The sequence below is a fragment of the Pteronotus mesoamericanus genome, unplaced genomic scaffold, assembly GCF_021234165.1.
Source record: "Pteronotus mesoamericanus isolate MK-2021 breed Mesoamerican mustached bat unplaced genomic scaffold, CSHL_Meso_final contig_2, whole genome shotgun sequence".
Classification (NCBI taxonomy): Eukaryota; Metazoa; Chordata; class Mammalia; order Chiroptera; family Mormoopidae; genus Pteronotus; species Pteronotus mesoamericanus.
This window is the reverse complement of record NW_026555084.1, coordinates 2,180,798-3,140,176: the sequence shown is the minus strand read 5'-3', so window position 1 is coordinate 3,140,176 and position 959,379 is coordinate 2,180,798. Positions and strand designations below refer to the sequence as shown.

Below are 959,379 nucleotides of genomic sequence, written 5' to 3'. Positions count from 1 at the left end.
ACAGGCCCTTCCTCAGGGAAGTAATTGACTTTGCAAAGGCATTTGGAGGTGAGAAACTGCCATGGTGGGTCTTCTCTGCTGAGGAGCTGAGGCCACGACCGTGGGATTCCCTCCGTGCCTCAGCCCACCGGGGCCCATACGGCACAAGATGCTGGCTCTTCAGGGAGACTGCGGGGCTCAGTCCGAGGATACATCAGAGCGCGGGCTTCACCCTCCAGTCCAGCTTCCTGACTGTATATATACAGGGCAGAAAACAAAAACAAAAACAAAAACATAACATAAAAAAAACCCGCTCAAATGGTTAAACACACTCAGGAAACACAGACAAACCAGCTGATCCACAGCTCAATCATGCTTACCTTCTATTTCATAAATACATATTTTCAATTTCTCAAAAAATATTGTCTGATTTCTAAATTTCTTCTTTTTTCCAAGATGAAATTTTGCTTTATTTTCTTTATTCTTAAAAAAATACAAAACAAAACAAACAAACAAACAAACAAAACCCTCTTTCCCCAAGCCTGAAACATACTTACCTCGAGGTATCAGAGAAGAGAACAAACGGCCTGGGAAGCTGCTAGCCCACAGGCGGGGGCGGTTCCGCACTCAATTTAGCTAACAACACCAACATCAGTACTATTACTTTTGCTAAGTGTTCGCCCTGATACCCTCTGGAAGTCCTCCCGGGGGAGGGGAGTCACGGCACTCCGAATTTTACGGACTCCGAGGAGAGCCAGCTACATTTGCAAATCCGGGAGGTGGGGGGATGGGAGAAACAACACGGGGAGAAGAATGGATAAGAGGGAGACAGATGGTGCCTGTGTTGGGGGAAGGGATAAGAGATCCTGGAAAACTTATGTTCCCCGATTTACAAGAATGTTTCTCTTTAACCACTTCTTGCCTGCTCCGGGTTCTACAGAACAGAGAAGCGGGGAGTTGTAAGATGTAGGGCCACCTGTGCCAAGAGCCTAGACACGGGGTGGGGAAAGCCGGGACCGTTGGGACGCAGAGGCAGAGCGGCTCTTGCTCAGCCTCCTAGGGCTCGAGCCTGGGTCTGGGACTCAGGTAAGGGGAGGTCTCCCTTTGCTCTGACCCGGGGCCGCGCAAGGGCGGGCGGCAGGCGGTTCGGACTGTCCCGCGAGGGGGCGCGTCTTGGGCCCTAGGACCCGCCCCCGCGGCTGGGCGTGGGGAGGGGATCTGGAACCCCGGCGCCCGGCGCTCCGCCTCCCGTTTCCGGGGCAGCGCGGTTACCTGCAGCGCCTGAGCCGCACCTGGCGGAGGCAGAAGTCGCAAACCGAACGGGCGCAGAACGGCGGAGCGGAGAGAAGAGACGGCACCCGGCTGAGGGAAGGAAGAGGCGGCGGCGGGCGGCGTGGAGGGCGCCGCGCGCCGCGCGGCGGAGGAAGGCAGGCGGCAGCTGCGCTCGGCTCGCTCTGCCCCGCCGGCCGGGCGCGCACCCGAGCCCGCACCGCGCCGCTGCGGGCGCACATGGCAGCTTGAGAGGCCCGCGGCGGGAGGAGCGGGCGGCGCCGGGCTGGGGCCGCATGGACAGCCGCGCCGCGCCGGCCGGCCCTCACTAGGGCCCCCAATCCGCGGGCGCCACCCCTACCCCTCCGGATTATGGTGCCTCGGCTGCTGCCCGGGCCGGGTACAGCCGGCCGGAGCCGCTGAGCCGGGGGCCCCAGCGCCGGTCGGGAGCTGCATGGGGGAGCGCGGGCCGCACTTGGGAAGATGCCCCGGCCGGAGCTGCCCCTGCCGCAGGGCTGGGAGCAGGCGCGCGACTTCGACGGCAAGGTCTACTACATAGACCACACGAGCCGCACCACCAGCTGGATCGACCCGCGGGACAGGTAGGACCCGTAGGACCCGGGAGGCCCCCGTACCCTAACCTGCGCCCCCTACTGCCCTAGGGGCCACCCGCCCCAGGGGCCACCCGCCGGGACTGGCCAGGAGGGCGGGGGTGGGGTGGCGGCGCTCTGCCAGTCTCTGGCGCTCTCTTTGCCCCCGGCTCCCATTCCTCTCCTGGAGCGCTGCTGCTGCCGCCCCTTGGGCTGCTGGGAGGAGGGGACAGCCCGCGAGGTGGCCCAGGCGGCCCCCTCCGCCATCCCTAGATGGAGGACTTAGGCCCCAGTCCGCACCTGCCCCGAGTTTTGACCTCAAGCTCTAGCCCCGCCCCCGCCCCCTTTAGGAAGAGAAGTCGGGCGGGGGTGGGGGGACGACGGAGCCTAGTGATGCTGGGGCTTCCCGGGGAGGCTTTCCCCGGCGCGGGGCGGAGAACGGGGAGGGGGATGGGGCAGCATCGGTCAGGAGGGGTTGGCAGGGCCTCGGGAGTCCGGGGGAGACTTCTGGGGGAAGGACAGACACTACGCGCAGGGGACGGGAGCCCGGAGTGTGGTTTTTGACAGGCGCCTCTGAGGTTCAGAGAAGAGCACCGGAGCATCGGTGGGGGCGGGGGCTGGAGGGCTGATCTGATTGGGGAGGCTGGGTCCCCAGGAATCCACAGCAACTTGGAAGCCGTGAGGATGTAGATGAAGGTGGGAGCCCTCCGCAAAGCCCAGCCCGTCGCCCCTTCCTCCTCCCTGTCTTCCTCTGGGGACCGGGCTCCTCAGCCCTGCACGAGCGCGTCGTGACCTTGGTGGCCACCACGCCGGCTGTAGCACGGGAATTTTTTTTTTTTTTTTTTTTTTTTTTTTGCTGAGGCAGGTGGAGTCTGAGATGCCTGGTGTGGCTCTTAGCTTCCAGACTTTCCCTCGCTTTCCACTGCTTGGCATTTCTTTGCACACATGCACATCTTCCCTGTATATGTCCTCGGGGGAAGGTAGGACCACCCTCTGGGAGACCTTTGTTGTCCCCTCCTAACGCGCTGTCTGTCGAAGTGTCTCAGGAATGTGGAATTTTCACCTGGTCACTGTGACCTTGGGCAGTAGGTGCCTGTAAAGTGATGAAGGTGAATTTTTGGGTGCTTCCTCGTTTTGGGTTGGGATGGAGGTCCCAGAAGGACAGGATGGGTGTGTAGCAAGGTGAGGGTTAACTAAGACAAAAACAGAAAAGGCAGAAAGAAGGTGAGAGTTCAGATTCCCAGCAGCTCCTGTGAGCACGATTCACTTCAACATTTAAGGGGTTGCTTTATGCTCAGTACCATGTTGAAGGTCTCACTACGGGAACCTGGAGGAGAAATATTTAATGCCAGAGAGCTTTCCCGGGCCAAGCTACTTTAACTTCTGAGCCTCAGTTTCCCTGTATGTCACACTAATGGTTTGCTCTGAAGGGGGGCAGTAATAGTGGAACTCTCAAAAGTTGGAAAGGACATAGAAGATAAGAGCCTGACTCCCATTTTCAAACATAGGAGAAAATTTGAGGCCCAGGGGTGTGATTCGATCTTTTTGATGGTTTCACGGCTCTCATACGCCAGGTTCTTCACTAGCTCCGAACGTCTCACCTCCCGACGTGTTCTGACTCCCTTTCCTTCCCCACCCACTCGGGGCGAGCTGTGCTGGTGAACTGGGCAGCCCCTTGTTCTCTCCCGGAACCGACACAAGTTCCAGCCTCTGTGCCCTCCCCGCGGGAAGGTCGGCTCACTTCGGCAGGTGTGCGGGGCAGGTGTGCTGGTGGCGGGATGTGGGAGGCGGACCTCCGCGCACCCCGCACTGCTGGCTCGCTCTGGGCCGGCATCTGCGGAGTCTCCTGGGCCTCCGAGAGGATAATACCGCTGTAGAAAGCTTCTCAAACAACAGGAATCCCTTGCCCTTGGAAGAGGGCACGCTGTCTTACCTCCGTGAAAACCTGACTTGACTAAAGCGTAATTTCCCAAATGTTGGCATTATGTAGACGACCTTCACACTGTTTTGCTCTGTCTCCCTGTGCTATCGCTTACATAATACTTGACTTTAAATCAACTCAGTCTGAAAAATTTTAAACCACTTTCACAAGTGGGAAGCTAGTAACATCTATTGCCCTCCGTAGGAAGAGTCCTTAAAATTACAGTGGAGGAAAAAAAAACAAAGAAACAGCCCACTGCCACTGTAGCCGAGCTCCATGCCGGGGTCTGCCCACAGGCCCCACGACAGGCCTTGCTGCCGCAGGCCTGTGCAGCCTTCTCTTCCGGCAGATTGGCAAGCGCCGGAGAGGAGTTAAAACACCTACTGGTGTTTCATGGAGCCGCTCCGTTCTTCTTCACCTTGCAAGTCCTTGGTTTTGTGCCTCCTGGTCACGCACCTGCACAGGGCTGGTGTGGGGGCCCCTGAGCGTAGGGGCTGAGGGGTTCTGAGTGCAGCCCCGGGGTCCCTGTTGCGGCCGACTTTGGACGTCTGGCCGCGAGCCGGGCAGAGGGCCTCCCTTCTGACCTCTCCGGAATCCCCTTGCCCGGCAGCGCAGGGACGACTTCCTTCTGGCCCCGCCTGTGGGCCTCAGGCGGATCACTCAACCTCTCAGGTGCAGGTGCTTCACTGGTCGGAGGACGGGGCACTGGTCGGAGGACGGGCCGAGGAGATGGCTTCTAAGGAGCCTGCCAGCTCTCGGCTCTGGTTTCAGACTCCTCGGCCTCTCCTTCCCCCTGCTGACTCCCAGGCAGAATTTGGGGGTGGGAGCCGGCCGCAGGGTACGGGGACTGTGAAGAGGAGGAACAAATGTAGTAACAAAGCCAGGCTGTTTTGGGGTGGAGGGGTCGGGGGGATAAATTCTGTAGCTGGGTAATGCTGTGAAACAAAAAGACCCCACACAAAAATTCTAGTCCTTCAGAGTGTTTGCATTCGTCTTGGCTTTTACCTTACCTGAATCAAGGCGATGCCTGCCCATTCCCCTGAATTTAAAAGAAGTCAGTCAAATGGTCCTTGAGTCAGAAAAGTGATTTCTTAGCCACCAAGAACAAAATAGCGTCTCGGGTTACCAACCCTGAAGAATGTCCTGGCACATTCCTCCCTCTGGGGCCGAGCTGTTTTGTGTGCCCCGCGCCTGGAGGCTGCTGGGGGTAGGGAATCCAGTTTTCAGCTTTCCCTTTCACCAGGGGGTTGGAAGAGCAGCCAGGCAGCTGGCCTTGCCAACTCTGCCCCCTTCTCGCCCAGGGGAAGACTGGGGGGGCCGAAATTCCTGAGGACGGTTGTCCCAACAACCGGAGAGGGTCCAGTGGGCAGCTTGGGCCCTGCCTACTGGGCCAAAGGCTCCAGCAGCACCCTGGCTGGGCAGGTGGTGGGTCCCCGGGGAATGAGGTGCCACCCTGTGGAGTGGTCTTCCTTGGCGGAATAACTCCCGGAGCGTCTGGGAGCTGCCAGCAAAGGGCCAGCGTGGCACAGGTATTTAACTTAGTGGTGTGCCAAGACAAATACCCTGGTTGTTCTCTGAGGAAGAATGGATTGTTGGAGCTGGCCCTGCAGAGAAGGTTCCCGAAGCCCGATCCTGTGCACTTTGTGGTTTGTGGTCAGACTTTCTTCCAGGAACCACCTGCAAATTCTGGGCACAGTTTTGGGGGGGGGGGGTCTGTGAAATAAGCCCCTGAGACCCACATGGCGGAAAGGCCATGCCGAGAGGACTAGCAGCGTCTCTCAGGACTGGAGGAAGAGCTGGAGCTATGCTAGTGCTTCAGAGGTCGTTTCTGTTGTAGGAAGTTGGGTCTGCAGCAGTCAAAAGAGCTGAACCTCCTTTGGTTACAGGCTCATATGAGAAGTTGACAAAGGTTAAGGACACTTCCTGCGGAAAAGCGTGAACACAGTTTCTGGCATGTAATTTCAGGGGGCTCGCGGACCCCAGGTTTATGAATTGCCACCATAGATTAATTTAGAAACTGCGCATCACTGCCTGTATTCCCTCCTGTTTAGCTAGGCAGGAAATAATGACTGAGCATTTACTGCTTTCGGGCAGTCTGCTGAGACCTCTGTGGGCGTGAGTTCTCTCAATCCCCCTACCAGCCTTGAGGATAGGCTGAGTTTGGTGAAGCCACTCAGCTTTTGTGGATCTGAGATGCGAATGACAGGCACGCCGACTGGTGAACCCGCATTTCCAGTCACTGTACCCCCCAGCTGCCTGCTGAATCAAGACTTCTGCTCCATGGCCTAGAGAATTCAGCTTTGGGGACTGGAGCTGGGACAGCCATGATTTCACGTACTTGCAGCCATTCTGGCGCGGCCAGACTATGGTTCACCAGAGAGCACAGGTGGCTCATGGAAAGAGGGTGAGCCTTTTACGGCCCCGCGTCCTGGATCTGCCGTGTGCTACCTGAGCGAGCTTGACAAGTTCCAAACGCTCTCTGCACCTCGATTTTGTCTTCTGTAGGATGGGGCGGTGCACCTACGCCAGCAAGGGCAGTTCTGAGCATTAAATGAGCAAAGGAAGGCAGGGCAGCTAGCAAAGAGACTGGCATGCAGGGAACACACGAGGACGGCAGCTTTTCTAGCTTTTACTAGAAGTACCTGCAAAACATTTAAGTCAAGCGGAGACCGAATCTCCGCCCAGCTCTGTAGCAGTGGGCAGGCAGGGCGGACCTTTCTGGTCGTGTCGTCTAGCATTCTTATTTCACAGCTGACACAGACTCAGAGACAAGGGACTGGCCCAAAGTCACACAGCAAATAAATGTCAACCTCCAGCCTCCAGTGCAAGTCTCCTTTCCTCTTTCGGTTACAAAAACTGTTCCCAAAAAATCAGATCCAGCTTCTCCTCGTCTGTTGCAATAATTTGGGAATCTTTTGTGCTTGTGGCTGAGTTCCTCGGATGCCTTTTTCGTTGTGCAGACCCGTGAGTTTTTCTTTCATGGTGTCATAGTTGTAGGTGAGTTGTGTCGTAGGAGTTTGCTGTTTGTCGAACAGTTAAAGTGCCGGCAATTGCGAGTTTCTATTTTTATAACCAATTAGAGTGGATTTTAGGTTATTGTCAGACTAAGGCCATTTTTTACCAATTTATTTCTTTTTAAGATTTTTAAAATTTATTTTTGGAGAGAGGGGAAGGGAGGGAGAGAAACACGATCAGTTGCTTCTTACATGCCCCCTCACTGGGGACCTGGCCTGGCCCACAACCCAGGCGTGTGCTCTGGCTGGGAATCGAACCAGCGACCCCTCGGTTTGTGGGATGACATCCAACCCACTGAGCCACCACAGTCAGGGCCTCACCAGTTTCTTAAGCAGGAGTTACAACCAGTGGGCCATAGTATTTACCCAAAGCCTTTATTCTCCACACCTCTCTTCGTAATCTTCTGATGCCTATAGATGTGCCTTACAAACTATTAGTGGGCTTTTCTTCTTTAATCACCGGGGACTCTGCGATGCATGGGGACATCTTATGCCGATTATTAAGAAAGAAATAAGTTTAAAAAGCACTAGTATAGATAACAGGAAGAAATAAGAGACTTTGGAACTCATAAACAAATAAAATAATAATAAATACTAGCATGAATTTTTATGTTGTGCACTGAGTGCTTTATACTATGATCTTCTTTAATCCTTTCACTGCCTGTGTGAGGTTAGGACTATTATCTCAATCTTCGGATGAGGAAAGTGAGACTTGGTCACCAGCAGGTGATGCAACCCGGGTTGGAGCCCAGTTAGTCGAACTCCGGAATCCACAGTCCCGTTAGCAGTAGCATTTCCACCTCCGGGGTGCCCTGCCGACAGGCTGCCCTCGGGAGTTACCGCTTATTCCTAAAACGAGGCACATCTGCTATGGATCTCCAGGAGAGACATGGCAGAGGCGCCTGGACCAGGGGAGCCAGTGAGATCCACATGGCGGGCGGCTTGGGGGACTGCGGGGCACGGACTCTCCCTCCTGGGAACAGCCGGGTAACCAGAGCGCTGGGAGGGGGCGTCACGCACAAGGACGCCGTGTGGGTGGAGGTCAGAGTCATTTCCAAGTCACTTTGGGCACATGCTCCCAGTGGCCAGGGAATTAGTAGCCACGGCAGCTCCTCTCTGTCACCGTCCCTCCTGCTTCCGACCTAGCCACACTGACCTGGTTCTGCAGTCCCCGGGGACCTCAGGTAGCTGGGAAACACTGCTCTTTTGAAGAGAAGAGAGTCGGGTTGCCTTAGTGACTGGGAAGGTTGGGACGCCCAGCTCAGGCACACAGAAGGGGAGCGAGGTGGGACTGTGAGGCGGTTGGAGGTGGCCGGCGTGCTGCTGCCAAGCTCTGGGTGGAAGAAGCCTTGGTCAGGTTTTTGAAGGCATTCACGGGGTGGGGTGGGGTGGGGGGGTGCCAGGTCAGTGGCCGTTGGCTGGCTGTGCTCTGTGTCAGGAGCTCTCCACCGCGCAGTGAGGATCTGCAGCCCCCAGCTCAGCGAGGGGCCCAGAGAAGAGAAATCCATTTCCTTCTTTTGGAGAAATGGCTTGGGTGACATCGTCTAGCACTTCCACTGGGACAGGGCTGCAGGCTGGATCTGGGCTGAGCCCCTGTGAAAAAATCCCGCCGGGCGCTGAGAGGGCCAGCTGGCCGGCGCACCCTCAGGCAGAACAGCGAGCGACAGGCTCGGGCTGCCGCTGACGGCCTTGTCCGCTGCCTCCCGTCCCTGTTTCAGAGTGAGATAAAAGGAGAGAAAAATCCGAAACTGGATACAGTGGCGTTTTGTTATTTAACCTTCACCAGCAAGCCATTAAGCCCCCAGCTCCGGAGCAGAAAACCTCTTGCCAAAATAACGGGGGGCGGTGGAGGAAGGGGGGACAGGCATTCACTGTTGTGTGGGGAGAACATAGACCATTCTAGAAAGATGCTGGCCAGGGGAGAGTGGGGAGGAGGGAAGAAAAGGACAAGTGGAGTGGGTCCCATGCCACCCCCCCCATTCCCTTCTCAGTGCTTCTGCCGCTGACAGCTCACTGTTGGGAAGAAATGGGATCTTTCCGTTTCAAATGTCTGCCTAAGAAAAAGGACCGAGGCTTAAGTTCTAGTTCAATGGTCAGCCAGAGGAAAAAAATGAAGCGGCATCAAGATTAGGGACACCTTTGTTGGCTTTTTTCTTCCCCCGCTCCATTTATCACTCTCTGGCAGCCGGGACACCAGGCCGAGGACGGCAGCTGCCGACTTTCCCCCGCCGGCTGCCTGCTGTTGCCGGGCCCGGTGCGGCGGCGGCCTGGCCATCCCCGTGCTGGCTGCCTCCACGCCTGCAGGCGGCTACTTGTTTGATTCATCACTGGGGCAGCCCTTCAGATCCACTGACTGGTCCCTGACTTGGAAGGTAAAGTATCAAGATACAGGGATCAGGTGGCCGCTAGGATGAGACGGCCCCGGGACAGCCTCCCAGTCCTGCATCTGTCGGGGCCGTTCTTGGATAGCTAGAGCGCGGCCCGCGTATTCCAGGAATTCCTCCTGAGCGTGTTGTTTGCCTTTGTCTCGCTCACAATGAGAATAGTAACTGGCACCTGGTGGGAACCGTGAGGACCGCGAGCGGAGTTATCGCTGATCATCTTCATCCAGGGCCTGTCTCGTGCCGAGCACTGTGGCGTAGGGTGTTGTTTCTGGCATTTTGCGGACGGAGGCTAAGAAGGGTCAAGTCACAAACTCAAGGTCATATAGGTAGAAAGAGGCAGAGTTTGGAATGTGAATCTAGGTTTGTCTGATGTCAAAGCCTTGTTTTTTTTAATTGATTTTAGAGAGAGGGAGGGCGGGAGAAGCATTGATTTGTTGTTCCCCTTGTTCATGCACTCATTGGTTGGTTCCTGTGCGTGCCCTGAAGGGATCAAACCCGCACCTGTGGCCCATGGGCACAGTGCTGCAACCCGCTGAGCTACCCAGCCAGGGCCGAAGCCTTACTCTTTGCACCTCTGCATTCTCAGGGAACTTAGAGGCAGGGAGGAGAGAGGGGCGGGCAGCAAAGGGAAAGGGGCTTTCTAACGCCAGAGAAATAAACAGAAACACCTGTGAGCGTGTGGACACCTTGGTCACTATGGAGAAGACCGTTTGTGGGGCTCCCGCCGAACATTGGTTTGACACACCACACTGTTCCCTGCCGTAGATAAGCCCTTCCTGAAGATCTTCAGAGGACGTCTAGTCCTGGCTCTGCCGTTTACGCCCAGTAGGTGACCTTGAACCAGTTCCTTCTCCTGGGCTGTGGGGGAGCAGCACCCGCCTCCCCCCTAGGGTCGTGGCAAGGATGACAGCGCGCCAGGCATGTCCAGTGTCAGCCCAGCGCCTCGTGCACATCAGGCTTCCTAACAGGAGCTGTGTCGGCATCGGCTCGATGACCCTCCCCCCGCCCCGCCCCCCGCCGCGTTGGAAGAGGAGCTAGAACCATGGTCCTGTCTTTGCCAACTCAGGTCTCTTCCTGGTGAGCCATGGTGACATCAGCGCTTTCAGGCCACCTGGCAGCACTCATTGCATAAGTAAATCAATATATTCTTTTCTCCCTGGTCTTATCAGAGGCAAGCCCTTCTTAGGAATTTCTGGAGTGGAGTGACTCCTGCCAGCGAGCTGGCAGCGGGCGGCCTGTGGAGCAGGGTAACGAATGGCGTTGTCTGGTGGAGCCCGGGGGCTGGGCAGGGACTGGAGGTCTCTGGAATTTACGTGTGACTGTATCGACACCTGTCCCCGCACTCGGGAAGTCCCCCCTCCCCGTGCACTGTGCATTGTCTGAGAACCCGCGGGCTTTAGCCTGGTGGTGGCACAGAGGGCACTGGTGGTTACCGTGTCCCACCCAGCCAGGCCAGTCCCTCCACAGGTGTTTACGGAGAGCCCCCTGGGCTCTAGCCTCTGTTGCCAGTGCGGGAGGGTCAGAGCAAAGTCCCAGCTGTCTGTACCCTTGGACGAGGGAGACGGACACACAGTTAAACAGATAGGTTGCTTGGTGTTCTCTTGAAGTCCTTACCCAGCTTAGGAAGGTGTGGGACACTTGTGGGCAGTTGGGACGTGAATTTAGACTTGGAGCTGGGAGACCTTTGTGCCGGTTGTGTTACCAGGAGCCTGCTCGGTGAGCCGGGCACCGGGCAAAGTGCGGGCACTGCAGGGTGGGACTGGACAGGTGGTCGGTCTTCAGCTTGGAGCATGTGTTCCATCCAGGTCAGTGAGAGACGGCCAGCACGCTGTGCAACTATAGGTGGAAGCGCCAGGCTCTCCATCCTGGGTTTCCTTCCTCACCCGTTTCAACTGGACGGGGTCAGTCAGTTGAAAATAGTGTGGATAGAGTGTCTGTAATGCGCCAGGCAGTAACTGATGAAACCAACACAAATCCCACCCTCATGGAGTTTACATTCTAGAGCAGTGGTTGTCAGACTGGTGGATGCGTCAGGACCCCGCCTCTTGCCCCCAACCCAAAGGGCTTGGCCACCCCACTCCCACCCCGCCCCCCTTTGGCAGGAGGGCTGCTGAGGGGCCAGAAATTTGCGTTTCCAACCACTTCCTGTTGAGGCCTTGCCTCTTCACAATAACCTGGGAGGGGGCAACCTCTTCTGCCTGATTTACAGCCTGGGAAACTGGGGAGGGCTGATGAGGAGACTTGGCCTCCTTCATATGCTAAGAGAGCTCCGGGAGTGGTTCCCAGCAGCCCTGTTTACCTGCAGCCCAGGGCGCAGCCTATTGTTCTGCTACTGATCCGAGGCCTGGGCGGGGCAGATCTCCATTGTGAAAGAAATCACGGGGAAGCAGGGGGTCTGAGGGGATTCCCGAAGAAGCGGAAGGAAATTGTCTTCACCTTCGAATCTGTAGAATTATCTGTCCTTGCTGGGAGGAGGGCCTGTTTCTTACTGGCCCTGAGCCGTGAGGTTGCTGAGCTGCTCTTCAGGGGGAGGGTCTCTGGGCTCCTTCACCTGGGAAACTTCTGGGCCCCACCTTCAGCTCAAGGGGTACAGGAGAGGGGTAGGGAAGAGGCAAGTCTCTCCCTTCAAAGAACCCTCGTGACCGGAAGGCATGGTCCCTGGTGGTCCTTGGGACCACCACTTGGGTGTACCTCTCTGCCTTCTCACCAGCTGGTTCTGCGACCTTGGTTGCACGACCTCCTGAGCCTCAATGTCTTCACTGGCAAAATGAGAATTAATGAGAACCCACTGGTGGGGTTGGTCAGAATCAAATTCGAGGTCCCTCATTTTGTTCAAGTGCCCCCGTCTGGGCAGCTCTGACAGCTGCCTTCAAGGCCTCCTTGAGAGCTTTTCTGCAGTTAATACCATTTGTGCTCAGCTCATATGTTTTGAATACCCGATTTTTTTTTCCTTTTTTCTTTTTGGGTATAAGCCACTTGCTTCTGGTTCCTGTGGAAGGACTGATCATACTTAAGCAGGTATCTTCTCAGGAAACAATGACTTTTGTCAACAGGAATATTAGGAGGTATCTTAACTCAAGATGTTTCAAAACCAGCCTGAGAGGTTTATTTCCTTTGCTGACATAAAGCAAACATTCACTGGCGGCCTGTGGAGGACTCTGGGTATTTCTTCAGCCACCTCACCAGTCACTGTGCCCCAGTGGTTCTCAAAATGTGGTCCCAGACCAACACTTTAGCTTCACCTGAGACCTTGGTAGGAGCACGGCCTCTCACATCCCACCTTAGACCCACCCAGCCAGGAATGCTGGGGGCGGGCTCCTCCAGGTGACTGTGTTGCCCTCCTCAAGTCTGGGAACCACTGGCCAGATGTTTGTAGCCGGAATGGCCTCAGGCAGTCCCTCAGCGGTCGCTGGGAAAAAACCTAGCCGGCGCGCGTAGATGGGGCCAGACGGTCTTCGCTGGCTAGTGAACACTGTAACGTCATCCCCTACCCGTGCCTGTCCAAGCCGGACCTCCATGTCTCTTCCTTCCCCAGGCCCACCATCCCTTGACAGTTTTGCATCGTGATTCACAAATGAAGTTCAGGAAGGCTCCGTGGTACCTTATGCTGTAGCACAATGTGACTGCCTGTGTCTTCCATTCTTGGTCAATAGGCTGCCCAGTGGCTGGCACGTAGTAGGAGCACATTAACCAGGAAATGAATGACTGCTTCCCAGTTGGGAGCTTGAGGTTCTGTTTCTGGCCCTTCGTCGCTGCAGCGGTCACTTGCCTTTGCTGAGTCCTAGTCTCCATCCCTCCACCGTGGGGGGCAGTGACCCTTGACCTCCTTTCTACAGCAGAGACCCAGCAGTTGTGTTTGGGGTTCGGAGTCAGTGATTCTCAAGGTCAGTTGCACATCGGACTCACCAAAGGGAGAGCTACAAGTTCCCGTGCCTGGCCCACTCCCAGAGGGTCTGGGGTGTGGACTGGCCCTGGGGTTCCTGGAAGCTCCCCCCGTCGACTCTAGGGTACGGCCAGATTGTAGGTAAAGACTGCCTTCTTCAAAGCGCTTGTTGAGTTTGAGAGATTGTGCGAGCATACCTTGTAAAGGGCTTTACAATGTACGATTTATACAGTTCTCCATAGAAAAACTGAGTCCATTCAGGAAGGCTCAAAAAGATAGTTGTGGGAGGGGGAGAAATGGATATGTACGGGATGTCAGGCACCTTGCTCTTGAGTAGTTTCCCCTCTTCTATAACTGATCTTGCCATTTCTTTCCTGATGTGTTAAGTATCAAAGAGATTTGGGCTCATCTTTGCCTTAATGTGAAAATCTTTCAACTCCCATTGCCGCCGGAATGCTTTGAAATAAATTGGTCTAAGCTACTTCAGAGCTGCAGCGCGTGGGGGCTGGGCCTCCCTTTCATCTGCCGCCTGCCCTCAGCAGAACCTGGTCTGGATTTCACGCGCACATCTGTCCTTGAGGCCGCCAGAGAGTGGGAATGCAGATGTTGCCACCATATAGATCTTGGCCTGCGGGTAGGAACTCATAATAGCGAACATTTATTAAGACTTTCAGATTGTGTCAAGATCGGGCCGGTGTGCACCGTGCGGTCCACTTCTCATAGCAGCTTTCTGAGGTCAGAACTGTTACCCTCTCCTCCATGTTGCTGATGGGGAAACTGAGGCATAGCGAGTTGAAAACTTGCCCAAGATTGCATAGCTCATAAGTGGCATGTGAACCCAGTCCGTCTTCCCCCAAAATGCATGTTCGTCACCATCCTATAGGTCACACCGGGCTGGCACCTGGAGTAGCCTGGTAATTCCTACGAGAACACCCTCCGCCGCTGTGTGTCTTGAAGGGGCAGCGTCTTCCTGGGCTCAAGGTCTGTCTGTCTGGAGGACCAGACCTTACTGTTTGCTCTCCTCCTCCTGCTCTTTTAGCAGCTGTCCCTACCTCGGTGAGCAGGGGGAGTGAGCTTTTTCACTGCGTGCAGTTGGTTTTTCTAAATCTCTCTAAGGCTCGATTTCCTTACCACGTTCCCGTGTCTGTGGCGGTGATCAGCATCTTCGCTTCACCCTCCTGATAGACTTCTGCATGGGGAGCCCCATCTCTTGTTACTTTGGCATCAAAGACTTAGCCGAATCAGGTTCCCCGTGGATTCTGGTGTCTGAACAGCATATGGGCTTGGTCCGCCGCATTCTCGCTTGTCCAGCGGAACGTCCTTCAGGATGTTTGTTTTGGGATCAGCCGAAGTGAGTTGGCTCATCTCAGGCCTGAAGTTGCTCTGGCCACACACGGACTGCCTTCCACGTCTGTTGCCATTGGGCAGGATTTTCAACCAGATGAATGTCGTTACCTCCATGCATTCGGTTCCTGATGAGAGCCGTGCTAGGAAGGAGGCACAGCAGAGAACAAAGACGTTGTTCCTCACGGAGCTTACAGACAAATACTAAAGATGTAGACAAAATAAGTACAGATTAGGAAGATGAGAAGGATGCTGTATTGGAAATAACAGTCTTTGGGAATGACACCGAAGGTCAAGCTCGAATGTTAGGAAGTTCCATAGGCGGAAACACTGAGTTTGCTTTTCACCTTTAGTAAGATATGTCTGTAGTGGTCATCTCTCTACCTCTTCAAGCAGGTTTTTTCCGATCCAGTTAGGAGATCGCGCCCCTCACTGGAGGGACAACAGCGGCGTTTTTTCTGTTACCTTCCGCCGGGGAGCCCTGTGTGCGCCCTGAGGTGTACGATCTGCCCGCCCACAAACTTCGGAGCCTCCCAGGAGAGTGGCTGACACGCAGATCCAGGCCGGCCTCAGTGAGCAGCATCAGAACCTCCCGCTGTTGTGGAATCCAGGCTCCAAGAACCCCTGAGTGATTTTGACACCACCTTAATTTGAAGAACCACTGATCCGGGGAATAGACTTGTCCCCAGTTGCAATCTCAGGAAGGGCATCGTGGCCCCCACTGCGGGGCAAGGGGGGGCTGCAGCTGGAGGCCACGAGAAACTGAGGCAGCCGCGTCTCCCTGCGCGTCCCTCTAGTCCCTGCTGTTTCCCCACCCCCATCATGGTTTCCTCCTGACGCCTACAAAACTACAGCAAACCTCAAATTTGTTCCTACGTTCATGAACCTTGGTGGGAATCCATTCTGCCTCTTACTTGCTGTGTGATCTCCAGCAGGCTAACTACTCTCTGAATCTCAAGTTTCCTCACTCTACAAATAAGGCGAAGAGTAATAAAATAGTAGCCGAGTTTTACTGAGGGCTCAGTACTGCTCTAAGTGTTTTATATTTTGTTAGCTTACCTGTCACAGGAGCCTTCTGAGGGAGGCACTGTTACCATCCCCATTTAGAGATGGAGAAGCGTAGGCACAGAGAGGCTATGTCATTTGCCCAAGGTCACACAGCCAGAAAGCGACAAAGCTGGATTCAGGCTCAGGCCGTCTGGCTCCAGAGCTCATGCTGTTAGACTGCCTTCCACTTTGACGGGTTATGGTGAGAGTTACAACATGCGTTCTCTCACTTAAGGCATTCAGCCGAGAGCCGGGCTCAGAACAAGTACTCAGAAACGTGAACGGTTAGTTGTGACATCCTTGCAGCATTAGTTTGCAGGTCCCTCATGGCCTTTGCGGCCCTGGTCAGTCTCATAGGCCTTTAGCCTAGTACCCACGGCTAACTCAGAGTCCCCAAAGTCAAGTTCTTATGACAGATGCTCACTTGGAAAGGTCACACAGCTGGCCTTGAACTGGACTCACCTGACACAGGAAACCACGACAGGGGACGGGGGTCAGGGGGGTCATGTGGCACCCCCCACGGATGGCAGCTGCCTACTCAGAAGAGGCCGTGGGCAGTTGGCATCCCTGGGTTATTCTTTCTCAGAACTTGCAGAGCAAATTGTTCTGAACACTGCGGCGAGAGCAAGGCCTGGAGGTTACTGCAGCTGAGCCCGTGTTCGGTTCTGAGCCCTGCTCTGGCCTTGCTCCCTGTGGAATCTTCCATTCGCTGTGTGACCCTGGTCCTCTCGCTGCCGGAAGTGCGGCAGGTGAGCCAGGGCCCCGTGAGTGATGATGGGAAAACCCGCTGGAATCCAGCCACACCTCACCACCCTCAGCCAGGAGGGGCCAGGCGGGCCACGGGACTCTCAGAGACTCTTGCAGCCCGAGCTGGCTCCCTGCCCTCTGGTCCCCCATCCCCCACCAGCAGCCTGCCCGGTGCTGCCCCGCTGCCACCCGCTCCGGCTCAGGCTGCGGCCCGGCACGCTGGCATTGCCCGGGAGCTCGTTAGAAATGCAGAGGGCCAGACCCACTGGGTCAGAAACTACTCTAACAGTATCCCCAGTGATCCCTGCGCACGTTATGGCCTGAGTAGCGCTAACCACTCACCACTACCTACGTTTGCATAGCCCCGTTCCGTTTTCTGTTCTGTGTGTGGCTGCCTGTGCCCCTCGCCAGCCCTGATCTAGGGGTCACCGCACAGTCACTCCATCAGTAAACAGTGGCTTATTTCAATCAGTTGTAAGTACCTGACCGAGGGAAAGGAGCCTCCCAGTTGGCCCCAGAGCCCCACATGGAATAAGGATTGAAGTTGGGGGGCTCAGCTGAAGGGAGTCACACCTGCTGCGAAACAGCAGCGCCCTGAGGGCCCGGCTTGTCCACCCAGGGGTCAGGCGCCAGAGGTCAGAGCAGGTGGGGCTGTGCAGGAGGTCCACGCGGCAGACCCTGGGCCTGGGGGCCTGGGGCCCTCGCGGGTGGAACCCTTGCGGGAGGGCAGTGCCTGTCGGCTGCAGCATGTAATGAGGACGTGGCCCCACAGGCACTTGGCAGAGAGCTCTGGGCAGGATTCTAGCCTTCAGAGGACATTGGCAGGAACAGGACAAGGAGGTCTGGGGTCCCCAGTAAGCCTCCCAGGCAGGGGCCTGAGCCAGCAAAAGAAAGGGCGGCCTCCTAGGCACGGGCTCTAAACAGGGCAGAATTATTGCCATGAGGGGACGGGCAGAACAGAGCCTTCTGCCCAGCTCCTGGCCCCAGCCCTAGTTCTGGCCGGGGGAGCCTGAGCAGGTGGCACCAGGGCAGGCGCCTGGTGGGGGCCAGGGGGCAGGGAGCCAGCTCGGGCTGCTCTGAGGGTTCCCGTGGCCCGCCTGGTCCCTCCTGCCTGGGGGTGGTGAAGAGGTGTGGCCGGATTCCAGCGGGTTTTCCCATCGGCGCTCACGGGGCCCTGCCTCACCTGGGCACAGCGTCCCATCTGGAGCCCGGGCCTGGCCCCAGCACATTCCTGCAAAACACCCACCCTCGTCCCGGGGACACAGTGACAGCCCCGGGAGTGTGAGCCACGCTCCTGGCACCCTCCCTGCGTTCGTTTCCAGTGTGTTTGAGGTTCCATGTATGTCTGTGTAAAATGACTGAGGAACGACTCATTAGTGAGCTGTCCAAAGTCCCTTTGTGGGCATTCCAGGAAAATAAGCCAATATTCCATCAAAGCCGCAAATGGCTCTCTCCGCCCCCTTTCCTTCAAAGCAAGGCTTCTCAGCGTGTGGTCCACAGACCTCCTGCGTTAGACTGGCCCAAGGAGTTTGTAGAACACAGATTCCTGGGCCCCCACCTGAACCCTGCTGCATTAGCATCCCAGTGGCCTCCCAGGAATCTGCATTTCTAATACACTACCCGGAAGATCCTAGTACACCTTAACCATGAGAGCCTCTTTCTCCCCTCACCCACGAGAACACGGTGTCTTCCCTTCGCGTAAAGGCTGTGTGTGCATCCTGCCTGCTGATCCTCCCTCCCCGCACTGTGGTACACAGCTAACGGCCACCTCTTCCAGGGAGCCCACCGGGCCATCTTTGTCCCAGCTCATGGAGGGGCCAGTTGTCACCCTTCTAACACAAATCTGTCACATCAGTGTCATTTTTCATCTTTTTTCCTCCATGGAGTGGGGAGGCATCTGGTCTGTCTCCCCAGGCCCAGCACCAAGGTTGGCACAAAATTTTGTATTAACGAAAGAAAGAAGGAGTGAATACAAGTGAGGGTGGCTGAGAGTCATACAGGAAGCCGCAGACTAGAGGTTGAGCAGATGCTCCCAATAAGAAACTGCCACCCTCCAACTCCTCTTGGTCAGTCCGAACTCCCAGGTCAAGCTTTGGGGCCAGACGGCAAGTATTAGACGCAAGGAGAGCCCAGGGTTCCGTTTGGCAGGGGCACAGCCTGCCTCTTTGGGACCGTTCACTAGCCCTGGGCCTAACCACAAACCCCAGGGGGCTGGATTGCCAGGCAGGAGGAGTTAAGGAACAGAGCTAAGGGACCGTGAACTTCCCTAGACGCTTTTCCCCCGGCGTTTCTCAGAATTCGCTAGCAGGGTGTTCTGTGTGAGGCTCTGAGTTGTTCTTTGCCCAGCCGGTCACGATTGACCCCACGGAACTCACGCAGAGATATCAGAAGCCATCTTTTTCGGTGGAGGGAGAGCCAGGCACCTGCCTGCCATCTGCAGAATGCTGCCCATCACCGAGCTCTGAAAAACAAAATGCATTCCCTTATTCTTAACGTCAGGAACCCCATGAAACCCGCTTTACCAGTCCAGCCGCGGGGCCTCCTCCGATCTTGCTTATCTGTGTGTATGAGGGGGCCTTTGGGGGCTGGTGGGGGTAGGGTGGGTGGCTTTGGAAAGGTCTGACTTGGACACTCTAGGGGTCAGTCCAGATTCCTGTGACCACAGGTGACCTCAGAACAGGAGACAGACTAACCTCTTTATGGGTGAGGTTGGGGTGAGGGCAGCTTCCTCTCGCAGTCCCAACTAGGTCAGAACCTTCCTTGATCCTTTGAAAAGAAGGGATTGGCAGACTTAAAGGGCTCTGTGCACGGTAGGCCTTCGGCAAATGCTTCTCGAATCGAATCGGTGAAAGGGTAGCATCCAGTTTTAGTTAAATGCGGCCTGTGTCCGAACCCTTCCGACGGTTGCTGACATTCCAGGAGGGAGTCAGGTGTTGTAAGATTTTAGGTAATTAGTGGGTTTCTTTTGTGCCGTTTTTCATAAGGATGCTATCGTTGAATCCACTTCCTTTCTCTTCTCCTCAAATTACACTTGGCTTGCTTCCAGGAGGAAGACATTCCGGTGCTATCATTTGGTCAAGATTTTGTATTCAAACAATAATCAAGTTCAGAAATCTCATTGGATGCCACCCCCGCCCGCCCCCCCCCCGCCCCCCCGCTGCTGGAGGTTGTTGCAGCTGCCCCTTACTGAGGAATTTCATGTCCCTGTTTCTCTTGCCTCTCTTTGCCAATGAGGCAGCAGAGGGCCCAGAGAGGTCAGGGACTTGATCAGGGTCACACAGCAAGTGGACAAGAGGGTTAGGTTTCACCCCGGAGCTCTGACTCCACCTCCGAGTGCCCATCAGCGCTGCGTTGTCCCGGGAGGCCACTGGGCGTGTCCAGGTACCTTGCTAACAACACTCTCTGGGTTCGCCACCACTTCTCAGCGTCTTGTGTGTGTGTCCTGATTGGAGAATTAGTTAAGCCACACACTGTCCAAGGTGCAGTAGCTGGGATCCAGGCTCCAGAGGAAGTTCCTGCCTCCTTCCTAGAGCCTGAAGGCAGCCGGATCCCACAGACCCTGCTCTATAGTGAGAACCGGAGACGTGGCCCAGTGGTTGGTGTGGCCTGGTGGTTGCCGGGCAGTGCGGCGGAGGTGCTGAGCAAGGGAGGGCGTGACACCAACAATGTTTGCAGGTGGTCAGCTCCCAGGCACTGAACCCAGAGCCCTCCCCCTGTTGAGACCTCCTCTCCTATTTCCCTCTTTGGCCCCTGCCCTCTTAGGAGCTGCAGCTGTTTGGAAATGAGAGCCCAGGGGCCTTTGCAGAAAGAGCTCCGTTCCCCAGGGTTCCCAAGTATCCTCAGTCACTGGGAAGAGAGGGAGGCACCGTTGTGTGGGGAGGGTAGGCAAGTGGACGGGAACACTGTAGATCTAATTGCTGCACTCCTGGATACGGCTCCTGGACGTCCCGGTTGGCATTCAGGGACTCTGCCTGCCTTTGTGAGGGGCCACGCCGCGATGAATGATGTGTTATCAGTGCAATGCAATAGCCTGGTGACGTCATGACAATCCTGGCTTTCTGAGAACATGTCCAAGGGCCGGGATGCAGCGACGGGGAGATGGAAGGGCCCTGTGACACTACATAGCCTGGCTTTTATTGTGTAACTCCTGGGCTCACTGGCTCTTTGTTCCTGTTCTCTTTGACAGAGGAATTTTTTTTTCACTTTCTGATTAGAAATCAGTAGTTTAATCACCTCCTGGGCTTGGCATGTGGACGCAGCAAGAGCTGCACAGTACTTAATCTGTTTGCAAATGTTCTCTTGGTTCCAGAAGTTCAGAAATGTAGTCAGTGCCCCATTTTTTAAAAAAGTTAAGACTCTTATTCAATGTACTTCCTTCTGTAATTACAACAATAAACGTGCTGACGTTCATTACGCAGAGACGTTGTTTTAGTTTACTTTTTGGAAAGTTGTTTTTGTTTGGGGTAAGCTCTCCGTAACCTAAAAGATGCCATTTTAACCATGTTTTCGTGTACAGTCGGGTGGTTTTGCAGTGCGTTCACATTGCTGGGCAGCCATTGCCACCACATGAAAGATAAGCTCGTCTCCTCTCACAAAACTGAAACTCTATACGCATTAAACAGCAACTCCCGTTCTCTCCTCCCCCCGGCCCCTGGCACCCACCGTTCTACTTTCTGTCCCACAAATCTGACTGCTCAGGGACTTCGTGAATGGAATCACTCAGTATTTGTCTTCTGTGTCTGGCTTATTTCCCTTAGGACAGTGTCTTTGTTTCATCCACATTGTAGCTAATATCAGAATTTCATTTTTTAAAAAGTATATTCATTGATTTGAGAGAGAGAGAAAGAGAGAGAGAGAGACATAGATTTGTTTTCCACTTATTTATGCATTCATTGGTTGATTCTGATATGTGCCCTGACCGGGGATCGAACTTGCAGCCTGGGCGTATCGGGACAATGCTCCAACCAAACTGAGCTACCCAGCCAGGGTCAGAATTTCCATTTATAAAGCCGAGTAATATTCCATTGTGTGTATGTACCACCTTTGGCTTATCCACTAATTTTTCTTGGACACTCAGGCAGCTTCTGCCTTGGACCACCATAAATAATGCCACTGCCACATGAGTCGTGGCTGTGCCACTTTCCATCCCCACCGGGAATACACAAGAGTTCCAATTCCTCCACACCCCCACCAGCACACTTGTTATTTTCTGTTCTTTTTTTTCAAATAATAACTATCCTAATGAGTAAGTAACGGTGTGTCTTGCGGTTTTGATTTGCATTTCCCTAATGACTACTGATGTTGAGCATCTACACAGGTACTTTTTAAAACAGCAGACTCCTCGTGTTATTTCAAAGCTAGAGAAGCAGGAAAAGGTACTGTTCAAGGAGCTGAGTCTTAGAAGCCAAACTGCCTGGGTGTCGTGCTGGCTCCACCCCGTCCTGACATTGCAACTTGGGGTCAGTTGTAGACCTCTCTGTGCCTCAGGGTCCCATCTGTAAGACGGGATAATGAGTGAACTGATCTCGTAGGCTCCTGGGCGGCCCATGGGCAGTGCGAAGACGGCCGTGTGTGTTCGGGGAATGCTGGCCATCCTCCCTCTCCGTGGGTAGAGTGCACTGTGTGGCCTCCCACCATCCCGGGATGGGTCTCCTCTCTGCCTAGTCTTTCTCAGGTGGGGCGCTGTCTTGGGAGTTTGAGGTGAGCTGGTGGCCCAAAGCTGGTCGGTTCCATTGGCTGAAAAGTGCCAAAGTTGGTGGAAAATATCAACCCACCCCAAGCAGGGGAATCATGGAAAACCACATCTAGACATGGCACAGCCAAATTGCTCAGAATGTAAGATAAAAATCTGAAAATGAGCCAGAGAGTAAAGATATATACAGAACATTAAGAATTCCCTCTAACCTCGCATCAGAAACAATGCGAGCTAAAAAAATAAGTTGAATAATGGCTTCTAAGGTGCTGAAAGCAGGGAGGGGGAAGTATTAGCCTCCAATTCTCCACCTAACAAAAATGTCCTTAAAAAATGAGGGCAGCCTTGGCTGGGTAGCTCAGTTGGTGAGAACGTCACCCCTTGCACCAAGGTTGCAGGTTCGATCCCCAGTCAGAGCACATAACAAGAATCAGCCAATGAATGCAAAAATGAGTGGAACAACAAATCAATGTTTTCTCTTTCTCCCTTCCTCTCTCTCTAAATTCAATAAATTAATTCTCTTTTAACGAAGGCAAAATCAATGCATTTTCAGATAAAAGCCGAGAGGAATTCTCACCAGCAGACTTACACAACAAAAAATGTTAATGGAAATTCTTAGAAGATGACATCAGATGGAAACTTGGATCCATGTGAGAAATTAAGAGCACCAGAAACATGAGACTTCAAAATTTTTTCTTAATTTCTTTAAAAGATAATTGACTGTTTAAAGCAAACACAATAGTAGTGTATTGTGGAAGAATTATTTTTTTTAAGGAAAAAAGAATTAATAAACAGATGAGACAAACAGAAAACAATGGGCAAGTTGGTAGACGTCAAACCAGCTGTATCAATAACTCATGAAAAGTAAATGGACTGTACACTTCATCTCAAAGGCAAACACTGTCAGGTTGGAAATAAAAACAAGACTCAAGTGCTAGGCTACCTACAAAAGATTCACTTGAAATATAAATGTACAGATAGGTTATATACTACACAAATGCTAACCTAAAATACTGGAAGAGCTGTAATAGTAACATACATGCGAAGCATACTACGAACAGGAGTATTATCAGATACAGAGGGAGAGCTTTATACTGATAGTCCAATTCATCAGTGAGACAAAATAACCCTAAATGCGTACACACCTCATAGCTGAACACAAAATACATGGGTAAGTGACCGCGTGCAGACCAGGCTTTTCGCACAGGGAAGGCTTCATGGGGACATTTCATTGTCCCCAGCCCATCTTTTCTGAGTCAGTGCGGAGGACAGAAGTGGACAGAAGCAAGCTGAACTGCACGGTCTTGTTCTGTGCTCAGCATTGTGACCATTGTGTCCCTTCTGCCCCTGGCTGGCCCTGGGGCTCTCTGGCAGGAGCCCTATAGATAGTTCCCACCAGAGACTCACCTCTTCTTGCCGTAAGGCCTTTTCTGGAACCAGCCAACCTCACCGAGGATGCCAGCCAGGATGGGGGGCTGAGGTTCCCGTGGTTAGGGAGGGTTGGGGTCCTGGAGGGAGGGATGGGGTCAGGGTTTGTCACGGGGAACTCCTGGTGTCCCAGGACACAGGGTTAGGTGGCAGTGTTTACCCTCAGTCTGGCTCCTGCCGTTCAGATACTGAAAGGGGCTGAGTCGGCACCAGGGGCAGGGGAAAGGGTTAGGGGGATTTTTAAGCACTAATGAAAAGCTGCCTCGAAGAGGAGGAGGAGGAGGTTCCCAGCAGGGGTGTGCCTGGTTGGCAGAACACTGCATTGTTTTCAGGCAGGCCGATTTGCTGGCAGTTCAGCAGTGATTGATTGATTGATTGATTGATTACTTGTAAGCTTAAACAAATTGTGGCACCATGCACGTGACAAAATTTACAGCTCAGTGATGATACATTCGCATTGTTGTGCAATTATCACCAAGCATCCCCCCCAACCCATCTCCAGAGCTCTGCAGCTTGAAAACCTGAAATGGGGTCCCCATTGAACACTAATGCCACCCTTACCTCTCTCGTAGCCCCTGGCAACCGCCATTCTACTTTCTGTCTCCGAATTTGACAAGGTATTGCATGTAAGTGCAGCCATACACTATTGGTGTTTTCGGGACTGGCTTGTCTCGCTTAGCGTAGTGTCTTTCCCCAAGTTCATCCATGTTGTAGCCTGTGTCAGAATTTCCTTCTTTTTAAAGCTGAATAATACTCCACGGAGTGTCTTCCCGCTCCTTCCTTCATCGGTTGAGGGGCACTGGGGTTGCCGCCGCCTTTCCGCTGTTGTGAATAATGCCGCTGCGAACACGAGTGACCAGCAGTGACTTCTTTTTGTTTAATTTTCTTTGGGTTTAAAGGTAATGAGGCGACTGTAGGGATAAAAGTTAGTGGTTCAGGACACTGGCACAACAGCCCTCTGTCACACTTGAAACTTAGAACAAAAGCAAACATTTGGGAGCGTTTCTCTTTGCAGATCCGCACATTTGGTGGGACAGGAACGCGGCGAGCTTTCCACCAGCTGAAGTCTTCAAAGTCCGCCCCCCTCCTCCCAGGTCTCTGCCCTCCGTGGCCCCCACGGCCCCTGCCTGAGTCAAGGCGTCGTTTTGCACACCTGCTGTAGTAACAGTCCACGGCTAAGCGCGCGGTCAGGCTCCAAGATCGTTTACCAGCAACTCAGATTGGAACTACTTTGGGAATCTTCTTCCACAGAGCTTTCCCGAGCAAATTGCTCCCTTTCCCAGAAACTTCTCCCTAGAAAACCCCAAAGCTTCTTAGGATGGCTTAGGGCCCCGTTGGCCTCCCTGAGCCCCTCCCCCTCTCCTTCCCTCATTTCTTCATTTGCTCACCCTGGGCCCTGTATTTTTGTATTTGTTTCCAACACTCATGTCTCATATTGACTCCTTCAGATGGTGTGTTAAAGGACCCAGCGCACAGTAAGTTCTGGGATATTTATGATTAAAGATTTTTACCTTCTGGGGTCTCATTAACTCTTCAGGGACAGCCTAACCTTGTGAGGGTAAATCTTTTCATCCCCAATTAACAGGTCGGATTGGAAGATTGAGCATTATTTATTTTTTTAAAAAAGATTTTATTTATTTATTTTTAGAGAGAGGGGAAGGGAGGGAGAAAGAGGTAGAGAAATATCCATTGGTTGCCTCTTGCACACCCCCAACCGGGGACCTGGCCTGCAACCCAGGCACGTGCCCTGACTGAGGAGCAAACTGGCGAGCTTTTGGTTCGCAGGATGATGCCCCATCTACTGAGCCACACCCGTCAGGGCCGAAGGTTGAGCTTTAGAAATGCGGAGAAATGGGTTTCTAATTTTGGTCCTTGGAGCACAGTCAGAACCAGAGCCAGGGTGTTCCTCTGAGTGAGACTGAGGTTTCATGAGATGCTGTGAAGCTGCAGGCAGCAATACATGCCCAGAGGCTCTGGATGCTCCCTGTCTCCCCCTGCAGAGGAGGCCTTGCTGGGGCCGAGTTTGACTGAAGAACCACGCCAGGCCAGCTCTCATAGATGTTCACTTAAAGAAAACATGAGTGTCCATGGTGCCATGTAGCATTAAGTGGGCTGCTTTCCCTTCTCTGGAAGGACATAGAGTGAAATTAGAAGAAGCTCATGTTGGAAGGAACATGCTTCTCGCTTTGTAGGGGTTCCGGGGGCAAGGAAGAGGCATTACCGAAACCTGGGGCGATCATGCTGTCGGGTTCTGCATGTTCAGCTGGATCAGTGAAGAAGTTGGAGCAGGTGCACGGATGTGGGTGAACTTCTCCCTCTAATGTGTAACCCACTGAAATGCTGTCGCTGGAGACAGGTGAAGTCAGAAAGACCAGCAGAGGGCTGAGTGCTGTGTTCAAGGTCACCCATGCTGAGCTGGGCCTCCCGCGCTTTAGGAGCTTCAGTGCTTCTGCTACGGCACCAAGCTGCCTGCTTTTAGTGCCTGTGTTCCCTGCGGAGGCCCACGTGCAGCAGAAGAACATGCCTTGGTGACCTCGTCATCTGCAAGGTGAGGATAAGAATGCCTGACCCACTGGGCTGTAGTGAAGACTAGCGCCCAAATCAGGTGGAGCAGCCCGCGGGTACCCAGGACAGACCTGGCTGTGAATGGTGGCATTTTTGAGTGAGCCCGTGCTTCACCAGCTGTGCCCTCACCTCGCGGTGCACGCACTCATCGCCCTGGACCTGCCCCACGCGGTCAGGATTCTCGGTTGACTGCACCTCAGGAATAGAAGGTTCTGATTGGCTGTCAGTGCCATACAACAGCAAGCATCTTTCCTCTCCTGGTTGGAGCATTTCCGCTGGCCAACACCAGCAATCTGGGAGGACCTAACGGGGAGTGTTTTCACTTCCTTTTCCCCAAAAGTATCTGCTTGACCTCAGTGTCTGGTGGCTCTGTTTGGCATGGTTGTCGGGAGCCTACTCAGCCCCAGCATCTACCCTGGGCGGGTGCGCCCTGCTGTCCCCCACCTCCAGGAAAACAGACAAACCTCCTGAGAGAGTCAGCCGGGTCTGGAGAGGCCCGTGGGGCTCAGGGTCTTTCCTGCCTGGAAAGACGGCCATGCCCTTTGGCCCCACTTTTGTAAGGGACCCCTAGGTGATATCTCAGGCAGAAAGAAAGGTCTAGCCGAGAGTTTCCAGGAAGCCACTTGATTTCATTGCTGACTGATAACCCCATTTACATTGGAGCAGGGACTGTTGCCTTGACTTATGCTTAGGAATCAACGTATGCCCGCGTCACGGCCCAGGTGAAGAACCGGGACAGGTCCAGGTCAGACAGCACCTGGAAGGGTTTGAGGTTTCTTACTTTATACCTTTGAAAAGGGCTCCTTCTTTTGAGACTGAACTTCAAAGGATGCATTCCAGGCCACACTTCCTTTTGGTAAATCTTAACCAGTGTAAATGTTTACTTTTGTGTTGTAAATCCTAGGAGATATGGGGAGGAGGAATTTCTGGAGCAGGTGTCCTGCCAGCGAAAGTTAAAACTTAATCAGTGTGGTTTGGGGGGTGTTTGGGGAGAGAGGGCTGGCTAGGGGGGGCGCCATGCTGGTGAACCTGGAATTGGAGACACAGCCTTTTTGCCACATTCTCTGAATTCCTGGCCCCTGTGCCCCGGGCCCACTGGAAAGGAGAAGAATTTAGAGAAAGCCACCATGCCCTATTGGGGAGGTCAGTGAATGAGAATGAGAGGAATGGGCAAAGCAATAATTAACAGGGTAAAAAGATAAAGATGAAAGTGAAATCAGGTAAAGCAATATTCATTAAAAGCTGTGCCTTTGGTTAAACCTGTGAATCCTTCAAATGACTGCTAAAAGAAGTCTCTATTCCCCTGCCACCCCCAGCAGGCCCCCCGCACGGCACCCAGGGACATGACCCATTGAACAGGAGGGTCTTGGAGGTTGGCCTCGGACCTGCACTCTCCAGGAAAAAACTCCTGAGAGTCAATGTGCTGCCTAAGAAACACCCCCTTGGGAGAAACTCATGAAAAACTGGACATGCTGTGGAGGGAGGCCACTTAGGTGTTGTTTACCTTGGCCAAAGGCTCTCGCCCTTTCCGAGACTCAGTTTTCCTACCAGTAAAGCCGGCACCTTCAGAACTGTGAGCTTGATCGGCCATGGGTCCGCTCAGCACCGCGTTCGGTCATCATCGTCGATTGCCCGCCCCGGCAGAGCCTGCCGTCTGTGTGGAATGGGCCGCCTAGGTAAGCCACAGGACGTCCGTGCCGTGGAGTGCCTTGTGGAAAATTAGAGTCCAGTAGACCTGCAGGTGCTGGTGCAGAAAGAATTCCAAGGTAAAGGAGTGAGCAGACAGAAAGATTCAGAATGGTACGCTTTTTAAAAAAAGATTTTATTTATTTATTTATTTTAGACAGAGGGGAAGGGACGGAGAAAGAAAGGGAGAGAAACATCAATCTGTGGTTGCCTTTTGCACGCCCCCTACCGGAGACCTGGCCTGCAACCCAGGCATGTGCCCCAACTGGGAGTCAAACCAGTGACCCTTTGGTTCACAGGCCAGCGCTCAGTCCACTGAGCCACACCAGCCAGGACTCAGAATGGTATGCTTTGTGTTAAAAAAAAATGCAGTTAAAATTGCTCACACATCCATAAATACTAGCATCTTAGAGAGAGGCTCCAAGAATTCTTCATGCATAGAAATGTTGGGCCCACGTAGGATTAAAACGGCAGCTGGCCCAGGACTTGGGGGGTGGGGTGGGGGTGAGGGGAGTCACTGCTTGAGAACGACTCTGTGGTCACCACAAGCCTGCCTGGCCCCCCGCAGCCAGGCACCCGCCTCGCTCATGTTGTGCTTCGAGGAGCAGCTCCAAGTCCACTGCCAGTGAGTTGAGGGAGAGTGTGTATGCACATCGGTTTTGAGATTAACTTGGTTTTTTGTTTTATTTCGTTTTACAAAAACAAAACATTATACACCTTCAAATTTACCCACGTTCAAATTGCGGATGAATCTCAGAAATGCTGTTAACTGCAGTCACTGCCTGCAAATAAACTGGTGTTCCTGCTAACAGAATGGGCTCCCGTGGCCCCTCTGTTTCAGTGGCCAACTGTTTAAGGAGTATAGTGGGATGGACCTTTGTTCTTACCAAAAAAGCCTTTCTTTGACATATGGTAAAATCAAAAAGGCCCGAGAATGAAAACTCAAAGTCGTTTTTAGTAGCCTGGAGGAATATTATGGGCACATTATCAGAGAGCTCTCTTTCAGGAAACGCAGCCTAACCCCAACTCGATTGGTTGGGCATCATCCAGCAAAACGAAGGGTTGCAGGTTCGATTCTAGGTCAAGCACATACCTGGGTTGCGGGCTTGGTCCCTGGTTGAGGCAACCAATGTTTTTCTCTCATATTGATGTGCCTTTCCATCTCTTCCTCCCTTCCCCTCTCTCTAAAAATAAATAAAATCTTTAAAAAGTACTTTAAAATAAAGAAAAGAAAGACTGCCTAAACATTTGCTGGGAGGCACAAAGAATAACACCAAGGAACCCACAGGTCCTGGGGACTCAGCCCTGAGAAGCAGTTCAGGATCCCCAGTGCTTTAGCTCATATATTTTGCTTATATTTTTCTTTTCATAAATGGAAAAGGGAGCCATATAATAAAGTCCGTGTCTAAATGAGCCTAAATTAGCTTTTTCAATATGTATGAAGTAAATCTGCTAAGGTAAAGAAAGCATTAGGCTGTAGCTAACTGGCAGTGTTCACTTTTTGTTGTATAAATAATAAAAGTGTTTTGTGAGTGAGGCTTGCTTTCTTGGGTTTGATGTAGAGCATGTGTGTGTGTGTGAGAGAGAGAGATCAACATACATGTGCATCTATGCACACATGTGTCTGTGTTTGCTGGGTATGTTCACATGCTGGTTTGTCCTTGAAATATTTCTTACCTTTCCTGTTGCTTGAGGGGCTTATATCCAGGGGTGAGGAGAGGGAAATTTTTCGTTGTCCGTATTTTGGGGTTGCTTTTCTAACTTGTTTATTTTTGTTTAGTGTTTTTACTTTCCATTATATTTTCTCTGAATTTTTTTTTTTAACTTTTATTTTTTTTAAAAAAGGTGCGGGAACCTTTATGTCCAGCCCCACCTCTGACCCCCTGAGTTCAGGATCTGCGGGGGGCAGGGCCCCAGGTGCCGGCAGCCGGGTTTGGTTTTCCGTGTAACCAGGCTGAAAGCCAGCCAGCATCTCCACCACCTTGGTTCCACGAGGCCCATCAGGGTTCCAAAGAAACTAAGGCAGGTTCCTGAATAACATTGTTTCCTCATAACATTGTTGCGACCTGGTAGGAACTGGAGTATTGTTTATATCAATTAGCCGGTGGTAAAATTGGTTTCCTTATACATGATTTTGGTGCATTGCCAAGAACCTATCGAGGACATTAAGACTTACTGTACTAATTAACTAGCAAATTAACTGCCTTCTTTCTCTCCTCTCTCCCTTCCTGTTTCTTCCTCAAATGGCTTTTAAGCAGCCCTCCTGTGTATAGCATCAGATAAGCTTCTACAGACTCTCCTCTCCCTTCCGGAGATTGCCGGGGGTGTGCCCCTTTTGCACTGGACATGCCTGGAAACATGTCATTGCCGTCCTCGACCACCTCCAGCCCTTAGGCCTGAGAATGTGCCTTGGGTGCTGGGAGTCCACCCCCTCCCGCGGGGGTGGTGGGGGGATGGCGCCACTTCCCTTTCCTGGAGTGATCCAGATGCAAGGCCAGGTGTGGGTTTATCAGATCCCTGATGATAGGATTGGGGAGGGCAGGGGCAGCCCCGCTGTGACCTTTGCCATCCAGAGAGGCTGCTCAGAAGCAGCCTCAGCCCAGAGGGCCTGAGCTCAGTGCCGGTGGGGCAGCCGGGGCCTTCCGAAGGCGCGGAGGCAGGCCTTTTAGAAGAAGGCAGGCCACCCAGGCTCCGCCCGCACGGCATCCCCACGCCATCAGCCCACGTCCGTCATTTGGGGGACTTGGACACCGCCACCTAAGTCCGCTAACTGGTGCCCTGGCTTTTTCTCTTACCCTCCTCTCCCCGACCCTACTCTCCAAGATGACCTCATTACAAGGTTCTCCTAGAGACCCAGTCTGGTCACACCATCGCCCTGCATAGAACACCCTGGGGCTCTACCATGGTCCTAGGACACTCAGTAAGTGCTGGCCCGATTTTGCCTCTCTTGCCCCCTCCAGTCCCCTCAACCTCCAACACCCCACCCCACCCCACCCCACCCCCAGACCCTGACAGCAGGGCTGTCTGCAGAGGCGTTGCAACTTTGTGTATCACAGAGCCCTGACAAGTGCGAGTCTCTCTACCCGGAATCCTCTTCCCTCCCCTCTTCACCCACTCCTCCGTCAGCCCGGAGCTTGAGCATCACTGATTCAGGGAAGCCTTCTCTCCTTGCGGACTAGGGCAGACCTGCCTGCTCTGTATGCACTCTGATGCCTGTGTGGGCTGCTGCTCCGAAGAATTACTCACACAAATTGGGTGACAGCCTGTCTTCTCCACTGCAATGCAAGCAGCCCAAGAGCGAGGCCTTCGCCCGTTTTCCTGTAACACTCTTACCCCCAGTGCCAGGCTCCAGGGAGCTCTGAACATATATGCTGGACCAGCGAATGAAGGAGCCTACAGCCCTCCTGCTGAGCTGTGATGCTGCTCCCAGAACCAGCGGCCGGCCCTGCCCCCAGCAGGATGTGACTGAGGAGGCTGATTGGTGGGATGGAATGCGACAGGTCCCTCCGGTATCCTGGATACCGAGAGGGTGGGAATGTAAACTGGGCCCAGAGACTACATTCTTGAAATTTCACTGTAGCCCAGGAGGAGCCTGCAGGGAAGCGAACCTGACCTTGAAGTTCTTGCCTTCATTTTTTTCCCCCCTCTCTCTCAAAGTTGAGATAAAAGGTGCAATCATGCAACACATTCTTTCTGAGGGAGCTGCGAGGTGGGGGCTTCTCAGTCACGCTCCGCTCATCGCCCAGCAATGCTGCTTGCTGGTGCAGGTGCACCTTCGGAGACTCCTGGGCATGGCACACGCCCGGGAGGAGGTGAGGTTCCTGGTGCGTGCTCACAGGAGCGTCTCAGCAGCGGGGTTCTGAGAAGCAACCTCCCAAGCGAGGTTCTGCAGAAGTTACAATACGATGAAACTAGCAGGTGGTTGTTGAGCATCTGGGTATTTTCCAGGCAGTGTGCTGTGCATGCTTCGTATGAGCGGAGCCTCCCACCACATCTATAAGGGAGGAATTCTTATGCCAGTTAAACAGAAGAGGAATCAGGGCTTAAAGAACTGAACGACCTGCCCAGGGTCGCACGGCGGGGGGCGGGGGGCGGGAGTGCCGGGGGCTCCCAAGCCCCTGTTCTGACCACTCTCCATCTCCAATGGCCCCGACAACCATTGCCTGGCCGCTCAGTCTTCCTGGGGCTCCGCATTCACCAGCTCATTTCATTGGTTACAGAACTGGATGAGGAAGGCGGGATTACTCCCATTTCTCAAATACTAAACTGGGGCTTAGAGAACCTAAGTGGCACAACCAGGATTCAAACATAGCAATATCCTTGCTTTCCTCCCCCTGAGGGGGTAGGAGAGTCTCTGTTGCTTAGAGCGAATCACTTTTCCTCTCTGGTCCTCAGATTCCTCCTCATTTATAAAACAAGGACACTGGCCTCTGTTCAGGCTTTCCACACGTTTCTAGAGGTGGCACCGTCCCTGTACGTGGACCTTTACATGGAGGGCGGACCGCCCTGGCTTCTCACTGTGACTGCGGCCAGCCTGCCTGGGTGTGTGGGGCCCGTATGTCCCTTGTACTCGCAAACAGAGCCCAGTTTGAGAACCTCAGCGGTAGGCAACTTCCAGAGGTCTTTCCAGTGTGGTCAGCAACCTCTGCTTCTGTCATTTGGGGACTAGGAGAAGAGCCAGGGCATGTTCTCATTCATAAAAGCAATGCCTCACAATACCTCGTGGTCACTCCCCTCCTCGGGACCCCAAGGCAGAGGGATCTGAGCCTATGTGAATAGGATGCCCTTCATTGTCTTCATTGTGCAGTTGCTGTTCTGACCTGCTAGGAATACCATGTAAATTACTCGTGATTGCTAGGAATACTGAATAGGCTCAAATTTCTGCACCTTCGCTTCTTAGTTTGTGCTCGTGGGCAAGATACCTAAGCTATCTGTGCTTTAGTCTCTCCCGTGTGCTGAGAAGGCAGTGATGCCCATCTCAGGTTCTAATATTAAACTAGGTGATATATGTGCCCAACAAATATTAGCCGTGATTAATATTCTTGATTGCAAGGCATGTGTTATTCCTAATGTACCATGACCACAGTTAGAAATTGACACCAACTTCCAGTCAAGATGGAGGCATAGGTAGACACGCTTCACCTCCTCGCTCAACCACAGAGAGAATTGCAACTAAACCTCAAAACAAGTGACAATCAAAACTGTCAGAAAATTGAACCCTATGGAAGTCCAACAATCAAGGATTTAAAGAAGCTGCGTTTATTCAGATGGGTGGGAGAGGCGCAGATGCAGAGATGGGCGGAGAGGCAAGGAGAGGCGGTGTGGCAGAACGGGCAGTCCCCCATTCACATGTGGTGGGTAAAAGTTGGCAGGGATACCTTGGGGGAGAGGGAGTGATCCCAGCACCAGGTCAGACCACACAGCCCAGGGTTCCCGCGCCAGGAAGATAAATCCCCATAACTTCTGGTTGTAAAAACCGGTGGATATTAGGGCGGTAGGAAAAACTGCCAGATTTTCAGGAGACTCCATTTAAAGGGCCTGAACTAGCTTAGAACTTAGGGAAACCCACCCACTTTGGGATTCAGCACAAGGGCAACAGCTGGAAGGGCACTAGTTGCATGTGGCAAGTGGGGGAAGTGACTGAAAATGGGGCAAGCGCCGGGCAAACCTCCAGAAGCCAGGCTTGGCATTGTCCCCTCTCCAAGCCTCTTCCCCACACAGAGCCACAAAGTGGTGAAGCAGGTTGCCCTGCCCTGGCGATTACCTAAGGCTCCGCCCCACACAGTTTACAGGTTGCCTTTTCTACAATAGGCCACACTACTAAGACCAGGGAGTCAAAGCAAATCTACCTACTACACAGAAACAGACGCAGGGGGGCTGCCAAATTGAGGAGACAAAGAAATATGCCCCAAATGAGAGAACAGAACAAAACCCCAGAAAAAGAACTAAAACATGCAGATAACCAATCTTTCAGATGCAGAGTTCAAAACACTGGTGATCATGATGTTCAAAGAACTGAGTATGGCAACAACATAAAGGAAGAAATGAAGGTTACAGTAAGTGAAATAAGGGAAAATCTACAGGGAACCAATAGTGAAGAGGAGGAAGCCAGGATTCAAATCAATGATTTGGAATATAAGGAAGAAATAAGCATTCAATCAGAACAGTTAGAAGAAACAAGAATTAATTAAAAAAAAAAAATGAGGATAGTATAAGAAGCCTCTGGGACATCTCCACATGTACCGACATCTGAATCAAAGGTGTGCCAGAAGGAGGAAAGGAAGAGCAAGAAATTGAAAATTTATTTGAAAAAATAATGAAAGAAAACATCCCTAATTTGGCAAAGGAAATAGACATACAAGTCCAGGAAGCACAGAGAGTACCAAACAAGTTGGACCCAAAGAGGACCTCACAAAAGACACGTCATAATTAAAATGCCAAAGGTTAAAGATAAAGAGTCTTAAAAGCAGCAAGAGAAAAGCAGAGAGTTACCTACAAAGGAGTTCCCATAAGACTGTCAGCAGATTTCTCAAAATAAACTGCAGGCAAGAAGGGACTGAGAAGAAATCTTCAAGTGATGAAAAGCAAGGACCTACAACCTAGATTACTCTATCCAGCAAAGCTATCATTTAGAATTGAAGGGCAGACAAAGTGCTTCCCAGACAAGGTAAAGTTAAAGGAATTCATCGTCACCAAGCCATTATTACATGAAATGTTAAAGGGACTTATTTAAGGAAAGGAAGAAGATCAAAACTATGAACATTAAAAAGGCAACAAGTTCACTATAACAACTGAATCTAAAAACAAACTAAGCCAACAGCCAGAACAGGAGCAAAATCAGAGATAATGGAGATCATTTGAAGGGTTATCAGCTTGGAGGGTGAAGGGAGAGAATGGGGGGAAAGGTGCAGGGATTAAGAAACATAATTGGCCATGGCTGGTGTGGCTCAGTGGATTGAGCACCAGCCTGCAAACCAAAGGGTCCAGTTCAGTTCCCAGAGTTGCAGGCCAGGCCCCCAGTTGGGAGCACGTGAGAGGCACTCACGCGTTGGTGTTTCTATCCCTCTCTCTCTCTCTTTCCCATCCCCTTCCTCTAAAATAAATAAATAAATAAATCTCTTAAAAAATAAAAACAATTTTTTAAAAAAGTATAATTGATAGTTACAAAATAGACAGCGATATATTAAGAATAGTATAGGAAATGGAGAAGCCAAAGAACTTGATATGTACAACCCATGGACATGAACTAAGGGTGGGGGATTGCTGGAGGGAACGGGGGGGGGGGGGCGGTGCTGGGTGGAGGCGGGCAAAAGGGGAAAAAGTGGGACAACTGTAATAGCATAATAAAATGTATTTTAAAAAATAAAAATAAATATATCCTTGGACAAGGATTAAAACAAAAAAGTTGGCACCGAGCTGGATAGCCGTGGGAGTGACATTCTAAGATAAAGGAGCATCACCCTACACTCCCCTTACTGGCTGCCCAGCCATCTAGACCAACTGATGGTGGCAAAATTGCTGGGGTCCTGCAAAGACCTGGAACTTGTAACTCCTGTCCTGCTAGATGACTGTCTGTGGGGCAGCTTCCTCCCTCCCCAAGTCCAGAACCCACCACCCCATTCTCTGCTCTGGGGGAGACTGACTGGTCTCTACAAGGAGCTGCTGCTTCCCTCTCAAAGCTGCTTCCTGCAAGTGACGCTATGTGTCCTCATACCTGCAGAGGGTCAGTGGCTTCTCTCGGTCCCTGCGATGGCCAGGCATGGTTTCTTAGCACCTCGCTACAATTATTATTATTATTTTTTTACTAAGGTATAATTGACATTCAGCACTGTACTTAGTTGCAATTGTATAACACACCGATCCAATGTTTGTATACGTTGGGAAATGATTACCACAGTATGTCTAATTAATATCTGTCATACGTAATAAAAGAATTTTTTTTCTTGTGAGAACTTTTAAGATCTGCTCTCCTAGCAACTTTCAAATATGCAGTACAGTATTATTAACTGTAGTCACCACACTGTACATTCCATCCCCATGACTAATTTATTTTATTACTAGAACGTTGCACCTTTGACCCCCTTCACCTGTTTCACGGCCCTACCATGCCAGCCTTTGGCCACTACCAATCTGTTCTCTGCACCTATGAACTTAGTTTTGTTTTTCGTTTGTTTGTTTGTTTGTTTGTTTTTTAAGACTCCACATGTAAGTGAGACCATCCAATATTTGTCTTTCTCTGACTGATGTCACCATAATGCCCTGAAGGCCCATCCATGTTGTCGCAAAGGGCGATATTTCTCTCTTTATGGCTGAATAACATTCCACTGAGTGTGTATAAAACATCTACTTTATTTTTTGATCTCTTGGTAAACATTCAGGTTGTTTCCATGTCTTGGCTCTTGTATGTGATGCTGCAATGACCGTGGGGTGCAGATACCTTTTTGAGTTAGTGTTTTCGGATTCCTAGAAGTGGAATTGCTGGGTAATTTTGTTGCTCAGGTGACCAGGCCTTGGAGGAGGTGCGCTGTCATTGGGTGCAAAAGGGGAAGATTGTTTGGTTTTGCCAGGTGGTTCCCACTTCAGACCCAGGGGCCCTGGGCCTGGGGAATGGTCTGTCTGGATGTGATGGTTCCGTGCAGGCTTTGTCTGCTGCTTCTACCACTTACCATCCCTGTTGCCTTAGGCGAGTTTGCCTCTGGGATCCTCAGCTTCCTCATCTGTGAAGTGGGTGAGGACATCGCTGGGCGGTGAGGTTGAAATAAGGGGCTGTTGTAAAGTGCTCAGCGGAGTACCCAGCACATAATGAAGATGCAGTGAGTGTTAGCTGTTATGCAGTGCGTTTAGATAACAAACGCTCTCACAAGTCATACTTTTAATTTACCCCTTATAGCAGCAATGTGACGTAGGTATTAGACTTCCAAGCTGTTTGCTTGAGATATAATTCACATGCCATACAATTCACCCATTAAAAATATACAGTTAAGTGGCTTTTAGTCTGTTCTTAGAGTTGTGCGACCATCAGCACAGTCACTTTTAGAACTTTGTGTTCTTTGTTTGGCTTTTTGTGTTTGACTTCTTTCACTTAACGTACTGTTTTTAAGGCTCATCTATGTTGTCGAATGTACCAGCACTTTATTGCTACTTTTTAATTTTATTTTTCAGTTACAGTTTGCATTCAGCACTTTTTTGTTTGTGTATTCATTTCAGGTATACAACGTCATCCCTTTTTATTTTATTGACAAGTAATATTTCATTGTATGGCGCTACCACATTTGGTTTCTCCATTCATCTGTTGTCATTTCCACTTTTTGGCTCTTATGAGTCATGCTGCCTTGAACATTCATTTACAAGCTTTTGTGTGGCCTTAAGTTTTTATTTCTCTTGGGTGTCTGGTAGGTGTTGTTCTGATCCTTATCTTACAGGTAAAATGAACTGAGGCACAGAAGGGGTAAGTTACTGGCCTCGGTCACACAGCATAGTTAGATCCGGGGCTTCAATGTCTTTGCTCTCCTGAGAGCTTCCTGTGCAGCTGCTGTGCAAAGAGCCAAAGAGACCAGAAGGGCAAAGCAGACACATCCCTGCCCTTAGGCAGCTTACAGGGAGGCCACGGTGCAATAATCACAGACAAGCAACTAGTGTGGTGGCTGTACCAGGAGAGAGTGGCAAGGCTCTGGCATTGGGGGGTGGGGGGACTGGCCCTGTTCTGGGCAGGGGTGCTTGCTGGAGCTGAGGTCACAGGGTGGCCAGGTGCTAACCAGGCGGCGGGGGCGGGGAGTGGCACCTTGCACACTGGTGAGCCCCCGGGGTAAAGCCAGCCTAGCATGCGTTCCTCAGAGGCCAAGCGTTTACCTAGCATTTATTCAGCACTCCCTTTAGGCGCAAGGCTCCACGCATCATGAGTCCTAGGGGCGGTGCTGACCGATGAAAAATCTGCTGTCTCAAGCACCAGGCTTGAACACGTCTTGCTGTTGGATATTGCTGATGTCTGTGGCAGGGAGACCCTATTTTCAGGTTTCACTTCTCGTCTTCAACATCTAAAGGCTGGAGTGCTTCAGATCGAATCCTGGGGTGGTGGGGTTCATCCTCTGCCCTCCAGGTAACCGGCCCATCAAATGGGAGGGGACACCCATTCCTCTTCAGAGGGTTGCAAGTGGCATTTGCTGATGCCTGTAGGCATGGTTCTGAAGGTCATAAAGACCTCTGGCTGGGAGACACAGATACCTTGTTGATAGAGGGATCTATTGAGTGCTGTTGTTGCCCTGCACTTGAATTTATTCATTGTAGCCTTTGAGTTTTGGGTGTTTACTGTGATGCAGACACTAGGCTAAGTGTTCCCATGTTATCTCACACACTTTCTGCAATGGGTCTAAGTGATGGTCCCATTTCACAGATGAGGAAAACTGAGCCTCAAAGAGCGGAAGTAACCTGCCCCAGGTCACAGAGCCCAGGCCCACCTGACTGGAGGATATCCCTGCTCCCACCATACACAGGGCTTGTTGCAAAGGTGTTCGTGATTTCTACCTGAGAGTTGAACTCTGGCTTCCAGGGTGTTTCTTCTGCGTCCTCAGGGGCTCAGACCTCAGAGGTCTTCCCAGCACCCCGGCTCAGTCTTCCACTGGTGGCATTTCTTAGCAATTCATGTGCTTGTCCCTCGGCTCATTGAGGAATTAGAGAACAGCACGGTGGCAGACAGGAAGCTACCACACAGCGTGTCTGAACAATGGCTTGCAAGTACCCCACATTTAGACTGTTTGAGTTAAAGCTCCTTGTGTATACGATCCTCATGTGGCCGTGGAAATTACTAATTCCCACTGTTTTGCCTAAAGATCTTGGACAGTTTCTGTGAGAGATGTTTAGGTATTTAAAAAGGCAGCCTTGCAGATAGTATTTAGAAAACCTCATTGGCCTGCAAGAATGTTCACTGGCCTGCCTGGGAGAGCCGGGTATCCCATGGGGAAAAAGAAGCAATTAAAACCTGGATTTCAGTCCAAAATCTTCCCCCAGTGAGTTGTGGGGCCTCCTGCGTGTTCTTCAGAGCTGCACCTGTTTCCTTACCTGTAACATGTGAATGTGACTTTTGCATTGCAGAATTGTCCTGTGGGTCAGGGTCAGATAGCAAAAATGCTAAGTGCTGAGTAACTTGCCAGGAGTGGGATAACACAAGTTATGGAGGTCCTGGAGTTCCTGAAGACATCAGATGAAACAATAGCCAGGAAAGTTCTGGACGAAGGAAAAGCTCTCCACGTCCTTGAGGCAGTGATATTAGCAACGTGTCTCCCACAATGGGAAGCAGGGAGATCTTGACAAAGCAGATGAGGTTCATATCTCCAGCAGGGCTTCTTTTAGATAAGAAGCTACTTAAAATAGAGGCCAAACATATATAATATTGGGGTGGGGGGTGGATTTCATTAGGACTTAATTTTGAGAAACAAAACCAAAAATTACGACAATAAGTGTATTTTATGTTGCATTTAACAACATTTAAGTTATAGTTGCAACTATACCCCAATTCTCAGTACGAACCAAGTGTTGATTCTGTTTTTGCATGATGATGTTGAGGCAATGAATGAAAACGTACGGGAAAGTTTGCTCTCCTGTTTGCCTTTCCCAGCAGACTCATGAAGGTCATTTTTGCAAAATATGGGAGAGAGCTTCACTGGTTTCCCAAGGGCCTCATTCATTTCCTTATTCTCATTGAAATTCTTCCCCTTTGAAGCGCCTGTGGTCCTTCCTTCATCCTGCTCAGTCTTCTCCTTAGTTGTTCACTGAGGAGCTGCGTTCCTCCTTGGCTGTGACTGAGTGGTTCTTCGGGATCACTTTCACCACCTTTGTGAAATCCTGCATTGTTTAGAATACCGGCCATCTCCCTTACAGTTGATGTGCGTTGTATTGGCATTGTTTTGTCAACGGTTGAGACATCTAACCAGCACATTACGATGTTCACTTAAAAGATTAATGAACAGGGCTGGACATTGATATTAAATGTGGAGTAATACCTGACCAGGCACTGATTTTCGTAAGTGCTCAGTACATGGGTTAAATTTTTGGGTTGTGATGATTTGTGCTTCCCTAAGTGATCTTCTAAGTACAGGGGTCAAAATAATAATAAATATCCAGTTATTGAGTTTCCTGTTACCACCAGTGTGGGCTGCAGAGTCAGGGTGCTTGGATTTGAATCCCAGTGTCTACTCGTATAGTCTCTGTGGCCCTTGACAAGACAATTAAATGATCAGAGTCTCATTTTTCCCACCTCTATACAGGGGATATTGTTAATTCCTAACTCATAAGGTTTTTATGAGGATTAAAGGAGTTACTCTTAGCTGAGGTAGAGAGCTTTGTTTAGTTCCTGAAACTTAGTATACCCTCAGCAGTGCTAATCGTTCTTACCAAGTGTTGTTCATGGTTTTCCCCAGTGTTTTTGTGCTCATCTGTGGCCCGGTTCTTCTGTGGAGGTGCAGCTCACACTGTCAGTGGCAGGGTGCATCCAAGTCCAAGGTCTAGAATAAGTGAGGCTAAGCAGGAGGGAGGCATCTCAGAGCCGCGTCAAGGCCGGGAACCAGTGTTACCAGCATGCAAGGGCTTTCTCTGGTGCGAGGGGCTCGGCCCTGCGTCATCTGGGTAGGGAGGAAGGACTGGCCCTGTCTCATAACAGAATCGGACGGCCAAGGGAGCCACGCACCTTCGAGAGCGTTGGGCCCAGGTGCCACAGCCCGGGCTCTCCCACTGCCGGGAGCGCTCTGCTCCCTGAAATTAATTAGGTGCCTTGTGTCTGATGCAAGAAGCAAAGGGGGAAAGGGTGTGGGGAGGACAGGTTCTTGCACACGGATGTCAGCAGGTCTGGAGTTAGGCTAGATCGTTTGGAGATGCAAAAATTCTGTAGAGATAGCCTACGTACTGCACATGCCTGAAATGCTTGTTGGCAGAATTAAAAGCATGCAGAATGCATTGGAAGACCTCCTGTTTTGCAATGAGCAGAGGAATGCAGCTGCGCCATTGTTGAAAAACCTGTGCGACTAGTTGGGATTAGTTAAAAAGTAAACGCAAGGGACCTCCCAGGGCCCAAGTGTGGTATGCTCTTTGAGTGAGGCTGTTCCATAAATTGGTAGCGGTTTGGAAATGATTGCCAGGTGACCCTTGTTTTTTAACGCGACAATGGATGTTTGGGTCACTGTAAAAAAGTTTGAGTAGGGGCCTGGTGTTTAAATCAGGCACTGTGTCTCCCAGATGCCTTTTCTCTGATGTTGGGGCACTGGACAAGCGTCCTGAGGGTCTCTTCGGAGTCTTGGGGCCAAGCAGGGCAGTGGGGAGCTGACCAGATCAGGAAATGCGCCTGCAGCCCTTGTCTTAGATGGGCTTTTGTCGCTAGTGGCAAGAAAATCACTCTCAGTCTGTGACACTGGGCTTGCACTCCAGGCCCCTCCTTCCTTTCCTACGGCCTCAGAAATCACCCATTGCATCTGCAACAACCCTCACCCAGTCCCTGAGTGACAAGTCCCTCAGAGGCTAAGGTCAGGGTCTCTCCAGGTCAGCTGCAAGGACTTTGGAGCATGCAGGCCCTGCTTCCTGGGTCTTGGGTTGCTGTGAATCCTTCAGACCCCAGGAAGGAGACAATCCCATGATGCTTATCCAGCGCACCGGCCCCCCAGGAGGCCGCGCACAGCCTTCCCCACACCCACCCTGCCTTGCCTGGACAGGGAGTTTGGCGTCCTGTGCCACATCGATCCAGCGGCTGCTCTACGATCTCCTTGAACCTTTTGTTGAGATGCTGGTGTTGAACATGCTGGGGGTGAAGTCCTTGCTTATTCTGTTGGATCCTGTTTGTGGGCCCCTCGCTCAAGTGGAACTGAAACCCCGATTTTGCTATTCTGTCAGCCCATGCACGGCTCAGTCTGGCCACAGCCTCCATTTTCCCACCCATACGCTCAACTCAAGTGTGAGGCTGGGAAATCCACGCGAGGATCTATTTCGTTTCTTAGCCAGGGTGAAACCTGATGGCGTTCTGTTTGTTTGTTTTGTGTTTTTAATAAAGTCACTGTCAAGTAAAGTCAGTTCAAAATACGAAATCCCTCTATGTTCATTCTCATCACATGTGCCGGGCATTATTCCGTCCACTGTCCATGGGGCATACGCACTGACCTCAACAGTCCTGATGCCTGACCTCAGGGACGCCACTGCCCACAGGAAACACTGTCAGCCATTCGACACAGAGCTGGGACCTAACTCAGTCTGGCGATGGTGATTTAATTACTTGCCGTGCCCGCCATGATAAAAGAGTGTTGAACACCCGCCGTATCCACGCACTGTGGCGACACCGGCCATGCCTGCTCTCCTTCACCCCGGGAGATGGCTGTTCCTGTCGGCTGCATTTGGCAGGTGTGGGGCACGTCACTGAGAGACGAAGCGATGTGCGCAGGCACACAGCTTCCAGGTGGCAGAGCTGGTCCTGCACTCCTAGCTGGCGACTGGTGTGCGCGCACATGTGTGCGTGTGCTCGGGAGCGGCTCGCTTTGACCCCAGCCGTCACCCTCACCCTCTCCTCTGTTTCCCCGCCAAGGAGGGGCACGTCCCCAGGATGTTTGCGGGCTTTGTTCCGCCTGGGCACTTACCCAGGCTCCTTTAATCCACGGCCGGATGGGACAAGCTGCTGGCACTGCCGGGAGGGAAGGGCCGCCCATCATTGTCCAGTCCGCGAACACACCTCTCAAGAAGTTCCGGGGCGGGGACAGGAGCTGGGACGGGAGCACAGGCCTGCCTTTATCCCATCTCGACATCGGATGGGCCAGAGGAGCCTCACCAACTTGCCAGCTGTGGGTGCCGGCCATCCCAAACAAGGGCTTCTCCAAGGAGGAAGCCCAAAGGCCCCCTCCGGAAAGCTGGGGATGTAGGGACAGGGCGTAGTTGTCTGGTTAGGGTCCACTTGAGAAACACAAAGGAAGATAGAAGTGAGCAACCCAGAAAAGGGCCAGAATAGGGCTCTTCCGGAAGGTGGCCTCGAAGGAATTTGGTTGCGGTGGGGCTTGGGGTGACCAGTCTTCACACTGTGGTCTGGGTTGGTTGCATGGGGGTTGGGGGGAGAAAGGGGTTCCCTCCAGGTGGGAAAGTTCCTGAGCAGCCTGAAAATTTTAGTAGCTAACATGTCTTGACTGCTTTCCATGTGTCAGACGGAGGGCCTGGTGTATACACACATTGTCCTGTACACCTCCCAGCAGCCCTCTGAGGTGGGGGAACCAAGGTCATCCCCATCTTTCAGAGGGGGAAACTGAGGCGCCGCACGGGTAACGGACACACCCAAAGTTCTCGAGCTGGTAAATGGAAGAGCGAGGTGAGCTCTCCGCCCAGCTCTGCCTCTTAGTGACCGAGACCAAGTCACTTCCCGTCTCTCACCTCAGTGTCCTACTCTCCGAAATGAGAGAACTGGACACAGCGATTTCAAAAGTCCGTTTTGAACCGAGGCCCCATGTTTGCATCACGGGGACTTGCAAGGTCATCCGGCCACAGAATCGCCTCGCGGAGAGGGGACATCCTCTCGGGCACTAGGTGTCTGACCCTTCTGCCCGGCTGTCCCGCTGCACACCTGTTTCTGAGCGAGCCTCGTAAAATCTTCTGCGTATAGCATCCTCTTTTTTGGTGGTGTTTCCAATGTTTTCCAAGTTCAGACTCAAGAAGCCTTTTTTTCTTCCCGGTAACAGTGCCCTGCCTCCTACGCAGCAGGGTCCTTCCTCAGCACAGCGCTGCCGGGGGCAGTCGCGAGTATTTACGGGGCACCTGTCACAGGACTTGCCCATTTCACACAGTCTGTGAGTGGCTCCCTCGAGCTGGGACTTACATCCAGGTCTGCTTTTACGGGCATGGTAGGCCCTCGGGGGGGTGCTCCTTTCTTTGCCCTCATTAACCTGGCTCTTCTTCCTTTTGCTTCTGTTTGTGGGCAGAAGGTGGCGCAGGGCTGGGAGGGGGTGACTGCCCCCGGCCCACCGTCAGGGTCATCCAAGCCCTCCTGCTCTGAGGAGGCGTGGTGTGGACCAGCAGCTCCACCAACCCCAAGTCTGCGACCAACAGCAGCCTCCTTAGTAGCGCTTGGGCTCACTGCTCAGGCCTGAGAGACCCTGATGTTGGCCCAGTGACGTCTCACTCTCCACTCAGGACACTCAGTTTGCTCCACACGCTCTTTCTAATCTTCCTGGAGGGGCGGCTGGTATAGTAAGTAGAAGGGGCCGGTTTGGACTCGGATCCCAGAGCTGCCCCTTTGTAGCCGCAGGACCCTCTCTCCTGGGAACGGGCGGTGACCCGAGTACCTGCCGGCCAGGGTGGTGGATGGGCGAGTCCGGTGAGACAGTGCACGCAGCGTGCCGAGCACACAGCCCGGCACGGGGCACAGGCTCAACACACACAGACAAACATGACCTGAAAAATAGTGTCCCATCTGCGCTTAATTGAGTGCCGACAATTGAAACACAGTTGGCTTCCTGTCCCTGTCGCTTCCCAACACTGTGACTTTGAGCAAGTCCACCTCCCTGAGCCTTAGTTTCATCATCTGAAATAACATTTACAAAATAAGGACCACACAGTATGCCACCAGCAGACTTCTCATTTGCCTGGTGACTTTTCCAAGCTTTGTGTTTACCTGATAATTATTCTTCGCTGGGCTCCAATTTGGTGCCACTCTTCTTCTTTTTTCTTTTCCTGATTGTCAAAATAAATCTGCAAAGTATTAATATTTTTAAACCCTGTTTCACTAATTGCATAGCGCGTCGTGATAAGAGCATACAACCTGCTTTTCTGGGTTCAAATCTGAGCTCTGCGACTTTCCAGAGAGCCTCGAGCAAGTGGCTTAACCTCTCCGTGCCTCAGTTTCCATCTAAGAGGCAGATAGTAATCCTTAATTATGCAAAATAGTGTCTTCTCACGGGATCGCTATGAGGAATAAATTGAATTAATATGTGCAGTTCTTAGGAAAATGCCTGCCTAATAGTAATGCTTTCTCAGTGAGAACCATGACTGTTACTATCACTAATGAGGTGAATGGCTGAACTCTGATTGGAACAGGCTCCAAAGCGCATCTTTCTTCTATCTCACTGGCAGCCTCCCTCCCACTGGGAAGCCCTCCTGTGTCTATTGGGCCTTTCGAGGGGCCTGGGACAGCTCCTGCCATGCCGCCTCTCACCCCTGGGCCTCCCCAGACTCGCCTCAGCAGGTGTGTGCCCCTTCCTCTTCTGCCTTCCCAAAGGAGAGGCCACCACTGACCTCGCCCTCCTCCCCAGCTTTGCCTGGAAGTAACTCGTGACTGGCCTGGCTCTTCTAGAATTTTCTTCCAGGCTCATGCTATTCTTCCAGACCCAGAGGCAGTTCTTGCCGGTTTTGGGTGAAGTTCTTAAATAAAGAGACAAGATGCTACAAATGTGCAAACACCGGACAATGCTACCTGGCTGAGCCTTCTCCTCTGCTGCCCAAAGGAGCCAGGGTTGTCCTGGCTGGTGTGGCTCAGTGGATTGAGCCCCGGCCTGCGAACTGGTAGGTTGCAGGTTTGATTCCCCACCAGCGCACAGGCCTGTGTTGCGGGCTAGGTCCCCAGTTGGGGGCGTGCAAGAGGCAACTGATCGATGTTTCTCTCCCTCTCTTTTTCCCTCCCCTCCTCTCTCTCTCAAAAATAAATAAAATCTTAAAAAAAAAAAAAAAAAACACACACAACTAAAAGAGCCAGGGTTGCTAAGCCCTCAGGGAGCCTGACCTTTTCTGCCCCGGGACCATGATCTTGAGGGCTGTTCCTCGGAGCTGTGCCGGCGGGCCAACACTCACAGCCCCTCTTGGGGGCTTAGTTTCCTGCACTGCACAGTGCCTGCTTGTGAAGGTTGAAGACACACAACGCTATTTACTTGGCCGAACAATGGCTGCCCTTCAGGACCCAGGCTACTTCCTGCTTCCTTTCAGGAGCCTCCTGGGAGCCGGCCAGCACGCAGGCATCTCGCCTTTCTCTGAATCCCGGGGCACCTTTCACGAACGTTTCCCTTTGAACAATGTCTTGATTGTTTTCCTTCTTCCATATATATTATTATGTGTGAATGCATATGTTTATTTCCAGCTGGTGTTAAACATATATATAATATTTGGTACTGGACATAGAGTAGCTATGTAAAAAATATTTGTCAATTATCTTGAGCTCTTTCAGAAATGTATGTTGGTTTTTTTTTCCCCATCTTTTGATTTTCAATATTGATGCACTTGAGCAGATGTAAATCGGAGGTTCAGTGTAGAATCCTTCTCATTGGTTTGCCTGTTCTCTAAGGAAACGCAAAATTTAAACTATTTGGATGTTCTGGGAATACATTTTCACTTACTTTTAAAAAAAAGTCATACTTTATATCCTCCATTCTACATTTTTGGGGAACCTGGGGTGTGCCTAACACTAGCACTGTCCAAGGTACAAAGAAAAGTGATTGTTTCTGAAATTGACTGGACCCTTGGCTGTTCACCACGGGCCCAGTTCCAGGGTCCGCCTTGTGCCATCTGTAGACAGAGGATCCTGGATTCACGTCATCCGCTCCATCGGCGAGTTTCAACTTCGTGGACCCATTGTTCGGCAGTTCACGGTCTCCCCAGGAGAGCTCTCAGGGCCGGTCCTAGGTAGTTTCTAACTTACCGAGGGGCAGGGAGGGCACTGAGGTTCCAGGGTGAGTGGTTCCGGCACTAGGCCCTGGAGTTGGTGTGGGCTTTGCGCCTGGAGCGCAGTAGGAGCCTGATGCTAGCTTCCTAAGGGTCGGGCTCAGGGGCTTTGCCTCAGGAGGGAGGAAAAAGGAAATCGCCGTTCAGAGTGTGGACAGATGTGTGGGCAGGGGCAGGTTGCAGCATCCCAGGCCCAGGGAACTGCCTGAGCAAAGGCCGTGGGGTGGGAATGAAGTTGCTGAGTTCTGAGAACTGAGGAAAATAAGTCTGGGACTGGGTCAGGGAGGCCTGCCCAGGCCGCAGCAAGGAGTTTGGATTCGTTCTGCTTTTGGTGGCAAGACTTTGCAGGGATTGAAGCAGGAGAGTGATAAGGCTGGGTTGATGTGTTTGTTCCTGTTGTTGTTGTTGTGTGTTTGTTTATTTGTTTTATGGAAGGGTGATAAGCAGGAAGGAGCAGGTAGATACCTGAGAAAGCTACCAGCTGTGTAAGTCCTCAGACAGGGAGGGGCTGAGAGAGGGACGTGTCAGAGGACAAATGGCAGAGATGGGGGCTTTTGGAAATCCAGCCGGGGAAGACGCAGGCCATTGACTGAAAGCTCAGAGCTCCAGATCAGTTTCCCACCTGTGCAGGGTGTGGAGAGTGAGCCACAGGGAAGAATCCTGGTTCATCAGCTCCTGCTAGACCCAAATACATGCTTTTCCACCCTGAAGTCTTGCCGTGTGGTTTCTGCTGAGTAGACTTGCTAAGGAGCTGACAGGCGATTTCATTTAGGAGAGAAAGTAGAAAAAAGCAAAAGAACCCACACTTCTTGAGCTCTGTTCTGTGCCGGGGAGCACCCTGCACGAGTCCCAAAGCCCTTGCCCCTTCCCCTGACCTAGTGTTGGTGTCTGTGGACGAGAAGTCTAAGTACACGAGTGTCGAGCGAGGGTTTCTGGCCCATACCCTGCTTCAACCTGGGGGGCATATGTGGCATGGAGTCGGCAGTGGCTCCCCAGGAACTGAAACCTACAGGCCATCCACAGGATCCTTTCCACCCTTGGGTGTCACCTCCTCCTTCTGCACCTCGAGCAGAGCTGGCCAAGGGCTGCAGAACTCCTGTGCCGGGGAGCGTTCCCCCTCGCCACGATGATGATTATACTAATGAGAATGAAACAGGAGTAGGAGACAGAGGCCCGGGTTATCCATTCCCGGGTGAAGGAGCGTTGACTGTTGCTACGCTTCTCCAGTTTCCAGCCTGGAATGAGAGGGGAGGCCCCCTGAGACAGGTGATGGTGGAAGGGACCGAGCAGTGGGCCAGGGGCCAGGTGGCCCACGTCCAATCCTGGCTCAAACCAGGGACCTGGGAGCCCTGTCAGTTTCGGAAAGTCCAGGGTGTTGTTTTACTCATCTGTAAAATGGGGGAGTAGCACTGATGATAATGATGCCACTGTTGTGATGGTTATTTGAGACTCAAATAAGGTCAAGGTCAAGAATGCAGAGGCATGTTTCTTTGTTAGGACAAGCAAAATTTGGAAGTTCAAGGGCCTAGCTGTGAACGCTGCCGGGAATTCCAGTGAAACATTTTGTTCTTTCATGAGCTCATTTATTCGGTCTGCGAACATGCCCTGGGTGCCCACTCATGTAAGATGCAGAGGTTACAGTGATTAATAAGATACTTACTGCTCAGGTCCTCCCGAGACTCATGGAAGTGATTGACATAGAAACAAATAATAAAAAGTGCATATATTGCAAAGAAACCCTTCTCCATCCCCTGCCCTCAGATAAGCAAGTGTCCAGGGAAGGGAGTCCTGGGCAGAAGGAACAGCAAGGGCAGAGGCATGGGAGGTGTGAAATAATAGCTGGAGGCTGCGTTGGGTGGTCTTGGAGCCAGGCCCTTGGCCATTCTCAGGGCAGAGAGGCTCAGGGGTTTCAGCTCCAGCCGTCGAGCATTATAGCCATGGCCTTACCGCAGTTCATGTTGTGACAGACAGGCTGGCCTGTTCTCTATCGACTTTACGTTTGACACCCCAGATATTCCAGCTGGGTCCCTCTTTATCACCCACCAGCATTTTTCCAGCGAAACCTAGTGGGTTGTAATTTGGGGTGATTGATAATGGTTTTGGTTCTTTCCTATGTTCTGTATTCATACCCAGAGGCCAGGCGGGGGAAGTACCTAGAAAAAATTTCAACTCTCCTTCAGGCCTTTGACATCAGTCCCTAGATAAAGTGCGAGGCTGGTCCCTCATCGGGTCTTTAGGAGGAGGCCCAGGAGGGCGAGCTCTCTCCCTCCCAGGGCAGCCAGACCAGGGCTGCGCCGGGATCTCTCTGGCCTCCGCTCTGCTTCGTGGCTCCACTTCTAAGCAGGGATTATGTAACTGCTGTGTATGCTTGTTTACTTTCAATATCCTAATGCTTTTCTATACTTTGAATTTTTGTACAAGAAATAATTTGGGATTTATTTTAAAGTGACTTTTTCATGAAGGGCTAGTAAGAGGTTTTGAGTAGAAGGACTAAAGTTGGGCAGAAAAATGTTCCTAATATTTTTAGTTAGTTGTTTGTGTGTGTGTGTGTGGGGGGGGGTGTCTTCTTTCTGGTTGTAAAAGAAAAAACAATTGTAAATGCAAAAACAACAAACAAAAAAACCGGAACCATATCCCCATCAGCGAGGGGCACGCGCTCAACATTTTGTCCCTTTTTTTCTTACAGCCATTCCCCCTCTTTCTTGAAGGCAGGTATGATTTGGCTGCATGCCTAGGTTTGTAGCCTGCTTTCTAAATTTTCTTTTTAAGTTCTGTACTATAAGCGTTCTTCCTTCATGAGCATACATTTATACGAGTTGATTGAATGGTTATAACCGTAGTTCACCAACCAGTTCGTTCCCTACAGACATTGAGGCTGTGCTCATTTCTTTTCCTCCGGTAAATAATGCCGCAGTGAACATCTTGGTGTATAAATCTCTCCGCCCAAGAAGGGTGACCACAGTAGCAAGTCGCTGATGCATTTGTCTTAGGACAAATGGATGACATCACTGAGGCCCCTTCTCCCTTAAGCGGCTTTTCAGGGTGCTTCTCTGACTCTTGTTCTGTCCTTCATCAGCCGTGACCTCTGCCCCTGGGCTGGGCTCCAAGAATGCACATCCCGTTCCATTTCTCTGATAGGCAGTTCTCTCTCTCTTTGTCTCCTACGTCCTCACCCACAGTGTTCCTAGTCAACTAACATTTCTAATATACATTTCTAATATCTGTAGTCAGGGACAAAAATTGCCCCCTAGTTTTTAAAGTTTAAAACAAGTATAGGGAATAGTTTTCAATTCTGTGGTATTTTTAAAATTCCCCTTCTGGCCACCCAGTTTTGTAGCGTCAGCTGTCTCCACTCACTCTTTGAATGTAGCTGTTAAGACCTGAATTCAAATCCTCTACTTTGTAAGGGCCACACGCCCTTGGTCAACTGAACATCAGCCTCTAAGTTCCAGGTCCTCATTTATACCATGGGATTGAAATGAGAACCATTTATCAGGACTGCTGTGCGAACTTAGTGACATGTCAAAATGTCAAGTGCAGAGCACGTGTTAGGGTTATTGTTCTCCAAAGGTTTTCAACCCTGAACCCTTACAAAGGAGCAGGCAGATCTCCACTCAGATGCTAGATTTTCGAGACAAAATGCACATGGACTGCTACACCTGGAAGGATTGGTTGAGATGGAGTTCATGGGGGAAACTGAGGCCCACAGGGGATAAAAGGTCGCCTGTATGAATATAAGATATGCTACCACAGCACCGCTCCTATGGTCGGGCTGCAGGAAGGGCTGGGTGCACCGAGCGTGCTTGGGTGCGTCCTTCGATGTCCAGACCTTGGGCAGTCTCAGGGTGCAGACCAGCTGATGCTCCGGATCCCACCCGTTGCTTCTCGAGCCCCCGGATAACCGCAGAGCAGTTAGAAAGGTTGTGGAATGTTGGGAACACCTTATGCAGGGTGGGGCAAAAGTAGGTTTACATTGTTCATACGGAAGATAATACAATAATTAATAAATTATAATATAAGAATAAACTCTGTTTTGCATGCTCACAACTGTAAATTTACTTTTGCCCCACCCCGTACAATCTCTTTTGTACTGTGCAGGTGATCTTTTATCACCCCTCCTTCCCGTCCCTCTGCCCCGCCACCCCCCAGCCCCACCAGCACATGCCTGTGTGCTTCTTGAGCCAATTGGAAATTCATGCTTTCTCCCCTGGCACCAGAGCTGACGGCGTCTGCCAACCTGCGGGTTTCTTTTCCGTGTGGCTCACCATCTGGAGTGGCCACCTGGCCTCCTCGTGGGCTGTGTGCGTGTGCACTTGTGCGTGTGTGGGCGCGCGTGTGCTCGGGCACCCATGTCCCAGGGCCAGAGTATTGTGTCCCCTCTGTGCTTGAATGGCTGACTGAACAAGAGCAAGAGAACAGAGGACAATGCCCAGAAGTCATCCCAGCAGTATGAATGAATAATTCATATTGTAGCTGCCGTTTTCCAGGGCTTCCCAAAATAGCTGTTTTAATTGCTTATTTGTTTCGTTGCTGTCTTTAATTCAGCAGCCTTCAGCTCAGAGCATTGCAGTGTTTAACGTTCACTTGCAGGTAGGGCTTCCCTTCAGGGAACAAGTCTATTTTCTTCTTTCAAAAGAAATGATGGGGGGAAATAAACCCTTAAAGAAAGTAGTGCTTTTCAGAGGTGAAGACCTCCTGTGCAGAGCTCCTTTGTGATCCGTTTCTGGAGGCTTCTGTGGTCTTGCAGAATAAAGAAACAGCAGTTAGATAGACAGACAAGGCGAGCGTCCAAGCTATAGCAGTCTGCCCGTCATGAGGCCATCAGCAAAGACTGGGCCATCTGCAGCTTTGAGATCCTCACACGCAGCCAATACCAGCTGCAGCACTGAGCAAAGGTATCAGGAAGGCCCTGCCTGCCCAGGTGAGTGGCCTGGGGGACTGCCCTGCCCCTGCCACCTGTAGAACAGCAGGGAGGTGGGCAGTGCCGTGTACCTCCGGGGCTCTGGCAGGCTGCCTCCATTGTGAAGCGCATGCCTCAGCTTCAGAAGGGCTTCTTTCAGTGGTCCCCGTAGAAGGACCTGGAAGACGGGGGTGGTCGCGAATCAGGCATTTGGAGCCCCTTATTCATGCATGCAGGGCCAGGAAGAGGTAGCGAGGCATGGAGTTTGGAGGGCCTGGGTGGATAGAAGCCATGTGCGTTCCAGGGTGAGGTGGCAAGTGGCATTGGAAGACACAGAGGGCACTCAGAAGGAAGGCCCTTGGTGGTTGCAGAGACGGGGCCGGTGGGCTTTGAGGTCTAGTTCTGCACCTGCAGCAGAACCAGGGCGCCTGTAGGCCAGGTACAGGCCTTGCCCCATTCCCCCTCCAGCCCCCTGCAGCCCTGCTCAGCCTTCTATTTACAAATGGATGCAAAGGAAGAAACCAGTGCTCACTGAAGACCTACTCCGTGCAGAGTGGCTGAGACCCTGTGTTCCCAGATCAGATCCAAATGCTGGTCCTGTGCTCCCTGGCTGCGTGACCTCGGGCCAGATGCCGCAGGACAGGGGCTCGGCCACCACTGGGACGGGGCTGCCTGCAGGGCTGTGTCCAGGGAGAGGCTGGGTGGCCGTTACCAGGCCCCGCGGGGTAGACAGGAGTCAGAGAGCTTCGGAGGAGAAGGAGGAGGGGGAGATTTCTTGAACAGAAGGTTGGATACCATTTGTTAAAGTCCCTGCAGTTAGGAGGTGGGGGATGCCGGATACCCATGGGTCCTAAGTGTGGTGCTGGACCAGCAGCATCAGCGTGGCCTGGGAGCTTGTTGGAAATGCACAGTCTCAGCCCAGCCCAGAATCAGAAACTCGGAGTGGGTCGCAGCCGCCTGTGGGGTTCCAAGCCCTTAGGCGATGCTGATGCAGCTGGGGGTTGAACCACTGCTGTGTACAATAAAGAGACCTCAGGAGGGGTTCAGAGAATGAGTGAGTATGGGCAAGGGGAAAGAGGGTGTCAGGAAACCTGGGTGCCCAGGAGGATCCATTCCTCTGTCCCACATGACCTTAGACAATTCCTAAGAACACAGTCCTGGAAACTCAGTACTGGAAGGACCTTAGCAATCACGGTGCCATCTGCTCAGGGTGGGGCTGAGGAAAAAGTGGCCTAGGTTGAAGAAGGAGCTTGTCTGTGGCCACTCAATGGCAGGGCTGAGAATTGAAGCCAGTTGGATTTACCTATCAAATAGCTGTGCCAGCTTCCTTCTGGGTGCCTCAGTTTCCACTGGAGCTAATAATAGTACTTATAAGATGATTTTAAACAAATTAGTACATTGCATTGAACATGGGGTTTTCCTTTTTTTTTTCTTTACAACTTTATTGAAGAATTAGTTGTTAAAACTCACTGAGTTTGCATGTATTTGAAGAGGGCGATTTGATGTTTTGACATACTCATACGTATATACATCTGAGAACCCATCTTCATAATCAGTATGACAGACATTCCCACCTGCCCCCGAAAACTTCTGCCTCTATGTGGTCCCTCTGTCCCTAGGCAACCACAGATCTGTTTTCTGCCCCAATAGGTTAGTTTATATTTTCTAGAATTTTAGAAAAATGGAATCAGACAGTATAATTTTGTTTTTCCCTGACTTCTTATGCCCAGTATAATGTTTCTGAGATTCATCTGTGTTGTTGCATGTAGTAAGAGTTTGTTCCTTCTTTTCTGACTGAGTAGTATTCTGTTGTATGAATGTGTGGCCATGCGCCAGGTAACATCTTGGTCAGTGAGGGACCGCATACACGACAGTGGTCCCATAGGATTATAGTGGAGCTGAAAAATTCCTATTGCCTAGTGACATCCTAGACGTCACAACACATTGCTCGCGTGTTTGTGGTGATGCTGGTGTAAACAAAGCTGCACAGCAAGTTGTATAGAAGTACAGCATGCTGTACAATTATGTACAAAACAGAATACTTGATGATGATAAATGACTTTATTACTGGCTTATGTGTTTACTGTACTATTTATCATTATTTTAGAGTATACCCTCTCTACTTCAAAAAAATAAGTTTGCTGTACAACATGCCACGTTATGCCAGCAGCAGCCTCATACATCTTGTGTTTGCCGGGTCTCTTGATTGCATCAGTTTTTCATGTGCTTATTTAATCTCGTGTTGTTTTGTTACACTGTGCAGGTTGGTAGCCTTGGAGCCATAGGCTATAGTATAGCATGTAGCCCAGGTGTGTAGCAGGCTAGATCATCTAGGTGTGTGTAGGTGCAGTCCATGATGTTCACACAACAATGAAATTGCCTAACAATGCATTTTTTGGCCTGTATCCTTGTTGTTAAGTACATTTGCCTCTCCATTCAACTATTAATGGACAGTTGGTTTGTGTCCAGCTTGGGATTATTACAATCAACATAAGCATGCATTTTAAGAAGTACCATTATTTTATGTGCCACTAGGAAAGGAAAAAGTGCTGCCAACTAAATTATGACCCAGTGTGTTTAACTAGAATGTTTATTTCTTACTCACTAAAATAAATCTTCCCAACTTAATTTTTTTTACTCACTTACTGTTTCAATGCATACCAAAAATGCCCAAAGAAATACATAGATAAAACAAAGCTCCATTGTGACCAAAACATCTTCCTAGTCCGAAACCAGTTCTTTGGAGTCACAAGCTGTTGATGCCTGTGCTTTTGATATTGTCCTCGGTGCTCTCAGGTGCTCTCACGAGTGTTGGCGATGCTTATGAGGACCAGAGGAATTCAAAGCTTGGGTGCTGGGCCCTGAAGCCAGGGTGGCAATTATGGAGAGTTAGCCTACTTGGCACTCCTGCTTTGGGAATGTTGCTAAACGAGTCTGGTCGCTGCCTCCTCCACCCTTCCCTGCAACCATTTGGTTCCTAGGGGTTAAAAGTGCTCCACTGCTGTCTCTGTGATTCTTATCCCGAAGACACCTTTGATGTCTGCACACAGGCTGCTGACAGTGTTGTAAGGTGTCAGCACTGGAAACGTCTTGAGATGGGACATTTCAGAGATGTTAAAATGCGTTTACAAAGGTGCAGCTCAGAATTGATGCAAGAGGGTGTATGTAAGGGACCCTGGGAATAGTGCCAGGTACTTTGTAAGCACTCAGTGAAATTTAGCCTTTATTGTATGTTATTATTGCTATTACTGTTAAGCACCAGTTTCCTTGTTGGTTGAAAGAGGGAGGTAGTATCTGGAAATGACTTCTTTTATGTAGAGCAGGTGGTCCAACGCCTGGTACTTAATTGACCTTCAGTGAAAGATGTTTTAATCATTGTTTCTTTGTGCCCTCCCAATGCCCCTTCGAGGCAGGCAGGCCAGAGAGTAGGCTCCTGAAGGCTAACCCTGCAAAGAGGGCCTTAGAGATGTTATATTCCCGCTCCCCCACTTTGTAGATGGGAAGCCCAGAGAGGATCCGTGCCTTGCCCAAGGGCATGGCTGGCCGGTGGCGCCGGCAGTGGCAGGAGTCAGACACCCTTCCGGCGCTCCGTCTAAACTGTGCTGCCGTGGACGAGGCCCTGGGTGAGGCGTGAACCCGGAGAGGCCTTCACAGCCAACTCCATTGCTAGAAGGACCATCTCCTTGGTCTGCATGGCTGGGTAAGAATCAGAGCTCAAGAAAGAGCGCCACGGCCAAATTCCAGGAAGGGGTGGGCCGCGAGGTTTGCTCTTAGTTCTGGATGCTCCTGGACAGCCCAGCCCCTGGGAGAACAGGGGACTAGAAGGGGAAAACTGGGGGCAGGGTGCCCTCAGGGTCCTAAATCCAAAAAGGCGGAGCTCTGGACGCCGGCTGCCCAGGGTGTGTGCCAAGCGCTGTGTTGAGACATTCCCACGTACCAATGTATTTAATCACTGTGAGAACCCTGTGGGGCAGATTGATTTTCTTGACTGCTTTATACCTGTGGGGAAACTGAGGCTGAGCCGGGGAAGGAATGTGCTAGGATTATCCAGCTAAGAAGGATGAGAACTGGGAGTCCTGTTTGGTTCTTTTGGCCCTTTCTATTGGACATAGAGCTTCTATAGCCTAACTCCCACTTGGGGATGAGGATGAAGCTGGGGTGGCGCCGGGTGAGGGGGAGACATGTATACCTGGGACTCCTTCTGCTGTTGGGCTTCTAGGAAATTGCCCTCCAGTGAGCAAAATGAATGGTCCATCTTCCAACCGTTTCTCTCCGTGAATGGGAGTTTCAAAGTTACGTGTGGCTTCTCACCCAGTGATAATTATCCTTCCAGTCTAATAAGGTTATAACTATAACTCAGAAAATACTAGCAGTAACTATTTCTTGGAGGCTTTTCAGACATTCACTGCATTTCAAACAGATCCTAACTCAGCACAAGGCCGACTTGATCCCTTGGTGTCAGGAGTGTGATTTAGTCCCAGGGCTGGTCCCCAGATTTTAGTCTCAGCCCTGCCACTGTCCTTGGGGGGCTCTGGACAAGTTTTTATTGCGTCTCAGTTTTCTCAGCAACAAAACAAAGGAATTAGATTCCAGATACCCCTTTCTGTTTTAACATTCTTTAATATGCCTGCATCAGGAGCCCCATTTGGGGAGCAATGAAAAGAACAATAATGAATTGGCTCATATTTATTGTGCTCACACCATGTACCAAAGGGCGTTTCAGGAATTATTTAATCTGCAAAAAACAGTGTGAGGTAGGTGTTCACTACCTCACTGGTATCTTCAATGGTACCTACCTGGAAGGGCTGTTATGAGGGCCAGATGAGTTAATGTCTATAAAGTGCATGGAATAGTTCCTGGCACATAGCGAGTGCTCAATAAGTGTATTTTTACTTTTTCTTGTTTTGCAAGTGTGGAATCAGCCACAGAGAGTTTACGTATTTTATCTGAGGTCCCGCAGCTCAAAAGTGGCAGAGCCTGGATTCAAACCCAGCGAGGCTGGCTCCAGAGCCCTGTGCTCCTGACCACCAGTCAGTGCTGCCTCTGAATGAGACAGGAGGCAGGAGTAACACGCTGGAGAGCAGGGGGGACTAGTCGCCTGCACCTAGAGACTGCCTGCTTTTAAAGCACAGCCCTGTAATCGACAAACTATCTACAGGCCGAATCTGGCCCTCCCCTAGTCTGGTGGCCATGCCTACTCTAATCCATGACCTGGGTCACAGAGTAATAACCTTAAATCCCAGTGGGTGATCCACAGAGAGGAACGGCAGCTCAGATTCGCCCTGGTGACAGTGAGCTGGAGGACAGACCTGGGGACGGGCCCAGGGCTCAGGCGTGGGATCCCAAGAGCTCAGCAGGGCAGGTGAAGACAAGGTTTAGCCGGGGGAAGTGAGCTGCTGGTTCACGGGGGCCCATTTTGAAGAGGAGAAGAAGACAGGAAGGGCAGTCTAGGACATTGCCTCCAGCTCTCTCCCTCCTCTTCTTTTCCCCATAAAACAATTCCAGCAGTGGGAGTGACCAGACCAGGAAAGCTTCTGGATAAACCAGCCCAACCAAAGTAGCAAAGCAAGGACATGTGGGGGTCAAAAAACCAGAATGTTGAGACAGGTGTTTTGAGAGTGGAGGGAGGAAGAGGAGAAATTTTCAAAGAGAACTTGGAAATTCCTGGTGTAAACACCTCTCCTCTCTCAGAAAGCAAATTTTGAGAGCTAAGTCCACACCAGCGGCCATTTCCTAACTACTCTGCCTCAATTTCCAGGAAAGGAGGCCGTGGGGAATAGTGCAGGGCTCGTCGGCTCTTGGCCTGGACAATTGCGTTGCTTCAGTTTGCCCACCATGAAGATGGGGGTATAAAACCTAACGCGTAACGACAGCCGGTGGTGGTTTGAGCCCTGGGGGCCTTGGGCTCAGTGCTGCTCCTTCTCTGAGCCGATGAAGCATCTTACAAATGAAGACGCAGATTCCGACACATCAGGCATTGTAGCCCAAGGGGGCAGGGCACGTAAGAGACAGTCAGCATGGGGACCCAGGTGTGACAGCAGGGCCTGCGAGGTTCAGCCACCACTGGGTATCTCCCGGGCCGAAGAATGATGGTGATGATGGCGGCGGCGGCGGCGGCGACATGACGGTAGCTGACTTATCATCCCTTGGAGATGAAAGGTGCCCCGGTTCTCACGGTGCACAGCCTCTCAGCAGGTCACAGTTTAGCGCGTGCCAGGCCCTGTGCTCAGCACTTTATGTGGGTTATCTCATGTAATCCTCACAACACCCTCCTGAGATTGGGACTTCTCAGTTTCACAGAGAAGGAAACTCCTCGCCAGGTTACACAACACGCCCGCGGTTGTGCAAGGGCCGGATCGTGGGTTTCAGTCCGGTTTCATCCATCTCTGAGCCTTGTGGGTAGCACCTACCCTGGCTCCCTATTACCTGTGATGTCAACCGACTGTTCCCCTTCTTTTCTGGCCTCCCCTGCCTGACCCCACCCCATCGCCTCTGCCTCTCTCCTCTCCCGATTCCTCGGCCTTCTGTGCTGGTGCGGCTGACCCAGCAGCCTATTAGCTGTCCTTGCATCCTCTAATTTTCTGTGGCCCACAGTCTCAGATAGTGTGTAACTGTTGCCTAGGCTGTCACTGAAGGTCATGGGGACGGGCCAGTGCCTGCTTTCAGGGTACACCTTCGCTCCCTGGCCAGACCCTCTGCTCCTGAAGGCAGAAACAAGGCTCATTTGAACGTCTGGGCCCTCCTCCTTGTGCCTGGCATGGGACTGAGCGGTGTGTCCCTGCAGTGAATTCTTGCTGCTTGGAGGAGGGGTTGAAATGAGGGAGAAGAGAGTGCAGGGTGAGGCGCCTCCTGCAGCTGGCTCAGGGGAGACCCCAGGGCCCTAAAAGCCCAGCGTCTGCCCCTCTCTGCCTCTGCCCATCCCTCACAGCAAAGATATGCCACACATCTTTCTTTATTTTTTTTTATTTTTAAAAGATTTTATTTATTTTTAGAGAGAGGGGAAGGAAGGGAGAAAGAGAGGGAGAGAAACATCAGTGTGTGGTTGCCTCTTGTGTGCCCCCCACTGGGGACCTGGCCTGCAACCCAGGCAGGTGCCCTGACCGGGAATCGAACCAGCAAACCCTTGTGTCGCAGTCTGGCGCTCAGTCCACTGAGCTACACCAGCCAGGACACCATGCATCTTCCTTTAATGTCCTGCCCCCAAAGACTGCATGCCAGATGTTGCTTTTTCTCCCACCATCTATTTGGCCTCCCTTCAAAAACCACCTTCTCCCAGAGGATTCCTTTCTGTAACCGCCCACCCCATTGCACTTGATCCTGTTGTATTTTTTTTTGAATCCCATGAGTCGCTGAACTGACCATGTTCACTGGTCAAGTCCACTCGGCCCCCACATCCTGGCTGGGGTGTCTCCCCGACTACAATGTACGCACACGCAGGGCTCTGTCTTGTCCACGCCGCACCTGGCATTTATTAGTGAAGTTCATCTGTGTTTCCTATGCTCAGCCCTCCTGGCAAACTCGAGATGGTTATTTTATCATCCTCAGATTCGTTAAAATGAATGAAGGTGTTTGGACAGAACTGAATTAAAGGAAGGAGAGCTTCATATATCTCACCTTCGTCCTGCCCACCCTAGCCTCCAAGGTGCGAAAGGTGAAGGGGCCGCTCCGAAACGGGGCTGTGCGGCAGCCGGGGGCCAGGGGCATGTGATCAGGGCGGTGAAATCTAAGCTATGGGAACTATGCGTGTGAAACACTCCTGGGCGGGAAGAACCGGCCTGTCCATTGTGCCCCGGCTGGGAGGCGAGGTCCGCCTGAAAGTTTGGACAGTTCTTGGCATGGAGTCTGGAGAGCCCTTTAGAAAGCTGTCCCTCCCAGCTGGCCCACGGGAGAGAGCCGGGTCGGGGGCCAGCTTCCTGCTGGACACGAGAAAGAGGTTACTGTGGGAAGCGTTAGGATTGCTCGGGAAGCACCAGGAACGTGAAAGATATGTTCTGCGTCCTTCAGTCCCCAGAGAATCACCACCCAGTGTTAGACTTGGCAAAAGCCTTTCCGCTCCTTCTCTGCACCGCCTCCTTAGAAAAGATGCACTGTCTGAATACCGAATGCCCCGCGGCCGGCCGAGGCGGGGTGCTTCCGGACCCTCTCGCACAGCCCGTAGGAAAGGAGCGCGGAGCTGGGAGGCAGGACAGGTGTTGCCCTTGTGGTGCACGTCGGTGACCTGGCAGAACCTACCTGTGTCCAAGGCAACACATCCGGGCCCGTTTTCCAGAAGGGCCTGTTGTGAAACATTCTGGAATGTTTGTGTTCCTTCAGAGATTTGTAATTAAGAAGAGGCAGAACTAGTTCTTGCTGGGTGCCCCTCCCTCCCTCCCTCCCTCCCTCCCTCTCTCTCACCCTCCAGCATTGGGGTCATTTGATTTCACATTGGGGTTTTCAGCAGCCCAGGGCACAGAGGCTGGAACCTGGGACTGCGCCGGGCCGCACTGGGGTGAATCACTTCATTGGAGCGTGGGGGCCGAGTGGCTCAGGCAAGCCCCCAAGTCCTGGCCACATCTGAAAGCCGGCATCGCTTCCCAGCCCACACTGTTGGCACTTGCCCAAGGGGAAGCACTGCAGACCAGAGACATCCCCACAGTTTCCCCGGGGGCACTGGTGCAAACAGTCCCTCTCCGGCCGGAAGAGGAGTATGTGCACGGGTGTATAGTGTGTGTTTAAATCCTTGTGCAGCTCAAAACACTTCCCTTCATCCTGATTCTCTGAATGACACGTCTCTGCACACTGAATAATTCATCTCCCTCTTGGCATTTGTTCCAGAGAGATCCTTGCTGTCCAGATTTCTTGTATGTTGCATAGTCTTCTGATTGAAGCTTTTCTCTTTCCCATGGAAGAGCTCTGGGAACGAGGGAATCAGCCCTCTGGCTTCCCCCGCGAGCGCTCTGAAGGGGGAACCCTGAGTATCAGACCTCAGCCTTCCTTTCTTCTCACGCCCCTCCCCTTCTAACGTGGGGTCCTCTTTACTCACTTTTTTATCTCTAGGAGGCACAGTGCCTGCGTTCCCTGCAAGTTGGAATCAGTACCTCAGGCCCCCCCCACCCCCACCTCATGTCGGTCACATTACAGATGCTCGTAGCTAGTATATATTTCAGTGTCAAAGGCTGGAACAATCTGTGGAGTTCATGTTTTTCTGGAACAGAGATGCATTTTTGGTGTTTCAGTTCTGCCTCCACCCCCCCCCCCCCATCCTCATGTCACACACAGAGAGCTCGGTGCGTCACTTGTGTTGATGACTTTGCTACATTTAGTTGCCTTTAAGCAGCCCTGGGTTATCCACGTGTGCTGCATATCTTCGTATGGAGGCACAGGCAGCCGAAGGTGCAAATATGGCAGAACCCCAGTGGCCCGTGCTTGTTTCAGACTTCCCGGTGGTCCGTCTGCATCTCTGGTATGGCTTACTCTGCATTCCAGATTGTTCTGAGACTCACAGGGTCTCGGTAATTTTTGTTAGCAAAACTCAGGTTTGGGAATTAGACAGTGGGACTTCTGGTATAATACTGGGGTTGACCAACTCCACGGTGTTGCGCATGATTTCTCATTTGTAAAATGGGATAAGAGTGTCTACGATCCAGAGAGGGAACGTGATGTATGTGACTTGCTTTCTATGCCTAGATTTAGCCATTTTTAAATATTTTAATAACAATCAGTATGTGAATATTACGGAAAGATTAGTTTTAAAAAAAGATAAAAAAGAAAAATTTAAATTACATGAAAATCCTTGTCCCGTGATAACCTTTTTAATATCTATCTTTCCAATTTTTCTTCTACTCACACGCGCGCATGCATGCACACACACTTTTGGGCATAATATCATACATAACAGTATCCTGTAGATCTTCTCTTTGAACAATATTGTCTTTCTCATAGTAAATTGAGAGCATTCTTCCATGTTAGCAAAAATATAGAACACATTGTTATATATAATATAGAATGCGTTGCTGTTCTTTGTTCCTACACATTCATGATTGCATTCACCCATTCCACGGATATTTATTGAGCCCTAATCGTCGGGGGACATGGGATTCTCTTGGTCACATGCACCATTGATGAAGCCATTTCCCTAATTCTCAGGGAGGACTCTTGAAAGGTGATCATTCTTACTCAGATTCAGGGGAGCTGTTGGGAAGGGATGTGTCGTCTTGGTTTTCTGGATTGCAAACGCCGTGTATGGTAAGACTTCTATCTCCCCAGCCAGGCTGCAGAGTGCAGGGCGAGGAAGGAGCCAGAAGGAGAGGTCTGAGTGTGGTCAGCTGAGCATCACTGTGTGCCTCACAGCTTATCTGTCCATAGGGTAGAGGAACTGGGGCGGAGGGGGCGTATGCCTGTGGGCCGATTTTCTTCACAGAACCTTTCAAAGATTCTTGGAGGAAATGATGTTGGGTGAGCTTTGGCTCCTGGTCACTGGTCTTCACTCTCCATAAGGCAGAGGGAACAAACAGAGTAGTCTGAGTGGGGAGGCGCTGCTTTTGTTGTTGAAGTCTGGGCAGAGCATCGGGTGGGGGAGGGGTGGGCTGCAAACAGCTTTGCAGAAACTTGATCCAGACTGGCCCAGAGGTCCCTGAGTGGAGAGCATTCTTAGCCAAGGAAGGGCCCCATCACCTGCATGTCTTCTCCATGTTTTCCCCTTTTTACTCCAAGGCAGTAGCTTGTGATTTCCCTTGGGGCTCAGGGAATGCATTGAAGATGTCAACTTTCAAGAGAACCTTTTAGCTCATTCCAGCAGCTCCGGTGACAGGGTCTTACTTGAAATCCCACTTTTGTCTTTGACCTTGAGAATATTATTTAGTCTTTCTTAGCCTCAGTTTCCTTTTTGGGGAAGCAGAAATAATAATAACTAATGTGTTTTTGAGCGCTCACTTGCATCAGGATCTAAACTAAATGTTCTTATGAGCTTGACTTCATTTAAGCTAATGGACAACCAGGAGAGTTACTATTATCCCCACTTTCAGAGAAAAATATTGAGGCTCAGAGAGGTTGAGTTGCTACACTTACACATCTAATGGATGTAGTGCTTATTGAACCCTTACTTATGAGTGATTATTCTGTTGCCTTTCACGTAGACCTCTGATCTCATCCTCATCTTCTCCTACAATACAGCAGTGAATTACTAACTAACAAACGTTTGAGCTAACCGTTCATTCTGTCAGCAGGTGTTTCCACAGCTTACAGACCCTGGGTGTGCAGTGCTCACGAACAGCCCAGGTCCCTCTCCTCCAGCAGCTCTTTCAGTCTTTCTTTCCCCCCATATATGTTTGCTTGAAGTTTGATTTGGACTGAATTTAAGAAGGAAGGAGATTGCACAGGATGAGAGAGAAGGCGGATTTCTGTGGCTTGGAGGGAAGTTCATCCCAGCTCTTTCTCCTGGTCCTATGCAACCTCAGTTTGCCCGTCTGAGCAAGATCGATGAAGCGGAGTCTCTGGGATTCTGGATGGAACTGGCAGTGAGTTGGGAGCAGAAGGGAAAGGGAGAAGATAAGAAGAGTATGTATTTTAGGTAGAGGCAGTGATGGGGAGAAACCAAGGAGCTGCCTAGAGGGGCGGGCCGCTGGGGCTGACTTGTGTATCTATTAGATGTCTGGCGCCCTGGCTAAAATACTTGACCAGCATGATTTCTCATTTGTAAAATGGGATAAGAGTGTCTACGATCCAGAGAGGGAACGTGATGTATGTGACTTGCTTTCTATGGCTAGATTTAGTCATTATTAAGTATTTTAATTACAATCAATATGTGAATGTTCGTGGTGTTTTCTGGGTTTTACCAGCCTTTGTTCGTTTAGCTGGGTGATTTGTCTTTCTGACTTAATCATAAGATTGGGTGATTACTGCTACTTCACTTCCCGCAGAATGGGGACTTTAGAAGGCGGTGATTGCTGAAAGGTCAGTGTGCCCTGGATTGCCTAGGGAAGGACAGCAGTGGGTACAGGCCTTTGGGACTAGCTCAGGAGGCAGATAAATGCTGCTCTTGGCCAAACTCACAGGGCTGGAGCATCTGCCCTTCTAGATGCTGCAGTAAGCCAGCTTTCCGGGGGGACAGTGGGCATGACAACATGCGACAAGGCCAGGAGGAAGACTCGGCGTGGGCTGGGCCAGGGAGTTACAGGTGCCGGATCCAGAGAGGGCTGGAGTCCAAGTCCAGACGCAGGCCTTGACTTCTGAGCCCTTTCCTACAAACCTCTGTGTTAGAGATGCAGACACAGAGTCCCAGAGGAGGAGGGTGACCTGCACAGTTTTCTCGCTGGTTAGTGGCAAGGTTGGGGCTGGAACAGATTCCCTGCCTTCTTCCATGTGTTCACCTCCCTGGGACAGCAGGGACAGATCTCGTGTCAGTAGGAAGTTCTTAGATCTGTCGGGCCAGCCCCGAGGAGCAAGGAGGCCAAGAGCAGCAGTACGTTGCAGGGGTGTGGGGACTGTAAGCTGATGGAGTCTGTTTCTCCTCTTCCTCGCCAGGTACACCAAACCGCTCACCTTTGCCGACTGCATTAGTGATGAGCTGCCTCTAGGATGGGAAGAGGCGTACGACCCACAGGTTGGAGATTACTTCATAGACCACAACACCAGTAAGTTCCTGGCCATCCTCCCTTCCCGTCCCCTCTACCCGTTCCTCTACCTGCACGCTCGCCCCCCAAGTTGGGAAGAGGCTCTTGAAGCCAGGTTGTATTTTGTTTTATATAGAGTTAGATAGAGACATCAGTGTAGATATAGATAGATAATATATGCTCATATAAAGTAACAGTTTCTAAGGGTTTTGAATAGAATATGAAACTCCCCCTCTTACAACCTATCGCCCCAGTTTTACAGAGGCAACCACTGCTAACAACTGCACGCATATCATTCCAGGAATTTCCCAATCGTGTGTTTATTATGTGTATATGTATATTCTTTTTTACATCTATCAATTGATGTGCAGGTAGACCTTTTTTTCCCTCATAAACATAGAGTGTCATTGTCATTGTCAGATCATTTTGGAGCAGCCAGAGCCCCAGCGAGTCCCCAGCAGCGTGCACACATATGTGTCCAGAGTGGATTGATGTGAGTGTGTGTGTCTCTAGCCCATGGCACGAGTCAGCCCATCCTCCTGCTATATCTGTGATCCAAGTATCCTGGTCCAGAGTGAAGATTCCTGGTGTCCGTCGCTGGGCTATGATGGAGGAATAGGTTGAGAAAGGGACACGCATGTTGTCTGGCAGGTGGAGGGACCCAGGTGGTGGTCCCCCAGCCAGGGAGAGTTAAGTGTCCTTGGGCCTCATCCATTGTGTGCCTTCTTGGCCAAGACTATTCCTGTCCTCTGAAATTTGCTGCCCCATTTGTTCGTGTGAGGAAAGAAGATTGAACTGGAGGATTTCCATGATCCTTCAGGGAAAAGGAGACTGCAATGGGGTGGGACGTGCCTGGCAAAGCCTGAGGCAGAGAAGAGGGCATCAGATCCTAGCCCACTTAACTGAACCGACACTTCGGGGTCATGTGCTGGGCTAGGCACTAGCCAGGCATCATCTCGTTTAATCCTCCCATCTACCCTGTGGGGTGTTAGGGTGATTATCCTCATCTGACGAATGGAACTTACGGGTAGTAATTGGCCACTCAATACTCACCTGAAGCGTAGCAGAGCTGGGATTTGAACCGGTACTAGGGAGCAGAGGTGTGCTTCTCCATCCACTTGCCCCTCTGGGTTGCAGTAGCACCCGACCATATCTTTGTTATACCCCTCATCACTCCGTAGTATAACCGTTTACTTGTTGTTGCAAGTTCTTCTAGAGCAGACAGTGTCTAACTCATCTATTTCTAGGTCTTTGCCTGATATTTCTAGGTCTTTGCCTGATAAGGCACATAGTAGGTAGGCGCTTGACCTTTGTCAATAGAAAAGGGCACACGTGCATGAATGCGCGGCTGAAGGGATGAATGAGCAGACTGTTGCTGGCACCAATGCGTAGAAGAGTTTCTGGGAGATGGCTGATGGCATTAATTGCATTGTTGGGGGTAGCGGAGCTTTTTATTAGCACTCGTGATTGCATACTGGATAATGAGGAGTAAATATGCCTAATTGGATGTGTATGGGGAATGAGGTTAATGCTGGGAGGGCGGCATGGTGTGCTGGGTTAAACACTGATGTACTGGAACCTTAATCAGTCCTTTCCTGTTGCTAATTGCTGAGTGCATCCCCCTCATTAAAATCTGACGGCAGGAGTGAGATCCTAAGGTGCTCCTGGGAGACGCTGGAGAAACAGGAGGAAGGAAGGAGTCGTAGGCAGTGGCAGAGTTTAATCTGGAGGGAATGATGGCAGAGGCGAGGTGGGTGTGCGGAGGCACGGGAGTCTGCGGGGGCCAGAATAGGGAGAATTCTGTCTGGTGGTTTTACCAGCTGTGAGGCTACTGGTTTCCTTTGGCGTGAAGGTGCTCACATGGGCTGGAGGGTGCCCCCTCTGTGGATGGAGCCAAGTAATACAAAGGTGGCAAGACCATGGCATCCTTTTGGCCCAAACATTCAGAGCTGTGGACTCGGACCAGTCTTCTGTGTATACACTGTTTATTGACTGAAGTCACTCTCTTAAGAGTTGCAGACCCAATAGAACTGAACTACAAATTAAACTTACCATCCAGCGTACACTCATTCAGCAAGTATTTGTTTACCACCTGCAATGTTCCAGGCGCTGTGCTGGGAGCTTGGGATACATGAGAGCACATGGCAATGATCCTTGCTCATGTAGGGCTTTCATTGCAGCCAAAGAGAAAATAAACAATAAACAGATTATGTAGTATATTAGACAATTATCAGTAGTGTAGGGGAACAGAGAAAATAGCGTGCGGGGCCGCTATTGCGTGCCGGGTGTGCGTGAGGGTGGCGAGGCAAGGACAGAGGAAGGACTTATTGCAAAAATGAGATGTGAGCTAAGACTTGGGGATGGAGTATTTCAAGTAGAGAGGGTAGACAGAGCAAAAACTAAGGTGCGATCGCATTTAGCTTGCTCATGGGATGGCAAGGAGGCAGGTATGCAGGTAGCAGAATGAGTGAGGACAAAGGAGAAGGGCATCGAACCACAGGAAGATGGAGCAGTGGTCCCTCGGCCTCACCCTTCTGGCTTTTACTCCATGGGAGATGGGAGCCTCTGGGGACTTTCAGGCAGATGAGTGGCATGTTCCTCTTTATGTCTCAAAAGGGTCACTCTGGCTACTGTGCTACCAAGAGACCTTCATGAGTAAGGACAGAAGCAGGGGCACTTGTGCGAGACAATTGCACTGGGTGACAGAGGACAGGGTCCCAGACCAGGGCCATAGCGGTGGGTGGAGGTGGTGAGAAGTGGCCAGGTAGGTACTGGATGTATTTTTAAGGCAAAGCCAACAGGATTTTCTGATAGATTGCATCTGGGATGTGAAAGAGGAATGAATGACCCTTGTTGGACCTGAGCAACTGGCCCGATGGAGTTGCCATCAATGGAATGAAGAAATGGCAGGAGAAGTGGGTTTAGGAAGGAGGAACAAGGGTTCTTTTGGGCAGAAGATGGTGCTGGTCAGCTTGATAGAGGAATCTGGAGTTTGGAAAGAGATCTGGGCTAACGATACGTGCATGGGAGTTGTTGGCGTGCAGGCAGTACTTAAAGACCTGAAGCTGGATGCGGTCACCAAAGAGATAAGTCAAGGTTGAAGAAGACCAGGGAATGAGCCATGGGGTCCTCAGACAGTAAGAGGACTCGGTCAAGAAGAGGAAAACGAGTGATGATTCCAGGGACTGGTCAGGAAGGTGGAAGGGCAACCCGAAGGTCTTGGCATCCACGTGACGGGCAGTATATCAAGGAGAGGGTCGGCACCCGCTTCTGACAGGTCAAGTGTGAAGAGGACTTAGACTTGACCACCAGATTTAGCCACCCAGGTGGCACTGCACTGGTGACCCTGACCGTGGAGCACAGCTTTGGACACGAGCTGAGGGCAAACATCTGACTAGAGTTGAGTCTGAAAGGAAGTGGGCAGGGCGCGGGGGAGGACTGGAAACAGCAGACATAGATAACTCTTTCCAAATTGTAACTGATTTTCATTATTTCATTGTGTACATTCATCATGATTAGATGGTTTTAATTGGTGATTAAATTATGTGTTCTGCAAAACAATGCACACACATATAAGGAGACCAGTTTTGCCATAGGCTAATGATATAAATGAGTTAAGTTCCTGTGGCATCTCTTCAAGGTTATAATGAGATGACATTGAACCTAGGACCTGCTAAAAGTGTTCTGAGACAGGGCTGAGGCTTTTTTGTGTTTTTGTTCTTTGAAGCTCCTTGGCTGATTTTAATATGTTACTGGGACTCAGAATTACTGGATAAAGCACCAACTTTTTTTTTTTTTAAGCAAAGTAGCTGAGAATCTGGGGGAAAGTTGCCCTCATAGGCTTTTTGTGAGACTAAAAGTGGGTATAACCTTTTGGAAGGTAATTTGGTACTGTATCTATTAAAATTTAAAATGTGTTTACTCTCTGACCCAGTAGTTTCTCTTTTAAGAAGTCTATCATACACAATTAATAAACAAGTTCACAGAAGGGTGTTTTTAAGACTCCACACTGCAGTACTGATTGTAGTAGCAAAAGAATTGAAAACAATCCAGACATTTTCCAGCAGCAGTTTGGGGAACCACTAATACTCTACTGTAAATAAACAGAACACATTCCATGGAATACTGTGCTGTCTTTAAATGATAGGGGTAAGGTAACAGAAATACAAACCATAATATAACTGAAAAAATATAAAAAATTGAGGTTTATCTTTATGCTAGGAAGGATGAACAACATCAATGACATGGGGCCATATATACAAACAGATTTGTAGATAATCAGAGGATAGTACCTATTAGCATGTGAATTCCTAACAGCAGTTACGTGTTCTTAGACAAATTGACTTTGAGTTTGGAAATTGATCATGGTTAATGTTGTGTTTGTTTGCTTAATTGAAACGAAGAATCTCTGTTGTTTAATAGGTAAGCGTAACCCATTCACGTTTATTGTGGTTTTCTATTCATTTTGCTTTTTGTTTCCTGGTAGTGGCTTCCACAGGCCACCAGCCCAATAGATAATTATAAGGCACTGACCTAGCGTCTCTGGGGTCTGTTCCAGAAACCACTCAGATCGAGGACCCCCGGGTACAATGGCGGCGGGAGCAGGAGCACATGCTGAAGGACTACCTGGTGGTGGCCCAGGAGGCCCTGAGTGCCCAAAAGGAGATCTACCAAGTGAAGCAGCAGCGCCTGGAGCTTGCACAGCAGGAGTACCAGCAGCTGCATGCCGTCTGGGAGCACAAGCTGGGCTCCCAGGTCAGCTGTGAGTACCTCCCACCACCTCTGCAGGGAGGAGGGAATGGCTGTCCTGAATCCTGCCTGTATTGCTTCTCAGCGCTTCTCAAATCTGCCCACTTCCCTCCCCCTCCACTCCTTGCGCACACCATCTCTTCCTGCTCCTACTTGTGCCTGCAGTGACTCTTTTGCCATTTCACCTCCATTTTCTTTCACTCGTCATCATCTCAGAATGCCAATCAGGTTACATTATCTCTTTGTTTAAAACCTTTCAGTGGCTGGGGAAGTCGGTGAGTTAGCATTTAATGGGTATGGAATCTCAGATTGGGACGATGAAAACATTCTGGACGTGGTTAGTGGTGAGGTTTGCAGAATATGAACGCACTTAAAGATGGTTCAAGTGGTAAATTTTATGTTACATATATTTTACCACAATTAAAGAAAAAAAAATCAGTAGTTTCCCAGCGCTGTTTTCCTGGCCTATATAGTCCTCTGTGACCAGGCCCCTGCCAGCCACGCCCACCACAGCTCATGCTGTCGATCAGCTCCAGATGCACTGAGGTCCCCCTTGGCCAGCGCCTGCCCACCCGCCTACTCCCTGCTCCCGTGGTCTGCCCTGCACCCTTTCACCTTGTACTTGCCGTTCCTCTCCTGAGAGGGCTTTTCCATTGATCCTTTTGCACAGCTGGTTCCTTCTCCTCCTTCCCGTCTTACTCTTCAGACCGTTTCCTCTGAGAGCCTCCCTTGTGACAACTCCGTCAGCATTCGCCTTTCCCCCAGGTTAGCCCCTGGCATGGCTCTCCCTTTGTTTTCTTTATTACAGGTATCGCCATATGTCTGCTTATTTACCTGGTGGTGTTGCCCTATTTGTCTGCCAGGGACAGACCTCAGTGCTACTGACATTTTGAGCCAGATTAATCTTTTTTTTCTTTTTTAAATTTTTCTTTTAATTATAATCTATTGATTATGCTGTTACAGTAGTCCTGATTTTTCCCCCTTTGCCCCCCTCCACCCAGCACCCCCCACTCCCTCAGGCAACCCCCCACCATTGTTCATGTCCATGGGTCATGCATCTTTTTTTAAACTGTGCTTTTATTTATTTGTTTATTATTTTTTAAATTTAATCTTTACTATATTTTTCCTATTACCATTTAGTCCCCTTATTCCCCTCTCCCCGAGCCAAATTCACCTTTATTGTAGGGGGTATCCTTTACATTGTAGAATCTTTAGCAGCGTCCTAGTCTCTGCCCACTAGATGCCAGTAGTATCCCCCACCCCAAATTGTGACAACCAGAACTGTCTCCAGACAGAGCCAGATGTGTCTTCCAGGGCAAAATTCCTCAGTTGAAAACCACTGGTCTAGGTAAAGCAATTCCCTTAATGTCTCAATAAATATTCTCTTGGGTGGGAAACACATTACATAATATTTTGAGAATAAGGACTCAGGAGCTGGACTGCCTGGATCCAAATCCAAGATACGCAACTTACTGGCTGGGTAACCTCACCCAAGTTACGCTTACTCTTCTCTCTGCCTCAAATTCTTCATCTGAAGATGGACATCATAATAGCATCGCTTTCATTGGGGTATTATGGGACTTAAAGTAGTTAACAAATGTAAAGTATTTAGTACTTGTAATAAGTACTTATTATATTCTTAAGCTCTCAAATAATTACCATTATTATTTGATATTATTAATTCATTGGCATTGAAATGACAAAGATTTTTAACCGATGCTTGGAACCAATACAAGTAAATACGTGGTCAGTGGTAGGAAGTACATGGTGCGGTCATTCAACTTCCGGATGCTCCCTGGAGCACCATCGGGCTCAAAGACAATCATTTTGAATGTTAAAGACCTTCCATCTGAAGGGACTGAGCCGAGATCCAAACCGTCAGGAACTGGAGCCCCAGGTAAAAAGATGTGGCCCAAGCCTCCTCATGACTTTCTTCAGGTTTTACAGGCCAGGTTTGCCTTCCAAGCCAAGCTCTTCAGCACGTCGCTAGACCGGTGAGGTCGCATACCTTGCTTCTAACTCAGACAGCCTGCCAGGGCTTGTGAGAGTTCTGCCACTGGGCCCTGGCTGCGTGGACCCTGCCCTGAAGATGTTACAGTCTCTAGCTCTCTGGGGAAGGAGGAGAGAGCTAACAGTTAATGGGTGCCTGCTGTGTTCCTGCAAGGCGCTGTGCTGGGCACTCTATGTGTGTCATTTAGAGTAACCTCCCTCCGCACTCACACACACGTAGACACGTACAATCCTTTAAGATACTGCTATTCTCGTTCTCCAGATAAAGGAACTGAGGCCTCAGAGATGGGAAGTGGTTTCCCCAGGGTCACACTGGTAGCAGGTGGCAGAGCTAACCCTTATACCCGGGAGCATCTGCCCTCAAAACCAGTTCTCTTAATTTATCACAAGTCAGCCAGTCAACGTCTAAGGTTCTTGGGCTATGCTGGGGTCCTCCCATCTACTGAACGATGAGAACTTAGGTGAGCTGGGTTTTTCTGGACCTCACTGTGCTTCTTCTTCACTCCTGACTTTGGAGAGAGGAAATTTGGAAAAAAAAAAAAAATCATTGGGAGCCTTGCTGTTAAAAAATGTCAGTTGAACCACTGATTCCACTGAGTCAGTTGAAACTAAGCACAGATCAGCTGAAAGATCCTCAAAGGCACGCATGAACAAAGACAAGGAGACTTGGAGAACAAAGCAGTGATACAGGGCTTAGCAAAAGTAGGTTTACAGTTGTGAATACACAAAACACAGAGTTTATTCTTATATTATTATGTATTAATTATTGTTTTCTTGTCCATACAAACAACTGTAAACCTAGTTCCCTCCCTCCCTCCCTCCCTCCCTCCCTGTATAGTGTGGAAGCTGAAGAGCAGACAGACAGGTGGCAACCTATTTGATAGACCTCAGAAAAGATAAATGGGCCAAGGGTGAAAAAAATCAGCACTGTAGTCGAGGTAGAGTACCTGCGGAAGCCTTGTGAATGGGAGAAGCCACTGTCTCTGGGAGCGAAGCGAGGAGCATCTCAAATAAGAGGATTGGATGAAAATTGTTTCTGAGACAACCACCCGATCTCCTCCCCAAATGGGGTAACTGCCTATTCCCAACTGGCAAAAGACTGGAGGTGAATTTTTTGGAAAGAACAACAACAACAAAAAACCCAACAGGTTGGACTGTAGGATACAGGGCAAGTTCAGTGGTGGGGTGCGCCATACTGAAAATGTGATCGCCTGAATGTGGACAGACAGGATCTTGAGACCCCAGCCCACAGGTACCACCGGGTTCCCAGGATGAGGCCAGGCTATTACCTAACCATGTGGATCGCAGAAGAGTCTGGGGAGATCTGACCAGAGAAAAAGAGATAAAAAGAGAAAAGATATAAAGACACTGGCAATGAGGAATCCTGGATGAAGCAGTCCAGCCAAGTCTTGTACCATGTAATTCAGTCAACAAGCTCGAATCCAGTCAGCTCTTTGAGCCCCCACTCTTAAATGTGAGCTGGCAGCTGAGATACAGACATCCAAGGGAAGCCTCGAACATGAAAACTAGAGATTAAAGCAAACACATGGTGATGGGAAAGCCTTGGATGGATCGGGGGGCATGCTTGGAGAAGAAAGCATCAAGAAACTACACAACCATTGGAACAAGAACAGGATGCTGCATTTTATAAAAAGACACTCTCAGAGAACACAGAAGAGCCTTTGGAAATTAAAATACAATGATAGAAATGAAAAATCCATAGGAAGACTAGAAGGCAAAACTGAGGAAATCTTCTAAAAAGCAGAACAAAAAATACAGTGAGTTGAAAAATAAGGGAAACAGAGCACCAGGCCAGGAAATCTGAGTAATAAAAAGTTCAGATAGAGCAGAGGAAATGGGGAAAGAAGCATCAATGAAATTATTCAGAAAAGTTTCCCATAACTGGTGGAGGAGAGTTTTTAGATTCAAAGGGCTCAGTGAGTGCCCAACATAATGGATAAAAGTCAACCACACCAAGACATAATCATTGTGCATTTTAAACACTGGGAACGATTCAAGATCCTAAACGTTTCCTGAGAGAAAAACCAGGTCACAGAAGAATCATTAGGACTCAGAATAGCTCCAGATTCCTCAAGAATAGCACTGGAAACCTAGAAGACAATAGAGCGATGCCTTCAAAATGTTAAGAACAATCATTTCCAACCTGGCATTTTATATCCAGCAAAACTACCTGTAAACAAGTATAGGATGGAGTAAAGATATTTTTAGAGATGCAAGACTTGAAAAAGTTTTCTTCCTTCTCAATTTTAGTGTTGTGCCAAAATGAGGGGTAGGCCATAGAGGGGAATCCATGGTATTTTTGGAAAGAGGATAGAGGCAAGGAGAGGATCTCAGGGTGCCAGGTGTACAGAGAGGCAAGCAGCTCCCACCGAAGCCAGCACACGTCTTAGCAAGACAGAGCCGAAAGAGGAACCGGCCAGCATGGAGCATACTGGCCCGGGCTCTGAGGGGAGACTTAGCTAACTGGCAGAGTGTGAGGGTGGGTCGGCGACACATTTGAAGGCAAGTATAAAAATGATCATTATTAACTCGAGGAAAAAGAAATGTGCGGGAAAGGAAAAGTAAGCAAAGTCGGCTACGTGCCTCTGCCCTGAATAGTGTTTACAGAGTAAAAGGAATGTAGAGCTAAAGATTGCTTTCACCCAGATGATGCTGTCTCTCAGGAGGGTGGGGAGGTGGGAGCAGAGAGTGTGTGTATGTGGTACAGGGGTTGAGAAAGGGAGGAACCTAAGTCTCCATTGTCCTGAGGGACACAGGAAAAAATAATAATGGCTAACACTGAAGAAAAATCAAGAAGCAGCAATACCTGCATGTATTATTAGCACATAGGGGTGGATACCCGGGAAACGGGCTGAACATGGTTAAATGGTTCCCTTTGTGAGTAAGATACGGGGATAGGGACCCGTGGGTTGTGCTTTTTTTAATAACAAAACTTGTACTGTGTTGGACCATTAAACTGTGTTCATATACAGGCTGGGGCAAAAGTAGGTTTACAGTTGTTCATATGGAAAATAATACAATAATGAATAACAGTACAAGAATAAATGGTGTTTCACATACTCGCAACTGTAAACCTACTTTTGTCCTACCCTGTATAACGAATTAAAACTGAACATTTGAAAATGTGAGACTTTAAAGGCAGCCTCTGAGGGCCTGTTCAAATATAAAATTCTTTTCTTTGGAGGTTTTGGGAGGGGAAAGGACCCAAAGAGGAAGCTAACAACCTGTTTCTTAATTAGGGTGTTTAGTTACTTTTTGGCGTACTTCTTTCTGGTCTTTTTAGATGCAGAATATGTGTATTTGTTTACTGTGTATTTTTTCCTAATTTATGTTATTCTGTCTTTATAGTTTTTGGTAAATTATTGTTTTCCTCTGACTATAAGTTTTAGGCACTTCCCCTTGTTTAGTATTCTTCTGCTTCATCCTTTCAAATCACATAAATTATATAGTCTCCATTTTATGCATGTACCATATTTATTTAACAAATCCTCCATTGTTGGACCGTTAGGTTATTCACTATTGGTCATTCCATTCTGGGTTTATCTAGCTGGCCAAATAAGCCAGTTTTGCCCTACAGAATTTTTTCTTCTACAGACTTTTTTTTTTCTTTTTCATGACAGTGGTGTCTGGTTCATCATCCAGCTCTAAGTACGATCCTGAGATCCTGAAAGCTGAAATCGCCACGGCAAAATCCCGGGTATGGCCTCTTTGTGCTGTGGATGGGGGTCACTGAGGCTCACCCGCAAGACCAGAGTGGATACTGCAACCAGGCTAGGGCAGCCAGCGTTGACTACGAAGCCCTGAGTAATACCAGTTGTAGCATTAGTAGGTTGTCGTCATAGTAACAGTAATGGTAACAGCAGCTACCATGTCACAAGCAATCCCTGTATACAAGGCATAGTGCTACAAGCTTCATGCATATTATCTCACATCCTTACGACAACCCCATATAGTAGCTTCTGTCAATATCTGCACTTAAAGATGACCGAACAGAGGCTTAGGGGACAAGTAACTTATCCAAGGTCACAAGGAACTCAAGTTTACTCCGGAGTTCTTAAGGTAGTGTGCTATCTTAATGTAGAGTGGTTCTATGTGATCTTATGTAACTACTGCATGATTACCATTTTACTGATGTGGAAACTGAGGCACAGCATGAGGTGAGGTGCTCAAGGTAAAGGCAGTATTTTGAACACTGGTTTAGTTCAACTTCAGAGAGGTTCAACTCAGATGCCTGTAAGTAAACATAAAAGGTGGGGATATGGGGCTGGGGGTGAGACAGTAAGGAGCAGTGGTGACTGTGGACTGTAACCTAGAGAGTGAGCTCTGTGTACAGGGGTAGTTCAATGTCAGCTGTTGCTTATTGTGGCCATGCAGGAATATGGGCTCAGTGTTAGCAAATCTTCGAGTACTTGTATTTTTTAAAGATATTTATTTATTTTTAGAGAGAGAGGGAGGGAGGGAGAAAGGGAGAGAATCCATGTAAGACAGAAGGGTGATCAGTTGCCTCTTCGCACACCCCCAACCGGGAACCTGGCCCACAACCCAGGCATGTGCCCTGACCAGGAATCAAACTGGCGACCTTTCAGCTCACCGGCTGGCGCTCAACCCACGGACCCACGCCAGCCAGGGTGGCAGATCTTCAAGTATCATTAGAGAAGAACTATATATCTAGGCTTATTGTATGAAATTTCCCAATATTTAAATATTAGCCAGTAATATTTAAAAGTTTAATACCATTGAAGGCCAAACCAAGCATCCCTGCAGGCTGGATCTGGCTCCCAGGCCAAGTCTTGCCTTGAAGTTATTATATTGCCTTCCTCATCCATGCACAGCACCCCCATCCCCATTTCCTGCTTTAAGTAATGCATGGCCCTGGGAATTGCCATCATCCACCAGGACAGGAAAGGGAGGCGAGATGGCTTGAGAGAGGTCACCCAGCTGGACAGTGGGAAGGCCAGGCTCTCTCCCATGTCAGCCAGCTCCTGTCTACTTCCTGTTTCCCTGGACTGAGGGCTGGCTATGCCTGACCTACAGGACAGCCAGGCCGGGATGCTGACAGAATGGGCAGCTGCAGAGAGCAGGGCAGCAGCGGTGAGGGGAGGGTATTGTGACCAATGTGACCGAGAGGGTGTTGACCTCAGTCATTATGCAGGGACAGTGGGGGGCTCTGGCTTTCCCTTCGAAGAGACGGTAGCCTGCAGCTTGATGTCAGCCTCTGACCTAGCCCCATGTGTGGTCTTCGTCATCCAGGTCAACAAGCTGAAGAGGGAGATGGTTCACCTCCAGCAGGAGCTGCAGTTCAAAGAGCATGGCTTTCAGACCCTGAAGAAGTGAGTCCACCCTGCTCTCTCTGTCTCCCCGCCATGCCCCTCCTCCCCGCCTTTCCCCACGTCTCAAAATGTAGCTCTCTAATCATTAGATCCCAGTTCTATTCCGCGGGCACGTACTGAACATACCATCACCCAAGGCTGGGGTTTAGAAAGAGAAACTGGGAATCATTTCAGACGAGAGTTCCCATCGTCCCCTGAGTTCCTGAAGCCAATAAAAGTCTGCCGGTAAGTTGAGGTTTACGAGTCAGTGTAGAAACTTGTATTGAACATTTCTGAGTTCCCCTCTCTCCCCTGTCCTGCCCCCCCCCCCCAGTAGATCCAGTAGAATTTCACATGCACAAAAGCAAAACAAGCTCTTTCCTCCCATGGCCCCTAAAGCTGAGCAACGGCTTTATCTAGGGAGCTCCACGGCGGGAACAAGGGTCTTTCCCGCAACGAATAACTAGCAGAGCGTGCACGATCCCACACCCACTGTACTTTTTGGGCGACCTAAAGAGCTTCCAGGAAACTTAGACCGAATGAAATGTTCACTTTTAGAAGCCAACTTGTGGCCAAGCAAGATGCAGCTCTGTGGTTTGTATAGAGCAGGCGTGTTCATTGTCACTGTTGTGCTTGTACCAAAATCGGTTACTCTGTGTCAGGAAGCACTTCCAGCGTGTCTTCTCTGGGCGGCCTCCTGTGGTCCTCACTGCAACTCTGTGAGGGCTGTCCTTTCTGCTAACTCCATTGTATAGATGAAGAAACAGAGTCACATAGTAAGTGATCAGTAAGTGTTTGGTTATTGTTATTAACCACCTGTATAACCCAGTCTTACGCATTGACTCACAGTCAGTGTCTCCGATGGGCTCATTGGACAGTCATTGCAAAGGCGCCTGGGAGCTCTCTTGGGGCTCCAGGGAGGACACTTAGTAGCTTCCTCTGTTCTCGGGGACAGCTCACTTGGAACCCCAGGGAAGTTACATCTGTACAGACAGTGGCTTCTGCGGTCCCTTGCTTTTTCTTTCTCCCTGACATCCTCTGAACCTCAAGTCCAGACCCACTGATCTGTGGCCAGAGCCCCAAGCCTGTAGATGTCTGTCTCCAAGACCTATTAATCAAGTGACCTGTGACCACCAGCTGAGGGATCGCTTAGTCTTAAAAACTTCCTCCCACCCTCACACCCCTCACTGCCTGGGGCGAGCCGCCGTGAGTCCCCCACAGCACAAGGTATAAGAAAGCATGGCTTAGTATTACAGGTTGTGCATAAATTATATTTTATATTATAAATTATGATTTTATACACAATTGCCCTGTTACATGCATATATATATGCCAATCCTGTCTCTCAAACCAGATTCTAATGTCCTTAGGATAGGGGACCTTGCTTTATGCCTCTTGGTAATCTTCAGTAGGGCCACCGACATTGGAGGGCGGTGATACGCGCTTAGAAGCTTCCTTTTGTTGACATAGAAAGCAAGGAGCCTCCTCAGACCGCCACTTAGTAGCGGGGCTGCTTCTGAGCACCCGCTCTAAGGGATTCTCCCACCTGTAGGCATCGTCATCATCACCACCATCGCTGCCGCCGCCGCTGCCGCTGCCGCCTCCGCGGCCGCCGCCGAGCCTTCGGGCCCTCGCAGCCTGCCCCGCCTCCCTTTCCCTGCAGTTCTCCGGAGCTCCTGGCGAAAACACTTTTCATTATTCTCTGTGCCACCACAAACCTGTTTTACCACTTTGTCACCCTGTAGTAGCATTGAAAATTCTTGTCGTTTGGTAAGCTGAGCTGAAACCCCAAAGACAAGCCTCCTTTTTCCCCCTCCCTCCGCCCTCCCACCCTCCCGATGTTTGATGTCAGCCCAGATAAGACTCCACTGCAGCTCTGCCGCCTCCCACGCTCCCTAGCAGGAAGCCAGCTCCCCGTGTCCCATGTCGGGAACTTTTGCTTTAATGCACACCTTGGCGTAGGGGGTTAGGAATGTAGCCTCCAGAGGAGATGGCCTGGGTTCAAATCCCAGTTCCCTGGGACCTTGGGAAAGTGACAGTGCCTCTGAGCTTCGGTCCCTCTATCTGAAGAATATGTCATTGTAACGATCAAATTGGAAAATTCATGGGAAGCACGTAACCGTGCCTGGCGCACGGGGAGCCCGGTGAGGGTAAGGAGGGTGGGTGACCTCTAGCTAGTTGCCTGCTTGGCCTTGGGAAGGAACTTGGATGAAATAGAGGCTGTGCTGAGTAATCACTTCATTCCATTGTCTGTACCCCCTAAAAAGAAGTTTTTGTTCTGCCCACCTTATAGGTGAGGCAGTGAAGGGTTGAAAATATACCCAAGGCCTTCCACCTAGTAAGCGGCAGAGCAGGGGTTAGAACCCAGTATTAATTGGATTTTGGAGTTCCTGTCCTAATACCTCCTTCTTCCTGCCATCTTCCCAGATAACCTCTGCCCCACCCAGAAGACATAAGACCCCTTATTAGGGAACAATACTGTCACTTCTACCTCTTAGCTTCCTCTCTTTGCATTCCATGGAGGCAGGTGGACCTTACCATTTGTCCAGCTCATGGTCACCGACCCATTTTCAAAAGAGAAGGTCAATGAGGATCGGAGGGTACCTCTTAGGGGAGGCTGAAAAATCAAGACGAAAGCCGGGAATTGGGGCCTGCCCGCTGCCTCGAGCCCATGAAAACAGGAAAGAGTTGAGGCTTGGCACACGCCTCTCTCAGGAGGGAGGGAAACGAGGAGTCTTTCTTCATGTCCGCAAGGCCACCCTGCCTAGGTGAGAGTTGTCTGGACAGGACCGAGAGGAGGTGGCTGCCCTCAGAGCCTTGGCCTTGCTCCTCCAGCTGGCTGCACTGTGCCTACCGGGCATGTGTGAATCCGCGGTGCTGAGAGAGAGGACAGCTGTGGAATTTGGAAATCCTGAAACACGCCCCCCCCCCCACCGCCACATGCATACACCCTCCCGCCCCCCAACCACACAACTTTTCTTTTTCCTTAAAAAAAAAAAAAAAAAAGATTCATTCACTGTGTACATAATGGTGACCCTTTGTTCCCCTCCCCCACCCCAATCCCAAGAGCACTCCCTCTCCGGGCTGCTCTCTGGAGCCAAATTCCAGAGCCTGGGTTGCTAAGGCCCCTGAGAGGAATCAGGTAGAGGCTGTGCGAGGAGCGCGAGGCCCAGAGACAGACTGCTTCTGTCTCACCCTGCTGGGGATTCAAAGCCATCCCCCTCCTGTTGGCAGAGGACAGCTGGGCACAGCCCCCTCCCCAGAGCCCCCGGGCCCTGGCTCTCAGGGACCCTCCTCTCCGAGGAGCATCTTTGGGGAGGTCTCTGCGGCAGAAGGCTCCCTCTAGACTAATTTCTCCACCTGAATCTGAGACCAGTCTTCGCGGACCTGGCAGGCTTGCCCAGGCCTAAGTCCTCGAAAGGAATAGACAGGCTATTTTTAGTGGGGAGGCATAAATGGGGCTTTGTTTTCTCTCCACGGAGCTGAAATAACGGAAGGGGAGGGGGAGGGCTGCGCTGAGACCACGGTCAGGTCTCCCTGCACCCTACCTTCCTCCCTCCTCCCCTCGCTCCCCCCTCAGAGGCACGGATGGGATGAGGAGACCAGCGTGAAAACCTGCTCCCGGTTGGGTCCGCGGTTCCCGACGCCCGTTATTTTTAGCTTAAGACAATCTGGCCTGTAGTGGGAGACCACCAGGCCTGCCTGTGAGGACTGTCCCGTCCTGCACAAATGGGTTTGCAGGGTTCCCTCAGAGTGTGAAGCTTCTTTTTCTTCACCTGAGACCAACACCTCTGGCCTTGCCTTGGGCAAAGGTGTGAAGGAGCAGTTAAAACCCATCGCTTCCCTCTGGACCTTCCCCCTTCCCCAGAGGGTTGGGACCCAAGCCATCTCTCGTGTGGTCTGACCTTCAGAATACATCACGACCCTTCACGGTTTGTATTCCCTGCCCCCTGCCCCATCAAAATGAACCTGTATGCAAGACCTAGATAAACCAGTAAGCGCTGCAGACTGGAAGTATTTTAGTCCTTTACATTCATCTAGTTTACCACCTGATTTTCCATCCTTTATCCTACTTGCCGTCCCTGGCAGCTCTGTGACACTAGCTGGGCACAGACATTAGCCAGCTTTTTCAGAGGAGGAAACTGAGGCTCCTTGCACCTGAGGGCCATGCCCAAGGTCACTGTGCTAAGTAGTAGGGGCCGGGGAGAGGGGTTCCAGCCTTCTAACGGCTCCTCCGTGGTGCTGTTAACTCCACAAATGCCTATTAAAGAGGGTGATTTTGTTTCTCTCCCCCAGAAGACACTAAACAAAGTACGGAGACATTTTTGGTTGTCACAACTTGAAGTCAAGATGCTACTGGCATCTAGCGGGCCGAGGCCCAGGATGACACTAAAACACTAAACATCCCTCAATACATAGGGCAGCCCCCCACCACAAGGAACAGTCCAGCCTCAAAATATCAAGAGTTCTGAGGTTGAGAGATCTGGATTAAAGCACTGGTCCATGCCAGATACTAAAACTACTCAAACGTATGCAAGCCTGCAAGAGCCAAGTCAAGGGTGCTGCCACATGAATTATTAATTATAACACACCATGACGAGTGCAGTGTTGAAGCTGTGTGCGGTGTGTTATGGGAGCACCTAGCTCGGCCTGGAGGACCCAGGAAGGCAATCTGGGAAGGCTTCCTGTAAGAGTTGGCACTTACAGGATCCTTGACGTCAAGAGCCCCACACTATGGGACGTTGGCAATTTAACAAGGCCCTGCTGATCTTTATTCCACCGGCAGAACAGAGAGAGGAGACTTCTTGAGGGAACAGAGCTCTGTGGCCTGTGCATTTCCCCTGGGGAAGCCCCATTCCCCACCCCATTTTTGACCTTTCCCATTGATTGTCTCGTAGAATCGATAAGAAAATGTCTGATGCTCAGGGCAGCTACAAACTGGATGAAGCTCAGGCTGTCTTGAGAGAAACAAAAGCCATCAAAAAGGCCATCACCTGCGGAGAAAAGGAAAAGCAAGATCTCATTAAGGTACGAGAGTTCCCATGACAGGGGCTCCGCCTCCATTTCTCCCGGGGACCTTTCTGTGCCGGGACTCGTGGGCTAGTTCCACGTGCTACGCAGGTCACCGCGTTCTCATCACTGGTTACCTTGGGCTTTTGGAAATGGAGGCTCAGAAGCATTAAATGACCTGGGTACGGTCATATGGCTCGTGTAACATGGCAGAGTTGAAGCAGGAACCTCCTAGTCCAAAAGCCGTGCCGTTGCCACTCGTTCTAGCCACTGGCTTACTTTGCAAAGGACCAGATGGAGAGAGGTGATTCGACATTGTTAACCCTTCCTCAAAATATAGCATCTTTATAATAGCATTTCATTGCATGTTCTGATTCTCTGCTGGGACCCAAACAGATAGGTGTGATTAGTGTTCCAGGCACGTTGCACGCACTGGGCCTCACTTATCCCTCACATCAGCCCTACTTTATCCCCATCGTGCAGAGAAAGGCTGCATAACTCCGAGAGTACATAGTAAAGCCAAAGTTCAAACCCATGAACCGCTGTCTCAGAAGCCCATTCTCATAACCCCCATCCATGCCACCACGTCTCACAGGAACTACCCTGAACCCTGAGATATTATTGTTCCTACCAGCGGATGAAAGAGTCTGAGCCTCAGAGGCACCGTACATGACTTGATGAAGGAAGCTTTACCCTCTATCACAAACAATCATTTTGAAGCTCCTGCCCAGAACAGTCCCAGGAAAGCATAGCCCTGGTGGGCAAGGGGACATGTTCCTGTCATGAGTAACAGTGCAGAGCGCCGAGGCATCAGTCAGACCAGGAAACCCTGGCTCTGTCAATCACCTGCTTCTCCGCGTCACTGCTCCTTCGCGGATCAAGTTGGGGGTGTGGGTGGGTCATCCCTGGCAGGACTGTGGTCAGGGTTAAGAGGTCATGGTAAAGCGGACTGTTTCTGAGTGTGGAGTGTACAAGCACTTGACTCTGGGCATCTCGTGTGATCAGCATGGTAGCCCTGGGAGGCGGGATCTGTGATTATTCCCGTTTTGCAGGAGAGGAAACTGAGGCACAGAGAGGTTAACCCTCTAGCTCAGATCACACAGCTAGGAAGTAGCCGAGCGGGGGCTCTGACTCAGGCTGCATGGCTCCGGGGCCCACGTCCACACCAGCCTCTCCCATGGGAGGGGCCTGGCACAGGGCCCCACCGCTAGCAAGTGCCCACTCACTGCTGGCTCCTTACAACAGACGTGGGTTCCTCCCGAATTATGAGAGGTGGAGAGGAAGGTATGTGGACCGTGACAGACCCAGAGCTCCCTCCCAGGACGGAGAGCGTGTCACTGACCCTGTCCTCCCCGCTTCAGAGCCTTGCCATGCTGAAGGACGGCTTCCGGACCGACAGAGGGTCCCACTCTGACCTGTGGTCCAGCAGCGGCTCTCTGGAGAGTTCGGGTTTCCTGCTGCCGAAACAGTACCTGGACGTGAGCTCCCAGACAGACATCTCGGGCAGTGTGAGTAGCAGTGCCTGTTGCTGGGGGCCTCCTGAGGGACAGCCACCAGGAAGCTGCTGTGATGGGCGGCCAGCTTCTCATTACTCCCCTAAGGAGCTGGCGAGTGGCCCTCTGGCTCCCCGTTCTCTTACAGAACCCCTGGCCCCAGCGTGGCAGGAGGTGATGGTGTGAGGAAAAACTCGCACCGACTCCACATCGTGACTATCCCTTGGCCACGTGCTGGTGTCTAGATGCTACACAGAAAGTGTTATTGAAGGACCAGGAGTCTTTCTCTGGTTTCCTTCAGACTGTTTTGCAGAACCATTCTGTTTCTCTCTCACCAGCTGGCAAACAGAGGACATTTTCCTCCTGTTCGTCCCAGGACAATGAGTGCCGCTTTCGGACAGCTGCTCAACTCCCACTTCCAAAGCTCAGTCTGGTCGTAGTTGGTGAACGGTGCAGGTTCTGTCCTGGCCTGACCCATGGCAACCACTGCTTTGGGGAGCTTTTGTTTTCTAGAGCAGGTGACATTGAACATGCTCACCGCCTAGCCTCTGGCTAAAATGCTATTCCTATCTAATTTCTGTAGCTGTACTCCCACTTGTGAAGAGAAGCTATATCCACGTCTGATTGGGTGAGCCTTGTAGCTTCCTGCTGCTCTTGACGGCAAACAGGCCTACCCTACCCCTCCCCACTCCCTCCCCCCCACTCCCCATTGTCCATCTCCAATCCAGCTACGGGCCGGAATATTTGAGAAGGAGCAGAGTGCCTCCCGGCTCTAGAACCTTCTCCTTGCTCACCCAGTGTTTCACTCCTGACCGCAGCCTCCTTAATTTTCGGTTGACCTCCTCCCCAGTGCCCCCAGAATGGCTTTTCTTGTATATTGGCTGTCCCTATTTCCTCCTGACCAGCTGTCCTATGTGCTTCTGTGGCTTGAATGGGCTCCAAGCCATTTGTGGCTGCGAGATGATATTCTGGGCCCCAAGCTTCTCTTCTAGATGTGATTGATGTCTGCGTTTGGGGCTCTTCCCACGGCCTGAAGGAAGGAAAGTGTTTTTGCCTAACTGGCTTCTTGGGGATGCACGCAGCCAGCTCAGTAATTGGGGGCTATTCTTAGCTCCTTCCCACGCAAGCTGTCAAGCCTCTCCGGGGTTCTTGATACTCAGCACTGGTCACAACAGCCGCATAACTTCTGACTTTGTTCTTCCCTCCAGTGTGGCACCGGCAGCAACAATCAGTTGGCAGAGAAGGTCCGATTGCGCCTTCGATATGAAGAGGCTAAGAGGAGGTAATTGGGGGCAGGCGGTGGGATGGGTCTGACAGTAGAACTGCTGTTGTAGAGGGTCAGCTCTGTGCCTGGCTTTGTGTGTGCCTCATCTTGCTTAACCCTACAGAGATTATGGAGGTAAGTATGATAATCTTCATATTTTAGTTTTCCTCTGAAACTCAGATAGGAAATGACTGACCCAGGGACACTTAGCTAGATGAGGGGTGACACTATGCTTTGAACTCAGATCTGTTAGACCTGGAAGCCTACTTATCCTTTCACTTGCTGGCCTCAGTTTCTATAATCAGAGTTTTCCAATGATCCTGGATGTGGTTTGGTTTGACGGAACACAACTGGGGTTGTAGCAACAGGCTAAAGAGACTGGATCCTGCCCACTGGGCTTAAGCTGTGCTTCTGAAACGTGTCGTCTCAAGTGACTTAAGATGTTCTGTGGCTTCATAGAATCCTGAGCAGTTGAGCCCCACTGCCACACATAACATCAAAATAATAACCAAAGCTGGCATTTTTAGAGCATCTGTTGCAAGCCAGACATTGTACTAAAGCGTCTGCGTGTGCGTTATCTCATTTAATATTAAAGGCAACCTGATAGCATAGCTTTTATCTTATTATCTCCAAGTTAGCAAAGAGAAAGGTAACATCCAAGATGATTTTCTAACGTGGGGACGTCAGAATTTGAACCCTGGACTCTCTGGCTTCATGTCCATGATCTTTCTACACGCTGAACCAGCCTTACTTGGGAAGGCACTGTGTTGGTGATTGAAGACAGGCATGTCGCATCCGTTTCTCCTTAGCCAAAGTTGTCTGGCCCATAGACCTTCTAAGCCAGTCCAGGTAGCGTGTCCGTGCCCAGCTCTTCACCTCTGCCACGTCTCTGGGAGCAGCAGGGACAGAAATTTGATAGAAACTAGAGGAAGCAAAAGTGGGAATTTGTTGGCTTATAGTCCTGGGGTGTGCTAGCTACAGGCACAGCTCTATCCAGGGACTTAAATGATGCTACAAAGACTCAGTCTCACTCCTTTTCTGCACCCTGCTTGCCTTTGTGGTGACAGGCTTTCCTGTCAAAGGGGCGAGGTGACCCCCAGCAGTTCTAGGCTTACTTGCTACCTGTGGAAAGAGTGCTTACCTTTTCCAAACGTTTTAACAAGTCTGAGACTCATGACCTTTCTGGGTGAACCAATCACTGTTGCAGGTTGGGGAGAATTAGAATGATCTGAAGGTCTAGGCTTGGGTGAGGTGCCCAAGTCTAGGAAGGAGATTGAGGTCAGCTTTGTGGGAACCAAGTGAAGCTATGCAAGGAGTGATTTTCCGAAGAAAATTTGGAAGATTGTGAGCAAAAGAGGGAGACATTGGATGCTGTTAAGGCGGGGGAAAAGTACTTCTGTGTACTGTATCAGCTCCCCCTAGAGGTCCCACAAAACAACAGGACTTCTGCATTCGGGCAGCCACTTCTTGTCCCCTCTGAAGGGGACAACTCTGAACCCTGGATCTTGTCCAGTCTGTAGTAATGCCTATCTCCAAGGGTCAGTTCTGGAGAGACTAAGATTGGAATCTTCCCTCTGGGGTTGAGCCATTCAACACCCTGTCACGGAGAGAAGACACAGTTCCACCTCTCACCTCATCACATCCTGGCTCATCTGCTTTTATCCAGCGTCCCGCCTCCCCCTCCCCGCAAAGCTCCAGTGTAGGTGTAAGGGACAGAGAAGCCTGCTGAGTGGGAAAACAGAGGCTACAGGACCTGAAGGATCGAGGGCAGGTGGCTGTAATGCAAGGCCAGGTCACTGTATGCCAAGCTTTGTCACATGTGCATTTCTGGGCAGTGAGTCTAGTAGTTCCGTCAGATTCTCCAAAGGCTGCATGGCCTGAAGTCGGAGGAGCACTGACATAGTGAAAGAGGCACTAGAAAGAACATCCAAGAAAGCATCCATCACCCCTTCAACGTGCCATGTGTAGTGGGGCCGCGGCCACGCTTGGCCCTTTCTCTCTGTCTTCAAAGCAGCTGGAGAACAACAGCCAGAAAGCTATCCCCAAATCAGTCTTGATGGATTGCTATATATGTGAATAAGGAATTTAAATTAACTCGAAGAATTTGTGCGTGTTGAGACACTTGGCTGGGGAATGAACAAACCTAGATGTGTCTCTGTGTGGAATTTTCACAGCACAGCATGGAGATCTAGTCTCCCACCATGTTGGTTTTTTTTAATCTCACCCAAGGACACATTTATTGATTTCTAAAGAGAGAGAAAGAAAAACATCGACGTGAGACTGAAACATCGATCTGTTGCCTCCCGTACATACCCTGACTGGGGACTGAACCCACAGTGTTTTGGTGCATGCAATGATGCTCCAAACAACTGAACCACCCTGGCAGGACCTCCTACCATGCTTTGATATAATAAGAGTTGGGCCACATTGTCTGCAGATATGATCAAATTGGGAGTCCAGAGGCCTGGGTTCTCAGCAGGTATTGGCCATGCTTATAACTTTCAGTCTTAGGTGAGCCACATCCTTTCTGGATATGCGTCCAACAGGGTTAACCACCAGGTCTTACCTAGCCTTTAGGGGCTGGGAGAGGCTAGGATGTGGTAGCTGAAAGCGCTTTGCAAAGGCTAAATCCTAAAGGATCAAATGATTGCATCAATACTCTTAATTATACTAGGAATCTTAATTTGGTCCAACAATAATCATACATAATATCGTCTTGACCAGTGTGGCTCAGTTGGTTGGGCATTGTTCCTCAAAGCAAAGGGTCACTGGTTCGATTCCAGTCAGGGCACATGCCTAGGTTGCAGGTTCAGTCCCCGGTCCAGGCGCATACAAGAGGCAACTGATCACTGTTCCTCTCCCTCTCTTTCTCCTTCCCTTTTCCTCTCTGTAAAAATAAATAAAATCTTTAAAAAAATCATATCTAATATCTGTAAGCACTTGTCAGTGTATAAAGATAGCTTACCGGTATGCTCTCACCTGGTCCTTGTAGCCTACCTCTCAGGTGCTGTCTCACCTCACTGTACAGAGGAGGATACTGAGTCTCAACAAAGTTAAGGGCTAGGGCTCCCTCCTTCTGTAACATTTATTAAGTGCCTGCAGCATACCGGGCACGGTGCTAGAAATGGATGATATTTCCTCACAAAAATTACCTTTCATCAACAAGGCCAGAGCCAGAACTGCCACTTCAGCCAGGCCTCTGGGCCCAACTCCACAGTTGGCGCTCACTCGCTGCTGCCACCTCTCTCCAAACCAGGAGCGTGTGGTTTGCAGCTGTTGTCTTTGCTATGGTTGTAGCGGACCCTCAACTGCCATTGGTTGAGCACTTGTCATGTTCCCAACACTCTGAATGCATTGCTGCTCATTTTCACAACAGTATGAATGGCGAGTAATTGTTTTGTTATCTACAAGGCTCAGGGAGTTTGCCCAATGTTATAGATCTACTAAATGGTCAAACCAGATAATGACAACAGAGGCAGCGGAGACATTTGTTGCACACTTAATATGTGCCGAGTACTGTACTTTGAGAGGTTTTGAATTGTGTTGTAAAGCCTTCAACCACAATTCGTGAGGAATGGTTACACCCTTCAGAGAGATTACGGGACTTGCCCGAGGTCACGTGGCTACTGGTAAGAGACTGTTGCCTGGTGATGCATCCAGCTCTCTATTCTGTTCTACCAGCCTTAGTGTCCCTCAGGGCAAGGCCATTGCCTTGTTCATGTCTCTGCCCCAGGCCTGCAGAGCCTGCTCACTGTTGGCACATGGTAGGCACCGCAAGGGTCTGTTAGGTAAAAATATGTTCTCTGAGATGACATGCTGAGCAAAAGGAAGTCAGTAACTGTCAGAGGCTGCTCAGAGGATGTCAGGGCTCCTTGTATCTATCTCTCAACCTTGACCATGGCGTCCCTAACCCTGCTCCCACAATGCCATGGGCACACCAGTCATGCTCACCCTCTCGGCCCGCAGGATTGCCAACCTGAAGATCCAGCTGGCCAAGCTGGACAGTGAGGCCTGGCCCGGAGTGCTGGACTCGGAGAGGGACCGGCTGATCCTCATCAATGAGAAGGAGGAGCTGCTGAAGGAGATGCGCTTCATCAGCCCCCGGAAGTGGACCCAGGGGGAGGTGGAGCAGCTGGAGATGGCCCGGAAGCGTCTGGAGAAGGACCTGCAGGCAGCCCGGGACACCCAGAGCAAGGCACTGACGGAGAGGTGGGGCTGGGCTGGGGCCCGGAGGGGGCAGGGGACCCTTTCCCAGCTGGGCCTGCACTCTAGCCCCCAGCAGGGGAGCGGGGCAAGGGCGACAACCCCGGGTGCCTGGGCTCCACCCGGAGAACACTCAGTTTAGAGATCTCACAGCTTTCCGGAAGCAGCAAAGCAGGGGACAGGACAGAAGGTCTTTTATTCCTGCCTCCAGCCCTGTCTTTCAAAGGTCTGAGTGCTTCCCGAAACAGTGAGTTCACAGAGCCAGTCCAGGGGAGCCAAAATTGCTACTCCCCAGCAGCTGCTGAGCAGCTCACTTGAAGGTCCCCCAGGGCAGGGTCCTCTGGGGGACATGCAGAGGGAAGCCCCGGGACAGGCTGGGATAGTGCTGAGAGCTGCGAGCCTCTTGCAGGAGACAGGAGAGGGCTGACTCAGCCGTCTTTGCATCTACAGCTGTTTGCTTCGAGACCCACGGTTGTCTGTCTGTCCATCCTGCTGACTCTTGGTGTCTCTCTGGATCTCGTTTTTTGTCTTTGTATCCTCTGTTCCTCCTGTCTTTCTCAAAATGAGGGTATTATGCTCCTCTTCTTCACACAACAGCCCTTCCATTCGAGGTTCCTTTAAGAAGAACAGCAACAGACTCCCGGTTAAGCCACACCACAGGGCCTGCCAAACACCAGTCCCAGATCGGTCAGAATCACAGCCGTCCCGACACCCCTCACGCAACCCCTGCCCTTCCCGTGGGCCCCACTTCTGAGAGCTGCTGGGCAGTCATGCAGGGTGCCTGATGGAGTGTGGACTCCCTGGCCCCACCCCAGGGACCCGCTTCCCGGGCCTGAGCTGCAGCCCAGGCTCTTGAATTTTTAACCAGCACCCCAGGTGCTGAGCTAAGCGTATGGACCTTCTGGATCCTGTGCCTTCTGTGCTTGATGTGTTCTTGGCCTCACGGCATGTGCCGGCATCACACCCAAATGCCATCTGGCCTGCTAAGCCTCCAGGAGGCGGCCGCGGTGTGGCACCGGTGTGCTCCTGCCGGTGGCTGCACCCCTGCGCCCAGGGAGTCCAGGCTGTCTGACTGCTAGTCCCCTCAGCAGCCTGCTGGGGCTTCAGCGGGGACCTGCTCTTACTCATAACACACCTCTGGTTTTCTTCCAGAAAAGAGGAGGAAACAAAGGTAGAAATGGTGAGCTCCAGCTGCTCCCTGACCTCATCCTTTCAGGGCTTTGCTCTTATAGAGGGTCACAAGATTCCATAGTGCTGTTCATTCTGTGCAGAGTCAAGGGTTTTGTTCATTACAGGCTCTACCTGCCGGTCTGCTGCCTGCCCTGCCCCAGGCAAGACTCTGGAAGGACAGCTTCAGGGACCGAGTGGCCAGGGACCAAGCCAAGGCCGCTCTGCCTGCCGCTCCAGTTGTCTTTTCTGGAATTTCTCCAGTTCAGTTCCCCAGGAGTAGGCCCCGCACATCCCGTACCACTTCTCAGTTGTTTAGAGCCAGCTCTGGTCTTCATTACAGGGCCCACGTGGTTGGTCGTGCAGGAACCAGGCTCCGCCCACTCTCAACCACATCGGCCCGATGCGCGTCACTTCTGTCACAGCCGAGGGGCCAACACTTGGTCACATGCTCTACCCACCCAGCTGCAAGGGAGGCTGGGAAGGGGGCCCAGCTGTGGACCCAGGGAGCAGAGGAAGACGCAGATCCCAGGGAGCGCCAGCGGGCTCAGCCACCATGTAACTTGCTCAAAGAGCCTCACCTGCTGTTCTAAAGCGGGCCTTTCCTTTTAGTTCTTTTCTGCCATCGCATTACTGTGTCTGCATGGACCTGGTCACACTGGGTCGATTGAACAGTAGATAGCTGAGTATTTTTTTAAATATATCTTCTGCTCCCCTCCCCCCAAGTAGAACGTAAGCTCCATTAGAGCAGAAGCAAGTTCTGTCTGGCTCACAGTGTTATCCCCAGTGCCAACAATGGTCTAGTACGAGGTGTAGGCATTTGGTAGAATCCTAATTCTGCCTCTAATTCTGCAGCTTTGAGTAGATTGTTTAACCTAAGAACTGCAATCTCCTCATATGTAAAGTGGTAAGAGCGGTTCTTACCATGTAGGGTTAATGTACAAATGAATTAAAACAACGCCACAAGTTTCCTAGCACAGCACCTGGTGTACATAGAGTGGCTGGTGAGTACAGCAATTACTATAGGATTTTATGTGGAGGGCGTGTCTCCCCAAACATCACAGTAAAATGCTTCCAGAAGGTTCTTGCGTGCCTGTGTGTACGTCTCCACGGGTACATGCCTGTGATTCCTCTGCCAGGCAGATGGGGGCTGGAGTCCTCATGCCTCCTCTCTCTTCAGGTTAAAGTTGAACAGTAAGAGGAACCAGCTGGTGAGAGAACTGGAGGAAGCCACCCGGCAGGTGGCAGCTCTGCACTCCCAGCTGAAAAGGTGAGTGGTGGGCATGGGGACAGCTGGATGAAGGTGTCCCACCTCCACAACACAGAGAAGCCGCAGGCCCGGGCCTTGGTGGGCAACAGTGGACTGGGATTTCAAACGTTTGTTTTTGTCAGCTATTCTAACAGTTGCCTTCTATTTGTAATAAGTGATACTGCTTTTCGTATTACACTTAAGATATGAAGTTTCCTTTCAAGATACATATTAAAAGCATAAAAAGCCGAGTTGATTTGAATTAAAATATTAAGAAGTATTATTTCAGGCTAAATTCAAATATGGAAAAATACCGTGAAAATGGAACGGAGCCAGCAGAGGTTTGGGAAACAGATAGAGAGTGGGGGGGAATGAACTTTTAAGGCAGTTGGCTTGGGTTCAGATCCCAGCTCTGCCACTTTTCTGACTATGTGGCCTTCCCAGGTATCAGTTTCCTCTTGAAGAGGGTTCGACAAGATAGTGTCCTCTAAGTGCTTCCAGGGCTTCTCAGAGCCCGGCAGGAAGTTCCAGGGGTCCCAGCCACTCCATGTGTCCTCACCCTCCGTTCCCTCCCTGTCCCCAGCCTCTCGAGCAGCATGCAGTCCCTGTCCTCAGGCAGCAGCCCTGGGTCCCTCGCGTCCAGCCGGGGCTCCCTGGCCGCCTCCAGCCTGGACTCCTCCACCTCTGCCAGCTTCACTGACCTCTACTACGACCCCTTCGAGCCACTAGACTCGGACCTGCAGAGCAAGGTGGAGTTCCTGCTTCAGGATGGGGCCACAGGCTTCCGGCCCTCGGGCTGCATCACCACCATCCACGAGGACGAGGTGGCCAAGACCCAGAAGGCGGAGGGGGGCGGCCGCCTGCAGGTCCTGCGCTCCCTGTCCGGCACCCCGAAGTCCATGACCTCGCTATCTCCCCGCTCCTCCCTCTCCTCCCTCTCCCCGCCATGCTCCCCTCTCATCGATGACCCCCTGCTGGCTGGAGACGCCTTCCTGAGCCCCCTGGAGTTCGAAGATCCGGAGCTGAGTGCCACTCTTTGCGAACTGAGCCTCGGCAGCAGCACCCGGGAGAGGTTCCGGCTGGAGGAGCCGGGAACGGAGGGCAAGCAGTTGGCCCAAGGTAGGGAGCAGCACGTCCGGGGTGCGGGAGCCTCTAGGGGGCGAAGGTGGGCGCACAGCCCCCAGTGGTCACTGGAGTCGTTACTTACTGACTGCTTTCTACGTGCCAGGTGTTCACGTAGTTTATCGATTTATTTATTCATTCAGTAGGTATTTGTGTACTTAACCATGCTCTAGGTCTTGGGCGAAGGGTTTTCCATGGTGGATTCATTCATTCAACAGATAATCATTAAATACCTACTAAACCTAAATGCCAGGTCCTGTGTTAATGAATGTACATGGTCCATTCATTCATTCAACAGATTGGCCTTGTGCCAGGCACTGGGTTAGCTACAAGGATACAGTTCAGCACAGACAGGTCCCTGTTCCCAGGAAGCACACACATAAATGATGGAGCCTTGCAGGTTGGGTTGTGGAGGAAGGTGACATTGAATGAAAGCTTCCGCAGTGAGAAGAGCCCGTCCTGGGAAAAGGAAGAGGAAGGCCTCTGAGGCTGGGGCCCACCGGCTGCAGGAGGGGCCGGGCGTAAGGGGTCACCACCAAGGCTAGAGCATCCAGAGTCTGGGTCACGTAAGGCCTGGCGGGCTGTGGTGAGGAATTTGGATTTTATCCTAACTACAGTGGGGACCCGTGTGCCTGAAGCCAGGGAGTGATAGAACCTGACTTCCATCCTGGAAGGGGTCGGAATGGGCATGCTGGTATGGACTGAGAATCAAGTGGGAATCTTCAAAATCAAAGACGATGCTGAGGATGACAGCTAAGCCTTACTGAGAGAAAACCAAATAATAAATCATAACTGCTAACATGTATTGGAGTGCATGACATGGCGGGCCATGTGCTTTCTGAAGTGCAGCGGGTTCCTTGTATTGTGCCCGTTTCACAGATGGAGGAAACAGTTGTTCAGAGAGGTGACGTCACTATAGGCCCCCCACCCAGAAGTGGGAGCACAAGGATTGGGATCTGGGTTTCTCTTACCTAAGAACACAGTGTCCTTAGGAACACACAGTGCTCCTCTTCGGATGAGAGCTAGCCCAGCCTGTTCATTCCCAGGACACTCCTGGTGCTCTCTGGCCGCACCATGCCCGTCGGGCCCTGGGTATGCAGGTCAGGACCAGGCAGGGTGTGCAGTAGGCACAGCTGGGGCTCTGGCCTTTCCTGGCTATGACGTAACTGAGTACAGGTATATAAGATGCTGGTACAGTTGGGTGTCTCTTTATCCCCTTAATACAGATGAAACAAGTGAGGCACCGTGATATTAAACGAGTTGTTTGAGGTCAGTGTCCCAGCTAGGAAGCCCATGAGTCAGGCTTGGTGCCAGGCCTGCCTAGAACCTGCAGGAAGGCCTATGCCAGCTCTCTCTGCCTTGGACTTCTGCTCCTGGCTCCTTGCATGGCCAGGTAGAAGCTGGACCCATCTCCGCACTGGGCTACAGGAATAGGCAGGAGGACCACCACGCTGCCTGGAATTAGTTATTTGTGTGCAAGGAAGGGCCGTGGCAGCAAAGGGGCGGGGGGAGGGATTTCCTGGTTAATTAAAGGTTCTGCTGCGTGCATGCCAGCCATCACCTTAGATGAGGAGCTGAGAGGTCCCGGGGGTCCCCCATCAGGGTGGGAGTCGTGGGAGTCGTGCTGAGTGCTCTCAAACAAAAACAAAAACAGCCTCCCAGCTGCAGCAGGTGGCAGACCAGAAAACTGGTCCCTGGAGGAGAGGAGGTGCAGGTGGGACCTCCGACGAGACGCGAGAAGATGCTACCCAAGGGTGGCGTTAAATCAAGGCTGGGACCCTCAGACCCCAGCCAGGTGCCAGGAGTGACTCCCCTCCTCCCCCCCACAGCCTCCTGGGGGCTGTGGGCCAGAGGCGGCGTCTCAGGGTGGCATTTCCACTCTGCCGCCTCCAGCACCTCCCTGCAGTGATTGATGCCAGGCTGAGCGCAGATGCTAAGCAGGTTATGCGATTAGTGCTGCTGTTCAGTCAGCAGACAAATTAATCTCCTTAAGTGGTTTAGTGGAGGGTGGAGGTGGAGGCCTGCGGGCTGCAGCAGGCATGGGACCGGGCTGGGAATGCCGCGCCCAGGTGGCCACCTGCACCTCCCAGGCTCCCAGCAGCTACATCCCTCTCCCCAGCCTGCTCACTCCCAGTCTCCTCTCCAGTCTGCCCCCAGTGCCTGGCACATAGCAGGTGCTCAGCAGTGCTGGCTGTGAGGTCAAGGGACCTGAATGTGGCCTTTCCCACTGTGCAGGGGGCAGGAACTATCCTAGCCATCTTGGTGGCTCTGAACTTGGCAATGGGGCCGGCACAACGGTGGCACCCGTGACTCAGGGCAGGAAGGAATGCGCAGCATGGGCTGAGCCCCGGGTCGGAGACTTTGAGGGCCTCCGTCAAGGGCAGGGAGATGAGCTGAGCTGAGGGGAGCGGGATAGGCTGAGTGGGAGAGCCAGTGCTCCGGTCCTTCCTGTCCCTCCCCTTGCCCTTCTGGGGGTCCAGGGGCTGGTACTCTGCCCCAGGTGCGTAGGGATCCATCTGGAAGGCACAGGGATGACATCGCAGTAAGGATGGTGGTAATGGGTTTTGTAGGGCGCTTTCCCCAGCAGCCTCTCTGCCACAAGCTCCCCTCTCATGTCTCATTGAGTCCCCCCAACAGCCCTACAGGGTAAGCATTCTCCCCACTTTACAGATGAGGAACCGGGGCTTACAAGGTTATATCACTGCCCCTGTGCCTTGAAGCCGTAAGTGGTGGAGCTGAGATTTGAACCCAGGCAGGTTGACTCCAGAGTCCAGGATGTCAAACACGGAAGCAGATGCTACCCCTTCCTCACCCCAGACCAAGGCAGGACCTGGCTGTCGCGTTCAGAGGTGGTCGGAATTGGTCAGGACTGACTTAGGGCAGAAGATGGGTGGACCTCAAGTGTGTGTTGCAAAGACCCGCCCTGGTTTCTGAACCTCACCTTGCCACCCTCTTCCCACCCCTTCCTCCAGCTGTGAATACGGCCCAGGGGTGTGGCCTCAAAGTGGCCTGTGTCTCGGCTGCCGTGTCGGATGAATCCGTGGCTGGGGACAGTGGTGTGTACGAGGCTTCTGTGCAGAGGTGGGTCCCTCAGTCCTGGGTCTCTGCAGACTTTGGGCCTCCGAGGTGTGTGGGAGAGACTTACAGGGGCGCGTGTCTGTGTGACCCCCACCTTCCCCCATGGGGCTGTGCCAAAGATGCAGACAGCGCAGCGCCTCCTGTGGCTGGGACACTTCAAATCTGGGAGAGCCCTAGTTTCCTGGTTGCCATTAAGGGGTGTAAAGCTAGGGGAGTGCGTCCTGGAGGAAAGGGAGCCCTTTCAAGAGCGGGATCCAGAGCAGCCGCGGGAAGGCAGGGGCTGCAGGGAGGCTGAGCAGACCGCCGGCACCGTCCTCCTTGAGGAGCTGGCCATGCCTTCCCAGACAGAGCCCCGGTCACCGCAGGGAATTGTGACCGCCTTTCTTTCCCCTGTTGCCTTCCAGACTTGGTGCTTCAGAAGCCCCTGCTTTCGACGGTGATGAATCAGAAGCAGTGGGAGCAACCCGGGTTCAGATTGCCCTGAAGTAAGTCACCGGGAGGGTAGGGACAGAGGGGAGTGGTCTGTGCAGGGCCTCTTCCTCATGGGCAGCATCTTACCTGCATTTACCTTCCCAGTGGCCCAGGGGGGAGGTAGAACAGCATGACCTGCTGACAGCTGTGGGCTCCTAATTAAAAGGGGGCCACCTCTTTCCCAACCTCCCAGCTCCCCATTTTGCTACAGAGAACAATGAAGTTTAGAAGACCTTGTTACCTGCCCCAACTCACGGAGCTGGCCAGCGTCAGAGCCAGACCCAGACCGAGGCCACCTGCCTCCCAGTCTGTTTGGTCATTGTTACGATGGCTTTTGTTTTGTCATCTCATCTGGGTTGCAGCCACCTGGACCTAAGTCAACCCCTGGGGGTGTCAGCCCAGATTTGTCATTGTTTTCTCCTGATGAGGGGTGGCCTTGATATTTTTTTGATAGGACTCTGGCTGGTGTGGCTCAGTAGATTGAACGCCAGCCTGCAAACCAAAGGGTTGCTGGTTCGATTCCCGGTCAGGATTCATGCCTGGGTTGCAGGCCAGGTCCCCAGTAGGGGGCGTGTGCGATGCACCCACACACTGATGATTCTCTCGCTCTCTCCCCGTCTTCCCTTGTCTAAAAAGAAATAAAATAAAATCTTAAAAAAAAAATTTTTTTATAGGAATTAATTGCCAACATTTAAATATCAGGAAATTTCACACAAATTCCTGGCCTTTCTTTAAAAACTTACACAGAGAGCACCTGCTTTCCTGAATGGCGGCAAAGCACTGGGCCTGTGCTTTCCATCCAGCACGGCCACATCTGTGATTATTAAGAGGGAGATAAATGTGACACTAAGAGGTGCTCCATATGCCCCTTTTTGTTTCAGGTATGACGAGAAGAATAAGCAATTTGCAATATTAATCATCCAGCTGAGCAACCTTTCTGCTCTGTTGCTGCAACAAGACCAGAAAGTGTGAGTATGTAGCTGACCGGGTGGGAAGTGGGTCATCCACTCCTGCTCTGTGGTCATCCCCGGGGTCACTCTCCTGCCTGGTCCAGCTCGGACAGTGGGTCCCGTAAACCCACTGTGGGTATTTCACGCCTGGGACCAGGATGCAGAGTGTCAGCGCAGTGAACGTGGGCGCAGGCATGAGGGCAAACACGCCGACTATAACGAGAAGCACTGAACAGCGCTGATTCCTTCGCAAATACGTCCTGAGCCCCTACCACGTGCCAGCACAAAGAACAGGGTAGTGAGCAAATCCCTGCCCTTGTGAGCTTGAAGCCTTGTGAAGAAGAAGGTCATGGGTCCTTGTATCTGCTCTAAGCTCAAGTGTTCCTCGCAGAAAGAGACAGGCAGGTCTGCCGTTCTCCAGAGTCGGCACCGGGCGCTGTGCTTCTGGTGAAGGTGTGGTGGGGGTTACCTAAAATCGATCACACGGAAAATACCTGCACTGTCTGCCCGTTGGCCCGTCGCCCTGCGGACTGGGTTTATGTTTCATTGCGCTCATCTGCCTCCCTGGTGTCCTTTCACTGCGCCGTAGGCCTTGACGACAGCAACGGGGCTTATGTTTCTGTGGTCTGTGCCCCGCCAGCTTCTGGGGTGCAACATGTGGGAAGGAGGAAAGCTGGCCAAACAAAAGGAAGACGAGATGGGACAACGGGGGCGTTTTTCTGTCTTAGGCTCGTCCGTGCAGCCCCAGGATAAACAACCTTCTCCATGGTCGCTGGTGCTCCCGCAGGGGCTTCTGCGAAAGTGCCTAAAGGCCAGCCGTCTGCGTCTGTGATTTTGCTCAGATTGTCACGTTCCCCTCCACAGGGGTCGTCACATTTTGTCTTCCTACCAGCAATTGTAGGAGGGTTCCTCATTGTCAACAAGCAGCCTCGCCCATCCTTCTGCCCATGGAAACTTGCACACGGCTGGCCTCCGGCTCCATGCGCTTTGAGGTTCTAGGCATTTAGGGGATTCAGGAGGAGGAAGAGCAGTGTGTTATCCTGAGGGGCCCCTCTGCATCCTTCCCACAGGGTGCGTGACGACTTGAGAAATGACCAACCCAGCCCACTGCTGTTTTCTTTGGCATTCGCAGCTCCTGGGTCAGCTCAGCACACCAGCTCCGGGCCTGGGCTGACCCAGGATCCCCTGCATTTCCGTCTCCCTCTAGGAACATCCGTGTGGCCGTCCTTCCCTGCTCTGAAAGCACCACCTGCTTGTTCCGGACGCGGCCCCTGGATGCCTCGGACACCCTCGTGTTCAACGAGGTGTTCTGGGTGTCCATGTCCTATCCTGCCCTTCACCAGAAGACCTTAAGAGTCGACGTCTGTACCACCGACCAGAGCCATCTGGAGGATTGCCTGGTGAGGGCCGTGTCTGTCTGTCCCACCTTCTGTCCTTCTGGGAGTTGGTCCACCCTGCACTTCAGGGAGAAAAGTTGTAGGCCCATCTGTACTTTTGGGCAGACGCTTCCACAGGCAAACAGACCCCCAAGGGGTGGAGGGGCCCATTTCACAGGAGGAAGAGTAACAGACCTGAAAGTGTTTTTAAAAATGTCCAAGCCTGGAAGATAACCAGCCACACGCCGTAGCTTTAGCATTACAGGAGAACAGATATGCGGGCTCACGTCCTACCCTTACCCCTTGCTATGTAGCTGGGTGACCTTGGGCAAGTTACTTAACCTCTCTGATCCTGTTTCCTTATCCATAAAATGCGAGTGATAATGCCTCCCTTGTGGCCACTAGAGGAACCATCATAAGGATTAAGTGAGACCGTTCATGTAAAGCACCTACTTGGACGTCTGACACATAGTAGGTTTCATTGGATGGGGCCACTGCTAGTCCCCTCCCTGGAGCAAAGCTTCTCCTCCCTGCGTTGGCAGGAGTCAGGGTTGGAGGTGGAGTAGCCGTGGGTACATTTGTGTCCCAAGAAAGCCGCTCCCTTAGAGAAAGGCAGATACAAGTGCATATAGATGTTGCTTAGTTTTCTCATCTGTAAAATGGGGGTTTGCAGCTAACTCGGACTTGTTGCGATGCACAAATGAGTTAAACAAATGGCCTTGTTAACCCTATGCTGTTTAGAGTTCCGAGCATGTGAATAATAACCCAGCTGTGCGCTGGGCACGCAGGAGCCCGGACGAGACTTTATACCTAGAAGGCAGCTCCACCCACTCTCACCTTTCCTGAGAACCAGTTGGGTGATGGGGGTTCAGTGGGGAACCAAGCAGGCCAGGAGCCAGCTGTGATGGCTAACACACAAACTGGAAAGGACCAGTGAGGCACTGACGAAGACCGAGTCGGAGGTGACAGGTGAGGGAGCAGAGAAACACACGGGCACAAGCAGAGGAGAAAAATGGGGCGTATTCACTTCTTTAAATCCTATGGAAGCTGGGGCGTGGCAGTGTCGCTGCCCTGCTCCTGGGTGGCTGGATTCCTTTCCTCTGGTGGGAACCACAGGCCGCTGCCCCTAGTGGGGACCCTGATGTGCTTGTGCGATAATACCCTGTGGGCCGTGGAATTGGGGGGCCACAGCTTCGCAATGTGGGCCCTGGGTCTGGGTCACGAGCCTTGTGCTTCCCTGCCGCGTCCCCTCAGACAAGTCAATTGTCAGTTTCCATATCTGGCAGGTGGTTCTCTGCAGATTAAATGAGGCACTTAAGCAGCACTTCCCAAACTTCTGAAGCGCATGCCCGAGTCACCCGGGGCTCTGGTTAGAATGCAGATTCTGGTCCAGCAAGTCTGGGATGGGGCCCAAGGCTCTGCGTGTCTAACACGCTCCTAGGTGACGCTGGTACTGCTGATCCCCATAGCAAGGATGCAAAGCGATGAAGACCCTGCCCTGGATACCATTTCCTACCCCTCCTGAGCTGGGGTACAGCATTGCATTTGCCATTGTTGTTACGACCGTTACTGGCAGTTAATGCAATTTAGGCGGCAGGCCCTGAGCTAAGCTCTTTATATGTGTTTTCCCTATTGATCCTCACACAGTCTTACAAAATAGGTTCTGTTACACCAGTGAGGAAACCGAGGCACAAAGGGGAGAAAGAACTTTTCTCAAGGTCACACAGCCAGAAAGTGGCAGGTGCAGACTTAGAACCCAGGCAAGTCTGCCTCTGCAGCCCACCCCGGTCACGCCCCGGGTGCCAGCACGGTGCTCCCTGGAGCCCACAGGTCGGGGTGGTGACTGAAGGTGTGTCAAGCATGGAGGACACTGGATGGCAGAGCAGAACGCGTTTCCAGGCCCAGGCGCCCTCAGCAAAGAGCTTCCTAAGCCCTGGCCATGCTTAAATGAGAAGAGACTATCTTATTTTCCTCTCCTAATTGGGTGCCTTTTATTCCTCCTCCCTCATTGAAGTCTGGCCATCGCTGGTTGCCATGGGAGCAGCCAAGCGCTCATCCCACGGTGGCCTGTCTCCATTCATGGCCAATGGGAGACCTGCTTCTCTGTATCCTGTGTGGACGTGGAGTGTCAGGCTGTCGTGTTGTGGTGGCCGGAGGAGGTGAGGAAGTGAGACACGAGGAGAGAGGGCTGTCGGCTTCCACGCAGAAGCCCCCCGACTGCTGCGTTTGTGGAATCCTTGGTCTGTTCTGAACCATTTCATCAGCCAGGCAACAGCATACCCGTCCTGGGCGTGTCTGTGTCTGGTACTGGGCTAAGAACTTCACGTGCAGTACCGCATTAATCCTCACAGCAGCCCTAGGAAGGAGCCCTAGGCTTATCGCCCTACAACAGAAAAGGGAGGAAGGTCCCGAAAGGCTAAGTAACCTGCCCAGGTTATCTAGAGACTAGGTGGAGAAGCCTGCAGGGATCACAGATCCCACATCCCTTTTGCAGAGCCATTGCACTATTCTACTTCTCACAGAGTGACTGCGTGTCTCTCCTGTCCCCAGACCTAGATGATGGGTTTGGAGAAGCACATTGCCTGCCTTCCCCAATGTTGCAAGCAGCGGTTCTCTCAGGTGCTTTTGTGTGGCCAAACAGGTCACAGGCTTTCCAGCTGGGCCCTGGTTGCCCACACCCAACCCCTAAGCTCAGTGCCGGTCAGCGCAGGTTCTGTTCGGGCAGCCCCTTGCTCGTGTCCTGTGGTTAACCAGCACAGTGACTCCGCAGCCTTTTGTCACCTGGCCATCCCCACTTGGCAAAACCCCAGCCCTGGCCAAGTGAGCCCTCTCCTCCCCCCTCCACCTGTGCAACTGGAGGAACACACTCAGCCGCGCTGTGTGGGCCACTTCAAAATCATGGTCCCGCAGCTCTTATGAGCTTCACCGTCAAGGCTTCCCCTTCCCCCGGCCTCCTTACACCCCTCGAGTGCACCTGCCCGCTCCCCTTCCCGGCCGCTGCACTTGCTGTCCCCTTCGACTGGAATTCTCTCCTCCCAAGTGCCGATGGGCAGGCTCACTCCCCTGCCTCATTCTGGCCTTGACCCAAGTGCCACCCACCTCAGTGTGGTCCGTTTTCCACGATCGCATCCCCCCTCCACGCTGCTGTCCCCTCCTATTCCCTTCCCCTCGATTATGTTTCTCTGCAACTTTGCATCACCTAACATTTCTCTAGATCCCAGATTTTGACATATACGTTATTTTCACATGTTACCGTCTCTGAAGTCAAGATGCGGTTTATACTAGATGACAGTTTCTAGTTTAGTTGGCAGCTATTTTTCTTTCTTAGCGGCACATGAAATTAAATAGTATACTTTATAATAATTGACGGCATCTTAGAGTCGATGTAACACAGTTTGGAATTTACCTGCTAATTTATTTCTCTGACTCGCCCAGACTGGAATGTAAGCTCATGAGGGCAGGGATTTTCCTCTGCTCTAAATCCTGCAGTGTCCCCAGCACCCAGAACAATGCCTGGCATAGAGAGGCCGCTTGAGATGTCAAATGAATGAATGAAATGAATGAACAAATGTCCTCTGAGTGCATCCATTTCACTGAGATAGATCATATTCACATCCATGACCTGGCCCAAAGTAGACAGTGTATCTCATTGAAATTAATAATCTAATGGCAGTGTTACCCCTCAAAGCTGTGGTTATATTCATTATATGCTCCTCAAATATGACCTGGTGTACTCTGAACTATAGTGTATGACGTGTTTGTCTCCCCAGGAAACCAAGAGCCCCTGAGGGCAGAATCATGTCTTACATGTTTCTGTGGCTCCAGAGTGCACTGGGCTCAGAGAATATTAAGTGAATGAATGAGTAATACATACATCTGTGTGTATATTTACCTTTATTCTAACGGCCTGAAATGTGCCGGGCATACAGTATAGTATCTAAATAGACTTTGGTCCTCCCAGCAGCTGTGCAGGTGGGGGTGGTTTCCCCATTTTCCAGATGAGGAAGCTAGTGCTGAATAAAGTATGTGTATGTGTGTGTGTGTGTGTGTGTGTTCACCTACTCACAGTTGTTCCCCTAGAAATTATCTTTAGCCACATGGGTTTAGCCCAGTCCACGCCATGCTCTGGCACATCCTGATAGAAGGGAAAACTGGAAGAAAGGATCTCAGGGGGCCCCCTTCCTTGTCCCAGGTGTCACCAGTTGGCTGCTGGCCCACTTGGCAAACGTGGGCACTGGCCTTGTTGTGTTTGGGGAAAGCAAATGAGCTAAACCCCAAACCGGGTCAGAGCTCACCGAAGAGGACATGTTGAAACAAGACCACTGAGGAATGATTGAAATTATTTTGTAGTTCTTTCCACAAAGGAAGAGTAAATAGTACAGATACGGTAAAAATACTAGGTCGCTCGAAATAAATCCTCTCTCTTTGAGGTTGTATTAATTAGGTTAACTTGTAGCTCGTTTTATCCTTAAGGAATCCATTGACATGATTCAAAGAGAAACAGTTTAGAAAGGTTCCCCGTAGAGAAGCCCTGTGCTCTCCACCCTGTCCGCCCCAGCCCCACCACCTGCCTATACAGGTGGCCGGTTGGACTAGTTTCTTCTTCATCTTCCCATTATTTCTTGCCGCACATGTGGTCATGTGGTCATGTTCACTCTCCTTTATACCTCAAATATGGTGCAAAATATAGAAAGAGTATATATTCTTATCCCTCTCCATTTCTTGTACAAAACGTATCATTCTGTTATGTTCTGCACTGTCCTGTTTTTTCCCCTTAACGATCTATCCTAGGCGTCTCTCCATGTCAGCCTAAAGAAAAACATTTAATCGATATTTGGCAAACGAGTAAACCAATGAGTGAATAATGAGTGAAGGAGTGGTTGCTGGAAACGATTCACAACTAGCCCTCTCTCCCTCCCCGGGAGGCTGCACCTCCCCACATCTCGTCCACCCTGCCGATGACTCTCTCTTCCCGTCCTCCACAGGGAGGCGCCCAGATCAGCCTGGCGGAGGTCTGCCGCTCTGGGGAGAAGTCGACTCGCTGGTACAACCTCCTCAGCTACAAATACTTGAAGAAACAGAGCAGGGAGCCCAAGCCTGGGGGAGCCGAGGCCCCCAGCCCAGGGCCTGAAAGCACGGTGAGCGGGACCACCTCCCACCGCGGCTGCACCTGGGTGGGTGGGGGGAAGGGCCTCTCCCAGAATGGGTGGCGGAGGAGGAGATGGAGCCGAGGGAAGCCCTGGTCAGGGGGAGGGGGGAGAACTAGAGGAGAGCCCTGTAGAAGGCCCGTACTCCCCGCTGCAACTTTCTCCTTCCCTGCGGTGCCCTTCCCCTCCGAACTTTGCTTGACCTGAGAGGATTTGCCTGATGAAAACCTAAATTCACGACTTTTAAAAAAATGAACGAGGGAAGGAAAGGAAACTGAGGAAGGTAGAAAATTAAGCTTTATTGAGACCCTGCTGCGTGCCTCGTGGTCCACCATGGAGGCTTTCCGGAAGAGGGCGGGGGGTGGGTGTTTCTTAGTTGGGTGGCAGAGATCAGTCATTTCACCTCTCAGCCTCCACTTCTTCACGTCCAGCCCGACTCTCAGAAGGTTGTTAGGAGGCTTTGAAGAAGGACATGTAAAGAGTATTGGGCAAGGGCTTGATAAATGGTATCTGTTTTATTATTTTTTCCTTGAAAATCTTACATTGGACTATTTTTGGTTAAAAACCATGTTCTTTCATTTTAGCGCGATAAATGTCCTCACATGGTTTCCTACACTTGGAGAGCCCACATTTGCTGGCCAAGGAGACTGGCCAGGGCCCTGTTGAGCAGTGAAGTTGCCCTTGAACTAGAGTGATGCAGTGCATGGGGTCCTAGTGGGGTCCCAAAGAGAGTGTTAGGGGTTCAGGTTGGCCTGTAAGTCTCTATAGGGCTTCTTCCCTCTGTTTGGATGCTCACTGCCCAGAATTTCAGTGGAAGGGATGGGACAGGTCACACAGGTAAGAATAAGGTTAAGGATTAAATCTATTTCTTTCTCCTCCTCCTCCTCCTCCTCCTCCTTCTTTTTCATCCTCATCATCACCACCATCATTTTCTGTATTTCATTTTTGTCAGGCACTGTCCTGTTCATTGTGTGCAGTTTACCAAGGCTCAGAAAGGTCACCTAAGGATGTACATTTAATGAACAACCACCCTAGGTCTCAAACCCAGGTCGTCTTCGTTCAAAAAAAATGTGACAATGAGCTGGCAAAAGTCTTTTAAAAAGAAAAAAGACTTTACTTTCTACTTCATAGAGCATGTGCTTGGATAAGTCACATCGACCTTAGGCAGGTTAGTTCCTTCTTCCCATTTCTCAAACGAATAATCATAATCTCTCCGTACCAGGATGGTGTAAAGATTCAGTCAGGTGGTACATGCAAGCCAAATATCAGTGTCTGGCAAACACCAGGCCTTCAGTTGATTTTAGTTCCCACCTTCCTTCCCCCAAAGAAAATCTGGCTTTCCACTACCATGGGTATTTGCAAATTAACCATGTGCTTTGTTATTAGCTGCTATTTACTGAGTGCCCATATGTCCTAGGTACTCTTCTGCATACTGTATGTATATGTTCTTCCTCACAACCCTTTGTAGTAGGTATTATAGGGAGCTGAGTCTCAGAGAGGTTAAATAGTTTCCTCAGCTCACACCGGCTTTTCCACTGTAGATACCATTCAGTATACCTATTCTTCCTCTGGGAAACCTTCCCTGAATATAGCCCCCTACTTTGCCAACTTTGCCATTGCTTCTCTGTTCCCAGACATCAATAACTTACCTCTGGCGCAGTCCTAATCACATTGTTTTGATACCAGTGGTTCATGTGATGGTCTCCCTGATAACACTGCGATCTCCTGCCAACCGGAGACCTAAAATTTTGTCTCACTCAACTACCAAATGTGGCTGTCTTCCCAAACTGTCCGCTCCTACCAGAGTTATTCTCAGGAGAACTGCTAGTTAGAAGAACTAAGCACTGTATTTCCAGTGTTTAAGTGACCTTGAGGCAAGACGCTCACCCAATTTTCCCCTCAGTTCCCCGGGAGGGTTACACTCTGAGCGGCTCCGACTCCTGCCGCGAGGGGCTGCGTCCATGGTGTGCCCGGGAACCCATCAACCTTGATCTCCGCAGGACGCCGTGTCTGCCCTGTTGGAACAGACAGCCGTGGAGCTGGAGAAGAGGCAGGAAGGAAGGAGCAGCACCCAGACCCCGGGAGACAGCTGGTAAGTGAGGGCTCCCTTGGGCCTCAGGAACTGATCTGGTTGGATCTGGGCCCAGGCATGGGTTCCTGAATGTGGAAGCAACGAGGAGACGTGTCCCCGTAGGAAAACTGAGAACCTGTTTCCTTACAGGCTCTGCAGGCAGCAAGGCATTGTGTAGCCTAGTGCGCTGGTTCGCAATTTGTCATTTTGTGTTCTGTGAATCACTCCTGCTACTTCACATCTATGTTAGTTTGTCTTGATAGACTTAACATTTATTTTGGTTTAAAATTTTTTAAAAAGCTTGCCCTGTGGGGTGGCTCAGTTGATTGGAGCATCATCCTGTACACCAAAAGGTTTCAAATCCGATCTTCGGTTCAGGGCATAGGGGAGGCAGCTGATGGATGTTTCTCTCTCTCCCCCCTCCCCTCTCTAAAATCAATAAATAGATCATAGATCCTTGGGTGAGGATAAAAAAATAAATAAAAAGGAAGCTTTGTCAGCATTTCAGCTAGTAGTGAAGACTCTCCTTGGTGTAATCTGATGGAGAGCGAAGTGGAGACAGCTTTCTTGTGCAGTTCCGCTCTGTAGTCCCTTGGAACCCAACAGAAAGGGCTCCCACACCTTAGAAACAGTGATGTAGATGAGGGTTCAAATCTGAGCTTGCTGGGGTTTTTTTTGTTTGTTTGTTTTTTTAGTAACCTTGGGCAAAGCATTCTAACTCTTGATTGCAGGGTAGCTCATGTACAGAAACGTTCACCTGCGCAGCCAATACATCTCAGTGAATTTTTAGAAACCAAACTCCCGATGGAACCAGCATCCAAATCAGGAAGCAGGGCCTCCATTACCAGCCCCCTGGAAGGCCGCCAGGCTTCCTCCTGTCACTACCCTCCACCTCAGGGACAACTACTGTTAGGCAAGCCACCCTCACCTTATCTGACAGAGCCTCAGCTGAAAAATGGGGACATGGCCCCACTTCTGAAGGGTTATTGGACAGGATGGAAGGAAAGGCCACTTAGGATGTTAAAAAAGCTCACAGCAGACACTCGCTGGAAGGTAGAAATTACGATTAGGAAAGCGAGGAGAAGCACCGCTAACTCTCAGCTCCAAAGGGAGAAGGTAGGTTCCACCTGGGACGTGACCGCAGCCTATGAATGAATCTTGCCCCTTGGGCGGAGGTCTAGTTGGGCTTCAATGCATGTGCTCGGAGTTCAGACAGGGATTCGGAGTCTCGCTCCACCACCTCCCCGTGGAATCCTAGGTCTGGCTGATTCCAGTGTGCAGCCAGGGCCAAGAGCCAGGGCTCTAAGCCTCTGTTTCCTCATCTGTAAAATTCAGATTTAAAAACGGCCACTGCGCACAGGGATTTTCTAGACTCGAGACCATCATGCATGACAAGCACTTAATGCAGACCCTGCACTCGGTAACGCGTCTGTATTTTTTGTGTTCCAGCCCCGAACAATACATTTGATCTCAGAAGGAGCCTTTCCTCAATATCTTTTATTCCACACTTTCTGCTCTGTGGGCCTTTACAGAACCCGTGGCGCCCGCTCGACGCCGCCGTTTCAGGGTGAAAACAGCCAGAGACGGTACACGCGCCAGCCCCTGTGTCCCTGTCCCAGAAGCTTTGATTCTGGGCCCTGAAATTTGAATTTCACATAATTTGCATGTCATGAAATATCATCCTTTTGATTTCTTTTTCAGCTATTTAAAAATATAAAAGTCCATTCATAGCTCGGACTGGCCCACACAGGCTGGACTTGGCCTTCAGGCCCAGCCCTCTCTGAGCCTCCTTCCCTGTTCCTCCCTGCAAAGGGTGAGGGGTACGGCAAGATTCCTGAATTTTTGGAGGTTCACTTGCTTATTTTAGGGTTCTCTCTAAATCGTCTCCATTCTTCTCTCCCTCCCCCATCCTGTCTCCCTCCATCCCAGCCCCCGCTCCGCTCTCTCCCCCCGCCACCTCTCCGTCTCCCTTCTTTCTCCCTCCCTCTCTCCTTCCCTCCAGCACATGGCTGGGCTAGGCTGGGATCCACACAGGCAAAGCTCTGACGCCGGAAATAGGCCTTGGACCTATCTTCCCAAACCCTGGCACAAGATCACTGGTTTTCCCCAAATTCCAAGCCTGTGTTGAGACTTTTCACGCCATTGCCTAGCAACTGTCTTCTGTTCTCTCTCCCCTTGTGGCCCCCTCTCTCCCCACCCCTGGCCATTCAGATTTCCCTAGACACTGACTGACAAAGAGGACTGAGATTCCCGGGGCTGCTCCGCTGGGGCAGGTCCGTCTGCAGCCCCCGCCCCTGGACCGCAGGCCTCTTTGGGTCCTGGAATGGGAACCAGCCTTGCGGGGCCCGCCCAGCGCGGGCATCACGTGCCGAGGCCTCCAAGAGACCAGCCCTCTGTTCTAGTTCACGCGCCTCCTCCCTCGGCACCCAAGGCTCAGGGTGCCGTTGCCACACCCTCTTTTTTTTTTTTCTGATTCGGTTTCTTTAGTGCATATGATCAGAAGGCTGGATTTTTTGTTTTTAAGGTTCAAAAGCAGAACAAAACCCTAAAAGCATTAAACAATATAGGAGAATATATCCCCAAATAACACTAGAGTGAAAGTCCTGGTGTTGGCCTCCTTGGGAACTGGGGTGTGTTTGTCTAGAGCAGGGGGTGAGACTTGGCTTTGCAGAGTAGCTCCCAAATAAGACCGTACTGGTCAGTGCTCCACCAGGAGCGCTTGCGAGGCCCCCTAAACCAGCGCCGCCTCTGACATCAATGTAATCCAACCGCATTACTTAACCAACAGTACGGGTATGTCTCATTGCAGCAGGTACTGTGGTGTGGACCTCAGAGCATAAATTAGATGCTCTTCTTTATTCCCAGCAGGGATTAGCCTGTTCCCCTGACCTTCACCGGCCCGGGGGATTAGCCAATGTTTCTTTTTCTGGCACTCCAAAGGGTAAAAAGGTGTCTGTTTTAAATATTTTTCTTATTACAGTTAGAGTTTTGTTTTGTTTTTTTTCCCTTCTGGAAATATTTAGATCAGATTCACAGTCAAAAGGACGAGATTTCCGTAGTAGTTGAGTACTTAGTGGCTATGGACAAACCTGGGTGGAAATCCAGGCTTTACCACTTAGCGGCCCATGACACTGGACCGGGACTCTTAGCTCTCTGATCCTCAGCTTTTCAGTCTATAAAACAGAGACAATAGCCGCTTGCTGCACTGTCGTGAGGCCTTGGCGTAGCACCTGGAGCTCATTAAGCCCTCTGTAAGTGCTGGTTAATGTGGCGTCTGCGGGATTCTTAGGGAGGGGCTCCTTGCATATTCCCATGTTTAATGTCTCTTTTACAAGGAGACAGACAGGCTGCGAGTGTGAAGGAGGGCGAGCAAATCCCCAGCATTGCCAAGTCTCCATCCGAGTGCAGAGGAGGTTTTAATTGTGAGGCCGGGGGTAGCGATCCAAGATACATTCTCCGCACTGGGAAAATCCCAAGGGAGATTTTATGTTTATGCACAGTCTCCAGAAGCCAGCTAGAGATGTCAGATTTTCTGCTCTCGGCTGGAATTCTGCCTGCTCCGCGTGGTAACGCTGTCTCATGCTGATCAGAAGCCTGGCGGTTATGTATGTCTTTGAGGAGGAAAGATGGGAATAGAGATAAATTACTAATTAACAAATCCAGCCCATTTGTCACAGCAGCTCCTTTCAACCGTGGAGTCCGTGAGGAAAGGATAATTTTGAGGAGTATCACCGAAAGTAAACTTTCCTCAACAAATGCTGCTGGAACAATTGCATATCCATATTGAAAAAAGAAACTTTGAGCATCATGTATAGAAATTAATCTAAGATGGATCATGGGGCTACGCATTATATCTGAAACTATAAAACTCCTAAAAGAAAATACAGGAGAAATTTTTTGCAACACTAGGTAGCAAAGATTTTCTTAGATAGGATGTAAAAAGCACAAATCATAAAAAAAAATTGGTAAGTTGGACTTTATCACAAAAGCTTCTGTTCTTTGGAAGATGCCATTTTGGAAAATAAAAAGTCAAGCAACAGACTTGGAGAAAATATTTGCAAAGGATTTATATCCAGAATATATAAGGAACTTTTATAACTCAATAATAAAAAGACAACACAATTTTAAGTGGGCTAAAGATTCTCACAGACGCTTTGCAGGAGAAAAATATATGGGTGGTCAATAAATTCATGAAATGGGTCTCAAAGGGAAAGTGACGGTCAAAAGGACGAGATTTCCGTAGTAGTTGAGTACTTAGTGGCTATGGACAAACCTGGTGTGGTTAAAAACCACAGTGACATGTGAGTAGACACCCAGAAGAACGACCAAATTTAAAGACTGGCGATACCAAGTCTAGATGAAGAACTGGAACTCTCATAACATTGCCTGTGGAACGTCAAGTGGCATAACCACACTGGAAAACCAGTTTGTCAGTTTCTTAAAAGGATAAACTCACACTCACTATATGACCCAGCAGTTCCACTTTCAGGTATATGACTGTTACGGTCTGAATTGTACCCCCTGCAAAGTTCATCCATTGAAGCCCTGACCCCAGGACCTCAAAGTGTGACTGTATTTGGAGATCGATCCTTTAAAAGATGATTAAGTTAAAGATCGTTAAAGGTTAGTTGGGCCTGTACTTTCGTAAGAAGAGGACACTTGAAGACCTAAGAGAGACCTCAAGGGTGCGCACACAGAGGGAAGACCATGGGAGGGTGTGGCGAGAAGGTGGCCGTCTGCGGGCCACAGAAGGGAAACCTGCCCACGCCTTGATCTTGGACTTCTAGCCTCCAGACCTGCAAGAGATACATTTCTGTTATTTTAAGCCGCCAGTACTGTTAGGGCAGCTCCGGCAAACTAACGCAATATGCAAGAGAGATGAAAACCTGTATCTGCCTGAACGTCTGTAGAAGCTTTATTTACAATCGCTAAGAAATGGATACATTTCAAAAGTCCATCACCTGCTAAATAGCCATACAAATTGTGGTCTATCCATCCAATGGAATATTATTCAGCCATAAAAAAAAAAAAGAATGAACTATTATTGATACAGTTACTGACGTGGATGCATCTCAGAAAGCTGCTGAGAGAATGAAGCCAGAGAGAAGAGTACATACTGGCTAATTTCTATATATATGAAATGCTAGAAAAATCAGATTTCATCCATAGTGACAGAATGCTGGTCAGTGCTAGGCTGGGGGTGGCCGGAAATTAACTGAGAGAGGGGACAGGGAACCTTCTGGGATAACAGGATGCTTTATATCATGGTAGTGGTTACACAAAGGAATCACATGCATCAAACTTGTCAAACTACACTCTGAAAATGCATTTTGCTCTATGTAAATTACACCTCACTAAGACTGATCTTCCTTCCTTCCTTCCTTCCTTCCTTCCTTCCTTGCTTCCTTCCTTCCTTCCTTTTCTTTCTTTTTCTTTCTCCTCAATCCTGAAAAGGTTTGGGAGCCCTGTCCTGGGTACGTATAAGGACAGGTGAGCAGATCAGAGGGGTCTCCAGGCAGTAACTGAAGTCCTTTGTCATCACAGGAGGTTCGAGGAGGAGACCAGTGACAATGAAGCTGCTGCAGAGGAGGAAGAGGAGGGAGAGGAGGACGTTTTCGCTGAGAAATCCTCACCAGATGCGGACGAGGGCCCAGCGTTAAAGGTAGGGAGGGCCAGGGAGCTGGGAAGGGCTGTCGTGGGGGAAGTAGCCCTCCATCCTCGAGCAGGCAGTCAAAGGGTCCACGGTTAAACCTTGTCCTCCAGCATCAGGGGACAGGCCCTCGGGGGGGGGGGGGGGGGTGACCTGCAGCAGGTGTATCATGGTGTCCCTGCCTGTAATTTGGCTCCTTTCAGCAACCGTGAACCAGGAGAGGCAAACTTGCCCTTCCTCTCTCCTGCCTTTGCCCAGTTTCTCTGGACAGGCCTCAGGCTTTGCTGTCAGACAGGTCTGGGTTCCGGTGCAGCCCCTGCTACACCCTAGCTGTTAGTGTTAGGCAGATGACTTCATTTCTCTCAAGCCTTCATTTCACTGTCTCTAAACTGGGCACAGTAATACCTTGCAGACAGGATCTAAGGTTTCGAGGGAATGTATTGCTTCGCTCGGGTGGGCCCAAAGTGCAGTGGAGAAAGAGTCTGATGGTCAGGTTTCCGTCAGCCCCTGCCTCCTAACCACTAGAATTATGTGTTAGAACAGGATTCACACTCCACATAGATCCCTGTTCTTTCCACCCATGGGGCTCCTAGAAAAGAGCGCCCCGCCGGGTAGGGAGGGCGGGGTTGCAGACTGCACTGAACAGGGTGCCGGGCCAAGGGGAGCCGAGAAGAACCAAGGGGCAGTGTTTTGCAATGTCTCCAGCCAATGGGGACTCCTCCTTCAGGATTACGCAAAGGCACTGACGGAGGCCCTGCCTTTAGGTGGTTTCCTTTGCTTATCTTTCGCTGGTGACTACCGTGAAGGGATGATAGAAAAACCTAGTCACCTGGTTTAAGAAAGGAGGTTGGCTGGTTGCGTCCATAATTCCAAGGAAACATTGGCTGTTCTTGGCTGGGGCAGGGGAGGCCTTGGGTGTGACCTTGACAAAGTGTGTGTGGCACATAAGTCTTGAGGTGAGAAGTCCAGGCCACCTGTGCATAAGGTACCTCTGCTCTCATGGAGCTTGTTTGGGGGTTGAATATGCTCCCACTAGCCCCAACCCACAGGTGTCATGGAGGAACAGGGGCCGGCACTCCGGATGTTGGGCACTGTCCTGCCTGGGCAGGGTTGGGGCCAAGGAAGCTCCCAACTGCATCTGTGGGACAAAGGGGAAGTGACAAGAGTGAGAAGCAACCAGGGAATCTTCCCCATGGGTCTTGGGATGGGTGGCTGAAACTCTGTAGTCGCAAAGCTGTGACTTCTTCCTCAGGTGGACAAAGAGACCAACACAGAGACCCCAGCCCCATCCCCCACAGTGGTGCGGCCCAAGGACCGGCGGGTGGGCACGCCGTCCCCGGCGCCCTTTCTGCGAGGAAGCACCATCATCCGCTCCAAGACCTTCTCCCCCGGACCCCAGAGCCAGTACGTGTGCCGGGTAAGCAAACTCTTGGCCCTTGTCACCCTCCCCCCTGTTCCCACGGGGTCGCCTTCAGCCTCACGGTCCGGGTGCAGATCCCGGTTCCTTTCTCTGTCAGGTACCCTTGGGTCAGCGTGCCCCTCTCAGCCTGTTTCCTCGTGTGGCGTTCGTAGGCTGACTCCATAGGGTCGTTTTAAGGATTGAATTAGATGAAGGATGGAAAAGGCTCAGTAACTGGTACCTGGCAATGCTGTTATAATTCCAACCACGTCTCCCCTCCTCCTTCTTGGTCATCAGTTATGAGTTAAGGATCAGTTGTCCCGATCCATATAAATAGTTGGTATGACGTTCTATGAGTGCCATCTTCAGATTGAGGCAGTGCAGGACAAAGCTTTCTTCTGGTGTGATACGCAGCCTGCCTGCTTGTACTGTGCGCTCCAGTCAAAGTGTTCCACCCCTCTGTCTCTGTATGGGTTTCATCTCTGAGCCCTACCCGCATCCTGGGACCAGGAGAGGAGGTGGCCTTGCAATCAAACAGACTGGACCTTGAACTCTTGGAGAGGTGTGTCCACCTCTCTGGGTCTCCCTTCCCTCCATTAGGATTGTTTGAGGGCAGAATGAAACCATCACTAAAGCGCATGGCACGTAGTAGGCGCTCTGCCCACGTGTCTGTAATTAATTGTTACTATTATTCTAGTTCTGGTTTTGATGGAGACTTTGCCCAGCACAGTAGCTATTTCATCAGTTACGTCCCTGGGGTTGCTGTGTTCAACATAGCAGGGCTGTAATAGCGTTATCACCAATAATCATTAATAACCACAAAAACGATGTAACAGCTTCTCGGGAGAGACCTGCAGCAGTGGGCTGATGGCTGTCAGAACAAACAGGCTCTATAGCACCTGCCTGCAGCAATCCCACCCACGTGGAAATGCGACTCGCCCCCACCCGCATCTCCTGGGATGTGCTGGCATCCCAGCCTCCCTCTCCGGTCCCCCCGTAGAAAAGCCCCCACCTGACCACGGACGGCGAACGTCAGCTTCCTGTGGAGGGTACGAACAAGGAGATGACTGAAGGGATCTGAGGTGGGCAGGGCTGTGCTGGGCACAGCCCTCACGCGTCTGTCTGTCCCACCTTCCCCAAGGACACCGTCCCTGAGGTTTTGCTTTTGGGCTGCTTTTCTTTCTCTGTATCTATCAGTCTTGACAGTGGCTCCATTTGAGCCATTAAGACAGGCTCTGTGGGCAACAGGGAAGAGTCGATGCCAATAGGCCTTGACTAGGTCAAGGGGGCATTAAATCCTGGAGTCAGACTGTCTGGCGTCAGCCCGACTGTACTGCTACCAACTCACCAACCTTGGGCAAATCCCAGGCTTCTCTCCTCATTGGTGAATGGGGGATGCTCCCATCCCACGCCATTGTTGGAAGGGTTCGATGAGATACCGCACGTGTAGCGGTTACAGCGTGCATTGTGCCGAGAACGTGCTGGATGAATGTTCCCCCGGAAAGGAAAGGAAGGTGAAATGAAACCCGCCTCCTGCAGGGCCCAGGGAGCAGGAACTCGGAGTGTGTGCACAGGAGAGAAAGGACCGGGCTGAGCGGGGCAACCACCCTCCCAGCCCCAGCCTGCCCTCTTCTGAATGCACTTGGACCTTCAGTAACTTCCATGACGTTTTTCTTGCAGCTGAATCGGAGCGACAGTGACAGCTCCACACTGTCCAAGAAGCCACCTTTTGTTCGGAACTCCCTGGAGCGCCGCAGCGTCCGGATGAAGCGGGTAAGACAGGCTCCTGCCCTGCCCTCGCTTCCCCTAGCACAACCCCCGATGTCTGACCGCTTCTCCGCAGCCACTGGAGTGAAGGACGTTGCTCTTGCGATCGTGATGGTTTTTGCAAGTGGAAGTTTGCAAACTATAAGGCCTGCATCGGCTCTGAGGAAGTGGCTTCCTGGGTAGGAATCCAGCAACCCCAGGACCCCAGTGGGCACCTGCCCCACACAAGACTCTGCTCCGTGTGTGGTCCAGCTGATTGAGTGGTCAGGGTTCTGACAGCGCTCCCTGCTGGCGGAGAAGCTGGGCTCCGCAGCACCGATTGGTAGCAGGGAGGCTTGAGCGGGCTTCTCTCAGTCCAGCTGAATGTGCACAGGGATGAGGCCACAGCTGTCCCTGTAGAGAGATCTTGCCTTTCCTTACGGGGGCTTGGCTGAGGGGTCGGGGTGGGGTGGCGTTAGGCAAAGGACTGACTCCTGACCCGCACTTTTCACCACCAGCGCTGCAGGCAATGCAGAGAGCCCTGCCCTCTTCGCACTTTTAACGCAGACTCTGCAGCAGTTCCAGTGAGTTTGCAGAACTAGAAGCCATGCTTCCCTAATATCAGAAAGAGCAGGAAAGAGAGAGCACAGAAACAGGCAGGGAAAGGAGAGCGTGCCAACAGCCCCAAGCAGCGGAAGGCTCCTCCGCGTCTCCTGAGACCAGCTGCTGACTGCCAGAATCAGGAGTTGGTCCTCTGTCAATGGCTACCCCGCCCCCTGAATCTCCAGGAAGAACGAGCATAAGCAGGAGAAAGCGCAGGCAGGAGAGGGCGCACAGGACAGGCAGAGGGACAGGCTGGCTGTGGGGGAAGGTGGGCATGGTCTCAGGTGACAGGGACAGCCCGCTGCCCACTCTGGGCCCCCCACCCTTCCTGTTTTCTGTGGCTGACTGGTGCTGCAGGGTCTCCTGGGGAGCTTGTTGACGATGCAGATTCCAAGCCCACATTCCTGGACAGCGTAATGCAGCACCTGGAAACTACATTTTTAACAAGCTCCTCAAAGGGTACTGGAGGCAGAAATGCCACTGTGTGCCCTAAAACCCCCTCCCAAGTCAAGCCACATAGAAGCTCCCCCTTCTTCACCTCCTCTTGCACTTACCCAAGGGGGTATCTTGCTAAGGGAGCCCTTGATGGTAGGTCTGAGCCCTCATTTTTCTTCAGTCCTCAATGCCCAGGAAACGGGCAGCGGCTGGGCCAGGGTCCTGGTCAACGCCATCCTTGCGCTCACTCACAGCCTGCGCTGTGCCCTTGTCTGCATCCAGCATGGTTCTACGATTGGCCACTGGTCAGAGCAAAGAGAAAGGATCTTCACTTCTTGCTCCGAGAACTTGATTTCCTCTGCTGGATTTCCTGACCCGGCGCATTTATAAGCGCAGATTAGACAATGCCCATCCTAGACGAGTCTTATAGAACTTCTGCATGAAGCTGTTTTGTATGCCTGAAAGTATACAAGTGTGAGTGTGGCTAGATCTTGTAGTAACTGTTTATGGACCATTTCTGAAGGCCCTTTGTTCGTCGTCGTATTTGCCTCCTGTCGCTGCACCGCAGAGTACCGTAACCCTAACAGCTTAAGATAATGCATCCTCTCACAGGTCCCATGGGTCAGGAGTTCAGCGCAGGTTAGCTGCACCCTCTGCTCAGGGCCTCCCCAGGCTGAGGTCTAGGTGTTTGATGGTCTGCATCCTCATCTGGAATTTTGGCCAGGGGAGGTTTCACATCCCGGGCCCCTTGGGGGGTTGGCAGGATTCATTTCCTGGCACTTTCTTGCTAGCTGCAGGTCTGGCGCTATTCACAGCTCACAGAGGTCATTTTCAGGTCCCTGCCACGTGGCCCTCTCCATGACCTATATTGCTTCTTTGAGGCCGGCAGAAAATACCCAGAAAGGGCCAGTTCATCTTTTAAGAGCTCACCTGATTAGGCTGGGCCCACCAGGGATGATTGGCTCAACATCAGCTGACTAGCTATCTAATCACAGGAGTGACACCCCATTATATTCACAGGTCTCTGCCACGCTGAAGGGGCTGGCATAATACTGGGTGTGTACTTGAGGGGGTGGCAGCCTTGGAGGCCGGCTTAGAATTCAGCCTCCTGCAGTCTTTAGTCTTTTTTTTTTTTTTTAACCATTACTGGGTTTGGATTGCAGGAGAGTTAATAATTATATTACTTGGGATCTTATGCATACAGGTAACTGAAGAACTTAAATATGGTTTGAAAATGAAAGGCGGAATTTATTGGCTCATTTAATGTAAAGTCCAGGCGTTGGATTGATCCAGGAGTTGAAAGAATGTCGTCAAGCTTCAGCCCCCCTTCCGTGGCACTGCTCCCTCTAGATAGCTTAACAATAATTCTTCTTATTTCCCTTCTCCTTCTCCTTCATTCTCTCTCCTCCTCCTCCTCCACCTTCTTCTTCTAGCGTAATTCTTAACCAGGGTCACCCCATGTGGTGTTGAAGGTGGCCACGACCAGTTCTGGGTTTATATCTTGCTGGCTTAAGAATCTCTCTGTAAAGACATTGCTTTTTCCCAAAATTAAGTGTCACCCCTGAAGCAATCGCTGTGATTCTGATTTGCTGAGTTTAGGTCATGTTCCTATCCCTGAAGCCCCACACAAACCGCATGGGTTGCGCATGGAGGAGCCGTGGATGCGTAAGGGGGATGATTAGTTACCTGTAAGACTGGGGAAGTAGATGCCACACATACAGAAACAATAGATGTCCCTTAAGTCAAGAAGACGTGGCTTCATCTCTCAAGGGGGACCAGGCTTGCATTAAGGAGACAGCCTGAGAGCAGGAGGGAGACAAGAATGCATTGACTGAGAAGGGAGATGTTGAGGACACAGGGTAGGGAGCTGGGCCGAGTGTGGGCAGTGAGTGATTGGGTCCGGTGCCAGCCGTTAGGGGTGGAATCTCCGCTTTACCACTGGCGATGTGTGACTTAACCTCTGGGAGCCTCAGGCGCAATGATAACAGGCGGGACGTTGTAGGGTTGTGCAAATGAACTGAGGTCATGGCATGAACGGCCCATCGCGGTGCCTGGGACATAAAAATGCTCAGTAAACATGAGCTGTAGAATGGAAGAAACCAAGGCAGGCTGGGAGGGAGGGGCGTCTTTGAATGCGTGGAAGCCTGCTGATGAACGAAGGAGGGAAGGTTTTGAGGTTCAGAGGAGGGGGTCCTGTGGGCTCACTAGTCCCCGCCATGTACCGATCAGTCAAAGCCATCCCTACCCCCACAGCCTTCATCCTTCAAATCCCCGCGCAACGAGCGCCTGATGCGCACCTCGCTGGACCTTGAGTTAGACCTGCAGGCCACCAGGACCTGGCACAGCCAGCTGACTCAGGAGATTTCGGTGCTGAAGGAGCTCAAGCAGCAGCTCGAGCAGGCCAAGAGCCACGGGGAAAAGGAGCTGCCGCAGTGGCTGCGCGAGGACGAGCGCTTCCGCCTGCTGCTGAGGATGCTGGAGAAGCAGGTGAGCGCCGCGAGCGGGAGCAGGCGACGCGCCCTGCCGTTGGACACCAACTGCTGCTGCAAGGGAAGAGAGACCTGATCGTTGAATGGGGGTTGTAGAGTCCTGAGACCCCCTCAGAGTGTTTCCAGGGCCCCCCGTTCCCATCAGCAAAGGGATCGAGGAATACCTTTGCCCAGCAAGCATCATCAAGTCTTGCCCCGGTGGCCCGGCCCTTTTTGCTGCATCTCTGTGTGGATGCGTGCAAGCCCCAGTTATTCACACGTTTATTCATTTGTGCAGCCCTTCATCAAACACTCCTCTGTGCTGGGACACCCACTCGAGCAGTAAATCTTGAACAGTGACCGGCCCGGGGCCTGCCTATGAAGTCCCGTGGGGCAGGTGTTACCGGAGAGGAGAGCAGTGCTCCGTGGCAGGGCCTGGTATGAAGATGCCGGGAACACCAGCCTGCTCGCTTCTCTGCCCTCCTGCACTGAGTTCGAGGGGTTTCAGGGTTGCTCAAGGGAAAAGGGAGGACTACAAAGTGGCATGGCACGCAATGAGTTTTATTAGGGTGGCATTGCATTCACACGTCGCCATGCCGGAGAAGTCCCTGTCAGCAGGGCGCCTCCCAGACACAGCTTTTCTGGGGCTACACCTAGAGGGCAGGAGGGCGAGGGAACTCCTAGGAGAGTTGGGGAGGGGCTTATGCCTCTAGATGATGTTGTTCAGCAGCACCATGAGAAATCTCTAGATTAGAGAGCTCCAAAGCAACCCTGACCATTGTAGCTCAGTGTGTTGGGCATCGTCCCGCAAAGCGCAAGGTCGCTGGTTCAATTCCCCATCAGGGCACATGCATGGGTTGCAGGCTGGCCCCACCCACTGCCGTTGGGGGCATGCGAGAGGCAACCAATCGACGTTTCTCTTCCTTTCCCTCTCTTTAAAAAGTAATAAAATCTTTTCTTTAGAAAAAGGAGCTCCAAAGCAGCAGCAGTTTGGGGTCCTTGATAGTCCCAGGGAGTATCTTATCTACAGCTAGCAGATGATGGGTGTAGCTTTACAGGGTAAGCAAAGCCAGCAGGGTCCAAATGGTTTCACAACCTGCTTGTTCGAGCTATATATAAAACAACTGATGGGTAAAAATTTGAGTTTGGCACGAGTGGGCTTTTGCGCTAACAGGTCCCGGACGACCAGGAAAAATCAAGCACCACTGGGCCAATAAACAGAGGCCGGCTTCGACTCATTTTTATAACACCTGCCACTCCCGGATTGCCGCCCATGGCAGGAATGCCAGGCCTTTGCTAGTTCTGTCCACACCCAGCCAGACGATGCAAAGAGCACGTAGGGAGGGTGCCTGCCCGGATTGCTGGGGCGGCCGTTAGCTAATGTCGCAGCTCTTGATGCAAGTGGCGGGGCGACGCCTGAGAGCAGGAAAGTCGTGCTGGACTTCCTTGGTCAAGAGTAGTGTGGGGGCTTCAGGGAGATGTAGGCACTTCAGAAAGTCCAAAAATGTCTCTTTCTACTTTCTTACTTATACCCTGTACACTTAGAACAAGGATTTAATAAGAGCATTAAGGGAAAATAGAAAATTAGAGAAAGTTTTAAGGAAGAGAAGGAAATAAATATGTTCCTAACCTAATGATAGTTGTCTGTTAGATTTACCTCTGAGCCTCCAGGCAGCCAAGGCAAAAAGAGGTAAGAAAATAAGTGTAATGGGCCTTTGCTTAAGAAAACAGGAACTGAGGAAACTTGGCCTTTCAAATAGTAAATTTTAGTACATCCGTGGCTATCTGATAAGGGCCTACTAAAGAGCCATTTAAACAAGAGCTTCATTGACCAAAAATCTGCCTTTGAGCAATGTTGTCCAGTGTCTAGTGCATGGTTATTTTAGGGCTCTCTGTGGTTTGTTCCCAAATGCACTTACATGGGTTTGCACAAAGAGGAAAGGTGTCATGTACCTAAAGTTGAGCACACTGCATGACTTGGAATTGGGTTTCTACCACGCCTTAGTTGTTTGACGTTAGAGAGATTTCTTACCATATCTGAGCTTGTTTCCTGGGCGGTAAAATAGAGGTAATTATAAAATCTACCTTCCACGGTGGCCCTGAGGATTAGATGAAGTAGCACGCATTTCACCAGACAGCCTCATCCGACTTCCGACAGGTCCACGCAGGGGTTCAGTGCCAGGCTCGGGACACCTGGCCACTGTCCCAAAGGATGGGCCCACTCTTCCCTCATCGGTCTGAATAAAGAGGATCCTGCGGTGGAACAGGAAGAGTGAGGGTGCCTGTTGCGGACCCGTAGACCTTTTGACTGCAGTACAGGCCTCGCGTGTGCTAGAAAGTTCTCCTTGGCTGACCCATTCCGGGAGGCCCGAAGGGCTCTCCACAACCTCACGGCTCTGCTTGTGTTCCCCTGCAGGTGGACCGAGCAGAGCACAAGGGCGAGCTGCAAACAGACAAGATGATGAGGGCGGCCGCCAAGGATGTGCACAGGCTTCGAGGCCAGAGCTGTAAGGAGCCCCCAGAAGTGCAGTCTTTCAGGTAAGAGGGCGCCCGACTGGCCAGCCCTTCTCCACCTCCCTGCTTCCTGTCCCATGGTCTCTTCTCGAGCAGAGCACCAGCTCTCTCTCTTGTGGACGTTCGTCCTCTGCCAAGCCGTCCCTGGAGGTCTGTGTGCTCTGCGCTGCTTTCCCTCGTTGTCTTTCTCAGTCCCCAACAACTTGAGCTCATTAGTTAGATCCTCTTGTTTAATGAATGAGCCACCTGCTCCAGCCTCTTGCTCAGTGTTTCCGTCACTGGTAATTGCAGAGGATTGGCCGACTGATAAATCAGCCGGGGTGACGGATGCCTGCGCAGCCTCCTGGCTCTGCCTGCTCCCTGCTGGGATCTCAGAGAGGCGCTTACTTGCTGGACTGACCCTGGGTGTCTCACGGGAGGGCCTCCAATACCGTCTATCCGGGCCTCCCAGCCACAGAGGACCTTGCATTTGGACTTGCGATGTCCCCTCGGATAAAAGCATTGCAATGAAACAAACTAACTTGTATGACCATGTTTGGGCACCTCCACTTTTAACTCATTGAGAATCAACAGACACTGGAAGTGACCCAAAGGCCCTTCTAATCAAGTCCCTGATTTTAACTAAAGCTCTCTCTGGTTGGGCTAATGCCTTCTAAAGCAGTGGCTGTAAACCAGTCCCCTGGGGACATTTATGGTTGTCACAACTGGGAGGGGTGGGGGAGCTACAACTGGCCATCTTGGGAGCAGAGGCAGGGATGCTGCTACACAGAACAGCGCCACTGCTCCGCGCGCCCTCCCCCCCAAACTCCAGCAAAGGATCAAAAGGATCATCCTGCCCGCGGAACCTGGAAAGTGCGGTTGGAAAGTCCGGTTCTAAAGGGATGGCCTCTTTTACAGGGAGAAGATGGCATTTTTCACCCGGCCTCGGATGAATATCCCAACCCTCTCTGCAGATGACGTCTAATCGCCAGAAAAGTATTTCCTTTGTTTCACTGACCACGCTGTGAACATAGACTGTGGCTAAAGTTATTTATGTGGTGTTATATGAAGGTACTGAGTCACAAGTCCTCTAGCGCTCCTGTAGGTCTGAAGATGAAGATTTTTTTAGTTTGGATTCTATTATTATTAAAAGGAAAAAAAAATACAAAAACAAAACCAGCATTAAAACGTCAAGATTGTATAGTTTGTATATTTAGGAATGTATTTTTGAGAAAGAAAATTTAAATGAACTAAAGCAGTGTTCAGTTGCTGCTCTTAAAATAAAATTGTTTAGTTTTTTTTTTTTTTTTGGTTTTTTTTTTTTTTTTTTTTTGGTTTTTTTTGTACAGCTCTACCTTCTAGAGGTTTCACTGCAATAAGTAAGTAATATTTTGGGGACGGTAGTCCTAAAAGGACGTCCTGCAGATAATCACAGCACAGCTGACCTTTCCTACTTAACATATTTTGTACAATATTTTAAAAATGCACAGCAACTGTTTGGGGGACCCTGGGGTACATCTGGGAATCTTCATGCGCTGTGATGTGTTTTTATGTGGCCGCCGGAGGTGGAGCAGGCAGCGGGGAGCTGGCCACAGGCCTGCCCACGCCGGTCTCAGATGCCCAGTGAAGCCACCGAAGTGAGTGAGGGAGGGCTGTGGAGAACTTTTAATTTTATCTCCATCAATAAAGTGGCCTTTCTGAACAAATTTCCTCTATCTCTTTTTCCCCTGCCCCCACCCCTCACTTGGCCTGTGTTTCTCTGATGTTTGACTCTCCCCTTACCGATCGTTTCCTTCCTACCCATCCACGGCCAGTCCAGATGATGTTTTCTTTGGTTTGGTTTTTTGCCCACCCCTCCACTCAGCTGCTCATTAAATGAAAATGACTGGTCCTCCGGGGCTGTTGGCAGAGGATTGGAAGTTAGCCCTTAACAAGCAGGCAGCCAGATCTCTTCTTTCTTCCTTTCCCTGACATCACCCTGTGCATCTTCCCGTAGAGTATGTTGCACCACCAGCCACATCACCTGGGCCAGCTCATTAAAAGTCCACACTCCTGGGCTCTCGGCCCACCGGATGGGCCCAGAGGCCTCCTTTTATCCATGTTCCCACTGTTAGTCTTTTGCGCACTGCAGGACACACTAACAGGCGTGACCCTCTGGGGGCGGGGGGCGGGATGGAGGGAGCGGTGCTCCCGTCACTTGGCCTACGGAGGCTTCTCCCCACATCCCCCCTACCTTCCTCACCTGGCTGTTTCTTCTTACGTAGTAGGAACCTACAGCGGCATAGAGTCCACTGTTATTCCCCACGTGACTTCCAGGGCTTCCTACAGCCAGGCCTCCCTCCAACCGTCCAGCCCAATTTCTCACCACCAGCCAGGGCTTTCGGCTTTCCCAGGTGTCACATCTCTGAACACCTGTGTCCGACACACTCTCCTTTGTGAAATTCCACCCCACACATTAAATGTTGACACTGCAGTTTCTTCAAAAGAGTAACAGCATTCCCAATCAATTGCAGTATGTCCAAGAGCACAAGGATTGTGTTCCGCACCGCCCCTGTGGGCCCTGATGCCTGCACAGTGCAGAGCGGTGAGTCGGCTGCTGTCCTTGCTGACACTGCGGGGCACCAGCAATGGAACAGATGACCCAAGCCAGACAGTCAGAGGGATCCATCCCATTGGCTACCACGATGAGACCAAGGATGGCCATGGGATCCCAGCTGGGCCAGTCAGAACCCTCCTGCATTAGCCACCGGAAAGTTCAGGAGTAGATTTTCCCTTCTGAAAGCTACCTGTTGCCATGGGTCCAGCTTCTGGGGCCAACCCTGCAGAGGCAAGCAGGTGCAAGACGTGGGGAAAGAAAGGGTATCCTTGGGTTCTGAACTGATTGACACCAGAGTGAGGTGAACTGCGTCCTCACTCTGTTTGTAGTCTGTCTGATGAACCGAGGCAAGAGTGCTCAATAAAATCTGAGGGTCAGTCAGTGGATTTTATTCGCTCAGTCACACCTTTATCTGTGTTCGGCATTCCAAGGAAAGGTCAGCCCCTCACCCGTTGCAGCAACAGCAGCAGCAGTAGCTTCCGTGAAGCAGAGCTCCCAACGCCCTCCTTGTGAATGGCAAAGGCTACAGGGAACAGATCCTCCTGCCTGAGAAGTGGGTGTCGCTTCAGCTGGTGGGACATTTATGGAGCAAACCAGACCACCTCGGCAGAAGGCCAAAGGCCCTGTGTCTACCTTGGCATTGAATTCTCGAACGGTCACGGACCAACCAGCAATACATCCTGCTGCTGTTTGCAGAATAAAGAAAGAAACTTCCCCTTGTAACTGTGCGCATGTGTTTTACAGAATCTTCAGCAAACAAGAGCTCAGAAATAGGAAATGCCCCGCTCAAGGTCACTCAGATAATAAATGGCCAGAGCTAGCATGCCATCCACTTTTCTGCCTCCAAAGTTTCTGTCAGTCATTCAGCTCTGGTTTCTGCTCCACAGCGTTGTGGTCACATGAGGCCCTCATTGAAGGGACGTTGCGTATTTGGTTTTCAGGAATGAAACCCTGAAATCCTATGGTTTCTCTACAAGGGGATATGGAGAAATGGGGTGACTAAAATGCTAGCCAGAGAAAAGACACTCGGCATACCTCACTGGATGTGATCGTCCCATCCAGAAAACCCACGGCTGCCTTTTGAACACAAATCTTGCAATTGCCACTGGCACCAGGGGTCACCTGCATCCTTGCTCTGCAGCGTGCCTCGTGAAGCAAGTCATGATGCTTCCTGGCAGTCTTGTGCTCCCTGCTTCTACAAAAGCTAATGAGACGCCAGCCATGCTGACCTTTCTTTTCTTCATTCCCACCACAGGGCCTTTGCACTTCTAGCTCCTGCCTGGTTGGTACCCTCTTCCACCATGTCTTCATCCCATCCTCATGTAAACCTTTCTATGTCGCTAATCAGATCTCAACTCAAAGCCCCACCAGCTTGGAGAGCCCTCTCCACCCAGACCCTGGGCCACCCCACCCAACTTACCCTCCCACAGGTCACTCTCAGACACGGTAATCGGATTTCTTTGCTTCAGAGCACTGTTCTATCGTCTGTCTCTTTCCTATAAGTGTATCCAAAGTTTGGTGTCCCTGGGCTACACTGGAAGAGTCATCTTGGGCCACACATTAAATACACAAACACTAATACAAACTGATCAACAACAAAAAAAAGGTTTTAAGTAAATTTACGATTTTATGTTGGGCGACATTCATAGCAATCCTGGGCTGCATGCAGCCCACAGGCTATGGGTCCAACACCCCGATAGAGATCTAAAGCAGGAACCTTGTTTTCTTTTGTATCAGGCAAAATGGCTCCTTAATATTTGTGAGATGCATGAATGAGAGTGTCTGCCCCAGGGTGAGGTTGGTTTCTTCTTTGCCATTCCTATCAGCAGGAAGGTTCTGGGTGGAGCAGGAGAAGCACTGAAGGCTTCACTTTTGCTACTATCTCCACCGCTGCTGACACCCACTTCCCTTCCTGTTTTCAAATAAATTGAGTGACTGCCTCAGATGATTTGTATCTGCTCCCTCTGTCTAGAACCCTTTTAATTCAGTCGGTTAAAGTTTTTGAGTGATGCCCTGCAACAAGCTCCCCTGTCGGAGAAGGGTCTTCCAAACTGGGGTGAGACCTCAGCGTATAGGAAGGCATTCTGAGGGGCCTGGATATGCTAACAAAATCTATTTCCAGCCATGAGTTTTTGTATAGTCTTTCCTAAAATTGGTTTGCCAGAAAACTCGGTTATCCAATTCTCCTTTTACATCTCTTCCACAAGGAAAGGCGTACCACCCCTCTCATGCCTTGGGTGTAAACTAACGAATGAGGTACTCCACGAATGTATTTCTCCTGAGGGTGACACCCTGGAGCACCAAAGGAAGGGAGCTTAGTAAAAGGACAGCCCTTGCTTTCTGGTTTATCTTGAAGGTGGAGATCTCTCTGTCCCCTGATTTGTCCTTCCATGAATTCACCCATCTTTCTCAGAATTTAGAAATGAGATGTCAAAGAAACAAACTTCTAGATTAAAAAAATTAAAAAATTAAGAATATAAGATTTGGATTATTTGATTTAACATTATATGACAGACATTTTCCATAAACTGACCTAAACGTGAAGCTCCACAGCTTTTTTTTTTTTTTTTTAGATTTTATTTATTTACTTTTAGAGAGAGGAGAAGGGAGAGAGGAAGAGAAGGAGAGAAACAGCCCTGTGTGAGAGATACATCCATCAGTTGCCTCTCGCACACCCTCACCCAGGGACCTGGTCTTGTTACGGAAAGCCAGACTCAAGACACGATTCAGGGAACGGAATAAGCCTTTATTCACACGTGCGGGCTCAGAGGAGGCAGTCTCCAAATTCTGAGCCCCGAATCGGGGTTAGATAGGGGTTTATAAGCCCTAGCATTCCGGCGGGAAACGGATGGGCTTCCCAGGTCGGGAAAGGGATTAGCATTCCGGTGGGAGATTGATGTGCTACTCAGGCGGGGGAAGGGATGTGAAAACGGGCTACAGAAGCAGATAAGCAATGATTAACAGTTAACCTGGGAGGGGGTTTCTGGCTAGGCTGCTCCTCTTAAGTCATCTTGCCCTTATCAGTCTGAAATCCAGGCATGTGCCCAGACTGGGAATCGAACCGGTGACCTTTCGGTTCACAGGCTGGCACTCACTGAGCCACACCAGCCAATACAAATGAAAATACCTGAGAGCACTTACATAAGAAACAATATACCAGAAAATAGCCCATTACCACTATCTAAAGTTGTGGCAATAGTTTTCAGATGTCAACTTTAGAAATCTACAGTGGAGTAGGAATTTTTCAAATTCACGGGGCACAGAACCAAAAAATTTGGAGACTGCTGCTTTAAGGTACTGGGGCTATAGGGAAACGTAAGCAAGAAATACAGTTAAGGCCCCTGTCCTTGGAATTTACATTCTACCTTAGCTGTTTAAAATTTTAACTCAAATGCCACGCGCTCAGAGACGGCTTCCCTGATCGTCACTCCACATTATCTTCCTGGCAATTAAAACTGAGATTGATATTTACTTCTTTGTCTAGTGTATATCTTCACTCTGGAATGTAACCTCCATGAGAGCGGGAGACCTGGTCTGACTTGTTTCCAGCGCCTGCAATAGTGTCTGGCATATTGAAGGGCACAATAAATGCTTGTTGAATAACAGAAACAGAGTTTGTAAGTTCTGTGCGCATTTCACAGAGGGGTAAACTGAAGCGTTTGAGAGACAGAAGCAGTAGGTAAGAGCCTCTGTCCAAGTCAGTCCAAGCTCAGAGCAGCTCGGGTCCAATTCCCCTCTCTCCTCTCCTAAAAGGGGGACCTAAGCGCTCCTCCAGGCCGCCTTCCCCGCGGGTTCTCCACGCAGTACATCCTGGATCCCGCCAGAGGGCAGCAGAGACGGCCGCACTCACTCAGCCTCAAGACCTCGGAAGGCGAGGGCTTCCGCTTCCGGGCAGTGCTGGCCGTTTCCGCTTCCGGCCACTTGTTGCTTGAAAGCGCTGACAGGAGGATGGACCCTCTGGTGGCTCAGTGGTCCTCGCGGCTGCTGCAGCAGGTGGGTCCGCATGAGGCCAGTGGAAGTGCTTGGAGGGGAGAAATCAGGCCCCGGCTCCCGCCCGAGCACCGTCCAGGCGGCGGCCGCTTGTCAGGGGCCGCCCTGTCCGCCTCGGCCGCGAGCAGCGGGGTCCGCAGTCCCGGGCCTGCGCTGCCTTGGAGGCGAACGCCTATCCAGGGTGAAGCGGGAAAGAGCCCGCCGTTTCAGGGCCCGTATAACAGTGAGGTTCAGCGCAGCGGCGGATCCCGCCCTCGCGCGGCTGGAGCCTGAGGAGTTCATTGCAGCCACTCCCTCAAGTGCTCTTCCTTCCCCGCGCACACGTGGCCTCTTGCGGCGGGGCGCGGGCCCCGCAAAGAGCCAAGGGGATAGGAGCCGGAGCCCTGCGCCCTGGTTTGCAGCTCAGCCTCCGTTCGCTCCATGAAACCAAGGAGGAGGAATTTTAGAAAGCCCGCGGAGGGGATTCATTATCAAACAGGAGTTTGCTGTCTGCCTGCACACTCGGAGCTTGTGCAAGTGAAAGTGGGAGGGCTGAGGGGAAGGGAAGTGCTTTAAAGTACTACACCAGCAGCCACAGAGTTCAGTTTGATCGAGTAAATCGGCAAGTCCTTTACTGCCTTAAGCATACGGCCTTTGCCAGTTTCTGGGTAGAAGTACCTCTTCACCGGGGTGTGGTAAGAATTACAGTTTCTGAAGTGTTTAGGTCAGCGCCTGAAACATAATGCCTACTTATGTATGGCACCTGTTTTTTGTTTTTTTCTGTGGTTGTAGTTAGGTGCTGGTAAACATTCTGAAGTTACAAGTGAGGCCCGTCTCCCTGAGTAATGCTGTTAGGTTGGGCGTTTTACGTCCATCTGAATTGGTAGGTCTTTAATTGTAGGCATTAGAGTAAAAAGCCTGGTCTAGAACCGAAGACACTGGACACAAAGAGGGGAAAATTGGGAAAATCATTTTGTCGCAGAAAAGGGCAAAAGGCAAACACTTGAGCCAAAGAAAGAAACTAGGGGTATGAGGCTTATCCCTTCGTGTGCTTAACACCCCTGCTCCCCTCTCCCAGCACCCTTGATGCTCTCACGTCATCAGGGGCGATGTGCTAACGTCGCCAAAGGCCTTGAGGAGGGAAGGCTCTTCATCCCTGTCCCCTGCGCGGCGCCCTGGCGGAGGGGGGCGGGGGAAGTTTGTGGCGCAGTTCATTACATCACGGAAGTCGGTGTCCCACTGGACCGAACGCGGTGCCTTTTCTTTCATAGGAAAAAGAGATTAAGTCTCTGACTCTGGAAATTGATCAGTTGAAAACCGGTGGCTGTTCAGTCGCTTCTCCACATTTGGAGCAGTTGCGAGAAGAGAGTTTAAAATTAAAGTATCGACTGAATATCCTTCGAAGGGTGAGTCCTGTGGTTGTACAGTTTCACTCTACAGTTTGAATTATTGTATCTTTTGAAAACGCCTTGTTACCTCAGACAGTTTGCTCTGAGGAATTTGGAGGAAGGAGCAAAGAAACCCTGTTCTTCCTGCCTTAGACAAGTTAGGATTAAGATGTTGGTGCAAGTAATGGAAAAGTTGGTGCTGACCTGTCCTCCCTCTTGGGATGTTTCATCATTTTAAATGTTTGGCCAGCTTAAAGTTAGCTTCAGGCAGTGTTGAGACATTTCTTCCAACAGTCTGCCTGTGACTTTTATAAAAATATATATATATATTTTTGAATTTTAAATAAGTGCCTCAATCGAAGGGAAGGGAAGTGTTTCAAAATACACCCACAGTCCTCCTCTGCCCTAAGTTGGTTACTTCACAATTTCATTTTTATATTTTATAGTGTCATAGCCATTGAAGGTTCTTTTTCCAGTTAATATTTCAGAACAGTTTTTTTCCAGGTAGCTTGCGCTGCATTTGTTATTTAATGACCTCATAATCTAATAGTGTTGATCTGTTTTGTCAAAAAAACTGAGGTGGCTTCAGTTGGGGTTTAATTTCCCGGCCTGCCTTCAGGTCTGCCAATGGCACAGCCTGGGGGTGACCCCCCCACCCCCACCTTGCTCTCCTGTGTGCCGATGGCCGTCCGCTGGCTGCACTGGCGTGGGTCCCATCGGTTCCTCCTAGACCCTGGCTGCCCCGCTCCCGCGGAGTCTTTTTTATCGCCTCTGTGTGATCTGTCCTGCTTCAGAGATTGGTCTTTGGGTCTTCTAAATTCGCGAAATTCCCTTTCCATGGAATCTCCCTCCACATGTCGTATCCTACTGATGACCTCATTCATTTGCACTTATTTCTACTCATTTGTCTATTATATTTATTTCAGTTCAAAAGTATTGTTAAATGCCTAGTATGCGCTAGTGACTATGTAAAAGAGACAAGAGGAAGTACGGTGTATTCTGATACATGTGCCCACAGCACGAGTTAGCGCTAATGTTTTAATGGAGAAGAGTGTAGCATGGAGGGCACGCTGGTGGTTCCACAAGCACTTTGGCCCCCTGAATAGCGCTGCCTGAGCGGAACACAAGGTACACCAACAGCAGAAAACAGCGGGCCACAGAAGGCAAACGGGGCCGCGTGGGGCGCCCATTCCCCCACCTCGTGGTCCTGGCTCACTCTGGCCAGGTGCCCTGGCTTCGGGACGCTTCGGTTTGTCTCGGGCATTTTACCCTTGTTTTCAGTAACTCAGCAGCTTCAACTGTTCCAGTCTTCCATTGAACTGTCCATATCTTTTTAAAGATAAAGTCTCATATTTATTTAATACTTATTAGGAATTACAGGTACCTTTCTAACAGGAATGATTTTAAGATTGCTGTGGTGATAGTGCTCTTTTACAAAGTCACATAGGTTTTGAATAATCTGCTTCTGATGCTGGCTTTCTCATAAGCTCTGTTATTTTTATGATATAATTTTTGGCATTATGTGAGGTGTTTCAGAAAGCTTATGTTGAGATGTAGTAAAGATACTTGTATCATATGTAATATTTCTTAATCTCATGGAGCTTACCATTTTGGGAGAGGAAATACTTGCACATGTAGAACAGCCTGGGAAAAAAAGTATTAAATTTTAATCAAATACTGAATTGCATGGTACAGAAATCAAGTACAATGGATTCATATATGTGTGTTCACAAATATGTACACACCAAAAAAATATGTACATGTATACTGGTACCCCTATCCTTTAGAAATACAAAGTTTGAGATGTATTTATAGCAGGTTTTGGGTTTTAGGATCATATCTAAGTAACTTTAGTGTTTGCTATTGGAAATCTTTAGATTGTGCTAGCAAATTTTTTTTTTTTTTAGTGTTACCACAAAGGGGATCAATGATTGATTTACTAAAAACTTAAATCATTGTTTTAGTGAGTTTAAGGATATAATTTTTTCACGTGGTTGAGGGGGTGATGAGGTCAAGTGTAGAACTTGAATTCTTCACTCTGGTAGTACTGAGTTTGAATCCTGACTTCGCCGCTTATCCTTTGTTAATTTTGGCAAGTTACTTAATCTCTAGCCCACACAGAAATGGCAATACTGGTAACTCAATTCTGTTGTATAGATAAAGTAAGGTAATGCATATAGACTCAGTTCCTAACACAGTGCTACTCATTAATAATAGCTTTTATTCTTGTTGCTATTAATACTGCCATCATTGACATTTTGATTAACATAAAATTGTGATTAGTGTGTGAGCAACATTTTGTTTGTAGTCCATTAAATGTATATATGTTCAGTCACCATTTCTTGACCTGCTGCATGGCAGGTACAATGCTAGGTGGCCAGGGATAGAGCCACGAATAAGCACTTTTCCTCGATCCAGAAGTCCGGTGGGAGAGACACACGATTTTGAGATGGTATGATAAGTGTAGTCATAGAGGTGGCTAATTGTACACCGTCTTAAAATGTATTCCACTTCACAGAAAACAGTAAGAAAAAACAACTTATTTTTCTAATACGCATTTCATGCCTGGAAGAGGTCAACATTTTCATGAAGAAAACATGTGAACACATTTTTTTACTTTTTTTAATTTCATTTTTCAATTACAGTTTACATTCCATGTGATTTTGTATTAGTTTCAGGTATACAGCATAGTAGTTAGATAATCTCATACTTTACAAAGTTTTTTTTACTTGTTTTTGTACATAGGGTTTTCACTTCCAGCATTTGAAATATATATATCAAATTTTACACTATTTTTTCTAGAATTTTAGAGAAGCTAAAAAGATGACTTAGTCAGCCGTTGATACTTCCTACTTCCAATTTGTATTCTGATAAAATAACTATAGAAAGAGAACTTGGGGCTTTTCTCATGTATGTCTTACATGCTGTGGGGTAGGCTTGTCCTGTTACACTTCTTAGCCTATCCCAGGTATGAGAGCATTGAACTGTAAGTGTATATTACCTTTTGGCTCTTCTCAAGACATTTGAAGGTCTTTCAAGATATTTGGGAAATTTTCATATGACAATTTAATATTTTATTGACATATTTTTACTCTTTTCTTACAGAGTCTTCAAGCAGAAAGGAACAAACCAACTAAAAATATGATTAATATCAACAGCCGCCTGCAAGAGATCTTTGGTTGTGCCATTAAGGCTGCGTATCCTGATTTGGAAAACCCTCCACTAATAGTGACACCCAGTCAACAGCCCAAGTTTGGGGACTATCAGTGTAATAGTGCTATGGGTATCTCTCAGGTGATTGCACTGTTTTGAAGCACTCTTGGTGATTTGATTTTCTTAAGCATTGTCATCATATTTATCATTTACATAAATAGTAATAAATTATTGCATCCTCAATGAAAAGATTTTCCACAATTCTGAAGAATTCGAGAAAGAGAATGTATGTGTTTGATTTTTAAAAAGCACAGATTTGAATACTCAGTTAAAATTTATGTGTATTATCAATATTTGAGGGCAGTAGTCGATATTGGTACATTTTTCTTTTTGTACTTCCCCCCTGGTGTATCCAGGATTGTGGTGTGTTATTGGCGAGATTTGCAAAATGAAGGATTAAAAGTTAGCCGTTTACCCACCAGAATTTTCATCAAATAGTTGGTGCAATGGTGGTGTCTTTGAGGTGGGCTGATGTATTTCATTTTCAGTCAGAATTCCCTGTTTTTAATAGCTCCATTCTCTAATGTGTTTGTGGTTAATTGCCCTGCTTTGGGACTTTTTGCTTTCTTTTTTGGTTGTTGAATAGAAAGGGTTAATCTAAGAGTCCAGATTTTTTCCCCCAGATAATATTTGTGTATCTTCATTGCGTTTAAGTTTATAAGGGTGCTTGTTATTACCCACGTCTGCATATTGCACACTCTCATGGTTTGAAAATTAGAAATGTAAATACTTTGGAAACAAGCTTAAGAACTAAAGACTTTATTATGTCTTCATTAAAAAGTTATAGGTATGTGTGGCAATTCATTTTTAAATGGAGATCACGTGATTTGGGGACTTTGTGTTCCTCCTGAGATGGTTGACGCTTGATGCTTTAATCTGTCGTGTTACAGGGTCATTGGACATCTCCGCCCCTGCGTTTTGTTTGGGCTGTGTCAGGTGCATCTGATGCTTTGTTGGTGTGCATTTCTTAGTAACCTGCTGAAACCTGTTGTGTAATGAATTGTTTTATGTTGTATTATAGATGCTCAAAACCAAGGAACAGAGAGTTAATCCAAGAGAAATTGCCGAAAACATTACCAAACACCTCCCAGACAATGAATGTATTGAAAAAGTTGAAATTGCTGGTCCTGGTATGACAATGTTACCCTTCTTAAGTAGTTGTATTGATGCTGAATCCTTTTTGAAATAAAAATGAAAACCATTGTTAAATATTAATGTAGGGTTAAGACTTGTATACTGAACAAGAAGGTGAAACACCTTTGATTGAGAATTAGGAAGCTGAGATTTTAGTCTAGATTTAGCTGCCCAATCTTAGGTGAGTTACTGTACCTCATTGAGATTGGGTTTTTCAGCAGCAACATGGTAGATAATGGCAGATAAACCTGTGGCTGTTTTCTGATAAGAGATGAACAGATTTTTTGCTGAGAGTGAAGAGGCCCTAAATCAAGCAGACTTTCAGGAGAGTGGTGAGGGGTGAAGTCAGTGCTGGAATGGAGCTGACAGGAGGGCCAGGCCAAGGCCCTGAGTGGTATTGGAATCCAGAAGAGTTTCGCCTGACCCAGACTAGTACCTGGAGCCAGTGTAAGAGAAACTGAGAGTCTTTGGGAGAGAGCAATCTTTAAAGAAAAGAGGCTATCTGATTTTTTCCCCCTCTGCTGTTCATTAGGTTTTATTAATGTCCACTTAAGAAAGGACTTTGTGTCAAAACAGTTGACCAATCTCCTGGTGAATGGTGTTCGACTTCCTGCCCTTGGAGAGAACAAAAAGGTATATGTACAATTTTTACCTGCTGTGCTAATACTTAAAACTATATGAAAAGTGCTATAACTGGGAATGGTTTTCACATCTCATATTGAGATTAAATCATTAGTATTTGAGATTATGAATATAACTGCAGCATAGCCTTTTTCCTGGATCTTGCTTATAATTGTGATTTTTCTCTTCAATTTATTTCAGAAGGCATTTGAGGTAGCCAGCTGATGTTTTTGAGGTGTTGCTGAAATAGAGCGTAGATAATTTGTATAAACAAATTTGATTCGTTTTCAATTGATGATGGAGAGGTCAATTCATCAGAAGACTTAATGCAGTTGAATTGCAAGCCAAGCTACTATTTAAGTCTGAGTTCGTTATTACATATGCTATTAATGAATAAGTTAGCAGAATAAAAGGTTTCTGCCCTTTTTAAAAATCTCTTTATTGAATATATTTGACATATAAATTACATTGTGTAAATTTAAGGTATACAATGTGTTATTTTGATTTATTTATATATTTTAATATGATTGCCTCTGTAACTGTATTTATCATATTACATAAATATAATACAATATTGTAGTCTATAAACATCTCTCTTTTTATTTTCTGTCCTAGGTTATAGTGGACTTTTCCTCTCCCAACATAGCTAAAGAGATGCATGTAGGCCATCTCAGGTCAACTATCATAGGAGAGAGCATGTGCCGCCTCTTTGAATTTGCAGGATATGATGTGCTAAGGTATATACTCTTGCCTTTGGAGAGTTCTGAAGAAAATGATAAATGTCACTTGAGAAAGAATCTTTGACTAAATCAGTGGCTCATGACTGTGGTTTTGCTTCTAATCATCCAGTATGCTTTTTAAATAAATTAATGTCCTGGGCCTCTCCTCTGAACTAACCACTTTTCAAGTTCTCTGGGGGTGGAACAAAGGAAAAGATAACCTCCCCCATTTGTTCCACAAATATTTCTGGAGTGCCTTCTGCACATCAGGTGTTTATATTCTAGTATGGGGAGAGGTTGGCAAGCGACAGATTATGCTGGGCCTTGCAGGACATGGTAGAAGTTGGGATTTTATCTCTTTGTGTAATGGGAAGCTACCACAGAGTCTCAGTTAGTAGAGCCAGGATCTCCAGGTTCAGCTGCAGACTACCACAGTAAAGTAAGAGCCAGAATAAAAGTGAGTCATACCTATTTTTGCTGGTGAAGGGTCTTGCCTTCAATTTGTAAAAAATGCAACTTCTGTGAAGCCCAATTAAGCAGGGCACAATAAAATGAGATGTGTCTATAATCTAATTAAAGATGACTCCAGCTTCTGTAACCAAGCCAGGCAAAGAAGGGAGAACTATAGTAATAAGTTAGAAGGCTATTGCAATAATCCAGTTACGAGGTGATCGGGGGGTTTGAGGTTAATCAAAAGCAGTGAGGGATGCGAAGTGGTTGAATTGACATATATTTTGTAGAATTTTGTCCATTGATAGCTGAGAACCACAGTATAAATTATACTAAGATAATTGGTTGGAAAGGTAAATTTTCATAAAATTGTGGTCATGACCAACATTGGCTTAGCTGTCATTGTCCCAGGTAATTACACAATAAAAAGATCTCAGTCCATTGATAGAAACTTCCTTCATTCAGCAAATCCTGGAGGCCTGGTTTGTGCAGCCTGTGTTACTGAATATACATTGATAAGCATAGCAGACATTGTATTTGACTCTCATGGAGCTTGCAAACCAGCTGAAGAAACAGATGAATAAACAATGTAATATACCAGCATCTAAATGTTAGTGGTTTCTAATGGAATATAATTCCTCTAAATTAATCATGTTTATCATTTTAAAATTATTTTATGTTCTCTGATTGGTATTAGATTAAACCATGTAGGAGATTGGGGGACCCAGTTTGGCATGCTCATCGCTCACCTGCAAGATAAGTTTCCAGATTATTTAACAGTTTCACCTCCTATTGGGGATCTTCAGGCCTTTTATAAGGTTTGATACCAGTTATTGTTATATTGTTTGTGTGTTTATCATTCATTATAATTATTCATTTTCCTTAGAGAGTTCAGAATGGTATTTGAAGCTACTGTGGATCTAATTAAAAGTTGGAGAACTCTCCACGCCATTAACGCATTATCTTTGCTTTTGTATTGGTGTGTTCTAAAAATTAAATTCTACCACATTACCTATTGTTAAGTGAATTTAGGAGTTTGTTAATCAAAATACATTTTACTATTTAAATTGTTTTTTTCCACCCCCTCCTAGTATTTAAAAAATTTTTTAAGCATTATTTTTTAAAGATTTTATTTACTCATTTCTAGACAGAGAAGGGAGGGAGAAAGAGAGGGAGAGAAACAGATGTTATTGGTTGCCTCTCGCATGCCCCCAACTGGGGACCTGGCCAACAACCCAGGCATTTGTGGCCTGATCAGAAATGGAACCGCGGACCTTTCAGTTTGCCGGATGATGCCTGCCCACTGAGCCACACCAGTCAGGGCTATCACAAACTCTTTAATGTTTCTTTGTGATATGGCTGCATGGATTTTGTTGGATTGATGTACCAAAGTTTACATTACTCAGTGGTTGATTTTGTCCTCATTTTGGGGCCTCTTACCTGTTTAATGAACAACATTGAACATGTAGTTTTTTTTCTCTTTTTATAATGATTTCCTAATGATAGACAACTTCCCAAGAATAGGATTACTACATTAAAAAATAAACATTTGTGGGGTGGATTTTTTTTTTTTTTCGGTCTTTTGGTAAATGTTTTCTAATGAAAAAATTAAAAACAACCAAAATATTTACTGATATGAAAGAGGTAAAAATAACTAATGTTCTAAGGTTATAATTACCTTTTGGAATTCTGTGCTCTGATAATGAGGCAAATCTATTAATGCAAGATGTTCATAATACATTGCTAAATTTCAAAACCACAGTAAAAGAAAAGTCATATGTTTCTAGTTTTTGTTGAAATACATAGGTGTGTATTTGCAAAGAAAAGTCTAGAATTATGCACCAAAATGTTATCACTGTTTAGTTTGGGGTAGGATATATATATATACTTTTTTACAGTAAGCATGTGTTGCTTTCAAAATAGAAATAAAACAGTGAAAACAATTTTATTTTTAATTACAAAAAGAATTATTCATCCAGTATCACATCTAGAATAAGAAATAGAGCCCAGAAAAATCAGCCCTACCTGTTATCTGTTCTTTGTTATTCTACTGGAACCCACAAAAGCGTTGATGTGAGTAGGGCTTTTGTGAATTAGAAAAGTGGAGGTAGCAACATGGTGAGAATTTTGTATTTCCAAGAAAAATGATTTCAAAAGAATTAATAGCGTTCTTTGGCACATTCATTTGTAACAATATTCTTGACTGTTGAGATAGAGCACTCGTAGTGTTCTAAGTTTTGACTTCACCGCTTTTGACTTTTTGATGGGTTTTGTTTGTTTTTTTGCTAAATGAACAAATTCTTAATCTAAAATATGGGGTTGGCTCTTTTCATAAACCTTAGTTTTCTCTTCTTAAACATAGGAATCCAAGAAGAGATTTGATACTGAGGAGGAATTTAAAAAACGAGCGTACCAGTGTGTAGTTCTGCTCCAGAGTAAAGATCCAGATATCATAAAAGCTTGGAAGCTTATCTGTGATGTCTCCCGCCAAGGTGAGATTCTGGACTTTGTTCATTCATTCAGCAAGTACTATTGCATGTAATTTCTTTGAGTTATTATTTAGAATTGGCCTTAAATGACATGTTATGTTTTCAAGGACTGGCAAATAGATTTTTTTCTTAAATATTTTCTGAAATTGAAACAGCTATTAAGAAAGTGTATTATAAGTGGCAGGTGCAAAATTTAATTTTCTCAGAAGTCAGTAAAAATTAATTAGGAAAGAAAGGAAAGGAAAAAGAATGATCCTATTTTCACTAGCAATTAAAACTATAAAACACTTAGGAATAAATTTATTTTGTGATGTGTAGGACCAAAATGAAGAGAATACACAGCAGATATAACAGTGTTTGGATAGCGTCATGCAGAGTCCCCTCCTTGTTCCAATTCATTTTTCATTTAAGACAATTTCAGGTTTCCAGACTTGACAAGGTAATTGTAAAGGTCACTTTGAAGAATAAAAGGTCAAGGATAGCCAGTTGATCTTTGACAAAGAAGACTAATGATGGCTATTTTACAGCACTAGGTAGTAAAGTATTCTATAATGTTACCTTAGGTCATATTTTGTCACTGATGCACAGCTAGACAGGTAAATGGTACACATCAGGAAAAACTGTTAAAAAATTTAGTAAACATTTGATCTTCAAATTTGAAGGGCTTTGTTTCTTTTTGTTATTGTTGTTCTTACTTACATTTTTTTAAAAAATAAAAATTTTTAAACTTACACAAACACGTTTTCAGAAAAAAAAATATAAATGTAGACAGGAAAAAGAAAATAAAAATTACCTAGTTTCACCCACTGTTAATATTTTGATACATGTCTTACCATATTTTTTCCACATTTTCAAAATAGCAGTATGTAATATAATGTTATGTATCATACAGTTCTTAAATATGATTGTCTCCCTTCCAAATATTTGAATTAAATAATAAATTTATTTTAATGTAAGATGCGTGTTTCCTGTTTGTTTAAATTCTTTACCATTTTCTTCATTTGGTGACCTTTTTTCCTAGAGTTTAATAAAATCTACGCTGCATTGGACATCTCTTTAATAGAGAGGGGAGAGTCCTTCTATCAAGATAGAATGAATGATGTTGTAAAGGAATTTGAAGATAAAGGTAACCACTCTCTTTTTTTTTTTTAATTGTTGTTTGGAAATTTTTAAACAAAGGTAAAAGTGGATAGACTTAGTGCTCCTCAACTCCATGGATTTGTCACCCGTCTCAATTACTATGAATACCAGGCGACCTTGCTATGTGTGTGCATTTCTTTCATCATGTGTCATTTCATCCATAACTCTTTTGGTATATGTCTAAATGAACAGGCTCTTATTCCCACTCCAGAATCACGGTACCATTATCATCCATGAAAATTAAAAATAATTTCTTATATTATTAAGTAGCCCATCAGAGTTTAAATATCCCAGATAGAGTCAATCTTTTTTAATCATGAGAGTTTCTCTTTCAGAGTCTGAACATTACATATGTTTAATATGTATTTTAAGTTGTGTAAGGTATCTCTTCCCTCCCCTCCCTTTTTTCTTTTGTTGAAGAAACTGAGTTGTTTTACAGAATTTTCAATATGGTATTATTTAATATAATTCCTTTTTCTGTATTTTCTAAACAGACTTATTTAAATTCTGGTTTGTGTTCTCAAATTTAGGGGTTCTTTTAACATTATTAACAAAGGTTATTTTTCTAGGATTTGTGCAGTTGGATGATGGCAGAAAGATTGTATTTGTCCCAGGATGTTCCATACCGTTAACCATAGTAAAATCAGATGGAGGTTATACATATGATACATCTGACCTGGCTGCTATTAAACAAAGACTACATGAGGAAAAAGCAGATATGATTATCTATGTGGTGGACAATGGACAAGTGAGTTTGTAGATTTGTGTATGTTCTTACATTGTCTGATTGGATGTGAGATGGTATGGCGAGGTTTGTGGCATTTGACACTTGAAGACCATAAATTTTACCCCAAGACTGAAATTGAGAACAGTATGGTAACGTAGGAGAAAGAACAGGGTTTGTTGGAGTTGGTCAGACTTGGACCCTTTTCAGCGTCTTGGCCTGTCTCCATAAACTAGAAATAGTGTTAGTTCTCTGAACCTCAGTGACAATTCTTATCTAAAATGGTTGTGTGACAGGGAAATTTAATTGAAATTAGTACACATGAACCTGCCCTAAATTCAGTTGCTTAAAAAACCTTTGAACATAGAATGTATCAGTCCTGTTCTTACTGTTCCTCATATATAAGGAATAAAAAAGAGCTTTTATAATTATACTTGCCATACAAGTATTTGTGAGTGATTTGAATTTTACAGATCTTTATCCTTAAGCACAAGAAAGCGTTAAGTCATTTTTTTTACTATTAGAAAGTTTACCAAGTGATGTTCTGTGTCTGTTTCTTTGTAGTCTGTGCACTTCCAGACAGTATTTGCTGCTGCTCAAATGATTGGTTGGTATGACCCTAAAGTAACTCGGGTGTCTCATGCTGGATTTGGCGTGGTGCTGGGGGAGGACAAGTAAGTCTGGAAAACCTAAGGGTGGTAGTGACATACCTGACCCCTGCGTTTCTTTGGAAGAGGGTTCATGTCATTTGATACCATATTAGAATTTTAAAAGTCCACAATTATTTAGTCTGCTGATACTCTAATGGAGAATCCAGCTGAGCTGTTTTGCACTTACATCTTGTTGCTGCCAGAGAGTGTAACCTTTTAGGGAGATGTGCACCAAGTTGAATGAAAACTAAGCTTACAGACTTGACAGATTTAAAGAGAGTTTTCATTTCCACAGATCTAAATTGTAAAGTCTGTCGCAGTACCTTCTTAGATTTCAAACAATATATTCAACAGTATATTTCAGGCATTTTGTAAATGTCCATGTTTTAAGATTCACAGCTTCCATTTTTATGTTAATCTCAAAAACATGCAGTTTATTGGAACATACATGTTACTAGCCATACTTTCAGTTTTCCTATAATCGAGTTCTTTCCCCACATTTTGCTCAGCCTTTATGAAATAAAATATAAATACAAGCAAATATTTATACACAGTATTCATCAATTCCAAGGCAAAAATTTTTAGTATTTTACATCCAAAGGAGATTACTTAGCTATTTAATCATCGCGTCTTTAAAATCTTTGGCATTTTAGATTTGGTGACCCAGCCCAAATACTACTATTACACAAAGACAATGATGCTTATAAAAACCGTATGAAGTAGGTCAAGATGCCTGACTAGCCAATGTACAAAAGCCCTAATTAAACATAAAAGGCAGGTTAGGTGTGTCAAGGTATTATTGTAGACACAGGTTACATGAAGATCAAAGACCTTGTTGGCGTCGACAGCAAACGTTTTTTAATCATAATATATGAATCTTCCATGGAGCTCCACTCATTTTGCAGCAGAAGACCCTGGGTCCTTATGGTGTTCATGGTCCTAAGAAAGTGCTGAAAAGCTAACCACTGAGTTGAGTATTGCTTATAGTACCTTAGTTTCTTAACTGTTGATTTTTTTAAATGCCCACAGATTTTGCCACCTATATTTTGGTGAGATTTTTCTGTATTAAGACATTTTACAATAAATAATTGATCCTTGTATTTAATCACCTTGCTATCATTCCTTGGATGCCTGTTTATTGAGGACCTGCTGGGCCTGGCATCGGGTGGGTGCTCCACAATGCTCTTGAATGATTCTCCATGGAGCATGTTAAAATATACATGCCAGGCCCCACCAGGGGTAGTTACTGACTTAGGTCTAACATGGGTGTTAGGCTTCTTCCTTTTTTAAATTTTATTGTATTTTTTTCCCATTACCATTTAGTCCCCTTATACCCCACTTCTTTTTTTTCTTTTTTAAGGTTTTATTTATTTATTTTTAGAGAGAGGGGAAGAGAGGGAGAAAGAGAGGGAGAGAGACAAGCATAAATTGGTTGCCTCTTGTATGCACCCAACTAGGGACCAAGCCTGCAACCCAGACATGTGCCCTGACTGGAAATCAACTGGCAACCTTTCACCTTTCACTTTGCAGCTGACACCCAACCAACTGAGACACATGGGTCAGGACTAGGCTTATTTTTTGAAAGCTCTTTTGGTATTCAAATATGCATCCCATCGCTTGGTGGAGGAGTAAACACAAAAACCAGAAATTCCAGGCAGGCACAGGTGGGGAGTAATGAAAAAAAAGTGATTGCAAAATGGTGATGTTAAAGAAGGCTTCACTTAGCCCTTTGGCTAAGTTTTATGATGGGTATCTTTTCGTCAAATAGAAGATTTACAGGTTGTTGGACATTCAGTGAGGGAGTGGCATAAGGAAAGCCATGGAGTAGTTCGTATATTTCTGAAGTAATAGAAGAGTTTCGATTCTGTGATAAAGGACAAGAAGATCCTTTCTAAGGCACCTCTGAAAATATAACTAATAGGAAGTATCACAATTATTTTGGTAGGCTTTGTACGAGATAGAAAAGAATGCTTCATTTGTACCATTGTTGTGTTTGAAGGATTTTTAAGCTCTTCGGCTGATTATAATGTGCATTCAGGGTTGGTTACTATATAGAGAAATGGAAATAAGGTCCCAGTTGACTTGCCTACTTCCCAAACAATTCTAGAAGCAAAAGTGTATTTTATTAATAATATTTCTAAGAAGGTAAAACAACTAAGCCCAACTTTGTGTTCAGGAAAATGAACAAAATAACAAATGGCTTGTTTCTTTCCATTTAGGAAGTGTACTAACAGTGAATATGTACAGAATGTTATTAGGAGCCCAAAGCATAGAATGCTTTGAGTTGAGGGCCATAGAGGAAGGACGGTTGAAAGTAGGCCTGTTTCTTTCTTTTGGTATCGTCCCTGGTTGCGAACTGAAATGGGGCAGTGTGAAACCTTCATTTTTAAAGATTTCTGAGTCAGGTCTGTTTCAGAATATATTTAGTTAGGAATTTCATTAAATTATTTTTTTTAGGAAGAAGTTTAAAACACGTTCAGGTGAAACAGTGCGCCTCATAGATCTTTTGGAAGAAGGATTAAAACGATCCATGGACAAATTGAAGGAAAAAGAAAGAGACAAGGTAATTCCAGGCCTTATTTACATATTGTGTACCATGCATTTTGTTGAGAGTTTTTGTTTTATTGATAGAACTGGGAAGGATTATAAGAAGTCAGTCCACTTACCACAGGCTTATATTACTCAGATTTTATTGCATAGTAAGTTTGTTTTGTGAATTGCTAAGCATCCATTTTGAAAATACAGTTCTTGGCTGTTACAAAACATGGCTTTTTCTCCTTTGTTAATATAGCATAGTACCTCTGCTTCTTATTGGCAGTTTATCTGTCATTGCTTTGAACCAGTGATGGGAAAATATTGCACCGTGAAGCAGTTTGAGTTTCCAGCCTCCATTAGAGTCTCCATCTGCTGAGCTCCTTTCTCTGGGAGCATTTGTAGAGTAGTCATAGCAGCCAACACCTACCACCCAAGACCACTGATGAGCCATCAGAATAGGAAACACAGTGCGTAGGCTTATGCTTAACTTTATTAACATTTTCCAAGGAGTCCTGACCAGTGTGGCTCAGTTAGTTAGGTGTCCTTCCACAGAGCGAGAGGTCACCGGTTCAATTGCCAGTCAGGGCACATCACTGGGTTGCAGGTTTGGTCCCCAGCTGGGGCATGTGTGGGAGGCAACTGATCAATATTTCTCTCATATTGATGTTTCTCTCACACTGAAGTTTCTCTCCCTCTCTTTCTCCCTCCCTTCCTCTCTCAAAATAAATGTTTAAAAAAAAATGTCCAAGGAGCTCCCACCACTAATATGTGATTGTTCCAGTTGCCCCATATCTTCATCAGTACTTGATTTTATCTGTCTTTTATTTTAGCCTTTCTCATGAGTGTGTAATGGCATCTTACTATGGTTAAAATTTGTATTTCCCTTATGGATAACGGTGTTGATTACCTTTTCATATGCTTATTGGCTATTTAGATATCTTCTTTTATGAAGGATCTATCCAACTTTTTGTCCAGTGTTTGTTTTAAACTGGCAGTGTTTATTTTTATTTATCTACAAACTTATTCCTGTGTATTTTAGCCTTCCTGCAGTTTCTTACTTTCAACTACGATTATTTTCGTTCAGTCTGAAGATCTTTTAGTATTTTTTGTAGCGCAAGTCTACTGGTGACAAGTTTTGTTAGCATTTGCTTGAAAATACTTTTATATCATCTTCAGTTTGAATAATAAAAATTTTATTGTTTGGGTATAGAATTCCAGTTAGGCAACTGTTCTTTCAGCATTTTAAAGATGGTGTTCCATTGTCTTCTAGCTTACATAGTTTCTTTTGAAAATCATTTTTCTTATTGTTGCTCCTTTGAAGACAATATATCTTTTTCTCAGACTACTTTTATAGTTGTATTTTTTAGTCTTTGTTTTGGTGCTTTGACTAAGAGGTGTGTGGCAGAGGTTTGGGGTTGGTGGGGTAGGAGGGTTGTTTCTTTCTTTTCTATTTACCCTGCTTGGGAGTTGCTCAGCTTCCTGAATCTGTGGTTTGAGATCTTTTGTCAGCTTAGGAAAATTCTTAGTCCTACCTCTTCAAATACTGTGTTTTTGCCCCACTGCGTTCTTTCTAGAATTCCAAGTACATATATTATGTTAGAACTTTTGATTGTGTCCCATGTGTCTCTCACTCTGTTTTATTTATTTTTTCACTTTTTTCTCTCTCCTCTTCATTTTCTACTTCAGGTGTAGCTTGTTCTGTATTCTAAATGTCGTGATATTTTTAATCTTTTTATTCAGTTTTATCCCTCTTAAAATTTTTTGAATACCTTAATCTTTTAGCTTTTTATTTTGAAATAATTTTAGACATACAAAAAAATTGCAAAACAGTTCAAAGAATTCCCCTAATAGCTTCCCCAAATACTAATATCTTACATAGTCATAGTATTATTATCAAAATCAAGAAATTAATGGTGATTCATACTATTAAGTAATCTGTGGACTTTATTCAAGTTTTACTATTTGTTTTACAAGTGTCCTTTTTCTAGGCCAGAATCCACTCTAGGATCAAATGTTGGTCAGAAACACTCTTAATCTTTTTTAATCTGAGCTGTTCCTTGCTCTTTCTTTGACTTTCATGACCTTGACACTTTTGAATGATACCAGTGAGTTTTCTTGTAGAATATCCCTCACCTGGATTTGTCTGATGTTTCTTTATGATTTACTCCAAGTTACACAGTCTTGGCAAGAGTTCTCCCTTCGTTATGTCAGGAGACACATGATGTTGGTAAGTCTCATGAATGTTAATGTTAAATTTGAATGCCTTGTTAAGGTGATACTATCAGTTGTCTCCACTGTAAAAACAGTTACTACTTTTCCACTTAGTAATAAGTATTTTTAAAATAACTTTTCCTTTTAGATAATTCCATACTTTAAAGTTGCCTTTGTCTTTTTGTTTGTTTCTATTGTCTTATTTTCCCCACTCCATCTCCTTGGTTTTTAGTCCTTTCATCTGGCTCCTTTATCAAGCTTCATTATTTGTAACTAGATGTTGGGCATTGTTGTAATTGAACGTAGGTCCAGCTGCCCACAGCTTTGAAAGCTAATACTCAAGAGGCAGGTGCCGATGTAAAGGAAAGTGGTTTTATTCAGGTGCAAGCAACCTAGAAGATGAGGGACTCTCATCTCAGCCTGTCTCCACATCTCAGGCCTCATGGTTAGCTCATATATGGAAACTGTGGGAAGAGGGGGAAAAAGGAATTTCTGGCTCTGTGCAGTTTCTCAGCTCTGCTCTTGGGTGGGTTCTGTGTTATCTCCTCCATGTGTCATGAAGTTTCATCGCTCCATCTGCAGTTTCACTGCTGGTATCTGGGAACAGGATGTGCAGGTAGCATTTTTCCTGGTTCTGACAGGAGTTACTAACACTTGCCCATTTTCTTGTGGTCAGTGCCATTCCTTAGTTAAGTACAACCGTTGATGTCTATAAAATACTTATAAGGAAGGACTTCCAGCCAAGATGGAGGAGTAGGTAGATACACTTTTCTTCCTTGCACAACCAAAAGAAGGACAACAACCAACTTAAAAACAGAAAATAGCCAGAACTGCCAGAAAATTGAATTGTATGGAAGTCTAACAACCAAAGAGTTAAAGAAGAAACATTCATCCAGACTGGTAGGAGGGGTGGAGAGGACACACAGCAAGGCAGTGGCTGGTGGACCGGGCAGTCCCACATTTGTACGGATACACTGGGAGGGACAGTGGCGGAGCAAGACAGACCATGCAACCCAGGGTTCCAGCACCAGGGTAGAAACCTTCAAAATCTCGGGCTATAAAACCCCATGGGGATTGTGGCAGAGGGAGAAACTGCCAGTCCCATAGGAGAGTCCTGTGGAGAGGCTTACGGGGTCCTAGAACATACACAAGCCCACCCACCTGGTAATCAGCACCAGAAGTGTGCGACTTGTTTGTGGGTAATGTGGGAGGTGGCTGAAAGCAGAGCGAGAACCGAGCAAGCGGTGTTGTTCCCTCCCAGACCCCTCCCCTACATAAAGCACCACAATGCAGCAAAATGGGTTGCCCAGCCCTGGCAAATACCTGAAGTTCCACCTCTTACAATGTAAGAGGTACGGCGAGACAAAGAAATACGGCCCAAATGAAAGAACAGATCAAAACTTCAGAAAAAGAACTAAGTGACACGGAAATAGCCAGCCTATCAGATGCAGAATTCAAAACACTGGTAATGAGGATGCTCACAGAAATGATTGAGAACGGCCACAAATCAAGGAAGAAGTAAAGGCTATACAAAGTGAAATAAAGAAAAATATACAATTCCCAGTCAGGGCACATGCCTGGGTTGCAGGCTAGGTCCCCAGTAGGAGGTGCACAAGAGGCAACCACACAGTGATATTTCTCTCCCTTCCCCTCTCTCTAAAAATAAATAAATAACATCTTTTTAGAAAAAGAAAAATATACAGGGAACCAACAGTGAAGGGAAGGAAATTGGGACTCTAATCAATGATTTGGAACAGAAGGAAGAAATAAACATTCAACCAGAACAGAATAAAGAAACAATTCAAAAAAATGAGGAGAGGCTTAGGAACCTCTGGGACAACTTTAAATGTTCTGACATCCTAGTCACAGGGGTCAGAAGGAGAAGAGGAAGAGCAAGAAATTGAAAACTTATTCAAAAAAATAATAAAGGAAAACTTCCCCAATCAAATGAAGGAAATAGACATGCAAGTCCAGGAAACTCAAGAGTGTTCCAAAGAAGTTGGGCCCAAGGAGGAACACACCAAGACACGTCATAATTAAATTACTCAAGATTAAAGATAAGAACCTTAAAAGTAGTGAGAGAAAAGGAGACAGTTACCTACAAAGGAGTTCCCATAAGACTATCAGTTGATTTCTCAAAAGAAACCCTACAAGAAGAAGCCAAAAAGAAGTATTCAAAGTCATGAAAATAAAGGATCTACATCCAAGATTACTCTAGCCAGCATAGCTATCATTTAGAATGGAAGGGCAGATAAAGTGCTTCCCAGATAAGGTAAAGCTAAAGGAGTTCATCATCATCACTAAGCCTGAACAGTATGAAATGTTAAAGGGACTTATCTAAGGAAAAGAAGATGAAAACTATGAACAGTAAAATGATAAACTCACAGCTATCAACAACTGAACAGTAAAACAAAAAACAAAAAAAAAAACTAGGCAAACAACTAGAACAAGAACAGAATCACAGAAAGAGAGATTACATGGAGGGTTATCAGTGGGGAAGCAGGGGAGAGAATGGGAGAAAAGGTGCAGGGAATAAGAAGCATTATTTGTAGGTACAAAATTGGCAGGGGGAGGATAACTATAGTATAGGAAATGGAGAAGCCAAAGAACTTTTATGTACGACCCATGGACGTGAGCTAAGGAGGAGGGATGCTGAGGGAGGGAGAGTGCAGGGCAGGGCAGGGTAAAGGGGAGAAAAGACGGGACAACTATAATAACATAGTCAATAAAATATACTTTAAAAAAATAAAAAATAAGGAGGCCCTGGCCAGGTAGCTCAGTTGGTTAGTGTTGTTCTGATAGTCCAAGGTTGTGGGTTCAATCCCCAGTCAGGGCACATACAGAAATCAACCAGTGAATGCATACATAAGCTGAATAACAAATTGATGTTTCTCTTTTTCTCTCAAATCAATAAATAAAAAGTAAAATACTTATAAGTAAACTTTTAATACACGAATCTTCTGTGAGTTTGTTAGTACAACCTATTCTATAATTTTTACCTGATTAATTTATCATATTTACTTCAATCACTGTTACATTGTGAATGAAAAAGTTTTTAAATCCTGGATTATATCTTCTTCCAAAGATTAGTTAAATTTTCTTCTCTCTGTAGAGCCAGCACACTAGCTGATTATCTTAACCCTGTCCATCTTGGTTTGGCTATGTTAGGGCTGAACTATTTCAACTTAACCTTACTCAAAGGATGAGTTTTTAATCTCGAAATATGTCCCTCATGGTTTCACGAGGATATTTACTTATACAGCTGCTGAAATCTCGTTAGCTCTTCAGCCACACACTTGCTCTTTCCAGCTAGATTTTCTGGGAATCATGCATGCCTTTTTAGCGCCAGCCATTAGACAGTTTGAAAGATCTGTGTTCAGAGTTCTCCACTCCTGTTTGGTACCCTCTTGGTGGTTTTCTCCTCACTGCTTTAGTGAGGAGAAAAAGACCACCTTCTTTCTGCCTGGTTTTGTCCTCCCCTTGACCAGCACATAGGGATTAGGAAAATGCCCTAGGGAAAATGCCAAATGAAGGTGGGACTGGCTTATTTCCCTTCTCCCAAAGATAATTAACCCACCAAAACTTCACTTGTGTTGATGCTCTCTGGTGACTTCAAATTGTTGCTTCACATAATTTTTCCAGCTTTTATTTATTTATCTATTTGGGTTAAGTTTTTATTTATTTACTTATTTATTTTAGAGAGAGGGGAACAGAGGGAGAAAGAGAGGGAGAAAAACATTGATGTGCAAGAGAAACATCAATCGGTTGCCTCTTGAACGCCTCCAGCTGGAGGCCTGGACCACAACCCAGGCATGTACCTTGACTGGGAAATCAAACTGGCGACCTTTGGGTTTGCAGGGCATACTCTCTGAGCCATACCAGTCAGGGCAATTTTCCCAGCTTTTACATAGTTGCTTTTGGTGTAAGGGTTAGTGTTCTAAAAGGTACCAAATCATGTCCGGATCAGAAATCCTTAATTACTTACTGTGGCCTAATAATACCTCAGAATGTATGACCAGATATTGGCAAAACAATGCATGAGTTTTTCCTCATACTCTTGACACCCTGTTTTGATTTCCATTAATTACTTGACCTTAGTTTTTAGATTTTATTTTACAAGTCAAGTTTCTCATAGAAACATCCTTTGTTGTGCATAGCTGATGAGTAATATATTCATTGTTTTCTTTGTAGTTAAGCCCATGTTGTTCTACAGTTTGCTGCTAAAGGAACATCAATAGATGCTCCCTACCCCTGTGTTCTATCAGTGAGACACCAGGACAAAGGCAGTGGTCAGTAAGCTATGAGGTTTGTTTTTGTTTTTCTAAAAGGTCTTAACTGCAGAGGAATTGAAGGCTGCTCAGACATCTGTTGCTTATGGCTGTATCAAATACGCTGATCTTTCCCATAACCGGTTGAATGACTACATCTTCTCCTTTGACAAAATGCTGGATGACAGAGGAAACACGGCCGCTTACTTGTTGTATGCCTTCACTAGAATCAGGTGATTGTGGGTGCAACATTGTCTTATTTCTAATCAGATGAGGAGAATTTTTAATTTATACCAGTCACTTCTTATTACATGCTTTTGAGTGCCTAACAAAGAGGAATGGTGGTTATTGCTTGATTTTCCAGGTCAATTGCACGTCTGGCAAATATTGATGAAGGGATGCTCCAGAAAGCTGCTCGAGAGACCAAGATCATTTTGGACCATGAGAAGGAATGGAAACTAGGCCGGTGCATTTTACGGTTCCCTGAGATTCTGCAGAAGATTTTAGATGACTTGTTTCTCCACACGCTCTGTGATTATATCTATGAGCTGGCAACTACTTTCACTGAATTCTACGATAGCTGCTATTGTGTAGAGAAAGATCGACAGACTGGTGAGTGGGTACATGGCAGGTGGGACACCAGCAAGGCATTTATTTGAAATGAGTATGAGTGGCTTTGACCTTGTTTCATTTATGGAACTGCCCCCTCCCCCTTTCCCAAACAATTCCACAGTGATCCATATCATATATAACAGACAAAATTGAACTAGCTCTAATAAAAGCATCAGTGGAATTCTTCCCACTGCCAGACAGTCTAGCCTTCTCACCCTCATGCACACGGCCTAAAATCATAAGGCTCCAAAGAGAACAACTGGACGAGCGCTCATTAGGAATGAGACATTTCCAGCAAAGGCAGTGTGACTGAGGGCTCCAGGACAAGTCTTTGGGGTTCTTGGTAATGGAAAACTGCCCCTAGCAGGGAGGGGCAGGGGATTTTTATTTTTATTTTTTTTAAACCTTGGGCTTTCTGCTCTGTCATGTTAAAAGTTAATGAAGTAGACTGAATTAATGTGTCACAGGGCAAGTAGGTATTTCCGAGGGTCATTTCTGTAAACTGAAACTTTATTAGGAAAAAAAATCTTAGCATTATCATGGTATTAAAGTTTACATTTACATAAGAAGATGAGGCCTGGGAAAGAACACTAAATTTTAAAAGGAAAGATGATATTTACAATTGTGATCATTTCAAACCTTGTACCTCTTGTCCTCATTATCAGATAAAAATAGACTCTTGAATTTTACCTTTATTTCTTGGATTGTCTCTATAGTTTAAGGTAAAGATGATTCTAGTTAAAGCCCCAAAACATCTGTGGGTTGGGATTTTCACTTTTCAGTAAAACCCAGAAGTAATGTCAATTCTTTAATAATGATTTTCAAAGAGAAAACCCAAATTATTACTATCTTCTTTCTTCTGTCTTCTCAGGAAAAGTGTTGAAGGTGAACATGTGCCGTATGCTGCTGTGTGAAGCAGTGGCTGCTGTCATGGCCAAGGGGTTTGATATCCTGGGCATAAAACCTGTCCAAAGAATGTAATCCTTCTGAGGTTTGAACACTGTTTCTACCAAAGTGGCCGTTAGCATTGTTTGCTTTTTTACAATCATGTGGATATAAAAACAAGTAAAATGAAATTTGGCAACTACCTACTTAACATGTGGTTCTTTCTCTCTGAAAACTAGGCCTCTGAAAAGAAAAAAAAATACTTTTACAAATATGCTTATTTCTGAGCATTAAATCAGAATGACTTAGTGGAAGACATGGAATAACAGGGTCTGTGTACCACAGTGAGAGTATTTATTGGAATAGCAGGGATATTTTTTAATTTTAATTAGGTAAGGAATCCCATTTACTGAGCCCTCCTATAGGCCACATGGACTTCTCATACCTTTATTGTCCAATTTATTTCTTATTCCATTGTTCTGTGTAGATACTTATCCCAGCTTAACAAGTGACAAAAGTAAGGTTCCACAGAAATAAGGAGCTTGCCCTAGATTGCTCAGGAACAACAGATTCCTATCGAACTCCCAAATTTAAGCTCTTTCCATTTAACAAATGATGGCACTGGTAATGTAATAGGCCTGGGTTCAGGGGAAGGCACAAGAAAATTTAGCAGACTGGAAATTTCCCTGAAGTTCCAGATTAACTCAATATCCCATTGGTCATATGCCAATTCTAGTTGCAAAGGAAGCTGGAAAAACTTGACTATCTAAGCAAAGAAGAACAAGATGGCCATGATTTGCTTAGATCAGTCAAGATTCATTCCCTGAGCTTGGTGTATTATTTTACTTCAGGAACCTGGAGTTCTGCTAGCAAGACAGAAGGTGAAGATTTTTGATGACAGTGCAGGGGATCAGCAGGAGGGAGGCTACTAGTGATGGTTGGGGTGGGAGTTAATGTTATCTGCCAACACAATGCTGAAATGAGAGTTCGTGTAGAGAAGCTAGCACAATACCTTGAGAAACAAGTCCTTAATAAACATGAGCGGTATTTTTCCATTCTGTTTCTGAGGATCTCCAAGCTGAAAACAACCTTAGAGATAACCTTAATGAGTTATAACAGTAGGTACCAGTTACAAACAAACTGGTATGTAAAAGTTTGACGTGTCCACATCTGATCACAGCTCCCTTCAACAAACACAAGAGGCTAGGCAGTTTCTTCCCAGACTGCTAACTGCAAAGAGACAGTCTGCCTATACTGTTGAGTCCATGGGTCAGAAGATCCAGGAAATTTTAGGGGTAAACAACATCATTCCATAAGGAATAGAAGGAAATAATAAAACTCCATGGGAATGTTAACTAAAGGTTATGGTTAGTTCATAGACGGACAAATTGGTCTCTCAGCTTCCTAGTATGATACTACCTGATTCCATCTTTAAAATATCTTACTAGAAATGATGGAAATACAAATATCCTTAGGTAACAGAGGTAATATCAAAAATTTTCCCTTAGGAAATAGTAAACCTGTTTTTCTTTTTTTTAAGATGTTATTTATTTTTAGAGGAGGGAAGGGAGGGAGAAAGGGAGAGAAACATCAATGTGTGGTTGCATCTTGTGCGCCCCCTACTGGGGACCTGGCCTGCAACCGAGGCACGAGCCCTACACTGAGAATTGAACTGGTGACCCTTTGGTTTGAAGGCTGGCACTCAATCCACTGAGCCACACCAGCTGGGGTAGATTAGGGCTGTTTTTAATGTGCTAATCTTTGGGAAAATAAAAGGCTGTCAGAAAACAAAGCTGAAATTCTCAGTGGGGGAAAAGGATTGGGGGAGAGTGAGTGGTAGCAGATCACCCTGAGTGGATGAGGGAAGGCTTGAGGCAGCCCTGTTTCAGAGTATTGGGCTGAGAGTCCTGGGACATGGACCTCGCTCAGCCAACAGCTCCCGGTGTGACCTTTGGCCCTCAGTCTCCTTGGAAAGGTGAGGAATAGGGGAGGGGCAGACTGGAACATTTCCAATATTCCTGCCCTACAACCCTGACATCTCATAATTCTGACATGCACTTTAGTAATGGGCTGGCTGCCAGATTCTAATCATTTTTTATGATTGAGTTACATTTTTATTCCTTTATTGTTGGGAAATACATACATACCTATTCTAAAATGCATTGTTTCAATTCTGAGAAATTGTGGAGACTTGCTTTACAGCCCAGGAGTTTTTCGGTTTTTACAAATGCTTCATGTACACTTGAACATATGTGATGTCTGCAGTTTTTTTAATACACTATCCTATATAGTTCTTTAAATCTTTTACATCCAAACTGCAGCAAAAGGTGGAATAAGGAACGTCAAAAGTCTGCCCCTCCATAGAAGCATAGAAGGAATAAAAAACTGGCAAAATCTGTCATCATCTAATTTTTCAGAACTTTGGAAGCTAAAAGCTTGTAGTAACCAGGGAAACATAAGAAGAATGAGTTGAATCTTGGTAAGAACAGAGAGCTTTGTGGCATTTTAACTTACCTGTCTCCTTCTCCCCAGCTCTGCAGTTGCTTGAAGACAGCAGCCACACTTCCCTGTGAGTACGCCAGTTCGACAGTGAGTGCAGTGGAACTAATTTGCAGAGAATTGTGTTTGTTTCTTTTGAACTGTCTGGCAGCTCCTGGGAGTACCAGCTCAAAGGGTTATTTTAGTTTTTTCTGTCTGTCAGCCTTTGTTTTACCTAATTCATAATTCTTCCAATACAGAGATGGCTACCTAGAGGCCATTTATCTGAAACATTTACAAGCAAATGAATAACATTCGGTGCAAACAGTAGGCTAGCCACAGAGCTTGGTAAGAAAGGTTGGGGAATGAGATGCTTTGGGGGAATACAGACTTTTGAAAAGTTCTGACATGTTCCTGGGTGTCTAGAAGGCCATGCCCATGTCCAGGGCTGTGTGTATGCTCAGGACAGATCTGAAAAGGCCTAAGCCTTCTAGCTGATCCTGAGACTCTGTGCAAGCAGGAACTAAATACTAAGGCACAGCTGTGAACTTCTGGCTGAGTGGTGGAGGTTACGCCAGCATGCACAAGGCACATCTACAAGACTGAGAGAGTTTGGCTTTTAAGGAAATACCTGTCTAATTACTGGGTAACCACCAAACTAATACAACAGACTTCAGTGGCTACAAATAATGTGACAAAATTAGTTTAGAGAAGTCACCACACAAACAACTCTAAGCAACAAAACCAATTCCTGGAAAGAGAGGAGAACCTGATTTGCAGAGTTGTCACACTAAAATATTCAAACCATGCCCTGGCTGGTGTGGCTCAGTGGGTTGAACATCAGCCTGCAAACAAAAGGTTGCTGGTTCAATTCCCAGTAAGGGCACAGGAGAAATGGGTTGCAGGCCAGGTCCCCAGATGGAGGTGTGTGAGAGGCAACCAACTGATGTTTCTCTCCCTCTCTTTCTCCCTGCCTTTCCCCTCTTTCTCCCTCCCTTTCCCCTCTTTCTAAAAAATAAATGAAAAATTTTTTTAAATATTCAAAATGTTTAGTTTTTTTTTTTAATTACAAGGCATTGAAATAAATATGGTCCGTAAGAAAAAATTAATAGAAACTGAAGAGCTATTGGAGAAAGAAATAACTAGAAGAAAGTTGATCCCTTCTGTACCACTGACCTCTTTGGATTCCATTTCCGGACTGTAGATGATTGAAAGTGGTTTTAATCACCTTCCAGCTCTACTGAGATACATTCCTAAAGAGCAGAGAGACCAAAATGAGGGTATAAATGAAGCTAAAGTGCAGTCAGAGAGTTAACAAGGCATGGGATTATTTTAGAAAATTTTTTGTCAGGCTCTGATTTGACCCCACTGACAAAAGAAATTTCTAGAGGCCACAAACAAGTTATTTAGACTTCTCTGGGGTCAAAGAGGAGTGTGCAAGCAACTCTAGCCCAAATATGTTGTATTACTTGTGCTTATATTTGGAGGTTCCCTGCTGACTGTCAAATTCATAGAAAGCCCAGTGGATTCATGCTACAAATGGGGTCATAGCGGAATCATTCTGACTATATTAGGGTAAATGAGGAGTCACTTGGCAGCCTTGATTCCCTCCCAGCCCCCAAACAGTTCTTTCAGAGGATTTAAACTAAGCCTGAATAGTATCCGGAATAACTCAGAGTTAATTTGCAATTAATTTGCAACAATAACATAATTTTATGTTCATTTTTCCTGTCAGCCTTTGACACTGGTTCTCGGCCAAAGTCAGCCCCAAATGGCCAGCATTAACTATCTTAGAAAATTGGTTAAATAATACTCAGTTGGATCACAGAAATTATACTGAGGTTCATGAAAGTACATGAGGTCAGTTGACATTTTTAAAGATTTGCCATATTTTGTGTTTGATATGCTTTGCATTTCCATATTGGCCAACAGTTTCATAAGTGTAGACAGTGCTTGAAAAGACATAATGTATTGAAGGAGAGCCCAATTAGACTTACTGTGTTCTTGTGGGGATTTTAGATACTTAGCTTGTAGGAATTTGGCAGTGGTTTCTAGGATTTGTAATGTGGACAAGCCAACTAGCCTCAATCTCAGTTTCTTCTGCAAAAAAGAGGAACTACTGGTGATTTCTAAGGTTTCTTCTAGAAAGAAGACCTTTGAGAAAGTAGCTCATTAATACGGACTTAATTGTGTTGAAGCTCTGGCTCTGTCTGTTTTTGGAGTAAGGAAGTAATTGAGGATAAATGAGGCCATAGAGTGTGGCATTAATAGGGTAAGTCTCCTTAAAAGAAGAGATTCCAGAGAGCTCACTCCCCGACCGTAGGAGGAGACATTAAGAAGGCAGAAAGGTAGAGCTCTCACCAGAAATCGACCATACTGGTCTTCGACTGTAGCCTCAAGACCTGAAAAATAAATTTCTGTGTCTCTGGAGAACCCTGACCCATCTCAGCCTCTTGAGCATATTTACCAAGTGCCAGTCACTAATTCTACAGGGGAAATGGAGTGAGTCTGAGCCACCCCCGAGATGAAGTGCCACACCAGAAAGGTCATGGCTAAATGTCGTGGGATCCCAGTTAAGGGGCTTGAGATGTTTTTCAAGGCCCTGAGGCTAGAAAAGGAGAGACCATTCTCTTCTGCTTTATTAACAAGGTATATTAGATATGTGATTGGGAATCGATGACGAGTCTGGGTTCTGGGTTTTAGTCACGAATTAGTAATAAAGGTATTACATTTTGTCTTGGCAAGCATATTTAAATAGATGCATATTAAACTAAATTAGTCCGCGGTGTTTGTGCTGGGTACCCTGGTCCAGGTGGGCCAGCCGACATCGTGCAGCAGGCACCTGTGGCGAAAGCATTTCCTGTTCACCAGTTACGCCACCCCTGTTCCCCACCTGCCTTTCACCTAGGGCAAGTGACTCGTTCTGGCCAATGGGTTGAATAGAATTGACTCTGTCAAGCCCTAGGCCAAAACAACAAAGAATTGAGTTCTCCCTGCATTTTCTTCCCCAGTGGCGACCACGGAAGCCTTCTTGTTTCTCATGTTAGTGTCCAAGCCCTGCAGTGAGTATGTGGACAGGCCTTACGTGGACCTTCAATGGACATGAAATGTAAGCAAGAAATAAACATAGTTGTATGAAGCTTTTGAGAATGGGGGTTGTGTTACTGCATCATAACCCAGCCTCTTGGCTGAATACAGCTGCAGCTGTCACCGGGGATAGAGATGCAACCCCTGTGAGTCCCCTTTGGAAGTGAACTAACTATATGGCTCAGAGAAAACAGGTTGGGAAAGCCACTTCATGCACAAATGTTTAAGCACTGATGAGAGTGGGGATGGAGTGTCACAGCCTTGCCGCTGGTATACCGAAACCCTGGCAGTCACTCCTCAGGCAGTTTTCTGGAATGCTGTATGAGAGAAGCAGAGCGGAGATTCTCACGTATCTTTTTAAGTCTATGGGTAGGACTCACGTTCTCCATGGTGATGACTAAGGCCCAGTCACAGATGTGATTATCAGGGTCACTCCAGGGCATATCTTACAGAATAAGCCAACCGCAAACAAAAGTGTAAATGACCGTGTTCCTATTGGCTGTCAGGAAGAAATGTCTGGGCCATAATGCCCACCTTAGCAAACATCTTGGACAGATGGTACCCACTGCTGAAGAGCCATTAGGACTGAGACACATTTCAATGTTAAGAGCAGCTTGAGATGAAAAATTCTGTGTAAGATCTTGACACATCGGTCCCCTTATGAGGCTAGTACTTGGCATGAGTCCCTGCCTTGGTGGCGTTCCTGGGTCACGCACAGGATGGGTGGGGTACATTCAGCCTTGCTGATGGATAGGTGCTCCCAGGCTGTGGCGTTACACCCGACAGACTGTAGCAAATGGCTGCGCCGGGTAGGAATCAATGCCAGGGGGCAGGAAAGGTGTCCCTGGGGGTCACCAAATGCTGCCTGGGACAGGATGCCTCCAGTCAGAAGCAAGAGTTCAAAACTTGGTTCGTGTCGGTTCCTTTGGGGCTGTCCAGTGATGAGGCTGTGAGTGAGCAAAGGCCTGAGAGAGTGGCCCTGGGCTTGCACTCCTTGGGGGAGGGCGGTTCTGCAGCCCTTAGCGGGTCCCTGGAGACAGCCGCAGCGCGATGAAGCCGGTGGGTGGCGTGGGGCGGGAGCGGGGCGCTGTCTGGAGGAACTGTCGCTGCCAGAGTGGAGAGGGAGCTGCCTCGAGCCCTGGGAGGGAGCTTAGGGAGTAGGGTGAGCCCCCGAAACCCGGGGGAATAGGCGGCACCAGCGAGGTGGACACTGCCATTGCTGGTTTACAGTAATTACTCCAAAGTATGACTAAATTCAGGATGTTGCTCGTTGGGGGTTGTGATCACTAGCCACCCCTGCTGATTGGTTCCATTTAGTTCATCACACAGGAATGCAGGACATCCCCGAGAGTCTCCGTTCTGAAGTGAACAGGAAGTGCTTGAGAAAGGCCATGTCGGTCCATTTACAAAACAGAGGCTATGAGCAGGAGCCTGGAAGACACTTGTACTGTGGTAAAGCAGAGTGAGTGACAGCACAGCCACGTGAGAAGACAGGTCAGGACATGGCAGTGTGTGAGCCCTCTAAGGCTTGCAGCTGGAGTGGTGAACAGAGTTATGTAAAATAGTCCAGGGAAAAGTTTGGTAGACCTCTGGGTGTTGGGTTCGTGTCTTCAGCAGCCTGGAGTATAGTGGAGAGGGGTCATTGTGTAGGATTGGTAGTTCGTACCCTGGATAACAGCAAAGAAAGAGTAAGTTCTTCAAATGTAACTGCACACCTCCAGGATGCTCTGTACCACGGTAGAAAACATTAACACTCATTGAAGCAAGTTTGGCGCAGGTAAGTTGAATACCTGTGTTACAGGTAGCATTAGTACTTTAATCATCTTTTCCTGGTACAGTAAGCTTTATGAGCTTGTGTGCATTTTCTAAGTCACGAAGTTCTGCTTGTATATGAGATGCAGTGGTCTAGGGACACAGGCCCTGTCAATGTCCTTACCCAGGGTCCCCTGCGCCCACCTTGGACTTCACCTCGAATGTCCGCTTCTCTGCCTGAGGGCTCTCTGCAGCAGCAGGGGAGTCTGCTAGCCATGCACAGGAGCGATTCAAGGGCAGGAAGTGAACACCCCCGAAACAGCAGCTGGCAGAAGGGGAAGAGAGCAGGTGGACTAAAGCCCAGGCCTGCCCGCCTCCTGCCTGCAGAGGAGCAGTTCTGAGCGGCTCTTCACGGTTCCTCACAAGGTGCTCAGACAGCTGAGCCCTAATAACCCACTGTGGTAATCTGTGCACTAATGCACTATTTCTCAGCCTTTCTCATGTCCTCAGCCCCACATGTGTTCCTGGGGTCACCTGCGAAAATACCACCTGGACCCGAGTCCTGGTGCCAGGGGCTGTATTAGGGTTCTCCAGGGAAACAGAACCAATAGGATAGATGGATGGATCCATCTATATTGATGGCTCACACACTTACGGAGGCTGGCAAGTCTGAAATCTGCAGAGCCAATGCTGCAGGTCAAGTCTGCAGGTGGGCAGGCTGCTGTGGGACCAGGGAGAGATGACACACCCATGCACAGGCCACCGGGCAGATGGATTGTCCCTAAGTCAGGGGCAGGTTCAGCCTTTTGTCTGAGTCAGGCCTTCAGCAGTTGGGTGAGGGCCACCCACATCACAGAGGGCACCCTACTAAGCCTACTGACTTAAATGTGCATTTTAGACCCCAAACATTCCCACAGGACCACTTAGAATAATGTTTGACCAAATATCTGGGCACCCTGTGGGCCAGTCAAGTTGACACATAAAATTCACCATTACAGAGTCTGATTTTGGGGAATTCCAACCCACAGCACCAATCGTAGCTCATGTTAGAGAACACTCCTCAGTTTGTAATGAAAGGAGCCTCTAAGGAGAGTGTTTTATGTGACCCGTCCACCTCTGGATCGATCCACTGCACTCTCTGACCCCTTGTCCACATTCCAACGCATGGACTTCTGGTCCCTGTTAAGGAGGCACTTGGCCCTCAGGGAAAACCAGACCTGGTATTGCTGTCCATGAATTCGGGACAAGAATCTGGTCCAGGATGGAATGTGTGCACACTCAGTACCCCCTGCCTCACATTTTCCCTGATTTTCAGGCGCCTTTTTTCTCACTGAAGCAGCATTTAGTCCCTTCCTAGGGTCATCTGCCCATTGCTTAGGGCACCTTCCTCAGCTCTTGGGTGGGCCCCAAACCCAGCCTTAGTGTCTACAACGGGCCCAAGAGATATCGCTGTCCGTGGTGCTGGCCAAACGGGCAAACGTTTGCGTTGGCATGTTTGCTGTCCTTGGTGCTTCCCAGTGGTTCTTTTTGTTTTTGTGTTGTGGTGGTTTGTTTTTATGTACTCAAGAAAATACTGCAGACTGAAAGGAAATTTTTGAAGTATAGAACTGAAGGATAAGCATGAGGTTTTTGGCCTTGCCGAGGTGTATTATAGGATTTAGGGCTCTGTCTGACTCGTTCACCCTGAAGAACCAACAGTTTCTTGGTGGCGCATGCTCCCGGAACAGGGTCTGGGATTTGGCACAGTTCACGGGAGAGAGCAGAGCTAAGCAGAATGCACCCACGGCTGCAGCCGGCCCCGGCAGGGAGCCGCTACGCGTCTGCAGCCCCTGTCTGGGACTTTTCCCCTTCCTGGCTTCTCTGCCCAGTCCATGAGAAGGCCCTGTGGTGTCTCTCCCCTATGCATTTCTTGGATCAGTCTCCTTCACTGAGTTCCACCCCCACCCCCACGGCAGCAGGGACCGCTGCCACTGCCTGCTTCGGCGCCCAGCCTCTCCGGTGGTTCTGACGACCATCACTGCAACTGCTGGGCCATCCCTTTAGGACACCATGTTCAAAGTGGTTAAGTCGAACTTTAGGTTCATTGTTTAAGTGTTTTGTTCAAGTATGTGCACCAATTTGCAATCCCACCAATGCTGTGTAAGAGCAGCAGAGCCATCCTCAAGTGGCGTAAGCTCTAACAGCAATACGTCTATTTGAAACAAAACAGAATGGTACTTTCTTTGTATGTAAGCTATACCTCTATAAAAAGGTTGACCAAAAGATACACGTTTTTGCAACAGTAGCACAAACACTTACAGAACATGTAGCATGTGCCATAGCCGGAGTCGGTGTGTGCGGTGATTTAAAGCAAACCTTTGAGGCTGGTTCTGTTTTGCAGATAGGACGATGAGATGCAGACAGCTCGAGAAGCTTGCTCAAACTGGCACAAGATGCGCAGAGAGCAGGTGAGCTTCCTGAGACCACGCAGCAAGCAGGTGGTGCGGCGAGGGCTGATGCCCGTGCTTGTCTGCCCCTGCCCTGCCAAGGAGACAGCTCTTCCCTGCGGCCCTGGAGCGGTGCCAGGGGTCCCCGAGAAGGCAGAAGGTGGGAAAGGGGGACCGGGAGAGCTACCAGACAGCGGGCTGCGTCTGCGCGCGGGGTCCAGGAAGGGGGGCTTCCGGGGCTACAGGCTCGCCAAAACGGGAATGATGCAATCACGCCAGTCGCTGCGTCAAAGCGCGGCCCCCGGGGGTGCGGGGACTGCGGCAAAGCGGGTTGCGACCGCGGCCCACAGCCTCCCTCCTTTGCCGCACGGCACACTCGGCGGCAACCAGCACCCCCGGCCGCCAGCCCTCGTCCTGCGCCAGGGCCACCGTCTGGGGCCACCAGCCGCCGCCGACAACCGCTGCCCAGCGCCCAGGGCGCGCCATGAAGTCTGCGGTTAGCTCGCGCGGGGGCGGCGCTGGGGGCCGCGGGAGCGGCGGCTGGGGCGGCGGCTGGGGCGGCGGCTGGGGCAGCGGCTGGGGCGGCGGGCGAGGTGGCAGCAAAGGAGGAGGCGGCGATGGTAGTGGCCCGGGAGGCAAGGGCAGCTTCGGGGGACGATCGCGCGGTTCCGGCAGCGGCCGGGGCCGGGGACGTGGCGGCGGTGGCGAGGCCAGGGACCGTGGCGGCAGCGGGCAGCGGCGTGGCGGCGTGGCCAAGGGCAAAAACCGCCGCAAGAAGGGTATCAAGACGGTGTCGGTGGAGCCGCATCGGCATGAGGGCGTCTTCATCTACCGCGGGGCAGAGGACGCACTGGTCACGCTGAACATGGTGCCCGGCCACTCGGTGTACGGTGAGCGGCGGGTCACGGTGACCGAGGGCGGCGTGAAGCGGGAGTACCGCACCTGGAACCCGTTCCGTTCCAAGCTGGCGGCGGCCATCCTGGGCGGGGTCGACCAGATCCACATCAAGCCCAAGTCCAGGGTGCTGTACCTGGGCGCCGCCTCAGGAACCACGGTCTCCCACGTCTCCGACATCATCGGCCCCGAAGGCCTGGTCTACGCGGTGGAGTTCTCCCACCGCGCCGGGCGCGACCTGGTCAATGTGGCCAATAAGCGAACCAACATCATCCCGGTCCTGGAAGACGCCCGGCACCCGCTCAAGTACCGCATGCTCGTCGGGATGGTGGACGTGATCTTCGCGGACGTGGCCCAGCCGGACCAGTCCCGCATCTTGGCTCTGAACGCCCACACTTTCCTGCGCAATGGGGGCCACTTTCTCATCTCCATCAAGGCCAACTGCATCGACTCCACTGCATCTGCTGAGGCGGTGTTTGCCTCTGAGGTGAGGAAGTTGCAGCAGGAGAATTTAAAGCCTCAAGAGCAGCTGACCCTAGAGCCTTATGAGAGGGACCACGCCGTGGTCATCGGCGTCTACCGGCCCCTTCCCAAAAGCAGCAGCAAGTAGCGCCCTGCTGGGGCCGCCTTGAGGCCTCCTGTGACCGCCGCCTTCAGTGTTACTGTGTTCGCTTGGGGCCGTCCCCCGGACACGTCCCCAAGACCGGGGCCTTCAGTGTTACTGTGTACGCGTGGGGCGTTCCCCCAACACGTCCCCGAGACCGCGGCCTTCAGTGTTACTGTGTTCGCGTGGGGCCGTCCCCCGGACACGTCCCCAAGACCGGGGCCTTCAGTGTTACTGTGTACGCGTGGGGCGTTCCCCCGACACGTCCCCGAGACCGCGGCCTTCAGTGTTACTGTGTTCGCGTGGGGCCGTCCCCCGGACACGTCCCCAAGACCGGGGCCTTCAGTGTTACTGTGTACGCGTGGGGCGTTCCCCCGACACGTCCCCGAGACCGCGGCCTTCAGTGTTACTGTGTTCGCGTGGGGCCGTCCCCCGGACACGTCCCCAAGACCGGGGCCTTCAGTGTTACTGTGTACGCGTGGGGCGTTCCCCCGACATGTCCCTGAGACCGCGGCCTTTAATGTTACTGTGTTCGCGTGGGGTGTTCCCCCGACACGTCCCCGAGACCGCGGCCTTCAGTGTTACTGTGTTCACGTGGGGCGTTCCCCGACACGTCCCCGAGACCGTGGCCTTCAGTATTACTGTGTACGCGTGGGGCCGCCCTAAGGCCTCCCGTGCCCACCACCTTCAGTGTTACTGTGTTTGCGTGGGGCCGCCCTGAGGCCTCCCGTGCCCTCCACCTTCAGTGTTACTGTGTTTGCGTGGGGCGTTCCCCCGACACGTCCCTGAGACCGCGGCCTTCAGTGTTACTGTGTACGCGTGGGGCCGCCCTGAGGCCTCCCAGGGCCGCCCTGAGGCCTGTGCCTGCCACCTTCAGTGTTACTGTGTAGGCGTGGGGCCATCCCCAGAGACGTCCTGAGACCCCCGCCTTCAGTGTTACTGTGTATGGGTGGGGCCGTTCCTGAGGCCTCCCCAGACCGCTGCCTTCAGTGTTACTATGTATGTGTTTTCTTTGTGTGTTGTTTTCCTTTCTTTGGTTTTGCTATTAAATAGCATAAAGAAACAGTATCCAGGTGTATCAGTGAGGTCAGACTGGGTTTTACTGCAGTAACAATCCCCAAATCTTCAAATCCCCAAATTCCTACGAGCCGGTGATACCAGCCCATCAGGAGATGCTTGGGAGCCGCACTAAACTCAAATCCCACAGGGCACGGGCCTCCCCAGTGCGCATCTTCACAAAGGCTTCCTCCTCTCAGCGGGAGGCAGGGAGAGCTGGGGACTTGCTGAGGAGCTTGGAAAGTCACCCTTGGAACCCAGGGGCACTTTGTATACTTTGGCCAAGTCACAAGACACAAATCACTCCCGGGAATGGCGCTGGCTATTGATAGACAGTACTATAGGCTGACACACCCAAGCCAGAGTCCTAACCACAATGTACATGTAGTACTTTACTCTTCAGCTAAGCCCTTTGCATTCCCCTAGTATACTATTTACTCATCACCACAGCCTGGAGATAGCTTTGTGAGCGTTTTCCTTTTACATGCGAAGCAACAAGCCTTCTGAAAGTAAATTCGTTGCACAGGTTTACACAACCTATTAGGAGGTGGAACTAAGTGCCACTCTTTGGGGGTGTGATCCACTGCTCTTTTCTCTACACCAGTGGGATCTAACCTCTCCCCCATATGGCCCACACTGGAAGTCCCAAACACGCAGGACAGACACAGAGAGCTCTCCCTTGGCATTGTGTTCTTTCTCCCACCTCCCTGTGCTACCCTTATCTTAGATTTCAAAATAGCACAAGAAAGCAGGCGGGTAGGAAGAGGACCCATCTTGCTGAGTGTCCCCACTGTAAGGCATAACACACCCAAAGTGGTATCACCAAGTATCTGAGAAACAGCTGGAAAATGACTCCCAGGAAGGACCTGTCCCTGAAGGGCATTTCTTGCAGACCCTGAGTGGCTGGACTCTGTACATTCCATTATGGTTCTCCAAGGAGAGCAAGCAGTCCCAGGAGAGCTGGGCGTGTTCCAAAACGAGGCCTTCACAAGGCCTTTCATCTATTTGTTCACCCACACTTGAAAAATCTCCTTTGCCCTTCACCAAGGTCATCGGCGTGTGGTCTGGGAATGATTGCTCCCTGATGCATCATTTGAGAATGGATCCTAATGATGTGCTTGGGCAGAGATTACATTTAGACCCCTTTTGCTGAGGACATAGTTTTTGTACCAAATGAAGACAAATCAGAGTTTTTAAAAGGCAGCCACGCCTTCCTTCCTCCCTGCTGATTCCCTCCACTACCTCCCTCCCCCACACATACACACACAGGCTACAAAGCAGAGGGAGAGCTACAGTTCAGATGTGTTGGCCCGACTGCCTCAGGAAGAAGAAGGTGAACAAAGTAAATCTGCAAAAACCCAAACCAGGCATTTGCATAAAGAATGTGAAGTCTTCGTGACAACCCTGCAAAGCAAGGACCTCTACTCCCATTTAACAGAGGGAAGACTGCAGTTCGGAGGACATGACTTGCTTGAGATGCCCCAGCAAGGTCACAGCCAGAAACCACAACCATAGGACCCTGACTCGAAAACCTGTGGCCTTTCCCCAGAGCTCTGTGCTGGCTCCTTTGCTTTGAAGAGCCCTCTCTCCAACCCTAGGCTAACTCATTTTTTGCTGTGTTGAAGCCCTGAGGCTGGATACTGACAGCACTCAGGGCATGGGAAGATCATTTGCAGAACCTTAAGGATTCAGCCCTTCCTCAGAGACAGCTCAGCCTCCATAGGAAGCTCTTGGGTCTTCCTTACAGGTGCCTGTCACCCAGGAGGGGGCCTGAGCAGGGGAAGTGTACCCTCTTTGGCATGAGCACTCCCTCCTCACACGCAGAAACCATTCATAGCCCGTGTCTGACAATGCTTGAAGTGGGGCCATCGATGGGGAAATCACATGAAAACAACCTCCTAAAGAATGTCCCTGCATTGCAGATGGGTTCCTAGGCCAATGGAATGGCATGGTAAGGACCAAGAGAAATATGGGAGTGAGGACTGATGGACTTTGGAGGGAAGCTAAAACCTGGTCCCAGAGAACAAGGCAGGGGAAGTGTGGGGCTGTAGCTCCAGTGAGCAGGGAGGCCCAGGAGGCAGGCAGCAGTGACCCCAGGCACTGGACCTGCTCCGAGCCGAGAACGTCTGAGTTCCCAGAAGGCACTGTCTTGGGATCTCTAGGTGTCTTAGACTGTCAGGCTGTCATAACAAAATACTACAGAGTGGGTGGCTGGAACAATAGATATTTATTTTCACATAGCTCTGGAGACTGGAAGTCCAAGGTCAAGTTGCCAGCAGGGTTGGTTTCTGGGGAAGCCTTTCTCTTTGCTCTGTTGATGCCTGCCTTCTCCCTATGTCTTCGCATGGCCTTTTCTCTGAGACGTTGAGAGAAAGAGAGAGATGGAGGGGAAGTAGGAGAGGCAGGAGAGAGAGGAAGTGAGCAAGGGGAAAAGGCATGGGGGAGAAGAGGAGACAGAAAAAGACGAGGGAAGGAGGTCTCTCTGCTGTCTCACATTTTATAAGGACACTTAACAAAATTATGGCCCCATCCTCATACCTCATTACCTCTTTAAAGTCCCCATCTGCAAATACGATCATATTGAGGGTGAGAGTCTTGACACTTGAATTTAGGGGAACACAAGTCAGCCCACATCACTAAAGCTGGATGGGAACCTTCAGCTGAAGAGCCTGCCTTACTGGCTTGCGAGAAGTGACTGAGGAAACCAACGTGCCCTGGCGAATGCCTTCCCAGAGCTCTGCGTGTTGAACCTCCCTCCCATCTTTCCTCTTAATGCCAACACGAGGTAACCAGGTAGCTGAGAATGGAGAGTTAGCATCAAGGCCCAGGGTTGCATTGGCGTGGCGAGGCACTTGGCAGGGCTTCTGAGAGGTCCAGTTCGAGCTGTGAGCTGGTGGCATTTGCTGCTGAGTTCCAGAGGATGAGCAGCTTGGGCTGGAGTGAAGGCTGAGCCTGGCCCAGCGGCTGGGGCCTCTGTGAGTGGCCAGCTGCAATCACTTTCACAGCAGGTGCAGGGGGTGGGGGCTATGCTCACAGACGGAAGGGAGATGGACCTGGAGCGGAGCCGGATGGGGCTGGCAGGGGAACTCACAGATCTGACCTCCTACCCAGCCTCCCTCTGCCCAGATGTCTCCTGGGAGGAAGAATGGGGAGGGAGAAACCCTGAGGGAATGGACTTTGGTCCAAAAGAGACTGTTTTAAACCAAAAGAAACCACCTTTCTTTAAAATGGCAGTTTCCCTCCCAGCTGCAAGCCTGCTACCAAGCAACATGCTTTCACACATCTGAGCCGCAGTGAGTACATTTGGATTCTTCTCCACCCATATTTATCAAGCACTTATGTTCTAGACATGGTGCTAAGCATTTATTTGATTTTAAAAGAGAGGGTCCGGCAGAAGTAACTAACATACTTGAGTGTGGTTGGTAGGGTGTAAGAATCTATAGTTTTAATTTGAACATTTCACCTAAAATGTCCTATGGTGTGCGTGAGTGTGATGTTATGTTACAGAATTACATGCTTATGACTGTGTAATAAAAGATTTTGTATTAAAAAAAAGGGGCGTTATTTGTGCCGGACCCTGTATATTGTTTTAAAACTAATAATGCGAACAAACTTACTGGAAAACACTGAAACGTAAATGTTCAGCCTGATGAATTGCTGTGAAATGAGCCCTGGTGTCGGAGCGTCCCCAGTGTCTGTGCGGCCCGGCTGCGGCCGGCCCTTTCTTCTCCCCACTCCTGGCCTGCCGCACGCCCTGGCAGGCTCGCGTCTGCCCGCTCCCAGGCCTCGGGGCCAAGAGGAGTCTCCAAGCCCATCAAACAGCCTCCTTCAGGCTGCCCCCTGGGACTAGAGTCGCAAACTCAGGAGGACTGGCCTGGGGAAGACGATGGAAGCGTTCCCTGTGCCTGATGCTTGGTCCGGAAGGTAGAGACATGGGCTTCGGTTGGGGGGCGGGGGGGAGCACAGCAGCTGTTCCCTGTGGACTTCCTGCCCGCTGGGACAGGGTTTGGACAAGGCAGTGCAGCTAGAAAGTGAAGATTTGGGATCTTATGGAGCAGACTGTCTCCCTTCTCTAAGTCAGTGAAATTACAGTCAGATTCTCTGGGGAAGGCTGCGCTTCAGCGATGTTTGAAGTCCCCCAGCTGATTCTAATGTGCAGGCAGAGCTGACACCTGCTGTCTAAAATCCCACGCCATTCTCATCGTTGATCAGGGAAGGCAGACTTAGGACAGTATTATGAATGATAGCTGAGCTTTTTTAGTGTCCAGCCAGTACCTGGGGCCTCTGGGACAGCGCGAGAGGCTCCCCCAGGTTCCAAGGAGAATGGCTGACGTCTGTGGCTGAAAATGAGGTGGTGGGTGTGCTGCGTGCAGAGCGTGGTGGTCGGCAGCTCCGCTGAGCTGCCAGGTGTCAGTGGCTCAGAAAACGAGGAGCTGGAAATGAGAGTCAAGTGTTTACAGGTGGTCCCAGGCTTAGGCTGGTGCTACAATGATTTTTTTGACTTCGGTGCAAAAGCTATACATATTCAGTAGAAAGTGTACTTCAAATTTCAAATTTTGATCTTTTTCTGGGTGGGTCCCTCTCTCATGACTCTGGGCAGCAGCAGTGAGCCCGCTCCCAGGCAGCCCGCGCCCACAAGGGTAAACAACAGATGATCTGCAGTGCGCTGTGTCGCCAGCGGTTTGGGGATGCTGCGCTTTGTGTTTTTCCATCCCATGACATGTCTATGTGCCAGCGTGTTCAGCTGTGCATGTTAATGGCGAGTAGTCATACAACCATTGTGTTTTTCCTTGCAGTACAGTGCTCAGCAAATACACAAGGTTTTCAATGTCTTACTACACAACAGCCTTGTGTTCGATGACTTTGCCCTCCTGGAGGCTAAGGTGAGCTTTCTGAGTATGTTCGAGGTAGGTCAGGCTAAGCTATGATGTTTGGTAGATTAGCTGTATTTTTAAAAAATTGAATTTACTGGGGGTGAGGTTGGTCCGCAAAACCATGGAGGTTCCCAGTGTACCGCTCGATAAAGCAGCCTCTGCGCACTGCATTGTGCACCCACCGCGCCCTTTGCCCACCTCCACCCAGGCCCCACCCCTTTCCCTCTGGCTGCCACCACACTGTTGTCTCTGTTCTGTTTCTGTTGGGTTGGCCTAACATCTGTTTTGCTTTTTCTGTAAAATAAAAGACACATTTCTCATTTCCAGCAGTACCTTTATTGATTTGGATATTTTGAGTATGTTGGCTATCTCCTGCTCTAGTGGGTAGCGGCCTGGGGCGCTGCTAAACATCTATCTTCTAATGCATAAGACAGCCCCACAGCAAAGAATTATGTAGCCAAAATGTCAATAATTTTGACACTTTTGATCAGCCATGGCACCTTCCACATACAGTGCACAGATCTTTTTTTTTTTTTTTGCATTTCAGTTTCATTTTTACCTTTTTTGAAATAATAAAGCATAATACACCAAAAATGTTGCATATTTTCTTCCATCTTCAATATTAAAATTGCTGCACAAACGTTTACCGGTTTCGATTTTTTAAAAAAATGCACGCTGATGTGACAGCTGTCTCAATACAGTCTAACAAAATTGTTTTGAATGAAGTTAAAGAAAACTAAGCACTACTAGAACCATTGTACAGAAAAAAATGTAATCAACTTTTTGGCCAACTCAATATATTTTTTTGCTTAATCTTTTCACCTTCTTTCATCCGGTCCCCTAAACCCCTCCTGACAGCTGTCAGTCTTTTCCATGTATCCATGCCTCTGTTTCTATTTTGTTCATCAGTTTATTGTGTTCATTAGATTCCAGGTAGGTTAGGTGTATAAGTACATTTTCAGCCTCTGATGGATTTATTAGGAGGCAGTGCCACCGTAAGTCAGGAGCATCTATAGAAATCAGCAAGAGGCTGAAACTGGGGAAAACTGCTGACTCCCCAAATCTGTCTTCCCCATGGAATGGGGACGTCTCCCAAAGCACCCCATAGTTGGGGGTGAAGCTATCAGAGCTCCATGGGGGTCAGCTCCTGCATCTTACGACCCCTGAGGTGGGTGCTTTGGGAGCCGTGGGGAAAAGGCAAGGAGAGGAAAACGTCTGAGTGGTGAGTGAGAGAGAACAGCATCTGCACACTCCCCCAGGAGGAGAGGTGCCTGAAGGAGCCCTCTGTCCAGGCCTTGGATAGGGAGACCTAGAAATGGGAGTGACGGAAGGACCTGAGTCCTTGACGGCAGTCCCCTTCAGCGACCGCAGTGTGACGGCTGTGCCCCAGGTCAGGTACAGGAAGGGCAGCCTTGGTGACCGCCTCTGGGCAGAACTGAGAAACTGCAGTTTCCAGTCCGGCGCCGGACCCCGCACTGTTTATCTCCTCATCCCAACTCTCAGTGAGGTTCCCAGTACTTACGTTGGTCTGAATGGATTTTTCTCCATTTTGTCTCTTCATCAAAAACATTCACGGGTTTCTTCCCATGGTCTTGCCTTATTTTTCTTCTGATTCTCACGTTTGCCATTTTCACTCCCTGGTGGCTGCCAAGCCTCTCATTGGCTATGGCTCCAGGGCCACAGTCCTCTGGACACCGCTGCACCCTGGATCTGAGCCTGTCTGAGGGAACCTGAAAACATCACGCAAGAATTCGGGCTGCATGCGGTGGCCACTGTGCGTGGCGGAGTGTTCTCTCTCTGCCACGTAAGAATTAGTGACAAGGAAACTGGAGGTGGTTTTTACGGGGGCATTGGCTTCCTCCCCTACTCATGTGATTCTAATCTTCTCCCACCCAAACCTTCTTCCTCCCCACTCACTTGTTCACCTCGCTGCCTTTAGGAGCCCCAAATCCAACCCCACAGGACTTCCAACCCCTTCACACCAGCTTTTCAGCACCGCTACCCATGTCTGCACTGCCCTCCTTACCTGGCTGAATTCAAGGTCCACTGTTAGTCATTTCCTAGCTTTAGTCCTGGTCCGTGTCTTCCATTGCTGCTTGCACACCGGCCAGTTCTTTTCTGAACTCGCCTGTTTCTTGGAGTAAATTATTAAGTGGGAACAAAGCTGCCAATCTATGCTGTTTTCCAATTTCTCCCAAGACCACAAGTTCATTGGCACATTACCTTTCAAGTTATTGGGTGTCCAGTCACTTTTCCTGATACAAAGGACCACTCTTTCGTAGGTTTCTTTGCGGCCAACACCCAGCCCATTGCCATATATTGTTAAGTTCTTATTCTTCAGTGGGATTCCACTTCTATCGGTTGGGTACCTGTATCAGACGGGTTATGCTGTGGTAGCAACCCCCAAGTCTGTGCCTACCTTGTTTTTCTTCCTCACACAGTACAGCGCTTCCATTCTTTTGCAGGGGGTTGTTGAGGGATGGGGCTTGAGTGCTGCTAGCTGTGATACTGGGGGGCAAGGAGGGCTCCACAAGGTCTCAGGCGCATCCCTGCCAGCCACCTGTTTCTTAGAAACCCTTGGCTCTCACGGGTGGTAAACCTGCTCTACCACAAGGAGCCAGGAGTGCAGTCAGACCACGTGTCTGAAAGGTGGAATTCTGATCCCTGCTGACCATGAGCCTCACTCTGCATGTGATGAGGGCCATGGAAGTTAAATTTGCCTGGGCCCTGACTGGGTGGCTTAGTTGGTTGGAGCATCATACACCAAAAGGTTGCAGGTTCAATTCCTGGTCTGGGCACATAGGGAAGGTAACTATTTCTCTCTCTTTGAAATCAATAAACACATCCTTGGGTGAGGAGTTTTAAAAAGTACCAACTTTTATGTAAAGGAGATAAGGTCCCCAAGACAGGTTTTGAAAGTTTATTTTAGGAAAAAACAAAACATAAGCAGCTTCAAAACCCAGAAGCATCTTAAAATAGGAATTAATAAAGCTTTTAACATAGGAAGTGATCAGTAGACTTGAGAAGCTGAAACACTAAGAGCTTTCAGAAAGTACATAGCTCTGGGTACAGAATCCAGTACAGCCCCCTTTCCCTCCTTGAGCAAGTTTATTTTGTAGCCCTGACCTGCTTTTTACTCTTCTTCATAGCTTATTTCCAATTGCTTCTGTACTCACACCTCCAATCTCATGTTTTCAGGCCAAATTCACCATTTTATCCCCTAGTACACTTTTCTTCATCCTAGTTCTTACTAGTTAGTATTTAAAATACCTAATTTTAAAAAAACAAGCAAAAACAGGAAGGGTATATACTTTGCATGACGTCTTCATGTTTTCAATCATTCCTAGATGCCTGGAGTCTAGACAATTGTGTAAGTCATTTTCCAACTTAATTTCTCACATATTAAGATCATCAGTCTTTCTTTTTACATACATTTAACAGGCATTGCCCATTAAAAATAAATACATGAAGCTTTGGTTTAGAGGAACGTGTGGTCCGAGGGCCACCAGAGGTCCGGCACGTCTGTGGGGCTCAGCTGGGAGCTCGAGGAACACAATGTGCTCTGCAGTCCATTTCGGGCGTGAGGCGACTTGGCCATCTGTGGAAAAGCAGAGCTTTTCACATTAATAAGCGTGCGTCTTAAATTTCAAGGCCTGCATCTCTGAAGAACTAATATTTGTGCTTTCTAATGTTGTGGAGAGGAAGGTGGTGAACAGCTATCATTGTATCTCACATAGGCAGAGGTGCGAGAGAACCCTTTCTTTATGGTTCATTCACTCCACATACATTTATTTACTGAACGTCTTCTCTGTGCCCAGGCCAGGGGACAGAGAGGTGAACAGCCTGTACCAAGTCCGTGCCCTCAGGTTCCATTCCACCATAGCTAATTTCAGTTAAACCTTATGTGAAATCAGAATGGAAATGTGGGAGTACAATATACAAAATAAAGAAATAATAAAAAGATACACAGAGTAAACAACTTAGAGAATTTATTTGGAAAGTAGGAAATAAGCATGACTTTAACATTTATTTAGAATATGAACAAAACTAGAAAAAGTTAAACTACAGAAAAAAGGCAGAGAGTAGTGAAGTTGGCTCAAAGGCCATACAATGCAAACCAGCAAAACCCAAGTTTCTTTCATGCAAAGAAGCATTAAGGAAGAGTATGAGATATTCCCAGAACAGGCTACAACAAATATTTTAAAAATTTACATAAGAAACTGTACATAAATGAAAAAATAAATTAGACAATTTACATGAAATGTTTTATAGGTTACAATAGGCTATAACTTAGTTTGTTATACATCGTACATTTTTACATCACAGATTCAGTGTCAGAATTCCAATATGACAAAGCTTAGACTTGACAAGGACGATGCGACAGAATAAGGCAACTGAAACTGAAGTGGCTTGCAGAAGTAAACTTAACACATACAAACATCTATGTGTGATTTGGTCAGTAACTGGGCAGAATTAAGACAAATGAACTTAAGTTAAAAGGTAAAAAAAAAGTGAAAACACAGAATGTATAAAAATGATGAAACCATCTTAACATAACTTAACATCTAATTCCATTCATTACATTTGGACAAGGAGACTAGTAAACTGATGTCAGGTGTATAAAGTTACCTTTCATTCTAAATGTTGTAAACTAAAAAGGGTACCTCAAAAAAAAAAAAAGTGGCAAATTTTAAAATGGCTTAATATCTGTGACAACTACTGGATGTTTTATTGACAAGGTAAAACATCCATATGGGGCAGACACAGGATGTAAGGCTAAAATAATCTGAAAGTCTTTGTAGTATTTACTTATACTTTACAAATTATGTGAAAGCTGATGCTTCCTTTGAAAAGCTACTGAACTATAAGCACTGCAATGTATAAAAGATGTTAACAGCAAAAAAAAAAAAAGCACTATCTTAGAACTGAAATTTAGTTGCATACTCATATAATTCAAAATCTTGGTTTTTAACTTCACTTATTCCTTTGAAAAATACACTCCTCATTAATTCTAAATAAGAAATTAGTGGCAGCTGCGGCAAAAGGACTGAAAACGTGTAAGAAAAATAACCTTTGACAACGGAAACAGCCAGAATGTAAATAGTTAGAATAATGCCCATATAGTTTTGATGTTAACACAACAAAAATTCCAGATACTTTTACTGATTAAAGTGCGCGCACACACTTTAATATATATATACATATGTATCCCTTCATATTACTTTAAGGTATAATCTACTTGGCTATCACAGGCAATAACTTAACACGATGAGAAATAACTAACACCATTCTATTGGTCTGGTGGGAATTCAAAATCTAGTACCAGTCGATGTACACAAATGAAATAAATTCCAGGACATGGTGCCAATGATCTGAACAGACTGTTTTGGTCGCTGCCACAATCGAAGCAAGTAACTGTCTTTCCCAGGGACCTGACAGCTGGTGATCCCCTTGTAACAAATCAATGTTCTCACTTTACAAGTAAAGGAAATAACATTTAACAAAGTTAGACCAGTGATGGGTGCTATTTCTAGTACAATACCAGTTGCGACCCCACATCCACTGAACACAAGGAAGAGGTAACACAAGCAACAGGGGCTCCTAAGACATTTGAACTTTTGAAAGTGGAAATTACTCAGAATTTAGGTCTGTCTGAAAAGCTGGATGAGTTACTTTCCACAACACAATTTTTAAAGATAGGCTATTAAAACACTTATTTGGGTCTTTGCTGATTACCAGGCTCAGTAAGAAAATATAAGACAACTACTGCCTAAAATACTGAAAACAGGTGGTAGTATTAAAGCACATTATTTTGTGAGATTATCTGATGACAGAAACAAAGTTGGCCAAATTCCTTCAGTATTACAATAAAACACATTAAACCAACTTACTGGGTAACAGGACATCATTGACACTTCATGGCAAATCATCTTCAACAGGTCAAAGAGTATTATTCCAAAAGGCAATGTATTTCTAGTACTTTGTTTATACATACCACAAAACAGTAAATGAAATGAAAACCAATGCACACATCTTTCTGGTGGTTATTCTTTCAGTCTTAACATGGCTTTACAGGAGAATTCTTAAACTACATTCTCAAATGTAATAATAGACTGAAGAGCATTAAGCACTCAAGCCCCCCACCCCAAATGGATACACTGAACAAAATATGACAATTTTCCTATACAACAAACAGTGGTTACAAAAGACATTTGGAAGCTCTTGCCTTCCCCGCTTTCCACCCAAGGACGCAGCCTTAGAAATCAAGGCAGGCGCGATGGATGCTCTCAAAGGCCAGGGCCCAGCCGCACAGAGGAGCGGCTCTTCCTCCCGGCTGCATCCCTCCCTCACAGAAACGGGGCTTTCAGAAACCAGGACTTACAACACAGCAATCACATTTGCACGCAAAGGCAAAAAACCCAGGAACCTTTACGGAGTATGATATTTGGCAAATATTCTGAACTTCTTGAAGGACTATCAGTTACCACATATAATATTGGCAACAGCGTGGACTTCTCCTTAACTAAGAATCCCTGTATTTAAATTAGGGTATCTGAGCAAGGGACTGCCCGTGTCGACAGGCAGGCAAGTCTACTGATGTAATAATACTTTGTCTTTGGAGAGCTTGGGGTCTAGAACTGAAAGCCATCAGTTCTAAAGGTTTCCAGTTAAAAGGCGATCTTTTTGTGGGGGTAGGGGGGGATGGTGACGTGGAAAGTTCTAGGCCTTGTGTTCTTCACTAAGCCTCAAAACAAATTGATAGTACTCCCTACATTTGAAAAATGTTATCAGGAGTTCTTAAGAATGAAAATTAAATCCAAAAATTAAAGATTCTCTTGTGTGTACATAATTCAATAAAGAATTAATAGGGCCTCTTTTTAATCCTTTAAAATTGGCTTCTCAAAATTAAATTAGATAAAGTAGGGGGAAATTTCAGTCACTGGCATCATCCAGTTTGCTCCAGTGAGGGGAATGTGCACTTCGGAGACTGCTGAGGGCGGTCAGAACGCGTCTCAGGCAGCTCTGTCACTGTCACTGGGAAAACCGAGACGTGCCACAATGCCCGCAGGACGCAACGTAAGGATTTTTGGGATGGTCAGAAATACAGCTTGTCTGTGTAAAATAAACCAGCCCAAACTCCCCTTCTCTTTTTAAAAGGTAAAGTTTCCATATTTCCCCCCTCAAACAAGTCTTTTAAAAGCCCATCTTCGTGAAGTTTTAATGGACCCATGGTGGCATTCATTTTTAAGAGCTAGTCCTACAATGGCACTAACCCAGGAGCCCCCACCCAAACCTGGCTCCGGAGAACCTGACGTGGTTAGGCTCAGCTGAGATGCGCTGTATTAAAGTACAAACTGGTTTTGAAGACTAAATACAAAAAAAAAGAAATAAAATAAAAAAATAAAAAATTATCTCCTAGATGATTCTGAATATTGATTACGTTTTGAAATAACATATTGAATATACGGAATTAAATAGAAATATATAATGAAAATGGATTTCGCCTGTCTCTTTAGTTTTAAATGTGCCTACGAGAAAATGTAAAATTCCACGTGGCTCACTATTAGCACTTCTCAAGAACAGAACTTTGAAGCATTATATTGATTGGGACTAGAACCAAACCTATTTACCACCATATTCTCTCAGGGAATTTCTTGTGATCCTAATAAAAAACTGGACTCCTGGCAGCCTTCATCATGATTCTTGATTATACCTGAGAAAAGCCAAGTGCAAGAGTGCTGCCTGAGATGGCACCCCCTTTGCAGGCATGTTAGCAGGAACTGCAGCTCTTAAGGACAAGAAGTCTGAACCACAGCCCCAAATTAAACAACGCAGTGATGAAGTGAACTTACACAGATTCTGATCGTTCCACCTCCTTCTTAAAGACTGCCCCCACCGACAGCTGCTAATGTGATGCACAGTGTGCCACAGGAATACAGCTTGAACTTACGATCATTTAAAAAGAAAAACTTTTGTAGAGATGCTCAAATCACAAAATTTGAAAATAAACTGAAGAGGTAACTTTCTGCTGAAATTATCTAATCACTACAATGGAAACATTAGAGAAACATTTAGTCGTAGGTTTTCAAAATGACTACTGATTGACGTGAATTTAAAGTTCTAAATATTCTAAATTCTAAAAAAATTATCTTGACATACTTTCCCCTCTACATCTTCACCCCAATTATTCATGTTAATGTTTTTAGACAGAGAAAACTAAATTTTAAGTGTTTGAGCATAAATTTTGAAAACACTGAGGAGAAATGTTTTTATCAAGCACCTCTTGACAGTGTACTAAACACTGTTCTCTATGGAGCCAAACTGTATTCTGTAAAAACACACTGGAATACTTCTTCCTGTAATGTAAACAATTTTTAAGCTCTTCAAAGCACATTCTGATTTACTGGAAGTGATTTAAGGAACTGAATAGTTTTCCCAAGTCTCTCTACCTCATAAACCATGAGAAATATTCTCACAACTTTGCTGCACTGCTGGACTCCAAAATGTTACTAACAAAGTGAACATCTGGAAAAATTTTTAACAGTATAAAAAAATAATTCAAAATAGAGAACAAATTCTAAGGCAAAGAGATTTATAAATTTTGGAACTATAATTCTTTCATTACCAAGATGTACAAAACACTGATTCTTTCGTAATTCTGCAGTACTGCCTCAGAATTCCCGAGTTTCAAAACAATTCTTTTAGATTTGCGTAACATCCATTTAAAATAACTGTGATTTTGTTGCTGTTCATAATAGAATTAAGCCTTTAGCTTTGAAGGTTCAGACCTAATTAAACAGAAAGGACTGAGTTTGGGCCTGAGATAAAATGTGGTATAGAAAGAACTCTCCCAAAGCATGCAAACCAACTCTCTATTAGAATAGTCAGCCAGCCTCATCAGACTTTCAAATAAGGAAGTAAGCCTCCAATTAAAAATATTAAGCATTTAAAAATGTACTGATTAGTAAAATACAGGAAGTGCAATGTGACCAAATAGGTGCATTTTCTAGGATTTGTCTGAAATTCAGACTACTATTTAAGAACAGTATTTCAATTATACTATGGCATTTGAAAAAGGTGGTACTTCTGGGGAAAGATCACATAAACATGCTTTTGGGGAGGGATATGTTAGGAAAACTACAATAATGCATAATTAATATTTGCATAATTAATATTCCCTTCACATTTCTAAAATCACATAAAAACGATCATCTTTGATTGCCATTTCAATTGATTTTGATACAGGGTATGTTACCGTCTGCTTACCAGTAACCAAAACATACAGAACAGACTCGTAACAAATACTCAGAATTATTTTCATGAGCTAAACATTTCAGAGACTTTAAAGATCTGTGTTTGAGCGTACAGTACTGCAATGTTGGCTACATAAAATAGAAAATCTTTTTGAGAGAAAGCTCAATAATCAGAGGCTGTATTGCATTTAAGGATTTAACACTGGCTATATACAGAAGGGAAAGCATTTCAGTTGGAAACACTTCCACCTGTTACCGAGTTCTCGCTATAATATGGCAACATTTAGCAGCTTACTGTTTTGACATTTAAAAACTAACACAAATCGTGCTACTCTTTCATCCTTTGGTTCCCAGTGACAACACGGTAAAATGCCTCTGGTTTTCAGTTCCTCCTGGATGACATTGGCAGAGAGAAACCTGAGGCTTTAGCTGAAATTTGGCAGCCCAAGAAGTGCACCAACGGCTCCAAAGTATCCCTGGATAATTTTAAAACAATTGTTAATGTAGCACCACTTTTAAATTTGCATACAGTATTAACCACTATTAAGAACATATATTTATAATATCTATATAAGAACATCTATTCAGAAATCTACCTATTTCTGTTTTGTCAGCTATTACTATAAAAATGTTTAAGCCTTGGCTGGTGTGGCTCAGTGGACTGAGTACCAGCCTGCGAACCAAAGCGGGGCCAGTCGGATTCTGGTCAGGGCACATGCCCGGGTTCCTGGCCAGGTTCTGGGCTGGGGGCATTTGAGAGGCAACCGACTGCTGTTTCTCACACATCGATGTTTCTCTCTCTGACCTCTTCCCTCTAAAAATAAATTTTAAAAATCTTTAAACTGTATTCTCAATATGTACACCTTTGGAATACATATGTTTCAAGTGTGGCTTTTCGATCTGAAAGTTTCTAGGGCTATTACCGCAGTCCTGTGCCCGTCCTCAGCGAGGTCCCTGGGCTCTGCCTGCCACTCTCTCTGTGTGTCCTGTGCCGAGTGGAGCTGCCCGAGAGCCTACCATTCTCACTGGCACAGGGCGAGGGGTGACAATGAGACACAGAGCTCTGAAGAGGACACGTATTCTGAGTCCCTATCATTAAAGCTCATATCCATCTGACTGCCCGGAAACAAAATAATTCAAAGGAAATATTTACTTAATCTAAAACATTATGTGGCCTGGTATTTGCTCTGATTGGAACCTAACTATCTGTAGTGAACAAATATGAAAAATAATCTAGAACAATAAGCTCCAAAATGTTAACAGCAATTACCTCTGGCAGTGGAGGGTGAGGCTGCAGTGGGGAGATTAAGAATTTTCATTGCTAAATCATACAGTTTTGTGTTGTCCACATTTAACATTTGTTACTCCAGGGAAGAAAAAAAAAATTAAAAAAATTTAAAAAAACCCCAAATGATCCACTAAGTACACAAGCAGCCCAGTGTTTAAGGAGCTCACAGACCTGGTATCGCTCGCTCTCTCAGAACCGTGAAGCTCTCATCTTAATGGAGTGCCTGCCAGGTCACAGTGACCCCTGCGCCCCATTCAGACTGAAGTGAGGAAACCAATATACTTGGGTAAATTGTAGTTGTGTACTTGTAAACACAGAGCAAGAAGCAACATATGAGACCTGCATATAAAAGCATGCCATTTAAATTCACAAGACATTATTTTGCTGTCATACCTCATGCTCTAGAAACAATGCTTTCAGTTGACCTTTTGACCAATAATCCAGTGCATATGCCAAAAGCTTCATTGAGAGAGTATTGACTCGTAAAAAGTTTCCAACGAAGACAACTCTGTTTATTTTCTAAAAGAAAAAACAAAGAAAATGACTTCAAGAAAGAATTCTGACTCAATTTTACAATTTGAAAGGGTTTACAAAATCTCTACTTAAAAATGCAAACAGGAATCATTTCATCAGGGCTTGCTACATTCCTGGTATATATGCCCATAATCCTGTATATTTTTTAGAAATTAGTTCTGGATATGTTACTACACGTTTATCAAAACCCATAGAATGTGTACACCCAGAGCGAAGCCAAATGTAAACTATGGACTTTGGGTGGTAATGATGTGTCAGAGCAGGTCCATGGGTTGTGACGGGTGTACAGCGTGGAGCTGGGCGGCAGCAGAGGCGGCTGTGCGCACGTGAGGCGGGGGAATGGGAAGTCTCTGGGCTTTCCACTCATTTTTGCTGTGACTCTAAAACTGCTCTAAAAAGTTAAGTGTATTTTAACTATATTTTTTCTATTACCATTTATCCTCCCTGTTACTTTCTTCCACCTCTCCCTCTCCCCCCCCAAATAAAGTCTAATTTTAAAAGAAGAGTTCTGGAAAAGACCCTAGTAAGTGATTACAGATGAGACTTGTTTTTGAAAACGGTGAAGAAATAATCCATTTAACATAATAATCTGGAGAAACGTTGAAAAGACTGAAGGAAAATCTTAGATGGAGGAACTGGCATTCTCCAGAATACCTATTTCTAATCTTAAGAGTGTACTGATTTTTTGAGAATACGTATCTCCACACTGAAATTTGGACAGTGTAGACTATGGCTTTCATTGCTGTTAAGACAATTGGCCAGTGAAAATCTAGACCGACAGGGCTAAGAAAAAAGGTCTCAAAAGTGAAATATTCCTAAAGCCAATGTTAAAATGTATGCTAGTGACTCTTTCCACCAACCTAACCACACTGTTAGTAAGAAACTGAAGAGACAAAATTGTGGATTTAAACAGTAATTCAGAGGATTAATTTGGGTTTTGTTCTCTCTGATGGAGCCTCCCCCCACCCAAATATCTACAGGTATGATTCTTTCACGTCCATCAAATCCTTGCTCAAAGGTCACATTTTCAATAAAGCCCCCTCGACCACCCAGTTACACAACAGTCAGCCCTCTGCCACGCTCTGGTCTGGTCTATCCTCAGTTCTCCTTGTCCTGTTTGATTTTCTTTTTGAAAAAGAGCACTTTTCACTAACACAAAGTAAATAATTTAGTTATTTACTACATCACCAGAATGGATGTCATAGTCAGAGACCACTATTTTCTTCACAAATGTGTCCCAAGTGCCTAGAACAATGCCTGGCACATGGCACTACGTAAATGCTTATTCACAAGTACCGGAATGAATGTACAGATGAAGGGTTCCTTCAAAAAGCAAATTCTCCATTCAGTTAAAAGTACTTGATATTTATAAAAGTAAAAGGGACAAATATATGTACCACAAGAAAGCAGAATCGCATAGTCTCCTTCAAATAGTGTAAAAATAACCCAGATAGGAGATAAGTCGGGCAGTAAGTGCTTTCACAAGCATACACGGTTCCCGTCCCACGTGAAGAGCAGTCTCGGTGCCTTCATAGCCCTGTACAATGCTGCTTGATCCATATGCAACAAGGCAGCACTGTAAAGAAGCCGAGGGCAGCAAGAACACATCCGGGCGCTTCACTCATCAGATGCAAAACTAAGAAAAAACACAAAATCCCACCGCTTTTTTCTCTTATATCTTCAAGAGATTTACGTCGTGTACAGGCACATGGTGCATGAACGTTTTGGTCAGTGACATTCTGGACCACAAATAACGATGGAGGTCTCATAAAATTATATGGAGCTGAAAATTCCTATTGCCCAGTGAGGCTGTAGCACAGACATCATTCCAGTGCCTGTAGCGATGCCGGAGTGAACAAGCCTGCCGCGCTGCCGGCCCCATGAAAGCTCGGCGCAATTCCATGTAGCACAGGACTTGACGATGAAAATGGCTGTTACCTGGTTTATGTACTGACTACACTATGCTTTTTGTTGTTATTCTAGAGCATACTCTCTCTACTTACAAAAAAGAGAAGTTTGCGATAGTCGGCCCCATGCATCTCGTATTCACTGCGTCTCTTGGTTGCACCCTTTTTTTTTTAAATTATATTTTTTATCCTCACCTGAGGACATGTTTATTGATTTGAGAGTGGGGGAGGTGGGAGGGAAATGCTGAGGTGAGAAACATGGATCAGTTACTCTCATACGTACCCCGACCGGGACTGAACTCACAACCTAGGCATGTGCCCTGACTGGTAATAGAACCCGCAATGTTTTGGGGTGCGGGGGTGACGCTCAACCAACTGAGCCACAACGGCCAGGACTGCACCCCTCTTTCCCTTGTGCTTCATTTAATCTCGTGCTATTTTGTGCTATACAGGTTTGTAGCCCACGAGCAACAGGCTCGGCCGTGCAGCCTAGGGTGGGCCAGCCGCACCATCTCGGTATGCGCAGGTGCACTCTGATGTTCACAGAACAAGGAAATCGCTGGATGGCACGTTTCTCAGAGCGTACCCATCATTAAGCACAAGACTGTATTTCCAGGGTGAAATGTAAATATCAATTTGTCCTATCTCCGATTTGAATTACCTGCTACTTTCTTTAAAGGCAGTGTAACAATTGGGTGCATAACACACATACTTAATGAGTCTTGGGATCTAATACACTAGGTCTCCATTTTACAGGGCTCCTTAAAGAACATGAAGATGCCCTGCTATTTGTACATAGAACTCCAATTCACATTTTTCATATAATTAAAATTATTTTTACCTCATTAACAGCACACATTCGTGCCACAGAACCGATATTATTGGTGATGGTAACTAAAGTAGCTCTTGCTAGATCTTCTTTACTAACAGATTCTCTCTTCTCCTTATAAATCATGTTACCAAAACTGCAGAGAAATGAAAAAGTAAACAAAATCAAATCTGCAGATAAAAAGCAACATTTCATACATTTTGGGAATTTATCCTACAGATAAATCTACACATACACACGGTTATTCACTGACCAAATGAAATGTACATAGCAAAATAATGGTAACAATCCAAACATCAAACAATGAAATATCATGAAGCTGTTAACTAGAGCTAAAGGGAGGGAGGGAATGGAAACAGGAAAGGGACGGGAGGGAAAGAGATAAGGGGAGGAAAGGGGGCCCTGGCCAGTGTGGCTCAGTGGGCTGAGTGCCGGCCTGAGAACCAAAGGGTCATTGGTTCAACCCCGTCAGGGCACAGGTCTGGGTTGCAGGCCAGGTCCCCAGCTGGGGGAATGCAAGATGCAACCAACAGAAATGTTTCTCTCCCTTTCTTTCTCCCTCTCTCTAAATATAAATAAATAAAACCTTTTAAAAAGTATATATATTTGCTATTCAATGGCATATGAATGTTACCTTCTATGTAAGGGGAGGCTAGGATATGATTTTGTGTTTGCACAAAGCAGCAGTGGAAGGACACTCCAGGATAAAAATGGGTCCCCGTAGGCTGCACTCAGGAAGGCTTCTAACTCTGAGCCTACACTGAATAAGAAGCAGCTCCCTTACAATTTCCTGATATATTTAATGCTTTCTAAAACCTAAATAAGCAACTTTACTTATTCTTAAATTTCCTTTATTGATTTTAGAGGAAGGGAGAGAGAGACAGACAGACAGGGAAAATACTGATTTATTTGTGCATTCATTGGTTGATTCTCATATGTACCCTGACTGGGGATTAAACTGGCACACTCAGTGTATCAGAATGATGCTCTAACTTGCCAGACCCAACTTTGTTTATTTTTACATTTTCAATTACAGTTGACATACAATATTGTATTAGTTTCAGGTGTACAACACAGTGATTAGATATTTATATAACTTAGGAAATGATCATTTTGATAAAGTCTAGTACTATCTGACACGGTACACAGTTATTACATTTTTATTGCCTATGTTCCCCATCCTGTACTTTACCCTGTGACTGTTCCTATATCTGGAAATTTGTACATCTTAATACAGTCCTCTCTATCTATACATGTTTTGTATTTTAGGTTCCACATATGTGAAATCACATGGTATTTGTCTTTCTGTCTGACTTATTTCATTTAGCATAATACCCTCTAGGTCCATCCATGTTGTTGCAAATGGAAAGATTTCATTTTTTTTAATGGCTGAGTAATATTCCACTGCACACAGGTACCATGACTTCTGCATCCAGTCATCTACAGATGGACGCCTGGGTTGCTTCTGTATCTTGACTACTGTAATTAACACTACAATGAACAAAGAGGTGATGTGTCTTTTCAAACTAGTGTTTTGCATTTCTCTGGATAAATACCCAAAAGTGGGATTGTTGGGGCATGTGGCAGTTCCACTTTTAATCTTCTGAGGAATTTCCATACCGTTCTCATTGGCTGCACCGGTCTGCACCCCCACCAACAGTGCAGGAGGACTCCCTTTTCTCCACGGCCTTGAGAGCACTTGTTGGTGGATTCGCTGATGGTAGCCACTCTGACAGATGTGAGGTGCTATCTTACTGTGGTTTTAATTTGCATCTCTCTGATGATCAGTGATGCTGAGCCTCTTTTCAGGTCTACTGGCCAACTGTATGACCTCTTCGCAGAAATCTGTTCAGGCCCTAGCCGTTCTGTAATCGGATTGTTTTTCTGTAGTGCAAGTTGTATGAGTTCCTCACATGAATGTATTTTGGGTATAAATAAGCAACTTCAATCACAAGATAAATGTTAAACTTACCTAGATGCTACAGCCCAACCCGGCAGACCAAATCTCTCATAATCTCCTCCATAAATATCACGGACCAGCTTGTCGGCTTGGGTGCTGTCTCCCTTGGATGCCATTTCAAGAGCCTCTTCAAAGCTTTCGCAGCCAGTCAATAAACTGCACAAGCCCAGAAAGGTGCCCCCTCCGAGGCTAAAAACAAAACAAAAAAAAACCCCAACTCTATGAGCTGCATTTACCCACTGTATTTCTTCTCCAAAGTAAAAGGGTAGAGCATTTAATTATTCAATAAACACATAAACATATTGCTAATGCTAAATGCTGAAATATTAACGTAATGAGGAAAGGTTAGAAATGCTTAGCAAAACCATACTTGTCAGACCAAAGAAAAAGATCACTTGGTGCAAACAACATGAGGACAGGAAGGCCTTTTATATCTTCCAATAACTTCATCTGATACTTTACACGAAGCATTAAAAATGCATGCCATATGAATTAAAAGGAGAAAACTAATTATAAATGACTTCCAGAAAATGATTTTGTGAAAGGCCTGATTACTTGGCCTGACAAGGCTGAAGTCAGTTCAGTGTGATACATTATCATTTAGCCCTAGGAATAAAAACAGGGAGGAAATTTGTGTCAGGCCGGTCTCCATGTTAATGACAGACATTTACTTGGTTCTACTCTTCTTTCGGATAGGCTCACAAAATAAAACCATGTCTTTCTAATCCCTAAAATTAAAGCCTGTGCCCCCCAGCCTCAGCTAATTTCGTAACAGATTTCTATCACTGTTGGAATTTACTGAACAGGCTGAATTTCTGTCTTTTAGAATTAATTTAAGTAGGTGATACAACAGTCCCCTCCTGTCTGTGTGGGATATGTTCCACGACCCCCAGTGGATTCCTTAAACTGCAGGTAGCATTGAACCCTATATATAGTTTTTTCCTGTAACACATACTTATGATAAACTTTATAAATCAGGCAAAGTAAGAGATTAATAATAATGCAATATGACAATAACTGAATAGACTGTAATCAGCGTTATGTGACTGTGGTCACCATTTCGGGGACCCCCGGGGGGCGGAGTCTTCCCGTGGGGCCTGTGCTCTCCGGACAACGCTGCCGTGAGTCAGAACACGTCTACTGCTCGTGGCTGCCTCCGCAGTGCGATGCCTTCTCCATCTAAACTAACAGGCACGCACCTTCGCTCGCTGTGGCTGTAATGTTGACAGTTTGAGGTGTCAGAGCAAAACTAGCAGGCATTTTCTTTTTCCTCCTTCAAAATTTCACACTTAGAAAATTCATTACCTTTAGCATACAATTTATTTTCTTTTCTTATTAAGTCAAGAACTTTCACTTAAACAAGTTTAAGGCTTCTTGGCACCTCTGAACTGCCAGCATCACTACTCTTGTGCTCTGGGACGGTCATTATTAAGTTAAGTAAGAGTTCCTTGCATACAAGCACTGCAGCTCTGCAACAGTGGACCCGATAGCTGAGATGGCCGCCCAGGGACCGGGGGCGGGGGCGGGGTACACAGCGCGGAGAGGCTGGACAAAGGGGGCGATTCATGCGCAAGACAGCGTGGAGATTTCATCACACTACTCAGAACAGTGCAATTTAAAACTCATAAATTGTTTATCTCTGGACATTACCATTTAATATTTTTGGACTGCAGCAACTGAAACCACAGAAAGCAATACCGCAGATGAGGGAGGACTTTGGCACACAGTTACGAGGGAGGCAGCTTTTCAGTCACCACAAAAATAAAATACTAATTTTGTTAAACTTAGTATATAAATATTACATGCTTAAATACTTAAATTCTGTTAAATTTAAGTACCATTTAAATAGTGTTTCGATACTGAAACAAGTTCTCTCACAAATCAATCTTAAAAGTATTCCCAAGTCATTCTCAATAGCCTCCACCCTCCTTAAAAGTTGATAAAGTACATATCAGAATCACAAGGAAAAGTTTAAAATCTCATTTCACATTCATGTTTCGGGTACAACAGAAATTTTAAGAGATATTTGGAACATTAATGTTATCCAGTGAGGAGCTCGTGCTACATTCATCCTATAAGAATTAAATTAATTACAATGTTGCCCAATACTCTGCATGAAATCAGGATATGGCAAACTTTAGGCTTAAATATCTCTAATTAAAAAATGAAAAATAAGCAAAGACGAAAAATGCTTTGGAAAATAGTCACTGGAATCATTCCAGACAAAAATTCACTGTTAACATTACAAAATTTTTTTTAAATTAATTATTTTTTCAAACACATTTGTCTCCACCTTCCCCCCACCACTTTTCCCTGCCCTCCTCCTCCAACATTACAAAAATTTTAATGCCAATTTGTGCTAACCAAAGAAAAGTATGTAATGATTTTAATTCGAGTCATTATACACACATGCCTTTAAAACGTATCTGCAATACTTTAACTTATATTTGCACATCTACATTTTTTGCTGTTGCACAAATACGGGACATTTTTCTAATGAAACTAGTATTAATACTGATTTTACAACATCTGTGTATAACACAGTATGAGTGCTGCAAAAAGAAAAAGGTTACATACCTTGTCCCAGTTACGCGTTTATAGTTGTCTTTGGAATGGACTGCTAAAATACTGACTCCTGAGCCAATGTTGACCACCAGTAGTGGATAGGGGTCGTCCAGGTTAAAAGGCATCTTTTGGCATCGCTCAGGCTCTGAGGCATTAGCAAAATAGTAGCACTCTGCTTGTCCATTGAAACTGACAGAATCTATATACAGCAAGCCCTTTACAAGACAGTCAAGTTCATCCAGTTTGTGCAGGTGGAGGTTTCCAATCTGTAAAAACAGTATCAAAAAAGAGTTTTATAAAGTGAACAAAGAACAGCATTCAAAATAGTGATTCAGTTGTACTGTAAAATTTTCATGTACTTTACAAACTTTAAAATCATCTATGACACCCACAGTTTTACTTCTTTTGTTTCATGTCAAAATCTCTTCGGGCCTGCACCTAGTGCAGTTGCTCTCAGCGACGGTGGTGTTACCTCTCGAGGCCTTCTGGAAGTATGCTGGGACACTCGGTTTTCACAAAGATGGGGCAGGTGGACAAAACTAGCACTGAATGGCAGGGACTTGGGGTGCCAGACATCTGCAGTGGGTGGGCCAGCTGTGCAAAGCAAAGAATCATCCTGTGCCTGCCTTCTCGAAGGCAGTGATCCGCAACCTTTTTGGCAGCAGGGACAGGTTTCGTGGAAGACAATTTTTCCAGGGATGGGGGGGCGGGGGGTGGGAGGGGAGAGTTGGGGAGAGGACAGGAGGCAGAGCTCAGGTCCAGTTGGGATGTGGGAAGAAGCCGGCCCTGGGAGAGATGACTATATGGATAATACTAAAAAAGCTGCAAACATAACACAGTAATAGTGAAAGTAATTAAAGCCCAATTTATATCTGGCTTTGTACACTGCCAAATTCACTGAAGTCTTTGATTGTTGCAGTCCCTAAAGTGAGCAGATTTGAGCAAATACAACCACCCCAAACTGGGCAATTTTTACTTATCCTGTAAAGGCATTTAAATGCCCCAAATAAAAAGCTAGTCATGAATCCACAGGAGGAACTAATCTAAGAAACATGCGGGACAGAGACCTAGGCTCATGTTTTAAAAATTGAAGGGAATGGGTATCAATTTTTGGCTTTGATTAACAGATACCTACTGTGCGAAAATCTTCTTCAAACTTGTAAGCACCACCTCCTGTAGCACATAGCACCGTGTGTAATGTTGAGAAGTTTTTATCTCGTCCCATTTGAATAAAAGTAGGCAGGTCCTGGGTTGGAAATCTGATAAAGTGCAGGTTCCCTCTTCGGCCAAAAAGTGTTAAATCCTTCAGTTCAAGGTGCACGTCCCGAATACCAGTGGATCCATATGCTACATTAGAAGTCAAATATTTCCGGATACTTTTCAAGCTCTCAACTTCTTCTTGTTCTTCCTCTGCTGTGATATCAATAGGCTCAAAATATGAGAGCTTTACTAGTGTTCCCCCAATGTCCATGCCAAACCATGGGAAAGCTGTGGATTAAAAAAAAAGAAAAGAAAAGAAAAAAAGAAAAGAAAATTTAACAAAGAAACTTTTTTAAAAAATGTAAAATAAATTTAAACCATAATTTGAGAAGCTAGTACATCAATACCCTAAACAGGTACTATAAATTTGTATAAACAACTAAAATGCAGAAAAAACTTACTAAGTTTTCTTAATTTTGTCGGGTGGTTAGCAATGGAGGCTATCTTAAGTACATTTAAAAAAAATTTTTTAAGAACAAATGGACTTTTTTTAAAAAAAGATTTGATTTTTTTTTTTTTTTTTTTGAGAGAGAGAGAAAGAGAAAGAGAGAGAGAGGGAGAAAAACATCAGTGTGTGAGAGATACATCAATCGATTGCTTCTCGCATGCCCCAACTGGGGACCCGGTCTGTAATCCTGGCATGTGCCCTGACCGGAAACTGAACCCGCAACCTTTCACTTCGCAGGCTGGCACCCAACTCACCGAGCCACACCAGCCAGGGCTAAGCACTGAATTTTTTAAACAAATGACAGGTCATTTGCAATTAAAAAACAACAAAAACCAGAAACCATATAATAATATATCCTTTGGTAAAAAGGAATGTGCTATATCACATTTTACATTGTTTATTCATGAAATGCAGAATTCCTGCTTTAAAAAGATTCATGTGAAAGTTACATATCGCTTTCTCCCCATCGTTCAAAGAAATCAGTAGTAGCAAGCCACAATACTAACAGTTATGGAGAGGAAATTCACAGCAGGTGTCTGCCTGGACAAACACATTTAAAGAAATCAACATGGAATAGCTCCATTGGTCCAATAAACCAGATTCCTTCAGAATTTTCCAAGTCTGCTGAATGGATATTCCATTAGGGTACTTTTCAGTGGGCATTAGATAAAATGGGGATCCTTCTGACATTACATAACCAAACGAATTCTCTTATTTGATTAATGCGTGATTACAGACTTCATGGGAAGAAGGTATGGAAATCTCTACTGCCACAAAAAGTACATTTTGGGATAGAAAAATTCCTACTAGGTGATATTAAGCTAAAAACCTTTATTTTCCAAAATTCATAACATTAAAAATCATTTAACATTTGCAGCTTTCCTTTCTGGGCCTTTGTCAGTGTCAAACACACATACGTGTAGAACTATACATACAAATAAAAGTGTTACTCAGAGGGCAAACTACAAAGCTGAGGCATGATCAGGTTCAAGGTTCATGTCCTTTTTATTTTCAGTCAAACCTCGCTGCTCCTGGGTTATAAATACCTGAATACCATCATTCTAAAAAGCAAAAGTTCCAGCACAACTTACGTGAAGAACTTTTAATTCTTACACTAAACCATGAATTATTAAGTTTCAAGGAACTCTGCTGCCTAAGAAATATTTGGTTTATAGATAAAATATGAGAGAATGAAAAAAAAAAATCTACTTTTCCAAAGCTAGGCATGGGCACCAAGGTTTTTGACCCCAAAGGTAACACCAACAGCCAATTCCAAATCACATTAGCACTGGAGCGGGCAATAGAAAGGCTCACAGAACGGAATCCTGTTTCTAAATTCTGGACTGCAGGAAAATGTTCCTTTTGACTCTTTCCCAGAGAGATTAAAATGGCTGTTTGGGTATAATTATCATCTAAATGATAAAAATAAAAAACAACAACAAAAAAAACCTTCCATTGTTTCAGTGAAATAACCAACCTGTCCTACCTCAAAAACATTACACAAAAGGTAAAAAACACTTGTAGACAAAACTATTTATATTATAGTATTTTACATCTCTTATTTGTTTTATTTATTTTTTTAAGAGTTTTATTTATTTATTTTTAGAGAGAGGAACGGAAAGAGAAAGAGTGGGAGGGAAACAGAACTCTGTGGTTGCCTCTTGTGCGCCCCTGACTGGGGACCTGGGCAGGTAGGTATCTTCCCTGACTGGGAATCAAAACTGGCAACCCTTTGGTTTGCAGGCTGGCACGCAATACACGGAGCCACACCAGCGACGGCTCTTATTTGTTTTAAATTGCCTTAAATTCTGAAGAATATTATGAAATGTATATAGTGTGTAAGGCACAAAAAAAAACCCAAACAAACCACAATCAACAACCAGGAACTCATGAAAGAGAAGAGAATGTACTGTTCAATTTTAAACCTTTGTGAGACCCACTTGTTTGTGTACTGGACTAAAGAAAGAGCTGAAATAGCTAAATTGAATTGGAAAAATAATACAATTTCCTTAAGGGTTACTGTCCACAGAGGTGGGTGTTTTAGATCAACAGTGCAAAAGCCTGAGACTGATCTCCCATCTGCTCATTAGCCATGTCTGTTCTTCTGGTGCGGTCCGGCCTTAGACTGAGGCTAACCAGAGATGCTATATTGCAGACTACGAATTTCTTAGTAACCATAATATGAAAACTAGAACATTACATGTCCCTTTATTTCTAGCAAATATCAATTATGAAAATTTTCTTGCTACCGGGAAAGTAGGGGCTGAAAGAGAACTCAGCCTTGCCAGCGGCTCCAGTTTAAAAACAAAATTGCTACCAGCCACCTTGTGCATAGGGAGGCTTTTCAACTCAGCAGAGTTCTGGGATTCATTTCCTTCTGCCAGAGAAACAAACACCATTAAAAAGTATAGGGGACCCTGGCCAGGTGGCTCAGTTGGTTATAGTGTCGTCCGGATAAGCCCAGGTTGCAAGTTCGATCCCCAGTCAGGGCACACACAAACATCCACCCATGAATGCATGAATGAGTAGAATAACAAATCATTGTTTCTCTCTCTCTCTCTCCCCCCCGTCTCCCTCTCTCAAAAAATAAAAAGATAGTATTGGGGAGGCAAAAAGAATATAGAAGACACAAATTCTTAATTATGATCACTCCTATCATTTAGCAATGGGGCTAATTACCAACTTTTACATTTTCCAGTGTGTTAAAATAAACCTGTTATTTTTGTCCCTTACCAAAATGAGGGGGGGGGGCATGGAGCTCAAAAATTATTATTTTAATCTCATCCAAGGATATGCTTATTGGTTTTAGAGAGAGGGGAAGGGAGGGAGAGGGAGAGAAACACTGACATGAGAGAAAAACATCTATCGGTTCCCTGTTGTCTGGGTACCAACCAGAGATGAACCCAAACCTAGATATGAGCCCTGCTTGGGAATCAAACCCATGACCTTTCAGTTTACAGGATGTTCCAACCAACTGAGCCACACCGGCCAGGGCTCACGTTATTTATCTAGGGTCAATGTATGAAAATATAGGATTATTAAGTACAGTCACAGGTCCATCAGTAGTTCCATACAGTAAGAAATATATGTTCCTAAGAAATCAAATAACTAGCTTTGTTGTTTCTAGCATGGGACAGGCTAAAAGTTGATCACCGGTGCGTAAGGAGCTTAATTACTGCATATAACCTAAGCATTGCTTATCCTTGAGAATAAAACTCCACTGCCAAAGTGAATTTCCCTGTAAGTTACAAAACTATCTGGAACTACCATAAGCATAGAGTACCACCAAAAAAATTATGCTCCTTATCAAATAAATAATTTATTTGCAAAATAACGAAACCCATATAATAAAGAAATAAAGTATGCAAAAGAAGAAACCCACATGTCTAATCATCTTTTTAAATGATTAGTCAGCTTTAGATATCTAGTGACAAGGGCTAGACTGTTAACTTCAAAAAGGCTGTGTTAGTCCTAGCTGGTGTGGCTCAGTGGACTAAGCACCAACCTATGAACCAAGAGGTTACCAGTTCAGTTCCCAGGCGAGGCACATGCCTGGGTTGTAGGCCAGGTCCCCAGTTACCGGCAAGCAAGAGACAACTGATCCATGTGTGTCTCTCACACATTTATGTTTCTCTCCCTCCCTTCCTCTCTCTCTAAAAGTAAATAAATAAAATCTTAAAAAAATAAAAAAGCTGTGTTATAAAAGTTTGGTATCTTGCTAAGTATTGGTAAAGGGGTAGGGAGAATCATTAAAGAGATTATTTTAACTGCCATTGGCCCAATGCAGATTTCAGCCGAGAGAGATCCTATGACAAATTAGAATTTAATTCTTCTTTAGCATAAAGAGAAACCAAATATCAGAAATGTTCAAAACACCTGCATTATTTTAGAACAAAATTCTAAAATGGGTATGTGCACTAGTAAATTTCAGACATGCTTCAAGTTCTTAGATAAAAGAAATTTTACTGCTCCCAATCATCATTCCAAATAAAAATACTGGTGTTTTGAAACAGACTAAGGAAATTTCCCCCCTTGGGTAAATCAGTTATAGGTTATTAGAAACTGCCACATCCGACTGTACTTTACTATCTAATGGAAGTGATAATACTTGTTTCCGGTGTGTAGATCTGTGACACAGTGCAGATCTTTCCTGTAGATCTTTCCCCCCTGGTAACCACCATGCTGTTGTCTGTGTCTATGAGTTTGTACTTTTGCTTTCTGTTTTATATCCCACATACGAATGAAATCATTTGGCTCTGGTCCTTTTCTGTCTGACTTATTCTACTTAGCAGGATACTCTCAAGATCCATCCATGTTATCACAAATAGCAATATCCCATCATTTTTTATTGCTGAGTAGCATTCCATTGTATACATACACATTTTCTTGATCTAATCATGTGTCAAAGGACACTAGGTTGTTTACATGTCCCAACTATTTTGAATAATGCTGCAATGAACATAGGAGTACATACATCTTTATGAATAAGTGTTTTCAAGTTATTCTGGTAGATGCCCAGAAGAGGCATTGCTGGGTCATATGATAGCTCTATTCTTAATTTCTTAAGGAAACTCCATACTTTTTCTCAGAGTGGATATACCAATTTACATTCCCACTAGCAATGTACAAGGGTTCTCTTTTCTCCACTTTCCCAACGCTTGTTATTTCTTGTCTTATTGATAATAGTTATTCTAACAGGTGGGAGGTGGTATCTCAAGGTAGTTTTGATTTGCATTTCCCTGATAGCGCGTTACATTGAGCACCTTTTGAGAGAGCTGTTGGAAAAGTGTCTGTTCAGGTCGTCTGCCCATTTTTTAAATTGTATTTTTTTGTTTTTGTTGAGTTACATGAATTCTTATATATTTTGGATATTAGCCCCTTACTGGAGATATGGTTTGCAAATGTCTTCTCCTATTCAGTTGTCTGCCTTTTTGTTTTATTGATGGATTCCTTCACTATGCAGAAGCTTTTTAGTTTGGTGTAGAATGATTCATTTATTTTTGCTTTTACTTCTCTTGCCTTTGGGGTCAAGTTCACAAAACCCCTCTGAGACCAAGGCCCATAAATTTAGTACCTACCTATGTTTTCTGGAAGTGATAATTCTTAAGTAGTGACTCAATTTACAAGGCCAATCTAATTGTACAGAAGGAAACTACAAATAAATGCTGTATAATTCTCTCTGGTTCTGTCAAAAACTTCAGGTGACTTACTACTTCAATTAGCAAAGCACAGACTCCAAAACCTATGTCACAGCAAATTTTTAAAAATATATGAATTTTACTACCACTTTGTTAATCACCTCACATGCCATGTAGATAAACAAAACAAAGGCTGAAAACCCTATTATCTTAATAAATCACGTCAGTAGAGGTACAGAGGAACGCATGATTACTCAGATTTTTAACTTCTAATATTTAAGCAGTGTGAAAAACATAAGTAAAGGCAAAACAAACATTGCCATTACTTTTGTTCTCACATTTTAACTACCAAAATTTCTCATTAGGTTAAAGTTTGACTTCATCCTTCTCTGGGAATTAAATTCACATATAATTTCAAATGCTAATCCTTTTGTTATATAATCGAGAGGATGAAACCAATTCCTTTTCTTATTTTCTAGTTAAACACATGCATTTGGTTTATAATCTGGTAACATATTAGAGATGTATCTAAAATCAAATGTCTTCTAACACTTAGGTGAATAAGTAAGAAAGTGTGCGAAGCCAAAGCCTCTTATTTAACGGGTATGAGATAAGAGCTTTCAGTACTGGTGCTGCCGTAAGGGATAAATGATGCATTGCATGTGGATGCATAAAGGTAGTGCCTTACACATACCAAGTGCTCACCACATTTATAATTTAAAAAGCCGCCCTGGCTGGCGCAGCTAAATGGATTGAGCGTGGGCCTGCAAACCACAAGGTCGCCGGTTCAATTCCCAGTCAGGGCACATGCCTGGGTTGCAGGCCAGGTCCCCAGTAGGGGATGCATGAGGGGCAACCACACACTGATGTTTCTCTCCCTCTTTCTCCCTCCCTTCCTCTCTCTCTCAAAATAAAATCTGAGGGGAAAAAAACCAAAAACAAACCAAAAACCCTATACAAGTACTCAAAAACAAGTATATATTTATCTAACCTGAATGATTTAAAAAACTGGAAGTAACACTTTCCAGTTATACATATTTCCAGGACAGATCATATTTTCTCCCCCCCCCCACACAAAAAGTTGTTCTTTATTTTTAACATAAAGAACTGAGTAGGCAGTAAAGTTACCTCTCATTTATTTTTTTAAAGTCACCTTTTATATATAAGAAACTGAAAATGTTTATAGACTTCTAAATCAAATTAACTGACTACTTTTCCAGCATGACCCTATTTTAACATGAATGGTCTCACAATGTACCACAATGTAGTAAATAGCTAACATGATTTTATCAATAGGTGTTCTTTTATTTCTCAATTTAAAGTTTATTTTATAAACTTCTAATTATCATCTTTGCTGAAAACACCTTTGACAGAGGTGATATTCATATCTGATTATAAATTTTCCCAAATCTAAATAACCAAATCATTACCATGGCAAAAAGAAAAAAATACCTTAAGAGTCAGAATCTGAGCTTGTCAGACCCTTTGCGACAGCAGGGATGGACCTGGAGGACATTATGCTAAGTGAAATAAGCCAGGCAGGCAAAGACAAACACCACAGTCCACTGACATGTGCAGTCTAAGGAACAAATTCAACTAACAAGCAAAACAGAGACCGACTCAGAGATCGGGCTGACAGCTCGGGAGGGTCGGGGGTGGAGGGACTGAGGGAAAAGGAGTCATGGACACGGACAGCAGTGTGGCGGTTCCAGGGCAGGGGCCGAGGTGGAAGAGGCTATGAGGGGGGTAAACGGTAATGGGAAAAAAGCACAATTAAAAAATGGGGGGGGGGGGGAGGAAGTTCTAAGAGGAGCAGACAAAATATATGTGTTGAGGGAAGATGTCCAAGAGTTTTACATACTGCATCTGTTCAAGATAAGTTTAATTCCGCAAATGTAAATTAGAAGTGTTTCTCTATTACTTTGTCACTTAAGCCTTCACGTCATTATTTTATAGACTCCTTGAACAAGAACTCTGTAGCACCAGAAATTATCATTAGTTTTTTTAAAAATAATACAGTATTTTTTATTATATTGTTATTTTTTTAATTGGCAAATATAACTACTAGAGCAGAAAGGGCCGTTTCTCTAAGTATACAGACTGTGCCCTATGGGTGCAGAAGAACAAACGCTGGACCATGAGTCAGTCAGTGGACCTGAGGCCCTGAGCCTGCTTAGTAGCAGAGCTGGTTGGCTCTGCGCTGTAAAAGTTATTCTGGGCTCAGTAAGTTCAATTTCCTCACCTATAAAATTAAGACCGAATTATTTGACATTTAAATAACACTTAGCTGTTGTCAGGGGGCCTCTCCTTTGGGGTTAACAAGAAACCTGGTGGGCGGGAAAAAGCCAGTGCTCCCTTTTATATCAGATGTCTTACAACTGCTGGATCACACGAGACACTCTAAAACTGCAGAATATATACACAATTCTAAGATATAAGCATGCACTCCACACTCTTAGGTGCTCTGGAAAAGTAGTCTTAAAGTATGACAATCACAATGGCTGAGTGATTAAATAAGCCATTTACAGAAGTAGAAGGTTTTTAAAAAGCTAAAAATAAAAGAAAGCAAATAAAAGTTTATCTGCTCATCGAGAGAATGTTTTGCAAACAAATCTGAATATTCATCAAAATATTAGTAGTGGTTAATAGTAAATCAATAATAGTGGTTAGCTTCGAGGGGCAGAAATACCTGCGATTTTTAGGTTTTTGTTTTTTAAACACAAACTAGTTTTTATTTTAAACAAAAATAAGTCACTAGCAGGTTACAAGCACTGCGTTTAAAGGCTCTAATTGTAACAACAGCGACAACTCCCAGGAACCCACTGGGATTTCAAGGACACAAGCAGGGAGCCCAGCAATCAGTAAAAATGGGTAGTAACTACCCCAGCACAATTTGACAGCCATGACCACCCATTTTCAGCAAGAATACAGAGGAAGCAGGGGGAGGGCACTGGGAGCTGAGTTAAAAATTCTCTGTTGCACCTCCCAGATCTCGAGAAGGAAGAGGGAGAAAAGAGCTAGGGGGTGGAAGGCGTTTGCATGCAAGTATAGGGGGATGGGCCGGGTGCCTCCAAGCCCTGCGCTGAAAAGGTCCCTCCATCCCAACCCATGCAGGGCACCAGCGGTGAGCCACGGGCTGGGACCAGGCCTCTTGGCCAGGGGGCTTCCAGACGGTGCCCAAAGTGCTCTCCCAACCCAGTGAGCCCAAACCCCCATCTTACAGGGTTTCTTGGCATCCTTGATCTTCATGGCGACGGTCTGAGGGGCTCAGGGGAGCCTGCAGTTCGGTGCTCGGAGAACGGTGGCAGGGACTCCGGAGGTGGCTAGGCCCTGAGAGAAGGCCCAGCCGGTTCCACCCCTTAAGCTAGCCGGGCGGGGCGGGCAGGGCGGGCAGGGCGGGCCTAGGGCGGGACGGCGCCCGAGGCGAGGCCGGCCCAGGGGTTGGTCCCCCAACCCCGAGAGGGGCGGCCAGGACCCAGCGAGCTGGGGAAGGCCGCCGGCCTCGCCTCTCCCGGGGGGGCACCCCCCCCCCGCAGCTGCTCCAAACAAAAGGCCCGGGTCCCCCAGTTGCCGCCGCCTCACTGAGAAATAGCCCGCCCAGGACAAGCGCCCACGTGATGCGAGCCCCCCTTTCTCCCAGCTCTCAGCCTGGCTGCTGGGGATTGTAGTTCTTCGGGTCTTGAAACCCTGTTCTCTAGCGGCAGTTGTGTGGATGGACTACAAAGCCCAGGATGCATTGCGGCCGCTCCTCCGAGGCCCCTCGGATTCGGAAGATGGTCTCAGAGTGGTCCCAGAGAGAAGGGGGCGGGGCCTTAATCACGCCAGTGACGAGGCAACCAATGGTGACTGATATGGGCGGGCTGCGGAAGTCGGAGTCTCTTGCTTCGCCCCACCGCCTGAAGAGAAGGGGAAGGGAACTTTGGGGGCACTGTCATGGCTGTTCTGGAAGTCGTAGACTTTCCTTGGAGGCAGGAAATCTGGACACTCTGCCGTGGAAAGCGCTAAAATCGGGGCTGTAGAGCCACTCTTTAATTTAGACCGTTGAACGCCTGTATATACCATTCACAAAGGAATCCGAGGGCTTAATAGAGACACCTCAAATACTGGAGCTGGAGTAATGGTGCTGATAGTAATAATGGCAATAGTAGTAATAGGTAACACGTAGGGAATGCTCACCATGTCCAAGGCACTCTGCTAAGCACTTTTTGTGAATTACTTGATTTACTTAAGCAACCTTGTGAACTATGGACACTTGTTTTATGATCACACATTTTGAAGATGGGGCAGGATGTGAAAAACGAAATCACTTGAGCCCATGTTCTTTGTCACCATTCCACGGTCCCCTCCTGGGGCCCTGCAGCCCAGTTCCTTCCTCCCAAAGGGGAAATGGGTTCCCAGAGGAGGAAATCAGGTATTCTAGTTCTCATAGTGAAATCAGAAAAGCTGGCATTGGTGCTGCCAGACCCCATAAGCAGAGACGGGGATTGACCTTTCTGGGCGCTTTATGCAGAAGGCGGCGACCTGAGAAGACTGCGGCGGGTTCGTAACGCTATCGTACCCCGACAGGCCCCTAACAGACCATCTTAAATCCCATTTTCAACCGATCCTTTTTATAAGGAAAACAGTGTAGGTAAGGGGATTGGCATTCAGAGGAAAAGGCAGTCGGATAGAAGTGCTGCATTCTTTCGCCCGCGCCCTGGGAGGAGGGCGCCTCACCCTGGGGCACAAGGGCTCAAACGCCTTCTTCGCTGCCTGCCGTCCCCCCTGAGGCACAAAGGTGGGGCTGCTCTGGTCTCCTGGGTCAGGGTGGGCCCTACCTTCAGTTCCTCAAATAGTAGCTATTTACATACACCGATTACTAAGCTGCTTAGCTATTACCTGAAACTAAAATTTTTCCAACATTTCAGCGCTCTATCAACAGCCAAGCCCCGGCTCCCCTTTCCCTCTGCCACCTGGATTGAGTCCTGTAGCTGGAAGGGGAAGGAACAACTTTGGGGATCTTCTCCTGGCCTCCCCTCCACAACTGTCTCCCGGTGAGCTAACCAGCAGTTCGGTGACTTTTGTGACAAAAGGTCTGAGAACTGGCAACGGAGGATTGAGCCTCATTGCCCCTTCCTCGCACAGGATATGCCGAGGGTTGTGAATAAGGACGGAAGGAGGGGACACAAACTACCAAGGAGGGGGCACGATCTAAGAGCTGGCGCTTTGCAAGGTGTTTTCCCTTCTTTAAATTTTAAACCCAATCCTCACCACCAGCCTTTGAAGTAACGATGATCAAGAACTCAAACTTGAATTCACATTTTGGTTCTACGACTTGGTAATAAATTTGGGCAAACTAGTTCATCTCTCCGGGTTCTTATTGGAAATCATGGCGCCAACCACATTTTAGGTGATTGAGTTGGGGATTAGATGAAAGAAGCCATATCTGAAGTGCTCAATGCATCGCCTGGCAGATAGATATTGATAAGTAAGTGATATCTATATTCATTATTGTATTGTCATTGTTATCCTTATCTTAAAGATAAGAAAGAAAGGTTAAGTATCTAGACTGCCCAAGGTAAGTATTTAACATTATATTCCAGGTTGCTGCTTCGTGCCTCTTTACCTTTTGTTATTTTGATCCCAAATTTGTTGTTTGGAAATGTTTTCTTATTTAGTTTTTCTTTTTATAGAAACATCTTTCAGAGCCCCCAGATAATGTGACCAGATAACTGAGATTCCTGAGTGGTAGACTTAACCTGCTTCTTGCTCTTGTTACTTCATTCCACATAGAACCCCACGTTTTCAAACGGCCTTGTTTTCCTGGTTTTATTGGGTGAGAGTCATGATTTCTGATATGGCTTCATAGAATGTTCACTATCCCACATGATTCACCTACTGATTCTTGAAGTCTTGGGTGCACACCCTGTTCTCTGTCGACACACATCCTTTGGTTGTTCTTCTGCCTCTTTTTGATAGTATCAAGCTTGGAAGTCAGAGGGAAGTGCCACATGCGGGTTGGCCATGGTCCAAAAGGAAGGAGACCTGGAAATGAGACCCCGTGGGCATTCGGGTCAGTTTTGGACATAGGGTCTTGTTAGTTTCAGTGACCACAATGATGAGCGTACATGCAGATAACTTAGCTTAATGTTGCTTAAAAGTTAAATTTGCACCTTTGATGGTATGTGCCAGAAAAACAGTGAACTTCACATAGTGAGAATTCTAGGCTTAGATCAGGCACAGAATTTCTTTGTGACCCCAGGAAAATCCTTTCTCCTCTTTGGGCTTCAAGTCACCTATCTGTAAAATGAAATGATTGTCTGAAGTTTCTTCCATCTCTGTTTTCTGAGATTCTCTTTTTCCGAAGCAGTATGAGATGTGTCCCACTCTGTTTTCCTTTAAGCTTTCCCCAGTGTAGCTAAAACTGACAGGTCACCCTGCTTCAGTTTTTGGCTAAAGTTTCAGTCAACAAAGCCAGGGAATGCTTACCTTGTCCTTGGCACTCTGCTAAGTACTTTTTGTGAATTACTTGACTTACTTAACCTTGTGAACTATGTACACTTATTGTTTCATGATCACTCATTTTGAAGATGGGGCAGGATGGGGCGCGGCCAAGTCCATGAGGCTTCGGGAGCTGTGTAAGCGCTTGAGTCGATGTGGTGGCAGTAACTTCATTTAACAGCCGTGTGCCGATCATTGTTCTAGGGAGTAGGGATGGCGAGAAGAACAGGACAAAGCCCCCGCCCTCCTGGAGCTCATCCCAGAGGGGGCCTGGACAGGAAACAGGTTGGCAGATGTGTCATATTATTTTCAGTAGTATAAAGTAAATAGATAGTATATATTTAGAGATGATAAAGCAGGCGCGGGCTCAAGAGTGGCGAGGCCATTTGAGACAGGGTGGTGGTTGGGGACAATTGGGTAAGATGCAGAGCAGAGGGAAAGGGAGGCATGAAGAGGAGGCGGGAGGGTTTGGCTTGGGCTTTGGGGTGTATGGTCGTGCTGCTTCCCAAGGAGGAGCACAGGGAGTAAATAAGTGGGAAATTGGGGTGCGGCCTTGGCCTTGCTGGTCCCCAGGGCCATGCTGCCTTCAAACCGGGGATGCAATCCGTGTTTTGTCGTAGGAGCCGGCTTGTTTCCACAGCTAACACTTGGAATGTTAGTCTCCCTCCACACAGCCTCCCCCTCAGCTTGGTTGTCTCATACTCCCGCCCTGCCCAGGAGTGAGTCCTCCCAGACATTTCCTTATGGGAACAGGAAGGAGCCTGTCTCTGGAACCCTGTTCTGCCTGCCGAGCCCCAGCCCCGGGTGCTGTGACCTCAATAAGTCCATTCTCGAACTCGTCATCCTCCCGCCCCTCTCCTCTTGCCTAAAGGCCCTGCCACAGCTGGTGGTACCAGCGTCCTGGCCCGCACTCCCCCTCCCAGCCCACGTCCAGCGAGTCACGAAGGCCTTTTGGTGTTACCTCCCATCGATTCCTTCCTCTCCAACCTCACCGGCCTCTGAGTCTCGCGTTTATCTTCTTAAAGGCCCCTTTTTGCCTCTTGGCTGGCTTTTCCCCATCCACCCTCCAACCCTCCCATTGAGGCTGAGTGAGTTTTCTCAAAAGCAAATCAAACCATGTTATTTTCAGGACTTAGAACCATGCCGCTTGCCCCAATGTCTTCAGGGTAAAATCCCAGCCTTTTAGTTTGGGGTATAAGACCCATCATGACTGGCCGCTGTGAACTTATTTCGCTGCCTCTCTGGTGTCTACCTGCCCTTCATTCTATGCTTCGATAGGGCAGAAACTGCTCGCAGCAACCTGAGGGTGTGCCGTGCCTGATGGCTTCACCCCTTTTACATGTGTGAGACTCTCTTCTTGAGTTCCCATTAAACACCTGTTTGTACCTTAAAACTCAACCCCCAAACCACCTTCTCCAGGAAGACTTTCTTTCCTCTGTGCTATTTCTGGTCCTTTCGTATCTTTACCACTCATCGCTTACTATATATGGTGGTCCATTTCTTACCGAACAAAAGGACCCGCGGGGGGCGGGGGGCGGGGGGCAGTGCCCAGATGCTATTACCAAAACAACGCCGCCCTCCTTCGCCCTCCTTCTCCGGGGAGCCCTCAGTTGTGGGTCCTTTGCCTGTCGCCCTTGGAATTATGGCCCTGAATGGCAGTTTGGTGAAAAGGAAAAGGAACTATTTATTCAAAAGTTATACAGGTTTGATTAATGGCTAAATGTCACCCTCAAACCTCAAAATCCCTTCAAAACAATCACCAGCACACACACCATCCTGCCTTCCCCCCTTTGCCCAGTTAGGCCAATCAGGCCAGTCAGGGGTCTCGTCCTTCAGAAGAAAAAAGAACAGAAGTCCGGGGCTCAGCTAGGCAGGCTTCTCGCGGGTCTCAGCACCATCCACTGCGTCACCGCGATCTCCAGCTCTTAATCCATAACCATGTGGCACCTTCTCAGGGCCCACGAGCAAGAGTCCTTTCTCCCCTCTTTCTTCCCGCGTGGTCTTCACACCATTCCCCAGAGTCTGTGTCCCTTTGTCTCTCCTGCAGGCCCCTGTCTCTCCTCCCTCTCCCAGCTACATTCTGTATTAAGTCTTTTAAACCTTCCTGATTAGCTTTGGTGATATGCAAAATAATCTTCTTTGCAAATGAGGAATGAAGCTATCCTGTTATTCATGCTAACTGACTTCTCAATGGCCCTGCTCAAGGCTCCCATCCCCCATGGCGGCCTGCCCTGGGGTGAGGAGAATATATTTTTCTTCGACACCCCAGTCTCTGGACCCTGTTACAAAATGCCCTTTGGTGGGGGCGGGGGGAGGCCTGGCTGTGCCCCGTTACACATTGACTTGCCTGTCCCCTTCAATAGCAGGGGAGATTTTTGGAAACTAGGATTGTGACATAATTCTGCACAGTGTCCCCAAACCTAGCATGGGATCTGGCCCAGAATGGTGGCTCACAAATGATTTAATTGGACGTGTTTGGACCTAAGGCCTTCAGAACCAACCTGGAAGGCTCATCCTTCGAGAAGCTTACAGCAGCCAGTAATTATTGACAATAAAGGCAGCTTGGTAGGCATTTTACAGGGGTAGTACTTAAGAGAGTATGACCCGGAAGCGATCATGCATACTTCCTAACACAGTTGTTTAATCATGGGCAGCTCGAATTACAGCTGGCCTCTTGCTGGACCTGGGATGCCCACAAGAGTGTATTTATCAGGGCTCTGACCAGGTTAGAGTAGAGTGAGAATAGTTTGCCCTCTGGAGAGGCTGGGAGTGAGAAGTAGGTTTATTTTCAAATCCAGAAAACTCTGGCTCTTTTACATACCCTGTAAATTTTGCCCGAAACACAAAAGCATTCCATTTTTAGTTGCATTCTCTCCTTTGCATTTTACAGATCAGCCAGATCATCATGTTCATTACAGAATATTTCCTACTTTTCACATTACTGCAGGCAACAGGGTCACCAAGCCTTCTAGCACCCACCAGGGTCCCCTTTCCTCTGGCTTCTGGTGACATTTTCCTCACTGCCCTTTCAGTTACCCTCCAGGTCCTTTTAGACTTCCACTCACGTGCCCTTGGAGGTCCCTCCAGCTTCTGCCTGCGGCTCAAACACGGGATAACTGTGATATTGTGATTTATAGTAAGAAGTATAAATATGGTCTTTGGACATTGGACTAGGGAGCAGAACCGCAATGACGCCACATGTTTAGGTTTCTGTTATAGCAGCAGCCCACTTTCAGCACCAAAATCTCTTCCGGTTCTCTATTGCCATGTGATGTTAAAAAAAGAAACGGCAGGCCAAAGTGGAGTTACTTTTGCTAAGCCACCTCACCAAACCAAACCTTAATCACTAATCTAATTGTAACTTCAGCCTCTCTCAGGGGTGGAATTTTAAACCAATTAGTCCGGAATTTCCTGATCCGTATTAGCGAGATAATTAGTGTGGCAAAAGCCCTGCCATTCCTTTCCCCCTAAAAGAAGACGACCTGGCCTAAGAATAGCTTTTCCTTTGATTTATTCCTTTATTTATTTTTTGCTGATGACTCCCCTGTCCCACGCTTCTGCCTGCAAAGACCTTCCATTCTGTATGAGCCCTCGGAGCAGGCTTCTAGTCGCTGGACGGGATGCTGTCCAATTCATGACTCACGGAATAAAGCCAATGAGATCTTTACATTTACTTGGTTCCATTTTGCTCTTTAACAGCAATAAGTCGCCCAAAACATGTGGCTTAAAACAAGAATCATTTCATTTTGTTGCTCACAGTGTTTAGGCTTGACAAGGCTCATTTAGCCAGTTCTCATTCGGGGTGTCTCCTGAAATTGCAGTTGTTCGGCTGACCAGAGGCTAATCCCCGGCCTGGGGGTGTATAACTAGGATGCTGACAGGCTAAGCCAGCTAACTGCGAGCCAAGCGGGGAGGCCGCGGGGACTTTCAGAGTCAAAATGGAGCTGAGGCTGCTATATTGGACCATAGGCAAGATGGTTAAAGCCAAGTGGTCTTTTGGGAGAGAAACCCAAGGTGCAGATATGGCAGCGAGCACGGGGCACTCTGATTCCGGTGGCTTTCCAAGTTCTACGTCCTGAATGTGCTTCGTTTCCAAAATATATCCGTGTTCTCACCGTAAGCTTCTATTTTGACTGGACTTGTCCTGGAGGGATTTCTCTTCCTGGCCGGTGCAAGGTGGCACCCTGATCAGAACCCTGGGAGGCTCTTTATTATTCTCACGGAGTGGTGGGAAGAAGTGGGCCATTGCCTCCTGCATGCATTTATTTATATCCATTATCAATTAAAGTAAGTCTCTGTTGAGCTTCTCTTAGGTACCAACTTCTGCTAGGCAAGGTCGACTGGACACAAGATCTAGTGAGAATCTCTCACTAGAGCCAGGTTCAAATCCCTCCTTTGCCAGTTACTAGCTGGGTATAGTCCCCACTTAATAGGGGATTCCATTTTCTCATCCCGGAAATGGGTATCACTTTGTGGAGTTGGTGTGAAGATTAAACAATCTATGTGTGCGCGCACATGTATATGTGTAGATCGTATGACACATGAAAAGCCCTTACATACTGAATTTCTTTTTCCTTTTCTTGTTGTCTTAAATCAGAGTTAACATTTTGGGCTGGATAAGTCTTTGTGTGGAAGGCTGTCCTGTGCACTGTAGGGTGTTTAGCAATGTCCCTGGCCTCTCCCCACTCCCCTTGACCCTAAGTTGTGATGACCAAAACTATTTCCACATATTTCCACATGGGCTTGGGGGTGGAGACAGGGTGGGGAAAATGCCTCCCAGCTGCAAACCACCTAGATAACTGGCAAAGGCGTTTATGCCTAAAGCTGCAGATCCGACATCCTCCTCTGCATTTGACTCCCCGGTCCACCTGACCCCCTTGCACTGGGCTTTTGCCTCAGAGGCTCAGTGGCATGAGGAGGAAAGCGGATACCGCCACCAGCCTTGTGGTGCTGGCATTGCAGAAGGAAAATCTGCAGAACCCCTTCCCCCTGCCTCCTCCGGGGGCCGGCCCAGGCCTGCCTGCCGCATTGCCTCCCGCCACTTCAGCAGCACGCAGGCCTGTCGACCCACCGTAGCGCTGGCATGAACAGGCTCGGCCAGATCCGATAGTGCAGAGAAGTCGGAGCCTTTCCCTATTGCTGTGCACAGGGGCCCCAGCGGGGGTTGAGGGTCACAGCTTTGTGGCTCATAGCTGAAACGGACTTGTCATTGCCTGAGGGAGGAGAAGGGTTTCTGTTTCCAGCAGTTGCTTCAGAATTTCTCAATAAGGGAGCCTTGGGCAAAGTAGTCTGATTTGCATAGATTGTGTTACAGAGCTATAAAAAATTTATTTGTGTTTGCACTTTATATAAATTTGAGAGGAAGTCAATTGTTTATGTTACATATCATATGATAATTATTTTATTTGGGGTGGGGTGTTTATCTTGAGGTGCTACCGTCAGAGCCTGTGGGGTAGGACTGGCCTGGCTCCCTGGCGTCTGTCTCTTGACTTCTCCCTTGGTCCTTGGTTTAATGGCGGTCTGTGGTCCCTCAGACACTAAGGTCCTTCAGGGCCTTTGCGCCTGATAGTCCCTTGTCCTAGAACATATTCTCTCTTAGGTCGGTCTGCCATAACAAAATACCGCACACTGGGTGGCTTAAGAACCTTATTTCTCCCAGTCTGAAGGCTGGGAAGGCCAAGATGAAGGTGCTGGCAGGGCGGGTTTGATTCTGAGGCCTCCTCTCTTGGCTTCCGGGTGGCCTCCACCCCCAGGTGCGCACGTGGCCTTTCCTAGGGGCCTGTGCACAGAGGGGTGGGGAGGGCAAGATCTCTGTATTTCTTCTAAGATCACTATTCCCATTGATCAGAGGCCCACCCTCATGATCTCATTTCACCTTATTGCTTCGTTTAGGCCCCATCTCCAAATACAGCCAAACTGCAGGGTACAGCTTCTCCATTTGAACTTGGGAAGGACACAAGCATGTAGTCCGTGACACTCCCCTGTTACACCTGTACTTGCCTTTTTCCTTAACTTGATTGATGTAGCTCTTGGTTATCTACAACACATCTTTCCTTTTTCTTTTTTTTTCTGTCACCGTAAGTCCTTTGCTTTGTTTTTCTTCCTAGCACTTAACACTACTTCAAATTGTTTCATTTTCTGTCCCCACTTCATTGATTTGTTAAGGATTAAGTGAGCCAGCTTAACTGAATGTTCGTTGCGTGCCTGCACTCGGTTCCAGGGCTGTAGTGGAGGCGAAAAGCACACATGCTTCCTGTCATCACGGAGCTTACGGTCCAGCAGGAGCATTCATGGAACATACTCACTATGTACCAGGTATGGGGCTGAGAGTTTTCTTTAGGCTATTTTGTTTGATCTTCATTAAAGTCCTGTGACAATAATGATTTCCTTTGGGGTAGGGGCTAATTTTCATTTGGGGTGTTGCTAATTTTGTGGAAGAGACAGCCAAGGCCCCAAATAGATCAGCTGCTTTTTCAAGTTCATTTCAAAACTATTTGGAGCTGGGTCTTACAGCCAGGTGCCACAGCCGATGCGCTTGACCACTCTGCTGAACTCCACCGGGAAGGCCGTGGCGCACAAAGCATGGTTGAGGGGATGAACAGTGATGCACGTCTGGAACTTCAGTGTTGAAAAGTATTTACTACTGTTTCCAATCAACCATCCCAATAACCCCGAGGTGCACTTCACTATAAACAAACTTGGATATAAAAGCCTGTGTGCTCAAGGTTGATACTGTGAGGCATGATGAAGAATGTGATGAAAATCATTTATGGGATTCCTTTCTTTAGAATATGTGATAGAAAGCACAGTGGGGCCTTTGGAGGCAGGCTGACCTGAGTTCAAATCCGTGCTGTCCCTTACGGCCCTGGAAACCTCAGGCAGCTTCTGAGGTTCAGCTTTCTTGTCTGTGACATGCAGGATACTTAATAAATGGTAGCTAGATTTTATTATAGTATTGTTTTCACAGTGCATTTAAACTCTAATTTGATTTTTTAAAAACTCACTAACCTGTTGAGAAGCCTCCGTATTACATAAAGCGAGGTTAACTGGGGAGGGAGTTGCATAAACTGATGACTCGGAGGAGCCCCTCGGGACAACCCCCTGCGTCCCCAGTCCCCTTTCCCCTGAAAGGAGTGTCTCAGGGACTGGCCGCCTGCCCGGGTTCTGTGAGGTCGAAGGAAGCCAGGTCCCCTGGCGCGCCGCGTGCCTCGTTTCTCTTTGCCTCCAGTTTCAGCAGGAGGGCGTCAGTGTTAGTGGGCAGGTAAGGAAGGCGTGCGAAGAGGGAAAAAGGAAGAATTTGAACTTGAATCCAAGTCATCGGAGCCCTGGAAACCACCGTCCTTTTCTGGGCAGGATAAAAATTAAAAGCTCACCATCATGGGGCTTTCGGCTGTGGGTGTTCGGAAGGCATCTGTGGATTTTGCCTGCACTCTTTCAAAAAGTAACTCGACTTTTCTTTCCTTTGGGAAACCAACGTTCTCCTGCTCTCAGGCCCTGTTCCAGGCCCAGGTCAGCGCGTATCCCGGCCTGGCAATCAGCATATTCCATCCCTCTGGCCACTGTGACTGGTTCAAGGATGGCGATGTAACCCAAAACTAGACCAACGTGGCTTAATTTTAGCATTTTCTTGCCGTTCCCCCACCTCGCCCCGCCCCGCGCTGAACTCCGGGGATGTAAGTCGGCTTCTCCGCTTCAGCCTCTAGAGGGAGCTCTAGAGTGAGGCCAAGGAGGCGGTGACCCCGTGGGAGCCCAGAACAGCATTTTCAGTTCCTCCAGCTTGTCTGGCTTGCGTTTTCAGTTGCTTGAGCAGATAAACCCAGTTCCTCTCTTCTTCCTTTCCTTAGATCGAGTTGATTTTGGTTTTCGACACTTAGAATCAAGAGAACCTTGAGGAATCGACCTGACTTTGTATTGGAGTGAGAGGAGGAGGCAGCCCAGGCCGGAAGGGTCTGGAAGCCGCGTCCTAGCAGACCCTTCCAGGGAGACGAGCAGGGGTCACCGCTGGCCCGGGGCGGGGGCTGTCTCTGGGCAGCTTGTCTTCCGGGGTTGTCTCTTCAAAGAGGTCCTCCCAAGAGTCAGGCCCCCTCTTGCCTTGTCTCTAGTGTCCCAGGGTGTGCCGGTCCCTGGACGTCCTGCCACTCGTACAGTTCGGCCTTGGGCCTGTCCCTCCGCCCCGTCAGCCCTCAAATGTGGGAGACACGGGGTCTCTTCAGAGCCTGGCACGCAGGCCCTCTGACACTGGTGACCAGTGAGCCTGCCCTTTGCTGTCACTGACACACCAGCGGTGCTTAGCACGAGCCCCCGAGTTTCGAGGTTCGCTGGGTCGGCTTCACCCCGGGGCTCCGCAGTCGCACAGGCTCCATCTGCTAGAGAGGGCCCCTTCCCACCTCCCCGCACCCCGTTCCTGGGGGTAGAAGCCTTGGCAACTGCATTGCCCGGAAGCGAGGTTTGTTCCCTAGGACTCTAGCCTCTGCCAGCAGCAGCTTTGGGTTGGTTTCCTGAGAAGCAGAACCGGAGCTGCGGTTCTTGGCTCATGTGTTTTTTTTGTTTTTGTTTTTGTTTTTGTTTTTTTTGAGGGAGCAAAAGAGAAGGGGAAAGAAGCCGGACAAAGTCGGTGAAAAGCGAGGCAAAAACGTGGTCCCGTGGGTGTCTGGTTTTAGCCTGATCCTGGGCTATGAAGGCAGAGCGCAGTGTCCTAGGGAGGCCGGTGGAACGGGCTGTGAAGAAATTCACGCCGAGAAGAAAGTGTAGGGAATAAAGTTTGTATTCACTCTCCAGGGGAGGAGAGAGGCGTGGTATGGAGAGTGAATACACCCCAGTATTGGGGGGGGTGCTTTGAGCTTTTAGTGGATTATAAAAATTGGGGTAAAAAGGGTGGGCTCGCTGCTGCGTGGCCCCTGGGCTGCTGGGGCGTGTAACACAGGCAGCAGTTCGTTCCCGTGTTACCTTCTGCCTGTGGCTGTGGGGAGCAGTCAGTTCTATTCTTGCTTCCCAGACATTTCCAGGCTTGGGGACAAGCTCAGAGGAGTAAAATGGCGTCGTGTTTAACAAGGTCACAGGCCTGCTCAGCAAGTGGTGTCACAGTAGCAAATGGCCCTGGCTTTACGCTTTCCCATTGGATCACAGAGTCAACCGAGTGCGAGGCAGGGCGACCTGCCTTTTCTGTCCCCGTAACAGCCAGTCCTTGCTTGGCCTCCTTGCCCAGCAAGAAGCACAGCCCGAGTTGCTCCCCCTTCCCTCCCAGAAGCCTGTGGCGGGGAGCAGGTCCTCTGCCTTCGGGGAGAGAAGGTTGAAGAAGTGCTTTGGCCTTGGGCCCACTTTCCCTGGAAAATGATTTTAGGTTTCAGGCTGTTTTAATTCACTGTAATGCGCCGGTACCATCCCTGCTGGCGGGGCTGTTGGCACGGAGGCCGATGAGAAGGCCTGGAGAACTGTTCCTGTGCAGCCAGGTTTGCCCTCTGGGGTCCTCTGCTTGGATAACCATGGGCGCCACCAGGATTGTGTTGCAAAGGCCTTTGTCTTCGTTTCCCCCGACCCTGGGACGCCCACCGCTGGCTCACTAATTGTGAGCCTAGTTATAGAATCAGTATGAAACCTGAAGGACTTGGGTTGTAAACACCGATTTTCCTTTTTTTTAGCCAGATGTTGTGAGTGGGCCTTAGAGACATCGGTGACAGGAAGGAGGAGCATGTGCTGGTTTAGAGCCTCCTCTTTGGAACCAGGAAGACCTGGGCTGGGATCCCAGCAATGACTTTGAACCTGCGACTTAATTTCTCTGAGCCTGAGCTGTCTGTTCAATGGGGACAACAACTATCTGCACTTCATAGGGTTGCTGTGAAGATTAAATGGGACAGACAATGCACGCACTCAGAGTGTGCTGAAGCCGGCGCTAAGTTCTTGCTCTTCAAGGAAATCAAAATCGAAAATCTTAGACAATGCACATTCTAGGAAAAACATTGACAATGGCTTAGGGTTCCAGCTGGCAGACTTATATGCCAAGAAAAAGCCTTTGCTGGAATCAAAAGGTTAGTGAATGAAGGCACATGTATGCGGTTTAAGGCAAAAATAACATGGTTAAATACTAACATATAACCAAGTAATAAAGCTGCCATCACCAATACTGGGTCAGACGGTGCCCCCTAATGGGACGCACCAAGGACACCATTGTCACTGCGTTGGTGTTTCTGGCAAAAATGTAAAGCATCAAGCTGACCAAGAGGAAATGCGAGGTAAACACAGCTTCAGGGACAGTCTACAAAATAACTGGCCAGAACAACTAAAGAATGTCAGCGTCAAGAAAGACAACAGAAGGCAGATTAAGGGAGACCAAAGGGATACAGCGACCAGGGGCAATGTGAGCGCTCCTGGGTTGGATGCTAAACTGGCAACACTCAAATCTCTCTGAGGGTGTTTTTAGGACAACTGATAAGATTTGAATGTGGACTGTAGATTAGATGATAGTAACATACCAACGTCCGCTTCCTAATTTTGAGCATCGTATGTGGCTATGCAAGAGAAGGCCCTTGTTAGGAAATGCGCCTTGAGGTGTTTAGGGGTGAAGAGGCATCACGTCTCCAGCATGCTTTCAAATAGTTCAGAAAAGTGATATGAAGCAACATGGAGAGAATTATAATGACAAAGCAAAAAGGCTACATACAAACCATTGCCCAGTCTGGGTAAAGAGTGTACAGAAGTTCTTTGTGTTACTCCTGCAAGTTTTCTGTGAGATTATAGTGGTACAAAAATATGAAGTTATACAAATGCTAATAGTAAGAATGTAGATTTATTTTGATAATGCACTCCAACTAAGTATTTAGATAATAAAATTTGCTTTTAGTTGATCAACCTCGGAACTTCCAGGGCCGAGGAGAGTACAGTGCCAGAAGGTCAGCGTTCCAGGGTCAAAGGCTGGGTGTAGCAGAGGCAGCGGCCAGGTGACGAAGGCGGTGTATCTAACTCAAAGAACCTGAGCTTCGGGGAGCTGCTGAAAGATTAAGAAGAGGGGTTACGTGAACCCTTTTATATCTTAGAATGATCGCACTAGCAGCTGGCATGCAGTGCGACCAGGAGAGGCAAGAAGGAGGTGCAGGAGTGAGGCTATGCAGCCATTTAAAAGAGGAATAATTGGGTGTCTTATTACATTGGTGGCGGTGGGGAATAGAAAGAAGGGGATTCAAGACCATGTCCGAATGGGAATCGCCTGACTGGGGCGGGAGTGGTCCGAGTGAACGGTGATACCATTGGCCCTGCGGGGACCTCAGCAGGAGGAAGAGTGGGGTGGGAGGCGCGGGCAGGGCCAGGCGAGGAGTTCAGTCCAGGTCAGAGGCCGTCACATGTAACCTGCGGCCAACCCCCCTCAGTTCATGGCACACAAAAAAGCGTGCGGCCTTAGAATGGATGGAGAGTGGAAGTCACGCCAGATGGCTTTCCAGTGAAGTTGCACTGGTTTTATCTTCCATCAGCTGTGCAGGGGGGTTGGTTGGTGTTTTCCCACATCCTTGCCAACACTCGGTACTTTCTGACCTTCTAACTTCTGCTCATTGGATGGGACAAGCTAATGGCAGTTTGCCTTTCATTGTTTACTAGTAAGTGTAGGCTTTTTCTTTCTGCTTGTTAGTCACCTGAGTTTCCTCTTCTATAAATTCCCATGTATATCATTTGCTCATTTTTCTATTGGGTTTCCTGTTCTTTTCTTGCTGGTTTTGAAGGTTGTTTGTTTGTTTGTTTTGACTGTTTTAGATATTAATCTCTTATCAACTTTAAATATTAGAAGTATTTTTCCCCCAGTTTGTCACCCGTGTTATTTTGTCTGTAAAATCTCTAATTTGGGGTGGTCAAAGGTAACATTTTTCCCCATGTGATGCCTGCTTTTAGTTTTAAGAGGCCCTTCTTTGCTTCCATCTCTTACCGGCTGCCCTCTGGCTGATTGTCTAGTCTGGAATTTCCCGTCTCACTAATTCATCCTTCAGATTTATTCATTCCACTGTTCAACCAATTTATGGAGTTCCTTTTTTTGTTTTTTAAAGATTTTATTTATTTATTTGTAGAGAGAGGGGACGGGAGGGAGAAAGAGAGGGAGAAAAAGATCAATGTGTGGCTGCCTCTCATGCACCCCCAACCTGGGACCTGGCCGGCAACCCAGGCATGTGCCCTGACTGGGAATCAAACCCGTGACCTTTGGTTCACAGGCCGGCGCTCAGTCCACAGCCACACCAGCCATGGCTGGAGTTCCTTTTTTTAAAACACTATACTTTTTCATAATATTTTCAACCCAGCGTTTCTTAAAATTTTTCAGCATTAGTGCTCTTGAATTGTTTTATAAACTGGTTCCTTTCAATGTTTTTGGGAAATATTTGTTGTGCTTATTTGAATTGTTGTCTGTCCTGGCATCTCGGCTCTGCTTTAGCTGATACTCGGTGCCCGCCCTTTTGACTTTCTCAATGGTGGTGTCCTCAGTTCCGTCACTTTGCAAGCTCACACACGCTACCTGCCCGCCTCCGCCACCGGCTGACAGGGTGTGTCCGGGGGAAGCGCTGGCAGGCCCTGGCCCCGCCCTCGGGGTGGAGAACGTGAGCGCCTGCCTGGGCCGCGCGCCCCAGCGGGAGCCTCTGGCCCTGCAGCCTGGAACCAGCCGCCCCCTGCTTCCCGGTCTGCAAGGGCCTGGCGGGGTCTTCCCCGGGCGCTGCTCTTTCCAAGAGCCCTCTGCTCTGGCTGAGCTCCCCTTGTCCTCAAAATGTGGGGCAGGGAGGAGGGCCTGGAGCCAGGCTGTGTGCGCAGCCGCTGTTCTCTGCTCCTGGGCCCAGCCAGTGTCCTTGGGCTGTTCGGCCCCTGGGAGCTGACTGGCAGGTGGACCCCGTCCCCCATGCAAACGCAGGGAAGAGGAGCGGGTGGCTCTATGAGCCCCTTCAGAGCCTGTCACCTGGTTGCCACTTGGCTACCTCTTGTTTCCAAGGCTACTGTTTTCTATCTACATTGGGACCGACCATCTTCTGGTTTCCTCCTCACAGGTTCGTCCCCTGCTCATGACCTTTGTGTGTTCTCCAGGGTTGGGTTTGGGGGCGGGAGCCGGCAGCCCTTGTTCATTTGTCATCTTGCTGGAAGCTGGGAGTGGTAATGAGTGTGGCTGTTAGCAACAGCCTCTCAATCACGAAGAGACCGTGGAGCTGCTACTCAAGTTTGCGCGCCTGCGGAGCCTGGCTGAGCACGGTCCCCTCTGGGGTCCGCCCTGCCTGGGCGCAGAGTATCTGTTAGTAAATACATTCATTGTTGTTGTCACTGTGACATGGTTTGGGCAGCCATCAGTGGGGGCTGGTGCTGGTGGTTGGAATCGTAGGTTTGGAAGTCATGTCCCTGGAGGAAAGGATAAGGAACGAAGGACCTTTAGGAAGTGTCAGGGTTAATGGAGAGAAAAAGAGAAGGTGAAGGACGATGTATCTGAGTAAAAGGTACAGCCACAGAGGCCAGGGAAAGAAGGGTCTCAAAAGAAAGGGTGGGGTCATCCTCAGGAGAAACCTATTTTTTTTTTTTTTAAGTCTGTTGGATTTTGTGGTTAGATGCTTCCTGGTAGCCAGGGCAGATGCCCAGAGGTCCAAACGAATAGCTTAGTGAGACCCTGCGGCGGCTGGCGGGATGCGTGAAGACAGCGAGGGGCGCACACCATCCGAGGTCGTCGTTGCCGTGCAGCGGGACTGGGGCTACAAACAGGAGTCCCGTCTAGGAGAGGCGGGGAGCCTTGGCAGCACTTCCGAACAGGGAGGGCCAGAATCCTAAACTTAAAAATAATAGTTCCCCATTTCGCTTCATCCCCCTTTGTTTTGTTTTAAGCTCCTGAAACAGGCAAGGCCTCTCTCTTTAAAAACACTGTCGGAGACTGAGTCCGTGCTTGGCCACCTCACTGGCCAGGCAGAGCTGTCGGCGCCCCGCCCCCGCCCCCGCCCCGTCCTCCCAGCGGCGCGGACTGTGCCGCAAGGGCAGGGGTCCGCCACGGTCCCTCCGGTCCCTCCGTGCAGCCCTGGATGCGGCTCTTGTGACACCCTCCCTTCCGCTGCGGGGCTTCCTTCACACTCTGCCTCTTTTTTCCTTCCTTCTTTTACTGGCCTTTTTTTTTTTTTTTTTTTAATTGGGGAGGGATTTACGTAACATAAAATTAACCACTTTTCACAATGGGTTGTCCTTTAGTGCACTCACAAGGTTGTGCAACCAGCCGCTCCATCTAACTCCAGAACATTTCCGTCACCCTCAAAGGGGACTCCCTAACCTTGACGTAGTCACTCCCCTCCCCCACCCCTGCGCCCCCAGACCCTGGCAACCACCAGCCTGGCCTGCGTCTCCGTGGAGGTGCCCACCCTGCACAGGTGGAGTGAGTGGGATCATACAACAGGTGACTTCAGTGCCTGGCTCCTTTCCTGGTCCCTTTTGTACTTTTTGGTTGGCTCCCTTCTCCCAGGAGCTTTGGGGCCCACCAAGCAGCCCCCCAAGTGTTTCCAAACTCCATTTTCCAGGAATTAGGCCAGAGAAAGAAAGGAAAGATGGTCAGAGGGCTGGGCTGGGGGAGGGGGGCTTCAGTCAGGTGAGGGAGGAGAAACCCAGCAGCCCCGGAGCCGCTGAATTTGGTTTCATGGAGGTAGGAGACATCCAGGCCTGTAGAAAAGTTTCATAAGCGTTTATCTGAGCCGAAACGGACCACACGGGCTGAGGAGCAAGATCTCAAACACTCTGGAGAGTGAGTTTTGCAGTTTCTCTTATGCATTTGCGATTTAGGAGGGGACTGAAGAAGGACTGCGTGAGGGTGGAAGAAAGCAAGCCAGGGACTGGACGACAGCTGAGTAAGATTCTGTGCTCTCTTGCGGGCGGTTATGCCACAGCAGGAGCCTCAGAAAAGAGGCGTTTCAGAGGTGTGTTAACCCACAGGCACCGAGGCCGGGTCAGGGCTTGCTTACGTCAAAGGTAAGCCTTTCAGTAAAGAAGTTATACGCCTGGGCCGTGCCCACCCATCCTGACCTACCCAGTCAGGGTGTTTTGATCAGATCATCCTGTGAGGTTACTTTCCATAGAACCCCCTTTCTGCCCACAGTCTGGAGGCCACTTAGCTCAGGCCGCTGGGTCTCACGTGCCATGGCTGGGGCTCCTGAGCCACGCGGTCTGGGAGACAGGCTTTGCCACGGCTCTTGACTCGAAACAGATGCTCTGTGACCAGGAAGGAAAGTTGAGTTTTGGGAGGGGGAAAAAAAAAGGCAGCCTGATTGAGAGGTGCGGGGCTGGTTTATAATCCGGCAGAAAAACGGGGGGGAACAGCCACAGGCTTGAGCTGCCCCCTGCATTCCAAGTGGCTACACACCTGCTCCTGACAACCTGGGGCGCTGGTGGGAGACACAACACAGGAGATTGCTTGGGGGCAGGGCAGGGGGCTGTGGCAGATGGTCGCGGTGGCTTCTCTCTAGCGCCCCCCCCCCCAAGCCTGGGTAAAGGCCCAGCTGGTGGCGCCCTGCGGGCCCCAGGCCTCCTCTCTCTGGTTTCTGTGTAACTAAAGGCCTTTGTTCCCCAGGAGGGAGAAATATGGGTGGGAACTGCAGAGCGTGTTTCGGGAAGACTCCCTCTGGGTTTTCATCATGCAGGGTGGCCTTTCTTTGTCTTGATCTACAAAGGTCTGACCATAGCCTGAGCACCACGGTGCCCGTGGCCTTTTGTAACCAGAGGACTTCTCTGGGCTGCAAGAAGATTTCCTCTGCCCATTTTCCGCAGGTGCTCTGAGAAATGGCATGTCTACCCAAGGGACAGCGAGTCGGGGGCAGCCCCGGGGCTGTGGTCCCTGTGCTTTTCCCTGGGGCAGGCGGGGCGAGAGGACACGGGCGGTTACATGCAGTGGCTGAGTCCCGACGCCCCCCCCCCACCCCCAGCACCAGGACGCCCCCGCTCCCCGCCAGCCGCGCCGCGGACTCACGCCCTCTCTTCACCTTCAGACGCGCTCCTTGCAGTCCCTCCCCGAATCCGTGGAAAACCGCCATCAGCGTTCCCCAGGCCGAAGCGGGGGTGCACAGTGGGGTGGGAGAGGGGATAGTTTTTGACTTACAAGCCCCAGGCTGGCTCCCCGGTTGAGAGCGGCCCCTCTGCAGAAGAGCTGGGCCCTCCGTTTCCCCACGGGTTGCGCTGGCTTTACCCCAACGCGCACCACAAGGTCTGGTTTCGCTTCCGCAGTGAGTTCGCTCGCCCGCTTTCCTTAATGCCCTGAGCTCTAGTGTGTTGCACCGGACACCCTGTACGTGGGAAGGTGTCCAACGAGAGACACCCGCCCAGGGCCTGTGCACAGCGTGGCGGCGTAGCAGACAGGACCCGGGCCTCGTGCGCAGTCGAGCAGGACTCCAGTCCCCCCTCCGCTGTTTCCTGGCGCCGGGCGGCAGCTCGTTCTTGCTCACGGGTTACCTGGTCCTCCTGCAGGGTGCGTGCGAACGTGCGATAAAGAGCGTGTGCTCCGGGGAATTCAGCCTCTTCACCTTCTCCTTCTGTGAATTCGCCTTCTCACCTGGGACTAGGCGATCTCCCCCCTCCCCAAGTGCGGCTCCTACATCCTCGCCGCCGCCCTCCAAAGGAGAGGGTAGACGAAGTCATTTTCAAAACAAGGCCACTGCGGAGGAGGCCACCCGAGCGCCGCCCCCCAGGCCGTCAGGCCTCGTTCGTTCGCGGACTCAGAGCAGGGACGCAGCTGCCCTGCGCGCTCCGCTCTCCCCGCGCGGTCCCCGCCCGCAATTTCGGTAAAGACATATTTTAAAGCTGCATTTTAAATTTTAATTTTTAATACCAGATGAAAATAGCATCTCCAGTCCAATGAAGAAAGTCTTACAGACTTTCATGAATGTTAATAAGAAACTTGGTGCTATTTTTTAGCTGCCAAGTGTTGGCACCTGGGTTTGTCACTTGGGTTTACTTGCTGTGCACAAAATGGATTCTTAGCTTTATCGCATCCCATCAACATTGTGTCATGTTTCCTGAGGTAGGATTGACATATAACGTTATCTAAGTTTCAGCTGTACAAATAATGATTTGATATTTGTACAGGATGTGGCAAAGGTAGGTTTACAGTTCTTCATAGGGAAAATAATAATAAATAAATAGCACCAGAGGAATAAACTCTGTGTTTCGCATACTCACAACTGTAAACCTGCTTTTGCCGCACCCTGTGTATATTGTGAAATAATCACACTGAGTCTAGTTAACACCCATCATTACACACAGTTTTCTTGTGATGAGTGAGAACTCTTCAGGTTTACTCTCTTAGCAACTTTCAAATATAGAATGTGGTGTTATTCATTTCAGTGTCAAATGTGCAGTACAGCCCTAGAGCCACCAGGCTGCGCGCGGCATTTCCCAGATGTCTGTTTTATAACTGGAAGTTTCCGTCTTTCGACCGCCTTTACCCATTTTGCCCACCGCCCACCCCCACCTCTGGCAGCTGCCAATCTCTTCTCTCATCTACGAGTTTAGTTTTTGGGTTTTTTTTAAATTTAAGATTCCACATATAAATCAGAGTCAGACGGTATGTCTTTCTCTGCCTGACATTTCATTTTGCATAGTGCTCTCAAGGTCCATCGATGTTGTCAAAAATGGCAAGATTTCCCTCTTTTTGGTGGCTGACACATTGTGTGTGTGTGTGTGTGTGTGTGTGTGTGTGTGTAGATTTACACGCCACATTTTCTTTAGCCATTCATCCATTGACAGGCACTGAGGTCGTTCACACGTCTTGGCTGCTGTACATCGTGCTGCTGTGGACCTGGGGTGTAGGGACCTACGTGACATGGGGTTCATTTCCTTCCAATACTGACCCATGAAATTGTTGGATCATGTGGCAGTTCTATTTTTAATCTTTTGCGGAACTTCCATCCCGTGTCCCACAGTGGCTGTGCCGGTTCGCACCCAGGCCGACAGTGCACCAGGGTCCCCCTTCGCCACACTCTTGCCAACATCCGTTGTTTCTTTTCGACGGCAGCCATTCCCACAGGCATGCGGCCGCGTCTCACTGCGGTTTGATTTGCGTTTCCCTGATGATTCGTGCTGCTGAGCATCTTTTCATTTACCTGTTGGCCTTTGGAAAAATGCCTGTTCAAATCCTCTGCCCGTTTGGAAATCATATTGTTGGTGTTTTTGCTACTGGGCTGTATGAGTTGTTTATATATACTGGATATTAACCCCTTGTCAGATATATAATTGGCAAATATTTTCTCCCATTCAAAAAGGTTGCCTTTTTGTTTTGCCGATGGTTTCCTTTGCTGCACAGAAAGTCCTTAATTTGACGTAGTCCTACTTATTTTAGTTTTTGTGCTTTTGCTGTCAAATCCAAAAAAGTCATCCTCAAGACTGATATCGAGCGGCTTTCTCCCCGTGTTTTCCTCCAGGAATTTTACGGTTTCAGGTCTCAGACTTCCTTTGCGCGCGTGCCGTGGGATGCGCGCCCTGTTTCTTTCATCCGCGCGGGGCCGTCCCGTTTTCCCAACCCATTCGCGGATGTGACTGTCTTTCCCCCATTGTGTATTCTTGGCTCCTTCGTCATGAACTCATCGACCATATATACTTGGACTTATTTCTGGGTTCTCAGTTCTGTGCCATCAGTCTATGCGTCTGTGCCCAGTCTTATGTCTGGGTTCTCAGTTCTGTGCCATCAGTCTATGCGTCTGTGCCCAGTCTTAGGTCTGGGTTCTCAGTTCTGTGCCATCAGTCTATGCAAATCAATAAGCTTTGATTATTGTAACTTGGTGACACAGTTTGAAATCAGGAAGTGTGATGCCTTCAGCTTCGGTCTTCTTTCTCAATGTTGCTTAGGCTGTTCAAGGTCTTTTCTGGTAACCACGAATCTCATTTCTCCATGAGTTTTTTTCTTTTTTATAGATTTCATATACGAGTGAGATCTTAACGGTATCTGTCTTTCTGTGACCATCTCACTTAGCTTAATGCCCTCCAGGCTCACCCATGTTGTTGCAAATGAGGGGATTGCCTCCTTTTTACGGCTGAGTAATATTCAACCCCCCCCCTTCTTTATCCATTTATATCTGCGGAGGGACACTTAGGTTGTTGTAAATAATGCTGCTGTAAACTTTGGGGTGAAGATACCTTCTGATACAGTATTTCGTTTTCTTTGGATACATTCCCAGAAGTGCAATCACTGGATCATACGTCGTATAGTTTGAGGAACCCCCCTATCGTTTCTTCTGGCGGCCGGACCAGTTTACAATCCTGCCAAGTGCGCCTGAGTGTTCCTTTTCTCCCGCCCGTCACCAGCATTTGTCTCCCCTTGATGCTGGCTGTTCTAACAGGTGTGAGTGCTCCCTCGTGGTGGTTTGGAGTGCATGTATGTTCCTAATGAGTCCTGTGGCTGAGCATCTTTCCACGTGCCCGTCGGCCCGTCGTGTGAGGGCAGATACGCAGTGGGGGCTGCGGAGGGCTTCCTCCCCCCTCCATTTCGGGGCACTGCACCCCCGCCCCACCCCAGCTCCTCACGGAGGCCTCCCCTCCCTTCTCTGTGCGAAGCGCCCCCCTGCCCCCCGCCCCGCTATGCCGTCAGTCCCCTCTGTTCTGGTACCTGACGTTTTCTTTGTTTATTTGCTCACTGACACTCAGTGAAGAGTTAAGCTCCAGGAGGACAAGGACTTGGCTCTGATCGGCCTCAGGGGCGCAAAGCCCAGCCCAGAACCTGGCGAACGCTTGTCGGGGGAACAGCTATGGGAGGACATTTAATGAAGCACCGACGTGCCCAAGAGGGACCTTCGTCCTCTGAGTGGCTGCCTCCCCGGGGCCCTCGGCGGCCGATCTGGGGCCACACTAACCGTGCGCCCTGCAGACGCGAGGCCACGGCGGGGCCTTCCCTCCCCCCATCTCTGGGGAACGCAGGAAGCCACCTTTGCCCACTTCATCGTCCCGAAAACCAGTTTCCCTCACTCACCCCACACCAGGCTTGCCCAGGCTTCACAGACGCAGCCATGTCCCCCAGGGAACGTGAAGGTCGGGAAGAAAAATGAAACACACCGCGGTGTGGGGCTGAGCTTAGGGTGTTCACGGGAGCGCCTGAGTTTTTCCCGTGACTCATCCCTTTATTTTAATGACACCAGAACATGACAGTCTGTTGGGGAAAGAAAGCACATTATCATCCCATACTGGGGAAGTGGCACTGAAACATTGTTTTTCAAAACATCTTAATATTTTTTCCTCTTAGAACCTGTCGTTGAGTTAGAGAAATAAGCGTTGCCAAGTGGCCATTATTTCTGCCTTTGCTGGCCCTCGCTGGCTCGCGTCTCTTGTCTCTTGTCAGCTTGGCTCAGGAGCTTCTTGGGCATCGGCTGACCCGGGGGGAAAATGTGGGTAAGGCCACCAAGCCGGACAACGCGCAGCCTCCCGGTCATCTGTGGGCCCCCGGCGCCGGCTGTTGGGGGTGGGGGCTCCCCTGGCCGCCCGGCAGGCCTTGCAGGGTCTGTCTGGGGCCTCGCTCTGCTCGGACGCCCACCGCGGAGGCGCAGGGAGAACTCTGACCTGGACAGACGCCCAGGTCTCTCTGCCTCCGGCATTAAATTGCTGAATGGCCTTGGTCTCTGGTCTAGACTCTCCGTTTCTCTCACTGTTTTCCCACCCACCAGGGCCCCCCTTTGGTTCCTTCTGCTCTGATACCTGGGACCCGGTGAGTGTCTGAGGGGCAGGCCTGTTTACCTTAGGGACCTCGCTCCCAGCAGAGGCGCTGGTGGCTGCGTGGCCTTGGGGTTCCCCTGGCGACAGGCCTGCATGGGGTGCAGGGCGAGGGTAGCTCATTCCCTGTCTTGACCCTCGTGGGTTCCCCGGTCACCCTGGGGGATTTGCTCCCCTTTCTCCATCCTTGGGCCACCTCCTGTCCTTTCTTTGCCCCTCTCCTCCTTGTCCTCCTCTCTGCCATCTTTCTGAAGGGTCAGGCTTGCGTTCCTTCCTATGAGACTGAAAAGGCAAAGCCATCGTATACAAAGGACCTTTGGGCATATCTGCAATGGCAGCAGCAACGATAACAGCGCCGTACACGTAAGGGTTTTAGTGTACACTTTACAAGAGCTTTTAAATACATCATCGCATCGGGCAGAGGAGGCCCCGAGGTTGAGGGCACTCCCTTCCCCTTCCCCTGAACCCTGCTCAGGAGGAAGCCGCTGAGCCCCCCCGTGGCACGCATGCATGTCCCCCACACAAACGCGGAACTCTTCCTGCCCCGTGAGACTCTCTGTTCCTAGAACTTGGTTGCTCACATAAGAGAATTTAAATCTCCATTTGTCGGAGAAACTTCACTTGGGGATGGATTTTTCAATGTCTCGACTTTGGCAGTTTGTAAAGTCAGGGCTTCCAAAATTGAGGGGAGGCTCAAAAGCCCCCCAGGCCACATTGAGAGCAAGAACCGGGTCCTGTTGGCCGCTTGGCTGGCCGAGGGTGACTGGCAGAGACAGTCCTTGGGGAGACAGCCAGGGACGCTGGGCGGGGCCCACTGGGCTCTGCGCTGCGTGGGGGGGGCCAGTGAGGAGCGCTGCTGGTGGAATAAGGCTCAGCTACACCTGCTGGTGCCGGGAAGGCTGCAGGCAGGTCCCACGACCCCCCTTCCAGGGCTGAGCTACCGGACTGCTGCAACCCACCGGGAAGCCAGCACTGTGCAGCCACAGCAAACCCCAGTGACAAGCTGGGTGCTCCCACAGCCATTGTGGGGCACAGAGCCCCGCAGCCTCCTCTAGGCCTTTCCCAGCTTGGCCACCGGTGCCCGTCTGAAAGCAGAGCCCGGCTCGCTGATCCCCTGCGCAGGCCCGCTGGGCCCGCGGCCTCGCCTGTCGCCCGTGGCCGGCTCTGTGTGGCGAGGCCCTGCCTCCATGTCCCCGACTTCTCTCTGCTCCCCAGGGTGCATCCCCAGACGGCTGCCTGCTCCCAAACACACCAGCTGTTTGGTATTTTGCTGCTTTTTAATAGGCCGTTCCCTGCAAAGTTCAACTTCCTTTCCCCGCCCCTGGCAAACTCCTGCTGATCCTCGAAGACCCGCGACTGGGAATTCTGTGCTCTGGTCAGCCATGTCCCTTGTCTACACGCCCGCCAGGAGACACGGGTAATAAAGAAAGCAACTGTCCTGTCCCACGGGTCTTTCTGCCCAAACTGGAGCATCCTTAAAGCCGGGACACGTGTCCTCCCCTGGAGGCGTGCGTTCAGGAGTCAGGGGCCTGGGCCGCGTCCTGGCTCAGCACCTGGGCAGCCGCTCTTGCGCAGGCCCCTCCCTTCTCCCTGCCTCAACTTACGCCACTGTGAAGTGGGTCGGCACAGAGCTGTTTTGAGAATGAACTGAAAAAAAATTAGTATGGCATCTGATATATAATGTAGTGAACACTAAGTAAATCTTGCCGTTAACATTTGATACAAGGTCCCATAAGTACCTGGAATGGTAATGAACATGCGCATTTTTAAGTAAATTGCTCCCTCATTGTATCCTTTCCTCCCTCCTTCCTTCTTTTCTTCCTCTCCTCCGTCTTTCCCTCCTCCCTCCGTCCCTTCCTTCCCTCCTTATCTGCACTTGCCCGGTGCCCCTCCACCTTCCTTTCCTTTCTCCCTCCGGGATGCCCCGAGCCTTCGGTCCACCAGCGGCCCTCTCAGAAGGTCTGCAGGCCCTCGGAGCTGGAGGGTGCGCACCCTTCCCTGGTCGTCTGCAGGGGCGGACCCCGGGTGGAGAGGCGGGTGACTGGAGACAGGTGGTTGGTGTGAACGGCGGAGCCCGAGGTGGGGACGGGGCAGTGGAGATGGAGGACAGGCAGGGGCAGGTCCCGGGGGGGTGGCAGTTCTCAGATGGAGTCGGGGCTGGACGGCCACCTCTGCTCACAGTCCACCTAAGACACTCTGTCTAGGGTCTTCTTGATACAGAACAAGGAAGGAACAAGACAGAGTGAGAGCAGGAAAAAATGGCAGAAGAAAACCTGTTCTTTCTGGTTTGTCTTCCCTGAGGACCTAACTGCCTGGCTCTCCCATGTTTATGCCGTATTCTGGAGAAGGAATCAGGAGCTCTGAGATGGTGCCAGGCCTGGCTGCCTTTTGGGGCAGGTTCCAGAGGCCAAGAGAGGCCTGTTTCCTTAACTCTGAGCCAGGAGCGACGAGGACAAAATAAGGCGCTGTGCTGACACACATTGGAAAATGGCCACACGAGCAAGGGTCTTTGTCACTGTGGAGGTGGCCTGGAGGGTCAGGCTAAGGCCTGTCTCTCTCGTCGCAAGGCCCTCCGAGAGCTTTCCAGAGACGGGCCCTGGCTCCCTGCCCTCCGAGGGTCTGAGTCCAAGCTGGAAGTGAGGGGAGGGGAGCGCAGCTAGGAAGGCTCTGAGAAAGGGCCGGTGGCGGCTGGGGCCTGTGGGGGTCAGCGTGACAGGCTTCCGCCCTCACCCGGAGGGCCCAGCTCCTGGGGAGGGGTGGGGGAAGGGCAGCTGTTTTAGATTTTGGCGAAACAGGCTCAGGTTAAGCCTATGTCTGAGTCCAGACAGTTTTGTGATGGGGCCCGGCCGGCCAGGAAGCGGGGCGGGGGCTGCAGTGGGCTTGGCCCTGGGGTGGCAGGGGAGCCTGGGCCCGGCAGCCTTTCCTGGGAGGCCTGGACCCCCTGGACTACACAGCCGCCCGGACTAAAGGCCTTTAGGGAGAAATAACGCGAAATTTGTCCCTTCTCTCTCCCTCTCATTCCTTTTCCTGGGCTCGCCAGCAGGTCTCAGTTCCTGCTGACAAGTCAGCGTTTCACGGACGTAAAAATGTCCTCCTCCTTCCTCAGACAGGTTTCACTTCTTTATTCTTATCCTTTTGTTTTAAAAGTTTTATTAGTCTTTTCTCTTAAAATTTTTAACAGCTGTTTATAAAAACACGACAAATACACAACACAAAACAGTAAAAATAACTCACTATATGGTACATATCCTCAGACGGTGCGATATATTTATATAATAAAAGATGAAAATAGTCACTTTCCATAATAAAAATAAGTTCTATTTTTAGTTTATTTTACAATATACTTAATACTCTCTTCTTCTCTTCCTCTCCAGCTCCCACGGCTTCGCTCCGACTCTCGGGGTCCCCGCGGCGGCCCCAGGGCCGCCTGGCGCGGGCCTTAGGAGCAGGGGCGGCAGCCGCACTCCAAGTGTCTCTCCACCTCCTCCACGAACGACGAGCCGTCCGGGCACTGGAAGACGTACTTCCGCCGCTTGCTGCGCGTGGGCCGGCAGCACCGCGGCCCGCAGCCGCCCCGGCACCCCATGACCGGCACCTTCGAGGCCGTGGCGCAAAGGAGGGGGCCCTTCTGGCGGCGGATCACCTCTCGGACGACCTCCCCCAGGCACGGATCTTCTGCAGCGGAGAGAAGGGGTAGGTCAGGGCCTCGGGGAGGCCGCCCTGAAACACCGGCCTATGGACTCTGAGCGACGCCTGTCCTCGCTCGCTCACCCGTCCATCCCCAACGGCCATCTGCTCCCGGCTCTCCCACCCACGCGGCCGCCACCCACGCCACGCGCCTCCCTCTACCTCCCCACCCAGCCTCACGGTGCCCCCGGCACCAGGCTGGCCCCTCCCTTCCAGGAACTCAGCCAACTACGCGGCCAACAGCTAGACTGAGTCCAAGCCTCGCACCGCACACGCGTAAAATCCAAATGAGAAGCGCGTTGAAACACAAGCCCCAGGAGCGTCCACCCAACAGCTGGGACTCTGGCAGAGCTGCGCTCCCCGCTCCCCGAGGCTCAGACGGTGACCCCGGGGCCGCAGGAGGGGGCGGACTGGGAGGTGAGGCTGGGCTGAGAGCTGACGGAGGGACGTCCCCAAAAGTCCTAGAAATGATGGGCGGCGGGGAGATGCTGAACCTGCTTGGGTCCCCTGCACCCTGACGCGACTCTCCACGTGCCTCCTGCGCGGGGGGCCGGGCGGCCCTCGGAGGACAGCGGTGGGCGCGGCGCCAGGGCCCTCGGCCCCACAGCCTCCCTGCCCCGTCCTTGCTGCTGCCTCACAGGCTGCGACCGTCCTGGGGGAAGGGCTCTGTGCAGTTTGAAGCTTCAGGGGTTCATGTGACATAACGTGACCATTAAGCCTGATACAACTTTGCAGGACGAGGCTGCCCAGCGGGTCGGAGGCCGGCCGTGAGGACGGCCAGCGCTGCAGATGTGGTTCTGTTAAATCTGAAATCATTTCTAAATGCACTAATAAAAAAATTTAAACAATGATCAGTTTTGGTCGAGACTAGTATTCTAAGCAGGTGTAAGATGTGAACGCGCTCCCTCCTGTCCCAGGAATCTGGGGCGTCTCCGGGCCTCTGAAGGGTCTGGCTCGGGAGGCCTGGCTGGGGCCTGCGGCCGCCTTCGGAGGCGCTCCCAGGTCGGGGGTCCGCACAGCGCGCCTGCCACGGGTGCGCCCTGAAGGCTCGGCCTCCGGGTGCACAGCTGGGGCCCAGGGATGGAAGAGGGGGAGAGAGGAGATGGGGGAGAAGGGCCAGGAAGGAGGGGCGGGGCAGACGGTGAAGGCGGGGGAGGGGGGAGGGGCAGGAGAGAAGCGAGAAGAACGTGAGTGGAGAAGGAAAAAGGGGGGAGAGAATACGCGTGAAGGATGAAGGGAGACGGTAAGAGGTAAGGGGAGAGTAGAAAAGAGGACGTCCGGCGGGGAGTCGAGCAGGAGGTGGGAGAGGAAAGGGGACAAGGAACAGGGGAGAAGGAAGAGAGGCCAAGGGAGAGCGGAGACGCGGGGAGGCCAGATGGAGGAGGAAAGAAGGGGGGCAGGAGAGAGGAGACTGGAGAGCAGAGAGGGGAGATGGGGGAGACCACGGAGGAAGAAAGCTGGAGGGAGAGGGGGGAGAGAGGGGGTGATGGAGGAGAGAGCGAAGGGTGAGGTGAGAACGGAGGGCGAGAAGGGAGACGCCGGAAGAAGAGGAGGGCAGGGAGCAAAGATGGGGCAAGGAAAGGGGGGGAGGTGGAATCCAGGGGACGGGAGAGGCGGTGGGTTGGGGGATGAAAGAGCTGAGGGGGGGGGAGGGGGAGTGAGACGATGAACGAGCCCAGAGGAAGGGGGGGGATGCGGAGGGGAGGACGGGGGGCTAGATGGGAAGGGGAGAGGGCGCAGGGGAGAGGGGAGGGAAAGACGGGAGGGAAGAGGGGGCGGGATGGACCCCGCTTGGGGTCCCGTCGCCTCAGGGGGACCCTAGACCCACCTTGCTCGCAGTGCTGCCCCCCGAAGCCAGGCTGGCACAGGCAGTGGGGCTCCCCTTGCTCCGAGACGTGGCACTGCCCGTGGTGGCATTTGAAGGCTGCGCAGGCGCCGGCGGAGTCGTTTTTCTGGTCGCACAAGGGCCCTCCATAGCCCTCCGCGCACTTGCACGCGTACGCGGTCCCGGCGGCCACACACCGCCCGTGGCTGCAGCTGCGGGCAGGGGGCGGGGTGAGAGGGGGACCGGCTCCACCCCGTGCCCTGTCCCCCGCCAGCCCAGGGGCTGAGCATGCCTTTCCTTAAGTCCTCTGCCGAGTGTCCCCAGAGTTGGGGGTCCGTGAGCATTGACCAGTGTCCCACCCAGGGCGGGCGGCCCAGAACTCAGGCGGCTGGGAGAACGTAGGCATCACCTAAGCTTCCCGGCTGCCCTGCGGCCTTGACCGAGGGCAGCAACACTCATCACGCCCACGCCAGGAGCGGGGCCTCATTCCCCTTCCGCCGGCCCCCTTTCCTGTCCTCCCCACGTGGCACGGAAACCGGCGGCGCCCCTGTTCTCGTCGTGAGGCAGCACCGCCTCCCCCGGGAGGACGGCGAGAGCCGGGGCCCACTGCAGACGCGCCGGCTGTGGCCACGCACACCCAGGGCTACTCAGGACGCGCAGCCCTTGAGCGCGCCCCCGGGCTCGGGGTCAAAGAATCGCTCCTGACTTGTTCAGCCAAGCAAGTCGCCAGCTTTGGCTCTGGCGTTGCTTTTGGCTGGTTCAGCTTTTTCAACACTGGGATTCTGGGTCTCTCTTGTTAAACACTACACCAGGCACATAGTGGGCCCTCAATAACTATCTGCCAGATGGATACCAATGACTCAGCCACAAAATGCGACTGAGCTGCGCCTGGAGCCTGGCACCGGCGCCGGCTGAGGGGGCCCGGGCTGACCCGCAGGGGCGCGCGGCTGCGGCTGCGGCACACCGGGGCCCCTGAGCGACCCGCCTCGGTGAGCGCGCGCTCTGGGCCCGCTCGGCAGCCACCCTCGTGCAGGTGCGCCTGCGGTCCGACACAGTCCCTCCAGCTGCTACCCGGCCACTCCTCCCGCAGGGCAGGGCTGGGGGCCGAGGGGGGCCGGGCTCTCTGGGCACTGACCTGTGGCCCTGGCAGGGGTCCAGGGCCTCCTGGTCGCACAGCGGGCCGGCCCAGCCGGGGTGGCACTCGCAGACCACGCTGTCCTTCTCCACGGCGCGGCAGAGGCCGTGCCTGCACACCGTGCAGGACTTGCAGCCGGGCGAGACCCCCAGGGCCTGCGGCGGGAGGGCCTTGAAGTCCTGCAGCTCATTGTTGATGCGCACCTCGTGGATGCAGCCGTGGAAGCCGCCCAGCGGCCGGTCGGTGCCCTGGCGCAGGGCCGAGAGGCCCGTGGAGGTAGGGATGCCTGTGGGCGGGATGCCTGTGGGCGGGATGCCAGGAGGGGCCTGAAGACCCTCTCTGCCTGCCTCCCCTCCCCGCCCCAGCCAGGATCTCCCCTCAGCGAGAGCGAGGTCCTCAGGGGTGCCTCCTTGGCTAAGCGTTCACAGCCCTGGGCCTCCGTGCACAAAAGGAGGGAACAGGCCAAAACCCGGGGCCTTGTCCTTGCAAGGACATGCATCCTTTGTCTTGATGGTGACTCTTTAAAAAACTAGAATTTGTTGCCATTATTTAAATATAGAAGATATCCCACAGAAATCCGTATTTCAGGCTCCTCTAGGAAAAAAGGTGAGGTAGCCACTCCTGGCCCCATGGCTGTCCTGGCTAGATGTGGAGAGACCGTCCCCGCAGGGGTGGGTGGCACCCCTTTCCCGCTGTGCCTACCAGGCCTCCGCTGGTGTCCCCACGCCCACAGGAGAACAGAGTGGGGAGCCAGGTTTTGGGAGAGAAGGCGGGGCTTGGGGCGCAGCCTTCATCAGGGGACTTGGGGAGAGAAGCCGTGTCCGTGGGGGGAAGTCTTAGCGCTTTGCGTTGAACACGCAGATCTGGGGACTTTATTTTTCCCTCACATAATCCTTGGCGAACTATCCCCCCAGGGCTGCATTGTGGGCCCAGGCTCTGCCAGACTGGGGGCTACTTCTCTAGGACCTTAACCTCCAACAGGTTCTTCCACAGGCGTCAGCTGAGCCTCGCAGTGCAGTGCCGGAGGAGGTGGCAGAGCACAGGGATTGGGGCTGGAAGCCCAGGAAGCCCAGGATGGAAGGGCCTGGAACCTGACCCCCCCGCCCCCCCGCCCCTGCAACTGTCCCACTCAGGAGCCCTGCCCTCTCTCCTTTCATCTACTCCTCCCCAGGCCCTGGCTAATTATTCACCCTTTAGGGATGAGCTTGGTTGTCACCTCCTCCAGGAAGCCTTCCCTGACTGGCTCTGACAGTGGGTGCCCTGATGAAAATGGGAACCCCAGCCGGAGGGCCTGAGCATAGAGAGCAGGTGGTGAAAGATGGAAGTGGTGGGGGTGGCAGGGGAGGGGGGCTTTACCTCCAAGGTAGAGGGGGCTGTTGATGCCCACGGCTGGCTGCTTCTGGAGCTTTCCCAGGCTCTTGGGGGCTCCTTTGTCCACCACCAGGTTCAGGGTCTGGTTTAGCATCACCAGCTCCACACTGTGGAACTGCCCGTCGTTCACAGTCTCCACACTGGGCCGGAGAGGAAGGAGGGCAGGGGTTTGCCGTGTGCCTCCCGCGGTGCGCGCTGGGCTCCACACTTGACTGCTAGCCCTCGCATTTCCTTTCACTTTTTATTTGCAAGTAACTCAATTTGAAGTTATTAAATTTACATTAAGTGGCAGAAATAGAACGGAGAACACCTATTACAGTGGTAGATCCTCCTAGTAGCCCCGTTTGCTTTATCATTTAATCTCTCGCTCTATCACTCTATCTCCACATACGTGCATATATATTCATATATACATGTGCATGCATGGAGTTTTTCTGAACTATTTAAAGGTAGGTTACATCCATCTTTGCTCTTTATCACCAGATGCTTCCTGTGCATTCCCTAAGGACAGGGATATCAAGCACACTTCTCAATTTTGGTAAACTTAACATTGATACCATACTGATGGGGACCTCAGATGTTGGAAAAATTTTAGTTTCAGGTAACAGCAAATAAGCTGAGTGAACAATGTATGTAAATAGCTACTATTTGAGGAACTGCAGGTAGGGCCCCGGACCCCGGAGGCCACAGGCAGCCCCCCCTTTGTGCCTCAGGGGGACGGCAGGCAGCGAGGATGGCGTCTGAGCCCTGTGCCCCAGGGTGAGGCGCCCTCCTCCCAGGGCACGGGCGAAAGAATGCAGCACTTCTATCCGACTGCCTTTTCCCCAGCTCCCGTCCCCTGACCTACACTGCTCTTCCCCTTATAAAAAGGGTGGTGGAAAACGGAATTTAAGACGGTCTGTTAGGGTACAAACCCGCCGTCTTCTCAGATCACCCACCATCTGAATAAAGCGCCCATGAAGATTCCGTCCCTGTCTCTGCTCCCTGGGTCTGGCTGGCGACGGGCAGCATGAATGCTGGCATTTCTGGTTTCAGTACTTGTATCTGGTCCATCTGTACTCTAACTTTTCATCTGGTCCATCTGTACTCTAACTTTTCAGCTCGTTTTGAAGAGAGGGAACCTAAGTAGCCTGACCAAGGTCCTGCCTAGGAAGTCGTGGAGCTGAGGTGTGAAGTCAGGATCAGGGTCCCGACTCCCATAACTGCACCCAAATGCCCCGCAACCTTGTCTGCGCCAACACAGGCCCCGGGGTTGGAGGCTGCCGCATCCCTGGCACGTCCTCACCAGCCCAAGGAATCATGCCTGAGGCCAGGGGCTTGCAAACCCCATGTCCCCGAAGACTCTGGTTTCTGACCCCCATCTTACCAACCAGGACGGCTCTATGTCCCCTCCCCTTTTTTTTTAAAGCCTTGGCCTTTTAAGTAAAATATCAGTGGGAGAGAAAAAATTGGGGGGAAAAAACCCAGTGAAATCACCCTCCTGCTAACCCTAAGAGAAATGACCCTGCCAGGGTCCCGAGCCCCTCAGGCGGTCTCTCGGGGGGATTTCAGAGGCGGGGGGCGCCTGGGGGTCTTCCCCCTTACCCAGGGGCCAGGGAAAGAAGGACTGGGAGGTGGAGGCCACAGAAGGCACCTGAGCCAGGCTGGTGGCTGGTCCGGGACGCACATGAGGACGGTGTCGGCCAGAGGGGCCCGTGCCGTTCTCTGCAGCATTTAATAGCAATGTGGGGCACGTGTTGAGCCCTTAATAGGGGCCAGACCGGCTACTCCATGCTAAGCACTCGGCCGACTTTCTCTCATTAACTCTAACAACCCCCACGTGGGAGGGACAATGTTTTCTCCATTTTAGAGAGAGGGGACTTAAGGTGGCTGATCCAAAGTCTTATGGTGGACGTGGTAGAGGCAGGACCCAAATCCAAGCCCCAAGTCCCGGACCTGATGCCACCGTGGGACAGAGTCCTTTCAGGGGCTGGACACGCTCAGCTGGATGCTGAGCTGTGACCACAAGGTGGCGACAGAGCGTTGTGGGAACAGAGGTCTGGGATTTTAGTGAAGAGCCTGAGACCACAGCCTGCCCTGCAGCGCCCCTGGCTCCTGGACCGGGTGTTTGTCCGTCTCTCTCTCTCTTTCGGCCTCACCCTTTGTGCCCCAGCTCCCGGCTCTGCCCACTTCCCGACTTGCGAGCCTTTGCCCAGGTTGGGGGTGGGGTGCGGGGCAAGGCCTTCACCTGAGCATCAGGTTTCTGGGCCCTGGGCAAGAGTGAAGGAGCTTGCCTGGGCTCGTGGTGAGGGCCAAACGAGACAGAGACCTTGGCAGAGCATGGGGCTGTGGCAACGCGTAACTGAGGCGTAGGGAGCATGCACTGCGGCCAAGCAGAGCTCTCACCCGGTGTTTTAAAGTGCCCAGCTTTTCAGCCCGCAGGTATTTCACACAGAAACCTGAATTTCCAGCCTCTCTTGAGATTGAGCATTGTCATGTGGCAGTACCTGCTGGAGCTGAGGCCAGCTGATCCTTTGGACAGGGCAGTAGTACCCTGGGGGCCACCACAGTCCCCGCCAGTCCCTCCTGGCTCCCAGCCCACCTCCCCCAAGTCTGTCACCTTCCTCAGCCCCTTGGCCTTGTGGGTAGGAAGTAGTGAACAATGCCTCAAGCCCCTCCAACAAGTCTAGGGACGGAGGCGTGGTGCCCCCTGTTTCTGCTCTGGGGCAGGGAGGGGCTCAGGTGGCGTTTGTGTTTGCGGGGGGCCCCTCACCTCTCCTGGGGGCAGGTGAACAGAGCCAGGTCCCGCCTGAAGGAGGAAGTAGAAGCCGACAGACAGAACTAGCATGTCTGCGACTTCACGGACATTACTAAGATGAGCTAAATGTAAAAAGTGAGCGGACTGAGAGCCGACATGAAGCAGTGTGCTAAGTCACAGCTTAGTGGGGCGGGGGACTGGTGGCAGGACTGAGGTTTAGGGACCACTGTCCTTCAGAGCAGCCTGAACGTCACTTGAGGAGAAATCCCACCCCCGCAGAGCTCTGGAATGTCTTCCCTCGAGTTGTATGCTAATCTGCCCCTGTTTTCTTTCTTAAACTAATAAAAGATTAGGATGACATTTTGCAAAGGGCATCTCATTAAGCAGCCCTGTCCCCATTGGAGCGCGGAGCCCCCGCGGCAGCCAGCTGGCCATTTATCTTATGGTAATGAGGTGTCATCTCCTGCCCCTTCAGCCAGCAACGCTTCTGCTTCCATGCCGCCCCCCCGAAGAATGTGTGTCTGGGGGGGGCGGGAAGAGGCGTCAGACTCCCCACCCCCCACCCCGCTGCGCCTGGCGGCCCTACCTGTACACCGTGGTGGGCGGGGAGCTCAGGCTGTCATAGACGAGCCTCACGTGGCCCTGGTACAGCTCCAGCGCCAGGGGGTCGTTGTCGCCCTTGTAGAGCAGGATGCCGTTGTCCTTGTCGGTGGCCACCTGGGAGAGGGCGTAGGTTAGTGCTCCCCGAGGCCTCACCTGCCCATCCCCCCTACAGAGACCCTTCCAGATGGCGTCTGGTGGCCCCTGCTGCCGCCCATGGCCGGACGCCTCCTCCACGAAGGCTGTCAATTCCCGGAAGGCAGGCCTGGCCTGGCCTGTCCTCCAGCAAAGGGGACTGAGCCATTCGGTCCAACAAACACTTACTTAGCGCCTACCAGGCCGTGTCTCCCTCCCTCCCACCCTCCCTGCCTGCCTGTCAGGAGCCCTGAGCGCCGATCCAGCTCCTCCCCTGCCTTGGAACGACGCGGCGCGATAGATCGCACCCAGGGCCCGGCCCCTCTCGGGCCTCAGTCTCTATATAAAGTGTAATAATAATTATAAACTAAATGCTAAGTGTTGCCATTTAATTCAGCTTATTATGAGCCAGGCTAAGCACTGTGCTGAGAGTCACCTGGGGAGTTTTTTAAAACGCCCGTGTCTGTGCTTCGCCCCAGACCGATTACACAGGCGTCTCTGGGGCGGGGCCCAGGCAAAGGTAATTGGAGACGTTTTCTGCTGATTCCAACAGCTGCCAAGGCCGAGAACCCGGCTTCTTTGGAAGCTGCTGCCCAGAGGGGTCCCAGGGGGCAGGGCTCTCTGACGAGTCTGGGAGTGGGGCTGCCTTCGGCTGTGAGAGCTGGTCCGGAGTTGGACAGAGCCGGCCCAGACCCCTAAAGAGGAGTGAGGTCCTCGACGATGCTGCTGGGGGGTGGGAGGTGCAGGACACGACGTCCTGGGGCACCCCAGCCATGCTCAGGGCACTCAGAGCCCGTGTCCTTCCAGGGCCGGGAGGCGGGGCTCACCTGCAGGGAGATGTTGGCCTGGGGTCGGACCTTGGCGGAGGCCAGTTCCACGTAGGAGTCCTTGCCCACGAAGTTGACGGTGATGAGCTTCTCGCACCGCGGGCCGGCGAAGCCCGGGGGGCAGCGGCAGGTGGGCTCCTGCTGCACCACGATGCACTGCGCCCCGTTCTGGCACTCGTACTGGTCGCAGGGGCTGGTCTGCAGCAGGACCATGGGCGGCGGGTGCTCGCAGAAGAGCCCGCTGCGGGGGGCGGCGGGGGGGCGGCCGTGAGCCGGAGGGCGGCCGGGGAGGGCCAGCCGAGAGGGGAAGGCGCCCGGCCCCTGCCCACCAACCCTGCCTGAGGCAAGTCCTCGTCCTTCTCTAAGCTCCAGTGCCCCCGCTTTAAAATTATGGGGTTGGATTAGAGGGCAGGCCCCCAAACTTCCGTGTCCTCAGAATCACGTGGGATGACTTTGTTCAAAGTGCACATTCTCTTCCGCCCACAGGAAGGGCGGCATGTGGTGTGTCCGCGCAAGGCATGTCATTCACCGTTAAAGAGGAGGGAAGCCCTGGCCCAGGCGGCAGCGCGGATGAACTGAGGACATTATGCTGAGTGAAGCGAGCCAGTCACGGAAGACAAATACGACATGATTCCCGCTCATATGAGGCCCCAAGAGCGGTCATGTTTGCAGTGACAGGAAGTAGAATGGCCGCTGCCGGGGCAGGGGATCGATATTTAAAGGGGGCGGAGTGTCAGTTCTGAGGTGGATGCCGGGGAGGGTTACGCAACAGTGTGAACGGACCTCATGCCACCGAACCACACACTTCAGCGGGTTAAGACGGTAAAGTTTATGTCATGTATATTTTACCACAAGTGTGAAATGTTATAAAAAGTGCAGGCGCCAGCCCCTCCGCCCCCCAGCTCTCCTCTGTAGCTGGAGGTGGAGCCGGGAATTTCCACCCCCCAGCCCCGGGCAGGCGCTCTCCGCGGGGCTTTGGAACCAGCGGCCTGGAGGGCCTCTCTCCCTCCAGGCTCCCCTCCCCAGGGGCCAGGCCGCAGCCTCATCTGCGTCCTTGGAGGCGTGCCGACCAGTGAGCACTGTGTCCACGGAGCTGTCCCCCGCCTGACCCCTCTGCAGAGTGGTCCCTGTCCCCCCACGCCCTTCCCACCCAGGTCGTGTGGACGCGAGGGCTGGAGCCCAGGTCTCTCCTTCCACAGGCCCCGCCTGACGCCTGGCCAGAGTTCCCCCTGCCCCCCGGCTTCTCTTCTGGCGCCCAGGGCTCCAGTGACTGACCCCAAGCCCTGCTGCTGGCCTCTGTGTTTCTGCCACGGGCTACCGTCCGGGCTTTGTTCTGCGGCCTAGAAAGCAGGTTCCTGCCAGAGTGGCTGTGCGTCTCCCCCGACCCTGCCAGCTGGACTCCCGGGCGGGGACACCTTCTGTCAGATGGGAACACGCCCCAGCTGGACAAACCTCTAGTCCAACTTCCATGCGGACTTGGCCTGGGCAGCTTCGCTTACCCACTTGCCTAACAACATCTGCTTGGGGACTTGGAAGGGCTGCGGAAAGTGCGGGGAAGAAAGGGGCCATGGAGAACGGGTCTGCCCTGCCATCGGGCCCAGGCTGGCTCCCGGGGGCCCCGCCGTACCTGAAGCCCTGGGGGCAGGCGCACGTGTAGCCGTTGACCGCGTCCACGCACTGGGCCCCGTGGCGGCAGCTGTGGGCTGCGCAGTCGTCGATGTCCACCTCGCAGAGCTTCCCGCTGTACCCAGGGAGACACTCGCACCTGGAACACAGCACAGCCACTGTCCCACCGCCCTCGGCTCCCAGGCGGCCGCTTGTCCCCCTCCCCCTCGCAGGCTCCGTGAAGCCTGGCCCCGCCAGCGGGGTTGTGGGCCGTCCATAGCCCTGGCCCCTGCAAGGCCACCCACGTGTGCCTGCCTCATGTGGGGCATCTTGCTCTCAGGAGCCCGGCTGAGAGGCACAGGCCGGAACCTGATTCGGGCCTGGACCTGCCACTTCCTGCGTGGAACGAGAGCTCCTTTCGTCCTCGTGCTGCGCTGGCTCCAAGTGAAGGACTTGCACCGAGCGCCCTTCGGGTGCTCCCCACACGCTGCAGGGGGGCCTCCATATGGGGGGGAGGCACCTGGCTCCGAGAGAGCCGACATGACCTCCCCACAGCAGATTGCTCTACTCTGCTCGCTGCGCAAAGGAAGACGTGGGGAGGGAGAGGGAGCCCCCGAGCCTCTGCTCCAAGCCCTGCCTGGTGGCAGGGTCCCGGGACCCTGGGTTGGGGCACGAGGTCGAGCCCTACCTGAATCCTTTGTCCAGGGAGACGCACTTGGCCTCGTGCTGACAGAGGTTCAGCCCTGGCACGCAGTGGTCGATCGCCTCGTCACACAGCTCGCCTGTGGGGACAGGCAGAGAGCTCAGGCACCAGCTGGTCGCGGGCATGAGGAGCCCTGAATTCGGCCTCGTGGAGTGCCCCTTCCCCTGCACCTCTGCCTCGGTTTCCCTGTCAGTGACCACGGGGAGACACCGGGATCTCCCCGGGCACTGTCCCAGCCCTGTCATCCGGTCGTTTCACTCGGTCACTCAGAGGCTGCTGAAAGCGCCGGTGTGAGGCCCTGACCTGGGCTCCGCTTCTTTATGTGTGTTTCATTCCACTCTGTTCACTGAACCCCTCCTGCGCGGGAGGCGCCGTGCCAGGGGCTGGGGACACCCAGTACCAGTCCTGTCCACCCGCCCCAGGCCTAGATCTATAAAGAAGCAGGCAGTTACACCAGAGCCTTGAGCGCAATGAGCAACTGGCGACCGTGGGGGAGCCCAGGGCTGCCTGGAGGGCGGGTGAGGCCGGACAGCACAGTCCAACTGCCACGGGTAAGTCAGCCGCTTGGACTTCCTCAGAGAAGAAACCACGAAAGGCATTTGAGGTTCTGGTCTCTGGATACGGTTCCTCTGAAGCTCATGGCCTAACGGGCCCTAAGTGCCCGGGGAGGGCCCTTGCAGAGAAGCCCCGAAAAGCTCAGACCACCTGCAAGTGTGTTTGGGGAATGTGGGGTGAGGGCCAGGCGGCGGGGGTGAGGTCCGTGCCAGGTGCCCCTCTGGGCTTCGGGTTTCCTTGGGCTCTGCCTGCCCGGCCACCGGGAGGGAGGTCAGAGAGGAGCAGCAGTCGAGGGCAGTCCCTCCGAGGCCGCCTGGGGACAGGGCAGGGACGGTCCTGACTGTGGCTGAGGAGCGAGTGACTGGCACGGCCCCGGGGCGCAGGGTCTCTTCCCTGCTGCGGTGGGGACACGCTGACCCCTACGCTGCCCCCATTTTGCGGCCAGCCTCTCAGTTCTGGGCTCGGGTGGGAGGGGCCCGGAGGCCACATCCGTTTGGGAACGGCTGGGTTAAACAGTGGTACGTGGCTTTCTTTAAAGCAGGCGTTGTCAGAGCCTCTACCCGCTGCCCTGTGTCGTGAGCTCTGGGAGGAGGCCTGTCACTAAATGCACGCTCCCCAAGCTGCTGCCTTTTTTTTTTTTTTTGCACATTGAGCCTTTTTCTCAAAGAATTCATGGAATTTATAGGATTCCAGTGTGCAATAGGCCGTTTAGGTGGTCCCTATAACAAAGTAGGTTGTGTTTGCATGACTTGGTCGCATTTTGCTTCACAACTAATGGTACATTTGACTGTCCCAGCCAGGGGCTGTGGACACAGGAAGCAAAGGTGTTGCGTTGGGGGTGGGGCAGGAGCGTGTCCCTCCCGAGGACCAGCCCCCGGGGGGAGCCGGCGCCCACTACCCACCCCCCAGGTTCCTCCTCTGTGACCCCGGAGCCCCCGGGCTCCCAGGGCTTGTGCTCTCATTCTGCTGCACGCGTCTCCCTCTCTCTACTTGATGGTGAAGCTTCTTAAGAGAAGCAACTCTGTCCTGCCCGGTTTTGTCTCCCCAGCTCCGGGCAGAGCACCTGGGAAATGCAGATTTCCAGAGGAGGTTGACCAGACTGGAACAAAGTATAAACACAATGCGAGTGCCTCCCTGCTGGTCTCAGACACCACGGGGTCTCCAGGTTCCCAAGGCAGGGAGGCCACCAACTAAATGGACAGACAGTGGGCAGGGCCCTGGGTACTGGCTCCAAAGCAGGAAGGAGCTAGTGGTGTGTTGGGGTAGAAGGGGGAGGGGTGGGCAGACGGAGGGGGAGGGCCTTTGGGAAGCTGCTCCTGGGGTTTTAGGAATTCGAGCCTGTGTCTGTGGGGGTCCCTGGAAAAAGCTAAGAAAATGGTGACACCCCCGCCCCCCTACCCAGACCTGCCGGTCCCCGCCCGGCGCCCAGGGCCTTGCCTGTGTAGTTGGGTGGGCAGACACACACGTAGTTGTTGATCCCGTCCACGCAGGTGGCGTTGTTCTCGCAGTCGTTGTCCTCGCAGTCGTCGGGGTTGATCTCGCACCGCTGCCCCTCGAAGCCCAGGGGGCAGGAGCAGCTTTGGGGAGGTGTGGAGGGGGGAGGAGGGGAGCCGGGGGCAGGGCGTGGGGTGGGGAGGGGCAGAGAGGGAGGTTGGGGTATATAATTAGTCGGGTTTCTCTCTGGATGGAGGTCCAAGGCAGTGCTTTGGGCACATGAGGTCTTAGGGTCCTGAGCAGGAAGACCCTCAGGGGTGCCAGTGGTGATTTCATCGAGCCCCTGTCTCTGGGACACGGCTGACCTCCCCGGCCCTGGGGACAGTTCCCACCAGCACTGCCCCCTTCACTGTCCCTCCAGCTGTCTTCTAGACCTCTCTTCCCGGGGCTCGGCTGCGGGCAGTCTCTTTTGTAGGCCAAGAAAGAGTTCAGCAAACACCCTGTTTTGGGTGACTTTTTATGGCCGAGCAGCCGCTGTGTCTTGAGCAGGAGCAGGGCACAGGGGCCCAGACCGGGCTCTGCATTCATTCATTCATTCATTCATTCACCTGGGAATGAATTCCACGTCTGCCACTTCCTAGCTATTTGACCTTGGGAAATTTAAACTCCAAGTCTCAGTTTTCTCATCTGTTGACTGGGGTAATAGTACTTACCCCCAAGGTGGTTGTGGGGGTAAAAGGAGATTATGTAAGTAAAATGCTTAGAAAGATACATGGCTCATAGCCGGTGCTCAGAACACGTTAGCTAGCTTTAGTCCTAGAAAAGGGAAACTTCGCCTTAATCCTTCCTCAGGGATGCCATGTCCCCATCATGGATTCCCGCTGTGTCAGAGCCCTCTCCAGCTTCCGGCAGGTAAGGGGATTGGCTAGGAGGACCCCTCTCTTGCCAGCATCAAGGTTTTCTGGTGAGCTTGGTTTAAAACAGCGCCAACCACAAAAAACATGCCCCAAATGAAAGAACAGGAGCAATCCCCAGAGAAAGAACTAAATGAAATAGAGTTAAGCAGTCTACCAGAGACAGAGTTCAAAACAATGGTTATAAGGAAGCTCAAGGAACCTGGGAAAGAATAGATGAACTCAGAGCTCAAACAAAGAGCTAGTAAACATAGAAAAGGACATAGAAACCACGAAAAAGAACCAGTCAGAAATGAATACAATATATGAAGTAAAGAATACACTAGAAGGAATCAATATCAGGCTATGTGAAATGGAGAATCAAATCAGCAATTTGGAAGACAAGGTAGCAGAAACCTCCCAATCAGAGCAGCAAGAAGAAAAAAATAAAAAAGAATGAGGACAGTTTAAGGGACCTCTGGGACAACATGAAGTGTAACAACACCCACCTCGTAGGGGCACCAGAAGAAGAGAAAGCAAGGGATTGAGAACCTATTTCAAGAAATAATGACTGAAAACTTCCCTAAACTGGTGAAGAAAAGAGATCTACAAGTCCAGGAAGCACAGAGAGTCCCAAACAAGTTGAATCCAAAGAAGCCTACACCAAGACACATCATAATTAAAGTGGCAAAAGTTAAAGTCAAAGGGAGAATCTTAAAAGCAGCCAGAGAAAGAGTTACCTACAAGGAAGCTCCCCTAAGACTGCCAGCTGGTTTCTCAACAGAAACATTTCAGACTAGAAGGGACTGGCACAAAATATTTAAAGTGATAAAAAGCAAGGGCCGACAACAAAGACCTTCCCAGAAAGGCTATCATTTAAAATTGAAGGAGAAATAAAGAGCTTCCCAAAAGAAAAAGCTAAAGGAGTTCAATACCACCAAACCAGTATTACAAGAAATGTTAATGGGACTCCTTTAAGAAGAAGAAAGAAAAAAAGAGAGAAACATAGTTGTAATGAATACAGTGGCAATAAATACATGCCTATCAATAATCACTTTCAAATGTAAATAGATTAAATGCTCAAAATACACAGGGTAGCTGAATGGATAAGAAAATCAGGCCCATAAATATACTATCTACCAGAGACCCACCTCAGAATGAAAGATACACACAAACTGAAAGTAAAGGGATAGAAAAAGATATCACATGCAAATGGAAACAAAAACAACAAAAAGCTGGAGGTAGCAATAACTAATATCTGACAAAAACAGGTTTTAGCAGAAAGGATATAATAAGAGACAAAGACATTACATAATTATAAAGGGATCAATTCAACGAGACGATATAACCCATGTAAACACTTATGCACCCAACATAGGAAGACATAAATATGTAAAGCAAATCTTGATGGATATAAAAGGAGAGATCGACAGTAATACAGTCGATAGTATTGTAGGGAATTTTAATGCCGCATTGACATCAATGTATAGATCATCCAGGTCAAATGTATATATACATGTGTAAGAGAGAGAGAGAACCCTAAAGATTCCACCAAAAAACTACTAGAACTGGTAAATGAATTCAGTAAAGTATCAGGATACAAAATAAATATCCAGAAATTGGCTGCATTTTTATACCTCAATAATGAACTTCCAGAAAGGGAAACTAAGAAAACAATCCCATTTACAACTGCATCAAAAAAAAAAAATATCTAGGAATATATTTAATCAAGGAGGTAAAAGACCTGTACTCAGAAAATTATAAGACACTGAAGAAAGAAATTGAACATAAAAATAAATGGAAGCACATGCCATGCTCATGGACAGGAAGAATTAACACCAATAAAATGGCCTTGCTACTCAAAGCAATCTACACATTCAATGCAATTCCTATCAAAATACCAATGGAATATTTCACAGAACTAGAATAATCCAAAAAGTTATATGAAACCACAAATCGTGAGGATTCTTTCTCAGGATCCCACAGCAATCTTGACAGAGAACAACAAAGTGGGAGGTATCACGCTGCCTAATATGAAACTGTAAGGTCATAGCAATCAGAACACCATGGTACTGGCATAAAAACAAACATATAGATCAATGGAACAGGACAAGAGAGCCCAGAAATAAATCCATGCCTAAATGGTCAATTAGTATTTGACAAAGTAGGCAAGAAAAAACAATGGGGGTAGAGACAGTGTCTTCAATAAATGGCATCTGTTTTCCTGAAACAACTTCCTCTGGCCGTCCCCTGAGCCTCTGGACTGTGCGGATGTGGGACACGGTGGCTGGCCAAGGGACCGGGGCTGCTCATGGTGTGGACAGAGGGTGGGAAGGTCATTGTGTCCCTTGCCCACCCTGGCAGCCTGGGGGGAGGGGTTGCCAAGGTCAGCTGTGAGGATGTAGGACAGTCACGTCTCCCTGGCCTTGGTCTCCTGTCCAGCCAGCTCTGGCTTTTTCAAATTATTTTTTAAAAAAAGACCTTACTTATAGAGAGAGGGGGAGGGAGGGAGAAAGAGGGAGAGAAAGAGCAATGCGTGGTTGCCTCTCACACACCCCATACTGGGGCCTGGCCTGCAACCCAGGGATGTGCCCTGATTGGGAATCGAACCAGCAACCCTTTGGTCAATAGGCCGGCACTCAGTCCACTGAGCCACACCAGCCAGGGATAATCCCTGCTCTTTCTGTGAGCAGACAATGCACCAAGATTGAAGAAGTATCTCTATGAAGAGGTACAGGGTGCTTCTAGAATCCTAATTCGTAAGAGGTGTAGGAGTTGAATCCTGTGCCCTCAAAAAGATAACGTTGACTTAACTCCAAGTCCCCCCAAGTGTGACCTTATTATTTGGAAACAGGGCAGATGGAATTAGTTAATTTAAGATGAGGTTGTGCTGGAGCAACACGAGCCCTTGACCCACCGGGGCAGCGGCCCCCAGGAGACGCCGGGCACCTGAAGGCAGAGGCTGGAGTGGCGCCGCGGAGAGCCAAGCATGTCAGAGGTTGCTGGCAGCCCCGGAGGCTGGGGCAGGGGCCCTCCTCTAAGGGCTTCATCGGGGGCAGGGCCCTGCTGACACCTTGACTTCGGACTTCTGGCTTCTGCATGCATTTAATGTTCCGAGCCACCAGCCTGTGCTATTTGCTGGGGCAGCCCCAGGAAACTGACACAGGTGTGAAGAAGGGCGCAAAGCGTCCTAGACCCCTAGACCGGTGGCCCTCCCTTTGCCAACCTATCAGGTTGGGCCGTGGGGGCGGTTACCCCGTCTCCCCTCAGCGGGGTGGGCGGAGCCTGGCTTCCACCCCGCAGGTGCGTTTCCTGGCTGGGGCCCAGGGGCCACCAGCACCGTGAGGTCCGTGCGGCTTCTCCCGACCCTGCCCTCAGCGAGGGGCTGGCAGTGGTTTGGCCCGCTCCAGGCAGGAAAACAAACTGCCTTGATTTTCACTCGCCAGAGTCCCAGTTTGACGGGACTGGCCGGTGGACAGTGGGTGGGCGGGGAGCCCTGGGAAGGGGAGCCTGGAGCCCGGAGCCCGAGTTCCTTCCCAGACCACACAGCGGTCTGCAAGTTAATGATTTGCAACCTGAGCTCTGCGACGCCTGCCAGCAGCCGGGCATTGGGCCCCTCCTTTACCATGTAGCCCACGGGCTCCCTGGGGGGCCAGAGGGGCCGGTTCCTGCCGGTCTGCCTCGGCCAGGGAGGACCTGGGCTGGAAAACTGGGCATCTGAGAGCAGATGGGGGCGGGGCGGGAAAAGGCAGGGGGCAGGAGGGGGCCCTGGGCTTGGCAGGGGCCTAGAAGGCCCACTCCTGCGACAGGGGTGAGGAAAGCTTACATGGCTTCTACTCCTTTTCTCCCTTTCCTTTTCCTTTTTTGTTGAAGATTTTATTTATTTTTAGAGCAAGGGGAAGGGAGGGAGAAAGAGAGGGAGAGAAACACCAATGTGTGAGAGTCTCTGCTCACTCCCAAGTGGGGACTTGGTCCACAATCCGGGCATGTGCCCTGACCGGGAATCGAACCTGCGACCTCTCGGTTCACAGGCTGGCGCTCCATCCAGTGAGCCGCACCGGCCAGGGCTCCTCTCCTTCTTTCCTCCCTTTATTTATCCCCTCTCTTCCTTTTTATAGTTGGCATTCCATATGATATTGATTTCAGGTGTACAACATAGTGATTTGACATGTACGTATCTTACGACGTGACCACCACCCTAAGGCTAGGGACCATCCCTGTCGACGTTATCAGAATATTCTGACTATATCCCCCGTCCCTCCACCCCCTCCCTCTGGCACCCATCAGTTTGCTCTTTGTTTCTGTGAGTTGATTTTTATTTGTTCATTTTTTATTTAAAAAAATGCCACATGTAAGTGAAATCATGTGGTATTTATCTTTTTCTGTGACTTCTTTCACTTAGCACAGAACCCTCTGGGTCCATCCATGTCGCTCCGAACCGTAGGATGTTGCTCTTTCTTACTGCTAATATTCCACTCCAGGTATACAGCACATCTTCTTGTTCCGTTCATCCACCCCCTTTCTTTCCGAGCTCTTAATGCAGGGGCAACGGAGGAGGGGTTGGAAGACTCAGCACAGAGTGTCAGGACATGTGCCCCGGGCAACTCAATCTCTGTGCCTCAGTTTCCTCGTCAGTTAAATGGGGACCGTCCCTGCCAGAACCAGATAGGGTCACTGGAAGGATTTCAATGAGAGAATACCTGACTAGCTAGTACCTGGCACATAGGCGCAGGTAATCAATGTCACCCGCTGTTAATGTCTTCTCTACGCTCCAGCAGAAAGCGCGGTGGCGCTGGCAGGCTGGTGGGTCTTTGAGCCCCCACTCCGCCCCGGCTCAGTGAACACCTGCAGCCCCTGAGGGCTCCTGCCCTGGAGAGAGGCCACCTGGATCTGAGGCCCTGCCCCAGCGCCTACAGCCTGCACAGCTGCGGGCTAAGGGGTCATCCCCGGACGCCTCCGTTTCCTGCTCCACCTGGGGGACAATATAGGCAGCGCCTGGAACTCACGCCCTTAAAGGGCGTGGCCCAGTGTGGGCACAGGGGCCCTCGGGGAACAGCTGTGCCACTTCGGCCGCCCGTGGGGCCCTGGTGGGGGGTGGGAGGGCCCAAGGGCCAGCTGTTACCTGAACCCATCCTTGTGGCTCTCGCTCAGGTGGCAGGTGCCTCCGTGCTGACAGGGGTTCTGGATGCAGGTGTTGATGGGTGTGGTGCAGTCTTTGCCCTGAGGAGAGGAGGAAGGAGCATCCGGGTAGGACGGTGGTTAGTGGCTGCCGGGACCCAGGAGACCCCCGGGAGCTCCCCGCACCTCTGGGATGAGGCTGGGGAGATGGCAGGGGGCCCTGGGACAAGCCTGCAGTGTGACTCGGAGAACGGCACAGGGGCCCGAGCTCCAAGCACTCCACGGCGAGGAGAGGAGGACCGCGGAGAGTTCGGGAGCCTGGCTCCCAGAGTCCACGCTGTCCTCTGTTCTACACGACAGGGCACGGGCATGGGCTTCAGGCACAGGACAACCTGGCTTCACGTTCCAGCTTCATCGTGTCCTGGTTGGCTGACCTTGACCTTGTATAAGCTTTTTAACCTCTGTAAGCCTACTTCATAGTGTTATGAGAAAGAAACGAGACCTTTCCTTTAAGAAAGTGCTTAACATTATGTAACACGTCTAGCACAGAGTAGGCATTCTATATATGCCAGGAGATATTATTAGTAGCCTTACTGAGGCTTAAGTATAATCCACAAGTAGGGCGTGGCCATCAGATCTCAGCCCTATTGGTGACAACCCCCCAGAGAGGCACCTTTGACTGGTTGGGACGTAGGCCCAGGTGTTGGCAATTGCACTCAAGGTCTGCAGGTGATTGCAATGTTAGGCCTGCCCGAGGAGCCCTGTGAGCGAGAGTTGTGGGTGGGGGGGATGCTCTGGAGCACACTCCTCTGAAGGGGACACTCGAGCCGAGAAGGAGCCAGCCTTGCAGTAGAAGGGACGGCGCGGATGCAGGCACTGAGGAGGGGGCAAGACGGTGCTAGACACAGGGTGCAGCAGCCTAGGGAACAGCCCAAAGCTTGGCCCCCAGCCACCAGCGCTGCCCCCCAGTCCTGGCACACAGTCCCCTGCGGGACCTGCGGGAACTACAGGGCTCGGGGAGCTGTCTGCTGTGTGGTTTCTCGGCTGCGGGCCCCACGCCAGGCAGGGGTGATCGCGGGGTCCCTCCCACGGCCACGCCACCTGCTCACCATCTGCCCGAGAAAATCCTCTCCCCCTCTGCTGCCGCCGGGGCCTGTGACGGAGTGACTGGGCTTCCTGGCGGGGGGTCGCTGCCATCTGGGCTCAGGGCTCTGCTGCAGACTGCCTGCTCCCCAATGTCCCCGCAGCTGCATGCCGTCTGCTTCCCACCCTGCCCTGTCGCACGTAACGGGCCAGCCAGGGGTTTCTGGGAGAGGCGGAAGCTGTGGGGCGGGGGCGGGACCTGGGTTTACCCTAAACCAGAGCCCTCTTGGGAGCACGGGGGCACTTTGGGGAAGCCCGGTGGGATGGGAGCGGCAGTCCTCATTCTCACTCCAGTGCACTGAGCTCACTTTCCTTTCCAGGCCTTGTGCCAGGGTTTCACAGTCACCCAGCAGGCGAGCGTGACTGGGATGACCTCTGCTTCACAGACCGGGAAGGCTGGCCCGGAGAGGGGGACGAGGTTTCCAGGATCGCAGCCCAGGGAAGAGGCGGCGGCAGAGCCCGGCCTTCCGGCCCCAAGCCAGCTGGGCAGCTGCCGCCCCCTCCCCAGGCATGGGCTGCGGCGCCAGGAAGATCTGGGCGCACGCTCCAGCCCGGCTGCTGCGAGCCTCGAGGAAATGACCTGTTCTGAGCCTTGTTCTCATCGTCTATAAGAGGGGAATAACTATACCACCTGTGCTGTTGACAGGTGATTAGAAATCGCGTGTATGTAAGGCAGCTGGGGTGTCATGGCAGCTCTGTAAACAAGAGCCATTCTGATGACGATGACGATGGTGATGACTGGGGTCAGAGGCAGGGCTGACTGTGGCTGATTAAAAGACTCTGCAGGTCTTTGGTGGGTGCTGAGTAGCTCAGAAGTGTGTCTGTGTGTGTGCATGTTTTGAATGAACGGGCCACGAAGGTCCGGACTGGAGGAGCGTGAGCCGCTCACGGTTGGGACTCCCGAGCCCCAGTCTGGGCCAGCCCCTCTGCTCAGGGAGCCTTCAAGGACCAGGGACTCCAGGTGTTTCCTCCAGCCCCTTATGTCACGCGCAGAAATCCAGGAGGCAGAGCCTGGCAGGTGACAATATAGTGGCTCAGCCTGGAGCAGGCATTCCTGTCATGCACGTCCTTGGGAAATAATCGCCATTGCCTGTGCTTGGCTGCTTGGCCTGACTCCACTTTCCTCAGCCTCGCTTTGCTCAAGACCACCAGCTCTGTGACGTCCTTGGTCCTCCGCCCCTCCCCTCACCAGTGTGTGTGTGGGGGGAAGGGCGTGGCGGGGGCTTGGGACCAGCTTCTCCCGCTGGAAACCTCTTTCTGAGATGGCGCCAGAAGGGCTGCTCTCAGACCCTGCCATTCAAAGCGTGGTCCTCGGACGGGCACCAAGGCGGCCCCGGGAGCCTGCTAACAGCGCACAGGCTTGGCCTGGTCGCAGGTCTTAATGACTCCGGGGCCTGTGTTTGACGAAGATCTCCAGGTGATTCTTGTGGACAGCGAAGAGCGAGGGGCACTGTTCTGAAACACTGAGCAAATGTATGTGCACGAAGCTAAGCTGGCTGAGAGAGCATCGGCCAACTACACATTTTATTTCCCCATTCTGTAGAAGAGCAGTTAAATGATACCCCTTGGGAAGTACCTGCCAAGCCCGGGCACTGGTCGGCCCGGCACACAGGCGGTCACCGTGACCCTTGCACGGGCCCTGCAGGGGACCGTGGTTATTCCCACGCATGGCTGGGCAGGGAGGCGGGCGGGGAGGCGCAGCGGGAAGCGGGTGCGGCGGGTGGTGAGCGCAGGCCTCCCCGCAGCAGAGACCTGGGTCCTGGGGTGGTGCCTGGCTCCCAGGCGTGGGGGGAGCCTGTGTAAGCTGTTTGATTTTCTGAACCTCAGGTTCCTCATCTATCGAAGAGGATAATGCGACTTACCACGTCAGAGGGTGGTGATCAAGGGCATTGCATGAGATGCCAGTAAACACGAAGCAGTGGCTGCTGTCTTTTTTTTTGGTAGCATTGTGCCTTGGCTCCCCACGGTCACCCAGCCAGTCAATGGAAAAACTGCGATTTCTGGAAATAGCTAGACAAATGCCTGAACTGTGAGCTTGGCTTTGTGGGTGTCTGGTGACTGTCGTCTCACCCAGAGCTACCTCAGTCCCTCTGCTGGGGTGAGCTCTGCCCCCAGAAGAAAGGAAGGGCAGGGCACAAGCCCAGGGCGGGCGTTGCTGCGACCCACCGTTAAAGGAGCCCTCCGGCTCAGCCTGCTGCATTTCACAAGTGACAGAGCCTGCAGGGCGGAGAGCGGGCGCTGCTCAAGGCGGTGCAATGAGCTAGGAGAGGCCCCAAGGCGCCCTGCTTGGCCCTGTCTTGCAAATTCAGACGGGGACCCTCGTCCCTGGCAGTCACGGAGCTGGCCCGCAGGCAGGGAACACACTGACTGAGAGTGTCGTTTCTGGAACCAGTCAGCGTGGAGTTTTGCATCCCAACCCCCTCGCCTACTGTCCCCAGTTTTCTCAACTGCAGAATGGGGATCATTTTAGGGCCTGCCTCCTAGGGCTCTGATGAGTATGCAAGATGATGTGTGTACCTTGTTTAATACGCTGTCAGTGCATAGCAGATACAGCTGTTGTCATAGTCACCATCGTCACCACCATCGTCATATTGTGCCCCAAACCTGCCGTGGCCCAACAGCTTCCTAAAGGTCAAAACCTCGGTTCGAATTCATCTGAAATCTACAGGATGTTCAGAATCTTGCGAGCAGCGTGAAAACAAGTGGCGCGCCCTGTAGAGGCCACGGGGAGGCGCTCCTGAGCCGGCGCTGATGGCCAGGCCAGCTGCACAGTGTTCCCAGGTGCAGCCAGAAGCCTGGGCCTTCAAACCCGGCTCCACCACCCTCAGACTGAGGCCGATTTTAAAGAGAAGGGAGCAAGGCTCAGGATATGAAGTGGTTTATCTTATTTTTCAAATGATACCATCCACCTCGTAAGGTGATTTGATAAAAATTAGAGGTGGGAATAAATGCACGGAGTCCAGCCGAGTGCCTGGCCCGCATCGATGCTGAAAAGGCGGCTGCACCCGTGTGGGACTGGGGATGCTATAGAGGGAGACGTCACAGGCCTAGAAGAGCAGCTGCCGGCCTTTGACAGTTCAGCGTGTCACAGGAGAATCCCTGGTGAAACCAACGGCCTCCTGTTACTGGTGTGGGGCCTGCGCGCGAGGGTGAAGGTATAAGGCGGCGTGTGCCCGCTCACTGAGTGCTGACTGGACACCCGGCACTGGCCCAGGTGCATTGCATGAGCTATTGCATGTTTTAGTCTCACGGCAAACCTGCGAGGCAGGTCCTGGTGTACAGGTGGGGAGGCTCAGATGAGGCCGCTGGCCACTGCTGCACAGCAAGTAAATGACAGAGCTGGCGTCCACACTGGCCGCCACGTCACTCCACAGCTTGAGTCTTCCCCGCTGAGTTAATACAAGGGAGTCTGAGGTCAGGCCTCCTGAGCGAGCCTGCTAGATTCCTGTTCTTCCCCTACGACAGCCGTCTGCATGTGCGCGGTGCGTGTGTGCACGTGTGTGTGGGGGGGTGCATGAGTGGTGACTCTGGGGAGTCTGAGGCCGCGGGGAGCGGCCGCCGGCGCAGCACCGGCTGGCCGCGGGATTCCGCCGAACCCTTTGGCCCATCTGGAACCCTTTGGCCCGTAGGTGGCGCTCTGACACCGCCTGCAGGAGGCGCAGCTCCACCACCAGGGAGCCGGTCCCCAGAGACAGCGTGCCCCTCAGGCCAGTCGCTGCACACGCCAGTCCCCCTGGAGACGCCCAGGAGGCCAGCGGGCTCCCACCCTCTCTGCCTGTATGAGGGGTGCACACCAGACAGGCACAGCTGTCCTGGAACTCCCGGCTTGTCCAGTACACGGGAAGGGCCCCCCCCTCCCCCCCGGGAGGCTGGAATCGAGAAGGTCCCAGGGAAGCGCTTTGCAGATGCCAGGGAGGGAGCCTGAGGGGCCAGCTAACCTGGACACCTTCCGGGGGAAGGCAGGGCTCTGAAGTCATTTAGTCCCGGGTCCCATCCTAAGCCTACTGCTTATAAGCTTGGGGATGTGAAGCCAAACCCTTTCAACTGCCTGAGGCCCAGCAGAACAGGAGTGTTACTGGCAAATGCCACGTTGGGGTCACCTGGGAAGCAGAGTCCTTAGCTCAGCACAGGCCATTCCATGGCAGGGGACCAGGCTGCCCAGGGAGGCACAGGGCCCTCCTGCAGGGGCGGGGCGCCCTGCCTCACCTTGTAGCCGTAGGGGCAGGCGCAGCGGTAGAGCTCCACGGGGTCCTGGCTGCAGGTCCCGTTGTTCCTGCATGGGCTGGAGAGGCAGGCATTGCACTTGGCCACAATGTTGATGTCCACCGGCCCTGCACCACAAAACCACAGAGTATTGCTGGTGGGTCCCCAAAAGGGCTCACCGTCACCCCTCCCCCCGCTCAGCGCGGCCCCTTCCTCAGCCAGCTGCCAGCGCCTCCCCCTCTCCCTGCTCAGAGGGCAGCTGGCCCTCTCCAGCCAGGACACGCCGTCCAGCTAGAGGCCCATTCATCCCGTCATTGTCCAGCGAGGGGAAATTCACAGCGGGACACCGTACAGAAGCACTTCTGCAGTCAAATCAATTACTGTAATTAGCCTGATCCGATTTTGGTGCTAATCTGCAAACAATGTACTGTAATTAGAAACACCCTCGTGTATCTTTTTTTTTGTTCTGGGAGCTCTGGGCTCAGGCTCCCTTGGGACCTCCCACCTCTCTGTGCCTTCCCCCAACCCCCCATGGACTGGTCTGCGCCCAGCTGAGGAGAACACGGTGTCTGGGCTAAAGAGGTCCTGCTGGCGGAGCCCTCTCATTGGCAGGGGGAGTAAGGAACAGTCCCGGCGGACACAGCAGCAGTGTCGACGGTGGACAGCAGACTGTGCTCGGGACGCTCTCATCGACGACGGCGTCACCTGTGTCTGCTCTCTTTGGCTGCTGGGGCTGGAGGGAGGGGCGTCATGGTCCCTGCATGGAGCTTGGCGGTGGCCAGCTCTGACAATAAGCCCTGGATAAACAGGCCCTACTTAATGGTGGGACGTAACAGACGTCAGTTTGGACGTGGGTCAGGTCTGGGCCAGTGTGAGTGACCGTTTTGGGGGAACAGAACGGCCCAACTGAGAGGCTGTACCCAGGGCTCAACCCTGGCTTCACATTAGAACAGGGAGATGCTCTGTCCCAGGGAGACTGTGTGTCCCAGGGACACAATGACGTTTCAGGGAGTAATTAAAGTATATTGATAAAAACAAAAACAAAAAAAAATTAAGGCTCTAAGAGGTGTGTAATACATATGGAAAGTAAATTTTTGAAAAAAAATCAATTTCCCCAATAATCAAAGACAAAATATAAAGAGATTTTTTTTAACCTGTTGAGTTAGTAATGATTACGAACGAGACACAATCACGCAAGAGTGGCAAAAAATGGGCTCACGTGGCACGGCCGAGGGGCAAGCCGCTCACAGCCTTTTGGAAATGGGTTTGGCAACGTGCGTAAAGACGTTAAACGCCATCGTGTGCTCCGGCTCGGTGACTTCCACTCTCTGAATCTTACCGAAGGGCATAATTTTAAGTAAAGACCTTGGTGCATCAACGGTAAGGACAATACTGGAAACACTCTGTGGGTTCCGAAGGGACTGGTCAGAGGGGCCGTGGTGGAACCCCACAGCTTGGAGCTCCAGAGTCCGCAAGACCTGGAGTCCCGCTAACCGTGGCCTTGAGGAGTCCTGTAACCTCCGTCAGGCTCGGCTTTGTCATTTTTAAAAATGAGGGTGATTCTAGTGTGTACCCCACAGAGGTGCTGGAGAAGAAAATAAATTAATACACAGAAAGTGTAAATTTAATGAAACAACACATGAAAAAGTGCTTGACATAATGCCTGCCGCATGGTAGGAACCCGGTAGCAGTTTATTCTCTTAACGATGCGGTCAATCAAAATCACACACGCCAAGTGTGCTGGGCAAATTCACGTGCTTGAGGGATGCTGGGTTCAAAAAGGCAGGTTAAAGAATTTCTCAATTATGCAAAAGTGCTCAGAGAAGGAAGTCAAGGGGGACGCGTCAGCAGAGGGACTTGGGGAGGGAGTGATAAATGGACCCTTAGACGCAGGTCCGCATCAATTTCAGCGCCTGAGTCTCTCTGTGTGTGACCCATGGAACAGAAAGAACAACGGTTTTGGGGTCCCGTCTGTTGAGGTGGCCAGCTCTGGCAGGCTGCTGGGGCCGGGCAGACCCCAAGAGGGGGAGGGGAGGCAGGAGGGGCGGCGCCGGCACCCACCTTTGCACTGGAATCGGTGGGTGGGCGTGGTGAGCAGGAGCCGGTCCGCCATCGGCTCGGGGCTGCTGCAGCGCGCGATGCCGGGCTCCTTGTAGCCCGCCTTCACCCACTCCGACAGCCAGCGCAGGCTGCAGTCGCAGTGCAGCGGGTTGGTTCCCAGGGCCCTGGGGGGCAGAGCAGGACATCAGGGTCCCCTCCACCAAGCTGGCCCACAGGCTCTGTATCCTTGGCCTTCTGGAGAAGCAGGGTTTTCGGGCTTTGCCTAGATTGGGGGCGTTTGGCCTGAACCAGTTGACTCCAGACTGTACCTCCAATCCCTGGGGATGTTTCAACCCCCAAGCCCCTCCCATTTTGGAGGCTTTGTTCTCACCCAACCCAGTAAGACAACCCTAACTCAACCTCCATCATGGAGCCTCCAGGAAGCTCCCGGAGCCTCTCATCTCGTTACCCGGCTCTCCTGCCCACTGAAGGGCCCGCTGGGGCACGCACTCTGCAGAGAAGGACGTGACGCCCAGCCACACTGAAGGGGCCGGAGCACATGCCCTCCAGTAAGCCACTCCGGGGTACGGGTCATTCTGAGCTGAAGGCACTGGGAAACAGCGGGTGCAGGAAGGGCTCTCGGACGTCCCACCCTCCTTCCCCCTGAAAGCAGCTCCTGTTTCCCGAGGAAGGCGCCCTCCCCGCACCCGAGACCGGGGATCTCTGTACCAGCAGACCCACTAAAATAGTCGCGACCTTCCAGGCAGCCTCCGCCAGGTGTTTCCTAGTCACCGTCCCACAGTTTGTGGCCCCGGCCCAAGCCCCTCTATCTTCTCATAGCCCCTGAATGTATCATTCCTTGGGTCAAAAGGCATATAAGCTTTGGGCCCAATGGCCTCTTTGGGTATTCAGTTTCCTTTTGAAGATTCCCATCGACACGTAAAAATATGAACTACATTTGTATGCTTTTCTCCTGTTAACTCTCTTCTGCCGGTTTAATTGGCAGGCCAGCCAGAGCTGAGCGGAGCAGGAAGTGTTTCCCCCACCCCCACCCCGACCCCCGCCACCTGCAGCTGCAGAGCAGGGCGTGGCACTGTCCGAGGAGACACCTCCAATGTGGCGTCCAGGAGGAAAACACCAGAGCCTCTGCCCTCTTTTTATCATGTCCTTTAACGTTTCTATTTTAAGTGTTTTATAATATGCACACACCTCAGTGTATGTGTACAATGTGAAAATAATGAAATATACGTCGAGTAGGTTGCAACCTCAAACATTTTCCCTGGCAGAGGTATGTTGCAACTACTAGTTCGGGGCCTCGGCTTCCCCAGTGCGTGAGGGGCAGAGGGCAGAGGTCAAGAACACGTGCTCTGGGGTCAAGGCAAACCTGGCTTTGAACCAGAGCGTGATGACCACGAGCTGGGCACTCCTGGGACACATTTTTCAGCTTATCTATTTCAGTTTCATCGTGTGTAATCTGGGGCCACACGGGCTTGTCGCTGTAGGAAATAAGTGAGATAATTCATCTCAAGTGTGGAGCGCCTAGTGGGAGTTTGATCTTCATTCTTATTGAATTCGTATTTACGTGGTTCACACCACTGATGAAGCCTTTGCCGGCAGCTGCAGCAGAGAACAACGGGTACCACGTGGGCCCACCGTGCAGAACACACTCCCCGCTACAGAAAGAACAGCCACTCCATGTGAACAGGGCCCCCGGGAGCTGCGGCCCTCTCACGGCGTCCTGTGCCGAGTGGGCGCACGCTGCCGAGAGTGACATGGCTACTCACAGGTGGGAGAGGGACGTCAGGTCGTTGAAGGAGCCTTCGGGGACACTGGAAATGTCATTGCCGTGGAGGGTTCTGCAGCAGAAGCACAGACGAGGAGGTTAGCGGCCAGAACCGATGGGAACCCCGCTCTCCCGGTGTCCCGGGCTGGCCCAGCCCCCGAGTCTCTCTCGGAGCCCCTGCCAGCATCAGCAGGGAAGCCCAGTGCAGGGACGGTGTGGGCACAGGGTTTGGGAAAGGAGAGGGTGGCCTTTGAATCGAACAGCCCCTGGGGTGGAATCAGTCCCTTTGGCTGTGGAACATGCGTTAAGTTACTTTACTTTCTGGGCCTCCATTTTTGCACCTGGAAAAGGGAGGGGTGTCTACCTACTCTCAGAGGGAATGTAAAGAACTGCGATTGAGCCCCTAAGTCCTGGGGCCAGGCTGCTTCCTTCAGACCCCGATTCTGCCTCTTGCCTGCTGTGTGACTATGGGCAGAGTCACAACCCTCTCTGTGCTTCTGTTTCCTATTGTAAAACGAGGGCCAAAGCAGAGACTGGCCACAGATGGTGGCTGTGGGTGCACGGATCCATGTGGACCGGCCGTGTTCTAAGTGCTGAATGATCCACCTCGCTTAGTACCTGTGGAAGGGGCTCGAAGGCTGTCTGGTACAGATTAAGAGTCTGTTCCCCTTTTTGTTCGCTTTGAGAGATCTGTGGGGACGGAGAAATGCTATCACCCCAACTTGAGGGAGAGAGGAAGGTGGGCCTTCAGCTCCTGTGGAAGCAGCCTGGGAGCCCGACACTCATCTTAACAGGCAAGGGGCTGGCGTTAACCACACGCAGGTATGCGCCTGGTGCCTGTGCGCCTCTGCGCCTCTGCGCGTCCAAGGCCAGGCAGCCTGCTGGGTATTAACCGCGCCCCTCTGCACCCGGGGCTGTGGCGGCCAGGAGCTCTTCGCACCTGCAGACACTGGCATATACCGCGCTTCCAGGGAAAGGCTGGAGAACGGGGCCGGGAAAGAACGGAATGAACATCACTTCACCGCTCAAGTAAATCCCCAATTCATAGATCATACCCTCCACCGAAGGACTAAGCGTCGACGGCACATCCCCAAGCCCCAAACTCACGGCTCCCTTGGGGTCTGGCCTGTGAAATGAAATTCACAGACGCTCTGAGGCGTCTTGAGGGACTGCTGGGCACAGATCCCTGTGCTGTGGAGGGAGCCCTAGTGAAATGAGGGGGCGCTCGCACTGAGTCAGCGTGTAAACAGGGTAGTGACGCATGAACCTGCTCTTCTGCTTCCCTCGCACTGACGTGAGCCGCCCTGGGTCGTCAGCGGAAACAGAGGCTCTCAAACCGACTGAGCTTTGCTGCTCATCCACATGCGGATTTCTGAGCCCTATTCCCAGAGGCGCATGCAGGGGGTTGGGGGCGGGGCCTGAGAGGTGCGTTGCTGACAAGCAAGCTTCGGGGTGATGCTGACGCACCCGGTCCCCTGAACCTCGTTTAGTTGCCCTGGGTTGTCATCTTGCCATCCTCTTCACCTGAAGCCACCCTTCTGTCCCCCTTCCAGGACAGCAGGAAGAGGGTGACCGGTTCCCCAGAGAGCTCAGGTAGCTTCTCACACTTCCCAGCACTTTATCCGGATCATGGAATCTCTAATTTGCGTGGTTATTTATGAATCGCACTGGCCCCCGCCTGCTATTAACGTGGATGACTTTGTAGCTGCTCGCTGTTTGGCAAACGCACCCGGCCCCCTTGTTAATCATTTCTGAGTGAGGCCTGGGCTCCTGGAGAGGCAAGAAGCCCTGATTTAAAAACACTGACAACTCAAGAGGCAGCTTTGGCGTGGTGACCCCTGCTCGTGACGCTCCCATTCATCATGAACCGAGCTGAGGAGATGTCTGAAAACTGCAGAGAAGTGTGGCTGTCGTTTACTAGGACAACAACGCTAAAGAAACCTGCCTACACGGCTGGTTCCCGCTCCTGGGGTGGTCCCCAAAGAGGGACTCTCGCGTGTCTAATCACCGTCCTATAGGACCATAGGACGTGGGGAAGTGGGACTGTGGCCTCCGAGGAAGCACTTGGCACCACCCCACCCGGCCCCAGGGGCTGAATTACCAAAGACTCCCTTCAGGCGCTGGGGCTCCATTTCCCCTCCTGACTCTGAGCAGGTGTCAGAGGCAAACTTGGGACTTGTGGGACGCTGAGGCGGCCAAGGTAGAGCGAGCCAGTTCCCGGCTGCCGGAAACCCCAGGCGCTCCGCCCTCGTTCTGCGGGTGGGTCAGGGTGGGCGGATTCCCTTCCCAGCAGGCCAGGCCCTGCCCGGTGACCCGGGGGTTGAGGTCTGGAGTTGGGCCGCCTGGGTTCAGATCCCTCTCTGACAACCACTGGCTGCATGAGCCGAGACCATCCTCCTGGGCCTCAGTTTTGTCATCTCTAGCATGGAGTCACTTGCAGTTATCGGTTGGGGGCTGTGTGTGATTTGGCTTCAATCTTCTCTTTTCTGTAACAGCTCTTCCCTGTTCCTCAGGGGATCACTCCATACGCCACCCCCTCATGGGTTTGGCCTCATGGGCGGAGCTCTGGCCCAGGTCTGCCCCATGGCGGTCACAGGGACTGGTCTGAGGTTGAGTTTGTGACCTACATGGGCCAATGAGAGACATTCCTGGGGCTTTGTCTGGGGCTACGAGGACAGAGGCAGAGGCTTGCCTCCGGCAGTGACATCGGAGCACCTGCACCCAGCCCTAGAGCCCACGGCCTGCTGCTGACTTGTTCAGCTAAATTCTCTCTATGTTGAAGGTGGTCTGAGCTGATCTTCCTTCCCTGTGGTCAGGAAGAAATCTGCTCACTACTGCGCTGCACACGCTGACGTTGAGGGTCAGGAGGCACGGTGCCAGTGTTTCCAGCGTGCGGGGCTCCACGCGGGGCCTGTGCACCGTCAGCCCATGCTCACGCCAGTCCTGGTTACTGCTGGCGTTGCCACGGCCCCTCCCCTCTCACTTCGCGCACACATTTTGGGGCCAGTCTTCTCCCAGCATTGCCCACACGCAGGGGAAGCCCGGAGGAGTGCAGCCTGTAGGTCTCAGAGGCTGCAGCGAGCCATGGCGGGACCCCAGGGCATGGAGGACACACCCTGAGTCTGGGCGGCCTGACCCTGTGCCCCTCCGCTTCCTCGCATGCCTTTCATTCCACCCCCCTTTCATTCTCATCAGAGGCCTCCCTGGGCAAGCAAGGCAACGCTTCATTTTTAAAGAGGCCACGTCCCTCTGATCTTCAAGAAAAGCCTGAAACGGGTGGCACTGCAAATAGATGATAAAGGCTGATGGGGAAGGGGGCGGGGTGGCGGCACTAAAGGGCCAAAGGGGTCCCCTATGGCTCCCCAGAATCATCGAAGGTTCAACAGCTGGTCAAACGTGGAAACATGAGAAGGGAGTGAGCTCTTGGTCTCTGAAGGTAATCAAGCAAAGGGCGAACGGAGCCCTCGCAGGGATGCTGTGGGGAGGACCTCTGCAGTCCGCAGGGCATGGCGAACAGCCCCGTGTGCACAAACAGCAAACGCGTTCTTACTCCAGGGATGGGGAGCTGAAGAGGCTGAGGCTCCTGGATGATGGTCCACTCGCTCCCTCAGGAGCTCACCCCAAGTTCGCCCTCCCAGCGCTAACTGATTCCAGGTGGCTCCCCTGCGGCTGGGGCTGGGAGTGGCAGCTGGGACCACACGCACACAAGGCATGTGGCTCGGTGCGGGGCAACGGCCAGGGAACCTGCGGAGCCCTGAGGAAGAACGAGAGTGTCCACGCGGGTGTCCTCATCTAGCTGCTTCCAGAGCAGGGCCAAGTCGGAGAAGCGCATGTTCACACAACGCTGGGTCCTCGGGGCCCCTGACCCCGACCCTGCCGCGTCTGAGACGCATTCGAACCCTGGCCAAGAGCCACACGCGCGCACCAGGCCTCCCCTCCTGCTTTCAGGAGCGCTTTTTGGCCTTTGACTGTGGCTGAATGTTGAGGCTCACTCTCCTCCCCCACCTCCAACTTCCAGCATCCCTGGGTCTCTGGGCACGTCTGAAATTTTAACGAAAAGAATGAAACCCTTGAGAAATGAGAAAATATACAAATCCATAAATGTAGTTGCAGATGTTGCAATTCCTGATTTCAAAAAACACCCAAACCAAACCCATCTTTTTGTCCCCACTCTCTCAGCTGTCAGTCTATTACGGTCTTCATTCATCTTTGGCTTTGCCTTCATTTAGCAGAGAAATGACAACATGAACAGTTAGCCATCAATGGCTTTTTTCATCTGTGCACATTCCCTCACAGTCCTTCATATGTACAAATGTTTACAGGTTATAACTGTAACATATGTGCAAATCAGGGTTATTTCCCCACGTCACACTAGGTGGCGAATGCTTGCCCACACTGCTATGCAGTTTTCCTCTTCTTACAATAATTGCTCTTCACTGACTGGCTGCATCGTGCTTCCCTGAAACATGTCTCCACTGTGGCACTTGCAAGCAATATTTAAAATTTAGGTTAAAAATAACAGTGCAGTCACGACCTTAATGCACAGAGCCCTTCCCTCATTTTGGATGATTCTTGAGCATAAATTCCTAGATGTGCAGTTACTGGGAGAAAGGATACCAGTATCATAAAAGAAATGTAGTCTATAAACATTTTGATTTTTCCTGAATTGGCCCTCATGCAGAAAATGGTTGCTCCCGACTGAGGCAGAGGGTTGGAATGAGGGCCTCTGAGACCCCTTTTGGCTACAATATCCCATGATTCTAAAATCATGATGCTAAAGCCCTACTCATCGTTAACTCGAGAAGCAGGCCCAGCGTGTGGCACGTTCGCGTGCGCCCTGATGAACGGGTGATTGCAGAAGCTCTGGAGTGGGATGTGCTGTGTGCTGAGAAGGAACACGGGGTGACGTGCACCCCACTGCCCTGGCAGGCAGACATACAGACAGATGGACAGGCAAGTGTTCCTTCTCTGCCTTCTACCTGTTGCGTTGCCCCAGCCGGAACTACTCTTAATTACGAACATACGCGCAGGGATCCCATTAAAGTTGGCGGGTCACACCCCCAGCGGCCCACCGAGGCACAGAGCTGCAGGCTGCGGTGGGAGACAACAGGTTGGGACTGAGGGGGAAGGGGGAAGTGGGGGGGGGGTGGGGGGGGGGGGGGCAGGGCCAGCCTCAGCCCTGGCCAACGAATTGAGCCCACGTCCTATCGTGTTCTAGGGAAGCAGGGAAATGGTTCTGCTGATGTTTCCATTCTCAGAGTCCCCAGAGAAGGTAGAGAATAAATAAGTGACAATAACAGATGGCACACTGCCGGCGCGGGCGCTCCTCTGCCCCCAGAGAATTGATTTTTAATAACAGCGCAGATGACATGTGGCGGAGTTGTCGCTGACACCGGTGTTTTGTGGGCCTCTATAAATCACATCAGCCTGGAGGCTCTGGGAGGGACCCGCTCGCTGGGTGCTGTTTGCTGACTGCTACTGGGTGCTGGGCAGGGTCCTGGGCTCCGAGTCGGAGGCCGGACCCTGCCATCCCCGACTGCTGGACCGTGGGCCAATCGCTTCACCAGTCCAGGCCTCAGTTTCCCGATCTCAAACGTGGGCATATGGCTCTCCCCGCCTCCCAGCACAGCTGCAGAAGGCCCTGCAGGGCGACGGCCACGAGAAGCCCCAGAACACGGTGACCACTTCTACAGTAAGAACGGGCCAGGGGCGGAGGGATGAGACGGGTTTGGGGCAGGCCTGGCACCTGTGCTCTTGGGGGAGTGCAGCGAGGGGCACGCAGCACTGCCTGCTGTCCCCAGCGCCGTGGGCGGGCTCGTACTCACAGCACTCGGAGGGACCGCAGCCCGTTGAACGCGTGGATGGGGATGCAGCGCAGCCGGTTGTAGCTCAGGATCCTGTGGAAAGAGCACCGTGGTTGGCTCTTCCTATCTCAGCTGCCCACGGGGGCCCTGTCCACGCTGTAGCCTGGTTAAAGCCAAGGCTGACCTTCCCCACTTGAGCGTATTGACGAAAGCCTCCTAACAACAGAGGGAAGAGAATCACCTCCCCCAACCCCAGGAATCTCTCTGTGCTCAGCTTCTTCCCAGAAGGCTGGCTCCCCAATCAGCTTCCCCTGCGCCGCTGCCGAATGTGAGCGGTCACAATGTGCAGCGCTAACGGGAGATGAATGGGTCGGAGCAAAAGGTAATTGTGTAGGGGGGCCTTCCACCGGGGAAGGGATTCACGAAGCCCAGAGGGCGTTCCAAGGAGGGCCGTCTTCAGAAGGCACGAGGCGCCGGGTCCTGTCGAGCTGCCCAGGCAGTGGAGTCCAGACCTCCTTTATTTTCCTCCCGATGATGAAGGTCTGCCCTGCGCAGGGGCAGCCACACCTTTGAGGGCCATTGGAGCAGAGGACCCGGGCCTGGGGGGAAGGGGGAGAGCACGGCACGGGGCGCGTAAGGCCAGCACGTCGCGGTACTCACAGGGTGGAGAGGTGAGACATGTTGCTGAAGGTGTAGTTGGTCAGCACGCCAATGCTGTTGTTGCTCAAGTCACTAGGGAAAGTGAAACAGAAGGGTCACGTTCACTGCTGGCTGCGTCTGAAGGGGCCACTCCCAACGCTCAACGTGTCGTCAACCCACCCACCCTCCCACCTGCCCATCCGTCCGTCTGTCCATCCACCCACCCACACGTCCACCTACCCATTCATCCAAACGCTCATTTTGTTCAATACTTATTCAATCATTCAAGCAACTGTTCATCCGTCCGTCCATCCACCCACTCATTTGGCTATTCAATCGTTCTCTCCCATGTCTATCCACCCGTTTCATTCTACCAGAAAAACGTAACACAGAAGACGGTAATCTCTTTTGATTCTAGCCCATTTCCCCCCAAGTCCGTCCTTCCTTTCGCTGTCCCTCTGCCCTCCCTCCCGTCGGCTTTCATTTATTCCCCTCATCAGACTGTCTCTCAGGCGGACGAGGCGGGTGGGAGGGTGGTCCTCTGCCAACTGCGACCTCCTGCTTCTCCGCAGGGACCAGCACCCGGGCCAGTGGCTTCCCACCCCGGCTGCCCACTCGGACCACCCGGAGCTCCTGCAGCCTCCGCGGCCTGGGTTCCCTGCCCGGCCGTCCGATGTAATGGGCCCAGCATGGGCCTGAGCATCCGGGGTGGAAAAAGCCAACTAACTGCTCAGGTGATTCCTAAAACCGGCGGACCCGGAGAACCATGGCTCTGGAGGGGTAGGTTCTCTGGAACAGTGGGTCTCCACGGGGGCACTGGTGCTCCCCGGGGACGTGTGACAACGTTGGGAGGCGTTCTTGGTTGTCTCTGTGGGAGGACGGGAGCTGTTGGCAGCTGGCGGGTGGAGGCAGGGGTGCCGCTAACACCCCACAATGACCACCGCATCCCCCACGAGAGGAATGATCTGGCTGCTAATACCCACAGGGCTGAGGCCGGGTTCCGACTTCTCCAGGAAGCCAGGCTGAATACGGTGACGGGGGCTTCCTTCCACCTTTCTTCAGGGCCCCCACTTTCCTGAGGGTGACCCGGTTTCACCGCAAGAACTCTCAGTTTCCCCTGTGGGGCGGCTCCCTGCCCCTCCGAGGTCCCTCCCTGGCGAGGCGGGGAAGCCGCGGAGGGACGCAGCCCACAGACCCGCCGGCTTCCTGGGCCGCTCTGGTGCCCAGCAGCCCTGCTCCTGCTTTGGGGGTTTCCTGGACGTGGAGCCAGCAGCAGCCACCACCTGGGGGAACCTCAATGTGAAGCATCTACTTAGAACATTTTTCTGGGCCACAAAAGAAAGGGGAAGAAGAAACGTGCATTTGTGTTCTTGGTAAACCAAAGTGCAGCCACAGCTTGCACGCAGCTGGAGACTGACGGATCTCAGGAGTTTAACTGGGACCCGGGAAGGTCGGGGGCTCACACACTCGGCCCGAGTGGAGGAGGACGCGGGTGTGGTGGGCAGCAGTGCCAGGCGCTGGGTCCCGCGGGGCCAGGCCGGCACATGGGGCGGCCCTTCCTGCCAGCTGCCTGCCCCTGCCCCACCAGGCGAGAGTGCAGAGGCTGAGGCCCTCGTTCTCCGCGCTTCCCAGCCTCCCCCAGGAGAGGACAGAGATGCCCCACCCGGGCCGGGCTTCTTACATAAGCGTCAGGTGTCGGAGGGCCGACAGCTCTCGGGGCACGGCCGTTAAGTGGTTCCCTTCCAGGTACCTGAAAGAGAGGTGCAGAGTGACGCCCGGCAAGGAGACACCACACACGTTGTCATTTCCTTGGAGACGCCATCCCTGACTTGCTAAACCAGGTTGAGTCCTTGGTTTACTCCCTCAGAGCTTCCCCTCCCTTCAAGGTACATGCTGCGTCTGTCGTTTAATATTTACTGGTGTGATTATTTCTCCCCTGGGTTGCTCCGGCCCACGATGGCAGGACTTTGGCCTAAAATTGTCCAGTGTGTTGACTCTCCTCGAGACTGTGCACAGGCTGGCGCACAGCAGGTGCTGAATGAACAAAGCACCCACTTGGTACCCAGTCCCCACACACCCTTCCGCGGCAGGGTTTCACAGTCAAAGAAACAGAAGCTCAGAGATGTCGAAACACTTGCCTGAGCTCACAGAGCAGCAAGTGGCTTATCGCAGCCTTACCTCTCGCCGCCACCCCCGCCCGAGCCGGGGAGGGTCGGGGCCCTGGAGGGCGGGCACCGTGACACACGCTCCTGGAGCCCCTGGGCCCCCCGGGCCGGGCCCGCTGTGTGCCAGCCAGGCTCCAGCCAGAGCTGACGCTGATCGGATCGGCCTCTCTTCCTGCCCAAGCTCCTTCCCTGGGTCCCACTGCTTGTTAGAGAGGGGCTACCTATCCACATACCCATCCATCCATCCATCTGTCGAGAGAATATGTTCATTTAAAGGCTCCACTCACGTCATTGTGGAGTTGGAGAGTCCACAATCTACAGTAGGACAGGCCCGCAAACTGGAAGCCCAGCAGGATTTCTGCGATACAGTCTGGAGGCAGAACTCCCTCTTCCCTAGGACACGGAGGCTTTTTTTTTCTTTTTCGCTTAGGGCCTCCCACTGGCCTAAGGCCCACCTCCGCATGGCTGCGGGCAACCTCCTTCACTGAAAAGCCAACCGACTGGATGCGTTAACTGGACGTAAGGAGCACCTTCCCGCGCGCCTGCGCAGACAGCTGGGCCCAGGGCACACATCAGGTTACATCACAGTCCCTGTCTCCCTCTCTGGTTCATCTTCCAGCCGACTCCCCCTTGGCCTCTGCTTCCAGCTCCAAGGACCTGACCCTCCCCGGATGCCCCCTGCTCCCCTGGGGGACAGGTGCGCCCCTCTTCTCTCTCCTCGCCTCGTTACCGCCCCCAGATGCTTGGATCTCAGCTCGAGCATCCCTTCCCCGACGTCGTCTCCCACACCCACTGGGGACATGGCAGGTTCCTGAAGCTTTAGGTATACATTCTTCAAAGCACTGAACCCCATGGTGACATCCTTAGGGTGATTCCATGGTTAGCGGGGCAGGACCGAGTCTGTTTCACTCCCCACGGCGTCCTGCGTGCAAGCGAGCAGCGGTAGATGCTCAGGAAACAGACATGGGATGCAAACCCCAGAGCTGTGTGTGTGGAGGGGTGTGGGTGGCTGGAGCTCGGAAGCCGTGGAATCTCTCCGTAGGAAGCTCTGAACTGCAGAGCTGCCTGCAGCCCTGGCCTGGCCCGAGGGGCCCTCTCCAAGCGCCGCCCTCTCGTCCGCCAGCCTCCGGACCAGCGGGCGCTCCCAGGGGCAGACCTGCACTTCAGGGCTTTGGTCCAGCCCCGGCGCAGGCGCGTGAGGACGTGTCTGCCTGGCATGGAAATCCACAGACTCTGTGAACGGATGTTCCTGGTCCCGTTTCGAGCTTCGGGGACCTGCTGAATGGTGAAGGAGAGGGAGGGCGGACCCCTCCAGGAGATGTCCCTTCAGGAGGGGATTTCCACCATGGCCTGAGGTGAAAGGGAGCAGCTGCGGGGTCAGGCAGCTGAGGGCTCATCCTGGCTCTGCTGGCTGATAGCTGCTTGACCTTGGGCAAGTGACTTAACCTCTCTGAGGCCTGTATCCTCACCTGTAAAAGGGGGCTTACAGTAATCCCCCCTTGAAGGGGTTACGGAGACCGAATTGAGTCTCTGCGGAAAGCTAGCACTCGACACGCTGGGAACGTCTCCATCCATACTGTGCACACAGATCCCTCCATCCAGTGGCACGTGCGTTTGCAGAAAGGCAGATATCCGTACCTGTGTCTGTTCTCTATTTACCCTCCAGACTAATATTCGTAAAACGAGAGTCGGGCCACGCCGCTTCCTGCTTCCGCCTCCTCCTCGGAGGGCGGGCCGCTCTCAGCACGCTCGGCTGACGGGAACGCGCACCTGCCGCTTCTCAGGTTGGCAGTGCGCACAGCTTTCCTTCTGTTTGGTCGCTCCCTCTCAGGGCTTCTCGGCTTCTGGACTTCAAGGCCATACCACCTTGTGCTCTTCAAAAAACCTGTTCTTTCTCCCCTTTGTTTTCCTGGGAAATACAATTCTGCTTCCTGTCTGGAATGCCCCGTTCGCTGGTTAGCTTTCGTGTTGTCTTTCTGCCCTATTCCTAGTTTCTGAGGTCAGGCGTCTTTGTGCCCCGCTGGCTGCTGTTCTCCCAGCTCCTATAATGATATCTGGCACAACAAACTCAATGAAACTTGAGAGCGAAGGTGGCCCCCTCAGCCCCGAGCCTGTGCTCCAGCCTCCCTCCGCCTGCCAGCCTCCTCCCACCCTCTGCCGATGGTCGCGACTGCCCAAGAGCCTCGAAGTGTCCTGCACTGAAGCCATCTGCCAGGGTCCTTGTAGAGCCTGCGCCAGGACCCCTAAGTGCTGCTGTGCCCAGAGCCAGACTGCTCTCCGAAGATGTGACCAACGCCATCCAGCTGGCGGCAGGCCATTTCTGTCCCTCTCCCCGGGCCTGAGAAAGGCAAGGGTGCAACCAGCGACAGGCAGCTGCCCCCCAAGTGCTCTGGGTGCCTGCCCAGGGCCGGGACACAGAGCACAGCATCGCTGCGGATGGCCCAGGTGCCAGGGTGGCCCCAGCCAGAACCACTGTCAAGTGCCTGCAGCATCGTGGCAGGGGTGCCGGGCTTGCCTGCTCCCTGCTTAACTGCTGGGGGCGGGTCCCCAGGAGACCTGCGGCTGTCCAGTGCAAACCCCCACAAGCCAGGCCACTGGGCAGGACACACAGGGACTGGGGCCTGTGCCAGAGGGCAGGAGCAGTTCAGTGGCTAAAGGATGAGCCTCCGGGTCAGACAGGCCTGGGCTCGAGATGAAGCACTGCTGCTCCTCGGCACCTCGTCCGCCTGCTGTCCCTCTCCTCTCTGGGTTTGGGGCAAGGAGGCAGCTTCGTCTGCGCTGCTCACTAGACCCCAGACCCCCACCCTTGAGCCCCTTGGAGCGAACCAGTGCCAGGCCAGGCCCCGCCCTCTCCTTCCGTCAACGGCTCTTGCCACATCCTTCTGCCTCACTCACTCTCTACAGTGCCGTGTGTGCATGCATGTGTGCGCACGTGTGTCTGCACCGCCGGCCTCTTCCCCTGGCGACCTCAAACAGCCCTTCATTCCCAACGGAAACCCCTTCTTCCAATGGTTGTTCCTGGGGGACAATGGTCATCCTTCCCTTCTCCTCCCCTTGGGATGTCAGTGGTAGGACAATAGATCCAAGGTCATGGTCTTCAGACCCAAGTCAGTATCACAACTGCCTGGACATGCACTGGGAGTGGGCAGCCGGGACGCAGGAGTCCGACCCCTCCGTGGCCTTCAGGGAGGCGCGGCGTGCAGTCTGTTTGCAGAACCAGAAGGCCTGATGTCAGCAAATGCTGCCTTCAACAGGAGCAAACAGGGTCTTAGGGTTAAATTCCTCCAGAAAGGTGAGCGTCAGTTCAGAAGGCTCAAGGCTGGGCAATGATGGAACTAGCTGAAGCGGACGAGGCCCTAGCTTTACGGGGGGCATTGGTGTCAGTGACCTTGGGGCTGAGATGTGCCGTGCCGGCTTCTGACCTGCGCTCGGCGAGACGCGGTAGGCCTGCTTCTGAATCCGGAGCTTGCCGCTGCCGGCCTGCGTGCACCTCCATGCATTCCAGTGGCCTGGGTGGTTCTCAGGGCATTGCCCACGGGCCCCGGGGGCCCCCCAGGTTCTCTCAGGGGCTATGAGGCTAAAACTATTTTTGCAATTACACGAACCCGTGGTTGTCCTTCTGGATTTACTGATGGTGTGAGCACAACTGCTGGCGCCACAATATGGATCAAGGCAGCAGCCCTGAATGGTGCATGTAAAAGCCAGTTTCATTTCAGAATGCCCTGGATGGAGAGTAAACATACTGTTAATTGCATTAACTCTCCACCCTTGAGCACACATCTTTTTAACATTCTTTGGGACCAATGGGAAGCGTGCATAAGGCATTTTTGCTGCACGTGAAAAGCAGAAAGTACCTGTGTACCGGAGTTACAAGGTGAACTAGCCTCTTCGCCCCCGTACATTTTTACTTCAAAGAATGACTGGCAAACAGGCTATTTTGTAATGGGTATTTGGCAGATGTTTTCTCAAGGGTGAGCAGGGTGAGCTGTCCCTTCAAGAAAAATCACTGGCAGTACCTGTTGGCAATTCTTAAATCTGAGCTTCCACGTGGAAATGAAAGTTTTAGGAAAGTTGTCACTGCCACATGGAGCTTGACGGCGTCCCTTTACGTAGAGACTTCGCTGGTGTGCTTGGTGGTGGTGATGATGGCTGTGGCATTTGTGTGTCAACACCCGCGGGCAGGCCTGCATAGACCAGGGACCCTGCGTTTTCCAAACAGGCAGAGCGTGCTGTTAGCAGATGCCGCACGGGGCAAGTTCCACCCGCAGTGTGCAACAGGCCGTGGGGTTTGATCTGACAGCGTGAGGGGTCCCCCGACGTGGTTTCGGGCTCCTCCCTGCAACTAGCCTTTGAGAAGCCAGCCCGGTGTGGTGTTGGTGCGCCATCGGGGAAGGATACTTACAATTCTTTGAAAAGGCTATTGAAATTCTCCTCGCTTTCTTAACTACATGTCTGCGTAAAGCCAGATTTTCTTCTTATACTTCACCCAAAACGACATGTCACAAAAAAATGAGTGCTAAAGCAGGTAGAAGAATCCAGTTGTCTTCTATTATGTTTGTAAAAATGTAATGTCCTCTTCTCAATTACATTTCATTTGGTTTGTTTTCATAAAAGTATGCTTTCTACATAAACTTGTAATGAACACAGGGTGGGGCAAAAGGTTTACAGTTGTGAGTACACAAAATAGAATTTATTCTTGTATTATGGTTTATTCATTATTATATTATTTTCCAAATAAACAACTGTAAACCTTGCCCCACCCTGTATATTATTTCTACATGGATTAATACATATATTGAAGAAATTCTCATGGATTAATACATATATTAACAAAACTCCTCAGGTGTAGTACCCAACACGGCAAACATCAATAGATGTAACCCACATAAACAAAAGTTCTTAGAGTCCACGGTGGCTTTGAAAGATGTGAAGGGGTCCTGAGACCCCTACACTGAAGAACTCCCGGGGCGGCGGATGTGGGCATGGGACCCGGGGCTCGGCCAAGGCTTCTGGCCCTGCCAGGCTGTTCTCCAAAGGCGAGGCTCGGGGAGTGTCCTCAGTGCTCCGGCAGGGCCCGTGGCACTGCAGCCCGGCCGCAGGGACGGCGTGCGAGGGCGGAAAGTGCCACGGCGAGCGCCGCCGGCTCAGGCCTGGCTGTCCCCCCAGGGGAGGAGAGGGCGCAGAGGACATGGGGAAGGGCGCGCGGAGGCGGCCAGGAGCCGCTGAGGGCTGACCGCGGGGAGGTCGCTCTCCATGGGGGGCCGCCGCCCTGCCCCCTGGCGCTGTGACAGATGCTGCACCCTGCTCTGCTCTTTCTCCTCCTCTGGGTGTTAAACTTGATTTTGTTCGGGAAGCTGGCAGCTCTGCTCAGAGAACCAGGGACACACTGAATCTGGACTCAGCGCACGTCCCTGAACTGGAGGCCCCCGGGGCCCAGTTTCCTGGGCCTGCCAGCTTTTGTGCCCTCTGGAATTGATTTTCCGGCCCTCTGCCCCCACTTCTGCCCACCAGGAGAAGGTGCGGTGACAGAGGTGGGGGCTGCTCTCCTTGGCGAGCTTCGCAAGCCACGTCTGGCCCAGGGACATGCTATCATTTCCGAAGCAGGACATTGGGCCTCCTTCCAAAGCTCTGAAGTTTACTTTGTAATTAGAGCCAATTATCTGTGTTATTTCGATCTCTGTCTCCTGAGCTGCGGGGCAAAGCACCCACAGGCCTGTTTCCATGACATTTTCTCCTGTTTGACCCGTGTCACTCAGCACTCAATCAGCCCACACAGGAGGTGCGTACCAGGGTCACTTTCTACAGTCTGCGCCCCCCGCCCCCCAACACAGCCAGGCCCAGGCAGGTGGCTGGGCTCACTGCAGAGGTGGCTGCGCTCACACACAGCTCCAGGGGCATGGCCTCAGCCCAAGCCCAGGGCCGCGGCGGGCTTCTTAGTGACGAACAGGACCTTCGCTCCTTCACTCCTTCCCTCCTTCCCTCCGGCCAGCAGCCCTGGTCACTGTCTCTCTGAGGGACGGGAGATGCCAGGAGCCGCAACACTGGCCCAGGAACCCTTCTGCAATCTCGCGGCAGCGGTGCACTCAGGCCCCACCCCAGGGGGCAACGGGAGAGCCTGCAGAGACACTGCCCCGAGGGAGGCCTCTGGGCCTGAGGGCACAGGCTGGGGGGGGTGTGCCTGGGGCCGGGGAGAGTGCAAGCTCAAGGGGTGGGCAGTGGGGTGTCCTGCTTGGTGCTCTGGTGTCCGTCAGTCCCTCCTGCCCCCCTCGCTTTCTTCCCCTCCCTTTCAGACCCCCCACTCCAGCATCAGCTCCCGGAGCTGCCTCCTCGGACCCTCACATGGGAGTCACAGCAGAAGCGCCCCACTGCCATCTTGCTGGGGTCCATTCCCTGCCGGCTCCCCCAGGCAGCCGTGCGTGGGACACAGGGATGAAGGTGCCCGACGCGGGTGGGTGGGGGACGGCAGGGTGCCCGGCAGGGGTACTCACAGCTCGGTCACGTCCTTGGGGATGCCTTTGGGGAGGGCGCGGAGGCCCCTGTTGCCGCACCGCACCACCGTCTCCACGCAGGCGCACTGCTCGGGGCAGCGCGGGCCCAGGTGACAGCTGCTCTCGTCGTTGCCTGTGGGAGCCAAGAGTGAGCGTGGCGGCCACCGACTTCCACAGCAGGACAGGCGAGCGAGGCGGGCGCCAGGACGAGCCGCCTTCAGGCAGGGGACGCCGCCGCTGTGAGCGGCCCCCGGAGACCAGGGAGCCGGCAGGCCTCAGTCGCGCGGGAGGGCAAGGGATACGGGCCTGGGTCGGGGGTAGGGCTGTCCGTCTTCTACCGCGTTTAACATAAGACAAATCTCTAAACACTTGAGTGACCAGAATCTGAGACAGGAAATAAACCCGACTGACTGGAGGGGAGGCGAGGGGTGGGGGGGCGGGTGGGCAGAGCCCTGTCCAGCGCTTCCTCCTCGCCCCTCTTTCCACGACCCAGTGCCTCTGGCTGGCGACTCGGCCCCAGCCTCCACTAGCCCTTCACTCCAGTTCATCGAAAAACCAGTCACTCTGTCTCCAGGTAACCCAAGGTGACCGGGGAAACAGCACGCTGTCTTGAATTCATGCAAACAAACGTGCCCTCTGCAATCCTGACACGCGGCGCTCTGGTCCCCGGTTATGAGGGGGTAACCCTGCCTGGCAACAGGCAGTTTCCAGGGTCTCATCTGAAGTCTGTTTCTCGTGGGTGCGTGAAGTCTGAACCTCGTCCTGTCGCCGGCAGGGAAACTGAGGCCCGGGGGGCAGGTTGCGCGCAGCATGAAGGTGCGGTGCCACCTAGTGGGCCCCAGGCTTACTGTGGACGTGGGTTCCGCAGTGTCCTTTCTCTTAGAAGGCTGTACGGTATCTTTTATTCACAAAACCCACACATTGTGACAAACTTCTGACTCGGGGGAGTAAAATGTCTGGGAAGAGGCACCAGGGGTCACGGGGGCTGGCAGAGCCCTGCAGAGCTCCAGCCGCGCCCGGCGACCCGACAGGATCCGTCGCACGGGGTCCGACCCCGACCTCCCACACCTGCCTGGCCTCTCCCAGCCTCTCCCGGGCTCCCCTGCCTGCCAGGTGTTGCTGCCCCCACCCCGGCCCGGCCCAGCCCGCCCGCTTCCTCACCTTCGCAGGTGAAGTCCTGGACAGCCACGTCCTGGATGGGGATCTCCTTGAGGAAGAATGGCTTCTGGCACCGGGGGTTCCCACTGACGATCCGCCGCTTCCTCAGCCACTTGCCGAGCCAGGCCAGGTGGCAGTTGCAGTTGAAGGGGTTGGACAGGAGGTTTCTGGGAGGAGAAGGGGCCTCTGGGATGGTTGCGCTTGCACTGGAGCGCTGGCCCCAAGGCGCCCTGTTCGTAACCCTTGGGCGCAGGTCTGCAGGCAGGTCTGCTCGGCCGGTGGGACGAGGCGGGGGCCCGGGAAAGGGGTGCAGGCTCTCTCCTAGGGCCCAGCTGCAGCCTCCGCAGGTGCCATTCCAGACCTCAGCCGGATGACAGGACCGTGGCCCCTCCCTTGTCTGCTGAGCCCCTGCGTGGGAGCTGCTGCCAGCTCCCCAGCAGGTGTCCTCCCACTTAGAGCCTTCCCATGAGGGGCCTCCTGCGGGGGATGGACCCCTGGTGTCTGCCCGGCAGCCCCTCCTCATCCTTCATCCTCAGCGCACGCGACCTTTCAGCAAAGAAGCTTCTCCCAAGCCCCTCCTCCAAAGTGAACGGGAAAGCTCCGCCGGAGGCAGCCTCCCCCTCACTCGCCTGCTCTCCCTCCCCAGCGCCCATCAGAGCTGCTGATGGCGGCCCAGTGGTGGCCCCTTGAGGCAGGGGCTGTCTGTCCATTTCTGGGTCTCCCGGCACCTGTGACCTCAGCACAGGCACTTTGTACATGTCCCCGGGACACATAAGAGGTCAAAGAGCCCCTGCGAGGCCATGGTACCCCTGCAATTAGAGCTCGGGGCTCCAACACCCCCGGGTTTGAACCCTGGCTCTGACCCCAGCAGCTGTGCGGAGGCAGGCACGTTCTTTCTCGTGTCAGGGCTGCTTCCCTTAACGCTGCCTGACTCCACGCAGCAAGAGCCTTTCCGTAGAACCACGGGGAAAGGAAGAGGCAGAGTGGACTAGCAGCTGAGCCCACAGAGCCCCGTGGAAACATGCTGAGCCCGAGCTCCTCCCACGGGAGGAAAGGCCCCTCCCACTTTCCCAGACAAGCCGGCTTCCACTCCCGGGCACAGCTCCGGTGCCGGTCAGCCAGGCCCGGGCTGGGTTTTCCTATCCCTGCAGGCCCCCTTCCGCAGAGGTTGTCTATGCCGTGAGCTCCGGGAGGCCCCACGCCTGTGCACCCCCGGTACCTGCATGGTGCCTGGCACGTGCAGGGAGGCTGAGGGGTGTTTACAAAGCGGACAGAGTGGTAGACGACCTTGGCCACAGGCAGCAGGGAGCTGGGAAGGGGAGGCGTGCCGGGGAGGAGGCCAGAGCGAGAGGGCCGTGGCTCCAGGAGGACTTACATGGTGGACAGGGAGACAAGTGTGGTGAAGGCGCCGGGGGTGATGGTGGCGATGCGGTTGTCGTACAGGGACAGCAGCCTCACTGAGCTCAGACCAGCGAAGGTGTCATTGCTCACGCAGCTGATCAGGTTGCTCCTCAGCATCCTGCAGGGAGGGGGTGGGGCGAATGCGTATAGGCATCACCCTCTCCTTCCAGCAGGGCCGCAGCAGCAGGTGCCTGCGCGTGGAGCTTGCGCCGACTCTAAGCCCAGCCCCGTCACGTTGCTGAGGTTTGTGATGTGACCTGGGTCCCCACGGGGGCCACCTGTGAGCGCATGTGTACGTGCTTATTTGTGCATACGCACGCACGTGCATACACACGCGTGCTGTGCGGGGTGACTGTATATTTCTGGGAGGGGACGGGGTATCAGCGTATGTGTGTCTGTATGCGTGCATGCATGCCTTCATCTGCATGTTGCATGTGTCACTTTACGTGCATGTGTACACGTCAGAGTCTGTGGGTAAATATGTGTTTGCGTGCCCCTACCAGCATGTTTCCGGTATGAATCTGTGTGTGTCTTCACATTAGGGCGTGCGAGTGGTGTCTGTGGTGGGGGCTGCTCAGCATGCTGTGCTCTTTCCCACCTGGGGCTGGGGAACGTCTGCTGCCTCTCTGGTGGCAGCAGGTAGGGATTCAGGGGGCCAGGCCGGTCGGCCGCCCTCTGGCCTTCACAGGCCCCCGATGCCCGGCGTGGCCCGCCCTCCCCCAGCCGTCACCCTCCCAGCCCCGGCCCACGCCCTGGGCGCTTACAAGGTCTTGAGGCCGCTGAGGCCGCGGAACATGCGCCCGTGCACCGTCTCCAGCTGGTTCCCCGTCAGCATCAGCTCCTGCACGCCCGTGGCTCCGTCGAAGGCGCCCTCTCTCACCTCCTTGATCTTATTGTTACTCAGGTTTCTAGAAGGAGAGGGTGGAACGGGTCAGGACAGACGCGGGGAGGGAATCGCTGCCCCTGGGGTGAGGGCTGGGACTGTGTCAGTTCAGTGTCGTCATCTTTTCCATGCCCTGGGGACTGGTAGACGTAAAATCGTGATCCTTGAACTCTCTTTCGTCAACAGATACTCTCGTTAAGCAGGGATCCTTGGGCGGGGGGGAGGGGCAGGAGGAGAACACGTGAGGTGCCCCCCACGCAGTGGGGTACCCGCAGAACTTCTCGCTCTCTCCCTCGCTGAGATCCTAGATATAAACGGACACTTTCTAGGGCGTTACTATGTACCACGGGAGGGGCTTGGCCAACCGAAGCACATCAGATCCTCAAAAGAAGGCCTACCAGACGGGTATTGTTTTTCTCAGGGTCTCACTCTACGGATAAGGGGACCGAGGCTCGGCGAGTTTAGGTAACTTGCCCTCAGTCACACGGCCGGCAGACCTGGGCTGCGAAGCCCAGCTTTCGGGCCCATGGAAAGGCCTCCAGTGAGCCGCCTCCTCACGAGTGATACTCCTTTGGTGACACGGACATTAACTTCCACACACCCTGCTTTGCAGAGTTTGGGGTTTGGGGAACTGTGTCTCCCTGAAGCGGGCTCGGTCCGATGACTGAGAGCAGGCCCTTCCCTCCCGTGCCCGCCTGCAGGGGGCCGTCGGGGCTGAGGGGCCGCCGGGGCCTCTGCAGCCGCCCCGAGTTCAGTCCTGAGCGGCGCGGCAGGCAGGACGGGGGGACCGGAAGGTGATGGCGTCCACAGAAACTAAGGGAGGGACAGCCGGTCAGGGCCTTGCCCCCGCACGGCGCTGGTGACACTGGCAGCCGGAGAGCGGCCTGCTGGCTGGCCGAGCACCCTGAGGCTGTCAGAGCTGCGGGCTCACCAGAGACAGGGCGGCTGGCCCCTGGCACTGCAGGCCACGCTGGGGCGCGGAGAGGAGAGGGCGCTGCCCCGGTCCCCGAGCACAGGAAGGGGAAGGGGAGGCAGCCTCACACCCAGGCCTGGTCCTTCCGCTTCTCCAGGCGCCCTCCTCGCGGGAGCCCTGGGCTGAGCCTCAGGGGCAGGGGGAATGGGAACCTTAGGGCCGCAGGCATGCGCCTGCCCTCGTTCTGAGGAAGGGATGGGCCTGCGGCTGCTACAACGCCCACACCTGTGGGCAGGTGTGGGGGAAACAGATGGCGTCCCACTCAGTCCCACTCTCTGCCCACTCTGTGCTCCTCCTTGTCACCAGCCTGCTCCGTCCCCCTCCCCCCTCACCCCTCCATCCTCCGAGGAAACAGGAGCAAACTTCTCAGGACCCCTCCTCCAAGGTCAAAGAGGGTTGCAGCTCTCCTTACACTCAGCCAGTTTTCTTATCAATCCTGCTAGTCCTGGTCCAGGATGGCCCAGGAATGAAGGTAATGCCCTGGGGAGACTGCAAATGACCCCCAAATTAGACATAAGAGGCTCTCCCAGCAGCTATCACTCATCCAAGTGCTGGAGGACACAAGTTTTGCTCCAGAGAATTAGGCTTCTTGGGGGAATTCAAGGCCTGGGGGCCGGGCAATGAAGATGAGTTATTCCCACTTCCTGACATCTGTTTCTTTAAATGAGCAAGATTAGCATCGCATTACCGTAAGGCTTGTGAATTGGATTTCCTCGGGCTGGGAGAATGGAAAGCAGAAGGCGAGTACAAAGAGGGATAGACTTTTCCGGAAGGCCCCGCTGAGGCTCTCTCTGCATCCATCAAAGGACTGTTCAAAGTGCAGGTAGCTTGGGCTGGGCCTCAGGGACAGAGCAGCTTGGGGCGAGCACGAGGGACAGGAAGTGAGTGTGTGGGGCCCTCTGCAGACCCCACTGGAGGATGCTGCTCAACGCTCTGCTTCAGTACTCTGCGTCCCACCAGAACGGAGGGCCTCGCGCGGGAGAGGGCCCGGGAATGCCTGCCCCGGCCCCGGGTGGTTCAGAGGAACGGGAGGCAGGACACACCTAGCGCTGGGCCTCGCAGCCGCTGCCAGCTGCTGGGTGAGCCTCTCAGACCTCAGCAAATGCAGAAGACCCGGTGCTGGGGATTCGCCTGGGACCTCTGGAAAGTCTCTCTTTGGGGACCTGTAATCCTGTTTCAAGCCCCGTCCCAGATGGACAGGCAGTGGGGAGAGGGCTACGGGAGCTGTTCTGGAAACCCGCGGCTGGGCTGTGATGGAGCACACGCGCTCTGGCGCCCTGCCAGGTAGGGGCGGGCCTGCCCACCTCCCGTGGGCCTCTTGTCCCTCTTGTCAGCCGTGGGAGGTGGAAATTCTGTTTGAAGAAGGGGCTGCAAGCTCAAATGTCCACTGGGTCCAGGCAGGGGCCTCAATGCCGGCAGCGAGCCCAGTGACCAGGAAAGCACCTGCCCCAGCCGAGGGCGCGGCCGCTCCTCAGTGCAACTCACTGGGAGCCGTTTGGGAATGTGGGCTCTGTGCTGCCAGATCTCCTGGTTTCCCAAGAGATGCCAGAAATCCAGACTTTTTAGGGGTGGAAACTCCTGATTTTTAAAGGGGCAACTAGCTCTTATTAAAACCACACCCATAGCCAACGAATCCACCCACGAGCGCCTGATAACAGGTCTGCCCTTTTCTAGCCTCTGGTTGACATTTTCCTTCAGAGAGAAGTGACCTGGGAGTCACCGAGACCTCCTTAGGAATGTGATGGCATTTGGAAAGTGGCCTTGAGTTACCACAGTGCTGAGAGCCCTTGTGGGTACCTGCTCATACTTCTGCATCCCTTAGCACAGGTGATCTCAGGGAGCCTCATTATTCCGTCCTGACAGGTAAGGGCACACGGAGGCTCCGCAGGGCCCCGCAGAGTCTAACCCCTGGCTCTGTGTTCTCTCTCCTCTGCCCATGTGCCTGGCAGGGTGGGGTCAAGAACGCAGCCTCAGGGCCCTGGCCCCACCGACCTTGAGGACGCTGAGCAGAGCCAGGCACAGGCACAGCTGGCTTCAGCCACCGCGGGGCAGGAATCCAGCTGACCTGGCACCTCTGTGGGGGCAAGGGCGGTGACGGGTCCCAGCGCGTGCGGGTCTGTACGTCACCAACAGTTGCCATGAAGTTACTTTATGTAAGTGGTTGTAGCGGGGGGCTGCTGGGACCCGATTTGCCCCGTCGGGGCGTTGGGCTGGCTGGCTGGCATTACTTATACGTATTTATGCACATGCATGTGCACACACATGTCTACTGCCTTGGCATGGAACGTGTGCTCCCCAGCTACCCCACCCTGTCTCCACTCCTGGCTCCACGGCGGCGGGGGGGCTCCTTGCCGATTTCTGACCTGGGACAAGCTACTTAACTTTCTGTGTTTCAGCTTCCTCATGTGTAAAATGAAATATTTTCAAATTTTTCTTTCTTTTTTTTTTTTTAGCTTTTTTTGAATTCTCACCTGAAGACTTTTTTTTTTTAAATTGCTTTTAGAGAGAAAGGAATGGAGAGACAGAGAAATATCAATGTGAGAGAGAAACATGGATTGGTTGCCTTCTCCTATGTGTCCCGACCTGGGAGGGAACCCATGACCTTTGGTCTAGGGGACGACACGCCAACCAACTGAGCCACACCGGCCTCTTGATGAGGGTTAAATTGATATCAGTATTGTCTGGCACAGAATAAAGTATTTAAGAGTAAAGTGATAGTGGCTAGCTATTGCTACTTTTGCTGCTGATATTATTACTGCTGCTGCTGCTGCTACTGTTAGGCCTTGCACCCAGCCTCTTTCCACATTTGTGCTGCTACCCAGGCTCCTGAAAGCATTTGAGTTTGTAACTCCTGTTCTTAATCCCTAACCAGCTACCCTGGGTCTCTCAGCTCAGACGGCCTCTCCCGTCTTCTCGCCCCAGTCCCAGAGCCACAGGCCACGTCTTTACCTTGCCTCTTCCTGCTTCTGACCCCGATCGCAGGTTACAAGGAAGGTAAAATTATTTGTTATGAAAATGATGAAACTAAGGCAAACGAAGGCCCGCAAAGGCTAAGGACAGTCCTAGGGACCCCCGACAGGGAGCGGCAGGAGTGTCTGTTCTTCCTCCCCCCTGGACTTTTCTGGCTGCTCTTGACCTACATTCCAGCGTGGGAAATACTGGGGTGAGCTCAGTGTCACTGACTCTTCTGTTGAGAACCGGGCTTACGTCTTGCCCCAGCCCTCACCGCTCCCTTTTGTAGGTTGGATGCTGAGACTGAGAGTCAGTTGCCACTTCTCATGTTTCCCTTGGTGCACGGAAAGAGTTCTCTAGACACACGTTCTGTTGAAGCGGGAAGATAGAAGGCAGGCTCAAAGTGCGTGAGCGTTACTTCAAATGGGAGACCGCAACATTTCTTTGTGGAAGCAGGGACTACCTGATCCTGTTTACCCTGCAAATACGTGCTTGGCCAGCTTTATGCATTTTAATACCTGCCTTATCTCCATATGATTGTAAGTTCCTCTCTTGAGATTAAAAAAAGTGGGCATTTCCCTGGTTTGAATTAAAAAGGACATCTCCTGGCCGGCCGCAGGTGATGTCTGTGCTGTGTCCCTAAAGCTCGAGGGGTCCTGGGTCGCAGGGGCAGCCAGATCCTTGCAGCTGTCCCCTCAGAGTGCTCTCTGCGGCTCCCCGGGACAGCAGTCGCTGGGCCGGCTGGTGGTGGCTGTGGCGGGGCGGGGTAGGAAGCCTGCAGAGCGCTAATGGGCCCCAGGCGCTGCACAGGGCAGGGGAAGTTCTCCTTCCTCCCTGCCTGGAGGGGGCTGGTGGGTGGGAGAGTGGAGGGCAGGATGAAAACAAGAATTACAGCCAATTCTCAGTATTCTTGGAAGTTATATTCTACCACATCACCGGGAAAATGAATTAGTGCGTGCTGAGCCACTGCTCCTAGGGAAAACACAGGGTGACTTCCTGTGAGCCTCGGGCACAACAGTCCACCAGCCAATCCACACACATAGCCTTGTCTGGTGTGTGTTTCTGTGTAAAGACACCTCACTCAGTCTGCGTTGTTGATTTGGTTCTGTTGTACTCACAGCCAGCAGCTCTGTAACTCAGGACCAACGTGATACAACGCGTGCGTTCACTACAGGAGACACATCACAGACTTAGGCTTAGGATCAGTGGGCGGCGCTCTTCGAAACACTAACATCTCCAGGGAAAAGCAAAACATGTGAAAAATGTGGCACTAAATACACTGTGAACAGGACGCTGGTTTCTAGCATGGCAGCAGAAACAAGGGAGCGGAGCCTGGCTTGTTCCATTTCCGCTGCGACTATGAGTGTGGGCGACTTAGATAGCTGCTGCTCTGCCCAGGTCTTGAGTTTGAGGTTACAGGAAAATTTCCGCAAGTGGGCAAGGTAACAAATAGCCGACCCGTGAGGAATGAGGCTTGCCTGCATGTCCCTGGTTGCAGGGGCAGAGCCCACCGCCAAGGCGGGGAGATGTGCAGTGCGGGGTGGGTCAGGGAGGGGCCCAGGGGAAGGAGTGAGACGCTGAAGCGCCCGGGGCCTGTGCTCCTGCTGGGGCGGCCGGGAAGGGAGAGGAGGGCAATGGCCCCGCCCGGCACGGGGATTGCAGGCGACGGGGCAGGACGCCAGCTCCGTGTCACCGGCTGTGGGTTCTTAGAGAAGCAGTGGGACCTCCCGGGGCCTCGCAGGCTTCCTCATTTGCACAAAGGGGGCCCTGAAGCCACCGCCAGGCAGGTGGGGGAGAACTGGGCCTGACGACGTGCGGGGGCGGGGGGGGGGGGGGGCCGAGGAGCACAGCGCCTGCCACAGGATCAGCGCTCGATAGCTCGGCAGTGTCACTGCTCACACCTCTGTGACTTGGCCCAGACTCCTGGGCAGGGACAGGGACGGGACGACAGGCAGACCCGGCAGGTGGGCCCTGAGCCTGAACTCAGGCTCTGGTCAGATCCCAGGCCTCCTGGACGGAAGCCCAGTCAGCGAGGCAGCTGGTGCCTCCACTCCAACATATCTAGTGGATGCAGATGCCTTTAGAATCCATTTATTCCTTACAGCAGCGAAGGTATGGGAACAACCCAGGTGCCCACTGACAGACGCTGGACAAGGGAGATGAGGTGCGTGTATACAATGGAATACTACTCGGCCATAAAAAAGAATGAACTCTGCCCTGGCTGGTGTGGCTCAGCGGATTGAGCACCAGCCTGTGAACCCAAGGGTCGCCGGTTCCATTCCCAGTCAGGGCACAGGCCTGGGTTGTGCGCCAGGTCCCCAGTGGGGGCGTGTGAGAGGCAGACACACAATGATGTTTCTCTCCTTCTCTTTCTCCTTCCCTTCTCCTCTCTCTAAAAATAAATAAATAAAATCTTTAAAAAAAAAAAAAAGAATGAACTCTTACCATTTTTTTTTTTTTTAAAGAATGAACTGTTATCATCCAACATGGATGGACCTGGAGAGTATTAAGCTAAGTGAGATAAGCCAGTCAGAGAAAGACAAATGCCTTATGATTTCACTTATGTGTGGAGTCTAAGGAACAAAATAAATGAACAAACAAAACACAATCAAACTTATAGATTCAGAGGAGATAGGAGGGGGGTTAGGGGGCTGGGGAAAGAACTAAGAAGTGCAAATTGGCAGTTACAAAATCGTCACGGGGACATAAGTACAGAATGGGGAACACAGTCAATCATATTGTCACGGCTGGTATGGTGTCACGGGGCACTAGGCCTATCGGGGGAGCGCTTTGGGAGCTATGGAAATGCCTGACCGCGGTGCTGTACACCCAAAACTCACATAATACTGCATGTCAACTGTAATTGGAAAAACAGTGGCAAAAGCCCCCAAGCCTTTAAACTGTCACCTTGAAAAAATTACTAAGTGACGTGTACCCTACATGCCCATGTCCTTTCCTGAGTCCCTCCCACCCGCCTCCGGGGCAGAGGCTGGTTGTGGGTTGGGGCATTGACTGGGACGAACAGGGGGGACATGGGATGAGGGCCAGGGGTGGCGAGGGACGCACACACGCCCTGCACGGTACCCCACCATTTAAAAGCAGCGAAGTTCTGTTTCGGTCTGTGTCTGCGCGGCCATGCCCTAGTGTCCTGCCTCCCGATCCACGCCCGCAGCGGGGGTGGGAGGAGGCTGAGAGGGGCCGTAGTGGAGGCGGAGGGGTCCTCCCACGCCCTGACGTTCTGCCTAGTCGGCCAATTGCCCTGGCTGACTTACATTTTCCGCAGGTTGGGCAGCTTCTTGAAGATACCAGTGGCCTCTAGAACAGAAATCTCGTTGTCGTTCAGTCGCCTACAGGGGAAGCAAGCAGATGAGATGGCGGCTTAGCTGGGGATGGGGCACTTCCCCCAGCACCCCCTGGCTTCGGCTGAGTCGCCGCCTGGACCTCCCACCCAGTCAAGATCAACAGAGCCACGGACAATTCAGCGTCGCCTCTTTAGCCCACGGGTGGGGGTGGGGTGGAGGGCAGCAGGGAGAGCGGGCGATTGTGAGGGGCAGGAGAGGAAGAAGGCGGGGCTCCCCCTGCCAAGGAAGCCCCTTTGACTAGGTGTGTTGGGCTTTTTGAATCCTTGGCACCCAAACAACTGCCAGTGATCTGCCTTCAGTTTGTAGGGTGCCAGTGACAACTTGAGCCCCCTAGGAAGGCTTCCCCATGTTCTCCCAATGCTTCTTCCCGCCCTCTTCCCTCCACTGGGTGCTGCTCAGGGACTCTGCGCCCAACACTCACACGTCCTCAGGGAGAGCAGGAGAGCCAGCAAGGTGGGCCTGCCCTGTCCCTCTCTGCTTTGTGACGGTCAAGAGAACAATGGTGATCATAATGAAGACCACCTTCGTTCACCCGGGCCTCACTGTGCGCCCGGATCCGAGATGAATTCTGCGCTGGCGTCCTCTTTCTTAATCTTCCCAGCCACCCTGGGAGGCAGGAGCACTGCCTCCATCGTTTCAACAGAGATTCTGACGCTCAGATCTGACACGCAGCGGGCCCGGGAGCAGGAAGGTCGGGGAGACAGGCATCAGGCCCAGGCTGTCAGCCCCGGGCTGCGACCTCGCGCCGTGCTCGGCCTTCTTGGCTCTCCCTTTTGTTGATAAACCGACACACCCTTTTATCAGCATAACTGGAGGCTCAGATGTAGCTCATTATCCTGGTTGCTTTCTTGCTTTACGACACTTCCTTACTGTCTGTCTTTTTGGTTATACAGGGTCCGGCACAAATAACGCCCCCCCTTTTTTTTACTACAAAATCTTTTATTACGAAACCATAAGCATGTAATTCTGTAACATAACAGTACCACACTCAAGCACACCATAGACATTTTAGGAGAAATGTTCAAATTAAAACTGAATTATCACACCCCTCTTATCTCCCTGCCAACCACACGCAAGCAGGTGTCACTTCTGCCGGGCCCTGTACTGTCGGCTTCCTCGGAACGGACTGTCTGCTTTGTTCGCTGAGAAAGCTGGGGGCCTAGCATAGTGCCTGGCTCGCGGCGGGTATTCCGATAATATTTGCAGAAGGAATGAACTGTCTTCACGTGTGAGCAAGCCGTCCCCAGTGCATGCCTGGGAGTCTGCCCGAGGGGACAGGCAAGGAGCGCCCAAGTGACTGCGTCAGGAGAGGTCACCGTCAGCAGACCCTGCCAGGCCTGCCTCCGGGCGACCGGGTGTGTGGGGAGGAGTATGGAGGCCCTGCCTGGGCAGCACTTACAGGTCGGTGACGTATTCGGGGAGGTGGCTCGGGATGCGGGCCAGCTTCTGGTTGGAGCAGTCCACGATGGTGCCCTCGCAGCGACACCTCTCCGGGCACACGAGGTCCATGAAGCACTCGCTGCTGAACCTGCTGCGGTAATCCTCTGAGCCTGGGCGGGGCCAAAGAGGGACGGCCGCGTCACCGGGGTTCCCGGCACCAGTCCAGGTTGTGGGCAGCGGGGGTGGGGGCCCAGGGGCGGGCACGGGGCCGCCCGCATGTGTTGGCCGCCTTGCTGGTTCTCTCCCCGCCCCCCAGCTGTCCATCTGGGCTTTGTCATTCACTACTCTCAGTCCTCTCGGAAACCAGGCTCCAGCTCGGGGGGCTCCTGGGCTTTTGTGGGTCATGGGCCTTCCTGAGAGGCTGACGAAAGTTAGGGACGGTCTCCTCATACAAATGCTCTTAGGCACGTGTGTGCAGAACTTGGCCTGCGATGTAGGGGCTACTTAGTCCACGATGCTCATCATCCACGGACCCTCTAAGTGCTCACGACAACCCAAATGAAGAGATTCTGATGGGGTTTGGATGGGAGATATGCCAGGGGTCACAAACTCAATTGTCCTCAGGGCCCAGGCAGGCAATGAAGCGGTAGAGGAGGCCAGCACATGGCTACCCGTGACGCCGATGCCTGCCTGCCGTGCTGGACACGGAGCCCCCCGCCCTACGCCTTGGGAACTTGGCTCCGGGTTGCCTGAGAACCCTTTCAACGAATATCGGTACAGAACTCAAATTTAAAACACAGTGAAGACAAACACAACTCTTGTGAGGGTCAGCTTGACCCCCACCCCGGTCTGTTGACCTACAGGCCAGTTCCTATAGGTATTTGAAACTAAGGTTAATTTTTTTGAGATTTTTCTTGAGGCTGCACAGTGACGGTAACAGGACCAACAATGGGTCATCCAAGAGAAGCCTGGGAGCTGCTCTCATGAGAATGGCCCCCCATCCCCTAGGCCAGGCTCCAGGGACCCCAGATCACACCCAAGGGGGCTGGGGGAGCGCTGCTCCTCCCGCCGGACACCAGCTGGCGGTGGGGGGCACGCGGTCTCCTTCATTGCTTAATGCCTCACGTTTCATGAGTGCCATGCTGGTCACGGAATGAGAGCTCAGGCCACACTCTTCACGGCCTCGTGCCACCAGCACGCCAGGTGGCCTGGACGTCTGCATCTCAAGCGTCTCAGAGAACGTGGGCATCGCTGGTTTGTGCAGCCAGCCGAGGGGAGCCTTGGCGGTCCTGTCTGCACTAGCAGCAGGTGAGGGCGCGGGCTCGTCCTGGCTTTGCCCCTGATTCACTTCAGTCCCTCCGCAGGTAACATGGGAATCAAACAATTGCCCCTATCTCACTGGGGTGTTGTGAAGACGCAAGGAGGGTCAAGGCAGTGGAGGTCTCTGGGAAAGGGCCAAGGGTTGTGTAGATGTTTGTGATTCTACTTGTTTTTTCTAGAACCCAGGGGAACACTGGCATGTTGGAAGCCACTGAAACACCAATGTAACCCCTGGTAATGCTGCACATGGACCTGCAGCCACTATTCCTCAAACTTCAAATAGGTGGGCGTATTATGTCTGTGAGGTTATTCTAACGCTACTTCACAGATGAGGAAACTGGGGCCCACAGGTCCCTCAGTTCACGGCAGAGAGAAGGACCCAGGCAGGCCACCGCCAGGGCCCATGTGACGAGTGCTACGCTGTACTGCAGGCGTGCTTTTTGACAAAACCCTTCTTCTCTCTAGGACTGATCCCGAGTCCCACTTGGTGGAGGTGGGCTGAACGACACGTTCCTCTTGCGGGCCTTCCACCCTCTTGCTCTTCCCATTATCAATCTGTGCTAATCCCTGACTGTGAATGAACTTGGTGGGTCTTTGGCTGTGGAGTGAACCTTCTGCCTGGAATAAGGGGTCAGTGGTCTGGACCTGCCTCCTGTCCCTCTCTGCTTCCTCCCCACCCCCGGGCTGTGTGTGCAAAATCTATCATGGATTCCCACAGTTGGACGGCTTCCTTGTCTGATGCCTCATGCGAATCTCTTGCCCTTGGCTCGGCAGCGTCCAGCCCGCTGAGGAACTCTGCCTGGGGCCATTCCCCCCGCCACCCCCGACACATCAGCATGCCGAGTCCTGGGTGAATTTCGTTTTGCCAACCGTGCTGAATGGGCACCCTCTCTGGTCCCCTGCCAGTGGTTCCACGCGGCAACAGTGCAAAGGGACATTTTGTACGTGTGCATATGTGTTCCCTTCGGAAGGTGTCCACATGGGATCCCTGAAAAGGGAGGAACCCTGAGTGCTAGTCAAAGGCAGAAAGACAGGAGGGGGCGCAGTTTGCTCTTCGACACGGGGAGCCCGAGAGGCGCGCCGCTGGGCTGTGTCCGGGGACGGCTGCCGGTTACACGCGCTTTCCTGCCGTTGGGGGCAGAGGGGCTGCGGCCGGCAGGAACCGCTCTCCGTCCCATTGTTACCTTCTAACTGGCGGGCCTCTGCCATGCAGGCCCTGACCCATTGTAATGAAATGATTCTGCAATTAGATTCCATGGACAAGTGTGTTCTTCCCAGCATTTCCCCCCACTGTTTTTGTTATTGCCTTGGTTTGTAATAACGAGGGGGTTGGAGTGTAATATTTTACGTGAGTGGAAGCTAGAAATGTTAATAATGGCGTATGTACGTAACCGCTAGAGTCCGTTCCCCAGTCACAGCCAGCCTGAAATGCCACCTCCGTCGCTACCAATTTCATTACCCACACCAGCTAGGGTTTCTAGGAGCCATTTGTTATGCCTAATGCTCATAACCACCCAAAAGTATTTTTAACTTTTCCAGAGCTTTAAAAGTCAATTTCAATCTCAACGCGTATTTGTCACTGCCAGCGATACTTAGTGGGAGAGGGGTAACTGAAATAGGCGGCCGCTTCTTCTCTTCGGGGCCAGTGGAGACAGGAAGAGATCTCGGAGGATTGGAAGAGGGGCCATAAAACTGCAGCCTGGTTGAGACGGGTCTTGGGAGAGCTGATGTCACCTGGCATGCCACCTCCTCCTGCCCGGGCAGCTCAGAACAATGACACTTGGTACATGATCTAAAGAAGCTTTAATAGACTGGTTGAGGGGTGGGGAGTGGGGGGAGTTGGAAATCCACAGCAACAAGATTTTATTACGAACCCCAGCCCTATGGCCACTTTCCAGGTAGACAGCGGGTGTCATGGGCTTGGGGCAGGCAGGGAGCCAGAGTTCCCTTCTAGGGACGGACTTGGCTGCAGAGGCCAGTACCGGGCCCAGGATGCCCGCCGGCATTAGCAGTCTGGACTCCGTGTCATCCTTCGGGCAACCAGCTTGTTGAATGGAAGTCACAGATTTGCCGTTATTGGATGACCTTGAACCTGTCAATGCACGTGTGCAAAGCTCTCTTCTTCTACCTCCAATATCCCTAACAAGGGCAGGATGAAAGAAGGAAGGAAAGGAGCAGAAAGAGGAACTGCGGGGAGCAGGAGGCCCGTGGGGGCTCATCAGCTTGAAAAGAGAGTTATGTGGACAAGCAAAGAGTTGTAAGTCATGAGTGGGCTCAAGAGAATGTTGCCAGGCACACAGTTATTCAGTCGTGGGCGAAGACCGGGGGACCAGACACCAGTGGCCAGAAGACACGAGCTGTTTTAATGGTGTTTGGCGTTCAGTTGGGTAAACAGCTGTCCTAGTCAACTCCCCCAACCCGAGTCTATCATGAATGTAGCCCCACGTGCAGATGCAGAGGGGAGGGCCGTGGCCCGCGGCTGGGCACAGCCTGGTCCCCAGGTGGCTCCTGCGGAACCAGGGGGCGCCGCGGGAAGGGCACCGTTATGGACACACTCCCGCAGGCCTGTCCCCTGGCACAGTGAGGCAGCACCCAGGAGCTCGGAACGTCCCCGCTGTTCAGAGGGAAGGGGACTTCTCGGGGCCTAAGGGTGTGTTCTGCTCCTAATGGGTCTTGGTGTAGCCCTGCTGGAGAGGGGGACCCATGGAAACAGTGCTGCTTTTTCTCGCTCTTTCTCAAGCTATTTTCTACGAACAGAAGCGAGCTTGAAAGGGAATGTTAAAAAAAAAAATGTCAGCTCCCTATCAATTCAAGTCAAGGTCTTTTTGATTTTATAATTCAAGGCAGCCCGTAGCTGGGAAGGCCGAGTACTATAGACATAAAGAACACTCCTGTGGCAGCCAGATGACCCTGGGCGAGCTAGTTAATACCCTCATCTGTAAAATGGGACTTAGAGCTGTGAAAATTAAACAAGGTAATGAGGTAAACCATTCCGTGCCTGGCCTATATATAGTAAGCGCTCCGTACACAGTGAAGGAATTCAGAGAGGTAAACAGGGCTCTGCATTACCCAGCCACGCCGGGCACCTGGCTGAGCAGGGACCGGGAGAGAGGAGCCGCACATGCTGTGGGAGGCCACAGCCCGCCCGGGCCCACGTCAGGTCTGGCGCCCGCCACGGCTGTCTCTCACAGGCGAGGACACAGGCTCGGCGGCAGGGACCATCCACAGTCTCCTGGTTTCACTGGGTCCAAGATCTATCAAGACACAAGGGGAGCGGGAGGCGCCAAGATCCCTCTCTTTATTGCCACAGACGGCAGGTCTGCACAGCCCCCACGTGGCACTGACCTAGCTCATGTAAAGAACCTTTGGCCTCCGTGTGAGCTGAGCTTGGGAGGTCAAGGAAACAGTCTGGACTTCAGTCTGCACGGGACCAGGGCCAAGGCGCTCAGGAGGAGTCTCACTGGCGCAATCCGCGGGCTCAGACCCGGGCCAGCGCGCCCGTTCTCCTGCTCGCGCTTCTTTCCAGTGCTGCCAGCAATGATGGCGGGTGAGGCGGGCCGTAAGCACTATGACCTTTGGGTTAGCCCCCCTTGGGCAAATGACCTTGGGCTTCTTCCATGAAACAATGGGGCAGATGCTCTGGGTATACCTGTGCCCTTTGAATGGAAGATCCGACGGTGGTTTCTGAGCCCGAACCTGTCTACGTTGCCCGCTGGCTGGCCCAGACTAGATTTGGGGCCTGGCGGCTCCACGTGGCGTTGGCAATGTAGCTACGTGTCTTAGCTCGCCCTCAGCGTGCCTCTCCGCGCCTTTCCACCCTGTCTCTGCTCCCTGGAGGGGAGGTGCTCAGTGACCCTTGAGACTCCCACCCCCGCCCTCTGTGAGGCTGGCCCGGGGAGGGGTCTGCCAGGCGGTGGGCCGCGGTGCTCCAGAGCAGAGAAGAGGTGTCCAGCGGTGGCGGCGGCGGCGGCGGGCCATGCTGCAGGAGAGCGCGGTGCTTTCCGCGGTGCTTGACAGAACCATGTTCCGTTTCCATCGTTCCACCACATGGTTAGATCAAGCACAAAGGAAAGCCCCACGGTGACCGGTCAGAGTCAAGGTCAGGAAGCAGCGTCAGAGAGAGGACAGGAGCATTCAGAGGAAGCAGCGTGGAGAAGTGGAAGCCGGAGTGGGCCCCCACTGAGCGTGATTAGTACCAGGGGTGGGTTCCATGGGAGCACTTCTGAAGACAGGAGCCCCCTGCCCCGTGTCCCGCCCCAGGAGGGACACAGGAGGAAGGGAGGAGAGGGTGGGAGACGACTGGACACCCCCTCTCGGGAGTATCAGGGCAGAACGGCTCCTTCCCAAGAGAATTAAAGAAGTCAGGTGTCTGGTCATATCACAAGCCTGAAACTGAGCCTCGAAACCCCGTACAATCACACCGTCTGACCTGATATGATATCAAATTCAGCAGAAACCTCTTCTGTACGCTCGGCAGCCAGGTGGTGCCATAACAGCCTGTGCCCTGACCCTTAATGGAGGGACCAGCTGCCGTTCCCAGGGGTCTAGAAAAACTGCAATGATCTTCAGGGAAAAGCCCTCAGATGTGCCACAACCCAGGGGTCTCCTTAGTGTCCCTCAGGCTCCCCAGGGCTTCTGGTTGACAGACATTCCTGCCAGGTCGCTCGAGATACAATGGCGGGGCGGTGTGTGGAATGGAGAGAAAAGGTATATTCCTAGGAAGGGAGAAAGCAGGGGGCGCCGATGGGGACCCACATCTGGGCCTGGAGGCCTAAGTCACAGTGGTCTGGGAACACTGGTTTTCATAGCGGGGGGACGGGTGCTCCTTTTGGTGAGGGGCCTCTTGCAGACCAAGAGAAGGGAGGAACGAGGAGAACACGTGTTTCTGTGGTGCTTCCTCATTTCCTGATGTCCTCCATGGCTGTGAATCACCGGAGTGGGTGGCAGGAAGCCAACAACGCACTGTTTCGGACGCCAAGGGCCCTGATGAGGGTGCTCGGTCTTTATATCCCTATCTGCACAGACTGGAGGCTGTTTCCATGGTGCCTGCTGGCTGGGGACTTCCTCCCAAGACCCTGGGAGGAGACGTGTGCACCCTGAATGGACCAGATGCAGGGCCAGGTGACCAGGACCCCCCCCCGCACCCCGCCAGGGGGCACGGGCCACTGTCTCTCCACAGCGGGTTTTCGGGACGAGACTCTCTCCGCACTGAGACGGCACACAGACGGAACGCAGTGTAGTGGCTGGCCGGTTCGTCAAGCTCACCGCACAGCCGTGGCCGGGCCTCTCGTCTTTCTGAGACCCCCCACCCCTCTGACCACCCGGAGCTTGGCCACTGCCATTTGTTCTCTCTTCCACTTTGACCCCCAGACATGCAGGGCTCTGTAGAGACCCTGGTTTGGGGATGCCGTATTCGCGTGCCATCAGGCCCTGGGGACCGCAGCAGGGAAACCCAGCCCTTCCCCACCCCTGCCTCCAAGCCTGGGCACCAGACGAGGTGTTCCTTCTCTTTGGTTTCCTCAACAAATGCAAGCGGGGGGTCGGGGAGGAAGTCACCAAGAATCTTCATAGTACATTGGAAGTCCTGGTTTTAGCTCTTGTCCTGAAAACCATATGCGACTTCTTTTTCCCGTGGGGGCTCCACACCCTCCTCTCTGGCGGGGGCTGGCTGACCCACCCCCGAGGGCTCTAAGACTAATGCCGCGAGGTGGCCTGCTGTCTGCCATGTTTGGACATATTACGTCCCCTCTCTGGCTTTTAACCATGAGAGTTTCTTCCTGCTGAGTGGGTATCCCTCCACACACAGAGTGCGGGGTAGGATGGGAGACGGCATCTTTCCCCCCGATGAGCCCAAGGGGACGGGCTTGGGCCCCGGGCCCCAGGCGCTGCCTTTCCAGGAGGACGTAATAGGACGGTCCCGTCACCCCAGCCGGCAGCCCTCACCTCTAACCTGATCTTGTTGCCCAGGGAGGTGGGTGCCGCTGACAGAGGCGCACTCAGGGCGGCTGGAAGACCAGACACCACCTACAGAGGGGCTTTCTGTGTTGCAGGAGCCGCCCTCAGGTTGGCTCCTCATTATATCAGCTGCCTTTGCAATGGGATGCTTTTAGGGGAAAGTAAAACATAGAGTTATCTGTCAAATCCACTGTGTGTCACCTGCCCCTCCCTCCTGCTGGAGCTTCCTGGAAATAGGGCTTTAGATCTATGGACTCTGTCTCCCTCAAGGCCAAGGCCAGTCTGGGCCCCAGGCTCTCTCAAAGCCCAAGGTCTTTGGAGTTTGGCAGTAGATCTCTCTACCTCTCTGCTCTGCAGCTACAGAAAATAAAAGCATGTAGAATGCTGTGTGTCAGGCTCGCATACCTCTAACTTTCCCTGCCTTTATAGCACTAATCTTTCTGCTTAGTATTGACTTAAAAAAACAAGATTTTAGAGAGGGTCAGCCCCGGAACCCTGCCCCTTTCTTCTTGTTTGTTTTTCTTTGTATTTCCAGCCGTTCCCACCCTACACATCAAAAGCAGCCTGGACCCCCCAGTGCAGAGGGAGGCGGGCAGGGGCAAAGCTACAGTTAGAACGAGGCTCTGCTGTCCTATGTCCGCCTGCTGCCCTCTCTTCCTCCTGCTTGCCCCCCAGCCCACCCTGATCCCAGGCTACAGGCATTCCTAGGCCACTGCCAAGGTTGGGTCCCTGGGAGATGCCAGTCCTCGCACCCTGGGCTGACACCTCCCCTTCACTGCCCCCCAGCACCCTGGCCTCAATCTGGAGCCCCAAATCACAACTGAACACCGGGGAGACTGCGGGTTTGGGGTGGCAGATGGCACCCTGCCCCCCTGCACCTCTTACTGCTCCTCTCCTTGGGCATCCCTGCTTGTCAGAGCTGATGAACTCAGTGTGGCCAGGCGGGAGTGGGAACAGAGGGGACAGAGGTGTGAGTCAGGTGACAGCTCTGGGGCTGCGAGAGGGACTTTAGGAAAGAGTTCAGGGGTGGGTGGGGGGTAGGGAGGAGCCAACAGATGGGGAAAGAAAGTCATTCAAGCAGCTGGACCTCCTTCCCAAATATTCCTTCTCTCCTAGATGCTGCGAGGAGAGAGCTAGACATGGGGCCTGGCCCTACCTCCACCATTGCTGGCTGTGACCTTGGGGTGCCCCTTCCCCTCTGTGCCCTCGGCTCCCTCTGCTGCAGAACAGGGACTGGTCTTGCAGATCTCACAGGGCAATGGGAAGAACCGAACCGAAGCAGGAGCCCTCAGCACAGCGCTCACCACAGGCGGGAAACTGCTCTCAAGACGGCCATCAATTCTCTGGGGAAGCCAAATTAGGGGCAGCGTCTCATACTGCCACAGACTCCCTGCGGTACCCCCAAGCCCTCTCCAGGGTCTGACTTAGAGGACGCCTGCCCGCCGGCCCTGTCGCGGTGCCCAGTGCCCACCCTGGCACTGTCCCGGAAACGAGCACTTCCGCAAGGTGCTCTCGGGCGGGGAGGAGAACGGTTCTCGCTGACACACAGGCTGTGAGGGGGCGCTGCAGCCTGTCTTGGCACGCCAGGCTATCAATCTCTCACCACTGGGAGCACAATGCAGCTTGGTGATTTTTTCCAGGAGCAAATGACACAAATGACAGTCATTTTTAACTGCCTGTTCACCTAAGCTACTGGGTCAAGGAGAGCGACGCCTGTTTCCAACAAGAGCTGAGAATCCCCTGCTGTTTGGCCCCGGTGTCTTTCCCGGGTGCAGCAGGGAGCGAGCTTGCAGGGAACTGGAGAGCAAGGCTCTGCTGTCTTCCCGAGCACAACTCTTTGCTGCTCTCTCTATTGATCAGAATGTACCAGTCCGGGGTGGGGAGACAGCTGGCGAAAATGTCTGTGAAGCCTGCAACACATTCTGGTCGAAGGGCTGTACCCAGGCGGTCTTAGAGGGGATGAGGGCCCCCAAGATTACATATCGCCTGCAGCCTGGCCTGCGGAATGTTTGTCTATCTACCACTTGGGGAGCATGTTTAGAAACTAAAAAAAAAAAAAGAAACCAAAACACAAAAACCATATAAAGCTTGCCCCAACCTCTAGCGTCTCCCTAGCCCTGCAGATTGGCTGCCGCCTGGGTTCTGTCTCTCCTGAAACCACGCATCCCCCCACCCCGTGATTTTACTCTGTGTGTGTGTGTGTGTGTGTGTGTGTGTGTTTTATTTTAAATCCATAAGGTAATTGGTTTTCTGCAGGACTAACTGAATTCCCCCAATTTAATTTGCAAAGATGCTCCCCAGGAGCCATTACAGCGCTCGCTGTCCTCCAGATTGGATTACGGGCCTCTCCGGGGCTGCTGTGCTCGGAGTCGGAAAGTGGGGCCCGGCCCCATAACCTGATTACCTGAGCAGCGGAACTTCTTGCTCTTGACCTGGCTGATGCGCTTGTTGGCCAGCCGGCGCGGGCTGCTGCAGCGGGCCCCGCTGGTCTCGATGGGGTTGTCCTGGAGGTAGTCGGCCAGCCACTTCAAGTGGCAGTCGCACACAAACGGGTTTTGGGCTAAGTGGCTGCAAGAGGGAGGGGAGGTAGTCAGCAGGGACCCATGGTGCCGGCCCACCCCACCCCATCTGGGGCCGGGCCCTGGCTGTCTAGGGCCTGGGTCCCTCCCTCATCAGCCCAGGAGGAGTCAGGGGGGCGGGGGCTGCTTTCACTCAGGACCAGACAGGGGCCCGAGGTCTTCTGTCTGCAAAGGACAGTTATAGGTGCAGCTGGCCGTGGCCTGGGGCAGGATCCACTGCGGATCCCCTTGGCTCTCGCCCACTCCAATTCTGATGGGCAGAGCAAGCTGCGGGCCGCGGGCTCGTGCTTAGAGAAGGCTGCATTTTATTTCTCTGAGCTCAGTCACGCCCGCATAAAGCAGCTGGCAAGGCGACGGGCACATGGTGGGTGTTCCATATATAGTAGCAGTGCTGTTGTTATTATCCTCAGCGTCATGAGAACAGCTCTGTGGGTCTCGCTTTCCTTGGCTCGGTAAGGAAACTGCAAAGCCACGTACAATGCTTGGCTCACGGTAGGGGGCCAATCAGCAGCAGCTGTTCTTACTCTTTATTGGACCCTGCCTCTGGCTACCGGGCCAGGAAGTGCCAGGTGACTCAGAGGGTCCCCAGGAGCCCCCAGGCTCACGGTCCGGCCATGGGCTGGGGTTAGAGTCTCAGCCTGGGGCAAAGGCCACCAGAAACACGGCCTGATGTTGGCACTCAGTCGGCTACCTAGCTACCTAACGGAGCTATCTGTGACTGCCTACGGTGCTCTGGAACGAGGCACTGCTCCCTAGGGAGCGAGTAAAATACTCCCAGGCGCACGGAGCAGGGTGGGGCGGCGGGGGTGGGGTCATCCGCAGAAACGAGTCTGCTTAGCGCAGCTGTAGTGAGTGAGAGGGCTGCTGCACAGCAACTCTGCCCGGGTGCGAATCCTGATTCTTACCGGCTGTGCGAACCTGAGTGAGCTGCCGCATCTCCCTGTGCCTTGGTTCCCCCAGGCAGAACTGGGGCATCACAACAGCACCTACCTCAAAGGGCTGTCAACCTCAGAGGGCTGTCGGGAGGCCTAGAGGCTTGCGTCCTGGGGAAGTCCCAGGCGCAGCGCAGAGCAGGGTACAAGCGCTCAGTACAGGTGAGCTGGCCCTGGTGCTCTTGTCCCCTCCCCCTGTAGCCCAGAAGTCCTCCTGGACGTGCCCACGGTGCCCTCACTGGGGTGTTCTCCGTGGCCGGGCGTTTGGGGGCTCCTGCTGCCTGGGCATACTCACAGTGTCTGGATGGACTGCAGAGGGGCAAAGAGCCCCTTGCTGATGGTCTGCAGCTTGTTGTCATAGAGGGAGAGCAGGTTGAGGTTCTGCAGGTCCTGGAACGTGTTCACACGCAGGCAGTTGATCTTGTTGGCATTGAGGAGGCTGCAAGCACAAGAGAGGCCGGTGACTCACTGATCCTGGCTTCCAGCCCCGGCCTGGGGCTGCGCCTGCAGGAACGGGCCACAGAGTTCCCCGCTCTCCGCACAGCCTGGGGCCCCTGCCGCGGAGCAGAGAGAGCAGGTGACTGGCATCCTATGGCCACAGAAACTTAGAATGTGCCTGGCACCACGGACGCGGTGCCACACACGGCCATCACCTGGAGCCTTCCCCCGACCCCATGCTCTGGAGGAAGGCTGGAAGTGGCACCCACGTGCTTTGCTTTCTGCTTTAGAACGCAGAGATTCCAGGAATTAAAACAAAATCATTTGGCACAACTGTTTTCAAGCTTTAGTTGACTGACTAAAGATAATTTTGATTCAGAAAAGTCCTTAGAGTTCTCTTAGATCACTTATTTCACTGGAAATCTGATGAGCGAGCGGTACAGGCCATCCTCCCAGAACGAGTGCATCCAAGGCTAGGCTTGCGTGCACGCATATATGTCGTCTCTTCACCTCTCTCTCTCTCTGTCATCATAGAGGGGAGCCTTTTGGGTGAGGCTCTGGTCCAGCACAGATGACGTTGTGAGGGTTATAGGAGAGCTTTCCAGAATGGAGCTGGAAAGTCAAGCAAATTTTCCTAGACCGACTAGCAGTGCCCTTGAAACTGGCTTAAAATCAGTCTTTACTCCCTCTTCAGTGGAAGTGGGGGAGGGGGAACAAATCTAACCAGCTAAATGTTGAATTTTTAAAATCCCCGTTTCCAAGGCTGGCTCAGAGCCTCTCCCACGGGGAGTGACCCCGAGGGCCATAGCAGACTGCCTTGTCTCCGGGGGCTCTCGAAGCCAGGGTCCAGGGGGACTGCGGTGGGTAGCGGCGGGGCTGCCCGTGGCAGCTGAATCGCGCGTGCACCTGTCCTTGCTGCGGGCCGTGTGCAGGCAGGCAGCTGTGGCAGTGACAAGTGGAAGAAGAACTGCCTGTTTAATCTGGCTAATAACGGGCAGGGTCCCCAGGGCTCACACAGATGTCCTCCTGCCTCGCGGCGGAGGAAGGCTCACGCGCTGGAACACTCCTTGTGTTTCCCAACGCGCCTCTCCGACGGCCTTGTCCTCTCACAATCGCCTGGGCGGCTGGGCAGAGCCAGCCTCACAAGCTGCAGGCAAGGAAACTGAGGCTGCGAGGTGGGCGGGTTTGTCTGAGGTCCCACGCGTTTCCGGGGGCGCGCTGCACGGAGTTACGATCATCCAGGTCTCCAGAGTGTTCAGTGTCCTCTGCAGGAATGCCTCACCTGCCCCACCCCTATGCCTGTCGCTCGCCTTTGTGGCTTTTCCCCTGAGAGTCTCCTGTGCTTTGTAGGTCACACTGTAGTCCAGGCCACCGCGCTCTGGGCATTCCAAGGAGGATGCTCTGGAGCAGAGAATAGTGAGGAAAGCTAGAGGGCCCAGCAGGGCCAAGCACCCAAGACTGAGGAATGAACGGGCCCTTCACTCACACACACACACTCTTTTGGCTTCGATATTTAGGGCCTTCTGAGGGCATCGTCTAGGCTACAAAACAGCAAACCGTTTAGGGAAGTGGCCAGGTCACGTCTGATGGCCTGAGGCTTGAATCCTCCCCACAATACACTGCAACATCCCGCATGTGAGTATGTTCACTCAGCCCTCCCAGAGTTAATAGAAATTGGGAAATTGGGACTCTCTCTCCCTCTCTTTCACAAACACACACATCAGATTTCTGTTTTCTCTTGAAAACAGTTCCCGAAGCTCTGGAAGCAGGGGGCCCACGGGAGGCGGCTCTGGAGCGGCTGCCACCGTCAGATGGAACCCTGGCGCTCTCTTTGCTGCAGTCCTCACTACGCCTATTGCCTGCCCGGCCTCCAGATTTGAGACCCTAATGCAGGCTCCTGAGCCCAATCGCAGGGCCTGGTTCCGGGGAGTGCAGGACACTGGTCGAGGGGGATGGCCAGAGGGAGAGAGGAGTGGCAACGCTGACCTGCCTAGAAACGGTGTCCAGACTGCATCCCACCTTGGCAGTCGCCTTCACCCCTCCCAACTACCGAGGCTTCATTCTCTGATCCACGTGCTTTCCTGTTCCCTGTTGCTTCCAGATCTCTCAGCACGGGGTGCTTTGCAAAGATGCCATGCAAGGGTGTCCAACCTTTCGGTGTCTCTGCACCGCACTGGAAGAAGAGTTGCCTTGGGCCACACATTAAATACATTGCAATAGGTAATCACCAAAAAAAAAAAAAAAAAAAAAAAAAATCTCATGATGTTTTAAGTAAATTTATGATTTTGTATTGGATCACATTCACTGACATGCTGGGTGGTTGGATCCCCCTGATAGGGCATCAAAACCCCCCAGGCTGGCAGAGGTAAATTGGCAAAGACAGCACGAGGGGTAGCCCGCAGGGAGCAGGAGCTCAAGGGAACATGAAGGGCAGGCTCTGGTCCCCTTTGCTCTCCCAGGTTGCTTGGCCCCCTAGGACAAGGCACGGCAGTGCAGGGAGAGGTAACATTAAGCTGCTTATCCATATGGAGGGGCGGAGGACAGCCTCCCGGATCCCCAACACGGGCCAGATCTAACGGCCTGTCTCCTGTCCTCTCTCCTTTGGGAGGAAGGTTGGCAGCGACTGCACTCAGCCTGGCTGCTGTGAATGGATCTCGGAGCTACCTGGTACATGGACGAGTGGAGGGGAACTGAAAAGACACCCAATCGTGGAGCAAATAGGGAGCAAACAACAATTTGAGAGGGGGTGCAGCAGTTCCACAAGAAACTCAGAACACAGGCCTTCCCTGGAGGGACCGGCTCTCCCTCATTCTTGATCCGCCCTGGTTCATCCCCGCTGGAGGGGCAGCGGTGGGAAATGACAATGATAATGCAGTGTCCTCTCTCCAGCCCACGGCCTGGGTGCAGCCCTGGCCAGCGTGGCCATGGACGTGGCAGAGGCCACCCAGCAGCACGTGGACCTGCTTGGCTCCAAACTCATCTCTTATCCAGACTACCTAAAACCCACATTCTCTTCCCCTTGTCTGACAGAAGGTGCTCTGGGCTCCGGGGAATGGCAGCTTTTTGCTGCCTGTGGAATGCACTGGGCGCGCTTCAGGGGGCTCGAGGTCGGGCCGGGTCTAGAAGACTCCGCTTGCCTCTTGGTTATGCAGAGGCATCAGCAGCCCTGCCGGCTCTTAGGAAGGACTTGGCACCAAGTTAATGGGCTGCTCACCAAACTTCCATTGGCACAAAGTGGCAGGCTCTTCCCTGAGTGGCTTGCACCTGCACAGAGCAGGGTTCCAACCTTTACAGGTCACTGAATAAGTGCTCACTTGGGAAACGACACGCTTGTCTCTGTGCTCCATTCACCCTGAATCCTCTGTCTCCTCTGGGCAGACTAGGGGACAGCGATGACGCAGAGATGACAGCATCCCTCCTGTAACATGGGAGGCTTTAGCTTGCCTCATTCAAGAGGCTGCCTGGCATGTATGCTCAGCACTTGGATGCCAATGACATCTCAGCTTGATCTACTTACTGTTGGATCCAGTGAGTCAGTGGCTTGGGGGCACATTGTGTTCATAAATATGTCCCCAGAAGCAGGTCCAACCTTGTTTTGGGGACACTTGCTCTCAGAGCCACCGCCCAAAGGAACCTCAGAGGCCATATAAACCAAAAGGGTGGGAGGGGCTGAGATGAGCAGGCCAGGTGGCCAGCTTGGGGGCACGTGACCTAACAGGTTCTATGTTAGGTCCTTTCTAACAGGTAATAATCAGCTCTATGTGAGGCTTATGAATATTAACTCACTGATTCTCCCCACAGCCGTATGAAGTAAGTGTTTCCTCCAGCTGAGAGACGATACCTCTGGGACTCAGAACGCGTTAGGTCCCTTTGCCCAAAGTCACACAGTTAGTAAGTGGTAGGTTGAGAGTTGGATCCGTGATACCTTAGTCCAAAGCCTCCACTCCTGCCCATCACGCCACCCTGAGGCTCCGCCCATGCTCACTCGGGGACACGGGAGTTGCCCGTTGCTTGCGGGAGGGGTGGCACCTCACCCTGTAGCCACTCCCGTTAACTTAGTAATGACTCCCTAATAAAACACAACCAAAAGAGCCGCCCTCCCGTCAGAGGCAATTAAAGAGAGTAGCGCATCTGAGATTAGGGATGCATGCAGGCACAGCGCCTTCTAAATCTACCTCCGAGTGTGAGCTCTGCGCGGCACCCCCTTCCCGGAGCACCTTCGGCTTCCACATATGTTCCGTGTCAAGAGGTATTAGTGTTCAGCCCATCGACAAACCAACTGGGGTGCTGCTGAGATCATCCCCTCCAGAAGCCGCTGCCTCAGGAAGAGCCAGGCAGGAGGCGGGAGCCGCCGGGCTCACGGAGCGGGAGCTCGGGGCGGGGGTGGTGAGGCACCCTGCGCCTGGGTTCCGGAGGCTCCCGCGGCTCCAGTCCTTCTGCTGGGGGACGGGGCTGGCTGGGCTGGAAAGGGCCCGGGGGCTCCGGTCACCCGTCCGGATTGTAGCTTCATTCATTCTGGGCCAGGGTAACAGGGAGGATGGACCCCAGGAGGGAAGTGAGGTCCACCCTGACCAGTGAAGAGCACACACCACATCCAGCCTCCTGCCAAGGCCAGTGGGCAGAAGACCACTTAGGCCCTGTTTTTAGCGACTACCCTCGGCCAAGGCTTTTTCAGTAATAACTCCCCTGGGCCCCACACGCCTTGGCTGCAAGGCCTGGAGGACGCAAACATCTGGAGTCAGGTTTAATGATAAATTGCATCCGAGTCACCTTGGCAACTCCAGCGGTTCACGTGTTGATTCAGTGGCCCAGAGCTATCATTCCGGATGGTATTTATATTCCCCACACCTGCCGGCGAGGCTGCGGGAGACAGTGGTCTTCCTCCTCCGACTGGCATGGCGTTTGTCTGGAAATGCCCAAAGTGTATTCCAGCCTCTGCAGGATGAGGTCTTCTCAGGGCATTGGGTGCCAAGGAAGAGTGTAGCAGCCCCTTCCTGGGAATAAGTGAAGCCCTTCCAGGAAAGACCATGGGATGGAAGGGTGGGCCCAGGTCCCCGCTGAGGGGGAGCCTCATAGACCCCCCTGTTCCAAACACAAGGCTGGGGAGCCCCTCTCTGTCTCCTAAGCAGCAGGTACACAGGAGGGAAGGAGGCATCCACAGCTGCGGGGCATATCCCTTTGTCTGGCTCTTTCCGTAGGAGGACAATTTTTTAAAGCAGGTCATAAAGACTCTTTGTTATTTAAAAAAAGTTCTCTGTGTATCCCTGGCAGTATTTAGCACCATTAGGCATTGGCATAAACTATTAAAAAGGATGCTAATTAGGGGAGCTACTCTGGACCCCTGATTAAGCTGCAGGATATAGAGTCCAACCTCCCTCATTAATGTGTCTTCCTCTTTAAAATTTTTTTTTTCTCTAGAACTAGCCCTCTGTCATCCTGGACTTCTTTATCCACTAATTGTAATAAGAGCCACTCTCTTGCCTTTGGACAAACAGGCTCTCATCCTTCCCTTACAAAATATGGGGGTGTATTTTGACCTTCAGCAGCTTACGGAGGCCGGACCTGTGGAGGACCCTGGGGTTACCTGCTGCCTTGAGACAAGGACCTCTGACCTGCCCAGCACCTTCCCTGCACCTGTGAATGGGTCTTCTGGGCCACGTCATGCTAACCACTCCCTAGGGGACACAGGAGGAACCCTCCAGTCCCACCGAGGGGCAAGGTCACTGCTCACATCTCTGATAATGACTGCAGCGCTGGTCACGGGTTGTGGGTTGTCATGGTGATGCCTGATGCAAGGGAAACTGAAAACGCAGCCATGTCATTGGGTGGCCGGTCTGAAAAACAGGGCTTTGTGCCACTCCACAGACACAGTGAAGCCCCAGAGCAGAGGGCAAGCAACTGGGCTTTCCCCAAGGCGGCGAGAGGGAAGCTGAGATCCTGAGAGCCAGGCAGGGAGAGCCCTCTCCTGCTCTCGGGAGAGCGAGTGGACTCAGTGAATGGGACGGGCTTGCCCCCTCTGTCCCCTCACAGCAAGTAGGATGGTCACCTGCCTGTCTGCCACTCGGGCACTAATAAGTCCTTCAAGAGGAGTCATCCACTCACTCGATGAGCCAGAGTGGAGGGATTCCAGAACGTAAGTCTCGCCACAGGCCTTCCTTAGGAAGCGCCAGGTGCACGAAGGAGGGGCGGACGCCGCCCTCGAGAACGAATCAGAACGTCAGCCTGCGTCCACCGCTGGGGAGAGCTCTCATCTTCTCTCCGGTTTGAGAAACCTGCGGCTCTTTGGATCATCATCTCTCAGGGCCCAGGGCAAAGCATCGGTTGGGTGACGGCAGCGAGCCCAGGGAAGGCCATGGACACCGGGGCGCGACACGAGCGGGTGGCTCGGGTCGTTGTGTATCACAAAGGTCGTGCTGCAGGTCTGCCCGTGACTGGGTCTGAAGCAGAAGCCCCTGGCATGGACTCCAGAGTCAGACTGCCTGGGCGCCAGTGTTCGGTCCCTTACATGCTGAGTGACAGTGGCCAAGCTGCTCACCCTTTCAGTGCCTCAGTTTCCCCATCTGTAAGGCAGGCCTTTCAACGACACCTTCCTTTTAGCATTGCTGTAAAAATGAGATGAGATGAGGAGTACGAAGTTCCTCAGCACGGGTTCAGGATCTCAGTAAGTATTCAGTGAATGTTAGCCGCTGTTATTTGCAGCAGTAGCGATACTAGTGAAACAGCTGGCAAAGGAAAGTGAGCGGCAGGGAGTGGCGTTTTGCTCACCGCCTGGTAATTGGCATGTTGCTTGGCAAACTCCAAGATCCTCAAATGGTCTTGTGTGCCTTCCAAGAAAATCAAACAACAGGTGCCTGGGCTGTCTTAACTTATTCCAGTCCCAAGACAGTCTGGTTTGGTTTAAGGCCTCCTGGAGCAGGCTTAGCATCGATCGCGGCCAGCATGTACGTGAGAGTTTCCACTGCAAATGATTGCCTGTCCACTCGAGTGGCTCTCCTATGCACGCCAGGCAATCAATGAGCCTAAACGAGTGCTCTTTTCCCCGGGGGAGCTGGAACAGCGTGGCCGGCGGCTGCCCGTCAGGGAAGGAAGGGGCCTTTTCCGTGGCTTGAGGGAGGACTGACCTCTGAGCTGCAAGGCGAGAGGTCTGGGGATGCTCCGGCTGGTGGGTAGCAGGGTCCCCTGCTCCACAGAAGTCTCAGGGGCCCGGGGGCTGAGGGATGGGAAGGAGCAAGAGCGCTCCCCCTGCTGCCGGTGAGGAAGGGACGGGTGGAGTTGGAGAAGAGGGTTGGTCACCTCTCTGGTCACCAGCGGCTCCTGTCCTTGGGGCTGGGAGCATGAGCCCGTGGCATGTCCTGCCCTGACCTTGGATTCTGAGGTGTCTCCAGGTCTCAGCAGTGTGGGAAGGAGTCTCGGAGCACACTTCTTGTTCCAATGGGCACCCGCCTTGCCTCCCAGCCTCCTGTTTGAGACAGACAGACCACCTGGCATCCCCTAAACATAACAAGAGTTGCTGCTAATAACTAATGACCGTGTGTTCATACAATGACTGACTGTAGGAATTGAAGCTCTTCAGGATTAAGTACAGGGAGACACAGCAGCTCTTTTGAAAATGACTCAGGAGGGTTGTAAGGAAGTTTGGTGGGATGGTTGAAAAAACTGGACAAATGGGAAGGACAGGGCAGGCAGGACAGGCCACCAGAGTGTCGCCACTTTATTACTGGCAGCACCATGACAGGTGCCGAAGGGGACTGTCCAGGGTCACTAGGTGTGGGGAAGACGCTGTAGCTTTGTGAAGCGCCAATAATTTGAGACGGAGGAGGAAAAAACCCCCACAAATCTCTTGCAAAAAACCTTGATGTCAAAGGAGAGGAAACTGCCCAGACTACCAGGGCATTCTAATCAGAGCCTTCTTATCAGAACGTCTCCAGGCCTAACAAGGAGAAATCCAATCTACGGCGGGCTGAGCGCGGAATTAGATCTAATCAGGACCTGCTTTCCAACTGCTCAACAACAGGTCACAACCCAGTGACGGCCACGCTTGCTGGTTCTTTCTGGAAACAGCCTGTCTGAGTTGTGTCAGCTCTTGGTTTCGAGGTGGGGGGCTTGGGGGTTGGGCCGGCGGTTTGGGGTGGGAGGAGCTTTGCCTTTTCTCTCAGCTACTCAGTTCCATCTGCTTAAAATGACGTGACACTGGATCTGCCTCCTTGGCCCGTGTGAAGTCCTGCAGATCCGTCGCCTCCTGACTGCGCTCAGCTCCAAGTGGGCATACGCTCCCTTTTTGAAAAAAACACGCGCTTGTAGAGTCCCTGCTACGTGCTGCGCACTGTGCCAGGCACTTGGCTGCACGCTGTTTCTCTTTCTCCTTCCCCTTCACAAGCACAAGGGCATTTGTCTCCTCACACCAAACACAAAGACTGTAAAAGGACACTGTGAAAGGCTATTCACCCCAGCCCCGGGCCCACGATACCCCCAAATCTACCTCAAGGCAGATGCTATTGTGACTTTCCTTTCAAGGGATGAATAGCTAAGGTTAACTAGCCTTATGGCGGCAGTTATAACTTCCAGCTTCTTTGCCACCAGCAAAGAACACCATCTGCGAGACACCCAGCTCCCCGCAGGGCCCTGGCATGTCCTGCCTGCAAGCCCGCGGAGGGGAGGGTGGGGACCTGTGGGCACAGACAGGCCCGCCTGGCGACTTTGTGTGTTGGATGCCGGGAAAGAGGGGAGAGCGGAGAGGGGAGGGAGTGCAGAGAAAAGAGGCGGTGCTTTCTTTCTCCTGATCTCAGCGTCTTTGAAACAAGCCTGACTGCTGTTCTGACGGATGTGCCGGGAGACTCGCTGGCCACCTCTCCGCGACATGATTCCCTTTATTGAACTGTCTGAGGAGAGTCTATCCAGGCTGAGCCTTAAAGGGCACGGGAAGGGTAGGGAGGAAGGATGTGAGAACGGCGGGAGGAACAGTCTTGCTTCCTCCTTGGCGAAGAGCCTCGGCGGCACCCCCGGTGAGGTGTGCTGCCTGCCTCACTCTCTCCAGCCTTGCTCCTGGCCTCTCCCTCATGGGGAGACCCAGCTTGGCTCCCTGGTCTGCAGCCTCACACTGCAGCTTCCCTTAACCACATGGGAGCAGGGAGACACCTTCCCCCTTCCTCGTTGCCTGTGACTTGGAGGTGATTTTAAAGACACATACACACGTGTGCACACACACGCATCTGAACTCAGAGGCGCACCTCTGACCTCACAACCTGTGCCATTCAGAGGCTGGGAGCCTTCTGCGCCACGTGCTGCGTCCTGCTATTCGCCCTGTCTGCGAGGATGCTCAATATTCCTAATACCACCAGGGGTCCTGATGTTGACATGGAGCAAGTATGGACATGTACATGCATGCACATGCGTCCCCACACCCATAGAACATGCGTGTGGGTGCTACTGCCACCTATGCACACCCCTGAGATAATTCTCCCCTGCCATAAAAATCGTAAAGTATAGGGTGAGCTCAAGTCCTTCCCGTGCCTCTCCACATCAGAGTTCAATTAGCTTCTTCAAACATTCAAGCTCAAATGACCAGAATGAGATAAATGCAAATAAATAATCCCAGAGCTTAAAATTCAAGGCAACAAATCTTCCTTTAAATTAAATAAACACTTTCCACTCAGCCATAGCTTACCCAGATACAGTCACGTCGGTGACTGATTGGGCTCGTCTCTGATTATTTCACCCCCTCACCCCCGCTTCCCCAAGGTCACATGTCTATCAGCCGCTCCGTCAGGGCTTCGGCACCGGCTGCTGGTGTGTGAGCCTTCTAGTTCCCTGTTCCTAGTGTCCCTCGTAGGATTCACCTCTGGCTTAACTTCCCGCCCGGAGGCCTGTGGGTAGTGCTCCTGCCTGGGCCAGGCTCCTGGGCTCTGTCCTTTAGGTTTGTTCACACTGACCTTGGTCTCCCTCTGCCAACTCCCTGACTCTCCTTCCAAAAAAAGGAGGCGATGGGGGTAAGGGCCGGACAGCTCAGATCTTCCCCGCCTTTGCTGTGCATCAAGTCAAAGGAAGAACTCTACAGAGCATGCTCAGTTTGCAGGAAAGAGCCTGCACACAGCCCCAGAGATATAAACAGTGACAAAGTTCCTACTCACAGCAGCTGTAGGGACACCAGCCCGTCAAAGAGTCCCTTGGCAATCTCAGTGATCTTGTTTCCATAGAGCACCCTGGAAAAGACCGGAGAAGACAGCAGTCACTGCCGACGTGAGGCCACGGGGACCCACTCGTGTCGGAGGCCACCGCCTCGGCCAGCTCCGGGGCGGCCAGCTCTCTGGGTGTCCCCTTCCCTGGTCTGCCTCACCCCTCCTCTGCACCAGTGAGACAGCAGGCACATGCCACCAGGGCGGGCGGGGACAGGCCGCCTGGGCCCTCCTGGGCAGCCCAGCTCAAAAAATGATCCTCGGTGGGGAGGAACAGTCCCCGGGTGGTGTCTCCCTGAGCTGCTAATGTGACTCACACCCCGGCAATAAATAAGGCGTGTGGGTGGCTGGCTGGCCCTGTGTCCTCTTGTCTTCAGCGAGTAATGATCAGGCCGAGCACAGCCTGTAGGATGCTTCCTTTCCGTGTCCTGGACGCCTGAGCGGGGCCCTTCATTGCCCACCCCACCGGGGCGCTGGCTGCCTGTGGGTCTGCCCCGCTGGCCCAGAGACTGCCCAGTCGAGGGTGGGCTCTCAGGAAAAAGTGGGGAACAAGGACCTGTGACCTCGGCGGGGTAGCAGTATCTACATGCCCGCCCTGTTCCCTGTTCTTTGAGCTCCAGGAACCGAGGTGCTTGGGGGTCTTTGACCCACCCCCCTCCACTGCAGGCCTGCAGGGTCCCTCACGCTGGGTCTCCCACTCACGGGCTGGCCTCTGGTGATGTGTGAAGCTCGGGGAAGGAGCCTGCTGGCCCTTCCCCTGCAGCCCGCAGCCCAGTGGGTCTTGCTGGCCCCCAGCACGGGCATGAGGACACGCTGGCCGCTCCCCGGTCTCATCCATGGCAAACGCCTTGCTGTCCCTTGGGTCCAGCCTCCTCTGAGCTGGAGGGAACTTAGCTAAGCAGGTGTGGGGTTTTTTTGTTTTTTGTTTTTTAATTCCCTCTTGGGCCCTGCCGTGGCACTGAATGAGCGCAATATTTAGGCCCCACTCAGGCTGTTGTGTGTCTTTGAGGAGGTAAAGCGTCAGGATGAGGAGCTGTCAGACGGGAGAGAGACCAAACCCCCATTCTCTAGATGCCACCGGGAGTGAAGAGCGAGCGTGTCGCTCAGCCTGTGGGTGTGTTTCATTAATGTTTCAACAAATTAATGACTAAATAAAAGTCAGCATGATGGCTCAGGCGCACATTTCTAATTCATATTAACGATCTACCGCTCACTGTGCCAAATGTAGTTAGGCCCCTGCCTGCTCATCTCAGCTGACGTCCGAAGTTCGATGGAGCAGAAGCCGGGGCGGGGCCCGGGCTCTGGGGCAGGGCGTCCTCACATCATCCGTCCTGCGCCCGACGCCTAGTGGGTCGCAATCACCCTCTGGCATGCTGGCAGGGGCTGGGGACACCTTGCGGCATCTGGGGGTAGGCCCACCCGGCTTCCCCCCAGACCTGCCTGTGGCTGCCTTCTTCATGCCTTGCAGGTGGGAGCTCAAGAACCTCTTCCCTGGGAAGTTTCCCCTGAATATTTCGGTTACCGTTTTTCACTCCCTCTTACCCTATTTTTATTTCTTTCTCACTTTTCATCATATCATGTTATATTACTTATATACAGGGTGGGGCAAGAGCAGGTTTATAGTTGTGAGTACGCAAAAAGAGTTGACTCTTGTATAATTATTTATTAATGATTGCATTATTTTCCATACGAACAACCATAAACCTGCTTCCGCTCCAGCCTGTATTTATTTATTTTAGAAATAGTCTGTGCCATGCCCACTGGCCCCTTGGCTGGAGTCTGTGTGGTGACACCATGTGGCTTGTCCGTGACTGGGCCCTGGAGCTGAGAGCTGAGCACGCTGCCCAGCATGATCAGCGTTGTTGAAGGAGGAGTGAACAGGACCTGCGTTCTACCTCGGCCTCCCCTGAGTTTGGACCAGGTGTGCCTGTGTTCAAAGCTCCATGACAAGGGTCTCGTCTGCCCAGTTCCCTGCCGCATTCTCAGTCCCCGTAACGTACTCAGCATACAGAAGGTGCCCACTGTATGGGCGAAAGCGCAGATTGGGGGTGGTGGGCGTTTCACATAAACGGTGCCCCAATATATTTCAACATTGGCGAGTGGCGTGCCAACTTCGTGTTGGGCAACGATATTTTGAATTTCTTTTCCCGAGAGACCGGAAGCATCTCACTGTCTTCCGACTGTCCCCAGATCCCAGCAGAGGGAAGCCAGCCCAGGGGCACAGGACGGTGGGGGCAGGGCGGGGTGGGGGCGGGGCTGGATTGGCGGGCCGATGGCCGCTGCCCCTTCTCCCCTCCCTGTGATCTTCAGCACAATAAGCAGACACTGATCTCACACACCACCCTGTCTTTGATATCCCGGCCAGATGTTCTCTCCGATAAATGAAACTAATTTACTCTGCAAGCAGCAGGCAACAGCTGAATCAAGAGCCTTCCCTGCCCTCTGCCCATTCTTAGCGGATGAGGCCAGGTGGGGGGAGAGCGTGTATCTTGCTACCTGCCCGCCTGTTCATTAGGCAAACGGAGGCAAACATGGACAGCTTGCCTTGCTCTGAGCAGCCTCGCTCTTGCCTGGGCGGGCAGGTCACCAAATGACCTAACAGTATCAACCGATGATACCTTTGTTGTGTCTTATTGTTTACTCTTTGCATTTTCTCCAGGGGCAGCAGAGCATGAGACTGTGGAGCCGGAGGCAGACTGCGCGGGCCCAGATCTGAGGCTCCCACTTGTTACAGAGGACTTAGGATACATCACGTTTATTTATCCACCAAGATTTCTTTTGTACAGTGACTGTGTGCCAGGTACTGTTTGAGATGCCAGAGATTTAGCCAGGATTAAAATGGATAAAAAGACAAAACAAAACCCTGGTCTACGTGGAGCTTAGATCACTCACTTTTTTCAACCATGAAAGAGCAATGAGGATGGAGTCTGTATTATAGGTGTCGTGAGGGGGAAGTTGCAGGGCTCCTGGAACAGTACCTGGTACACAGCAAGTGCTCAATAAGTGCTGCCAGTTACTGTAATCACTGTAATCGTCGTCACCATTAAATGTGCGCCAGGCAGGAGAGGTACCACTGCCCCCTGTGACACACGGGGAGTCACTGATACAGTCGGGACAAAGCGCCGTCCCTTCATGCCCCGCAGGGTCTCTGAGCCCCGGAAAGCCGAGGCTTCGGCCCCACCCAGTGGGCTGCCCTAGGGTCCTGAATCCTGGACGAGGCCACAGCCACGGGGAACGGGCCCATTGGCCATCAGCATACGCTACACCCCTCCCCCATCTCCCTTGAGAGCGAGAGCGCCGCGAGGCCTGCGGGGTGTGAGGGGCGAGTGTGGTTAGAGCAGAAGGTGCATTCGAATTAAAAGCCAATAACTGGGAAGGCTGCTGGGCACTTAATCAATAGAAATAATGCATGTGGGTTGTAGAAATATTCCCCAAGATCAATTTCCCCTGAAGAAATATTTGTTTCTCTAACCAGGCTGCCACAAGTGTGTAAGGGAACATAAAGCCTTGATAAACACCTCCTGAACTACGTGGACGCATCGCTCCCCCCTCGGCCCCTGGTGGCTCCTCTCCCCACTTACAGCGACGTGAGCGATTTCAGGCCCTGGAAGGCATCTGGGGCGATGTCCGATATCTGATTCTTGCTGATGTCTCTAAAAACATGAACAGCAGAGTCTGAGAACACAGCTCAAAGGACATTCCTAAGTGTGAATCAAGCATTTCAGGTGTTCAAAATGGTGAGAATTAATTAATCAACCCATTTATTTATTTGTAGTGCAAGAGAAGGACCTTCAAGACCATTCGATTCAACCGCCTCATAATAAAATACATTCCACGTGCATCACTCTCCCTGGCTTTCAAAGCACGCTCACCCTGGTGGGCACCTTGGCTTTGACATATGTCTTTGCCTGTGTGAGCCCTCATCTGTAGGAGGGAAATGGCACCGAGTTGAATTACGGCCATGTCTAGGTCACACACCAACAACTGCGGCACAGGTGAAGCCGAAACCTGCCTCACCCACACACAGGCGGGGTCCTCTATGCATCCTCCTCTGCCTCAGGCCTCAGCAAACGCCGCTTTCCCCCCTCCCCGAAGTCCTGAGTCATGTCGCCGCCCCGGTGGCTTGTCCCCTGTGAGCCGCCAGGAGGCTCTGACGGGACTGGAGGCTGTGTCTGGCCCGGTGCCCCACCCAGGCCGTGTGGTGGAACGCGCCACGAGAATCTCATGGGACGGCTTCGCGATGAGGATTTGTCGCTGGTGCTGCCCCTCGCACGGGGCCAGCCCCAGGACGTGACCTCCAGGCTGCGGACAGTGGGAGCAAGAGGGAGGCTGGGTGCCGGAAGGCGCCGACCCGGCTCGCTGCTGGGGAGGCCCCGCATCCTCCCAGAGCCAGGAGGGCAGCCCTGGCCAGCGCCCTGGCGGCCTCCGAGCGCCGGCCTCTGCCTCTCGCTAATGGCCCTTCTCTGAGGGCAGCCTTTCTCTCGGAGTCATTAGCTCAGGGTGGCCTCCGGCTCCTGCCACTGGAAGCAGATACTCCCATTTCCAGAGACGGGAACCTCTCCGGTTCGTTCCCTTTAACAAAATAAATCAATGGGCCTTTGCTTTCGTGCAGAAGGAGGGGGTTGGGGTCTTGGCAGGTCAACAAGGAGGAGACAAGGGAGCACGGAGAGGAAGGCACATCTAAGCAGGTTCTTAAGCAGCTGCCTTCAGCGGGGGCCAGACTCCCCAGCTCCCCCAAAAGCACACTCCTGTGGCCTGTTTCCCCTCCGCCTACAGCCTTCAGAAGGGCCTGCAACCACCCCGGCCTAGGCCTCGGCTCCCTGCCCTCCCTGCTTCCCAAGCCTGTTCACTGAGAGGTGCTTCACAGGGTCAGGCTTCTTAGGCACAGCTGTCGAGCTGATCCTTTTAGCTGGAGAGATCGTCTCTAACCAATCCACAGATTGTGCTCGCACACTCGTCAGCTTGCCCTGGGCTTTTTTCTTCAGCACGCCATTCATGTGTGAGGGTTTTAACAAGTCAATGCCCCGGATTATCCTAATCTTGCTTGCCTTCAGCAAGGCTGCCAAGCAAGGCCTTTGAGGCCAGCAGACAAGGCCTGTGTTCAGATTAGGCTGGTTGGGGGAAACTGTTTTATTGCTGTGGTTCTTTTTTCCTGACCCCGATGTCCCTTCCAGGCCCTTAGATGTCTAGTGCGCAGCAGAAGTTCTGTGATCAGTGGGGAAGCCCTCCACCTTAGCCTAGGAGGGCCACCTGGTTTGCAGCCCCAACTAGACTAGGTCCCAACCCTCAACAGCACAAGGTGTGATGTCTTGTGGTTTTGGAGATGGCGGGGAGTGGAAATTAGAGAAGTAATAGTGTAGCCAGGAGCTGACCCTGGTGGTCACTTCTTAATTCTTAACTCTGCAGGAGGAAACCGTGGCCCTGTGAGAGAAGGGACCTGGAGTCACAAGGGACTTGATGCAGCTATGTAGGTACAGAGGCAGCATCTTGAGCCTGCCTTGAATTTCGCTCTGATGGATGCTGACTAGGAAAGCAGACTGGGAAACGCTTCAGGTGACCCCCTGTCTCCACGCTGGACCCCTCCCAACCATCAGGGTGGTCCCAGAACAGACTCTGGGCGTTTGGGTCACTCCGGACCAGTGGTTCTCAGACCACAAAGCTTCCCCGGGGTGTTTATTAAAATGCACCCATGGAGAGCCCGACTGCTACAAATCAGCCTGCCTATGCTACAAACTTCCAGTGATTTCTGTGCAGGTGGTCCCCGAGTAGCACTTCAGGCCACAGTGTTTTAGAACCTGGTCAGTCTCAGACCTGGCCCAGCCTCCTGGGACTTACAAACTGAAAGACTGAGAGCGGGCGGTCTCTCCAGACTGTTGGGGCAGATGTGGCGAATTCTCGTGCCAACAAGGGTCAAGCGGGAAATCAAAGCGTGCGACGCGGCCGTGCGGGAGCCTGCAGAATTCTGCTCTACCTGAGACTGTGCAAGTGAGGACCTCAATGCGCCCTTCTGGCAGAACAGCACAGGGGCGTGCCCAGGGCCAGCGCGGCCAGGTACCCGACTCTGAAAGACCGAGGGGTCCTCTCCAGGGCCCCGACTCTCCCTAAAAATGGCTTCTCTACTAGTGTTTACCTGGACACAGTTTTATCTAAGCCAACCACTAGAAATAGGTGGGGACAAAGGCATTCATTCAGGGAGCATTCTTCATCCGCCTCTTATCAGAGATAAGAGCAGGCCACGGTTCATTCATAGTGGAGAGGGAACCTGTTTTTATCAGGTTATAGAGATAAACTTGTCACTACACCCAGGAGGAGTTCACACTTAGGGTTTTATAGTCCATTCTCCCCAGGGGTCCTAGCCCTCCCAAGCCCTGCACATCAGTGGGGGTTTCTGGAATTCCATTAGCTGGAACATTTTTAAGTGGTCTCTCTTCTCTACCACCCTTCACTTGGGGAAAAAAGGGCATCCTTATAAACACCAACAGAAGTAGCCAAAAATGAGACTCGCTGTCCAGGTCATGACTGAGAAGGTCTGATGAATTTTGAATGCACAGCTCACGGCGAGTCCAACAGGAAGAAGAGAGGATGGTATACACATAGCTAGGCTCTAAATTACCTGGACTTCACCAAAAAATTAGAGCAGTAACTTAAATCATGCAAGAGATATAGGTTGGGGCAATGACTGAACTTGTCATTTTTCACTGAAATTACTATCCGGCTGCATAATCAAGCTAGGCTTTAAAAGCGAAGGGGTGAGGCGGGCTACGGAGAGCGAGCAGGGGGAGCGGGGAGCCGCTGAGATTAATGGCCCGGGGTTTTAAATATTAAGGCCTGTATTTATACAGCCCCTCCAGCAGGAGTGCCGCCAATGGGAGGGGAGAAGAGCCTCATTGTGCTGGCTTCCGGGTCTGGAACTGCACCAGGAGGAGACCTTGTTTGGTTTGGATTTCCAGGGAGATGGGGAGTTGGCTTCCTGAGATCTGAGGGTAAAGCCTACTGATGCCACTGCATCTCCAGGTGTTTATTTTTAGCACAAAAGGAGCCAGCAGGACTTGACCTCTCTCCCGTGGGCCTCCTCCTCAAGGGAGCCCGGTGACTCAGCCCCCAGCAGAAGGGAACAACGAATCCGCGCGTCTTCCCGCCTGTCTCCTCTCTCTCCTCCGTGCGGGCCGGAGAGGGGGAGCGAGGGCAGTAAGGACAGCGTCCTGACTGCTGGGCTGTGACAGATGACTCTTAGCCTGGGAGAGGGAAGGGCGGCCCCGTCCCGGATTCTCTGTATCTGTGACTGCAGGGAGGGGCCCCTTCTGAGCCCTGCCCGCCTCCCTTCCAGGTGCCCAGGCCCGAGTGACTCACAGAGCAGTCACATGGCGGGGAAGGGTGGCGTGGATGAGGGGCCACAGTAGGGGGGACGAGGGACATCGTGCTCTCAGTGGATGCTGTGGTGAGGAAGGCACAGCTGCTCTGGTGTCCCCAGGCGTTAAGATGTTGGCCGCAGCGATGCTGGTTACGGTGGTATTGGGGATGTTGGGGATGGTCATCCCCAACAGTATGGGAGAGTCCTACTGTTGGAGGATTAGAACCTTCTGATCTCACTTAGAAAGAATAAAAGGTTCTTACCATAGTCTAAAGGGTCCACGGGCTCTAGGTCCTACCCATCTCTCAAGCTCCATCCCCACTCACCCCCACGCACCCCCACGCACACTCCACTGTGCAAACAGCCCTGCGCGCTGCCCGCTGCCTTTCATGTGTCCTTCCCTCGGCGCTTGTCACAACTCACTCCCTTCATTCGGGTCACCTGCCCACAGAAGCCCCCGTGGGCGAGCCCTCCTGAAGACCACCCGCCACCATTCTCTTCCCCCGCCTTATTTTCTTGTACAGCGATTTCTAGTGCTCATCCATTTAAGCTTCTGTATTCTCCTGCCCGAACATGTGCGCTCCACGAGGGCGACTTTGTCTTAGTTCACTGTGCTACCCACAGCCCCCAGCACAGCTCCTGACACACAGCAGACATTTCCCCGGGTATCTGGTGAATGAATGTGTGTGCGGTTGTACCACTGTTGGTGACGACAGTGCTCCAAGGGCACAGGGCCACCGTCACATCTCTGCTGAAGCTCCTACTTTAGGTCCACATCTCTCAAAGCCAGGGACAATAAAAAAGGGGATATGGGACTTTTAGGTCAAATGAGCTCCACCTCAGCTGAGGAAAGATCGCTTTCCTTTGCTCTAGGTGGGGGGCCCTCAGCTGCCCATGTAGGTGCATGAGTGTGAAAACCCTTCCACCTCATCATCTGAGTGTAACACTCTTGAACCTTCCCTCCCAACCTTAGGAGCACATTCTAGGTCCAACACTGAACGGTGCAGGACAAATGGTATATAGCCTGGCACCTGAGCAGGCTGCCCACTACACGTGACATGCCATCCCCAACACTGACAACATATGGGCTCGTCCCTCCCCAGTGGAAACTCACATTCGTTTCAGTTTCTTGTACTGGCTGAAGGCTCCAGCAGGGATGGACTTGATGGAGTTCTGTTCCAGGCGTCTAGGAAACAGAGTAGAGAAGGGTCAATTAACCAGCCACCCGCCCATCAGCCAGCGGAGGCTGAGGGCCCTGAGGAACCGCCTCGAGGACCACACTGCTGCTGGGGTCCTGGACAGGCAGGAATGTCAATGGCTGACTTCATTTCTGGGTTTTTCTTTTCTTTTTCTTTTTTTTTTTTTTTGAGGACTAATTGACATATAACATTATATTAGTTTCAGGTGTACAGCATAATGTTCAGTATTTATTTCTGGGTTTTCCTATTGGCTGTTCTCATATGGCGGGGAAAGAGCCTTCACATCTTTAGCTCTCAGCCTGACGTCTGTCAAATTGGCCCCCTGACACCCCAGAGTCCCCAGGAGACCCAACCAGACCACTCACTCCCCTGGGCTGCTGCTCGAATCTATGGCTTTCACACCTCTTGGACTCTGGAAATGTTCCTCTCCTATCAGTCTGAAAAGACCAGAGACGCTGCGGGCCCAAAGCCTAGAGCTTCCTTGGAAGAGAAGGGGCCATGGGGAGCAGGCGAGCCCTTCCATCCTTTATCCTCTCATCTCTCAAACGGCTCCCTGTCACCAGGAACAGGTGTGGTGGGGAGACGCCAGAGCAGGAGGTGGGCCCCTCTGTTCGAGGTGATGAATGGCGCCTGGCCGGGCTGAGGGCTCAGCGTCCTCCCTCATCCGTCTCCCTCGTCTCCGAGGTGCGCATCTTTTCATCACCTCCTCATTTGGCAGGGATGCTCCCCAAACCCTCAGCTGGGAAGGCACAAAAAAAGGTGTGTGTGGGGAGGGGGTGCGGGGGGAGCAGAAGGAAGCAACAGGAGGGACCGGCTCCCTCGGAGGCTCCGTCTCGTGGACGCACATTCCTGGCTGGGAAGAACCTATCCATCTTGAAGAGTAATCCCTGCCGCATAGTAGGGGAGACAGTCGTATTAATTTGTGCCTCTGTGATCGCATCTTCATTGGGGGAACAGAGTATTTGTTACTGGAACGGCTAATGGAGCAGTTTGCCAGCAATTTTCCCATTTCAAACAACATCTCAGCTGCTAATGTGGAAGGGTTTGTCAGGCCAACCCATAACACAGACAAATCACTCTCCAGGCCAAGGGAAGCGGGGGACAGAGTAGAAAAACGAAGGGCGGGCAGGAGGGGAGAGGACAGATCATTCTTGGCTGCTGGATGAATAGAGTCTACAAATGAGGCTGCCACGGTCTGCTGAGAGAGCCTTTGTGGCCCCCTGGAGGGGGCGGGGGGCGGGTGCTGCTGGGCACGTGGACCAGGCTGGCTGGACAGGGACCAGGCTGGCTGTCGGTGAGCCACAGAGCATGCCGCAAGGTCTCAGAGGTGTGGGCTACTGTGTACAGCCCCCGGCCGAGGCAGCGAACTCAGGGAGGCTGCCTTGACTGAGAAGTTCCAGGACATCCTCGTTTTCCAGCTAAGCAGCGTTCAGCCGGGATCTCTCTGCTAAGGCAGCAGCTCCATGGGGCTCTGGGGCTGCCGGTCTGGTGGCAAATGCTCTCCAGGAGTCCTGCAATTCACCTGCCACTTGGGCAAGGGATTGAGGCTAGATGTGCCTCTGGAGCGAGCCGCTGCCTGTCAGCGACGGCAGCCCCCTCGGCTTTGCAGCATGGCCCACCGCTCCTGGTTGTGGGCCCAGAGCCCATGCAAGTCAGGGCAGCGCTGGGAGTGAGGTCGGCTGGCTGTCCAGGCAGTTGGATATCAATTAACCTCCACTGGAGGGGTGGCTGCCAGGCTGAGGGAGGGAGGGATCAGGGAGCAGGAGGCAATACCTGTCCCCAAAGGGTTTAATCATCTGGTGATTTAATCCCTCACAAGACGGCCCATCACACAACCAAATTTTATTGCTACCATACAGGAAGAGCTATTATTTATGCAGTTAAGTTGATTTATGTCTATTATCTTTCCTAATCCTTACACTTACGAGGCAGGCTGTGTTGGCCCTATTTTGTGAGTGAAGGAAATAAAACCTCGAGGGATCAAATAGCCTGTCCAAAGTGACCAAGCTGGTAGGTGGCAGAACTGACAACTCTCTGCTTCTGTCCGCCGAACACGCTGCCTCTCTGTCTTTCTGAAAAAGCAGAAACTGAGGCCCAGAGACTAACGTGGCCTCCTGAAAGCCACAGGCAAGGTCAAGGGGTTAAGACGCCAGTGCCCCTCCTGAGACATCGTGCAGCTTCTGCAAAAGCAGGTATTGTGTAAAATGGCTGTGGCAGCTGAGGGAAGATGGAACAGAGCTGTGAATATGTATAAAGTATGCAAATAGAGTGCAAAGATGTGAACTTTGAACAGAGAACAAAGAATCCCAATCGGAGCCTGTTAACCCCGCAGGGGCCTCGGGTACGTCCCATGCTCTCGAGACGGGCGCTCCGGGGAGGGCCCAGTCTCTGCTCCGTCTCCGCTTCTCACGCTGCTGCGGTGCCGGCTGACACCCAACCCCGGGGGGCGCCAGGGCCGTGAGGCTGAGGTGAGCCGTGCCCCAGGGGCGTCGGAGATTGTCTTGGGGGTGGGTAGTTGTGACTCCTCAGCTACTTCAGATGTAAAGGCAAGGGAGGCTGTGCCGACAGCAAGAACCACTGCGCCTCAGGTGCTTAGAGGCCAGGCCGTAGGCTGAGTTTTACATGACTTCTCCAACGGTATCTATAACCCTGGGAGGCAGAGCCTCTTCCTCATCCCCACCCCCATGTTAAACGTGAGAAAACTGAGGTTCAGAGACGTCAGGTCTCTGGCCCAGGTTCACAGAGCCCGGAGGAGCTTCGGCTGGGACTCAAACTCACGTCATCCAGTTTGAAGACCCGAGCTCTCCGTTGCCAAGCCGAGCTGACGACCCTGTGGAGCGGAGGCATCTGCGCCCCTGCAGTCATTGCCTGTGCTCATCCTCGGGCAGCGGCCCTGCGCACACGCGTCTCTATGCAGCAGGCGCCCCTGCTGTTTTTCACACGTCGCCCAGTCCACAGCCTGGAACAAGCCCGCAAAGATCCACGCTCCCAGCAACAGAAATTCAGTGTGAAGGACAAAGGCAGCATTAACATCAGCAAACACGGGCACCCTCCGGGGTGTGTCTGGAGCCACTAGCTGTGTCGGGTCTCACTTAACTGGCACATGGGTCTTTCTTTGTCTGGCAAACATTCTTCAGGCTGCAGGCTGATTTAATAGAACTTGCATAAAAACAAACACAGAAATCAAACATCCGAGCAATCTTCTGGCACCAGTAAGAACAATGGGAACACCTGATGGGAATTTCGGCCGCTTGTGTTCTGTATTGATTTGCCCCAGTTACTTGGTGCTTCCTTAATGATCTGCCATGTGCATACATGAAACCGAACACGATATATTGCTAGCAAGACATTAGTCACCACAATGCCAGGAAGACCGGCAGGGGCGGCAAGTCACCTGGCAGAGAGGTGCTGGAGCGTCGTTGGACTTCTGGCAGAGACGGGGTGGAGGCAGTGCCAGCGATGAACAGCTACCATCTACTGAGGCCTTTTCATGCCTTTTTATGCCAGACACTGTGCTCTTTGCACACCGGCCCTTTTGATCCCTTCAATAATCCTGCAAAGCAACTGGTGTTATTAATACACCCATATTATGGACGGAGAAGTCATGGTACAAAGGGGCCAATTTGCCTGATGTCAGGTTGCTAGTAAATGGCAGAGCCTGTGCTTGAACCTAGATTGGTCAGATTCAAATGCCTGCGTTCTTAACCCCTAGGCCAAACTGCTTCCCCATAAGTCACCTTCGTGAGAGTTCACAATGACTCCTAAGACTTTCCCATCTGTCTTAGTCTCCTTGTGACTTGGGAACTCTTCTTAGGATGTCCAGACCCTGCTGCAGGAAGGAAATTCCATTTTATCTTTTTCCAAAGCCATCCTGGGCTATTTGATTGGAGAAAAGGCCACCTCTTGGAGCCCCGAGGTCCAGTTCCTGATGCTTCTCTGTGCTTGGGATAGGGCTGCGGGGAGGGTTCCCATCTTCACCTTTGCTCCCGGCAGTTCTGCAGGAAGTCAGTGAGAACTAGACATCCCCACTGAGGTTATGTGTCTGGTTAACGGCAAAGGTAAGGAACGCGGGCCCCTGTGACCTGAGCCATTCCTAACCTGCTCTGCAGCACACCTGGCGTTACCTGCAGGAGACAGAGGTGTGCACATAGAGCCAAACTTGCTCTTATTATATGCATATGCTCAGATGCCTCCAACAGAGGACATTTTTTGTTCATCTTAGAAAAAATGAATGGAGCATAGTATGGGGACTTAAGACTAATCATTCTATCATGTTGTATATGTATACATGGGCGTAAGGTTTTTCTTTTTGGATTCCATTTAGATTCCAAACATTGCATTACTTTTCTACATGCTATGTTACTTACTATCCATGGGAAATCTCTAGCAGACATGACGAGCCCCATTTCTCAACGGGGGAACGGGGTGAGGCAGGGGGTGTCAGAGAAATGTGTGCGAAGCCAGGGGCAGAGCCAGGATTCACACACGGGACTATCCACCCCGGGGCCCGGGCCTTAACTGTCCTGCTGCCCGATCGGCTTCCCTTTCACCGCCTGCCCGTGCCCTGCCCCTGTCCCCGCCTCCTTCCCCAGGGCAGACCTGCAGAATCCTGGGCCTCTCAGGATGGTTTAAGAATCCTGGTGTCAAAAGATTTCCGGAGCCCTTCAGCCCTTTGGTTTTCTTGGCTGCCTTTGTGCTTGTTTTCCAGTTCTTTCTCTTTTCTAAACCCCGTGGTGACCAGTGCCAAGGGGGATATTTGCTTTTGTCAAGCAGCTGTCTCCCCACCCCAGGTAAACGGTGGTGTTGGGGCGGGGCTGGGCGGAAAGTGGGGTGGCTTTTCCCCCTCGATGCTTTCACTTATGACTCGACCCTGAGGCTCATCCTCAGACTGAGGAATACAGTTCCTGGCTATAGCAGAGGACACGGGACGCGGGACGACACTGGGTGGTGAGCAAGAACGGAAGATGGTGAGACAGAGATTATGATGGGTCTGAGGTACAGATGGTTCCTCTGCAGCCCTGGGGACCCAGGAGGGTGGACTGAAGATGACAGAATGGAGGGGAGTGTGGGTCTCTGGCTCTTCCCAGAACTTGTCCCCGCCGGAGGCTGGAGCTGGTTCAGAGAAACGTCAGGGAGCAGCAAGGACAGCCTGGCTGATGGGAGCTTAGTTTCAAGGAAGAGCTGCAGTGAACTGTCTCGCCGTGGGTTCTCTGGGAGAAAGCTATTTTTAGAGGAGTTGGCTCTGCTATGTGAGGAGATCAGCTTTGGAAAGAATCTAAAAGAGCCTGCCAGATCGCTTTGCATGAGAGATAGCTCCCTCCCCAAAATGCTGGGGAGTGTAGAACCTCTCCCAAGGTGTAGGAGCGTCACTAATAACTAAGAACTGAGAGTAGGAAGTACAAAGTCTGATTTGGTGCCAAGCATCCCTAAAGAGAGAGGAGAAATATGGATTGCATAGGTGGTTATGAACACAAGGCGGGGTTGTTGAGAGTAAAAGGAAAAAGTCACATTCAGCTGACTTTGGGATGATAAATCAGCTGCTTCTTGTTCATCCTGGGGTGCAACCTGCAGTTTCAACTCTCTGCTCCTTTTTTCTCATCTTTCAGCCTCTCCATCTGCTGGTCTCCTTTCACTGCAGAGATGATGCATTTCAGCTGCTTTAAAGACGTGTAGGCCAACACACAAGTCCCCGAGCAAGGGCTTTGTTGCTTTTGGGAACACGCAGGTTTCCCTGTCAAAGTTCTCTCTTATATGTCCCCTCTCCCAGGAGCCTCCTAACTGTAGTCTCACCTCACCTGCTTTGATGTCTCAGCTTCATTTCATCATAGAGGAGAATGAGGCAAGCATAGCAAGAGAAGTCCTGGGCAATCTGCCTGGTGGGCTTGGGCGCCCCAGAAGCAGGGGCAGCCTTATTTGCATGTCTGCGTATATTTGCATGAAGATGAGCTACCACCAGGCTCAAAACATCATGCAAATGGCTAGCCTAGCTCTTGAACCCATTCTCCCAACCGTAACCTTCAAAGAACTGACCTAGCTTTATGGAGGGACCTCTGGTTCAGGGAGCCCCTGCTCCCACAGCATCTAACCCCTCTTCCCATGCCTAATGAAAGTGGGGGTCATAGCAATAGCAGGAGTGCCACTTGTAGTAGTGACGTAACAGTAACCATCGCTAACATAGTTTATCTCACATGCCAGACCCAGCGCTAAGCATTTGACAGCATACCTTCACTCAACCTTCACAAGAACCGTGAAGAAGGTACTGTGAGCCTCTGCACTTCTCATTGAGGAAACCAAGGCTCGGAAAGGTTAGTTGCCAATGGCTAAAAGTCACGGCTGCAGACAGAATGTGGGTTTGCCTGAATGCATGGTCTACCAGCAGTGTCCAACCTTCTGGTGTCTCTGGGCCACACTGGAAGAACAAGAGTTGTCTTGGGCCACACATTAAATATACAAACACTAATGAAAACTGATGAACGAAAGAAAAGTTTTAAGTAAATTTATCATTTTGTGTTGGGCCGCAGTCATAGCCATCCTGGGCAGCATGCGGCCCGTAGGCTGTGGGTTGGACACCCCTGGACCCAGGTAAGAAGCTGAGTGCTGTTTGTGACTGCTTATTTTTGGAAACACTATGGCTGGGTTGGGCATCCCTGGACTTTTGGATTTCACAGACTTTTTACTTGGCCAATTAAGGTGATCTCTCTCTGTCATACATAATACATACTTACATAGAAACATGGATTTATAATTATATAATAATCACACATATAATGAGATGCATATTTCACACACTCACACATATTCTGCTTTCAGTGGCTGTCATTTTATAAAACAAAGGGTATTTTTAATAAGAACAATAACAGAATTAAGGATGTCCAGGAATTTAAAATAAAGGACCTCCTTGAAATTGATTAATTTAGCTCAATGGAAAAGCACCATATTGGTTTTGCTTTTCTCACTTTATCCCACATCAGGAAAAATTCAGTAATAACCAGAGAGCCTTTTGAAAATCACCACTCTAGCTTGCTACTATCCTTGTTAAAACTCCACATCCAGGTGCGAGCTCAGCAGCCCAGGTCTGGTCTGGTCTGCATGGGTCCCACGTCCAGCAAGGTCACCTGCACTTTCTCTCCCAGACACCTGAGCTGGGTGCCTCTGAGGGTTAGAGACAGGGGCAGTAGAGCAGGGTGGGCAGGCTCAGAGCTCCTGAATCAGGGCTGGGGTAGGGGGTCAATGGTTACGGCTGGACTGCCTAGACTGGCCTCTTTCATTGGGCTGTGGTTTGAGACCTGGTGGAAGGAAAATCTGTGCCTACCAAAGGAAAAACCTGGCAGATGGGGCAAGAAAGGAACAGTCTACAGGAGTCTGAAATGACAGGAATGTGGGCAGGAGTTCTGTCTTGAACGTCCATCCATCTCGGGAGGGCCGGAGTCCTACCTTGGTGGGATGGAGAGGGAAGCGGGGCTCTTATAAAGAAGAGCAAAGGGTGAGCTGGCTGGAGAGAGGGATGGGGCTGGCAAGAGAAGTGGAAAGGCCGTGGGTGTGGAGAGGGGGAGAAAGGGGAGAAAGACTCAAGGGAGGGAGAAAAAGAGAAGGGGAAAGGGAGCAGAAAGGGGAGAGAGTAAGGGCAGGAGTAAGGAAAGCCGCAGAAGAAGGGAGGCAGAGGGACGAGCAGGAGAGGCGGCAAGGTCGGAGGGAATTCCATGGGAAGAGGGGCTCTTCAAGGCTAGCGCCATGGACCAGGAGGAGTGAAAGAGAGTTACAGTAAAACCTGAAGGGGACTCACTATTGAGTCTTGCTGAGTGGAGCTGGGTGAAGGCCAGAGGGGGTGTGCATGTCATGCCTACAGGAAGGAGGTAGAGGCATGGACTGTGTCCACTGGGGCTGGGGAAGAGAGTGTTAAAGGAAATCAGTGGAAAGCTGGCAAAGCAGAGGAAGAAAGAAGAAACTACAGCTCCGCTGTTGTAAGTCGTGTGTTCCTTCTCAAGGCAAGCAGGGTGAAACCAAAGTCCTTAAACTGCCTCCATGATCTGGCCCCTTGTACCCCTCTGACCCCATCCCCTAACACTCTCCATTGTGTTGACTCCACACAGGCCTCGGGGTATACCAGGCACACTCCTACCTCAGGGCCTTTGCACATGCTATTCCCTCTCCCTGCAACGCTCTTCCTCCAGGCAGTCACTTGTTTTTTGTTTTACTTGCTTCAAGTCCTTTCCTTGTTTGATTTTTCCCCATAGAACCCACCACCTTCTATCATGTTGTCTAATTTACTTTGCTTTGTTTATTGTTGATCATACTCTTCCTACCACTAGAATGAAAGCACCGTAAAGGCAGAAATTTTGTCTGTACAGAACAATGACTGGAACACAATGATCTCACAATAGGTATTTGTTAAATGTATGCGTGAACAAAAGAGTCAACAGGCCACCTCTTGGAGTGGGTTGGGAACTCAGGGAGGTTTCTGCAGAGGAGGCAGAGGTGGAGGAGATGATGAAGCAGAGAGGTGAGGGAAATATGTGTCCTTTATTTGGAGGGATTTTATCTAATGATGTTTTCAGTAGGAGGGTTTTGTCTAATCATGTTTTTAATAAAGCCCCCTAAAGGGAAGGTGGAAAAGGAAAATAATTATTGTTGTATGGAGAGTGACCTGGGGGCCGGTGGCGGCTGACACTCTGCTCAATCCAGAGTGAGACACTGGCACTTCCTCATGCCTGAGGGGAGAGTGGACAAGGTGGAACCACACGGGCCAACATGCTGTATTGGAAACGGGAGCCTCTGAGCCCGCACATCAACACGCACAACCTTGCCTCTCCCCAGAGACCAATCTAGAGGACAATGGTCTGAATGGAAATGATTAAGGGCCACCACCACCACTTTCTAGAGCACTTGCCCCTGGACTAAGGGCTGTATCAAATGCGCACATGCAGTCTTTCGTTTAGTTTTCACAGTGACCCATCGAGAATACTATAGTCATCACATTATCATAGACGAGAAAACTAAAGACGAAAAAGAGCAATTATTTTGCCCAATGTCACCCAGCTCGTAATGGTGGAGCCAGGATATAGACACAGTGACTCCAGGGCAGGGACTGGCAAACTTCTACTATGAAGGACCCAGTAGGACATAGCAGGCTGGTAGGCCATAAGTTCCTTTGTCATACCTACTCACTGCTGCCTTACCAGAACAGCCATGGACAATACATAAGCAAATGAGTGTGGCTGTGTTCCAATAAAACTTTATTTACAAAAACAGCTGGTAAGCCAATTAGGCCCATGGGCCATAGTTTACGCTCTTGCCCACTGAGCTGTCATACCTGGGAAAGCCTGGAAAGACAGCAGAGAGACTCCTGAGTGGTTTCAAAACAGTCATCTCCAACAGCTCAGCACGCCTCCAGCCTGCTGGAGAACTGGCTGAGACAGAGAGGTGGCCTCGCCAAGGACAGAGAGGGGCAGACAGGGCACTTACATTTCAACGATGCCCTCCGGCAGGTTGGCGGGGATCTCCGTCAAGCCCTTCCCTCGACAGTCCACGATGTTATTGCTGCACGTGCAGGCCGAGGGGCAGGAGATGGAGTTGGCGTTGCAGGTCGGAGGCTCCGAGTGGGGGCCTGCGGGGCCGGAACACAGTGGTCAGCCCATGTCAGTGTCAGCAGCCGCCTGGGCATCGGCGTCCCTTCACCAGCATCCCCACGAGGCAGCACTGCCTGATGGGCTGCCCGAGAAGTGATCACCAGCTGACCTCTCATCTCGGGGGCACCGCTGCCGCTAGCCCCATACTCAGCCAAGAGGAGGGATGCTGACGTTGGCCTGACTATTTCGGCCATCTCATCATCCTAATCTTTCAGAGACAGCGCTGCTCTCAGGCAGTCATGTGTGAACATACGTGAAGAACACACATTGGGACGACTGTCTCAGGATGCCCAATGTCTGAGGGACACCGGGGGTTTGGGATTTGGGCTGGGAATTGGATGCCGAGGACAGACACACCTTCGCCCCGTTCTCAAGTGTCTGGAAGTCACCGTCAGAACCAGCGGGAGGAGAAAGGGCGGCAGGATCTCCCCATTCCAGGCACTGGTGCTGTCCAAGTGTCAATGGCATCAGCAGCAGCGACATCAAGGCATAATTTTCAAGCAGTTTTTATGTCCCAAGAAGACTTACCGCCTTAGGAAAAAGGCAGGCAAGTTACTGCCTATTTTTAGAGTCTTCATTTTGTTTGAGTTGAGAACCAGCGTGAATTTAAAGCAAAGTGGTAAAAACCCAAGAGCATGGCCTCCGTTGAGCTTCTTCGGAGAGGAAATGCAGATAAACATGACACATCGCAGGCCAACTCAACACCCCAAGGGTGGCAGAATCTGAACCACTTTCTGTGGTGGCCACATCGAACCTCTAATACAAGAAGTAAATTCAAACGTTTTAAAGACATTAAAGACTAAAGACATTAAGTTTTCATGCTATGAGTACTTTTCAAAGTGAGGTAGAATCTCAAACCTGTGGTTAGTTTTTCAAATGTGGACACTGTGGCCCAAAAGGTAGACCCAACCCAGGGGCCTCCCATGACCTTTTGATGTCTTTGCACATCCCTTCTCCCAGAACAAAGGGCCGTGCGCAAGACCGGGCTCAGACTAACTCTGCAGACCTTCTGACTGCTCAGACATGAACCTTCTGGCGGGGAGCTCTAGATAGAGATTAAGCATGAAACAGAAAATGTCCGCAGGGAAAAATGACTTGAGCCTGGCCTCTGTTCGCTGGACAGGCTGAGTCTGGGGAGCAGAAGGAATCCAGCGACAGCGGTTGAATCAGAGGCCTGGGGCAAGTCCTCCTTTGGACACTGGGCCAATTAAGTGGTTCAAAACTTAAAAGTGGAGGGTCCGCTCTCCATGCTCAATAGACCCCGTACCTGGGGTGGTCCTTCCGTAGAGACTGAAATGGATGCCGATGGCTTAATTTGGAACATTTGCCTTGCCCAAAAAGGCCAGCCCAGTGACCAAAGATTCTTATTTCCTTTGGCTTCACCTTCACACCACAGGTGCATGTGCGCACATACACACTTGAAAACATCCTCTTAGCTGAAGGTCTGAAAAAATATTCTTGCCTAGGGTAAAAAACGTCAAGCTCTCCAGTGTCATATTAGCAGATCCAATGGAGACCATGGAAAACACCAGAGAGATGTGACTTACATTAAATCCCCCAATGCATCACTCACTCCCTTAGGGACAGAGGGGGTGCTGGCTTTGTTCCAGACTGGGGAAGTCCTTATGTTTCTGAGAAAATGGCAAACCAGAGAAGCAGCCTGTCAGAGCCTCGGATCAGGAAGAAGAGCGTGTGGGCTCTGGAGTCCCACTGCCTGAATCTGAACTCTTGTCCTACCTTCTCATCCTTCCATCCCCGTGCCTCAGTTTCCCCCATGGGTAAAATGTGGGGGTGGGGGGGTAACAGAGCATGGTTTTATTTTGAAGGTAAAGGAAGCTAACGCACAAAGAAGGATGCATAGCACACAGAGCTGAGTGACATTTGTTGTTGTTAATGTTGTTGTTATTCCTATTGTTACTGCTAATGGTCTGTAAGTGTAGTACCTACCCCTGCTGAGCTTTTTGTCTACCATCTCAGTAAAGAAGGATTTGGGCGGCAGACTTCCAAAGTCCTTCCTGGACCCAAAGACTGTGTATTCCTGTCCTTCAGAAAAGTGGAAGTAGGAGTAAGACACCTGCCAGCACCTTTCCCTTCTCTTCCCCTCTCCCCTTAGCGGGTGGCGAAGAGGACCTACGGTGTGAAGAGCTCCCGTTCCCTCGGCCGCATCCCAGGTAGGTGGGACAGATGACTTCAGATGTCAGGGCCTTTGAAGTGCATGTGTTCTCCCCAAAGACAGCTGCCAGGCCCGGCCCTCCGCACCCAAGGCGTGTGTGCCTCACAGTGCCAGGGACGGTGGCCACCCCCCGGTCCTCCCTGTTGGGGCATGTCGGGGCTCCTCAGAGGGCGCAGTCCGAGCTCCTGCATGTCACCCACTTGGGCGGAGGGTACTGGATGGCTGTCCCTCTGATCTGCCAAACTAGTAGTTGGTTGGCGTGTTTCAGAAAAAAAAGGGCAGGGAGACATTATATTCAAGGGCTCATATGGGTAACAGAAAGTTCTGAATTTTTTTTTTTTAATTCAAAGGTGCTCCGTTGACTTCTATGCTGACGTTAGTGCTGTTTAAACTAGACCCAGGTCGCTGCCCTGGGTCCTCGGGAAGGAGGTGGCTCTTTCATGGGGCGGCGCTGACTCTGCCGGCAGCAGCCACTACATTTCAAGGGATGTTGTCAAGGCTTTTAAAAAAAGCTTCTGAAAAAGGTTCCCTAACAAGGTCACTAACAACACCTTTAATTACTCAGAGAGGTAATTATAGCCTCAGTGAGTATCCTGGCTGGCAGCTCCCCAGCCAGACATGCACACCCGGGAAGACGTTACTCTCTCCTGATGGAACGAAACACTCCAGGTTGAAGGTGGGGCTGAAAGATGGGCTCTTTTTTCCTGCACTTTCTCCTCTGAGCAGTGCCTGGGGGACCCAGCCCATTTCTGTTGGGGTTCTGAGTGCTGTGACGGCGGAAGTCCCTCCCCTTTGCTTTGAGTCTCTGAACAGACCGAGTCTAGAATGTAAATTCTACGAGGGCAGTGGCCTTTCCTGCCTCATTCCTGCTATATCCCCTTTGCCTAAAACAGGGCTCAGCACAAAACGCTGACTCGATAAACACACACTGGGGGAGTGAGAGCATGAATTCATTAGTGAAATTGGCCCAGAAGCTCTGCAGACATGGCGAGGAATACCCCCAAGGTATGGAGGTGAGAGATCCTTCTGGAAGGGTGCAGAGGGGAGGCCCCCTGACTTCTTAGTGCCCTGGGCTCTGGTCCACAGGATCAGCCACAGAGTGGGGTGATGGAGTGGCTGTGGGTAGATGGGACTCTCATGTCTGAACTCAAAGGCCGTCTACCACAGCTCTCAGTGGTGACCAAGGCCTGCCTACTCCCGGAGGGCTCGCTCTGCACCCAGCTCCACCGAGCTCACCTACACGGTCAGGCTACTCTAGGCACTCCACCAAACTGCTGGCAAATCCATCCTCCCGGCCTTCCCTGTCCACGCATGTTGAGGGTGGTGGGGGTGGGAAAGGGGCAATGGATTTCCAAGGGCACAAAGTGAGGAAACACCTACCTTCCTACCAGCAAGTTCTGTGACTACAAGCTGAGAAGCAGAGATGAATGGGAATGGAGTTTTTATATCAGGATAGGAAGAGTCTCTCCATATCTTCCATGGAAAGGAACAGAGGTGGGAAGGGACCTGCATGCATGCACGTGTTCCTGTTGTGTAACATGTTCTCACGGGGCCTGGGAACCCTCGGTGCCCTTGAGCAAGCCTGTCGACTGGAACCACCTCCCCCTCTCCCTTCATCAGAACCTAGTGATGGCCTCGCACCCAGAACCCCCACCATCTACTCTCTGTTAAACTCAGGAGGGTGCGTGGCTTTGTTCTTCGTGTCTCTGTTTTTAAATAAGCTCCCAAGCTCCGCTCTTGGAGCTCCTCCTGGGCACTAAGGCGGATGTTCTCTAAGGGGGCGGGAGGACTTTCTCACCCAGAACAGGAGATAGACGGGGATGCGGGCAAGTGCCTGAGAGCCCGCTGGGGCCCAGCCCACCTTTCCTCCTCCACTGCCGCCACTCTGGAATTTCAACCTGGAGCCAAAGCTACCTTCGTGCCAAACAAGGAGGAAAGGGAAGGTACTCAGCGACCGCGAGGGCAGACGTATGTCCCCAGCCAGAGCGCTCGTGGGGAAAGTGTCATGGTCACCATTGTGGAGAGGGCGCCAATTACCCCGCCTCTGTTGACCGCACAGCTCCCCTCTGGTTCTGAGACACAGGAAGGTGGGCAATGACCAGGGAGACGGCTCTGCCCACCCCCCCGCCACCTCTTTTCTCCTAATTGGCAAATGGGGGTGATAATCACGCTGAAAGCGAGAGGCTCTGGGAAGGGCTCCCAGAGGAGTGGAGCAAAGGTCACTGAACTTCAGACCTAGAAAGGGCCATGGACATAGTGGAGACACGAGATCCCTGAGAGGGAGTCTTCCTGCCCAAGGACGCCATAGTGGCCGAGCCAAAACTGATCATCATTCTCCTAGAAGCAGTTAATGGTTGTAGAATGTCTCCTACATGCCAGACAACAGCAAAAGTGCTGTGTATACATGATTTTGCTCCTCCTAAAACTCGTAATGTAGGTTCTATTATTAGGATTCCCATTATGCCGATGAGGAAACAAAAGAATACGAAGGTGAAGCAATCTGCCCAAGATGCTCTGCTTACCACCTCCTGTGCCAAGAAGACCCCCTCAAATGCCTCTCTTTATTGCCATGAAATTGAAGACCATCAGAGTCGCAAAGTCTCAGGGGGTGGGGAGAGGAGGCTCAGGGCCGAGACACGGACCGTGTGAGCTACAGTGAATGGTGGGGCACTCTCGTGCCGGAGCCGTGTTTCTTTCTGTCTTTAAAGAGAACGTCACCCAGTAGAGTGCACAGCATCAAAAAATCCAATGGCCTCGCGAGCATGTGGAAAGAAATTAATTCCAGCATTCAAATCAAGCTTCCCTGTTGGCCTCTGGCCTTTCAAAAGCCAACAACAGACTGTGATGACAATGGGACTTGAGCAATTATGATGAGAATATAAATGAACGTGATTTAAATACCAGAGGCGTGATAACTTTGGGAATGGCTATAAACCTAATAATCTCATTCTCGCAATGTCCAATTATGGTGTTTTAATTAAAACCTCCTAAGGAGATGGGCGGCCAGTCAGGCTTAGCTTAATTATCTTCATACTTAGTAACTGGTGCCCCCCGCCCCCCCAAAAAAAGACAAAAACCCAAGGAGGAAAGGTTCTCGTTTCCTGGGAGATACACCTATTTCATTTGTAATATTAAATGAGACTATGTTTGTTGAGAGACTACCAGGATCAAACACTGTCCTAGGCACCGGGCACTTTAAAAAAATGTAAGATGAGGCCCCTTATGACTAGATGACATGATTAATCTTCATGAAAAGACGTCTCGCACTCAAAGGCCACGGGCAGGTGAGTGTGAGATGGGAGGACAACCCGATGAGTTCAAAGATGTTCAAGGGAAGGATGTGATTGACTCAGGGGGTCACCTGTTTAATCCTCTCAATTTACAAAGCGTGACCGCTAAAAACTTTGTCAGATGAAAGTACCAGAAAATTGGCATGTGGAAGATAAATCCTAGAGTGTAAACACCCTGTCCCCCAAGCCGCCACCAAAGCCCTTTAGGTGAGGGCGGAAAAAACAAAACTAAGCCTTGCAACTCACATAACATGAGCCAAGTAACAGCCGAAGCAGAGACTGTTCCTTGGGCTACTGAACTTGGATCAAGCCCCAGTCTGGTTCAGGCACCGTGCAGTGGGGACCACAGGCCCTTCTAGTCCTGGAGCCCTAGCCTTCCTCTTGAATCACGGAAAGCTGACAGAGAAATCGTTTCGGCCTTAGCTGAGGGAAACCAAGCAGTCCCGTTGTAGATCACAGAAAAACGTTCATAGTAAGTAACTAAGACAGAGTGCTTCACCCTTGTGAAAAAGTCCCAGTTGTTTTCCCAGGGGAAAAAAAATAAATGTCTTTGACCAGAAGGGCACGGCTGACAGAGGAGGTAGATTTTGTCACCTCTGCCAGCTTTGTCACGTCTGCCAGCTGGGCTGGTGAGGGGCCCGGGGCCCAGGGCCCGGGCTTCTGGGGAGCAGCGCGGGCGGCAGACGGCCGCCTGCCTGTAAGCTGACGGGCGCGGGCAGGGAGCTGGGCCGGCCGGGCCTCGCGGGCCGGACAGGCCAGTCTTCCCCGCCTCTGCGGCGGCACGCCTGATGGGCCTTCTGATACCGTCTGAGGGCCCGCGGAGGCTTTCTGATGCGGCCTCGACAGGGGCCACTGGTGATGAAGCTACTCGCAGGGATGGCTTAATTGGCGCCCGGCGCCTTTCCTTCCTCCTGAGCCGATAACCTCTGCTTTGACAGAGATGTTCTTGCCTCCCTCCTTTTCTTGACTGCACTCGTCCTCCTGTGGGCTGTGGAGGGAGAAGCTGGAGCGAGGCGCTAAACAACAGCCACCAGGTCTGAACAAAACCGCCGCACCGGCTCCTCTCTGGGCTCTGCCCCGGGGCCGGGCCTGCGCCGGGGGGTGGGTGTGTGTGGGGTGGTCAGTAAGGGAAAACGGCCTTTCTCTTTGACCTCTGGGGGGTGCGCGGCCTGAGTTGTGCTTCACGCTGCTTCCTCTGGCACCCCCTTATCACAGCCTCAGAGATGACCTTTAATAATTAATTATTAAAGAGGCAGCACGTTTGGGAGAGGGTGGTCGTCCTGCACCCCACTAATAATGGCGGTGGTTCGTTTGTCACGGATGTGCAATACACCAGTTCCCCCAGACCATTAAATCCACTTTTGGCCTTGGCAGAAAGTACCCCTGCACAGCATTCTGTTTTTAACCTGTGACAGCTTGGGAAGCCTCTGAAGAGTCCCTCATGGATAGGGGCCCCCAATATGGCGCTCCCCTGAATTCACACTATAGTGAGAAGGCGGAGACCAACAGCATATTCATGTCTGGAGTCTGTGGGCGAAATTCTTATGTTCTCGAAAGACACCTGGCTTCGTACTAAGAAGCTACAGGGACCATTATGTGGACCTCGTTGCTATAAACAGGGGAGGCGATAAGGATGCGCCTATGTAACTATGAACCTGCCTGAGCGATCTGGCCATTTTGAAGGAGGGAGATTTGGGTGCTGGCATGTCCAGGACCCACGAGGCCAGCCTCATGCCCTGGGCTGTAGAGCCCGACTGCTGCTGGTTAAGCACCGTCTGGCCCCTCCTTTGACAGGAAGGTGCTTTCGTGACGAAGTGGTGGTCGTGCTCTGCGCAGCATCGAACTTGGCACCCACCTATAATGATGTGTTTTAACATTCTCTCCAATTAGTTTTTCTCATTAGCTCTTGGATGACTCCTGAACTCTATAATTATTTCTTTCACTGGCACTTACGCCGATATTGTATCCTTTGCCTAATAATTACTGTAATTACAGTCACTATATTTGAGTTGGGTGCTTGTGTGATAAACGGTTTTATTAAATGTGTTTGATGGGAAGTGATTTCTAAGTGGGCGTCTCTGGGAAATTATTGAGGTGCTGCGCTGAGACATGTTTGAATGTTTTTGGATAATAAAGAACTTGATGAAGTAGTAACATGACAGGAACAAGCAGCGGGGAATGAGGTGCAGTTGAATTCAAGGAAAATTCTTAATGTATTGCAAGTGCTGCCTAAGAGCAGAGGTGGACTGGCTGGTACCTCTAGTCACACCAGGTCCTGTAGCACATTCTGGCTCAGCAAACCTTCGGCACTGAAAACAGGGGACAGTTAAGGAAGGTGAGAAGTGCCGCCCCACCAGCGCTGAGCTCCTGCTGTTCGCTCCTTCCTGCCTGTGACCCCCAAGGCCAGCCTTCGGAGGCCACCTGCGACCCCCAAGGCCAGCCTTTGAAGACCGCTGGGCCCCAGTGCCAGGAAGGGGCTCCTGCAGACCAGCAATGCCTCTGTGGGGAAGTTCTCCTTTTCTTTTTCGGAGGAAATCAGGGGATTAGCTCTACTTCTTGGCCACCAGAAAAAGGAGAGTTGGTGGAACTGGAGGATGTCAACGACAAGCAAAAAACCAACAGGCCAGAATGTTGGTTACAACTCAGTTTAAAAGCTGCTCCACTCTCTGGGGAGATCTCAGCCTCTCCCCACGCCCTGAACCCAAAGACCTGCGCTGCCTGCTGTTAGGCCTGCGCGTAGCTCCGCGCGCTGTGCTCCATGGACACCCTGCTTCTATTGCACGTCAACTGTCCACAGGCCAAACGCTTATGTTTGCTCAGCACACTCTGTGGGCCCACCAGACTGCAAGAGTTAAGCCCCATGCATCAGCTCTTATCAAGTACTGCGTGCAACGCTAAGTGCTTTTAATCCTGCCACCCGTCCCTTGAGTTACATACTATTATTATTTCCATTTTGCAGACATGCTAGTAACATGCCAAAGTCACATACCAGAAAGGGGCAGAGTTAGGATTTCCAGCCACACAGGCTGACCCCGATGGCTCCCTTACCCTGTCTCCCAATTTCTATGAGCCATGGGATCACAGGAATATGTTTAGCAAATGCTGAAGAACCTGACCAGCGTGAGGTTCCCTAGCACAAATGGACAACGGGGCTTGCCAGAAAGCGACTCATGAGTTCTTCGAGCCTTCTCCTTAACCGGTAACAAACTGTCTGTCCGGGAAGCCCCCCAGGCACTCCAGAGGCCTGTAAGTGGCTGCACAGGCCGCAGCAGCCGAGGGGTCCCCACCACGCCCGGGGCTGGGGTGTGTGTTCAAGGCCAGGGGAACGTCGCGAAGCGCGCACGGGTCGTCAGCCTCACCTGGGCACACGTATTCCTTCTTCTGCACGTCCGCCACGTTGAAGCCCCTCAGGTGCACAGGTGCCATGCAGAGTGTGAACTGGCCAATTGTCCGTCGCTGTCGCAGCCAATCTGAGAGCCAGGCCAGGTGGCAGTCACAGTGCAGGTGGTTGGAGTGGAGGCGCCTGGGAGAGAAGGGATGGAGGGAAGCCACTGTCACAGGGCGAAGAGGGGAGCCTGCCACTGGCTGAGCAGAGCCGGCCAAACCCCTCCTCCCCTTTCTCCAGAGCGACAGTCCTCAGGAGCCCCGGGAGCATCTCCTTCTGCACCACTCAGTTACCGCGGGGGCCTCAACGCTAACGTTGCCAGGCCACGAATGACAGCTGCCTTCACACGCAGGCTCCACCCAACGGATGCCTCCAGGGTTCGGGGCAGTTCGTTACTTCTTAGTAGTAATTCCACTTTCCTTTCCCACTCAGGAAAGCCCCAGCACATAGGAGACGGGGTGACATTATCACAGCGACAGTCCTGATTCGAGTCAAACTTCAGTACCTGAGCCAGCATGCGTTACAGACGGCTTCCAACAGCGTCTCAGTCTCCATGCCCGGCTTCGGGGGCTTGGGGCTGAGATTGGAGGCGCGTTTACCCTTTCTTCTCTCCCTAAGTGTCCCTTTAATGAACCCTCTGCATGTACCCTGGGGAGCCCCGAAGCAGTCCCACGGGGTGCAGCAGGCAGGCTGAGCAAGGCATGAAGAGAAGGTGTATTTCTTTCCCAAGTTCAAGTCCACCTGGTACACCTGCTCTTCTGACAGGGTCCAGTATCTCTGGGAAGACTTTCTAACCAGTTCCAGAACTCTGGCTTTCTCCCTCTAGTAGCTGTGATTCCAAATCCATTTCTTGCCCTTGAGTGAGTAAGATTCCATAGAGTGATGGGCAGGTTCCACTTCTGAGAGGAATCCTGGCCGATTAAATGACTTGCGTTTCCTTTCTACTAACTGGGGGACAAACTACGGATATCCAGGGGCTTCTAAAGAGTCTTCCCCAGGGGTTTCCAACTTGCCCGTTCCCTACATGAGAAGTGGTGGTAGGAGAGCTTAAGTCATGTGAGGTTTCGGTAAGTCAGATCCTTACTTGGCTTTCTGGCGCAAATTTCAAACAGCCAGTTCTGGGGACATGCTAATCAGCCAGCACCATCTGGGGACTTTCAAGTACCCTGTGTTAAGCCTGTTAATACTGAGTGGCAGCGGAAAGTGGTGGCCCAGGCTACGTCCGTCCCTGACATGGAGAGAGCTGAGGGACTCTTGACCACTCTCCACTCAGTGTAAGTTAAACATCGCTTCATGCCGGCCAAGAGCGGCTAACTTGCGCTGCGTGTCGGCCAGCCTCCCTGCCCCGCGTGGCTGTGCCCTCTGGCAGGGCAGGTCCAGTGGGGGCCACGGCAGCCTCAGGGGGCCCCATATCCCATCCTGCCAGGTGGACCAAATGGACGCAGTTCCTGCATAAAATGTCATTTTTTTCTGATGAAAAAAAAATTTGAAAAGATTTTTACCATTTTGTTTTAAAATGACTGGTTTTGATGTTAGGAATTTCTTTTTGTACTCCAGAGCCAAGGTTTGAGGTCAAACACATTTTAATAGGCTCCTAGGCCCAGGATACACTGCCTACAGGGGCTCCAGGCAACTCTCCCCTTTGGGTTTCAACGTTCAGACGCCGCGGCCCATGCTGCTGAAGGAGCTCCAGAGAGAGGTGACAGGTGGGAAGGGGTTGGGGAGGCACAACCATAAGCCAGGGGAGGACCCCAGGTCTCAGGGGGAAAGCCAGTCCTCTGTTTATTCAACAAGGATGGCCCCTCTGTGCCCGGGGCAGGGAGAGGGCCTGCGGGTGAGCTCACAGCCGGTTCCTCTTTGCTAAAGAGCAGGTGGAGAAGAGGGGGTTCCTGGGAAATGGCAGTTTGCATGAAAATGACCCGTCTCCTGAGAGATGGGGGTTGCATGGCCAGACAAACACGCTGGGTAGAAAGGCTGCCCAGGAAAATGGCAACAGTGGGTGCGCCTGGGGATGGGGAGCAGCGGCCAGCCGGCGGCACGCGCAGGCCGAGGGCCGGAGCCCTCCCGTGTGCCCGGAGAAAGAGCCTTGGAAGCGGAGTTTGGCTTTCATTAGGGAAGGCAGTGCGGCGTGGACGCTGAGGAGACGGGGATTCGCCCTGCAGCAACGAGCGAAGGGTCAATGCGAACAAATTCCCGTCAGTTCCAGTCAAGGGGAGAGATCAATGGGAGAACAGAAATGAGGTGCAGGTAAGTCAGATCCTCACTGAGCAGATTCATTTCAGAGATAATAAAAGTGTCAGAGGTTCCCTGTTTGGAAGATTATATTAAGGCTGGTCCTTCTTCAGTTCCCGATGGCCAGCCCCAAGTCGCCTTGCTCCTTGCTACAAGTGCTCCCCGTTCCTCTGTCTTTGTAGGAATTTCTCCTCTCCCAAGGGGAACCACGGAAAAGAGGTGGCCAAAAATGATGTGAAAGGCACGTGAAGGCTCTTGTCAAAGCCTGGGGCAGCTGATGGCCTCAGTTTCCCCCTGCTGGAATTTCACCCACCGGGAATGCTGGGAGAGCCGAGTTGGGCAGTCTTTCACGTTGCCTTTCATATCATGTTTGGCAGATCAGATTGAGTAAAATCACCCCAACTACAAATGTTAAAAGAAAAATAATCACGTTCCTCATAAAACGCGAGCTGCTCACTGCCAGGAGTACTCCTAATGCTCTCGAATGAGATGGGAAACTATTTTAATTACTGTCAATAACTGGGGTGCGTCGAGATGGCAGTGGCGGGGGAGGGCGGCCTCCAGAGGTCCTTTGACCGCACGGAAGCTCTGGCCTCACCTTCCTCAGCTCATCTGCAGCCTGTTCGTTGGTTTTTTATTTCTGCTGAACAGGACGCGCTCAGGCTATGATGTCGCATTGTCCAAACACAACGTCGGCTCTGCGCTTTACAAGTGTGACTTTGGGTGGTGATTTACCTCTGGGCCTCAGTGTTATCATCTGTAAGATGGGGACATAAAGATGTCCCCTCCCATGGTTGCCATGAGGCTTGAAATGACTCATGGTAAGTGCTTAGCAGAAGGCCTGGCACAGCGCAAACCGCTGACGCAGTACTTGACGTCGTTGCCAGGAGGAGGCTGGCTACAGACTCCTCTCCGCAGCCCGCGCACAAGGCTGCCGTCTCTGATTCAGACGTCGAGGCATCGAGGCGGCCAGGTGCTTGCTGAATGTTGTCCTGCAGTCTTTTGCTGACAGAGACGCCATATTCTAGGTTGGCAAAACCACCTTCACAGAAAATAAGGTGAATGAATACAAATGCCAATTTGTAAAAGGCGCCTTTTAGCCACAGATGCGAAATTAAATTTCTAGCAAATCCTTTTAGAGAGAGTCGGTGTTCATTTTCTATAAAATGTGACTTTCTGAATTCAATATAAAAGCTTTCCTTTAGAAATCCCATTTATGACTTCCTTCCTCTCTCCTCTGCTCCCCACTTCTCCAGCACCAGCCGCCCCTCCCTTTAATTACAGTGAAGGGGGATTAGTCAGCTCAAGTCTCCAGGGAGTTCTGTACAGAGCCATCTCTGAAATTAAACTAAAGAGAAAATGGCACAAGGCAGGGAGCAAAGAGGACAGGCGAGACTGATCGATGGATCTGAACTCATCAGATGAGTGTCCAGGACCACAGGAAGAATGGCAACAGAAACAAGGAGAATAAATTCTCCTACTCTCTTCTCCTACCCTATACATCCAAACAAAGCCATCAGAGATCTAGACCTGGCCACGACCCCCCTGTGGACCTCGCCCAGCTTCTGTTATTGCTGTTCCTAAGCTGAAAAGAACAGGAGGAAAAGTAGAGGTCACGGAAGCGCAGCCCCAGGGGGCAGGCTGCTGATTTCTGCAGGGGAATGCCATAGTGCTTTCTATGCACCCACTCGCCTGGGGAGGCAGGCCCAGCGCCCGCAGGCCCGCAGCCCCGGACCATACCCTCCTCCCGCCCATCCATGGTTTGCTGGGGACTTTGACGAGGTCTTTGAAGACCCAATGGTTTCTCCCTGAAACTCCATCATGGCACCATCCCATTTTAAAAGCAGGGGAGAGATGGATTTTCTCGGCTGAATTATGCTATCATACCAGGGATCAAAGGAAGAATTGGGAAACAATGATGGAATCTGGACCCAGATTACTTTCCTTTTCCTTCCTAATAATGAGGCTCTGTTGTGTGCGCACCTCGACCAGACACACTGTAGTGCGTTTCCTTCTCCCAGCAGCTGTGAGGCAAGCATTTAACTCGCCGCCCTCGAAGGGGCCGCCGGCCAAGAGCAGTACACCTCGTGTTCCCACTTGGGCCTGCCGACTCCCTGTCTGCGTCCTCCCCAGGACGCTCCGTCTTGTTGCCTTGTCAACTGCTCCACGGGCCTCGGCTCCATCCCTGCCTGAGGTAAGGTCACGTTCTCACCAAGGCAGAGGCTCTGGACCTAGGGAGCCCGAGGTCTCCTGCAGGGCTGGGCCCCGCCCGTCAGCGATTCTGATTCCATGGGGCTGGGGTAGGGCCTGAAGTTTTGCTTGTCTGACAAGTTCCAGGCGCTGCTGCTGCTACTAGTCTAGGGACCCTGCTTTGGGAACCGCTTCTCTAGGGGTTTTCCAACCTCTGTGGATTTTGTGTAGCTTAGGGCCACGGAGAAGCTGGTTGCCTAGTACAGTCAGTCCAGATTTCCGGCTAAATAGTGATGATGATGATAAAACATTATAATTTACTGCCTTCTCCATGCCAGACACTTTATGTATCTAGTCTCATCTGATCCACACCCCGCCCCCATTTATAAGGAGAAAATAGAGGCCCCAGAGTGAATACAGGGCACGGCAGGAGTTCTAGCCCTTTGCCTTGGCCCTATGTGTGTTTGGCTGAAAGCTTGGAGGGGCTGGCTCTCCCCTGCAGCGGTGAGGCAACCGCCCCTGAGGCTCCACCCACAGGGAGAGCAGGAGCATGAACCTCCCCGGAAAGGCCGTCAGAGTCCAGCTGCGGGGAAGTTTACAGAAGGGTTCCTGGCTGCGTAGAGGGGAATGCCAGGGAACAGGGGCGCTAAGCCTGCTCTCGGCATGGGGTGTTCTGGGGAGACTGGCTTCCTGAGGACACACCCCGGAAGGCATGGGCCCACCCAAACGTGAGCAATAAAGAACCAAGTTACTGCGTTCCACTATGCAACATCACCCTGGATGCAGGTGAGCAGGGGAGTGTGGTGGGCAGGGGCTGGGAGGATGGGCTGAGACTCCCTCTCCTCCTTGGGTCCCAGAGAGGACAACTACGGTAATCACTGGCAAAAGGATAGAACTGCCAGGGGTCACATGATAACAGGAGCTAAGGAAATGGTGAGTCATTACGTCCCAGTTCTACAGGGTCTGTGAGAGCATAACACTAACAGACTTTCCCATCAGGATGGAATACACAAAGATTCCCACAGTGAACAGCATGAGCCTGTGTCCTGCAGAAGGGCGGGTCAGAACCATGGGCTGCACCCTGACCCTTCCCCCATCTGCCCTCACTCACCAAAACCCCCTTGGTCAATAGCAGAAGGAGGTGGCGTTTGGGTAAGAGACCCACCCGGCAAGTCAGAGCTGGGTAGGTTTCACACGCAGCTCGGACTGCTGCATTTTGGACTGCGTATGATGGGCAGCAGGTGGTGGGGGTGCGGGGAGGGAGCAAGAACCTTTACTCACAGAGTTCGAATCTTCGGCATGTGGTTGAAGCTGGTGACCAGGATGCGGCTGATGTTGTTGTTGTTGAGGGTGCTGTGGAGATAGAGGGAGAAGGAAAATGGTCAGCAGGGGAGTGGCCTGAGGGGCATCAAAATGCTCCCAGAAGTGGGGGAGGGATGGATGTGACTGCAAGAGAGACCACGGATCACCAAAAACGGGGCAGTCGGTGGGGCAGCTGGAAACAAGTGGACAGATCTCCCAGCGGTTGGGGAGTCCGAGATTCCCTTTTCCAGGCAGGTCCCTCCTCCCCTCTGCTGCCAGCTCTGTACTTACTGACCCAACTGGAGTAATAATACCGCTTCCTGAAATCCTACTATGTGCTGAGTGCTTCATTACAATAGCTCTAATTCTTATAGCTACAAAGCTGGTCTTGTATTACTGCCCTCATTTTAGAGAGGAGTTGAATATCCATGATTTTGCTTAGTAACACATGGCCCTACAAGGCAGACATTATCCTCATGCTATAGATGAGGTGGCTGAGCTACAGAGAGGTCAGATGACTTTCTCGGGGACCCCTTGCTGCTACGCTCTGGAGATGGGATTTGGACCCCGCGCTATCCTGCTCCAAGCTCCTTGCGCTGCCCCGTGCACACACCGCCTCAAACAGGATGCCATGGGGATGGGGGATTCTGACTCTTGGTGAGCCTGTGAGGACTGGGGTGAAGTCTCCCTTCCTTGTGCAGCTCCAGGACCAGCGATGGGAATGCCTGGAGCGGGACGTTAGCACTGGCTGGTTTCCTTGTAAGTGGAAAGGAAGGAGAGAGCGATGTGGGCTCCGACAGTGGACTAGAGTGAAGACAGACTGCCACAGAGCGAAGTCGGGCTGTGGGCACGCACGGCCCTGGGCCTGCCCTTGCACAGCACCTGCTGCGGCAGCCATCTGGGAATGGCGTGGGGCAGGATGGCCTTTGCGGGTCGGTTAAGCGGGTGTTTTTGCCTTTGGCTCTTGGTGAACAGCTTATCTTCCTCTTAGAGAGCCCTCTGACACTCTCTACCCTGTGCGTTACTGCAGCCCCACGACGTGATCCACACGTGTTCAAGCCCAGTCTTATACAGCCTAGTTGTGTGGTCTTGGGCTGATTATCAATATTGCTTGTCCACAGGCTCTTCACTGGCGGATGGAGGCAGATAATGGTTCGTCCTCACAGGCGGGTCAAGGCTCAGCATGCAGTCTGTATGCAGTAAATGGAGGCTCCCACTTTGCTGAGGTTGGTGGAGAGAATCTGATCCTGTCCTGGTCATTCTTGTTCTCCCCAGCCCACCCCAACCCCCATGGAAATAGAAGCAGAGCTTCGTCCAGCACAGAGCCACCCCCAAGGGCCACTCGAGCTCCCAGCAACCACATCCCCCTCGTGCCAGGCTATCCCTCAGTAACCCCGTCCTACTTGGCATCTGTTTGGCCAATAGAGCCAGGAGAATATCCGCTTCCACAAAGGCACAGAACCTAATACACTTTCTTCCCTCCTGCCCATATCTATTATGCGGTTACCATGTGTCTGGCATTATTTTCGTCGTATTATGTGGTAAAAAGGAATGAACAGACCAAATTTACATTGCCAGCTTCTGCCCACTCCGCAACTTTACTAATGTACCAGTGCAAACACTTTGCATTTTATGGAGTTGAACCTACTGAGCTGTTTTGTTTTATGTGGCTTATCTTTTCTATGAGTGTGTGAGTGAGTGAGTGAGTGAGTGTGTGTGTGTCTGTGTGTGTGAGTGTCTGTGTGTGTGAGAATCCATCCTCTCTCCGTCCACTCAGGAAGCCTTCAGAACGTCTCATCAGACTGAGCTGGAGAATCTATCATGCCCGTCAGACCAGGCTCTCCTGCCTTAGCAGGGCACTTCCTGGGAGTGGGAACTACGCCCTCCTAACCCCTTGTCTATCAGAATTAGAAACGCCTTAAATGACACCTTCATTTCCCCTTCTATCCTTCCCAGAGTTCTAGGGTCCACTTGACCCGCCAAAAATCTGAGCATATCGCTCAAAGGGAAAAAGTAAGATGCTTTTGCAGAAAAGGGGCTTCCTTCCACCCAGGCTGGGTGTGAACTCAGCACCAGGACGAGTTCACAGCCAGCCTTAATTGAGCTGAATAGACAGTGCAGTTATATGTGGGGCTTCGTCTAACTGCATCCGGCACTGGTCCGGCAGCGATGACTTATTAATGCATTACTACACTGATATTTAAATGTGAGCCATAATGAGGGTTATAAAACATTCACGATAATAGCAATTATTCCAGGACCAAAATGACTAAACACAGTACTCCGACTTCCGTGATCTGCTGCACGGGGCTGGCCAGAACCAGGGGTGTCAGGGGGCTGGGGACCTCTTAGATGTCGATTTCCATGGCAGCTAGATCCCTACAATTGCTCCCTAATAAACACAGATTTATTTGATTTCCAGTCCTGGCGGCTTGTGCCAGTGCAGGGAGCACGGTGCTCTGTTTCGTTTTTGAGCCCCCGCCGAAGGAGGTGGCATTTGATTGAGGTGTCGTTGTCATAGCCCCACACAGCGGGGCAGAGCGGTGAGCCTGGGCCTCGAAAGCGGAGACCTGGCTTAGATTCTGCTCTGCCACGTGTAGCCGGTGCAACCCTGCGTCCGTTTTCCTAATCTGACTGGGTTTCCTCCTTTATAACATGGGGATGATAATAATAGCACTGAACTCACACAGCCTCAGTGGTGATTAAATGTAAGATACAGATAATTGTCAATACTAACTGAGAGCTTATTGTATGCCAGGCAGGCACTGGGCCCCGGGTTCTACTGGCAGCCTCTCAGCGAATCACCGCACCGCCCTGCGAGGCGGGCACTTTGTTATATCTCCATTTCCTGGAGGAAGCGAGTGGTGGTACCAGGATATGAGCCCAAACAAGCCTGACTCTGGGAATGATGCCTTTATTTGCTGTCTGTTGCTGCTGGAACAGGACTTCAAAACAGCACAAATTTAGTCCTTAGAATCTGGAGGCCAGAGGTCTAAAATGGGTCCACGAAACTGCTTTTTTTCTTTTTTCCTGGGAGCATCAAGGGAACTTGCCGCCTCGCCCTTTGCCACCTGTAGAGGTCACCCACATGGCCTGGCCTGTGGCCGCTTCGTTGAGTCGCTCCTACTTCTTCTGTTGGCTCTGTGATCTCCTGTTTCTTTCAATGAAGATGCTCATGATGGAGGACATAACCAGATAATCCGGGATACTCAGTCCCATCTGCCAAGTCCCTGTACTAAAGTTCTAAGTTCCTGGGATGAAGCACGGACACCTTGGGGGCAGCGTCCTCAGCTGACCGCCATGCCCTTAAAACAGGCATGGGAGGCACACTTGTTAGCACCCTGCCCGGCTCATAGGCAATGGTCAGTAATTATTAGCTATTGCTGCTGTCACTCGTTTAGTCCTTTATGGTGAACCATGCACTTTCACATCATCTCATTTGATCCTTGGAGCTCTCTGAAGTCGGAATTATGATTCCCATTTTACAGATGAGCAATGTGAGGCTACAGGAGGTAAGGGGCTTACCCAGGGCAGCACACGAGCTCCTGGGGTTCGGGCCTTGCTGTTCTTCCTATACGCCACAGTTCCTCCCAGCCTGCCCTCTGCGTCCCGTGTGCAGGGCGAGTTTGTCCCCGCAGCATGGATGCTCTCTGTCATGGCCACTCAGGGGCCCAATGCAGGAGACAACTGAACACGCCTCCCATTGCCTCTTGTTCCATAAACGTCCTTACAAATTAAGCAACAGAACAAGAAATGGCTTGGTCTGCCAACGATCGGCCCCCGCCCCACTGGGGGACTGGCTCAGACTGCGCTGTGGCGGCCTCACCCGCTTCACCGTGCTTCCCGCTGCGTCCTCCCAGCAAGGTCCTGCCAGTTCCAGAGGCTAGTTTCATCCTGACTGCTCTGCTCCTTTGGAGATATTTTGAGAAAATACGCTTTACTCCAAGTCACCCAGGTTGGAGGTTTTTCCTGAAGTAAATGCTTTCAGTTCAGCACCTCTCAAGTCCAGAGTCAAGGTAATTGTATAAAACTTTAGGACTGCTCTGGCCTCCCCGCTCTTGTACGATCACAAGCCACGGAATGGGCATTTCAGCAGGACTAGCAAATCAGGCACTCTCCTTCCAAGGGATTTCAAAGACGGTCCTACCCCCGCCCCTTTCTCGCTTATAAAGCCTTTCCCCATTATAAACCCTGTACGTATATTGAGACTAAGTTTGACCTGTGTGCTGTCTAGTGTCTCTTCTGTTTTGCGAGACTCGGAGCATAAATGCCTAAGGAAAAGGGATCATTTTCCGTATTAAAATGACCTATTTGGACAATGCTACTTCCACCAAAGGATCCCACTCTCAGCTGTGAACACTAGAAAGATGGCATTGAACTTTTTTCTTTCAGGGCACTGGGCGCTGAGTGAACTTACTATTGCTTCTACAGGGCACAAGCTGAACCTTAATACCCTGGAAAAAGTGTGTGCTTCCCTGTGTTCCTCAGTGACATACTGGGGTCCTGTGGCAAGATGAGGCCCAGGCCCCCCGCCCCTGCCCCACCTGCCCCCGGAATGATAAATGCATGAGGAACTGTAACACATTCTGGTCTGTCCCATGAGCCAAATTGCATCCAGCCATGGCCTGCTTTTGTAAATAAAGTTCTACCCATTTGCTTATGTACTGTCTAGGGCTGCTTTCCTGTTACAATGACTGAGTTGTTGTGACAGAGACCATATGGCCTGAGAGCCTAAAATATTTACCAACTGGCTTTCTAGAGACAACGCTGGCTGACCTCTGGCTGCTCTAGGACTGGGCAGAGCCCGTCCTGCCTTTGCCAGTGACGAGCCGTCATGTGCCAGGCAAGGCGCCTAACTGCTCCGTAAGAAGAGGGGATTGGGTCAGAGGCATTTAGACCTGAAAAACTAAAACCAAAACCACTGGCAGGAGAGCCCACGCAGTGAGCAGTCGAGCTGGGATCCAAAGCAGGCTGTCTGACCCTGGGTGGCACCCCCTCAGCGCAGCTGGGAAGACGGGTCTCACGGCTCCCCAGGGCTGTGACGGCACCGGAGCATGCGGAAGGCCCTGCTTGGAGGCAGGGTGGTGACTCCGCCTTGGGTCGGGTGCAGAATGAACTTGGGCAGCGGTCCTCGGACTGGGAGGATAACCCGGGAGCTTGTCAGAGACGCACACACTGGATCGGAAGCACGGGTGGACCCAGACTTCTGTGTTTTAATGGGCCCTGCAGAGCAGTCCAGTGCAAGCTCAAGCTGGAAAACTGCTGAACAAGGGAAAAGGCTAAGAGCGGAGCCTTTACCTAAGCGTGGAGCGCGGCATACAGGCCGGGACCGAAGGCCTCTCGTGTGGAGGACAGCGCTTTCCCGCTTAGAAAGAGGCCCCGGCTCTGGAATAGGCACAGCCCTCCATGGGCTGGCGGTCATCGCCCCGGGAGAGCTCCGACTGGGCGCTGGCCTCGGCTCCGCCCCGTCCGCTGCTCAGTGGCCAGGCATGGCTCTCCCTTGCATCCTCAAGATAGCCATCTTTGCTCGGAGGACCTAAGTCCAGCTGCAGCCACACCACCCCGGCAACCTTAATAAGGCTGACATTTCCCTCTGTCTCCTCCGATTAGGCCTTCGCTTTATCACTGTGCTTTCCTGGCTCTGGGTGCAATCTGCGTGTTGTGTGTCCATAACACTATATAATTGGCTCTAATGCAGCAATATTATCTGCGAGCACGTATCACATAATTGCGAAACCGGGCACCCGCAGGAAGTGCCACGGCAGCCTCCCAGTGCGCCGACCTTTCTGGGTGCTCTCGGAACCTCTCTTCCTCCCCTCTGCTCAGCTGTGGGTCCAGACTCCTCGGGCCGGGTGGACTGGCCCGTTTGTCCCTATCTCAAGGCTGATTGACTTCTCCAGTTCTAGATAGGTAAGTAAGGTGGTTCCCTCCTTAACGTTCCCCAGGAAGGAGGCTCTTAGTGAGTCATCAGCAGCTATGGCAACAGGATGTCTTTTGAGAGTGAGCCTGGAGATGTCCTGACTTGCACCTACCACTATGGGTGCCCAGTGGCCAGCACGCTACGCCCCGAAGATGTTAAGTGCTTTCGGCAGTGCCCGTGTTGAGCCCTTCACAGGGGCTGGGCCCTTCTCGCACATTCTCTCATTTAATTCTCCCAGCCCTCCAGAGACACCACTGTCACTTTCACTTTGGATCCTGGAAAGATCAGTGAACTCCACCCGGTCACACAGCTATGGAGCTGTGGAGCTAATATTCCAAGTGCAACACGAGGACCTGTATTTTTAACCATTTCACCCAACTGCCTCTTACAGGGCTGTGTCCAGACAGACGGCAGCTGTCCGACTGCCGTGTCTCCCCAGGCGGGGGCGAGTCGTACAGGTCAGCAGTGGACCCGGCCTTCGTTGACTTCAACGTGGCAGGGACCGCGGAGGCCGCCCCTCTGCCAAGGCTGCTCAAAGCAACAGCGTTACCAGATCCTCGTGTCAAGGAGCAGAGAGCTCCTCAGCACAGAGAACAAGGGCAGCAGTAGAGGTGACACGAGAGGGGGCAATTGTGTCTCGAAGCCTCTCAAGTCAAGGTTTGGCTAACAAGCGTACGTGTTGCCAAAGCCACCTGTACCGTTAACTTGGCTGAGTGGAAGTTCTAGGAGTACCGAGAAGAGCCGAGAGCACAGGTCTCCTTAAGAAAGCTCACCTTCCGCCTGTTGGGAGCAGACAGTGAGTCTCTGAGGGCCCAGGGGCCGGAGGAATGAGACACAGACGGAGAGGGAAGAGGAGAGGGCAGGGAGCTGTCTGTCCCATGTTACCTGCTCCCCTGGACCCTCCTGGGTGCTGCCCATTACTCATCTCCTTGATCTCCCCGCGGACCGTTTAAATTAAAGCTCATAACCATTGTGTGGGCATATAATGAAAACAACTGATGCTGCACTGATTAGTCCATTACTCTCCACTGTTAGAAAACATAATGATCTCACAAGGGGCCTTACTCACTGACGTATAGCAGTCGGCCTCTCATTTGACACCTCAAATTAGCAGCCAAAGCAATAACAGCTGGGGTTTTTGTCTCAATATTTGTACCCGACTCCAAAGTGATTTGGCACCGGGGTGAGCGTTATTTTTAAACAGAGCTCTCACCACCAAGTAACATTTTAAATGGTCTCCAGGTGTCTTGTAAAATCTACAGAAATAAATAAAAACAATCGGCTGCCAATTGGGGCCTTTGATTGTATGGATTCCTTAGCAGAAGGGCTTGTCTTTGGTCCTTCCTTCATTATATATTCACGTTGTGACAGACAGGAACTCGTCTCATGCCACCCGGCAGAGCCTCGGTGTTAAAGAACAACAGAAAAGGATGTCTCTCAAGTAAATGTTAAAGACAGAAAATCAAAAGGGAAAGAGGACTTTCCAAATCTCGCCGCTGCTCCACCAGGTGCTGGTATTGCAAGTCTCACGATACTTCCGTGTGTTTGGTCCCTGCATCTTGAAGGACCCCTTACTCAGCTATTGAGAATGTCACAGACAATGTCTGGTGGTGATTCAGAATGATTCAACTGCCTCCCAGTGACCAATTTAATTGTGAAATGTACCTTACACGACAACACGGGTGAGACGGCCTCAGTCTCCTAATTCCACTTCATCACCTATAAGCTGGCGGCTTGGACAGTCGATCCTGCCTGCTACATGACTTAGAAACCAGGCAGCATCCAGTGTGCCCAGATGTCTGCCACGGGCCGAGGACGAAAGAACGACCTCCAATATACATAACCGGAGATTGAGTTTGTAGTTGAGGGGGGAGAAATAGACAATGTCCACGCAGCTGAGTTTGGTGTCTACCAGGTGTGGCGGGGGGGAGGCGTGAGAATACCCAGCCACGCGCACAGTGAGAGGACAGAGCAGGCGCCTGTTTTGCGCCCTGAGGCAGGGCTAAGCCTCCTGTTTGGCTCAAAGGACAACTCAGGGAATACATAGTAAATAGAGAAAGGAGTGTCAAAAAGGGAGGGGTCATACTTTTTCTATCTTTTGAGAAAAAACACATTTCTATTCAGAACAGCCTTCTGGGCTGACCCGGGGCACGGACTCGGCTGCCCACGGGCAAGGCCTGGCCTCTGGGTGAGTGGGTGGGCTGCATGGGGCCACGGTCCCCACAGCCCTGCCGCCTGCCGCCCCTTCCCGCGCCAGAGGACCGTGGCTGCGCTGGGATGTGGGGGCAAGGCTGCTTGAGGGAAAGCCAGACGTCTAGACATTTTATGTGAAGTGTCCTGCTTTCTTAATACAGGCAAACCTTACGGAACAGAAGTCACAGAGGAAACAAACTCAGGGGCTGAATCTGGCCCTCGGGTGCCAGTTTTTGGTCTCTAAACCAAACAGATTAATTTAATGATTTTAAGCAAATACACATACATTTGACACATATATATCACATGATACGTATGTGCCAAGTGCATGTTTAACATATACTGGCAAATCTCGGTTCTTGAACACCTTGGTTCTCGGGGTCACGGAAACAATGTCTCAGCTGTCGAACAAAACTTCGGGTCTCGATTCTCTGCCCGACGGCCTTCTCATGCTGACACCTGCATGATCAGTCACACGCCTCTAACGCAACAAAGGGGATTTGGTTTCCCAACAACTTTCCCTTGAACAGTTTTCTGGAACGGAGTAAGTTTGAGAACCGAAGTTCCACAGCATGTGCATAATCAAAGAACTTGACTCGCATTATGGGGACACACTGAGCCTCCTGATGGGCGGTCACTAGCTGAACACCTCGTAGTCCAATGAACTATCTTTAAATGGTTGAAAACTATTCAGTTCTTTCCCTCCCCACTTAGCATTGACTGAGGACGAAGAGCCCGAAGAAGCTTCTGTCCACAGGGAAAAAGTGAGCCCTGCCCGGCGGGTCGCTCCCGCCCGCTGCTCATCAGTTCTGGGGCTGCGCACACCCACCGCTTCTCCTCTATCGTCTGGGACTGAGCCGCTTCAGACCTGTTAGCAGAAAAACTGTGCAAGACGCATGAGGCTCAGTCCTAGGCTGAGATGCCAGATCTCCTGCTCCGACATTTATAAGGGAGGGACTCTCTCAGGGACCTGGCCGCCGTTCACACGTTGGGCTCTCGGGGCTCAAAGATGGGCAGGGGCACCCGGTGTTTACTCGCTGGGCTCTGGTCACCACCGGGAGCCACGGTCAATGATGTGGAAGCCCGTCTCTTCCCAGATTGCTCTCTAGTGGACAGCAACCTACAGGGGTACGGGGGCGGTTGGCCCCAAAGCAGTGGCCCCGTGATGGGAAGGCCCTAGGGAGCGAGGGTATGGTCCCATGTGAATGTAAGATGTTCCCTCTGGCAAAATCCTGGAGATTAAGGGCCAACGGGATGGCAGGACACAGAGGCTGGCTGCGTTAATTCTGACTTCCTTTCTGCGACTGCTGGCGGGAGGTAGATGGCCATACAGAGCGCTGGGTAAAGAGCCTGTGGGCAAGTCCCTTCACCTTTCTGGGGGAATTTCTTTCCCTTAAAATGGAGTGGTGGGGCCTGCGCACCTGCACAGTCCCCCGCCCCCTGTTCCCTCTGGGCTGGCGCTGGCTCTAACATGGCTCTTCTGGAAAGGGGGCAGGTTTCCAGACAGCAGTGGGAGACACTGTGGATGCTCAGATCTGTAGGCAGACAGGACATCTGGCCAGACCCAAGGCTATGAGCAGCCCAGACGGGGCACCTACCACTCAGCTCTAAACCTGCGCAGTACAAGATGGTGGCTATTTACATTTAAATCGATTAAAATGAAGTACAATGGAAAAATGCTGGTCTTCACTTGCACGAGCCACATTTTGAGGGCTCAAGAGGCACATACAGCCCTCGGCGGCAATGCCGGGCCGCACAGAAGGCAACACGGCCTTCACCACAGACAGGCCCCTCTCGGGGACTCCACGGCTGCGCGCGGGCCGTGGCTTCTGGGTATTCACAGAAAGCGAGCTTACACACGTTTAAATAAAATCACCTGAGTTTTAAACATTGGAACTAATTCTGTTTTTTAAAAAAAGCATTGGAAAGACTACAACAAAACAAAACAAAATCAAATCCCACATCTGCAGGTTTCATTCAACCTAGGGGCCAGTAGCTGGGGGTCCTCTGATTTTGTTACAAGTGGAAGGAGAACGGGCTCTCTAGAGCTCATCTGTGAATCCAGGTGTGACCTCGGAGAAGCAGAACTGCATTCCCTTCGTCCCTGTTCAAGGAGCAAGACGCTCACTGAACGTGTTCATATACTGGGCACCAAAGCTGGCAGCGGGGGGTTGGGGGTGGGGAGAGGCCAGAGGCCAGTGCAGGAGCTGTTTTAGGAGAAAACTGATCCGCATATGGCTTTGGTGGCATTGCCCCACCGGCTTCCTCATCTTGCTCCTGTGAGAAACCCTTCTGGAATCTTTCAAGGATGCAGAACTAGTTTTCCATTTTGTCTTAGGCAGGACAAAGCAAACCAAAAGGCTGCTCCGCAGCCTCCTGTGTCAAGCCAGGATCTTAGCCCAGAAGCCTGGTGCCTGGAGTTCATGGCCCTGGGACTTCCATTACCAGATTCCACCTGAGCGCCACTCGAGGAGAGGCTGCCTTGAACGGGAGTCCTACCCATTCGAGATCCTCTGTTGGTGAAGAACAATTCAGTGATCTCTCCTGTGGCCTCGAACCCAGGAATGCACATGACACATTTCAATTTCGAGACTAAACTAGGTGTCAGTTAACAGGAAAAGGAAATTCAACAGCAACCACTAGATCCCCCTGGATCCTGGCTACCCAAACTGTTAAAGTTATGCTTATTTAAGTGAAAAAAAAAAAAAGATTTTCATTAAAATAAAAACGTTCACTTTTTCCTTAAGCCGATGTTCTCAAAACCAAGCTAGTCATTTTAAGAACATGTCTGTGGTCAAACTTCGGTCTGGGGACTAGGAAGGAGGGTGTGGGGGGCAGCAGTGAGACTCTGCAGGGGACCCAGCCCTTTTCCTGGTGCCCTAGGGGCAGGGCGGGTGTTGCTGGTGTTCCCACAATACTCAGTTCTAACCCTGATCACCTGCACAACTTACGCGTTGCAGCACAGTACCAAAAAATCATATTCTGAAGATGTTTTCCACGAAGCCATGACAGACAGGACTATTTCAAATCTATGTCATGACGAAACAGACACTGTGATTCCAGCCTGTTACAAAGTAAGATGTTTGCAGCTCCCGGGGAAACACAGGTGAAACATTTTGTAAATAAATGAAAATGAGTCTTGTCTGTTTGAAAACACCAATTTTCACTAAGGCTCTAATTTTGTTCATTGTTAATAAGAAAAAGAAAATCAGCACTTGGCTAGAGGAATAAACAACTAAAGGTAATACGCATGAGAAATGTGCTGTTTCAGTGGAATACTTCCGTTCAATATTCAAAATAATTCTGGGACAACTTTAACCTAGTTCTGTCCAGGGCCAGGGCACAGCAGCACATCTAAAGACTGGGGCAAAAAGGGCTTCCATTGAGTTAATTTCGACTTGGTTTGGTTCCGTGCACTTTGACTCCCTGCTATAGGCCAGGCTTATGCGAGGTTCTGGAGATAAGGTGGTGCATGCTGTTCAACTTCAACTATTGTGAGAGGCCTGACTGGGCATCTGCGACTCGCCAGACACACACGACTACCCTAAGGGCTTGATACTGCAGCGTCTACATTACAGTAAGGAAATGAAGCCTAAACCACCCACTCTGGTGAAGCTGGGTTGGCAGCCGGTCCTACGGGAAGACTTTGACGCCTCTCCAAGCTCAACCTTGGCCTCGTACCTCCACGTCTGGGGCAGTTTTGTGGACTTGGAGGTGATGCCGATTGAGACCAGGTCATAGGTTTAGTTGCATGCCCTCTGGGCCAACTTTTCAAAAAGAAAACCTATGGGTTCTGATTACTCTGGGCACTTATTAGAGCCAGTGACCCCACTGATGCACACAACTGTTTCTCTGGTGTGTATCTTGCAGTACAATTTTTAATTTTAATTTTTTTTAGCACAGCAGTGAAGAGCAGGGGTTCAGGCATCAGGCAGAACTGGAGCCGACACTGGAACAGCGGCCCCTTTGTGCTCGCCAGTGTCACTCTGGGCAAGTCGTTCGACGTCTCCCAGCCTCAGGTCCCTCACGGTAAAATGAGGAGGTTAACAAGATCCACCCCATAAGGCTGTGCTGTGGATTTACACAAAATGCTGCATTCTAACAGCACAGTGCCCAAAGATCGCACATGCGAAACTGGAGGCTACGACAGTCGTTATCATATTTATCATGACCGTACCAGTAATCACGTAATGTCATTGTATTACAGTAGTCCTCCGTCCTCCACAGCCTTCCTTCTGTGGTTTGTCGCCTGTGGTTCGCTGGGGTCCAAAAATGTTAAATGGAAAATTCCAGAAATAAACAATATGGTACACAACGGTGGGTTTTAATTGTGTGCCGTTTGGGAAGCATGGCGAAGCCTCACGCCGTCCCTCTCCATCCCACCCCGGCCGCGAGCCACCCCCTTGTCCAGCGTCTCCACGCTGCGTGTGCCACGCGAACGTTAGTCGCTTAGCGGCTGCCAGGACTGTCAGGCCGACCCTCGTGTCGCAGCGCCTGTGTTCACGTCACCCTTATCTTACTTAACAGTGTCCCGAACGTGCAAGACTAGCGATGCTGGCGGTTCACACACAGAGAAGGAACTCTAAGTGTTTCCGATGAGCGAAAAGGTGACAGTTCTCGACTTAATAAGAGGAGAAAAAAAGATCATATTCTGATGTTGCTGGAATCTATGGTAAGAGTGAAACATCTATCTGTGAAATTGTGAAGGAGGAAAAAGAAATTGGTGCTAGTTTTGCTGTCATACCTGAAACCGCCAAAGTTACAGCCACAGTGAGGGGTAGGTGCTTAGTTAGGATGGAAAAGGCATTACATTTTTGGGTGGAAGACACGAACAGAAAACGTGTTCTGACTGATGACGACGTGTTGCCCCAGGAAGCACTGAGCCTACGGGAAGACTCCGGCAGGGGTGCCCTGAAACGGGGGACCACATTCACGTAACTTTTATTCCAGTCTATTGTTATAATTGTCATGTTTCATTATTAGTTATTGCCAATCTCTTACTGTGCCTAATTCATAAGTTAAACATGGAACACACCCCTGCTGGTAAGGGAGGACCACTGTACAGAAGGGGCCATATCATTATTTGCTCATCAGAGCCCCTAGGTCACATCCAGGGGAAGCTCCGCTGAAGCAGAGACCAGACGGCCACCTGCACTGAGCTCTGGGTTTCCTGAGCTGGACCAACAACGTCTGTGAACGTCCCCACCCCCGTGCCCAGCAGCTCTTGGCCAGGGCAGCCACCGCTGCCGGGCGAGCCCTGGCCTGGGCGTCAGGACTGTCGTCAGTCTCTTTTCGCTGCCCTCTTGGGCGAGCAAAGGACCCTCTTCCCCATTCCTCTGTGCTTGCGAGCGCGGCTCAGCGTCAGGCCGCATCACCCCCGCCCGAGTGCTGTGGAATTAGAACCACCCTGAGAGTCCCGCCTCTGCTCTAAGTCCTGGATCTCCTCTGACGCGGGCTGAGAGGGCGCTCCGGCTGGACGCGGGCTGACCAGGGGTCTGGGGAAAAGAAGATGGCGGCGAGGGGGCCGGTGTTCATCTCCTATTTCTCGTCATTTGCATACACCCAATTGTAACTGCCTTAAAATCAAAGGGAATATGGAGGCTAGTTAAACTCTAGAGAGGGCCTTCCCAGGAGACGGGGCACGAGAGGTTTCTGTGCGCTCAATGTGGGAGTCCCGGGCCCTGGGTCACTTCGCTCCGTTTGTACGGCCCCGTTCCGCAACCCTGGTAAATAAGCGCCGGCCCGGGGTGCGATCTGTCAGAGCGCCCCTGGCGTCGGCATCGGGCGCTGAGCTAGCGCCCCGTGTGTCCTTGCTTCGGCGGATTAGGTCAGGGCCTGCCTGGGTGCGGGTCCCTCAAACGAGCGGAGGCCGGTGGGACAGGGGCCTCGCACACCTCGTGTGAGGAGGGTTGGTGCGCCGCGGCCGCCACTGCGCCCGATGCGGAAAAGCAGCCCAGGGCTGCCGGTGCTCCTGGGTCGCTAAAGGTCCGAAGCTGCATTTTTATGAAAAATATCACGTTTTAAATATGAAATGCTAATTTCAATTTTTAGACATTTTGCGGGGTTAAGTAAAGCTCATCCGTGGATGCAGTGCCGCCTGCGGTCTAGTTCACAACCTCTGGTTTCACAAGCGCCGGGCGCAGAGCCCTGGTCTGAAGTGCGCCCCCCTCAGTCTCTGAATAACACAGAGCACTGGAAAGGGGTCGGGAAAGGGCAGCTGCCGAGTTACGGGGGGTCCCCCCCCCCCGAAGAGAATGGCAGCCTGGAGGTGCCCAGTGTGGTCAAAGGACATGGGATCAGGGGTCTGGAGACCCAGGGTCTCGTCTCTTTGCTATGGCCCACTTCCTGTTGCCCTTGGTGTCACCGAGTCAGGGCCAGGACCGGGGTGCGGGAAGTGGGGCACCCGAGGGGCCAAGTGTCAGGAGGCGCGGGCCCCACTCTTGCCCTGGCCCTGCTCTTGGCCTCTCTGTGCCTTGTCCCAACAATACAAGGTCACCCTGCAGACACTAAGGTCCTTCCAGGGCCAGTCTATCACAGTGTCACTGAATTTCCAAAACTGGCAAGTGACATAAATGGGAGGACGGCCTTCAAAAGAGCGCACACCGGTTCTCCGCGCAGTTTAACTGGTACCCGCGATCTACCCGGGGCAGACCACTCGCCGGGGGATGAGACGTTCCGGTACCTCCCTGGCCTCTGGGGCCGGGCATCTTGGGCAGCGTATCTACTGAGCTTCTGATTTGCTACGTGTAGTCAGGAGAAAATGTCTGAAAATCTTTTTTCTTTTTCTACAATACTATTGAAAGAATTAACTATTTTACTAGATTTCCTCAGATTTGTTTAATTTGTCCATACTCCTACTTTTTTCTTTTTCACTAACCATTTTTCTGCCCCGGAATGGCAGTGGGGAAGGCAGGAGCCTGGTGTACTTGGCGAATTGTCTGCCCGTGGTCAGTCCAGTGGCAGGGACTGGAAGCGCCTGGCTCAGAGCACCACCGCCCCGGCTCCTAACCAGACGGGCCTGCAGATGCCGCCCCGGCGCATGGCACGCTCAGCCGCGGGTGGGCCTGCCTCGCTCAGACGAAAACCAGTATGTGAGTCACCAAACGAGTGGATCATGTGGGAATGAGAGGACGACGGTGTGGGGGACAGAAGGGCGTGTGACCCACAGTAAACAAAGTCTCTCAGTTAAGAAACTTGAGTGCCACACAGGAAGTTGGGCCTGTACTTTGGGGAGGTCTGGAGAAGGGAGCTCAAGGAGTGCAAAAGTCAAATGGCAACATCCAGAAGTGAGAATGAAGCGTCTCTGGAACTAGAATGTAAGTTGGTGAAGAAGGGGATTATTTTCTTTCCCTTGTGGGTTTGATTTATGCTCAACTCTGTGGGGGCCCCTGAACTGGGCGAAGGGCATGACGACGCCACAGGCTTGTGTGGGTCCTCCTTGGCGGGATCAGGAGTCACCGGTGCCTGCCTAGCCCGGCCCGCGGGGCCCGCTCACGCCCCTCCGGGGTGCACGGCGGCTTCCAGGGAGCCGACCGCCCCAGGGCCTTGGCCTCGCAGTTCAGAGGGCAGCCTGGGAGAGCGAGCGCGCGCACAGGCCCTGCTGCCTGCTGGGCAAGCAGTCACTCGGCTTCCCTGACACGGGCCACCCTGCTGCACAACGAGGGCGACGGGTCAGCGGTTTCACGGTGGGGTTGCGGGACGCCAAGGGGCGGCATGTGTAAATGCTCCGCTGATGGCGTCTGGATGGGTCGCTACCAGAACACTGGTTATTCTCAGTGCGTTGGGGTCCTGCCCTGGGGCGGCTGGAGCCTTGGGAAGATTCGCCTGTCCTCTGCTTTTCTCCTTCATCCCTCTCCTGGCTACTGGAAATGGGGAAGGGGAGACTCCCTGCTTTGCCCACCCCGCTCTGTGCTGGATGCCGCCCTCCGGGCATCAGCCAGGAACAAGGTCGAGGGGGGAGATGCCAGCCTTTTCCAACCTTGTACCGTTTCCTCTCTCCTCACTGCCAGCGAGTGGTTCCTGCCAACTCACCTCCTAAGTTCTCCTTCAATGGAACCAGTAAAACCAACCTCAGTCTTGATGGGAAGAGGTTTAATGGCATTTCCACCCACAGAAAAGATGAGACCGCAGGGTGATCCCACATGAAGTACTTCCACTAGTCCCACTGCCCCTTGAACAACATGGGTTTGAACTGTGCAGGTCCAGCTACACACAGATTCCCCCCCCCCCCCCCCCCCACTAAATGTCTGTACTGTTTTCTACCCAAGGTTGGGAGACCGCAGATGTGAAGGGCCAACTGTATCCACTTGATCCATGCGATTTTATACAGGCGACTTGAGCAGCCACGGATTTGGATATTTGTGGGGGTCCCAGAACCAGTCCTCTGTGGATCCTGAGGGACAATTTAAGTTTTGGGGAAGGCAAATGTTACACACCAATTTTTGCCTGTGCGGGGGTTGGCGCCCGTAACACCCATGTTGTTCAAGGGCCCACGAACTTCCCTCAAGTTCATTTAGAGAGAGTTTCCATGAGGTCATCGCCAGTCTTCCCTTGTTCTGCCCTTCACACCGCACAATATCACGGAGGAAACACACCTGAAATACTATGTTTTGTCTTCTTAACTTGCAGCCTGTGAAAGCTTTAGATGCTTAAAGATGACCTTTCTAGGGAAAGGGTGCTGGGACTCCTTCCCGCCCCCCCCCTGAAGCTCCTTGAAGAATTTGTTAAGTTAACGTATGATGCCCTCACTTAGTTCCTACTTATTTTCTTGCCAAGAATTTTTTAATGGTGCCTACGTTGTGGTTACAGAGAAGTATTATAAAACGTCGATGTGCAGATGAGATTTGGAAGGTCTGGGGGTGGGAGGGGAGTTTCTTTAAATGGAGATGTCAGTTCTGGCCAATTTCAGAATGGCTCACCATTAAGATGGATGGTTCCAGAGCTACGTGCCTCTGCTGGAAATTAAAAACCCATGGAATAACTGATTATGATTAATTTTAAGTACTTAGCCATGTGAAGCCAAATGAGCGCGCCTTTGAAACAAAGCTATTGATCTGGCTTTGTTTGGAATTGAGAAGATAAACTAATCAGATCCTGGAGGCTCTTTGCGACAATGGAGAACGGGAACTCTTTTTCCATCACAGGTTTGTGAGCCTCAAGTCTGAGAGACCAGGTGTACCTGGGTACCAACTTTTTTGAGCAGCCCCATGCTGTCCTGGATGGGGCTTTGCGGGTGGGGACACAGCTGGGAGAAAGTGAGAGACGTGGAAGAGACATTCTTCATAGGAGGGGCTTGTGGAGAGCCCCTCCTATGAAGAACACAAGGCGCCGCATCTTAACGTTAAGGAAACAGACTCAGGGAGGGTGAGCAGCTTGGCCAAGTCCCACCGCATCCGGGCTTCCACACCCAGGTGTGTCCGACTGCAAAGCCCTTCCCTGTCCCCGGGCTGCCTTCCTGGGGAGGCGAGATGCCGCCAGTCCTCGTAGAGAGAACTAAGGCGCAGGCTGTGGGGTCCTCCCAGCTGCTTTGTGGCAGCTGGTGACTTCCATTTCCTGGTCTCTTCGCATGGAATTTTCTCATCCTTCCCGAGAATAGGGTGACAATCTCCTCGCAGCGCTTTCCACAGAGGCCTTTTTTGTGGGCAGGGAAAATCGTGCCTACCCCTCTCAGCTCCAGCCTCTCGATAAGAGGAGTCCTAGGCTACTGACTTTGGGCTGGCATCCTCTCCCCGGCAGATGCGCATTTGTTGCCGGTTCCGGGGTCAGAGTTTGGGTGAGGAGAGACCATCCATCTTAGGGATGACAGCCTCGCCTCCCTGGCTGTGGGTCCTGTTTTTTCTGTGCTGGGGATTCTCGGCTTTCATCTGATTTCACCAGCTTGCAGCATCAGCATCCCCTTTCGTTCCCCGTGATTCCTCTTGGAATCACCTTCCTCTCCGGCAACGTGGAGAGTGTCTCTCCAACCCGGGGCCACTGTCTGCGGGGCCGGGGGGGAAAAGGAGCCCTTTTGCTCCTCCTTTTATGTGCAGAGGGACGTTCGTTTATTTGTTGGACATTTACTCGTTCTTCTGGAAGTCAGAGATCTGCGACCTGGTGACTCCATAATTTTATATTTTCGGGGGGATGCTCAACAAATCTCACACCTCACATTCACTGGGTGGAACTGTATCATCAGACTCATCTTTAGAACCAAGCAGTTACAGAAATTGGAAAGGAGAAGTTGCCCCTAAGATAGAGCGACCAACCCCTTCATTTTCCAAAGGAGGAAACTCAGGCTCCGAGCATGGAAGGGACTGGCCCAAGGTCACGCAGCTAATTAGGAGCTGAGTCCCGACTGAAACCCGCGTCTCCTGACACAAGTGCTGCCCGGCCTCCTGCCTTTCTCCCCAGCTTCCCCCTGGCGTGGGCAGCCAGAAGCGTGGCTTGGGGTGAGAACAACCGAAAGGTTTTCTTACACAATTCAACTTCAGTTCAAACGACCCCAAGATGACTCCTGGCCGACTTCCCCCTGGAAGTCAGGTTCCCTGGCTAGACCCGGCCGAAAATCCTGAGCACGGAAAGGCAGCTTCATGACCAGGTGTGTGGAGTGGGATCCTGGGGAAGGGTCCACTTCCACTCATCCTGCCCCACCCCCGCTGCTGTGAGGTTACTGCTTAAAGTTGGGATTTAAACCTGAGGCGAGAGCCCAGGAGCAGCGCAGCCACTGGGCTTTACCTGGCTGCCTGGCACCCCCAGTCCTGTGCCGAGGTCCCTTTCTGATCCTGGGTGACTCCCCACTGATCCCCTGGTGCTGCCCTCTCGGGTCTCCCAGACCTGGAACCTGCCTCCTGCAGGGCAACACGCAGACAGACCCCCTGAAGGCGCAGGCAGGTGCTGAGGGGCGACTCTGGTCCATCTGTTTTGCCCAGCAACAAACACTGTAGGAGCTCCAGGGGGTCGAAAGGGCTCAACTGAGACTTAATTAGCAGAAGCCCCAGTTTGCGGAAGGTGAGAAATCACACTTTGCTGCCTGCAAACACTTTGGCCAAGGTGAGCGAGCCGGAGGCGCCTCCCGGTCCCCAATTTTAAGAGCACTGCAGCAGCAGACCCAGAAACGCACCCACACGGAACCCCCTGCGCACACACTCCCCCGCTCTCCCCCTCACTCGGGCACGCTCACGCACACCAGGCAGCGACCGCAAAATCAACTCACAGGATCTCCAAATCGCGCAGCGCTCGGAAGGCTCCATCTTCAATGCAGCTGATGTGGTTGTTGTCCAGTTGCCTGTGGGAAAGCAAGGGGAGAGCGTGAAGGCGGAGCGGGGGCAGCGCCGAGGAGCGGGCGGCCGGCCGGGCGTCCCCGGTCACCGAGCGCCTGTCCCTCCACCCCTTGCAGGCTCTGCTCGTCCCCGCCAGGAGCTCCCGCAGAGCCAGCCTGCCTGCCACGCTGCTCCGTCTCTCCTCTCTGACTGTCTGGGAGAACGACACTGAGGAGCGCACCAAAGGCTGTCAGGTCTCAGTAAATATTAATTGCGCATTTTTTTTTTTTAGGCAGAAGGGAGTAATTTCATTACATTAGGGCATCCAATCCATTACGAGCTCTTACCGTCATGTCACTGAAACAATTTCATTAAGCTAAAGGCCTGTAAATCATTGGAGGTCACGGCGCTGCCCTCTGAGACCTCCCAGCATGCTTTCCTCCCTTTCCCCCGCGCCGGGCTCCCTTTACTGGAAGTTGCAGGCTTCTGACACAGCGCTAAATCTCAAGGCTTGATCTGCCCAAGAGCGGCAAGGGTGCACGGGGAATATACCAATTCCAAATTAGACTCAACTAATCTAATTTTATAGTCTTTTTATTATTCTAAGCACCAAATGTCTGTGGTGGTTTGATGCCTCTGTGCTTTGCTAGGGGGCCCATCTGGCAGGTCATTCTACTGAAGCGTTTTCTGGCTAAATACAGATTCCCTCAAACTGCACCAACCATCAGCAACGTTAAAGAAAACCATTGATGGGGATGTTTCTGATGGGGTGGGGTGGGGGGAGAAAAGGAATATCATTATTGCCTTAAAGATGCACCACTTACATTTAAATTGGGGAGGACTAGAGGCGCCGGTTTCAGGACTCTGTGTTTCCCTTCCCATCTTCTGAGCATGAAAATAATGTGTTTTAGAAAAGATGCTTCGACTCGTGCACAGTCTAGTTGGGGACTGAGGCATTTTAGTTGGGAGATAACAAATAGATGCCGTTCTCTTCGAATCAAAATACCTCTGGAGTGTAAGGCAGGATATTTACCATGACCACATTTCAACTTAAACATCATGCATTCCATACAACTCATTTGGTTTCTTCAAAAAGATGTGATACAGAAAAGGATTATCATTTTGTATTTTGTGAACAGAACACAGCATGGTCTTCAGGGGTGGAGGAGTGCTGGCCAAAAGAAGTAGCTACACCAGAAAACTTCTTTATAGGCTCTTTTTTCTTACCTTTGTCTCAGGGAAAAAAAAAAAAATCAGCCCCTCTCAGGTGAAGAGATCTCCTGATGCTGGAATTTTCATTTGTAACTTGCCCTAATCTGTCCCAAGTCCACTCTCCGCAAAAGATGTGTCAAAGCGACACTGAATAACCCTCATGGAGCATTTCATGTTCTGCTAAAGGCAGAGCTAAAATTAAAATACTATTATCACTGAAAACTATAGGGATGTAGGATTGTGTAAATGAACATGAGTGAGAGATGTACAATGAGAGTGATTAGTGCCTCGCGACAGATGGGCTCTGCTGCGATATTAGGAGAAATTGAATCATCCCAATAGATGCTCACGGTACAAGATACTAGGCATTCAAAATTTTAAAATAAACAGGAAGTGGGTATCTCAGGAAGCAGAAGCACTCCAGGCTCACGGGTTCTGTATGTAGCGTTCACAGCTCCTGCGGATGTCTCCTCACGCGGAATTGCCGCGGTCCCATCCCTAATTCCCCTGCGCCCTCTCCCACCGAGCGCTTACTGAGTGTCCTTTCCACAGGTTTCCCGTAAGCATGGGGCCGCCCATTTCCTGCAGAGGTTCTGTGAAGGGAGCCTAGGACTGCTGCCCAGCTCCTAGATTGATTGTCAGTTTAAGGGCCGATGAATCAACAACCCCTGCCCCATGCCAAGGCCACCAAACCTTACCAAGCAGAAATGCAGTGGAGCTGGCTTTTGGCCTCAAGAAATTGTTCCATGAACATGCTGAATTCGTCAAAAAAAAAAAAAAAAAAAAAAAAAACAACCCAAAAAACCAAACTGGCACCATCCTCTTAAGTAGCAAAGTATCTAAATCATCAGATTGGGAAGTCTAGGGCAGTGTGCGGAGATGGTGGTTTGTGCGTCTGCTTTTGTGCAGACATTTTAAAGACGTCCCTGCCATTAGATTATTATTTATTTGATGCATATGTGAAGAGTTTTCTATTCTTTCTCTTTTCAAGAGTCCTGGAAGCCAAACAGGATACTCTAAATGTACAGTATTTTACATGGAAGGGATGCAATCTGCAAGGGGAGAAGAGAAACTCACAGAAAGAAAACAAAAATGAAGTTGTGGAGAGAGGTTATAAAGGGTGTGGGGAAAGGAGATGTGGATAAGATTTTTAAAAAATCCACTGCTCAGTGTCCCATCGGGGTCCTGCAGCACAGGACACTGAGGTGGCGGGGATTATGGGCCAGGGAGGGCCTCGGCTGCCGCAGGGCTGAAGGCAGAGATGCCTAGCACATCATCAATTATGGGATGTTTAAATATTTTCAGTGGGTGGCACAAGTTGACGCCTAGTTGTTTATCAGTAACGGGAAAACCGACTTTTAGTATAAGCATCTTTGTGGGTGTATTTTATAGACCAAGTTAGAGTATACAAAGTATATCAAAATGTAAAATATTTATGTGTAAGTGTGCTTTTCTAGAAGACATTTATTTATTATAACCAAGATGGTCCCTTTCCCTTGTAACCGCAGATCAACAGCACCCCGGCCTCGGTCAGCGCATTTGTTCCCAAGACGCATGGAGCATTATGTGAGTCCGCAGAGCACAGGGCCTAGGAGGGTCCCGTCTGGCAAACAAAAACCCAAGTTACTTTCCCTCCCAGCTGGTGTATGAACTCAGGGCACTAAGCATCTGAGCATCCTAAAAAGCTCATCAACTGACTGCCGTCAATCCTGTTATTTCCTGTAAATAAACGAGGTCCCGAAAACAAAGTAAATTCACACCTGGTCCAGACGTTTCTTTTATTTCTAACTGAAGTACATCTCAGACACAGAACTTGGTCCTGAAGCACCAGACAGGGGAGGCGAAGTCAACGCAAGACCAGTGTTTCTATGAGGATGTTGGGAGTGGGGTGCTGCTGAACACACAGAACCTTCTGGGGCGAAGGCCAAAACGTTTGACAAAGCAGTTTGTTCCTGGGAGATGATGGAGACCGCTGTGTGCTCCAAGGTCTCGGGTCAAAGGTCGGCATCATGCCTTTTTCAGACATCTTCTCCAAAACAAACCGAAAGGGCCCCCAGACGCATCACACAAAACACCGCTACTCAGGGGGCCTGCTTAAAGCCACCTTCGGAAGCGGGCACAGGGCGCTAGGCCATCTTAGGAGGCCTGACCGCTCTCTCTCCGTTCTCCTCTGACAACGGGAAGTGCATGTCACACAGCTACTGACTCCTTTCTTCCTAATGCATAAAATAGCCTGCGCCAGCGCTCGCCCAGCGCCGGGGACGGCACGGCTGGTCCCGGTGGCTGCGGAATGAGTCCTCCTATTGACAGTGTGGCGGGGCGGGGTCCAAACTGTACGGGAGAAAGCTCTAAGCCGTGAGCACGCTCCTGGCTGCGACCCTGTGGCCCCATGACGACAGATACACAAGGACCCAGTGTTCCCTCGACGGCCACATGGGGTGCTGTCCTTCTGCTCCGCCCAGCTAGGCCGGGGAGTGCTTGGGGAGGGCACTTGGAATAAAGTAAGGTTTCTAGGGGCGCAGGGTGGAGAGGAGGAGCAGGAGGGAGGGCAGCCTGGCTAATTTTTGGAGGCAACTTTTATTGTCCTCTGCTTTGTACAGAATACTCAATTTGATTTACACTCTCCTGCCTATGAATAAGCCCAGAAGCCCCAAAACGGTCTTGCTATTAAATTAACTGCTCTAATTTCCCTGGGCAGCTCAGATTTCAGCAAACAGTGTGAGTGCTGAAATGATACGGTAGTCCATTTAGAAAGGAACCCTCGGACAAGAACCAAAGGCAGGCTCCCTGAGAGGTGCTTCCCGGCTACTGTAGCTTTATACTCTGAGAATATAAACAAGTCAGAAAGAAAAGCCAGCGTGAACGAGGACTCAAAATAAACTCTGCAAACAGCAGGCAGGGAGAGAGCGCTTTTGTAAGAATCCCCTGTCGTAAGCGTGCTGCTAGCACAGTTCATCTCTTTCAGTCACATTTCAAATTTCATCATTGAGGCAGGATACACCTATTCTGTGGTTCAAAAATTTGAAGACTACCTAAATCCTTATTTTTAAGATTTTATTTACTTATTTTTAGAGAAAGGGGAAGGGAGAGGGAAAGAAAGGGAGAGAAACACTGATGTGAGAGGGAAACATTGATCGTTGCCTCTCAAATACGCCCTGACCGGGGACCGAGCTCACAACCCAGGCCTGTGCCCTGACGGGAATTGAACTGGTGACCTTTTGCTTTGTGGGATGACGCCCAACCAAGTGAACCACACTAGTCAGTGCTACATCCAAACCTTTAAAAAAGAGCTTAAAAAAACCTGATTACACTATTAAGAGCAATCTACCTATCTCCCAAGCACCACAAGGGAAGAAAGAAAGAAAATTCTGTGATTTCAGCCATGTGTTTGAGGCCCCATGAGAAATACCTTGAAAACAGAAATCTCCAGAAACAGGCTTTCGGGATCTGAAAGAAACAGAATTCCCAGCAAGGCATCTGCAGGCAGGCTCTACTCACCGGGCACAATCACCCAGGCGCTCGCTCCTAGTCCAGATGCTCGGGGCCCCCAGGCCCTCGGCCCGGGGGTGGCCGAGCTCAGCCTCAGGGCGGACTGCTCTGGGCCCCGCACCCGGGGGTGGCGTCGCTCCGGACGGACGGCAGCTGGAGTTGCTGTTGCCCTCCTCACGCTGAACGAGAGGAGTAAGCTACGGTTCAGCACCTTTGCTCATTTCTGAGCAAAACTATCTACACAAAATGTACGAAATAAGTGGAAGGACTTCTGTGTGAAATTCACAAGGGAAGCCTTGCTAGAAATTCAAAGCAAGTCCCTGGTCTTGGAACCCAACAATTAATTAACCCGTAAGAGTTATTGAGTCTTATTATTAGATGGTCACACTGTATTAGGTACCCGGGATAGAGAATGGAGTACAAGACATCCTTTGAAAATATCTGGAAGGTCGCCACCTATGGTTTTTATATCTCAATGATCTTAAAAGGTGTAAGATAATTCTAAAAACTAAACGAATTTGGATTTGTTTTTGATGAAATATATATATTTGTATATATACATATTTGAAGCATACTTCTTTTTTCTACACCAAGGAGAAATAGAATGTTACAATATTAAAAACCAAAACCAAAACCAAAACCTGGGGAAGCCCTGCTTTCTTAAAATGATCCAGAAGACAAAACATGAAGTAGCCTTGACATGCTATTTCTTTTCTCCCCCATTATCCAATTGTCCTTTAAGCAGAAAACAAGAAACCTAGTAGTAATTCTGAAGTTGTTTTCTTTATGACAGTTTAACATTCTAAAAAAAAAATAATTATTGAGGAACAAATTATAGAAGCATTTGTCTGCTGCTGACTGGGTTCTTCAAAAGAAAAAAGAAACAAAACTCAAGGTTATTTTAACTAGCAAAGGAAAAAAAAAGGATGTTCAAAAGAAATGCGCACACTTCATATAATTGAGTACTGGTCACATTTTGTAGGCAAATCAAACACTTGATCTAAGCTGCAGTCTGCTAATGAATTGTCACTGAGTCTCATCATTAAGGAGCTACTGTAATTCCATATTAAAATGACCTCTCGAATGAGCAAAAAAAAGAGGTGAATCTATTATTTTGCACGTTTTGTACACTTGTCCACCAGACCCAAGAATACATGCACATAGATATGTTTACTGATCCATGAATTATTTATGTAGCCACAAAGGTTCCTCTCTAAAGGACTGACAATTTTATGTCTATTTTTCCTACACAATAATCACATGTAATCTCGCCCTACATATGCAGGTAAGTACAAATGAGTATTACAAATAAGTGACTGTCGACTGCCAAAATTTAATGTACCTGTATCCAGTCACATTTACAGATTTACTCAGACAATCAAGTGATTGTTAGCATTCTAAAGGCTTCAACCAACCAAACCTGCTCGGTAGAGAACAGAGTCCTAGGTTGATTAAGCCCTCAGATCAGGACATCCTGCCTAGGCTTGGTTAAAAATTGAAGCGTGAGTCTATTTTAACAAGCATCGGTATACATACTGTGCCACATGGCTCACGTAATGCCTTTATTTAGTATATATCATATTACTGTTCAGCACATGCAACTTCTCAGCAGGAGAATAACTGCATCCACTCACTGATGCTCTCGGAAGTGAGCTCGGCAGCGTGCAAACACAGATGATGAATTAGCGCCGAAGAGGCAGGCCAGAGCTCCGAGAAGAAAGGGGCGCTTCACATACCTCTGGGAAACACCAATAACCCCACTTCTGTGTTTACATAGTTGCCGGTCTGTGGGAGGTTTGGCGAAGGAACCTGTGCTGGAAAATGCAGGGGCAGGACCCCTGCAAACCGATTCCGCACGGAGGGACATTGATGGGAAGAAGCTGAGCTCTCATTCCATTGAGACAAGTTTCAATCTGAAACAAATTTCTCACGCTTCTAGATAAGTAAGACAACAACAACAACAACAAACAACAACAACAACAAAACCAACCAAACAAAAAGCAAATCAAATGAAAACACCCTATTTTCATGATGAGTTTCATTTGTTTCCTCATTTGTTTAGACCAAGGGACCAATGAAACTTGGCTATTGTTTACAAAAGCTTTCAAGGCTTGCTTGTTTTAAATCCATTTTTCCTTGTGTTCATCTGTGATAAAGACCAAGGAGCTATGTACCTGGCATGCCCAACTTGCCAAAGTTTGCCTGGAACTTTCCCTGTTTTACCATCGAAGCCTCTAAGTCCCATCCTGGGAAACTCATCTGTCCCGGGCCAACTGCGATGCTTGCTCGCTCCTTACCCTCCTGGAGCTGACTCCCCTGGAAATAGGCTCTCCGTGCATCACCCCTTCATCACTGCCCCTACTCCTTGAAATGATTCAGAAACTCGGCTTTCAGTTATGTCAGCTCCCAAAGGCTCCTCATGCCTCTGCTGTGAGACGCGCTCTCCCTTTGCACACACGCCTGCAAGGAGGCTGCGGGGAGCCCTGAACACAGCTGAAACGTTCTAGGCACATCCTGAGCCTGCCTCACTGGGAATGAACATTTCTTTGTAAGTATCCTGTTTTACTCTGAAGCCTTGAAGATGTCATGAATACGCAAGAGGCCAAACAAATAAGAGGCTGTCTCCATAGCGATTGGGGCAGGTTTCTGGTTTCCCTAGTTACACTCTTGAGTGATAACCACCTGGGGTTCCTCCCTGGCAGAGTGGGGGAGTGAGATGGGAAGATGAAATGTGCTTTTGTTAATGGGCCTGAAAGTTATCTCCCACGTTTATGTTTTTTACTCCCCCTTTCTTCAACCAGCACAAACTGCAGTAAGTTCATAAAATTTTTCAGTCTCATGGGGGTTTCTGAAATTTCCCCTCTGGAACTAGAGATACACTATCCCAACTGTGCGAGGATGACCAAGAAGCAGCAGCCGGAGCAGCAGCCTCCCGCCTGGACAGAAGCAGCTGCAGGCGCCGGGGCCCCCGCAGGCAGGGCGCTGGTTTTCATTCACACACGGGATCGTAAGTGGCAGGCACTATCCTGGGCCGGAGTCACGGATCTCTCCATGACGGTGCACAGGGGAGGCGTCGCAGGAAGGCAGCAGCAGCCTCCCAGTGCCATAAAGAGCTTTGTTTCCCTTTGCAAGCATCACACGGATCTCTTGTATGGAGATGGAAGGCTTTCTTGAATTTACTCACATTTGCAACCCACACTAACCTTTTGGGGGCTCTCAGCATCTGCTACCCAGTTTGTAAAACGGAAGACTGTGGCTCCTGTAGATTTGTAGCCATGTGAACAGAGTGATCCATAGCAGCCCTGGCGGTCCTGGCGGGCAGAGCATGAGTCAAGATCATTCTTGAGCCTTAAGGTTTGGGGCTTGCTCTGGACCGGTCACTCCTGTCTCCTTTCCTCGTTCTCCTTTTTGGAATGGGAGTGTCTGTCCTGTGCTGGTCCCCCAGCGTGTTTTGGAAGCATAGGTTGGCAGCTGGAGAGCTGTCCCACCCAGAATGAATATACCCCAAATCTCATCCATACCTGATTTCGATGATATTTAGATGCTGCTTTGGACTCAAACCTTTTACATTGATGCTGGGATGAGTTTAAATCTAATGGGATGGGATGAATGTATCTGCGTGTGAGAAGAACAAAAACCAGGGGTGGAGGGGAAGGTGGGCAGGGGCAGATACTATAGAATAAGTGTTTGTATCTGCCCCCAACCCCCAGTTTATATGTTGAAACCTGTCCCCACGGCGACTGAGTTAGGAGGTGGTACCTTTGGGAGGTAATTAGGTCATGAAGGCCGAGTCCTCATGAATGAGGATTCCTGTCCTTAGAAAAGGCGCCCCCCATACTCAGAGGTGGCCATGAAAAGACAGCCCTCTAGGAAACAGGCCCCCTGCAGACATAGAATCTGCCAGTGCCTTGCTCTTGGACATTCCCGAGTCCAGAACTGTGTGAAGTGAATTTCTGCTGCATATGAGCTACTCAGCCCATGCTGTTTCCTTACAGTGGCCTGAGTGAACTAAGACGCCGTCCACGCCTCTGAACCTCAGTTTCTCCCCCATGAAACGGAGATAACAACACTTAACCTGGAAGGAAGTTTTGAGTATGAAAGTAATGAAATGCATGTATTCTGAAAATGTATTTGTGGCATTACTTAATTTTCTTTGCTTTGGAATAAATAATATTAAACACAAGAATCCATCTTACATAATCTCTAAAGTCTCTTTCAGCTCTGAAGCTCTGTGGCCTGAGGTCAATCTCTTATAAGATTCTCAAGAAAAAGTTCCTGTTCATCTTACTTAGATCTTTCTGTGATTTGAGACTATCCCTTTATCCCTCTTCTCCCGTTCCAGACCGAAGCATCTATTACTCGCGGTGTTCAATATACGCTTTCTGAACGGACGGCGGCTGTTCTGACTCATGTGCTTTTTGTACTTTTCCAGCCAATATGAGATTGAAAGATGAGAAGCTATAAAAAACCTACACGAAATACAAATTTTTCTTCTGTTACAGGAAGAATAATGTTAACGGGCCCCTATTCACGATTCCCACTGCGGAATTTAACCCCATTTCTTGGTGGTCGTTTTCGATTAATATCCAATAAAGTAATGTATTGAGCACCTGAAATAGTCAAGTCCTATTCCATCATCTGTAGTGCAAATCATTTCTTAATCTTAACATTCAGTGACTCCCCACACTGTAAATTGTAACAACACAACCACAATAATAACTGCAGGTAGTTATCTATTAACCATTTTAAAGTCAAGTATGGAGCTGAGCATCTCCAGTGCCTTATCTCGGCGACGCTCACAAGAGCACAATCCCAATTTTAACAGGAAAGGCCTGTGAGGCACTGAGAGCTCCGCCCCTCAGCCCGGCTTTGGACCCAGGGCTGTCCCACGCACAGTGACTGTGGGCGAGTCTGTGTCTCTGAACAGCCTGGACTCCTCAGCATGGCTCTGCCCCATACCCCTCTGTGCAAAAGGTGGGCGCACCAAGTGCCCGCTCATGTCACGCCTTGCTCATGCCGGCTGGCCCTTCCTCAGAGGCCACATCGGCTATGACACCTTCCTGTGCAAACTCAGGCAAAACGAACCCCTCCCCGACACTTGCCTGGCCCTTTGGCCACCCCTCCATTAAAGCATGCGTGTCACAGCAATGGAACTAGTTTCAAACAACTGAAGAAACCAAGGCGCAGAGAGGTTGTGTAGCATCATCAAGAGAGCTCAGCAAATACACCAGAGGGTCAGGCTCCCGCTGCATTGCTGGTCCGAGAGCGTCAGGGCTCACCCACCGTGCTGTCCCGCCCGTCTTGGACTTTCCAAATGCAAAGGTGAGCCAACTACAACATGACTGTGTCGTGGTCTAACTCCGTTTTCTGAGGTTGGGGAGAAGCTGGTGGAAAAAGTCAAGGTTTGCCTTGGCATTTGTCACTGGGGCCTCGTTGCTTTCATTGGCTGTCATCATCCTGGCCCAGGAGGCGGTAGGTGAGGGCAGCACACGCCGCGGTGCCCCTCACCGTCCCGTGTCTCTCCGTCAGATTCCCTAGGGTTCCCAGGACACTCGGCTTTCCCAGGATCACTGGGGGAAGCTGGCTGATGGAGTTGCAGTGGCTGGGATGACAGGCAGGCACCCTACGGACATGACTGGTCACCTGTTGGGACATGCCAGGTGGCCTCCGGACCAGGCTGGAGTGCACAGTGCTTTCTCGAGCAGGGGAGAAGCACAACCAGGAAAACGGCTCTCTTTTTTCCAGGCAAGTAGCAAATGGCACAGATTCTAGTCACTCCTTCCTGGGCGTGGCCTTCCCCAGTGGTGACACAGGCTTCTCCTCCAAAGGTACAAGCCATGGCTCCTGAAACAACCAGGCAGCACGAACCAGGTCATGCACCAGGGTACACGGGGCCAGTGGCCATTAGCAAGGCATCACTCAAAAGTATCTTTGTGGTAGCAGAAGACAATTAAAATGTGTCTTGTCAGCTTAGCATAAGCAGAATATCAAGGTCCCCTGCAATTAACTGCTGAAAAAAAGCACATCAAAACTCAGTACATGGGCAGTACCGAAAACTATATTCAGCCCGCACACAGAGCTGAAATACCCCAGAAAAAGGCCAGCTTCTTTTTCTGTACTATTGCTTTCGATGGGTAACGAATGCCAGGCTCTTTGGCAACAAAAGAGCAGGGCAAGATCAGCCTTGCTCCGGCCTGCACCTGCCCCACAGTGCCTGGCTCGTAGGAGGTGCTCCGCACATACCCAGGGGGCCACAGCGAGGCACTCTACACCCACGAGGATGGCTACACCCTCCCCGCCCTGCTGCTGGGATGTAAGTGGCACAGCGGCTGTGGAAAATAATTTGGTTCTCAAAACATAAAACATAGAGTTACACAGATGACCCCATAATTCTGTGAGGGTTAGATCCAAGAGAGCTGAAACAGGCATATTCTCGGTAGCCCAAAGGCGGAAATGACCCAGATGTCCGTCGGTGGATGGACGGATGGACAAATGGTGGCGTCTACCTAAAGTGGAATATTATTCAGTCATAAAAAAGGGGTGAAATACCGACACCGGCTACAACACTAACGAACCTTGAAGACATTATGCTAAGTGAAAGGGCCAGGCACAGAGGGGTGCATATCGTATCAGTCTGTTTATGTGAAATGCCCAGGTAACCTTTAGAAACAGAGAATAGATTACAAGTTGCCAGGGAGAAGGGGCATGGGGAGTGACTTCTGAAGATCTGGGGCTTCCTTTTTCTCTCTAGATGAAAATGAGAGTTGCACAACATAGCAAATACACTAAGTGCCACTGAATTGTACACTTTAAAATGGTGAATTCTGTTAAGTAAATTTTACCTAAAAAACAAAGGAGCTCACTCTTTCTGTGACAAGGAGGACCTCTCGGAGAGATGCGCATGGTGAGCACAATGTCCCTGTGACAACATCGCAAAGGAAGGCGGGGAAGCCCGGGGCCAGCAGCACCGTTGGCCACAAGGCCCAGTCGGGCTGACGTGCAAAGACTGCCCGGCCCTGGAAGAGGAGAGAAATGGGTGGGACCCAAGGCACCTACTTTTGGGATTATTTATAGCAAGTTTTAAACCTTTCCTAGGTTGCTTCGGGGAAACTACCAATCACTACACACTCAGGGAAAAAAATAAAATTGGTTTAAACAAAGAGGAGGAAGTCGGTAAAATTGATGGAAGAGGGAAAAATCACCTGCCGGGCCCCAAGTCAAACGTAAAATGTTGTAGGATTCGCCACTCCTTTTTAAAAATCATTTTTTATTTTTCAATTACAGCTGACATGCAGTATTATATGACTTTTAGGTGCACAGCCCAGTGATTAGACATTATATAACCCACTACATAACTGTCCCGATAACCCTTCCGTATTTCCCGCACCGCCGCTCGCTCCTCTCTGTGGGCAGTGCACCGGTCACTCAGCAGTAGATGGTAACTGCGTTTCAGGAGCCGACTCCCTCGTTTTCCTTTCGCCTTTCCTCAGGCTGGCTCTTGGGTTTCCCTCTCCGAGGAGGCTCAGGAGGAGGCCTGGTGTTACCTCCCGGGCAGTGAGGGAAGTGTCGGCCCTGAAACGCCATCCCCCGCCTGGGCCCCTGCGCTGCGTGCGATGGGAACCCATGGGCAAGGCTCCCGGGGAAGGGCCTGGGGCAAACGCGGGGCCGGGGGGCGTCATCGTCCCTACTGCTTAGCCCCAAATTCTCATAGGACCACTTGGAGCAGTCACATTGGTCCCACTGAGCCGAATAAATCCACAACAGTTGGACCCAAAGGAAGAGACCAGAAGAAGTAAGGAGAGGAAGGGCGGGCAGCCAGGGGGCCCCGCTGAGCTGGTCCCCGCCTGGGCACAAGGTTAGGGGCCAGCTGTAGAGACATGCTTCCATGCCTGGCTCTCTGCTGCGGTCGCTGCTTTTTAGCCGGCTGTGTCACGCCTCAAGTCAGCTTCCGATCCTCCCCTGCTTCCAGAAAAGGGAAACAAGGACACAGCTTACACCTCAGCACTGAGGATGAGCACGGTGCTGGGGAAAAAGAAACAAAGTGATTCTCTCCTCCTCATATGCCAACAGTGGTGTTTTTATCTAAGGCAGTGTGGTTTTGTGGAAAAAATAAAAACAGCTTGCTCAGGAATCAAATGACAAAGGTCTTTGACCTTGTTGGGCTGGCACCCAGCTTCTCTGTTCTGAAACCCCCCTATCAGCACCACAGAGGTGTGGGATAGGTGGTTTCTCCTGTCGTCCCCGCCCCCGGCTAAACCCCCGGGCTGCACTGTCTCAGGAGACAGATTTTATTTTTAAGGCAGCACGTTGAGAACGCAAACAGGAGTTTCTCCCTGTTGAGAACAGTGGGGATGCGGATGCTCTGATGCATTGCAGGTTTGAACAGTAAGTTAAAAAAAAAACACACAAGTATGAATGAAATGTATTAACTTCCGTGCAACTATTCCACGGAAACACACCAGACGCAGAAGCCTCAGTGGTGCCTGTCACGCAGGGAGTCATGGAGCGTTTCTTTAAAAAAATGTTTTTAATCCTTACCCAAGGTGGCGGGGGGGGGGGGGGGGCGAGAGAGAGAGAGAGAGAGAGAGAGAGAGACATCCATTGGCTGCCCTCCTGTTCATGTCCCAACCTGGGACCGAACCCACAACCTACCCGGGGATTGAACCACAGCCCTTCAGTGCCTGGGACAATGCTCTGACCAACTGAGCCCCCAGCTGCGGCTCAGGCAGCATTTCCTGGGTAAGACCAGCTGAGCTCACTCGAGCTTCTGGACGTCTGTGGGGTCAGAAGGAGGGTCAGCTGCTGTGGATCCCTGCCTCGTCTCCGGGGTGTCTCCTCTTCCTGGTCGGAAACAGCGTGTCTCAGCAACAGCACCTCTCTCCCTCCAATTAGTCATGGAGACGAAGTGTGAAAAGCGCTCAGAAATGTTTACAGTGGCCTCAGGAAGGCGGCTAGACACCAGCTGAGAGTGGGGGCGCGGGGAGCAGGGCCTCTGAGCGCAGAGGGAGGAAGCCACTTGCCTGCGGCGCCTCGAGCTGAGGGATCCCCCGAGAAGTCCTGCGCGGCACAAGGGCAGGAGAAGTCTTCCAGGACTTCCCAGATTTGCCACTGAAGTCCCTTAGCAATGGGCTCCCTCCCCTGTCAGAAACGACCTTTGGATTCGCGCTTTCCTTTCTGGCAAGTCTGTCCTCGTACACCCCAGCTAGAGGCGAGTTCCCTCAGGGCCCCTGGTTTGGGGAATGGAAGGCCCTTTTGAGGTTGGACCCGAGAGAAAAACTGCTCGTTTCCAGGTCGGAAGTGTCCTTTTCTCCACCCAGCCAGTGCCCTGGCCTCTGTGCACCAGCAGCTTCCTCCCCAAACTGGCGTCGAGAGCCTTCTCCAGACTGTGCCTGACAGAGAGAAGGGGATGGGTCTCACACGTCCTCCTCAAGCTCCCTAATTCCATTTTTTTCCCTGAGAAAATTCCTTGAGATTTGCCACTCAAGGTTTCCCTTTTCCATCCTGGGTCCCCCCGATCCTTTGCTGGGCACTGACGTTGGGGACTGACCTTGGCATAGGGCACAACACTCCCGCATCCCCGTCCACTTGGACTGGGCACAGGGGGGCTGGGATCTGCACGGGACATGTAAAGGGCATGACCTTCTGCGCGGAGTGGCCTCTCAGCAGAGCACAAATGAGGCCTGGGGTGGGGCGAACCAGGAATCCGGCCACCACAAGCCATGCCACCTCACGGGCTACAAAACTGAAAAGCCGGAACCCACGTGAGCAGGGGAGAGGGCTGGCCAGGCAGAGCTAACATTTCCTCTGGGGGAGATGGATGGCCACTTTGGGACAATTTCCTGAGCGGATTTTCCCTTCGGTCAGCACTGTGGTGGGAGCGTGGGGTCTCCTTCCATCATGATGTCTATATGGACCCCTCCTAGAAGGGCGCAGCCCCAGAATTGTGTCTGTACAAAAGGTTTGCATTAACCGTAATGAAGCAAATGACAAAATCAATAAAGCAGGAATCGGTGCGGCTGTCATAAAGATGATGTAAATCCAGGGTTCACGATGGTTATGCAGCTATTTAGAATTGTAATTAAAACCAGCACCATTTTTTCAAGATAAAAGCCCCTCTGACAACCATAAATGCAAGCTACAGGAAATTTTCAACAAATATATTCAAAATTAATGTATGGCACAAAGATGGCATAAATTAACTGGGGATGATCCATAAGCCCAGGCTTCAGAATGTAAGAGCAAGTAAAGAGATTTCGATTTCGCATTTGGTTTTCAAGCAATGTGGTTTTCAATTTTAATCAAGTTAAAGCTTGACAGAGCACTTAGAGACTTTGAATGAATGGCATATTTCTGACAACCACTTTTCAATGAGACTGAAATGCTGTCTCTGTATTTGCCCAACTTGAGATCTGACAGCGTGTGCTATTTCATGCATCCCGCATATTTCAGTAAGGAATCGAGGGGGCTCTGTGTGTGCGCGCGCGTGTGTAGGAAAAGACGACCCTTTTGTTTATTTGAGAGTGGGCGTAGAAAGAGGTGGCGGAGGATGGGGATGAGGTAAGCAAGTCTTCTGGTCCTAACGAGCTGTTCTACTTGGACTTACTTTTTAAGCCCTGATTGCTAAGTGTCACGCTGAGACATCTTGGGAAAGAGCCACCTGCCTGCCTACCCACCCATTCGCCTCGCCTCAGAGCATCACTGTTTGCCTTTGGGTCTTTCACAGCATCACCAACTGTGGCCTCCAGCCCTGCTGAAGGAGATTCCAGATTCCTGGGGGTGATCATCTCTGTGAAGCCCGGGGATGTTAGTGTGGGAAGCAAACTGAGAGATCATTGGGTCCAAGTCCACCGTTTGCAGCAGAAGAGGAAAGTGAGGATGAGAGAGAGAAGAGTTACTTAAAATCCTAAGACAGCGCTGGCAGAGCTATCAGGATCTGATCATGGACCCCTTAGGTCGCACACTCTTCAGAGAGAGAAGAATAACATACGATACACCAGTGGAAAAAAGTAAGACAGTAAATGAGACTAAATTGCACTTGTCAAGTCTGAAATGTCACTAGAATTCAGGGATGCTTGGTTCTTTCCATCCACTTTGTCCTTCAAGTGCGGTGAGGAGGCAGGAATTGAGGAGTCCCAGGACCTTAGGGGTGTATCATCAATATTTTGTATTTTCTGTCTTTTACGAGAGTTTGACATCTTGGACAGGGGTGGAGCTTGCTGACTTGGGAGAGATTGCCCCTCCCAGAGTTAGTTAATTCCTAGAGATAATAAACAACTTGGCAGTGAACCTGTCTTTCATATCCAAACCAACCAATCCTAAATCCATACCCTCAGCCGCCTCCTTTATTGAACTCTCACACACCAGGCAATCATTTCCCTTCCCTGTGTCACCGCCCCGCCCCCACCCCGGGCCGGGTCTCAGGCCACAGGGCACAGCTGCTAAACCCCAAGGTCCACGGCAATTATTCAAACCCGCCCACCCCTAACTGTTTGCCCTGCCCTGCCTGGCTTTTCCCAGGGAAACCTCAATAAAGGCTACTGCCTCCACTCTCCAGCTCCTGCTTCCGCCCACTGACTGCTTGCTCCCTGGGTGGTCCCGCAGCGCATCGGTTTGCCTCTCATTTCTAGAAGAACTCTGGGTAGCAGGGAACTTTTCTTCCAAAGGGCCTCACTTCCCTGTGTTATCACACAGTTGCCCTCAAAAATTGAGACCCAGGCTCAGGTTAAAGAGATCCAGGTGTTGGTCACGACTTCTGCCCACTGTCTGAATGGTCCTGGAAAAGTTTAATCACCACATTTAAAAAAAAGAGGCGTGGGCTGTATTTCCCTGGTAAGTCTCCGACTGTAATTCCAAGGCCTCCGTTTGGCTGGCATGGAGGCCGGCTGCAGTGGGGGGACTTGCACGCCGGCCAAACCACTTATTATAAAAGCACAGCTTATACTTCTCTCAGTAGTAAATGGGCAAAGAAAGGAATTCATTTTAGGAAACCTAATTGAATTAAGGAGCTGATTCCAGAAAAGGGTCTTGGATTGAGAGTCTACTGAGAAGGCCTGTCTTCTGCGACGAACAATCCAGCAGAGAAAATTTGCACATCCACAACTCAATTATACCGAGTGACAGTGGGTTCCCAGACTGCGCCTGGGCCGTCTTAATTGCTGACAAGGTGCAAACGCTGTGATGCAGTTTCACAATAGACCCCCCAAAGAAAGGTTCGGTGCCAGCCCTCATTTTACCATGGCCCATGACACATAAAGAGGACCCAGCCAGGTCTGAGTCAGACAGTTCCACTTCGGAGACACCAGTAAGACCCACAAAACCAGAGTGGGAGCCCCAGGCTGGGAGGCTTTGGGATGCTGTGCACAGGGCTAAGATGAACATTTTTAACATTAGCTGCTGACTGGTGGCGGCGAGAGCGCTGGAGGAGGCGTAACGAGGAGAGGCGGGCTTTCTCTTCAGAAAGAGAACAGGAGAGGGCCCTTTCTAAAGCAGGGTGGCAGTGGAGAACCCGGGCTTTGTGGCCTGTGTGTTTTTCCTGTAGCTGGAAAAAATCACGCCCCGGCCGCTATCCCTGAGGAATACTGGAAACAGGGCATGGCAGGAAAAGGCAGATCGGGAGGAACGGGCGGGGCCTTACGGACACTTTTGGAAAGCCCTTTTCTGAAAAAACTTGACATTTTTGTTTCAACCACTGTGAAATGTCTTAAACTTCAGAAACAGATTCCAGTTCATTGAGGTTTTCCTGCCTGGCGGTGTCCTGCCCTCGGTGTAGTTCCAGGTTGACTCACCCTCACTCAGCCACGCCCTCCTCCCGGTTCTTGTCTCTCTTGTCCCTGGCTGCTATGGATCCTTGAAGAGAAAGTTTTAACTTCCTATATTGTCTAGCATGCTGGGAGTGGAGGAAGAGAAATGTGACTCTCAAGGGACACCCATGCTACAAGGCTGGGAGTGTTCACAAACCCAAGACAAATGCAGTCTGTTTACAACACCACGAAGTTCGATTTGCACAGCGACTAAATAATGACTCCGTATTTGTGTCTCCCCAGCGAACCCACACCCTGGCTTCCTTTGGTGGGTGACCACGCAGAACCGGGAGCACACTCTGGACTTGGGTGTGGCATCTTCTTGTAGAAAGAGCGAGCAAACGTGCACAGGGTTGTGAGCTGAATATGCTTAAGTAGACAAAAGCAAAACTCAGCCTGTGATCTAATTGACATTTTACTTGGGCAAGGGAACTGGGGATGGCCCAACGACAGGCAAATTCATTTTCCAAAGGTCATGGGGTTGGCTGCTGGTGATTCGTTGTTGAAACGTATCTCAGGGCTGGTCAAGGCCGGAGTTGGAGATACCCGTGGAATACAAATAACTCCCCTCATTCAAATCTGCCAGGCAGACCCCTGGGTCAATGTGGTTGTACTTATGCAAATGGTGATGATCACAGTTTCCAGTTACAGAGGGTCAGCTGTGACAGAGACAGGTGCATGGGGCACGGCTGGCTCATGAGTCTTGTGAGTTCTTGCTCAGGAAAAAAGCACACTCTGGTATTTCATGTGAGGGAATGACATGAAACTGGTGTGTTCCCAATCTCTGGGCTGAAATCAGGTGAATTTCTTGAATTCACACATTTTTAAAACATGTCAATACAGGCACCTGAGAAAGGAAAGTTCAGAGAGCAGCAAAGAACCCAGAGGGGGAAGCACCCTCCTCTCCCCGCTCTCCCAGCTCTGCGCTTTGCTTCTCCAGCAGCGATGGTTAGAGTTGCCTATAAACTTCTCCGCAGATATTCCACGTATATAAATGCATATGAGAACGACAAGCATACTGTTTTAAAAGCAAACATGGTAAGAAACTGTACTGACCTTCCTGCGCCTTGTTTTCTCATTTATCAGCTTTGGATGCTGTCCTATATCATATATAAAGATCAGTCTCTTTGCTCTTAACTACCCTGTAATAGTCCCGTAAACGACATGCCATGATTCATTTAGCTAGTGTCCTACTGATGGGCTTTAGGTGGCTCCCAAGACATTTCTCTACAAATGGGGCTTACCCATACATCTTTCTGGGTCTGTTTAAGTTTATCTTTAATATACAGGGTGAGGAAAAAGGAGGTTTACGGTTGTTTGATGGAAAGTAATACAATAATTAATACATAATTATGCAAGAATAAACTTGGTGTTTTGCATTCTTGCACCTGTAAATCTACTTTTGCCCCACCCTGTAAATTTATAAAAGTTCAATGAATGGATTTAGGAGTAGGTCTCTTTTCAATTTTTTAAAAAGATCTTATTTATTATTTTTTTACAGAGAGGGGAAGGGAAGGAGAAAGAGAGAGAGAGAAACATTGATGTGAGGGAGAAACATCGATCCGTTGCCTCTGGTACGTGTCCTGACCAGGGACCGAACCTGCAACCCAGGCCTGTGCCCTGACCGAGAATAGAACCCGTGACCTTTCGCTTTGCTGGGCGATGCCCAACCAGCTGAGCCACATAGGTCAGGGCTGTGTATTTTCCATTTTCATAGCTATGGCCAGATAGGTTGATAAGGGTGTTATACAAAGTGACATCCCCATGATCAATGTAAAATATGCCCTACATCCTTGCCAATTCAGTGTCCTATAAATTCTTACCAAGCCCTCAGAAAAGGAAATCTCTCTAGCCAGGCCTCAGTTTCACGGGGAGAGGTCGGAGGCCCGGCCGTGGACTGGGCACGGCCATGGCCAACGTCTGTCGCCTAAGGCCCCTCTCCCGGCTCACGCCAGCTTCCTGGGCAGTGGGCTACAGGACAGGTTTTCTCTGCGCTCGTACTTGCTGTCATTAAGTAATGTACGTTCACCACAGAAATATTGGAAAACAGATAAAATAAAAGAAACTCACTCTTAGGTATTTACCCAAGAGAAATGAAAATGTAAGGGCATATCCATAGCAGTTCTATTCACAATCATCCAAATTTGGAAACAACCTAAATGCCTGTCAGCAGGGGGATGGATACACATATTGCACTGTATTCATACAATCGAAAAGAACAAACTACTGATAAACAATGCAACATAAGATGAATGAGAGAAGCTGGGTGCATGAGACAACATACTGTGTGAGACCCTTTACATGAACTAGGTCTGCAACCAAAACTATAGTGACAGAAAGCAGACCGGTGGCTGCTGGAGTCAGGGCACGGGACAGGGGGCTGGCTCTATAGAGACACAAGGCACGTTTGGGCGGTGGTTACATGGCTACATGCTTGTCCAAATGCACTGAACTGTGCAGTTAAAATGGGTGCATTTTACACCAGGTAGAGACTATCTCGATGAAATTGACTTAAAAAATTAAAATCACCTAAATTCCTACCACTTACAGTTAACCTTGGTTAGGATCTTGGTTTTTGTCCTTCAGACTTTATTTCCCATACATGAACACCATTCACATTTTTAAATGTACTTTTCATTTTTTTTTTTAATAAATGGAAATATACGGTTTGATAATCTGATTTCTAAAAAAAAAATCTTAATGCTATATTGGCTAAATTCTTACTAGTTTCATTCCTAGCCTCGGAGTCGCTCCCTGCCCCAACCGGCCCAGCCCAGCCTGGCTGGCCACGGCCACGGCACCATCCTGGCGGAGTGAGCAGGTTTGAGGAAGCACTGGGAGCTTCGGCGTCTTTTGTTTAAGATGCCTTTTTCTTTCTCCCTACAAGATGCGTGGATTAAACTGGCCTGGGCCAGGCAGCGACCCTCTCACTGGCCTCCCTGGGGTCACGGTTTCGTCTACAGCTTGTAGGGCACTCACAGGGAGGAACCCCAAAAAGGCTCCAAGGAAACCCAGAGGGCTTCCACCCTCCACTGTGTGAGGAAACAAAAGCCCCCAAGGAACTGAAAGGGGAGCTTTGTTCCCTGGCTTTGCTCCCGAGGAGGCCCTCCCCGCTCCCCAGCCCACTGACAACATTCCAAGGGGCTGACAAATTAAGAGCAACAAAGGCTCAGGCTTCAGGCACAAAAGGAGAGGCTGCGAGGCACCACCACAGCCCGGCAGCCCTGGCCGCACACTGGGCAAGTCCGGCAGGACCGTGCTCCTGCGCTCGCCTGGCAGCCCGGCCGGGTTTTGTATGCTCCGGGCCTCTGAACTCTTGTTTTAATTCTGGATTGATTTCCCGCTATTATTTTAAGAATAGTTAACAGTTTGAGTCAGATTAACATCGGTTCAAATGTCGGCTCTGCTGTGTGGTCTTGGCAAACTATCTGACCTTGCTGAGCCTCAATTCCTTACCTTTGAAAGAGGAATAATCCCACCTCTTCCATTGGGTCTTAAAGCAATTAGGCGAGATAATATTAGTAATAAGTAACATTTGAAGTGTTCAGTGCTGACTACTCTACAAACATTATCTAATTTAGGTACTACTTTTAGTTTCCATGAAAAAAACAAAAATAAAAACAAGCTTGAAGAAGTTAGCAACTTGCTCAAGACCAGGCAGGGAGGTGGGACTCAAGCCAGACTCCCCTCATGCAAGACCAGATCCTTCTTTGGCGCCAGCGCTTCCCAAGCATTACAGAATCAGCTGGGGATCGGGTTAAAAACGCAAACTCCTGGGCCTTGACCAGAAATTACGGTTCATTCCATCACTAACAGGACGCAGGAATCTGTGTTCTTACTCAGGTCCAGGGGATTTAGAAGCAGGCGGTCTCCCAATCACATTTTGGAAACACTGCACGTGGCTATAATAAAATAATGCAATGATCCCTTTCACCATTATTGCTTTTAAAAGCAAAGGGAGAAAAACCCTCGGGTGGGCTAGGGCTAGAAGAAGGCGGGGGACGATAGGGCTTGTGAGCGCTGGGCTCTGGTTGGTTTTCAAAGAACAGGCCCTTAGTGACAGGGCGGAGACGAGGCTGGGGACAGTGGAGGCACACAGACTGCTGGCTCCACACTTGCAGATTTATCGATCTAAATAAATAACCGTGAGCCAGGCTGAAGAATGTGCCAGTCCTTTGGGATTTGGAGGCTTTGGGACACTTCACTGGAGATGACCGCTGGGGTCTGACTTTGAAAGAAGCAGGCCAAAGTCACCCACTTCGGGAACAGGCCAGGGCCACCATCTACTCATACAGCAAACCCCCTTCCTGACAGAGTATCTGGCCTTAAGACACTGTGGGACGTAATTGAAATGCAAGTTCAGGTCCAGGGTCAGCGCTCTGCTTAGCACAATTAGCAATGATGTCATGCAGTTTCAGGTGTATCTGTCCCCAGATTTGTCTCTCTGCAGCCACCTTGATTGCCACCAAGAGAGCCACTCTTTCAGGGCCTTTGGAGCCCGGTGGACTTTATTTAGTTGGCTTAAGGAATCATTGTGAAACATTAGTAACTCCTGCCAACATGTTAGCAAGGATCAGATTACTGACACACCGGTCCGGGGAAAGACCACCAGACCCTCCCATTCTCTTCGGCCCCTGCAGCAGGTTCTCCCCAGGGGGCGGGAGGCACCTCCTAAGTCTGACGCCCAGGGGTAGACTCTGACCCATAGGCTGCCTGATTTAGCCGTTTGTGTGGATATGCAGTGTTTAAAACGACTGTGAATGAGAGGCCAACGTTTCAAGATCAGCTGATTTCCCATAGAAATCTAAAGTTGCTTCTTTTAGAAAGATGAAAGGAAACTGCTATGGGCCTGCCTCCGCGCATATGCTGGAACCGCCCGGCGGTGATGGCGCCCGCGAGCCACCGCACTCGCCGCTCTCCGGGGTCAGGGCACAGCACTCGGGCTGAGCCCCGGTGCCTTCTGTCGGCTCCCAGCGGGTGCGTTTACCATCCCGCACTGAAGGGTTTATCGCCGATCCACGGCATCAGGCAGGGCAACCCAACAAACCCCCAAGCCCTCCCTCTCCGACCCTGGTGCCAACAGCCCGACGGGGAGAGAACCCTCCGCATCAAAGAAGGTGTGGGACGTGTCAGGATGGGGCGCAGCATATTAATATTTATTGAGCATCTACTTGGTGCCACACTCTATCTTCGGTTCTTCCCACATGTCATCTCATTTAACTTTCACATGAAAATTTATGACTTAGTTAATGGTCACTCATCTTCATTTTATTGAAAGGAAATGAAGGCTCAGGGAGGAAGCACCAAGCACAGAGAAGACCCCCAGCTCTTGTGTGGAGTCTGGCGCTCTCTCTTGGGTGGCTCTTTGTTTGATGACAGCGTGACCTGGGATCCCACAGGGGTGTCCAGCCTTTTGGCATGTCTGTGCCACACTGGAAGAAGAGATGTCTTGGGGCACACATTAAATACATTGTGACATATAATCACAAAAAGAAATCTCATAACGTTTTAAGAAGATTTATGATTTTGTGTTGGGCTGTATTCACTGCTGTCCTGGGCCGCAGGCTGGACACCCCGGCGGGGGCGCTAAGCTTGTTGGACTAGAGAAGCAGGCCTGCTGGGGACAGGAGAGCACATGCCACCTCTAAGGGGCAAGTGGAGACTCCACTCTGGTCTGTTGTAGTCACGCAGGACCGAACACCCAGTGGTAACACGTGTGATTTTTTCCAGAGAAGCTGAAAATCCAGATTTCTCAAGCAAAATTTACCAAGTTTTGAAACCCCCCTGTAAAGAGGAGCCTGGAAGTGGGATTTTGCCCATGGTTTTGGATCTTCATTCACTGCTTTTCTGAGCATAGGCAGCACTGCATAGTGAGCGATCACAGGGTCTAGATTAAACTCTCTGGGTTCACATCCCGGTCCTGCCGGTTTTTAGCCTGTGACCCTGCGCAAATCACTCCACTTCTGTCCCTCAGTTTTAGCAACTGTAAACTGGTTGTCCTGAGGACTGAATGAGCTAATGTGGAGAAGTTAATAATAAGAACTGCATCTGATACATGGTTAGGGCTCTATAAGATCTTTTTACCTGCTAAGAATGTCTGTTTGAGGCTACTATTCCTTTCTTGAGAAGTCTCTGCTTATTCTTTGCGGGGGTGAGTGGTTGGGGATGGATATGAGCATTTTGGGTTAAATTATGGGCTTTAGAGGGACCGTAGAACACACATCCCATCCCTGAGCCCAGACACGGCGCTACCTCTAGGAGCAGAAGACAACAGTGCAAACTTCCACAATGAAATGCTAATCAGCTATAAAACCTCAGAACCGCTGCTGCAGCATGAGCTCTGTAAACCAAACCTTACCCGGTGGGCACTCATTTGTCCGCCCTGGCAGCTTTCCTGGCAGACACAGAACCCGAGAGCTGATCGTCAGCGTTTAGAAGTAATTTAGGTTCACGCACTGGTGCCTGGGGACTGGTGAGAGGGAGCTCTGACGGAGAAGGTTAGCAGTGGCGCAGAAGAGCTGTCGGTCTACATGGACGCTGTGTTACACACTGCCCGTCTACCGCGCTGCACACCCGAGGCAGACCCCGCAGTGCTCCGCTCTGGCGCGGCAGACGCCGTGCACGTGGCTGTGTCAGCTCTGATGCAACAAGGCGCCCTGACACACCAACTCCAGAGGTGACCTGTTCCCACTGTGAACAGCGTCACGGCTGAGCTCTCAGGCTCTGAAACCACCGTCCCGCGCCCTGCGCACGCGACTTCCTCCTCCTCCTAGCAAGTACTTTCTGGTTGCTGTGGCTGACCAAGTCTTTCCCCTGGAGTCCTAAAAAATGCTCCATCCCAAACCACAAGCAGGGAGGTCATGCAGAAACGCTGGCTGCACTCAGACCTGCTGCAGAGATGTCTAGCCCGTCCCAAGGATGTCCGAGAAAGTCAGAAGCCCTCAGCTCCCTTCCGGAAAAAACATCTCCCGGTCAACATCGAAGTTCTCTTTTCCTCTCCCTCGCAAGAAGGTGAGTCTAGTCTAGATCCTCAGCCTGGGTGTCCGGCTTCCAAGAGCGAGGGCCTGGTGTTACCTGCACCCCCTCTTCTGCCATCCCCCATCTGGCCCTGGCTTCTTGATTTTGCTGCTGAGTTTGTTTCAATGACAAAGCCTAGTCCCTCTCTGATGGAAGATGGTCTCAAAGAATTGTCACACTTTACAACGTGAGCTGATCTGAAAGATTAATGATCTAGTCCAGTGATGTTCAGGGCCTTGTTTGTTTGTTTTCAAATGAAACTCTTCGTTACACAAAAATCTCATGGTGAGCCATATTGTCTGACAGAAGCAATTTAAAACTTCATTGGTTTTGAAAAGTAACTTTTCACTTGTGGGTTCTTGAAGCACTGGAGTTTCTCAGACACACACTGAAATCCACTGATGGCAACATGTGAAGCTACTTTAACAGGTGAAGAAATGAAAACCAAGAGGTTCAGGGGCAGCCTGAGGCAGTGTTAGTATCTGTTCCTTATGGCTGCTGTAACAAAGGACCGCAAATTTAGCGGCTTACAGCAATAAGGAGGTATTTTCTTAGGGTCTGGACGTCTTAAGTCCTAGGTCAGTGTTGCTGGGCTCAAGTCAAGGTGTGAGCAGGGCTGTGCTATTTCCAGCTCTTGGGGACACCTGTTCCCTGCCTTTTCCAGGGTAGGTTTTATGCCCATTCCCTGTATCCCAGGGTCTGTCCTCCCCTTGCTTCCTGTGAGCCTTTTTTCTAGTAAAGACCCTGTGATTACACTGGCTCCATTTGAGTAACACAGGATAACCTATCCATCTCAAGGCTCTTAATGCAACCATATCTGCGAAGTCTCTTCTGCCCTGCGGGGCACACAGCCACCTGTTCTGGGAGATTAGGGTGTGCACATCCTTGGGAGGGGACATTACAGTCAGCCTGCCCCAAAGCAGGCAACTGTTGATGGCGGAGCTGTGACTGAACCCAGGACTCCAGGGCTCTTCTGGGATTCTCTGTGTCTTGATGGGGACAGGAGTAGAGGGAGGCTGTGGGATGGGGGTGGGAACAGGGTGGGGAAAGCACACCCTCTTCTCCCCAACCTGTTTTGTACCTGGCCTGCTACAAGCCATGACCCCGAAAAGGGCAGCCCCACTGGAAGAAGAAGAGGAGGCGCGACGAAGTTAAATGAACGGAAGAGCTCGGGCTGCCCGGGAGCCAGGACGCGCGTATATAACCTTTGCCTGTGGGCGCGCATTTTTCTAGGAAGGAGCGATTCGGGCCATTAGACGTCATAACCTGAGCCAAATGAATCCTCACAGGTGGGATAAAAGCAGCAACAGTGCTAATTAACATGACTCTGCATGGCGACATCATGAGGAGCGTAATATTATTTCCACTTACTACATGGGGAAGCTGAGGCTGAGAGTTACATAATTGCTTATCTGGGCTGCAGGGAGCCGGGCAGGGGTGGGGCATACTCCCCGGTTATCTAAACCTCGTCAGAGTTTCCCCCTCAAAGTTTAAACACAACTCCAGGCCCTGGCAGGTTCTCTGAACCAAGGGTCTTCTCTGAATGGGAAAGGATTCCAATGCTCCAGCCTCAGGCTGTGGGTGGGGAAGCTGGAGATGCTCCAGGCTTCCTGCTGATCTGCTCTATGGCACTTAAACTTGCGGAGTGTCACTCACCTTCTCTCAAAGAAGAAAAAAGAAGATACTGAAAAATTGAATAAATATAAGCTATTGTGAAGGACTCTGATGAAAAAAAAAAATCAAGTGCGACTCCCAAACTTATACTTCTATAATCCCTATACTGATTTATACTTCTATAATCCCTATACTGAATAGCCGCCGCCCGCGGCCGATGAGATACAAAGTCAGAACGTCAATAGCTAGGAGAGTCTGTTTCAGCTCTGCACTGCAACATTCACCTCCCTCTTCATTTCTCTTCGCAGTTAAACATCTCTGAGCAGAAACCCAGTCCAGTGGTGGATGTCTCAGAAGACTGCTAAGCCCAACGGCGAGAGGTCCGGAATCACTGCGCCTTCCTGTAGGGGTGCAGGAAAAGGTGGAGGCTCTATTTTACATATTTGCTTTAAATCCCTTGCTTGCTGTGGATTTAGGGCTCAGAGGGGTTGAGTATCTGTGATAAAAAAAGATTTTTGTCCACAAACAGAAATGTCACAGGTAACAAATTTTAGTGCTGGAGCTAGACTAATGGCCTACATTATCCTGAAGAGAAAAAAAAAAACTAAGCCTTCTCTGGGCTTGTTCTTCCTGCTTTGTATTTATTCTTCTTTGCTCCTGGACATAGTCATGTTCTTTCATTCATGGTTTAGCTGCTAAGTGCTAGAGTCTCTCTGTTCTGAAAGTCACCCATTTACTCATTTAGTCATTGTTTGTTTGTTTGAATGACAACTACGTCCCAGGCATAAGACTAACTCTTGCCCATAAAACAGTGACCAGGACAGACTTGACCTCTTCCTCTACGTAGCTCACAGGCTATTGAAGCAGGAGGACAACTGAGCAGGTTACAAGTTACAGTGGGTGTTACAAGGGACACCCAAAGCCTGGCAGAGGATCCCTAACACAGTCTGTGAACCGGTGCCACCTGGCCAGGAAGGGATTCCACCGGTTACCTGCACAGCTTCCAATTCTATGCACAGCTTCTGGGACAGGGCACCTACCACCAGCGTCTTTTTGCCATAAGAGAACAACGCTGTCTCATATCTTTTCCAGACAAAAAAAGTCTAATTTACCAGTTTCTTCTGCTAGTTTTACCTGAGTAAATCCACTAGTGCTCATTGAGCACTCACGTGGCTGGCTGTGGCCAGGCGGGGGGCGGGGGGCGGGGAGCGGGGAGCACTCCAGAAGAGTGCATCAGGCTTCACATGCTCTTTGTGCATTTGTTTGCCTCCCTCTGCACATGAAATCTCTCTAGAGCAGGGACTGCGCGTCGTTCATCCTTTTATTTCTAGGACTTGCTTCGGGCCTGGCAAGGGTCAGGGCTCAGTGATGATGTGCAGAAGGAAGAAGAGAACAACGGAAAAGCAGAAGGCGGAAGGCAGAGAGGGAAGGAACGAAGGACAAGAGGGCGCAGGGAGGGAGGTGGAGAGGCAGGCAGGCCCACACGGTCCCTTTCTGGAGGTAGCTTATTTGGACAGCACTCAGCACACTGGGGTCCGGTCCAACTTCCTCCGGCAGCACGCGGAGCCTGACACACTCAGCCAGGAATGCCAAGGAGGAGAGGCTGGAACGCCTGCTGCACCCGGGGAGGCGATACATCAGCATCTGTTTGCCTCCTGTGAGCAGATTTCCCCAAATCCCTCTTCTGAGACGCAGTGTTGCTTTCACCGTGAGAGGCGGGCGCGATTCCCCTGTCAGTGTCCACAGGGACGCCTTGCACTGAAGGCCGCCCCTGCTTCTGCCCGACAGGCACTCGATTCGGCCACCCGCTCCGCCCTGGCTGGCTTTCTCCGCTGGCCTCTGTGGTCAGACCCTGGCTCTTCCGTTCCACCCTGCCCGCCTGATTCGGGTCCCCGGCATCTCTACCACCGCGTGATTACCCCCCTGGCTCGCGGAGCTCCAGCCACGAATCTCTGGCAAGTGTCAACGCTTTCACATGCCTCTGTGCCTTTGCACAGGTTGGCGGTTTCTCTCGTGCGGCTGCTTCTGACCCAACCTCGTGTCACCTCGTGAGTGAAGCCAGAATCGGGCCTGTCTCTCTGGGCTTTTCCACACCTCTGTCAGCACCTCCCGCGGAGTCCTGCCCCTCCCCCGCAATGGCCCGAGGGCTGTCACGAGTCCACCGAGTACAGGGGTGGTGTTTTGTCCTGTCTACAATATTATTTTCATATTAAACATTTTAACAATTGTGCATGATTTCTTGTATGTCATAGGCCAACTGCAAACACTTGAGGAATAAATGAACAGAAACATTCCTTCGATCTATTTTTTGGTCCCTTGACTTCTGCCAGGGACTGTTCGGACACTGGGGATCCCACAGTGACTGAGACAGGCAGGGTCCTGTGTACCCGTGTTCGTTCTGAGGTGTGACTGGGTAATGGGGGGGGAGGTGGGTGCCGGGGAGCTGCTTTAAATGGGTCAGGGAGGGCCACTCGGAGGAGGTGACACCTGAGCTGACATCTGAAGGATCAGAAGGAGCCAACTGAGCGGAGATCTGAAGGCTTAGCATCTCCCTTGCAAGGGAAACAGCAGGTGCAAAGGCCCTGAGGCAGGAAGGAGCTCAGCAGGTTCAAGGGATGAAACGGAGCGGAGCGTGGGAAGCAGGATGCCAGCGGCAGGGGACCCAGGCCGGGCAGAGCTCTGCAGGGCATGCCCAGGAGTGTGCGCTCTGCCCCAGGCACAGCGACAGGAGAGTGGCTGTGGAGGTTAGCAGACAGGCTAACTAAGGAAACGTGTCCCTCTCCCCTCCTCCCACCCCCTCCCTAGGATTACTGCTGCTCACAGGGGCGGAGACAGCCCTCATTAATCTCCGGAAGCGGCTGGGCACTGCAGCCACTCAGACTAACTAGAGAACACAAAGGCCGCCTGCCTGGCTTTGTTTTGAAACCGTCAATTCCAAATTCTGCGAGCTGGCAGAGACAGGGGTTATTGATTTTCCCTTCTGGAATGCATGTCCTACAGAGTCCTCGCAAATAGAAACTGAAAAACAGAGGAAAACATAACTGCTGAGAAAGATAGGGCAAAGGGACATTTAAAAAAAACAATCCAGATTGGTTTTTGTCTTTTTCTCATTATGCTTTGTTGGATCGGGGCTTGTCATCTCTTTCTTTTTTCGAATTAATTTCTTTTTTCCTATCTCTATGTCTTTCTGATTATTCTCTCTGTCCCTCACCCTCTCTCTCCCGCTCTCTCCTTCTCTACCCCCTCCCCTGCCCCGTCTTTGTCCAGAGCCCAGCATGGCGTTTACAAGGAGCATGTAACACTGGTGTGTCGAATGCTGCTCTATCTACAGGTCAGCCTCTCTGTCCCTTCCAGACAGGCAGCAGAGTGGGACCAGCCCATAAAATCAGATTTAGTAATTGCAGAGAGTAGTACCCCCAGCTAATTACTTTCGCTCTCTTCTCTGGAGAAGCAGGAAGCAATTAGCGGTCTCTTTCCTCTGCCTGGGGGGCAGGGCGCCAAGTGCCTTCAACACCAGTGTGATAGGGTGGCTCCGGTATTCCCCCAGGGTTCCAGTACCACCTGCCTGCATCCTACTCTCAGCTCTGGTCGAAGCCGCAAGCTTGCCCGCCTGCCTCTGGGAATTGGGCCTCCGCCACTAGCAGCCTCCCCCGTTACTTTTCCTTCTTCCTGGGCTAGCAGCGCTGAGTGAGGAGGGGTCCGTGCACACAGAAGTTTCTATGGACAGAGTCCGAGAGATGGTTGGCTGTGTCTCTAAGGGCAGGCTTGGGGGGGAGCAGAGAGAGGCCTAAGCCCAGGTGTGCCTGCTGACTTTTACTAAATTGCATATGCTGATGGAAACTTAATTTCATCATTTGGAAAATGGAGGATATCACAGACTCTTCTTTCTTGAAAGGGAATGTCAAGGCAAACAAAGACAATCCATGTCAAAGCTACAAAGTTAGAAAAAGTAGAAAAATCTTTGATATTCTCCCCTTAATGAAGCACATGTTATCGCGATAGGCCCCGCTGTGGCCATTTCACAGCCCGAGAGTCCATTCAATCATTTATCTTCTCCTCCTATTTCAGATGATGATGATGATGATGATGATGATGATGATGATAATGGATATTCCTGAGATTTGAAATTTGCCACTTATCACTCACAAGAGAGACGACCTACAACTGAGGTCTAGTAGGAGAAGGAGTGTTTCCTTAACAGGGTTTGTACAAACTTAATTTCTGCAAAATGTCTCCTATTTTACATGTACAGATGCAAGATTAAATGTACAGCTTCCATCACTGCCTCCACCCAGATGTTCCCCTCCTTGAACGCGCTCCTCAGCTCCAGTCCTGTATCTTTAATTAGCCACGCGGCCTTTTCTCTTCAGTCTCTAAGTTTAGTTGAACCCCCTCTTATTGAACCCATTATTAAAGCTGAGGCCTGTGGATGTCGCTGTGGCCTGCACACCAAAGTCACTGAACCAGCAGAAACCAAGTGGCAGGTCAGTCACCAGTTTCTGAACACACAGGAGATGCTCCATCCACGTTGTCCACGGAGGACTTGATATCACTCCACACCCAACCAACATCCTTCAAGCCTGTGCTTCCTTCTGATCTTTCCATCTCCATGGACCGGAAGCTCCAAGAACGCAGAGCTCACAGGTCTATATATTTTACTTTGGTTTCCCCCAGAACTGGCATTTCATAGGCTCAAAAGTGTTTCGAAGGCTGCATGGATGAATGACTATGACAGCCTGCCATCGCTGTCTGCTTTGTCAGAGCTCGGAAAGCATTGTTTTCTAGCCCCCAGCGCTTCCCCGCCCCCAGCTCCCGTAACTTAGCACCCGGCCAGTTCTGTGGAGCTGGCCGCTGTGGGCTCCTCCTCTCGTTTCGAAGGCTCCCTCCCAAGCGCGAGCCCTGATGCTTCATGTCGAACCGCATACAGCCTCACCTCCAGCCCAGCCTCTCCTTCCTCCGCCGCCCCCGTCCCAGGCTTCTCCTTCACAATCCTTGTCTTCATGGTGACCTTTCCCAGGCCAGAAGCCAGCCCCATGCTTAGTACCTGTGCCTGAAGTTTGGGCTCCTTGCAGGCGAGCCTCATTACCAGCTGGCCTCCTCTCTCTTTCTGACCTTGTTGCCCGCTGTGCTGCCTCACAACCGTCCCCCTCCCATGAGATGGCTCTCCGTGTGTCCCTTGAAACACACCTGATGCAGGTCTGCCTCCACACTTTGCACACACTATCTGCCTTGTTTATGCTCAATGATGATTGGAATTCAGAGCAGAAAGTCTTTACAATTACAACAACAAAGCAATACAGCCGCAACAGTAGCTAGAACTTTCTAAATAACTTCCATGCACCAGTCATAATGCTAAGTTATTCACAGGTATCATTTCATTAACCTTCACAAATCCCTAGAATGCTAAGCACAATTCTTACCCTCATCTCACAGTGGAGGAAACGCAGGCCAGAAGTAGCAACGCACTTAAGGTCGCAGACGTGGCTGGTACACCGCACAGCTGGAGGTCAGACACGCATCCACCAGACTCCAAGGCCGCGATACGAACCTTTAGGCAGCACTGCCTAAAGCTGTTTTCCTTCTCTGAGCTCTGAGAGCCCTGTACCATGCATAGCCACTTTCCATGTGGATTGTAAAATCACAGAACATTCTCTCGTATGCCCATGTTTCTTGCCCCCAGTTTTACCATAAGCCACCTGATAATGCGGATTATATTTCTGGGATTTACAGGTTCTGGCCGACAAATGTGTGCTCCCTGAACTGATTAGAGGTGTAGAGTAAGCAACCCCTCTTTAGTTTTGCTGGTTCATTCATCCTTTAAGCAGTGAGTTTTCTCCGCTCTCCTCTCCCCCCAGGACCTCATGCTGACCCTGGGCATAGACCAAAGAGATGGTTACCGTCTAGCCCTTGAGTCACACATGTCCACGTGGCCTGGAGAAGGAGGGCCTCACAGCAGTCCCTGAGTGACTCAGAGGCCGCTGTCCACAGAGCCTTGAACCTTTCAGCTCCTGCGGCCTTTGTGAAGTTCAACAGGAAAAGAACAACAACAAACCCCAAACCCCCAGACGCCACTGAGAACCACTGCGAGATTTAATTGCCTTCCTGAGAATCAAAAATGTGGCGGTAGTTACAAAAGACAGAGGTTATCTGGCCAGTTCAAAACACAGTGTCGGAACAGCCCTGCACAGACTGCAGCCACGGGCACAGGAATCGGCACGTGAGACGGTTATGGGGAGCTGCATGCGCGCGCGTGCGCACACAAGTGTGCGCGTGGAGACCTGTGCCACCTGAAGAACAAGGTCGGCAGAATGTGCCCATGCTGGCCTCCTTGTTTTGATATTATACTATATTATGAAAGATGTCCCACTGGGGGAAAACCGGGTGAAACATGGACCTGCCAACCACCTTGTGACACTTTCTATGAATCAATAATTATTTCAACTTAAATAAAAGATCCAAGCACCTAGTGACTTGGATCTGTCTACGCCTCCCCAGGATCCTGGGACCAAGTCCCAGGCTCTCTCTCAGACTCTAATAGTAGCAGTGAGACCTTCACCATCATGATCCTCCTCCTCCTCCTCCCCTTTACTGAACATTTACTATGCGCTAGGCAGTATTTACAGTATTTTCTCCTTTGCATCAGCACCCGCTCCGGGCTATCACCCCAGCTTTATAGAAGATAATGACACTGGGAGAAGCAGAGCTGAGTCCCAGGCCACAGAGCTACTGTGAGGCCAGCCTGCGACCCAGGCCTGGGACGCTGATGCTCATGCTTGGGGACAAACATCCAGGGAAGAACAGGGCTGTGCAGAGCTGTGGTGACCTTCAACGTGTGTTCCCTGGGAACCGTGCAAGCGCATCGCTCGGCCCCTCTCTGAGGTGCTGGGCCGCGGCAGCACACGGCACAGCGATACGGCCTTCTCGTCCTGTCCCTCACCCCTGCTCTGGCCAGAGAGCCACGTCTGCAGCGAAGCAACAGAAACATTACTCACAGGTTCTTCACGTCGGCGATGCCGCGGAACGCCTTCCTCGGGATCCCCAGGATCTGGTTTTCGCTCAGATCTCTAAACAAGAAGAGAAGAGGCACACCGAGTTAGCCACCCAGGCCCGGCTCGATCTGCATCTCATTATGATAACAAAACCCCTCGGAGGCTGTTTGGGGGACTGTTTAGTCTCGGGCCCCAGGCTGCTACAAGCCCGCGCATTGTTCCTCGGGAGATGGCCTTTGCTGAAATGGTTACCAGGCAGGAGCCGCTAGCCTCCAGGGCGGGCTCTGTGGGTGGTCTCGCACCTCCAGGCCACGAGCCAAGATGCTGGGTTATTTGTTGCACACTCTGCACCTAACTCCCTGTTTTGCCACCTCCCAGAGACGACCCCCTGCCCCTCCTCCCCCATAGCATCCCTCCCCCGCTGCAGGGTCCCCACCACTCCATCTGCCGTCTCTCAGGGACACTCTGCCTCTGTCATCTGGGATCGGAGCGGAGCCTGGCCATCGGCTTTCCTGATAGGGGATGGGGATGACCATCTCCGTTTATCCCAGAGCCCCGAGAGCTCTGGGGGCCTCTGGGGTCGTCTCAGTGACAGGTAGGAGGAACTCAAGTGGCACTTCCTCAAAGCCGTCCACAATGGGGTCCCCTGCACCTCCTCAGGCATTAGGCAGTGCTCGCGTGTTGCTCTGAGGGGGGCAAGGGACTCTGGAAGCTGGCTCGAGCCCAGATCTCCTGCCAGGGTCCCCCTGAAGAATCCCCAAAGCCTCGAGGCCCTTTCCTAAGACTGTTGAAGTCTTTTCCACTTCGTTTTCCAGTTTCATTTATTTATATTGTTTGCCAGACCGAACACCTGCACTGTTTTCATTCATACCTCCAGCTGCTTGGGAGCTCAGTGAGTAATCAATCATATATATGTGTAATATGTGTATATCTATAGTTACATATATCAATCATAAATATGTACACATGTGTATATCTATAGGTATAGATCTCTGTCTCCATTATTTTGAAAAGAACACAAAAACCTTCAGCTATTAAGGCCAAAAAAATTACCTACCCAGACATAGCCACTGTTACCAATTAGGAGTAATTTATACATAAATTTCACCAATATGATCTCATAGCATATAGTCTGTTATAACCTCTTTTTCACTTATTATATTAAGAACATCTGTTCACGTCGTTAACAGTGTATCTATGCCAACATTTTTAATGCCTGTACATCACCCAATCGTATAGATGGCTATATTGACGGGTATTACTTAGTTAATGAATTAATTTGCTATTTTAGAAAACACTAGGGTGAATTTCCTTGCCCACACAGCTTGGGGACACTTGTTCCTTTGTATAAAGTCCTATAAGGAGCAGGTGCTGGGTCACAGGGCAAACACACCCTCAACAGCCAAGTTGTCCCAGAGTCCGAGTGCACCAAGGGACCCCGCCGTACCAATTCCCACGCGCGTCTAATCCAAAGCTCTAGATGGTTCCAAACATAGATGGAAAAAGAGGTCAGACCACCATCCTCCACCAAAACCTGGGCCTTCTAAGCTAACATGTCGCCGGGGTCAGGAAGGAGACGAGAAAGCCGAAGAGAGGGTCCGGCTTGCCCCTCTCAGCTGCCAAGGGGAGCTGCCGGACTATCTGGGGCCACGGCTGGGCTCCGAGGCAAGGCTCTGCCCTGGGGTCGGGTGCAGATCTGAATCCCAGTGGCTCCTGCAGCTGGAGCGCAGGGTGCCCCGCACCTCAAATCCAGTTTCTTCTGTCTGCCACTGATGTAAGTAAATTTAGATGCACGAGGGGCCTGGTGGCAGGCTCCCCTGGCTGGGCCTGATTCAATGAGCAGGGCTCCAGCCTGGAGTCGGGGCGCTGAACAAAGCCCACGATGACAGCAAAGGTCAGGCAGTGTCACCAAGGCCACGCCTCTGCTCTCCATCAGCCTCCAGGAGAAGGGGGCCCAGGTCCTGTCATCTGACTAATGCAATTTCCACCGGGCCTCTGGGCCACACCCAAGGCTCCTGCAGCCACCGTGGGCCCAGGCTTTTCTGCAGAGGGAAGGCTGGGCTCCAGGACGGCGAGCCCCTGCCCACTCCCCAGCCCGGCTCGGCTGCTTTCTTTAGCCGCTTTGGGAAACGGCTCAGGCCACACTCCTGGCAAATGGCTGGAGATCACAACCCAGGCAGGAGCAGCAAACAGGAGAGAGGTGTCGAGCTGTCCTCTCTGACCAAGCTTGGAAGCTACAGAAGGGCCACATACCCCCGCGATGCATCGGCCCTCTGAGTTTAAGCCTCCCCGACCCGACGGAAGGAACGCCACTGGCAGAGGTTCTGGTGTGCAGTACGGTGGCACGAAGAGAGAGAGAGCAATATTTAAGCCGAAAAATCTCGTGGAGTTGCTGGGAAATCACCCACAGGAGCGGTCGCACAGGCAAAATCCTGCCCTTGGGTGGGGCAGCCACTTGGGCTTCTGCTCAGTGTTTTCTTGCTATAAATGCCCCCGGTTTCAGGAGCCCGGTCCTGTCCTGAGTTTAAGGAGCCCCGGCCAAGGCGCAGCGTTCTTCCCACCTCTCCGCCACAGGTTCTGCTCCTGCCGCAATGGAGTGAAACAGCAGATTGCAGGGAATTTCTCTGTTCTCCACGACAATCTGCTTATAAATTTTATTAATTTTATTTTCCATTGAGCCTCTCCTCTCCGGCGAACAATACCGCTGCCACTCGTGTGCGGGAGTGTGTATTGATTTCATAAATACCTCCAGTAGGCTGACAAACTGACAGCTTTAATGGTGTTAACTGATGGGGCGTGGAGGAGGGTTCAGGGCTGGCGCTTCATTTTCGGTGACTGTCCCTTCGCAATTATCTCAGGGCCTTTGTGAGGGTTCCTAATAGTGTGTTTATCTCCGCGTGATGCCAGAGCATGGAGCTATTGTTAAGTACTATCCTTGAGAGAGACAAGAGCCACCATTTTCAGCTGACACTTAAATAAAAATAACAAAATCTATCCGTAGTGCCCGAGAGCCTAGTTCCGGCCAATTGCTTGTTGAGGCTTGAGCACTTTTCCCTTCCTGAGAGGAAAGGCTGGGAAGTGACCAAAAAAGGGGAATCAGCTTTTTTTTTTTTTTTTTTTTTTTTTAACATTAGATGAAAGGCAGGAGGCTGGAGCAGGGTGGGAGGCAGGGGTGCTGGGGTTTTCTGGGGAAGCAAAGGAAGATGCTGGTGGGGCAGGCTCTCTCGGTTGGCAAGTGGGGTTACGAATTGGGATGCCTTTTTAAATAATTAGGGCTCTGAAAGAAAGGGAACTGCATTAGCTAAAGTGCATTTTCCTGCTTCCGGAAAATGATTAACCAACTGATTATTCCATCCAAAAACACAAGACCAAAGAGGACTTATTAAGGAGACAGTAAGTCAAATAGAAGTTGGCAAGAACCAATATATCCTCCTTCCAGCCACCTCCCCCTTTTTAATTTACTAAAATGCTTTGGACACAGATTAACTTTCTTTGCAAATTTATTATTGCTTCATCTACCTTGAAACGGGAACTGCAGACACTTTGATAAATGGATTGAAAGGATGTCTAGTTCCAGGGGAGCTTTCGATGGGCGTCCCGGGGCTCCCCCTGCAGTGGCAGCCATGCTTTGTCCTCGGAGCGCCAGCAAGTGACAGTCCCACCCCTGCCCCCCCGCCCCCGCCCGCCCCCTATTTATCAGGCGAGACCGAGAGGCAAGACGCAGAAAAACAGCCTGCCCTTTGCTCCCCTAGAAACAATGCGCGTGTCTCGGTCACATTCACGCTTCTAGGAAGTCCTGTCTGTGTTAAGTGGCAGTTTTTTGGTAGTTGTTGGGAGTGGGAAGGTGGGATTTGCTCCTAGATATCAATCTCTCGTTATTCAGAAGGTATAAAACGGGGCTTGGAAACACCCTCAACCTTGGGAAATCCTTGTGTCTGACATGGGCAGAGCCTATCTTGCCTACATGATCATGCCAGCTACAGAAGGGCTCCGTGCCTCAGTTTCCCCATCTGTGCAGTGGGGCTAATAGTTTGCTGACTTCAGAAGTTTATCGTGAGGGTAAAATGAGCTGATACTTGTGTGCACTTCGCACAGCACGGGAAACCCTGCAGACAGTCCATGAATGGCTGTGCTTATTTCTTGGACTGCCCTCCCCCGCATTTAGTCCTGAATTTACATTGTTGAAACATCATTTAACATCATCCTCAGGACAGATGCCTACAACTCTGCAAAGAATAAAACACACAAATGCTGCTAATATTCTTTCCATGAAACCTGGGCAAAGGATTCATGTTTCGCTCCTCTATCATCTAGATAGGAGCACCCATGTTTGATTCTAGATTCTTTTGGATCAGACAGGAGAGGCTGATTCAGGAGAACAGGGTCTGTTTCAGGGCAGGCTCTCCCAGAGGCTGACACTTAGCCCAGGGACGGACTCACACAGCGCTCGGCAGGCCGGGCGGGAGCAGGAGGGAGAGGGGCTTGAAGGACAACCGGGTCAAGTGCTAGCCGTGGCCCAGGACCCTGGGGACTCCTGTCCCCAACCTGTGCAGCCCTGCTGCACCACGGAGTCCGCGGTGAGAGACCACCCGAGAGAAATGCAAACTCCCTGGCTCTGTCTGCCCTCCACAAGGCTGGGCGAGGGGACCCCAGGGACCCAAGGGCAGTTTGCTGAGGAGGGTCCCAGCCATGACCGTTAGCAGCAAAGCCCAAAGAAGCAGGGGTGGCAGCCAGTGTCAGTCACCCAAAGCATTTCCTCAGAAGACATCAAGGACAGTTCTCTCGGAAAAAAGCAGCTCTCAGATTAAAAAAATCGTTCCCGAAAGATGACGTAACTGGGATCAAAGTTCAATAGGCCACAGGGGGAAGCTAACTGACCACAGAAAACTGGAACAATCCAGTCTGAGACCCCAAACCTCTTGCACTGAGACCAATCAGATGCCTTCGCAGAAAAAACAAACAAACAAAAACAAACAAAATCCCTATCAGCTCTAAATTAGCCAAATTAAAAGAGGGAATGATCTGAGTTTGGATCCATTATATTTGGAAACATAATTGGGTTTGGGGTCAGGGCAGTGGATTATTACCATGCGGATTCTCTTGGGCCTGAGCTCCTATTAAAATCGCCTTCCCTGTCATTGCCCAGTAGAAGGAAGCCTGCCCATCGGTGTGGTGGGCATCCAGAGTCATTCAGGGATTTCTGAATTTCTGACGGATAATCCATGGACCTACAAGTTCTTATACTCTCAACACTACCGTCCCAAACAAAGGTGGGCCCTGCCCCTTCGGCCCAATCCCTCAACAGAGAGTAACAATGACACGTTACTCTGCTCTAGAAACCAAAGAGAAAGACATTGTGTGGCTTACTTTATACAGCAGGAGGGACAGACAAGTGGGAAAAATTGTTCCCTGGAGATTTCACAATGTGGACTTCGGGGAAGATTTATCTTAAAAGGTAAATCTCTTGTGCAGGCAATTTATCTTAATAAGCAAGATTGCATGTGTAGTTGGGTCACTGTCCAAACCAAATGAGCTCCAAGCACATGTCCCAGCTCAGAAGCCTGTGCACATCCAGCGCGGTGCCTGGCCAGTGGCATCCTTCGTCTGAGGGCAATTACAGAGAGTCACTGCATCCCTTCCTGAAAGAACTGCCTCCTGCCTCGGAGATCCAGAGAATCAAAGGATCAATGGGGGACAAGAAAACACAACTATCTCCACGGCTCCCCTTGGGTTTCTGAATATTTCATGGCAGCAGGAGTTTATGTGGCTTGCTCCCTTGGTGTTAAAAGTGACCGAATGAATGGTATCAGTAAGAGCCCCTTCTGTTCCATCTCCTCTGGCAGGCTCACAGGAAAAGTCCTGGTGATACCATTCAGAGGTTTAACATCGGCCGAGTAAATGTCATCTCAGAGTCTTATTTCTCTCACATAGTAGGCGCTCCATTCAGAAAATGAATTGAGCCCTGGCTGGTGTGGCTCAGTGAACTGAGTGCTGGCCTGTGAACCAAAGGGTTGCTGGTTCGATTCCCAGTCATGGCATGTGCCTGGGTTGTAGGCCAGGTTCCCAGTAGGGGGGCGCATGGAGAGACAATGACGCATTGATGTTTCTCTCCCTCTTTCTCTCCTTTCCCCTCTGTCTAAAAATAAATAAATAATATCTTAAAAAAATAAAAGAAAATGAATTGAGTGCCTACTATGTGCTACATCACGTTACGTGTTGAGATACAGAAGTGAGCAGAACCAAATTTCTGTCCTCCTGGCCTTGCATTCTCTCCGACCCCAGATACAAATAAACAGACCTCTTACGGGCATGAAGGTAAAATAAACACCCAGACACCTCAGAAAGCGAGAGCTGTGGTTCGCTGTTTTTCCTTTGCAACAAGAAGAAAGCCCTGTGTCTAAACTAAACTCACACTGCAGATTGTTCCTAACCAACAGGGAAAGTAATTCACAGGTTTGTTTTCCTCGAGGCCCCAAATTCTTTTTGGTTTTTCTGGGGACAAAAGGGACAAGATGCCGACGGCAGTCACTGGGCCTTGCAGGGCTGCAGCTTGTTTCATCAAGTTCTTCAGTTCTGTCTTGCAGAGCGGACAGTTTGATAAAAATCGGGACAGTTGGAAGATGTTATTAAGAGCTGGCGTGTCGCAGGGCAGCTGTTCTCATGGTGGGCCTCGCGGACTACCTTGTCAGAGTTTACTGACAGTGTTTTGAAAAAATACAGATCCTTTAAAAAAAGCCTTAGGTGTGATAATGGTTTTGTGTGTTATGTGCTTTCATTTATGCCTTTTCCTTTGAAAGATACGTACTGAAATAATTATGGGTGATACAATATCTGGGGTTTTGCTTCAAAACACCACAGAAGAGGCGGAAGTGAGCAGGGGCATAGGCGAGCCAAGGGGGGCCGTGAGCTGGCGAGACCTGTCACTGCACAGGTGCAAAGGGCTTCGTTTACCGTCTGTGCTCGACTTTGATATGTGTGTGAAATTTTCCGTAATACAAAACTTTAAATGCAAATTCCTGGGGCGCATCCTGGACCTAGGGAATCAGAAACCCTGGGGATGGACTCTAATTTTTGACCAAGTTTGAGAACATAAGTAGAATGACTAGTGAGTGCACAGGATTCAGTGCCAAGGTCATGTCCAAGCTGTGCAAGGTAATGGGCCACATGCCTTCTAAGAACATCAAATTCAGTGCACTTGTATGTCTATGAAGTTGGGATAAGCATTGTAGTAATGGAATATTGAGTGCTTTCTACACTCCAATGCAACATATAAATGCAAATTGCTATCTTCATTTCATTAGCATGAAGTTAACAAATACAGCACCCTACTACCTTAAGTGTCTAGTCTGACTTTAGGGAAAACCTTGGATCCAAGATGCAAAGGACTTCTGTGTCCCAGGGGTGAGCCCACTGGTGCTGGTCAAAATGCCTAGGGAATGGAGAGGTTCACCGGGGACAGAGAGGTTCACCGGGGACGGAGAGGTTCACTGGGGATGGCTGAAGGCATGGAGAACGACCAGGTCTGTACTTTAGAAAGCCACTTGGGGCCCCGTTTGCAGGCTCCCAAGAGGTAAGAGCCCATGGGTGATCACACCCTTTCCTGGGATCCCAGAGACGGCAGGAGAAAACCGAGCGCTCTGTCCCTGGACTCTCCCAAACCAGCAGGGCAGACTCTGGCCGACTGGGGTCAGGATGTTCCTGGGGGTGCCACACAGGCTAGTGATTTCCTACAGTTTTCCAGAAAGGCTATAGTCTAAGGGAAGAGTTGCTGGAAGGCAGGTCATGAGCTGGACAGAGCAGCCAGGATGGCAGGTAGAGCTGGAGCGGAGGCCTCAGGGGAGGCCTGGTGTTCAGCGCCGCGGAGCTGAAGGCCCTTCTGAGCGGCCGAGGGCTGCACGTGGAGTTAGGGCGCAGCTTTGCTCTGTGATTAGTCGCCAACAGGGGCCCTCATTGCGTCTCTTTCTGGGCAGATGTTCCACAGATCGCGAGCCCAGATGCATCAGGATCACCCAGGTTACAGTAAATGAGTGAATCAGGCTGAGTGGAGACAACTAAAGTAATGAGGGTGAGCTGGGCAAACGCAGGGCCCGTCTGAGTCAGGTTCCTCCAAATTATAAACCAATCGCCCTCTGTGCTGGCCACCAGAACATCTCAAACCAGGGCTGAGGAGTGCAGAGGCCAACACCCCTCCAGGGGAGATTTGCTAATTCTAGAACAGCATTCTCCATAGAAATCTAACATGAGACAACCACGCAGTTTAAATTTTTTCATTAGCCACATAAAAAACAGTAAAACAGTTGAAGTTAATTTTTTAAAAATCCTCACCCAAGGATATGTTTATTGATTTTGGGGGGGGTGGGGGAGGGAGAGAGAGAGAGAGAGAGAGAGAAACATAGATGTGAGAAACACTGATCGGTCACTTCCCATATGTGCCCCAACCTGGGATCACACCTGCAACCTGGATATGTGCTCTGATTGAGGATTGACCCCGCAGCCTTTTCCGGTGTCTGGATGACGCTCCAATCAACTGAGCCACCCAGCCAGGGCAGTTGAAATTAATTTTACTTAACCTAATATATCCAAAATATTATCATTCCAACATGTAATCAATATAAAAATCATTGATGAGATCGTTTACATCCTTTTTTATGCCAAGTCTTTGGAATCTGGTGTGTGTTACCGACATCTCAAGTGCTCAGTAACCAAACAGGGCTGGCGCCATTTATATTGGACAGAGCGGGAGCTGGTTGCTGTAGCTATATGCCCCCTCATTGCCAAGAAGGGGGGAGAGTTTGAGATGTTGGAACCAATCTGAAGGATCCCAATGTGGGACGCTTTTGGGGGTTTGGGGTATGTAGAGGAAATATGAAGGGGAGGCAGTCAAGATAGATAGATTTCAGGAAGCAAGCCGTGGCTTGAGCTATTCCAGGCCCTTGGCCCTCCTTCCTATGGGCAGAGAACCTCTTTGCAGCCACGTAATTTAATGGGAACCTTTCTGAATCAACACCCTTCAGGGCCGGCAGGGCTAACCAACGCTTCCAGTCCAAACAGAAGCTTTCTTCATTTAATTATCACCTGCAACTCCCACTAAGGCTCTTAGTGTTCATGAAACAGCATTATAATCGACGGATCATCTCCAGCAAACGGTAGAGAGGCTGAGCTTCTCAACAGCTCACTGATCCCTGGGATTATCACAATTTAGTGACAAAGGCAAGTTGAATAGACGGGATTGGGGAGCCCTCATTATCAGCCCAATCGTGCCTTCTGTTCTGGTCCAGGTGCCCCTGCTTAACCCAGGGATCCGGAAACCATCGCAGGATCCCACCCACAAGCTCCTGACTCAAGTCAAGCCTGTGCATCCATCACATGCTCCCTTCAGGGGGCACAACTGCGACTCTGGAGTCTTTAGATAGTGTGCAGAAATCTGATGCTGATAGTCATCTGGTGGCAGGATCTAATTTTGTGCCTGAGATAGTCCCCTGCCAATTTTTAGGCCCAATGAGATGTTTTGGTTTAATTTATCAATCTTCGTTGGGGAGGGGGGGTGTCCACCTAGTTGAAAAGTTGGAAGACTCGTGTTTGTTTGTTTGTTTGTTTGTTTTCCTTTGGTTTGAAGCTATGTGTCTGCCCAATGGAGTTTTGGAAAATGGAGCCTATTTCTGTGCAATCCACCCTCCTGCCAGGCTGACACACTGTTCCCGCCCCTCCTTCCCCTCGTCCCTCTCCCCTGGCAGCTTCTGAGGCTTTCATCCCTAATTTGATTGTCGTAGCTGACACTGTCAATCTGAAATCCAGTAGCATGTCTAATGCTGGCTGGACAAGGGGGATGCCGGGGGCGGGGGGAGTAGAGGGAGGCAAATTCATCTTGAGAAGTAGCTTTATGTAAATCGATCCCCTGGCCGAAAGCGGGAGCCAAGCATTTGCTGATTAATTGGAGAAGCGTCCTTGTTCCTGTGTCTTCTTGAGAGAGATGGCCCAAATTGAGTCCTCTCTTCTTCACAAAGATGTCCCCATGCCAAAAAGCTTTTGCAATTAGGAGATGAAGCCTTGTGAGCGAGGGGGAGGCAGCGGGGGTTCGGGGAGGCGTTTATGGAATTGTTCTGAAGTGAAGTGTGTGCGCCTGTCCGGCCCTGTGATTAACTGCCGCGCTGGGCACCCTCATTTACCTCCCAGACGGTGGCCCGATAGCCATAGGTTCTGAGGCATAAGGTCCCGCAGGTGAAGATCTGCTTGCTCGGTAATTAGCAAAAATTGAGGGGGCAGAGAGTGTGCTTTCTAATGTGTTTTTCTCATGGATTCCAAGTTTGTCTTATCAGTTACCACTTTGGCTATTTCTGTTGGCATCAGGGGTTGGGGGGAGGAAGTGAGTCTGTGACTGACACACTCCCTTTTCCATGTCCCTCTTACGTTGTTCCAAATGCGAATGCTCAAGCACAGTGTCAGATCACCCGGCCCTGTGGCCCTTGCACTCAGGAACTCCACCCTGGGGCATGGCCAAATCTGACTCTAGCAAAAAGCGACAGGCGAACGAGGGACCTGGGCACAGGTAAAAGCAAGCTTGGATCTGGGGAGGTCGTTTGCTTAACTACATGCAGATGAAGGTCAAGCTTGCAAGGTGACATGTCGTTTCCACGGGTGCCTTCACTAAGTTATTAGTTAAACGTGGTCAGAGGTTTTTGCTGAGCACAAGCTTAAAAAAAATATTTGTTGAATGGATAAAAATACAAGCGAAAATGATGCCGGGCCATGGCCTGGTTCATAGGTCACGAAGAAGCAGCTTGGGCTGTGAGGCTTTCCCCCAGTCTGTTGGCCCCTTCAGATTATAAAGAGCTCTCATCCTGTTCCTCCACCCTTCCAGCTCCATCTCCTCGGTGCTTGAGGACGACTGCCACTAGAATAGGCTTGCGCTCTAAGGAGTCTCAGAGAAGTCTCCGGCTGGGAAGGGCTGAGGGAGCCACCCCAAGGCGTGGGGGCGGGCAGTTGCCCTGGGAGCCCAGCTGAGCAGGCCTCCGCGCTGAAACCTGGCCCAAGAGGGCGAGAGGGCGCGCGCGTGGGAAGGAGCCGACCCAGAGAAGGGCCGGGCGCCGACCGCCTTCCGGCTCCAAGCACAGCTGCTCCTCTCCCAGTTCTGGATTCTGGCACCCGTGAGATGAGGGTGACAGAGAACGAAGCTGCAGGGTCAGGGGAGGTACTTTAAGCCCCCAGCGACAGGGCCTGTGAGTGGGGGATGGCTGGCAGTGAGGAAGTTTGGATTGCTTTTGCCATAATCTGCTCTGTGACCAGTCTTCTTCCCGCCAAACTGCAGAAGATCTGGAAACCCTCCTGGAGCCTGAGGATTAGCAGAAGTCAAATCGGGGGCGGGAGAGGAGGAGGAGGAGGAGGAGGTGGGGAGAAGAGAGGCAGCCCAGAGGGCTAAGGGGTTCCAGTGCGGGAGCAGCTGAAGCCAGTGCCTAGGTTTTACCCCGTAACCTTCAACTTGAGCACTCCTCTGGGTCCCCTGTGTGTGCCTGACCTGAAGATGGGTGTTCTGTAGACCGAGCAATTCCGCCTTTATCCAGAGGATATGGCACTGGGATTACTCTTCTGCGGTCCACTCGGATTCACTGATGAAACAGAATGCCAGGGAGGAGGGGGGAGGGGTGGGGGAGGGGTTGCTGCCCAGAGGCTGGGGTTTGGGATGCAGAGCTGCAGCTCGAGGAAATGTGGCTTGTACGTGCCTGTTCTTTCCTGTAACTTTTCAGAACCCCATTAAATAAGTGAAACCTCCATGGTAAGGTGAGATGCTATCCTGGGGCCATCTGCCGATAAAATCAATACGGCCTCAGAAAGGCTCAAAATTGTCTTCTGTCGAAGCAGGAAAGCAATTTGGCCAGAGCTCAGCACCCTGAGTCTCAAGGCCAGCTCCTCAAAGGGGCGCTGAAGTGTATAGCAGCTTAAGCCGTTCAGCTACGTTAATACTATAAACGGCATTTCTCATCATGACCCCCTGCACCATTTATTGCTCCATTCAAAGCAATTGCAGATACTCCTAATGGCTCACACCTGTGGATGTCCTGGCACTGACCAAAGAATAAATGCTGTTCTCTTGCTTATTTATGTAAAACTGGATACAGTTCAATAGATTTACACCAAGTTTGAAGTTACCACTAATGCTGAATCCCAGGCCTGCTTCTGGCCATTTAGCTGGGAAGGCAGTAGACGAGATGTGAGCGCTGTAGGGCCCAGCGAACTGCAACCATGAAGCTAATTAGTGACGAATGTGAGGCTGTTGCCACTGGTCTTATGCCAAATACAATAAAAGAGGAAAGGACCCCCACGGCAGGCAGTGGGGAGCACAGGGGCAGGCTGAGGGGGGCTTCTTCTCAAGCATCCCCGCTCTGAGACTGCACGTCGACTGCAGCTTGAGCCACACTCTCCCTGGTAACCCCTTCCCCCCCGACTCCCTAAGTCCTGCGTGTGGCCGAGACCCCAGGAGGCAGTGAGGGACAGTGCTGAAAGCACGGCTCAGGAGTCCGGAGACCGTGGTGTGAACCCCAACTTTCCCTCTTGCTAGGTGTGTGGCTTTGTAGGGGAAGAGTACCCTGTCTGAGCCTCGGTTTTCTCATCTGTAATGTGGGGACAATGAATATATTCATTGAATGAATATATGTCAGGGAACTATGAAATGGCTCATGAATTTAGAGCCCTTTGTATGCTACTTGGCTTTAATAACCACTTCATAAATACTAACCCTTATGAGTACTTGCATCTGTTCAGGGCTGCCTTCAAACACTGTGAGTAGAAGACAAGAAAATCACTGCAAATTCCCTGGCCCAGAGAATATTTCACAGGAACTTCAAAACCATAAAGCAGCAATCCCAGGTCAAGTTCAATGCTAGAGAAAGCAGTAATTGGGTTCTGCTTAAGTGTGCTGTGCCTCAAAGCTTCCCTGGGTCCTGCAGGAAATCTGCCAGCCTCTCCCCTAGGATGAAGAGGATGTGGTGGCAAAGATGGGGACATAGGTTAAAGCCACACCGCTCTCTAGAACCCCCAGGAAGCCGGCTGGAGATGGAAGATGGGGCGGCAACCGCTGTGCCTTGGTGCAGCCAGCAGACTTCCACAAGGAGGACAGAGGAGGCGGCTGGCCCTAGGCAGCTGGTGCGCCTGCTGGGAGGAGAGCTCAGAGGCCCCGCCCGGCCTGGCTCAGACTGGGAGCCGGCCTCCCCCCAAACACAGGTTCTGGGCTGAGAGCAGAGCACTGGTCCAGCCTCCTCTGCACGGACGCAGGACAAGTCGGAGAATTGCTCCCTCTCCCCAGCAGGCTGGGGACCTGGGTGAGCCCCCAGGGCTTGTGGAGCCAGGCAGCCAGCAGCCAAGGTGGGGAGGCAGGCGGAACTTGCTACTGCCACAAATTCCCTGGCTGTCCTCTCTGTCCTGTGAAAACTGCCCTGGGCCTTACATGCCAGTGAAGGGTCATCATTAAGAAGGTGACTGTAATGTGCCCACCAGAGTTAGGCGCTACGGGTCAAAGCTAAGGAAACGAGAAGACTCGGTCTGTGGGGATAGGGAGGGTGATAGACAGAGAGGTATATAGGTGAGAGAGGGAGACTGAGCAGCAGACAGAGGAACTGGGACAGAGAGAAGGAAAGATGGAGAGAGAGAGGGAAAGACAAACAGAAAGGGAAAGGCAGACAGGCAAGAGGGAGAGAACGAGAGTGAGACAGAGAGAGTGAAACTAGAGAAAATAAGGGAAAAGAGAAAGTCAGAGAGAAGCAGAAACACAGAGACAGTCATTTCACAGAAGAGCCTGTGAAAGGCAGGGAGGAGAAGTGCAGGTCGGGAGAGACAAGGGGAGACAGGACGGAGACAGGCGCAGACTGGAAGGGACAGACACAGAAAGGGGCGGGCTGAGAGAGCGAGAGACAGGACAGCCAGGGGAAAACGTCCCAGGGACGCCAGAGGGGTTCGTGAGGCTGGAAGAGGCTCCTCTCCGAAGGACCCTAGCTTTCAGGCTTTCCCGGGATGAGGGGCCCAAGAACGGGAGGGGCCCACCATCTCTCTCCCATCTGACCCGACAGGCTGCTCTGGGGACAAGGAAGTGTCATCTTTGCTGCTGGGAACCCTCGCGGAGCTCAGGCCTCTGTCCTCCTGCCCAGCCGCGCCTGCTGAGACAGCCCCCAGGGTATGTCTGCCGGAGCTCTGCCGGAGCTCCTCCGGAGCCCAGTCTCCGGGCCCCAGTCCCCGGGCCCCAGTCTCCCCCTCGGCTGCGGCTGCGGCTGCGGCTGCGGCTGCGGAAGGCCACCCGCGGCTCTGGCACAGAAAACCTGCGGAGCTCTCAAACTTTTCACATTACAAAGCGAGTTTTTAAAAGCGCCATAAAATTTCAAGGCAATACTTAATGTTCAAATACATGGATCTCTGCCCATCCTCTAGTATCTTAAGTTTACCCTGAGGACTATTTTATTTAATTAACTTGGTGCTTTATTAATATAAATATTCTCCTATTGATCATAAGAGGGCCTGACAGGCACTCTGGCTGGGTATACATCACCTCCCCTCTGAGCAGCGCCACTTAGAGGAGCGGCTGGCTCGGAACCAAGGAGAGTGGCAGCAAGTGGTCCCCAGGGACGTCGGGCGCAGATGAATCTATAGCATTTTTATGGAGGGAGGGTTTTTTTTTTTATTAAGATCCAGCTCCTCGCTTCTCTGAAAGCAGAAAGCATATGGAAATGAGATATGAAAATGGTCTGGCTTACATGTATCAATTAAGCATGTCAATACCTTAATTAAATCGCTCAACTTAATGAGATTATACCAATGAATATATTTTATAGTTATAATAGCTTTTTTGGCCACTGTTCAAAATGTCAAATAAATTGTGAAAAGGGGATTTAAAAAAAAGACATAATTGACGTCCTGAACTGAAGCCAGTTTTTTAAATTCCTTCCTTTCTTTCCCCTTTATTCATGCGGTTTTGGAGAATATATCTATATATAAAGTAATGGGCCCCATAATGGATTGGCTCTTCAAGAGTCTTTTTTAATCCTTCACTTCTAATCCTTTTTATCAACTTTTCTAACCCTTGCACCCCGGAACCTGCGAATGCCCTCACTTTCTTCGGTCCTTTGGAGCTTGCTTTTTAAATAACCTGCAGCTAGAGGTCCCTGGTGCCCCCATGGAGAGGAAAACACACCCTCTGTCCCAACAAACAAAACCCCAAACAAAACACGGAAAGTGGTTAAAAGGCATTATTATTTAGAAGACTATTACCATAACACGAAAACACCTGTGTAAAAGTAGTCTTAATCCTTTATGTAAAAGCCAGATTTAAAAGCTCATTTTCTCTGAACAATGTGGCAAAGAAGTCAAGAGTCCTGCTTCTTTCTTCTTATCCTCTCTTTTTCTCTGAGCTTTTCTCAATCACTTCTGAATCAATCATTTCTGCATAGAACTACAGCCTATTTCCCGGAGGAGAGGAGACCTTCCTGCCATGTACAAACAAAGACCAAATGTGAGGGTGAGCTCGTGGAGGGGGTGATGGGGTGGGCCCCTCCCAGGGAGTCACAGACAGAGCGAGCAGAGCTGTGAGCTCTGCCACGTAGGTGCAGAGCTACTGTCTGAAAGTGGGGCTGCAAAAGAGAAAAGCGAGTAACAGAAATGATTTGGGAACACTCATCGGAAAGACGCAAGTGTATTTTGAGTCTTGGTTAAATGCTCTGGCCCTGAAACCCTCCCTGGGCCGCTGGACTGAACGCTGCCCTGAAGCAGGGCGGCAGGCTGCAGGGGGCGGTCCCTGAGGCTCTGGCGCGCACGGGCTGTGTCTGGGACCCGAGTCCTTTCACAGCCATCCCGCCCGCAGCGCCTGGGCAAGCACGGCTCCAAGCAGAGGCTCTGGAGAGAAGCAAGACCCGGCCAGTCCCGCCAGCGCCAGCCCCTTGTCATGTCCAGCTGACATGACATAGCCAAAACGGGAAACGACCAAACACCTTGACTATTATTGGATACTATTCAGAACGGAGCATCTTTGCTCAGAACCTAGGATGCTTAACACATGTTAGAGCTAACAGGTCTAACCTTCTTGGTCTGCAAATGGTGAAACTGAGGTTCTGAAAGCGAAAGCGAAAGGACATGCCCAAAGTTGTGTGGCCTGGGGCAGGACACAGAACCCCGCCTGTGGAGAAGGTTCCTGCCCTCTGCATGCGTTGCTCCTGTTTGTATTTAGTGGGTAGGATGGGTGGGAGGTCTGGGTGCAGCAGCTGTCACTTTTCTGGTCGCCAGGGAGAACCTGGCTGACGTGGGTTTTCCCTCCTTTGCTTTCTCTCTGCAATACGCCCTGCAACATGCGAACAGCCCTCTGATGCTCCTCCCACTTTTAAAATAGATCCACCCACCCATCCATTCATCCATCCACATGCACTTACTACATGCCAGGCATGGTGCTAGGCACAGGGACTGCTAATAACTGGCTCTTTGTTCATGGAGCTCATATAATTGTAGGGAAGACAAAAATAAGCAAGTAATTTTACAGACGAGTATTTGTAATTCAGTTAGATGCTATGAAGTAGGAGAGGCTTGTATGGTAGGAATGCATGTAACAGGAGAGTCAATCACGCTAGGCCCCCAGACCCAGGGAAGGTCCAGTGGAGCTGTGGAAGATGAGCAGGCACCGCGCGGGGGAAGAACGGGTGTCGCTGGGGCTTTGCAGTGATTCTCCGAGCACGGTCTCTGGACGCGCAGCTGCAGTGTCATCTAGGCATCTACGTAAGAGAAACGTGAATTCTCCGATGTAGTCCTAGATGTTCCCAGTTAGCAGCTCTAGCGGCGGGGAACAGCCACCTGTGTTCCACCCCACCCCCCCGCCGCAAGGAAATAATTGTTCTCTTTTTAGTGAAAATTTAAACACACACACAAAAGTACAGAGAACAGAATAATAAACGTCAATTTCAACAATTATCAGTATTTTGCTAATTTCATTTCCTCCATCCCCACCCCTCTCCTCACATATAAACACACTTTTTTTCCTAGAATATTTTAAAAGCAAATCTCAGACATCATGTCGTTTTACCCATATATATTTCCATATTCATGCTGACGAATAAGGACTTTTAATTTAACCACCTACTTTTAGTACACCTGACAAAATGAACAAGTCCTTAAAGTTGGTTTGTAGTGAAGATCTGAACAAGTGCCGGCGTTGCACTGGAGCCGCCTGTGTTGGAAACAGGGCCTCTGGGGACGCTATCGCGGGGGCGGGGGTGTTGAGAACCACTGGTGTGGGGCCTGCTGGGAGAGGAGGGAGTGGTGTGGCCAGACTCGCAGCTGAGCACGCAGCCTGAGAAGCTGTGTGACCCGGGAAGCAGAGGAAGGCGAGCGTGGCTAGAAGGGGCAAGGGGAGGGCAGCGGCTGAGTGGAGGCTACTGGGAAGACAGGAGGTGCCGGCAGATGGGATTGGGTTTGGACATCATCCCAGGACAGGGAGAGCCACGGAAGGGTTTTGAGCAGGGGAGAGGCCAGCCCTTCACTGAATGCTGATGAGTCTTGCAACTAAACCAGCAGACCAGCAGGAACAGGCTTCCCTGTGCTGATTTGGAAAGCCAACTAAAACAGCGCTGACACTTCCACTAATCCACATTTGCAGGTGAACGTTCATTTAAAAGCCACAGACTGTCCCTCTCTCCCTGCATGTGGATTCCTCACTCAGTTCCCTGCAGCGAGTCCTGCCCATCGAGGGGGGCAGGAGGCAGACAGACACGGGACTCGGAGGCAGCTCCCCCCGGGGGTGGGGAACCTGGGGCCCCGGAAACCTTGCGCTCTGCCCTCCGCGTGTTGCGCCCTGTCGGGGCTTACGGGTTGGAGCGTCTTCTGAGGAGTTGCAAACCTATCACACCTCTGCACTCTGCCGGAGGCGGGGGCTGGGTCCCCTTCTCCAGGCCACAGGGCTGCAGCTTTGCCCCACGATCCCCGTGTCACAAAAGGCCAGGGTGGGACCCCCGCATCCCTCGCTCTTGGTTCCAGCTGCCCATTGCTGCCCAGGCAAAAAGAGGGCACATGAGGGAGCATGGAGGGAATGACCTGGGGAGCGAAGGGCATGGCTGGACACACCGCCCTCGCGGGGCCGCCCCCTCAAGGCCCCAGCCCCCTCTTTCCTCTCTGTCATTGCCCCGACCCCACCTCTACCCTCTACCCCTCCCTCTTCTCTGTAAATATCAGACACTCATGGGGGTTCTTGCTGGAACGTTTCATCTAGTTCCGTGGGGTTTAAATTATTGTTTAAATGCAGGGTTGTTTTGGCGAATGGGCATTCCCATAGCACCATGATGGATGCACAAAACAGAGGCCTGATGACCGGGGAGTGGCCTGGCTGCACCTCCAAGCTTGGACCCCTTCGGAACGTGACCCATGGCTTCGACTTGCTCAGGAGGGAGCATGAGCAGAGAGGCCAGCGCCTTGTCGGAAGCGCCCCACAGAGAGAGTGCTGTCACAAGTCTGTCATCTGTTCCGGGGCCTCCGCTCCCCTCACTCCTTTCCAGAGGGGGCTCGATGCAGACTCATAGCTCAAACTCATCTGCACACGCCGACGGGTAACCCCTGTGGGGACCACACGTTCTAGATATGAAACACTGCGTTTCCTGCTAAGTGTGCTTGGGGTAAAAGACCAGTGAGGGGAAAAACCCCAACACACCAAACAGGCTAATTCTCTGTTCCCGATGATCCTTCTCTGTGTGTTCACGGCAGTGACTGAGGGGTCCCCTTAGAGAGGAAGCTATGAAATTTTAACCATCCTGACTCTTACCTCCTCTTTGGGGCTAATCCAGAAAACTTTCCTTTAGAGATAATAATGACAGTAACAACAATGATAATAATACCTTGCACACATGAAACCAGCACTTACCATGTTGCTAGTATTCTTCTAAGCCTTTTGGCATAGGTTTCAATTTCTCTTTTCTACCAGGAGAACATAGAAAAAAATCCTCCCAGACATTACTGCAAAATGTTAATGCCAGCTTTGGGGGCAGGCATAATGGCGGGAGGGCGAGTTGCTGTGGGCATAATAGCTCTGACAGACACACGTGCGTAATTAGAGGAGCCCATGACAAAAGGGCTCACACCACTGGTCTCGGGGGGAGGGCGGGTCCTCTGTGCCCCAGTTTTGGCAGCACCAGGGTGCCCTGAGCTGGCACGGAAGTTCTACAATGGACAGTCCTGGAGTCCCTCCATGTTATAATCCCACAACCCTCTTTAAAAGATGGACGTTTTCCAAACCCTCCCCTCCAACATGCATCTAAAAGGGGCCAAGCAATGCTAGGAGTCCCGGTTTTAGCCTGCACTCATACTCAGAGAGACCAACGTTTGATGACCATCTACTATGCGTTTCCTTCAACTTCCAAAACAATGATGAAGGTACCACTGTTCTAATTCTACGCATACGGACACCACAGTGAAGTAAATACTAGGGGCCTTGCCCAGGACACAGAGTAAAGAGGAGTTAGGGTTGGACACGACTGTCTGACTGCAGAACCTTGCTCTGCCCTTGCTTTTAAGCCACCACCTGCACCCCGAGGAGCCTGGCTCATCACAGCCGCCCTGCACCCTAACTCCTCCCCGACAGCGTCCGCTTAGGGAGAAGGGTGGACTTAGGTAGCCATGCGCACAAAGAGGATGTCTAGGCTATTTGACCTTGGAAAGAAGATGATACCTTCCTGGTTTAATATCGTCAATTATTCTGGAGTTAAATAATATTTTATTTCCACATACTTTATTTATTGGGGTCACTCTAATGAGGTGCTGGGGGCACAAAAGATGTTGAAGAGTCAGCCTCTCCTGAGATTTTTAACTCACGTCCTGTGTCATGTAGCATAAACTCATGCACAGAAGTTGGTCCTTGACTAAGCTCTTGGTTGAGGCACTGGTGTTAGAAGGGGAGAGACCTAACAGATGCGGGGGCTCCGAGGGCTCAGCTGGAATGCTAGAGACAGCAGCCGGGACCCTGCTACCAGCAAGTCCTGAGGCCTGCCCCGCGGCCCTCGGAGTCTGCAGAGTCAGGGCCAGCAGCATTTCCTCATGAAGAAGAGAACACACTCCCCCGGCTTCCCCCCTGTACTTCGACGTTGAAGAAAGGAAAGAAGAACGGAACAAAATATCTTAACACACCATACCATGCTATTATACTTGAAAATATAGAAAGAATTAAAACTGCCAGGCCACATTAAAACTAATGACTGGTTTGGTGCGACCCTTCATTGCCTTGGCATTGCCCATTGTCTCTAGCAATAAAGAAACATCACAGGCAATTTATTGGGAGTTATTCTCAAATGAATTGCATTTTCTGAGAAGAGCACATTTAGCATTTGGTGATTCATATGTGGGAAACATTATTGCTCTGGAAAAGAGCTTAGAATAAGAGCGATTTAGAGCCCAAGGGATGAAAAACCTGAGAGTTTAAGTTTAATTAAAAAAAAAAAGGCATTCGTTACGTGTCTGTGCATGGTTATGGATGCGAAGGCAGGCGCGCCAGGGAAGCTCCGTCTGGGTCCCGGACCAGTACCGGTGGCTTTCGCTGCAGCAAGGACGGGGCTCGGGAAGAGGGTTAAAGGGGAGTTTCCCACATTTTTTTCAATTAAAAAAAAAGAGGAAAAGAAAAATATATGACAAAAAGTATACTTTATAGCTCTTGATAGTTCTCTATTTTAAATATTTTTATAATAAAGCATTTACAAGTCACGTGTGCTTGAAAGCTGATTATCTGAGTCCCTTTCAGCATCCCTGGGAGCAAGGCAGGGATTTTTCACACTTTTGCACCCAGTGTTGGAAGCCTCTGCGCTCTGAGTGGCGGCTGCCAGGCCAGCTGCTCCGCCGAGGCCGGCGTCCGAGCTCGGGGGGCGGCCTGGGCCCTGGGACCTTGCGCTGGGAGGCGGAGCCCTGGAGCCCAGTTGCCCGCTACCCTCTTCTCGGCTGGTGCCGCTGCCCAGCCGCGGGACCTTTCTTCCGTATTTCCTTAATCCCCGCATGACTGCAGAGGCAGCCTTCTCCTTTTGAAAGCTGCGTGGGTAATAGAGAAGGTATCTTGAATGTTTTGTTAATCAGGAGGCAAGTTATTTCCACAGTATTAAAACGTGGTCATGGGTATGCAAAGAAAAGGGCAGGGAGTGGCAGCGTGGAAAAATATCGAGCGCCACCCGTTGTGAATTCTGGGCTGTGAGAAAATGAGTGACTTCTCTTTTCTTCTTTTTTGGTCATTGGTCATGTCCAATTTGCTCCAGTGACTTTAATGATGACATCATATGTATAATAAGAAATTTATTGATATTTCTTTAAGGCAATACACATAGAATGAAGGCATTTTGGAAAGTAGAAGCAACTACCTCTAATCTTTCCACTCAAAATAACCATTGTAAATAATTTGCTTACTTCAGTCTCCTATTCATAAGTTTTTGTGTGTATGTTTATACACGTGTGTGTAAATAAATACATACATAAATATATATATTTAGGGAGTGAGAGGGGGAGAAAGCTTTAACTTTATACCCTTCTCATTTAATGCACAAGAGTATGGAGGAGACTTTCCATTGTATACCCTTTTCTATCATTTGGATTTTGAACCATTTGAACGTATCTTCTACATTAAAATAGAGTAAAATAAAATATAACTCCATATTGGATTAAGCATTTTCCACACTCATCTTTTTGAGTGGTTGTATTGTACTCCCTGCAAACACCCTGGAAGGAACAGTGACCTGGTCAGTCACCACATCAATGGCAGCCAAGCCCTCTCAGTCCCCCCGACCTTCTTGCGCCCGTGGCCCACCCCTCCTCCTCATCCGCCCGAGAGGCATGTGGCTCCGTCTGTGAGGACTAAGGGCAGGTTTCCAGCAGCGCTGATGTCAGCCTGTGGGAACGTGTCCTGATGTCCGGAAGGATGAGCGGAGGAGGACGGGAGACTCCAAAGAGCCTGAATTAATAGCGTCTCCAGTTCCCAGACCTTTCACGACTGTACTGCTCAACTGCGAAGGGACATTGTGCTATGGATTGATGGCTCCTCAGGCGGCTCCAGAGACCTCTTCCTCTTATGAGAAGGGATTTTGGAACTCCTGTAATCAGGGCAACAAACAGTGCAAAGAAACATGGCAAGGACTGGCAGTTAAAAAAAAAAAAAGCCTTCAGAAGACTAGCAAACATGGCTTATTATAGACCTTCCCCGGCCTGAAATAATAGACTGAGGCAGAGCCGGTAATAAAGTCTGCCGCACTTCCTCCAGTCTTGATTGCCTCGTACCACGTACTGAGAACGACAGAGCAGCTCACCCTCTATTTCGAATGACAGTGCTTCCTGTGTGAGACCTGGGGAGGACCTGCAGGCGTTTCCTATGCAGAGGCACACACCCACGGCCCCTGTGAAGGGCTCCCCGATGGCGCGCACAACCCCAACACCAAGGTTTGTGACCTCCCTTACAGATGAGGAGATGACGTGGAAGTCACATCCTGTCTTCTCCCGTTTCCTCCCAAGACGCTCAAGGGCTTCTCTAGAAAACCCGAATCGTTTACATGGACACTGGTCCCCTAGTCACATGCCCATCACGCCTGTGTGTAACGTGAACAACCAGCACCTCAGATGGCAGGGGACACTCCCTGGGCTGTTCTCACACAGAAGACCGATATTTAGGGCAGAGCGTTACTTTGACTACGGCAGATGTTGCACACTGGCGTTTAATTTAGCTAGCACGCTCTTTAAAAAAAAACTGAGCTTAATTTATATAAACATCTGGACTCTTGGCTACTCTTGATAACCTCAAATATCCATCAGTTCAGACCCTGTCTCCCGTGGCACAAAGCGTGGCGGCAGCTGCCCTTTGTGGACGGTGCAGGCAATGTTGATTTTGAGTCCAGCATCACTCGCAGAAGTCCCTGTTGCCTCCTAACATTAAGGTCTCTGTGTCCACTGCCATTTGTCACAGAGCTTGCATTGTTGTTTTTCCGTCTCATAGAGGAATAATTTTATTATGCCTGCCCACTTCACTCAATTACTTTACTTGAAGGCCTTTGAGTTGTAATCCCTGGCCTAGAGTCCTGAGAATACGGCCTCTAGAAGATTTATTTAGGCGTTATAAAAAGTAAGAGGCACAAAGAACAAAACGCCTTCTGCTTTCCCTCCACGGTGGCAGTTCCCTAACCCAGCTCCTCCGTGCATCAAAAACGGGTTTCTTGTCTGGGTTTGAGTGTGTTCTGAGGGACTAAGGCTTGTGGTCCACAGAGCCAAGACTCTGGACCCATCTGCCTAGACCTGGCTCTGCAAGGAAGCCCTGTCTCCCCCTTTGCAGGATCTGCTTTAAGCCCATTAACTTAATTTGTTACAAATGTACAGCGCTTCCCTGCTTGTTAAACAGGGACAGATAGGTACATGATTTCAAAGCCAAGAGAAGCACATAATCAAATGATTTTGTGCAGAACCAAACCATCTGGGCTGAAAACAAGCTTCTTAAAATAATTGTCTCCTCCCCTCTACGGTGGCTGGATTCGCGTATTCGGCTCTTCGGCTGAGTCAGTCTAACTGTGTCGGTGAAGTCTGTTTATTTACATGATAACGAAATGGATGGCTCAATGTAACTTAGGCTCTGCTGTCACAGAAAAAATCAACGTGACGACCGAAATACCCAAATGAGTGTGATTTCCATTCCATTAGCTTGCTGCAGTTGCTTAAAGAAATATTTTTATCCATAAACACACACACACGTTTATACAATCACCTGCACGCATTGGTATGTTTACATATCTGCACATGCACACACGTATTGGCCAAGCATTGGTGATGGATTAGACCCTCAGCGGGCCCTCCCCAAGTCAGGCAGTGACAACAAAAGGGTCTATGGACTTGACCGTAACGACCTCTGTGAACAGAATTTCTTCGAAAACACAGTTCAGGTTTTGTCTCCTTAAGAGGGGCATCAGAAGCCCCCCCTAGGAGGCTGCCAGGGGAGTCACAGCCCCCATTCCTTTTATGTAGCGAAAACACTAACAGAAACCCTGGAGGCTGGGAAATAGAGTGTGCAGCCCGACGTTCTGCACCAGGGACGGAAGCCAAGGCGGAAGAAGCTGTGCTTTCAACTCAGGCAGTTTCTCCACTGGCTCCGGGAAAGATAGCCCACCACCCCCCACCCCCGCCCCGCCCCCGCTCCTCTCCTCTCAGCCCGACTTCCCCAGACAAGTGCTGCCCGTTCACGAAATACCAAGTGATCATTAAAAACACCTGGGAAGGGATACTGTTTACGAGTGTAATAGGTGTGTCAGACCCCGGTGCGTAAGGTGTAATTTATGGGGCGTCTGAGCTGCAGTGTCTGTCCCCTCGGTGTTCACCCTGTTCTGTGGTTTCCAAATGCTGGGATACCCAGCGTGTGCAGGAGGCCAGCTGCATCGTAGATGTAAACTTATCTTCTATGACTTTTCATGAGCTCCTAGTGGGTATGCTTTTAATAAAGAGTCTTTGAGTAAAAAGGGGTTTTGCAAAATCTAAATTAGATGCATGGCTTAGGAAACTTTCCCTTGAAAGGGTCTCACCACGCATCAAGTTTTGTTAGCATAATAAAAACATATACACATACTCTCGCAATGAGAAGGGGCCATCACTTAACCATTCTGCGCTCACCTTTCCAGATAATTCCAGCCCCTGATTTCAGAAAAAAGGAGGTTTATATTAGGTGGCATATTTGACGGCAGGCTGATGGTTTCGAGCATATCAGATTCGGGTTCAAGTCTGAGCGCCAACACTTCTTAGAGAAACCTTTTCTTCCCTGGGTTTTAACTCCCTATCTCAGTTAGCTTCGAGAGTCTTGGAAGGGATTCACTATGTTTTAAAACTGCCTGAAACCTAGACTCTGCACATATGAATGCTTGCTGTACGGAGCCACCTCCAACTCTTCGAAATGACTTTCATTTGCACAACCAGCGCTACCACTTATCAATCACGTGGTACGCACCAGCTTTTCCACCTTTCTCCCACTTAATAGATAAGTAAAGGGAGGATCCCGGAGGTCAGGGAAACCTCGTGTTGCACAGCCCGGAGTGGGAGAGGGAAGGATTAGAGCCAGGCTGTCTGACTTCCAAGGCGGAGCCCTTTTCATCTGCTGCCTCTGAACATCCTCTCTTTTGATTTCTCTCTCTCCCCATACCTACTTACACAGATCTGTAAAAGCTTGCGTATCAGGTACAGACTGACCGCTGAACAAGCATCACCCTCTTTATTCCTTATAACGTCTCCAGGATGCTTTACAAAGAAGGGAACCAGGGCGCACGTACTTGCCTATGGCTTCTCAACAGGAGGCCAAGTTGGGCTGAACATCCATGCCCTTGAACTTTCTGCACTCAGCCAGTCTCAGCTCCACCGTTCTGGTCCTGCCCGTCCTTCCCTGAAACTGCTTGCCCTCCTCTTTGTGCGGAACCAGCCGGCATGCATCTGCTACAGTTCGTTTGGCTCAGGGATTCCATGCCTGCCAGACCTGTCCCCTGAGAGTAGATTCTCTCCTGTGTTCTGAAGCACCAAGAGCCGAACAGCCAAGAAAAGCATTTCATTCCAGACTGGCCGCTCCTGTTCAAGCCAGGGTAGGTCTCGTGGCCTTTTCTCCCCAGTTTGACTGTGAGCTCCATACCACCGGCCTCCTGCCCACCCTGCTCAGCACCCAGCGTCCGGGGGTCACGGGTTCCTCCAACAATGCAACCGGCTGCTGCTGGCGTGAGCAGTGCTACTGTCCTTCCGTTCCGTGACCACCAGATTACATTGGCTTTCCCCGAACCCAGCTGCTTTATTTGAACACTCCAACTTGTTTATAAATTCAACATTAACAAAAATGAATACCTGTCTATGATTTAAAAATAATCAGATCGATATTAAATAAAAAGCCAACCTTTTTCTCCCTCACTGACTTCTACTCTCTTCCTCTAAAGATCTTAATACTTCCTTGTGTATCTTTCTTGAAAATGGAATACGTAGACTGTCACATATATATATATATATATATATATATATATATATATATATATATATATAATTTAAAATAGCCACAAATAAAAAATTATACACAGTGCTCTCCATTTTTCTTTCTTAAGTTAACTATACTTTTAACTCATCTGTATGTGCGCATGCAGCTCCAGATATTTCTTTTAAACAGCCACATACAGTTCCTTGACCTATGGATGTGCCATAAATCATTAACTGATCCTCAACTGAAGGTTGCTTCTAGTTTTCTATAAGGGCAGTGGACTTCAAGGCACACGTGCCTTGGAATATTTTGGGAAGATATCTGGTAGAAAAGTTCCTAGCAGAGCAATTCCTGGGTCTAAAATGTTATAAGTGCTTAAAATTTTGATACATATTGCCCAAAGGGTCCCCCAAAAGGTGGCTTTTGTTCTATTTAGTTTGAGTAGCTCATGCTGACTCTGTAGGTCCTGGTCCCCGAGCTGCACCCTGGACTCGGCCGAATGCCGGGGACAGCGCCAGAGCCTGCCCAGGTGTGGGGAAGTTGAGTCCTGGTCAGAGAGGGCCCCGGCGGCGGCAGCACTGAGCCCTCACCGTGTGTAGAGGATGCAGGGCGCGCTCGGAGTAGGCGCCTTCCACTAGCAACCCCTGTGGCCCTGCACACGGCCTGGCAGCAGCCTCCTGGTGACTGGGGATCAGCCCAGGGGTCCTCTCAGGAGGGGGACTTGGCTCCCAGTCCCAGCTCTGCCCTCATGTTGCTGTTCTGTCCTCAGCCAGTCCCTTCCCCTCTGTGTGCTTTGATTTCCCTATTTATGACGTGAGGGGGACTTGGGTCACAGACTGGAACATTCAGGGGGACGAGGCCGAGAACCTAACTCAGTGGCTGGGTGGGGAAGGCTCCACGGGGGGGACACGGCCTGCCCAAGGACAGGGCCAGATCCACCAGGGCACTCGGGGTGAACGTCGGGGCCCAGCGCTGCTGGGTCTCCCGGTTTCCCAGGGGAGTCCAGAAATATGGGTTTTACATGACGTTTCTAGATTTCATTTTTTAGATTTTTAAATATTAGAAACTAATTTAAACATTTAAAAATTCTATTTGATATTATTATACAAAAATCCATGAGTTCACAATAATAAAAAGGAAAAGTTTAAAAATTCATTTGCAACTATATAACTTTTCACTATAAAAACTAGTAGTTAAAGAGAAAGAATCAAACATTTATCTGGCCTTTTCTGTAGGGACTGTATTTCAAGGTAACCAAAGGACCCAGATGTCTGAGCCTTTCTTTCCATGTAAATTCTAACTAGTAGATGGAAATAGAATGGTAGAAAAAATCATTTTGTAACCTTCCATTAAATAATTGATTCAGGCAACAGTTGTGAATGAATGCTAAAACCTTTAAGTTAAAGTTTGAGTCTCAGGGTGCCAAACAGACACAGATTACTGCGGGCGGTGAGGGTAGACAGGCAACTTTACAACAGAGGGATCAAGCTGTGACCACCTGAAACCATCAATCAATCCTAGCATGAGAACAGCGAAACGTTGCTAGCAGCCCGATGTGGTATTCTGAAAAACACAGTGTCACTTTTGGAGTATCCTTGTAAAAAAAAAAAAAAAAAAAAAATTTAAACCCAAATCTCAACAAGCCTAATTAACCTGTTGCTAGAGTTGTGAGGGACAGAAGAACAAGTGAAACCATAGCATGGAGAAGCCGGCAGAAAAGCCCAGAAGGTGGGGCATTCTTGAGGACCTGGTTTCAAATCAACTGCAGGAGATAACAAGGGGAAGAGGAAACAATCCTGATTTTAAAACACAGAGCATAGACCAGTGCGGCCCAATGGAAATATGTAAGCCACAAACACGAGCTGCATATGTAATATTAAATTTTCTAGGAGTCACGTTTAAGAGGTAAAAAGAAACACATTAAATATATTTACCAATATATTTTATTCTACCTAACACATCCGGAATCTTGTAGGTTCAACATATAATCAATATAAAGTTGCGCGTGAGGTATTTCACATTCTTTTTCGGGTACTGCCTCGGACAGCTGGTGTGCACTGCGCACGAACAGTGCATCTTAACCTGGGCGAGCCACGCTTCCAGGGCTCAGCAGATGCACGTGGTCAGAGGCCGCTGCTGCGAGCGGCGCAACTCCAGACTGAGGCAGAGCGACCGCATGCGCCATGTGACCCACGCTGAACAGAAAAACGGTTCAAAAGCATGTTTAGGACAATTGGAGGACTTGCAGTAGGGGCCCGATATCGGGTGACAGTAAGGATTCATGAATCATTTTGTTAGTTGTGATACTGGTGTGGTTTTGTAAGGAGATGTTGTTACTTTTTAGTGAGGTGCACTGAAATATTTAGGTGCGAAGTGTCATAGTGCCTATAATTTATTTTAAAATCCTTTGGCAGAAATACAGCCACTACCCCACAAATAGCCAAGTATCCATAACTGTTAAATCTAGGTGATGACTCTATGAGGGATCTCAACTGAAGTGATCTTTAAGGTCTCTTGCGGGGCGGGTGGGATTTTAGGATGCTCGTGGCATACCTGCCTTTGCATTCCATTGCTCTGGGAAAGGAGAATAATATTCAGCAAGCAAAGAACTCTCACTCCGACAGGGCTTTTTCACCATTCCTTGGTAAAGGGCCTTTGATCCTACAGTCAGGAGAGGCTGCCTGCGGAGCCCTGCGCAAGCACAGACGCGCATGCGCACTGTAGCCACGCGGCAGGGCCCAGCGAAGTCAGGACCCGGCGGAGTTCGGAGCCAGAGGGTGGGGGCCCCTCCACCTCCAGGCGCCAAGCACGTCATTTACCGGACTCCGGGCAGGACGCATCCAGCACTGTCCTTCATTAGCACTAATGGAATTTCAAGGTCAATGACCAGCCATAAACATCAGCCCTAAATTAAGTGTATCCCAGGCTCCTTGCCCAGAGGATTTTTTTTCCTTTTTCCTTTTTTTTTTTTCTTAAAAGCCAAGTCGCTTGGGAGATAGGGGAGTGTCAAAAATACAGTTAACCTTTCAAGATGAAAACATTATCAATTCTATTGATTTAGATAATAACTTGCTTCCACTTAACTCATCAAAAAGGATTGCCAATTTTAGAAATAATGCATTTTTCGGTCTAACAGCGTTTCCTTTATTTCCTTCCCCATCTCGCTTTCTTCAGGTCACTTTTCTCTGGGCTCCACGGGGGAAGCCGCACCCAGGAGATTGACTGGGGGCAGGGGGTGCAGGGCGGAGGGCCGCAGGCGAGAGCGCTGATGCCGCCGACAAGCCCGCCCCTCACCGCAGCGCTCTGTGCTACTGATAACGGCTTCCCCGCCTGTCATTTCTTCTCTCTCCCTCCAAAAGGCTGGGACTATCCCCTCAATCCTTGTCATACAACATGACTAATATGTTCGGCTTCAAAGGCACCAAGGAGACGGAAATAAACGAAAGGACTGCCAAACAGGAGTTTCTCTTTGAGGAGTGACTAGGCTTGGACAGCCACCAGTGCCACTGCGCAATGATCATCCGGTTGAGGACCTGAGAGACTCTTAAGGAGCCTGAAAGCGACGCCCTAAGGTCTAGTGTGTAGTGAGCCCACGTTCCGGGGCTGGAGTAACATCAGTTCCCGGCTAAAGGCTAGTGTCCTCACACCTTTAGTACAAGGCGGGTTCTGGCCGCTCCAAACCCCTCCCGCGGGGCTCGGTCTGCGGCCTGTGCTCGGCCGTGGGCATCAGCTGGGTGCCTCGCCTGTTTCCAGGTGTATGTGGCACTGCAGGAAAGGCAAGAACTGGCCCCCTGACGTAAAGCACACTCAAAGGCCCATATTTATTTTTTACTGATACTCCATGCCGAAGAATTCCAACCAGAACTCCAAACAAGGCACATCTTGCTGCACTCAGTAAGGACAATTTTTTTTTTTTTTTTTTTTTACAAGATTCTGTCTGCATTGAAGAAAAAAAGGCCACAGCCTTCCATCATGCCCCCATGGCTCCCTGCCAGCCTTCTCTAAATCCTGGGGTCTTGTTCTCTCCCCAACAAAAATGGAAAAAGAGTTGGTATTGCTTTTTTTGTCCTTATTATCTGCAGAAGCATACCCTCCAGTGTGGAAAGTTTTGGTGTGTTCAAATCTAATTTCGCTTTGGAGAAGCCAAGGAAACCTTTGAGGTACTATTGTGTAATTCTTTTTCCCCAGGCTGAAAGGGTTAGCTTTATCAAGCTAATACAATCTTCTCTTCCAAGGCAGACTGACTGAGACTTTAAACAATCTGTGAATAAATAGCTCAGCCTTCCCCCAAGTCTCTTTCCATTCATCTCATCTGAGGAATGAGGGAATATGGATTATCATTTTGATTACAAATATATTCCTATCTAGAGGAAAATCTACAAAGGGCTAAAGTCATCTCTATAAATTTAAACAGTTTCTGGTTACCTCTGAAGAGTTAAAGCCTCTTTTTTAAAAAGAAACAAAACAAAACACAAAAAACATCCTGGTGCTTCAAAGATGTTATAGTAGACAGATGTCACGTTGATATAATAAACAGCAATGCCAAATCTAATGAATTAAGGGAAAAGAGAACCACATGCTGAGATTTTCAGATGAAACCAGGTAATGACAGGGAAGAAAAATGAAGCTGCATTTTAAAAACGGTGTGAGAGTCCAAAATTTAAGGTGTGGAGAGGCTCATAGCAGGAGAAATCTCAACTGCGCACTGCATTCGACTTACATATATATATATATATGCATTTCTGCCTGATGCTCTGACTTGGGTAAAAAAGAAAGAAAATGAAATTTAAAAGGTCCCTGGGGCTAGCCATCCTTTGGAAAAAGGGAGTTTGTACATCAGTTGTCACTGGGGCCCACCCAATGGCTACAAGAAGGTGAGGGATGTGGAAGATATCTTATTAGAGGTTTGTGGATCTGATTTGTGTTTCTGACAACTTCCTTGCACTTGCCATTCATTACGCTTGGGTGGGAGAATTCAGCGCCCCGTGGCTTGGACCCTGGACAGACGTGGCATGGCCTGGGCTCCTCTAGGCGTCCATGTGGCAGTGTAGCCTCGGGGCTCGGAGGAGGGCAGCTCTTTCTAACGCTCTTAGGAAAAAGGACGCCGCCACCTCTGTGACGCAGCCAAGGTCACACGTGGACGGCAAAGCTGTGCTTTTTATATAGCTCAACGAATTCTGGCTTTCATTTGTGCCTGTTTCATTTTTTCTTAAAAATGTTCCTAGGACATGTCAACGTCCTTCTCAAAACAATCAGCAGAACGTTCTCCCCAGGAGCACTTAGCAATACCGACCTAGATAGGGCGTGTGCACACACTTTGCTCCAGCCCTCCTGCTTCGGTAGGTTTAGCCTAAAATAATACTCAGAGCAATGTGCAAAGATACATGCAAAAGGGTGTTTATTTGCACCACTGTCTTAGCAATACTAGAAACAGTCTAAACCTCGATCCATGAATACCTGGTTAACGTTAAACTAAATTCTAGTGCATCTAGACAACAGAATACCAAGCAGTTTATTATGTTCTGGCCTGGAGACTGAGCCAGGATATATTGTGAAGTTTAACAGCAAACCTTAATACTCTATTTCATTACGCACAGAAACTTTCTGGGAAGAGACGCAAGCTTTTAATAATGACTACTTCTGTAGAGAGGAATATAGGAGAGGATAGGAATTTTTATGTTGTAAGTTTAGGTAATATGGATTTTTAAAAAACAGCAATCATTATTATTTTTATAATTAAAACTTTTAAAAAGTCACTTATTTAATAAAGATTAAACTGAATCACATATTAGGTTTTTCTTTTCTGGATTAAACAACACTGAAGTGCTTCAATTTTCAATAATAATAATAATACAATAATAATGGATTATACTTTGGATTTTATATATTTATTATTTAAAATCATGTCCTCAATGATAAAAAGTGGGATAAAAGCAAAGAACCTTTTCATGCCACATTTTGGTGACTTACTCTCGATTTGATTTTTACTCAATATTCTTCTCTCTATTCAAAGGTTTTGCTTTGAGAAGAGTCCGTGTCCATAATCAGTACACACTAAACCACGTAAAGGGTTAAAATCAAGTGGGGTTTTGGCTTTTACTGCATGGATGGGACTGCCATTTCTCTTTGGCAGGAAGCTCTAGCACCTCCAGCTCCCCGAACAGCAAACTCTGTATGGATGACCCTGATTCTGGATAACAGAGCACTTTTGGGAGAGCTGGTCCCATTCGGGCATAATTCTAGAAGAGGACAATAAAAGGCCACAAAGAAAGGAACTCGGCCCTGCCTTCGGGCAGATATGCATACTTATTTGATTAATCTCATTTATACTTCGGGAGTCGAGGGTTTCGGCAAGCTGGAGAGACTCTGGCCCCAGTCTGCGGAGAGGCTGTGTGTAGGAACCTCACAGCGTTCCTAACTTCCCCTCCTGGGGACACCTCCCAGTTAGGGAGGGACGACAGCCTTCACACACTGGGCCGGTTCTGCCGAGAGCAAGGGCAACCACCGAACCAGAGGCAGGAGGGTAACCTCAGACTGAGTTATTCGCTGGCCACAGAGGGAGTGCCGAGGCCCGCGGGGGGCCTCCCTCGCTCAGGCTGCATGCACCTCCCGGCCCTGGGGGATCTGGGTACTGGCGTTCAGGGGGCTCCGGTTCCCATACTGCTGCCCTCTCTCCCCATCTTCGGGTTCAGGCTTCCTCCTCTGCGTGTGGGGGAGGTCTCTTCTCTCTTAATCCTCCTTGGTTTAAGCCACTTTCTCCGTCTACCTCTTTTTCTCTTATGAGTCTGTCCCCCTCATTTTTTATAAAGGAGGACTTGCCACCATCACGCACTAAGTCTCCCATGCTGTGCTCCCTGATAGGCTCGCGGGGGGCACGCCCAGTCCCTGCACTTACAGCCCGTGGGACGAGGAAGCGCGCGCTACCACGGCACAGGGCCTGCTCCAGCACAGCGACTGGATGCAGGAGCTGCGGGGTCCGGCTGCTTGAGCTGAAATCCCCGGTCTCTAATTTAACATCCGAATTTTTTCCTCAAAATCTGTGTACTTTGATATCATCTGTCACCTGACATGTGGAAGGAAAAATGATAGAGAACCTCTGTCTAAGGGGACATTTCTCTGCACCTGATCATGCACAGAAAACAGCTTTCTTTTCCTTGTCCCCCTTTCCCCAACCATTTTGAAAACTCTCAGGATCCGACACTCTTCCCGTCCCCAAACTTCCCTCAGGCTTCCACTCAGAGGTGCGCCTGGAGCTAATCCATTCCTCTCACGTGCAAGAGGAAGAGGGCAATTTTCTGTAGTAAAGATATATGGGACAAGCCAACCTCAGGTTCAGTCCGTTAAGGCATTTCTCTGTTGGCAACATTTTTACAAGCCTCTCACAGCTCTATGCTTAATTATAATCAAAGGGCAAAATACATCATTGTACCAAGTCCTTGCTGATGCAGAGGAAGGGAGGAAAAAACGAGTGCATTAGTTCTCTTTTAGTGAAAGAGTTATTTCAGCAGATCTCAAATAGAGGCCAGCCATTAGCAAAATTAAAAATGAGGTGACGTTGATTTTGGGAAATGTATACAGTAGTGCCCTCCTCCTGCCTGTGGCTGCGTCAGGACCCCGCCCCCGCCCCCACTGCCCCAGAGGCCTGTGGGTTCTTGATCTTCAAGTCCCCTGATTATCATAATGATGGAGTGACAAGTGGAAGGGGAATAGTTTATAGATTCTGCTGATAGGTCCTCAGATTAAATAAGGAAGAAGATCAACCTTTGTTGAACACAAAGAATGAGCTAGACACTGTTTTAAGCACTTTCTTCATAAAAGCTTGTTTAATTATTTCAGCCACTCTTAGGGAGTGTGGGGGAAGGAAAGCGATGTTTGCTGAACACCTGCCACATTCTGTGAGTTTTCTCTCTTAACGTTCACGTCAACCCTGCAGGGTCAATGAAATGAATCCCACTTCACCGATGAGCAAACTGAGGCTTCGAGAAGTTAAGTAACTGGCCCAAGATGCGTTGTTAGTTAAGTCAAGGAGCGGGGTTTCACACTGAGATCTTTCTTCTTGCAAACAAGATTAATCCTGTATGGAACACAGGAAGGGGATGGAGGGACCCGATGTGAGTACAAATCTGTAGAGGTGAGAATATGCACGGTATATTTGAGAAGAGGCTGATCAAAGGGTCCAAAAAGGTGAAGAAAGAGAGACACCAAGGTCACAGAGAGAGGCCGAAGTCACAGAGAGAGGCCGAGGTCACAGAGAGAGACACCAAGGTCACAGAGAGAGGCCGAGGTCACAGAGAGAGGCCAAAGTCACAGAGAGAGCCTGGGCTGCAAACGCAGACATGAGAATGCCAGGCTAAGGGCCCTGAGCATCAGTTTGGAGGCAACGGGGCAACCGTCAGAGGTTGCTAGGCAGGCGCAAGAGCTGTACTTTATGAAGTTTGACCAGGCAGTGATGTCTACATTGCTGTATTGATATAAGGGATACATGCATGCTAGTAAGGAGCCTGGGCCTGAGCCTGGGGCAGGCCACTGGGAATGAACACGAAACTGTGGGTGCTGCTCCGTAAGGGGACTCCTGCCACCCTAAGAGCTGGATGGTTTCAGACAAATATTTTGACACTCCTTTGATTCCTGAACATGTTACCAAATATCTTGCTATCTGAACTAGGAATTGAGTAGCTGTGAAAGGCAAGGATATTTGCATTTAAGAGGCGTGGAGTAGCTGAGCTGGTGGATCATGCACTTAATTGGATGAGAGAGGGGCTCAGGGGAAAAAAGGATCAAGGCTGGCTCCCGCCTGGAGCCCTGAGGTCGGACATGATAGATAGCGAATGTGTAAATGGCTGAGAGATGCCTGCATCGGGGATGTTTGGAGAAAATGGCTGAATTAAACAAATCTTTAGATGACAGAAAAAAAAAAAAAGAGCAAACAAGTTGATCCCCAGAACATTCTACAAGCCAGAGTCCAGGGTAACAGTCTTGGCGTTCCATCTCCTTAATTTTACATCCGAGCCGTCACCGAGTCCTATCATCTTTACTCCCACGTATCTGTGCAAGCCGCTTCTCCATCTCCACTGGCAGGGTCCTCGCTCGAATCACCAGCACCTTTTTGGAAGCCCTTTGGTCCCTCCCAGTCACCTCTCTGCCCTGCAGGCGGGGGATGCTTTTACAAGCATGAACATGATTAGGTAACCCTTCCTGAATATCTTTCAAAGGCTTCAGCGTGTCCTCAGTCCAGACCAGGCAGGAGCAAACTGGGCCCAAGCCAGCGCACTGCCTGAGGTAAAGCTTACAGGAACCCAGCCACGCCCGTCCGTTCCTGGGTCGTCCACGGCCGCTCCGGCTGCACAGCCGAGGCGGTAGTTGTGACAGAGGCTGTCTGGCCCTTGACAGAGAAAGTTTGTCAGCCATCGGACTAGACAGCATCCTTAACGTGGCCCCTGAGGCCCGCGTGCCTGATCCCTGCCTGCTCCTCCAGCTTCTCTTCGCCTCTCTGACCGCGTTGCCCTCAGCTCCAGCCACGCTGGCCGGCTTCCTTCGGCTGCTCACAGGGGCCACGGAAATGGGCCTCAGCGGTTGTGTACTGCCGCGGCCTGCAGAGCGTCCTACTTCCATGTGTTTTGGGGGGACAGGCCTTTTGGACTCAGGGTGCTACTAGCTCCTGGCCTCCCCTTCCTGTGTCTTGCTTCTCTCCCGCCTGTGGACTTGGGTCCAGTACCTTCCACCTCTCTCACGCCTTCCTCCTCAAACCCTCCCTGCATCTCCTTTCAGTGCAAACCAGCGCAATGAATGCAGGAACATCGGAGTTTTGAGCCTTACTTCTAAGTGAGAAAGTTGTTTCCCTTTTTCAAAACCATCTGGAGATCAGGGAGTAGGAGGGAAGACTTGGCAGAGTGGAGGGAAAAGGGCAGAGAAGTCCCTTCTCGCATCCCTGAAGTCCCCTCAAGAGGAAAGCAGGGGCCTCCTCCACCAACGTGACTGTCAGCCCCAACTTCAGACTCAGAGTCAATCAGTAATTAGGAGTTGGGAGTGGGGCTCAGAGTATTTCCTCGTTATTCTGTATTGACCCCCTAAGCCGCGTAAACGAGTCTGTGCTCTGCTGCAGGTAACAGGAACCATGCTGTCCAGATAGTTTATTTTAAGCAGGAAGACCCATAATTTTGCAAGCATCTCTCCGTTTGTAGTGACTGGGACTGGGTGCTCACAAACTTGTCCGACGGGCTGGAGGAGTGGGCTCCCGGATGCACCTCTGGCCAGCTGAGGGGCTGCTTCTCTGCAAAGCTGGGGAAGCAGGAAGCGGCTGCCGTGACTGCTGGTTCCAGAAACAGACCCTGTTAGCGGCTGCGGGGGATTCAGGAGCTGCAAGCAGAGCTGGGGACTCCAGAGCCCCTCCCTGCCTGCAGGAGCCCAACCAGCAAAGACAGATCCCTGGAGGCCTCTCCATCTCCCACCCAACTCGGCTCTGGATTCCAGACCAGTACAGGTACGTCGAGGGCAGGTACCAAGTCATCCCCCACCCAAAGCCCTGGCTGCAGGTGGATCTGGGGCTGTCATTCTCAGCTTCCCCATCTCTGCAGTAGAGGAACGTGCACAAGGGCGATGTCACAGTGAACGCTGAGAGAAGTGATCTGTAGTCTCGGTCTTGTTAAAAAAACAAGAGCCATTTCCCTGATTTTACAGAAACTCTGAGGCTCCGAGAATGACATGCTCAGTCATGACATCAAGTCCAGCTTTGCCAACCCTGAGCTCCACTGCTTTTCCAACACAAGGAGAGGGAACGCCATTTGTTATATTCAAAGGCAGCAACTTAGTGAGGTGCTGGTCTTCTTACAACTGAAGAAAACATGTTTTGAAGCTCAGCCAGCTGCTGAAACACTGAATAAAAGTCAGCTGACAAGGGTCAGCTGGGGAGCCCAATTGGTAGGATCTGGAATGTCCACCAGCTCTTCCCAGAACTCACCATTCCAGAAGTGACTTGCACAGAGTACGTTTCATCCAACAGGGTGTTCAGTAACAACAGTGTTCCCCGCCCCGCACCCCAGGAGAGCAGTGACTCAGAATTCAGGATCGTCCTAAGTCTATAAGCTCCCAAAGAGAAGTCTGGGTCGCTCCACCCAACTGTGGGGAGGCATGGGTATAAGGTCCCGAGAGGGGGCCCGCTCCTCCAGGAGGCAACACAGGCCTCGGACTGCAGGGACCGTGGTTTTCAGGGGTGGGGGTACACGGAGTCAGCTATTCATTTAGTCAACACATCTGCCTTGGCCCCAGCTCCCATCGTTTCTCCGCCAGATCTCGCAAAGCCAACTCCCTGGGAGCCCGCGTTGTTTCTACCCTCCAATTCATCTCTCCTCTCGCCGGATCTTTGTTTCTACAATCTGGACCTCACCCTGTGAATGCCCCGCTTAAGAACCTTTTGCTTGTCATTGCTTAATAAAGTCCACTCAACGACAGAAACCACCTAAGTGAAAAATGGGCAAAGGACCTGAATAGTCTTTTCTCCAAGAAGATATAAAACGGTCAAAAGCCACATGAACAGCTGCTCAACATCACTGATCATTACGGAAATGAAAATCAAAACCACAGTGAGATAGCGTGTTATACACTTTAGGATAACTGCTATTAAAAAAATTATTTCCTAATAATAAGCGTTGGTGAGGATGTGGAAAAATCGGGGACTCCTGGGCACGCTTGCCGGAAAGGGACAGCGGTGTAGCTGCTCCGGAAGACGGTACGGCGGCTCCACGGAAAGTTAACAATGGGACCACCGTATGGCCCAGCAGTTCTTTTTCTGGGTATGTATGCAGAAGAACTGAAATCAGGGCCCCAAAGAAGTGTTTTGTACATCCATGTTTATAGCAGCATAATACGTGACTGCCAAGGGGTGGAAGGAATCAGGTGTCCATCAGGAAACGAGCAGATAAACAAAATGTGATAGACATACGTTATAGAGGGTTATTCAGCCTTCAAAAGGAAGCTCTGACACAGGCTACAGCATGCGTAAACCTTGAGGACATGATGCTGAGTGCGATAAGCCAGACACAAAAAACAAATACTGTGTGACCCCACTTACGTGAGGTCCCTCGCACAGCCAGACTCAGAGACAGAAAGTAGCATGGTGGCTGCCGGGCTCTGGGGGTCGTGGGGGCAAAGGCTACCAAGTTTCAGTTCTGCAAGATGGAAAGAGTCGAGGGATTGCTTGGACAACCATGTGACTGTACTTAACACTATTGAACTGCACACTTAAAATGGCTCAGATGGTCCATTTTATGTTATGTTTAGCATAACACAATTTAAAAAAAAGAGGTACAAAGTCCAAGGTACCCGGTGTAACATTCAATGTCTGAGACCAAAGGGCCCCAACCGACTGCTCTAGCTTGACCCCCTGCTGCTTCCTGTGGTGAGCCCTCCCGGCCCCGCCTGAAACTCACCACCCCCTCTCACGCCTCTGGGCCTTGGCTCAAGCTGTCCCCTGGCCCCAGTGCCCCTCTCCCCAGGTGCTTGCCAGACAACCCCTCACTCTTCCCTGTGGCCCCAAGGCCCCCTCCACTGCGGCCCGCGGACCGCTTGCCCTCTCACTCCCTGTGCAGCAACCACACTGCCCGCCTTCCAGTCCCGAGAACGCCTCCTAGTTCCTTCTGGCCTCTGAGCCTTAGCTTCTGCCCTTCCCTCTGCTTGGGACACTCTGGGCCACCCGTCTCACGGCTAGTGGCTTCTGACCCCTTATGTTTCAGCCTTGCTCTGCCATCCTCATTCTGCAGCTTGTTTCCTTCACAACATTTGCCAGAGCTTGCGTGGGCCTCACCTAGTTCCTGGATGATTAGGATTGTGCCTGTTGTACCTGCAAGAATGGCAGCTCCGTGACACCGGGGACATTGTTCACTCTGTACTGAGCGCAAACTATTAACCACAAGACTGGGTGTGCTCAGCAACCAGTTCAATGCCATCCCCTCGGAAGTCCCTCTCGGTTATCCAGGCAGAACGCATCCCTCCTCCTCTGGTTGGGTTTGCACCTTCCTCAACCACGAGCACCTCGCCTATCACCTTGTCTCACAGGTAAAGGGGATGTGGCCCTTTGTCATGCCGGATGGAGAGCCGCAAATCACACTTCATTAACTGCAACATTCCCAGCACCCAGTGGAGAGCTTGGCAAATAATAGATGCTCAGTAAGGTGTGTGGAGTGTGCCATTGTCCAACCTTTTGTCATTCTTTTCACCTTCAAGATTTTTGTCATATTTACTCCCATTTCCCTTTATATCGATTCCCATTTAAAAAGTTGTTTGAAGAAGAAAAACAGTACTGTCAGTAAAATCAAGAAATTAATGTGCTAGTTGTATTTTCTCTACTGCATGTTAAATGAACATGTAAGTAAATTTTTTAAGTTTCCAGGCTCCCCTGCTGAAAAGTATGGTGCCGTCGTGCTTTGGAAAACGCGGGTTTAAGGAGTGAGCGCTCTGACCCTGTGCCATCCTGGGGGCCCCCCAGCACCTCTGGCAAGGACTGGGTTTGGGGCCCAGCCCAGGACAGAGGGCGACAGAGCTGCTGTGCCCATCCCATCTGCGCGCCTTCCCCCTCTGCTTAGGGACCAGCCCTGGGATGGGGCACTTCTCGCCCTGCTGTGTATGCGCGTGTCTTTCTAGAAGGAGGAAACACCAAACATCATTTAAAAATCTTTAGCATTCGACCTTCCACATTCTCCTTTGGAGGATTTCTTCTTCTTCTTCTTTTTTTTTTTAACATTTAAAGAGCCAGGAGTGAATGTAATAAATATTTTAGGTGCTACTTTACATAAAACAGAACTTTTAGAGCCAAAGCATTTTCACTTGTACACCTGTTCTCCCCCTGCCCCCCCCCCCGGCTCCCCATAATGTCCCTGGAGGGGAGGTGGGGGACGGGCGCAATTTTACGGACAGAGAGGATAACCCAGGCCGCGGTGACCTGAATGTCTTTGCCCAGAGTCCCTGGGCTGGCCAATGTCTCACACCTTTGACTCTTCTTTAGGTTACATGTCCTTGGTCTGGACCCCATAATAAATAAGTCACTCATTAAAGACATGGAATGACAATAATGGTAATAGCTAAATCTTGGTGAATGCTTTTTATTGACAAGCAGTATTCTAAAAACTTACTCAACCCTCACAACAGCTTATGAGTCAGGGACTCTTGTTGTGTCCATTCCATAGATGTGGAAACAAAGGCCCATAGAGGTTAGGTCACCTGCTCAAGGCTATACCTGCAAGTGCTTCCCAACCCCGCCGAATCCTGTCACGATAGGAAGAGCTGTCATTATTGCTGCTATTGTTATAACGGCAACAGCTAACGCTTATTGACAGATTGCTATGTGCCAAATGAATGTGTTGAACATTTTGTGTGATTTAAATTATGAAATTAATACAACCATCGTATGAGTTGGCTCTGTCATGGCCTTCACTATACAGAGGAGGACTATGAGGCACACGGTGGTTAACCAATCTCTCCAAAGCTGTGTTGACAAGTACACGGTGGCAGAGGTGGGACACAAACCCAGGGCCAGTGTCAGCCTGGGTCAGGGAGAGCAGAGGGTGGGCGGGAATCCTGTGTGGCTGGAAATGAGACTTCCAGGGATGAGAACTTCCCCAGCTAATCAGTGGGGAGAGCTGTCTCTCCTGACTGGCAGGTTATTTATCTGAAGTCTATGTGAGAAGTCTATTTGTGCACGAGCAGAAAATAAAGCCTGGTTCCTACGGGGGAGGGAGAGGCCTGGAAAGACTGTTCAATAAACAGTTCACACTGGCTCTTGGGCTCCAGCTAAACGAAGCTTCTGCAGAAATGACCACTGGGAAAGTGGCCGGGGCTGGTCCACTGCAGAGGAGGAAGATGCCTCCCGCAGAGGAGGAAGATGCCTCCCACAGATGGGCTCCACAGGTTTGCTCGGGGGCTGGGCGGTGACCCTCCTTGGGGACCACACCCACACTTGGGCCTGGTGTCTGCACTTAAGGAAGGCTGGCGTGGAGGAAACATGGGAGCAAGGAGACCTGCAGTGCATCCCTCTCCTGACATAGAAGTGAGGTGCGTGCACAGGTGGGGGAAGCAGTCCACCGACATCCACTGTCAATGGGTAAAGACAATCTCGTAAGATAGGAGAGAAAAGAACACGAGTAAAGACTTGACACAAAGACAAGCAAGGGTGTTAAACAGAGCAATTGGGCTGAAGCAGACAGTAGTTGGTAATTAGTAGCATATGAGAAAGGACTTTCTAGTCTGCTAAGTGTTTCTGACCAGCATCTCTGCTAATTCTTGCAATTGCTGAAGGAGGCGAGAATCGATTCTCTTTGTCGGGATGACAACATTGAGGCCCCGAAGAACGGCGCCTCTGGCCCTAGAAGCATCGTCAGTAAGGGCTGGGCCAGGACTGGAGCCCGGGGCCTCTGGCTCCGAAGCATCGAAGCATTGATGTGGCGAAGTGTCAGAGAAAACATGACAAGGAGTCTGGGGCCGGACTCTGGAGGTCCGCAAAGGCCCAACAGGGCAGTTTGGATTTCATGGAATAAGCAGTGGGAGGAAGGAAGGTCCTTCAGCGGAAGGGTGACAGGATATCAGCGATGTCTGAAGGGGCTGGACCTGGCAGGGACGGGCTGGATGGCACAAAGAGCAGGTAGAGAGGCGAGGAGGAGTCCATCCCTTGTTTATCATTCGCCGGACGGGTTTCGGAGTGCAGTGCTGACCGGGTGTCGCTTGCTCCACCCCTCCCTCCCCGATGGCGCTTGGCTTTCCCAGGCAGCAGTGGTTTCTGGAGTCCCGACAAGCACAGCGACTGCAGCAGTCCTGTGGGGGTGAGGGGCTCCATCGGCCTCCCGGGAGCCACCCGGACTTCAGCTCAGTCACCCCCTAACGAGACCCATTTGCGGAAGTGGGCAAGCCGTCCCAGGGGACGGCAGAGCCACGGGAACTTCCAAAACAAACGAGTAACCTACTGGAAGCTCCTGCTTGTAGGAAGAGACTGGGGAGCTGAGCAGACGGATGTTGAGCCTAAGCCTGCTTTCCCCTCCTGCCTGGTGGGATTCTACTGGTCGTTTACATATTCTCAGCAAGGAGTGGAACTACAGGAGAGAAAATGCTCGTTCATTCATGCGTGCGTTCGTTCATTCGTTCATTCAGCCATTCAGTTAATAATCACTCACCCTGTGGTGGGAAGAAACAGAGGTCAACATGACAGTGTGTGCCTTCAGGGCATGTCAGACTGATGCCACACCGTGATAATGGAGGGTCATGAGGCTCCCTACTAGAACTGCCATTCAAGTTCCGTCCTGGAAGAAGAGCAAAGGTGGCCCCTGAGTCTGGACAAGAGCGTGTGCGGAGGGCAGGGCGCCTGTGCAGAGGGCCGGAGGGAGACAGCCTGTTTATGGGACTCAAACAACAACAACGAGTAATGAATGATTATTCTTGAGCAGTGACTGCAGGTCAGGCTCCATACTATTTATGCTATATACATTATCTATATATTTTTAAATACAAAACAACCAAAAGTAATAACTCTGTAAGGTGGGTCTTGCCCTCATTTCACAGTTGATACTCAGAGAGGATAGCTCCTTGTGCAGGGTCACATGCTACAACATGGTAAAGTTGGGATTCAGATGCCATTTATCTCCCTCCAGGTCCTGAAATGGAACCACTGTGCTGTGCACTGAGGGCCTGCCTGGCCATACCTCCTCTGGGAAGCCTTCCCTGACTTCACCATTCTGCAGGGACGATGGGCTCCCGCCCTGGATATCTCTGGATTCATCTTATCTCCACAACCAGAGAGCACCATCCTCACAGTCAGGGGTGTGGCCTCCGCGCTGCTGATTTGGTGTGCTCCTTTCATTCCTTTGCTTCCATTCTGCCACAGCGCCTGAAGAAGTATGTGTTGATTGACCAGTCTTTGGTCCCAGTGCCATACTGATGAAATGGTCTTTTTAAATAAAAAATCCTGTTGGGTCCACACATGCCTCCAACTCATGGCCAAAAGGGACGTTTGAGTGTGGTTCAGCTTTCGTGGTGTTTCCATAAATAGGGACGTACAGGGTTGTGATGAATTGCAAGAAAAGAGCTTCGGCACAAATCACAGCATTCTGTTCTGAGCTCCTAGTGCCCTGGACAAACCAAGGGAAATTTCATGACAGAGTTCACAGACCCTGTGGTGTGAGCTTCTTTGAGAAGCATCCTTTGTATTTGTGCTGATTTTTGTTTAAAGAATATTCTTTGCAAGTTGGCAAACATTAAAGCAGCAACCCTGTTTATATTTGTCTGGCAACCAAAAAAAGAAAAAAACCACATTGGACTGAAAGCAAATTTCAAACCATGAAATGAACCTGGGCTAGCAAAATAAAGGCTCTAGAATTCCATCGTTATAATTAGTTTTCCCTTCACAAATGGGGATGCTTAACCTAGGAAGGACCATGTGGATGTGAAATCAGTGAAATGGAAGCGAAAGATTCTAACCAGAGCTGCCCCTGGCACTAAAGTACTGGGATCCCATCTCTTGTGGAGGCTGGGAAACCGACTGCCATTAGGCCAACTTCAAACACGGGGCCAGCTCATTCACATGCCCCTCCTGGACCACAGCTTTTCCATTCAAAACAAGTGGCCATTTCAAAGGCCTCTCAAGCCCTGGTGTCCACCTAGAAGGAATGACTGACCCTAGAAGGGAGGAAATTAACTCCGTGAGCAGCCTAGATTATGCTGGAATAACAAGCCTGGCTTAACACAGTTAAACAACACATGCCATGTCCAGGACTACCTGCAACGTCCTGTTCCCAGGCTGAGGGACATGCTGACCCTGATTCTCAGTGGACACAGGGTGGTGTCCAGCAAAGGCAGGGGGTTGTGGAATCATCCGATCATTTAGTCAATCGACACACATTTATTGAACACCTACTAGGTGCTTGTCTTGTGCCAGAAACTGGGGCTACAGGGACAAAGATTAAACGTAACCTCTGCTTTCCTGGGGCTTCCAGTTTGGTGGAGGTATCCAGAGATTAAACAACCACACAAGTAGCTCTTTAATCATAATTGGGCTTAGTTCTATAGAGGTGAGTTTACAGCACAGAGGTGTCTATCGGGGCAAGGGTGCAGTGGGAGAAAGCTTCCTGGAGGAAGGGACACTTGAGTTGGGGTATGAAGAATGAGTAGGACACTTTACCCACTGAAGCTCAAATGAAGCCTTGGCATCAGAAGAAGTCCCGCACCCTGGAGAGGTGGGGAGAAGGCCAGCGTCCCCGAACACACAGGCCGACAGGGCACAGGCGGTGAGGACACGGGTGAAATCACGCAGGGCCTCATAGCCGTGTGGGGGGGATTTTCATTTCTGCCCTGGCAGGGCGGGGGAACCACTGAAGCGTTCTCTGCAGGGGGGTTGGGGATCAGACATGCATTCTGGCTGAGAGACGCTCATCCTGTGGACAGGGACAGGGGCCCAGGGGTTCAGGAGGGGCAATCAGTTAGGGGCAGCTGTCCAGGCAGAAGGTGTGGCTGCCTGGCCTCGGGCGTGGCGGTGGGAAAAGGAGGGGATCGAAGATTCGCGGCAGAGGTAAATGAACTAGGCTGATGAGATAGGGAGGGGGCGAAGGGGAGGCGTATCTCAGATGGCGTCAGCCTTGCGCAGCTGAGGGGACGTTCTGGCATCCTCTGAGCCTAGGACCCTGGAGGCATCAGGACTGGGGGGTGACGATCACAGACTTGGGCGAGGACCTCAGACTGGCCACTCACGGGCTGTATGACCTTGGGTGAGACCGGTGGCCCTACCTGCACTTCAATGTTCCTCCCTTAATAATGGGAATATCAACAACTACCTTGTATTTTTAAGGATTAGAATAAAGCATGGTGTCTAGTTCAATGCCTGGCACATGAAAGTCTCTAATAAGTGACAGCAGTTATAATCGTGATTAATATTTTTTCAAACGCAAATCATCGGGTTCACACGACAGCTCCCGACCCCAGTGGCCTCAGACGGAACGCTGGACTGCCAGCATGTGAGTACGCAACGCGAGCACAACACGAGGGGGCCCCCCACACCGCAGGCACTACGGACCTGTGCATTTATTACACTGTCCTCCCCGGAGTGCGGTGATCGAGTCCTTGTTCTAAGAATTTTCTGACATGCAGGAGTGAACTACCTGGAGGAAGGGTGAATTTATAATTCATGTAATTTGCTGTCACTTTGTCCATGATGAGAAAACATGAGGTGTATTCTGGCAAAACACTAGGCAAAAAACAAAAGCAAAAACTTTAAAAAATTCTGTCAGCATTTAACTGTCAGTGTGGATGGATTTTAGCACCTAACATTTATAGAGAATGTTTAATTTTAATACCAGACATTAGTGTGAGAGAGAAGGGGGCATTTAACAGGAACTAGGTGAGAAATGCATACAAAGTGCTTAGCACATTTGCTGGCAGCTCGTTAGTGACAAACGCACGGCGCCATGCGCACTGCCGCAGCGGCGATACATCGCGGTCTAGAGCACGGCTCGGTGTCGGAGGCCTGTCGTTTATAGGAGCCCCTACAGTGTGATGGCTGCCCAGGCCATTGGGACACTACGATTTGATTTTTAATCTCCTCCATTTTGCTTTATTCATTTCTCTATACAATAACTAGAGCAGAAACCAGTATATACCCCAATGTGGAAGATAGAGATATTTGTGCAAAATGGAAGACATGATACATCTCCAGATCCATTGTAGGACAATGACATGAAAAAAATGCCCTCACTGGGCGTATGAAACCCACAGACAACAGGGGAATGGACACCTGGGGGAGAAGGGGTGGCGGGGAGCGAGCAAGGGCCCGGAAACAGGGAACGAAGCGGACCCAAGGCAGGCAGAGTGGTGGCGGCAGCAGGCGAGCAGAGGCGCCGGCCAACGGGAAGTCCATTCTGCTTGTCGGTGAGGGCTGGACAGACGAGCGAATCTTCGGGTGTCGCTGATGTGCTTGGGGACATTTTGCCATGTGAAGCTAGCGTCACCTGGCTCCTGACTGACTGCATTAAAACAGGGAGGAACACAGAGTTGTCCCGGGCTCCTGAATTCCAGCTAGAACTGCTGCCTGGTGAACATCCCAGAAATAGTCAAGTGTGTAGATTCTCACACTTCAGAAATGTGGAATTTTTGCTATTCAGAAAGCCTTATGATGATCTAAGTATCTCACTCTGTGAAGGAAGGCTTGGCTAAGCAATTCACTAATGCAGACAAGATAGGAGACCTGTCAGAAAAAGCCCGCATTCAGAGCGCACTGGACACCTTCAAGCGCTCCCCGTACAGCGCGCTGCCTTAAGCGTGGCCGCTGGTCACTATGTTTCTGTGGGGTATACATAATTCATTATAGATACATTTCAAATTTTAAAACAGTGAAATGGAACCTGTTTTCATAAATGTTCTATAATCAAGAATTGTCTTAGATGCACATTATCCACTTTTATGAAAGGCACTTCGGTGTACAAAAACAGAAAGTTTGAGGCCATGTTTTATGCTATTAGTATTATTATCCCTCTATTAATCATAATAACAGCTACCTTTAATTAAGCACTTTTCATGTGCTGGGCCCTCTGTTAGCGATGTTTCACATATTACTTAATATAATTCTATTACCTAATTTTTTAAATCCATACCTGAGGATATGTTCATTGATTTTAGAGAGAGAGGAAAGGAGAGACAGAGAGAGAAACATCGCCTCCCACATGTGCCCCAACTGGGGATTGAAACCCCAACATAGGCGTGTGCCCTGACTGGGAATCGAACCGGCAGCCTTTTGGTGTACAGGACAATGTTCCAATCAACTGAGCCACCCAGCCAGAGCTATCATCTAACTTTTACCCCTGTTTTATAAATGAGCAAACTGAGAGTGGGGGTTAAGTTAAATACTCATGGTTCCCCAGTAGTAAGTGGCAGAGATGGGATTTGAACTGAAGTGGACTAGGTCTAGGGCCCATGCTCTCAGCAGATGGCAATACGGTGGGGGAGGATAAGCTGAAAGCTGAATAAAACTGTCAGGCGATAAATGAGAAGTGTCAAATGAGACGCGGGTGAAAAATGCTAACGGAGGTAATAGCCCTTGGTAAGTGCCGCTGGCTGGTTTGGTAATAACAGGTTTGTTCCATTCACATCTTTGTCTTGAAGAAGTAGGATGGTTGCCCAGGGCTTAAGAACCAGAAGACTTAAATGATGGCATGTTTCTGGAAGGTGCTTCTATAGGTCTGTCATGTTGAATGCCAGATGTCACCAGTCCTTCCTGCAAAGTGGTGATTCCAGACAAAGGTGATTTCCCAGGGCTGCAAATCTACAATTCAGAAGGACCACATTCTTGAATATAGATACCCCCATTTATATTCAAATGACATCGTTGATAGCAAAGGAGGAAAAAAAGAAAAGAAAAAAAAACCACAATCCAGGATCTCCAAGACACATGAAGTTATAAAGTATTTTTATCATCTCTGTTAAAAAAAATAAATGGAAGCAACTAGAGTCTTCAGATTCTTTTACAGCCTGGCCTATTTTGCAAACACCAACCGTCATATTAAAGGCATCAACAAGACGAGGGTGATTTACTTCCAACCTGGAGATGTGAAATAAACTACCAGGCAGGTTGCATTAAATCAATCCTGATGTGAATCTTCCAGATATCAAATCTGGGCTTTTCAGGACAGTTTTATTTGCTAATAAGCCTAATAAATTGAAAGCTGCCAGTGTTGTCATGAGACATGTACCTTGAATGGTATAAACGATGTAAGAATGTGGGTTTGCAGCAAGCAGCTGTGGCAAAGGAGGGGTTGTGAGAAGGGGCGTGCGCAGGGTGTCTAGGGAAGCTCTGGCCGGTCTGCCCGATCTCCAGATGGGACCACTCAGGGTCCCCAAGGACTGTCGTCATTCCTGACTGAGTTAGAGGAGCAAGTGAAACACAAGACTCCCATATGAAAGCAAACGAGCCCGCGGGGCTGGGACAATTAAAACCTAGTTGATTTTAATTTCGGAAATCTTGGAAAGACGATACTCTTGTTTTAGCCTGCAGTTTGCCTGCTTATTTGTTCCTCATTATTTTGGTTTCAGGCCTTTTGAATCACTAGGAATTTGACTACAATATAATTTTGTTCCACTTTTTCTGGGCTTCCACTAAGTTTGCAATTGACGCTTTTGTTGTCTTCCATCTCTACTCGGTTTTCTAATATATTCTAACCAGTCAGTGACTAAAATCAAGACAGGAGGTCCAGTCAGCTCTCAGATGGAAGAACAGCAGAGTCAAGTTGGAGCTGAGTTCCAACTCTGACTCCAAACACTAACTAGGCTAGGTCCTATCCATCGGAGACTTGCTCTCTCATAGGAATGAGAAGTGCTATTTCACAGGTTAGACTTCAGCATTTAATGGGATGTTGTCTGCAAAGTGCCCACATAGTGCCTGGCACACAGTAAGTGCTCAACAAACTGTAGCCAGGACTATTTCTACATTGTACCTAAGTACTGATGAACAGGAGGGGTTACAGTTCTCCTTATGGTGAATTTTGCGCTTAAAGCTTGCTCCTAAGTGGAAAAACAGAAATCCAGTCTCCGACTTTTCTCCTTCAGATAAATTAGTGAAAATTTTTAATTTCTCATGCTCACAGTCTCACCAGTCCAGACACAGGAATCATGGAAAGGACTCAGTTTTTGGAGTTGGATAAATCAAAGGCCAATTGCCAGGTCTACTTGGGTGGGTTACAGGACCCCTCTGCACATAACTCTTCTCCTCTGTACAATGGTAATAATAAAAATATTTATCTTATGGTATTTTTCAGGATTAAATGAGATTATTTTTACAAATAAGAGTCTGCAAACTTTCAAGCTTTGGACCTATCTGTAATGTCTTCTTTTAGTGTCTGGTGCAGGGCCTGGCACATAGCAAGCAGTCAGTTCAGAGGCTGTTAGCTTTCCCTCCAGTCCACCATATCGGCATCATTTTTAATGTAAGGAGTGGTGGAGGGGGAGGCAGGGCTAGTCTCCAGGGAGACCACATGGCCCAGGCCTGGCCAATCTGAATAGTGTATCCCTTGGCCGCAGTGTGCACATGATCAAGCCAGAACCAATCATAATAAGTTCCAGGACTTTTACAGGAACTACTGGGGAGATAAAAAGCTCTTTTTCTTTTCTTTTTTTTTTTTTTTTTATGTCAAACTCCACACTGAAGAGATACTGGGAACTACCATTACAAAAAGTCCCAATGACATTATAAATCATCATTAGGTAGGTCCTGCCTTTCCTGAAGCCTTTGAATTTTTTAGTTTTATGAGACAATAAATTTCTTTTCCTTTTTAAAAGGAGTCATTTTGAATTTGGGTTCTATGATTTGCAAATGAGAATCCTGATTATACTTCAACAGTCTAGTTGGTTTTATTTATTTGCTTGTCTTTAACCTTGGTCATAAGCTGTATGTACTTTAAAGGCTAAAAATTTGTACAAAATGTTGTACCTATATGTATTTCTTTTGGGGAAGAGGAAGGGATACAGAAATGTTTGCCTGCAGTTATTTAGACTTCTGCTTGTGCACACACCTTTCTCCTTTGGCAAGTAGGTTTCTGCCCTAATCTTGAAGGACAAACTGGGAAGTGGAAGAAGGCACTCTTAGTTTTATTGTGCGTTTGAATTTTCCCTAATCCCTGACTCCTGAAAAAAAGGAAAACAAACAGGAAACTGCTGTCATTATACTCTGAATGTATTCACTTCCTAAATCTAAAGACCTTTTGATCATTCCATATTCTCCTTGATCTTCCTTGGGAGTCCTGAATTGCTGATCACCAAATGAGGCCATAAAGACACAAAGGGACTGACTAGCTGGCCTGGTTGTGCCTCTCAAGGCCTGGGGAGTTTTGTGAGGTTACCAGAGTCTAGGGTCAGGATGGTAAGGAGATGCCATCTTGCTGGCGTGTTCCTGACTCATGCTGGTGGCTGCCTGGAGGTCAGTTTTGAGATGTGTTGGAAGTCCAAACCCAGGCGAAGTCAAGAAGTGTGTGATGAACCATTAGTAATGGCTGCAGTGGGATTAAGGAGGAAGAAGCTGAGGCATTGCTGATTCATAAAAAAAATCAGGAGCTCAGACATACCTGCTCAAACCTTTAATTCTTACCAGTTCATCCGGAGGAGTTTGGGGACCCCCAAATCCTAAGGCATGCTAAGTGAAATGACAAGAGATTGACTGGTAATTTACATTTTCCACTGACTCTAATATCCATATTTCTAATCCTGGGATCCTCAAAAGCGGCTTGAGCCTTTATTCCAGGCAGGCGAAGCGACGACCAATGTCCTCAAGGAGGATAGACTCTAACAAATATACCAGAAGGGTGGTTTGCGGGGACCCCCAAAGAACAGTTCCATGATGTTTTCTGCGTGAAAATTTTCCTGAGCTCAGGAAGAAAGTATTTAGCAACTAAATCCATTGTTCAAAACTGGTATCTGATATATTTCTCATGGTAAACAGAGGAAGATGGGAGGGGAGCAGGTGAAAGTGGTGGGGGGAAGGCGGAGACAAATGTATTTGGAAAAATAAATTAATTTAAAAAAACCAACTAAAAAAACAGCTTTTCAGCTTAAAAAAAAATTTCAGCTCTAAAGGGTAGTCCTAATGCAAATGGTATTGGGTACTGGTACCCAAAAGGTGAAGAAGGAAGATGCAGGAGGCAAGAAAGATTAAAGATAATCATTAAAAAAAAATAGAGGAAGAAAACTGATCTCAACCAACTTGGTTAATCCAAATATTCACCTGCCATGAGCTGAACACAAACTTTGTTTAAAATATATCTGTAACCTGAGTTCATGTGTGTTTGTAGAAGCCGAGGCCAGGCACCACAGCTCCGAGTGGTCGCCTCAGTCCTGGCGCTGTCCGCAGGGTGACCATGATTAACCTCCCTGACTCTCACGTTCAGTATCTGTAAAATCATTATAATAATGCCTATTTATCCTGAAGCATTGCTGTGTGGGTCGAATGAGAAATGTGCAAGTGCTTTGTAAGCCTATGAAACATTATGCAAATGCAGTGTGTTATATGGGCACACGCTCTCCCTAGACATGGGCATATACACACAGTTAATGAATAACATGCGAGCTCCGTGCGTCTCAGAGCCACTCCGATCAATAATCTCACCTCCGTGCTCATACAGAACATTAGGGACAAACATCTTGGATTAGCGCTTTGACAATTAAGGACAATGGCATTGAAGAAGAATGTTGAAAAAAGGAAAACAAACAGGAAACTGCTGACAGTTGCTTTAAGCCACAAACTCTATCTGAACGAAACACCTTGGTGAATCCCTAAGCAGTAATTCAATGAACAAAGCCATTCACTCGGTCTTACCCCCAAAGTCCTTGGTGGCCCAGCAGCGCACATTCTGAAGGTTCACTTTGTTATGCACAGTCCCCATCCTAGGACTAATCTTTTTATAATGAACTTAATCCAGTTAGAACTCCCTGGAATGGCCACATGTCAAAGTAATTGGATAACGGCCTGAGATTTTGTAATTATTCCTACTCTTCAAGCAGAGCTGGTTTGAGTCTGCCTACCCCCCTTCCTATCACTGACAGGCCTTCCCAGTGACAAAGCTAATGCCAGGGGAGAGAGGCAGAGGCGCCCTGTCTGGGGGGCAGGGGTGTGAGCAGGAGGGAACCGAGATAGAGGGGAAGGGCGGGGGCAGAGGCAGCTGCTCTTGGTGGACAATCTGTCTCTCTTAATAGGCTGCTCCTTGCAATAAAGAAACGCAGGCTTCGGAAGGCGTAGGTGCCTCCGCGCCACGGGAAGAGCAATTAACCCAGTTGAGGAAATGGTTCTGAACAATCCCGCAGCTGCTCGGGCGCTGCCTCCCTCCTCAGTTCCCAGTTTACCTTTCCCCCAGCGAAGCCCGCCAGACTCGCCTCCGTCCTCCCCATCACCCTCCAGTCACAAAGACACAAGGCCTCCTCGGGGGCACTAGGCCCAAAACACGCAGAAAGAGGGAACACGGGTGGAGTCAGAGATTATGGAATTAGGAAGCCGAAAGTGTTTCCTAAAGAAAGAAAATTCAAATGCACAATAAAACTAAAAGAGTGCCTTCTTCCACTTCCCAGTTTCTCCTTTGATTGTCTGTGGGTGGAGGTCCTTAGCCGGCAGGGACTTGCCACCCCCCACGCTACCTTGCATGGGGACTTGATGGCTCTTTAATATCAAGTGGGCCTCCCACTTGTATCCTGAACTTGCGCTGAGAGGGGTGGGCCACTTTAACACGTCCATTTCAACACACAGAAGTGTCGGTACCTCCGATCTCCCGAAGGACGCCGACGCCGTAGTGTCAGAACCCCAACCAGGATGGCCTGCGACACTGGAGGAGAGTGGGACGGAGGGGTGCGGGCCCCTAGTGGTGCACTGCAGCCCTGGTGCTGGGCGTGCGCCCAGGGGGAGGATGCCGGGAAAACTGGCAACTCTTGCCACCAGAGCGACTCCGGTAGAACCTGCCCCCGCTGCCCAAAGGCACACCACATGGGTTCGTCTCAGGACTGTTTTAATAATGTGGAGTCTCATTCCAGGGAAGAAAAGCAAAAGGGGCTCAAAGGCTCCAGGACTGGAGTCTACTCTTAGGGCAAAGGAGAGGCCGAGGGCGGCTGGCCTGGCCTCTCTCAGAGCGTCAGCGCGTCTTCTCGAGCGCCGATGCCACAGCCCCAGCTTGGAGCTCAGGTCACGTGCTTTCCTTCCAGTGGGTTCTGGGTCTGCTTTCAGTTATTTCAAATGCATCAACATTGAGACAGGGAAAAAAAAAAATCTCCTGACTGCTTTAGGCTGAATTCGGATGTTTCTTCCCAACACGTGGATCAAAATACACGCATATGTGTCTCGGCAAAGAGGCAGCCAGCATCTCGGGAAACTCAAAACCAAGTAAGAGGAAAAGAGGGCATTGGTTCTGGTCGGTTGGGGCCAAATCTCAGGATTTGCTCTCATCTGTGAGCTAGGGCTTATTTTCATGATTGGATTAGAGACAAGCTTTTCCTCCCAGGCTAAGGCCTTGGAAGGTCCTTTGCGTACTCTTTCTAAATTCCTTGTTGTAATAGCTGTACTACGTGTATCAAGTTTCATAAGCATTATTCCCATTTAATTCTTACAGTGACGCTGTGAGGGAGCCCCACTTAATGTGGGCGAAGGAACACTGGCTCTGAGGTGCCAGGCGGTCTCCCCAGGCTCCCCGGCCTCCTTGTGGTAAGGCTGGGGTTTCCACTCACAGCGGTGCCTTAACCACTGCGCACGCGGGCCTGGAACCCTCTCCCACTGCTGTTGACTCGGTGACTCGGGGCCTGAGAGCCACAGAGGGGGAGTGTGGGGGTGGGGGTGTGCTTGGCTGGCCCCAGTTCCCTCAGCCACCCTAGCTCCTTTGTACTAGGGAATCAGCTCTGTCCCAGGACATGCGGGACCAGAGAGCCTCAGCGCTGCACATACCCGCTATCAAGGGGCAGCACCCTTTGGCCTGGGGACATGGAGCCCCAGCCTCCCAAATGCTTGCAAACAGGCCTGCCCTGCCTTTCCCCACCCTGCCACCCCCAGCCCTAACGGGCGGCGCTTCCGGGGAGGGCTTTCCACGCTCCTGCAAGTGCTCCCCAGCGCGGATCACACAGCACAACAGTGACATCCAGGGGAGAGGCTGGGTGACGGCAGGGACTGCCTGGCTCCAGCATGTCCCACAGGTTTCCGGGCTGACTTACAAGCACACGGACCCTGAATCATCTGAGATGGGCATTTGGGGCTTGTCGCTCAGCACCCCCTGCTGCTTCCCCGGGTCCTTCTGCACAGACTGCACACCCTCCCCCCGACTCCCGCCCCACTCCCAGCGTTTGGGGAAGCTGTCTGTACCCTGACCTGGATGAATACACAGCGGCACCCTCAGGCCCCAAACACCTCATCATCCATGAGGTCTTCCTTCAGCACCACCTGACGATAAAAAAAGTTTCTGGAACTAAAAATGAGCTCAGTCCTTCCCTCGTAGAGAAAAGGTTTCACAAGCAAATGGCAAGTGTGCTAGGGTGTCTTACGATCACTACTGCATCTCTCACTATTAGTTTATTATTCATGTTCACGTGCTGTTCCCTTTGGTTTGATCTGTACTGTAAAGAGTAAAGGTTGACTACGGAAGCAAGGAACATGCACTGCACATAATTAGACCCTAAATACATGCGCGCGCATGCACACACACACACACACACACACACAGAAACATACAAGTATTTAAACATTGAAACACACCGGGAGCAATGTACACTGAAAAGTTGAAAGAGAAATGCAGCAAGAGAGAAAACAGATCCTTGCCTCTGCCAGGGCCATTTTCTGAGGGCGCGTTTGGGCTGCTGTCTGTCCTTTACCTGTCCGTGGGTTGCGGTGTTGTCTCTGCAGACTGTACCCGTCGCTGCTCCCGACCCGGGAGCTGCGGGCAGAGCTGCACCTGCAGCCCTGACCTCTGCACTTCACGCCCACAGGCCCTGCACTACCTGCTTTGGCCAGAGGGTGGCAGGGCTGAGACGCTGAGCAGGACAGGCGCACAGAGGTGGCCTGAGAGGACCACCTGCTATTTTTGTGCTGGATCCCTGGCCCCTGCCCTGGGGAGGAGGGGGCCACCGCCCGGCCAGGTTGAGGGCAGCTTCAGGGCTGCCAGCAACACCCTCAGGGGCCAATTTCTCCGCATACTTTGTTGGGTTTGAGGAAATCCTCTGGAAGCATGTGCCCCACATCCAGGGCCTGAGGCAGAGTGAAGACCCAAGGCCTGGACAATGGGACAGGGGCCTGACAGGTATTCTGCATCATCTTGGAAGGAAGGCAGGAGGGAAAGTACCCCGGAAACTGCTGCCCAGGAAAGGTGGTGACAGACAGGCTCACAAGGATGTGGCGGGGGGAGGTGCGGAGCGGGCTCACGTTTCCCATCTCAGGCTCCCCCTGGGCACACGCGGACCCGAAGCGGGGGTGAAACTGCCCAGCATTTACACGATGCATCTGCCTCTTGCTGCTCAGCGCACAGTTAAACCCCTTAAGGTGGCAATTACCCTTCATGACACAATATATAGATATAAAAACAAACATCAAGCCTTTTTCTCCCCCTAATTTTGGTGAGTTATATGACATCTAAATTATGGGTGGCAGGAAGGGAAACTATTCTTAAAGTCAGGTTTGATTCCCTTATCTTGAGAGGTGACGGTCACCAAGAGAGGAGTCGGCCCCAGGGTAGACACTTAGGCAAGGGCAGCCACTGGTGTGGGAGATGGTTTGGGTTTTTTGTTTGTCTTTTGCTTTTGCTGCCAGCATTTAGCAGGAGAACGGCCTGCTCTAGCTTTGTATAATGGTCAAAACACAAAAGTTCCCATGAGAGCCTTACAGCTACTTGGCTGGGAATTTAAGGCCTCGTGACTTCATGTCACCTGGTTAAAGGAACAACTTCTTCCCAGATGTAAACAATGTTTAAGAAAAATATCACTTCAGGCAACAGGAAGGAGCTGCAGCATTTGAAGGCCAAGTCCAAGAAATGAGCTCCCGGTTTACACCTCGTAGGACAGAGCCTGCTTTATCATCGGGGTCCAGCTGACCAGGATGCTGACCCTGGCCTGGCCTGATCTGTCGCTCCCTCTGTCTGCCCCCACAACACGGTCTCACGAAGAGAGACCTTTGCCAAAGAAGAGGCAGAGCCACAGGTGAACAGGCTGAAGTTCTCAGGTGCACAGGCCGTCATGTGGGAATCACACCCCCAGCCCCGAGAACCCCCGGTGGGAGGTCATCAGGTGCCTCTATCTTCCTCAGCCCTGGCATCTGGGCTCAATGCCGGGAGATCCACCTCACCCCATGGCTCACACCTGCCTTGAATTTCCTGGTGTTTCTTAGGGAAGTAGGAGGCAACTCCAAAGAGTTGGGAAATACTAGATTTAATGAGAAATATTACCCCAAAGTTCCCAAGTGCGGTGGGTTATAAATGAGGCCATGAATCATGGGTCCGCCTATAATATTTCATAAGTGGTGTTGGAAAAACCGCCTTTAATAAACTTGGGGGAAGATGGATCACCTTTCTGAAGAAGCAAAAGGGGATCTGGAGGCATAAATATATGCAAAGACCAGATTGGATCCTTCCCAGGGCAAGGAGCGAGTCCTCAGTCCCTCCCCCTGGCACCCCCGGCTCTCCAGCTGCGCGAGCTTCATTGCCGGAGCTCGGCACAGTTTACATTCAGGCTGATTGTTGGCACCCACGGCACATCTGGTATTACTTCCCCCAAGTTGCTGCAAGCCTCCTCCTGCTCCGTCACCCCCAGAAGGGCCTGCAAACATTTCCTCTCCAAGCTTGGAGACCTGAGGGCTGACTCTGCGGGGAGCAGGAGAAAGGTGAGGAGGAGGAGAAGGAAGAGGAGAGAGAAGGAAGGGAGGGGTCAGAGAGGAGGAGGAAGAAATGCCCCAAAGCATAGAGAGAATGAAAAGGGAAGGGAAATTACAAAGAAGAAAAGACAAAGAAAAAGATACTAAGAAAAGGAAAAATGAGGGAGAGGGAGGAAGGGACGGGAGGGGAAGAGAAGAAAAGCGAAGGGAAGGGGAGGGGAAAGAAGAAAGGGAAGGGAAGAGAAGGGGGAGGCAAACCCAAGAGAGGACAACAGTTCCTGTCCATAACAAGCAGATCTAATGGGAGGGTTCTTTTCTCTGATACCTTTTCCCTAGAGATTTAGGTACAACACAAATGGATGTTTCCCCTCCTGCCACCATGGCTGTGGGCAGATGGGAACAGCTGTCATTCATTCATGCAGCATGCATTTCTGAAGATTTTATTATGCCCATGTCACGAGCATTGTTGTGAGGATTCAAAGAAACAGCAAATGCTTAGCAGAGGGGCTGCCCCATAGGAAGAGCCCGACAACATCTTAGCAACTATTATCATCCCAGATACTCCTCAATGAGCTTACAACTTAGTAGGGAACAGGGAGAAAAAGAAGTGAGAATATTATCTTCTCTTCCTTGGCCCATGTCTACACAGAACAGGTCAGTCATAAACAAACTCAGCAGGTTCTCGTCTGTAAAATGAAGAGTTGTGGCAATTAAATGAGATAATTAGTGCAAAGCACTGAGCAGGTCTCCAGGCAGCTGCAAGCACTTCATACTCTGTTATCACCTGTGTCTGCCCCAGAGCCTGCCACAGTAACCGCTCGGTGTCACCTTGCTGAATGGATGTAGGTGCTGAATCATATTCACTCCCACACTCTCCTCTGGGCTCCATAATTGACTCTCAGCCGAGGGAATTGGGACAACAGATTCAAACATTTACCGAGCACAAAGAGCCCTCATACATAAATATTTATTTGCCCTTCAAAATGTTTTTCCTGCTGCCGGCAGCTGAGCACCAAAGAAGTGCTGTGTTTAAGCATCCGACTTGATGACTTCTAGAATGCAGCCATAATGCGCCCCCAAATAGGCTTTTCCTGTGGAGCTGGGAGCTGAGAAAATGTTACTTCAAAGGTGTCATTTCTGCTCAGGGCAAACAGGTGTCACTCCAGAGCCCACCAATCCAATGATAATCGCCTTATGCTGGAGGCTCGAGCCCAGGCAGGAAGGAGGTGGCGGAGGGTGGCAGGCTGCTTTGGCGCTCACATCTCCGCGGGCCTCACTCACCCTCCTGGGCCCCGGCTGCTCATCGGTGAACGAAGAAGGAGGCACGCGCGAGGCCCTCTGCTCATGGTAGCTATTAGGATTAGTATTTTTTATTAGAAATACTGGCTGAGTGTTAGTTGGGGCCTGGGGAGCAAAAACACTCCTTGAGAGTAAGGAGAGCTCCTTGAGGGGAAAGGAAGAATATTTCTTTCTAACGCTGTCACAAGTCCTATCTTGCAGATGAGGAAACCAAGGTCTGAAGACAGGATGTGACCTTTCTAAGGTCACATGAAGCCAGGGCTCCTGGTCTCCAAAGCCTAAGAACTCGGGAAGTCCCAAGTCCCACACCAGCAGGGGCCATGTAGGCGAGACAGAAGGGGAAGTAACTGGACATAAAGCCACTGTTTGGCACAATGAAGAATAAAGAGAGAGTCGCTCTAGCTAACTGTTGCCATCAACAGATGGCCCAGACCTTCTGATGTTCAAGCAAAACAAAAACTCTGGATATTTAATGGTGACTATTTTTTTAAAAAAGCAGTTACATGTCAGATTTGACCTGAGGTTCTCAGTCCTCCAGGTCCCTGCCACCACCCCCACCTCTGTCTCCAAGATGTCAGTGTCTCCTGTGGCTCTGGAGGAGGCCTCCTCCCCAGCTACCCTTCCCCAGCTGCCTAGTGGCACTCCGGCCTTCCCCACGGTGGGGGCCCGCTCACCAGGTGTTTCCTATTTAATTTTGATGTGCAGGTTTTATCAGGAGCAATTTATAGGTTTGACATTGTCAGTGGTGGTCTGAATGGCTTCTCACGCTAATACAAAGGCTGCCAGAACCCATTAGCAAATCAATTGGGTAGTGTGGCGTTTTTGAAAAGAAAATTATTTTTCTATCTTTGCAGGTTAGACAGCAGAGTTCCCTGGAGGCTCCTCCAAGAGGGACTCCATGTGGCTGCCTTCTCGAAGCTGCGAATACTAATGGCTTAAACTCAACCGCTTCCTGCTCTCCCTCCTCTTCCCCCTCCCTCTCCCTGAAAACAGGCCCAAGCCTGTCCACTAGTTCAGGTTGTGGGAGGTGGCCAAGCTCCTTCTGTGGGTCAGGCTGTTTGGAAGGCCGAGAGGTGGGGAAGGCATATACTCAAAACCCATGGCCCTGACTACATGCTGGTAAACACACCCCGGTATCAACCATGTGGCCAGATGAATTATGCGTGGAAGACGCAGGCTTGGGGAACGTCATGCCATTGGACCAACTTCCAAAACTTTGTTGGGCCCAGAAAGGACAATGGACTTCAGGCCACTGCGATAGGTTCAGAGTAAGATGGGGATTTTGGAGACTGTTTTGAGTTGAGGAAGACAAGACCCAACAGAGCACCAGCAGGGGAGAGATCCCTAATGACGAGTCTGTTCAAATTTCATTTTGTGGCATATCATAGAGTTTTCCTACCTGCCTGCTACCCCTCCCAACAAATCCTGCAGGATGGTTCAAGTGGCAAAGATTTCAGGTTGGGCGATGTGACTTCCACTAAATCTGGTCTTACATTGCTCAAGAAGCAGGAGGAGAGATCAGTCAACAAAACTTTTGGGTTAGATCCATGCCCAATAATAGCGAGGGAGCAATCTGCTGGTTAGTGCAGCACAAGCTCTGGATGCAGCCATGCTAGGCAGAAGGGAAACTCACGTTGGGACGTAAAAGGGGGGAAAAACCACACAAACGGTAGCTGTAAAACTAGACATCAAATAAACTTTCCTAGAGAGAAAATTCCTTCCTACCACATTTCAAATGTAAAGGTTGTTTATCACACACATTGTGTACACCCACTATTGGAAGCAACAAAAGAACAAAACTATTCTTCAAACACAACCCACTCTTCTCCAAAGGGCATAAGAAGTCATGAGGGTCTCTGAGAAATTAGGAGTACAAGTAAGTCAAGGTCAAGATGTTCTCTGCATGTGAAATCAAGACAATTTGGCGATACCTGTCGGTGTTTATGTAAGCAATAGACTGGTGCAGATGCATTTGAAGAAATAGTAAGATTCATTTAAAAAAAAAACCAAATGACCAGCAGTGAGAAGGCTCAATCAGCTGATCCATGAGGAAGGTGGCTGAGTGTTGAAAATATGCTGAGACGCCCCCAAGGTCAAAGGCTTAATTTTACTCCACCCCAGGTCTATACATTCTCTTCAGCTCAAGGCAGATATTTGCGTTAATCTCAGCCCCTTTTAAAGCGTATTTGCTGTTGGGCTGGCTGTGAAGGACCTTGTGAGTGTCTCGCGCACCAGGACATCTCAGTCCACAGCGTGCACACACTGCCCGGGGGACCCTGTCCACGCGCAGGTTCTGATTCAGGGGGGCCTGGGGTCCTCTGCAGCTCTACAAGGCTCCCGGTGGCGCCTACGCCGGCGGCTCTCCAGCCCACTTTGAGCAGCCAGGGCTCAGCGATGGGGGCCGGGCCCGAGTGTGCAGCTGGTTTACCAGAGGCTCTGGTTACACGACACTGAGGTGTGTGTGTTTTTAACAAGTTCCTCAGGTGATTCTGTTGCACACTCTACTGTATAAAAGGGGTGGGGGTGGGGGGCCAAAGCGCCGGGGCTCCTAGTCTTGGTTCTGCCGCTATTCACTGTGTGCCCTTACACAAGTCACTTAACCGCTCAGAGTCTGCAGATCTTCAGCTCAAACACTGGGGTGGGGGTTCTGTGCAAATGGCTCAGTTTGGTCACCTAAGCATTAAATCCTATTTTTAGTAAAAATATCTTAAAACGGGAATAGTCACCAAACCATGTCTTTTCATCTCCTGCCCACACACTGCCTTTCTAGCATTTTTTTGAGGGACTGTGAAAATTGTTGGTTGTGGTCCTCTCACTCAGACAACTTTCGCATATTTCCTGGATAAAGTATTCTGATCATTGAAGCTTCTTAATTAGTCACGTACGATCACCCAATAATCCACTGACTCATGTTGTAAGATATTAGGATACAGTAAAATTCACTTGGCACAAAAAGTTGTCTGAAGCTCTCACAGTTGATTCAGAAAGCCTTCTGGTTGAGAATTGGGCTCCGAGGGCCTCACTGGGCCTGAACATCAGCTACTCACTGGGACAACGACTGGCTGGTGGTTCACCACTAGAGGGCTCTCTGCACAGCACTTTGTGTTTTCAAGACATATTCATGGCCAGCGGCCATGTAATTATATGAGTTAATTACATGCCAGGAACTGTCCTCAGGGTTTTACGTGCATTCTCTCCTCTAATCCTCACGAACCCTCTGTGAGATGGGCATTATCAACCCCACTTTACAGACGAAGAAACTGAGGCCCAAAGAAAAATCACTTGCTCAATGTAAGCCAACTATCACGCGGAAGGCTGGATTCAGAGCCTGCGCAGCCTGTGCCCTTAACCACTAGGCTGCAACATTCACCTTGTTCCTCTACAGCCCGTGGCAATGGCTTGGCATAGATCGGGAAGATTTTTACCTTGCGGGGGAGGGGCATTAGATGGTGACTGTAAGGGGCAACTGGGCTGAGTGTGTTGACAGGAGGGGGTACAGTGGTATATGGACATTCTCCCTTCCTTGTTCCCCGCCTACCCCCACCCCGAAATTTAACCTAATGCCGTGGATTCTCCTTCCTGCCTGTGGCTTATGACTGAAGTTCCACCACGCGTGGGGCCTCTTCTGGCTTACACCCAGGGTAATGGACTGGGGCAATACATGGTCCACCCCCCCACACCTGGCAGCTGATGCTCATCAGTCGTGGCTCTTTTGTTCCAGAGGCTGAATGTGGCCTTGCCACCCTCCGTTGCGGAAGGTTCCCAGCAGGCACAGCCAATGGATTCAGGTTGAGCTTTGGAAAGAAGGTGGTTGTGTTTTGGCATTAAGCTTCACTGTAATGTAGCAAAGCAGAACTAGCACTTGTCCAGGAACCGGGAAGCCTGAGTTCGAATCCTGCCTCTTGCAATAACTTGCTTGTGACCTCAAGCAGGTTACATCCCATTCTGCGTCCCAGTTTACCCAGCCGTAAGTGAAGGAGTTGGCTTACTCCTACAGAATCTACGGTCTTACCCAAGAATAACACCCTAGGTTCTGACAGGTGTTCAAAGCCAGGTGGGGCTCATCAGAGGAAAGAGAGGCTCTGTCTGTGTGGGTTAACATGACCGCATGGCCGAACTTGTGTAAGAAAAATCCCTCCCGCCCCACATGAAAACCACCTGAGAGGCCACTAGTCCACTCCGTCCGTGGCTTTGTGGGTAAAGTGTCTCTAAAGAGAAGAAAAGCAAACATGGTATGGTTTGTTCAAATATGAGTGACATCCTGGCCGAGGCCCTACCTCCCCAGCTGTCTGGAGCAGCTGGTCTCTCTAGAATGGAACCCCAAATGTGGGGGCCAAGGATCTGTCCCAGTGATGGGGGCAGAGGGACTTGGAGCCTTGAGGACACGGCTTTCAGTTCCCCTGCAGCCTTGGGCCCCAGCTCTGTCTCCCCAAGGCCTGGCATCAGCTCGAGTCGCTTTTCCTCCATTCAGCTCAGACATGCAGGACTGCAGCTGGGCCTTCCCAGCAAAGATGAAGATGTCTGGCATTATTGAGAACCATGTCACCTGGACACTAACCCCAGGGAACAATGATGGAGAGCTAGCCCTGCGCCAGACATTGTTTATCTGTGCTTGAACCCCATGCAACGGTCCTGTGAGGCAGGAACCATTGTGATCCTCATTTGAGAAATAAGGGCACTAAGGCCTGGGGAGGAAACTTGCCTAAGGTGAGGCACGGATAGGAGGCAGAGCCAGGACTCAATCCCAGACCGTCTGACTCAGAGTCCTTCATGTCAGCCACATGTTGGTGGCGCTAGAGACACTTTGGGATTATGTTGTATGTTTTCTACGCACTCGTTTAAATGACTATCTTGTCTGCTGAAGTATAAACTCTAGGAGGCGAGAGGCCTTGTCTTACTTGTTTGCTGCTGTACCTCCAGTGCCTGGCAAACACACGGCATGTGGTAGGTGCATAGGGACTCTGATTTATAATGCGTGCCTGAATAGATGAGCCAACACAATCCAGCCGCAGGAGTTCAGAAGTAATGTCTCCTCCTAGAATTTTAAACTTTCTGAAAAGAATTTTAAGCTTTCTGAAAAGAAAGAAGTTAAACAAATTTGTTAAATGCCAGATATTGTGCTAAATGTTTTCCATGACTGTTTTTTTTTAATCATCATAACAACTAAACTAGGCACAATTTCATACTTCCTTTACATATGGGAGAAACGCAGGCTCTGGGAGTTTAAGTAAACTGCCCAGGATCACATGGATTTAAATGGCAGAACTAGAATTCAAACCAGGACGAACCGCCAGTGTGAGTCTAGGTCAAAGATGCCTTCAGTTACAGGTGCCTTCTTGGGCAGGATGGTTTGGTTTGGGAGGACATAAAGAGCAACAAATAGCAAAATGAGCGTCAGAGCCTATGGATTTTAGCTTAGCACATTTACTTACTTAATTATGTAGACATAGGAAGTTTCTCCTCTGTTTGGGACCATTGTAAAATGAAGAGGCTCAAGCAAACGATCGCTCAAGTCTTCCCAGCGCTGATGGTCTGTGTTTGGATGCAGACACAGTGCCCAGAGCAGAGCCAGGGGTGGGGCAGCCAAGTAGCTGGGGCTGGGAGAAGGTGCCCCGCACCCAGGCCAGCTGGAGGCGGTGGGGAAGAAGAGAGGAATGAAAAGGTAGATATGCTACTCTCAGAATTTATGTTCCTAGTGTTTCCCAACCTGCCTAAACCTTGTGAAGCTTCAAAGGCCTTAAGTCATTCAGACATTCATGAGCTCAGTGACAGAAACCAGTCGCTGTTTATTCAGTGTCCTAGATAATGCTAATATTTTTTAAAAGAGCTGACAATACAAAACCAGATTATGACTATTGGAAGCAAAATATCTGGGATGTGTAGTCACAAAAACAGAATACTAAAGTCATAAACTCAAAATGGATTAAAGACCTAAATGTAAGGCTCAAAACCATACAAGTAGAAGAAAACACACGCAATAAAATCTTGGACATTTCTTTTGGCAATACTTTTTTTTGATATATCTCCTCCGGCAAGAAGAACAAAAGGAAAAGTAAACCAATGGGACTACATCAAACTGAAATGTTCCTGAATAGCAAAGGAAACTGTCCACAATTTGAAAAGACAGCCTACTGAAAAGATATTCACCAATGATACATTTGATAAGGGATTCATATCCAAAATTTATAAAGAACTCACATAACTCAATATCAAAAAATATTCCCCTGAAAAATCCAATTAAAAATGGGCAGAGGATCTGAACAGACACTTCTCCAAAGAAGATGTACAGATGGACATATAGACACATGAAAAGATGCTCAATGTCCCTAATCATCAGAGAAATACAAATTAAAACCATGAGATGCCACCTCATACCTGTCAGAATGGCCATCATCAATAAATCAACAAACGTGTTGGTGAGGATGTGGAGAAAAGGGAACCTTCGTGCGTTGCTGGTGGGAATGCAGACTGATGTAGCCACCATGGACAACAATATGGAGGGTCCACAAAACAGTAAAAATGGAACTGCCTTATGACCCAGCTATTCCATTTCTGGGAATATATCCGAAGAAACTCAAAACACTAAATTGAAAGAACATGTGCACCCCTATGTTCACTGCAGTGTTATTTTACAATAGTCAAGCTATGGGAGCAACCCATGTGTCCATCAATAGGTAAGTGGATAAAGAAGAGGTGGTACCTATATGCAATGAAATATTACTCAGTCACAAAAAGAATGAAATACTATTTGTGGCAGCATTGATGAACCAGAGGGTACTGTGCTAAGTGAAATAAGTCAAAGACAAATACCACATGGTTTCACTTATATGTGGAATCTAAAGAACAATATAAATGAACAAATAAAACAGAAACAGACTCATAGGCAGAGAACAGACAGATGGTTGCCAGAGGGGAGGGGTGTTGGGGGCGGGGTGAAAAAGGTGAAGGGATGGAGAAGTACACATATTTGTGGCTTTGCGAATACCATGCTGTAGGTTGGCTTAAAACTGGGTTACTTGAAGCAATCATGCTATCAAGGTGTACGGGATTCTTCTGATTAGTTTATATGAGCCAGGGCCATAACATGAGGCTTGGGGTGGGTCCCTTCTTAAACACACAACTGCTATCAGTGGGGGAGGGGCGGGATTAACATTGGAGGGACAGCTTCATTGTCCACTCAGTCCTGCTGTCCTGCCTGGTGGGCCCATGTCCTTGGATTCACCACATTGTCCACCACTCCCCACTGTCTGACAGCGGCTCCTGTTAGCCACGCCTCCCAGGTACTAGACAACGAATCTAACTCACACCCCCCTTTCCCTAATTAAACAAAAGAACATGCAGGCACCTGGAAACACACACAGGCAGTCACTGAGTTGGAATCATTGCACAGATGGGAATGTTAAGTCCCAGGGGCCTAGGGCATGTTCTGCAGTTGCAGGTCAGGCAGGTGGAGAGTTAGCGCCAAATGGCTCAGCTGAGAACCCTGGGAACCTCACACTGTCTCCTGTCAACAAGCTTGATGTGAGCTTGTTGACTTATGGTCCCCTTTCAGTCCGTGTATAGATGGAAAGTGACGGCAAAATCAAGTCAATTCAGGTTTGATGAGCAGAGGCAGCCTTTCACATAAGCAGGGCTGGGGGAATAGAGATTTTAGAGGGGAAATCTAGTGCTTTTTCTGAGAATAGGGCTGAACTACTGTAAGTGGGGTAAAAAGCTCCCACAGTGTTGCAAGTTCCCACCACTAAGCAGCTGCAGGAGGTCCTGGTTCGAACATGGCCGTTAACTGAGTTGAACTGTGTATAAACCCATGAATGCAGCTTGGTGGATTGTTTGAAAGCTGAGTCAGCAAAGTTACAAATCAATGTGCATGGGTATAGGACAGGTGAGTTTTGAGGATGATATCAGGTCAGTAAAGGTGGGCACAGGGGCACCTTCTAGAAGATACTGAACATCCTTGCAGTGGAAAGGGGCACTGGGCCTGGACAGGGGTGGGCAATGAGAGTGGAGAGGAGGAATCCAAGAGGGGAGGGAAAGAAGAATTAGACTTTACTAGTTTGCTGAAGGTGAACCTTGCCTTCTTAAAAAAGGTGCTGCACTTAGATCTTGGACTGAGGTTGAAGGCTGGCAAACGAGGCTTCTGGTAAAAACCTGCATCCTAAAGACTAACAATTTGGGCTGTAAAGATGGTTGATAATCTAACTAGCCATTGACCTTGAAAACCTTCAGTTCCTCACCTGTGTAATAAGGAATCAATGGATAATCTCTAACATCCCTTTTGCACAAAAAATCTTCATTTCCAGAAAGAACTGTCATTCCTCCCTTCCCCTCTCTCCCTTGAAAAACCCAGTCAGGGACCACTGCAGCTCCGATTGGCCAGAGCCCTGGACGGGGGAAACCCCCAGGTATCAGAAGGTTACTTAGGTGCCCACAGCACCTGGTGAATTTACTCACTCATTAAAAAAAATGTATTTAGATTCAATCATGTCTCAGACACCATTTTAGTGCAATGACAAATTTAACACTGAAAAAACAGAATTAACACTGCCCACAGACAAACTATACATAGACCCTGCCCTGTTTCTTGCCCCAGAACTGATGAGGAAGGTCAGGGTGGGGGGTGAGAACCAAGATAACCAAATAATATTAAGTAAATACAAAACTATCGTAGTAGTAAGTGCATTGAAAGGAAAATATGGGTGTTACAGGAGCTGAGAGAAGAGAAAGTGGCCTAACTAGGGGGCCCGGTGTATGAGCCGAGGACAAGGTGGCGCAGTGCCCAGGAGCAGAGCTTCCCATATCTATGCCACGGCCCTGTGGTCGGAGGTGGTGGGACAGAGGCCTAGGACCAATGACGAGTTCAGTGAGCTTGGAGAAACGTGAGACAGCTCTGGAGAAGAAGGAACCCAAGGGATATTTTATGCCACATAACAGACTTTTATCTTTATCTTACAAGCAAGAATGTACTATTGAAGGTACGCAAGTGTGTATGTGGTGTGTGCCTGCATGTGAAAGAGAGACAGAGACACACATATGCACAGAAGGGGAGGCACAGAAGGAGGAGAGGGGGAGAGAGAAGAGGGTGTAGAGAGAGCGAGCAGGAGCATGCACTAGAGCAGTGCGTAGGGAACATGCAGGGAGCATGGGTGGGGAAGGGCGGGGAGGCAAGCGAGGCCAGAAAGCCCATGGTTCTGCTGACACCCCCTCCACACAGGACTGCAGCAGGCGGCAAGGATCCCAGTGCTCTAATCCACCTGCTCAGCTCCTGCCCCCAGCACGGATCTCCGGCCAGCTTTGGTACCCAAGGGGCTCAGGGTATCTCTTTGATGACGTGGCTTCCAGATGTAGAAAGCACACGCATTCTGCGTTCCAGACAGGACCAGACAATGAATTTTCTGCCTTGGAAATCAAACACACACACACACACGCATGCACACACATCGGTACCTTGCGTATCTGTCAGAAATCTTTTCCCTGGACAAATGATGATTTATGGGAGGCTGCTCTATTTCCCGCCTTTCTCTTGTTCTATTTTAGGAGAATATATCCAGACCATGTGTTTTTGCTTAGCCTGACACATTCCAAGCAAGCTTTTTGTATTCCATGTGCTGGTGAAAGGTCCTCTCTTAAGAAGTGGAAGTTAAAAAAAACGAAAAACAGGGAGCCCAACCCCCATCTTCCCCGGGTGGCTTGCGGAGAGCGAGGTTACTGCCCATGCCCTGGAAGTCCTGGGGGTCCCCAGGGAGCCTGAGCTGCCACCTTCATGGCCGGACTCTGGGGGATGCCAACAGACTCCCCGCGTTTCACAAGAACACCCCACTTCAGGCACAGAGCAAGCTGGGCGGGGCAACTGGGGGCCCCAGTGGCTTTGGAGCTCTTCAGACTCTCCAAGCACTTCCCCTCCTGGGGGCTCTGAGCCTGCCCTTCTCGCTGCCTGAAACCCTCTGCTTCTCACGGCTCACGTTCGCCTCCTCAGCTTCAGTGCCAGCCCTGCAAAGCGGCCATGCCTTCCAGGCCGCCCTGGGCAAAGCAGCTGGCCCCTCTCACTGTCTACCTGGGCGCCCTGCTTCTTGTATGGCAGTGCCCACATGTGGTGATTATGTTATTTAGTTCATACATATTTTCACTTTTCTTACAATTGGCCAGGGGTTGGCGAACTATGGCCCACAGGCCCCATAGGATCCGCTGGCTGTTTCTGTAGATGAAGTGGGGCTGGGGCGCTGTCATTCTTGCTCACTTCTCCCCAGACTGCCACACCCCACAGAACGGAGCTGTTGTAACAGAGACCGCGGGGCTTTCGATGTCTGATACCTTCACTCTCTGCCGATGAGGGGAGAAGTTCCGTGATCTCTGTATCAGACAGTAAACTCCACGAGGGCAGAGACTAAGCCTGTCTTGCGTATCAGTGTGTTACTGGTTTTTAGCCCACGGTTTGGCCCATAATAGGCACTTGATAGGAATTTGTTGAAAGACCTTAAAAATGCTAGGTGAGGACTGCTGAGTCAGAGATCAAGAGGATGACCTGCATCTTTAAACTGTTTTCTTTCTTTTTTTCTTACATTGTGTCAGGGCCTTGAACTTCGTTTGGTGTTAAAAACCAGGAGAAGATACTTAAGTTCCATAACATTGTGCATTAAAAAAAAAAAATGGTAAAGTTTTAAGAGAGAGGAAAGGACCCAAATCCTCAAACTGCATTTTAAAAGACCAACAAAGCTATAAATATTAACAATTCTGATTTATGAGGCCACAGAGGGCTGTCTCTAGTTACAATAGCAAGCTCAGAGAAGGCAGCCCAAACGGAGAAAAATGCAGGGGAGGGGGAAATAAAAATCATTAGCTTGATGTTTTTCCAAGTGGGCAAAGACTTTCCTGCTGATAAAAGGCAAGCATCTGTGCAAATCTTAATTTAATAAAGCACTTGGGAAAACACTTTTGTAGCCCGACCAAGATTTTTCAGGTCACCCAGTCATGAGAAAATATTAGGGACAATTTAACTGGACTCAGTGATAGAAGGCTTTGAAAATTACAATTTCAACAGAGATATCCAATGTGGGTTTATGTAAGGGAGAGTTTCATACTTTCCCCGTTGGAGATTGGTTTCCTGGATAAATTACTACAATGGGAGACGAGAGAGAGGGAGAGGGATCTCCCATCTACACGCATGTCCAGGAAGCCCGAGGCCCAGTTTCCGGTATTATTGGCCAATAGAGCAGAGAAGTGGAGATTAGGAGCCTGCCATATACATAGCGCCCAAAGCAAACTCATTTCATTTTTCAAGCTGAACAAAAGCTAAGAAGCCAGGCGAACTGAGTGGACCTTACTGTTTACAAATAAACCAAAAGCTGGAAACATAAAATAATCCAATACAACACAGCGAACCTCTGGGACTTCTCGTTGCCTGGCAGCATTGGTTTTAATTTTTTGGCCCAAATGTGGTAATGGAGGCAAAAACACAACACAAACTAGGGTGAGCATCACAGAAATGGCAGTCAGCCTGTGCCGAGCCACCTGGAGATCAGCAAAAGAGGGTCCCTTAACCACCACGCATGCCTGTTCTTCATCACCTGCACTCCTCCTGATGTCTGGGAGGGCCCTAATGAGTTTCCAGTGAAGGAGGCTCTAAAAGGCAGGTATCATTGATGTGTCCAAAAAGAGTCTGGAGATAGTAACCAGGCCTGGAGCCAGGACTAATGTGAGGCAAGGGGAGGCACCTAGGACCCCATTTAAGGAGGCGCTCGGGTGCAGGTGCTGACCCTTCACTTACATATCACTAGGGCGAGTGCCTCCTTAAATGGCATGTCCTGGGCATCTGGCTTGTCTCACCCTCATTTGGACTCAGTGGTTTTCATTCATCTCAGGACAACTGAGCCCAAATGGAGCTCTCTCAGAGGGGAAAACAATGATCTCCCTAGTGTAGGGTGTCACAAAGGAGAAGGATCTTTGGATGATAAATGCCTATTAAGGACAAAATGTTAAGAATGAAAGTAAAGCATAAGTTTAATCTCATAGCATTTGGAAGATGATCACATGCTAATTAGGCACAAGAAGTGGCTCACTTGAACAAGCGAAGATACTAAAACACTTTAAGTAAAGCTAAAACAGGAAGACACAGTTTAAGATCATAACAGTTAAGAAGCAAGCTTTGACATGGTGTTTTCTCTTTTTACTAATACGAACTTGGGATAAGCTATAAACTACTATAAACTACTAGAGTATTTGATATATTCTACACAGTCCCAAAGTATGTAATCGTGACCTTCATTGACGTTTTGACCAGCCTGAAGTTAGTTTCGGAAAGCATGAGGCATTCTGCCTATTCAAGCATGGGTCCCTTACAGTCTCTCTCTTGTCGGTCATCCAAAGTGAGCTTTATGTCAAATGCACTTTGACACACCAGTGTTGCAAAGTGATATTACGCAGCCACCCTAGTACAGACAGAATCCTTCTCTATCACTTATCAACAATGACACCTAAAAGTTTACTGTCTTTCTGAGGGCAAGCCTTCCACTTGATTCCAAGTTGGTGCTGCTGGTTTCTTGGTCTATAGCTCAACAGTCCCAGCTGGAATGTATGGAGATGTGTCTACCTTGCCGATCATGAAAACCACCCCACCTCTCTTGCTCTGTCTCCCCTGACCCTGTTTAGTTGGGGAAGCAAGATTTGGCTTCTAAGTCATCCAATGGCATGATCTCAGGACTGAGAATCTCAACAAGGGAAAATAAGCCATAGCATATGTTCCTCTTTTCTGAGGCAGGCCAGAGCTGTGGTGCTCATAATGTGCATAAGTGCCTGAAGAGATGCTATATTGATTATGAGATACAATTGTGAATTTTATGACCTTCTGGGAAAAAAATAGGAAACATAAAAGCAAGCGTTTTGTGCCAGATGTAAGAACTAAGCGCTATGGTTATCTGATTAGCATCAGAGACATGTGCTTTGAATGTGAAACACTTGTAAGTCTCCCCAGGTGAGTTCTCGATCTTATCTGCACCATTTACGTCAGACTTTTCATAAGTCTGCTCTTCTCAAATGGGACCCAGATGAAGTTCAATCTTTTGCCCAGAAGAGATGGAGGAGTTCGCTGGATTGCTTTATTGCAAAGCCAGGGTGGTTTTTATAGGAGGGAGTCAGAAAGTGGGGACCGGGCTTGGGATCATTAGGAAGTGCGGGGCGGGAAGAGGAGCGCCGGGAGTCAGCCTGGCACGTCTCTCCCTGCGCCGCCGTGGACTGCTCTCCTCGTTTTCCTACTATCAGTGTACGCTCCTTCCTCACATGTCATTTCTGATGGCAGAAGCTGTCTCTTGATTCTACATATGAAACCTGGCAGAGAGAGAACCTTCCAGTCACTGCCATCCCTGTACATTAAAGGCATTACTTTATTTGTGTTTTGAACCCCCCCAGTCCATCTCCAGGGGTTCCAACTATCCCCCGTGCCTACGCGTTGCAGCCTGAAGAGTGCTGTGGGCCTCCAGACAGTTAGGTCACGGTATTCCGGCCAGCTTCCCAGACTTGAGCGGCACTCACTTTCTCTCTCTCTCTCTCTTTTTTTTTTAAATGATGGTAGCCTGTGAAAGTGAGGACGGGGGAGACAGATGCTCTCACTGACTTCTGGAAGGAATATAAACGGGTAATGCCTTTCAGTTGGGCAACTTGGCAGTACTGCTCAAAAGCTCTTAATGCGTGCACAACCTTTATTTGGTAACTCTATTCGTAAGGAAATAATCTGACAAAGGTACAAAAAACTATATGTCCACTGGAGCATGTTTGATGATGGAAAAATCTGGAAACCACCTAAAACATCCCAATTGTGGGAGCTGGATATCTTGGCCTACCACCACCATGGAAGACCAGCGCTGTTTGTAAAAAGGGTGGTATTCATAAGCTTAGGAAAATACTCTGTATATATCTTTAAGCAAAAAGGGAAGTTTCCAAAGAGTATGCGTAGTGTAATCAAATGCAATAAACAAAAATGTGCACGTGTGTGTGAGAGAGAGGGGAGAAGGTCTGGGGGAAATTGTACCAAAATATTAACTGTGATTATTTCTCGGTGAAGGATTGTAAATCGTTTTTATTTCTTTGGCTTTTCTATACAATTTTTCTACAGCGAACACCTAGCACTTCTGTAATGACTGTTCAAACCACCCACGCATCCCTCTGGCATCCCCATCTCCCACCTGGGAGCGGTGGCACCGGGCTGGCGCCCGCCCCACTCGGGCCCGCTGGCTGCGCTACCTGGCGCGGTCAGCCTTGCTCTGCAGGCAGGGGACGCGTCGGCCCCCCACTGGCCTTCTAGCTAGCGTGGCGGAGCTGGCAGGGAGACTGGGTCTGCAGGCTCCACCCCCACACGCCCGCCAGCATCTCCGGGTTGCGCCACCTTCTCTTCCTGAGCCTCGCTCACCTGCTCTGGCAGGCGGTCAAATTCCTTCCTCACTGCTCCCCCTGGGCCTTGGAAGAGAGAGTGGGTTTTTAAGATTCTTCACCACCCTCCTCCCTGAACATAAAGATAAAGAATTATTTATCTCTCCCCTCCGGTTAAATATGGCATTCCTCTCTCACAGCCTATCTCCTCCTCTGCTTTCCCAGGTCGGCGGGGCCGGGATGCTGCCCAGCGCCATCGCTGTCGGCGAGCCCCCCCACTCTCTGCTTCCCCCGGCCCTTGCTCAGCCCTCACCCTTCTGTCTACCAGCACAACATGGCAATCTTCTCATTTGCCTCTCCCTGTTATCCTGGAATTTCAAACCCCTCTCTCCCCAAACATGGCTGGGATGGGAGCTCCAGTCCACATTTGGACGGCAGCAGAACCCCATCCCTGTCATCGCCTCAGCGGACACCATCCTTTGCTGCCATCATTGTCAGCGGCATCACTGTAAACTCTGGAAGGTGTCTTTGTAGTTGGCTCTGTTGGGTGCATTACAAAGGAAATGGTTTTGCAGACCGAGTTACATACTCTTTTGAAGTATTTGTCTTCAAGGAGCATAAAATCGCATCGGGGCGATACGACAGAAGCCTTCGCTTGCTCATCTATAGCCATCCTGCTCCCACCCCACCTGTCGGCCCCCAAGACTTTTCTGATGTTAGAGTAACTCCTCTGTTTACCAAATCAATCTCCTACTTTGTTGTGTCCAGGTTACATACCATTGTAGGTCTCTGCCTTGCTGCCCACAATCTTCTGCATGAATCTCGGGGCAATTTGGAGGATTTGACTCACGCAGACTTAAGTTTGTCTTAGCTCTGATTCTCCCTAGCTGTGTGACCTTGAGTGAGGCACTCCATCTCTCTGCTCTTCATCTATAAAATGATACAATAATGCCCACTGTGCACCGGCGGTTTCAGAAGTAGAAGAAAACAGTCGGAGGCTGTGACTGGGGTTTTGCTTTCCTGGTCTAGACATCAAACTTGAAATAGTAATAATTGATCATTTTGATGCAGAGTCATTTCATCTTAACAGCAGAGAGTAACACAGTTGTTTGAGGAATAAAATCAAAGAAGGTTGGCACAGTTTTTGAGTTTGAGTTTATCTTAATCCGCTGAGCTGGGTCTTCTGTTTCCTCTTTAAACAGACACAGGGGAAGCAGTCGAATGGGCTCAACCTGAATTCAGACAAGCAGGGAGTCCATTCTGGGTTGTGATGAATAAATTACGCAGAGGTTTTCGGCTTTTATTTTCCCCTCAGTTGACATGTTATACCTTGAGCTGCATCCTGCCTGGGAGCCAGAGTGTAACTGGACAAAAACAGGCAGAGCTAACCCACGCGGTCCTCGGCACACGCAGGCCCGCTGTTGGCTTCTGCGGTTCCCCAAGGTGTGGGGCCCTGCTTGTTTTTCTCCTGTCCAGAGAAACAGCAGCAGGGAGAGAATCCCTCCCTCTCAGCTCATCTTGAAAACAGCCATCAAACTCCCGGATGGGGCCACTCTGCTCAATCTGGCTGATAAACGCAAACGCAGCTAGATGGTTCTCTGACAGGCCAGGAGCTGACAGCTTGATAAATGGGACTGAGACACTCTGAATTTGTCTGTGACAGGTGCAGTTTTCACAAACTTGCTTTCTTTCCCCGTAGCAGCCCGGGCTCCTGGAGATGGGTAAGAGAATGTTTGTCTCAGGTTCTTTTTAGGGTCCTCGAAACAGCATTTAGCACAGTGTGGGGAAGTTAATTAACACCCGGATTCTCTCTCCCCATCATTTTCTTTAAAAAACAACAAGAAAAAGATTCTTCTGAACTGAACTGCATGGACAACCCAGAAGTGGAACCTTTGCCGGAGTCCAGCATTGAGCTGCTTTCTGCTCACAGGCGACGCTGTTCAAAGCTGTCCCAATTTACAGCATTTGTGTGCGTATGAATTACCTCAACTTCGCTCTGTGCCTCCACTCGTCCTTTTCTATGCAGGCTTTCATGCCCCTCCACCCCTTAACTCAAAAGTTCCCTTTTCTTATAATTACAAAGAGCCTGGAGTATCATAACTTTACCACTTCCTGCCTATGTGACCTTCGGCAGGTCTCATAATCTCTTGGCAGGTTCCTTATCTATGAAATGGCGCATCATTTATTCAGCAGCTATTTACCGAGCGCTTCTTTTCTGTCGGCCATGTTCTCGGCACCCCACCTGCGGTGGAGACCTACAGCCAAATGGGCCCCTTGCATGAGAAGAGCTTGGATGTGGACGGGTAGCTACAGAGCCTGCCTCTTTCATTTGCTCCGCCAACAGTTGCTGAACGTCTTCTACAGGCCAGACACTGCTCTAGGTGCAGGGGGCTCAATGCGAAACAAGGCAACCTTCGCGCTTCCGTGGAGCTTGTATTAGTGTAGAGATCGTGTGGGGGTTCAGTGACATAAAGCAAGGATGGGGTGCTCAGTATTGGCCTATTGTGACCGTGGACCAACCGCAGGGCAGCCATTGCTCTTATTGTCACCTCCCCTATTGTCATGTGTGAACTGCCTGGGATCACAGATCGGTTGTCCTGCTGTGGCTCAGACATACGGCTCTCACACTCTGTTCCTGAAATGTACGTCACATCTCTAAGCCTCAGTGCCCTTGTCTGTCAGAGTGGTAAGAACACCTACTTTTGGGGATGCAAGGATTCAGCGAGGTGACCTTTGCGAAGCACCTGTGTGGTATGACACCTGTGATAAGGGCTCCATGCCTGCTGGTTCCCTTCCTTTCTCCTCCTCTGCTGTCTTCTATGTACCCATACCTGCCGCTGCCTGTCCTAAGTCGGTCAGCCTGTGCCACGCGCCGGGTGTGAGCGCCATGCACCTCAGCCGGCCTGTGCCGCGTGCCGGGTGTGAGTGCCATGCAGCTTGTCAAGCACACTCCAGGGCAGTTGTTGTCACTCTGCCCTCTCCTCCCCTCCACGGGGTCAGATGCATTCTTTCCCAGGTCCTGCCTCCCCACAAGCCGTGCCACAAAAGTCCCCCACGTGAATTTTGAGTAATTTCTAGGTGTAATTTCCTGGTAAAAGCAGAGATTAAGAAGTGTTTGGCTGAGGGGACTGCTGGCAGTGACTGGGCCATGCTTTCCTTCAGTGACCTTTGAAATTCTTTCCAGTTTAGGGATGCTAAGCTCCAGCTTAACATTGATTTTGGGTACTGTCTTTGCAGAGCCCAAAGGAATGAAGGGACACAGAGAGCTTCCTGCTGTCTTCTGTCACATCTGTCATGAATGTAACTACAGTTTTCTGTTGGCTTCATTCATGGTCAGAAGCAAAATCATCTAGAAATAACTTTTCCCCCCTAGTCTCACCAAAAAATTTTAAACAACTTTACTAAGACATAGTTCATATACTTTACATTTAAAGTGCACAATTTAATGATTTTTAGTATATTCATAGATATGTGCAATCATCACCACAGTTAATTTATACAGTTTTCCTGACCTCAGAAAGAAACCTCATACCCTTTCACTACCCACCCCCCCCCATCTCTGTCCTGCCCCCAGCCCTGAGCAACCACTAACCTACTTCTGCCTCTATAGAGTCTCCTGTTCTGGACTTTCACAGGAATTGAACCATACGATACATGGTACTTTATGACCAGCTCCTTTCACTTTGCTTCATGTTTCCATGATCTATCTGTGTGGTAGCATGCACCACTACTTCATTAGACTTTATGGCTGAATTGTATTCTATCGCACGGATACATCATATTTGCTTTATCCATTTGTCCGCTGTGGACATTTGGGTTGTTCCCACTTTATGAATAGTGCTGCTAGAAACAGTCACGTATCATTGTGTGGGCATAGGTTTTCATTTCTTTTTAGAAATAACTTTTAAAAACTTCTCTTTGAATAAATGAATAGGATGGTAATAACCAATGTCATAGCAAACAATATATATTGTGTTGTTAGTTGGTATCAGGAACGGAGCTAAGTTTATTTCATTGAACCCTCACGGGACTGGCCTGAGATAGGTACTTTCTTATCTCTAGTTTACAGAGAAGCCTGAGGCTTATAGATTCTGAAGAACACAAGAAGCTCCTAGATATTATCCAGCTTTGTTTCTTTTCTTAGGAGAACCAAACATGAAAGACATAGACTGGCCCTGGAAAATTTTTCTTTCTAAGAGTCACATTTCCTATTACACTTAGCCCTGCTCCCAAATTTTATATTCATTTTTCCAGAAAAAAAATAACATTCACCTTTATAGGTTGTACCCAAAGCTACCTCCCTGTCCTCTACTGTCTTAAATGTAGGACAAACAATGCTGCAAAGGTTGAATAAACACGCACATCAGCAGACATAGACTTTAGCTTTGTTCTTTCCCCTGATAAAACCAAGGCTCAGTTTCTACATGGAGTTGTATGCAAAGAAGCAGTTAGGCAACCGTAAATGGTCAAAAAGGAATTCCAAAATGTGCTTGAATCTCTTAAATTACACTTCCCAGGAGGAAGACCTTTCAGGCACCCCTTTTCCTGATCTCCTCGTGTCTCCTGCATGTCTCCTGGGTCCTCTGAATGCTCTTACTTCCAACAGCCCCTGTCTCTCAGTCAGTCTCGCCATTTTACCACCCCCGGACCTTCTTTCTAACCATCTTCCAGGTAGATTTTCCATCACAAGACACCCAGATGAGGTTGTTTAAGACAGGCCTTTCCCTTGGAGAGAGCGAGTCAGGGAGGCAGCAGGGAGTGGTGGAGCAGAGAAAAGTCAGGGGGCAGAGAATGAGAACACTGCTCCATGTAATTACATTTTCTTCTTACAATGCATTCATGTTTCACTTTATTTGTTCATTTGTAGGGATGGGAAAACTCAGACTTGTTCGAGGGACCCTGCCCAGATCGCTTGACGAACAGATTACCATGAAAGGCAAAGAGATACGTAGAGTGTACCGGGCACTGAAAAACAGAATCAGAGAATGAATAATTTACCTTGTTTTGACTAGGCTGCAAATGACTGACATGATGTAGACAGCTGATCTTCATTATTCACAGATCCCATTTTTGCAAATTCCTCTACTTGCAAAAATTGATTTCTAACACCCTGAAATCAATACTTGTAGTGTTTTTGAGGTCATTTGTAAACATGTGCAGAGTGGCACAAAATTTGAGTTGCCCAGTATAGAAATTCCCAGTGAAGGGTAAACAAATGCTCTGCCTCCCTGGGTCAGGTCTCCTCCAGAGATGGCCAACGCGTGGAGAGTGTGTGGCCAGGACACAGCAGTGCCAAGTCTGGCTCTCAGGCCAGAGGAATGGAGTTTGAATCCCAGCTGGGTCCCCTGTTGGGTGAGGTGACCTCAGGCAATCCACTCAACACTTCTGAACCTTGTTTTCCTTTCATAAATAGTAGAGAGAATGGAATTTACCAGGATGAGTGCTTTTAGAAGTCAGGATGATAATGTGTGTGTGTGTGCGCGCGCGTACGCATGCATGCATATGATTCTCCTAGGAGCAATGGTCGAGGTGACTTTGTAGACTATAACTAGTCTACAAGATAACAAGAATTGGTGCATATTGGTTTCGTGATGCTGGGGTGGCCTGGGTGATGGGAAGGAACCTACACCCATTCCCGGAGACTAGTGCAGTGCTTGGGGTATACCCTTCCCAGGGCTCATAGACTCAGACGTCTGTTTCTCTACTTAAGATGACAAAAACTTAGACATGGAGACCTTAGACTTCGAAAGTCATCTGCCACTTCCTTTTTTTCCCTTACCATAGACCCTTTCTTTACATGAAATCTGACATGAAAACATTAATACATAAATCGGAGAGAGTAGAGCTGGATCGTTGTGAGAAGGGGTCCAGGGGAACCTGGCGTCCCGACAGCTGGAGATGCCCTCTCATCCTTTGTCCTTACTCCACTCCTGGATTGGTCCCTGGGCGTGTCCTGAGAACCCCGTCAAAGAATGTGGAGACCACGGAGTTGGCCCAACATCCTCCCTGCTTGTTTGAGTAAATTTAGACTCCAAGAGGGTAGGATCCCGAAAGTGTGAATCCGCAAAGCTCTGAACAGCGTGGTGCCCAAACTCTGTGAGGGACTGCAGTGCCTCACAGGTTGTCTACCTGAGGCACCGGACTGTCAACCAGGACTGGCCTCTAATGTACCTTTATCTCTAATACACACGGCTCTAGTACACGGTGAGCGAGGACTTTTCTTAGAAGGCAGGAGGACATCACAAATATTAGCTGATTTGGGTCCTAAAATTGGATATGGTCAACACTTTGTATGTACATTCTGGCCATTTGTAATCCAATTGCACAATATTAGGGGAGAAAGTTTAGATCTCTATGTTCATAGGGCTTTTATGAAAAATACAGATAGCTATAAAACCATAATTATAAAAGCGTGCCATTCTTCTCTTGTTTGGAATACTTTAAATTATGTTTGTTTTTTCTTTTAAACTAGGGTCTAGCAACCTCCTACCTACCTAAGTATTTCCACTAAGTTTGTTCTAAAGTTTGGAAAATTAAGGTCAAGTGTCTTGTTCAAGGTCATACAGCAGTTTGCAGTGACACTAGACCTTAATCTGAGGTCTTCTGCCGCTTGGCTCACTGCCTTCCATACTCTTAACATTATTTACTGAAGCCGTAACTGTAAGGGCGTATAACTTACAAAACAGGACGACGCTGCTCAGCAAAAAGGGAAAAACCCCTGTTGACCCCATCATTTTTCAAGTTTAAACTAGACCTTGGCCTCCATTATTCCAGGAAAGGCCAGATCCCAAAAGAAAACGAAATTTTAAAAAGTAAGTTCCTTTTTGGCTTTTGAGCCTTGAAGGGACCAGGTTCTGAAGATTTAAGGGATTTTTAAGCGTGCATTCAATCATACGGATTTTCATATCACTGCTGACTTTAGAACAAACACTTGACTATATTCTGTTTCCCTCCAAAAAGAGTTCCACTTAGAAGAACCTGCTGGGCTCTGGAATTGTCTGGAAAGAAGAGGAGAGGTAGCTATTGAAAAACACACACACAAACAACAACGGTTCAAACTGTGGTCACCTCTATCCCCAGGAAGGGACCGTCACCCACCTACTCTCTGCCCTGTCCCTTTGCTGACAGACACTGGCGCAGCCAAGCCCTCTCTCCCCTGCCAAGGCACTCTGCGGCCCAGCTGCCATGGCCCTGAGCCCACCTGCCTAAGGGGTTTCTGACCATCCCCAGGGGAGGTGGCCCTGGCCTTCCACCTCCTCTGATGCCAGGGAAAGGGCTGGGAGGGTCCCATCTGCTTACCTGCTGGGTCTCCCTCCATGGCCTCAGGGCCTGGTCTCCCATTCCCTTCCCCAGCGTTGGCTACACATCCCCATGGTATCCTCAGACCAGTCAGTGCTCCATCAGGTAGGAAAGTCACTCACTACAGGGAACAACTAGACCCCTGAGCGGAACTGGAGCTCAACACAGGAAGGGACTTCTGGGCAATGTCCTTCCTCCCCCTGGCTAGTGATGTCCAGCCAGACCCTCCTCCATCTGCACAGATGTAGGTGGAAGAGCAAATTGAGTGGGGACAGGACCCACCTCACCTGCTCAGGAAGCCTTGTGGGCAGCCAGCGCCCCCCCGGCCCCGCCCGCTGCCACCACCGGGCCTAGAGGAGGGGCAGAACCAGGACCCTTCCTTGCCGGCCCTCGTTCTGAGGTCCCGCTTCTGCTCAAATAGATCCGCTTATGGAGTGCCTGGCCGATGGCACAGGAGCTGTTCCGGTCATGTCACCCCAGCCAGAAAACCCAACCCTCTTCCTTCAATTCCGAATGCTCACCTTCCGCCCTCTCCCACCCACCCTCTGCCCCTGCCAACACACACAGCATTCATAGAAGATACAGACTAATGTGAAAGTAGTGGAGATGGAGGGAGGTTTCTCATAGACACAGAGAACATTCTGATGGCTGCCAGGTGGGAGGGGGGTTGGAGGGATGAGTGTGAAGGGGGAAGGGATTACAACGTGCAAATTTCCACTTCTAAGAACAGTCATGGGGTGTAAAGCACAGCCTAGGGAATACAGTAAATAATACTGTAATAACTGTGAGGTGTCAGGTCGGTATATACTAGACTCATCTGGGTGGTCAGTTTGTAAGTTATGTAAATGTCTAATCGCTGTATTATGCACCTGAAAACTAATATGATAGTGTATGTCAACAGTAACTGGAAAAAAATTATTAAAAAATAAGTCTTAAACATATCTGGGCTTAAAAAAATTCACCCACCTTTCCTTGCAAAGCTCCACTCTTGCACCCTTCCCCGAGTTCTCACCTTCACTCCCCTCTCTCTTGAGAGAGTCTTCTAGAAACCCATTCCTTACCCCACGTCCTCCCACTTTATTAGACAGAACCATCTAACCCTGCTGAGTCCCCCTCCATGAAGCCCAGGTTTTGCCATACATCCACACCTCTCAGTGGGCCCCTTGCTTGGGGCCCCATTCCTTCTCACTCCCACAAGCAGCAGGCAACAGGACAGAGATTAACTTCTACAACTGATTCTACTGTGTTAAGAGCCAGAGCAGCTAGGGTCGATTTTAATTTTAAATAGCAATAAATATCTCTCCATAACCACCAACTTCATCCTTACTCTGGCCCGGTAACTCCACGGCCGCCACCGAGAATGTCATCAAACATTGTGGGGACCAGGGGCTGCCATGATTCTAAGCGCTTTGTGTTCATTACCTCACGCAGACCTCCTGGGCCTTGTGCGGTAGGTACTACCAAGAGAATACGTAACTTGCTCAAGGTAGAGGTGAGGATTTCCCTCAGAACTTGCCTTTTGACACTCCTGTTTTCTCACTTGCTCACTACAGAGTCCCCTGTCTCCAGCACGGCGGTAGAGCCGAAGTTCCAGGGGAACAAAGGGCCCCGAACTTCCCGGTGGGTGTAGAGAAGGTATCGGGCCGCATGTGCTGCGCATACCACTGCCTAGTCATTGCTAGAGAGCTTTTTCAACCCCAGAGAATGTGGCATTCCATGCTAACCAATCATTTGAAATTCCTGAAATAAATGAAAAAATAAACACACAGTTGAGGATATAATTCAGCGAACTTCGCTCCCAAATGAGGCTGATTGCAGATAGAAAGCAGATTTTCATATTTACTGTATGTGACAGCTGTAGGAATTAAATGAATCATCTGTCTATTTCTATCGCCTTGTTCCTCCTGTGCTGTACGGATCTATCCCTGGGGCTGTCTGTCTTCCCATTCCAGGAAGACAGATCAGTGTAGTTTCAATTATTAATTCCATGTTTGGATCACAGTAACACCGGTTCCAGTTCAGTGACCTGCAGTTCCTATTGATTTAAGTGATGAATTATCTACACTGCAATGTATTATTAACTTTATTTTGTCTCTTATTCCTTCCGCATTCATGCATCAAAATAATAAAGCACCATTCACAGGCTAAAAGGATCCATTTCCCTTCTCACATTTCCCATAGGGTGAAGCCACCACACGACAGAGAGGTAATTACACAGCGCTGGGGCTAGGGGCTGGATATTTATTTTGCCTATAAATTATTTATCTTAGCTGTAAACCTGGGGGATGGTTGGGACAGGGATCTTGCATGGTGGCAGGGATCTGAACGGGGGACGATGGGACCCAAGAGGGGAGTTAATGAAGACGAGTGAAGATTAGATCCCTGGAGATTCAAAAGAAATAAAATAACCTCCATCAAAAGGTCACATCCTGGGAATCTACCTGCCCGGTCTGACCGTGACAGGAGAAGGGCGTGGGCGAGGTGGTGGTACACCAAAGCCGAGGGGGAAGGCAAGAGAGCGTGGCCAGCGTCTGTCGTGATGTCCTTCATCCTGCTCTGCTCTGCGCGCTGCCACTGCAAGGCTGGCCTGCTGGTGGCTTCCTGGCTGCACACCACAGCCTCCCTCTTCTTTGGGCAGCAGCGCCCTGTCCTACTACCTGTTGAGAGGCTGCCTTGCCCAGCACACAATCCGGTGGGACCGTGACTCCTTGAGCCCCTACCTTTGCCTGGCCGTAGGCACGGCCCAAGCTTGGCCTATGGGAGTCTCCGTCCATGGCAACTGAATTACAGGCAAAGGGACTGAAAAAACTGGATGCAGTTGGTGTTTCTGACGAGCACCCGGACCTGGTTTTCAACCTTCCGTTTGATTTGAGATGCTCCACCCATGTGTTTTCAAAAAACTCCTTTTTATTTAACTGGATTTGTTGTGTTTTGTTGCTCTCAACCAGAAAACTCTGGCTAAGCAGCCAAAGGACTGCCTGCAAGTGTCACTGAGCCCCAGAGGAGGAGAAGCGGGAGGAGGAGGGGCTGGAGCTTGTCTATGCCTCTCTCTCACACAAGCCGAGCAGCACTCACACGAATTGGGAGAGGTGGGCAGGAGAAAAAGTCCAAGCATTCCTTTGTGCACTTTCTCCCAGTTCTAGTGCGAACTGAACCCACCCTCCCAGCCTCCAGGATTCCTGGTGGGGCAATTCCAAAGGCGAGAGCCTGGAGAGACACCCCATCTGGCAGCCCCACCCAAGGGAAGACCTCAGCACGAGTTGACTGGGGTCAAGCACCCGTCTATGAGTCAAACCCAGAGCGGATGGAGAGACACCCAAGACCTCCCAGCTTGACAGGGAAGGGGAGGAGGCTAACTGTAACAGCTTCCATGTGCAGAGAACGGGAGGACTACCTGGTCTCCTTCTTCACCCTACTAACCTTAGAGACATTGTGGGAGGAGGCCAGCCTCTCCGAAGGCTCCTCCAATCTGTGTCTCACAGCTCAGGGGGCAGCCTTGGTAGGAAATGGAAGTCACACTGTCTTATTGTAGGTCCTACTGCCCCTTCATTCATCTGATTCAGATGTAAGAGCCGTTGGCCTTCCTTCCCTTCCTTTCCTTCTTCTCTGCTCACTGCCCCCTCCCAGTCTGAAGAGAATAGAGCTGAACATTGAGCAGGTAGAGCCTGATTTTACCGTCAGTCTAGCCCCTTACAAGAAGTGCACGATGGCCAGAGAAATGAGTTCTTTCTCTTTCCTGAACTTCACCAAATAAGGAGAAGAGGATCAGAAAACCCAGTGTGATTAGATTATATGGAAGAGGGTCAAAGATTAAAAACCGCTGCCTCTCGTTATTAGAGCATGGATGACAGATTCAGACCAGAGCACAAAAGAAAATACATTATTTCAAAACAGGATATGAAACCCAGTCCCAGGTGATTAGTCTCTGTTAAGTAAATTTACTATCTAATCTTTTAACTGTCTCCCGAAATTGCTGGTCCAAGATCTCCCTCCCTCCTCAGCTGGAAGCCCAGCCTTGGGCGGGGGCTGTCACCCACCCTGGCTCCATCGGCGGGTCAGTGAAACTGGGACTCACCCTGCGGGGCTGGGGGCCCGCGGGGGCCGGAGCGGACGTGGCTGGAAGCAAAAGGCACCTCACAATAAAAGCAGGATGTGTGCCCCACAGACGAGCCCGCCTGGAGGAAGGACAGGGATGGAGGACAGGGGACTGCCCTGGCAGCGGCTGCAGAGCCAGGCCCATCATCCAGGAGATGATTCTTCAACATCCCTTTGGGATCATCCTGGAGGAACTAGACTCTCCCCTTTCTACTCGGCCCCCGGGGGCCAACATGCCAAGGAATCCCATGCTCCCGGGTTGTTCTCTAAGCAAACCAGCCTCCAAAGCTTTGATTTTAAATGAGCGCTGTTTTGTGGGCCAAATACTGCAGGCCTGGGCTGGGGCCTGAAGAGGACAAGATGTGCACTTGGAGGCCAGACAGGCTCCCAGCACCATCCAAGCCATGAGAAAACAAAGGGAAAGCAGGACGGTGAGAAAGGGGGTCTGTTTCTCAGTATCTTTCTTGGCTTGGGTACCACTGCTCATACGGATCCTAAGAATCAGAGAGGTAGAGAACGTCAAACCCATGGCAAGTCCTCCTTTCTCTATTTACCAAAAGGAACTCTCTCTCTCTTTTTTTTTAAATGCTTTGCTATTTTCTCATCGTCTGTTTAGTCTAAAAGGCTGAACTATTGCACAAAGAAAGTTCTCTCCAAGAATGAGTTTTCCAGAAAAAGCTCTTCAGACAAGGGTAGTGTGTGCAACGCTCCACACAGCCTGGAGAATGGGGCATGTGTTTAGCAGGAGGGGGCTGGGGCAGAGCTGACTCCCCAAAGGATTCCTGAGGTGCTCTGTTTGTGTGATTTATCCCTTCTGGAAAATCCAAACACACAAATGTGCCTGCTGGCGCAGCCAGGGCAGACTGAGGGACTCAGCCTCCCAAACAAAGCTAACCGCATACCATTCTCCACCCCTGGAGGCCTTCTCAATGTTAACCTTTGTAGGTTTTAACCAGAACAGATCAAAGGGAGGTAGATGCAGTTTTGCTGGGGATCAGCCGGTGTCGGTCCTCCTTCCTCCCTTAGCCCTCAGTGTGCTTCTTAAAGAACCCTGGGAGAGCAGCAACTGGGCAAAAAGGGACTTTTTTTCCGCTCCTGGGATTTTAGAACCTGACATTATCATCTTGCTCATCAAGGAAGCAAAATTACACAATTCTTAGGCCCCGCATTTCTAAAGAACAGGACCCAACCCTCAGGAGACTCGAACCCCAAACCCACTTCATCTAGTAATCATTTGCTCACAGGGGATTTTATTCACAGCCTGGAAGAGCATGGCCAGTTCCAGCCCCCACACCTCTCCTGCCCGCCCAAAATATCCTATGGAGGCAGGCCTGAGTTTGAGGCTTGTGTAAAAGTTGATGGCGGTGGCAGAGTTAAAAAATGTGTCCTCGCTCATATGTCACTTGGCCAAGGGGCAGGCTGCTTCCTGGGCCAGGAGCTGTGCTCAGGGCTTGAAAGGCATGAATTCACTTGAGCTTCACAACAGTCCTGTGAAGTCAATGCGTTTTACTGGGCTGAGAGAACAAAGGTCACCCAGCTTGGCAAGAAACAGAACGAGGCTTAGGACCAAGGCCTGTCTTTCTCCACGGTCCAAGGTCTTGTCTTGCCATATTGTCTTGGGCAATGTGGCAAGGTTTCAGGAAGATCTGAGAATATCCCAGGCCCTTTGATCTAGCGCTTACAAGACTATGGACTTCACCTAAGAATAGAATCATGAGGGCAGACAAAGATCTACTGGGTTGGCAAAAAAGTCTGTTCAGTTTTTTTTGTAAGATAGGAGACACATTTTTCATTTTCACCAATAACTTTATTAATTTGGATATTTTAAGTATGTCGGCTATCTCCCGCTATTGGCTTCTAGTGGGGAGAGGCCGGGGTGCCGCTAAACATCTTCCAACACATAAGACAGCCCCCCAGCAAAGAATTATTTGGCCAAAATGCCAATAGTGCCAAGAAACTTCGCAAGCCACTTTTGACATGTTTGATCAGTCATAGCACCTTCTCCATACACTGCACAAATCTTTTCTTCTGCATTTCCGTTGTTTTTCTCTTTCTTGAAATAATAAAGCATAAAATGCAAAAATGTTGTGTATTTTCTTCTATGTTCAATATTGAACTGGCTGGACAAAAATTCACCAATTTTGATAACTTTTTTTTAAACGCACACTGATGTGATAGCTGTCACAATACAATCTAACAAAATTGTTTTAAATGAAGTTAAAGACAACTAAGCACCATAGAGCCATCATATGGAAAAAAACTAAATGAACTTTTTGGCCAACCCAATATTTAGAATGATGCTCAGTAATACTATTGAGCAGGAATTTGGGAGAAAAATATGGTGTTATTTCCATGCAATAAAATGCTCTACTATGGTCATTAAATCACTAGGATAAAGGAGTATTTAATGACATAGGAATGTTTACAATGTAATGCTAAGTGAAAAAAATGAATGTGTAATTAAATGTCCATTAGTGAAGTAATGGCGCATCCATTCGGTATAGCTGTACAACGGAACACTGTGACGCTAAGGAAAGGGTGAGTGAGTTCCACGTAGGTGCTGACTTCGATTTCTGCTTTATACGAATGTGCAGTTTCCCCCCAAACATATTACTTTTCGTGAACGGGATGATGCTCCAACCAACTGAGCCACCCAGCCAGAGCTAAAACATACTATTTCTTTAAAATAAGAAGAGAAAACATTAAAAACAATTTTCAACAATCATGTGCAAGGCACTATTTTTAGGGGTCGTCTCAATACATGATTTTGTTATTATATGTGTATAATGATGTTATATATGAGGTTGCTTTTGTTTATCATATACACGTGGTCTGAATCACACATTGGTTTGTTCATCAATGTGCATACTTGGCACATCGTGGGGGGCAGGTTAACAGGATGTGACTGTGTCACAGGTCAGACTGTGGTAAATGAGGGAGGTGGGCAGGAACTGAAGGTAGAGGGTGGAGAGGACAAAAAAATGATGAGGCTTGGGGGCACCTGGGAAGGAAGCAGGAGAATTATCCTTCTTCATAAACAAGCAGTGCCAATGCATATGATGGGGTTCCATAGAGAGACCTCTCCCTCATGTCCATTAAAGTAAAATAAAATAAATAAAGCCTCAAGTGGCAGGACCAGCCGGGCCAGCAGAGCCGAGAGCAAGCCTGATTGGCTGGCATTATGCCCAGCCAATATGCCCCGACTTTGTTTATTGCAGATCGAGTTGAACGGGTTATCCATTCAACTGCTCTCCGTACCTTTCCTGCCCTTTACTGTAGTAACCATAAGTCTTAATTTCACCTCCTATCAATAACTCCATGCCTGAATTCTAAAGATACATCATCTGCTCTCATAGTCCTCTGATAGAGGATTTGAATCAATGTCAGGCGTATTATTCCTACAGCCTTGGATTCCCGTGCCAAAGGCAGCTGGTTTCCCAAGAAGCTTCTGGGGCCCTGGCTATGTGAGGGCACTGAAGGCTCCAGGTAAGACCTGAGTCCCACTAACTCTCAGGCAGTCGCTGCCAGTCCATGGACTCTTGACGACTGGTTTCTTGAGGCATAACTACGGAAGCTGAGAGTGAGTCATCTGGCAGCTTTTAGAACAGTTTGACATCGCCACATCCCAGTAAGTGATCACCCATACACACCCTTTCCGTGACCGATGTGCACGTTGCTGAATGATTTTCCTTTTTTCTTATTATGTTAGTCTGATTGTTTTTGAACTGCCTTTCTAAGCCTGTTTAATTATGAAATATTCAGGCTTCTATTTGGCATACCTTTTCTATTCCGGTTTTCAGTGAGTCATTTTTATTATGTTTTTAAAAAGGTACTAGCCTACAGGATGGAGTTTTTTTAGGGGGGGGTTTGTTTTTAAGGAACAAAGTCTATCTCTACTGATGGACTGATGGTTTGGGCTTAGTCCTTTCAGCCTTTTTTATTTTATTTTTTTTTAATAGAGATAATCAAGAGTAGAATAGAGCTGGCATTTGGGGTACAGCTTTGCTCCTGAGCAGAACTCCAGCTGGGTGGCACTTGGAGGGTCACCAGGAGCTTCTAAAAATCTATTTGAATAAAGCTGATGGGAAGGTCAATGGACTGAGAGAATCCTGGAGCCTAATTGCCGAGCTAACACCTTATTTGAAACACAGCCATTGTCCCCACTGCTCCCTGCTGAAACGTTTTGGTCTGCATAAGGGCGTCCAGCAACATTGAGTTTTTATTTAAAACAACCCCTGTTACAAGAAAATTCATATAAGAATGGTGGTGGCGGTGTGGGCCAAGGCATTGCTGCCCATAGCATTTACCTCACTTGTTCAGTTTCTTTTGAGAAAGAATAGTCATGCCTTTTCAGCCCAGCTGTCTAAGCTGTGGAAAAACCAGGCCTGGAGGCGAGAAGGGGTCCACAGGGCTGTCCTGGAGGCGGGGGATCAGATGCCCCTGCCTCAAGCGACACTTCCATTTGCCTTCCAGATGGATTCGAACGTCAAATGGCTAAGTCAGACTTCCTGATATCTCCCGGCTCCAGAAAACTGAGCGATCAGAACGTCCCTCTCCCAGTTATAAAACACTTCTCACTTTGTAGAGCTCTCACAAGCCTTATCCCCCTGGCAAATGCCCCAAGATTACCTAGACCCAGGGAAGTCCCTGGCTGGCGCCAATTTATCTTTTCACATAAATCAATAGTAGGTCAGTGCTAAGGTTTCTCCACTTAAGCCCTGCAATCCCTTTTCCTAGGATGGGAGCAGACAGCCTCTTCATCAGTAATGTTGCAAATCCTACTGGGGACTTCGATGTTGCTTTGTTTCTCTGTGCCTGAGACTCTTTTCAGGAGGCGATGTAGGGTGGCGGAGAAGGACTGAGGCCTGAGGTGCACCCCCTGCTCTGCCACGTTTAGCTGGGGGCCTCCAGGGAGATCACATCACATCTCTGTGTCTCAGTTTCCTCATCTGCAAAATGAGGGAACCTGGTTCCTAGAGTTAAAATTAAATTATAAGGCACTTAGAACAGTGGTTGGCACATAGTAAATATTAGTTGTGATAAGTATTTATTAAAGAGGGTATAAGCTATTTCTAAAAGGTTTTTCTAGGTGCATGATATGGATAGAGAAATTACAGAAAAATTCTCCTTTCTCAAAAGAAAATCTCCCCCATTGGAATCTTAGAATGAAATTATATTAGGATAGCGTTACCATATTAAAAGGAGACCAAAAGATAAAAGAAAAAAGGCAAGGAAGAGAAATGGAGAATTTGATAGGAAAAATAATGGAATAAAAGGCAGGCAGATGCTGTAAATGTGCTTGTGACAAACCAGAACGTCACTTGATTTTGAAACTGAGTACCGGCCTACCTTGGAGATTCTGTGGGTTCAGGTCCAGACCACCACAATAAAGAGGATATCACAATAAAACAAGGCATGCCAGTACTGTAAAATGTTTAAAAATAATAAAAGAACTCAAAAAAACCCAGGGGAGGAAACAGACAAATGTGATGTGAATTTAAAACGTCGGGGAACGTGAGGAGGGCCAGAGCTCTGCGGCCAGCTGGGTTGTCAGCGCCTGGTGCCGACCCCTCCAGCTGCATCGCCCTCTTTAAGAGGGGCCTGGTTACTCAGCCTGAATCCCCCCCGCCCCCGCACCCCACCCCGTGAGAACCAGCTACCCCACGTGACTGGCTCAAGTTAAATGAAGTCACCTGGTGCACTTCCTGCCAGGACACTCCTTCAGCTGGCGTTGTCTTTTAACCGTTCTTGCCCCTGATCCTCATGAAGTTACGGCGGCATGCTGTCTATTCAAGGCCAACAACAGAAGAAAGCTTTTCCAAATCCCCAAAAAGATCCAGGTGAGGCTGCATGGGGCCTAATGGCCGCTTTTGGGGGAAGTGTCAGGGTAGCTTGGAAACCCTCCTGCATGCCCCATTTACAATGCTTTCTACTCCTTTAATGAATTAGTCCCCAAATTCAGAGGGAAATAATTGGAATATGAGGCCGATTTTTAATTGTGTTGATAACATGGAAGTTACAGGGGAAACTTATACCTAATAGAAGAGTATCTCAAACTTCAGGGGACTTGGCAACCAGCGGTGCTTGTTCAGCAGGCAGATTCCTGTTCTCCCCACCCCGTTCTGAGTCACGAGGTCCACGAAGGGGCAGTCCTGAACATTCAAGCACCCAGATGATTCCAATAATAAACTTTAAGAAATAATGATCTAGAAACATCACACATTGGAGGGAAATGCTAAGTGGAAAGCAACAAGAAACTGTCAAGGAGTCACGTCAAGTTTTTAGATCATTTCATGGAACTACAGTGACTTGGCCCTCAAGCGCTTGCTGGACGTGGCTCCCGAAGGCAGGCACTGTCAGTTGTCCCCACAGCCCCTGGCTCTGCACCCCATGGGTGGAGCCCTGCTCCTGGGTGGGGAGCTACACTGCAGCCCCCGTCCACTTGGACCCTTCCAACAGCCAGCTCAGGGGGCAGGATGCAACTCCCTCTACAGCTGCCCTCCGAGCTGGCCCACAAGGTGACTGCCCATTTTTCTGGACTCGGGAAGGTCCTAGGAAGTAGAAAGAGACGAGGTGCCGGCAGTCTCTGCCCTGCTGTGGTCATTGGTGAGTCATCAGAAGAGCAAGGGCGCAGCTTCGGTCCCACGGGGGAGTCTACGTCCCAAGCTCAAGGGCAGGACGACGATGGGAGGCGCCTGCTGATGCATGATTTATCTCCCCATCGTTTACTTCCCCGTTTTTCATTTTAGTCATCGCCACAGCTCCTGCTTGTGTTTGCAGGGCCAGCCTGCCTGTGTTTCAGTTCCTGCGCATGAATGAAAGGAGCATGAGGCCAGGGCTGAGCCAATCAGAGCTTCTCGCTTCTCTTTCCCACGGCCCAGCTGGAACCAATGGGAGCGGGCGCATGTGTAGAAATGCGGGAACACTGACAGAGGCAGGTGAACTCTGCACTCAGCTTGAGCCTGGGGGACATGTCCTGCCACAGTAAGCAGCCGTCACAATGGAGCCCCTGAGAGAAAACTAGGAGAGAAGAGAGAAGAGAGAGGACAGAGGAGAGAGAAGAGGGAGGTGGGGAAGGGGGGGGGGGGAGAGGGAGAAGGAGGGGGAGGGGAGGGGAGGGGAGGAGGGGAGGGGGAGGGGAGGGGAGGGAGGGGGAGGGGGAGGGGAGGGGGGGGGGGGGGGGAGGGGAGGGGAGGAGGGGGAGGGGAGAGGGGGAGGGGAGGGGAGGAGGGGGAGGGGGAGGGGAGGGGAGGAGGGGAGGGGGAGGGGAGGGGGAGGGGGAGGGGAGGGGAGGAGGGGAGGGGGAGGGGAGGGGGAGGGGGAGGGGAGGGGGAGGGGGAGGGGAGGGGGAGGGGGAGGGGGAGGGGGAGGGGAGGGGGAAGGGAGGGGGAAGGGGGAGGGGGAAGGGGGAGGGGGAAGGGGGAGGGGGAGGGGGAGGGGGGGGGGAGGGGGAGGGGAGGGGAGGGGGAGGGGGAAGGGGGAGGGGAGGGGGAGGGGGAGGGGAGGGGGGAGGGGGAGAGACTGACTGGTGTGGCAGCTGTATCTGACCCCTTGATTAAATCGCTCTGGACTTAAAAAAAAAAAAAAATTAAACTTGTGTTGGCTTTTCCTAAAACTTCATAACCGAAAGACGCCTAACCAATATAGTAAGGCGAGCTGTCCAGCCTCACAAAGAAAACGCTACTTTCACTTTCTTGGTACAAAGATGCTGACCTGCGTCTGCCCCCTGAAGCGTGTCCATTCAGCTGAGGAAATCAGAATCCAGCATAGAGCTCAGTTCTTGCACTTCTCTGGTTGCGTGTGAGTCCCACAGCTTCCCCTCCCGTGGTGCTAAATGCTTTTTAGGCAAATTCCATGAGGTCGGGCAAACCCGGCGATCCCCCTGTGCCAGGTGAGGCAACTGAAGCCAGAAAAGATGAACTGACTGGCCTGAGGTGGATGGGTCAGTGACGGAGTCAGACCGCACCGCACGGCCCTGGGGTGTGGAGGCGGGGGCGGCAGGGCCCTTCCCTCGTGGGCTCTCGGGTCCGCCACTGCCCTGCCCCAACCTTGCAGTACAAAGGCAGCTCTAGTCCACACGGGCAGCTGGAGGGAGAGGGCTTTCAACACCCCCATCAGCCAGAGCACTGGCACTCAGGCCCCCGCCCTGATGCCCAGCACCCTTGCCCATCTCTGCCCCGCACACACCCTCCTGTGACGCTCCCGAGAAGGCGGCTTTTCCAGACGTGCTGTGAGCACCGCCCCCCTGTGCCTGTGCCCGTTCCGTGTCCCTCCACCAGGAAACAGGCCAAGCTGTTAGCATGGGCTTTGCGTCACCGGGACCTGGGTTCACATGGGGACTCTCTCACTTATTATTGATACAACAGTGGGTAAGTGACAACCTCCTGAAGGCTCAGTTTCCTCACCTATAAAATGGGGGCCATAACCAGATCTCAGGGAGCTTTTGCAAACTACAGAGATCTGTGTAACGCCCTTAGCATGGGTCTCATTAATAATAATAAACATTGTTAACAGAAGCTCATAGTTGGAGCTCACGCACTCTGTCAGCACGTCATTTTGTGGTCACTAAACTGTAGCTGGCTCTGTTTATCTGAGTCCTACCTGTCCTTCAACAGCTCCTTCAAATCCTGCCTTCTGCCTTCATTTTTAATTCTGACAGCTCTAGTTGTCGCTCCCCCTCTGCTGCGATTCCACTGCTTTTGATGCGAGAGCCTCCATCCTTTATGTCCGTGTATCCAGGACGACCAGTTTCTCCCACCCAGACTCCCTGTGTTGTCCCGTGTTTCTGTTCATGTTAATCTTGTCTCTCGTACAGCCAAGTGGTCAAGGTCATGACCTTTAGGCTGATGAAGCTACCAGTATTGTGGCTTCAGACTCTCGCTCTTAAAGTGACCACTTTTCAGTCTCAGTTTCCTCATCTGAAAACTGGTGATAATAATACCTTCCACTTTAGGCTGCTGGAAACACTCTGGAAGATACTGCATGCAAAGTGCCAAACATAATTATCGTGTGCACAGATCAAATTTGCCCCCTGTTTATCTAATTACCGCCTTAGCTACAGAGCACTTAGCTACGCAGCACTTAGCTTGCTCCCTCAAGCCAGGTAGGAGCTGAATGGACTTAACCCAGGGGCATTTCCTTCTCCCTGGTTACTGGCACTCTCCCACATTCCCCCTCATGGCCACGAGGTGGCAGCCTATGCATTAGAGAGGAAGCTTCTACTCCCACAGCAGGAAGGGGATGATTTCTTATAATATATAGATGACTTTTCTTTTTCCTTTTTGGTGGCGGAGGGGGGCGGAGGTAGATTGAAAATCCTCAGGCTCCTGCTTCCAGTTTTTGTGAGTTTAATATTAGTACCAAACAGCCCAAATGACACAGCGGAAGCTGATTCAACAAGTCGAACTGCACGTAAAGGTGTGACTTTGGAGGCATGTGGTTGGCGCCTATCCCCCTCATCCACCGGCGGGGCTCCACCAGAAAGCGGCTGGGGTTAGAGGTCCCTCCAGGCTGGGCCTCCCCTGGCCCGCCCTTGCATTAAAGCGTCAGGGAGGCGGATGAGAGCCCCGCGAGTACCCCTGGGTGACTGCTTTGCCTAGGACTTTCCTGGTTTAAAAGCTGAAAGTCCTGTATCTTGGGAAGTCCTTTAGTCCCAGGCAAACCAGGACAGTTGGTCACTCCAGAGCATTTCTCCTTCCCAAGACTCCTCTAATTTAATGACACGCTGTTTCTTTTCTTTTCTCAATTACATGGGCACAGAGTTTGCCAAAGTCCTAGACTTTTATAATTTTATATTGGGAAGGGTCACGGACAACACTCATTTCCCCCAGGGCATGGAGAATGGAAAAGGCTTGCCCAGGTCACATGACTGGGCTCACAAGGACAGATGCTGAACCTTGGGTCTCATCTGAAGCCTGGGCTTCCCGTCCACCTGGAGCCCTGGGGTGCAGAAGGAGGGGTGTCTGGCACCCTGGCCGCTCTCTCAGAATAGCTTCCAGAAATTAGCGACCTGAGGCAGCCCCCCTGCCGCAGGGAGAAGAAGATCCAAGTTAAAGCAAATGTCACAGCAGATTCACGATGTGCTTCCCTCATTGCACATGCTGCCTGGCAGGGCAAGCGGTGGGATCTACGTTTAACCTGGGCAGCAAGGCCTCCCGGATCTCACCGTAGCCAGCCGCGGACGGACCAGTTGAGGAGGCCCTCTGGAGCCAGCAGGGCAAGAACTGAGCCCGGAAGCCCTCGGGAATTTGGGCTCCAGAGACAAGAATGCGGCCGCCCTCTCCTGGAATCTCTCTCCGGCGCTCCCCGCCTCAGCTGTCCCAGCCATTTGCGCCTTGGTCACATCAGAAGCAAGGTTTTCTGGGTTTATTTTCATTAACAAATCCTGCTGAAGCGAACTCCTGCTTGCAATGTTATCGGACATTTACATCTCCACAGTCTCAGCCCTGGCACTGAGTTCACTGGCCTCAGAGACACATCACTGAATTCAAGTTTGTTGTTAGAAAGCTAAACTGAATGCAGGAAACTTGGCAAAACAGGATAGAAAGAATGCCTCCTTACAAAGCCGCGGGAAGCAGGCAAACCCCGCAGCGATGGCATACGGTCGGTACACAACTTTTAAGACATGATCTCTTTCTCTCCCTCCCCTTCCCTTTCTCTCCTTATGGTTGAAAAGTCTCACAAAACAAAATTCTTCTTAGTAATAAAACATTTAGAAATTGATTTTCCAACACAAAATTTGCAGTGAACGAAAAGTATCTGCATGAGGAATAAAGCCAAGTGCTTCTACAAAACAGAAGTTGAGCTGTAATCTCAGGTTTAGTTACTTAAACGCAATCTGCTAAGAACACAGTAGAGACCGCCAGCAAATGTCCCGTGGGATTTGCCACACTCATCTCTCCCCCCAGGGTCGGGAGGAAGGAGAGCCCAACCAGGGGAAGTCTGTGGGGACAAGTCACAGCTAACCCCGGCACCTGATACACTTCCCAGTCTGCCGTGGGAGCTAGCTGGATGCTAGAAGAGCTACAGAAATCTGAGTTGTCACCAACACGCACGAGAATGGAAGGGCAGAGAAAAACTCTGCAGAGCATTCGGGCAAACTGACCTGGAAAGGGAAGCTGCAGTCAGTGGCTGCCCTGTCGCCCCGGGGCAGGGGAGACCAGGGAGAACAAGCTCCAAAACGCATACTCAGCTGGGCCCCGCGGGCTTTAAGCCCAGGGCGGCCAGACCCCAGTGGGGGCCCTGACCAGGGCATTCACCTGTCTCAGGTTTGGTTTCCTTTTCCTGGAAAGTGATGGGGTCAGGTGGAATGTCCTCGAGGTCTGTTTGACCTCAAACACGTCTGGGAATACATGTGATTCTGGCCCATCAGGATCAAGAGATTAAAGTGAACAGACAAGAAAGTCCAGGCCCGTTCATAAAAATTCCATGGCCGCCTCTCCTGCTATTTATTTGGGTTCAGAATAACGTCTTGAGCTCCTGTCCTCAGACCAAGCCTGCGGGTGCTAAGTGCGTTTCCCCCAGTGATAGGAAGGGGGTGGAGTTGGCACAACTGGTAACTGACTACCGCCCCACTGAGCGGAGCTGCGCTTCCCCCGGGGCCTTCAGAACGCCCGGCAGCGGGCATCGAGGTCAAGGGAGCATTCTTGTCCCACAGGCTCCTCTCTCACCTACTCCCCACGCCACCATCAACCAAAGAGAGAGCCAACGAGAACCAGGAAGGTGGGACCTGGCAAGGAACTCCGGTCCCAGCTCCAACCCACCCAGGGAAAGCCTCTGGTCCCGCTACATGTGCTTGTTTTGTTTCAAATGACCCAGATCCCGTGAAGTCCTGTCGCTTCCATTTCACTTTCATATCTAGGTCTTGACTCTCACCACGCCTTCCACCATCACCTGGAAGCTGGAAGAGTATTATTTAAAAATTTGATGAGAATCAAAATACTGAAAAGAGTATGTTCCTGTCCCAGCCAACAGCCTGGACATCACAACCCCCAAAGGAGGCTCAAGGTGGCCAGAGTACGGGGCCCTTTGGGGACAAGTGCCCTGTCCCTTTGGGGCGGGTACGCCTGTCATCTGACTGCTGGTTCACCTGGGGGAACATACTCTGAGGAGGCTTTTGGGGGGGAAAACCCCAAACTCAAACCAAACAAAACCAAACCACAGATTCCCCTTGGAGAATACCACGCGTGAGAGCTAGCGTTAATAACAATGTAAATCATTTATTGACTGCTGGCTAAGTGCCAGGCCCTGTTTGCATTATTACGTCCTCTCACTTGTCACTGCTGCCTTGTGGGAGGGGCACTCCCATCTTCATTCCAGAACAGTGGAAAGTGAGGCTCAGAGAGGTCAAGGAATTCGCCCCTGCACACGGCCAGCACGCAGCAGAGCCTGGAGCTCAGATCTTTTTACTGCAAAGGCACGCTCCCACTAGGCACGGTGTTGGAGTGCTCGCTCGCCAACAAGAACAGCTAAACTACAACAGCTGATTCTAGGGAGAGGCTACTATGAGCCAAGGGCTGAACAGTGGCTTCCAGAAAGGCTGCCTTCTCTCCTCCTTCCAAAAGCCTTCTAAAGCGCACCCTCATTTTAGAGCCGAGGACATTGAGGCTCAGAGGGCTCAGAAGGAGAGTGTTGGGGATTGGGTCTGAACTACTCCAGGGGTCCTGCTCCCACTGGCTCAGGCAGAGCCCAACCCTGCCACCTGGCTGCCAGGAACTTTTTTTTTTTTTAATTTAAAAGCAAAACAGCAATATAAAAAAAGGGCCCCTATAAGAACTCAGTGTGCACAAAGAAACTGCCTCGGGCAAATTTACTGGATTTTTCTTGAAAAGGTGCATTTTACCTTTGGCCTGGGAGGGCAGAGAGCCCGCGGCCCCAGGCGCTCTGGGCAGGAGCCCCCAGGAGCTGAGGGGGTCACTTCCCGGTAAACTGCAGCGGTCCCCCTTGGTCTTTACTCCCAGCGGCAAACCCGGAGTTGGCACTGGAGAAGTACAGTGCCGCAGTGGTCCGCGGGGACACCCCCGAAAAGGCCCGCCCTCCTCTCCTGGGTTTGCCTGGGACCCCCAGGAAGGGCCCTTTAGTATTTCTATTGCAGGCAAGTTGTTTTCAGGCCCCCCCTCCCCCAGAGGCCTGAGAGGAGAAAGTCCCTCCCTCAGAGCGGCTGCCCTGCCTGTCCTGTGGAGCCAGCCCAGCCCCTGCAGCCGCCACCCCCACTCTCCCTGCACCGAGCTGGCAGTTCCCATCTGCCCCCCGACCCTGGAGCCTGGGAGTGGGGGCGGGGCAGCGCTGAGCAGGCCCCTTCAGGGCCCCAGAGGCCCTGGCTGGCAGGCACTCATTTTTTATTTAAAAGCAAAGCAAACAGCAATATAAAAGGGCCCATATAAGAACTCAGTGTGCAAGTAGGACCTGCCTCGGGCAAATTTATCGAATTTTCCTGAAAACGTGCATTCTACCCTTTGGCTCAAAGCCATTGCATTTGCCTCTGGCCTTGCCCCCTACCCTACCCCCTCCTGGGTCACCATTTAGTGGTTGAGAAGTCGCCCCCTGCAGAAAAGAGAATGACCCCCTGAGTTTTGTTCAGAGGGTGGACTCCTCAAGTTTGCTCCCTCCCTGGCCAGAGCCCATGGGAGTGACACACAGTGTAAGGCGACCTTCTGAATTAGAAGCAGCGAGGGAGGGGGATGGGGTGGTGGCGCTTGATGGCGGATGGAAGGACCTTCAACTACACTGGAAAGGGAAAAAGGCGTACGGGGACTCAGAGTCCCGTTGAATTCTGCTTGGGCTTACTTTCACTTTATGCAGGGGCTAATTAAACTGGATTTGTAAATTGCTTTTTATTTACCTTTTCCTGTGAATATAATTATAGCTTGAATCCTGTGGATAGAACCTCTGAATCAGCCAGTGGCCTTCAGACGCTGATTGCGAAGCAGCAGGGCCCTCTGTCGGAGGAGTGGCCTGCAGAACCACGCCACGCAGGGCAGGTGGACGCAGAGGCTCCGAGATGGAGGGGCTGACCAGGAGCCCTGTCACTGTGCTTCCCTGTTCCTGCCCCTTTCCTCTGGCTCCCGATCCCCAACCTCAGTCCCTGACATATTCTATGGAACCCCAGGGTTCCTAGGAATGAAGTTTGAGAAACACGGCTTCAAAGGAAGGAATACAACTTGGGGCCTGTTTCCTAGTCTCTGCCTCCCAGAACATAAAAAAGGAACTGCGGTTCCATATCCCGATATTATTATTATTTGTATTGTCATGTGGGCTGATACAGCGCCCTCCCATGCTCTAGAAAATGCCAGTGGGTATTGGCACAGAGTCTTCACATGCAGGACGATGGTCACCAGAGCTCAGCGTGAGCTTCAAAGACTTCTCTTCATTGGCAAGGGCGACAAGGTGCAGGGCCGACCCCTGAGTCTCTCAAGCACGGTCAGCTTCTGGGGCTTCAGTAGGTGGGTGTGGGGGTGGGGGACAGGGAAACCCACGAGGCTTTTCCAGGGCCCAGATGAAAACAGCCCTTGTGTGCTCACTGGGAGCCTGAGGTCTGACATTTAGAGATTTATCTTCCTTTTCAAACCTAAAATACACGTTTCCTCTCCACCTCCTAAGGGACGGAGGGAACCTGAGATGTCAGCCAAGTGAACAATGGCTGGGCCCTGGGGAGCTCTGCACAGGCTGCTGCGATGACCTGGACTCGGGGCCCTGTGCTGCGCTGCCCCGGCGGCGGCGAGTTCCGACGTGCCAGTCGGACGGCACCGGCCCAGCCTGCCGCCCTCCTGCCAGCAGCTGCCTTTGCTTTTCCAGAGCCCCCTCCTGGAGCCCGTCTGAAACAGGCGGGACAAACAGCAACCTGCTATACAACGTGGAGAGTGAGGCCGTGTGCGGTCAAAGGTCGGACGACCAATCCCCGCAGGCGGGCCAGTTAGCTCACTGCGCCCTCATTCCCTGCCCTGAAGTGCTTCAGTCTCCCGAGGATTCTCCATCTTTAAGTGATTACGAGCTTTCAACCTCCCCACCGAAACTGATGGGAAAGGGCCTTTGTTTTCTCATATACTTCCTAAGTAACAAGGAAGAGAAATCCGGACTGCAGGACGAAAAGCGGAAAATAAAAACAAGAGCAGGTGCCGACTGGCCTGGAGTCCCCCACTGCACTCCCGGGCGGCGCCTCCGTCTCAGCTGCATCCCTGCAGAGCCACGTAAGCAGAGTGTGCAACGCACCCACCTCTCCTCCATCTGGCCAAGCCCTTGGATCTCTCTTGATGTTATGTTATGACATGAGTAAAATAAAAGCAAAACACAAACGCACAGAATGTGTTTGGCAGCTGCTGACTGTGGGCACCTGGGATCGCGGTGGGGGCAGGGCAGACAGGACGAGTACTGGGGAGGCGAGTGCCCGTTCTGACTGCGCCCTCCCAGGCTGGCTGTGTGGCTTTGGGAGGAGACAGCGGGAAGAGCAGGGCTTCACTAGGCTGACGGCACACATGCTCGTCCCAGGGGCACTGGGGCGGGAAGGCTGTGTTGGGTCTGTGGACACCTCCCGAGCCCCCTGGACTGTAGACTCAGGACCCTGAAAGACAAATGGGGTAAAAGGGACCCTTGGGTGCAGAGAGGGGGATGATGCGATGCTGGTCAAGGCCCCCATCAGGGCTTTCTGGGACATATGGGGAATCAAAGGCACCTTCTGTGTCCTACCGAAAAAGAGCCCTCACTTTTTGAATGTGCTCGTACCCCAGTCAGGGTGACAGGCACCACCCTGGGATTCGCTTATCTGTCCATTTGGGTCTCCTTCCACTCCCAGCCACAGAGTTTATTTCCACACCCACGTAGACCCTACCTCGCCTCCAAGATTAACTGCCTCCCCCCTGCCCCCAGCCCCTGGTCTAAATGGAGACAGAGTAATAATATTTAGTGCTATTAAGCTCCACTGCGTGTCAGGCTTCCCACTTTGCAGGTGCTGTCTTATTTAACATTTTCGACAAGCCTATGAATTTAGGACCTCTTATTATCCCCATTTTTACACCCGGAAGTGGAGGCGCAGAGAGATCAGGTGTCTTGTGCCAAGTCGCACAGCTGGTAGGGGGCAGAGGCAAGATTCAAAGCAGCCTCACTGAAGCGCCCCATCTTTCATGCATGCCCCTTAGTGGCGGTTTGCACCCGTACCGTGGGATATCCCCAGTGCACCCCAGCACACTGCCGCAGCAGTGGAGCACACGGGCTCTCCTGCCGCACCACGAGAAATGTTCACCGCGGGGCTGTGCTGGGAGGGGCTGCGCAGGGGCGGGGGCCGGTGTGGGGCCACACAGAGAAAAGTCAGCCGCTTGGACCGCCCAGCAGGGTGGACCCTCTGAAAGTCCCTTAGCCTGCTCTCAGGTTCAGCGCATGACTCTAAAACCTGTTTCCCCCAGTCCTAAACGCGATGCCTGACGTCGTGGTTTGCCCGAACTAACACTAAGGCCAGCTTGTCTTCCCTGGGCACTCAGTGATTAAGTGATGAAAGAAAATGATTTGACTTGTGTTAGGGGCTAAGGAGGAAAAAAACTTGGCTAATCTACTGTCAGGAAATTAAGAATCATCAGTGTCAAGAAGCTTCTACCCCTGAGAGGACCCACTTGACACATTTGCAAAAATAAGTGATCCTCATTAGCCAGAAGTACCGCGAATGCTTACCACAAATTGGGAACTGGTGGTCCCCAGTGCGGCTTCCCTCGCTCCCCAGCCCCGCCCCCTTTGGCGGCATAATTGCTTACTTGGCAAACCAGCATCCAGCTGGCACCTGCCAACTCCACAAGAGCCCGGATCCTGGATAGCGGGTCGAACACGCTGAACACCTGGGCCTTGCTCTTGCGCGGAGCGCGAGAGCTGGGGTGGGTTTCCAGAGAAGAGGCACTACTGAGTCTGATTCCCCCGGCACTAGACATTCTCCCTGGCTCTTCTTGACCAACTGTGAGTAGCTTTACCCCAAACGTTTAACTGCCAAGATCACCCATGTGCACGGGAGCACTCAGCTCCACGCCAGGCACAGAGCAGGTGCCACAAAGCTCGCACAAGCTCAGTCTGGCCAGGAAAGGGGACTGGGAGCTGGAAAAGGGAAGGAGGGGAGAGGCTTCTGTTCAGGGGACGCGCTTCTCTTCAAGGGTGGCCTCTGCCCTTTCGGACGGAGGAGCAAACGTGCAGAGCGCTTCCAGAGCCCAGCCCATGGCCCTCCTTCCTAGGCTGAGTCAACATGGGGCATCTGAGCTACACACATCCTGTCCCATTCACACTAGAGTGGCATAAAATGGTTCCACTTTAAGTGCATGGGGGATGGGAAGAGGGAGCACGGGAGCTAAAGCTTCAGTTTTAATGAACACCAATAACCTGTTCTCCGCTAGGTACTCACATGCAAGAGAAGTCATGACCCTGGGACCACTTACACGGATTTGGGGGCCTCAGCTACACTGGCAAACCCCTTCCTGATGCCGTGGTGCGACTCCTTAAAAACAGAGAATTCAGAAACCCATAAGGAACTCTGGCTCCTCTGACACTCAGCAACTCGCGGCTGGTAGGGCTTTACCCGACGGAAGTCGCTGTGGTGGATTTTTAGATGCCCCTCATGTGTGGTCATGTCAGTGATTTGGCATGTGGCCAGTCCCTCCCGTCCCCAGGCCGGGTGACAGGTAGTGCTCCTGACAATGAGGGGCCCTGGCCACCAGTTTTTATGGCCTCCAATGAGATGTAGGAGCCAATGGGATGCATGGCTCCTCCTGTGGTGGCAGCTGGTGCCGGAGGGGCTAGTGGCCAGTCGAGTCTGGCTCCTGGCCTGCCCGAGTTCCGGAGCTTTCAGCAGTTGTGGGGCTCTCGGTGACTGCTGCAGGTGTGCTGTGTGACGGAGGTCATCCCTGAGGCTGGGAGGCAGGGTTAGAGCCCCCTCGAGACAGCGTGGTGGGACAGAGGGACTAACTTCCTCCCTGACAGAGATTCCTCAGTCTCCTCGCACTCTTCCTATCCTGGTGGAACTCAGCTTTCTGCCGCATACACTAGGGGATTCCAATTCGAGCCCTGCAGTCCCCTTCCTAACAGTGATACCTGTGCTCTCCAGGTCACATGGCCTGGAGGCTGGTCCCCTGCAAGTTCACGTCATGATCTGGGAAAAGCCGTGCTGTCCCTGAGGGTGTGGAGGGTTTGGCAGGGAAACCCCTCCTGCTGAGAACCACGGCTCTAGTCTCGGGTCAGTCGCATCGTTTTAGGATCGAATCTGGGCCCTGCTGCTTTCCCTAGAAGGTTGGATGCCACTATCTTTCTGTGTCTGCTGGGAAGAGCTGAGTCGCTGGGGCTCTGAGTCTAGTGGGCACCTCGTCCTAGTAGGGAGGAGGGGGTTTGAAGAGAGATGCACAGGGGCCTGGAGAAGAGGCCCGTAGGGGCTTCTTTCCTCAGACCAGAAAGGGGTGGGAGCAGGGAAGGCGCTCATGGGGCCCGAAGACTTGGAAGTGGCGCTTCCCAAGGTGCCCAGGGAGGGAAGAAGACCCCAGAAGTCACAGCTGTGTGGCCTATCTAGAAGCCTTGCCAAAAATTTCCTTTCCCAGAAAACTCCGGACAAGCCAAGCTGCTGCACTTCCAGGGACCTCAGTGGGCTGGGCAGTGGGGCCACTGCTAGTGTCCTTTGTTCCTTAACTCTTACAGGGAAGGGAGAAGGGAGACAACCCGGCAAGACAGGGAAGTAAGGGTTAACCTCAGGTTCATGGGAATGGCATTTCCACACACCTGAGTTTGCCCTGCGCCCTTCACACCTGCTTGTAGCCCTTGTTTGGCCTTATCTATAAAGGACCAGGGGGATCGGTTCTTCATGTAATCACCTTTTCCTGAATTTGGGACCGACTGCCAATACCTACCCGTCTCTCTCCCACCCCCTCCCTGGCCACTGTTCGTGTCCCAGACCAGGTGGAAGCACTCAGGAACATATTCTGGAAATCACCTGGAACACAAGCATGGTTCCTGGCTTCACAGTTACAGAGGAAAAGTCATCTAGATTGTCTCTAGAATAAAATGTCACCAGGAAAATGTATTTTAAGAATGAAATCCTCTGTCATGGCGTAAAGTGACACATCCTCTCATCCCTGCCTTGATCCATTTTAGCTTTAGAAAGTGCAAACAACTCCAAAATGTCTTCAGAAGGGCCTGGCTTCGACACAAGACCGTACATATCCTAGCTAATAACTCAAATAAGCTGACTTCCCTAGTTCTGATGTTTTGCACCAAAACCTTACACCGCCTGGGTGAGCTCTGAGGCTGGGACTGAGAAACGGCCGTGGGACGGTATGAGGTCGCCCTTGCGGCAGGGCTCTTGCAGTGGGCCCCAGCCCAGCACCGTTTCAGTCACCAGGCACCTGTCAGAAAGGTGCATTCTTGGGCCCCACCCAGGCCCACTGAATCAGACACTCTGGGAGGGCCCAGCAGCCTGTGTTTGATGAGTCCCTGGGGGGCGTCAGGTGGCCTTCCAAGCGGGAGGACCCTGGTGAGGGGCTCCAGAGCCGGAGCTCCGCACTCCGACCGCCCTGGGCTTGAATCCCAGACCCTCTGTCACTGGGCTCCTGTTTGCTGCTGCCTGTTTCCTCCTCCTTAGCCTGGTTCTCTTGCCTGATAAACAGCACAATAACCCCCATCTCACAGGGTCATCGAATCAAGCGAAGCAACTCGCCTTCAGCGCCGGTGCGGGTGCTTTGAGCACGCTTCCGCGAAAACTGACCACAGCTCCCGCCCTCCCGAGTTCCAGACCAATGGGAACCAGGCGGATGGAGGCCACACGCTGGCCTCATCACTGGCAAAGCTCCTCTGAAGGAAGTGACTCAGGTGTGCGGCCACTGACCAGCCCTGCACTTCCCAGTGCTGCCTCCCAGCTCCTGCGCAATGTCCCTGCCAGGGCAGCGGGATGGGTGTGCGGGGGAGGGACGGCAACCTGAACCGGGCCTCAAGCTCTCAAAGGCCCGGAGCAGTGTGTACAGAGGATGCAGCCCAGAGGCCTCACAGAGCTGGCCGTGGCTCCACCCCACAGCCAGGCCCTGGGGTGGGTCTATGCAAAAAGGGGACCTGCTGGGCTCGGCAGTGCTCTTGACTTCAAGAAGCTTGCAGCCTGGCGCTCAGAGCAGGGGGAAGTGAATGAAGGAGTTGGCCCTCAAGGGCGCCGCCCCTCTATAGACTTGGAAACAAAGCATTTCCCATCACATGCTAAAAATCAGTGCTCAATCGATGCTGTGATCATTATTAACAAGCGATATGATATTTCCAGACTGCTACATGGAAAAACCTGGTAACACTGAATGCTTCCTGGCAGGTAAGAAGAGCAAGAGTCAACACATATGGAGAGCTGAGTAGGGGCCAGGCATGCACAAGTCAATGGATTAACCCATTCATTCCTGTACCACCACAATGTGGTGGGTATGATATTATTCACTTCAGTTCTACACATGGAGAAACTGAGGCACAAGATGCTCAGCCAGCAGCCAAGGGTGGCAGAGTCAGTCGGTGGGGGGCCCCAAATTCAAGTCCAGGAGGTCTGCCTGCAGAGCCTGTGCCACCCGCCCTCTGGCTGGCTGGGGCAAGGCTGGCAGTTCTGAAACGTGTGTGTTTTGCCTTACAAAACTGTTTAAGAACATGGGAATTATACAAGTTACCAACACGACCCTTTCCAGAACTGGAGACTTCTTTCAGTTGCATAAGCCTAAGTTTATAACTCGGAATTCTACAAAGGGAAAAACAATAGAGGGCTCACAGAAAATGTTCAATGACCCCCAAAATAACGACAACAAAAAAACCTGTAGGTAAGAACTAATAACGGAAGCTTTCTGGTATTAGAAGCCAGAGCATAAGATGAATCGTGTAATACAGAGCTGAACATGGTAGGCCTGCTAAGTGCTGACTGCCCAGAGAGTGGTCAGAAATCACCTTAGTAGTACAAACACAGCCACAGAAAAGCACACACACCCCGGTCAGGTACCAAAACGCTGAGTGTGCAGTGAACATCTGATAAACACCCATCGACTATTTTGACCACAGTCCTGAAACACTATTTTTTTTAAGCCATTGTTTATTTCTTCCTAGATGCCCATTATTGGAGGTGTTAGTTCTAAAAGCTCTCTTGAATAACTTTTCCTGCTAATCTGTTACTTCAGTTGTTTCAGAAACCAGATGTTTTAGTCAATTTTGCACTGAGCAGGGGCCTGGTGAGAAGCCTATTACTTTGTGCCATCTTATTTATTAGTCAAGTGTGATACGTCCGAGGGGCATACATAATCCCATTCAACTAAAAAACATGCTTTTCTGCAAATACACAGTGGTTCTCACATTTCACACCACTTCCACGTTTATCCAACTGCTTTGCTAATTTTTAATGAATGTCTGATGGGAATGAAATGAGAAAATCTCAGCCAACAGTTTTAGAGTTTTCTCACATCTAGCGCCTCTCTGTCATCCTGACCCTGAGAAAATAAAAAGTTCTCAAACTACCCCCACTATTAACTGGCAGTCACTCTCTCCTACTAAATCACTTGAATTTATCTTCTGCTTGAAATGAGGGGGAGCCCGGCCCCCCATGGCCTTAACAATAAAAAAGACTCAGATAAAAAAGCAGAATAGCTCTAAGAGGTATACGCACATTTGCTGCTCAATGCCTCTATTGCTTTTTCTCCCCCCAACCCCAACACCCTCGTGTTTACAATGGGGCATTTCAGCTTGTTAGAAGACAGTGGGAATGAGAAAGTGAAACAGACTAGAAACAGACCTATTTCATTTTTCTGTCAGCATCTCATGACAGGCCAAAGATAAACCTCATAAACTGTGAAAAATGAACAGTTCTTGGTTTTGATAACCTAAGCTGGGATGAGGACCAAGGAGTTAATATTTCTGGAACCCAGGAGTTTATCTCACTTATTTTCAATGAATACTCCCTCACTTAACCCATTTCGTCAATAACTTCAAGAAGCCAAAAGGGAAGTTCCAGACTCCTGGCTCTAGCTCCTCTCTCTGTCTAGGCGAGCTGGTGCCAAACAAAGTTAAGCAAAAGTCCCCCTTGTTTCCTGACGCGCCGAATCGCAAGCACCAGTGTTCCCAAGAAGGGAGGCCCTGGTGGAGGTGCCAGCAGTAGTCTGCAGGGCAGCGGGGGCTCAAGAGAGGAGTGAGCGGCACAGGCGCCCGGAGGTTGTGGCCCGGGGACAGCAGAGGCTGCGGGAGCTGGTGAGGGCAGTGGGGAGGGGCTGGTTCCCGGGTAGGAAAGACGGGGACAACACCAGGCAGGCAGGCTGCACTTGGGGGTGTCCTAGAACAGGGCAGCCTCGTGATCTGAGTGGGTGTTACAATGGCAATGGTGTGCAGGCAGCAAAACGTGACTGGAGCCAGGGGCTAACTTATACACATCTCCATGACAGGGATGAGCGGGCATGAGAGCTGGGTTCTTCCATGTTTTTCTTCCTTAATTGAAATATTAGCCTGCTCAGCGACAGTGAATTTTGCCACAGATGCACAGAACCTGTACTACTATTTACTTATTTTATCCTTATCCACTAATAATTTGACTCTTATGTCCACTCAAAGAGTGTTTTAACCTCACCTTGATCTGCAATATCTGTGAAATCATAAACTTGACATATTAGTTATAATATACATTAACCCACATGAAAATAAGTACATGGCTAGTAAAATAAGAATTTTGCCTGAGTTACACTTAAACTCATCGCAGACTTCCAGTGGGGCGTGTACACTGGGTAGGAAGCTGCCTTAGGTCTCAGGCTTGTAGTTTTACTGGGTCCCAGGCTCCTCTGCTTACCTATTGCAGTTTGCAGACCCCTTTCCCAGAAAACTGTGCGCACACACAACTTTGTATATTATTTCAAGTTGCCACTGTCCCTTGGGTTAAAACTCTCTGGACTAATCTGAGGTTTGCAGAATGTGAACCTTAATTTCCACAGGCCAGGCTACTTGGTAAATCTTCCTGAAGGTCACAGTGGCTTTGGAGAAGTCCTTCCAAAGAGTTTGCAACACCCTCTGGGGGCGTCTGACCCCACTCAGTTTCTAGAATGTTCTGTGGTGAGGGCCATTCCTGATGGCTCTCCAGACACCCCTGCTCTCTTTTGAGGCTCGCACCAGACAGCTGCCACGAGGAAACTCCTCCTACGCTGCTGGTCTGCATGGGCCAGTGTGGAAGAGGGCCTGCACGTCCCCTCAGGGCAGGACTGGGACGCGGCTGCACCGGCCCCAGGGAGGTGAGCAGCCCCGTACGCCCTCCCTGCCTGTCGCTGAGAGAGGCGTTTGGTCTCACCCACAGCCTGTGATTGCTCTGTCAAATCAATTCAAGAGACTATAAAGATATAAGAGCTGAACAGCACCAGCAGGGGACTCCTTTTTCTTTTAAGGCTTCTTGCCAGATAAAACAAGAATAAATATGAAATGGCTTCATATTCCAAGCATGAACTAATGGTGGGGTTGCGGCTGATAAGTAAAGAACAGCTAAACAGGCTCTGACACAGTGACTCTGGAGAGGGCAGCGTTCTCGCTGGAAGTGGGGGTGTGGGGATTTATCGGGGTGGCTGGGGAGTGAGCTGTCTGGAAGAGGTTCCTCCCTCATAAAAAACCCGGGCCCCCGCTGACCGATTCTCACGTTAGGAAAACACTGGTAAATCATCAGCGCCGTGCACGCAGTTGCTCCTTTCCTCTGCTCTGAGCCCGAGGGCCCTTCTCTTCTTCTCTGTTTCTAATTTTCTTCATGGGTGCTGCTCCCAGGCCATTAATTGAAAGGATTTTTGGCTGGAATCCCATGACCTGCCTGGAAAAAACCCCACACAACCAGAGGGGCTGATCCTCTGGGTGTCCGGGAGAAGGGGCAGCGGGCGGGAATGGCCCCTTCGGAGTCCCTGCTGGGGGCAGGCCCAGGGCCCTGAGGCCCAGGTGAGGGGAACCGGCTGCCTCGGCATCTTCTCCTGGCCCGGGGGCCACGGTAAATCACTGGCTTTCGTAACGTCCTCTGGAGGAAAGAAGGTCATTACAAGGCTTTTAAGATCAACGATTAATAGACTCCCTACAATTTGCTTTTCTTCTGTTGCTTTTACTGACCCCTCTGGGCCTTCTTCCAATGCTGAGGCTGGTGTTGCTCAGCCTGGGGTGCAGGTAAGAGAACGGGCTTTGAGGCTGTGCAGCACCTGAGCCGAAAGGCTGCCTCCACACCTTCCTAAGGACATGCGGGCTACCTGCTCTGGGCTTCAGTTTCTGTGACACTGAGAGAAAAATTGAACAACTGCATTAACGAGTGGCTGGGGGCTTCCAGGAGGGGACGTGTGTAAAATGCACAGGACAGGTCTCGGCACGCGGTGGGCTCCCACGCAACGGTGAGCAGCACGGTCACCAGAGCCATCACCGCCTCCCCTGGCAGCCTGGGCCGGTGGTGAGCAAGAACAGATGCGTTAAGTCCAACTCACCTCCATGCCATTTATAGTGGATTTGCAAATGGCATTGATGATAGTACCAGTCTGTATACCCTCAGCTTCCTTCTTCAGGTACATAACCAGGATATGGGGAAAGACACAGCTGTAACGTTCATTCATTCGTTCGCTCAATAAATACTGTCACTGCTCCAGGCCAGACACTTTCCTAGAGGGGCTGGTACAGCTCTAAGCGGGACAGACACTGTCCTTTTCCTTCTGCAGGGGACTCTTGTCATCGTGGCTGTAACCCAGCCTCAGAAACACAGTGTAACTGACCCAAGTCATCGCTCAAGGATAGCTTTAAAGCCAAATGACTGGACACAGAAGTCATCAGGGCCACAGCAACTTAGGAATTGCCACAGCAATTTCCCTAAAATGCTCACAAGAAATCCAACAGGTATTTGCTGACGCCCCCTTAGTACCAAGGTATATGGCAGGCCCGGGAATGCCATGGACAAAGCGGGCACAGTGCCAGGGTATAAGGTTAGGGCTCATAACCTAAGCAGAGGGAGCAGACAGACAAGGGACAATGACCCCCAAAGCATCCGCTCTGTCGCTGTGTTCCAGGGCCTCCTGGCACAACCATCCGCCACCACACCATCTTCTGGAGAGGGGCATAGGCAAAATCTTAACCTGACTTGGCACGCTCTGATCACCTATCTCATTTACAGGATAACCTTAACAATAAGGACAGAAAAGATTACGTTTTCCCTTAAGACATGGGACAGCAGCTAGAGAGCTCAGTGGATCTGAATTGTGTCCCACAGTGACATGGCTGATTCCCTTCCCCTTAGCAGGCGACTCCCAGGGACCCTCTGGGAATCTACCCTCCACCCTTCTTTCTTCACCAGCCCCCAACTTCCCACATTAGCACATAAGTCATGGTCTGGGACCAAGAGGGTTTTGTTTCTTAAACAGTTAAATCTTTCATTGCAGGCCAATTAAAATTTAAAGACTCACCCTCCTCCCCTCATCTTCCCCCACCCTCTCTCTCTCACGTTCACATGCACGCGTGCACACATACACACACGCGTGCTTCCACCTCTCTAAGTACAAAGATCTGATGACAGCCTGGCGTTCGCTGTTAGAAAGAGGATTTGAAAACCCAGTGAGAGAAAGCCTAGCTCTTTGCCTCTACTCCTTCTCCCTGCGCAGCGCTCCCTCAGGGAGCGACCGCTTTGCCCGGCACCCCGAGCGCCCCCCTCCAAGCAGTCCCTCCACTGGATGGTACAGCCAGTCCCTCTGGCCTCCTCAGCTGTCACTCCCCGGCAGACAGCGAGGAGGCACACGTAGCTCACCGGAAGTGGCCTGGGCACCCAGTGAGCCATGCCTCTTCTGTCCCCCAGCTCTGCCCACCCCACTCCCCAGCTGCCACCTGCAGACCCGCGCGGCCTCAGAAGTTGGGCATTTTCATGTTCTGTCATCCTGACTCATTGATAATCTCAGGGGACCTGCCCTGACCATCAAGGATGACAGGGCAGGACATTAGGTTGCCCTCTGGTGCCAACCTCACTCTGCACATTCTGTGATCCAAAAATAATAGACTTTGAGGTGAGATCGGGTAGGGAGGGTCTAGGGATCTCTGCATAGGTGTGTGAATGTGCTTACATGCCCCTGTGTGTGTGCACGCTCCTGAAAGCATGTACGTGGGGTGCACAGTCAGTGAACGTCTGCCTACACACACTGCAGCCGGTCTGCTTTCCCTGAATATGCACCGATGTGCTCTGCTACAATTTTATCCCAACTCCCTCAAAGTAGAAAGTTCCTCTCAGCAGCTTCTCTTCCCAAGACTCATCAAAGGTGACGATGGCCTCTTCCAGCGCGGTCACATTGCGTGCACACAAGCGTGCGTCTATGCACACGTGTGCACGGGGACACATATGCACGGAGGCGCACACTTTGCCTGTAGAAGCCTTGGGTCCCCCATGGCTTCTCCTGCGGGAACACTCAGAGCCAGGACGTCCTCTCTGGGCGTTAATTCGGACACCGCTCTTCCCTGATAATCTCCCTTTTCCCTGCTGCCTAAACGGGACGCCAAGCAGTGACCCTCTCGCAAAGCCCCCAGCCTGCCTGAGGCTCTGACGCGGGCTTCACGGCCCGGCTCCAGGAGAGCTGGCCACTCCCCCAGGTGCTGGCGGGCGGAGGGCAGTTGTCCTGCCGCAACACTGGCATGCGCTCCCCCTGCTCTGCACGGCTCTTGGTGGAGCGATGATAATGCGGTCCTTCTCCTGGGTAAAGTCCATGCAAGAAAAGATGGAGATTAAAAGGCAAAACCAAGATCAATTCTTTGTGATGGAAAGGAATCATCTCTGTCAAGATGTGAGTTAGCTAAAGCTCTGGGTCCCAGGGAGAAGGGGTCTTTAGACTCACATGAATAAGGCAAGTGGCTCCTGGGTCAGTCATCTTTGGGTCACCACATAGTCTGTGGCAATGGAGCTGGGAGGTCGGGAGAAGGTCCCCAGATAAGAAGGCGCCCACAGAGAATGGGGCCTGATTTCCCTGTTCACACAGAGGAGCACAGAGGCTTGGAAAGAGGTCATAATAATCCCTCAAGCTGGCACACGGAAGGAGCCAGAAAAGTCCCCAGAACCTGTGGTCCTGGCCAGGTCCATGTTTTTATGAGGAAGCGGGTCTCCCAGCTCCGCTACTGACCCCCTTGTAGATCTGGACAAGCCACCAGCCTCTCTGGGTTCTCACCATTCCCTTTTAAAAATCTTCCACTCTTCCTTTCCTCACAGAAAAGTTACCCCAAAAGCAACTACAGCAGACATGCGCCACGCCCTTATTACATGCCAGGTGCTACAGCAAGCTCTGGGCCACTCTTTCTCACGCGACCCTTGCGCCACCTCACAGCAGACATAGGTACGCGCTGTAACTATTCGCATTTCTCTGACAAGGAAGCTGAAGTCCAGAGGTGAGCTCCCTTGCATGAGGTCCCACCAATGGGGCGCAGGCGAGCTGGGATTTGAGCAAAGGCAGTGTGACCTTTCTGCAGCCCAGGCAGCCTTTCAATAAGAGCAAAAGTCACTGCTCTTGTTAGAAGAGACCAGAAAAGGTAAATTAGAAGAGGAAGTGCCTTCAAAGCAAGTATGAAAGATCTTCAAAAGGTGTCAAACCTGAAAACCATCTTCCTCCTCTTAAAACATCCATTGACATCCGTGTGCCCCTCCTCTCCCAACTCTGGGAGATCACAGCTGCTAATTCACTTTCCAGATCCCATGTAGCCCTGTCTCCGGTGACTGTAACTGGCTGAGTCAGCTGTCAATGTCGGTGAGGCTCTTGGAAAGGTATCATTAGTTGGAAACGATGCCAAATATCATGCAGGGAGTCTGTCGCAAACACTCTCCTCCCTCCTTGTCGAAGGGCGAGATTTCTGTGTAGCCACCAGCTCCTCTCCACGCAGGCTCCCACGGCCCACTCAGCCATCCACGCTGATGAAGAGCAGACCGGCGGCAACCCACAGAGGTGATGTCTGCTCCTCTCTTGTCATCAAGGGCAGCTGACTTTCCTGAAAGGCAGGTCAGCTCTGCAGCTGACAGATGCCGCATCCCAACATCATACTAGGTAGCGATAGGCCAGCAAGTCAACAGATATCCATTGAGCAGTTCCTTCGGTCATAGCAGACATGATAAAGTATGGCGCTCATCCCTCCCCAAATTAAGTGTGGGGCAGGAAAAGGCCAGTGAAGAAATATGACAATATCGGGTATAATGGAACACATGCTAAATGAGCATCATAGTACTTATGGCTGGAACTTATTTTGAACTATTAATTTGTATTTATTTTCATCTATTTTCTCCTTTCCTTTATTTTTCATCTTTTTTTTTTTTTTCAAATGAGTAGCTGATCAGCTTTACCTTCATTGCCTCAAGGATGCTAGGTACATTGCAGAGAGAAAGAAGTCCCTTGAAAGATGACTCCCTGGCTTTAATAATCCAATAAGCTGATGTCCAGAGCAGAATCAGTAGGGTTTATGGAGGAGGAAGGATGATGTAAACGAACTGGAGGAAGAGGCACAGAAAAATACAAAAGCCAAGGTAGAGAGAGGCTTTCTCCCACAACAGAAAGAAATATCCAGGGCTGGGGACAGAGGTGGGAGGAGAATGAGTGAGTGAGAAAGAGGGAGAGAGAGAGAGAGAGAGGGAGAGAGGGAGAGATTAATAGTCTGGGATCATTGGGTGCTTAGGCAAAGGGGACATGACCTCATGATTCTTGTCTAAGCAAGACCCCCAAAAGCAATGGCTGTCTGATACATCTAGGACAAGACCAAAAATGATTCTACCAAAAAATTCTCAGGACCACAGAGAGCTGCTAGCCCTAATGATGCCTTAGGGAGGGGACAAGGGGCATCCCAGAGGTACCTTCTTGGTACTATGACAGTGCACAGGTCCCTGGATCTGTGGCTTAGACGGAGGGTGGGACCCAAGCAATTCCTGCCACAGTGACCTGGTGGCCTGGAGGGAGAGGGCTAAGGTTGCCTGATGCAATACAGAGCACCCTGCACTGGGTGTCCTGGGTTTTTATTTGCTAAATCTGGCCTCCCTAGCTTGGGCTTGGAGTTGAAATTAAGGTGACAAAATGAGGTGGATGAAAATTCACATCAGGGTTTGTAGAACAGAATTTGTGGACTGGGATTTCTACCCACTCAAATATAATGACTTTGATGTTTGCAGTGCTTTATAGATTGTGAAGCTCCTTCACATACACTGTGTCATTTGATTCTCCCAGTAACCTGGTGAGATGAGAACTGTGGTCTAATTATTTCCAGAAAAAGAAACAGGGCTCAGGGAAGCTCAGCTCGCTGAAGATGCTGAATCCATGTGGTCCAAAGCTGTAGCCAAAACCTGCTTCAGCGCCCAGGCAGCTCTGCCCTGGGGTCCTGCACTGCTTCTGAGTTTGAGAGGCCCCAAAATGCCTCTCACCAGCTCTTGTGAAGCATGGCATTTTAGGGGTGTCCGATTCCACGTGACCTCTGTCTGGTTTGCAGAAGGGCCAGAACTAAAAAATGATTTGACTTGGTGAGGTGACCACAGTTTCGCCTCCGCTGCCCGTGGGTTCCAGCATGACAAGCCTTGTAATAGGTCTGGCTACGAATCATTGAGTCATCCTCTTCTGGGCCAGGGGACAGCCCACGACAATAAGGCATGACTCTGATGCTCAGCGAGGACGGTGTCGGTGGTGATTTGTGGAGATGAGAGCTGTACAAAGATCAAGGCCAGACTTTGGGGACGCCCCGTAGGTCCCAGGGAACCAGGCTGCGGGATGCTCTGTCCAGCACACTCGGGACGGCCATTCACCTGGGGAGAGGGACCCGCTCGGTCAGAGCTCAGCGTCTTACACACCCTGAAGCCTTCACTCACGGACACCAGGTCAAAGGGAAGGGAGAAGGCTCGGCCAGGCTTCAGAAGTTACCTGGTACTGCTGTCAGCAAACGGGCCGCAGCTGTTCTTGCCCTCACACAAGCTGATGTTTCTTTTTAAAAGTATGTTTTGGAAATAAAGATTGTGATTCTAGGGAAGCCCCATGTATACCACTGCCTGCTTTGATAAAAATTTCATTTTTCACTCTACTTAGGGGACTTCAAGAGTAAGGGAATGTTCTTTTCTCTCTCTCTCTTTTTTAAAGAGTGTTGAAAGATAGGAACCAGTATTATTTTCATTTGTATTCTTTACACCTTGATATGTTATAAATATTATTTATTATCCACTAAGTAGTTAATAGAAACAAGACTCACTCTTCATTGGTGGTTGAAGCCATTTTTTTGGGTGTGGGGAAGGGCAAATTCTAGTTCGGGAAATGAGACAGGATATTGATGATCATGAAAACATTCATTACAAGCATCTATTGTGTAATATTTCCAAGAAAAATGGCACACAGCTCTGTGGACCTGTGATGACCGTATTGGAGATTTTCTTCAAGGATCTCACTGACTGGCATCCGTGAACTTGGGAGGCATCCTTGGCAGGACGCCACCTCTAAGGAGCTGGGGCCAGCCTGCTGTCGGTGCCAGGGCTCTAGGCCACCAGGTCTGGGCACGGGTGTCCTACCTGGAGGGTGGGGCTCTTCCACGTGCCTGGCTTCCCTGTGTGGATGGAAGGCCAGCAGGGCCGAACTTGGTGCCAGGACCTCAAGTCCCCTCCCTCCGCCTGAAGCGGGTGACTTGTAAACAGGAAGGCTCTGCTGAGCACTGGGATTTCATTCAGGGCCTCGTTAAAATTTACTAGAGTCAAATGAAGAAAAGATCCAGCCCTGGAAACCTTTCCCCACCCGTGTCTCCCTCTCACCTTTTCCCACCCCCACCCCCAATCCCACTTATTCATCCATTGAACAGCTAACAACTGAACTACTTCTGGAAAGTTGCCCATATCAAATTCTTTAGAAATCACTTCAGAAAAAGCCCTTAGGAAGGCGGCTCACTTCCTTCCATTTGTCTTGCTACGGTGAGTCTGGCGCCTGCATAAAAAGGCTGAGAAGCAGAACTGTGAAGGACACAGACTCTGAAGTTAGACCCGGGTAAACCCTGGCCATTGCCGATGACCCAAACGACCTTGGGCAAGTTATCTAGCCTCTCGGAGTCTCAGCTTCTGCATCTGTAAAATGGGACCAATCCTATGACCCACTGTAATGCACTGAGATGGGGAGACAAACTAGTGCATGTCAACGGCCTAATTTGGCGTTTAGCACAGAGCAAGCGCCAACAACGCGAGCTATTAACAGGGGCTCTAAGCTGGCATGGCCCATCCTCCCACTGCATTGTTCTGTCCTGTGCATCGCAGAGGCTTTGCCAGACCCCTGGCAGCTAAGGGGAGGAAAAGGCACTCCTCTTCCGGGACTCCCCCGTTCTCCCATCCTCCTGTGATGTCACAATCGGAGCTGCAGCCCATATCCCTGAGCTCTGAGAACTCTAAGAACCGCTGTAGCCGGTCCTCGCTTCCCACACGCTCTTCATCACCCCTCGCACACAACATCTGGGCTGCTGCTTCCATCCTACCATTCCGTGAGCCCGGCCAGCTCGCGCTCCATGTCCCTGCAGCATTACCAGAGTGGCCATCGCCTGCATGAGGTAAGCACGCCACGGCCTCGCGGATCTGAGACAGGCCACCCTCTCCCAGGGGTAGCTGAAATTTAGCAAAAGGGGACACAGGCAGCGACATCTCTTTGGTTTCATAATTAAAACTGAAACCTGATCCCTCGCTCTGGAAGGCCTGACTATGGGTTTCAGTTTTCAAAGGGCTACCTGCCTGCTTAGGGAGGGCCACGCCCCAGCAGGTTGGGTTACACACTTCAGCAGCTGGGCCCCTCCTGCAGCCAGCCCTGGGGGAAGCCTCACGCAGGATGTGGGACAAGACCTTGGCTGACCGGGGAGGTGGCCCAGGGCAGCCGGCTGACGATGCTCCTGGGTTGACTAATCTTTTTTTGGGCAAGGCTGGCTTTTTCTACTTAGTCAGGTGTCTGCCCAGCTGTCCGCTCCTCAGCCCCTTCCTGGACCTCCAAACGTGAAATCACCCACCTCTTCGATCCCCTGCACGCTCTCCTCCGTTTTCTCATGCCATTCCTCCCAAAGCGCCTCATTTGTGTATTTGCTTCCTTGTTGCCCCTACACCACCAGTTGGCTCCACGAGAAGAGGAGCTCCACCTGCCGAGCTGACACTATAGGTCCAGCCTATGCTAGTTTTCACGTTGAGTAGAGGAGGGAAAAGAGTGAAAGGTTTACCAAATGCCACACAAAACCTGAGAGGCCTGCCTACCAATGGGGCTTGGAGTATAAGGAATGTTTTGTTGAAGTTAGAAAGGGAGGGAGAGAAGGTGGGAGGAAGGGAGGGAGGGAGGGAGGGAGGGAGGGAGGAAAGAAAGAAGGACAGAAGGAAGGAATGGAGGGAGGGCTGATGTCCCAAAGCTTAATGACACACTTGTTGAATGACCATACTCGTTATGACAACATATAAGGACTGAACGATCCAAGGAATTTTATCTGGAAGTATCACCTGCCATTATGCCTATTCACATTCATTCTTTCATATTCTCTCTCTCTCTCCTTCCTTCTCTCTCTTCCCCCTCTGCCTTCCTTAACAATATCTAGTGAATTTCTGAACCTAAGTGCATGAGATGGAAAGTCAGTGTACATTTGACGAGAGCCAGGAACCCCGAAGTGTGGGTCAGAGAGAGAGTGTGGTGAGACGGGAGGAAGAACTGGAACAGTCAGGGCTTTCCTTGGCCTGAAGTCTAAGGCAGATTGACAGAAAAAGACAGGCCAAGATTTATGACAAACCTGCGTCCCTCCCTGGACATGCATGCTGTCCTTTGCCCCTCTGAGCTGGGGAGCTGTGCTCTCCGCGGGGCCCCAGGGAAGGAAGAGAAGCAGGGAGCAGAAGGGGTAGGCGTTTGCCCAGGAGGATTAAGAAGGGAGCGCAGAGGCTGCAATGGCTCTGCAGGGGACAGAACAAAACATCCGGGAGGGCAAACAGCAAAACCCGGTCATTGAGGAGGGCTACACATCGTCCAAAAATAGACTGCAAACCAAGTAACTGAATACAAACACAGCAGCACCCTAGACAAGCTGCTGTAGCTGGTCCCGCGGGGATTTTCTGGATAGTGTGAAAAACGAAACAAGAGCAGCTCTGGCCACCCGCCATCCTAGGAACTGTCACTGCCTGCCCAGCGGCTGTCCTTATGCTGGGTGAGGCGGGGGGGGGGGGGGGGGGGGGGGGGGCGCTCCTGCAAAGGCGGGGCCAGGGCAGGTTTTATGGCGACCCTGAGTCCAGTGGGAGAGCTCCTGGGGGGAGGGGTGTTTAGTGGCCGTGAGTGCCTCTGCATAGGGGTGCTGGCACTCCAAGTTCCAGGGGCCAGTTAGCATCGGGGTGCCAAAACCCAGAGTCTGACAACATGCATGTGCACAAGCCGACAGGCAGGAGCAATGTTTCTGCTATGTTTTCCAAAAACTGTGGATACATAGTCTGTGGGCTTGTAATTAGACCTTTGTTACCTCATTGATAAAATAAGACACTGGAATAGATACTCTCTAAGAATCTTCCAGTTTAAAAATTCTCCCCTCCTCCCCTCTTTTCTTTCTCTCTCCCTTGCTCTCCGCGCCCCCCACCCCCGTTGCTTTCTGCCTTCCTCCTCTGCCTCACAAGGACCAGTGACCCCCAGCAGCCCACCTGGAAAGTGGGCAAGTCAGCAATTGTTTTCATAGGGTTTAGAGTAGCTGATATCCTGCAATTATGATTCAACTTTCCAGTTCTTAGGCTGGAAGGCAAATCCCCAAGTCTCCTGTTGAGGAGTGAGTAGGAAAAGCCAGCCAGTCAGCAAGCAAGGCCTCCTGATTGGGTCCTGGGGGCCCAGGGCAGTAAACGCCACCGCTGCGCCGTGAAGCGTCGTCGTCGAACACAGGGACAGGTGTGCACAGCGATGCAGCGTGCGCTGCTATCTGCGCAAACACCAAATTGCTATGCTGTACACCTGAAACTAATATAACGTCATGTGTCAATTATACCGCAATATTAAAGGGAAAATAATTCAATGGGAAAAAAATAGTCCTGCTGCAGAAATCAAGACACATCTATCTAATGGGGGAAAAACTAGCAGCTAAGATACCATGCTGCTTATGGGAGGGGTGGGTTTTATGGATCCAGAAATTCCTCCTAGGAGAGGCCACATCATGTGCGAGCACAGTGAAACATAATTCATAATGTTTTCCATCAAAGGTGTCTATTCCTATAAATTGAGGACTCTCTCCACTTGGGATGGGCGCTCCATTAAACGTGTAATCCCTGCGATCGCCGACTGCTGGGCACCGTGCACTATGAGCTGCACTGAGCTCCTCACACACGTTTCATCCCATCCTCACGCTGAAACGTCAGCACAGCGTTAAGGGCACGTTCATAGTCCCGGAGGTCCCGTCCCTCCCTGCACCTCAGTGTGTCTCATCCGTGAAATGGGACAGACAATGGTATACACGTCTGAGGGGTGGCATGGCTTTTCAATTACAAGGTTATCTCGAGCCCTTAATGTGATGGTAGGAACATAGCAAATTCTCCGTCAATGTTATTCATTACTGTTAGTGCAATTTTTCTACATAGGGCTACTAACACTGAGAGTGCTGAGCGACCTAAGGTCACATGGCTAGTCTAGGGTTTGAACCCAGCTCTGTCTGTGGGTCACTATACTCTGGTGATGCAAACGGCCACCGCTGAACCCAAGTGTGCTGGATGGCACCTGCTTTAAATGTTAAAGTAGACTGGGCACCTTCTGACTGATCTGTCCTGCATCCGCCTTGAAAAGTCATTACGAATCCACAGTTCGAATGGTTTTGCCCTGGAAAGGTCAGGCAAATTTGTGGCAGGGACAGCCTGGCCTTCATTCGAGCTCCTGCACCGAGGCAGCCAGATCAGGCCACTTCACGCATCCTCTGCGAGTCCAAACATTTGGCCTCCTTGCCCCTCCTGCTTTCCGGGTTCTTCTGGGACATTGCCTTCTGCTCGTTCCTTAATGACCCAGTTCACACCAGGCACAGGAGTGTCAAGGAACAGGCTAAGAAGAGTGATGGCAACGACCGGCGCAGCACGGCCCAGACCTGGGAACACTGGGGGCTCTCTCTGATGGAAGCTTTTACCGAGAGGAAAGCAGCCACCTTGGCAGCTTTGGGGACATTTTGTAACACATGCCAGCCCTTGCTCACAGCAGGACTGGGAAGGGCAGGCCGAATTCTGCCCATCTGCGGCCAGCTCCTCAGAGTCAGCGGACGCTTCCCCGAGCCTCTGCAGAGTGACGGGGCCAAGTTTCCCGTAGAAACGGATGACCTCAAAGGTGTGCGCTGCCCAGGTAACTCTAGGGGGGTGACCGAATGTCACGGGTAACCAGTCCTACGAGGGAGTCCTATACAAGACAAAAAAAAAAAAAAAAAAAAGCCTAAGGACTGGCTTAGTGTCTTCAAGAGGCTCTAAAGTTTTATCTGGTTTATTTGCTTTTATGAGGAAAGGTCAGAGAAGTAATTCAGAGCCACTGAGAATCAAAGAAAGGAAAGTGGGCTTACGGGGGAGGAGAATTCCAGCTGGAAGAAAGAAAGTCCTCTTCGCGTGCACAGCGATTAGACTGCTAGATTTCACTGCTCAGTGAGGTTATGGTTCCACCCAGAAATATCAAAATACAATTCCAAAACAAAACCGCCTCCTGCCACCTAGGGTCCTGTATGCTTCCTGTTCAAACCGCCGGGCTCAGCCTCACCTGCCTCATTTATACCATGGGCATTAGACTCACCTGGAAAGGTCCTGTAAATGGAAGTCCGCAGGCCCCTCCCCAAACTTCGGAGTCAGAATTCCTGGCGGTGGCACGGGCCTGCCCTTTAACCTACATTTTTACAAGCTCCCAAAGGGATTCCTGTGCATACAAAAGTGACTGGACAGTCCCCTGTCTGATGGCAAGGACACTCAAATCGAAGTAAAAGCTGCCTTTTCTCAGCACCGTCCCGAGCCCAGGGCACAGCCAAGCTGCTGAGCTGAAGAAGGGGGTTTGCCTTCTGCAACCCCTGTTCACGGACGGACAGGTAAGGGGCTCCCAGGCCTCCTCAGGAGGGGCTGGGAGAAACCCCAGTTAAGGGCAAACTCCCGTGCCCAGGAGTCAGGTCTGAGCACAGCACTGCCATCCTTTACCAGGAAAAGGGCCATTTGTCCTAACCCCTCTCTCACCTCTGAGCTGCGAGGTGAACTGTGGAAACACACATGGACCTGCCCTTCCCTCTTATTGCCTTGCAGTCTGGCTGAGGGGGTACTGAGAACATCCCCAGCACGGCGGGGGTAGGCGACGGGCGAATTTTAGGGACAGAAGGGGGCGCCGAGGCAGGTTTCTCCTTCCTTAGATTTCTACTATGTCTTGGGAACAAGGACACATGGGCAGGCACCCCTGTGGTGATGTTCTCAGGGTCGCCCAGGACCCAGTTTTCCTCTCTCCACTAGGGGCCCGTGGGCACCGAATTTGACACAGAGCCACCCCTGACCCTCCTGGGCCGAGGGGCCTCTTTGCACTCCGGCTGCGGGGTGACAGGAGGAGAAGTGCCTGGCCGGGTGGTCGCCCTCGTGCAGGGGGAGCGTCTCGGCCGCATCCTGAGGGGCGGGGTGGGAAGGGCAGTGACATGGCAGGAGAGATCAGAGCCATCCAGCTGTTGTCAACGCATTCCCCGGGGGCTGTGGGTCTCTCTTGCCAGTGCAAACACTGCCCTTCGCAGATCGGGGGTTGACACTTGCCAGAGGAGGGAAGCAGGTGTCGGGTCACCTAAAAGAAGCAACCTGCGGGGTCACAGCCCGGTTGGAAGTCTCGACTCCCTCTCTACTCCTTGCTTCACAGCCAACTGTGGGCTGTGCCAGGCACAATTTGTTACTAATTAGTCTTAAGTGAATTCACTTAAAATACATTAGAAAGACCTGTAAGATCACTCCCACTCCCTTGTATTCTGATAGCTTCCTGGAAGGAGGAAGACAACCTAAGCTTACCTAGACCAATGGATTTGTGTTAGTGCCTAAGTACTCCAACGGCTCGTGACTGGTTCCTTCCATGGGTCAGAGAAGCTCATGGTTTTGCAGTCTTTGGCAAGCTGTGATCACACACCACCTCTATTATTTGCTTAAGGCTTGCTGGGGAGCACCCTGAAAATGGAGTTGTCTGGACCTCACCCCAAAGGTACTGAGGGTGGAATCCGGAAATCTGCATTCGTAATAAATTTCCTCTTCATCCTTTGAAGCACAGATGAAACATTTCTCATTTATAAAGGATTAATTAAATTCCTGACTCCTTTTAATCCTTTTAATCCATTTTCTTTTGCTGCCTCCAGCATCCAGAGAAAATACATACTTTTTTTTTTCAGTTCTTTGCAAGTAGTCTAAAATGTGCCTGTTCTGTGTTTTGTTGCGAACCAGTGTTTTTGCGTCTGGAACAGAAGCTGGCAAACTGGAGTCCTTGGACCGAATTTGGCCCACGGCTTCGTTCTGTAATCAGGTTCTATCGGGACAGTCTTGCAGTTTTGTTTACCTGTTATCTGTGGCTGCCTTGATACTACAGTGGCAGGGCCATTATTTGCCACAGAGACAGGATGGTCTGCTACGCCTCAAATATTTATTACCCAGCCTTTTGTAGAAAAAGTTTGCACACTACTGGCTTAGAAGGGTGGCAGAGATTGGTTAGCTGTTCAATAAACTTGTTTCCTTGTCTTCCTGGCCACAAACCTGGACTACATTTCCCAGCCCCCCTTGCACTTAGGCATGGTCATGTGACAGAACCCATGTTTGGGTTCTGTTCAACATGATGTGCAAGGAAACAGTATAAGCTTAGCCTGGCCTGGCCTAGGACATCCCCCTCAACTGATCCTCCATGTCTTCAGACAAGCCTGGCCTTTACCCTAGGAGCCCCCTGTGGAAAGGGGCAGAACCTGGCGAAGAAGCTTCGGTCTCTTAGTCATTATTTGGAGGCAGGCCATTTGCCCATCAGTAAAAGCCATTGTGGACTTTACAGGAGAGAGAAATAAACCTCAATCAGTTTGAGTCATTATACGTGATACTAAATTCATTTGTTACAGCGGCCCAAATTAACTTAACTTAAACCCTGAGCCTCCCGGAGGCTGGAAGTTGGGGTTCAGGAATGAGGCCCTTTCCTTGCTCCAAACACCGTTGGCATCTCCAGAAGCATGCACAGGAAGTGTAGGGGCTGCTCCTGTGTCCAAGGGAGAGAGAGGGCAGGGGAGAACCAGAGAGGGTACCAGTTGTGGAAACTGTTTTTGTCCAAAGTCTGTACTCGCATCCAAATACCACCTGCACGGTGAGCTGATTCTCCCCGCTGAGGACTGGTAGACGCCCTGCCATCTACAGTGCCAGAGGAGAAGACATGGCCCTTTCTCCAGGAAATAGTTATTTCCAAGGCAGATGGAACCATCTGGCATCAAGGTTAGAAAGGCATGAGGTGTAGGAAAAACAGTCCTGAGTAAGGCACGGCAAACCTGGCTCTCATATTTTTCCTGCAAAAATGAGCTGTGTAGCTGAAGGCAACTCACCCCCTCTTGGAAGTCATGACCTTGTCATCCATACAAGTCATCTCCGAATGTCCGAACCAGGCTGGATTTTCGCTATAACTAGCTCAGTGATTTCCAAAGCAAGTTCCAAGGACCCTCGTGATCCTTCAGAGGTGCCCCAATATCCTCTGCGATGTTGAAGGGATGGGCACTGGCAGACTCCAGGCTGTCCATTGACTCAACCAGCGGGACACAAATTTTTATTTATTTATGGTGCAATAGTATTTTAAAGTGATAACTGATGTGTTCCACACCGCACCCTGCAATACATGTACAGTTTCTTATACTCTAGCAGAAGGAAAGATTCCACTTTCCCTTCAGGGAGGAATTGTACCAGCGCAGCATAGAGAACAAAGGCATTAATTCTTGGCTTTTAAGTTTTAAAAGGCTAGGCCTCTGCTGTCCAGTATGGTAGCCGCTAGCCACACGTGGCTACTTGTATTTAAATCAGTTAAAATTAAACATTCCGTGTATCGATCACTGCAGTGGCATATAACTGTGGCTACCATAATGAACACTTCCATCAATACAGAAAGGTCCGCTGGACAGCACTGGTCTAAACCCTAAGTGTACCAGGGGTATACCTGATCAGTCAGAATTAGTAACCCTCTTCCAACGATTTCTCCAGCTGGGGAAAATATTCAAGAATTTTGCAGGGAGCTGCGAAACAGATGAACACATGGTGAGAAAGCCCCTTCCCTCCCCGGTGGAAACATTTATATCCTGAAGTTGAGGAATTTGATTCTGCCAGCAGGTCGTGCTGGGTGCATCCTGAGCTGTGGACCTCATGCATGCTATTTTATTTATCCTCCGAAACCAGCTTTGAGGTAGGCCTGATTATTTTCCTTTTATAAATAACCATTGAAGGGTCAGAAAGGTGAAGAACATGGCCAGTCACCCAGCTGGTAAGCCTCTGAGCCAGGAGCTTAATCCCGAGAGCGAGGCGGTGCCTGTGAACGCAGCACCAGCACCGGGACTCAGCTACGGAGGGGGGGACTCCAGGACCGCCAGGCCCCCTGGGAGGAGGTGGAGGCGGGGCTCCAAGGGGACGGATAACGGCTGTGCTTTCTGAGCACTGCCAGCAGCAGGGCTGGGATTCGGCTGAGTTAGGGGTCTCTACACTGACCCCCAACGTGAGGAGTAGGCAGACACACACTCCCTTACTTCAAGAGGCAAACTTTTCCACTGGGAAGGGGAAGCTACGGGTCAAAACCCTCTCACTGGGCGGATGCACGTTTCCTGGAGGAAGTTGCCAGAAGGGCTGCAAAACCTTTCAGGTTGACTAGGCCACGATTCTGCTGTTGCCTGTTTCCAGAGCAACAGCACAGAGCCAGGAGCACAGACGTGCCATCCAATCTGGACAGGCAGGCGAGCAGCGGCTGGGAACAGAGGGTGACACCAACAGCCTGGGCTGTGAGCCCCGCCCAGGCTGCACCACGTCCTCCAGGAGCAAATTGGTAACAGCCACGAATAAACCACCCTCTGCTTGTCTTGAAGGAAGGCTGGCAGAGAGATAGGGGAAAGAATAAACAAAGAAAAAAGACACAAACCTAAGACTTAGGTTCAGCTTCAAGCCGTTCCTGCCTAGGCCCGTGGAACCCCCACAGGGCCACAGGATTAGAGAACAGCGGTCACTGCCAGAGTCTCCAGACGCTGCCAAACCTCACCCAGTTACAAGGCAGCCCGCAACATCAAACCACTTCTCATCAGGACACTGTTCTGCACCACGGGGCAAGCTCCTTTTCAGAGGACAGGCCTGAATGGACGTGGGAGTCCAGGTGTGGGAAGTTTCAGAATGGAGCCCCTCTTTTTCTGGGCCACAGTCAGAGAAGGATGTTTAGAAGGGACTTCTTGGGACATGGTTCTAGAGTCAGCTGGAGTGTTAGGAGAGGATTTTGAAAGAATTGCTTTGAAATCCATCACTCAAGGAAGGAAAGGGGTGCCTTCAGAAACGGCTCCAGCCCAGTGAGGGAAGCAGCAGCGCAGACTCCTGAGCTCCCGACTCACCCCGAGGTCACCTGCTGCTGCAGGATTCCCCCGCCACTTCCGCCCTGGGGTGAGCGATGCAGATGTGATGTGCAAGGGACCAACCCAGGTGGGCCCAGAGAAGAAGCAGAGAGGCTCACAACCCTTTCCCGGAAACACATGGTAAATTCTTGGCTCTTTTCCTTCGCTTCAGTCTCGCTGTCTCCTGATTTCCTTTTGTGGGATGGACCTGGGGAAGCCAGGGGCCGCATTCCATACCTGGTAGAGCCCAGGCATAAAGGAAGCCTGGCCCCCTCTGGGGTAAAGGACGCTGGTGACAGCTGCGCTCAACTCCTCCTCAGAGAGGGAGGCGCACGGCTCCGGGGCCGCCCAGAGTCATGGCAGGCAAATAACCCAACAAATGGTTTAACAGCAATGCAGTCAGAAAAAGATTTTCCAATTCCATCACCATGGCGACAGCTCGTCAAAAAAAGTAATCTAAAAATTGCCTTCATTTGGCTGATGAAAAATAATAAATAGGGCTCCTGGGCCTGCGCTCTGTCCTAGCTCTCACTGCCACTCCCAAGTCTCCGCCGCTTCGCCTTCTCACCTGGTGTGGCCCTTGCATCACTATAGCCACCTGTGCTTCCCCAGGACACACTTGAGCCATGAACTTAGAGAAGTGGCGCACTCCCTACACGCCCAAATCCCCAGCCTGCCTCCTCTCCCACGCTCTCGCTGGCACTTGGGAACCTTCGCCCCAGGCTCATTTCCACAGCAATTCCACACCCAGGGCACTTGTGGAAACGGCTCTGAGCCCCGGGCTGGCATGAGTCCAGGCAGAGCGTGCTCACAGGGCAGGAGACGAGAGTGTCCTCAGGGACTGAGTCAGGAATGGACACTTGTGACTTCCTTCTGTTCTAAGGGAGAAGCCTAGTTTTTTATATTAAAAGCAATTGCGGAAACCTCCGGGGCATCCTGAAACAGCGTATGCGCTTTGCCCTTTCCAGGAGAAACCGAAGTCCAAGCATCTGCTGGGGGTGTGGTGGTCTCAAGGGCAGGGACTGAAAGACAGGAGTGCCAACCTCTAAGTGCAGGTGTGTTTGCTACATCCTTGTAGAGACAGGCCAACGCCAGGGACCCAGGTCCATCAACTGTGCACTAGTGAATTCTGACACAACAGCCAAGGAGACACTGTGTTAGATAATGACATACAAACTGCTGAAGATCTATGGCTATTGACCGGGAAAGGTGCCCACGATATGTTATTAGCCAAAAAAAAAAAAAAAAAAAAAAATCAGCCTATCAAACAACTTGCACAGAATTCTCCTATTCAAAGTATATCTTTACACGTATACGTACATGAGGAAAGAAAAAGATATGCACCAAAATGTTAATGACTGTTACCGCTGATGGTTTCTTCTTTTATCTATATATAATATTGGTACCTAAAGCAATATTCTATGCAGTGAGCTTGTATGAATATTATAGTTAGAAAAATAAAACCCCACCAAACCCTAAAGATATGTTTAGGTGGACTTTTCAAGAACACAGGAGAGGGATCAGGTCTCTGCTGGACCAGGCGCTGTGGTGGGAGACGTAACGAATGGACCAGAGGCCCCTGCCTTCGAGGGGCGTGAATTCTAAATGAGGGGATACCTGAAATAGCCACTAAGTCAAATGAGCTAAATGTTAGATGACAGTGGGTTGCATTCACAGGGGCAGACCTAGTTTGGCTGTTAAGGGGAACAACCTACTGGGGTTCCCACCCCAGATGGATGTGACATTGGTCAAGAGGCTTCTCTGCCCCGAGGTCCCGTGTCCACGTTGGGAGGACCCACCTCCGAGGACTGCTGTGTGGGGTTTAGAGAAGGTAAAGAGAACCCAGTGCGGGCCGCGTGGGGGCGGGGCGTGTATTACTGTTACTCCACTATCATCCTCACCAGGGCTCTGGGCAAGCAGGTGTGGGGGCACCCACAGAAGGAAGAGTGCCCCTGGGCGTGGGCGTCGCGCCGCCTGGAGGCCCGCAGCCACCGGCCTTCTGAAAAAGACCCTTCCTTTAACCTTTAAATGAGTCTGAGTTACGTGGAAGTCTGGCCCACACGTCCCTGGCACAATGCAGTTTTTATTGTAGTGCTTAATCTGTTGGTGACTTAATCTGTTGATGAAGCCAGTCAATGGCTGCCCCCACCCCCAAGCAAATGACTTGCTCCATTCCAATCAAAAGGCACCTTTAATCTGATTCCTTTTCACTCAGCTCTCCACCATGACCCCCATGCCACTTCAGTCCTTCCCCTCCTGAAAGTAATCAGCCTGGTCCAATTTGCTTGTATAAACAGGAGGCCGAGGCGGGGGACGTCACTTGGCCATGGCGGTTCTGCTTTTTATACATCCCCCCGCCTTGTTTCCTGAGACCTTTCAATAGAGCCAGACTTGGAGGAGAGTTATATTAAACAGTTTGACTCCAAACCTAAACAGCCTCTGAAGCATTAGTGGTTCAAAGATCTCCTGGTGCATTTATGAAAAGACATTGATCTGGGAAGAGGTGTTAGCGGACTTGAAATGCACTGAGAAAACTCCTTTGCTGGCGGGAGGCAGAGTGGTTTTCATTAAGAAACTGCCCTTTATCTCGTCACATTACTGACCTGCCCAAACCGAGATCGGTGCTTCCCCGGCCTTGAAAGAAGGCTGCCTCTGGTTAGATAATACCGATAAGAAAGTGTTTCATTTGTGAGACAGGCACAAAGGACAGAAGTGGCTGGCTTTCTGAGTCTGAATTCCAAATTTCCTTTAAATTCTACATTTTGTGACCACCTCTGATGCCTCAAAGCCTTGGGAAGACCATGGGTCATCTCCCCAACATTTGCTTCTTAGGATTTTGGAAAACATTGTGAGCCCTGAGACTTCAAGCTCAAGGAACTTGACATGTCACCTGAACAGGGTCTATTTTTACCTGAGGGTCATGTATGCCCTGGGGACCATCTGTCCGCTTCAGGACAGTGTGGGTTGCCTCAGAGTCCCTTCTGCTGCTTACTGACTGGTGACTTGAGATAAATTCCTTCCCATGCCTGCCGTGGTTTCTCACCTGGAAACTGGGCATGATGACCTCACAGGGTTGTTGCAAGGATTAAATGTGATCATGCAGGTAAAGTGCTTTGCATAGTACCTGGCTTACAGTTGGCACTCGATGAATGCCAGCCATTATTATTGCTGCTTATTGCTATGTTATTCATGCAGTCCAAACGCTGTAAGCGACATTCTGCATTTATGTGCACATGTACACTTTCCTAGGAAGAGGTTCATACATTTCATTTTCATTTTTCCCTAAAGGAGAAGGACCATTAATCTAGCTAGACTAACTTTCTCCTTTAATTGATGAGTTAAATCATGCCCAGGGGTTTAAAATGCTTGTTCACAGTCCCATGGTGAGAAAGATGCAAGGCCAGAGCTAAAACCCACAATTTGTTGACTCCTTGTCTAGTGCTGTGTAAAGTTCTGGAAACATCAGCAGAAGTAGCCCCAGCCTTAGCCAGCCTTGCGCAGAAGTGGTCTGTAAGCAATCGTGCCCAGGACTGGACACACGTTGGTGGCGTCAGGGCAGGGGGGATGTTTGGTGGTCTGGATGTGTGATGTGTGTGGGTTGTCAAAAACTACTTGACAATAAAAATCAACAGACTAGCAGGGTTTGCAAACCAGCCTGGAGGAGGAGTGGGTGGGTGGGGGTGGGCCACCAGGAAGAACCCACCGCAGTTCCAAGCTCCTTTCTATAGCGAGGCACATTTATCCCATAAACCACCCCTCAGCTTTATAAAATTCAGGAGAATAAATATGTGCATATGTGACTTAGGAGATAAATATTTTTCCTGAATGGCTGTCCTTCCTCTTCTAAGGAGATGCTGCTCTAGGACCTGGAGGTCTGCATTTTCTTTTCTTTGCCCAGGTTCTTTGATATCCCTTATTCTTTCCCTAGTTCCCTAGTGTCTTGGAGCACCACCTTCGTATTACTGGGAACTGGTTAGAAATGCAAGTTTTGGGGGCCTCCTGACACCCACTGACTCAGAGGTTCTGGGGTGGGGCCCAGATGTGCTCTAACAGGGTTTCCAGGTCATCGTGCAGCACACTCAGCTCTGGGAAGCACCCATTCGGTCACTGCTGTGGTAGGGAAAGCCTAGCAAGAAAAGGACTGGGAAAGCCCTCCTGATATCTGAATCCCTGGCATACATTGTATTGTATTTTTTGTCTGAAATAAACTGGAACTAGATTAGTAATCTAGGGTCCTCTTGTATTTTGCAAACAAGGGATCTTGGAGGAAAGTGGAAAAGAAATTCCAAGGCCTTTCATCTCAGTTAAAATGACACTTTCGTCTAGCACTGGGTGAGGGGGCTGTGGGGGAGGGAGGGACAGAGGGCGTGGCCAGGCTTGTGCAGGAGAACACTCAATTCCAAAGGCATCCGCTGTAATTGAGGGGCAATTAGCGTCTGCACATTCTCCATCCATGAGGCTTCATTAATCCAGTTAATCCTTATCTTCTAATCAAAAACAAACATCCCTGAGTGTACTTGGGATCCTTTTAACACATTCTGCCCACCTGGATGCTGTCCTCTGCCTTGTAATCCAGAGCTTTTAGGAGCCACTTCAGCTCCTGGAAAGGGGGGAGAGGGAACTACCCACAGTCCTGGCTGGGTCCCCGCGGCCCCTGGAAATAAGCCCTCTCCCAAGCTGCACCCTTGCCCGAAGCATGGTTCTCTCCCCAGACCTGTCCTCTCTCCCTCATTATTCAAGTCATTCTTGATACTTCCGTGTTATTTTGGGCAGCCTTCCCTGACAACTCCTTGACTGCCCCCTTGGCTGAGTAATGCAAGTGCTTGGATAATATTAATGCCTTGCATTGCTAAGGTCCTCTGCTGTTTCCAAAGGCCTTTTTCAGTTGCTGCTTCACTTGATCCTCCAAATTACCACAATGCCATTACCGTTCTCCACTTCCTCACCCCTGCGCGCACCCCCCCACCCCAGCCTCAGCAATTTCCAGATGGGGTCACTGAGGCTTCCAGGGGTTGTGTGACCTTCCAAACTCGCACAGCTCATAACTGGATGACAAGGTGGGTTCAAATCCAGGTCTCCTGACCCACAGGTGAAGATCCTCCCGCTGCAGGTTCCCGTGTCTTCCTGACCACCCACCTTAATCCATAGTGCTGATGAATAATGCATTTGTCCTTCACCATGTTTGTCTTTGGAATTTCTTTGTATCAGTGAACATCAGTGCATCTTCCTTCATTTAAAAGCTCTTAAGGAGAAGAAGTCACATCTGTGTAACTCAGGCTCAAAAATAATGTAAAGGGCTTCTACCTATTCAAAATATTTTCATTTTTATCTTATTTTGTCTACAAAGCAATCCAATGAACTAACAAGATAGGCAATATGGCACCTATTTTAATGGTCAGGAAAGTGAAGTTTGGCCTATAAAAGCAATGTATTGGCTCAGAAGTAGAAAGTAGTATCACTGGGAATAGATTACAGATTTTTAATTTCTGGTGTTATATTTATGTACTAGACATGTGGTTTTACAGTTGTGTTTCTGAGAGCCCCTAGGGTTCTTATACACTGCCTCAGGGACCTCTGGGGGCCGGCAGGGCTCGGGGAACCGACCCGGGGTCTAACTATATTCTCTCCCTTTAAAGCAACTCGGAAGCCACTGGCAGGTCCTCACTCCCTGTCTTGAGAACCCAGCAGAGCAGTAATACTAGTCAGTAGGACTAGTGAGGAGTAAGCAGGCTGTCCGCTCTCAGGTTGCCCCACCTGGCCTCGACGGTTGCACAAGCGCCAACCTCCCGGCTTGCTGTCAGCTCAGGCAGTGAAAAGGCCCCCCTGTCCTCAGGGAGCATGCGCTGCCCCTCAGCCTTTTCGTATTCTGTTCATTCCACAAATACTTGTTGAGCAACTGCTGTGTACTCTGTTCTGGGTTGGAGTACGCAACTGGAATGGTAGAAAGCCAACATGGAGGTGGGTCTGTCCCTGCCCTCGTGTAGCTTCCCACCGATGATTCCAAATCCTAACGGAAGCGCTGTAGCTATGAAGGGAAGAGCTGTCTGCGGCCTGAAAGAGTAGCGGGGGGCGGGGGGGGGGGCGCGCTCATCCACTGAAGAGGTCGGGGATTCCACTCCCTGGAGGTGACACTCATGCTGGGTGTTCTCGGCAGAGCAGAGAGAAAGAGGGAGAACAGTCCTGTGCGTGGGACGGTGCTGTCTAGACGTGACACGCCAAGCGTGCGGCCTGCTTGAAGAGTCACAAAGAGATGAGGCTGCTCGTGCCCCGTGAGCAAGACCAGAGCCCAGGAGACGGGGGACAGGGGTCAGGAGGAACAGGGCTTATAATGTGTGCAAAGTGGACAGCCATTTCAGGGACCTAAGTCAGGAGTGTCGTGTAGATTTACATATTTCCAAAGATGGTTTTGCCTACTGTCCGGAGAAAAAAACTGAGGTGGTTCAGGAGTTGAAGTGAAGAGATCTGTGAGGGGTTATCACGGTGGCTTCCCTCTGTGACACAGCCGAACCAGCCCGGATAATTTCTGGCACTGGAGGGGACACTGAACGCTCTCTAGTGTGGGACAAGTTCTCAGGAAGGAAATCCACAGGCACCCAGTGACAGGGGCCCTTGGGGGAATTACCACTTAATGTGGGAGAGAGGCAGCATGGGAGAGACTTCAAAGAGGAAGACTGGCAAGGAAATACTGAGAGTTCTGCCTTGGATGTGCGTGGTGAGGTTCTAATCCTGCCACCACCCCGTCTTTGCTGGGCAGCATGGGGCCGGCCCTTTACCTAACCCTCCGGGGCCTTGTTTATCCCGTTTGTGACCCGTGGCTGAAAATCCGACCTCGGCCAGCCATTAGGAAGCCCAGTTACACAGTGTAAGTGCGGGAGCTTTGTCAACGGTAAAGCATTATTTAAATGCAGGGTGTCATTATCATTAACCATGTCAATATACACAAAGTAATTATAATTATAGTTCTGGGTAAATATGGAATAACGTTTTTATCTCCAATGGCATCCTGAAAAGTTACTAGAAAGCAAAGATTTTGTGTTCTTAAAGTTTGACATTTCAGAAATCTAACTTTAGTTTTTCAAATGCTAAAGTTATACAATTCCTGAATAAAATAATTTTGTTCTTTAGAATTATCACACTCAAAATTATCACTAAAATTATATTTGTTTCAAATTACATTTCCCACACCTTAGTCATTTATGTAGCAAAGTCCTATTTTTTACTATAGCTGTATAAATGTTAACTTGATGTTTTACTGAAATCGAGTTTATATACATTACTTAACACTTCTTTTAAACAAAAATTTCAATCTAAAGTATATTACCTGTGAAATCACAGATTGTTTTGCTAGTTAAATTTTCCGGATTTACATTAAGATAATTACAGGTCTATTAACATATAAGTAAACTAGACTATCTAATAGGCTCTCATATAACATCAACAGTACATACTATTCTTGGGAAACAATAGCTTACTCTACTCATATTTCAGGTCTTTTTTTAATATCAAAATTACTAAGGCCTTCCACTAGCCCAGCAGTTCTTAACGTAGAACCACGTGGAGTGGTTCTAAAACTCTTTATGCCAAGCTACTCTCCAGATCAATTAAATCAAAATCCCTGGGAATGGGACCCAAGCACCAGCACTGTTTGAAGTTCTCCGAGTGAATTCAGGTTGAGAACCACTGACCTAGATCCTTAGATGTCTTCCAGGCCTATCTGGGCCCCCCAGGGCTGGACAGATAAGCAGGGTAGACGGCAGGGAGAGAACCTGGCAGTAGAGGATCAATCTCTGGTTTTGCCTCATTTAGAAGGGGACAGTCATCTGGATTAATAATAATAGTAGAAGTTGTCACAATATTACTAATAACAGGCAACATTAATTGAGGGCTGACTTTATGTCAGTTAATGCTTCTAAGTACTTTATAAAAGTCATCTCATTTAACCTTCACAGCAACGCTGCAAAAGCAGCACCATAGTGATTGATTTCTAAGACGAGGTGTGTGAGGCCCAGAGAGGTGTGTGAGCCTCCCAAGGTCCCACGGGAGTGGGTGGCAGTGCTGATGCCAGCAGCTCCATGAATGAAGCCCAAGGCTCCATCCTTCCTTAGGCTTCCTCCAGAAAACAGACACGTGGAGCCTGGAATGCTGTTATAGAACCTCCAGGATCTCCTTCCGCTGTGCTTTCTAGGGGGCGTTCTGTCCCCATTGCTCACTTTACAGAGGAGCACACTTCATCAGTGTGAAAAAGGAAGACCCATGGAGGCTGCAGGATTTTCCAGGTCATGTAACCAACTGCACATGTGGTCTTGTGGAAGTCCTCTAACTTCTCGTGGACTTGCCTTTCCTCATTCGAGTTGCAAAAATAAACCTTTCTGCCTTGTAGTCAGTAACGTTGGGAGAAGGGGAGGCTTGCCGTGCGGGGTCCCCACGGCTCCTGGCCCTGGAGGAAGCCCCGGAGGGTGGGGAGCACGGTGGCCAGCAGCCCCAGAAGTCACTCTTTTCTTTTGGAGGATCTGGTTACACCCAATAGACTTCAGCCTGAATAAACACTCCCAGATTAACACCTAGGGGATCTTTGAGTCCAGCCTCAGTTTTTAGCGTCCAGCTACAGGGAGGTGAGAAGAGTCTGTGTTTCCTAACAGAGAGATGAGGACACCGCCCTCCAATCGTGCAGCTGAGCGGAGTAAGAGACATGAATCGGATGCTGTTCAGGCTCGAAATAAAGCAGGAGAAAATCTACCTCCCTCTCCCTCCATAAAGAACATCTAAACACATTGCTTTTCATTTCCGAATAGGGCAATGTTCTTTTTAAGGGAAATGTTAAGCCGGGATTATAGACACGATGGGCTGTGTAACTCTATCCTCAGCCCTTTCATTGTTAATAGTATTTGTTTTTTTTTTTTTGGCAGCGTCTGTGCAGAGATGTGGGAAAAACCAAAGTCATGTAAATGAGAATCGAGACACACTGATAAACCAAGCGCCAGAGCTGAGGTCTTAATTACACAGGAGTCTAGATGTCAAAATGAATGTGGCTTATTGACGTTCAGAGATTTCACTCAGTATTAACTTGGACGACCTTCTTCCGGGAGCAGGGAGCAAAGTGCAGGTTTCTCATTACTCAAGGCCGCGTTCACAAATGGCAGAGGGCTATGGTCACGGCTGGACACTTTTCTGGGTGGAATACATTCCTGAACTCTGACACCCACACCTGCGTGCTGTGGCACAAGCAAAGCAAGTGATTTTAGGTCTTTCCTGTGGGGGGGTACACGGCTGCCAACTGACCGAGGGTTCCCAAAAGCGAAGGTCTCTAATGGTGTCCTCCCTGCCCCTCCTGCCCGCTGCCCTGCTTGCCCACCTAGCGTCGCTCAGGACATCAGGAGCGCTGTCATACACACTGCTGTGTCCACAACTAACACTCCAGTGAGCTACCTAAAAGCACTTCTTCAGGCCGAGAAACCTGTGAAGTCAATAATTAACGAGCATTTTTGTGGCTGAAGATGAGGCCCCTTGGGGGGTGGAGCCAGCCGCCCCCCCGCCCCCACAAGCTGTTCCTGGGACTCGAACCTGGAGAGCTCTGTGCCTCCCGGCCCCCAGATCTTTTCATTAGCTGACATTGTGGCTCTCATCCTAGGGGGTGCGGGCTGTGTTTTTAAAAGGAGAGAAGACCACATTCAGGCCTGGGCATAACCGAACAGTCCTCAGTGGGTGTTAGGGTCTTTGCCTTGAAACAGAAAAATAATACAGCCTTCCCCTCCACCCGTCCTAATTAAAGTGTCAGGCTGGGGCCCCAATCCTGATGTGACACATGACATGACGTCCCGTGTAATCTGACGTGTTTTGCGCGAACATCAAAGCCCCGTCAAGGATAATGGGGCGGGATATTTAGTGCATGCCTGTTGCAGTCTGACATATAACTCCGTTCAGCTTTATTCGCAGGCCCTCGCTCCCCAGGAGATTAACCCTTCAGGCCACCGCATGAAAAGGGACGGAGCACACCCTGACAAGAGGCCCAGAATGCAGGGGGAGTCAAAACCAGTCCACCTACTCAGGGAAGACTTCTCTGATGGCTGCCACACTGGGACCTCGTCCTCCTGCGGACCTCTGTGGCAAGTGTTATCGCGACCACTCATGTGGCACTGGGTCATTTACGACTGCCTTATGACATTATTTGTCATTATTGTGTTTGCTCTGTTGTTTAACAACTTTGTGTAATTGTCTCTTCTCACTCCAAATAAACCTCGGCCCCTGAAAGGCAAGGGGTAGCTTCGATATGTGTCTTATCCTCGCAAACTTCTCTCCTGATTCTATGAAGAGCTAGTGGGTTTTTTCTTTTTAATTGGTAATCTGTCATGCACCAATAATTTTGTAGAATGTAATAAAAATGAGGCATTAGAAAAATGAACGCAGGCATGGATGTTTTAGCAGTATCAAATTCCTATGTGCCTAGAGGCTTACGCTCAAATTCTGTGCTTCCCCGCCCCAGGCCAGGAACACACAGTTCGCCCCTGGCACCACCGATCTGTGGGCCACGCTTTGAACAGCACCCACCCGAACCCTGAGTGCCAGGAACGGCGCGGGACATAGGCCCTGTCCTCAGTGTGTAGCTGTTGGCTGAACAGACAGGGTCCAGCACACACAATGCCCCCTTTCCATGCGCTGGTAATCTATACCGAATCTTTTTTTACAAAATCATAAGCATATAACCCTGTAACATAACAATATCACACTCAAGCACACCACATGACATTTGAGGAGAAATGTTCAAATTGCCATCCATCTCGTGTGAGACATTCACCTACCCTACCAACCACACTCAATGGTGTTACTTCTGCCAGAGCTTGTGTGTGTGTGTGTGTGTGTGTGTGTATGTATATAAAACATACATGGATATTTTATTTATATACATATATTTGATACATTTATTATCAAGTATAGCTGTTTGCACAAATACTCAGTTAAATTATACTTTACATCAGTGATTTTCAACCTTTTCTATCTCATGGCACACATAAACTAACTACTAAAATTCTGTGGCACACCAAAAAATATATTTTTTGCTGATCTGATTAAAAAATTGGTATAATTTTGACTCAATCACACTGGACAGCTATTGCTGTGTTGGCTGTTGGCTGTTGTCATTTTTAATTTGACAATCTAAGAGAAAAGGGGAAATAGTCAGGTATTGCATATTTTAAAAATTCTTGTGTCATACCGGTTGAAAATCGCTGCTTTACACCATACGTGAAATTAGGAGAGAGGATTACAAAATGGGGGTGCAAACCCAGGAGACAGCTAGCATGTTAGCCAGCAAGTGGGCAGCAAGCCCCACTTCACGCCATGGCACACGCAGGAGAGGATTAGGACTGAGCGGGGCCCACCCCGTGCTCTGTGCCCCACGCCTGAATTCTCACGCCCTCTGTGTCTATCGGTTCCCAAGCTCATATTCTTCCCAAGGGCCAATGAAGCTCACTGGCGGCAAGTGATCCACAGAGTCACCCAGATGTTTAGTAGCAGAGATGGGATTCAAATGTGGGGCTGCCTGACTCCACAGCCTGTGTCCTTTCTAGTGTACCACGTGACTTTGGTGATGTCATGGTAGCTATGTCTTGGTCATATCAGACAGGGCACTAAGAGGGCAGGTGTGTCCCTAGCCCACCTTTAAGCAAAGATGGCTATGAATTAATCACCAGTGGGCTGGCCTAAGCAGGTTCCAAGTGGGGGCAAGTCTACTGATGAGCTAGGGAGTTCAGTGCTTCCTAAGGAAAAGTCTCAGAGAAGAGATGACCTCTTCTTCTGGAGATTGAAGTGTCAGGATATGACGTCCTACAGCCATCTAAGACCCAATTAGAGGATGGTGTCAACATCTGGAGGAAGACAGAGCCCCAGAAGAACCTCAGAGAAGCAGAGCAGGAGTCTCAGCCTCCTGATCTGGGGTGTCCCCCCGCCTGAAGGCCCCTAGCACGAGATACTGCATTCCCTCCTTATAACTAATCTGAGTAGGGATTGTGTGTTACTTGCAGCCTGAGACACCCTGCCTAATGTGACCTCCTCATGTAATAATGTGGCATGAACTTCACTGTCCGTTTTAATAAGTGCCAACGTTTGATTCACATGGTTGCGCCAGAATTTGGAAGGAAACTATCATCTAATTTATGGCTGCATCATACATTTTTCAAATCACAACTTGCAGTGAACTTTAGATGCCTTGACAGGACCGTTAAGAGTTTAACTTGGAAGTAAAAAAGAAATGAAAGAAAACCCGCCATATGTAACGTGATTCCGACTGACAACATCCGGGGTTTACTCCGACTTTCGGGACGCAGTCCATCGAGGCGTGTGCAGTCGCAGCCCATCAGCACTGTTTAGGAATTCCCCTGCCCTTTCCCGCATGTTTACACAACTTTAGTGCTTTCCTATATTGGCTCAATAAAGCATTTTTTTCCTACTGCAATGGCATTTCTCATCTGTATTTATCTCAGAGCGAGGAGGCTGAGCTCTCTTAACAGTCCATTTTGGTAACAGTAAAGCTGATAAATTGTGTATAAACAGCTCAAATATTTCTCAGGAAATAAAACTGAAAGGAAGAGGCTTCTGCTCCAACCATCTAAGACAGTCCTGCATATTTAGAGATTAAGAATGAGATGTGGGTTTCTTCTTTCAGCTAAACCCTCACCCCCCTGCCCTTGACAACTTAATTTCCTGTCCTCTCTGGGAGACAGAAGGATGAATATTTAGTGTAGAACATGATTGTGATTAAGCTTCCAAATGTATCTTCATCTGGATTCCAGCTGGTGTGGCATCTCAATTACTCCTCTGTCCCCCAGTGGAACCGTCTTATTGATGTAGTAAGCTTTGCCTGATGGCACTGGATTAAAAATGTCCCAGGACTCTCCAAAACTTCTGACCTCATCAATTATCCCTTAACAAAGGGGAAAAAAGAGGCCTTGTGCATACATTAGGGCCCGGAGAGGCCCGTCAATAGGCTTCAGACCACTGCTGATTAGCTCCCCTCAAAGGGCAGAAATCTTTTTCACTGCGGCTCCTTCCTCCCACTCCCCACTTCTGCAAGTGGTGATCGATGCATTCAACTGAGGCTGAGAAAGGCGGGCGCTGGTGATTAATAGGGGGTGCTGTCAATAACAAGAGGAAAGCTGCAGTTGCAAAACATTCAGCTCCCACCATTTCTTTGCTGAACCACAAGATTCCGTATTTGTCACTCTTCCCATGGTTCCTGGCAGCATTACGCCCAACCTAAATTATGGAAGTATGGAAGTGGGCTAAAAGGTATTTTCCAATTGTTCCCAAATATATATTGTTGGTGAATGGCTATAGATGATTAAATGCTACACCGGATGTTGCAGATGGTAAGGTTGCCATAGGAGTTCAGAGAACGGGGCAAATGCGTGGATTAGAGTATTTGGGAGATGCTTCAGGAAGTGAGGAGGCCGAGTTTCCCATCTCCGATAAGCCAATATGAAGTCAGTTTTTCCCACGTCCATTAGACATGGCCTTCAATTCTGGCAAGCAGACTTATGAGGGTAGCAGCAGGCATTCCAAGGAACCCGAGTGGGTCGGTAGACAGCCCCTAGACCTGGGGTGAACAGGGAAAAGCTGAGGACCTCCTCCTCCACGCAGTGGGTCTTGGAGTGCTAAGAAAGGTGCTTCTCTCTAAGAGGGAGCCGGCTTCTCCCACTTGCCTTCTTGATTCAACGATTGTGTGTATGTTGCCGGTACACAGGGGACATGCCAGGAAAAGGGAGAACTGAGGAAACATACTTGGTAGTAAGGTGAGAAAGGCCAGCTCATTGGGCTGACTGGAGAATTTTCGAACTGCCCAGCGTCCTCCTTCCAGGGAGGAACCACGGAGAACATGCAGCTCCTTGAATACCTTCATACAGTGCTGCTCCAGACAAACCACTCTACACATGCATGAAACCCTCAGGAACTAGGAGAGGCTGGAGTGGTAGCCTGAAGCACTATGAACTCATGAAAAATTAATTCAGTCCTCAAAGTCAGCACCAACAAGGACTCTTCGAAATGACAAAAAGCCCTCAGTTGCATCATTAAAAGCATTGCTTTGGAGTGACCAATTAATTTCAAAGGCTCCACACTCCGCATTAGAAGTTATCAAAGACAGATGTGCTGAAAGGGCCCTCCTATCAAATCCGGCGCCCATCTGCTCTCCCAGGGCTGTAATTGAGATCCTTATTATCGTCTGAGCACTTTTGCTTTCATTTTAACCTAAACGTTTTTGTGAAATTTCCCTTAAAAGCCCAAATGGAGGACAAGATTAGTGAAATCAGTCTTTTCCTCAGAGGAGCCAGTGCCTCCTGCGACCCAGAGACCTGGGCTCTCTCTCACGCACGGTCTGGTCTCGTCAGTGGGCGGGGGCGGGAGGTTGGTTCACTGCACCAGCATTTGCTAACCTAAGAATAAAACCGTGACTTTTTTCAAGCATGCAAAGGACATAAAGGCTTAGGGTTCTGGACAGGCGTGTCCCATTTTAAGAAACGGACCTATTAAAAAATCTAAAGTATGTAACCCAGATAAAACTTGAAGTGATTCAACCATTTACGAAAGAGAACTCACCATGGGGTTTCTTAATAATCAGACCCCTAATCTTAATATGTGTCACTGTCCACAAGACAAACGAACAAACAAACAAAAGGTGTTTACGTGCACCTCCTTTCTGGGCCACCTATGAAAGACAGACACACCTATTGTACTGCTGCTACCCGTGGCTTCTCCTTGCTGAGTGCCTGGTGTCTCTGTGACTGCTCCTGTGCTGACACTACAGAACAATCTCGTGTCCTTCACCATCGGCCCTGTTACACACATGCCAGAACCTTGTTGGATCCTGGGCAGAAACGACTTGCCTAGGGTCACGGAGCCAGAGCAGAGCAGGGATTCAAAGCCAAAGTCTGTGTTTTGCACTTCACTATTCTGGTCTTGTTAAAAATCAGATTCAACGGTCACACTTCAGTGTATGACCCCTGTATTCTACAGTCTCATTAGCTAGGGTTGGTTGAGATACATGATGGTTTAAATTTGCTAGGAAAGTTTAAATAACAAAATATGCACAGATTATTTGCAAGTATCCACAAGGAGTTGGTGATTTCAGTGTCTGCTGGCGATCCTTCAGGACTCACTTTAAGGATAGTAACAATTTGTTATAATGCCAACACATGTTAACAACAGAAACACACCACTAAAATACATGAAAATATTCTATTTCTTTAAGTTGGTTTAGTATAACTTGATAATTTGAATATCACATTCTCTTTTGAGGATTCTTTACACACACTAGGTTCAAAGGATCACAAATTCTTGAATAGCAAGCCCTGATGCGATTATGCTTTGTTTTTATTTTCTTCCAAACCCAATTTCTTTGTCTGTTTCATTAACCTTTGGTTTAGAAATAAAGAGAAGCAAGGATTGCATGTGAAAGCAAGGGGCTCCTTCCCTTCTCTCTCCAGGTGCCAGACAGGAAGGGCAGCTGATTAGAGAGGGAACAGCTATCTCTGTCTTATCAAATTCAGGCCCTATAATTAGCAAATAATAGAAACAAGAGGGATCTTGACCCCTGGAAGGCATGCGAATTGGGAGCTCCCCATCGGGATGATCCAGGTTCTGGCTAGGTTAACATTAAGAAGGATGTAACCATGAGAGACCCAAATATTAAAACTGTCCACCATATTTTGTTCCATTCCAGGAAAAAAAGTAGATTCTAGATAGGAGAAACCTGTGCTGATAGGAGCAAGGGGCAGGGAAAAGTAGAAAACGCCTACAGTGGCCAAACTGATACACCTCAGAAAGGGTACCTCTTCCCACTCAGCAGGCCCAAGGAGGGCTATACATCAGCAAGTGTCGGCAAGGATGCAGAGAACCTGGAGCACTCACACATTGCTGGCATGACTATAAATGGTACAGCCGCTCTGTCAGTTCCTTAAAGAGCCACACACAGTATAACCGTATGACCTGGTCATCCCGCTCCTAGAAATACAGTCATGGTTAACGGAGAACATACAGCCACCAAAAACTCATGCTCGAACATTCAGAACAACATTGTTCATAACAGCCAAAAGGCAGAAACAATCCACGTGCCCATCGCCTGATGACAGAGAAACAAAATGTGGTGTGCCTATGCAGTGAAACATTATTCAGCCATAAAAAGGAATGCAGTATCATTACATGCTACAGCACGGATGAACCTCAGAAACATTATGGTAAACAAAGAAGCCAGACATAAAAGGCTACCTGTGGCATGATTCCACCTATATGAAGTGCCCAGAAAAGGCAAATCTATGGGGACAAAAAGTAGATTAGTGGTTCACAGGGCTGCGGGGAGGGGGCCAGGAGGGAGGACTGCTAATGGATAGTGGGTCTTTTTTGGGAATGATAGAAATGCCCTGGAATTAGCGGGGTAGTTATACAGCATAGTGAATGTACTAAAAATATTCACTGAATTGTATACTTTAAGATGATAAATATCATTTCTGAATTACATCTCAAGAAAAAAGAAAGGGCAGGGGGTGTCCTGGAAAGAGAATGTCTCCGAAGAGTGGCGCTTTCCCCTCCGTTCAACGGGACTGAAGAAGCCGGCTCTGGGGTCTGGGCCAGGACAGGGGGGCGCCCATTGCTGCATTCCTGGAGCATCCACAGCAGAGTAAGCATGAGCCTCCTTAGCTCCCTCCTGTCAAGCTTATGCTCTCTGGAGCAGCAGCACCGTCCCTCAGCCCCTGGGGTCAGCTCTGGCGGCAGAGACGCTGGGCCAGGCTGAGGCTTTAGCTGGGTCAGCGGTTCAGTCACTGCTCACTCTGTGCGAGGGTCAGACACAGCTGCAGCTGGACACGTGCACGAGACCAGGCGGCCAGGTTCTCCCCGGGGAAAGGCTCCTGGGAGTGGTGTGCTTTAGTTCCAAGAATTTCAAGCATTCGGCAGGGGTGGGTGCTTATAAAACTTTAAGGCCTCCTAATTGGGTTTTAGGCATTTCTGACCACCAGAGAGGATGACAATGCATGCCTCTCTGCCTTGTCATGCTAAGCGGACCTCAGTTTGACTCCAGGTGGGGCAAGGGCTGCCGGTGGGAGGGCGTGACGCCTGCAGGCTGTAGCTGGCTGAGCCAGCCTGGAGCCTTGGCTGAGGTGACGGCCCCAGATGTGCAAACTGGGTGCAGTGACATCTGCTGCTCTGGACTCTGCCTGGGCTTCTCCTCACCCTGGGAGAGTCCTCTGGGCTGCTGCTTCAGCAAGAGAACTTAAGGCTAATGTTCCTTCTAAGACTTTCTCCAAGTACAGTCCACGCAGAGGCCAAAGGGCTGAGGTGAAGTGATTGACTTCCCAGAAGTACTGGCATTTCAATACCTGGGCACCCCCGAACATACCTTCAAGACCATGGCCAGGCATGTGGTAGGTACTCCATACATGGCCACTGAATGAATGAATGAATGAATCTGTGCTTATTCATCATTTACTATGAGCTAAACTTCACTAAGGTTTTAACTTAGTAGCATGTTTTAAAGGCACGGAGGTATTAAGTGACGTGCCCAAAGTCTCACTAATACAGCTGGTAAACAGTAGACCCAGGATCCAAATGGTATCCAGCTAACTCGTACTTCCTGCGGGGAGCACGCTTTACCTGACCATGGTGAGGGAGGGGTCCATGTTCTGTGTCCCCATAGCACCCGTGCCCAACCCCGCCTTAGCCTCCGCCAGCCCAGAAGTGCATGCTCACTTTCCTGTCCTCTCCCCGCTGTACTGGAGCTGCTCGGTGTGGGCACCGACCGGGTTGGCTCATCGCTGTATTCCTAGGCGAACAGCACAGTGCTTAGTGCGTCCCTCAGTGCATCCCCCAGTGCGGACGTGCCGGGGTCGTGAATGACTGTGACCTGACGAGTGGGAGTTGTACAGACGGAACAGGGAAGGCAGAGAATGGAACGGTTTGACGGACAGTGTGTGGAAGGAGGCCCCTTTCCCCCAAGGCTTCTTGTTTGTATGTGAGGCTGCAGGTAAAGGGGTGGTACTGCCTAGAGGGACTGTAACTAGCCGAGGATCTCAAAGCAAATTAGGGGGCACCAGGGTCCAGCAGAGGAACATCTGTACAGCACATTGTGAGTGCCGGATGAAAGGCATGCATGGAAAAGCAAAGATCACAGCATAATTTTTGCAGAAATGAAACATTCCTAAATTAATACAAGAAGGGAGGTGAGGCTCCCGGAATTGGATACATTGCAGAGGATGCTGGTTTGCTTTGACATTGCTTTAAAGGAAAGAGGTAAGTCAGCTAAAATAAGGCACAAGAGAGAACAGCCTTCTCTTCTGCACATTTGAAACTGCGGGTCTGTAAGCTCGCGGGCACGCTGTGGGCAGGTCGGAGCGGAGGGGTGGCCTGCACATTTAGGAAAGTGTGAAGAAAGCCATGGAAGACCTGGGATCACTTTCTCCTTGCCCATCACCAAAAATACATTCTTTTGAGCACAGGAGTCTGCTCGGCAGAAAGCCACAGAGCCCCCAGCCTCTCGTGAAGGCAGGCTCACTCTTATCTCGCCATCTCCCTTCATTGCTAAGCCCTGTTCCTGAAAGCATTATGAGCCCCATGTGTGTAAAATTAAAAACAAAAGTGATTTCTTCTTAGGGATAATTCTCCTGCCCCCTTTCCCCCATCCTCCTCAGCAGCCCTCTGCTCCTGGTCCCGTCTCCAGGCCTCTGGCCTACGTAGTGGCTGGATGCCTGTCCCGGGCTGCCAAGACCACATTCGTTTTCTCTATAGTCTAGGCTTTGCTATGGGGAGGTGACACTGGCCACAGACAAGACACACTAATTCTCACATTATTTTTGCTGGCAACTTCCACTTCTTTAAAGAGGATTCAAGCTCTATTTGTAGATTGGGAAAAACAACAACAACAACAACAACAATAACAAAACAGCAATGCTGCGCCAAAACATGCTACACTTCTCCTGGACGTTGTGTAGGCGTGGCAAGCCCAAATGTCCAAACGGCGCTCATGGACAGCTCCCTGACCATCGCCTCAAGCCATCTCTCCGCCCTCCCCCTTGGCAACAGCATCTCCATCCACCCTGTCGCCACAGCTACAAACCTCAGACTTCACTTTCCCCTCGGCCTCTGCACCCCTTCTCAAGTGTCTCCCAGTCTTGTGGATTTTATAGTGGATGTGACTTTGGAATCCAAGCCTCTCTCCCCATCTTTGCCGCCTTCTGTGCTAACGCAGGCCCTTGTATCCACCCGTATTGGGGTCTCTCCTTCAGCAGGCCCCAGGGATCACCACAGCTCTTTCCACGGGGCAGCGCGACTGCCGCCTACCACGATGATTCCTTCTGTCCATTCCGTCCCACTGCGTCCCCCATCGCCTCGTCACTCCCGGAACACATTGTGTGCTCGCGTGCTTCTGGGCCTCCGCACACAAGGCTGCCTCCCTCTTTGCTGGGAGACTTGCTGCCCTCTTCCCTGGCTCTGTTGCCTGTGCTGTCACAAACCAGGACGCTCGCTCTCCGAGGGTCCTCAGCGCATTGCGCTGCCAGGGCGCACTGTACGGTCACATGCCCAGCCAGGGGAGAGCGAACTGAGAGCAGGACCATGTTACGGTCAGGTTCTCATGGTGTCTGATAAATGTTTGTGGAAGGAAGAGAGGAGGAGGAAGGAAGAAAGAAAAGAAGAAAGAACGGAACAACATGGGGAAAAAATGTCAAATTCTGTTCGATCACTGCTTTCAGGGTCCACATTTTGCTCTCCAAACTCAGTTTCTTTTAATGCCTCTTGAGTCAAGTTCAAGCTAGAAGAGAGAAACAAGGGGACTCGAAGCACAGACGTTGCAGCAAAGGAGTGAACACTCACACTCTGTCCTTGGGTGGTCTCGCTTAATCTCACTTAACCTCTCAAAGCCTCAGTTTCCTCATTCTCAGAGAGTCATCGGATTGTCTACACGGAGTCGCCGTAATGTTTGACCATGGGACCAGGTCCAAGACATTCTGATATTGGACCCAGGCATTTGGTAAGCAGTCAGTGAATGATGATTTTTCATATTATTCCTTATTCTTGTCGTTAGCAATCTTTTTACTGCATACAACTCCTCAAACTATAAGACAATCTCACCCTGGTGACCCAGGTAGTCTAGCTGGGGTGACAGGTGAGGTATGACAATAAAAAAGAGAGACTATCTTAAACCAGACCTATCAGAATTTAAGCTTCCTCATAAATATGGTTGATTGTAGCAACAGTTACTTAATTTGCCTGCAGGCTTCTTTCACTGTTTCTGCCAAGGACTTCAAAAATTGATTGTACTTTTTAGCTTCGAGTATAAAAAGCAATTCGTTCCTGTATAGTAGCACACATTAAACAACACCCTATTTTTGCTTCGGATAATAATAACTGTATTATGTTGTAAGAGTACTGCCAGTATCTCATGCCTACAGGTGGCATGGGATTCTTCTGGAAGGAATTACAATCTGGAAAAGGGAAAGCAGTTCCCTTGCCCCAGTGGTTCAGCTGCTCAGAAAAATTCCCCACTCAGTTAAGGCGTTGCTCTTGAAAGTGTGGAGGACCAGGTCAGGTTGAGTTGAGAAGGCCAGAGCCTGGGGCCCCTGGGAAGTTGCAAGACGCCATGACCCACCAAGCACTGGACCTTCAGCGTGTGGCTGAAAGTCCTGCAGGACTGGACAGAGAGGACACTAAGCAGTTTTCTCAGGAAAGCCAGCAGCGCGCGGAGGGCACTGGTGTCAATGTGGCAGATGGGCCCATCTCGTATGCTAGTCAACACCTCTGTCACATGAGCTCTCTCAGGTCACATGAAGATGTTTGGAGGTGGAAAAATGTATTTGCCCCAGCATACAAAAAAGTACAAAATCAAAGTGACAGAAAATTATAAAACTTGCTTTAAATTTTCTGCAAGTTTATGACACTTAATGTGTGATACAAGGGCAGTTTACTATGTTTGCTATGGTGGGAGGGTGGGACACCTCCAAAAATAAGAGCTTTAGGGTTTTTACAGTTCCAAAGGTGACCACAGCAGATCGTCAGGAATCAATTCACATATTTCCTGGAATCAGGTATTGCTATGTGTGACTTTTGGTCTATTTGGTTATGTTAGTGACCCTCTGCCTCCCTCCAAAAGCTACGCAAGCAAGAGAAACCAACCAGCAAGGGATATGGCCAAGTGGAGAGGAAGAGCTGGAATATAGACAGATTGTACTTTTTCAAATGTTAGGAATGGAAGCATCAGAAGTACTCGCTTCCCTCCAGGAAGTCCAGTCTAGGGCTCAGACTCCCTGCTGGAAGCTGGGAAGTTTCTAATTGTCCCAAGATTTAATGTAGTGGTAAGAGGAAGTGACATTAAGATAAGAGAAGCTGGAATTTGGGGTTGACAAACGACAGGCAACATGCCTGACTCTGTTAGACAGAAACCTAAATTCGGAAATGGGTAAAAGAGAAGCGAAATGAAAGTGCCCTGCAGCTCCTGGGGTGGGGTGACATATTGCTTCTGTTGTTGCTGCCTCCACAAGGGCCATGGAATCTTTACAGTGGAGGTGGCAGCCTGGCAATGTCGGGTTTAGACACCAGTGTCCTGGCAGGCCGAGCCATTTATTCCTTCTCAGCTGTCTTCCTGCCTTCTCTCCCTCTTTTCAGTAAATGGCGTGGCTCTAGAACAAGAGATGCAAGGAGAGGTGTGTAGGGGAGAATATTTTCTGCAGTCAGGAAAGGGGTAGAACGAATCCATCGGCAGACCCTGGGTTTGCTGGACCCCACTGCTTGATGTCAAGGACTCCCTCTTTTGCCATTCTTTTCACTTCTTGCCCAAACCTGACGGAAGGAGAGTCCCCCAACTGCTAGGGACGCAGTGCTCTATGCCTCCTTATGTCCAAATGCCTGAAGTCCGTGAACTCTTTCTTGAGAGTGAACACTGAGCCTTGTCTGCCCATTATCCGTGGTCTTATGGTGTTTGTCCAACAAAGCCTCATCTCATCTCCTCTTATCTCACCTTAACCTCCCTTCCCTTCTTCCCTTCCTCCCTCCCTTCCTCCCTTCCTCCCTCCCTCCCTCCATCCCTTCCTTCCTCCCTCCCTCCCTTCCTCACTCCATCCAATAACTATTCTCTCTGACCAGCTTCCCGAGCACAAAGTTGGCCCATGTGTCTTTGAAATTATTGGGTGTGTGCCCAGGGAATTCATTCATTCAACAAATATTCATTCAGCATCTGTGACAGGCCAAGCACTGTGCTAGGCGGTCGGAATGTGATCAGCCTGGCCAGCCCTGTGTCTGCCCTAATGAAATTTATAGTCAAATAACATGCCAATTAATGTTGGGATCTGCTAACCACTGCCCCTTTGAACTGCAGACTGTGCAGCCTTTAATAGCACTATTTTTTTTTTTTTTTTTTTTTGTAACCACACAACACTTTTCATATTGAGCTTGCTGATGTCAACTGTAACACTTGGATTTTCTGACTAGGGGGAACACATGTGGGAAAAAGGGATGCCACAGGCATCACATCCAGAGCACATCCACCCCTTCTAGAAGTTTCCATGTACCTGGAACATAACAGAAACGTGTGTTGAATGAATTTGTTGGTTTTATATCTTTAATGTTTCTTATTTCAATTCAGCATCATGCCAGTCCTCTGCTGTCTTTGTGGAGCCTGGTTTGTTATTTGACTTAACCTCTGTCTTATCTGATTCTTTTAAATCCGAAAACACCACTAGAAAGCCATCAAGCTCTACATCCAAAAGATGGAAAATTGAAAGTGGGCTGTACCAGAAAGTTCAGGTCAACTTTTGAACTTGTCAGAAGTAATCAGGATTTGACGCTGTGGGTCCTTCAGAACCGGAAAGAAAAAGGAAATCAAATATTCAAGATATCAATTTAGATTCATAGAAAAAGGAAGGAAAATGAAAGCCAACAGAATTAATGCTAGTTTGATTCAAAAATAAATTACCTTTTTTTCCTTCCTTTCTTTTTCTTTCTTTTTTTTTTTTACTTCTAGCCTCTTTTTCCCCCTCCACAAGACACTGGGGCTGTATATAAAAGAGTAAATCAGAGCTGTGGGTGCTGAATCTCAATTCTCTATTTAAGTTTCCTTCTGCCCAGGAGTGACTCCAAGAAGGAAATGAATTCTCTGTGGGGGATCCTGTAGCTGATTAGCTTTTACCTTCCAGAGGAGATGTCAATCATGTTAATTGGAATCAATAGACAGCTGTTCAGGGGCCCAGGATAATTAAGCAAGTCATAAAGGGTAGAATTAGAGATCCCTTTAAAAATTAAAAGGGATCCCACTGTTTGCTAACATTTCAAGCCACTTCAGCTACCTAAGACCTATTCTGACTTAAACTCGCTGATCAAAGAGAGGCCAACTTTTGGGGGGGAGGAGCAGAGGAGAGCATATTCTCATCCTGTGGGAAAGAGGAAAATCCACCCTCCCCACCGCCCCGTTAGAAGTAAACTTCCATGGCATCCCAAGGGGAAGCTAAATTTGTTCAGAGTTTTGAGCTTCTGGGCCAGGTTGTTGTATAGAACTGGGGAGGGAGGAGGTGAGGGGCAGAGATTGAGATTGAGAGAATGTGTGAGCACGCACACCAGCCCTCTGGGCCCTTGTCCATTTCAAGCTTGCCTGCCCTGGTGTCTCCTGGCCACCCTACAGAATCCAATACCCATGACCCAGGTCTTCCCGGAGGGCGGCCCAGAGAAAACTTCACAGGAACAGAAGGGAAGAAGAACACTGAGAGCAGGTTACAATGACCGGACATGCCCAGCCCCCTTCAAAAAGATGCCCCTCCTGCCAGAGAACTTCTTCCCAGAAATGCATGTGCATTTTTATGCCCCCTTTAAAACTTGAAAGGGAGCCCGCACCACCCCTACCCCCCTACCCCCCACCCCAACACACACATTTGCTTAAAGATGCAGAGGGCGCCTTCACCCACATGGCAACATGAAAAGAAAATGAATTCTGTCCCAGGCCTTGTGATTTCTTTTCTTCCTCTTCCTGAGTCAATGAATGCCAGATGTTCTCACAAAACGTCTTCGTATCTCCAGCACAGCCTGCGAGAACACCATTTATTATTGCTCCCAGGTCAAGGGGCCATAACAGAGTTATAAGAAGGCTGTGGCCACTCTTTGTGTCTCCTCTACTGGGGAGATATATGTGGCAAGTGTCGTAGGTGGCGCTTCTTTCTACATAATTTACTTCCTCGGGGCCAATTAGCTGGGTCAGATTAAGAGCAGAGGTGGTTTCCCGCCTTAGGCAGCAGAAAGCTTGTCAAGGCCAGCTAAGCCAGACAAGACTTTCCAACTGTCAGAAGAGCTGGCGGAGGGAAAAATGTCCAAAAGAATACTAGTGCAAGGGCCAGTAAGCCCATCTGTCAACAATCTGTAAAATGTGGTAGGTCCTATCCTCTTTGGCAATGTCTCAGCCCCAATAAGCCATCATGTGCTGAGGTCTTCCAAGGTTGAGCCAGGTCTTAAGTAGAAGGAAGGTGGATTTCATTCTGCACCGTCCAAGCTTCCTCTCAGGCCACTGCTGAAATACTGTATCATCGCCTCTGCCTGGTGCCTACCAGCTCAATCGGCCTTTTCACGAGGGTCCCCCACCCGCCTCCGCCCCACTCCATTTCAAAGCATAGGCGGATGTTGCAGAGAACCACGGCCTCCAGGTAAACATGCTGAAAGGCACCGATGCCCATGGGAAAGCGGGTTGCGTTTGGTCTGGACATCAAAGAGGCTCAGCTGTAGGCGCCAGATGAACCATGTCAGAACAAGACCCTGGATTACTGGGGCCAACGCGAGGGCGCTATACCTGTAGAGTCCGCTGCTTCCTGTGCAAGCGAGTGCTCTTCTGAAATGCCCTCCACCACTAGAGTTGGTCTCCTTTTTCTAAAGTTTTCTAACCAAACAAGACACTATTGATTTCAACCTGGCTCCTGAATGAAGGGAGGGTCAATAGATTAGGCTGGGAAAACACGTTTCCTTCCTTTTCCTCCAGCAGGAAAACTCAGATTGTGTCTGTGGCTCTAGTTTTTAAGAAATCAATTGAGTTCAGTAATTTGATTTCCATTTCAGCTTCTGGTCTGAATTTTGCGGAAGGTAATGTTCCCTCTTGCTTTACTCATGCCGTTGCCTTCTTTGCCATTACTTCCTCTCTAGGGGAGTTCTTCAGGTTATAAGACTACTTTGGAGGATGTGTTAAGTATTTGAGGAAGACAAACAGGGATCTTGGGTTCTATGCCTTGTAGGATATATTCTGTATTTTAATGAATTACCCATCCACTGGACTGCATAAACCCCAAATGAGAGGATCTTTCTAGATTACCCTCCTCCTCCAAATGTCCATACCCACTTAGCTTCTAAGAATTATTGAACCCATTTCTATTCAACTCTGAGATGTTTCCCCTTCTTATCATTCACTCCCTCTTATGGGTTCAATTACGTCCCTCAAAAACATACATTAAAGTCCAAGTTCCTAGGCCACAGATTGAATATCTGTGTTCCTTCTCCCCTCCCGCAATTCATATGTTGAAACATAATGCCCATGACATGGTATTGGGAGTTGGTGTCAGGGGGGTAGGTGATTAGGCCAAAGGGGTGGAGCCCTGTGAAGGGGTTCAGTGCTGTATGAAACAGGCCCCCCCCGAACTCTCCTGCCCTCTTTCTGCAAGAAGTCTGCAGTCTGCAACCCTGTGGAGCGCCCCCACCAGACAGAATCGGCCGGTACCGTGGTCTTACACTGAGCCTCTGGAACTGTGAGAAATACATTTCTGTGGTTTGTAAGCTCCCCAGGTGATGGCATTTTGTTATAGTAGCCCAAATGGACTGGGACACCCCAGTGCCTATGAATGTGCCCTTTGTTCAAACTGGGATCTTTGTAGATGTAGTCAAGATGAGGTCATTAGTGTAAGCCTTAACCTAAAGTGACTGGTGTCCTTTTAAGAGGAGGGACATGCCTTGTGAAGACAGGGACACGAGGAGCAGATGAGAAGATGGCGACAGAGATTGGAGTAATGTGGTCGCACACTAAGGAACACCTGAGGCCACCAGGAGTGGGAAGAAGCAAGGGAAGTCCCTGTCCTAGAGACTTCAGAGGGAGCGGGCCAGACCTACACCTGGGTTTTGCACTTCTGTCCTCCTGAGCTCTGAGAGGATCAGTTCCTGTTTTAAGCCCCCTGTATGTGGTGATGTGTTCCCGTGGCTTTAGGACACGGTTACACTCCCCCTGTCCCTGCTCTGACACATCTTTGCCATTGGGGCCAAAGCGATCTTCCTAAAACACAAATCCAGATCACTCCCCTTCTTACAAGTTTACCTTTGTTTCCAGATAAAGTCCAAACTCTTTAATATTATGCAGATCCTTCTTAATCTCGCCAGTTTAGTTTCTGCTTCTCCTTCCTGGGAGTCCTTTACTTGAGCCATGGAGGGACACCTGCCAGTCTCTCTTAGGCCTCTTACATTTGCTTTTCCTCTGCTTGGAACACTCCAACCCCCTGTTCGTCTAGCTTCTAGACTTCCGCCAACACCCCACTCAAGACTCAGTTCCTTTTGAAACCCCTTCTTTGAAACCCCAGCCTAGGGGCCTATTTTCTGAGTATATGATGCACACTTTTGTTATATTTCTGTCCATGTTCCACAGGCTTCTCTATCCTGAATTCTTTGAGGTCAAAGACTGTATGACAGGCCCCATTACCTGTCATACAGGCTGGCAAATAGTAGGGAATTAGTGGATGTATGTTGGGCAAATTAATTTTAAAAATGAATGAATGACTCTCTGGTAAGTTGCAATACGGTTATTTCTCAACTGATAACGAAGATCATCAGTTGGGGGAAAAAGGCTCAGTCCAGGCGATCAAGTTTCATGGAGATGCCAACCCTGACTGAGCCACGTGGCACTCTAGGTACTGGGGACACACCGGGGAATCAGACAAGGTCCTTGCTTTCTGAAACCTGCCACTGCACATGGGGAGATGACTCATAATTGAGCAAATAAGTAAATTTCAGCTAGAGATGTGTGCTGAAAGAAACATAACAGGACAATACAACCTGTTTCAGGCTCTCTGAGGAGGTGACATTTGAGATTAGATGTGAGTGATGTGCTAAGTCAAAAACGGGACACCCAGGCGGAAATGGAGCACGGACCCAGAGGCAGCACCTTCTTGGCCCGTTTGAGTGCGAAGAGCAAGCAGACCAGAGGAGGCAGCCACTGAGGGAGAGCCCTGGCCAAAGGAATGGGAGAAGTCAGGGAAGCGGGTAGGGTTCAAAACGCCTAGAGCATTTTATCTGCCGCGGTCCCTAACTGGAATTTTATTCTCGCTACGGGGGCCACCAGCGGGTGTGGGCGAGAGCAGGTAAGACGTGATCTGACTGGCTCTCAGTAGAACGCTCCGGCCTCTTCATGGACGTGGATTGTACAGGGCAGAGAGGAGTCTGTGGGGCTGGTCAGGCAGCCTTCGGAGGCACCCAGGAGGGAGCCGCGGGGGGCCTGGAGGAGGTGATGGAGTGGGGCATTCAGCATTTTCTGCTCTCAGACGAGCACTGCGCAGGAGGGGCTGAGAAGCTCCAGAGCCTGTGCTATGGGCAGCAGGAGTCTCACTTTCTCCTGAGCCCCGTGGAAGCGGAGGCCCCCTGCTTGATTCAGCGGATTCGTGGGTTCCTGGCTGGGCAGATTTCCCAGCATGGAGAAGGGTAGAGCCCCAAAGATTCCTTGATTATTATGCCAGTTCTTGTTCCTTCTGTACTCCATTAAATATACATGTTGATACATAACTTACATATCCATGTGCTGCCTTCCCAAACCACCTCTGGAGAGGCCCAGGGATAATTGATTTGTCTTTTCAATGTGCATTAAGTTGAGTGATTTTGACATCATATTGCCATCAATAGAGAGGTTTGACTTACAAATTATTTAGTGCTTACAACGGATCGTTGGCCACCTCCCAGACATTCATAGCGGGCAATCTCTTAAAAAAACATTAAATGAGGCTCACAGTAACTTCAGCACTGACTGCTGGCGTCCAGGATTTGTGCCTGTTTGAGGCAGAATTCCTGCCGTTCTTGCAGCTGCTGATTTCACGGTTGCCACTTTATAATGACTTTAAGGGACAGGGAGAAGACTGGCGAAGCTGACGGTGCCCACGGCTGACTTCCCAGCCCCTGGGGGAGCAGGGCGCCCTGGCAGGAGAGGCAGCCTGGTGCCACATACCCAAGGGGTGTTTGACTGAGTCCAAACACCCTCGTGCCCTTCCCAGTGCTCCCAAGAGCTGTGTGACCTTGGTGAGTCTCTTAACCTCTCTGGTCCTCAGCTTTCTCAGCTGTAAGATAAGAAAATGCTATCTATGTTGCCTATTCCCAAAATGACAACAGCAAGTGTGTTGCAAGTAAAATGCTGTTACCATTCTGAAAAATAAATCCTATTTCCCTCTTCCTGGTAAGTTCCTCTCATCACACCCTCTGTGCCGTTAAGGGCAGACTGAGACTCAATGCTCCAGGGAGGACAGCTGCACCCCTGTAACCGGGGGAAGTGAGAAGGAAGCTGCAGCGTAGTGGTGAGTTCCCTTCAGTCAGGAGGGGAAAAGATGCACTTTTGGACAATAGGGGGAAACTCAGAGGGGCTGAGACTGGGTGGGGGGTGGGGGTGTCCAGTTACCCCCTAACCCTGAGCTGAAGTCGGGAAGGATGGGTCACGGGGAGGAGCTCCCCCTGGACTGGGAGGAGGCTGAGCAGAGTGGGACCTTCCCGGCTCTTCCTTTTCTGGGAGGCGACCACCTGGCCACGCGCCCGGCAGTGGCGTGGAGCAGCTAGAGAAGCCTGGCGCCGGTGCTTTGGTGGGCTCAGGCAGACAGAGTCCAGAGCCCGGCTTTGAGAGGAGGGAGGCAGGGCCTGACAAGGGCTCCGAGATCCTGGTGGGGGCGTCGAAGGCGGCTGAGGGTAGGGAGCAGGTGGGCCCATCGGGAGGCTATCCTCCGAGGGGTGAGGGTACCCCAGAGCAGAAGCCGAGGGGACAGTAAGCTAGAGGGTTAGAAAGGAAACAGGTCCCAGGCACAGAGAATCTGTAGAAAGTCGGTGGGACCCAGGCACTGAGGGTGGGGTGAGGTGGGTTCACCTCAGCGCCCCTGGTGCTGCGAGGAGAGAACACAAGTGTCACTGGCACAGCTTCAGCCACGGGCGCCAGGGCCAGGAGGAATGGGGCCAGCACAAGGATTGAAGCATCTTGCCTGCACCCATGCAGTGACAGGGGCATTGGTCTCCCTCCATGCCCCAAAGAGACTAAAGCAAAAAGAGATGGCTTTCCTTTTCACTGGAAATTGGGGATTTCCTCCCTCCCGTTTCAGCAGGGTGGGGGCTCGAGATCAAGGTGGGATACAAGCACACCTGGTTGCTGACCCGGGTGCAGTGAGTTAAATGATCAGCCCCGCTTCACAAAGGAGAGAAAATGGCATTTCCCTCTGTGTCAAACGAGAGGAGAGGAGCGCTACTGCAGATGCAGGACTGCCCCGTCCTCGCCCGCTAGCTCGCTGCTCATACACGCAGCCCCCCAGAGGGCTCTCTCTTCCGTGGCCTCTCCATGCGTTGCGTTAATATGATGGGGCCCAGCACTGAACTGCCGCGAAGGCACCCACCGCCGTCCGCCCGGCCAGCATTCCGAGGCGGGCTCTGTGCTGCCTGCTGTCCTTCACTGCCTTGCTTGGAGTGCGGGGAGAGGCACGGCCGAAGGCACAAGTCAGGGAGCTGGGCCTGATACACCAGAAGGCAGAGTTTGGGAGAAACCAGATCTGAAAGGTAAGAGAGCAGGTCAAGGAAGCGAGAGCAGCTCAGGCTCCATTCGGAGGAAAAATTGGGGAAGCTGAGGAGCAAAGGGCAGCGGCCTGACACGTGAGATAAAAGGGAATTCAGGTCACTTTGGTTGTGTTATGAATGGAATTCTGTGCTGTAACTTTATTTATTTATTTATTTATTTATTTATTTATTTATTTATTTATTTTTAGAGAGAGGGGAAGAGAGAGAGAAAGAAAGGGAGAGAATCATCGATGTGAGAAAGAAACATTGATCAGATGCCTCTCGCACACTCCTAACTGGGGAGCTGGCCCGCAACCCAGGCATGTGCCCTGACTGGGAATAGAACCAGCAACCCTTCGGTTCTCAGGTCAGCACTGTCCACTGAGCCACACCAACCACGGCTATGCTGTAACTTTTGAGAAACTATTTTAAGATTGAGATCATGAGGCATTCTTTTTGGATGCTGGTCTGTCTAACTGCTGTGCTGTGCAGATAGGCTGTGGAGCCATTTGGCTTTCTCTGGATTGCTTTAATTTCCAATTCTCTTTCCTACTCTGGCTATACTGCATGCCGGCAAGTGAGCTGTCCAGTGTCTCTCGCTCCTTTATGAGTTGCAGATAGTAGGCTGCTACCAGATGGAAGAGTAAGATAGCCTCAGGTTTGCAAAGTGCATGTCCCCAGGGAATGGACTCTCCAGAAAGTGCCAACGAGGAGTTGCCCGAATATTCCATGCCAGGAAGCCATCTCTGGCCCTTTGCACAGACTGAGCATGGGGAGGATGCTGCAATGTGCACAGTGAGGGGCCCAGGTGTTGAGAGTTTGCCAGGAGAGCAGAGGAGAAGCCCTGAGTGGGAGTGTTTATTTAAAGCATGAGGTGCAGGAATGCTTGCTCTTGTCCAGAGCTGGTGCTGACGGAGCGGATTGCAGGCATATGTCATCTTTTGACCTTCTTGGTAAGGAAGTCACTATTTCAATCTTCCTGACAAACAGAAAACTACAATTTCTTTGCCTCTAGAAGACCATGGAGTTTCTATGAAGGACACTACACCATGCGAGCACCTCCCCCTCTTCTTAGGATCAAAGTCCAGCAGCTAACCCTTCACACCTACTTGACAATAATGATACTGTTGAATAATAGCAGCATTCTGTTTGCCAGGCACTTCAAAAACATTACTTACATAATCCTACAGCAAGCCTGCAAGGTGGCATTAGGGTTCCTATTTTATCAGAATGTCAGCATTTACGTAAATTGTACTTCCAGGAGGTAGAAGAGCAGGGATTTGAACCCAGTGCTGTCTGTCCCAAAGCCCTGGCTCTAAACCACTACAATTCTGCAGAAGTCTCAGATGGGCAGTCTCTGGACTTCCCTTAGCCCACAGCCATACTTAATATGCCCAGCACAACACTGAGAGCAGCTTCTGAAATTAGTTGCCAACATTTTAAAGATGGAAGATTTAACCTTTAAAAACCCATCTTCTGGTTTGGCTTAAGACAGAGTTAAAAAACCTGAGTATACCAGCCCCCCACCTTCCTGGGGCCCAACAACTAAAAGCTGAGGGGAAGCTGCCCCTTGGATGGACTCCAGTTTGGCTGGCTTTCCTCTCTCCAGCGACCTTCCCAGCCACGTGAGTTCTCTAGCTCCATGTGTTCCCTTGTATCACCGTACCGTGGGTACATCTGAGTGAGAGCATCACCAGCTAGGAGTCAGGACTAGGACTCCGCACGTCTCCTGTCCTTTATTGCCCCAAATGACACGGCCCTGTCTCCTGCTCCTCAGTGAAATGTCCGTCTGAGACTGACCAGAAGCACAGGCAGAGGCAGAGAGGAACTGTGTGCAAGAGGAAGGGAGGCACACTCACCAGGCTGCATGAGGCCTGGCCACAACTTGGGTCTGACCCGCCTGGCACCTGGATTAGAAGACTGGATGGCTGTCAAGTGTCACTGGGAAAGTCACAGCTCCCCTACTTGTCTGCTTCTGATGAGCCACCCTTGCCTCTGGATGGGACCACGGTGGTGCTCACATGGACTGTGGGGCCAAAGACACCTGGGCATGGGTCCTGCACCATCACTTCCTGAGCTGTGTCTTTGAGGAAATCTGTAACCTCCCTGCATTCCAGTGTCGTCATGTGGAAATGGGATGGGACAGAATCTGCCTCATGGGGATGGTGTGAGTATTCAGTAAGTAACCCATTAGATGGTGTCTGGAATAAAGAGAAATTGCCCTCAGAATTTTCCCATTAATATTTCCTTCTTGGACTCCTTGGTGTGGGTGCTGTGTGGCTTCAGTAGTGTCTTTGGTGGCTCTCTTAGGAGTTTGGTCCATGGAGCCAGGGCAGAAAAGCTCTGAATTGATGTTTCCCATAAGCTATGCGTGTGGCTGATGTTGACTAGTGACGGGCACTGAATCAGAGCCCAGGCCTGCTTGCCCCTCAGGTCGTTTCATTCTACGGAATTCTCCCCTCCCTCACCCACAATGGTAAGTGCCTCCCGTCTCAGGCTGAGGCCCGGCCACCTGCCACTGGCTCCCTACTGTCCACCCCGTGGTCCTGACTGCAGAGCACATCCTGTAGCCACAGGAGGTGAGAGCTGATGGAGACACCCCTACGCAGCATTTAATCCTCTGTCCTGTCTCCACTGAGATCTACCCAGAGGGCTGGGAAGGCTGAGGCGAGCTTCATTTTTCTCATGTTAGCCAATGACAGCGCAACACAAAGAGCCAGGAGTGATGGGACTATGAAGACTTTAAAGCAAGTGTCACTGAGATGCTACCAGCCCTTCCTGGGAAAAAGCTGGAACAAAATTCACCTAAGGTCATAAGTTCCACCCTGAGAAACATCCCCCATAGAAACAGTCATTGGAGACCATTGTCATGACGAAGATGGAATCATTCCCCACTCCCACCTCCTCCCTCTGCTCACAGAAAGGTACCCAGAGAGGCCGAGTCTATCCCTTTATTTTGGGGACAGAATCTATGTTATCCAAGGAAAAACTCCAGGCAGTCCACTGGACAGAACTTGGCCAGTCATCCTTCCTGGCAGAATCTTTACTGCTGGCAGATAAATCCACCCAACTGGTTCAGCACTCACTAAACCTTTAGGAACCACACTATTGCTCATCAGATCTGCATACAATCAAAGGACCAAACTTTGGTAATTGCTTACTCCTTTTCCTTACCTCCATGGTGCAAACAAAAACTCCCACCTTAGAGTCCCCACCTCGACCTTTACCTCCCTCTCTATCTGCCTCTACTCCACTCCGCCACTCATTGGCTTCAGCCGTACTTGCCTCCGTTCTGTCCCTTGAAATTGCCAAGACTGGGGTCTTCTCCGCCCCCCCCCGCCCCAGTCACTAATATATTGTGTTTTTGTACTATTTTACCCTTTTTGAAATTATTTCATTTCCTCATGAGTTTGGTTCTTATGGTCTGTCTCTGCACAAGACAATGTGAATTTCATGAGAGCAGAGACCTTGTCTGTGCGGTTTCATCACCCATGAGTCCCCTGGCACAGGTTAGGGCCAAATAAGGTGTTCTTGTTACTATCATTTTCCCATTAAAGCTTCCTCCCTGCCTTACCTACGTGGAAGTTCTTAACATAGCCAGGGAGGAGGGAGACCTTTTAACTATGAATGAGAAGAACGTACAGGGAGATAAGTAAGACCTTCATAAAGAAGGGGCATGTATGTATGTATGCGCGTGAGAGGCCTCTTCAGAATCAAGCCTCTGCTAAGATGTTCCTTGCATTTAGAATAGAAACTTTACTCGTATGAACTGTTTTTAAAATGCACCTGTTGGAGAGTCTGCCAAGCCTTGATATGACACTTGGACAAATTAGCACTTTGGCGGCTGCAGATACAGACGCAGAGGGAAGCCTGGAATCCTAAATGCCAACTGAGCTCCCGCGCCAGCTGTGCCCGGCGGGCCACGACTTGCTTTGATGCCAAATGGGGGCCCTGATGGCCAGGTCTGTACTTTCCAGGGTCGCCTCGCTCAGTCTCCTTTTACAGGATTGCTCTTCGGTGTCCCGCTAGGTCCACCCCTGGGAGGAGGGGCTGCGGATTTCCTTCCTCCTGGGAGCAGATGATACCCCTGAGCATTTCTTCTCCTAAATGTCTCTGCTCCCCCAGTCCTCCCACGTTTTCTTAGTTCTCCCATGGCTGATGGAAAGAATACGGGTGGACTTGGCAGAACTGAGGCTCCCAAGTGCTGCCACGTTCCGACTGGCTTCCGGATGCTCTCTCCTGGCCCTTGCACCCTGCTGGCGACTATCAGCTCCACAAGCCATTCACCTGGGGCCACAGCTGACTTCCTTCCGCGTGTGAGAAAGTGGGAGCTGCAGTGAAAGTTTTATGTGCGTGATGTGGACACCATAAATCAAAACCCTGGCAGCATCTGAACCTGTGAAATGCAAAGGGAATTCGAACGCCAAGCCAGCCGTGGAGGCAGGTGGCCCCTGAAGCTCCGGAATGTCCATTGCACACTAACAGCTTGCACATTTATATTACGGTGCCGGAAGCAGTGAGCAGAAGGAGTGGAAGGTGTTAACAACGACTGCAAAATATTTCTTTAAGGATACATTTCCTCCATTTCCTCTCAACATAAATTCTGACAACACAAATGCAGTATTTATCCATGAAATCATGTATCTGGGAGGACTGCTTTTAATTTATGGAATGATTTGAAAAAGCAGTCCTTTAATCTATACCGGGAGTAGTTGGTTAATGTGATGTAATTAGCAGGGTAAATTATTTTCATAAGGACGAGGTTTAAGGCACAAAACTAGCCCATTGCAAATGAACACCTTTCTATTCTGCTTGGTGCCAGGAAAATGGATTCTGTTGCTTTCCTTTAAACAGATACACAGATGCTCTTTCTTGGATTACTCAAAGTCAAAGTCAAAATAGCTCCTATGACTCACCTGTGACTTTCTGGAAGGACCCGAACTGAAGAGGGAATAGGAGGGCAGAATGATCTTTCCCTGCTCATACATTTCCTGGCTCTGGGACCCTGTCGATTGTCGGGCTGGCTGAAATAGAAACTGTCTTCTCTGTTTTAATCTGACAATAGTGATGGTGCTGCCATGAGCGAATGCCCACTCGGTGAGAGGCCCTATATGTGCAACGATTTTTGGACACGCAATTGTATTTGCCCCTCACAAGACCCAGCAGGTGTATTATTCTTTTTTTACAGAGATAAAAACCGAGGTCAGAGAGGTAAAAGGATGTATTTCCAGTCACACAGCTAGAAAGGGACAGAGCCAAGATTTGAACTCAGGTCTTTTGCTGCCAAATTGAATGTACTTTGTGTGTGATGCTGCTTGTAGGCTGAGTTACTGCTGCCTGTGCCCGAGAGCTGCAAGCCAGTGCCGCTTCTCCCCTCTGCAGATGTCTTCTGTCCCGTGAAGCGGATTTCCTTCAATGTTGACTCAACTGTAGGAGCACCGTCTATGCTCTAGGGATTTGCTGTTGATGAATCCTTTTGAGCATTTCATACAGACCCCTGGAATGTTACAGCTAAAGGGACCCAGCTGAACCTTCTCATTTCAAAGGTGGTGAAATAAAAGCTTCAGAGGGCTTTTCCCTGGCAGTTTTGAAACTAGACCCCAGCCTAGTTGCTCACCTTGACACTATGAGTTCTCACCTTTCACTCCTATTATTTTAATTTTACCCTCAAAACTTCTCCTTTGAGGAAGGTGTGGCAATTATTGCTATCACTTTTGAAGAAGTGGAAGCCCAGGGGAGCAAAGTTCACATAATTAGACAGTCATATGCAATGCTGGTGGAAAGGTTCATCACTGGACCTGCAGCTACTACCTAAAATGCTCTAAGAGGATTCCTTAGAGAGTCTCAGAGGTTTATAAAAAATAAGACTAATGCCTTTTACAAACCAGCTTCAAACACAATCCATCTCCACTCCAGCTACCAGGTAAACATTTACCATCCACCTTTATAACAGCTACTTTGTCTAGTGTATAATACAGGGTGCTAGACTCAAAAACAACAGAAGAAATTCTCCCTGCTCCATCCCAAATGGATCATGTGGAAGCCATCACATAGAGCAGGGCCCAAGAGGCACGTTGGAGTCCTCATAAATCCATTTCCCTCCACTTGGGTGGCCCCTCTGGAGTGTTTTTAGGGTTGAGCCAACATCCTAGTGTCCCCAGGCATTCTAATCCTGCATCCCTTGGGAACAAATTGGAGCAGCCTGACCATTAAAGCGATCCTCTTTTTGACCTGACCTTTGACTGGACCGTATCAGGCATCCCACTCATTGCTGGGGAATGTGGAGGCCAAGCCACCCTCCCCAAGGCATCGCCGGGCCCTGGGAGCACTTTTATTCTCACGGCACTGTGGGCCGGGACAGAGGAGGGACATCTGCAAATCCTGCACGAGGGCCTGCTCCATGGAGGCCAGAAGACCTCTTTCTAATGCAGCGTGCACCCCTCCTCAGTATCTCATCAGGTGAGGGAGGTCCCCAAAGGTTACATCAAGCCTGCTTCAATATGACATGTTTCAGCAGAAAACTGGACATCATTTTGCGGTCTCCTGAATGATAATAATCACATCTTCTAATGGCTGCCATCTTTGTGACCAGCACTATGTTTTATAGGCTTCATCACACTTGCTATTAGAGAAGACTCTGTCCCACTGGATAGATGAGAAAACTAAGGTTCAGAGAAGTCAGGCAACATGGCCTGAGTTCAAGTTCACACAGCTAGTAAGATACAGAGCTAGGACTTAAGCATGCTCTAACTGTAATAAACCAGATAACATCAGAATTGGTTATAAAGTTCTAAAAATATTTTTGGGTAGTCTGGAATGTGTTACATTAGCTTCATGAGACTTGACTGTGATCCCAAACCCAGAGTGTATCCTGTCCTCCTCGTCAGCATGACAATCATACTGCCAGACAGTGGGGGAAGCTGTCCAGGCCAAGTAGGACCACTTGCGCCAGTCAAAAGATCATCACGCCAAGATTAACATCACAACACAAAATGGGCAGAGGACAAGAAGAGGCAATCCACAAAATAAGGAATCCCAATGGCTGACGTGTGTGGGGAAAAAATAAGCACAAATTAAATTAGCTACTATTCCTTGTACCTTAAAGCCTAGAAATGAATATTAATCATGAAAATTCCACAGTGCTGGAGAATATTAGAAAAGCATTAAAATTCTCTACTCCCTTTGACTAGCATCTAAAATTTTCACCCAAGAGAATAATCATGGTTGTGACCAAATATTTTTTTAATTTTACTTTTGGTTTTGATTTTAGAGAGAGGAGAAGGTAGGGAGAAAGAGAGGGAAAGGAACACCCGTGTGTGAGAGATGCACCGGCTGGCTGCCTTCTGAATGTACCCCAGCTGGGGACTGGGCCTGCGACTCGGACCGGGAATCATACCAGTGACCTTGTGGTTTGCAGGCCAGCAACCAACCAACTGAGCCACACCAGGCAGACTGTGATCAAATAATTTTTAAAAGGATTTTAATTGTAGTGTTGCTTATAATAATACAAGTCTTCAAAATCATTGAAATGCCCTAATAGCGATGGGTTAATAAATTACGGTCCATCTATGTAATGACATACTTTGCAGAGCTTAAAAATGATTTTGTAGAAGATGATTTAATGACATGGGAAAATGGTTGTGATATATTGCTAAAGCAACAACATGAAGCCATTTCTTTAAAAAAAGATAGGGAAAAATTTATGCCTACAAAAAGACAAGAACAAGCATGCGATATTAATAGTAAAACAAATTGCAGTTGTTATTCTGTTTCTTCTAGGCATTTAAAAAAATTTCCACGATGCCCACATTTTTATTTATAAAATATATGTATTTTTTTTAAAAGGATGAAGAATGGAGATTAATTACTTCAGTAGGCAATGGGACTTCCTATGTTTCACATGGGACGATCCGTCCATCTCTGCACTTCTAAGCCAAAAGAGCAGGCAGACAGAAGGAGGGCATTGCAAGTGTCCATTCTGAGCTCAGTGGCCCATGAGGATGCGGCTGAGCCTTCAAGTGGCCTTCTGCAGCACACACACCTCCAGCCAGTGGCCTTCCCAACATACATCCCAACTAGCGACCTAAACAGAGCTGCGGAAGTATCCAAATGGCCTAAGTTTATTAGGAGCTCTGACAGTAGAGGAGTGCACTGGAGGGTGTTGCGAGCAGCACTCTACAACACACAAAAACGTGAGCTCTGGGAGGCCGCGCTCTCTGTCCACCTGCCCTGCTGTGTGTGGGCTCCCAGCCTCCGCCACGGAACAGCGGCTCCATGTGCGCTACGGAGAGAAAGGGGCCAGATTCGGCTGGCTGCCGCTCGCGGGCAGCGCATGGAATGGGGCTGGAGCGCTTGAGGAAAGTTATTGAGCCATGATCATTATTAGCTGCTTTTAATCACAACAATGAACTAATACAGCAGTACTTATGCTTGGGAAAGTCAAAGAGGATCCATTAAAAATCTAATTAAAAGCCAGTCCTTATGAAGAACCATGGCTTATTTATCTATTAGGTAATATAAACTAGTGAACTGTGCAGCCTGGAGCTGTTCCACCAGTGGAGATGGTGAGGGCTGTGCCTTGTTGGGCTGTGAAGTGCAATAAATCCTGCTTTAAGGGGGCGCTCGCTGTGTTTAAAGAAGAGAGACAATGAGGAAGGGAAGAAGAAGGAGAGAGAAAGAAGGTTAATACTATTTCTTCATTTATTATCTTGCCATTTTCCAAAAAAAGGTCACATACGTGTGTTTCTACAGAAAAAGTATTAAGAGCAGTCTGTTGGTAATGGACTTGGGCACAGATTGTGGTTAAAGAACGACCTACAATGGGCCAGGCGGGGAGCTAGGTGCTGAGGTGAAGAGAGTCAAGGAAGAGGACAATAAGGTAGGCCACTGAGATGAAGCCTGGGACAGAGTCAGCACAGGGACTTGTTTAGGGTAGGCTGCAAGCTATACTCTGAGCTTCCCACTGGCCAGAGCGGAGAGAGAGAGAAAAAAAGTTCAAAGCATATCGATTGTTCTCTAGAAGCAGAGTCCTTCCGGCAACCAAAGGCTGAGAGGAATTTCTTCATCGAGTCCCCCCCCCCCAAACAGTGTCCTGGCAATTCCCTTTGAGAGGCCGTAGCCTGGTAGGTCTCATGGGTCTGCTTCTTTGGATGCCACGGGCGGGCACCCTGTTCAGCAACAGCCGATCCTAACGGCCTACCGGAATGAGGCCCGCATACCCGGGCAGCGGATGGGACAGGCGTGTGTGTAGGAGGAGACTTTCAACGGCAGAGCACCCCAGGGTGTGCGCACGCGGAGGTGACGCACAGCCAACCCAGCTGGAGAGGCTTTGCCACGGCACTTCTACTCCACTTACTATGGGAAACTCCTAGTAAACATGTAGACATTAAGAGCCTCAAAAAAGGAAAGGAATGCAGAATCCTTTTCCTACAATCTCACAGGAAGTGGTTATCTTCTCAAGTAGCAGCAGCTCAGGGGCAATTCGATTTCAGGTAATAAGTTTGCCGCATCTGTTTTTAGCCTCTACAATGTAACGTATGGGAGGATGGAGAGGCGTGAATGCTGCTGCAACGGAGCAGAAGGCGCAGAGAGGAAGTGGCGGAGGGCAGTGCTGCCTGCCCTTTCTGACTAGCGAGACAGAGACGTGGGCTCCGTGCTAGATGCAAATGCTCTCAATTGACCCTCACACTGACCCTCAGAGGGAGTCACAACTGCCATCCCTGATTGACAGAAGAGGCCCGTATCAGGAGGACAGAAACCCTCAGTGTCAGAGACGGGAGCTGAATGCAAGCCGGACTCCAGGGAGCATCGACCCTTCTGGGGACTGTTTTCCAGACGCCCCCAGACATGGGGCTGGCAGGTGAGGCAGGTGAAGAGGAAGGACCATTGGAAGGCCCCAGAAGGTGCCAGGCAAGAGGCTTGCAGTCAGCATCACTTTAGGGCCGGCATCAGCAGGATGAGTTGTGGCACCGATGGCCCGCTCAGTCCCCATTTGTTCCCCGGGCAGCGTTGAGCACTGATTGTGTACTAGGTCCTGTGTAATTTGCTGGAGAAGCAGCACCACTGCCCATGGTCCCCCGAGGAACTCAGGCCTGCACGGGTGGCCCCCAGGGGGCTTGGGGACCTGAGAGAGAGACACCCAACCTCCGCTGAGGGCTCAGCACACTGTATGTGCCGTAAGATTATCGTAGGTAGGAGCAAAGGTGTGAGAGGGCGTGGCCTATTCGGGGTTTGGTAAGAGGGGAGGGGAGGAGGAGAAGCAGTAAGGGGGTAGGGAGACAGGACAGACAGATGGAGTGAAATAGGAAATGGAGTGTGGAGAGTGTGTAACTCATAAGGACAGAGAAACAAGCAGGAACCTGTTGCATCCATGAAAGAGTTTGGGCTTCAATCTGAGAGCAGCGGGTGAAGTCAAGGTTGGGTTGGGGTTTTAGAAAGGCCATTCTACCTACACATGGAGGAGGCACAGGAAGGTGGGGTCAGGACAGGGCAGCAGAACCAGCCAGGAGAAAGGTCACAGGATGGGAATGAGGGCAGCAGCAGTGGGGATAGAAAAGGGAGGAAAAGGAAAGGACCAGCAGGAGGGCAGACCGTCCTGTCAGACGCTGAGTAAGGGAGAAGCCTGCAGCGGATTCCTAGGTCTGGCTGAAGGTGACAGGTGGCTCAGAAGGGAGAGGGGGCTTTGGGGCACGCAGTGGGGTATTCCTGTGGGGCTCGTGGTATATTCAGATGAAGCCTGGGGGAGGTAGCTGGACGTTTCTGGGGGGGAGGGAGCATCCCAGGGGAGGAAACCATGGCAGATGGCAGAGATCGCCCTTGGAGAGGAGACTGCCTGTCAGCGCGCCCCAGGATGAGGGAACGTCCAACTCTGCTCCTGGCCCGGATGAAGGGAAACGAACGCCGCACGTTCCGTGCTGGGTATACTCTCAGGTTGTCTCCTGTCACTGACCATATGTTGCAAAGTGGGCTCAAATTTGAGGTTTCAGCTAAAACGCTCACCAGGGAAAAGCAAAAGGCAAACTTGAACTAATTGCTCCACGAGTTGAGTGACCTTTAGAAACAAGTCTGAACTTTGTCAGTGTGCTATCGGTATTTCCATCAGGAAGTATTTCAACCAGCTAATGTTTGCCGACTGGGAGGACCCAGTGTTCGGTTCAGCGTCAGGGTTTCTGTGCTAATCTGACCTTCTGAGGTATTTAAAGATGCAAAGGCCAGATTCATCGCTTGAGGTCCCAAACCCATTGCCTGAATGCCAGCACGCTACGTCTGCCAACACGTGCCGAGACTCTCTCTCCCGCTCTCTCCCCTTTCCTTAAAAAAAAAAAAAGCCCGATGCCCTAACTTTCAAACTGAGCTCACAAACTTTTCAGAACCCCATGTGCTAAGCCCCCTCGGTCATTGTCAGTCTTAAAGGGTACACTCCTCTGGGGCCAGCACGCCGGGTTTGAATCCTGCCTTCCCCACTTCCTAACTGTGCGTCCTTGAGCCGGCTCCTTCATTCCTGAAGCCTCGATTTCCCCATCTGTAAGAGGGAACTCACCTTCCAGGTGAGGTAATCATGAGGCCAATACGAGATGAGTCTCAGGGCTCGCCCCCGGCGGTGGCCTGGGGCGATTTTGAGGAGTGCGGCCCTCATAATCAGGTGTGCGGGCTTCGTCACCCAGGAGGCACTGTGTGTGTGGGCTTCGGTGCCCCATGGGAGCCCACGCAGCCCCCGTGAAGCCCCGGACTGTGTTCGCTTTCCTTCTGCTTTATGGACACATGCGACAGACCACCGTTTCAGTGCAGTCCAGTGTCTCCAGCGATATTTCGCCGCTTGGAGAAGCAGCCGTGGGAGCAATCCAGAGTTTAATTAAACTCCCGTTTTGTAAAATAAGGGAGGAGAAAGTGCCTTGGAGGGAAGGTAGTTCATAAAGCGCTGACTGCTGTGGCGGAGGCACACAGAGTGACAAATGACTGCACACCAGAAAGAGGTATTAGAAGGGGGCAGCTTCTCACTGCGCAGGTTTCCTCGGGGCTGCGCCCCTCGCACGAAGCAGCGTGCCTTTGGGACACCCTGCGCTCTCCATGCCCCCGTCCCCCGCCTCGCCCCCCCGCGACCCAGGCCTCCACGGCGGGGGGCTTTCTGTGGGAGCCCTGTGGCGGTGGAGCTGATCATTGCTGGGGGTGAGCCTGGAATCCAGGGCGGAACTGAAACTCTGCCTGGCCCATCCCTTCCCACTGCAGAGGCCTGTGTTCTTGAGTTACCACCATGTCTGACTTGGCCTCTTGTTCAGGCAACAGCCGCTCTGGCTTCTCAGTTCCCTGTGTGAGCGGCCGGGAGGGTGGGACTGGGCAGGCAGGGGACAGGTATCGGGCCATTACGGTTGGAGGAGGAAGGGGGTAGTGACAGGTGCAGGCTCTCGGAGCGTCACAGGGAAACACTAGAAGGTAACAAAAGCTCCCTTTGATGTTTCTTGGATCTAAGTTGGCCTGAGCTGGGACTAGAACAATAGCTCAGTTTTGATCCCCAAAGAGCCAAAGAGTCCTTTATTAACAGGTATTAAGATGACTACCAATGGGTTCCAGGGACCAGTGATGGGGAGAGGAAAGTGGCCGTCACATTAAGGTGTTGTATCAGGGTGGGGGACTTTCTGCAGTGATGGACGTGAGGTGGTGGTGGCGGACAAGACATTTGGGAAGGTGCCAGAGAACAGCAGAGAATCATGACAAACATAAAAAACAAGAACGTTACTGAGAGCTGTCACCCGACCGGCTCTGTGTGAAGTGTTTTACGCACAGCATCTCTTCAGTCCACCCACCCTCAGCAGCCCAGGCGGTCCCGGGGCTGCCAAGCGCTGTGCTCTCCTGCGCCCTGCACTGGCAGATGTCTAGACAAGGGGAGTAACAATTGCACTGGCACTGCCCTGGGGGACAGGGGACCTGAGATCAGCCACCTACTCATGGCTGTGTGACCTTGGAGAAGTCTCATAAGCTTTCCGAATCCCAGACACCTCCCTCCTCCATCCATTGAGGTTTGTGAATATCTGCTGGCCCTTCCCCCAAGGGGCTGAGAGGAGAAAATGACTTACAAATGCACGCCTTTGTAGAAAATCAACTCTTCCATTATTGGTATCATGTCTCCGTAGCTCCAGAGGGTCGGTGATGGAAGGTGAGTACAAATGAAGATGTGACTTGTTCAAGGCTAAAGAGTCTCAGACAGATCAAACTGAGCCACCGTGCTGGGTCTAGCCTGTCTGGAGAGGTTTTATCATCCTGACATGGCCACCCAGAGAGAGGGTGAGGGATGTTTCTGGATTCCAGCTGGGCAGGGGTCAGCACAGAGCAGCGGGGGCCTGGCCGGGGAAGATAAACCTCACGCCAGGTCATCGGGGTGGCTGGGCCGCTGGCCGGAGTAACCCCTTGGGCAGCCTTAGGCACAACCTGCTGTGAGCAGCGGGACGCTCCTCCTGCCACCTCTGGCCACAGCCCACTGGCTGACACGCTGCCCGCCTCCACAGCGGGCCCCGGCCGTCCTTGGACATGCAGGGGGCTTCAGGTGGCCGGAGGGCTCCCTCGGTAACTAGAGCACATTCATTTAATAGTTACTGGTAAATGCTTTCGCAGTGCAGGGAGCCTGTAAAGCGCTGGAAGTTTATCCTTCAGACCCGATACTTCACATACACCGTTAGGCTTTTATTTGAGGGCTCCTTTTCTTATGCTGTCACCCCCTGGCCATATCCCCATGTTACTTGGTTGCTCCTTAGTGGTGGGGGAGCTCAGTCTTCTAATTCTCCTGGGCTTCCAGAAGCACCAGCACATTAAAAGGTGGGGCATGGCTTGTACACAAGATGGACACCCCCCCACACCAGCACAGCCCCCATCACTCCTCCAACATTTGGGGGATCCTCTGCATTCTGAGACGTGGTGAGAGACGAAGCCCCTTTCTACAGAGGAACCAGCCAGTGCCAGAAATCTGCTGCCTAAGTGCCTGTGCAGTAATAGTAGGGAGGCACCACCGAGGGTCCACCTGTCAGACGGAGCAGGTCCACGGAACCACAGGGGGTTCCGTGAAGAAGTGGGAATTTGGAAGACTCCTTTTCAGAGGGTGAGCAAGATGGAGTACTGGGGCAGTGGTGGCTGGAGGCGGCAGGGGTGTGTACCCCGCGATCTCTGGAGCTGGAGGGGTAGCACAGGTGCCCTCAGGGGCAAGTCTCCAGGGCAATGTGGTCTTGTCCCTGGCTGGGTGGGCTCCAGGTCTCACTTCCCGTCTCTCTGAGCCATTCTGTAGGCCACTCAATATCGTTCTTAATACATTCCTTTCCTGCCCAAATAAGCTAAGTCTGAATTTGTAGCCTGAAACTAGGAATCCTGAGTGATACACCAAATGACAAATAATAATAATAGGAACAATAATACTAGCTAGCATTTATTGAGTATTTACACATTCCAGGCATCGTCCCAAAGTTTTCATGTAATACTTCACTCCTAAAACAAACCCTGTGAAGTAAGCACTATCTGTCGCTTACATGAAGAAGCGGAGGAGGGAGAGGTGAGTAACTGCAAAGCCTCAAGGGCCACCCTTTCTTTCTACCTGCTTCTAAGGGGCAGGCTGGGCATGGCATTCAAGGTCCAAGCCATCAAGCTCGGCCCCTCCCCTGGCTCCTTTGTGTTCTGACCAGGGTGAGCCTTCTGCAAGAGGGACCCCTTACAGCACTAAGTGCTCTTGGCAACAAGGCCGAAACTTTTCCCAGAGGGGCCAGAACAGGGCCTTTCCCCTGGGGCAGCCTCTGGACAGACGACTTGGGCAGGGGCTCAAAGTGGGGCAGGCTCACAGAGCTCCTTTCCAGAGGCCCCCAAGGGCCCTGGGGTCCTGGGATGAGCTGGCTGCGGGGAGGATGGGGGGCTCCCCACCACCGCGAGCCTGGGTGGGCCAGGCTGAGCCCGGCTGAGCGACCCTATTGCACAGCAGGCCCTTCACAGGCCAGCTGTCGGGGAGGAGAGCCCGATGTAAACGTAACGCGTTTTTGGGAGCCTCTGCTTATGGCCGGGCCACAATTCGTCACCTGGAAGGGACTAACTGTCTTCCTGCAACTCTCATTTTGGGCCAGGCAGTTCAGGGTGATGGTTAGGCTTGACATTTCAATCGCCTTTTCTCATTCCACAGGAAAGTCTAAAGTAACCATGGCTCTGGTAGAAGTGGGAGGAAGGAGGGGACCTTTTGACAGAATGACTGTCTACAACTTAATTATTAAAAATAAAAGTGCAATTGTAAAAATACCTTTAAATGTTATTTAAAACAATAACTACACTTCCCAGGTGTACTTTTTGCAGGCTGTCTTTGTTCACACAGCTAGTCTGTTGCCTGGCTTGCTGGGCCAACTGCCAATCACGGCCTCCCGCCCACACAGGGTCCAGACAGAGGGCTGGCTGTAGGAGGCCGGGTCCTAGGAAGCCTCATTTTACTGTCGAGGGGCATAGTTTGGGGCCCTATCTCCATTTTGCTGCCCGCACAGGAAATGTATCCTGCGCATTCACCTACTCTACCCCCAACCACTCACTGCTTCAACTGAATCACACCAGCATACAAAGTACAGGGTTTGGCGATATAGTGACGTCCAAGTGTAATGACTTCTTGGGCCCAGCTCCAACCCAAACCAGCCAGAAGCAGCAGGAACAGGAGGGATTTTGAAGCAAAAAAAAAAAAAAAAAAATCCTTTTCTTTCCTTTTGTTTCGCCACTTCATAATCCCTTTCTACCTATTTTCTTTGCTTCTCTTTTCCTCTTCAACCTCAAATTTTGTACCATTCTGTACCTAATGCATGCCAGGAACTCTGCCTTCACAAATACATTTCTCCTAGGATACACACCACCAGTAACAGGAATGTTTTTATTCCCATCTTTCACGCGAGGAACCTGAGACTGGGACCAGTCCAACAGCCGAGTGGAAATGACAGACAGGGCGTGACAGCAGCCCGCCTCCTCCAAGCGCTTCCCGCTGCACCCCCGCAGACCCTGTCCTTCCTTTCCTGTTCTCCAGCCTCCCCTTTCCATCACTTCCCTTTCCTGGCCCTTCCCTCTTCTCTTTCTAAGGAGGATGTCTAGGATGAGAAGAGGGAAAATGAACGCACAGTGAACATAGCTGGGCTAAGGTCTTTTACACATAGTATCTCAGTAAATAAGTCCAACAGCTCTGTACGGTAAGTGGCGGGCATTCCTCACCTCCCTACAGGCATTGGACACTAACGGTGTAACAGATATATTGTACTGCAAGGGGGGGGGCCCAGAAAAAACTGGAATTATCTCCTGGGCGGCGGGCCCCTTGTAGCACAGGCTTCCTCCGCCAAGTATGTTCTGGGAACCCATCTGTATCAATGCACCAGCTGGCACTGTTGTGAGAGGGTGTGTTTGGCTTCAGTGAAATTTTTTTTTTGAAGACTCTTTTGACATGTTTGCCCATTTCATGACAAGTGATTTACGAGCGCCCCTGCCCACACTGTGCTGAGTGTTGAGCAGGATTTGACCAAAAGGGGCGTGTCCTCATGCCCCACCCTCTCTATCCACCTCATCTTACCCTGAGTGGCTTTTTTTTGTTTGTTTGTTTCCCAGGATGAAAAAAAGTCCTCAAAGGGAAACATTTTGCAAATATGGAAGAAGTGAACAAAAAATGGCAGAAGCACTAAGAGGTATCAAAATGAACAAGTTCAAAAACTGTTTTAAGCAGTGGAAAAAAGTCTCCATCGGTGTATTGCATCCCATGGAGAGTACTTCGAAAGTGACTGGAGTTTAAACATGTAAGAATGAATACGCACTTTTTAATAAATACATTCTGGGGTATTTTGGGTCCTGCTCTTGCAGATGCTTCAAATGAAATAAGTTAAAAAAAAAAAAAAGACCCAACTCCTGCCCTCGAGTCACTTATGGTCCAGTGGGAACTCCCGTTATCATTTGTTTTCAAAGGATAAAGAAACTGAAGCTTGGAAGAACTGACCTGCCTCCTCACTGTCAGAGGCCAAACCCAGAACCCTCCTGCAGCGTGAGGGTTCTGATGGCACAGAATTCTGGGGATAGCAGGAAAAAAAAAGCCACACAGCTCCTAGAATCAGCCTTCACCTTCAGTTCTCTGAACAGCAAAGAAGGGGGTGCGGGGGGAGGAGAGAGCAGCAGACCCTTTGCCCCACCCCACTGTATCCCAGGGCATGGGCCACCGCAGACCCTTCCTTTCCCAGCCTCTGGGAGGGAATGAGCTTCAAGGGGCCCGGACTTCCGACTTCCGGGCAGGGTTTGCCCAGGTGCTGTGTCAACCAGAGAATTACAGGGTGAGGCACGTCATTATGCACCTGCCTCCTTTGGCTTTTTTGTTTTTGGCTTTCACAGCCTCTAGCTAAACAAAGAAGCTTTACTTCTCACCCTGGGTCTCCCAGAAGGGAGAATTTCAATTCTTTGAGCTAAAAGGCAGGCTCCTGCTGCTGGGGCCCAGGGAGTAGGGTCAGAGACAAGATCCCAAGCTCCAAGCGCCCCGCCTCCACAAAGATGATGATTATGTTACTGATGGTGATGAAGGTCTCATGTAACATTCATTGAACTTTTATGTGCCAAGCACTGTGCTCAGCGCTATTACATACGCATGTCACCCGCACAACTAATTCTGTGAGGCAGGTGCTATCGCCATGCCCTACGGAGTCAAGTACTGGGGGACATGACATAAGTTGCCCAAGACCACGTCAGTGGGGCATGGACCTACGGCTGGAGCGTAGGCTCCGGAAGGCCGCACACGCGCTGCTGCATGGAGCCGTCTCCCGGGCAAAGGCTGGCGGGCACAAGGCAGGCACTCCGACTGTCAACGTCTCTGCTCTTCTTGGAGCATTTCTGGGGAAGTCGTGTTTCACAAATCTCTCCCTGCCCTACCCATCAGCCATTCTCCATTCTCCTACCACCCAGCCAAACCTGTGGTTAGGTGGGGAGACTGCCTTAGTGTCTCGCTTCCATCCCTCACGCTGCAGATGAGCCTCAGAGCCCTCAGCTGGCTGCCCCAAATGTCACCTTTGTGCTGTGACAGGCTTTCCCTGCTACTCCCAGGTCCCTCAGTGACTTGGGAACACATTAACATTTAAGGACCACTGCTCTAGAGAGCATTTGTGCTTAGCTTCTTGGAACAACCATTTATCATATTTCATGGTTTTAAAGAAAAACAAAACAAAAACATAAAAAGCCAGGCACCCTGGAGGAGCTGACAGGATAACCTCTGACCTGTGGCTTAGCATGGGAAGGAATGCGCGGCCAGCCCTGTGGCTGTGGCTGCCCCTCCCCCAGCGGCTCCCCCCACCCCTCCATCCGGGCTCTGAGGACTTGTAAATGGCCTGGGAGGAGAGGGGGAGGACAAGAGAGTGCTCTGTACTTGTCACAAAGGGCCTGGGTAGCCAGGTGCCTGCTGCTTATGGGAAAATGGCTTTCTCAGGTTGAAGTTTACCTCCTGTTCTGGGGACCCCCCGGAGGGGCTGCTGCCTTTCTTTTTCATTAGACAAGGGTAGGGGGTGCTCAGTGGGGTGGGACAGAGCCTGGGAGGAGAGGGAGGAAGAGGGTTTTGTGTTGTGCAGGCGGGAATGGGGGGTCGGCTGGGCCTCACCTCCCAGCCTGGGCCAGATTGAGCCAGAGAGACTCACAGGCCCATAATTCATCTTAATGAAGGGCCTCTGTAAGCCTGCCATGCCCTCGGGTTTCGGCAGGAAGCTCCTGGCCATTTTGCTGATGGGGTTCGGTCGCGCAGGTGCTAGTGGGCTCTCTCCTCCTGGGGTTTTTACGGCATGTGCTGCAGCAGCTGAAGGCCTCGGAGCCTCTTTCCGTCAGGGCTTTGAGGAGTGGGGATGCTGCACTGAGCGGCCTGCTCTGGGAAGGTCCCAGAAGCCACTAGAAGCCCCTCCATGCAGCAGCAGCTGCAGACATCTCTGGTCAGCAGAGAGTTAGAGGCGGTCTGGGCGCGGGGGTGGGCAGAGGTGGTTTGAGGAGGAAGCTGAATAGAGTGAATTATATTCAAAGCAGCTCTAGCATCCCAAATTTATAAAAACCCCATCCCAGGCCAGACCCTGCACTGTGCTTTTTCCTACACTGTCTCACCGTTCACAAAAACACACACATCAACACAGAATTTCGGTGGTGAGAACGGACGCTCAGGGTGGCCAAGTGACTTGCCCCAGGCCACACGGGGGAGGGCTGCGGCGCCAGCACCTGAATGCAAGCTCGTCTGACCCAAGCCCCGCACATCATAACATTTAATGAGTATTGTATGAGGTATGACACATTCACTTTCCTTTTTAACATAAACAACTCCCTGTACTATCAATGCATTTTCTCTCCAAAGACAGAGCTCAGAGAGGCATAGGGATTCGGGCCAGATATCACAGTGAGTGTCTGTACTGTTCCAGCGACTCCAGCCTTGAGTGGACACCAGGCTAAACTCCCCCCACGTTCTGGGGGGTGGCTTCGGGTTCTCAGTCTTCTCTAGCTGCTTTCTGTTTTCCCCGAACACTCCCAAGGAAGCTCACAGACACTGAAGATACTCGGCTCATATGTTATGGTCTGAATTTTTTTTTTAATCTGCAGAGCTTCCAGTTCTCATTTTTGACCAAAGATCCAGTTAAGATAATGCTGGAGTAATTATTATTTTTTTAACATGATATAAAATAATTTCATTTAAAGTTAAAATATGTGCAATAAGACAATGGAGTAATTATTTTTCGTATTGTATGTCTTGCTTATTTCCAAAAGAGAAACGAGAGTTTATTTAAAAAAAGTGAAACGCACACCTCCTCCACCACCTTAAAAACCTCACAGGGTTGGATGTTTGTCGTCTGACTCTCTGTATCCCGCTCTTCCCACCCCAACACTTGGGAAGTAAGAGAGAGAGAGAGGGGGAGAGAGAGAGAGAGAGAGAGAGTGTGTGTGCGCACGCACGCGCGCAGGTATGGGATGAATGACTGTACTAGGACAATTTGAGATTTAATTAGTTCAGAGGATCCTGGCAACTATGGGAAAAAGTGGAGAAATGATAGCTCTAGAGGTGATGATGTTTAACACTTCTTCCCTACAGGACCCACTGTTTATCTTTCCATAGGATTGGTACCTTCATCAGCAACTGTATGCAATTTCCTGCTCCTTTCAGCTCAGTTTAATCCCGCTTCTTCCTGGCCTCAGTAACACCATTCACAGTCATTGATAAATGTGGTCGCAGAAGCTCAATACAGGCCATAAGCACAATCTGAATTTCTCCATTTGTCTTTGAAAGGGACCAGAGTTTTATCTTTCGGGATATTGATTTTAAGCTGGTTACTAAGAAACAAAAGATGCAGGAAGAACCTTCGATGCTCTCCTACTGCCCCTTCCTGCCCAAGAGATTCAGAGGGAAAGGCCTAGTCCCGGCAGGAAATCTTAGGATGCTTGCCTTGGCCTAACCTGAACTCAGTGTGGTGGACAGTAAGGTGCCTGTTCACTAGATCAACCGGTGTCCCACGGAGGCAAAAATTTCCCCGCCGCCCATGTTCCCACTCTTCCTCAACCACCTGTAAGCTGCCTACTTCCTTTGAAATCTCAGACCCCTACTCCCCTTTCTACACTGTCCAAAATGACGTATATGTCCAATTTTACCCCACTGTCTTTGGAATTTTCATATTTATGCAAATTTCCCATGCAACACATATTACAATTTGATTTTCTCCTGTTAATCTGTCTCTGTTCATTGGATTTTTAGCCCAGCCAGAAGAACATACAAGGTGAGAGGAAAAGCATATGGTTTTGGCTCCCACATATTACAGCTCCAAAGCAAATGGAGTGATCACAGAATCGGATAATCTGATCTTAATGGAATAACTACCATATGTGACATAACTTAACCAGATAAGAATTTGGCTCCTTTGGTTGCAGGTAAGAAGCATTGTTTCTCAGTACTATTTGAAGCAAACTGGTCACCCCAGACAGGAAATAGGACACAAAAGGCACCCAAACTAACATCATCATTGACCTATTTGCATTTATCCATCAAACACATATGCTAATCTAGATACATGAGTGAATACACACATGTGGGCAAGAGGACATAAATCTGTTTCTTCAATAGAATAGGTTTATAGAAAAAGACCCTGTGGGTTAACTGGGACCTCAAAGCTTGCTCGGTCCCCTCCAAAGCGCACACACCTGAGAATGAAATGGCGGAAGAAAAGATTACAACACTTCAGCAAAAAGGGAATCGTGTTGAGTGCCATCAACAGGCCTTAGTTAAACGTCACACAACCCCAGGCTGAGAGAGCTGGGGTGCAAGCTGGCAAACAGGAAACTGTCCCTGTGATCTGCTCTTCAAAGGGGAGCCCCTCCGGCGTGTTTGCCCGCTCAGAGTTTAGTCAGCCCTCTCTCTGCACTCCGCCTGGGCTCTGCGGGGGAGGCCCCCTGCCCTCAGGGCTGCAGCCGCCAGCACCAGCCTCTGGGACACGCAGCGTCCGCACGCCACCCTTTGGGAGTTCCTCCTTCTCCTTCCCAATTTTTAACACCCCGGGGGGAGACCTAGAATCCCAGTCTGTCTGCAATCAAAGAGGCAAAGCTCACTGTGGGCTCCTGAGAATACCCACGCGGAGCACAGTGGTCCCTCCTGCTCACTCAGCCCTCCTCACTCCACAGCCCCCTCCCTCGGGGGCCCTGTGTCTCCCTTCCTGGGGACCTCCTTCTCCTGGGGAGCAGTCTCCATCTTACTGCTGCTCATGTTTGGCGTTTGCTCTTTTCCAAATGTACGCCCATTTGGGTGTAAGGATCAAAGGAAAGAATCACAGAACCCTTGCCTCTACCTCTTCTCTTTCAACTGAGTGTGTGGAGGAGCACGGGCAGTATGTTGGAGCGCCTTTACCGTATAACACCAGAGTCTGCAACCTTGCAGCCCAGTCCACACCTCACACATGCCATGTTTGTTCACTGCAGCAGTATTTACAGGAAAGGACAAATTGAAGTTGCAGCTTATGTTTTAAAATCGGGATATTTTACACACAAAAATTAGATTTTGAGTTCATTTTGGAAAACAATTGGAAGTGGCTGGCAAGCTGAGTCCACGCCCCTGCATGACAAACGCTGTGCTGAGTGCAGTGGTGGGCGGGCTCCTGCATTTGGTCGGGCAGGCGGTGCCTGCTGAGGGGGCCCCGAGGGGCTGCGTCAAAGCTGGCCCATTTGGCTCCCGCGGGGAAGAAGAGGCTCCTTTTCCTAATTCACACAGAGGCTCCCTGTGGGCCACAGAGGCCCAGTTCCCTCCACGGGCCACCTGACCAGCCGCCCCCATTCACGCTACCTGCCTCTCCCAGCTGGGGCGTCTAATCCCTGCATAGACAACCAGAACTTACAACTACAAAGTTCTCACAAGTTCAACAGCACCAACGCATAGATTGGATTTCTACCCAGGTTTTAGAGAAAATTCTTACTGCGTTGCCATCCAAGTCCAATCTTTTCTAGACCCCAGGTTTCTTAGTTTCTTAAATTTAGGCCTGGCTTCTGCTCAGGCTCACTGGCTTCGCTGGATCCTGGAAAAACATACAACTCGACTCTCAGAGTCAGAGTAGATCAGCTGGAAACACATGTGCCTTATTACACCGCTGAGTTACAGAGAATGAGAACAGCGGTCCAATTTCTGTGTGGAGTGGCCTGCTGTCTCTGAGGCTGTCAACAACCTAGGGCTCCTGCTTTTACGACATCTTCTGACCCAGTGAGCAGACCTGGGCAATAAAATGCAAATCATTCCCACAGTCGATTAGTCCCACAGTGTTAACTAGCGCAGCAGTGAAAGTGGGGAAAGGAGCTGTTTTCTCTGGTCTTTCTCTACTCAGAGATAACCTGCAAAACTTAAAGGACTTTTAATTGCCCAGATCCTCCCCAATTCGCCAAATCCAGGCCACATGCGTGGCTGTTTTAGCCTTAGTGCAGACGAATGAAATAGAAACAAGAAGGTGGTAGCTGCTGCGAGTCAGAACCGCCTGGTGTCAACACGCAAACCAAGCGCAGCGGGCCCCGCACAGCAAGACGGAACACCATCTTCAAGGGACTCGCGAGCGGTCTGCCACGCTTCCCCCAGCCCTAATGCAGCGTCACCTTCTCCCCGGTTTGTGGAATAATGCAAAATCTGCGAGCTTGTGAGAATCCCTCCTGTGACCTTCACAGCCAGAGGAGGGGCGTGACCGAGGCGCAGGAAGCAGGGACACGGGCATTGCCAGGCAGCACCGTCTTGCCCTCCTTCACAGCGGCCCCATGTTGGCATGTTTGAACTCCCGCTGCCTGGGCCACAGAGCACCAGCCTGATGCCCAGAGAGTCAGCCTTTATGCCACGGGTGCTCCCAAAATCATTTGTCAGAGGCCTGGATGGAGGTGGCAAGCTTCCACGGCAAACACGCCAGCCCTTATCTAAAGCTACCGGCAGGTCCGCTCACAGCCACACGTGACCTTCGGAAGCTCTAGCATCCTACACAAGCGATTGCTGCTCGCCTGGAAGAGGGGTCAAGGCCAAGGAGCACCACCCCTTTTTGAGCTTAGAGGTTACACAAGCCCATCACCCCATTTTGCACATAAACAAGACATACATGACTCGCAGGAAGACACATGGCTAGGAACTGAACCCAGGAACCTGAGTCACTATTCTGAGCTTTGCAAGTCTGCTGGCATCACCTAATCCCTCCCCCCATGCTCTCCCTTCACCTGCCAATCTGGTCTCCCCAGACCACTAACAAGAGGGGACTTCTCTGGCTTCTAAGAAGGTGGACAATGGTGGCAGGAGGGCAGGGAGGGCCCCTCCATGCCAATACCGAAGCCCCTCTAGGTCTGGAGGTGGTCCTATTGCTGCTTTCCTGGCTGATCACTCTCCAGATGCACCACAGTAGGAAATGAAGGAGGGAACAAAGCCACTGCCCCTCCTGTCACTGGGGGCTGTCTGTCTGGTACTGGTGATGAGGAAAGCCCGTCCTCCCTCCTCGGTTGTTCTTCTCTCAGCCAGGTGGTGCAGGGAAGACGCAACATGTGTCCCAAAGGGGCCCGCAGGGAGCTTGCAGAATGCCGACGCCCTCACTGTCCCCTCCACACCTGTCAGCGTTTTAGTTAGAAGTTATTCTTTACCACGACAAAAACAAAAGCAGCAACAACAAAAACAGTCTGCACTGGAGCAGCTGACCACAAAAGAATCACAGCATAAAGCCGGCATTTCTGACCCAGGGATTTACGACCAACCCTGGAGTGAGCAGACCAGAGAGAGGGAGGTAGCGGGGACGGAGCAGTAATTACACCCTACCAAGACCCAGACCCCTTCCTGGCCACAGCCACGGTCTTCTCCATCCTTCACTCTGGCTGCCCGGCTTCTTTGGAGGTGGTGGGCCCCTGCATGGCTAGAAGCTTCCAGAAACTTCTTCCTGGTGCCAGAACCAAGGTTCTTCCAGGTGGCCTCTGTATCTGTGTGTGCCCCCTCATTTTGTAAGAAGGAAACCCTGCAGCAGGTTTGAGAGGGGCTCGTGTCTGCCTGATCACCGGTGGCCACACTAAGGTCTTCCTTAGGTAGCTGCTGGCTTGGGTATATTCCCTTCTGCTCCAAGGAAACACCGCCATGTGCTTCCTTTTCCCAAACCCAAACCCACAAGACCCCGCATCACCTGCCTTGTAGCTGCCCTTCTGCTCCTCTTGGTGGGGCCCTGGCCTTGGGCTGCTGGAGCGCTACTCACATATCCTAATTCCTAGAACCTCTGAATATTACTTTACCTGACAATCTTATTTTATATCACATAAGATGAAATTACATCAGGAATCTTGGGAGGAGAAGCTTATCCTGGATTTCCTGGATGGGCCCTGAAAGCCACCATCCTTATAAGAGAGAGGCAGAGGGAGACAGGCCCAGTGAGGAAAAGGCGGCGCGGAGACAAGAGATCGGGGTGACGCAGCCACAAGCCAACGAGTGTCGGCACCCACTGGAAGCTGGAGGAGGCAGAGAGCAAGCTCTCTCCTGGAGCCTCCAGAGACAGGGCCGCCTTGCCGAGGCCTTGCCTTCCGACCCGTGGTTCTCCAGGACTGCGAGGGAATTCTTTTCTGTTGTTTTAGGCTGTGGGTTTGTGGTCATTTGTTTCAGCAGTTTAGGAGGCTAACACGGTGCCCCTCTACTGCCTTCCCATCAGCACGCAGTGCTTACCCCTGAGGCCCATGGTCCTTTGCATTGAAATAGTCTACACCCTTCCCTCCTCCTGTTACTAGACTGACCTGCCTGAGGGCAGGATTGTGTCTTAGCTGGTCATTCCCCCAGTTCTCAGCACAGTGATTGGCATGTAATGGAGACAGATATGTATTCTTAAACTGAATTTAGGTTTTAGGTCACACCTGATCTTTGACCTCTTATTTAGGACAATATTGCCCAAATGAAGAGGTTAGTACATTTGAATATTTCTAGCATTTACCTAGACTCTGCTCTGCAGATCTATGCCCTGTAGTCTGGCCCACCTTTCAAGGCCCTGCAAGTGACATTCTCTGCTTGCAAGGGGCAAAAAACACAGTCTCCCAGTGACACTTGTGTTCCACTCTGCCTACCCTTCCTGCCCACAGTCCCTGAAAGCGTCGGTAAGCCGTGGTGGAGAAAGCACCTCTTCTACCCAGCTTTTCTCTTGAGTCATCCAACTCCCAGCCATGGCCAGGCCAAAGCTTCCCCGGATTCCGCGTGTTAATAAGCTGGAAGCCGAGCGCCAAAGTGTCGTACAGCATTTTCCTGAGTAGCTAATTAACGAAGCAATAAGCCACCTTGGCGATCAGTGAAGCAAGTAGCCTTGCTGTGTGGTTGTCAAAAGGAGTAGGATTAGTTTCTAGGGAGACGATAGGAAAATGACGAGAGGGCAGGCCTGACAGAACCCCTGGCTTCCCCGGGGCGGCTCTTCGCCTGACTGTCCCGCCCACAGTGCTAAGCCGGCAGGTGTAGAGTCGTGCGGCGAGGCTGGACTGGCCTGATAATTAGATACCACTTGGTGCTGTGGGCGTGAGCTGGACTGAGGGCCTTCTGGAGGTCACATTCCCCAAGCTGACAGGTCCCAGGGAAATCACGGAGGGGACCTGAGACATGACTCAGAGGTGGGCTGGAGTGGTTAGGACACAGGTTCTGGGTGACCCACAGGGGACAGGAGGTGAGCTGTGGTGGCTGCTAAAGGCCAGGAATGGAGAGCAGTCACTCCCGCAGAGCGGCCGCATTTCTAGGCAAGGAAAGGAGGACCACAGTGGACACATGCCATTTTATTTTATTTATGCCTATGCTACTCCACTCTACCCATCTCTGCTCTGCCCCATTCCATTCCTTTTTTATTTTTCTGCTGTCCAAAGTCTTAGAGGGGAGAGCAGTCTGCCTTCCGTTCTAGAAGTCAGAATGGCCGGATCACTTTCCTAGCCTCCTTGCCAGCTAGAGCAGGCATGGGACATAGGCTCAGCCACTCAGATGCACCTGACTGGGATTTAGCACCTGAACCTTAGAGGGAAATGCAGGGTCAGTCGCACGCAGAGTGCCTGCAGGGGTGGCGGCACAGTCCACTTCCAGGGCAGCAGTGCTGGAGATGGCTGTCTGTGCGCAGGACCCGTGTCTGGAGCTGGCAGGGGCTGTGGCCTTCTCTCCATCCCAGCCCTTTGTGGTGCTGGCACACGAGCTGCCCTTGTTCCCACCCCCACCTGGAGCCCAAGTTTTAGATGTCTAGCAATCCTGAGAGCCACCCAATTTACTTTCTAGAAATAAATTTTCTGTTTACCTCAGCCAGCGTGGACACCTGTTCCTTAGAACTATTAGCCTGGCCAGATCCGGAGTGTCTATTGGCTTATTTCTAAAGGACTGGGGGAAGAGAGGAAAGCTAGCCTTGTTTTATCCAGAGGACAGTTCTGAAAAATGATTTGCCATTTTTTTTCCCGTTACAGCATAATACGTTGGATATATTTGTCAGGTCTCTTTGAAGTACAAGTGACAGAAACTGGTTTAAGAACAATGAAAATTTATTTATAACTTTAAAGGGTGAGGGCTAACAGCATCCATGTACAGCTGACTCTGGCAAAGAAAGTAATGTCAAGAACTTCTCTCTTGCGCCTTCCTCCTCACTGGCTTCGTTCTTAGACAGGTGCTGTTCATGCAGTGGTCCCTGGCTCCTCCAGGCTTGTATCGTATCAGCTGAACAGTTCCAGTAGGGGGAAAAAAAAGGCTTATTTCCCCACAAGTCCAGCAGAATCCTGGAAGACTACTGGACAAGCTCAGGTCACTTGTCCATTTTAACCTGTGGCCACGGTGGGTGGGGAGGGGGGCAGGGACTGACTGGCCCAGGTCTGGATTTTGTTGTAGAATTAAGTCCATCACTTGGTTTAATGTTCTCAGATTTTGCTGAAGACCCTTACCCACCACTTTCCCAATTTATGGGAGTTACTGTTTTATAACAGGGTAACTCATGCTTTTTACACCTTGTCTTCTCTTACAACAATTCACATACTGTTAGTAGAGTTTAGTCGTGTTCCCCCATTGGCCATGCCAGGTATGACAGGCTAGGCTGCTGATTATAAACTGACGCTCCATTCATTTGTCGTGCACTCAAAAAAAAAAAAAAAAAAAAAAAATTACAATGCAAGGGAGTAAAACTGACCTTACTATAAGGATTTCCTTGAATCAGTTATAATTTATTAACTGATTCAAGGCAGGTAAAATCTACTACTATTTAAAACAAAGAGCTTACAATAGCAATAATTCCTACTGTTCACTACCAGTATCTGATGTTTATTAGGTGGGCACTATGTTCCCAGGGCTGTTCTAACCTCCTCCTGTCTGTGAGCTCACATCACAGTCCTAACATACTATGAGACTGGGATTATTATTAATCTCACTATACAGATGATGAAACCGAGGAATAGGAATGTAAAGAACCTGGCCCCCCAATCGCACAGCTAATAAATGCTGCAGCCAGCATCTGAGGCCAGTAAATCTGAATTCCAGAGTCTTATCTACTATGCTATCCTTCCTCCATGTGTCAGTCCAACTTTATATTCAAAGAAGCCAGTGAGGTGGGTATTATCCCTACTTTACAGATGAGGATACTAAGTAAGGCTCATGAGTTTACACCATTTGTCCAAGGTCACAGAGCTAATGAAGGTTTTGGGCCAGAATTCAAAGCCACTGCCCTTAGCAACCTTCCAACATACAGAAAGTCCCCTGGGCACAGAGCAGCGCTGACACCTGAGGCGTAGAGGTGTAGAAACTTTGCTTTAGAAAAGAGGTTGGCAAATTCTGGCCCATGGGCCAAACCTACCCGGCCACTGCCATCCCTACTCATCTGCATATTGTCTATGGCTGCTTTCATGTTACAAGAGCAGAACTGAGTAGTTGTGAAAGAGACCACATGCCTTGCAAATCCTGAAACATTTACTGTATGACTCTACAGGAACAGCTTGACAACAGACCCCTGTCTGGACAGGACCTAGGATGGCTCATGTCTCACTGGGTCCACTTTATGTGACAGGGACCACCATGGGGTAGACAGGGACAGCAAAGAATGGCTGCTTCCCGACAACCGAATCCCAGAGATGAAGTTTGACAATCATCTCTGTAGCTTTTGAAACTTTATTTCTTGGTTCCTGCCAAGTGCTCAAAGCCAGGGCACACCCTGGTTTCGAACAAGAGCCCCGGGTCTGGCCACCTACTCAGTTCCCTCTTGTAATACATTGTGTAACTACTGCTCATCCTGGGAAGCACATTTAAGTTCTCCAACTGGGTGGGTTTCCCAATGTTAAAAATACGAATGCAGAGTCGTCTCACCCCAAACCACATCTGTCTGGCACTTTTACGTGTTACAGCAACTGTTTTAGGAACAGGCATTTTTTTTTTTTCTCCTAATGCTAAAAACCAAATCTAATTGCCTGATAAGTTTTATGAAGCCCTGAGAAGCAGAACAAGTTCTCTGGTCCCCTCATGCTGGAACATAACGTGAAGGAATCACCAGAACCCAGGGAGTAGGGACCGAGAAGAGTGAGCTCCCACCCCTAGTCTAGGAGGCTCTGTCCAGCCTCAGTGTAAGTATCCGCGACCGTCCCACCTGCTGCATCTCTGAGTGGCCCGGTGAGACAAGAGGCGTGAGGCTTTAATTCCCCTTTATGCCCTATACTGTGATAAATTACTTCCGTCCGTGCTAATTGTCTACTTCCCCTCCCCGATCCTCACCTTCTCCTGCCTTTGATGGGGCCGCATCAGTCACTGTCCTCATTGCCTGGTGACCCAGGGACATCAGTGTCTGCCCGGCCCCTTTGTTCTGCTCTTGTCGCCCCTCTTCCCGGCATCATGTTCCTCCCCCATTGTCCCATCTGTAGGAATCACACCTACCCCTCAATGTTCTGTTCAAGTCTTACATTTTGTACACAATACTTTTTAAATCGATTTTAATTAAACAAGGAATACATGAGTGCATTCTCCTGGTCATAATGTAAAACCATGATAGATAGGGCTGAAGTCTCCATTGGCAAAACCCTCTAAGCCCCACTCTTCCTCAAAGGCAAGCGTTATTACCCATTTGTGGCATGTTTTTCCAGCGTCCTTTCTATGCATTTGCATATTCACATAGGAGCTAGTAGAAAGTATACAGCATGTTTTCCATGTTTTACACAAATGGTAATGTCCTGTATGTTTTTCACTCAACAATCCCTCCTGAAGGCTTTTCCACATGACTCAGTACAGATAGAAGGTACTCTTTTTTATCTGCCATAGTTCGAACATGGCATTCCTCTTCTGACTGACAGATTGTTCCCAGGTATTCGACAGTGAAATGATGATGTTATAAACATCCTTGTCTACGCCTTCTTGTGCACTTGTGAGAGTCTCCATGGTAGATTATATATTATTTATTGCCTTCTAATTGTTTACAGCAGAGGTTGGCAAATGTTTTTCTGTAAAGGGCCAGGCAGTAAATATATTGGGCTCGGCAGCCCAGTCACAACTACTCAACTTTGCACTTGTGATTTGATTTGAAAGCAGCCATAGTCAATATGTAAATCAATGGGTGTGGCTATGCCCTAATAAAACTTATTTACAAAAAGATCCAGAGGGTAGGATTTGCCCTGTAGCCCGTAGTATGTTGAACTTTGGTTTAGGGCACACCTTCCAACTAGGACACTGGTGTTGTATGGGTATTTTTAGACGATGACACCAAAGCCCCAATGATTACTACCATTTACAGAACCCCTGAAACGTGCCATGCCCAGTGCTATAGCTTTGCCTGCATGATCTCATTTAACCCATTCAAATGGGTTAAATTGAAGTAGCAGAACTGCTGAAGCTCAGTGACAGTAAATAACTCTCTAAGGTCACAAAGTTGGCAACTGGTGGAGCTGGCCTTGCTATCCAGGGAGCATGACTCCAGAGCTCCTGTTGTTAGCTGGATGACACAACAATGTCTTCCTGCTTACGGGGAGAAGAGGCAGCATGCCGCTGGGTCCAAACACAGCTAGTCAGTAGTGTAAGTCACAGATGGAGCGGGCAACTAAGACTCTGCTAGTGCTGGTGGACCATCTCCCCAGGAATGTGCATATATATTTTGCCTGCAATTTCAGGTCATTCAGGGAGCCCCTGGGGGCACCCAGGAACCTCGAGGTAGGAGTCCTTACAGGACCCAGTGCGGCTGGGCATCCATCCAGGGCAGAGGCCCTGCCTGCTGCCCGCTCTGCCAGCAGCACGCACCTGCACCTGACACACTGTGACTCTCAGCCCCCTTCTCTGGAGCGGGACCCTTGCTTTTCTTCCCTACTTGATCCATTAAGTTTGAGAAGTAGCAATAAAGCTGGCTCGTGTTTCACCCACTGAAAGATGAAAGGAGGATGAGTGAATGAATAGATGGGTGAGTAGGTGGAAGGGAAGGAGGGAGGGGCAGGGAGAGGGAGGAAAAGGGAAGAATGGTGGGGGTAGGGAGGGACGGTGAGAGAGGGAAAAAGAATCCCATTGTTAAATGTATATGCCCCTTGCTTTTTAAGCTGATATCAACACTTTATTTAACACGTCATGAAGTAGACAGCCTCCTTACAGAGAGCTGCTATATTTGTCCTTCGCAAATTGTAATTACCTATTACCTAGTATGTTTTCACCTCTTAGGGACAGGTGGGGACAGGTTAAGACTATCAGGGGCAGACTACTAGGGAGATGTTCATTCTGCAAGGAAAGCCGTCACAGGGCAACGCGAGCTCAGCAGCGTGGACAGTTCTGGCCATGGGGGGGTCCTTGGGGGCAGCGGGCTACAAGCGCAGCGGTGGGGATGCTGTCAGTTTGACAGTGGTGTTTTGCAGCTTGCTCTGGAGCCCCCAAAGGTCCCCAAATGCTGCTCCTCACCTGCCCTGTGTTAGGTCCAAACCCAGGTCCCCAGGCACAACTTGGAGAATCAAGTGCATTTTCCACTCCTTTTCTGCCAACTGGAAAGCCGAGACCTGCCAAGGCCTTAGCTGTTAAAAACATGAGCAGGGAACCCCCAGGGGGCCCAGACTGGGGACCATTCAAAATGTTCTCCTTCTTTTTAAAATTTTTTAATATACTTGACAAGCACTTACTCCCAGTTTGGGGAAAACCTGTCAGAAGAGATGCCCAGAGCAAAGAAAACCCCTGACTTTGGGCAGGCTGCCCGGGCCTTCCCGATGGTTATCACTGGGCCGCAGCTTGGTTCCTTTCTTTGGAGAGCTGGCCTCTTCTCACACGTGGTGCTTCATTGCTTGGGGTTCGTTATTCAGTCACAGATGACTCCAGGGAGAACCTCCCCTTCCGTGGAGCTGAGGGACCCAGTGTCTCTCCTTCTACAAAAGGAGCCTCATCTTTTTCAGTGCGGTGCTGCACACTCACCCTACTCACGCAACCACTAACTAAAAGCGCCATCCTAGGTGCCTTTTTGGCCTGAGTGTGAGCCCATTCATTGCAGATGCAGAAGGTTTTCTGTCTTGGGCCCAGAGACTCTTTTAATGACATTGAACCGGAAAGTGAAGAAAAGCTGGCAGGCACAGAGTACTCCATCTACCGGTGGATTCACCGTCTATGACTCCACACATCACATGACTCGAGTTCTTGGTATTTTCAGCTTTGATGATCTAGAAAGGGAGATGATGCACACAATTCTGCAGACGTGAAATAGCTCAGCAAGTGAACAGCAGAAGTGGATGAAATTGACGTGCCCACTTATGAATGTGTCAAACGATATAACAGTTGCATGTGGATGGCTTCTGACAAAGATGTCATCTGAAATCTTAGACTTCTACTCTGCGGCACAGGGTCATTACAATGGGGCAACTGTTCAGGCACAAGCAGCAGGATTCACATGCTTCCAACCTGTTTGTGCTTTTCCCTCTCAAAGGGGCATTTCTTGAGTAGTCAGAGGAATTTTGCTGATTGCATCGCCCGTACAGCCACATTCCAGGGGGTGGGAGGGTCACACACCTGGGCAGGCCGGAGGAGGCCAGAGCGCCGAGCGCCGAGGTCAGGGCTCGGGTGTCGGCCCTCTCTCAGCAGCGCAGAAGCTCAGGGCCTGCTCCCAGCGGCCTGCCGAGGGGTTCGTGTATCGGCCGCCTTCGCTTGGCCTTCTCCCAGGAGGGCCCGAAGGCTTAGGCAAGCGTCTTCTCCCACCTCACCCCTCCTCCCACTCTTCTGCCATCTCATATTCTGCCCTTCCTTGTTTCTGGAATCCTCTGCTAGGCACGGAAGGTGCCTTTGAGATCACAGTTTGTGTTTGCACAGAACAGGGGATTTATAGGTGCAGCAGCCCCAAAGACGGTGGCCTCAACCTACCAGGACTCGGGGTTCTGCTGGGGGCCCCGTTCTCATCCTCATGCTTGTGTGTGGCAGCTAATTTTATGTGTCAGCTTGACCGGCCACGGGCATCCGGATTAAACGTTTCTGGGTGTGTCTGCCCGGGTGTTTCCAGGTAAGATTAGCCCTTGAATCCAGGGACTCTGAGGAGTAGGCGGCCCTCCCGGGCGTGGGTGGGCACCATCCAATCTGTCAGGGGCTTGAAGAGAACAAAAGGCAGGGGAAGGAGGGATTCGCCTTTTTCTGCCTCACTGATTGAGTTGGGACATCTCCTCTCCTCTTGTCCTGCCCTCAGCCTCGGGTTTATGCTATGACTCCCAGGTTCTCAGGCCACTAGTCTCCGACTGATGTACACCATTGGTTTCCCTGGGTCTTCAGCTTGCAGATGGCAGATCATGAGATTTCTCAGCCTCCATAACTGTGCGAGCCAATTCCTTATAATAAATCCTTATTGTGTGCCACTGCTCCCCCCCGCCAGCCCCCGCTTCTGTTTCTATGGAGAACCCTGACTAAACCACTTGTATGACTAATTCATCATCCCTTCAATCATCTGTCATTTCCTAATTCAACCGATTCTTCCCTCCTCCCAGGATTCCTTCTTTACATGTGCACTTACTAGACACTAAGGATACAAAGATAATACAAATAATTAACATTGGCTGAGCACCTACTGTGTACCTTTCACAAGACTGAATGTTTTCTAGACATTATGTCATTTTATCCTTGTAATAACATCTTGACTAGGTATGCTTGTTAGCCCTGTTTTACAAAGGTAAAAACTGATTCTCTAAGTGTGTCACTCAGCTAATAAGTGTGGAGCTGGGGTTTCAATCCAGGCAGTCTGAGTCCCCAGCCCATCCTAGCCCTACCCATGACAGTGGCCTGCCCGGCCTGCCACACAACCTGGTCTCGACCTCAGTGCAGTGGGCAAGGTGGCCCAGTGATGTGGGGACTAAGATACGATGTGACAAGTGCTGCTGCGGGAGTAAGTGGGCTGGAGGGGCAGCTAACTCTTCCCCAAGGGAAGGAAGACAGGACTTTGGCACCCAGGAGGGGCATCTGGAGTGAGCCCCGAAGGCAGGCAGACGTTGGGCAGCTGAGAGAGGCAGGCCCGGGGCACTTGCTGGGTTTAGCTAAATGCAGGCTGGCTGACCACGAGCCACATCTCCCCTGGGGAGCAGATGTCGAGAAATGACTGGCCTGTGGCTCAGAGTATCTTCTTCTGTTTCACCTCCACTTAACTAATCGCCCCGTCAAGCTCTCCTCTGGCACCGCGAAGGCTCAGAGCGCAGTGATAGCAGAGCAGGGTGCACCGGCCCATGGAAGCAGGGAGGGGCAAGCCTGGAGCAGAGCCAGGCAGAGGGTGGGATCCGGTCCAAAGCCAGAAGAGACAAGGAGGGATGGCAAATGCAAATCTCCCTGGGCCCAAGGAGTCAGTGGTAAACACCATGACTGGGCAGGGCGGTGAGGGCAGCAAAACACTCTGGGCTTCGCCACTGGGTTCGGCCCTCGTGTGACCACATGGGAGCTTTGGAAACTTGGGTCAGCCCCTTCAAAGTAGATGAGCCTCAGTTTACCTATTAGTCAAATGGGGAATATGATGTCTACTTCACAGGGCTGGCACTGGCACAAAAGAAAGGGTGGAAACAAAGTGCTTTGTTGTAAATGAAGGCAGGTACTAGGTGCTCTACAATGTAAGGGAGTCAGAAACATGGGCCCACGGTCTCACCTAGGCAGAGGAGAGCAATGGTATCTCCACAGAAGATGTGTGAGGTCCCTTCCAATGCTGGGTCAGCCCTTCAGACACTGAGGGTAGGGAGAAGACAGATACAAAGACACCAAAACCATGATCCACAACCTTCCTTATGATAATCTGCCTCTGAGCATCTGTCCCTGAGCCTGTGGTGCAGGGAAAGACTAGAGCAGGTGGCTGATCCTTCCATCTTCCAGGGCTCCTTGGCCAAGTCCAGGCACTTCCCCCCCCACCTGTGGGCCCTGGGACACCTCAAGGTTTAGAATCAGACTGACTCATCGGTGTCCTCCACACTCATTGGAGGACAACAAGCTGACACAGGGAAATCCCACTTACCAATGGAGCCTGCTGGGGAGCACATGCTGGCTGCTGCCTCTCCAAATGCCCTCCTGTGTGTGAAACAAACGGCCTGGCATGGGACCCTGAGTGGAAGTTGACCACGGGAGCTGTCCACCCTGGGGCTCACTCTGGCTAACTGGTTTTGATTTCTGTTTGCTTTGACGAAGTAAAAGTTAATATTGAGCATTCAGTCTCATCCCAAGTCCCATGGATGTCTGAAATTAGTGTTTTCAGTTGGATGAGTTAGGGAGTAAAGGAAAACTGGTTGTCACCTTCCAAGAGGAAAGCCATGAACATGATCATCAGGGGGCGATGACACCTTTGGTTTGCTGCACAATGTTTAGTACAAAAGAACAGCCAACAAATGTCCCAGGGTCATTACCGAGCTCTTGAATGATCCCTCTTCACAGGGCGGAACGTGGGCCAAGTCATAAGGCCAGTGAAGCTTGTTTTTAATGGCCTAGTACCCTCTGCACCTCCTACCATGGAAACTTGCTTTTGGGGAAAGTTCCTGAACTCATTCATATTGAAGTGTGATATGAAATTAAATCCTTATCGCACATACACTATGATAGCGACCTAAGCTTTAATTACTAGAATGGAAACCTTAGACTGCCAAACACCTGCCACAGAGACTCCTTGGTCACCTGGCATAAACCTTTCCCTCTCAATTCATTCTCCACAGAGCAGCTGGAGAGGTCTTCCTAAAATAGAAGTATGTGTCACTTCTCTGCTAAAAACGCCACAGTGGTCTTGAATCACTTTCAAGAAGAAGGATCCTGATGACCCTGCCGCTTGCTGTGACTCTGGCCTCCCACCTGAGGGCCACCCCGCACCCCAGTCATGGCCGGCAGTTCCCGAGCTCGCCGGGGCTCCGCTGAACGTGGGGCCTTTCTTCGCACACGCTATTCCCTCTTGACGAGAGTATCTTTCATCTTCTCCTCCACCTGGCTAACCTTCTGTGCAACCTTCCGGACTCAACTCAAGGGCTCCCCACTCCCAGCGGCCTTCCTAAGCGTCCTCATGACCCCAGACTGGAGAACCCCAGGGAACCTGCCTCACCTCTGTCCAACCCCTTACTGGTCAGCACTGCGGTTTTCCGCTGGGTATTCGTCTTCTCCAATAGAGCGTGGGCTCCTTAAATGAAGCAAACCACTCCTTACTCTCAATCACCCTGCCTCCTACCAGCGACTACTCACTATGTGAAGGAGTCCTGTATGCTGGCGGGCAGCCAACATTCCCAGGATCCCTCAACACTGTTCTCCATTGTCTCTGTGGCACTGGCCAGAGAAGGGTACGCATGTGCTGGGGCAGGGGCGAAAACTGGGGACCACGTCCCCTGCCTGACGGGTATGTTGAAATCGCCTTTGGCCAGTTTGAGAATGCTGCTGCCACATCTTTAGATGTTTGGATTATTTTAAATGTGAAAACATGTAGACAACAATACACATATGTGTGCAGACACACACACACACTTACACCAAATTTGGCCCTTCGGTCATGCATTAGTCAGCGTTCCCTTGAGTCATAGAGTCAATAGGGGATTATACGTGTGTGTGTTTTATATGTATAAAACACACACATGCATCACGCACACACACATAGGTTTTTATATGGAGGCTAGCAAGTCCCAAATCTGCAGAGCGGACGTCCCAGTTGTAGTTCAAAGGCAGGCTGCTACAGAGCCAGGAAGAGTCGATGGCCCAGTTCACAGGTCAGCAGGAGAGGGTCAGCCTTTTGTTCTACTCAAGCCTTCCAATGACTGGGCGAGGCCCGCCCACACTCCAGAGGGCACTCTGCTGTCCTCAGTCTGCTGATCTAAGTGCTAATCTCATCTCAAAACACCCTCACAGAAACACCCAGGGCAACGTTTGGTCAAACACCTGGGCACCTCGTGGCCCAGGCAAGTTGATAAATAACAGGAATGGCAACAGGTCACTTCTGTCCCAAATCAGCGTATTTCAAACAGGTTTTATGTTCAGAAGCCCCCCTTTCTCTTCAAGCAGAAGCTTCCTCACAGCTGACATGAGAATGACCAGGACAATACCAAGAGGTAGCAGCAGCTGCATTTTCAAGGGATCGCTATGCCCAGGGCTTGTTATTTGCAGAGCTTTCTTACCTCACCTCATGGACTCTTCACGGCAACCCTGTGACACTGGAACTACCCTCCGTCTCCCCATTTTTCACAGAGGCGGGAATGGGGGGCAGAGAGAAGGTAGGATAACGTGTCCAAAGCCACACAGCTCGTCAGCAGGGAAGGCTGCCCTTGACCCCAAGATGTAGGCCTTTTTTCCAGCGTGTCAGGTAAAACAGACCAGTCGAGCCTGTGCTACGGAAGGCGGAGGTACAGCCCCTTCCTTCCTCCCCTGCACGTGTCGCCTCTGGGGAGGGCTTTGAGGAGCCCTGGCTCAGGTGGTCCTCTGAGTCTGGGAGGAAAACCAAGCCGAGGATATGTGATCCTGCAGCACAAGAAGGTCAACCCTGCCTGGCGAGCTCTGAAAGCAAGTGGCTCTCGGGGTCCCGAGGCGTCCCGTGGGCCAGGGCCAGTAGCATATGTGGAGAGCGAGACCTCTTTCGCATTCTGGGCCATTCCTTCTCCATTGGCAAACACAGAGATTAAATTACGTGCCCCAGGGTCCCCATGCTGTGACTGGGAAATGGCGGGGGCGGGGCTGCCCCTCTTCTAGGGCCCTGACCGAATTGTGTCCAGCCAGCAGTACGGAGCTCTCTGAAAGCATGGCCAGGTGTCCCCCGCATGGCCCTCTGGCCAAGGCCAGGCTGCCCGGAAGCCTCAACCCCCAGCTTTTGCCTCACGGGCAGGAGGCAGCGAGATGGAGGAGTGAGCCGTGGCTGGCCCTGCAGCCCCGCCCTGCCACCAGAGTGGACCTGCCGCTTGCTGCTCTGTGCTGGGGTTTCCTCGAGACCGGTCTGTGAACTCTGGAGTCACTCGCTAGCAGGGCTGGCTACAACTTGTCAGGGATCCTGTTACTCCTGAATCCAGTTCCAAAAACAATACAAGGCCTGATGTATTAACCCTGATTAAATTGGCCCACAACATGCTTTTCACTTAATTCACCTATTTTTCTTCTTGCCTCTCCTTCTCAGGGCTCCACCCCTCAGAGCTCAATTTGGAAATACCCCCACATCTGATCCAAAAGTGGGGCCCCTGCCGAGAGGTGTACCCACGAAGCCAGGCCAGCAAGAGCCGCGGAATCACCTGCCTTTTGTGCATGTTTACATCTGAGCCTCAATTAGGCGAAAGGCCCACAGAGTGAATGTGTGAGGAATAAATAAGCCTGAGCAGAAACACCAGGGTGGAGGAAGCGTGCGCTCAGCTTCATCACATTTTCCAATTTCCTCTTGTACACTTTCCCTGACATCTTTGCATAGGGTAATTCTGATGAGGTGCTCACCTGTCAAAATGGAAAGGCTTTAAAAACCAACAGCCGATTCCACACAGGGCCCTATTTAATCTGAAATCAAAGACCCATTGAACGCCCTGAGGAACTCCACAGCGACAAAGGGACCCGTGGCCGGCACCCTCTGTGGAAACTGAGCTTCAAGCGGTCATTCCACCTTGGGCCACGCTTAGAGCCTCGTTGCCTTCTCCTGGCCCCGGGCTTTGGTGAGTTCACTTCTATTTTGGAGGGGGAACTTCTGGAGACCATCCGCCCTCTTGTCTGGTCTCCTGGCAACCAGGGAGCCATCGTGGAACCACACAAAGATATCACACCCCTGTGGTCAAAAATCAGGGCTCCAGTGGAAAAGTCCCCAGGCTGAAAATGGGGAAGACCCCCGCGGTCTCCTGGCTTTCCGGAGCTGGGCTCACCTGCCTGGCTCTCGCGCCTGCCCTTCTGATGTGTGCCCTTCCTGCCTGTGTGCGACACTTTGAAAGCAACGTGCACAACATTTTCATGTCAGGAGAAGAATTAGTGTCTCAGAAAAGCCTCAAGTATGATCACACGTAATTGTTTTATAGACGCTGGCACAGGTTCAGGGAAAAATGGGTTTTTAATACCCAATCTTTCCATTTCTCTTTGTTTCCCTGTGATTTGTGGGCTCTGTGAGTGGCAGGTTTCTGGCAGATCCACGATTTCGATTTCCCCTTTGTTTTCTCACGCTCATGGAGTTCAGGGTTTCTTCTTTGCTTTTTTCTTTTCTCCCCCCATGCATCACAAATACTATTTTTAATAGGGCGGTTTTCTCCCCACCGGAGATACATCGTTTGGATAAACCACACATAAATTTAACCTCTCTCTAAAGAAACATTAAGGAGACTAATGCACATATATGTAATGTGCTCCCATGGACTGAGAACGCTTTTCTTTTTCCTTTCAAACTGAGGAAATACCCAACGCGCCGCTTCTTGCCCCATCGTTATCCCCATGGAAAACCAGTGTTTGGGCCAAGGAGTGCGGGAACGGCCACGCTCAGCTGTGTTGAGAACCCGCCCAGCCCCCGTCGCAAGCCGAGCATTATCGAGGCGGAGGACGTCTTCGGGGCAGAGGCCGCCTCGGGGGCAGCAGGCCTCCGAAGCCCAGTGCCTCCATCAGGTAGTGGACCCCGGGGTCAGTCCTGGGTGACCAACACGGTCCAGAGCAGAGGGAAACAGGAGGTGCAGGACTCGGTGATCAGGGTTGGCAGTCCCGGGTTTGTATCAGGATGCAGAGGCCGAGGCCGTTCTAAGTGGATGTGTTTTAGGAAAAATCCCTCTGGCTACAATACGGAGAGGAGGCCACAGGGCGGCCAGTGCTGGGACTGTGCAAAATACCAGTGAGTGGCGATAAGTACGAGAGGGTGACGATGAGGGTCCGTCTGGACGAGGGTGTGAGAGGGGAAGACAGCCGGGGGACTCGACGGAGGTCTCTGTCATATGGCCCCTTCTTGGCACTGTGGCTCAAAGTGGCTCATTCTGGTAGGATCATCTTGACAGTCATTTCAACATTAACAAACATTGCATCAATATGGAAAATACCACTTTAGAAATGACCAGTGGGGTGCAACCATCATCTCATCCCTGGTCCTTTACTATCGCTGACCTCCCCGCACTGTCTCCGTCCTGAGCTTCCCCCTTTCCTCGTGCAACTGCCCGAGTCCCATCGCCCCATCTCCCTGCAGCAGGCCAAGCCATTGCAACACGCACTGAGAGTTCACTGGCTTGATTTCTGGGTCAAAATAGCCCTGTGTCAAAATAGCCAGGTCAAAATATCACCCATCACTTGCTGAATTTCAAAATAAGCAAAAGTCCTTTAGCTTTTGCAGAGAAATCCTCAGAAGAGAAAGCTGGGGAGACAGTCGGTCACAAGCCGTCTCCAGAACCTCTAGCCAAACCCAGCTACGTGGGGCATTCCAAGGTCATGTGCATCGCAAGGCGAGCTGCGGGAGCGGGTGAGGTGCTGCCAAGTGACTCAGAGGAGGCAGCACCTGTCGGCCCCCCATCCAGGGCTACCCGCCCTGTGCAGGAAATGGTCCCCACTGGGTGTCCTTGCAGCCACTTCAGCCAGGCCTGAGTTTGCTTCTAGTCAGTGCTGAGCAGAGCACACAGACCCTGCCCCCTAGGGCTGCCCAGATGGCTGGCCCCTGCTCCTCGCTGCCAGGGAGCACAACACGCCAGTCTGCCTGCCTCCCTTCTTTCTCTACATGGACCCTGCAGCTCAGCTCACACTCCTCCCAGCTCCAGCTTCAATCCCAAACCTGAAGGCACTGGGGGTGAACAGGGTGGAGCATCGAGCTCCCTTCTCACACTTCACAGGCCCGAATGCACTTGTTGGCTTCACTTAATTTAAGAGCAGCAGCCTGCACATTTCTCTGGTGCTAAGAGTTGTAACATCGGTCTTCTCTTCCAAGTAGCTCCGGGTATGACATTTCTCAAGGCTTGAAAATAACTTATGATTTCAAGCTGTGTGTTGTGAACATGGCGAGAGGACTGGCTGGGTTTCTGTGCGGAGAGAGCCTCTCCCAAGGGGTGATGGCCCCAGACAGGCAGCCTGGCAGGGCTCTTCAGGGTCACAAAGGGGAGGCCCTGGCGTGTTGGGATCACGGGGGGCCTGGGAAGGAAGAGGCTGGTGTAGGGCCTTTCACTCTGGGTCTGGCTGTCTGACTTCAGATTGGGCAAGAACCACCACCTGGCTCTCTTTCTCCAGCCCAACTCACCTTCTTTTAGTTCCTCCAAACTCTCTCACTTCAGGGCCTTTGCCCACGTTATACCCTCTGTCTGGATTCCTCTTTCAGCTGCTTCCCTTCACGCCCTTGCCTTGGCTAAGTTTCCTTCTTCCTCCTAAATTCAGCTCAGGAGCCCCTGCTTCAGGGGTGGGTGTCTTCCCTTCCCTGCCCAAACACCACCCCACCGGCTCCCCCACCACCATGCTATGCCCACTCTTAACATGTATTATAGAAATGGAATCACGCTGCATTTCCTCTCATGCGGGCAGCATTTTCATCCACACCTGCCTTCCCCGCTAGACTGGAAGCTCACAAAGGGCAGGCGCTCTGTCTGTGTTCACCCCAGAGCACCTAACAGAGGGTCTGGTGCCAAGCAGGCCCTCAATGAACGCTTCTGGGATGAGTGGGAGGTCAGAAGTTCTCCAGATGGAAGGCAAGGACCAGGTGCTCTCAGTCCCAGGCAGCAGGTACAGTGGCCTAAAGGGCCTTCAGGGTCAGCAGACCTGGGTTCAAGTCTCAGCCCTGACACTTGGACACTGGTATCTCCACATTTGAGAACAGACTTGGGCAGACGCAGAGACAGATGGCACAACATGCTCCAAGGCCAACGGCACAGCAGACTGAGGGGCGGTGTCTGCCCCTGGTCTGATGTCCAGAGGGATTCTTTAGAGATATGGAAGAGGCCATGTGGAGAAGCAGTAGAGAGAGGTAAAAGAAGGGCAAGGGGTGGGGTGGGGGCAGGTGGCAGGGAGGCTGGGGGCTTCATAACCTCTGAGCTTGGAGGGATGGCTAAACCAACGGCTGGGCGCAGAAGCCTGCCTAACGTTCTCAGGGCCCAGAGCGGCGTTCGAGAATGAAGGCCCGCCGCAAGTCAGACTGCCACAGGGACAGTGCCCGAAGGCCTGCCCTCACTGCACTCTTGCTGCTCAGAGCGCAGAGACTCCTGGAAGGGGTAGATAGTTGGTCTGCCTCATTCTCCCTGCGTTCCCAGCACCAAGAACGGTGCCTGGGACACGTTTTCGGGGTGCTTCACAAAGAGCAGGACAGCTGCGTGTCCTACAGCCACAAAGACATGAATCCTTCCAAAAACCCGAAGGAGCTTGGAACTGGGTCCTCTACCAGCGTGGCCTCCAGCTGGAAAAGCAGTGCAGCCTACGCCGACTGCAGCCTTCCGAACCCCTGAGCAGAGGCACAGGTAGTGCAGGTTGCGTTGTTTCCAGGCTCCTGAGGGCATACACTTGAGATAGGAAATGTGTGCTGTTTTAAGCGTCTACATTTGTAGCAATTTGTTGCATTACAATAGAAGAGTGATACAGCCCCCAGGTCTTTCATCATGCCTTCCTCCCGCCAGAAAGGGGGGACTAAAGGGACCCTCGCGGGACTAACTTTAGGCACCACCTCCTCCAGGAAGCCCTTCCTATCTCATTCTGCCTCTACCTTAGGTGCCCTTATCGGTGCCCCTACAAAACTCCCTGTGCTTGCTCTGTAATAACACTTTTGATACTATCCTGTCATTTTCTATTTGCATGCTGATTTTACCTACTAGGACCTGAGCTGCTCAAGGGCAGGGGCCTGTCTTTGTTTTTGTTTTTGTTTCCCCTCCCTTCTCCTTACATTTGGCAGATGGTTTCAGACACAGTGGGCCAGGCCATGGCTGGTTGCCAGGACACGATGGCAAAGCACAGCAGCAGCATAAAGATCCTGTTCCTATCTCATGGAGCATCTGATCTAATGACAATGAGGCACCTCAATCCCAGAGTCACGCCCACTCACACCCAGAGCACAGGATTGTGGGCAAGTGCCAGTGATGGGTGACATGGCCCAGGGAGTGAGTTCAGGGGAGGCTTCCTGGGAAAGGGGCGCTCAGGATAACACAGAGGACAGTGGAGGGGGTTGTTGAACAGGCAGAGGAGAGATGAGGACTGGCTTAGGCAGAAGGATGGTCTGCAGAAAGGCTCGGCAGGGGGAGGGTGCCTGCAGGTCTGGCACCTGGAAGAAAGCCTGTGAGGCAGCGGCAGAGAGGCGTGTGGGGTATGAGGACGCGAACGGCAAGGTCCCTCAAGCCCACACGGCACACCGCAGGCCACGTTAAAGAGTTTAGCTTACACCCACTGCATGTGCATTGGGGGCTTTCAAACACAGGCCTGACACAATCGGATTTCCCCCGTGAAATGATTTATCCGAGACATGGCCGGGTTGGGGGATGGCGTGGTGATGCAGTGCGAAATGGCTGTGCGGCGCCCACTGTGGGGGCTACTGTGATGGTCCAGGTGTGAATATGTATCTTAGCGTTATGTGCTGAATTGTGCCCCCCCCAAAAAGATGTGAAAATCCTCACCCCCATTACCTGTGAATGTGAGCCTATTTGGAAATAGGCTCTTTGCAGATGATCAAGGTAAGATGAGGTCATTAGGCTGTGCCCAAATCCAATGAGACTGTCCAAACGAGAAAACTGGACAGAGAGGCAGACATGCATAGTGGGAAGAGAACGAGAAGACGCAGGGAGAATGCCACCCACAAGCCAAGGAACACCCAAGGCCGCCAAAGGCTGGGGGAGAGGCCTGGAACAGAGCCCTTGGAAGGAGCCAGCCCTGCTCTTATACAGCCGGCTTGAGCATCTAGCCTCCAGCTGTGAAACAATACATTTCTGTTATTTTAACCCATCCATTTGGTGGTGCTTTGTTAGGGCGGCCCTAGCAAACTAATACACTTGGTTTAGGTCAGGCGTCAGCAAACTTTTTCTTAAAAGGGCCAGATATAAATATTTTTGGCTTTGGGGCTGTAATGTCTCGCCTGCAGCTTATTCAATCAAGCTGCTTTAATGTGAAAGCAGCCACAGACAACAGTAGAACTTGACTTCCTGCGACAGGCAGCAGGCCGGACTTGACCCGTGGGCCATGCTGCGTGGACTCCAGGGCTAGGTGAGGGCGGTGCAGACGAAAAGGAGGGGTGGTCTCCAGGTCTGAACCTTGGGCCTCCCCTGCGTCTAACTCGCGCTGGGCTCTAGCCAGGTGCTCGGAATACGCTGAACTCATGAGCTGAACTCACACTGGACTAGGGGCTCTTTGGCCCAGGCAAAATGAGGGGGTTTGATACGTGGTTTCAAACGTCTCTGTCAGCTCTAGCTGGCTGGTTTCTGCTGACTGGGATGGACAGCATGTATCCTTGTGGCTTGTTACAAAGTAGGTGCCCAGGCCTAAAGTCTCAGTGGGGGCGGGAGAGTCACGGGGTCTTTGCATAGTAGCTCCCTTTGTCCAGACACAAGGCACAATGCAGTCCTTGCTCAGTGACCGCGTCCTGATGCTGGTGATAGTGGTGGTGACAGTGAGCTACTGCCTGCCTGAAGGTCCCTGCAGTTGGAGGGAAGAGCTGGGCTTCGGAGTCTGAAATCCTGGATCTGTCACTGATTAGCTGCCTGACCTTGGGAAGGTTACTGAATCAAGTTCTCTGGGCCTCTCTTCTCTCATACCTTGGGGGAGGAGAAAACACAGTGGCAGGCGCTTCGCAGACCTTTGTGACATTTCAGTTTCTGCCCTTCTCCCAGGAGCCTTTGGGACCAGCCACCTAAAGTTCAAAGCCACTTTGCAGTCACTAACTGCGTGACTTTGGGTGCATTACTCTGCCTCAGTGTCCTCATCTACAGCAGAGGAATAATGGTACCCACTGAAACTTTTCTGGCTGAGCCCAGGTCTGTTCTCCATTACCTGCCCTTCCCTGAGCCCCAGGAGGCTGCTCAGGGGACAACATCACCATAACCTTGGCCATCTGATGCCCACCAAGCGCTGCTGGTGGGACCATAGGCAGTGGGACAGAGGTCAGGCTGGTTATTCCCTGGCTCCTCTCTGCTGGGCTGTGCTCTGCAAGTGTGGAGCTCCTGATTCTGAGGCCACAGCTCCTGCTGGGTGGCCCTTCCCCCACAGCCGCTGTTCCAGCCTTGTTCTGGTTACTGCTCCCTCAGGCCTGTGGGTGGATATAGTTTCCTGGGGTTGCTACTCCCTCCACCCTTAACCACCCTCCACTGGTACCTATAACCCATCTCTAGTGTATAGGAACAGCTCCTTCCTTAAGCCCTCTTTTAAAATTATTTTTAATTCTGGTAATATATATATATATATATATATATATATATATATATATATATATATATATAAAATTTACCATTTTAATCATCTTTAAGTGTTCAGGTTAGTAGCATTAAATGTATTCACATTGCTGCGAGAACACCACCACCATCCATCTACAGAACTCGCTTCATCTTGCAAAGTGGAAACTCTGTCTCCATTAAACAACAGCTCTCCATTCCCCCTCCACCCAGCCCCTGGCAACCTCCGTTCCACTCTCTGTCTCTGCACTTTCTACTTAAGGTACCTCTTCTAAGTGGAATCATGCAAAATTCGTCTTTTCTGATGGGCTTATACCACTTTGCACAATTATTCTCAATGTTCATCTATGTTGTACTGTAGCATGTGTTAGAATTTCCTTTCTTATTTAAGGCTGGATGATACTCTATTGCGTGTATATATCACATTTTGCATATCCGTCCATCTGTCGATGGACACTGGAATCGCTCCCGCCTTTAGGTTACCATGAATAATGCTGCTATGAGCATGTATGTACAAATACCCTTACACTCTCTTTAATTATCCCTTCAGGGGTTCCACTGGGTTTCCACAAGACCCTCCTGGATATATAATATATACATAGTATTATCATATTGTTTTAAGTAACCAAGTTAATATAAGTAAAGCACTTAGAACAGCACCAGATATGTGTGGCAAGTACTCAATAAGTATCTGCTCCTGCTGTTACTGGGAAGGGTCTTTGGGTGGTGGAGCCTCTGCATCTTGGCCACCAGCTAACTACCTTCCCTAGGCAAGTTAGTCGGGGACAATAGGACTGCATCCTGGAGAGCGGAATGTGACCAGAATGGGACCGGAATGGGGCTCTCCCTTCAACGCCTGACCCATCCAGCTCTCTCCTGCCCACCCTTCCATGCCTTCTCCCTTTCTGTGGGCTAGACTCCCAATTTGAAGGAAGGGCCCGGATGCCACAGGCTAGGGATGGCACACCGCCATCGGCCTGGCTCCCTCGACGTGTGGAGCAGCGGTGGGTGCTAGTATTATCATGCATGTCTTACAGACGATACAGTCAGGAGACTTGGTGGCTTGTCCAGCAAATGGCAGGGCCTAGACCTGAACTCAGGCCTGCAGTCTGGCCCAGGGTCCACACTCCTCAGGACTGCTCTACACCGTGTCTCCCCTAAACTTAGAAACAAAGCTTCACAATTAAAATTTCCTTTTCCCAGACAATCCGCAGACCCAGTCTAAACTCGGGATCGTGGGAGTCCAGAGAGCTAACCACTGCACCAAGGTGCCCTGCACATTGTGACTCATTGCTTTTCATTCCCGATGGGGCACGAGGGGAGAGGGGGCGGTGTCCGGGCCACCTCTGTCCTGCTCTTCAATGTTCTTTCCTTCCAGAGTCTGTGGCCTGCTAACTGCGTGGGAAGTGGACTGAAGAAAGAGGGGTGCTCCCTGGCTCCATGGCAGCAAAGTTGGGATTACCTACTGACATTACAGCTGGCAGCCTCAGCTGCTGGCACCCTTTAAAAGAGAACATGCTGGCAACTTGCCAGCTAAATTCTCCCAATTAGGCAGTCAGAGAAACATTATCCACCCCAGGATAAAGCTGATGAAATGAAGGGGCAAGGCTGGGGGAGAAGGGGTGCTAATCTGTCTGCGTTGAGGCCCACAGCCCAGAACACATAATTCTTGGGGTGCTCTGTGTTCACAACAGGCTTTGCAGGGGTCTGATGAGCTGTGTGGGGGCAAATGGGTGGTCTGTCCACCGCGGCCACTTGAGCAGCCCCACCTTTCTCAGCTAGGACCGTGAAGCAAGTCTCTAAAATCCCAGGCTCCCCCCGCCCTGGTCAGGACTGGGCGGGCAAAGAGGGCAGAAGAGCAGACTCACATGAAGTCAGAGCCGAAGGAAACTTCCCTTGCCCAGCCAACCAGACGTAACGTAGGGACTGGGGAAACGGAGGCCCAGCAGGGAAAGCCGAAGACGTGATGCAGGTTGGCATTGTTGAGTGTCTGACCGCAGCAGTGCTCAGAATCCCCCAGTTTCTTTACCAACAGAGGCTCATGATCGCAGTTAACTCTTACAACAGCCCTTGGGGGTGCGTCCTCCTGCCCTTCTCTGTTTACACCCGAGGAAACGAGACTCCGCCAAATTCATGGAATCCATGTCAGCAGTTCCACGCACAGACCAAGCCAACTGCCCAAGCCCTCCACAAGGCCCTAGGCCCTATTACCAGAATTCTATTCAACACGCATCTGTTTAATGAGAATAGGAATGATAATAGGAACAGTGAATTGAGCTCCATGCCAAGTGACTAACCCAGAATATTCCTGTCAAAGGAGCCATCACTTCCCCTGCTCTGCGAATGAGGACACTGGACCAGAGGGATGAAGGATGTTGCCCAGGGCTGCACACTGTGGCGGGACCTAAGGCTCAGCGCTCCTGGCTGGGCCGGTGCTCCTGACCTCCACATCAGCCCGCCTCTGCACCGCGGGGCCCACCTGGCACAGCGGGCCCGTGGGTCCCGCGGAGGCAGACAACAGTCCTGCCCTTAGGGTGGGGATTCTATAGAGCTGTGAAATATAAGGTCCTGGCCTGAAAGCGTTAAAGGACAACAGACTGAGAGAGAGGGAGGGAGGCCCGAGGGCAGGGCTGTCAGGAGTGGTCTGTGAGAGGTGCAGATTTGAACACAGTATCCCTGCAGGGCAGCCCAGCCAAGGGGGGCTGCTCTGGGCAGAGATGTGGTGAGGCAGGTGTCTGAGGGGCTGTGAGCTCTCTGGTCTAATTTCCACAGAAGAACCATGAGACACAAGGCCATGAACAAGGGCTGAGACCATGCTGTATAGGGATGTGGATGTCAGACACAAAGTCAGGACTTTATCCAAGGGAAATAGGGAGCTATTGAATGTTTGGGGACAAGGTGCCAAGATCTCTCTCCAGGATGACCATCTGGTTAAGGTGTTCAGGATGGATCTAAGGAGGGAAAGAGTAGAAGCCCTATGACATTACTAATGAAATGGAGGAAGAATTATAAAGGCCATGCTGACAGAACACGGTGGCTGACTGGGAAAACGTAGACAAGCAGGCCCACTATCATCACTAAGATTATAGCCAATGTGGACGATCCTTCTGTTGATTACATTTCCTTGGGCCACAGACACTTCCTCCCCTCAACAAAATGCTGACGTCAGAGGGATAACCAGGCTGATCCAGGCTGCAGCATGAGAAGAGGCTCCAGCCTCTTGGCGCCCGCACTGGAAATGTCCCTGAGCATGAAATGGCACCTTGCCCCCTGATTCCCACGGCTATCATGGCCTGATTGTTTACAGGGAATCTAATAAAAAGCAAAGGTAGCTGATTTGTTGAGGTTTCCCTGGGCCAGCCTCAAAGTCCACAGAGCCTTTCTGATTTATATAAGCCTTCAGAGAGGGCTGAGTCCTTATGCCTCTTCATTCCCACAACATCTGGGATGGGTTGGTGGACCCTCAACCAGGGACACACAGTCGATCAGAGGCTGCCTGGGTGCAGAAGAAACATGGCTTCCTGTGACGGACTGGCCAGGGCGTGGGGAGGAGTCCTTCTGGATTAATCAGGACCGTGTGAAGGGGAAGGCCACAGCAAGTGTTGAGTGGGCCTGCCCTGTTCTGGGGCACCAATAAAACAAAGAGCACGCTGCTTATAAACTGTCAGGATCTATAACTTCACAATGAACTTACAGTCTATAAAAAGCGAGCTCTGTGCCCAGCCTCATGGAGCTGAGAGAGCCAAACCGGAAGTGAGTGAGCAGAGATCTCGCAAAATTACTTCCTGGATGCAGATCCTCATCACTGGGCCATTCACAGCGATTACCCTGGATGGTCTCCCCGTCCCTCCTTCCTCTGCCCCACACCTCTTGCCAGCCCCATTTTCCCAGTCATTTTGAAAGCCATGGATATGTTTCATTGGGACTTGGCTCGAGTCTGCCAGGAAAAGCAAATTCAGGCCAGAAATAGACCTTGGACACGATGGCAGAGCCAAGCTGCTGCCAGCTGAACTTCACCTCGAGTTTGATGTGAGGAGAAGGAACGGAGGATTTCTAGGCACTGACGGGTGGTGCTGGCCAGCATTCTGTTTGTTTAAAACATCTTACCCAACCCACAGCCAAGGTTCCCATTCCCAAGCTGTCTGGTGAATCCTATTCCATGCCACCCGAAGGTCTCTCTTCTCAAGAAAAGAATTCTGTTGTTCTCCTATGCAAGGTGAGCTCTGAATACTGCCAGCCAGAAATAGAGCTAATATATTTGCAAACTCTGGGTTTCCCTTCCTTGGCCATGTAGAAGGCCCCTGAGGACCCTTCAGGGCGTTCCGATTTATATAAGCCTTCAGAGAGGGCTGAGTCCTTATGCCTCTTCATTCCCACAACATCCGGGATGGGCTGGTGGACCCTCAACCAGGGACACACAGTCGATCAGAGGCTGCCTGGGTGCAGAAGAAACATGGCTTCTTAAGCATGGCATTTTAAGCACGAACTGGCCTAACAAGGAAAAGACGCTCTGATACGGTCTCAGAAGGATGTTGTACTTCCCTGATTCTCTGATGCATGCTTTCCAATTGAATATGTTTGAAGTGTGTAACTTTCTGGCATGAATGTATAACAGAGTCTTTATTTCCCCAATAATTTGTGTTAGATAAGTTGTGTGCCACAGTCAGCGAAATCTTCGGTGGGGGGTTTGTGTGCTGGGGAAGTAGCATTTGGCAGATGGTGCTAAGGCCACACACCGCTTTTCTTTTGAGTTTGTTCCTCATGTGACAATGCCTGGAGCTGCCTCTGGCCGGAAGGCTCCCTTCAGTTTTGACCTTGGGTTCCTTGACCTTGCCAGGTGAGACTAAGAAAGGAAAAGAAAATTTGGAGTTAGTAGTTTCGGCCTGCTCTTGAAATCCTAGGCAGGACCAGGCCAAGACCAGGCTGTTAACTCAGGAAAGCGGTCTCAAGGAGCAGAGCTCAGGCTGCACTTTAAGGTTGGGCTGTAAGAAGAGTCTCCCAAATGGCCTGCTTTGGATATCTAGAGGAGAGGCAGCCCAGGAATCTGGATGGCATAGATCTGGGGGACTTAGGACCTTGGATATCACTAGGAGATGAAACTCACTTTTTTAAAGGACTAGGGGTGTCATTTGGCACCTGCAGGAACCTGTTGTGGGCAAACCTGCCACCCTGACAGTGACTAACTTTGAGAGTAGGGGACCTTCTAGCCATGTGATGGCTTTTATGACATTCTTCAGTTTGTTTCTGCCCTTTAGGATACTGTCTGTGGTGTTACAGTCCCAGAAACCAGACTGGCAGCTCATGAATTTTGTTTAATAATGTCAGTGGTGTTCTTGGTTTCTAAACTACCACTTAGGAGCACTTACTATAGACTAGGCACTGTGTTAAGGGATTCTACATAGATTACTGTATTTATCCCTGCGTTAAAATGTTCCCACTGCTCCATGACCAGTTAGTGCTGGAGATCTGAAACCTGTCTCCTAAACAGTAATTCCTGGACTGCATCTTCAGCTATGAAAAGCACCAGAGCTGATACATATTGAAGTCAAGGACTCTGGCTGACCCAGAGCAAAGGTCTTGGAGTTCCACCAGAACAGACTTGTTCAGCCTTGCCTTGCAGAAGACCCCAGGGACGTGACCGAAACTGAATCTCCCACAGGAACATTTCCTCTCCATGGCACGTGGGGCTCTCCCAGGGAACAGCATCCACTGCAGAATGAATTTCCAATCTAAGTGACGGTTTGATAAAGGGACCGCCAATAAGCACAGAATCTGGTTGTGCTGTTAATGACTAGAAATTGTTATCATGCTGATTAATGATGCCATTGTTTAAAAATGATTAACCCAGCAGGAAGGATCCAAGGGAATAAAACAGTGACTAGTCAGTCTCAAAAGAATCGCCAGGTGATGTTTGCTTCATGAGAGCTGGAAGGAATCAAAGACGCAAGTGTTTTCCTTGACATTGACGTTCCGTCCAACCTGTAGGTAGCGGCAGCGATCAGAGCCCATCCACGTCCCAGCTCAGGTGCGCGGTCGGCAAACACTCACGGGGGGCAGCAGGAAAGGGATGGGGGGATTTGTCTCTGGCTGGCCCCCTGCCTCGGTGCGCCGCTGTTGTGCGTTTCCTGTCTTCCCTCGCGCCTTAACATCCGCTTTCTCAGGAGCGAGCGCTCACCTGAGTTGTTAATTAAGTAATTTCCTTGTTCATCTGACTTGGATGGCTTTCCTGCGGCACTGCCAAGTGGAAATGGCTCTTAATTATATCAAGTTATGAAACCACACCAAAGACAGCCTTATCAGAACGCTCATTTGTCATATTATTTAAAGAAAGAAAAAAAAATCAGCTAACTGACGGGAAGACTAGAAAAACCTTCCGCATACAGCTCTCCATGGCTACGCCACTCTGCATGTGCAGGTCCAGCCTTGGATCTGGCTACTTCAAACCTGACTCCACTAGAGCCTCCAGGAGGAGCATGGGGCCCTGCTGACATCTTCATTTTGGCCCATTAAATTCCATTTCAGACGTTTGACCTCCAGAACTGCAAGGTAACACATTCGTGTTGCTTCATGCCACATTTGTAATAATTTGTTACAGCAGCAGTGAGAAAGCAATACAGCATGGGATCCAAGCCTCCTCCTAACTTGCACACCTGCCTGCTCTGTGCCTGACCCCATAGCTGTGTCTCTCTGTGCACGGCTTCCCCCTGGGCTTCCATTCACCACAGTCTTGGCTTACCTGCCTCTGACCCAGGCTGCCCTGCAGGGAGTGCTGCTTCTAGCCCTGCCTCCCTGGGGCCACATCAGCTGCTCCCAGAGGGGAGGCTGTTCTGGACGAGAACTCAAGGCACAGGCTGCCGCAGGGTCACCGGGACGCAGTCAGGTGTCCTTATACACTTAGGCTACACAAGGGAAGGCCTCAGACCATGCTCGCAGGAGGCGAACCCAGAATAACTGTTTGGTTGTTCATAAAACTGTCAGGACTGCAACTCTGATATTAAAACAAGGCCGCCCCAGTCTCTGGGGTCAGGGAAGCTATTTCTGGAACATGCCTGCCTTTTGCATGTGCATCAAAGCTGTAGGCTCTGCCAACCAGCATCCTCCCGGCTCATCACAGCTTTTCTCTGACTAGAGGAAAGCACTCTGGGAGCCAGTCAGTTCCATTATTTCATGCTGACGGGACACCTCATGCTTTCTTGACTAAGCTACACCGCTTTCTTCAAAATAACAAAGGTGAGACATAAAAAGAGATGTAGACTAAAAAGAGGATGAAAGAGTTTGACCATCTTCCGTCCTGGAGGACAGTCGCATGGTCATGGTGTTCCTTTCTTTCAGGCCGCGGTGACACCATGCCAGCCCGCTGCAGCAACGAAGGCGGCCTGCATCCTGTTTGGCACCAGGGGACTACTTGGGTCTTTCATTGGTCAGTGCCTGTTACTGACTTTTGAAAGTCAAATATTCTTGTTCTTCCTCCTACCCTTCCCATCCCTAGGAAGTTTGGATTTAAGCACATTTAAGGGTAGTAGCAAGGCCCAAAGAAGCTGGTCCTTCTGAAGAATCTTTCAACTTCCCCTATGTCCTACAGAAATCCATTTCTAAAATCAGAAACTGAGAATACAGAATCTTGCTACATTTAGACTAGCAAATAATTCCTCTTTCTAATATAATATGGTGGTTATATGAGATGGCCAAAATGATTAACATGAATGAATACACACACATACAGACAGAGAGACAGACAGGGACAGAGAAAGACAGAGAGAGAAGCAGAGCTGCTGTAAGAAAATCCACGGTCACTGTATGAATTAGGAAAAAGGAGTCTCTTCTGGGCAGGTAATTAGAGAAAGGCTCCCTTCCGCTGGGAAACATAGTCCAGGGATGGCCTGGAAAGCAGATCAAGGGATGGGTTTCAGACCCCAGACGTCCCTTCTAAACCAGTGCTGGCACGGGGCCAACCTCTCCCACTGCTGGAGCAACCCTAGAGAAAAGCATGGGTAGGTCTGGAACATGGATAAGGGGGAGGTTGCTAGAAGTAGAATAATCCAAAGTCATCAGGGCAAAGGAAGGGTATGGAAAACCTGCAAGGAAAAACAGTCACCGGTAACATCACCTTGAAAAATGAGGACCATTTAAATCTTTGCTGTGCTGTTTTCCATTCTCCTCTCTATATACATCCTGCCCATCTTTGCATGTGAGTTGAACTATAACCCCAGCATTACTTGCAACAGCAGTGCAGCATTCTCCGAAACCGTAAGACATTTGACCAAGCCTAGGGTCGTGGCTTCAGGTTAACTAGGTCTCCTAGCTCCTGTCTCAGCCACCTGCTGGCCATGAAATGCCATCTGGCTGGAAACTGAAGTAAAAGGGACATCATCGAGCCTTGCAGTTAGAATGAAGCGGTGGCTGCTTAACAGCACAGGGTGGGAAACGCCCTTCTTTGGAAAAATGTGTCCAGGGGAGCTAAGTCCTTGCAGCTCATTCCTAACTTGTAGCGAAGGTTTACCTCGCCTCCCACCGGCCACTGCGCCTCCAGCATCAGGCACATTCCTGGCTGCCACACTCAGAGAGCCAGATGCCACTGCTGGAATCTGCTGACAAGTGGCAGCTGGCTGAAACTGAGACAGCTTGTTCTGCGCCCCTCTCCCCACAGAGCATCCCCCTCCACAACGGCTTTTTTCCCCCAAAGCAGAGAGAGGACGGATAAGAACGTGACTTCCATTTGTGCCTGGGCACCTTCTAATTCCTGCCAACAAATGCATTCCTTCCATACCTGTCCATCAGCTTGAGAGGAACAAGGCCTGGGAACAGGGGCTCATGTTTCCTGAGCGAGGTTCGTTATCTATCCTCAGGTAGAGATGAAACCAGCTTGCTAAGAGATGAAATATGCTTCTAGCCTGGCTGTTGGAGGAGCATGTCAGCTGGTGTCCCAGAGCTCACACTCCTTGGGGACTTTGTTTTGGAAAGCTTGCCTCTGAGCTCGTCTCACGGCAACACATTTGCATCAGGGCCCACAGAAAGCGGGGCCATGGAATTACAGCAGGAGGCGTTCAGTTTACCACAGGGAGACTGGTGCCAGAGGCCATGCTAGATTCCAATGGAACACAATTTGACGTCAAAGGACCTTGTAGAAATATCTTCCCAGGCAAGATCCCGTGATAAATTTTTATTTAAAAGAATTTTGGACATCTTATTTATGTTCCAAAGTGAAACTGATTGTTCACCTGATCTAAGCAATTAAAATGGAACTGTATGTAGATAAAGAAGAGCGAGATAGAAAGGAGAGCAGGAGTGGGAGAGAGGAAGAGGAACAGGGAAAAGAGGGAGAGAGAGGAATGCAAGGCCTCACCCAGGGAACAACAGAATGTTGCTAAATGTAAAATATTTACTGTTTCTTAGGGCCTCTGTCCTCTTTTTATTACCAGTGGGCAGAAAGTGTTAACATAAGGAAAACAACCGTGATTTAGAGCCACGAGATTGGAGCGCTGACATCACGAGGAGCAGAGCCTGGGCCGGGGGATGACCCTCTCAGATGACATCACGGCTGACACGCAGCACTGCCTCTCGCAAGCACCCCACGGGCAGCTCTGCCAGACACAGGCTCTGCTTCCTGCCACGGCGATAGTGACCGCCGAGGTGCCGGGGGCAAGGGGCAAAGCTGGAGCCGCAGGAAGCTGCGTGTGGAGCGCTCCCCCATGCGTCTGGGGAGGCAGGCCCTGATGAGTCAGAGGCCCTGGGTGACCGAAGGAGGTTGGTCACAGACAGGGACAGCCTCAAGCCTTGTCCTCGGTTGACCAGATTTCCTCCCCAACTTAACCAAATGACCCCTTGATCCATTAGTCACTCTCTACTGAGATCCACTGGGACTCATCAGGGCTTCATGATCCACACAGTTACAATGAAATGTCTGCACTGACGTCAACGATTAGAGTGATTTAGACAAAATGTTCCCCAGACATGGACCACGGCTTCATCCTCAGAGCTGGTCTGGGAACTGCTCCTGTTGACTGCAGTCACAGGCTGCTAAGAGGCAGGCAGTCCTCTAATCTTACTGGAAAACCATTTCAAGAGGGTGCCTCTCACACCCAGTCTTTATTAAAAGAAAAGTGTCAAGTGAAAACTCTTTGTACAAGAGCAAGGTGACCAACAAGGAAGATCTGAAGGGGCAGAGTCATAAATCAGGGACTTTACTTTCCAGCGCAAACCCTGACTCTCTGGTGAGAGTTGGGATCAACTAACCTAAATCCAGGTCCGGCACACTGACTGTCAAGCTCAGGAAAAGCAAGGAAAGACTGACAAGTTGTCACAAACCAGGGGGGACTGGGGAGATAGAATGGAATGACTAAATGCAATGGGGGCCCCTGGATGGGATCCTAGAACAGGGAGACCATTAATAGACTGGTGACATCCAAATGAAGCCTGGTGTTTAATTAATAGTAACACATGAATGCCAGTTTCTTAGTTTTGACAAACATACCACAGTGATAGGTGTTAACAATGAGGACGGGGAGGCGTGTCTAGATGAGGGGTATGTACATGCTCTCTGCACTATCTTTGAAACTTTTTTGTGAATGTTATTCCAAAAAGTAAATAAATAAATCAAGGCCTCCAACGAGATTTAAGATAAGAAATGGTCATTGTTCTTGGGCTCCCTGAGTATTAGCCTAACCAGAAATCCTGCTGAAGTGTTAGAAAGAGTGTTGGAATTGGAGTGAGAAGGTTTGGTTCAAAACTCCCCGCGTTTTTCATCGGGAACCTGGGTAAGTCATTAAATTCACAGACCTTCAGTTTCCTCACCTGCAACATGTGACTAACGAAGCCTGTCTGTAGATTTGTTGCAAGTATGTGGTGAAAACACAGTGAGAAAGGGAGGTGGTACATCCCCTGCTATGTTCCAGGTGCCTAAAACAGGGCCTGGCGCAAAGTAGCTCCCTGACAAATGCTTGTCACATGAGTGAATATGTGGAAAGAGCCCAAAACGGTATCCCACTTCAATATATTGTTGCTATTAATAGCAATATCAAAACCTTATTAATCCTATTGAAAATAGCTGAAATATGGGGAAAGGTCAAATGCACTATAGTATATGAATGTGGAACACTGCAAATTGACTAGATGGAGATGCATCACCAGCATGAGAGTTCAACATCATGATAAATAAAAAGTAAGGTACAGGACAATATATACAGTACGATACTGTTTATGTAAAATGTTTGCAATATGCAAAGTCTGCCATGTGCAATTTATAGGCAGTTCAAAAAACCTGGAAAGTGGGCACCTTGAGGAAAGAGCAGAGTGACTGAGGACAGACTGCTGTCCACGCCTCAGGGCACACTCAAGTCATAGGAGCCAGGAGCCTCTGGCTTGCAAACAACAGGAGCATTGACAATTCCAAGAGTGAGGTTAGCGGACCTGTTAGTTGCATCAATTATCTGCTACTATGTTATTTAGTTGCTAAGAAACACACAAAGCAGCACATATCAAAACAGCATAATTTAGAAAAATCTGCCACGGGAAGAAGTACTGGTTGTAACCTGCATGCTTGCCATTGGTTGGCACAGTGGTTTTCAAAGTGGGGTTCCTGGGCTGGCAGGATCAACACCACAGAGAACGTGATCAGCGTGCAAATTCCCAGGCCCCACCCCAGACCCCCTGAATTCTGAACTCTGGGGGTGGGGCGCAGCTGCAGGCATTTTCGCGAGCCCTGGAGGCGACCCTGACACTCATTCCAGAGGAGAACCACTGGATCAGTGGGGGCTGCTGAGAAGGGCTCTCTCTGGTGCTGCTGAGCCTTCACCGAGTGTCCCTTTATGTCTGACTCAGTGTCTTCATCTCTTAGAATACAGACCAGGTCCAATTCTCTAAATGTACATTCTCTAAATTCTTTTCAATTTTATAAGTTTACGAACATACACAATTTATGAGATTATAAAACTAACTTCTAACGCACATCTTTTCGAGCTGGAGAATGTAAGAACAGAGATGTTCTACTTCTTACTCTCCTCCCCCTTGGCTGACTCTGTAGCTTAGCTACCCCCAAACCCTCCATCACCCTGGTCTCCCTTGCCTTCTTCCACTATTGAGAGGGTAAAACTTAAATATGCTCTCTCCCCTCTTCCCTTGCAGCTGGGTACATACACCCACGTGAAACAGTTCTGGCCCATGAGATGTGAGTAAAAGGGCCTCACTTCCTAAATAGAAGACATAGCCTAGAGGGAAGGAGGCCCTTCGCAGGTATCATTTCTGCGTAGCAGCCTTCTTGCACGTATGAAGATCAACGTCACGTGGGAAGGATGGAGGCCCAGGAGGAAAGAAGCAGCTTGGGACTTTGACATCAACCTGAAGGATCTGCATCAGCTCTGTCCTGCCTCTTTCAGGACTACAAAGCCCGTTTCTTCTTGAGCCACTGCGTGACATTTCTGTCCCTGCAGCAGAACACGTTCCTGTTTCAGGTGCTCCCTGTGCCCAGCAGACAGCAGGCTCTAAGGGCGGTCTGCGGACGCTGACAGGGGGAAGGGACGGAAGGAGGAGGAGGGGGCAGAGGAAGCGGAGAGGTAGAGAAGTAGGGCAGGAGAGTCTGAGGGAGCCAGGTGGGATTACTGAGGTCAGATTCCTAAAAGGAGTGAGTTTTGAGTGAGTCTGTAAAGTGGGAAAAGGCCTGGAAGAGAGGAAAAAGGAGGCATGCCAAACCTCTATTTATACAAGAAACTTTATTACAGCCATTAAAGCATAGGTTTGATGTGCTGGTTATGCATATTTTAATGCACACTAAAATAAATATATGATTATTAAAAAAAATATTGGTCCATGTGCCACCAAAAATCATCTTGGGAAGCAGCAGAGGTTTGCCTGGCACTCCTGGAGAGCCCTGATTTATGCAAATTCCTGGCCAGAAGGTTTGCAGCTTTAGGTCTGAAGCAGCGAAATGTAACCTGGAAAGATCCAAATCTCAAACTGCTTGAACTTAGCAAGGACCAGTACTTCTCAAAGAGCACATTCTGTATCAAGCCAAAGGTCTTTCTTTACGTCTATTCTATTTCCCTAAAGACCACCAAATTTCTTGGCTCACGCCAAGTATACAAGGAAATATGATGAACACGAAGAGGGAAGAAGGCCCCGAGCCTTGGGAGGCTCTGTGATCTCCAATCCCTGGGACGCTTACTTGATATGCCCCTAGCAGAGTTGTGTGTGCGTTTTAATGTGTGTTTGCTATATGTTGAGAGAGAGAATCCTGCAGCGAGGCACGTTTCCTAAAACAATGCCTTTTGGTGTTCTGGTGGCTTTCATGTTCAAGCCGTTCCCTTCTGTCTTCTTCTGCTCTCACAACTTCTTTCTTCGCTTCAACTGCCTCTCCCAGCAAAGGCATGAACCGCCCCTTCCTGTTTGTGAGAGGTCATCGCAGGCACCCCCGCAGGACCACAGGCCAGCAGGCAGCACTGGTCCGTCCCTCATCCCCTCTCCCTCTCCGCACGCCAGGGGAGAGGCTTGCATCTCTGCCCCCGGCCCGCAGGTCCTGCTCTGTGGGCAGGGCCAGCACCAGGGCTGACAGGGCTTCACAGAGCTCGTCAATGGCATCCTCTGAAGAGCGTGCTGCAGCCTTGGTCCAGCTTCTTGGAATCCTGGGTGGGGAGCCCACCTTTGCCACTGCCCTGTGAATGCAAAGCCTGGAGCCTGTTTGTCTACCACCCGCAGCTGCTCAGCTGCGTCATCTATGCACAGGGCCATGGGAGTCAGCTTGCTAGCAGTCTCCATGGAGAAGGTCAGAGGTCACGAGAGAAGCCACCACAAGACATGCCAATGTATCAAAGGATGCTCAAGGTTGACAGGGATCAAGGGATCACTTTCCTTTCTCAAAGTGGAAGAAAAAAAAAAAATAAGACCTTTATAGTACAAGCTAGATCAAGGGGGAGGGAGAGGCAGAATGGAGGGTGAGAATCTGTGTCAACTGTTTATTTTAGTGATTGTCTGCAAGTTGCAGGCAACATGGCTGAGCAAAGCTGTCATGGAAACACAATTTTGTTGCAGATGACAAGTTGGCATAAAGACAATGTAGGTGGAAAAGAGGTACGGGAAACAAAACTACCTGTCAGGCAGGCGGAAGGAGGAAGAAAACCTAGCCTCACATACTTTCCCATAATTAAATGTCAGATGTACACAATACAGTAAAATAATTAGCATGGCATAATTACTGTTCAGATGGAGTCCCATGTATATGCCAAACAAACTGCTGTACTAGAGCACAAGCTGCTAAAACAAATTGAGTTACTTAATTTTTACACATAACAGCTTGTTTTAGCGTTTCCTGAGATGCAAACTCTTCATTAATAATGCAGTCCTCCTAAGTGTGCAGAGCTCTGGGCCACTGTGAAGGCAGACCTGTTGGTCTCCCTCCAGAGACTGCAGACAAAAAGCCATAAATCAGATACTTTCACATACCTGCTCTGAGATCTTCTAATGGTTCCCACTGCCCTTCGAATAAAGTCCAGGGCCTAAAGGAGCCTGCTCCTCTGCTTCTTTGTGGCACCGCGGGCCTCTCCCCGCACTGAGTTCCAGCCACACTGGCCTTCTTTCAGCTCAGGTTCGAGTCTCCTTTGACCTGAGGTCTGCACACTTGCTGCTCCCTTTGCTCAAAGCGCTCCTCCTCCGCCCCTCCATCCCCTGTCCTTGCCCTCTCCCGTCCCTCTGTCTGTCCCCGCTGTCTGTCGCTGGCTAATTTCCTTGACTTAAATTTTGCATCCTCAGGGAGACCTTCCTGCCCACCCTATCAAAAGCAGGCCCTGCCCAGACGTGCCCCCATGGGTCTCCTCTGGAGCTCTGGGCTTGCATCCCCCATGGCATCGGTCATACTCTGAACTACAATTTTATACATCAGTTTGTGCTTTTATTTGTTTAATGCCTACTTTCCTCATGAGACTCTAAGCATCTAGAAGGTAGAGACCACATTTATTTTTCTGGCTCAAAGACGGCGTGTTTGCGTGCATGCATAACGTATATAGGGATGTACACGTGTATACACATACATTTATTTTTTATATATATATAGTCTATAGATTATATATGTATATGAGAGCTGAGCTGTGACAGCCTATAGCTCAGTCCTGTGCACCCAGGACCCACTTTGGCTCTTAGGCCTGCGCACCTCAGGTCCTCACCACCCATCGGCCGCTCACCCGGAAAGGTTCGCTGAGGGGCCTGGTTACTCGCAAGTTTCGGGGCTCCGAGCGGCATGACCGCTCCTCTTGTTCGTCTGCAGAAGATGATTCCAGCTCAGACGCTGGGGCCTTCAAAGCCCAGGAGCCCGTTGCACCGGCCCAGCTTTGTCCCTGGACAGGTTAGGAACCGACCAGGGGAGCATTTACTCCCTGGGTTGATACAAATGCTCTCTCTCTACCTCACCCCCACTCCCCTCACACACATAGACGCAGCAAAGCAGCCTGCTTCAAAGCGGGAGGCAGGAGAAGGGTATCTATTTCTGGCAAGCTCTCCGTGGAGGCCTCAGGGGGCTGGTAACTTACTCCCCTCCCCTTCGCCAATCCATCCAAGTCTCTCCTCTCATTAGCCCACCCTGGATCTCAGACCACCCTCTCTGCTCAGCTCCTGGCCGGGACACCCTCCTGCCAGGGGCTTTTTCTGGCTTGCTCCCCCTTACCCACATCCCCTAAACAGCCCAGGATATGGGTTTTCAGTGCCAAAATGGGGAAAGTCCTGGGCAAAGGGGGATGAATGGGTTATACAACAGAAGCCTAAAATCTCCTCTCACAACATTTAACCTTGTTTTCCAGACTCATGAGTTCATGTCTCATCTATCTCTGGTTGACTGGTTCCTACTTGGTCCTTGACTGGGACACACATCCAAGGTACTGGAGATAGATACCTGGGTTTGAGTCCTGGCCTCACATAGCTGTGGGCGGATTACATAAATACTCCAGGGCTCAGTTTCCACATCTGTAAAATGGGTCAATTAAGTATGCCTATACAGGCTGTTGGTGCCCTGCGTGATTCTCCCTTACAGTTCTCCAGTTGCCACGAGGTTTGGCTGCTAACAGCTGCTTCAGAATATGGGTGTTCCTCTCCCAGAAAGGCAAGGGGAGTTATGCGCCACCTCCTCCTGGGAGGTGTGACTTATAGCTAATAACTGATTGACACCAGCGAACAGCAGCCCAGCCCCGCTGCCTCCAGTGAGAACAGACCTGCAGTGCCATTCACATGCCAGCACTTGCAGGGGATCAGGCCAAGGCTAGACTTTTCCCGCAGCCACATCTTTGTCTGGCTTCCTCCCCATCCCAGCCTGCTTCCCTGGGAGCACCTCCTTGTCAAATCACTAAAAAATCCCAGCTCAGCCTCTGTTTCCAGGGAATATGAGCTGAGACACCTGCGTTATAGAATTGCTGAAAAGATTAAATGAGAATGTGCACAGAAAATGCTTACATCAGAGCCTGGCACGTAGTATGTTCCCGCTTTGTGGCTGCTCTACCCTGACCCTGTGACTTACTCTTGTCCCCTGGAACTGCAGGGCTTGCCCTCCCCACCACCCCCCTGGTGCATGACACACTTGCACAGGCAATACTCAGGGGTGTGCCGAAAGCTGGGACCCCAGCTGTTATGCAATCCCTGGCTTGCAAGCCAAGAAAGTGCTTCAGCTGGAAAGGGCCCCAAGCGACACTGTTAGGGGAGAAACTGCTCTAAATTTTAAAGTAACCATTTGAAAGCTTCAACAGTATTCTAAGTAACAAGTTTCAAACAAGTGATGGATCAACCACGGGTGAGAACTGCTGCGTCAGGCCTCCAGGCCCAGCCTGTCCTGGAGGGAAGGCCTCTGCCTGCCCCAGGCCTTTTGCTGAACTGCTTCCCAGCAAGCACACAGACGGTGGCTCCTCTCACTGTTCCCTGGCAAGCCCTGGCCCACACTCAGGGACGGGTTTTCTCCCCGGGTGCCGCTGTCCAGGGCTGTGCGGGCCCAGCCTCTGAGGCAGCACCTTTCGATCGCAACCCCCAAATTGTCAGGAGCCTTTCCTGAGCACCCAGCGCGGCACTGTGAGAAGACAGACAGAAGGACCACAGGAGAGATCAAGGACTCAGACCTGTCCTATGGAAACGTGGGGCAGGCCAAAGGATCCAAGAGTCACCAGCTATTCACTGCAAGACAGAAGCAGTGACTAGCACAAGAGCCGACCTTTACTGAGCACGTACTATGCACGCGGCATTTTGCTAATGGGTTTGTGATGTTATTTAATCCTTACGGCCCTTCCGCCCTGCTCCTCCTCACTTTCCGGAGGGATATCTGAGACTGCGAGAGGGCAGGGAGCTGGCCCGGGTGCGCCTCTAGCCGGCAAGAGCAGGACTCATCCCAGCAGCCTGGTCCCAGGCCCACGCTCTCAGCTAGTAACCTCCTCTCCTCCTCGCACTGGCCTGACCCCCGGGAGCTTCCAGTTGAGTGGAAACAAACATGGGAATAGGAACAAACTCTAGCAGAGGTGCAGCGAGTGAACTATGCTGGGCAACAGTGAGTGACGGGGACAGCATGAGGCACTGACAATGTCACAGCGTGCCAAACTGCGAGACTGACATGCTCACGGGAAAAGCAGGGGCTCCTTTTCCATTGCCTCTTGTCAGCAGCTAGTAACCCCCTCCGTCCGCACCAAAAAAACGAGGAGAGCTACAAGGGAGGAATCTCTCTGCCGGCGTCCCAGGGACCTGCTCTGTGCCAAATGCCCTCCCGAGCAAATATTGATATATTAACCGCAGCTCAAACACTGTGAGTGCAGTGAGCATGCCTCCGCAGGGAGGGGGTGCCTGGCCAGCTGCCACCTCCCACGGCCCTCATCAGAGCCAGCAACGGGCCTCCTTCCTGGTGGAGAAATCTGCAGGCCCTTGGACCAGGGCTGGCAGGGGAACAAGAGTCTAGAGGATGCTACCCGCCCCCCACCCCGCCGCCTTCCCGAGAACGGGAAGTGGCACAGGCAGGTGGGGATGGAACGAAAGTCTGTTCACAAACAGCTCCAGGGACTGCCACCCCCTTGTCATGCAGGCGTCAGGGAGGTGCGAGCCAGGCTAGAAGCGGGACCCAGGGGATGAAGAGTCGCTCAGGACTTGTGAAAATGCTGCTGACACTCTGCGTGGAGACCCAGCATGGGGCTCTGCTCAGTCACAGGCGACAGAGCTACTGTCTGTACGGACGGACGTAGAGTAATAACACCCAGAAACCTGCTGGACCTCTCTCCCATATTATTTCCTCCATCACTAAAGGCAGGACCGAACCCTAGTTTTTTAGGTTTAAAAGGGAAATATGTAATTAATTAGATCAGAAAATGCCAGAGCCAGATGTGACACAAGATACCACCTCCTCCAAACTTGTATTGCAGCGACCAGGAGACAGAGGTGCAGGGAGGTGATCTGCTCAGCCCAAGGTCCCAGCCAGTGGGCGGCAGGCCCAGAACAGGGCCCGGGCTCCGCTCCTGCAGCATTAGCCCCTGTGCATAAGGCTTGCCCTTCACCACCACCTCCGCCCTCAAATATCACTGGCAATTTCCAGTGGCAGCCATTGTGTCCTCCCAGCTTTGACTGCGTATAGGACGGGTTGGGTGGGTGGAGAGATGAGGGGAGAGGGGAGGTGGTGGGGCTGTGGTGCAAGTGGGCCTCTGGTCTTGCGTGAGGAAAGCTGGGCATGCCCAGGTGGATTTCAGTGAGGACGTGAGACAGGCAGAACAATCCTAGGAACCGACTCCTACTACCTGAAAGTTGCTGCCTGAGCACTGTGTTAAGAATGATTCTGAGGCATCTTCCAGGCTCTGTGAGACAGTGTTTTGTTATCTAGTTGTGATGTTAGCCATGGGCACAGGGGGAGAGTCCCAACAAATATGCCAGTTATTTGCCACCCCTTCCTAAATGTATAAGGATAATGGCGATGCTTCAGGCTGCGACCTTTCTTTCTAAAGAAAATCTTTGAGGTCCCTTCGCGGGGAAAATGGAGCACTTCATGCAGAATGCCAAGTGCATCATAAAAGCTTCATAAGTATACACATTGGAAGAAAGAAAGGGAGGAGGTGAGGGGAGGAAAGGAGAGAGGATGCACGCAGGGCATCCCTGGCAGCGCCTGGGGTTTTACTCCCTTGAACACCACTACCTCCTCTCCTGGACTTCTCTTTCCTTTGGCAAGGCTGCTCCAGGAAGATGCCAAAGAACAGCTCCATCCATTAGGGGCCAAAGTTTACTTAGAAACTCCTGGAGCACGTAGGTCTTGGGTAAGAAAGTCATAGCCCGTCCTGCAGTTCCCCCTTCCCTCCAAGAGCAAACCTTTGCCAAGCAGCTCACCTCCACCTGGGTTGTAGCAACCACAGAGAGCAGGAGGGAGGGAAGGTACGCAATGGTGGGGGGTCATCAGTTGGGAGGGCAATGTAGGGCTGTGCTTCCAGGGTTCAGGCAAGGCACTGGCTAAAGCTGGAAGAGCCACTTCCGGGGCGGTAACAGCTGGAAGAGTCACGTAGGCCAAAGGTTAGTCCCACCATGCTCCTCCCTGACTCAAGAAACCAGTGGTTCCCTGCTGCCTTCTAAATCAAGAATAAAACCCTTTGAAGCTGGCCACCACCCTCCAGCAGGACTGTGTCCCCGAATCCAGTCTCCCTGTGTCACCTTCAGGCCCTCTGCAAACTGACCCTCTTGCAGTATCCTAAACAACTCCCAATCTTTCCCTTCACCATGGATTTGACTGTTGTTGTTTTTTCCCCCTTCCTTTTTGCTTCTGTATTGGTCAGAATCTGACCAGCCTTCAAGGCTCAGCTCACTGCCACCTGCTCCAAGAAGCCTTCACTATTCCCTTGAGTTGCAACCCCCCCGCTTTTGTGCGTGTGCTCTCACTCTCTCTCTCTCTCTCTCTCTCTCTCTCTCAAATAGAAGCAGACCTAGGTCTACCTCAGTTCCATCCCCCAATTCATAGAGCTGTACACAGCCTGCTACATTGTCAGACAAAAACAAAAAGAAAAAAATCCACTGCCACAAAGTTGATGTTAGGATCTTAAACTCCTCTACTTCTGACCTCCTGTCTTTGGAAAAGCTTTGGTCCAGGCCACAGAGACCTTTATCAAAGTTGTTGTAATAAAGTCAGGCCATGAGTGTGCATAATTCTGTGGTGAGTGCCCTTCCACTGCATATTCACTGTGAATATAAACTAAAACTTAACCAGTTAACTTTATTTATACTCTGGATGAAGACTTCTCTTTTAATAAAACAGAACCCGTTAAGGATTATAAACAAACAGTGTTTTATGAACTAAAACTGCAGAGCGCTAGTCACTCAAGGGCAAAAACGGGGCTCTGGGAGGCTCAGGCCGCTATAAATAAAGATAAGGCCCTGCCAGGCCTGGGCTTGGGCAGAGTAATTGCGGACTCCGTAATCAGCTTCTCCCCTCCCCCGTCAGGCCCACAGATCACGTGGGCGTTGGGTCACTGCTCACTGGATTCAGCCCAGAGACAGAGCAATGGCAGCTAAGCAGTTTATTAGCGCCGAGACTGAGCGTCAACTGAGACGCAGGAACCGTCCAGGTTCTGAGTCAAACTAGGAGGCACTAACGCTCGGAGGCCACGTGACTGCCCGAGTCGGGGAAAGCGCGCCAGTGGGTTGAGCCTGCGTTACACTCTGAACATGGGCCCTAATCAGGGGGGTCTCCGCTTAACTGCCATCCTTCTACGGGACACGCTGCTCCCAGCCCCCAACACCCCCACTCCTTAACCCGACCATGTGGTGTGGGCCGCCATCCACCCCAGCTCAGATCCCAGGGCTGTGGTCACTGAGTTGCAGTGACGGGTACGTGTGCCAAGCAGAGCCCAGAGGAGTCCAAACTGGGCGTTGTCCAAATTGGAGCTGGAAGAGGACATCCCTTTCTAGGTTGGTCACCCAGGGAAGAACATGCATTTTGGAGCCTCAGGAGGCTGCCTTTCCTGCTATGTAAAGAAAGGCCATCACAGTAAAAGTCTCTGAATGCTCCTGCTCTGATAGATGTGTGCGGTACAACACATTGGCCCAAATACAGCATGTACAACACCAAGAGTGAACTCTGATGGAAACTGTAGACTCTGGGTGATTATGATGTGTCTGTGTAGGTTCCCTGGGTGTGACAAACGTCCCGCCCTGGCGGGGGATGTTGACAATGGGGAAGGCTGTGTGTGTGGGGGGGACGGGGGTGTGTAGGGAATCTCTGTGCCTTCCTTTCAATTTTGCTATCAACCTAAAACTTCTCTAAACAAATACAAAGTCTTTTCATAAAAAAGAAAAAAAAAAAAGCCTATTCACCCCAGGGAGAATGAAGCTGAGATGCAGAAAGAAGCAAGAAGGGAAAGGGAATGATTCCTAATAGCCAGTAAGTCCTCGTTTTTGTGTAAGTTGTCTCTCTGCTTCTTCATCCTAAAGAGTTCTTACTAATACTCTTTATAGCAACTATGATAATGTCATTTATTGAGCAGCTGCTAGGTGCAAGACATTGTATTAAGCCAATTAGTACTAATAATGTTGTTATCGTTACCATTTATTGAGAGGTTACAGTTCACGAAGGGCTTTCTGTGGGCTGTCTCCTCTAATCCAGGCACCATGGATGAAGTTGACGCTCTCACTTTCCTCTTGTGAATGTAGAAACTGAGGCTTAAAGAGGTTAAGTACCTTTGTCAAGGTTATGTGGCTAGTCATTAGCATAGGCAGGATATAGAGTCAATCTGACACCAAAGCCCATGCTTTAACCCCGACACTACCTTGCTGCAGTATGATTTCAATTCTGTTTGCATAAACAATATGGGTGTGTGTGTGTCGGGGGGACGGTGGGTTCACAGCAGGCAGAATCACGTACGTACATGGTAAGAGATGGGGAGATAACACAGACATATCAAAGCAGACGGTCCTATTATCTCACATTGCCACACTAAATAGTGTCATTAAGTTCAACAGTGTGATCCCAGCCTTGATTCTCCACTGAAGGGGAAAAGCCCAGTGCCTGGCAGGATCTAAATTGATACTTCTGTACAGACAGCTCAGCCACAAAGCTCTTCTTTGATCCTCACGCTTTCTCTGTGGTGGAGGCAAGAAGGCAACACCACTTTTATTTCACGGATGGGAAAGCCAAGGGCCATGAAGCTCCCCAGCTTCTTCCCTTTGCCTTGTGACCTCATTCCCTTTCCCTCTGTCCACGGACTTGTACTTTCTCTTCTTGAAGGTGTCACGCCCACTCTTGTCTCAGAGCCCTTGCAACCACTCTCCCTGGGACTAGAGTCCTTCCTCCCTCTGCCCCATACTGGCAGGCCAATGGAGGTCGTTCACTCCTGACCTCGCTTCAAAAGTCCTTTTGTTGGGTCATTTTCCCTGACCACTTGGATGGACCCCGTTTATGCTCCCAGAGACCGTTTTCTTGCATGGCATGTTCCACTGCTTCTAATGACATCTGTGGGTTATTATTTCATTCCCATCCCACCAGCACACCTGACTATAAACCCCTGAAGGCATGGAACATGCTTGTGGTGCTCACTATTTCATGTGAAGAGTCTAGCACAGCATCTGGAATGCTCTCAACAAACATTCGACAAACAGTAAGTGAATGAATGAATGAATGAACGAACGGGTGGCCAGGATGATGCTGGGATAAAAGGTGCCGCTTGCCAGGTTGGTCATCAGCAGAAGAACACGTTCTTGGAGCTTCAGGAGTCTGTAAGATCCTTAGGAGGGGCATGGTCTCTTTGGGAAGCCATGCCCACCACTAATGAACTTGGCCCAAATCTTCTTGATTTCTATGGCAGGAGATGGCCCACTGGCCAAGACCTTAAAATCACAGACCTATAAGATAACAAGTCTTGTAACCTGGGCGCAAAAAGACAAGCTTATCCCACACGGGACCCAGTAACAGCAGAGGCAGCTGGGAACTGAGAGAAGTCAAGAAGGAAAATGGCGCCTGCCTGGGACACAGCCCCATCCCTCCCTCCTCCTCTGTCTGCCAGGGAACACCTTTTACATCCAGCTGATTATGTTTAACCACGGCTTTGTGTCCTTGCCTTATAATTACCACCTTTTTAAACCCAGTCACCAAATTAATTGCCCCTTAATGAAGCAGGGTAGCAATTAAGGGCAGCCAACCTTGTGGGGAAGGAGAAACGCATTTGTCTGAGGTGCACAGTCAGGAGCCCGACTTCGCAGGCCCCATCTTTATGTTGTAATTATTTTCCAAGGCTGTGTGACACCTCCTTAGACCCAATCGGAACTGCCAGGCTCTGGAGAAACCTATGGTTCCTACAGAGTTAATTGGAGTCTGTTTGGAGCTTCCTGTCTCCTGGGCTGGACAGCAAATACGATTTATCACTGCTTCATGCCCACGAGGGCTACCGAGGACAAGCAACCCTCCCAGAAAAGCTGTTACCCCACATGGCAACCTCCCGCAGTTAATACCGTTTCTGAGGTTCAGCATGCAGACACTAGCAAAGCCCAGAGCTGCAGGCAGAGCCCACGGGCCTCCACTTGACAAGCCTCTCCGGGTAAAAGGAAGCACACCTATGTCGTCAGCCTTGTGGTAACTAGGCTGCAACAAGTTCTTCAGAGCCAAGTGGCTGGGCTACCTGGGCGGGGCTCTCTGTCACCCTTTGGAATAGCTAATGACCTTAGAGGACTGAGGAACAGAGGGAGGTGGGCAAACTTGCACCCTCTTAAATAGCCTGTCCCTGCCGTGCTCTGGACTAATGCTCACATCTCAAAGCAGGGGATGACAGCGACGACATCAACGACAGCAAGAGCAGGGCAACAGTCAAGCTGACGCGTACTGAAGGGCTGCCACATTCAGGCACTCCAGTTCTTCTGCCCCATCAGGATGCAGCCATTCCATTTCCCAGCACGGAAAAATGCGAGGCACAGAGCACCTGAGTCGCCCTTCCGAGGACACACAGCTAAGTGATGGAACCAGAGCACAAACCCAGGCATTGTCTCCGAACCCCAAAACACATCCCCTCTCGAGCGCACACTGCTGATTACGCCAACAGCAATGATGCAGTGGCAGCCCATGGTCCTGCTAACTCGCGGCAGTGTCCGGCTCTGGAATGAGGGGATCTACTGCCCTGGGGGGGCCCAGTCCCTGTGGGATTCCACCAGCCTCGGGGCTTTAACCACTTCACCTCCCCTGGCTCTGGTGTGAAGACAACGGCTGGAAATTCGAGGTCCTCCACAGGCGAACTAGGCCGGCCCGCCTCCTGCCCTTCGTACACCTGCGTCTGCTCTGCACCTGCCTGGATCGCCCCAGCTCCTGCCGCCTCCAGAGCTACTCACACAACTCTCTGCAACAAGCTCCCCTGGCCTTCATGTCAGTAATTCTTTCAAACCGAAGTGGGGCACCCCACATCCTGTGACGCTTTGGCCAAACACCCCCTCACGGAGACCCTTTCCTCCTTGAGACCTCTATAGCTCTGGGTTTTTTCAGGCCTTGATTGGCAAATAAATTTGCAAAGCTAGTATAATAAATACAGATATATGTATATATCATGATACTAATATATTATCTTTTTATGCAGTAGAATCCCTGAGCAGCTGCTTCCTAGCTGTGTGACCTTGAGCAACTTGCTTAGTTTCTCTGTGCCTTCATTTTCTCTTCTGTAAAATGGAGATAGGGAATTATTTGCAGTTAAAACGGGGACACTACTTAGCCCAGAACCTGGGTCAGAGTAAGTGCTCTATAAATGTCAGGTGTTGTCATCTGTCTGGGATTGTAGCTCCTTGAGGATGGAGCCATGTTGGATGCTCCAGTGCAAGCATGACTTGCAATTATGTCCCTTTGTGGACCAGTCTGAGAGTACTTGGACCTGTGGCCCTTTCTCTCTAACCTGCTCAGGAGGTGCCAGGGTGGGAGTGTCGAGAACTGGAGTCCCCTGCTTCTTAGTGGAGGTACCTGTTCCAACTGCCCCAAGTCGGGTGTCGCTGGGCCTCGGGCATCTAAGGACTGGAGTGCTCCTAATGCTGACTTCCCACACATGCCAGGCCGGCGAGCAGAGCTGTGCGCCCATCCCCCTGCCTCCGTGTCCGCCCTGACCCCACACGGTGGCACCCTGTACTCCTAAAGCCAAAAGAGAGCTCTGTCCTTCTTAGAGAAAGATCCTAAGCTGATACATCCCTGTCTGCTGTGGCAGGTCAGAGCGGAACAGGAAGAGGCGTGGGTCAGCAGCTTTGGCAGCCAACCATCACATCTGCTCGCACCCCCGGTTCCAGTCCCCGCTCCTCCTTCCACACAGCCCCAAGCTCCAGGGGCTGCCGGGGCCTTCCAAACCTCCATCGCTATTGCCGCTCATGTTCAGAGTCAGAACCGTTGAGGTATGTTGTGATGTTTCTGGAAGACCCCAACAAACTTTGAAGAAATAGATGATCCTGCAGCCAGTGCTGAGCATGCATTTAACCAATTTAAGTTGCAAAACACTCCAACTACGCACATGCTTGGGCTGCTGCTCAGCTTCGTTCTCCTTGTCTTTCTTTAAAAAGGCCAGAGAGGAAATGAAAATGAACGATGACAAAATGTCCACATGGATAGAAAAACAGAATAGCCTGAAAGCTCCGGGGCAGGAACTGACACAATTTAATTAACTGTTTGGCATAAAAATGTCTTGGTGCCGCTAGCAGAACTGTTTGTTTGCTTTCACAAAATAATGCTCTTAATAAGTCTGAGACTAAACCTTCTAGAGATTAATTAAATGCAACACCTTGACTTGAAATGTTAGAAATAGCCAAGAAGGCATAATATTTGCTTTTGCACACAGTTCGGTGGCTGTTGTCATCTTGCATAAATAGATCCCAACCTCTGTTATGTGTTGTATAAAAATTGTCACTAATTGTGATTTGGCATTGTTGCTCCACATAAAACATATTTCTTAAATGCCCTAATAAATGCTTAACAAGGAAATAGGATGGATCAAATTTAAACCGTGACATTAGTAGAGCTGACACATTTAATTATATCCTGAAAGTCGTAAGTTGCTACTCTCCAAGGAGTTTGTGACTAATATTGTCATTAAAAAAAATCAAACTAATCATAATATCTGTCATTTGGTAAAAAGTCACTATATCCCAGACATTGCATTCACTGTACATCTATTATTCACGAACGGCCTTTAAAGAAGTCACATGATACCCATTTTATAGAGGGGAAAACTGACTGTCAGAAAGGTTACGTGATCTGCCCAAAGCCAAATAGCTGGGAGGTGGCAGGAGCTGGGATTTGAAGTCAGGTGACTTTAACCCTGAGGTCCAGCCACCAGCCCCCTAAATGAGAAGGATGAAACATAGCCTGGGAAATTCTAATCAAATGCTAGCTTCGTGACAAATTAAAAGAAAATGATACTAACAGATTTTATTTGATTGCTTAAAGAAAGGCATTTTGTACTCAGTGATTGTTTGGGGGTAAAAATCACTGTAAACGGTCTTGTTAGAAAAAGATACAGCCTACCCTCACAAAGGAAAACAACGCTGGCTCTTTTTGGTCATGCGGTAAGACCGCTTTATTAATTCCAGCTCCAGAATTCTGTTCCTGTCAACTGCACTGCAGTGTGGGCTCTTCCCTCGGGGGGCTCTGCTGTCTCTGACTTGTGACTTTTCAGTGTGTCAGCAGGAGGCCCAGACCCCGGAGCCCCTGGGGCACCCTCTAGTGGCTACGAGCACAGTCTGTAGAATCAAAGAAACTGGAGCTGAAAGGGGCCACTTTTAAACAACAATTGCTTACGTCTGTAAAAGCAAAGAGGAGCAAGTTGTCTGCTGTTGCCCAGCCTGAACGATCAAGGACATGAGTGATGTAAAATGATTTAAAAAATCTGCTTATACAATAGGAAGTTGCTGAGGTCCTCCCCTAACAATGAAATTCTAACAGACTCTCTCCTGAGCCAGGACTGGTCATCAGGAATCTGAGCTGCAGGCACAATGGCACAGCAGGCTGACAGGGTTCCCTGCTTTTGTTGCGCTCCCTGTACTCCAGGGACAGTGCCAGGTGGTTTCACTGCAGATCTCATTTCACCCTCATTTTATCATTCCTGTTTTCCAGGTGAGGAAACTGCAGCTCTGAGAGATGAAGAAACTCGCCCAGCATCCTGGGGCCAGTCAGGAGGACTCCATCCCTGGCAGTTAGAGGCCAAAACCAGGTTGTTCTTTGTAGCATTTTGATGTGCCATTATACATTGCAAATATTCCTTATACAAGCAACAAATAAATAACTGGTTTCTGCTTTATAAAGGCTTCTGCAAATTAGCAAGGGATTTTCTGATTTTCCTCCCACATCCTGTTGTATTCAAGACCTCAAAGTTAATTACTACACCAGACACAGTGCGGCAGATATGAACATCAGGGCCCCTTGCCTTGTGTGTCTGCCATTACGATCGGGTCCAGGCAAGGCCTGCAAATGGCTAATGAGGTTAAATATAAATTAAGATAAAGCTGTGAGGCTGTGCAGGTTCTTGGGGACCAGCAGATGACACTTGGGCCTAAACAAAGGTCTAAATAAGGAAATGAAAATTACCTCTGTCCTAGGCTGAGATCAAAGAACAATTTCCTAGGATTCCGCGCCCCTCCCCGCCCCCATACACTCTTTTCGCTCACAATGGCACACCTCTCTCTCATAGGGAGGTAAGGGCTTGGGTGGAGTAATGATGCCTCTTCTAGCCACTCTGGCTTCCCTTTGCCTTAAGTACCAGGATGCAGAGAGTGAGAGGCTGGCTTGAGAATCATGTGACCTGGCTTCCATTCCTGGTCCTTACTAAAGCATTATGATGTTGAACAAGAGCTCCGCTCTGAAGGAGATGGGTCCGATCTACCCATCTTCGAAGGCCCTGGGGATGTAGAGCAGCATTCAGCTATTACTCCATAAATGACTCTTCTTTTTTTTTTCTTTCTGTCCTTCTTAAGGGACTACCCTTGCATGTGGCTTTGGGAATTGGCAATTTGAATTCATGCCAGAGGTGCTGAAAACATCTACTGAAATTATGTCCCCAGCAATTTGGAGAAAGCACAATTCAAACCTCTCCTTCTCTCAAGAGAACAGGGCCCGTAAGCGTTTTGCAGCTGGACTTCCGGATGTGAGGTGTCCAGCAGTGGAAGGAACCCCAGCCATACAACTTGGGACTTGGAAGCCAGGTGGCAGGCCGGGAACTGGGCTGGGAGTGAGGGAGAGAGCGTTAAGTGGAAGAGACCCTGGGATCCATGTTTTAAACGGAGGCAGCCTTCACCCTGGCTGCCCAATGAGCAGGTGGCTGCTGTCCTGGCTGTGGCCACCTCTCTCAGTGCAGCAGGTGGCCATTTCATTAAACGCACCATTTGCAGCCTCCCCTGCCTTAGGGTGTACCTGCTCCACCCTGCACAGCTCCGCTTCCCCTCTTTATTGGGGTCAAACCTCCTGCCCTCATTTCTGAGACTCCCCCGAGCTCCACCCACAATTCCACTGGGAGGGGGTCTAATGGCCCATTACATTGAAGAGGCGGCACTCCAAAGAGCTACTCACTTTAAGAGTCAGTCTGGAATCACAGGCCTGAGAGGAGAAAATCAACTCCAAGGCAGCCCTGCTGGCAGGGGCCTGGTGAGCTTTCTCTAAAGAGGCCAGTGTGGCGCAGTAGCTGAATGCTGTCTGCCCTCGTGGGAGGCCGGGCCAGGGTCTCCCCGGGCACCAATGCCATCTTTCTTGGGAACTTTATTTAGTCAGACAACAGAATCATTTGCCACAAATTTCCCAGGTCCATGACCATGAGCAAGCCAGAGAGCCCAGGATGAGGTGCTCAGATCTGCCCCTTCCAACGTCTGAAGGGCTAGCCTTTCTCACAGGGCGCGGGAACCGATGGCTCAGTGGTAGGGAAGAGGGTGAGAAAGAGGCAGGCGGACAAAGTGGTGAAGGGCATGGACTTGGGAAATGATGCCTTGCTCTACGTCTACATCCTGCCTGTGGCTCTTACAAGCTGAGTGACCTTGTTCAATCTTTCTATGCCTTACTTTCCCTGTCTATACAATCGGGATGATCAGAGTTCCCCTCTGGGTGCTGTTTATAGAACAAAGGAGCGAAGCATGTATAATGACCATCTGACAAAATGAGATCTCAGTACTCGTTGCTGTATTATTACTGCTGAATGGTCCAGGCAACGCTGGGCCAAGGGAGGCCATAGGACGGTGGTATAACGAGCCCTAGGTTTGAAGTAGGGGGGCCTTGGCAGGAAAGGGAGCCCTGTAACTTACAGTGCACGCTCCTTCAGGCTGGGCAAATTCAACCACATGCATTTGTCACAACAAGAGAGAGGAAGTCAACAACCGAAAGAGTTACCTGCCACACCACTCAGAAGGCAAATGCCCCCAGCGAGCGTGGAAGGGGAAACGGAACATGCTGCTCCCACCTGCTTCTCCCGCGTGTGTATCTCAGCACACTGAGTGCTGAGAAACTTTCTTCTTTTCCTAAAGTATGACCTCTAAACCCAAATCCTCTATTTCAGCTGGCAGTCCACTGAAGAAACTGATATCTTCCGATTCTGGTGGGCAAGCTGTTGGGGCCCAGCTCTCGGTGGGCGGTTTGTGTTATTTTTCAGGGCCATTTGACTATGTTACTTTTTTGCCTTCTGTGCAGAATGTGGGGGCTGAGAGTGTCCATGCAGGACCGAGGGTCTCCGGTACTGCTGTGTGGGCACGTGTCATGGACCTCAAGATCTTCGGCAGAAAAGTGGGGAGCGACAGGCTGGCCCAGTGTATCCAGTGCTGTCAATGATATAAAATCCATCTGTGTGTTTTGTCAGCCACATTGACAAACACAGGGAATAATTGTTTCCTTCCCCGACACTGTTGGTGTCCTAGTCTCAGGCTACGCTGAGAGGTGGGGTGGCTGTGATTACAGTCACCCCCTGCATCTCACATTCCCAGAGCAAACAACAGGCACTCCCACCGTCACCCCAGGGGAGCAGCCAGGGGGCCTCCCCCAAATTAGGTATGAGCTTGCTTAGCTAAAAGCCCTTTGCAGCTTCATGGTCTCCAGCCGGGTGGCACTTTCCCTTTTTCAGGTTAAAAGCATTCTAAAAATACCTCCTCAGCCACTGAGGTCCCCAGTCTTCCCTGCTCCGATTTCAATCCAGGCCCCATCTCCTGTGGCGTGTCCGGGGAAGACCTCACTGCCGCGGATGTGTGCCAGGTCTCACAGCGGAATACTGACGAGAGGCTTCAAATCAAGTCACGTGGCCCAGCCATCCATTTGGACCCAGGAGGAGGGCAGGAGGGCCCCTAACTCAGCTCCGACTCAGGGCAAGCTTCCAATATTTGGAAAATGAAAAGAAATGATTTTTCTCTTTGAACCCCAGAGTCCACCCTAAAGTCCAAAAATATCACATCCTCAAAGTCCAAAATTTTCATATCCAACTTCCAGGCTTTACAAAGAATGGAAACTATGTTGAAGAATTTGCAGGTCCCTTTGCAGAACTCACATCCCCTCGACAAGTCCTGTAGCCTGTGAACTGTGGCAGCAGACAGGGTTTTATCTAAGCGAGAGGCTAGGTGGTACTGCAACACCCAGGTCTGCTGTTTTCCTATCTCCACTAACAGACTGTCAGACAATATTCAGATACTTGGCATTTTGGGGGAAACGCCCAGGCCTGGGTTTTCTCAGGCACAGCCTGCTTGCATTCTGCCAGGGCTGGGGTTGGGGGGCTTGCCCTGAGTCAATACGAGGGGTTGATTATCACTTGGGCAGAGAGGATCTCCGGATTTGTGCCTCACACGTAGGGACTTCCCGTCATCAGTCTGGCTTTGCCTCTTGTTCTAACCCTGACCTTTTAGCCCAGCTTTTGCCTTCAGTCTCCACCTGGGACTCTGGTTCTGGTGATCAGTGCCAGACATCTTCCTTTGGCCTGACCACATCAATGTGAACTACTTGGGACCATGTCCCTTCACTTGTGGGTTCTGCCTCTGAGCCCTGCTCGCCCAGCTTGAAAAAATCCCCTGATGAAGCCAGCCTTGCTAGGTCTCTGGGAACACAGGCTCCTGACTTCTCCGTTGCTTTGTTCTGCTCCCATTACTCCTCATTTTACCTCCCCAGGCTGCTGGCTCCTCGGCATTGCCTGCGGCCATATCCTCCCGGGTCCACCTGCTGCCGGCACCTACCGCTGAGCTTGACTCTGCTCCTTCCACCCCACCCCAGGTTTCTAGGTCCGGCCCCTGCGAGCCTGTCTCCTCTCCCTGCCGGGGATGAGGCCATGCCCCAGTGTATCCCGAGAGAGGATGCCTAGGCTCTGGGGTTAGGCTGGTGGCTTCCAGCCTCAGCCCCAGAGCTTAGTTGGATGTGCAATCTTGACCATGTTCCTCAATCACTATGTGCCTCAGTTTCCTCACTGAAAAGTCGAGACATCATCTTGGATTTGTTGAGAGAATTTAATCTGATAACGAATAGAAGGGAGAGAATGATGCCGGGTACCTTAAGTACAATTAGCTATTATGCTAACTATGTGCTGTCTGCATTTGGGAATTCTAAATTTATTTTGAAATCTATAGCAAATTGACAATGAGAATCAGAAGAAATAAGCATGATTAGTTGGAACATTCTTTTTGAACATAAACGCTCACCAAGGCTTTTCCAAATTAACCTTCAAAGCAATCTCGAGCCAAGCCATCTTTTGGCCATAGCTCATGGAAAAAAGAATGCTTTACTTAGGAACATTAAAAGTGGAATTCATCTAAAAATCAGCTCTAAGAATTAAATAGGATGAGGAAGTTAAAGACAGACATTTTGGCTGAGCAGCTTCAACCAAGACCTAGTTAGTTAGAGCAGCTACAACGTGCACAAGCGGTAATTGGTGGCTGGTGTTTGAGCTGCTCACCCCTGTGTCTGTGAGTCAGATAAGGACCAATTACAAAGCACATCCACGTATTTGCCCCGGCAGCAGGCAACGCACGCAAGCCTTCCCCATCAACGTGGCCGGCCTTCGGAGCTGCATTCCTACGCAGACAAAGCAAGACTGTTCCAGCCACTGTCAACACCTCAGTGTCTGCAACTGATAGCAATCAGAGCCTTTCTCTTGGCTCAAGTCACGTTTACATAATGCAGCATCATGAACGATTTGGATCTGAAGTTCATTTATTGAAAACCCCACTGCCCCACAAGCTGCTAATGGTACAAACCTTTTGTCTCAGGTAAAATCAAATCACTGAAGCAAATGGTCCCTAAATGAGCGGAGATCTCAATTCTAATGTGGCTATGGGGCAGCAACTTAGAGAAGGTAGGGAGAAGATTCGACCCTTAGTCTTCACAGTGGTGGAAGGGGCCTGTACCGCTGTGTATCTTGGGGGACTTGACTCTTTGGGAGAAACCCAGGGCAGAATCTTGTCCTTACCTTTACAATAAAAAAAGGGTTTTAAAATAAGGGTTTGCAGGGGACATAGATCTTAGTAAGAGATCACTCTCCAGTTCCCCCAGTGACAGATGCAAGTTGGCACTGCCTTTTCTGAGGGCACGAAGGGGGTGTGAATGGGGAGGGTTTGCTTGTGCACTTGGGTTAGAAGGACCAGCACGACTCCGTCTCTTCAATGGTGGGAAACACTCAGCCTTGTTTATGGCAGCTCATCTGACAAGGTGTCTCCCAGGATGCTAGTCTCCAGGGATACGCCTAACAAAATGAATCTATGACCAGGTAAGCTTGGGAAACACTGCAGATTATACAACGCACATCCGCACAGTAAAGGCTCTTAGAAGTCCCACAATAAAGAAGTATATTTAACTTTTTTTAACCTAGTTATTTCTCAAATGTTTTTGATCATGGGAATTTTTAACTTATTAGCCCACAGAAGCTTCAGGAAACATTCAGGGGAGTGTTGGGCTTATTATTATAAGCTGCCCAGTTCATTCTTCTGACTGTTAAAAGGGAAACCAAGGACTCTCATCCCTTCTCCCACTGTGCCGCCCCCCGGCTCATTCCCTCCTGACAAAGAGTGAGAAATCAGCATGATGGTAAAGAGAAGCCTCTGAAACATGGTTTCCTCTTAGACAGATACCTCACAGAAGCCTACAATCCACATGCCTGTGCACGTGCACCATGCACATGCTTGTATGCACATAGCCAAGCAACATCCATTTAAATGGTCCTTATGACCTGGATTGAGGACATCCTGACTGACCCCCACCCCCAAAGTTACTGTGACAAGTGTTCTGCTTCATCTTGTCAACAGCCTTCCAGCTCTAGCCGCCTGGTCCTGGGACCTGCAGGAGGAGATGCGTTCTCAGGCTGTGGAGATGGGAAGGCCCATCTGTGCCCCTTCTCTGCCCTGTCCTGGGCTGTGTCCTCCCACTGAGAGCAGCTTTTCATCATGAGTCCAGTGGAGAGCATTTTCCATCTCATTTCTGATGGGCACCAGGCAGAACCTTTAAAAATAATCACTAGGGAATTTAAAGGTGGATTTGTAAATATATGAACAAATCATGGCCCAAAGCATCAAATGGCTTAGGTCTGCCCTATCAGAGCCACAGAGGTAACTGATAAAATGCTTCCAAGCCATCATACAGGACTTCCCCTATGGGAAGATGGAGTGGATGAACTGTCTTCTTTACTCCGCTTCTGGGGAGATGGAATAAAAGGACTGTTTTCCTTATTCCTCCCACATAGTTCAATTTAAAGCCCTGGACATGATATGAAACAAAACTCCAAAGGTGGAGAGAAGAAAGTCTGGCTAGAGGCTTGGCACCTGCAATGGCAAGGTGGTACGTTCACTGGGTTTCCTTTGTGCCTCCTATATCCTGGACCTGGTGCTGCTGCAGCGGCAGCCCCGATAAGCTGATGGGCACAGACAGATAAAGCCTGCACCAATCAAAGGAGAAGAAAAGGGGCAGAAAATAGAAGGCTCCTAGACCAGAACTGCTCTGCCCTAGACACAGACCGCAGAAGACTCTGTAGCCCTAACTCCACCGACACTGGCTGAGTGGGGAACCGAGACTTTCCCTCTCTCAGCCTGACAAGGCACCCAAATGCTTGCTCAGGCTGTTACCCACGCTGAATGGTAATGCACCCTCACCCCATGCCGTCAGTGGAAACCACATGTGGAACCTGGCCTTCTAGATTCACCCCATGGTATGTAACAAGGTGGCTCCTGCTGATGACCTCATCTCTGGGGTGCTGTCAGAGAAGCCTGGGGGCAGGTCAGTGCTTTTGCCACTGCCTGGCAGTAAGGAGGCCTCCCATGGTATGAGGAGACCATCTGGGAGCAGTAACAAGGCACTTTTGCCCCCCTAGCCAGGTGGCATCAACAGAGGCCTAGTGGAGAGATAAAATTCCCACTCCCATCCCGCCAAACAAGGAGCCCTATCCCCCAAGTATCAATGGAGGCCAAGTGGCGCATCAGGACTTCCACCCCCACCTGGCAGTGACAAGGCAGTGCTACCCCCTCCCACTTCTGGAGCAGTGTCAGGAGCCAGCGAACACAGAAGACTTAAATAAGATCCAGAGTCCCAATACGTAATAGCCAAAATGTTCAGTTTCAATAGAAAAATCCCTTATCGTTCCATGAACAAGGAAAAGTCACAACTTAAATTTGAAAAGACAATCAAAACATTCCAACACTGATGTGGATTTTAAAGTAGCCATTATAAAAATGCTTTCATGAGCAATAAAAAACATGCTTGGTACAAATAAAAAACTAGAAAGTCTCAGCAAAGAAATTGAAGACACAGGAAGAACCAAATGAAGGCCTCAGAACTGAAAAACAGAAATATCAAAATAAAAAAATCAATGGGTGGGCTCCACAGCAAAATGAAACTGACAGAAAAAAGAATCAGTAAGTTTGAGGATAGGACGCTAGAAATGACCCAATATAAACAACAGAGAGAAAACAGACTAAAAAAAAAAAATAGAGCCTTAAAGATCTAACATTTGTGTCATCAGAGACCCAGAAGAAGAAAAGACAGATGACGGAGCTGAAAAAGTACTTGAAGAAGTAATAGATGAAAACTTCCCCCACTGGCAGCAAGACATAAACCCACAGGTTTAAGGTGAGCAGATTCAAACAGGATAAGCCCAAGGAATCCAGGCCAAGATGCATCAGAGTGAAACTTCTGAAAACTCTAGAAAAAAATATCTTGAAAGCAGTGAGACAGATATACTACCTTAACTATAGGGAAGAAGCAATTCAGCTGACAGGAGATTTCACAGCAGAAACCATGAGTTCCAGAAGATAGTGGCACACATGTCCTCAAGGGCCGAATAAAAGAGCTGTGCACTGAGAAACACCTGTCTACAACACAGCAAAACACCCTTCAGGACAGATGGAAAATCAAGACATTCTCATATTTAAAAAAAAAAAAAATACAAGATGAAGATAATTTGTTGCTAACACATCTATCCCTTAAAAATGGCTAGAAGAAATTCTTTAAAGAGAAAAGAAACAAAGAGAAAAAAAATGGGTTAAGTAAAAATATGAGTAAATTTATTTCCTTCTCCTTTTAAGGTTTCTTAGTTATGTTTAGTGGATGAAGCAAAAATTATAACACTGGTGTGGTTTGCAACATATGCAGAAAAATTATTTAAGACAATTATAAGTTGTAGAGGTAAAGGGACATAAATGGAGGTGAGGTTTCTACACCTCACTCAGACCAGTAAATTGTCAACAGCAGTAGAATGTGATAAGCTAAGCATATATAATTAATATCTACAGAAGCCACTAAAAATGCTATACAAAAAGAAGACATTCAAAAACACTATATTGATGAATCAAATGGAATCCTTAAAAAACATTCATGTAACCTGTAAGAAGACAGGAAAAAGAAAACAGAGAAACAAATAACAACAAAAAAGCAGAACCAAAAACAGAAAATAAAACAGCAGACTTACTAGAGCAATAATTACATTAAATGTAAATGGTCTAAGTATACCAGTTAAAAGACAGAGATTGATGGTTTTTTGTTTTTTTTTTTTAAAGAATAATGCGATATAAGCAGAAGTGTTATGTGGCTACTTCTCTTAAAAGGCACTGGCACATGTCCTTAACCCTCCTTAAGTTTTCCTCTGTTCTGCCCCTTTGAAAATGTATGTGATCACTGCCACCTCGACTTAGACTATAAGAGTGAGGCCATAACATAGGGGTGATGGAATACATATCTAGAGCAACCTGTTTCTGAGTTCTTGTCATGGCAGAGCTGCTACACCAACTCTGTACTTCCTTTCCATGGATTCTTTGTTCAGAGAAAAATAAATCTCTACTTTGTTTAAACCCTGTTACTGTGGTTTTCTATCCTTGCAGTTGAAACTAACCCTCGCTGACATCAAAGAGTTATACTTACTGAAAGCAACTATGGTTCTATCCTTGTGTCAAGCCCTTCACAGAGATTATTTTAATGAACTGAGGAGGACGGTACTAGAATTTTACTCACTTTACAATGGTGAGGAAACTACTGCTCAGAGAAGTCAAGTGATTTGCCCAAGGTCACACATCTCACCTGCCTAGTGTAAAACTGGTTAGTCTAAACTCTAGGGCCTGGGCTGTTAACTTCAACAGTGTATTGTGAAATGCAATGAAATCTCTAAAAATGGAGGCATGTCTCACTCCCTTTAGCCTGGCCGAAAAGCTCCTTTCCAGTCACACGGGACCATGATGAGCTCAGAGAAAGCTTTTACATATCAGGCACTTCTAAGGAGTTAGCTGCGATTCTCTTTGAATCTACTAACTTTTTGAACGTAATCAATTGGACCTCACATTCATTCAACACACATTTATAAATGCTTCATGGCCAGTCCTTGAGATAAGCCAGAAGAATGAATCCAGTGACTTGACCCTGTTTTCCCACAGATCTCCACTATGGGCTGGCACTGAGCTCTTTTCACTCTGAAGGCTGATTCCCCCATGTCATTGCTCAGCCCCAAGCCCAAGATGTCAAACAAGCAGACCGTGGGCGTTCAGAGGTGAATTCTGTTCTCCCAGAAGCTCCATTGTTCCATTGCATCTAAACTTTGAGGAATCCAGGTCAGTCTTTCCTTTTGTGTCTCTAACATGGTGACCAGGGACTTTGATGTCTCACCTTGCAGAGAGGAGAAGAAAGGGCAGAAACACATCAGAGATGGTGGCCAAAAAAGCTTTGAGATCCTGCCAAGCCCCAGCAGCCTGGCTTGGTCTTTCCTCTACATCCCCTGGAATGAAAAGTGGGTTTTTCTAGCTTCCCTCTCACTCCCACATCCCTACCCTGCTCCCAGCTCCTGGCAGTACCAGCACTCACATCCAGGGATCACAGTCAAAATCGCCTCCTTCTTCTCTGGCAATAAAATACAGCAACCGTTTAGCATCCCAGTGGCGCCCCAGTCTCCTGACCCCTGGCTGGGTCCCAGGGGCTTTGTGGTCGACTGCTAATCAGAGCCCTGGCCATAGCCATTTCCCATGACATAGCTGGAATTCTCCCACTGCCTGCCCTCTCGGCTTCAGTTACTCGGCCAGGCTGAAACTATTTGCTTGCCTCCCGCCCTGTCCATCACTGCCCCTTCCCTAGGCGGTGCCTGTGCACCCGTGCCAGCCCCCTACCCCCCTGCCAGACTCCTAGGCCCTCAGTGGGGGAGCTGCAAACTTCTCTCTGCTTTTATTATTGACCCGCAACCCACCTCCTACACTCCTTCAACCCACAGGCCTCTTTCAAGCACCCTCCTCTTGAGCAATGATAAACCCTGGTGCCAGAGAAGTTTAAAGAGAAACAGCTACTCCCAACTGCCCATACTGGTATCAGAAAAGAGGTCAAGCGTGCGATTTTCTGTAGTCATGAAACTGCAGTCATGAAACAGTTGTCTTTTCTGTGAACTAGAGAGCCAGTTTTTCTGCTCTTTGGAGGGCCCATTCTGAGCCTACCTGAAAATGGGAAAGAGTGTTTTCCAATGACACTTTCAGTACTGAGCATTTGTATTCCATAGCTGGGCTGCTTGGGTAGCAGCCCATCTCCACAGACTTAATGGCTACAGGACCTCAGTCAAGTCACACAACCTCGCAGGGCCTCAGTCACCTCTCCGTACAACGAAGAAAATAAGAAGACCACCTCCTAGGCTTGTTACGGGTATTAACTCAGTTCATATTCACAAAGGATGCTGGCAAGTGCCTAGCACATAGCAAGAGCAATATCTGTGTTTGGTAAAGAAATGCTGTGTATTTTTGTGATGTAAATTAATTTTCACAACAACTTGATGAGTTTATTATTCTCTTTTTAGAGAAAACTCATTGCATCTCCCAAAACTGCAGAGACTCTTCCAGAGCTGCAGAGACTCGCCCATGGTCAGACAGTAAGTGGGAGATCTGGTATTTGAACTTGGGTTGCACTTGCCATGATGACAGTGGTTCTCAAAGTGAGGTCCCAGACCACCCAAGAGCTCAGTAGAAATGCAAATTATCCAGCCCCACTCAGACCCACTGACTCAGAAGCCCTCAGGGCAGGTCCAGGGATGTTTTAACCCACGATCCGGGAGGGCGTGACCCTCCAAGGTTGAGTTGCACTCCCCCACCTCCCCCTGCGGACAGAACGTCTTTCTTCTGTCTCATGGTAAATGGTGCAAAGTGAGCACAAGCTGCACACATCTCTCAAACAAACACAAGTCTTCTGGATGCAAAGTGCTGTGCTAGACACCACGGGGACACACAAGAATGTGAGCTTCCTGCCTACGGAGTGCATTCCCCAATTATCGAGCCAGACGAGCATGTGCACAAGTCCAACAGCACAGACCACACTAGGGGTCAAAAGCCTCAGTGCTCAGATGCTGAGGGTCCCACAGAGCCGTGTGCCAATTCTGGCCTCCATTCTTACCCACTGAAACCCTGATGAGTCACTTGACCCTACTGGGCCTGGGTTCCCACAGATCCTCATGAGGCTACACTAGGGATGAAATTAGGGCAAGCTCCTGGTGTGGTGGTTAGCACATGATATAGGGCTTAGCAACCAAATGACTGGTCATCACTGAGATTTGTCATCAGATACAGGGTTTATTGCCTAATCTTGATAGGGAGGGTAAGGTGGGGGTGGGGAGACGGCGCTGAGGGAATAAGACCTACAAAGAATGGCAACCTGACTTTGATTTCAATGCAGGGTAAAATCTCAATATAGAAGAGGAGAAAATGGTGCCATTGATTATTAAAAATTGAAATTAAAAGCATGCCAGGCTAATAGGACATCAGGTCAGTCTTACTTACATGACTTTCACCTTAAACTTGGAGACTCAGATGCACAGAACCCAGACTGCACTCAACATCCCTGAGTATCTTAGCCCCAGACACGGGCTCTAGTGGCCAGACACTGTGTAGTCACCGGGTGTTTAGGAGGATGGCTGTAGATGCTGCTGTGGCCTCCCTTTCTCTGGGCACCCTTTGGAGGAACATACAAAGTATAATTCATGTTCTGGGAAAAGCAACCAAAAAAAAAATTTAAGTTCTTCTTCCACATTTCCTCCCTGTTATGGAAGCCTAAAACCTTACCAAAGGCCTTAGTCCTGAGCAAGGGCAAAAATCTGGAAATTTCATTTTATCTTTGTCCAGGACATATCGGAAAATGCTCAGGATTGTTCAGGAACAATCTTGTGGACCACAGAAGGACGGGTGACAGGATCACTCCTGTCCTCTTCCAACCCTATGACTTTCAGGCTAGTTTTCCAGTAGAGCTCACCAATTCCTCTGGCCTTTGCCGTTAGTCCCTCCCTGTGCGGCCTGGGCAGACAAGGGCTTGTGGGCCCAGATGAAAGTGGCCCAGGCACAGAGGACAGGGTGCAACTGAAAGACCACGGAGACCACAGAGACCGCGTCACTGGGAACGTCTTGCAGTGAACTCTGACAGCGCCCAGTCCCCTACCCTGCACCCCGGTGATTTAGGTTCTGGAAGGATTTTAGCAAGTCAAGATGTTTTAGCTGCTCCTTTGCAAAGCCAGGGTGAAGCAACCCAGAACATCTCAACAGGGTCTCATATTTGCGTGTCTCGCCTATTGTTTTAGAATTTTCCGTGAAGGCTCTCTGGACACCACCCTCAGACCCCCCACCAAGACCAGTAAACATAAGTCAATGGGAGGGAAATGTGACCTTCTGTCTTTCAAGCTAATTCCATTTCCTCAGAGAAAGCTTTGCTTCCAAAGGTCTCACTGGATGGGGGTGGGGCTCGGGCCACAGCATCTTTACCAGAAGCAGGGGCAGAGTCAGTGGTTCCCTGCTGCTTGATTGTTTTAGTAAAAACAATCTCTGTGGCTTCAAGCTGAGCTTCCACTCTGGGTGGGATGGCGAAGGGGGTGATGTGTCCTCCATGTTTCTCAGCCCCAAAGTGCATGGCACTGGGGACAAACTCTGCTTCTGCCTTTTCCCCTCCTCTCCAGGGCGCTCTCCCCTCTCTCACAAGTCAGCCTCTTCTGGGCCCTGCCCAGCCAGACTGTCCGGCCCTGGATCTGCTGGAGAAAGAGCAGTTGTCTGGGTCGGGGCAACGACCGTGCCCTTTGCTGCTGGTATGTGGGGCTATTGTTCCGGGGCCCGCAGGCTGCTTTTATCCCCTGCATTCCTAGGTTGGGACCGGCAGGTCTGCGCTGGTCTCAATGGGCTGCCTTTCCACTTCACTTCAACTGCGGGACCACAGGCCCTGGCTTCCCATGCCCAGCTGGCTGCCCGGAGGTGGCACCCGAGCTTCGCACAGGGACAAAGATGGGGACAGGCTCACCGTGCAACACACAGAAGGTGTTGTGTCACAGGGGTCCTGGGAGCCATCCCCAGCCAGGCGGTGTAGTGCCACGCCTCTCTGGGCCAGCCCCAGCCCCGGGGGCACCTGGTTTTCCCCCCTTTCAAACAGCAGTGACGATGCGTGTCCTCCCGGACTCGGGAGGATTACGGAAGGTGACGTACACATGTGAAACCACTGCGGAGCACCGGGCACACAGTAGCTGCTCCGCAAATGCTAGACCCCTTTGCCCCTTGTAAGGTAGGTGGGCACTGGGGAGGTACCTGCGTCACCTACCCCACAGGCTGCTGGAAGAAACAAATAATGCAAAATGTTCAAAAGAATGAAAAACTTCCAAAGGGCTACATGTGTAAGGGAACACGTGTGACCTGTGTGTGTGTTATGAGTCTTAACTTGTGCCCAGGCCAACATGAAAGAGAGGATTGTTGTACACTGCCTGCTAACAGAATCAGAAAGGAGCTTCTGCGGCTTCCCTTTCTGCCTGTCTTAAAAGTGACTTTTCAGAAAGCCAGAAGTAGGGGTAGTGGCAGCAACTTCTTTGCTTAATCTGCTAAATATAAGCATAGCTAACATTCACTGAGTACATATTATGCGTCAGGAGCTATTTTAAGTGCTTTACATTTCTTATATTTCATCCATGTAACCCATCTATTCATTCATTCATTCATTCGTTCATTCATTCATTCATTCATTCAACAGTGCTCTTTTCACAGGTATCCATGTGGCACATTTTCTTACCTTCTTGAAGTCATCACTCAAATGTCACCTCTGTGAGGGCTTCTCTGACTACCTTACCTAAAAATTCACCTTGTCACTCATAATTGTCTCTCTGATTCTTAGCACACGTCACTAATAGTATATCTCCAACATACTATTTGCTTTGTGTAAACTTTGTTTAGCATGTGTATCCCCACTAGAATATAAGCCCTCTGGGGACAGGTATTTCGCTCTGTTCCATTCCCGGCTGTGTCCCCAGTACAGAACAGTATCAGAGAGTCTAGTTCAGAGTGGGTGTTGAACAGATGTGCTGGTTGAATGAAACCTATGATATAGGCAGTTTTAGCATCATCCTGCCTGTCTTACAGATAAAGAAACTGAAGCCCAGGGAGGCTAAGTAACTTGTCCAAGGTCACACAGCAAAGATAGAAGTCAGAATTCAAATTCGGAAGCCATACACCATACCCTTTCACCTTTCCATCTAAGATCAGAGTCTGTACTAACACTGCCTCTTTCCTCCTCCTCCTCCTCCTCCTCTTCTGGGGTCACTGCTTTATTATTGGCCATCTTTTCCATGAAGAGCGATGACTCCCCCAGAGGACTTGTTCATGCCGAGATACAGGCTCCTTTGCCTACACATGTTCCTAATGAGAAAACTGCTGCCCTGGAAATGATTCGCTCTGGTCACGCTCTGATGCTTCACTGAGCAGTGGACACACCGAGGTACACGGCGGCAGTGTTTTTGTTGGCAGGGCAGGGGAGATCTCCTCAAGCAGCGGGGCCGCGGTGTGACATGGCCGGACTAGCCTGGATCCAAGAGACACACGCGCGGCACTCTGAATCCTCAGCAGACCTTGTTACCGCGTACGGAGCTATGGCTGGGCAGTCCGCCTCTCCTGGCATCTGTTTCCTCACCTATAGAGAACAACCTTGGTGGATTTTGGTGAGGCTAATCCAGTAGCCACTGAACAGAGGGCTAGGAGTGCAGCAGGGGCTTGAGCGATGTTATTTCCGTGCCTTCCTCTGTCCTCTGCCCTGATATCACCTGCCCTAATGCTACAGGTCTCCTCTTTTCCTGCAACTGGTTTATGTGAGTAAAAGCTCTGAAAATACAGGTGAGAGAAACTCAGGAGGGCAAAAATGAGAGGAATGATGCTTCCTATCCAGAAAAGCCTGTGCCCATTCCTATATCACTTGGAGAATCTGGAATTTTCTCCAAAGCAACTTTCCCCCCCCCCCCCCCCACCCCATCCTTGTGCTAATAACAGTGACTTTGGCCATTATGAACTGAATGCTCACTTGGCTCCAGGTCCTGTCCTACACACTTACTTGCAGGAATTCATTTTATCCTCACAGCAATCCTGTGAGCTAGGCACTCTCACCACACCCACTTCACAGATGAGGAAACTGAGACCTAATACTTGGCCCAAGGTAAGTAACAGAGGATTCGAGCCCAGGCAGGCCGGCCTCTGGCAGGGTGCTCTGCCCACGCCACCGCCTCCGGCACCCCCTGGTGGCACTACGGAGAGGAGAGGGACGGGGCAGGAGGGGCTGAGTGCTTGGTCTGGGCAGAAGGGGCGCCTACAGCTCTCCTGGGAGTTTCCTAACCTCCCCACAGTGAGGATCTGAACTGTCACGTTCTAATGAAGCTCTGGCAACAAAGGTGGGCATCAGCGAGGGAATTTCCTGTGGGAGCTCCTCTTCATCTTTTCAAGCGTTTCTCCAACACTGTAGGCCGACGGAACCCACATCCCTCACATCCTCCTGGGCCATTCAGTCTGCGCACGGGTCAGCCCCTTCGACAACCTCAGGGCAATGGGAACAGTTTCCAGAGAGGAGCCTACATGTCTCAGGAAACTGTGATTTAGTACTTATTTCCAAAATTGTTTACTTAAACCAGTTTTAATTAGGTGAAAAAGAACTTTTTGAAAAGGATAAATATTTACTATCTTTACTTCCTACTGTTCCAAGACGGCAAGTCCCAGAGCCCCAGGATTGCTCAGGAAGATGGTAAGTTCTCTCCCTCCCGACAGGGAGAATACATTCCACGGCGCCAGAGGATAAAAACAGCAAACGTTCACTGAGACAGTATTAATTAAGCGCTGTGCACTGTGCGAGCAGCTTTACATCCATCATCTCATTTAATTTTTACAACAGCTCTAAGAGGAAAGCTTTTAGTACCATGACTTCGGAACGAAACAATAAAATGGGATCGCTGGGAAATAAAGAAGCTTGTCTAAGGACCCCAAAGTGGCAGGTCAGGATTCAGACCCAGCTCTCTCTGGATCCCACAGCCTTGAACCACTCCATCGTACTGAATCCCCCACAAGCTCCTAACAGTGGCGACAGCTGACCTGCCTGCCTCCTTCAGAAGGAAGAGCAGGAAACGGTGACCAGAGGCAAACTGTGTAGAGGCTCCTTGATCCTCTTGGAGTCATTCTGCAACCCAAAGCCCGTGACGCTGGGACGCTGTCAGCCCAGAAGGGGCACCTTTTCCCATGTACACAGGCGTGTTGTAAGGGCTAGCAGCCTCCAGATGCCAGGCAGGGTACCTCATCTGTACAGCGGGGTGGCTGTATCTAGGAAATGTGCTGCCACTCTGGGTCCTGCGTCCATGGCAGCCAAGCAGAACGTGTCCCAGGGTGCCTTCCTGAGCGTGGATGGGCCTCAGGATTCTTTCCAATAAATTACCCTGGGCACCGTTTATCTAATCACAGTTGGCATTCAAGATGTAATCTATTCGCCATGCCTAAAATAGAAAGTCTCAAAGGACACTTCCAGATTAATATATCATTTTCTGGTATGTCTACACACGAAGTGTATGAAAACACACATTTTTCTGGAATAAATAATGGAATCAGCTTTCAATGACATAATTTGGGAAAATAAATTAGTTGGCTTCTCGCAAACCTTTCCATGGGAGGAGATCCTGAGCCCAGGGGCCCAGAAATGTCAAATGAGAGAGAACGGAAGACGTTCTCACGGTGCAGAAAATCAGAGAGGGGATGCCTGGCAAGGGATGTCTCCTCCCCACAGACTGGGCTCTATCAGAGAACTGCCGCTCGGGTCAGGCGGTAACCAGCACACCCCCAATTGCTTGCCGGCAACAGCACAATCAAGGCCTGGAGACAGAGGGGCCTAAACTGGAGAGAAGAGCTGCGTCTCCCCAAAACAGGGCTCTGACCAGGGCACTCCAAGATAAAATGAAGCCATTGTTTCAATGAAAAACAGACCCACTCAGACCTCTGAACCCCCTATTTGTGAAGTCTCATCAGGCAGAGGAGCTCCAAGGCCTGACCGCGGCCCTGGGATGCGGGAGTCTGCGCGGGCTGAGCTGCGGCCGGAAGCCTGGGCTGTGGGGAAGGCGGCTCAGGCATGCCTCTCCTGGGAGAACAGGCGGTCCACATGGGTGAAGGGCTTCCTGGGGGAGCCAATGTGGAGTTCTCTCTGTCTCCCTGCTGGCATCCACATGCGGGCACCTGCTTTGCTGGACTGGCAATGGCAAAGGCGTGGTGAGGGTCACAGAGGATACAGTCTCCCGCATTTGAAAGGCTCATGGTGCCTCCACCCCAACTTTCAGAGTCTCAGCAAGAGTATCTGAGGACCTTGCTGTTGCTGGACACCCTGTCCTATGGGATGGAGGCCATGCCGTCTGCCCTGCCAGTGGCTCGGGTGACAAGGCTGTCAAAACCACCAAATAGGACCCAGAAAGGAAAAGGGTGCCCTGCTAGAAGCTACTCTTCATCCAGAGGAGAGAAAAAGAGGCCTGATGGCCAGCCCCCCAGGGTCCCTACCAGCACCAGTGACGGTGGCCCTGGCCTTGGGAACCTCACTCATCTCTTCTCTACAGTGCTGCTAGGGAATGAAGGTCTTGCCCTCAAATGGAAATGGCTACAAGAGTTATGAGAAGATGTGAGCAGGGCCAAGGCGGGGGGATAGAGAGAGTGATGGGAGGAAGCATGTTCCTCAAAAGGGTCACCCAGCATGTGGCTCTGCGCACTGTTACCACGTGCGAGTCAGGGCTTGGCGCTGCTGCCAGAGCTCCCAATTTTGGAGGAGGAACAAGAAGTCTGAACTTTTATATGAAATCTCTCAATTTTTAAATATAGTAAAAAGTCTGTCCAGAAAAAGTCCAGCGTTGTTAATATAACAAGAATGGTTTGCGTGACATTGATGTAACCTGGCAGCCAAGGAGAGTGGACTGGAATGCAAATGTGTGAACCACGACAACTTCACTGTACTAGTCAGTGGGGGTGGTAGATACCGTTGAGGGAGCTATGTGGCCATCACATTAAAAATGACTCAGTGGGGGTGGTAGATACCGTTGAGGTGTACTGTGTGGCCATCACATTAAAAACGACTGAATACAGCAATGAATCTGCATCAAATTTTGGGTTAAGCTTGAACATTCCACCATGGAAACTATTCGGATGATTCATAAGGCCACAGTTATGGAAAACTGGTGATTGGCAGCTCATCAGGACAACGCCCATTCATGTATCACGTCTCGTGTGGAGTTTTTTGGCAAAACATCAAGTCACCCAGGTGACTCAGCCCCCCTACAGTCCAGATTTGGCGCCCTGTGACTTCGGGCTTTTCCCAAAACTAAAATCACCTTTGAAAGGGAAGAGATTTTAGATTGTCGGTGAGATTCAGGGAAATATGACGGGGCAGCTGATGGCGATTGGGAGGACCCTGTGAGTTCCCAAAGTGCCTACTTTGAAGGGGACTGAGGTGTCATTGTCCTGTGTACAATGTTTCTTATATCTTGTATCTTCTTCAAGATACATCTCAATTTTTCATGTACATGGCTGGGTACATTCTGAACAGATCTCGTACCTGTAGGCAGGATTCCAACCATGGGGCTGCCATTTTGCCATTTCTTTAAATGAAAGGGTGACTGCAAGGGGAGGAAGAACATGGATGTCCTTGATCTTAGCCAATTAAACAGATGAGTACATTAACCAGCTATTGTATACGGTCTACCCTAGTAGGCAATATTGTAATTGGGAGAAAATGCAGAAACAGAGGGAGCGTATTGTTTCCTAACACCAAAGATGAATAGCCATCCGTTAAATATCATGCAAGTTGTGATCCCTGTGGTCCTGATGACTAAGCTGAGGAGGTTGGAGGACAACGCGGGGCGAGAATGCCACAAAGCCTTCACTGAATGCGGAGGGTCTGAGGCTTAAGGGCTCATGAAACTGGTATTTACTGAGCATGAAGCAGTATGCTAAATGCTTTATAAGGACTACTTCATTTAATGTTCTCAAGAATCTTCTAACTTAGAACCCTCCCTGGTAAGAACCATATATCCTGTCTCTAGACTGGCACAGGCCCTGGAAGAGGAGCAGGCACCCTAGGCAGGGACAATGGCAGGAGCAATAGTAATGGATGAACAGATGTGTTGGGGGAAGGCTGTGTAGGGCTGAAGAGGGGAAAGCCGAGTGCGTGTTGCATGGTTCCTCTGCCCTTGTGTGTTTTATGCAAGTGTCTGACCGAGAAGCCAGAGGCGGCGGCGGGCCTGGGGCTTGAGTAGCACTCCCTTGATCAGAAGCCGCAGGACAAAGATCTCAGCTGATGATAAGGTCTCCCCGCAGGAGGTGCATGGGTCAGACCACATTTCTGAGGGACAGGGTGGCAGAGCGGGGAAGGTCTGTCCCCAGTGGACTGTAGCCCACCTCACCCAGAATGCCTCAGGGGCCTACAGCTGTTCTCTGCCTTTGGGGCCAGAAGAATCCCCCAAAGACAGAGTCCAAAGCCGGGCAGGGGCGGGGGGGATGTTGTGGGTGGTGGGTCACGAGAGGCAGTGAGTTCAGACTGGGTAGGCATGAAGGGAAATGCCACCTTTCTTCTAGCAGATCAGGAGGAGCTTTGAGAAGGAGATGGGGTGTTAGGGCAGCCTCTGAAATGCTTCTTGGCTTCCGTGGAAGGAAGGGTCTGGAGAGGGACCGTGACACTGTGTCAGAGCCAACAATAGCAAGGCCTCTGAGAGCCACACTGAGATCACAGCTTGATAGGGCTCAGAACCGCCAGCCTGAGTTGACCAGTCTTTGGCCCATTTTGATCACCATGAACATTTTTTTTTCAATGAGAAAAACAATCTTTTTATTGAATGTACGTGGGTGTAGGGGAGGTCAGATACTTCTTTTCAGGGTCTTTTTATGGCTTCTTTACCTACAAATTAACCTAATTTAAAAAAGTCATAACCTCACATTTTCTCAGTGCCAGTCCAATAAAACTCAAGTCCCACCAAATGTGTCATGAACACAGATTCCAGTCACAAAAACATTTGGGAACTAGCTGTGCATGTATTTTTACCTCTTGGAAATTCACAACGCATATTAACGCCTTCTCAGAGGTAAAGGCTCTGAGAAGTCCTGCAATCAAGAAGCCTCCCATACTTTCTTTAGCATATTTCCTAGGATACTTGTTATTCTTTTTTTACTGCACATTTATTAAGATGTGGAAGCTGATGTTCATATCTTCTGTTTCAACTACCTCCAAGGTAATGAGTTCCATCAAAATCAACATCTGCTCTCTGGCACTACTTCCCAATTATTATGAACTGAATTTTTGTGTCTCCCTTCATACCCCAAATTCCAACGTTGAAGTCCTAATTTCTACGGTGATGGTATTTGGAGGTAAGGCCTTTGGAAGATAATTAGGTTTAGATGAGGTTCTGAGGAGGGTCCTCATATTAGAAGTAGTGCCCTACAGGAAGAGATCCGACAGCACATCCACCAGCTGAGGCTCAGAAAAGAAGCGGCTGTGCCCGCGTGGGAGAGCTGGTCTACAGTAGTGTGACTGTCTGCGGCTTCCCCACCCCCACCCCTAACATGGGGAATGGCTAAGGTGTCAGGCAGATGGGGTTCTCAGCTCCACTGCTTACAAGTTAGCTTGAACGAATTATTTATCACCTCGGAGCTTCATTTCCTCTTCAATAAAATGGAACCGTTATACCCACTTCACAGGATAATGAAGATTAAATGAGAAAGGTTATAGGGTTCAGAACAATGCCTGGTGCTTTGTAAGCACTGAACAAATGGCAGCTGCTGCTACATCATTGTAGTATTTACTGCTATTTCCAATTTGCCCTCTTGTCTTCCTGGGTTCAGAGCCCAAAGGCGATCTTGTAAGAGACCCTTTTGGCCTGACATTTCTATAGAGGCAGCGGGTGCCCTGGCGACATCTGCAGGCCTGTGGACACACCACCGCCTTCCCCGCTGCCGCTGCAGACGCTAAGGCATCGAGTCAGCTCCAGGCTGCCCCGAGGCCCAGTGAACTGCTCCCAGAGAACCAAGGCTACCTTTCCGCCCTGCTGCAGCAGAGCTCCCCCACAAAGGAGCCACGTGGACCGTGCTCTCTCTGGCCATTGGTATCGCTTGGGTAGCAAAGACCCTGAAATAAGCTTTTTATCACACAGGTCGTCTTCTCTGGTTTTCTCTTGCCGCCTGACAAACAACTGTTAAGTTACCGAACAGGATAAAGTGCTTGAGTCTGCTCCACCACGGACCTCACCCCGAGTGTGGATTAAAGACAACAAGACCCCGCACTTCTCCTTGAGCTTTTGTCTCTTGGCATTTGGCTGCTCACATGCCCCCTTTCAGCAGCCCCTCTGCAGAGAGAGGCAGGGCCTAGATCAATTGCCCCCACCGCCAGTGCCTGCTCCCTTCTTTTTCTCAGGCAGCAGAGAGGTTTGGCAAAAAGGAGACAGACTTCAGAGCCAGACAGACAAGGCATGCTTCCCAGCTCTGCAATATCCTCACTGGATCCCCTGGGGTGAAACACTTCACCTTTCAGGGGCTCAGTAATTTTTCTGTTACATGGGTTCACGGCACCTACTAAGCCACATGGTGTTGACAGAAGCCGCATGACTAGATGCAGAGCTACAGAGTGATAATCATCCCAGGTCCCTTCGAATTTCCTTATCATGGGAATGAATTGTCCGAAAGAAGAATGTTAAGGGGATCAAATTAATCTCTCCATCTCTATATAAAACATTTGTTTGAAGGTTCCTCTTCTGGTAGAGAAGAATTGGCAAACTTTGTTTGTATAAAGAGCCATTTAGTAAATGTTTTTAGCTTTGGGGTCCATGCAGTCTCTGCAAGTCTGCCACTGTAGCACAGATAGGGCCACAGAGAGTATGTACATGAGTGGGTGTGTTCCAATAAAGCTTTATTTACAATAGCTGGTGGCAGTGAGCTGGATGGGCTTGCAGACTGTTCAGTTTGCCCGCCCTGGCCTTAGACGTTTAGAGAGTTTGAAGCCAGGGAAGAGCCGTCCCCCTGGCCAAGCAAATCAGAAAGCCAGCATCTTTCTGTCAACACCCTCTCAGAAACCCACCCATTAGAGAGGAGGGACGTCGGCCAGCGTGAAACTCCTCCCTGCCTTTGAGAAACTGAAGGTTTAGATTTATGGGCATGGCAATTTGTTTCACATAATTCTGTTCGTAATTACACCAAGTTCCACCAGAGGCCATTAGGTAAATGATTTGGCCCTTTCCCCTGAGTGATATTTCCCCCACTGAAATCAATGGAGGGTGCACTTCCCTCCCATAAGTTAAGCATATTATTTGCCTCATCACACAAGGCAAATGCAGTAGCTCCGAGCTATTAGTCTATCACTGCAGCAATCAGAAGGCTAGGAGCCAGAAGTAATTTACAACAGGGAAGTAAACAGGGCCCCAGATAAATAAATAAGAGGCCAGGCTGGTCTGGGGCCTGAAAAGATTAAGTAATGAGAGCATCTAGCGAGAGATTTAGTGCTAAGTGAGCTAGGACCAGAGCAGCCTCCCATGGCGGAATCAAATTATATCATTGGAAAGAGATATTACCCAAGTCCCTTGTGCTGAGCGGGGAACACAGCGCTGCCGGGGAGGGGAGGGCAGGGCTGCCACCATTAGCATGGCGATCGGGACTCCACACTGAAGCCTGGCTGTTTAGCTACAGGTAAATGGGCCATGTGGGACAGGCAAGCAGGGGGCAGTGCTCCAGCCCTAGGGAAGCCTGGTCAGCTCCCAGTGTCTGCCGGCTTGTAAGACACAGGCTGGGGTCTTTCTCTTAGAGGCTCCTTATAAAGGATGTGTCCTTGGAGAAGTAACTAGCTGGGATGGGAAGGAAGCTGTAGCAGCTGCTGCTGGTATCAAGCTGACTTCAGCTTTTTAACTTTTGAGATTCCTAGAGGGTAGCCGGAAATTCAGAGGCACCAGGGCTTGTCCCTTGGAGGGCTGCGGGCTCTGAGAAGCAGCGCCATCAGACTACTCCCGCAGGCTTCCTCTTCTCTTCGCTTCCCACAGAGGGCCCCAACACCGGCACGGAAGCCTGAGGGACTCAGCCTCTCCTCTGTCTTTTTGGTTGCCTGTTTTGTTGCTTCTTTTTTTGGAATGGCTCTCATGTGAGGTTTGCCCTTTCAATTCTCCTCCTTAGTACATTATGACAATAACTGCATAATGCTTCCACAGAACCTCCAACAGCCCTTCATGGTTAAAAACTGCTCATCCTTACTTGGATGAGCAAATTTATAACAGGTATTACCTCTTTCAAAAGAAGATCGTTTTTTCTTAAAAGATAAACTGCTACCCCAGCCAGTCTGACCCCTGGAAACATCAATCCTTAATCCCTTGTAAGCCAATAATCCTTATTCCACGGTTTCTCTTGCCTGTCACTTAATGAAAAATCATGGCCAAGGTAAAAAGGAATCTCCGGGCTGTGCCCGCCGCTCCAGACCCGGAAGCTAACAGCTGAGTTCCGCGCTGCTCTGTGTCTCAGTTTCTCTAACTATAAAATAAAGGCATTGGGCTAGAAGTTCCAGAAGGTAGCATTCAGCCCTGGCACTCCACGAACACGATGCTTCTTGCCTCCCGAGGGGTTGTTGCACAGGCAAAAGCTTATGCTGAGCTGAGCTCAGCACCAAACAGAGAGGCACGTGTGTGATCGGGAAGTTTCCCATATGCCCCAGGAAGAACCAGGAAAAGACAAACACAATCCTAAGATATATTCCCCCCAAGGAGGCCTATTGTCTTTCTTTCCTTTCCCCTTCACGGCAACTTTGTCTTTACCACTTCTGCTCACCTTTACTTTTGCTGTTGTTCTTCCCCTCCCCCTGCTCTCTTCCTTATTCCTCCTAGGCTTTCTGCTTCCACTCTTCTCATCTTATCTTCTGTTTGCCTTTTCATCTAATGGGTTCATCCTCATGAAAAGACACATCCTCTTTTCCTGAGGGCAGGGAATTGCAGGTGGGGACTGTGTCTAGTGCTCAGAACAGCAGCGTCTCCCCTCATCCCAGGAGCAGTGAAGGGTCCCCCAGGCTGCGTTCTGGCATCAGCTGGGTGACCGGCCCACTGCTGAATGACGGCAGGTTGGCAGGAAGGAGGAGGGAGTATGGGGCAGGGGGCTGGGTGGGGGAGAAGGGAAACAAATAATACAGTTTGGTGTTGCAAATACACCGGCCAGAGACTTGGAGTTAGTTTGGAAAACATTAATATTTTGACTTTCCAGTGTGGTTCTGGTTCAATTATTTTAGAAGACATGGTTCAGTTCAGGTTTGGACTCATTCACCAGATGTCTTTCAAACAACCTCTGGTTTAGATCTCAGATCAAGAAAAAAAAAAATAATTTGGAGGGTTAGGTTGATGTTTAGTAAATTAGTGTAATATATTCTCTTTTTACTTTTTTCAGGCTAAGGTTTGATTTTTGTTTGAGTCCCCACAAGTCGTTTTTTGTTTTTTTTTTTTAAGCTAGAAAATCTCTTTAAATGCCCATTAGAAGTTTAAAAACAATCAATGAGGCCTGGGGAAGGAGGAAACCGTTTATCTTTTCATTTCATTGTACCACAGAATATCATTCCCAGGTCTTTGAAACGAGCATCCAAAGAGCACACTCCCACCCAGCCCCCAGTCTCGGGCACCAGCTCACACCCACTCGCAGAGGGGCCTGGCCTGGCTGCTTCCCTCTCTTTGGTGGGAGCACGAAATCACACCCCACGGCCCTTGAAGGCGGCTCACCTCCGCTGTGTGGGCTCACCCACCAGGGCCCACTCAGAATCCCAGCTCTGGGTCCCGCTACATTTTACCCCTAAGAAACTTGTCCTGCAAAGAGTAAAATAAATAGGGCAGGAAATTGGAGAATGAAATCCAGTGTGTTAGTTTTACCCTCACTCTTGTGTGTGTGCTTGTTGAGCGTACACGTGCATTCATGTGCACATGAGTATGCACATATGCTATTAAACAGTCATCTGGGGCTATTTCAGGGCAATGAGGACTGAGTTCTTGTTTGGAACAGAGGGTGCCTTTGGCCATATATTGAGAGGAAAAAGCAGGTTTTGGAGAGACCGAGTTCCTTCCTTTATTCACTCATTTACAAAATATTTATTGAGCACCACTGTGTGCTAGATGCAGGAGCAGGCAATTACAGAGTTAGCAAGACAGACACAAATCCCTCCTCTCCACAAGTTTACATTCTACTGGGAATGGGAGAGCAGAAAATCAACAAGTAAACAAACAAATGAGCGAAAGAATTTCAGGCAGTGGTAAGTGCTATAAAGAAAATAAAACAGGGTCCTGTGAGAGACAGTGAGTGAGCGGCAAGGAGGGGATTCTGCTATATATAGGGTGGTCAGGAAAGGCCCTCTAAGGGGGCGGTGTTCCAGCCTGGACCTGAATTTTAAGAGGCACCTGGCTATGCCAACATGTGGGGTCATCGAGTTCCAGGCAGAAAGAAACAGCAAGACCAGGCCCTAAGCTGAGAAAGAGACAGGAGTGTTGGAGTAACAGGAAGAAGGCCCACAGGCTGTCGTCAGCGGATGCGGGGAGAGTGGCCTCAGATGGCGCCAGGAAGAATGACAGGGCCAGACTGTGTGATGTAGGAGCTTGGGTTTATTCTTAGGATAGTGTGGTTGAAATGGGGGAGTAGAGAGACCTGGTTTGCCTCAAAATAATGATGGCGGCTAGTGGATGGAGATTAGACCAGCAGGAATACGAATAGAAGCAGGACGATTTAGTGAGGCGGTCCTCTGACCAGGAAAGGACGGTGCCGTAAGCCACGGGGGTGGCAGCAGAGAGAAAGGGTGGTGGGCAAATTGGTAATGGATGGTGAAGGAGGGCTGAGAAACTCCACCCAACATCCTCACCCTCCTGCGTGGCTCTCTACGTGGGGACGGTCCGCTTGCGGAAGAACTGGTGGGTAGAGTGCTCCCTGGGCCCCTCCGCTTTCCCTGCTGCAGCAGCTTTCTGGCCTCATTAGGCCTAATGATCTCCCATCCTTCACTCTCATTTAAATAAAGGAAGTGCTGCACACAGGGGAAGAGGATCTGCAGAGAACACCATTAGCAGTGGAAGCCATAACAATTAGTTCCTAAGGTATTTCTGTTCGATGGCCGAGCCCCTGGGAAGGGGTGGTTGACAATGATCTGCTCTGGGTTGTGGAATGGAATAAAAGTCCAGGAAGGTCTTGGGTGGGAGCCTGACGGACCCTGCACATCTCTTCTGGGGAAAAGAGAAGCAAGCGCTCTCCAGGGACTTGAAAACATTCGCAACGGTAATTCACCGTCTCTGACGCAGATCTGCTGCTGCCATCTGTATGCACCAAAAACACCCATTATGAGCCAAGGAGACAAAGTGTCTCCCCACTGCACCACTGCTACCCGCTTTCTGACCCTTCTATGTCCTCACAGTGTTGCTCAATCATTTGAGCTACTTTAAAAGTCAGTACTTGCACTAAAGTGAAATTACGTCTGTGCTTTGACTCAGCAGCCTAGAAGGGATCGTTGTTTACCTGTATGGGATTCTCCACCAGAGAGGGTTTATGTGCATGTGTGTGATATGTTATGTGCATGTGCTTTTAAAAAAAGGAGGAGAGAAGACACAGGATGTAGAGACACAAGAAGGAGATGGTTAGGGCCGTGATATTAATAAAGTCAATGATCCAGCATTTCTTTCTATGTTGTTACCATTGATTTCCATTTTTTTAAAAAAATTACTAAATTTAGGTCTCTATGAGCATCGCGATCCACAGCTTAAGAGTTTTCTGAATCCTAAATTAAATGAAACTGAGAAGGAGGGGATCAGTCCTTGGTTACCCTTTCACCGTCTTAGAAATGTAGTTTTCTCCCTTAGACACAGCATTTTGACCTTCAAAAGTCAAAATGCTACCTTCACTAGGAGAAATGTTGGCATGATTCTACGTATATTTCAATCAAAAGCTGACTCACTGACAAAAAATTTGAGTTCAGAGCTCTAGACACGCCAACGAGAGGCCAAACCATCAGTTCAATAGCTGAATACGCCACTTGGCCAACCACGGGGAGAGTTTTTGGCTACACACCAGGCAGCTCTGATCAAGACGAGCCAGACTTCCAAGCAGGCTTCATCACCCTAAGTAGGGTGAGGAGAATTAGAGAAAGAATGATGGGAAGAAAGAAACATCATGAATAAAACATTAAAATATTATTCTAAACCATGAATCAAAAACTCAGGTCCAGCACACTACATTCAGGCATGGAGCGTGAAATTTACTTAAACTTCTCCATTTCTGTTTGGTTTGGACAGTACCGTGTTATCACAGTTTTGCTGTTGTTAATACTGTGTCAACACTTTCATTACAAGCTTCAATCTCCAGGACTTTGTAAATGGACTGCAAACCTTACAAATGGAAATTAATGTTCAACATCCAGGATACTGAGCCCATAGGAAAGCCAGAAGAAAGCCAAAGTTACAGACATTTTTTTTTTTTTGTGAGTGTGATCTGAAATTACACTAGAATTTGGGGCATCAAATTAAAATGCTATTTGTCCTCTCAAGAGATTCTCAAATGCTTGTTGAAAATGAGAGATGATTAGGCTCTTTAGAAACATTTCTGTTGTTGCTGAATGTGATTCAAGAACAAATATTTCAAGATTATTAGATGTGGGTACATTTGCATCATTCAGGCAGTTGAAGTATGTGTGTTTAGGGACTGCCCACCTCAAAAGGCTGATGCTTTTCTATATACAATGCGGTATTTCCTGGACATTTTCACTTCCCTGGACATTCTCAAACTCCAGATAAAGACAATGAGCACCCCAGGGTGTGGGTGAAGCTGATACCTGGAACTCAGTCAATTCCCTTTGGTGAGGATGACAAATCTCTGAAGGGATATGTTGCCACCGGAGCGCAGTCGTCATTTGAGCACCCTCAGTGATGGCCACCCAGCCCTGCCGAGGCGGCCAACTCTACCACATGCCACAGGGCGCTGAGAGCAGCACATGGTGTTGTGCAGAAATGTTCCAACTCTGCAGGTGGGTCCCGGCCAAGGAAGCCTGAGAGGCAGCCAGGTGGCGAGGAGCCCATGCTCACACCCTCTGGGCTCGGCTTAGACATGTCTGCATTCTGTGCTCAGCATCCTAACCAGCAGCACATTGCAGGACGCGCGCACACGTTGCAGGACACGCGCACACGCATACCCAGAGTAGGTCTTCAACATATGTTTTAGTTGTCCCTGGTCACACAATTTTCTCTCTGGGAATTATATAAGAATGCCTCCAAAAAGGAATCAACTGAGTTCCAGGTATTAGCTGGGTATTTATTTTATTTTTCCATTTTACCAACTTTTTGTTTTGTATACATTACAGATAATGCCCGGATGTACGTAGGCTTTCAGCGATATGTGTGTGGAGTCGACGTCTTCTTGCTATCAGCAGTTTAATGTACCACCCAAGCTAAGACTCAGGAGGTTTTCTGAAGCCCTTACACATTCAACCCTTCTCTCTGAATCCTTTCTTTTTCTGTAGCAATTCAGTTGGCCCTGAACCTTCACCATGATCACTAGTGTCCAGTGTTTTTCAACAAAGGCTGGTCTGATTTCCTTCAGGGATGGCTTGTCTCCCCCTGATCCTTGGCATCACTCTGGAAGGGTTAACCCTTTGCACACATCTTCAGGAAGTTATTGTGGAACCCCCACCAAGTAGACCAGCAAAAACTCTTACCTTCGAACCAAAAAAAAAAAAAAAAAAACACCAAAAAACTAAATCCATGAAATCACTTAAGCCACCCTTCCAAAGAGAGGGAGACTCAAAATGTTTTATGCAGCAACCTATAAGAAACTCATTTTGTGGGATGTTTCACATTCCAGCCCATGGTTTATTCCCTCATATATCCCTGCCAGTAATATCAACCAGATGTGGCAAAGAAGTCTGTGCAGAATTGTAAAAATTACAAGCACATTCTGTAATTCCAAAGCATTGTAAAGTCACAGCTTGGTTTTCTTTCTTTCTTAAAAAAAAAAATAAAATAAAACTTTCCAAGCTGGCAGAAGGTTCTCAGCTCAACTTATTGCCGGATCACTTTAGAAAATTGTTCTGCTGGCCCAAAGGGCTAAAGAATTTGAAAATGCAAAACCCAACTCTATCGTTGATAAATTGTAGGGAACTTAGAGAAGCCTACTTGAAAATATGCATTTAAGTCTATAAATTTTTCTCTTTCAGTGTTTCAAGTCTTAATACCCTAGATCTCAGATAGGTGCACGTGTTCATATATGCTCATATGTGCATAAAAGTACAAATACTGAACTTGAAAGTTTGTTTTTCTTCTCTTTCTGTATTTCACAGAAGGCACATGATTAAGTAAGAAAAAAAACATAAAATTGGTGTTCATAAAGACCTGGGTTTATTCCTAGTGAGTTAAACTCCTCAAGCCTCACTTTCATCATCTGTGTAGTAGGCATAAAAACACCTACCTTGTAGGAGGACCAAGGAAGATGGTATATGCATAAGATGCCTAGCACATAGCAGGTGCTCAAGAGAGGTTTGATTCCTTCCCTGCTCCCAAATCTATAAAGTAACAGGGACTGTACTAGATTGGTGTTTCTCAAAATATGCCCATGGATGGCATACACCAAAGTCACCCAGGGTACCTATTCACAAAGTCCAATCCCTAGGTCCATTCCAGATCTGCTGAACTAGGGCTCTGGGGCACATGGCCTGAGAGTCAGCATTTTGACCAGGACCTCAAGGGATTTTTTTTTTTTTCGTATGGCTAAGTTTGAGAACCACAGATCCTGGGTCTGCAAAGTGTGCATCACCAGGAAATATGTCAGAAAGGCAGGCTTGTAGGTACCACCCAGAACTCCAGAACCAGAATCTACATTTTAAAAAGGTCCCAGATATTCAGATGCATAGGGAAGTCTGAGAAATGCTGGCCCAGAAAACTCTCACCCTAGCCCTGAAATTCTAAAGTATGAGTCTACGAGACAGTTCTAGGTATGAACCTTGTAATCACTCTGTGGATGAGACGAGCACAATGCTGTGTTCAGCTGGATCGACCTTAAACGAAGGAGAAGAGAAAAGAAGCCTTCCATGCCTTCCATGCTGGCTCCAGTTGAAGGCACTGAAGAGACGGTGCAACTCACACAAAACAGAAACCCCAAGAGCGACATGGCACCCACTGTAATCCACGCTCTGTCCCCACGCAGATTAGAGCTAGGCCTGTCTCCCAGCACAGGATGAAGCGTGCAGTTGGGGAAGCATGCTGAACACTGGCCTCCCTGCAGTGTCGGGGATTAGGGGAATGGAGTGGGGGAGGAAATGGAGCTCCAGTTTGCGGGGACATTTTCCATGAGCTTTAGGTGGCTGTGCCCCTGGAAAAAGTGACCCCATGTCTGCGACGATGGTGAGGCTGGTCTCGCCGTCCATGCCCCTGACAGCTGGGCCAGCCCAGCGGGTGGCAGGTGTCTGGGATCCAGCTCCAGGCAGGCGGGCCGTCTCAGAAGCCCCCACCCCCGTGAGGGGTTGCTTTTCCCATCGTCCTATTATCATTTCACCACATCAGATAACAGCTCTGCTGGAAAACTGAGTAGCATGGTTTTTGTTTTCTCCACTGGTTTTTCACTTTTATAGCACTGTTTCACATCAATACAGAGTTTTATGGAGACACATATTGCATGTACTTATGTTTTAAAGTTCAGTGCGGAACTGGGAGACTGAGGGGGCTGCAGAGGAATCTATGAGCAGCAGAAGGTACTACCTACAGGTACGGGCTCCAGTCATTCAACAATCTGGGCTCATCCAGAACTTCAAAGAGAGAAAGGAACTAGCACAAATGAGCTTCTATTTTACTAACTTCTCACAAATGCAGTGTAAAAATTGTGGTTAGAAACGTGGGCTCTGGAGCGAGGCCAGCTGGGGCTTGGATTCAGATTCTGCCTGTTGCTGGCCCTCTGCCCTCAGGAAGGCTGCCTGGATCTCTAGGGCTCTTGCTTCTTTCTCTCTAAAATGGGGATGATATAGTGTCCAGACACCTAAACCTGAGAGCGAGTGAGAGAATCTACATAAAAGCAAGGCCAGGAGAGAGGTCTCAGCCCCACAACCCTGCCAGCACCTTGATCTTCACCTTCCAGGCTCCCAACTATGAGCAAAGAACTTTCTGTAGTTTAAGCCATGTGGTCTGTGGTGCTTTGTCATGGTAGCCAGAGAAAATTATGACAGGGGCTGTGATGTCCTCCCTATTGCACAACTAACCAGAGGGAGACAGAGAAAGCTGCGCTCACTGCCCAGGAGCACCAGTGAGCAGGGTTTACACCCGCGTCTGTGTGGGCCCCAGGTCCCCGTCCTTTGCTCTGATACTGGGCTACCTCAAAGAGGCATTAGCACACTGCTGAGTGCAGCTTCCTGTTTTGTTGGGGATATAGGACACGCATCCACACGGTTGTGATAAGAGCAAAAAAATGGTAAATACAAAGAGAGGTACAAGTGAGCAGAAATGAGAGATCAGAGGACGGCTCACTCATTAGAAGAAGTTCGTTCCCCGGAAACCGTGGTCTCACAGGCTTTACAGCACTGGGAGAGGCATCGTTCCACACGATAAGGGCCCCAGTGACTGGTGCTGAGTTGACTGGGGCTGAGTTGGTTGGCCACATTTCATATTGATTTCAGCTGCCTGGGGATTAACTTCCCAAAGCTCTGCAACTCCGCTGACCCAAGTGAGCGACAGCAGGCTTAACCCCAGTGGCATTTTTAAAAAGCTGTCAAATACCTCGTAGGACTGAGTGGAAAATAATCGGAGGTGTCTGCCCCATGGTTAGCGCAACTGCCTACTCAGCCTCAGGTTTTCAACTGCCACCGAGCATCTGACCAACTCCGTGGACCTGAATCCAGGAGGCATGCGCCAAAAGCTCATCCTCGGGTGGCAGAGGTAAGTTCCGAAAAAACAGTTGTGAACCACTGCATCCCTCCTCCCCTTTCAAACTCTCTAATCCGGTGAGATGCACAGAGATTTTAATCACTGTTTTCACCTTGTCTCCTACGCCTCCTAAAGAATTTCTACCAACGTTAACTGCTTAACCTCCAAATAACCAGAAATCCTCACTCCCTCTTTCATGTGTAGGTGAAAGAGAAAGCTGGAAGGGGATGCACAGAAAAACCAATCACCCAGAGACCATACACTAGACCATGGTCCAGCCCATCCTCTCCAGATGAGACAACTGAGGGCCAGAGAGGTGAAGCAATATGCCTAAGGCCACACAGTTGTGGCTGGCAGAACCACCATGAGGACCAGGATCTTCCCACCCCAAGTGCTTCCCTCAACCCTCATCTGTTTTGGAGCTTAAATCCTCTGCCAGGTGCTGAAATGTTCATAGCACAGATGGCGATACCAAAGGCCCAGCACAGGCGCCGCTCCATCGGGCAGCACGTGGAAGTTAACCACAGCCTTCCTTCACTGAACTCCTGCCATGTGCTACATTATGTGGTAAAGACGGTCCGTGGGTTCCTCCCACTTATCCACACAACCACACAGAGAAGCACGTTCTCTTATTGTCTGTTTTCTTGATGAAGGACCTGAGACCCACAGAGGCTAAGTCACTCACCCAGTCTCACAGCACACAATTGGCAGCCCCTAAACCCTTTCACTTTAGTGCGATCTCTTACGCTCAGCTCGGGGAAAGGAGCCCGTAGGAAACCTGGAAAGGGTGGAAGCACAGTTCCCACACTTGAGAACCTTATGAGCTACATCAGGATGGGAGGGAGCTCAAGAGTGCCTGTGGCATGACTGAGACCTTGCTGGGCGTTTCGCGGGCCACGGTGACACCGCAATCTCAGGGCACTTCTGTGCTGTAGCACTCGTTCTGTGGCTTGTGCTCAGTGTGCTGGGGGAAGGGAGTGAGAGCACAGACACACCACTAACACATGCGTGAATCGGTGAATCAGGCGGTGCTGGCTCTGAGGGTGTGCGAGAGGAGCAGCCAGCCACAGCCCCACCGAAGCACCTGGCTTTACGACAGGTCTGTGACCAACCCTTTTTAGCCTCACTTGAACTCTCCACGACAGGTAGGATGGCAAAGCGGCATGGCAGAAAACTGAAGGGCTTTGCAGTGACACAGGCACGCATTCCAGTCCCTGCTCCACCGTCTCTGGTTAGATGAATATGGGTAAGGTAGAGGACCCTTCTGAGCTCTGCGAGGAGGTTTACTCTCTCTGTAGGACAGGTGTGCAGGGTCCATCTCAGCGCTGAGGCAGAGTCCGGAGCAATGCTGCTCCTTAGAAACGTGGGCTATATGGGCAAGTAATTTAAATTCTGAGCTCTAGTTTTCTTATCTATGAAGTGGGAGGACTGGGGCAGGGAGATGGTTTTAGTAGAGAAAGTCACAGAATCCAGTGTCAGATTACCTGCATTTGAATCCTGGTTCTGTCACTGTGTAGTTGTATGACACTGGACAAGTTCGAGTTTCACATCTACAGAATAGTAATAATCATAGTACCAACCCTATAGGGTTGTTAGGAGTATCAAATGGGTTGTGTGTGAAGCGCTCAGAACAGCACCGCGCACTCAACCCGTTTGCTATAATCATTACGTTGAAGTGCGGTAGCGAAGGGCCGGAGTACTCGGTTAACGCATGGGAGCGGCAGAGAGTAGATGCTCAGTAAATCTGCGGACATCGGCTGCTTTCAAGTGTGCATCCCTTCTCGCCTCCTGAGAATTGAATTATTCCTTCCTTCAAGAACCCCACTCCCAGGCCCTGCACACCCGCATCCCCAAACACGTTGGATGAGCACATGACCCAGACGACATCACTCATAGGACAGCAGACTCATTGCAACAGTGATTTGCTCTGACAGGAACATGCAGCCGCTTCAGCAATCTACTCTCAGCTCCCTTCTGTGGGACTATCCCCCTGGCACCTCTCACCGGGGTGCTCCGTGGGTACCCTTGGAGTCGTCTGCTTTTGATTGCCATCATGTGTGCAGTTCCAAGGGATGGAGGGAGGGGGCTGAAGTCCCAATGACATCAACAAGGGTCCAGGTGTTCCTAAAGCCACCCACAACCATCACTGGACCCCTCAGGCATATAAATTAATATCTTTCCCCTGTGGGTTAGACTAACTTTAGTTGCATTTCTGTCAATTACTAGTTAGTATTACTATTATAGCAGCAAAGGTTCTCAATAAACATTATTTCTCTTTCCCATCAACACTCAAAACATGTCTAATTACATGTCTGTAGCTTTTCTAAAAGGTTTTTTTGGTTTTTTTTTTTTTTTTTTTTTTTTTGCATAAACACTGAGTTTTTATCTATAGATCTAATGCGAAAGGGTGTGTCTGGAATTGCTGCGTATCCCACACGTGCACGGGGAGCAGACAGCCCCACAGTGTCCGCATTCAGCTTCCCCTGGGAAATGGCTCACTGTGTCTGTGTCTTTCAAAGCAAAGCTGGTGGCATATGTATACACGCTCGTGACTGCACAACTATTGATTTCTAATTTGTACCCCGCTTACTTTCAAAAAGGCCCTGGAGTGGCAGACAAAATAAGACAAAGACACAATAGGGCCATTAAGAAAAATCAAAGATCAAGCCCAGAGAGAAAAAGGGATTGTTGATTATGGCCCAAACCTAGTTTAATATAGCTGCTTCGATTAAAAAAAAAATTATTTTGCTCTTAGCTTTTTGGCTGCCGTTTGGAATGTGTCATGATGGGGCACACAGTGAACTGGCTGTCCTTCGTGCCTTCAGCTCAATGCCCAGTGCAGATGCCAGGCTGGAACAGGCACCGGGAAAGCTTACTAAATAGATGAGTGAGTGAGTGAATGAGTGAATGAATGAATGGCAGATTGAAGAACCCAAGCCCCCTGAGAGCACTGTTCATATCCTTAGGTTTGTTTCTCTCCTCTGTGCATCCGCCCGTGCAGGAGTGCCTACGTAGGCCCCGCTCTGTGGCTGGCAGGGGATTGGGAGGGGGATGGATACCAAAATGAGTCAGACATCGTCCCTGCCTTCCTGGTGCAGTTCTCTGGCTTGAAGAAAAAGCTCGGTGTAATTTATGTCAGTGTTGATAGCAACTCTTAGTTTCTTCATTGCTCCCAGAGAAAGGAGTTTAGAAACTGAGGCTGGGAAGATGGGGATGTAGGAGTAACCATAGTTATCTTGGTGGTTACATTCACACAGCACCTTAAACCCTAGAACACACATGTGCACCATTATCTCATCAGGCACTTACAGCTCCTGCTGAAGGAGGTAGAAGGGGAGGAGGGGGTGTCTCCCTTTTCCCAATGAGCATATTTAGGCCCAGAAGGGAAGGTGACCCTCCCCACTCCTTCAGTTAGAAAGTAGCAGACAGGAGAGTATCCTGGGCTTTCCTATGCCCCCATGCTGCCCGCCTGGGTCTGGCCCCAGCAGCGCAGAGGCAGGTTATCATTGCCTGGGTGCCTCCCCTGCCTGGATCACAGCCCCCCGGCACAGCAAGGGCATCACCTGGCGGCACGGGGAGCAGCTTCAAGATCACGGCTTCCAGGGGTGAGAACCCGCCCACCTGACAGTCTGCAGTGACTGGACCACTCCGACCCCACTCGCCCAAAGCTTCCCGGCAGCCCCAGCCCCAGGCACCTTCTGTGTACCTGGAAAGTGATGACGAAATGACAGATAAGTAGCAGTCTGCACTGTTTAGTTAGGAGCAGGTTGAGAAGGCATAAGGCAGTGCTGGGTGGAGAGATGGCTGTTAGGTGAACAGGTCAGGAACAAACTTTACAGAGGGGAGGAAGTTCAAAATCTGGGTGATTTCACTATTTGCCCATGTGGTATTGCTTGTTCAGCCCTAGACACTCGCTGCACTTCATCCACCCTCATGCCCATCAAGGTGGATTCAGAGTAGAAAAGTAGGAAGGGAGGCGTAATCTTCTCCACATTTGGCAAGTCAGCCAGGTGGCCTGAGCAAAAGAGATGGAATACACAGCAAGAGAGACCTTGACACAGTACTGGTGTGGCCTAGAGAAGGCAAAAGAGGTCGTTGTACCCATGACACAAGCGTCAAAGCTTATGTGTTCTTGTCCCAACAAAGTGCCCTTAAAAATACAGTGATGCATATAGTCTCGCTATGTGTATAAGGACAGATATGGATAGAGATATAGTCTTAATTCAGAACTCATTCTTAAGTGCATACACCGACATGTGTTTCGTATTTCCCAATTTATCCCGGAAACTACATGCACTGTTTGACTGCATAAGTAAGTATTAAAAACACAGCCATGGCGAATGAGAGTGGTGGCCGCCACGCTGGCACTTGCCCAGTAACGTTAGAGTCTTCCCAGCAAGGCTGTGAATTTCACCGCCTGATGGCTAAGCAGCCAGACACGGTGCTGCTCTCCATTCAGAAAGGCAGGCTTTGGGCAACCCAGCTCATCTCAGACGGAGCCCCAGTCAACGCCAGCAGAGCTTCCAGGCTCAAAATCAGGGTGCTGTTCATGGTCAGCACCTGCCTGACACCCACAATACGTGAATCACAATCTCCCTCTTGAAGTGTATCTCCAGCACCTGAGCTTCCAAACTCTCACACTGAATAAACGCACAGAGGCATCTCCAACTCTTCCCTCCTGGTTATATACCCTGGACCCTTTCGGAAGACAAAGCAAAATTCAAGGTGTTTCTTTCTTTTCCCACAAAACCATCGGCCTGCAGACCCAGGGCTCGCCAGCCAGCACTGGGAGGACGCAGGCTGAGGGCAGGGCTGTCCCGGCCAGTGGGAGGTGGCGCCAGCGGGTTTAGTCCGTGCCCGTGCCCTCTGGGTGCCCGGCGGTCTCCTGTGGACACACTCACCTCCAGTACCACTGCCAGGGCATTTCCCTGGTAAGTTCAGACCCAAGTTAAATGGGAGCATTTCCTCCCTCCTTGCAAAGGAAGGATCCACTACCACCACCGCTTGGCCCCACCAGCCATTTTAGGCCGCTGACGCCTGAAGGAAAGGGGCAAGAAAGTCGGGCCTGGAGGGGACAGGGGCCGGGAGCACACAGTGCACGGGATGCCCTGCTCCAAGTCTCCACGAATGAGGCCTAATTGCCCAGTTCCGTGCAGCCCGGGGCTCCATGCACAAAGGCGGCCCCGTTCTCCCTGTTACCACAGCGAGGCGAGACGCCTGGGAGAGAAGACAATTCAACTCTACTCACAGTCTGGTGAGCTTCGGTGTGCTCTGGAAAAGCAGCTCCGGAAGGACTTGGAGCTTATTCTTGTTTAGGCGTCTAAAGAGGGGGGAAAAAAATGAGAGGATGTCATGAGGACATTAAATTGGATCAAGTGTATTATTCACAGACAGCACTTCAATCAATCCACAGGTATTAGGATGGATGCTCAGCACATGCAAGACAAATTCCATCTTGTGGTGCTTGTGGTCAGTCAAGTTGGACATACAGGGTCCGGCACAAATTTGCTCCTTTTTAATTACAAAATCATAATTATGTAATTCTGTAACATAACAACATCACACTCAAGCACACCATATGACATTATAGGTGAAATTTTCAAATTAAAACTATAAATTATTACACCCATATTATCACCCTACCAACCCTACTCAAGCAGGCGTTACTTCTGCCGGACACTGTATAAGACAAAGGTCCCTGGTAAGCAAGGACACAGCATAGTCCTGCCCCTCCCCCATCATGAGCCTAGGAGAGACACCACTAACAGATCACAACATTCTTTCCCATGAGCCCCGGACAAGCCTTTTGGATTTTTCTCACCATGTGTGCCAGATAGCTATAGCCAAGTGACCGAATTGGCATGTGAAATGGATCCCTAAAAAGAAATAAAATACCAGAGGAAATATTTGGGATCCTACATGGTAAGGTGGGAGGGACAGAGAGCAGTTGCTATAGGAACAGGGACGAGGGTGAGGAGGATTACCATGGGTTGGGGGGCCCAGGGGAACCCTTGCCAGCCTGGCTCTTGGGACCAGTGCAGAGCAGGCTCCATCAGGACCTGCATGGGCCCTCGGCACTTTTGCCTTTGTGGGCACCTTCCTCCATTAGAGGAAATTAAATCTTATATTTTACTACTACGTTGATATAAAAACAAATATATTAACATTATATCTTATAACATATACTTTGACCTGAAAGATCACTTTTTTCTTCTAATTTTATAAGAAATTTAAACATTTCATGGGCTCCTGAAAGTACTGGTGGCCCTAGGCACTGTCCCCACTGTGACTAACGAGGCAGTCGGCCCTGGGTCAGGGACCACGGCCTACGTGCACAATGTGGCTGGAGGTAAAACTGAGCCCAGGAGGGATGCCCCAAGTCGGACGGTGGTGACAGAGCCAGCCTCTCCCCTGGGGGTGGTCCACGCTAACGCCACAGAAAAAAAGGCCCTCTAGTTTCGGAGGGACATGAAGCCATTGCCATGGCCCCCACACAGGCTGACCTCCTGCCAAAGGAGGAGACCCTGTTCCAGGCTCACTACCTGGCCACCCTACCCTGGCATCTCTACACAGCCTGATCTGCCAACGCCTAAACCAGTGTCCCCAAACCTCCTGTCCCCAGGACCCTCAGAATCTCCCTCCCCAGAGTCTCCTGGGGGAAGAGAGCAGTTTCTGGCCAGGCTGAATCTCTCCACTTCGAGCGAACTAAGGTGTATATCTGGTCACTCGGGAGAAGTGCCGGGTCCCCCTGGAGAGCTAAGCAAACTGAAGGGGAAAGAGAAGGTGAGCTGCTGCCCCGCTGCACTGAGCAGATGTTATTCCCTGGGTGGGATTTTGCTATTTTCCCCCTTTTATCCCAGGTGATGGCTGAACACTTCTGAAGGACAGGGGACGAAAAGGAGGTCACAAAGGGCAGAGCCTTTGAGAAAAGAGCAGTTAAGAGCTCAAAGCACAAGGCTGCTGTCAGAAGCGAGCCGCTCAACCCCCAGGGCCTCACGCAGGGTGCAGGGCGCAGGGTGCAGCAAGACCGTCCCTGAGGCTCCTGCCTGAAGCGGGACTGGCTGAGCCGCCCTCCCAGCCCGCCAGCAGCGGCCTGGCCCCCACACCTCTGCTTTGTTTATTTGTTTTTTTTAAAGAACTTTAAATTGTAGTCTCCATTTACAGTTTATATTCAGCACTATTTTGTCCTAGTTTCAGGTGTACAGCATAGGGTTTAGATAAACATGCACTTTACAAAGTGTTCGCCTCGATAGTACCAGTGCCAACCTGGCACTATCTAGGGCTCTTTTTAAATTTTTCAAGTTGTGGTGAAAAAAAATCACATACCATAAAGTTAACCATCTTAATCATTTTTAAGTGCACAGTTCAGGAGTGTTAAGTACATTCACATGGTTGTGCAACAGATCTCCAGAACATTTTGGTCGTGCAAGACTGAAATGCTGTCCCCATTACACACGGCCGCTCTCCTCCCCTGTGTCTGGTGGCCGCCCTTCCACCTCCTGTGTCTGTGAATTCGACCAGTGCCCTTTGATCACTCTCAGTGTCTGCTCTTTGTGAGTTGCTGTCACTGAAGTATGAAGAAAGGGGGAGCCCAGAGAGAGGAGGGGGAGGACGAATCTAGTTCCTTACTTAGGGCAATCCCCACACAGTCAGTGGCGAGTCCCCTTAAGTCACGTGCGGGCACTGGTCCTGGAGAAGGCATGGTCCTCTGGCGGGATGGCCAGGGCAGGGCTCAGGTCTGCTTATACCATGTCCTCACTGTGGCACTCGGGGAAAGGCATCTTGCCCGCTGAGCCTCAGTTTTCCATCTGCAAAATAACCCTACTCTCTGGGTGGCCGTAACTCTTGAAGATGCAGGGTATGCAGAAGTGTCTAGCATTGCAGGAGCAGCACGGTGGTGACGATAAAGCTGGTGCGTGTTGGGTCCTTAACTGCATGTCAGCTGCTATGCTACCTGCTGGATGGGCCGGATCTTGGGCAGCAGAGCTCAGAGGTAAAAGTCATTACTATCCACATCTCATGGAGAAGCTGAGCACATTCAGGAGGCCACGGTGTCAGGAAGTGGTAGAGGCAGGGTTTGGACCAGGCGGTCCGCCTACTGAGCCCCGGCTCTGAGCCACTGTGTCACTCGAAGCGTCTCCATGACACAGCTCCCTTCCCCTCTCCTCTCTCACCCCAGCACAGACATCCTTCCACCCTGTGTGTGCTCCCCTCCCTGAAGAGTCTCTCTTGGAGGTCCCCCAGGCCAGAACTGAGTCCCTGTGTGGGTCTGTCTGGGACCACCCTCTATTGTCACAGCTGCATGAAGCCTGGTGACAGTCACACTCAGGCAACCAACACTCCAGTCTAGGCAAAAATCCTAAAATCCGACCGACTGCTGCCTGCGTGCTAAAAGCCCCAAAACCAGAGTGGAAGCTAAAAATAAAGCCAGCTTGGCTCGAGGAAGGGAAGGACTCGTATTCAGTTCTTTGCCGGTATTTGTGGCTGGACAAAAATAAAAACACAACCAAATTTAGCCGTTTGTGCTCTGCCTGCTGCTTTGTAAACCCTGAACGAGGATTCCAGGGTGGCTGCACTGGGCTGGGCTCTGCCCACCCCCTCTCGCCCCCCCCAGCCGCAGGGTCTTTCCATTTCAGCTTGAGCAGGCTGCGTGTAAGTTCTCCGTATCACATGGAGTTACATGCTCCACTCCATTTCCAGTTCCTTCTAGAATTAATCCATGTTTACTCAGTGAGCCAGGCCAGCCTGGAAGGTGTATCTTGAAGAGCCGGTGAAGGTCGCAAGCTGTACAAAGCCACCTCTCCTGTGGCTACTCTATAAAAGCGGCTCCTGAGCAGGGAAGTAGACAGAATGAATGAAGTGTGCCTTCTCCTGAGAGGGGCGCCACCTACTGCTCTGTCACCTGGGCCCAGACGAGGAATTCTCCTGCCCTAATTCAAGCTCAAAACAAATGCGTGATGCCCGGGTGGAGAAGAGAGCCGAAAGGGACCCATGTGAGGACAGACCTGAGGAGGTCAAGAATGGGCCGCAGGCCAGGCTGGCGATGGCAGGCAGCCCCCCGGGCGTCCCAGCTCCCTCTGGGGCCAACACTCTTCCTCAGCTTTCCTGCTGCAGGAACGGGGAGCACCAGGGTCAAGAACCCACTGGCTGGTTGCTTTTAAGCCAAAACTGCGAAGCTTCAAGAAACAGAGGAGGCTTGTGTTTGCAGCACTGCGGATGGCCTTCCCGGAGGTGTGAGAGCTAATTAGAGGTTTATGCCACATTGTTTATGAAATTCATTCACTTATAAATCCATTCAACCATCCAATCATAAACCTACCATTCATCCAACCACTATCTATCCATCCATCCCTCCATCCATCCCTCCATCCATCCATCCATCCATCCATCTCTGCAGTCATTTTTCAATATAAATCTATAAAGATGAGTGAGATTTAACCTCTCCTTGTATCTTCATGAATAAAATGCACATGACTAAGAATGTCAGATACCAGTGGAGGAGACAGACATGAAAACAAAGTTACACTGTGATCCTGGCAGGGAAAGTTACTGTGGGAGTGCAGAGAAGGGGTGGCTAACCCTGAGCTGGGTGACGGGAGACTCCCCAAAGTACTGGTTTGGAGTTTACTTTTGAAGCATCTTTGTGACTACTCAGGAGAAAAGGACAAGGGATCTAGACTTCAAGGGCAGTAAGTGCATGGCCATGGAGGGCTAGGAGACTGAGGAGCATTTGGGGATCAGGCCTGCATCACTAGAATATTAGGTGGCTTGAGAAAGACAAGCGGTGCAGCTGCAGAGCTCGGCAGCAGTCCCGGCACGAGGGCACTGTGGGTCATGGTAGCGGACTTGGCTTGGCTGTTTACCCGGAGTCACAGGGAACCATAGAAAGGGTGTGATCAAGGGAATGATAATCTGGTTTAAATTTTAGAAACTTCTCTTCAGTAGCAGTAAACATGTTTTGAAAGAGGGTGAAATTGGAAGGAAGAAGACCTTAAGAGAGCTCCTGAGTAATCAGTGAGGCCATACGAGGACCCGGCAAGGATGAGAGTGGTACTGGAGGACCGGAGACACATGTGATGTGTCATCTACAGGGTTTTGTGACTGAAAGCATCTGAGAGAGGGAGAGTTATAGAACAGGAGGTGCTAAAAGTGACCCTCAGGACTACTGCCTGGGCAAGTGATCAGTTGAAATTACCAATCATCGCTAAAAGGAATAGAGAAGGGAGGACCACCACGCAGAAGATTCAGGGTTTTTATATCACTGGAGTCTCTCAGGTATGTTCTGACAAACAGTAGCAGTAGTAGTAACAACACGTATTAATCACTTTATCATCTCATTTAATCCCCCAGGGGAACACTTTGAGCTAGTTCTCTTGGTCACCCTAAAAGGAGGAAACAGAGGCCTGAGAAGGGTAAAGCACTTGCTCAAAGTCAATCTTGACCAAACTGATGGTGATGCGATTTGAACTCAGACACCTGATCCTAAACCTGTGCTCTTAACTACCATGGGCAATGATGATATTTAAGGTCACTCTATGGGCTGTCTCAAGTTATAACACAGTATGTCGGTCTTATCTTCCCATTACATCCATAAGGTCCTTGGCAGGGGGAAATCCAGGTACTCTCTGCATGGCATCCCAGCTTCAGCAGACACTGCCCCAGGTGTGCAAGCGGGCCTTCAGTAAGGACCTGTGGATTTCATGAATACACCACAAAGTAGGAATGGCCAATTCAGGGAGCCTGTTGGGAGGTGAACAGGATTCCCAGAGGGCCCACTTGCTTGAGTCTATCTGCAACCTCCAGAATCTTCTTGAAGCCTCGGGTTCCAGATTCACTGGCATTCCTGACGTGCAAGTCATGAACGGAAGGGGGCTCCATGCATCCCCTCACTGGTCAGGGTGGGGTGAAAGGTTTCCAGCACGGCTTGTCAGCAGCAGACCCCAGCGCCACATCACAGCAAGTCCCTCCCTTTTCCCCCAGGGCCTGAGGGACAGAGAAAGTCAAAGTGTACAGATTCCTGAAAGCCACTGGAATTGCTTGCTTTAGTAATGAAATCAATTGGGTCTCCTCCAGGCACTTTCCCAGGCAGCCTGGATGATTTCCTGGTCTACTGGTACTTTTGGAAACACCAACCCATTGAAGCAACAAGGGCCAAATTGACTTTGTCATTCAGAGCAGGAACTCTAGGGCTCCCCTCTCCCTTACCAGGAATGGAGAGGCCCAAGGCTTCCTGTGAGTGTGGGCTCCTGGCTGGAAGCCCCAGGGCTGATGGCAGGCTCCAGGTCAAGGGCAGGACCCAACCGCAGGGCCTCAAATCCCAGCTTGGAGGTGGCACCATCACCCATCAGGATGGACAGATGTCACATCAGAGGACCTCTGTGAGCACAGTTGTAAGAGCAGAGAACCCTGATTTGGGGCTATTTCCACAGTTTCTTGTCATAGCCACGGATAGCTTCATATTTTCTTGGTTTCCTTGCTTGTCAAACAAATCAAATTCAGGGTTTTTCCTTGCTATGCAAACTTGCATAATGTAAATTGAATGTAATCTGATGAGTTCAGTAAGAAACCTGATTTGTGATGGTTGTTGCTTTACACCACTCTCTTCCTCAGAAACAGCCCCTACATGAGTGGGGAGAAAGCCTATGGCTTCCTCACCCATGGCCACTTTTGTTGGGTGACTGGCTCTTGTTTGCCATTGGCATTTCCTTTTTTAAATTTTATTTTTATTTTTTGATTAGTACTTTTGTTGAGATCTAATAGGGCTTCTTCCTAAGAGCACTTCTGGAGCAAGCCACAATTTGTTTTGATGGTTCAGAAGCCAGTTGACCTGAGTCTTGTCTTTCATGGAATTCAGCATTTGCTCAATGACATTTAGGTTGGCTTATGACAATTCTGAAAATCTGTTATTTTTAATCTGCAACTACAAAATGTCCTAGTAGCAATGAAAAACCCTTTATTTTTGACATTTCTGTAGGAGAAACAACTTTGCTATCATAGTCTAAAGCTCTTGCCCCTAAGCAGTTTTTTCCTCATTGAAGTTGTTTAAGAAAGAGGACCCCTTTAAAAAATAACTTTGAGTTTATTTTAGAAACACAGTTCTTGTGTAATAGCAAAACAGGTTCCTCATGAGATATCTGAGAAGGCTGAATGTTTTAACTGCTGCAATGGACTTTGCAGTGTCTCTCACAGACTCAATAAATGCTAGCTGTGGCCACCACCATTAAAATCATATCATCATCCCTAGACGCCCCAGGAGGTCAGGAACATAGGAGGTTTAGTTCTCTTTCATAGATGGCTGCATTGGTCAGCAAGGCTATTGCAGTAGCATATGAACTCCAAAAGCTCATTGGGTTAACACAGTAAACAGAGATTCCACACTCTCATAAAACTCTTGGTTCCATCTTGTAAGATGCCGTAGAGAACTTGTGGCCTCCAAGGCCATAGTACCTGGGGAAGAGAGGGAGGAAGGAGCCACCGGCTAATTTCCTTGACCTACTGGTGATGCATGTTACTTCTGCTCTCTGACTATCGGCTAAAACTACTCGTGTGGCCAAACCTAATTGGAAAGGAAGCTGGGAAATCTACAGGGATACTTGGATATTTGGTGTGAATGATCATAATAACTTGCCTTAACATTAAAGCAATAATAACAATCTCTTTGTTCTTGTTGTTTCTTCCTTTCTTCCTTTTTATCTGTCAACACAGAGCACATATGGTATGCTAAGTGCTGTGTGAGATGTTTTATACACATTATCTCATTTTACCCTAAAGCAATTCTTGAAGTAAACATTGTTATCATCATTATTTTATATTATTTACATAGGCACCCAGAAGGTACAGAACTTGTTCGAAGGCACACTGCTAACAGATAAGGTTTGGGTAGAGTTCTTTCTGACACCACAGTCTGCTCTTTAACACCGTCATCATTCTGCTTCCTTAACCTTTTAGTGCTTGGTTGGCCAGAGGGCCTTACAACAGTCCTAGGAGAAAGGCCAGTAAAAACAAGTGTTTGCCTATTTTATAGCTGTAGAAACTGAGTCAAAGCAGACTAGAAAACTGAACCTGTGCTTCCTTGTCCTTACTGTCCAAAACTCGATTAATGGTCTGACTCCTCTGGTTTCAGAAGAATGCTCCGAAGGCCCCTGGAAAGTACCACCCCCAAAGCAGGGGGTGGGGGGGAGAATCCCGAGCTACCTCTAAGAGCATTTATCTTTGTTCCCCTCTCAAACCCAAAAGGGTCTGTCCATGCAAAGCTTCTCCAAGGCAGTCTCAGTCCTGGCCTGCCCATGCAGGTGACTTTGTTCTGAGATATATATGCAGTTCTGAGGGAGCTCTGGGGTTGCTCAGGACCTCACCTTGCTGGGATCCAACTCAGGATCCAGCGTGAAAAGAAAACAAGGACAATGACCTCTAAATAATCCCTTTTGAACTTTCCCGCACCTCACACTGGACCAATTTTCCTCCAATTACATGGTTGTTAGGGAGAAAGCAGAGCACATCAGTGGCCCAAGCCTGCCTTGCCTCTGACCCCTGTCCCAGCTGCTGCCATATGCCAAATGCGATCCAGAAGATCTTGATTTTCAGGAGGAGAAAAGAAGGTGAGGGAAGAGCGGCAGGAGTCCTTCCTGTGCGGCTGCAGCAGGACACTACTGGCTCTTCAGGGAACGAGCCAAGGTGTCTAAGCATCCTCTTGTTCCAGGACACAAGGCCTAAGTCATTTTTTCCTAAAACATTACAGGGATCCCCAGGACTGTGACCCATAGGCTGCTTTACCTAGGACTGAAGTCATGAGCAGGGGTCTCTCGTGCTCCCCCATTGGACTGTACACGGAACTACATTAGTACACAGAGGATTCAGACTCCAGGAAAATGTGTCCAGGGTGGAAGAAAACATGTTTATGCACGCGTGCAAATGCACATACACAGGCACACCCATCAACATGCACTGCAAACATAATGCACATGCAACTTAATAGAGTCGGGTATATCATCAGAGCTGGTCAGGTCCTTTCTGGACACCAGAGCATTTGGCTGTGGCCAAAGCTCAGATCCCCACAGTAATCTCTTCTCCCACATTTCCTTATGGGGACAACAGGGCAGGCAGCTGTGCAGACTCAAGAGTCAGGCCTGGACCTTTCCTGGACCTTTTCTGAGATATCCTAGTCTCACATCCCCCTCTGCCCCAGGATTTTGCACATACTCCTCCCTTCTCTGGGAATTCTCTTTATCCTGTTCCAGGGAGGCAGCTGCAGAGGTGTTAAGATGAAAGCTGTTTTTTGTTTGTTTGTGTGTTTGTTTGTCTGTCTTATCCTCACCTGAGGATATTTTTTCATTGCTTTTAGAGAGAGAGGAAGGGAGAGAAAGACAAACATCAATGCAAGAGAGATGCATCAATTGGTTGCCTTCCATACATGCCCAAAAAGGGATTGTATGTGCTAGGACCAGAGAATCAAACATGCAACCTAGGCATGTACCCTGACTAGCAACCGAACCCGCAACCTTTTGGTTATGGGATGACGCTCCAACCAACTGAGCCACACCAGCCAGGGTGAGATGAAAGTATTCTGAAGGCAGGGCAGATAGGATTTGATGGTGGACTAGAGGTAAGGTATGGCCGGGAAGGGTATTCAGGCTGACGCTAGCGTTCAGCATCTGAAACTTTGAAACTGTTGTCACTGGAGATGTGGGAAGAGCAGGTCTGGGAGGGCCAGATTTGGAAAGGTTACATTTGATATGCCTATAAACACCAAAGGGTAGACATCACATAGACAACTGGCTGTGTAAATGTGGGCTTTAGTGATAAGACCAGGACAGAGTTGTAGATGATATTTAAAGCCATGAACCTGGACAAGGGCATCATGGGCGATGAAGAAAAGAAGGGAAGAGGAGTAAGGACTGAGTCCTGGGCTGCACTAGAGACCAGAGGTTAGAAGCAGTAGCCACGGACGAGGTGGGAGGAGAAGCAAGAGAGAGTGGAGTTGTGGAAATCAAGTAAGAAAGGGCTCCAAGGAGAGAGGTAGGGAGCAGCTGGTTTGCTGAATGCAGGGTGAGGGTGGCACTGGGTCTAGCAACCTGTCTGTGACCCGGGAAGAGTGGCTTGGTGCAGAGGTAGGCATGGGCTATTCACTGGAGTGGTTCCAGAAAGAGAGGGAGGAGAAAATCAAGGGCAGATAATAATCTTGAGGGGTTTCATTGATAGCCAGCAGAGGATATGGGGTCAAGAAACATTCTGTAGTTTTTATTTTTTAACATGAAGAAAACTGTAACATGTTAATATGCTGTTGAGAGAGACCTGGAAAGCGGGGGGAGGATTTTGAGAGCAAGAACAGCGAATAGGCGATGGGAAACTCCAGGGCACAAGGGATGGCAATGCCTCTGACAAGACCAAAGACAGGTCCTCTGTGGCAACAGCAGGGGAGGCAGAGGTTAGGGGACAGTGTACGACAGAGGCGGTTGTGGGAGTCTGTGAAAGTCTCTTCCAATCCCTGCTACTGTCTCAGAGAAAGAGGAAGTGAGATCTTCGGGAGGGACTGAGGAGGATGAACAAGGTGTCTGATGACTGAGGAGAGAAAGTGAGAAACAGTGGTCTAGGAAAGAGCAGAGAGTGAACCGACTGGGAGCGCCTGGAGGGCTGGCGGGAGGCCGCGAGTCACACTTGACTTGACGCTCGTGATCCTGAATTGTAAGTGAGATTCATCCACATAGGCACATGTTTATTTTCCAGCCACATCAGAGTTGCCTGGGTGCAAACAACCCAAGATTGAACTCTGCCATGGTTAGGGTTTATCCAGGTAAGTGTGATGGAGGAAGATGGGGGCCCGGGAGCTGAGGGAATGGGCTTGTAGCAATTGGGAAAAGGGAAAAGGCAAGGGAGGTTGCTATGGTCTGAATGTCTGCGTTCCCCCCAAATTCTTATGCTGACACCCTATCCCCCAAGGTGACTGTAGCAAGAGGTGGAGCCTTGGGGGGCTGATTAGGACAGGGAAGAAAACCCCTCATGAATGGGGTTAGTGCCTTTATAAAAGAGGCTCCAGACAGCTCCCTTGCCCCTTCTGCCACATGCGGACACAGCAAGAAGATGGCATCTAAGATCCAGAAAGTGGAGGAAGTGGGTTCTTGAAGACAATGCATCTGTTGGCACCCTGATCTTGGACTTCCCAGACTCCAGAACTGTGAGAAATAAGTTTCTGTTGTTTATAAGCAACTGACTCTGTGACATTTTGTTAAAGAAGCCCAAACGGACTAAGATGGAGGTGATAAGGTGGACCTGCGGCTGGGACTTAGGGAAGCCGGGCTGTGTGTAAACCTCACACAGCCCTTCCGGAATCAGGAAGAATCAATGGAGTGGATGAAACGATCCCCAGGATTCCTATTCTATTGTCCTTCTTCTGAGGGCTGGGTGGCTACTTGGATTCTAATCCAGCTCTAAACGAGCTGTGTGTCCTTAAGATGTCCTTAAGATTTAAGCTCCCTATGTCTTGATTTCCTCATTGGAAAAATGGGAATAACGACACCTACTAGAATATCCATTCAAATGAGAAGCACCATGAGAGGATGGATTGCTGTCTGGTTTGTTCACTTCAACTCAGAGCTTAGAATAGTTTCCAGCAACTAGAAGGTGCTGGATAAATATTTGCTGGTTGGCTGGATGCATAAATGAGGTAAAGATGATAAGCTCTGTGAAAACGTAAAGTGCTGCATCAGTTGCTGTGCAATGCTGTCCAAGCACCCGTGCGCCGGCCATTAAAACCAGAGTACCTCGTAAGGAACCTCCCAGAGCACTGTGGTCAGGTTCCTGGAGGGCTGCAATTGCAACAGTGAGGTTCAACACTTTTTTTTTCCCCCACAGTGCTTGACACAGGGTCCTGAGAGTACTGTGTCCAAGGCACACACCAGCTGATTTTGTATAGGGGGTTGGGGGATGCGGGGACAGCCTCTGAGCTGAATGAAGCCAGAGTCAGGGTGAGGGTCTCCATACCACACGGCACATTAGAGTGAGGCTTCTATATCAGCAAAATGAGGAGTGAGAAAAGGAAAAGGCAGAAAGCCCCCAAAGGCCAATTCTTGTCTGTAGTGCCTGGGAATCGGCACAGGAGAGCTATGTTGGGGGAAATGGAGGAGGATTGAGAATTCTTCAGAAATTAGTTTTGCTCTGCCAAACAATCCATAAAGACATGAAGCATGCCTTGAGCAGCTTATGGGTCATGTTCAGTCATTTCTACTAGGAATTAAGAGAAAACTACTTTAGGCCACTAAGGGTTGTTTTCCCTTACAATCCCCAGAACAGCGCAGCGAAGCTGGCTCTAAATTGGAAGGCAAGAGCAGAGCGCACCGGAGGCCTTCCATGTTCTCCAGCCCCTTCCTCTGGGTCTCCAACCCCTTTGACCCACAGGTAGGAAAATGACAGATGCAAATTGAAGGAGAACTACCCTAGCTGGTACATGTCATAGAGGGCAGGTGCGACTCAGCACAAAGTTTCTAGAAGTGTACTGTTTAAAATGGCCCTGTTTGAACCCACTGGCCTTTTCTTTTGTTTTAAGAAAGCTCAAAGGAAAAAAAAAATCAGAAAAGAAAGAAATAAAAAGGCCTGACAGCAAAAGATTCAAACATCCCTAGCCTGTGAATGACAAATTTTCCTTTCATTTCTGTTCTAAACACTCACTCTTGGCCAGCGCTGTTTTCGACAGCATGCCTCTCTGGGTGTTTATCTAGGTATCTAGGTATATGTCTACATACCTATCAACAAAAAGGATCTTTTAAGCCTTCTTGCATGAGCCAAGGAATGTGACCAATTCTCATCTATAACTAATTAGAATTTTACTTTCTCATAGCACTTCCTTCCTGGTTCAGGTCCAAGTTTTGTGGGGTTTTTTCCCCCTTATATTCTTTTTTCTAGAAAAGGAACATAACCTGGACATACTTAGAATGGAGGAGTGGAAAGGGGGCAGAGTGAAAGAGCAAAGGAACACTTTTCAGATTGCATTATTGCTTTGATCTGATTGGATCTCCTTTGGTTAATTCCCTTTTTTGAGTGCTTTTCCAGCATGGGAAGTTTCTCAACCCTCTGGCTCTTACATTTGAACTGAAGTCTGCAGAACAGTTTAAGAGCCTCTGCTCACCTCTCCCACTCCCACTCTGGGCGAGCAGACCCCCATCCCAACCACAGCTTTGAGATCCCATCCAAATTTGTTGGCATCTCAAACTGAACCCCAGATGTTCACTTAGTGAGAAATAAATGAATGGCCCAAGCTGTGGACTGAACCAGTGATCCTCACAAATAGATTCCAGGTGTGTTGGCATCTGGTCTGCTATCTCTCTTTTTCTCTGTGTTACATGCACGCGCATGCGCACGTGTGCACACACACGATACCGATTCTACCCTGAGAAGAATTTGACACCATCTCCAGATGCATAGCTGATGTAGAATGGCCAGGACTAGTTACCTAACGTGAATTACATCTTTTCAATCACAGACAAAGGCAAAGGGCTCCAAACACATCCCTCTTTTGCCCTCAATAATCAAACTCACAGCAACGTTTGGTACTCAAAATCAGCTTAGGCCTGATAGAGCTTAGAATTGCAAAACTATCTTAATTGGCACCAATTTTCATTGTCAACTTTAGCCACATCTTGCACTTCCTATGCAACTCATCTTACAGCAAATTTCACAAGCACCTACCCGGGGCAAACAATGTTGGGAAGCAAAAAGAGAGAAGGCAAGATCTCGGATCCCAACAAATACATAGTACTAGTGAAACAATGTTCAAGTTACTTAATTCGTAAATTGATTAAAAACTTCAATGTTTATTAAGTGCCTATTCTATGTGATGCCCTGGGACACATGACCCAGCAAGACCCTCTCCTTAAGGAGTTTACAGCCAGTGTAGTGGGGGACAAAGATGAGTAAGCACATTGATGACCACGTGCACATGTGATGTGTGCTTAGAGAGAAGGAAATACGGCAAGCTATGGAGGAGTCTTCGTGGCTACATGGAGGAGGCAATATTTGACTACCATCTTTTAAAAAAAGGAGAAATGAGCCAGGGAATGAAAAACAGAGAAAGAATATGTGGTAAGAGGGATGGGACACCACAGAAACAGTCCTTGTTTGATGTGCAGAGTGAAGGATGAAGGACACCTGTTTGGTGGATGAAGCGGGACTCGGCAGGTGCAGGCCATGCCAGGTCTGAGGCACTTGAGAACCAAGATGGTAAGACCGGCACATACAAGAGGAAGTGAGAAGCATGAGCCGGCACACTGGGCTTAGACTGTGAGTAAAGCAGGCAGGGTGAGCCGACTAGGGGCTAGGGATTGTTGAGCAGGCAAGTCTTGAGGGACAGATAGAGAGGAAGGGGTAGGGTCTTCCAGACTCAGAGACAGCAAAGCTATAGGCCAATGCTTTTCCATGACATGTACGTAGATAGCAAGGGGACCATTATGATCCCAATGGTGGAAATATGTAGAGATGAGAATAAAGACTAGCCCCGTGATAAAGCCGCAGGGGTTTATGGGATGCCAGTGTGTCTCCAAATGCAATTACCTTCTTGGGACTTCAGCAGGTAAATGCACAAGCATGTTTATTTCAATCAGTGTATTTTTTTGTGTTTTTCCAGAAAGATGTATAACTTTATGGTCATTACTACTTAAGATGAGGCTAACTAAAAAAGTTAGTTAGCATAAAGACAAACTAAACAAAATGTTAACTAATAATAAGACAGGTATAACACACATTGACCAAACCATGATGAGAGTACAGAAGTCACTGCCATTTGGGGAACCCTGTGTCTCTAAATGGCTGGTCCCTGAAGTTTCTCAAGAAGGATTGGCATGAAGAAAGGACCCCTGTGGGAAGGAAACACAGGCAGTGTGTGCAGGATGAGTTTTTGGGGAAAAACAAGAGTGGATGGTGGGAGAGCATGAAGGAGGCCATTTAGTGAGGCAGTATGTGAGCTGAAGGGGAGCAGAGGTAGGAATGGACAAAAGAAATAGGAAGATGACAAGGTCAAACCTGATGACATTGGGTGAGGCCAATCGTAATAGAGAGAGAACAGAGTGGATTGGTTTATTTCCAATTCTCCCCTCCTCCTCTGCTGTAAAAGCATACACCCAAGACTCTGGCCATGTGTCTTCATAGCATCTGCCATTAAAGTGGCCAGTGTGTATCTCCTGGACCCATCGGTGCTGGGTTTGGCCACGGACCTTGATTTGGCCAACAGAAGGTAGGTGGTATGATGTGAGCAGAGGCTTTAAATGTGCTTCTGTGACTTGCCTTGTTCTCATTTCTTCTTCCATCTTCCATAAGAAAAAGAGGCCTTGGAGAGCCACCAGCCCAAGGAGAAAAAGAAGTCGCATGGAAGATCGGAACCAGTCTACAGCCTGACCCAAGCCCAGCTGAGTGTAGCTGAGATCAGCTGACTTCAGCCAGAGCCAGACAGCCCATCATCTGTAAGCATGGAAAATATTTACTTCTGTAAGACACTGAGATTCTAAGGTCTTTGAATAGAATGGGAAATTGACTAATAGGGAGGAGGAGGAGTTCAGATTCACAACAATCTCCTGATGGGTCCTCCTGCTTCTGCTCTCAACCCTCTACACCCTATTCTCCACTAGAAGCCAGAGCAATCCTTTAAAAACCCACAATAATCAAGTCCTTCTTTTGCTCATAACCCTCCAATGGCTTCCATTTTAAGAACGGTGAAAGTCAATGTTCTTGCAATGGGCCACATGTCCCTACAGGATCTATTCACTACCTCTCTCCTTTACCCCTTAAATTTTACCTCCTTCCTCTCCCACTTTCTCACTCTGCTCCCACCAAGCTTCCCTGATGCTCCTGGGGTGCATCCTCCCCCAGTCCTGTCCTTGCTTTCCTCTTGCTAGAAAACAAGCCCTTCAGATATCCAAGTGGCTAATATCTTCACCTCTTGTCTTAAAGCCTTGGAGTGACTAACGTCGGCTGCCCTGGAAAGTATCCAACTGAACATCTCTTCACGGACGTCCCACAGGCATGTCCACATGGACATCATCCTCTCCCTCCATTCCAGACTTGCTCTTGCCCACATGGCTCCCATTTCAGGGAGTGGCCCTCTCCCATGCCTCACTCCTTTTCACTTGACATTCTTCATGTGCAATCAACCGCTAACTATGAAAATTGCCTCTTGATTATGTCTCCAAACCATTCTCCTCTCCTAACTCCACTGCCACTCCCCTAGTTTAAGCTGCCATGGTCTCCCCCTGCATTAGTGAAAGGGGCTCCCCACTGGCCTTCGTGCCTCCAATCTTGCTCCTCACCCTGCCACTCAATGCTTAAGTCCAACCTCCATATTCCAGGTGGACTGATCTCCCTATTACATTGTTCCCCTGCTGAAGAGCCTTCAAAAGCTCCCCTCTGCCCTCCGATAATCATCAAAACCTCTTCATCCTACTTGTGAAGCTATGTGTCATCTGTCCTCTGTCGCTCCAACTGTGATAAATTTCATTCAGCTCCTGAACATAACCTGCTCTCACCTCTGTGCCCTTGCAAATGTTGTTCCCTTCTCCTCTACTTCTTTAACTCCAATTTAGCCTCTGGGCCTCAGCTGAGCTGACAGAGCATCTTCTAGGAAGCCTGTTTGATCCTCCTCCTCCTCTCTGCTCTTACAGTCCTCTGAAGTTAATTAACTGCACTGTACTTTCCTATTGACTTGCCTCTTTCATTAGAGAGGAAGGGCCATACTGAAAGGTCTCTGTAGATCAGGGTCGGCAAATGTTTTCTGTAAGAGCCAGGTGGTCTTTACTTTAGGCTGTGCAGGCCCTGAGCAGGTCTGTCACAACTGCTCAATTCTGCTGATATAGCGTGAAAGTAGCCTTTAATAAACAATACATAAATACATGGGCATGGCTGTGTTCCAATAAAACTTTATTTACAAAAAATAGTCAGTGGGCCACATTTGGCCCACAGGCTGCAGTTTGCCAACTCTGCTCTGGATTGTCACTGTATCCCTGGGGCTAGAAGAGTACCTTGCACATCAAAGGAGCTCAATAAAGATTTCTTGACTCAGGAAGAAAAGACTGAATGAATATGTGAATAAGTAAATGACACATTTCAAAAGCCAAGCTAACCTTTTTTCTGAAAAACTTCTTCCCTAGAATCAAACTCATGCTCAAGAATTCTGCCTTTTCTTGTTCTCTCATGTCTAAACCCCTGCCTGCACACAGTATTTATTGAGTGCCACTCTTTTAAACACTTTATAATGATTAATCTATTTTATCCTCACAATAACCCCATGAGCTATGAACTATTACCTTCAATTTCCTTAGGAGGAAACCTTGGAGAACTTCCTCAGGAATGGGCTCTGCCTTGCCCCTGGCAGGCCCCTCCTACGCTGGAGACCCTCGCCCTGCCTGCAACCCAGCCCCTTGGTTGGGCTTCCTCCACACCCCTCACTGACTCTGTGGTCGGCCTGACCCTGCACCCCCCTTTGACCTGTTCTGCCCATGCCCATGCACCCAGGCTAGGGTCGGACAGCCCTAATTGAGCTCCACTGGCTGCCTGATCCTCTGATTCCCTTACTCACAGTCTCCAGGCCTGACGCTGCTTGACTCTCCCCCAGGGGTTCCTCTCTCTGCTCTGAGCCCCACTGACCCTTTGAGCTTCATCCTATCACTTTTTTCCTTTCTCATCTTTTTTTTTTTTTTTGCCCTTCAAGGAAGTTTTAATACCAGCTTGACACATTTCAAAGGCCAACACACAATTAATTGTATCTACAACTTGAAAAGTGTGCGAAAAATCCAGAGATGAGAAATGCTGTGATGGAAGCAGTAGCAAGCTCAGTGGTCTTCCTACGGAGATTCGGCCAATTACCGAAAAGGCTTCCTTTGGCTGAAATGCTCACCATTGAATCAGACTCCGGGAAGAACACGCTGTAATGTTAAACCCCAAAGGGCTGCTCTTTGCTCTGAGGCCCTGATTTCATCTGTAATTCCTCGATGATTATCTGAAGTATGTTTCCCTTGAGGATTTAAGGGCTCCCAACAAAAGCAGATCTCTCATTGAGAAGCTGGAGGCAGCACTTTCAGCCTGAGTTTGTTTTTCCCCCTTTTTCCGGACATGGGTCTCTGCCTCTCAGCCTGAACTCAGCAGCCCCCGGCCGCTCATGGGGATGGGCTGAATCTGACTTATGAGCAGGTAGGTATCGCCATGGTGGGATGCTCAGCTTGGATGCTAATTGCTCATTAGCCATCTGGGCATGCTGCGCCTCGGCAAACAGACAAGAGAAAGAATGTCAGCCGCCAATACCTGGGAGTCCAGCTACCGACACACGTGGAAACCATCCAGGGAGACCTCAGGTTCAATCCGCAGCTTGGCCACATATTTATTTCTCACTAAAATAACATCTGGCTTTCATTTTTTGGTGACAACTCGTTTGGACAAGACCTTGAGTAGGTTAAAAAAAATTAGACTTTCCACCCTTCCCCCAGCCTTGGGGAACTAAACTTTGTTTAAGTTCTTTCGTGAGTCAACAGTGTGAATAAGGAACTGGTGTGGGGAACAGCAAGCTCGGGTGTAAACAAGGAGTTATTTGTTTCTTCTTATTAAAAGATGATGACTCTGAGAAATTCACACACTACCCACTTGTATGCAGGGCAGAGTTACTGGGGAGAACACAGAAAATTATAATACCTGAAGCTCCAGGAGTCCACAGCAAAAAGGACCTGGCAATCCTAAGGATCGACTCTGTGGCCAAGGTGGTCCAGGACCCCACTGAAGGATGACTGGATTTCAGATGCACGTGTGAGCTGTGTAGTGACCCAGACATGACACACTGCCACAGACAGTCTGCAGGTCCCAGAAAGAGCTAGTGGCCCCAGCTGCTACAGCCTGGGGTCCCTGGGGGCCCTCACTACAGTATAAGCTCCATGAGGTCGGGGACACTCTCTCTTTGTTCTTTACTGGAGCCTCAACACCTAGCAGAGCATCTGTTTGTAGCAGGTGTGCACAAGTGTTTGTTGCATGAATGAGCACATGAAGACAATACAATACACAGGTTTAATTGTGATTCCAGCCCCTACCTGTGACTGCATCTCTTCCAATGTATACCCAGAATATTTCCCATAATCCCAAGGGGAGGGAGGTCACCAGCCATATGGTAAACAAGGCTTCTTGAGACAGACAGACAAGATTCCTTACTCATGGACCCCTCTAGGGCAGAGCCAGAATGAGAGCTCCTGTTCCCTGGTTCTCCAGGGTGGGGCAGTTCTGGGGAGGAACTAGATGGGGTTGCATAGGCAGTGAGACTTTGGCGTCTCACATCCAAACCTGAAATGTCATTCAGTGCCTACTGTGTACAGAGGACACAGTGCTAAGTGTTTTGGAGATTTCAAAGAGAAGGAAAGGAGGGAGATAGTATTTCCTCTTGGACTCTCAGAGATCTTCTCAGAGGCCATGCTCTCTTCTACCACAGACTATTTGCACATGTTGTTCAATTATTGTGTGCATACCCTTGGTACTTCCCTGCCTTCTTTTAAGTAGCTTCCAATCTTTGCTCCATCATTTCTACCTCAGGAAATCCTTCACTGGACTAGGCCAGACCTCCCCCATATGCCCTTTTGCAACCAGGTACTCCTTCTGCATGGCACTTATTATAACTATAATTTTCTTTTTCTGTGTGTGATTATTTGATTAGCATATCTCTTATACTGCCTGCATTGTCCAATAGAGTATTCCACTAGTCACATGTGGCTATTTAAATTAAAATTAAACAAAATTAAAAATTCAGTCCCTCAGCTACCTTAGTCACATTTTCAGTGCTCTATGGCCACATGTGGCCAGTGGTTATCATATTACATCTGTCCAGGACGGCAGAATATTCCACTGGATGATGCTGTCTACACCGCTTACACTACGAAGACAGATGTTGTGATGGTTATTGCCTTTATCACTTGCCGCTGTTTAAGTAGCACAGCACCTACCAGACAGTGACTGCTCAGGAAATATTTGCTGTACGAGAGAGAAAATTTATGACTGCGCAAAGGAAACAGGCTTGTACACTAGAACACAAGGCAGCATCATTCAGTGCTATACAGGAGCCCCAAGGACGAGAGTAACATGGAACAGAGGGTTTAGTGAAGAGGCAACAACTGTGTTGGGCTTTGAAGAATGGGTAGGAGTTTGCCAGCAAAGAAGTAGGATATTATGCACCGTGAAAGAGCACAGCACTTGAGTAGGGCCATGATATCAGGAGAGTGTGTCATGCCTGGGGAGGAGCAAGAATTCCTCACGGAGGCTACATGGGTGTTTAGAACAAAGGACTTGTGACAGCATACTGAAAAACCTGGCCTTTGTTCACATGCAATTTTAGGTAAGATTATTGTCTACCTACTATGTGCCAGTGCTAAGGGCTGCACACATGGCCTCATTTGATATTCGTAGCATCCTTTTGAGATAGGTATTATGATGATCTTTATTTATAGATGAGATAACTGAGGTCCAAAATAGCCATTGGGTTCATATGGGTTAAATAACCTGATAAAAGTCATGTGGCTCACAAGTAGCAATGATGTGATCACCAAAATAAGCTTTATAAAGGTAGGGATATGCCTGTCTTGCTCTCTGTTGCATTCCCAGCACCTAGCGTAGTGCTGGAACACACTAGAGGGCTAAGGTAGCAGTTAAATGAATAAATGATCCAACATGTGCTTGATGCCTCCAGCTGTAGTAGAGGTGGATAGAAAGGAGGCAGGCAGTATTGCAGAGGGGCTGGGAGGAGAACATTGGGTTCAGTCCTGGAGCCAAAACTAACTCTCTGGCTGACCTTGAGTGAGTGTCTTGACCCTAGTACATCATCTGACCAATGGCAATTATAATGGTACCTTCACTGCACAGTGGAAAGAGCTTAATGAAGTGGGTAATTCACATATCAGCTATTACGTAAACAATGGCTGTTTTATTATTGAAGCGGTCAGGGCCTTGCCCCTTCCTCTATGTTGTGGAGGGAAGAGATGTCAGAGATATTATGCATGTTGGAGTCAGTCTGGGACTTGACTACCACAGGAAAGCTGGGTCCAAGGAAAGGATCAAAGACTCCTAAAAGGATTTGAGCCCAGGAAGAATGAAAGGCGAATTGTGACCATGATCAGAGGTGGGAGGCACAAAAGAGGAAGAGGTTTGCATGCAAAATAACGGTCACAGTGACTTCTCCTGGGCCCCAAACTCAGGAACGCAGCCAAGCCTGGGAATATAGAAGGACATGCCCAAGGGCACAGATGGGCCCTCTCTCCGTCAAGTAAGATTGATTCTACACAAATGAGAGAGGGGCAACACTGCCTAACTTTCTAAGAGCAGAGCAACTGCCCAAAGCATCACAGGGTCTGTTAGTGTGTCACTTGCTGAGAGCCTTGTGGGACACTGTCTTCACCTTAAATGGGTGAGCTGATGGCTTCCAGGCAACTGTGCATGAGGTCAAATGTTAGACCCAGCAAAACGGAGAGATATAACCTCCCAAGCTGTGGCTGGGTGGCTTCCTGGTTGGGTGCCTTATCACATAAAGCTTCATTGGCATCATCTGAGAGCTTGGGAGAAATGCAGTGTCTCAGGCCAAGTTGTAGTTCTGCTGAACTTGCCTCTGTGAGTCGCGTCTCTGGATGACTCAGGAGAACATTAAAGTCTGAGGGCTTAGGTCTCTGCTGACAGGCCGCCTACCTTCTGGTTCTGCACTTACTGCATCTATGACTTTAGGCAAATGATTTAACATCCCCAAGCATCCAATTCCTCATCCAGGCAAAGGGGAAAACAATCACACTGACTCATTGGGTAGTGCTGAGGCTCATCCAAGATTATGCATATGGAAGTCGTTAGCACAGAGCTTGTAACCGGTAAGTGCCCAATTAATGCCAACAATGGTCATTAAAAACTCAATGCCCAAGACAGGAAGCAGAATGATGGTCCAATTGATTGCTCTTTAGGTTATAAAATGTTCCCAAAGAAATGAATTGGTAAAAGTAAGATGAGTCTACCACCAGCCCAGCCACCCTCCCCAGATGCATGTACTCATCACCCCAGTGTTCAGAGGTCCCACCCTGCAGAGTGCTTGAATCAGATCTGGCCCGTCTTCCTGGACTTACAGTTAAAGACGGGCAAGTTAGGCCCAGAGCCAACATAAACACTGAAATGAACCCTGAATCACTCCCCAGATTAGATCAGCAAACACACCAGGGCCACATAGGACACATTCTCGGAGGACAGAGGCAAACGTGGACAGGGTCAGTCGCAGGCCCTGCCCAGCAGTGGTTTATGGTCAGAAGCATTAGAAAGCCCACAGGATTGGACCGACTGACCTTTAGCATAGGCAGTGACTTCAGTTGACAACAGGTAGAATGTTTCCGGAATAACAGCAGCAACACTACCTAACCTTTCTTAAGAGTTAACCAGCAGTTTTCGAAGGGCTTTATAAGTTTTAACCACTGATTCCTCTCAACAACTCTATAAGGCCCACACCATTATTCATCTCATTTTACAGATGATAAAACTGAGGGTCAGAGAACTTAAGTGACTAATACAGTGCATCACACCACCAGAAAGCAGAAGAACTAAGTAGGTCAGGTGCAGGATGCATCTCTCACCTCATCTGTGCCTTAATCGACCACCCATGGCTCTCCTGCTCTCAGTCCATCCTCTATGGCCAGGAGCCATCTGTGCTGCCCAGAGGAGGCAAGGCTGAGCTGGCTGAGACAGGAGCAAGGGGCCCACCCACCTTGGGAGAGATGGATTCCAGACCCCTCCTGAGTGCTCATCTTACTCAGCCTCAGCTACAAACAAGTGGTGACGCTTTCTGGGACGCCTATTTCCATCCCAAGAAATGGCAACACGCAAGTTCAAAAGATGAACTCACAGAGGCAGTTTATCACTAGGAGAACAAAGACAGGCATCTGTCAACAAAGGCACATAATTGCAGGTGAGTGTTCATTGAATGGCTCCTTCCTCCGCTGCTCTTGGCAGCCTTTTGAGACCTCAGGTTGTCAAAGAGCCTCCAGTTGCAGAGACTCGTGTCTGTGTGTGCCGGGGCAGATGCATAGGCAAACGTGGAGCCTGTGATGCCTGCCCTGGGTTTGCCTCTTCCACCTGGCCTGCTCACTCACACCAGGTGGCCCGTCCGGGGGGCCTGGGGCTCCTGTCCCAGCCCCCATTCTCCAGGCGTGTCTCCTGGCTTCCCTCCTTGGACATGGCATCACTTTCACCCCCCACATCCTGCTGCACACCCCTTTCTCATCCCACCCCTTTCCTATCCCTGGGACCTTACACTGCTCTGGACGCCGCAGTGCCCTGCATGACCAGTGCCCCGATGAGGCTCCCACCGGCAGAGATAAGATACTGAAATCAACCCACTTGCCAACAGGCCCTATTCATTCACAAACTGGCAGACGGATCCCAGCCAAGTGCAAGAAAAGTCTTAATTTGGAGGTTTTAGAAAAATCTAACTCCAAGTCCATAGAGTGCACAACACCAAGAAGAAATGGTAAGGCAAACTATGGACTCTGGGGATTATGATGAGTCAGTGCAGGTTCGTCAGTTGTAACAAACGTCCCATTCTGGTGGGGGATGATAATGGGGAAGGCTACGATGTGTGGGGGCTGGGGGTGTATGGGAAATCTCTGTACCTTCCTCTCAATTTTGCTTTGAACCTAAAACTGCTCTAAAAGTAGTAATTTTTTAAAGTCTAAAAAATAATTTTCGAATGGTTAGAAAAAACTTGGATCCATGGCAGGCCTCGAGGATACCTTCTTTGGCTGGGGACTTTCTGGCTATCTTCAACCACACTCAATAAATGATCATCTTCTCCATCTATGGATAAGGCTCTGATTGCTGTCAGATCTCTCCCTCTCTTTGTCTCTCTCTCTCTCACATACACACACACTCTTGTAAGTTTACACAGAATGATAATTTCTAAAAACATACAAAAGAAATGAGACAATAGTTACATTTGGGAAGGGGAACCAGAAATCAGCTAAAGCAGAAACACTCACATTTTATTGACTTCTAATCCTTCATAGTTTCGTACCATACATCTGTAGTACCTGCTACTATCAATTTCAACAGTAGTCAATAGCAACAATTACAAAATGTGGACTTGGTGAGAGAAATACGGTCATATAATGTGCCCACACCAAACTGGTTCCTCAAACCAACCCCTTACCCTCAAAGCACAGCGCATGCATGTCCACAATGAGGAACAAGCCCTTCAGGACAAGCATGCAGCATCCACCTCAATCCTACCACCCACAAATGCTCGCCTTCTAAAGTCTGACCCTGACTTGGCCTCTGCTTCCAGCTCCCACTCTTTGTTTGAATCAACTGACCTGGTCCCTTAGGACAAAGGAATTTGCCCAGGACATGCCCTCAGGCTTTTCCTTAGAATGCTGACTCCTGGATCCCAAACCCAGTGTCCCCCGCCCCCCCAACCCCGCCCCAGTCTCTGTGAGAGGTCATGGCTCTAGAGCTTACTGCTCTATCAGGCAAAGATGCCTTTGTGCTAGTTCCTGATTTCCTCGTGCAATCCAACTTGACTTCTTTTGGAGCTGCAAGTGGAAAAGTAAACCAAAGTACAGACTGGGGTTCAAAATCCTGGCTCATATGGACAGAAGACAATCTCATGACTAACTCAGCAAATACGGCTCAGAAAATGATTGCTTCCCCTGCGGCTGCACTGTTTTGTTTACGCACTACTTCTTCCCATTCAACAGGCTGTCATTATGTGAGTGCCAATAAACTGGGCGGAATCGTGGACATAATATATCACTGTGCAGCGTTGCCAGAGCTGGAACATAAAGACCACTTAATTCACAACAAAATCAGGGAGCCCACAAATTAGTCGCCACAGAACTGAAAAGACAATGTTAGTCTATTCACTGCACTCAACAATATCACACATCTGAATGGGCTTAAGGCCCCCCAGAGCGGTGCGTGGCTGGGTTCACCCACCGCTCGGGTGGCAGGGGATGGGCTGTTACTAGCTGTGGCACATCAAACCAGCAGCCCCCATGTCTCAAGGCAGCCTCTTCTCTCAGTTCCTCCTCTGACTTCGGCCATCAGCTCATGGTGCTCTGTCCACCTTTTACCATGTCCCCAGCACCCCCCTTCCAATGCTGATGCAGAGGGGGATGGATATGCAAAGTTTACTGGGAGGTTCATTTTTCCCTCCTCGTCTCCTCCCCATCCAGAGGGCTACAGTTGCAGGGAGTGCTCTGCCTCTCAACGTGACTGTTCTGTGGACAATGGGAAGTACACAAGGACGTGTGTGAGAGCGATTTCATTAAAAGCCCATTATGGTCTAGCCGGGCAGCGAGCCATGCAAGCTAATGACCAGGTATTGTCAAATGCTCAAAGGCCCTTGGCTTACCTCCCTGAATAACAAACTGACTTGCTTCCTTGGGGATGTGTGCTAAGTACATCGAGGAGAGTAGCTTTGGATATTCTAATCATGTATATACAACCTTATTTGGTCTAAGTACCATCTGTATTAATATTTAATTAATATATTTCTGTAAATTAACTCCTTTTAAAAATGTTACTTAAATGCCTGCTCTACCCTTGTTCTAAGCAAAAATACTCATTAAGGCCATGCATTTGAAGAGCTATTTATCTAATATATATCACACACCCACACAAAACCCATAAAAATGAGAATGTTACGTCTGTCATGCCATGGTGTGCTTCACTCAGGAGTCAACGGACTCAATTATGCCATGAACGCTATCTCCCCTGACACCATCAAGGAATCCTGCACATGAAAAGCACTCAATATCAGTTTGCTGATTTGAATTAATCTCAGATGTCACTTAACAAAACTTGTCAGGATTGTGATTAAGAAAAAACAAAAGATATTCCAGGATCTAAGCAAATTATTTCCCTGATTTCTAGACCCTGAGACTTGGAGGCCACTGGAAAAACACCTCAGCTCCGAACTTCTTGGTCCAATTGGAAGAGTCTAAGGAGACTGATAAAGTTATGCCATGACTTATTCTTAGCAAAACCAGAAGTGTCTTCAGGAGGAAGAATGTCTGTGGATCCAGACCTGCCCTGTAGAGTTGGTGGGTGCATGGCAAGCCACAAGGGTGGACACGGGTGCTTCAGCCACTGTCACTGGCTATGAGCATCCAGGGTCCTTGTGGATTCCCCCAGCCCTCCTTTGATCAAAGCTGGTTCTTAAACAAAATGACCAAGGCCCAGTGTTCACTCAACAAGGGCATGAACAAAACCCAATGGGAAAGTCTGCTTCTCACTGAAGAAACAGGACTATGCATGGAAAATTCCACACCACTGTTCAAAGGGGCATTGTGACCTAATAAATTTAGCTGCATGGGTTATTAAAGGCAACTGTAAATTCTGCTTGAGGTTCCCCCCAACACGCACCCCCCCGCACCCATGCTTCTCCCACAGCTGAAACACATGTTTAAATGGAGTAAGTTCCCTTTGAGGAAGCTTAGTATCTGCTTTCATTGCCCCTGACACACCATGGGCCAAGATGAGGGATGCCTCTGTCAATGATTTGTTGCCGAAGCCCTGACCCCAGGAGCACCGGCCTGGAGTGGCTGCGAAAGGCCTCGGAGTGGGGCTTCCTGGACTCCATGTCAGGACCAACAATAACGGAACCTGCAGGCAAGCCAGAGCTGGGAGCATTTCCTTCTGCTGGCTGCTCGTAACACCTAATGTCGCCAGAGAAGCCCTGCTTGAAAGTGTGTAATTTGTGTGCACTTCTTCTGCAAGGTTAGCAATGTAGGTGTCCTGACAGATCAGATAACTGCAACAGAGATGTATCTTTAGATATTAGTGCAAATTGGACCCTACCTGATAGAATTCAGCTTGGCTCATCCCCTAGTCTACAACCTGTGTGATCTCAGGGTCAGAAAATACGGTGAAAAGGCAGAGCTCAGGGTTTAGAAAGCATCTACAAGGAGTAACACGCACAGCCTCTCTTTTATTTCTTCTTTGGTTTTTTAAGAGAGACCTTTGGAGATAAAGATTTTGAAATTCCAAAATGATGTGCAAAATGGGTCCTTGTCAAATAAATCAACCAAGAAAAATAAAACCAGCAAAGAGGGTTTGCCCCTACACACGTGTCTGTAGCAACGCCCGTATGTGCCACCCGGGCCATCAGCAGAGATATCTGGGGGGCGGGAAAGGGGCTGCAGAGGACAACGAGGGCTGAGAGGTGCATCCCCTGCCTTGGACGCCACCCTCATAGCCAGTTCACAGGGTGCACAGAATAGGCGGGCTTTTGGTATTGTAAACACATCTCACCTTCACCGCTTAGGTGTTAAGAAGATGCATAGGACCAGGCAATGAATGGCAACGTCATCCACTTTGGAGGTAATGAGAGCTGCTTTCAAATCTTGCAATGAGACTTTGGTCAAGTTAGTTAACTTCTCTGGACCTCAGTTTCCTTACTGGTAAAATGGAAGCTATAATAATCAGTACTCCATAGGGTTACAGTAAAGATTAAATAAGAAACATATAAAATGCCAGACGCATAATAGGATATCACTATAGAAATTAGATAGTACATAGAAAATTACTATGATAGGACTTTGCCCAGCTTACCAGCTTACTTTAATTATTCAACCTGGCTCCAAAGAGCTTACCCATTTTTTAAATGAAATGCGCGCTCTAAAAAGTAATGTTAAGACTCAAAATTTATATTTTATTTTACACCAAATACTTCAAGAAAAAGAATTGCTATTGAGAAGGATGTTCAAAGTAATAGCACACTGAGCATTCAAAAGTATTCCAGAATACCTACTATGTGCCAGGTCTTCTACCACAGTGTGGGGAGAAGACAGTTCTAGAAAGGCAGTTCTAGAAAAGGTGTTTCACAAAGGGGCTCCTCACTGGGATAAGGGCATGACCTCACAAGGCAGCCACTGTAACAGGTAGGCCCTCTGAATGAAGGTCTAGTGGCTGGCAGTCCTGCTGGGGGGTGGGGAGGACGGTGAAGGGTAGCCCGGTAGAGCCTGCCTCATGGGAGCAGGAAGAAACACGGTGAGAGGTGACCCTAAGACCCTCAGGTCTGGCCACACCTCAGTCAGTGCTCTACCTGGGATCCCAGAACACTGGGCTCACGAGCGACACTGCTCGAGAACGTGACAAAGGTTTCAGCGTGGGTTCTGGCCAGGCACAACGTGAGGTGCCAGCGATGCTGTGCTGAGCAGGAGCACACACGGCTTTATCTCAGCGCTTACAGTCTAATGAGGGAAACAAATGTCGGCATCGCTGAGGAATGCATAAACACAGGCTGAGATGAGCTCCCAGTGCTAGGGGGGTGTAGGGGAGGGGAGCGGCCTGGGGAGGCACAGAAGACTTCTCCGAGGAAGCAGCCCTGTTGCTGAGGGCTGAAGGGTGAATGGCAGTTACTAGGCGAGGAGGGAGGGACAGGGACAGAGGGAGGCTGGAGAGGCGAGGCCATACTCCATAGGGGCCCAAGGCCCATGCCAAGGAACTGAAGTTGATTTTAAGAGCCAAAGGAAGCCAAGGGAGGGTTTTCAGGCTGGGCTGTCCTGGAGAAGCTCACTCCGGCTTGCTCTGGTGTGGAGAACACTTTCCCAGGGGGCACAGTGGAAGCAGACAGGTAAGAGAGGGGGTCTGCGGCCCTTCAAGCAAGAGGTGATGATGGCGTGGATGAGTTCCAGGGCAGTGGGGACGGAGACAAGGGGAGAAGTGAGAGGCCATAATTAGAAGATGCTTCCCGCCCCTCATGGCCCTGCAGTCCCCATCCCGTCCCTGCCACCCGCTGAGCACAGCAATGTGGGTGTGGGGCCCCCATTCTCATGTCAGCTAATCACTCACAGCTGAGCAGTGGGGCTCTGGTGGCACAGAGCTGGACAAGCCCAAGAGCTCTTATGGGCTGGGCTAGAGACAAGCTTAATGGTGGGGCTGTGCTGGGGGACAGTCACTCACCTGGATATACCTGGGAGACAGGATGGACTCCTCCTTAGCTCCTGTTTTCTCCCTGCCCCATCACCACCTTTAGAATGGAAATGAAGTGGCCTTACAACTACTTCCCCCTGCTGGGTCCCCAGCACAAAACCAAAGTCCCACAGAGATCCGGAGTACTCACTTCGGCCTAACCTTTGGCCCCAGGTGCCAGCCCCTGCTCTAGGGGACTGAGATCCAAGGACTCACCTTCGCTGAGGTTCAGTGCCCTGCTCTGTAAACTGCTGATAATAACCCCTGCCTTGCAGGAGAGCTCAGGGAACAGTCATGCAATGTCTGAAGCACCAAGCACCGTGTCTGACTGAGGTGGTTCATACAGGACTGTGCTCATTATTCCAAGGGAAGGTGAAGGCCAAAATAAAAAATGCCAGCCTGTTATCCTCAGTCCCTTTTCTCACTTTGTCACAATCTACAGAGGTGGCAACGTTGGGTCTCGGGATGCTCCGAGGCTCAAGTAAGATTCATTTTCATCTTTTGCTGAGTTCCAGGGCTAGGCACCCTCTGACATCTTACAGTGTGGATGCTGAAGGGGAGTTTTAACACGATGAGACTGGGGGATGCCTGACCAGATGGGCACGAAGGCTGGCGGAGGGGCAGTGGCTCCATCTAAACTCCCCACGTCCCTTTGCATCCTTCAGTCCGGTCACGACAGCCCCCGTCCTATAGAAAGTGGGGACCAACTTAGATCCCAAGCAGCAGAATGTCTACAAACTCACGGGTGAAGGGGAGGCCTGGAGGCCTGGGGAAGGGGGAGTGTTGTTTGGGGCGGCCTCCCGTGGGGGCCGCTGCAATGCATAAGATGTACGTACTTGAGTATTTGTTAGGAAATGGCTAAGAGTCTGCCTTCAAATATATACTTGCTTCCATTCTTGGAGGAGGTTTTTATATATTAAATTATGTCACTTAAGTCTGATCATGATGATGGTGATAATGAAATAATTAACAGTTCATATGTATTAACCAGTTGCTTTGTTTTGTGTCAGGTACTTTGCTAGACATGCATTATTTCATTTAATCCTCTCAGCCCCTCCAGGGTAGGTACATTGGTTGCCCCTCTTGCAGATGAGAGATGAAGGCGCTGGCCCAAGACTGCACAGCTGGCCAGTGCAGAACCTGAGGGTCCAGGCAGGCAGCCTGAGGACACAGCTGAGGCTCCTGATCACTAAATTCCTCTCCAGCAAAAACCAGCAGGTTCGTAACACAGCCCGGGTAGCCCTCTACACAATCTGCTACAAAGGGCTGCGGTCCCAACGTGACCTCATTTGATCCCATAGAAACAATGTCATAGATTGTGCCCATGTTCCCAACAGAGGGCCCGGTGGCATGCTTGTCTGGAAATGACAATTGCCCTGAATCAATTATAAATGGTATATTTGCACACTGTACAGCAGAAAGTTCTCTGGTGTGTGCTTAGCACATAAAGCTGTACAAGAACCAATCCCATGAATTGAATCACACTTTCTTTCTTTAGGTTTTCCTGGAAGAAGAGCCCTGCAGGGCTGAGGGGGCACTTTGTGGAATCAGCTGGAAGAATCTTGGGGAGAGGGTCTGAGGCCAAGAGCCAGAAGGAGCCCCCAAGAGAGGGGCACTGCCATGTAAGAGAGATTTCCTAAATGACAGAGGTAGGAGGACCTGGTCTGGAAAGACAATAGCTATCAGGGAATGAAATTGCCGGGTGACAGAAGCGAGAAGCGCCAAGCAGAAATTCTCTAAGCCACGACACGGGGGCCTCAAACCACCTGGCGCCCGATAAAGCCAAGCATCCTGGAACGATTTCTTTTTAAATATATTTGTTTAGCACACCCATTTCCCTACTGCACTTAGGTCTCCAAGGTAAATTGTTTAACAGCTTATATTTAATGGGTGCTTGTTCTGTGCTATTGGGTCTCTGGGCCCCCAAAACAAAGCAGCACACTCAAAACATACATTTGAAAAAGAAAAGGCAAGAAAACGAGAGCAACCTGGGAAGTCCTTCATTCACCACTCCAGAGCTCCCAGGGATCTTCCTCGTTAGAACCTTAATTACGGAAATTCTCATTTGTATTACATGATTTATTTAAAACCCTGTCTTTCCAAGAGAATAAAATCCAGGTTTTGAAGCACCTCTCAAAACAATTTATTCTTCTCCACTGACTAACTGCTTTGGCTGGGAATCATGAATTTATAGTACATTATGCCAAAGCAAAACACTCTAATAACTTAATCAAACATTTAAAATCCAGCTCACAGCCATGTAATATACAGAAGCAGTTCTTTCAGTTCTCTCGTTAAAGGCCAATTACCATTTTTATTCCAAACCTCCACATCTTGGGGAAGCCACACACACACACACACACACACACACACACACACAGAAAGACACACACACACACACACACACACACACACACACGCATTTTGACATTCAAAGTTGGCTGACATATTCCCAGGTTTAAAGCCATTCTCCCTGTCTTGAAATGACAAAATTGATCCTGCAGGTATTCTTTCAATTCTAGCAAAAAAGAAATGATACAAATGAAGAGAATTTTAAAAATGAACCTAAAGAATCAGTCCTTGTGCTCTTTAAGGCTTTCGGGGAAAACCTGGGCACAGCTCTAAACTGGTTATGTGGCTGTGCTCCCACGGGGATAGTAACATAGAAATACTCGCGATAATTAGCATCGCTTTGTTTGCCTTTTTATTGTATGTTTGTCGGTACATACTTTCTGACAATGCCCTTGCTCATATCACACAGAAAATACTACTAAGCTTCTTTTTCTAATGGAAAATAAAATGATTTGGCAACATTTGATGGGAGAACAAGGCCTGAAAGGCAGTTTGGTGTGTACTTGGCCTAAGAGATGGAAAGAGCCAATGAGTGAAAGTGTAGTCAATTGGCCCACATGGCCAAATAAATTCCCCTCTTTTTATCACCCCTCGCCATTTGTTCCCTAGAGGAGTGTTCGGGAAGACAGCTAAATATACTGAGAGATAACTGCCAGTCACTGTGGAAGCGCTTCACATGGGTAATCTCATGAGCACCCCAGGAAGCGGGGAAACTGAGTCAGTGCCATGTGTGGATTTAGCTTCTGGGTGAACTGAAGTAGAGGCACTCTGCAAAAATCAAAGGGGAAGAAGATGAGAAATGTAAGGTGCAGAAGGGCCTACCAGCCATTCTGCTCAGTGAACCTATGCCCCCAAATGACACTGAATGAAAGGTGTGAACCTGCGCTTCCCTCCGTCTCAGTCCTCGTGTGCTGCTCACGGCGAATACTCTGTTGATGGGATTCCAGTGGTCGATGGTGCTTTTCGGTAGAAAACAGTCCCTTCATGTCTTGTTTATGGGAGATAGAATTGTCAGTAACTTTGAGTATTTTCCATTTTTATCATTGATGCCAACATTTGAAACAAGCCTCTGTTTAAAAGGCAAATCTACTCCACAATGTTTATTCCCATTTAACAGACGGTATGTGAAGCTATTAAGAAAGTTGCCCAAGGTCTTATGGCTGGTAAGTGATGTGAGAAGATTCACGAAGGTTCAAATCCAGGCCTATCCTAACTCTAGGGTCCATGTTCTTAATATTCAAGAGCCAAACACCCACTCTAACTAAATTAACAGATCAAAGGGCCTGTGGAAACTTCTAGAGAGTGGCCCTTGCTATTCTTGCCTCCTTCCTGAATAACTCTCTGTCCTAGAGATTCTCCAGGAACACCTATCAGTCTCCCCGCTCCCCTCCCAGTTCTGCCTGAGGGGCTGCAGTGAAATGTTTCTGAGCATTTACTATGAGCCAGATACCTCCTGAGGTATGCTACTTAGATATATAACCCTAGAAGGGAGATATATAGATGTGTTATAGATGAGGCAACTGAGGCAAAGGGAGGGTCATCAATCTGCCCAAAGTCAAACCACATGTGTGGGCCACAATGTAAGAGCCCATGCTCCTTTCTACCCTGCCATGCTTTCTTCTTCCTTATCTGATTAGATTCCTGTCCTCACTGGATGTCCAGTCCTGAGTTTTGTTCTCCAGGGACAGAGATAGCTCTGTCTTCCACCATATGACAACTTGGAGGTTTGAGATTTAAGTCTTCCCACAACCTCCTCCTCGACTGCCTGAGCCCTTTTAGTGCACCCAGAACAGATAGGACCTGGTGGGAGAGAATCAACCAGGCTGCTCTACAGCTGCAGGCCTACCGTCCTGCCTGCATCTTCAAAAATCTTCTCTGGCTTTTATTTTTCCCCTTGATATTTCCCTAGTTTTATGGCTTCCCTTTAGTCTGTCTTTCAATTCTTAAGGAGTCAATGGAGAATGTATTCCCAGATAGAGGTTATGTTTTTTTTAAATATAAGGAATAATAACATAAACCAATCAAAAATCTGTCAACAGTGGTGTTTCTGGTGTTGGCAGCTTATACCCGCTCACAGACACTGGGGTTTTTATCATGGACTTAGAGTAATTTAAGTGTAGACACCGCAGGCGATAAATTTCACAAAGAAAACCCTGTCCATAATTTTGAGTTAATAACAATGGTCAGGCTTTGATGTTGATACAAATGAGGCCGAATGAAGAAAAAGCCACATTCATGGGCTGCTTGAGGGCCTGGCCTTCAAATGATCAGCTCAAGGAACGTAACACATGTTAGTGCTGGCGGGACAAGCAGGGTTCTATGTACCGAGGAACAAAATAACCCTTGCAATAATTTAAAAATATATATATATATTTGCCACACATATGCATTTAAATATATAATATAATTATTTACTTTACATTTAATTAAAGGGTAAATGTAAAGTGTGGGTTACAGCTAAGGACACCATTGTGTTCTGCTTTTCGGAAAAACTGAGCTAACGCCAAGGCAACTCAACCACTCAAACACTGCATGCTGCTTTAACGTTTCATGGGAGTCAAATCCCTCTCCAGCTTGTTTCCTTGTCTGCAAAATAAGGAAATGGGATAATATTTCAATCTCCTTTGGCTCCTGATGGTTGTTTCCCTCAATTCTGACTAGTTCTGAATTCAAATCTCAGCATGGCAAGTTACTTAAACTTTCTGAGCTTCAGTTTTGTTTTGTTTTTTTCTCTGTGAAAAGGACACAGGGAGGACACAAATAACTTTAAAAATACAAGAAAAGAATTTTTATGAAAAATATTCAAACATACAGAAAAGGAAAAATGTATTTTGAGCATTCCTGTGCTCACCACTCAGATTCAACAATTGCTTTCATTTTGCTCCCTCCCTTCCTCCTCCCTCCCTCCCTCCTTCTCTCTCTCTCTCTCTCTCTCTTTCTCTCTCTCTCTCTCTCTCAGAACCATTTCAAAGTAAATTATAGATACCAGGACATTTGATCCCAAATATTTCAGCATGCATCTCAAAAAATTCAGAAGGTTCACTTACATGACTAGTAAGAGTACCATTATCACACTTAACAAAATTACTAATTTCCTACCATCACCTGATTTCCAGTCCACTTTCATATTTCTCCATTTGCCTCAAAATTTTATTTTATATATTCATTTCTTTAAACTAGGCTTCAATTAAGAGCCATGCATTGAATTTGGTTGCTATATCTGCCTCTAAAGTCTCTTCTTAAAATAAATTATTTTTTGAAGTGTAAAATATACCGAAAAATCCACAAATCAACATCATACAACTCAAAGCATTCTGCATCCAGTGAACAGACCCACAAGCCTCTCCCCACACCTAGAAACAGATGATGATACACTTCAAAAATCCCTGAATTCCACCTTCTGCTTACAACCCTCCAATGATAAACACCACCCTGATTTTAAAATAATAGATCAGTTCTGACTGTTTTGAAGATTAAATAAGCGGACTGGGTTTGTGTGGCTTTTGTTACTCATTTTGTTTCTGAGATTTATCCTGCTGTTACATGTAGCAGTTTTTTTGCGGTATTGTTTTCATTTTCAAAACTTGTTTTACTCATGTTTATGAGCATTCGGCTTGTCTCCAGTGTGGGGCCATTACAAATGGTGCTGCTGGGAACAATCTTGTGTATGTCTTTGTGTGGTGGAGATCCAGGAGTGTAATGGCTAGGTCATGGGGTATGTGTGTGCTTGGCTCTAGTTTACACCGCCAAAGAGCTTTCCAGACTAACTGTGCCAATGAGTCCCACAGAAGGGTGCGATGAATGTAGTTTGTTTCCCATGATCATCAACACATTTTAAGTTATAGCCATTCTGACGGGTATGTGGTGATGCCACTGTCATTTTATGTTTAATGCCCCACCGAGCATCTTTTCATGAGACCAGCTGTCATTTGGATGTCCTCTTTTATAGACTGCCTGTTCAAAACTCTTAACCATTTTCTTGCTAGGAAATTTGTCTTTTTCTTATTGATCTGTAAGAGTTCTACATGTGTGTGTTCTCCATAAAAGCCCATGGTCAGTTACATGCCCTGCCAATGTTCGTCCACTCTAGGACATGCTTTTTCACTCATTTGATGTATCTTGATGAATAAAAGTTATTTCTTTTAATATAGTCCAAGTTATTTTTTTCCTTTAGTTTAATGCCTTCTGTATCTTGCTTAAGAAATATCAACTATCTCAAAACCACAAAGATATTTTGTTATTTTTCTAAAACTTATTATTTTATTTTTCATGTATAAATCTACAATCCACTTATAACTGATTTTGTGAATGATTGGCAGTAAGGGGCAAGATCATTTATTTTCCTTATGCATATCCAATTACTCTGTCACAATCTAGTAGACAGATCGTCTCTTCTAAGCCGCTTCACAGTGCCATCTCTGTTACAAACCACGTCCTTCTCTACCTGGGTCTTCAAGATTATCTTGGTTCTTTTCAGCCATTTGCATTTCCAGACAAACTTGAGAATCATCTTAATTTCTACAACAACCTATTAACATTTTGGTTAGGATTTCACTGGATCTGTGTATCAATTTGGAGAGAATTGACATCTTTGAGAAATGGAGTTGTCCAAGACATGAACAAGCCATGCATTATGTTCATGTATATTTGAGCCAGCCTTCATTTCTCCCAGCAGTGTCTGTTGTTTTCTGTGTTAAGGTCTTGCATATCTTTAATTAGACATATTCCTGGGAAGCTGATATTTTTGTGTTACTGTAAACATCATTTTAAGAAAATTCCTAATTGTTTGTCATAGGTATATAGAAGTTTTCTTTCTTTCTTTCTTTCTTTCTTTCTTTCTTTCTTTCTTTCTTTCTTTCTTTCTTTCTTTCTTTCTTTCTTTTTTTTTTGGTTCATTGACCCTGTGTTCAGTGGCCTTGGGAATTCACTCAGGAATCCTGATAACTTATCTGTAGAGTATTTTGTATTTTCTATGTACTCAGCCTTGTCACCTGCAAATGATATTATATTTCTTCTACTCCAAACCTTATACCTATTCTTTCACCTTCTTTCCTTCCTCCCTCCCTCCCTTCCTTTTTATTTTGTTTGTCATTGAAGGACCAGGACTTCTAATACAATGTTGAATGGAAGCCATGATGACAGGTATCTCACAGGAGGAACGTTTTCAGTAGCTCACCATTAACTATGATGTTAGTTTTGGGTTTTACGTAATGAAGCTCTATTTTGTTCTTAATACTTTAAATGCTTTTAAATCATGAATTAGTGTTGTATTAAATACTTTTTTTTTCATTTTTGGAGAAGACTTTTCTCATATACTCTGTTAATAGGATGAATTACATTGTTTTAAATAACAGAAGTTTATTTCTTGTTCACGTTGTAGCCACATGCATGCTAGCAGGGACCCAGAATCCTCTGCTGTTGTGTTGCTGCATCCTTTATGTTCTTAGAGTGCTATCAGTTTAGCCAGCCGAGGGCAAGGGAGCAAGTGTGGAGCACCATGGAGAGCCCAGCCCTTCGCCCACTCTACGCATGACATTCCAAAACTCAGTCACAAGTCCCCTCCTATCTTCCAGGGAGTTTTGAAAGCATAGATTATCTCTGTCCTTATGCCAATGGCTCTCCACACTTTGGGCTGTATGACAGTTGTTCTTGGGGAGGGGTCCCAGGAACTATGATGCCCAAGTTGTTCATAAGTCTGTTGTCATTACATTTGAATATAGGTATGGCTCTGGTTCACATTTTATTTGTGAAAAAAGTTTATTTTCTTAAAGTTTATTCAGTTGTATTCTGGCTTTGGTGTCTTTTGACACCGAAATGCTATAAACCTAATGTTCTTTCCATTTTGTGTGTCTGATTGATGAATGCTTAAGGATTTTTTTTTCCCTTTAAAAGCCAATAGATTTATTAGAATGTTTTGGCTTTATACCTTCAGGGTCTATTTTTCCAAGCATTCACTGTTCTTTCAATATGTAACTTTAAATCATCTTTTATTTCAGGAAATTTTCATTACTATTAGTTTTGTTTTGTTTAATCACTTTAGTTTTCTCCCTCGGAGATTCACATTATGTTAGAAGTTCTTTGACTGATTTCCATATCTATTACTTTCTTGTGAATCCTTTTGACCTGTATATTAATTTCCTATTGATTTTAAAATATACCACTTGTCATTTTCCATTTCTCTTAAAGCATTATCCATTGCATTTATTTGCTCTTGAATTCCACCTAGATTAGTATGTATGTATGTGTGTAAAGCAGTGACATTGATTTTGCTCATGAATCTGTACTTCAAGCAGGGTTTGGCACAATCACCTTTTCTCTAAAAAAAAAATTTCACTATTAGAAAAGATTTAGATTTGCATAGAAGTTGGGAAGACAGTGCAGAGCGCTGTCCTACAGCCCACATCCAGTGTTCGCATTATTAACATCTTCCATTAGTGTAGTATACAGTACATTTGCCACAGCTAACAAAAGCTTTCTTCAGATGCCTTTACTTTTTAACCTAGATCTTTTTTTCTGTTTTAGGATACCATCCAGGATGGCACATTATATTTAGTCATTATGTCTCCTTATGCTGTTCCAGGCTGTGACAGTTTGTGACTTTCCTTGCTTTTGATGACCTAGGTAGTATTGCGGAGGACTATCAGGTGTTTTTTAGACAGCTGGGATCTGTCTGATGTTTTTCTCATTAGACTGGAGTTATGGATTTTTGAGATGAAGATCATGGATGTAAACTGCTATTTTCAGTACATCATATCAAAGATACACACTTTCAACGTGACCTCACTTTTACTACTGACTTTCATCGCCTGGCGGAGGTAGTGTGTATCCTATTTATTCAATACCATCCCCACCGTCCCTTTTCTTTTTAAACCCAAGGAGGAAGTCAGTTTTGCAAGGCCTGAATCTAAGGCTTGGAGAGTCATGCTCCACCTCCTTGAGGGCAGACAATCTACATAAATTACTTAGGGTTCTTCTGCATGGGAAAGTTATCATCTCCCCATTTATTTATTTATTCAGTTATTTATGTATATCAGTATGGACTCATGGATGTTTATTTTATACTTTGGTTATAATCCAGTTCATTTATTTTGTTGCCCAAATAATTCCAGCTTTGGCATTAGGAGCCCTTTCAGTTTGCTCCTAAGTCCTCATAAGTTTGGGTTGTTTGGAGGGTTAGTGAGGTGTCACTGTTTCTTTTTTTTTTCTTTTCTGGTTTTTGAGCACTTTCTTTTTGGCACAACAGTTCTCATGCCCCAACCAATTTCTCTAAGATGCCTTAGTTCCTTTTTGTGGAAGAATGGCGTGAGAAGCTGCAGTCTGGGCGCTAGGCATGCTCATTGCTGCTGCAGTGTTATTGCTTCTAGACCCTGTTGCTGGCAAAGCAAGAAAATATTTGCTTGTATACAAACCTATGCATCCTCACATACCAATAAATGTTTATACATGTATATATGTGTGTGTGTGTGTGTGTGTGTGTGTGTGTGTGTGTGTGTATATATATATATATATAAATCCATTTATATTAAGTGAAAGTATCATGTATTAGGCTAAACATTAGTTCACACTGGTGTCCTTGACTCTACTCCATTACCACGTGGATCATTATAGCTCTCTCAACTGCTTGCCTGTAGCCACCATTTCAACAGTGAGAAACCTGTCCATACCACCCACCCCCCATTGTTCAACTGCAATATACATGTAAAGCGATCCCAGAATTGTGAACCTGCATCCCAGTGGGAAACGACTCTCCCACTAGAGTACAGCACTTATGTGCTGTTCCTCTTGCTTTTAGCCTTGCAGACTCCACTCTGTTCCACATCTCCCTTTTCCCTCATCGTCCTCCATGAGGCTGACTCGCACAGCCATCATAGGGTGCGTTCCATCGGGGGATCCTCCAATTTCCAAAAGATTTTAAAAATTTGCATGCATTAAGGTTCACTCTTTGCATTGTAAAATTCTGTGGGTTTTGAGAAATGCATGTGTCATACGCCTGCCATTTCAGGTTTCTATGGCCCAGTTTCAGCATTCTAATCCCATCCTTTCCCCTGCTTCACCTATTCAACCCTCCACTGCCTCTTCTTCCCCAAAGTCCTAGCAACCACTGATCTGGATCGTATGAGACTCTGTTTAGCTTTGTAAGAAACTGCTGAGCTGTCTTCCAAAGTGGCTGTACTATTTTGCATCATTAAACAGTAATAAATGAGAGTTCCTGTTACTCTTCTTCCTCAGCAGCAATTAGTAATGTCAGCTTTTAGTATTTTAGCCATTCCAATCGGTGTGCAGTGGTATCTCGCTGTTTAATTTGCATAACCCTAATGAAAAATGACATTGAGAATTTTTTCATATACTTATTTGCCATTTATATTTTCATTGGTTCATTGCTTGTTCAAATATTTTGCCCATTTTTTTCTTTTGGGGTCTAGGCTGGTTTGTTTTCTTACTGTTGAATTTGTAAGTTCTTTGTATATTTTGTATACAAGTTCTTTATCAGATTTGTTTTGCAAAAATTTTCTTCCAGTCTGTAGCTTGTCTTTTCATTCTCCTAAAAGTGCCTTTTGCAAAGCAGAAGTTTTTAATTTTAATGAAGTTCAATTTATTACTTTTTTCTTTCCTGGCTCATGTTTTTAGTCTTATATCAAAAAACTCATCCCAAAATCAAAGGTCATGTAGATTTTTCTCTTATATCTTCTTCTAGAAGTTTTATAGTTTTACATTTTACATTTAAGACTATGATCCATTTTGAATTTAATTTTGTACCAGAAATAAAGTTTCAATTGTTTTACATAGGAATATCAAATTGTCCCGGCATCATTTATTAAAAGACTATTCTTTCTCCTTTGAATTGTCTTTGTGCTTTCTTTGTACCCCTGTTAAATATCAGTTGACTACACTTGAATGGGTCTATTTTTGGGTTCTCTATTGTGTCCCATTCATTTATATATCCATTATTTCACCAGTACCATGCTGTCTTGATCATTGTAGGTTTATAGTAAGTCTGAAATTTGATAGTATAATTCTTCTACATTTGTTCTTCAGAATTGTATTGGCATTATTTATTTTGACATGATTTCTTTTATTTCTAAATTGTTTCTTCAGTTCTTTACCCATTCTTTCAAATCCTATTTTTTCTAATCATCTAATTTCTGAGTCTTTTAAATTCATATTTTATGTTGTTCTTTTATAGTTTATAGGATCTTAAATTTGTGTAGTTAGTTTTGTACTATTCTATTATAGCTTTCCTCTGTTTTGTAAGTACCTCTATCTTGCATATTTTCATTGTTTCTATGGAAATTATGTTTCTCATTCTTTTTTATTTTTCTTATAAAAAACTTCGTATGAGCATCAATCATAATCCTTTTTGTTGTTTATTTCCTAAATAAAAGAGATTCTGTATAGTTTTATGTGCGAGGGGTAGAAAGTGATAGTTTTTTACCTTCAAGAGCCTAGAGCTCATTCTTGGTTTTTCTTGCAAACTCATGAAAAACACAGCCTTGTATATTCTAATTTGTGACACTTCTGGTGACTTCTAATACTTTTATCAAGAAGTTCCCTTTTTATTTCTACTATTTTTCTGTTCTGATCAACTACTCCCAGAAGTTTCTTAAGAACGCTAGGCCTTTCTTTGAAAAAGAGCCTTGTATTAGTTAGCTTGAAGAGTTTATAGGGCCCAGACTCCTCCCAGTACTGACAGTTCTCATCGCATTGCCATGCCTTGGTACTTACCATGGACTGGATCCAATCAATCTCCCCTCTAGTTGGGTGGCTTTTCTCAGACTGACCACTGTGTTTTCCAGTGAGTCTGTATCGGTAATTTAAGTGATCTCCTTTTCTCAGTGTCTTAAGAATTTCAGTTGCCTTTCCTCTGCTTTTCCCTACACAGATAAGATCATACAACAGTCTTGCAATGATACATTGTGTTCCCTCACCTGCTTACGGCAGAGGATGGGGATTTACTGGGATACGTTGTCAACTAGTTTTATTGCAGATGTTGCCTGGGCGTCTTTGGTTTTGCTATCCTAGTGGCTCAGTACATTTTTATTTGGGAAGGAGGACTTTCAAATATTAAGCCAACTTTGCATTTCTCAATTAAGCCGAGTTGGTTAGGGTTAGGGTTAGGGCTAGAGTTAGGGTTAGACCTAGCCCTAACTTGGCTTAATTGAGGAAGGCAAAGTTTGTTGTAATACATCATTTTAATGTATCACCAAACTCATTTTGCTAATATTTTGTTAGGAAATCTGTAAAAATATTTATGAAATATGTTGGTTTATATTTTTTCTTGAAATGTGCTTGCTGAGTTTTGTTATAAGAGTTATGCCATCCAAATGATAAATATCCATTCTTTTTATAGAGTTTACGTTAAACTGATACTTCTTAAGATTTAGGTAGAATATATTGGTGAAGGCATCTAAGCCTAGGTGTTCTTGGTAGAATATTTTAATTAAGGATTTAATTTATTCACTAGATATGAAATTCTACAGACTTTCTATCCTTTCTTGTTTCAATTTTCAATTTCACTTAATCTTTGAAGTCATTGAAAAAAGTTGTCTAAAATTTGATCTAATTATCATTTTAATGTTTGTAAAATCCATAGTTGTGTCCCACCTTTTATCCCCCATAGTAGCAATTTAGTCTTCTTTTTTTTGTCTTCTCATCAGTCTTGTCAATTTTTATATTTTATTATTTCAAAAATAAAAGTTTGGCTTTTTAGAGTTTTTCTAATATAAATATATGTTTATATTTCATATACTTAGGCTCTTACTAATTTCCTTTTTTCTATCTTGTTCTTTCTCTAGCTTAATACTTTCATCAAGATTTTAGCCTCACTTCTTTTTAAATGTATACAACACATAATATATATAAGTTGAACAATATAGATAAAAGGCTATATATTTTCCTCAGAGTGTGGCTATGACTGTAATCTACATATTGTGATATACTGTATGTTTATTAACGTTCAGAAAAATATATCTTCAAATTTCTACTGTGATATATTCTGTGACTCAGAGGTTACTTAGAAGTATATTACTCAATTTCCAAATATTTAGAAATTTTCTATTTATCATTTTCTTAATGACTTCTTGAAAATAATCCATGATTTCAATCCTCTGGTATTTATTGAGACTTACTTTCCAGACCAGTATTTGATAAAAGGTTCATATGCACTTGAAAAGAATGTTTATTCTATAGTTGGTTGTTTTTGTCAAAATTTGCTTTGTGTGTGTCTTTACTCCTTTATCATTATGAAATATTCCTCTTTTCTTGTTTTAAAGGCTATTTTATCTATTATCAATAGAGCCATGCCAATCTTCATGTGTGGTGCCTTTCCTGACATTGTTTTTGAAGGGACCAAGGCAGTGATCTTGTAAAATATCCCGCCTATAGGATTTGCTTGCTCTTAGTTTCATTTAACTTGTTCCTCTATCCTGTCCACTTCCTGGAAACCAAAAGTGAGATCTAGCTAAATTAGATTTAGGGTAAACATACTTAGCAACAATACTTTATAAACAGTGCTTTGACTTTAATATTTTGTCACGTCAGGGATATAATGATTTGAATCTCATAATTCTGCTGGATGGATTAAATGAGGACATATGTCTAAGATGCTGACATGTAACAGGTAAAGAGTAGAGTTTCTCAACCTTAACACTATTAACATTTTGGATTGGATAATTCATTGCTGTGAGCATTGTCCTGTGCATTGCAGGATGTTTAGCAACTTTCATGATCTCTCCCCATTACATGCCAGCTGTAACAACGAAAAATGTCTCCAGACAATGTCAAGTGTCCTCTAGAGGGAAAAATAGGTACCAATTCAGAACCACTGGTATAAAACAAAAACTGGTATTAAAAAAGTATTTGATAAGCATTCCATAAGGACTTACTATCACACATTGTGTAAGGCTTTGAGATTAAGAGCTCAATGGAACATGACTGTTGACCTCAACATACTCAGAGTTTTGGAGAAAGACAATCAGGGAAATGGGGAATTAAAACGCAGTGTGATAAGTGCTGTGACACGGACGATCATGTGCTATGGGAGGAAGGGCACCTGACTCAGTCTAGAGCAGGGATTTTTTCATGGAAGAACGGAGACTTCTGAGTTGAGACATACAGGACAGAATGGTCTTCCTTTCCCATTAAAGCTCAAGAGATCAAACCAGTAATGATCATTGTGAATGAAACTGGACACTCAAGAAATAAACGATCAAAAGCCATATAATCCCCAGCCTGTATTTCAGAATATGATCAATAAAGATTAATCTACTACCAGACATACAGACACAGATCCAGTGTCAAGAGTGAGAGCTAGAGAGGGCAGCATCAGCCACCTACTCCTTCAGTTGTTAACAGCAAATACTGGGTGGGCCAAAAAGTTTGGTTAGCTTGTTCTGTAAAACAAAAGACACATTTTTCATTTTCACCAATAACTATTGATTTGGATATTTTGAGTATGTCAGCTCTCTCCCACATGGTAGAATGTTGACTGTTCTTAATTAATGTCTCAATTTGATTGCTATCAACTTCAACTGGCCTACCCGACCATGGAGCATCGTCCAGTAAGAAATCTCCAGCATGAAACTTCACAAACCACTTCTGACATGTTCAATAGCCACAGCACCTTCTCCATACACTGCACAAATCTTTTTTTTTTTTTTGCGTTTCAGTTGTGTTTTCACCTTTCTTGAAATAATAAAGCATAATATGCCAAAATGTTGTATATTTTCTTTCATCTTCAAAATTAAAATGGCTACACAAAAATTCACCAATTTTGATAAGTTTTTTTAAATGCATGCTGATATGACAGCTCTCACAATACAATCTAACAAAATTGTTTCAAATGAAGTTAAAGACAACTAAGGGCTACTAGAGGGCCATCTTCCAAGAAAAAAGCAAACGAACTTTTTGGCCAACCCAATACATTGTATTTTCCCATTCTGTAGCTCTCAGTCTGCTTGGGGACAGATTGAATAACTAAAACCAGATTAACACCAGTCAGGATAATGTCACACACACCCAAGCTTCCTCTTGTTGACACTGAAAGGCCTTAAATGAGGTGCCTACCCAGCTGTGCATAGCAGTCAACTGCCTATACTTCTCTTCCTCTTCCTGACCAAGTGCTTTTTCAGTTCGCTTACAATGTAAGTCAGTGACAACTTAACTGTTCACTAAGCCTGTTTCTTCTAGTTTCCTAGCATATCACTCAACTATCTTTCCTGACCCCCACTGAGTTCTAGCTCAAGGTATGTAAGAGTAGAAGTGACATGTACTCCTTCTGGGTCTCATCCATGAAAACCTCCCATGTGCAATCCTTCCTACTGTTTTCCCTTCCACTGGTTTGATGCAGACAAACATTGGTACCTTGAAAGGCAAGTTTAGAGATGGCAGAGCTAAGGAGGGGCAGGAACGCATGTTTCTGAGAATCCCCTGGGAGAAGAGAGACCCAGCAACCAGAAGCGCCCTTCCCTTACTGGGTTTGATACGAATAAGAAATAAACTTCTGCTGAGTTAAGCCATGAGATTGGAGGGTTTGGCCAGTATAGGTGCTGGCCTTCCCCTTCTAACAAGCCACAGCAGAGAAAGAGGCAGGTTTACCCTGAGACTGTAATCCCTACAGTCCCCCAGATACACATGGTGTGTCAGCCACGATCACCAAGCCAAAGCTAAGTGTCTTTGCCAGAACATTTCACTGATAGTCCCTGGAGTTAAATGGGTATGGAGGAGGCTATTTGCAGGGCCATTTCTAAAGATCACACTTCATCTAATGTCTGCAGCACAGAAGTATGAAAGGACGTGGGCTTTGATGCTGGACAGATGTGGCTCTGAATCTTGGCTCCCCCCTGACAACTCTTTGGCTCCATCTCCCTGGGCCTCTGTTTCTTCATCTGCAAAATGAGGGTAATAACACCTCACAAGAATTTTGTGGGGATAAAATAACAGCATATAAAACACTGGCACAGTTCCTAGCATATCCAAGGTACTCAATTAGTTCCCTTCCAACAACCATGAAATTAATGAATTGGAAATTTATTTACCCTTCTAATCAGAGCACTAAGCAAAAGGTGGCCTTTTAACTAAGGACTGTATAATTTAGCCTTCATAGAAATGTTGAATATTTCACAGAAGGAAACCAGGTCCAACAAGTACTTGTGTTTTTTCCCTTTGTTTAAATAAGGAGAATTATTCAAGTTTTAAGAAACTTAAAAATAAAAGCATTGACAGAGGCAACATTCACATCCCTGTATTTCTTACAAGGAATAAATTTCATATTTTCAAACCAACAGCAGCAGAACATACACTGACCGTTGACTCTGCAGAAGAAAAATGAATGAGACAATTTACCCAACTGAGCGGGGAGTCAAGGACTTTGCTGGGTAACATCCCTTCCCATTCCCATGTCGTACCACATGAGCGATCACAAAGCTCACGAGCTGGTGGCAGGCCCCCCCCGCCCCCATACCCAAGCCTGTCTCTGTAGATGACAGAGACAGGTCAATGTGGAGTGTCCTTCTACGTAAGCTGGCACAGCAGAGAGCTGCTGCAGGCCCCCGGGCCGACTGCAGGAAGGGGAGGCTGAAATGTCAGGTCAACCAGGACACGGAGGGAAGCATGGAAGAGAGACGCCCACCAGCATGACTAAGTGCTTTTGGGGACAATCCCTGCTCAGAGGGCAGAAAGCAAATATCCAGATGTTATGAGCTGCCAGATGTGATTAACTGAAGAAAGGTGAAGCTGCCCACTTAACCATCTGAGCAGCTCCCCTCATCAAAGTGACCCAAGGCCTTTCCGCAAAAGCATTAATCTACAAAACAAATGGAGCTCCATCCATCTCCCATCTTGCCCCTTTTCTCCTCTCCCTCTGATAGAGTCAGAACAGCGGCCTATTTTTAAACCACTGTCAGCATATTCTCTCGTGGAAATGTGTGGGCTTCCTGACACAGGCTGATGTGCACTCAGAGGTACTGGCACTCCAAGGCCCTCGCCCACTTGCTGCCCTTCCCCTCCCATGAGAACAGGGCAGAGGGGCGCAGTGGAGAGGAGGGGACCTGCTGAGGGAGCGCACTCCCCAGGCCGAGAAGCAGGGAATACCTGATGCTGGTTTCCATGACAGGGGGCTAACTATGGGCTTCCTTCCTCCCAGAAAGCGAGGGCTAAGGCCCAGGCCTGAACCAACCCCACGTACAAATACCAAGAGAGAGCTTAGGGCTGAGAAGAAGACAAACAAACCCAGATGCCAATTTTAGCCTCTTTTAAAGGAAAAGTGTTTATGTGAATCTTAGTGTCTCTGTAACATGCATCTAATGTGCTTTAAATAAAATAGCAAACGTTTTATTAAACATGGGAGACTTTTTTTTCAAAGCAAGGTTGCAATGAAGCCAATTTACAAAAAAATAAAAAGAAGAAGAAAGACTTTTCAAGAAAGGAGGTTGTGCTGTACTTACAATCGCTCCAGCTGCTTCAGATCCTGGAAGGCGCCTCTCTCGATGACGCTGACCTGGTTGTCTTCCAGATGCCTAGAAGAACCGCAGACGCAGCAAGGGTCAAGGACCAGAAGGGCTCAGAGATCTCATGCTAGGCTTCAGGGCATGCTCATTCAGCCCCTCCCACGACCCTTGGGGCCCCCCAAGCTGGGAGGAGAATAGTGGGACAAGATAACTCCCATCCCAGCTCGGTATCACGGTAACCAGGGTTTCGCCGCCTGCACACTTCTACCTGACAGATTGGTTTCCGTGCCTCTATTTTAAGAATGTTCTCAGCAAATGTCCCCCCAAGCACTGCAGGGTGTTGCACAGAGAAGGAAGAGGTAAAAGCTGCTTCTTATAGAAAACTACACATATGATCAGTATCTCTTCCCTCAAAGCTCCCTCCCTCAGAGATTCAAAAATGCTTCATTGAAAAGGACCTTCTCTGCTCTGTCTCTGGGTCACCAGGTAGAAAGGGTGAAGCTATTGTTGGACAACTGCCTGTGACATAGAAAAAGCAGCCCGATGCCAGCGCCTGCCTGTTCCCTACATGAGGGTGATGGTCACAAGAGTTAGGGTTCCCCAGCTGCGGGCGCTGCTGACCTCCAAAGTCTTCGATGCAGGTGATTAAAACACTCAACACTCTGCTTAAGTGAGTTCGGTTCGTGCATGTGGCATTTCCTAAGATTTGAGCATACAATGAAACATTTGTTTCCCTAATTTTTTTTTCTTAAAATGGCAGCTTAAAATGGATTAGCTGGATGGTCGGGAAGGGAAGCAATGAAACCACATAGTTTCCATCCAGGGCTGACCCTGGAGGCGGCAGGGGACTTCGTAGTAGAGGCGCAGCTCTGATCGCAGTGCGCTCCTCTGGAGGGCGGAATTTAGGAGGCCCTGGGCTCCTCTGGGCTCGGCCGGAGGAGAGGTGCCCGAGTGCCTGAAGGGAAGGCAGCAGGCAGGCAGAGCAGCCTTGAGGGGACTTGGCTCTCCATTCAGAAAGGTTCCTCGCGTGACAGTCCTCCACCTCTGACCTCTCGGATGGTTCATAACCCCCGTGGCTTCTTAGGCTCAACTCCTGGGCCTTTGTATTTATGCTCAAATCCATCTTTCCCATTATGCGTAGGGCTGAGAGGGTAAGAACTTCTGTTCATCATCATACTCCCAGCCTTCACCCAGTTGCCTAGACAGCAGCCACGTAATAACAGCTTGAAGGTATGAGAAACTGAAGAGGACTTTGGGCTACTGCACATCCTTGATTTTATAGCAAGGCAAAAGGCTCGTCTAGGTCCCATGAAGTTTCTCACTTAGACTACCAGAGTGAAGTGGGTATTTTGAGCTCAGCGATATTTTATATTTTTGTGAACTTGTTGCAAACAACTAAAATCCAGGATGTTACACACACACACACACATACCCCGAACTCTTTTTAAAAACTCAGCTGTCCCATTTCCAAATATCTACAGTTGGCCAGAACTGAGTAGGGGTCAGGTAGGGCACACAAGCTCCCCAGTTTGCCAAGTCCTCATCCATTCAGAGTCACACACTTATGCTCCTTCTGGCCTCTGTAGGCTGGCCTCTTATAGGAGAGATCTATATATATCTAGATATATATACATGCACCGGGAAGCAGAAAGATTACGAGACTTGCCCAGGGATAAATTATTTCTACCAAGTCACACAGCTAGTTAGGGTGGGCTCTCTAACTCCCACTGCGGTGTGCTTGCCAAGTTTGACTTGGGATCCCTTTCCTGCCTTCTTACCAGCTGATGGTGTGACACTGGGCTAGCTAGTCAACCTTTCTAAGACTCACTTTCTTCATTTGTAAAGCAGAGGGAAAAAATTTAAAAAAAAATCTCATAAGTGAAACTAAAAATGGAGTAAAGTATGTAAATTATCTAGCCCAGAATCTGGAGTATAATTAGAAGTTTAATAAATGTTCTTTTCCTTCCCTTCTCTTCCTTTTCTATCCCGCCATATGGCAACGAGGGCCTTGGGATGCTAATAGACTCACACTAGCACATCTTGCTAAACAGGGATGCAGTTCAATATTAGTGACGGGTGGTTTGTTCAGCTGGGTTTTTACTATCAATCAATCTATCACAGAGCTTGTTGTCATGTCTTCCCAATTATAACAAGGAGCAACAGTAGGGTGGCTGAGTGTCACATCCCCTCTGGGTTCTGAAGGAGTCCAACTCCAACCTCCTATGATGAATCTCTTAGTTCTGTACTAATTAATCTAACACTGCCAGCTTCCTTCAGAAAGGGGAATAGGAAAATGCAAATATACCTGTAAGGACAGCTGCCCCTATCCCACTTTACTAAGGCCCCCCCGAAAGCTATGCTTTACCAGCTCCATCACATCACAAGCCTCCTTGACTCTGGCTTCCTGCTGGGCTCAGCCAGTCAGAGTGCCCAGCAGGAGATCAGAGGGTGGGAGGACAAGTGAGGCTGGGAGATTTATTCCCAGCTCCCTCCCTCTCAAGTCACCTCAGGTTGACTTCATCTCTCTACCGCAGACCACAGACCCTGCCTGGCAGGCCTCACCTCTGCTAGGGTAACCGCGTCCTCCCCAAGTCCCCACCCTGTTCCTTGAGGACTAGAGACCTGCTTGCCGCTACACCAGGAACGATACCACCTCTCCTTGCCCACGCCTTTGCAAAGGATTCTTTATTTAGCTCCTCGTTTGTCCTGTGAGAGTATCATCTCTTTCCCGCAGGGATCCTGATTGATAGGGTACGCAGGGCCTCCTCTAGATCTGTTTCCTACATCTATCAGAGTCCTGCTCAATACCTGGCACTTAAAGGCTCAAGGAATAATCAATATTTGATGAATCAATGAATCAACGAGCTGTGAAACTCCCGCCACCACTTCTGGGCTGATAGGAAGTTCAGGGACTCATGCTAAAGCCATTGCTAACACTCTTGTTTCACTGACCAGATGCAGGAGGTCAGGGAATCCAGGAAAGGCTGGAGTGTCCGTGGCTGAGTCTGTTCTGAGTTAGGACACAGACTATGTTCATTTTCAGCTCTTGGGGCACTGTTATTTTTTTTGTTTTAATGTTGGACCAGAATCGGAAATCGCCCCCATGTGATGAAGGCTGGGTGGAGTTTAGCTCTTTTATTAAGCCCATTTGGGGTAAAGCTGTTTCCCACATTGTGGGCATAGCAGAGCTCTGGCAAGAGACTACTAAGAAAAGGAACTAATTGATAGCACCAGAAGAGGCCTTTTCCTACTCCTACCCCTGGCGAGAAAGAATTGTTAGCAGCAATTCTAATATCTTCTCTTTCAATGCACTTTATGTGGGAAAACTGCCTTTGGGTGAGGCCTAAACTCCCCAATCTCTATTTTATCTGCTTTTGTCCATTCACCGGCACTGTGTTAACAGTTCTACTAGGAAATGGGTGGCAAGCTCAAATTATTCAAGACCATCGAGTCTTTTCTGGCTTCACTATAAACTATAAATAAGAAACAGATACAGGGAATATGCCAAGGTGTGATGAAAGCTTTTCAAAAAAGGTAGTTGTCTAGGTTACTCTGCTAAAAAGAATAGGTTGAGGGGAAAATATAGTTTCTAAGTCTGGATATTTTATTGGTGTTTGTTAGAAGCATTCCATCTCTCCCACCGACCAGATTCTTTTCCAATACTAAAGGGTCACTTGAATGGGACTGCGTTTGGGGTGGTGAGACAGTGAAACACATTACATTAATGGAGTCTACAAACTGGGGTAAGAGAAGCAGTTTTGGCACTGCTTATCAAAATAAGAAGAATGTACCAATTACATGAAAACTAAATAAGAAGAATATACCAACAAACTGTAGTCAAAGGAATGTTGTAGACCATCCAGAGGATATGAACACGATCTTTTGTGATTATTTTAAACTTTCTATTTGCAGAGAGCAGATATGGAAATCGGAATTTTTATTAGTCTTTCTGATGTAATGGTAAGAAAATCAAAGGGTTATTTTTGACTTTGTTAGAAAATGAAGCATTAGGTGAAATTTCTGACTTGTATAAAAGGAAATCTTTCACAGATGCTGGGCGGTTAGAAATGGAAAATAATAATAATAAGGAGAGAGATTAAATGTCTGTTCTATGAGCTGACAAAATGACCTGGAATCAGGTGTTTACTGCATACATCTCCTCAATAAAATTACGCTAACATTGAGCCATGGAATTCCCTTTCTCCTTCCAGCCTCCACTCTGAGCCACACACACTTGTCAGAGCTGCCAGTCACTTGACAGACATGGGACTGCTTAGGCTCACGGGGTGTCCAACCCATGGCCTGCAGGCCGCATGTGGCCCAGGATGGCTGTGAATATGGCCCAACACAAGATCGTAAATTTACTTAAAACATCATGAGGTTTTTTGTGATTACGTGCTGCAGTGTATTTCATGTGTGGCCCGAGACAACTCTTCTTCTTCCAGTGTGGCCCAGAGACGCCAAATGGCTGGACACCCCTGGCAGAGCAAAGGAAAGAGTTGGCAGAGAGTGGGGCCTTCCCTCTGAGGGCGGAGAGAGGACAGGGTACTGGCCAGAGACTGGAGACCAGGTCAGGGGAGACCTCTGCTAGCTGGAGGCCCAGTGTTTGGATCCCAGTGTCCCCACACGCTGGGGCCCAGGGAAACTCGGGTAAGCCACTGCACATCAGTGCTGCAATTGCAGAAGAGGTGCACCATTCTCTCCTTGGTTTTCTCAACTTCCGATAATGCGAGCGGCACTGCATGAAGGTTGGAAAGCACACGTCCTGGTCCTCCCTCAGTTACCTGCTAGGTGGAGCTGGGACCACTTAATGTATCTGAGCCTGTTTCCTCTGGGCATACGGGGGTTGACAAATTTGTAACAAAGGGTTTGGTCTGTGGAAGGTACCACACGTATCTTAGTTATCACCATTATCATTAACATTATCACTTCTCAAGCAGGAAGAGAGTGTCATACACGTAATACTCCCCAAGCTGCAGTCAAAATAAACAGACCATTCATGAAAATGTTGAAAAGAAAGAGCACTCTATGTGCAACTATGAGAGTTATTTGGACTTTATCTGATATGGGTTGCATTGTATTCCATGCCCCCAAATTCATAGATTAATGTCCTAAGCCCCGGTGTATCAGAATTTGACCTTCCTTTGGCGATAAGGTCTTTACTGGGTAATTGAGTTAAAATGAGATTATTCGGATGGGCTATAATCCAATAGGTCTAGTGTCCTTATGAAAGGGGGAAATTTGGACACACACATGTAGAGTGAAGACAATGGCAGGGACCCAGGGAGAAGCCACCATTGAAAAGCCAAGTAATCCCTGAGGCCACCAGAAGCTAGAAGAAAGGCCTGGGCCAGATCTTTCCCTACGGCTCTCAAAAGGAGCCAGCCCTGCTGGCACCTAGATTTGGGACTTCTGGACTCTAGAACTGTAAGACAGTAAATTTCTGTCATTTAAGCCATCCAGTTTGTGGTGCTTTGCTACAGTAGCCCCAGAAAACTGATATACTATTCATTCCCTGTTCTACAGATAAGAAAACAGGCCCAAAGAGACAAAATGATTTGTCCAAAGTCACATGAGCAGCTGACTCAGGACCAAACGTGGCACTTCCTGTAACTGGAACAAAAGTCACTGTATTATAAAGAGTGATGAATAAAAAGAAGGTGGTGGCTTCAGATACCAAGACTTTAGTTGCTATTTCTACTAAAGACCCGTCAGCCAAGATTCACAAGTGAACACCAAGGCAGTGGCCAAAGTGCCCAGACTGTGCTCCACGCCTGGGGTCACCCTTAGGGATCCAAATCCACTTCTCAGTAAAGAAGGAAAGAGGGTCCACTTGCTTCTCTGTTGTACCTCTGAATGTCTGAGATTTGTCAATGGACAAGCTTGGGCAGCTTAGGCTTAGACACGGGTGGTCGCTATATAGAAAGCAGACCTCACAGTCTTTGCTCCCCCAATCTACAAATGCCCATCTCAACTTGTGCTACCTGTCTGCACAGCTGTGGGCGTTCAACAAGGGCCCTGACCCTGTCTGGCGCTCTCCCTCCCTCCTCACCTCCTCTCCATTAAGCAACAAGATAAATAACTTTTGTCCTGATTTCTCTTTTAATGCACATGCTGGAGAAGAAATTACAATCTCTTCGGAAGGGAAGCATGGTTAGTCACCCTGACATTGCTGTCATCCTAAAAGCGGGGCACGCTGATTTATTTGTGTATTGCCTTCTGTTTTCTCTTTTGCTGGACTGACTTCTCCAGTTGGTCTAGCCCCGCCAGCAGCATTGGGACACAGAGCAAGACACCGGTGAACACCTGGGCACACGAATGAAGGCTTTCGGCTGCAGAACGGTGAATTCCTGCTGCCCAGTGCTTGGGGGTGTAATGTCAGGGCAGTGGAACACTTTCACAGGGCTGAAGATCTAAAAATAAAAATGTGCTGGAGAGTCCTGCGCTACTTACAAGACGCGTAGATTCTTGAGTCCAGCGAAGTCCGTCTTGGTGATCCTGCTGATGTTATTTCTGTCCAGGTCACTGAAATGGAGAGCAAATTTGGGTAAGATTTTTTTCAGGTTACGTTTATGGTCTCTTCAACCCAGACTGGCTTGGACTGCAGGGATGTTGCTTGTCAAGAACTAGGCAATTCCGATGATTAATGCTATCCCCTGAGCATGCCCAGCTAACCTTAAGGATATTGTATGGAATAAGCTATCCATTATGTATGCAGTAGAACCCTGCTATACGTAACTGCCTGGCTTCTGTTGCCCCTTCATCAGGTCACAAATTTTTCTTTGGAAACTCCCCTCCCCCAACTCACAGATCATGTCATATAAGTGGGGGCTGACCCCACGTCTCAGTTCCAGGAATGAGCATCTACTCCAGGCCAGCCTTCTATGCATTTTCACTCCCTCTGACCACAGTCATTGTTTCAGGAATGCATGCATGACTCAAATTCCCAATAGGTTTCTCTCTGTTGGGGTTGCTAAGCTGCTCAGCACTAAGCCAGCAGCCATCTTGCCACCATGAAGAGAGAGCTTTCCAGAGGCAGGAGATGAAAGCACACTGATTTCTGGTGCTATCCTAGGAGTATCTGGATGCACACAGGCCTGGAGCCAGGCATCTCTGTATTTTGAGATTGCATAAGCCACTCTATCCCATTTTCCTTATACTTTGACTTCAACCAGATTGGGTTGAATTTCCCATCACGTGAAACCAAAAGAATCTTGACTAACTTTGACACCTAGTGAGATACTTGTCTATTTTCCAGCTAATTTGAGAACGTCCCGAGGGCAAAGTGAAATGTAACTCCATAGCCCAGTTAGGTAGAATACGTGCCTTGCACAGAGTAGAGGTTACTTTGTTGATTCCATACATTAGGTAACGACAGCTACATGGATTACTCCTGCCTCAATTTGTAGGCTTAAATTCCTAAAAAATGGTCCCAAAGAGAAGAATTTGTTATGGAAGAAGAGAAACATTGATGTTGGGGAGAAGAGCGCACCTTGCAGGGTAGGAAACCAGGGTTAGGGTGAACCAAAGTCAAGAATGAACCTGTGAACCACTGTCTAAACACTGTGTTCACTAAAATTATCTAAGAAGACGGAGACCAAAAAAACAAACAAAAAAACGATAAATAATGTTATAATTTTTAATGATGAGTAATGAACAATTAATTCCTATCTGCCCTGCCTTCCTTATGAGAAACTTCTCAGGCCTTTGACCAAGTTGGAGTTTCAACATGGTATCTGTAAATGAACTGGCTTTGCTCTCCTCCAGGACATTTAGCTATAAACAGGCCATTTTTCTGTGATGCAACCCTATCTCAGTGTTCATTAAAGCTGTCCCCTCTTATACCCAGCACTGCTTTCTGCAGTTTCAGTTGCCCCTGGTTAACTGCAATGTGAAAATGCTAAAGGGAAAAGTCCAGAAATGCACAATTCATCGGTTTTAAGTTGTGCACCATTCTGAGTGGCGTGATGGAATCCCTCGCCTTCCCCTGCCACTCTGCGTGGGACGTGAGTTGTCCCTTTGTCCAGGGTCCCTGCACTGTAAATGCTCCTGGCCCATGAGTCGTTTAGCAGACGACCCAGTTACCAGACTGACTGTCATGGAATCACAGTTCACCCTCATTTTACTCACTAGTGCCCCAAGCATGGTAGTGATGATGCTGGCAACTTGGACACGCCGAAGGGAAGCTCTAAAGTGCTTCCTTTAAAAGTGAAAAGATATGTGAGTATAGGAAAAAACAGTATGCAGAGGGTTCAGTACTATCTGCGGTTTCAGGCGTCCACGGGAGGTCTCGGAACATATGCCCTGTGGATACGGGCGGGCAGGGGGGCTACTGTGCTTCTCCGGTTTCCCTAGTCAGGTCCCAAAGTTGCCATCCTGCAATCATGCCGCAGAAACACTTGTGTGGTCTACAGGTGCGTAAGGAGGAGAGGGAAACAACTTTTAGATTCTAGCACTTTGTAGGAGGAAAAATCAAACCAAGTTAGGGGAGAGATGACTCTCCTGATACAGACATCATACTGAAATAAAAATAAAGTGGGTCCTTAAGGAACCACAGATGGAAACCCCCGCCCCTCCCTCACATCCAGTGTTCCACCGTCTAAAGTAGCACAGTTGTTTGTTGAGTAGCCTGCTATGGGAGAGGCAACATTTAGACTCCTGGGACTAAGCTGCGTGCTGGCGAAGGCAGAGCAAGGGCTGCCCCGGGAACTAGAGAAGGGTTGCTCACGCAAGGGTTCGGTGCCTGTGCACAGACAGGCATCTGCATGCTCATAATCACCCTGAGTATTCTTCCCACCTCCTGTCACCGTCGGGATGGCTGCCTGGGGACCCTGACAACTGTGAATATGACAGTGCAACTAAGGGTTTAATTACTGGGACACAGCAGGGTGTCTCAGCACCGTGCTGTGTCCCAGCAGCTAGTGCCTATGACTGCAGCACCAATAGATTTCAATTAATATTTATTACGTGAAGGGACACAAAGTGTGCTGCTGAGAGGCTGAGGACTCGGGGCCGGGGCTACGGTGGAGACTGTGGGGTGCCCTAGGAACACAGTGTCTGGGAGGCTGAGCTTCAGAGGCAAGCAGCCGGAGCCTGAATCCCCGCTTTCGCACTTAATGAGCGGTCTAAGGGCAATGCACTTCACCTGTGAGGCCCAGGTTCTCCATCTACAAAATGAGGGTGAGGATCTTGACCTCAAGAGTTTTTATGAGGGTTAAATAAGATGACGCACACAGCACTTATCTGACACTTGTTAAATAATCGGGGCAGCTATTGTTACTAGAATGGGTTGAACTGGATACCCCCACCTCTACTCGGAAATGTCAATGCACCAGGAGCAGCTGATTGCCTCACCCCAAACTCAGTGCTGAGAGATGAATCCTGGGGTCCTCAAGAGACTTGACTGGTTGGCGCACTACCTTCCTACAGGTGAGAAGAGTGGGCATTTTGTGGCCAACAGGGTGGCAGCACCATGAGTGGCCGCTCACACTGCCACTCCCTCCAAACATTTCTCTGTGACCTACTTCCATGGTACCTTCGCCTAGCCCACCCAAGACAGACTCCCGGACTGCCAGGGGGACGGCCGGGGGCTCACGGGCTTCAAGGTGAGCCAGGTCAGGGTTCGGATCTCTGTCCATCCCCATGCCCAGCTGGCCTGGACGCTTTATGCCACGCTCTCCTACTCGCAGGCCTTGGAAGGGTGAGACATGCGAGGCCCGGGCTGCAAACATGCCTGGCTGAAAATGGAATTAATTACACGGACACTGAGAAAAGGCTACATTACCTTATGTGTCCATCCCTTTCCCAACCCCATCGTCCCCGTCCAGGCCCCTCTGGATGGATAGATTTCTCAGCCTTCACCTTTGGCCTCTGAGGAACTCGGGAGCTCTCGGCCTCGGATGAGCTCTGAACCATTTGCAGACACAGTCTGTCCAGGACAGCCCTGAGTGGGGAGGCCACTGAAGTGTCTGGACATGCGGTGGGGACGTGGAGTGGTTTTAAAACATGCCCACAGAATGTTTCTCTGGCACACTTGCCATCAGGAGGTGGAGTGCATGCCCCTTTCCCCTGAACCTCAGCAAGGCTTTGTGACTGACCAGACAAATAAGATCAGGGAGGAACTGATGCAGGAGTTCTGAGATCAGAAGGGACAGTAAGTGACTGTCTGTCAGAGCACGTGCATCGAAGCCCTGAGCTGCCACGCAAAAAGGCGAGAAGACAAAGGCAGTGGGAAGAGGGGTCAGAGAGGGGAGGGAAGTGGGGGGTATGGAGGGAGAGGGAGAGCGAGGTGTCTGAGGGGCCCTAGCTCTGCCAGCCCTGGCTGGCTGAACCTTTCTGGCCTAGAGGCCAAGCACATAAATACAGACACCTTTGAGATTCCAGCTCCAGCTACCATCTGTCTATGACTTATGAAGAGCTCTGAGCCAGGTCAACCAGCTGAATGACTCTTGAATTCCTGCCCACAGAAATTATGATAGAGAACACTAAAATGGGTGCTGACTCTTAAGCCATTAAATTTTCAAGTGATTCATTTTGCAAAATAATGGAAAGATGAAAAAGAAAAAAAAACAGAAAGTCACCTTCCAAATATTTAATTTGTCATTAACAATGGGACTACATGCACATGACTCTCACATGTCCTTTTTGAGGTTTGCCTGCCACCTTTGAGACTCTCAGCAGTATCATTATGGTCAAGAATAGCTCACAGGGGCCAAAGGCACCTGTGCCATACTAGGAACAAGGCGAGAACTGGCCCTTCTCTCAGGCTCTGAGGAGTAAGACTGCAGAGTTAGGGCTGCCTATCCCTCCAAGCAGGGCTTAGAATACCATGTGGATCTCCCTGGTGTTACATTAGTCATCACAGTAAGTGGGTACCATTCATTAAACATTGTGGCAGACACTGGCAAGTTGTCCACCAGACTGTGTCCGTCTCTCTGGTGCACACAGAGAGACTGCACTTTTCGGCTTCCCTTGCAGGTAGGTGCAACCACTAATTGAGTTCTCACTATCACAGGGACAGAAGCAATATATACTGCCTTCCAGCCTCGCTCCATCAAACTTCCTGCTCATCCGGGGCTGGAGCCAGCAGACCCAGTGGGGGACTCTGAGGGCGGCAGACAGAGCAAGCCTGAGTCCCTGAGTGGCTGTGTGGAATGGAGACCTTCCCTCCCCGTCTCCCCAGTTACCCATACGAGATGCAGACGTGCCCAAGAAGTAACTCTTAAGACACTGAAATTTTGCGACCACTTGCTATAGCAATCTACATTGACAAGTATAGCATTTCTGAGTCAGGAGCTCTCCATCCTTTTTTTCTTCTCTTTGCAACTGCTCTGAAAGGTAGGCAGGTATTAGTTGTCCTTCGACAGATAAAAATACTGGAGATCAGCCTGAATAAGAGTTGATATTTGCTGGGCCCAAACTAAGCACCAGGCACTGTGCTAAAAACATTAGGTTCATTCTCTTATCCACACAGTAATCCTAGGTGATAGGTACTGCTATTGTCCCACGTTTCACATGAGGAAACTGAAGCTTGGTCTCCCCACCTACACTCCACTAGAAGGTTTTACCAATAAAACAAGTTGCCATGAAGTTAGACAACCAATAAGTGGCAAAGGCTGGGATGGGAACGAGGGTTCTTTGGAAGCAAAGGCCTTTTTTTTTTTTTTTTAAATCACATCCTGCTACCCATCTGCAACTAGAGGACAAGCATCTTCTACTGCGTCAGTTTAACTGCTGACTAAAAGAAAAATGAGCAAACAGAATAGAACAGAACAGAATGGAATTTCCCATCTCTATGTCTTAAAGAAGGCAAAGGAGTATTCCCACTGCCTTTGCTACTCCCCACTATGGCCGGGATGGCACATTTCCCAATCTGCTGCCCAGGGAGGTCTGGGCTGGCGGGAGCTCCAGGCAGAAGTCTTTCTTGCTTTTTTTGCCAGTGTCTGGTTCCTGCCATGTTCCTCGTCATATGCCATGTTGCCTCCATAAACAGGCATCACCATGGTAAACTGCATTATTCTTCCCCATCCCAATCATAAATCATAAACCAACACTGTAACTTGCAGCTTTGTGGTATTTTCACATCTGTTTGACACCTTGGGTGGGGTGGAACAGGAAGAGGAATTTAGAACAACATTGGAAAAAATGAAACAAAATTGTTCTAGGGCAGGCTGCTGTCCCTACTTGGCTCATGTGTATTCACACCCTTCTTTTGATTCATTCTGTGGCATTCCAGCAACACTTCTTTTTGCTGTGGCACATGTAGGGAGGGTGAGCAGCAAAAGCATCCTCTAGTGAAGCTGTTAGCATTGTGTAGCGAAAGGGCTTCAACTGTAAACCCAGGAAACGTCGTGGCGTAAAGCAAGACCCTCCCTCCCTCCCTTCTTCCCTTATCTTTCCTTCTCTCCCTTCTTCCCTTATCCCTCCCTCCCTCCCTTCCTTCTTACCTTCCTTCCTCTCCTTTCTCCCCCTCCCTTCCATCCTTTCTATCTCCCTACAATGCACCTTTATTAAATACCTACTCTGGATCTGGCACTGTGTTTGTGGTTAGGGACAGAGTGTTGAACAACAACAAATGAGTCCCTGTCAAGGGAACTTGTACTCTCCTGGTGAGTGTGGCAGACACATCCTAGGGTGGCCTCCATGGTCCCCCACCTCCTGGCATTACCACCCTTGTGCAATCCCCACTCTTTGAGTGTGGGCAGAACCTATTAACTTGCTTCGCACCAATATAACAGCGCGAAGGTGACAAGGTATCACTTCAGTGATTACATTACACACAACTGTAATGCCCATCTTGCTAGGGGACTATCCCTTGCTACCTGTGATGAAGCAAGTGGCCACATTAGGGAGGCACATAAGGCAAGGCACTGAGGGCAGCCCCTACAGACGACCAACAAAGAACTGAGGGTGACCAGCAAGACCCTGAAGCCCTCAGTCTAACAGTCTGCAAGGGACTAAATTTTGCCAACAACCTCGAGAGCCTGAACATGGATCTGGGCTGAGCCTTCAGATGAGACCTCAGCCCCAACCAACACTGCAGTTGCAGCTCTGTAAGACCCTGAAGCAGAGGCCCCAGCTACCCATGAGGAAATAAACAGGAGTTATTTTAAGCCACCAAGTTTGTGGCAAGAGTGTCATGAAACAATAGGAAACTAATACAGTAGGACACATGCAAACACAAATAAACAACAAAGCTACAAATGACAAGAAAATAACTGGGAAGTCATTTCAGGGTGAGATGAAGTAAATGAAGGTGGGGGTGAGAGGAAGTGGGGGCACCAGCTAGTGTGGTCATGAGGGAGAGATAGTTGGTCTGAGACCTACCCGCCAATAAGGAGTCAGCCAAAGGCAGAGAGAAACTTCCACGTGGGGGAACAGAATGGCAAAGGCAATCCTCCTGTCTGCAGCTTCCTCAGCCTCTCCATCCTACACCCATCTCTCCCTGCCCTGAGCCTCCAAACTTCTGCTTCATTTAGCCTCCGCACAACTCATTTCGGGCTTTCATCACATTCCTGTCCACCTCGTGTGTTGCTGCCTGCTTCCTGAGTGTTTGCTTCATCTCCCAAAGGAGTGTGAAGCTCCATGGGAGCCAAGACCATGGATTATACGCCCCTCACTTCCTCCCAGACACCTCGGGTGAAGTGGGGTCCTTTGGAGACACTCAGAGATATGCACACTCATTTTCTCTGGATGCTGGGTGAAGAGTTCCATTGTTTTTTAAAACATTTTACGTTTTGCCTATTAGGAGTCTTGGTATTTTCCACAGTAAGTATGTATTACTTAGGGACTCTTCCCTACCCTCCAAAAATGTTTAAAAATGTGTCATTGCATTGAAATAGGACTCTCCCCATAGCTGAAGTGACCAGCAGAGCCACAGCCTCAAGGCTCTGGAAATCTGGCCAAAGTTAGATGTTCTTTGGTAAAGAACAAGGGCAGGTCTTTAGAGGTGCTCAGGTTGCCCTGCCCTATGGGTATCTTTCTGTCTTTGCTTCCTCTCCCCAGCCCAAAGGACCGAATGCCATCCATCCATCTTCCCTGATGCACCAGTGGAAACAGCATGTGTTCGAGAACCACCAAATTCCCATCCCCCAGGTCAGGCAGCTGCGTGTCTTGCGGCTCCGCCTCGTCAAGCTCCCCTCTCAGGCTTTACCTCTCCCAACTTGCACAACAGGAGGCATCATTCAACTATTCTCGGACTTTTGCACTTTATTCTCATCAGTTACATAACCATGTACAAGTTTAAAAACACACACATTCAGGAGAGAAATGACTGAATTTGATTTTAAAAACTGGCTTCACACTACCTCAGTTGTTTGGGAACTAAGCCTCCCTGGGCTAAATTTCTGGCTTGGCAACATGCTCGCATATATAATTTTACACCTGCAAAAGTCTGCAGCCAGCGCGGTGCAGACAGCTACCTGCAGGGAGGAGAACAGGCCAGAGAGAGGGGCAACCCCGATGGCTGGATGGCTGGGTGGCTGGGTGGCTGGGTGGCTGGTGGTGTAGGCACTCAAGGGGGTGGGGAGCGAGGGGCTGTGCTTTGACTCTCCACTCTGCAAGAGGCCTCCCTTCTGGCCTGTCTCGCTGGATTCTGCCTGTAGTGTAGCAGGAAAGGGCATACGTGGGGCTTATCTAGTTCTCTGCTGGAGGCAGGAGAGTAGAACTGTTAAACTGGTGGCCCACAGGCCACCTCTGGCCTGCAGATCTGTTCAGTCTGGTTCTCAGTGGGGGTTTACGGTTTGTAAATTGATGGTAATTTGGGAGAATTTCACTTACAAATCTGAAATTCTGGGTTGTCTACAAAAAGAAAAATCACATGAGCTGATAGCCCTGGGCCTTCAGGGCCACTGTGAACTAGAGCTAAGCAGCAGCTGCCCGCGTTGGGCGAGGCATGTGCTCTGCAGTCCATCAGCCCACCTGGTCTGCTTCCCTCGCTGGTGTCCCTTGCTTGGTCCTAACGGGCACTTCCACTGGAGATCCCTGCTCCAGGGCATAATGTTTAAGAAAGCAGGCCTGGGCTCAGATCTTACCAGAGGGTGGTATATTTTGAGGCAGGTTACGTAGCGATGCCTCAGCTTCGCTTTCTTCAATTAGAAAATGGGCATGATAACAGCGCCTACCTCTGAGGAGGCTGTGAGGGTTAAATGAGATGATAAAGTGATTGTAGGGTGGCAACTTACTCCATTCTGAGCAACCCACTCCAGGCAACGCCCATCAGTCTAAAAGGTTCACCCTTCATGTCCCACCTTGTCATGGCCAGAAATCTCAAACCCTTCCAAACTCTTCTCAGACAGTGTGTTCTCAAAGGCTTCCCTACACTGCATGTAGAGCATATGAGAGTATGGTTCTGCAGATCCCTGGGAGTCAGGAAACAGAAATCTCAGAAGAGACTGAAGGTGACAAGAAATGCCAGGCACATGGCATGACAGGGACAATGCTATGTGTTAACCAAACTACTTCATTTTCCTCCCAGGTAAATAGCAAGGTTCAATGTCCCAGTGCCCCTTGTGTATCGATGGGACTGTAAGACTGCTGATGAGAAGAATGTAGATGGAAGTGATATAGACCATGTCCAGACAAGGCAATAGAATATCCTACATGATACCACACTCTTTTCCCTTTTCTTGTCTTCCTTGATACGTGCAGGCCACGTGTCAAAAATGGTGGCGCCCTAAGACGGAAGGAGCCTGGGTTCCAGAGTGACTGCGCGGAGCACAGACCACCCAGGCCAAACGCACAGGACTGTGACAGGAGGGCACGGTGCCGCTGTCTTGTTGTGCGTTGCTGTGGGTGTGCCTGGGAGTTCCCGCCCCTGCGGCATAGCCGCATCTGTGCCGACTGACACACGTGGCAACCCAGCCGGGGTGGGGGGAGGGGGAAGGATGAGAAGCCAGTCAATAATGATCTGTCTCTGTGTTCTGCATACATCTCCCAGCACGACCTTGGAAAGGTTACCTGCCCAAATTTTAAAAGGTGGAAAATACACTGGTTGATCCTCCTGGGTCAGAATCTCACTGACCTTGCGTTACCTTAAACAATGCTTTTTTAAAAGAAGGCCATCTAAGTTCTGATCAACAGAGGTATAAAAGCTGCAGCCAGCCCATAACAGGGTCTAAAAAAATACCTTCAGAATGAATAATTATTATGCAAGAGCCAACATGTACTGGGTATTTACCATGTGCTCAAAAATGCAGAGTGCCTCACATGCAGTGCCTCTTGGAACCCTCACCACCAGCCTGTGAGGTCAGTGCTATTAGTACTCCCATTTCACAAGCGAACACATGGAGGCACAGAGAGATTCAGACCCACGTCTGTGGTCACAAGTTGATAACTACCAAATGAGCGTCTATATCCAGACATTTGGGTGTCAGTGCCGGAGAACTTAGCAATCAACTTCAAGAAATAAATACAGACTCCTGAAGGGTGAAAGACCAATTGAAATGATCAGACAATTTTTGTAACATATGCAAAATTTTAGTTAAACCAATAAACTCCAATACCTTGGAAGTCAGGGCCATGTCTTATTTATATTTGAATCCTTAGGGTTCAGCACAATGTCTACCACATAAAAGGCACAAATAAACATCTGTTGAATGACTGAATGATCTGGACTTGAGCTTTTTATCAGCAGTTTTAACTGACTTATATTTGTTCTTCATTGACTATGGCTTGAGATCCAACATCGATGTCCATATTTCACTTATACCAATAAATCTGGGCACCAGTTAGATCTACAGTAACCATATAATTACCATCCAAACTTGAATGCTTTTGCAAGTCAAAGGGAATTACTTTAATAATTATATCAAAAAAACAGGCATAGTTGGAAGTGCCCTGAGCAAATCCATGCAAATAGTGTTCCTAGTTAGAGCCACATATACCCATGACAGACAGGTGTAGGCAAACAAGGGAGCCTGTTCCCCACGTCCTTATTTGTACAGAGCCCCACTTCTTGTCCACTTGGGTCGTACCACTTTAAAATCTGTGTCATTTGCAGGACACATCATGGTTAAATGTCACTCTCTGAAAGGTCCATATCTCTAAGCCCAACCAGCCACACAGCACACACACTACCACCTTTTAATACAGGTGCAGTAATCACTTTTAAGAAAACAGGAAGGGGCAGCCCAAGGAATGCAATGGTTGTTGCAGGAATATAAACATGGATTGCATTGGAGCAGACTACATACTTTGTATAAACACTAATAAAGAAAGTTTGGGCTGAGCTGTGACTTTAAAGGAAATTCTTCCCCATAAACATGTCCTGCCATGCCCTAATAACTCTTTAATTTGATGCACATTTGGGAAGGATGATGGGAAGTAATCACAGAATAATGTTAAGGTCTGCTGCGAAGGAGGAGTGGAGGGGATGTGATGCAACTTGGAGCGAACACCATCCACCACAGAGTTGACTTCATTGCGCTTTTCACACATGGAGGGAATTTGCTGAGTGACATGCAGGAAATCAGAGACAGGTCTTTGCAGGTTAAGCACAAGAAAATTCTGGATGTCATCTGATGGCGCCATGTAAGACTCCTGGCTAGTCAATGTCTGGCCTGCCTTCTCCTGTTGGAGACAGTTAAAGTAGCTTCCATCTTGCAAGTGGTCTCTCCATTTCCTGGACCAGGTTCTTTGAATTTCAACTAGACTATAAGCTCCTTGAGAGCAGAGAAAACCTCTCCTACATCCAGCATCTTATACGTAGGGCCAACATGGCCTAATACCCCTGTGAGAAGGCAGAATGGCACAGGCAACCAGACCAGGAGCTGCAGCCCCCAGGCTCAGGACCCGGTTCCATCACTTGCTATTGTGTGGTTTGGACAAGTCCCTTCTCATCTGTGAAACGGGGTCATAGCACTTGCTGAACCTCAGACAGCTTTTGAGATGATACGATGAAATATCCTAAGAGAAGGGGCCTTATAAATTAAATAAGAGCTGTACAAATGTAGGAAATCATTACTGCCAGGAATATATAACAATGATTAATAATAATAGTCAACTAGCTTTGCCCTGTGTTGAGTCCCCATGGTTTAGCAGGCACTGTGCACCTTCTTTGAGCCCTCTCAGCATTCCTCTGAGGTGCATACATACTATTACTATCTCCACTTTACAGGAATATGAGGTCTTGAGAGGTAAGTGACTTGCCTGAGTTTACACTTCTTCTAAGTATTAGCCACAGAGTAACAATTCTGGAGGGCAGGGCGGGGCGGCAGGGCTCTCTGCATTTTGTTCCCAGAGCTCCCAGGGAACTGAAAGAATCAAAATGACTTATTCTGTCTACTTCACTATGAGCAAGGGAAGGACAAGGGCTGTGTGGGGTACCCTCCTCAGCTCCAGGACCCAGCAAAGAAGCAGGAGCTTAATTAAGGCTTTTCACAGTAAAGGGCTACAGTTTCTTCCTCTCCCAGCCCCTCTGACTTGTACACCAGCTCTTAGCAGCCAAGCCTAGCAGCATTTGGCCAAACACACAGAGGGCGCTGACATTTGTCCAGGTGTATGGCACTGGTCCCTCAGCCCACCACGGTCCTCCACCTTCACCAAGGTGAGAAGCCTCTGCCTTGTTCCCTGGCCGCCCGGAAGTGTAGCCCAGATGGCTCATCCGCCCAGACAGGGCCCTGCGCCCAGCAAGCTCATTCCGAATGCCATCCCTTTGCTCGGGCAAGTCTCCCGTCTGTAATGCCCTCTCCCACGGACCAAAATGATCTGCAGCTGCCAGGGAGCTGGCCTGCGGAATGGGGAGCCACCTCGGCGGTGTGCTGAAGGAGGAGGGCTGGAAAGGAGGAAGATGTCTTTGTAGTGAGACACTGAACCGGGACGGGCTCGCCAAGCCCTCTCAGGCAGGGGCCACTCTCCCCCGTCTGGCACTGGGAACATGCTGAGGGACAGGAGTTAGGCAGAGAGAGAGAAGGGCCCATCTGATGCGACCGGCCCTGCGTGTCCAGGCCCGAGAGAGGCAGACCTCCCTTTCATCATTCATGAAACCATATCTTGCTTATTACGACAATTTTAAAAACTTCTCTGATTATTCCTTTGAGAATCCAATTTGTTTCCTTTGTAAAGAGGAAACAATTCTCTTCTCAGTTCGGGAGGTGGGGACATTCCATTTATCTTCAGGGGGAAAATCTGTTTCCTATTACAAATCACGTTCTGTAGGTCTATTTGCAAGAATAAATCTCTACGCTTACTGTAGAAAAAGAAATTCTCTCTTCCCTCTCCTCCAAACATTCAAGAAGACCCACAAAAGGGAGGCTCCTGTCCTCTTCTCAGCCTTTGTGACAAAGATTACATTCCCGTCCCCTGCTTGGAGCGAAGCCAACTTCTGACTCCTTCTCTGAGAATCAGCAGTACTCCCAGGCCATCCAGCCTACCTGAGAGCGCCTACCACGGAGCACGTCATTCAGTCGGCGCTTGCGGATGGAGATACTGTGAGGACGGAGATCCTAGGAAGACCTGCATTAAAATAAATACCTGACCCTCCAAATCCCTGGGCTCTAGGACAGGGGTCAGCAAACGATGGACAAGTCAAGACCACTGCCTATTTTTGTGTAGCCTGCAAGCTGAGAATGGTTTTTATATTTTTAAATGGTTGAAAAAAATCAGAAGAATAACATTTCATGACACATAAAAATGATATGAAATTCAAATGTAAGCACCCATAAATACAGTTTTCCTGGAACACAGCCGTGCTCATCTGCTTGTAGGCTGGCTGCGGCTGCTTCCGTGCTATCTGAGCAGGGCTGCAGAGCTGAGAGTGAGACTATGGTCCCCAGGGCCTACATGTTTACTATGTGGTTTGCTGCTCCCTGATCTAGGAGCTTGTATAATCTAGTCGGGTCAAAAACAAGAAATGGCAGTGTTAGGGCAGTTTGTCTTCCCCCTCAATTCATATGTGGAAACCCCTATGTGATGGTGTTTGAAGGCATGGCCTTTGGGAGGTAATTAGGTTTAGATGAGGTCAGGAGAGTGGAGCCTCATGATGGGATTAGTGTCCTTACAAGAGGAAGAACAGATGCCAGAGCACTCTCTCCATCATGTGAGGACACAGAGAAAAGGTGGTTGTCTGCAAGCCAGGCAAAGAGCTCTCACCAGGACTCAACCACACTGGCACCTTGATGGTGAGTCCAGCCTTTAAAGCTATGAGAATAAATTCCTGTTGCTTAACCCACCCAGTCTGCAGTATTTTGTTATAACAGACTGAGATAACCAGAACAGGCACTACTCATAGTACACGGATGATAAAAACCGCAACATTAACATGGAAGGCGATGCATCAGGGTTAAGTGTGGGCACCTGGGTCACATGGAAGCTTACTCTGCCCTTGGTAGACTGGCCCAGTGCCATGACTTGGGAGGTTATTTAAATTCCCTGTCCCTCTGCTTCCCTACTGATAAAAGAGATAATCACAGTGTCCTCCTCCTTGGGTTGGGCTGAGGATTAATCAAGTTTATTCATGCCAAGATGACAGAACAACACTGAGCCCATAAGTGCTCACTACACTTTGCTCTTCTGATTGCTAGCCCTGCTGCTTGTACAAATCCAGAGAACATTTTTCAAGAGATAAAGTAAGAATGGCATCCCTAGGGCATATCATGTGCAGTGCACCAGGAGCTCTGCAACATGGTAGCCCTGGTTTTAGCTAATATGACAATGTTGCCTGCACAGAGTTTTGAGCAAAGACGGGGAGCAGATGCTCCATTCCAGATGGAGTAGGCAGGTCCCATGTATTTCTATTGCCACATCATTGACTCTTCCATTATGAAATAGACCCAGGAGTACAACGTCAAATGAGCCGTGGGGATTGCAGCCCAGTCCCCCGGTCTCTATGCCTGCCTGTCTTCCGGCCCACAGCTCCTGCTCCATCATCCTGGTGTGGGTCTCCAGGACCCACTCCCACGATTACACCTTGCTCCTGGTCCCTCAAAATCTCAGGCTGTGGGCTATTTTAAGCCCAAATTAAAGACTCCTCTCTCCTGAATGGCTGCAATTTCAGCCTGTGGTTTGCTCACTCTGACGTGGCTTGGGGCCATGGCTCTGGTGCGCGGGGCGTTGCAAGGGGGAGGATTGTTTCAGGGAGGAGCCAAGGGGCTTTGCAGAAACCACTTCACTGCGACACGCTCTGCGGAAACCAAGAGCACATGGATGGACAAATAAAAAGAAAACAACAGTGAGAGAGCCCCATATATCTGGAGAAGGGCACTAAAAATAGCACCACGTCATAAGCAAGAAGGAATTGAAAGCTATGTAGTGCTTCAAGCCCCGGAGAAGAGACTCGCTGCTCTAAGTCCATGAGACTAGTCTGTGTTTCTGTGTCAGCCTCTGGAAGAAAGGGCCCTTGAGGCTGACACAGGCCCCTTGATCTACCTAACCTTGGCATAGACCCTAGCATCGCAGGGTAAAGCTCGAGAGCTGAGACCACAGGCACAGCGTCCAGGGTCTGCCCCTGGGGGATCCGGGCCCGTAGTCCAGTGATGGGCAAATGAGCATCGCTGGACTAAGGCCGACGAGGACAGAGAGGGACCAGAAGGAAACAGGGTGGGCGCACACCAGGAGTCCACCATGCCCTCCACATCAGTGTGCTCTGTCTAAGCTGGAGGGAGGATGGACAAGGGTGCTCAGAGTCCAGCCCTGTCCCTCGCCTCTCATGTTTCTGAAGGGATGAAAGGAAGAGATGGGCTTCAGGTCATACCTGGAGGGCAGAGTCACTGCAATTTCTTCCTGTTGCAGCCATGTCAGGTGCCCACCCTGACGTCCCAGCCAGGTCGATTCCCACCTTGGCAAGCTGCACTCTGGAAGCCTCCTAAGGTGCTCAAGGCGGGCTCCTTAATCAGACAGATAAGGTGGGTCCCAGAAGAACACATCTCCAGGATCAGAGGTCCATTCTGGGCTTTGGGTCTTCAGACCCTCACGCAGCCATGAGGTACCCTGGAGCCCTTTAGCTGACTGTTCATCCCCTTAAGTGACAAGAAGTGGCTGTTACACTGGCTGCCCACCATTGAGTCCCACTGTACAGGCTCTGCTTTCTGGGCTTAGCAAAGGGAGTTTTTAAAAATTACTTTTGGTCAGCATGTGGGCCTAGTTCACTATGGACCTTATTCGTCCCCATCACCCCCTATGGCTTCACAGGCCGCCCACGTCACCCGTTTATAATACCAGTCTGGCCCAAGTAGGTGATTGAATTTGATTCCAGACTTTATCATGACTAAATGCTTTCCCACCTCATATAAAAGCCCTGTTCGGGAAGAAACCAATCTTAAGTCCCAGTCCTTGCTCCAGTGCCCAGCACAGTGCCTTACCCAATGCTATTTCTCAAACAAGTGAGCAATTTGAATGTACTAATGTGATCACATCTCTTACACACAGCTTCTGAGGCCACATGAGAAGAGAAGGAAAGGGGGTGAGAATGACTCACCCAGCCATCTCTCTGGGTGACTTGGTCCTGCAGGTCTACTGAAGCACAGGCCAACTGCCCAGAGACAAACTGATGCAGATGGCTGTGGGTGAGCCAAACCTTGGCTCCAATAAAATTGAGAACAGCTGGCACTTCTGACTACCTTGATCCCTGGGGGCCGAGGCTGAGTGTGCATGGGAGAGCACCAGCCCTTTTCCCTTTCGCTTCTTGTCATGCTTAATTACACCAGGATTGTGCTGAGTCAAGCAACCTGTTGGGGTGGAGGCCCAGGCATGACCTTTCCCATTGCTCTCGGCCAGCGCATGGGTCTCAGGTGGCCCTGTGCATTTCCACCGAGAAATCCAAGAATAAACCCAGTGCTGACGCGCAGGGTGCCAGGCACTATACCCTACACCCCAGTCCCTGGGAGGACGCCCCCTTCGGAAGTGAGGGTGAACAAACGGGCCTCGCAGCAGCCATATCACCTGCATTCAGCCCACCGCCTCCTGCCTTCAGCCTTGAAACAGAGCTCCCATGGCTATGAAACGTGGCAACCAGCAGTGGGCCAAAGGCTGCCGCAGGAAAGGAAGCAGCATGCTCAAGGCTCTTAAGTACTCTTTAGCTTGGCCGAGTTTTTCCCCAAAGCTTGGCTTCCAATCCCTTTGTCCTCATCCTAGAGGCCGAGATGGACTCTGCACCCTCAAGAAAAAGCACAGAGCCCTGTGCTTCTCAATGCACATGCGCACCCCTATGTGTGTACATAATGTGCCACTGGAAATGTACAAGAGAAAATCATGCAGCCAGACGCTCTAGATCTGGGTTCTCAACCTCAACTGCACATGAGCATCACCAGGGAGCTTTATAAGTCTTGCTGCTCAGGCTACATTCTAGAGTAATGGAATGAGAATCTCTAGGTGTAAATATCAGGTATTAATATTATTTTAAAGCTCCCCAGGTGATTCCAATGTGCAGTTAGGATTGAGAATCATTGCTGTAGGTGAACTGAAAGCCCTGGAAAATTGAGGCTAAGCTTCTAAGGTTGAACTGGGCTCGAGGTACCAGGTAGACCCGGAGGCTGTTGGTCCCACAGCCACAGAGTGATATTCATTCAACAAACACTACTGAACACTAGGCCCTCTTCCAGGTTTCCAGAGACTGTCTCAAGAGCTCTACTCCCAGAGGTCAGCTGGCTTACACCCTGGGTCTTAGTAAGGCTGGTCTCTGAATCAAGCAACCAGCCAGTGGACATTTACCTAACACTCAGTGTGTATGAGGCTCTGCAAAAGGAAGTGTCAGGTGAAATTCCTGACCCCCAGGAGCTTAAACACTAAAAGGGAAAGTCTAAGAATTTGCACACTGAGTAATAAAAACACAACATAATATATAAAGAAGAAATTAATGTGCAATTGAACAACTCAAAATAGCAAATAGCAAATACGTATCAAGAAACAACTCTGTACTAAGGTAGCGCATAATGCTAGAGGCAAACAAAGACAGCATCCCTGTGCTCAAAGAGCTTGGACTAGAGCGGTGGTTCCCAAAGAGAGGTCCCTGGCCCATAGCATCAGCAGTACCTGGGAACTTGATAAAATCGTACACTCTTGGGCCTCATCCCGACATTCTGAATCAGAACCCGTGGGGGTGGGGCCCATCAATCTATGTTTTTACAAGCCCTCCAGGTAATCCTGATGCCTGCTCAAGTTTGGGAACCGCTCATCAAGAAGACTAATACCATAGGAGTTGGAAAAGGGAATTCCTTGAGTCTAGGGTTGATAAGAAGCCTTGAAGGATGTGAATCCTGGTTCTGACATAATTTGGGGGACCTTAAGCAACTAATACTTCAACTTTATTATGGCCTCTATTTGGTCAACTGTAAAGCAGTAATAAACGGTATGTGGTAATGGGGTCTACCATGTAGAGCCATGTGATGAGCATGGGATGACGTGTAGTTACCAGGGCGAGGCCCACCGCCTGGAGCCTGGGGCCTGATGAGTGAACTCCACAAATGGCCTCCAGCTCTAGCAGTCATACTACAGGGCGGGGGCACGGGCTGCTCAGCAAATGCATGTTGACTGAATGAATGCGAAAGTGAACTATTTAATGCATGATTGATGGGGACTGGACTTGGCAAGCCTGGAAAAACAACAAAGAATGAGGACTTCATTCAACGGGCAAATCTGGGGACATTCAAGATAAGAAAAGGGCTTCTCAGACTGAGGGGTCAGAACAGACAGCCAGTCTAGAGACGGGCATTCTCCGGGCTCAGCCTCCAAGGTGACCTGCTTTCCTGCCACCACAGCTAGTGTGTTGGTTATGCACCTGGCTATGGAGCCAGACTGTCTGGGTTCAAGTATTTACCAGCTGACTGATCTTGGATGAGTGATTTAACCTCACTGAGACTCAGTTTTCTCTTCTGAAAAATGGGTATAAAAATAGTACCAAATCATAAGAACTGTGAGAGTTAAGCATGGTGGTGTATCTACAGCAGTTGGCCTGCTGCTTTAAATGTCATGAGTGATCTCTAATTACTCGCTCTGTGTCTCACAGCACACACCTGTATGTTATCATGACCTCCAGTAAATGGGCGGCTGGGACTTTTCGAGCACACCAACGTCAGTCTATTCTGGTACCAGCAGCAAAGAACACACACTGGCGGGTTCTTCTGTACCAGCGGGAGCTGTGGAGGCTTGGGCAGCAGCCTATCGACAGGCTGCGTGCAGGGGCTCCTCTCTGAATATGTGCTGCACACACAAACCCGGGGACATGGGTACTGCTGGGCCCATTTACCAAATGAGGCAACCGGAGTCTGGTGACTCTCTCAAGTTAATCAGCTAACAAGTGTCAAAGCCTAGGTTCAAATTCCATTCAGACTCCAAACCCCATGGTCATTCTAGTACCATGAAACCACCCCCAGACTCCCCCAGAGGCTGCCTAAAGGCCTTTCACATGGACCTTGCCCAGTGGTGGTGGCAGAGGGCCGGCTCTTTCATGGTGTCATTGTGTCACACAACACGTTCAAGAGGGACATAACTCAGACCTCTGATTCAGGAGGAGGGAGGTCACGGATGGGCTGGGGACAGGCTGGTGGACTCTGCAGGGGACAAGGCTTCTGGATTCTAAGACCGCTCCCCCTTACTAAGAATTGGTGTACCTGCGTGCGTTGGGAGAGGGAGAAGGGTTTCAAAGGGAGGGAAGGCAAAGGCCCTCCTTCCAATCTGAAAATAGCTATCAAGCCTCAACACAGAGGGAGGGCAACTGAAAACACACCAGCTTTAGAAACCATTTCCTTCCCCTAAAAGAGGCATTCTGACCCATGAAATGACACAGCAAGACAAATCCCTTTTATGTCCTCCCAGGTCTATTTCCTTAAATGCCAAATTGTGGGGGTGTTTTTCCCCTTAGATACCTGCTGTGACTCTGCTAATGGCCAGGGAGATCTGAGACCCATGACGCCTCTTCCTAAAGATCTGAACTATATTGTCAATGAATGAAGAAAGGTGTGGTTGGCCACTGTCTTCCTTTGAGAGATTCTAGAAAAGATTCCTGGAGTCCAAATACAAACTCGGACTTTATCCTCTTACCCTCTTTGGTTCAACTGGTGCAAAGAGCAGCCTGGATGCTCTCAACCAGAACAAAGAGGACACAGCTTGGCTGGGCCTGTCAGTTTTTGTAACAACTACTAACAATTCACTCTCCCTCAAATCTTATATTTACCTGCGATGGGCCATTTTACCTCAAGCTAACCCCACCTGCCAAAAATATCACTGCATTTTCCCAATTTATCACTTTGGTGTTCCACAGTTGCCATGGTAGTAAAGCCCACACTCAACGGTCTCACTGTCATTGTCAACTACAAATGAAATTAGCTATTCACAGTCTGGCTCAGCAAAAATAAAAAATAAATGTGCATCTACTACACACCGGGCCCTGTGCTAGGCCTAAGGCCTGGGTGCTGAGATGAGAAAGAAAGATTTCTGTAAGAGTTTGCTCCTTTACAAAGCAGACCTTTTGTTTCTCATGGGATGAGTCTCCTGTTTTTAAAATAAATTAAATTGTGGTCAAATATATATGACCTAAAATTGACCATTTTGACCCTTTTTTACTACACAGTTCAGGGGCATTACGTGCATTCACATGTTGTACAACTGTCTCTCACCTCTACTCTCTATTCCCAAAACCTTTATCACCTCGAGCAGGAACTCAGTGCCCTTGAAGCATCAACTCCCTGCTGCCCACTCCCCTAGCCTCTGGTAACCTCTAATTTGCTTTCTGTCTCCATGAATTTGCCAATTCTGCATTGTTCCTATAAGCAGAATTTTGTAATATTTGTCTTTTGTGTCTGGCTTACTTTGCCTAACAATGCTTTCAAGGTTCATCCCTATTGTAACATTTATCAGAACGCCACTCCTTCTGAAGGCTGCATAACATTCCATTATATATACACCCCACATACTGTTTATCCATTCGTCTGCCGGACATTTGGGTTGTTTCCAACTTTTGGCTAGTGTGATTAATGCTATGAATATTGGCATACAAGGATCTGAGTCCCTGCTTTCAATTCTTTTGATAAACTTAGGAGTAAAATTACTTGATCATATGTAATTCTCTGTTCAACTTTTTTGAGGAACTGCCATATTGCTTTCCACAGAGGCTGCACCATTTTATACCGCATTTAAATTTCTTCATATCCTCACCAGTACCTAGTATTTTCTGGACTTTAAAAAAAAAAAAAACAGCTATTGTAGTAGGTGCGCTAAGGTTGTTTTTTTTGTAGGAGCACATTTGTGAGGTGAGAAAGGACTCAGACACCAGAGCATTACAGGTGCGCACGGATGGACTAAGGGCAGCCATGCTGAGTGGCTGACTGATTAAATGGGTCCCTCGTTTGCAGCAATGGCTACTCCCTTGGACCTGACACCCTGCACAAGCCTCCCTTGGCCCTTCCATTGATAGGATTTGGAACTCACTCAAGGCATCCCCACTCCAGTTCACAGGTGTATCCGGGCTCTAATTCAGGGACCATCAATGTCGCCTCTGCATTTGGTTCTGCACACAGGAATCAGGAAACCCTGCTGCTTTAGAGTCAGGGAAGCCTGGGTGGTAGCACCTCACAAGTAAGAAGACTATTGTAAGCTGCAGAGGGCGGTGGTTAAGAAACCAAAGCTGTGGGTCCGACTGGCCTGAGTCACAGCTCCGCCATTTGTCACAAGTATAACTGCAGCAAACTGTGTATTCTCCCTGCCTCAATTTGCACCTAATCCTATTCTTGTGAGGATTAAATGAGACAATAAGAAACAATTAGCGTAGTGCCTGAAACAAGAGGTCTCAATCAAAGCAAGCACTCATTGTTACTGTGAAGCTCTAGTACCAGCGCATTGACCCAAACCAGGGCCTGGGAGGGCAGAGGGGGCCCCAGGGGACGGCTCACTCGTCACTGCCTCTCCCCGAGTCTTCAAAGCTGACTTGGGGCACTGAGAATACCTACCCAGGAGCACAGCCAGGGCCGAAGGGCAGGAGGTCAGCCGTGGGCCGCCAGTCTCTCCAAGCTCACTTCGGCACGCGGTCTGGGAAGAGAGCAGGGCCCCCACCACACAGCGCTCCGCAAAGACTCAGCGCCCACGCCCCAAGAGGTCAAGAGGCACTTTCACTGTATTAAAACCCACAGATGGGACTGCAGTTGAGTAGTTTCCAAAGAGAAGGCTGACTGACAAGCCAAAAATTCAGTAAGAACAGCAGGGGACTGTACCACAAGGATCCAAGGGAAAACCCAGGAGGAACGAGCTCTGAGGATGGGCAGGGGTTGTTCGTGCTGGCAGCACCTTAATTCCTATGTACCTGGAGGGCAACAGCGCTTAGTCTGGCCTCCCAGGAAGCTTTGTATCTGAAAAGATCAAAGTCCCATAGAATGAAAAATAGCTCCTGGGCTCAATACTTCACCTGTAACTTAAACGTTTTATTGTACATGGAGACCCTCAAGCCAAAAGCCAAGCCACTAGGGACAGAAGAAGGAGTATTACATAGCAGAACCCTGCAGGTGTGTGGGAGCCCTGGCTGTGACCGGAGATCACAATAGTCCTATTTACTGAGCACCGTGCGAAGCACTTCCCATAGGTATTGTCCTGACTGATGAGGTACAGCAGCACCATGTGTTAGGGGCGGTGGCTTAATTTTATGCAGGAGAAAACTGTGAGTGAGTGTGTGTGCGTGTGCGCGTGTGTGTGTGTGTGTATATACATATTTTCTGAGTGAAAGGTAAGAGAAATTTCTGTGATAAAGTGTCATATATTAGAATGAACACCATCAAATTACTATTCCTCAACCTTTTCTGCCAACAAAAATGATAATTACATAGGGCTCGACCTAATATAACACCTTAAATATAGTAAAAATTTATATAAATCCTATCATACATTAAAAATTACATATGAATATATATGTAACTGTTATTTATTGATTATATAATGTTATCTATAAATTATATAATGTGCCTAAGTGGCAGAATGCCTAGTGGTTGATAGTGTGCCTTCCTGAATCCGACTGCATGGAAAACTTGGCTCTACCACCTACCAGCTACAGGACATTGGGTAAATAATGTATACTCTCAGTGCCTTTGTTTTTTCATTTATAAAATGAGATAATGATAGTACCAACCTCATAGGAATGTTGTAAAAATTGAGAAAACACAAGCAAGGTGTTAAAACAGTGCCTGGCACATACTACTTCTCAGCAGTCATTGTGCTGGTTCTGTTCGCTAATTCCTTGCAACCAGCCTTGGCAATAGTCCACACTACCTTGATTTCACAGCGAGAAGCCCAAGCACAGGTTCAGAGATCTGCCCACGGTTATACATCTAGCAAGAAGGCGTCAACATTCCAGCTCAGATCTTTCTGAGTGTCAAAGCCTGCTGCTCCTCCAAAGCTGCCAGCTTCTCCTGGTGGTCTCTCTCTGAGCCTTCCTTTACCATGTGGTTGCAGGGAAGGCTGGGCCAGCTGACTTTATGGTTCCTTCCAGCATCCCCAATGCAAGGGGGCTGTATCAAAGCTGCAGCAGCAGAAAAACAGGATCAAATGCTTTCAGTTCCACTGAACGCAGTATCCTTAGCCATGTGGCCAGAAGCATTTCTGTATTTAGGGTTCCAATTTTTTTTTCTTTTCTGCTATTTCTTTCCAGAGTCCTCAGTACATTTCCTAATTAATCACTCCCACTTAATTTCCTAAAGCAATCACATCTTCCCCGCAGGCAAGCGGCCTGTCGCAGGCAGAAGCACACACACCAGCTGGCCCCTCAGCTACGTGGGAGTGTGTGAGCAGCCCCTGGCCACAGACCAAAGAGTGGCACAGACGCAGGAAGAACACAGCTCGGGAGCTACACTCAGAGGACGCTCTTCCCATCCTGGTGACATGTGGGTTTCCTGGTGAACTAAAGGGACACAGATCTGGTTCTCTGAGGAAACCCGAAGATGCAGAAGAGCCTGCTGGAGCACGCAGGGCTGCAGGGAGACTTTACCGGCAGCCACTCTGTGACACGGTCAGGGCTAACCTGGCACGGGAGGGGGGCTCAGGTTTGCTCCCAGCTTTTCTGCTTATTTTCTGTGTAAATTTGGCCAAACCTTTCCTTGGGTGGAGCCTCAGTTCTCCTATCTTTAAAATGAGAACAGTAATATATGCAACACCGTGTGGGTGTGCGGAAAGAGCCGCAAATACAGCAGCGTAGAGGAGCTAGGAGATGGGATCGATGAGGGGAGCCGAGTTGAGCAACGGAAAACAGCCCGATTCCGAATGGAATGGCGGCTGGCACACAGGGTCAGTGCTGGCACCACCCCAGGAGGGGCGGGACTGTGGTGAAATGGGGACACGCCTCATCTAAAAGCCGGCCAATCACTGCCACAGAGCCAAGCTGGCCCTCGGTGCAAAATTTTCCAATATTTGAAAAGGTAGAAATAGATTTTTATATGAATTCACCCCATCTTAAAATGATGGCAAGATTTTAACATTAAAAAAAGAAAAACAGAACCAAACAACAATTATGTGAGCCAATACCATGGGGGCCAAGCACAACATGCTGGAGGGCTGGGCTCGCCCCACTAGTCACTGGCTTGCAAAAAACTGTGTCAATGTAAGTATTAACTGAGACAATGTAATATATAAAGCACTTAACCATGCACATAACACATAATAAACACTCAATAAATGATGACCGTGGTTATTGTTATTACCACTAACTTCGCTGTAACTCCAAACCCCCATTTGTAACGATGGGTGTAAGGATTCCTGGTAGCTGTCTGGCTCACAGGCATCTGAGAAAATCTCTGAGGGCACCATAGAAATTAACCATTACACATGCAAAACATGTATGCTCTTTATTAATGTAAACACACGTCACTGACACTGGGCAAGAGCAGTGGCTCTGAACCTGAGGTGATTTTTGTCCCTCAGGGGACATCTGGCAATGTCTGGAGACCGTTTTTGGTTGTCAGACGAGGAGGAGGCGAGGTGGTGTATGCTACTGGAATCTCATGTGCAGAGGTCAGGGATGCTGCTCACTATTTTAAACGAACAGGTGCCCCCCCACCAAAAAAAAAAGTCCAAAACAAAAAAACCAGCCTCAAATGTCAATAGTACTAAGGTATAAAAATGCTGGGCTAGAGGGAAGTTTCCCTTTGCATCCTCTTTATAGAAAGGACATTATAAAAACAGAGGTTTGACTAGGTCCCTGCACAGTAAGACATGGAAGACAGCAGGAAGAGAGGGTCGGGGAGAGAGGGGCGGCTGGCAACAGGACCAACATCTGTAATTATCTCCTCCTAGAGGTTCAAGGCCTCACTTTCACTCTGCTTCCTATGGAACCTTCTCATCATTGTCTTAACAACTCTCATGTTGACACGTTTCCTTAGAAAATTATTTTGAACCTGCACCGATTGGAAAATGGGCTCTGAGGAAACTGAGGGCTCAAGAGTTGAACTGCTTGAACCAAGGTCACTCAGCAAGGTGCAGGGCAGATCTAGGAGGGAATCCTCTTGGGTCCTGGTCTACGTCCCTCAGGAAGACATCACTCCGCTTTGCTGTTGCCATGGTAATTACAAATCATTTTTTTCTACCCATTAAAGCAGTTAGTCCATAGAATGCTCTCACAAGGCTTTGTTGAACTCGCCCCAGTTACTCCATGGATGTGAAAGTAATCACGTTTTTGTGTATTCCATAATTCTGGCTACATTTACAATTGGCCTTCACCTCAAACGGTATAAATAAGTGAGGTTATATTGCACCGTGGTTGTCATGCATCGCTATGACTACTCCAAACAAAGAAAACTGTGCTGGAAGCAAAAACAAGTGATTCTGATTCACCTTAAGGAGGGAAAGAGGGTAACTTTTATCATTTCCTACATTATGCTAACTATTTAACATAACTTATTTAACATTCTCTATAATTTGAAGGATTTCTTCAGGTCAGTTTTCGCAAACACTGTTGCACATCAGAAATACCTGGGAGCTTTATAGATCAGAACACCCAGGATGTGCCCCCAAATCATTAAGTCAGAATGACGGGGATGAAACCCAGGCATCAGTAATTTTAAATTCTCCCCAGGTGATTACGATGGGCAGCCTGGTTTGAGAATCAGGGTTTCAGAACTCATTATACTTATTTTACAACGATGCTGACATCCTAAGAGAAAAACGAACTTGCCGAAGGGCACTGCACCGGTCAAGAGAAAAACTGGGATTCAAATCTGGGTCTGCCTTTCTGCAAATGCTAGGCGTGACCCTTCTCGTTATGCAACTTTCGCCTCCGAAGTTTTTTTTTGTCCGTAGCTCTGCCCATTAGAGTTATTTAGTTGCAAGTTTATGAAGTTGAACAAATGGGAATTCACTAGAATAGGGGACTTCTGGATTCAATGGGAATCTTAAGAGCAAGTCTGGGGAAAAGGAAAGTGGGCAGGTCTGGTCATTTCACAAGTGCTTAGATGAAATGGCAAGCCATCACGTCGAATCTCCTTGTCCTTCTGGTCAAGATTTCAAATCCAGGAAGGAAGCTTCCAATCAACCCGACTTAGGTCATGGGCCCATCCGGGGACTAGGAGAGGGTAAGATCCCTGATCAAACCCACCTAAATGTATCCCGAGGATGCAGAAGATGATATTCTTCTGGGCAGGGAGACTGACTTCTGGGCAGCCAAGACATAGCACATGCCTACTCTGATGAAGGGGACGGATGGCCTTCTACAAGCAAGAAGGTGACGTTCTCAGAGGCTTTTGGGAGATCTTGCAGGGTTGGGAAAGGAGGTGCTCCTAGTCAATGATTCCTCACAGCACCTCAGGTCCCACAAACTACCTAGAGAGTCTAAACCTGGTGTCCTGACTTCACACCACGCCAACGAGGCTAGTATAGTTTGCCAAATTCGAGCCAGGAAAACAATGCTTTAAAAAAGGCAACAAGAAAAACAGACACAAGATAAGAGTTAGCATGCTTGCCTGCAGCTATACAGCAGTAAGAAAGAGGATAGACCCAAAAACAAAGGAGTCATATGGATATCTGAGCAAAACGATTATAACTGAGGAAGGCGGGGTGAACTCTGGGGTCAAAAGTCCACGGGTCAATTAAAGCTCCTTTTCAAGGGAGACCCTTTACCCCAGAGGGGTATCTTCCTAGATCTAGGCATCAACAGACCCTAGTATGCAGGGACTTGAGAAACTAGGCTACGGTGACACATCTGCGTCAAATAAATAGTCGTTCAATGCATAATTCATGGATGAACCAATATACAATACAAACAAAAGAACTACAATCATTAACTGAGGCTACTCAATTTATAGGTACTACATATTAAGTCCCTACTGTGTGTGAGGGACTGAGCAAGAAGCTTTACATGAGGGGCTTCTCATCCTCACAGTACCCTAAAAGCACTTACAATTATACCCATTTTAAGATGAAGACCCTAAGACTCAAAGAGATGAAAGGACTTAGAGCAGTCACAGAACAGTAAGCAATGACATGCAAAACAAGCTCTACCTACACTGAACATCTGTGTGCTGGTCACAGAGCCGAGGTGCCTCATAATGTTCAGCAGCACCAAGTGTGTATTGTGCATCTTGCCTGTTTTATATCTAATTCTTAGAACAACACTTGAGATAGGTATTATTATCTGTTTGTTTGTTTGTTTTTTTAAATGAGAAAACTGAGTCTACATAGACAAGTGATTTGCCAAAAGGGCACAGTTTAAATACAGGTTTTTTGAATCTAAATCCCTTTGGCTTTGAAACTCAAGGTCTTTCAACCTATCCAGCTTGATGTAATTTTTAAAAATGTGTTGGCTTAGTCTTATTTTCACAAGCAGTGTATGAAGCCACAGAGAAATGCATAGCTCCTGCCACCAAGAAGCTTTGAATCTAGTTAAAAGATTAGTTACACATTATGGAAAATACAGATGATATTTGCATGGCTGCACATGTTTTAAAACATGATGGCACAGCTATTCTCAGAGCTGTGAGTCTCCATTTACAAAGTCAAACAACGCTAAGGCCACCATTCTGCAAGCCAGCTCAAGCCCCATAGAGAGTGCATGTGTAGGCACTCTGGTCAATAGTCACAGTTGAGCTCAGCCTTCAAGCCCACCCAGACTGGGTGTCAGACATGTGAGTGACCAGCATGCATATGGTTCTAGTGCCCAGCCGTTCAGATCTCCCCCAGTCGATTCCACACTCTCCACTGAAGCCTCAGACATCAGAGAGCAGAAAGAAGCCCTCCCTACTGAGCTTCCAAAATCCTGACCCTGAGAAGCATGGAGCATAGTAAAATCATCATTGCTTTACAACACTAAGTTTTGGGGTGGCTGGCTAAGCAGCAAAGGTAATCAGAATAATGACTTTTTAAGTCATTATTGAATGCCAGGCACTGTACTCTGAGCTTGACACACATTACTTCACTGCATCCCCCCAGCAACCCAAAGAAGCAGGTTATTGTTAAGGAACACGCCAAGATCGCCTGCTTGTGATCACGCGCACACGCAGGTCACACTAACTCCAGCCTGGACTCTAAACTGCTCTGCTATAGAGGAAGGAAGATTATGTCTGTGCATGAAGTCTACAAAAGCCCAAAGCCAATCCGTTTTAAGAAACACCGACTGCTATTTTGGAAACTAAACATCTTTTTCTTTCCTAATTTCAGAAGGCTTACTGTGGAGCTGAGCTAATTATTTGAGCCTTAATCAAGGACCAGCCACTCCCTGAAGCAGCTGTCCTGGCCTCTCTGTTGCCTCCAGCTCGTCCCTTGGGTTGGTCACATGTTGGCTCAGGCCAAAACCCCGGATCCCAGCCCCCAGAAGTGGGGATGCATAGGACTGAAAGGGTCCTTGGAAATCTTCCAGTCTACTCCCCTCATCTCCTTTAAAGACGAGGAAACTGAGGCCCAGAGAGGGCAAGTGACTCATCCAAGGTCGCTCGGTGTGTCAGAGGGGCAGCCAGGCCTCCATGTTCCCAGGCAAGTAGTCTCTTCCCACTACACCATGCTGTCGTTGCTTAAAATTCCCCCGAGCTGCCTCCTTCGATCCTCCCCTTGACAGAGCTGCCCCCGCCCCCTCCAACAACTGCACAGAGTAACATTTGGCAGGAGGTGCTATCGGCCTGGCTCTGCTCATGAAATGCCGTTTTGCAATGGGGCCTCTTTGTTCATTAGCAACACACAAAGAAAACTGGAGTGCAGTCTTCTCGGAAGGAGATGTTTCCTGTTTTAAAGGCAGAAGAGAGCTTCCTGGCCGACTAGGCTCGCATCAGCATGCAGCCCCAGTCGGGAGAGGACCCAGAGGACGTGTAAGTCTTTGCAAAATTTCTAGAACACACAAGGAGGGCACATGGCAGGGGAAAGCTTACGGTAAGCGTTTCAGAAAGTATTAACATGTATGCCTCAACAGAGTAAACAGAGGACACTGGTTGCCATCAGTGGAATGAAGTGATTAGACAGGGGCAGGGGGTGGTGGCACTAGGGTTGTTACAAACTCCCATGGAATGGCCTTCCCATTTTAGATTTCTGCTCTAGTCCCGGGTCCCAGTGCTCCTTCCCTTGCGGTTTTCCTAACGGGGTCTTCCCATTCTAGACCCTACACAAGCTACCTTCGTGCTTAGGGTTCTCAGGAGGCGATCTGCATTCTGAAATCCCCTACTCTGGCTCCGCATTGGGCCTTATTTTTTGTACTAGATTTGGTACGTCCTCTTGTTTGCCTGCCCCACACCCCAGGCTGGCAGAAGTTCCCTATGGCTCTGGGGCATCTTTGCCGAGGACCAAGTGCTGTGAACGGGCTGAACAGAAAGCAGGGCTGACTTCTCGTGAGGGCAGCTCCCCCTACAAAGCTGGGTCCCCTCCTGTCACGCTCTGAGACCTTCATCTGCCCAGGCGGGCTGAGATCAGTGGCGGGGGGGGGGGGGGGGGGCCCGTAAACCAGATGATCTCCAGAGAGACCTCAAAAGCCTGAAAATCTCTTGGCTAAGGAAGAAAACGAGAGGGGGCGGGGGACAGAACCGAGTGCCATGGCAGAAATTCAGGACTTGTAAGCTGGCAGCGATGGAAAGAAATGTGCCAACTTCTAGTAGGAGATGTAGTGCACATGTTTCTTGGGGCTACTGCAAGCCACACGTCTTCCATTCCAAAGGACCATAGACCCACCTTCCAACACACATGCCTCCATCCCAGGTCTCCGGGCATAAGACAAGGTCTCCAAAGAGAAACTGGGCCACGTGACCCTTCATTCTCAGACCCTTCCCCTCAAAGATGGGTGCCCCCTACTCCTTGGCAAACCCACCCAAACAACAAATTTCTGTCCAAAGCCCCCTCCTTCATTTGCCCTTGGGAACATTCCTACCTGCTTAGTTACAGCTAAGAGAGAAAAATAAGGGAGACAGTGTCCTGTGGTCTAGTTACAGCTGAAACAGCCCAAGAGGGCGAGCTGGCCTCCCAAAGGCAGCCCTGTATCTTGTCATGGCCTCAAAAGCGGCTGCGCTGTGTGTCAGTGTTTATTAAATGCTTCTCAAATAAGGTCACTGTTCTACAGAGTTAGGACTCTAATAAAATACAGAACTGTGTTGTTTGCCAGCTCGCTGCTTTCTCAGAGACAATTGTTCTCAGATTAATATTTTCCCCATGAGTTTTTCTAAAAATTCTATTTCTACTATTTTATTTTTAATGAGGTATGATTTTTTCCTACATGTTTGTACCCCCTGAAAGGGCTAAGCAGAGCTCGCTTTCATCCATGGTTCCTGAGGACTTGGCATCAAATCCTCCATTATCCCAGCATTTTCCCCTCCATCCCATAAACCTCCTCTCTGAACCTAGCCTGGTTGCCCTCGCCTCGTCAGTCGCTTGGAGGGAAGGGACAGCGCAGACTGATTTCCCATTATCCTGAGCTGTTGTGGGTATGAGGACATTTTACTCGCTTATTCTTCACTGTGCCTGGGACACACTGTAGTAAGACCAAAGAGCTCCTTTAAATGACCCCATCCTTCATGGAGCCCCTTCTTTGGTTCTATGTTCTTGGAAACCGATGCTTATTAATTAATCAATAATTATTAACTCATTTAGGCAACAAGTCCTCTAATATCCACCTGGCTGGGTAGCTGACTTGTCTGGTGTGAAGCTATATTTGCATTTGTGAAATACTCACCTTGATACATAAGATTTTGAAGACATGGGTGACTGAGCAAGGCTTTTAAGATCTTTGAGCTTCCTCATCTGTAAATGCCAGATTCTAAGATGAACGCTGATCATCTTTCAGATACAGGATTTAGTGGTTAAAATCAGATATCACTGGTGAACTCATTAAGGTATTTGCTTAGCATTACATTTAGGAGGCATGTGCAGATATCTGATCTCATTTAAACATTGCATCAGTTCTATGAGAGAAGTGTCATTCCTGCCATTCCAAAGATTACAGATGAGACAACCCAGACTCAGAAAGATACTCCTACCATGTCCCACAGTTTAGGGAACAATGATGAAAACCAGGAGTCTGCCTAGGTCTTTTTGCTCATTAAGGTTACATGGAATAGTGCTCTCCACTGGCTCCCATTACTGCTCACAAACCCCACAGAGAAAACAGTTTTCTACCTGCATTCTGGAGTTGAGAAGAGATGGGGAGGAGAAGAAAAGAATGTCAGGAAAGTGCTAGACAGTCCAGAAACTTCAGCAGCACATTTCTGGAGGACAGCTCTCCAATGAAATGAATATCACTGAGCTTTTCAATCACAGAATGATCTGCTCTTTTCTTTGCTTGGGCTGCAGGGGGCTCAGGAGCAGGTCTTAACTCATCAGTCACAGAGACCAGCCCTGGAGTACCCCCGCACACCACCCTGGGCACCATAAAAGGCTTCTGGTGGCCCCGAAGATGAAGCGGGAAGCTGTTTCCAGGACTCAGCCAATAGGCCAGGAGTCTCCAGCTTCCCATGAAGGTCTATGTCACTAAAATCTCCCTGCCATCCAATCTCAGGACCTGAGGCCTAGATGGGGGACATCCAAATTCAGTGACTGAGGCGATGGAGAGCTATATGATGGGCAGGAGAGAGCAAGGAGCCAAGCTGGAAGGGCCAAGGCAGGGGCCGGGGCAGCTCAGGCTCAAGGACAGATGCACAAGATGCGGTAATCCATGGTCAAGCCCACAAACCTCAGATCAGAAGTTCATGGTCTCCGCACCATGCAGACTGACCTAAGTCAGGGCACACACTAATCACAGAGGATGGGGAAGCAAAGAATGGGTGTGCTGAGTAGCAGACAGGAAACAGGGAGGCTGAAAAACTCAAGAGGGAGTCAAGGTGGGCGGTTAAATGTGCTGGCAGACTTTCAGGAACCACAACCCACGTTGCTGCCAAAGCACAGAATGAATCAGGGGTCAGGAACCCAACTGGCATTTCGGACAAGAGAAGGAGTCTGAGCCCACACAAGCAGTGATAAGGCCATGAAAAGTGAAGTCACATGAACTCTGGCCAGGATGCTTCTCATGTACCTTCTGTTTTAGTAGGACCAGATTTCAGCATGGGGGAGCCTGGAGGCCACAGTTGAGAGAACATGTGTGGTGCATCTAACTGGAAAGAAAGGCAATTGCTGTCCAAAGCTAAGCAGATACTTGTGGGGGAAAATACTGGTCAAAAAGGCCCATCAGAACTGCTCTTGGTGGGTTCATCCCCTCAAATTCCAAAACTTTTAAAAATAATAATTAGCCACAGAACCATGATGATATTTCCTCTCAGATTTGACCCTCTGGATTCTGTTCTAAATGGCTTTGTTAGCTACTTCTTCAAGTGCGACTCCAGTCATTTTAAACTGGGCTCATGCCCTTGTAGGTTCCCTGTGACCATGAACATCAGTGACCCTGTACCAGGTTCCCATTGCTACCTATGGGAACCATGTTCAAGCCAACACCACCAACTTTCCCCAACTGGACACAATGGCTCTTCTGCCAGGTGTTCAGAACATCACTGGCTTTCCTGTCCAGTTGCCGTGCATCGAACAGGTGCTTGCCGATTCACCTGGGGCTGATTGTTCTTTCTTCTGGTTGTTTATTGCGACTTGAGTTTGGAAGACAGAGAAAGGTCTGACTTAAAAGATTGGAGAGGAATGGCATGATCATCGGTCGGAACGCAGACCTGAGAGCAGCCTGCGGGATGAACCCTGCCTCACCTGCTCCCACCTGGGGACGTTCCTTCAGCTCCCTGGCGTGGTCCTTCATCTGTACAGTGAGGACCGTGTGAGCTGCTGTCTCATGTGACTGTTGGATCTAAGTGGGGCCATGCCGGTGAAGTGTGGGAGCAGTGCCAGGCACACCGTGGGAGCTGCCCACGGTGGCTGTTGTGGTGGAGGGGGTGGCGGTTTACCGAGATCCGGGGAGGGCCTGCAGGCCTCGGTCCCCCTGCGTCAGCCTCCACCTCATTCCGTCCCAGCACTACTCCAGCCGTAGCCCTGTGCCAAAAGGCACCCAAGATGGTAAAGGAAACCACTGTGGGAAACTGGAGCTCCTCAGATGAGCTCTGCTACTGACGGAAGGGCCCAATTTCTCAGGCTAAAATATTTTCCAATGGAGAATAACACACATACACTCCTACGTGCTCTCTCTCGCTCTCTCTCGCTCTCTCTCTCTCCTGGTGGAGCTTCTGGCACCAGCCTAATAGGTCAAGGATGAAGCTAAAATCATGATGAAAAGGACTATGAAAGACCAAGAGTTTCAAGAAAATTCAACAAACAGAAGAATTAAACATTAATAGGAATTCATTCCAGAAAAAATATGAACAACAGAACCCCAGGGAAAGAAGATGCTATGGGCCAATAAGACCTCAAGATTTTTATCCTTCCCAGCCAGAAAGAAGAGGACAATATATGGGATTGGCCAAAAAGTCCATATGGCTTTTTCTGTAAAACAAAAGACACATTTTTTTTCACCAATACTTTATTGATTTGGATATTTTGAGTATGTTGGCTATCTCCCACTATTGGCTTCTAAGTGGGTAGAGGCCGGGGCTCTGCTAAACATCTTCCGACACATAAGACAGCCCCACAGCAAAGAATTATTTGGCAAAATGTCAATAGTACCAAAAAACTCCACAAACCACTTTTGACACGTTTGATCAGTCACAGCACCTTTTCCATATAGTACACAAATCTTTCTTTCAATTTCAGTTGCATTTTTACCTTTCTTGAAATAATAAAGCATAATATGACAAAAAAAAATGTTGTGAATCGTCCATTTTCAATATTAAAATGGCTGCACAAAAATTCACCAATTTTGATGTGTTTTTTTTTTTTTAATGCATGCTGGTATGACACCTGTCACAATACAATCTAACAAAATTGTTTTTACTGAAGTTAAATAGAACTAAGTGCTACTAGAGCCATTGTATGAAAGAAACATAAGACTTTTTGGCCAATCCAGTGTTTATGGAATCCACACCTCAGACCATAGAGAGACTTTGAAAAAGGCAGAGGGGGCTCTATTGGTTATGTTGACAACCTGGATGAAGAGCCACAGGGCAAGTTCTCTGAAGTTGCAGAGGATCTGGGGAGAGGAGTGGTTAATATGCTAGACAAGAAACTCACAATAGGAAGTGTCCCTGAAAAGCTGATGAAATGGAACTATTTGCCAAAAGTTAATCAGGATAAATGTACAGCACTGTACTTAGACTCCAAAAAGTCAACGGCTCAAGTCTGGGATGAGGGAAAAATAGGATCCACAGCAATGGGGAGGCTGGGGGGGGCATGGGGATGCAGTGGACACCCTGGTCAAAATGAGCCAGGCCAGGGGACAGCTGTCTAATGTGAAAATGTCCCTTTAGCACACACTGATGGAAGTCGAGACAGCAAGAAAGCGGACGGTCTCATCCTAATACAGGAAGAAGGTTGGAACCTATTTAGAGGAAGATAACTAGAAATGGAGAGAGAGCCTGTCTTAGGTTTAACACACGCAGAAGAGTTGAGGCAATTCTAAAAATGCACAGGAGGAAAGAGGATTCTTGGGTAAGTGGGAAGTGAGAAACACAGGAGCAATACGATTTTTGAAATCCTATAATTTTTAAGAAGGATTATACTTGCTCTGTGTAACAACAATCAATGGGAAATACGTTCACCCCCCAAAACAGAGGAAAAAAATGATTCTTAGAACTGTTTTTAAAAATAGAATAAACTGCTTTAGGAAGAACCGAGTTCCTCACCACCGGGTGGAATCAAAGGAGAATGGCCACTTTCTCTGAAATGATGTTGGTGGAAGATCAACATGCACATGGTTGGGAACTGGACAAAAGTACACCTTTCAACCCTGTCAGTCTGTATTTTTCCAAATCAGGCTTCATCTTGAGCATTCTCCGGAAGGACAACTGTAGTTAGTAAGAATTACAATAACGATAATGATAGCAATACTTATGTACTCTGATTCAAGCAGCCCATGTGAGTTAATCCAATACTCACAGCACCCCATGAATAGGGTGTTATTATTACTCCTCACTTTACAAATGAGGAAGCTGAAACCACCCAGCTAGTGAGTGGTAAGCCAGGACCGGAGCCCTGCATGGTGCTGGAGTCCACATAGGTACCCACAGACGTCGTTCCTTTCCCCACCTCCCCATCTGCTCATCACTGAGGATGTTTAATCACATACCTCTTCACAAGTGACCCAGGGAAGGGCTGCGTCAGATAGGACGCTGGCAGCCTGACGACGAAGACCGCGGTGAGCGGGGAGGAAAGTCTATCCCGCGGCAGACCAGCAATACCAGCACTTGCACAACACAATCCAGGTCTTCAGAACAGTGAATTGGGGCTTTCCTATCATGGATAAGCTCTTTCCACCTGGGCAGGGCCGATTTAAATTTTAGGCTGGGGAACAACAAATAATGCAGGGCCCTGAAAAGCCAGCACCTCCGCATCTATCCTATTCAGAATTAGTGGTGGCTCAGAAAAGTTCTCTCAAAAATCTTCCAGGCCTTTTTTGTTTGTTTGTTTGTTTGTTTTCCTTTTCAGCAGTTCTAAAAAGGGTTAGGCCCACCTTACATAATGAGGGTGGAGCACGCTAGTAAATGCAGTTGTTCCAAGTAAAAGCAGTAATGGAGGCAAACAGAGGAAGTCAGTACAAGAGGGTATTTAGGGAAAGACAGGAGGAGTGGGCACTGAAAAAAAAAGGCAGAGCCCAAAATTCCCCATGAAAACCCAACCCCCCAAAATAAATAAATAAACTGCATTCCTTATTTAAATGTACCACAAAGCATCATGCCCATGGCAAAGATATAAACCACTTCAACCTTAATCCCCTCTTTATGGAAGGGAGGCCAACCTGGGCTTAGCCAGAGAGGAGAGGGAGGAAGCCAGGCACGAGGGGGCGGGGCACAGCCTACGTACAGGCAAGGAACTTACCCCCACGGGACGCAGTTAGCACGGGCATCTCTCAAGCCTTCCAGCTGAATGCAGCCCGAGGTGCAGAGATGGAAATTAACAGCCATGGCCACTATCATTAAGAGTTTGTGGAGTAACTGTGGGCCAGGCGCTGTATTAAGCACTTCCTGTACATTATTTCATTTAATCCTCCCCAAGAGGAACGTTTACCAAGCACACTCAAGAGAAAGCAAGCAAGAGAAAGGAACCGGACTGGTGAGACGCTGTGCTGAGTGCACTCCATGGCCTGCCCTGGGCCACATGCGCCACATTGCAACAGGGCCGGTGCGGTCATCACCCCTGTATTACAGGCATGGAAATGCGGTGCCAAGGCATTAAACAGGCTGCAGCCCGGAGTGGAGTCACTGCCCAGGATACAAGAGCAAAGATGTGACAGAGCCAGAATCCAAACCAGAGCCATCTCCAAGAGCCCACTCCTGAACCACTGGGCGTGGGGCTCTGAAACCTTCTTGTCACAGCCCATGTAGCTGACAAAAAAGGTTCCTCAATTCTCAGACCCACCGTTCACACTTCCCACGGAGAGAGAACTCAGTGACAACAAATGGAACTGGAAAGAAATAATGTAACGTCAAAATGGCAAAAATGCAGAAATAATATAAGGCCCAGATGATTGGCAAAAGCAACACAATAATGATCCTACAAATACATCAATTAATACAAGAGCAGCAATCAAAAACCACAGAGAGTGCTGGATGATGCTGAAGAGTCCCTGATTAGAAAGTCCTAGGATTTAAGTGCTCAGGATTTCTAGCTCTTTTCATGGGCATGTGCACAGTAGGAGTTTTGTAAGGTTGCTAAGCAATGCCTGGCAACCAGACTCTAGGGTGAGTCATTCACAAGGAGTCCTTGGTAACTCTAGTAAGGAAATAATTTTAGCTCATGAGAGCCAAATTTTAGAAACGCTTAATAACTCATGAGTTACAATAACTAGTAAGTTGTCCTTAGCCATCCATAAAAATACCAATCTATAATTGCCTCTCTTTCACTTGTAAGAATGAAAGTCATCATTCATTTAGTCAACACATATTTGTTGAAAACCTAGTATATGACAGGCACTGTTCTAGATACCAGGGAAGGGCCATAAATGGAAAACCATTAAGACTTTGCTAGAATTCTACTTTCCAGAAAAAAGAGGCTCAGAGGGGTAAAGCGGCCGGTTCAGAGTTGCAAAGCACTAGCTTCCCTGAAAGGCCGCATGGCCACAGCTGACTCAGAGAGGCCCTGTGATTCGCCCACTTGCCCCGGCCCACTGAGCTGGCCCCAAAGGCTGGGAACACCAGGACGCAGGGCTTGGCTGTTGAGCATCTTGGAAAGTCTCCCACTTGACCTTGGGACCTCTGTGGTCAAGTGAGGGAAAGCCTATGACACGGTGTGGGTTTTTATTGGACCCAACCACTGGCGAAGCTCGCCGTCATCTGGAGTGATGGAGAAAATTAAGTTACCACATTCTCACGTTTCAGCCTTTCGCCCGTTTTCCTTCGCAAACAGGAAATGTTTATTTAAATACAGCAGTCTCCAGCATGTCCCGGAGCCAAGTGAAAAACCAAAGATGTCCACTCTTGCCCCACTCTGCTGTTCAGGCCACCACCTCGCTACGGGTGCGAAGCGGGCCCCTGCCTGCCTTTAGGCAGGATGGGGAGGAGGGGCCCCGCCTGAGAGTTCATTTTCATCTGTCTCCTCTTTTCCAGGCTGAGATTGTGGTTGGAGAAGAATTACATCTGTGGGCTCCTTTTGTACTCAGAAGGGTAAATGCAACATCTGTTTACTCTGTGCTCTGTGGTAAATGTTTTGTTTCAGACACCGCCATTCACTTCCTCCCCTCCTGTCCTCTATCTTTGCTGCACGGATAATAAATTACACTAAATTCTCCTCTGCGTTTATTTGGCTTTCTTGTGGATGTCACCTCCTCGTGGAGGGGAACAAATTGTCAGGAGTTTATAAACAGCAGAGAGTTTCTCTTTCTGTGAGATGTGCTGACACTGTGGAGAAAAAGCTGGAACGCAGACCCCCAACTCGGATAGCAGCTTAATTATGAACAATTCAACAGGCCCCATTCCAGGCCCGAAGCAAAGTGCAAATGGCGACCACATTAGCCCCGCTCAGGTTTTCCGTAATGGCATGCCATGAGCAGACAAGGCCTCAGAACTCAGAAACGCCCAGAGAAACACACACACGCCCCCTCCAGAAAGCCCCTTTGGGAGGCAGAGCAGCAGGAATGAAAAAGGGAGAAAATGCTTCTTCTTTGTTATGAAACGCAACGTAAACATCAGAAAAGTGGATTTTAGAAAGGTCCCCTGCGTCTGACAGCAATGCTGACAGAATGTATGCCCCATGAAACACAGCGCCCTGCGCAGTTTAAAGGGCTCACTAAAGGAAGTTCCCTTCTCCTATCCTTTGCTTACATTCTTTAAACTGAATTGCTGGCTTTTTTTTTTTCTGTGTATGCAATGATTTTATACACAGTTACTGGAAGGCAGTAGAGGCCCAAGTAATGTTTGTTGAATGAAAGAAGGAAGGAATGAGAAATTCCTCCCTTAAAGAAATCCTTTGCAGAGACATGCCAAATACCCCCACCCCCAAAGGTCTGCAGACTTAAACTGTTACGTCTGAGCTGACTGAGAGAGAGTGCGGGGTGGTGAGGGAAGACCGGGGCCTGCGGCTCACCCTCGCGTTCATCCTGGCCCGGCTTGCTCCTGAGGGCTGCCCCCCGCCCACCCTGAGAGGAGAGAGCTGAGAACAAGGGCCAGCCTGGCAGTGGCATCGCCCCTCTGCGCCCCAGCCAAAGTGGCACCAGTGACCAGAACCAAGGCAGCGGAGAGTCAGGTATTCCAAAGCACCTCCTACTCTGCCAGTGCCTTCCAGCGCCCAGGACTCCAGCAGGGCTCAGGGGAATGCCCCGGACTCCAGTCTCTGCCCAGTTTCTGCAGCTGTGGAGCAGGCATAAACCCAGAGCTGAGCCGTCTGTGTCTCCCGGGGTGGCACACTCACTGTAGTGCTGTGCCCACAGCTTGTGAAGATGTCCTACATGCCGGGAGGAGAGGGGCCCACTCTCTTTGGTTTCTCAAACATGCAACCTGTTTTTGAAGTAGTCTCAACCAGGAGATCTAATGTCAAAGTACACTGAGTGTCATAAGGCATACTCGAAGCAGCAGCAGCAGCTGCCTATTCTAAGCCCCAAGCCCAGCCAGAACCCGCCCCGGACCTTCTGTTTATAGTTCTCGGCCCAGGCTGACTCTGGTTCCAAGGACACCCAGCAGAGCAGTAGGAGGTTTGGGCTCAGGACCCAGACACACTCGGATTCGAACACTTAACTAGCTACATGACCTTGGCAAATGACAAGATGGCTTAACTGTAAAGTGAAATAATAAGCATTACCTATGCAATTAATAAGACTGTTGTAGAGATTCGATGAGATAGCACATGTAAACAAATTGAGGCAGGAAAAGTATTCATTAAACATTAGCTACAGTTATTATTTCACTAACTCTGGCAGGCCCTGGTGTGAGGAGCGAGGGGAGTTTCTAAGTTTTAGTTATCCAAAAGTACCACTACGACCACTTTTTCGCTGGTATGATAAAACATAGTTTGTTCTATCTTAAGTTGTGAAAACCTGGATTCTGGTCCTTTTATTGCCATCAACTTAGGGTGTGACCTTGGGCAAATCATTTCTCATCTCTGAGTCTTGTTTTCTGTAGGTGTTCATGAAGGTTAAGCTCTAACCCTCTAGAACTGCATGGTTCAACCCCACAGAGTAATCATTGCAGGTGTGTGTGTGTGTGTGTGTGTGTGTGTGTGTGTAGGGGGGCAGGTGGGGGTGTGTTTTGTGTGTGTGTGTGTGTGTGTGTGTGTAGGGGGGCAGGTGGGGGTGTGTTTTCTGCCAAAGGAAAGCTTCAGGAAAAAGGAAGGCAGTTGCATTGTGTCTCCGCCCAGGGATATATAAAGAAGAGACAAAATGAGGTGACAGGAGGTGAGGAACAGGAATGACACGCTCCAGGACGATTCATCTCAGACTCGTCGCTCATCTCTTCCAGCCCAAAGTCCAGAAGGCAGAGTGGAAGCCCCATGCACCTACCCCAAACACACGTGGGGAAGGCGGAGGGAGGGAGAGCGAGAGGTGGAGCAGGCTACCGCAGCAGAGCAAGCCCTCACCCACCCACTTCTGGGCTGTGTTCCCAGGCCAGGTCCAACCCCCTCCACCCTTCCTCCCTCCTTCCCCACTCCCCAACTGCAGGCTAGGAAGAGCCCACCCTGAGTCCAAGTTTTGAATTTGGTCCGAGGTTCAAAATGATAAATGTTTCCAAAACGTTGACATATGAAATGTAAATATTTGGTTGCACAATTGGGGTTAAAAAGAGGGTCAATCCACCCCACTCTCCAAGCGCCTCTCTTCCTGCTGCCAAGCCCAGGATCCGAGGCTGAGTGCGGTTTATAAGATTATAGCGCTCGGTCTCATTTAAAGGGCTGTCAGCATTTCCCTTCTCCAGCCTTTTTGGGGAGGCATTTATAACCGAGCCATAAAAAGAGCACCCGGGTTGCAACTCGGCATCTCCGAGGCTGCACTCCAGGCAAGGCGGGTTTTGCGAGCACCCACTCTGAATTCGTTTGGTTCCTCAGAAGTTAGACCTTCACACACGCTCTCAACTTTCCTCGCAAGGGCAGCCAGCGAGCGGCCGGCCCACTCTGATCTCCAAGCGGGTCGCAGTCTCCGGCCCTCTCTTCTGTCTCCGCGCCCTGACGTCCCATCACCCTTCGGCTTTCTCCTCCGCCCCTCAATACTGAGCGCGGACCCCTCACTCTCACCCTAAGATCTCCTAGGCGGCAATATTCTCTTCTCTGTCCCTTGCCAGCGTTCTGCTTGGAAGCTGTCAGCGGGCCCTGCGTCTGGAGCCCTCAACCCAGGACAGGCACGGCTCTTCGCCCATCGCACGGGGCTTCGAGACCGCTCTCCCCAGACCTGCCCAAAGCCACAGACCCCTAAGTCAGAGAGTGAAGGATCCCATTCCGGAGCGAGTGAGAGCAGACTGCATAGAGTATAGCCAAGGGAAAAGGCAGGATCTGGCTCTTGGGGGCCCCTCTGTGGGACCCAGGTGGGTGGCCCGGGTAGGGCGGGGCAGGGGTACTCACAGGCGCTCGGTGTTTCGGGGGATGCCCCGGGGAACGGCCCGGAGGCCCAGCCCGTGGCAGTCCACGCTGGCGGCGGAGCAGGTACACTTGGTAGGGCAGGCTGCGGCGGGGGGCCCGTTCAGGACGCTCGCCAGCGCCAAGGCCAGCGCCAGGCGGGCGCGCACGGTGGCGCCGGCTCCTGTCCGCCCGGGGGCCATGGTTTGCAGGGGCCCGCGCCCGGAGGAGGCTACCTCGGCGGGGCAAGACGCGTAGAGCCCGGGGAGGCGCTGGGGAGTACGGACGGGCCTGGGGAGCGGGCGGCGGAGTTGGCGCGGAGGAGGAGCGAGCTCGGCGCTCAGGCGCACGGGGCGCGGGCGGAGCGGGGCGCGCCGAGCGGCGGCGACGGCAGCAGCTCCATCGGAGGGGCTGGCGCTGCCCCGCTGCGCATCGCTCGGAGTGCCCAGGTGCTGAGCGCCCCCTGGCCCCGATGGCCCGCGGTCCGGGGTGCGGGCCGGTTCTGGGACCTGGGGCGAGCGCAGTGGGGCACAGCGCCCAGGGAGGTCCGCCTTGGGGCTGGGCTCGGGAGCGCGGCGGCGGCGGCAGGGGCACGGGGCGGCCGGGTGAGCTGGCCGGCGCTCGCTCTCTCCATTCACTGAGCAGGGCAGACACCAGAGACGCGGGGCCCACCCCTCAACCCCCCCTCAAAAAAACGCAAGCTCCGCCTCCCATTGGCTGCGCCGCGCGTCATGTCGACTAAGTTGGGAACTTTGCTGGAGCGACTGAAGCCTGGAGGGAGGAGGCAGCAGAGGAGGGAGAGGGTTGCGATCAAGAAAGGAAAGGGGCTCGGCCGCTCTCAATTCTGGGTAGGGACCCAGAATTGAGACTCATTCACCAAGGACGACTTGGACTGGTGGCACTTTTTCTTTATTCTGGCACTGAGCTAGGCACTTTGCTCATATTCTTTCCTTTGGTCCCAACGCTATCCCGCAAGGGGGCATTTAAATATCCTCATTTTATGTTAAAAAAAAAAAAAAAGAAAGAAAGAAAGAAAGAAAGAAAGAAAGAAAAACCCTCAGCGAAGTGACTTGCCGGAGGTCACACAGCTATTAGGAACCCCAAACCGCGGCACTCTCTAATTCAGCCACGTTTTTACATCACAGTCTATCAAAGCTGCACCCCTACCTCATCCACATAGAGCCTCAAAGATCCTGCCTAATCTTGGCAAAGAGCCATGACCTATTCCTAAGGGACCTACTGTATTGATACTAATGTACCCCACTGTCAGACGGGTCAGAGCCTATGGCTGTCCGTGTTGTTCAGGTCGCTGAAGGCAAACCCTATCCTGCGCCAGTCCTGCCTGCCCTGCTTTGCCTGCTGGGCTGCTACCGGTAGTGATAATCGGGACTCGGCCCCTTGGGTTCCCAATGGTGTGTTCATCGTCCTTGTACCTCAACTCAGACGCACGGGGCGCGGGCGGAGCGGGGTGCACCGAGTGCAGGGTGGCCCTGGGACAATCATGTCACCTCTGAGCTTTCCTCAAGGCAAGGGAGCCACAGACCTGTCAGGCCCACCTCACTGGATTGCTTGGAGCATCAAAGAAGAAAAAGTGTTTTGCAAAACAGTTATTTGCATGGGAGACAGCACTTTGCCTCCAGTGCTTTCCCACTTCAGTGCCTGCTCTAAATTCGCCAGGTCTGAGCTTTTCCAGATGCTGCTGAGGAGGAGCTCACGTGTTAGAGGCTCCATAAATACTTTCAAGAATGATTTTGTTTGTTTGTTTGGAGGCAGAGAGCAGGAACGGGAGGAAGTCTTGCCCAGACTTCCTTGAGGTCTGCTCACACTGGAAAAGTCTGAATGGGCCCTGCACAGACACACATTCACACACATGCTTACAGACACTCAGGCTTACGGACTCAAGCCCATAAACACACTCATACTCAATCATACACACGCGCACATGCATTCTCAGAACGCAAACCCAGCATCACAGGTACCACGACGGCAACTGTACCACTGAGAACGCTTCCCTTTTATTCATAAAAATGCTATTCTTATTCCTTCTAGCTCATTTTCCTTAAGGAAACTTTCAACTACCTTACTTAGCCACATCCTGTGAATATGCAGCAGAGGTGCAGATTTTATTTTATTGTACTTAGCAGACTTTCAAAGTCTTCATTCCAGGCACCCAATTGTACGTATGTGTACACACACATAGACACATGCACACTTCAGCCTCCATCATTCATAAACACACTGGGTGCAATTTACTGCTGTTATTCTTGGGAGCAGCTTTCTGTATAGATGCTGTTGTGATCGCCCTCTGGTGGCCACAGAGGTCTTCAGTCCTCTGGTCCTTGGGATGACTTCAGCATTTAAGGACTCTAGACATCATTTCCTCTGAAGTTTCCTTCAAACTTTGAACCAATTTAGAGTCAGGTCTGGGGCAGAAGAGAGGACTGGGCAAAGCCCAAACGGCACACAAGCATCTCAGACTCTCTGGAGCAGAAAAGAATAGGGTTTTCCTTCTTGTTTTCCCCAAATGCACACTAGAGCATGCTTTGCAACCTGTTCAGGCTGGGCCTGGGTCTGTGCTCTGAGCACAGCAGAAGGAGAAGGTTGTGTTTTCATTTAGGCTGCGGGAGGGCTGCAGGAACCTGACTAGATCTTTAAGTGATTTGTAGGCATTCAGACACACTTTTCCCTGGGAGATCAGTCATCCCCAAAGAAGCAGCAAGTGTCAGAAACAGGAGGGATACAGGACGGTGGCTCCGTAGGATTAGGGACTATTTGGGCTGGGACAACCTTAGAACCCAGCATTTCTGCAAGTGCGTTCTGACAACTACTAGTTCCACATGTTTCTTCATGGGTTACTCATTGGGTGGGGGCAGTTTCCTGGGGGCAAAAGCAGAATAAGAAAAGCTGCTCACTTCCACCTGTCTTGGAGATCTGCATCACAGAGGAGTGAGTTTAAGACCCTGAGAAGTCCTGCGATAAGGAAACTGGCTTATGATTTGCTTCACCTAGTTTTCCAGGATAGCTGGCACCTTTCCACGTAAACTTAAAATTCTTCTGAAATTTTTGGAGAACCCTCTCTCTCTATATATTTCAATCCTGTATTTACTAAGATGGAAACTGGGTCTCAGAGAGGGAAGGGTGCTGGAACAAGGCCACCCACCTAATTAGTGAGAGCACCAGGCCCAGGACACAGGGCTCTGCCCACTGTCTCCCACTGGTTCTGGGGCACCTGCAGACTGTGCCAGCCTCCCTGTGGGAGAGTCACCCACCCTGGAGAACTCTGGGTAAGCCCTTGGGCGGTCAGGCTGCTGGGTGGGACTTTTTTATGTCTAAGGCCGTCAGATGCCTTTTGTACTCTGTGGCGTGATCTTTCAGAGTTCCACATGAGCCTCCAAGACCAACTTTTAGATTTTCCTCTCTTTTCCATAGGCTGCTCAAAGCAAACTGCCCACTGTTCCCTCAGGAAAACCCCTTTCAAACCCTCTCCTCCACCTGTTTTCTATCTCTCAGTAAAAGGCACCACCATCCACGTGGCCACATTAATCAGTTGAGGTTTTCTCGTACAGCAACAGAAAAAAAACTAATTGAAATTTTAAAACGCTTTTAAAGGAGGCCTTTGGGTAGCATACAAAATGTAATGGAAAAAAAAAACCTAAGAAGGAGGCTTTAAAAAAAGACAGGAACCAAGGCAGGGTCTAGGTGCCAAGCCCAAGATTTCCCAACGCCCAGCTGGGAAAGACTGAATGGCCTGGCTTAGGCCACATGATCACGGTCTTGGCCAGAGAAGACAAGAGCCTATGGGTGACAGCTCCATGGAAACTGCACTCAGCTGGCCAGGTAGGAGCCGTGCTCTCAAAGGAAAACAGGGGAGCTGTCGGCTGAAAAAGGAGGGGACGAGGAGAAGGTAAAGTGGCACCAAAGCGTCTTTCCCATCTCGCACCACAGCCATTCAGTCCCCTCAGTCCTGTTCATGCTCCCCCATGATTGTCTCTTGAATCTCTCTCTCTCCATTCAGGGGCCTCCTGCGATTGCTCAGATCCTGCATGCACGGCCATCGCTCACATGGCGCCTGCCCCAGTTCTCTAACTCTTTTGTCCCACCAATCCATCCTTTACCCTGATGATCAAGGGGTTTTTCTAAAATGCAAACCTGACGGTGCAATCTTGAACTTGGAAGCAGATTTCTGCCCCTACCACCTCATCTCCCACTGGTGCCTCTCACCCACTCAGCGTCTCCCTTGGATCATCCTGCTCTGCCCTTTCTGACCTGCCTAGCCCAGACCAAGTTTGGCTGTCGATTTCTCCAGGAAACCTCACTAGTCCAGACTTTTCCGTTCTCAAGGGTGGTGGCTCTCTATAATCCATTTATTCCAACATTTTATTATATAGATTTCAAGCATACAGAGATGTCTAATCCATTTTTGCATGCTTGATTCCTAATATTACTTGGTCTTTCACTCCAGCCATGTAATTGTGATTCAGAATTTTCTTACTTTTACATGATCTTGCTTCCATCAAGACAGTGATTTTCTGGGGGTGAGCATGTGACTGAAATGAGCCCATCAGAATCTTCCTCAGGAGTTTTCTGACTGGACCTGGAGAAAGAGATCTAGTCCCTCTGTGGTTGTAAAGCTGGAACATATGAAAACAGGAGTGATTGCCATGTTTGCAGCTGTGTGGTCCAAACTGGTACAGCAGAGGGCATTTGGCCCGTTTTTCAGAAGTGTGAGTGGCATCTAGCTTAATTTAGCAATCAAAGAACCATTTATTGATCATTTCATATATGCCCAGGAGAAGACACAGCTCACAGCTGCCAATCATCCAATTAAGATATAGGAAAGAAGAGAAAAAATATGAGATATAATTAAATGCTAATTGATGTGGGTCAGATAGTAAGGGCTATGAAAATTCTAAAAAGGGAGAAACCACTTCAACCTAATTGGAAGGACGGAGTAATGCAGTAATAATACAGTGGGCTTTTGAAGAATGCACAGATTTGATGTTATCAGTGGGGGGTAGAGGAAGGAAAGGTCTTTTGCATTGACCAGCAGGGGTGTCCAATCCACAGCCCAGGATGGCTATGAATGCAGCCCAACACAAAATCATAAATTTACTTAAAACCTTTATTTTTGCTCATCAGTTTTTGTTAGTGCTTGTGTATTTAATGTGACCCAAGACAACTCTTCTTCTTCCAGTGTGGTCCAGAGACACTAAAATGTTGGACACCCGTGACACTAAAGCAAAGGCAAGAAGGCAGAAATAGAATGTGTATGGGGTTGGGGAGAACACACTGGAATGTGGATTATAACAGAGTTTGGGGCGGATTTCTATTGGTCTGAGAGCAAACTGGAGGAAAAGAACACTGATGCCTGATTTCTCCTTGCATGTAACTCGCTGCCTTGCTTCAGAACCGGGAGGGCTCTGTGCAGAGGCAACGTCTCTACCCTTGATAAATGACACAGATTGGAATCCCCAGAAGGGAAACTGGAGTGTGCTCCCAGATTTGCTTTGCCCTGGTCTGAGAGAAGGCTAGATAGGGTGGGGAGCTCTTGTTTCTCTAAACTAGTGCATCAAGATGGCGACTCATCCAGGTGTGGGGTCAGGCTCCGGGTCCTCAGTGCCAGAGTGCTGACCTGAGAGGCCTGGCAGACAGGTGAGTGCAATCACGAGCCTCTCCAAACTATGAAGAGTTGTCTCATATTTGAGCAAAGCAACAACTGTCACTGGGGAAATGGCTCTCCAATTTGAGGAGTATTAATCACCTAATTAACCAGAACACCTGCTCATAAAACTCATCCCACCCAGGGAAACAAATTAAACAAAGCATGAGGATGTGTCGCCCAGACTTGGCGGTGGCATCTGCATCGTTGGCTGGTCTTCTTGGCACTGGGGCTCACAAAACTCTCTAGCCAGCTGTTGGGCTTGACAGAAACTTCAGAATACCAGCCTTGTTTAGGAAGCAGTGATTAGTGCAAATGCAGAGAAACTCCTCCTGCAAATTCATGGATGCCCCTGATGTGCTGGGCATGTTCTGAGTGTTTTGCATACATTAACTCTCTAATCCTCGCAATGACCAAATGAAGTCCCCTATTGTGGCAGAAGTTGGCTGAATGCTCATAGATCCAGTTCCTTCTTCCTGGATATGCAGAAAGACTACATTTCCCAGCCTCCCTTGCAGTTAGGTTGGGGCCCTGTGCCTCATCTTGACCTATGGAGTAGGTGCAGAAGAGATGCACACCACTTTCAGACTTGGTCTTACATTATTAGGCAAGCTTTCTCTCTTTGATGGCTTTACAAATACAGAGTATCCAGTAAAGGATCTCAAAGTGCCCTCAGGTAATGGTGAAGACACAAAAAGGAAGACAACAGCATCCCTGAATCACCACCTAGAAGGCAATGGCCAGTCTGTAACATGAGAAAAACCTAAACTCTCCACTGAGATTTGGGGGTTGTTTATTATAGTCATTAGTATTAGTTACCCAGGCTGATATACCAATGAAATCTTGGCAATTATGTTCCATCAAATGACACAGGACTGATCTTAGCGAAAGCTGCTATCAACGTGATATGATTTTGGAAACAATAGGATATTCCCCCTTCCCCCAAATAATACCTTCTCCTATTGGTTAATTGAGGAAATGCTTTAATTAGTAACCCTCATTTATTTCTTATTTCTTATTTATTCATTCAACATATATTTACTTCCCTTATTTCTTATTTATTCATTCAATATATATTTGCTTCCTAGGTACAGGCAATGTTACCCATGTGATAGTAAAGGCAAAGTAAACATGATTGCTACTCTCATGGAGCTGATGTAAAATAATCAATTAAATAAAAAAGCTAGTATATAATTACTATAAAGTTTTGGGAAGTGAATTAATAGGTTGATGTGATAATCTCGCAAATTTCAAAAATGTAGTCAGGAAAAAAAGATTCAAAAGATAAGAAGAAGCTATCTATGATAAAATAAAGTATAGCATCAGCAGGTCACCATTCCAAGAGGCAAAACAGTACATGCAAACACCCTGCAGTCCGAGTGGGCCAGCCGGGGCAGCATGAAGAAGGGAGGGCGCTGTGAGTGGGTTCTAGAACAGGAAGGATACCTATTCTGAGAAGATCAGAATTCTTCCTCCTTCACTGTTGTATTGACCCCAGTCTATGTGAAGTATGACAATGAATGATATTACTCCTTTTACCTGTGTATGAAGAGAAGCCTCAACTCTCGGATTAATCTGACATGACATAGAGTCTACTGTGAGGAAAGGGGGAATAGCTGATAAACTAATGAGAGGATTTGTATTAAAGCTATCTTGTATACGCAAAGTCATATTTCAGTTTTCCACAGCTCTTAAGTTTTTCAGTGTTGCTAGGGGTTAAGGGGTGGAGGAGACAAAGACCACTGGGGTAGGGAGTGATTACTCTGTCCTGGGTGAGGCACATACATATCTGTAAAATATTTTATTGTACAAATTTCTGTTTCCCAAAGTTGAGCTAAAGGCATCACATCTACCTAGGTGGCCAGGCCAAAAACCTAAATGTCATCTTTAACTCCTCCCTCTTTTCCTCTAAACGCACCCCATTCATCAGCCCACTGAGACCTCTTCATTCCTTGACTTAAAACTTTGGGAGACCCCCATTTCCAATGCTCCATCTCCCTGGATTTTGTTCAGGCCTTAGCAGTCTCTTGCCCAGGCCCTTTAACTGGCATCTCCATTCACATTCCAGAGCCTTAGAGGCATTTCCATTATTTACAGAATAAAGTCTAAAGACAAACAGCCAAATTAAAAATAAGCCAAAGACTTGAAGAGACACTTCACCAAAGATGATATATTAAGAGAGATACAAATAACAAGTGGACACATAGAAAGATGCTCAAAATCAGTAGTCATTAGAGAAATGCAAATTAAAATCACAGTAAGGAACCACTACATGGCCACTAGAATGGCCAACATCAAAAAGATGGACATCACTGAGAGCTGATGAGGCCACAGAGACACTGGACCCCCATTCGCTGCTAGAAGGAATGAGATGGTACAAGCATTCTAGACAGCAGTTTGGCAGTTTCTTTGGATTTAAACATACACTTATCATATGACACAATAATTTTACTCCTAAACACCTACCAAAGGAAAAGGAAAAAGGAAGTCTACACAACAGCCCCAAATTGGAAACCATCTATATGTCTTTCAACTGATGACTGGATTAAAAAAAACTAAAAATGATATATGCATACTATAGGATATCACTCAACAATTAAAAGAAACAAACTCCTGATATATGTAATGATGTAGATAAAGCTCAAAAGCATAGACTTAAATGTGATAAGCCAGACATAAAGATAAGACCATATTGTATAATTCCATTATATTAAATACAAAGAAAACTATAAATACAGAAAACAGAACAATGGTTTCCCAAGGCTGGGGGTGGGATGGAGTGGGCAATGGGAATTGACTGATAACAGGTATAAGAGAACGTTTGAGGGGTGAGAGAAGTATTCTAAGACTGGATTGTGGTGATAGTCACACAACCATGTAAATTTATTAAGACTCAAAAAAGTCAAACTGGACTTAAAAAGGGTTATTTTTATTGTATTTATATTACACCACATTATATCTACTAAAAAGATAATTGTTTAAAGTAAAACAAACAATGTACCAAGGAGTTTGTAACATTTGTAGAAATAAGCACATGAAAACAAGGGAACAAAGGACAGAAGGACGGTAGTGGAAGTATATTGTTATAAGATTATTACGTTATAGGTAAAGTGGTGTAACAGTATTTGAAGGTAGAAGGTAAACTATGACAAATTTAAAATATGTGGTATAAACCCTAGGGACACCATCTATAAAAGAAAAAGAAAAAGGAAACAAAGACATAGCTAAAAGCAGTAGAAAAAAAATAAAATGAAATGATAAAACGTTCTCACATCTTAAATAAGGTAAGAAAATAGGAAAAAAGGAAAGAACAGATGGTACAAATATTAAACCAATAGCAAGATAGTAGATTTAAACCCATATGGTAATAATTACATTAAATATAAATGGTCTAGAAAATCCTATTTAAAGCCAGAAATTTGTCAGATCATATTTAAAAAAGCAAGACCCAACTGGATGATATCTATAGGAAATCCGCCGTATAATAAAAAGACACAAAAAGGATAAAAGTAAAAGGATATAAAAGAATACAATATGAAAACACTAGTCAAAGAAAGCTAGAGTGGCTACATTAATATTAGACAAAGTAGATTTTTAAAATGAGCATTATTTCCCTGGATAAGAAGGGGACATTTCTTAATTATAAAGGGGTCAACTCATCATGAGGATATATAAATCCAAAATATGAATGTACCCAACAGAAGTGCTTCAAAATACATGAAAATATGTGAAACCTAGTAGAACTAAGAGAAGAAATAGACCAATCCACAGTTGCAGTTGGAGGTATCTACCCTCTTATCTCAGTAATTGCTTGAACAAGTAGACAACAAATCACTAAGGATATGTAAGACTCGAAAAACACTAGCAACCAAATAAGCTTATTGACATTTAAAGAACTGTTCACCAAACAGTAGCAGAAGACATATTTTCAACTATCATGTGACAGACTGTAGGTATGGATCCAATTTTACTATGAGGTATAGAGGCACAGAGTGTCTCAATGGCTTTGCCCACCCACATATCCTGTGAATGGCAGAGTTGGGCTCCAGAACAGGTCTGACTCCAAAACCAGCTATTTCCCTGGCTGAGAAGGATCAAGAGCTCACCCTGCCTATCACCAAGGACATATTGGCCCAATAATTAGTTAATTTAGGTCAAACTTTTGGAAAGAGAGAAAGAAATGAGACTTCCAAAAAATACTTGGCGAAAACTTTCCTTTTAGTCAAGCCACTGACAACCTTTAGACCTCTTCTTTAACTCCAACAGGGTCAGTCTTTAGGTGACTGCTTTTTCTTGATGACTGCTGGTAGGCAGATTCTGGTTACAGGCTGGCAATTATCCACCCTTATGACCAGGTACTGACATCTAACCCATGGCAGACTTCACTAATCAAGCACAACAATTTTCACCGTAGAGCTCCTAAGTGGCTTCTCAATCATTCTCATTGTTCCGCTGAGGCAGCTTCCCGCAACTGATTACCAATGACAGATAAGTTCAAAAGCATTTGCCATCCTTGTCCCAGCTGAGCTTGTTTGGCTTGTGTTTTCATAAACAGAGGTGGCAGATAAATTGCAAAGGTGTCCTTTAGTGACCAGTGTGCTTTGAAATCTCTCTACTGAGAGCCCATGTCCATGGGTATCCATCAGCCCTGACACTGTGGCAGCATACACAAAAGCCAGCATTTTATGCATCTATTTCTACATTTTAAGGTTGTGGATCCCAAGAAATAAGATGCCTACTGAGAAAGGCTCCTGGTAGCTTAACTGGGCTTAACTTTAAAAACAAAAAAAACAGAAACAAAAATGGAACCTAGCAGCTATTTCTGAACAGGGGCCTCCCGTACAAACCGCACTTCAGGCAGAAGCCAGCACTAATTTGTTTGCCTCCCACACAGAGCTGCCTTCCTACACTGTGTTTCTGTCACCTGAGCTGGCCCTTGAGGAACTCCTGGAATCCTATTTCAACCAATAGGACTGAGGCATCCCCATCCAATTGAAGCTCCGCAGCTATAGCCCCATCTGCATATTCACTGACCAATTGGGAAAGTGCCTTTTGAACCAATCAAACTGCAAGACTTTATAGTCCTCATTTGCATGAGGATGGACTAATCAGGGACCAGGGGCGAGGACTTCTGTCTGTCTAAGCCAGCTCCGCTCTGGCTCAGAGGGCACGCTTTCCTTGTCCGCCCAGGCTAGAAGGCTGCGTTTCTCTGGCAGGAGCTCAGATGTGAAGATGTCTCTCCGGAGCAGAGCGGAGCAGACTGGCACAGGAGCAGAGCAGAGTGGAGCAGACCAGACCGTCCGATAGCAGAGCGGAGTGGCCTAGCCGAAGAGGGGCAGGCCACCAGGGCCTCAGCGCCCCAGGGCCGCCTTACAGTCTTGCCTATCATAGTTGAGCTGTTCCACAGCCAAGTTTCATCATTGAGGTATTTTGCACTGAATAAAGTTTCCTTCTTCACCGCACCCCAAATTGGGGATTCCTGTTGACGCTAAATTGGCACCAATAACCATCAGTTCACAAAGCAAAAATGTGGGTGATAATTTAAATGTACTCAAGAAGGATACAGTCTAGTGCAGCAGTGCTCAACCCCAGCTACACACCCGAAGCCCTGCGGAGCCTTAAACTATGTGGTTCCCAAACACCATTCTAGACTAATTAATTTCACATCTAGATATACATCCTGAAGAACTCAACAATTCCACATCTAGTGCCCACATGTAAAAAGACACTAATTAAAGCATTGCTGGCAAATACAAATTATTGGGAAAACCTAAATTTTACCACAATAGTGGATAAATAAATTGTGGTTTTATACGCACAGTGGAAAATATGCAGCTGTTTAAATCAATGAGAGCATTGTGTATCAACATGAACATACTTCTAAAACACAATTAAGTGAAAAATGAAGTTCAAAATGATATGTGAGGTGTTATTTCATTTATATAAAGCCTAAAACAAGCACGTTTAATATCATATGTTCTATATTGACACACTTGCATGAAAAAAGTAATTAGAAGATCAGTAGAAATGTAAAGACCAAATTCTGGACAGTAGTCACCTATGGGGAAGAAAGAAGGGTAATGGAACAAGGAGCTTCAACTCTATCTGAGATATTATATTTATTTAGAAAATTGTACAACAAATATGGCTAAATATTAAGATTTAGCAAAAATCATAGATTAGTTCAAGAGTGTTTTTATATAATTTTTTCAACTTTTTATACATGCTAGAGTATTTCAAATAACAATCACTGTTTCTGCCACTAAGATAATCAATTGAGACATGAAAAATCATAAACATGGTGGTCCATAACTGGTAGTCAATAATTGGTCATTAAATGGTAGATAGCTTTATTTTAAAGTCACCAATTATGTTCCAATATGCTCAAAGACATTTAACATAATAAATTTTAATAACATATTTGAAGTAATTTAAATGTCCAATAAATTGTTGTGTAAAATATAGTACATTCATTAACATAAATGTACACATTAAAAATACAACCATTTAGATAGTGGTTTTGAAGATTAATATTATGGAAAACATAATGCATAATGTTAAATAAAATAACAATATGTAATATTGGATATATATGTGATATCTATGAGGAGACTGGAATAAAGATTGGCATGAAAAAGAAAAACACTATAAGGAGTGTTTTGCTCTCTTTGCAATTTTTGTTCTAATTTCTTATGATTTAAAAAATTAAGATATCAAATGGAGTTCATACTTTTCTAGGTAGCAGCTAAAGAAATAAGTACCACATGATTCATATTCTCAGATATAATATTGTACATTTATGTAGTTTCCTGTTTGAGGCATTAGGAATAAGACTGGAAGATGATCCTTGCACATGTCTCTGCCTTCCTGTTGGGCGTATGTCAAGGAGTAGAATTACTGGGTTATATGATAGATTTGTTTTCTCTTGATGCTGTTACAAACTTTCATAAACTTAGTGGCTTACAACAAAGATTTAATAATTTACAGATCAGAAGTTTAACATGAATCTCACTGGGCTAAGATCAAGGTGTTGGCAGGGCTGCATTTCTTTTTGGAGGCCCTAGAAGATAATCCATTTCCTTGCCTTTCTCACCTTGTCTAGGCCACCTCCTTTGCTTGGCTCCTGCCTGCCTTCTTCTAGTAACTTTGATCCGAATTCTTCTTATTCTTTCACCTGATTCTCTCTTCTGATTCCTTCTTCCACTTTTAAGGACCCTTGTAATTGCATTGGGTACATCTAGGTAAATCTCCTTATTTTAAGGTCAGGTGATTTGCAATCTTAATTTCATCTGCAAACTTAATTCCTTTTCACCATGTAAGCTGACACATTCACAGGTTCTGAAGATTAGGACAGGGACATCTTTGGGGGCCATTATTCTGTCCATCACATAGGATTTGCATATACTCAGCTTCATTTTATGTGTAATACTTCTTCAAGGTGTCTATACTAATTTACACCAGTGAAGTAAAATCCCAATTGCTTGATATCCTTTCCAACGCTTATTATTTTTTTCACTTTATTTATTGTGGTGGTATTATGCTGGTATCTCAATGAAGTTTTATTTTTTATTTCCCTAATGACTAATGAGGTTGAGCACATTTTTCAGTGTTGATTGGCTTTTGGAAAGCTGCTTTTTTGATGTACTGATTTGAGCCTTTTGCCCATTTTTCTATTGGTGTTATTAATCTGTAGGAGTTCTAAGATATTATGGGTATCCTCATAATACAAAACAATCCTTTGTCAAGTATATGTACTGTAAATATCTTCTCCCACTCTGGCTTGCCTTTTCACTTTTATAGTGGTATCTTTTGGCAAATAGATGTACTTCTAACATAGCCCAACTGTCTTTTATTGTGAGTATTTTCTGGTTATTCTATTTAAGAAATATTTGCTTGAGGATATTTTTCCATGTTTTCATTTAGAAACTTTATTTTTTTATATTTAGATGTATACTACATCTACATTTTTTGTATAATTGTATTTAAAATCAATTTTATCATATTGCTATCCAATTGATAAAAATTAATTTATTGAAAAAACACTTCACCTCCTACTGCATTTCAGTTCCATTTCTGTCAAAAAATGAGTTAACATATGTGTGTCTTCTATTAACTTTTTAATTTGAAATGCAATGCTTTTAATTTTTAAAAGATCTGCCAATTTTTTTTGAAGTTTTCTCAAATTTCTAAAATAGTGCTCCGTATTTCTGTAAATCGTACTTCAAATATTCAAAATGTACTTTTTAATACAGTCTCTATCATCTGGTTCCATTATTTCAGATTTTGGAGCATTAATTCCCATTTTACATCTGCTGTTCTCCTCATAGTGGATTGCTTCCCTGTGTAGTTTTACTTTTTGTATGCAGTCTCCTCGTCAGCGAGCATTGTGTGTGTGTGAATCACATGCAACATGAGTTTTGACTTAACATGGACTTTACTTCCCTCTCATGCAAAGTCTGAAGCTGCCTTCTAAGCAGCGGTCCAGCAATCCAGCTGTTGCCTATCTAATGGCTAAACTATCTCAAGATCCACCTGCCACTGTCACTGAGGGATGAAAAAGGGAGAGCAGGAGATCCCCTGCCTTCTTTTCTGTGCTCCAGCCCAGAAGTGACCTCTGACATTTCCATTTATGGTCTATTGCCTAGAAGTGAGTCACATGGTCCTAACTATTGTACAGTGGGCCTGGTAATTTTGAAAGGATGCCTATAAATATTTGCTGGCAGTAAATGTTTCTGTTCTGCTTTTTAATCACAAATATTCTTTTGCCCCTTTCTTCCCAGTTGCAGAAACCATTCAAGCCATCCCTTCCCTCCATGGGAAGCAACAAAAGGTAGAATCAGTCATTTCATCCAGTTCAAATGCCATCAGGCCCAGACATGGTTCCTCTTTGCCCTGAGGTCTATGAACCAAACAGACAAATACACTCTCCCCAACACAGGGGTAGAGCACCAGCAGGATTTCAGCAAACACAGCCACCCATTCAGAAAGGGGGGACAGCGGAGGTGCACAGCAGTCACCTGTCTGGAGCAATTCTGACATGGCACCAGGCAGATGTCAGGAGGGCCCACTTCCATGGGAATTAAAATTTCTTGATTATTTAGTTTCTTTAGGAATGTTCTATAATATCAGGTTTTTGGAAGATTAGTTCTTCATTTAGTAGCATCTGCTAATTCTTTTCCATGATTGACTACTATCCACCTTCTTGTGTATTTTGTAATTTTTGTTTGTGAGCTGATCATCAGTAGTGACTTATGTGTGCATGAGTGCGGCAGTTAGTCATATGAAAATCTTCTGCCAAGTGCTTGAGGGAATTCAATTCACCAGCCAGGACTGCTTTTTTCAAACATCAGTTTCTCAGCTCGAGAGTCTTATGTCTTAAGTAGGGTAAATGTCGGCTCGCACTCACCCGAGCACAAGCTTGGGGATTCGGTCTCTTTGTGGGAAATTTCTGACTTCTCTGAGCCACGGAGCATTCAGTTAAAGGCTCCCTTGTCCTTTCCCCAATCTCACCCAACTCTCTTTCCCAGAGGCAACTGGTAGTTTAAAAATGGCCTGTGTCCTTCCCATTTGTGTTTTTTTACTTTACCTCTGTGTCTAAAATAGTATATAGTATTGAACTATATACCGTTTAAAATTTATGATTAATATACAGCGTCCTTGTATATGTATATTTATATGTTTAATATAAAGGGCACAAATAATGCCCTTTTTATTACAAAATCATAAGCATGTAATTCTATAACATAACAATATCACACTCAAGCATATCACATTTTAGGTGAAATGTTCGAATTAAAACTATAAATTATTACACCCATATTATTATCCTACCGACCACACTCAAGCCAGCCTTACTTCTGCCAGACCCTGTATATATTTAAAATATATACAAATGGCATCATATTTGTGCTATTCACTGTAACTTACTCCCTGGCCCAGTAAACATATATTCAAGATTTAAATATGCTGATAGATACAGATCAAGCTCATTCATTTTTATTGCTCTGTAGTAGTCTACCATAAAAAATTCTTCAAAAAACTCAACATTTTTTCATTTTTCTATGAATGGAAATTTGCTGCATGAATATTCTTTGTACACATTTGTGTAAGTGTAGTCGGTGCTGTATAAATAACTATTATGGAACTATTGGGACATAGGATATGGGTATCCTTAACTTCCTTAAATATTGACAAATTACTATCCTAAGTGGTTGGGCCAATTTATATTCGTTAGCATTTTGATAGACAATATGATGTTGGTTTTTCAATATCCAAGTCAAACCTGGTTTGCTTACATCTTTTGCTTTTTTCCAATATGATGGATATAAAATATCTCATTGTGGTTTTAATTTGCAGTTATAAGATTACTGTAAGTTTGAGATTTTTTCATGATTGTTGGCTTTTCAGGTTTCTTCTGTGAATTTTCCATTTTTCATTGTAAACTAGTGTTTCCTTTATTGATTTATGAGAAAGTTTTATGTTTTTTGGATGTAATCCTTTGGCAGCTCTGTGAATTGTAAGTATTTTCCTCCAGTTTGTGGCTTGAAAGCCTTCCTTAGAGTTCTGAGAAATGGTTACTTGGTTGAAGCTTGTGGAGCCTGTTGCTAAAATGTATTGTTCATGCTTTTACACCTTGCTATAGTGCAGCATGGACACCCCAGGAGTAGGTGGTATTTCCAGGGTCCTCTGGGACCCATGCAGATGTTGCTCTTAAAGCTGGGTTGACTTCCCCCCTGCATTGTGTCTCTGGGACTCCTGACTGCCACCAGGATCCAGGGTTCACTGGCCACTTTAGACGTTCCAGAGCCACTTCACTTGATGCCGTAAGAGTGAAAGCTAAAAAGGTTGCAGGCCTAAAAATATCACAATTTTAGCAAGAACTCACTAGCAGCTATGGGAAGACTTCCCATACGCCTTTCACAGATTGGAAATGGTTCAGGATCACTGAATTGGGAGCTTTTTCTTGACACAGAAGACTTATAAGCTAGCAAAGCCACTCAGAAGGTTTCTACCACAACTTGTAAGGTCTAATTTTGAGAACGCATTGCAAAAACAGGGCTACAACATATATTAGAGCCAACCCACATATGCGTTATCCCTTGGAGGGCCTTTGCACTGGAGAGCCTTAGCTGTGCCAGGCAAGCCTCTGTCTCTGGAAACCTCATTCTTTCTGTGTCCAAGGGAGGATACATGTGTGCAATATAGGAACCAACAATATAAGATCCTGTCCCAGGCTCAAATGGGCATCCCTGAGCAGCAAGGAGGCCTCAGATGCTAGGGGAGAGGGCCAGAAGAAAGGGCTCTGAGAATACAAATGCCCGCAGAACTCCCTTCCCTCCAGCTGATTCCTCTGCAGAAACCACGCTTTCCCTCAGCTCAGCAGTCTGGTACCAGGCCTGGCCCTGGTAACCGCGCCTGCCCAGCGTTCCCACACATGGCCAACATTTTCTAGAGTGGGCTTAGAAAATGATGTTTTTTTCCTGCCATAACAACATCCCCACAATTTGGGGGGAAAGCCAGGATCTGATATTTTACAAGGTCACGCTTCATTTTCCCCAGCTTGATGCAGCCTAAAGAAAAAAGGGTTTGGTTTCTAAGAAGCCAGTGGAAACTCTAGGTGCTGAGCACCTAGTCGGATCAGTGTGCCTTGGGAGTTTGGTGAGTCTTTTGCAGAAAGGAGACTTCCTTAAATGGAAGAACATAAAATCGAGGAGAGAAATGGTTCAACATGCAGCCAGTTGGGGAAGATTTGTCAGATCAATAAAGGCCAGTTCCGAGTGTTCCCCAGAGGCTTTCCTAGCACCCTGGGACACTCAGCTCGACTACCTATTAGGAATATTTTCCCAAGTCATTTGTGTTAGATTATAGGCTATAAACTGCTTATTGTTGCCTGTCCACCATAACTATAAAGGATTCATTTTTAATGTAGGCAGCTGTTGGACTGGCTTCTCCAACATGCCTTGCCTAGGGACTCAGGTTCTGCTGTGTTCTCCTTCATCAAGTGCATTTCTGATTGTTTTTCTGCTCCACTGCATACCACACACATGGTGGTGGTTGTGGGGTATAAATTTTCCTGGCAGAGCTTTGTTTGGACAAGGGTTTCTATAAATATCCAAAAAGAATGGAAGGTGCAGAGGGGCAATTTAAGTTATACAAAATCTGGTGACTCAAGCCCTCATCACAAACCCTATTTTCTTAAAATGACCTTGGAAGCGCCAACCCACTTTTTCTAGCCTCCAGCATTAGGATTTGGAGCTTGGAGAGCCACCGTGCGGAGTGTGGTCATGGAAAGTCACAGACAACAGCAGGGCTGCAGCATTCCAGTAGGAATAAATACTGCAACCCCTCCCGCCTCTTGCCCTCTAGTCCCATTGGATCCTTCATTGGCTGAACCCAAACAGAAGCCAGAAAGCCAAAGGAGCCCATTGCTTCCCACCCTCCTCCACAGGTATAAAGGAGGGCAGAGAGAGAGAGAAGCAAACGGAGAACAACCAGCATAGGAGGCTTTTTAGCCTGTGAGCAATGTGTTCAGGTTTGTATAACAAAATAGATTATTCTGACTCCTCTGCAGAAGACCAATGGCCAAGATGAAGAGTGGGAGGGCCTGAAAGAGGCATGTATAGTAATTAAAGGGGCAATAATGAATGGTAGCCTAAGCCAGAGTGGGGACCAATTTGGTGAGGGAGAAAGGGACCACTTTAGGAATTTCTAACATAGCCAAGCTTGGCTGAGAGTAGCAGAAACTCCATAGCCTTCACATCACACCCATCCATTGCTGTGAGATAACTAAGGCTCAAAAAAGAGATGGAATAGGAGCCAGAGGCAGAGCTTCCCCCCACCCTCTCCACGCTTTCTACCACGCAGCCTGTGGCACCGCGCTCTGCCTGGATGAGATCCCACACCTTCACTTTTATTCTCCAGGACAACTTCCTTCCTTCTTAAGGCCCCCAAGGGCAACCTTAGCACTACTTACCCCCGGAACCTTGACTCATCTTCCTGATAGTAGTTTTCTCAACTCCATGACCTCCTTGGTGGGGAGACCTGAGCATTAGCAGCCCAGTAGTTCACCTCAATGGCTAGATCGGTGTACCATAGGGTCCTGGAAAAGCAAAGCAGACCTCGTCTTACATTTCTAATAGCAAACAATTATTGAATGCCAACTCTATGTTGGACAACATTTAAATCCCAAAGCCATTTATGGAGGTGTATATATTATCACCATTTTATACATGAACCAACTGGGGCCCAGACAGGTTAAACAACTTGCCCAAGATCCACAGCTGGTAAGTGGAAAAGCCCAGACTCAAACCCAGGTCTCCCTCTCCCTAAACATCTACGGTCCTAACCATCACTCCATACAGTCTCTCATCTACTTGGCATTGCGTTGTATAGGCTCTCCTGTTTGGGGCATGGGGATCGGGAGGGAGAGTTCCAGGCATCAAAGAGTAGGTATCGGTAAAATGTCAAAGATGGCAACCATCAATCCCCTTCTTCCCTGAGTGTACATGCTCCTCTTCCCTTGAACCTGGGCTGGTCTCAGTGACTTTTTGTTTTAATGAATTGAAACCTGGGATTTCTGAGGCTAGGTCACAAAAATGCTCCCTCGTAAGAGCCAGCTGTCTTGCTGTCAATAGCCTAAGACACATGGAAAGGACACATGCAGGCATTGCAGGTGCAGCCTCTGGTGTGCTCTAAGCCAAGTGCCAACAATAAATGTGACCTGTGTGAATGGGCTGTCTTGGACATCCAGGCCAATCGAGCCCTCAGATGACTATAGTCCCAGCCACTGACTGTAGCTACGTGTAAGAAGTCCAAACAAGAACCACCCAAATGAGCCCAGCCAACTTAGGAACTGTGAGAAATAGTAATGCACTGTTTTAATTTAAGGGTAGTTTGTCATACATTCATGGACAGGCAGATGTAAGGTAAGGTCACTGACCTCATGGAAACAATATTTAGACAAAGGGAACATGAGCATACTACACATTCTCTCTCTCATGTGCCCTTAATTATTAATAAGGAGCCCTTTCCTAGAAGCTTCCCCTCCTCTGAATAAATCTGGACCCCACTAGCTCTTGAGCCCAGCCTCCTCCTCAGTCTGCAGGGGATTTCTTTGCTGTGAGTGCCTCATGTGCAAGGGGAGGCCCAGGCAGGGAAGGTGGAGAGAACCTTGGGTCACAGCTCTGCCTTCCACTCAGTCCCAGCTCTGGCAGCACTAGCTCTCCATCAGTATGGAGTCTGACTCACAGACTCTGGGAGCTGCAGGACTCAGATGAGAAGTAGGCAAGCCAGGGTAGAAGCAGAGGACAATGTGGGACTTGGAGGAAAGCTTTCATCTTGGAAAGGAAGAAAAAACACCTATACGTTACCTCAGCCCAGGACTAGATTAAAGCCTGCGTCTCGCGGGGTATCTCAGCCTCAGAACCATTGACATTCTGAACCTGCCAATTCTTCCTTGCGGGGCTTATTCCATGCCTTATAGGATGTTTAGCAGCATCTTTGACTTCTGCACACTAAACGCCAGTAGCACTCACCCCCAACTTGTGATAACCAAAAATGTCCCCAGGCATTGCCAAAAGTTCTGGGGCTGTTGGGGGCAGGCAGACTTCCTCCAGTTGAAAATCACTACCTGCTTCGTCCCTTCTCTGCTCTGAAGACTCTTCTCAGGGATGCTGAGAAGACCTGTAACTTCTGGCCACAGCTGTCCTTCACCCTTCCAGCTGCGTGACCAGCAAGGTATTACCTCCTCGTTTTCCACCAGGCGCCACCGTCTCTCCCGGCCAGAGGGCACTCGAGCTCTCCAGAGGGCATGCATCATGCCATGGACATGACGTGGTGTTGTAGGGTGAGTCTGCTCCATACCCCAGGCTATGGATGATACAGGCCAGATTAATGGGTAAGCCACTAGGCGGCTGTCCACAGCACCCATCAATAGGGGCCAATGCAACATCACTGGGATAAACCCAGCAGAGGGAACCCGTTAACTCAGGTCTCCACACACCACTGCTGACAAAACTGGTGAGACATAAATCGGTTCAGCTGCAATTAAGCACTCCCTCCTCCTGCCAGCTTATCTCTTGTGGCAAGTACATGCAATTTACATGATGTATGTAAGACCTCACCACTAACTTTGAGACTGGCCCCCTGAGAGTTCCCTGTACCTGCCCAGCCTGCTCAACTTCTGAAGCTGAAACATTCACAGCACTGTATGTGTGCTTTCCTGGGGATGATTTATTAGAACGTCTACATTTAAAGAGTTTAATATGCCTCTCAAGAAATTGTCTATTCAGAAAATCACATGTAATATGTACATGAAAAATAAATCTTTACTTTGAACATAAAAAAAATTACCTTTATTATTTCTTCAATTCCTACTAAGTATTGAACAGACATGAATAGAATAATAGTATAAAATGGCCCTAAGTTATTCACCTGATATGTCCACATCTCAGCCTGGTCTGCGCATGAATAGTGTTGATGGCAAGTAGAGGGGAAAAAACTCAGAGAAATTGCACTGTAAACCTTTTCTTTTTACTCCTATCTATTTCCATGTAAAGTCAGATACAAATGAATCTTCAAAGTAACTTCAATGTGGAAATAAAGTAAAAAACAAAACAAGAAACAGTTTGCAATACATGTCAGGAAATGGGAAGGAGAGGACCATCTATTTGACTTGGGTTTCAGGAAAGACGAGGTGCTAAAGGCAGGTGTCAGAGCCTCAGGTCGCTTTCAGCTCCGTTATGTGGATCCGAGTCCTTCTGCTCCCTCCCATGACTGCTTCCTAGATTCCCTGGCCACGCACTCTATCCTGCACCCCAGGCAAGAAAGTACTCAGCGGTTGTTGGCGGGGAAGAAGTCTCCGGGCTGCATGTTTCCTGTGTGCGATCTCAATGTCACAGGTGTGTTACTCCTGGCCCTGGAAAAAGCACAGGCCAGTTTGGGATTAGGCATGGAAGATTTCTGTTGAGAAAACTTCTGCCAGAGGGACAGAGGAGGGATCAGAGGAGGCTAGATGAGCTGTCAGACCACAATGTGGGCAGAACCCTGTGAAAGAGAGAGGGACGGGGAGCTGGGCTGACATGGTGCTAAGAAAGTTCTGGCCAGACTGATGAAGAGTCCTAGAGACAATTGACCCAGGGTCTTGCTGGAGTGAGCCTCCCTGGTATCCTTCTTGCTCTCATTCATGGGCTGAGAGAGCCGCCCATGGTAGGCAGAGCCTCAGAGCAGAATGCATGTTGGATGTGGAACACAGCACTTGGAGCTATCAATTATGGGGCATGTTCAAAGGAACCTCAGTGCAGCAGATGCCCATGTACAAACAGGAGAGAGGAGGGCTACCAGTAGGTGAGAAGGCCAAAGGCCGGTTTAACCCAGTGCTGCCCAAGGCCCAACTCACACCTCAAGTGAGAGCTGGGACTGTTTCTAGGTTTTTGATTCCTGAGTCACTAATATCCACCAGGTCAGCTGGGGCACGCTAGCCTGAAAAGCAAGCACCATGAACTGCATTTTACCTAAAAGAAAATGTAATTCAGGTTTCAGACAATTTTCAACTGGACTTTGGAGGTGCAGATATGCCAACACAGGGGATTGTCAACAAGACAGTATTTTTGCTCTTACAATGTTGTAGCAGTCAGCAGAGAATACCTAAAAATAGGATAAGATGTCTACCTTTACACCACAGATACTACTATGTGGCTGAGAAAATGCAATCAATTGTTTTCAAAATATTAATTGAGTGCTTATGTGTTTTCAGGAATTAACCCATTTGTCAGAACAACAGGTAAACTTATTTGGAGTTGTTTAAGAATATGTGGATAGAAGTCCTAGGAAGTAGATATAGATTTGTAATAACAAAAGGGTATCTTTAAATGTCTCCATTACTCTGTTACACATCGTCTTCCATTGTGCTTCTCGGCCCGTTGCTCATATGGCTGTTGTCCCATGCATCACGCTGCATTCCAGTTAGTTATTTATGAATTTATTTCCCCCTGATAGTTCGCAAACTCCCCAAGGAATGGGAACATGTGTATGAATTCTCTGCTCATATATTTATTCAAGAGCAGTTGTTTTGAGTGCTTTGTCTGTGCCTGCTATTGGCATCTGGGGAGGGCAAGATAAATAAGACGCAATACCTGTCCTCTAGGAGCTCACAGTAAATTATGGAGAAAGATGAGGAGCAATGCATTCCTGAACATATTGCTGAGGTATTTACTGAGAAACAGGATCATCAGGGGGGAATACCTAGCTCTACTGAGGGGGTGACAGTCAAGGAATTTATCATAGAATTGATGACTCTGGAGCTGCATCAGGAAGGACAAATAGAAGTTATCCAGGATTTTATACCTAGTTTCTAGCACAAAATAAGTCCCCAATTCATCTCTGCAAAATGAATGAGTGAATAAATAAATGAATGAGTAAACATAATGTAACAGAGAGTGTTTTTTCCTGTTCAGCATCTATTGCCCTTGATTCTGGTAATAGACCCTTGCCCCTGGCTCCAGAAGGGTACCCGTGACCTGGGCCATGACCATCAGTTAATGAACAGATCCCGGCCAGTGACTGGTCCAGAGTGCGGTGGAAGCTCATCCAGGAAGACTCATCTCAGGACTTGGCTGAGCAGTGGGAGGATAACATCTCTCTCTTTTTTTTTTTTTTGACCTAGAGCTGTGAGGATGTCCGCCTGGGGCATCTGAGGATACCGTGGTTGAGAGAAATCTGCCTGTGAGTGAAGTTATGTAGAGGGAGCAGGACTGAGAGGTGGAGAGAGAGAAATTGGGTTCTGATGACATTATTTTAGCTCCTGATTCCAGCAACGTAAGAAGAGGATCTATTCCTTTTCTATTCTTTGGCAGATCATTAAATTATCTTTTCAGGGAGGTGAGGTAGGATTTAAGCCAATCTGAGTTACTTTTCCGTTACTTGCAACTACTTGTGCATTGACTAATAGAAATGTAGCTATCTAGAGTGTGAGTTGCTCCACAAAATGTTGCATTCCGCACCCCCAGGACAATCACTATAAAATCAAGAAAAGTCTATTGGAAAAGTTAGTACTGTGTCCTGGGTAACCCTAAGTCCTTTTCAGCCTTCCTGAGTGAGGCTAGAGTTTGTGTGTTTGTTACCTGGAACAGAGAGTGCATGTGGAAGGAAGAAAGGCAGGAGTGCAGGCGGAATCATAATGTCAGCCAGATTGCCCAGCAGGCTTTCAATAAAGGCTTGATTTATTTAGCCTAAAATATCATTTCAGAATAACTATTTATTTTCTGCATTTTTGGTGAGTGACAAGATTGACCCAAACCAGAAAAGAACTGACACACCACACATTTTGTCATAAAGAATGAAAAAGTGCGCAGGCTGGTTGAGAGACAGAGACATGTCCTGACACGTGGCAGCTGGGAAGGGCATCTTTCCATTTCCTCTTTTCCCTAAATACACTTCCAAAGTCCAAAGTCCTTCCAGCTTCTCAGCAACCCCAAACATCCTCACCATAGTGTCCACCTTGGCAGGGACCAGAGGAGGAAGAGCTCACAGCCTCCACCCCGGGGTTTGAGTCCAGTGGCCGAGGAATCTGTGCAGCGCCTCTGGGGCAGGAGAATGGATGTCTGCATCTTATGAAGAAGAAATACAAACAAATAGCTGGCACCAGGAAACAAGAGTGTCTCCTGACTGTTCAGAGACCCTGGGCTCTGGTTCCGTTTATAAAGGTGATACGTTCTATGGAACCGTTTTCTGTTATTAGAAGCGAAAGCACCAACATTCCAGGGACATGTGGGAGGCACGGGGATCTGGGTTCAGGACTCCAACCTCTTTCATGAATTCACTCTGGCTCTAAGTCAGGACATGCACAGAGTGTTGTGTTTGCTGCTCTCAGTAACTAGAGCAGACAGAGATGCATAGCCTTCCTCTACATGTCAGCCCCTCGCACCATCTTCTTTTTTTGCTTGCCTGACTCCCTTACCGTCTTTTCATCCCCCCTGAGCAGAAAGAACATTCTTAACTAGTCAAGAGGCATGGATCCTCGTTCAGGCTTTTCAGCAATTGGATATTCAACATTAGGCATCTTATTTAATCACTGTGAACCCCAGTCTCCTCATCTATAAAATGGGCTCAGGTAAGTGTTTACCCAATTCATATTCCCCCAAATATAAAGAACTGGGGTGTACATGTGGATACTAAAGTCTGAGATATATTGCAGTGAATAATCATGTTTAACTTTGTTTAGCCAAGCATAGCTCAAACTCATTTGAGAACAAAAAAATCTTTAAAAAAATAAAACATAGATAAATCTCTCTATTCTATGTATAAGGGTTGGAAAAATGCTGGTTGGGGCCAATACTTGGATTGATTTACTAAACCTTCTTTTTACCATCCTTCTATGAGACTGGGAACAAAACCTATATAGTTCAGACTTCTTTGCAGCTAGGGTTCTGCATTTTGATTACATTTTACCAATTAGATGTACCCATGTGAGATGGGAGAGACATTTTCATTTCTTGTGCAGTCTTAGATCTCTAAAAGCCTAATTCAACTCTATGGGACTTCTATGTTTTCTCTCTTGACCATACCTTCTCTTAGGCAAATAAATTAGATATAGTGGATCTAGATCATTTCTTCTCTTCTGGGTTATAGTAAATCCCTGAAAAGAGACCCGTGACAAATCAGGAAAGGTTAAATGCCAGCTGGGATCATCTTGCTCTGAACTTTCAATCATCTCTTCCAGTTTATTTCTGATTCAGCAGGACATCGTTCATCTTCCTGGGGTCTTGCAGCAATACCACTAAATGGGAAAGCTGCTGAGAAGTTGGGACTGTAACCATGATCTCCATTGATCCTCTGGCAGCCGTTATGAGACTAAATTGAGCTGGGCACACAGAGATTGTTGCCGTAAGCATCCTCTGTAGTTAATTTTATAGGGATAATTGTATTTCTCATCACATTCCAGGAACATCTTACATGCTGCTCCAGTTTAAAGGGACAGCTTTGGGGAGAGCCCTAGCTCTGGCTCCCTGATGCTTAGTAAGCAACCTTACTCAGGAGAAATAATTGCTCTGTCCCTCAGATTCTCTGGGTCTAAAATCAACAAAGCACCATTTTTCCTGGCTGCCAGTGCTTTAAGACAAACAGGAGACTCTGTAATGCAATGAGTTTTAAAACTAAGTTTTTAAAATTCATGTCAGATACTATGGAGGTCAGTCCTGAACTTGGCCCCATAAAGGTTAAACATTGGAAGTCAGACTCACCAAAACATGAGATGAAGGGAATCCCTGGGTAGCTGGTCCTTTAGCAAAATGGTTAAAACTTGTCTTTTTCTCTTTCCAAATGAGAAAAATTCAAGTTTTCTTACTTTCAGCACTAGAAACCTTTCCTCACTCTCCTCCATCCCCTAGAATTGTGCAGTGTTTTAGCTTGGTCCTCCTTCTCAGGACAAAGAAAAACAGTAAGCTCACTTAATCTGGGGCTGTGGTTTTAACCCTGGCTGCTCATCGGTCCTGGGTAGCTTCAAGGTGCAGAGAAGCTAGGGCCCCACAGCTAGAAACCCAACTCAGTTGGTCTTGGATGGGGCCCAGGTACACTAATTATTCCAAAGTTCCCACGGGTTGAGAACCATTAGGGTATTGTTACCTAAGGACGCCTCTGCAGAGAGAATCACGGAAGATGTTCCAGGGATGAACTAATGTTACCCCACACCTACTCAAAATTTCCATAAAGCAGGTTGTTGTCATTCACTTTTATTTGCAAGCTTCAATGTAGCCAAATTGGAAATGTGGCTCTTGCTGTAAGTAGGAAGCTCACAAAATCTTGTGATGATGCCAAGGTTAGTTCAGTATGGAGCCTCTAACTAGTTGCTGGTTTTCTGTTCCAGGAACTTGGTGCCCATTCTATGTGCTGGCTTGATTGTGCTCAATTTTCCCACCCTTAAATACCCTGAAACCTGGCTTTCATCCTCTGCCTGGTGTCCTGTCCCTCGCCTAACCTTCCAGCACTACTAGCCTGATAGCATCAAATAATGAGAAACATGGGTCCTGAGTTAGATCTTGTTTGAGTCTTGACCCTACCACTCAGATACCAAGGCTCAGTACTCCTGAGCCTTGGCTTTTTCATCTGTAAAGTGGAGACAATACCACCTATTCTACATGTTTAGGGTTTGACCTACGTTAAATATTCAACAATTGCAAGGTCCTGTTCTCCCTAATCTCACTGTTTACCCTGTACTTATTTCCTCCTATTGTTTATGTGACTTGTAACCCAAAGGATTCTTAAAGGGAGGATTTGGGGCATTAGTAGGAAGACTTTTTTAGGGACAGCATGACATTTGTATTGCAATTGAAATTATAGCCTAGTCATCCCCACTAACTCTATCTTATTCCCTCCATAAGGGGTATGGCAAAGGCATTCAGGAAATTGATGGGACAGGGGACATGAATGAATGCTGTGGCAGGAGTGATCTAAAGAACCCTCTAGACAGTCACTGTGAGTGGCTGAAAAATAAACCCAGAGAAGACCTGGAAAGGGCAAACCACCAGATGTCCAACTAGGAAGCAGAAATCCTGGCTGGAGTCTATTTTTAAACCACAGAATCTGAATTTGGGAAAGAAAGTATTAAAAACAATACATTAACCCAAACAGCACATTTAGGACTCAACTGCCTCAAACTGTAACAACTTAGGCACTTCCAGAGGAGAAATATTCCAGATGGCAAAGCGGAAGGATGAATCACAGAGAAGGAAGTGGCTAATGTCCTGTGCAAGACTTTGAAGCAATGCAAGGAGAGAACTTCCATGAAGGAGCAGGCTGGAGAACCTGGTGTTTCTAGGAGACAGAAACAGGGTGCCATTCACTCAGGGTCAGCCGGCTCCACTGGCTGGCCCTCGGTGCTAAGGCTCGTGTTTATTACCGATTGCCTTTTATCTTCCAAGAAAGTCTGGAACAAATGGCTCTGGTGGCCTAGGAGGATGTCTGGAGAGACCACTTAACACATACAGGACTTTGACTTGACATGGTCCATCTGGCTTCCTTGCTTAGCTTCCATGGGCCTAGGTATGACTCCAAATGGTTTCTGGTCCCTTTCCATCTTCTCCCTCTCTTTACGTGAGGTCAATTCAGCCCTGGAATCAAGGGGATTGAATCTGAACAGGTGAACTGAAGGCAGTTCAAGAATCTTGGCTGCATCCTGGTCAAAGAGGCTTCAGTCCTGGATTCTTAAAATATAGTCTTCAGACTCTATGATCTGACGGCATGCCTCAGTGTCACCTGGGGGATTACTGGAAATAAAGCACCCCAAATCTACCAAATAAGAACCCGTGTTTTTAACCTGTCTGCAAGTGTTTCATGTATCTACTAAGGTTTGAGGAACAAGGTTCTAGTAGATTTTATAGACAAAGTAGGGGCGTAGGTCCATAAAGATCTCTGTGTGCTTCAGAAAACACATTGCCCATTGTGGTTGTCTCATATTTTCAATAATACTGCACCTTGTGGAGTCTACCGCTTCCTAATAGCACTGCCAAGGCCTTGACCTCAATACTACTAATAAAGGTCTTTTGGTTTGAAGCTGGATCCGTAAACAAAGGTCACCCAGGGCTCAATCTCAGCCTCAGTTTTTCTGTTCTATTGTTTCTTTTCCTTTTCTCATGAAGGATAGGAAAGGCATACAAGGCATGCAAGGAAGTTGCATGAAACCCTCTACTGGTTTCCCATCACATACAAAATAAGTAAGATTCCTTATTGTGGTCTTACAAGTCCCTTCATTCTCTGGCACCTAACTATATCTTAGAATTTATTTCTTGCCCTCTCTCACTCTGCTCCAGCCACTCTGTCCTTTCATTTTTTTGAACACACCAAGTTCATAACCCAGCTCTGGGCATTTACAGTATTGTTCCCTCTTAGGACACCCTTCCTTTTTTCATATCTTACCATTGCTGACTCATCATTGATGTCTCCGCACAAATACTCTTTTCCTAGAAAGACCAACATTGCTATCGTATCTGAAATCTCACCTCAAACATCTTAAGTATCACATCATCCTGTGTGATTTTCATTGCATTTGATGTTACCTGGTATTTTCTTGTTTATATTTACTAATTTATTTCTCTTTCCCTGCCACATATGATGTGGCTTTAGAAGAGCAAAGAATGGGTTCGTCTTACTGATTGCTGTATCCCGAGTGCCTAGAACAATGCCTGATAAAGTATTACTGAATTCAAGTGAATGCTTTCACTAGGGTAAAACTAGTGACTCTTTGATTATCTGTGCCTTCCTGCTTTTCCTACTCTAACCCCTCCACTCATACCCATGGGTAACTCAGAGGGGTTTATGTGGCAGAGCCTGAGCTAACAATGTTTTAGGTCTGGCCCATGGGATTGAGACAGCTCAGAGCTGTGTAATATTTCAGTCCAACACACTTCTGTGAATGTATATTGCCCACCTGCCCACGTACAAGGCATTGCAAAATATAAAGGCAAGGCAAAATATAAATACAAAGGCATTCCAGAAAGACAAAACAGCATGTGCAAAGTTACAGAAGAAGGAAAGGGGGTGGGGGGAGCTGTAAACAGTTTGGCAGTGCCAGAATGCAAAATGCAGAGATAACAGAAGGAAACAAGGCTGTGGAAGGAGCCAGAGAGCTTGTAATAACATCTCCTTGAGGTGTTGGGCCTACTTTATGTTTGAGGTGAGATGCAAATATCTTTGATTCTTTTTAGTCCACAAAGGCAGCAATGAGTTTAGCTGGGAGAACGTTTCAACCTCTAGCCCTCCTCTGTGTGCTCCCCTTGGGCGCTGTGAGCACCATACCCAGCAATTTCCAAAGCCCCCACATGCTGGACCCATTAGGCACTGCATACTCCACTGTCTGAGTCATTTCCCCCTCTGCCAATGATGGCAGAACCCAGAGGAACTCTCCACTAATTGAATTTGAGATGACTCACTCTAAACCAGGGACTTGAAACTTGAAAGCCTCAGCAGCAATACCTTGGCAGTCAGACTCTTGGTTCAAATTGTCCGGCTTATTTTCTGGGGAGCCAGTGGGAATGAGGGGAGAGAGGAGGTTATCTGGGGGAGGGTGTTTGGAGCAAGAACTTTGGGTGTTCTCAGAGAGGGAAGACAACAGCACCCACTGCATGCCATTGCTTGTTTGAACTCCAGCTAGTTGCCAAGAGCTAAAAAATGACACTCAAACATGTTTTGTTTGGCACACCTAGTCTTGTTTGCAATATTTGATGCAATATTTAAAAATAAAAAGCTTTACATGGAATTGTAGATTTCTGGATTCTCTCAAAGATTTGAAAGACGTGGCAATAACCCACTGCAAGTGAAGAGTGGGTGCCTTTTATATTGGCTGTGTGCTCCCCAGATTTCCATGGCTCACACCCCAACTTTTACACTTTGGTGTCCCTGTACTTATACCAGAGTGCTTCATTTGGTTTATGGGGTTTTATTGGTTTTGGCCCCTGTGGGCGTTTGAGTTTGCAACCACTCTTCTGATGCTGCCATTGAGAGGACAAGCACTGATAACATTTTCCATAACAAAAGAAAGGACCTTAAAATATTATCTTTTCAGAAAATTTCACCTGCTCAATGTTGAGAAATCCATTAGAAAATAGTACAATAAAAGGGCATGAAAATGACCAGTCTCTACCCCGTACTTCTTTCCTGGCAGAATACACGGTACTTACACTTGAGGCTGGCTTCATAGTTTTTTTATTTTCTTATGTTCCTCATCATAATTGCACCATGGCTCATATTTAATGCCCAATAACTGGGGAAGGAGTGGGATGGCACTGTTGGTCTAGGCCTTACACTCCTGGGGGCCTCTGGCAGAGACCTGACACCCCCGACATGTGCTGTGCAGTTTCTCCTGTCTACTCCTGTTTTAATGCTCGCTTCCATTCTATTCATACCCATGTATCTGCTCTTCCAAGAAGTAGTCCCTGACCTCCCCAGGCTGGAAATATTAGTTCTCTTCTTTATTTAAAGTCAGTACTTATTTTTGTTATGTAACTTCCTTTTTGTTTCCTTCATGGGAAAAAAATAACGTCTACTGCAAAGATCATTATGAACCTTATGTCTGGGCATGGTGAAAATAATCATTACCAACACACATGTGACCTACTATATTCCAGGAAACCTTTTAAATGCTTTGTGTATATTGACTTATTCAATCTTCATGACATTGCTATAAGGTTACTGATGTTATAATGAAGCTGAGGCTCAGAGACATTAAGTAACTTGCTCAAGGATACCCAGCTAATAAGTGCTGATGAATAGCCTTCAAACTCCAGTAGTAGGCCCAAAGGTGTGCAACCTTAACCACTAGTAATACTGCCTCTCTTCTAAAGAGAGGTCTGCAATATATAGGAGTAACCTTTGTGTTTGAGATCGCAAACTGTCCTCCATTATCCATTCTTACCAGTACTGCTTTTGTATGTTTAGTCACATGCAGCCAGATTAAATCCTACGTGCTTTTAAAGCATGAATTGACTAGCTGAAGAGAAAGGTGGGAAGAGAAGTCTCAAATAACATAAATAAAACTTCAGAAGTGGGATCCTCTGTTCTTCCTCCTCTTCTTTTTTTAAGGTAGGATTTTCTTCAGGCAGAGAACACTTTTGAAAAATAACTTTTGCATGAGATCCCTCCTGAGAGCTCTTTGCCTTCCAGAAAGTACCAGACACCCAGCAAAGATGCAAATCATCTTGAGGACAACAAAAACTTGGACTATCAGAACACAAATGGCACTGTTTTTCTATTTCTATTTCATCACTTTCAAATATGTATATAGTCCCAAATCTAACACTAATTTACTTGTACATGTTGGTATAAACTCTCTTATATTTGTCTCTTATGTTTCTCCATCTGTAAAATGAAAGATTGGAAAAGACCATGAATGGCACGCAGATTAGCTTTTGTAGGCCAGATACAACTTATCAGTTGTATTTGCCTGGAGAGCTTGAAGGCACAAGTAGTACTTGACCAGCACGGTTTGCCACTGGAGAGAAGTATGTGTCAGCAGATTTCCAAGAATTTGCCTCCCTGGATTACACAATTCTCCAGGCTTCTACACAATTTTATGTTCATGTAAAAATAGCTACAAGGGGAATAGAGAATGACAAAGCAAGAGACACTAAGATTTTTTTTAAAAAGGATTGGGAGGAAACAAAGTATGACTATAGAATTATTATTTACACTGGAGGCTGTGAAGAGCAGGATTGATCTTACAGAAAATCCAATCAGTAAGGTGGTAGACAAATACAAAATTAATGCTGAGAAAAAAGAACAAAGCAGGAAGTAGGGCAAGAAGGAGTTGGGTGTGACAGTAAAAATGCAACACGAGGGACCTTTGAGGAGATGGAGCTGTGTTGTCTCTTGACTGTGGTGGTGGAAAGTGGGCTGAAATGAGGAATAAAATTAGATAAAACTAAGAACACATGCACATACTTACACACATACACACTCACAAATGAGTGCAAGTAAAACTGAGGAAATTTCAACAACACTGCTTGACTGTATAAATGTCAGCATCCTGGATATGATGCTATACCGTATTTTTGCAAGATATTACTATGGGAAAAAACTGAACAAAGGGTATAAAGGATGTCTGTATTATTTCTTATGACTGTATGTGAAACTACAGTGATCTCGAAATAAAGAGTTAATTCACACACACACACACACACACACACACACACACAAGAACCACGTTATAAAGCTATTAAGGGAGAATTAGAGACAAGAGAATACAGATGCAATGTATAGACAAATAATGTTATAAAATGAAACTAAACGCAATGATCAAAGGTAGAAAGAGATTAGAATTTCTATACTGGAAAAAAAATGCCACAATTCATGGATTTAAAAGACTCACCAAAATCTGAGCATAATGAAAGAAAAGAAATTGATTCTTAAACACATTGTGTCAAATTTTATCATGATTGTTGCAACAGCCAAATGAAGCAGCCAGGAATCAAGAGCTTGTGAACAGCCCTGGGGGCCAAAGTGGAAACTCACAAGCCAGTGGCATTGAGGGGCCCCTCCCCTATGGCTGTTTTAGGTAGTCCATGCCCAATGGGCTGGTACAAACCTGAAAATTCTGCTGAATCACAGAGGCTGCATGAGAAATATCTGCTCTAAGAGGGAGATAAAGTTCCCTACCACCCTGAATAATTCCCTACGATTCATACACCATTTCTTGAAAACCATGAAGGCGACTTTTATAGTTATTATTTATATGTGCATCTGGGTACAAAGAAAATTCAATCATCATTTTACTTGCCCTCTGAAACATTTCTTTAACCTTAATGTCATGCATTCAGTTAATGGACATTTATGGGTACATGGCAGGAAAAAAGCATTAGGAATATATGAAAATATTGAATCAGGCATGACCCCAACCCCAGACAACCCATTAGAGATGAGCATGTAACACTAATAATAAAAGCTATGATTTTTTAAAATGATCTCAATAATTTCATTAAAGGCAGAGTTGGGATTTTACTTCATGCTTGTGTGCCCAAACGATTATGCTGTAGTCTATGCTCACTGCTGACCATTTTTATTTTTCAAGATAAAGGTAAAATCGTGCAGCCACCATAAAATCTTCAATAAACATGTACTTATTCACCATTCATTCATCAACAAGTATTTATTGACATCAGCTGTATACCAGGCTCTGTGCTAGTTCCTGGGATACCGTGATGAGAAAAACAAAAAGGAAACCATCCTTAAGCAGCTTCAAGTCTAAGGGGGAAGCTGGTATAACTCAAATGATCAAATGTAAAACTGCAAGTGTCCATGGCAAGAGCTATAAAGAAAAGTTTCTTACACATGTTTTGAGAGCATTTAAGAAAGCTATTTGGCCTATTCATGAAATTAGTGAAGGTTTCTCCAAAGAAGTGATCCTCATAAAGTAATCAGAAGAGGGACTAAGAGTTATCTGGTTGAAGAATAGAAGGCAGGCACTCCAGGAAGAAGAAATAGCATGGGGAAAGGTCCTGTGGTGGGAAGGGGCTTGGCAAGATGACGGATCAACAGAGGACTACTATGGAGAGAGCGAAGAAGTGTGATGATGCCAGACAAGGACGGAAACTTAGGAAGGGCCAGGCACGCGGAGCCTTGTGGCCCGTGTAAGGAGTTTCGCCTTCACCCAAAGAGCAGAAGGAAGCGACTGGAAGGATTTTAAAAGGGCGTGCTAAGGACATGATTTTTGAATTTTCAATCACTTCTTCTTCTTCTTTTTTTTTTTTTTTTTGGCCTTCTATAGCCAAAGCTGTCAGTGTGAACTAAACTACATTCCTTCTAACACTGCTTATTGTGACATCAAATGAGAAAATACCATCTTCCTAACTAGAGAGGAGACACATTGAAGACTGAAGCTACTTCTTCAGCCGCATTTTATTGGATTTAAGACACCCAAATAAGATGTATGTTTATTGCTGCATTCCACTAAAAAAGAAAAAATGCTGACAATTAGATTCACCATTGATTATAAATAGCAACTCTATTCCAAAGATTTAAAAATGTGAAACAATGAGCATCTGTAACCTGATAGTGTGGGTGCAATACTGGGGTGGATGTAAATGGAGCGGGATAGTGCTAGACATCAAACGAGGAAACTGAGTCTGCAAACGGTTCTACCATGTACCTGAGGAAGCATGGCCTTTTGGGTCCTATCCACTCCTGTGAAAATGACCATATGACCCTTGAGGTTCCTCCCAGATCTACATCTTTTCTATGCAACAGCTGCCTGTCAAGAGCTCTAGGAAAATGACTCTGAGGTTTTCCTCTGCTGGAAATAGTACCTGGCAGGGAGCTGCAGGACCTGCCTCCACTTCTCCAGGTCGAAAGCAAGAGTAAATGTGCCTGAAAGAGACACACACCTGGCTTAGAGACAGAAAACTGAAGAGTCAAGAAATCCAGTAACCAAGGAAAGTTTTCTATAGGTCCTACGTTAACCAGAAGATGAGAGCAGCGCATGAGCCATCTTATGGGTTGAATTGTGTAACCCCAAATATCAAGAAAAAAATTCTCTATTTATGGTTAAAAAAATTAAACCTCATGAATATGGCATTGGAGAGACATGACTTAACAGTAGCAAGTGTGAAAATAACTTTATGTCTTAAGATGAGTACAAGCTCAACATGAATTAGCAATGTAGCAGTCCAGTACTTAAATCTTAGCTGCATTCAGAGAAACTGAGCATCACACACAATGAAGATGACCCTCTCAGAGTGTTCTGGGCTGGTCAATTTGCACCCGGAGTTGCACATTTAAATCTAAGCATCCTATTTTGAAAAGAAACTGAAGGGCATCTGGGAAAAATTGCCAGAATGATGAAAGATGTTCAAAACCTTATGGGAGAAATGCCTTGGAGGTGCTGGGGAAGTCTACAATAGAGGGGACAAAACGACCCATGGGAGACATTATAATGAAGAATCCACCCGGAAGAAATATTTGACTTAGGCTGTGTAGATTCAAAAAGTGGACCAAAGACCTTTCAAGGGAGACATGTCTCAGGAACAATGGATGGAAGTGAATAATAATGACATTTACCATTTTCTAAGCACAGAGCTAATATGTATCTTATATACATTATTTCTCACAAAAGTCTTTTAAGTAGCAGGAGCCACTACCTCCATTTTATAGGTTAAAAAAAAATCAATCTCAGAAAAATTAAAATAACTTGCCCAAGTTCCTAAAACTAGTAAGTCCCTGAGCAGGAATGCACCTTTACAACCCTGTGCTGTAGGTATTTATTTTAGTTACAAAAGAACCTGAGTTACCAAATTTGCTGACAGCAAACAATGACTACATGGTGGATCTAGCTTAAAAAGCACTTAATTTGTGCTAGAACCTGGGCAATACATTTTACAAGCACAGTTTATTTTAATACAACAATGGCTTCCTCTGGGCGTTGTTATTCCCTCTTACATATAAGAAAACTGAGGCAGAAATAGAGAAAGCCACTAGTTCAAGATTATAAGTAGCTGAGATAGCATTAAAATCCAGGTTTATGTGGCTTTTAACGACTGTGTTATGCTGTCTCTCCCAGGGAAGAAAGAATTTTCTAGGAACTGAAGTTCTCCAAATATCCCTGCGGAGGCAGTGAGCTCTTCATCCCTGAAGTGGTCCCTGTGTAAATGTGGACTGTAGACTGAGATGCCTGGAAACTCCAAGCCTTTATGATTCTGTCAAATTTGCCTTTCAAATTCACTCTTCAGAGGGTGTGCTAAATACCAAATCAGTGCTCAGTAAGTTGTTGACTTGAATGAAATAGAAGTTCGCTCTCTAGAAGGGGACCTCTCAGTGCACTGCTGTGGGAGTTGTGGCTTTGCAAGTGAACTTTCCAGCTATTTGTGTCAAGGCTGAATTAGAGGAAGGCGGGCTTCCCAGCACAGCTAGCAATTACAGTCCAACCCACAAACTCATGCACAGGACTGGCTGCTTGTGTGGGAAGGGGAGGGATGGAGGCACCTTCAAGTGGCAGTGGAATGGAGTAGGGGCAGGCGTGGGCAGCAGCCCTGGGAGCTGTGGCCACAGCAATGGCTGGACAGCTGGCCTCAGTCTGGATTTGGATTAAGATGTTTATTCTGCTCTGCCTCCCAGGCCTCTCCCTTCCTGCCCCAGGGGCTGTCCACTCAAGTGACTGAGAAGTGATTAATTGGATACAGACTCTCAGACTCAGCCAAGAACTGGTTCTTGGACTCAGATTCAGATTGGGAGTGAAGCACTACATAAAAATCGCTCCCCCTCCCCTTGCTCACGCCTAGTTTCAAGGTCATGATCCATGAGAAAATCTGAATTGAAAGCTTTTGCCTATACACGGATTTAACTGGCACTGTGCAGTGGTAACGTAGGGAGGGCATGTAGCCCAAGTCTTGACTGGGGGATTCCCTGGGAGCAATGTTCTCGGATGAACGTGCATAGACTGTCCATGTGGCTTTTGGAGGGAAGATAAAAAGTCCTCTTGCTCAATGTTTGCCTCAATGGCTTATCAGAAACACCCACATCATCACTTCCTTGGGTTAAAGCAATGGTTCTCAAATAATTTGGTCTCAAGTCCCATTTATTTTCTTAAAAATAATGGAGGATCCCAAAGGGTTTTTATGGGACTTACATTTCTCAATATTTATCATCTGAAATTAAAATTTTAAACTAATAGTTTATTAATTTTATACTATTATATGGTAATTTTTTTCTAAAAAATTATTTTCCAAAACAAAAATATTTGGTGAGAAGGCTGTCATTGTTTTACATTTTTGGAAATCTCTTTAATGTCTGGCTTAATAGAAGGCAGCTGGATTCCAATATCTGCTTCTGCTTTCAATCTGTTGTGATATGTTGTTTGGGTTGAAGGTTATGAAGAAAATCCCACCTCACACAGTATGGAACTGGAAAAGGGAGGAGTACTTTAATAGCCCTTTTAAATAACTGTGTTGATTCCTTTCTTACTACACCAAAACAGGTTAGTTAGTGTGGAACATGACTCCATATCAATGAACTTTTCATACTTTATTACATTAACTATTGATTTGTCCTGCATTTTGAATAGATCTTTTACTTTTACGTAGTTTTCTAATATCACACATTAATCATTTGGAAAATACTGATTCACTGAGTTATGTAGATCTTATAAATATTGATACATTTTGTTCTTCAATATAAAAAATCTCACGTTTTAATATCACCACTGTTCTTATCAGAAAAAATCTTTAAATGTTGCAAAACTGTCAGGCTCATAGTGGCAGATACAAATTTTTCAAAATTCTAATTTTCACTTGAAAGCTCAGATTTTTATCATTGACATCACATTCTGTTGGTTGTTTTTCTTTGAAGCGACAAACTCGTTTTGTTCATTTTTGAGGAAATATCTGCCAAATACTCAAGTTTGAATAATCAGTTTGTTTGTCAGTTATTTTTTTTTCAAGGAAAAATGGTGTTCCAGGCAAAAGTAGCTAGTTCAGTTCACAGCTCAAACAATCCTTTAAGTGCTTTTCCTTAAGAATTTAGTATGCAGCACATGTTTTATGTGTTTCCCATTTCATCACAGAAAATATATCTCCTCAAGGGTTGAGATTTTAATAAAATTAACAATACTACTTCTTCATACATATGTTTAAGAAAACTGGTTTCTGTCTTTCCTATGTGTGTGGTGCTGAAGAATGCAATGACCATTGAGAGTCACTTCTCTGATTTGTCCTAAACGCCCAGTTCTGTCCACCAACTGCCTGTGCACCATCGGTGCAAATGTTAGCTCAGTGAGAACAGCCAATAACATCTTTGCATTATTATGAAAATAGTTTTGACTTTGCAGACCTCCTGAAAGGTTCTTAGGGACCCCAGAGGCCCATGGATTGCACTTGGAGAGCTGTTGGGCTAAAGCGTTGAAAGATCTTATTAAAATGCAAATGTCATCTGGGAGGGACGGGTAGAAAAGACACTCTTGGCAGTGGCTGTCAGCTTTGTGTGGAGGCAGGAGAGTTCAGCAATTATGACCCTCAACTTTAGGAGGCAGATAAATCTGGAATAGAATACCAGATCCTACACTTTCTCGCCTTGTCAGTTGTGTAATTCTTAAGGTCTTGGGTTTAAAAAAATAAAATCTCTAAATGGAAATAATAATCCTAAAGAGTTGAACTTTCTATAAGGATTTAATATGCACATACCTAATGCAGAGTACATACTCAATAAACATTAACTGGCTTTATAATTTATGTTCTTATACCCTAGAAAGAATGGGATAACAGACGGCCAAGTTTTTATAGGCTTCAGGAATAAGAAGCTTCCTGAAGGCCATAAGGTTGGAAATCCCGGAGTATCACCCAAGATTAGCCATCGAGGGGTGCACAGAAAAGAGGAACTAAGACAGCCTTCACTTTCTCATTCTTCCATTCAGCGAATACATGATGATCACCTAGTGCACACCAGGCTCCAATCCCGTACAAGAAAAGCCACAAGTAACGACAACAACTGGTACAGCGGCAGGATGTGGGATTCAAGTTAGGAAACCTGGCTTTTGGTCCCAGTTATGTACTAGTGGTGTCACCTAGAGCATGCCCTGTAAGTCCTCTGAAATTTGGTTTCCCTATTTGCAAAATGAGGGAGATAATAAATGCTTCACTGTGATGTTTCAAAGAATAAATGTAAAAATGTGGTTAGAGCGGTCTTTCATTATTTTGGTGCCTATGGTTCTTGAAGTGACTTACCTTCTAATGTCTTGAAAAATAGCATCATATGGAGGAAGAAATTTATCTATCCTTGGTTTCTTTGACTCTAAATTGGGATAATAATACCTGCCTACTTTGAGGGGTCCTTGTATACACAGCATCACTATAGTCAGTATATGTCACATGTTAGGTGCTCCACAAATGGCTATGATTTTGTGGTACGAGAGATGTACTTTTCATAGAAGTAGGCACATGACAATCCAAGAAAATAAATGACAGAGAAAGACTTTTAGCACAATACCAAATAATAAAATACACCAGCAAAAACTGAATATTGATAGAATAAAAGGTATGATAACTATTTAGAGACCAATTCTATGGCAAAACCATAGTGAGGGCATTTTCTGGCCTTCCTCCCTGCATTTCCAAGATCTCACCTCCTACATTTAACAGTGTTGGAAACAAGAACACTGTACGAATGACAAATTGCGCTGGTCTACGCAAATGACTAGGCAGAACGTTGGTGGGAGGTAGGGAGTGAAGTGTGGGGTAAACAAAGGAATTGCAAGAATTAAGAAAGTGTGGGAGCAGAGAGACAAAGTGGCACCCAAAGTGAAGTATCTCTGCTGACCCTGGGGGATGCTACATGAAGCACCCCACGAGCCTATAGCTAATACCCCAGGCCTGCTCGACGAGCTGAAAGATGGAGAGAAGAGCATAGAGAAGTCTTCTCTACTCTCTAACTCAAAATACAACGTGTTCAAGATGGGAAGTATCACCAAACTCAAAGGCTGAATGAACATTCATCTGTATTTTTCATGGGAGTTACACAAAATGACCATTAATCCACCTGGTTGTGGGCTGTATTTTTATGGTATTTTAAAACAAATATTCCTATGGCTCTTACTATGTACCAGGAACTATTGTAAGTACTTCACACATATTCTTTTAATCCCAATAAATTAGAGTGCCCATTTCATAGAGAAATGATGGCAAAGTTAGGGGGAGATTCTCAGGAGCCAGTGAATCCAGCTTCAGAGTTCAGGCTCCTCATCCTACAGTTTTACCATTGTAAAAGGAGTAAATAGGACTACAATTATCTTGATGCTGACGACCGCATTAATGATGATGTGATGATGACAGGGTAAGATGTGCAGACTGTAAACAATATGATCACCGTCCCTATTCTTTACAATGAAAAGAAGTGTGTTTTAACTCTCAGTGTAACCTGCTGAAGGGTCGTCTGAAGTTTGCACAAGGGGCAGCTCCGTGGAATAGGAGAGTGAGAGAAAAGCCAGAGAGCTTACTAATATCAACCTTACCCTTAACTCTTCATCCTCCCCCAGGCTTGCTGTAGAACTTAACCAGGCTTGCAAAACTGCTGCTGCCAAGGCCCCTAGAGATGGATGGAGCCTCAACCTTCAGGAATCATTCATCTCCTACTTGAAAAGAAATTTCCAGAGGATTCTAGAAAGAGAGAGATGTGGATTACACTCTCACGGGCTGCTCAGCATAAAATGAATTTTTGGAGGAGATCTGAAACTATTGTTCACATGATCCTGTGAAACCTCTAGAACCCCTCTTTACCTTGTTTGCCTCTCAAAGTACTCTCTTTTTCAGTTATACCATCCAGGCTCCATGCAACCAGGCACTGAAGTTGCTGCTCACCTGGCCTGGCCAGTGCGCTTACAAAGGGAGAAACAACCCAAGAGGATCATCTCAATGTGAACCAGGCTGCCTCCTTCCAACCAAACTAGGACAGCTTCTCAATTCTGACTGCAAGTTAGAATCATTAGACGCACATTTAAAAATGTACCTGGAGCTAGATTCCACCACAATCCAATTCAATCAGACTTCCTGGAGACAGGGCCTGTGCATCAGTCCTTTATGAAAGCTCTCCATGTGAATCTTTTAGGATACATAAGTTTAAACTTTCTCCTACACAGCCAGGACCATTCTTGTGGCTTCTTGAAAGATGACTTTTTAGTGTAAGAGGAAGTACGCTTCCAGGATCATGAAAAGAAGCCAGGTTTCTGAGTCAAATGCTGGTTGAAATAGTTATGAACACTGTACTATTTAAGGCAGACTGTTTTTCATGCTAAGCAGCACAACAGAGATAATACAGACATGAAGTCCACCTTGAAGTGGAAGAAGTGGGTTGAGCCCAGGTTCTTCCAGTCACGAACTGTGTGACCTTGCTTCTAGATTTCTTCATCTGTAAAATGGGCACATTAATGCCTGCCTTTCAGGGGAGAGTGGTTTGAGATTATAAATTCTGCAAGTAAAAATAGCTGGGCACATGGTAGCTATTATTATAAGAACTGTAGAATCTCTTATATATTCTCCCCCACCACAACCTAACATCAAGCCAAATGAAGCCTGTGGGGGCTGAGGTTTCTAAGAAGAGGCTGGGGGTAGGCAGAGTCTGTGTCTGGGAAGTCTTGTAGAACTCTGTAATTATTGTGACCATTATGCTAATTTATGCAGAATAGGTACAGTCCAATTTATACATTGAGAAGACCATTCTTGCTGCTGTGTGAAGAGTAACTTGGAGATGGATAAGAGCGGAAGTAAGGAGATGGGCTAGGAGGCTATCATAGTAGTTCTGGTGATAGATGATTGAGGTTTAGAATGAAAAAGTGGCAGGAAGGATGAGGCATAATAAGATCAGTTCTGAAAGCAGGGAGAGGGCTTGTAAATTCATTGAACATGGGAGGTAAGAGTAAAAAGGGAATGTGGCATATCTCCCAAGTTTCTGACTGGACTGCTGGGTGGAAGATGGGTCCATTTGCTGAGACAAAAGAAGGTTGGAGAAGGATTTTGGAAAACAATTGAATGCTGAATTTTGAGTCATGTGAACTTCAAGAGTTATGTGAGTCATGTAAGGTGTAAAATATTTAGACGATTAGGTATATATATGGATGTGAAGAGAGGACTCAACAGGTGAAATATATTGAGAATCATCTTCATAGAAATGGTGTGAATTCACGAGAATGGCTAAGCTCACCGAAGTGAGAACATAAAGTGAAAACAGGATGAAAGGAAGGGATCCAGGGTGAATCCCTACAGAGCCCTAAAAGAAACCTGCTGTGTTTCACACTACAGTATAAATTCCTTGGGGCCGGGAATATGCTTTATTCATACCTGGATTCCCAGTCCTGACACAGAGCAGGCACTTACCACATGCTGAATGAGTGAATGAATGAATGAATGAATGAGCAAATCAGTGAAGCAGGCGAAGTACCAGACAGTGCCTCTGATTCTGATATTTCAGACTGCGAGTGTCTGTGTGTGTATGTGTGTTTTTCTGTGCAGCAGGAGTATGAAGTTGTGGAGGGCAAACTTGGCCCCTGAGGAAATATGAGCACTCTTAATCATCCAGGGAATTCTCACTACTGTAACTCCAAGGCTCCCGCTGTCTTTTGCCTGAGGAAGCTATTTGATGTTCAGGCCTCCACACAAACAAGTATTTAAGGCATTAAGAAGAACAAAAAATGGTTTAGTTTAATTACATGCTTTCAACGCATTGATTCTGTTTAATGAGGTTCATCTCCTGAGACACTTTAATCAAGATGCAAAATAATCCTCTGTGAAAGAGACTGACATTTCCACAGAGACCTAGAGGAGGTCAGTTCATCTCTGATAGCTGTCAACCCCTGCATCGCCCTGGTAACCTCCCCATGCCCCCTCTGAGCCATTGCCTCTCTTTTCTTTAAAATTCAGTGAACTCTCCCATTACTTCTTATGTAGCTCTGGCTCTCACGAGGGAAAGACAAAGAAGCAATTCCTCTCCCAGCCTCCCTTTAAAAAAAACTGACCAGCCACCTGGTTTAGATTTGCCAATAATAGTATGTTACAGACCCAAAAGGAGGCCATTCAGGCACCCTGCAAAAAAAAAAAATTAAAAAGCAGGATGTTCCAGCGGGTCTCTTTTCTCCTGTCTCTCTGGTGGGAGAACTGTGCAATGCTTGTTCTACTCCTTAGCTGAATCTCCTTGAGCGCCTTCTTCTCTCTCTATATCTCGGTTTCCTCATCAATAAAATGAGAAGAATAAAGCTACCTATATTCTAGGGTTTTAGGATGAAGGAAATAAAATAATAGGTATAATGCTTAGCACAGTACCTGGCCCAAAGTTAGTACTTAGAAAATATACATTATTATAACTGAACGAATCTCAGGTTCTTCTGTCCTTCAAGCCATCAGTTATGAATACAACCTCAGCTTAGCATCATAGGGAACTCCAGAACTATCTACAGAAATGATAACTAGTGGGCCAAAAACTGGGGCTTTCCCAAGTTGTTATTATCACTCTGGATCTCTCTGATTGCTTTCTTATGCTTTAAAAAGCCCAAGTCACATCTTGACATCCATAAGTAATCAAATGTAGATTAAAAAGTATGCAAGAGACATTAATGGAACTTTCCCCAGGTACATACAGATTAAGAAAACATGTTCATCACTCAGAATGAGAGTCATGTGCAGGGCATCTGCATCCCATCCCTGGTGTCGAATACGACAACTAAGAGTTCTACTGGAACATACATATGTAAATTAAATCTTTGGCTGGCTGAAACACCTTGAGGAAGAAGAAAAAATAGACACCGTATTATTCATGTCTGGCATTTATATTACATACAGGCCCTATCTAGGCAACATTCTGGAACTAGATAGAGCCTTTAGTTTTTACATTATTAAAGTTATTTTCTTAGACCTTGTCATGTTCCTCCTAGGAGCTCTGCTCCAAGGGAGACACTAACAAGTAAAGCTTATTAGTGAGGCTATCTAGAAGGGAGAAGGAGGGTGAAATCATGTCATGCATGTGTAGCAGGAGCCTATTTAGGACAATAATTCTGTTATTTAGGAAAATATTTTGATAAATAGGCTTGGTGTGGAAGTCAAGATCCTATGGACATAGCTTGGAAGGAGAGAGCTCTGAGTAACCAATGAGCAGGGATTTGAATATTAGGAAAACAAGAGTAGGAAGTAGGAAGAATACTGAAGAGGGGGTGCTAGAGAAACATGCTAAAAGACATAATCTAAGGGAAAAGGGGATAGATAATAAATTCCTGGTGACAGAATGGATAAGAAATTAGAACAATAATATCAAATATTTATTTTCAAATTGTGTATGTTTGGAAGTGGATATTGTCTCTATTACCACCATGAGTAAAATCTGCCATGCACCCACATGTGTGTGGCTTAAGGGCTCATGAGGATGAGTCTGATGTCAAAATCACGGTTGGGTAGAGAGTTGAGAAGATCCTAGGCAAAGAAATATCAGTGAGACAAAGTTCTGTGGAATTAGGAGTTCAAAGCCAGAGGTCACCTTAAGAACATAAATCCCTAGGAATTCACAGAAACCTTGGGCTGGGCCTTGGGTTTTCCACAGGATGTGGGATTGAAGGCTCTAGCCAATTTTATTTAAATCTTAAAAGACAAACTGTCCTGAATTGATGTCTAGTTTTTTATGAGGAATGATGGAAATTACTGGGCAATCTGGCTTGAAATGAAAGGTACCAAGTGGATCTATGAGCTGCAGTGCAATATCTGAAGAAAGACTTGGGCAAATGAAGCAAAAACAAAAACAAAAAAGCTCTATTCCATCTACTTCCAGAAGGCAGAATCAGAGCCAACTTCTTATCTTTATAGATTAGTAGTTGCCCTAAGATAATGCAAGAATTTTCTAAGAATAATTTTTTTTTCAAAAATAGAGTGTACTGCCTTGTGAAAATCATGAATTAATTGCTTTCTCTCTTTACAGGTTCCATAAAAATGGTTCCTTTAATGACTCAGGTTGGAATAAGTGACTTTTAAAGTCCCTTTTTAATGCTAAGATTTATGTGCTTATATTTTAACAAATACCTATTAGGCACTAATACTGTATCTGACACTCTGTTAGTTACTGAGATACTATAATGATCAAAATAACCCACCCAAATAAAAAGCAACCTTGTGAAATTACATGAAATGTACAATTCTAAGAAATTACTCTGCCTATTGTAAGGCAACTAACACTATTGATTGCCTAACATATGCCAGGTATATTACATAATTAATTACCTTATCCAATCATCCTATCAAGGCTAATTATTATTTATAATTTTGCAGGTGGAAAACATAAAATTAGAAAGCGTAGTAAAAACTTATTCAATATGTGACTTTGAATGATTAACTGGGCTTTATTGGCATACATTTCTTCATGGGTATAATAACAGCATCCACTGCTTAAAGTTCTTGTAATGATCATGGTGAATTAAAACATGTAAAGTGCTTAGTAATTCATGTTAGAGATTGTAACAATTTTATTACTGTCATTATTGCACAGCTTCCAGTAGTAGATATGAAAGTGGAACACGGCTGTGCTGCTTTCAGAAGGCCTTGACCTCACATGGAATGGGGCGGGAGGAGCATGAAGAGGGCCTGGTGCCCTTTATTTCCATTCCAAAGGAAAATTAGAGCTATTGAGCCACTGGTTATGGTAGGATAGGCATCTGGATCTCATCCCATTTCAAGTGTCACTAAACTTGACAGTTACTCTGCCAACTGGAAACTCTCAGCAGAGAGCCATCAGAGGAAGAAATTAAATTATCCCATAGGTTTCATTCCATATTTTGAGAAATTAATGCACCTAGTTGTTTCTCCTACCAACCATGCAATATTAGAGAGTTTAAGTGGATGAAGACTAGAAAGGCCAATGGGATTTATTTTTCAGCAATACATAGAAGGTAAAGCACAAACAAGATAAAAAATACTAACCTATATCCCTTGCATAATTAATGGATAATTGGTTGAAATACTTACGAGGCAGAAATAAATTCTAACCATTCTTAAAATTCTGCTCACCCTCTTCTGATCATCCTAGCCACAGAATAAACCTGAACTAGAAAAATGTTTTCTTTCCATTTACATGCCTTCAAGTTCTCAATATAAATATTTTATTTATGTATAATTTGGGTCTAACAACAATATTTATGGATTCTGTTTATAGATGAAGAAATCAAGTGTTGGGTAATGGTGGATTATGTAATTCAGGCTAAGCTTCCTGTTGAAGACAATTTTAAAAATTCTATAATATGTAAAATACCTTTCTCTAAAGACACCAAGGAGCAATCAAGTTAAAGTGCAATTACTAGGCAAAAATCTGGGAGAAAACAATCATCCAGAAAAGTGAGCCTACACTTGGTTTGCCTTTAGGCCAGAAGATGTTTACTAATGCAGTAGAAATGAATGAGGTGAATGAGAGCCTGAGAAGTACTTTTTATAGGACCACACAGATTTAGGGAGAAAAAAGTTGAAATACAGGGCATGCCAAACTTAAAGATCTTCAGAAAACATGATACACTAATGATTGAAACCTGAAAGAACTAGATCCTAGATCTAATGATGAAATCACATTAATATGAAATAATTTCAATTCATGTGGGTGACCCAGAAATATTTTAAGCCTTAGAATTGGATTCAGATGATCCTATGTTGCTAGTAGCCTTAGGTACCTGGAAAAAAAAAACAAATGAACAAAGATAATAGCATGATAATCATCAAATTATTTTTGTATATTAATTTTCATATACAATAGAAGCACACAGTCTACAATAAGTAGGCTGAAAGGGAACATAACAACACAAAAGAAAACCAGTAAAACAACTTAAATAGACCACAAGTGCTGCAAGTAGTGAAAACTGTAGGAATAGATTGTGTAAACAATTAGCTTACTATTTCCATAGATATAAAAGTTGAATTTAATATCTTCAGCAAGCTACTAAAAATATTACAGTGAGCTTTTCAGATTTAGAAAATAACTTAAAATTCTAGAATTAAGAAAAGAACTCATTGGTTAGATTTAGCAGTTTATTAAATAGGACTGAAGAGAAAATAAGTAAACTGGGAGAGAGGGCAGAAGAAACTACTCAGAAAATATCATGGGAAGAAAAATGTATTTAAAACAGTAGAGCAAGTAGGATCCCAGAGACATAATTAAGAGGTTTAAAATATTTGTAACTGGAGAACCAGAGGAATTAGAAGGAGAAAAGAGACAAAATAGGGAAGAAAGGATAATGGCTGATAATAGCCCAAAATTGATAAAAAATATTGATTCACAGTTTAAGGTAACCTAACAATCCTAAGCATAATATAAAAATAAACCCACATCTAAACACACTATATTTAACTTTTGAAAAGAGGATGTTCTTTAGAGTAGCCAAAGGAAACACAGATAACCATCAAAGGTGTAACAATAAGAGTGTCAGATGACTTTCAACATCAATAGTGGAAGTCAGCAGACAGTGGAATGGCAGCCTTTTATTTGCATTAAGAAAACAATTTCCATCACAGAAATCTATATCCAGCAAACATATTCTTCAAAAATAAAGGTAGGAGAGGAATTCTGGGAAGATAACTGCAGTGGTGGTAATGGGTCTTTTTCACTCTTTCTGAATCACTCCACAAATATATACAGAACAACTAAGACTGAAAAACTAAGAGACCAAGATTAATATCTACAATGAAAATAAAGATTAAAGTATCCCTACCTGCCCAAACATATGTTATTCAGATGAACAGCTACTCAACACATATGGTGTTGGCATGTATGTGAGAGATTGGAGAGGGAGATAGCAGGGCATTTGTCCTAAAATGAGAACAATAACATCCTCAACAGTTATTCCTTAAAAGGTATGAGCCAATTTGAGACTGAAGAGCTTAAACTCAGAAGGATTTTTCACAACACAATGTACAATTGAGGGCAAGAGATCTACAGTAAGGTTTAAACGGCTGGAGCAGCTGGGGCCCTACAAATTCTCAAACCTAACCACTTCAAGTTTCCATCCAGAATAAAACCTTTCACTGGAGATAATTGGCTGGAAAAAGAATTAAAACTTAGTAGTACAGGGTTAATAAGGACTTAACAAAGAGAAGAGCCAAATAAAAGTGGAGAAAGAGAAAAAAGCCAGCAGATCTCACAAAATAATGAGGCTGTATATATTTTTTAACATTTTACAAAAACAACATGAGGGTCTCTTGAGTAGGAAAACTAGAAAAACTATTTAGCCTCTTTCCTAAAGGTTTAATAACACATTTCATGAAGTTATCATGAGAAAAAAAATAAAGAGCAGAATAACATCCCTACAGACACTGAAGCTACACCAGGGAGACATGTCCACAAAGACTGTAACCTAATATATCAAACAAGGCTAAAGGATTAAGAAAATCAACGAAGATGTCAAAGGACAGCACAGAGTAGTCCCCCCTTCCCCTCAATCAGCAGTTTCATTTGCCCTGGCTTTGGTTACCTGTAGTCAATAGCAGTCTGAAAATATTAAATAGAAAATTCTAGAAATATATCATGTTTGAAGTTGCCCATGGTTCTGAGTAGTATGATAAAACTTCATGCTGACCTTGCTCTGTCCCACCCAGGAGCCAATTCATACCTCTGTCCACCATATCCATGCTGTATACAAGGCCCAGCCATTAGTCACTTAGTAGCCATCTTGGTTATCAGAGAGAGAGAGAGGCTGAGAGAGAGAAAGAGACCACAGTCACATAACTTTTATTATAGTATACTGTTTAATTGTTCTATTTTATTATTGTTGTTATTAATCTCATACTGTGCCTTATTTATAAATTAAACTTTATCATAGGTATGTATGTACAGGAAAAAGGGGTTTGGTACTACCCATGGTTTCAGGCATCCACTGGTCCACTGGGGGTTTTGGAACATATCTCCTGTGAGTGAGAGGAGACTACTGTACATCAGAAATTAAAAAACTCAGAAATGAAGTGATGAAATTCAAGAATGAGAAAGCAAAACAAATGTATTTCAGAAATAAAGATTAAACTAGAAAAAAGCGTAGAAATAAACAAAATAAAGAATGCCTTAAGAGAAATACAAGATGAAAAGGAAATAAATCAAATTCAAATGAAGAAACTAAACTTATTTGAGAGAGAATAAAAAATAGAGTAGCTACACAAATATCTATGGATGTATAATGGAGTATTTAAGAAAAAGGTAAGTCAGAGAAATGGGAAAAATTAAACTACAATTCAGGAAAACTTTGTGGAAATTGAAAAAATAAAACAGAAGTACAAGCTGAAAGGACACACTACTTAGCTGGGAAAATCAAACCAGAGCAACCAAATACCAAATATATTCTAGGAAAACAAGATAATTATAGAAATAGAAAAATTCTTTTGGGTATCCACACAAAATTACCAAGTAACTTATAAAGAAAAAAATAATATTGTCATCTTGCTTTTTAAAAGCTATACCTCATTCCAGAAGACAATGGTGTAATATATTTAAAGTTCCCATAAAGGAGGACATGAGCTGATTATTTAGCCAAACTATCTTTCAAGGATAAAGGTCCAAATAAGCTATAAACATGTAAGTATATTATGTGCATTAGCACTTTTGGAAGAAGAGTACTAGATGAGAGGCTTCAGACAACCAAATGAGTTGTATGACATATGAGAGTTATTGGCATAATACGGTTACACTTGATCAATAACTTCTGTCATCAAAAAAATGTGTGCCTCTTGATGAAAGGACTCAATACCATTTCTGAACAGTCAACAAATAATTGAATCTGCATGTAATAAATCCACTACAACTATCAATTTGTGAGAAATACAGGGAGAGAGAAATAGGATAGGTGGTACTCAAAATGCTGTCAGCAAAACAAAGTTTATGGGGAAACTCTACAGAAGAAATGATGGTAGCCTCAAAAAAAAAAAAAAGAAGAAGAGATACAGAAAAACTATAGCATAAAAATAATTAAATTTTTAATTAGGTAATTACCATGTATAAACTTTATTAGGTTCTTGATTCAAACAAATAAGCTTGAAAAAAAAAAAGGTTAAAAAGATTAGTGATTTTCAGACCAAGAAAGACTGATAGAATTTGCTGCCAGTAGATCTCCACTAGAGGAAATACTGAAAGATATTCTTCAGACAAAAGGAAAATGGGTGCAAGAAGGAACAAGGACCAACTAAAATGGTAAATATTGGACATAATCTAAATGACTAAGCAAATTGAAATTAATAAGGTCAATATATAAAAGTCAATTACATTTCTAAATTCAAGTGGCAATTTGAAAATAAATTTTATAGATATATCTTTCACATTAAATTTTAAAAAATGAAATTCTTAGGAATGAATCTAACAAAATTTGTGCAAAACTACATCATAGAATATTATAAAATATATTGGGAGAAAATTTTAAAGTCCTAAATAGAAAGAGATATATCTTGATTGTAAATTAGAAGACCCATTTGCAAAGATGTTCAATTCTCTCTGGATTGATTTTCCCTTAAAAAAAAATCCCAAAATATTTTCTGTGGAACTTTTCAATATGATTTAAAATATAAATGGAAATGCAGAGGGACAAGAATAGCAAAGACAACTTCATGAAGGAAAACAAAAGCCTTGTTCCATCAGATATCAAGATTTATTATAAAGTTACAGTAAGTAAGGAGATGTTTTATTAGTACCAGGTTAGACAAATAGACCAAAGACTCATAATAGAAACAGATCTACACAATACATGGACATTTGATTTATCCTAAAATGTCATTGCAGAGAAGTAGGGAAAGGATGACCTTTGTAAAAAATAGTGCTCGGATAATTAGATATGCAGATGGAAAACACTAATTTAACCCCTACCTTAATACCATAAACAAAATACCAATTCTAGGTGGATTATAGACTTAAAAATGAAAAGTAAACAGTAACATCTTGGATTATAATAGAGGAAATTATCTTTATGACTTCAGTTTGAGGCAAAAATTCTTAAATGTGACCAAAAAAAAGCACTGGGTTGATAAATGTGATCATATTAAAATTAAGAATTTCATTTCCTCAAAATGTACCATTAAGCAAAAGAAAAGGAATACCACAAAGTGTGAAAAGATATTAGCAAAACATATTACCCACAAAAGGCTCATATCATAGATATACAAATTACTCTAACAAATCAATAAATAAGACAAATAACCCAGCAGAAAAACAGGCAAGGAAAGAAAAGTTAAAAAAAAATATATATATATATATATAGAGAGAGAGAGAGAGAGAGAGAGAGAGAGAGAGAAGAGACTCTAACAGGTTCTTTGCAAAAGCAAAAATCCAAAACATCCCTACGTTTTCATAAGGAAAGGTACTCAACCTTACAATAACTAAGAAAAAGCAAAATAAACCCAAATGATATATCATCACACATAGAATGGCTGAAACTTAAAAAGATGGACAGGATAAAGTTTTGGTGAGGATGGGAATTCTTACACTCACAGAACGATAAATTGGCAAACTTTGGAAACACCATTGCATTATTTACAACATTTGAAAGCAATGCATGCCTGTGACCCAGCAGCTCCAAAATGCATGCACAGGTGTCCCAGAAGACACAGACAAGAAGGTCATAGCAGCATTACTTGTCATGGCCAACTGGGAATGACCCAAATGTCCATCACAAGTAGAACGGCTATATAAACAAACTGTGATTATACTTGTAAAATGAAATACTATACAGTAATGAAAATGAGTGAATCACAGCTATATACAAGGTGACTGAATCACACAAGCATGTATCGAGGAAAAGGAGCCATATACAAAAGAATATATACTACAGATTTCCATTTTAACAACATTCAAACCAGGAAAAAACAAACTACAGCACTTCAAGATATTTAGGTGACAAAACTAAAAAGAAATATTTTTAAATTTAGATGATATCACCATATAATTCAGAATTGTAGTTACATTTGGGTGAGAGGAATGGAATACGATGGGAAATGGGCACAGAGAGAGCTTTTCAGGCCCTTGTAAAGCCGTAGATTACACTCTGATTGGTGGACCTGGGATATTCGCTTTATAAAATACATGAAGCTGTATATTTATAGTTTAAGCATTTTCTCTGTGTATCTATTTCACATTATACAATTTTAAAAGAGATTTTAAATAATGATAGGAATCCAAGGCTTGGGGATTTTAATTGGGTTTCTGAGGTGGTATGCCCATCCAATCAAAGCAGCCTTGTCTCCCTGACCTCAAAGCCTGTGCTCTCAAGCACTATATACAAACTATCATCTAGTGGAGAATACTGGTTATATCTGTCAGACAAGCAAGAAATAAAGTGATTAAAAAAAAAAAGAGAGAGAGAGCTAGAAAGAGGATGAAACCAAGGGAGAGATCCTATCCAGCCGGACTGTTGGAGCAGCGGTGCTGAAGTGATGCAAGCTGCAATAAATCCAAAAGACCATGGCATTGAGGACTCTAAAAGCTTTCAGGCCGAGGTGGAGGTGGTCACCCTGACCTAGAAGGACAGATGTGGCTCCAGTGTTGCATCTGGTAGCTCTCTTCAGCCCTGCTGTGGAGGGAAGTCTCAGCTTTGGAACAAGGGGCTTGAAGGCCCCGGAACCCAGGTTCTTCACAAACAGGAAATCAGAGCTGCCAGGAATAAACTTTGAAGGATTTGCAGTCACAAAATTGTTCTCATTAAACAACAGCTTAACGAGTTAAATGAATGAGCCCATATGGATTGAATTTCTCCAGCAAATATGCAGATGGGCTCAAAGAAGGAAAACATATGAGAACAACCATCTCTAGAAAATGGATCAAACCTTGTGGGACTAGAGCTTAATTCCATCTACATGGAGGAAACTGAGCGCTTAATTCTACCAAAAACCAAATCTACAAGTCCCCTGCCGAAGCTCACTTCCCTTCCCCACTGTCCCTGACCCCCTACCCTAAACCTCACGTTTCTTCACAGGAGCCAGAAGCTCCTGCATCTTCCATCTGGCATACAGAGAAGTGACTCATAGTAATAAATACCAAGAAGAAAGGAGCACTTCATGAATAAAAGGAAAGGAGTGGGATGGGCATGAAGCACTCAACTCTCCGTTCTACAAAATAAATAAATAAAGCAATGCCAACAACTTATAAGTGGGCACTGCTGGGTCTGTTCATTTCTTTGGCAGCCTCTGCAGTTCTTTTTAAATTATACAGAGCATTTCCGAAGGGCCAGATCTGCCAGCTTCTCGGACACTGGTGCAGACATGACTGAGACCCAGCGCCCACTCTCAGGAAGCAGTCTAGTGGGGGAGAGGGACACATCAATGCACAAATGCCATTTAGAGGGATCCATATTACAATGGAGAAAATGAAAAGGTAGTACGGGGATGGATAGCTATCCTGGAGAGCTGAGGAAGCAGGAGAGCTATCCTGGAAGAGATGGCATTTGAGCTGGATTTTGAAGGATGATTTTAGTGTCTACAAAAAACACAGTGGAAGAGTTAATCCAAACAGACTATTTTAGGCTATGGAGTACTGATATTAATATTCATCCTAATTTGAATCCCAATTCTAAGTGGTATTGCTTTAATCCTAATATTCCATTTATTGAGGAATAACTATGAGTTTGGTGCTGAACCAAGCTCTTTAATTGCTTCATTTAAATCTTATAAAAATATGACAAAGTAGAAATTATTATTATCATTCCCACTTACAGAGAAACAACTGTGGATGGAGAATTCATAGTGCTGGTACTTGCGGGAACCTGAGGAGTGAAGCACACATTTGGCCACTATGTCCCTTGGGATGTAGGCATCCTGACTAAAAATGGAATTAAGATTCATAAGAAGATAATCCAATTTGCAGAGTCTTTCCACCTCTGGTAGGATACCAAAGATGTTAGAAGAGATGTTTGTGAATGGCTCTTTAAGTAGTGATCTCCGTTTGTAAAGAAATTCTTCTTTGTAGGAAAGAACCAAAGACAGGTGTATAAAAATCATGCTGGGCATGGGTTGAGTGAAAAGAAATAGGTTTATGCAGTCCTAGAAAACTAGACCTCAAGGTATCAGACTGATGGCAGTGCAAATGCTACTTCACAAAATGGAAAGAAGTTTTTAGCTTGTGAGAATAACTAGAAAAATACTCCAAAAATGATTTTGGTAAACTCCTGGATAAAAAACAATGTGTTTGGATTATAGATCTTCTATCAAGAACACCCATTTCTACCTGGGTTCCAGGTGGCCTAGTCCCTACCTGCCTGTCTTACAGCCATGAAAAAATGAGAGACTAAGGAGGGCAGGCTTCAGAGGATTCCATAGGTTAATGCTGTGTCGTCAATTTAGAATATTTATAAACTCACTTGTTAACACTTAATAGCCATAAAGACAGCAGTTATAATATTAACCATCACTTACTCGGAGCTAACAACATACAGAGCACGGCCCACCTTAGCTCACTGTCCCTCTTACCAGTCCTATAGGGTTGCTTCACCAGGTCTCAAAGTCAATATAAATAGAGAAATGGGGGCTCAAGCCCTTTTTCAAGTTCCTGGGTTCCTGGCCTCCAAATCCTACTCTCTTCACCTGGGTGTTAAGGGAAAGTGTGAGAAAGAACGTGTGTCCTGGAGATAATCAACAGCCTTTCCCTGCAGGGATTGCAAGAAGCTGAGCCAGGAGTCAATAAAGACCTTATGCAGATGCTAACCACATCTGTCACTTTGTGGGTGTCAGCACAGAATCATTTACTGGGGGAATTTGAATGGAATTCCTCACAGGGCTCCCAACTCATCTACAAAGCATCTCAGAACAATGGGAGGCTCTCTAGAGTGCTCTGCGTATCTGAGATCTTAACAAAAGTATGAGCTGATCTAATCACACAAAGCCCACACTTGACTGCAGCAGGGAGATGTTCACAACTTTGTCATTAGGCAAGGAGCAGCCAGAACCAGTCATGAAACTGTTCTTTGTGACAAAGGTTGGCAAATCCATTTCTGGATTCCTAAAGAGGGGTATTAACTTAGCCACTGGGATGCTTTGAAGCTGTGGGTGGAGTGCAGGGTAGTACTACGAAGCCAGAATCTCCTTCTCATCTTCCACTCCCTTTCTCATCCACAGCCAGGGACAATCTGGTAAACAATGCTAGGAAGGCTTAACCTACTTCTTCCTTTAATAGATATGGCTAGGTCTGTAGAGAAGACCATGAATTTATTAACCTCACAATCTGTGTGGCCAGGGGTAAGCAGCCTGCCTGAAAAGATCAAGACTCTCTAAGAGTAGCATAAGGAGGCAGAAAGAGAAGGAAGGCCATGCCTGAGGTCTGATACTAGAAACTCACCCACTAGTAGGTGGTCTGGGAAATGTTATTTGTTCTACCCGCTAAGTCAGCAGAACTTCCTCGGGAAGGATAGAGAACATGTGTGGAGATGGGGAGAGGAATAGAATTTCCTCCCCTATGGACTTAGAATTGCCAAGGGGGAGAGTGGAAGTTCACTTCCCTGTCAAAGGCCTTTCCTTAGTTTAGGATGCCCCCCAAAGCCTACTCCATTGAAGAATGACCTAATCTGGAAAGGATCATTCACCAAAGTTAAAACTGACCCTGGGTTGTGTATAGGCAAGGAGAATGTGTCTACATCGTAAGGATGTATGTGCATCTACCCTGTGAACATAGCTTGACAGAGCAAGTCCCAGTGGAAAGAAGCAGGTCCTCATTTCCTGTACTCATAGGGACACATAATGGGGACCATGGATGTACAGAGAAAGAAGAACTTTGAGCCCTGCTATTACAGTGGGGTACAGTTCAGAGATACCCCTGCATCCCATTAGGAGAAAACTTGTCTATCCACCTCAGATATGTGTCATGTCAAAATCTCTAGAGAAATGATATCATAATTTCATGTGAAAACTCCTCAAGGTCTTGATAGGAAGTTCTTCCAGTTGTCCTCCCAGTGATAATGGAAATGCGTGTCCTTTCTACAGGTCCTAGGACAGACTGTATTAAGTCATTTCCCAGCTTTGATTTCTGTCACTAGGTAACCACAGTCCAGTGGGGTTTTCTCACATCCTGCCTGTCAATAATTAATCAACTTCTCTTGAGAGCTCTGAAGAGCTTTGATAAGGTTAAGTGATGATATCCAGAGTCAATCTTGTCTAATCATCAGGTCTAATGCTTGCCTAACTTCCTTCAAGTTAAGAGAGGCTGTTCCTACTGAAATGTCTATGTCTGGACTAGTTTTCCACATTAAAATAAAGCTAGAAATTCACGTTGTAGACTAATTGACTTGTTAATTTGTTGAGCCATCAAGACTATCGCCAAGCTGGGCCTTCCAATCTTAAAATCAATACGAACAGATGATCTTGTCACTTAGACAGACTCATGGCCTTTTGGGTTTTGCAGACAAACATTAAATCACTGTCATGCACTCAGGCATTAGCATCACAATTTGAAAATGAGGCACTGTGTTTGATGTAGGAGATGGGCTTCTGAAAAGCCAGGGATATGCAGAATTTTTATATACCAGAGTTAACTTTCCCTATGTATTGTCAAACCCATTTTAAAGATCCTCAATTTCTGATTTACTGTGGTCAGCCTCAGGTTTATCTCCAAATTCTCACCCCATCCCATCCCATCCCTAGACAAATAGTTAATTTTATGGACAACACCAAAAATAAAAATCAAAATGTTATTGAACTAGTGATGGCCCCAATTGAGAGATTATTTTCATAAAAGACCGTCTTTAGGCATAAGGGGATGAAAATAGGAATCTCCTATAACAGTGATTCTCATACTTTTATTGAGTAGTAAAATGGCCCAAAATATAAGAATTGTTACGATTGTAGGTATTGATAGGATTGTCAATGTTTTAGTTTGCTAAGTTAGAGCATTATAAAAAATTTTAAGGTAAATACCATTTAGAATCATCATTACTTCATAGTAGGAGGAACATCGGAACACCAAAATGCAAGAAAGCTATATTCTCACAATAAATTAAGAAACAACAGTTGGCAATAGTGCACTGATTTTAAAATAGATATTTTAAAAACTTTTTAAGTGTGAAGAATTTCAGGATACATTTTAATTTGTGGTGTTATTTTGTATGTAATTTATTTTGGTACAAGCTTGGTCAAGTTGGGAATATACATTCAGCAGAGGGACAGAAATTAGAGCTCAAACATTCCATTTTTGTTTTTATCATTGACCTTGTTTAAAATCCAGATGGACATAAGCATGTAGCCCCAAGTGGAAACAATATACCTAACACCACCATTTCTTCGATGAAGACTACTGTAGTCGAATTGTGTCCCCCAAAGAAGTAGGTATGTTGCAGTCCCAATTTCTCATGTTTGTGAATGTGACCTTATTCAGAAACAGCCTTTGCAGATGTAAGCAAGTTAAGATGAAGTCATACTGCATTCAGGTGGGCCCTAGTCCAGTGATTGGTGTCTTTACAAGGGAAAGGCGAAGGGCACACACAGAGACGCAGAGACAAACGTAGCGGGAGGAGGCCCATGGAAGATGCAAGCAAGCCAAGGCACGCCAAGGGTTGCCAGGGGCCACCAGGGGCCAGGAAGAGGCAAGGAAGGGTTTTTCCCTGAGGCTTCAGAAGGAGCACAGCCCTGTCAATATCTTGATTTTGTACTTCTGGTCTCCAGAACTGTGAGACAATAAATCATGTTGTTTTACGCCACCCAGCTTGTGGTACTTTGTTACAGCAGCCTTAGGAAACTAATACAAAGATCATTCTGGGTGAATGAAAAGGAGCCCGGGAAAAACACTTCCTCTTCTAGATGCTGGCTCTGCCTTCTTGCTACCTGGCCAAGGAAGAGCAGGGCAGGTGGCTGGGGCCCTGGACATCACAGGTTATAGGAAAGTGTGTCTAATTCAGCAGTTCTTCATGCGAGAGCAGCTCAAGGCCCTGGTCACTCACATGAAATAGTGAGAATTTTATATAAAAGGATCGCCACACATCTTGTGCCAAATCAGCATTAGTCATCAGAGTTTTCTCAATTGAAATAAATAAATAAACAAGCAAGTAAACAAATAGCAGTTATAACAAAGAAGCAAGAACACTGCGCATTTGTACATTCTCTGTTTTGTATAATAGATTTTCCTAAAACAAGGTAACCCCCGCTGACCAGAAAGGCTCTTGTGGAAGCTGAAGTCCAAATGGCCAATACTGGAGAGAAAACTCAGGGTCTTTGGCCTCCTGAGTAAAGAATTATCTTCCTCTGCCTTCCAGGCCCTTCAGGTAAGTGCATTAACCCAGAGTTGCCTGCAGGGCTCTGCTGTTCCCAGTGGTGATGCAATGATCTACAAGGGGACAACTATCCAGGCCACTCAAAGCACTTAAACAAACCTAGGAAAGCAGCTCTCCAACCAAACACAAGTGTCCTCGTCTGTGTTTGCCCTCCTCCACTCCTGTTTGCAAGTCTAGGGAGGGCGATGCCTTCCCAATGGCTCCTAGGTTATGGAATGTATTTAAATGCCTGGTTCAAAACCCTCACCCACCCTTCTCAAATTTGACAATTGTTTAAGCATTATTGCTTGAATGGATGCAGATGTTCAGCTCATCTCTTGTTTGGAGGAGTGTTTCTTTAGAAGAAGGAAGAAAAATGGCTTTTTTCTTTCCCTTTCTTTTTTTTTCAGACACATATTTTATCTTTATGTTTGTATCAAGGGCTGCCAAGAGATGCATCTGGTCCCCAAATCAAGAATCTTACACTGCTCCTCCCAAATCACAGCTTTCCAAATGCGATTCTTTGTGATTTTTGCCCAAACAAGCTGCGGGCAGAGATCACTGGACAGATGACCTTAATAACCTCATGAAAAAAAAAAAAAAGAATCACTTTCTCATCATTGCCAGGAAAAATGGCACCAAAGGCATTTTTCACGTCACTCTGCCTTTTGCTTTTTTTGTGTAACTCATTTTCTGATTAATATTTTCGGCAGCCAGAACAAATGCCAGTTTAATTAAATTTCCACACCATTCCCCCACCCTTATCCAATTAGTGGGTTCACTGGCTCCTCAACAACCTTCAGCGTCTGACGTTTTCAGTGAATGCTCAGTTGCTTCTGGCCTCGCCAAAAAAATCTGTTACATATTAAGTTATAATAAGATATAGGCAATTATAGTAGCAGCAGGACAAATAGATTTGTATGGTTCATTACAAGGGCTTTCTGGAACATACGTAGTGTAAATAGCCAGTTTCTGGGGCAGAGCATATTTTGGAGGAAAAACGTATAAAAAAGGGGGAGTAGGGGGGCAGGGAGAGGCCATTATCAGTTACTCTAAGAAAAATTTGAGAATTCCTATAGCTCAATAGCTCTCCATTATTTAGATGAGCTACGTTCCAACATGTGAGCCAAAAACAGAAGTGAAAGATAAAAGAACTTTTAATGGAAAATGGGTGGTGACCTGTTTTTCATTTTTAGAAAGAAAAAGTTATACTACTGTTATGGCATTGGAGTAGCCTGACTAAGCATGGGAATGCACTAACACTAGAGGAACATCTGATATGTGACTAGCTATGTGCTACACACTTTGCACACATTCTCTCATTTAAAACTCATGACAATACTGGCAGATACTAGATTGAGAAAGTAAAATGGCAATTTCACAGAGTTCACTCTAATAGCTATTGTTTTATAAAGGAGAATGTTGAGGCTCAAGAAGTGATAACTGTTCAAGGTCACCCAGGGAACTGTCTGAATTCAAAGACCATGTTATTTCCAGGATACTATGCCCAGCAAAGAGGTCCAGGGTCAATGTATAAATAAAGTGAGCGAGGAGCCTTCCTGCCTGGCACAGTTCTATAAACACTAGTGAAATCCCTCTCTTGGGTTAATGAATATATTAGACAATGAACATCCCTCAATACACATTAGGTTATACTTGCCGTTTGGCAGGTTTTGATAGCAGAGTAAAGGAATAGTACTCTGCGTGAAGAAGAAAAGGCTCCCCTGATGGGAACACAAATGTGCCCAAAGGAATTCTGGAGGAGGAAAAGTGGATTGGTTGAATTCTCAGTTTTGGCTGATAGACCCTGAAACTGACTGATCTTAATGCCACAGCTCTACCTCAGGGACTTGAAATAAACCCCAAATTGAGAGATGTAGTATCATCCTCTTCTTTAATATATTTAAGAAAAATACTGCTTTCTCAGAGCTGCACCTGGAAAGAACCTTGAGAAATCTTATTCCTCCTGTCACTCAATTTATCCCTCGCTAAAAGCATTGCTGTTTTCATCTCAACTTCAAGGAAGGTAGTTCTCCAGCACTTTTTGACTTTCCATATGGAGAACTATTTTTTAACCAATACCACTCTGCAGAATCCATTTTATGATTCCCAGGATAAAGTCAAGGCATTTTGCCTAATTCTTCAGCCCAGATTGGAAAGTGGGGTTGAAAACTCCCATATAAGTAAATACTCCAAGAGTTTATTAGGGTTGAAGTCACTGAGCCCAGAATATTATCAAGCTCCCCAGAGAGACCACAGCAGCATGTGAAAATGGCTTTAAAGAGATGTGCCAAGATGCTGACCCCCTTCTCCTTGAGAAGCAAGGGTAGGGGTGGAAGATTCTGAGCCAATACTGGCCACTTGGATGGGCAGGAAGTTGGGCTGAGGAAAACCTACATACCAACTTAGAGTGAGGGTCAGCTGACCCTTCAGGTGTCATCAGCAGCCAGCTGAGGAGTAGAAACCTGCTTGCTAAGTTGTGAGAAAGTGGACAGTGTTTTTTGTCTCAATGGAGGCCAGTGAAGTCAACATGGGCCCACCTGCTACATTTTGTGTTCTGTGTCTCCATGTTTGCTGGCCTCCCAGGGGAGCATCATGGTGCAGTGGGAGTGCTGGCTTTGGAGTCTTGGGTAATGAGTGTGGTCTGTCTCTACCTGTGTGTACTTATTTTTAACCAATACATTTCTGAAGTCTTCATTTCCTCATCTCTAAAACGAGGGGTTCAGAATTCATGACCACATACTCTTTCCAAGCACGCCAAGGTTAAATGCCAAAACTCACAGAGGCTGTCCCAATAAAATTATTGGCAGGATTTAAGAGGTACAAGCTGGATGTCAGACATAAGTCAGGGGCTCTGGAGCCGACTTCTCCAGACTCTTGGTCCCTCTGCAGTGGCACTAGTTAATCACCAAATCCCATTGGCAAGGGCAAGGCAAAAACAATTCGTACAAGACATACCTCCTGGAGGGTCTGTCCCACCCATGACCCTAATGAAAGGGCAAGTCTGGGTTGCTGTGTTTAGTGCCATTGGGCTCTGCCCAAATTGGTCCAAAACTGACAGGACAAGGTTGAGCAAGCAATGCTGTCCAGGGAACCTCGGGAGTGAGCTCCATCAAGAATTTGGACTCTATGAACTGAATTTTTAAGCCTGTGACAGTGGAGAGAGAAACCTGAAAGTGTGTCAAAAACAAAAACAAAAAATAGAGGCTAGGGGCAGTAGTCAGGACAGATCATGAGCAAATTGAAGTTATAAGGGAGCGGAAGAAACTATGAGTGAGCAAAGAAATGGTTCTATGGTATCTGATCTTCAAAGATCACCCTCCCAATCAACAACTCATCTTGATATCATGCTCCTTTGTAGTTTTCTCTCCTTGAATCTGGCCTGACTCTGTAAGCAGTCAAATAAGGTGGAGGTGACAGGTGTGATTTCCAAGGCTAGGCTCTTAGAAGCCTTGTATCTTCGACCTGGGTCTCTTGGAATACTGGCCCTTGCGATGCATGTCCTTAGAACCCAGATGCCATGTGAAGAGCAATCTAAGCCACCTGGGGAGGCCACGTATCGTTACTCCAGCCGATAGCCATAGCTTAACCTCCAGTGCCATCAGCAGCTGGCATTAACTGTTGGCCATGGGAATTAGCCATTCTGAAAGTCCAGCCCAGTTGAGTCTTTAGATCATTCTAGTTGCCATCTGACTGCAACTACATGAAACACCTGAGTGAGAACTATAAATTATTGTCCATTCACAGAACTAAGAGAGACAATGATTGTTGTTATTTTGAGTCACTAAGTTTTTATTAGATTTATTTTAAAAGCCTCCAATATGAAACAGGTGGGAAATCTATTATTGCTCAGTGCCCTTGGCCTTGCTCTAAACTCAGGTTGTTAACCTATATTAGAGTAAAAATAAGTAAACGTAAAATCTTTTCAACAACATGCCTTTTCCTGCCAGCCCCTCCAATGCCTGGTAGGGTGTAAATGACCGTAACTCAGATAGTTTGAGGACTGCTGCTAGCAGTCATGTTACGTTGCTACAGAGCAAGAAGGAAAACCCTTCCACAGCCTCACCTCACCCAAGGTTACAGAGCCGTGGGTGAGCAGGGAGTAGGGTGCAGGGCATTCCCTACCAGACTCCTCCTTAGGTAGGTGGTGATCAAAGCCTGGGCAGAGGGCCAGGTGATCCTCACTTGCATCACAAGTCACCTGTCCAGCTCTGCTCCAGAGGCAAAGAGATCAAAGCTGGGAGGGACCTGGGAGAGAGGAAATAAAATACTGATTTAATGAGATGCATAATAATTCCCCTCCATCCACATTTTGGTAATGAAAGTGGGGCTGGGGTGTGACAGTTATTCATGCTCATACCATGAGCTTACATCACGGCTCCCGTTTGCTCTGCCAGATGGGTTTTCTACAGCTTTGCCCAGAAAAGGAAAACAGGAGGGAAAGGAAGACTGAGAAATGTACAGTCAGACAGTTTCCCAAGCAACAGTACCACCTCTGTGGAGAGGTTCTGCAAGGAGGTAGGTTTTTAATTCTTTCAGTCCTAGTTCAAAAATAATGTGCAGAACCTCAAAATCTAAAACAGAAAAAAGAGCATCTGCCGTCCTCAAAAATAGATGGGGGCAGGGGGTTTATTCTTGAGTCCCCAACCCCTCTTTCCCAGTTAGTGAAGAAGCCACAGAAGACAAATGGAAAATAACTGTTCCGACTTCGGGCATTTCTATTGCCGAAATGCTCTGAAGTTCACTGTCTTGAGCTGGGCTTTGATGTAATGGGGTTGGGAGGTTGATGAGAGTAAGAAGAGATGTCAAGCTTGGGGCAAGCTGAGATATTAGAATACCATATAAAATTCGCAGATGGACCTATTTTCTGGCTGGGAAGGTGACGGGGGCAAGAGATATATTGATTGTGAGGTCCTTGGGGAATTCTCCCTCTGAAACTCCTGCTGAAGATGACGTCACTAATGCTCCTACGACGCCAGGCCCCAGGGAGCTGTGGCTCACCACAGAAGCAGCTCCAGTTTCTGGGTAAGAGGAGCCAAGGCCTCTTTGGCCCTCGCTGCAGAGTGTGGGCGTGTGAAGGAAGATTTAAGGATTAAGTAGGGAAAATGTTAAGTGAACAGGAGCTCCTTATTCATTGTCTAGATGTTAAACTCTTTCAGCTTTTTTACTGCAGTATACAAGAACAGCTTCTGTATTTGTTCCTCATCTTTCTAAAAATATAATAAAAGTTGCCTTAAAAAAAAAAAAGGTGGCTTCACTCCCCATGACAGGTACCCTGGTGCCATTTGCAGTCTGGTCTCCAGCTGACTCTCCCCACTCGCCTCAATGTCCCATCCTTTCATGTCTTTGTTTTGTGTGTGCCAGTGTCTCCTCCCAGATGTCTTTTCCACCTGCTCTACAGGAAATGCTGTCACCAAGGTCAGGGAATCTTGGGGTTCTGGGTTCAAATCCTGACTCTCCTACTTAATGTTTACGTGACTTTGGACACGTCACTGAAACTGTCTGAGCCTCAGCTTCCTTGGTCAGGGCAAAGATGAAAAGAGAGGACAGACCTGTAGCCAGCTCTGTGCCAGACACACAGCATGTGCTTGTAGAGAGTTGCTCTTCTCCTGGCCAACTCCAACTGTAACAAGCCCTGAGAACCTCCAGGGTCTGGGGGCTCCCTTCTTCACAATGAAGCTCTGTATTGTTGAATCAACGTTGCAGTTATACTGCAGCAAAACTTACTTCTACCAGCAGATGCTGACGCTGAGCACCCCCACTTCAGCTCAAGGAAAATATTAATATTTTTTGCAGGTCACAAACACTGTACAGGTGAGATCAGCTGCTGTCCCAGCATGTCTGACTTCCCTCTGATGGAGTCAAAGCAGAGACAGGCTTCACATGGATCCAAGCAGAGGAAGAGAAAGTCTCCAAAGATCTCTGTCCCTGTCTCTGGATCCAATAAATCCTACCTCCACTAATGTAGCAGCCCAGTGATTTTCAAGCCCAGTTTTTCCTAACACTTTTCATCTAGGCCCAATTTTTTTTTTTTTTTTTGGACAAGAACCCACCCAAAGCATCTGGATCTGTGCATGTAAAGCAGGTATCTTGGATGGTAGACACTCACTAAGGATGATGGGAAGAAAGAGCTCTTAAGAAACAATGAAAATTGTCTGTGCTCCAGACACTTTAGGGGCTTATACTTGCAGCAGCCTCAGAGTGATAGGGCAGAATGTTTCAACAGGCAGGAAGTAGAAAATATGAGAAGTAGAGTTTGCAGCATTCAGGGAATCTGTCCACAAGCCCAAGCTCAATAAGGGAAAAAGCTGGAATCTTTATCATAGGAAGCCAGGCAAGAAGAGAGATTCAGTATGAGATGATACATTTCTCAGTGAGGGGAGTTTTCCTGACTACTGCTGCTATGAAGAGCCCTCTTCTGGATTACAGATCCACCCAGCATTTTCAGCAAGCCATCAGCTTCAAAACCTCTGGATCACATACACTTCATTCATTCATTCATAAATGTTTGTTGTAAGTCTAGATTCCAAGTCTAGGTACTTTCCTAAATCCTGGAGGTACTGTTAAGAAAATAGACAACAATTCCTGCCTTCGAGAAGCTCACATCCTAGTGAGGCATTCTCTGTCTGTCTGAAGCGCAGCCAAGGGCAGGAGTCACAAACGCAATGCCTCTGGAGGCCGGGTGGGTAACAGCCCTGAGTAGTGTAATCGAGCTGCAAGGCAACGGGGAGTGGTGAAGCCTGTGGAGCCTAGAGATCTACTTCATCTAGAGGAGGACGCTGCTACTTGGTTCCAGACAATTGTTTCCACACAACAATGTAATTTCATTGCTTCCAGATCTGGTTTGTCAGTAGAAGCCAGAAATCTAGATTTCTGTGAAATTCTCCAATTTTTAAAACCTAAAACAAATTGAACTAAACTCATCTGATGGCCAGGCCCTGCCTGGAAGATGCCTGCCTGTGACTCCCTCTCCTGCTGTCCAGTGGGGAGTGCTGGGAACTGAGGAGCGCGGTAAACCAACTAGAAAACCTGGAGTATGAAGGACATGGTGTGAACCAGTTTCACAACTTTCTACCAGGGTAGTAAAGGTTGCTTTTCAAAGGCAGTTTTCTTAAACTACTAAAGTCTCAGTTTTACCATCCAATAAAGTCATAAAGAGGTTACATTAAGCAATAAACAATAGATGTATAACACCCATGCCTGGTGCATAACAACAGCACAATACAGGTTAATTGTTATAACTATCAGGGTCCTGACAGGAAACACATGCACATCCAAAGGCTTTAAATGAAGGAGTTTAACTGTTCTACTTATTGAGACGTAGACAGGGTTTGGGAGAATGCATAAAAAGCTGATGAAGAGCTCAGACTGGAAGTAATGGGAAGCCACTGCCACCCCTGGCCTGCAGGAGCAACGGAATGAACAGACATACCAGATTCTGATGAAAGGCAGAGCTGTGGAAGGAGGGCACTTGGCAGGAGCTGTGGTCCAAAAGGAATACCAGCCCTGCCAGAACTGCAGTGAGGCTGGAGAAGCCAGAGACAAGACCCTACCCCACAGGCCCTCCTTCTAATTCCTGGTGCTGCGTCCCATTGGCTGAACCAAGCTAGAAGCCATAGGTGAAAGCAAGTGCGCAGGGCAGTCTGCAGGGGTCAGTCTCCCAGGACAGATGCAAGGGAGGAAAAGAGCAGAGCTTGAGGCAAAGGGCCTGAAAGTCACAGCTGCCCTTTACTTCTTCCCACTGAATGTGCGCTGACCCTCTTTCTCAATCTCTGCATTCTAGGGGTAAGTATTCAAGTGGAGTCATCTCCACTCTGCCTTGAAGAGGCTCACGACTTCGAACTTGTCAAGCAAACTCAGAAGAAGTGCTCAAAGGGTGATTTTCTGGGAGAGTCTATAGGGCATCTGCCCTGGGCTCCCCATGAAAGACTGGGCTGGGTGCAAGGCTCAGCAGCTCTGATGGGCAGAGCTAAAATCACAGGTGTTCTAAACTACTAATGGCCAAGCCTCCTCTTCTTTACAGGCCACTAGGATAGGAGAATTGCCAAAACAGATGGAGTAGAAACAGACTCAGAGTTAAGAGAGGAAAGTCAGGGAGAGGTGAAAAGAGGGTTGTCCTGCTCTTATTGTCCCCTTGGACTGGGAGTGGGGAATTGAGTAGGAAAGGATGTGGTAAGGAAAAGCCAAACCTCAAGCAATGCCTTTAAAAATATCAGTTAGCACACGGTAGGCTGCAAGTAACTGAAAAGTCGAGCAATCAAATACTGAGGTAGGGCAGTGATGGGGTGGGGCTTGGGCAGATCTGTGGGTCTGATGGCTGGCTATGGGAAGGCTGCATCAGTCTCAGGACTCACATCCAGACATAACAGTATTTAGAAGAAAGAAGAGTTAGCCTCCACTGGCTCAGAGGAAAGAATGCTCTTTTCCCGAGCCAGCCAGGAAATTTCTCACCATGTATTATGAGCCCAAACTGAGTCTTCCATCCATTCTTAAGTCAGTTTCTATGTCCAAGTAAATGGCACATGATGATTGGCTCATAGCTGGGTTAGCAGAAACAATTTCTATAGGAAGGAGGGTGGGTGGGATTTCTCTGAGTGAGAGACAATTTTCTCAATTCTCCTTTCAATGGTACATCACTAGTACCATTTAAATGTGTAAGACAAAAGGTAAATTCATTACATACAATAGATGCCTGAATGCATTAAGGCTTACTTCTCCTGATGAAACCTCTGGAAAACAACCCCAAAATTTTAATGTCTTTTAAAAACAAAGGTTTATTTTCCATTCATGCTAAGTATTCAGTAAGGACCGTCTGGGAGCTTTGCTCCATGTCTCCTCCCTCAGAGACCCAGCAGATCGTGCCTCCACCTTCCAGAATGGGTCCTGCTTGCTGCGGCAGTTGGAACGGCGTTGGTGGGGGTAGTGATTTTCATCCCGACTCATAAACTTCTGCCTGAACATGGCACTTGTCAATTTACCTGCATTCCAGTGACCAACGCAATTCACACAGCCACTTCTGATTTTAAGGCAATAGAGAGGTACAATTTGACATTATGCTTGGAAGGAGGAAAAAGGAAAAATACGCTAGCAGTCCTAGCAACTACCACATGATATTGGCAAGAGCTGGGCAGGGCAGACCCTCACAGTATCCTGGGAGCAGCATGAACTGGCAGAGATTCTCTAGAGAGCAAGTCAGAAACATGTGTTAAGGGTCTAAAGAGAAATTCATTCTCGTCTTCTTCTAACCTTATCTTAGGAAGCAGAAACTCAGACAAAGATTATGAACAAAATATATGTTGAAGCACTGCATATACAAACAAAAAACGAACATCTAGAAGGTCCAGGAGAAGGGTATGGTTAAATAAATCAAAGTTATAGTCACATGATAGATAAGTCTCTAGTGCTTGAAAATGTTGCATTTAAAAAGTGTTTAATGACATGGAAAATGCTCACAATAAGTAAACATTAAGTGAAGGATAATAAATTACACTGTACACAATTATACCAAAATAAAGTATCAAAAAGAAAGGCAAAAGAAATGCATTAAACTATCAATGACATCTATTTCTAGGTGAATGCTTTTATTTTCTTTGTTTTTCTGTATTTCTTTAGTTCTCTATATGATGAGTATTTTTTAATAATCAGGAAAAAGATTATTAAAAACAGACATGAGAATATTCACTACAGCAATTTTTGTAATAGAAATTGAAAACATCTAAACTCCATCAATAGGGAGTTAGTGAAATGAATTATAGTTCTGTCAAATAATAGATTATGATAAAATACTTAAAAATTAAGCTCTATTGGATCTACTATGGAACATTTGCTCAGCTATATTAAGAAAAGAGCAAGATGCAGAAAATTAGGTGTAGTATACTGCCATTTGTATAAACATGTGTGTGCACACATACATTTCTGAAAATAATGCACAAAGCTGTTAAGAATGGTTGCCTTTGGGTAGGGAAAACTAGGAGACTGGAAAGCTGTTTCATAGCTGTAAAAGGGAGACATTCAACTCTAAATCCTTTTCATTATTTGATTTATTTTATACTGTGTGTGCCTTACTTATCTTGAGTTATATTTTACAAATAATAAACAAATAAATTATTAGAGTCTGGCTCTAGCAGACACATCATAACTACTGGTTATCTTCCTGCCCTTTTTCGGTCTTTAGATAATTTCACTCAAAGCCTCTGTCCTAGGTTGGGCCATAGCTACAACTTAACAGGGCTCAGGAATTGAGAATGAATTTCATTGATCTGTCTGCCACTCTGAGTGTGAATAACAGAGGGTTCCCCAAGGCAGCCGGACTCAGGCACAGGGAACATGAGTCTTCCTTCCCAGGGGCTTGACTGCTAAAACACAAAGGCTTACACTTGGCTGATACCAAACATTTCCTGTAAATGGTTGACATCTTGAGCGCAGGCCTTTATGTCTGTACAGGGCCATTTAATTCTTGGAGGTTACTTATATCCATGGATACTGAGCTGGACCAATCACTGTGGACAGTTCTGAAGAAAAAGAAGGTCAAGCTTCCTGAAGAAAGAGAGGCTCCAGTGCTGCTGCAGAAAACTTAGCTCCCAGCTCCCCAGAGGGAGGCATTAGAGAGCATTTTCTTCTAGCTCTATGTCCCAGGACCAGCCTGATGAGAGAACAGTCAAATGTAGAAAAGATTTTGCTCCTCTACTTTATTCTGAAATTGGGTTTTATTGCTCTCTAGGCAGAGCCTCTGCCTCTCAGGCCTTCTCCCAGTACCTCCAGCAGCATATTTCCCATCACTGCTGGGAGTGGTCTCTGATGAACGTGACTTATTCATACAGCAAATTCCCAGGCCAGGCACTGGGGATACAGCTGTAAACAGAATCAAAGAATAAGCTCTACTCTTGGGGAGTTGATGTTCGAGTAGACACAAAAATAACAGGCAAAATTTTAAAAGTAAAATACACAGTACAGCACAAATGTTATAGAGTTAATAAAGCAAGGATGTGAACAGGAAGAGCCAGGGAAAGGCCTTGCTCTAAAGGTGAAGCTTGAGTGAAGAAAGGTAACGAGAGAGGGGCCATGTGGGTCTTCCGGGGGAGGTGTGCTTTGTGGGAAGGGACTGAGTTTTATCCCCTAGTTCAGAAGAAGGTAGGAGTAAACAGAGCCAGCTAAAGTGTGGGAATAATGTCGTAAAGTTTCTATAATAAAATGCTTTAAAATTCATTTCCAAGATCTGAACAGATATAATAAATAATCCCAATGTCCAACAGTGGTTATATCATGGTACAGCCATGAAATGGATTATGATCCAGTCACTAACAACCATGAGTTTGAGAGAATATTTAGTAAGGTGGAAAAACACACTCTAAGTGTCCCGTGGGAAAAGTAGAATGCAAAATTATATTCTACTCTGTCTTAGTCATTGTGATAAACTAGGTTAGCATGCAATACAGTGCTTGATACATGGTATGTAGGTAAAAAATAGTAATAAATACCCATTGATCAAGTTAATTGTTGAATATAAGTATGGTCGGAAAAAAACTAGAAGACATGTTAAATCATTAATGGTGACTGGGCTTCAGTGATGAATTTTTGATAACTTTCTGTGGTTTCCAAATTTTCAATATTGAAAAAAGGGTTATTCTTTAAAGGACTTGAACACATTGGATTGCATGTAAGCCCCTCTCCCATGGACACATTGGCTGGCTTTGTTCTGATACAATATTAGTGGCTACACAAAACCAAAGATTTCCTCACCTAACCTGAAGCTTCTACTATTGTGAACATTCTTGGTGAAGTATTATCTAAGAACTTCCACTGATCAAATGCATATTTGGGGCCAGAAAATGTGCTATTCTTTCTAGTGTTCTCAACTTTGGCTGCACATTAGAATCACATGGAAGTTGTACTGCAGATCAATTAAATTATATTTTTTGAGGTGGAACCAAGGCATCAGTATTTTTTAAAGTTTCCCACATTATTACAATATGCAGCCAGAGTTGAAAATGACTGTCTTATGTATGTCTTATTTTATTCTCTAAGGAAGGTATCCAATCCTCAATGTATAGACAAGGAACTAAGGTTCAAAGATGTGAAGATCAGTTTGCCCAAAGTCATATGCAAGGAAGCAGGAGGGCAGGTGATTTCACTGCAGACCTGGTGGAAGTCACTTGGCCTAATGTTTTTACTGGAAGCAGCTGATATGCAGAGAGGGAACAGGGAGAGATACAGAGAACAGATTGGTGGTTTTCAGAGTGGAAGAGGGTTGGGATGGACAAAATGGGTATGGTGATGGATGGTAACTAGACTTATCGTGGTGACCACTTTGTACTCTATTCAAATATCAAATTATTATGTTGTACGCATAAAACTAATGTTATATACCAATTTTATCTCCATAAATAAAAGAAAGTACATGTCCGGCTCTGTCTACTTCCACCTTGGTGAGATGCAGGTACTTCCTTCTCATGCCGACACATGGTCTATAGAGGGCCCAGGGTCCACCCTCCACTCGAAAATGCCTGAGAATTCTGGGCCATGAAGAGAGGGCTGTCTGTATGGCCTAGCTGGATGTGGGCAAAGCAAAGTCTTAAGCCCATTACTTGATTATTGCAGACCACCTGGCTGATGGTTGGTCACCTTCACTTGTTGCCAGTGACAAAGACAAGTGGGTGCTGCCTTAGCTGACACTTGGCTTTGTTGGTGATTGGTTTCCGCCGTATTCATCACTCTCACACTGCTAGCCCCGACTTCTATTTCCTCAACCCAGCTGCCATTTTTCTAGTTATAAGATAGAAAAAAAGCTGATCTACATGTATCTACTAGAATCTTCCTTCTGTCTCATCTTTTGGGAATTGTTAACATGAGTCTGTGGCCTTTGTCTCTTGGTTGTCCAGTGAGGTGAGTCATACCTTGTGCCAGGAACAGGGTGGAGGGGGGACAGGCCTTCAGGGTCATACTCTTCTTGCCTTATTGACTCAAGAGCAGGGTAAACATGGTGGCAAAACCAATATTACTGGTAAAACAAATGCCTCCCTGTGACAAAAACAACAGGCCAGGCACCTCAATGTAGGCTTTAAAATGCTTCTTTTTGTTCCTGGGTGAATATATGTGAAAGGGAACTGGGTGTTACTAACATCGCTGCAGCTATTATATCTCAGCTTTAGTCTACCTATATTAAAGCTTAAAAGAAATCTCCTGGCCAGAAGCCTGGCCCTCTAACAATTGATTTCCTTTTCAGGCAGGCCAAAGAATTCCCTGGACAGGCTGCATAAACCACCAAACACTCTGGGCTGGATGAAACACACTAGCACAAATGCAAAAGGTCACCTTGGACTTGGCTGAGCTGGAGAATGCCAATGAGCTGGAGCTTGCTGAAACCTTGGCTTATGCATGTTGGGCAGGTAACTTCCCCATCCCATCAGGCCCAGGCCTCCTCCACCTCTGCAGCCCAAGTTGACCCAGACAGAAGAGTTTGCCTCACCGAAAGACCCTGTCAGGATCTCTCACATGGAAACTTGTCCACCCGAGGTTCTCAGCTGGCTGAAAGCTCTGTCAAGGCCCTTTGGTAAACTTGCTTTTTTCCCCCTGCACATAACCAGATACAGATTGGGTTTTCCCCTCCCTGGCATAAGAAACACAATAAAAGGAGGCTCACGAAAGTGCAGAATCATGGAACACAGCTCTCTGTGCCCTGGGCACACCCTCTCAGACCCAGGCAGGAGCCTAAGTCTACACTATTCCCAGGGCTTTTTGCCCAGAAGTGAACTTCAAAGAAATAGGAGCATAAAGATCCACATGTCAACAGGTCTACAGAATATCCTAAGAATCTCATTGGAATGGGAGGACCAATACCCTCTAAACATTAACTTTACCCCAATCCCACTGCCTTGGTCTAAACTAGTTGAGAACTTGCTTTTCTTCTAACATGCACATCTTCCTGGGAAAAGTTCTGTGCCTGCTTAGGCATCAGCATCTCTTTGGAAGCCTGTAGTGTGTACAGGGATTGCTTACACTCAAATCCAGGTTCCTGCACTTACTAATCAAGGCCTGTTCTTGAATTTCCCTGGGCCTAAGTGTCTCCATTGGTAAAAGGAAAGTTATAATAATATCTACCTCATAGTGTGTTGTGTGGATTGATCAAGTTAATCCATGTGAAGTGCTGAGGACAGTGTCTGGCACATAGTTAGAGCTCAATAAATTTCCATATTTTATTCCCTAAAAGGAGGATTTCATCAAGAGTAGTAAGTAGGCAGATGGGGACTCTTTGAGGGAAAAAGCACAGAGAAAGAAGGTGGAAAAGAGCACAGAGAAAGAAATCCTGGGGGTGCTGAAATCAAAATGCTGCCTTAAAATCATGCTCTTGGCATCTTCTGCAGACAGGAGCGCAGACCCAGGCAGAGAGGGAGACACAGAGATAGGGCCCCAGCGCACGGGGGATGTAGCACCGATGGGGCACTACAAGATGTATGAGTGACGAAAACAACACTGCAGTTTTTAGGGGTTAAACTTGCATTAAAATTATAAAAATAGTGAATCTTTTTGAGAAAATTGGAAAAAATACAAACAATAAAATGTTTAACTAATACATCTGCTATCCACTGACCATTTTGATGTATTTAATTCCAATCTTTTTTCGATAAAGAGTGTGTGTGTGTGTGTAAAGAACTTTGTTCCATATCCAATTTTAACAGTATCAGGATCATATTTTAAACTACTTTCCCCCCTCTTAATACAGCGTGAGCACTTTCCCCTCACTAAATATGCCTTTTAATGACTACAGTATATTCCATCATATGGATTCATTTATCCAATTCACTATAAACATTTAGACTGTTTCCAATTTTTTTTAATTACTGTAAATCATGCAGCAATGAGTATCCAGGCACACAAATCTTTATGTGCATGTCTGGTCACTTTCTTAGGATGAATGCCTGGAAGTGGAACTGCTGGATCAAGAGTTGTACTTGTTTTGGAGAACCTGAATACATAGCGCCCTCTCTCTTGCTGTACATGCACACACCCAGGAATGGCAGAGTCACATCACAGTTCAAGCGCCCTTTCTTCCCTCCTCTACTTCCTTGCCGTGGCTAAATATTACCCAGGTGGGTCAACCTAATCATACAGATCCTTAAAAGTGGAGAATTTTTCCTGGCTGTTGTCCAAGGCAGAGTGCAGCAATGGAAGCATGACAGAGAGACATAACATGAGAAACACTTGACAAACTGTGCTGGCTCTGAAGATGGAGGAAGGGGTCACACGCCTAAAAAGCCTAAAAAGATAAGAAAACAGATATTTCCCTAGAGCCTCCAGAAAGCAATGCATTCCTGCCGGCACTCTGATTATAACCTGGTGAGACCCATGTTGGACTTCTAACCTATAGAACTGAAAGATAAACTTGTGTTGTTGTAAGTCACTCAGTTTTGTGGTGCTTTGTTACAGCAGCTATAAGAAACCCATACAGCTCTATACATATATTTCACAACAAGATATGTGCCTGTCCCCTGGGAGGCCTGCCATGCAGGGTCCTTCATGGTCCTTCATGGTCCTTCAAAAGAGGGCCGGAAAATAACTATTGTTTATGTTCAAATGTCTCATAATAAAATAAGCAATGGGTTCAAAAAACAACAGTCTCTTAACTGCAGGTGATGAATGTGTGCTTGCATCCGTCCCCACCCTCCTTTTCTCTCCATTTCACGCAAACAGCAGCAACTACCTGGCACAAGTTCCTCTCTCTATGGCCAACCAAAGGCCTGGCCGACCATCCCAACACAGCCTCCACCTTCCTGTCTGGTGACACATGTCTTCTCCCTTCACCCCACTGACGTCAGGCTCTCTAATGGATTTCTTATGCCTTGGAGTACACATGAGCCAGTCAAATTTTGAGTTCAAAATCTGCTGCTGCCACTCCCTGGTCATGTGACCTCAGGCAATCATTACACCTCACAGAACTCTAGATTTTTCTTTTGAGAATTAAGTGTAAATACTACTTCATATGGTTGGTTGGAGCAGGGAGAGATACATTTGCAAATTGCTTAGTACAATGTCACAGAGAAGTTGCCAATAAATGGCTTAATTTATCCAAGAATATAAAAATAAATATGTATGTACATACATATAAGAAATATATTATTTATAATTTATATAATATATTGTTATAAATACTATAGATATACATATAAATACATATATAAACATATGTATACAAATATACATATAAAAACATATATAAGTACACACATACACACACACACACATATCCCAAAGTAAGATCTAGGGCTTCTCTTCAAATCTTTCACAGTCTGTGGGGACAATACAGGTAAAGCATGCAATTATAAGATAATGTGGTAAGTGGTAAAACAGAAGGACATACTTGGGGCTATTGGTTCTAAGAGGAGAGGCATCAAATCCAGTTTTTGTGGTCAAGGAAGGCTTCTGGGTAAAGTCACTTCTAAGCTGAATCCTTCAGGATTAAAAGGAATTGCGTGGGTCAAAGATAGAGAAAATAAGCATATGCAGATAAAATAGCATGTACAAAGTCCTAATGCAAGGAGAACACCAAAAAAATCGAGAAATGAACATAATATTACAAAGTCAGAGAGGAGAGGAAGTATAGAGAAATTACTCACGGATGTAATTATCATATATAGGTATGATTATTATTATTAGGTGTGTCAGACAAAAGAAATCTTTGCATTAGTACATAAGCTATTTCCCTCCCCTGCTAAGGAAAACTCTGGTTACCATTCAACCCTGTCCTGAGACTTAATGAGAAGAATGAGGTAATCAGTGAAGCAGAGAAGTGAAAAAGGTTGAGAATAACTTACCAGAAGAGATGAGAACCGAGGGGGAGAGAAAGATTGGTGATGAAGGGCAAAAGTATTCCAGCTTTAGTGTTTTCTTGAAAAGCTGTGGTAAAGATTTAAATTAGTTTCCATTTTTCTTACTATTAGCTATTTGAATTTGATTCCATGCCAAGAGTGGACTTTGCAGAGCCTGGTTTTATATTGCTTTTACATATATGTATAAATATGAACCTTCTCCAGCCAGAATATTTTATTTATTGTTTCTTCCAAATACCTATCTCTAGCCCTGTACTTATGCCGTTTGCCCTGCCTGGAACGCTTCCCCTACTTCTCTGAATCCCTCCCATTCTTTAAGGCCTAGTTTAGGCTCCATGAAAGCTGCCCCAGCACAGGGGAGCACTCCTTTGGCAAAAGGATTTAATGCATTGTTGCATAAATTGTAGCCGTTAGTGCTTATCTTCTGGAAAATCTTCACAAAAAACATCAAAGGAAAATGCAGAAGAAAATGCATCACATCCCTTAAGACCACTGCCCTAGAGCAGAAATTTTCAAACTTTTTCATCTCACAGCACATATAACCTAATTACTAAAATTCTGCTGCATACCAAAAAATTTTTTTGCCAATCTGACAAAAACTAGGTATATTTCAATTCACTCACACTGGATGGTTATTGTGTTGGTTGCTGTCATTTTTTTCATTTGACAATCTAAGGGAAAAGAGGTCAGTGCCCCTGACTAAATAGTCAGGTATTACATGTTTTAAAAGTTTTTGTGGCATATGGGGTGAAATCGCTGCCCCTAGAGGAATAATTACTACACACAATCCCTTCTAATCCTTAATTATGGGTATAGATCATCAATCATATTGCAACTATGGTAGGAATTTTTATTTCATCCCTTAATCTTCTGTATTGCAATGTTAGTGACCATTTTATGTCTAGAGTGCATGTCCCCCTGACCTTTCTGGCTTTTATGTAGTATGGGGTCTCTTAAGGTTGTAATTGTAACCTGCAGTAGAAGGCAGTGTCTCAAATAGAGAAGTTGCTCAATAAATATTAATTACTCCCTGAGTAGCTTAAAGCTCCCTAGAAAAGGGCTGTAGCATTAAAAAAGAAAAAGAAATCTCCTCAAATACTTAACAAAGGTCATGAAGTCAAATACATCCAGGAGCCATCCAGATTTTGCGATGAATAAATCGGGCTGGGCGGGGGTGACACGGACACGTTCAGTAGCAGCTGGAGGGGTTGCCAGCGGCTGGCGAGAGCTAAGTGTTACACTGTCAGGGCTTTGGTCAGTTGTTGAAACAAAACTTTTATTAACTTACGACTGCATACATTTTATATATATGTAATAAATACAATAGAATAAAGATAATAAATTATCCAAAGTCATCACTTGCTAATTATTTTACTAAATGTAGTTCTTGCCTATGCTTATGAGGTGGTTTGTACCTATATCTGTACAATGGAAACGCGATACTGTGTGTCCCCGTGCATCTTCCCGATCCCTCCTTTAGTGACGCCAAGTGGGTAGACTGAGATGGACTATGGTGCAAGTTCAGACATTACAGAAACTGACAAATCCTATAAATCAGGCGTTGGCTTATTGTCTTATTGGTTTTCTAGACTGAAGAAAGTGATGGCAAAATGTCATTAGTGCTGAAACTTAAAATGGTCTTGTTTATTGTCATTGCATACCGAACAGCACAAAAAAATGAGGAAATAGTTTTCTAGCACTCAAAACCTAGTATGTGATTCAGCAAAAGTCATGTCACTAAAGACCAAGTGAAGTTCTTCAATGCTAGATCAACTATTGGGATACACAATTAAGTTTGAATATATTTTAGCACAAATGTATCTCAAATATTGTTCAAAACATACTTATATTACTTTCATCTATTGTTTATCTGAAATTCAGACTTAACAGAGCCATCTGTATTTTTATTTGTTAAACCTGGCAACCCAGATATATATCTTCATTGTTTCGCTTTCACCTTACCGGATAACATAAATAAAAATATCAAAAAACGTTCATGTTAGAATTACACTTGTTTGTCATTTGCAACCATAGTGGATAAAAGAGTTTGATAAAAATTAATAAAATAATTCACTGGCAATCAATTGACTATATGAAATTCATAATAAAGAATATTGTGTATTTCATTACTTAAAAATTTATGCTTATACATTCCTTATATTAGTAAAATTTATAATGAACTTATGAGTGTATATACATACACACATATTTTATTAATTTTTTGATAGCTGGTTACTAGATATTCATCAGCAAACTGCTAGAAAGATTGAAATGGTGATAAATCACCCTCTGAAAACATACAAATTCACTTTTTAAAAACTGTCCTTCCAAAGAAAACTTCCTCACTCCACTCTCCTCCAACTGCCATTTTGCTGTGTCAAACCAAAAGACAAGTCAAGGTCAGGGCCCAAAGGAACAACAATGGCAGGTTTCACACTATTGAGAAATCAGTCATTTCCAAAGCATCTAAACACAAACAACTGAAATAAACTGTCTCAGTGCTTAAAGGCTAAGTCTAGAAAGAACAGAGGAAGATCATGCCTCCCTCACCCTCCACCCTCACTGTGCATACCATCCACCATCTGAACCCTGCGGCACTCCATCCCCATCTCCACCCAACGACCCACGCTGTGTGAGGAGGCATCTCTGGGTGCCATCAGGCTCTGGCAAGTGGGACTGGTAACTATAAGCAGATAGCATTCCCTTTCTTGCCAGAGTGGTGTTCTTCTCTGGAAGAGAGATGCAGTTGGTGAGTCTGCCTAGTTATGCTTCTGCTGCCATTCTCCCTGACTGGAGGCCTCCTGGACCTCACAGAGGGCAGTCTTGGGGCCCAAGAGGCCCTGGAATGAAGATTCTCTCTGAATCAACAGGGTTAAACACAGGAAAGCAGGAAGTTTGTCAATGAGGCTACATCTTCAGACTGTCTCATCCCCAGAGAGGCAGATTGGCAAGGGCAGAAAGGAAGACAAGCGGGACCTCTAATCCAGATGCCTGTAAGGAGCCCGGAGCCAGACAGACCGGGTTCCACATTCCAGGGCTCAGCTCAGCTCAGCTTCCACTTGGTTATCTTGCCATATGCTTGCTTTGTGTTAGTAACAAGAGAGACTCAACAAACTTCAGAGCAATAAATACTCCGTTGCTTTTATTTTATGGCCTCTCTTTCTCTATCTCGCACCTCCCTCCCTCCCCCTCTCTCCAGGGAGCAAGGACACAACAAAAATAAAGAACAGAATCTCTTATGGGGGTGTAATTGTAGTAGTAAACACTTGACATATTTCCAACTATAAATCTGTGCCCTAAGCTAGCATTTTCCAAAGGATGTTCAGACTGATGTTTATGTATATTTTATGGAAAAAAGGGAGGGAAATTCCATAGTCAAATAAGTTTGGGATATTCTAAGTTTGAAGTTTTGATTAGATTTCTATACAGGACTTCTCAGGGCCTTTAACATGCAGATATGCTTTGGGAATCTATTCACCAGAGTAAAGTTCTTCATATTTTCCAAATTTATTTGAATCAGAAATCCTCTTTCCATAGAGAATTTTACAGAACTAGTGTTTCATGGAAGACACTTTGCAAAACCCTTATGCTACAACTATTTTCAATAGCTTCTCAATGGTCAACAACAGACTGATGTTCATATTTTCATGTTCACATTTTTATATGAAAGTGTTTATTACATTAAAAAAGATAAATTTATATATATATATTTTACATGTATTACATATGAAAAACTTACAAAGTTCAGCTTCGTGTGACAGCTTCTTAGAATGTAAAACCAATTTAAAATTACAATGAATGCACGGCATTTTATAGTGCAAGCTCCTGTCTGAATAACGTAATGACTGTTCTTTAGGATTAAAATAAGATTCTGTAGTAGTCATCACTGTAGCTATACAGGAATAGCACAGACACTTTTTTTCCTTCTGTGTTGTTACAAATTTCATCACAGACTAATTTCAGGTATCTTCGCTTTGGCAGGTGTGACAGCAGCTGCTCCACACTTGTGTTAAATGCCTGTTCATCAGCATCCCACTCTAATGACAAAAACTGTGAGCTTGTTTCTTTGGATAGGTGTTCATCTACTCTCTTCCCTCATCTTCAACTACAGGGTCCAACAGAAGTAAAGCCTGCTTGAGTGTGATTGGTAGGGCAATAATATAGGCATAATAATTTATAGTTTTAATTCGAACATTTCACCTCAAATGTCATGTGGTATGCCTGAGTGTGATATTGTTATGTTAGTGAATGACATGCTTATGACTTTGCAATAAAAGATTTTGTAATAAAAGGGGGCGTTATTTGTGTCGGACCCTGTAGAAGAAAGATTTTCTTTCTCCAAGGCCATTTGGGTGCTCTCAGAGTGCCTATCACAATTCCTTTTTCTTCATTCTTTGCTTGAACACGACTCTCTCAGTACCAGTATCCTCTTCATGACCACTAGCCCTGGAAGGCAGTAGGACTTGGTGGGGATGGCCCAAACTAAAAGCCACATGGCTACTTTACCTTTTAGAGGCTCAGTTTCCTTTTATGTAAAAGGGGAATAACAATATTTTTGTCATAGACTTATGGTGAGGATCTCTGAAAGGGTATCATAAAAATACTTTTTTCTGTCATATAGTGAAACTGGAAACTTATCATTAGCCCCATTTTTCCTAAATTCTGCTGATCATAAGAATCACCTAGGGCACTTGTTAAAAAGAAAGATAAATCTGAGGAGTCTATTTCCATGGGTGGGAAGTGGAATCTGTGATTTTAACAAGCATCCTAGGTGGCTTTCACCATCATTGAATTTAGAAGATACTCAATTATCTGAAAGAAATGAGGAATGAATTGTAAATTTAACAGCAAAAGCTACACACAAGCAGGGGACTTTATGCTGTGGGTGAGACAGGTAAAGCAAACATGCCAGGGCTCCTCCTATTTCATATTACATCACATAGGCATATGTGTATCCCTTCACTGGGCAAAGCTTGACTGAGCATGTGATCTTTTACAGTAACTCTTGGACTACACACTCCAAAAATCATATCATTAACAAATATCCCACTGGTCAGCGTTTATCTAAAGTATCCCTGGTTTCTTCCTTATTTGAATTTTGGATCTTTTTTGAAAAATCAATTAACATTTTGTGGATCATCATAAATATAGCTTCATTATGGAAATCAATCTCACTGCTTTTCTGACCAAAGGTTTGTTGGCATAAGAGAACACACACACACACACACACACACACACACACACACACACACGCACTGTCTGGTGCCACAGGTGGCATTTATACCTCTTTTTGTAATTGTTGAAGTGTTCATAAAAGAAAAAAAAACAACTACATCTCTGAAATAATCTCTGTGTGTGTGTATTCTTTATGCTGCCTGCATCCAGGAGCTGGGATTACTTAAAGATTTTATTTCTCTGGTGGAGAAGCAAGGGAATAAAAACAATATTTGCTTTATTAAAAATAAAGTAAACACCCCAAACAAAACTCATTATTTCTAGAAAATCCCCTCTCATGTCCAACTACCAAGGGAGACTCTACAGCAACTGATTTCTTGAAAAAGTCCTGATCAAAGCCGGGAAAATCTTGTAGCCATTAGACTGTAATCTCTATGAATCACCAATTTGTTTTCATGACTTGTCCTGCATTCCTTCTATATTCTGTAGTTTATTTTGTTCAATGTTTTCAGCAACAGCTTTGCCAAGCCCCAGAGTGCAGAAGCCGTCCGAGCAGGGAGCGTGTGTTCTCCACTCCACAAGCTGCTTGCCTAAGGAGCAAGGCATGTGCCTGACTTCTCCCCCATCCCACTCTTTCTCTGTGAGGTTACAGTGACAGGCAGAGAACAGCCAGACCTGAACTCCCGTGGAATAAGGCCTTACTCTGATCAAAGAATCCAGTCAAGGATGCCATGAGCAAATCCTGAGCATTAGGACCCTTTCTTTCCTGTTACTCAGAGTGCATCTTGCACAGACTGAGGCCTTTAAGAAAAAAAGAAAGAGAAGAACTGCAGTTGTGACCAGTTGGCAGTGGCCACATTGTGGCTTAGTGCAATAAATAGTTTACTTTAACTTAGCTCCAACTTACCGAGTCTCTCCCTTTTCCACTCCTATACACAAACAATCCACTTCTCGTTTACAAATATTACACATCTGCATGTGTAACCACACTCTTTCTTGTTAAATAGATATTTATTTCTCTTTCTGCCCAACATGGGGAACTGGTTTTGAAGTAAGTTAGCCAGATCAGCCTCTTTCAGTGTCCTAAGTAGACTGGTATTTCTGGACCTATCTTTGTGGTAACAGCAGGGTGGGTATCTAATTTATTCATTCAGCCATCCATTCATTAATCCATTCATCCATTTATTCATTGAGTAAATATCATTAAATGTCTATTCTGTAGTATACAGGCATAGGGGTAGGCACTGGAGGGGGTGGGGCACAATGTCGAATTAACTACATGGAGTCCTTGCCCTGCTAGAAATGTACTAATGGGAGATATATACATTAAACTAATGATTATACACATTTAAATTTTTTAATTATACAAACGGCTGCAATGAGAGTAGCTATGAAAGTTAAATAAAAGGGAACTAAGAACCATATATTGTATGCTTCCATTCATAAGGAATGTCCAGAATAAGCAATCTGGACAGAGAGAAGAAGTACACTAGTGGTTGCCTACGGCGGGGGGTAGACCCTGGAGGGGTTGGGAATGACAGCTAATGGGAGCAAGGTTTCTTTTTTGTGTAAGAAAAATGTTCTAAAATCGTGGTGATAGACGCACAACTCTGTATATATACTCAAAGCCTTGATTCCCTCTCTCTCCCCACCACTACTTTCTTCGGAGTTAGATTCATTCTCAGGGATTATGTCCACCTACAGCTATTGTATTCTACCAAACTAGCAACCCAAGGACAGTGAGGGCCTTCACCTTCTAGCTCAGGCTAAAGTCCTAAGTAGGGTTTAATTGATCTGCCTCAGTGACAGGTACCTACTTCTGCATTATTCATTGGTTGAGAGAACATGGTACCAGAATAGATACATGCTTATGCCAGGAGGTGAAATCAGCTCTACCAGAGCAACATGCTCTGCAGAGGAAGGAAGAGATGGTTCTGTTCCCAGATGCAGAGAGGCTGGGCTGGCCACAGCAGCAGCTGCCCGTCTCAGGGTGATCAGTTGCCTAATTCATCCCTGGAATAGAGTTTTGTCCTGAGGGTCCACAGCCCTTCAGGATAATAGACTCTCTATATTTCAATTGTTACACAGAGCCTCTAATTGCCGAATCATGGGAACGAAATCATTCAAAGTATCACACAGAAAGCCTGCAAAATTTGAAACTCTTAATGGATTGTACTATTAGTTAAATTTTTTAAAAAATGCAGCTGTTAGCTATGGAGTAAGATTTAAAACAGTTAATGTAGTTGCAAGTTGACTTAGGTAGATATATTTAATTCACATTAATAATGTAATTTGCATTGTGGGGGTTTTTTTTGGTGGGGGTGGGTGAGGTTGGGATTTTCATTTTGTTTGGTTTGGTTCCTTGGTGCATATATCAGCTTTTGTGAATCCTGAATTTCCAGGTGGTATGTAATAAAAAGTAGTCAAGTAACTTACATCTTGGGGTATTTCTGCTAACAAATGCAGAGGAATTATAGGCAACACATTTTTCTGCTAATTACTGTTGCAGGAAATTTGCTTTGCTCGCAGGAAACCATAAGCACACAATGAAGGCAAATGCATGACGGGAAAGTCTCGCTACCCTCTCACACGCAAACGTTGTGAATGGATCGCAGGGCTCTTTCCCATTGCTACCCGAAGTGGCTTCAGAACCCTTCCCAACACAATGCGTCCTGGAACTATCAATAGAATGGAGTTGAAAACCAGGGTGAGCTATGTGAGCTTGGAAAAGTTATCTGACCTTACTAAACCTCAGTTAGTTTGCTTATACTTATAAAATGTGTTTGACAAGAGGTGATGATGATGATGATTGCTTTCAGATTATATCTTAATAGAATTGTCTCCAAAGTGTCTCTCCATAGGTTAGTGGTGAGGAGGGCAGTGTAAATGATTCCTTTTTTGGTTTATTTCAGACTCTCAGTGCATTGGAAAAGGAGTTCCTAGTTACCAGTATGTTTGCTTTCATAAAAACATAAGAACATCCAGATTAAAAACTGCACATTCTGTAAGAAGCCATGAGGGAGATACTGTCCATTCTGTCCTGTAGTGTCCTTTATACAATGACTCATGTGATGAATGCCTAAGTTTGGTTCCAGGAAATAGTTTGTCGCTACAGAAAAATGTGTATGCTTTCCATTGTCAGAAAACCAAAACTAAGTAACCCAACATGTTTCTACTTTGCCTTCACTGCCAGGAAGCTTGTGCCAAAAATGTACTGCCCAAGAGTTATAATTAGCCTAAATCAGGTGTCCAAAGACATCAACTCTTTTAAAATTTTTTTATTGACTGATTTTTTTAGAAAGAGAGGAAGGTAATGAGAGAGGAAGAGAAACATTGATTTATTTTGCCACTTGATTCCTGTATGTGCCCTGACCGGGGATTGACCCCATGACCTTGGTGTATCAGGACAACTCTCTAGCCAACTGAGCTACCCAGTCAGGGTGATGTCAACTCTTTTTGATTCCTTCGGTTATTCCCAGTTTTCTTTTATCCTTAAATAGTTTATTTTATACTGATTGAATGTACAACTGTCTTTAGTTCCATTAGAAGAGTTGGGTAGAAGGGTTGGGTCACATGACCTTTTAAGTTATCTTTCAACTATAAAATTTCATGAAATCTTCAATAAAATTAAATCATTAGAGTAAAAATGATCAGTTCTAAAACAGACCGGTGGCCTCTGGCATCCAAATAAACAAAAGAGAGATGAAGGGATTCAAAGTGTTTTAAGAACCTACTGCAGGTTAGGCAGTTCACACCTACAACTAGTGTTCTTGGCTCACCAGCCTGTGGGTACAAATGTGGCCATGTTGCCATTGATAACCATGTCTGGAGATCAGTGTCCCCACCACGTCCTCCATAGCAACAGGGCTTCAGAGTTCTTCCAAATGATTCCTGAGATTCACTACAAGTGTCTTATAAATATCCCATAACCTCAGGTTCCTGCTATCATGAACATAGGATATTGGCTTCTCCCCATTCCTGCCTACCCTGATCGCTTCTTTGGTAGGCTCTCTTATCTATCTAGGGTGGCATCTTCTGGAAAAATCCCAAACCTGATAACCATTTTGGGTGCCAATATATTCCTTTTTTCTTGGTTCTGTTCCATGAAGGAATTAAAAAAAAAATTTCCCATCCTGTCCAGATGAATAAAAATGGATATGGTATGTGTGAAATCACATGGAAAAAAGAGTATCAAGGGAGAAGACAATTGTTTTTAGATCCAAGCCTAAAAGAGCTTCAAATGAAGCTAGCCTAGAGGAATAAAAAGGAGACTGAAGAGGAGTCAGAAAGGGGGGAACAAAATCCAAAAGGGAATGGTGTTGCAACATTCAGTGAGTTTTACCAATGGGGACCAATCCTTGCTATGTGTAATAGCAAACCTTCACAGCAACTTGGGGCAGATATTATCACTCCTGTTTTATAGGAGAAGAAGGTAGGCTCAGAAAAGTTAATTTTATTTGCCCAAGATCACAAAGCTAGTTAGTGTCAGAGCTGAAGCTCAAAGCCAAGTCTGCTATTCTCTTTCCATGACACACCTGTGTGGAACGGATTGCAGAACACGCCTTTCCTGTTCCTCTAATTTGGTCACATTTATTTCCTGAACATACAATAGACTATTTCCATTATAATGCATCCAAAATCAACTTCTCGCTTTGACAAATGCCCGGGACAGCACCCAATGGCTCATGAATCCGACCCCCAGTTGCTCATTTGGGCCACAGCAGCAAGGAGGTTGGGGCGCACAGGGCAGATCTGAAACTGAGATAGAGATTGGAGGTTTTGCTTTTTAGTGTTATTATTTCCTATGATAATTCTAATAGATGTACATATGCTTCATAAAACTTATAAGCCACATATATGTGGGACTGTGGCTTTACTGGAGCATAAGAAAAGAACGGGTTTGGGGGACTTCATATTTCCTTATTCTAGCTATAAGCCAACATCAATACATAAAGCAAGATTAAGAAACTCTATAATGAGACTTTCTCTTCACTGAGGGAAGTCTCTCTCCATCTATATCATCTGTGTGACTGACTTTTCCGGAGACAGAGTGGGGTGGGGTGAATTAAAGAGGCTAGAAATATTCTGAGATTTATGAGAAAAAGCGTACTTTCTAAATGTTGTACTAGGTTCTGGCCTTATGGAAGTGTAGCCCCCTTGATTCCCGAGAAAAAGGCCAACAGTGTCTCCAAGCTCCTGGGAATGTGCCTGAAGGAGCCCTTGCCAGGCTGGCGGTGCCCCAGCAGGTACTCTTCCCAGGTCCATGACTAGGAGGCATGCACTAAGGCGTCCTGTCCTGCCAGGAAACCGTTTTCCCGGAGTCACAGAATTTTAGAGGCTGAAAACACCCTGAAGACCTCACCCTGTGTGTTTAATATTTGTTTTTAAGATATGGACCCCTTTGTGTGTATATGTAAACATAATAAGTTGAAAAAATATTATCTTGACATTTGACATCTTAATCCCTTGTAGGGAGGAAGCTATCATTGTTTGGAAAATAACTGGGTAAACATACTTGAGACATGACATCAGCAGGAGCCAACACCTCAGAACAGAAACAGGACAAAGTATTCTGGGTGAGAATAGAGGAGGTCATGAATAAGTTTTTGTTTTTGTTCCTAAAAGTAGCAAAACCTACTTTTGCTCACCCCTGTATGTGCACTGTTCTAATTCTGTTACTTATATTAACTTATTTCATCCTCATAGGAATCCTGGGAGTAAATATTACTATGGTTCCCATTTTAGATATGAAAAACTGAGGCACAGAAAGGCTAAGTAATTTACCCAGATCCTACAACTGGCAAATATGGAACAGACAGGGAGTCAGTAAAATGGCATTTTCAAAACAGTAATGTCTGTTATTCCATATGAAGTTAATTTGCCTTGCTGCAAAACAAAACTTTTTCTGCATTCCCAAACCTGCCCCCACCCCTACCCAAAGTGTCTTCTGTAAAGTCAACAAATATTTGGGTGATTGAGTTAGTGTGGAGTTATGGAATTCAAAGGAAGGGCCAAGCCCCATGTCCAAGCATAGTGCAATTTCAAGGGGCAATGCAGCAGCCTGATGGAGGAAGCCATGAGAATACATGCCCCACTTCCAGGGAGCCTCAGGATCGTGAGCAGACTTTTAGCCTTTGGAATTGATGGATTTTAGACAATTTGACCTGGATCTCAGAAGGCAAGGAAGACCCACGTGACATCTGGGAACATGGTAGAAATAGCACTCCTTTGGTTAAAACTGGGGTGGGGGCCAGTACGCTGCCCATGTGGCCTCCCTCTTGCCCCAACAGTAGCCTCTAAATCACCCTGCAGACCATCAGATTCCACAGAATTAGGACGTTCCTTTAACTGATGAACATGCTGAGGAGAAGAACATTGTGCCCCAAGAGGCTACAAACTAGATTTTATTTAATTTTGCCCTGACAAGTGTTTTTAAAACTAAGTCACCAATATTTAAAATGAGTGGATTCTGCATTTGAAAGGTCAAGGTTTCTTGCTCTCCTGAAACCTGGAACCTGCTTCCAGCAGAACCACGCTTCCCAGAGGTGGGTCTCACTGCGCTGCACATGGGGCATGAAGTTTCCAGATTGACAGGGGCCCACCCCACCTGCTTCATTTGTTTACCGCCTAATCAAGAGCTGAATTTCAAGCTACTAATAAAGTACAGACAACAGAGTTAGTGTCGATGCAGACCTGAATGTAAACCTCTGGCTTCCCGTTTCAGAACTTTACTATATCATAAAGAACAGATTCCAGCACCAAAGCTTTTCTTACCGATGTATCCTGGTATCTAGTATAGTATTGGGCACATTGGAAGAACTCAAAACATATTTCTTAACTCATGGGTTGATGAACAGATGGGTGAAAGCTCGTGGTGTCCAATGAGCAGAGGAAGGTGTACCCCCATTTCTCCTCCTAGCACTGCCACCATCACCGGAACCCTTCACAGACAGGGCAAGTGTCTCTAACGACATTGCCTCTTCAGAGAGAACCTGCCAGATCATCTACTTTATGTCTGAAGCTCTCCACCTGGGAAAAAATGCACCACCTCTTCTTAAGTACCACCTGTTCCAGCCAGTTCCCAGGGTCATGTTTCTCAGATGGGGGGCCTGAGGAGAAGCCAACGCAAAGCAAAAGCACGGGTATGGACAATTCAGAGGGTTTTCAGGAGATGGGTGGGGCCCAAGAAGTCAGACACTGAGTCATTATGATAAACCCCAGAACCCAAGGCACAGCCCTGTGCTGCTTTGCTGTTGGCTGGATGGTATTTTAAGTCTTAATTATTATTCTGTTTTATACTTGCAGCCTCAGAGCCTCACTAATAAAGTGCTTTCAAATGTTTGGGAAGTCAGTCGTGTTCAAGTTTATCCTCTTACTGTTTGGTTGACAGGAACTATTTGTAAACGGAGCACGCTGCCAGTTACCAGCATTTATTTGCAGTCATATCACAAATGTTTTTGAAACTTGTGTTTATCTATAATTTGACACATCAAGAGGACTTTTGCTCTTGGCCCGAGCTCCTGCCAAAGCAAATGGTTATGTGTTAAAGTCGCTTTCATCAGACCTTCACAGACCTAATGGCTGACTCTCCCATCTCCCTTGCATCGGGGTTACCCGAGCTGATGCTAAGAAAGCAATTGAACACATATGTGACAGGCTAGAGAGCTCAAGTGAGGGAAAAGGGGGCGGGGCTGGGGGCAAGCTCCACTTGGACTAATGTTTTAAATAAAGGTCTGTTTTCAGAGAAGCTGGCTCTGACATCCACAAAGGCAATTTGGCAGAAGACCTAGTTCCTCTCTCATCCACCTCTGCACTGGTCACGATGACTGCACTCTGCTGTGTCGCTGAACTCCGAGGAGGATGTGCTGGCCCCTGAAGGCATGTGTCTCACTTGGCCTGCTTACCCGCCATTTCAGTTAAGCCCTGGGAAATCCTATCATGGCCGATTTGTGGAGAAAAGCTCTCTGTTGGAAAGATGAATGCTTTTTGTGATGAATTTTGAAAATCATCGTACTTCATGGCTGGAAGGAGACCCTCACAGATGATCTAGTACAAACCCCAGCTTATCTAATTCATGTATTCATTCAGCAAATATATACCAAGTTTCTTCCCTGTGCCAGGCACCCATCAATGTAATGGGGAAATACTGGGAACAAAAGAGACAAGGCTCTTCTTTTATGGAGCAAGTAGGCAAATGGCATAATTTCAGGGAGTGTTAATTTCTATAAGATGAAAACATAATAACATGATGAAGAATGATTGGAGAAGTGGTCTTTTTCAACAGGGAGGCCCTGAGAGAAGGCAAGGTTGGAGCTGAGGTTAAGCGATAAGAATCTAGCCAAGCAAAGACGTTTGGAAAGGCACACAGAGGGAAGAGCAAGTACAAAGGCTCTGAAACAAAACGAGTCTCACCTGCTGGCAAAAAGAAAGCTGGCCGTGAAGCTTGGACTTACCATGTGAACGTGGAGAGGGGCACAGCCAGGTCCTGTAGGGCCCTGGGGCAATGATGAGGCAGACACAGTGAGGGACTCACTGAATGTCTGTCATACAGCACCCGCAAGCATTGGCCTCTCCCCGCCATCTAGAACTTTTTAACCCAGCACACGTTGCCCCTGAAATAAAAGCCACTATCCTTTCTCTCATTATATTTTCCCACCAGATTTGTGCTCTAGGACATACGGGATATGGGAAAATACGTCTTGGCACAATGCAGAGAGATTAATCCAGGAATATGTCGCCTTACGAAAATCACTCTGGATCAAAATGATCTCTTGGCCTGAGTTATTTTATGTGCTTGTTTCTTCATTTGCTTTTTCGATATTTTTCATCCTCTATGATCTGGGATAGGAGGAGAAGAAAATCCTTGTATCCAGCATTTTCCTAGATTCACTCGTTTGTGAATTGCCTTCAGAGCTTGTGGCGTATCTGTGTCCCGCTCCTATTACTTTTTACTTAATATTTTTGTTTAAGCTGACTTATTATTTCACACTTCTTTCTACCTGCACCCAATAACATCCATAAAACTATGAATTTGATGTGCTAGGTATTTTGTATTTTATTACACATACAATAAATATAATTTTAAAGTTAAAAGTTCCATTTAATGGAGCTTGCAGGAAGTTGCTATGGATGAGTCAGTGAGTGAGTGGTGAGTGAATATGAAGGCCTAGGATATTACTATATACTACTGTAGTCTTTATAAACACTGTACACTTAAGATACAATAAATTTATTATAAATATTTTTTCTCTTCAATAATAAATTAACCTTAGTTTACTGTAACTTTATTAATTTATAAACTTTTTAACTTCTTTCACTTTTGACTCATAATAATGCTTAGTGTAAAACACAAACACATTGTACAGCTGTATAAAATATTTCCTATCCTATCTTTATAACCTAACTCTATAAGCTTTTTTCAATTTTTTTTTTTTATTTTTTTAATTTTTTTTACTTTTTAAGCTTTTTTGTTAAAACACTAACACTAACACGCACAATAGCCCAGGCCCACGCAGGGTCAGGATCTTCGGTATCGCTGTCTCCCACTTCCACCGCTTGTCCCACTGGAGGGTCTTCAGGGCAATGACATGCACGGCACTGTCATCTCCCATGATGACACTGCCGCCTCCCAGGAACACCACATGAGGGACCTGCCTGAGGTTCTTCTTGAGAAAGAGTTATTCTTTTCAGAAATATGAAACCATGGTGGTTTTCTTGGTTCGGTTCTTTTCCCACCACAGATTTGCTTGTAAACAGGTAATGTATCATGAACATTCCTCCTATTAATGAAAACTTTTAGGTGTCAGGGTCCATGTTTTCAAGCTTTTTAAGGAGCTTGTTAAGGTCTGCAAAAGCTTCTGCTGTACCCTTCACTGTGGTCCTTTTTCTTCTGCAGTTTCCTTTTCTCTTGCCTCATCTTCTGCTGTGTATTCCTATTCCAGTGCCAACACCTCTTCTCTGCAGTCATTTCCTCAGAAACCACTTCTAGGAGCTCCTCAATGTCATCCTCATATGCACCCAGGCTAAGGATGTTTGCCATCTCAACCACAGCCTTGTTGATTTTTCCAACCTCCTCATCCTTGGCAAATCGTTTAGAATCATGGACAAATCTCTTGAGTGTTTTCTTGCAGATGCCACTGATAGACTCCTTGATGACATCACCCCAAACCCAAGCAAGGTTACAGATGCAGTCACAGATGGTGCAATCCTTCCAGAATTGCATCAGTATCTTCTTCAGCTGCAACAACAGCTTGGGCAAATGTCCTCCTCAGGTAGAAGGCCTTAAAAGCTGCCAAAATTTCTTGATACATTGATTGGATCCAAGAGGTGGCATTTGGAGAAGAAAAACCGCTCTGATACTGGGATGAAGATCACCAATGAAAGGAAGATGTCTAGGAGCATTATTAATAAGAAGCAAAATGATGAAAGGTATGTTATTTTCCAAATAGTAATTCCCTATTTCACTGGCATAGCAATTCAGGAGGGCATCTGGGGAGAGGAGCTGGGACATCCTGACTTCTTACCCATCCTGTAGTACACCAGGAGTGTGCGCTTACTGACATGCTTGAAGGCCCTGAGATTCTCACTGTGCCAGATCACAAGGGGTTTCCATTTGTAGCCTGCAACACTGCCCCTAAACAAGACTGTTTTCCTGTCCTTAAAAGCCTTGAAACCTGACATTGACTTGGCCACCTTATGAATGAAAGTCCTTTCAGGCATCCATTATCAGAATAGAGAGTTTTCATCCATACTGGATTATTTGCTCTGGCAGTAAATTTCCTCTATAACCAGCTTATCTAGAGTTTCGAAAAATTCTCCAGTTATCTTCACATTAACACTCACAAACTCACCACTCACTCTAAGATTATGTAATCAATAATAATTCTTTAGTCATTTAAACCACCCAGAGCTAGCAGTAAATTCAACATCCCAATTGGGTCCAGTCTTTTAACACTGCAAAACTTTTTGTTTTGGCCTTGGTCATGGTGCTGAGAGGAATAAGCTTCTTTGTCTTCAATCCAGGTCATTAGAAGTTTCTCCAAGTCTCATACAGGCCCTTCTCGAATGTTTCTTAGCCTCATTGCTTTCAAGGAAGCAGATCCTTTAACAGCTTCTGTCATTTTGTTCTTGTTCTTCAAGATCATAGCTGTGGTGTAATGGGACAAGCCTGACCGGAGAGCACTAAACATCACTGATTTTCCACCCTCATAGACCTTAATCACTTTTAATTCTGTTTCCAGGTCACTCACTGGACATGGCCTCTCACTGACAACAATGGATGAGCGATGGATTTTGTATGCTCAGGGGCCACGGTGAACAAAACACCATGAAATTAAATCAATTGCAAGAGAAAATGATGCAATCAAGAGATGCAGTCAACATAAGATGCATGACGTTGCTGCTGGCATAACCTGTCATGCTGTTTTACAGCAAACATTTTTTTTTCAATAGAATGAGTACAGTCTAAAATAACAATAAAATGTGTAAGTACAGTAAATGCATAAACCACACAGTCATTTATTGTCATTATCAAGTATTACCTACTACACATATCATAGGTGCTATACTTTTATACGACTGCAGTACAGTAGGCTTGTTAACACTGGCACCACCACATACGTGAATGCTGTATTGTGCTATGATGTAATGGCATCACTAGGCAATTGAAATTTTTCATCTCCATTATCTATTATGGAACCACCATCATACATGCAGTCCCTCGTTGACTGAAACACTGTTAAGTGGCACATGAATGTACTTCATTCCTGTTTATGGATGAATATTACATTGCATGGATACACCGCTTTTATGTATCCATTCGTCTTTTGATAGACATTTGGGTTCTTTACACTTTTTGGCTATTAAGAAACATGCTGCTATAAATATTTTTATAGAAGTTTTTGTGTGGACATATGTTTTCATTTCTCTTGGGCATATCCATAGAAATAGAATTATTGAGTCAGGATAACTCTATGTGTAACTTTTCAAGGAACTGCCAAATTATTTTCAAAAGTGGCTGTACAATTTAACAATACTTAAAATGTGATGGTCCAATTTTTCCACATCCCCACCCACACCTGTTACCTTTTTTATTTCAGCCATCTTAGTGAGGGTGGAGTGGTATCTCATGATTTTGATGTGCATTTCCACAGTATCTAATGATGTTGAGCATATTTCCACGTGTGGTTTTTTTTTTGGCCATTTTTATATCTTCTTTGGAAAAAAACACCAATTCAAATACTTGACCCATGTTTAATTGGGTTATTTGTATTTTTATTTTTAAGTTGGAAGAGTTCTTTATATTTTCTAGATTCCAGTCCTTCTATCAGATATAAGATTTGCATATTTTTCTCCCATTTTGGAGGGTGCCTTTTCATTTTCATGATGTTGTCTTTCAAAGCACAAAATATTTTAATTTGGATGAAGTCAAATTTACCAATATTTAATTTTGTCCCTTGTGCTTTTGGTGTCATAACTAATAAGAATTTGCCTAACCTTAAGTCACAGAGCTTCACTCCTATATTTTTTGTAAGAGTTTTATAGTTCTAGTTCTTACATTTAGGTCTATGATCCACTTGAATTAATTTTTTATGTGTTATGAGCAGTAAGTCCTAATTCATCTTTTACATATAAATGTCTAGTTAGTTACCTCGGCACCATTTGTTAGAAAGACTGTTCTTTTACCATTGAAAAGTCTTGGCACTCTTGTCAAAAATAAACTGGCCATAAATGTGAGAGTTTATTTATGGATTCTCAATTCTGTTCTATTGCCTACATGTCTATCCTCTGACAGTTACCATGTAGTCTAGATTATTGTAGGTACTATTAAATCTTTAGATCATTTTGAGGAGTATTGCCATCTTAACTCTTCCAAACCATGAAAATAGAATAATTTTCCATTTATTTTGGTCTTCTTTAAATTCTTTCAATAATGTTTTATACTTTTCAGCATGCATATTTCATACTTTTTTGTTAAGATTATTCTTAACTATTTTATTCTCTTTGGTACTACTGCAAGTGAAATGACACTTTAAAATTTCATTTTGAATTTCATTAGTAGTATATAAAAGTACAACTAATTTTCATATATAGGGTGGGGCAAAAGTAGGTTTACAATTATTTGTATAAAAAATGATATAACGAATAATACAAGAATAAACTCTGTTTTTTGTACTCAAAACTGTAAACCTACTTTTGCCCCACTCTGTATTGCTCTCATATCTGCAACTCTGCTAAACTCGTATATTATTTCCAATAGGATTGTGTGTGTGTGTCCTTTTTTGCTAATTGCCCTCGTCATAATCTCTAAAATAGTGCTGAATAGAAGTGAAAGAGTGGACACCTTTCTCTTATGCTTGACTATAGGGGTAAAGTTTTAAGTCCTTCACTATTAGGTATGATGGTAGAAGTATGTATTTTATAGATGACTTTTATCAGGTTGAGGAAGTCGCCTTCAATTCCTACTTTGTTAAGTATTTTTACTATGAAAAGTTGCAGTACTCTGTCAATGCCTGTCCTGAGTAAATGGTATCATCATATGTTTTTTGCTATTTTTCCTATTAACATGATATGTTACATTGGTTAATTTTCATGTGTTAAGCCAACTTTGCATTCTTGGGATAAATCCCACTTTGTCGTGGTGTATAATACTTTAAATATGTTGCTGGATTTAGTTTGCTAGCATCTTGTTGAGGATTTTTGTATTTAAATTCATAACAGATATTAGTCTGTGGTTTTCTTGTGATGTCTTTGTCTGATTTTAGTATCAGAGCAACACTGGCCTCATAGAACATATTAAGAAGTATTTCTTACTCTTCTATTTTTTGGAAGTTTGCAAATTTTCATTTGTAGACATCTGGTAGAATTCAATAGTGAAGTCATTTGGGCCTGGGCTTTTCCTTATGGAAATATATTTTAATTAATAAAATATATTTTATTTTATTATAATTAAAATATAATTTATTTTATTAATTATCATTCTGTTTACTTCTGCAGGTCTATTCAGAGTCTATTTTTTCTGTGTCAGTTTTGGTAGTTTGTGTCTTTCTAAAAATGTTTCCATTCATCTATGTTATCTAATTTGTTGGCTATAATTGTGTGTACTAGTCCCTTGTAATACTTTTTATTTCTTTAAGTTCAGTAGTGATGTCCCCTCTTTTTTCCTGAGTTTAGAAATTTGAGTTTCTGTTTTTCTCTTCTTGATAAATCTGGCTAAAAGCTTGTCAATTTTATTGACCTTTTCAAAGAATGAAGTTTTGGTTTTATGGATTTTCTCTATTGTTTTTCTAATTATTTTTCATTAACTTCCACTCTCACCTGAATTATTTTCTTTCTTTTGCTCGTTTTGGATTTAGTTTGTTCTTCTTTTTCTAGTTTCTCAAAGTGGAAGCTTAGGCTTTTGATTTAAGACCTGTTTGGCAACTGTCCAGTACTAATCCTATAAAGTCTGTATTCTTTCTTGTGTGGAGCTGCTGAAGTCTCTGCTTGGTTAGCTTAGTGTTTAATGGTTAGACAGAGATTTCCTTTAAAGTCTTGAAACAATATGTTTCTCAGCCTTCACCAAGAGGTTCTCTGTTTGCTGGGGCATGATTTCAAGACTTCAACAGGTAGCTGACAACTCTTCTTTTGCCTTTACTGTCTGTGCAGATCTATCTTCAAATCAGTCAGAGGTGTTATTAGGATCTTCTCATGTATTTCCTGAGCACGTGCTCTGCCCTACATATATTCTTCCTAGATGCTCAGGAATATGCCACAGCTTTGCAAATTCTCCTACAGACATGTCATTTCCCAATTTTTCCTTTGAAATTTTTTAGCTGTTGGTTTCTTGATAGCCTCAACTGATATTGCCACCATAGGCAACTGTGATGTTAAACAATTGCTATTGATTGTTTTTGACAAATTCCTTAGGGACAGGGCTGTTTGAAAAGAGCTCTTCAGGAGCCAAATAAAGACAAGCTCTAAGATTGGGGCTCTTTATATTGTTTTGACATTTTTTAAAAAGTCAGATTTACTGTGGTTTATTCACATAGAATGAAATTTACTCTTTTTAAGTATACAGACTGATGAGTTTTGACAATGCCTATATTCATATAACCAATATCACAATCAAGATATAGAACATTTCCATCAGCCCCAAAACTTCGCTTTTGCTCCTTTGTAGTTCATACCCTTCACTACACGCAGACTCTGGAAAATACTGTTTCTTTTTCTTTCCTTCTAGTTTTGCCTTTTCCATAATGTCATATATGGAATCATATAGTAGGTTGTCTTTTATGGGATGTACATTTTTAAAAGTGTGTTCCTGCTGCCTTGTGGAGAATGAATCAGAGAAAGCTAAGAGAGGGAGGAGTGGGAACAGTTAGAGAGCCACTATCCTAGTCCAGGTGCAAGATGGTAGAAACTGAGGTACTTTGGTAACAGTGGAGATAAAGAAAGGACTCAAAGTAATAAGGGATGAAGAACATGGAAACCCACAGGTGACTCCTAATTATTTGTGTTGTACCTTTACTATTATCAGTGATCTGGGGACACTGATAGAGGAAAATATCAAGAGTTCTATAAATTAATCACACCGGAAACCTTATAGGGTAAGGAAAAAAATCATGCTTTCTATAACAAGCTATCAGAATTTCCACACTTTAAAATGTAAACCCATTCACCCTTTCTCATGGGCACTCAGAGTTTCCCACAAAAATACCCATTTCTACATGCACTCAAGAAAATGCCACTATCAGGCAGCTCTACCATGAATTGTATATCTGTGGGCAGAGTCGTAAGGAGAGCTTTCATCTTACCCCCTTGTACTGACAAGCTGAACAGGAGACACTTTGCTTTGCCAGTCTTTCACTTAAGAGAGAACCTAATTAGATCATCTTCTGGCTTTGATCAGAAAGGGTCTTCGGAAAGTTTAACGGGTCAAAATGAACTCGATTGCCAAACAGAGACCAGTGTGCCAAAAATAAAGCATTAACCAAAGCCAAGAAAGCAGTGTTGGCTGAGGCATGGGTTGGTATGGGGCTCTAGGTATTTCAAACAGCCGAGTTTGATGGAAGCAATTAGGAACAGCAGTAATTGCCTGTCAGGCAACATTGCCATTTGCTGAGGACAGAGCTGATACATTTAGACACGAAGGCTGCTGGGCCTCCATTGTAGCCTTTTGCTTTTAGAGTTTGTCTTCTGGTTTCCATTACAATGAAGCTCAAGCTGCCGACCCCATTAAAATGTCAAGGTGGGAGAGAAAGGAGATCTTGAAGTAAGTCTTTCAAGGCTATTGCCATGGTTGGTTTTATTTATGGAATAGGGTTCCTGTAAATACTTATTTTACCTTTTCTTCCCCTTAAGTGATGAAAGAACTGAGTCCCTTAGCCCCATCATCAGGGAGCTAAGGAGCCAACTTTTATTTTCTCCAAGGCAGGGCTAGAGTCAGGTCGTGCTCTACCCTCTTCACTTCTTCCCGTTACCTAGAAGAGTGAGTTCAGGTGCCACAGGAACTTTTCTGCAGAAGTCCCTAACCAGTGACTCTCAACTCTTCATCAGGTTTTAAATACCTAGCTCTACAGCTACAAATGTTATGGAAATCTGTTGTTTCCCTTTCTCTCCCTTTGTTCAGAAATGCCCCCATCACAAGCAGCTCTTCTTACATCAGATTATTTAACTCAAATCCAGTGTCAAGACAAGAAGGAAGGGTGTCCGTCCTCAGAGCTAGAGAGGATTTGATAATATATGTAATATGTCTGTAGGGAAAGAGAAGTTTGCCAGCAAGGAGCTAGCTAAGCTCCTGGGTTCCCTAGAGAATAGAAAAAGAAAAAAATCCAGGCTCTTTCACAGGCTATACAAGCATCAAATCATGGTTCTCACCACATTATCTGTACAAGCTGTGTACTCTAGACATGATTCAAATTTTGTTTAGAGATGTATACATAAGGCATAGAAGACTACCTTGCACATAGTAGACTCTTGGAAAATCTTTGCACATTGAACTTTTCTGAACCTCAACATATGGGTCAGAAATAGGGACTCTATTTAGTTTCCCAAGGCTTTTGTAACAATGCACCACAAACTAAGTGGATTAAAACAACAAAAATTTATTTTCTCACATTTCTAGAGATGGAAGTCCAATATCAGGTTGTCAGCAGGGCCATATCCCCTCTGAAATCTGGGGTGATGAATCTCTCCTGACCTCCTTCTTGCTTCTTGCGGTGGCTGTCAATCCTTGGCACTCCTCGGCTTGCGGTTACCTCACTCCAATCTCTGCCTCTATTGTCACACGGTCCTTTTTCTGCGTGTTCCTTTCTCCTCTTCTTTTAAGGACACCAGTCAAACTGGATTAAGGGTCCACCTAGTCCAGTATAATCTCATCTGAACTAAGTATACCTGTAACAATCCTATTTCCAAACAAGTTCACATTCTGAGGTACTGCGCGTTAGGACTTCGACCTGCCCTTTTGAGGGACATGATCCAACCCATAATTCCAGTTGTCTAATCCATCTCATCATTTGTTATGAGGACTCAATAGGATAATGTCTTTAGACATAATGTCTTTGTGTTAAAGTCTTTAGAAATTATAGATTATTATCCATATGGCCTGGAGAGTTTCCTTCTCTTACCACTTACTGTGAGGATGTAGTAATATTTCATACAACTTAAATTACTAACATTAATACTTAATAGGACTCCACAGTTTACTAATTCCATTAACATTGTCCCACTTTAGCCTGTGAGGTGGCCAGGGAAAGAACTATTATCCCCATTCCAGAGGTGAAAAATACTGAGGCTGAGATATTAAATTAAATAGCCCAATAAAAGGCACACAGCCTAACAACAGAAGAGTTGGTACTAGATCTCAGGGTGTCAGCCTACTGGTTGTGATGTTTCCTAGGTCACCATGATGCTGAGATGACAATTTCTCTTTAGAGCTTTCATTTTCTCATCATTAGGTGGCCTGTTGCAGATAATGAGTTCATCTCCTGATCCACTGAGACTTGCTAGTGCTATGAAACTTCTGTTCATTGGATCTAACTCCTTATCTTGTGGTGCTGGAAATGCAAGGTGGGATAAGAGACAAGAGCGCAATAAAAAAAAGGGTAAGGAGTAATTACAAAGAGTAGGTGAACTTGCAACTCAGCCAACAAGGCATGAATTAAGTATGGTATATGGGATAATTAGAAGTCATTTAGTGCAGGAAAATTGCTACCAGCTGTTCACAACCCAAAGACTGAAGGGCTGATCTGTAAGTGGTTATCTGAACAAGAGAGCAGACAGCTCCAAAATGAAGCTGTGCCCCAGGGCATAGGGGCTATGTTTTATTGTCCAGAGGCAGTCTTGCCCTGAGATGAATACACTATGCTCATTTTCTGTTACACAAATTTATTGGCCTGGCCAAAAGCTTCTAGAGACCGCCGGATCATGGATCTGTGGACAATCAGACCAACAAAGGGGTAAATAAGAATGTCAGAGTCTGAAACCCAGATCTCAGTACTAATCTCCTACTTTCTTCTTTGTAGCCCAGTCGATGAATACAATCCTATCCATAGTCAATGTTCATTTCCTCATCGAATCCCTGAGTACCTCTCAATAGGTTAGCATAAGCACTGTTTCAAAGAGTCTGCTATCTATCTTCAATTCTGTACCCAAACATGGCTGAGTTCTCTCGGGACCCTTAGGACAACAATAAAAAACATAGGCAGAAAATGCACAAGATGACCCTGGAATGACTTATCACACTTGAATGCAAGGACTCTTCCAAAGGCTATGAGAATCAAGTCAGAAAATCAAGATCATCTTAAAGAGGCTTCCACTCTCTAAAGTGGGACAATTAGAACATTTACATGAATGGTATCATACCAAGGAATTCAAACACTTCATATATATTAAAATCTCTGAGTTCACAAGATACTCAATGTCATCTTTGGAGCTTGCTGGGGAACACATTACTCTGGAAACTGGCAAATAAAGGAATGAATCAAGCAGTTAACCTGATTTCCTGTAGGACCTGTACCTCAGATAACAAAGCATTGATGAGAGAAAGTTTTTCCTTATAGAAAGGTTCCCAGTAATAAATGAAGAAATGATATTATCTTTTTGCAAACTCCTAAATCATAAATCTAGGCAAAGATAAATCATGGCCACTAACAACAACAAAAAAGAGACAATGAGATGTTTTATTCCTCCTGAGAAAAGTACGCATTACTTATAAAGGATCCTTGTAAAAAAAGTCTCATCAGACAAGCTTCTAGATCTGATTACCAATTTACAGAAAATACAAAAAAAAAAAAGCAGAAATATGTCAAATGATAATATAGGAATGCAATCAGAAAAATTTAGAATGTGGGAAATTTCACAGGACAATTTATATGGTTTCTTCAACAGATAAATTACAGGGAGAAAAAGAAGTGAGGATGGAAGGAGAACTATGATTGATTGAACTGTTAGCCTCCATTATTCACCCTTTTCTACATCTACACCCATGTGACAGCCACATTGTGGGAGAAGTGTACTTCCCTGACCTGGATTCCAGTCTTGGCAATGAGAACTGCTGGGATAATGGAATGGAGCAAAAGTGACAGTGCAAAGCTCTGAGCTAAGGTGCCAAGAAGTCTCTTGGGTTTCTACTCACCCTCTGTACACCTTCCTTGCCTTGGGAAGAGCTTCCCTTGGGTATCTGTTCATCCTTCAGTTTGGACAGTAAGCATATCAATAACAATAACAATGGGTTGAAGGCATAAAGCCACAATCCAATATTCTAGCCAAGATATACAACCCCACGGATGGGAGAGCATCCTCCCCATCCCACTCACCCCCGCGGCCTGCTGCACCGCCACCACTACCACCGCTGTAATTTTAAAGACTGTATTAAAATGTTCTGACTTCTCTGCAGATGGAGTAAAACCAGAGGGAACTGATTTAAGAACAAAAAATAAAGAGCAAAGTATCTCATTCAAATCTAGTATAAATTAATTTTAATTCCTAATTTTTAGTTGCTTAAATAGCAAAGACAATAAAATACTACCACTGGCCCCTAGGACAAAACCCTTTACTCTTGCAGCAGAGAAAAATAAAATGTGTTATCAGGAACCCCGTGTTAAAATCTTTCTGTGGAATGTTTCTATGTAGAGATCTGAGCATGTGACTGGACAGAGATAAATGTTCCTTACAAGCAGCTCTCCAGCAAAAAGATTGAGTGCTTTGCTAACTTAAGATAATAATTCAGGCCCCCAGTCTGGATTCCTTTGCTATATAAAGTCCTGAGGAAGCATGCTGGTTGACATCATCAATTTGATAGAACCTTGGGATTCAAATATGGGAGTAGGGAGAATCAAATACACTTTCATCAAGAAGGCAGAAGATGTGCACAGTTCAATCTTTTAACTTTTAAGAACAGAATTTATTGTAGAAGGTTTGCACAGCAAGGACCGTGTGAAAAGATTCTCTGCTGTAGGTCTGCAATTTTTTTGCCAGAGGAAAACAATTGGGAGAAACCCTAAAAGGATGGGGCCACATGCAGCCCTTAGCATAGCTCATAAACCCAAGCCATCAATCCAAGAGCCAGAACCACTTCAATTAGCAGTCAATCCAGAAGTTGCAAGTATGTGATGATCTCTCCCATTCCAGGAACTTCAGAGCTTATAAACTATGCAAGGTTATAATTTCCAAAAATAATTACAGCAATATTTTCAGCCCCACATCTTTTTCCAGAACCTTGTCACTCCTCATTTAAAGGTAAACTCTATTTTCTCTCCCTTTGAAATTGGTCAAGACTGTGATTTTGTGGCTAATTTGAGCACAATGCAGTGGAAGTGACATTGGGTGGCTTCCAAGGCTAATCTATATCTTTCTCAAGATTCTTGTGTTTGGAACCCACACATGGTATGAGGAAGCCCAATCAAGCCCATGTGGAGAGACCATTTCGTGAGTCCCATATGGAGAGGAACCAAGGTCTCAGGCCAATAACTAGTATCAACCAGTGGATGGGTGAGAGAATACGCAAGCCTTCGGATGACTCCAACCTCCAGCCTGAGTCTCCCAGCTGAGAACCCAGACATCCAGGAGCACAGCAGGATTCGTGCCCTGTGTGAATTCCCAACCCACTGAATCTACAAGGAACAGAGAATCAGGATATACACTCAGCTTCTGCATCTCAAGGGCCAAGAGCCCCAGTGCTGTAATATCCTGCTGTTGGTTTGCCATCCTAGTCATATTGGCCTCAGGAACATGTGAATAAAATGACCAGAGGGGTTAGTCCTGTCTGAAAGAATACTGTAGTTGATTTTTCAAGGATTTCAAGGCCATGCTTTGGTTCGTGAGATGTTGCCTGTTGAGAAACGTAAGGCAACACAAATTGGGACAGCCAAGACTGCAATGGCAGCTGGGAACCAGGGTCACAGGATGTAGGAAGAAACTCCTAAGAAAAGGCTATGCAACAGTGGAATGAGGGAAGAGAAAAGGGAAAAGAGAACCAGACACTCAACTGAGAAGAGCCCATAAGTAATCTAATGAAGAGTTTAAAATTCTAACCACCAAAGGTTTAAATTCCCAAGAAGAATAAAACAACTCAAAAGTTGTTTATCTCAAGGACTCCCTTGTGTCTAAAACTCTCACTTACATTAACTCACTTTAACTTTATAACTCTGTGAGATATTTACCATTTTATCATTTTTTCTCTTTTTATTTTTATTATAAAAGATAGTCTTGTTGGGATTTTTAAAAGATTTATAAGTCTTAGAGTAAAAATTAAGGTTCCCCTTTTATTCTCTTACTTAACTCATTTTTTCGCCCATCGCAAAAGTACTTAATATAGCATCTCAAAGTACCTACCGTTATACTACTTCTTTGTAGATTAGCACTGGTGTGCTACATCTTTCAAGAGCTTTTTCTTTCTGCATGTGTATAAATATATGTAATATACATGGATATATGTATACATACATGCATACATATATAAGATATATACAGTTCACCAATGAAATGGGTTTGAAGTGCATGGGTCCACTTGTATGTGGATTATTTTTCAATAAATATACAATTGGCTGTCCATATTCCTGATTTTTTATCTGAGGAGTCAATCAACCTCAGATCAAAAACAGTCTATTCAATCTGTGATTGGGGCTGGGAATCCGTGGATGTGGAAGGCCAACTGTATGCATTGATCTATGCCATTGTATATAAGAGACTTGAGCATCCTCATATTTTGGAATCCACAGGGGTCCTGGAACTAATCCCCTGCAGATAATGAGAGACAACTGTAAAGTTTTAGAGAGTCAAACATTATACATAGATTTTCAACTGTGTGGTGGGTCAGTGCTCCTAACCCCCATGTTGTTCAATAGTCAACTGTATAAGTATATATAAATATATATATATTTACATCCATTTAAATAACATAAATGTGAGCATACTTTTTTGTTTGCTTTTGCATTTAATAATATATTGTGGACAGTTTCCTCATATCAGCACATACAATACTATCTCATTGCTTTAAAAAGGATTTTTAAAAATTTAATCTTTATTGTATTTTTTTCCATTGCCATTTAGTCCCCCTCTAGCCCCCTCTCCCCAGCAATCACCACACTGTTGTCCATGTCCATGAATCATTTTTCCTTTCTGCTCAATCCCTCCACCCCCTGACCTCACCCAAAACTAGCTGTCATCCTGCTCCCCATTGATAAGTTTGTCCCCATTTTCCTCGTTAGTTAAGCTTGTTCATTAGATTCCATATATGAGTAAAATCATATTGTATTTGTCTTTCTCTGATTGGCTTCTTTCACTTAGCATAATGTTCTCCAGGCCCATCCATACTTTCACAAAGGGTAAAATTTTCTTCTTGTTTATGGCCAAGTAGTACTCCATTGTGTAAATGTCCCATAGTTGTTTTATTCACTTATCTACTGATGGATACTTGGGCTGCTTCCATATCTTAGTGATTGTAAATAATGCTGTAATAAATATTGGGGTTCTCTCAAATTAGTGTTTTAGGTTCCTTCGGATATATTCCCAGAAATGGGATTACTGGTTTAAAAGGTGGATCCATTTTTAATTTTTTGAGGTATCTCCATACTGCTTTCCACAGTAGCTGCATCAGTCTGCATTCCAACCAACAGTGCAAATGGGTTCCCTGTTCTCCATATCCTTGCCAGCACTTGTTATTTGTTAACTTATTGATGATAGTCATTGTGACTGGTGTGAGATGATATCTCATTGTGGTTTTCATTTGCATTTCTCTGATGATTAGTGACATTGAGCATCTTTTTATATGTTTATTGGCCATCTGTATGTCCTCTTTTTACAATGTGGATACCCTGTAAATTATTTAGCTTTCCCTCTCTGATGGACCTGGCTTTAGATTATTACCCACAATTGTGCACCAAGTATCTTTGTACTATATCACTGGATATATATGGAAGTAGTTCCAGGTACTGATTTCTAAAAATATGATTTTGGGATCAAGGGCATGAATTTTAAATTTTGTAGTATCCTAATATTTAATACAATAACACACATTTAGAGAGGTTAGAAAATGTGCAATTTGTTCGAGGTATAACAAATAGAGAGTACGAGAACCAAGATTCAGACCCAAGTTAATTGATTCCAAGTCCTGTGTTTTCCATGGTGTCACGCTGTCACAGAACCCGAGCTGAATCACAGCAAATGCCCATTAAATGGAGCACTATATTTTCTTAAGCCCCTGCCAACTCCTCAAGAAAAGGGAGGAAAAACAGAGCCCTCATCATTTTCTACATGACCTTTAAGCAAAGTGACTCACTTTGTATTAGTCAGGATACACTTACTGCTATAGTATATAACCTCCCCAAATCGCAGTGGGAAACACAGTAAAGGTTTATTTCTTATTTGTGTTAAAGTTCAGAAGAGAATGGTGGGGGGAGAGACGCTGTGCTCCTTGCAGTCATTCAGAGACCCAGCCCCCTGCACATAGTTGTGTCAGGTTCTAGAGCAATCAGAAGGAGATGGACCCGTCTCTTACACACCGCAGCCGGGAGGTGTCACATTACTTCCGCTTGTATTTCATTGGCAGAATTTAGTTGTGTATCTGACAAAACTTTAAGAAAAGTTCGGTATTCAAGTCTAGCTATGTGCCCAATAGGAAAAGAAAACATGGTTTAGATGAACATATAGCCTTGTCTCTGCAACAATAGGTAATTAAAAACATGTAAAATATAATGACACTGTGATGATTACCTTGATGTCCACTTGACTGTGCCATGGGGTGCCCAGGCACATTGTTTCTAGGTGTGTCTGGGAAGGTGCTTCTGGATGAGATTAGTATTTGAATTAGTGAACTCAGTGACTAGACTGCCCTCTCCGTTGTGAGTGAACACCATCCAACCCCTTCAGGGCCTGATAGAACAAAAGGTGGAAGAAGGAGGGATTTGCCCTTTTTCCTTCCTGCTTCCTTGCTTGAGTTGCAACATCAGTCTTCACCTGCCCTTGGGACTTCCCAGCCTCCATAATCTCCTTATAATCTCTCTCTCTCTCTCTCTCTCTCTCTCCTCTCTCAGCACATACAATATGTGTATATATGAATTATTTGCCCAGCTCACTTGTTAGGTGACCTTTTTAATTTCAAATCAGATACTGTCATCTTGTATGTGTCGGCGGGGGGGATAGGGAGGGGCAGGACCAAAAACAAACAGTACTCCTTGTATTACCAAAAACAGTTTTAAATTCAATTTTTTTCATATAAGTGTATTTGAAAATTTTCCATGAATGTTCTTTATTGCATCCTGGTCTTGACACCAGACCTAATTAATTATCTCTGGACACCTTCCCCACCCCCACCATTATTCTTTGTGGCAGCTACAAATTCCTACCTAAAAGAAAACCTTCTAGTCTTGCCCTAGGAGGAAGGCTAGGGGAAAAAAGGAAGGTCCTCATTCCTGTTTGAATCAACTGTTTTTACTTAACCTTATGGCTGAATTATAAATGGGGTTTTTTGGGTTTTATTTTTTTTAAGGTTAAAGAGAGAATCAAATTGATTCAATATATGATTTAGAAAGGAGAAGGTAAAATTCTGACCAAGGTTCCAAATGTACAGGAATGCATTCTTCTCCTTCTCCTTCTCCCTTATTCCTCCTCCTCCTCCTCCTCTTCCTCCTCCTCCTTCTCCTTCTTCTTTTTCATATATTTGGGTTTTTCTTTCATACTGTGTTAAAGGTAGCAAGGAGCAGGAGGAGGAGGGGAGAGTGGGTAAAGTGAAGGAGGAGGAAGAAGAGGAGGAGACAGCTCCAGGCACATCACCCAACTCCTTAGAGACACTAAAGATAAGATTCATGTTTGTTATGCTTGGGGAAGAAGCAAGTCTGATACTCATCTGATAGTCTGAGCTAAGGCAGTACTAAAATAGTTATACACTGAAAGACTTGAAAATCAGTTGGCAAATATCCTTTGCCCCCAGTCTTCCAAGTGCTCCATCATACCAGGTGCTTAGTCCATCTCCTATGACCAAGACCTCCATACCACCAGCAACCATGGGGTGTCTCAGCACTGAAAGGGTCTCCAATGACCAATATCCTGTCCTCAAGGTTCTTAAACACATTGACTATCAACCCTGGGCAGAAATTCCTACTCTGCAGCCTGGGAATGAGGTTGCCATTCTCCCAAGATGTCCTGGCTTTGTTCACCTCTGACTACCCCTGGCTGCACATGGATGATCTGAGAATACCGGCCCCCAGGTCGGTTTGGATGCTATCAATCAACTTGCCTTTGGCCACCTCTAAGCAAAGCAAAGCTAGAGGAACTGTGTGTCACCTCTAAACTGGGAATGGAAGGAATGGAGGGACTGTGAATATAGGGAATGGGGCAGGGTCTGTAAAGTTCTCAGGGTGAGAAGAAAAACTAGAGGTCTTCTTGTTCACCTAACAGAAATTCATAGGATGACTCCCAGTTTGGGATGCTGTATAATTTACATGATGTCACACAGTTTGTAGAACTCTTTCACGTACATTATCTTACCTGACCCTTGTGACAAATATTTTGGTAGGCCGAGCAGGGATGATGACTCCCGTTTGACAGACAAGTAAATGTAAGTCCAAAGAAGAGATGTGACTTGCCAAGGTCCCTGAGCTAAAAATTCTTGGGTGTCTTGTTAGTAATATGTGGGGACTCTCATAAGTTGCCAAGGAAAGTGATCAAGTTGGGTCTGACATCAATCAAAATCTCTGGGTTTTTATTACATGTTACTCATTTCAATTTTATTTTGTCCTCATTCTTTCATGTGTCCTTCATGTCAGGGTGTCAGAGGACACATCTGTGCCTACATTTTAAAATGAGGAAATGAGGTCCCAATGACATTCAGTGATTGACAAGGTCATGTACACGTTGGAGGACAGTAGAGCTAGGCTGGGGTGTCAATGTTCTGAATCCCTGTCCAATGTTTGCCATTGCACTGTACCATCTACTGCTCACATATCTCAGGTTGTTCCAAAGAAAGAAAGAAAGAGACATCTTGGGTAAGAAAATAAGGAATCATCAGCTGCTGATTCCCTATGATCATGAGGAGAGTGGGAATGCAGATGATCTATAGTGTAAGTCAAAAAGAAGTTATCATTGGTGAATGTATTCTTAGGTAGGAGGAAATCTACCTCTTCCATCATCCTTTGTTCTGGTTCCAATAAGAAGTAAAAAAGGAGGCTGAAAAAAAAATGAATATTTACCACTTCCACTACGTATCTCATTTAACCATCATAACAACTATTACGTAAGAATGCTATTATCCCCTTCATACAAATGAGGAAATGGTTCTGAGGCATCACTTAATTTGCTCAGTCTTACAGGCAGGAAACTGCTCTCCCAAATGCTAATGGTCTTAGTAAGAAGACCATTAACATGTTGCTTTGTCACTTGAGGGGGAAGAGTACAAATTCTGGCTCCATCCCTCAGAATCTGAGATCCAGAGCCAGCTATTGTTTTGCTCCCTGACACCCAGTTTCCTCATTTCTTAAATGCACATAATATACCCCCTTCACAAGGAGGTTAGGAGGATTAATATCAATAGCTAATATTTGTTGAGTGTTTACTACATGGTAGGAGCTGTTCTATATCCTTTCTATGTATTAGCTCACTAATGGTGCCAAACATCTCTATAGGACTGGATACTACTTTTTAGCCCTATTCCTGCAGGTGAGATATCTGAAGCCTGCAGTATTTAAGAGACACATCCAAGTTATTAGCTGGAAGGACCAGCGTTTGAAGTCAAGGTGTCTGACTCCACAGACCACACACATAATAGGAGCTCAGTAAATAGTGTCTGTTTCATTTTCATTAGGACTGGTAGCTGAAGTGTGCCTGGGATGGGCAATTCCCTGGGACCAGCTCACAAAACACTTAGAGAGCCCGCCTGAGGTATGTAAGTCGGGGAGAGGCGATGAGTCCTCCGGGACACAGAGGTAATGTAAGTAAGCAACCACAGGCTTTAAATGACCAGATGGAGGTCTCTCTCCTACTCTGCCTCCTAGTCCTGCAGTGTCTCACACCACCTGTGGAAGGTCTGGGACACCCATGTTATTATTTGTCTCTCCCCTAGATTCAGATGGGAGATGATCTCAGGAAAAAAAGCATGGGGCCTAGAAACATTCAGAAAACTAAGCACACAAAAAAAGAACAAAGTATTTTTAATAAATAAATTGAATGTTATATGAACATACCCAGTCTCTCTCTCTCTCTCTGTCTCTCTCTCTCTCTCTCTCTCACACACACACACACACACACACACTATATGTGTGCACACACACAATTTTCATAATTTTTCTTCTCTCTTTCATGTACTTTGCAAACACTATCTTCAGCAGCTGGCAAGCTGTTCCTCATCCTCCCACTCAGCTGAATGCCAGTTGTCAACCCAGCCTCTTATAATGGTTTCAGCTTCCAAGAGACAGCTTGACTCAAAATGCCATGCAGCCTTATGCCAGGGGAGGACTAGGACTCATCCAGCAGAAAGGGACCGAGGAGATGTCAGCCAAAGCCATCATTGCAGGACCCTCTAGGGATGTGAGTGTCCACAGGCATTTTAGAGGTGGGCCTGCATCTGCTGAAAAATACCAGCCTCTCAAGGAGTGTGTCATGGGACAGGATGGGCTTTCAGTATTAGCCTCTGGCCAAAACCTACCCTAACATTCACATGTATGAGACATATCACGCATCTCATGTTACTTGTCTGCATCTTGTTTTTCCTCACTAAATAGTGCATTATAAGTACCTTACTTTGTCCTACATCTTACTATTTTAGCAAGAAACACCAGAAACCTGAGAGGGACAGAATCTAAAAATCTGAGAGTTCTCTGATTTACTTTTTTTTTTTTTCTGTATCCTCTTGCCTATCAAGTTTGCCTTTAATGCACTCATGACAATTCTCTGTGGAAATGTCTGTGCTATAAGATCCTTCATCTGGGAACAGACCTGGACCCAACCACGGCCATGGGGGTGGATGGGCGACCAGGTTGTGCTAATCACAGCTTCTCCTCGTCTGGGCACAGAGGTTAGTCTAAGAGGTGAGAACACGACCCACATCAAACAGTCAGAATCCCTCCCCTGGACTTTCCAAACCAGAGCTGGGACCAAAAAGTGCTCCTTCTTATTTGTTGCAATATTTTGGGAATGTGAGCCGGGCACGGCTGGCAGCCACAGTCCCAGCCCACTGAAGACAGCTGCCCAGGGAGCATGCAAAGGTAATTAAGTTGAAAGACCAGCTTCTATGGGGTTTTCTGGTTCTCCATTTCCTGGTTTTGTGAGCTAATAAGCATTTCTTCTTCTTCCTAACATTCTTCTCCTTCTTCTTCTTCTTCTTCTTCTTCTTCTTCTTCTTCTAATTCTCCCCTCCCTCCCTCCCTCCTTCCCTCCCTCCCTCCCTTCTTTCTCTCTCTTTTCCTTCCTTCCTTCCTTCCTTCCTTCCTTCCTTCCTTCCTTCCTTCCTTCCTTCCTTCCTTCCTTCCTTCCTTCCTTTCTTTCTTTCTTTCTTCTATAAGCCAGACCATTTCATTGGTTTCTGTCTTTTTACTAAAATAATGGCCAGGGTTTGAAATGTGGTACGGCGGAAGGAGAAGATGATACGTCATCCAGCCTCCCAAACCATGTAATAATATAGTAGCCAAAGATGAACAGATTTTTAGAGTTTATATCTCAGTTAGAAAAACGTGTTGCTAAGTTACCAAGAAAAATTCAGTTCAAAGTAACTAAAAAAATAAAGGGAATTTATTGACCCATGTAGCAAACAGTTTAGAAGTGGCAATCACATACAGAGGGCAAAGCTCAGTCTAGCAGCTCAAACCCTGTCCCCAGCAGACAGCTCAGACCCCCTGCATCTCTCTTTTCTATGCCTTCTATGGCATCAGCTTCATCCTTTGGTCCCATTCAGACAAGAGGGGAATCCGTGTAAGGAAGCCTGACTTCTGTCCTAACTGTGTAACCTGCAGCCATTTTTAGTTTTAAAAACAATCTAAAAAGTTCAACTATGATGCATGCAAATTGTGCTTCCATTTTTATAAAATTTCAAAATCATTTATGTGTGCCTCTCCTTGTATGTGTGTATATGATTGTAAGAGCATGAAAATGCACGATAAGGTACATATCAGGTCATTAAAATTGTTTATGTGGGGTGGGGAAAGGAAAGGATGGTAAATGATTAGAGGGAAAAGTGTTCTTCATAATAACAGTATTTATAGTGTGTATCAGTTGAATTTGCTTTTCCAGCTTACAAAGGCCACCCACTGTCCTTAGTTTGTGACCCCTTTCTCAATCTTCAAAGCCAGCAATGACCGGTTGAATCTTTCTCACATCACATCGACACTAACTCTTCTGCCTCCAACTTCCACATTGAAGAACCCTCATGATCACATTGGGCCCACCCTAATACTCCATGATGCTGAGGTCAGACGACTAGCAACCTTAATTCCATCTGCTGCCCACCTTCCCCTTTGCCATGTACGTAACACATTCACAGGTTCTGAGGATTAGGATGTGGACATCTTTGAGGGAGCTGCCTCCCATGAATTATAATCCCATGTATGAAAATGAGGATGCATCTGTATGTAAAATTACAAATAAAAGGTAGTCATCAAAATGACAGTGGTTTTCAGAGGCAGTAAAAGTCAGTTCTCTTTACTTTTTTCCTCAAATTTTTATATAGTGTCTTATCTTTTTGAGTATTTGCAAATCTATGTAGAGGAAAAAGGCAACAAAGCTAGTTTCGCTGGTAAAAAATGATCAGTTTTAGTAATAGGACGTGTGACCTGAACTCCCTCAGATATCAAAAAGCTGGACCTTGGACAGGAAGGTTTGACCTCATAGGAACTTTGTATCTACTGAACCCCAATCCCCACCAAACCACCCCCTTATGTACATAAAAGGAGATACTGAGCCAAGGCAATAGGAAGACTCCCATCTGCTCATAATCCAATTAGAGAGATTCAAAGCCAGTGGAATACATGGGCTGATGGGTGTGCGGAAACCCACTTTGCAGCAGCTCTACATGGAGCTAAGGAGGGTAGGGAGGGGATGAAAGCCCCTGAAAGACTCTGAGGGTCTTACAATGTACATCCCAAAGCAAGCCACCAGCCCCTCCTTTTCCCACAGCCCACTCCAAAATGTCTACTGATCTTCATCACCCTCCATCTGCCCCTGTCCATATCCTTGGTCACTCTCATGTACATCCCTTTTCACTTCCCCATTTCCTGGTCCAAGAGCATCCTGCCCCTAATTCTTACTCTCTGAAAGACAGTCTATGACATCAGCATTCCCTGAATCATCAGATATTTATTAGGTGTTCAGTGAAATATATGATTCTGTGGTTAAAACTAGGGAAGACAAAGCAAAACAAAATTAAATTCATGTTCTTCTCTGCAGAATACCCCAGAGCACCTAACATGTTAATGTGCACTGCGATACTTCAGACAAAAGGTGGCTATAATGAGCAGTAAATTCACCTACATGCGGAATCATATTATCAAAGGATAACATGTTAAGTTAGTTCTCTACATGTTGCAAGCCATGTTTAAAACCTCTGTATCATGGTAGGGCATGTTAAAATCCTAATCTTGGAGCCTGAAAGAGCCTTGGAAACCATCCAGTCCAACTTTATTTTAAAGCTGAATAAAGGAACAGAGAAGGCAAGTGACTTGCCTGAAGTCACATAGCTAGTTAATGGCAAAGGTGAGAATCCTTTAGTGTACCGTTCCCCCTTGCTCACCACTTTATACTGCCTCAGGTTAACTTGACCACACACATGGAAAGGAGGCGCACCCCATGTGGCAGAGCTGTGGGAGATTGTCAGTTATCCCTGGACACTTACAGCCTTATCTAAACATTGTTATCTCTTGAAGGCATTTCAGACATTACGGTAAAGATGACGGGATTTTTGGTTTGTCACAGAAGGCAGACAATGGGGCATGTAGAATTGTAATGTCACTTAAAGGTTTCTTCATTCCATCTTAAACATGACAATATAGAAAAATGATTATACAATTCTTAAAAACTACTTTATTAGGGAGATTTAATTGATGTATCAGAAACTACACATAATTAATAAATTACACATTTACAATTTGATAAGTTTTGATTTATGAGTTTCAAACATGAAATTTTCACCACAAAGACCAAGCATATCTATCATCCTAGACATTTCTGCGCACCCCACTGCAGTCTTGCCAGTCACCCTCCTGGCCCCTCCACTCCCAACAACCACTGATCTGCTTTCCATCACACAGATTAGTTGCATTTTCAGTTTTATATAAATGGAAACTTAAAAGCTACTTTACTTCAGGTTTGGCTTCTTTTAGCATATTTTGAAAAATATCCATATTGTTGCCAGCATCAGTAGTTTATTCCCGCATTTATTGTAAAGTAGTATTCCATTGTATGTATACACCATAATTTGTTTATCCATTCACCTGTTGATGAACTTTTAGCCATTGCCAATTTTCAGTCATTAAAAATAAAGCTACTATGAACATTCATGCACAAGTCTTTATATGAATATATGCTCTCCTCTTGGTTAAAAATCTAGAAATGGAATGGAATGAATATATATATTTTAAAGAATGTGTCAAACTTTTTTCTGAAGTGGTTAAAACATTTTACATTCCCAACAGAAGTCTGTTATAATCTATAGTAATGTTACTGATATTAGTAATATGCGTATTCTCTCTTTTTTCCTCAGCAGTTTGGCTACACTTGATCAATTTTAATGATCTCAAAGGACCAGCTTTTATTTCATTAATTTTTTCCATTGGTTATTGTTTCATAATTCATTGATTTCTGCTTTAATGTTTATTATTTCCTAAGTTCAGTTTTAACCTGCCATTCTTTTTCAAGTTACTTATGGAAGAAGCTGAATGTATTGATTTGAGACTTTTTTTTTTACTTTTCTAATATAGTCATTTTTACTAAAATTTTTCTCCTAAATACTCCTTTAGCAGCATTCCACAAATGCCAATATGCTGTGTTTTCATTTTCATTCAGTTCAAAATACTTCCTAATTTTTCTTCTATTTCTTCTTTGTCTCATAAGCTATTTAGAAGAGTGTTATTTAGTGACTAAATATTCTCTAAATACTGTCTTCCTGTGATTTCTAATTTAATTTCACTGGTCACAGAACATGCTTTATATGACTTGAATCCCTTTAAATTTACTGAAACTTTTTTATGGCCTAGAATATGATCTATGTTGATAAATATTCTGTGAACACTTGAAAAGAATGTGCATTTTGCAATTGTTGGGTGGAGTGTTCTATAAATGTCAGTTAGGATAGGTTCGTTGATAGAATTATTCAAGTCTACTATATGATTTCTGTCTGCTTGTTCTACATTATTGAGGAGGACTTATTTCTCTTAGTATAAATGTGTATTTTCCTATTTTTCTTTGTTGTTCTGTAAGTTTTGTTTTATATAGTTTAAAGCTCTGTTATTAGGGGCATATGTATTTAGGATTGTCTTCTTTTGTTTCCCTTGCCTGGGGAGATATATCCAATAAAAATTTTCTATGAGCAATGTCCGAGATTTTGCTGCCTATGTTTTCTTCTAGGATTTTTATGGTTTCTGGTCTAAGATTTAAGTCTTTCATCTATTTTGAATTTATTCTTGTGTGTGATGTAAGAAGGTGACCTAGTTTCATTTTTTGGCACATACCTGTTCAATATTTCCAATGCCATTTATTAGGATTGTTATATCCTTTCAATAAATTAGACCCTTTATCATCATAAAATGGCCTTTTTTATCTCAAGTAATTTATTTTCGCTGAATGCTACTTTGAGATTAATATAGTCACTGAAGCTTCCTTTTGACTAGTGTTAGCATAGTATATATTTCACATCCTTTTATCTTTAATCTATTTTTGTCTTCATATTTAAAATATGTTTCTTGTAGGCAGCATCTAATTGTTTTACATTAAACCCTTTAGACCAACTACATTTAATGTGATTATTGATATATTTAGGTTTAAATCCATCATATTCCTACTTGTTTTAATGTCCCCTTTGTTCTTTTTTCCCTCTCTTACTGAGTTGTTTTGCAGTAATTATTTTTATGATTTAATTTATCATCTTTTCTGGCTTCCTAGCTGTAGCTATTTTCTTATGTTATTAGTTGCTTTAAAGTTACAATATGCAGCCATAACTCATTAAAGTCTAGCTTCAAGTGATATTACAACACCTTATGTATAAGTGCTCACAATAATGTACTTCATTTCTATCCTCCCAGGCTTTTGCTATTTTTCATCAAACATTTAACCTTATTACATATAAACATTATATGTAATAAAGCCCAGAATACATTGATATTATTATTATTTAAATAATAATTTTGTTTTAGAAAGGTTTACTTAATACATATATCTATACAGTTACCGTATCTGGTGATTTTCATGCTTCTGTATAGATTTTTCCACCTGGTATCATTTTCATTCTGTCTAGAGGACTTCCTTTAACATTTCTTGTAGTGCAGGCATTCTGATGATGAGTTCCTTAAATATTTGTATGTTCAAAAATGTCTTTTTTTAATCTTTTAGTTTGAAAGATATGTTCACCAGGTACATGATTCTTGCATTGTAGGGTGTTTTCTTTTCTTTTCATACTTAGAGATGTTATTCTACTGTCTTCATGCTTACATGGTTCTAATGGCAAATCTGCTGTCATCCATGTTTTTGTTTCTCTACATAGTGTGCTTTTCTTTCTCTACCTGATTTTAGTATTTTATCATTAGTTTTGAGAAATTCCTTACGGTGTGCTATGATGTAATTTTCCACCTTTTTTATATATGTATGTGCTTGGGGTTCATTAAGATTCATGATCTGTGAGTTTATTGATTTCATCAAATATTTTAAATATTAAAATATTTTCTGCCATTAATTCCTTTTAAAATGTACTCCCCACCTTTTTAGGGACTTATAATACGTGTATATTAGACTGTTTATATATTTCCTATAGTTCACTGATATATATTTTTAATTTTTTTATTCTTTTCTTGTTGTGTTTTATTTGGGGTCATTTCTTTTGCTATATATTCAAGTTCACCAGTATTCTCTTCTGCAATGTCTAATCCAATGTTAATCTCATCCAGTGTATTTTCATCTCAAAAACCGTAGTTGTCATCTCTAAAAATTTGAGTCTGCTCTTTTTCACATCTGCCATGACAATTAATATATTCAACTTTTCCTCTAGATTTGTAAGTACATGGATACAGTAATAACAATGTTCTAATATCTTTGTCTACTATTTTTATCATCTGTTTTATTTATGGAGAAATTTTAATTGATTAGCTGGAAATTTGGGTTGAATACAAGACAGTGTGAATTTTACATTGTCGGCTTTTGGATATTTTGATATTCATATAAACATTCTTGAGCTTTGTTCCATGACAGTGTTAAATTACTTGAAGAGATCTTGATCTTTTTGGTCTTGGTTTTATGTTTTGTTAGGTGAATTTATTCTAGGGCTAATTTTACCATACTACTAAAGTAAAACCCTTTTGAAAACTGATATCCAATTAAGATGAACACTGATATTCAATTAAGATATTAAGATTTTCCACTCTAGCTGGTAAAAACAAGCATTAATCCTGGCCCTTTTTGAGTCCTAGGGAGTTTTTCTTTATTACAGCAGGTTCTCAAACAAAGTCATTTTGTTCAATGTCATTTCATCATGTTGATGAAATGCCTAGGAGCTTAAGTCTTCTTTGTATCAATTAGCCTATGGTATTGTAAAATTGGTTTTGTTACACCTCATTTCATTTAAAGCTGCAGAACTTATCAATGACAAAAAGTGAGGATTTACTAGACTTTCAGGCAGTTCTTCCCTAGGTTTGGGTAGTTTCTTCACATGCATGCACTAATTAGTAATTATCTGAATACTGGAGGGACACCATCTGCAGATCTCTGAAGTTCTTTCCCTTCTTTTGCAGTTCTCTCCCTCCAGCATTCTGTCCTGTGAGCCCAAGCTGCCTCAATCTCCGCAGACTCGCTACTGCATCTCTAAGTTCCATCTCTTAAGTGCCAGTTTCCTCTATCCATCAGCCTAAACACTCTCTCAAGGCAGAAAGCTGGGGCATTTAGGGCTTATCTCACTTTTTCATATCTCACATGGATCATTGTTGTTTGTTGCTTGATGTCAAGTATTTTGAAAACTGTTGTCTTATAATATTTTTCTGGTTTGCTGTTTGTGGTGTTGTGGCTTTTTCAGGTGGGAGGGTAAATACAGTAACTCTTGCTCTGTATTAAGTGAACAGGGAAGTCCCTGATTATATTTTGATAAGGCTGTGCTCCCTCAGATTTTCACTGATGTTTCACTTCTGTTCTCTCTTTAAAACTTGATATTAGTTCTTTTTTTCTTTTTTAAATTTTATCTTTCAATTACAGTTTGCAATCAATATTATTTTGTATTAGTTTCTAGGTACAGCATAGTGGTTAGGCAATAATATACTTTTCACAGTGATCCTCCGATATTTCAAGAACTCACTTGGCATTGTACAGTTACTACAATATTAATGACTATAGTCCCTATGCCATACTTTACATTCCTTGGATTATTTTTGTGACTACTAATTTATAGTTCTCAATGCCTTCACCCTTTTCATCCAGCCCCCCAATACCCCTGAGCTCTGGCAACCATCAGTCTGTTCTCTGTCTCTGTGAGTCTGTTTCTTTTTGTTTATTTCTTTTGCTCTTTAGATCCACATACAAGTGAAATCATATGGTATTTGTCTTTGACTTTTTTTACTTAGCATAATATACTCCAGGTCCATCCATGGTGTAGCAAATGGTAAGATTTCATTTTTTCTTATAGCTGAGTAATATTCCATTGTACTTCATATATACATACCACAACTTTTTATCTACTTTTGTATTCTTGGGCACTTGGGATGCATCCATATTTTGGCTACTGTAAATAACACTGCAATGAACACAGGGGTGCATATGTTCTTTCAAATTAGTGTTTCGAGTTTCTTTGGATATACACTCAGAAATGGAATTACTGGTCACAAGGCAGTTTCATTTTTTAATTTTTTGAGGACCCTCTGTACTGTTTTCTATAGTGGCTGCACCAGTCTGCATTCCCACCAATAGTACACAAGGTCTCTTTTTCTCCACATCCTCACCAATGCTTGTTTGCTGATTTACTGATGATTGCCATTTTGACAGATGCATTTCTCTGATGATTAATGACACTGAGCATTTTTTCATGTCTATTTGCCACCTCTATGTCCTCTTTGTAGATATGTCTATAAAACATGATATTTTACCATTCAATTGTTCTTCACCCTCACCCCTCTCTCCCTGAGGGATCTCACCCCAATATTTCAAGTAAACCCATGTATTGATGAATCCTAAGCATCCATCATCATCATCTCAGTCTATTCTCCTAGTTTCTAGATCTACTAGCCAATGATTTACTGGTAATCTTTTGCTAGATGTCCCATAAGCTGCTTGAACTCAATACTTACAGAATAAATAGCACCCCCCCCCCAGCTCCTACCAACTCATTTGAGTCTCCCCGTAGCATTCATCATACTATTTATAGCTAGTGGGTTGTGTTTTTCCCTCTTGCTCTCCTTAAATTGTTAGCAGAGATTATGTTTTTGTTATTGCTGTTTTTCTAATACCTAGCACAGCTCCTGACACTAAAGAGCTCCTCAGTAAATACGTGGAGTTGCATTAAATTCCACATATATGGGGACCTGTCAGGGGCAGAGGAGATAAATATTCTACGCCAAAAGCTATCACACTGAACAGGACCCAGTCCTTCTCTCTGAAAGAATGGGCTGGGAAGCAGAGCCAGTCTGGGGCACTGGCTGACTTTTCATTTCTGGACAAATTGAAGGAGATACCTGGGAATAAGCAATGATGGAAAATTAAGTGGAAAGAATGAGAGGGAGCCAAATTTCTGAGCTCTTAAATGTTAAACATTGCCTCTTAGAACTGTGTCCAAATTAACCACTCCTATTGCTCCCTTCTGTGCTGAATGTACTTATGTCAAATTCATTATGCATTGCTTTTTGAAGTGTTCTTGAGTCATTTTATGTGAAGATGTTTCATCTCATCAATCACTATAAACTCCAACTAGACATAACAAAACCCATTTTCTTAGTAGCTTTGGGAAACGTTAAAGAGCAAAGACTATGTCTCTTTATCAGACTAGGTACAGCCCAACAATAGGGATCATGGCTCTTTTTTTTTCCCAAGGGAAAACTAACATATAAAAATATTAACTATCTATACAGGAAGTGGAGATGCAGGGCTGGCTTGGGGTACAGAGCCCACATCTGGTCATAAGCCTCATTTTCACCACACTTTCCCTATCCACACTGCAAGCATCTTCCAATCACACTGAAGAGCTGGGCTGTTTCACATTGGCAAGGCAACTTCAGCCTGGCCTAAGGTTTGTTTGCCAAAAAATCTTGGCCCAGCTTCTCTGGACACAGACGCCCTGGCAGACCGTGTTGGTCTGTCTTTGGGGAAAGTTCTCAGCATGCTCTGCCTCTGTTCAAACTGGCTGGGTGGAGCTAGAGTCCACAGGGGATTTGAGAACAGGCCAGGCAGGTGTGAAGGCCTGTTCTAGCAACCCAAATATTAGAAAGCCTTTTCAATCATCTTGTCTGGTGCCCAAGTCTGGATCCTCTCAGAGAAGGGGGCTGGGGTGACTTAGCCCTCTAAATTCCAAGGCCGAATGTAATAGGGAGTGTGAAGTAATTAGACCTGCCTCAGAAGACTATTGTTATAAAGAACAGTCCAACTTCTCAGCAACCTCACTGAACTCACATTCTGTTCTAATAAAGTTTCATAAAAATTTCCAAACTGGAGATGCAAGGCCAGAAAGGCTTAAAATAAAGAATAAAATGATGATTAATAAGTTAAAACAACCATGGGATATCATTATTTGCCCAAATTGATAATTTTTAAAAAACTGATAATATACAGTATTAGAAAAAGGTGAGGAGAAATAGTAGTTCTCCTATACTCTTGATGGAAGTATAAATTGGGACATCATTTTAAAAGGGCATTTTAGAATTATATATCAAAATTTATTGTGACCATGCCTTTCAACTCAATAATTCCAATTCTAGCTATTTGCTCTTGAGAATTACATTAACATGTACACAATGATACATACTCACTCAATTCAGCATTGTTTTCAAAGTCAAAAAGTTGTGAACAATCTTAATTCCTGTTAGTAGAGGTAAAGAAAAATTGTTCTATATACCCACATTATGAAATACTATACTATAACTCAAAAGAATAAAGAATCCCTTTATATTATGACAATGTCTTAGAGATATTATTAAATGACAAAATTCATTATAAGATGACATGGATAGATGATTAAGTTCATGCAAAAAATATAAGAACATTGGAGCCCCGAGCAGTGTGGCTCAGTTGGTTGGGTGTCATTCTGCAAAATGAAAGGTCGCCACTTTAATTCTCAGTGGGGCACCCGCCTGGGTTGCAGGTTTGGACCCAGGTTGGGGCTGCGTATGAGAGAAAACTGATCGATGTTTCTCTCTCACATTGATGTTTCTCTCCCTCTCTTTCTCTCGTTCTTTCCCTTTCTCTAAAAATAAATACATAAAATGTTTAAAAACAAACAAGAAAAAGAATCTTGGAGCTCTATTATGTCTATGTATAAAATATTCTTCAACTAAGCAGCCTTTACAGTAGTTAATGCTGGGACCCTGAGAAAGTGAGTGGATAGGAGACGGTGGGGAAAAAAAGAATGATAAACAAAGTTTTAAACTGAATTCTACACTTGTTTTGAAAATTTAATGAAAGGAAACAATATTAAGAAAAACCCTATACCTATGTGATATTCTTGAAGAGATCATAGTTCAGGTCTTCCTCAGGAGCAGTGTTTTTCAACTCTGGCTATGTGGTACAATCACTTGGGACATAGCAAACAAATTTTTTTTGTCTGTATTAAAGTTTTATAGGAAGTAAAGCCTAAGGCAAGGGTTATGATACTTGACATTTTAATTGAGGGGTGCAAGTCCAGGACAATGACGGTGAAGAGATAAGTTAGCAAAGAAAGATACAGAGTAATGTTACACAGTTTTATTTTGATGGCCAGCATTTCACCAAAATGTTGAGGAGACAAAGCAGTTGCTCATCAGGACTTCTCCAGATGTGTACGGAGCAGCCACATGTTGGAGCAGTTCACAGAAGAGAACAAGAGGGGTGTGTGGATCTATTTACCCAGTTCCCTCCTATCTCCCATTTTTCATTAGTCAAGTTTGGCCTAGTGGTGAACTGCTTTCCAAACATCATCTAGGAATCTTGCTACTCTCAAAAAAAGCCCTGACGTATGGCATTTTATCCAAATCTACATAAAAAGAGAGGTGACAAAGTGTCTAGAGTTCAGCAAGTGGGTCATGAAATTCTTGATTCTTGAGGTTTCCACCTTGAGCTCCAGCCACCTCAGGGGGAGGGGAATTGAAGAGATGGTGGGGTGGTGGGTGTTCAGCAAAGGTCAAGCAAAGATAGAAGTAGTGAAGCGTGGTCAGAGAGGCAGAAGCCTTCAGACAGATGGGAAAGATCAAGGAAAGCTAACAAGATGCATAAAGCTTATGTCCCTGTAATTCTGACCTTCATCACTACTAATTGAATAAGAATGTCTGTGAACTTGAGTTATTTTAAAGGCTCCCTAGATTATTTGAATGTTCATCCAGTCTTCAGAACAATTGCTTTAAAGCATTCATCAGAAAAACCCAACGTGGAGCAAATTTCATGTCATGGTGCCATTTTTTCCCTTTCAACTAAAAATTGACAAAGCTACCCTGAAGGATGCCTTAGAAAGCCATTGTGCCTCAGAAGCTTAAGGTATCTCAGGGTAGGTTCTGGAAGATGCAAATACCTTATGACCTTGACTTCCTGTAAGACAAAAGGTCACAGAAATTCTTTATACAAAACAATGAAATTTTCCATTAGGTTACATTTAAACAGCAATTTTGCAAAGGGTAGGGAGAAACAGCAGGTTCCTCAGACTAGGTTTTGTTTGAAAATAAATAATCAGTTCACTACCTTGGGTTTGGAGGGCACATCATTCCTCAAAACAAATAATGTCATGTTTTATTTATTCCACATAAATTGTGCTCTAACCATGTGTATCCAAATGAAACCAAAACAGGAATGAATTGATTTCTTGGGCTTTTCCTAGATATGTATTTTCTAGTACAAACCTCCAGTTTTTGTATTTCTATTTAATCTATTGCATTCTGGTTTATCTGCGAATAAGAACAAGCACTTCTCCGAAAAGAAGTTAAATACTGCAGTCAAATGCAGCTTTTGTAGATGGCCCTTTGTTAGTTCAGCTATTAGAGTAAAACTTATCACCAGTGATGATGAACTTGGAGGCAGTCTACCAAGAAAAAGATACAGAAGCAGTATACTAAGAGATATGTCACTTAGGTATATCCCTTCTCATATCTAGCCACAGTTTCACCATTTATAAATGATTGGCAGGCCTTGATAGTGTGCTCAATCCTTCCAACTCTGAGATTTTACATTTCAAAATTCTTGGACAATTTCCCATATGCATCTGCTAATCGACACAATTGGCTGTGAATTCTACCCACAAAGTTTCCAAAGACTTAGTGGACAAGAAAAATTATCTCAAAATAAAGTAACCAAAATGCATACATAAAACAGGCTTGCATACTAGGTGCATTTATATGCTGCAAAACAATGTAGAAAGATGTGGAACCCTCCTCTGGGAATTTACAATTCCTTCTCTGTTATCAGCAGAGATAGAGGGAAAAGTGAGGATGACAACAGAACCCATATGTTGAGATAATGTATGCCAAGTAAATTTCTTTATAGTGCATATTATGGTATATTTGTTGATGATGATCATGAGCTAAAGATGGATGAATTCTTTAAATGACAAATAATAATGAGGAGCCCATTCTTTATATGTAAAGCATCTCCTTCAGTCTCTTTCTATACATACCAGCCAAAAAGCTTGTTGATATCTGCAGCTCAGATTCACAGAGCAGTAGGAAGCCTTTTCATAGAACGTGCATGTGAGGACCATGCACTCCCACACTTCCTCTTTCACAGCCTCATAGTACTGCTCTTCTCCTTTTTAATAATTAAGAAAAATATTTGTAAAATTATTTAATATCTATCATTTCCAGTGGGTTGTGAGAATCATAGGAATAAAGGCTGAAGGTCTTATTTACCTCTGATTTCTCTGCAGATAGGCCAGGGCCTAGTATATAATTTACACCCATAAATATCTGTTGGGTAGTTGTGTGAGTAAATCATTGAACAGATAATATCTACTTCCAGAATATTGGACATGACTAACCATAAAGTATATGCTGACCATTTAATGAAGGACATTGGATCAAGAACTATGTAATGGTGGAGAAGAAAAATACAATTCAACCAGAACCTTGTCTAAAACTATATAATACTATTTAACACAAAGTTTTAACTCAAAGATTTTCGGCTATTAAGGCATAAAAAGTAAACATTATGAGCATATAAAAGAAACATACTGTTCTCTGCCTAAAGAGAAGAACATGAAATCATGATTCCTTTTGTACATATCTTAAGGAATAGTGACCAACATAATGGAAACACCTTCACTAACTTCACCTGAATTCAGAAAAGAGCAGTTAATTGAGTATTTGACAGCTAGCCCACCTTGACACTTGTTTTTTCTTGGTGAGTTGTGTTTGGTGAGCATTCCTGTAGCTTGTTTGGGACTCTACTCAATACAAACTGTTCTGATCTACAGCTTCTGGATTGGGAATATTCTCAAAGACATTGAAATCAAATAAGTGTTTTTCTGATACAATAAAATGAGAAAGACCTTTAAAGCTTTTGTGACAAGTTGGAGAAATTTTCCATCATTTCTCTCAGGACACCATGGAAAACCAAATGTCCATTTTCAAATGTTTAAAAATCATGATAACTGTGAAGGGGCTCATCTATAACTGATATCATTCCAATGTTCAAGATCTTCATTAAGGGTAGTTTAAACATCTTCACTAATGTCAAGATCTTCATTAAGGGTAGTTTAAGCATCTTGAGTAAAATGGAACTCTGTTTTGATGAATTGTTTAATAGTTTTAAGTAGATTCGTGAATGAAAAAAAAAACTTATCTCTTAGTACAGCGACTGATGGCGCACAAAAAAATCTCAATCTCATTACTACATTTGCAATTTTATTTAATCCTTTCAGTAACCATGGAACATGCAGATTATTTATTTCCATCCGACAGATAAAGAAACTCAGACACATACAGATTAAGGAAATTGCCAAGGGTCACAGAACCAGTGAATGGAACATTAGGTATTGAAGCCCAACTATTTGATACTACAAATTTCAGGCCCTGTTTACCATAATATTACTGCCTCAAAAAACAAAACAAAACAAAAACCAAGGTATGTTGCTTTAGAGATTCCAGAGTACCTAGCATGAATAACTTAGAAGACAAAAAATACTGTTCTTGACTATGAAACATAGTTAACCCTTGACTTCCAGTCCAGATGGAGGCGTAGGTAAACACACTACACCGTCTTGCACAGCTACAGAAAAAATTACCAGACTTCAAAATAAATAACACCCAGAACCATCATAAAATTGAGCTGTATGGAAGTCAGACCACCAAAGATTTAAAGAAGCCACATTCATTCAGATGGGTAGGAGGGGCAGAGATGTGGAAATGGGCGAGGAGAGATGCAGAAACCCAGTGCAGTGCGGAGAAGTGGTAGAATGGGTGGTCCCATGTTCATGTGTGGTGGATAAAAATCAGGAGGGATACCTCAGGAGTGAAGGATCCCAGCCTCAGGCCAGACCATTCAGCCCATGGTCTAGCACCAGGAATATAAATGCCAGTAACTTCTGGCTATAAAAACCAGTGAGGGTTGGGGCAGTGGAAGAAACTGCCAGATTCTCAGGGGACTTCACTTAAAGGGCCCACACAGACTTAGAACTTACACAGACCCTCCTGCTCTGGGACTCAGCACCAGGGCAACAGCTAGAAGGGCACCAGTCACATAAAGCGAGTAAGTGAAGTGAATGGAAACATAGTGAGTGCCAGGCAAACATCCAGAAGCCTGGCAGCAGCATTTCCCCCTTTCCAAGTCCTCCCTCCACACAAAGTGGTGAAGGGGCTTGCCCTGCCCTGGTAATTACCTATGGTTCTGCCCCACACAATTAACAGGTGCCTTTTCTACAATAGGCCAAGCTACTAAGACAGGGAGTCAAAGCCACTCTGCATAACAAACACAGGGAGGATGCCAAATTGAGGAGTCAAAGAAATATGGCCCAAATGAAAGAAGAGAACAAAACCCCAGAAAAAGAACTAAATGAAATGCAGATTCAGAGCTCAAAACAGTGATTATCAGGGTGCTCAGAGAACTCATTGAGTATGGCAACAGTATTAAAAAAACGCAGGAAGAAATGAAGGTTATATTAAATGAAATAAAGAAAAATCTACAGGGAACCAATAGTGGAGGGGATGATGCCAAGATTCAAATCAACAATTTGGAACATAAGGAAGATATAAGCATTCAATGAGAAGAGCAAGAAGAAAAAAAGAATTCAAAAAAATGAGGATAGTATAAGGTGCCTCTGGGACATCTCCAAACATACCAATATCCACCTTGTAAGGAAGAGGAGAGGAAAAGCAAGAAACTGAAAACTTATTTTAAAAAAATAATGAAAGAAAACTTCCCTAATTTGGTTAAGGAAATAGACATACAAGTCCAGGAAGCACAGAGTCCCAAAGAAGACCACACCAAGACACATAATTAAAATGCTAAAGGTTAAAGATAAAGAGAGAATCTTAAAAGCAGCAAGAGAAAAGCAGAGAGTTGCCTACAAAGGAGTTCCCATAGACTGTCAGCTGATTTCTCAAAAGAAACTTTGCATGCTAGAAGGGACTGGCAAGAAGTATTCAAAGTGATGAAAATCAAGGACCTAAAACCTAGGTTACTCTAAGTGGCAAAGCTATCATTTAGAATTGAAGGATAGATAAAGTGCTTTCCAGACAAGGTAAAGCTAAAGGTCATTGTCACCAAGCTATTTTTACATGAAATGTTCAAGTGACTTATTTAAGAAAAAGAAGAAGATCAAAACTATGAACATTAAAATGGCAACAGATTCACAACTATCAACAACTGAATGTAAAAAACAAACTAAGCAAACAACCAGATCACGAATAGAATCATAGATATGGAGATCATGAGGAGGGTTAACAGCTGGAAGGGGGAAGGGGGAGCATGGGGGAAAAGGTGCAGGGATTAAGAAGCATAATTGGTAGGTACAAAATAGACAAGGGGATATGAATAATAGGAAATGGAGAAGTCAAAGAACTTATATGCATGACCCATGGACATAAACCAAAGGAAGGGGGTTGCTGGAAGGAAGTGGGTACTGTGAAGAAGGAGGCAAAGGGTGAAAAATTGGGATTGTAATAGGATAATCAATAAAATATATTTTTAAAAAGAAAGATAGTTAACCCTTTAACAAATGATTAATTTCTCAAGTATATTTGGTAGCACTAGAAACAATGGAAGCTTCTGGTGAGTTGTGCCATGCCTAAACTTATGAGTCTACTGGTATGTACCATTGAAGATTATATTTGTTGCAAGTAACAGAAGTATCAACCACAAGTATCCTCAACAAGGACATATGTATTATCTCACCAAACAAGATGCCCAGTGGTAGGTAGCTACAGAGCTATGGTTAGAGTTAATTCAGCATTTCAGATGCCCCTATTACATGCCCCCCAAAAAAGCCAAACCCAACTACCCTTTCCTCTGTTTAGCAGCAAAACCTCTCCTCCTTTCAAAACCTGAACGTCTGATAATATTACCAAGGACTGGAGACCCTAAAATTAACATATCTCCATTTTCTCACAAAAGTTAATATTTCATTATAGGAAGTTCTAATACCAGTTGTTGACAGAATAAAGTTGTTTGCCTATCTTTATAAGAAAAATAAAATAAAAACAAATCAAGTTAAAAAAAGAAAGTCTGGTTAAATACAAGGAACTTAGATCCCTTTGTTTTCATTTGTCAAAGAAGAGAGGTTAGTATTTTTGTTCCCTAAATAACTGGACAAGCTTATTAGCCTAGAAAAACTAGAATATGAAAAGTCACATAGCTCTGCCTGAGTGAGGGTTAGCTAATGCCATTCCCAGAGACAGAAAAAAACATTGCTGTTTTCCTTTTGAATTAACATTAACTTGTATGAAAACACACACACAATTATATTTAGAAATGTTTTAGCCCTGACTTTTCAGCAGGGGTAAGAGCCTCAATTTCCTGCAAATCATTGTCAAGTGTCTAGACAGGAGAAGTGGAACCAAAGATAAGAGATCCTGAATTTCAACAGAGGAGCCATAAGCTAAACCCAACTCAGCTGTGCTTTTTCATTTGGCAACAATCTATAACTCTCTGATAGCCACATATCTTACATGTTGCTTTCGACTTCAGATAAGGAAGAGGAAAGTGGGAAACAATGATGAGTGTTGATGATAAACACCCCTGGCTGTGCATTTTCCTTGCTCTTTTTCAGTTAACTGAGCCCCAGAGAAATCCCAAACCCTACAGGCCTATCTAATATTTGGAGAGGTTTATGAGCATTTGAAGCTACAGATTAAGATAAACAATAATTTAAAGGGTTTGTGACTTGTTTAGCACCTTAATTTTAAACTCACTTCTAAGTCAATCAAACATGCTTTGTAGAAATCCCTAAAGTCTTAATAGCCTTTGCAAAAAGGAGTTTTACAATCTCTTAATCTTTAAGAACTGGATAGGCCCTAGAGGTCAGCAGCATCCTGTACACACACAGTAAATTCATTATGGCAGTACCTGAGATCAGTAGCAAAACTTCTTCCCTAGGAAACATTCAGAGAAGACTTTCCACAAGGCTCTAATCGGTCACTGTGCAAGAAGACCTGAATGTGTCTTTTGCTTGATCCATCCTCATTCACTCCAACCCTTGGATCCATTCATCCAACCCTTCTTTGAATCCCGTATCAAATAGGGTATGGGGTTAAATGGGTGGGCGGAGTCAGGTTTTCTAGTTTTGAAATCTGACTCTACTACTCACTAGCTGTGTAATCTGAGGAAGTTATTCAACCTCCTGTGCCTCAACTTTCCTATCTGTAAAATGGGAATACTGACAAGACTTACTTTTCAGGACTGCTGTGAGGGCTAGAGAGTTACAGATGCAAAACACTTAGAACAGTGTTTGACATATAGTAAGTGTTTAATGAATTTTAATTATCACTATTAAGTACCAAACATTAGTCTTTTATAGTCAGAAGATTATAGATGAAAAGAACCCTTTAGGAATGATGTGAAGAAAACTGCCAACTACTTAAGAATTAAGAAATCAGACAACAGAATGGTACATAGTTCCTAGCACTTGTCTAGATATGATTATAACGAGCTTCAACAATAACTTATAGCCCTGGCCAGGTAGCTCAGTTGGTTAGAGCTTCATCCCAATACTCCAAGGTTGCAGGTTTGATTCCCCCATCAGGGCATATACAAGAATCAACCAATGATTACATAAATCAGTGGAACAACAAATCAACGTTTCACACCTCCTGTCTGTCTGTCTGTCTGTCTCTCACGGATTACTGTGGACTGAAGGGCCCAAACAAGATTTCATGGAGGCAGAATGCCTTGTCCTGGGCCCTGTTGGACAAATAAGGCAGTAGTGAGAAAAATGGATAAAGAGGTTATTGAGAGACAGCATCAAAAGCAGAGAGGTGAGGACTACTGAGACATAGATTGGACTGAACATCTGGACTAACTTTCAGTGGTCAGTACAGGAAGCAGGCTTGACTTCATCCTTATTCTCTGCCTTAGAGTTTAAAGGTAGACCTCTCTGCACAAGCCTCAGGTTGCCTCTGGGCTCATCCCTTCCAGTAGATTTCACATAAATTCCACCAGCTCCACCTTCTTTCATGCTCCTGCCTTATTGTCACTACCCAGCTTCTGAGCCTTTAGTGTCCACCTCACCTTCTACCCCATTTCCATTGAGTTCAGGACGAGACCAAGCACCTTAGCCTGATACTCAGCGCTCTTCACAGTCTGATACTACATTGCCTTCAGTTGTGTCTCCCAGTATACCTTTCCCCTTGTTTTCCTCACAGTTCTTTAGTCTATGCCTTTCTCTCATGCTTCTATCAACCCAAACTCTAACATGAAATTACCTCCTTTCTCTCCTTAACCATCTAATTCATCATAATATCTGAGTACAAATTATTTGTGAACTTGCTGGTTCTTTGCCAATTTTCTAATTCTTTTAAATTTTTAACTAACTTTCCAATCTTTGCTAACTTCCTTAACTTGCCACATTTTCTCTCTTTGTACTCACAGAATATGTCCATTCCATACATCAAGCAAGTAAATATGTAGTATTCCTTCAGCTAGAATTTTATATTGTTATTTTAATTGGAGGGAGGTTGCTTAATTTTTTAAATTGAGATCTTAGTTTTCAACCTGGGCTGTAAATTCCTCAAGATTCTGAGTCTTCTTGCAAACACAGTGGTTGATTAATTACTAGGGATGACCAGAACCAGGAAGGTTGATTTATAAGACTAACTGAAACTATCCAAATGGGGACAATAAAGCATAAGAAAATTTGGATGCCAAGGTCAGTGGGTTATAGATCAGGGTCTCTGGAAAATAAAACATGAGATGCTAAGGATTCTGTTGTTGTTCTGTATCGTTTTTGCTTTTGCTTTTGTTTGAGAGTCTGAGATTTGCAATTAGGAAGTTAATGCACTTGGGTTAATACCTGTGGGGCATGAGGGTCAAGGGGTGAGTGAAGAGAAAGGCAGAGGAAGAATAAGTTGATACAGTTGCAACAGAGTCTTCAGTCAATCCCATGGGGAATCTCTGGAGCTAAATGACCCTTAAGTTGTCCCAATTAAAGCGAAGGGTCCAGGGCTTTGTATGTCCATTGAGACCAATCTTTGGATGTGGACTGGAACTGGGAAAGGGCAATAACTCTGGGTAAGGTGACTGCTTTTGGCAATTCATGGGGAGGGAGGCAGCTGTGAGCTGTCAGGAGCCAAAACTCCTTGGCTTCATCCTAAAGGCAGAGTCGGGTTGTATTCCGCAGAACCCACTGCAGTGGGTGACATAACAGCATGAGCCACTGGCCTTCTCATCTCACCCTCTGTGCTTGACATTCAGCTCTGCCTGGGATCACTCTGTTCTCTGGCTTTCTTGTCCTACATGCCTGACCTGTCTTTAAGTGTGTTCATTTGTAGATCAAAAATCTAGTCCTTCAAAAATCCCCCCTTCCGTGTAGTTTCTTATTCTACTTATCAGAAGTAAAATATTAAAAACTGCTTATTAACTGGACCAGAAACTGATCAGTGTCCATATCATCAGCCCATGCTCTGGAATCAGCTAAGTAACTTCCATCAGATGATTTCTAGAATCTGAAATGAAAGGACTCCTGGGAGGTTTGGCCTTCATGGGATTCATTTCAGGCAAGATTGGCAGGACAGGATAGCCTTGGGGTTTCAGCACTTCCAGAAACACCAGCTAACCAAACACTTGGAAATGTCAAGAAGCCAACAACACAGAAGAGAGCCTGTCTTAGCATGAGCAAAGGAAAATTGACGTGGCAAGAGGTATCAAGGAGCCTGTCTGAACTAATCTGCTGATTCCTGATCACCTTGAAGAGCTGCTGCTTCCACTTGGGTGGCCTTTTCCCCAATCCATCACGCCTGCCACTTCTCATATTTAGATTTTTTGTTATTAATGATGGTGATATTGATTTGAGAAATTTAACCAACACGGAAAAGAGCTAAGAACAATGAAACAAACATTTAGGTATCCCTTTCTGGAATTAACTTTTCTTAACTTCTTGTCATATTTTTTGTTTTTCATTAAAATGTACATTATATATATATATATATATGTTTTATACATATAATATATATCATTCAAATTGCCTCTGTTCCTCCTTTCCATAGTCAAAATCATTACTTTGTTGTGCACCTTTCCAGTTCATTTTAATAATTTTAAATGCATATGCTAGTACCCATGAGGATATAAAATATTGTCATGCATGGTTTTTAAGTTGACATAAATGGTATACTATATTGTACAATAATTTGCTTTTCTTCATTAACTCTTATTGAGAATTCTTCATATTGCCATATACAGGTTTAGTTCAATTTTAATTACTTTTGATAGTCCATCAAAGACGCATACTACATTTTATTTCTTCATCCTTCCATTGATAGACCTTGAAGTGGCTTCCAAGATTCTCCGTCTTGTGCTTTTTTTTTCTGTTCCTGACTTCCTTGACAGTTCAAAATGAATGAAATGTCTTTCTCTCTGTCTTTTAAATTTCTTGCTGAGATTGACCAGGCCTCCAGAGAAGAATTCCTGCTCTATCTTTGTTCTTTGCCCCTCTGCCTCAGCCCTGACAAATACCAGGTGCTGGTTCCTAGTATTCTCATTGTTTTCTGAGCTGGCTCTGCCAACAGATCTCAATCCTAGCCAGACCTAAGGAACGGATTATGGAAGTGACAAATATAGGCAAAATAAATCAGTTCATTTGGCCTCAAAGTAAGATTAGAGCTATTTCTGGGAATTTATCCCAAGAAAATAATTCAAAAAGAAAAAATTTATTTACATGAGGATTTTTATTATAGAATTATTTTTAATGAGGGAAAATGAGAATCAAACTAGTCAACAATGGGGAGTCATTATAAATCACAGTACCACGACTCAATAGAATATTAGTCATTCTTTTATAATGATGATTTTGAAAACTCCATATTAGGCAGAAATGCATGAAATTGCTCTATGTAGCTTGAAATAGTTGAAAACCAGCACTTTCATGTAATCCAACTTAAGAGTAACAGGAAAACAGATGATGGTATAATGTTAGATAAAAAATGCAAAAGTAAAATCACATCTACAATATGTGAAAATATTCCTGCATTTGGACAAGAACTTGAAGGAAGCACAACAAAATTAAAAATGGTTATATTGAAGAAGGAAAGCGGGGAAGAATTAAAACTTAGACTTAATATCTAGGATCCTATAAACATTATTATTTAAATGAACATGCACAGCTTTTATTATTTCTACTTATAGATGAGGAAATTGTGGTTAGGAGTGATTGAATCAGTTGTTCAGTGTCACAAGTTGATAGAATGGCAGAGTTAGGAATTTGCATATAGGCGCCTTTCATTCCAAAGCCTCTATTCCACCCATGTCCCTCTCTGGGAGGATGAAAGAACTATCTTTCCCTTATAGTTTTCATCTTATTTGCATAATAAATATAAATTCAAATTAAAAATTCCCAAAGCAGGTGAGAATAAGGAAGATAGGTTATGAAACATTTCTTCCTGCTCCTGTCTGGTCGAGATGACGGGGCATCTACTAGAACGGCTCTTTGATTTTCCAAGCTTGTCCTCAGGGTGCCTGGTGTAGAACAGAAGGCTGCTGGGAAGAGGGTGACGGTCACCAGGCAGAGCCAATGGAATGGGGAATGAGATAAACCATATACTGCCTAAGGCCACTTGACCAAAGCTCTTCAACAAAGAGACCTCAACTATTATATGACTATCTAGAGTAAGATGAAAACCATTTGTGGGTGCATGGATGTTCTCCGGAAGAAGCCTCCATGTTCCAGTCTGAATCAATGGACAGAGGAGTGCCGGACTAGAAGGCAGGACTTCTGGATTCCTTAATCCAGTTTCTAAGCCGATATGTGTCCTTTGGTGAGTCACCAAGGTTCCCAGTTTTCTCATGTGCAACATGAAAGAGTGGCTCTTTTTTCTACCCAGAAAGTAGAATCTGCTACCTGGAGAAGTCATGTGTCAGGCTTTTGAGTGTTGAAGAAAGTGCATATTCTCCTTCTTTTAACACTTTCAGTAAAGGGGGGACTTCCACCAACACTTCTGCTTTTCTTACCATCCACTAATGTGATCACTACCTTGTGTCGTGGATCCAGTGTGTTGGAGATACTCTGTCACAAAGGTGCAAAACTGGTCCATTCTTTCTTCATCCACCTGGCAGCAAGCAGGCCAGGTTGTGCTTTGTGCTCCCGGACTGTCTTAGGCAGAAAGCAGGCCAGGTCAGGCTGTGATTCGGCCTCCAAGGGAAGCCCAGAGACTCAGGCCCCGCCGTAGCATTCTGTCCCACTGGTTTCCATCTATGGCTCTCCAGCAACTGGCTGGCTAAACATCAGCTGTGCAGACCCCATGGAGGGTACCGATGTTTACACCCAGGGTAAGGGGAAGAGAAAGGAGCAAGAGGCCCCATTATTACTTCAAGGCTGATTTCTATAGTCCAGCATAGAAGGCCTGCAGCCCCAAATTTGGGTGTTCATAAAGCTGATTCTGAAATTTGATCTTCCCCAAGTTCCTTGTATCTGCTTGTCACTGTAAACAATCCAGAAGAGAAAATGAATGGATAATTGGCATCCCCAAATCTCTAATACAGAACCAATGTATGGAAGAAATGCCAGCCCAAGATCAGGTATAACCTCCTCATTAAACTGTTACTATGAAAATAAAAGAATGAAGGGGTCAGAAGAGAGACAGAATAAAAGCAGATGGCAGAACTGAAATAACATTTCTGCAATGAGCTTTGTGAGGGACATTGCTGAGTTAAAACAGGAATGCCAAATTCTGAATTCCAGGATCTAAGGGGAGAGGGAGATGTGGGTGAGTAAGTATAACTCAGACAAGGATGTGCCCCAGTTCCCAGGGTACCAACACACACATAAACAGGGCAGAGGTAAGATATATAATTTTGTTTAAGGAATCACATTGGGGAGTGGGGATGCAGGGTGGATAGATGGACTGTATTCCACCCCAGAGTGCCTGAAATCAAATGCCACCATCATTACCTGTAAGATAAAGGATCACAGGCAAAAAGCTAAACCATTGCACCCTCAATTTTCCTAACTGTAAAACAGGAATCGTAATAGTGCCCCAAAAGAGTCGTTGGAAGTATTTCCATGGAAACTACTGGGGTTTCCCACCCAGACACTCTAGACTGAAAGTTCTGAGAGGGTGGGGCTGTTGCTGCATTGGCTAATTTGTGGATCCCCAATGTTTAACGCAGTGTTTCAGAAAATATTTATTGTTGTTTATTGCTGTCACCAATACTGTGTTATTGGAGAAGAGGCTTAAAGAAACAACATTTGTACCTTCTTTATTCTCCCTAGATGGCCCTCCCTTTCATTTGAAGGCAGCTAAATACATTGCTAAGGGTAAGCATATATCTTTCCCATCTAAGGATTCAGTTTTTGCCTGCTACTTCAGGAACCATATGGGGAGACGAGAACTAACCTCAACCAACATAGCTGGAGTCTTGGTGTGATTCTTGCTCCCCAAAATGGGCCCTTATTTGAATTATGTGATTTAATATGATTCATTTGATTTCATTTGACTGATTTGAAAATTCCTTTTTTGTTCTCATTCCAAATTCTCCAAATTTCAAGGGAAAGAGAACAGCCAGGTACTGGGAGATAATCTCTCATGTCATAATAAATGCCCTTACCTGGTTGGTAGTATCAGGAGATGAAGGAGCTGCTGGTAGGGTAAAGACTATGAAGATTATTGACTGTATTTCCTATGCTATACTTTATATCCCCACAACTGTTTTGTAACTACCAATCTGTACTTCTCAATCCTTTCACTTTTTCAGCCACTATGTGTGGTGCCATGTGGGTCACTGGAAATACAGGGGTGAATACATCATAAAGTATATGATTATCTAACCACTATGCTGTACACCTGAAACCAATGCAAAATAATACTGAATGCAAACTGTAATTTCAAACAAAACTAAAAGAAAGAGAAGCTTTGTCCAGTTTAGATAACTTAACTTTTGGAGAATAAAACTTATCCACTTGTAGCCAGACTAAACAGTTGGCAATGAAGGTTTTAGATACTGGAATCCTGCCAAGGAGAGGTCAATTGAGTTTCATTTCTGGTAGACGAGTGCTATGAACCTAATCTGGTCCCTAGTTATCGTTTAGGATCTGAATTCTAGGTAGACTATGGGTAGGTCCTTTCTCATTCACTAATTCACTATCATGTAGCCCCTGAGTTGCCACAGTCACACATCTTTGGTGGCCAGGCCCCAGGTGACCATCTGCAGGCTGGCGTAGCATCAGGAGCATCTTAGATGTTTTGCAGATGTTCTAGTTTATACATAGAGGCTGTCTGTCTAGACAGCTAGTCAAACCCCTTCACATCTCCCATGAGCCCTGCCCTGACGCTGCCTCCATCCAGCTGCAGAGATGACGGACGTTTTAGAAACCTTAGAGAAATATATTTTCTAAACCTGGAACCTTGAAGTCACAAAATTTAATGGGGGCCATAGGACCCCAGTAGGAAGGGTTCACAAGTGGAGAAACATGTTCAAAACCCCCCAATATAGCAGACTAAGAAGTTGAGCTAAGGTATTTGGATCCTAAAGTCAGTGTTATTCCACTAAATGACCTAGATATTGAGAAATATCTTGCCTTTTACCACATTTAAGAGTATTGATTGTCTATGAAAACAGGATTTATTAAGCCATCCTTTACACTTGTCAGTGGGCACTATAGACACTTAAATATTCCGACCTTTAAGAAGCCTACATTTCTGAGTTATCAACAATTGTCCAGGAGGCAACTGGTTTCATGCATATGAAAATAAACTGTATTAGTTTGCTAGGTCTACTGTAACAAACTACCACAAAATGGGTGGCTTAAACAATAAAAATTTATTGTCTCACTGTTCTGGAGGCTAGAAGTTCAAAATCAAGGTGTTTGCAGGGTAGGATTCCTTCTTCCTGAGGACTGTGAGAGAAGAATCTGTTCCATGCCTCTCTCTTTGGTTCATATACAGTTGTCTTCCCTCTATGTCTCTTCACATTATCTTCTCTTTACACATGTTTGTCTCTGTGTCCAAATTTTCCCATTTTATAAGGATGCCAGTGATATTAGAGTAGGGCCCATGCTTAGTAAAGGACCCTATTTCCAAATAAGGACACATTCTGAGGTACAGAGGTTAGGACTTAAACATATGAATTTTGGGGGAACACAACTGAACCCATATCAAAGCCTAAATTGGTGTTTCCCAAATTTCAGCCATTTGTGTGTGTATCATCATCCTACCTTTGCTTTAATCATATGCCATCTCTATGATTATCCACGACCCCTTAATATTTAGAAATCAAATACTGAAATAGATTTAATGTAAACAGTAACTTTAGCTTTTGGTAAATAATAAACCAATGCTTTTCTAATATATACGTTGGCATAAAAGTAGGTTTACAGTTGTTCATATGGAAAATAATACAATAGTTAATAAATAATATAATAAACTCTGTTTAATGTACTCACAACTATAAACCTACTTTTGCCCTACCCTGTAATTCGCATTACTGTTTAAATTAAAAAGTCCTTATACCACCTAACATTATCTAATGTGCCACCATTGGTATGCACATCACCCGTTGGGAAACAAATTCAAATGGCTTCTGAGTGTGTGGGTTTGCAGGTGTTCAGTATGAGATGGGTTTTTATGGGTATTTATTCAATGAAGTAAATCCTATTTAAGAGGTAGTAGTTCCTGCAATTCCAAGTACTCCAGAGCAATTCCCTGCATCTCTCCAGCCTCACAGAGATGGCCCACCAAACTTTCTGTTTTATATGGGAGGATCACAAGATTCCAAAATGGGAAAGCAGAACAGGGAGCGGTCCACTCTTCACCTTCCTTCTGTCTAGAAATTTGTCCAACTGCTGCAAGTAACATATAAGAGAGCTATAATTATGAAGAGATAAAACTCATTGGGCAAATTGTTTCTTAATGAGTTACTGAACCTTTGCTGTGAAAAGCTTGGAGTGGAATAAGCTGATCCTAAGGATAAGAGTGGGGAAGTACATCATCCCCATAGTCTTCCAGCTCACCTTCCACACATCAGACCACTGGGCAGATCCTCTGGAACAGCATAAGTATATGTGTTCCAAGAGCCTTTCCCACATCCATAGCAGACATGACCAGCATTCCATGGACTACTGGCCTAAAAGGGCCTCAAAATCCTTTTCAACACAACTCTCCAGGAAGCCATGCCAACCTATCAGCCCTGTATGCAGAGAGGAAACCGATACGCCAACTCTTGTCTGGTGCTGCTTTCTTTGGCCTCCACAAAGGGCCAACCACACAAGTACTTTAGGAAAGGCTCTTCGTCCCCTATTCCCCCATCCTCCCTAGTCCCTTCCCACATTGGACTCTTATTCTCCAGGACTCAGCTTAAATGCACCTCTCCAAAGCGACCTTTCCCACAGAGACCTTAACTATCTAAATAAATGCCTAGATGCCTCCCGTTATTCTACATCTCGGGATTTTGTTTGATTCCTTTACATTATTTACCATGACTTATTTTACCACTGCTTGGGTACTTATGTTTTTAAACAGTCTTGCCCACCGGACTGTTAGACTCCTTGGAAGTAAGGGTTACATCGGTGGTGTTCACATTCATCACTTGTATATGCTATGCACTCAATAAATATTTGTTAAAAGGAAAACAAAGGAAAGGGGCAAGAAAAAAGAGAAAACAAAGGGAGGAAAGAGAAAAGAAAAAAGAAGGACGGAAAAGGAGGGGAGGGTTATCTCATTTAATCCTCATAGCAACCCTATGAGGTAGTTATTATTAAGCTTACTTTGCAAATGAGAGCACTGAGGTACAGAGAATAACTGCGACACGGCCCCTGCCCTTGAGTAGTTCACCATCTGGCTGAGAGTCTGAATGTAAAATGATGATGATGGTGATGTTCAAAATACTAATGACAGCAGTAATTTAAAAACAGGTATAAGTGAAAAATTTGAAGACCATACATAAAACAGAAGATGTGTCAGCTGTATGAGTGGTGTGTGCATGTGAAGTGTGTAATAAAGCATCTCAATCAAATGAATGAGTGCTTCTTTTCTTCATAAATGTAATGGGTGTGATCCAGGGTTGCTGATGAATGTTTAATAACTAGATTTCCAGGTGCAGTTCCTGATGAATGTTGGTGATACTTCATTTACACTAATGAGGAAAATGAAAGTGAAATAAATAATTAGAACATATGTCAAAAGTTCATTCATTGTGAAGGATGTAACTTCTTTGTTGAATTAGGTAATAGTCTTAAACACTGGAAGAACATTTCCTCAATTTTTTCTATTCACAAAGTGAATACTACAGGATGGGGCAAAAATAGATTTACAGTTCTCAGCACACAAAAGACAGAGTTTAATCTTCTATTATTATTTATTAATCATTGTATTATTTTCCATACAAACAACTGTAAACCTGTTTTTGTTCCACTCTGTATATACAAAACATATTGTTAAGTTAAATCCACACCAATATGTTCTCTATCACTTCCTTATGTCTAGACCATGAGGTAGCAACCTATCGCCTATGGGTTCCTGTTTTTATAAAGCTTACTAGTTGACTGTTTTCCCCCATTTTTTAAATATCATGAATAATAAGGAGAAAGAGGAGGGGAAAGAGGAGGAGAAGGAAAGGGAAGAGGAGAAACAGTAGTAAGAAAGTAGTAGCAAAGCCTAAAATATTTACTCTCTGGATCTTTATAGAAAAAGTTTGACAATTCTCTGTCTATATAATCAACAAAACAATAAATCAAGCCTTGATTTTGTAGCATTGCTGATTTCTGTAGTGTAAATACTCCCACCATGGCTAATTTTAAGCTAACAGAGTTGAGAGGAGATGTATAGTCATGCAGCATTATATACTTATTTCCACCACACAGAAGTAATAGACATAATCTCTAGAACATAATCATAGGTGTAGTGAAATAATTAGGAAGTGGTGAGTTTTGAGTATTTATTACCTTTAAAACATAACTGTATTCCACTATAAATTTATAGGATCGTATTTTTAATAACAGCTATTTTTAACAATTGCCTCACATTAAATTTTAACAACTACCTCTTGAGAAACAAAATGAGCTGGCCCCAGCATACCACAGTGAGATCACAGGAGCAGCCAGCTGCCGCCCTTAATGTTAACATTGATGCTACAACAGCCCATTTATTGCTGTAAACTAGGCAGGTCTAGCTGGTAGAACATCTCTTATGAACACATTTATTACAGCCTTGTTTATAATTATAAATATTTTTTAAAGATCTAAATGTCTACTGGTAGAAGAATAGGTAGATGAGACCTCACATACCTGTACCCTGGAATATCTGTACCCTGGACTTCACGTTATGTCACAGTGGTAATGTATCATCTAATTCTATACGCATCAGCAGGGGTAGATCTCAGAAACAAAATGTGTAAAAAGGAAATGTCAGAAAAATATGCACAGATAATGCAATTTAGGTTGATTCAAAAAAACAAAGAACACAAACCTACATGGTATTTTATGGCTATATCAAGTGTGGTGATGGTATAAAAACATACGGGGAGGATGCCTCTGAAACTGTGGTATCAGTTGCCTCTAGGGGGTTAGGATGAGCAACAGAAAAGAGGGATGGAATGTGTAAGCAAAGCGGACTTGAACTTGATTTATTTATAATTTTTGTTTCTTTTTTAAAAATAAAGCAAGTAGAACAGGTGTTGGTAATTATTAATATTATGTGATAGAAATAAGAGTGCTTATTATATTATCTGGGTTAAAATTATAGAAACATAATTCTTTTTAAAAAACCCAGCCACAGTCCAAAGTACAGGAAACATTCAGCCTCTTACAGCCAAGCTTAGCTGGGGAGCACTGTCTGTCCTCACACAGGGTCATCCATCCACTTTGCAGTGCCCAAAATGTACAGACCCAATGGTGCTTGTCCGTCATGCTCCAAGGTCAGACCTACTTGCTGCCACCTGGGAACTCACATTGAGGCTGGGGTCTCCCAGCCACTGCTGAAGAAATACAGATGCCTCAGCTGGAGAACTCCCCATTGCAGCCCTGGTAATTCTGGAAATATGTACCCCAACAGAGTTACAAACTTGAGGTGTCCCCATGCTCTGCTCATTGCCACTGTGCACATCAAAACCAGAGCCCAAGTCAACAGTCAAGGAAATCCCGGAAGTGCCAAGAGACATGGCTGGGGCTGAGTCTCCTGGTCACTTTGCTGATGTGGCAGTGATGCAAGATGACAGTGGTGGCCTAATTCTGGCCTGATTATTAGATTCATGCTGCCATTCATGTTCTAGGATGGTAAACCTGACACTGAGATGTGTGAGTTGGGACGTCTTAGTGTGTCAGTCACTTCAGAGACCCTTTTGACCAACAGCCCACTGACCCCACCTCATTCTACCACTGAAATGATTTTATCTCATGGTATAATGATGCACTCCTATTCAAGAAATTTGGCAAAGACCAACTTCAGTCCACCTGGATAGATTTCAGTTCTTCTGGGTGTCTGGAAAGAAAAGTTTCAAAGTCTTCTCTTCCAAGAGTGCTTAAGATCCAAATACAAATTTACCCATTCTTCTCTTTAAATCTCCAAGGTCCAACAAGAGTTCTTGTAAAACAAGTACCCAAATATTTAAAGGTACCAGCTCTAGACTAAGGGCTTTATTTACATTTTCTCATTCAGTCCTCATAACAACCTTAAGAAATTCACATTGTATGTTAGTCTCACTTTATAGAGTGGGAAAATGAAATCCCGAGCGGTTAAATTACTTTCCCAAAACCACACTCTTAATAAGAGGCAGAGTCAAGACTCAAATTCAGAAGTATTGAATGTCCACTGTGAGCTGCGTCATGCATCCTTTCAGAGCCATTTCTCTGCTCCTTCATTCCCTGTCTCTGCACCATTTCTTAGTTGCATTGTTAAACCTCCAGGGCATTTCCAGGGTCCCAACCCCAGTTGAAAAAATATTTTTTTTCATTTTTAAATGATTGTAAAAGTTATTATACACAAAGAAATATATATCAATAACATATATGTAAGACATAAAACATAACAGCACAGCTACAACATTACCAATACCCATTTGCTTTTGCCCAATCCTATCCCCTTCATTCCCTCCCCCCTAAAGTAACCATTATTGTTTTAGACTGACCACTTGAAAAAACAAATTTATGTATGTGTTTCTAAATAATTTTTGTTTCAATCTGACATTTTAATCAACTTTGTAAAAAGAGTATATGAGGTCTGTCCAGGAAAAGTCCCGCCATTGTTAATATTAAAAAAATGATTTGTGTGACATGGATGTAACCTGGCAGCCAGGGAGAGTGAACTGGAATGCACATGCATGAACAATGATGACTTCACTGCACTAGTCAGTTGGGGCAGTAGACACTAGTGAGTGAGCATGTGTACTGTGTGGCCATTGCATTCAAAATGACTGCGTAGAGCAATAAATTGGCACCAAATGTTGCAGTAAGCTTGAACATTCCTCTGCAGAAACTATCTGGGTGATTCAGAAGGTCACAGCTATGGGCAACTGGTGACTGGCAGCTTCATCACAACAACAGGTCTGATCATGTATCATGTCTCATACAGAGTTTTTTTGTGAAACATCAAATCACCCAAGTGATTCAGCTCCCCAACAGCCCAGATTTGGTGTCCTGGGACTTCTGGATTTTCCCAAAACTAAAATCACTTTGAAAGGGAAGAGATTTCAGACTGTCAATAGGATTCAGGAAAATATGATGGGGCAGCTGATGGCAACTGGGAGAACTGTACAAGGTCCCAAGGTGCCTATTTGAAGGAGACTGAGGTGTCATTGTCCTATGTACAATGTTTCTTGTATCTTGTATCTTCTTCAAGAAATGTTTCTATTTTTCATATTACATACCTGGAGACCTTCTGAACAGACCTCGTATACTATGTCATCTTTTGTGACTTTTCCCGCTATTATTGGTTCAATATGTAGATGGATGTTTGGCAAAGACTGATTGATCGAATAACAATACCAAGTATCAGTGAGGATTTGGAGCAACCTGAACTGCTTCTAGCAGCCTAAATAAGTATAAGCACATTGGAAAACAATTGGACATTATGTTGTAAGACTGAACTAATGCATTTACCGTTTCCGAGCAATTGCTCTCCTAAACCAATGCATCAAATTTGCACACACGTACAAGAAGACATGTGCAAGATTGTTCATAGCAGCATTGCTTATAACAGCAAATACTAGAGGTACAGTATTTTTGGTCTTGGTGATTAGTCTTATAGTCTCTCTCTTAATGAACTATTTTTGAACTAAGAAATGTATTATTTTTGGTAGGAAAAGACACGATAAAAGTGGTTTTATCTGTTTCATTGATAATAAAACAATTTGGATTTCTGCAAGACTAAAGTATGGCTTTTATCATTGCATCATATATCTAGGTTAAACATTTTTAAAATGCTAATTTCTAACTCTAGGAAATCAACAACACTGATGTTAAAATTAGTAAAACGTTCTTTGAATTCACTTGTCACAGGCTGGAGGGGGTGAGAGAGGTGATGGCAAAGGCAGGTTGAGGGCAAATTACAAGCTCATCGATTTCAGACTCCCAGTCACCACTCTCTCCCACCCCATCCCGCCCCCATCTATTGAGCATCAAAGTGTATCTCCCTGTAGACAGTCATGTTTGTTGAGTCTGAGAAACTATTAGATTAATTTTTTGGCATGTTATCTATTTAGAAGTATATTAATTTTGACTTCATGTTTAATTTTGAAGGTTTTTTCCTTTAGAAGGAAAACTGAGAGAAGTTTGAGGTTTAACCTCTCCCACCAAGTGACTTTTTTATTTACAAAAATAATTATTTTCAGATTCTTTAAAAATGAGCCACAGGAGCCCAGAATTCCAAAATCTCCTGCTTCTTCTGAGTGACTATTTTATGGCTAAAATGCACCATAGAGATATACGCATACAAATGCTTCTAGTGTTAGAGTAGGAAAGATCTTCTAACTCACAAAACAAAATATAAAACTCACTGTCACTCTTCCCAAACCCAGCTTGCCCCAGCACTCACAGAAAGATGTTCTTGCATTTCCTGATGTAATTCCACAGACACAGAAAGAACAGTTAACCTTGTTATGTGTCAGAAGTTAAGCGCCTTATGATGTCTGGGTGAGTAACAGTGTCAGGACTAGGACCCAGACCAGAGAAGGATCTTTGTTCCTAGGCAGGCTGTTTCCTGCTTTTCCATCAGTTTTCATATATAGTTCCCTGAAAAGAAACTGCTTTGTTTGTATTTGTGTTTTTGTCTTCCCCATTCCTAAAGATGCTTTGAGAGCCTTCTTGATTAGACTTCTCAGGTGACATTGTCTGCATTTTCATCACACAAAAGGGAGGCCTGACAGCTTAACCTGATAGTCCCACCATGCCATACACAAGAATACCAATTACCACCCGGAAGACCAGTTGGATCTCCACTTGTCAATGGCTTCCTTCCTGATACCACATCCCGCAGCTTCTATGGGCGGCTGGCTGAGCACCAAGTTCCGCAGAGTAGAAAAGTCTGCTTCCTGCAGACTAAAGGGGAAGATTTTCACAAACTTGGGTCCCCCTACCTCCTGCCATCTCTATCCTCTTCCAAATATAGCCATAGACTTAGCCTCCATTATTTAAGGACTAAGTGCAGAGAGGAACAGAGGGGGCTCCATAAAAAAATGGCAAGAGGATGTTTCCAGCCACTCCAAGGGCTTCAATTCTTTTGCTGCAGAAGTTCCACAAAGATGTGAAATTCCCATTGTCCTACAGAAGAATACAGCATGTATTGCCTACCCTCTAATTCATCAGACACATACACGTACAGATTATTTCTAAACAGTTCTTCAAAATGTTAAGTGAAAGAACCTAATACCTTTACTGAGGCTTGAGAACCACTGAATTGCAGTAGATTCTCTGTGGTTAAAGAGAAAGAGTGTCCACCCAAAAGGGAAGGCTATACTATCATGAGAAAGTTATGGAGAGGAAACTAGTACTCTAGGAAACACCTACAATATTCAAGATACGGAGGTATGCTAAGAAGTTAAGGCAGTTGGTTGGTAGTTTACCTCTTACTTAATTTAAGTATTCTTTTTAAAAAGATTTTATTTATTTTTAGAGAGAGGGCAAGGGAAGGAGAAAGAGAGGTAGAGAAGCTTCAAATGTGTGAAAGAAACATCAATTGGTTGACTCTGGCATCTGCCCTGAGCAGGGACCAAACCCACAACCCAGGCATGTGCCCTGACTGAGAACTGAACTGGTGACCTTTCACTTTGCAGTACGACAACCAACCAACCGAGCCACACCAGGGTCAGGGCTCAATTTAAATATTCTTTACATCCTGATATACTGTAAGGAAGTCTGTCCACTTAAAAGCCCAAGGGATATATAATCACACGTAGAACAAAATAAAGGAAAGAGAAGGCTGAGTATCCCTGGTTCTTAAGAGGAGAAATTCTCTCAATGCCCCGCAGGCTGTGGAGATGCCCAAATGGCCCTGAAAACAAGCTGAGGAGCCTCCTTTCCTGGGGGCCGCCCTGGGCCACAACACAGCACACATCCAGTATTAATCAGAATGCAGTGCCCCAGATCCAAGAGCCTCATTTTCTCCTTGATGTTTTCAATATGCTAGCGATTTAAGCAGAAGCAGAAGGGATTCAAAGTGGGTCCTCTGTGTGTATGAACAGGCTGAGGAGTGGATGTCAAAATCAAAATGCAGAGATAGACATGTGCTGTTCTCAGGCGGCAGATGAATGCATCTGCAAAGTGATGTTTGTAGGCTGCAGATGAGTGCATTTGCAACTGTGGGCAGAAACTCTTCTCCCAGAAATCCTCAGGAAAAATTCCCTGGTCAAGACTAGCAGGAAGCCATGTTACCACAGTTGGGTGTCTGTGTTATTCCTGGCAAAATCTCTATGGACATATAGTTTCATTCTCAAAGGAGGAATGGTTCCCACAGCCTTGGGCTTAAAAGCCATAGTGATAAACTCAGAAGAGACAGGGATGCCAACTCTTCCCTTATCAGTGCATCAGCTCCCGCATTTGGAAAAAGGTGACAATGGCTTGGCGACAGAGCTTTAGTTAAAAATAATATGGCCATGCTCCAAAAAAGGGGCCATGCAACACCTCAGTCAACTAAGAGCAGCTTGCTGCTTGTGTTTGGTAGGCCGTCCCATTAGACATGCAGCCAGGTCGCAGGAGAGCAAGTCTACATTTACAGGTGTGCATTAAGTGCCACACATTATGCCGGGCACAGTTTACCCCCTCCCTCACTTAGTACTTGGAAAATCCCTGCAGGAAGACATATTACTATTCCTACTTTATAGATAAGGAAACCGAGGCTCAGACTGGGAAGGAAACTGGTAGTATCTGTGCCTCCCAGAAGAGGCTACGAAGGCCATGTACTCACTTTGAACAGACGTCCCCCCAGCTAGAGTGTGAGTGTGTGCCCCAATTCTGGCCTATAAGAGCTAAGGGGGCATCTGCCAAGGCCTTCTGTGAAGGCCTTCTCCCTAACGAAAGGTGTAAGGGGTAATCCTCTTGCTTGTCCTCACTGTGCATCCTCATCTCTGCAAGTGACCTCTGGAACTGCTGCTGCCATCCCATAGCCGCCACTGCTGACTTGTCGACTCACCAAGAGAGGAGAGGGGAAAGAAGGAAGTGCTTGTTAGCTCGTCACAGCATCGCAGCCTTGAGCTGCTGAATTAACCCATACAAACAGCCAGCCTCTGGAGAGCTCCTTGTGTGAAAAAAAGAAAAAGAAAAGGAGGAGGAGAAGCAGAAGCAGAAGGAGGAGAAGAAGGAGAAGGAGGAGGAAAAGAGAAAGAAGAAGAAGGAAAAGAAGAAGAAAAGAAAAATGCCCTTGGTGCTCGCTGGTATTTACCAAAAAGAGATGAAAATGTATGTCCATGTGAAAACCTGCACACAGATGTCTATAGCAGCTTTGTTCATATATGCCAAAACTTGGAAGCAACCAAGATGTTTTTCAGTAGGTAAGTGGATAAACTCTAGCATATTCAGACAACGCAATATTATTCAGCCCTAAAAAGAAAAGCACTATCAAGCTATGGAAAGACATGCAGGAACCTTAAATACATGATACTGTAGTAACTGAGAGAAGCCAATCTGAAGAGGCTGCATACTATATGATTCTAACCACATGAAACAGCAAAAGATCAGTGGCTGCCAGGAGGCGAGGTGAGAATGAGAGATGAGTAGGTGGAGCACAGATAATTTTTTGGGCAGTGGAAGTCCTCTCTATGACAATATAATTGTGAATACATGTCATTATGAGTATGTCCAGACACACAGAATATTCAGTACCAAGATGAACCCTAATGTAAACTACGGACCCTAGGTGACCATGATGCGTCAATGTAGGTTTATCAATACAGAGGGAGCCTGGGTGTGCTGTTATATGGAAAAATCTCTGTATCTTTCCCTCAATTTTGTTATGAAACTAAAGCTTTTCTTAAAATATAAAGTCTTAATTTTTTAAAAAAGCTTTTGGGTTAAGGTATTGTAGTCAGAGCTTCCTGTTACTGCTCCTCATCCCTCCTAACTGACACACCTCTCATTGCTAATTTGAGCAAACAAGAAAGAACGGGATGGTTTACAAAACCAAGGGCTACAGGCTGCATCAGTCAGAGTCCAGTCAGAAAACAGAAGCCACATTGGCTATTTTAAGGGTGGAATATAAAGACTTATTAAGTAGGTCCTAGGAGCTGAAAAGCAAAATGAGAACAGTGAAGTGTGACGTACTTATTGCAGCTGCCACCCCTAGAGCTGGGGGAGCAGAGGACGGAGGTTGGATTACAATATAGAAGCATAGAGGAGGGTCACTGAGGATTATTGAGAGGCAATCAAAAGGCTGGTACCGGTTTCTTGGGTAGGGAGGTCAGTGTGGCTACCTCCGAGAGGGCGGCGGGGGACTGCTGCCATCGGAATGCGCTGCCCATGCCAGGGTGCAGCAGCCCTGCTGTGCGGACACAGACAGGAAGAGGAGCAAATAGGACAAAACGTGCCTCATTACTCTCCCCCGCTTTAAAGTTCCCCTCTAGGGCCTGTATTGGCAGAGGCCAACAGGGAACTGTTGGCAAAGCAGACACATGGTTTCGAAGTCCCAGCCCCAGCATTGCAGAGGAGAATCTAGGAGGCAGTACTTGCAGCTTTAAGAAAATAACTGGCACAGAGGGTGTATTAGTCTCCTGGTGCTGCTGTAACAAAAGACCACAAGCTGGGCAGCTTCAAACAAAGGAAGTCTACTCTCTTCCAGTGTGGAGGCTAGGAGTCAGATGTCGAGGCACCAGCAGGCCTGTGCTCTCTCCGAGGGTCCTAGTGGAGAATGCTGCTTGTGTCTTCTAGTTCTGGTAGTTGCTGGCAACTCTTGGTGCCCCCTCAGTTGTAGCTGCATCACTCCAATTTCTGCTTGTCTTCACACAGCCATCTTTCCTCTAGGTGTCTGTCTCCACATAGCCTTCTCATCAGGGCACTTGCTAGTCATTAGATTTGGGGCCCCCTCTAATCCAGTATGAATTCATCTTAACTAATTACATCCACAAAGTCCTTATTTCCAAAGAAGATCACATTCTGAGAGCCCACGTATACTTTTGAATTTTGAATGCTGGGGGCATCCTATTCAACCCAGTGCAAACTTTAGCCTTTTGTGGTAGGTTGGGGGCTGGGAAGACTCCAGGGATAGTGTGAGGCTTCGACTGCTCTATTATCTGTCTGAATAAGTGGTCAGTGATATTATGAATCCAGAGAAGACAAGCATTTCTATTTTTATTAGAATACAAAGCTATTCCTAACTCTGCTCAAAGTTCAGGATGCTGGCTCTTTTGAATGCAATAAAACAATCTCCTCCTTTTCCAAGACCAAAGCTAAAATTTTTTTAAATAAATAAATATAATAACTGAGTAAATATTAGCTGAGACAAAACTAGAGTAAATGTGGAAGAAATGACTCCATATTGAAAGTCCAGTAGGTGTCTGATTCTTTGCATAGTATCTCTGTGGTCTGTCTGGTGTAGAGCAATGCCAGCTCTACTGTGTGTACTAAGTAAGGAGACAGGTCAGAAAGCAGTGGAGGGCATAAGACATGTACGTGCTGGTAACCCTGAAGTGAGGTTCAAACAAAGGTCACAGTAGACATCAATGATGTGGCTTTAACAGGACAAAGGCTAATGAACAGGAGATCATGCATTTAATATATTTAGGATCTTTTCAAAGAAATATTTTCCAGACTACCTGGATTCAAATCCTGGCTCTTACTCCTACTACCTGTATTCAAATGCCTTAGTCACTCTGTACCTCAGGGTGTTATTATAATAAATAAGTCAGTTAATATTTGTAAAATATTTAGAAGAGTGTCTGGTACACATTTTTGTTAGATAAAATAGCATTTGTGAAATAAAACAGACATGGTAAGTGGCATCAGGGTTTGTTTGTGGTATTACAATGATACCCTCGAGAACTATAATTTGTTGGCTATGCCATATTTATTTATTTTTATTTTCATCATATGAGAATATTTTAACCAGGTCCATAACAACACCTTGTGAGTGTGTGAGTGAGTGTGTGTGTGTGTGTGTTGGCGAGGGGCAGGACAGGTTACAGGAAAGAGGAGTGTAGAGCTGACAGGGATAGGTCAGCCCAGCAGATTTTTGCCTTTCCCTTCTCTGACATCTTTGGGAGACCCATCCACATACGCAATCCTTTTGGCTCTATTGAGACTATCAATCACAGGGCCAGTATACTCCTTAAAGTTTGATATAGACATGCCAAGAGAAAGAAGGTCTCTCTGTTCCCTTGACTTTCAAGTTTCTAAGATGAGAATAGGAGACTACAAACTGCCTTTTCTCTTCCTACATGTAATAAGCCTGGTGGAAGGCACCTAGAGGAAACCAAAGCCAAGAGATGAGAAACAGAGAATGTGCCTTGACATCATTTGATACCCTGGATCAGACAATATCTGAAGCCCTTCTCTGGGCATCCCAGTCACATCATCCATCTATTCATTTTTTTCTTGTGTGTCTATTCTAATCTGAGCTCTGTTTCTGTCTTGTGCCACCAAAAGAATGCCATCTAATTCACCTGAATCATCCAGTGGAGGAGATATTTAAAATTTCTAAATGAAGGCCTAGGTCAGTAAAAAATATGGCATTCCTAATACCAACGCAAAAATCTCTGACCCAAGTTTTCCTCAATCTGTATACAAGTTCAGATTTTGTCTTTCTCACATGGGGCCTTCTTAAACACATTCTCAAAGAGTCTGCACTCACCCCACGTTGTTGTGAGGTGACCTCCCTGCCCAGTCACGCTCTGTCCATATCCCTACAGCCCATTTGGAAGCCTGAGAGGGGGCAATGGAGTTCTCATAGCCCCAGCTGGCAGACTCGAGGAAACCTCCCCAGCCCCTGTACCTCATCAAACTTCACAGTGCACTGAGTTGATTTATGAGAAAAGGTTATTAAAGCATGTCAGAGCTCCTGCTGGAGAGAAAATTATCTGTATAAACAAAGTGTTATTATGGGATTCAGGGAGGCCACATACAGGAAAGGTCATTAAAATAAGAAAAAACTGGCATATCAATCTCTTCTAAATCACTAAACTCACATGAGAGAAGTTAAATATCTTTATATCTCACTGGGTCCTTTTTGATCAGTCATTCCAGCTCAGGAGGGGACATTTTCAGATCCTAAACCGTTTAGCACTTTAAATTAGAGGGTATTTCTAAGACATAAGCTGTGAAGTCAGATTTTTGAAAGAGGGCTCAATTAGGGATTGCCTAGTAATACAGAATGGGCATTTGAGTCCCTGGGGTGTTATTTTCTCTCCTACAAATGAAAGACTAATTTTTTTCCCTCTGCTTCATTTGACAAGATTTGATATTTTCCACTCTTTCTCCTAATGAGGGAAATTCACAACAGTCACACTGTATACAGTGGTATACTTCGCAGAAACGATTTTCAAGCTTCGGGTTAAGAAAACAAATCTCCTTAGTAGAACAGTTTGTATTTTTTTAAAAATTGACCTAGGGCCAGATTCCTCCCATGGAAATTATAGTAGTAAACAGTTGGTTCCATTAATATGTTTTACTTAACTTTTGTTCTGAGACAGATTCTTTTGTTTTGTTGTTGTTATTGTTGTTGTTTGTCTGTTTTTTAATTTTATTAAAGCTGGGGACAGTGAAACAAAGGAAGGACTTAATATAGGAAAGGCATGATCATAGCAATAGGAGTGAGCCTAGAATGGCCCGCCCAGACTCAGGAAAAAAAAGTCACAATAACAGAAGTGAGTCGTCCTGGGCTGCATGGACTTAGGGAAGGAAGTTACAGAGGCAAAAGGCGGGCCCTTGGAGACAGGTTCAGAGAGTTAGTCAGGATGAGTTGCTGCTGCCCACTGCTCCCCTGGTTGCAAGTCTCCTGGGAACCTTTAGAGCTCAGGAGAAAAAAAGCAAGAGTACACACCCGAGGAAAGGAGGGGTGCGGGTGTGCTCAAGAGAACATGCCCTTTGTTCTTAACAAGGAGTTTTGACAGCCCAACTCAGACTACTGATCTATATTCTACAAGCATATGAGCAATATAATGTGCCTTTGAATTCCCTTTCATTTGTTCTCTGGACCTTTAATTCTGGAGTTTAAAGACAATAATATTACATCTAAATGTTTTCCAAAGTTTTGTTTGCAATATACAATTTGTAATTTTATGCCAGCAATTAAGTGCTGGCACAAAAATATTGCAATGATATTTTAGCCAGGGGCCTTAGCACTACCTGAATTCTTGCCTTATGTAAACACTGCCTCTTTTGTAATGCCTCCAAGGGATGTATTAAACAAAGGATGCAAAGTAAAGGGGATTTGACCCCAAGTGCCAAAGCAGAATTCAAGCAAACTGGAATCAAACCCATAGGAAGCTCTTGTAGCCAAAAGATGCAGGTATGAATGAACTTAGAGCACAAAGGAAGGCTGTTCTATCTTATCAAAGCCCTACCAGTTTGAGTGCTTATCTCTGCAAAGTTTTCAGTGCCTAAAGCTGAACTGGGCATTCTTAGGATTTAGTGGAAAACAAACATCCAAAGACAGATGGCTGAACCTTCTCCCAGTGTAGCAGAACCAGGCCAGTATATCACCCCAAAAGAAAAGAGACAGATTTTTAATCTTGTGCAGTGACTCCAACCAACTCTAGCCATAATTCTCCTTTTGAGGGGTGAGAGAAGACACTGTAATGAAAAGAAGTTCCAAGACCTCTTCTCCATTCTTAGAAACCAAAATGTGAAAATCTTTCACACCCAGCATTGTATATGTTAACATATGTCTACTTGGCTCATTTAGGAGATCCACTATCTCAATTGCATTGGTGTTGTCTTTTATATAATGCTAGTCATAATTAGTCATCCAACAAATGGGTTTGGACACACAATAGAACTGAATTATAATTTGTACTAGGGTCCCCATAGATACACTCCAAGTCCTCCAAATCTATTTAAAGCATTCGTGCTGTGAACATCTATAATGTTGCTGCCTGGAATCTTTTTATCTTTCCTCTGATAGCTATATCCCAATTTTCCCCACTTTCAACCCATGTGCTTCCAGTGGAGGTGACTCAACCCTTAACTCCAGGATGGAGTTAATGACCTAGATGTGGCCAAAGTCCTGCATCCTGATGGCATTAGTAATCAGATCAAAGATGAGCACATGGGCTCACATAGTGCAATCAGAGTGGATCCCAGAATAATTTCTGGAAATTCTAGGATGAAGATGCTGCTCACTCTTTTTCACTGGCTTTCAGCATAGGAGCACGCAGCTTCCAGAGATGATGAGAATCGTCTTTCAAGCATAAGAAAAGAGCCATTAAAAATGGAGACAACAAATAAGCCTTATTTTCCCCATTGATTTGAAATATCAATTTAATCATATATTACATTGTTAGATATATACATGTTTTCCAAGAATGCTCATTTTATTTCATTGATCTGCTTGATTATTTCTGTGCTGGTATCATGTTGTTTTAATTGCTGAGACTTTATAATGGATTTACATTTTTTTAATATTTTATACTGTATTTTGACATTTAAAAAATAAATAAAACCAATCTGCATTAAAAAGAAAAAGAAGGAAGGAGCTCCTACCTTTTGTGACAACATGGATGGAACTGCAGAATATTATGCTAAGTGAAATAAGCCAGTCAGTGAAAGACAAATACCATATGATCTCACCTATAAGTGGAATCTATCCAGCAAAATAAACTAATGAACAAAATAAACCACAGGCATGGAAACATGGAGCAGACTGAAAGTGACCAGAGGGGATAAGGAAGGAGGACAATGGTGGAAAGAAGAAGAAGGGACTAAACAAAGAACATGTATGAATGACCCATGGAAATGGACAACAGAGTGGGAATTGACTGTGGGAGCGGGGAGCAGGGTGGGATGGGTAGATGAGGGCAAAGGGGGAAAAACTGAGACAACTGTAATAGAATAAACATGATTTAAAAATAAAAAATTTAAAAAAATAAAATAAAAATGGATACAACACCAAGGCAACATAGCTGATTAACATATAGAGAAAACCTGAATTCTAGAAACATCATTTGGACCCTGGATCAAGCCATATCTGAAGCTAGTATGTCCATAAGTTACTTGATTATAAGAGCCAATGATTCTTTTCAATATTTAAACCAGTTTGGGTTGAGTTTTTATCTTTTGTGGAATAAAAGAATGCCATAAAGAATATACATGTGTACATTTAAAAAAATTACCCAGGATAAAATAACTCCAAAGGATAAAGACAATTCTATAAACTCTCTCATTAATTATAAAAATTAGGTCAAAGATTTTTTGAGTACTTACTGTGGGTCAGACAACTTAACAACAGGTCCATCAACTAGGTGCTATTACTTTTCCCCCTTTACATATGAATAAAGTGTGACACAGAGGTCAAGAAACCTATCCAAGTTCACTTAGCAGTAAGGTGACACTCTAATACTAACCTAGGCAATCTGATTTCAGAATTTGTGTGCACAACTGCTATATTCTACTGCTTAGACCTTCAAATAAGATACTTTTCAACACTCATCAGGTATAAGGTATCTGCCTGAGAGATCAGCGTCATTGTATGGTGTAAAAAATCAAAAGGTAGCCTAAAGGTGAAAATGAAGAGCCTCAAATAAAGATATATCTTTAATCTGCAACATAACTAGAGCCCATTAACAATTTTCATGTGGTGAATTGCCTTAAGCATCAATCAGTCTTTTCAGTCATGGGCACATTGACAGGTATTTTGGAATCTGTGTGTGTGCATGTGCATGTGTGTCCATAAAGTATCCAGCCATATACAGCCAGTGGGAAAGTGGTGGAAATCAAAATGTGGGGGAATGGGGTATAAAAACTAAGTTTTCAATTTGCAGTTGACTTTACAACTTCCTGCTATTTCACAACTTCCTGCCCTATAGGGTGGTTCAGGTGGAATGTGTTCCAGCAGGACCAACGGTGATAGTCAAAAGCAGTCAGGTATAACACTGGTACTGGGAACCTGAGTAATCAGTTCATGGCTAGCAGGCTCTCAGTCCCTGTTATAGGTTAAAGTGTGTCCTCCACAATAATCATATGTTGAAGCCCTAACCCCAGTACCCAAGAAAGTGATTGTATTTGTTGATAGGGCCTTTAAAGGGTAATTAAGTTAAAATGAATCTGTTAGGGTATATGAAGAGGAGATCAGGACACACAAAGAGATGTCAAGGACGCACACATAGAGTAAAAGGACCATGTGAGGATGCAGCAAGAAGACAGCCATCTGCAAGCCTGAGAGAGAGGCCTCTGAGGAAAGCGAACATGTGACACCTTGATCCTGGATTTCTATCCTCCAGAACTGTGAGAAAACAGATGTCTGTTATTTAAGCCACCCAGTCTTTGGTATTTTGTTATGAAGCTCTAGCAAATTAAGGTAGTCTGTAACTGAGAGTTCAGGGTAAAAGATATAGTCAGGGCCACCCAATGCATGGTAGCTGGGCAGAGTTTACTAAAAGCTGGGCAAATGCCATAGCTCACAACCAAAAGGAGAGCTGAAACACTGACATGAACACCTAGATAAAGCAAAATTGTAGGGACTGGATGATACACAGTGTTTGAGAGTCATTGGATCAGACACCGGGAGTAAAATTCTCACTCTGCTACTAACTAGCTGTGTGACCTTGTATATGCCTCTAAACACTCTAAGCCTGACTTTCTTCATCTCTGAGAATCCCTATCTCATGGATGTAGCAAGGATTAAATTAAAAGAGATAATATATGAAAAACACTTAACACAGTTCCAAAACCATACGCAATAAATGGAAGCCATTCAGTAACAATTTTGGTGAATGCTGCATGCGTAGTGTTCACCCTTGTTAGAACCTACAACTTCCAGCAGGACTCATTACATTGCTCGTGGATGGTGGGCCCTCATTTTCTGGCCTCCTGCCTGCCTTTGTGGGGATTAACATCCTTACTGGGTTGTGCTGGCTGGAGCAGAAATTCAAGGCCCATAACTGGGCAGACTGAGAAGCCAGGACTGCGATTCTTTTTTCCCCCATGCCCTTACACAGAGATAAAAAATTCATCCAATAGGGTCATCTTAGAACAAAAAAGGACAACAGCAGCATGGATTCCAGCATCCTGGTTCGCATCCCCTTCAAAGCACTTTTTCTGACCCTTTAGACCTCCCTCGAATATGGTGGGAGAAAGCTCTGGATGAGGAAATTCCAGGGACAGCATGCAAGGAAAGGGTCATAATTTTGACATGTAGATGTCATTTGCCTAGGAAAACAGCTCTTGAAAAGCCAAAAACATACCAAATAAGAAGCAGGGAATTAGGACTACATATCATAAATGCCCCAGATCACTGCTACAATAAAATTAAAGACTTTTTTAGTCAATTATGATTCTAAGAGAGGAGTTTTATAAAAATGGAAGATAACTTTTAAAAATGTTCCTTGAGATCAGTCACGTTATGGGGAAAAAAAATCATTTTTCTTAAGACATTTCCATCAAGGATGACTTTGTTTTCTCTCTCTGATGAATAAAAAAACCCATATACAATGCCAAACTGTTAGAACAAGACTGATTCTGTTATGACAAATACCACAGCCTCAGCCAATGGTCCACTCATTACACAATGTATTTAATAAACATTTCCAGAACCACCGATAATGGAAAAACTATGAATGCCATTTCCTGTTGAAGGGTCTGGAGCAAGCCTAATGGGAGAACCACACATTCTGAGGGGGCCTCTGGTGTTGAACCTAGTGCAGTGTTTACTCAAGGTATCTCTGGGGAACATGGCTGGAAATGGGCAGGGGAGGAGAAACAAGAATCATGAAGGAGTCAAACAGTCACCAGGAAAACGACTTCAGATGTTAAAATAGAAGGGTGAGGCAAGGACAGAAATGGGAAGCTAACAGGCTTAGCACATGTGAAACTAAAGCATAAGTGGGAGAGAAACGTGAAGCCAGAACCTGAGCTGTGTACCTCGAGTACGAGGGCTTTCTTCATGAGGCCAGGAAAAAAATAAAGAGCACAGGGCTGGACATCAGCTGAAATCTGTTTCCTGACATACACTGTTGGGAAAACCTAGCCTATGGAGGGAGACACAATTATTCAATTACTGTGTAAAATCACCAGAAAATATTCTGAGTGATATACTGAATCTCCACAAAAGTGAAGAAAATTTCATTTTTAATATTTATACTTGTGCTTCCCCTGCAGAGAATTTTGGAACATGAACTAGTTGTTACAACGTGGAACATCCATCCCCCTGGCCTTCTACCTCACATTTTCTTGTGTATGTCATGGTGGCAGCAGCAGACACTTGTACTCTAGAAGCTCCCTGACCTCTCTTCCTGCTGGGTGGGAGGTTAGGTCTGACATACATTGTCCTTGTTTCTTAGTTGGGTAGAGTTATCCTATTAACAGCCTGAGAGCACTGTGATCCCTTTCCTTTTACAAGTCAGTTCTTCACACCCAAGGTTCCTTCTGAGGAGGGTGGTAATGAGAAAAGATATTTGGCCACAGATTCAGCCTTGTTCTTCAATGAGCTTTATCAAAAATAATGTTGCCATCTTGATCTCCATCTGTCTTACTCCTGTCTTACTCATTACTCAATTGGCAATGAACTCAAGAGAAGAGATGGGGTGTTATTATTAATTGGCTCCCACAAACTCCAAGATGTTGCCAACATTTAACCATTTGGAAATTTCATATAAAGATCTAGGTTTCTGACTTTTGTTGAAAAATAAAAGGTCTGGTGGGGCTGGGACCATATTTACCCAAAGAATCCATTGGCTAAAGCTGAGTAATGGGTGCCACTTCCTGATGGGGCATGACTATTCCAATTTGCCATATCCCACACCACTCCATATTACATTACACTCAGGCATTTAATGTAGCCATCTTGTCCTGGCATTTATTTTGTATTTCCTACTATAATTAAATAAATGTCCTTTTTCAGAGTAGTGAATTTTTTCTAAGTTAGTGGAATCCTGATTATTGGATAAAATGAGGAGAAAAATTTTAAAAGCCATGGTGGGAAATGTCCTGTTATTTAATAGGTTTGATTGCAAGCTAAGTGTTGTGGCATTCTGGTTCCTGAGCGAGTATAGCTACAGATCTGTTATTTCACTGCATACACTTACAGTACAACAAAGATCTAGATTAACAATTTCTTCCTAATTTTAGATAAGATTACGTACATCTGCCAACTCAGAAAAATCCTAGTTAACTTCTAGCAAAGAAAATCCTGCATCTTTAGCTTATATTTTTGTGTCTAGGCATCATAAGATGTGTCTCTCTGGCAAAAGCAAAGTAGATGATTGGAAAAATTATTGAACTAGTTCAAGCAAAACACATGTCAAATGACCCAGGTAATTTCCAGAAGGCCAATGTTTTCTCTCCATTAGAGTACTTGGAGAATTGCCCCAACCACCTGTATTGCTTAGGTCATAGAGAATGAGACTGTGTTTTCACAACTAAAATAACCATAGTTGAACTAGCCATGGAGGCCTAGCTCAAAAACATGACTTTGCTGCATCACTTGTAGATTAAATTACCTTTAACACAATCAGTTGTAGGGACAGTAAAACATTACTTTGATTGTCCCAAAATAATTTAATCATATTACATAGATACAACTAACATTAGACTTTTTCCCAGTTTCATGTTATAAGATAGCAAAATGATGAGTCAATCACCCAGTTGTCTAACTCAAATAATACTAACAGCTGGTTTGACATTTTTAATTAATTAATTGACTGCAGGTTGAGATTCCTTTAATATATTCCTATGATCTCGGTGCTACAGGCTAAGATTTACCTCTGTTAATTATTTTTTTCCTTTTTTGTAAACTAGCATTATTTTTCTTCACATATGCTGGTTGGATGACTTTTAAATAAAGTTAAAATTCCTCTAGTGGATTTCTCTCCATTGGCTTTTGGTCTTTTCTTTTTAGAAATAAAGTCTCTTCTGGCTCACCTTCCAAAACTTTTTGACATTAATTTTTTTTGAAAGGTGAAGTATCTCCTAACTATGTCTTAGTGTTCCGTACCTGGAATCCTGGTCACCATGATATCATTCACTTCAGAAAATAAATGCAAAATAAATATGACTCCAGATTTAAATCCAGGAACTTGAACAAGCACTACAGACAGAGCGTTTGGCTTCATTTCTTGCTGTGAGTCAGAGCCAGGAGGTTCCCATTAAGGTGTATATGAATTGTATTACTCCATACTGAAGTTTTTCTATAACGTAATGTTGTAAGACAGCCAAGTTCTTCTAACAATCTCATGGACCGATATTCAAAACATATCAGTATCTCATTAGATCCTTCATTTGTAAAAAGCTTTACATTCTGCTAAGCAAGCCATAGTTACATAGGTATTTTGTTTTAGGGTAAAGTAAAACCAGTTTTAAATAATTTTATTACCTCCATTGTATTAGTACCTCTCAGGTTGTCACATTCATCTGGAATGAGTTGCCATAAAAAGAGCAGATAAATGCACAGAATTATGCATGCAGCATGCTTTGATAGAGTTCAAAGTAATAGAAGGGGTATTTTCAGGGAAAATTTGTGCTACACCCCCACCACTGTTCAAAACCAGGGAGTAAGTCCTTCAAACTAAATCACTTGGCAGGACAGAAACCGTTCAAATAAGCACAAATCATGAGGAAAAAAGGAACGAATACTCTCTCTACAGCTTTAAACCCCTCTCTTTTCCTCTTGCTCTTCTCATTTAAATGAACCCCTGAGGAACTTAAGCAAATATATTTTGAAAAAATGATGAATCCCAAAAGATTTAGTAGTTACAGAAAAGAGTTCACTGCTAATCCCCCTCCCACATCTCCTCCTTATTCTTCAAAACCACTTCTTCAAATGACAACTTGTGAAGATGTCCCTATCATTAGGTCATCTCTCGCCCTAGTATGTCACCACCTTCAAAGATAAATGACCTGGTAAGAGGATGAAATGTACTGAGGTTCAAAAGCTTCCATGGACTGACGGTCCCAGCACCGTAGCTGAAAGATTTCTTTTTGTCTTTCTAAACCTGGTGTTCTGTGCTGAAAGGACAATGACCATGTCATCGGCTCCAGAGGTGAGACATGAAGGATAAGGGCTGACACAGCCCTTAAAAAACTCACAAACAAGCAAACTGAAAAAGAAATCCTGATAAAAGAAAATGTAGAACTAACACTGGTATAGTCAACTTTTAAAAAATGTATAATAATACAAGGGGCTTTGTGGAAGGAATCAGATGTTCTCAAATGTCATTCCGAAAAATGAAGTTAAATGGCACTGAAGCACATTAGTAGAAGATAAGATTATATACTAAGCAAAACTACATGGCTAGGTAAGCATCTTCTTCCAAATAGGTTTTTAAAACTGAAATAGTAATAATAATAAAAAATTTCTGTCCTAAGCAGGGATGTGAATGAAATCTCTAGCAGAGTCTATGCATCATATTCCCTGTTTTCCTCCTCCTCTTTTAATCTATTTCATGAAGTCTCAATACCAACAGGTGACAAATGGGTTTGTTCTTGTGAGTTGCTCCTATCAAACATGGCTATATATTGCCTCTCTGTTTGTACATGCCTATTTCTTCCACTAGATTGAAAGCAAGAAGTATTGTCCTACTCAATCCTGCAAGATTATACTATGGAAACGTGTCGTGAGAAATTCAGTGTGCAAATTCAACATGAAAGGCAGAAATTTTATATGTCAAATCATCCTTGGAAATCTCTAGAAAGAGGCATCTGGAGACCATTTTTCATTAAGTACAACATGGCGAAGTTTCTTCTGATACTGGAACAGGTCAATGTATCACTACATCTTTTATATATGAAGCTTTACATGCTAGTGTTTTGTTTTGTTTTGTTTTGTTTTGTTTTGTTTTGTTTTGTTTTGTTTGGAGGGGTGACTACCAGTTGGCTTGTGACTAGGACCCACAGTTTTTGAAAATATAAACAATAAAATCTTATTCAGGGTTACAAGATATCTCAACCATAGGAACATACAAAATCTGGTCCAAATGAAGAAAGAAGATTCATGTCTGTCATCTCATGTTTACTGCAGAATGGATCTCATCAGGAAAACAGAAACCATGCTATGTGTTTCAGACAGAGGTGACAATACAGGGGATGAGTTATACAGCAATTGGAAGGCTGAAAAAGCAGAAAAGGTTGCTAAGGTAACCCTGGTAGTAGTTGCTTGGGAAGCAGCTGCCATTCTTTGGGCTGGGACAGCTAAAGAGAAAATACAGGGTTAACAGAACCTGGGAGCTTAGGGGATTGTCTCCACAGAGCTGACTAGAACTGAAAACAGGAAGGATATTCTTTCTGCTCTCCTATCACCTTTTAATCTCCTGCCAGTGCCTCTGTTTGGCAGAGCCTAACCTGAAGCCAGACCTCAAAGAAGTCTGGGAAGTGTGATTTGCATAGTCTCAGCTCCAGTGTTGAGCAGAATGTAAAAATCTGGGCTTGAAGCTGAGAGATAACAGACAAAACTATTCTTAGGAGTAAATTCATTGAATAGAATAACAGGTAGAATTTTCTTTCATTTTCTCTTACCACAGATGAAGTCCAGTAACTTAAATGTATGCGTGATGCAAATTTACTTTTTCTGGTATCCACAGTTCACGAGTCTGATATCCAGCTTATAATATGTGATTAAGGTACATATTAAATGGGTAAACGAATGCCTTCTTGGCTTTTTGGTGCTGAGGGAATTTATTGTTAGAATTGTATAACTGCCACTGAGAGATGCTAGAGAAGATATTCAGAAACTGACCTCTGCCGTAGTTCACTGACATTGCAAATGTACCTGCCCAAACAGTTCAACTGGTTTCTACCCCTGGCTATCCTCTCGCAATTCGCTATAGAAAAATCTCTCCTGCAGCCACACTTGCATAGCTTAAGAGTGACATCCAGTGGCTTATGACTTCATCACTTATTGCAATGCATCTGGAAATCTTATCAGCTCTCAATTATCAATATAAATATAGAAAGGAGAATTATAAAACCCTAAACAGAAAAATGAAACTTAAAACCATGAGATTTACTTTAGGAGATTATTGAAGACCCTAAACAGAAAAATGAAACTTAAAACCATGAGATTTACTTTGGGAGATTATTGAAGATTTGGCTAATTGTTTGCGATCTCACATTCACTTTTGTTTGCCTTTTTTTCTTTCCTGAACATATGACTATTATAATTCTGGTAACATCTGCTACAGGCATAAGCTGGTGGTCAGAGAAGGAAACCAGGGACAGGTAGGTCAAGGACAGGGAATATTAACCATTGAGGAGTCCTAGACCTAACTCCCAAAGCCAGAAGTTCAATATTCAGGCCCAAAACAATATGAAGAAATTCAGCCTAGACCAGGCTGACTAAGTAGAGCCTGTCTAGATAGGGTTCCAGGCAGAGGCAACATTTAGAGTTGCACAGATTCTTTGTCATGGTCACAGGGCATCAGCTACACCAGGAAGAGTCCCAGCCAGCAGTTGTTCTAGGGAAGAGCCTGGGATCAGCCAAATGTTAGGGCAGAACCTAAACTGCTTCAAGACCAGCATGGTGCTCCATTCACTATGGCACTGCAGGGAGATGGAAGCGATATTTATTTGTGGCTTGGGAAGTCATCTCATTATAGTACAGACAATCTCAAAACAAAACTGTAACTCCATATATACTTTAAATTCGCCTCTTACTTTCAACAGAATAGTATAAAACAAACAAACAAAAAACTCCATCATAAAATTTCACACTTAAGTTAAATAGGAACAGAAATCTTTTCATCTCTGTTTTAAAAAATCTTAGCCTGAAAAATACTACAATTCAGAATTCACAGTGATTTGAATATGCTCTCTTACTTGAAGGAATTTCGCCCAGACAAGCTCTTTACCTTTTTGACAATATTTTCTAGAGGTAACCCAGCAAAAAAAAAAAAAAAGCATTTATTCATAAATATGCAGCAGTGAGTTCAAAGCAAATCTCAGTGGTACCTGTAGTTAGAATTATTCAGAGACCTCTTTGATTCTGCTTGATTTGGAAGCAGGATGCTAATAGTGAGTTGTGAATATGATTACTACAGCTCATGATGTCAATATACAGAAAGCGATCTGTTGTGGCTTCCTTCCATGTAGTCACATGCCACAGGAAAGTGGGGCATGATATTTTTCTAACTATAAAGTCTAAAAGGAAACAGTTCCCACAAAGTTTGCTTATCTATCACATCAAAAGGATAAGAGAAATTAGCCTCTTCTATGTAAACTTCCATGAATTTAAAAAAATATATATGGAAACTGCCAGGTAGGTATATGAAAATCCACAGATGCTTATAAACTCAACATGGTCTTTTCTTCAGTGAGAATGTATTGTAATGATGACAATGATGATGATGATGACGATTATCTTATCTTTTACCAGGACACTTTGTTGCTCCAGTGGAAAACAGGAGTTCTCAACAATCCAATAGAGCAAATTTCAAAGTCCAGCCTCTTAATGACTAGGTTTTAATTATCAGCAATAAAAGGTAATCTCTGACACTTCAGTAGTAAACTAGGTGACGTACATCTTCCATCTTTTTCAAATAATCTGGCCTCACAATGTCTAGTTAGCCAACAGTATATAAGGTAGATATTTCAATGAAGACACAAATTTCTTTATTAGTATTTTGTCTAGTGGTTTCTTTTTTTCCTAGGACATTAGATTTTAATAGGAAACAGAGTACGTGTCTCATATCTAATCAATAAATACAAGAACATTCACTTACTCACTCTACTTTACTGTCCATAGCAAAGCTGCCTTCTTGTTTTGTTTACTTAACTTTAGGCATTCTCCTACCACAAAGGAGACCACCCCAGATGGAGTAAATGTGGGCAATGCTCCAGCACTCAAGATTCTTTTGTGGCTTATTCTGTGGGATAGGAGAACTGGTGATAACAGAAAGCACTATTTTCAGGAGACCTCTCAATTCAATTAGCTCCATCGCCACTGATGGCTCACATCTGACTGCTGCTCACCATGCTGCACAGCTCTCCAGCAGACTCTCCCTGTGCAGGGGTGCGGGGTTGGGGGGAGGCTGTCCCCATGACTTCCAGCCTCCAGCTCACACAGGTGGAGAATTATTTCAGGGGAGAGGCTCACAAGAATCTGGAAATAGGTCAAAGTTATCTTTCAGGAATTGACTTTGACCCAATGATAAGACTTGCAAATTAATTTGTCTTCAAAGAGAGTGACAAAGGTCATTACTTAAACAGGCAAGGGAGAGTTAGAAGTTTTTTAAATGTATCTGACTGAAGGAGTTTTTATGGATTACACAACAATGAAGGGAGAATTGTAACTGAAATTCTCTTAAACACATAATTTAGATGTCCTAGCATCAGTTTACCTGAGAGAAAAGCAACAAAAGACACTATCAGATATTTATTAAGAGCCCAATGGAGCAGATTGTTTTGAAGTATAAACATAAAGAATATTTGTCAGGGAAGGAGAATATAATTCTACCAACAAACACAGCCTATGAGCTCAAATTCTATCTTCTCTGAAAATTATAACAGAGTCAGGGCCTTAAAAATGTCCTTCTTTGCTTATCCAGGTGGGACCCTTCTTGTCACTCTCAAGAGAGAAAGGGGTTCATGTTAAATATGACTTCGTATCAAATCTCCTGTTCTCTCTGGGCCACGACACACAGATGTGAACCCTTGCTTGCATTTCCAATAAATCAAGGCAAAGATACTTGACCACTCAGAAATTCCAGCTCTCTGGACCCAGTGAAGGCACCTAGCTAAATGAGACACTTCACATACACGTCTGACCTTGGATGAATAATATCTATGTTGAGTGTTCAATATTGTTTAGAAAGTGATTATGTGATAGTGGAGGAGAGAAAGGTAGCAAGATTAGCAAATAAAAATAAAGAGTTAAGTTAGAAAATTTAGGGGAAAAAAAGAGTAAAGGCTGATGAGACCTTCAAATAAACAAACAAAAAAAGGGTAGAGAACATGTTTATATTCTTGTGACCACAAGAATAAGCATAAACAAGAGCACTGTTAGAGTTCAACCAACCAAGAAGATCTGAGGAGGTCCCAGTGAGATGGAACTCTGATCCCCACTTACAATCCCCTGGGCAATCGACCCTCCTCCACATGTTAATTGCATCATTATGAAACAAATCAAATGCGAATGAAATAAACAAATTTGGGGCAGAATGACATGTGGACTAGGCAACTCCTCCTTGGAGACAGATCAGGAGAGGAATTTTGGAAGGTTTGAGAATGAGATCACAGTATAAAAAGATAGACTGGACTTCAGAGCTCGGGCATTTCTCAAGTCCTGCAGATGTACCTGTTATAACTTGCTCTGGCCCTGGTCAGTGTGGCTTAGTTGGCTGGAGCATCATCTTGTAACCAAAAGGTTACAGGTTTGATTCCCAGTCAGGGCACATACCTAGGTTGTGGGTTTGGTCCCCGGTCCAGGGGTGTATGGAAGGTAACCAATTGATGTTTCTCCCTCACATCAATGTTTCTCCCTTTCTCTCTCCCTTCCTCTCTCTCTCTAAAAGCAATAGAAAAAAAATGTCTTCGGGTGAGGATAAAAAATTATAGTAATAACTTGCTCTGAATTTGGTCACGGTCAATAATGAACCACATGCAATAGGCCTCCTCTTACCTGAACTATCACACTTTAAAATGTGCGTGGCTTTTAACCCAGAGAGCACGTTTTTAGGGCCGTATGCCACAGAAATATTTGCACATACACGTGAACACAGATAAACAGGGATTTTTCAATGAAATATTTATAATCATCTAAAATTGGAACAACCCCAATGTCCATGAATAGGGGAATGGTAAATAAAGAATTATATAGTTATACCGGGAGCAAAGTATAGTGGCTGGAATCAAACCTCCAGAGCCAGGTGGCTTGGCTTCACATCTCAGCTCCATTGCTTACCAGCTTGTGACTTTGGCCAAATTGCTTAGTTTCTCAAGTGATTCATTTTCCCCCAGTGGTACAAAGAAGATGACAAAACTTCCTTCTTTGTAGGGCTATTGTGAGAGTTAAATGAGGTGCCACTCTAAAGAACCAGAATTTAGTCTGGCACATAGCAGGTATTCAATACACGTTAGCATGATTTTGGTTTTGAACACATGACTACACATCATTTAAAAAGAATAGGACACAGTTGTAGCTCCTGCCATAGAAAACCGCAAAATATATGTCAGGTAGAAGAAAAAAAAGTTGCAGAACAATATGTAAAGAATGATTTTACTAATTTTTATGTGTATACAGGCAAACACACATAAGTGCATGTATAAATGCACAGAGTGGAAGGACTGCCATAGCAACAATTATCTCTGGAGAAGGCACTGAACTGGAGGGAAGGAGGAACTGGAAGGAAAGCTTCGCTTTCTTGCTCTATTTCTGCACTTGGGGAATTATTTTATAAGCAAAGATTTATATATTACTTATACTCTATACTTTTGAAAATATAATAAGTAGATACATAAGTAAATGAGTAATATGAACAGTGAAAACAATTTTGAACAAGTGAATGTATTTTTTTTAACAATCTGAGTTTTCTAGGAAAAAGAAAGTAGGACTTCTCAGTCTGTGGTGACAGGTCTAACTCAAGGACAGGACTAGGATACGGCAATTGAGGTGGATAGGGGAAAAAAGATAAACTGAAGGAGACACTCATCTGAAGGGCCATGACTTGCACAATCCTTAGGCCTGGCTCTGTCTGACATTACATTGAAAACATCCTCAAAGTCAAGGGTCTGCTTCTTAGCAACCAGTATTGCACAAAGCCAATGTCTGGGACTACATAGTATAGACTTCTTTCTTTCTCCAGCCTCATTTTACAGAAAAAAATAACTTCATGGATTTTTAAACCATTGTTTTTTAGCATCTGGAGTTTAAGTCAAATGTATCCCAATGAAGACTGAACAAAAAGCCCATCCTCTTCCTTGCTATTCACTCTTCCCTCTGGGAATGTCATCCTCGCAAAAAGGAGATTATTTGAATGGGTGCAAGGGGCTATAGGGAAAAGTTTCAGGGGTCTTAGAACCCTTGAGTACTAAGATTTGGACTCTCAAATGGTTTGATGGGGAATTCACCCTTTTCCTTTGGTTAGTGCGATATCAGCATAATCACTTGTAATGGAAGCTGAGGTTAGGAATGCAGTATGATGCTGGCCCAGAGTGAAATGAAATGTCAAAAACAGAGCGGTATTTGTCTATTTGCCTGAAATGCCCCAGTACGGCCCCACCATTTGTTTATAGAAGACATTCATTGTGATTGGTCAGTGTTTATGCCTTCTTCTTTGTAAATAATTTTCAATATCAACCTTGGAAAAATTAAAACTGTGGCCCAATGAATAGTTTCATGCACAGTCTAACTAGTTGAGCTAATACCTATAGATACTAAAATGATAGTTTAATCCTCTTAACTGTATGGCAGTACCACTAGATGGCAATAGTTCCTGAATGCCATACACCAAACATGATGCATTTTTCAACTATAGGCCTTCATTATCCAAGAGAAATTGGTCCCATATAAAGGTCATATAAAGTAAATCAAGTTAAAATATGGACCAAAATTTCATATTTAATGGGGGGTGGGGGGAGGGAGAGGGATTTATCCAAGAAAATGAAAAAAAATTAATGAAATTACTTTCATTTTATTTTTATAATTTACAAAATTTAAGTTACACTCATAACTATCTTCTAATTATTAGGACAAAGAAAGACTCACCTTTTGATTGTGTTTAGAGAGAGAAAACTTCTCTAACAAATGTTTTGGGAGCCTAATACAATACCCTTCATTTCAAGACATTAATTACAACAACCATAGTAAGCAGAAGCAAAACAAAAACAAAAGCCCTGATGGATGTGGTTCAGTAGGTTGGAGAATTGTTCCATAAACTGAGAGGCTGAGAATTCAATTCCCTGTCAGGTTTGATCCCCAGTTTGGGTATGTAGAAGAGGCAACCAACCAATGTCTCTCTCTCCCCCTCTCTCTCTCACGTTGATATCTCTCTCCTTCTCTCTCCCTCTCTGTTTCCTTGGGTGAGGATAAAAAAACAATTAAGGAAAAAAATGGAAATAAAAACAAAATTATACACACACAATTCTTAATCCAAGATACCTGCCCATTTGGGTTATCCTTTTTCCTTATTAATTTGTGGAAACTTTTATTTTTAATATTCTGGATATTAGCCTTTTTTTATTTTTACATATTTCAAATATTTTCTTCCAAGCTATGCTTTTGTTTTTTAATAAAACAGCTTTATTGAGGTATTGCATATTATAAATATTTCCTCCTAAACTATGTTTACGTTTTTATAAAAAAAGATTGAGGTATAGTTGACATAAAATAAACAGCAAATGTGTACAATTAAATGAATTTTAACACATATTTACACCTGTGAAACTAATGGAGAGACACAAGAGTTAAAATTTTAGCTTTAGTAATAGTTAATAGCATTAGTAACTAATGCATGGAGAAAGCTGTTGTTCTAGGTACTGGCATGTATGCCTGGACCTACCCCGACTCCAACAGGCCAGCAAACAACTCCATCTTTGTGCCCCAGCACTGCAAATAATCAAGATGGCAACAGAGCCACTGTGCTCCAGGGAGAGAATGTCTGCCAGCCAGGATGCAGACAAAGAATCACTGGTCAGCAGCTGAAGGAATGCTAGGAAAATCACTGGACTGCAACTTTTATCTAATAAACCTTTTTCCCTGAATTACAAAACCCCTTACCTACCCTTTCTTTCTCTCTATAAAAAAGGTCGACTTGAGATGAAATGTTAAGATGGATTTTAGTGTATATAGCCTGCCATCTCCTCAGATCACCAACATCTGTATAAAGCGCCCATGCAGATTCAAATCTTGCCTCTGTTTGCTGGTTCTGGTAGTGAAAGGCAGCACAAACGCTGACTTTTCTGGTTTCAAAACCATCACCATAATCAAGATATAGAACACATAAATCATCTCCAAAAGTTCCTTCATGTCCCTGTAAAATCCATCCTCCCTTACTTCCCCCATCTTCAGGTACACACTGGTATGCTTTCTGCCTCTACAGATTATATTTTCTAGAATTTCATATGAAAGGAATCATACAATTTGTATTCTTTTTACCTGGCTTTTTTCACTCAGGATAGCTGAGATTTATCCATGCTGTTACCTCATTCCCTTTTATTGTTTTTCTGAGTAGTATCAGATAGTATGGAAATACTAATATATTCACATGTTGATAGATATTTGGGTTGCTAATACTTAGTATTAACCGTCTTTAACCTTTACTCATTCTAGTGGTTGTGAAGTGGTATCTCATTCTAGTTACATTTCCCTAATAACTAAAGTTATTTCACACCTTTTCGTCTGCTAATAAGGTGCCTGTTTGCATTTTTTGCCAATTTTTAATTGCGTTGTTTGCTTTCCTATTACAGAACTGTAAGCATTTTTTGTATATTCAGATACAGCTCCTTTATCATATAGGTATATAGTGAGTATTTCTTTTTCCCAGTCTGTAAGTTGTCTTTCAAAGAAAAGTTTTGTTGTTTTATTTTTCCTGCACATCTCAGAAGTAGCAAAGCATGTTCTGAGGGGTGGTTGAGTAAATCCCAGAATCTGAGCTCAACTGTTTATGCTATCATCTGAACAAGATTACTCTCTGTTTCCATCAGTGAAATATTTACATAACATCCCCCTGATGTCAATTAAATACTGCCTAGAACAGCACAAAGCCCTTAGTTCACTATCATAAAGTTGTCAGCTTTATAATACATATAAGCCTCTCAAAAGCAGTGAGGTTGTCATGTTGAAAATCTGCAACTGATTTAAAGTTCACAAGTTATAAGCTCTAGTTAATAAAGTGAGCACATCCTCCAAAATACAGCTTCAGAGACTAGCAGCAGACACTCTTAAGTTGGTACCCTTAACTTGAGGCTGCTATTGTGCTTTTAGCTACATGAACTGTAAGTCTGTGGGAAAGCAATTCACTTCCTTGTGCAGATCCTGCAAAGTTTTCATTTGTAACATCACCGATTTCATATCTGATCCAAGATTGTCCTTCTAAATTTAGTCAGTGTCCAAAATGTCCCTCCACGAAGCCAACTAAAAGTATTTGCCCTTTGGCAACAATTGCAATAGTACAATAGAGGACAGGAATCAGAAGGAAGAGGAAGAGAGAGACAGGGAAAGAGAGGAGAGGAAAGGAAAGGAGGGGAGGGGAGGGCAGAGGAGGGAAGGGAAGGGATAAGAAGGGAAGAGAAGAGAAGGGATAAGATATGAGAGGGAAGAACATTGTCCTCCAGAGACTGAGTTCTATAAGGCAGAGAGCAAAATGGCAATGACGCTGGGGGAACTATCAAAAATATCCCAAAGAGAAAAATCCACTTTAATGGGAGACACAAATCCATTTTTCTGCAATAACATCGGGGTACGATAATAACCTGAAGTGTCATATGAGCTGGCATGGTTTTTCCTCCCTCTGGCCTTCCTTTGTAGGCACTCACTCTCCACAAAATAGACGGCTAAGAGCAAAAATGCAAATAATAACAAAATAATTGATTTCTTGGCTTTTGAGCTTTAAAAACCAAGGGCTAGGTCTGAAGAACAAAGTGATTTTTTCCCTCCCCACTTACACCTCCTCTCCCTTCAGGCACTCTCACAGGATAACAATTCTCTGAGCTGGCATTGTCCATTAACGGAGAATAAAGATCCATGATGACTAAATGCAGTTAAATCCCAAATGGGACCCTGGATTAGAAAGGGAAAAAAATTTACAAGGGACATTGCTGGGATGATTGGAAATTTTAGATATAGATATAGATGTATATATGTAAAAGCACTGTGTCAATATTAAATTCTTAATGTGATAAGATAGAAAAATGTTCTTGGGAGGTAGAGAGTGAAGTATTTCAGGGTTAAATGGCATCATGTAGATAACTAACTCTCCAATAATTCAGGAAAAGTGTGTGTGTGTGTGTCTGTGTCTGTGTCTGTGTGTCTGTGTGTATAAACAGAGAAATAAAACAAATGAGACAAAAAGTTAAGTATTGGTATATCTAAATAAAAGATATATGTTGTTCATTATATTAGTCTTATACCTTTTCTGAAGGTTGAGTTTTTAAAAATTAACACACTTTTGGAGATGGAGGGAAACAGAATCAGGAAGGAAAATAAAATAGTGAGATGCTGATCAGGGGCTCTCAGCAAAGGGCCCCTATTTGATGCAAAGGGGAAAATGATGTAACGCTCAGATGCGATAGTAGAGGGGACCTGTACCCGGCTTCCATTTGCATTCCTGAGAGACAGGGGCCTGCCCTGGAGGAATAAGGTCTAGAGAACTGCATGTAGTGCAGAGGGCCCAGAGAGCTCAAGACAGCCAACCACAGTACGCAAAGCAGGGCAGGGCAGCTGAGCTTTGCACCAGCGTCAGGTCGCTGCAGGGGGATTCGCACATTGCCTGCAACAGCTCATCTCCCTGACGCCATTATTCTATCTGCCACTTTAGAAGGAAGGATGGAGAGAAAGAAGCTCTCAACTTCCTGAATTTAAACCTGGGAAGATTGAGTTTATCCACAAGTGACTAATTTTATGTTTTATGCCACTCAACAGAATGGGGCTTGACATTGAGATGAGGGTCAAAAAAAAAAAACAGCCACAACAAAAACAGACAGTTACATTTCTTGTACACCTGTATTTCTGTGGCCTGAGACTCTATACCCACAACAACATTCTCTTTCTAATAAACAGATATTGCTTGGAGGTTGGTAACTTATTCCAAACCTTGGACATTGGCAATTTAATCAGTATTCTGTTCCCAAGAATTCTCTGCTATTTGTATTAATAAACTGGAGCAAAAAGAGAGGAGGTGACTTCACACTTATGAATATCAAACATGATTACTCAGATTTTTGCCTCCAGCAGCCAAATTCCACTTCTGGGAAGTGATTCTCTGTTAAAATGACAAGCACTTTTAAAGTGAAAAGTACTTTTTAAAATGAGTGTGTGGAAATGCTTTCTAAAATCAAAACCCAGTTTTAGCGATTACATGGTTGTTTCTTTGAGCTTAGGCAAGGCACCTTGTGTACTCATAGATTTTTGGAAAATTTTACAGCTACAATTATCAGCTTACATTGTGTTTTAAATGTTAGTCCTCCAAAAAAAAATGAGAGATATTCCTTGCAGTCTGTGTCATTAAGCTAGATTTTTACTTGGCAGCACTCAAGGTGGGGATTCTTGCAAGATTAAAATAACAATCTCTTCTCTGTAGATTTTTAGTACCTTGGGGATTCAAAGATCAAGTTGCTTAGAGACCCCATGGAATTTGCAGAAAAAGCAAACTCTAATCTTGACATCTGTAATTAATGTTTTATCTTACTCTAAAAATTCAGTTTGCTGGCAGCTTAGCTGATCTTTGGAGCGGAATAGTGTGCTTGCTCCACCACATCCCACGCGACTTTCCATCCCAGGGGTGGGTGGGGTGCTTCAGAGCTCTCTGCAGGTTCTTCTCTGACCGTCAAAGCGTTAAGCTCTTGTTCTTATTATGCAGTGGTTGCAGATGCCTAGGTTTCCTTTCAGTCAGGCACCCTGCAGGTTTCCTAAGCAAAGCTAATGCTGGCCTGGTTTCAGTACTCTTCATACTGGGGTCTCAGACCAAAGTGTATACATGAGTAAAGCACAGGATCAGTTGAAGGGTGTGAAAATATGTGAAATGTAAAGATATCTGTATAATTCTGGCACAGTTGAAAAAAATATCTTTTCCTCAATATCTCAGACCATGGGCCACTTAGGCAACAGTGTTATATAGCCCAGATTTAGATGTATACATACACACACACACACACACACACACACACACAAGTATCAGTTTTAATGGGAATAAGGCAGATGTTAGTTTTAATTGCCCTGCTATTTTTTACGTATTTATATTGTAACTCTTTGGACTGAGGTATACAGGAATTTGGCTAATGCACAGATCAATACCATCACAAAAATTAAAAAGAGGGAATCCACATTCCACCTCATCCTTAAAAGACAGTTCCTTGACTAAAAAGGTGAAGTTATTAGAGAGAGCATCATAGTCATGCTTTCACTCATTCACAAATATGTACTGAACTCCTACCCTGGGGCCTGGCATCTCTGCTGAGGACACCACAGTAAACAAGACAGTGTGGACCCTGCTGTGTCCAATCGAACATGCTAGTGAGGGGAGAGAGACAGTGAACAAGAATGAAGCTAATAAAGCAATGGTCAGACAGTGATAAGAGCCTAGAAGAAACTGAAATGGAGGGACATCTTAGAGTGGTTGCAGGGCTGCCTCAGACCGAGGGATCGGGGAAAATTTCACCAGAGGGGACTTTTGAGCCAAGAGCTGACTCACAAGTATTTAGGATATAACTCTATTTTCTGATTTTTTCAGGTCATTTTAGCCATGAGAAAAGGATCTCACTGCTGCACATTCAAATGCAATTATTAGAAAAAACCTCCTGTGGATGGGGTTCTATATTATAGCCTCAGTGTCCATCTTCTTCCTTTTTAAGCTTCATTCTAAAATGATGTTATACCACTGGAATCCACTTTGGAAATAGAAGTGGCAAGTCCAGACCCATTAGCTGTGAGTGACACAGGAACCCCAAAAAGATGTTCCAGCAAAGGCTGAGCTGGTCTTTTAGACAAAAATAATGAGTTCATTGCTGTGTGGGTTGTCATAGGCTCGCATAGCATATCTCAGCCTCTATCAGTGACCAAAATCATCCAACAAAATGACTCTTTAAGTGCTTATGATGAAGAACAGCTACGAAACACACTCAGGCAAGCATTCTTCCAATCATATCTTCTGCAAATTCATCAGCCAGCAGTTTCACACTCAGGGTAAGGAACATACATATTTCTCACCAGCAGTTTATCTATTGAGATGCTGTAGGATGTTCACAGTTTATCATCTTGTACTTTATAACTTATGATTTATAGTCAACAGAAATAGCCACCTGAAGGCGTCACAATGCAAAGTGCTAAAAATGTTTATAGAAGAAAATAACCCCTAGTCATATAACCTTGTGATAATCATTTACTCTCCCAAAATATTTTTTGTATGTAAAAGGAAGAATTTAATGTGATGAATTCTAATTCATTTCTAATCTTAGTCTTTATGGATTCCATGAAAATGATTCAAATGATATTTCTACGTAAGATAAGTTATAAAACATTTTTATTTGCAAGAAAGAATAATACCTGAGCATTTTACGCACTGTTCCCATGGAAATATGCTCGGCTGCAACTAATAAAAGTTAACAGTGGCTTACACAAATAAGCGTTTTGGGTTATTTTCAACAAAACAAAGAGTCTGAAGGTAGGTTCAGCTGGCTTTGGTTCAGCAGCACCATGTGTTCAGGTCAGACTGTCTTTTGATCTTTCCCTCACTTGTAGCCTCACGTTCACAAAATGGCTGCTACGACTGCAACTGGCCCTCACAACTGGCCGAACAGCTCAGGGGAGAGGGAGCAGTGCCAGTAAGGTCTGATCTTCTACCAGGAAAACAAAGTATTTTGTAGAAGCTCCTGCAGCAGCTGTCCCCTTTGGTCTCATATGTCACAAGGCCGGCTCAAGGTCCAAGAATGGCTGCAAGAGTGAGTGTTTAGATTCTCCAGGCTGCAGAGCAAAGATCCCTTCAATAGCTCTGGGGTCAGCCATGTAGCCACATCCATTACAATCATTTCAGTAGCATATCTTATCTCTGCATATCTTATTACAACTCTCAGGATATTTACATCTAGGTTTTCACTAAAATGTAGATATGGAACCAATATCAAATTGTTAACTAATTGAAATTTAGAAAGATACTGCCTTGTAGGAAAAGTTAGCAGGGAAAAACCAATACCAATTGAGTCAAAGAAGAATGCCCCAACATTTGTCAAAAAAAATTAAAGATAGCAGTTGGCTCATTTTAAAAAATACCTTTTTAATTGTAAAAGAAGTACAAGCTTATTAAACAAGAATCTTATATTGTTGGGAATTGTAAAGAAAGAATAACCCCTGGTATATTTGGTATATGCCCTTTCAAATATTTTTCTGAGTATATGTATTCTACAGAATATACGTATTCTACATATATTTTTCCTTCTTCCCCTCCATTCTTTCTGTTACCATGCTAGATTCTTCTGAAATCTACTTTCCTTTACTGAATATATCATTGTCCCCTTTTCATATAGTTGCTGTGTTATATTCCATGTGTAGGGGTTAGAGAGTACAGACTCAAGCCAGACTGCCTGGGTGTCACCCCCATTTCTACCACTTAGATGCTGCATAACCTTAGGCAAGTTACTCAACCTCTTTGTGCTTTATCTTTAAAGTAAGATAATAATACTACCTACAAAGAGGATTATTTGAAAATATTAGATGAGTTAATTGCTATAATTATAGGTATAAGTATAGGGCAGGAAAATACTAAGTGCTCCATAAGTGTCAGCTAATTTTCTTGTATAGAGATATGTCAACTAACTTCATTAATCCTGAATTAGTAGATATTATTATTGTTTTAAAATACAGGATTTGATTTATATATGGCCCATCAATCAATGTCCTTGAAAATACATCTTTCCTAAGGGTACATGTCCTCCAATATAACTGTTGGACAAAAAGATATCCAACATTTTGGAATTTGACACATATCCAAGCTTCCTTTCAGAAAACTCATTCCAGACCATGTAGGAGTGCTTGTTTTTGTGTACAAGACTGTCTGTTTTTCCACACCATTTCCTAACTGGTCAGTGGAAAATCTCATTACTCTAAATTTGCATTTCTTTGATCAGTAAAAAAGTTTTAAACGGAAAATGTTTTAACCATTCAAATTTCCTTTTTTTAAAAAAATGAAAGACTGGATCCTTCAAGGCGTAATTAATTTTTTTGTAGGAGCTGGTTGGCCCATATGCTCTTTAAATTAAAGACTCCAGTGACAAAGGTGAGTCTGACAATTTTCCAAACATTTTTTTAAATATTCTCATTTACTGCAACCAAATTTTCCTCAGTTTGAAATATCATTTTCAGCCTTTGTGAGATATGTATCTTAGAAATATCTATTTTAAAAAAAGAAATTTTAAATTAGAATGAGCTTCTGAATTAGCTATTTGATTATTTAAAAATTTTAATTATATATTGATTTGTCCCAAATTGACAGGGACAAAAGATTGGACTCTACTGCCTTGTTAAATATTCCTTGTGTACATTTTTGGAGGAGATATAAATCACTTAGGGCAGCTTTTTCAAAACCCTTTTCTAGGCCCATTTGCCTCAGCCTCACTTGGAAAACTTAATACCTGATTCCAGAGTTCAATTCCCATGCCAATGATGACAGACTCTCAAGATGCAGACTGGATAGTTGCATCTTTTACAGGCCCTCCCCAGGGGATTCTTACAATGTTGGGAGAATTTTGGAAGACGCTGGTTTATTAATATTAATTCATTCAATTGTTCAGTCATTCATTCAAAGAATAATTAAAATAATTACTGAGCACCTACTGCAACAGCAATAGCAGTGGAGACAAATACCCGGCCAATGGTCCCACACACAGATCTGCGGCAGCTCGGGTTGACTCTACAGGCCTGGGGATTCCAGGGAGGGCCTGCTCACCCAAGGTCAGAGTCTCTTAATAGTGTCCATGCACTGACTGGTCCATGAGCCTCCATGATGGAGGCAAACTGTGTGTGTGTGTGTGTGTGTGTGTGTGTGTGTGTGTGTGTGTGTGTGTAGCAAGGAGGATTGTGTACCATGCCTTTTTTTTCTAGGAAGAAGTTCTATTGATTTTATCAGACTCTCAAAAGAGACTGTGACCCAATAAAGCTTAGATCAAGGATCAGCACCCCTTGGACACTAAGCTGGACTATCTGATTCAACCACAGAAGGCTCATAATTAGAATGAACAACTTGGAATACTGTTTCCACATTGATGCTTGCACCCTGATACTCTCCCTCGAGTTATAAAATGCCTCATGCCTTGTAAATTCAGTCCCCTGGTCAGGGAGGTAAAAGCTTCATGTTTATGCATGATGACTTGTGTTAGGCACATTAAAAACACATCACTATGTTAGGTATCTGTTGTTGCATAACAAACCACCCAGAACTTAATAGTGTTATTTACTCATGGTTCTGTAAGGTCAGCAGTGATGAGGCTTAGCTGAACAATTCTTTTATCTAGGAATTATAAGGCCTGGCTTTGGAATCCTACACCATCACTTTTGCCACATTCATGAATCAAGGCATCTCACAAGACCAGAAACAGATCCACTTCCTAATGGGAGGAGCCGCAAGGCACACTGCAAAGGGACCACACACAGAAGAATCCGTGTGGTCGTCTTGCAAACAATCTATTACACCTGCATGCTTAAGAGTTTACAGTTAAAATAATATGATGTCTTTCATTTGCTTGAAAAGTCCCAGAAAATAATTGATAGGGCAATAATTGAAACAAAAATGGTAAAAAAAAAAAAAGTGATTATCGTTAAAACTTGATGATGGGCACATGGGGTTCTTTACATTAGTCTTTAGCATTCCTTTTCAGTCCTTTCTTCGGATTCCCATCTCTCTCCTTACATTGCCCATTTTTCATTGCATGCTGTCTACTTTATCCATGAGAGCCTGTAGCATATTCATTACAGTTGTTTTAAATTCCTGGTCTGATAAGTCCAACATCCCTGCTATGTCTAGTTCTGACATTTGCTCTGTCTCTTCAAATTATGGGGTTTTTTTTGTTTTGTCTTACTTTTGGGATGCCATATAATTTTTTTTTTGATAGCCAGACATGTAGTACTGGGCTAAAAGCACTCCTGTAAATAGGCCTTTAGTAACGCAACGGTAAGGTGTGGGGAAGGGAAACTGCTTCATAGTCCCATGATCAGGCTTCAGACTTTCAGGGGCCCTGTGTCTCCAGACTGTGAACTTCACAAGTGTTTGCCAGTTTGTTTCTCCCCCTTTGGTGGGCCAGATGGCTAGAGACAGCTGACGTCAGGTATCTCCCATCCCCAGGTCAGCTGGGCTCTGATAATACCCCAATATATCAGGCTCTGGTTAACTACTTTCTCTTGAGTCAGGCCTTGTCAAGAGCACAGTGCTCTGTCTTATTTCAAAATGTTTCCTTTCTCTTCCTCCTGCTGGAAGCATGACCAGATTCTTCTCCTCTATTTACTGTGGGAACCTGGTCAAGCTCCTGAAGGTAAATCTCACAATATTGTAGGTCTCTTCTTATGCCTGGGGCCCCTTGAGTTTTTAACTCTCTGACTTGTCCACACTGAGCCTCCAGAAATTCACCAGTTGCAGCTCAGGTTTTCCTACTGGCTCTACCCTAAGAAGCCGTGCCTCCCTGCAGCCGCCTGTCTGTCTTTCCAGGCTTGGGAGCAAGGGTTTTCCCTCTGTCCTCCCTGCTCTCACAACCTGTAAGAGTTGCTAAGTGTTCAAGTTGGCTTTTTACTTGTTAGGAGGCAATGTGACTTCTCCTTACATGCAGAACTGAAAACTCAAATCACATTAGTTTCTACTTTTATGTGTGTTTGTAATTTTTTTAAGCAAAAAGGGTAAAATTACATTTTAAAAAACACATGCTCTCAATTAATCTTTACAATAATTCTCTTCTCCCCTTTTATATATGAGGACATTGAGACAGGGGTAGTAATGTGACTGGCCTTTGCTAAGGTGACACATTTAATAAAAATGACATTCAATGTGCCAGTACCTTTCCAATCACATTGCATGTATCTTCTTCAGTCCTTACAACACTGTGCACCACGTAGTATTATCCGTTGCAGAGGAACACAGAATAAGTGAATAAAGAAGGACATGGATCCAAGAAATGGGGCTCCAAAGCCTCCCCTCTTAGCCTACTCCCTAAAAAGAAGCAAAGCTGAGATGAGAATCGAGGTTTGTCTGTCTCGGTGGCAAGGCTTCCCCATAACACGGTGGCAAGCTGGGACTGTCAAAGGTGCATGCTTCCTCTGGTCACGTGTTTTCATTGCCTGTCCAAGTTTCTCCCTCCCAAATTTGCACATTGTACTTTTTTTAAGACCCCATACTCAAGCAGGGATCTGACTAATTGCACAACCCATTTTCCACTGGGGAACTCCCCTATTTTTTTCCTACTAAAGAATATACTGCACCTGCAAGTGCTTCATAAAGTGTAAAGTAACATGAAAAAGTTCACTCATCTTTCAACTTAAGTAGCATTTTAAACCAACAACTATTTGAAAAGATATTTTTAAAGACTTTCAAGACTTACAGAAGCCAAAACCTGTAGTAAAGTTCCTCTTTGGAATTCTTCTCACTAGCATCTGCAACTGTGAACGTGTTTTGTTTCATACCTGTGTCACTCATTGCAGGGTGAGAAGCAAGGAGACTCGTGAGTGAGAGGGGCTTTGGCAAGGAAAGTTGTTTCCAGGAATGGCCTGAGAAGAGGCACATGGCGCAGCCTGGGTTTCTCGGTTACTCTTCCTTCTGAGCTGAGGTGCTCTTGTCACTTGCAAGTACTCCCCTGTCTGTGTGTCAGAGCCTCAGCCATCCCAGCCTGAAGCCATAGCTAACCACTCCTGACTGTGAGGACGGGGGAAGGTGTCATTTACCAAAATACTTAGTGGGGAGACAAGAGGGAGGGGATTTCATGCCTATGTCACGTGAAGTGTCACCAGGCCTTGCCTGAAGGGGTCTTTTGTCCCACTCCAGCAGCAGCAGTGTCCCATCCCAGCACTAACAGGAAGGTCTATAGATGCAGTTGGGGGGGTGGGTGTGGGGGTGGGGGTGTGGGGGTGTGTGGGTGTGTGTGTGTGTGTGTGTGTGTGTGTGTGTGTGTGTTGATTTAGGAGTCAAAAGAGGTCATAACTTACCTAGGAATATACCAAAAAAGACTTTTTAAGAAAGCAGTCCCTCTAAGAGTTAACTGCTGATACAAAAAGTATTCTTCTGTGAGTTGGGCTGAGTCCCTTCATGAAGAAGGGAAAGTAAGTAAAACACAGCCTCCCTCACAGACACAAAACTGCTTGTCAGTATTATTCCCCCACCATCCCAGCTTTGCAGAGGGGACGTTAGACGACTGAGGACATTAATGGATTGATCATCACCGAGCTATGCAATGTTCTCTGATGCTTCACCTTCTTAAGAAATCAAGCTTAAGAAGCATGAGAAAGTGGAGTGAGCCATATTTAAAAACAGTATTTGCAATATACAGAAAGAGATGGAAGAGAGAAGAGAGAGAGGCAGGACAAAGAGACAGAGGGGGGAGGCAAGCCTCTCAGAGACGAGCTCCTTAATCACCCAGGTCTCAGACTCAGTCAATTACAATAACACATAAAACAGTCAAATATTTAATAAAAACACAGTTGGAACTTGACCTCCAATATACTTCGGTGCATTGTATGTATCAGGTTTCCCAGGAACAGAAGTAGTAAAAACAGATTATTTATAAAGAAGTATTTTCCCTCTCCATCCAAGCAAACTCTTCCCCTGGTAACCACACAGCTGTTGCAGCAGTCTTTGGGAGCGAGGTCACGTGCTCACTGTCCATTCTTTCCTTTCCCTAACACTAGACAGAAGTAAATCAAAATTCAAACCCCTCTTATTTTTTGGAATTTCTGAGAAGATAAAAGCCTATACCTGAGAACGGGACTAAGTCGATTAGCCAGACAATGTGGAAGGATCGTATGAGAGAACTGGAACTGCTGGATCTTTCACTTTAAAGTCAGTGTTCCTCAGCCTGGAATGTGCTCTAGGTCACAGCCCTCGGCACATGCCCCTGGCAATCACGGCCACCATTTTTCTTTCACTGTGGGAAAGTGTCAACTCCTTTCTCTGTGTGTGCAGATTTGAGTCACAGGAAATGGTCTTTACATTCCATTCACGGGAATGAATGAGGTGTGAGAACATTTTAATTTCACATAAATGCTTCATGTCTTTATCAGACTGAATTTGCCTTTGTTTCTTTAATATAACTGTTTAAAAATTCTAGCCAATAAAAACGGTGTCAATTCATGATGGAAAATTTGGAACATCCCAAGTGAGGGAGCCATCAAAAATCATTCAAAGACAACTACTGTCAGCATTTCCTGCTGTTTGGAAGCCTTTTTAAGTTAAAATATGAGTTATAAATTTCTCATTATTAAGGGTCATCCTAACATATTCAAGAACTACCAGTGAAATGATTTATAATTTCATCATATATAATTGCTAATTATAAATAGATCATTATGACAATGTTATCATAATTGTCATTGTAATTAATGCTTAGTGCAATAAACAATAAGCAACAATGAAAACTGAGAAATAAACCTGAAACTGCACCTACATAATCAGAAGCAAAGGATAAGAGATATAACATCAGCCTTGGTCAAAGTCAAGAGATGTGGGTGTGGGTCCCATCTCTGATGCTGACCTACAGTTGAATTAAGAGTAAGTCACCTTTCCTCTCTTAACATCAGTTTTATCTGTAAAACAAAAGGGTCGAATTCTATCCCTAAAGTCCCTTCCTGTGTTAAAGTTGTTTGATACTAGGTGGAATAAAGTAAAAAACTGCATTTCTTTGCTAAATTTTATCTGTATAGGCAACCACTTTTGAATATTCAAGTTACTGATTTCTCTTTTTCATTTATATATGAGCTTATCCAGGTGATCACTTTAATTCTCCACCAATGAAAATACAGCTAAAAAAAGAAAATCAACTTAAGAGTTACTCTAGTAGTATAGCACATAGTACTATACTATCATAGAATTTGGGCAAAACCAACCATCTGGAGAATGGAGGACTTAAACTACATTGCCCTAAAACAAACGCAACATTTAGACCCACGGAGATCAATTTTGAAAGGATTTTCTAGTCATAAATTCATTCACACTCTAAACAGACTAAATTGAAATAGGGCAGAAATGACATTTGCAATATAGATAAGTTCCTTGCTGAAGCAAAGTAGCAGGTCATCTACAAAAATATGGAGAACTCCATTTGTATAAAAGAGAATAATCATAGAATCAACTTGGAGGGCATGGGACTGATAATCTAATCTTGCTTTATATCTTGAATAGCAAATTCAAATGCATATAGGAACCATACATACAGGTAACACATCTCCTTATATCTGACCCATTTTAAACCCAGTGATAAAATGACACGGGTTGTGAAATTGAAAACGTGCACCCAGTTCAAAATACAAAGGACCGGTGGCACGAGGGGTACGGACAGAGCACAGCCAGATCTTACTTTTCAGGAGAGGACGGCAATCGGATTTGTGGGTGGCTATCTGTGTGGCTGTGTGTGCGCTGTGTATGTCAATTCCCAAGTTTCTAATTTTGGCTCAGTTTTTTTTCTTCACGCTGAGGGCCAAAGAGCACATGATTTAATGTGTTCTTTGATTAAATCTCATGATTTAATGGTGGGCCACTAAATCTCCAATTTATATTTAAAAAATTGACTTTCTCCATTTTCTGGAATGCATTCTATAGCACATAGACATACTATCATAGAATTTGGGCAAAACCAACCATCTGGAGAATGGAGGACTTAAACTACATTGCCCTAAAACAAATGCAACATTTAGACCCACGGAGGTCAATTTTGAAAGGATTTTCTCCAAATAGCTACATGTTTTTTCACCTATTAATAAAAAAGCTGACAATGATGGGGTTGTTTTATCCATAGGTGAATAACCATGCATCTCTTTGGTTTTCAGAGTTGGCTCCTAAAATATTAATTAATCCTTTTAAATGTACTTGAGAAAAAAGCCTATCATCAATGTATGCAATTTCCTTGAGTTCCGTTTGAACAATAAGATTATCCCAAAGCCTCTGACCCCTACCCCCACCTCCAGCCATGAGAAAAGATGAGCATCATGGAAAGAAGTATTCCACTGCCTTGCTAATGTGCCCAACATGAGGACACTTGCTCCTCTCTCTTGTTCCTAAAAAGCATCTGTGCAAAGTGGGCCCACCTGGCTTGCAAATATGTTTCATGGTGCAGGCCAGCTTTCGGCCCCTCGGATCACCTTTTGTCTTGTCTCCTTTCTGCCAGCATGTATTTCTCTTTTAAACATCTAATGCTTCGTGAAAAAAATCAATGTTAACAGGTTAAAAGTTAATGTGCTTCACCTGTTTCAGCTTCTTCCATTAGTAAACTCGGACCAGCAAAGAGGGAATTGACATACTACTTGTTTGCTTATCTCCTCCATGGAGGAAATTATGAGGGGCGCTCAGGAGTTGTTCATCAAAACGTCAGTCTCCAATTTGGTAAAATCATTACACCACCTGCTTTCTTGGAATTATTGTGAAATCTCACTCCTTTTCCCTTCGTATAGAGCTGCTATGGGCCAAGAAATACACCCACCCACAACTTTTATTTACAGTTCAAGGCCTATCTGGGAATGATGAGGAGGAAGGAAATTTCAGGAATCAGCTAGTGATGAACAGTTGTTACAGGATGAGGCTGAAGGGTATCCAGGCTGCTTGGGAAGCCTCTTGAGAGTAAGAGGTGCTTACAAGATTGTAATGGAGACTTCCAAAGTTTCCATTAGTTCAGGCTCAGTAAGCTCTGAGAACAGTTTCACCTGGAAACTATCTCGACTCTATCCAAAGCAGCAAGCATCTGATATTCAGAGAGACTTCAAAATTTTGGGGGGAAAAAAAAAGCAGCAAGTCTGAAGTACTTGAAATTCATAGAAAAGCCTCCAAATGGCACCCTTTTGAGAGCACAGAATTGGGATTCCTGGAACCACAGCTAATACTCAAACTTCAAGTCTTCACCTGTCTCCGTATGCTCTTTCTTGCGTGGTGAGACTTCTCCTCTCTTGCACTCCTCCCCAGCTGGCCTTCCAGCGGACACCAAAGTAAGCAAAAGAAAACTGCATCTTCGTGGCTAACAGAGGAATTTTAAGTAGCTTCTAATTCCAAAATTACTCATGCCTTTTTATCTACCACCTCTGCAGCTAGAAGGGGTAAGAACTAAAAGACAAGCCATATACCCTGAAGATAAAAAGGATGAGATGCTCCCCAAATCCAGCTACTGATTTTCCCAAGAATGAGCCATGCTCTTCCCCCAATTAGCATCATCAGGTATAGCAAATAAAAATACAGGACACCAGTTAGATTTGAATTTCAGATAAGCAGTAAATCATTTTTATAATATATCCCAAAATACTGCAGGAACATACTTACACTAAAAAAAGTATTCATTGTTTAGTCAAAATCAAATTTAACTGGCTGTTATGTATTTTATTTGGTATTCCTACCACCAGTGGATTCAGAAAAATGGGTGGGTGGGCTATAAAGCCCAGTAAACTGAAGAAGAAAATTAACAAAATTAATGAACAGTAATTTAAAAATAGCCAGGCAAAGGCTGGAGGACTCACCTTATCCTACCTCTTCACATGATCAGCTAGCCTAGTGATTCTCCACCGTGGCTGCACATTACAGTCACTTGGGGAACAGCTAACCATTGCTGATGCTTATACCCTGCCCTAGACAAAGTGAATTAGAATGGGATTTTTAAATATGCCCTGTGATTCTAATGAGCAGGCGGGTTGAGAACCACTGCACTAAAGAAGCAATAAAGGAAAGATGAAGTGTGACAGAGGATGCGTGACTATTTTAACCCAGGTTCCCAAACTTGGCTGCTCATTACATTCTCCCAGGGAGCTTTAAAAATCATTGTTGCCTGACACCCACCCTCAGACGTTCCAGTTTAATTGTGTTGGGTACAGACTGGGCATTAGGAGTTATAAAGTTCCTCGGGTGTTTTAATGTAGAACAAAGCTTGGAAACCACTTTTGAAACATATATACCTCTATTTCTTAGATGACAGTAGCACTAATTATTTTCGTGGGAGCAGAAATAAAATCAGACCCCCCAACCATATTTAAGAATAAATTAGACGTTAGTTTTAAAACTTATTTTTCCCACCTTCGTTGGGAGATTTAAACCCTATGAACAGGATGCAGTTTTTAAGAACTTAACTCTGCCTCTTTATAGGACACTTATTACTCCCTTTGCCAGGAGTTTTATAGGTAAGAGGATAAGGGTCACCCAAGAAAGACCCTTTGTAATTCCCTGCTTTCAATATATATAATGATAATGATTACACACTGATGTAATTCAGAAGCCACGCTTCTCCTGTGCACAGAGATTTGCTCTATGCACAAATGGATGGATTCACAGTGCACGGATGAATGGATTCACTTGGGGGGAAGAGTGCGATGCCAACCTCTCGACTAATTCTCAAGGAGAAAAAAATAGTCTGGGCCTTGCTACATTTCAATGTAGTCATAAGGAACATTGCATTCCTCTGATCGTTCTTACAAATTGCTGAACCCACAATGACCCTTAAAACTGTTAGTCCTCTAACATTTAAAAGGTTACTCACCCCCAAGAAATTATTCAGCCCTGATCTGACATAGAGTGCCAAAGCAAGACTTTTTAAAAACCAATAGATCTAAATTTCCAACGAAACATGCTTTGTGGGAGGATATGGGCTTTACCCCAGCTGGTTGGGTAGTCTAAGAGCCAAAGGAAGACATGACTGTCAGAGAGGACACCTGATAAGTTCCAGAACTTCAGCTCAGGGAAGTATTTCACAAGACTGACCAATTTATCAAAAGTAGCCAAATACTGCCAACACAGAGTGTGTCATGGGGAAGTTGATGGGGTTCATTTGTGATGAAGCCAGAGTCTGAGCATCCTGCCTGATAGTGAAGAGGCAAATAAAATGGTAAAACAATGATTGATACAAAGAAAGGGCCACATCTAGTATCAGGGCCTAAAGTTTTATCACCATGGTAAGAAAGAAAGGAGATTTTTAGTGTCTATATAAAGTATGTAAAGCCCACAAAACACTCTCATTTCTCATATTTTGAGAAAACTTTGGAAACATAAAATTATCTTTTAAATACAAATAACTAACATTTCTCATTACTGTGCTTTTCAAGCATTACTCATGTGGTTGATCCTTTCATAACCAAAGGACTTTAAAGATTACTGAAATTTTTAATTTTTTAAATATTTTCTAGTTTGAGAAAATTAACAGGGCAACATGGGCCAGATTTATTTTGCAGGAAATAAATAAACCTGTCAAGACATAATAAAATATTAGGAAAGCATAAGTTTTAAAACTTTAAGTTCATCCAGGTGGCTCTTCCTTTAAATGAGCTTAAGATATAAAAGTCTGCATTTACACAAAAGTGACCATTTATTTACTTTACCCAAGGATTCTCTGCTCTACAGGTCTATCTGATAGGGTTATTTACATACCAAGTTCTCTAGTATAATTTAAAATGCTTGAATTACAGAAACTACACCCATACATAAATTCTCAATGAAGAAATATTGGTTCAGGTGAGGGACTCATGTCTTCATAGGTGAATGAAGCAATTAAAATTCATTGGGTATCAAATACCCTAAACTACCAATTTGGTGTACTGTCTTTGGGATATGTGTCTCATGTAAACTAATAAATTTTCAGCATTTTCATTCAAGATTAAGAATAGTAGTTCTTTTATACGTTACTTGACTTTGATCTCTCAAAGACAGTTTGTAGAATCCCCATATATATCAATGAGTTGCATTTTTCATTCATTCCTGAAACTTGCCTTTAGCACCTAGCACGTCTCAAGCACTGTAACACTTGGTAGGAGAAACCACAGTGAGTAAAGCATATATGGGGCTTTTCTATCCCCGAGAGCCTATAGTCCAGCAAGGGAGACAGGCATAAATTATACAAACTTCTACAAACTATTTTAAGTGTTCCAAAGGCTAAGACAGGGTGCTATAAACTGTACACAGAGGCTATGTCCTAGGCTAAGTCTTCAGAAAAAGGGTCTGAGAAGTGACATTTGCACTGAGACAATGCTCTTAATAACAGATACCATTTACTGGCATTTTAAAAAGTATTAGCTCATTTAAACTGCACGTGGCCTATTCAGAGCCTGCAATTGAACCCAGATGCTAACTCTAATACAGTAAATATTACATTCTTAACCATTAGTCATAGGGCTTCTCCAAAGAAAAGGATGAGACAGAGTACAGTAGTCTTCTCAGGATGCAATAACTAAATAAACAACATAAAATTGATTTCTCACAGTTCTGGGGGCTGGGAAGTCAGCTTCTGGCGAGGGCTCTCTGCCTGGCTTGCCGCCTTCTCACTGTGTGCTCACATGGTCCTTCTGTGGAGCACAGAGAAAGAAAGAGAGATCTTTTTCCCCCATTTTGTGTAAGGTTACCAGTCCTATTGATTTAGAAGTCCACCCTTACAACCTTATGTAATTGCAATTGCCTCTTAAAGCCCTTATTGTCTATAGAAACAGTCATATTAGAGGTTCACCATATGAATTTTGGGGCAACACAATTCTGTCTATAGTATGGACTGAACTACTAAGTAGGAGAAGAAGAGTATTCCAGATGAGAAATAACTGTGATGACTAAGAGTGTAGGTTATTATACCTCTGTGTGTTTGGCTAATCTAGCTGAAACTAGGAAGGTAACCATTTCTACCAACAGAATCTAATTTCTACAACAGAAAGAACCTCCCTTTGGATGAAATATATGTAAACACTGTCACCTAGAGGTAACAGGCAGGAGGTACCTTATAGGCAAGTACTACTGAACAGATATATTCAGCCACTTACCTAGGGGAGCTGCTTTATCAATTTCTCCTTTTATTGTGTGCACTCCAAAACTGTTTTTCCTAGGAATAAAATACATTAAACTAATCATTACAACACCAAGGCAATCATACTTCTTTCTGCTGAATTCACTCATACACACACACACACACACACACACACACAGAGAAAAGCAGTGTGACAGTTTCAGGCTCTCAGAGGAAGAACAGGAGCCTAAGTTGAATCCCATCCCAATTTGAGTCATACCAAATACATTTAGGCCAACCAGAGAATAAGTAGTATAAATTATTAGTGAATATGTCTTACTGAGCAGTGTAGATGTGGGTCACTCTACTGGACAAAGAGCCTCCATTAGTTGAGGTAATGTCAGAAAATAAAGGGAGTATGTAATGGATACTGGAAGACAGGAAATTCATAAATAGCAACTATAGTCTTGTGAATAGCGGGGGGGAAATTAGGATGCTAGTATTTTTATATACATATATATCAAACTAACTAGAGTGGGTAGTGTTCCTCGCAAGTAAAAATATAAATATTCAGTCTTAATTCTAAATGACTTGGGTGGTAAAATCGCCTGGAGAAATCAGCATAACAGGGGCATAATGGTAATGTGAAGTGGTGCCAAGGAAGGGATTACATACAAGTTGTTTGGACCCTTATTTTCCTCCCGTATACGCAAGGCTCCTTAATTTAAAATAAACCTTCCTTCTGGTTCAACCAAGGACTTATGCTCGGAGGGGTCATCTCTAGATTCTATCTCTGGAAATTAGCAAATTTCAGTGTTGGCTTCATAAAATCCTAAATGTAGAATAAGACCTTGACAGGTTAATTAGTCCACTGAAGATGGACGTACGTATTTTGGAGTGTATTGCTTGAACCTCTCTATGTTGCAAGCAATATGAAAACTCAAATTGAATCCATTTGAGCAAAAAGGAAGCCATTTAGAGATAACTCAAGCTTCAAGAGGGGCCTCATGTCGGGCCCAGAGAGCACGACCAGAACTTTTTTCTTCCTATTTACCAGCTCTGCTTTTGATTCTATTTCAAGCAGACTTAAGTTTCATGGACCCAAGATGGGAGCTGGCAACTCTGGGCTGTGAAGTTTAAGTACAGAAGGGTTAACAAAATCCATTTTTCCAGCAGTCCTAGTGAATATCTTCTTGTATTTCATTGACTTGGATTCAGTCACATGCACACCTCTGAACTAATTATTATAACCAGAGTGATGGGATACTCTAAAGTTGAAGGGCAGTATCAATTTTAAAAGATCCACATAGCTGAAAATGGACGGAGAGATGAATTGCCCAAAGAATAATCACAATGCTTTTGGCAGAAAAAGGAGGAGGGAATTGATGCTGGGACTGTAACCAATAAAGGTCCACAATATTGGAATGATGCACCTTTGAGTGAGGACTGTATCTGTTCAGGGTGGAAAGGAATATAGCAATAGGGCTCATGAAGAGTTGAAGCTGGTGCTATGCACAGCAAGGCCAGGAGAGACTGCAGACTGGGCTGTTGTTGTCATTACTACTATTAAATAGTCAAATCTTCCTCCTGGTATAATTATTCATTTTGGTATCAAGTTATCACACAGGGGGCTGTGATGATTCCATTTTCTGATGTCTTCTCAGGTGGCTCTTCTCTTTCATCAGATCTTTGTTCTCCTTATGCTCCATGAATTAGTATAATCACTAAAGTTCTGCACAAAGTCCTCCCCTCGTCTCCTCTCTCTCTCTCTCTTCTTGATTACTGCCATTCTCCAGGTTTTACTTACCACAACCTTGAGCATAACTTCAAAAACTTCATCTCCTGGTCTATCCTATAAATCACGAAACTTTGTAAATTAATCCAGTTTTTACTTACAAACTTTGTGCCTCAGAGTCCTGGGCTTGTTCTTGCTTGGCCCCAAAAAGACTAGCTTGGAGCTTTATTTAATAATATGAAGGGACAAGGATGTCTAAGCCATTCTCTGAGCAGGGTTTATTGTTTGGTAAGTGCCCCTTCCACTAAATTCTCAGTTCCCTGAGGACAGAAACTATTCACTTTTAACACCCAAACTAAACTTAATCAGTTCATGTCAAAATATACACAGCTTTCAGTATAATAAAACACTATTTCTGGGAACTAGAACAGTCACAGTGAAGGGTCATAGTGAAGAAATGATGGCCAGTTTACAATAGCAGTCGATCCCAGTTTTGAACAGCTATATTAGGAATTGTATTGGTGTGTGCATGTGGTGTTTTTACAGCATCAGAACTCCCTTGCTATGCTTTGTGAACCCGCCCTTCTGTGTGAAGAGGCAAAATTGTATCTCTCATTATATAAACTGATGATGACAGACATATGTTTTTTCCCTGATCTTTGACATTTAGTGCATGGTAAGTGGACCTCATCTGGGCTTGTAAATCTGCAGCAGGAACTGTGGATCTTGTTTTCATAGACTAATTGCTTGTTTGTCCTTTTATTTTTAATTGCTTTTCATTTTTCAATTACATTTGCAATTCAATATTAGCTTCGGGTGTACAGAGAATCTTAGGCAGTTTATCCAAACAATCAGGGACATCTAGAATTCATCTCACTTGTGACATCTAGTGTCCAGTGGTGGTAGTGGCTGTACTCCATCCAGACAGTTCCTAAAGAATGACCTTAATTACGATATCGGTAGCTTCTAGGATTTTGCTAATTACCCCTTGAATGCACTCAGTCAACCTGGCTCGGTCTTTATGGTCTCGCCTACTTCAGTAATAAATAGAAGTCTGCAAAGGAAACTGAGGAGAGGAAAGAAAGGAGGGTGAGGCATCCCCAAACCTAACGGGAAACCCAAGGAGAGCAATCAACTCTGCCAAATGTCAAGATAGGCTCAAAAACACAACATGATCCATGGGACAGTAGCTAGGATTCAGAAGTGCTCATTAAATGTTGGCTATTATTTCTGATTCTTTAAATTTATGAATAATGAATAGGCATCAGGTTTACAAAACATAAATTCGTTGTTTGAACACACACGCAAGACCTTGGATCTAGCAGCCGACGGCGACAGTTTGAATTCTAATTCTACATTTGAGCCAAGACACTTTTCTTCTTGGGGCTTTGTTTTCCTCTGTAGAAAACAAATATTTCTGTAGAAAAAGAGAATGATAGTACCCCCGTCACAAAGCTGTTTGTGGGCTTCCCGTATTTTGCCACGTATAATTCACACCCACATTCTTGGCCCAAACTTTTAGGGAAATCTTTTAGTTTTTTTAATTCAATTTTTTACTTATTTATATTTAGGAACAAAACCGATTATTATATTCCAGAGTATTATTTTGCATACAGCTATCGTTACTGTTTTCTAGAGTTACTTTTAACGCATAAGCATAAATAAAAGAATTAAAAACAATTATATAGATATGGAACTGATACTACCCATATATAATGCGCATTCTTATTTTTCCATCAAAAATTTGGGCAAAAAAGTGCATATTATACATGGCAAATCCAGTAAATGGGATAATCCGTGCAAATTAGCACGATATTGGTTCAGGGAAGGCTCAAGTGCTAACGCCCTTGTAACTACGCAGTCTGTCCTCTAAAGCCACCTGTGATTCTGTCCTATGATGCTTTTAGGCACTGTCACACTGATTCAGAAGCCTGGAACCATGTAACAAGTAGCACAGGTAAGGACCCTAAGAGCACACAGTGGCCAATCCGCCGGTGGGTGTTTGAGGCCGGCACACCTCAGAATTACGCACTGCCTCACCTTCTAGTGACACTGTTTCTCCAGAAGGTACTGTCGTTTAAAAAAAATAATAAGAGCCCCGCAACTATAAACGGACATCTGGAAAGCATCCAGAAAATCAATTCGGAGCAAACTTAAGGAGACTACCAGCGCCTGTGCGACGCCCTCCGACGCTCTCTGCTTGCACCTGCGCAGTCGCAAGTGGGCGGGCACTACGCGGGACGCTCCCGCTCGTTTCCTTACGTGCGGCTAGGGCGGGACATCTCGTGAGAAGTGAGTGTTCTCGCGCGAATTGCATTCAAAAAGCCGTGGCGCCTATCCCAGACCTCCTGAGTGAATGGGCTGATATACCTGTACTAAGTGAGTTGCCTTCGCGAACCAGGGCGCGGTGAGCTCGCTCCACGAGCCGCCGCCGGCAGCAGCAGGCGAAAGGAGTGAGAGAGGTAGGGCCGAAGGGCCTGGAGGAAAGTCGTGTGGAGAGGAGCGGTGGGGAGCGGCGTAGGAAGGGCTTCTGGTGGGGACAGAGGGCCTAAGGAAGCCTGGGGCCCGGGGCTCGGCCGAGGCCTGTAGCGAAAGCAGCTTCTGCTGCGGAACCCTGAGTTCGTGTACACCAGGTTCCGAGTCGGTTTCAGTTTTCTGTTGGGCCACCTCGCCGCCCCACCCCCTGGCGATTCTGCATGAAAATGGAAGGTCTGGTTGGCTGCCTGGACCTCCGAAAGTCAGCAGACACTAGATCTTCGCGGTCCCCAGTGAGAAATGCTATAAATGTCAAATATACAGTGGATTTCGAAGACCCCACAAAAGAGGAATATTTCGTTAATAATTTTGTACGGATTCCATATTGAAATGATAGTATTTTGGATGTATTGGGTTAAGGGACATATTATTCAAATGAATTTCAGTAGTATTTACCTTTTTTAATGTGCCTCCTTGAAAATAAAAGTCACCCATGGCGCTCACGTTATATTTCTGTTGGACAGCGCTGGCCCATACACTTCACGTTAGATTCTGCCCAAGTAGCTTTTCACCCATTGGCTGGTTTAATCTTCTTTAAAACTCTTAGGTTGCTGTTATTGTCCTTATTTTATGGATGACAAAACAAGACATTACATAAGTTGTCCAGATACTACTTAGCTGTAAGAAAAGATGAAATACTGCCATTTGCAACAACATAGATAGACCTTGAAAATATTATGCTAAGCAAAACGAGTCAGTCAGAAAAAGCTAAAAACCATATGATTTCACTTTGTGAGACATGAAACTGAAACTCATAGACACAATAGGATGGTAGTTACAGAGAGAAGGAGGTTGAGGGTAGTAAAGGGTAAAGGGAGCTAAATCTATGACGATGGAAGATTATTTGATTTTGGATGGTGGACACACAATGCAATATACAGATCATGTATCATAGAGATGTATACCTGAAAACCTGTATGGTCTTATTAACCAATGCCACCCCAAGAAAAGGGGAAAAAGAAATAAGTTGTCCATGTTCATGCAGCCAGTGAGTAGTGCATGTGAGGTAAGAGCTCAGCAGCCTGATCCCCTAGCTTCTGATCTCCTGATCGCTTTGTGCGTGCCATGTTTCTGAGAGGCAGAACAGAAGAATGGTTAGGAGCCCCAGCCTGTGAAGCTAGACCCCCGTTCCTATCTCCCGCAGCTGCTTACTAGCTGATAACCGCAGGGCGAGCTGTGTAACCTTGCTGTGCCTCAGTTTGCCCATGTGTAAAGGGAGAAATGCCTTATATCTCATGGGGTCGTCCAGGATGAAATAAGAGAAAGTATGCAAAACACCAAGCCCAGTATCTGGCACATATTAGCTATAGTTATTACTCTGCCCTGGCTACCTGTCTTTGCAGATCGATACGTTAACTCTTGTTCATTAGACCTCTGCTGAAAAGCCACTTCCACAGGGAAATCTGCCTTGTCCGGATTCTCCCCATCCCACCCCAACCCACTACATAGATTGGGACAGTTACCCTGCGTTGTAAGCTCAGGTAGCACCATATAGCTCTCCCTGTTACACATAATCACACTTGTAACTCTACAGGTCAGTTATTTGATTTAATGCCTTTCCACTCAATAGACTGTAAGATTCAAGAAGGCAGGCCAATTGTCTAGTTTTGGGGTTACCATTGTGTTCTCAGCAGTAGCATCATACTTGACACATAATAGGGATTCCAGCAAATCCTTTGAACGAACGAGAGCTCATTTTTGGCTTCTCTGGACGTTATGGCTGGGATGTCTGGAGGCTAGCTCCATTTTCTCTTTGGTGAATGTTGATAACCCAGGCCCATCACGAGAATTAAATGAGAATGTGTTTGAAGCACTGTGCCTGGGAAATGGTAAATCCTCAACAAGTATAAATTATTTTAACAGTGCAAAAACTCCAGCTGGCCCCATCATGTACTGGCTTTGGAAAGGTCTTGCATTTTAGAGCAGTAACTATCAGCCTTGGATAATGTAGGATATCTCTCCCCGCCCCCCTTCCAAAGCCCTGTATCTCCTCTTTTATCTTTAGTCTCAATTAAAGACCGTGCTCCCTAATTCACAGGTAAATTGCAGCTGCACTTCAATTTAGTTAGAAGGGCACTGCACCAGCCTACTTACCAATGCACCTATAAACTTTGTATTTACTTTATATTTACTTTAGATGAGCTGTTCATGCTTCTGTCTAAAATCACCTCCGGTACTTTAGACCCCATCCCCTTTATTCATCCCTCCAGCCATTCTCCATGCCTTCTAGATCATCTACCTCTCTTCTCCCGGATCTGGCCCAGGGCATACAAGCATGCTGTTAATTTTTTCTTAAAATTTTTTCTTTTAGTAACTTTTCCCAATGTTTTCTGTCTTAAAAAAATGAAACAAAATATATTTGATTCTCTTTCCTGTCCAGTCACCACCCTATTTCTCTGCTGTACTTGGGCAGCAAAGCTGTGCGTGCTGTCTCCTGTCGTTCTACCATCCTTTGTCCAACTCATTCCAATCAGGCTTTTGCCTCCCTCTCTACCTGAACAGCTCTCAGGATCACGACAACCTCTGTGAATTCAAGTCCAAGGCCAATTCTCAGTTCTCACCTTATGTGACTTAGCATTTGGTACAATTGATCAGATGTACCTCCTGAATACACTTTCATTTATTGGCCTCGTGGACAACACATGCTCTTGGTTGTAGTCTTAACTCACTGGTCATACCTGAGTATACTTTCCTTTTTTCCTATTTCTTATCAGGGCTCATTCCTTGGCCGACTTTTCTTTCAGTATGCTTATACTCTGGTGATAGTGAGGCTCAGGGAATTACACTAATAACTCCCAAGTTCATCTCATCAGCCCAGACCCTCCCCCACTCACGTGGCCAGCTGCTTCCTTGGCATATTCCACGTCCAGCGCTTGAGCCCATGATTCTCTTTGTAAAACAGTCTTTATTCACAGTTTTCGATGCCTCAACTGATGGCAAATCTATCCTAGTTGGCTCAGGCCAGATAGCTTAGAGGCCTTGTTGACTTCTCTCTTTTTCACATATCCCACATTCCATTTGTCAGGAAATCATGTTGGCTTTACCTTCAAAATCCACGACAGATTGGACCCTGTCTCACCTCCTGTGCAGCCGCCCTGGTGTGAGCAGTCATCTCACCTGGTCTTCCCCCATCCAACTTGCTACCCTCCAAACTGTTCAACACAGCAGCCAACATGATCTTTTACATGAATCAGACCTCTATTTCAGACTTGTCGGTGACTTCCATTTCACCCAGAATAGAAACCCAAGTCCTTACAGTGGCCTGATCTGCCTCTTGCCCCCTATTATGTCTCCTCATCTAAACTCTATCCTGTTCATTCTTTGGGCTTTCTTCCATCTTACTCTCTGCCTGGAACATTCTTTCCCTAAATAGGTACATAGGTAATTCTCTTATCTGCTGCAAGGCTTTGCTCAGAAGTCACCTGAGGGCCTTCTCCCATTCCAAAACTTAATTTCATCCCAGTAACAATATCCACGCCTCTTGTAAATTCCCTTGTCCTGTTCTTTTTTATTCCACTTTCTAATTATTTATTATATTCTAATTAATTATTCTATTATCTTTTCACGTTGGAAGGTATACTTTATGAAAGAAGAGGTGTTTGGGTTTTATTGGTTTGTGTTTGTTGTTTTTTTTGTTTTGGTTCATTTGACCTCTCATGTATCCGAAGTGCCCAGAATGGAGCCCAGCATGTAAGTCATTCAAGAAACATTTAACTCCATTAACTGGAGACATCGGGGAGCACCTTAAAAATGTCACGTTACCCATTGAAGACAAAGCTGAGTTTGAGTCTGGCCTAAAAGGCTGACACCAATTGGGAAAGGATATTAAGTAAGGTTGAGTTAAAATGGCATGTTTCTACATATATTTAAGTCCTGGCTTGAAAACCTAAAATTACAACAATGTTCTTTAATTACTCTGAATAGGGTTGCTGTTTTTGTGGGCCCTCTTAGGAATAACTAGGAAAATACTAGTGAATCAGTTTTTAATAAAGCATATTTAATGTGGCACATCTAACTTGTGCAGAAGTTAACATGGCTGTGAAAAATTGTGGACATGATAGTTCTTACATTAGTCAGTGCTGCCTTGTTATATGTTAAGCAGCAGTCATGCTACTAGAAAGTGTCTTGATTTCTTTCATTCTTCTCTTACCTTGTTTACCGGTTTAATGATATAATTATGAAACCCACCCTACCTTAGCATTTAAGGAAACTTAGCACACAGCAACTAAACAGTTTCCTGATACTGTATTTCTTAGAAGCAAAAATAAATATATTCTCCTTTTTTTGATCTTTTTGACTTGGTCTCATATCAGGTAATAAAATTGTCAAACATTCTTAGTAAAAGAATGTAAATGTGACCACTTAAAAGTCAGGAAGAAAATCTTTAGTACGGTGTTTTTATATGATAGTAGTATTGAAATATATATGTAAACGTATATTAATTGATATTAGATGGAGTTTTTTGTTTAAGCTTAAGTACTTTTATTTTCTCTATTTACAGTAGACTAAAAACAGAAAAAATTATGGAGGCAGATATAATTGCAGAGCTCCGAGGCAAGCTCAAAGAGGTTGAAGAAGAGCGACTGAAAGCTGCACAGTACGGTTTACAACTACTGGAGAGCCAAAATGAATTGCAGGCACAGTTAGATAAGTGCCGTAACGAAATAACGACCATAGCTGAGGTAGGACTCCAGACTCCTCTGTCTGTAAGGGTGTGCTTAGCTATTAAAGATTTGTGCTGACTAGCAATTATTATTAATATTATTTTTATTGCCTTCTGAAGATTTTTAGATCTACTTCCCATCTACCCCCATCCCCAGTAAAGAATAAACTAAATGAATTTCTAATGTTCTTTCTGACCCAGGGTGTTCTGAGTTTAGAAAATCAAGTTATGCTTGCTCTCTTCACCACCTGTTAGGTTTTAGACTTTGTTTTGTCTGCACTCTTCCTGGGTGACCTCACTTGTATCATTGCTTTAGGTAACATCCAAATGCTCTGTCACACGACACCAAGTCCTTAGTTCTCCACTAAAGTCTGAGCTGTATGTTCAGTTGCCCACTAATGGACATCTCAAACCTAATATAAACTGAAGAGCTGATTCTCTGCCCACCAACCAAACATTCTCTTGGATTTTTTTTTAGCTTATTTACTAAATGATTAACATTCATCCATTTGCTCAAGCCAGAAATGTAGTGGTACTACTCAATATCGTTTTGTCCCTTCTTTTTTGTATTTAATCCATTTGTAAACTCTAAGAACCTGACCTACAAAACATTCATTTATGTTAATGCCACTCTGTTCCAGACCCCCATCCTCTCTCCCTAGACCACTGGTGTAGCCTTCTAACCAGGATGCCTACTTCCCTCATTTCTGCTCATATCATTCATTCTTTTTACACAGCCGCCAGTTGGTCATTGAAGGATACATAAAAGATCATGTCACAGCCCCGCCAAAATGTATACACTGGGATACACTGGCTTCCAATTACATTGACAACAAAATCCAAGCTCCTTACCTGGGTTTGCAGATCCCTGTGTGATCTGAACCCCGTCAGACTTACCTCTTGTCTCAGACTACTTTCCCTTGCTCTTAGTTGTGCTAGTCCTGCCTTGTGGGTTTTGCACGAGCTGTTGCCTCTGTCTGACTTATTCATGCCCCACCTGCATGGACTGAGTTCTCCGCCTGCAGGTTTCTGTTAGATGTCACCTCAGCAGAGAGTCCTTTCCCTGACTATGTATTGTAAAGCTGCATTATTCACTCTCTCAGTCCTCTGCAGTGCTAATTATATCCGAATTGTACCTACTGCGAGAGAGGGCATTTTTTAGCCTTGTTCACTGTTGTGTCCCCCACATCTGGCACACACTATTAAAAGAATAGAAAAAATCAGTTGTATTTAGTAAATGCTCAGTAACATGTACATTTGATCTCAAAATTTATATATACCAAGTAAATAATTAATGACAACTTTTTTTTAAGTTTTCTTTTTTATTTAACCTAATTTTATCATATTTTTAAAAACTAGTTGAAAGAGTTAGAACTGCTGCCCCTTTTATCTTTAAATTTTCTTCTCAATAAGCAAAAGTCATGTTAAATACACCTTTTGTCTTAACACTGTATTCATCCAATGAGTCATCTGCGAGCATTTCCTAGATGGCAACATCTTAAGTAAGGGGTGACTTATTATTTAACTTTACCCCCAGTCCACTGTTTATTCATTTTGTTCAGAACTACAAATATAGCATATTATTATTAAACTAAGTCTCACTAGGAAACCTTAAGTGCTATTAATTTTTTTTTTTTTTTCCTAGCAGAGATTACTTGACACATTGACATGCCATAGTATACTTTTTAGGTCCTTGGCAGAGCATAGAATCAATTACTGTATCCCTCGAATATACTTGAATGTAGTCTCAAAATACCCCTTAAAGGGGTTTTCATTTTTTTGACTGATTAGCTACAAAGTTATTCCAGATTTAACATGTGTTCATTACTTAGAAAGCGGCAAATATATAAAGCAGGAATGAAACAGTTGAAGGTGAGAACTGCTTGTATGTGCTGGCTTTAAGTTATTTTTATTCAATTGAATTGTAATTGTGAATCTGCTTTCAGAATTATGAACAAGAAAAATATACTCTTCAGAGAGAAGTTGAGCTCAAGAGTCGAATGTTAGAAAGTTTGAGCTCTGAATGTGAAGCTATAAAACAAGATCAAAAAATACACCTGGAAAAATTAGAAGAACAACTGAGCAGAATCCATGGACAGGAAGTGAATGAACTAAAAAATAAGGTTTGTATATTTATGTATTTCAGAATAAAAAAAGTTCCATGCTTAGGCAGCAATCTGTGAACTTTAGGTGATGGAGGTTTTCTTAGTACCATCTATGCAAAAGAGCTGAGATCAAGAGCTCTGCCATCTTGAGGAGTGGAAACACTAAGAAACGAGAGTTTACCTAAGGAACTTGTATACATAGCATTCTACTAATTAAATACAATTATTTAATTTTAGTAACTGGATATTTTCAGTCTTACTGATGTTCCCAGATCACTTGGGCCCAAACTTTGGAACTTTATTTGCTCTCTTTCACTTATTTCTCACATTAACCCATCAGTAAGTTCCAAGAATTTGACCTACGGAACCGTCATCCACACTGCTACCACTCTAGTTCGGATCACCATCGTTTCTCTCCTGGACTTCTGCAGTAACCCGCTTCTCTCATTGCTGTTTATACCATTGATTCTTCACACAGCAGCCAAAGGTGTCAGGGATGCAGGCCTACCCTGATGACTTAGATGGACTGTTTGTATGTTTGTAATAAGAGATGTCGCTGTCTGAAAAGATGCCTAACTTTGGCCAAATAGAAACTCCAACTGCCTCATCACACAGTAGGTTTGAGTCAGTCAGTGGTGTTTTCAGAAAGATGACCACATTTCCACGTAAATCATTTAATTGAAATTTTATTTCACATTATGAAAATAAAAAAGGGAAAACAAATCAAGCTAAGAGCCTCTTTTATAAATAGGAAGTAAGTGTGAGGGTATATTCGAAGAATGTTGGAACCCTATTGAAGATAAATCAGCATAGGTGATAATCATAACCCAGAACAACAAGCGAAAGCTTTTTATAGACAACAGAAACCACTTAGTGAATGCCAGGGATGGTGGTGATGTTTCCCCCACACGATCCCAGCTGAGAGTTGTGGTGGGAGGGGAAGTCGTTTACCAGTTTTGTGTATGAGGAGTGAAACTGAGACAGGTTAAACCTAGGCCTGGCCCTAAAGCTTTACCCTTGTGCTGGAGGTATTACTAGTTTTCCAAGATTTGGAACTCTGTGACATTTTATAAAGAGATATTAAACAGTTTTTTTTTTCAGGTTGACTGTCTTCCAAAATAGTTATCCCGCAAATATCAGGACAGCTTGTACAAGAACATACAGCTTGTATGTTCTGATGCCCTTCAGTTACCTTTTAATTAATAAGATTGTCAATTTTTTAAACTTTAGTTAGAGAAACTGAAAGCAGAATTAGATGAAGCAAGGCTTAGTGAAAAGCAGCTGAAGCACAAAGTGGATCATCAGAAGGAACTCCTGTCTCATAAATCAGAGGAAATGCGGATAATGTCTGAACGTGTACATGAAACCATGTCCTCAGAGATGCTGGCTCTTCAAATTGAACTTACAGAAATGGAGAGTACGAAGGTAATTTTTATGGTGTATGTGTTCTCAGGTTTTCTTGCATTTTTTACATGTTTTTCTAATAATATGTATGAACTAGTTTTAAGGCTGAATTATTTTTTGGACTATGATCTCACTGAAAAAATATTAGACAAAGTTTTTAAGTAGATTACTTCATGCATGATAAAGCTTTATATTACATGATTATATAAGGCAGACTTTAGATTATTGAAACCTCCGGATGAATTTAGAAACATTTACTCTGGTTCCAGTTTGTATCATTAAAAAATAGCCCAATATAAAAATGTTATTCCCTGGGAAGCTGATATGCATACGAACATACTGTTTTTCATTGCAGGCTAAGGTTAATTAAAAATTAAAGCCTTAAATTTATAGAAAAGAAAGAGAGTCTCTAGAGCCTTTTATTTTGTTCCCTACTGAAAAATTTGGTAATTTTTATTATTTTATTATGCACCTTAACACTTTAACTAGTTTTTTAGTTTGAGGTGTGAATCATTGCTGATAGATAAACTGAGAAGCAGCTAAATAAAGGATTATTCAAGAGAGTTTCCTCTTTTTCAATTTCTGTTACATAGACCACCCTCAAAGAAGAAGTGAATGAACTACAGTACAGACAAGAACAACTAGAACTTCTTAATTCTAATTTAATGCGCCAGGTCGACCGGCTTACAGAAGAAAAAGAGGAGCGAGAGAAAGAAGCTGTTTCTTACTATAATGCGTTAGAGGTATTATGATTGCAGTAACATCATCTTTTCCACTTTGTAATAAGTTGTTTTCTTGCTAATCTGATCTCTGTTGGCTAAATTGTTTTCTTTTGAATTAAGAAAGCACGTCTAGCAAATCAGGACCTTCAAGTGCAATTAGACCAAGCACTCCAACAAGCCTTGGACCCCAGTAGTAAAGGCAACTCTTTGTTTGCAGAGGTACTTACAGACATGCTGTTGATTAAATTGGCATTTCACTTAATACAAGCATAATTAATCATGTTAATATTCTCTAGGTGGAAGATCGAAGGGCAGCAATGGAACGTCAGCTTATCAGTATGAAAGTCAAGTATCAGTCACTAAAGAAGCAAAATGCATTTAATAGAGAACAGATGCAAAGAATGAAGGTATAGAATTATCACCATCAAAGGTTTATAAACCTATTTGGTATCAGAATTACATGTTCAGATAAAGAAAGCATCTTTTCCTTCAAGGAGTGTACTTATAAAATTATTTCTATAACTGCATGACTTTGGAAAATCAATATTTTTAAATTGAGCAAAAGATCCATTTATATTTTTAAAATTCCTGTAGTAAAGATTTAGCTGTAGTATATTTAGTATCCATTGATGGATTTTTTTTTAAGATGTTATTTATTCTTTTAGATAGGGGAAGAAAGGGAGAAAGAGAGGGAGAGAAACTCAATGTGTGGTTGCCTCTTGAATGTCCCCCACTGGGGACCTGACCTGCAACTTAGGCCGGTGCCCTGACTGGCAATCGAACTAGTGACCCTTTGGTTTGCAGGCTGGCGCTCAGTCCGCTGAGCCACACCAGCCAGGGCTGATTTTTTTTTTTTTTTAATGGACACTCAAGAACAAGCCCATTGATTTTAGGAAGTAGGGGAAGGGAGGTGGGGAGACAAACACTGATCATGTGCTGCCGGTATGCACCCAGGCAGGGATCAAACCTACAACGTAGGTATGCATGCTGACTGGGAATCGCACCCACGACCTTCAAGTGCACGGAACAGTGTTCCAACCAGTTGAGCCACACTGGCAAGGGCTTGTGGCAAGGACTGATTGATTGATTTTTTAAATGGTAACTCAATAGCCTTGCCAGAGAGGTATAAATCGTTCTTTGTAGAGTGGGAAAAAAAGAAATGTTTTCGTGTGTTGCTGTAGTCTTGATGTCTTTTTGAGCATAGCCCTCCTTCAGCTCAAACTAGCTCTCTTTATTCCTTAGTTGTTCCCCAAAAGCTTACATATAGGGTAAAATTTGGGTTTCCTTTCCTTGTAATTTCTCAAGTCAAGCATACAGGCCCTTTAAATTTTAAGGGTTTGTTTGCCATCATTTTAGTCAAATAGGTGATAACAGAAAAACATGCGGAAGTTGGAAAGATTTCAATATAATACCAACCTGATCTCTGATCTGTTGTACCTCACTCTCCTAAGGTGGTAATTCACAATCCAGAAGGCTTCCTGCCTTTTGTTTAGGATAATGAGATTTACCAAAGAAATAGGAAAGGTCAGTGTTAGGTGAATTTGAGATTGAATCCTCATTCTGTCACTTGCTAGCTGTGTGACTTTGGTCAAGTATTTTTATTTTTCAGAGCATCAGTCACCTCATCTGTAGAGATGATAGAACCTGCCTCTTAGAATTGTCCTGCAGTTAAATGAAAGCATAGGAAAATGCTTACGTGGGGCTCGGCAAATAAGGAAGTGCTAACTTAAGCAATAGCTGTGGCTTTTATTTCTAAGAACTTTGGCTCTGCTGCTCGGTTTACTGAGGCTCTCTCCTACCTGGGAACGATTTCTTAGTAAATTTTCTCACATTTGCTTTGTTTCTTTTGGTATTTGTTGGGCTCCTAGTATATTAATCTCCTGACTCCCGTGATGTTTCTCTCCCTTTCTTTCTCCCTCCCTTCTCCTCTCTCTAAAAATAAATAAATAAAATCTTTTAAAAAAGAGAGAAATAGCTTATTAGTTTAATTTCTAAAATGAGTTCAAAGTAATAATACGCCAAAAATATGGTTATCAGAAACTTCCTCTCCCCCACTCAGTTTTATGGGGGATCATTTTTTTTTCCAGTTACAGATCGCTACATTGCTACAAATGAAAGGGTCTCAAACTGAATTTGAGCAGCAGGAACGGTTGTTTGCCATGTTGGAGCAGAAGAATGGTGAAATTAAACACCTCTTAGGTGAAATTAGAAATCTGGAGAAATTTAAGGTATGTGTAAACACCGTTTAAAAATGCAGTTAAGTTTTGGTCTGACTATCTTAATACTTTTAACATGAATAGGTTTCTCTGCTATATAAATACTTACAGTTTCTGTTGAGATTGACCGATATTTAATTTTTCCTTGTAGTTTCTTTTTGCTTTTTACTGTTTTTGACTGTTGCTTCTTTTAGTAGAGCCAGAGTAAACTAATCTCCCTCATACTTTTGTTATTGTGTAAGTTATAACTTAAAGTGCTCCTATCTTTAGTGCATAACTCAATGAGTTTTAATATCTCTTATTTTTTAATCAGCATTAGCTATACAAAGTACTCTTGAGTTTCATAGAAATGGAGTCATCCATTATATACTCTTTTGCTTGTCTTCAACCCCATGTTCTGTCAGTGAGAGTTGTTTCTCTTGTTGTGTGTTCAGTAGTTGATTGTTTTTCAGAGCTGTCCCGCACATTGCCCAACATTGTGTGGCAATTGAAATTCATAGAAGGCTTTAATAAACTACTTCTTAAAAAATGGTTGAAATAAATTCAGATTCCCAGGAAAGTTGTACAGTTATTCCTGTATACCCTTCTCCCAGATTCTTCAATTGTCAGTTTTACCACATTTCCTTTGTTATTTTCTTTGTCTCTGTGTGGATATTTTTTCTTCAACATTTGAGAGTAAGTTGTACCTCAGTGTTATTGAAGGTCATTCTCTTACATAACCATAGTATAATGCTCAAAATCAGAAAATTAACATTGATACAGAGTATTAGCTAAGCTGCCTTTTATATTTTACTAATTACTGCTAATGTCCTTTATAGCAAAACAAAAATACCCCAAATGCTTTCCTTTCTGGGGTCCAGTCCATGATCACATGTTTATTTAATTATCAAGTCTCTTTAGTGTTTCTTAATCTGGAATAATTCTTTATCTGTCATGACCTTACATTTTTGAAGAATAAGCTGGTTACTTTGCAGATTATTCTTCATTTTGGATTTGTGTGAAGTGATTAGAATCAGGATATGTATTTTTGACAGGAATACTACAGGAGGAGCTTTTCTGTCCCAGTGTTTTCCTGGCGAATCTTGGGTGTTTGTTTTATTCTATGAATATCCTGTGTAGCTCCAGAAAAGCTTGTTGGTATTTTTCATTACAATTACATTAAATTATAAATCAACTTTGGGAACACACATATCTTCTTTACTAACTAAAGAACTAATTAAAGTTTATAAATGACACATTTTTAAAATGTTAACCTTTTAGGCATATGAAATTGTAGCCAGTAATGTATCATAAAATTTTTAATCTTTGTAACTTTATTTCTTTCTCTTTCAAGAACTGTTGAAAGGACTACCGTTTGGTTAAATTTGCATACATCAGTTGGCAGGCTTCTGTGACCCACCAGTGGGCTTAGTGCTACACTTGGTAAATTATGGCTTTAACCAGGGAGTTTTAACCTGCAATCTTTACAATTGTTTGCAAGTTTTTAATCAGTTTTATACTTTTTTCCCATAGAGAAATCATACAGTGATTCTGTCAGAATCTCAGAAGAGTGGGCACCAAAAATAACTAAGGATCTCCACTCTTTTTCATATTTTTCTAATTTATGGCTTTGTCATAAAGGTCATAATTAAACTCAGTGAGTGTGTATTTCTGACATTTAAAAGGAGAGGGAAGCCAGAGGATACAGATGTTGTTAGGAGCCTCAGCTTCACATACAGATCTGGGTTCAGATTCTCTCTTCTCAGTTTACCTGCCTGTGGCATCTTAAACCAGGTCCCCTACATGTATGAGAGAGATGCTCATTCTTTTATCTTAGTTCAGAAGGTAAACAAGTTACATGTCTAGTGCTTAGCGCAGTGCCTGCTATGTGAAAAGCAATCAAAAAGTGGTAGCTCATACAATTATCAATAAACATAGAATAACCTAATTTGTTATTTATTTTTAGTAATAAGAATTGTTGTTTTATTTAGAGTTTATATGAAGGTATGGAATCTAAGCCTTCAGACAACTCTGGTGCTCTGAAAGATACCACGTATTACACAGATCTACTTCAGATAAAGCTTGACAATTCAAAGTAAGTGTTGGTTGGATAGAAAGGTGGAGATTCTTGACTTGTTTATAATAAGCGGTATTAGCGACTACACATTTTTGTTTTAATATTGCCAAAAGAAAATTCCAAAAAGGAAAGGCAGCAGGCAACAAAAAAATCTCTGGGCGTTAAGCAAGATTTAGTCAAGATATAGTTAGTGCTCATTATTGAAGAAAAAATACTTTTAATGAACAATTAAATGTTTTTATTTCTTTGTGTTTAGCTTTTTAGGTTGGTAAGTGAAGAGAACTTTAATGTCAAAAATGTTCTTATACTCTAAATTTTTCAAGAATAAATATATAGTTTTAAATTTAGAGGAACTTACTTACACATGAATAAATGTGGAAGGACTATTTCCCCCCTTTCTCTGTTTCCTTTGAAGGATGCATGAGATTTTTGTTTTATTTAAAAATTCCATTATTAAAGCTTATTTTATTTCTTTGTTACTGAAAACCCCAAGGAAATGGAATTTTTGACTAAAAGTTCAAATGTATAATAAAAGATTTACACTAACAACTACACTTTGTATTATGTTATTTTAGTATTCCTTGGTTCCCCTTTTTTATTAATATAGCAAAGAAAATGAAAGCACTAAAGGTGAGCTGTCCATACAGCGAATGAAAGCATTATTTGAGAGCCAGCGGGCTCTGGATCTTGAGCGAAAACTTTTCGCCAATGAAAGATGCCTGCAGTTTTCCCAAAGTGAAAATATGAAACTGAGAGCTAAAATAGATGAGTTAAAACTGAAGTATGAACCTGAAGGTATGTATGTCTCATATATTTTGTGTTTTAATCAGGAGAAACTCAGAATACAAATTTTATTTTTACTACAGTTTTATGCAAGTCTCATTGCACACTAATTTGTTTCCATGTATTTCTATTTAGTAAAACACACTCCCACAAAATGTAGGAAAATTCAAAGAGAACTGAGTACTATGTGTGCACCAGTATAAATAGCTATTCTTTTTGATATCTGTATAGAAGAACCTTGCCGCTCGAGACATTTCCATTTACAATTACAGCTTCTCATGTAATACCGGAGTTCAGTTTTGTTGAGGCAGCTGATGCGTGGGAGCTACATTAGGTAATACTGTTGATAGGAAACCTAAAATAATGGAAACCTAGACAATATAGGTGGTTATTCATCACGTGATGAAAGTCTGGAAGAGGCATTCCAGGACCAGTGAGAGTGTCCCTTGTCACAACCCAGGCTTCATCTAGGTTGTTCCTCAACACACAGCTTGAGCAGAATTTAGCCGTGGCCGCCTCTGCCTACAAGAAAAGTTGAGGAATGCAGTCTTGATTCTCAGGGCCCATATAAACGCTGGGGATTCTGTTATTTAGGAAGAATGGTGGGAGGACATTAGAGGTAGAGGAAGTGTAGTCAGTCGGGTAGAAAACACCCATCTTACACTCTGCAGAGAGTGATTTTGCTCTATGTAAATAAAGAAATAAAAGGCCAAAGGTAAAAAAGTCTAAGAATGTGATGGTTCTTATACAAAGAAGTGTCATTACATGTTTCAGGTTGTAGATGTTCAGCAGTTTTTGCCCTAGACGGCACATAGACCTCAACAATAGCGGGGAGGTGGTCAGCAATAGTAAATGTTTTTAGTTAAAAAGCCTTCCCTCTCTCTCATCCTTTTCCCCTTCTCTGAGTGTAATAGCCTCTCCTGATTGAGAATTACTCATTTTGTATTTCACAGGTTGCTGAACTGAATGAGCATAGCAAGGAGACTTGGGACAGTATAGTGAATCTAGATGATGTGGATTTTAAAGGAGCGAGTGAAAGAGAAAGGGAAAATAATGATTTTAAAACATCAGTGTACAGCAGGAACACCAACCCCACACTTGACCATGGTTTCTCCAACTTCACTAAAAGTTTTGACTTTGAAAGTGAAAGACACTTTGGTATGAGGACAGGAAAGACATTTTAGAGTGATTAATTCAGTGACTGGATATGAACATGCATAGGGATAGAGTGATGTTACGTTAAGCAATGGGGATCAAAGGCTATTGTAGTTGTCTGCAGTGAGACACGATAATAAGGTTTGAATTGGGAGGTATCCGTGATAGAAGTACTCAGGTTTTGAATATGTTTTGTAGGTGGGGCTAATAGGCACAGATTACCATATTTAGAGAATTTGACCTGTTCTTTTCATTTCATCCTTGCAAAACACAGTATTTGAGTGAAATGCGTACTTTTAATTTCCACTTTAAAGATAAAGAAAATCTCTGTGAGGTTAAGTACTTCCCCAAGGTCATCCAGCTGCAGAGTGCTAGTATTTGTACCTGGATTCCTTGACTCTTACCACGGTTTCCTTTCTCATCTCTACACTGATCTTATGAAGCCCCATGCAACTTATCACAACACCAGAAAAGAACAGTTTAGTGTTTACTCCTAGAGCCAAATATATTGAGTTCCCAAAGAAAAATGTGTACAGCCAGGTAATCTTTAAAAGACAAAGTTAATGGAACCCATGAATAAGAAAGATAAAAGACAGAGACAATATATGAGGTCTCTCCAGAAAGTATCCAGCCACATGCTGTGAAAAAGACATTTATTGAAGAAGATATGAGAAACATTATACGCAGGACAGTGATACCTCAGACCCCTTCAAAGTAGGGACCTTGGGACCTCACACAGTTCTCCAATCACCATCAGCTGCCCCACTGTATTTTCCTGAATCTTATCGATGATCTGAAACTTCTTCCCTTTCAAAGGTGATTTTAGCTTTGGGAAAAGCCAGAAGTCTCAGGGCCCCAAATCTGGGCTGTCATGAGGCTGAGTCACCCGGATGATTTGACATTTCACAAAAAAATTCTGCACAAGACATGATCATGAGCAGGCGTGTTAGTGTGATGAAGCTGCCAGTCACCAGTTGCCCGTAGCTGTGGCCTTCTGAATCATCCAAATAGTTGCATCAGAGGAATGTTAAAGCTTAACACAAAATTTGATGCAGACTCGTTGCTCTACTTGCTCAGTCATTTTGAATGCATCGGCCACACAGTACACATGCTCACTCAATGGTGTCTACCACCGCTACTGGCTAGTACAGTGAAGTCATCATTGTTCAAACATGTGCATTCCACTTCACTCTCCTTGGCTGCCAGGTTACATCCATGTCATCCAGACTGTTCTCATTATAGTACCAATGGCTGGGCTTTTCCTGGACAGACCTAGTATTTTAATGAGGAGATGAGTGGGTTTTAAAAGACTGGTGAAAGGAAAGGAAAAATACATAACTAATTGTACTTCTTTATATGAATTGTGTCTTTATTAACTGGATATTTTTTAATGATTTTTTTATTCTCAGAAAAAATGGAAGTGCCTGTACTCAAAAAGAGGCGTGAAGTCCTGCCTATGGATGTCACTACCCCTAACAATGTTTGTGTCAACAGTGCTGCTGGGGAAGAAGTTCCTAGGTCACCACCTCAGAAAGAGGAGGCACAGTCCTGCGCGAGCAGTGTAGAAGGCAGCCACTCACAGTCAGAAAAGACAGTTTCTGTAAGCACACCAGCAGTCACTCTCTCTCCTCGTGAATGTCTGCCCGTGGTTCAGCCAACAAAGGAAAAGAAATGTGTGAGACTTATAGATGCTCCAACTGTAAGTGAAAGAAGCGGAAACTCCCCCGCCTCTCCCAGGTCAGTGTCCTCTTTTATTCACGGCCAGCAGCAGCCTTCCCTCTGCCTCCTCTCTGTCACCACATGAACTTGGCTGTTTCTTTACCTATTTTCTCACTGTTACGTCCGGTAGAAGGCCTTCTGTCGACCTTCAACATTTTTAAAACTTTTTTAAAAAACCCTAAAATGATTGTGACGGGAAAGGACTTCTGCATAACAGAATTATTTTTAAAAGTTATGCTTTTCTGTTTCATCAAACAGAAATATCACAGTTTAGTACCTCTGTGAATGTTTTCTTGATGTGGATAAGTGTACGGTTATGGCTTTTCTGGTTCAAGAGTGGCCATCAAAGAAAAATTAGCTTACCTCCTAAAATAGCTTTCCAATTGTCTAAAAAATTTCAGCCTTTTGGAGACTGTTAGTAAAATTCTTTATGTCTTTCGAAACTGTTTATCCTGATCTTTAAGAATGGGCTTTGATACCTATTTTGACATTTTTAAATATCAAAGGTAAGTTTATTTTCATTTTACATCAAAACTTCAAATCTTCTAGTTTCTGCATATTTGAGCTTGTGGCTGGTGTCATGTCATAGGAATTCATGTTTTAAGGGTGTCAGCTTTAAAAAAAAAAAAAAATAACGGTTAAAAGGTAAGAGAAAGTGAATGGAAGGGAAATGTCTCTTCACTCTTTATTTTCCTAAAATTATCATTCTGCTGGTTGAAACTCAATTTAATTTTATTTTAATTTAATCTTTATTGTATTTTTTTCTGTTACCATTCAGTACCCTTACACCCCACACCCTCCAACAAACCCCACACTGTTGTCCATGGCCTTCAGTCCTTTCTCCGTTTTGCTCAATCCCTCCACCCACTAACCTCCCCTGCCACACTGCCATTCACCCTGCTCTCCATCTCTGAGTCTGTCCCCATTTTCCTTGTTCAGTTCATTCATTAGATTCCACATATATATGAGTGAAATCATATGGTATGTGTCTTAACAGACATCTATTTTTGCAGCCCAGGATCTCATGTTATTTGGATCTTGCATTTTGCCTTTTGTATGTCATGTTAACATTAAACTAGTGCTGTAGCATTTTAATTTTTTTGATAGGTATGCTTATTATGATAGGCACTCTTATTATATTTTAATTCTTTAATTTAGGCTTTGCCATGACTGTTTTTCAACCTTAAAGATATTCCTTTACACATTTAAAAAAGTGAGTCTGATGACATAAAAAGATTTTTTTTAGAGAGTCAGTGGTTTAGTTTTCTTAATGATACTGGAATCAACTATAATTTTTTACCCTATATACATAAAAAAATCACCATGTCTTATTAGAGGCCCATTATACTAGAAAATTATCTCTTCTTCCATTTTTCTAAATGGCACATGAATTCAGAGTGGATGCTTTAATGCCTGTAGGTTAGCTGCTGAATCAAAGCTTCAAACAGAAGTTAAAGAAGGGAAAGAAACTACAAGCAAATTGGAAAAGAAAACATGTAAGAAATCACACTCTATTGTATATGTGTCCTCTAAATCAACTCCAGAGACCCAGTGCCCTCAGCAGTAAAGACTGATCTGTAGTGAGAGTAAGGTACCACCTGCCCAGAAGGTTGCTTTGGAGTGTGCTTAAGAACGTCTTTACCTGAAGTATACCACCTTGTGGGTCATCTCCTCCTCCTCATTGTGCCAAGACCTGGTGTGTTCTTACTCCAACCAAATGTTTTAAATTTGGTAGAGACTCTTAATCAGAAGAGTTCCATAATGACAATCCTTAATGGAGCTTCTATATGAATAAACTAATAACTGAAGGAAGATATTGTTATAAATCTGTTTGTTGCATTGTATATGGATTTTTTAAGTGATAGTTACACACATTCAGAGCCACATGTTGTACTGTAACTGGATTTTGTCAGTGTTTAAAGCCCCTATGTTCACCTTTATATTTTTAATTCTAACCTTTCTAAATAAAGATTTTTTTTTCCTTTAAATAATTGTAGACTGGTCTATAACTCAATTTCATATATACTCTTGGTGGGTGTGTCTATACCAGTGATTTTCAACCTTTCTCATGGCACACATAAACTAATTACTAAAATTCTGAAGCAAATAAAAAAATACATATTTTTGCTGATATGACAAAAAAATAGTTGATTTTGATTCATTTACACAAGATGCCTGTTGTTGTATCGGCTGTTGTCATTTTTTTATTTGTCAATCTAAAGGAAAAGAGGTCAGTGCCCCCGGCTAAATAATCAGGTATCCTGTGTTTTGATAATTATTGCAGCATACCACTGTGCCACGCATGGCATAGCAGTTGAAAGTCGCTAGTGTATACTATATAGAGAAAGAGGGATTCATTTTAAGAAATTGGCTTATGTGCATATGGAGGCTGGGTAGTCCAAAAGCTGTCAGGCTGGGTACCCACGGAAGAGCCAGTATTCCAGTTTAATTTTGGAGGCATCTGCCGCAGAGTTCTAGTTTTCCTGGGGGAGGCCAGCCTTTGTTCTATCTAGGGTTTCAGCTAATTGCATGCATAGGCTCACCCACATCATGGGAGGGGGGGATATCTGCTTTACTAAAGTCCACCGATGTAAATGTTAACCTCACCTACAGCACTCTGACAGAAACATCCAGATTAATGTTTGACCACGTATCTGGGCTCTGGCCCAACTGAGTTGACACATACAATTAACTATCGCAGTGGGTTAATTAGATAAGTCTATTGAAATATATTAGGTAAAAGGAAATTGCTTCTCACTTCTAAATAAATAAGATAATAAACTTTTAATTTTAATTTGCTACAAAAATCATGCTCTCAGGAAATTAGAAATTGCATACTAAATAACATCTATTGCCAGAAGAAGTAGCTGAAGGCACTAGAAAACAATTTTAACCTGAGAATAATAATGAATGACTGTATTCATGGCGTATTATAGAATATAGATAAATTTCTTCCAACATTAAGCTTTCACCGCGAGCTATGTGCTAGGGGTGCAAAAATAATCCTTTATAGCTAGCTCAGTTTAGTAGACCCACATAGTGAGTAGTGGTAGTGGTGGTATTACTAGCAATAATAGTTTTATTTAACACTTGAGTCAATCTAATGTGCAAAGTGCTTTCATGTATTGCCACATTTAACCCTCTCAAGATGTCTGTGAGCTGGATATTATACTTAATTTATCCTCATTTTACAGATGAGAAAACCAAGGCCTTAGAGAGTCTAAGTTACTTGTCCAAGGGCACAGGTGTAGAGGTTGTAGCAGAATATCCCAAATGCTAAAGGATGAGAAAAGGAAAAAGAAACTGCCTGGGGGTTATTTATATTTTTATTTTAATCTCTAAGCTGAGATTCCTTCAGAGGTATCCTAAGGCATGGAGGGAATACTGTTAACATGCAGAAGAAACAGCTGTTCAACAGATAAAGGTACAAGATAGCTCTTGTTCAGTGAACTGAGGACTTAACAACGTCTGGATCTATAGGACTTTGTGAAAGGAGGTGATAGTAAATCGAACCTGCAGAGACAGCTAGGAGCAAAATCACGAAGAGCTTGAGTTAGGGAAATCTTTTTTGCAAGCAAAAACTTACATAGATCTATAAACAAATTGAGCATCTGTGGTTAAAGGTTAAAGGGAATCAGGACGACAAGAGAACCTCAGCCAGCCAGCTTCTGCCTTACCACTCTTGGGGGCCGAGGCAGTTCTGCTGACTCTTGAGTTTTTTAGGAATATATTTTGAAAAGTCACTGGATGATGGGAAGCAACTGAATAAGCAAAGGAATTGTTGAGTAAAATTTAAAGGTTGAATAAATTATTAAATTTATTTTTAGTAAAAACACTGTACAGGCATAATGGAAAATGGATTTAGAAAAAGATTGGGATGGAGGCAGAAAAGACTAGCTTGGTCACTGGGTAGGCCAGGTAGGAAAGGCAGGCGCGAGCTGCGGCAGGGGGGGCGGGGACGTAGGGTAGGGGTTGCACTTAAGATCCTGTTTGGAGAAGCCAAATGGTCAGGAGTTGTTGGCCAAATATGATGCGGGACTCTAGCGGAAGGGGTCCATTTGCTCTGTGTGGATAAGTGGGGGTGTTAGCAGAAAAGAAGAGCGGGAGATATTTCTGCTTTAATGAGCACTTTTTAGCCACCCATTAGGTGTCCTTTTTGGAGGAAAGAGATACATTTGTGTTTCTTTATGTAATAAAAAATAACTCAGTTTACTAAAGCTTTCTATTTGTAAGGAAAACGTAACACTAAAAAAACTCTATTCTAGTGGGTACCTTTCCCCCTCATTATTTAAAAAGTGGGCTTGTGGTCCAATGTTTATAATCATAGCTTTGACTTTATCAGTTTTCACTGAGTAGACATAATAAGCCCTGTGTGTGGACCTAGAACAAAGATAACAAAATAATTTTATCTCCTTGGGTAAGGTATTGGTAGAAGGGAACTAGTGTTTATTGATTGCTAGGTGCTTTACCTATGTTATATCCCTTAATATTGCATAATTTAGCATAATAGTTACTATTGTAGCATCTGTAGTAAGACTATCAATTCAAATCTCCAAATAAATGTTAGACTTGGGCAAATCTATGACTCTGGGAATAGTTTGTTTAGGTAATACTTTCTTTAAATAGTTTAATTTTTAATAATTTTATAAAATGTGTGGATCCTAAGTAAAATCTACGAAGCAGGTATATTTAAAGAAATAGAGCTTCTATACCTATTTCCTCCTCCTACCAGGAGCCATTTAAATTTTATGGTGTATTTTTTTTCTTTGTATTGCAAATATAAATAGGTAGGTAGATGGAATCTTTATCCTCTCTCTTTAAGAGAAAAGTAGAATAATGAGCAATATCAGAAAAACTGGATAGGAAATACCAAAAGTCCATTCCTCCCCAAAATCAGCCAATAAACCGGCAAGGACTGTCAGAATCCTATTACAACCAGCAAAAACAAACTGAGGAAGGGAGGAGTCTGATTTTTAGAGTTGGCACATTACTCAAAATGTCCAATATTCAACAAAAGTTACAAGGCAAGAAACAAAAAATTATGATCCATATATAGGAAAGAATAAATTAAACTCTCCCAGATATTGAACTTACTAGACCAAAAACTTTAAATCAACAATTTTAAATATGCTTAAAGAGCTAATGGACTAAGACCTAAAGGAAACCATGAGAACAATGCCAAACAGAGACTACCAATAAAGAGAAAGAAATGATTAAAGGAACCAGATAGAAACCGGAGTTGAGTACAGTAACAAATGGGAAACTCACTGGGGAGGTTCAACATCAAATGTGAGCAGGTAGAAGAATCGGTCAACTTAGAAGATTGGCCAATGAAGAGCAGCAAGAAGAATGAAGCTATGATGAACACACAATACAATATACAGACGATGCATTATAGAATTGTACACTTGGAATCTATATAATTTTACTAACCATTGTCACCCCAATGAATTCAGTAAGAAAGAGAAGGATGAAGAAAAATGAACAGAGCCTAAAAGACCTATGGGACACCATCCAGGATAGCAATATATTCAAATCTAAAAGTATCCTTTAAAAGGTTTATTAATTTCAAAAATAGAAACCAGTATGTAATTTCTATCACAAAAAGGGAAAGGGCTCCCTTTGTAGATTGAAAATTGAAGGGAGAAGAAACAAAGGGAAAATGGGGGGCCTCATAAGACAAAAGAACCACAATATGGGAGGACTCAAATCTCCTCTCCCAATACCTCATCGACAACAAAAACTATTTATTAAAGATTGCACTTCACTATAGTGACAGAAGGGGGTGCCCTTTGCCTAGGAACCTTATAAAAACACCCAAAACTTCCATGAGAAATAGGCAAAAACAGACTAAAGCTATCCAAAGCTTTTATATGAAGGAAAGAGAAAACAAGACCACCTTATGAACTGAGGACTCTACCACCACCATTCAGCCCTCCCCTCCCAAAAGGAGAGCAAACTCTAACATAACACTCTAAACTGGAAAAATTGATATCAAACACTCAAAACGATTAAATTGTTTTAAATAAAGAAAAATCCCCAAGAATTCAAGCAAAAGAAAAGTCAAGTAACTTACAGAGGCAAGAGAATTAGCCTGACATCAGACTTCACCAGAATATTATTCAGAAGAAGGCATTAATGATGCAGATGTAAAATAAATAAATAAATAAATAACTCTAAGAAATTATAAACCAAGGATTTTATTCACATTAAAGTTATTCTTTAGGCATCAAGGCTATAGGAAAACCTTTGCAAAATGCTAAAATACATGGATTTTTTTGTACCCATGAACCTCTTTGAGCCATCTCCTAAAGTAATGATCCCAACAAAGGATGACTTGGCAAACTTGTGGAAAATTGGAACCAGATTTCTCACTGTTGGAGAAAGAAACAAAAATAAATGAAGAGGAAGGTAGAAAATGAATACTGTGGCATTGGATTTGATTTGAATCAATATGAACTCATGGTTTTTGAGAGAGAGATTTTTAAAAATTAGCTACACTTGTATATACACACATACATATATACAAATACACTCGCAGACATACAGACACAGACCCATTTACACACAAAAGTATTTCCTAGCTCTATCTGCTGATCCCTGGGAGTGATAGCATCTCAGTAGCAATGAGCTCATCTAGCATTTCTAGCACCCAGATCTTGGTTTTGTAATGTAATTCTCTACTAAATGAACCATTTCTTTGAGAGATGGCTACTTTGAGGTCTAGGGTGGGAATGAATGAGATAAGCCCTGAACATCTTGTCCCCCAAATAAGAAAGTGCTCAAATGATGGAGGCATGTCAAATCTAGGACAATTAGAGCATCTACATAAATGATAGTAATAGATAATATTGAGTAAAATAAGAAGTCATGAACCTATAGTTTTGAATAAGTACATTAACAATAAAGAAGGGACCAAGCTTTTTCTCATAGTAGACTCCCATATAATAAGTATAGAAAGAATGATAGAATTCAAAAAACTCTATTGGGTAATTAATAAGTGATGGGGGAAACAATCATTAGTAGATGCTAAAAATCTAGTGGGCTAAGAAGTACGATGAAATACAGACTATCGATGTCATCTCATAGCATCTCTCCACAAGTACATGTTAATTACAATGGGAAAACTAGTAAGCTTCACATGGAGAAACCTGGAAGACATCACCCTAATCAATGATCAAAGTTAACATCACAGCAGGAGGGCAAATTTACAGTGCTCACATCCGGATAGAGAGTAGTGAGGAAACATTACATCACTTAGGTGGTATTCCTGCCACGAAAAGCATAACTTGGATCTAATCATGACAAAACATCCTGAAACCCTAACAGAGCAGCATTCCCTTCAGTAACTGGCTTGTAGTTTTCACAATGCCGAGATCATGAGTGACAAGGAAGGCGGAGGAACTGATCCTGATTCAAGGAATCTGGAGAGACGGATAGCAAGTGAATGCAACTTGTGATATGTGATTTTCTTTTGCAGTAGAAAACACTACTGGAACAACTGGAAAAATTTGAATGAGGACTTTGATTAGCTGATAATATGGTATCAATGGTAATTTCCTTAATTTGATCATTGTTTTTAAGAAATGCCCTATGAAGTATTTAGGCACAAAAGGGCATCATGTCTGCATCTTATTCTCAATTGGTGCAGAAAAACATATATTGAAAGGGGCATGATTAAGCAAATGTGGTGAAATGTTAATATTTGGAGAATCTGAGTGAAGAGTTTACAGATTTTTTTTAACTATTAAAACTTTTCTGTAAGTCTGAAATTATGTTAAAAATAAACATTTTAAAATGTCATTATTCGCAGATGATGACAGTATATGTAGAAAATCTAAAATGTTTTGTAGATAAACTATTAAAATTCAGAGCTGAAATTACTAAGGAATAGAGGGTCAATTTTAAAAAATCAATTATGTAAAAATAAATCTATATGTAAAAATAAATGAACTTTTTTAATTATAGTATTTAAAATAGCATAAGTTATATAATATGCCTAGGGATAAAGTCAACAAAAAGATGTACAAGTCCTCTACACTGAAAACTATAAAACATTGTGGAGATAAATTAAAGATCTAAATAAATGGTGGAATGTACCATATAAAGGCATCACTTCTCTCCAAATTGATCTAAAGATTCAACACAATTTTAATATAATTCTTTGCAGGCGTTCTTTTTCCAAAACATGCCAATTTGATTTTAAAATTTATATGCAAATGCAAAAGGCCAAGAATATCCAATGAAATCTTGAAGAAAAACAAAAGTGGAGGACTTACACTAAGAGATATAGAAGCTTGTTATAAGATGAATTAATTCTGTGTAATATAAATGCAAACACTGAGAAATATATCAAACTAAGAGAATAGAGAATCTATTAACAGAGTCAAACACATATGCTCCTCTGACTTGTGACCAAAACACAATTACAAATTCAGGGGTGGAATGGGGAGTCTTTTTGAAAAATAATGCTGGGTCCATTTGTATAGCACATGGGGAAAAAAATAAATCTTCATCTCTGTCTCCACCTAACATAAATATCTCTTCTAAATGCATTGCAGATGTAACTGTAAGGCAAGATAATTTTCTGTTAGGTCCCAGTCTTAAATCCAGGAAATTTGATCCCTAAGCTAGTGTACCTTTTAATAATGGTCCACCCTATGAGCCTTGAGAGATACTTTATATAGAAAAAGAGGACAAAAAAAAGTCAGCGAAGAAAGAGTAAAAGAAACACAGGCAAGAATAATTCAAAAGAGGGTAAGAATAGTGAAATTTAAAATCTAAAACAGTGATTCTTATAACTGAACATATGGCCCCTTGAAGCAATGTTTTTCCTATCTGGTTACAATGACTTCTTTACCATGAATAATCTGTTATTCACATTTCCTCTAGACTCTGGTTGTGAAACCCTCTTTTTTATCTTTTTTTTCTGCGTGTACAAAGTAAAGAGAAGAGAGTTGGGGTGAGCTGTTTTTACTAAGCAAATTACCCGCAGAGCTGGAAAAGAGGATACACTCATGTCTGAACAGTGTATTAGTTACACGCTGACTTCAGTTACCCTGTCACCCCCCGTCACTGGCTGAAAGCCGTCCATGGGAAGTGTAACCTTGGTGTGACTGAGGAGGATTTGCAGAACACACCAGTTGGGACCATAGGCAACTATGTTCTTCAGTTAGATTTGAAAGGCACATTTCTGTGGTCACCACACACACCTCTTTTATATTTTTCTTCATGCAGTGGCCTCCTCCAGCTACCGCCCATTGATCTATCCTTTCCGGTAAAACTCTTTAAAGGAGTTGCTTATACTCGTTGCTTGTATTTTCTTATGCTATGGTCTCTCCTTAACTACCTCCAGCCAGGCTTTGTCTTGCCCTCTGCTGTCTGACTAGCTGTTTTCCTATTCTTCCCCAGTAATAGACCGTTTAGTTGGACATAGGGCCCAGTGTAAAGGCTGTGTTTCCCAAATATCCTTCCAGTTAAGTGTGGACAAAGGACCAGGTCCTGGACAAAGGAATGTAGGCAGAAGCGATGAGTTTCTTCTCAGCCCCGCCCTCTCCTTCCTCTGTGTTACCTGCTGCTGGCTGCCATGAGCGTGAGGCCGCGGAGCCATTGTGGATCGTGGACTTGAAGTTTGTCAACCTGAGGGACGGTGCAATGGGAAAAAAGAAGGAGCTTGCATTCTTGATAATTTCATAGAGCTGCAATGCCAACTGGGACTTCATGTGAAAAAGAAATAGGAAAGAGGCTTTTATCTTATTTACGCTGATTTTATTTTGGGTATCTGGCTTTGGCTGGGAACTTATCTCTCTCTTTGTATCTATGCACTTTACAGGCAAGTTGTGCTGATGCCACCTTTGAAATATATCTTGAATTTGACTGCTTTGCCCCCACCACTTTGTTACAATCATCATTTTTACCTGGATGCTAAAAGAGCCTCAGACTGGTCTCATTGCCTTTATTCTTAACCTATAGAGTTTATTTTACTATAAGAATAACTTTTTTCTAAAAAAGATTGTATTACCTCCTTCTTAAAATCCTCTAGTGGCACTTGTTGATGTCCTCCATCCAAAGACCACCAGCAAAAATCCTAAAGTAGAACACAGTGGGGAGCCATCTGGTGAGTCAGTAAGGGGGTGTGAACAAGGATTTTATTACAGCATCTGGGCTTGTGTTGGAATTCTGGGTAATGTTTAAGTAGAGTTAATTATATAATTTGATATATTAATAAATCTCATATAGAAAGAAAGATTTAAGATTAGAATGAGGTCAAAGCTGAAACTGATTAAAAGAAAACACCACCAGTCATTTATATTAAGCATGATAGGGAAATGTTTGGTAATTTTTATAGTTTGCACAATATTCTTTTTAAATTTTTTCTGTGTTTCTTCATGATTGCAGAGAAGTCTAGTTTTTATCTTTATCCATCATGGCCACAGATTAGCTTGTCTGATGTTAATGTCCTGAGAAATTGATGTTCCTCAAGAGAACACTATAGCCTTTCTCTTAAGTGCTAGATCAGCACCTGATTGTCGGGGGGCTGCTTGTCTCTTTATTTTTAAAAAAAAAATCCCTGAGGATATGTTTATTGATTTTAGAGACAGAGGAAGGGGGGGAGAGAGAGAGAAAAGAAAAAAGAAAACATTGATGAGAGAAAGAAATACCAATATGAGAAAAACATCGGTCGGTTTCTTCCGGTAAATGCCCCAACGGGATCAAACATGCCACTTAGGAATGTGCCCTGACCAGGGACTGAACCCACAAGCTTTTGGTGCATGGAATGATACATCCACCAACTTAGTCACCTGGCCACTTGAGAGGACCCATACTTGACAGGACCCAAGACACTCTTCGTATCATTTTGCTGGTTCATTTTCTTTATTAAACCTTATCGCGTAGTCGTTGAGTTTCTGTCTTCCCTGCTAGGCTACAAGATCCATGAGAGAAGAAACTTTGAATGTGTTGTTTGCCAAGGTATATCTTCTGGGATTTTGGGTAATGCCCATCACACTGCTTTTTACGTGACGGGCTCTCAATAAATGTGAAGAAAGGGAGTCCTCAGCCTCAAGGGAAGGGTGGACGCCAAGCCAGTCAACAATTACGGCATGCTGTGCAGATGCACATTGGGCTTCTTAGGGAAGAGGCACATGCAAGTAGTTGGAGGCTTACTGCCAGAATGCAAGAGCTTATGAGGAGCCTATTGCCTCCTGTTAGCCATGTCCTTGCTCTGATCTTGATTTCTCTGGACTGAGATTGTTCAAGAGGCATTCTTGGCTCTCGCAATTCACTTTCTTCAGAAACACCTACTATTTGTATGCCTGACTGGCTTGGTTTGCTATCACCCAATACAAAGCCCCCCTGTTGACCAAAAAATGTTGACCTACCTGGTTTCCAGTGTACCCACCAGGGGTCACATCCCAAATGTGTCCAGTGACCCATCAGACACCTTCAATTAGTGAAGTAAACTGGGTTTGCCTTATTATGGCAGCTCTTGACACAGACTTAGGACTACCCTTCGCATCTATAAATATATTCCCTTCTCCCATGTTTCCTGGAACATATGTATATCCTGTCAGTCACTCCTGTTTTCCCACTTTTAACAGAACATGATCTCAAGAAGTTTTTCATTTTCACCTTTACCTTAAGAAAAACAATAGTTTAATGAAGAACGATGATTGAGACTTGGCCTCGGTACTGGGGGAAGAAGGAGGGGATCCTGGTCTGTGGCAAACTGGAGTGCCTGCCCCGGCTAAGGAACGGCGACAAGAGCTGCCCCGGCTGCTTTCTGCCTTGTGGAAATGTGGGCCCTGTGTTGCCAGACCTTCACATTTAATTACTGAAAAATTAGAAATCCAGAAGTTTAGGTGAAATACCTTGATTGTTAATTGTTGACATTTTTAAAAAACTAAGCACTGCGAGAATCAAATATGCTTGTTAAACAAACAGGTCATCTCCCAGCTTTGGCCTTTGGACCACTGGTGCTGGACCTCTGTTGGCTGTCTAGTTGTCTCTAGGTGAGGGATCACTCAGTGCCAATCGGACATGGTTAAGAAACAGAGTTGATGTCACCGTACGCAGTGTGAGCCTTAGCAGCTCTGCCAAGAGCTTCTGGACAGAAGATGCAGTTAAAGAGTAAGGGCAGCAGTTCATGAGAATGGTTTGCTGTGGAAATCCAGGAGGGTTGTCTAACTGGACAAGTGAACTTGGGGGCAGAGAGGGGAAGGTAGCACAAAAGTCCTTCCAGAGGAAGAAGAGGTGTTCTTGTTGGGGAAAGAATGAGAGCGCACAGAGATGTGAGAACTTGTGGCACTTTTAGGAGACTTTAAGCAGAACCATGTGGCGAGACACCACCTCTGTTCTGTGGTGTCATGTGGTGTAGAGTGATTGTGTTTGGTGCAGGGAGCGGGGCTGTAAGAAGGGGTGATGCGGAGGAGGCAGGAAATGAAGCTGCGGAGGGCAGCTAGAATCCAATCATGAGGGGCCTGCATGATGTTCTTCCAAGCTTAGCTGGTATCCTGAAGGCTATGGAGGGTGAACTGAAGTGTGGGAACCAGGGCCTTGACATCTTAGCTTTGCTGTATAGCCAGGTCCCCCTGGCAGCCCTGTGTTCACTAGCAGTAAGGCTTGAGGCTATTGACAGTTAATGGGGCAGAGTAAACCCTATTAAGCAGGAAAGCTTTGATC

The 959,379-nt window shown here is 47.6% G+C and overlaps 6 protein-coding genes across 7 annotated transcripts; 4 read left to right on the top strand and 2 right to left on the bottom strand.

The window, feature by feature from the left end:
• The first annotated feature begins 1,609 nt into the window (after nt 1-1,609).
• On the top strand, nt 1,610-120,828 carry WWC1 (WW and C2 domain containing 1). The gene is made up of 23 exons (XM_054568072.1): nt 1,610-1,850; nt 63,608-63,717; nt 68,255-68,458; nt 74,097-74,173; nt 75,727-75,806; nt 80,684-80,813; nt 82,157-82,303; nt 83,497-83,570; nt 87,519-87,761; nt 90,103-90,192; nt 90,755-91,290; nt 94,266-94,374; nt 94,776-94,856; nt 95,724-95,810; nt 97,000-97,192; nt 102,154-102,306; nt 104,316-104,407; nt 109,931-110,048; nt 111,289-111,453; nt 113,116-113,208; nt 116,473-116,706; nt 119,104-119,225; nt 120,099-120,828. Exons 1-23 carry the CDS (start codon nt 1,732-1,734, stop codon nt 120,163-120,165), a joined length of 3,324 nt encoding a protein of 1,107 aa, XP_054424047.1. The 5' UTR covers nt 1,610-1,731; the 3' UTR covers nt 120,166-120,828.
• A 4,862-nt stretch (nt 120,829-125,690) lies between these two features.
• Nucleotides 125,691-149,069, top strand: RARS1 (arginyl-tRNA synthetase 1). The gene is made up of 15 exons (XM_054568071.1): nt 125,691-125,769; nt 127,017-127,151; nt 130,239-130,427; nt 131,368-131,476; nt 132,013-132,113; nt 132,717-132,838; nt 133,968-134,088; nt 135,633-135,762; nt 136,781-136,885; nt 137,469-137,647; nt 138,188-138,297; nt 140,731-140,836; nt 147,348-147,520; nt 147,652-147,899; nt 148,771-149,069. Exons 1-15 carry the CDS (start codon nt 125,725-125,727, stop codon nt 148,878-148,880), a joined length of 1,983 nt encoding a protein of 660 aa, XP_054424046.1. The 5' UTR covers nt 125,691-125,724; the 3' UTR covers nt 148,881-149,069.
• A 9,942-nt stretch (nt 149,070-159,011) lies between these two features.
• Nucleotides 159,012-160,031, top strand: FBLL1 (fibrillarin like 1). Its single transcript, XM_054567882.1, has one exon. It carries the CDS (start codon nt 159,012-159,014, stop codon nt 160,029-160,031), a length of 1,020 nt encoding a protein of 339 aa, XP_054423857.1.
• Nucleotides 160,032-173,917: 13,886 nt separating this feature from the next.
• Nucleotides 173,918-194,524, bottom strand: PANK3 (pantothenate kinase 3). The gene is made up of 7 exons (XM_054568070.1): nt 194,360-194,524; nt 185,428-185,780; nt 184,305-184,558; nt 181,740-181,916; nt 179,780-179,903; nt 176,891-177,016; nt 173,918-175,685 (listed from the first exon to the last, which is right to left on the bottom strand). Exons 1-7 carry the CDS (start codon nt 194,385-194,387, stop codon nt 175,635-175,637), a joined length of 1,113 nt encoding a protein of 370 aa, XP_054424045.1. The 5' UTR covers nt 194,388-194,524; the 3' UTR covers nt 173,918-175,634.
• Nucleotides 194,525-221,418: 26,894 nt separating this feature from the next.
• On the bottom strand, nt 221,419-741,716 carry SLIT3 (slit guidance ligand 3). 2 transcript variants are annotated; one of them, XM_054568067.1, is made up of 36 exons: nt 741,287-741,716; nt 700,319-700,390; nt 693,863-693,934; nt 647,386-647,457; nt 383,897-383,968; nt 350,727-350,798; nt 331,402-331,473; nt 325,673-325,836; nt 316,687-316,828; nt 307,140-307,211; nt 302,256-302,327; nt 298,630-298,701; nt 288,360-288,503; nt 286,958-287,121; nt 277,298-277,448; nt 275,809-275,883; nt 268,493-268,636; nt 267,703-267,846; nt 266,331-266,494; nt 265,170-265,302; nt 258,198-258,266; nt 256,538-256,609; nt 255,899-255,970; nt 250,075-250,146; nt 248,312-248,475; nt 246,254-246,378; nt 240,909-241,006; nt 234,897-235,036; nt 232,890-232,983; nt 232,224-232,361; nt 230,597-230,837; nt 229,621-229,751; nt 226,283-226,437; nt 224,927-225,227; nt 223,795-224,003; nt 221,419-221,954 (listed from the first exon to the last, which is right to left on the bottom strand). In XM_054568067.1, exons 1-36 carry the CDS (start codon nt 741,481-741,483, stop codon nt 221,719-221,721), a joined length of 4,587 nt encoding a protein of 1,528 aa, XP_054424042.1. In that variant the 5' UTR covers nt 741,484-741,716; the 3' UTR covers nt 221,419-221,718. The 2 variants fall into 2 exon arrangements, with proteins under 2 accessions (XP_054424042.1, XP_054424044.1); XM_054568069.1 differs by having other exon boundaries at nt 224,927-225,212.
• A 187,971-nt stretch (nt 741,717-929,687) lies between these two features.
• Nucleotides 929,688-948,296, top strand: SPDL1 (spindle apparatus coiled-coil protein 1). Its single transcript, XM_054567881.1, has 12 exons — nt 929,688-929,802; nt 934,377-934,557; nt 936,485-936,661; nt 937,874-938,068; nt 938,641-938,790; nt 938,890-938,988; nt 939,066-939,176; nt 940,857-940,997; nt 942,956-943,059; nt 943,649-943,836; nt 946,389-946,716; nt 948,118-948,296. The coding sequence occupies exons 2-12, from the start codon at nt 934,399-934,401 to the stop codon at nt 948,263-948,265; spliced, it is 1,800 nt and encodes a 599-aa protein (XP_054423856.1). The 5' UTR covers nt 929,688-929,802; nt 934,377-934,398; the 3' UTR covers nt 948,266-948,296.
• Nucleotides 948,297-959,379: the final 11,083 nt, after the last annotated feature.

Coding starts and splice junctions, on each gene's coding strand:
- PANK3 (XM_054568070.1), bottom strand. CDS start 194,387: ATGAAGATCAAGGATGCCAAGAAACCCT. Junction 184,559..185,427: donor TTGAAGAAGATTTTCGCACA/GTAGGTATCTGT, acceptor CTGTTTTTACAG/ATTGGAAACCTCCACCTGCA. Junction 179,904..181,739: donor GGTTGGGCTGTAGCATCTAG/GTAAGTTTAACA, acceptor ATTTCTCTGCAG/TTTTGGTAACATGATTTATA.
- FBLL1 (XM_054567882.1), top strand. CDS start 159,012: ATGAAGTCTGCGGTTAGCTCGCGCGGGGGCGGCGCTGGGGGCCGCGGG.
- RARS1 (XM_054568071.1), top strand. CDS start 125,725: ATGGACCCTCTGGTGGCTCAGTGGTCCTCGCGGCTGCTGCAGCAG. Junction 127,152..130,238: donor GACTGAATATCCTTCGAAGG/GTGAGTCCTGTG, acceptor CTTTTCTTACAG/AGTCTTCAAGCAGAAAGGAA. Junction 135,763..136,780: donor CTGTGATGTCTCCCGCCAAG/GTGAGATTCTGG, acceptor CTTTTTTCCTAG/AGTTTAATAAAATCTACGCT.
- SPDL1 (XM_054567881.1), top strand. CDS start 934,399: ATGGAGGCAGATATAATTGCAGAGCTCCGAGGCAAGCTCAAAGAGGTT. Junction 938,791..938,889: donor CTTACTATAATGCGTTAGAG/GTATTATGATTG, acceptor TTTTGAATTAAG/AAAGCACGTCTAGCAAATCA. Junction 940,998..942,955: donor GAAATCTGGAGAAATTTAAG/GTATGTGTAAAC, acceptor TGTTTTATTTAG/AGTTTATATGAAGGTATGGA.
- SLIT3 (XM_054568067.1), bottom strand. CDS start 741,483: ATGGCCCCCGGGCGGACAGGAGCCGGCGCCACCGTGCGCGCCCGCCTG. Junction 647,458..693,862: donor CTGAAGCAGCTGGAGCGATT/GTAAGTACAGCA, acceptor CCCCCTCTTTAG/ACGCCTAAACAAGAATAAGC. Junction 298,702..302,255: donor CTGAAATCGCTCACGTCGCT/GTAAGTGGGGAG, acceptor GGTCTTTTCCAG/GGTGCTCTATGGAAACAAGA.
- WWC1 (XM_054568072.1), top strand. CDS start 1,732: ATGCCCCGGCCGGAGCTGCCCCTGCCGCAGGGCTGGGAGCAGGCGCGC. Junction 97,193..102,153: donor GCCATCTGGAGGATTGCCTG/GTGAGGGCCGTG, acceptor CGTCCTCCACAG/GGAGGCGCCCAGATCAGCCT. Junction 110,049..111,288: donor ACGAGGGCCCAGCGTTAAAG/GTAGGGAGGGCC, acceptor CTTCTTCCTCAG/GTGGACAAAGAGACCAACAC.